Below are 1,153,433 nucleotides of genomic sequence, written 5' to 3'. Positions count from 1 at the left end.
AGCATAAGCTGAGTGGTCTACCCCCCCCGCCCCCACCACCCCAATCTGGTGCTTATTAACAAGACAGAACAATCTTGTGGTCCAGCCCAGCTACCCAGGGACCTGGGGTTTTCAGGAGCCTATGTTTTAATGCTTGTCTTCATAGTCTCTGTGTCTCAGATCTTATACAGTAGGCATGCAGCCTGCTTGTCTCTTAAGGAAAAGGGTTTTACATGGAGTCTGAGCTCTCAGTAAATGCTACAGCAACCTCGAGGTGGGAGGAGCCCAGGACTCAGAGGTGGAGAACAGGACCTCTAGTCATCGATTCAGCTGCCCTGACCTTCAGAGACCTTGCTCTTAGCTCTAGGCCTAGGAGTAGCAGTACCTGCCTGTCTCCTGCTCTGGGCTCCAATGAAAAACAGAAGCCATAAAAGGTTCATTAATGTGACGTGCCATAAAAGGGAGACAGGGTGAGACACTATGTACTTGGTGCTGTTTTGAGGAGGTCAAAGGAACCAAGTAACCAGAGACCAGTCTTCACAGGCTTTCACTAAGGTGGCAGATAAACATTAAACCCAACACAAACAGTACTGGGGCATACTGAATATTTATAAACACTCAAACATATTTTCCCACTGTCTGAAGATCCCACGATACAAAGGAAATCTCAGAAAGGTGAATGTCTAAGGTCTTTTGTTTGATTGATTAGTTGGTGTTTGTTGCTTTGTTTTTAACCTAAAACAAGGGAACCACAGACTTTCTACAGAGGAGCTTCTGAAACTGCAGGAAGCACAGGGATCAGCCACAAACTTGGTGAGATGGAGATTCGGATTCTGCCCACATGGAGCAGTTCTATCTCGCTTTCTGACCAGCTCCAGGGTGCTGCCCATTCTGCAGGTCCACACATGATGTTGGACATGGTAAGGCTGTAAAAGACAATTGAGAGAAGCCTAGGAAGATGCCATACACTTTTAGACTAGGAAGGACCAGAATTTAAAACCCTAAATCTGTTTATGAGGACAGTGAGGCCAAGGGTTAGCTGACTTGTACAGCATTACATAAAGGCATATCTTTCACTGCCCACAAAATCTGTCTGCCTGCCTTCCCCCACATTCTTTCCACCAGTCTGGCTATCACACACTTGGCCCTTTTACCCGGGTTTCTTTTTCTGTCTCTCTTTCTGCTTCCTTTGGAAATAAGGAAGGGAGGGAAGAAGCTGACTGTGGCCCATGAAATACATCGTAGGTCTGAATCACGGAATCTCTTACCTAAAGGACACAAGAAAAAATGAGGATGAGTTTCTGGAGTGAACAGAAGCTAACCGCCTGCCCATTCTTAATGTCCCACAAAGGGGTTCACTTAAAGTGATCAGTTATTTGTTTCCCAGGGTGGTCCCTGGTGCATATGCATGAACCAGTAGGCAGAGCTAGGCCTCATTTCTGTCTGCAAAACATTTAGGGGGTATAGTTTTGAAGCATGGGGTACCTCACTCATCTCATTAGGACTCTCAAAAGAAAAATCTCTAGATACCAGGAGGGGAAAGAGTTTCAAGTAAACGTATTGAAACTGAAGGTAATCCCCAGCACACTATCTACCCAATGGCCATGTCCCAAAAGTGAAAAGCAGAAGAGATACAATTTGCATTGGATGAACTTTCAGCTCTGATCCCAATCACACAAATTTATGAAAGCCATGTTCAAAACACTACATGAACATTTCAGTTCTTTTTTATGCTAATTATTCAACCAAAAGTATGAAATTGGGATCTGTTTCTTAGCTCTATCTTTTCTGTCTCACAGAGAGACACTTAAAGATATAAACTAAACAGGGGGGAAAAGGACTGAGGAAGTAAAAAAAAATGCTCATGGAAAAAAAAAAAACATTGAAACTCAGAAAATACTCCCAAATATACACAGAATTTGCCCTTTAAGGGAATTGCTATATTTCCACTTACAATTTGATTATGAATGGAGTATTTGAAGAATGGTTTGGCTCTAAATGAGGCTCTACACATACAAGGGAATATTTGTTCCCAAGTGCTTCTAAATATTGAACAGCAATGAGTAAATTTACATAGTGAGAACTTTCCACTTCAGTGGACACAGCGTTCAGTGCGTTTCCCAGTATAAGTTTCACCAGAAGATTTGCCCACAATGACTACGCTGCTAGAACTCCATAGGCTTCTCCCTAGGTTATTTGGATTTCATTACTAATATGTAGTTTTAAATACCCTTGTTAATATCAGAGCCCTTGCAAAATTAAGATTAAAATACCCTAGCATTGTGTGTACAGAGACTCCTTTCATTGGGGACTTCTTATATATGATAAATAATGAGGCAGATTTAAGAGTTCAGAAAGTTTTTGCTGAATCTAAATAGCTTCTTTCAGTCCACTGAGGTTTTATCCTGTCTAATAAAGAGGTAATATGCAAATTGACCATCACTCCAACACACAAGGTGGCCGCCCCCATGTGGACACAAGATGACCGACAGGGAAAGGCAGTTTTGGGTGATCAAGCCAGCAGGGGAGGGCAGTTGGGAGGGACCAGGCCTGCAAGGGAGGGCAGTTGGGGGCGATCAGGCCTGCTAGGGAGGGCAGTTGGGGATGACTGGGCCAGCAGAGGAGGACAATTGGGGGGGACCCAGGCGGGCAGGGGAGGGCAGTTAGGGGCAATCGGGCCAGCATGGGAGCAGTTAGGCATCGATCAGGCTGGCAGGGGAGTGGTTAGGGTGTGATCAGGCTGGCAGGCAAGCAGTTAGGAACCAGCAGTCCTGGATTGTGAGAGGGATGTCCTAAATGGGCAGTCGGACATCCCTCGAGGGGTCCCAGATTGGAGAGGGTGCAGGCTGGGCTGAGGGACATACACCCCATGTACAAATTCCGTGCACCGGGCCTCTAGTATACTAAATAACCCCCTGCTGAGACCAATATGATCCCTAAGAGTTTACAGCATTAATGTCACTTAAGGATTTAGCCCCCCTCCTCCAAAGCTGGGTTTCTTATTTATTAAATCTTATAATACATAAGAAATTGTACCCTCAAAAAATTGTACCTATCATATTTTGTCAACAAATTAAGGAAAAATGTTAGATCATTTATATAAAGTGAAACCGAAACACATATTGCAAAATGCATATGTGGTCATCATCCTTGTTTTTCTATGCACTCTAGGAGACTGAAAGTTGTGAGATGAGTGGGGAGTCTTGATAAGTATGAATTCCAAGGATAAAAGATACTCAGGCTGTACACCCAAATGAACCTTCCTGGCAACAGTCACTGGCTTAAAGCCCTTCAACCAAACAGCTTTTGTTACCTCTTCACTCATCATATCTGAACCTTCTCAACATCCCTCTTCCTTCCCCTACTCTCTACTCACTCTACCTCTAGGCAGATCTGACAAAACATATTTAAAACACCCAATAATCTGGAAAGGTAAGAAGGAGCCTTAGGCTTGGGAGATATAATAAGTAAAAAATTGAAGTGATCTCAGAGTATTTTCTGTATGCAAAGGGCTGTAAAAAATAGAAAAGTAAGGATGACGGGAATTTTTTAAGAACTACAGGCTACCATGAAGCAAAATACAAGTGGGGCAACACTTCTTTCTAACTTGGGAAACTAGGACAAGCAAAAGAATAAAGTGGCAACAATTTCTTCCAAGATGAAGTGACTGCTGCAATAACAAAGCTAAACTAGCCACATACTGTCCTGGGGGAATTCACAGAAAATAAGACACCAGATCTGTGGAAAGATAGGGTGGGCAATGGACATATACTAGTATACCATATTCAAGAATCCAGTGTTTGAGCCCTGACCGGTTTGGCTCAGTGGATGGAGCATCGGCCTGAGGACTAGAAGGTCCCGGGTTCGATTCCGGTCAAGGGCATGTACCTTGGTTGCGGGCACATCCCCAATGGGAGGTGTGCAGGAGGCAGCTGATCAATGTTTCTCATCAATGTTTCTGGCTCTCTATCCCTCTCCCTTCCTCTCTGTAAAAAAAAATCAATAAAATATATTTGAAAAAAAAAAGAATCCAGTGTTTGAGGATAGGAAGACAAAGTATCTTAAAGACATCATTTCTTCCTAAATTGATCTATAGATTCACTGCAATTCCAATCAAAGCACCAACACAGCTCTTCATGGAATATTCCAGACTATTCTAAAATGTATATAGAAGTACAGTGATCCAGAATAGCTATAGATCTCATAAAGAAGGGTAAAGTGAAGGAATCAGCCCAGATATAAAGTTATAAAGCTACAGTAATAAAAACAACATGGTACTGCTGCATTGGGGATGAAACATAGAATAAAGAAAGAGAATAAGGAGCTCAAAAATACCCAGCAAATATGGGAACAATCTCTAATAACGATAGCCAATATAAAAGTATAATTTATAAGACAGCTTGATGGTTAAGAATATCAACTTTGGAACAAAAAAAAAACTGCATTCAAATCTTCATTCTGCCATTTACTAGTTGTGTCACAGTTTATCCATCTGTAAAGTAGGATGATAATAATTTATATATTATAGATATAAATCCCTCCTGGTATGGATACCCTTGTGTAGTGCCCTGTGTGACCAATGGGATACTGAGGGAGTGACAATGTATGATTTTTAGTGCTAGGCATAACAAATATTGCAGCTTCTGTCTTGACCTCTTGGATCACCCTTTCTGGGGGTGATTGAGTGGCCATATTGTAAGGCCACTCAAGTAACCCCATGGAGAGGCGCCCCACAGATTGAAACAGAGGCCCTTATCTAATAGTTAGCAAAACTTGCCAGACATGTAGTGAACCACCTTGAAAGTAGACCCTCCATCTTCAATTTTGGCTTCAGATAACTACAGCAAGGATGTCAGCAAAGGTCTAATAGAGTTGCCAGTACACTGCAGACATTGCATAAATTAGAAATTCCATTAGTATTATCATCACACAATACTGGTGACTCAGCAGAAAATCGTGGTACAGAGAGCTCTATTCTGTGCCCACAAGGATAATGTCAGAATTACCTTTGCATTCCCAGGGCCCAGTATGGGCTCACTAAAATATGTGTTTATAGAATGACAACTATGTGCCAAGTGCTGTTCTAGGCAGTGAATGAATGAATAAATGCCTAAAATCCTTTCCAGCTCTTCGATCACAAAAGAGCACAGCCCAGTGAATAAAATCCTTGCACAGAAAAAAAAAAGGAAACTCAGTGATTTAGACAAATGATCTTTTAGAGTCCAAATTCCCCCTCCTTCAAAGAGCCTAGCCCACCTAGTCTGGCTGAGAACTCTGTCCATTTTATTCATACCACTGAAATGATCATGGGGAAGAACCATCATGGGAAGAAGGTTAGAGTAGCACAAAACATAAATATCAAATCTTAACATAGTCTTCCTATATTCCATCCACATTTTAAATTACCTCTACAGATGTATTGAATTTCTATTGTTATGTTAAATTGTCAAAAAACAGTTTATAGATCTCTCTCTTTTTTACTCCCTCTTAAATACAGGATATACTTAAACTATATTAGAATATGCATGCATTTCTTAATCAGTCCATCTGGAGACAAAAGAAAGTTGTTTCTTTAAACAAGTTAGAAATATTGGGGGGTAGAACTATTTTACAGTAATGGCTCTGAAATTATACAAATATTTTTATCTAATATACAGAAAAAAATATTTTATCTTAGGCAGTTCTCACATTGCATAGTTCCAAAATGCACAAAATTTGCTTACCATGGTTTAGTTAAATAATATTAATCTCCCATTTACATCTTAAACACAGAATATTAACTCTGAGTATAGTTATAGCAGAAAGTACAAACTTCTCTGCTGGCTCTTTAATCCACAGACCACTACATGGAATCCAATAAGCAACACAATCAATAACTGACTACATCACTTCTTTCAGAGTCTGTCAGTTATTTGTCATCACATTCACTATTCAGATCACAAATAGTCAGTAAAGCATGTGGTTTTGTTGCCTCCTTGTTGACAAGTAATAAACCCACAAGATATAAAAATGGATCATCAAAAGAAGGGATTGGCTGACAAAGATAAAAGTGCAGCAAAAAAAGAAAAGTAAAATTGTATGTTCTTAGAAAATATTGATAAAGATAGAGCAAGATCTAGGCCTATAAGAAGGTGCAGTATAACCCATATTGAAAAAATTCAATAAATATAAAAAAATGAAGGTAAAGTCACTCCAACATCTTAGAGTTCAATTGCATTAGGAATAGAACGCTACTTATACTTGAAATGATGTGATGTGCTTACTTCTACTTTTCCTTGAAGACTGTAATAAAAAACAAATCTCAGTCAGTTTGACTACCAAAGCAATGAAATTAGTTGCCACATTGAATGAAAACTATAATTACTAGGAGACTGAAGAATTTTTAACTGTCAATAAAGACTGGTTTCATTGCTTCATAAGTTGGCATGAATTGATTAGTGTTAAGATATCTGGTGAAGCTATAGCTCAAATAAAGATGCCTTTGTGAAATTTACACCCAAGTTCAAAGGTGAGACAGTATAAAGAGCTGACTCCAAAATGTTGACACTGTCACCATTCAAGAGACTCTGGCTATGCAGCCAGAGAAACTCAATGAAGGAGAATCTATCTATATATATAAAAGCCTAAGTGACTGTTATGGCAGAATGACCAGAATGACCGGTCGCGATGACATGCACTGAGCAGGCAGTCAGGTGAGCAGTTAGGGATGAGCAGGCAGGCAAGTGAGTGGTTAGGGGCAAGCAGGAAGGCAGTGAGTGGTTAGGGGCGAGCTGTCCCAGATTGTGAGAGGGGTGTCCAATTGCTGGTTTAGGCCCAGGAGTCAGACATCCCCTGAGGGGTCCCAGATTGCAAGAGAGATGTCCAACTGTAGGGATTGGGCCTAAACCAGAAGTCAGACATCCCCTCGAGGGGTCCTGGATTGCAAGAGGGCGAAGGCCAGGCTGAGGGACCCCTGCCCCCTTGCACAATTTTGTGCACCGGAGCTCTAGTGTGTCAATATAAATGAGGAAAGTTGAGATGAAAAGGATGACAATGTCCCAGAGGAAATGACATTAGCAAAAGACTTCACATTAAAAGAAATCTCAGAGATACTTTACAGTGTTGAAAGTGCAAAGGATAAAATGTTGGAAACTGACCCAAACTGAGAAAGAATTATGATCTGATGGTTTTCCAAGGCATTAGAAAAGATGTTCATTTCATATCATAAGTTATATGATAAGAAATCAAGTACTATTCAAACTTTGCTTGATAAACAATTACAAAGAAATAAAACAATTCTCAATTAACTAATTATCAATACTTCTAATGTTCTAAGTTGCAATGTATTCAATGAATACTAGTCTTTTTTTTTCATTTTCCTATACATTTATAACCAACAGTAAAAGAATCTTTAATATTATAACCAAAAAAATTCATGTAATTTTCCCCATTGATTATTAAGATCACCTTTCATGGTTTTAGCTTGCATAAATACTTGTGCTGTTCTGAACTACTGTACAGAGTAAGGACTGCCTGTATTTGGTAAAGAAGTCATGATAAAAGAAAAAGGGATAAATGTGTAAGACATGACTAGTCTATTGTATTTCAGTGGTTAGCAGTTGAGTTCAAAACAGATGTAATAACCTAGGCTAGCTAGTTTTTAAGCCCAGGGTTTTAGGATAAAACAGGAAAACTACTACCTTTTCTCAAGTATCAGAGCAAATTTGCTTTTTGATTGTTATACCTAAGAGTATAAAAGCACTGGACTGAAATTTAAGGAGTCCAAGTTCAAAACTGGGCTCTACCACAAACTCCCTGTGGACTCAAAGCCAATCACTCTATTCATTCTACAAACACTTATTGCCAGACCCCTGCTATCTGTTGAGGATACAAAACTGAATATGATATGAAATCTGGCCTCAAAGAACTCACAGCCTATTAGGAAATGGTTACAGTACAGTTCTCATCTATAAATCAGATCTAATAATGCCTTCATCCCAGGGTTACTCGGAGGATAAAATGAGAGGGAAAGCATGTTGCTGTCAGGTATTATCCAAGTACCAGCTGGCCCAGTGTAATTGTAGCACCTGACAAAACTAGACTAGATTACTCTTATCCAGTGGTCCCCACAGTGTGGTCTCAAACCAGCAGCAGCGCCTGGTTAAAATGCTCATATGCACATTCTCGGGCCCCACCCAGACTTAGTGAGTCAAAAACTCTTGAGGGTGGGGCCCCCAAATCGCTGTTTGAATAAGTCCTCTTGGGGATTCTCATTCAGCTAAAGTTTGAGAACCACAGCTGAGTATTATTTTTGTACGATTAAAACAAAGGTAACAGGAATCCTAGTATGTACAAGATAATCATTTCCCAATTGTCAATGAAGAAATTAAAGCAGAATATAACCAAGTCTTGCTTGCCAGGAAAATTAGCAAAAGTCCTAATGAGCTATCAATCATCATGTTTGTATTTAGTACACAGTCATCTGCTTCTCAAGTCCTCCTACTTAGATAAAAATCAGAGTAGAGCCTCTGCCCATAATTACACTGATAGTGTGAGGTGTGTTTTGAGTCTGAGTTTTAAGTAAACAAACGCAGAATATAGAAATCTAATACAGGTTATAAAAACTGTTTGCTCAAAATAACAAGCAGAAGACTATATTTATTTCAATGAGAGGATCGTGGCTGGCCTAATTTGAGAACTCATTTTGGAGAACTCCTTCATAACCCATGGCACATGCAAGTCAATATCCTTGGGGTTAATAAAGGTTTATTCTTTGATGATGAAAATCATTTTCTACTCTTCCAAGACTCATTTGGGATCATGAGTGCTAGGAGCATCCAAATATGGTGATATTTGCCATATTTTGAAAAATTTCACCAATTCCACAGGTTCCATAAAACAATATCTTCTTGGACTATTAAATTTAACAGCCATCCTCATTTACACATTTGTTCATTGATTATCACCTAGAGCAGTGGTTCTCAACCTTCCTAATGCTGCGACCCTTTAATACAGTTCCTCATGTTGTGGTGACCCCCAACCATAATATTATTTTCTTTACTACTTCATAACTGTAATTTTGCTACTGTTATGAATTGTAATGTAAATATCTGATATGCAGGATGTATTTTCATTGTTACAAATTGAACATAATTAAAGCATAGTGATTAATCACAGAAACTATATGTAATTATATATGTGTTTTCTGATGATCTTAGGCGACCCCTGTGAAAGGGTCGTTCGACCCCCAAAGGGGTCACGACCCTCAGGTTGAGAACCGCTCACCTAGAGGATAAAGCACTATAATACAGATATTTATGACAGAGCCATTCAGAACCTACCCAGAGACTAGCACACAATGAGCACTCAAGAAATATTTGTTGAGTGAATGAGTCCCCAAGGTTAGAAAACATGAATAATAATGGCTACAATTTTTAGTACCTACCATCTATCATAACCAATCTTCCCAATAGCTATGTGAAATTAGCATTAATATTTTCATCCAACAGATGAGGGATATGAGGCTTAGATAAGTTTTCAAAAAGAGTCAATATCATTCACTTAGTGAGTGGCAAATTAAAAACGTTCATTATGACTCACAAGTCCTTCCAATGAGACTACACTGAAGTGCTTGGCCACTGTGCCTTGCTTAGCCATAACAAACAGTACATTATATGCACCAGTGTAAATTCTTTAGCAAGCCAAAATAGAGAAATCCACATTGATCTTGGAGAATTCCTGCTATTGGCTCACATGACTATATGAAAATCTGGCCACTTCCTTTGCTTTTGGAGCTATTTCTCTTTGCAATTTCAGTTGAGTTATTCATTTCTCTGTAAACAGAACTTGCCCTTGTTATTGATTAGTTTATTTAGAATGGCAGGATTCCTGGAACATGTGAAGGCTTTTTGCCACACATAATTACCTGGTCTAAGACCATCTATTGGTTCCTTTATTTGACTTTTAAGAGAACCACAGGTGCTCATTAGGTGCCCTTCCAAGCTGCCAGAGTAAGATTCCTCAGTCCCAAACTGCTGTCAGTCTCAGCAGCAGCAGCCCTGAAGTGCTCCTCTATGAGGAACTTTTCACACTTGACATGTCCCTGCTCTTTGCAAATTATTTTAAATGACTTCTTAATTAGAAGTGGTATGCTGCCCATTGCTAATGAAGCAGGCCGAAGCTGTGGCCAGGAAATAGTGACGGTTCTGATTCCCTTTCTTTCTCTCTGAGGACACCTGTTTCTAACTGAAGTAATTGTGTCTACTCTTTAGCCAATGTTGTGTCTTTTTACAACAAAATGTGAATGCCTTATCTCTGGGTTGCAGATTTTTGCAGGCATCATAAAACTCAGATATAGTTAACCTTATTTTAATGTCTTTCCCCTTCCACCAGCGACTTCTGAAAGACATAGAGAAAAGATTATTTTTTCAGGAAGAATTTTCTATGTAGTCTATGTCATTAACCCAGGTAGTAATTCCTGTATGTTTTGCAAAGGTATCGAGCAGTCTGTCAGAGGAAGTGTTCTCTCATTGGGAAGACCTGCCAGCAAGAGCTCAGAAAGCATCGTACTAGTAAATTCAAAGAAATCCTTAATCCCAGTTAGGAAAATAGATAATACTGCCTACCCTTGCTAAGAATGTGAAGAAGAAGAAGAAGAAGAAGAAGAAGAAGAAGAAGAAGAAGAAGGAGGAGGAGGAGGAGGAGGAGGAGGAGGAGGAGGAGGAGGAGGAGGAGGAGAAGAAGAAGAAGAAGAAGAAGAAGAAGAAGAAGAAGAAGAAGAAGAAGAAGGAGAAGAGGTGTTTTGCTTCTTTATCCCCGCTGATTATTCAAAATTGGGTTAATAAATGTCTCGAATAAATGAAAAGAGAAAGATCATTCTTCAATTTAATTTTATTTTAAAAACATTTTGTTGATTAACCACTGGTGTTTGACAGGGAAAATCATAGCATTATGATACGTATTACTACTTGGAAATTTATGAGTGAACTCTTGAAAGCTCCCCGGCACCCCCTCCTTATAACCTGGACTAGGGCTGATTCAGACCTGAGATTCATCATCAGCTTAAGTTTGGAACTGAGGCCAGACACTTCTAGATTCAAGCCAAGCTGAATTCCTCCCTCCTCTTCCCAGAATTCCCAGGCCCTTAGCCTAGTTGAGGTCAGCATACCAAGGCTAGTCTGCACATCCCTTGGAAGTCACCTTCCGATTTGCCTCCTCTCTACATATAACACAACCCCACTGCATCAGAGTGCTATGTTCATGGCAAATCAATAAGTAATAGATACTTGAACAATGAATTACAAATTTAAGGGTAAACTGTACTAAACATTGATTACTAAGCCAAAGTGATCTGTTGCCTTTAACAACAATAGTAATATTTATTCAGCATTACTACATTCCAGGCACACTGCTCATTGCTTTCTATGCATTTCTTATGTGTTCTTATGTAATGCCACTATGGAAAATGTATTATACTATCCCCATTTTAAGAAAAAGATAAGAGATAAGAGATAAGAAAAAGATTTTCATGGGAAGAATCACATCCTAAGAAGTGACAGCCAACCTTCCCCTCGAAGGAAATCACAAGAGCACTTGCCCTTAAGGAGAACTAGGTGATACAACATAGCCCCTGGAGCTGTATTCTCCACCGGGAGCTAAACTTCATCCAAAAGCACACCCAGCAGAAATGTAACCAATTACTAAGCTCAAAATCTGCTGAGCTCCGGAACTTGTGGGAAAGCATCTTATCGACTGATAGCTTGTGAGTGCTTACCTGTTCCCGCCATAGCCATATAGTCTTTAAGTCAGTGACTCCCAAAGGACAGTGTCAGATATTCTGTATCAGACCCACCTGGACACTTGCCGAATATGTAGATTCCTAAACCTCTCCAGACCTCACAAATCAAAATCTCTGTAGTGGGTGCCAGCAGTATGTCATTTTTAATAAGTTCCCCAAGAATAGATTCATGGGCACACTAAAGTGTCAGAACTATTGTTCCAGGGCCTCAAAGCCACGGTTTCTCTACACACCCTGTGCCTTTTTGTGCAGGTGGTAAGGCGTGCATCACATTTCCAATGCCGCTTTCCCTGTCCACACTTTGAGGGAAAGAATTGGCTTACTGCATTGATATTCAAGCCCCTGATTTTATAAGTGAGGAAACAAAAGCTGAGATAAATTGATTTCTCATCATCAGATTTGAAGGCAAGTTTCCTAGCTCTCAATCTTGGCTTTTTGTCAAGCTTAATTAGAATCATTAGATGTAAATAGCACACCACTGTTAGATTGCACTTTACAAAGTGTCTGGAGAGATGTGCAATAGAGCAGCTGATCATATAGGACACGTCCTCAGAAATAAAGAGGGGAAAAAAATCATTGAACTAAATTTCAAAAGATGTGCAATAATTCTATAAGAGTTTTCACTCTCTACCCATAAATTTACTAAGATAATGAAAGATAGAAATATGTCACCTTTTATTACAAAGCCCTATATTTATGATTTTTATGGTGCAATATGGAGACAACACAAGTTATTTCAGGGTTTCTTTTGCTCTAATAACAGTGCATAAAAATGCTTGCTTATATTTGTTACAGTTTTTGATTTTTATTCTTAAGGAAGAGCCCACTACAAGTAATCCTTAAAGTGTGCCGTTGTTCAGGTTGTACTTTTTACTCAGACTCACCATTCATGATGAAACATTGTAACTCTAAAATACTACTCTCTTTCCTAGTCTATGACTTAAGTCCATGCCAGTCTCACTGGGTAGCTTGAAGAAGACAGCAAAGGTTTTCAACCACCCTGAGAATTTCTTCTATGTTTATACAATGGATTTTAATCCTTCCAGCATGAAAGTCTTACCAGAATGTCAATTTCAAAGCTCAGCTGTGACCTGGAAAGCTTCCTTTATGAGCCAAGCTTAGGTCCACAAGTAACCTCCTCTCAAAAAGCAGAGCAGAACACAGACCACTCTCTCCAAAGATTAATGAGTAAAATCACCAGCAAATCAATGGTAGTTTCAGGGCACTAAGATCTTGACTGGGGAAGTAGGGGCATGACCAGTAGGATCCTGAGAGTCTGAGGACACTGAAGACCCTTATGAAGGCTGAATTCCAGCCAGCAAACAACTCCAAAGTGAGGGTAGGACCTAGTGTATACTGTACCATGGAAGATTTTGGCACACAGAGATGAAACAATGATTTTTGTCCTCTAATCTTTGAACTGCAATGAGCATGGAGAAAATGGTGGATAGAAAGCTAGTAATTTTGTCCAAGGCTACAACTAAAATTTAATAAACAGTTCTTACTTCTTTAGCCTTAGAGTCTGGTATCAAACCAAACTTAGAGAGTCTTGAGATATCATGCCAAAGAGGACTTAGATGATCCAAAGTGAAGGCATAATCCATGTAAGCATTCAGCTTACAAAAATGTTGGGGACAAAAAAGTTAGAATAGGGTCAGTACTGGTCACTGAGTAGCCAAAGTACTAGCAAATTCATTCTCAGAGTGTTTGAAATAGAATTTAGTCAGTGCCATTGATATGGTTAAGTTTGACCTCTTGAGAGGTCAAAAAAAGATGGGTATAAAGAAAATGGAAAATTTCCTCTTTCTTTACCATATCATAAAGGGAAAATCTTGTATTGGACACACTACCACACAGACTGTGACCTTCCAATGAAAAGTCTCCAAATATTTGTCTGTGTCTACATCTGTCTATATCTGTAGTTACATCTATATATCCTGATCATGCGCAATCTTTCAAAGAGCAGACAGGATGACAATGTAGGGTTCTTAAGCTGAACAGAAAATGGAGCAGTGGTGACGAGTGCAGAGATAAAGTACTACAACAAGAAACAGCAGGACAGCAAGAGCTCCGGGCATGGTAAAAGATGCTGACAGAAAGAAAGTGTAGAAAAGTAAAATGTAACATGGATACTCCAGCCTCCTAGGATGAAAATTGCCAAAAATTCTCATATGTTAAAAAAATAGAACTCACAATCAGAACCAAAAGTCTAGCTACACGAAACATTCAACTATGAGAATGGATCCTGTTTTCATTTCCAAAGACATAGTCACAGGATGGCTCCAACTTTGCTACCTGCCCTCCATCCCAGAAACACATTTATATACACAAACCACCCTGTCTCAAAGACAAACATTAAACTCAAAATCAAGCATAACTCTCCCTTTTGTTGCTTTTGCGACAATCAACATATCTCATAATGACTTCTCTTAGGACGGATTTCCTTATCTGTACAAATGGGAGACATTACTTTGCCTTCATCTATATCACTGGATTGTTTTTTAGATGAAATGCCATCTCAGAAAGGAAAGCACTTTAAGCATAAAACACAGTATACACAGGAAATATTGCTATTGGTATTGATGAACCTTTACACAAGACATTCAGGCAAGATCAAACAAGGGATGCTTCAGAGCATAAAAGCATCTGAGAGTGGAGAGCTGATTGCAGTAGCTGGAACGCTTAGCCCTCTGTCCCACTTCGGTTGTTGTTTTTGCTCACTATGTCTGCACAATCTGTTCTCTACTCAACCGCTCCTTTAGGGGTGGGAGGCAGCTTTGCACTTAGCTGCTGTTATGTCACAATAAATTCAATTTTTTTCTTAACCAATGTGCTCACAAAGCATCAGAATTAAATTGTAAATTGGTCTATGGGATGAACACATAATTATTTTAATACTAAAAAATAATTCCAACTTTGATTTCCAAATGCTTTTTTTTTTAAATGCAGAGCAGTGTGAGACTATAGATCAGTGATTTTCAACCAGCATGCCACAAGAATTTTTAAAACATGCAATACCTGATTACTTAGTCAGGGGCACTGACCTCTTTTCCCTTAGATTGTCAAATTAGAAAATGACAACAGCCAACACAACAAAGCTGTCTGTTGTGAATGACTCAGAATTATACCTATTTTTTGTCAGTTCAGCAAAAAATATATTTTTTGGTGTGCCACAGAATTTTAGTAATTAGTTTATGATATGAAAAAGGTTGAAAATAGCTGCTATAGATTATTAGACTATGATGTGCCATATTTTTTAATTAAAATTAAATTCCAATGATCTGTCAGGCAATCTAAGTGGAATGCTCAGTATAATAAATTTCAGAACTTAATCACTTTCTCTACCCATTAGAAAATGGCACTAAATTCCTTCATACTACATTTCTATAGCTATGCAGAAATGCTTTTTAAAATTAGGGGAGGGGAGGTGGGTAAGAGATCAACCAGAGGACTTACATGCATGCATATAAGCATAACCCATGGACACAGACAGTAGGGGGGTGAGGGCATGTGCTGAGGGGTGGGAATGGCTGGGGAGTGGTCAATGGTGGGGGAGGAAAGGAGACTCATGTAATACTTTAAAGAATAAAGAATTAAATGAAAAACTTTTTTAGCATTAGCTGATTGCTCAGTGGTTAGAGCGTCAGCCACCCGCGACTGAAGGTCTTGGGTTCAATTAGGTCAAGGGTTTGTACCTCGGTTGCAGGCTCAATCCCTGGATGGTGCACATGCAGGAGGCAACCAATTGATGTGTCTCTCTCACATCCATGTTTCTCTCTACCTCACCCCTCCTTTCAACTCTCCCTAAAAATCAATGAAAAAAATATCTTCAGGTGAGGATTAACAACAACTACAAACAAAAAAACTTTTTAAAAAATCTTCAAAGAAATATAAACATATACAAATATTTGTGTATTTTCAAATTAACTCATGGAAGAGGAAAAGCATCTTTCAATTCTTTGGAAATGTTTTATGTATTAATGAACATATCTCATACAGCAATGGTCCAATTTGGTCAGGGTTGTTGTTGTTTTTAACCAGCAGCAGTAAAGATGTAGAGCTAATCTGATGTGGTAGAAAATGCACAGGTCTGAAGGTCAAGAAAACTGGTTTCTAGACTTGTTATGTCACCAATTTGTGTATAATCTCAGTTAATTTACATAGTCTCTCCAGAACTTAGAATCGTCACTAAGATAAAACAGGTCAACTCCAACAAATGAAAAGTCCCTATGATAGTCCCTAATTTGTTTCCAATAACTGTTCTTCCCTTCTTCCGCAATAATAGAACCTCCTAGCTTTATCTAGTCTCATGGTTATTCCATCTTCCTTCGCAACTAGGCATGACCATATGAGTAAGTTCAAGTCAGTGACATATGAGTAGTAGTGATTATGCTCTTAAAGGAAAACACCATGTCCTCTCTTCCATTCTACATCCCCCTGCCTCCTTTTCATGAGCTGAAGATAGACAAGGTCATAAGTCCTCTTGAATCACAGGGACAAGGACAAGATGCCTTAGTGATGGCAGAGCAACTTGATAGAAAGAGCATGAGTAGCCAAAACCATGAGCTGCCATACAGATCTTCGCATGTAAATCTGGACTATGACAAAAACAGTAAAATTATCTTTAATTACTAATATTTGTACTATATGGGAAGAGCTAAACAACTATTAGTTTTTTTCTGACTTTAGAAGGCAGTGTGATGTAGTGAAACATCATGAGATTTTGAAAAACTCTAGACCTGGGTTTAATCCTGACCCAACTGCATGATTTTTGGGCAAATTCCTAAAAATCTCTGTTTTCTCATTTCTAGATACCAGAAGGAAATGGAGCCTATCAGAATGCCTAGTAATTGGTAACTGACTGGTATAACAGGGTGATCATTCTGAAAGAAACTGGGGCCGATCAGTTTTATTGTTTTGGAATAACTTTTATTTATTTTTATATTTTCTTTATTGATTTCAGAGAGGTAGGAAGAGGGGGAGAGAGAGAGAAACATCAATGATGAGAGAGAATCATTGATTGGCTGCTTCCTGCATTTCCCACACTGGGGATCAAGCCGGAAACCCGTGCTTGTGCCCTGACTGGGAATCCAACTGTGACCTCCTGGTTCATAGGTCAATATTCAACCACTGACTGAGGCGTGCAGGCCGGGCAGTTTTGGAATAACTTTTAGCTCTCAAGATACCAAACTATTACCACATAATAAACGGGACATTTAATCAGCCTAATATTGAGACCTCTGTGCATATTTTAATTACAAACTCCGTTATTCATATCCATTGTAAGGCTCTAATCCTACAATCAGAAAAAAAGTGATATAGTCCGGTGCATATTGTGAAATCAAAGTCCCTGAGTCCTAATTTCCTTGTCAGCACATCACATTTTGAATGGCCATTGAACTTGCACATCCTCTGCGATCATGGAAAGAGCCTAGGTATTTTTGCAAAAATAGATGTTTGAATAATGTAATATAATTTGATAAACAACATCATGACAGATAAATACACTTTTCCTTTATGGAGAATTTTTCCTAATATGCAATCTTGACACCATAATAGTCCATGAACAGTTGACGCCACCTCACCATTTTTCCTATGCCATTCTATACTGTCACAAACTCAAGCAAGTTGGTGGTAAGAAAGGTTTAGATTTAAATCTTTCCCCTTAAGGGAAAGTGCCTTTCACCCCTCCTCCCTAGGAAAAATTCTGAAACCAATTTTCTGAACACCGTGGATTTTTTTTTCACCTTGCCCCTGAAATTCCAGACATTGGCTTAGAATAGAATTAAACTACAGAACTGGTTGCTTTTACCTGAAAGAAAATTTCTACCTTTGTTCTGAAATGCTCTCCTTCCCTGGTAGGAACAGAGGTTTATCATCATTCCAAGCCTTCATCAAGAGGAGTAATGGCACAAAAAACATTTCCCAGAAAGTCTCCAACTATACATCTCGTCTGTATTATGACTTATATGGCTGCAAATATGTAAGCCTTTTTCATTTTAAAATAAATACCTGTCTTAACCTGGTGGGAATTGATATAACGTTTTGAAATACACTTTAAACAGAAAAAATAATGGATAAATGTTAAAATCATTAAGTATATTTTACCTAAGAAATAAAAAGAAAATGACTCATTTCAGTCCATTGTTATGTGATGGATCATTTTGGGGGTAGTTTTTTTTTTTCTTCAACTAGCATGCAGAAGTTCTGTCTACCTGCCTGTCATCTTTCTGTCAAAAGATTTCTCACATCATATTCTTTTTTACCTCTCAAAACACTTCACTTTAAAATTTGATCACAGGATTTTCTAAGTATTCTTTAGGTTATGTCACATAACCTAAAATATAAAGAGCTCCTATTTTTTAAAAAGTCAGCTTTCATAAAAAGAAAAAGATTTAACTATCCAGAGTATCTTTTCTGAATTGAATCTATAATGATTCTTCTTAAAATTTCTCAGATATGTCTAAAGCTTGATAGACATTTTGCCTCATTAAAGTTAATGTGACATTACTATAAAAACAGAGTGAATAAAATGGCATGTGAGGGTTTCTTTTTTAGTCCTAAATCCTTTTCCTGAGGCTCTCTTGCTTTGTATCAGGAAAATTTGTGCTGGAAGAATTAGCTTATACTGGAGTGAAAAGTTCATTCCCTTTGACATACCTGTGCTATTGCAGAAGAAAACCATACTTTACCAGTACGTTTCACCATTCTCCCTGCATGCTCTCCTTACTCACCCCTTACTGGTTTTCTTACGATTTAAGTCAAGAATTAAATGCATTTCACCCATGACCAAAGTCCTCTGCAAAGAGACCTTTTCTGTCTTCATTCAGGTCCTGGGGCCATAATACCTCTGGTAAGTCTCATAGTACTCCACAAACAGATGGGAAGAGCGAGATGATCAGCTACCTGCATGGAACTCTGTGGAACTTCATAGATTGCAGGTGGTGGCAGTCAACACAGAGATAGCCCCCCAGAGCCCATGCCAACACTTTGGGAGAGGAAAAAGTCAATCACCCCTTATTCTTATTGTTTTTAGTCTCGTGACCTGTAATAGGTAGAAATTAGATCTGCATCTTACCCTACAAAATTTGATAGTCAAAAAATCCTTTGTCTCCTATCTGTGAGGACTCCCTTTCATATTTTCCACAATGGGCACATTTTCTCCTTCAAATCACACTGATTTTACCATTTCCCTGAACACTGTTTCTGGAGCTCAATGTTCAGTAGAAATGGAATGGGTAATAAAGTTATATTTAAAAGCACTTATCTCAGATTGAAAATAAAATTGTTTCCTCAAATGTAAATACTAGTAACTAAAATGTGTGTGTGTGAGAGAGAGAGAGAGAGAGAGAGTTTTAGAAAGTTGCTCTTAGAAAGTTGGGGTTAAATCACTATGCTACATTTCTGCATTTCATATTTCATTGGGCAGATTATATACCCAGCTCACGTGAAATCATCAAGCACTTGAAAACTCATTTTTTTAAAAAATGTCATTAACCTCTTGAGCCTAAAGAGGCAAAAACAGCAATGTGCAAGGCTTGACTGTCTGAGGAGATTACTAATGAGTTAGTACCTCTGAGCTTCATTCTCAGCAACTGGACCCCAGCACCTCAGTAGTCAGAGCCCAGAACTGTAACTAAGGTGTATAGATGGTCCCACTCAGTGCAAAGTTAATGAGTCTGTACCAATTCTGGGCTCTGGGCTTTCCTTCCTTTATTCACAACCAGCGATTTATTTGAATTACTCCAGTTTATAGGACCTGAACATGAGGAAACCAAAAGAACTATAGGATAATGGAAGAATTCTAACTGTTTTGAATGCCTGCCACATATGACTCATTTGTGCTATACCATAACATTCATATTAACCCAACTTTATAAATAAGAAAAACGAACTTCAGCTAAGCTATGTAACCAGCCAAGATCACATCATTCGTACTAGTAAGTGGCAGAGCGAAGACAGAATGCAGCTCTGTTATCCTGAAACCCATGCTCCTTTGATGAAGCCAGGTCTCTTCCCAGAAGGCTGCCTTCATATTTGACTCTGTCCAGCTCAAGACATAGAAATAACGGTCTTGACTGACTCTGAGCACAAATAAGTGATGAGCGTTTCAATGCACTCCACCAAAACCTTGAAGTAAATTTAGCTTTTCCATGAGAATCACAGGATTCACTTTATGATTCTGACAAGTGGGTTAAGGTACAGGGCATCATCTCACTATAAAATGGCCTAGGAGTATGAAAAAACAAACTCGGAAAAAATGCCAATGCACACTATGATTTTCTGCCCACTAGAGAGTCACAAAGACCAGATGTGTACCTTAAGGGCCCAGTGCTTTTTTCTGTTAACATTCAGAAGAATATCTATATTGAAAAGTTCATACTTGTCAGACCAGAACATTTCACGGCAGCATGACAACATTAGATAGGTAAGAAACGTATTAGTTAAATTTCCTAATTCATATTTCTTAACACCTTATTTAAAAAATGCCTTTTCTCTCTTTTTCCCTAGCTTGTAAGACACTCTAGATTAGAAGTATCTTAACTTAGCATGTTTATTTAGTGTTTGCCAAATGGAAAGGAGTTTGTTTGCCTGAAGGAACTGATCATTGTTGATTATCTTCCCAAAACCTGTAGGATCTATGTTTGCACTGCATGTTCAGAATGAATATATCACTCTTCCAGTGTAGTATGTGACAGACAGCTGAAGGAGGGCTGTGACCCAAGGGAAGCTCACATTGCAGGGAATATCGGACTCCTGGTTTACTGGCTACACCCATTCTTCAAAACTGATTCCTCTTCCTAGTGATCTCCCAATTTTCCAATGAACACCCTATTTATGACTCAGCTTCTATGAAAAGCTGGTAAATTGTCCCTAAAACCCAACTTTCAGCAACTTACCTCATCACTAGGAGACCAGCAGACAAATACTAAACTACTTGATTCTGCTTCCTTAATGGCAACTCTATGCGCATTAAAATGCATACAAGCAAGCAGAAATTAAATATGTGGACTTACCTTACTAATAACTTGAACTACTTCAGTGTCAGACCAGAGACATTTAGACAGGATAAAAATGGTTGATAGCTACATTAAAGGGGGACAACTGGGATCAGTGTATTATTTATTTCACATGGTCAGCCAGCTGGTTGATAATGAAATTTTATTTCATTCCCAACTTGTTTTCTCTTGTTTCTTTATTTCTTAGAGGCCTACTCTTGTTCAAATTTTGATATAAGGTATAAAGATATCATAAATGTTAGCCTAAGGAAAACATTAGAAAAATAAATGGGCTACAATGATAAAAGATTGTTTTATATTTTAAAGCTAAATCTAATCAACTTTGGAGGAAGCTCTAATTTGAGTGTATAATACTCATTTATTTTTCTATAATATCTTTCATTCTACAAACAAATATATCTTTTTTATGCTAGGTATTGGAAAAGAAAAAAAAAGATAATCTAAGATAATTTTCACTCTCAGGAAATTTGCAATCTAATAGAAGAAATAGAAGAGGGATGAGTTAATTATTTCCACAAACTAGCTATCTGACATCTAATCCCCAAAACCCAATGACATAAAGTAAAAATCATGAAGGTCAGTGATATAGTCCAGGCTGTATGTAAGGCAGTTATTCTGTATTTGGCTGAGCTTGTTCACACGTTTAAGTGTCAGCTGCCTATTGGCTGATCCAGGCTGGCTTTTGCTGGTAGAATTTGGCTTCACATGTCTTTCATTCTCCAAGGGGCTAGCATGGGTATATTCTCAAGGAATGAAAGAAGCATAAGAGCACAACCAAAAATACTCCAAGTACTTTTTTCAGACTGTGTCGTGACTGCTAACATCCCTTTGGCCAATGTAAGTCACACAGTCAAACTCAGAATCAAACTGCAAGGAAATGAACTCTGCCTCCTGGTGGAAGGATCCTCAAGTCACATGGTAAAGGATGCCAATTTAGAGAAAGGTAAAGAATCAAAGCCATGCTCACAATCCACCATAGAAGAATGGACAAACAAGAAGAGATCCTCTTATTTTATAACAAAGGGTAAGTGCTATAATGGAGGGGAAAAAAGTTCTATGGGGGCTCACTAGAAGTTCTAAATACCTCCTTTCAGAAAATCAACAAAGTTTTCATAAAAGAAGTAACAATTAAATTGGTATTTAAAAGCTGTGTGTCTGAAAAGGCAGAAAGGGGGCTATTTCTGAAAGAAAACACAGATGTAATGACACAAAGATGTTATTAAGCATACTATGTTGAGAACATATGAAGACTGTGTCTAGAACTAAAAAAAAAGAGAGAGAGAAATTATATTTGTGTTTGAGGTTGAACCAGATAGAGAAGTCTTTGTATGCCAACCTACTATTCCATTTTACCCAGTTTACGAGATATGTCTTTAGTCATCTCTGCATTATCCATTTTAACTTGTACATAGAAAGTACTCGGTAAATGTTAGCTAGGTTGACTTCCACTCCACTCATTAGAAAAAAAGTCACAAATTGACCATCTGGTAGAAATGAAGGGGTGATGTATAAAGACATCTTTACAGGCAAGTACAAGTCTAGAAGTCATCTCTTTTCACATCATGATCACAACTTCCAAATCTTACCTACTGAAGTCCTTAAGCATATTTGTGGTCTTCAGTGAATTTAAACTATATTAAGAGGAAAGATAATGCGATTTTTGTACTTTTATTTATCCCTATGAATTTAGTTGTGAGAGCAGAGTTATATCCAAATAGAGGACATTTCCATGATGTTGATTTTGGCTATTTGGGTTTATTTCATAACTTTTGATATTGGACAATAGGAGAGAAGGCAATTTAATCCTATATATTAAAGAGCAAATATGCAAATGGTCATCATGCCCTCACACTGTAACGGCTCAGACACTCAACACTGGGGAGAGAGGAATAGGGACCAGCCAGGCTACAGCCTGGGAGAGGGACAAGCTGCCCACCCCACAGTCCTGGATGCCAATGGCTGGAGCTGCAGCCCGGGAGAGGGACAAGCCGCATGCCCCATGGTCCTGGGTGCCAGCGGCTGCTCCTGCGGCCCAGGAGAGGGACAAGCTGCCCACCCACCGGTCCCAGGCACCAGCACCTGCAGCCTGGGAGAGGGACAAGCCGCCCGTTCCATGGTTCCAGGCACCAGCACTTGCGGCCCAGGTGAAGCCGCCTGCCCACTGTCTCCTGCGGCTGTGGCCGGCCCAGGCGAAAATGGCCTGGGTCCTGGGTGCCTGCAGCCGGCCAGAGGGAGGGAAGCCCAGGTCCCGGGTGCCTCCGACCAGCCAGAGGGAATCCTGGGTCCCGGGTGTGGGGTGAGGCAGAGGCAGTTAGGGGCAATCAGGCCAGCAGGGGAGCAGTTAGGGTTGATCAGGCAGGTAGGGGAGCAGTTAGGGGCAATCAGTCAGGCAGGCAGAGGTGGTTAAAGGCGATCAGGCAGGCAGAGGTGGTTAGGGGTGATCAGGCAGGCAGGCAGAGGGGTTAGGGGCAATCAGGCAGGCAGGCAGGTGAGCGTTTAGGAGCCAGTGGTCTTGGATTGCGAGAGGCAGTTGGACATCTCCTGAGGGGTCCTGGATTGGAAGAGGTGCAGGACAGGCTGAAGGACCCCCCTGCACAAATTTTGTGCACCAGGCCTCTAGTAAAAGATATAAAATAAGAAGCACATGTTAGTCTAAAGTACTAACCTTTTTCAAAGGCCATGTAAGGACCAAAACTGAACTTCCCATTAGTGGTTCCAAGAAGGTACCAAAAATAAAATAGTAACTAGTGCTAGGCTTCTCTGCTATACTGACTATCTCTTCTGCTTAGAGAAACAAATACACTTTCATTTTACCATATAATAGAGATCAAGACCATGGGTTAGGAGAATAAAGGCTGGAGTATATTAACTGACCTTTATTCCCTTTACCTCAAAAATTCCAGGAGGTTACTTCCACTGATATAACACTTGGGTCTCACTCCATATTGCTCCTTACTCATTTTTCCCAATGATCAGAGAATTACTTTATCTGAATAGTAGGTGCTATGAATCTTACAATGTGGAGCTGATCAATTAAAAAGTTACAATTTGAGCTCCAAAGGTAAGAACAATTAGACAATACTAATTCTGTATGTGTCAGCTCTGCCAACCTAAACTCTTTTTAGAGTGGGTGTCCAAAGCTCTAGAATCAGCAAGTCTATTTATTTGCCCATGTTCTCCAATCAGCATTATCAGCAATAAAGCTACTATTTTTTTTATTCCTCACCCAAGAATACATTTTTATTGATTTCAGAGAGGAAGGGAGAGAGATAGAGAAACATCAGTTGCCATCCCTAGGCATCGCACCAGGGATTGAACCACAACCTAGGCATGTGCCCTGACTGGGAATCGAACCTGCAAACCTTTTGGTGCACAGAATGACATGCCAACCAATCAAGCCACCCAGGCAGGGCATCAATAAAGCTACAATTTTGATTGCCAGATGACTTCTCTTATTTTCCATTGGTTACAAAGATAAAAAGAGAAGGAAGGGGTATTATTTTTTGTTCTTCTAACTGTAAAAACAGATACTCTGTCTTATCCACCTCAGTGTTCCCCACAGTGCTAAAATGCTGTCAAGCACATAGTGAATGCTCAAAAAAATTGTTCCATGAATGAGAACAGGAATTATTTAACATCAAAATCTAGTCTGTTCTTTTATCTTAGATCTCTTGGGTTTCTTTTAAGGAAAGTAGAGTTGCTCTTAGTGTCACTAGTCAACATTTTTCTCCTCTACACATTTGTTCAGTTTCTCAAGGGCTAATAGTCCATGCAACTCTTTTATCTCCCCATTGGTTGCTTTGTAGCATGGTGACCACAAAGAGTTTGTCAAGTACTTTGTCATCCTTTGTAATGACAAAGTCTGTCTGCATTTAAATAACATCTATGCTCCTTTTGGGGAGTGCACAGAAATAACCAGGATCTGTTTCAGTAAAACACTAAATCTGCATCACTCAAACTGTTGTCTCTGGTGGTTCATTGGAAGCTTCCTGAATGCTTCTCTCTTCTCAAAAACAAAACACAACATTGCATGCCTGTGATTTCTCCAGCTCTCCCTAGAATATCAGGTAGTTCTGAATTACTGAATGATAACCTCAAAATAACCAAATAGTTTTCAAACCTTTGACAGTTTTTCCTTACTATATGTACAGGAAAAAAAATGTAGTATGTTGGAGAGATACAGGCAATACCATTTGAAGCCAATATGATACAAAATAAAGAGTTGGGAAATCCAGGTGGTGGTTAAATTTCATACTGTAGTAAAGAGGAAGCTATTGAAGGAATTTGAGCCAAAAGAGAGGAGGATAGGAGGAAGGGTAGGTAGTCATACAAGCATTATACCTATGTAATACTTCCCAAAATATAGACTCAGGCTTGGTTGTTGCTGAGAAATTCTGAATGGGAAGAGTGTGAGTTCAGTGTAGCCCGTTCACTGTCATTAACCATTGTAATGCTTGGGAAGTCGAGTCCAAAAGCACTGAAAATCTTGTGGTTATCAGGCTACAAATGATCAGTTATAGACTCATAGGATGCTTGAGCTAAAAGGAACTTAAGAAAAATTCTGGCCCAAGTTCTTCATGCTTTCCAATTAAGAAACAAAGACCTTGAGAAATAAGGTGAATTTTCCCAATGTCACACACCAATTTTCTGAACAAAATTATGGTCACCTATATACAGGTCCAGGGGAATGGATAATCTACTATGAATCAGTTCATAAGCTAAAGAGTTTGTTGGCTTTGAATTCTCAATATACCCTGTAAAGATGTGTGTGTGTGTGTGTGTGTGTGTGTGTTATGTGACCTTGGGAAAATGGATTAATCTCCCTAAACCCTGAGTTTTGTAACAGACTTATAATCTCTATTTTGTAGGTGAAGAAAACAGGTTCAAAACAGGTTCAGGGAGGTTAGTTCACTTTTCCAAGATCACACAGCTTGTAAGTGGCACAGCCAGGATGGGAATCCAGGTCTTTCCAAAGTTGACCTCACCAGGCAGCCCTGCCCTCCTCAGTGCAGGAAGTTACCTTAGCAGTATGCAGTTTCATCTCCAGGCAGGATTCCAACATAAATCTTATCTTCTCCCTGGAGCCTGAAGGGACAAACAATTCTCAAAATTTAAACCCAAATGTAAAAGCTACTTTTCTTACCCAAGGGACTCAGAATCCAGATTTCATTTCAGATGTCTCATTTGATCTTCCTAAGAGGTTCTTTCCTTCGGGTCATTAGGAAGAGTGCCGTCTGCAGGGCGGGGGCACTCAAAGGCTGCCACAGCAGCCTGATCAAGTGGAGCGTCTTTGTAAACACTGTGTTTTGATTTATTTCACAGGTGCTATAAAAGAGAGGCTTTTATCACCAGGCTCTGTGAGAAAACAATGGAGAAACATAGGTGCAATCTGCAGAGGCAAGTGGAAATGTCCCCAGCGTGGACCTGACTGAGCCCGGGACTACTGCAGCAAACAGCACCTCGGCCTGTGTTAGCATGTCAGCTATTCACGAATGTGCTCTTCTGCCTGTAGGAGAATAATGCCACAGGCCTGCCAATGGCAAAGGTGACGCCTGGGTTCTTCTGAGAGGTGGGACAGTAGGCTGCTCAACAGCAGGAGTCAAAATAAATTGGGTTCAAATCTCAACTCTTTTTCTTACCAGGTGGCCTAGTGGCCAACTGCATACCTTACTCTCAAATTCTGACTGTAAAACTGAAGTAATGACACCTACTTCGCAGGGTTATTGAAAGAATTCTATGTAACGTGCATTAAAAAAACATAGCACAGAGCCTTGAACTTAAAGGACAGCTCAGTAGTAGATCCTTGATGGCCGGTTTGAGCTTTGTCATTTTCATTTCCCCTAATATCTTTTTCATTTTCCCTTATAAAGAATATTATTGAATTTCTGAATAATTCCTCTTAAAACTAGAATTAAAAGGCCTGTTCCTCTGTATTATAGTAGGCAATATAGTATATGCCCTCTGTAAGGTGGGCAGGGCATCGAGGGCAACATGCCCGTTTGTCAGATAAGAGGGTGCTAGGCTCCAAAAGGTAAACAACTTGCCTAAACTTAGACAAGTTAGTGACAAGCCAGGATTTGACCCCAGATGTCCTAATTTAGTGCTCTTTTCTTTGAAGTGTCTTAATGTGACAAGTATTAGGAGAGAGCCCAAATCAATACTGCATCTTACTGTAAAATAAATCAGGAATTAGCCAACTTGGCCAGCCAATCTGAAGAGACCACACATCCTCCTTAGAGTGTCCTAATGGCACAGGCATTATTAGCAAAGCAAGTAGCTATGCCATTGTCTCATTTTATAAATAATTATGAACCTCTAGAATGAAATGTTTACTGTAATTTTTTTGTTTGTTTAATGAAGAGAACCACGGACTTTCTGGCAGACCCAGTCAGCAGTTTTGTTACTTGTCATTATTGTTGTTGATATTGCTCAATGACCCTCTTGATTGTGGAGTGTGTCTTGCGCTGCCTCCTCTGTGATGGGAGACTGCATAGTGACATGAAAGACTCCTGAGCTAGGAGACAAGATGTTCAGGTTTTAGCGCTGGTTCTGCCTCTAACCAGCCTGCTGGCCTTCGTCAAGTCACTTCATCTACCTGGGCTCCACCTCCCTCATCTCTCATATGAGATGATCCCTACCTGTAGCAATTTTCAAATCTAACATTCTTAGATTCACAGCTACCTTTCAGAGTCCATATGAAATGTACCCTGAAGGGTAATGACTCTGATAAAACAAGGGAGTTACTAACATGCAAAGGCTATTTTCTTCTCACATTGAAAAGTGCTGTATTTTATTGTAATGTGTTATATTAACATCAGCCCCATGTGGTAGGAAAAACCTTGGATTTAGAGTCAGACAATCTGGGTAGGACCGGTATTTACCTGTATGACCCTGGCAAAGTTAGTTGACTCCTCTGAGTTTCTCTTTGCTCAACCTTAAGATGGGGATAATGCTCTCCTGGTTTTTTGTGAGTCATTGTTGCATCAGACTTGTGAATGTTCTTTGTAAATTGCTGTGTCCTATATACATTTGTAGTGTGTGTGAATTCCACACATCCAAGTATAATAAGTGCCCCACTTCCTCCTGGTTTCTAAAGCAAATTTAATCCCTCATTTTCAGCCTGTGGGATGGAGAGGAAATGTGATGTTCCCAGTCATTACTGGAGCTCCATCCCTATTTCCATTCTCCTTCCAGAACCCTGAAAAGATATCAAGGGTTACAAATAGATTGGAATGTCCATATAAGTGCTATCTGCACACCAGTTACTTCTGCAATGACCCATCCCCAAGGCCTGCATGGCCTCCACTTTAGGAAGGGAGATGCTCATGAGGCAGCTCCTGGCTGGCCCTTCCCACCATCTTCATTCAGATACAAACAAGACCCCATCACAGAGTGGCCATTGTTCACAGAAGTTCAACTAAGAACCCCCTGGGAATATACCTTCCCTCAACATGATCTCCTTGCTCTTGCTTCATTCTTTTTTTAAAATATATTTTATTGATTTTTTACAGAGAGGAAGGGAGAGGGTTAGAGAGTTAGAAACATCAATCTGATGCCTTCTGCACATCCCCCACTGGGGATGTATCCACAACTAAGGTACATGCCCTTGACTGGAATCGAACATGGGACCCTTCAATCCGCAGGCCGATGCTCTATCCACTGAGCCAAACTGGTTAGTGCTCTTGCTTCATTCTTACTTCAGTTCCTTACCCCTTAAGATTACCCAGCCATGCCTAAACCGGTTTGGCTCAGTGGATAGAGCGTCGGCCTGAGGACTGAATGGTCCCAGGTTTGATTCCGGTCAAGGGCATGTACCTGGGTTGTGGGCACATCCCCAGTAGGAGATGTACAGGAGGCAGCTGATCAATGTTTCTAACTCTCTATCTCTCTCCCTTCCTCTCTGTAAAAAAATCAATAAAATATATTTTAAAAAAAAAAGATTACCCAGCCATATTGTCCCCTTAACGAGCCTGGGTTGCATCAACAATAGCCCTGAGAGGACAGAAAATTCCGTCACTCCACACAAGGGCTCCTAGTGCCAAAGGAAAACAATTGTCAGGGGATGTCTTCTCAAAATACAAAGGAGAAAAGACATATCCCTAACACAAGAACTAGAAATTTATTATATATATAAATATGATTACATATGGTACATAATATCCTATATCAGTGATGGTGAACCTATGACAGGTGTGTCAGAGGTGACATGCGAACTCATTATTTTGGTTGATTTTTCTTGGTTAAATGACATTTAAATATATAAAATAAATATCAAAAATATAAATCTTTATTTTACTATGGTTGCAAATATCAAAAAATTTCTATATGTGACACGGCACCAGAGTTAAGTTAGGGTTTTTCAAAATGCTGACATGCCGAGCTCAAAAGGTTCGCCATCACTGTCCTATATAATAAAAGGCTAATATGCAAACCAACTAAACAGCGGAATAACCAGTCACTATGACACACACTGACCACCAGGGGGCAGACTCTAAATGCAGGAGCACCACTGAGCCAGAAACCGGGCTCACAGCTGGTGAGCACAGCGGCGGTGGCGGGAGCCTCTCCCACCACCCAGCAGTGCTAAGGATGTACGACTGCCGGCTTAGACCTGGGGGGAGCGGGCCTAAGCTGTGAGTCAGATATCCCCTGAGGGCTCCCAGACTGCGAAAGGGCGCAGGCCGGGCTGAGGGATGGCCCCCTCCCGCCGAGTGCACGAATTTTGTGCACCAGACCTCTAGTATGATATAGTATGGTATGAGAATAAATGATCCCTCTGCCTATTTTCTTATTTGTTTACATTTGTTGTATATATACAACATTTGGAAAGTTTAAATTATAAGAAACCACTCTTAACTTCAATAGTTTTACAAATGCAAGAAAATTCACTTAAAGTTTGGGCCATGTCATTAGAGACTTATCTACCCCAAATGCCTAGTATTTTGCTTTTAAGTTGATATCTTCACATTCCAGGCACTGTAAAATGAGCGTGTTTTTTTCTCAAGATGATTTGGCAGAAATGTTTCTAGGCCACATTCAGAGCACAACTTCCCCATCTTCACAGAGGCCTGTTGTTTGGCCTTGCCCCTCTTACGGCCTTATCAAAGACCATAATGAAGAACAGAACCTTTGCACTTAAGGTTAAAGCTCAATTACTCATGTGGATTATCCTGGCAAATTTTAATCCACCCACCCTGTCTCCTGGCATCCTCTTCCCTCTTTCCTTCTCTCCTTTAGGTGTGCCTAGGGGAAACACACTCTTCGTGTCTCCTAGAGCCAACCCTCATCAGCAGGCAAGCATTTCTGTAATGGGTGAGCAGAGACTCATGCCACAACAGGCCCACAAAGACACCCACTTTGCTTTGGTAAACAGGCATTGTGCGGCCAGGCCAACATACATATGTAAACTTGTCAAAGGAAAGCCCATACACTGGCCATCAGGACTGCTGTATAAAGAGTAATGGACACTTATTCCCTTTACTTCTTTTTTTTTTAAGGAAAATGGAATTTTTAAAGAACTATAAAGGTGAACCAAGGCATAGTTTGAAGACTTTAGGAGAGTCTTATGTTGCTTTCTCAGCCCCCTTCACAGACCTAGAGTTCTGCAGAGTGACTGTCACTGTTTGGTTGTGCATAGATTAAGCCTCATGGGGTGGAGATGTATCCCCTACAAAAAGAGTGGAGAGTCATAAGCTCACAGAGCCACACTGTCATGCCAGGTGGGTCCTTCCATCAATTTAAAGACAAATTTGCTCCATCGGCTAGCTCTACCTGGCACATGCAACTGAAAATCACCTCATTAAATTTACAGACTGATACAGCTCATGCTCCAAATAGTCAAAATTGCAATCATTAAATACATGTTGCAAAAAGATCTATGATATATCTGTTTATTGGCAACACCCAAAATCACAACTGACAAACCCAAAGTAAGACACTGGATTTAGATTTTCTCTAAAATGCTTTCTAAAAATGTATGTGTCTGTGTGGGTGGAAAAGGCAATCAACTTAACAACTGTGCATTAAGTGTCTATTGTTTGAAAAACATGGTGGTAACTTTGGAAACTTCTTGGATTGTCACATGTGTATTGTATATGCTCACTCACCTATTCAGAAAACGTCAGTGGCTCCTCATTAATCTGAGGAACACAGCTGATGCATTAAGTCCCTCCAAGATTTGGCACAACCACTATTCCAGTTTTATCTCTTACAACTCTTGCTACACCGAAAATCCATAACACACACACACACACACACACACACACACACACACACACATGCCTCTTGAGCTATGCTAAACTACTTTCAATTCTCCAAAGTAGTCACATCATTTTATTCTCGGAACAGCAATTTTCAACCTTTATCAAGCTTGGAAATATATTTAGGAGTCAAAAACTGGAAATATATTTAGGAGTTATTCAAAGATATTGCAATTCAGTAGAGCTGGGGTGGGACCAGAAATCTGTATGTATATGCACACCAGTTGGTTCTGATGGAGGAGGCTTGAGAATCACATTATGAGAAACACTAGTTTGGACCATTTGCATATATATGATCTTTGCTCTCTCTGAAATGCTATTCTCTCTCTATTTGACCGTAAAATTCCTATGTATTCCCCAAGGCCCCAGTCAAATGTAATCTCCTTCCCTCTCTAGTCAGAGTAAATTGCTTCTTCCTCTGTGCTACCAGTATATTCGGTACATACCACTTTTATTAAATTTGTCACATTTCATTTTATTTATTAGGGTAAGTATCTATCTTCTTAAGTAGATTGCAAGTTACTTGTAGACTGCAACTATGCACTGTAGGTGCTCAATGAATGTTTGATTAATAAATTATCTATAAGGATAAATTTACCCTACCTCAAATTGCCTTCACTTTCATTTCTAACTAAATAAACCCTAAAAAGTCTCAATTTCATCAGTGTTTCTTCTTTCATAAACCCTTCTCTAATAAGCCAGGAATATATATCCTTTCCTCTGTATCACAACAGGCCTTGCTTATTCAAAGCATGAATTGTCTTGTATTACACACACCTGTGCACATTCATATTTTCCCTGCTTAACTGTGCTTGTTGTGTTGTCCATTTTTGTATCCCCCAGAGCACAGAGCAGAGCACACATAAGACATCCTCAAAAATATTTGAGAATAATTGGATTATACATAGTCAACTTGCCTAATAAAAATGTAAACTCCTTGCACAACTGAAAAACTCCATTTCCTATGCCTAGTTCCAGTAGAGAAAAAACACACCATAGTATAAAAATCATAAAGACATCAAGAACAATGCTTTTACTCTTTGGATATATCCTAAGATTTCAAAGTTATGCAGCAGATGGGAAAGTGACAGCTTAAACTTTGTAAATGTATCAGTTTGCAGCTCTGAAAAAGTTTTTACTTGTACAGGTCTTATTAGACTGTTTCTACCTCTTACATTTGCTGCTGGTGTCATTACAATTATTAATAAAATTATTTCTGATTCTGTAGATATATAAACTCATAGAGAAATAATGTAGAAGTTGCTACTGTACAATGTATAAGCTCTGATATGCTTATCCTAAAGGGATATGAAATATTTCCTTCTCCCAATATTCAAAATATTAATTACCAGAAAGAACGAGAGAAAGGAGCTATTTGTTCATGCATTCATCCAACTGTTTGTTCCATGAACACTGAAGTATGCTTAAATGCAAAGACCATGTCTTCATCTTCTTTGTAGGCTGAGACCAGCCCAGTTCCTGCCTCATGCATTTCCCTTTAGAACTTATTGATTGGTGAATAAATGAATGAGCAATAAGGACAAAGGTTTTATCCTTTCCCTAGCCAAAAGGTTATACTAGCAGAGTTCCTTCAAGCTGTTACAATAAAATTGAGTTATTACTGATTTGTGAACAAAGTAAGCCAGTTTTTTAAATTCCTAAATCATCTTCATTCCTATCATGTGTTTAACTCATAGGAAGAAGGGTAGATTTTTGTCAGCCAAGGAAGCCCTATTCTACACAAAGGATACATTTAATGTTATAATGATTTTTAGTTTATTTTAAAAGAACCATTTACTCTACCTCCCTATATGACTTAAATTGGGAAAACCACTCATGCTTCATGTGCCTTCAACAACTGTGAGATTAAAAAAAAAAACAACTGTGAGATATTCAAATAAAATGCCTATAGGTAAATAGGTAAAATGTATCTGAAATTAGCAGTCATCTTTGGCAGTCAGCATTCAGTTGACAATGGAGTGTAGTCAAATCTTAGCCGGAAGAAGTCAGAAAACTCAAAGAATACCAAGAAGTCACTTACTATCAAAATACTGCTGGTGGTACTCTACTGAATGTAAGCCAGGGAGAGGCCCATCAGCATGGCAGCTGCTGGGAACAGCAGCAAAGGCAGCCGCACAACCACAGTGTTCAGTGACTGAAGATTGCTTGGAGTAAAGGCTTCATGCAGCTTTCTAAATGGCTGAGCTCCAAAAGGGCAAAACTGTGTTAACTACAGGCACCAAAGCCACTGCAGCTAACAGAGGGGCTGTCACCTCGGGGAGCCTGGGGAAACTGTTTGAAAGGACTTCCTGTTCCACCGGAGCCCCTTAGCCATTCTCACTTGCAGGAAGGGAAACTCTGCCCGTGACAGGTCCATATTGACGTCCTCTGACAAAGCACACTCCAGGAATGCACTAAACTAGTGGTCTCTTTTCTCCTGGGCTTTGATTCTAATGCTGCAACTGCAGGAAATTAAGCATGCAGGTGAACATTTACAAGAACTGTCCAGAGCCTTTTTGTATTTTATGGAAGGAGCCTGCAGCATCATCCCATTCTTGAAAGCACAGGAAAATAGATAACAGCTAAATCAGGAATTGTCAGACCCAAGCAATTGTCAAGAATTAAATGGTGGTGCTGAATCCAAGTCATAATTGAAATGCACAAAACCCTCTGAAGCAATGTTACAAACTTCATGACATTGCAGAGTTTCCCTGGGTTCCCTATATGGCAACAGTACTGAAGAGATTGCACTAGTAAAAATGTCAACTGTAGAGTCTGTCTTGTACCTCATTACCTGGAAATACCATTGGGGTTTTTACACTCTTCTGAATAACTGTTCACAGACTCGCACCCTGACCTTGAGCATTGCTGTTGCATTAACAACAAACCATTCAAGGAAACATGAATAACAAAATATGAAGTTAGAATAAGCATGAAATGTATTGGAGTATCAAGGAAGAAAGATATGTGGAAAACTGCTGGTATGTTTAAAATGGAAGATGAGCTATTTATTCACATTAAACCAGAAAATCTGTTCCAAAGACAGCCATAATGGTTTTGCTTATCAGAGCATCATTCCAGTATTACCTAATCTTTCCTAAGAACGCTAGGATCTGAAGAAGACATTTCATCCTTGTCAAGTTCTAGAAAGCAGAGTGTATTTTTAAAAATAAGAAATGCATCCAAATACCAAAAATGCAAAGTTGCTACTAAATAAATATTGGAATTAAATAGAAAACAAAACTCTGCAGAGCTAACTAATGAAGAAATATGAGATGGTTGGGCCAAGAAAGGAATATTAACAAAAAAAGCTCAAAGGACTAAGCTAAGTAGGTTCTTGGAACAGCTGGTACTAGCGAGGTGATGAGAATTAAGCTACTAATTGAAGAAACATGGGCTATGACAGATATTTTTACATCCCAGTTTCAACACCCCTAACTTCAGCATGTTTTTAACCTGTCTGAGCCTCATTCTCCTCATCTGTATGTCGGGTAGTTGAGAAAATGTTTTTATTTTTCAGCAGAGTTAGGAATGTTTGAGAAAATTTTACTAAACTTGGAACCAGGATGTCAAAGCAATCATTAAAAGGTAATTTATAGTTGATTAGCTAGAGAGAACTCCAGAGAGATTTCTCTCTCAGAGGTACATGTTTACATTTCAAGAAAGGCTGAAAGTGGGGACAAGGAAGACATCCTGGCTATAAAGATGGAAACAATAGTTATCTTTTGCTTAGAGATAAGAGATGTAGTTACATTTCAAGGGATTAGAGTAAGAATCCAGAATCTTCTGGAAGAACAAAGGTTTTTCTGCTTCATTTCAGGAGAGAGAAACAGCATGTAGGTAAGCACCCAGATTCATGTTTTCAAGATTCCTCGCCTACAATATGGATTCTGTGTGTAGGTTTGTCCATCCATCTCTGATCATGTTGTTCTTGGGCTAAGCATTGGAGTACAGGGTAACCACATAGTTGTTATTTGTTGTAAAGTAAATAATAATCAATCTTCTCTGCTCCAGAAACGTCACATGAGCATTCAGGATCCATATTAATAAAAATATTAAAACCATCACTGTTCTCACTGTTGAAGGGGTGTTTCAGGCAAACCAAGGGAACAGGCTAGAATAATCTATGTGGTATTAAACCAACTGAATGGTCAACTTAAAAGGATACAGATGATTCGATCTATATATATAAAAGCCTATATGCAAAGTGTCCCCTCAGGAGTTTGACTGACCAGGAGTTTGATCGCTCACAATGACATGCGCTGACCACCAGGGCACAGCGTGGAATGAAGGAAGACCCTGGCCAACAGCTGGCAGCCACTAGGGACCCTTTCCATGCACAAATTTCATGCACTGGGCCTCTCGTATAGAAATATTTGTAGATACATTTAGATACATTCACTGGTTAGTCTACATACAACTGTTTTTTTGGCTTTGTCATCTGAGAGGTCCTAAAAGAAATAAAATTCTAGTAGTAATAAGTACATATAACACCCAGATCCTGGTTTCCTATGCCATTCTCCATTAAACAGGAGCAATGGCTGATTTTATGATGAGAGTGGGAGTTATAGTAGATGAGCCATTGCCTCTCATAGTACCATAAATCAAGTAAGGAAGTGTTCACACATACACACACACACACACACACACACACACACTGATGGGATATATCAAAGGGGTACAGAAGCCAACTGAATGACCTCAGAATGGTCAAAGCCTTGAACAATTTGAACATCAAAATAAAGTAGTATTGAATTATAACCCAACATATAAAATAAATATTCATTAGTCCAGATTGATTATAAAGAAATGACAGTGGAGAGACAAATTTCCCATGCAGAAACATTCTAAATAAATAATGTAGATACTCCACCTTAAAGGAGGGAGATCATAAGTCATCTGTCCTCAAGTGCAAGCTGTGCATAGTGACTTTTTTTCTGAAGAGTCCAGTATGGAAAGAGGCAAAAAAAGAGGTCAGCATCAATAGTGATAAATCTAGTTGGTAGAGTGTATGTACCCTTGATACAATGTGATAAAATTGCACTTCACCTCAGAGAGTTCCTTCCCAGAAATCCATAACCCCCCTAATCATGAAGAAGACATCAGGCAAATTCCAATAAATAGAGGGGAATCCTACAATATACCTAATCAGTATTATTCAAAAATTGAAACTCTTCAACATTTTTTTAAAAAAAAATAGAAGAAAAGACTTCATGAGTTTGTGGTAGGCAAAACATTTTTAGCTGGCACATGAAAAGCACAAATAATAAAAGAAAACATTCACAAGCTGAACTCCAGGAAAATGCAAAAGTATACTTCTTCAAAAGATGCTGTTTAAAATAAAAAAGGAAGCCACCGTTTTGGAGAAATCATACACAATGCATATATCTAACAAAAGACTTGTAGCCAGAATATACAAAGATATCTTACAATTCAATAATCACAAGACAAACTGCCCATTTAAAGAAATGTCAGAATCAAACACACTCTATAAATCATTGCTCATAAAAAAAATGACAATCAAGGCCAAAATGAAATACTAATGGTATTTCATATGCACTGGCTAAATTAATAAGGCTAATAATATCTAGTTTTGGCAGGGATATGGAGCAACTGGAACTCTCAAACATCACTAATGGAAACATAAAATACACTATTCCATTTTGAAAATCAGTCTGGCTACATCTTATACAGTTAATCATAAATTTTCCATACAAAACAGAAAATACACTCCTATTTACTCAAAAAAAAGGCATTTATCTACACAAATAAATATATGGAATGTTCAAAGCAGCTTTATTCATAATATAGTAGTACTCATATGCCACATAATAACATTTGGTCTATGATGGTCCTCATATACAACAGTAGTCCCATTTATATATATAGAAAGCCTAAACGACATCCAACCATTCAACCGTCCAACCGGTAGCTATGACATGCAATGACCACCAGGGGCAGATGCTCAATGCAGGAGCTGCTGAGCTGTGGTGACTTGGCAGCAGTGGTTCTCAGGTGACGCACCTGGAACCAGAGAGGAGGGAGCCGATTCCAGGGTGTATCACCCAAGAACCACCCTCTTGCAATCCGGGGCCCCTCGGGGGATGTCAGAGAGTGGGTTTCAGCCCGATCCCCACAGGTCAGGCCAAAAGACACCACCAGTGCATGAATCCATGCACCAGGCCTCTAGTAAGATTATAATGGATCTGAACATTTTCTATCTTCTAGTAATGTTATAGCCATCATCATGTCATAGCATGACACATCACTCAGACGCTACCATATATCCTAGGTGTGTAGTAGGCTATACCATCTAGGTTTGTATAAGTGCACTCTATGATAGTTCCACAATAATGAAATCACCTAACAAGGTGAATTTCTCAGAAGGTATCCCCATCATGAAGTGGTGCATGGCTGTAGTAAAAAAAAAAAAAAAACTGGAAATAAACTAATGTTAAAAAGGTAAACAGGGGAGAGCAAGATGGCGGCGATATAGGCAGACGCGTCCCAGGTCTTGTCCCGGAGCAAACGGAGTAAGCAGCTGAAACTAATAACACCCACCCCGAATTGGCAAATTTACTCAGCTGGTGAGACGGCTTGCAGCCTGGAAGGGCAGACCTCCCCTGGAAAGGTTAAAAACCAGGGATCTGGGCAGGAAAGTTTGCCAGACCTGAGCCCAGAGGGTCGGAGGGAGACCGCATGGCAGACAGCCGCGTCTCTTGGGACAGACACAGACCCTGACCAGGGTAAGGAGTTCCGCGGGTTTGCTGGCGCCAGGAGATTTGAGATTTGGATTTTGTGATTGCGGAGAACTGAGACTAAAGGGGGCATCCTGAGGAACTGATCAGACCGTGCAGTGCCCATAAGAGAGGAGCGTTTCCCAGACCATGCAGTGCTGGTAAGAGGAGCGTTTCCCAGACCGGTAAGAGGAGCGTTTCCGCGGCCGGCCGGCGTTTGTCTGTTTCTTTGTTTTCACTGAACCCTGCTCATAGGACAGTTCGGATACAGACACTCACCTGTGCTGAAGAGAGGGTGAAGGTGCAGACGAGGGGAATCTGGGGAGAGGCTGAGGAAAGAGGGGGAGCCGGAGGAGGTGGCAGCGAATTGAGTGCTGAGACCCCCCTGGGCCCAGGACTGGGGCAGCCATTCCTCCAGAGGGTGGAATTCCTCCCCCCAGCCCCCCAGGCAAGGAGCACAGCCACACCCAGATTCCACCCTGTATGAGATAAAGGACTAAAATAAGCTGATTAGTCCCTGGGAGTTACCAGGGTCTGGCCTATAGAGGGATTTTCAGTCCCACCAACAACACAGAGCAGGGTAAGGATTAAAAAAGGATAGAGAAGCTGTATAGCCTCAGAGGCCAACCCAAAAACACTGCCACCCAGAGGTTGAGCCACAAACTGACTCTTAGGGGAATACAAATTAAGGCAGACTGGATCACAAATACGGCCTGCTTTAAAATCAGGACTGTGATTTACAACACGGAGGAACAGTGTAATGCAGGCAACACTCTCCTAAATACCTGGCAGGACCAAGGCGAACCAGGCTGAAGAGTAGAAGAACCGAAAGACCATCACTACTGCAAATTTTTTCTTTTTCTTTTTCTTTTTAATTTTTTCACCTTTTTACTAAGAAACCAATTTTTTTTTCTCTTTTTCTTCTTTTTCCATCACCTGATTTTACCCTTTCAATTACCACATTTTTATTTTTAACCAGTATTATTACTCCTACCATTTTACCATTTTTTAAAGTGCCATTTTATTTTCTCTTTATTTTCTTTTGGGATTAGTGTTCTCCATTCTATTTTCATCGTTCCTTTAGCATTAATTTTCCCTATCTCAATTCCACCTCTTTGCTAAAACCCTCTTCCTTACTTTTCCCCTTTTGGTGTCCTGTTTCTCTTACCCTATTCCTGCTCCAGACCTTCCCAATTCCCTCTTTTTACCCCCTGTCTAATTCCACCCTACTTATATATCCTATTTCCAATCTACTGCTCTAAATCCTTATACACCTATTCTTTATCCTTCTTCACTTTCCAACCATTTTTTTTTCTCTCTTATCTTTCTATTGTTTTCTTGATTGTTGAATATATTGGGCTTTTTTTTTTTTTTTTTTTTTTTTTTTTTTTAAATTTGTTTGTTTGTTTTGTTTTGTGTTTTTTCTTCTTTTTTAGGACTGGTTGTGAGGTTGTTTTTCTTTTTCTTTTTCTTTTTCCTTTTTTTTTCTGCTGGTTTTTCCCTTCCCTCCCCCACCCCACCCCAGCTATTTTTGTGCTTCTGTTTTCCCTTACCCCTCTGGATATTATTGGTGGTTTGTAGTTTGCATTCATCTCCAGGGATCTGTTGCTGGAATTTGTTGAGATTAGTGGCAGTTCTATTGGAGTTTGCTCCTCATACGGGGAGTCTCTTCCCCACTTCTACTTCATTCTCTCTTTTCGCTCTCTTTTTTCCCCCCTCTTTTTTCCCAATTCTATTTTTGCACTCCTTTTTTGTTTGTTTTTTTCTTATTTTTCTTTTCTGTTCTCTCTTTTATCTTCTTCTCTTCTTTCTCCCTTATCCCCTAATTCTCTTAATTCGGTTGGTCACCTTTATTTGGAGTTATTAATATTGTGAATATACTTGTGTTCAGTGCCTGGTACGTTGTGCCTTGCTCTGTTGTATTTTGTGCCTTTAAATCAACGCAGCAGATCCAAGCAACAGCAGCCCCCTGATCACCGCAGCCTCCTGATCACCACAGCCTCCTGATCACCACACCCTCTGTCTGTGGAACAGCAACTGTACGTGAAGCCTCCCCCCACCAGCCAGAAGAGCCAACACAGCTGTGAACAACACCCACCAGAGGAGCTGCTGCCAACTGGAAAGCAGCTGCTACCGCAACCGTCTGAGCAGCAACCACAACCCAAGGAGCCCCTGCCACCCAGGGAGCAGCCACTGAACACCTCAACATCTACATATGTCAGCGAGATCAAACATGGGTAGGCAAAGAAACCCCCAAAGGAAAGAAAAGGAGGACTCGCCAGAAAAGCAGCTAAGTGAGACAGAGATATGCAACATGACGGAAAAAGAATTCAGAATAAGGTTCCTAGAGTACATGCACCACATGTTCAAGAAGCAAGAAGAAACAGATGAAAAACTCAACTACTTATGCAAGAAGCTAGAAGAAACAGATGAAAAAATCAACAACTTAAGTAAGTCCCAAGAAGAAATGAAGAGTGACATAGCTTCAATAAAAAACTCCATTGAAAGTATCAACAGTAGACTGGGAGAAGCGGAGGACCGAATTAGTGAATTAGAAGACAAGGAAGCAAAACACACTCAAACTGTACGGCAAATGGAGAAAAAAATTAAAAGACAGGAGGAGAGCCTAAGGGAGCTTTGGGACAACATGAAACGAAACAACATACGAATAATAGGGGTGCCAGAACAACAGAAAGATGAACATGGATTAGAAAACCTATTCGAAGAAATAATATCAGAAAACTTCCCTGAGGTGGGGAAGAAAAAAGTCACACAAGCCCAGAGAGTCCCAAACAAGGTGAACCCGAAAAGACCCACACCAAGACACATCATAATTACCATGGCAAATGTTCAGGATAAAGAGAGAATCTTACAGGCTGCAAGAGAGAGACGGAAAGTAACATACAAGGGATCTCCCATTAGATTATCAAATGATTTCTCAACAGAAACACATCAGGCCAGAAAAGAATGGACGGAAATCTACAAAGTGATGCAAAGCAAAGGACTGAATCCAAGAATACTCTATCCAGCAAGGCTATCATTCAAAATTGAAGGGGAAATAAGAAGCTTCACAGACAAAAAAGGGCTAAGGGAGTTTATCACCACCAAGCCAGCCATGCAAGAAATGCTAAAGGGACTGGTGTAAAAAGAAGAAATATCAAGCTCAGAAAGAAAACAGCCACACACACACACACAAAAAGAAATGGCTACAAACAAATACCTTTCAATAATAACTTTAAATGTAAATGGACTAAATGCTCCAACCAAAAGACATCGAGTGGCTGAATGGATAAAAAAACATGACCCATACATCTGCTGTCTACAAGAGACCCACCTCATTAGAAGGGACTCACACAGACTGAAAGTGAAGGGATGGAAAAATATCTTTCACGCAAATGGAAAGGAAAAGAAAGCTGGGGTAGCAATACTTATATCTGACAAAGTACATCTCAAAGTGAAGGCCATAACCAGAGATAAGGAAGGCCACTTCATAATACTAAAGGGATCAATACAACAAGAAGATATAACCCTGGTAAACATATATGCACCCAATGCAGGAGCACCCACATACATAAGAAAACTTCTGGAAGATATCAGGGGAGAGATCGACAACAATACAATCATAGTAGGGGACTTTAATACACCACTGACATCACTGGATAAATCCGCTAGACAAAAACTCAGCAAAGAAACAGCAATCCTAAATGACTCACTAGATCAGATGGACTTAATTGACATCTTCAGAACACTTCACCCCACAGCTGCGGAATATACATTCCTCTCAGGTGCTCATGGGACATATTCAAAAATAGACCACATATTGGGTCACAAGCAAAGTCTCCACAAATTCAAGAAGATTGAAATCATAAAAAGCTTCTTCGCAGACCACGATGGCATAATGTTAGAAATAAACTACAATAAAAACAACCCAAAATACTCAAACACTTGGAAGCTGAATAGCATGTTATTAAATATTGATTGGGTTACCGATGACATCAAAGAAGAAATTAAAAACATCCTGGACACTAATGACAATGAAAACACAACAATCCAAAACCTCTGGGACACAATGAAAGCAGTCCTGAGAGGGAAGTTTATAGCTCTACAGGCCTATCTCAAAAAACAAGAAAAAATGGTAGTCAATCATCTAACTCTACAACTCAAAGAATTAGAAAGAGAGCAACAAGAAAACCCCAGAGTGAGCAGAAGGAAGGAGATAATAAAGATTAGAGCAGAAATCAATGAAATAGAGACCAAAAAAACAATACAGAAAATCAATGAAACCAAGAGCTGGTTCTTTGAAAGGATAAACAAGATTGACAAACCCCTAGCCAGGCTCACCAAGAAGCAAAGAGAGAGGTCCCAAATAAACCAAATCAGAAATGATAGAGGCGAAATAACAACAGACCCCACAGAAATACAAATGATTGTTAAACAATACTACGAGCAACTCTACTCCAACAAACTGGACAACCTGGAGGAAATGGACAAATTCCTAGAAAAATACAACATTCCAAAACTCAATCAGGAAGAATCTAAAAACCTCAATAGGCCAATAACTATGGAAGAAATTGAAGCAGTCATCAGAAAGCTTCCAGCAAACAAAAGCCCAGGGCCAGACGGCTTCACAGGGGAGTTCTACCAAACATTCAAGGAAGAACTAAAACCTACCCTCCTCAGACTACTACAAAAAATTCAAGAGGAAGGAACGCTTCCAAGCTCATTCTATGAAGCCAGCATCACCCTAATACCAAAACCAGGTAAAGACATCACAATGAAAGAGAATTACAGGCCAATATCCCTCATGAACATAGATGCCAAAATCCTCAACAAAATCTTAGCAAATCGGATCCAGCAGTACATCAGAAGGATCATACACCATGACCAAGTAGGATTCATCCCAGAGATGCAAGGATGGTACAACATCCGTAAATCAATAACTGTGATACATCACATAAACAAATTGAAAGAAAAAAACCACATGGTCATATCAATTGATGCAGAAAAAGCATTCGACAAAATCCAACACCCATTTTTGATAAAAACTCTCAGAAAGGTGGGAATAGAAGGATCATACCTCAACATAATAAAAGCCATATATGACAGGCCCACAGCCAACATCATACTCAATGGACAAAAACTAACACCATTTCCCCTAAGAACAGGAACAAGACAGGGATGCCCACTCTCACCACTCCTGTTCAACATAGTACTGGAAGTATTAGCCATTGCAATTAGGCAAGAAGAAGGAATAAAAGGCATCCAAATTGGAAAAGAGGAAGTAAAACTGTCCTTATTTGCAGATGACATGATATTATACATACAAAACCCTAGAGACTCCATCAAAAAGCTACTAGACTTAATACATGAATTTGGCAATGTAGCAGGATACAAAATTAACCCCAAGAAATCTGAGGCATTTCTATACACCAACAGTGAACTTTCAGAAAGGGAGATCAGAAAAACAATCCCATTTACCATCGCACCAAAAAAATTAAGATACCTAGGAATAAACTTAACTAAAGAGGTTAAAGACCTCTACTCAGAAAACTACAGGACGTTGAAAAAAGAGATAGAGGAAGACATAAACAGATGGAAGAACATACCATGTTCTTGGATTGGTAGAATCAACATCATTAAAATGTCCATACTACCCAAAGCAATCTATACATTCAACGCACTTCCCATTAAAATACCAATGGCCTTCTTCAAAGATCTAGAACGAACTCTCCAAAAATTCATCTGGAATAAAAAAAGACCCCGAATAGCTGCAACGATCCTGAGAAAGAACAAAGTAGGTGGGATCTCAATGCCAGATATCAAGCTGTATTACAAAGCCACTGTTCTCAAAACTGCCTGGTACTGGCACAAGAACAGACATATAGATCAGTGGAATAGAATAGAGAGTCCAGAAATTAGCCCGAACCAATATGCTCAATTAATTTTTGACAAAGGAGGCATGAACATACAATGGAGCCAAGATAGTCTCTTCAATAAATGGTGTTGGGAAAATTGGACAGACATATGCAAGAAAATGAAACTAGACCACCAACTTACACCATACACAAGAATAAACTCAAAATGGATAAAGGACTTAAATGTACGACAGGAAACCATAAAAATTCTAGAAGAATACAAAGGCAACAAAATCTCAGACATATGCCAAAACAATTTCTTCACTGATACAGCTCCTAGGGCAGTTGAAACTAAAGAGAAACTGAACAAATGGGACTACATCAAAATAAAAAGCTTCTGCACAGCAAAAGAAACCATCAACAAAACAACAAGAAAACCCACCTCGTGGGAAAACATATTTGCCAACGTCATATCGGATAAGGGCTTAATCTCCAAAATTTATAGGGAACTCATACAACTTAACAAAAAGAAGATAAACAATCCAATCAAAAAATGGGCAAAGGATCTAAATAGACACCTTTCAAAAGAGGACATTCAGAAAGCCAAGAGACATATGAAAACATGCTCAAAGTCACTAATCATCCGAGAGATGCAAATCAAAACAACAATGAGGTACCATCTCACACCTGTCAGAATGGCCATCATCAACAAATCAACAAACGACAAGTGCTGGAGAGGATGTGGAGAAAAAGGAACACTTGTGCACTGCTGGTGGGAATGCAGACTGGTGCAGCCACTATGGAAGGCAGTATGGAGGTTCCTCAAAAAATTGGAAATGGAACTCCCATTTGACCCTGTGATCCCACTACTAGGAATATATCCCAAGAAACCAGAAACACCTATCAGAAAGGATATATGCACCCAGATGTTCATAGCAGCACAATTCACCATAGCTAAGATCTGGAAACAGCCTAAGTGCCCATCAGTAGATGAATGGATTAGAAAGCTGTGGTACATCTACACGATGGAATACTATGCTGCTGTTAAAAAGAAGGAACTCCTACCATTTGCAACATCATGGATGGAACTGGAGAGCATTATGCTAAGTGAAACAAGCCAGTCAATGAAGGAAAAATACCACATGATCTCACTCATTCATGGATAATAAAGACCATTACAAACTTTTGAACAATAATAGATACAGAGGCAGAGCTGCCTCAAACTGATTGTCAAACTGCAGTGGGAAGGCCAGAGAGAGTTGGGGGGCAGGAGGGAGGGGAGTAAGAGATCAACCGAAGGACTTGTATGCATGCATATAAGCATAACTAATGGACATAAGACACTGGGGGGTAAGGGAGGGTAGTGGTTTGTCAAGGGCGGGGGGGGGGGAAAAAGGATACTTATGTAATACCCTTTGTAATACTTTAAGAGGAAAATAAAAAAAAAAATAAAAAAATAAAAAAATAAAATATTTGACCTACATTTAGAATAAAATATAGTAGAACGAAAAAAAAAAAAAAAAAAAGGTAAACAAATTATAATCATTAAGCAAAATATTACTCAGCAATAAAAAGTAATAAAATACTTGGTGACTATAGTCAATAATACTGTATTGTATATTTGAAAGTTGCTAAGAGAGTAGATCTTAGAAGTTCTCATCACAAGAAAAATATCGGGCACTATGTATGACAACATGTTAACTAGACTTATTGTGGTGATCATTTTATAATATACATAAATATCAAATCATTATGTTGTACACCTCATAGATATTCTCTTTGGTTAAACATTTGTTCAAATCTTTTCCCACTTATTGATTGGGTTGTTTGTTTTCTTACCATTGACTTTTGAGAGTTTTTCTATAGTTAGAATATAAACCCCTTGTGAGACATGTGGTTTGTATATATTCTTCCAGTCTATAGTATGAAGTTCTATTTTTAAGTTTTTTGAGGAATCTTTATACACTCTGATTTCCATAGGAACTGAACCAATTTACATTCTTAGCAACAGTGTACAAGGTTCGCTTTTCTTTACATCCTCAACAAGTTATTTCTTGTCTTTTTTATGACAGCCATTCTAATAAGTGGGGAATGAAATCTCATTGAGGTTTTAATTTGCTTTCCTTTATTGAAAGTTTTTTATTACTGCTTCCATCTTCTTAGTTGTCATTGGTCTGTTCAGATTTTCTAATTCTTCATCATTCAGTTTTGGTAGGTTGTATGTTTCTAAGAGCTTATTTTTTCTGGGTTATCTAATTTGTTGGCATGTAATTGTTCAAAGTAATCTTCATGTTTCTTTTTATTTCTGTGGTATCTGTTCAACACCATTTTTTAAAGATTTTCTTATTGATTTTTTTTAGAGAAAGAGGAAGGGAAAGAGAGCAAAACATGATGTGAGAGAGAAACATTGATTGGCTGCCTCCTGCACGCCTCCCAAGGAGGCTCAAGTTGCAACCAAAACCTGTGCCCTGACCAGGAATGGAACTGGCAACCTTTCGGTGCATGGGACAATGCCCAACCAACTGAGCCACACCTGCCAGAAATGTTTTTGCTTTTGAATAACTTTCTATCATTGTCAAAATCAATGAGTTACATGTGTGGATCTAATTCTGGACTCCTTTTTATTATTCTATGTGCCCACTCTTTGCCAATGCTACAATGTCTTGGTTACTGTAGTTTTATATGTATTAAATATGTCTTGGCTATTCTAAATTATTTTTCAGGTTATTTTTAACATTAGTATTCTCTTTTAAGTTACTTTGTTTTTAACTATATCTCTTAGTATAATTGGAGAGGGGTTCTCTATTGATTAAGTAATATATACATAATTTTTACAGATCATATAGAATCAATATTCTATGACTTTGAGTGATCTGTAGAAATCTTACCACCATATATGTCTCTTACCCTCTCCTATTTATGTTGCAGTTATATATTACATGTACATACATTGAAACACTATCAGAAATATTTTTGCTTTAAATTATCAAACATTTTAAAGTACTCACTAAGTGAATAGTTCATTATATTTACCCAGATATTTACCACTTCTAGTACTCTTCTTTCACTCCAAAAGTTACAAGTTTTCTTTTTGTATCATTTCCCTATTGACTCAAGAAATCCCTTCAGTCATTCTTTAGTTAAGAAATCCCATAAGTCAGTTTGGATCTTGAGCACTGATATATCCCATAGTTCAGTTCTTAAAGTCTACGTATGTTTTTCAGGATTAGATCCACACCGTGCAGCTCATGGATGAGCTTAGAAGTTCATTTATAACTTTAACGGGTTGCATTCTCAAGTCCTCTCCTACCAGGCTCTCCTCGGTACTTTTTGGCTCCCTGTTGTTCCCCTTTTGGTCATCTGGCAGAACACTGAGGTTTTAGTTACCCCACACTGTGCCTACATCTCAGATCAAACTATAGAACAGCAGAAAAGGAGGGGGAAACCACTGGGAGTTAGTGCATCCCTCTTTTTTATGATCATAGCTCCTCTGATTAGAGAGGATGTTTGCCTACCTATTAAGGACTGAATGTTTTTATTCCCTACCCCCAACTTCATGTGTTGAAATTCTAACCCCCAATGTGATGCTATTAGGAGGTGGGGCCTTTGGTAGATAATTAGATTTAGGGGAGATCATGAGGGTGAAATCTCCCATGATGGGATTATGTCCTTATAAGAAGATATAGAAACTAGGACTCTCTTTCTCAGACATGAGAGGATACAAGAAGGCAGCCATCTGCAAACTAGGTGCCCTCACCACACACCAAATCTGCCGACATCTGGGTCTTAGACTTCTCACCCTCCAGAGCTATGCGAAATGAATGTTTGTTGTTTAAGCCACCCAGTCTATGGTAATTTGTTATAGTAGCACAAACTAAGACAGTACCTTTAGTAATTTGGCTCCTGCAGGTTCCTATTGGCTTTGCTATTGCCACTTCCATAGGATTGCTTGAGGATTAGGAAGCAAAAAAAAGAGAGAGAGAGAGAGAGAAAAAAATCTTAATTAATAATTTTTTAAGGTGACAGAGGTTTCTGCACTCTCTATTAGCTTTAGAAAATCACTTTACTGCTTCATAAGCCAGAATTGGAGGGCTTCTCCTAGAACTCTCTCTGCCCATGCTAGTGGCCACTCCTAGGTTTTCAGCTGCAACGAGTTCCACTCAGGGGAAGCTGAAGTAAACTAAATGGGAAGCTCACTGCCAGTTTGGTGGTGTTTTGAATTTTTCTATTCTTCCTGATCCTCATTTTTCTCAAGGCTATTTACTTTGTTCAGCCTTTAAATAGCTGTTCGGTGAATCCTGCCCCTGTTTTATAGCTGCATTCGTTGGGAGATACAGAATGGGCTGTGCTTCCTCCATTTCGCGTGGAACCAGAATACCCTGAACAATTACTCCTAAATCAAAGGTTTATACATTCCTCAAACTTGAGAAACAGACTTGTTCTATCTGCCTGAATGAAGCCGGACTTCCAATAGTCTGGCATTCATTTCCAGAAAATTAAGCTCCTTGAGAACTGCTTTTATGCCACATTACAGTTATTAATATTCCCTTAGCTTCTATCAAAGGTCATTGCCAGAAGCAAACATCTGATATTTGTAACTGAAATCAGTATAAAAATGTTAAGGCCATCACACATTACATTACTCAATGACCCTTTACAAAGTTCCATATGAGGTTTTCTCTTTTTTTAATTAATTCAGTGCTAGAAAAAAAATTTCCTCTTAGGAAACTAACATGCTTAGAACTTTCCAATAACAAGAGCTTTATCACTGATTATATACCTCATTTTTTTCCTGCTATCAGAAAGCACAGAAACAAATAAGAAGTCTACTTATAGTTGCCATAATTATATTATTCCATTTTCCCTGTCCTAATTTTCTAATCTCCTTCTACTTTTTATTTCTTTGCATGTGTATTTGTGATATGCCTCCTCAAATTCTTTGCAGAATGAGGCAGCGAATGAATGGATGAATGAATGAATAAAACATAAGGAGTAACTAAAGCTTTCATTGTTACTTTTCTTTTTTCTATTTTTTTAGTATTTTTTATTGATTTCAGAGAGGGAGGAAGTGGTAGGGAGAGATAGAAACATCAATGATGAAAGAGAATCATTGATCAGCTGCCTCCTGCACACACCACACTGGGGATTGAGCCTGCAACCCAGGCATGTGTGCCCTGACTGGGAATTAAACTATAACCTCCTGGTTCATAGGTCGATGCTCAATCACTGAGCCATGCTGACTGGGCCATTGTTACTTTTCTAGGATTTTTTATACTCATCCAATGGAAACTAGTTTTTTCCTTCTGATTTTTTTTTTCCAAGCAGCAAGATATCTAGGGTCTTGCCTGATTAGGTCATGTTCTAAAGCATTTTCCTCCTGCATTTACATTGACATCTGCAAATGCTAATGGAGTCTCTCTCTGAAATGGGGAATCATTAAGTCAGAGAACTATAGCAAAATGGGCAATGAAAGATAGAATTTGTTCATGTCCATAAGAATAGCAGCGATGCTGATGTGCATGGCAATTTTCATTGCATTTATGCAGCACACTGCAGCATCTGGAAACGCTTTGCTTGATTTGGGGATGCAATCAGTTCAAACCCTTAAATGTTCTCTTCAGGGCTTATTCTCCTATTGATGAGAATTAAAACAAGTTGAGCACATGAAAGCCTGGGGCACTGATAGGAAGTTAGGGACACTGAAGTATTTTACTCAGTGATGAAAATAAAAAGCAATTACAGTGAAACTCATTTCTCCTGAGAAGGTAAGAGCAAAGCCTCCACTTGTAGCACAATTTCACAAAATTGAAAAATATGACTTTCCTAGAAAATTAGGTTAATGTCAGCGCCAGACTGAAACTGATGGAGTTCTATTTATTGCCTCAACTGTGATCTTCACTCCAGGTAATGTCCAGCTCTCCAGGTCTACAGCTTGATGCAGTATCTCTGCCGCCTTGCCAGTGCTCTATGCCTCTTCGTAGCCTCCCTCAGTCAATAAACCAGCCTTGCTGTCCTGCCTCCAAATCAATCCTTCTCCTGCCCTCCAATCAACTCGCTCTGCCCTCCATCTTCCCTTCCCAGACAGCCACTAGAAAGAACCTGCCCTGAAACTCATTTATGTCCTCTCTTGGCTTTCCATCTATTTCCTTCTCAAAGCACATTCTCATTCTCATTCTCATTGGCTGCCATGGTTCTCCTTATTCTGAGGTCTGGATGCACAGACTATACACGGCAATGTCTTGACGGGCTCCCTACAGCCATCTCTCCTTCAGAGGCTCTGGGCCCTCTCAATATTGCCGAGTTGGACAGCTATTTCCATCATGAGGTGTCACACTGGGGATCAATGCCAGAATCAAGCAAAAAACAACAGAAGTCAATAAGTCTACTGATAAAGCAAGAGTCTCAGGGTACAGAACGATTAGCTACTATGAAGTCGATTCTTACAGTAGGCATCCCAAACACGAAGGTACTACACCCTCTTCCGTTGTGATTGGAAATAGCCATCCATTACCAGTTCTTTATACTCAGTTTAGGAATTATCGCATATCTATCTCATCCAGCTTCCTTTCAGTGCCCAAATAATAAAGCAGCTAAAGAAATGGACCTAAATTCCACAGTGATGAGCTAGAAGTGTCTTTAAAGCTCTTCTGGTCCAAAATTCATATTTTTCTAATAATTGTAGAAGCTGAGACTCTGAGAAGTGACTTAACCAAGGTCAAAGCAGGAATTTAAATCCAGGTTGTCCAATTCACAGCCACCATTTTTCTGTAAGACCATCCTGCTTCTTTTCTCTACCAGGAAAACTTTTTTCCCTAAACATTCTTATCACTGACTTCTCTGTTGCTATTAATATCACCAGTCCAATATGACATTGAAATATTTGTCTTTGTTTTGTTTCTCCTTTAAAACCATTTTTAATTTTATATATAGCATTCTACATTTCTAGCTTCCTTTACATTCCTCACTTCTTCTGCCAGTTTAGGCCATTTTTATCACCTTCCATGACTCCATTTCAGCCTCCAAATTTCTGGCACCCTAATATTCCTAAATTACACCCCTGAATTTCATTTTCTGGTCAAAATCTTCTTGTAACCCTTCATTTCCTGTAAACTAAGTGCGAGTGTACTGTTCTCCCCAGTGTATCTATCCCCAGTCTCTCTCAATGATCTTATCTCCCACTCTTCTCCCTCATATCTTCAGGGTGAGAGTTGATTTCTTACACAACTAAAATAACAAACCATGTATCAGATATTTAATAGTTAATTACCATGAAACAAGGAACTTAGCATCTTGAAGAGTTGCCTCTGAAAAAGACTAGAGTTCTGAGGCAGAATTACCCAGCAGCAAAATCAATGTTTTGGCTTTTTTTTTTCCTAATGTAACATTGAGTACCTAAAATATTTCCAGGTACACTACCAAGTACTGGGAATAAAAGGTTATTTAAACATTGTACCTGACCTCAAGGAACTCATGATTCTATAAAGAACATAAAACTGTGCACAGCTCATTCCAACTCAATGAGATGAGTGCCATGTCAGAGGCAGTAATAAAGGATGGCAGGAGCTCTTAGACACAGGCTACCCTATTTGCCCTTTTGAACTTGCATTCTCTGTTATCCTCTAACTCTGTTGCCATATTCTTTCTCTCCCTTATTGCATTACTCTCAAGAAGTCCCCCCATGGATTTCCACTGAAATCTGCCACATTCTGGACCATTTTCTGACAGACTCTGTCCCACCACCACTCCTTGCCACCCTCTCAAAACACATTTTCGGCATGTTCTATTTTCTCACTTTTCTCCAAGATGCTGACTGGGTAATCTGGCAATGTTTCTAGCTCAGGTATTAAAACTTTATGATGGTTTGATGAGCCACTCTTTTCGGATAACATTGCATTTTATGGGGGCACAGAGGAGGGAATTTCAGTCAGGAAGATATTTGGGGAAATATATTTATTATTGAGACTGGAACTAAGGTAGAACCCAAGGGGCCATGAAGGAATTGGCCCAAGTGGTGGCCTAAGTGCCTGGAAGATAGATGTATTTAAGGAATGAGAACATGCGGTAAGTGAGCAGCCATATTAATCAGAATATTTCTATAATAATATTAGGAATCAAGAGCTCATTCCCCTTAGTGCATTCAGAGACATGGAGATAAGGCTAGAGGTCAGAGGCAAGGCTGGCAAACACTAAGCAAAGCAGAATGAGTCAAGTTGTAGACGGTGAATATGATAGCCTGATGATCCCTAACACATCCAGAGTGCTAGCTATTCAACAATGCTCTGGATAGACTTTGACTTTAGGTATCAGATCAGGATGAACAAGGGGAGGGAGGTATCTTTATTATTAATCATAACAATGCCTAACATTTGTTTAGCTTTAAAAGTGTAAACATTATTTTACATATGTGAAGTCCTCATAGTCCATTATACAGAGAAGAAACATCTTTTGTATAGAGATGCCCTATAAATGTCTGTTGGGTGGTTGACTTGTTAATTGAGTGATTGTTTCATTGATTAAGCAATGATCCATAAGAAAAGTGATAGTTCTTCCTTCCCAATAAGGCAAGATAGGGGAAAGATGTGATCATTTGATCACTGAGGAACTAAAGCTTAAAGAGATAAGTTGGCAAGTCTCCTAACACCTAACTCGTACATTGGTCCAGAGTTTGCGCATGAATTTTCTAAGAACATTTTGAGAACTATTTTTATTTTATTGGTTTATTTACAGACCAGCCTTTCTGGCATCCTTGATGATACCATTTGAACAATGTATTTAACATCAAGCTAGCTGTACACCTGCTAACAGAGAAAAGGTTCCTAAAAATCTACCTTGGCTTCAGGTTCTATCTAACCAGGACTTCACCAGGATCAAGAGCAAGAGGTAATGATGTCTCCTGCTGCTATTCCCTTCTGAACATCCATGTTCTGCCTATGATAAATATATACGTATATACATATGTATGAACTATAAAGGGTGATCCAGTCATATTAAAATAATTAGGTAGTAAAAACACTTTAACTTTCTCTCCAGAAATGTGAAGCAGAAATTCTAATTTTTTCCTTCTTCCCTAGTAGTTTATTCCAAAGTAGTTTACTCATTCTTTTTGACATAAAGCTTTTATAATCTAGATGCACATTAATAGTACTTTTATTTCCTCTTTTATGTTGTTGTTTTTGTCAATGAATGGGACAGCTGGGTGAAAAACAATTCTGAGAATTGATGAAAGAAAAGCAGCAGTCCTTTCACCCACACTAGACTTTAAAAGTGAGATAAGTATTTTGTATAACATGGATTTTTGAATAGGATTCCAAAAAGGATAAAGGGAGAGAAGGTTCTCATTTTTAGTTGGGCCCAATGGAATTTCTAATTCAGTGTAAACAGGTACCAATTGCTAAAATGATCTGATTGATGAGAACTAGTAAAGCCCATGGGAAAGATTTTTTAAATGACTGTTGGGGGTGGATCTGTAGGTAGTCTTAAAATCCAGAATGAGGAGGTTGAGTCTGATAAAAGAAAGGAAAAAAGAAAGAAAGAAAGAAAGAAAGAAAGAAAGAAAGAAAGAAAGAAAGAAAGAAAGAAAGGAAGGAAGGAAGGAAGGAAGGGAGAAAGGAAGGGAGAAAGAAAGAAGATATAAAAAGAAAACAATCATGTTTAAATGAATATTAAACACCTTTTTTATGAGAAAATACTTGAAAACAAAATGTTTAAATCCCCAGTTAATGGCACCTATTTAAAATAATGATTCAAAATATTCTAATAGAGTTAGTGAAATATGGAATAAAATGTCATTTAACTTTCACCTTCAGGATGTATTTGCTGAAGCTTCACACATGCATAGGACCAATACCTAATAAGTCATCAGATATTTTTTTGAGCTTATAATTTTTTGGAAATATTGATATAGGAAAATATTTCTAAATAACAAGTAAATCTAGGATATATGTATGATTGTGTGGCATATACAAAAAACATTACTGGGGCCCTGACCAGTTTGGCTCAGTGGATAGAGCATCAGCCTGCAGACTGAAGGGTCTCGGGTTCGATTCCAGTCAAGGGCATGTACCTTGGTTGTGGGCACATCCCCAGGAAAGGGTGTGCAGTAGGCAGCTGATCGATGTTTCTCTCTCATCGATGTTTCTAACTCTCTATCCCTCTCCCTTACTCTCTGTAAAAAATCAATAAAATATATATTTTTTTAAAAACATTACTGGGGATAACCAAGATGGCAGCATAGGTAAACACCTGTGCTTGCTGCCTCCCACAACCACATCAAAATTACAACTAAAATACATAACAACTATCATCCAGAATCATGGGAAAGCTGGCTGAGTGGAAGTACTACAACTAGAGAGGTAAAGAAGAAAGTGCATTGAGATTGGTAGGAGGTGAGGAGGTGCAGAATGGGCTGGCACCCAGATGTGCCACTTTTTTAATAATGAGGGAGATACAAACTCCCACTTGCTCTGAGCTCCAATGCCAGGCGAGACTCGGGGGAGACCCAGACACATATGGGGAGAAACTAGACTGTCTGGCATTGGGGCAAGAATGCAGGGGAGGCTTTCTTCCAGACTGAGGTGCTCGCAACAGTCATTGTTCTTGTGCTGGGACACCCCAGTCCCAGGGCTGACTGGCAGCCATTTCTATTTGCTCTGCCCTGGAGATACCCTGAGACCCCACCCTACCCAATTTACAACCCCACCCAAGCTGTGCACAGCGGCTTTTGCATATGAGTGTCCTGTCCTTTCTCAGCCTAAAACCTGTCAAAAAAGCTGCAACTGGGTCAGGAAGCCCCAAAGCTATCAAAAGAAGGCCTAAGGCTGCACCAGCACCAGCCTGCCTTGCTTCACAGCTAGGCCTCCTCTGGGCACTTCCAAACCTGATACAAAGAGGAGGAATCTGCAGATCTCTCTGTAGCTCCTGCTGGGTAGCCCCAGGCAGTGGCTGACTTTGCACCTCCTTGGAAATCCAAGAGCCAGTGTACCCAGTGGTCAGTGCAAGACCATACCACATTTCAACTCTTCACATCCATAAGTGACACACTCAAGGGGCGGACGCAGTGAGCACTAAAGCCCTACTGAAGCAAGTCCTGCTTTGTAAGGGTGTCTCCTGCACAGCAGCTCTCCCACTATAGTCTCAGATGGTCCCCACAGCCAATTGGCCTGGAGGTCAATTCCTCCCAGTGATACCAACAGCAATCAAGGCTCAACTATAAGTCTGTGCACACAGCCCACAAAGGGGTGCACCAAGAGTGTCCACCTCAGGTGATTGGGGAAGCTGAGCCACTGGGCCCTATAGGACACCTACTACACAAGGCCACTCTATCAACTCAAGGAGACTTAGCAGCTACCCAATAAATAGAAACAAATACAGGGAAACAGCCAAAATGCAGAGACAAAGAAACAAGTCACAAATGAAAGAAATGGAAGAAAGCAAACTACTGGATATAGAGTTCAAAACCACAGTTATAAGGTTACTCAAGAATCTTCTAGAAACCTCTGAGGAACTTAGTGAGATCTTCAAGGATCTTAATGAGAATGCCAAAAAAAATGGAAAACTAAGCATACACTGACTAAAATAAAGAGTAATATTCAGAGATTCAACAGTAGACTAGAGAATCCCAAGAATCAAGTCAGAGACTTAAAATACGAGGAAGCAAAAAACACCCAACCAGAAAAGCAAAAATAAAAAAGAGTCCAAAATATGAATATAGTGTAAGGAGCCTCTGGGACAACTTTAAGCGTACCAACATTCTTATGGGGGTGCCAGAAGAAGAGAGACAGCAAGATATTGAAAACCTATTTGAAGAAATAATAACAGAAAACTTCCCCTACCTGGTGAAAGAAATTGACTTACAAGTCCAGGAAGTGCAGAGAACCCCAAACAAGAGGAATTCAAAAAGGACCACACCAAGACACATCATAATTAAAATGCCAATGGCAAAAGACAAAGAGAGAATATTAAAAGCAGCAAGAGAAAAATAGTTACCTACAAGGGAGTACCCATAAGACTGTCAGCTGATTTCTCAACAGAAACTATACAGGCCAGAAGAGAGAGGCAAGAAATATTCAAAGTGAATATTTGAATAGCAAGAACCTATAACCAAGATTACTCTACCCAGCAAAGCGATCATTTAGAATTGAAGGTCAGATAAAAAGCTTCACAGATAAGAAAAAGCTAAAGGAGTTCATCACCACCAAACCACATTATATGAAATGCTGAAGGGTATTCTTTAAAAAGAGGAAGAAGAAGAAAAAGGTAAAGATAAAAATTATGAACAACAAAGTGACAACAAATACATATATATCAACAAGTGAATCTAAAAATCAAATGAAAAAAATCTGATGAACAGAATAAACTGGTGAATGTAATAGAATCAGGGGCATGGAAAGGAAGCAGGCTGACAATTCTCAGGGGGAAGGGGGTGTGGGGGGTGCGGGAAGAGATTGGACAAAGATCTTATATGCATGTATGCAGTACCTATGGATGTGACAGCGGGGGTGGCGAGGGCCTGGGGTGGGGTGGGAACTGGGAACTGGGTGGAGGGGAGCTATGGGGGGAAAAAAGAGGGACATCTGTAATAATCTGAATAATAAAGATTTTTTAAAAAAATGGGACCACATTGTTAAAAAAAAAAAAAAGGTGTTCTATTTATATAATGCTGTATAAAACTTTTGTTTGGAAAAAAAACATTACTGAGATATCAAAAATATGAAACAAGGTTTTGATTGGTGTTCTAGTGATAAAGAATAGGTTGTCAAACTGCTCATCTACTAAATTTTTCCCCATGTGAAATTACTTGGCTTAAATCACCTTTCAACTTAGAAAGAAGTGATGAAAGGAGGAATAAAAAGGAAGGAAATAGGAAGGAAGGAAGGAAGGAAGGAAGGAAGGAAGGAAGGAAGGAAGGAAGGAAGGAAGGAAGGGAGGGAGGAAGGAAGGAAGGAAGGAAGGAAAGAAGGAAGGAAGGAAGGAAGGGAGGAAGGGAGTAGCCTGACAGATGACAGTAGTAGCTCGTGCATATCTCTGAAGGTCACGAAATATAAACCTGATGTAAAATCTCTGTCATCAGTGATGAGGGAGGGAGGGAGGGAGGGAGGGAAGAAGGAAAGGTGGGAGGAAGGGAGGGAAGAGAAAGATGAAAGGAAAGAGGGAGATAGACTGACAAGAAAGAAGTAAAGAATGTTGAAAGAATGGGAGAAGAACAAGAAATACAAATTGGTAGTTACAAAATAGTCATGGGGATGTAAAGTACACATAGGAAATATAGTCAATAATATTGCGATGACTATGTATGGTGCCAGATGGGTACTAGAAACATCAGGAGGAACACTTTGTATTTATCTAACCACTATGCTGTATATCTGAAACCATTATAAAATCATATTGAAATTAAACTATAATTGAAAAAATAAAATTCTAATTAAAAAAGGGAGAATAACAGGACAACACATATTGTCTACTAGGAACTTACACATCACAAACTGATTTCATCAACACAGCAGCCTGCTTTGTGACTATTATCAACATCATTTTTAGATGAGAAAAGCAATGCTCTAGGCCAGGGGTAGGCAACCTTTTTGTGAGTGCATGCCAAAACCAGCAAAATCTCTGACTCAAAATTCTTCTGCGTGCCAACCCTAATTTTTTGAGAACATGTTATGCCTACTTGATATCTCTTAAGGTGTATGTATGTGAAGAACCTTGAAGAAATAATAAAATTCATTCGAGCGACAAAAACACAGTATATGATGATGAAAAATACATTTATTTTTTAATGTATACATGTACACTGATAGTCCGATAGAAAACTTTATGACTCCGTTTGATATTATCAGTGGGGCTTTTGCTGCTGCATCACTGATGACAGAGATTTTACATCAGGTTTATATTTCGTGACCTTCAGAGATATGCACGAGCTACTACTGTCATCTGTCAGGCTACTCTTATTACGAGACTTAACAAAATTCATCACTGAGAACAAAGATTCACAAGCGTATGTGGATGAAACCAAAACACTGGTCGGATCTAGGAAGGCAGGGAGAGTTAAGGCAGAGGCATAGAAATTGCTCTTCCCCTCTCTCGTCAATCCATGTCTATGGCCTTTAAGATAACTTGTTATGTAAAATTATTTATTTATCTAAGATGCACCCTCACTGAATTTATCTGAAAAATAAAAAAGTCGATATTAAGAAAAAAATTGTAAATGGAAGATTATAAGAGAGGGTTTCACGTGCCAGCAAAAGTTACTGGCGTGCCATGTTTGGCACATGTGCCAGGGGTTCCCACCCCTGCTCTAGGCAGTGGTTCTCAACGTTCTGGGCCTTTAAATATAGTTCCTCATGTTGTGACCCAACCATAAAATTATTTCCGTTGCTACTTCATAACTGTAATGTTGCTACTGTTATGAATCGTAATGTAAATATCTGATATGCAGGATGGTCTTAGGCGACCCCTGTGAAAGGGTCGTTCGACCGCCAAAGGGGTCGCAACCCACAGGTTGAGAACTGATGCTCTAGAGGTATAGTGACTTGTTCACAATTAACTATAATGGAGCCAAATTTTCAACCCAGAACAGTGATCCCACACCAAAGTGCCCTTAAGTCTAGGCTCTACCTTGGGCTCTGCAGTGTTTCTGTCATAGTGCTGTGGGGCCATGGACGTGCTTACTCTCCCTTCAGGAGAACCTGCAGCAAGGAGAACACATGACTGACCACCTCTGTCTGCCATACCTTTGAACCCACTGCAGATTCACACCATACTTCGCCCAGCTGCTCCCAGCCAGTGAATGAACACAGTGGTACATAACCCAGGCCAATTCTCTGTCAATATGGGATTCCTTTAATGAGCACCCTAACCACAAGGAGCCCCATTGGTGAAGCTGAAACTTTCTCAGAACTGTGCAGGGGTCCTACACTGGTGGACCTACACTGCAGTCTGAAGTTTCTTCCTGATCCCGCACCTTTATGCTTCATGGGTGTTTTACCCAATAGACCTCTTGCAGGTCTAATCCCATCTCACAGTTTACTCCTTAGAGGACCTGAACTCACACTAATGCACCTTAAGATGCATAACAATACCCGGGTAAATTCAGACTTTTACTGTCTAGAATAGATGCAGCCTGGATAAGATAGGCTTTGGATTTATGTCCAATTCTCAGCACATTCATTGTAAGCTCCAGAAAAAAAAACATGGTAGACAATAAAACTCTCTGCCAACACCACTACTATTAATGATTAAACAAAACCACCAGAAGATGACTTGTTCTCCAATGAGAAGCCATGACTCCAGCTGGAATTGCAGGCACACAGGAATCTCCTTGGTGTGAGTCAGAAACTGAAAGTGACAGGGACCATGGAGCTCATTCATGTCAGTCCAGATCAGAGGATTAGAATGAGAATGAGCAGCTTAAGAGGTGACCCCCCCCCAAAAAAAAAAAACTATCCTCTTTTCTTTGTTTTTATTTTATTAATTTACGCGAGAGTAAAAGAGAAAGGAGAGAGAGAGAGAGAGAGAGAGAGAGAGAGAGAGAGAGAGAGAAACATTTCCTGCATGCACCCCTACTGGGGATTGAACCAGCAACCTGGGTATGTGTCCTGACCAGGAATCAAACCAGCAATTTTTTGGTGCATGGATGATGCCCAACTAACTGAACCACACAAAATTTAAGGCAAAATCTTACATGTCAACAATTATCCTTTTGTAATAGTAACAATAGATTCTTTTTTTATTTTTATTGAATTGATTGGGGTGATATCTATAATAATAAAAGTGTAATATGCTAAGTAGACTGGACAGCTGAACGACCTCTGGATGTCATTCCGGACATCCTTCTGGACGAAGCTGCGGTGGCCAAGGCAGAGGCAGCTAGGGGCAATCAGGCAGGCAGCCAGAGTGATTAGGGGCAATCAGGAAGGCAGGTGAGTGGTTAGGGATGATAAAGCAGGCAGGCAGAGTGGTTAGGGGCAATCAGGCAGGCAGGCAGGTGAGCAGTTAGGAGCCAGCAGTCCTGGATTGCAAGAGGGTGCAGGTTGGGCTGAGGGACACCGCCCCCCCTCAGTGCACAAATTTTGTGCACTGAGTCTCTAGTTGATTAATAAAATTACATAGCTTTCAAGTGTACAATTCTATAATACATCATCTGTATATTGTATTGTGTGTTCACCACCCAAAGTCAAGTCTCCATCTATCACCATTTATGCCTCCTATATCCTCTTCCACCTCCCCCAATCCCCCGCTTCCCCCATTAATCATTATATTGTTGTCTGTGTCTATGAGATTTTTTGTGGGTTTTTTACTTAATCCCTTCACCTTTTTCACTCAGCCCCCCACCCACGCTCCCTTCTGACAGCTGTCAGTCTATTCTATATCTATAAGTCTGTTTTTATTTTGTTTGTTTGTTTATTTTGTTCATTAGATTCCTTGCCTTTCTCTGACTGGCCTATTTCACTTAGCATTATGCTCCCCAGGTCATTCATGGGGCTGCAAAGGGTAAGATTTTCTTCTTTTGTACAGCCGAGTAATATTCTACTGTGTAAATGTACCACAGCTTTTTATCCACTCATCTACTGCTGAATACTTAGGCTGCTTCCAAATTGTGGCTATTGTAAAAAAAATGCTGCAATGCACATAGGGGTGCATATACTAGTATTCTTTCAAATCAGTGTTTCAGGTTCCTTTGTATATATTCCCTGGCATGGAATAGCAGGGTCATTGATGAAAGCCATTCTGACAGGTGTGAGGTGATATCACATTGTCGTTTTAATTTGCATCTCTATGATAATTAGTGACATTGACCATTTTTTCATATATCTACTGACCATATGTATGTCCTTGTTGGAGAAGTGTCTATTCAAGTGTTCCTTGCCCATTTTTTAATTAGAATGTTTGTCTTCCTAGTGTTGAGTTGTATAAGTTCTTTATATATTCTGGAAATTAACCCCTTATCAGATGTATCATTGGCAAATATGTTCTCGCAGTTAGTAGGTTGTTTATTTTGTTGATGGTTTCCTTTGCTATGCAAAACCTTTTTAGTTTGATGTATTCCCATTTGTGTGGGTTTTTATTTGTTTCCCTTGCCCAAGGCAATATATCAGAAAAAAAATAAATTTTTAAAGATAAAAATACAAGAAATAAATTTTGTGTGGCCAATATTATTTCACTCTGTTGAAATGAAATGAATTTCCCAGGACTGACATAGATGTAACTCTTACATTCAAGTTGGCATTTTCCATTTATTGCTTTCAACTTTAAATGGCAAAGCTTTATTCTTATTAATAATAACAGCACTGAGCTACAGAAACTTTAATGTATGGATATTGGTTACAACAGATGTGACCCACTATAATAAAACCTAACATATAAAAAACTTATTTATAAAGATTTGGAACTGATTATTGTTACCAAAAAAAAAATTTCTTGCCTTCAGAAATGATTTACTGCAGAGTATTTTCAATTGTATTATGTAACCTGTTTAATATTAAGTAGTAAATGTTTAAATGATGACCTCTGAGCTACTGTCTCCTGGAAATTGTTTAATCAAGTTGGTTGCGAAGTGTCAAGATGCAGCACAAATGCATGATTCCTTTGTAGTAAAGTCACCAGTCAGAAAAGCCTTTCCCTACCAAAGGTTAATAGTTAATTTTTAAAAATATATTTCTGAGTTTTCCAATGCATAGCACACAAAGTGAATAGATTCATAGGAAAAGAAAATGATATACTATTATGTAGATATTTAAAAATCAGGTGGCTGAAAAATATTAAATGATATAGAAAATATTTTACTACTAGTGAGTGAAAAAAAGGATCACATAAGAAAATATTGAGCATAAGCCCTATCTTTAAAATATCACAATGTCACTCCAATAAAATGTAATAAAAATATTTTAAATATTTAAAAAAATAAAAAAGGAAATATTATAGCTAATAAATTAGAAAACTAAAATAAATAAAATAGCACATATATAAATTTATAAATAAGCACATATAAATTTATAAATAAAAAGTGCATATATAGACTTCTAAAATTTCAGAGGATATTTGCTAAGATACTAGAATAATAATTTTTTTTCATTTTTAAATAATTCTGTATTTTCCAATTTTTTCATAATTAACTAGAGGCCTGGTGCATAAATTTGTGCATGGGTGGGGTCCTGCCAGCCCGCCCCAAAGGAGGACCATCAGGCCAGGCTGGCAGGGGTAAGGGATCGTGGGTGGTTCGCTGGCTGGCCCTGCCCCCGATCGGGGTGTTGGGGGCCGATTGGGAGTGGGGCCAGCTGGGGGGGGGGGGGGGAGGGCACAGGAAGTTGGCCAGCCATCCCCACCCCCAATCTGGATGTTGGGGGCTGATCGGGGGCCAGATCAGGCTGGTTGGCTGCCACAGTGCACATCATAGCCACCTGTTGTTCTGGTCTTACTGGTCATTCCGCCGTTCTGGTCTCTGGGCTTTTATATATAGAGATTATATTCATCAGCTCAGATGACATTATACTGTGGTAACAAACAATCCCATGGTCCCACAAAAAGCTTATTTCTTTCCTATTTATTTATATAGGCAGGGATGTTCTGCTCATGGAGTCCGTTAGAGACTCAGACTCATGAAGGCTTCATCACCACACATCCTTCCATGATAATTAAGACCAGAAGAAGACTGTTGTGAAATGTGCACAGTTCTCAAAACTTCTATCTGGAACTGGTACATGTCACTAACATTCTATTTCACTGAAAGAGCAAGTAAATGGCCAAAACTAACTTCAAGAGTGTACTGTAGCCCAGGAGAACTAGCTAAAAATCCTAGACAAATACTAAATCACAAGGATAAGTTATTTTTTAAATATATTTCTGAGTTTTTCAAATTTTCTAAAATATCATATACTTTTAAAAAACTCCTATCAAATATATAATTTATAAAAAGAGAAAAATTCATTATCACAACATGGAGGGGTGAAATAATTATCTTCCAAATACAGAACAACATCACCAGAGGAGAAATATTAATTCTAACACAAAACAAAGATTTGACATTATGTCAATGATCCTAGAGTTCCAAGTAAAGACTGCCTAGTACAAAAACATAAGCAAGGTCTAGGATTTTGCAACATGACCTAAAGAAGTTCCCTCGGTCTAGACAAAACTACTGATTAAAGGCTATCACCCAGTGAGAAGGAATCAGAGAGTAATATGAAAACATACTCTACAGCTATGATGGCCCATTGCTCATAGTAAATTCTAGCTTTTAGTCATTACAGAGCCTGAGTGTGGTCATATTGTCATTCTTGGTTAATTCATTTGTTTTTTATTCATTTATCAAATATTTATTACTAGAGGCCCGGTGCACAAAAATTTGTGCACTCGGTGGGGAGAGGGGGTCCCTCAGCCCTGCCTGTGCCCTCTCGCAGTCTGGGACCCCTCAGGAGATAATGACCTGCTGGCTTAGGCCTGCTCCTGGGTGGCAGAGGGCAGGCCCAATCCCTAGGTGCAGCCCCTGGTCGGGCTCAGAGCAGCGCCGATTGGGGAGTTGGGGCGCCGCCCCCTGTCATGCACAGAGCAGGGCGGATCGGGAGGTTGCAATGCCACCCCTAGTCATGCTCAGGGTAGGGCCGATTGGGGGGTTGGGGCACCGCCCTCTGTCACACTCAAGGCAGGGTCGATAGGGAAGTTGCGGCGCCACCCCCTGCCACGCACAGAGCAGGGTCGATCAGGGGGTTGGGGCGCTGCCCCGTCACACACAGAGCAGGGACCATCAGGGGGATTGGGGCTCCGTACTCTGTCACGCACAGAGCAGGGTCAATCAGGGGTTTTGGGAGCTCCCCCCTGTCATGCACAGAGCAGGGCCAATCAGGGGGTTGAGGAGCTCCCCCCGTCACTCACAGAGCAGGGTCAATCAGGGGTTTTGGGAGCTCCCCCCTGTCATGCACAGAGCAGGGCCAATCAGGGGGTTGAGGAGCTCCCCCCTGTCACGCACAGAGTAGGGCCAATAGGGGAGCTGGGGCACCGCCCCCTGTCACACACAGAGCAGGGCCCGTGGGGGGGGGGGGGTAGTTGAGGAGCCACACCCTGTCACACTCAGGGCAGGGCCGATGGGGAGGTATGGCTCTACCCCGTCTCACATAGAGCAGGGCCTGTGGGGGGGGTTGGGGTGCCGCCACTGTCACACACAGAGCCGCAGGGCCGATCAGGGGGTTTGGGCGCTGCCCCTTGTCACGCTGATCCTGGTGCCGGGAGGCCTCGCAGCTCCACTGCTCCCGCCCGGCAGGGTCACAGATCCAGGTCCCAGATCGCAGACAGCCTTGCCTGCTGCCGCCTGCCTTCAGTATGCAAATTAGCCGCCATCTTGTTGCTTCAGGGTGGGGGTCCCCACTGGGGTGCCTGGCCAGCCTGGATGAGGGGATGATGGCTTTTTGCAGCTGGTCACACACCCTTCAGGGTGGGGGTCCCCACTGGGGTGCCTGGCCAGTCTGGGTGAGGGGCTGAGGGCCGTTTTCAGGCTGGCGGGCAACTGGAGCTCCAAACCTCTCCTTTTTTTCTTTTTTTTTTATTCTGGCATTTATTTACCTTCTATGGCTGTCACTGGAGCTGAGAGCCGGCTTTCTCTCTGAGGCTCGGCTGAAAGCAGGTTTCTGGCCTTTGTTTTCTGTATTCGAAACAATGTTGCGACTCCAGCTCTGAGATCCCGGCTGACTGACAGGAGGTTTCTGGAGTTTTGTTTATCTTCTATAAATGTTACTATGTTTCCAACTGAAGCTCAGAGGCCGGCGGGGAACGTTGGAGTCCACAGCAAGCAAGCCTCCTGTTAGCTTCCAGCTGCCTGGCTGCCGGCCGCCATCTTGGCTGACAGTTAATTTGCATAAGGATACGCTGATTAGCCAATGGGAAGGGTAGCGGTCGTACGCCAATTACCATGTTTCTCTTTTATTAGTGTAGATGTACTTAACTATAGGCTACACATCACTGTAGGTCTTAGGGCAGACCAATGTACAAAACAGATGTCATGGAGCTTACATTGTAATATGTGGGAGGAGGTAGACAATAAATCAATGCACACTTGTATGCAGAGTAAGAGGACAGAGAGGGGTTGGGGATGTTGCTTGAGATACAGTGGTCAGATAAGACATCTAGGATGAAGTGACAGAGAAGCAGAAATCTGAAGGACATGAGAGAAGCAGCCATACAGGTGTCTGGGAAAATACAGGTGTGTGTTCCAGGCAGATTAACACTTGCAAAGACCCAGAGGATGGAGCAGAATTTGTGTGTTCAAGGAGCAGCCAGAGGGCTGGTGGGGCTGGAGCACAGTGAGCAAGGAGAAAGTTGTAAGAAACAGGATCGGAGAGGTAGCCAGGGGTGAGATGACAGTGACTTTCGGATCATGGTAGAAAAAAGTTTGAATTTTATTCTTTGTGCAAAGGAAAGCCATTGGCAAGTTTTGATCAGAGAAGTGACATAATCTTACTTTCATTTTAAACAAATTACTATGGTTACTGTGGAAAATAGTATAAGGCAGAAGCAGGCCAACCTGGTAGGAAGCTATTGCAATCATCTAGATGAGATAGCTTAAGTACAATGAGAATGGTGGAGGTGATGAAAGATTGATATCATTTCAAAGAGAGCCAACGGTGTTTGCTGATGGATTGCATTTGGTAAGTGTGAGAAAGGGGTCAGAGAGTATTTTAATGTTGTTTATGGTGAAGCATAGACACTAAGAACTCCCTTCTATGTATCATTACATAAGAATGTCTAGAAAGGATATACCCCTACATCACATAGAATTTTTAAAAAAAAACATATTTCTGTCTGACTGCATTACATGCTAAAATTTCAAAATGACTTCTAGTTAAATTTGTTTAAAAAACCACCTAAGATGCATATAACTTTTCATATCTACTTAGTTTAAGTACCATACCTTTTAAGTTATTATTACATTGATTCTAAAAAGTAATTCTTTCAGATTCATCTGTGGATTTAAGGAGTAGGTCTTGAGGAATAGTGTAAATGAGGCCAGGACAGAATTGAGTATCTGATAGCAGTAGAGCCCTCTTTCAAAAAAAAGTCTTAGGTGCCACAGTTTCCTCCCAACACTTTTCTTTAATACAAAGAATAGGGTCAACCTTTTGCCTGAACAATTCATTATATCCTGGACAGAGTTCTTGCATGATATAATTTGAGCTATCTGTCCAATATCAGTATGACTTATTGCTGAGGGAAATATTAAAATAACTATTAAATTTTTTAAAACTTTAAATATTCTGAAGATAAAAGTAAAAAAGTGAATATCTGTAAATTTTATGAAACAATTTTCAGCATGAATCCTGGGAAGACTTAACATCAAAAGTGCAATATGTAGGAACCATGGAAACTTTTGACAGCAAAGAAGACCTGGAGGAAAAAGCAATTACAGTAATGGAACCATAAAAGAGAATGTAGATAGTATATTAAGTTGGTAAGTCATCACCAAAAAATTCCAGTGAGAGAAGAGAGGGTAAGATTTGCTATGCACAGCATCACTTAGAGTGAAATGGCAACCGACATACAGTAACAGATTTTCTTCACCTTCTTTTCTTCATCATTCCACTCCAACTGAAGACTCTCTGTCAGCCCTCCCTCTCCAGGTATCCACTTGTTGAAACTAAAATCTTACCTCCTATAGAAAGGTTTTCTAGACTTATTTATGAGGATGGTATGTTTATATTAAGTAGGAAAAATGAAACTTTATCAATAAACAGAAACATTTTAAACAACATTTAGTGAGCATTTAATAAGGAAAAAACAATTCCCATGTTAAAAACAAAAAATTCTCATGCTCTAATGGAAAACATTTCTAAAATAACCAAGACCTGATCTGAACAAATCCTGTCTTACTCAATTTCTCTGGCATAATTGTGTGTCCCTCTGGGGCTTGAGATAATATGCTTTTGTTTCCTCGCTATAAAAATAAGCCTCTAAAAGGTCAAGAAAAAGCACTATTTTGCAACATAAAATGACTAAAGTGGAAATCTTTGCCTTAATTATTTGCATGTTTTAAGAAAAGTATTCAGTATTTACTCATTAATTAATAGACAATGACCTACATTCTGTCATTCACTTTGTTAGGAAGAGCAAATATCTAGACTAGTGGCTCTCACTTCTGATTTGAAGGAGAGGGAAGGAATATTGGACTGATTATTAGAATCTTCATGAGAGTGTAATTTGAATCACCCTCACCAGATGAATCAAATGCTAAGACTCCCTCTCCTTATCCTGTCACCACCAGCTGAAAACTACTAGCCTATATGTGAATTGTAAATAAAAATAATTCTATCCTCTTCTAAGCATCTCACATCAGAAGGGAGAACTATCCTTATTGTCAATCAAATACAACTACTTAAGACCTAACCCAATGGTAACATCAATACAGCTAGTCTGGTCACATGAAGTATTTAGCCACTATTGCCTATTAACTCTTCAAAAGACCATGAGAAACCTGTTGAGCAAAGAATACTAAGTTTGTTAGTAACACCACCTTGACAAAGTCTGAGCAGTGTATCAGGAAGAGAAGGTCTGAAAAGAGTCTTGGGGTCTGGGCTCAAATGTTTCAAGGTAGGTTTCTCAGGCATAAAATAGATAAGGATTAGGCAAGATCTGTGACATAATAGCTTCTGATTGGTGGACACAATAAAGCAAATGCCTTAAAAAAAAGTCTTGGTATGTAAGCTGTTGCGTGAGAAGCGAGCTGCTTGCTCAAGTGTGTGGTCTATTGCTGAAAAGGAAGGCTGTTTACCCAAATTAGCAAATTATTTGCCTGAATAAATTAATTTTCAGAACTTTCCTGAAATAAACAGTGGGCTTATTTATTGGTTTAGTCTTATTTTCTTAAATAAAAATTTCCTGCAACAAATAGTTACATTTGCAGACATAAGTACCCTTAGGTATTAGTCCTAAGAGTTCAGTTATACAGGTAGATATAGGTGGTCTACTTCTCACTACAAAGCAAATGATTAGAAGTTCAATTCATAATAAATGGGAGGAGTGGTGTCAGAAGTGCATTAGAATTAAAAGCCAACAAAAAGGTCAGTTGGAGCTGTGAGCAGAAAAATGAGTCACAAAATTGATACTTGGAAGAAAAGAACTAGTAGGAAAACAGAATGAGAAGTCATGGTCAGTATTTACAGAGACCAGGAAAATGGAGAGGTATCTGTTTGTTTATTTGCAGTGACTAAATATAGCAAAAGGTAGGGACCTGATTACTTATGGTGCCAGAATGGAAAGACCAACACAGCCTTGTTCCTAAATTCATTCCCTATCTGGAGAAGGAACAAGACCAGAGGGTAGAACCTCTAGTAGGGGAAACCTGATAAAATTCAAATAAGTACTATAGTTTAGTTAATACTGTATATCAATACCAATGCTAAGTTCCTGATTATGATCATTATACTGTGATCATATAAAATATTAACCTTAGGGAAAGTTCAGTGAAGGATATATGAGAAGGTTTTGTTTCACAACTTTTTCTATAAGTCTAAAGATATATCTCAAAAAAAACTTAAATTTTAATTATAGGTTTTTATACTTATTATTTGGTAATGGATAAGACTCTAATTAGAGGTTACTTGTCCTACCTCTTTGGATGCCTGTTACCTGAGAAGGTGTGAAGGTGTGATTTGGAGTGGCCACCTTCTGTTTGAATTGTCTTGACTCTAGAGAGCCACATAGCAAACCAACACTACTACACAGGAAAAGTCAATTTCTATGTCAAGGTAGGCAGAAGGTTCTTAATAAAGCATATGTGAGAGGGCATTGAAGTGATGGGAAGGGAGACAGACAGAGAAAGTTTCTCCGAATAGGTGGTGCCATGTGCATTAAAGAGCCCAGGCTTAGAATGCAGGGGGATGGCCCCAGAACTGTTGCTGGCAGAGCATCATGAATTCAGACTCTACAGGTGCCAGTCCAAGAATCTCAGTGCAGGCCTGCTGACAGACAGTAGGAAATGAGGGGATCTGAGAAGTAGATAACACATGCCCATCTAAAGGTATTTAGATATTTATTTCTTTAACTGTGAAAGTACCTGGAGTTTGTCCATGAGCCACGAGTTTTCCATCCAGGTAGGTTCTAGAATTTGTGGGAGAAAAGTAAAATGGATTTGGAGGTACCTGTTGAACCCAGCATCATATGGAAAAGCAAAGCGAAGTTTAACACAGAAGCCCAGAAAAGGACTAAAGAACTGGTATCTGATGTTCTTTGGAAATAAACAGTCCCAGAATATTTGCAAATGTGACTTTTCCGTTTAATTAAAAGTCTGCACACAGAAAGAACCGAGGGCAGCAACTACCAGACTTCTGGTGAATGTGTCCCTTTAAACCTTAACAGCCACTGTGTATGTTCTATGCGGAAGTACATCCTGAGATTCCCTTCATTCCACACATTTCTGGGAATTGTTTTTGGATCCACAGAAAAGGGGCCCTCTGATACTTAAAAAGAAAATGAATTTTAAAACACTAAAAATTTCATTTGAGAAGTGATTTGAGTACCTAGTTTAAAAATAGAAAGTAACAGTAAATGAGGTCAAATATATTTTTTACAAAAGAGTCAAATAGGTACATTGAAAATAAGGGCATTCTTATAAACCATGTAAAATATACATCTGAAAAGAGATTTAGATAAACATTTGTAATGAAGGAGAGTCACAGCATTCTATCAACAAAACAAATAAACTTTGATATTGAGTATCTGCAAAAGATTGCTGGTTTGTTCCAGAGAATAAAGCATTAAAGATTCTTCTATTATTTGGTTTTTAACCAAATGTATGACTCGGGAACTCCTTTCTCTACATTCAGTCTCTGTAATCTCTCTCAGTAATCTGACTCCTGCAGCAACAGCAAAGAGAGGAAGCCCCAAACACTCATCATTTTTCATAATAAAAGCATACTGCAGAGAGAAACAAAATTACTCTTTTATATGAAATACTGCAAAAGGTTTTATAAACTCAAATACCAAAGGGTATAAGGGCTTAGAAATGGAACAAACCATTATGTCAATGTGATTTCAGCAGCTTATTTCAATTTTCAAAGTCTAACAACATCCCACTCCCCCCGCAAAAGAGAGAAAAAAGTTTCTAAACAGTGCAAACATATTGAAAATAATGACACATGCTTTTGCAAACATCTTCCATTCTCTCCTACTCGTAAGGATTTGTATATTGTACTTTAATCATCCTAAAGTAAGATATTGAAAACAGGAGTCTGTATCTTTGAAAAACCATTTCCTGACCACCTCACTCTGTTCTTTCCTTTGTTCACCATGAAATATCATTTGAGCAAAATTAAACGTTTCCATAGAAGAATAGTCAGGCTGCACAGCCTATTATAAGGGATGCTTGTGTGCTGTAAGAACTGGCATAATGACATCTTGCTTCATAATGACTAACTCCCAGGTACGAAAATCACAGGGATCTTTTAAAACCAGGCAGAATTCTGACCACCTTAGCTGCATCTATTTTCCGTCTTTCCGGCTTGATAGTTATTCCTTTCATAAGGATAATGAGTGTCACGCTGGATTATTCAACTCAGCTACATCTGTTCTCCCTTGTTTTCTAGATATTACATTCATTGTATTTCACAGCAGGGGCCTCCAATCAAGATCCTGAATATTGCTTCGTGATAAATGTCACAGATGAAAAAATGGTCCAGTGCCAAAGCCATTATCGCAGCTCTGGCCCATCTCCTTGAACCATGCCTCTCATTGTTCACATTTTCTGTAGACAAAGGCACCATAGAAACTGCCTTTTCAAACTTAGAAACTCTCTGTCCAATATTTGTATAAATATGCCAATTATGAATTGGCTGATAGGTCTTTCCTGTGTATTTCACTATTTGGAGTCATTCTCCTATTCTACCTGTCAGCCCTCACAGCGCTCACCATCCCATAGCACTTCACTCTGTAGACGGCATGGGACAGGATGCTGCATTGCCCTGCCTCACAGCTATCTGACAAAGCAGGGTCTGAGAGACTCACACCACTAGTCAAAAAGAGATTTTTTTTTGCCATAGCTGGTTTGGCTCAGTGGATAGAGCAACCGCCTGAGGACTGAAGGGTCCCAGGTTTGATTCTGGTCAAGGGCACATGCCTGGATTGCAGGCTCAGTCCCCAGTGTGGAGCGTGCAGGAGGCAGCTGACAAATGATTCTCTTTCATCATTGATGTTTCTATCTCCCTCTCCCTTCCTCTCTAAAATCAATAAAAATATATTTTTTAAAAAAGATTTTTTGCTTAGCCTGAAACCTTGATTAACCAGAATAGATACGGTATATTCTAGAATCAGACCTAAAGAGCATCAAAGGACCTTAGAGTTCATCTCATTGAACTCCTTATATTATGCATAAAGATAATGAGGCTCAGACAGGTTAAATACATTATATGTAGCCACACAGCTGCTTAGCCATGGAGCAAAGACTTGAAACCAGAACTCTGAGCTCTCTGGCATGCTCTTTGGGATGCCACACCTGCCTCTGTTACTTAGAGTCAATAAAGTTTCTATTGAATCTAATCACCAGAATTTTTTCCTGGTATTTTAGACTTTTAAAATCTTATTTAGAAAAACGTTTCTCAAAATACGTATCTGATGTCTATCCTTGCACATTAAGTACATTAGCAAGAACTGAACTTCTCTTTGATGACAGATCTGCCTAAAAGATGCCATTTTCCAGCTGAGTGATCATAGCAGAGGGAGGTAGATGGAACTGTAAAAATTGCATGTGACTAGATGAAATCTATACTGACCTGAAACAAAATATAATTTTAACGTATACTGATTATTTCCTTGTGGTTTTCTTCCTTCCCCTAAAGTTAAGGGCGAAAGTCATTTGGGTTAGTTAGTGGTTTCGCATAATTCAATCTTTCCTGCATTTATCTTGGAATTTAAATAATTGTACAGGTCCTAATATATTATAAAAGTTAGCCCAATTGTCCAACTCCAAAGAATGTTTCCGTGTATCTCAACAGAATCCATATTCCATTTAATTTGGTGAACATTTTTAGTTCTTGTATGTTTTAGGAGAAGGGAGAAAGAGACATCAAAATAATACAAGGTACAGCTCTTCTATGTTTTCCTTTTCTCTCTACTGATACAGAAACTCTAAGTTGTAGTTTGGGTTTTTAGTTATTACCCTTCAATTTTTAAATAGTCTCATCTTCCTGACTACAACCTTACCATATTTTAAACATCAACCTCTCTGTTTGGGCGAGGGGAGGTAATTTCTTCTTATATGGTTGGTTCTTTCAATAATGGCTCAGGGTATCGAATGCACTTCCTAGTCTTTATAGGTCTGCAAGTATCTTTATTTCTCCCTCTCTCTTGAATGATAGGGTAGTTAGCAACTGAATCCCAGAATGACACATTTGTTTCCCTTGGACAGGTGAAAACATTTCTCCATTAGCTTCTGTCATCTATTGTTTTAGCTTATTCGTCCAATTTTCATATTTTGATGTAATCTGCTTTTCCCACCAGCAGCTTTTAAGATTTTAATTTATGTATATCTCCTGCAGTTTTATTATGATGCACCTAGATATTATTTATTTTTCTTTATTAGTTCTTGAAATGCCCTTTTATCAGAGAATATAGGAATGTTTTTATAATCCTGGAAAATTCTCAGTTTTTTTCACATTTTTTCCCTGCAAATCCCTCTACTCTCTTATTTTAAAAAACCTACTAAATATGTATTGAATCTTCTTAGTCATGTTTCCATATCCCTTAACTACTCTTTTATTTTTTTCATTCTTCCTATAACACTATTCCATGTTCTGGGAGCATTCCTCAGCACCAACTTCTAATTAGCTGATTATCTTTTCAGTTGTATCCAATCTTCAATACTAAATGTTGATTTTTTTATTTTAATTAACTTTCTTTATTTTCAAAATTTCAGAGGGGTTCTTTCCTGAATCTGCATGGTCTTCTTCCCTTTCTGCCCAAGTGTGTGTCATAATTGCTTTTTTTTTCCCTTCTTATCTTTACTATTGAAAGTATTACAAATGTCCCATTTTTCTCTTTTTTTTAAGTGTTATTCTTTCTTTAATCCTTTGGAGCTCCTACATAAACCTAAATTCTTTTCCAATAATACTATCATTTGTTTTACAAGTGAAATGAATTCTTCTAATTGTTGATTGTCTTGGCTATCTTAACATTAGTTTTCTTTGATTTAAAGTTTTGACTTGGAGATTTATCATGAACATTAAGTATTTTTTTCTTACTCTCTGCAGGCTTGCATATCTCTGACTAGATGTTTTGCTATCACTTCTACCAGTTCTTCCAGGGGTCCTTAAACAGATCCCATAGGACTCTTGACCTATGAAGATGAGAGGGATATCACTGATGGGGCCACTGAGCTAGTATAGTAGGTGGCTTATCTTGAATGCTGGTTACTAGTCTATGTCAGGAATATTAGCTACCTAGGCACACAACTTTATAGACATTTATGAATTTTTTATCCCAACAGAACTGAACACCTGACTAATTCTTCCTACCTCTGGCCCTGGAGTCTTCTGTTCACCAGGCTTTTTTTTTCTTTTCATTTTTATTGAATTTATGGGTTGACATTGGTTAATAAAGTTATATAGGTTTCAGGTTTACAATTCTACAATATATCAACTGCATATTGTATTGTGTGTTCACCACCCCAAGTCAAGTCTCCATCCATCACTATTTATCCCTCTTTTACCCTCTTCTACCTCTACCCACCCTCCTTTTCCTCTAGTAATCACTGTACTATTGTCTGTGTCTATGAAGTTTTCTTTCTTTGTTTAATCCCTTCACCTTTTTCATCCAGCCCCCCCAACACTGCTCCCCTCTGACAGCTGACAGTTTGTTCTCTGTATCTATGAGTCTGTTTCTGTTTTGTTAGGGGGTTTTTCGTTCATTAGAATCCACATAGAAGTGAAACCATATAGTACTTGTATTTCTCTGACTGCTTACTTCACTTAGTATAATACTCTCCAGGTCCATTCATGCTGTTGCATGCTTTTTTTTAATCTTTATTATTGAGGATATTATAATATTTTCTTCTTTTTTGTGGCCTTTTATTTCTGTTCTAATTTGGAGCCAAGGTGCTATTGATTGCAACATGGCTATTGTAATAATAGTTTCACTTACCGCCGAAACCGGTTTGGCTCAGTGGATAGAGCGTCGGCCTGCGGACTGAAAGGTCCCAGGTTTGATTCCGGTCAAGGGCATGTACCTGGGTTGCAGGCACATCTCCAGTGGGAGATGTGCAGGAGGCAGCTGGTCGGTGTTTCTCTCTCATCGATGTTTCTAACTCTCTATCTCTCTCCCTTCCTCTCTGTAAAAAAATCAATAAAATATATTTTTAAAAAAAATAGTTTCACTTACCAAACATTTCCACTTTTCCTTCCAAACACTTACTAGGATTTTATTTCTTACCTGGACATGGTCCTGTGATTTGATTTGGTGAGTGAAGGTGAGTGGACATGGCATATGTCTCCCCTAGTCCGTGGTCAGCAAACTGTGGCTTGAGAGCCACATGGGACTCTTTGGCCCCTTGAGTGTGGCTCTTCCTAAGCCTTAGGAGTACCCTAATTAAGTTAATAACAATGTACCTACCTATATAGTTTAAGTTTAAAGAATTTGTCTCTCAAAAGAAATTTCAATCGTTGTACTGTTGATATTTGGCTCTGTTGACTAACGAGTTTGCCAACCACTGGCCTAGATGGATGCTGTAAGGAGCTAGTGCATGACTCACTATGCCTCGTCCACAGTGCAGTAGCAACAAGCAATGTCCCAAGCACTGATTCTGTCATTCACCTAAATGTCACGGTGAAGACATCATGGAGCAAAGCCTAGAGTCAAATCACAATGGAAACATAGCACAAACAAGAAATAAACTTATCTGTTTTGAGCCACTAAGGTTTTGGTGTTATTTTCTACTGCAGTCATACCTGAACCATCCTGAGAGATTTAGTTTATGTTAGTCTTTTAAATTATTTTTTAATTTTTATCTATTATTGCTTATGTTTGGAGCAGAGAGAAAATTCAAAGCAGGAATTTACAATGCACTCTTATTACAAGTCCAATCTACCTCCAAGGAACTTGAAATATTATGATATAAACAGAAACATGCATGAAACACTAAGAGAGTAATGCAATATATATTTATATGTCAAAGAATGTAGCTTCACTAATAAGTGCCACAAATTACTAAAGTGAACATACTCAAATTCTTCAATTCTTTCAAAATATTACATATTTTTTAGATATGTCAAATCCTTTCCATTTCTTTTCTTCTCTGGAATGAACCCAAGAGGTCCATTCTATTTAAAGTCTTAATGGCCAGTTGCAAATTCCTACCAGAATTCCTTTTACAATAGCTGTTTTGATCTTTAGGAACGTTATCAGGCCTAAAGGAATGTATCTTCAAGATATTGTTTGAAAATCAACTGAGTATAGTGGGAAAATGTTTCCTTTCTTTAAGTGTAGTAAATATCAAATAATTTCTATATTCAAAGGGTTTGAGTAGGAAGGGTAGGAAGGGGTCACTGGGTTGCTGTTGAAGGCAGAGTAACAGGAAAGGCAAAATTCCTCATTTGGCCCTGAAGACACTCTTTCTGTTCTTTTCTTCATGACAAGTTTCTTTAGTTCCAGTGGTAGGTAGAGACAAATAGGTTTTACTGGGTCTCTCTCTCTCCCCCACCCCTCTTTCTCTCTATCTCATAAACAATGTTAGAGTAATACCCAGAAGCTGGGGACCTGATCAAAGTACTAGTTGCACTGTGATTCTACTTACAACTAAATTGACAAGGTGTAGAAATGATAATAATAAAGGAATTATATCACCCAGCAATTTTGAAATAAGAGGTTCTAATTTCCCAACTCTAGCAAGAAATTTGGTTTTCCTCTCTCTACCAACTCTCTTTACCCCTTTTTCTAACTCAATATTCATCTCAATCTCTTTTTTAAGAAAGAATTTTGGTTTTTTTTAAGAAAATCTAGCATGTTTATGGCATACATATTAAAGATAATTGGAACTATGAGAGAACTTGCTGTGTTTAAAGAATAACCAGCACCTCAGTACAGCTGAAGTGTTAGAGGCATAGGACAAGAGAGGTAGGCAGAGGTTAGAGCTTGAGTGAATTTGTAGACTATGCTAAGATATTTGGATGATTTTGACCATAGGACTTTGCCTAATATTACATCATATCATATGCATAACCCCACTTCATTAAAATTCTTCATAAATATTATTTTAATGACTATATATTCCATCAAAGTGTTATGTTCTGATGTGTTTAAGGATAAATTGGATGTTGATTATTTATGTTTCTTTCACTATTACAAAAATCACAACGATAAACATCTTTATAAATTTCTGTTTCAAAGAATAGGCACTTCTGGGGTTAGACCAGTGATAGCGAACCTATGACACGCGTGTCAGAGGTGACACGCAAACTCATTTTTTATTTTTTTTAAATATATTTTATTGATTTTTTACAGAGAGGAAGGGAGAGAGATAGAGAGTTAGAAACATCGATGAGAGAGAAACATCGATCAGCTGCCTCCTGCACACCTCCCACTGGGGATGTGACTGCAACCAAGGTACATGCCCTTGACCGGAATCGAACCTGGGACCCTTCAGTCCGCAGGCCGACACTCTATCCACTGAGCCAAACAGGTCACAACACGAACTCATTTTTTTGGTTGATTTTTCTTTGTTAAATGGCATTTAAATATATAAAATAAATATCAAAAATATAAATCTTTGTTTTACTATGGTTGCAAATATCAAAAAATTTCTATATGTGACACGGCACCAGAGTTAAGTTAGGGTTTTTCAAAATGCTGACACGCCGACCTCAAAAGGTTCGCCATCACTGGGTTAGACTAAAAAGATACTCAGCTCAAAGAAGCCAGAAATAATAATGGCCCTGTTCCAGGTTCTCATCTTTTCTTAGACTAGGAAAATGTTGACATCTAAACTCTTAGACTATACACAAAAGTGTGTTCTGCATATGGACACAGCTACATGATTTGTACACAAAAACATGAGATGGAAAGAAGCATTGCCAATTTTAAAAGCATATCCTAAATAATACCTTACATTTTTGTCTTAATTAAGGTCACATTAAGTTTCATGAATTTAATGTTCCCTAAGGAAAAATAGATTTTTTTCTACTTGATCTCTCACTCTGACATTCCCATGAGCTCCATGTTTATGCTGGTTCCTCTGAGAACGAGAGAGTATGTCACATCTCATCCTTTGACTAGAAATATCCTATTTCTTGATAGGAATAACCCAGAGGATTTCTGGGACAGAGCGGCTCTTCTGAAATATACACCAGAAAAGCCTTTTCTTAAGTAACTTCATCATGGACTTGTAGAGCAGGAAAATACCCCAAAAATCCTGTAGCCCCATGTTTCTCAAACTAAGATGTACATTCTGTTAGTGGTACAAACTGCAAACTGCATAAATTCTGGAAACTGCCTGATCATGGAAACAGTTCCTGGTGCAGTTTTTGCTGGTGGTCCACAAGAACATTGCTTTTACATAGATATTCATTAATTCATTTTTCGGGCTACATTTATTGCAAATGGTGGTGCTTTTCTGTTTGTTACTTATTTTAAATTTCCTTTTCAAATATATTTTTTACAAGTTAGTTGAGATAATTAAAAATAGTCAATTGTGCCCAGTCAGTATGGCTCAGTGGTTGAGGGTCGACCTACCAACCAGTAGGTTATGGTTCGATTCACAGTCAGGGCATATGCCCTGTTTGTGGGCTCAATCCCCAGTACAGAGGAAGGAGGCAGCCAATCAATGATTCTCTCTCATCATTGATGTTTCCATCTCTCTCTCCCTCTCCCTTTCTCTTTCTGAAATCAATAAACACATATTTTTTTTAAAACAAAATGGTTAGTTGAGGTACAAAAGTGGACAGTTGGTATGCAAACAGATAAAGGCCTTGAAGTGGGGGTACATAAATAACCAAAGTTTGTGAAACAACTATTCTAGGATGGCCTTCTCATTTGATATACAAGAACCAGGGAGATGAAGTTATTTGCCCCAAGTCATCCAATTTGAAAGTGGCATTCAGACCTCCTCTTCCTGGCCCTGTTCTTTGTTTGCATCTACCTTCCTGTCTTGGTAATGCTCTTTCAACGAAAATATCCATTCCTGTGTTTAGAGTAGGATGAAGTCATATCTTGTGATTGAGAAATGTGGCAAAGTTAAGAAAACATATTAAAAGTCTTCTTTTCCGAGAAGTAAGCTGTCAAGCACATCACAGGTAGGGAAATTAAGTTGCTGTCCTTCACTCTGCCAAAGACAATTATTATGCCATTCCTTGTGGGTGCACTGAGCCAGAACTGCAGAGAAAATGGGTTATTATAGGGAAATTTGGCTCTGACATTTACATGATAAATTTGCAGTCAATTAGATGAAAAATACTCCATTAAGTAAAGTGAGTGTACCAATTACTGTGAAGATGGCCCACTGCTAATAATATAATTGAAATTTAGAGAGAGGAAGGCTCAGTCCCACCCCCAGAAACTGACTGCATCAGGATAGTAATACAATCATGTAAATATCTGTGCTCTTAGCCATTTTCAGTTGTTCTCAGAATTGTCCTCATCGAATGCCATTTTCATGTATGTATTAAAACCTCACCCTGTAATTAGTTCCAAGATGCTTCCCTTCTTTTGCCATTAAATCTAAAAAATAACAAAATAGCTACACATCTCTACGTTCTAATGCAAGACACGTAGACATGGCGCATTGGTAACCCCAAGATGATATTTTTGAGATAATACAAAAATCAAGCCTATAGCTAGGCCAGTAATGACTGCTTTTTAGCTCATCCTGGAAGGAGATATTTTAGACTCGCCGGCCGGGGAGAAGGAAACTCATCCCCATGGTGTGCTGCTCTCTACAGCTGTGAAGTAGCTGTCAGTGGCCGGCTGCCAAGGTGCTTCACTCTCAATTGAACAAAACGGGAACAAGAGTGTTTTAAGAAGCAGCCCTGCAAAGGGATGGCCTAGTATTGAATTCTTTTTCATCTTCAATGATTTTGTGGCCCATATAAATTTAAAATGTAAAATGAAATATTTATCAACAATCAAAACCAGACATGTCCGACCCCGTTATCTGAATTCAATGCCTCTTTCATCTCAAAGAACAGAAGGCTGCTTCGGAGGAGCACCGCCCTGCCTCCCTGCCTCCCTGCCTCCCTGCAGCCTCTGCGCAGAGAAGAGGCTATGAAATTTTAACCCCGTCAGTTCAAAGGCGCGCCTCTGGGGAGTGCTCCGCCAAATTCAAGTGAGAATTAAATACAAGGGGCCCACCAACTTTATGCCAGGATTTAAAATTATTTTTCATTGGGAAACTATAATAATAATGGCTCACATCTAAGCCCTAGGATGTGCCATAATTTCTAGTACATGGTTTTGCCTTTTTTTGGTATTTATTTTATCTTCCCAAAGCTTTGCAAAGTCAATGCTAATATTTGCCATTTTGTAAATGAGGAAAATCAGCCTCAAATAGGATCGATGGGTTCTCAGTCCAAAGGGGGGACATTGCATTTGGACTGAGGTCGGTCTGTTTCTTAAATACTGATACCTTCCACTGCCAAGAGGCCTCTCCTCTCTTTCTTCTCAGCATTTCTTCTCTCCAGGATTCCCCGCATTGATTCCTACAAGGGCCTCTCTTCGTCACTCTTTGCACTGCGGGCAGATTCCACGTGCATCCTATGGGTCCTCCAAGATGGATTTTTGGTCTTAATATCTCAATGTCTTTTTCTTTGTTTCCCTCCCCAGGCTGTCATTTGCCATTTCCAGATTCTAGTACTTTGTATAGTAGTTAGATGCCACTTGCTGCCTGGATCGCCCAGCCATATCTGAGTCATTTGTACAAGGCCCGAAAGGATTCTCAGAGACACCCGGTCCCAGGTAATTTTCAGAGACACCTTACTGCTTTCACTCCTTAACACTAAGTGTGGACTTATATACTCAACAAATATGGCTAGTTCCTTTTTATTTTCTTTTTTTCCTGATTAAATTGACCCATAATTCCAATCAACTAGTGAAATCAATTTGACCTAAAATCTAAAAGTGAACTGCAAAGTACAGCTACCCATAAAACCACCTAGCAAGTGGTCAGTATTCCTTGTGACTGTCAGATTCTGTATGATTTCACTTCTTTCCACGGCTTCCCTGAAATCTAAAGAAAAGAGACCTAGACACAATAATAGATAAATTTACTGACTTCTCCTCACTCTTAGGTTGATGGGGTCTCCAGATTTTCAAAGTATCACCTCCCATCCCCTTCCAGTTGAATATCACTGAAAAGAGATATAGTGTGCGCACGCATACACACACGCACACACATGCAAAGTCTGGGGTGGGGATAGGCAGGGTAGGAGACTTGATTCAGGCTGCCATGGCTGCTGTTTTCTAATTGTTTTCCTATTTGCAAGGGAGGGGTGGTGAAAACTTTCAGTACAACATGTCTTTCATAAGACATGTGTGGACCAGTGCTTGAGTCAAACTACTTCCATTTTTAAAAAGTTTTCAAGACTTGAATTGTTTTTAACAGCTTCACTCAGTGTTCCAGCAAATATCATATTTAACAGAACCTGCCGGAAACCAATTCCAGCATGACAGCAGGGCTGAATCTTGGAATGGCTGAAGGCATTTCTCCAAACTGGAATAGGATACATTAAATTGATTTCTTGGCTGCCAGACAGCTAAAGGGTATCTTAATCTACATGTTATTGCCTCCTACTGGTCAAATACCCGAACAGCCGTAGGCTAATTCCCCCCATTCTGACAATGCTTGTGTATACCCTTTGAAGTGTATATCTCTGCCTCGCCTCAGGACAAATTGTGTTAATACAAAGCATGGGGTCCTGGGATGAGGGGACCTAGAGACCTTCCAGTGATTCTCAACCTGTGGGTCACGACCCTCGGAAAACACATATAGCATATCAGATATTTACATTATGATTCATAACAGTAGCAAAATTACAGTTATGAAGTAGCAACGAAAATAATTTTATGGTTGGGGGTCACCACAACATGAGGAACTGTATTAAAGGGTCGCGGCATTAGAAAAGTTGAGAACCACTGCTTAGACCTTAGACCTTAGACCTTAAACCTTAAGACCTTAGATCTTAGAACTTAGTTTCCTTTAAACTAAGCTCCTCTGACCCCCAAATGCCTTTCAAATTTATGCTTCGTCTCCGGACTCTTTATTAATCTACACACAGCCTTCTCCAGATTTCCTGAACCCTTCTAGGTGCTGGGACAAGAACCCCAATAAATATTAAGAAATGTGCCCTGTTTCTGCTGGGCATATTTCCTGGCTTAATCCTCATGATGCCATGGAGAGAGTTGTACTGTCCCCACTGTAAAAGAAGGAAACCAGCACACAGAATGTCACAATCCTGGTCTATCTCTAGAGACCATAATCTATTGTAACTCAGCCTCCTGCTTCCCATTCCATTTATTCCTTTTGTGACATTGCTGCTTGGCCCACATATTGTTTTGCCGAGGTGGGGGCGAGATGATCTTCTTTTTCTCTTAGTCACATCATTAACGAGCTAGGATAACTTGCCCTACATGAGTCACAGGCAGTTGCCACATAGAATTTCAATTTTTCCAACCAGGCAGAGCTGCGTGTTTTTAAAACCCAAATGCCACTGTGTGCATTGCCAGTGGGCTCCTCTTTGTTAGCAACATAAAAAGAAGTCCGTTTCATGCCAGGAATAGCAGACTCTTTCCCCTTCTTTCAGTGCAGCACACACGACAGCAAAGACTCTGTGACACCACTTGTGGAAATCGTTTATGATGCCACTTGGACCTTCAGGCAGTTCTGCCCAGGCTCCATTCACCACCTCCGGCATCCTGCCAGCCTGGCACACTCACATCGGAGGCATTAAGACTTCATTTTTATCGCCCTCCTGATATCCTATCACTATGGCAGTCAGAGTTTTATTTCAGAAGCAAACAATTATTTGCTAGGATATGCTGAAGGTAGAAAATTGGTGTGTACCTAAAGGAACAATGAGGGAGCAAGAAGATCTGTTGTCTTGCTGCTCCATTGATTCCTGGAGGTAGAAAGGAGTGGATAAGAATTAAAATGCCCTCCATCAGAGAATTGTTCAAATGGGCTTTGATTAAGCACAAAATCTTTTCAGAAAGGCTGCCAAAATCACAGGCCTAGTTTCAAGTCAAGGAAGCAGATAAATTGACACTGATGACCAAATATTCAAATTTGCATTTGAATATATTTTTATCTGCTATACACTCAGAAGGAAAAGGAAAAATAATTCTCCTTACTGCTCACATTTTTTGACAGTTTGCTGGATATTTCTACTTGGGCTTCACCATTCACCATTCAATAAGCAATTTATTAATTGCCTTCTATGTGCCATACACTCTGCTTGGTGCTAGGGAGTTTTCAGTCTTCTGAAGGAAAAAGGCAAGTAAACAGGTAATTCTAATGTACAGTGATAAGTGTGCTGGTGGACGTTTAGTTAGCATTTTACTGGTTCCCACAGCAAGCACATCTAGCCCTGGTAGGGAAGTTTAGCAATAAATCATGAGCCTCCTAACAAAGGTCTTATGTGGTGACCCTTCACAAGCACTTAACCCGGCATTTTCCATCTCTAGAAGAGAATAATTCTCAAGCTTAGAATACAGAACTCAAAGAAATCACCCAGTCACCCAGGAGATGTGTAATAGTAACATTTGCAGCTCATTTCAAAGATCAGTCAAGTTATGTTCTTATCTATAGGTGGCCCACACTTGGGTTTTCCCCTTTCTTTGCATCCTTTCTTTCAAAAAGCGTGATGCATAGAATGACTTGATTTTCACACAAATGGTCAATTGTCTCAAATAACAGGGAGAGAGGGCAAATTTAATTCTGAGACCATAATTTCTATGCCTGTCATTGGAAATGTATCCATGTGACTTATTTTTGTTTGATTCAAATGAACACATTTTTAAAAAGTTAAAATGGTCTGATTTGCTTATTTAAGAAATTCTCTTTACTGGTAAGCCCATATTTGCCTTGTGTCATAGAGTTGCCCTGAGCTACTTACTGTGTTGGAATAGAGTCAGGCTAGACACAATGAGAATGAGTAAATTCAAAGAACTGTCTTGCATATTTCTTTAGGATTGAAACATGTCACTGCTAATTCTGAGGATCAATGAAGTAGATAGGGCAATATTTAGGAAATACTTTCACTACAATCATGTTGAAGGTCTCTATGCTGTGGGTGTTTAATAAATCCTCTGAACTAACACAGGCATAAGGTAAAATGCTAAAAGATGAATCAGCTTCTCTACAGTTCAGACCCTCTAGCTACAGAAATATTCTAATGCCAACACTTAAGCTATTAGAAATAGTGAAATAAATCCTTTCTCTAAAAGGAATCTTGGTGACAACTGTTTATAATTTATTGACACTAACTGGCCCTCCTGGTTATTTCTTTTTCATTATCCTATGTCTCATAGTACCCTGGAAGAAAATATTTACAACTCAAAAGCCTCATTGGTCCCTTACCTTGAGAAAGTCCAGTTATATGCTTTTACCTTTAAGATAGAGATTAAAAGTATTAACTCTGGAGACAGGCATCCCTGAGTTTGAATCACAGCTCTGCCTCTCTTATTAGCTTCATAACATGGCACCACTTTCCTGACTTCACTAACTGTGATATTGGATGTATAAAATAGGGATGATTATACCTGCCTCTAGGGGTGTTGGGAGATAGCACTGTGATGAAAGGCCCCTCTACTGAATTTAAATCTTGGTGCACCACTTACTAGCTGTTAGACCTTGAACAAGTTGCACGGCCTCTCATACCTCAGCGCTGCCATTTATAAAATGAACCTCTTGGGATTGTCGCATTATGAAGATAACTTCTCCAGAATAAATGTCCCTCCCCCCAAATCTGACTATTGAAAACCTAACCCCTATGCATGTATTAGGAGATGCAGCCTTTGGAGGGATGATTAGGTCAGGAGGGTAGAGCTTTAATGAATGGAATTAGTGCCCATATAAAAGAGACACACAGAGCTTCCTTGCCCCTTTCACCATGAGAAGAGACAGCAAGAACCAGGAAGACACAGCAAGACACAGAATCCACTGGCACCTTGATCTTAAGCCTCCTACCCTCCAGAACTATGAGAAATAAAACTATATTATTTATAAGCCACACAGTCTGGGGTATTTTGTTATTACGGCCCAACAGACTAAGATAATAATGCCTATAATTAGGGTTGTCAGGTTTAGAAAATAAACTTATAGGATACCCAATGAAATTTGAATTACAGAAAAAATTAATAATAGTTCCATACTTATACTAAATATTATTTATATGTCACCTGAAATTCAAATTTAACAGGGCATTCTGTATTTTATCTGTCTACTTTACATATAATGAACTTAGAAAAATGTTAGTTCCCACTGAGTAATCAATATATGATATAGTATTTAAATTAGTGAATACGGTGCTTAGCACACACTCTCCCTGTCTTTTAGTTTTGGCTTTCAGGAGACCCATAGTTTGTTTCAAATATTCAATTAAAATTTGTCTTCATAACACTGCCCATCCATTCACATTGTAATAATCAATGTTTATTCCTCCAATTACTTATTTATCAAAAAATGCTAAATATTCATTAGATTGTTACTATGTGTCAGCCACAGCGACAGGCTCTGAAAGCATGAAAAAGGCTAACAGAGAAAAGGTAGGGGTGTTCCCATGAGAAGCAGGTTACCAATCCCTCCCACAGCATTCATTGTTAGAATGAAATAAGAAAGTATAGGTAATTGCTTTGCACTTTGCCAGATACCTGCTACATCTTCAGAAATGGAACTGTCATTCTTATTACTATTTACATTATTTTGTCAATCACAGCAGATAAAACTCAACCAGCTTGTATAATTTACATATGCCTGTTCTCCATTTACCTGTTTTATTTCAAATGACCTACTCTCCCATGCAAACTTACATCTTACCGCACAAGGACTATCTTCTTTGTGTCAGGGTTAATTTTGCAGTAAATGAGAGTTAAATGTTGTTCAGTAATATGCGTTACCGTAAGATAATCCAATATGCTTTCTAAACACTAATCACAATTCTTTCTACTCTATTCAAAATGATTCCAGGTGTCTAAAGACACACTCACAATTATAATATCTCACACAGCATTTAATTGGCGGGGGCCATCAGGACACTCTTAACTTCACTGGAACGCAAGAAATCAATTACCTGATCATCAGCTTCTGAAGCCTTTTACAAGTTTCCCAAGTTTTCCTTACTATAAAATTGTTTACGACTGCAGAACCCAAGAACATTATTGCATATAACCTGTCGACTTGATCTGTGCATAAATTGCCAAATGAATGGGACAAATGAACTATTGCATAACAATATAGTCATAACATGTAGATATAAATCTTGTAGAAACCCAACCTTCAAAGACCCATTTGTTATAGTAATCATTATGGTACTTAATTTAGGACCTTAGAATGTAAGACTTAAAGCATGTAACCCTGTGTGGACTGTTATAGTAATTATCATAGTACATAATGTTAGATATAGGAATTCTGTGTGAGACCCAAGAATGCACCCTTGTAACCCCACTAGTACTGGTAAACAACCTATCTGATGGGAACGCCCAAAGCCTGTACACACCCATAGATTAGCAGACCCCGGGTGGATCCACATATGGCAGCCGCTGATAACACACACACCAACGAAGACCACGTCTACAGAGGGGTATATAATCAGACAGTCTGATCGACCCAGCAGCGCATAGCTCTCCTGTCGCCAGAGCGTGAGGACCTGTGTGTGCTCACGTTTCGGTTCCCAGCACGAAACTCTGCCCAATTAACTGTCGATCGATGAAGGAGCCAGCAGCCAACGGCACTGTCTACCCCTTTGTGTGTGTCAGCGAGCATCGCCGGGTGGATCCTTCCCAGCGTCTGAGACCCATCAGGAACTGGTAAATAAACCCCCTGTGTGCTTGCATCTAACCTGTTTATCTGTGTGTAATTTCTCCGGCTCAGCTCAGATCTCGGTGCCGTCTCTGTGAAAGTGTCTGACCAGAAGGTATTGGCACAAGCCTCAAGCGGATGGTCCAGACCACCTGTGCACGTCCCACTTAGGAGCAGCACCTATATGGGAACCCTCCGTACCTCGACATAGGTGACGGGCCTTAAATATATAAAAATAGAAGCTTATTTGGGACACCATCCATAGTTACATAGCTAGCACAGCAAAGCCACACAACAGCAGTCAGTGAGCTGTTCATTGTCCTATCGATAATAACGACAGAATCCAGCTTCTACACTCCAAGAACAGGTGTCATTGAGGTTCATGGCTTTAGGGTCTGTTGCAATGGAATGTGATGGAAATAAGAATTGCCTGTGTGGTCACATTCTCACTCCTAGTAACCGTCGCCACACGACCACAGTCCTGGAGAACAGAACTATTAAAATCGTGATTTGAGTAAACTGGCTTTTTGAATGCATTTGTATCTCAATACTGTTGGAGCTGGAAATGTCAGTGAGAGAAAACAAGCCTTTGCATTTTAAGGTAGATGCTGAGATATATATTCTACAAAGCCTGGTAACAATGAGCCTGTCTGGTTAATGAAAGGCAACACCTACAATAGGTTTGGGGAATGCTTGAACTAAATGGGTTTATTCCAAATGTAGGAGATTTATCATGATATGTTGAATATTCTATTTAATACAAAAAATATTTGACTTTGCCATGGGCAAAGTGCATTGCTCAAGAGATATGGTGATAAGAACTGAGGTTTGCTCCCTCTGATGGGTTAGAGGGGAGAAACCAGTCTAGAAGCAGGGGAGTGGGAACATGGAAGATGAGGGGGCAGGATGGTGTCGGGTTCCTAAGAAGTCCAGATACCCACAGGGGGACCTTCTATGAAAAACAGCTAAGGGCCTAAGAAAAGTGATGCCTAAACTTGTGGCACTGTAACTCCCTTATGCTGTCCTCGCATCTTCAGTGAAGCATTGTTAGACACCTGGGGGAGGGTGGCCCTCTCGGAGCACAGTATGGGTAGAGAGACCTGCAGCAACAGAGAGTGGGCTGGAGTGATCAAGGGAGAAGTTCAGAGCAGGCATCTGAGAAGCAACAACGTCCAGGATAGATTTGTGGAACATGTCAGTGCTCCCCAATGATTTTCAGTCATTTTTCAAGGCAAGACCAGATGTCTTGTGATGACACAGAATAAGGGTTATGTGACATTAGTTGGCCCTTAAGGGAAATGCAGCCTGACCCTTCACCTTCCTCCACCCTACCTCACAAAAGCAGAAGATCTTAAGAATGTCTGAGTTATCACTGATTTATCTCCCAAAATCATTTCACCAAGAAGACAGTTATGTGGAAATAAGCCCTGGATACTCTCCTTATGAATTCCACTTTCTCTTTATTCTACTCACAAACTCAGTCATTCCTGCTGTTTCCAAATTACCACTTTTGTTCCGTTACATGTTCATAGATGACTTCACTCTGCTAGTCCTTTATTTGTTCTGATCTGATTGTTGGAATTGTTTCCTATCAGTGTGCTCAGTGTCTTGTTTGGGCCTTTTTTCTCCACACTGGGCAGGCAGTGGGAAAGGCAGGAAGGAGCAGGTGCTTGGGGGAAAGTTTCAAATGTATTCAAACTGAAACTACAGTGATGGAAAATGTGCATTCCCAGCATTTTGCATTTTCAATGCTTCCATTCAACAGGAGAGCATTCTTTGCCTCGCATAGCAAGCTATCTCACTTCCTTCTACTTCTCTCACAGAAGGGCTGCCATCTCCATTCCATGGGCCTCCAGGACCCTGTATAATACAAGGTGTTGCCTTCCTGTCAGCTTCTGTGTAATCATCTCTAGATGCATTGTCTAGGCTACAGATGTTTCACTGATTGTATTTTTATCATAACAAAATCGAATCCCACTTGTATCCATCCACACCCTCACTCATCCTATCTAATAACAGACGACAAACATGGTAATTGACTGTACTTTCACTACGCCTCCCATTGGCTAATCAGCGAGATATGCAAATTAACCCAACCAAGATGGCGGCCGGCAGCCACGCAGCTGAAGCAAGCAGGAGGCTTGCTTGCTCCAGTGATGGAGGAAGCCAAGGTTCTCCACCTGCCGTGGCCCAGCTCTAAGCTCCAAAAGCAACAAAGTTTCAATTATAGAAGCTAAACAAACCCCAGATACCTGCTTTCAACAGACCGTGGCCTCAGAGCTGGAGCGAGAGGAGCTGGCTCTCAGCTCCAGTGACGGCAACAAAGTTTCAATTATAGAAGGTAAATAAATCCCAGAATTAAAAAAAAGAAAAGAAAAAAAGGAGAGGCTGGGAGCTTCAGTCGCTGGCCAGCCTGAAAACAGCCCTCAGTCCCTCACCCAGGCTGGCCAGGCACCCCAGTGGGGACCCCCCACCCTGAAGGGGTTGTGGCCAGCCTGAAAACAGCCATCAGCCCCTCATCCAGGCTGGCCAGGCACCCCAGTGGGGACCCCCACCCTAAAGGGGTTGTGGCCAGCCTGAAAAACAGCCATCAGCCCCTCACCCAGGCTGGCCAGGCACCCCAGCGGGACACCCACCCTGATCCAGGACACCCTTCAGGGCAAACCAGCCAGCCCACACCCATGCACCAGGCCTCTATCCTATATAATAAAAGGGTAATATGCAAACTGACCCTAACAGCAGAAAGACTGGGAATGACTGGTCACTATGACACACACTGACCACCAGGGGGCAGACGCTCAATGCAGGAGCTGCCCTCTGGTGGTCAGTGTGCTCCCACATGGGGGAGCTCTGCTCAGCCACAAGCCAGACTGGTGGCTGCCAGTACAGCGGTGGTGGTGGGAGCCTCTCCTGCCTCCTCAGCAGTGCTAAGGATGTCCAACTGCAGCTTAGGTCTGCTTTCCACTGGCAAGTGGACATCCCCCGAGGGCTGCCAGGCTGTCAGAGGGATGTCTGATTGCCAGCTTAGGCCCAATACCCTGGGGAGCAGGCCTAAGCCAGCAGGTGGTCATCCCCCGAGGGGTCCCAGACTGTGAGAGGGCACAGGCCGGGCTGAGGGACCTCCCCCTCACCGAGTGCACAAATTTTTGTGCACCGGGCCTCTAGTTATAATAATAATGTCCTGTCCCTATCGATAGTATCTCCATCCTCCAGCACCCCAGACTCAAAAAAAAAAAAAAAATACAGGAATTGTTTTTCCCCTCCTTGAAATTAAACATTCCTGATGTTAAGTAATGCCTTTCAAAGTTAAATAACTGAAGAGCCAGAAGGGAGAAGCATGTATGTGATCAAAGCTTCAAGAGACCACCATAACTGTAAGAGTCGTTCCTCACCCCACCCCCAGATGGACTTGACCAAACCCAAGAATGAGTGACAATTATTGCAAACAATACTAGTATCTTAGATTTTGTTTCAAGGACTTCAAAGGCAAAGGTTCCTTCATGTACAGCCTATCCTGTTGGACATAACTGCTAAGTAAACTCCAGGTTTTCAAGATGTATTGTACTTAGTTAAGTCTGCACAGTGATAGATAAACTCATGCAACTGGCCTCTTCATAGCAACAAGGATCCACTATGAGTTATGGGAGTCACTGTGATGTTAAATAGATAGCTTCCTATTTCATTCTTAACTTCTCCCATTTATAAGATAGTTACTTCACTTATTTTTTCTACATCACAGCAATGTTATGACATATCAAACTAGAGTTCAACTTTCACTAAATTTCTTGTTGTCTCTCAAGCACTCCATGTTCTCTTTCCACCCCTTCGAATTCTAGTCCATCAGTGCTTACTGCACCTATATCCCCACTCATTCTTTAAAACTCATTATAAATATCACAAATTTACTTAGTACCCATTGTGAAGGATTCCAGAAATATAAAAACTGAAATAATGTCTGCCATCAAGAAGCCTGTAATACAGTTAGGGGAAAAAGATATGTAAACAATATTATAAAATCTGTAACCTGAATATAACTGGAGCACCACGGTGTCCATTTTCCATGTTCTGTTGTATCAAGGAATGTGCATTCTAGCCAAACTAGACAATTGGAAGTAATTCCAATTATTGTGGTCTTTGAGAAATTATAATCCCAAATAGTCGTTCCTTGAGGAATACCTTCCAACATGCTTTCTCACTTATGATCATTGCTTATTGTCTGCCTCTTCCCACAAGCATTTAAGTTCTGTGGAGGGAATGATTTTTGTTTTGCTCACTGAGGTATCTCAAGCATGGGAATGATGCTTACTTCATAATAGTCAGACAGTAAATATTTGTTGAATGAATAAATTGCCTTACCTTTTATGCTTAATATATTCTGAGCAGGTGGAAGCTACTCTTTAGAACTTACCACAAAAAAATTCCCCAGATCCAGCCTACAGTCACTTCTCTCCATTGAATCACAGTTATAATGCATCTCTTTTATCTTCTCCTCATAGGCAACCTATGAGTCCTGGAAAATGAGGCAGGAAAGACTTCTACAACTCTTCCAGAGTTGTTGCTTCACAGCACTTGTTTTGTACCTATGAAATAAAGCATATCAAATTATTATCCTTATCGATTCCCCTAGAAGGAGCAATGCAGACAATTTGGGTACCAGAACATTACATGCGTCACCACAATGGACCCAGAGAAGCTCCTTGTCCCATCGTTCCAAAGACTTAGAGTTGCCCTGATGACAGAAAAGCAGAAAAAAAGAAGAAAAGGAAGGCTATGCAAGGGACTGAGGTGCCAACATGGGGTCAGCTGAAAAAGTTAACAACCGAGGTCCAGCAGATGGTAGAAAGCAAGAAGTGGAAGCTACTCTCTCAACCAAGTCCGAGGACTCTGAGTAAATCGGCAAAAGAAACTTTCATTTAGCAGAAACTCACTTATTACTGTTTTGCATTGCCATTGTTTTATTATTCTTACTAGTTTTAAAAATGTTATGTTTAAGTTTTAAAATGTTTTGAGTTTTGAATTGGCATTGTCTTGTTATTGTTTTAATAGCCAGAGTTTTGTTCTTGATGCTTAAAAAAAAAAATCATTATCATTATCTGTGACTTTCTTTTCTAGCCAACTTCCCCATTAAAATGTAAGACCCTCAAGATGCTTTGTTCAATTTTGCAATACCCAGTATATATCTTTGTTTGGAAAAATAGGAGATGGTCAAAAAGTATTTGTTGAAAAGGTTTAGTGATTGCCCAGGATGGTGTGACTCAGTTGGTTGAGTGTAATCCCATGCACCAAAAGGTTGCTGTTTCAATTCCCAGTCAGAGCACATGCCTGGGTTGCTGGATCAATCCCGAGAGGGGACAGGCAGGAGGCAGCCAATCTCTCATCGATGTTTATCTTGCTCCCTCTCCCTTCTTCTCTAAAAATCAATAAAAATGTTTTTTAAAAATATATTTAGTGAATGAAGAAGCTATGTTCCTTAGGGGCCAAATTTTCAGGACCTAGAGCCTCTCACATTCTTTTTTTTTTTTTTTAAACATATTTTATTGATTTTCTACAGAGAGGAAGGGAGAGGAATAGAGAGCTAGAAACATCGATGAGAGAGAAACATCGATCAGCTGCCTCCTACACACCCCGCACTGGGGATGTGCCCGCAACCAAGGCACATGCCCCCGACTGGAATCGAACCCGGGACCCCTCAGTCCGTAGGCCGACGCTCTATCCACTGAGCCAAACCAGTGCTGGCGCCTCTCACATTCTTTGGGGACTCTCTAGATCTAAACATGCGAAGGCCTCTGAACAACTTGAAGATGGGTGTGATGTATTTAAAATGGGAATTGCAACCCTAGCTCGTTTGGCTCAGTGGATAGAGCATTGGCCTGTAGACTGAAGAGTCCCAGGTTCAATTCTGGTCAAGAGCACATGCCTGGGCTGTGGGCTCGATCCCCCGTAGGGGGCGTGCAGGAGGCAGCCAATCAATGATTCTCATCATTGATGTTTCTATCTCTCTCTCCCTCTCTCTTCCTCTCTGAAATCAATAAAAACATTAAAAATAAAATAAAAAATGGGAATTGCTACACTGTATATAGTATTATCAGGCTTGATTTCCTTGAATGTTGGGCATTTTTCTGTGTGGGGATAAAGAGAAAGCTGCTGAGGCTACTGCTAAAAAAAAATGTTTGCTTTTTTAATCTCACTTTTAAAATACAGAAAAACTCAATCTACGCACAACTCAACACATCCGACTCCTGCCATTTACCCATATTGTACAATAAGGGGGTGAGAATGTATGTGTGTACATTTGTGTGCATATATATTTGTAAATGCAGTGTCAGATACAAATAAATAAAACACATGTCACACTACATGAGGTCTCATGGGATTATTGGTTTATAGCAAAATAAAATTTTATTTGAAATTAAGAGGCAGCATCAGAATTCATCATTACTCTTTCAAGTTAGAAATCCTACAAGAAAATAAAACAGTTTCTCCTCAGCTTGCTCAGCTGTCTCATGGGTTTAGTGCAAGTCCTGCTTTCCTTAAGCAAATAGAAAGGAATGGACAGAAAGCTTTCATTTAAAAAAAAAGATAAATTTCTATAACAGAAAGAAATGCATGTAGCAATTAACACCCAACAAGTGGGGACTACCTAAGCCACACAAAACAAAGAAGTCTCTAGATGACCAGGGGCAATTTTTAAAACTCCCGTCCACTAGTTACCAGATACCATGTAATTTATCTTAAGTTTCATTTGAAGGAGTAAACCAGGACTTAGCAATGTGAAGTAGATATCAGTAAGGTACATCATACACAGCAGATGTAAAATTTACTATAGTTTTCACTGAACTCCTCTTTAAAACCTTTGCTTTAGACTGAGGGGAAACAGAGTTTCCCATCCCAAACTATGCCTTTTTAGGATATTAATTATTTTTAACTGGTTATTTTTAAGAAACAAAAGACCTGCTCCAGGATGGGAGATGGTGTCACAGATAACTATAATTTAGTATGAACTAGTGTGTGATAGATAAGGAGAAAGCTGGGAAGGCCTATTGGATCAAAGTCCTCTCTGTGTCTCATTGTTAAACATGGCCCAACAAACATTTGTTTACAAAACATTTGCTCTTCAATCTTCATGTGAATTGCCTCCCTGCCCTTTGAAGTCCCAACCTTTTCCCCTTCTCCTTATCTCAAGATGACATAAAAGTTTCAACTGCTGACTTGTCCTCTAGTCTCATATTCTTAGGGAAACCCCATAAGTACATATGTAATAAATTTGGTTATTTTCTCTTGTTAATCTGTTTCGTGTCCAGAAGAATTTAGGAAAGTATAAGAAGCCCAGGTGGTATGGCTTAGTGGTCGAGCATTGAGCTATGAATCAAGAGGTCATGGTTCAATTAATTCTCGATGAGGGCACTGCCCGGGTTTCGATGTCAGTCCCCAGTAGGGGGCATGCAGGAGGCAACTGATCAATAATTCTGTCTCATCATTGATGTTTCTATCCCTTTCTCCCTCTCCCTTCCTGTCTCTGAAATCAATAATTTTGTTTAAAGGCATAAGGAAATTATCTTTCTTCCCCCACAGATTTAATATGATGAATTCCTTTCTGGTAGGTTGCATTCTTTTTGCAAAAAAATTTTACTCCTCCTTTTATCCTCACCTCTTATATAACATTACTCTGCAGTTCTCTCACGAGAGGCAGTTTATCTCTCTGTCCCACTGATGTTGGGTTTGACTAAATGACTTGCTTTATCCAAAGGAATGTGGACAGAAGTGACAGTGTGCCTTATCTGCCACTAGGCTTTAAGAGGCATCCCATGTTTCTACTTGTTCTTTCTTCATTCTGCCTTGTCTTTCTTGTTGGGCCACAGGAAATAAGAACTAGAGCTAACCTTACCCTAATCAGAAGTTTGGAGCCATGCCCCACTAGTCCCAGACTTGATAAGTCAAAGCCGAGCTCATCTGCAGAAGTGGGGAGAAGGATAAAATGTAAACAGTGAATTTTATCCCAGATCTTGACTCCAAAAATCTTCAATAAACTTCCAAAAATTACATTTTTTATGTGCCTGAACTTTTTCTCAAATACGGGAAAGAAACTGGGACTGTGAACAGACTAAAGTGGGCTTGAAAGAGATACAGTCCATGTGGGTGAAAGAAATAGAGAAAAGCCAGGTAGTCAATGAAAACAAATTGACCTACAATTTTTGATAAATATACTTTAAGGTAAAAAGTATAATTTGGTAACTCAATTTAATGTCTCAATGAATTCTGACTGTAATTTATAATCTGGCATTGCTGAATAATTATTGAAAATTCTTATTTCTTTCTGAAAAATGCATTCATTGATTTTCATAATTGTACTGCTGGAAAAAATATTAGACAATAAGTTTTGGTGACAATAAGGCAGAATTACGATACAGTATTTTAGCATGCTCTCTTTTTTTTACTTCTAAAAAATACTCAGCAAATGAAAGAACTCAGTATTTCAAGGACTAAAATCTCTTGCAGTATTTTAGGGTGGATATGAGTAGAGGCAGAGGAAAGTCAGAAACAACTGAGGAAGGAAGGAAGGAAGGAAAGAAGGAAGGAAGGAAGGAAGGAAGGAAGGAAGGAAGGAAGGAAGGAAGGAAGGAAGGAAGGAAGGAAGGGAGGAAAAGAGGGAGGGGGGGAGGGACGGAGGAAGGGAAGGAGGGAAGAGGGGAGGAGGGGGAGGGAGGGAGGGAGGGAAGAAGGAAGGAAGGAAGGAAGGAAGGAAGGAAGGAAGGAAGGAAGGAAGGAAGGAAGGAAGGAAGGGTCAGTCAAATATCTATCAACTCTGATTATTTGTTCCTCTTGTTACTATTGACTAACATTTTGGGATATGGGAAGAATAACTAAAGGAAAGAAGAAAAGGATGGTGAAAAAAATAAAAGAGAGGAACTTAAGTCATGAAGGATGCTCCAAGCAAACTTAAATAAGATAGGCATATTGTAGAAACAAGTATTTCCTGTTATTGTTTGGAACTAATCAAAATCAAGAAAAACTGAACTTCCCAAAATAGTAAAGTGAGAACACTCTTTATCTCCTTAACTTTAGGAAACTAAGCACCCACCAATTTTCTCTCTGTAGACTCACTGAACAGAGATAAATCCAGACAGTCCCAGAGGCTCACGTCCTCCACATCCACCCCTTATTCCAGTGATAGCAAACCTTTTGAGCTCGCCGTGTCAGCATTTTGAAAAAGCCTAACTTAACTCTGGTGCCGTGTCACATATAGAAATTTTTTGATATTTGCAACCATAGTAAAACAAAGACTTATATTTTTGATATATATTTTATATATTTAAATGCCATTTAACAAGGAAAAATTAACCAAAAAATGAGTTCGCATGTCACCTCTGACACACGTGTCATAGGTTCGCCATCACTTCCCTATTCTTTCAGTTGGCTTTGGGGGCTTAGCAAGAAGCTGGCTCAGCAGAGTAGTTCAATGAAAGAGCAGGTTGGTTTCCAAAACTGAGTTCCAGAGACTTCTCTTTCTCTAGTCACAGTAAATATCAATAAATCTCAGTAGAGCTGGAACTGATAAATAAGAAAAATTGGGTTTAGAAAGGTTGTGTAAATTACACAGCACATAAAAGGCAAAGTCAGAACTCTATGTGGGCATACATTAACCACTATTCTATACTGCATCAATACAACACGAAAACAGGGTAAACAAGGGCACAAGGCTGCCCATGATTAATTGGCAAATGAGTGGGGCAATGTATCACTGAGGATAATCTAACGTTTAATTAGTCCCTGTTACATTCCAGAGTTTGTATAATTCAGACCTAAGAAGCTAAATATTCATACTTTATACTATGTCTTTTACTAGTTTAATGGTTGATTACCACCTAATTTAATGCAGAGCCTCAATGCCTTACTTCATAAAATAAATCCCATGGGTGTCAATTTCCAAGGACCTAAATTTAGGTCATTGCTCATTAGCACATTGGAGATTTGATCAAAAATATATATTCTCTTAAAGGCTTCTACATTTCAAATGGGGGGGAAATATCTCATTCAAAGCACAGTTTCTCTGCTTAGATTCACCTTTAACTATCTATATAACAGTTCATCCTAGAAGAGTAATCACAGAGAAGTTTATGCCACATATATCCATTGAGATCTACAATCAAAACAGCAAACTTATGTTATATTCTTCTGTTATGTTTAATGCAATCTACCAATTATTTTAATCTTTACATTGTTCTTAGGAGCAAAGCAATGAGTGAAAACATGCAGTGAGCTTTAGTCCTGAAGTATTTCAAGATATTGAAATTGCAATTATTTAATGATTAATTAAGGTGCAATTATTTAAGATGAGTTAGGGTGTATAAGGAAATTGAAATTTTAATTCACTGAGAAGAACCTACTCAGCTTTGCAGACAAAAACTAAAATCTGTGTGTGTTTCACCAGAATGTCTTAATCTCCCAGGCTACATGGGCAGATGATTAAATAAACCCACCAGCAGCTGGTTTTGTTGGTTCTACAAAAAGTGATCAATGGCCCTGCCCTGGCTAAACCAATAATCAACTGTGAGATTGATATAATTCCAACTGATGACAATATTTCTAGCAGCCTCCACTACGTAAGAGGGCTCTGCACACTTTTCTCTAATATCTAATCCCACCCCCTTCGTTATGGACTAACTGAAGTCCCACCTCATGCCTGAGAGGAGTCCATAATTGCCTCACTTCAGCAGACTCACTCGACCCTGGACCTCTGTAAGGGGAGATTTGTTTTCTGCATCTCTTACCTTGGTTCTGAGCATGAGGTACCTGTCTTCTCGTATGGCTAATTTTCAGGTGCGTGTGTTTTATTTCCAATCAGACATGGGGAACAGCATGAGGCAGTGAAAGTATATAATAGTACAAAGAACATGGGCTTTGAAGACATATAGAGCTGAGCTCAAATCCCAGACTCACAACTGTGTACATTTTTAACCTAGATAAGCACCAGTTTTCTCTTCTACAAATAGTCCAACAAGGGTTGTTGTAAGGAAAAAATAAGAAATAAATGTAAAGCACCTTGTGTGGTATCACTCCATAGCATAAGCAGGTGTGCAAGCATGTTCTGCAGGTGTACATAATAGTTCTGCATTAAAAGTAGAACATACCGTGGCTGAGCACACGATGTTTTTGCTATAAGTTCCTTTTTATCCTTCAGCTCACCTAGGACAGGGAGCACATTGTAGGTACTCACAGTGTCATAGCATCCTTCTCAGGCAGACATTGTTAACAGCATGGCTTATTAGACTCCAGGCAGCATACTTAAAGGACTCCATTAGAATATGATACCATATCTCATGAGGAGATATAATTGTGAGGCTCCTGTGGGGAATATTCTGGGCTAACCTGGCAAACAAAGCATTCTCTAGGTCTGTAATAGGCAAGCTGATAGTTAAGACTTTTATTCCATAATTTCACAGATCTCAATGCCCCCCTCTAAAGGTGTGTTTTATATACCTATTTCATTTCTTTCCTAAGCTGCTTCTCCAGAACAGATAAATTTAAAAGATGTTTCTAAAAATCAACCAAAAATAAAAAATGGCTCCAGATGAGAATTTTTGCAAGAGAAAGGACAGGCAGAAACAGTCCCTTGGGTCTGGGCAGTTTTAAAATCACTGTCAGTGTAAGAGTTAAAACCACTTTGATTTCAGGTGAGAGAAAACCAAATAAAAGAGGTCGGGGGCGGGGGGGGGGGGGGGGCTTTTGTAATAATAATTCTTAGTATTCTCATAAGACCCGAAGTCAATGGAGCGGCTCAAATCAGTTATTTAAATGCCAACATTTCTCTCTCCATTTCTCATAGCTCATCACTGCTACTCCCCACATATCTGTTCCATTTCTTCTCTTTCCTGTTGTTCACTCACTCACTCACCCTCACTTTCTTATTCTCTCAATTTCCTTCTCCGTCTCTCTTGTCCACATGGCAGTAAACCTGGCCACCAGGAGCTCTGAAGCAGCATATCTTACTGCGTTGATTATCAGATCGTCATCGAAGGTGCTTCTCAGTTTTAGTCCACAGTCTTAGAACAAGATGCTGACTGGGCCAGTTTTGATCAGGTTCCCACATCTGGAACTATGGACTGTGGCCAGGGGTAAAGTCACATTGTCCACAATGATGACTCTGTGGTAACCACAGAAGTGGGGATAAATCAGGGGAAAAAAGGTAAGAGGGGATCTAGACAGGAGGAAAATCATTCTGGGTAGTAGATTTGGCCTTAGGTAGCTCTCATACCTCCAATAGGAGGTAGTTCCTTATCCGTTACATGTTACAATAAAACAAAATTCCAAAATATCTTCACGAGTATCTAAGGGAGTGTCAGTTGCTCTAGCTGAATACAGTGGTCTTATGTTCATGCAGATATATTTAATCCTAAGGCACAGTGAAGAAATTCTGACTCTGTAAAAAAAAAAGATTAAATAATTGATTAAAGCCTAGTGATAATTATATAAACTTATGGTATTTCAACAAAATACTCTGAAGCCACTAAGAGCATATTTTTAAAGAAAGGGGAATGATATGCAATAGTGCTCAGAATAAAAATGTCAGTAAAAGGGCAAGGCATGGACTTTACATATGTAATATGTTGAACATATATCAATACGGCAAAAGTTATATCTGGATGTCAGAATTATGATGAGTTTCTTTTCTACTTCATCTTCTTTCCATATTTTCTAGACTTTTTTACCAAAAAAAATATATGATTTTAAAATCGTAAAATTAAAAGGTTAAAAGGCTTAGTAAAGGACTCATTACAGGGGTTAATTGTGGGTCATTAAAAGATGGGTTGCTCCAAATGCACCCAGGGAGCTATATGGTTTAAGTCCTATGTTGTTTTTAGAGTTCTCCTGGTTATCAGTGACAGCCTGTGGTGAACCCGGAGAAGAATTGTCAGAAAAGGTACTAATTAGTTGGGGGTGAAGAGAATGCAGAAGGAGAGGAGGAATCTGTAAATAAGTCAAGCCCCTCAGTCCAACTCTCATACACGGGCACACTGTGAAGCCGGCCTGCCAGGTAGACATCCTTACCCCAACATCTCCTTTGTGGATCTATCCCAGAAGGCTTTCTGTGATCACTATTTTCCTAATGAAACAATCAATCAAAAATATTTAATATTCACCTGCCTTCCTTTTTTGGTAGACACCATTAGAGCCCCATCCTGTCCAAGTCTGTTCACAGAATCGGATCGAGGACACTGCTGTCAGACCAGCAGCAATAATGATGAAGTGCTGGGCCAGACTCCAGCCAGGTCTAATGGGTATTTATACCTGGACTTCTGGTTCCCTAACCTTAAGTAACCTGAGGATCGGACACTTCTCTGTGGGCTGATCTGACACTTAGATTGGCAGTATAAGCTTAACTTTCAACAACAACAAAAATATCAAAGCTATGAGCTTACAAATTCTGTGAGTCAGTACAGTTCAAGGGAACACTTGAAATGTATCCTCCAAGTCTGTTTTGATAATTGTTGAGTCTTACACCCTGACAGAGGAGTGAACATTTAAATGATGATGACTCTCTTCTTGTTTATCAGGACGGACATTCTGGAGACCTTTGTCTTCCCCAATCTTTCAAACTGGAGAACATTTCAGTATCAGGTCAATTACACTTTTTCCCTGAGCAGCTAAAACAGCTTTAAAAAAATATGTTGTCACTGTGTCAGATCAAGTGGAGAGGAGCAGAAATATGACTTGGGAGTCTCAAAAGGTATTAGGCAGCAACTTAGGTAGAAATTAAATTCCATTTGCTGGGATTCCATGTAACATCCTGAGAGAGCAAAAATAGTCAATTCTCTTTATTAGTGCTGGATTTATGGCTCAAAATGAAGATTAAATTAAGAAAACATCAAATTTGACGTTCTAAATAGCTCTTTAAATTCAAGAGCCTCCGTCTAGTGCTTGGGTATCTGATGTGGCCTCCCTGGCTCCAGAGTCTCTTTGGAACTAATCTGTTGAGCTTGTTGCCATTGAATCAATTTCTTTTTTGGGGGGGAGGGATTTTATATTAAATTTCTTGGGGTGACACTGGTTAACAAAATTATGTAGGTTTGGGGTGCACAATTCGACAGTATATCATCTGTACACTGTACTGTGTGTTCGCCACCCCAAGTCAAGTCTCCTGCCATCACCATTTATCTCTCCCATATCCTCTGCCATTGAACCAATTTTTATAAGACTACTTTCACCATGCCAGCCCTTTGCTCTGAACACCATTATTGCTTTGGAATAGTCTGACCAGCTCTCAGGGACCCCCAAAATCCAGCCTAACCTTGCCTGGCCCAACAGCTGTTCCAACACACCTCCACCTGTGATGGCACCTCATTATCCTACTGACACGTTCTTCCTTACGTCAGCATCTGGCCTTTCTTTGTGCTGGTCCCTTCCACTCCAAGCATTAAATTTTATCCTCGGTGCCTAATCAAGCCTTATCTCATCCTTATACCTTCGTTGACTTTTTCAGTCCACAGGAGTCTTGCCCCTCCCTGAATTTCTCCCACTCTGATGAGCATGACAATAAACATTCACTGAGCATTCACCACAGGATAGGCTCTGGACATGTTATTTTGACAACATCTTTTTTCATCTTCAGAAGAACCTTGTAAGACAATCACTATTACCTTATTTCATCATCAATGAGGGAATCTTAATGCAATTCAGGCCCTCTAAAAGCATGAACTCGATGGAACCAGTACGATGTCACCCTCCACCCCCAGTGCTGCCTAGTGATTGGTGCCTAGTAAGTATTTTGTTTCACTCACAAAACATTACCAAATTTATAAGTCCAAGAGCTAAAGTTCATACCTGAATCTGTCTCCATACACCATGGCTTTATGTGCACATACAGATACAGACAGGCAGTGATATAGCACGTGGGTGAGAATTCACTGAATACCACCAGTTGATCATTTTCTATCACTCAGGGCAAAGCACTCCAAGACTGCACCTTCCCTGAACAGCGCTGCATCAAGGGGAGGCAGCACGATAAGCTTCAGCACACATTGCCCACAACAGTGTCCATAAACACATGATGTAAGTAAGAGCACTGTGCTGGCTGTGCAAGTACCACTTCAGGGAGAGTCTCCCAGCCACCTTCACCTCTTCCAACCTCCCTGCCACCTGAAAGCCCCTCCTACAAGAAGTGTTGTTGCTGCAGTAAAATGAGCATAGCCAAATTAGCTATAGGAGCCTCTTATAGATACGTACATACTTGCTCACCCTCCAACACTCCCAAGTGAACACAATGGTAAATACACTCTGCTCAGCTTTAGAAATTCCATCACATAACAGGTGTGACTAAATTTGTCTGATATACTAAAACTGCAGAGGATACATGTTAGGTGAGACTTACTTGTTTTCATTGCCACTGACCAATAGTGACAAAATTTGTTTGCTAGATCTTCACTATTTGAGGGTGTGGATGTCCACGTGTCTTGATAAAAGGCATTGCTATTCATTCATGTGGCTTCTGAATCATGACATCTTAACAATCTCTAAGTAAAATTAAATTTAGAAGAAAAAATGAATGTCCTATATAATTTATCTAATCAAAGGGAAAATCAAAATCATATGCCTTGCATTTTCAACTCAACATGGAGAAGAGTGACTAAGCCGAGAGCCCTATGTTTGAATTTAACATGTCCGTGATAACTGTGGGAGCCAACAAGGTTTCGTCTGACTCCTTGGTTCATGATATTTAGCCTAATAAATAAAGATTTTCTTATTAAAAATAATGATTCTTGTTCGAGAAGGCTTAATAGATCAGCATTCATGAATTTGTTAATTATGCATCCTCCATTTAGCTGTATAGAAGTACTGAATGAGGCACAATGAAAGATGAAACCACGTGTCAAGCTCTGGGGCTGCTTCTCAGCATTTGGGATTTCAGAGGGCTGCGAGCTAATTCATTAGTTGAAAGAACTCTAAGAGAACTAAAGATTATGAGAGGTGTTCAAATAAGGAGGGAGACAAAAAACCCTGCCAGCCTAATCCTTCGGAACAGTCATTGCTCCTCGAGCTTCAGTTTAAATTGTTTACATATTGACTTCAATCATTTAAAACACTGAAAGGCTCCCCGCATTCTGTTATGTATTTTACTTTACCTCCAGTTCTATTATTTATCTCTCTCTCCCCTGCTAGACTATGTGCTGACTAAGAGCTAAGATGAGGTTTATTCACTTTTGTATCTTCTAGCTCCCAGCACTATGCTAGCCCTGTGAATGTGCCTCTAGGTTAGGAAACTGAATTTCTGGAAATAAGGAAACATGACAAGAATTTCATTGGGTTAAATAGTTAGGGCCTTTAGGGAGGCCTAAGCTATGCTGAGCACTGTACTAGATGTTTTAATATATCAAAGTTAATCTTCACAACAAGTCTGAAAGTTGGGGTGAGGGGAGGGGAGGGTTGACAGATGAAGAAATAGGCTTGAAGAAGTTGAAAAGTGGACCAAAGTCACACAGCTGTCAGTGGTAGAACTAGGTCTCAGATCTCACTCCAGGCTGCTGCCTTGAAGATATAAAAAGAAATGGTAGAGCCTCATAGAAGTCAGTCTTCTTCACATCCCCTCATTGAGCATGAGCTCTCCAGCGCCATATACAGCCCCTTTACAAAGTAAAGAGCCTGCTGCACCGCATGCTGTGTTCCAACATTCCTGTTCCCCCAGGGCAGCAGCTGCGGCAAGTTCAGCTGCCAAAGTTTTTTTTAAAGGAAATAAAACTAGAGTGGAAACGTGGAAATTCCCATGCCACGTGGCCCCTGCAATGCCCCATCTGTCAAGACTCGGGCATTGTTGGTTGTGAAGACTTCAGAAACTGTGATTTATTTGACGGCTTTGCATTATTTCTTTGGGGAAAACCCATCGGGCTCCAGGAATTACTGGTTTCATCTTCTCCTTGCCCTAAACTTTCCAGCCAAAAGGCTTACTGTCAAACCTCCTGCAAAAGCATAATTAAAAATGGCATTCCTAGGCCATCTTTATTTACAAAATGAAAAACCATTTGCCTTTTTTTGTTTGTTTTTTATGCCATCTTAGAATAGTCCCAGAGAGATCTCGAGGTCTAAAAAGGAAACAGCTTTTGCCGAGATTTTTGCAGAGACATCAGCGGGGAATTTAAGTTAGGGTCAACCTAATACCAACAATCACATAATTCCATTCTCTCGGCCCCAGAACAGATTTTATGAACTTTTCTAACTTAATAATAAAAACCACCAAAATCTTTTAGAAATCCATGTCTCCAGAGGAGCAATTTAATTGTTGCCAAAGCTATAACCCTACTCACTGTAGATTAAAATGATAAAAATTAAGCAGGGGGAGAGGTTACTTCAAACCATTTTCCTTAACTTTTGCAGGATCCTAGTGATTGTATCAATGATTTATCCAAATAAAAAATGGTCCAGTGCACATATGCCTGAGAATTAAATTAAACTTTGTCTTAACTACAGCCATGAACCACATAACGATGATTCAGTCAATGACAGGCCACCGATACAATGGTGGTCCCATAAAATCATAATGAAGCTGAGTTTCCTATAAGAAACAGTGGGATATGTAGTTAAGGAGGAATATTTTTTTCTCTGATGGGAACAATATGTGTAGGGCTTGGCAATAGATTGCCTCTCAATCACAACGCTTCAATTTTGAGTGCACACGATTACATATCAGTAAATCATCCACTGACCTGTTTCAGCCCAGAAGAGCCTGGTTCCCCAGCACTATCTATTCAGAGGGTCTACAACCCCCCAGATCTAGCCTGATGCTCTTCGAGTACATTGCTGTAAAATCTTTGTTGAGGACCTGCAATCCTGTATAAGACATAAGACCACAGGAACTACCTTAACAAGTAGGAAGTGCCACCACTACCTTAGTAAAAGCTTTCTGTGGTAGTGTGGAGCCAGCCTATCCCCATGCTTTGGAAATATTTTCAGTTTGTAATGATAAAGCTTAGATATGTTTTATTTCTTCCATCACTTCAAAGCCAGAGAAGTCCCTTTGTGCCAGAAAGGGTCAATGGATCCAAAAACAAATTTCCAAAGTGGAAATATTGAGTCCTATCAGAAATGAAAGAGGTAAAGTAAAAACCCACCTCTTGGACATACAAAAGATTGTAAAAAATAAAAAAAAAATACTATGGACAACTCTATTCCAACAAAATGGACAACCTAGACAAAATGAAATATTCCTAGAAAAATATAATCTTCCAAAACTCAACAAGAAAGAATCAAAAAATCTGAATAGGCCAATAACTGTGGAGGAAATTAAAGCAGTAATCAAAAAATTTCCAGCAAACAAAAGCCCTGGGCTGGACGGCTTCACAGGGGAGTTTCACCAAACATTCAATGAAGAGCTAAAACCTACCCTCTTCAGACTATTCCAAAAAATTCAAGAGGAAGGCATACTTCCAAGCTCTTTCTATGAAGCCAGCATTACCCTAATACAGCCTAGGCAAACTACAGCCCGCGGGCCAGATCCCGCCCGTTTGAAATGAATAAAACTAAAAAAAAAGACCGTACCTTTTTATGTAATGATGTTTACTTTGAATTTATATTAGTTCACACAAACACTCCATCCATGCTTTTGTTCCGGCCCTCCGGTCCAGTTTAAGAACCCATTGTGGCCCTCGAGTCAAAAAGTTTGCCCACCCCTGCCCTAATACCAAAATCAGTTAAAGACACCACAAAGAAAGAGAATTAGAGGCCAATATCCCTCATAAATATAGATGCCAAAATCCTCAACAAAATTCTAGCAAATCAGATCCAGTATTACTTTAAAAAGATCATACACCATGATCAAGTGGGATTTATTCCAGGGATGCAAGGCTGGTACAATATCCGCAAATCAATAAATGTTATACATCACATAAATAAATTGAGACAAAAATCATATAATCATATCAATTGATACAGAAAAGTATTTGACAAAATCCAACACCCTTTCTTGATAAAAACCCTCAGAAAAAGTGGGAATAGAGGGATCATACCTCAACATAATAAAAGCCTTATATGACAAGCCTACAGCCAACATCATACTTAATGGACAAAAACTAAAACCATTTTCCCTAAGAGCAGGAACCATTTCCCCTAAGACAGGATGCCCATTTTCACCATTCCTGTTTGACATAGTACTGGAAGTGCTAGCTATAGCGATAAGACAAGAAGAAGAAATAGAAGGTATCCAAATTGAAAAAGAAGTAAAACTGTCATTTTTCACAGATGACATGATATTGTACATAGAAAACCCTAAAGATTCCATCAAAAAACTACTAGATTTAATAAATGAATTCGGCAAAGTAGCAGGATACAAAATTAATACCTAGAAATGTATGCTCTTTTTATAGACCAATAATGAACTCACAGAAAGAGGAAAAAAACAACACCCATTTACCATTGCAACAAAAAAAATTAAGATACCTAGGAATAAACTTAAGTAAGGAGGTAAAAGACCTGCACTTGGAAAACTACAGGATGTTGAAAAAAGAGATAGAGGAAGACACAAACAAATGGAAGAATATATGGTGTTCATGGATTGATAGAATCAACATCATTAAAAAGTCCCTACTACCCAAAGCAAGCTATAGATTCAATGCAATCCCCATTAAAATACCAACCACATATTTCACAGACCTAGAACAAACTCCCCAAAAATTCATATGGAATTAAAAAAGACCCTGAATAGCCACATCAATCCTGAGAAAGAAGAACAAAGTTAGGGGGATTACAATACCAGAAATAAAGCTATAATACAAAGCCACTGTTCTCAAAACTGTAGAGGCACAAGAACAGACATATAGACCAATGGGACAGAACTGAGAACCCAGATATCGACCCAAGCCATTATGCTCAATTAATATTTGACAAAGGAGGCAAGAGCATAAAATGGAGTCAAGATAGTCTCTTCAATAAATGATGTTGGGAAAATTGGACAGATACATGCAAAAAAGGAAACTAGACCACCAATTTATGCCATACACAAAAATAAACTCAAATTGGATAATGGACTTAAATGTAAGATGGGAAACCATAAAAATCTTAGAAGAATCCACAGGCAGCAAAATATCAGACATATGGCCCTGACTGGTTTGACTCAATGGATAGAGTGTTGGCCTGCAGACTGAAGGGTCCCAGGTTCCACTCCGGTAAAGGGCATATACCTTGGTTGCGGGCACATCCCCAGTAGGGAGTGTGCAGGAGGCAACTGATCGATGTTTCTAACTTTCTATCCCTCTCCCTTCCTCTCTATAAAAAATCAATAAAGTATATATTTAAAGAATATGTCAGACATATGTCATAGCAATATCTTCACTGACAACAGCTCCTAGGACAATGGAAACTAAGGAGAAAATAAACAAATGGGACCACATCAAAATAAAAAGCTTCTGCACAGCAAAAGAAACCATCAACAAAACAACAAGAAAGCCCACTGCATGCGAGAACATATTTGCCAATGTTATATACAATAAGGGATTAATCTCCAAAATTTATAGGGAACTCATACAACTTAACAAAAGGAAGATAAACAACCCAATCAAAAAATGGGCAAAGGACCTAAATAGATACTTTTCAAGAGTGGACATACAGAAGGCCAAGAGACATGCAAATCCAAACAGCAATGAGGTACCATCTCACACCCATCAGAATGGCTATCATCAACAAATCAACAAACGACAGATGCTGGAGAGGATGTGGAGAAAAAAGAACCCTCATGCACTGCTGGTGGGAATGCAGACTGGTGCAGCCACTGTGGAAAACAGTATAACGTTTCCTCAAAAAATTAAAAATGTAACTCCCATTTGACCCAGTAATTCCACTTCTAGAAATACATCCCAAGAAACTAGAAACACCAATCAGAGAGGATATATGCAACCCTATGTTCATAGCAGCACAATTTCCAATAGCTAAGATTTGGAAACAGCCTAAGTGCCCATCAGCAGATGAGTGGATTAAAAACTATGGTTCATCTACACAATGAAATACTATGCTGCTATAAAAAAAGAAAGAACTCTTACCATTTGCAATAGCATGGATGGACCTGGAGAGCATTATGCTAAGCGAAATATGCCAGTCGGAGAAAGATAAATATCACATGATCTCACTCATTTGTGGAATATAATGAACAACATAATCTGATGAACAAAAATAGAATCAGAGTCATAGAAGCATTGAACAGACTGTCCAGCCTTGAGGGAAGGCAGTGGAGGGTGAGAAAGAAGAGGGTAGAAGATCAATCAAAGGACTTATATGCATGTATATAAGCTTAACCAATCAACACAGACAGTAGGGGGGTGAGGGCTTGTGCTGGGGGATGAGGGCAGCCAGGGAGAGGTCAATGGGGGGGGAAATGAAACATATGTAATACTTTAAACAATGAAGAATTTAAATTTTTTTAAAAAAATAAGAAAATATTGAGTCCTTAGTTCTATACTCTCTCCATATTAAACACCCTCTTTTTTGTGTAAATTCCACTGTTGTCTTCTGCTCCAACATCCAAAAGTCAAAACTACATTGCCATGACAATCCACTATGTTCCTTTATCTCTCCATCTTGATTTCTTATTCCTACTGACACTCAGACCACCTCTCACTCCTTCCTGGCTGTCACTGTTATGGTGATCTATGCCTTACCCAGCCAGCTTCTCCTCAATATTTCTAGCCAATGCAGCCCACATCCCTCATGGAGAAGCACTGACAGCTTGAATGTTCTATTTCTGACCCTGTCAGAAGGAACCAGGGGGAGGCTTGTGGGACCATGTTTATGAAGTCTATAGTAGTGTCCAGCAGTGTCCTAGGTCTTTACATTTGCTCAACACTGACTCACTCAGGGCAACTTTCAGTCCTGCAAACTCCATTTATGGTAAGTGCCCTATACAGGTATACCACTTTTGTCTTTTATGCCATATTTTTACTGTATCTTTTCTATGTTTAAATATGTTTAGAAACACAAATACTTACCACCCTATCTAATAATAGACAAACATGGTAATTGACCATACCTTCGCTACACCTCCCATTGGCTAATCAGTGTGATATGCAAATTAACCACCAACAAAGATGGCGGTTAATTTGCATACGTAGGCTCCAAGTGGTGGAGCGAAGCCTGACGTCCCCAGGGCCAGCAGAGCAGTGAGGCCTGACAGCCCCGGGGCCAGTGGAGCAGCAAGGCCTCACAGCCCCAGGGCTGGCGGAGCAGCGAAGCCTGACATTTCCAGGGCCGGCTCAGGCCGGAACTCGGCCAGAGCGAAGGCCTGGGCCCCGGGTGCTGGAGACAAACTGGTGCCCGCAGCCAGGGGAAAGGAAGGCCTATTGCACAAATCTCTTCGTGCAACAGGCCTCTAGTTGTGTTATTATTGCCTACAGTATTCAGTACAGTAACATGCTTTACAGGATTGTAGCCTAGGAGTGTAATAGGCTATACCAGCCGTGGGCAAACTACAGCCTGCAGGCCGGATCTGGCCCGTCTGAAATGAATAAAACTAAAAAAAAAAAAAGAAAAAAAAAAGACCGTACCCTTTTATGTAATGACTAGAGGCCCGGTGCACAAAAATTTGTGCACTCGTGGCGGGGGAGGGGGGTCCCCAGCCCAGCCTGTGCCCTCTCGCAGTCTGGGACCCCTCCGGAGATAACAACCTGCTGGCTTAGGCCTGCTCCCAGGTGGCAGAGGGCAGGCCCAATCCCTAGGTGCAGCCCCTGGTCAGGCTCAGAGCAGGGCCGATTGGGGAGTTGGGGCACCGCCCCCTGTCATGCACAGAGCAGGGCAGATCGGGAGGTTGCGATGCCACCCTCAGTCATGCTCAGGGTAGGGCCAACTGGGGGGTTGGGGCACAGCCACCTGTCACACTGAAGGCAGGGTCGATGGGGAGGTTGCGGCGGACCCCCTGTCACACACAGAGCAGGGCCAATCAGGGGGTTGGGGTGCTGCCCCCTGTCACAGAGCAGGGCCGATCAGGGGGTTGGGGCGCTGCCCCCTGTCACTCACAGAGCAGGGCCCATCAGGGGGGTTGGGGAGCTCCCCCCTGTCATGCACAGAGCAGGGCCCATCAGGGGGTTGAGAAGCTCCCCCCTGTCACTCACAGAGCAGGGCCAATCAGGGGGTTTAGGAGCTCCCCCGTCACTCACAAAGTAGGGCCGATAGGGGAGATGGGGCACCGCCCCCTGTCACACACAGATCAGGGCGGATCAGGGGGTTGGGGCACTACACCCTATCACACTCAGGGCAGGTCCAATGGGGAGGTTATGGCTCTCCCCCGTCACACACAGAGCAAGGCCCATGGAGGGGGGTTTGGGTGCCGCCCTCTATCACCCACAGAGCAGGGCTGATCAGGGGGTTGGGGTGCCGCCACTGTCACACTCAGGGCAGGGCCGATGGAGAGGTTATGGCTCTACTCCGTCACACACAGAGCAGGGCCCGTTGGGGGGGGGGGCTTGGGGCGCCGCACCCTGTCACACACAGAGCAGGGCCAATCAGGGGGTTGGGGCACCGCACCCTGTCACACACAGAGCCGCAGGACGATCAGGGGTTTGGGGAGCTCCCCCCTATCAGGCACAGAGCAGGGCTGATCAGCGGGTTGGGGCACCTTCCCCTGTCACACACAGAGCCGCAGGGTGATCAGGGGGTTTGGGCACTGCCCCCTGTCACGCTGATCCCGGTGCCAGGAGGCCTCACAGCTCCGCTGATCCCGGTGCCGGGAGGCATATTACCCTTTTACTATATAGAATAGAGGCCTGGTGCACGGATGGGGGCCGGCTGGTTTGCCCTGAAGGGTGTCCTGGATTAGGGTGGGGGTCCCCACTGGGGTGCCTGGCCAGGCTGGCTGAGGGGCTGAGGGCCGTTTTCAGGCTGGCAGGTGACTGAAGCTCCCAACCGCTCCTTTTTTTCTTTCTTTTTTTTTTATTCTGGGCCAGCTTTAGCTCTGAGGCCTTGCTGCTGAAAACATTGATATAATGTTGCGGTCAGGCTGGCTGAAGCCCGGCTGACTGAAAGCCGGTTTCTGGGGTTTTGTTTAGCTTCTATATTTGCAACATAGTTGCTTAGAGTTGCAGCTGAGAGGCTGGCAAGTTAGGCGAGGAACGTTGGAGTCCGCAGTCACTGGAGCAAGTAAGCCTCCCTGTTTGCTTCAGTGCATGGCTGCCGGCCGCCATCTTGGCTGACAGTTAATTTGCATAAGGATATGCTGATTAGCCAATGGGGAGGGTAGCGGTCATACACTAATTACCATGTTTCTCTTTTATTAGTGTAGATGTTTACTTTGAATTTATATTAGTTCACACAAACACTCCATCCATGCTTTTGTTCTGGCCCTCCGGTCCAGTTTAAGAACCCATTGTGGCCCTCGAGTCAATAAGTTTGCCCATCCCTGGGCTATACCATCAAGGTTTGTGTAAGTGCACTCTATGATGTTAGCACAATGACAAAATTGCCTAAGGACACGTTTCTCAGAATATATTCCTATCATTAAGCAACACGTGATTGTACAGTATCCCTCCCCCCATTCTCAGGTTCATTTTTCCACAATTACCTATGGTCAACCATGGTCTATAAATATTAGAAGGAAACTTCCAGAAATAAACAATTCATACATTTTAAATTATGTGTTGTTCTGAAAAGCATGGTGAAATCACATGCCATCCTTCTCTGTCCCACCAGGGATGTGAATCATCCCTTTGTCCAGCCTCCTAAGCTCTCTACACACTCTCTGCCCTTTAGTCATTTAGTAGCCACTTCAGGTATCAGATCGAATGTCTCAGTATTACAGTGCTCATGTTCACCTGAACCCTCATTTTACTTAATAATGGCCCCAAAGTACAAGAGTAGTGATGCTGGCAATGCCAGTATGTCAAAGAGAAGTGTAAAGTGCTTTCTTCAAGTGAAAAGGTGAAAGTTCACAACTTGAAGGAAAAAAATTATATCCCAAGAGTGCTAAGATCTACCATAAGAATGTGTCTTCCATCTGTGAAATTGTGAAGAAGGAAAAAGAAATCCATACTTATTTTGCTGTCACACCTCCAATTGCAAGTGCACTGCTAAGTGCTTAGTTAAGATGACAAAAACATTAAATTTGTGTGTGGGAAACATGAACAGAAAACATGTTGCTACTGACAGCAATGCACTGTGCCAGAAAACACTGAGTCTATACAAAGATTTCAGCAAAGGATCCGCTGAAATGAGTGACACAAAGCCATCTACTACAAGTAAAGGAAGGTTACTGGTCATAATAAGATATTGAGAGAGAGAGAGAGAGGGAGCCCACATTCACATAACTTTTACTACAGTATGATGTTATTATTGTTTACTACTAAGTATTGTTGTTTCTCTCTTATGGTGCCTAATTTATCAATTAAATGTTATCATATGTACTGTATGTATAGGAAAAACTATAGTATTACATAGGGTTTGGTATCAGGCATCCACTGGGAGTTTTGAGATGTATCCCCTTCAGATAAGGAAGATAGCTATACTTTTCTCCCCTCCCCTTAATATAGGCTTAAAAGAATTCACAGAGTACAGTCTCTTCCTAATTCCTGATAATATGAAAGAAAAAATATTGCAAGTGTTTGGGATACAATTACCTATTCTGGATTCATTCTTTAATGTTGTGACCATATTTAGCAATTGTATCTAGGACTTTCCCAGTTGTTTTCATTTTCTTTCCCAGATTTACAAACCTCAAGGAACAGATTCAGGATCTGTTAGATCTGGATTTGAATTGATAACTCCATACCTCTCCCAACTGCAACAAACTCTATATAAAGTCACTAAAATTCCTGGAATATGTTTCTTTATCCATATAATGAGGACAATTAAATGCACCTGCAAATGATGCTGATCAGGTAAAATGATAATATATAAGTAAAATACCTCACATAGGATCTGGCATATTCTAGTCTCAATAAATACATTTTTCCCTTCCTATAGTACAGTGCAGTGGTCCAGTCCTGCATTTCTGCTTCCATTGAACATGTCAGGTTATTTTTTTAAGTAACACAAAGCAAAGGCATATTGATTCTCTTTTTCTGTTTTCTCTTTGAAATCTTCATTTGATGAAAAAAGATCCTGTAATGCATGCCTGCCATGTTCTCTTTCATGTAATAACTTAGATGAGTGATTTTCTCAGCAATAATCACATCAAAATATCAATGAATAACTGCCATGGTTTTGTTTGTTAACAGTTTTAAATAAAATGTCACATGAATATAAAGTCATTTTATTGGATCTTCTTGTGAATGATGCAGCAATGAGGATGAGCTTTCAAATAATACAAAGGAAAAAGCAATACAAAATTATTTACTTTTCATTTCTTTCTTCTAGCCAGAATAAAGGCATTAATCAAAGTATTAAACATAGAAAAGAGCAACTCTATGAACCAATTCTTAAAGTATCTACAGTTGCATAATTACATAGTTATGCACTGAAGAGAATCTTGCCTTCAAATTTATCTATAAAAAAGAGATTACATGGTAAACTGGGGGTGGAGGGGTTGAGATTTGGTCCTGTTTCTTCCAATAAGTCACTTTATTATTTGGGAAAATCATTCATCTTACTGAGTATCAAGATAGAGTTTGTGTCCGCCTGCTACAGCCCATGCGTCAATCCCTGCACACTGCCTGCTTCTGTAAATAAAGCTTTATTGGAACACAACCACCCCCGTTCATGACATATCATCCATGGCTTCTATTGCATTACAACAGCAGAGTTGAGCAGTTGCAACACAGACCATGTGGCTTACAAAGGCTAAAATACTATCTACTCATTACAGAAATTGATGAACTTCAATTTTATAATTTTTTTATAATTTGTGCCTTTTGTATACTATTAAGAAATAACCTACCCAAGGTCATAAAGTTTTATTTTATGTTTTCTTCTAGAATTCTTTGAATTTTAGCTCTTATATTATTTCTATAATTCATTTCAAGTTAATTTTGTGCATAGTATATATTAAGAACTCAGTTTCATTTTCTGAAATATGGATATCCAGCAATATTTATTGAAAATACTTCTCTTGGTAGAGAGAACCAAGATTATGGCATAGGTATGCCAGTACTCACCACTTCCACAACCACATCAAAATTACAACTAAAATACAGAACAATCATCATTCAGAACTGCCTGAAATCTGACTGAATGGAAGTCCTACAACTAGAGATGTAAAGAATAAAGCTCGTTGAGACTCTAAGGGGGTGGAGGCACTGAATGGGCTTGTCTGACACCCACATGTGGCAGGGTCTTTTGTGGGTGTTTTTTTTTAATCGGGAGAGGTATCTAGGCTGCAGAGGCCTCCCATGAGGAGCAAAGGGTCCCAGCCCCACACCAGACCCCTCAGCACAAAGTTCCAGTTCTGGCAAGAGAAATACCCATGATTTCAGGCTATAAAAACCAGCTGGGACTGGGGATGAGTGACACATGCTGCTGGAGTCCCATGCAGTTCCTCTTAAAGGGCCAGTGCACAGACTTACTCAGACTCGCTCCCTCAGAGCTCCAGCTCTGGGGCAGTGGCTTGGGGGCGGGGGGGGGGGGGGGGGGGGGGGATTCCAGGGATATACCTGGAGAAACTGGATTGTCTGGCACTGGGGAAAGAACTCAAGAGTAGCTTTCTCCCAGACAAAAGTGCTGTCAGAAATCATTGTTCCTATGCTGAGACTTCTCTGATTGCAGAGCTGACTGGCAGTGCCATATCTGAGTTTCCATCCGCCTGGCTCACACCGTTTGCTCTGCCCTGGAGATTCCTTGATATCCCACCTCACCCAAGCTGCAGCTCCACCTAGCTGTTTGCAGTGGCTTTTCCATATGAATGGCTCGTCCTGGCTCAGGCTTCAGACTTTGCTAAAGTCTCTCAAACAAGCAGCAGCTAGTGTCAGCATGCCCCATTCCTCTCAATAAGAAGCCACAGGCCTGGCACTAGCAGCAGCCTGCATTGCTCCACAGATTGACCTTTCCTGGGCACTTCCAAGCCCCACAAGTATCAGCCATCTTCAGATCACTCTGTAGCTCCTGACAGGGTGCCCCAGGCACAGCACAGGCAGTGGATGACTTTGCATCTTCCAGAGGAGCCCCAGAGCCAATGCACCAAGTGGACGGCTTGAAACCATGCCAGATTACAACTCTACATATCCGCCAGTGACACATTCAAGGGGCAGACTCAGTGAGCAACAAAGCCCCAGTGAAGCAAGTCCTGCTTCGTAGGAGTATCTTCTGCAAAGCAGCTCTTCCACTGTAGTCACAGCTGGCCCTCACAACCAATTGGCCTGCGGGTCAATTCTTCCCAGTGATGCCAACCGCAATCAAATCTCAACTACAAGACAGTACACAGAGTCCAAACAAGGGAATACCTAGAGTGCCCAGCTCAGGTCACTGGGGAAGCTGAGCCACTGCGTACTACAGGACACCTACTACACAAAGCCACTCTACCAATTCCAGGAGACATAGCAAACACAAGAAGCAGCCAAAATGCAGAGACAAAGAAACATGTCACAAATGAAACAACAAAATAATTCTCCAGAAAAAGAACTAAATGAAATGGAAGCAAGCAAACTACTAGATGCAGAATTCAAAACAAGGTTATAAGGATACTCAAGGATCATAATGAGAGCTTCAAGGACTTAGTGAGAATTTGAAGGATTTTAGTGAGAATTTCAAAGAAATTAGTGAGAACGTCAAAGACATGAAAAAGGACCAGTCAGAAATAAAGAATAATTTACAGGGATTCAACAGTAAAGTAGAGGATGCCAAGAATCAAATCAGCAGTTTGAAATATGAGAAAGCAAAAAAACACCTAATCAGAAGAGCAAAAAGAAAAAAGAATCCAAAAAATATGAAGATAGTGTAAGGCAAGCTTGTCAAACTCATGGCCCGTGGGCCACATGTGGTCCACAAAACATATTTTTGAAGCCCAGCCAATATAACAGTGTGAGCAGTTATTTACAATTATGAAAGGAAATAAGTCTCCTATATGATCCAGAATTACTGACATTCACCTTGGGTCAGTTTTGAAAGTAATCACTGTCAACAAGATTTTCCCCAAAGTAGGAAAGATAGTAGCAGAGAAGAGAAGTTTTGTGTCAGAGAGAAAATATTAATTTTATCATTGCTCTTGTTCTTTTTTTGTACTATTCTTTTCAAAATAAACCTATGTTTCTATGAAAATTGAAGCTTTTGTTTTTTTGTGGCCCACATAAACTTAAACTTTGTTTATTTGGCCCATGTTAGCCTTTGAGTTTGACATGCTTGGTGTAAGGAGCCTCTGGGACAACTTCAAGAGTACTAATATTTGAGTCATGGGAGTGCCAGAAGGAGAAGAGAGAGAGCAAGATATTGAAAACCTATTTGAAGAAATAAAGAAAATAAACTTCCCCTGCCTGGTAAAATAAATAGACTTACAAGTCCAGGAAGCACAGAAAGTCTCAAACAAGAGGAACTCAAAGAGGCCCACACCAAGACACATCATAATTAAAATGCCAAAGGCTAAAGAAAAAGAGAACATCTTAAAAGCAGCAAGAGAAAGGCAGTTAGTTACCTAAAGGGAGCACCCATACGACTGTCTGCTGATTTCTCAATAGAAAATTTGAAGGCCAGAGGGTGTGGCAAGAAATATTCAAAGTAATGAATATCAAGGACTTACAACCAAGATTATTCTATCCAGCAAAGCTATCATTTAGAATTGAAGGTCAGATAAAGAGTTTCACAGGCAAGAAAAAGCTAAAAGAGTTCATCATCATCAAGCCAGTATTACATGAAATGTTGAAGGGTATTCTTTATTTTTTTTTTTTAATTTTTCGCTAAAAGTATTACAAAGGGTATTACATAAGTGTCCTTTCCCCCTCCCCCGCCCTTGACAAACCCCTGCTCTCCCTTACCCCCCAGTGTCTTATGTCCATTAGTTATGCTTATAAGGATGCATACAAGTCCTGAAGGGTATTCTTTAAAAAGAAGAGAAGAGGAGGAGGAGGAGGAGGAGGAGGAGGAGGAGGAGGAGGAGGAGAAGAAGAAGAAGAAGAAGAAGAAGAAGAAGAAGAAGAAGAAGAAGAAGAAGAAGAAGAAGAAGAAGAAGAAGAAATAATAAAATGGCAATAAAGACATAGCTACCAACAATTGAATCTAAAAATCAAAATGAACAAGAAATCAAATGAACAAAATAAACTGATGAGTAAAATAGAACCAGAGGCAGGGAAACATGGAACAGAGTGACAAATCTTAGAGGGTAGCGGGGAGAAAAGGAGGAAAGAGATTAAGCAAAGAACATATGCATACATGCATTACCTATGGACACAAACAATAGGGTGGTAAAGGCCTGGTTTGGGAAAGGAACCAGGTAGATGGGAATAATGGGGGACATCTGTAATACTCTCAATAAAGATTTTTTTAAAAAAGAAAATACTTTTCTTTCTCATTGAATTGCTTTGGCATCTTTGTTAGCAATTAATCGACCATATATTTGTGGTCTATTTCTCAAGCATCTCTTTTGTTCTACTAAACTGTATATTTCACCATATGGCAAAACTACATGGCAATGATTATTGTAGCATTATTAAAATTATATAGGGTAGGTTCTACTACTTTATTCTTTTTCAGAATTGTTTTGGCTACTATGAGTCTTTTGGATTGTCATATAAATTTTAGAATCAGTTTGTCAAATTATAAAAATAGACTTGCTGGCATACTAGTGAGAAATGCACTGTCTATTTGGGGGAGTCTATTCTGAGTCTATCAGTTTGGGAAGATATAACATCTTAATATTGAGTCATAAAAATTTTATAAATCTTCATTTATTTATATATTTTAATTGATTTTTAATCCTCACCCAAGAATATGTTTTTATTAATTTTTGGAGAGAGGAAGGGAAAGAAGGAGAGAAAAACATCAATGTGAGAGGGAAACATTAATCAGCTGCCTCCCGTACATACCCTGAAGGGGGATCAAATTTCCAACCTATGTATGTGCCCTGACTGGGAATCAAACTCGCAACCTTTTGATGTTTGGGACAATGCTCCATCAAACTGATCCACCTGGCCAAGGCTTTATCCTTTAATTATTTTAACAATATCTTATGGTCTTCAATGTACAGTCTTTTACATATTTTGTTAAATTTTTCCCTAATTATATCATGTTTTGTGATGCTATACCAAATAATTATTAATTTCCTATTGACAAAAAATATATGGACAGTATATAGAAATAGTTTTTTGCATATGACCTTGTATCCTGTGACCTTGCTTTTTGTAATCACTTGGGATTTTCTACGTATGAAGAATGTCATCCTTTAATAAAGACAAATTTACTTGTTCCTTTCCAATCTGAATGTGCTTTATTATTTTGTCTTCCCTTACTGCACTGATAAGAACCTCAAGAACAATGCTGAAAGAAATGATGAGACCAAGCATTCCTGCTTTGTTCCTGATCATAGGAGGAAAGCATTTGGTCTTTCACCCTTACATATGATGTCAGCCCTTTATCAGTTTGAGAAAATGATCTGCAATTCTTTGTTTTCCATGAGTGTATATTAAGAATGGTTGTTTAATTTGACAAATGTCTTTTTTCTATATCTATTGTCTTGATCATATATAAATCACCTAAAGCAAACTCGGAAGCAAACAAAGCTGACCACTGAAATTGTAGCCTTCCCCATCACTAAAGATCAATGTCAATGATTTCCTGTAGCAATAACTTGATACACCATTCAATCTACAAGAATTTCAAACACAAAAGACTGGCAATGCTCAAGGAAGACAATTTCTGGGCAGACTGGCAGCTTGTGGATAATAATTTAATGTTTGGGAATCAACTATTCAAAACATTCCTTAGCATGAACACTAACATTGTAGGCCAAGCATGTCAAACTCAAAGGCTAACACGGGCCAAATAAATGAGTCATGTGGCCTGCGGGGCTCAAGTTTGACATGCTTGTTTAATGGAGGATACAAAACCCTGCAGCTTGGCCACCATTTCATTATAAGAACAGGAAAACTGCCACATTTCTCACACTGAAAGTAATGGCATAAACTTTATTCCTTAGGTCCTAGTTGACAGAGTATTAATGTTATTAAACTCATTGTTTCCCACATAACTTATGCCTCGATAGTACATGGATCATTAATTACATTGGGTTTGGGTAACAAGTTAGTCATTACCATTCTATTGTTATCTTTTTGCTTTTCCTGAAGTGACAAGGTTACCTTCAACAACTGTAAAGATAGAACATTCTATTTTAACGTCAACTGTTAAGGCTGCTAGTTATTCAGGACAATATCAACCCTGAAGTCATTAGGGTCCAAGGAAAACAAGGAATGTTAAGGATGGAAAAATCTATTACAACCTCCTCATTCAGCTGACAAGAAACTGAGGCTCAGAGAGAATCCTGTGACTTTCTCAAGGTCACACCGCCAGATAATAACAGAACCAGAGATACAATTCAGGTCCCAAAATTCAGCAGACAGAGCTGTTTTCTGAAAATAGTATAAGGCTTCTAGATTTAGTATAACCTCCTGTCACTTTAAAGAAAAATTTTATTCTACTTAAAATATGCCTACTAGATAGTGAAGTACTTTGAAATATCTCAAGAGGTTTTACAAAATAAGTTTTAAAAGTGCATGTAGTTCTATACAAATAAATATAAGGCTCTAAGAATCCTAGAAACTTTTTCTTTGTATGGAAATATAAGGAGCTTACCCATTTTATAGATAACCCTAGTCACCTTTTAGAATGTATTTCTTCTTGACTCATGAGTGCCTTACCTATTAAAACTCAAACTTCTATTAATATAAGTTAGCTTTTTTGTTTGTTCTAATTTTTTCTGTTATTATTATTGTTTTTCTTTTTTCTTTCTTTCTTTTTGGTCTGATAGCCAATGAGATGGAATTCAATTAAGTATACCCAGGTGATTTAGATTTTGTGTTTTATTTCCCTGGTCATTAATATATAGCATGAAAATCCATCATTGGATTCTTACATATAAAAAAGATATTTAAAAAATGAAACTAGCCGAAACTGGTTTGGCTCAGTGGATAGAGCGTCGGCCTGCGGACTGAAAGGTCCCAGGTTCGATTCCGGTCAAGGGCATGTACCTGGGTTGCGGGCACATCCCCAGTGGGAGATGTGCAGGAGGCAGCTGATCGATGTTTCTCTCTCATCGATGTTTCTAACTCTCTATCTCTCTCCCTTCCTCTCTGTAAAAAAATCAATAAAATATTTTTTTAAGGTTATTGGGCATGGTTTTGGCATGAGTCCTCTAGAAATTCTGGGTCCTCTGAGGCAATATTAAGATGTTGATACTTCATTTGGCATAATCCTAACATGGGTAGAGCAAGGAGAAAAAGATAAGATTAAACAAAGAAAGACACAATTAAAAAAGGGATACCGTGTGTTATAACACTGGTCACATGTCAGAGCAAAATGTGAAGACACACACATATTCCCTCAGCACATAAGACTTCTTTGAAAAGGTGCTAGGAAGACCTGAACAGGAATATGTTCCATTTATTGAACACTTACTAATAAAAGGAGTTAATAGCTATATTGTCTCAAAGGAAATATAGTTCAAGAAGTTTTGAAGGTCACTTATGTATTTCTAACATATTTCCCAATGGATAATAATGTTCAAAGAGTTAATAATAATGACATAATGGAAAGCAAACAGACCAATAAAATTCATAAAGAAATCCTTTTTTAATTTTATAAGAGGAAGATTATATGATTGACTTGATATTCAAGGAAATTAGGGTTTTTCTTTAAACTTCAACTCAGAAAACTTGGGACATGAAATATATAAGGAAAAATACCACTGAGGAATTTTTTTTTAATATATTTTATTGATTTTTTACAGAGAGGAAGGGAGAGAGATAGAGAGCTAGAAACATCAATGAGAGAGAAACATCGATCAGCTGCCTCCTGCACATCTCCCACTGGGGATGTGCCCGCAACCCAGGTACATGCCCTTGACCGGAATCGAACCCGGGACCCCTCAGTCCGAAGGCTGACGCTCTATCCACTGAGCCAAACCGGTTTCGGCATACCACTGAGGAATTTTTAATTGGAACCTTTCTTTTTTATCTAAAGACTTCTCTTGATTGCAGCAATAAATATTCATAAACATTGGAAAGCCTAATATTTACTGGGTTGATTTTGTGTTTTAACAAGTGGATACTTTTGGAGGAGTTTTATTTGCCTGGGCTTTCCTCTCTTGAAAAATCACCAATCATATGCATCTTCAAAGAAATGGGCCTCTCAAGCATGTTTCTAGTGTGTAATCTTTTCTCATCACATATCACAAATGACCAGATAATGAAAATACAACTAATACTTGAGGAATTAGCCTGGAGACATATCTGAGTCAATCTCGTTTTCTTCCCTAGGGAATTAGAGCTGGAACACTGAGAAATGGGTCCACTGGACTTACCACTAGACTTTCCAAATTCACCTGTATTGGGAGCCAGATAGTCTTTTTTTAAAATATATTTTATTGATTTTTTTTACAGAGAGGAAGGGAGAGGGATCGAGAATTAGAAACATTGATGAGAGAGAAACATCGATTCAGCTGCCTCCTGCACACTCCCTAGTGGGGATGTGCCCACAACCAAGGTACATGCCCTTGACTGGAATCGAACCTGGGACCTTTCAGTCCGCAGGCTGACACTCTATCCATTGAGACAAACCGGTTAGGGCTGGAGCCAGATAGTCTTGCTGGGGAGGTCTAACAAATTAAGTAAAGGAAAGCCTATTCTACCCTGTTCCACTGGGAGAAAAGAATGAAGCATAAGCCCAGAGAGTAGTGACTAAGCCAGCCTGCAAAATGTAAGAGATGGGAATAGTGCTGCATCAGATCACATAACTTTCAAAGCTCTGGGACACCTCCTTTATAAGTAGAGTAACCACACCATTTGTCCTCTAAGCCAGGCGTGTTAATTTCTTATTTCCCAATGGCTAATAATGTTCAGAGAGTTAATAATGATGACATAATGGAAAGCAAACAGACCAATAAAATTCATAAAGAAATCCTTTTTTAATTTTATAAGAGGAAGATTATATGATTGATTTGATATTCAAGGAAATTAGGGTTTTTATTAATATTAAATATATTTCTGCCAAATTACCACAATCTTGGTGGCTTAATAAAATAGAAACTTATTTCTCACAGTTCTGGAGATCAGAAGTCTGAAATCAGTATCATAGCAGCAGCAGTGCCACACTGCCTCTGGAGACTCTAAGGGAGAACCTGTTCCTTGCCTCTCCCAGCTTCTGGTGGCTGCTAGCATTCTTTGGCTTGCAGCCACACCACTCAGATCTCTGGGCGCCAAGTCTCCATCTGCCTCCTTCTTATAAGGAGACTTGTGACTGCATTTAGGGCCCACTGAGAGCATCCAGAATAGCCTCTCCATACAAAGATTCTCAATAATCACATGCGCAAAGAAACTTTTCCTTAAGGGGTAAAATTTTCAGGTTCCAGGCATAAGACCTACCTAATATTTGGGGGAGAACATTATTCTACCTACCACACCAGCATACCTTTGAGCGTGAAAGGAGGGACCAATGTATAATTCTTTAAGGATAAAAGACAAAATCCATGTCTGTCCCAAGAAAACTGGATGTATGTTCTCCAAATGCCCATACATGGTCTCGAGATAACCTTGTAGACTCTAATCCCATTATCTCACCTCTGTACCGATTATAAATGTTCTCCCTGAAACTGCCATAGTAAGTAAATACCAAATTCACTTCCCACCCCTAAGTTCTATAAGACATTGCCATATCTTTCTAACACATCCTCATTTATTTTTATAAGTCTAGTTAGAGCTATTTTTGTGCTTTACAATGAAATGATCCCTGGTTAAGACACAGGACAAAATTCTGATGAGTCGAGTTTTACTGCCTCTCCTATTTTTAGTGTCCTTCTTGAAGAAACCCACATGTTAAGCCATTCCTACATAAATGTTAAATGACAGGTTTGAACCTCTGTTTAATAAATAAACAAATAAATTATCCAGGTGTCCGCAAACAAGTGAGGGGGAAATGTGTAATGACAAAAAGACTTCCATGGAATGATACCATCCAGAGGCCAGCCCTTTTGCCACCTAAGCTAAGGTCACCTTCATTGGACTATATGCAAAGCCAGTAACTTTCCCTGCAGTGACTATAACATGGGGAAAAGGAAGACACTGTTTTGTTTCTCGTTGCTTATTTTTGCAATCATTCAATTATTATGTACCAGAGATCATCACTCATAAGCACATTCTGGCATCTTTTGAAGTACAAATGAACAAATACCACTCTCTGGGGAAACTACAAATACATTGGCAGCACAGAAGATATAAGGAATCTCAGCATACACAAAAACAAAAGACAGCTTTTATCTACATTCCTACAGCTTTTAAAACTAAAGCTATAGCCCTAACTGGTTTGGCTCATTGGATAGAGCATTGGCCTGCAGACTGAAAGGTCGCAGGTTTGATTCTGGTCAAGGGCATGTACCTTGGTTGCGGGCACATCCCCAATAGGTGTGCAGGAGGCAGCTGATCAATGTTTCTCTTTCATCGATGTTTCTAACTATCCCTCTCCCTTCCTTTCTGTAAAAAAATCGATAAAAATATATTTTAAAAAATAAAAATAAAGCTACATAGTCTTTTCATTGTCACCATAATTGTATACTGTATACCACACATATTACTCAAATGGTCACTAAAATAATTGCCTGTAATTCAAAGAGCCATTCAATACAGCTTTCTCATTAAGATTACTCTGCTGCTATTAGCTTGCTTCATTTTTAGGGTCATAGCATAGCAAAGAGATACCTTTTTCTGCTTCCTACTATCAGAATTTGCATTTGTTTGATATAAAACACCACTCATGGCTCATTTTTTTCAGGTTTTCTCCCATTTCTTCCTTTCCAATAGCATAGGCTGGGTAATTAAAAATAGCTTTAAGGTACTAAATTGGTGCTACAGTTTCAGCTGAACCACCCAAAAGTTTTCATTCATAGAAAGCCACATTATTCTAATAAAGTCAAGAAATCTTTAAGGAAAAATAATAATAAGTAATTGCTTCTTTTCTTGAGAATATAATTTGAAACACATTTCTTGAGCCTACTCAACACCAACACTATTCTAAACAGAAATAAAGTCTCTACACATGAGGCGTTTGCAAAAACCTAGAGGAAACAGGAAAATCTCAAAAAATGAATAAATAAAATGTATTGGGTTGTCAAATCTCCAAAACAGGAGACCATGTATTTCTTGATTACCAATGACTCCTGAGTCTTTCAAACACATTAAGGACTCAATAAATAATTGTCAAATTAATGTAAGTTAGGTAGTACACCATGCACAATGTTACACAACAATCACTTTTAGAATGACTTAGAAATGTCTGTGAAAGTTCGGAGATGGGAAAAATTACATTGGATTGGGGAAGTTCAGACAGGTAATATTAAGAAGGGAGAGTTCAAAACCCAATCCTAAAGGGCAGGTGAAATTTACATAGTGACACAGAAAAGCCCGGGAGAAACGTGCAAGTTGCAGTCAACAGATGAAGGAGAGGCTAGCTGAGCGAAAACCGCATATGGAGTATAAGATTAATAGATGTTAAGACTGGAAACACCATGCCGAAACCGGTTTGGCTCAGTGGATAGAGCATCGGCCTGCGGACTGAGGGGTCCCAGGTTCGATTCCGGTCAAGGGCATGTACCTGGGTTGCGGGCACATCCCCAGTGGGAGATGTGCAGGAGGCAGCTGATCGATGTTTCTCTCTCATCGATGTTTCTAACTCTCTATCTCTCTCCCTTCCTCTCTGTAAAAAATCAATAAAATATATTAAAAAAAAAAAAAAAGACTGGAAACACCATCTGGAAAGAGATTATGTACAGTCTTTCCAAGTACACATAGGAGTTAGGACTTTCTTTAATTGTACAGCAGTAAAACTATCAGCCAGGCTAGGAGTCAGGAGACCTGGCTTTAATTCCCTATTCATTCACTAACTAGATGTAGAAATTGAACCAGTTCATTCAACCATAGTCTCTTTATCTGCATTAAGAAAAAGAATGGATTAGAAAATTGGCTCAGGGCATTGTTTCTCATCCTTGTTGAATATGAAAAAAACTTTTTACAATAAAAAATAATAAATTACTTGAATGATTATAATTGCAGTTTTCAAGAAATACTGATTGAGAAATATGAAATAAAAAAGAATATTTTGAACTTAACAATGCTTTTTAACATAGTCTACTCTATTGTCCAAAATAGCATCCTCATATTCATTTAAAGGGCTTATCACATCATGTATTTAATTTTTATTTCCCTGATTAGTAATGAGATTGTGCATCCTTTTGTGTGTTTACAGGTCTTTTGAGCCTTCTTCTATGAAATACTTATTCATGTCTTTAGCCAATATCTCTATTGTATTGTTTCTTTATGATTGACTTGAAGGATACTTTGTATACTCTGCATACAAAGTCCTTTTCAATTTTTCCCTTTGCAAATGTTTTCTCCAAGTTTGTGGATTGTTACTTTTTTTATAGTGTTCTTATAATAAAGATAAATTCTTCATTTTAATGGAGATAAATTTATCTTTCATTCCCTTTATGGTATGTACTTTTTGTCTCCTTAAGTCAGTGGTTCTCAACCTTCCTAATGCTGCGACCCTTTAATACAGTTCCTCATGTTGTGGTGACCCCCAACCATAAAGTTATTTTTGTTGCTACTTCATAACTGTAATTTTGCTACTGTTATGAATAGTAATGTAAATATCTGATATGCAGGATGTATTTTCATTGTTACAAATTGAACATAATTAAAGCATAGTGATGAATCACAAAAACAATATGTAATTATATATGTGTTTCCCGATGGTCTTAGGCAACCCCTGTGAAAGGGTCGTTGGACCCCCAAAGGGGTCGCGACCCACAGGTTGAGAACCACTGCCTTAAGTGATCTTTTCCTATCCCAAAGTCTTAAAGGCATTCTGTGTTTACTACTAAAGACTTTAAAGTTTAACTTTCCTATTTAAGTTCACCTGGTATATGTTTATTATAGTATGAAATAGGTTTACAAGTTGATTTTCCACATAGATCATGATTCTACATAATTTTTTAATATTGCATATTTCCCCCACTAACTAGCAAAGCCATACATGTCAGCTTTACAGACTTCTCCATTTGCATGGATGTGTTTCAAAATTCTTTATTCTTGACTATAGGACTAGTTATTTGTATCTCTGCCAATACCACACTATTTCGATAACTAGAGCTTTGTAACAAATCTTGGTATCAGCTAGAGTAAATCCCTCAGTGTTACCAAGTTCTATTAAATGTTATTCAAAATGCACAAAAGTTCAGATACACATAACATTCACTTCACTAATAAGCATAATATATCACCCTCTCTCAGTGTAAACATTTCACGGGGGGGGGGGGTTGGATAATGAACCAAATTACTAAATTTAAACCTAGAATCACTTATGAATAGCTGAATATTGATTTTAGTGAACCTCTGGGCTCATCTTCTGAGAATGCTTTTGCCACTCACATGATGGGAAGGGAAAAGCAAAGGCCAGATTACCTGTGTACATGTCAGCCACCCACAGGAGACACATTCCAAACAATAAGTCTAACCCAGGAGGAAGTGTACCACCTTTGGAGACAAGAAAAGTCTTTATTTACCTTCTCATTGAGGTGATGAGTTCTGTAAGTGGTGAGAAAATGTTGAAATGACCATCATCCAAAAATGATTCTATTTTTTTTTTTTTGTTAGAAAAACAGCCCAAGGAATGCCACCCAGACTAAGTTGCTAAAGATGCAACATGTGTGAGTTCCTTTTGACCATGTCATTTGCATGGAAGTGTGTGAAGGGTATTATTTGAAAACAAAACCTTGAAGAAGGTTTCCTGGTTAACTCTGATATGCATGACAGACTCTTTCAGTCCTTTGGCTATGACTTCCTTTTCAAATAATATGCCTCTCCACTCATCCAGTGCCGCGTTTTTTAAAAAAATATTACACAGTGAGGGGAATTATAGTTGAACACATAATTCTACTTGAATAATCAAGCTCATTTGGGAAGTCATTGCTAATGTCTGCAGCTGGGCTGGGAAGGCGGCGCAGGGCTCACAGCTCCAGGAGTGCAAATGTCAGCGGGAGAACACTTGGATCCCGGGGAACTTCTTCCCTTCACAGCAGCTCTCTGGGTTAAATGGAATGTTGTCTCTAAACTAAATTACTTCAAGTCTATTTGTGAAGCTCAGTTGGATATGTGTTTCTTATACAAACAACGGCTGGAGATAAATCTGCCAAAACTGGCATGGTGATTTGTATTTTTAGCTATGTAAAACTTTTAGACCCAGAAATGGAATCCAAGAATAATATGTTATTGTAGTTCCCAAAATTTCCTGGATATTTTATTGAATTCATTATAATGTTTAATACATATATTTACTATTGGTCCTGTGGTAGTGCAGAAATTATACTCATTTCTCTGAACCGTCCCCCCGTGACCAACTTACTTTCAGGGCATTTCAGCTGCTACCAAGTAGAAATCGGTAACAAGGGAATTTAAATAAGTTGCCAAAACTCTTCAATATTGAAGACAACAAATAGGCACAGTAAGGCCTTTCCTCGAGGGATGAAGACTTAAACACAATTAGAAACAAGGGAAATCCCTTCCTAATGTTTTCAAACTGTTTGAGTGTGGGAGCTACAAATTAGGCAGCGTACCACCAGGCTTTGCTATAGAGATATAAGGATAAAAATTGGGAAAATGTTCAAATAACACCGATTGCCATTTAAAGGATGAAGGAAATATGCAAAATTGTGGCATGGAAAAGGGGGTTCTTAAGAATTCCAAAGGTGCCCAACCTGTGCGGCTCAGTGGTTGAGCATTAACCTATGAACCAAGAGGTCCCCAGTTCGATTCCTGGTCAGGGCACATGCCCGGTTGCAGGCTCGATCCCCAGTAGGGGTGTGCAGGAGGCAGTCATCATCGATGTTTCTATCTATCCCTCTCTCTAAAACCAATAAAAAACATTTTTTAAAAGAATTCCAAAGGCCTGTGGTGTAGGATAAATCTTTCCGTCTCCTCAGATAATTTTTAAAACCTCACTCTCTAGCCTCCAGTGTATTTATCTGAGAGACTCCATCATCCATGCCCCAACCCTTCACCTCTAAAGCAACTTTTATCAGTAATGATCCCAGACAGCCCTGGCTATTATTCAGGGAGAACAGAAAATCCCATACCAGTATAAACGAAATTGAAAACGGGAGCTGTATATATTTGAGGAAATTGCTCTCTGTTCAGGTCCTGATAGGAGAAAAAGAGAGCATTTGCTATTAGGTGTCAAGTGTTCTCCTGGCTACAGGTAATCCTTTCAACATCTGATTTGATGGATGGGAGAACTGAGAGAAATAAGTGCATTAGCCACTCCTTATACCCTTCTTCCAATGACAGATGATGAGTTTGCTGGTTCAGCACCTGTTTCGACCCCCTTCTGGCCTGCCAAAGCAGGTAAGCTGGAAAATTGTGTTCCCACGTCTCTCTTGCAGCCAGAATTCTTCATGTTATTCAGCTGCCACCAGCTAGGTATTCCTGTGCAAGACCTTAATTCAGAACTGAGTCATTTGGAGAGAAAAGAGCTCACTTCGGATTTTCATGACCGGGGATAGATTTACACAAAGCAAGGCACTGGGCACCTATTGTCCTGGCACTGAGGCTGGCAGGGTTGATGAGCGCTGGTATCAGTAACTATGTTGGTAGCTGCCTGAGTCGCAGCTTCATCCCCAGGCAGAGGCAGCAGCTGCATGGGTAGGCTGGCCCTCCACTGGGGTTCTGTCAGTTTTCAGCTAGGGTGTGCTTCCGCAGGGTTCTCAATGAAACTCTGAGCTCTTTATTTATTTTTCTGACTAGATACTCTTCTGCTTAAAGAAGCCACAGTGGATTCTGTTGGGTGTCTATAAAAACTCTGACTGCTAACATATCTTACAAATCTATGAAATATTCTAGAGGTAAACAGAAAACAATCATTGAATGAAATAATCCACCAGCACCCTGAAAATTCACTGTGGATTAAGAATGAAGCCTTGTATGTTTTTTAAAAATGGTTTATAGAACTATGCAAAAAATATCTATAAATTGGACCAAAAAAGAGAAACTTTACCTCAGATGGCAAGTAAATACAGCAATCATAAATTATAAGCAAATCATTTTCCCAAGTTAATTTGTAGCAGAGTGGTTGGGACCTTGATTGTATTTGTACAGAATATTAGCATTCTGAGTGGTGATTGAGCTCCTAAGCCATCCCAAAGCACATTCTATCAGTTTTACTGGAGCAGAAATACCACAAAGTTGCCATAAAAAAATAAACAAAAAAACTATCACATTTTGAAACTAGTGATTACACAAAACAGGAGGAAATTAAGAAAAATTTTATTCAGTGTGAGTGCTGGTTCTTAAGGGGACAAATGAGTTTCATCAGATGAAAAAAAGCTTAGAAATTGTTATTGAGCTTCTCAACAGACTATTAGAAGTCATGATACTGATTAATTTTTACATCTAAATTTTCTCCAGAAATTATGATATCCCCTTTCTAAGAAGTACATGTACCCTAATATTATACACAACATTTTAGCTATAATTAGTGACATTTTAGGACTCATAGGTATAATAGAGAAAGGAGGGCCAAAGAAGTAAGAAAGGAAACTTTTTCTTAAGCCACTGTTAATGTAAAAATTAATGAAGATGTTTGTATAAATGTGCCCTAAAGGAATACCTCGGCAAGCTTGGGTTGCTCAAAGCCTGCACATTCCAAAGAAAGGACTGGCCTTTCACTGGTTCCTGGAAAATAACCTCTAAGCCAGTGGTTCTCAACCTGTGGGTCGCGACCCCTTTGGGGGTCGAACGACCCTTTCACAGGGGTCGCCTAAGACCATCAGAAAACACATATATAATTACATATTGTTTTGTGATTAATCACTATGCTTTAATTATATTCAATTTGTAACAATGAAAATACATCCTGCATATCAGATATTTACATTACGATTCATAACAGTAGCAAAATTACAGTTATGAAGTAGCAACGAAAATAATTTTATGGTTGGGGGGTCACCACAACATGAGGAACTGTATTAAAGGGTCATGGCATTAGGAAGGTTGAGAACCACTGCTCTAAGCCCTTGGAATGTCCAGCCCAATAGGATTGCCTTTGTACACCTGAGACCTTGGACCACACCAGATAGTTTATGCCAATAATGAGATTTATAGTGAATGCCTGTTTTTGTTCTCCTGGGCCCCTAGGCCATGCTGTGTTACTTTGACCTTCAGGGTGGAGGAGAGATAGGTAGAAACTGCATAGGTACTCCATGCCTACTTAACTGACACCCAATAAAAAGCCTAAAATCAAGGCTCAGGTGAGCTTCCCTGATAGACAATACATCATACATGTTGTCGCACATTATTGCTGGGACAATTAAGAGCTGTTCATGTGACTCCACTGGGAGAGAACAAGTGGAAGCCTGAGCCTGGCTTCTTCAAAACTCTGCCCTCTGTATCTTCTCCGTTTTCTGATTTTAGCCTGTATTCTTTTCCGGCAACAAACTGTAACCACGAGTAAACAGTTGTTCTAAGTTCTGTGAGTCCCAGCGAATGATCAAAACTGAGGATGGTTTGGAGACCCTCCAACATAGAAATTTAAAAGGATATTGCATGGAGTGGAGTTAGTAGAAAACAGATCATGGAGGAGAGTAGCATAGGCCCATTTTATCCATAGATGGAGAAAGAAAATTATGTAAATGCTCACATGGCTCCAAAGCATCACCCACAGATTATTTATTTATTACAAAGAGGCTATGTATGTCTACGATGGAGAGCTCTGGTGGTCACTGCCTTAACTGAGTGGTCAAGCTTAGCATCACCAATAGCGAGAAGGCCTGATGTGATACAGTGAGAGGTTGATATATAGAATTTGGACACATGGACACATACATGCAAACCATATTCACACACACACATAAATATACACACATACACCTGTCATTTACATGTATACAACTTTTTCAATTCGATAATTCATAACATAAAGACTGAATTTTGTATAGAAAAGTGTAGACATTTTGAGAGAGCTATGCATCTTACATATTCTTACACATAATATAATTATGTGTAATTAATATTCTTACACATAAATATAATTGAATTTCTGAAATGGAATGACAATATATATAAAATTATAAATTTCTTTTCTATTGTATAGACCCATAGAATTATAATGTCTTAGAACTAAATGGGAGTTTGGAAGTTAGTATCACTGCAGAATTAATAACCAAAGAGCTCTCTCTTTGGGTAGAATATTATGCTGGTAACTATTGTGAAAATGGGGATGAGACAGATTTTTTAATATGTTTTTATTGATTTTAGAGAGAGAGGAAGGGAAAGGGATAGAAAGTTAGAAACACCGGTGAGATGAGAGAGATACATCTATCAGCTGCCTTCTGTACACCCCCTACTGGGGATCAAGCCCACAACCCGGGAATGTGCCCTGACTGAGAATCAAACCAGTGACCTCTCAGTTTATGGGTCAATGCTCAACCACTGAGCCACACCAGCCAGGCAAGACAGATTTTTTTTAAAAACCAAAACAATCTAACCCATATTCTTGAGAAACTTGGATTCTTATTGGACAAATCTGACACACTGCTTTGGTAAAGGCTGTGATTTTCATTTCCACAAACATCATTGAAGTCCTCCTATTGAAAGATTATCAGAATCCTGGAAAAATTCAAACAAAAGTGTGTGTGAAATCTCCTTGAAAGACTAAGCTATTGATTTTTCAAACCCAGTGCTCAAGTGTCCAATAAAATTGTGCAGAAGAACACTATGAGGGGTTGAAATGGAATTATCTTTGGAGGGTTTCCAAACTAAAAATGTGACAACTGGGAGAGGGGAAAGAACTCTGGGCCAGGCGTCTTCAGATCTTAGCCAGGTCTCAGCTCTGCAACTGGTGTGCCACATGGAGAAAATTATCTAGCACCTCTGAGCCTCAGTTTTATTTTATTTTAGTTGATTTCAGAGAAAGAAAGGGAGAGAGAGAGAGAGAGAAACATCAAAGTTGTGAGACAATCATTAATCGGCTGCCTCCTGCATGTCCCCTACTGGGGATTGAGCCTGCAACCCAGGCATGTGCCCTAACCAGGAATCAAACCCTGACCTCCTGATTCATGGGTCGATGGTCAACCACTGAACCATACCGGCCAGGCTGAACCTCAGTTTTCATTATACAGTGATGTTCACAATGATAACACAGAGGGATTTTGTAAAAATAAGATGGCTAAAATATGTGGAAACTTTGTTATCAATTCAGAACTATGCAAATATTAGGCTAGGAAAGTTGAAGAAGGATTTGAGGGTTGATTGCAGCCATCTAGTACCCCATCTCTACCTTTTCTTTTTTTTCTCAGTTTCTACCTCCTTTCACTAAGAGAAGAAAGTTTTAAGGGCTCGTGCTAATATTCAAGAAAGCAACACTCTATCAAGCAAAGTTCTAGAGACTGCAATAGGAGAGGTAGACATGACGCTTCCACATCAAACACGACTCTGTAAGAACAAAGTACAAACCTATACTAAATTCAACTGCCTGAACAAGGAACTACTTTTTCCTGGCTAATTGCAAGGACTATCTTACATTAGGTACTTTCAAAAAAGTCTTTCCCAAGTTGACTTGTTATTTTATAAGGTGCTTGAATATCAACACATTAAGCGCCATGTCAGTCACCGGTGACTGAAACAGAAAGGAAGACAAAACACGCTGGGTGCTTAACGTGTTAAGGAGAAGTATAGCTATTTAGATAAATGCTCTTCACCCCAAGAATGGTTACTGCATCAAAGCTATCAAAAAAACTTCCAAAGCTCTAAAAATTAAAGCCACTGGCCCAATACAAGATAATTTTAGAAATGTGCCTTCATTCTTATGGGGGAATCAGGTCTGTAGTGATGGGAAGAGAATTGGACAGGGAGTCAGTTCACTGGGGTTAGGTCAAGACTTGGCCATGAACTCATTTGACTTCAGACAAATCACTTGACTTTTCAGAGCCCTCGTTTTCTTGGTAAATTAGATGCATGCAAAGTCTTTTCAGCTGTAACATTCTTTGTATATCATTATTTTACACTCCTATTCTAACCTCAATTTCATTTACAATTCTGCCATTTCTAAAACTGAAAATTGTGAGTTGGTCCTACAATGTAATTATTTCCAATCTATTTGATTGAAATAGATTTTACTTCAGAATGGAATGCTTTTATTCCTAACCTTTGACATGGAGTGCAGTAAAATTTCTCATCAGACTGCCAATGAGCCAAGCACATACTGAGTTTACCCCAAAAAAATGCATTTATCATTGAATACTAATTTCACCATTCAACAGAAAATACCGTTAATTGAAACAAGTAAAAGCATTTTCCCCAACTGCAGGATAACCTCTGAAATGGCTCCTCTATTGACTTTATTGTGGATTAATTTATCTTCTCTACAACCAGTATGTCTCCTAATGGACCTGTCTTAATTTCCATGGTGAGGCCTTTCCTCTGCTTCAGCCTAAAAATACTGCATTCATAGCTCTGCCGCATCTCTCCTACCTGTGGACAACCTGAAAGGAAAACAAAAACAGAGGACTTGATTTCTTTATCTAACCTCTCTGAGGTTCTATTTATTCTTCTCTAAAAGGAGGGTAATTAATACCTGCAGCGTACATTAAGTCAAATATATGTCAACCATATTTTTGCCTTTTAATATTTTATCGAACAGTTCACTCAACACTAAAAAAAAAAAAATACTTGTTATCTGTTTCTTGATAGTTACCCTTTTACAGCAATTTCTGCCCATATTCTAACTAGAAAAATGCTCATCCAATGCACAGTACTATTTGCTAAATTTAATTTAACAAAAAGTTTTCAAATCCTTACTAATTGGCCTAAATCCAAGCATGGAACTAAACTCTGGAATGTAAATATGAAGATGATACTAACATACTGTCCTTATTTTCATGATGTTTCTACTTAGTGAGGAGAGTATACCCATAACTAAAATTATATATGTGCAAATGTGTATTTTATTTATTTATTATGACAAAGGCATGTAAAAAATGCTGTAGCAACACCAAGGAAGGGATAGTCACTCATTCTTACTAGGGAGTTGCCAGGGAAACTTCTCAAGAAAGGTGACATTTGAAGATTAAATTTACCCAAACAGAGATTCCTCTACTGATGGTAGGTTAATCAACATGAGCAAAACAGCAAGTGTGTAGAGAATGGGGAAGATAAGTGTGATCAGAGTGAACAATTTATGGGCAAAGCAACAAGAGATGGTCTGATGTTGAATGTCATGCCAAGGATCTTGAACAACATCCTGTAGAGAATGTATAATGACCAACGTTTTTTAGTCAGAGTTATTGAATGATCAAGTTTCTGTTTGTTTTGGAACGCTAACTCTGATGACAATATTGTGGACAAGCAATTGATGGATAAATTGGAGATGAGGTTTAGGTGGGGAAGAGTAGGTAGTTATCCTCTTGGGGAAAGATAGGAATAGATAAGCCAGATTCTAGAAACATTTAAGAGGTGAACCTCACAGCACAGGCTGGTCAGATGCGTGAAAGGAATTAAAAAGAGGGAAGAATCAGAACTAATTCAAACATAGCTAGCTTGGGGAACAGAGGAGAAGGAGCATTGCTAATGGTAGAAAACATATGGAGGTTTACATCAGACATATAGATTATAAGGTGTCTTCAACACATCAAAGGGTAATGTTCAGTTGTAATGTAATTGAGCTCAAATGAGAGGTTGATCCTTGAGAAATACTGATAAAAGGTTTGAGACTCACTGGAGCCTAAGTAGCAATAGAGGTCATGAGGGTAGGTGTGATAACCTAGGGCAAGTTTATATGGAAAGAAAAGACTAGGAATAGTGACAGGGCCCTGAGGAATATCTACATGGAAGGCACAGAGAAGGGAGAGGAGCCTACAAAGAAGATTGATAAGAAGTGGTTGAAGATGTTGGAATAGACCTAAAAGTCATTGTACGAAATGGGAGAGAACTGAGTATATCGAACCAAAAAAGAGGGTGAAGAGCTGTCTCAGGAAGCAATAAGGAAAACACGTTTGTGGTGGATTGTTCTATTTACCAAGAAATTTTCAGAAACACATACCAAAGGGAAAAAGCGCTGGACCCATTCAGCAGATCATACGGCCTGAACTAACTTTTAGGAAGCAGGACTATCAGTAATGCATAAAATAAGTACAATTGAAGGAAATCACCCCTGGACAGAGAGGGGTTGGGAGAGATTTCCCTGGGAAGGTGATGATGAGGCTGAGATCTGAAGGAGAAATGAAAGTTAGCTGGGTGAGAAGAAAATGAGACAATATTTAAAAAGAGGGGTTATCAGGTGCAAATTCTCTATGGCAGGAGGGACTAGGGCCCAAAAGAAAGTTAGCGAGACTTGATCTCTGAGCCTGAAGAGAAGAAAGAGCACATGAAGTTGAAGAGACATCAGGGAAGCAGACCGTGGAGCACCCAGCAGATCATGGTCATGAGAAGCCACTAAATGGTTTTAGGTGGCAGGGTGATGTAATTATGTTTTGCCTTTGGAAATGATCCAGTCAAGTGGTTTAGTTGGGAAATGTAGGATATTCTGTAAATATAAGGAATGTGATTTTTAAAGATAACTAATCTCAAAGTAATTCTTTGTTAGGTGTAGGTTTGAAGCTAAAAGTACTAAGGATTCACACAACGAAAAAACAGTAAGAAGGATCTTTATCTTCACTTCTATTCATCCCAGGGACAAAGAGCAATATCTGTTTGAAATGTGGAGGCAAATCATTGGTATTAGGAACTACACATTTTCTCAAGGACTAAAAACTTATGCCCTTGCTTCCTTTAGAATAAACAAAACTCTTTAGAAAATAAACAGAAACTGGAAAACTTCTTCATAGCCTGGCTCTGCCTCCTTCTCCAACCTCACCTGTTCCTCCTTCCCCTCTGCACCTATCACTGCAGCCATATGAAACCACTTGTGGTCCCCCATTCACATCAGTCTCTCTCATTTTAGGAGCTTTGTCTCTGTTCTTTTTCCTTTTCTGTTCTTATGCATCCATCCTCTGGATCACAGTTTTAAAAACATTTCTTCCAGAAAGTTTTTTCTGAATTCTCAACACTGAAATAAACGAATACCCTATACTTATGTCCATGTGCATGGTGTATATCACTTGTTTCCCACCTGTAGGCAGCCAGAACCACCTTGCAGATGTTGTTCAACCGGCAGCTGTGGGAAAGGCAGAGGAAATATGAGAGGCTCTGGGCAAGTCCATACAAGGAAAGAGAAAATGGTCAGAAGCCAAGGAGATCAGGAACAAGTCAAGGAGTAAATCTACTAGTCGACTGTTCAGAGGAAATATAAGGGACTAGAGGCCTGGTGCACAAAATTTGTGCATGGGGGTGGGGGGATCCACTCCTGCCCAGCCTGCACCCTCTCCAATCCAGAACCCCTCGGGGGATGTCGGACTGCCCATTTAGGTCCAATCCCAGGGATCGGGCCAAAACCAGCAGTCAGACATCCCTCTCACAATCCTGGACCACTGGTTCCTAACCACTCACTTGCCTGCCTGCCTGCCTGCCTGATCGCCCCTAACTGCCCCCCCCTTGCACCAGCCTGATTACCCCTAACTGCCTCTGCCTGCCGGCCTGATCACCCTTAGCTGCCCGCCCCCCCCCCGCCAGCCTGTTCGCACCTAACTGTCCCCCCTTGCCAGCCTGGTTGCCCCTCACTGCCCCCCATGCCGGCCTGGTTGCCCCATGCAGCCTGCTGTTTGGTTGCCCCTCACAGCCCCCCTGCTGGCCTTGTCGCCCCACACAACCTGCTGTTTGGTCGTTTGGTCATCCCTCACTGCCCCTCCCCTGCCATCCTGGTAACCCCACACAGCCTGCTGTTCGGTCGTCCAGTTGTTTTGGTAGTCACGGCCCCTGGCTTTTTATATATATGGATTATTTTGTGAACATAATGCTCATCTGTTGTTGTTTTTTAAACACTTAGAAGTAAGGGAAACTATCACCAAGCCTCTTCCAAACTCTAGGTAAGATGAGTCACTAGAAACCTTTCCCATTCCTTCAAAAAATTGATTTGCAAAATAGGAGTCCAGTTAGTTATGTAACAGAAGTTCAAGGAGACTTCAGGGGGGTGAAATACTTGATGGATAGAAGAAAGGGGTTTTTGTTTCTAGGTGTTTCCGTGAGGGCTGTCTAAAGGTAACAAAGACAACGGAGGAAATGAAATATCCTTCTGCTCTCATAGACATAGTGCAGTTTGGGGAATATCACTGTGGTTTATTCCAACATTTTGATATTGAACTGGCCTGTGTTTTTTTCTGTCATTGCTCTCTGTAATGTTATTGTTTTTGCATTATTTGCATGCCACATCACAAATTGGGTACCAACACTAGCAATCCTATGATCATTTCCAGCAAATTCTTATACTTATTTGAAGAGATAGAGGAGTCAGACTCTATAGCAATTCACAGTAATGTGACCACACAATTCATCAAGTGAAACAGACACTGTCAGTGATATTGAAAAATCAGTCCCAGAACTTGGAGGATTTACTAAAGTTACAGAGAAGTTTAAACTGCCAAACTTCCCGGGGACTGATATGTGAAGATCAACGGTGGGCCCAAATGGTATCATTTTCACCCTGCTCTGGAAATTAAGCAGCTCTGAGCAGATAAAGCCCATAATTTCACATGTAGGGCAAATTGTTCAAGCACTTAACCAGTGAGGTACTAATCTGCCTTTCCTATGTGAACTGGAACTGCCTCCTGACAGCAAAATCAATTGAGGAGATTTACCCTGAGGGATAGCTTCTAAAAAGCGGTGTAATCAGGAGATAAGGGAATTGATGGGGGAGTGCATTATCACAGCCTTCCTCCAACATGTCACCAGCTGCCAAAGGCTTCCCACAGCCCTGAGCCTAGAGTTGCATTCCTCTCAAGCAAATCTCATTAAACTCAAGGTATTTGGAGGTCAAGAAACCTTTCCCCATATTGATTTAATCTTGTTACCTGAAACACTTGAGGTCGAGCAGATTTGCCGCATTGGTTCCAGAGGCAGCTATAGAATTATGTTTAGGGAGAAAAAAAAAAAAAACAACCTCTGCTTTTTCATCGTTTACAGAATGCTTTGGGCTACATGCTTGATGTATTTCATGGTTAACAAATTTGAATGAGCTTTGTGGATTCTTAAAATGAACTGTCTGCTCTGAACTCAAGAAAGTCCCAGAAATCCAATATTTTAATCTTGTAACTTTTCCATTAAAAACAAATAACCATTTGTTGCTTAAAATGATGTAAAGATAATTATGATGTCATTGCTCCATTGCTACATACTGTGTCTTGTGACCCCCACCTTCATCTCTATAATAGAGAGTGCAGTTTGGTGTGGTAGAAAAGGCAAACCTAAGTCGGTGTGAATCACCACTATACATAGCTAACCAGCTTTGTGTAGTGGGGCAAGTGTTTAACTTCCTGAACTGTTTCATTACCTGCATCCTTTACCACCTGCCTCCAAGGGTTGTTCTGAGAATTGAATGAGATAACATAAAGTACCTAGCACCGGCCATGACACAAAAGAGTATAAACATTATTTTCCTTTATTCTTTTCTTAGTCTAATGTTTGGTCTGAGTGTTAAATAAATTTAAGTTTCCTGTCTAACAGAGCACACTTGGAGGAATACCAGGAACAAACAGCTATCTCAGAGCTAAAATTGCCATTATTCTCTCTGCACATTCTTTAAACAACCTATCCATTATATAAACTCCTCCAGCTCTTAGCCTCTAACTTTGTCTCCTTATATCTCAGCTCATCTCTACTTGCATTGGCCACCATTACCTCAAACCCTCTCACAAGCCAAATAGGTTTTTAAATAAATTCATTTGTGAGAGAAGGACTTTGATGCAGGCATTATGATGTCTAGAGTTAAATTATGGCTATTCTGTAAACTTAATACTGTATAAAGACTATGAGTTTCCATAGAAAGTTCTATATCTGGTCAAATGTAATAACCTAGGAGAGGAATAACTAGAATATTCATGAGTCTTATAGAGGGTCTATCACCAAACTAATGCCAATAAAATGTCACAGAGCCTCTCCATCAGACCAGAACTAAAAATTAGAAAACAATAGGTGATTTGGATACCTGCATCATACAAGAAGCTTGAGTTTAAAAGAGGAAGGAATTTTCCAGGAAGACAAAATTATAGTCAGAAGCCACTTAAGTGTGAATCAGGCAAAAGGTTAAGGAGACAGCAAGATCTCTATTAAATTGTATCGTCCCTTTAGGGTTAAGACATCATTATCTTGGATTGGATTACCAGGAAATTAGCCTCTTTGAAGTCAAGTAAACTGAAAACAACTTCATAGAATGCTAAAAATTCAAGCATAAAAAAAAAGAAAGAAAAACTAATCATCCAAAGCTTGGATGCCTGGTATAACATCCCAAGAAAATGATGCTGCCAGTCTGGAACATTTCCAATGACTTAAAAGTGGATCACATATTCCACTTTAGATGGCTCTGACCATTAGAAAATTTTTGTGTCTTGAGCCAAAACTGTCTCCCTAGAAGTTCTATTATTGATTAAAATGCTAACTCAAGTCTACGCAGAAAATCTAATTATACGTTCACATGACAACCCTTCAAATATCAGAAGATGATTATCACATCACCCGAGTTTTCTCTTTTACAGAATACTAGTTCTCATTTCTTTCAACAGATTGTTTACACGACATGTTTAACCACAACAGTTACTCTCTTTTATATCTCTTGACTACTCAATCTGTCTAAATAATCTTAAAATGACCCACTGGGGCATAGAGGGAAGAAGGTTATAACTACTCTCTTTCTAGATATCCATGTGTATTCCTACAACCTCAAATCACATTCTCTTTTCTTTGAAAGCCTCATCTTAATGCCAGCTGAAACCTCCTGTCTCTTAGAATATTTAGAAACTAATAAAGGACCATTTATTCAAACATTAAATTTTAGCATTTTTTATTCAATCTATGCTCCAAATAATAAAGATTTTCTTTGTTATAGATTCTGTTATCCACAACCTAGATGAATAGACCTTCTATATCTTTTTCAAATTTCTTGGCAAAAATATGAAATATTGACAAAGTTAAGAACAGAAATTTTCCTCCAGTTGAAGAGAAATCTATGACTTCAATTAAATATTGGAATTTGATCTGTATGTGTCCATCTTGTCCACAAATTAGGGGACTTTGAAAAGTTTATTGACAAAGTGCAGATATATAGTATCATTTTGGCTGCATTGCCTTAACAAGTCCAGAAATCTCATTAAAGAAAGAAATAAAACTAGGCTAGTATAACCTATGTCTCAATGATCATTTTCAACTTCTGATAGATCACAAATCTTTGTTTAAAAAGTCACCATTGCTGGTATTGTAGTTATGCATAAAAATAACATTTTTTCTTTTTCTAAATAAATACTGATATATTTTAACAAAGAAGTACATGATATCTGAGATTGTGTTAAAATTATCAGCAAAAATGGGGAATGGTTGCAATAAATTAATAATACATATAGCTAAATGTTAACAGAAATGAGTATTGTGTTTACAGAAATCACTTTTCATTTAAAAAATTTTTAGAATAATTGCCTGACACTGTCTCCCACATCTTGTCTAATTTCCAAATTTCTCTGCAATAACAAAAAGGGATTCAGTTCATCTGTTTGAATTTACTAAGTACCCCAAGGTGTCATTCATTTGCTTCATAAGATTGAATTCATTTGAATTGCTAATGCTCTCTCATCTCCTTATTTGTACTGAGTTTGCATTTCCCATTCAAATGTTTGCCCCATGGTGGAATAATACTATTTGTTTCTTTTTGTGACTGGCTTATGTCACTTAACGTGGTGTCCTCAGAACTCACCCATGTTGCAGTATGTCAGAATTTCCTTCCTTTTGGGGGCTGAGTAATGTTCCATTGCTTATCCATTTGTCCATCTATGGACTCTTGGGTTGTTTCCCTGTTTGGGCTTTTGTGAAGGATGCTGCTATGAATAGGAATATGCAGATATACCTTTGAGACCCTGATTTCAATTCTCTGAGTGTATATTTTGGGTGGAGTTGCTGTGTGATAGTTCTATTTTTTATTTTTTGAGCAGCTGCTATGCTGTTTTTCATAGCGTCTGTACCATTTATAGCCATTTTGCATCCCCATCAACACTATACAGGGTTCCATTTTCCCCACCTCCTCACCAACACTTGATTTTTTTTCTGTTTTGCATGTGTGTGTGTGTGGTTTTTTTAATAGTAGCCATCCTAATGGAGATATATCTCATTATAGTTTTGATTTGCATTTCCCTAATGATTAATTATGTTGAATATCTTTTCATGTATGTGCTTATTGACCATTTGTATATCTTCTGTGGAGAAATGTCTATTCAAGTCCTTTGCCCATTTCTGAATTATCTTTTTAAAAATTATTATTGTGTTTTAGAAATTCTTTATATATTCTGGCTATTAATCCCTTATCATATATATTATTTGCAAATGTTTTCTCCAATTCTGTGTGTTGCCTTTTTACTCTGCTGATGTTGTCTTTTAATGCACAAAACTTTAAATTTAAAAAAGTCCCATTTGTCTATTTTTTTTCTTCTGTTGCCTGTACCTTTGGTGCCATATCCAAGAAATGATAAAGCAATGTTTTTTTTTCTTTTTATAAAGATATTATCCCAAGGTCATCTCATAATTGAGCAGATGATAAAAATATATAGCATTGCGTTTCAAATTCAAGAAACACTTTATCAGATGTAAAATACGACTTTGATTTTTTTCTGAGAACTTTAAAAATATCTTTTAATACAACCTTTCCTGAGGAGACATTACACTATGTCTGGATTTCTTTGAGAAATCTTACATAATCAGAAAGTATGTTACTCTAATTCCAAAGTTGGGGTAATATTATTATGCAATATCACTTTAAATTATTTGTAGTAGCTTGGGTAAAGTTTCTCCTTACATAAGCAAATAACTCAAATATTCAATAGTAGTGATATTTAACATGTGTTGAGTATTAGCTTTTATTTCTTTTTCATGTTTTTCACCTTTCAACAAATAGTCTAGTAAAAATGATATTGTTTCGACAATTTTAAAAACAAAGGGGAAATAAGAAGTTAAAGCCCAATTAGAGACTTCATATAATCTTGTATGTAATTTTGTAATGTGGAGGGCTTCCAAAATTAGGTAGGTCTGAAGAGCAAGGTCCTAACCTGGCTAGTCCCTAAATGAGAGGGATCTGTCATATCCCACAGATCTTGTACAAAGGCCAACTTGATGAGGTGGGCAGAGGAACAAATGGCCTATCGCACAGGAGATTGTTATTGACTTAGAAGACCTCATGAGCTTGCATGCACTCAGATTCTTAGCAGGTTGAAAATTCTAGCAGATTTTTAAACAATTGAAATCCCTCAATCATAACTGTGCCTTGACACAAGGTCATCTTTTGAATCTCTATCAAAAGCATAATATCTCTTTCTTCTATCTGGGTAGGAAGCTTGAAGAACAGTTCTCCAACAATATAATTTCTGATTCCCTTCTTAATTTTCCTCAGCAATAGTCTACCCCCATCATGGGTTTCTACACTGGTCAGTGTATCCTTGATATATAACTACTTCTTTAAACTTTCATCACAAAATGTTTTTTTTTAAAGGATACTATCACAGTCCAGCCAGCGTGGCTCAGTTGAGTGTTGACGTATGAATCAGAAGGTCACAATTCCATTCCAGGTAAGGGCACATGCCCAGATTGTGGACTCAATCCCCAGTGCGGGGTGAGCAGGAGGTAGCCAATCGCCAATCAATAATTCTCTGTCATTATTGATGTTTTTATCTCTCTCTCTCCCTCTCCCTTCCTCTCTGAAATCAATAAAAATATATTTTAAAATATGTACAAATTTTTAAAAAATAAAAGATAATATCACCATCTTTCCATTTTGAAGTACATCTCAATGAATCTCAATGATAATTATGAAATTATTTAAACATCTCACTATGTATTAAAATATCACTATGTCTTTTTCATTTCTCATGGTCTGCAGAGGTATATAAGTGTTAGAGTCCATAATTTTGGCTTTTATTACCATTCCTGGTTTTCTATGCAAATCACTAAGCAACTCCTACATACCTTGTTACTTCCTTCATTTTCCAAAATCATAGTATGCATTAGTGTATCTGATTATTTGTCTTATTTTCCTTCATATTAAATTAAGTCTCAACCAAATAATTTTGTGATCTATCTTCACCCTCGCCAAAAACTCACCATTATGGGGTCTTAGTTATGGCTGAAAAAAAATCTAAATTCTATTTCAGCAACACCTCTACATAGCCATCCATTCAACATGAACATTTTACTCTTTCATGCATTTGTTCAACAGAGAAAACACTCTGTACAACATGCTATGGTAATAACTGGAGCTACAATAGTGGACAGATAGACAATGTCCCCATCCTCTAATGAATGTGTTAAAATAAGTAAACCAGTCATTTGAATACTTGTCTATAGTTTCATCCCCAGACAAGAAGCAATAAGGATACCCTCTGTGTATCCAAGGTCTTCCAATTCTTATAAAACTTCTACAACATTATTATATACTAGAGGCCCGGTGCACAGATTCATGCACCAGTGGGGTCCTAGGCCTGGCCTGTGCCCTCTTGCAATCCAGGACCCCTCAGGGGATGTCGGATCTCCAATTTCAGCCTGATCCCCACAGGCCCGTTCCAGACAGGAGGGAGCCCAACCCTGTGAGTTGAGCATCTGTCCCCTGGTGTCAGTTCCCGTCATAGCAACCAGTCAACCGGTCGTTCGGTCACTTAGACTTTTATATATATATAGATAAGTCTTCTCTGATAGACACACTCAACCTCACGTGAGTCAACAGAATAAGATCATGATTGGTGGGATTTGATATATTAGTGAGAACTCTGTGTCACATTTCATCCACTTGTTCCATGAAAACAGAGCACTGTCCAATTTCTCTTGTCAGGTTTATATACAATTACTTTCATAGAACTGGCAGTATGGCCTGAATGAGAAAACACCAACCACAATTAAGCATCTCTCCTTCACTGACCTTGTAACAGGCTTACCTGCATAGGCTAGAACCTAGTAATTTTACTGATTGCTCTGTGGAGCATGGCATGCTACCATTTCTTCATAAGATCCAATTCCCCTTTTCTGGGAAGGTCCCATACACATAGTATCACTCAAGCCAAAGCATATGTTCCTTACTCTCCCCTGTGTCAGAATCTGCCACTGGCCAGTAGTTTTTATCTCTCACTTCTTCATTAAAACTTTCTTTCCTTCTCCCTTTTTTCTTTGATTATTTCTTCCAGTCAGACTGGCAATGACTCATTACCTCTAACCAGATAGAGTTTAAAGAGCCTTGTACCTCTATGCTTTCTCCTTTAAAAAAGTGTAAACTCTTCAAAGGAAGGAAAAAAAATCCTTACTCATCTTGATGCAGTCCCTTTTCCAGACTTCCTGAACACTGGCACAGGGCCTGGAGGTTTGCAGGGAACCAGTAAACACCTCCTGAGGTCACCTGAGGTGAGAAGCACAGAGAGAACTGATAGCTCACATAATTGGCAGGGCCTCAGGCAGGAAGACAAATACCTTGCAGGCTTAAACACACACTTCTGCCCTAATACACACCTTGTAGATTGTCACAGGAAATAAAGGCCTTTAGAGTTTCCCTTAGGAAATATCCCTTAAATTCTGATAACTCATACTGCCTTCAAGGAAGCCAATTACATGGCCCCTTTTCTCTCACCATCTGCCCTCTTCTGTTCAAATGTTGGTACCAAACTAATTCTCATTAGTTCAAAGATCGCTTTAGCTCACTTTAGCACAGTAATCACAAAAAAGTAAATCTACAACCACTTCTCAATTAGTCTTCTGCCTCTTTTCTATCTGTTTTCACTAGACTTCTCAGTCAGTATGGAAAAATAGCTTCTCACAGCTTTAAAAAATTTTAACCATAATCTACTGCATATTATTCCTTAAGAATATAAGCAGGAGATAGGAAGTGGGTAGATAGCAAACTGTTTAACTTGATTGAGCACTCAGTTGAGCCCAGGAAATGAAGGTGGGGACTGATAAAGGAAAGGTACTGACTAGTAGTAATACCCTTTTATTGCAAAGCTGCTTGAAAAATTATACCAATAATTTTAAAAAAAGAAAGAAAAATGAGAATACCTTGTCAAAAAAATTTCATTTCTATATGCTTCCAAATAGCTGAATCATGCAAATTAGCAAGTTGGGTAAAAGTGAGATGAAAATTAATTATTTGGAGCCCAGCCAGTGTGACTCAGTGGTTGAGCATTGATCTATGAACCAGGAGGTCACGGTTCAATTCCAAACTAGTCAGGGCATATGCCCAGGTTGTGGGCTCAATCCCCAGTTTGGGGCTTGCAGGAGGCAGCTGATCATTAATTTTTTCTCATCACTGATGTTTCTATCTCTCTCTCCCTCTCCCTTCCTCTCTGATATCAATAAAAAATATATTTTTAATTCATTATTTAGATTCCCCCTTGTCCTTTGAACATAACAGTAGAGGTACTCCCCTCTGCTCTATTTGGGGAAGAAGTCAGAAATTTTCCAAATCAAGGCATTAACTGATACAGTTTAAATTCCTAGTATTCACTCTAGGAAACGTCTCCACTTAAAATGATAGTAGAATCTCCATTTGCCTGTGTAATAACCAGGGTAGAGTCCATGAGAATACTAGAAAGTTAGCAATTTGCAAAGCTTCTAGCTTCTAAGAGAGAAAAAAAAAAGGAAATTCATTAAATCAAGGAAAACTCTTCAGAATCTCCAGTAATAATCACATAGCAAAATAAATACTCTTAAATTTCTAGGCTCATATTGTTTATCTTTTTTCCATATTTTATCATATTTGCAAAATATCAAGATTACTCCATTCATCATAGATACAAAGTTTGACCTGAGTTTTAGCAACATAAACAAAATGCTATAATAAAGAGCATATTCAAAAGAATTCCTCCACTTCAAATGAATTATTCCTTGTAATAACCCATTATTATTAATATGCAAAGGAATGCTCAACTTAGAGATTAACCTTAGAGATTAACCGAAGAACTTACATGCATATATGCATTGCCCATGGACACAGACAATAGGATGGTGAAGGACTGGGCAGAGCGGGAACTAGGTGGAGGAGGGCAATGGGGGAAAAGGGGTGATACCCCAGGGGTGACACCCATAAAACTCTCAACAATAAAGATTTTAAAATTTTTAATAAAATAAAAAATTTTAAAAACACTAAAGAGGTAAGGAATTTTAGGTACCAAGGAGAGTCCTAGAAGGAAGACACACGAATCAATAAGGCTAATCCTGCATGGGTTACATGAGTGAACAAAAAGGAAAAGGAGACACAATTCCCCTCCCAATCGTTAGTAGCTTTCTAGGGCTCCCATGATAAACACGATGGGCTGGGTGGTCTAAAGAACAGAAAATTATTTTCACCCTCTCTGGAGTCTAGAAATCCAATATCAAGTTATCAGCAGAACTGGTTTCTTCTGAAGCCATTCTCCTATGGCTGGTAGATGGCTGTAATCACATGGTTCTTGCTTACCTCTATGTACAAATTTCCTCTTCTTATAAGAACACTAGTCATATTGGATTAAGGGCATAAGTATTCTCTTCTTAGCAAACATAATTAATTTATTTACCCGAAGGTTCAGCTATCCACATGTTTACAAGAAGCTTAGTCCTGGTCACCTGCCTTGTTCATTTCCTCGGGAGCATCCTCCCAGAAAGCTGGAGAGAATTAGATCTGGGCCAGTTGCTTTAACTTCTTCCTTCTCAAGGATTTAGGATAATGAAAACTCATGTTTTATTTCTCTACACAATCTTCAGTATGTTACATATTTCTCATTCATGTCAAAAATAATGAATCTGATGGAACATTTTATTGTAGATAATCAATTAGTTATCTTTATGCAAATAAATTCATATTTAATCAGAAATATAGCTTGCTAAATGGTCTCTATAAAGTGTTATTACTGGTCTTTGAATATACAGGGTGCCCCCAAAAATGTATACACACTTTGAATAATTATTCATTACAATGGGTTAACTTTGAAAGGAAAGAAGTATCAATTGAACTGTCAGCTGTTAAAGTGGTGTATACATTTTTGGGGACCACCCTGCATATATGCACAGAAATTTCACTATAATTGTATTTATGGTTCAACCCGATCTTGCAGTGGACACCTATTACGTTTTACATCCAACACTTCCATTTCTGGTAACTTCTTTCCCCTTTCCCAGCCATTTACATGATAACACAGTATCACCCAGACCCCCATCCCACTGCAAAAGAATCTGCTCATTAGATCCCAGCTCCCAGTCAAATTAATTAATCAAGCTGAAAATGGACACCTAATCCTAGCTGATGCAGAACCCTTCCCCTGAGAAAGTCATCCCAGCTTTAGTCTTTGATGTTGTCTTGAACTCAACAGTGGTCAGCAGCCATTTTTCTGTGTTATATAAGAAAACCAGTTATAACGTGTCAGCAGATAGAACACAAGAAATAGCATAAGGGCAACTCTTAAGTCTTTTACCTAAGTAGTACAATAGAAAGCTAGAGTGCTGACCAAAAGAACACACAGGTTTCTCATCAAACTTTGTTTTAATGTATCTCAAAATTCTGTGATAGATTTTGGCAACACTAAATAGGTTATGTCAGGTAAGCAAAGATTAACTTTGTTTATGTGTAAGCTAGTTTATAAAGGCCAAATTCTGTTATATTAAAGTCCATGTGTTGCATAAAGGAGGAGGAGGAGGAGGAGGAGGAGGAGGAGGAGGAGGAGGAGGAGAGGAGGAGGAGGAGGAGAAGAAGAAGAAGAAGAAGAAGAAGAAGAAGAAGAAGAAGAAGAAGAAGAGGAGGAGGAGGAGGAGGAGGAGGAGGAGGAGGAGGAGGAGGAGGAGGAGGAAGAGGAGGAGGAAGAGGAGGAGGAGAAGGAGGAGGAAGAGGAAGAGGAAGAGGAAGAAGGAGAAGGAGAAGGAGAAGGAGGAGGAGGAGAAGAAGAAGAGGAGGAGGAGGAGGAGGAGGAGGAGGAGGAGGAGGAGGAGGAAAAAGGGGAAAACTAGTTCTTTAGCAACAGAGAATATATAACCAAATGCACCAGGAGGATCACAGGTGAGAAATAGAGAGCCCATGTCAATCTCTACTTCTAGGCCTTCCTGGGTGTCCACCCTTGGGCTCTGTGTGACAACTGTGCCTGTGTCCTGAAAATAAATTTCTTATCTTAAAACTTTTTTTTTCTATTGCTTTCAATCACAAAAATCCTAACTATAGATCTATGTTCAAATTCTGGCACTGCCACTTAATGATTAGTTGACTTTAAATTATTTAGCCTCATTTAGCCTCTCCAAGTTGAAGTCTCTTTATTCATAAAATAGGGAAGATACCATTTACCTTACAAGTTTGTTTTATAGATTAAATATTAAAATTTCATGGACCATAGTATGCACTCTGTAAATGGCAGATGTTAATGAGACTGAAGCTTCCAGCTGCCACCCTTTGGACTCACCACAGTGTTCATGCTGAGGCCACTCTTCCTCCTGTTGTTCCCAGCCAGCGACTGAGCTTGATGGGCATACTACAGCCGGCCCATTACTGTCTAAAGCAGGACTCTTCCAACAGGCAGTCTTTGCTCAAGAATGTTCCCTCTGCCTGGTCAAAACGTTATCAGAAATACACAGTAGTCAGAGACTCCTTTTACCAAATCCTTCCTTTCCCTTCTCCTTTCAGAAGTCCCAAGCTAGCATCATCACCTAAAGACTCTACTTACTAATTCCTATTTCCCCCCTTTTTTCTTCACTGGTATTAAAAAAAGAAAATCTCAATACTATATAATCCCTTGTTGATATATGCTTCTCAAATGACCTGAATTGACACAATGACAATATACTGTAGTACTTAATCTAGAGATAAATTACTACTACTGTTGTAAATGCACAGACACCCTACACTACAGCAACCATTCCTAACTGTTCTTGGCTCTCAATCTCTGGCTGAGCCCAGACATGATCTCACGCTTCTCTTTAAGATACACATTAACCGTCAATTGACCAGAGTTGGTATATTTATAGAATAGATATCATATTAACTTCCAGTTTCTACTAAGAAACTGATAAAACACTTGGCCAGGAATGACTAAGGAAAACATCTGTCTTGTTCCTTTCCAGATCCCTTCTTACGTGGTTTCCTTATTACATGGTTGTGTCCCTCACTAAACCCCTCCTTTGTTCCAGGCTGTTATTAACCCAAAACCTGTTCTAAATCAGGATTGTATACTCATTAAAGCTTACAGGGTTTGTGGACTTTAGTTTTTATGTGGCATCTGAAACGCAGACCTCAGTGCACCTTTTAACATCCCATAGAAAAACATGTAAAATTAAAAAAATAAAAATACCTAACGGAACGCCTAAGAATGTCAGACATTGTTTGCTAATCTGAAAAGAACTCGCACAAACTATAAAACCTATAGAAAAAAAATTCAAAATCAAAACTAATGAGAAAATGCACAATTTGATACTGACCCGGAGCATATTACTCTTGACAAAGAGAGGGAGATGCTTTTTCCCTCCAACGCCCTCTACCTGCCCCCAGGACTCAAGGTCCTATCGTCCAAATCAACTGGGGTCAATGCCATGGGTACTGTGTTTGAAGTCACTATACCGGTTTCTCTCTTAGTTAATATCTCCTTTCCTGCATCCAAGTAGAGACCTTGGTTCAGAAATCAACATGTATTATCATTTAGATAAATGACATCCTAGAAAGAAAAACCCCAGTGCAGAAACAGGACCAGAGTTAGGAAGTATTAGTGATGTCCTACCTGCTTCTGATGGTCAGAAGTCAGGTATTGAGGGTAGGAGACCCTATTTCAACCAGAATAACTGCCTAAGTTAAATGTTTACTGAGCAATATACATGTGATTGAGAGTGAATACAGTCATCATTTAAAAGACAGGTGTACAAAATCAATTGCTTTCCTTTATGCCAGTGGAACTCCTTGTCTCCATGCCATTTGGTGGTGCCTGCCTGCATTGACTCTGGCTTTGGCTATGACTTTCTTTGGCCAATGTGTCACTAACAAACTTCGCACAATCAGAATCTTGAAAAAGTTCCTCCTTCTCATGCCTCCTCCTCTCTGTGAGTTGTCACATCTCTGACTTTGCCATAAAGTATATGCCCAGGCTATGCTGATAAAAGATGAAATTCATGGAGCTGAGTCGAGTCAGCCTCCTCATACCAGCAGAGGCCTTTTCAAATCAGCTGTCACCATCTGACCCCTGCACAAATGAGAGCTACCTGTCCTGGCCAGCTCACCAACCCACAGCTGACCACAGACCCATAGTAAATCCAGACAAATGCTCTAGCTGGCTCACTGCATTTCAAGCAAAACAAGTGCTTATTATTTTAGCCACTAGATTTTGTGGGGTTTTTTAACCAGAATTATTACAATAGATAACTAATACATGAAATGTAATATTTAACTTTTTTAAAAAATCTGTTTGTAGTAACTATTAAAAAATCTGTTTAAAAGCTACTGAGCATAACCCTAATATGACATATGCCAATCTAAGATGTAGACACCTGGAAAGCCTTATTGAGACATACAAAAGAAGACTAGAATAAGTAAGAGACAGTCTGATGATCCTGAATGGGAAGATTACGATGGCATTTGGAAGATCTGGAACACACCACTACACGTTAGCAATAAGATATTATTAGTAGCATTATTCATATTTTGAAATTTTTAAATAATTTTATCATTTCTCTATAATTATCTGATTTTTTTCAAATCTTCCATAATTAGCATGAATCACTTCTATAATCAAGGTGAATTCATAAAAATAATTATTTTCTTTAAAAAAAGGATTCTTCATCAACTACATTTTATCCCTCTGTATGACAGATCTGTGTTAATCTGGAATTTAGTTTGATTTTCTCTTTGTCAACTTCCTATAACTGCTTTCACCTACCCAGGAATGGTTTTCACCTCCTGAGTCTGTAGTGAAGCCATGGACAGAGGTTGAGGGATGGGACAGATTTTTCAGATTCTCTAGTTTGAATAAGGAGAACTCACATGTTGAGAAAATCCTGAAAAACCCTCCTGTATCAATTGTTGCTGCACAACAAATCACCTCCAACAGGTAATGGCTTAAAACGACTGCTTATTTGCTCTCATTCTTTGGGTCAACAATTTGGGCAGGCTCAGTTGGGATGGCTCACCTATGCTCCACCTGGTGTTGGCTGAGCTCACTAACATGCTTGTGATCAGGTGGCTGAGAGGAAGGACTGGCTCTCGCTGGGGACCTCAATGTTGGTGGGGCTTTGACCTGGTACTTCAGTTCTCCACTGAGCCAGCAGACTACCTGGGCCTCCTCAATGGAGGGTGGTTCCAAGATGGTAACAACAGAAGCTGCAAGGCCTCTTGAAGCCTAACCTCAGAAGTCATACAATGTCACTTATGCCATAGTCTATAGGTCGAAGCAAGTTACAAGGCCAGCCTAGATTCAAGAGAGGAAGGGATGTACTCCATCTCTTGATGTAAAGAGCAGCAAAGTCATATTGCAAAGGGGTGTGAGGAATTGCTGCAGCCATCTTTGCAAAAAATGTACACCCCCCCCCCTTACTGTATCATAATTCATTCATCTTTTGGGTTGTTTTTTTTTTTCTAAGTTTGTGAATGCTTCCCGAATGCTAAATACTGTTCTAGCCACAGGAGAACAGCAATTAGACAACTTAGAAATAATCCTTGCTTTTGTGGAGGTCACAGCTAGTAGGAAAGACAAGCACTGAACAGTGATATGGGCTGTCAGTACTACAAAGTTTCCCATGGGAAACCAGTGTAGGCTGACCTAACATAGAGGGGCAAGTAGTAGGATAGAGCTGAGGTTGGAGAAGGGAAGTTAGGGAAGACTATCATTTCCTGGGTATAACCATCAGATCTTTCCATTTCCTGTGTCTATTTGGTTCCTGATGTCTCATTTCACTGTCTTTGTGGCACATGCATTTCTTTCTCCCTTGCCAAATAATTGCATGGTTAAAACTTGGGGAGAAATACTCCTTTCAAAAAAAGTCTAAGACTAGGTAAAAAAGGAGAAATAACTTTTGTGAAACCATAATACTTTTTATCATGTCAACTGTTCTCTTAATTTACAGAATGTACTATTAATTAAGAAAGCTGAGTTTTTCAAACATATCATTCTCCTTTTGATCTACAGGCCTCCAGGCTGTAAGTTCCCAGATGCCTGAAGCTGGTTTTAATGGAAGTGTTCCCTAGCAAAGCATTTTCTGTGGCACAGAATGAAACCACTGATGTGGTGCGTTTTGTCAGAAGATCCAAATCAATAAGTTGAGATGCTAGCATTTGAAAACCTGGTGTGCTGAAGGTAGATGACTTATTAATCTATATATAGCACACTGGGAAGAAGACTTGGGGGTTTTGATGGCTGTTCAAAGAGTGTTTGCGATGAAGAATCCTGTGGGAGAAGACATGAAACAGAAAAGCACGTTGGAGATTTGTCATACAGCTGCGGAAAGCTCTCCACCAAAGCATTATTCTCTTCCCAGCAGGTTTGTTGGAAATGTGCTTCTTGTGTTGAATTCAAACTGTCTTGTGATAGGTCAGCGAAACTGACACTCCTGGGGGTGTGGTGTACATACGCTGTCAAAGGAACTAGCGAGTAGCAGCAGGCTCTCTCAACAAGAAGTATGGCCAGAGTTCAGTAAAGGGTCGTTTAACCAATGAGTCAACAGATATTTTGGAATCCCTATTATGTACCAGACTCTATGTCAGGTTCTAGGGATATAAGGTTTCTTAAATGGACATTGTCCCTGCCCTTACAGATATTAGAGTCTGTTGAGGAAGATGGATGGTGATCAAGGCAATTCCAATGCTCTGTGTAAAGAACTGTGATAGGGAAATACAGAAAATTGTCCAAACACAGTAACGGAGCACCTACTCAAACATGAAGACTTCCTGAGAGAAGTGACATCTAAGTTGAGGATAGAGGATGTGCAGTGGTTAGCTGGGGGAAGGAGAGGACTTCTGGTTAAAGATTGGAAAAGTCCCTACAATATTTTTTTAAAGAAGTCATGAACACATAAGACTACAGGGGCAAAGAGAATGAGAAAGACGATACCAACAAGAAATTTCATAATTTGGCAAGCAGATTGGCAAGTGGAGAATGACATGGCTGAATAGAGAACACTGACTCTGAGCCAGCAGAGGGAACTATGAGAAAGCCACACCATTTATGCTGCTGACCCCCACAGAGGCTGTGAAATGGCAGCACTCTGTACCTAAGGAAGCAGGGGTGAAGATGGTGTTCAAATAAATGCACTGAGTGAAACTCTGCTAAGAAGAGCTTCGATCCCCTCCTTCACTTTGCCCAGCCTGGCATCGGCCCATCACTTACCCTGGCAAGTTGCTAAAGATTTTTCCTTTGGAGAAAGTAAAATAAGTCTCTGGGCTAAAGACACATGGCACAGCCTGGGACGCCTTACCGAAAAAGGTCTCACACTGACTGGAGAGCTGTGGGGAGCTGATACAGGGTTAAGCCTTGGACTGACCTGTGGGCAAAGTCACAAACAATTCCCAGCTTAGAGGGCACAGTCCTCTTAGCATAATTAGGCTTGACCTTATGAGGCTCTCTAGATCTTATCTGGGAAGCTAATGGGCTGAGGGAGGTGCAGGAAGTGGCCAAAACAAGTAAAACTCACAAGAACTGTGTAACTATGGAAACCACTACCTTGTTTACCTCTCACTATAAAATAAAGGCTCAGCTTGCCTTGGGATCTTTCTCTGTGGCCTCAGCCAGGCACAGGGAAGATCCACGGAGACTAAGGAAAGCTAGAGAGTTCTGAATGCTGTATCTGTGTAAAACATCCTTCGCCGACTCCGTCCATACCTTTGAGAACCCCTGGACCGCTGGGGCTAGCCCCCAGCAGAGAGCCCCAGCTCTCTTGAACCACTTAGCATCCTAAACATAGACTTACACTCTCGAGGACGGAAAGATGCTTTTCTAAGGAATCTCAACAATTGAAGAGAAAAGGCAAAAGTAGCCTATCATTGGGGGTTCCCTAATCAAATGGCAAAAGGTCACCTTGCAGTGAAGACCACAATCAACAAGCATTCCCCACCTTCCCTACACACCTAGAACTTCCAAATGGTTTTTTATGCCCTACTCTTCAATGCAAAGAGTCCAGGATGACTGGACATTGTAGGAAACCATCTAAAATAAAAGGCAGATGCCCTAGCTGGATTGGCTCAGTGGATTGAGCGTCAGCTTGTGGACTGAAGGGTCCTGGGTTCAATTCCGGTCAAGGGCACATGCCTGGGTTGCAGGTTCAATCCCCAGTAGGGGGCGTGTAGGAGGCAGCCGATCGATGATTCTCTCTCATCATTGATGTTTCTAGCTCTCTCTCCCTTTCCCTTCCTCTCTGAAATCAATAAAAAAAAATGTTTTTTAAATAAATAAAAGGCAGATTTCTATGCTAAAGAAAACAAATCCATCAAAAAAGCAAACCAGAAGAAATAGAGGCTGCAAACAGGGAAGGAATCCAGTTCACCAAAAATTGGTTAATATCCTCAGCCAAATAAGAGAGAATAATTTGAAGAGACTATCATAGAAGAGAATGCCATCTTTCATTTGCTGAAGACACAAACTTTGGAATCCTCCTTGACTCCTTCTCCTTCTGACAAACTTCCATATCCAATCTGTCAGCAAATCCTAAAGCTCTGCCTTCAAAACCTATTCAGAATTAGACCACTTCTTACCTCACTCACTACCACTGCCCTGGTGAAGTGAGACCCATTTCTCACTGGGATTACTGCAAAAGACTGGAAATGGTTCTCCTGCTTCTATCTGCCCTAATACACAGCAGCCAGAGTGATCCCTTTACAACATAAATTAGATCATATCACTCCCCCATCTGAAACCCACATGAGCTTCTGCTTTCCGTCAGAGTAAAAGCCAGCACTTTCCGGGGTTTAAGGAGCTCCCCTTAATCTGGATCCACTCACACCATCCTTCCTCCACCCCTAGGACTGTTTGTTACCTTGGACTCTCCCATGCTGACTTCCTTAGGTCCCCTCCAACACAGCAGGGATATAGGTTTAGCTCCTCTTCTTGCCCAGAACACTGCCCCCCCCCCACCCCCCCACCCCCCAATGATCCTTGGATAACTCTTTTACCATCTTTTTTTTCTTTTTTATTTTTTAAATTCTCACCAGAGGATATTTTTCCATTGATTTTTAGAGAGAATGGAAAGACAGAGAGAAACATCGATGTGAGAGAAACACATCGATTGGTTGCTTCCTGCATGAGGTCCCAACCAGGGCCCGGGCAGGGGAGGAGCCTGCAACCAAGGTAGGTGCCCTTGACTGAAACAAAACCTAGGGCCCTTTGGTCTGCAGGCCGATGCTCTATTCACTGAGCCAAACTGGCTAGGGCTCTTTTATCATCTTTAAGTCTTTGTTCAAATGTCACTTTCTCAATAAGGACTACACTGCCCCTCTCCTCCACTTCTAATCCACTGTACTGTTCTGTACTTTTTCTTTTTTCCATAGTATATACTACATTGTAATATGCATTTATGGTTCTGATCCATCACTCTCCACTAGAATGTAAGTTCTTCAAGAGTAGTGCTCTTTCTTTTCCTAAATGATGTAGGCTGAGCATCTGAACATTACATGGTAAATAGTAGGCTGCCATAACAAAGTACCACAATCTGGTATCTTAGAAAGCAGGACTAGTTAGCGAGGCACATTCAAGAACATAAAATGAGTTCCATCTAACAAAGCATGAAGTGCAGTGCTGGCACTATTAATGGTGAGGGTGAGATGATGAAGTTAGGGAGAAAACAAAACATCTTCAGCTTTGTGAGACATGAATAGAGAGCCTGACTGTATCTTAGAGCAATGGGGAAGCTTAAAGGTGGTTAGAAATGGGATCAGATTTGCCTCTTTAACAACCATGGAAACTGTGAGCAGGAGAGTACATTCTGAGTATAAATTGGTTTCAGAAACCCAAGAACAGTTCTCCTTTCAGTCCCATGACTGTAAGCCACGAAGAAAAAAAAAGGTTCCTTTCACTGGGTTTTAACATCTTCACATGAAAAACATGAGGAGCAGAAGATCAAATCAACTCACAAGATGGTGTCCATCACATGCCTACCTTAAAAGAGAAATAAACATTTAGTGAAGTCAATTTGTTTAAATCTTTACATCAAACTAGTTTTCTGAAAATATAGCGTTGGTAAGTACCAGTCAAGAAGTTTTGTTTTCCTGACCCATTATTTTCAGATCAGTTCAACAAATGGATATGGAGCATTTGCTGGATGCAGGAAATGGGCTAAGGAAGATAAACACACCCCCATCTTAAGAAGCTTTCACTCTAGCGGGATCATGGACTGTGCTCCATTTTCACTGGTGTCCAAATCAATGAACCAATAGTCTGGACACTTCTCCCTCAACAAGGCTATATGATCTGAGTGAAGAAAATGAGAGAACTGTTTGCATAAAATTAAGGAAAGGAAAGCAAGATGAAATATCTTCTAGCATAGAAATGTTATGGGAACAAGACAAATCCAATACATATAATTTTTAATGGCAAAGAAAAAATGTGCATAGTTGGAAAATAACGAACTTTGGGAAATATTATTTTGAAATAAGCCCTTGTAATGTTTAAGCTAAAATAAATAAGAAGCTCTGAGTTAAATATGTCCCATGCCTTTAGTGAACTATTTACAATTTTCTTAAAATACTGGAAAGAGACCACCAAAGTCTATGAAGAAATGCCAAGACATGTTCAGAAGCCACAGAACCTTCTAATGTACCCAGCTTTGTTTTCTCACTAAAACATACCAGGCAGGGGATGAGAAGAATTATAAAAATCTTTTTAAAACCTCTACATTATAATGGCATCATTACTAATGTGCTCCAGGCTTTTATGAAAGGGAAAAAAAAATCACATTAGACAAATCTGGAAGATGTGTTTGATGGAACTCCAGAAGTAATTAATGGAACACAGTAGGTGTTGATTTTATGTCAGTATAAGTTAAGCCTTTTATTTGGTAGTCAAGGAATGAAAAATAAATATCAAACTGGCCTGACCCGCTCTCCTGATTTAATAGCTTAATTTCCAGAAATGCCAGTGAAAAATAGCACAAATGTTTGCCTAGGCCAATTCCTCTTTATTATATAGTTCTTCCAGTTTCCCTTTTTCACAAGGAATGCAGTGCCTCACCGAGCTTAATTAAGTTTACATTTTACAGCACAAACCACATTTCCTCACAAGGGAAAGCTTGTTAGAGGCAGGCAAGAAGGATGTGTCCTAGAACCCAGTCCATAAAGAAGCACGCCAAGGCCACCACAGTAACCCATGGACTTGGTGGCAAAGGCAACGAGAGGACACTGTTGTTCACACATATTAAGATAGTGGACACTGTATACTAAGCCAGGGCGGAGATGGAAACATATCCCACATCCAAGTTGAGAAAGGAACAGTGTCTCTGGGAGGTTTCTACTTAGCCCTAATGATGCTTTTCTTTCACCACATAGGTTTAGAGTGTTTATTCTTTCTTTTTCTTAACATTGAGAAGGGTGTTGCCTGGCCAGGGTGGCTCAGTGGTTGAGCATTGTCCTATGAAGCAGGAGGTCACAGTTCAATTCCCGGTCAGGGTATATGCCTGGATTGCTGGCTCCATCCCCAGTGTGGGGAGTGCAAGAGGCAGCCAATCAATGAATCTCTCTCATCATTGATGTTTCTATCTCTCTTTCCATCTCCCTTCCTCTCTGAAATCAATAAAAATATATTAAAAGAGAGAGAGAGAAGGGTGTCAGAGGACTCCTCCCAGGCCTCCTTTGAAAGTGTTTAAGGCACCACCCATCATGAAATTCCCTTAGGATAAAAGGTACTTAAATATGTTTAGGCAATGCCCTCAGTCAGCAGCGGTTCTCAACCTGTGGGTCACGACCCCTTTGGCGGTCGAAAGACCCTTTCACAGGGGTCGCCTAAGACCATCCTGCATATCAGATATTTATATTACAATTCATAACAGTAGCAACATTACAGTTATGAAGTAGCAACGAAAATAATTTTATGGTTGGGTCACAACATGAGGAACTGTATTTAAAGGGCCAGAAGGTTGAGAACCACTGCCTCAGTGGGTCCCTGAATCAGTCTCTTGCTTCAACAGTTTTTCGATGGAGCAGAACCAGGGTCGCCCCTTCTTCCAGCCTTTGACCACCCTCCAGGTGCTTTTCTAGACAACACCTTCCGAACCACCTCAGCCGTCCTCAGTCTCTGAGACCAGCCAATACTGTTCTTTGAGCTTAACTCATTGCTGAACAACCCTGAGCTCCCAAATTTGTCAAAATTATTCCACCGAGGTGGAGGCTGCAGTCAATTGCCTGGCCAGCCTGCATCTGTGGGCCCCCTACACCTACCTCTCTCTGGGCTTCTGTTTCAACCACGATGTGGCTCTGGAGGGCGAGGGCCACTTCTGAGACTTGGCGGCAGAGAAGTGGAGAAGTTCAAGGAAGCCAGGTCTCTCTTGGGGATGCAATACCAACAGGGTGGCTGCGCCCTCTCCCACGATGAGCAGAAACCTTTTTAAGAGTGAGGTAAAACTCAGGACGTCATGGAAGCCACCAGGGCCTTGGAGAGGAACCTGAACCAGGCCCTTGTGGATCTGCGTGCCCTGGCTTCTGCCTGCACTAACCTGCATCTCTATAGCTTCCTGGAGAACCACTTCCTGGATGGGCAGGTGAAACTCATCAAGAAGATGGGTGAGCAGGTGAAACTCATCAAGAAGATGGGCAACACCTGACTCACCTCCGCAGGCTGCTGGCCCCCAGACTGGGCTGGGTGAGTTTCTCTTCGAAAGGCTCACCCTCAAGCATGTCTAGGAGCCTTTGGCCCCCAGAGGCCTTTGAGGGGCCCCTCTGCATTCCCCATGTCCTAGAGCTAGCAAAAGAAAAGTTATTTCCTTTTAACTGGGAGTTGCTTTTTAATATACTCCTCCTGAGAGACTTCAAGTTCCTTCTTATAAAACCTGTAAACAGATGATAATGATTGTATGAGACAATCTACTTCTCAACCTGGCCCCAGCCTCCATCCCCAGCTTTATTTCCACTGCATGTCCTCACCCTCTTTCTACCACCATGAGTGGCCCACTCTCCATATACCTAGTTCCCCTTCACTAATTGATGCCTTCACCCACGCGGGACCTTCTGCCTCAAGTGCCTTTCCCCACTTGCCTCCCACAGAGAACCCCAGGGTGCTCCTTTAAGATCATCCCCACATCATTCCCCTGGCCCTTTTATGCAGAGTTATCACCTCACTACATTGGGTGAGCATTTCTACAGTGAGCTGTAATTGCTTGGATCTCCACATCTCACAAGACTGTGAGCTCCCTGAGAGTAACAATCTTGCCTTAGCGCCCCCTGTCACCCCAATGCCTGGCTCACTGCCTGCCTCACAGTAGATGTTCAATGGACATATTCATTAAATGAATAAGAGATAGGTGAGCAAATGCACTTGGGAAATTTGTGACAAGATCTTTTGGTTTCCTTCTACGTCTCCTCTTTACCCCCATTTCCAGGCATCCTTCCTGTGGGGCACACAGCACTGCCCTCTGGTGCACCCCTAAGCCCCGAGCATGGTGTGCTCCCCTCCTGGCTGGCGCCTTTGCTGAGACATTTGAAAGATCCACCCTTAGAGGACTGACCAGGATGTGGCCTTTGACAGCTACTCACCAAATAAGCTTGTTTCCTTGTCCCAAAACTGGTAGCAGTAAGCAAGATGAGCCCCGCGGGTCATTGTAAGGACTGAATGGAATATTATAGGTAAGCCTCTAGAACAGGATTTGGGTCCCTTTAGGAAACTCAATGACACCACTATTCTTCATTTCTCCCTTTTAATAGAGAACAAAAAGGACTTTACCATTTTTAAATGACCATTTAATGAAGGTACTAGCAGGCAAGAATAGAGGCATAAGGGCAAATCAAATCCATAAACAACCCTACCCTGTGGTCTTCCCATTGCACTTCCTCATACACACCCTGCCCTCCTCCACCTGCAATGCTCAGAATGCCCATCTTCTCTAAATCCTACCCCTTCTCCAGGCCCGGGTCACCTCCTCTCCAGAGCCTGTTCAGATATCTCGAGAAGAAATTAGATCAACGCTTTCTCTGTGATTCCACCGAACCTCATGCCCCCCTTGATACTCACGCACATTACCTCATGCTCATGGCTCCATCTCTGGGTCAGCTTCCCCATGCCAGAAAAGGGAAAGTCTTTTGGAAAGTATCGATGTCTTCCTTCTCCACGCTGCTTGAGAGATGTGGCTCCAGAATATGACCCAGTACTTATTTCCAAAGCTCCAGAGTAAGTAAAGAAGAAACTAAATTAAACTGACACAGAGAACTTGAAATCTGGATGTCCTGCCCTAGCTGGTTTGGCTCACTGTATAGAGCGTCGGCCTGGGGACTGAAGGGTCCCCCGTTCAATTCCAGTCAAGGGCATGTACCTTGGTTGCAGGCTCATCCCCAGTAAGGGGTGTGCAGGAGGCTGCTGATCGATGCTTCTCTCTCATCAACGTTTCTAACTCTCTATCCCTCTCCCTTCCTCTCTGTAAAAAAAATCAATAAATATATTTTTTAAAAAATCTGGAGGTCCTTATTTGTGTTTGGAACAAGACAGAAGCCCTTATTAAATCGTTTCAGGACACAGTGGGGAGAGGTGCCTTTATCACTGGATGGTGTGGTGGGGATTCCTGGCTCTGTTCTTTGCAATGGAATTTAATTTCTACTTTAAATAAATCTCACTCTCAGTGGGGATTTTGACAGGCCCAGGGCCATTAATGAGAAAGAAAACCCTGAAAACCTAATTATCAGCCTGAAAGACATCCAGGACAGCTATGGGAGGAAAGGGTGTTAGATCTGACTGGTGTGTCATTCGGGGCTTGTGTTGCGTCTAGGTGTTTGTAACTAATGCAATTATTTTCCTCAAGGGCTGTCTCTAAGGAACATTTCAAAGAATGACATTTACTAGTAAAGTGACCACAGAGTAGATTAAAGAAAAGGAAGTAACAAATTTTATACAGACGGCATCAAAAAGAGAGCCAGGTGTGCTGACAAAGAAGGCTGCTTCTTCAAGCAACGCTGCCGCTCGACAGGCAGTCCTTAAATTGAAAAGTACAGGTAGCCAATAAGTACTTTCAAGGAAGAGAGTGGGAGGACCACTGTGACAAAAATGGTTCAGATTCTATTACCTTTTCTTTGTCACTCAAAAAATAAAGGCTTTACTTGGCAAAAGCAAGCTTTTCACACAATGATGGTGACTTGGCTGGGTATGTATTGGCTGTTATTCTATGTTTTATTGTTTTTTGGGGTTTTTTTGTTGTTTTATTCATTCTGTCCTTTGAGTGGCCTGAATTCAGTATCCCTACATGTGCACATAACCTTTAAAAGCATACCCTAGCATCTGATTATCAAATTGCCTCAGAAATATTCAGGGAATTTCAGAAACATTTCACACACACACACACACACACACACACAACAAAACAAAATAAAACAGGTGACAGTCCATCTTTCTGGAGGATAATTTGGTTGTAAACATCAAAGATCTTAAAAATGTGCCTGCCTTTGGGCCAGAAATTCACCTCCTAGGGATTTATCTTGGGAAAAATATTAAAGATGTGTATATAAGGATGATCATCATAATGATAACCTCAAACCCTTTCAATAACTGACCATTGTAAATAGCTAGCAAAAAAATTATGATCCACTCACATAATTAAATACTATGGCATCTAAAAGTATATTATAGAAATATATTTACTGACACAGAGGTGTTCATAATAAGTGGGAATGCAGGTTACAAAACAATATGAGTAGCATGATCTCATGTTTGTGAGAAGAATACTGTCGTTTTTAAATTGTCTTAATCAGGTCAGTGGGTTGGTCAGTTAAAAGAAAAAAACAAGTTCAAGTGGTAAAACATAAAAAGTATAATATATATAGTTTTTTAAAACATTTTATTTAACCTAAAACCTAACTGTACACTCCTCTACCAGACATTGGCTAAAAGGCCAAGATTAATTTTGGGGGTGGGTGGGTTGTAAGTTCACCTTTTAGAGTTCTATATCTTCTGTCAGTATGTACTACATTCTCAAATATTTCCAGTTTCAATTTCTTTGGTTGGTGAGAAAATATAAAGACTCTTGTGAAGCATTTAAGTACAAAATCCTTTCATATTTTTAATATTTTCTCCCATTCTGTTGTCTTGTCCACACGTAATTTGATAACAACTAATTCTTGATCAGTAGACAAAAGTGGTTAGAAGCTCAATGCATTCTGAGAGTAGACTACTAGCCGCATCATGCAAAAAAAATTTTATTGAGCAAATGGAAATCATTGTTTAATCCAGCATGTAAGCTGAGTAGAGGTCATCTCCCAGTTGCCTGCATGACTGGCTCAGCAGACCCTCCAGTCTCAGTTTGTGTCACCTCCACTGAAAGCCTCCCATGATCCTCCTGACCATTCTTCTTATTCTTCATCACATCATCCTGTTTTCTCTTTGTAAAAATTATTATCACCTATAACTCTATTATTTATTTTTGATCACTTGTCTATTGTCTGTCTTCACCAATAGAATTTAAACTTGTCCATTCAATTGTCCATTAGCACTGATCAGTGTTTGATGTGTAGTTCACATTTGACAGTTATTGAGTGTTTGTATATATGTGTGACTGCTTTTCTAGTGGTTTTAGGGTGGGGACATTATATCTCATCAGAGGAAGACTGTGGGGAGCTGATATAGGGTTAAGCCTCAGACTGACCTGTGGGCAAAGTCATAAACAATTCCCAGCTTAGAGGGCACAGTCCTCTTAGCATAATTAGGCTTGACCTTATAACGCTCCCTAGATCTTACTAGGGAAGCTAATGGGCTGAGGGAAGTGCAACAAGAACAAAAACAAGTGAAACTCACAAGAACAAAAACAAGTCAAACTCCCAAGAACAAAAACAAGTGAAACTCACAAGAACAGTGTAAACAAGTGAAACTCACAAGAACTGTGTAACCATGGAAACCACTACCTTGTTTACCACTCACTATAAAATAAAGGCTCAGCTTGCCTTGGGATCTTTTTCTGTGGCCTCAGCCAGGCACAGGGAAGATCCACAGAGAATAAGGAAAGCTAGAGAGTTCTGAACGCTGTCTCTGTGTAAAACATTCTTCGCCGACTCCGTCCACACCTTTGGGAACCCCTGGACCCCATGGGGCTGGACCCCAGCAGAAGACATAGTTCCATCACCCAAAATAAAATGTTATGCTGATATTCAGATGACTCTATACATCTACATTTAGGATGCAGCCTTAATCTGTTCCTTTTCTCAAGTCAAAAATCTGTATTTACCTATTTATTACATCTATCTTCATTGTAAACAAATATCAACTATCAAAATGATATCTTAAAAGATAAAAGAACAAATTCTTTATGATTTTCTAGACATTTTCTGCAAATTTGCAATGACAGTTTTACATGCGAAAGATTTATTTAGGATTCAATTTTGAGAAGACAAGTCTGACCCACCACTGAGTCCCCCAAGCCCCAGTCAGAAACTGAGCACAAAGGGCTCCAAAAGACCTCACTACCTGGGAAGAGGAAATAGTGTTTCAAAGGTAACAAAAACAGATCCAGAGACAGCGAAGCATCGATCAGGCTGTCAAACCTCAGAGGGAAGGTAGGGGAGGGTGGGGGTAAGGGGGAGAGAGCAACCAAAGGACTTATATGCAAGCATATAGGCCTAACCAATGGACACAGACAACAGGGGGTTGAGGGTGTGAGTGGAGGGGTGGGGATAAGGACACATGTAATAACTTAATCAATAAAAAAATTATCACACCTTAAAAAAAAAAAAGAGTTTCACTTCTAACCAAGACACAGCACCAAAACTGTGAAAGATAATCTGTACCAGCCAACTAAAGAGGTGATTTTATTCAGGCTATTACAATAAGGAGAAGATTCATTAATGAGGACTGCCTCAAGAAAAGGAAAGGAGTCTGGAGTTTCATAGAAGCAGATACACAGGAGAGTCATCTGCCTGTCTTTGTTACCAGTGGGGTGGAATTCCCCCCTGGGTGCATCCCCTGCCCCTGTTGCTGGTGGAGGTGGACTTCTTGCCATGTCACAAGAAAAGGAATTTTCTGAGACACCCACAGGTGAATGAGTGATATTTATGTGTGTGGAATGAAGCCCCTGGGTTCCCAAGGTCCTGTCTCCCTTCATCCCGCCATGGAAAAAGTCCAGCCATGTCTCCAGCAGTGCTAGAATTAAGACCACTGCCTAGAGCAGTGTTCTCAACCTTCCTAATGCCGCAACCCTTTAACACAGTTTCTCATGTTGTGGTGACCCCAACCATAAAATTATTTTTGTTGCTACTTCATAACTGTAATTTTGCTACTGTCATGAATCATAATGTAAATATCTGATATGCAGGATGTATTTTCATTGTTACAAATTGAACATAATTAAAGCATAGTGATTAATCACAAAAACAATATGTAATTATATATGGGTTTTCCGATGGTCTTAGGCGACCCCTGTGAAAGGGTTGTTTGACCCCCAAAGGGTTCGCGACCCACAGGTTGAGAACCACTGGCCTAGAGTGAGTGTGGGTCATGGAGCAAGGGAGAAATAGAGTGCAAGAAGACAGGAGAGAGGCAAGAGAAAGAGAATTCTTTGTCTTGGGGAGTTCACCCTTCCAAGATTTCCTGTGCTTACAGTGGCTCCACCCCCTAGGCCAGAGGTTCTCAACTTGTGGGTCAAGACCCCTTTGGCGGTCAAACGCCCCTTTCACAGGGGTCGCCTAAGACCATCCTGCATATCAGATATTTACATGATGATTCATAACAGTAGCAACATTACAGTTATGAAGTAGCAACGAAAAGAATTTTATGGTTGGGTCACAACATGAGGAACTGTATTTAAAGGGCCAGAAGGTTGAGAACCACTGCCCTAGGCAATTATCTCTGTTCCAGGTTGGACTGACAGGCAAGTACCTTCTCTACGTCACCTCAACTTCACTGCACATGCATCCGTCATCCTTTTTGTTGGACCCCTTTCCCCGTGATCTGCAGGGAAGGGACTGGTGGTTCCCTGGAGAGTGTGGAGTTGCAGCTTCCTAGTGAAGCTGCCCAGATGGCCATGTTTATAATGTCTGGCCTCCCTTTGCTTTCTTCCTATCATTATGATGATAACATCTTATGGGAGTCATAAGGGAGGATGAGATGGGTTTTACCTCAGAACAGACAAAAGCAAGATGGTTCTTTGTGGTGACAAGGACTACTCCTCAACTGAACTTCAGTCAGATTCCTTTGAGCCCTCTTCTCAACGAGATCTCCTTCGCCTGTTGACCCATTTTCATTAGAATCCTGCCAAGCCAATTTTGTAATAATCTCCCCCACGCTTGATGGCTAACCATGTTCCTCATAGTAGTTTTCCATCCACTGACTTTCTCACCCTGGCTGTTGGCTGTAAATCCCTAGCTGTCCTGTTATATTTAAAGATGAGTTCAATTTCCCTCCTTGGTTGAAATAGTCTTGACCCCTATTGAAATAGTCTTGAATAAAGCCTTCTTTGACTGTTTAACTCCATCCAGTGGCATTTTTTCTCTTTGACCAAGGTTAGCCATTTCTGATACGTGATAGGGTTTCTTAATTGTCACTGCTTTCTGGAAGCACATGGCTTCAATAAAGCTTAACATTGTCAGAGGATATAACAAAATTGATCTCCCACAGTGGTTTCCATCAAATAATTAAGTGCTTTCAAAAGTCTAATTAAATGTAACTTCTTTCTGTCCATGAAGAAAACATTATCTATCAAAATGTATTCTTTTAGATTTTTTTAATTCTCACCTGAGGACATGCTTTTGATTTTATTTTATTTTTTCACTAGATGCCTGTTGCAGGAAGCAATTCATGCAATAGGCCTTCCCTTCTCCTGGCTGCTGGCACAGGTTTTCCTCCGGCACCCGGGACCCAGGCCTTCGCTCCGGCCGGAGCTGCCTTCAGTCTTCCGTCTTCGCTGCTCCAGCTCACTTTCAGTTTTCCCTCCGCTGCTTGGAGCCTGCATATGCAAATTAACCGCCATCTTTGTTGGTGGTTAATTTGCATATTGTGCTGATTAGCCCATGGGAGGCATAGCGAAGGTATGGTCAATTACCATGTTTGTCTATTATTATATAGCATGCTTTTGATTTTAGAGAGAGAGGAAGGGAGAGGGAGAAAGAGAGAGAGAAATATTGATCAGTTGTCTCCCACACACACCCTCACCAACCTGGGTATGTGCTCTGACAGGGAATTGAACCCATGACATTTCAGTGTATGGGAAGATGCTCCAACCAACTGAGCCACCACAGCCAGGGCATCAAAATGTATTCTTTGAGCACCTACTCTGGGTCAGACTTCCTGAAAGGGAATAAATATCAAGATGATCAAGATACTGTATTAGAAGAAATTGGCTCCTCTTGTCTTGTTAAAAAGCCCACTTTACCAAAAATATCCTTAAGATTTTACTCCCTTGTACAATCATGACCTCTTTATAGAATTTCAATGTCATAATTTTCTTTGTTCTCCAGAACAAATATTATGCTTTCCTTTCTTTTCACGTGTGCATTTGACCTCTTTTCAAATGTATATTTGACATGCTTTCAAATGTATATTATCAGCACCCTTTTTAAATATATCCCTTTCAAGTAGATTTTTGGAAGTCTGGCAACTTATGAAATCACCTTTTTTTCCCTATTAAGTGTCCCTTTGTCTTCTTTATCCTACCTGAGTGTTAGAAAGCCCTTTCTCCCCACCTAACCAAGAGGCAAAACTTGAATGTAAATTGAGTATAAAAGAAAGCCTGCCACTTTGATGTGTTAAAAAAAAAAACTGGGATGAAGTAGTTTTCGGCCCCTGGCTGGTGAGCCCCCTCTTCCTTTCTGCATGCAGGTCTTGGACTCTGAGTTTATGGTCTCCCCCACTATCCACAGATCCCTGCTGAGGTGAAGTTGTGTGTATAATCTGATGACATTAAGTCTGAAGTGACATCAAATTCACGTCCAAAAAGCAATTTAGGAATTTTAAATCTTAAGTTTCGCCTGAGGATCCAAGAGTATGTTCTCTGTCAACAAGGTTTGAAGAAGTCAGTGTGTTTTCATATGAAAGTTTTTGTACAAGAACTCATTGGAACACTCCAACTGATCTTCCTGCCCCTGCCTCCCCTTCTCCCTGCTACCTCCCCCTCCCCCTCGCTGTCATTCTGCCAGTCTCTCTCTCTCTCTCTCTCTCTCTCTCTCTCTCTCTCTCTGTGTGTGTTAATATACTAGTATATCTCTCTCATCACTCAGAGATGTTTTTTTTAAATCATCCATTACACATCAAACTGGCCCATCCTGACTGTTCTGCACAGCCTTCTGTCTTCTTCCATGGGACTGTGCAAGGAATGTTTGTCTGCAGGTGAAAATATAGAGAACAGTGAAGACCACCTTGGATAGTTCATTTCAAATGAATGTGTCACTTCTCCTCTTGCCCTTTCTGACAATTACTCCTTGAACATTTTCTTGCTCATAAGATGCACAGAAAATGGCAAGACAGCATCCCCCTTGGCCGTGCTTTGTACAGGGAGTGGTTGGTGTGGCAGGAAAGAAAATGTCTTAGTGAGAAAACTTTCCGTTGTCAGTAGGGCATCATAGCACCTGTCCGTTAAACAGCACTCCCTTTCTGAAACTTCTATCCCACCTATAGGTTACATTTCTGGATGCAAGGTTTGCTAGTGAAGTAGCTGCCAGGATTTTATGGGCCGGTGTGATTGCAATTTACAATATTTCATAAATCACAGCAAGACTGAAAATGCTTGTGACAGATGAGGCTTTAAATTGACATCCTGTCTTTTTATGGGCATTAAGAGGGTTGATCTCATGACATAGGCCGCAGATGCATGCCCACCTTGCACAGCCAAAAAGTCCCCATTGTGCACAGCACTGCAGGGGTGGCAAGAGAGGGAGGGAGGAAGAGATATTGGGGAGGAAACTAGGATACCCCACACTGTGCTTTGTAAGAGGGGAAAATCCAAAAACTAAGAGTGTCATCCTCAGCATTTGCAACTGTTAAAAGACAAGATCCTTGGTCCATTCTCTGCCAGCAACACCAATCTGGGAACTTCATGAAACCCAATAAATCCCCTCAACACCACAAAATTTTAAGGAAGAGAAAATTAGATCAATTCTCCTTGGAAGAACTAAGAAACTTATAATTTCCTTAATGGAGATCACCAGGCCAAGCAATGGTTCCATTGAGAGCTTCATGAGAAAATGATGTGTCTACTCTCTATCCTCCATGGGCCAGCTGTTCTGTTTTGGCCAGACATTAGAATTACCCGAGATGGGGTAAAACCACCCACTCCAGAACAATGCATTCAAATCACTGGGGTGCCTCTGAGGCCTAAAAGTCCTCCAGGTGATTCAAATATACAGTCAGTTTTGAGAATCCCTGGTCCCAAAACAAAAAAAGGTGGACAATAAAAATGAGTGAAACAGAGAGGGTGTTAGGAGCATTCTGGAAGCCAGAAACCACACGTGGGTATGTGTTCCATGAGAACTGTCCCCACTCAGCTCCAGGCAGTCATTGCCACGAAGTAACAGGGGCCTCTTGTCGGCAGATTTTCTGATTTGATCAGAATATCAAAAATCTGTATATTTTTAACATGAAATCTCCTAATTTTAAAATGTTGGAAAATAATACAAAAAAAATACTACTATGCAGCCCTGGCCGCTGTGGCTCCATTGGTTGGGCACCATCCCATCACTGGAAGGTTGCCGGTTCAATTCCTGGTCAGGGCACATACTGGGGTTGTGGTCTCAGTCCTCGGTATGGGGCGTGCAGGAGTCAGCTGATGTTTTACTCTCACATCAATGTTTCTCCCCCTCTCTCTCTCCCTCTTCCTTCCTCTTTCTCTAAAAATCAATAAAAAATATATATAGTAGTATATATAAATAATAATAATACTATGCAATCTAAACAAAATATGCCTAGGAACTGCAAGTTTGCAACCTCTGCCCTAGGTACACTGACTTACATGTCAGAATTTTCCATAAGTAAAAATACTTCACCACTAACAACATAAATAGGCAGATGATTCTCACAGGGCCAAAGGCAAGCTTAGCGAGGAGTCTAATGAAAACCACAAGTTGCGGTTATACAGTGGGGCCTTGACTTACGAGTGTCCCGACTAACGAGTTTTTTGAGATACCAGCTGTCTCTCGGCGGATTTTTTGCATTGAGTTGACAGAGTAATTTGAGTTAACGAGCTCCTTAACAAGCTCGGTCTCGGAACGTATTAAACTCGTAAGTCGAGAAAACATGGGGGAGGAGACCAAGATGGCGGCGTAGGTAAACACCGGAGACCGCTGCCGCAAACAACCATTTCAAAAATACAACTAAAAGACTGAACAGACATCACCCAGAACCACAGGAAGGCTGGCTGAAGAGAGACTCTACAACTAGAAGGAAAGAGAACAGCAAATCGAGGCTCAGAGGCGGCGCAGTGTGGAAAATACAAAGGTACCGAGGTGCGCGCGCAAAGCGGGCTGGTGGCTGAGGGCGAGGTTGTCGTTTTCGGTCGGGAGTGAGTCTCAGACTCTGGGCTCCAGATCCGGGCGAGTCTCTAGGGACCCAGACTCAAACGGGAGAAGCGGGATTATCCGGCATCAGTTGGAACCTGAGGGCAGCTTTCTCTCCGAGGTTTGCAGCGGCTGCCGGGGTTCTGAGAAGCAGAGCCTCTGGGAACGGGACTGAGCGTGGCCATAACTGCTCCCTCCGCCCGCCCTGTTGATCCCGCCCTGCCCAAAGCCTGCGCACAGCCATTTGCCGATCGCCTCAGGCAAAGGCTGGATTAGCGCCTCCCCAGAAGGCAGACGTTTTCCATACAGCTGATTCCTATAGCCAGTCGGCCTGGGGGTCAAATCCCTCTAGTGTTAACTACAACAATTAAGGCTTGGCTAGAACAAGACTGCGCACAGAGACCACAAGGGGGTGCACCAAGAAAGCATAAAAGATGCGGAGACAAAAAAACATGACAGAAATGGAGGATATGGAGCTAAGAATCGCAATTTTGAGGGCTTGCCATAAATTTGTGCAGAGCCTCACGAAAACTAATGAGACCCTCGATGCTACGATAAAGAAATTAGAAAGTAAGCATACACGGACTGAAATAAAGAATATTATACCCAATAGCAGACCAGAGGAGTACAATAATCAAACCAAAGATTCGACAAAAAACACCCAATTGGAAAAGCAAAATGAAAAAAGAATCCGAAAGTGTGAAGATAGTGTAAGGAGCCTCTGGGACAGCTTTAAGCGGTCTAATATCAGAGTCATTGGAGTGCCAGAAGATGAGAGACAGCAAGATATTGAAAACCTATTTCAAGAAATAATGGCAGAAAACTTCCCCCACCTGGAGAAAGAAATGGACTTACAGGTCCAAGAAGCGCAGAGAACCCCAAACAAAAGGAATCCAAAGAGGACCACACCAAGACACATCATCATTAAAATGCCAAGAGCAAAAGACAAAGAGAAAATCTTAAAAGCAGCAAGAGAAAGAGGCTCAATTACCTACAAGGGAATACCCATACAACTGTCAGCTGATTTCTCAACAGAAACTTTGCAGGCCAGAAGGGAATGGCAAGAAATATTCAAAGTGCTGAATACCAAGAACCTACAACCAAGATTACTTTATCCAGCAAAGCTATCATTCAGAATTGAAGGTCAGATAAAGAGCTTCACAGATAAGGAAAAGCTAAAGGAGTTCATCACCGCCAAACCAGTATTATATGAAATGCTGAAAGGTATCCTTTAAGAAGAGGAAGAAGAAGAAAAAGGTAAAGATACAAACTATGAACAACAAACATGCATCTATCAACAAATGAATCTAAGAATCAAGTGTATAAATAACCTGATGTACAGAATGAACTGGTGATTATAATAGAATCAGGGACATAGAAAGGGAATAGACTGACTATTCTTGGGGGAAAAAGGGGTGTGGGAGATGCAGGAAGTGACTGGACAAAAATCATGCACCTATGGATGAACACAGTGGGTGGGGAGTGAGGGTGGAGGGTGGGGTGGGAGCTGGAAGGAGGGGAGTTATGGGGGGAAAAAAGAGGAACAAATGTAATAATCTGAACAATAAAGATTTAATTTAAAAAAAAAACAAAAACAAAAACTCGTAAGTCAAGGCCCCACTGTACTGGCTCAAGAGATACAAATGTCAGCAACAAACCTGGGAGTTGTGACTGTCAGATGAGCCTCCTGTTTTCCTATCTGGAGTTCAACTTCCTCAGGGGAAGAGGATAAGGCAGCAGCTCCGCTGCTCCAGGTGGAGAACGGCTTCCTCACAGCCCTCCATGCCTCGCAGTCATTGGCTGATGCCACTCGGAAACTCAGTCACGTTAACCCCAGACCTTCACTTTAGCCATGTCTCTCAGAACCACTAAAACAACTCTTTTTTTTTTTTTTTTTTTTTTTTTTTTTTTTTGCTTTTGCAGTGTTTGCTGACACAAGAGTCTGGGAAGCGAGGGAGGAAAAAAGGCCAGGAATGAGTAGTAACTGCTTTTCGGCATGAAGCAGTGACTAACACTAATTAGGCCTCTCAGACCAGTGTGTGAGCCGACTTATTTTCTCCATGAATTGATGCAGAGTGACCTACCTTTATACATATTATTTATTATTTGTGCTGATGTTTTATCGATTTTGAGACTGTTTTGTTACCTTGGAATGGGAAAATCTAATACAATAAAACTCTTCTCATTGAAATTAATATAGCCACATCGTGAAATACAAATGTATCCTTTTCTTTATTAAAAGATAGCATCTGTGGACTACATTTAGATTGTGGGAATTCGCTGAAGGCTGCTTCGATGGATTAATAAAAACAAAAAGAAACATAAATACATTAATATTTAGACATAAAACCTAGGATAAAATAATGGAGTGTACTTCTAAATTTTAAAATTTGTTTGCTTATAATGTTCCAGAGATCTTTATTTCACATTTTATCACAATACTAGTTTTACAAGACTATATATATATATATATTCTATTTATATTCCTCTTGTCCTATTTTTCATGGCATTACATCATCTGATTTTATTATGCCTCATATTTTATTTATTCATTTATGAGGCCCTGGGATTTTATTTTTTATAATCTTAGTGGAATTTTTACTAAAAAACAGGTAATCAAAAATAGAACCACACAGCTCACATGCACATTTTGTTTTATATGCAATTATAAACGTATTTATTTCAAGGCAATTTTAATGCTCAATTTTCACAAAGCATCATCTCCTCCCTGCGCAGCAGGTACTCCAAGGAAATCTGTTTACATAACTTTGGTAATTGCAAGCCTCAGAGACTCCACCTACTCAGGAATGCCATAGAGTGATTTGCATTCTGGTGATGGAATTAACAGTACTTTTGGTACAAGAGGGTTTCCCAGAAAATATTGTAATTGCCATGGAGCGTTGGGAGAGGGTGGTTTGGAAAGAGGTGGGAGTCACTGTGACACAGGACATTGGCTGGAGGAGCCCTCTTGCTACATCAAACACTTTCCCACGTATCTGCCAGAGAATGTGCACACTGATCATCAATGGCATGCAGCTACTTGCTGATGCACCCGCCACACATATAAGGCAGTGGGAGTCACCACTGCCAAGCTGCCCTGCCCTCCCCCTTGCTACCCTCTATAAATAGACAGCAAGGCTTGCCCAGGCATGGAAAATCACCAGTACACCATGGCCTCCCCAAGGAGTCCATTTGGAATAGAGAAATTGAGAGTCTTAGCTCTACAGTGGTGCGCCTGCAATCTTCCTCCTCCTGCTAGATCTTCCTGTACTGAGAGAGGGAGAGTAAGAAGAATACAGGAATTCTACACACACAGAATAAAGGACAAATGTTTGAAACCATACAACTTCCACCTAAAACTAAGAAATTGGTTGAGTTCAGGCCCCTGTGGTCTTTTCTCAGCTCCTTCTTCCTTCCTCACTCCCTTACTGAACAAATCAAACTGGTTATACTTGTCCTTCCAAGATCAGCTCAAGGGTCACTCCATCTGGGAAGCTATCCCAGAAGGGCCCCCCTTTCTAAATTAGCTGACCCTCCTCATGCTGCCACAATGCTGTGCCTCATTTTCTTATTCTTATTGCATACTATCCTATAATCGTCCAGTTGGCCATTCAACCAATCAAAGCGTAATATGCTAATGATATGCTAAGGCCACTCAACCGCTCGCTATGACATGCACTGAACATCAGGGGGCAGATGCTCCAACCGGTAGGTTAGCTTGCTGCTGGAGCCCTCCCACAGTCCCTCCCCAGCTGGCCAACCTCCTGCGTCCCTCCCCACCCCAATTGTGCACCTGTGGGGTCCCTTGACCTGGTCTGCACCCTCTCGCAATCCAGGACCCCCCTGGAGATATTGGAGAGCTGGCTTTGGACAGACGGCAGAACAACCGGTCACTATGACACCCACTGACCACCAGGGGGTAGACACTTTACACAGGAACTGCCTCTTGGTGGTCAATGCACTCCCATAGGGGGAGTGCCACTCAGCCAGAAGCCAGGCTCATGGCTGGTGAGTGCAGCAGTGATGGTGGGAGCCTCTCCCGCCTCTGCAGCAGCACTAAGGATGTCCGACTGATGGCTTAGACAGTCAGACATCCCTGGAGGGCTCCCGGACTGCAAGAGGGCACAGCCCAGGCTGAGGGACAACCCCTCAAGTGCAAGAATTTCATGCACTGGGCCTCTAGTGTACTATGACACTGGTGTGAGGGCTTGACATCCCAGTCCACTGTGATTTCCTTCAGGACAGCACCTGGGGCTCAGCATTCCTATAGCCCCAGGGCTTAGCCCAGAGTCTGACACACCTAAAAGATGCTCAGCAAACAGTCTTGTATTGTTCACAAAGGTAATGTATCACTTACTAATAAGCTTCTTAGCTCAATTAAGGTTGTACTCATTTGCTGATCACCTGCCCGCCTATGGCAAGTCTGGGCTGAATATTGAACACACATGATTTACTGTAAAGCTCATAGCAGTTCTTCAAGAAGTGTACCTTTACTCACATTTTACAGGCAATTAAACTGACACTCAAGATAAGTTTATCTAACCAACATCACAAAACCAGTCAATCACAGAGCTTGGATTTCATTCCAGGTATGTTTAACTTAAAAACCTGTTTTTCCTTTTCTATCTCAATGCTACAAAAATAAAAAGATTTCTATGTATATTATCATTAGGAAAATAAACTTAAAAACAGATCTATAAACATGGCCTTTTCACCATCACCAGTCTCTCTCTCTCTCTCTCTCTCTCTCTCGCTCTCGCTCTCTCTCTTTTTCTCTCTCCCCAGACACCCCTACATAATTAACAACTTCATATGTTTGGAAGACAATTATCTTGAAAACAGTGTCATCACCACTTGAACTAGAAATACTAAGTATCCTACCAACTGTTTAGTGTTCACGCTGCTTTGATTTATTTTTATCAGAAGTATAATATGTGTTGCCCTATATTTACTAGTATTCACATCTACAGCGGAGTTACACCATCTACAAACAACTGCACAACCTCTACGTTGTGTCACAACCTGCCCTACAACCCAAGCCCCCAAAACGTGAGAATTCCTAATCTAAAGAATATGTCAGTAGTTATAAGCTTATCCAACAGAATCTCCAATACTTAAATCTACCTCTAGAAAATTCTCTCATCATAAAAAAATAAATATTTTAAAACTTAAAATGGAAAAATTAAAATGGAACCAGTTCTTTAGATGCCTATACCTAGGGGGTGTCTAGCCCAAGACTATCATTGTTTTTGTATAAACTATACCCTTAAGCTCCATCACAACCAACCATGAGCCAGAGTTATTAAAGTAAAAAAAAAAAAAAAAAAAAAAAATTGCTTCCTGTTTGCAAGTTAAGTGCATGAGGATGTAAAAATCCATTTAAAAGGCCAGTGGGAGCTACCATAAGTAATCCTAGGAGCCTTGTCATATTTATTTATTTATTTATTTATTTATGTTTAATCCTCACCCGAGGATAATTTTTCCACTGATTTTTTAGAGTGGAAGAGAGAGGGAAAGACAGAGAGAAACATCGATGTGAGAGAAACACATCAATTGGTTGCCTCCTACACGAGCCCTCAGGGCTTGAGCCCAGGTACGTGCCCTTGACCAGAATCAAACCCCGAGACCCTAGGGTCTTCAGGCCAATGTTCTATCCACTGAGCCAAACCAACTAGGGTGAGCCTTGTTCGTATTTAGAATGCTATCACCACCACCATCATCTGATGGGACCAGAGTTAGAAGGGTTTTTAGTGTTCAGAAAAGATGTCCTTCTCACTCATAGAAGACATGTTGCTGCTCTTACAGACCTGAAATGGACCAAGCAAACAGTGTAACAAGCACCAGGCCAAATGGTCCTTCCTCGTGTCTGGAAGAAAGCACGTCCTAAGAAGAAGAGATGCAGGAAAGCTGTGTAGCCTAAAACCAAGGTAATCATGCCAAGATGCATCCTTACAGAAGAGCAAGGAATATTGCTCTGTAGCAAGAGTTAAGGAAAAGGGAAAATAGCAAGAAACACTCATTTTCTCAGGTGACTGTTCCGCCACTAGACTCTCAGTGCTTTTAGGTGGGAACTATGTCTTCCAGCTTTACGTCCCCAACAGAGTAGGTTACTGACCATTAACAAACCTTAAGTAAACGAAGAAATGAAATGCTTCATTCTATCCTGGATATCCACTTCCTTTTCGTGCTTTTCTTTTCTGTTTACAGTAAGTAGGTCCTTGGGTTACATCAGCGATCTGTTCCTATGGCGCGACATAACGCGATTTTCGCCATAAGTCGGAACCCACCTACATAAGCACCTACGTCACTCACATGGAGCACTTACACAGCAGTAATGAAGCGAAACAGTAAAAAAAAATTTAAAGAAAGATAACAATTCCTGACCTTTACTTGTGGTAAATAAATAACAAAAAAACATAAAGCACATAGGTACATACGTCAAAATGACGGAACTTTTTTTTATAAATAAATGGGAGATGGCAGTGTAACCACGAAATGACATACGTTGAATCCGAAGTAACCCGAGGACTGCCTGTACCAACCTGTGTCTCCTTATAAAGTAAGTCATCTTTATGAGTGGGACAAAGGACCATAGAGACAACAGCCTGAAGTGCTACCTATCCCCCATCTTTGTCACCAATTCCCAGAGCAATTGGAGAAATATAATTATCAATGCCAGAAAACCACTGTAATGTTTACTCATCATACATTCACTAGTATTAGTAGAACATTTATTTCTTCTCAGGCATCTTTCTGTATTTAATAGATTATAAAGAGAATTTATATGGCATGAGAGAGGGTACTTCTTCCCCTATTAAAGCAAACATAAATAGTTAATGAATGATGGTTCACTATAATAATTTGCATAACAAATGCACTTCACAAGAAACTATATAACAGGCATTAGTATTCTAAACTTATGAATATTTGGGGTAATTAAGTATAACACAGACTATAAATAGAAGGAGGAAGAAAAAATAAATACCTTTGGTAAAGCTTATCTGGAAAGAGACGACTTAGATTTGTATTTGGGTTTTTCTGCTTTTTAATTCTGTAGCATATTGTTTTACATATATATCTATAAATATAAATATATATATATATATAATATTCCTGAATTTTTAAAGCAGTTTGTAGAATAAATTGATAGCCAACAGAGCATATTTAAACAGGTAATTTAGTATTCTGATCCTAATGGGTTAAGGGCCTCAAGTGGAATACTGTGATCATATGCGTTAATTCCATCCCTGCCATGAGATCTGGCAATGCTTAGCTCACATATTCTTGCAAATTACTGGAAATACCACATTCCCATGAGACAAAGTGACTGCTATGAAATTAAGTAGTGTAAGCCAGAGACTCCAACAGCTACATTAAACAAACACACTTCCAGCAAATTTATCTGCCCCAACTCATGCAAATGGAATACAATCTTGTCTAAACAGTAACTTGCAGCTCTTCACAGTCAATATGAGAACGTAATCCAAGTCTTTGCTTTGCTTTACTACCTTTTCAGGGCCTCTTTCTTATCTTCCAAGAAGGTAGGAGATCAGGGGCACACGATCAGGGACAGTCTTTCTCAGACTAGACACAGATGCAATAAACAAAGAGTCATTGGTCAGATTCAGGTAAATCTGATATGATTAAAAATAGTTATCTATGGACTTCCTATAAAGATGGCAGAGTACATAAACACTGTGCTGTCCTCCTCCCATCAAAATTACAACTAAATGATAGCACAACCACCCTTGGGAACCACCTGAAGATTAGCTGAACAGAACTCCTATAACTAAAGATATAAAGAAGAAGCCACATTGAGATTGTTAGGAGGGACAGGAAGAAAAGCAGGCTGATCCCACACCTTGTGTGGAGGTTAAGAATTTGAAGGGATACCTCAGGCAGCAGAGGTTCCCCCAGGAGAGTGAAGGGTCCCAGTCCCACAGTGGACTCCTCAGCCTGGACCACCAGTGCCAGGAAGAGGAGTCCCCACAAGATCTAGCTATAAATCATCAGAAATTCCATCTGGGTAAGACAGCTGCTGGAGTCCCAGGCATCCTTTTAAAGGATCCACACACAGACATCTGGGAGGAACTGAACTATCTGATTTCAGGATGAGGGCTAGAGGCACATGCTCTCCACCACTTTGTTCCTTTGCTGACCCTTCCCCCAACCCACTCTTCAGGTGTATTGAGGTGCAAACTTTATGATTTCCATCAAACTTGCCCCATTCTGGTGATTCCCTGAGAACCCATCCCATCCAACTCACACGCAAGCCCAAACCTCTTTCAGCAGCTGTTACTCACAAGCGGCTGGCCTGGGCCCATGCTGTGGACATCCTTAAGATCTCTGAAAGGTCTACAAACCGTGAACAAAACAAGCAAGTGGACCTTAGCCTGGGACTAGTAGCAGCCAGCCTTGGTTCCAGCATAGCTTCTCCCAGGTGCCTTCAAACCTAGCGTGACCACAGAACACTTTAAACCTCCTACCAGATGGCCCCAGGCCAGGCACAGGCAAGGGCTGACCAGGGCCTGCATCAGAGCCCCTCCCAAGAGGCCCTAGAACCAACACGCCCAATGACTGGCTTTAGACTACATCAGAGAACCACCCAATTAGCTCCACAAATGACAAACCAAGAGGATGGACTCAGTTGGCACCAGGGTCCTGCTACAGTGAATCTCACTCCTGGGGTCAGCCCTCACACAATAGCTTGTCCGCTGTAGTCATAGCCATTCCTCAGTGGTTGATTTCAACCACTGACGTGCCAATAGCAATCAAGGCTCAACTACAACAGGAAGGATCATATAACCCACAAAAAGAACACCCCTCGAGTGCCCAGCTCAGGTGACCAGGGAGACTGTGCAGCTGGACCCCATAGGACACCTACTACCTAAGCCACCTACTACCTGCCAAGGCTGGGAGATGTAGCAAATCTAACTAATAGATAGAAATAAACACAAGAAGGAAGCCAAAATGAGGAGGCAAGGAAACATATCCCAAATGAAAGAACAGGACAAAACTCCAGAAAAAGATCTAAACAAAATAGACACAAGCAATCTACCAGATGCAGAGTTCAAAACACTGGTTATGAGGATGCTCAAGGAACTTAGTGAGAAATTCAAAAAAGAGATAGTAAGCACAAAAAAGGACATAGAAACCATAAAAGAGAACCAGTCATAAATGACAAATAAAATAACTGAAATGAAGAATACATCAGATGGGATCAATACTAGATTAGATGAAGCACAGGATCAAATCAGCAATTTGGAAGACAAGATAACAGAAAATGCCCAATCAGAACAACAAAAATAAAAATGAGGATAGTTTAAGGGACCTCAGACACAACATCAAGCATAACAACATCCACATCATAGGGATGTGAATGTTTACCAGAAGGAAAAGAGTGAGAGCAAGGGATTAAAAACCTATTTAAAGAAATAATGACAAAAAACTTTCCTAACCTGATGATGGAAATAGACATACAAGTCCAGGAAGCACATAGAGTCCCAAACAAGATGAACCCAAAGAGGCACAGGTGTACCAAGATAGATCATAATTCAAATGCCAAAGGTTAAAGGCAAAGAGAGAATCTTAAATGCACGAAGAGAAAGATAGTTAGTTACCTAGAAGGGAGCTCCCATAAGACTGTCAGCTGATTTCTCAACAGAAACCATGTAGGCCATAAGGGATTGGCACAAAATATTCAAAGTGTTGACAAGCAAGGACCTACTACCAATATTATTCTACCCTAGCAAGGCTGTCATTTAGAATCAAAGAAGGATAAAGAGTTTCTTAGACAAAAAAAAGTTAAAGGAGTAGATCACTACCTAATCAGTATTACAAGAAATGTTAAAAAGGACTTCTTTAAGAAGAAGATTAAAAAATATCCTATCTAATAATAGACAAACATGGTAATTGACCATACCTTCGCTACGCCTCCCATTGGCTAATCAGCACAATACGCAAATTAACCACCAACAAAGATGGCGGCTAATTTGCATACTGCAGGCAGGGCGGGACAGCGCCATCCCGCCTGCCCTGCCGCCATCCGAGCCTGCTATCTGCCATCCTAGGCGGGTGGGGGGGTTAGGGGGGGTCCCATGTGTGACCAGACCGGGAGCGGCCGGGCAGGGCAGCAGCGATCCGCCGGCCCACCCAGGCATCCCATGTGCGACCCGGGGCGGGGCCCCAACCCCTGGATCTGCCCTGCCCTGTGCAGGACCAGGGGCGGCACCCCAACCCCCTGATTGGCCCTGCTCTGTGCAGGACCCAGGGAGGTGGGGCAGGCACCTAGGGATAGGCCTGCCATCTTCCACCCGGGCAGGCACCTAGGGATCGGGCCTGTCATCTGCCACCCAGGGAGCAGGCCTAAGCCAGCAGGTGGTTATCTCCTGAGGGGTCCCAGACTGTGAGAGGGCACAAGTGGGGCTGAGGAACACCCCCCCACCCCCACCCCCACCCCTGCCAGTGCACAAATGTTTGTGCACCGGGCCTCTAGTATGAATAATAAAATGGCAATAACTACATGCCTATCGATAATTACTTTAAATCAGTGGTTCTCAACCTTCCTAATGCCACGACCCTTTTATACAGTTCCTCATGTTGTGGTGACCCCCAATTTCATTGTTACAAATTGAACATAATTAAAGCATAGTGATTAATCACAAAAACAATACGTAATTATATATGTGTTTTCCGATGGTCTTAGGCGACCCCTGTGAAAGGGTTGTTCGACCCCCAAAGGGGTCATGACCCACAGGTTGAGAACTGCTGAAATGGATTAACTGCTCCAATCAAAAGACGTAGGGTGGCTGAATGGATAAGAAAATAAGAGCCAAGTGTCCATCAGTAGATGATTAGATAAAGATGTGGTACATATATATAATGGAATATTACTTGGCCATAAAAATGAATGAAGTCTTACTATTTATACTGACAACATGAGTGGACCTAGAGGGTATTGTGTTAAGTGAAATAAGTCAGAGAAAGACAAATACCATATGGTTTTACTTATATGTGGAATCTAAAAAACAAAACAAACAAACTAGAAACAAACTCATAAATGCACAGAACAAACGGTGATGGTTGCCAGGTGGGAGGGGGGAGGGGGTTGGATGAAAAAGATGAAGGGATTAAGAAGTACAAATTATCAGTTATGAAATAGTCATAGGGATATAAAGTACAGCATAGGGAATACAGATATAGTCATCAATATTTTAATAGCTATGTATGGTGTCAGGGGGTACTAGACTTATCTGGGGGATCAATTCATAAATTATATAAATGTGTAACCACTATTCTGTACACCTGAAACTAATATAATATCAAATGTCAACTGCAATTGAAAAATAAAATAATTAATTTAAAAAAGAAAAAAATAATTAGCTATGGTTTTTAATCACAACTTAGAACCCAAAAAGATTTCTTTAAGAAAATTTATTGTGTGGTTGCCAAATCTTTAATTGAAGTAATTGTTCTAATAAATAGAATCCTTCAGTTAAATAAAGGAAGTGTGATTTTAGCTTTGACTGCTAATCTCTTCTCAGACAGAAAGATAAATCCTTTCTAAACAGGAATAGCTAGGTCAGCATCTCTATTTCGCTTAGTTGCTTTTTGTTCATCATTGAAAAATTGGGGGCTCCCTCCTGAATTGACTCCCTGTCTGGGTTTTGTTGCCTTGGTTACAAATCCTTACCAGCTCTGTCCTTCCTTCTCGCCATCCTGCATCCGTTGTTTGTTACAGTTGGAGTCTTCGCACAGTCTCGACTGCCGCGTCATTCTGCTCTTCTGGTTCCCATCAGGCCACACTTACTGTTTCTGTTCCCAGTATTTACTTTCCATGTGTTGCCCACTTTCACCCAAAGACTGAGCATCACTTCACTCAAGACACCCAGGCAGATGGAAGCTCCAGAATTTTATGTAAGAGGGGCCTAAAGGTGGCGGTCTGCTCTGAACTTGAAGTTGCAATTGCAGCAGACATCAGCTGCCAAAGAAGAGGAGCTGGTAGATATTACAGGGGTAACCTCACAATCCCACACCCTCCCAGCTGAAAGCCTCAATGAATCTCACCCACCAAGTGCACATTAGGCACCTGCCCCTTGGCATTCAGTGACCATCAGTCATATCTTTCCTATCCTCCCACTGGCAGTGCTGGGAAAGGCTCTTTATTAACGTCAGGAAACCTGGAACTCAGATTGAAATAATCCCTAGAGTAGCTAAGGGAAAGAATTAAGCTTAAGCATAATCTTTACTCAGCAAACTTTTGGAATATCTTTGAATTCACTTGTAGGCACTGTGTGTAGACACAAACCTTCAGAGAGCACCTCAGCTGAGTCATCTGTAGAAGGGGAATAACAAAGACAGCTGCTGCCTTGAGCTTTTATGAGGATCAAATGAGATAACACGTGGGAACCTCCAAGAACAGGTCCTAACAGAGAGTATAGCCTCCACAACTTCTTTCTGCCACATTAAAATGGAATCCAGTCATTTCATTTCTCCCAAATTTATAAAATGTGTCCCCCTAATAAGAGTTTTATTGAAGTCCAATGAACAAGCATATTAGAATTCTTTCTTGGAAGAGTAGGCTGCACTGTGGTAAGAGTTTTAACCTTTCCTCTGTCATCTGCTGTTTTGAGAGCAATAACTGGTTTTTACCATGTGAAACCAATAGTAATTATGGGTAGAATGTGTTCCTAATGAGATCACCATCATAACCCAAAGCTTCTAAGTTTTCTGGAAGAAATTACATCTCAAATCTCAGTTAGCCATGCTGTAAACATAGCAATGGGAAAGAAGACATTGCGACAATGCTAGAAAAAAAATACCTCAAAAACACTGTTTATTTTGAAATGGTTTCAGAGAAAAATAAAGGATATAATTCCTTTATTTTACCTGCTTTCTGGTGGTAAGTAAAGCAGGAAGGACATTGAGTCTTCACATTTTTTTCTGATCGCTATCCACTGTCATCGTTTTTAATAAAGAACCACCTTTACATACTGCTAATACATCCAGAGGGTTCAAATTTCTTCAGTACTAAAAGCAGCTGCCTGGGATCCAGCAGACAGGCATTAAAGTTGACATTTGCAAACATCATTGTTTCACTCCCAGTTCATGGGCATTTTGACAGAAAAAAATACAAACCTTCACTCATTTGAGGGCAAACATTCTGGAACTAAATGATTTACATGGTAACAGGCAAAGGTTAAATTCACATATTTCATAGGCTTTTTACCAAGTTTAGTCAAACCTCTGAAGTTTATGGAAATCCTTGGTCTTTCAATATCTCCTGTGAATATATATATATATATATATATGAAATAAGCATTTTAATGATAACCTTTGAGGTCATATGGTTGGGTTTCTGTAAATGAGACCATATGTATATATATACACACACACATATACATACTAGAGGGCTGGTGCATAAAATTTGTGCATGGGGGGGGTCCCCTCAGCCCAGCCTGCACCCTCTCCAATCCGGGACCCCTTGGGGGATGTCCAACTTCCGGTTTAGGCCCGATCCCCTAAACCGGCAGTCGGACATCCCTCTCACAATCTGGGACCACTGGTTCCTAACTGCTCACCCGCCTGCCTGCCCAATCACCCCTAACTGCCCCACTGCTGGCCTGGTCGCCCCCAACTGCCCCCCCTACAGGCTGGTCACCCCATGCAGCCTACTACTTGGTCATTTGGTCGTCCCTCACTAACCCCCCTGCCAGCCTGGTCGCCCCACACAGCTTCTTTGGTCGTCTGTTTGGTTATTTCAGTTGCGATGGTTGCTTAGGCATAGATAGATAGATAGATAGATAGATAGATAGATAGATAGATAGATATAGATAGATAGATATAGATATAGATATAGATAGATATAGATATAGATATAGATATAGATATAGATATAGATATAGATATAGATAGACTAGAGGCCTGATGCACAGAATTCATGCAAGGGGCCAAGGAGCTTGGCCCTCACAGCCCCAGCTTCATCCAGAAGGTTGTCCAAAAGGACATCTGGAAGGTCACTCAGCTGTCTGGTCTAATTAGCATATTATGCTTTTATTTTATAGATATAGATATGTATAAAATAGATGTCATTTTAAGTGTAAAATTTTGAAAAAATGAGCTATCATGTAAATAATGCCTTGAATTTTTTTAATATAAATTATTGTATTTATTTAATATAAATTATATCTCTTGTCATTGAAGACTGAGGTATGGCATTTCCATTGACACACACACACACAAAAAAAAAAATTACCACTCAAATCCCTAATAGTCAAGGGGAGACTGTATTCAAATAGCACCTTTGGAAGGGAGATGGGATTTGTGAAAATGAAAAACTCATCTCTAAGAAAAGTATAAAGGTGACTTTGAGGAGAAGTAAAACAGAGAGATTAGATTTAAGCTAATTTTCTATTACACTGTCAGGTCAGAATATTTACCTTTGCTAAGGGAAGCTGTTCATTGTTAAAGTTTACAGTTCTGCTTTCATAGATATGAAGATGTTCCTGTTAGTTCCAAGTTTCAACATCAATATCTCAACATCTTGCCAAAAAAAGATGTTGCTAATTCACCCAAGCAAATGGATTTGCATCTCCATTTTCAAACATGATACTTTTGGGAAAGTGGCCTTAAATGAAATTCATTGCTTCAAATGAGGCATTCTTGAGGAATGAATCCTGAGCTAGATGAAATCTGAGAACAATTTGTCCGTTGATACATACACCCAAAGACCTCACTTACAACTTCTGAGACTGGTCTGTGTCTCCAGGAATTCCTCTCTTTGCTTTTCTCGGGCACAAGCCTAAGCACTTTAAGGGAGCTGCAAAACAATAGGTTATCTCCTATTTCTCTTTTTGATAGATCAAGAGCTGTAACAAGGAAAGTTCTTACCCCATGGTGCTTCAGTTGGAATACATTTACAAAATTAACTTTGAAAAAAATTGGAGTTGATTAGGTACATTACATATTCTGTCAACAAATCCAACTTATTCTAATCAGTCATAATTAACACTGATGTTTGATGAGAGGTACAAGTGAGAGCAGCGAGCTGACGTGCTGAGCTGCCCCTCTAGGGATCTGGGTAAAGTCTGCTCACAATTTTAACTTGGAAAAGAAGTGGGATTGCTTGCTTTGGCCAAATTGGCAAGAGAAATGTACGCCCAATCTCTAATGGATATAAGAATGTTTTGTGCAACATTAGCAAATTTGGCAAGTAGGTTTTCATTTTCCCCAGGAACCCTGGAATCCTGGCACTTTAGCAGAGTTAAATGCCAGCCTAACCCATGCTTTCCATTATGGTTCTTCAGCCCAAGAATGTTAGAGAACATCTCCAAGCAAGCATAGCAATAATTAAATTAGCACGCCTGTAAGGCCTAGAATATCCTCCAGTGGATGGTAGAAACAAGACGGATCTGGTCATTGGATTGCACCAGATGCATCTCAATCACCCCAGATTGGCAAGGAGAAAGCTTCTAGAATGCTTTGCCCCTCACCAGCATGCAACAAGACCATCTAAACTCACTGGATTCCCCACAATTTGTTCCCTTTTGAAAAATAAATGCTGCTTTTTGTTTAACTCGGATATGCCATGCCTTTACTAAACAGATTTCTTTTAACCTGAATTCCTGTCGTTCTGCCCGACATAAAAGGAACCGGACCTAGCCATTTGTGGATTCATCAGGACTTAGTATTTCCTTCCACCCCACCTGCCTCCCCCAGGACAGCTCTCCTTTCTCTCGCTGGGTTTTCTATCTTTCTTTTGAAATGACTTCTTTTTCACCCGCCTGCAAACATGCAAGTCTTTTCACTCTAAATTCACCTTCCTCTATGTCTACACTACCCACTCACTCCTTAACCCTTACCATCTAATTCCCATCCTCGTTGCTCTGCTAGAATTTCTTTTCCCTCAACCTTCCCTCCTGATCTAAAGACCTCTCTTCTTTCTTGAATTCTCCTATGGAACATTTGACTAAGCTAAGTATCCAAGTTTTAATCTCCTCCCCTCGGTACTAGCAACACTAATTCTCTGAACTTTCTGATCATCCTCTTGAGCTTATCTTCCTCTAAAATGTAGATTTAACCCCAATATTTCTGTCCTGATTTCTCTGTATCCCCTTTCTCAGTTCTCTCTTTTGACAATCCCTTTCAATTCTAAGAGTGACAATTGAAATAAAATGCTTAATTGCATACTCCTGGGGTCCATGGTAGAGTGCAAGCAGAATAGCCAGAAATATTGATGTTTCTTGATTGTAATTAAAACATATTATCACATTAAAACAAGTATAAACATCAAGTTGTACACTTAAGATTTTTTCGTTTACCTGAATATTTGTCAAGCTCAGTTGTAAAGCAAAGTTAAGAAATAAATATATGTTGAAGAACAAAATGCAAAATTAAAATGAATTTTTAGATGAAGTATAAATTTTCCCCCAAAATTGCTTTTTATGCCTTAATTCTCCCATCCCCAAACAATGCTAGGTCAGGCCCTCATAATACTCCTGCTTCACATTTTCAGTATCTTCATGGGCGATTCCATATGGCTCTCCCACAAGATCCTCACACTCCACATTGAACATTGAATTCTCACCTCTTCCCAAACCTGGTTGCATTTCTATGGATCCTGCTTCCATCCGCAGAACGACATCTAATAGTGACCCAATGTCAAAACCTCGCAGGATTGGAATTCCTCCCCCTCTTCGGTTGCCGTGCCCAAGCAGTTGCCTAGCTTGCAAATTCATAACCACCCTTTCTTTCATTTTCTTATCTCGATCCCTACTTCCATTATCCTTCTAGCTCCTGCTTCTCTTTGCCGCAAGCATTGCAACAGTATCTAAATGATGTTCCTCCTTTTCGCTATCTGTATGTATAATACATGCCTCTTCCATATGAATCACCTCCACTCTCAAAATCTTCCTATGAATCCCAGTACCTATTGAATAAAGATGAAATTCCTCAGCCCAGCCTGCAAAGCCTTCCCCCAGCCTGGTCATATCTTATCTTACTTTTTCCTGCTTTTATCCTCCAAAGTTATTATATTCTCAAAGAAATTTTTCCTTTGAGGCTTATGTCAACATTAGCATTTTTTCCTCTGCATAGGAAAAAAACAAAGTGAGGTGTTAAGCACTTAACTGCAGGAACATTTCATTAAGCAAAGTTTAGTTCTTAAATCCGTAATTCCCCTCTTCATCCAAGAGGGGTGCACGCCCTTGAAGTCATCTGTCAAGTTGGGTGTATTCCCCGCCGCAGAAGCAGGGGTCTATTTCACTAGAACTGTTGCCCTCTTTCCATGTGCAGCCTGCTGCCAAGTCCCTTGGGCCTATTGGATTTCCAAGTATATGTATTTCTTTGCTTCTGTGTGATCCTAGCAGGGATAAATGAACCCAAGATATTAAAATGTAATTTGCTCAGATCTTTGCCTTAAGGGTGAGCACTGAGATGCTGCCATCAGCCAGAAAATGTGTGATCTAATTTAGAAGCAGTGAGCCATGCTGCCTTTGCTGAGTCACTTCAGAAAGCTGCACTGGGTCCCCACTTTTCGATGGCTTCGTAAAAGGTTTTCTTTCAAGCCATAAACAAAGTTGATTTTTTTCTCTCCATCTTTTTTCCTCTTTTATCCCAAGAAAGATTCACTTAGTAAGGGCAGGGAGTAGGAACTAGCCTCTTCAGTTGTCACACTGTTGAAATGCCACACTACACAAGTGCTTTGCCTTTGAAGCTCTTAAATTCTGCTCTATCGGACTCTCCCATCCTGACTCACCCTTTACCCAGACATTTTGGAGAAAATATGTCCCTGGTACTTGCAGACAGAGTCCCAGGATCAGCACTGAATTGACGTATGCAGAGATTTTGAAATTGAGAGAGTCCTCATAGGCTCTGAAAGAGATTTCTTACCTAAGTATCATTAGGCTCAAACCTTCAGTGCTATCACTATAAATCAACACCCAAGAAAGACTTCGTTTTTCTATACACAATTTTACCACTTAGAGTTCCCATCTCACCTCAGCTAAAGACAGGTTGTTATTACCAGTCCATTGGTTTCTTCAGTTTTTTTCCTTTGGTTTCTCAGCAAAAGGAAAACAAATGTGAGGCTATAAATAGTCTATCATGTACAAACCGGACTTTTTTTAACTCTAAGGTTTAGTTTAGGTAGAAGACATTGAACCTGGTTTTGTTGAGAAGAATTCAGCATGGTGAGCAGTTGGATTAAAGCCAATTTAAGCTTCAGGACCAGGAACTTTAGACCAATGAGTTGCTGAACTTAGTGGAAAGGATCTGAGAAGAGAGACTCAAGGTCCCTTTGGGGATTGAAAACTTACTACTCTCCTGCCATCCTCCAAGAAAAAGGGAAAGGACAGGTTTGCACTTCATAAATGAAATTTAAATCAAGAAGATGTATTATTATTATTATTATTATTATTAAGATTAATAGGCACATACCCAAAGAGGAAAAGAAAGTAAACAAAAACTAAATATACCCACATTAACTTCAGAGTAAGATGATGGCAAAATGCAAGGTTGGAAGTTGAAACTTGGGATAAAACAAGTTGGTATTTCCTTTACAAAAGTCTAGCAACATCCTGAAATGCAGCTTCTTCCAAATGAAATGCAGAGGAGCAGCCACTAGACTCCTCAGGTCTCGCATAAAAAGCAACTAAGTCGCACATTCGTGGGCTGCTGCAGACATCAGCAGCAAGATCTCTTTAGTGGATAATTGACTGATAGCTTCCTAACAATGCAACAAAAAGGGACTTGAGTTTTTAAAATAAGATGTTGCCTTGCAATTCAAATGGTAAATCTGACAGCTAGCAAACAGCTTGCTTGGCAAATGCAATAGACTACAGACTAGTAAGTGTACTAGCCAGTAGCAGGAGGTGTTGGAGAGCCAGTGGCTGCACCTGCAAACATTGGGAGGGCACCCTTTAAAATTCTGTTCACCCCTAGATCTCAGGTTTTGCCCAACAGGGGTCTCAGTCACTTACTGCACAAAGCAACATTGCTTGAAAGGACACCATGGTGCCCCTGTACATGTTTTAACCCCTCAATCTAATTTTGGAAGAAAAATGACAGGGATGATGGCAGGGATGGTACCAAAAGGTCTTTAATCAGAGCTCAAAATGTGCATGTGTTTTCTTTCTAAATCCAGAATGTTGTAACGTTTGCCTTCCTTTAAAATAGCACAGATTCCATGCAGATTATCAAAACAGCTTTGCAAGTTTAAGAGGCATATCAATTTCAAGGAATGGGTTTTATTTTTCAGTCACATTTTCCTCTGTGAAAACCTTTATTAGATTCTCAACTCGAAGTGTGTTCTGACCAGGTAATTTAACAGAATGCTGCACTTCCGTGAGCCTATTTTCATCATGCAGTCAATTGTTCATCCTGAATATGAATATAACCCACAGGCTTCTATAAAATGTGGTACACTTTTAGGACTACCTTAAAATAAGAGTTGTATAAATTGTGACTGAAAATTACACAGCCCCATTACCTGTGTTCCAAATTGTACTGATTACGTCTTTCATATAGCCAACCCATTCAACAGAGATAATTAGATAGCACAGGAAGCTCTGGCGTTATAAAAATCAAAGAACTTAAGTCTTGGTGTAAGCTGTATATGCCAATCAAGTTTGTGTCTCTGGTGTTAGTAGGACATGAGTGCCACCTACTGGTAAACACTAAAAATTGCAACACCTGACCAAGAGCCCACAGACTTCATCTTTGCAACCTAACCATGACAGGGTTTTCCCCTGTAGCCAAAATTGCACCGGTTTTGCTCATTAGATGTACAGTTTGCCTCACTACATGTTAATATCTTTGCGAGAAGGTCACACAAAAGGAGTTTGGGCTTTTGTCATAATATTTCACTTTGCGCGGCATTACATATACAAAAATACATGTTTGTGCACATATTTTTTTAGTCGATTTCCACCTATCAGAATGTAATTTCAACCAAAGCAGCAACATTATTTTATTCACTAATGTATTCTACTGGGTCTATAACGGTGCCAGGCACTTAATGATTACCCCATGTTCACTGCATAAATGAGCAAAATTATGTTTTAAGGCAATATAGTGTATAGTGTAAACTACGTTTTAAAGACAGACAGCAATTGAAACTGTGGCTCCCTTTTCTATCCCCTCTTAGACTTTAGTCATGTTTCTTAATTTCTTGGAGTCTCAGTTTGTTCACCTATTAATTAAGGATAATAACATTAAGGTAGTTCGAATAAGTAAATGGACAAATGTTTATAAAGTACTTGGCACAGAATAGGTACATAAAAAAAATAATATTATGACCATTATTAAATTCTATAACTCAACGGACGGGTTTGTCAGAAACTTAATAAAGGCATTAGGAGTTTTATTTCCATTACACATTCTAAGAGCTCTTTCTTCTTCATTATTCTTATAGTCAACTCCCAGCCTATATCAGACGCACAAAATTTTCCACTTCCCCCAAGAGCTGGTTCCAAGCTGATCTCCCTCATGCTCTAGCACTCAGGTAGTCATAGGCTCTTGGAGTGGTTAGGCATTGCAGTGTGATATCTAAAAAGTCACTATTCTGGAAATCTCTGAACATACTCTGAGGCACTTGAATAGTTCAGCACTCTCTGATGGGTTTTGCAGGATTTTAATTAATATTACAGCCAATATTATACATTGTTAACTGCCCAGAAACCATTTTTTTTACTTGAAGCAAAATATCTACTCATGAGTGCTTCTGTTAGAATGTCAGGCAAGCAACAGAACCCCCATTAAAATCAGCTTACACATTAAGGAATGTGTAATGTAACACGAGATCCAGAAGTATCGTTGTTGCTGATTCCCAGCAGGACGGTATCATGAAGATCTTATGTTCTCTTCATGTCATGCTCTGCTGTCCACAATGTTGTTTTATCCTGAGGATAATTCCTCTTGTGGCCCTAAACTGCTTCCAGTGGACATCTGGGCCTCATGGTATGTTCTTCACATTCTCTTGACTCATTGGTCAAATACTGGCTGCCTCTAAAATTAATCTGATTGGGCCCTAGCTGGTTTGACTCAGTGGATAGAGGGTCAGCCTACAGACTGAAGGGTCCTGGGTTTGATTCCAGTCAAGGGCACATGCCCCAGTTGTGGGCTCCACCTCCAGTAGGGGGTTTGCAGGAGGCAGCTGATCAATAATTTTCTGGCATCATTGATGTTCCTAGTTCTTTCTCCCTCTCCCTTTCTCTCTGAAATCAATAAAAAGTATATATTAAAAATAAAATAAATAAAAAATTAAATTAAATTAATCTGAGTGGTTTAGTTTTAGATCCATTATAATCCTTGCCTGGAGCCAAATTGATTCAGCTTCCTCTAAGCATCATGGGCTGCGTGAAGGTGAGAAGTAAGCCAATACCAAATCCAGGCTTGTTAGAAAAGAACAAGGAGAGAATAGAGACAATCTTATATAATAAAAGGCTAATATGCAAATCAACCAAACGGTGGAACGACCAATCGCTATGATGCGCACTGACCACCAGGGGACAGATGCTCAATGCAGGAGCTGCTGCCTGGTGGTCAGTGCGCTCCCACAAGGGGTGTGCTGCTCAGCCAAAGCCAGGCTCACGACTGGCGAACTCAGCGGCAGTGGCAGGAGCCTCTCCCGCCTCCGCAGCAGTGCTAAGGATGTCCAACTGTTGGCTGCAAGAGAGCGCAGGCCGGGCTGAGGGACCCCAACCCTGGAGTGCATGAATTTTGTGCACCAGGACTCTAGTGATAGATGATATCACATGGTAGGCAGCTAGAAGTCACTGCTCCAATACACACACAGAGATATAGAGGTCTGGTCTGTGAAATCAAATATCAGTATGTTGAATTATAACTGATTTATTTTTTTTAATTCTTGAAAATTGTGTTAAGGTGATAGTTTCCGGAATTCCACATACAAAAGTTTAATATGCTTCCACAGAAATGTCACATATTTAGTTCTATTGTGACATAAAAGTTCTGTATATGTTTACTGAACATGATAGAGTTCAGGCAACAGGAACACACAGGTTAAAACTCTGTGAGTACAAGTGCCTATTGCTTCTCAGGCTCTCAGTTTCCTCATCTCTTTTATGAAAAATGGAGTAGATGAGTTTGACGGTATTTTCCAACTTCTACACTCTGTGTGTTGGAATTCATATTCACTTAACAATCCATTCAATTGTTACGTGAATGTGCTTAACAATTCGCACATGCTTTTATTTATCATTTAAGTATTGAGTTCTTATTACCTGGGCTCTACTGGGTATGGAACTGACTAGACAAACACAAGCATGAGGCAAGTTCCTGCCTTTCAGAATCTTCACTGGGGAGAAAAGGCAGGTGAAATCAAACTTTAGAAAACAGGCCAGCAAACAGTAGCCACACGTTCACCGTGTGGAACAGAGGAGTGTCCTGGGCAGGGAGAGTGAGGGGAGGGGAAGGTTCGATTCGAGCCATACCCAGAAGAACAGGGATGATTTAAAAGAGGGAATTTAATGGGGCAGGGGGATAAGCCAACACAGAGGTCAGGAATTGGTTTACTATGTTTATGAAACTATGAGTAGACAAAGTAGTTACGATGATGGACGACGCTGCTACTGCTGCTGCTGCTGGGTGATGTGATAGCTACGGGTTACCGGGACCTGCCAGGTGCCAGCACTCGGTTATAATATTTCATGTAATCTCTCCAATAACTCTAGGAAAGAGGTGGCATAACCCACATTGTAGCCTCAAGTTATCTTGCCCGCAGTAAAAAAAAAAAAAAAAAAAAACGTAGCAAATCTGTGACTAGAAATTTCCACAACTTCAAAGGCACAACACCTTTACCTCACTCCTCTGCCTCTTTGATTTTTCTTTTAATATATGTTATTGATTTCAGAGAGGAAGAAAGAGGGGGAGAGAGATAGAAACATCAATGATGAGAATCATTGATCAGCTGCCTTCTGCATGCCCCACACTGGGGAATTGAGCCCACAACCCCAGCATGTGCCCTGACAGGGGATCAAACCATGATCTCCGGGTTCATAGGTTGATGCTCAACCACTGAGGGCTCTCTGCCTCTTTGAAATGGAGCAATTTCCACACACCAGAGCCTGGAAGTCAAGCTGGACACCAACTGGTACTGGGCAGCCAATTTAGAAAAACAAAAACATGCATGACAAGGCTGCATCCTCTTTGATACAAATGAAAATAGCTTTACTCATCCCAAAGAGAGGGCCATCTTTGGTGAGAAAGGAATGCATAGTTTCAAATGTTCGATTATCTACTTATTAAATAGAATTATGACAATGAAGAAATGGCCTTGCTCATAAGCCCCTGAAATGTCAGTATCTGGACACACCTGAGAAGTGATACTGCAGAAGCGCTGGGAGGCTGTTATCTTGGAACTGGGTGGAAGGGCTCTGCAGAAGGTCACGCAGTCCCTGGGCTGCTTGCTAGTCTGTGTGACGGTTCTGCTTAGAGAGAGAGAAAACAAGGCACCTCTCTGACCTCCACTACACAGACGCCATACAGCTGCCTCTGCCACCTGCAAACAGCACTGCCACGGGGTGTTCAACTCAGCTCCGCACACACTTGGAGTTGTTATGCTGGATTCTGGGCCCAGGCATACATCCACCTGGCAGGGTCACCCCTGAGTGTGACTGTATGAAGCACAGGTCGTGCATTCCATCACTTAGTTGGCATTGTCCAAAAGGAATAAAGTTCCCGCCACTCAGCTCCAGTCCCCAAACACACTCCCTGGGGGGCCGTGTGCCGTGACTGCTGGACTTCCTTCACCAGCCGCTGCTCCTCCTCCACAATCGTAAAAAAAAATGCCTTTTGATGTGACCTGCACTTAAAAACTGACATCTGGTGGGTAGGGTGGTAATTAGACATCGTTTAGAAGTTATTTCTGCCTTGTTAACAAAGTGACTCTGTGATCAAATGATGGGATCATTTAGAGGAATTCAGGCATATTGATTGTATAATCCATATTGTGTGTAATTAATAACCACCCCCTGAAAGCTCTGTGTGAGGCATTGTAAGGATGCACATTAGACAAAAAGTCAGGGCCTGAATGGTGCTTTCTCCTCGAAGCCTTTTATTAACTACACAGAAAAGGGGAAGCTTGCAAAGGAGATGGAGCCAAGATTCGGTGCCAGAACCTAGTGACCCTGCTACACAGCTTTCTTTCCCGCCGGCCACGGATTGGTGTCAGCTGGGAATCCTCTTGCTCTTCTGTGGGAGCACGCTGTCTGCTGGCTTCTTACTGATAGCTTCCCTCACCATTTCTTACCTACGAACGGGGCTCTCTCCCGGTCCTGGGATGGCAGGCGCAGGTGGGTCTACCTGGCAATGAGATGTTATCCGCAGTTTAGTGAGCATGTGCTTCTTCTGCGTGTGCCTCAATCACACACACACTCACACACACACACACACTCACACACTCACACACACACACACAATTCTATTGGCTGTGGTAAAAATGACAAGGGCCAGATCTCTGTATTCCTCAATTTTATTGTTTTATTTACAGCCATGCAAGGTCCCAAGAGAAATGCACACAAACATACAAAGACATTATTTATTATTAATGAGGATTTCTCGCCCAAACTCCTTTCTGTTCTTTTACCCCATGAGCTGGACTAGATGTTCTGTGAACCAAAAGAAATCTTGGCCCCTGTTCGGCAGGCAAACAAGAACCCTGTTCATTGGCTCCTTCGCCTGGGCCCACTCTGGGGCTATCAGGCCTTCAGAGAATCTGATGGTGCCTGATCAGGAGTCCCAAGAAGAGAAGACAGGAAGGAATAGATGCAGCCTGAATGGTGTGGCTCAGTGGGATACAGCATCATACTGTGCACCAAAGGGTTGAGGGTTCAATTCCCAGTCAAGGCAAATACCTAGGTTGCGGCTTCCGGCCCTGGTCAGGGTGTGCACTGGAGGCAACCAATTGATATTTCTCTGTCACATCGATGTTCCTCTCTCTCTCTCTCCCTGCCTCTCTCTAAAATCAATAACAATAAATCCTTGGGTGAGGATTAAAAAAAGAAGAGACACACTATTTCTAAGAGAAGAGTCTGCCTGTTGCATTAGTATATCAAAGGAAATGTGACCTTGCTTAACATTTAAACACAGGCTAGTTGGACACCTGCATCAATTTATCATCCTTTTTCTCCACCCATTAATGCAGCATTTGGTGAGATGGTGACATAATAATAGTTTGTATTTGTTGAGCTCAGCACTCTGCTAAGTGCTTTACGTGCACTGTTTATTTAGTCATCAAAACAGCTCTAATAATGTAGGTGCCGACACTATCCCCATCCACAGCTAAGGACACTGGTGAATGGAGAGGTTTCGTAATCTATCCCACACCTCACAGCTGGGAAGGGGTGGAGCCCACAGAGGGACTGTCAGGCCCATCTGCCCACGGGCTCCTGCCTAGCCATGGGTTTCCTTAAGCATTCCATTTCTCCTGGACAAATTCAGAGTTCCTCCCCTTAGAGGTAGAATGGAGAGAGTTAAAGAGGTCTAAAGAGAAAGAAAGGCACTGACAACAAAAATACAAGACTATCCTGGCTGGTGTTGCTCAGTGGTTGAGCGTCTACCTATGGAACCAGGAGGTCACAGTTTGATTTCCAGTCAGGACACATGCCCAGGTTATGGGCTCGATCCCCAGTTGGGGCATGGAAGAGGTAGCCAATCAGTGATGTTTCTATCTCTCCCTCTCCCTTCCTTTCTGAAATCAATAAAAATATATATATCTTTAAAACAAATACAAGACCAGATCATAACCAGACAAGCTGCCCACCAGAAATTTCCTGTAGTGAGGACAGCCAAGAAACCTTTCAAGTAAAGATGGCTGCTATTCGATTGTAAACTGTTTCCTGTGCCGTGCTTGCTCTGATGTAACCCCCTGCATTCATCTCTAGGAATGCCATGAAAAAGTTCCAACAGTCTGGGTAGCTTAAACAACAGAAATGTATTTCCTCACAATTCCAAAGGCTGGATGTCTGCTGAACTGGCTTCTTCTGAGGGATGAGGCCTCTCTCCTTGGCTGGTCATCTGGACCCTGTGTCTTCAGATGGTCTTTTTTTCTGCATGTGTCTCTGTCCTAATTTCTTCTTATAAGGATACTGGAGGCCTGATGCATGAAATTCATGCCCTGGAGGTGGGGGGGTTCCTCAGCATGGATTGTGAGAGGGTGCAGGCCAGGCCCAGGGACCCCACTGGTGCATGATCGGGGCCAGGGAGGGATGTGGGAGGTTGGCCAGCCAGGGAGGGACCATGGGACAGCTCCAAGGTGTGTCCAGCCCATCTCGTTCAGTCCGGATCAGCCAGACCCCAGCAGCAAGCTAACCTACCAGTCAGAGCGTCTGCCCCCTGGTGGTCATGTCAAAGCAAGCAGTTGAGTGGCCTTAGCATATCATTAGCATATTGTGCTTTGATTGGTTGAACGGATAACCGGACACTTAGCATATTAGGCTTTTATTACATTAGGGACCACTCTAATAATCTCATTTAAACTTAAATACCTCTTTAAAAACCCAGTCTTCAAATACAGTCACCTTCTGAAGTGTTGGAGCTTAGGGCTTCAACATATGAATTGGGGGTGGGAGCACAGTTCGGCCATAACACACATACACACACACACACACACTTTTCTTCCAGACTTTCAGTAAAAGTTTGCTAGGCACACTGTCTTGGATAAAAGAAAAATGGTAGAAAATTAAAGGCAAAATTTTCTTCCATGTAAGAATTAATGGAAAAATAAAAGGGAAGAAACAGGCCAGGAGGTGAGCTACAGGGAAGCAGATGAGAATTCAGCATAAGCAGGAAGCAGGAAACCAAGAAAAGGTGTGCTAGGAAGTACAGTGCCCAACCCCACCTCTTGAAGATCCTGAGATTCCCACCTACATGTGGGATGGCCCTTGAGTGTATTTTGCTTTGTTTGCTTGTAAGCATTAAAGGAATGATAACTCCAGAAGGCTGTGACATAGTGATGAATGCTAAATAAATTTTTCAGTGAATTATTATCAAGTCTCAGCCTACTTAAATCAGAGGTCACACAACCCCGTGAGGTGGAAATGCAGTCCAAATATTTCTCTTGATTCCCAGCCCAGATGACCATCCCTCACACTGAAACAGACTAGGATGTCACATGCCAGAGGTGAGAAGAACAGGGGGTGCCTCCCTAGGTTCAAGGCAGCAGAGCCATTCAAAATCCAAGGTGCTGCGGGCCGGGAAAGGAACCCAAGTGACTCACAAAAGCTCACTGGCTCAGTCTTCTGTGATGAAATTTCAAGACAGGAAAAACTTTATTAAATCTCATAGCAATTTGCAACCAATATTTTCAATTAAACATGATTGGGTTTTCTCAACTTTAAATAAGGCTACTGTAAATAAGGAATGTTAATAAATGAATCTTTTTCACACTTGCAAAATTATCCAAAGCCATTTTGAAAGGGCATTTCTCCGACAGTGTAGAGGGAGAAATTGGCCCTCTGGCCTGTTTCTGGGTGGCACGGCATGCGTGCAGATCTGACTGACAGTGGCCTTGTGCCAGCGTGTGCCATCTGCCAGCTGGGCAGTACAGCTGGGAGCAGAGCCATACTGAGTTCTGTACCAGAGGTCTCAGTTGGTCACCGACAAGGCAGCCATGCCAAAGACATATTTGGCAACTTGATTACACTGACATTTGATTGTGTGTGTGTGTGTGTGTGTGTGTGTGTGTGTGAGTCTGTGTATATTTGATGATACAAACCCCAAACAGTCTGTTGGCAATGTTTTTCAAATTGACAGTAAACAACACAAAATGCTCAAATATATAAGATTCTCATCTTTTGGGGATCATGTGGAGAAAATAAGGAAAAGGAAGGAAAGCCAGAAAAAGAAAAAAGGTAAGTGAGATATTTTACAATCTTTAAGGTTTGAGGACCGCCTGGCACTGCAATTTTACACACACACACACACACACACACACACACACACACACACACGGGGGCTGTAGGGGGTGAAGAGATTAGATTTAAACTTCAGTTCACCCAATGCAAATTCAAGGTGTTCTATCCTTATTGTTCATTTCCCAAAGTTACAAGAATTAGGAAGACATAAAAATAGGGAGCTAAAAAAAGCATTTAGAATTAGTGAACATAATAGGAGAAATATGCATAATCTTTTAAGAAAATATGGAAAAACCAAAAATAGAATTTTTTTAAAACCCAGATGCAGAATAGCAAAATGGGAGTTATGTGGCTAATGGTTATAGTTTCGTGAACAACAACAACAACAAAAAGCAAAGATGATAATCCCGACACTGCTATCATCTATATTAAGATTTTTCTAGCAGTGAGAAATAAACACTGACTCTGTCTAGATTCAGAGAGGCATTGAGGAACAGAGAGAATTTATTACAAGGACATTGGCAGGATTCTGTGATGCTCCGGGGGTTTCAATGGCCATTTCCCATAGAGCATTGATGTTAACCTTAATTACATAATAAAATCATGTGGGTACACGTGAAAAACAAGCCATGCACTGGCTCTATTCAAATTATATCAGAATCTCTGTGGGTGGGGCCCATGAATAAGTATATTTAAAAAGCCCTCCTGCTTATCTTAGTGGATGACTAAGGGTCAGAACTACTCCTCTGAAATGTTGGAATTTAATACCACTCCATCTTTTTGTTTTCCAACCCACTGTCTTTAGCTCAAAATTCTAAAAATTCCAGGAGAGACAATGCAAGCGGCCCTGTTTACATTCAGAGAATACCACTGAGAAAATTAGCCCCTGCCAAGCAGGCAGGGTCATATCAGACCAGACACGGCAGATGGCACCGAGGAGTCCGTGCCTCTGGATCAGAGCAGGTTGAATTACTGAGAGCTGGGCAGCCACCCAGAAAGTGTCCATTACACCACCCATGAGTGTGATGGGAAGTTTCATGCTTAAGCAATTCTCCCTCCTTTACCGAGAACACACACCGATAAAATGGCCCCACAGAGTCCAAATCGCAGTAGGACAGCCCAGCATGACGCCAAAGTGAGTACAGAGGTGTTTCATGCACCCCAGCCAGTGAACCAATTCCTGTAATTATTCACTCAGTCACCAATGCCACCTGGTAAACTTCTGCATTAGTGAATGGATGAGAATGGTTCATAGCAACTGTAACAAACCAAGCCTCCATGTGCTTCTGCTTACCTCATAAATGTATGTGAAGAGTAGTTTAAATAATAATAATAAGCTTCTCTTAAGTAGATAAACATTTCTGAGACAAGTCTGTTTATGCCAAACTTAATCGGCCCCCTTTTTTCACAAGACATGGTGCAAAGATCACCTTCAGTCTGAATTTAGTCCTAATACAAACTTGGAGCTGAAAAAGTTAAGAATTTTTCAATACATTTTTATTGATTTCAGAGAGGAAGGGAGAGGGATAGAGAGATAGAAACATCAATGATGAGAGAGAATGATTGATTGGCTGCCTCCCGCACGCCCCCTACTGGGGGGATCGAGCCCGAAACCCAGGCATATGCCTTTGATCAGAATCAAACCCAAAACGCTTCAGTCCATGGGCCGACTTTCTCTCCACTGAGCCAAACCAGCCAGGGAGGCCCAGTGGGAACTATCCCAGCTGTGACACAGATATTAAAGAGAAAGACCTAGCATGTGTGTGATTACTTACAAATCAAAACAGTATATACACTTGCAAACATAAGCATATTGGAAGCACCTCTGAAAGTTCCAGGACCAAAGGAAATTCAAAATCAGCTTCTGGGAGGAAGCCACTCGATGGGTGGCCAAGCTTACATTCAAAGATCATCAAGCATCTCAAGAGAGCCTGTGATTTAGAATCAGAATGAGTGATACCTGAGGCACCACAGCACCCTGTAGTGAGCTTGCATCACAAGCCCCACCCTGACCTGGGAGGCTCCAGAGTAGCTCATGAAATGGCTGGTCAATTCCCTTAACATCCCCTTAATTTAAAACACAAGAGTAGGTGCTATGAAGGAAAACTATATTATTTACACATTTACAATGCTGAGAAGACGAGATAAGATCACGGAGACCTAAAATGCCTGATAAAGTGTATAATGACTGTCACATGACACAGTTGTCATAGTTTGGATCCCTTCAAAAGCAGAACTTGAATAGGTAAGATTTGGAAACAGCCTAAGTGCCCATCAGCAGATGAGTGGATTAAAAAACCATGGTACATCCACAATGGAATACTACGCTGCGGTAAAAAAGAAAGAATTCTTACCATTTGCAACAGCATGGATGGACCTAGAGAGCATTATGCTAAGCAAAATAAGCCAGTCAGAGAAAGATAAATATCACTTGATCTCACTCATTTATGGAATATAATGAACAACATTAACTGATGAACAAAAACAGATCCAGAGACAGAGAAGCATCAATCAGACCGTCAAACCTCAGAGGAAAGGTAGGGGAGGGTGGGAGTAAGGGGGAAAGATCAACCAAAGGACTTGTATGCATGCATATAAGCTTAACCAATGGACACAGACACCAGGGGGTTGAGGGCATGAGTTGGGGGGTGGGCAATGGGGAATAAGGACACATATATAATACCTTAATCAATAAAGAAAAAAAAGAAGTAGAACTTGAGACAAGGAATCCAAGGGCAAGTACTTCCTTTGATAGATGAGTGAGAGAAAACAGCTGTAGGGGGTGAGGATCTGAAACAAGGAAAGAATGCAAACACTAAAGGCTGTGTCCTTAAGCATGTTACCCCCACGAGCAATTGGAGCTTAACCCCATAACAGAGGAAAATCCAGGAGCCTGTGAAGAACACACACCTCAGAATTAACTACTCAACATGAGGGACCCAGGGCACTTACCAACTCCCATCAGTCATTGGTTGAGAGTCACCGTAGAGGAGCAGGAGGGTGTGAATACCTGGCAATTCAGGCCTCCTGGGCATGCAGGCAGATGGGCTCCAGCAGCCACTAAAAGCCCTCAGCGAGTGAGATGAGTTCCTGCTATTGAATGCAGCTGACCCACAATGACATGGTAAGACCTGAGAGACACAACAGGGAAGTGGCAAATGAGGCCCAGTGGGAAGAGCACTGGATGTGGCCCAAGGATGCCCATGTTTGAGACCAAGATCAATAATACCTCCTCCTGGGCATGTTGGGAGAAGTAGATGCAAACAGACAAACTTTGAAAAACACAAAGCGTAATATGAACACTAGCTACAATTAACTGACACGTCTCAGAACTGAAGTGCTATACCTGGTATTGGAAGAGGACACGGTCTTTGGAGACTCTGTCTTGGGTTTCAGGTCCCAGCTCTATCACTTACTGACTGCAGGGTCTTGGTCCAATAACTTAACCTCTCCTTACTTATCAAACGGGACCAATTAATGATACCTAACCCATAGAGTCGAGGTGGAGATTAAAAGCATCTATGCATGTGAATTGTCCAAGACAAAGTCTAGCAAATGGCAGAAATCCAAATGTTAGCTAAATCCATCTTCCCTGTCATCATCATTAAATAGAGATCTGTACTGGTCAGTTTGAGCTGCTATAACAAAACATCACAAACTGGTGGCTTAACAGAAGAAATTTATTTTCTCACAGTTCTCAAGGCTGGAAAAACAAGATCAAGGTGTGTGCCAATTCGGTTTCTGGTCGGAGCTCTCTTCCTGGCTTGCAAATGGCCACTTCCTCCCTATGTCCTTGCATGGCAGGAAGGGGGAAGAGAGAGAGAGAGAGAGATTCCTTTCTTTTCTTCTAAAGCCATTAGTCCCATCAGAAGGCCCTGCCATCATGACTTATTCTAACCCTCATTACCAACCACAGGCCCCATCTCCAAATACCATCACATTGGGGGTTGGGACTTCAACATATAAATTTTGGGGCAACCCAAACATTCAGTCCATAACAAAATGTTTGACATCATACATTATTGTGAATAATGCAGTAAATACTATGATGGTTACTCTCCACCGATCCATATTAAAAGGTAGCACACACAATAATGATAAATGAATGTACAAACAGACAGGTCACTAGGTAGAAGATTGTAAGGTTATAAATAAAGATTGTAGAGCAGTTAAAAAGGGTGTGTGTGTGTGTGTGTTACTCTGTTTCTAAGTCACCCAAAACAAATGTTCAACATTTTCTACCTGTACTTGGCATTGTCTGGGTTGAGTGCTGGTGGGAGTCTAAATTATAATAGCAAACATGCAACCAGGAGAGTATAGTGTCTGTGAAAGTAAAGCCAATTCCTATTATGGAAAACCATTTTTTAAATGTCTGCTTCTCCGCTTTAGTAAATAGAACACAGAGTACATAATTGAATATCTGATGATTGAAAATCTTGCAGTGTCTGTGGGCTCTCATGCTGAACATCAGTTCTCATCACACAGGCCTGTAGGTGTACTTGTGGGAGAGCAACAGATTAGACAGAATCTTTAATGGCCTTGAGATACTCCCAAATACCTTTTGTTTTTTTTTGTCTTTGCCCTTTAAAAAAATAATAAATATTTGATATGAGTTTGGTAAGGTTTTTGTTTGTGCAATTTCTCCACCTGGTTGAGTTTAGGGGAACTTTATTTACTGATCTCTAAATGATATGAGCTCTCTCTCTCTCTCTCTCTCTCTCTCTCTTCACAGTGGAGGAGGGTGATGTGCACTCCCCCCTCCCCGCTCCATCCATTTGAAGACTAGATACTTTTCTGTATATAATCTACACCTAGAGAGATTAGTGTGCCCAGCCTCTTGCTCAGCTATGGAACTTACAGGCATTCCTTTAATTCTAATTGAATCTTCTGTGTGTGTTCTGAGTCCTTCAGCAAAGCCGCCCACCCCACCCCAGCTTGCTCTGCTCTGGCTTCTTTTCCTTTTCCCAGCTCTGCCGTTACATAAGGGCTTTTCTAAAACAGTGAAATATCTCATAATGCAGTTCCTTATGGTCCGTCCTCTGAGATTTCCTACTAGCTGTGTTGAATCCTGAAAATTGTAGTCTACATGTCGACCTCTTAATGGATGTCAGAGGGGAGGAGTCATTGGGGAGCACAAGAGATCTGGGGGACATAGAACAGATATTGTTGGCTTAGAAGGTGATTTTATGAAAGCAAAAGACAGTTACCTGATTTATTAACTGGGGAGGACTCAGAATCCCAGAGTTAAGGGAGATCATTGGCCTTCATCAAAGTCTTCTCCTTTCTCCATAATATTTTGGTTCAGTGAATGGAGTGTGTGACACCAAAGAATACTATTCAAAATCTAATCTCAACCATGTTGTAGCAAAAGTCTACCTGTGCTCAATTATTTTTGCTCTCTCTTCAGTTTATGGCTTTGGTGTCAACTTTTTATAGTTATTTGTGGGTATTTTAATAGGAAATTTGAAGAAACCTTAGCAGGATTGCTTATCAGCTACCAGGGCAATGCAGAAATACCAAAATAAGCACACTGAAATTCCAGTTACAGCAAAAGTTATCCATAGAACTCATCTAACCATCAAGCAAGGATACTGAGGCTATAATAACATAGTACCAGTTCCTATGCATTTAGGCCCATGCATGTGGCTCATGAGAAAGCCCTCCAAACTACAGGTGTCTGATCCAATAGCCATTCTGCTCTTCCTCATCCAACAACACAATATTTACTGGGGTACACTACAACCCCAAAGGAAAGATTCATTATTCAGCCTTACCTGATGCTAAGTGACCAGGAGACTAAAATCTGGCCACTAAGTCTAGAACGATTGTATGGGATTTCAGGGAGATTCCCCAAAAGGGAGAAGTATACACATCTTCTTTCAGACCTTCATCCACTGCCAGAATACAGATGAGGAGCTCTGGCAGAATCTTCAGCTGTGAGGATGATAGTTACATGCTAGAGATAGCAGAGCAGAGAGCTGGAAGGAGCTGAGTCACCAGTAACTTTCTTGAGTCCAATTTTATATTTCTGAGTAACAAACCACTGACATTTTAGTGGCATAAAACAACAGCTACTTTGTACTGTAATTTTCTCTCATGGTTCTGAGGCTCGACGGGGCTCAACGAAGCAGTTCTGGCTCAGAATTTCTCATGTGGCACCGGAGCCTTCTTGTCGACTTCCTCGCTCCTATGTGAGGGCACATGCTGACTCCTGGCTGGCATCTCAACTGCAATATAAGCCAGAAACTGTGACCTAGCCTCAGAAGGTATATGGTGCCACCTCTGCTGCCCCCTACTGGTTGAGGTCATCACACGTTCTGCCCAGGTTCAAGGAAAGGAGTCTCAGAGTGACCTCTGGGAGAGGAGGACAGGGAATGGCAAGATCATAATTTAAGGAGAGCAGAAGATATTGTGACAGCCATCTTTGAAAAGTAAAATCTGCCATGGCCCTATACAAGCCCAGAATTACCTTCTTAAAGATTTATGTTATGTGAGAGACAAACATCTATCTTGTTTAAGCCAATCAACTTTACTTTTATTATGGATTTTTCTATTATGTGCATCCCAACCTGATCCTAACTAATGTAACTTCCTGGGCCATCACTCATAGTTGAACTACCTTTGCTTTACACATCATTTTAACCAGCCTGTTTCATCTGGACTTTCCTTCAAGGAAGATTAATGACAACACAATAGAAAAGGGGGAAATACTGTTAGACTCAAACCAGGCACACCCACAGCAACCGAAATTGAAAAGTCATAAAAAGTCAACTCTAGTACATTCTAGAGGCACAGCTGTATGTGGACATTTAGTAAAAAGCATCATTATATAACTTTTTAAAAAACCTAGAGATTCCCACTAAATTCATAACTCAAGAATTGATGAGGACTCTAAAATATTAAAAAGGATATAGATTTATTTATAATGGTCCCATTAAAATAATTTTTATGTATGTTATTGCTAAAGATAATCTCTGAGAAAATATTTTCATAGGTTTTTGAAACATAATTACATATTCTTGTACTTTTTCCTTGAGAGAATCCCCGAGAGATGATTTCATTCCCAATTTCATCTTTGCATTAAATAAGTGAAAAAATAAGGAAAACACAAAAGCATTCTTAATTCAGTCAGAAATGTTCAAATGAAGCTCAATCCATGCATTCATTTTGAACCTAGAGGAGTTAATGCACAGCTGCCTCACCTTCTCCAAGGAACACACCTGCATCCCATATCGGTAAGGAAACCTGACTCTCAGAAATCCAGAAATAGGGCTGTCAATAGGAAAGCCCACAGCCCACAGCATCACCCCCAGGCGCCACCTTCTCATTTATAAACTAGAGTTAATGTTGTTTCCCAGAGTCCATTGTGTTGTTTTGGTTTGGGTCCCAATGTTTTTCTTGCTTCTCCTGGCCCTAAAATGCCGTAGGATTAATTAAATTCAGCTAGAAACTCAAAAGAACAAAGTGTGCTTCAGCTAACATCTCACTCCTTCTTCCATCAACTCCATAAGGAAAGAAAAATTTTTAAGATATAAATCTACTTCCTCACTAGCCGTGTTAAAAAATACACACACACACACACACACACACACACACACACACACACACCCCTAGGTGCATTAAAGTCCTTCACTTCTTGATTCTCTTGGGTCTTGCTGAAATTCTCAACAAACACATCAGTCTCCCATTTCAGCTAGCCTTCAGGATTTCCTACACTTTATTACATTCAGAAATAGACTGGCATTTGCCAAGAAAATGACTCCCTCTTCATTATTACCCCACACGCACTGGTCTACACTCAAGCCACTAGGAACTGGTCACAAAGACCCATAGTGCTCCATGCCCAGCACCCACTGCTCTGGCCCTCTTTTCTTCCTGCCCACTTCAAGGCCCACTTCAAATGTTTCCTTCTCTATGAAGTTTTTTCTCATCCTCTAAATTAAAATTAAGTTCTCTCTCCCCATTCAACCAATAAATATTTGAGTGTCTAGTGAATGCAGGGCACTGTATTAGAGGCAAGATATACAACAGGGGTAAACAACATATTGCTCTTCTACTGGGAGAGATAAACAGTAATCAGATAATCAAAGCATCAAGTAAAGTTGATTGAGATATATGCCATAACTGAGTGGCACGTGGTGCTAGAATAGAGGGGATTTGACCTGTCGTGTGTGATAAGTCAGAAACTGCAAAGGTAAAAAGATAGGCTACCAGTTTCACATGCATATGACAGAGGACACTAACCAAGATTCCTGGATCAGAAGCACAGGTGGTGTGTTACCCATACCAAAGCAGCAGCCAGGGCAGTATCTTTTTTTTAATATTTTTTTTATTGATTTCAGAGAGGAAGGGAGAGGGGAGAGAGAGACAGAAACATCAATGATGAGAATCATTGATCAGCTGCCTCCTGTACACCCCACAATGGGGTTCTAGATGGGGTTCTAGCCCGCAACCTGGACATGTGTCCTGACTGGGAATCGAACCTCCTGGTTTATAGGTCCACACTCAACCACTGAGCCATGCCAGCCGGCCAAGGGAAGTATCTTGTATGGCTGTCCCACACCCCAGTTTCCACAGGGCACGAGGACCAGGGGCAGATGTTACCTGCCCCTGCAATGGGGTGTACCACAGGGAAGCAGGAAGTTTGTATTTAAGGGACTGGCTCTTATAAGGCTGCATTCACCAGCCAGGCCTCTGGAGAGATCCATGGGAGAGGTTCATGTGAATTAGTCTCCTCCGGAGGGGAAGGGGAAGCCCCACGACTCTGCAATGTCGCCAGGGAGGGAAAGGAGATGACTTTACTGCCCAGGATGTCTCCCGAGAGGTATGTCTCTGAATCTCTCTATCTCCAGCGTCCAAGGCTGTTGGTTATTCAAGCATGTCCTTTGCTCGGAAGGCTTGGGCCCATGAGGAATGAAAGAAATCCGCAGGGATCTGTCTCCCCACATGACGAAGATCTGAGATGTTTTCCCTGAAGAAATGGAGTTTGTGCTGAGATCTGGAGAATGGGTAGGAGACTACGGAGGGGTGAGCGGTATTCAGGCAGGTAAAAGGCAGGCTCAACGCCCAGCACAGGGGAAGCACGGTGTTTTTAAGGAAGCAGCTGCCTGGCCTTAGCACAAAGCTAGATGGAATCTGAGAGGATGATGGGGACCAAACGATGCAGGGCCTTGTCCATCCCTAGTAAGGATTGGGTCCCTTATACCAAGAGCAGTAGGAAGCCAAAGATGTATATTAAGCCAAGAAATGCTCTGGATTGCAGCAATGACACTCTCTGTGTCACAGAGGAGGGTAGGGTGGGTGAAGGCCTGGTGCTCTGGCTCCCACAGAGCCTCCGATTACAGCATATTCCTTGTCTCCTCCTCCTTCCATTCCTCCTCCGGCCTCCCCCACGCAATGCACCCAGCACCTAAGAATCTGGCACGCATCCTTTACAGCTCACCGACGATATGCAAAGCACCAATTTAAATCAAAAATTATTTTCTGTGTTGAATCAGTACTAAGAGAAGCCTCGCCCTTCCTATACCTTCTATTTTAATGTGCGAGAATAAATGAACTTGTTCACTTCAGTTAAGGTCTTGTAATCCTTCAACTTCTCTACTGAGGATACTTCCATGTGTCCAACCAGAGGAAAGATCGAGACAAAGATAACTTAGATTTGTCCCATATTCAATTGCTCTGGAAGATAGCACCTGAATTAAATTACATGAGGGTGGCTTTGAATGAGGGTGGTGAGCTGGCTTGGTGGCCCTGTATACAAGGAAGAAAGAAGAAGAAAAAAGATACAAGATGCAGTTCTGAATCTGAAGCTGGGGTAAGAATAAAGGATCTAAAAGCTTGACTAGCGTGATGAGAAAGGGCCAAAAATTTCAGATGGAGGCTGGAAGCATATGATGGGGTGGGGGCAGAGGATGTGGTGGCTGCAAATAATGACTTCGGAAAGAGCTGATTGGTTTTATATATGAGATGCCGTTAAAGTGTTACCTTTTACATTTCCCCTTCACCACAAATTTAATAACTTTATTTTCACTGCAGCACCATCAATTTTAGTTTGGATGTGCAATGATTCACTTCCCTAGAGCGTTTGCATAATGTGTATCCCGCAGGTTTCATTTCTGTAAATCACTGCTTTGTGGGGGAGCAGGGGGTGGATTCCAGGCGCGCTCCAGCCTTTGAGTAAGTTTTGAGACGAGAAGGAGATTGCATTTCCTGATTGCTAAGTTATCGCTGCTGTTCAGTGAGAAATTATTTTCCCTATAACACTTCCGTTTGTATATTCAATAAAGTTAATATCTGTGAAATCAGTTGATTCTCACTGCGCTAAATTACAACAGAATAGACAGAAGATTGACTTCCTGGTATTGACAAGAGAGAACTCTCGATGTTTTTTGACTTATTATTTTTGGCAGTTGGAAAGAATTCCAATAACACACGAAATTACTTTACAGGGTATGTTTAGAGAGCAAAGAAAATTAATGGAGGGAGAGATTCTTAGCGTATTTTCGCCTTTTGACAAAGATTTCTATTTCCTGTCAAACATTTCCTCTGAAATGAACTAGAGGAACACAATGGGAATTGATTTAGCCCCACCTTCCGAAATACCTGAGGTTTAATTGCCTCTGCAATATTTATGCTTACATAAATAATTCAATGGCAAATTACTCCAGCTTTTATAATTACCTCCTGTAGAGGCACAGGGCTCAGTCCCAGGGACTTAATTGTGGCTTGATGAAGGTATTTAGATCACTATAACCAATAAACCATACAGAAAATGTTAAAGACACAAAGGAAAGAAATCCATAGCTTTCAACCCTAAGCTCTTAGGAAGAAATATAATGTGTGCGATTGGTCCCAAATACCATGGGCTTCAGGAATCAGAGCTCTATTAATAATGAACTTTCTGAAAAAAAACATATTGTTTTCAACCTCAACCATGAGCTACTTGCACATCAAATTCTTATATTTGACGCTAAGTGACATCTTTCCCCTGATTGGTGGATTGCCCACATGACCCGGTAGAAACAGCTACCTCCTCTGTAGAGTCCTATTCATCATATTCATCATCTGCAGTCACTCTACGCTGAGCCACCCATCTCCTTTCAGTTTGCTCACTCTCCTTTAATCCTCCCCAGAGCCAAAGTTGTGGTCCCGGACACCGTTTTCAGATAGAGGAGAGGCAGGTGAGCTCCATGCTGGCATCTTACTGGATCTCACCAGCCAAGTGACAACTTTCTGTTCTTCTGGGGATAGATTAAAAAAGATAAAAATCATGTATCCTGTCACTCACTAGTTGGCATAGGAACTAAGTTTGGCATTGAGTTGTATAGCTTACTAAATGATTCAGTAGCATTATCTGGCTTTTCCTATTCCTAACTGAACTGTGAAGGAATGACTAAAATTCACTGTATAGACAAGGAAACCGAGGCTCAAAAAGCTTGAGTAGTTTTCTCCTTATGAACAAGATAATACTGGTAATTTGTGGAGGCAGACTCCCAACAAGTCTCATCCTAGCACCTGTGACTCTGAGAGGGGGCCTTTTGTTCCCTACTCTGCCTAGACAGATAACGTAGACGCTCAATAAATGTTTGTGCCCTGGAAGAATCGTATGCCCCAGGCTCCGTGCTCTGCATCATGTTGCCTTCCTAGTAAATATTTATCTCCACACCCCATCCTCCTTCCCACATCCACACATCTCCCTTTGTTATAAAGCCTTCCCCCATGATTCTGTTTGTATTAAATTATCACATAATTGAACATTTGGTCATGCACTGTCTTATATTGGCTTCTAATTGTACTTTGTTGGTCTTGTCTCCCAGTTCCTCTCAGTCTTCCTTATTTCAGCCAAGCCAGGTGTGTCTGTGTTAATCTGCAGATGGGATCCATTTGTACTGAAGACGAAATATCTAAAACAGCAACATTTTGGCAAGACAACAAGCTGAATCCTTTTAACTCTTGCTGTGACCATGAAAAGGAGGAGGGAAAAGTAGATAGTGGATAGTGAGAGAGAAGAAGGAGACATAAAGCCACAAAGAAGGATTCTTCTAAGTAACAGTCAATCCTTTCACTGCTAAAAGCTACCATGGCCTAGGAGACCCAACCAGCCATAGAGGGACGCAGGAGAATTCATTTTATAGCAAGTGTTTTGTGCAGTGAATTTACAGTAAGGAGCGCCGCACCTTCCAGGACAGACATAAGTGTGAAGACATAAGCCACGCTGCCTGGCTGATGGCTTCCTCAGTATCCCAGTGAGGACAACCAGCACCTAGCCAGGAGCTGCACCTGTAAATTATTTTTAGACCCTATATATACATATGTACACCCGTGTGGATGTACTGTTTCAGTAAACAACCTTTGGGAGCTTTTTGATCATGTATTTGCACTTATTCTTGGGTTTTATATTCATTACAAAGTTAAGAACCGTTTCAGGTTGCAGTCCCCATACAAGTGCCCAGGCTGTGCTGACAGATGAGTAGGCTGCCTGACAAGGCCACTCCTTTAAAAACCTGAGAACAGTCCAGCCCCGAATGAGAACGTGTAAGGAATCCTTGGCTCAAGGGCCTTCCTTTTTCTCTAAACTGTGTATCTGATCCACACACCTTTCATGTCCTGATCTCCGGGAGCACAGAGACTTTGCAGGACCCCAACACTCCGCTCCCCATGTTATGGGCTGATGTGTAACACCTTCTGCGGGTGATGTTTTGGGATAATTCTTCCTACATGGACTGACGGTCTTCCTACTTCACCACATCCTGCCTATACCCTCTGGATTTCCTCTTGGTCTAACTGAAACCTAGAATCTATGTCCAATATTTCTCCCTTATCCCCTACAGGTGAAGGCAAAAAGCAAATGTTCAATAAGTACTTGCTGAATTAAAGCTCACGCAAGTCTCGGTTTAGGAAGGCATACATATTTTCATATAAAACAATTAAATATGTAACAATTCAAATCGATAACAACATGTAACAATTCAAATATGACAAATCAAATGTGGTTTCTTAACCTGTGATCTATAAATGGATTTCATTGGGTCTCCCTTCAAACTGTATGAAAATGTTCACAGTGGGTACCAATGTGCATTTTTCTGGGAGGAGCATCCTTAACTGTCATCAGCTTCTCAGTGAGATCTACTACCAAAAACATAGAGCTCTGCTACCAAATTGCAAAAAAGGCAAAGAGATCTGACCTTTTTCACAGATAGGCCATGTTTCTGCAGAGTTAACAATCTGCTTTGTCATCTAAGACCCTGTCTGGGATAAAGGGAGGACAAAAGGGTGTCACTGCAGACCTCCATGTCTTCTGAATCAGTATTTACAGGATTTGTGGATGTCGGAGAACTCACGCTAGTAGTCACACCTTGATGGTCCTGGGCATAGCAATCTGCAACTACAGGGCGGAGACAGGATCTGTCTAGCAACAGCATCTGCCTAGAAACAGACATAAGCTCCCATCTCAAAGGCAAGGGTAAAGGGTCTCTTTTGCAGAAATATTTGAGAGTTTCATCAGTCCTCCTAAGAGCCTCTCTAAGTCCTTTGATATTCAAATCATTCTTTTTCAAAGGGCCTCTCCTGCCACCATCAGGGCTGCTTTTTCACTCTTCCACTGTTAACTGGTCCAACTCTGCCAGGTCCTCATTTCTCAGTGTAAGTCCCCCAGCATCACTTCCAGGAAATCTCACAACTTTGGTGAGACTCACAGCTTCACATTTCAATGTGCCTAGCTTTCACCTCAGAACATTGGGTCTTGCTACTAGGATTAAGCAGGGCAAGCTGTCTAAGAGCAGACATGGTATAATGGGCCTGTTAATTAGGGAATATTTTTATGCTGCTATTTTCTAACAACTTTGTAACTGCTGTGCTCAGAAAATATTCTCACATAATTAGGACTCCCCTATACATCAAAATGTGAACAGCACCGATCTTTAAGCAGTGGGATTATGGGTAATAAAAATGATAACTGACATTAATTGAGAGTTCACTATGCATACTAAGCACTTTACAAGCACGACCTCACTTCATATTCACAGAAACCCCCTGAGAGAGCTACTATTACTTTCCCTCTTTTCAAATGAGGTACCTGAGCTTAGAGAGGTTACAATACCCACCCAAGGTCACACTGGTAAGTGGCAGGGCTGCGATTGAACTCAGCTTGTCTACCTTCACAATCCAGACTCTCAACCTCCCACTGATTCGAATTTTCTTCTTTCATATAAAGAAAATTTATTGCCAGTGACATAAAGAAAAAAAATGATTATTTCTTAAAACCACTGAGTACAACTATCACCTTGTGCAGCTTTCAAAGTCATATTCCCCAATCTGTTTATGGTCCATTTGATAAATACCACCTCTCAAAGCCTATTTCTCTAGAGTTTTATTAGAACTGTCATTTAAATTTCTTTTACAAAATGAACATTTTAGGCAAAAGTTTTTAACCGCTAGCCAATCTCTGGCTAGAAGCCTGCAGCATTTGTTGATTTCAAAGTTCCTCCTTTGGCAAGAATAACTACTCTTTTTTCCTAAGATTCTCAACACCCAGGGGCCACATGAAAGGGCTGGACAAAAGAGGAAGGGCCAGAAACTGCCTTCCATCCCGCAGGGGACAGGGAAGATGTAGAATTTGCATGTAATCGTTGGTTCAGTGGATTTACAAAGAAAGAACGTAAAAGGATTAGGCAAAGAACATATATGCATAACCCATAGACACAGACAGCAGTGTGGTGATAGCCAGAGGGAAGGGGGGCAGTTGGGTGGAGGTGGGCAGGGAGGAAAATGAGGACATCTGTAATAACGTCAATAATAAAAATAAAGTTAAAAATACATATATATTATCTGTATAGATTCCCATTCATTTTACATGTTATTAATATGAATGCTTTATTCACAGTATTTATGTAGCCATATGACTGTATTGTTAGAGTTCTCCAGAGAAACAGAACCAATAGGGAATGTAGAGATATTTATTAATGGAGATTTAGTATAGGAATAGGCTCACGCGGTTATGAATATTGAGAATCCCACGATCTGGTTCTGTAAGCTAGAGAACCAGGAAAGCCAATGGTGTAATTCAGTCTGTCAGTAGGCGAAGGTAGCAGGGGAGTCCATGGTGTAACTCCCAGTCTGGGGTTGGGGGCTGTCTAAAGTCTAAAGACCTGAGAACCAGTATGAATCTGCAACCAGCATGGCTAGGGGTCAGGATCTGGAAAAGGGCCCCACACAAATGAAGACACTAAACAAAAAATATGAATTTATAAATCATGGGGGACCAGGCAGAAAACCCTTCTCTAGTGGAAAGGCTTCACTGGGGCCCAGGCCCTATTAGCTTTTATTCAATTTTAGAATACACATCTTGACCTTAGTTAGGCAGGCAATTCCGGTAGCAGACAGACTATCTTAAAGGTCACTAACTATTAGTAAAGATTTACTTTGAGACTATTAGGTCAGGAAATTGCTTGAGCCACTGTTGTCTTGACAGAACAATCAGTGCATAGTTTTAGCCCTTGCTAAAGCTCAAGGTCCATCAGCCTTCCAAGTTCCCTGTTGCACTTTGATGATCGTGTAGACAATGGATAGCTTCCAGCAAACCAGGAGTTCCATGTCCAAGAGCAGAAGATGGATGCCCCAGCTCAAGATGAGAGAGAATTTACCCTTCCTCCAGCTTTTTGTTCTATTCGGCCCTTCTAAAGATTGGATGATGCCCACCTGCCTTGGCCAGGGCAATCTTCTTGATGCAATCTGCTTAATAAAATGCTAATCTCCTCCAGAGACTCTCACAGATATACCCAGAAATAGTGTTTACCAGCCTTCTGGGCATCCTTTAGCCCAGTCAAGTTGGCACATAACATGAACCATCACAGTGCCCATGGATACTGACCATGAATAGCTCACACCTTGAGTAGTAAACTATAGGAGCAGAAAGGCGGTGGGAGGAGGAGGACATACTTCAGACTTTGGGAATGATAAGGAGACAATGGAACGAACATGGCCTCAGGAGGCAGACTGGAAAGGGCGGTACTCTCAGATGTCCCCACCATGTTTCCCTCCCCCCCACAATAGTGTCACAGCAGTTCTGTGGCAGTGCTGACAGTTGCCCATACAAAGAAAGCTAGTGCTGGTGCCATCAACAGTGGAGTAGCTTACACATCACGTGCTAAGAATCAAATAGCAGTTTGTTTTTGTGTATGGTGTAAGTTGGTGGTCTAGTTTCATTTTTTTGCATATATCTGTTCAATTTTCTCAACACCATTTATTGAAGAGACTGTCTTGACTCCATTGTATACTCTTGCCTCCTTTGTCAAATATTAGTTGAGCATAATGGCTTGGGTCGATCTCTGGGTTCCATTGGTCTATATGTCTATTCTTGTGCCAGTATCAGGCAGTTTTGAGAAGAGTGGCTTTGTAATATAGCTTGATATCTGGTACTGTGATCCCTCCAACTTTGTTCTTCCTCAGGATTGCTGTGGCAATTCGGGGTCCTTTTTTATTCCATATGAATTTTTGCACTGTTTTATCTCACTTGTTATTTCTATTTTAGATGGGTTATATTAATTAAAATGTTAAGTTGTTCAAGTGAATAGCTATAGAGGAATAAACTAGTTGTGGTTGTTTACTGTCACTATATAATGGTCTAGGACAAGCAACGACATTAACTACCTCATTGCCATGCAATCATAAGCATTTATTTAGGACATGCACTTGCTCTGGGTTGGATGATCCAAGAGGGGCCAACTGGTACCACCCTTCCACATGTCCATCACCCTCCTCCTGGGACTGGCCCCCCCAAGTAGTTTTTCCTCGTTGTGATGGCAGAAACCCACAAGGGTTCTAAAAGGCTCAGGCTCAGAACTGGCACAGTGACACTTTTGCCTCATCTTATTGGCCAAAACAAGTCACAAGGTCAACCGAGATTCAAGGGGCAGGAAGCTCTACTACAAAGTCTCATGGCAAAAGATAAGGTTGCTGGGAGGGCCAAGGAGCTGGGGTCTATGACACAATCTATCACACAAATACATATATTTAAACGTTAAAGCATGTTTGCAGTTCTATGTTATACACATTTAATATTTACTAGTAATTCTGACAAAGGCCCTAGGAATTAGATATTACTATCAGTGTCTTTTATTAATTTTTTAAATACATTTTTATCAATTTCAGAGAGGAAGGCAGAGGGAGAGAGAGATAGAAACATCAATGATGAGAGAGAATCATTGATCAGCGGCCTCCTGCACACCTCACACTGGGGAATGAGCCTGCTACCAAGGCATGTGGTCTGACCAGGAATCAAACCATGACCTTCTGGTTCATAGGTCAATTCTCAACCACTGAGTCATGCTGGTTGAGTTACCATTGGTGTCTTTTAAAAATAAGGAATCTGAGTCAGGGTGTCTGACTCCCTCAATGTCAAACAGTTCGGAGGCCATTGTGATGGCAGAAACCCACAAGGGTTCTAAAAGGACTTAGACCCAAATTTATTGCCAAAGGCTTTTCCTCTAGGCCAGTGGTTCTCAACCTGTGGGCCACGACCACTTTGGCGGTCGAGCGACCCTTTCACAGGGGTCGCCTAAGACCATTCTGCATATCAGATAGTTACATTATGATTTATAACAGTAGCAACATTACAGTTATGAAGTAGCAACGAAAATAATTTTATGGTTGGGTCACAACATGAGGAACTGTATTTAAAGGGCCAGAAGGTTGAGAACCACTGCGAGTCTAGGCCATATTTGCATTATTAAATTTGTCTGGTGTAATGGAAATGGCTATCTGCCTACTAAAATTCAGTCCCTATGGTTTTATTATTTCTTTCTTCATTGTTTTATGATGTTGGAATAAAGTTTGTAATATATATTTTGTAAATATATTTACAAAAACATGCAGCAGACCAGATTTGGCCCAAAAGCCATAGTTTGTGGGCTCCCTACTCTTAGGCATGGAGATCAATACATTTAGGCCCATGCCTCATTCCATATACTATAACAAAATTGGATGAAATCACAAAAATATATAAAATATATAAAACTATAAGACATGAAAAGTGATAATTATATGTTAAAACCATAATCTCCATTGTGATGGCATTTGAACGTGGGCCTTTGGGAGGTGATTAGATCATGAGAGTGGAGCCCTCATAAATGGGGTCAGTGCCCTTATAACAGAGACCCCCAGAGAGCTCGCTCACCCTTCCACTATGTGAGGACACAGTGAGAAGAGGACCATCTACAAATTCAGAAGGGTCCTCAGGATAACCAGATTCTGCTAGCCCCTTAACCTTGGACTTCTCAGCCTCCAGAACTGTGAGAAATGTTGTTGTTTAAGCCACCCAGTCTATGGTAGTTCTGTTATAGGAGCCCGAATGAACTAAGACACCCGACTCCATTGCATAGAAGTCCAAAAGACTTATTTCCACCAATCTATATATATAAAACTCTAGTATGCAAATAGACCGAACAGCAGAACAACCAAACAACCAGTCGCTATGACGTGTGCTGACCACCATGGGGCATGTGCGGAACATGGCAGGTGTCTGCAACAGGTGGCAGAAAGGGGAACATGGTGGGCATTGGCCACGGCGAGATGGTGGAGCAGGTGAGCGGGGGCACCAGACCAAGGCAGGGCCCCAGCTTACTCGCACCTGCTGCTGGCACTGGAGCTACTGCTCACACCTGTTGCTGGTGCCCGGCGCTGGCCCCAAATCACTCAGCGCCATCAGCGGGTGTGAACAGCAGCTGCCAGCCCCTATCACCCCTGAGGGCTTCTCCACCTCCCCCTGCTCCTGAGGGGTGATCAGGGCAGCAGCCGCCACTCGCACCCATTGACAGCACCAGCCCTGCTCATACCCGCTACTGGCGCTGGCCCAAATCGCTCTGCACAGCCTGCGAGTGGGGCTGCAGGCAGACGGGGGACCAAGGGCCATGGTGGGAGGGCCAGGTAGGGGCACTGAGGAAAGGCCAAGACCTGCCCCTGTGCCCACAGCATCCTCATGGCCCACAGTTTCTTTCAAGGAGCATGAATTTGTGCACTGGGCCCCTAGTAAAAAATAAGCAAAAGTGTGCCTTGTCCAGGCCAAAATGTTTTAGAGAAGTGTCTGCCTCCTCTACACTTCCTTTCCCCTCTGGCCAGGTAGATGAAGAAGACAGACAGTCGGATAAACTTTCAGAGATGATGGATGTATTCTACATCTGAGCTCTCTCATATGGTATCCACTAGCCACATGTGAATTCCTGATATATGGGTAGTACAACTGAGGAATTGAATTTTTAATTTAACCCATTCTAATACTGTTAGCAAACTAAGTCTAATTAGTTTAAATGTGTTATGGACTTCACTAAATAAAGCACTTGAGAGCTGAGATTGAAAACAGATGGGAAGGAATTGAAAAATGTAAATGTTCCCTAAATTGGTAGTACTGTTTATCATAGGTCAAATAGTTGCCAGTGCTTTGGGAAGCAAAGTAAGGCATAAAAAATAGATACCCTTGATATAGTTACAGTATGATTTTTCCAGTTTCTTTCTGACTAGGTAACAAATTAAACCCCCCAGTATTATACTATAAGGTAGCAAAACTTGCCACCCCAAAATATGCCAATTTGGCATATTAATTATTTTGAATTAAAGTTACTGGAGAAAAAAAAATGTGCAAGAAAGACACTCTGACCTTCCTTTCCTGTCTCCCTGGAAACAGAAAATAAATCTCCCCGGTAAAAGGTACCCTCCCTGCACCAGGAGGGAGAGACACATCCTTATCACTAGACAAAGGGGATGTAGGGCCGAGAAGTCTGTATAAAGAAAACCTGTTTCTTCTTCACTAATTTACTACCCCAGCCCAAACATTTTTGTCTTGTCAATTCTTCACAAATTTATTGTTTCTTTATCCAAAAAGGATAAAAGCTGCTTGCTTTGATTATTTCTTTAGGTCCTATATCTATGAGACCTCTGTACATATGAATTGCATTTTGTTATCTCCTATTAATGTGTCTCATGTCAATTTAATTATTAGACCAGCCTGGACAGATAGAGGGAAAATGCTCCCCTCCCCAACACTTCAGAATTAATTTGCTTCTCTCACTGGTCAATATATCATCATGTTAAGACAAACCTGACATACAGTACATAGGCAGAAAGCCACCTTTTGAAAAAATCCACTGTTTCCCTAGAGCAATTGTATCTTGTATTGGTATTTATTGTACTAACCCAGTGCTTCTAATGGTTGTGAAGCTTGGCTTGTCTGCAAACTTTCGAAATGTGTTAAAATGAAAAGAATATTTAGACATTAAAACACCAGAAAACTGCGGTTGCTTTTTAGCTTCTGTTTATTTTTACGAAAAGCTCTAACCACCACTGGGAGAGGTCACAGTGGTGCATGTAAATGATAGTGAGTCCTCACTGTCAAAGGGGATGTCAGTTTCATTAAAGGCAAGTCTATGTGTGACTCCGAGGATGATCCGGGCTCCATTATCTCCTCTGGGATCTCTAGCACCGCCCTGTCGGAGGACCTCTTTGCTCTTGGCTGTGGAGCCTGTGATTAGGAGTCAGAGCCAGTTCACGTTATGGCTCTTTTTACTAGCTAAGTGACCATGCGCAGGTCACCTTTCTGAACCTTGGTTTCTTCTTCCATGTGCAGGCTAAAGGGACCGGTGCCATAAAGTGTGCAGCACATAGCCATTGCACATTGTTCAGATTCAATACAACAATGTAGCTGTTATCTATCTTTGGAGACTTCTCCATCCCCCTGCTACCCAACACCATCCCTTATATGTACTGCTTCATGTGCCATAAGGCAACTTACTCATTTTTAAAACCTTAAAACTCATTCCACTGAAACAGCCTCATAACATAACTGAGACACATAGGTACATTTTAGGAAGCAGGTGAAAAGGAAGCTACTGCAACAGGCAATGTGCACAGATCACTTTGGTTATGGATTGGAGATGAAAGATAGATACTCCAAACTGGTCTCAGTCAGACAGCTCTCTCTTTATCACCTTGGACAGAGATTTTGCTACTTTCCTTACTTATGCTAATAAACTGCATTCCCCTTTATCTTGTAAAACAAAAATTATTATGACCACTGATGCTGAGCCCTCCACCTTCCTCTCATTTGTCACCGTAAATGTATGTGATTTGCTTTCTTGCCTTATGCTTAATCTGTAGATATTGGACGCGGCTGAGACTTGAATGACCTGAAGCTTTTTCCAGATAGTTGAGATCCAAAGCCTTGATTCAGATCAGCACTTCAAAATACTGCACGTCTGGTGCTTATCAGGAATCTACCAAGATTCTGATTGTGACTGTAGAGGATACATGTCCTAAAATGTGTCTTTGTACAGACTCTTCTCAGTTTCCCTGCAAATCACTCTCCCTGCTTACAGTTTAAAGTTATGAGAAAGATTTCAAACAGTAAGAAATGATGTAAGATGTTACCATGCAGACAGGGGCTTACTGTACATAAGCATTTTATAAAACACTAGAGGCCCGATGCACGAAATTCGTGCAAGAATAGGCCTTCCTTCCCCCAGCTGCCGGCACCGGCTTCCCTCTGGCACCCAGGACCCCGGGCTTCCCTCGCAGCCCTGGCTTCATCTGGAAGGTCTTCCAGAAGGACGTCAGGAAGGACGTCTGGTCTAATTAGCATGTTATGCTTTTATTAATATAGATTTCTCCTACCAGCTGTGTCTCAATAACGGATCATGTTTGTCCATGACAAACTGATTCTAAGATCTTTCCATTGATCTCTGGCATCACGGCTGTAATCCAGGGATCCTGAGGAAAATATGGTTTTGAGGGGGTGGTACACAAAAATGCAAAGGCATATGTGCAAACACAGATAACTGTCTAACAAATATTTGTGCTCCTTGTCCAGAGTGTAGAGTTGTTGATGAAAAGATTTGCCCAGTATACCCCTACTCCCACCCTCACCCCTTGCATCTAGATGTGGCCATGAGACTTGTTCCTACTAAGGGAAGGTGAACAGAAAGAATATATGTCACTTCTTAGCTGAGGTGATTAAAAAGATGGTGTGCCTGCTCCACACTCTACCTGGATCTCAGAGCTTAGGATGACACTGGGAGCCACATGTTAAATATGGTAGAGCCACAAAATGTAAGAATTCAGAATTCCTGAGTCACTTCTCAGAGGTGAGGAGGCTGCCTCAGTGGGAACACCCACATTGAACTGTTTGGTGAGTTAGAAATGAGCTGTGTCCACAGCAGAAGTTGATGTTTTCTTAATTAATAGCATGAGTATTTAAAATGAAAATGTACTCAATACAATCCTATGTATTCTTTCCTATAATAGCATCTGGTCGTTGTAATGTACATAGCTAGAAGAAACAATGTTACTGCATTAAAATGTAGCTAGTTCACACGTGTCTGGTGAGAGTGTAAATTGATCCAACCACTGTAGAAAATTGTTTGGCAAAATTTACTGAAGCTGAACCGTTGCATATTCTATGACCCAACCACATGTAATCCCATCAGAAATGTGGACATATGTTCATAGAAAACATGCACTAGAATATGGTATATACATACAATGAAATATTATTCAGCTTTAAAATGGAAGGAACTTGTGACTTGCTATATAGATGGGTGAACCTTGAAGACATTGTACTAAGTGAATAAGGCAGTCCTCAAAAGACAAATACTGTGTGATTCCACTCATCTGAGTCGTCTAACTCAGGGCAACAGAAAGTAGGACAGTGGTTGCCGGTGGGTGGAGGAAGAGGGAAATGAGGAGTTGCTGTTTAATGAGCAGAGAACTTCAGTTTTTCAAGATGAAAGGAGTTCTAGAGATTGGCTGCACAACAGTGTGAATGTAGTTAACACCACCAACCATTCAAAAGTGGTTACGATGGTAAATTTTCTGTTACGTATAGTTTCCACAACTAAATATAAAACACTAGAGGCCCAGAGCACGAAATTTGTGCACTGGGGGGTGGGGGGATTCCCTCAGCCCAGACTGCACCCTCTCCAATCTGGGACCCTTTGGACATCCCTCTCACAATCCAGGACTGCTGGCTCCCAACCGCTCGCCTGCCTGCCTGCCTGATTACCCCTAACCACTTCTGCCTGTCAGCCTGATTGCTCTTGACTGCTTCTGCCTGTCAGCCTGATCACACCCTAACCACTCCCCTGCCAACCTGATTGAAACCTAACTGCTCCCCTGCCGGCCTGGTCCCCTCAACTGCCCTCAGCCTGATTGCTTTTGACTGCTTCTGCCTGTCAGCCTGATCACACCCTAACCACTCCCCTGCCAACCTGATTGAAACCTAACTGCTCCCCTGCCGGCCTGGTCCCCTCAACTGCCCTCTCCTGCAGGCCTATTCCCCCCAACTGCCCTCTCCTGCAGGCCTGTTCCCCCCAACTGCCCTCCCCTGCAGGCCTGGTCCCCCCACTGCTCTCCCCTGCCAGCCCGGTCACCCCCAACAGCCCTCCCCTGCAGGCCTGGTCCCCTCCAACTGCCCTCCTGCAGGTTGCCCATGACCAAACCAGAAAAGGTTGGACCTGCATTGCCACTGTTTGCCTACCATCCAGAACTGAAATATTATTGCTGGCATGTACACATAAAAAAACTGTTGGACATTGAAATTGGGACTCTAAGAACTGTTGGCCCAGAAAGAAACTTATTGCAGACTAATTCCTTTGATGCCTAGCAACATAATCCCGGGGTTCTTGCTCTGGCACCTTCCCCTGCTGGCCTGGTTGCCCCTAACTGCCCTCCCCTGCTAGCCTGATTGCCCACAACTGCCCTCCCCTGCCGGCCATCTTGTGGTGGCCATCTTGAACCACATGTGCACGGCCATCTTGTGGGAGGGTGTGACAGTCAATTTGCATATTACCTCTTTATTATATAGAATGTCCAGAGTAGCACAATTCATAATAGCCAGAAACTGGAAACTAACTACCAAATATCCTCCAACAGTAAAATGAATAAACTGTGGGCTGTTCACCCACTGGAATATTACACAGCAATAAGAAAAGCATGACCTAGGCCACAAAATAATAGGAATAAATCTTACAAATGCAATGCTAAGCAGAAGTCGGGCCAAAATATACATGGTGTATGATTCCATTTATATAAAATACAAAAACAGGCAAAATTCTTCAGCATTGTTAGAAGTCAGGATAAGAGTGTGAGTAGTAACTGAAAAGAAGTCAGGTTGGGGGGATATTTCTGTATTATTATTATATTTCAATTTAAACTGCATAATATGAATCAATTGTTAAAATAATACATTTCTAAAATTTTCTACATTCTCCCTCTCAAAATAAAAATGACAGACTAAAGGGAAAAATAAGGCCAAAAGTGCACCCTCTTACCTGAGGGCAGTATAGCCTCTGAAGCAGCTGAGGCCAACAAATTTAGAATTTGTTTGTGAATGATCAACTTTAGCCAGGACACCTTAGAATTCCTTATTATTCCTTAAACTTTCCACTGGATACAGATTACCTACTTGCTCATCAAATTATCATTCATCTATAAGTACCAACAAGAAATGTGTTTAACAATTAAAATTCTATGGTAATTTCACACTCAATGCCTTGTGTTCAGAATTTCAATATTAGATCTGATTGAATTTGATTAAATATGGTCTGTGCTTTCCAAAACGGGTTGCACGATGGATCTAAATGAACTCATTAGTAGCTAATGCTGTAGAGATCTTTCTAAATGCTAATGTTTAGCTGCCTTTGGCTCATTAATTAATTTAAAGATTGTATAATTATCAAAGTGTTTTATTCAAGTACATCTACCACTTTTTATTATTGGATAATGCTTATTAGCATGTGAGCATAAAAAATTAAATTATGCCCAGCCAGCATGGCTCGGTGGTTGAGCGTTGACCTATGAACCAGGAGATCACGGTTCGATTCCCAGTCAGGTCACATGCCCAGAGTTGCAGGCTCGACCCCAGTGTGGGGCACTGCAGGAGGCAGCCGATCTATGATTCTCTCTCATCGTTGATGTTTCTATTTCTCTAACCCTCTCCCTTCCTCTCTGAAATCAATAAAAAAAATTTTTAATTAAATTATGTCATCCAAAGATATAGAGCATAATACCAAATGATTGTACAGGTATGTATTTATTTGGAAATAGCAAAAGAAAGATCAGAGGGGAGTGTTCACTTGAACACATGAAGAGTTGGGACCTCAACAAATATTTGTCAGCAAAATAGGAGTGATAAAAACCACAGTAGGGATGGACAAGGAGTCAAATGTGGGGACAATATAAGTCAAATACTAACCTAAACCAAGTAAAAGAAAGAGGGTCTGGTTTAATGTGAAAATAGCCCCATTCTACAAATCTACTCAGGGGAAAACCCAAGATGACAGGGATACCCTAAGTTTCAAGTCATTCTTTTGGAATAAGATCACTGGAATCTCCTTTCAAAGGCTTTAAGATCACTCAAGGTTGTTTAAAAATTAGAACCAGAAACACAATGAGAAGCTTTTAGAGGCCCAGTGACTTTCTTTCACACTCAGGATGAGGCTTCTTAAGTGACAGTCACCTACAGAAAGGCGACTTGAGGTATGTGTAACGGTAGTCATTCCAGGTCACCGTCCTCACACATTCAAGGAGGGTCCCATCCAACAAAGACTAATTAACGACATAGTCTCAGACTTAAAAGCAAAGGTAAGAAAAAAGTGCCTGAGGTACTCTGAGGACAAGGAGAAATGAAACTGGGAAGTATTTGGCTAGAACCCACACAGGAAGCCCACCTACTTCCCTACGATGGTCATCATCAGGAAACCTCCTTGCAAATAAGGGTAGTGAAGTGAGTACAGAATTGTAAATAAGGAAATATTTTTAGACTGTGATCTACTGATTTCTCTACTGGCAACGGGGTTTATGGATATCACCATACTGTACAGCTCCCATGGGGAGACATAGGAAGAAAGGTAATCGGAGAGAGCGCCAGCACAAGCAGGGTTTTAAGTGATGTCTTCTCACGAATCTTTGACATGTTTTGGAGGGCTTGGAGGTTGACGGGGGATCTCGCATTGATCTTTCCCATTATGCTTGCAAATTACTGCGATATGCAGGAGGAATCACTGGGAACTAAATTAAGATCTCTAAAAGGAAAAAGTCGAGATTGCGAAAGCCGCGGGAATGGCCATTCAGCCCGACATCATTGCCCAGACATGAGAACCAGGAGGCTTGACCTCCTCAACATTCAGTTTCATCCCAGCGCTCCCAGATGGGCTTCCAGAGTCCTGTACAAGAATGATTACCTATCGCCATGGTCTGAATGCTTGTGTTCTCCCCACCCCCAATATTTATATGTTGGAAACCTAACTCCCAAGGTGATGGGATTGGGAGATGAGACCTCTTCCCTCATGAATGGGACTAGTGCCCTTATTATAAAAGGGCCACACAGCTCCCCGTGCCTTCTGCCATGGGAGGGTCCAACAACAAGTCTGCAACCCGAAAGAAGGCCCTCACCCGACCATGCTGGCACCCTGGTCTCCGACTTCCGGCCTCCAAAACTGTGGGAAACACATTCCTATTTTTTATAAGCTATCCAGTCTGTGGTATTTTGCTGTAGCAACCTGAATGGATTGACACCTACTTTGTCTTGCCTGGGGCAATGGCCACTCAGGTAAGACTGTAAGAAAAGTATTCATGTCTTAAGCAATCTAGACATCTAACTCTTTAGAAACTACCCATGTATATATAATTCAAAATAGTTTTCACGTGTTCACTAATTAAACATTAACACATGAGGCCTATATGAGGTATATATTAGTTGGGATAAAGATGAAACTGCTATAACAAAGGATCCCAAATAAGTGCCTTGAATAAGATAAAAGCTTCTCTCAAGTATACCATGTCCAGCCAGGCCAGTGTGGCTCAATGGTTGAGTGTTAACCTATGAACCAGGAAACCATGGTTTGATTCCCAGTCAGGGCACATGTCCAGGTGGTGGGCTCAATCCCTGGTAGGGCACACGCAGGAGGCATCCAATCAATGATTCTCTCTCATCAGTGATGTTTCTATCTCTCTCTCCATCTCCCTCTCCAAAATCAATACAAATATATTTTTTTAAAAGAAGAAAAAAGAACACCATGGTGCAGTATGAGCTGGAGAGGCTTATGCAGCTCAGGGACACAGCTTCTTGCTAATTATTGTTCTCCCATCCCCAAGGGCCTGCCCTCATCCACACTGGTATGGCTAGGTTGCCCCAACATCCACTCCACAGCCTATGGTAAGAGGTGGAAAGCCAATATCCAGGGAAACATGCTTGTCTTTAAATTGTAAGTTATCTCCAAGTTACACATACCACTTCAGCTCACTCTCTAGTTGCCAAAAATTAGTCACATGTTCACACCTAGCTGAGAAGAAAGTTGGAAATAAGTAGCAATTTCCCAAAGCCCACCCTCTGATAACCCAAATATCTGAGTGTATACCCTTTTCTTCCCTCACACAAAACACACTCACCCCTCCCCTAAAAAAGACCGGTCAAGGTTCCATCCAGCTATTGCACCCACCTTAAAATCCAAGCTATCTGGGCAACATGCAGTCTCCCCACCAGATCTGGGTGTGTCTCCTAGTGGGCAAGCAACCAGCTTGTTCCCTCCCGTCCCCATCCCCGCCTCACCCATCCCTTCACCTACAGCATCCTCAATGAACAATGGTGAATAAGACAACATATGCACAATAGGAATTTCTCCTCAGAAAAGAGAAGAATCAGAATACACAGCAACCACAGGTCCTTAGAATGACAGAGTCTTACTGGGCAGTAATTATAGTCTTGCCCTGGAATTGGAGTCTTTCCCTGGTAAGACTTTGGTTCTGGTTTCTGGGAGGAATTCCCTTACTCATTGTCCCCCAAGCCTGTGGCATTGCCCAGGTGGTTCTCCCTTGACCATTGTCCCTCAAGACCACATCTGAGTTTGGAGACATTTCTTCCCTGAGCCCTCCTTCAAGGAAGCCCAGTCTTTTCAGACGCTGCAGTTTTAGGAGCCTGAGGATGACATGAGTATTGAACAATCCCAGGCCCGTGGTTTGTTTAGCATTAAAATTTGTTCAAATACATGGTTTCTCGTCTATTTGGTCCTGGTATGATTTAATGTGTCAGTAACCTTCCAGAACTCTTTGCTGGGCATTATTTCTTAAACTTACCTTACTGCAGAGTTGAGCCATCACTCTGGCCCCACAGAAATGGCAGTTCCTTTTGTGGCCACTGACACACAGACTTCATCTGATCTTTGCTGCTAGGTCTAACTTCCTTTGTCTGGGTGAGAATCTTTTAATGCCAGGGCTTTGAAAAACTCTCTTAGTAGCACCTTGTCTTCTGCCTTGGTGGGATGCAGAGCAGTTGATTTTTCCAACCACATGGGGTTCTATTATCTTCCAGTTCTTGCAAACTGGCCGCTTCTTACCTGGGTTCATTTCTTTTTTGTAATAACCTGTGGAAAGCAGCAAAGATTAGCCAACATACAAATATCCAGGCTCTTTCCAACTGCTCTCTTTAGGGCTAATGATTCTACAGACATGGGGTCTGTCTCCCAACCAGCTGCAGGAGATCATTTGACTAAATGTTGCCTTGACATTACAAAGTTCATCAGCTATGCAATATCTACAACTTCCATTTTTCTCATTGGCCGTTTCCTACATCTAGGGCATTGCCACATATTTAAAGTTTTTATAATGATAAATACTAATATCTGTATTAGAATAAGAATGACATTGTAAAAATAAGACACAAAAATAAGTGACTTCAAATACATGAATTTCTATTTCTCTCTCACTGAACATCCTGGTTGATCTATGCTAGTGGGGTAGCTCTTCAGGTGTAAGAAGTTACTACAGCCCTGACCGGTTTGGCTCAGTGGATGGAGCGTGGCCCTGCAGGCTGAAGGGTCCCGGGTTCGATTCCGGCCAAGGGCATGTGCCTTGGTTGCGGGCACATCCCCAGTCGGGGGTATGCAGGAGGCAGCTGATCCATGTTTCTCTCTCATCGATGTTTCTAACTCTCTATCCTTCTCCCTTCCTCTCTGTGAAAAATCAATAAAATATATTTTTTTAAAAAAAGAAGAAATTACTACAAACTGGGTAACTTCAAATAACTGAAATGTATACTTTCACAGCCAGAAGTCCAACATCAGTCCCTTTGGACTGAAATCAAAGTGTCTGCAGGCTTCATCCCCTCTAGTGGACAACCCTTCCTTGTTCTGGTGACTGTCAGTAATCCTTGGCTTGTGGCCACATCACTCCATTCTCTCCCTCTATAGTCACCTTCCCCCGTTCTGTGTCAAATCTCTTTTGCCTCCCTCTCACAAGGACCTGTGTGATGCCATTTTGTACCCACCTGGATTATCCAGGGTAATCTCTCCTCTCAATACCCTTAACTTAATCACACCTGCGAAATTCTGTTTTTGTCATATAAGGTAGGTTCCACCAGCTCCAAGAATTAGGACATGGATATCTTGTGGGATGTCATTGTTCAACCTACCACATAAGTCACTTTTCAAGTAGGACTTTAGAGATCCTTAAGAGTTAGTTGTGTGTTCTCTCTCTCTCTCTCTCTTCTCCCTCGCTCTCTCCATAGTCCTGAAGACCTGGTTTGGGCTAACACACTTGTATGGATGGGACATATCACTGAGGTTAGGTGATAAAAACAGAATATAAAAACAGAATCATTTTTTAGACTGAAAATCCACTGCTATAAGTTGTATTCCTCCCACCCCCCCACCCCACCCCCACCCCCAACACAAATTCGTATGTTGAATAGGTGTTTGGAGGGGGACCTTTGGGCAATGACTCGGTCATGAGGGTGGAGTCCTCACCAGGGGCTCCCTTGCTGCTTCCACCGTGGGAGGACCAGGAAGCGGCCCTCACCAGACACTGCTTCTGTCAGCGTCTTGATCTTGGACTTCACAGACTCCAGAATGCTGAGAAATAAAGGTTTGTTTGCTCTAAGCTACCCTGTCTGTGGTGTTGTTGCTTTTTTGGGGTGTGTGTATGTGTTTTATGGAAGCCCAAACAATCAAGACAGCCACCTAGCCCATATGAAGGGAAAATCCATGGCCTTGCATTGTTGATTCAATCTTCTGATTAGTCAGGACTGACATTCAAGCACCGGGGATGACCATCCTGATCACAGCGATTCGGCCCGTTAGCTGTTCCACCACAGTCCCTGGGCATGTGCTCTGCCGCCTCCCAGGGGACAGAATGGTTTAATATTCACCTCCACACGAGCGTGCCCTGAAAAATCTATTTTTCAGCCATGCTTCTACAATAATGAGGCCTGCCGCCGCCTCTTGCCCCAGATTGGAAGCTGTCTCATCATTTCTCCCGGGCTCTGTAAATTTGCATCTTGTCTACCTAATGAGTTTACATACTTGTTTTTACTGCATACTCTGAATTTAGATCCATCTCTCTGGCTTCCTGATAGGATGCATGTTTGTCATCAATACATTTTGTTTCCACTAAATACGGGACCCACGTGGCAATTATCCGGGGCCATAATCAACGGCAGAGGCAGCAACATGTTACAGTCAGAATAGGCAAGTTGCAGGCTTTCATTAATATGCACATAAACACGAGACCAGTGCCTCCAAGGAAGGGCTCTGCCTCTGACAGCTGCCTGAGCAAGGCTGCGGGCGCGAACAGACAAATGAAGTGCATTAAGTGATTACCTTTTCCTAAAAAGCCAAAGAACTTTATACACTGCAATATTGATGATTGAAAACAACACAATGTGTAATTTAAGAAGAAATGAAACCTACTTTTAAATGCATGTATTTACTGCTGTTTGCTTTCTCCTCTCTGGAAAATGGAAAATAATAATAATACCAAAGAATGTGGGGGAGGGGGGAATACCCTTCTCTGCTGGTACAAGTTGAAATTATTCAAGATCTTGATTTGCAATAGGACGTCCTTTCACAGACAAGGTAAAGCAACCCATGCCTATTCTCTAGCCGAGGAAGAAGGAACACCGCTTTGACTTGCTTCCCGGCGTGCCATTATTTCGAACCTTCCAATTTGGAAATATGCTTTGTCCAAACAGGTCTGTTGTGGAGGCATTTAAAGGATCTTGGAAAAAGTCGCAAGGGACATGAGCTGCCCAGAAATAAATACTGGAGTAAAAGTAATGGAATAATTATAACATCATGTGATTCTTCCTAGGATGTGGGTACGTTTTAATTGCATATTTACTCGGGCCTATTCCCTTGGCTCAGCAAGCACACAGCTGTGGCTGGGTAATGTTTTGAGATATTAGGGGGCTTTTTTCACCCCTTTATTTTTTTTCTCTGCATTCAACCTTTAAGTAGGTAGTCAGTTGTATATTCATTGCCTCAGGAGAGGATTCTTCCCTTTCCCAAAAGGCTTAAGCCCCTTAGAGAATTTAGAGACTTTGCTAAGAAAGTAAAGGATGGAAAAGAACATCACACTTAAACAGTTTGTGTTAGAGAAATAGTGAAGGAGGAGGATTGGGACTGCCCCCTCCAGATCTACAGGCGACTCCTCTGAGCTTGGGGAAATGGAGGAGGGAGAAGTGCTCTGGGGATGGGAGAGAGGCCCTTGCCCTACTCCCAGACCAGTGAGCTTTACAGGGTTCTTGTACCTGAGAGCATGTGAGCGACAGGGAGAAGCTAGGCCTGGAGGGACCTTACAGGCAGGGACAATAGCTTCCCAAGAACAACCTGGGCACCAAAAACCAAGGACCTCAGGGCTCTCCACCCACCCCACCCACCCCACCTCATATTTGAATTCTAGAACTGTAGCTTAACCCTGGGGTGGGGATGGGTTCCTGACGAGAGGTCTGGAAAGTTCTGAGGTTAACTTTTTCCTCTAGTTTATCTGAATTAGAGCTCAAAGCCACATATGAAGTTGAGTATCTGTATATTCTCTCTATATAAAAAGTCAGCAACCAGAACACCGTAACAACCTGAACAACCGGTCACTATGATTCCCCACTGTGGCCAGCAAACCATCTCGATCAGGGGAAGGGGCCGGCCGGCCAACCTCCCCATTCCAGATTGCCCCCCTACCCCAATAGGGGGAATGGCCAGCCAGCCAACCTCCTGCAGCCCCTCCCCCCAGCCAGCTCTGCCCCTGATCGCCCCCCGCCCCCACTCTGATCAGGGGCAGGGCTGGCCGGCCAATCTCCCATGGTCCCTCCCCTAGCTGCTGACCCCCAATCAGCCCCCCTCAACCCATTCAGTGGTGGGGCTACCCGGCCCACTTCCCATAGCCCCTCCCCATGACTGGCCCTGCCCCCAATCAGCCCCCCAACCCAATTGGGGGAGAGGCCCGCCCACCAATGGTCCATGGCTCCTCCCCCAGGTGAGCCTGGCCCTGACTGTGTCCCAGTTGGGGCGGGCCAGCCAGCCAACCTCCTGCCATCTCCTCCTCAGGACAGGTTTGCCCCAATCCACCCCAATTGGGCCAGGCTGGCTGGACCCCACCTGTGCACAAATTCGTGCACTGGGCCTCTAGTTAAAAAATAAAGTAGTGACTGGCTGGTGTGGTTCAGTGGTTGAGCGTCAACCCATGAACCAGGAGGTCACAGTTTGATTCCTAGCCAAGGGCACACGCCTAGGTTGTGGGCTCTATCCCCAGTGGGGGGCAGCAGGAGGCAGCCGATCAATGATTCTCTCTCATCATTGATGTTTCTCTCTCTCCTTCTCCCTTTCTCTTTCTGAAATCAATAAAAACATTTAAAAAAATAAAGTTGTATTTGTTTCTGAATTGAGGGATTAATATTCATACTTATTACATAGTGGGAGCTAAACAATTACTGGTTTTATTAATTCCTTAATACAATAAAAGCACATGGGAAGGACACCTGGAGGGGAGTGCATTTCCTGGGACTGTCCCAATGTGGCCAGGTTGGGGGTGTGGCCAGGTGATAAAGGACAAGCCCTGAGATAAAGGACAGAAATTCTAATCCTCATGTGGTCTCAGGTCAGATCCCTACAAGGCAATGAAGGGTCCTTTGAAGCAATTTGGATATTATTCTGCGGCCAGTGAAGGCTCTGTTTTGCATCAAACATCTGCTAGTCCAGATTTCAGGGTCCTTCAGAATATAGGTCTCACCCTCGCCTTGGCTGGGATGTGTGTTCAATCCATGGCCTGACTCTGACCCCATGGGCCCCCAGGGTGGCCTGGGCTCTCCACCCCCCGCCCCACCTCCCAGTTCTGCTCTGGCAGAGGGCACCGCCCTTTATTTGCTCTGGTCGCTAACCTCACTATTTGTGGGGCGCACTGGCACCCTGAGAAAGGGAAGCCAGGACCTCCACATCTGTGGCAGAACTGCCCACACCCTGGAGAGAAGGACCTTTCCAAATTGGCCACAGAAACCACCTTGGATCCTGAGAATTCCACCTGCTCTACTTCCCAAACACAGCGGACAGCCGCCATCCTGCGGGGAAGGCCAAGGGGGTCCCGTGGGGACTGTAACCGTGTCTCCACAGTTTTGCAGACGGTTCCATCCTCCTCCGTCTCTGTCCAGGGCCGGTATCCACGGGAACAACTGCACACCTCCCTGCCTGGAAAGAAGGACACGAACACAGTGATGCTCAACCCTTTCACCTCATGGCACACAAACTAATCGCTGCAATGCTGGGCACACCAAACATAGATGACAATGGCACAATTGTTTCTGTGTGTGTGGAAAGCAATGTTTGAATCAAGTAGTTTGAGAAATTGCAATGTAAAACAGCCTTTAACAAAATCTCTTCTGGACAAAAGCACAAAATAGCATGTTTGAGTCTTGATATTCAACCTTGTCCTAATCATGGGGGGCAAAAAGGCAGAATTTAAGGAAATTTGCATAGAGGATAATGATAATGATTTTGATCCTGTTAATGTCACTCTAGTCTTTTGCTATTTGGGAAGTATGCCCTCATATATACATAATAAACATTTTATCTTCACCTGGCTTTCTATGGAAGTTAGGGTATAAAACTTTGTGTGTGTTTTGAAATCTTTATTGTTGAAAATATTACATATATCCCCCTTTTTCCCCTATTGACCTCTCCCAGCCCACCCCCGGCCCCCGCCCCTGGCCCTCCAGGCCTTCAGCACCCTATTGTCTGTGTCCATGGGTTATGCATATATGCATACAAGTTCTTTGGTTGATCTCCTCCCACCCACCCTCCCTCTGAGGTTCAGAAAGTCTCATACACGCTGGATGGCACACGGGTTGAAAATCACTGAACTAACACGTTCTGCACTAGTGGGCACTGAGCACTTCATGTGGGCATATTTAATCCTTACAACAGCCCTAAAGGTAGCATTATCACAGCTTTATAAGTAGGAGAAAAGGCAGCATTAAAGAATTTACGAACTTGCCGAAGGTTGCCCCGAGAGAAAGAGGTTGACCTACATGTCAAAACCAGCTGTTGTGTGAAACCACCAGGCAGAGACCTCTGGGCACTGTGTGCACGGTCTCCATCTGGGTGAAGCAGGACTCAGAAAAGTAGTAGGTCCATTGCTCCGCTCTTCGTCAGAGGAAGACACTCTTGGGAGTGAGTCACCTGCTTGCACTGTGGGAGCCGGGGCCTCCCTGTGGGACACGCTGTCAGGTGTCAGCACTAACCAAACACCACGTGTCATCCAGCCACTGGGACAACACCTCAATCCCCCCAGGGCCTCCAGGGGCAGGGCAAGAGCTCCTCCTCTTGACAACCACCCTAGCAAAAGCAGTTTTTAAGAAGATCTTTCTTATAATCATTCAGCTGAGACTGAGTTCTCCATCTTTGTGGTCATTGAACTGTCACTACATATAAATTCATCATCACAGTACAGGTGTTTGGGGCTGAGCCGGGAGAGGAAATGCTGGCAGTTGGATATGGGGAGAAGGACTAAACATTAAGATGCCTCACAAGGTGCCAGTTCACTTAAGGTCATGGTCACGTGGCCCAGCAGGTGAGCAATCTTCTAGTAGGGTGTTGGTAATGCAAAAATTACTTCTTGGACGTAAGTTAGTTGTTTTCCAAGTGATTCTGTCTATACCTGTGATCACCATATAGGTGATGCACCTTATTCATTTCCACTCTACAGACTAAAAGGGGGAAACCCCAGAATTTTAAAGATCACAAGAGTTGCCTGAGGTTATGCAAGTTGTTACTTTCAGAGCCAGATCTCTACTGCACCACCACACTCTCTGTGAGTAATGAATTGGAGAAAATGTTAACTGGGTCCAAATATTAATATGTGTATCTTTTTTCACTGATTCAATGTATGAAGTAACAAAACATTAGCGTATATATCTTAGGTCTAGCCCCAGCTCTCCAGAATACATGTTTTGTCCTGTACCACCGCTTCAATTCAATGTTTATTAACAGCTGTTGAATATTTACTTGCAGCTGTTAAACTTTGGATAACCTTCACTTAACCTCTCATGACCTCAGTCTTTTCATCTATTAAGACACACACACACACACACACACACACACACTCAATAGTTAGGTTTAAAGGTTATCTTGCTATTCCCTCCAAATTCTAAAGTTCTTATGTCAAGATCATTAGAATATCACCTGTCATCTTAACCTTCTTATCAAAACATTTCAAATTTTCAAACATTAACTCTTCTTAGATCTTTAAATTGACAATCTTGACATTTCATTTAGGTTCATAATCTCAAATATTTATGCAAAATGTATTTTTAATTTCCTCCTTGATGTATTGTCATTATTTTGTAATTTACTGTTCTCATTGTCTTAGTAAATGCACAGAGAAGCTATTAATGGAGGCTGGTTTGAAGTCCCATAAGCAATTATGTTCACCTATCTTGATGATAACCATGATTCATTTTTCCCCATTATCAAAGTTTTCAAGAAGTTAGCTAAATGCCTTTACATAAGAGATACCTGAAGGTAACAAAAGAACACTTTTTTATAATAACACTGATAATAACACGGTTTGGATTTATAGGATCACATAATTCTCTGAATATGCATAGCAGTAACTGCCAAATCATATAACCTAGTAAATACATAACTGATCCCAATTAATTAAACATCAGGTGCAAGAACAAAACTATTAGGTACTTTTATACATTTTTTTTCTAAGAAAAGTAATTATCATACTCCCAGAACCTTTCTTTCCCCGGCAAACAATGATATTTAGCATCTGCAGTGTGTCACCTCCTTGCAGGATTTGGTCATCCCCCAGCAGTCTGTTAAACCTGCACTGTGGTTCTCACATGGCACATGAGGGAGAAGTTAGGTGAGACGCACAGAGCTCCGCTGACTCAACCCAGACATTCCTTCCTCTACTCCATTCAAAGACCAGGGCAAGGGAAACTGGTAAGGATCAGCCCAGCCTAGACACCCAGTTGGGGCAGGTGTGATTGTACAGATTTCTTAACCCTTGCGAGGAGAGCAAACACTGGACCTTACTAATCCTGAGTTACCATGATTCATTCCTTTATTTGTTCTTTCCTTCATTCAACCCAAATAGATGTTTGAGTACCAACTGTTAGTGGAGGCAGCTGGGAGTTAACAGAAGACAGCTAGATTGGCTGAGCCTGATCCCATCTGGAATTATAACTTCAGACACAACACCACACACACAAACATATTCTCTCTCTCTCTCTCTCTCTCTCTCGAAGAAGAAGAAGAAGAAGAAGAAGAAGAAGAAGAAGGAGGAGGAGGACTGGCTGTCCCCTCTCCCCAGGGAACCACCATCCATCCCACAGAAGGGGGTGGGGGACAGTGATGGAGGAAATTCCTTTGCTGGACACGTGCAGTAGAAGCCAAGATGGCACCAAAAAGGGAAGGTGTCTAAGCTAGGAAAAGAATCAGCTTAGATAAGGGACACAAAACCCTGAAGATCTAGGGAAGAATTGGCAGCCAAAGCTCCAGGGAGGAGGCAACACAAGCCCATGGAAGATTAGAAAAGAGATTGGTTAGCTTAAAGAAAAGCCTCTGTCCCCCAGGACTCAGGGATCATAATCAGAGTTTAACAAAGGCCTCTCTGGGCAGCATGCCTTTGCCCATTCCTTTTCCTGTTCATGTGTGTTCTCCCCCTGTAGCCACCACGCGGCTCCAAGCATGGGCTTGGGAGCAGAGGCTAAGCTAGCTGCACAGGAAGGGAGGCTGAGCGGGACCACTCTTTGGCATAGACTGAACTGAACTATGGCAGCTTCAGATCTCTGTCGATGCCAGGCCATGGCACAGCATCTCTGGACCCTGCCCTTCCTCTGGGCTTGGTGAAGACCAGGATGGACTTCTCCCACAGTGAGATGGAGCTGAGCCACGTGGTCATGGATGAGACACCGACACCAGGTGCTGGGAACAGTCCTCATCCTCACGCGTGGGTCCGGAAATGCTTTTCTTGCAGCTCTGTGGATGGGCCCCATTTCCACCAACAACACAACCATGTGCCAAGGACTCTCCTAAATATAAGTGACACAAAGTAAATGAGTCCAACTCACTCATTCAGTCAGTTACTCAGGCAATCATTCATTCAAGACACATAGTACATTCTAGAAATATAAAATGGAAAGGAAGGGCAGTCAGTTCAATATTGTAACTGTCATGTCATCCAAACACCTCACATAGAAGCACCTGCCTCAGAGAGCACCTTCAATCGACTGCCTTTCTTAGGACAGAGTGAGGACGACACAAGGATTTTGAAATCATTCTGTTCAGATCTGCTGAGATGTTTCTATTTTCTCTCAGTTCAATTTGACTCTTCAAGAAATAGTCTTCACTCTAAAGAACCCTAATTTCATTTTGAAACACAGAATTGAAAATGAAGCAACACCAGTTTCAGGCTATTTGCTTAAAATGCTGTCATTACCTGTCAAGAAGCAATTTTAGTGAATTTCTTTTAAGGGATAGTAAAGAATTTGTAAAAATGTTATCAGGTTACAATGTTGGACTTTTAGAGGGGAAATTTTTAAGCAGATTGAGATGAAATCCTCCCCGGAACTGACTACAACTGTTGCCTAAAATGTCTCAAAACAAATTGATTGCCAAAGTATAATTTATATTTAAGCTTTTATTATATTCTGCAATTAAAAAATTTGTACTAAGTTTCATTTGTCATAGGATTGCTAAGATATATTTATACATAAAGCAATTCTTATTCTTACTCTTCCTCAATACAGTTGAACATGGAAGAAATTTACTATGTGACCTTGAGCAGAATAAATGACTTTCAGGTAAATTAATTGCAAAGCACCAGGCATAAATGACATTCAACCAAGTGTTAAAGAAATAGAATTTTTTAAAAAGATAAAGTGTAATTTCTGACTCTGAGCCACTCTCCAGTCTACCCCATTACACAGTGTCAAAAAGAAAATGCACTAGTACTTTATGAAGTTCCCACCACCTTCCCCCTGTATGTCAAAGCATGGGAGGGAGGTATTCTTCAGATAATGCTTTATTGGTGCAAGAGATTAGAGCGCTTTTCGTAAATGTATGGCCTCTTTAGGACTCGAGTTTTTTGCTACTTCTAGGTACTCCTTGGTCCCTGGAAATATATATATATATATATATATAATATTTTGATTGATTTCAGAGAGAAAGCAAAAGGAAGAGAAACATCAATGATGAGAGAGAATCATTGACTGGCTGCATCAGATTGGGGATGGAGCCTGCAACCTTAATGTGCCCTGACTGGGAATTGAACTGTGACCTCTTGGTTCATAGGTTGACACTCAACCACTGAGCCACACTGGCTGGGTGGTACATGAACATCATTTGGCAGCACAGGTCCCACATGCCTAGACACACCTTAGTGCTGTTCCTCTCAGAATATTTGAACTACACAGTAGTGCTGTCTGAAAGCAGGAAATGGTCTTCTCTGCCCTTGGAGTCCACAGATTTTTCATTCTTTTAGTCTCTCTCCTCTGTGTTCCCAGTGCCCCTGCCACCACCCATGAAGTCTGGAGAGAAATCTCTCTTCCTTCATGTTTCTTTATAACACTCGTATGTGACCGAAAGTCCACTAAGTTCTCCGAGGAACCTGAGCTTCTGAGTAACAGAACTCAGGAAAACAGGAGAGCACTGGTTTCCTGCACTGCCATCTGGCTTTTCTGGGCAATGCACAGAGTAACACCTGCTGGAATGAAAGGAAGGGGTGGACAGCTCAGCCTCTCTACATGTCATTCAGCAACAAGAGCTGCTTAGCAGTAGCAGGAGTGATTGCTAACCCTGTATTCTTGAACATTTCATCTTCTTTAAAGTAGACTTTTGAAAAAAAAAAAGAGATATAGTGGTGTATGATAGGCAGAACAATGACATCCCAAAAGATGTCCACCCCCAAACCTGTGAACACGGTAGTCTGCCACATGGCAAAGAAGAATGAAGGCTGCAGACAGAAAGGAAGTTGCTTATCTGCTGACCTTGAAATAGATAACCCTCGATTATTCAAGTAGGTCCCGTGTTAGTAAAGGGTCCTCGAAAGGTGGGAGACAACTTCCGGTTTCCTGTCCAACAAGTAAGGGTCTTGGACAGGAGAGTGGGTCTTGGAATCTACTGCTCTGTCTTAACAAGTAAAAAACCGGAGCAGACTAAAAAGTCAACATATTCTCTTGGATCCGGAAGGGAAATGAGGACTCAGAGAAAACCTCTGCCTCCGAGATGGAGAGACAGATGGGGTGGACACAGCAATCATGGTTTATAGAAGCGGAAACTCAAGAGTAGAAACAGTCATGGGTCCAGTGCTGGGATAGGAAAACCTGAACTGTAACTGTGAATTGCTGGAGGCTTAGTGAGGACACGTCTGAGAGTTTAAAAGTCCAGAGAGACTCAGTCACAAGAAGTGGGGGGGGGGGGGGCAGGGGGGGTTCACTTTTGTGAGTTTTAGCTACAGGAGCTGGACCAGGTGCTCACAGTAAAACAGTCTTGCCTGTGTGGCTCAGTGGTTGAGCATCGACCTATGAACCAGGAGGTCATGGTTCAATTCCTGGTCAGGGCACATGGCTGGGTTGTAGGCTTGATCCCCACTGTGGAGATGTGCAGGAGGCAGCCCATCAAGGATTCCCTCTCATCATTGATACTGCTCTCTCTCCCTCTCTCTGAAATCAATAAAAATAAATTTTTTTTAAAATCTGAGAACAATGCCCTCGTGCCTCTGGCGGAAGGAGGGGAAAGGAACCACTCTGAAATGAGCCACACTCTTCTTCCTAAGAGGCTGCCCTCAGGAGAAATTAACCACAGCCTAACCCGCTGGGGTCTGCACAGAGCCTAACTGATCCGGGGAAGGGAAATAGCTAACTGTCCTGGCTTGGGCCATCCTGTCCCACCTAAGGAGGCAGGGAAAAGCTCACAGTCCAGAGGTATAGCCTCCTGACTCAGACCTAACCTAGGCCTACACCCCCAACCCCTGCCGCCTGTTTATAGCAGGGCCCTTCCTTGATACATCATGTCCGGCTACATATGTTATTTCATTTATCTGCCATCCTGGAGAGGATGAAACTATCGGAATGATAAACAGATCCAGGATTGAGGAGTTGACTATGAAGTGGCTGTACAGGGGAATTTTCAGGGTAAGAGAACAGTTTCTTCATGGTATTTTGGTGGACGGCAAATAAATGGAAATTCTCATGAACCCTATCCTTTGCTCCTCTTCCCTTGGCTGATTTTAATTTGCTCTAATAAAAACCTAACTGTGAGTAAAAGGGCTTTGCTGAGTTCTAATAGTCCCCCCAGCGAATGATGAAATCGGAAGGCAGTCTTGGGGATCCCCAAATTTGTAGTCGATGTCAGAAGTGAGGCTGGTATCTGGGATTACCATACTTTGCACTGATATAAATAAATGATTAGATAGGTAAACATGAGAAAAGGGCTGTACAGATCTTCCTTACAGAATTCCAAATAATGTAGAAGGGATGAGTAAAATAAGGAATCACCGTTAAAACACAGTAGTAACTGACACAGGCAAGCTCCACTGAAGATTGTAAAAATTGGAGGGCATAACTTAAAGGAGAATACAGGATACTTGCAGGGCCTCGTTATCCCCCTAATAGTATGAATTATTGCAGTGCTTTTTAAAACACGTCCAGATTATTTTAAGCTTCAGGAAGTAGAGCTTAATTTCTCTCCCCTACAGCGAGGAATCAGTAACTCGCTTCTAATGAATAGAGTATGTGAAAAGAAAACCAGAAGCTTAACAGTGGAGAAACCTTGCAGACGCTGTGTTTGCCAAATGATGAAAGTTAACATCACCAATAATAATCATGTTGATGTGGCGTACTCCTTGTAATGATGTGATTACATTTAAACTTTGTTATACTCTTTCCCAAAATCCAAAATGCCAGCTTGATCATGAGAAAACATCAGATAAACCCAGCTTGAGAGGCATTCTAGAGCATACTTGACCAGGCTTCTCAAAAAATGGCAAGGTCATGAAAAACAGGGAGACAGACGGTGTTGCTGATTGGAGGAGACCAAGGAGACATGATGGCATTGAGCCATGTCTCGACTGGATGTGGGAGGGGGGGCGAGTGGGAGGGGGCAGTGAAATCTGAATAAATTTTGGTTTTGTTAAAAGTATTGTATCAATGTTAATTTCTTAGTTTGATAAGTATGCCTACTATACTACTCCCAGGGGGTTCTGGGTAAAGGATATAGGGACTTACTATACTATCTTTGCAACTCCTCTGTAAATCTAAAATTATTTAAAAGACTTTTGTATTGAAAGACTGACCATTCCACGTTGGTAAGTTTACAGAACAACTGGAACTCTCATGAACTGCTGGTTGAAATGTAAAACAATAAATTATACAACCACTTTTAAAAAGTTTGGCAGTTTCTTAGAAAAATAAACACATAATATTTCCCAGCCGTTCTATTCCTAGGTATTTACTCAAGAGAAATGAAAGCATGCCTAATACACAAATAAGTCTGTACACAAGTCTTCATAGGAACATTATTAGCAATAGCCAAATAGTGGAAGAACCCAAATGTTCATCAACAGGTTACGGTATATCCATACAACATACTATTACTTAACAATAAAAAATAATAAACTATTCATTTATAAAACATGAGTGAAAGAAACTAGACTGCCTCCCCCACCAAAAAATGTACATAATGATTTCATTTTTACAAAATTCTAGAACATGTAAGCAACTTATAGTTACAGAAAGCCAATCGGTGGTTGCCCAAGAATGGCAGGAGCAGGAGAAGGAGGTGGAGAGAGAAGGATAGTCAAGGGGCATGAGAAAACTTAAGGTGACAGGTTTATTCTGTGTGATTGTTTCACAGGTGTATACACAGGTCAATATGTAAACGACAATTTAAATATGTACTTTGTCAATTAGAACTCAATAAGGTTTCTTTAAAGAATGAGAGAAAGACGTTTTAATATATTAAGTGAAATAAAATCAGCCACACAAAAACAAGTAGAGCATAATCCCCTTTATGTTAAAATAAAACTTAGCGGTTTTGTTTACAAATGCCTGGCAGTGTGAATGTTATGTAACTAACAGAGGCTATGTCCAGGTAGGTGAGAGGTAGGAGTGGAGAGTGAGTATGCTACCGGAACAAACAACTCCACAGTATCAGTGAGTTAGGCAACACTTCTCTTTCTTCCTCATGCTGCACACCCCACGTGGGTGAGTGGGATGCCATTCCTGAAATGGCTGAAAGGCCTATAATTAGCAGCACTTAAGAACCATGCCTAAAACTAGATAAAACTTGTACTTGTAATTTTTCTCATTCACACACACACACACACACACACACACCCTCTTTACTTTAAAAATATCTAAAATTACTATGTATTATTACCATCGAAGTAAATGACCTAGACCGAAACTTCTATGCCTGAAAACAGAGGTGACCAAACACCCACAAAAGTGGACTGCTATTTTGACCTTGAGGTCAAAGTGAGATTATTGAAATAAAAGCCAAAAAGTGAAATGTGAAACGCTATGCCTTTAGAACCTTGTTTCTTAATATTGATGCCATTTCTAATGTTTTTCTATAAATAATAGATTACAAAATGGATGTTTGGCACAGAGTTGCTTTTAAAAGTGCATTTCCCAATTCCTGACAACTTAAAAAAAATCATAAAATGTAGTAGACTAAGGGCAAGACACACCAAAAATACAGATAAAGTAACACAGGGAACTGATGACACATACATCATCATCACCATTTAACGAGGCTGCGTGCAAAAACAATTAACATATTTTAAGATGTCCCATCCTAACAAAATATAATTGTAAATAATAGCTTGTTCAATAAACTACTTCCCCATTCACTCCCGTAATAGTGCTTTGTACATGTAATTATAACCCACTAGAGGTCCGATGCACAAAATTCGTGCAAGGGGCTCGGCCCTCACAGCCCCGGCTGTCTCAGCCCTAGCAACCCCAGCTTCGTCCTGAAGGCCATCCAGATGGTCATTCGGCCGTCCAGTATAATTAGCATATTAGCTCTTTGTTATATAGGATTATTTTCAACAAATTACCCTGTGAAACAATTGTTTTCTCTGGCATGTTTAGAACAGTAAAAATAGTAACAATAATAATCATGCCAAGTATGAGAGCCTCATTATGCTAGTTACAGGGCTAAATAATCTGTATGACTGTGAATCCTTAAAACCTCAAAAGCAAGATATCTCCGATAGATATTTCTCTTTAAAAATAATTTTTTTTATTGATTAAGGTATTACACATGTGTCCTTATCCCCCCATTCCCTCCCCCTCACTCTCCCACTCATGCCCTCTGTGTCCATTGGTTAGGCTTATATGCATGCATATAAGTCCTTTGGTTGATCTCTCCCCCTTACCCTCACCCTCCCCTACCTTCCCTCTGAGGTTTGATGGTCTGATCAATGCTTCTCTGTCTCTGGATCTGTTTTTGTTCATCAGTTTATGTTGTTCATTATATTCCACAAACGAGTGAGATCAAGTGATATTTATCTTTCTCTGACTGGCTTATTTCGCTTAGCATAATGCTCTCCAGTTCCATCCATGCTGTTGCAAATGGTAAGAATTCCTTCTTTTTTACCGAAGTGTAGTATTCCATTGTGTAGATGTACCATGGTTTTTTAATCTACTCATCTGCTGATGGGCACTTAGGCTGTTTCCAAATCTTAGCTATGGTAAATTGTGCTGCTATGAACATAGGGGTGCATATACCCTTTCTGATTGGTGTTTCTGGTTCCTTGGGATATATTCCTAGAAGTGGGATCACTGGGTCAAATGGGAGTTCCATTTTTAGTTTTTTGTGGAAATTCCATACTGTTCTCCACAGTGGCTGCACCAGTCTGCATTCCCACCAGCAGCGCACGAGGGTTCCTTTTTCTCTGCATCTTCACCAGCACTTGTCGTTTGTTTTGTTGATTGGCATTCTGACAGGTGTGAGATGGTACCTAATTGTCATTTTGATTTGCATCTCTTGGATGATTAGTGACTTTGAGAATGTTTTCATATGGCCTTCCTTATGTCCTCTTTTGAAAAGTATCTATTTAGATCCATTGCCCATTTTTTAAAAAATATATTTCTTTATTGATTTCAGAGAGGAGGGGAGAGGGAGAGAAACATCAATGATGAGAGAGAATCATTGATCAGCTGCCTCCTGCACTCCCCCTACTGGGGATCGAGCCCACAACCCAGGCATATGCCCTTGGCCAGAATCAAACCTGGGACCCTTCAATCCGCAGCCGACGCCCTATCCACTGAGCCAAACCGACTAGGGCCCATTTTTTGATTGGGTTGTTTAGCTTCCTTTTGTTAAGTTGTATGAGTTCCCTGTAAATGTTGGAGATTAAATCCTTATCTGTGACAACATTGGCAAATATGTCCTCCCATGCAGTGGGCTTTCTTGTTGTTTTGTTGATGGTTTCTTTTGCTGTGCAGATGCTTTTTATTTTGATGTAGTCCCATTTGTTTATTTTCCCTTTAGTTTCCATTGCCCTAGGAGCTTGTATCAGTGAAGATATTGCTTTGGCATATGTCTGAGATTTTGCTGCCTGTGGATTCCTCTAATATTTTTATGGTTTCCTATCTTACGTTTAAGTCCTTTACCCATTTTGAGTTTATTTTTGTGTATGGTGTAAGTTGGTAGTTTAGTTTCATTTTTTTTCTTTTTTCTTTTTTTGCATGTATCTGTCCAATTTTCCCATCACCATTTATTGAAGAGACTGTCTTGACTGCATTGTACTGGTATGTTCTTGCCTCCTTTGTCAAATATTAACTGAGCATAGTGGTTTGGGTCGATGTCTGGGTTCTCTATTCTATTCCATTGGTCTATATGTCTGTTCTTGTGCCAGTACCAGGCAGTTTTGAGGACAGTGGCTTTGTAATACAGCTTAATATCTGGTATTTCACAGACCTAGAACAAACTCTCCAAAAATTCATCTGGAATAAAAAAAGACTGATAGATATTTCTTACAGGTAAGAAATTGACGTTCAGATGTAAAGGAACTGTTCACATTCACATCTATAGGAAAGAGGTGGTGCTTTTTATAATTGTGTTCTGATTTTTAAAATTCACTCTCCAGGAATGCCTTCCCACTCTTACCACCACCTCAAATGAATCCAACAACTACTCTTTTCCAGGCACTGTTCTAGGCTCTGGGGATCCAGAGAGAAGTACAGTAGATAGATTTTGCCCTTCAGGAACTCAGTCTAATAATATCAGAGCAGATAGGAAGCAATTCTATAAGCAGAGCTATGTCTAGGCGCTGACACCTCACTCTCAGTGAAGGCAGAGGAAGGAAGTGGGCAAGGAGTTGGTGGGTGGCCTTCTTCCCCAGAAGCACTTGATATGATTGAACCTGACAATTAAGGATTAAGAAAATGAGGGAGGGAAGAAGGCATATTAGGAGGAGGTGATTACATGAATAGAGGGGAAGACACCTTTCAGGAGGTGCAGGTATCTCAGTCTGGAGAGATGAGAATGTGACTGAATGTAGGAGACAAAGCTTCCTCAGCCATTTCAATTCAGTTACTAATCAGGAAGACACCCAGTTCCTGCCAGCCTCTATTCCACAGCCCCTACCCCTAGGCATTGCTACGAATTCTCATTGACAACCATAACCGTTAACCCATTTCACAGGCCCTCTCACTGCAGCCAAGTTTCTAATCTCCCAGGAGGCCTACACACCAGGCATACTTACACTGGTAAACATACCTGGGACATACCAGATCGCCAACAAGTATTTGCTTTAGGAAGTAACAAAAAAAAGCCCCAAGACTTGAGAGGGTGAAATGTGTAAAAATAGTAAAAAAAGAATGTCTGCCCTAGCCAGTTTGGCTCACTGGATAGAGCATCGACCTGGGGACTGAGGGGTCCCAGGTTTGATTCCGGTCAAGGGCATGTACCTTGGTTGTGGGCACGCATCCCCAGTGGGGGGTGTGCAGGAGGCAGCTGATCAATGCTTCTCTCTCATCGATGATTCTAACTCTCTATCCCTCTCCCTTTCTCTCTGTAAAAAATCAATAAAATATATATATATTTTTTAAAAAGAATGTCTATTCATTTGCACATGGACCAGAAATTTAGCTCCCACCAATATTAGTATAGACCATTAAGTATTCTGGTACTTCTATGAAGCACACAATTAAACTTAACCTATATAATGTACTGTGGCAAATATTGTCTTCCATATTTACCAAAACTTAACGATAGCTTCAACATTTAGTGACTAGTAACATAGGCTTAAAAAAATCAGTTGTTTTCCCTCACTCCTGCCAAATGGTCATCATTTCTTGGTCTAAATTATTCTCTTGTTCCCACGAAATGTCTTTTCTACAAATTCCTAAATGACTCCTCTTGAAATAACAGATTAATTTAATGCCAGAAAATGGGTGAGTTGCAATTCTTTGAATGTGCCTATTAACTAGGGATGTGCATCATAATCAACTGGTGAATTTGTGCTACAAACAAATATCTGTTATAAACACACGCACACACACACACACACACACGGGGCCTGGTGCACAAAATGTGCACACTGGAGGGCAGGGGGGAGGGGAGGGTGTCCCATCAGCCCAGCCTGCGCCCTCTCACAGTCTCGGACTGCTCGCTCCTTACTGCCCACCTGCAGCGGAGGCAGGAGAGGCTCCTACCAACACTGCTGCACTCTCCAGCCTTGAGCCCGGCTTCTGGCTGAGCAGCACTCCCCTGTGAGAGCACACTGACCACCAGGGGGCAGCTCCTGCTTTGAGTGTCTATCCCTTTGTGGTCAGTGTGCGTCATTCCACCAGTAGGTCAATTTACATATTAGGGTTTTATTTTATAGGAAGGCTAAGTGCTATGACGTGCACTGACCACCAGGGGGCAGACACTCAATGCAGGAGCTGCGATGATGCACACTGGCCATCCTATATAATAAAAGCCTAATACACAAATTGACTGAATGGCGGAACGACCAGTGGAAAGACGGGTCGCTATGACGTGCACTGACCACCAGGGGGAAGACGCTCAATGCAGGAGCTGCCCCCAGCCCACAGGCCCCAGGCCAGCCAAGGTGGGTGATAGCATGGTCTCTCTGATTACCCTGCCGGTCACCCCACAGAGGGAGGCGACTGGTGGTGGTGGCGGGGGGCAGGGCCGCGAGCAGGTGGCACCAGGCCGGCCAAGGCGGGTGCCAGTGGGGGCCCCCCAATTGCCCTGCTGGTTGCCCCACAGATCGGCCCTGATCGCTGGCCAGGCCTAGGGACCCTACCCATGCACAAATTTTGTGCACCAGGCCTCTAGTCCTACATAATAAAAGGGTAATATGCAAATTGACTCTAACAGCAGAACAACTGGGAATGATTGGTCAATATGACACACAGTGACCACCAGGGGGCAGATGCTCAATGCAGGAGCTGCTCCCTGGTGCTCAGTACACTCCCATAGGGGGAGCTCTGCTCAGCCAAAAGCCAGGCTGACAGTTGCCAGTACAGCGGTGGGGTGGGAGCCTCTCCCGCCTCCTCAGCAGCACTAAGGATGTCCGAGTGCAGCTTAGGCCTGCTCCCTGCTGTCAAGTGGGCATCCCCCGAGGGCTCCCGGGCTGCCAGAGGGATGTCTGACTGCCAGCTTAGGCCCAATCCCCCGGGGAGCGGGCCTAAGCCAGCAGGTGGTTATCCCCCAAGGGGTCCCAGACTTCGAGAGGGCACAGGCCGGGCTGAGGGACCCCCCACCCCCCACAGTGCACAAATTTTTGTGCGCCAGGCCTCTAGTTTAAAAATAAACGGCACCGTGGACCTGGCACCAACAAACCAACACTCAGCTTCCCCCAAGTGGGATACAGGCCCCGCCACCACCCTGGAGCAACACCCCACCAAATCGCAGCCAACCCTGCAGAGGTCCCTTGGCGCAAAATGCGGCCCACAGCTCAGCCCAGAGACAGTGGTTGTGGGCCCCGGGTAATGATGTCACATAGCAACGCTCGGCTTTCTCTCCCTAGCGATTAGCCTCCTTGGAGTTTCTTCAGCCCAGGAACACAACTTGCTTTATAGCCAGGTGCAATTGTTTTACAGTTTAACCAAATGTCTGTGCCTCATCTCATTTGATCCTCACAGAAGTCCTGGAGTGGGTAGAAAGGAGACTCGGCAGAATCCTATTTTCTTTTCATTAGCAAGATGTGAATAGCAATATCAAAATATTTCTTCTAATTAATTTCCTTTCAATGTGCACAAATCTGTGCACCAGGACACTAGTTGTTTATAATAGGAGACAACACAACTATTAAAAATCAAAATTATGGTAGCATATAGTGCACTTTACACAGCCAGACACTATTCCCTAAGGGCTTTAAATACAGGTATATGAACAATTTTGATCCTCCTACCTCATTCCACTAGTCCCATTCTATAGACAGGAAAGTCAGGACAGTAACTCCTTAGGTCAAATAACTAGTAAGTAGTGGAGTTGGGACCCATACTAGGCAATCAGGCAGAATTCATGCTCTTAACCTCTTTGACAGTGATTTTCAACCTTTTGATCTCATGGCACATAAACTAGTTACTAAAATTCTGCAGCCCACACAAAAGTACATATTTTGCCAATCTAACAAGTCTCACCTCGAATCATTCACACCAGATGGCTATCATTGTGTTGGCTGTTGTCATTTTTTTAAAATAACAATCTAAGGGAAAAGAGGTCAGTGCTCCTAAATAAATAATCAGGTAGTGCATGTTTTAAAAATTCTTGCAGCACACTGGTTGAAGATCACTGCTTTGCGGTATAGGAAAGTACTTGTACTTATAGGACAAAAGCCCCTGACAATTTCAACGAAAGTCTTTCTGAAATCAATAAATACTACAACCCCATTTTTTTTTTTTTAAAAAAAAGCACATATTAAAAATGTCTGGAAGGACACATATTGACAGTGGTTACAACTGAGAAGGAATTGGGAGCTTGGAAATGGGAATTTATCATTTCCCAATTTCTGTATATACATGCACTTCTATGGCATATAAACAAGCATGAAGAGCAGTGCACATACCTTGTAGGGCAGGAACCTTATTTTAAAAAAGGTTTCAATGAACTCTAGATTTATCGAGATTGTTAAAAAAGTAAAATTTACTTACCTCTCATTTAGTCTTGATTCATCATAAGAGATATTTCAACATCATATTTGTCCAACTTCAAATTTATTTCCATATGCTAAAATATTTCAACCACTTCACTGGAAATAAAGACATAGTACATAGCTACATTTTTTATGTCACATTAAACTCACATTATTTTAGGACTGTAGGTAGACCTTTATTATGCTATCCATGCCGAATGTGCAGTTCTCTATTTCCGTCTCCTACTTGGGGATACTGCTCGCCAAGTTGGGAAATCAGATAATTAACCTAGGGTTAAGAATTTGTTTGCTGAGTTCCTTTTACTTTTAAAAATCTTTCCATCAGTCAAAAAAAGCTTATATGGAAAAGGATCTGACAATGTGTAGATTTTTCAAAACCCCCTACATTTGAACATATGCATTTCTGGAAGCTGATGTTTTCAAATGTCTGATCTCAGACTGAGTTCAGTGTGACTGGATTTTTACTGCAAGAGTTTCACTTCCTGACATTTCTATTCAGTGCCTGAATGAAAAGAGTCCTATCCAGTAGCCCTCCAACCTCTGCTTTAGATTTTTCTGGTAGAGCCCATTCTGACACTGGATTACTTACTATTACTAAGGTGTTTTTGTTTGTGTGTTTTTTAAATAAAATTGTGGTATCTTTTTCTATGTAGATTCCACCCCACTGGTTCTAGTTCTTAAAATGTGAGTTGTTTGCATAATTGATCATACAAACCCAACAACCAAGAAACATTACTAATTGTCTTCTGTACTTTACTAAACACTTTGTGTTTAATATATTTTTAAATTATAAAGAAATTACAAGGAACTCCTAAAAAATTTTATACAAAAATATTACAAGTTAGGACAAAGCATTGCGATATGACATTTGAGAACATGCAGAAAAAGTAGCATAGGGTTAACATTTCATTGTTGACAGAGTGCTCTGGAAAAAGTACCACGAAACTACTATCCACAGTTGCTTTTCCTCCACTGCATCTGTGGATGAATATACTGAGGAAAGAGTGAACTTTAGCCTGATCTGCTATGTATCATCACAGGTAAGAAATCTGACCTACTGTATAAAGTATAAGAACTATGAAATAAAAAATAACCCTTTCTGTGAATACTCAAATTGATTTCAGCTTCACCTCAAGCTTCTACAGATTATAATTCTTAGTAGACCAACACTTTTTGAAAAAGTGTAAAATGCAGAATATTAACAATCTATGCCATGCAATAAAAGTTAACCCTTTGAAAATAAAAGGCTGTCGGAAAGTTCTAGCAACTGCATTAGCTTATCATTTAATAAAACATGACAAGGCTATACCTGTATTAGTATCTCCTTAAAAAAATGGAAGGGACAGGTAAAAGGCTGGGGAGAATACAAGTTTTTACAAAACAAAACAAAAAATATGACCCATGATTCTTTTTAAGTCTCTAAAAGGAATTGGATTAAAACTGGAAGGTGCCTAGTATCTTTCCTTATAGATTATAAGTTTTGTTAGCAATATAAGCAACTAGCTAAAGAGGAAGTTACTAGATAGGTTTATATGCAGAAAAAATGTCATTAAGAAAGTTGAGCATCCTGTCCTAAAAATCAAGCAAATGAATCTGAGGTCTCTTTTAGTTTGATTATGTGAAACAATGTCCTTTAAGTACAATAATTAGTTTTCAAAATAATTCAGAATTATTCCTTAGCTGATTAAATGCTCTATTTTCCTTTAATAAAAATAGTAAATAACCCTTCATTTAAAAAATCTTATCTCTGGCGAGAAGTAATAAAATAGTAAAATTTGTAATTTTATCTATGGGCTTACTGTAACTATGTATCTTAGAAAACAATATATTTATGAAAACAGTGGTTTGGGTTCTTATGGCAGTTGTTACAATTAGAAACACCAGTATGGGAGAGAACAGACATGTAATATGTTATGAAGGCTAACTCAGAGCAAAAAAATTTATTCTACAATAGAACATTGGAGGAGTAAATGCAATTAAAGTGTAAACAAGAAATTGTAAACAAGAAATAGCATCCCTCTCTTGACTTGACTAAATAGTCTATACAAACTACATAGATATCAAAGGTTTTATATATGTACACAGCCAACATAATATCAAAATATATTTTATTCTGGACCTCTTTCAGATCTGATTCAAATTACAGTTGTCAAAGCAATACAATGCAAAGGGAAACTGCAACAACAACAACAACAAAAAATGTGCCTAGAAAGGATAAAGGGTCATTGGGGACAAATCATTGTGATGTGGAACCAAAATACATCGTAAGTGTAACTGACATGGTCCAGGACAGCATAGAACATCTATAATCAGTCTTCCTTACACAATAATCATGAAAACTGAACAATAAAGTTCTTCAACATGTACAAAAAACTGTCATGGGCTGGTTTACACTTTTACAACAGTTTTAAAGTTAACTGGATAACTAAAGAAATGATGCAGACATTTTAATCCAGTGCTATAGGTAGGCTCACAGAATTAGACCCAAAGGATTTGTAAAAATCAAAATTAGAACATTACAGCTACAATGTCAAAGTCAGGAAAGAAGAAAATCATATCTGTACTTAGGGATTACAGAGCTACAAAACGCAGTCTGTGTTTTTGTTTTTAGTGAGATGGATAAGTACATCAGACTAGATACAACATGCAGAATGTTTTTTTTTTGAACTTATCCAAAAATCCGAAGAAAACATCATGAAATAGCTTACTAGAAAAAAAAAAAAAAGCCTCAGTTATTCACCCTGCTTCAACACTGTCAACATAAAGGCAGAAATAAAGAATGCTATTAATACTTCAGAACTACTGATATAAGACATCAAATTTCTAAATCAGTGTATTTAAAAAAGTGAATGCTTCCTCTGTTTTCTCTCTCCTCTACATTAACTAGAATCATGTTAAAACAAACAAACTGATACTGAATGTGACACTTCAGAGCTACTACCAGGAGGAGTAATAATTCATAACTTCCCTACCCTCCTTCCATCCCTGCTGATTCAGAAGGGAAAAAAACAAATCAACCCACAAACCAACCAGGGTCTCTTGTAGATTTGCTGCTATTCCCCAAAATGTTGGCATTTGCTGCCATGCCACAATGATGGTCCACTGAGTAGGATTCTGCGGAAACTGTCAACAGTAACTCACCAAATGCAAGTACCACCCTTAGCATGTGAGAATAAATGCAGGTTCTATCCAAGTGTACAAATGCACTTACGGAAATGAACTGTTTTGAGAAGGTAAACAGCACTACATTTGAAATTTATTTTTCCTGTTCACATAAGGATTATCATTTGTGATTCCTTAAATAGCAAAAATGCATACTCCTCTTCAGGCCTCTATTCAATAGTTTACATTACTCTTAACAAAATCATTCTACATAAACAGCTCCTTAAAAATAGTACTCTCTCATTAAATCTAATTTGACAGAAAGAAGTTTAAGGAAAAAGGAGTGCTTTATAAGTGAAAATGTACAAATCTTTGGCCTTTCTCTTGACATTTTTATATGTCAAAAAGCAAACAAAAACAAAAAAAACACCCTTCATGTAATTCAATCTTATGATTACTTTTGCACCATATTTGTTTTTTACATCACAAAAGGAGGCACTTTCAGTATCTATAAAAGGGGTTTAATCCTAAACATACTTAGAGAATAATTAAAACAGAATTCAATACACTCTAAGACCTATCAGGAAATTAAAAGTTACCACTTCTAAAAGCCATTTGAACGTCAATGATGGTACCTGATCAACAACAGGAAATGGGGATTGGATAAATTATAAGAGCTTAGGGGATTTCCTACATGGAGAAGAAGTAAGATCCCTTATGATGTTTAGGAGTGACAGCTGCTCTTTATTCTATTTTAATCAGTGAATATTCTAGTCATTCAAGTTTTCCTTTCTATTTTTCCTTATGATAAGCTTCTTAACAGTAGCCTAAACAACAATGATATATAATGAATACCACAGAAAATCTACTGGAGTCAGGTGAACTTTAGGAATAAGTTGTCAGAAAAAAATGAGCAAGAACCTCAAATATAAAACTTTACTTGCTGTGAAACTTGGTCTCTTACAATCATGTTACTGCTCAAATTAGAGGCAATCTGCTTTTTATCTACTGGAGCAGCATCGTGGCACATCAGCAGGCAATGATGATGTTGAGAACAGCAGCAAAAATAAACAATTGTATGCTCACGAAGAACCCAAGCCTACAAAATGGATACCTTCCAGATAGTTTACACTTAAAAGACCCAAGACATCAGGATAATAAAGCTCTGTATTTATAATCTTTCATATGTTCTATTGTGGCTATTATGCTTAAGTAAAACAGCTAAAAATTAAAAAAAAAAAAAAAAGAAACAGAAAAGATGGCAATACCATAAAAATGTAGCTGTCTATTTTGGCAGCTATACTGCAGAACTACTTGACCGTCTTTTAATTAGCTAGGGGGGGAAGTCAATAACTGTATGCAAATGAATAAACTGTCAATATCAAAATACAAAAGTACTATCAATAATCACCTCTGACTTTCAGATTTAAATTCAGTGCAATTGACAAATGCATCGCTAAAGGAAAATGCAGCTTAAACATACGTAAAACATTTGTGTCTATTCCTGGGAGCACATTTAAAAATTATTGCACAGATTTTTTTTATTTTTATTTATTTTTTTAAAACAACAACAGAGGTTAACCACAGATGTGGACCTCCAGCAAAAAGCAGGATTTCAAGTGCCAGATACTCAGCATATTAGGTTTCCTACATAAGTCACAGGGTAATAGTTCTAAGTATGTATAATGTGATCCAAACCCTAAAAACAGCTGGCACAAAACCATCATAAATGACTGCCTCTCTGGATGTAAATTTTTAAAAATATTATTACAGTATCATAGTCCCCACTAACAACAACTGGGGTACATATAACAATGTATTATGGAATTAAGTGTATTTATTTTCTTTAACAATAGCAAATGCTATCCTACCTTAGTAAAACCAAGACTTGCTTCAATCAATGCTCTTATGTAAATATAGCAAAACAACAAATGCTGAAAATCAAAGCTGCATTACTTGGACTAAATCACTTTGTACTTAAAACAGAGGTTAAAATTTTAGTAGTAAAGGCCTCAAAATATTTAGTAATGGAAATAGTGTTACAAATTTGCTAAGCGATTCCTTAATTAAAGTCTCTGGGAGATAAATTTGACAACTGTTCTCTTCAAAACTGACAGTTCTGGCTTCTCACCTTAACCACAACAAACTTGTTAATCACACATATGAACATAGCCCCATGCTATCATTTGTCAATTCTCTAAATTTTCGCTTTTAGTTGCATGAGCACAAGAGGAGATTTGATCTGATACCTACATCCTTAAGAAAATACTTGATATTATAAACATAGTAAAAGACATGATATAGTAGTGATTACTGACAAAAAAAAAAAAAAAAAATAGCAGCTATCTATATTTGAAGAAAAATGTAGTCACAAGTACCACAAATGCAGAATCAGAGCAGCAGGGAAGTTAGTGCAAGTAATACATTTAAAAAAGAAAATAGGAATCACTGCTATTTAAAAACACCTCGAAGCAAGTCTTGTTTTATAGATTGTTTTTAAACTAAGATAGCTAACATTTTGCCACGTAATGGCAGTGTTATATGCCGTTATCTTGCTTTGTATAAAGAAAAGTTACACGAGAGATTTTTAATACTGGAGTTTGGTTATATTACATATTTAAGCTTCTACACAGAATGATGGACACTTTTGAGAAGCTAATCCTTATCCAGAAACATTTTAATCTCTTAAAAAACAAAGCAAAACAAACAAATAAACAAACAACAAAAACCCCAAACCTACTTTGCTCCTTTTACAATAGTGCACATTTTAACCATAATTTAGTTATGGCTACAAAACATCAGAAGACTTTTTTTTTTGCATCTTCTCTATGGTATTTTTCTTAAAAAAATTTGTGCCCTCCTAGTCTTTAATTGGCAGAAATATGTCCCAAAATAGAAACTACTGCATTTAAGCCACATCACAAAATAAAACAAAATGAAACAAAACAAAACAAAAAACAGAGCATAATACCCTTTTACTGATGTGTCTTACAGATTGACATGACCAAAGTCATATATTTTTATTAATTTCCAATTTCTCCTTCCACAACATGCACCAATTGAATATATGCTCTGGGAGCCATAAAAGGTACCAAACATTTATCTTTTCAAAAGAATGCATTAAAATATTTTTTTTAATAATTTTTGTAAATGGTGAAAAAAATATAAACAAGAAACTGATTCACTCCCTTACTTCATGCATTCATAAACTAAACCAAAAACAAAAGTTTAAAAGCAAGAACAAACTACTGCTGCAAGTTTTTGTAAGTCCATTTTCTCTGTACATACAAACTGCTCAACTATTGAAGGAAAGAAAAGAATATAATCCATGGTGTCTGCTGATTCAAAGGGGAGAAACAAGGCTGTCATTAGTATCCAAAAACTGGTACATGTATGGTCTGCTTTTATAATGCATATTTCTTTCTTCTGTTTTTCATATCCAAAACTTCTAAATGCTATTTTAGGGGCACAGCAGATTAGATTCCAGCACTTGGTGAACAGAATTCACAAGCTGTGACAAAATTCTGCCATCTTCAGGGTGCAATTTTGTGTATATACTTCTTTTAGATTTGGCTGTAGTGGACTGGCCATGGTTCAAGTGGGACGATAGCAGTACATGGGTCAGGGACAGTCATTTTGGCTATGTACACATTCATAGTCGGTCCATGGCTTCCAACTAGTAGCGCTATTTCCGAAGGTCTAATACACAAACCTGTAAGAAATTAAAATAATCAACCAGTGTGTTAAGAGTTTCATTATACAATTGTAACTTAACTTTTCTATAGTATAATTTGGAATCTATTTCTTGGTTCCAAGTTCACAAAGCTGGTAAAGCAATAGTAATCATGGCAACGGGCACTTAACAGAAATCAAATACATTGTCTAATCCAGCTGGAGGAAACAACGATGGCCTAACATTACAGAAGCAGGACCATGGCTAACATTTTGAAGATTTACTCTCTGCTAACTTAAGAAGTAAAAAAATGTTCAAATTAACCCTAGCCAGTTTGGCTCAGTGGATAGAGCGTCTGCCTGCCAACTGAAGGGTCCCAGGTTCAATTCCGGTCAAGGGCACAAGCCTGGGTTGCAGGCTCAATCCCCAGTAAGGGGCGTGCAGGAGGCAGCCAATCAATTATTCTCTCTCATCAATGATGTTTCTATCTCTCTATTCCTCTCCCTACCTCTCTGAAATAAATAAAAATTAAAAAAAAAAAAGTTTTAAGAAAATGCTCAAAATAAGCCCTTTTCTATCTTTTGGGTCTTAGCAAAACATACTACAGATTATATTAAACTACAGCCTCAGTAAACAGCTAATGGCTGTACCCTTTCCACCTTCCCTTTGCTTTCAGAGTTTTAGAAGCCATAACTCGTATTTCTGTAAAGAGTTGACACACTTCACCCTGAAAAGCCTCTCAGCATCACATATTCCTCAAATGCAGGACTCAACTGCCTCTGTCACCCCTTCCCTGGCCACCAACACTCTTCTGCAGGGAAGAGAAAGTAGAAATAGGCAATGAAAATTCAAATCTCTCATCGTGGCATCCTGCTATTCCTAATGTCACTAAGGAAGCTTGATTTTAAAAATAACTGTCAATTTCTTGATTATGAACACACTCTTTTAGCAAAGGTAGCACAAATTTTGTTTACATTTTTTTGAATGAAATGAACATAAAAAGTATACAGTTTTCAGTAAAAAGACCAATACCATATCATAAAATTTATTTTGAAGAGAACACTAAGCCACATGTATTCTCTATGTTTACGCACACACCCCCTCTGGAAACACTGTATTATACTTACTGAACCATCTGATGCACTGGCTCCAACCTTGTCTCCTGCTGCATTCCAGCAAACTTCAAAAATTCCACCTGTTCCCCTGTAGCTATGAACTAGAGCACCTGTCTAAAAATATGAAAAACAAAATTTTATAAATACTAACATCCTCAGGTAAAATATTATAAGGTTTATTTCTAGCAATCAAAGGTAGGATTTAGGTTTAACTCCAAAACAAATACAAGCTCTAAAATACTAGAAGTGTGATCTGAGGATCCTTTCATAAAAAGAGAACACTAATCTGCTCTCCACAGGTCATCCACACAGTTAGTTTCTCCAGAACTGATAACCATTCTCAGCTAAGGCACCTTTGGCCTCTCTGACACAATTAACAATGGTCAGAAGTGAACATTCAATCTATGACTTAAACTTTTGATGATGTTACTAAAAACTGCACGAGTTTGGCCAACTTGTAAAGACAATTGTAGTGTGAGTCTGTTAGGTATTCCATATTAAGTAAAATTAGAATAGACCCCTAAGCTATAGGAGTTATGAAAGAAGCTAAAAAATACATAATTCTTGAATTCTTAAAAAAGTGTAAGTAGGATCACTAATAATTTCATTATCAATTTAGCTGAATCATAAGTATAATTAAATTATTTTATTCCTTCAGCAAGAGAAACAATAATCATTCAGCTGCCACTGAGTAAAACTCAGCACAAAAAATGTACTGTCTTAAGAAACCAGTCATTAAATAGGGCAAAGGTCAGAGGTTCTGCTGGGAGGAAATGGACAATGAAAAATATGCTTCTGGTGTTCTGCCCTGACAAACAGGATGGTATCTATCAGCTTTGTTGCAGCCTAACAGGCCTTCCTAAACAGAACATGTCAGCAGACATATACCTGGTGAATACCTCCCAGACCGCTAACCCGAGTATATCACTACAAAGTCTGTTTTTCCTTGCTTTCCTCTTCACAGTGTGTCTGGAAATACTTCAGAAACCACAAATGCACTGCCACAGCTGATCACACTGGGAAGGCTCTACTGCTTCCTAATTTTTCTTTTCCTACCTAAAATGTCTAACAATTTAAGAGATTAATTAATAAGTATGAATACAGGTCTTGAATATCTACAAGTAATTAGAAGAGAAAGAAGTGGCACCAATAAAATCTAAAATCTACTGATACATAAAAAGTAAAATCTATAGGACAGTCAACTTTGGGGTTTAAGAAAACAAAAACTTTATTTTAAAAGTACTGACCAATTTCTAAGCTTGAATTAAGCTATAATTGAACAAAAATAGCATGGTCAAAAGCCAGAGTCAATGGATCATCAGCATCTACTCAAATCTATATGTATATTCAGACCAGACTTCAACAATTTACCTGTCACATGCTTAGGTAACATATCACCCAAGTAATGAAAGAAAAGAACTACATGCATATATGATAAAAGGATAATGACTGTCTCCTACACTAAAAACTCATTAGACGCATTTTGCTATTTTCAAACTTAAAAAAAAAGTAAAATGTAATTTTTGGTACATAATAGTGATACAACAAAACAGCACGGATAGCTGCTCAAATGCCCTTAAAAACCAATCAGTATCTGCCATTAGAACTCTCAAGTCCTATACCCAAATTTCATTGAAATTGATTTTCTCACAATGGAGTAAATGAGTGATTGAAAAGGTATACAACAGACAAATTATCCATAGATTGTATCTAAAAAGCCTTTGCTATTCAGTCACAACAGAAAGAGTAATGTGAAAGGAAAGCCAAGGGGAAATGTAACTAGTAGACTGAAAGAGCACAGCAATGTGCCAAAATTCATAACGTTCCAAACACGAGCAACAACCAGTAAGTAAAAGGAATATATTTTTTAAAGATATTTGTGGTTAACAATAAAATCCATAAAACACCTCAGAATAAATTTAGAAAAAGGAGACTTTATAAAGAAATGATAAAATCTTACTGAAGGGAAAAAAAATACTTAATTAGAGGGACTTACAAAGTTATAGTTATTAAAGCTATGCTAGTGATACAGGTATATACAAGAGCACCTATGAATAAATCACATAAGAACTTAGTATATGAAAGAAGTGGTATTATGAAACATTAAAGGGACAATAAATTGTACTGACATAGCTGATTATCCATCTTCTAAGATAAAATTAGAACTCTAGCTCACACCATATATAAAAAACCAATCCCAAAGGAGTTAACAATATAAATGTAACAACAAAACAGTAAAAGTATAAAATGAAAGAATCATATTGCTTTTAGACACACACACACACACACACACACACACACACACACACACACACAACCTCAAGACGACAACTAAAACTAATAAAAATAGTTGCCTGTAGGGGATCAAGACAGAAATGGGAGCAAAAGTTCTCAGTGTATACCTTTTACAATGTTTTGTTTTTTGGGGGGAAGACCATCTGAATGAATAACTTCATCAAAAATAATACTTGAGCCCTGGCTGGGTGGTTGTTAGTTGGAGCATCGTCCAATACACCAAAAGACTGCAGTTTGATTCCCTGTCGGGGCATGTATGGGAAACAACCAATCAATGTTTCTCTCTCGCTCTCTTCTAAAAATCAATAAAAAGCATATCCTTGGATAAGGAAAAACAAAAACAGAACACTTGAAAATGATGATTTAAGCAAAATAGTCTGACCAGAAGCAATGGAGAGTAATACAAAGAGAAATAGACTATAATAACTTACTGTGGCTGTACAACAACCAGTGAAGAGTTGGATCATGGGAGTCAAGTGACTGCTATTAAAGAAACTGTATGGCCCTGGCTAGGTAGCTCAGGTGTTAGTGGTCACTCCAATAGGCTAAGGTTGAGGGTTTGATCCCCCGTCAGGGCACATACAAGCAGCAATCAATGAATGCATAAATAAGTGGAATAAGAAATGGATGATTCTCTCTCTCTCTCTCTCAAATCAATTTTTAAAAAAGTAACAGAAAAAAAACCAGTATATGTAGAATAAAAACTAAAATACTGAAAAGATTAAAAAAAAAAAAAAAAAAAAAGGAAAGCAACAAACAGGCTATTTTCTCCACGTTTAGGAAAGACTCTCTACAGCACTGTCCCTAAAATAGTAGTAGAGGCTTAAGTTTGTTACATTGTGTTCAGTCATAAAATCTATCCTTTAGTACATTTTCACTGCTCATACAGGTTATTCAAAGACAATCTTTTTAGAAAACAAAAAAATTATATTATTTAATAAATGCACCTTAAACTCTCACATTTTAGGTCTGCAAAAGTACTGGAAAAAATAAAACGAAGAATCTAGAGTTGTTTCTAAAATCTGGTCCATATCATGAAAATATAACTTCAGTTGGTTTCCATCTTTAATTAGCTGTAATTTTTTTTAAGTATTCATTTAAAAACAAGAACTGAATTCAGGGCACAAAAGAAATGACAACCAAAAAGGAAATTATTTGTACAGGCTAATGCTTCCTATTGAATATGAGAATATTTGACTATTCTTATACAGACATATAGACATACCTGTGTGTTCCAGATGTGCACACATTTGTCAAAAGACCCACTTGCCAGATACCTGCCATCAGGACTGAAAGCTACACTGTACACAGGCTCTTGGTGTTTTGTCAAGGTATGGATGCAAATTCCTCGGTCTACATCCCATAATCTAACAGTAGAGTCAAAGGATGCACTGACAGGGAGGAAAAAATGTGAATTTATAAGTAATGAAATACTCTCAGCCCATCCCCAATGTACAATATTCATCCATTCCTAACAGCCAGCACAAATTCCTCATGAGAAGTAGGCTGGGCTGTTAAAAGAAAGTGTTCGCAAAACCCATCTATAATGAGAAAAGGCAGCTTCAGGGCATCCCCAGGTCCCTGAATTGAAGCACATAAATGAACTAATTCACTCTATTTTTTTGCTCTTTAAATAATTCCTTTATATTAATCCAGGGTTTTGACTGTATTGACTATATTTTTAACTTTATAGTTTTTTTAAATGCTGAAGAAATTTTATTGCACTGCGCCTCAATTACTTGGGTAACAATCACCAGCAAATATTTGATATCTCCAGACAAAAAAATCCATTATGACTTGAAATAATAAAACTCTGTTTAAAAGTTCCCATTTAAATATATATATATATATATGTATTCATTCTTTGTATATATATCTCCCCTAATTTTCTGTCATATTTATTAGAAGTTGCATTTGTAGAAGACTCATAAAAGGAAGAGTAAGACATAAATATTACCTTGCTAACATAAGGTTGGCATTTGGATTATTTGTCCCTGGTCCTGTTGGACTCCACTTGATAGTATAAATTTCTTTATTATGTGCTTGCAAATCATGGACACAATTGTCTTGTTTCATACTCCATATCTAAGTAAAAAAGAAATATGTATGAAATTACTTTTCCATACAAAAGGTACATTTAAAACACTCTCTTGACAATTCAAAATATAAGTGCTATAACCAAAACAATGTTTATATAGAAATCAAGGGACTATTTGAAAATAAACTAAAATGTAGAATACATTTAACATTTATATCTTTTAAAAATGACAATTCTTTCTAAATATTCTCTATTGTGAGGCTTCAGGACTGAATTAACTGTAGTTCTAAGATTACTTTTGATAGCTGCAGATGGTATAACTCAATAAACTCCTTAGGTGATGTTTCTAAAATGTTTACGTATTAGTTTTATGCTGTCCATTAAATAAAAGATTAACATTTTAAATTGCTCTTAGAATTTAAAATAAGAAAACATTTTGCACAGAGAAAATAGATAAGCAACTTACAAATAAAATATGATTCATGTATGACACCAGAGCATAGGCAACAAAAGCAAAAAGAGACCAAGACTAATAAAATTAAAAAGCTTCCACACAGCAAAGGAAACAATCAGTAAAGTAAAATAAAAAAGCAACCTACAAAATGGAGAAAAAACTTATCCAATATAGGGCTAATTTCCACAAACATATACGGAACTCCTCCAACTCAACAGCAAAAAAAATTATACTGATAGAAAAGCATTTTTATTAGCAATGTTTGCAAGGAAGCCCAGGCTTGAGAAAAACAAAACAAAAAAACACCCATCAAACTAAAAACAGCAGGTATTTAAGGAAATAAAACTCCCAGGTTACCAAGGTTACATTTAGTCTGTTTCTGGGAGAAGGAGTAGTGTTCCCTAATGAGCATGATAGCTATAAAGGTCACCATGTCTGCAGGCGCTGGCATTGCAGAGTCAAGAACAACATTCTTTTCAGTAGTTAGTGTATTGCAGAAAAGGCTTCATTAATTTGAAGATTAATAGTAGGTTGTTCTTTATATCAAAATGTCTTTTCCTCTTACTGTGGTATGTGATATACATAGGTGTTAGTTCTGCTTTTAGTTACACAACAAGAAAAAAGTAAATTCATATTGAGATGTGAATACGGCATGTCAACTAGGCTCACTCACCGATTAAGTGATTCCCCGCAATCTACCAGTTTCCAGGCAAGGGTGACACACATTACCACCATAGCAAAATTAATAGTTTGCAGATCTCAATCAAATTCATGAATGCTACAGAGATCTTCGTTTCTTAGTAGTCAAATCTTTACATGTGCAAATACATTTATTGCACCAATATAAGACTTTCTAATAGTGAAGACAATTTATAACAGCACATTTCTAAGTACCATAATTTCCATCATGCAGCCATCCTTTTAAATGAAATTTATTTGCTCTATTCAAACATTTGAAATACTTCATAAAAGAAAATATAAAGAACAAGGATTAAGCACTCAATGAACTATGAGACATTCTATAGTGTTCAAATGGCCTGCACAGTGACACTGTATGACATCTCCACCCCATTTCTCCCCGCTATCCAAATTACCTTCAAAGTCATGTCATCAGAACAAGAGGCCAGGAGATTGCCAGTTGGGTCCCATTTGATAGCATTTACTTCATTCTAAAAATAACAGTAAATATTTATATTTTCATTTTATAGATCAGGTTGCTCTTTGGTCATTAAACATACATACTTTCATCATAATCACTTCAAAGAGGGGAAAACCCGTTTCTCACCGTATGTCCCTGGAATGTTTTAATAGGTCTGTCTTGTCCTAATTTGCAGACATGAATGCACATATCTGTACTACAAGAGGCAAAGGTGTTGTTGCTCTGCCAGTCAACATCCAATGCTGGTGCTGAAAAGAAAAAGGCCAGGTTAGCAGCATTCGTTCCACACGTACTGCTACCTAAGAGCCTTCACTTTAAACCATGGTTGGGCATTAAGCATGCTAATGGAAATGTAAAATTCTACTTTATACCTTTAAAAGTGGAATTTTATAAATTATATCTAAATATAAAAAATATTAACAAATATCAGGTTAGTTGCCTCCATGTCAGACACAGGCTAATAAGGAAGGATACTGGCCTGGTGATCAGGAGGTCAGTGTTCCTGAGGGCATACTCAGAAACTATGAGACATTCTACCCAGTGCTAGTAATTCTACACTTCTTATTTCTAAACTTCTGTGAGTGTTCAATGAACAAGAATCCTTGGTTCTGCCACTCCCTAACTAGTAATGGGCTCTCAGCAAGCCACTTAACGTGTCATGGTATTTTCTTCATCTAAACAAATGGGAATAAAACCTTTAAGCTTAGTACACAAGGATAATGTGAAAATCAAGTGAGAGGTATTTATGGAAAGTACTTGGTAAGTTACAAGCTAGACAAATGTTACACTGAATAAGTAGCATTCCCAGCATCTACTCAACTGATAAGTGTAAAATTGCATATGATTCACAAATAAATTTTCTTCTAAGAGATTCCCATCAATTACTTCTTAAAATCATCTCTTAAAATCTATGTCACTGAATTTCAAACCTCAGAAGTCCAGAAGCTGGCTACATTTATTACTTATTTTAGCTCTACTATGATTAAAGATTCTTCCCTTTCATTGTCCCCTGCTGAAAGTTGCAACGATTCTATAATTAGCAATGCAGATTAAGGTATGATAACAAGTAATCAGGTTAAGCAATAGGAGCATACCAAAAACAATGGATTTAGAGCAGGGATAGACATACTATGGCCCATTAGCCAATAACAGTTTCCATATTTCAATTGGCTGGGGAGAAGAAAAAAAAAATCAAAAGACTATATCTCATCAAAATAAGACCTAGGAATGTGAAAATTATGTGCAATTCAAATTCACATATAAAGCTTTATGAAAATCCAGCCACACTCATTTGATTACATATGGCTGCTTTTACCTGCAGCTTACCAAACCTAAAAGTGATTTTCTGAGCCTTTATAGAACAAGTTTACCAGTTAGGAAACAGAAAAGGTCAAGTTTAAGCTGTGTATCCTCATTATTAGAGATATAAAAGATCTAATAAAGGAGGCTGGAACTGGTATCTATGGGAAGGGAAAAACAAAGCCACTCTGTATATATCTAATTATAATAGTAATTGGCAATATTGAGACTAGATATATTATAAATGGGTGTTTTGAGCACTTAGATTAATAATCCAAAAAGTACATCATGTGTGCGGGCTTACAACTATGGAAAGGAGAAGAACAAGAAGAATCACAAGAAGAAGAAATTAAAGCACTTATGACTCAAAGAAATATTTACTCAGGATTTTGAGAACTATATATAGCAATACATTTTTAAAAAGACAAAGGACAACAGTGAAACCTAATTTCACTGGCTATAGACTAATCAGGTAAAACACTAAAATCTAGAGTGCAGCTCAGGGAAGCTAATGGTAGTAACATGTCCAGACACTCCTGAAGAACTAGCTTCGGGTATATTTCCACAATAAAAAAACAGGGATCAGGAACCTACCTGGACTGAGTCAGTAAAGGAAAGTAATACTTACAAGATGGAAAAATAACTTACTATGAAACTTACTATGCAGGAGGTATTAAATCCTCTCCCCAAGCAACCTTATGAAAACTACAGTGGTATATAAAAAAATATTAACATAAATTCACCTACAAAAATTTCAAATTACAAGAATTCCCACCAGATTTAAAAAAAAAAAAAAAAAAAAAAAGAACAAGAACAAGACACAATTTTAGAGTGGGCAAGTGGCGTGAATGGCAGTATGGCAGTGACTGCTACTGCCATAAGACAACTGCTCAGGATGGCCTGGCCTCCTCCCTCCCTAGTATAACCTCTTCACCAGTCCTCAGCTTCTGGATGCCTGGGTGCTAAGGGCTCCTCCCAGGGGCAAACTTCTTCAGAGAACCACACTGCTCTGTTGCTTCTACTTACCCCAAATGTGGCTAGTACCCAATAGCTGGTGGTATGTAGTTGGGGATGGCGAGGGGGCGGGGGGGCCGGGAGAAAGGGTAGGTTAAAAAAAAAACACCCTAGCACCCTTGGCTCAAATGAGAGAAATTCTGAGGTGTAAACACACCCGCCAGAGCCATATCTGATGAGGCTGAACACGGGATGTTTCACCAGAAACCTTCCCTTCCTGGGCCCTTCCTCTTTCCCATCCTGCTTCCCACACTCCTCACTTGTCTCTCCTGGGAAGGTTTCCTTAATAAATCACTTCACTCAAATGCTTGGCTCCAGGTCTGCTTCTGAGAGAATCCAATTAAATCAGCCAGGAAATAAAACTACAGGCCAACTTTGATTGGCACCGTGTGTGTGTGAACTCTGCTGCCATCTGCGTGCATCACGATTCTCAGAGTAATACAGACACTGCTGGCGTGTCACCCACTCTCAGGCCACTCCTTTCCACTCTGCCCTCCTGTGCTCCGCACCTTGGGGCTGACTTCTCCAATCACATAGTACAGCATCCTGTGCCTACAGAGTTCCCACTGTGGAGGACACAGTCATGAGCCCCAAGGTCAGCAGAAACAAAGAAGACAGCAATTTTGTTCCCATTTCTTTCAGGCTGGGACTCTGGCAGCTGCTGGGATTACTCCATGTTGCCTGTGTTTGCCAGGCAGCCTCTCCTCTAAGGCCAGAGCATTTGGCTCCTGCTGCCTTCTCTAAGTCTTAGGTTTCTGGCAGTTGTTAAACTCCAAGTTACCTCATATTCCTCTGTTTTTCACTCTTCCAACACCTCTGCAACTATTTCCTTGTATTAAATTCCCTTTCTTGGAATACCTGGTTTAGAGTCTGCTCTCATGCCTGGAATCTGAGTAACTACTTACACTACACTTTCATTTTTGTCATTAAATATATGACTTAAGTTATTTCAAAAACCATTTTAACAAAATGATACTTAGGTAAATAATTTGTTCAAGAAAGAAAGAAAAAAAGTGAAAAATAAAATTAATTCTAATAAATTGCTATGAAGAAGGTCAAGTATCTGTTCTGATGCACAAGTGTATTAACTTGGCACAGAGCCGTCTACAAAATCTTAGCAGATGAAAATAAGAAGTAGTATTCAAACAGAATACTGTTAGGTTCAAAACAAAAACAGTGTATGAGCAGGTACAGGTAACTGAAGGAGGCTCGGGAATGCTGCAACATGAGCTGGGTGATTAATGCGTCTGCCATACGACTGGCTCGTAAGGTGCAAAGGTTATGGATTGGTGCAATCTAAGAACACATACCTCCTTACTTCATATTTATTCCTAAAATAAAATGAGTCCAGGTAACGCAAGTTCTTTAGGATAGAAATAGACCTCTAACATAAAATGTACTTTTATGTAAGTGAGAGATGAGAGGTGTATTCACTATTACTGGCCTCATTTTATGCATAATGAAAGTCTAAGAAAAGTTAATTTGCCCAGGGTAACACACTTTTAAAATCTTGAAGCTGAGATTCAAATTTCTGTGTCCTCCAATTCTGATTTTTTTTTGTTAAACTATGCATCCTTTGTAAGTTAAAAAGGTAATGAACAAACCTATGAGGGTAGGGAAGAAAGGCATTCTTTACTCATTTGCTTTTTCTTTAAACAGCTTTATTCATATATAATTCACATACCATAAAATTTACCCATTTAAAGTATATAATTCAATGATTTTTGATATATTACATTAATTTTTAAATATTGTGGTCATATGTAACATAAAATGTCATTTTATTAAGTGTAAAATTCAGTGGTGTTAATTACATTCATACTGTTGTGCAACTAACCATTAAGCAACACCTCCCCATTTCTCCCAACGCCCCCTCCCCCCCCCCCCCCCCCCGTCCCTGCTAACCTTTAATCTTTACTTCTTATCTATATATTAGAGGCCCGGTGCATGAAATTCGTGCACTGGGTAGGTGTCCCTCAGCCCAGCCTGCCCCCCTCACAGTCTGGGAGCCCTCAGGGGATGTCCTACTGACGGCTTAGGCCCGCTCCCCATAGGGAGCGGGGCTAAACCACAGTCTGGCTGCGGTGGCTCAGAGCACGCCCCCCTGGGCGGGTCCATGGGTCCACTGGGGGGCCTTGCTCCCAAGGCAGACGGCGCGGCGTGGCTGCCCACGAACCCCCGGCGGGACTGGCTTCTGAGCTGGGTGGCACCGGGGCTGGGGGTGGGCGCCGAGTCACGCCGCGGCCGCTCGGAGCCCACCCCCAGCCCTAGTGTGTGGTGTGTGTCTGCTGGGGCTGGGGGCGTGCTCTGAGCTGGTCATGACGCAGCCTCCTGAGCTGGTCGTGATGTCAGGGCCTACTTTGCATATTTCTCTCTTAATATATAGGATATTTGCTTATTATAGTTATTTCATATAAGGAGAATCATTCTGTTTGTCCATTTGTATCTGGCTTACTTCACTTAGCATAATGTGTACAAAGTTAGCTGATGATGTAGCATGTGTCAGAACTTCATTCCTTTTTATGGCTAAATAATAAATTGTAGTATAGATCACATTCTGTTGAATATGACCTGGGAGTAGAATTGCTAGGTCACATGGTAATTCTATGTTTAGCTTTTAGAGTAACTGCCATACTGGTTTCCACAATGAATGTACCATTTTACATAATTACTACAAAAGTATAAGGGTCCTAATTTCTCCACATCCTCATGAACATTGCTATTTTCATAGCTGTCCTGTGTTTGAAGTTGTAACTCACTCTCATTCATCTAGAACAGCCGTGGGCAAACTACGGCCCGTGGGCCGGATCCGGCCCGTTTGAAATGAATAAAACTAAAAAAAAAAAAAAAAAAAAGACCGTACCCTTTTATGTAATGATGTTTACTTTGAATTTATATTAGTTCACACAAACACTCCATCCATGCTTTTGTTCCGGCCCTCCGGTCCAGTTTAAGAACCCATTGTGGCCCTCGAGTCAAAAAGTTTGCCCACCCCTGATCTAGAATCATGATTTATGCACTACACAAGAGTGTACATAGAGGAACATTTAGTACAGAAATTAAAATGTAGTAATTTAAAAAACAGATAATTCCATTTCTGGTCAAGATGAAGTGACAGGGATCATATTTGCCTCCTGCCCCAAACCACCAAAAAAATTCACAATATCCTATCTAATAAAAGGGTAATACGCAAGTTAACCGTCACTCCATCACAAAGATGGTGGCGGCCAGTCCTCTCAGCCCCACTGGAGTCCCCCAGTGGGGGGAGGGGGGGGGGGGGCGCTGCTGAGAGCAGGCAGTGTGAGTGGCCTGGCAGAATGCTTGCTTTGTCGCCGCGGCAATGAGGCGAGCGCTCCACCCCAGCCGCGGAGGGCCTCTGGCCAGGCCGGGCGCGGAATGCTTGCATCGTTGCAGGCCAGGCTGAGGGGACACCCCCCACCCCCACCCCCGTGCACGAATTTCGTGCACCAGGCCTCTAGTATATGAAATAATAGTTCAAGACATTGGACATCAGGCAACAAAGGACAGTGAGAGAAGGGAAACCCAACAAACGATGTTCCTTCAGAACTGTCTGAGCTTATAATCTAGGGGAAAAAATGTCCCCGTCATGGCACAGGAAAGAGAAACCTTCCTAGACCGAGATCCATGACATTCCTGAATTGAACAGCCAAAGCTGAGAAGGCAAAGGCGGCTAGAATTCATAGGACAGAGTACTGGAAAGGAGAGAGCTATGCAGAGAATTCTAAAAATCTGCAGTCAGTCCTACTCACATGTTCAGCACTAATGTGTGAGGATACTACCTGAGACTGGGAATGCACAACTCAAAAAGATTAGAAGAAGCAATGCCTGATGCACAAGGCTGCGAATAGTGCCTGTATCCACCACTAAATACCTATATTAGAAAAGCAGAAAGGTCTCAATTCAGTGACCTCAACTTCCAAAAGCATGACACATAAAAAGAAGTTAATAAATTATGGAATTCATCAATAGTAATAACTTCTGATCTCCAAGGACATTGTTAAAACAATACAAAGAACACAGACTGCGAGACGCTATTTGGAAACACTTGCATCCAAAACACATAAAGAACTCACAAAACTCAATAAAAAGAAAACATAATTAAATAAAAGGTCCAACGATTGAAACAGGCATTTTACCAAAGAAGACATAAAGATGGTAAATGAGCACATGACAAGATACTTAACATCATTAGTCATTAGGAAATGCACATTAAAACCACAGTGAAATACCACTACACACATCTTAGAGTGGTTACAATGAAAAAGACTGACCATGTAAAAAGTGCTGGAAGGGTATATTCGGGGGAGACCAAGATGGCGGCGTAGGTAAACGCCGGAGACCGCTGCCGCAAACAACCATTTCAAAAATACAACTAAAAGACTGAACGGACATCACCCAGAACCACAGGAAGGCTGGCTGAAGAGAGACTCTACAACTAGAAGGAAAGAGAACAGCAAATCGAGGCTCAGAGGCGGCGCAGTGTGGAAAATACAAAGGTACCGAGGTGCGCGCGCAAAGCGGGCTGGTGGCTGAGGGCGCGGTTGTCGTTTTCTGTCGGGAGTGAGTCTCAGACTCTGGGCTCCAGATCCGGGCGAGTCTCTAGGGACCCAGACTCAAACGGGAGAAGCGGGATTATCCGGCATCAGTTGGAACCTGAGGGCAGCCTTCTCTCCGAGGTTTGCAGCGGCTGCCGGGGTTCTGAGAAGCAGAGCCTCTGGGAACGGGACTGAGCGTGGCCATAACTGCTCCCTCCGCCCGCCCTGTTGAGCCCGCCCCGCCCAAAGCCTGCGCACAGCCATTTGCCGATCGCCTCAGGCAAAGGCTGGATTAGCGCCTCCCCAGAAGGCAGACGTTTTCCATACAGCTGATTCCTATAGCCAGTCGGCCTGGGGGTCAAATCCCTCTAGTGTTAACTACAACAATTAAGGCTTGGCTAGAACAAGACTGCGCACAGAGACCACAAGGGGGTGCACCAAGAAAGCATAAAAGATGCGGAGACAAAAAAACATGACAGAAATGGAGGATATGGAGCTAAGAATCGCAATTTTGAGGGCTTGCCATAAATTTGTGCAGAGCCTCACGAAAACTAATGAGACCCTCGATGCTACGATAAAGAAATTAGAAAGTAAGCATACACGGACTGAAATAAAGAATATTATACCCAATAGCAGACTAGAGGAGTACAATAATCAAACCAAAGATTCGACAAAAAACACCCAATTGGAAAAGCAAAATGAAAAAAGAATCCGAAAGTGTGAAGATAGTGTAAGGAGCCTCTGGGACAGCTTTAAGCGGTCTAATATCAGAATTATTGGAGTGCCAGAAGATGAGAGACAGCAAGATATTGAAAACCTATTTCAAGAAATAATGGCAGAAAACTTCCCCCATCTGGAGAAAGAAATGGACTTACAGGTCCAAGAAGCGCAGAGAACCCCAAACAAAAGGAATCCAAAGAGGACCACACCAAGACACATCATCATTAAAATGCCAAGAGCAAAAGACAAAGAGAAAATCTTAAAAGCAGCAAGAGAAAGAGGCTCAATTACCTACAAGGGAATACCCATACGACTGTCAGCTGATTTCTCAACAGAAACTTTGCAGGCCAGAAGGGAATGGCAAGAAATATTCAAAGTGCTGAATACCAAGAACCTACAACCAAGATTACTTTATCCAGCAAAGCTATCATTCAGAATTGAAGGTCAGATAAAGAGCTTCACAGATAAGGAAAAGCTAAAGGAGTTCATCACTGCCAAACCAGTATTATATGAAATGCTGAAAGGTATCCTTTAAGAAGAGGAAGAAGAAGAAAAAGGTAAAGATACAAATTATGAACAACAAACATGCATTTATCAACAAATGAATCTAAGAATCAAGTGAATAAATAACCTGATGTACAGAATGAACTGGTGATTATAATAGAATCAGGGACATAGAAAGGGAATAGACTGACTATTCTTGGGGGGAAAAGGGGTGTGGGAGATGCGGGAAGTGACTGGACAAAAATCATGCACCTATGGATGAACACAGTGGGTGGGGAGTGAGGGTGGAGGGGGGGGTGGGAGCTGGAAGGAGGGGAGTTATGGGGGGAAAAAAGAGGAACAAATGTAATAATCTGAACAATAAAGATTTAAATAAAAAAAAAAAAAGTGCTGGAAGAATACAGAGAACTACCCACTGCTGGTGAGAATGTAACTCCATTTTTAAAAATGTACTCTGGAAAATAGTTTGGCAGTTTATTAACAAGTTAAACATATACCTATTGTATGATCTATTCATTCTATTCCTAGGTATTCACACAGGAGAAATGAAAGCACAAATCCATATAAAGATTACTTGTGTACATGAATGTTGATAGTTTTGTTTGTAACAAGCAAAAACTGGAAACTACCCAAATGTGCTTCAGTAGGTGATAAATAAATGGTGGTACTTATTTATGTAATGGAATATTACTCATCAATTGAAAGGAAAGCAAAATAATTATGCAGAGTGAAACAAGCCAGACCAAAAGAGTACATACTCTGTGATCCCGTTTACATCATGTAAACTAATTTCTGGTGAGGGGAAGACTACCAGTGATTGCCTGGGGAAGGTGGGGAGAGATAGCACAGGGGCAAGAAGAAACATCTGAATCCAACAGATGTATTTCAATGTCTGGAGTGTGAATTCAATGGTATATACATATGTCAAAACATACCAAATTGCACAATTTAAATATGTGTTCAGGGTGGGGCAAAAGTAGGTTTACAGTTGTAATCATATGAAACAATTTGTATTATTATTATTTATAATTATCATATTATTTTCCATACAAGCAACTGCAAACCTACTTTTGCCCTATCCTGTATTTTTTGGGGGGTGGAGTAGGGTGGGTGTCAATTATACTCCAATAAAGCTGTTTAAAAAAACCAAAAGGCCTGGCAAGAAAGAATACCATTGGTAAAAATATCATTTACTAGTGAAATGACTTTAATACCATCTACCACATCAGGTTGTCACAAGGACTAAATGGGATCATGTATACAAAGAGCAGCATCTCTAACACAAAGTTGGTACATGCTATGTAGTAGCTAGTAACAGTACCGCATGCCTACTTATTTCAATTTGCCATCACTTTGGGGAGGCAGGAGAAACTAATAGGCAAAGAGCCAGAGGCCTAAGAATTCTATTTGGGTGAAGACTAGAAGCAAAGGTGAACAAAAACTGATGTGTAAATGTCTACTAATAGGGTAAACTGTAAACAAGCTGAACTGTTTAACATTATGCTTGCAAAATTATGTTCCTCAGATACTACAGAAAAATAATTCTGTACCTTATTGGATTTAGTCAAATTAAATAGAGACAGAAAAACAAATTGCCAGAAGCTGTAAGTTTGTTTTAAAACTGATGCTGTTTATGACATAATAGTTCAAGACATTGGACATCAGGCAACAAAGGACGGTGGTTCCTGAGAGAAGGGAAACCCAACACACAATGTGCCTTCAAAATTGTCTGAGCTTATAATCTGGGGGGAAAAATGTCCCCGTCATGGCATAGGAAAGAGAAACCTCCCTAGACCAAGATCCATGACATTCTTGAATTGAACAGCCAAAGCTGAGAAGGCAAAGGCAGCTAGAATTCATAGGACAGAGTACTAGAAAGGAGAGAGCTATGAAATAGTATGGGGCAAAAGGAGGACTAAATGGGATCATGTATACTAAGAGCAGCATCTCTAGCACAGAGTTGGTACATGTTATGTCTGTGAAAAAGATGTGACAAAGATTTTAAAATAACCAGTTACTACTTTAGTCAGCCTCCTACTGAGAGCTCTTCTTAATCAGATCAAAACCCTGAAAGAAGCAGTTAAATCGGGCAATACTAAAACTCCTGTTCTAATAGTTATTAGGCATCTTGTTCCAGTTTAATATCAGCTACTGTCATCAGGAAACTCCCTGAAAGCAGGCACAAAAGTTCTAGGCTGCAAAAGAGCCCATGTAATAAACTCTTTTCTCCACTCATCTTGTTCTACACCTTGCTGTGTGGCTATACGTCATGGAGAATGGAGCACAATATTTTGTGGGTCAGATCGATGGATTTAAGTATCAATTTATTTCTTCAAAAAAATCCACCTATAGCACCAAAGTTCCAACAACATTGGGAAAGCCTAATTTTTATTTTATGTACACAGGTGGACTGATTTACATACATCCATCCAAAACGAGAAATAGTATCTAAAGTTGTAGAAGTTTATACGTTATTTTCACGTACATTACTTAGTCTTATCCTCATAACAGATAGGCATTATTATCCTTCATTTACAGATAAAGAAAATGAGGCTCAGAAAAGTTAAGTGAAATGCTCAGTCTTTTTTGTTTTTTTAAATATGTTTTTATTGATTTTCAAAAAGAAAGGAAGAAGGATAGAGAGATAGAAACATTGATGAGAGAGGAACATCATTGGTTGGCTGCCTCCTCATGGCCCCCAATGGGGACTGAGCCTGCAACTGAGGTACGTGCCCTTGACCAGAATTGAACCTGGGACCCTTCAGTCCGCAGGCCAACCACAGCTCTATCCACTGAGCCAAACCGGCTGGGGTGAAATGCTCAGTCTTAAAGCTTGTTAAATGGGGTGAAACTGAAATCCAAACCTAGCCCTGCCGACTCAAAAATCTATGTCACCATTAAAGAATACCAATCTGGCTTCAAATGCTCCGTTATGATATATTTCACAAAAATTTTTGATGATCCTGACAATTAACAATCTGAAATTCATGGAATATCAACCCTTCAAAGAACTAGTAACCAGACTGATACTTGATAGTTCAAGATTTTAAATGAATTTAAGCAGTTAAAAGTATAATTAGAAAAACAGAAAAAAAAAAATCCAGTTCTAATGTAAATTGTAAAGATTTACCTGAATGAAAAGGAAACTGTTGCTTGGCTTCACCAGTGTGTGCATCCCAAATAATGGTTGTCTGAGATTAAATAGAGAAGAAAAATATATTGTTAAGAAGTTTAAAGGAATTTATTATAGAGGCATGCCTTAGATTCCTAACTATATTAAAGCAATATGAAATGTCAGAGTGGAATTAATTATTCACATTTACTTTTCGCAACAGTACAACCAGGTTATACTCCACATTCAGGGTTGGGGGGAAGGAGATATGACTATTAAGTTGTTTAATTTTTCCCTGATGATTTTTCATCAGTCAACTCACTTGAAATAACAATTATTGGTTTGTCATCAATGTACCAGACATTATATTAGACTGCTTAAAAAATTCCACTGCAATAGAGTACTTAATGTAAGATTTTCATAGTTCTTCAGCTATATGGAGAAAAATTCTTGGTTTACAAAGGAGTCAGCTGATTCTCAGTATTAAGATTTTTTTAAAGCTCACATTTATATATAAAGGCAGCTTGAAATTTGACAATATTTAAAACAATGTCTTTATATTAATTACATCAAAGTGTGGCACCTAATGGCTGTATTTACCATTCCTTTTCACACTCCCCCACCACTGAGTTTATATCGTTGGGGATGGAGAGCTGCACAGTGCAGCGACTATTAACAGGGCTTTCCCTCGCATTCCTGGCCTCCCTCACTTTTCTTTCCTCTTTTCTCTCTACGTCCTTTTGACAATGCACCCAGTTACCTACAAGCATGTATTCTCCTAGGTTCATGGGAAGGGGGATGATCTAAGAAAATAAAGGAGAAAGAAGGCCATATTTTCAGCCTGTGGGTATTTACCAGCTTAAGTAGGTAAAAAAAGCTAGAAAGATCCTGCATTTCTTACATTTTCAATTAAGCACCAGGAGTTCAGCTAATAGACTGGCTCTAAGATTTCCCATGGAATCACTCCAGAGCCACACTCACTGATGAGATAAATTAGAAACTTTAGAAGGGAAGCAAAAAATATGGGAAGTGTGACATTCATTACAGCTCAAGTTCCAGCAAAAACAAGGAGTGTAGTCACACAGATAAGAATAAAAGGCATTTTATTTTGTAGGTTCAGAAGTGAGCCGACAGAAAATCTAAGAAAGTATTTCTATTACTATCATAAATTCATTCTGCAATTTCTTAAATATAATTATTTTAATGCTTATGTTATTAGAAGAGAAAAATATTACCTTATTACATTAACCTTATATATATATAGGTTTAGTTTAATGTTCTCTTACCTTGTCTACTCCAGCACTTAGGATGAAATTTCCTTTCTTATTCCATTTTAATGCAAATATAGGGCCTTTATGCTGCCCTAAGGTGCTAGCAAGGTTACCTAGTATTAAAAAAAAAAAAAAAATTACATTACTTCATCTTTATAACTTAAACCAACAACAACAAGTGAAAAGAAGAATGCTTCATTTACCATCTTTAGTCCATATTCTGGCAAATCCATCGTATGAACCAGTTGCTAGAAGTGTACCTTCACTCTGTTGGAGAAACACACTTCTTTAAATTATGTAATCCAGAAAGGGCATTTAATTGTTATTAGAACATTTCATGTTTAAATCTTAGGTACGGCAGATCCTTGACATTCTCTGCTACCAAATCTTTTTAGTTCTGCCCAATTGGGAGCGCCACCCAGGCTAGGAAACACCCTTCACTGCTGGGAAACTGGAGCTTTGGCAGCACCTACCCAGCCTATGTCCAAATCTCAAAAAGCAGGAACTGCTCCGGAGCAGGACCACACCACTCCCCTGCATGCTGAGGTCTACTGCATCCTCAGAGGCACACATGACTAAAGAGGGGAGGCTGGTAGACTGGAAAGGACATCAGAATCATCATCTTTTAATGATTCAATGTAAGTAAAAAGCAAAATCTTCCAAAATATCTCATTATGATTAAAAGGTTTTACATGACCCTCTTTAAATCTTTTACTGCCTAAATAAAGTATGTTGCATGATACTAACAATATTGCTGTTTCAGATGATCAGATTCTTAAATATCATTGAATGTTTCTCTCCTTTGTTAATTCTTTCCCAATATGAATCCTTACCAATAAAAATGCAACACAAGAAAAAGGGTCAGAGAAGAGTATAGGTGACCTGACAGTAAAAGAAGTTGAGTAGTTTCCTGGAACCACTTCATTAGGAGGAGAACATTCCAGTTTCTCTAATCTCGTATGCCTTGACAAATGGCACAAGGGAAGGACAGTCTAACATTCTATGGACATGCAAGTTACAGAGTACATGGAACAGACTGTTGCTAGGATGAGTAAGCCTTATTGGAGACACAGAATGAAATCCTGTCTTACCCAGTACTTTCTTGATGCTTTTTGGTAAGGGAACCAAAAACAGCATCTTCCTTTTCAGACCTCTCAGGCCACTTAGCTGTATAGGTAAGTGACAGACAAAAGCTAGGTCTGGGGGCTGTAGAATCAGACCTGCCAGGACTTTAAAAACCCCTATGGTTCTGCCCTAGGAAGAAGCAGCCATGTTGAAGCCAATAGCAAAAGCTTATTTCCGGGCTCTGCACAGTGGCAAGTTTCTTTTTTCTTTTTCTTTTTTAAGTATATTTTTATTGATTTTAGAGAGGAAGGGAGAGGGGGGGAGAGAGAGAGAGAGAGAGATAGAAACATCAATGATGAGAGAGAACCACTGATCGGCTGTATCCTACATGCCTTCTACTGGGGATTGGGCCAGCAATCCAGACATGTGCCCTGACCGGGAATCAAACTGTGACCTCCTTGTTCATATGTCAATGCTCAACCACTGAGCCACACCAGCTGGGTGGGAGGTTTCCCAAATGTTTTAGTCCCTAAATGTTTTAGCTCATGGAACACTAAAGTTGGAAAAAATGTCTGAACCATCAAATATGTCCGGCTCTTGCTTTAGTCACGAGAAAGAACCACTAATCAAGGCTAATGTTTTTGCCTTTTAGTGGAAGATGCAAGTACAGAGTGAATAATATATTTTTGAGAAAGTCCATGTTTTAAAATTAATTTGCATTTCAGAATCACCAAGCTCAACAAATGAACGTTGGTTTACCATCTTTTTTAGTGTAAACTATAAAATTCATTAAATTAACATGGTCTCTGAGCCAAATAGCTTAAGGATGCTATAAGGTTTCTGACATAAGCTATATAAGGTCACATATTAAGAAGATATTAGTCATGGCCCTACAACCACCAAATAATACTGCAATATGATAAAACCTCTTTTCATTTTTACAACTGTCAACTTTGTAAGGGAAAGGTAAATACATTACTGGGAATTTTAGAAAGGAATGCTAAAACAGAACAAAATAAAACATCACAAACAAGAAAAAAACCCTAGTTATGAGTTCTGGAAGAATTTTATGCAAACAGAACTTTAGGTGGAGTAATCATTTTTAAGAATAGACCTCGTTCCTTGGGATAACATTTGTAAGGTCCCTGGAAAGCCCCACACAAAGCTGGTAAGCAGGAGCCAGAGGAGGAAGGATGTTCACTTGCTGAGGAAAGACTAGCCAACCCCTAAAATTCTTGGAAACACTGAAATAGTCTAACAGGCTTTGGAGGGGGGTGGGGGGGACAGAGGGGAGGCCGGAGGAAGAAAGGTAAAAACTGGATGCAAAGTTAAAAAGCAACATGGAACAAAAGAAAATATACAGGAACCTTACAAATGCGAATTTTCCACATATTAATCATAGGAATGGAAAAAAGAAAATGTTAACCATGTATTAGAAAGTACAGGGGTGAAGCTTTATCAACAATAAAAGTCAGAATAGTTACGTTATCCTTAAAAGATATTAAATCATATATTGAATCAAAGAATTATAAGAGTACTACAGCTAGAATAAAGCTTGGAAGTAATCTAGACTAATGGTCCCTAAAAGGCAGTTAGTTAGCAATGAAGTTTTCATCAGATCACAGCAAAATGAGAAAAACAAGAACATGTTTTTATTATATAGCTTTCTCTTAACCCCGGCACAGGACTTACTAGCTAAGGACTTAGTATGCGCCTGCTATTGATTTTCATCTATTTCCTCATTTATGTAGCTACCATTACCACACTTTTCCTATACACATGAGGAAAAAAAAGCAAGCGGTCGACCTCCAACCTTATGAAGATTCTGCTGTTAGGTAAACAGAAGAGCTGGAAGCTGAATCTTGGTCTGACTGCTCAAGGGCCAGCCTTTGTTTTTAACATATTTGGGAAGGAGGATGCCTACTTTGTTGTTCTCATTAGTGAGATTTAAAAATATCTGAAAAAGGGACAAGCCCCTGCCATCAGTTTAAGGCTCAAAGAAGTGAATTAGTAATTACATCCACCATGGACAGTACAGTGATACTCACATTCCAATCTAGAGAAGTCACGTCCTTGTTGCTGGGGACATCTTGCCCTCCTTCTCGTATACAATGTCGAAGTACTAACTGTGTGGAACCACTGGTGCTATTTTCACTAAGATTCCAGATTCTTGCTGTGGAGTCTCCAGACCTAGAAAGTATGCAATATATTTTAAATCCTCTTAATATTCTCAAGTATTCCAGAATTAAAAACAAACAAAAAACACCAACATACTTATATCCTAAATTACTAAGGCAAATAAAACCAGAATATCAGGAATTTCCATTTCCAGTATTTTTTCTCTGTCTCCATTTTGAGGGCCCCAAATAACCCCTGAAGTAGTGAGTTGAATGAAAACTTCCAAGGTTACTTTATGAAGGACTGAAGATTTATAGAGGCAAAATGAACACTAATAAGCAACAACAGAAACCTAAAAAACATAAGTAATGTACTTATAAAATGAAATAGGTTTAGTAAGATATTTTTTAAAATCCATTTTAGTTTCACTTTGAGAAACATACCCCGATGCCAAGAGATCACTAACAGGGTTCCAGGCACAGATGAACACTTCAGATTCATGGCCCCGTAACACAACTGCCTTGTTAGGAGGGATTTCAACATCCCCATCCACCTCCATCATATCAGTATGATTATCTGCAGCACAGGAAAGAAGTGGAAAATTCCAGTCAGGTAATATTGCAACATGCTGGGGAAATCCCTCCTTTATAATATAGAGTATAACTTGACTACACAGTACTTATCACATGGAGAATGAATTCTTATCTGTAGTCAAGTATGACCAAGATATATATATCTGAGTGTGTGTTTAGAGGTGGGGGTTAGAGGATGAGGGTAGAGAAGGGCTGCAAAAAGGTTAGATCCACAAACATGACTAAAGTGATAAAAAGATTTGAACATGTAATCCATGCCAATACTATTCTGAGTTCCCGCCAGTAGGGGTTGCTGATATCATTCCTATAACATGAGAGTTGCCTTTATAGCTCCATGTCAGAGCGTCACTGTATTTGTTAATGACTAGTGTCACACATTTTATTTCGAAATCAAATGCAGACACAAAACTCATTTAACCATAGAAAAATAATTACCTAAATATTTTTTTTGAAACAAAATAAAATCCATTAATGTAAACCTCACTTTCTGAGCTTTAGGAATGAAAATCTGAACTGTGTGGTAAGAGTTAGGGGAACAAGTTGGCATAAATGATAAGTATGGTGTTATTTCAGCTTCAAAGAGGTGATATCCCTATGAAGCAAACATTTCTTTTGAAAAGGAATTTTTAAAAATTCTATCTCAGCTCACTTGCTATAGTATGTGCCCCATTCTCCTCTCCATTTGCTGTGTTTTCTCCATTTTTTGCAGATCCTTGTTGGTTCGTGGCAGCTGCGGCAGCTGCTGCAGCTGCTGCTTGTTGCTGTGCAAGCTTGTCTCTGTAAGCTTGTTGTCTTGTTTGTACTACATCAGGCATTACGGCATCTATCAGTGACAAAGACTCTATTGGTCGACCATCGAACAAGGTACCATCCTGGATTTGGAAAAGAAGAAAAATCAAAGGTGCCATATTTAGAGTAATTTGTATTCATACAAGTCCACAGCAGAAATGAAAAGCTTCATTCCAAGACAAAATATTTTAAGACAATTTTCTGAATGTGCGTAAGAAGGAAAGGAATCAGAAGGAAACTGAAGAAGCAACTGCAAATAACTGTTTAAGTTTTCCTTCTCACCTGGTTCTTAGTGTTGTATGTTGCATATATAAAGCTGAAATACTGAAAGGAATAATAAAAGTAGGCCCAGATAATAAAAAGGTTTATTAATTATATTCCAAAAATCTGTTAGTCAAAAGCAATGACCAAAATAAAATCATTCACACAATAAGAGATTTGGTACCACAGTATAGAAAATATTTCTTTAAAACCAAAAACTTTTAAATAGCTTTGTTGGACTTTAAAGTTTCTCGTGATTTGATTAAAACAGAAAGACTCCATATATTATGCCATACGACATTTCATTTTACTAATGTTGGAGTGCAAGCAAGCATAGTCAGGTTTAAAGACTTGAAGTTACACACTGGTCAACAGCAGCTGGCATCTCTTAACCAGTGCTACTCAAAGTGTGATGCAAGGAGCACATTACCTGGTAACTTGTTAGAAATGTAGATTTAAACCTACGGAATCAAAATCTCTGAAGAGCTCAGGAACTGCTTCAAAAAGCTCCCTGGGGAAGTCTTATGTGTTCTACCAGTTGAGAAGCATCCTAACTCACAGGCTGCTGCTCTTTAATTTTATGGACTTGCTGTAATTTTCCAAAGCTCCTCTCATGGATATTAGGGGCTTCACAATTAATAAAAGTTCTCCAGTGAGCACAAGGAGAGATACAAACACAGAGCAAGTCGGAAATAGCAACAGTGCAAATTAGCCAAGGTGATATGTATGTGAAGCAGATGACCACATACTCCTGACAACCTGCATTGTGTGACCGGGGCTCCAGGCTGCAAACACAGCACATCTTTCTAAGCTGTCGAGTGTAATGGAGTATTTGAGGAGTAGGTGAAAGTATTTTAATTTATAAGTAATTTAAAAATAAATATTAAAACTGACACAGACACATTGTGGAGAACTATATTAAATTTACACAAGGTTTTTCGGATAAAATGAGACTTCATCTCTGGCTACTGCTAGAAATTGTTTATCACCCTCTGTTAAGGATATTTTTGGAGGGAAAGTGCTAAAAGACAGAACATGTTTAATTTAGTATTAGCAAATTTATCAGTTAGAGATGAGGAAAACAAAGACAATGAAATCAATTTTAGTATACTATGTAACTACAGTAATAAATACTGATATAGAAACCATGGATGCTTCAGTTTTAAAAATATTTGTTAAAATGTTTGTTCACATATTTTTGCGAAAGGAAAGGGGAACATATTAATCTCTGAAATGAAAATAAGGTAAAAGCTCCACATATTATAAATCCTGTCCATATATGAAAATTTTCAGCTTGACCAGGGTTTGCAACATTTTTTATAAAAGACCAAATTGTACATATTTTAGGCTTTGCAGATCATAAGTTCTCTGTCACAACTACTCAATTCTGCCATAGTAGCATTAAATTAGCCAGATAATATGTCAATGAGTGAGCATGAACGTGTTCCAATCAAACTTTACAAAAACAAGGAGACAGGATTTGGTTTATGGGACAAAGTTGGCTGACACCTGAGTTAAACTACCGATACTGGTATATGGGCCTTAAATAGGCACTAATATCAAGAATTAGCTTTAATTATGAACTGCCTTCCAACATCAGGTATAACCAAATAATCTGAAATTTTCTGATTTTTTCAGACCATCAATGCTGTTGTTTTAAAGAAAATTATTTCTTACTGTTTACTTATAAAACCATTTATAGTGAAATAAGCTACAGATAGCGGTCCTCACCTTTGGGAGCCAACATGCCTTTCCTGTGCAGCCTGACCCCTACGTTAGAAACAATACCTCTCAATTGTTAACCCAGAGAAGCTGAAGTCAGATAACAAATGAGCAAACAAGCTATCAGATTTAAGAATTATTTGAAATAAATCTTCCTTACCTCATTAATACTAACTTCTGCCTCTACATACTGTAGACCTTTCTGGATGATAGAAATCAATGCAGCAGGTGGGACAAGGGCACCATTTATGTTTGATTGACTGATATGGCTTTCTATACCAAAGGTAAACGCCGAATGAGAAAATCCTAAAAGCAAAAGAAAAGGTGTAAGAAGTTATTCTCCTAGTGGCAGCATGCTGTAAGACACAAACGAAAGATCTCTATAATCTTTCAAAATCACATCCCACACCTTTAAAATCCCAGACTGTTAGTTAAGGTCAAGTGTATGTTTTTAAACAAAAGAAATATCAAAATTCAAACATGTTAACCTTTATTATTTTCCTTTAATTATGTAATGTACTATTATTTAAAATTTCTAGTATATGTAAAATTTAGCTGCAGCACAAATTTCCTCTACAAATAGCATCAAACTTTAAAGTTTGAAGAAAGCATTTGGAAACCATGTGACTCAAGTGCTTCACTCAAGATAATATAGGCCAAGATAAATTAAGTGATATTTAATAAATTTTCATAGTATATTTAAATCTCTACATACAAATTGTCAAACACCTTAAAAATTCAATCTTTTGTAGGTTTTTAGAAACTACTTAGGAAATAAAAAGCAAACTAAAAATAATATAAGAAAATTGAAATGTAATAATGAAAAATAACTTCATGCTTATAACCCAGTGTATGAATTAAATGCTAAACAAAAATTACTAATTCTTTGCCACTTAGCAATAATCCACCTAAATGAAAGTGTTAGAAAATGAGTTAGCAAGTGAAAATCCAGTCTGTCTCCATTAGCAGTCCTTTAATTTTTATTTGTAATACTTAAAACCAAAACTCACATAACAAAATTTATGTTAGCCTTGCTTTTTAATGCAAGCCAAGTTCAAAGTGAAAAGTAAAATTCTAGACAATAGCCCTGGCCAGTTTGGTTCAGTGGATAGATCGTGGGCCTGTGGACTGAAGGGTCCCGGGTTCGATTCCGGCCAAGGGCACATGCGCGGGTTGCGGGCTTGATCCCCAGTGTGGGATGTTTCTATCTTTCTCTCCCTCTCCCTTCCTCTCTGAAATCAATAAATATATATATTTTTAAAAAATTCTAGACAATATCCATCAGAGCTTATCACTAAGTAGCAATTGTCACTAATGTATTTTAAACAGTTAAATTATGCATATAATACAGAATGTTGAGAAACCTTCATACTAAATAAAGTAAATGAATATGGGCTTATTGAGGTCTTGGTTAAATGGATTTAACCTATATAACTGTTGTCTAGCCCAGGTTTTTAGTCCTTAGTCCATGTCTTTTATTCTTTGCATTTTATGCTTCCACTCTTAGGCTCCATGTGGCACTTATGGACCATCTATAGTAAAGTACTGTGAGCTCACAAAGAGCATGTACCTAGGAAATATTTTAATTGTTATTAAACAATTAGACAGACATGATTAGATACCTAAGTTAATTTTCCTCATGGCTCCTTCCCTCTTTGGAACACCTAACCTTTCCATTCCTGACACTACCCATAGTGAGAAGTGAAAAGATGTTACCTTTTAAGACTTTCATTTTAACCTCATGATTTTTCCAACAGGCAATCACATTTATAGTTTTCAGCTTAATCTAAGCTCACAGAGATGGCTAGAAACTTACCAATGGGAAAAACTCACAACTACTTGAATATGAGTGGAATTAGGAGAATGAAGACTAGAAAGGATGGGGAGAAGGGATGAGAGATTTTCTTCTGAAATCAATAAGCAGTGAGGTAGGAGATTTTGTTTTTCATTACATACTCCTCCCTAAATAAATTCTGCAGTAAATCATGAATAGGAAAAAAGCTAAACAGCCAAGTGGCTTAAATAGTATTTATGAAGGGTCTTCACCAGGTACCATGCATATATAATTGTATTATTTTATTATCAAAATTAGCAAATGTAAAAACAGCTGTTAAGAAAGTAAGGATTCATTCAGAGACCATTAACTACTACACTCTCTATTGTTCCTACCGAACAGTTAGAATATGGTCAAAAATAAAGCAAAGGCAGAGTGAGCTTCTGGCTCACTAACAGTACACAAAAAAATCACATCAGTGTTCTTCTGTTTCAGCTTAAAGTGTTACAAAGTGGTGATAGCAGTGCATGAAATATTAAGACACCTTATTAGCAAGTCTTTAAAAGTGTTTTGATTTCATAAGCCTTATAAACTGTAGCAAAGTCCATGATTTTGGCACTAATTCATAAGTACAATTTGTAAAAATAAAAATCGTTACATTTAAACACTATTAATTAGATGACATAGTCCAAGCTTATGTCCAAGAATATCCTAAAAGTTGCAGGTGGATATCCAACAGATGTCCATTTTTGGCTGGAATGTTGCATATATCCTTAATTTGTTCTGTCAGCCAAGGACAGAAGCTATCACCAGTGCTTATATCTATCTCAAGTTATTGCGCATGCACTTAGAGTGTTCTCAAACGGCCAGAAGACAACCCTGAAGTGGTCATTAGCATTGTTTTGGCACTCATTAATGTTTACTCTAAAGAAGGTTCACACGCAAACCTCTATGTATATAAATGCTGGACTTAACTATCATTTTCTCTTTATTTGTAGTCATAACATTACAGGATAGCTTAAAAACATGTTCAAAATTAATTTTCTTCTTGGCCCTTCTTAAAACTTCTTTTTCCTTAGAAATTTCTGACTTTACACCCTCACTCCCAACCCTGTTGCTGGCGTTTCAGCATTCACCAAATCCTATCAATCCTACCTCTCTGGGCTCTGTCATCAGCTTTCCTTCTCTGCCAAAACCTGGAGTTTAGTTCCATGATCCCTTGCACTATTCCTGTCATAAGTTCCTTTCCTCTCCTCTCCAATTCGTACATCTGCCACATCACAGAATACTGCTTGGAAACAAAAACTGATCATATCACTCCTTACTTGGGCACTTTCGATAATTCCTTTGGCCTTCATAATAAAGGCCAAACTCCTAAGTATGCCACAGTTACTGTTGTAATCTGACCCTACTTATCTGTCCAGATTCATCTCCCCAATTCCACACCCCTACACTTCTTCCCACTGCACATTTAAGAGGTTAACATTACTTGTAACACCTCGAATATGCTCTTACCTCATGCCTTTGGGCCTTATGTATTCTTATGCTCTTTTCTCCTAACTAAATGGAGGTGAAGTCCTTCCTTTCACTGCCCTCAGGTTGACCATTCTCTTCTGTGCTAATCCTTTCATATGTATAGCACTTAACACACTGTGTGCGTCTATGGTTCTATGTAAGGGTGTGCTGGGCTGCCTGAAGGAAGGATTTATGTCTACTAATCTTTCCATTCTGGAAGAAGACATTACTAATTTATCCAGTGCCCAGTAAATATTTGTTAAATCAGAATGCAATCTATATAATAAAAGCCTAAGCCAGTGGTCGGCAAACTGCGGCTCGCGAGCCACACGTGGCTCTTTGGCCCCTTGAGTGTGGTTCTTCCACAAAATACGGACTTCTGCGCATGGGCCGCGAAGTTTCAATCGCACTGTACGTGCATGCCTGCAGGTGGTATTTTGTGGAAGATCCACACTCAAGGGGCCAAAGAGCCACATGTGGCTCGTGAGCCGCAGTTTGCCGACCACTGGCCTAAGCGACTGTTATGGCAGAATGACCAGTCGCTATGATGCGCATTGACCACCAGGGAGCAGACACTCAATGCAGGAGCTGTCCCCTGGTGGTCAGTGCACTCCCACGGGGGGAGGGCCGCTCAGTCAGAAGCTGGGCTCACGGCTGGCAAGCGCGGTGGCAGGAGCCTTTCCCACCTCCACGGCACCACTAAGGAGCAGTGAGCCGAGTGGTAAGGAGCAGGGAGCAGGCGGGCAGTAAGAAGAGAGGGCTCCCAGTAAGGAGCGAGGGCTCCCAGACTGCAAGAGGGCACAGACTGGGCTGAGGGATTCCCCCCCCTCCCCCCGCGCACAATTTCATGCACTGGGCCTCTAGTTTTACTATAATGTATCTTGACATATCAGAAAATCTATGAATCCAGAAAAAGCATATGACTTAAATCTTCCTGGAAGAACAAAAATAGAACTTAAACCAGGGTTATGCTAGAAAATATTTCCATTTATCTGTAAATGTATATGTAGGAAATATTTTTTCAGGGACAGCTTCTGACTCACAAAGTAGAAGGCAAAAGGGATCAACCTAAATCTGTGCAATACTGAAGTCTGTCTGGCCTGACAGCCTAAATAGCATCCCTTCTTTTCAGGGGTAAGAGCAAGTCTGATATAAAGACTATCTCTGAACTAAGTACTCCACACATTCACTAAGGTAATTCAGGTTAGGGAAGTAAAAAGGAGATTCCAGAGTAGAATGATAGTAATTCAGTGACAAAGACAAGCAGTGGCAGGGGTGTGTGTGGTTATTCATGAGACCACACACCATTCCCATGTGAGAAACGAGATCACAAAACCACCATTTTCTGAATATTGCTTATTTCAGGGGGTGCCCTCCCTTGGGATGACAGAGATTGTGTTCTCAAAGGCAGAGTTAGTCTTCAGGAGTCGGCCACTCTACAGACAGAGAAGACAGAACAAGAAAATGGGCCCTGATCCTCATGGCTATGATACTGGGTATCTAAACCAGAGGGGGTGGGGGAGCAAAGCTTAGCTATTATACAATACAGTGCCATAGTCTGGAAGGAAAATCTAATTTGTACAAGGTTCTATATTTACGCCTCAGGTCAGAAAACCCTAAATAATGCTATCCCTGTTCCCAACTTCACACACACCCTTAACCCCAAATCCATTTCCACCTATGTCCTACAGACCCAGAATTTTTTACTCTAAAAGTTCCACAATCATTAGTCATGGGGATGTAAAAGCACAGGGAATACAGTAAAAAATATTGTAATAACTACGTATAGTGCCAGGTGGGTACTAGACTTATTGGGGGATCATTTCAGAAGTCATATAAATGTCTAATCACTATGTTGTACACCTAAAACTAATATAATATTGTATATCAACTGCAATTGAAAAGTAAACAAATTAAAGTTAGAATTACAATATGATCCATCAATTCCTCTCACGGGTTTATTGTCCAAGAAAAATAAAAACATTCTTGAACAACAACAACAAAGTTCCACAATCAAATGCTTGAAGATTTCAGAAAAGGTAAAAGAAAATAGGGGAAATCATCCTATAGGGGATCTTTGATGCTGAAGAGTTAGACTCAGCACTTACAAAAAACAAAATAGAGGAAAATGTGAAGAAAAAAATAATACAATACCAAAACCCAATGCAACTATTAATATGTTTATATTTCTTTTTTTCTTTACATATTGTTCCCCCCCCCAAAAAAAATTATAATACATTGGCTGTATAATTTTGTGCCCTAATTTTGCTCTTAAACATACATACAACTATAAACATTTCGTTTAAATCATATTTTCTGAAATAATTTTATTATTATAATATTCAACCAATAAATTTAGTAAATTCATCCCAAAGCTGGACAGTTGGACTTTTCCAATATTCACTATTAAAAAGAATCTTGCTTCAATATGTGTATAGGTTTTTGCCAGGTATAATTTCTTTTCTCCTTCGGATGGACTCCCTCAAAAGTTGAAAGGGATGTATATTAGCATTTTAAAGGAGTTTTCATGATTGCCAAACTGCTTTCCCCCCAAAATTGTGCAAATGTATAATGCCATCAAAATTTGTTTCCTTATACTCTCACTATGCTGGATATTCTTTAAAAGAAAAACAGAAAGATTATTATTTAGATTGGACAAGTTCTGTTTGGCAACTATTAAAGTTGTCTTTTAACAAGTATATCAGCCGGAAACACGTAATTGAAATTTCCTCTATCAATCAGAGAAAAATAGTCATTCAGGTGACAAAAAAGAACTGATTTGGAAGTATAAAAGTACAGTAACTGCTAACATTTATGACAACTGTTTGCTGTTTATTGTTAATTAGCCATGTATACAACAACTATATGTCAAATGTTAATGCATATTTTATTTGCTTATAAAGCAAAACTGTGTAACTACTTATTCTTTTGTAGCTGACCATTCTACTACTCATTTAAATTAAAAGAAAGATTAAAGGTGGATATTCCAGATCCGAGCTTTCCTCACTCCAGTTCTTCATGGCTAGAGGCACATTACTATAGCCAGTTTCATCTGACTCCATCCTGTCTGGTGGTCCAGACTGTTTATAAATGGCACCAGCAGGAGGGTATGTGGACAGGAATGTTAATCTAGCCCAGTTACCTGTATCTGAGCCAAGAGAAACCACACTGTCACTTGATTGCTGACATTTTACTAGCCATTGCAGGGGTTAAAACAGAAATCATTAAATTATTGCCCCAGCTGGTTTGGCTCAGTGGATAGAACATCAGCCTATGGACTGAAGGGTCCCGAGTTCAATTCCAGTAAAGGGCACATGCCCGGGTTGCGGGCTCGATCCCCAGTAGGGGGTGTGCAGGAGGCAGCCAATCAATGATTCTCTCTTTCTAAATTAAGTGTGTATGGGTGATCTTATGAACCAGGGGTAGGGAACCTTTTTTCTACCAAGGGCCATTTGGATATTTATAACATTATTCATGGGTTATACAAAATCAACAACTTAAAAATTAGCCTGCTATATTTGTTCAAACATTTAATTAACTCACCCCTAATACCTTGGCGGGGCTAGACCAAATGATTTCTCGGGCCTTATACGGTCCGAGGGCCAGACGTTCCCCACCCGTTATAAACAAATAGGACATGGGAAGTAAGCACCATCTCAGAAAAAGTGGTGTGGTGCAAGGCCTATATCCCGGGAAATGCGCCATCCCTTTGTAAAGGGCAGAACACAGTGGAGAGTTCAGAGAGTGGGGTGCAGGAGACAAGATGCTCTTCCATGAACCAAACCCTTTAAACCTACATATATCGTTACTTTCTCATAGAGACTGTATGGCAAGATGAACCTCAGCTCTAAAAACAGGGGAATTAAAACAAAATAATAGTATTCAGAATCACAATCTAGAAAATAACTCAGTAATAAGGACATGCTGTTTTTGCATTTTCCAGTTAGTCTTCAAATACAACTCTTCATAATATCCAACATTCAAGTATATCATAAACAAACACGCAAAAGACAACAGTTAAATCTACAATGAAGAATTCTCCCCCAAACCAAATACACAATTTAGGCAAAATAAAATTATATATTACACAAAGGAACAAAAAAGGGGGGTGCCACAAAGTTCACAAATAATTGCCAGGAACAACTTCTCTAGAAAAAAGTAAACTAAAACCGTGAATAACTACATCAGAGTCCAGGGAAACAACAAAATGCAAAGGAGGGAGAGATGGGGGGCTTAAAAAAAGTCCAAACCAGTTTAGCTCTTCTAAAAGTATCACTGTATTAGGAGCTGTTATATAGATATAATTTAGTGTGTACTACTTAGCATTTATTCTGCATATGGTTTCTAGTTTATGAGTTATTAAGGGCAATCAAGTTACTAATGCTCATGGGTGAGCACTAAATAAAGGAGCATACTGAATCAAGTCAATCGTACTCACAGTGCGACATGTAAAATATTTTCACTTTGTTGAATATATAACTCTAATTCACAAAAGTACAGAATGATGATGAGCAAAGTAATTTGCTTAGGGTGAACTTTCTAGAGGTAAAATTGAGAAAAATAAAAAGTGGCAACCCTTAATATAAACATCCTACAATGAACAGACTTTTCTCTTAACTCGTTTTAATGAATAGGGGAGAATGGCTTATTTCAAACAGACGTCTATAATATATGTGAGGTCATATATCACAATGTAATCCCTTTTTAACAAGCAACAAAGTTTATAGATGTGGCAACTGAAGATCTGAGAAATTAAGTAATTTGGGGGGGAAGAGGGGGGCTTTGAACAAAGTGTATCTTCTAATGGTGATAAGAGTCACAATAGTAAAATGCTCACCACAGAAAGTATTTAAGATGAGAACAATTCAGGTAATTTATCCCCTCTGGAGCTGGATACCATCATCCAGTCAGTTAAACACTGCTTGTTGAGAACAAATATTAGACGTTCTTACTGAAAAATTTCTAAATCCCACCTTTAGCAAAACAGAATCAAATGTTCATAAGGTGCTTTTTGGAATTTCTGACTGATTGCTTTTAGAGAATGAGACAAAGAAGAAGGAAATTTTATTTTCCTTTGTGGTAAGTCTTTGCAAACCAGTTATTTAATGTCTTTACACAGACACTGTCTTTGTCATGATTTCTTTTTTCATATCTCCTAATCCAATTCAGTACTCTCTTATGGGGAAATAGCAAGATTCTAGTTTCTTCTATATTGCTTTAAATCTTTTAAGAGAAATATTTATGGCTTAAAAAAGTAATTTACATCATATTTCTTACATATTTAATGACTAAGTCTCAGTAAGTATCCTTTGTGATAAAGGAATTTCTGGACTATGTGATTCCAAGATAGAATCAATTGCAAACATGGCAATTTTTATATACAAATGGAAATCGGAACCAAGAACAAGCCTTTGGAGCAGTGGGAGTCCTGAGATGGGTTAGATTCTGAGCTCTGTCAGAAACCTGACAGAACTATATATGTTTTAAACTTTTCCCATCTCCTATTTCTAGAAGTAATTTCAAAAGAAGTCTGATAGTATCCTTTATGATATAAACATGCCTCATCATTCCTGGAAAACCTTACCTACAAATACAAATACACCACTTTTACTGGCAGCTACCTCTTCAGGAGATAGTCTCACATTCCAAATCTCAATGTGTACCTTTCATGGTTTCTATTTTCTCTCAAATGGTTACTAGATATAATTTTTCTTTCAAGATATTGTGAACAGCTACATACTTGTCTGTCAAGTTCCAATTGTCCTACAACTAATTAATATAGACCAGGGGCTTTCAAACTTTATTATGCCTTAACAGTGATGGCAATCCTATGACACGCGTGTCAGAGGTGACACACGAACTCATTTTTTTGGTTGATTTTTCTTTGTTAAATGGCATTTAAATATATAAAATAAATATCAAAAACATAAATCTTTGTTTTACTATGGTTGCAAATATCAAAAAATTTCTATATGTGACACGGCACCAGAGTTAAGTTAGAGTTTTTAAAATGCTGACACGCCAAGCTCAAAAGGTTTGCCATCACTGCCTTAGAATCACCTGCAGATTCGTAAAATGCAGATTCTTGGGCCCCATTCACTGTTTTCTATGTGATTCTGATACAGGTGGTCCAAGGATCAAACTTTAGAATTCTGGTCTAGGCGATTCTTAAATTTATGATAAGAAAAAGTGCAGTAAATCAAAATGTCATCAGTTGAGCCCTGGCAGGGTGGCTCAGTTGGTTTGAGTGTCTTCCCATACACCAAAAGGTTGTGGGTTCTAGTTCTTGTCAACGTGAATATGGAAGACAACAGATCAATGCCTCTCTCTCTCTCTCTCAAAGCAATAAACATAGCCTCAGGTGAGGATAAAAAATGTCATCATTTGAGTCTCATTTTCTCCTATAAAGTTACAAATTTTATGAAAGGACTGGTTTCACATTTTCAGAGATGTGGCTTAACATCATACTTCATCACCAGTATACTGCTGTATAAAGTATAAAACCTTTTCAAGAATACATAAAGAATAATTAAGAATACAGTAAACAATTATAAAGGACTTAATATGATAACTATCAGTCTATCTTACAAAACTTTTTAAAATATAATTCTTGCCTTATTTTTATTGCAACATAACACATTGTAAGACTTGGAATTTATAAGGGTTTTCTCTAAGAACATCAGCAACTTTAAAAAGTTTTTTTTCTTTTTTTGTTCTTAAGAATACTTGGTAATATTTAGTCACTTGGTACTCTTTCAGAAATTAATCCGGAGTATTACTTTACTGTCCCCTTTACTTGCTGAATTTTCTTGTAGCAGCATGAGGAAGCAGGAAGATGTGAGTGTTCCTTAACATCCCTAACTTCACTTTCCCCTATTTCACCAACACGGGTGGAACCACAGGGTGCTGCTGCACTATTCCACTGTTCCTGATCTCTTGAAACAGCAGTTTCATATGGTTCAGCCTAAATAACCGCCTTTACAAACCACCTAACAAGCCACTGCAATATATGTCCCATCAACTGATCCTTCACAATGTATTTTGCTTTAGTTTCCAAGGCCTCAAAACTCTGGCTTAAATAGTGGTCAGACTCAAAGGCATAAAAAGTAGTTTGTTTTGGCCCAACAATTTCTTTACATTTTATCCCAAAAGTACTACATAACAATATCCAAACATGTGCATACATGTTTATATGTAACATTCACTAGGTCGCTCCTTTTCCCACTTTATTAATCATTTTTATCTTATTCAAAATATTATATGGATGTCCTCATTGGATCTGCCTTCAAAAACGAAACAAAACAAGATCTATTAATTTCAGCGCTTCATAGCAAGTTATTTTGCATCAGCTGGTTCCTTTCGTTTCTTTTCCCTTTTCTCCTCCCTGCCCTTGTTGGCTATCACTTTCCCAGCTGTTCCAGGCCAGAGAGGCACAGTGGTGGTACTTGAGAATAAGAAAAAGCTCACAACCAGGGTGCAGCTGAGAACATCTCAGCAAGCAGTGGGATCTAGGATCTGAGCCCACGTTTGCACTTCCTATACAAGGAAGGACAACTACCTAAGCCCTAAGAAGAATAATGAGTTTCAAAACCAAAACTGTGAATTCAATGTCCTATTCTAATCCTTCTATCTTCCCTCACACACAACTACAAAAATTGTATTTTTTATACCACACCACACTTTACTATTAAACCTTGCAATAAATTTAGGCTATAATTTCTAAAACTCAACCACTCCAGTGTGACATATTCAAACCCTGAATAATTCCAACTCATGCTAACAATCTGCACTTACATTGCAGTCAATCTTTTCCACCATCCTATGACCCATCCAACCCAAGCTTAACTTCTTAGACTGTTACTTTTTTTTTTTGCTTAATACATCTCGTATCTCCCCTTATAGTTTTCCTTCTATTTATAACAACATCTATTAATCTGTCTAGAAAACTTAATTATTTATTTAATATTTATTACAAATGACTTTCAATGATTTATATTTAGTAATTATCCCTCAATAAATACATTTAGTTAGAATTCAGGTCAAAGATACACTTAATCAATTGGGATAATACTTATGAAAACATTCTGAAAAAATGTCTAATTTAGCTTTTCAAATACTAACTACAATTAGGACCAAAAACATTTAGCTAAGAATTCTAAATATACATTAGTAAATTGATGACATCTGAGAGTTTATATGTTCTGTATACAATAATCTCACTTCATAACAAATTATAAAAATGGTATTTGAACAGTGAAAGCCAAACCATTTGTTACCAATATTTGCCTGAGATGATGCCAACATATTTGAAAGAGTCAGAGAGTTAAACCATGCAGTAACACATAGCTTTAAAATGGCAGTCCAGACATTTAAGGAAACATACAAAGTTCAACAGTTTGGACTGATACAAATTTCAAATGCATAAAAGGTTATTTTGAGAATATTAAAATAATTGGAGGCCTATTTATTTTATGAAAGTACTCACCTGACTCTTGCAAGTATCTATATACCAAGAAGTTGACCTCATCACTGCTTATACTCATCTTTATTCCCACTTAAACCATGAGGTCACAACACAGGATATAACCCTAAAAATAAAACAAAGTTAATTAAGTATTTTCTCAATAAAATATTTTTAAACAAAATGTAAACAATGTTGTAAAAACCATTTGATTGTATTAAATGATGAAAAAAAGAAGGTTCTATATTGCCTCATAATAACCCTAACAAATAAAGTTACTTCCAACAGTTAGTAATAGATTATACAACCAAAACAAGGCTGGGTCTATTTTTCTGCAAGATAATATACTGACAAAAATGATTCAAATTTTATAAAAGGGCTTTAGCATCACATTTTAATTATTATATCAAACAGCATAAAAAGTTGTTCCTTTATTCTCCTTAACTGTAAAAATAGTAAATTTTAAGAATCAGAATATTATTTATTTAGACAAGATAGATTCTAGACCACTGGCTGGGGATGGGTTAGGGAGTGAGCCAATTGTGTCTACATAAGGTTTTATATATATATCTCCTATCTAATAAAAGAGAAACATGGTAATTAGCCGTACATCCGCTACCCTTCCCACTGGCTAATCAGGGCGATATGCAAATTAACTGCCAGCCAAGATGGAGGCCAGCAGCCAGGCAGCTCGAAGCGAACATAAGGCTTGCTTGCTTCAGTGAAGGAGGACTCCAACGTTCCCGGCCTGCCTTGCCGGCCTCTGAGCTGGCAGTTTGAAACATTGTAACAAATATAGAAGCTAAACAAAACCCCAGAAACCAGCTTTCAGCCGGCCGGGATCTCAGAGCTGGAGATACAGTGTTTCGATTATAGAACTGAAACAAACCAGATATCTGCTTTCAGCAGCAGAGGCCTTGGCCCAGAATAAAAAAAAAAAAAAAAAAAAAGAAAAAAAGGAGCGGTTGGGAGCTTCAGTCACCCACCAGCCTGAAAACGGCCCTCAGCCCCTCACCCAGACTGGCCAGGCATCCCAGTGGGGACCCCCACCCTGAAGGGTGTGTGACCAGTTGCAAACAGCCATCATCCCCTCATCCAGGTTGGCCAGGCACCCCAGTGGGGACCCCCCATCTTGATCCAGGACACCCTTCAGGGCAAACCAGCCAACCTCTACCCATGCACCAGGCCTCCATCCTATATTGTAAAAGGGTAATATGCCTCCCGGCACTGGGATCAGCGTGACAGGGGGCAGTGCCCAAACCCCCAATCGCCCTGTGGCTCTGTGTGTGACAGGGGGCGGACCCACAACCTCCCTATCCGCCCTGCTCTGTTCGTGACAGGGGAAGGCACCCCAACCCCCTGATCAGCCCTGCTCTGTGCCTGATAGGGGGGAGCTCCCCAACCCCCTGATCACCCTGCGGCTCTGTGTGTGACAGGGTGCGGCACCCCAACACCCCCCCCACGGGCCCTGCTCTGTGTGTGACGGGGTAGAGCCATAACCTTCCCATCGGCCCTGCCCTGAGTGTGAGAGTGGCGGCGCCCCAACCCCCTGATCGGCCCTGCTCTGTGGGTGATAGAGGGCAGCACCCCAACCCCCTGATCCGCCCTGCTCTGTGTGTGACAGGGGGCGGTGCCCCAACTCCCCTATCGGCCCTACTCTATGCGTGACAGGGGGGAGCTCCCCAACCCCCTGATGGGCCCTGCTCTGTGCGTGACAGGGGGGAGCTCCCCAACCCCCGATCGACCCTGCTCTGTGCGTGACAGGGGGCAGCGCCCCAACCCCGATTGGCCCTGCTTTGTGTGTGACACGGGGTGGCGCCGCAACCTCCCCATCGACCCTGCCTTGAGTGTGACAGGGGGTGGTGCCCCAACCCCCCAATCGGCCCTACCCTGAACGTGACTGAGGGTGGCATCGCAACCTCCCAATCCGCCCTGCTCTGTGCATGACAGGGGGCAGTGCCCCAACTCCCCAATCGGCCCTGCTCTGAGCTGGACCAGGGGCTGCACCTAGGGATTGGGCCTGCCCTCTGCCACCCGGGAGCAAGCCTAAGCCAGCAGGTCGTTATCTCCCGAGGGGTCCCAGACTGTGAGAGGGCACAGGCCGGCTGAAGGCCCCCCCCGCCCCGAGTGCACAAATTTTTGTGCACCGGGCCTCTAGTATGTGTGTGTGTGTGTGTGTGTGTGTGTGTGTGTGTGTGTGTGTATATATATATATATATATATATATATATATATATATATATATATAGTCAATAACCATGACGACAGAAACGACCTTTGGACCAGTCACCATGTGGTGCTAGCATAGATGCATAGGCACAGGTAAAGTCTATGAGTGAACTAAGAATGAAAAGACAAATGCTTGCCTTCACAGAGCTCGCACTGTAAGAAGGTTAGGTCAGGGATAAGAATTCAAAATTGTCACCAGCACAGACCTGAGGTGCCGCTTCTCAGAGCAGCCAGAGATACACCCAGTAGCGGACTGGGGAGTGACTGAAGGGCTGGCGCCAATGTGAAGGTGGAGCTGTTCTAAATTTCCCAGAGGAGCCAATGGCTGCCTAGGAGGCGGAGCTTTTGACGCTGATTGGCACAGAAACAGACCAATCAGAACCAAATCTGGGTCAACTGCGAGCAGCCAATGGCTGCCTAAAAGGTGGACTTTTTGATGCTAACTGGCATAGAAATTGACCAATCAGAACCTAATCTGGGTGAACTGCAAAGGCAGAACCTAAGGTGGAGGCTGTGGAGAGGTTTTAAGGGTGCCAACTGTTTGGTGTAAGGTGTAAGAAAGCGGTTCAATTTTTTTATAACCAGTTTGGCAGTATAGCGCATATGCCTGGCTATCAGTCCAGATATAGGGGTTACGTATTTTTGTCTGCCAAGAGCATCTCCTCCTGCTGAAAAAGCCCCCCCCCCCCCATTTAAGCAATCCTATCCTACATAATCTATCTATACTAATAAAAGGGTAACATGCTAATTAGAAAAGGTCGACCGGCCATATTCTGGACATCTGACTTCCTTCCAGACAAAGCCAAGGCAGAGGCAGTTAGGGGCGATCAGGACGGCATGGGAGGACAGTTGGGGGCAAGATCAGGCCGGCAGAGAAGGGCTGTTGGGGGCAAAATCAAGCAGACAGGGGAGGGCAGTTGGGGGCGAACTGGCCTGCAGGGGAGGACAGTTCGGGGCAACCAGGCTGGCAGGGTAGGGCCATTGAGGGTGACCAGGCCGGCAGGAGAGAGCCATTGGGGGCAACCAGGCTGGCAGGGGAGGGCAGTTGGGGGCATTAGGCAGGTAGGCAGGCGAGTGGTTAGGAGCCAGTGGTCCTGGATTGCGAGAGGGATGCCCGACTGTCTAAACTGGCAGTCGGACATCCCTCGAGGGGGTCCTGGATTGGAGAGGGTGCAGGCCGGGCTGGGGGACACACACCCCCCGCCCCCGTCCCAGGTGCACGAATTTCATGCACCAGGCCTCTAGTGTCTACATAATTTCATAGGATTTGAAGTCTCAATTTTGTCAACATCTAATCTGTAATGTTCAAGTTTCCAAAAGCTCTAGGTCTTTAAGGCAGTGAGGTTGGAATACAATTCTGAAAACTCAAATGATGTGCTTTTATCTTAATGTACATCCTTAAACCTAGAACCCAGAGAAAGGGGAAAAAGGAAATTGAGATATAACTTTAATATGGCTAACTATACTTATCCATTCTCAGGTCACAGAGTTACCTAAAGCAGTACTCAGCAACCTCTCTTTGTACAGAGCCAGATAGTGAACATGTTAGGATTTGCAACACACAAACATACTACCCAACCCTGCGGCTATAGCACAACAGCAGTAGCAAATGAGTGTGATTATGTTCCAATAAAACTTTATTTAGTGACACCGATATTTCAATGTTATATGATTTGTTGTCATAAAATATTTTTCTTTTGATTTGTTTCCAAGCATTTAAGGGCCCATGCAGATTGCTCTGCCACATCATGGATCCTTCATGAGGCAGAGTTCACAGGATACTTTAAAAAATCACAAATTAACCAAACATTTCAGTAAGCTCCTCCGTGACAGGAACTGCTACTGCCCTACATTGTGGAAAGAGTGGTGACCAAGCATCATCCAGCTTGTAGCTCAGAAAGGAAGAAAGACAAGGAGGCAGGAAGAATTTTCCAGTGGGTGCACACAGGAAACCCTAACCGATTTAGCAGTCTGGGAATACAGCCTAGGGAAAGTGGCACTGGTGTTTCAACCTGAAGGACAGACAGGAGCAAAGGGAGAACAGGAAAGTTTTGGTGAGGAAGCCAGGAATGGAAGCAATTCAGTGAGCACCAATGTCAAGGAAAGGACTGGGTGAGGAAAGAGTAACAAAACATGAACTGAGGCTTGAAACAAAACCCGTATTCTGAAGGGCCTTAAAAGCATCACCTAGAGAAAACGAATGCACTGACAAGGTTGTAAGACAGTAGGTGAATGACCTGATTTACTTTTTTAAATCCTCACGCAAGGATATGTTTTCATTTACTTTAGAGAGGGAGGGAGAGAGGGAGGGAGGGATGGATCTATGGAAAGAGAAACATCGATTAGTTGCCTCAGGTACATGCCCTGACCAACCCACAACCTAGCTATGTGCCTTGACCAGGAATCAATCCAACAACCTTTCGGTGCATGGGACGATGTTCCATGCAACGAAGCCATCTGGCCAGGACTGATTTAAACTTTAAAAAGATTATCCTGGCTGTGATATGAAGAATAGACTGGAAGGAAACTGGACTGGAAAAGGGAGCAAAGGGATAGGTTGCAGAAATCTAGCTGAAGACCAAGAAACCTGGACTATACTGGAACTGGAGGGCAGTACTGGGATTCCCCAGGTACTTAGGAAGTCGACTCAAGGTGATTGATTGGACACAGGGATGAGGAAAAGGGAGACTCAAAGGTTTCTTTTAGGACATCTGGATGGCTGGTAGTTCTATTTACTGAGATGAGAAACCATGGTGGAAGAGTAACAACTATCTTGATATAAAGAAAGGGACTTTACCAAAAAAATTAACTAAAAGAGTACAATTAATCACCTGAATGTTCAATATCCATGGGGACACATTCCAAGAACTTCAGTGCCTGAAAACCCAGATAGTACCAAACCCTGTATTCACACCTGCAAAAGTAGCACAAATTTCTTTTTCCCTCTTCACAATTTTTCAAATAGAAAATACATTCTTAGGATAGATCTTAGCAACCTCAGCATAGGATTTTTTCCCTTTGCTTATTACATTGAGAACTTTCACTTTTTCACTTAAAGCAGTGGTTCTCAACCTGTGGGTCGCGACCCCTTTGGGGGGCGAACGACCCTTTCACAGGGGTCGCCTAAGACCATCGGAAAACACATATATAATTACATATTGTTTTTGTGATTAATCACTATGCTTTAATTATGTTCAATTTGTAACAATGAAATTGGGGGTCACCACAACATGAGGAACTGTATTAAAGGGTCACGGCATTAGGAAGGTTGAGAACCACTGACTTAAATGAAGCACTTTATGGCTTCTCTTTGGCACATCTGAATTGCCAGCTTCATTACTCTTGCAATTTGGGGTCATTATTAAATAAAAGCACTGCGATACCATGAGAGTGGATCTGATAAGCAAGATGGCTATGAAGTGCCTGACGGGCAGGTAGCATACACAGCGTGGAGATGCTGGACAAAGGGGGATGATTCACATCCCAGGCAGCACAGAGCACGATAGCATGAGATTTCATAATGCTACTCAGAATGGCACACAATTTAAAATTTGTGAATTGTTTATTTTTGGAATTTTCTATTTAATATTGTTAGACTGGTTGGCCACAAGTAACTGAAAGCATGGAAAGTGAAACCGTGGATAATGCGGGGGCTAAAGTACTTACTTCACTTTGGGGTAATAAACCAATCCAAATAAATGCTGATCAGATGCATTTATGGAGTGAGGTAGTGACCAGTGAAAAGTAAACACTAAAATGGTCATGTTATTAACAAAGATGATGGGGAGAAATGCATTAAAGCACTATTTTTTTAACGGATTTATTTTATTCACTCAGTCAATACTTCATTTCAGGACTTCCAATGTGCCAGGTATTCTGATAGATGTTGAAGACACAGCTAAATAAAGTAATTCTTAGCACTAAAAGGGCCTAAGAAGTTCCTAATTCCAAGTTATGATATAAACTGCCAACGGCACAGAGTTAGATATGAACAGCAGTCCTAACTGGGCAGCCAGTCTCTGTAGTCACAAACAGACCACTACAATACCCTGCTAAATATAACAGCTTCTAAACACAAATTTATTTTGTTTGTTGGGGCTGAATTCTCAATCTGATCTGAAGCAAAATAATAGTTCAGCTGCTGCCCTGCAACCTACTGAGTTATAAAAAACTGTCAAATAGTCTTGTTAAAACCAAAACACACTGTGAAAATACCAAACTATCATAACAACAACAAAAAGTGTATGTGGTGGGGAAATAAGAGTGAGGAGAGAGATTAAATCAATTTATCCACTGGGGAAGACATGGTGCGTATTAACTCGATGGGCTGCACAGAATTCCTATTATGAAGCCCTTACCTCCAGCACCTCAGAATGGGACTTCATTTGGTGATAGGATCTTTAGAGGTGATTAAGTTAAAATGAGGCCAATCTGAATATGGCCCCAATATGAATGATGCTCTTATAAGAGAAGAGACACCAGGATGCATGTGCACAGAGGACAGGCCATGTGACAACAGAGAGAAGGCAGCCATCGGCAAGTCAAGGAGAGAGGCCTTAAAATAAATACCACACGCACTGGCACCTTCATCTTGGACTTCCAACTTCTAGAACTGTAAGAAAATAAATTTCTGTTGCTTAAGCCATCGAATCTGTGGCCATTTGTTATGGCAGCCCTGTCAAACTCATACACACCCATCTTATATCACAAATTCTTAAAAGCTCTGTTTGATCATTCATTAGAGACCTTTAAAATTATTAAGTTCACAGTTGCTAAGATCTTCCTTTCAATTTGCCTCTCTCTATCTTTAGGAACCCATCCTGTTCGGTAATTATCAAGGATGATGAGATTAACAGAATATGTTATTTTATAATCTTCTGCCCTGTCCCCACTGCCCCATTCTCCCCACCGCCACAAAACATTCTCAGGAGCAGTACCAAAAATGCATTATCCTTAATCCACCACCTCATCAAAAACAGTAATTAAAATTCTACCACTGTTAGGTAATAATGCTTTTGTGTGTATAAAATATGGCACAATGAAGAAAGGTATATTTTAAGACTTAGCTTTGAAGTCTTTGGCAATATACCTTAAAATGTGCATAAAATACATTCTCAATTTTTGCAATGCTAAATCCTATAAGGTTGTACAAAATTTTACTAGACTAAATGAAATCAGGTTTACCAAATTACTTTTGTAAACTGTAAAGTTACAACATTAGGATTTAGAAACAATCGGATAATCTCGAGAAGAAACACTAAACTCTAAATGAAATACATATTTCAGCTTATTTTTAATATAATACTAATTAAACTAAAACAAAAACAGTACAAAATCAAATTATTTGGCTGATATCTTAAAACATTAATAACAAAAGCTTATTTACTTTTCTTGTGTATTAGCCCTAAACTACAACTATGGTTTATCTGTCAAGCATTTTAAGAATATCTTTTCATGGTTGCCTGTAACATTAAGTCCAAAGAGAAGCAAAGTAGTGTATTTCTTCATAACAACAACAAAATTATACCCTTCTTAACATTAGGATAAATGCTGAATTTAAGCTATATTTTTAAAGACCCAATCTCATAACTCTTACACTATTATATAGGAGAATATATCCTTTTATAGTAAATCAGTAAGTTTTTTAAGGTGGTATGTTTAACAATTTGAATATTATGTCCCAATAAAAAATCTATAGCACAACCCTGCCCAAAGAGAAATATGCACCTTTAAATAAAAAGCAGACAAAATAGCTTATGAAGGAAAATGGTCAGACTCTGGCATAGGTTTTAATGTTCCAATTTTGACACATGAGCATCTTTTGATAATTTTTTAAAATATATTTTTATTGATTTCAGAGAGGAAGGGAGAGGGAGAGAGAGATAGAAACATCAGTGATGAGAGAGAATCATTGATTGGCTGCCTCCTGCAAACCCCCTACTGGGGATCGAGCCTGCAACCTGGGCATGTGCCCTTGGCAGGAATTGAACCTGGGACCCTTCAGTCCACAGGCAGAGGCTCTATCCACTGCACCAAACTGGCTAGGGCTCAATAATTTTCTTAAGAGTGTGCCTAGCAATGTGGACATTTTATGTAAAGAATAACAACATTATTCTTTTTTTAAAATAGTTATAGTAATTTTTGTGCTGTGAAAATTTCTCCTTTTGATTATTTTGCTTTGTTATCAGATTAATGATCATCAAAAGTCCAAAGTTGGTAAATATTACGAATTTCAAGTATGCTTATAACTTGGAAGGGATTAACTTCTAAATTATTTTTCCTTCACTTTTTCATTGTAATCCAGAGCTTGTAGATATAAATTAAAGATAACATAATAGAGAAACAAGATCTCAGGTAGCCTATGTGATTTTAGACAAATCATAAATTTTCTAGGCCTATTCCTCATCTATGAAATGAAAAAAATCGAAGTAGAGGATCTCTTTCACTTCTAAACTTCAATGATTCTAGTCAGTACAAGTATATAGGGTATTAGATATGAACCTTGCAGGCCAATACAGAGTACCAGGTCACATAGCGATTTTTAATAAGCATTTTAATAGGCTTTACCTACAGAAGTACATTAGAAAATTTTTAAAACTGTCAGAGCTCAGAATTAGGGAAAGGGAAAACAAATGAGCCCACTTCATTAAGAAACATTTAAGTACTTATTACGTATGATGCTTATTAGGACAAACTATCATTTATAAACAGTGACTTACATAAAGACATAGGCAAATGTATATCATTTGCAAGGTGTATCACAGGCAAGGTGTATCTCAAATCATTATTCATTAGCAATAGACTCCTGATGGCAATCATTTGTTTCACCTGTGACCGGGTTCTGCAAACTATGGCCATGTGTCAAATCGCCTATTTTAGTACAGCCAGCAATACCTTGTGGTTTTCACAAAACAAAAATGGTGTTTACAGAACATTTTTTAACAGAACAGTTGCCACTGATTTGATCAAAGGGAACACTAATTCTGAATCTCAATTAGGCAATGTAAGTCTCAGCAAAACTATACTGAGAACAGTAAACTAGCAACCAATCCAAATCACTCTTGATTTAAATTCAACTGACATTAACTACTGCCCTATTTCCTTTCATACCCAGAGGTCTCTGATGAGCTGCCTCACTGCCCATAGATGTGAACTTAACTTCCCAAACATATAAAGGAGTGGTTGTTTACTCAGATGTCTTCTAAGATCCCTTTAAAATATAAAACTACATGATGCAATAAATATATGTTGAATGATTAAATAAAATTATAGTCAAGATACACTGACAGAGGAATGAAGACGGACAAGATATCAAAACACTAAAGGAACAGAGGTAGATCATATTTCTGGCACATATTTTTTAATTATTGAGCAGCAATGAGTCATAGGACTTAAGGTAAACCATTGTCAGTGTCTGAAGGAAAAGTCTAGAAACTCAAGTCAGGTATGAAAATAAAGTAAGAAGGTGGTCCCCTACCACTAGAAGGAAAAGGTCTGAGTTTGGGAAGAAACAAGAAAAATAACAAAATTTTCTCGATTAAAACAAACTTATTCTAGCTTTGGAACAGATATGCTATGAGAATATGAAAGAAACAGCTAGAACTTTAAAAGGACAATCACATGAATGGATGGAAACTCTGCTTAAAACTGAGAAATTATATAGGCAAAATAAAGAGAAAAGGGTACCAGATGTAAAAAACTCAGAGTTATAAATAAAAACTACCTGGAACTACCTTTATAAAAGTTTATTAGGTAAGAAATAGGTATTCCTTGATTCAAGAGAAAAAACTAAGTAGACAAAATGAAGACTAGTGGACCCTAGTGAATCAAAACAAGTGTCCATAAATTGGTTATACTAGGCAAACTCTGGGGCAGAAGTAAAAATATGCAGAAGATTGTTCTGGTAGCAGAAAGGTTTGATTAATATAGATCAAGTGTCCCAAGTATGAGGAAAAACGTAAAGAAGAGATCAACATTCATTCCAATGGCAATCAAAGCTGCTCAAATCAAGTGAAGACAATTTAAACCAAGTTTAATCCTCATATAACAGACTGATAAACACATGAGTATGTAAACACCCACGCGCAGGCACACAAGCATGCATGAGCACACATGCACGTGCACACACAGACACACCAGCTATTAGTAACTGTGGAGGGCAAAGGCAAAGGCAAAAGCAAATGGAGTAGAAACTGATGACAGGCATGAATTGAAGTAGGCTTTCAAGTTTTATTGGGGAAAAAATGAGGGAAATCAACGATGAATGTCTCCTAGCTCAGTTTCACAGTGTAAGAAAAAACAGCAGTACTATCCTATTAGATTTTTTTTTAATAAAAAAAAAAAGCAGGTAGGAACAAATCAAGTGCAACACTCCTTAATCAAAGGAGGTCCTGCGGTGTCCTCCTTTGTAAATAATCAATCCAGTCAAGTTATAGACTCGCGAACTACTAACACCTATTTTTAGCAGTATCTTTTAAAAAGATACTTTACATTTCATAGTAAATACACTTCACTGCTAACACTATTTAAAGTGCTCAAAACTAAAACCAGAGTTATTATTTTTGTCAAGCCTGAGTCACAGTTGATCTGCTTTTTATTTAGTACTAGAGGCGCTATGCTCAAAATTCATGCAAGAGTAGGCCTTCCTTCCCCCAGCTGCTGGCACCAGCTTCTCTCTGGCACCTGGACCTGGGCTTCCCTCCGGCTGCCGGCAGGTACCCGGGACCTGGGCTTCAATCGCAGCCCTGGCTTCGTCCGGAAGAACATCTGGTCTAATTAGCATATTATACTTTTATTATTATAGATTATTATAGACTAGAGGCCCGGTGCACAAAAATTTGTGCACTCAGGGGTAGGGGGTCCCTCAGCCCGGCCAGTGCCCTCTCGCAGTCTGGGACCCCTCGGGGGAAGACCACTTGCTGGCTTAGGCCTTCTCCCCGGGAGATTGGGCCTAAGATGGCAATCAGACATCCCTCAGGCATCCTGGAAGCCCTCGGGGGGTGTCCATTTGCCAGCGGGGAGCAGACCTAAGCTGCAGTCAGACATCCTTAGCGCTGCTGAGGAGGCAGGAGAGGCTCTCACCACCACTGCTGTACTGGCAGCCATCAGCCTGGCTTGTGGCTGAGCAGAGCTACCCCCTGTGAGAGCGCACTGACCACCAGAGGGCAGCTCCTGCATTGAGCGTCTGCCCCATGGTGGTCAGTGTGTGTCATAGTGACCAGTCATTCCCAGTCGTTCTGCTGTTAGGGTCAGTTTGCATATTACCCTTTTACTATATAGGATAGAGGCCTAGTGCACAGGTGGGGGCCGGCTGCTTTTCCCTGAAGGGTAATCCGGATCAGGGTGGGGGTCCCGCTTGGGTGCCTGGCCAGCCTGGATGACGGGCCAATGGCTGTTTGCAGCTGGTCACGCCCCCTTCAGGGTGGGGGTCCCCACTGGGGTGCCTGGCCAGTCTGGGTGAGGGGCTGAGGGCCATTTTCAGACTGGCGAGCGACTGAAGCTCCCAACCTCTTTTTTTATTCTGGGATTTATTTACCTTCTATAGCTGTCACTGGAGCTGAGAGCCGGCTCCAGCTCTGAAGCCCAGCTCCAGCTCTGAGGCCGTGGCTGGCTGAAAGCAGGTATCTGGGGTTTGTTTGGCTTCTATAATTGAAACATTGTTGCTGTCCTGCTCGCTCCAGCTCTGAGGCTGCGGCTGGGTGAAAGCAGGTATCTGGGTTTGTTTAGCTTCTATAATTGAAACTCTGTTGCCATCACTGGCGCTCTAAGCTCTGAGCCCGCAGCCAGCTGAAAGCAGGTATCTGGGATTTGTTTAGCTTCTATAATTACAACATTGTTGCTTCCAGAGCTTAGAGCTGGGCCGCGGCAGGCGGGGAACCTTGGCTTCCTCCATCACTGGAGCAAGCAAGCAGCCTCCTGCTCGCTTCAGCTGTGTGGCTGCTGGCCGCCATCTTTGTTGGCAGTTAATTTGCATATCCTGCTGATTAGCCAATGGGAAGCATAGCAGAGGTATGGTCAATTACCATGTTTGTCTAGTATTAGATTAGGATAGAAATTAGGTCTCAAAGTGAGGTCTGTAGACCCATGGGGTTCCCAAGAATTTTATTAAGGGGTCCTCAGGGTGAAAATTATTTTTATACTAAGACATTATTACTTGCCTTTTTCACTGAATTGACATTTGCACTGATGTTATAATAGTGGTAAATCAAGGCAGGAACACCTTATTTTATTAGCAGTCATACTCTTCATTACCATGATCCACAAAAATTCTTCACTGAAGAATTTCCTTGATGAAACAGCCAAAACCAAAATGCTTACTTTTATTAACATATTTTTCCTTTTCATTGAATTTATTAGGGTGACAGTAGTTAACAAAACTATACAGGTTTCAGGTGCACATTTCTGCAGCTGTATTGTGTGTTCACCACCCCAAGTCAATTGTTCACTGTCCATCACCATTTATCCCCTCCCTACCCTCCTCCACCTCCCACCGCCCCCTTCGCCCTGCCCGCAATCACCTTATGCCACTTTTACTTTAAAGAACAACTTACAAAGTATGGCTTTTCAGATTAGAATTTTTTTTTTTTAATATATTCTATTGATTTTCTTACAGAGAGGAAGGGAGAGGGACAGCAAGCCAGAAACATCAATGGGAGAGAAACATGAATTCAGCTGCCTCCTGCACGTCCCCCACTGGGGATGCGCCCGCAACCCAGGCACATGCCCCTGACCGGAATCGAACCCGGGACCCTTGAGTCCGCAGGCCGACGCTCCATCCGCTGAGCCAAACCAGCTAGGGCCAGATTAGAATTTAACAGACATTTTCTTGCAAATAAAGTGAAACTGTCATTTTAAATAAAACAACTAATGGTAAATGTTGGCAAGGGTAAAACTTAAGCTTTTAAGGGAACATTAGAATTGGGAAATTTTATCAGCCACCATGAATTTGAGAACTTCCCAATACTCTATGAGATTAATGGTGATATATTAATTAGTCTGATTTTTTATTGCATAATGAACATATGGAAGACCTGCAGAACTCAGTGAACAAATATTTTCCCAATGACCAGTAAAAAATTATAAAAGTTCAAGAGAGACCTATGGCATTTAATGAATGGAATACAAAAAGTTCACTGATACAATTTCAGATCTTGCCCTAGCCGATTTGGCTCAGTGGATAGAGAGTTGGACTGCTGACCGGAGGGGCCCAGGTTTGATTCTGGTCAAGGACATGTACCTCAGTTGCAGGCTCCTTCCCAGCCTGGGCCCTGGTCAAGTCGTATGCAGGAGGCAACCAATTGATGTCATTTCTCTCACACCAGTATTTCTCTCTATCTTTCCCTCTCTCTTACACTCTCTCTAAAAATCATTGCAAAATCCTTGGGTGAGGATTAAACAAACAAACAAATAAACAAAAAACTAACCCTTAGGAAACTATCTGCTTGTATAGTATTTGGTATAGTATCAAAGAAGAACATCCAAATTTATTTTTAAAATAAAATTTTATTTTGATTTGAAATATTTCAACTGTTTATCTTTGTAAGGCCAGCTTTCATATATTTCAACTACAATAACATATTTCAGTATGTGGCTGCAAAAGCAGATGTGAGAACCCAGCTGTCTTGGATTAAGCCAGCGATTAATAGAGATTTAAAAAATGTAAACAATGCCACTCTTTTCATGAAAATTTTCGTTTTGAAAAATACCTGCTTTTCATAAAATATAATATGGATAGGTTTACTGTTATGTTAAAATGTGTTAGTAATACAAAATTTCATTTTATTTTCTGATGCAGCAAATATCAATAGTTATCACTCACATAAACAAAAGTTCTTCGGAGTCATTAATAAATTAAGAACATAACGTGGTATTAAGACCAAAATGTTTGAGACCTGATAGTCTAAAAATGTATTTCCTCTTGGCAATACTAGTGTTAATCTCTTTTGCAATCTTCCCCTGAGGAAACAGACTTCTTAAACCACAATACTGTTCAGATAGTAACATGGCTTTTATTACGTTCATGTTGGAATACATATAAGATATTCAGTAAATTTATGCCTAATAAAAAAAAAATGGTACTTAGAAGATAAACATCCTCATGCAGAAGTTCTAGTTTTGATAAAACATATAGAATCTACTAGAAAATTGTAATTGTTCTTGAGACCACCTCTATAAATTGATTCTTTCTAGATACACCCACTTGATTCAATAATTTTACTGTAATTTAATTTATCATTCATTCAACACACATTTACCGAGTGCTAACCCATGCCTGACACTGGTCTAGGCCCTGAACACTAATAATATAGAACTCCATTAATAGAAAGAATGATATTGTGAAGAATAGGCTTCGCAGGCAAATTACAGATTGCATTCCATTTCTTACCAAATTCCACTACGCAAAGCTGTAGAAAAGGTGTGGGGGCTGTGGTACAGAAGCACTACTGTCATAGCACATGTCCTTCTCTTAACAGTGCAGATCCACACTGTCCTGCAGATTTGTCCAGCCTCATCACTTGTGTTAAGTGGTAAGGTTCCGAAGGGCTGTGATCCCTTTGCCACCAACTGAACCATGAAGCTGGTCTCTAACAGCCTTTATTTTCCAAAGAGAATGCACTCCGGACTACAAGCAATGGCAACATTCTTCTGTGTGTGTGTGTGTGTGTGTGTGTGTGTATGTATGTGTGTGTGTATATATGTATGAAAACAAAAAACAAAGTTCCTAAGGATGTTTACTTTAGGAACACTGTATTTTAGTGCCATCCCTCCCTCCCAGAAAAAGAGAGAGAAGAGGAATAAAATAAGTCCATTAAAAAGGGAGTACCAAATAAGGTTGTCGTACATTAATAATATTCATTAATTTTGATGGGGGAGGGGAAGAAAAAGAGTACACTAAAAAAAGTAAAGCCCTAGCTGGTTTGGCTCAGTGGTTAGAACATCAGTCTGTGGACTGAAGGGTCCTGGGTTCGATTCTGGTCAAGGGCACATGCCCAGGTTGCGGGCTCGATTCCCAGTAGGGGGCGTGCAGAAGGCAGCAGATCAATGATTCTCATCATTGATGTTTCTATCTCCCTCTTCCTCCCTCTCTGAAATCAATAAAAATGTTTTTAAAAAGTATAATCACATTCATGCATTTAAGTAAAATAATATGTATGTGTGTAAAGAAGAAAAAATATTTTTGTTATTGTGAATCTGGCTTTTGATCTATGGACTCTAAATATTTTTATTAATTACCTAAAAATTCAAAGGGTTTTCACACTCCTTGACTCCCACCCCTTGCCATTTTCAACATTTGAAAAGGCTGAAAAGAACAGTCATTAAACCTCCATTTGACTTCTTGATTCTCCTCTCACCTATCGATCTCTGACTTTTCTTCCTGCCCTAATATGTGTAGAGCTGACTTCTTTTTAGCATTGTGATCTTCACTCTTCTCTCCTACTGATGATCTCATACACTCTGAAGAATTAGAAAATGGCCCCTCAAACACATCCCAACCTTTCCCACTCCAAGTATTCCAGCTGACTGAGACACAAATTCTCCTTTCAGAATCTTATAATTAAGCGTATTCAGGGGCAATTCAGGGGTATTAAGCCCCCAAATTTGTTTCTCCTCTTGCCCATAACTATCACTAATTCTACCACTCACACTTTAAAGATTAGTTTCATGTTGGATTTAACTTCCTATCTCAGCTGTTAACTGCAATCTTAATTCTATCTTCTAATACCTATGCAGCACCATTTTCAGCCATGTTTTCCTTTCTACAGTTCCTATCACCCCATACTACAATAGCCTCAAAGTCTCCTAGTCTCCTCCTGTTATCTTGAGATCCAGACATAAAACATAACTAATTATGTCATACTAGAGGCCTGGTGCACAAAAATTTGTGCACTCGGGGGGGTCCCTCAGCCCAGCCTATACCCTCTTGCAGTCTGGGACCCCTTGAAGGATGTCCACCTGTTGGCTTAGGCCTGCTCCCTGGGGAATCGGGCTAAAGCTGGCAGTCAGACACTCCTCTGGCAGCCCGGCAGCCTTCGGGGGATGTCCACTTACCAGCAGGGAGCAGACCTAAGCTGCAGTTGGACATCCTTAGTGCTGCTGAGGAGGCGGGAGAGGCTCCCGCCACCACCGTGCTGGCAGCCATCAGCCTGGCTTGTGGCTGAGCAGAGCTCCCCCTGTGAGAGCGCACTGACCACCAGAGGACAGCTCCTGCATTGAGCATGTGCCCCCTGGTGGTCAGTGTGTGTCATAGTGACCTGTCTTCCCAGTCGTTCTGCTGTTAGGGTCAATTTGCATATTACCCTTTTATTATATAGTATAGAGGCCTGGTGCACCGGTGGGGACTGGCTGCTTTTCCCTGAAGGGTGTCCCGGATCAGGGTGGGGGGTCCCGCTGAGGTGCCTGGCCAGCCTGGGTGAGGGGCTGATGGGTGTTTGCAGCTGGTCACACCCCCTTCAGGGTGGGAGTCCCTACTGGAGTGCCTGGCCAGCCTGGGTGAGGGGCTGATGGCTGTTTGCAGGCTGGTCAAGCCCCCCAGTGGGAACCCTCACCCCATAGAGGTTTGGCCAGTCTGGGTGAGGGGCTGAGGGCTGTTTTCAGGCTGGCCAAGTACCCAGGCGACGGAAGCTCTCAGCCTCTCCTTTTTTTTCTTTCTTTTTTTTTTTTTTTTAATTCTGGGATTTATTTACCTTCTATAATTGAAACTTTGTAGCCTGGAGTGGAGCTCAGAGCCGGCCAGGGCCGGTGGGCGGGAAGCTTGGCTTCCTCCATCGCCAGGGGCAACCTAAGCCTCCTGCTCGCTCTAGCTCCGTGGCCACGGCCAGCTGAAAGCAGGTATCTGGGGTTTATTTATCTTCTATAATTGAAACTTTGTTGCCTTGAGTGGAGCTCAGAACCTGCCGCGGCAGGCAGGAAGCTTGCCTTCCTCCATCACTGGGGCAACCAAGCCTCCTGCTTGCTCCAGCTCCGTGACTGCTGGCCACCATTTTTGTTGGGTTAATTTGCATATAGTCGCTTTGATTAGCTGGTAGGTGTGGTTTAAGGTGTGACGAAGGTACGGTCAATTTGCATCTTTGTCTTTTATTAGTGTAGATATTTATTGCTACCTATCACCTTCCACATTCACTCTAAACCAGTGGTTCCCAACGTGGGGCACATGCCCTGGGGGGGGAGGGGGGGAGACACACAACAATTTGATGTTTAAGGGGGGCAATTCGAGAATGAGTTATTAACAGTGAATTTTTTGCATTTCTTATGGTTCTAGGGGCCTCATATACCATATATAAATATATATTGTGACGCATTTATGCATTTCAGTTCTCTATTATATTTTGAAACTTTACTTGCTATTTTTTTCATATCACTTCATATTATTATTATTATTATTAGTTTTTTAACAATTTCTTAGTGATTTCTTCCTTGGTACTTCAACTGTCCTTTTGTTCTTTTATTTTTCTCTTTCATGGATGCCATGTTCTTTGGAAGCTTATTTAGACCAAATTAACGGCCTTTTAGGATTCCTCCACATGAATAGGAATTCACTTTTTGAATAATAAGAATTATATGCCATGTTGGGGGGGGTGGGGGGGAGTGTATCAGGATTTTAGAGATGCTTAGGTGGGGCATGGCCAAAAAAAAGTTGGGAACCACTACTATATTCAGCCAGGCATCTAAGTTCTCCAGGCTATACTCTCAAAGTATCTATGTAGCCACAGAGCACTTCCTTAAACCTACCCTTTGATGAACACAGATGTTTCTGGACTTACGATGGTGCTATGTCCCAGTAAGTTGAAAATACAGTAAGTAGAAAATGCATTTCAATACACCTGAACTGCCAAACATCATTATCTTAGCCTAGCCTACCTTAAATGTGCTCAGAACACTTACATGCAGGTGCCTGCAAATGGGCATAATCACCCCTCTGCCTCTGTCCAGCATCACGAGAGTATGATGCCACACCGACTGGGAAAAGATCAAATTCAAAGTGCAGGTTCTACTGAATGCTTTTGTTTTCTTTCACACCATTGTGCAGTCAAAAAATTTTAAGTTGAACAATCATAAATTGGGACCATCTGTATATATATATGTCATTCTAACATCCCACAAATTTTCACTTTCCTGCTTTTTTAGCTCTTTGTTCCAACTACAACTGTTGAAATTCTTCTGTTCTTCTTTAAAGCCATCTCCTTATGAAGCCTATTCCAATACCAACATTAAAGATGGCTGGAACTTCCCTCCTGGGTCCCAAAGCATAGTTTTGTGGAGTTTTTTTTTTTTATTCTTTTCAAAACTGGGAAATAGAGAAAAGATTAGACTACCAAACAGAATGTTGATGTTTTCTTTCAAATTTAGTGCTTATGCATAAATCAAAGTCATTTTAAATTTCCTAAGTCAGTTTCTTGTTCTGTACAATAAAATCTAATCTATAAACCTCATGGGTAGATAGAAATGCATGAAAAACCATTTTATAATCTGTGTTAACATTGTTACTACATTACCTTTTATTATGCGTATTTGCTTTTTCAGCCACTACCAAATTATAAGCATTTAAAAGGCAGTCTGTTCTTTATAATTTAATACTCAATACATAGTAGCTATTCAAATATTTTTTAAAACCTTCATAAATCATAAAATAGCTCTCATGCTCCAGCATAAGAAATATAATCTAAGCACAATTTATATACCATTATGCCTCAATCAAAATAAAACATCTACAACCCTTCTCCTCAAAGGTTATTGCCATGTAATACATCTACACCTCTTATTTAGTTCACCTGAAATATGATTAGTTAACTGGAAGATAGGAACCATTTAAATCGCTGATAAATAACTAGTCAAAAGTGTCTGTCTGTGTGACTGTGATGGTGGTATGCTATCCAATCGAACAAATTTATCAGAATTCATAATGAAGCAGTCATGCACCTTAAAATTCAAAAAGTCTAAAGGTTGATATCATGGTTATTTCAGTGACATAAAACAACAGATTTTTAAAAAGTAAAACATACAAGAGAAGCATGTTAATTTTCATTAAACTGAAAGATTTTTTTTCTTACTCTTTTACAAAAGCAAAAGTAGTTATAGGCAATGTTTACAAAAATTCAAAAACAAAAAGGGGAAGGAGAGTGGAAATGATTCTTTTGGTCATACAGAAATCATAACCCAAGAGAACTTGAAAGTCCTTGAGTTACTCTTGAAAACCACGTAAGTCTATACTATTTTGTTAAGTCAGGAAGCAAGAAAGCTACCTAAACCTACCAGGACCTTGTCTAAAGGACATAGGAACAAACTTAAAGAGGGGATCACTAGCCAAAAATGAGACAGTTTGAGCATCAATAGAGAAAATAATTCAATAACCTAAAACACAAATGTGTTAAAATCCATGAGGTCATAAGATAAACCAATTTTACTGCAATTACATGTCACACTGTTGACTTGGCATTTTATTTCACACAAAAAATGCAATCGTATTTAGTATCCTGTCTACTCTTAGATCTGACAGCCACACTCTTAAACTTACATGTAATTCATTTTTTAAATCTAAATTTGTGACTCTACAAATCATTCCTGTTTTAAATTTTAATCTACTATTGCTAATAATGCCTGGTAAGGCTTCAGTAGTTACTGATAAGAAACCTTCTTACTAAGAGTTTAACTTCAAAAATAATGATCAAATGCCAAGAAGTAGCAGCAAAATAAAAGGTCACGAGTAACTAGACTATGTTATGGACTAAAACAGGTATGGGCAAAAAATGAAAATGGAATGTTTGACAGGAATAATGAACAGCAGTTGATGAGAGGAGCAAACACTTTGTGTGTTCATTTAAAAACAACAACAAAGCTCACCCTGTGTATGATGTTGCTGAGTTGCATAATAAACCTCAGGCAGCATGATGGAACAGAAAAAGAGTCCTAGACTGAGCGAGGACTCAGTTTCTAGCCCAAGGCCTCAATTTCCTGATCTGCAAAATGAGGGTGCTGAATTAGATAATCTGGAAGGGCTCCTCTAGCTTTAATGTTGAGGGATTCTATGGACAAATTTAGGAAGAAGCAATAAAATGTAGACTTCTTAACAGTGAAGTTTACATTGGAAATAGCAGGTGGAAACAGATGAAAAGAATTTTCGTAAAATTTTGAACTGCAAAAGGCAATTACCTTTGAACTTATAACTGCTGTAAAGGTTTTTATGATAAACCAGCCTTAATAGTATTACTGTATAAACTAGATTTAGTAATGAGTGATCAAATTATGTCCTGAAAAAACCTATTCACCTTTGGTTAGCCAGACCACCCAAGTAAATCTAGAAAATAATACAGGAACACCTTTGGCATAGTAATGACTTCAAGTTACAAAGTGTCTCATAACTATCCTCAGTTAAGTAACTGAACAAAGAGTAAAATGACAAGAAAAATAATTAAACAATTATTTAACTTCAATATGCAATAAAATAACTATTATGCTTGTGATATCCTTCTTTGTTAATGAGTGTATGTTCCCTAAGCAATCATTTTTTTCTGCTTAGGTCTCCAAATAGAACCTGGCTTTTCCTTCCAACAACAAGGCTAATTGAAATGACTTTTTTCCCCCACTGGGTGACACAGAAACATAAAAAAGGGTGTCTTTGTGTTTAAAGTTTCTATACTGAAAGAAATCAAGCTTCTATCAGTAACAAATGATAGAAAGGCTCTGGTGCCTCCAAAAACAGTGGTTTTCCAACTGTACTTCCCTAAGTACAATTAACTGCCTGGGTCCCAGCTAATCCTCCAAGGTCTAATAAATTGAATTGTAAGTTTTAAGTTCATGGGTCAGCTGATACTCTATGTTTATTTATTTTTTGCTTATGTTGATGCTATGCTTCTGACCTGGCAAACTTAAAACTCTAGAAACATGAGAACAATAAGCATATCTCAATAATCCAAACTCTTTCAGAAATCTACTCTATTAAAGGATACAATGTCTATCTTTAAAAGATATCTTTATATATAAAAGTCTAAGCAACCAAACGACTGATCAACTGGTCACTATGATGCGCCCGCACCATCAGCGGGCAGAGGCTCAATGCAGGAGCTGCCTCCAGGTGATCAGTGCGCTCCCACAGCCAACCTCCCTCGGTCCCCCCCCACCCCCCCTCCACCCCCGCTGGCTGAACCTCCCGCGGTCCCTCCCCCTGGCCAGCCAGCCCCATTGGCCCGATAAGGGCAGCAGCCTAATCTCCCACGGCCCCTCCCCCTGCTGGCCAGCCTCCCGCAGCCCAGATCAGCCCTGATCGCCAGCCAGGCTGAGGGACCACACACATGCACAAACTCGTGCACCGGAACTCTAGTAAAGATATAATGAAACATTCAATGAGAAAAAAAAACTTGCTTATTTTATGCAAATTACCTGACATTATAAAATAACTTGACATCCACACAATTCCATTAATTATTAATTTCAACATTTTACCTTGGCAATATGGTACCTAATATGTTATTCAGAATCACTAATAAAATTTCTCTCTGGTTGGTAAAAACAGAGGCAAAAATAAAAGTCTTCATGGTTGTGACATATATGTGTCTCAAAGAGAAAATCTGTGAAACAAGATTTTCCTTTATATTAAATATATTTTCCATTTTAATTTGGGTATTTGGATTTATAATCCTAACGAGTTTGTTATTAAAATACCCTTAAACTTAATGGCAAACAACAGAAATCAGGATGGACATGCAGAGCTCTATTCTGAGTATCAGCTGTACCCAGCAATTTTCTCCATCTCCCTTACCTCCCCCATGACTTTTTCAGAGACTTAAACAGTAGCTTATTTACATTAAAATGTTAGTTTAAACATTAGTTTATTACTAATGATAAGATACTATAAGCAGCAGTTTTAGCCAATTTTTTACAGTGTAAAAAAACTCCTGCAAAAATTTAGGATTATTGTCGTGGGTAAAATACTCTCCTCTAGGATGGTTCTGGTACCAAGATAAACAGTTAAAGAAAAATGTGATCTTTAAAATAACTACCTGGTATGTCATGTGAAGCCCAATAGATTGTCCCTCACTAAATTTCTATCTCTAGAAAATAAGTACATCTGTAATTCTTTCCACCACTTTATATAAGTCAGCACATAATCTTCTCTAAGACCAAAATATCTCAGATATCAATAATACAGAATTCCTGGAACAATAAAAATGACTAGAGCCGGGCACAACATACCAGCCCATTTGCTTAGAGGAAATTATAATACCTAGGAAAAATGGTAATGCTTTTTATTATTACAATACTACCCTATCTAATAAAGAGGGAATATGCTAATTGACCCTCACATCGTCGCAAAGATGGCAGCATCCACGGCCAATAAGGCGGGAATATGCTAAGTGACTGCCCTGCCCTCAAAGATGGCGGCACCCACAGTCACAAGATGGCTGGCAGGGGAGGGCAGTTGTGGGTGATCAGGCCAGCAGGGGAGGGCAGTGGAGGCAACCGGGCTGGCAGGGGTGGGTAGTTGGGGGCAATAGGGCCAGCAGGGGAGTAGTTAGGTGTTAATCAGGCCGGCAGGGGAGCGGTTAGGGAGTGATCAGGCTGGCAGGCAGAAGCGGTTAGGGGCAATCAGACAGGCGAGTGGTTAGGAGCCACCAGTCCCAGATTGTGAGAGGGATGTCCGAGGGGTCCCAGATTGGAGAGGGTGCAGGCTGGGCTGAGGGACACCCCCCCCCCCCCCCCCGCCGCCAAGTGCATGAATTTTGTGCACCGGGCCTCTAGTTGGAAACATAAAAAGACAAAAGACAGTGGCTCAGGCGTTGAACGTCGACCCAGGAACCAGGATTCCTGGTTAGGACACATGCCTAGATTGCAGGTTCAATGCCCAGTGTGGGGCATGCAGGAGGCAGCTGATCAATTATTCTCTCTCATCATTGATGTTTTCTACCTCTTTCTCCCTCTCCCTCTCTGAAGTCAATAAAAATACATTTAAATTTTAAAAAAGACAAAAGACCAAAAACAAGTTCAAGTCTGACTATTTTAGGTTACTAGAAAAATATGAAGTCAATATACTGTTAAGTAGTTATATGTAACTTTTCATTTTCTAAAATATATTAACTGCTTAATTTTGTTGGAAGTTCTCATTTCAGGATTAGGGAAGAAAAAATAAAATCATCAGATTAATGGTTAAAATATCACCCCTAATAATTACAATTCACATTTTAATTTTATTTTTCTCTCATTCTCACCCACTTTCAACTTACTCTGATATGTACATTCAACCTATCAGAATAGATTTCCTAAAAGTAAGTTAAATGAGAAAAAATGAATTATTATTTTATAAATATTACTAGAGGGAGGAATTCGTGCCTGGGGGGTGGGGTCCCTCAGCCCGACCTGCACCCACTCCAATCCGGGAGCCCTCAGGGGATGTCCAACTGCCAGTTTAGGCCCAATCCCGTTGGACATCCCTCTCACAATCTAAGACCTCTGACTCCTAACTGCTCACCTGCCTGCCTGCCCTAACCACTCTGCCTGCCTGCCTGATCCCCTTAACTGCCCTCCCCTGCCAGCCTGGTCACCGCTATTACCTTTTTTAAAAAATTTTACCATCTTTACACACAATTGTATTTGACTTCCTTTTTGGCTTCTCCCTCTCACACAATTTTTCTCCCTCCTTTATGTAACACTTTTTCCTACTGACTCATTATTTATAAATTTTCTTTCCTCCTTATTTCCTACTTCTTCCATCATCATAGTTATTTCCTACTTGTTCCGTCATCATTCTTTCCATCTTTCTCCTACCCTCCTCCCCTCCCCACATTCCTTCTTTCATCTTTACCCCCGCCCTCCCTCCCTTTTTCCTTCCTTCCCACCTTAATTTTTGTCTTCACTTCCTCCCTCAGACAAGCCTTGCTCCCTCCATTTCTTCCTTCTTCCCGTTCTCCTTAAAGCTCTACTGGCTCCCCTTTAAAACGTTTCTTCCCTCCCTCTTTCTCTCTCATCCTACCTTTCCCATACATTCTTCTCTACTTACTTCTGCTGTTTTAATATCTATCTATCTACCTGCCTAATTATTCACTATCATTTAGCTGTTTTCTTTTCTGACTCCTACTTTTAAAATCTGTCCCCAGTACACAATTATACTTGATTTTCATTATAGCTCCTACAGTTCACTCATACATCCTCTTTCCTTCTTTAACTCTGCTCTCTACTGACTCCTTTATAAAGTTCTTCCCTCCCTCCTTCCCTTCTTAAAGCTTCCGTTCAGGGCATGGGGTGGGGGAGGATCAGGGAGGGGGAGTTAACCCCCAGCCCAGGGCTCAGCCCCGGCCAGGTGTTCACTGCTCCCCCTGCCCCAGCCTCCCTACCGCCGTCCTGCTCCCATTCCCTGCCCAGGACGCCCAGCCCAGCGAGGGTGGCCAAGGCCCGTACAGCCCAGGCTCTGCTGCTGCGAAGCAGGAGCGCCTCAGCCCAGAAAGCCTCAGACCGTCCAGCCTTCATCCCGGGGCCAGCCAATGGCCCGCGTGCTTGGGGCCACCGCCCTCCTCTCATGTCTGGGTGGGGCTCCCCGCTCCACGCCACCTGTGTCCCACCCCTCGCCAGGTGCACCTGCTCCGCCGTCCCCTCCCCTAGCCCCACCCGCGTGTGCAGCCACGCGTTTCCTTCCCTTTTCCATTCCTGCGTCTTTTTTTTTGTTACCTTTCTGTATTTCTGTTTCTCCTCTCGGCCTGTCTGCATGCAGGCCTGCCTTCCTCTCTCTCTCCTTTCTTATCCTCTCCTACCCTGGGCCTTGCAGCTGCCTGAGAAGAGAGCGGGGACGCAGCCTGCTGATCTGGTCGTGATGTTGCAGTGTAACAGACAATTTGCATATTCCTCTATTACTATATAGGATACTTAATATCGAATATTATGTCAATACCTTATAATAGCACTATATTTGTCTCTTAAAAGTTTATAAAGAACCACAAAATGCTGGAACAATGATTGTTTGTTTTTCAACTCCAAAACTCATTAATATACTGTTAACCATATTCCTAAAATAGATTATCTTTAAAAACAAATTCTAATCACCCAATTTGGCTAACAATTCTAGCATAAAAATTAAGCAGACTTCCTTCTTTGAAAAATGAATACATCACACTAAAAAAATGTGTTCTAAGCCATTATTCATAACTGACAATTGGTCAATTAAAAGAATGGAAAGAGAATCTAGTAATTTTCTCTAATAGCATTTTCAAAACTTGTTCAAAATAAGCAACCCCAGGGAGTCCATCTCCCATTAATCATACTTGACTCTGAGCATACTAATTATGTATCCATTCCCTCAGAATTTATGTATTATAAATTATCTTAATGAGTCTTTGCTGTGTCACTTTGAGGTAATCAAATTATTATGTGGATATGTTTTGTCTTCTCACTTTTATTGTTTATATTCCTATATCTTTCTGCATCTAAACAGTTCAGAGCTCAGTGCACAGGCAGAAAAATGTCACTGATCAATTCAAACTATTTTCAAATTTAAAGAAATAATATCAAGTTTGATGAAACCATTAAAAACATATTAAGAGGAATCTGCTTTAGAGAAATACTAACTACTAGTATATTTATAACATTTTATCATAAAAATGTACAGACATACAGAAAAAAATGAAAAAACTGCAGAGCCACCAACAAGACTTTAAAATTAATATTACCTTGTATCTGTTTTCCCACATCTATTAACCGGTCTTAATTTTTGAAGCACTTTAAAAGAAGTTGCAGGCCTCAGTATAATTCCCCATATATTATTCTTCAGCTTGCCTATCATTAACTATAGCAAAGTAAAATGGTTTTTCTTTTAAAGAATAATTTACACAAACAATGAATACAAGGCAGCTGTACCATTCAATCAGTTTTGATTTGCATATGCTCTTCCTAAGAGAACACAGGACATTACCAGTGCCCTAGAAAGTTCCCACACGCCCTTTCCCAATTAGTTCCTGTCCCCAAAACCCAGGCATCCAGTTCTAAGCCATGACGACTACTTCTTTCCAACATAATTTAGTTCTGCTTCTTCCACCCCATCTTTTAAACAGATGAAATTTGCATGTTTTTGTTTTTCGAACATCATATAAATGGAAATCATACATGAATGTCTTGTTTTATGTATGGCTACGTTCACTAAGCATGTTTCAAGGTTGCTATAGGCATCAATAAATAGTTTGTTCCTTTCAATTGCTCAGTAATATTCTGTTGTACAAAGACAGCACAGCTTGTTTATGTATTCTCCTGTTGACAGACACCTGAACTGTTCTGAGGTGAGAAGTCGGCCCCATTTTGGCAGAGGTTATATAGGGTATTTGGTGCCCTACCTCTGTGGTTCTGGGATTTCCTCCCTCTTCCTCCTGCTGTCTCCATTACTCTGCAGCTGCTGTGTAGTTCTGAACTCTGTCTTGGATTCCTCAAGCCAATGACTGCCAACAAGCCAACAGGAACCTTTCCTCAGGCAAAACCATTAAGACGGGAAACTCACCCAAGGCTAGTCCAGCGTCTACTTGTTTTTGTTTGTTTGACAGTGCCCTCATAATGTTTATTTCAATCACTATCCAGAGACTGTGGTCAGGGTGTATGAAGCATTTGTCTGATGAAAGCCAATTCTTCATTTTTTGAACTACACCTCCCTATTATTCCCTTGAACTCACTTGCTCAAGACTGTAATTGATATTCCTATTTTGGGGTTGTTGGCTTTTTTCCCTCTCAAAAGCTTGATTAAGCCAGCCGCTTCAATCAAAAAACAAACAAACAAACTAAACCAGGAAAACAGGCCTTCGTCAGGTGGAGAGTATGAAAGCTGAAGGAGAGGATCCTGTACTCCTGCGTATGAACCAACAAAGTCCCAAGACACCTTGGGGTGTCTGTGTAGAACAGTGGTTCTCAACCTTGGCTGCACATTAGAATCACCTGGGAATCTTTTTAAAATCCTGATTTCTGGGCCTCACCCTCCGGAAATTCTGTTTCTTTGTTACTAATGTTGTGGCCCCATCCCATAACAAAGAAACAGAATTTCCGGAGGGTGAGGCCCAGAAATCAGGATTTTAAAAAGATTCCCAGGTGATTCTAATGTGCAGCCAAGGTTGAGAACCACTGATGTAGAACATACCCTAAGAGGCAAAGATCTGGAGAACTAAAGATGTCAGCCACTGTTTGTGTCCCACACTAATCCTAAGTGATATATATGAGGAACAGACCCAAAGCAGCTCAGCAAAGGCCTGAAAAATGAACCAACAAACTTTGGAACCACTGGAGTAACAGAACTTGTAGTTTAAACCTAACCATACTGATCACCTGCTTTAATCAGAAGAAAAAAATAATAATCATGCTCCCAAGAGGATACAATAAAAAATCACAACATACAAAGAATCAGGAAATTCTGAACAATTCTGAAAGAAAAAGGCAATTAACAGATACCAATTTTGATATGATCCAGAGATGAGAATGATCAAAGACATTACGGTAGCTACTTTATCCACTCTCCACAAGATAAAGTACACACTGGAAAGTATAAAAAGAAATAAATGAAAACTTTATAAGTGAAAAATTGAGGGGAGAGGGAGAATGATTTTATAAGATAATAAATGTAGACAGAGGAGAGCCAACACTGAATAATTCATCTTTCTGAATAAGAGAATTCAAATATATGGGGGGGAAGTCTAGTTTTAATTTAAAACATTTTTCCTGACAGTTTGCATCTTTAGTTCTTAACCGTAACGAAAACGTCCAGAGCAGTGTTCGCCAACCTTTCGGACCTCACGGACCACTAGTGGTCCGCGGACCAGTGGTTGACGACCACTGCTCCAAAAGGTTTCCTTAAACCAGCAGTCGTCAACCTTTCAGACCTCGCGGACCACTCGGCCACCGCTGGTCTAGAGATCTCTAACCAAGAGGATTTAATCCTATTCTATCTCCTCCAGAGGTCCTGTGGAAGCTCATGATTAACCTTTGAAGAATATCCAGATTCTGTATAATTTGTATGACAATTCTTTTTAAGTGTTGGACTGCAAATGAGGAGATCTGGTTCAAGTCTTGGTCTGTAACTCTGACAAAGTATGTGATATGGCATCATTTCTCTAAGCCTTAGTATCTCCTTTGCAAAATGAGGGCCCATTCAATGAGTAATGTCAATTTAGCTGTAAAATGTAGTCCCATGATCTAATTTTAGGAACCCTCTGAGGGTCATTCTAGTTTCCCCAGATCTTAGCATTAGCCAGGTTTTCATTGTACTAATTACTTGTTTCTGGCAAATAAGCATAATATATAGGGCAGGTAGCTGAGACTAGCAAAGTTTAGAACAATAATGTCACAATGCAAGCCACAATGCAAATGATCTAAATGTTAAATTTTCTATAGATAAGAAAATTTAAAAAGAAAAGATGGCGATTGAATTTAATAACAAATTTTATTTAACCCAATATGTCAAAATATTTCTTATAATCAAGATTTTACTTTTTAAAAATTATCTTCAGATTCCAGCATGCATGTTATATTTGCAGCACATCTCAATTATGACTAGTCATATTTCCAGTGCTCAACAACTACATATGACTAGTGGCTACCACACTATAGATCACAGGTCTACATGTAGAGGTGAAGGGCCAGGGGAGGGGAGGCAACAGCAAACAAGGGCCACAGTGTCTCAATGAGTAATCTGCCACACACACACACACACACACACACACACACCCCATATTGGTGGTGGTAATGAAGTCTGCCTTGTTACATGGCAGGGAGATAAGAGCGCAGAAAGTCTGGTTTTGAAATAAATATCCATCTCTACTTTGGGTAGTACCTAAAAAATGGTAGATGTTATGTATCATTTCAAGTTGATGTATTAACAAATATTTATTTTTTAGGAAAGCCACTGTCAAAAAGGCTCCTTCAGCCAAGACAATGAAGCATCCATAGGAATAAAAATAAAAACTACATATGCAATAAACATCCAGTATTTAAATCCATAAGCTCACAATGACATCTTAAAATCCTCATTGGTCTACTTTTCCAGGATTCTAGGAAACAACCCAGTATTTTAAATTCATAATTAAAGGAAAGAATCAAGCATTTAGTATGCCTTTGCTGTGCCACTAGGGAATCGAATATCCAATGAGGGAAGTTTCTCTTTGTAGAAATATTACAGATAATAAAGACTTGATTCAATTAGGATGTCAACATTCTGTACACTCATGGAAATAATGGATCAAGGCAATGATCAGCAGTGGCCACCTAATATAACAATTAGAGACAACCAAATACTAGGTGATTCTTCAAGGAATTACATAGCACCACCCATGAAATATGATGCCCTCCAAATAAAGCAAAAAACCCTGAATCAGATTAAGCTTTTGGATCTAACTACCAATTTACCAAAATATACAAGGGAAAGAGGTATTTACTACAGGAATGCAATTAATGAAACACAAAATGAGAAAACCGTACAGGTTTTTCCCCTAAAAGGGAAAAATTAATAAATAGTTAAAAGCATAAGCTGTATATTCCAACCAAATACATGGATTTTGTTGTGATTCTGTAGAAACACTATTTATGAGCAGGTGAGGAAACAAACAAATGGTTAAATAATGATACTAAGAAATTACTGTCAAAAAAAAAAGAAAAAAGAAATTACTATCATCATCTCATACCCATTAGGAGGACCACTATCCAAAAAATAAAACAACCCACAGAAAATCCCAAGTATTGGAAGAATGCGGAGAAATCAGAACCCTTGTGTACTATTGTTAAGAATATAAAATGATGCAGCCACTTTGGAAAACAATATAAAGGTGCCTCAAAAAATTAAAACTAGAACTACCACATAATACAGCAATCTTACTTCGGTTATATAGCCAAAAAGATCTGAAAGCAATATCTAAGCAAGATATATGCACACCCATGTTCATCACAGCATTATTCACTATAGTCAAAGGTACAAGCAACGCAAATGTCCACTGATGATGAATAAAGAAAATATGATACACACACACAATGGAATATTATTCAGCCTTTAAAAAGAAGAGAATCCGGTCACGTGCTATAACATGCATAAACCTAGAGCACATTATGCTTTAAATAAGCCAGTCACAAAAGAAACATACGTACTTATAAAAAGTAGCTAAAGTAGTCAAACTAGTGGAAACAAAAAGTAAACTTGTTGCTAATGGCTGGAGAAGAGAAAGAATTGGGAGCTGTGGTTCAATAGGTACAGAGTTTCAGGTTTGCAAAATGAAAAAGTTTGAAAGATCTGTTGTATAATAATGTGAATACAGTTAACACTGCATTTACTGCACACTTAAAATTGTTAAGATAAATTTTATGTTTTTACCACAATTTTTAAAAAGCATATTTAAATTCCTATTCAAAAAGGAAAAAACTCTCGATTTTTAAAGTATGATAATTGCATCTTGGTATATATTTTTAAATAGTCCATATCTTCCATAGATACATAATAAAATATTCATGAATGAAATCATGTGATATAAGTGTTGGCTTCAAAATAATCAGGTGTGTGTGTGTGCGGGGGGGGTGGGGGGGGGTTGTTAATGGTAACAATATGATTAATGAAACAAAACTGATGAGTATTGCAGCTGGGAGTTTATTGTGCTATTCTCTCTAGTGTATATTTGAAATTTTTCACAATAAAAGTTACAATAATAATACACATCTGTTGGCCAATGGGTTCTATTAATGTAATAAGATAATTATAGAAAGTAGTATAAATCATTAATACAGGAAGGTAGCTATAAATCATCATGACTTAAGTTACAATTAGAGTTAAAATAACTTGTACCTAGGCAAGTCAAGAAAGAGACAAAAATGAATGTTATGAATCCCTCATGGTTATTATATCAAGAACAAAGTTGAGGGAGGGTGTGGGGGTGGTAGAGTTAACTGTTCCCACAAAGCATTCCTTTATGGCATGTTGAGAGAAGAAGAAGAAGAAAAAAAGATAAGATACTACACAACGCAGGCATAACCCTGAACAGTATGGCATTTTTCAGGTCCAGAGGAAAACCATCATTCGGGCCAATATCTATAAATTTACAAGCAAATGTGCAAATTTCATATGCAAATGTGTAGGAATGGCTTTTGTGTCCTCAGTTAGATTATAAGCAAATTTGTTGTAATTTTGCCCTTCATTTCTAATACACACTAACATACATAAACGTAAATTTCTGTGGTCGTGACTTAAAAATGATTTTCAACAAAATTGGCAAAGGTGAGATGATCTGATTTAAAATACAGTCTAAGAGTTGTTCCAAAAAGAAAAAACAAAACAAAACACACAATACACATCTTGTGTGAGCAGCACATTTAAAACTTCACTTAAGAACAGGCACTTAGAAGAGACAGCCAGTTGCATAGGCACCTACATCTCAGAGTCCAAAAGCCTGCACAACTGATTCTCAAGGGAGACATGTCACAAATAGTTAAGACTCCAACAACCTACCTAGTAAACTAACAGGTTTCAAATGTGAACTTCACACAAAACGCCAAGGGCAGATAGTCCAAAATGCCAAAGATGATTTACCATGGAGCTGCTTCTTACAATAGAAACTCTATAGTGCTCCAGAGGAAATAGCAGATTTAATGATGGTTAATGAGTCACCCAACCACCCTAAAGAACCCAGCAAGTGTTTCATAAATTAATGATGAACCATGTATTCCTTCAAGTTAGGTAAAGACAGAAAAAAAAAAATTACGTTTTCCCCAACATTCTCCATTAACTGCTACGAGACAGAGAGGGGAGACCTGGGGAGGGGAGGGACATAGTGGGAGAGAGAAGTCATTTTTAAGAATTCAAAATATAGTTTAGAGACAAAGGAAATCCTCCTCTTATCAACACACTGACAAATCCATCTTTAAAATGAATCATCTCCTAGGAATATTTTCACAGATAATTTATCTCACCCTATTATCCTGGTTTCAGTTAATTTTTAATTTCATACTGATGCATCTACCATTTCCCACAAAATCCTATAAACCTTTATCAGTTTCCATAGCTCCCTGATTTAATGTTTAATGTAGACATTTAAGTAAAAGTTGTTAAAAATTTTGATGATGCACTATTTTGAAATGGAAGATATTGTTTAAGTAATTCTTTAAAAACAAAAGGTAAAAATTAATTATCCTATTTATTGATCCCCAAATACACAGCAATACCATTTAGATAAGGAATTACTTTTTGTAAGGGAGAATCATTCTGAATTCTAATCAACAGTGATGAGATCATTCTGCCTACAGCTAGAAATTTAGTCCAATTCTATCATCAAATTTTATGAGTACTTGACAAAAGTCACCCAAGACACATGCAAGAAAGCAAGCAAATCCCAACTCCTACAGAGCCCAGTGGTCTTTCTGCTGTATAACACAGCTGACAGACTTTTATTCCACAAGGCTTCTGAGTGAAATTTTTAAATAGATAAAAATGGTTCTCCTGAAGATTATCCACTAGCTAACAGGTAGAATTTCAGCCATTTAATTATAAATATAGGGTGTCCCAAAAAATACATACACACTCTGAGTAATTATAAAGGCAGTATTTATTAAAATACATTTCATTATCAAGTACTTTTTGGGGACCCCCTGTATTAGGATAAATGCAATATGCAAAATCAGGCTATTCTATAAGATGACAGACAAAAACACAAGTTATTACTGCCACTATAACTTAAGTTTACCATGGAAATTCTATTCCCAAAATAGTCTACTTGTTAAAATACAGTATTATCACAACATAATAATACTTTTCATCCTGATAACCATAACCAAGAAGTTATAAAATCTACAGATAATAGAAATCTTTAAAGTAAAGGTTTGCCTTTTTATTTTATACTAGAGGCCTGATTCATGAAAATTCATGCACTGGAGGGGGGGTCCCTCAGCCTGGCCTGCCCCTCTCACAGTCCGGGAGCCCTCAGGGGCGGGAGGCGACCCGGCGATCAGGGGAAGGCAACGCCCCCATCACAACTCTGCTGCTGCCACTGCCAGCAGCGCAAGCCTCGGCCAGCCCTGCGTGGCTGGGGGCTGAGGGTGGGTCTGGCCGCACCGCACGCCTGCCACCCCTCCAGCAGGGCTGAAAGGACTGGGCTACTCCGGCAGGGCTGAGGGGCTGGGCGCCACCATATTTGTGATGGTCAATCTGCATATTCCCTCTTTATTAGATAGGATTAAGTTATCAAAAATATTTTAAGTGCGTTAAATTACATATTAAAAACATTTCTTTAGTTTGGGAACACATGTATATTTTGTGAGATGTGAGAAACTTTCCTTAATAGATTGTTAAAAATAAGTGAATACTAAAAAGAGCATTAAAACACTCTAACATTCAGAGTGGGAGCAATTCTTACCATTGGCAGTGCATTGATGTGGGGATGTACAACTGAATATCCGGTACCACCAATCACAAGTTGCTGTTGCTGATGCTGAGAAAAAGGAAAGTAAAATATTCAGTGTGCCCTAAAACAAATTCAGTTTAAAAGATTCCTCATGCCAAATTCTACATGTATGAAATAATCTTCATTTATGTCTTCAAGCTCTCCACCAATGACTATCTTTCTCCCCCTAAACAATTATAATCATAAACAATAGCATAAATTTCTGAATGCATAAGAAACGGCAAGCAGTGAATCTGTATAACATTCCTAAGACTGGCACAATGAACAAAATGAGACTCGAGATGAATCTGCACAAACTGACCCACATTCAGCTCAATTCATGCAAATATTATTGTAAAAGGGCCCAACAGAGTATGCTAATAATCTACAATCACAAGCCATAAAGAATGGTACTAAACTTATATTCTATATGTTGCTTAATAATAAAGAGAAATACATGATTGGTTTTGAAACAATTTCTATGAAAACTTATTAAACTTTAATCTCTTCAGAGTTTACATTTTGTATAGTTTCCCAGTCTTCTCGATTGCTGAGTCCCAGCATATTATCTTCCATGAACCCTATTTGTAAATACAAGTCGTTTTTCACACCACCTGTCAGTGGTGACTCTCGGGAGAGACACTGGCCAGTGCAGGTTCTAGAGCAGAGCACAGTTTCCTGTGAGAACACAAGCTGATGCCACAGAAAGCAATGTAGGAGCTTTACCTGATACACCTTACAGGTAAATTAAGTCAACAAATACCAAAAACATTATGCAGCAAATACACTGAATATGAATAACTCAGAATTTAATCCCTTGAAGTTTGTTCCCCTCAGATTTTATCTGTAATGGACTGGAACTCTCATTTGTGCTGATTGACAGCTCCATGGCTGTCTAAAACCTTAGTGCTACTATATAACTTAAGTTATAAGGAAATCTAGAAATTAAGAATTACAGATGGTTATATCAACATAAGCTATCCCACCAGCCTCTGGTGTTTCAAGAGAGAGGAATGAGCCCAAGGCTTTTTGATAAGACACTTGTGAGCTAGTTGGTAGATCCTTTCTATACCAATGGAAGAAATGTTCTATAGATATTATGATTGAGTCCAAACAATACTTATATCACAGCTAGGCTCTGTTTACCTCAGGGTCATGTTATGAACATCCATTATTTTACTATGAATTTTTCATGAACCTTTGAGCTGTAAGCCATATAGGATGACCTGTTATCCCCAAATCGGCAGAGTACCCTTATCAGAAAAGAAGTTTGGGCATACATTCATTCTATTTATTTATAAAATAGAGATCCGATGCACGAAATCCATGCAAGGGGCTCGGCCCCCGCCACTGGGGTGGCCGCCTCTGCCTCTGCCCCTGCCGCCGAGGCTTTGTCCGGAAGGTCATCCAGAAGGACGTCCGGTCTAATTAGCATATTACGCTTTTATTACTATAGATAATTAACATGTGCTACTGAATTATGTACACTGTAAAACACACAAAACCATTTTTAAAGGGGATTATTTACAATGCTGTAGTATTGTTTAAAATATTCTAGTTTAACTTTTAAATGTTTTTTAATCATGATGATTTTATATCATTATTAACTAATATTTCAAGGCACATTTTACTCTTAGAGCAAGGCTTGTCAATACCAATATTGAATGTATGCCTATGTGTCAGATAGCTTTCTTGATACGGTAATCTCAATTTTTCAGCCATCTTCTCCAATGATCAGATCATGACAGGGGAAAGCTCATTTGAGTAGTATCAGCTCTACCATTTTCTTGTTTCCTATTCTTTTTCTTTTTTTAAATATATTTCTATTGATTTAGAGAAAGAGAAAGGGAGAGGGAGAGATAGAAACATCAATGTGAGAGGAACACTGATGGACTGCCCCCGGCATGCCCTCTACCTGGGATCTAGCCAGCAATCCAAGCATATGCCCTGACCTGGAATCAAACCAGTGACTTCTTGGTGCACGAGTCAATGCTCAATTCACTGAGTCACACCAGCCAGGCTTGTTTCTTACTCTTACTAATGTTTCTTATACTCAGTTTCTTTGCAGGATCTTTTAAGTTATTAGGTTTTTGTGGAGTCTGGTTTAAATTACATAATGTAATCCATAAATCTACATACTCAAACACAAACAAACTGACAGTAGCAATCTCAAATACATGGCAAATCTCAGAAATGGAATGAATGAATGGGAGTGCCACTGTTGCTTTGTGGAAATCCCCTACTCTTCTGAAAACCATTATGTACATATGTTATACATGACTCTGATATCACATCCAAATAGGGGTATAAATTTGAACCCCTACATTAAATATAAATAATTTTTCAATGTAAAATGAACATAAATAGACTAATAGAGCACTGTATCCCAATGGATACTTGTTTTTACTACTGGGACATGTACACACACAACACACAAATATACACATCTACCTTTGGAAAATACTAATTAGATCATTCCAGCTATTAGTCTTTTTCCTCCTCTTCCTGGATCTCTTCTCTTTTCTGTTATTAGTGAGTCTCTCATTACTCTCATATGCCTCGAATCTCAGTTTCTCTAATTATCTTTTCTCTACCTTGTTTTCTTCATTCATTCATTTAATTTTACCTATTAGACTATTGTCCTTAAGGGAAAAAATCACAATAGTGACTTAATAAATATTTAAGTCTACAATTTGAAGTTTGTATTACTCTGTGGGAAATAATGGGTCAATAGGCCTGCCCATTTGCACATACATACAACCTGAAAAAGTGAGGAATTTCTAAAAAACATAAACATATACAGGGCTCTATTTTGGATTCTATATTAGATGTTTTCCTAGCCGACTCATTTACCTAGGCTCCAGGCCATTGTGCTGTGCATTTATAAAAACAACACACAATTCTTCATCTTATAAGATAAACATCCAAATTTTAAGATATAATTATGCCTTTTACAAAAATCTAAGGTGTATTTAAGGTAACCTGACAGAATGTATATTAAAACTATCTGTATTAAAGTCATTCAAGTTGTCCAAAAAACAAAATCATGTGTATCCTTTACATCTGCCTTTTTAATCTCACTTGCTGAATCTCCTCTATTTTCACCATTAGCAGATTGTCCTCTCTCTCTGTTCTCTGCACTCTGGCTGCCATGACATTGCTCATTCCTTCGCCAGAAATGTGCTTTAACTTTGGTTCTGCCCCTCAAGATTCAGCCCAAATCAGGTTCCTCCTTGGCTGTACACCACTTTCTGGAGAAAGAAATCTGCACCTCTCTTACCACAACTTTGTAGTGCCTTATTCTGTCATTAAGCATCCCCTTATCAGACTTCTGGAGACCAGAGATTGATCGCTCATCTTGTTGACCCACCACAGAACTAAGAATAGTGCCCTGAACAGACATAGTTCTTAAGATATATGTATGTATTCATTATGTGTAATGTTATAACATCTCTATGTGTAAAACTAAGCGCATACATAATCTATATCTATCTATCTATCTATCTATCTATCTATCTATCTATCTATCTGTCTGTCTATCTATCTATCAAGGCTAAGTGTCCATCTGTCTGTCCGACTGGTAGCTATGATGTGCACTGACCACCAAGGGGCAGACGCTCAATGCAGGAGCTGCCATGACACCCACTGGCCATTTAAAAATAAACGGCACCACGGACCTGGTGCCAACAAACCAACACTTGGCTTCCCACAAGTGGGACACAGGCCCCGCCACCACCCCAGAACGACACCCCACCCCATGGTACAAAATGAGGCCCACAGCCCAGCCCCAAAGAAACCGTCACTATGGGCACCAGGCAATGACATCACATAGCAATGCCTGGCTTCCTCTCCTTAGCAACTAGCCTCCTTGGAATTTCTTCAGCCCATGAACCAGACTTGCTTTATAGCCAGGTTCAAACATTTTACAGTTTAACCAAATGTCTGTGAAGCGTTTTCCCATGCCTCATCTCATTTGATCCTCACAGAAGTCTTGGAGTAGGTAGAGAGGAGACTTGGTAGAATCCTATTGCCTTTTCATTAGCCGGAAAACAGAGATTTAGAAAGTTTAGAAACTTGACCCAACTGGAAAAAAGTAAGAAATGGTGGAACTTGAAAATGACTTCAGGTTTTCTCACTGCACAGAATATAGTCAAACACTGCTACAGTTAAATATTTTACCCTTTGTTCTCCCTGAGTGATCTATAATAATATTCTGCTTCATGTTGATATTTACTGCTGTGTTGCTGACAATTACCTGAAAGAGAAGTTGGGGTGTTTCACTGGGCTGGAAAAAGTTTAGCTAAAAATCAGAAAGCAGGTCTAATTAAGCAAGTTTATTCTGTATATATAAAAGGCTAAGTTGACTCGTGCATGCACGATACATATACAGCTCTTGCTGGTGCCAATAGCACGCATGTGTTTCGATCTGTCTTTATCGATGGTGAATTTGGTTGGCACTTCTATTATAGAGAAAGGGCGAATAGTGATATTAAAATATTTCTTCTAATTAATTTCCTTTCAATGTGCACGAATCCATGCCCCAGAACACTAATATCCTATCTAATAGAGAAGGGATATGCTAATTGACCCTCACGCCATCACAAAGATGGCGGTACCCACAGCCAATAAGGAGGGAATATGCTAATTGCTGCCCCACCCTCAAAGGTGGCAGCGCCTACAGCCAATGAGGGAATATGCCAATTGACTGCCCCGCCCTCAAGATGGCAGTGCCCACAGCCAATAGAGGGAATATGCTAATTGCTGTCCCGCCCTCAAAGGTGGCAGCGCCTACAGCCAATAAGGAGGGAATATGCCAATTGACTGCCACGCCCTCAAAGATGGCGGCACCTACACCACAAGATGGCGGCGCCCATCCCCTCAGCCCCGCTGGGGCAGTAGGCGCATGGCAAGGCCGGGCCCGCGTGCCTGCTTCCAGAGACCCCCAGTCCCCTTAGCCCCCCAGGGCCGGCCGTAGGCAAGGCAAGCCTCGGATGTCGGCTGCCCAGCCATCTAGGGCCAGCCATAGGCGCAGGCAAGCCTCGGGTGAGGCTCAGGTCACCAGGGGCAGCCGAGGCTTGTGCTGCCGGCAGTGGCAGCAGCAGAGGTGTGATGGGCGTCGCCTTCCCCTGATCGCTGGGTCGCCTCCCGACCCTGAGGGCTCCCGGACTGTGAGAGGGGTTAGGCCGGGTTGAGGGGACCCACCCCCTCCAGTGCATGAATTTTCATGCACCGGGCCTCCAGTATGTATATAAAAGCCCAGCAACCAGAACGGCGGAATGACCAGAATGACTGGTCACTATGATGCGCACTGCAGCGGCCAACCGGCCCGAGCTGGGCCCCAATCAACCCCCCGCCCTAACTGCCCGTAGCCCCTCCCCCTAGATGTCCCCACCTCCAGTCAGGCTCCTCTACCCCAATCAGGGGTGGCGCCAGCCGGCAAACCTCTCGCATCCGCTACCCCCTTGACAGCCCAGCCCCTATCGTCCCCCATCGGGGCCGGGCTGGCCGGACCCCACCCATGCACAAATTCGTGCACCAAGCCTCTAGTTGAAAATAAAACATAGTAGAGACTGGATTATAGCAAACGAATCATATTGGTTAGGAAGAACTACTCAACTTTTTGTTTGTTGTAGAAATGCTTAGGAAAGCCTGGCTATACCAATACTTATAGGAAGTAACCAATAAAGGCTAACCTTCTGCCACTAAAAAGAAAAAACAAAACAAAAAACAAATTCATGAGCATATAACCACATAAAATCAACATAAAACAACTATTTTGTTCTACATACACTATACCTATTTGTTTTACTTTTTGTACTGAAATTAATGTTTGTAGGCTTTGGTTTTACTTCTAAGCAAAAAGCTTTGCTTTCAGAACATTTTACCTAAAATGACATTAATTTTGGAAAAGGCTTTCAAATAGACACTGCTGACTCAGCAGACAGACATCTTTCAGAATCTTCCACCTACATATAATTAGGATTTTTTAATATGCAAAACGTCTATAAAATAGTTCAACAGTATATTTTGACTGATCTTTAAAAATACTACCGTAAAGACTTTAGAAGTAAATTTATTTGACTCGTAGATCTCTTTGAAGAGGTAATGGATTACAGATCCTTTTCCTAAGAAAAGGTACATATTGCGGCATAATCTAATCTAGAACCTAGTGGTCAATAACAAATTCAAGAAAGTGTACTTGATATCCTTAAGAAATAAAAGGTACAAATGAATTATATAAATTGGGGAAATCATCCCAAGAATTAAGAGAAAAACATTATCTTGCCATAATTAACGTGCTTAGAAAGTTTCTTATTAAATGAACTTGGGAGCAAAAAAACAAAAAGGTCACATAAAAAGTCCAAAATAAATTGCTTAGCACAAGATTGCTTAATACAATAAACAAATAGTGATTACCTTCAACTGAAACAACTAAGAGAAGGATATATTTGTACACTGAAGTTTCAACTAAATCTTCTCAATTGCACTGATCCATTTAACAAAAGACTTACTAATTGCCTTCTTCAACTGGGCAATATCTAATATCATACTAAGCATTCATCAAAGCCTCTAAAACATTATAGCCTATGCTCTCCTCATCCCATTCTCAATCACACACCTACACAATATTCTAGACAGCCAGTGGAAAAGGGGAAGGAGCTGTAACAGAAGGGATATCTTAAAGAAACTGACAGAGACATCAGATCAAATTCAAAGGCCCAGTAGTCAGACCAAACACAAGTTCACCATCATCTGCTATGATTTTCACTTTCCTTTGTTATTTAAGTGACTTAGGTAAAATGGATTCAAGAGTTGTATATTATGATCCCAATTTTCTAATCTATATATAAAACGCCAGCGACCAGAACATCTTAACAACTGAACGAACGGTTGCTATGACGCCCACTGCAGCCAGAAAACTACCGGATCAGGGGGTGGGCCAGCTGGCCAACCTCCCTCGGCCCCTCCCCGCAGCTGGCCCTGCTCCCAATGGGCCCTCACCACCCTGATCAGCCCGCAGCCCCTCACCCCCTCCAGCCTTGCCCCTGATTGCCCCCCCCAACCCAATAGGGGGCAGGCCAGCCGGCCAACCTCCTGCAGCCCCTCCCCATGGCCAGCCCCGACCCCAATCACCCCCCTCCCACACCCCAATCAAGGGTGGGGCCCACCGGCCAATTGCCCACGACCCCTCCCCACAGCCGGCCCGACCCCAATCGGGACCAGGTCGTCCAGCCAACCTCCCGCTGTCTCCTCCTCTCGACAGGCCCGGCCCCAATCCGCCTTGATTGGAGCCAGGCCAGCTGGACCCCACCCATGCACGAATTCATGCACTGGGCCTCTAATTGGATATAAGAGCACAAATCCACATAAAAAACAATTTAAACATACATTTTAAAAAATAAATGAAATCAATATGCATTGATGTCTAATCATACAATTATTACTTCAGCTGAGTTAGTTTCATCACCTGTAGTTGGATTTTATATTAGATTTATATAAAAAAAATAGATTGTGCAGGAATAACACAAAAAAGTACTAGTACTCAAAAATGTTCCTGTCCAAGAATTAGCAATGCAATGAAAAACAATAAAACCACACATTCTCTTATACTAAGACACAAAGTTTTTAAAATTAAAGTTTGGTTTAGGCAGTTTTAAGTATTAAAAATTAAATTGATTTTTTAGGCACTAACATCTACCAATCAAAAGTTTCTAGTTCACTAACTTTCAATGATAGATAACTGAGCATGGAGAAAAGGCTTAGACTCACATGTTAGTTGTGATATTAGACAGGTGATATAGAAGTGTTTGGCTAAGCACACACTGTTGTCAGTTACTTTGAAAAAAAAGTGGTACATCAACAATGTGTAACTGTAACTAGTTTCTTTTTCTCATCCAAAAAACTGTCACTAAATTAATGGTGGGACTTATAATTTATTATGCCTTAGAAATATGACAGATATGACATTGTTTTCTTAACACAAAGCTGATGGCAGCTAAACATTCATAAAAGCGATTTGGGAGGAAGAAACAAGGAGACAGGTGAGGGGAGGTAGTAGGAATAGTATAAGGATGTAGGACATTATAGGATAAAACAAAATCAAACTTTGCCTTTTCCAAATTTGCTTAACACTACATAGGCAGTACCTTGGCACTTAAGTTTTAAGAAAAAACTGACATAATTCCCAAATCTTTTTAGGTTTTCTCACTCTTCCCAAGGGCTAAACATCTGATTCAAGATATCGGCTATTCAAGAACTTGGAACAGCTAATTAGGCTAGGACAAGACAGAAATCATTCTGCTGAACAATACTAGTATACTCCCAGCAGGAACAAAAACAGTTCTTGCAGGGATGATGGGTCTTTGGTTAACTGTGCCCTACAGAAATCCCTTCCCAGATTCTAACCTAGCCGTGACACTCAGATTTAATCAGTCTAGGGTAGAATCTGTACATTGGTTGCATTTTAAAGCTCCCCCATGAGATTCCAATGGGGGTTGGGAACCACTGGAATATGTGGCAGGAAAAGGAAGAATAAGGAATTTTACTAGTCAGATTCTAATTATTATTCTTGTGGGGTGAGGAAGCCCAAAAGAATCACTTCTTTCAAATATTAGCATTGCAAAGTGAGTGCTTCTCAGAATTAGAGTGGGAAACATACTGTACAAAGCAAATTAAATGCTATTAATTTGATTTTAAGATTAGCAATAAGAAACAAAAGATAAACTCAATCCCCCTCCCCAAAAATGAATTAGAAAAGGTAATAATGAGGACATAAGATCACAAAATGGAGGTTATCATAATAAAAGAGCACAAAAGGGGCATTACTGGTACCTACATTTAGATAAGAGACACATAAAGACCAAATGAGACTGAACTCTGTATGACAACACTCCAAGTAGTAAGTAGAAATGATAGGAAGATTTTTTTTCTACTTGATATAATGAAAAACTGTTATGCAAATCAATGGAAATATTTAAACAAAACCCAGATCTCTATCATTCACCGAGAAAGTTATTACAGTGGAATATACAGGGCTGTGTATGTGCCCTGTCTGATTCCTTCCATCGGCGTTCCAGTGTGCCATCACGATAGGGCCACCAGTAGCACCTACGGCACCTTTGTGCGAAGTGGACTCCAGTAAGACACATTAGGAAAAAAGAGAAGCCATGTTACAGTGCTGGGGGTTCAGAGCCTGAACTGTGCAGCCACACAGCTTGGATTTCACTCACAACCAAGATCTAACACTAACGTTACCTCTCTGTGCCTCAGTCCTTCCATCTGTAAAATAAATTGTTATGAGAGCTGAATTTATAAAGTGCTAAACACTGCCTGGCATAGGATTCCAATGCGATCATTGTAAAATAATACACAGAAGTGAAAAGGAGCCCTTTCCTGTGAGAGGACACAGTCCACTGCCAGGGCAATGGCTTGGTGGACAGCGGGTGGCCTGGATGTTAGCACCACTTGTCTCTGGCTGTGCACTTCTGTACAAGACACAAACTGCCCATTAATATTCTGCTGAGCTGTGTGCTACTATGACTATAGTGTCCAGTCTTACTTTGTCTTTTGGGAGTTTACATAATAGCATAACTACTCAAAGAAAAGATTAATCACTGATACTACTTTTAAACTATAACATATTTGGAGTGTGCCCAAACATGGCAGTGTAACAATTACCACACCTGACCTCTCACTGAAGCAGAGAGCCTGTCAATTACACTGAAAAACTATCTACTGAAAAACTTCAATATTTCTCTGCCATCTTCAGCTTTCACTTTGTATTAGAAAAGGATAAGCTTAATTTTTTTTAAACACTAAGAACATACCAGCAGATGATTAATAAAATGAAAATTGTCATTCAGAAGTATTTAGGACACAAAGAGAAAAAAACATATTTACATTAAAGTAGGTGTTGAGTTCAGAATTTTAAATGTTATTATTTCTATCTACTAGTGGAAGATTCAAACAAGACACTCTTACATGTCTTTAAAAAGAGTATTTATTTACAGATTTTTACATGAAAAAACTAAAAACTGGTTGCTTTGACTTCGTATTTTTAAAACTGGTATAATTTAGACAGTGCCAACAAATGCTTTACCTGCAGTAAGTTCAAACAAATTTCTCATTTAACTACCATGTTTGCTGTCAAAAATACATACTCTTTTAAGAAATCAGAGATAGCCTGTCTTTTAACATAATTCATTCTAAGTATATAAGAAAATGACATATTCATAATTATTTTTTAAAATGCCAAATTCTCACTTGATGTTGGTCTGACAAATTGTTGTGTTCTTTTTTTAAGATATACACTGAGTGGCCAGGTTATTATGACCGGCCAGATTATTATGACCACCCCATCAGTACTTCGTTGGGCCACCTTTTGCCTTCAAAACTGTGGCGATTCTTCTTGGCATTGACTCCACAAGATGTTGAAAGGTGACGTGAGGAATCTGACACCATGCCTGATGAATAGCACTGTCCAGTTCTGTGAGATTTGATGGTTGTGGAACCAGATGCCTGATGGCTCTTTTAACTTTGTCCCACAAATGCTTAATTGGATTGAGATCTGGTGATTGTGGGGGCCACCTAAGCAAGGTAAAGTCTCCCTCGTGTTCTTGAAACCACTGCTGCACAGTATGAGCACCGTAGCATGGTGCATTGTCTTATTGGAAGAAGCCATCTCCATTGGGATAAGCCATCAACATGATAGGATGAACTTGATCAGCAACGATACTTAGGTATGTTGTGCTATTCAGAATTTATAATGATCTGGCCCTCTAGCAACTTCACTGCGAAATTATAGCTAATTAGCCTACAAATGTCAGGTGGTCATAGCAATCTGGCCACTCAGTGTATATTTTATTGATTTCAGAGAGGAAGGGAGAGGGAGATATAGAAACATCAATGATGAGAGAAAATCATTGATCAGCTGCCTCCTGCACGCCCTTTCCTACTGGGGATCAAGCCCGCAGCCCAGGCATGTGCCCTCACCAGGAATTGAACTGTGACCTCCTGGTTCATAGATCAATGCTCAACCACTGAGCCCCAATGGTTGGGCTGCCAAATTGTTTACAATTTAGCTTTTTCACCAAATTTAAAATGAAACATTTAAACCAGCAAATACAAGTTGTGTGGTCTGCCTGATTCACTCAGGACACACAAACACAGGGGGACAGAGGCTCATGCTCGCACCCCCATCCCTGTTTCAGGGGTCATGAAAAGAAAGAAGACAACCTTTCTTAAGTAATGATTTACTTCAATACAAAACACTACTCCTCTCTGTGCCCACCACCCAAATTATAATAAAGCACTGACTGAGCCAAGATGAACCCTACTACTCCATCCCACTTTTCAGCCATCGCTTATGCAATGATCTAGGAATTGGCAAACTATGACCAGGAAGTATTTTTGGTTTTGCAGGCCATATGGTCTCTGTTGCAGGTACTCAACTCTGCTATTGTGGTGCAAAGCAACCAGAGACAATACATAAATGAATGTATATTACTGTTTGAAATAAAACTTTATTCACAAACTTACACAAAAGGGAAACAGGCAATACTTCCTTGGCCATGAAGTAATTCCCAAGACCTCCCAATCTTCTACAGATCCAGGGGGAAACTTTTAGGTTAAATGAGATAAAGATATATATATATCTTTTTTAAGTAACAGACTAAGTTTAAAAAAAAAAAGTATTCAAGCATTCTCTACTAAAACTATATACACATACTATGGGAAGAAAATTATTCTTATTTGGTACTATATATAACAATGAGGTTCTATCAAAAAAAGAGCATTAAAACTTAAGTATTTCTCTGCCATTTTCAGACACTTAAAAAACAGTGGAGCCCTGGCCGGTTTGGCTTGGTGGATACAGCGTTGACCTGGGGACCAAAGGGTCTCAGGTTCAATTCCACTCAAGGGCACATGCCTGGGTTGCAGGCTTGATCCCCAGTGGGGGGCATGCAGGAGGCAGCCAATCAATGATTCTCTCTCTACCTCTCCCTTCCTCTCTGAATCAATAAAAATATGTTTTAAAAAAATAGACAGTGGAAGTAAACAGAACAAAGGATTTCTATCCTCTCTCATTAAAAACTCAGCTCTGTCATGCCATACCCATATAACCACAAGGAAGCACTCAGTGTCCTCCTCTCTGCAGAGATGGCATATTACAGCGGTTCTCAACCTGTGGGTCATGACCCCTTTGGCGGTCGAACGACCCTTTCACAGGGGTCGCCTAAGACCATCCTGCATATCAGATATTTACATTACGATTCATAACAGTAGCAACATTACAGTTATGAAGTAGCAATGAAAATAATTTTATGGTTGGGTCACAACATGAGGAACTGTATTTAAAGGGCCAGAAGGTTGGGAACCACTGGCATATTAGATGGCTCGACAACATGAATACACAGTCTGGCTATTTTTTAAAAAATCTATGATGTAAAAATAAGAGCAGCAACCCTATGAAATCCCTAAAGATGTTTTCTCACAGAATACCAATAAATACCAGCTAATTATAACCGCTTATATGGCTTAAAAGGGAACAAAAGTGTAAAAAATAGGCTAATATTAAAAAAATAAAAGAATTGCCCTAGCCAGTATGAGCCAGTGGATAGAGCGTCACCCTGAGGACTGAAGGGTCCTGGGTTTGATTCTGATCAAGGGCATATGCATGAGTTGCAGGCTCAGTCCCCAGTAAAGGGTGTGCAGGAGGCAGCCGATCAATGATTCTCTCTCATCATTAATGTTTCTCTCTCTCTCCCTCTCTCTGAAAACAATGAAAACATATTTTAAATAAATAAATAATGTTCTAAGCAAAAAACTGTTTACGACTTACCATGACATGATAAAAATAGCAATGGGAAGTATTAAAAAACAAAGCAAAACAAAAAAACAGACAACCAACAAAGACAGAAAACAACGAAGGCACAGAATAGCATGGTTCTGGGAATGAATCCTCTTGGCCAGAGCAAATGAAGTAACAAAAACTGTTGGCCATAAATGTTGCCATTACCTTGCCAATGTTCACCAAATAGTGGGTAAAAAGAAATGAAAGTAATTATGCATATTTTAAACTAAGAGAAAATGAGCTTATCTTTTAGCTTTCTGATATGATTGATGACCACTGGACACAAAAATCACTTCCATAATGTAAACTAAAGTGTTTAACTGCAAAAGATGTTTTCACATTTTCTAACAATCCTAAATCATAATATTACTCACAGATAAATCTGGGAATGAACACATTAATTATGTATTAGTAATTAACTTAAAACAAACTCATAAACCTATAGACAAATTTACACATCAAACAAAATGTTAATTCTCTTATCTTTTCTAAGTTCTCTAATATCAAAACAACCAAAGAATCCAACCACAACAAAGGACCTGCCTACTACAAGTGAACTCTCTCCATTAGCTGTGCATTAACTACACAAGAAAATGCCAACCTAGGTAGGAAAAAGCCAGATTCTTCTTCAGGAGGCCAGGAAGCAATGTAATCTAAAGCCTGCTAACATAGTAGGGTTTTTCTTTTTTCTTGACTGTAGTATTTATCCTGCAACAAACAGAACTGTGAAGAGAAAGGAGATAGAAGAGAAGAGGAAGGTAGAAAAAAAGGGAAAATGTTTTATTAACCTCTCTATTAAACATTGTTAATACTACAAGTTAGCCCCTTACCAACAGAACAAAATTTACTAAAATATCCTATATAATAAAAGCCTAATATGCATATCAACCAAACAGCAGAATGACCAGTTGCTATGACATGCACTGACCACCAGGGGGCAGACGCTCAATGCAGGAGCTGCCCTTAGCCCACAGGCCCTAGGCCAGCCAACATGGGTACCAGGAGGGGCCCCCTGATTGCCCCACTGGTCGCCCCGCAGAGGGAGGCAACCATTGGTGGGGGGGGGTGGGGGGGGCAGGGCTGGCAAGTGGGCAGTGCCAGGCCGGCCAAGGTGAGTGCCAGCGGGAGCCCCCTGATTGCCTCGCCGGTCGCCCCACAGATTGGCCCTGATCACCAGAGACTCTACCTGTGCACCAATTTCGTGCACTGGGCCTCTAGTATCTACACTAATAAAAGAGAAACGTGGTAATTAGCATACGACCGCTACCCTTTACATTGGCTAATCAGTGAGTATATGCAATTTAACTGTCAGCCAAGATGGCAGCCGGCAGCCAGGCACTGAAGCGAGCATGAGGCTTGCTTGCTGCGGACTCCAACGTTCCCCGCCTCACTTGCCAGCCTCTCAGCTGCAACTCTAAGCAACTACGTACAATGTTGCAAATAAGAAGCTAAACAAAACACCAGAAACCAGCCGACTGAAATCCAGCCGGACAGAAACACTGTATCGATGTTTTCAGCAGCGAGGCCTCAGAGCTAAAGCTGGCCCAGAATAAAAAAAAAAAAAAGAAAACAAGGAGCGGTTGGAAGCTTTAGTCACTCGCCAGTCGGAAAACAGTCCTCAGCCCCTCACCCAGACTGGCCAGGCACCCCAGTGGGGATCCCCACCCTGATCCAGGACACCCTTCAGGGCAAACCAGCCAGCCCCTACCATGCACCAGGCCTCTATTCTATAAAGTAAAAGGATAATATGCCTCCCAGCACCGGGATCAGCGGAGCAGCGAGGCTCCCAGGACCGGGATCAGCGTGACAGGGGGCAGCGCCCAAACCCTCTGATCGCCCTGCGGCTCTGTGTGTGACAGGGGACGGGGCCACAACCTCCCTATCCGCCCTGCTCTGTTCATGACAGGGGAAGGCACCCCAACCACCTGATCAGCCCTGCTCTGTGCCTGATAGTGGGGAGCTCCCCAATCCCGATTGCCCTGCGGCTCTGTGTTTGACAGGAGGGAGCTCATCAACCCCCTGATCGGCCCTGCTCTGTGTGTGACGGGGTAGAGCCATAACCTCCCCATTGGCCCTGCCCTGAGTGTGACAGGGTGCAGCGCCCCAACCCCCTGATCCGCCCTGCTCTGTGTGTGACAGGGGGCGGTGCCCCAATTCCCCTACCGGCCCTACTCTGTGAGTGACAGGGGGGAGCTCCTCAACCCCCTGATCGGCCCTGCTCTGTGAGTGACAGGGGGGAGCTCCCCAACCCCCTGATTGACCCTGCTCTGTGTGTGACAGGGGGCAGCGCCCCAACCCCCTGATTGGCCCGGCTCTGTGAGTGACAGGGGGCCACGCCCCAACCCCCTGATTGGCCCTGCTGTGTGCGTGACAGGGGGTGGCGCCGAAACCTCCCCATCGACCCTGCCTTGAGTGTGACAGGGGGCGGTGCCCCAACCCCCCAGTCAGCCATACCCTGAGCGTGACTGAGGGTGGCATCGCAACCTCCTGATCCGCCCTGCTCTGTGCATGATGGGGCGGCGCCCCAACTCCCCAATCGGCCCTGCTCTGAGCCTGACCAGGGGCTGCACCTAGGGATTGGGCCTGCCCTCTGCCACCTGGGAGCAAGCCTAAGCCAGCAGGTCGTTATCTCCTGAGGGGTCCCAGACTGGGAGAGGGCACAGGCCGGGCTGGGGGACCTCCCTCCCCCCGAGTGCACAAATTTTTGTGCACTGGGCCTCTAGTCTATAATAAAAGCGTAATATGCTAATTAGTCCGATGTTCTTCCTTCCGGACAAAGCCGCAGTGGCAGTGGGGGCCAAGGCCCTTGCAAGAATTTCGTGCATCAGGCCTCTAGTCAGTAAATAAAGACCCTTGCCTTCCCAGTTTAAATTCCAGGAGAATTTAGAATTAGGTAGCACACAGGTGGTGACAACTGCTATTAAAAAAAGTAAAGGTCTGAGTAGGGGGAGGGGACTCCAGAGCGGAGCGGGGAAGGAGGAGTGGTGCCTTCAGGCTGCAGTAGTAAGTAGAATGCTTAGAACTGGTTTGTATTTCAACAGGAGAGCTGGCAAGATATCAGGAAGCTATTGCATATTCTCTGTTCTGTATGTATGCAGGCAGTCATGGGTGCAGATGTGCCTTATCTTGAGGTTGTCATTTAAGTGTTAGTACCTAGAACATTCACATTCACAAAATAGGTCATTTATGTTTCAATTACTCCAATTTTTTCTCTGAAAGATCTGTTCTTGCCTATATCCTATCCTATCTAATAAAAGACAAAAAGGGTAATTAACCGTACCTCCGCTACGCTTCCCATTGGCTAATCAGGGTGATATGCAAATTAACTACCAACAAAGATGGTTGCACACGTAGGCACAATGATGGGAGGCGAAAGGAGAAGGATGGAAGAAGCCGCCTGCCGCTGACGGTGATCGGAAACCCAGGCGGCAGGCAAGAGCCGGGTGGCAGGGCAAAGGCGGAGAAACCGGGCCGCCTTTGCCCTGTGCAAACTATGCAGCTGGGAGAGGGGTGCTGGGCCTCTGGGAGCGGAGCGGGAACTTCCCGGGGTTTGCATTAGGCAGCCGGGAGCGGAGCGCGAACTATACAGCCAGGAGAGGGGCACCTGGCCGCTGGGAACAGGGCGGGAACTTCCCTGGGTGGGCATCAGGCAGCCGGGAGCCGGGCCGCAACTTCTGCCGCGTTGCCATGGCAATGCGGCAGAAGTTCCTGCCCTGTAGCTGCTTGCTCATTCACTCATTCACTCACTCATTATTCACTCACTCACTCACCAAACCCTCTCAGGTCCCTGGCACCAGGCCAGGCACTGAAGTTGAAGCAGGATAAGACAGAGCTATGTCCTCAAGATGTTAGTAATTCAGTAGGGCGAAGCAGGCACATGAACGAGGCAGTTGTACGCATAGATGCACTGTACTGGGTTCGGTGAGGGCTGTAACTAACGCTGACTTTGTTCTCTTGATAAAATGGGGCCTCAGGAGCCAGGCCGCCCCAAACCTGTAGGCCTGTGCCTATCCCAGGAGTGGCCGGGGTGTCAGAACATGACAGAGGGTGCAGGTCAGGCTGAGGGGTCTGTCCCCACCCCTCACCGCCCCCCCCCCACACCCCCGAGTGCACAAATTTTTGTGCACCGGGCTACTAGTATCTTATAAGTAGCCTAGAAAACCCGTTGTGATGATCTGAAGGTTAAAGTTTTGTAAAGCAGTCTGGTTTATAAAAAAAATTGAGTAACAGAGGTTAAATATTCTTACCAGAAGTAATTAACTATTAAACTCTGCATTGCTTGTGCATTCAGTATCATTTAAAACTCACAACAAGCTTGTACAGTAGGTATTATTGCCTCTATTTAAAAACAAGTTAACAAAGTCTCAAAGACGTTCTAGACTCAAAGCAATAGCTGATAAAGGGCAGAAAAGTGGCCATCAGGTGCCAAATTCTTAACCACTCCCCTCTAGGTCTTCTGAATCTCTCTTCAAAGTCTTTGTTTCCAAAAGAGTTTTCTTATTCCAACGTAAAAAAGAATTTTTAAAGCAAGTATCACTTTACTTAGGAGAAAGAGATGTGTATCTATACTCTCTTTAGATTTGTATCTACATTCTCTTATTGCAAAGGTAAGATGGAGTCAGTATAGTAAGGATGGTGGGCAACCCAGAGGCTAGTATAAATCCACCAACCAATAAATACTACTTGCTACCCTCCCCCCACACCCCCCCACCTTCCAAATACATTTGACCTAGAGTGCTTCATACAACTAACTAGTTCTTGAAGTGCTATGTAGATTTAGTTGGTTTTTTAAAAAACAAAAAAACTTAATACATTCAGAAATCAGGGACTTCACTGGATGGGAGTAAGGTTAAATTATTTAATTTGCATAACAAGTATTCATAAGAGAGCCTGGAATTTTAGAAAGTGTAATCCTCCTGCCTTTGGAGGTTTATTAAAGTACTGGAAGGCACAGAAGCACCACAGCCATTGCTGGAGCAAATTCTGTGCTACTTGCGGCTTAATATTCACTACCCAAGTCATTAGCCAGAAAGTCATCTTTCTTGGCTCTTCCTTCGCTCTCCTCTGTTGGCCATATCAACCACTAAATTTTGTCAATTCTTCTTTATAAATATCAATGTACACTGCCCCTTGAATCCCATCGACATTCCTCAATCCACTTCCCCTGTAATTTTGATGAAGTCTAAAGCCCCAATTACTTGTAATAGCCATGCATCCCAAAATTGATGATCTGAAAATTCAGCTTTTTTCTTTTCCTTTTTTAAATTTTGAAGTGAAAGAGGCAATAGTGGGTTTCTTTGTTGGATCACTGCTTAGTTATCGTTTACATAACAACTATTAGTTGCTTTCTTGCTTACATAATCCCAATTTTATTCAAAGCAACCACATGTCCAGATACTCACTTTCCCAGCCTTTCTTACAGCTAGAGGGAGCCCTAGGAAACAGACACTAGGGAGGAGGGGCCACGGCTCCTGGGAGGGGTCCTGAGAGTAGAGGGCAGGTGCAGCACTTCCTCCTGCACAGGCTCCACCACGAGCTGCCATTTTCCACTGAGGCAAGAAGCCTGAAGGAAGTCCTCACACTAAGGAAAATAGAGTAAACAATAGCAACTTCCTGCCTCTACACTGGTTTGTGTAAAATAGTGGTCTCCTGTAACTTAAAGAATTTAAATTAGGGGCCTTACCCATATCTATGACAGAGCAAACTAATAATTACTGAACATCTGCTCTTGTTATCTCTTGCAAAAACCTTCCTCCCCTCTCAAGCCCCAAGGAACCTTACCTCATTCCTTAGTCAGAATGCCTTACATACCTCAGTCTTACTCTGTCTTTGAACCTCTCTCATTCATTTTATATGGGGTCTCTAACTTGTATGTGGGGTTCTCATCCATATATATGCACTATAATTTGGTTATTTTCTCTTGTTAATCTCTCTCACATAATTTTAATTATTAGACCATCTAAAAGAACCTTGAGGGTAGAGAAGTTTCTTCCTCACCTATATTCCTATATATTTCCCCAAAGCATTTCAAACTTAATCTGTATAAACTTAGTTCATCTCCCATTCCAAACTGGCTCCTCTTCCTATATTCTCTACCTCTGTGTATGGCTCCATCCTCCCACTAACTCAGCTAAAAACAATGGCTCTTTCTCCTCTTTCATCATCTATAGCTAATCAATTGCCAAACACCATTACATTCCATCTCTAATATGTTTTTAGTCCTCCAAGCCCCCAGACCTTTATGACTTTGGATATGCTTATATCCTCTAGCTAAAATTTAGATCATCTAAATCCTACTTAAGCTCTACCACCATTACAGATATTCATTTTATATGTCTGTCTCCCTTCAATAAAAAGTATGCATTTTGAAAGATTCCTTATTCATCTTTGTAATACTAGATGCCTAAAGCAAAGCATGGAAAACATAGTAAAATGAATCCCTCTCAAAAAAAGACTAGCTGTTACAATAAAGACCTTATCCATACAGGTATTATAAAAACCGATGACGAAATCGTTGGTTTCCTTTTCATTCCCCCATAAAATCAATTTTGGGGCAAATGCAAACTATATCTGATGCAAACCATACCTGAAATTCAGAAAACTAGAAGTATTATTGGGTTGAAAAGATAAAGGAAAAGAACTATGACCAATTATTTAACAGCTTATCGCTGAAATATTATATGACCCAAACATGCTCTCATAACTATTGCATCTAGGTAGAACACTTTAAAAGCATTTTAATGCACTGCTACTCTGCTACAAATGCAATTGCTGTTAAAGGTATTTCCTTTGTTTGCTCTTTTAGGGTGTGATTTGATTTTGATCCCTTTGATTCCCTTAGGCCAGTGTAGAGGAACTGGGAAGGAAGGCCAAGAACTGTGTAAAAAACAAGTAGAACAGCCTGTAGCTCACTGAGAAAGGAGCAAGAGATTTTTGCTATTTTCCTTCATTGTTCTACAGACAAAAAACTAAACAGACTACTCCTAAAAATCAGACAGCTTACAATGTGCTAGGGTGAGGGACTGCGCCATGGAAGGGTTACAGAATGTTACAGAATGTGCTGGGAGGGGGGACTGACGTATGGAGAAGGATTGTGTTGCCAGGATATGAGGATTGTGTATGTGCTGGGAGGAGGGACTGACGTATGGAGGGGGGTTGCAGGGTTAGGAACCATGGAAGAAAAATTGCTAGATTGTCTTAGACCAGTCAGGTGTGACTCTGTTTACCACCCCCCCCCCTTTTGTGCTTATGAACTTTCTGTGAACTTCTAAGGTAACACTGTTTTGCTATAAAAATCATAATGCACACTTGCTCTTTGCCACATGCCGCGAGGCTTCCCAGAGGGGGAAGGTACGGGCTGTGGTCAGCTGGCCAGCTTAATAAAAAGGCTTTCAAAGTCGGTGGTCTATCTCATTGAGCCAACCCATAACATTTGGAGGCCCCAGCGAGATACCCAGCAGGGAGGAGAGGGACCCCTTATTTAGAGCTGGAGGCTCTCCCCGGCAGGGAGGAGAGGGACCCCCTATTTAAGGCAGGAGGCTCTCCCTCGGCAGGGGTGAGAGGGACCCCTTGTTTAGGGCAGGAGGCTCTCCCCCAGCAGGGAGGAGAGGGACCCCCTATTCAAGGCAGGAGGCTTTCCCCCACTTGTCGCCGGGCACTCAGCGAGATACCCCACACCTGTGGAGAATGACTACCAAGGAGGCCTCCAGTCCACCCAAAACTTTCAATTCGGAAACCGAGCCACCTGGACTCTCGAGAGAGGTAAGGGACCGGTCGTTAAACTGGAATTGGGACGTCCCACGGAAGGACCTATACGGAGGGCTGGACGCAGTGGTACTCCTGGTCCTGACCCGCGGCCATGACGGTGGCCGGGGTCCCTGGTTCGTGCGGCTGTAGGCTGCACTGGGTTTGTCTGTCTGGTATTTGTTTGTCTTGGTATTTGTTGTCAAAAAGTTGTCTGCTTCTGTCTACACCCTGCTGCAATGTTTTTTGAAAATTTTCAGGACTTCAAGGAGCAAGCTGCAGGTTCCAGGCAACCTTAGGTTGCATTTGGCTGATTTGTCTTTGTTCTTTGTTGTCTTTGTCTTTGTCAAATGAGATAGGGTCAGTCATCTTTGTCGACTCCCTATCAGTCAGGCCCACTCCGGGTGAGTGGAAGGGGAGCTTGATCACCTCCCGGGAAGCTATAGAGCTCCCTCAGGAATTAGGAATTTGTTAGGAATTGGGTGGATTGTTTAAACTCTGAGTGAATGTCTGGTGAAAGTGTGTGAGTGTGGAGGGAGGGGGCCTGCCCTCTTCTCTCCTTTATGTGGCTCCACGACTTTGGTTACGGAGTCCGAGTGGGCCCCAACCTGCGGTTCCGCGATTCGTCATATGGCATAACAGTGACTCACCCCCATGTGGAGGTGACCAGGCCCGGGGTTTATACGGGTGCACCTTAGCTACGACGAATCTAAGTTCCTAAGGGACGCGGCCAGGCGGGCATCTGCGTGAGGATCTGTGAAAACAGGTCACCACCTCCCTTGTCTGTCTCTCGCCACCTATCATCATGGGGTCGGGACAAAGTTTGTTTGTGTGGGACTGGCCAAATTACTACAGAGAAGAGAGACTGGATACAGCTCCAGCCTGGGCTGGTCTATTAAGAAAGTGTAAATCATTATTGGTCTGTGTAAAGTAAGAGCTACTTTGATTTATTCTGCTTTCTGTTGATACGCTTGGCTGAACGTTTGGGCTGGCCCCTTAGCAGTCTGCAAATAGTCTCTTGGCAGCTGCGAGAATTATTTTTCTCAGAGTCTTTTGCTCACTGTTAAGGAGAATTAGCCCACTTAGTTAATAAAGATTTCTATCAGCTGCTCTTACCTAGGTTGTAATTTACTGTATTAAACTGAAGTTCTAGGGTAGATTTAAAGGTTATAATGTTAATGCTTTTGATTTACAGTGATTCTGTGAATGGGAGTGGCCCACTTTCCAGGAGGGGTGGCCGGATGCAGGGTCTTTTGATCTGACCACTGCCTACCGGGTCCATTATGTCATACACGGCCACCCAGGGCATCCTAATCAAATTCCTTATATTCAGGTTTAGGTTCACATATTGTCCAAGAAACCCTGGTAAATGAGGGCTTGCCTCCCGAGGGAAAAATTGGGACAGAGACAGACAATTCTTTTGGCCGGGCCCCAGAAGGGAAAGGCTTCCCAGCTCCTTCAGGGAGAGCAGGAAGAACCCATTAGCCGGCCGCCCCCTAAGTCCCTAGGCGCCGGATCCGGGTAAGCCCCGGCCTCAAGCCCAGGCCACGGCACCAGCTCTTGACCCGGAGCCCCTGCCTCCCCCGATGCCAATTGTCTTCCCTCCGGACCCACCGACGGGAGGGGCTTTGTCGTCCTTCAACCCCTTCAGTCCGTCCCATACTAGACAGGGACAGCTTATGGGGAGAGGGGAGGGGGGGGACGGACCTGCAGGACCTTGCGACATCCGCCAGTCCTGCAGTTCCTATGTTGCCACTATGGCAGGCAGGCCCTCTATAGATCTGGGGCCAAACAAGCAGCCCTCTGGGGAAGCAAGGCAGATCGAGACGCTATTTCCTAGCTCCAGACCAGATTGGGGAGTAAATGATCAAAGAAGGGGGGCTGGATGCCTGAGCTGCCTGCAGTGGCCCTGAAGAAAGCAGCAGCAGCAGCAGCAGCAGCAAGAAAGTGTAGAACAGCAGAAATTTACCTGACACTAGAGCTGCCTCACTGCTGCTGCCCAGTGAGAAATGAGTGTTTTATAATAAGCAATACAAGACTTAGGCCTTTGGCTTGCAGGCTACAGCAGTTAAACCATAAGCCAGTGATTGGTACCAGCTCTCCTACAGCCCCAGAAATAGAGTAACAAGCCTAAGATCTATGAAAGCTGCAGATAGAATTAGTAAAAGCTCCCTGCTTGCAAATGTACTGAAAGGGTTTAGTACCTGTTGCTGCTGGAAGAGGAGGGGCTGATATCCCCTTCTAGTACACTCCCTTCAAGGAGGCCTGGTCACTGTTCTGCCATAAAGGGGACTGGTGGGAAGACAAGGAAAGCAGGGCCCTGTAACTAATAAACAGAGTTAAGAAAAGGGCACTCTCCCTAGGCCTGGGAGCCATCAGGACTTTGAAATTCTCCAAGAGAGGAGAAGTCTGACTCAGAGACTAGCCGAAACCTCGTTGGGTTAGAAGGACCGGAGGCTGCACATTGAACTTATAGACTGCAATTTCCTAGGCAGAGGTCCAAGCCCAGTTGTATAGGGATTAAACTACCTATGTACAGCAAAATAACTTTCTCCTGTGCCAGAATACATTTTAAGGAAATTGGACAAACTGTATTTGTGGCTAGAAAGAACTGGCCTAGGTGTAAACTGTCCTGGAAAAGGGCTATGTGGAATGAACCCAAAAAGTATAGGGTGTCTAGCTGCCGAGAGGGCAGTTGCTCAGGTGGGCAAAGAAGAATACCCATTAAATTTTGGTCTGTATTGAGAGACAGTTGACAGTTAGCAACCTGTATACTGTCTTACAGGCCTGTGTGACCATGCCCATGTCAGGGGTGGCACAAAACCTCAATTGTAGGAAACTGGGGAAGGCCTGTCTAGAACAGAGGGGGTTAATAAAGTGGTGAATACTAGCTCTCTGTTACAGGAATTACAGACCCTGTGAGGTCCTGTGACATATAAGACCCTGTAGGGAAATAAAGCTCCTTTAGTTCATTCTGAAAGAACAAATAAGAGACAGATTGAAGGCTGTGTTTCCCTCCAGGCAACCCAACTGGAACCCCTATAGTGACAGGGGAAAGGAGGCTCTCGATCGGTATCGCCAGACTCTATTAGGGGGCATCCGAGCTGCTGCTTGGAGACCCAAAAACCTCTCTAAGGTGACAGAGACAGTCCAGGGGCCTAACCCTGATGCGCCAGAAAGTCGGAGGGCTGTCAATGTTGCATTTGTTTCCCCGTCGGCCCCAAATATTAGGAAAAAAATGACAAAAGTTAGAAGGCTTTGAGGGGAAATCAATCTCTAAGTTGGTTGAGGTGGCCCAGAAGGTTTTTAACAATCAGGAGGACCCGACAGCAGGTTTAAACACCCGGATGGCCAAGGTCCTCCTGACCCTAAACGAGGAGGAAGGCCCAAGGGGCCGGAGAGACAAGAGCAAAGAAAAGCCTCGTGGAAGAAAAGGAGTCCAACCCAGGCTTGGGAAAAATCAGTGTGCATTTTGCAGAAAGGAAGGGCATTGGAAAAGGAAGTGCCCTGAACGTGTGGGGGAACCAACTCCCTCCCATGCTGGTGGAGGAGGTGGATTGGGGATTGTTGGGGCTTAGCTGGCCCCCAGGAGCCCAGAATAACCCTGACACTGGGGGGGGGGGGGGGGGGGCAAAAGGTGGACTTCCTTGTGGAACTCATAGCACTCACTCAGGCCCTCTGTTAGGGAAAGGGAAAAAGAGTAAACATTTCAGCTTCCTGAAAACAGCTGCCTTGAACCCTGCCACACTCCTCCCTCACGAGAAGGCAGAGGCCCCTTTGCCTGACTGCGAGGAGACACTGACTACCCTCACTTCCCTCCGTGAGGACCTTGTGGACCAGCCCCTACAGAATCTGGATGAGACCCTCTACATGGACGGGGAGCAGCTTCGTAGAGGTAGGTACCCGGTATGCGGGGAGCGGCAGTAGTGACATGAGGAGGAGCCAGGGGAGATCTACAATCTGCCAGGATTAGAAAAAAGCTCTGATAAGCGCCCCGGCCCTTGCCCTGCCAGACCTACCCAGGGACTGCAGGGATTTATCTCCTCACACTGCCCTTACAGGAGGACACGGGAGCTACCTTAAAGAAGTCTCCTGACCTCAGGAGGAAAGGAAAAAGCTCCTGAGATACTTAACCACCTGGCAGCCATATAGGGGCCAAGGAATTGACTAAAAGACCAGTAGGGCCCCTAGAAGTTCTCGTAGCCCTGCCAGCACGAAGGCTCCCAGAGAAGCCTGCTCATCTGCCAGAGGAGCAGAGGCTAGCTGAGAAACTAAGGGCCCGGGAAGGAGAGGCTGGATGGCTAATTCTGCCAGATGGGAGACCTATAATGCCAGAAGCCCTGGGGCGGACCATCGCTTTCCAGACCCACCAGAGCACCCACCTGAGGGGAATGAAGCTATCAGAACTACTGGGAAGAGAATTTTACATCCCTCCAGAAAATATCTCCAGAGTTGGCTAGAAGATGCCAAGTGTGTGCCCAGGTGAACCAAGGGCCCCTGTTGTGGCCGCACCAGGACAGCGATTCCAAGGTCAGAACCCCGAAAAACACTGGGAAGTGGACTTCACCGAGATACCAGGAGGACAAGGAGGGTATAAGTACCTGCTGGTTTTCACTGATACCTTCTCTGGCTGGCCTGAGGCATACCCAACCAAGGCAGAGACACCACAGGTAGTAGTTAGAAAGCTCCTCACTGAAATTGTCCCCCGGTTTAGCCTGCCACTATACATGGGGTCCGACGATGGCCTGGCGTTTATCGCCAAAGTTACACAATCCATAGTTAAGGCCCTAAGAGTTACTTGAAAATTGCATTGTGTTTATAGACCACAGAGTTTTGGACAGGTAGAGAGGATAAATTGGATCTTAAAGGAAACATTAAGTTAAAATTAGAGACTGGCGAAAACTGGGTAAGTCTCCTTCCTTTTGCTCTCCTCAGAGCTAGGTACACCCCATACATCCAAGGGCTAACTCCTTTTTGAGATAATGTTTGGGCAACCGCTGCCATTGGTGCCCAGGTTGGGAAAGGAGGAAGTCGCCCGTCTCTCTACCCGAAGTTTGCTTAAGTCTTTACAGGCTTTGCAGAGCAGCGCCACGTCAGCACGACGGGTGGTGAGAGCTGTACAGGAGGAGGATGTGCTGAGATCCAGTCCAACACAGCCTGTCTTCTCTCTGGGTGATCTCATCTGGGTGAAGCGCCATGACCCTAGCAGCCTGAAACCTAGATGGGATGGACCCTACCAGGTGATGCTGAGCACTCCAACCGCCATCAAAGTCGCAGGAAAGAGGCACTAGAAATTGTAACCCCGTCCTCCTCATGCCTCTCGCCTGGTGAACTGACCAATGGGAAGGAGAAAGACATGGGAACTAAGACTCTGTCAGTGGCCGAGACCCTGGCCAATTCTTCACCATCAAATGCCGGACTCTTCCCTGGTGGCTCGACCCCTACATTGCCAAATGCCTCCTCAATTTCATATCGTAGAGGAGGGCGCTGAATCAAAGATTTGATTCGGGCATAAGACCAGTAGGGAATGTGCTAGGGTGAGGGACTGCGCCATGGAAGGGTTACAGAATGTTACAGAATGTGCTGGGAGGGGGGACTGACGTATGGAGAAGGATTGTGTTGCCAGGATATGAGGATTGTGTATGTGCTGGGAGGAGGGACTGACGTATGGAGGGGGGTTGCAGGGTTAGGAACCATGGAAGAAAAATTGCTAGATTGTCTTAGACCAGTCAGGTGTGACTCTGTTTACCACCCCCCCCCTTTTGTGCTTATGAACTTTCTGTGAACTTCTAAGGTAACACTGTTTTGCTATAAAAATCATAATGCACACTTGCTCTTTGCCACATGCCGCGAGGCTTCCCAGAGGGGGAAGGTACGGGCTGTGGTCAGCTGGCCAGCTTAATAAAAAGGCTTTCCAATTTAAATTCTGAGTCAGTGGTCTATCTCGTTGAGCCAACCCATAACAACCATAGGCAGGGACTCCTTTCATCATCAAATCTGATCCCAAGATCCCGGAAAGAAAGAGACACATGTGCTCTACCGGCATTTTAATACTACAGGTTCCCTGGTGGCTACTATGAAATTATATCCCTATATCATATCTCCTATAACTTTTCTTTCTTTCTTTCCTCTCTCCTAATAATGTGAACATTTCATGGATATGTCCTGATTCTGCCCTAACCACACCAAATTCCCTCTTTTCCACATACATTTAATAATCCTATGCCAGTCCATTTCATGTGTAAACCTTACAAAATACAATTGCCAGAAACAAATGTCTGGTTCTTTACAATTTTTTCAATTATATTAGTGCAGCCCTTACTAATATTTACATTGCCTTCCATTCTCAGCTTCATCCATTTTTTACCAAAAACTACATAGAACTACTAAGAATACTGTCACTCCACCACTTAAGGAGCATGAGACATTAGGCTGGTTATTGTAAACTTCTGTTTCCTCATCTGTAAAGTGAGAATTTTAACACTATTCACAGAGGGATGTTGTTATGACAACTAAATAAGTTAATACCTATCAAACATGTAATAGTACCTGAGATATAAAAAAGCAGTTTACGATAGCCATTGTTATTTTACTGGATTGTGTGTGTGAGATGGAACACACTGAGCTGTCCTTTAATAGAACCACAGATTTACTGAATGAAGTGGTTAATATAACCAATCTAAATGTCTAGAATATTTTGTTTTCATGAATGTTTTTATTTTATTAAAAAAATGCAACTTTGATTTTAAGAAGACTGCTATTAGCATTCTGAAAATAAGGTATCATTTCTGGATTAAATATAGGATGTAAAATTAGAGGGGGAAAAAGGGTTACTGGAGAGGGAAAAAGAGTGGTTCAAGATTTTTGACCTTTAAGAAGTAATACCAATTTTTAATCAACATCACAACCAATCTATATTGGGTATTAGATTAATCAAATGTCCATGTTTTAAAGAAATATCAGTCAAATATTACTATTATTATTATTATTCCCTCGCTTCCAAATAGTAGCTGAGAAGCAATGAAACTAATGCCTAAAACTGCAACACTGAATTCCCAGGTAAGATTTACTTTTAAGTGATAGCAAATAATGGATAAATTTAATAAGGCTTCATTAAGTCTTCTCCATAATTATGTAGTATTTTAAAATAGTACCTTTATTTTGGTTTTGAATGTCATGTAGATTACTGAATATCTGTGTAGTCTGAAATTACGTTCCTTCTAGATAGAACATCAAAAAAATTTAAAACGTTGTTAAATTACTTGCAGTTTCCCATTCCTAGAACTTCCTTTCAGGGAGTGTAAGCTCTCAGTTCTCCCTGATGTTTGCTACCCTGGACAATTTAATGAGCTCTATAAATTCTATTAATATTAACTTTCTCTATTGTTATAATAAGTTAACAGTTTGATTCAGTCTAACTTCGAATGCCACTACTACAGTGACTAATTTTCTAATTTAAAAGCAAGTCAGCAAATTCCACTTGAAGCTTTAATAAATTCCACTTTATTTCCATGTCACTGATTGGAAAATATATAAAGTAAAACTGAAAATTTCATTCAAAGGGCAGAGAAGCAGTATTGAAGAGCAGAATGGGTTCAGTATAAGATGAATGTCAACCAAGAACCACTGAACTCTGACCCCATCAATTTGCCAATTTTCATAGAAATCTAGGGTCAATGGTTATACATCTTAACAGTATATAAATTTAACTTTTTTATTTTTTTATTTTATCACTGTTCTTAGCCAGAAATTCAGAACATAGTTGTAGAGTGTTCAAGCCATGATTACTGTTAAGCCACATTCTAAGATACTGGTTCCATTCCAGGCTACATAGGTCTGTTCTTTCAAAATCACTGATCTCTTCAAATTCTAAAGTGTTCTTGAATATTTATTCACTCACTCATTCACAGCATATTTAAGATACATGGACTTTCACACTGTAAAAGGAGGGAAAATGGTCTAGTTATAACCACACTACACATGCAAAAACTTATGGAATTGCTTCAAGCTCCTAGTCCCAAAGGAACTGTCATAATGGAAAATGACTTGGCAGAAGCTGGTTCTCCTTGAAGTCCAACTCAGACATGTATTCCTAGACAGAGTTTAAAACTACAAGGACAGAGAGAATAGCAGACTTTCATTCAAAGTATATCTAGAATGACCCTACTAGCTAATTTGATCCACTAGTTATGAAATCCCATCCCATCCCTCCCCTCCCCTCCCCTCCCCTCCCCTCCCCTCCCCTTCCCTCCCCTTCCCTCTCCTTCTCTCTCTCTCTCTCTCTCTCTCTCTCTCTCTCTCTCTCTCGTTTCTGCCCACAGTTCCTGGCACAGACTACTAAAACCCTTGTAGTTTCCTAACAGTAAGAGCACTGGGAACACCTTTGTTCTAATATTTGGTCTTTGACCCTGATTTCTGACACAGCTCCTAAATTCCTTGGAATGTGCAGGTCATTTTTTCTAGTGAGGGGACTCTTGGTGGGTTCCTTGGTAACTACTTTAGGGTGGGGCTGGTCATCAGAGACCAAGCCATGATTAGAAGCTTGAAATTTTCCACTCCACCTCCCTCCAATCTCCTGGGAAGGGGGGAGGGACTGGTCACTGTGCTAAGAACTGACATGCCTTGTGATGAAGCCTCCTTTAAAATGTCAAAAGTATGAGGGGGTTCAGAGAGCTTCAGGATCACTGAATATATGGGGGTACTGGGACGGTGATGCCCCCAGTCAGGGCATGGAAGCATTGCACCCACCCTCACCCCACACCTTGTCCTACACATCTCTTCCATCTGGATGGTTATCTGCATCTTTTGTCATGTCTTTTACAGTAAATGGGTAAGTGGTTCCCTGCGTTCTGTGAGCCATTCCAGCCAATTATCAAACCTAAAGAGGGGATGATCACGAGAACCCTGATTTTATGTATAGACAGTCACTCAGAAGCAACAACCTGGGACTTGCAGTTGGCATTTGAAGTGAACCCTTGACTTGGGAGATCTGATGCTAACTCCAAGTAGATAGTATTAATACTGAACTGACTTCTTGGATACCCAGATGGTGTTGCAGAGAATAAAAAACTACCACGCATTTGATGATAAGAAGTACTTTATGTAAAGAAAAACAAAGGTATGCGCTTTTCTTTTTTACAATTCTTAATATTTCTCTTGCCCAATAAACCTCTTATTGTGTTCCCATGTTTTCTTTATGTCAGTCTACAACAGTGATGGCGAACCTTTTGAGCTCGGCATGTCAGCATTTTGAAAAACCCTAACTTAACTCTGGTGCTGTGTCACATATAGAAATTTTTTGATATTTGCAACCATAGTAAAACAAAGATTTATATTTTTGATATTTATTTTATATATTTAAATGCCATTTAACAAAGAAAAATCAACCAAAAATTGAGTTCGCATGTCACCTCTGACACGCGTGTCATAGGTTCACCATCACTGGTCTACAACAATTTTCTCCCCCAAGTGATTATTCAAAGAACATGCATTTCCCTAAGATATTATCAAGGGCAATTTATTTAAGAGTTGAAGGAAGTCAATAAATTGTGTCTAAAGCTAATAGATCAAGAAAGACACAAATAAACATATAATGGTTACCCACCAAAAGAACTATTGTTGCAGCCCTAACCTGAGGGTGGGGCTAGTAAAGAAGACACTTTTTTTTTCTTCCATTTTATTAAATGCATTCATTACTTCCATGGTAAAAAAAAAAAAAAAAGGGGGGGGGGGGGGGCTGAAATTTCTGATTTCCTAGGTCAGCCAGGACATGTAAACACACTTCTGTAATGAATAAAACAAATATTAACTACACATGCCTTTTACACACCCCCATCACTGGGTATCTTTGATAATCTAAAAAGATTTCACGTGAGTTTAGATAGGCATATTGTAAGTATGGAATTTTGCCACATAAGATTTAAAACTTAATCACTGGTATACATTTTTTAGCTCCTGCTAAAAGATGTTAAATGTCCTTTCTAATTAAGGCTAAAATGTTTATTCAAAGGCATGACTAGAGTCCTAGACAAAATTAAAATGTGACCTGTCATACCCTTTCATTAATCAAAGGAAAGCCCATAAACCAATGGGGAAGGAGAAAGGGAGTAAGGAGAAAGACTTTAGGAAGACTTTGAAAGAATCTGTTTGTGAATTCGTTTATTAGGCTTAATGGTGTGTTCTTCATTCATTTGATTACTGTGTATTAAGTATCTACTAATCATGGCAGGTATCATTTTAGATGCTAAGGGGAAGAGTATTAAAGAACAAATCCTTGAAGTTTAATTCTTGTAGGGGAGGACAAACAAAATGAGTACAGTAAGATATTTGGCGACTGTCTTATCTCAATTACCTAATTTTAATAAAAGCAAGAGATACTTACATCTTAGTACCATAATCATTCAGATTCATTGACTGCATACACTCAGAAAAACCTGGTTAGTCAGGTTTTGAAATAAGAAACCACAGCAGTTCTATGGATCAAGAATACTCCTCCCTACCCAGTGAAGTTTGTTCCTAGAACCTGTTTCAACAACTTGTGATCAAATATGGTCCCATCTCTCTTATTTCTCCAATGAATGGCTGGATTCATACTAATCAGGACTTCCACTGATTTTATTTATAGACTAGAGGCCCAGTGCACAAAAATTTGTGCACTCGGGGGGTGGGGAGGGGGGGGTCCCTCAGCCCGGCCTGTGCCCTCTCCCAGTCTGGGAACCCTCAGGAGATAACGACCTGCTGGCTTAGGCCTGCTCCCTGGTGGCAGAGGGCAGGCCCTATTCCTAAGTGTAGCCCCTGGTCAGGCTCAGAGCAGGGCCGATTGGGGAGTTGGGGCGCCGCCCCGTCATGCACAGAGCAGGGCGGATCAGGAGGTTGCGATGCCACCCTCAGTCACACTCAGGGTAGGGCCGATTGGGGGGTTGGGGCACCGCCCCCTGTCACACTCAAGGCAGGGTCGATGGGGAGGTTGCGACGCCACCCCCTGTCACGCACAGAGCAGGGCCAATCAGGGGGTTGGGGCGCTGCCCCCTGTCACTCACAGAGCAGGGCCCATCAGGGGGGTTGGGGCTCCGTACCCTGTCACGCACAGAGTAGGGCCGATAGGGGAGTTAGGGCACCGCCCCCTGTCACACACAGAACAGGGCGGATCAGGGGGTTGGGGCGCCGCCCTCTATCACCCACAGAGCAGGGCCGATCAGGGGGTTGGGGCGCCGCCACTGTCACACTCAGGGCAGGGCCGATGGGGAGGTTATGGCTCTACCCCGTCACACACAGAGCAGGGCCTGTGGGGGGCGGGGGGGGTTGGGGCGCCGCCCTCTATCACCCACAGAGCAGGGCCGATCAGGGGGTTGGGGCGCCGCCACTGTCACACTCAGGGCAGGGCCGATGGGGAGGTTATGGCTCTACCCTGTCACACACAGAGCAGGGTCCGAGGGGGGGGGGGGGGCCGCACCCTGTCATACACAGAGCTGCAGGGCGATCAGGGGGTTTGGGCACTGCCCCCTGTCACGCTGATCCCAGTGCTGGGAGGCATATTACCCTTTTACTATATAGGATAGAGGCCTGGGGGCCAGCTGGTTTGCCCTGAAGGGTGTCCTGGATCAGGGTGGGGGTCCCCACTGGGGTGCCTGGCCAGTCTGGGTGAGGGGCTGAGGGCTGCTTTCAGGCTGGCGGTTGTTGACTGAAGCTCCCAACCGCTCCTTTTTTTTCTCTTTTTTAAATTTTATTCTGGGCCAGCTTTAGCTCTGGCTCTAGCTCTGAGAGCAGGTATCTGGTTTGTTTCAGTTCTATAATTGAAACAATGTATAACTTCAGCTCTGAGACCCGGCCTATATTTGTTAGAATGTTTCAAACTGTCAGCTCAGAGGCCGGCAAGTCAGGCGGGGAACGTTGGAGTCTGCAGTCACTGCAGCAAGCAAGCCTCATGTTCGCTTCCAGCTGCCTGGCTGCCGGCCGCCATCTTGGCTGACAGTTAATTTGCATAAGGATATGCTGATTAGCCAATGGGAAGGGTAGCGGTCGTACACTAATTACCATGTTTCTCTTTTATTAGTGTAGATAGGTAAATAGATATGAATGATTGGCAGAAGAAAGGTTTTAAACCCTCAGGCAGAGAAGATCTACAAAGAATAGTTACTCATGCACAGTCTTCTTTACTGCCCCATGATAATGCTGCTGAAATCTGTTCTGGATAAATAATGGTCATTCACTGCATGGTGATGTGCTGGTCTAGATCCTGACTACCAATTCTGTAGATTGTTCAGTTAATACTTCCCCAAGCATTTACAGTTCCTCCAAGATCAAAGGCCACATTTGCATGGCTGGGTCTGCAGAAGCTCCAGAACCAACTGACATTCAGAAACGTTCATTCTAAAGAATTCTAAGGCCTATACATCAAATCACTGGCCTATATTTCAACCTCACCCATTTCCTTTTCTTTCTCTTTTAATTTTTTAATTACAGTTCATATTCAATATTACATTTGTTTCAGGAGTACAGCATAGTGGCCACTTACTCTAACTTACAAAGTGATTGCCCTGGTAAGTCTAGTACCCACCTGGCATCATTATACATAGTTATTAAAATATTACTGACTATATACCCTATACTTCAGATCATGATTACTTTGTAACTGCCAATCTGTACTTCTTAAACCTTTCACTTTTTCACCCAAACCACCCTCCCATCAGGCAACCATCTATCTGTCTGTTCTCTGTATCCACAACCTCACCCAAGTTCTCTTCAAGGTGCGTGCGGACACTGCCCTTTCCTACCAATAAGTTTTGATATTTCCTCTAAGTTTTAATATTTCTTACATCAGATTTCTGGTAGGAGAGGTATCACTCTATAATAAAAAGTCCCTAGGCTGGCTCCCTCAGCAAACTACCCAAAATGCTTATAAAGACCCTACTGGTAGTGCTCAGAATTTATATCCTTAATTTTTCATTAGTTTCCAACATGCATCACTCCTTAACCTGTAATGCAATAGGTTTATTTCCAATGGTGCCTTCTTTAATTTAACATGCTTGTTCTAATGGCTTTCCCTTTCCTTCTCCTCCAGAGCCTATCCATTTTTCAAGATCCAGCTCAATTCCTTTGTTTCTTATCTCTGAAGAATGCTAACAATATACCTGTCATTTTATAGTGCTTAGAAAATATAGTCCAGGCACGTTAAATAACTTATCCAAAATCATACAACTAGCCAATGGGCAACGGCTGGACTATAATCCTGACAACCTTCAAACTCAAACTCCAAGATGTATCTGTTCTTCCAACCTAACATTATTTCCCACACTAACCTGACCACATAGCCTTCACACTTAAAATTTCCAATGGAGTCTGCACGCCTAGATATTTTCTCCAAAGTCAACCCATCCTTTGCATATCAGAACAAGTACAATCTTATCCATTCAAATTTTTTTGACAGTTTCAACGCATACTGATTTTCCTCTTTTCCGGATTTATTTTATTTTAATAAATATCACAGTATAGCATCTTTGTACTTTGCATGTATTATCTCAATTAATCCCCTAAAACAACTTGAAAAGGCAGAAATATATTAGCCATATTCAATGAATGGTCCTAGATATTTAGTAATTTGCTTACTTTTATACAAACTCTACGCTGTTTAAATACAGCACACTGTAATTTCTGTTCTCCTTAACACGCACTCGCACTTACACACGGAAAACTAGGAAGTGAGAAGGGCTAAGCAATTCTTTTCTTCCTTAACATAATTTGAATCTGTCCTGAGGAAGCAAATGCAAACTGGGAAACTTTCTTTAAAGCTGACAATGTGAATGTAATAAAACACAAAGGAAGGCTGACTGTGCCAGAATATTCAGTGCATGAATTAAGTCCCAAATTAGGGCAAAACAATTGCTAGCGATGTCATTAGGAGAACTGGCAAAAATTTGAATATGGGATATATTAAATAATAGTGTTGTATCAATGTTAAATATCCCTAAAATTGATCACTGCACTGAGGTTATGTAAGAGTGTGACCTTGTTCTTAACAGATACAAACATTTAGAGGTAAAGGATCATAATGTGTACATTTATTATCCTCAAATGGCTTAGCTAAAGTAAAGATGAAATAAAAATAAGAGATTTATACGAATGTAAAAGCAAATGTGCAAAAATGTCAAAAATTGGTAAATCTATGTAAAAGGTATGAGAGTATTCAAATTTACAAACTGAAAAAAAGTACTGTTAAGAGTAATGGATAGACATATAGATCAGAGATTGCTAAATATTTTCTGTAAAGGGCCAGACAGTAAATCAGTAAATATTTTAGCCTTTGAGGGGCATACAATCCCTGTCACAACTACTCAATGTTCATTATTGCCACTGTGGCACAAAAACAGATGACAGACAATAATATAAACAAATGGACGAGGTATGCTACAATAAAACTTTATTTATAAAAAGCAGACCTTCATTTGCTGACCCAGGATCCAGATGGAAAAGACTGGTCATGTGTTGGTAACTGTTGGTTGCTAAGCAATGGGAACATAAGGTATTTATATTATTCTTTTACATGCTATGAACTTTCTCATAGTAAAGTTTAAACATAAAACCTTTCGCTGGGAAATCTTCCTGTATGTTACTCTTCCTTCCCTTCCAGACTAACACCTCCAGAAAAAAGCCCCAATTTAACTTTACACATCTTTCTTCTTTCAATTATTAACCTCTCTTCCAAATAATGTGCAAATTTTTGAACCAGATTAAATTCATTTAGATTGCATGCTACATGCATTAACTATCTCTTGAAATTCTAAAGTGCCTGAGGAAAGGGGTCTTATCTGGTTATTTACATAAATTTGGTGGCCTAACAGGATGATGTAGCAACTTTCACCATTGGCTCTGAACTGAAGTCTGCTTTGGGCACATGGGAAATGAAACTTTCACAACTCCACTGAGCCTTTATATTGTGAGGTGTAAGGAAGGCAAGCCTGCTGTTTTTAGCAAAGTTACCTTTAAATCTGACACACCTTTGAAGTTTTATCTTAACTAAAGAAGTAAAATCCATGGAAGTTGCAACTAATTTAAGAGCCAAAGATTACTGAAAACCTAGAATGAGATAGGGCTTGAAGGCATTACAATACAAAAATAACCCTTAACCACAATCCCACAGATGAAGAAATAAGGTAACCCCAGAATTCCAATTAATCCATATGAAGTCAAAACCGTGAAGTGCATTAAAAAACTATAGTAATATTAATGTAAAAAGTTTTATTGGATTAGAAGATAGACTTATAACTACAGTATATCTGTACATGTTGACAGATTCACCAAAATTCTGCTTCTGAGCACTACTAGCAAATTCAGTTATGCCATACTATTGTGTCTACTAAGTCAAATACATTCTATTAGGTACTGTAAGGTATAGAAGAATTTAAATATTTCTTCCTACTCTAAAGTAGGATCTATAAAGACATGCAACTGCTATACAAGACAAATGTGAACACTATAAGCCTATGTCAATGCATCCAGCTAGGAATGCAGATAAGACTATCCCTCCAGGATGAGGTAGCACAAGAGGGGAGATGACAGAACCTGAATAGCTTGTCCTCTGAAAAGCACAAAGTACTGACCCAAAGCCCTTACTTATTATCATGAGATCTGCCTCTAACATAGATGTCCAATTTGGCTCTATACATTCTAATTTGAACTCTTGTGTACTTAAAGACAAGATCTCTGACCTGAAATGTTAGAACCTAAAATACAGCACTTTCACCGAGAGTGAAGCCACATTATTGGAAATTCAATTGTGCTGGGCTAGCTTTCCTATAGCTATTACAGTCAAGTTTGAGAAAAAGCAGAGCTCTTGGATCAATGGCTTCAGGCTGACAGAGCTAAATTAGGCAGTTGCAAAGAACAACAGGTTCTTTAAATAGTGGTAATAGCTGCAAATCAAAGCACAGATCATACATATGTGCAGAAAGGACTGATGGGTCAGATTTCAGTCTTTTCACTTATTCGCAAATACCAAATAATTAGCATCAACAATGTCTTCATCTTCCAACTCCAATAGCATTTATGTACAATACAGCTAATTCTAGTTGAATGAATCCCTCTCTAAATTTAATAGGGCTGTTAAACATTACAAGCCAAGTCAGCCATAGGAAAACATCCTGCTCTGCAGTATTTCCCCACATTCTATCCTGTACTGCACATATGTCTTATATTTATCGAGAGGAGAAATTAAATATTTTACTAACTTCTGGTAGTACCATGGATAGAGACCTGTGAACAGTAGCAAATTTTACTGTTGGAAGGTGGTCCATTCAAAAACAGGCAAAGGGGCCCTGGCTGGTGTGGCTCAGTTGTTTGAACATCAACCATGCACCCAAAGGTTACTGATTCGATTCCCATTCAGGGCACATGCCTGGGTTTCAGGTTCTATCCTTGGTCAATCGATTTTTCTTACATTAATGTTTTTCTCTCTTCCTCTCCAGTCCTCTCTCTAAAATCAATAAAAACCTATTTTAAAAAATAAACAGCCAAAGAGAAAGAGAACTTTGATCATAAACTTTAATAGAACTTTTTTTGTTTGTTAATCCTCACCTGAGGACACTTTCTCCACTGACTTCCACAGAGAGTAGAAGAAGGGAGGGAAAGACAGGGAGGGAGGGATAGAGAGAGGTTGGGGGTGGTGGTGTGGAGAAACAGATTTGAGACACATCTGTTTGGCTACCTCCTGCACGCTCCCTGACCCAGGGCCAGGGACCGAACCTGCAAACCAGGCACATGCCCTTGACCAGGAATCGAACGAAGCTCTAACCAGCACACCAGCCAGAGCAATACTTTTTAATGTATAGTAACTTCAAGGGAATATTCATATTCAATAAAAAGTTTTTTACCTTCTTAAGCATAAAAAATACAGACATTTAAAAATCTTACATTTAAGCCTTAAAAAGTTACAATTATATAAAGACAAGTTCATTTTTATCAATTTGCATCCATTGTCATTGAGGCACGCCCACAGTAACATCACAGAAATAAAGCTTTTGTTTGAAATCAATTGTTCCCAACCAAGATCCAGGCTACACTTAAAATTAAGATTTTTGGGATAATCTTTAAAAAAAGGAAAAGCCCCTAAAATTGAGCAAAGAAGATCAATGTTTATAACCTGGAACATGCTAAGCTCTAAAGTTTTTCTCTATTTTAGAAATCATCCCAAAACCTCACTTCAAAGAAATAAAGGCATCAAATTATTTCATGTTCCCATTCTATTTGAGCAATATAATATCAGACTCTTAGCACCTAAAGATCTTCAAATTATTCTAACGGCTAGGAATTTAAATTCACTTGCCTCAATCAGCTTATATAACAATCAGGCTTCTTCTAAGCCTTAAAACATATAGTTAAAATACATACACTGATCATCATAGAAGTATAAATACTAACTACTATTGTCCTTTAGGTAATATGTTCTCTTAGTGAACTATATACAAAGTAAAAGCATAATTCCTTGAATCAAGAAAGGCAACTTTCAGATTTTTCTGAAAGGATAAAAATGAAATTCCATTTACATTATTACAAATTATGTTTTCCTGCAAGTTATGCAAGCGTTCTTCAATCCACAAGCTACAAATCACAACCATGCACAAATGTGATGTTAGACTAATACTTTAATTTTTAGTTCTCATCAAGAACGAAACTCTCACTGCAGTGCCTCATTCCTACTGTTGATTATTTTCCAACAAGGTTAGAAAAGCCAAAAGAAAAGAACTAGCTCAAGCAATGGGACCAATTTTTAGGTTAATGCATAATAATGTCAGCTAATCAAAAAACTGGAGTACTTCTATCATTTAATCCTTCAAGACAATAACCTATTTTTACTCAACTTCTGCTACTTGACAGGTCTGGAAAAGAATGAACCCTGAAAACTCTTCACAAACATGACAGCAAATTAGGAGAGGAAAATGGAAACCCTTCACCAACCTTTGTTTTATGCAGAAATCCATTCTGTAATTTTAATGACAAAATGACTCAACCTCTGCTTGAGCTCCTGCAATGATGAGTACTTTCCTGCAAAGGGGACCGTTTCGCTAAATTATTAGATAGCCCTAATTGTTTCAAAGTTCTCGCTACCCTAGGATTCAAATGTAACTTCTACTTAGGGTCTCCAGAGCTCCACAGAACAAGGTTACCTCTGCCCCAAATGAAAACTGCTAAGTACTGGAAGGACTTTCTCACAGTCTCATTCCCAAGTGTTCTATTTCCTATTTTTAAAATTTGTGACGTAACAATTACAAACCTGCTCTAGTTTGTGTCCTAAAAATATACGACTCCTGAGATGGAACACAGTGTTTTATTCATAGCATTTATTTTTCAATACTTAGTAAATGTATTCTTATTTTAGAGAATGGGGTGGGAGTAGTCAGTGAAACTCAAAATCTCTTCAACCGCTAACAAGATCTAGAAAGTACAGATAAAAATTCAAAAAATCTCTCACTATAACAAATGGGTGCTGGGACAACTGGATATCCACATACAACAGAATGATGTGAGAACCCTAGTTCATTCCATACAAAAAAATTAATTCAAAATGGATCAAAGACCTAAGTGACTTTGGATTAAGCAATGGTTTCTTAGATATCATATCTAAAGCAATTGCACCAAGAAACTATATAATAAATTGCTATTATCAAAATGTAAAACCTTTCACTTCAAAAGACACCAAGACAGTAAAAAGGCAACCCACAGAATAGAAAAACAATTTTATGGAACATCTAAGAAGAGGCTTGTATCTAGAATACATAAAGAAATATTACAACTCAATAGGAGAAAGGCAAATAACGCAAATTTTAAATGGGGAATGTATATGAATAGGTAATCCACAAAAGATATAGAAATGGTCAATAAGCATATGAAAATACATTCAACATCATTAGTCATCAGGGAAATGCTAATCAAAACCACAACATACCACTTTACTCCCATAAAAATAGCTATCAACAGAAAGACAAGAATGGTTGTACAGGATGTGAAGAAACTGGATCCCCTATAACCGTGGTCGGCAAACTGTGGCTCACAAGCCACATGCGGCTCTTTGGCCCCTTGAGTGTGGCTCTTCCACAAAATACCACGTGCGGGCTTGCGTGCAATGCAATTGAAACTTCGTGGCCCATGCGCAGAAGTCGGTTTTCGGCCTGGGCGAGTCTATTTTGAAGAAGTACTGTTGATATCTGGCTCTGTTGACTAATGATTTTGCCGACCACTGCCCTATAATCTGCTTGTGGAATGTAAAATGCAGCCACCTTGGAAAAGTCTGGCAGCTCCTTAATAATTAGAATTGCGCTAGAAGCAATGAATTATAATAATTTCAAAAAATATTTAGTGTAAAAACTTACTAGTGTCATTAAAAGATTTCATAAAATGAAAAAACTACATCAGAACATGTTTCCTTTCTATACATATACTAGAGGCCCAGTGCATGAAAACTCATGCACTGGATGGGGAAGGTGGGTCCTTCAGCTTGGCCTGCCCCCATCACAGTTCAGGAGCCCTCAGGGGTGGGAGGCGACCCGGCGATCAGGGGAAGGCAATGCTCCATCACACCTCTGCTGCTGCCACTGCCATCAGCGCAAGCCTCAGCCGGCCCTAGTTACCTGAGCCTCGGGCAGACCTAGGTGGCTGGCCAGCCACCATCTGCAGCTTGCCTACACCTCAAACCAGCCCTGGGCAGCTGAGGGCGGGCCCAGCCGCACCATGCACCTACCACCCCCTCCCCCCAGCTGGGCTGAAAGGACTGTGGGACTCCAACGGGGCTGAGGGTACTGGGTGCCGCCATCTTTGTGATGGCATGAAGGTCAATTTGCATATTCCCTCTTTATTAGATTAGATCACCAATCACTACAATAACCTATTTTTAAATTCTAGGTGGCAAATAAAGCAGTCAGTATACTTGTACCAAGGAGATGTGCTAGCTATTTTCTTTATAGTATCACTATTTTTATAAATAAAATAGCTCACTAAATTCAACTTCTGGATTTTCAAATTTTCAGACAAGAAAATTACCATACAAGCTGACAAAGTTTTTACTGTCAAATTCTAAGCTGAAGAGCACTGATTTTTAATCAGTTATAAATGACTAATCATTAACAGCTTATAGAGAAAAACCATGTAAAAAAAAATAAGTTCTATCAAAGCTGATAAATACCGTAATAGAAGACTATGAATGCCTGTGACTATGAAAAAAATGTTAAAGCACAGACTGCTAGGTTCCATCCCTGACTTTATGATTCAACTGCTAGGTTTAGGGTAGGACCAAGGATTTGCATGTCTAACAAGTTACCTGGAGATGTTGATGCTGCCAGGGACTACACTTTGAGAACTACTATACTATTCAATCCTGAATCATGTACCAGTATTTTTTTTAAACAAAAATTGGTAATATTAATGATCCAACAATCACTTGTCAAACATCATTTACCAAGCATGATTATGTAGTAAAATTAAGACACATCAGAAAAGCATTTTTATCTTCACGACTTAACCAATGGTGTTTGCTCCAATTGGTACATGCTCCTGAACACAACCATGAGGCACCCTTCAAGCCCTTGATCAGCTGTACTGCATCCATGAAGTCTTCTTCGATTCCCCCAGCTGGAAATAACTGCTTACTCCTTTGAAGCTGAGTCCTCACTTGTGTCACCCATAAGACAATGATTGCCGGATTGTATTATTTGTTTAGCTACTTATATTTCAGACTTATTTCACTATTAAACTAATAAGTTTCAGTTGGCAACAGCTAGACATTTTCACATCCCTCAGAGTTCTTAGCTCAGGCCCTCCAAAAGTACTAAATAAAAATGCTTTTCAGTAAACAATAATTAGAGTCAATATCTTTTATTTCATCACTGAAAAAAAGAAAGGCACAGTAGGTCAAGCTTTTACAGAGAAATGAAGTCAAAACCAAGTCTTTTAAAAAGGACTACGCATAATATTAAATTATACTATTTAACAATTTAGGTATAGGTTCAGAAATAACCTGAATTTCGAGATTCAAAACCTAGCTTCAACCATAATTTACAATATAACCCTTGACTTGGTCAATTAACCTACTCTGACCAAAAAAAATGCATTCACTATCCCAAATCAGGCTATTTGTTTTAAAGATCAATGTCATAAACAGATTACAATCAGTGTTGGGACCTGCTGACCAAGGATTAATTATTTCCATAATGTTATTATTTATATTAGAAATATCTGTTATAACATAAACATGCTATCACCTGACCAATATAAAAAGGCTCAACTTGTATATAGTTCCCACCAATTCCCTTGAAAGAATAACCCTTTTGTGGTATTTCCAACATTACAGAACATAGCAGAGAATTCAACAACCTTTTTTAAAAGTTTGAAATTATCTGAAATTCCCATATCATGAACTATAATCTTCTGTGATATTTCTACAGAACTCCATTATATCCATCTTTCATCTTCCTGCCTACCCTTAATTGACTGTGAGGAAAAAGGGGGGGGGGGGGAGGGGGAGACCTAATGTTATTTATACCCCAATACCCAAATGCCTAAAATGTATCAGGTGCTCAAGAAATACACAAAGCCATTGTTGCATTTCATGATCGTACACACTCTTCTTCCTATAGTTCATGAGACTACTAGTATCTACATTTGGCAATTTAGGGAAGAAATTAGATCCATAGCAGCTCAAGAACTCAAGTCTTAAATACAAGAAAAACATCCCATATTTGGAGTTCTATAAACTTATCGTGGAGTCAAAGGTCAGAAAAGAAAGTGAAGGGATTCCTTTCTGAAATCATTTTAATTTAAGAAGTTTGGGTGTGTTTTAATTTTTTTTTTTTTCGTTTGTTTAAACATATATAGCCAGTCCTCATTATTTTGAACAGTAGTGTGGAACACAAAAATGACCGTGTGAGATGAAGCCAAGGAAAGTGACCTTAATCAGTGGGAATTGTTCCATCACCTTTACTATTGTTACAATAAAAACTCTGTTAGTTAAAAATTTATAAGGAAAAAAAATATATAGTAAAATATATTTAACTCATTGTGAAAAGCTTTATTTCCTTGTAAATAACTTATTCATTAGTTTCAACAGCACTTATCTCCTCTCATGTACAACTTATCATACAGAGTATCTTTATATTTTATATATATATATAAAATTCATTTTTTTTTACAGAGAGGAATGGAGAGGGATAGAGTCATAAACATCGATGAGAGAGAAACATCGATCAGCTGCCTCCTGCACACCCCCCACTGGGGATGTGCCCGCAACCAAGGTACATGCCCTTGACCGGAATTGAACCCGGGACCCTTTAGTCCACAGGTGGACACTCTATCCACTGAGCCAAACCGGTCAGGGCCAGAGTATCTTTTATATTTTATACATCTTCAGGAATTGTCATACTCCTTTCTAAGTTGGAACTTAGAACATTTTATCCCTTGCACTTTCAATGTCAGAAAATATCTCTGTGCAAGTTGCATTAGTGTGAAGTTCTCTGTCAGGGTCACTTCCTCTGGGACATCATCCTTTTCATCACACCACTTTCCTCATTTGTCTATAAAGTGCGCCTTCATTAAGTTCCTCTGAGTGCATATCTAGAGTCTCTTGAACAGCGACTGTGGGAACATTCTGTTCTTCTAGAACTCCATTTACGTTTTATTCAAATTTCACTTTCAGAGTTATCACTTTTCATTTCTTTATTGCACTTTCATTTTTACTGACATTAAGGTGTGGTTTAATAAAAGTTATGTAATGTTCAGGAGACAGCCAACCTATTGAGAAAACAAGTAATATAATGAGGAGGAAATGTAATGGCCATAAAATTAATTATTTTATATAATTTTTAAATCTTCTGCAGGAACCACCATATGCAAAATCAGAAGGCATGACTAACTATAAAAAAATAGTTACAACTCACTTCCCAGCTAAAGAATTCACTCCCTTTATATACGAAAAGATCCATAAGAAAATGATTCTCCATTCATGGATACAGAGCTGACAGAAAATAAAAATTTTAAAGTCAAACATGAAAAGATGCTCATAAAAAGTTAAAGCTTGAAACGTGAAAAGATTCTCTCCTCATAAGAGAAATGCAAATTATGATTTCACTAAGAACTTTTGATGCAAACTGGATGAATTTCGGGTATAACGCTGAGCAAAAGAATCCATATATAAGGACACACACTGTATGACTTAAACCAAGTATGAAAAAAATGAATTGATGATATAAATCAGGACAGGGGATGAAGCAATGACCAAAATAGTGGTTACACAGGTGTTCCCATTTGTGAAATTCATCAAGGTATATTTTTGTGCCATTTAATGTATTATGTATTTTATATAAACACAAATCATTAAAAAAAATACAAGAGAGCATTTTTTCATCTACCAGTTTGGTGACAATAGAAACTGTTATAACAATTTGTAGTGTTAGATTGCTGGTAGGTGTGTCCATTACTACAAACTCCATGGAGACAATCAGGCAGTAACCAACATATGCATCAGACATAATGTATGTTTTTAAAAGAACAAACAACAACAACACAACACCACACTGCTTGGTGAATAAAAAGTATTCAAAAAAAGTAGCTACTATTGCCTCATCTGTTTGTAAAGATACTACAATTCTTTTTTACCGGGGACAGTTCGAAGAGAACACAAACGGAGAAACTACCTTATTTGCCTAGTCATGAAGACCATTAAGGAGGAGTCAAGGAAAGATGAAGGAATAAGAATCGAGCTCACTTTTATTCACATTCCTTATTACTTACTGTCTCCTGACCTCAACACTACATAAAGTGCCTGCTCCTTCCCAAGATACTTAGATCTCAAACCTAAAAGTTAAAAAAAAAAAAACAAAAAAAAAAACCTAAATGGAAGAGATACTTTTGGTCATTCTGAATGCCCATTGCCAAATCATAAACACATTAACATCATCACTAACATCTTCCAACACAGACACAATTCCTGCTGTAGTAGCCTTTACATTCTACTGGAAGAGAAAGATAAATAAACATGTAAACAAAAAGCATGCTGTGAATTAATTCCAACAGATGTGATTGAAACTGGCTTGAGTATATTCCAGAAATAAGAGCAGGACCTGCCTGGCACTGATGCCTGGTCAAAACAAAACACACACTGATTAATACTGTTGCTTTGAAACCATGGGTCCAACAAGCTTATGGTGTTTGTGCCAAAATGCCATAGAGGCCATGGGATTAGAGAACAATAACCAGGAAAGAAAGAAGGGATACGTGAGTTAAGGTACAAATCCAAGCAACTGACAACCAGAGTTAAGAGAATCCCAAGCAAATGGACAGGCTCGGGGGTGAGAACAAGTTTGATTTGAACAAAAGCTAAGTGTGCTAGAGAGCAAGGGGAAAATAGAAAATTAAATCAGAGAGACAGGAGGGGCCAGAACAGAAAGGGATTTATAAATTTAGATTTTAACTAACAGAACAGCTTTCTTGCTGCCTCTACTTGCTCACACAGCCCTTAACCCTCACTCCAACCTTTATAATGCCTTCAGATTAAACTTTCTAAAAGGTAAATATAATCAAAGCAATTGATAGCTTAAAATAAATGAATCTGAAATCTTCAGGATGACATTATCTTTGCTTGTTATCTGTCTCCTATCAGTTTTAAGATATATGCCCTAAACCCTAGTCACATACTGCTCCAAAGTTTTGTTCACTTTTTACACCAGGTATGTGCCCAATAAACATACTCTACTCTAGATAATGATTAAGAACCACATATATCTTCTCTCTGGAATTTGAATAAAATTAACTTGCCCCTACACAAACACACACACACACACACACACACACACACACACACAGTATTGGACATCTGTTGTGTATGGCTTCCAGTATCCAGTCCCCTCCTGGAGAAGCACTCTAATTTTGCTTTACACAGCTTCTGCTAGAGAGTTTTCATTGGATTTTTAATCAGTGTCCTCTCTTACTCTGGCCAAAGGATGGAAACATAACTCCAACTAGGCATATCAGATTTACTCCTAAAAATCTAAAAATCTGAATGTAAAGAGAGAAAAACTATTAAGAAAAATAACCAGACTGATTATTAACCACTGCCAACTCAGCCCACTGATTTCTGTGACTAGATTTCTTGTTCTTTTTTTTTCTTTTCTTCAATGAACACATCTTTCCTCTTTTTTGCTTCTGTTATCTAGAATCTATGCATGCTGCCTACAACTAAAACACCAGGAGTCAAGAAGCCAGGAGTGTGACAGAATCAGTAGAAGTCACACTGCAGCAGCAATCACAAAGCATGGGAGGAGAACCTGACCTAGTGGGAGGCAGAACTGCAGATATGATGGCAGAATACTAGAGGCGGAGCCTAATGCTGCTACTACTGAAGGGAAACATGAGAATCAGTCCAGTCCCTATGACTGTTAAAGTCTAGATTCACCAATTATCCACGAAATCAGAAAATGAAACTACCGGCTATGGTCAAAATAGTACTATAATTCTCTGAAATGCCTAGCTTTGCAGTTTCCAAATGATTTCTGTTTTTCCTAACATATCTCATGCATCCCTGAAGTAAAACCCCATTTAGCTGGAGGTAATTTGAGAGACACTGTTCCTTAAAAGTTAAAAAAAAAAAAAAAGTGGGGGGGGGGGGGCACATCTATAATTTCCCAACTCTGACTTCCTCTTTTAGGTTACTTTACCTCTTATGTACTCTACCTACCTCCTGTAGGGCAGGTATGTCTATGTTTCTCTACAATGATAAAGTGTTACCTACCTCCCTAAAGACAAGAATGTTTGAATCTTAGTGCCTACTAGTATGACAGGTGGCATATAGCAATGATAATAAAAAAACCTCCAACTATTAAATATTTACATAATTCCTAGTTTACATTTATTTCTAATCCTCACAATTACACTAACAAGATATCATTATTCCCAGTTTACAGATGCAGAAACAGACTCAAAGAAGGAAATGACTCTGGTCCACTAAGCTAGAACCACCTGAATTCAAATCCTTCCATCTTCCAACTATTCTAAGAGAATAGGATCTAAATCAAGGGTTTTCCAACTGCAGGTCACAACCAACTAGTGCAGTGGTTCTCAACTTTCCTAATGCCGTGACCCTTTAATACAGTTCCTCATGTTGTGGTGACCCCCAACCATAAAATTATCTTCGTTGCTACTTCATAACTGTAATTTTGCTACTGTTATGAATCGTAATGTAACTATCTGATATGCAGGATGTATTTTCATTGTTACAAATTGAACATAATTAAAGCATAGTGATTAATCACAAAAACAATACAGTGGGCCTTGACTTACGAGTGTCCCGACTAACGAGTTTTTCAAGATATGAGCCGTCTCTCGGCCAATTTTTTGCTTTGAGTTGCGAGCTAAAAATCGGGTTACGAGCCAGCTTCAGATACCCCACCGCTAGTTGGCGTAGCGAATGTCACAGTGAACACCACAACATCAGCCCAGCATCACGTGTCTCACTCGTTCACTTTAATGATTTGACATATGAGTAATCTGAGTTACGAGCTCCGTCACGGAACGAATTAAACTCGTAAGTCAAGGCCCCACTGTATGTAATTATATATGTGTTTTCCGATGGTCTTAGGCGACCCCTGTGAAAAGGTCGTTCGACCCCCAAAGGGGTCGCGACCCACAGGTTGAGAACCGCTGAACCAGTGGATCATGAAATAAAGTTAGTGGGGCATATCCTTTTTGTTCATGAAATACACAATATGAATATAGTATATCACATGAAGGGCAAATACTGTTTCACGAAATTCACAGATTTCAGTGTTAAACACACAAGGCAGCACTGCAGATTTAAATCTTACTGTGGACCATAAGCTACAGGAGTCTAAAAGCCAACAACATAAGCATTGTCTTTATTAAGGTTGTATACACTGATATAACTTGATTTTTTTATCAATGGCCTGATGCTTTAAAACACAGGGGCAGTAAAATCCCTCACCTAATATCCTAAAAGCATTACAACAACTTGAGCAACCACAAAAGGTTTAAGGTGTTAGATAAAAAGGTGTTTGGAACATAAGTACCATATTTTTTCCCCTTCCAGCAAAATGCTAAAACTACACTGCACACCCATATAAGATGGCTAAGAACAAAAATGATCTAGCCATTCTTTCACTCTCTCCCCCCAGGCTTTTACTAAGTAAGTCATTTTGAAAAATGATCCCTTTCTTTGCTGAGACTAGAGATCACAACCCAATTTTATCAGTTTTCTGACCATTTTCATGAGTAAATGGACATAGGGTGCCCCCCAAAAATGTTTACACACACTTTAGTAACTAATTATAAAGGCAGTGTTTATTAAAATACATTTAATTTTCTTTTTTTAAAAAATATATTTTATTGGTTTTTTACAGAGAGGAAGGTAGAGGGATAGAGAGTTAGAAACATCGATGAGAAAGAAACAACGATCAGCTGCCTCCTGCACATCTCCCTACTGGGGATGTGCCCGCAACCAAGGTACATGCCCTTGACCGGAATCGAACCTGGGACCCTTCAGTCCGCAGGCCAATGCTCTATCCACTGAGCCAAACCGGTTTCGGCAAAATACATTTAATTTTCAAAACTGAGCTAGCAGCTACTAAAGTCTGTATACATTTTTGTGGGGTACATCCTGTATTATCCAATATAGATGCTCTCAAAAAAAGATAACTTCACTCACATGTATGACCTTATATACAAATGAGGGGGGGGGGGGAGGGCGCACTCAGAAGATGATGGGCAGCAATGTCACTGTGGCTGTGTATTGTTTTCTTCCACAAGAGGCCATATGCCCAGACAGCAGCAGTGACCATCATGGCAGAGAATGAAATTAAAACACTCTTTGTCTTTGTTACTAGGGGAAAAGAGAAGATTTAGTAATTCTTCTGAGGCACAAAAGGAGTCATTCATGTTGAGAGAGAGATGTGCTTGGAAACTTATCTACCTTTTAAAATCAGTCACAAATTAGTCAATTCCAGTTCGAGGCAGCAAACTGAATAAATGTATTTACCTCCTTTTTCCTGTCCTCTCTTCTCCTCCTTTCCCAAGTTCCATTGAAATGGCAGAAACAAAATTTAAAACAAAATGAAACGATAGCACTATTGTAAAACAAGAAAAGACATCACTGGATGATCATAAATTTTCAAGAATTCTGGGCATACAAAAAGCAGAAAAGTAGATTCACAAAGGAAAAAAGGAAAACCACATATAAGACGCCAAAGGCTTTCCAAGGACACCCTAGATAAGTTCTAAGTTACAATCCAACTAACCACCACCATAAGGAGGGGGAAACAATTAAGGTACTTCACCAGGGCACTACATGACTGACTTTATTCTGGGCAGATGACCCCCTCCTTCTCTCACTTTGTGAAGAGATGCTGGTGGTGGCAGCTTTTGCCTTTGGGAGAAAGCCAGAGAGCTGGTCTCTATAAAGTAGGCATTTCTACCTGGAAGCTTCCTATAAGAGCAGCCAGGCCTGAGAGAAAAGCAGAACATAAAGATGAAGGGCACATGAACCCTCTAATGCAGTGGTTCTCAACCTTCCTAATGCCTCCACCCTTTAATACAGTTCCTCAGGTTGTGGTGACCCCCAATTTCATTGTTACAAATTGAACATAATTAAAGCATAGTGATTAATCACAAAAACATATGTAATTATATATGTGTGTTCCGATGGTCTTAGGCGACCCCTGTGAAAAGGTCGTTTGACCCCTAAAGGGGTCGCGACCCACAGGTTGAGAACCGCTGCTCTAATGCAAAGATAAAAATAGATAGGGGAGAGGGCAGGGGAAAAAGGGGAGACAGGGAACAAACTCTAATACCAAAGGAATGAAACATGTCAAAGCACTAAAGACACCAGTTAGACAAGTGAGAAGGGTGCCACTTTGCCCACGCCTCACCCACACTCCCTAGAAGGAGGTCTGATCTGCTGGTCTACACTTAATTTCACTTCAAAGACCCCATCACACCAAAACTGAAGAGAATATTACAGACAGACACATTTCAACTGTCCAGGTGCATCAAACATATGGGGAAACCTAACAGCACAGAGGAGCAGCAAGATGTAGAGAGAAAACAAATCAGGGGGTAAATGGGCATGACTAAACACCAAATTATTTATCTACAATGTAATTATAAACTGCGACGTCTAGAAAGATAGTCTGTTGTCATTATTCATGGATCTCATATTTGAGAAATCTGCCTACATGCTAAAATTTATATGTAACCCCAAAATTAACACTTGTGGCACTTTTGCATCTTCAGACATGTACAGAAGAGCAAAAACGGAGTTGCCTATTGTGCACATAAGACAGCACTCTGCCTTACTTCAGCTCCATACTGTAATAAATGTCCTTTGTATGGTCCCTTTAGTACCATTGTTAATCTCTGCTTTTTGTTGATTTCACTCTAAAATAGCCCCACGCATAGTGCAGAAAGGCTGCCTTTCTAGTGCTCCCTAAGCACAAGAAGACTGTGTTGTGCACTATGGAGAAAATGTGGGAGATGGGTTTCGTTCATGTAGGAATCATAATGCTGTTGGCCAGGAGTGTAATGCTAATGAATCAACAATATATAGTAAATAATGAGTCTTTAAACAAAAACACAAATCAAGCTTATTATTGATCAGCTGACAAAAATGTGACCAGAGGCTCACAGGAACCTAACCTTGTATCTCCCCTAGGAGCAACAGTTCAATATTTGCTAATTCAGTGTTCACAGAAACTTTATAAACATAACTACTGTGAATAATGAGAACTGACTATCTACAAGTTTTTAAAAAGGAGGAATATTATAGGCAAAAAGTATTAATTTATGTTAATCACTCCAATTATCCTTAATGTGATTTAAAGTATTTTAATAACTAATAGTTTAACTAATAGTTTTGTACAGTACATGAAGGGGAGGGAGTCATTTATTTCTAAATTAAAAAATAAATATCAGCTAACCTTTACTGAATACTTATTCAACAGGCTCTATACTAAGCACTTTACTTCTTACGTGTGAACAGCACTTAGCTCAGTGCCTTCATACAGTAAAAATTCAATAAATTATTGACTAATATTATTTATATCATTAAATTCTTACAATCACTCAGTGAGATGATGAGCAAACCTTCAAGGTAATGGATATTTGAGCATGTTATCTAACCCTGGTTGGGTTGAATGCAGTGAAGACACAATTATATAAGATGAGCCTCAGGCAGTTCATTCAGGCTATGACAAAATTAAATTATCAACTCTGGTCTTCTGTAATGAAGTACCTACTGAAAACAAGGCTTTGAGGACAATTGGAGACAGTAGTGGAAAGCTATAAAGGGCATGAGGACAAGGACAGTGGAGTGCCACGTCTATTGCTTCTAACAGCTTTGGAAAGGTCGGAAAAAAGTAAGTGACATTCTTTGGGCAAATTTTTGACCCAAGGCACTGACAAAGAACAAGGCAGTTACTAAATATGACAAAATAATTCTACCCAATCTCTAGAGCAGGAATCAGCAAGCTTTTTTTCTATGAGAGGCTAGACAGTAAATATTTTCAAGGCCATAAGGTATGTATCACAGCTACCCAACTCTTGTTGTGAAGTGAGAGCAGCCATAAACTATGCATAAACAAATTAATGTGGCTGTGTTCCAATAAATCCCTATATATGAAAATGTAAATTTCACATAATTCTCTTTTGTCATAGAATATTATCATTATTTTAATTTTTTTCAATTACTGAAAAATATGTTTAGCTTGTGGGTCATAAAAAGCAAGTATAGGCCATGTTTGGCCTGCAGGCAGTCATTTGCCAACCTCCACTCTAGTGCTGTCAGGACCAAAAGGCATAGTCTGACTTTGTTGATTGCTTAATAACATCAAGTGGTACACACCAAGCAGAGTTAAGGAAACAGGAACCTAGTGGTTATCAAACTGGTTTGTCTGGAAGAATCTTGAAAAGTCCCTAAAATCACATTAGGACCTCCCACCATAATCCCATATGATTTGTACCAGAGGTATAGGAAGTACAACCTGTGGTCCAACTATGACCCACTGTGTTTTTGTAAATGAAGTTTTATGGAAACGCACATACTCCATTTATTTATGTACTAGAGGCCCAGCGCGCACAAAATCGTGCACAAGTAGCTCGCTTCCACTTGTCTCAGCTGGCTGCCCCGGCCATAAGCGCTCATAGCTCTCCACAGCTAGTAGCTCATGCCCCACCCACTGGGAGAGCCACTGCTCGTTTGGTCCTGATGCCATTACAGCGTCATGACCACAGGCCTTTTATGATATATACTAGAGGCCTGGAGCACAAAAATTTGTACACTCGGGGGGTGGGGGGGGTCCCTCAGCCCAGCCTATGCCCTCTCGCAGTCTGGGACCTCTCGGGGGATGACCACCTGCCGGCTTAGGCCCACTCCCTGGGGGGATCTGGCCTAAGCTGGCAGTCAGACATCCCTCTGGGAGCCCGGGAGCCCTCGGGGGATGTGCACTTGCCAGTGGGGAGCAGGCCTAAGCTGCAGTAGGACATCCTTAGCACTGCTGAGGAGGCACAAGAGGCTCCTGCCACCACCGCTGTGCTGGCAGCCGGCAGCCTGGCTTGTGGCTGAGCAGAGCTCCCCCTGTGGGAGTGCACTGACCACCAGGGGGCAGCTCCTGCATTGAGCACCTGCCCCCTGGTGGTCAGTGTGTGTCATAGTGACCAGTCATTCCCAGTCATTCTGCTGTTAGGATCAATTTGCATATTACTCTTTTATTATATAGGATTGCCTATGGCTATTTTAGCACTGCAATGACTGTGCTAGGTTAATTTTTTTCAGAGACTGTAGAACATATAAAGCCTAAAATATTTAACACATGGCCTCCTACAGAAGGGGTTGCTGATTCCTAACCTATACAAATGAACAGCTCTAGAAATGGCACACAGAGAGGCCAGGCAGAGGAGACATAAGCCACGAAAATAGAAAATTACATCCTCTCAAAGTTCCCAGACCCAGAGCCTGCAGAATAAAGGTACAGCAAAGTACCCTTCATCGGCTCTGTGATTACATCCTAAGTACTGTGATTTTCCTCTTGGCTTTCCACAAATGATCAACAGCCACTTCTCAGGGTAACCATACACTTGGGAAGGGGAAATAACCCAACCTTTTTGGAACTATAAAAGCTAACTCTTACACTAATCTCTGAGGACACTGATAGCACCACCGCGATATATATGTCAGGATGAGGAATTATAGTAGTCAAATAATATATGAAGTTCTGGACCAAGTTCACTTATTAGAGTGGATTATTCCTCCTATCTATGGTTATTTCCCCAGATGCTAAATGTACAGTTGAAAAGAGTAGTCTCAGCTGACTACCAACTGACAAGAGTCCCTCATCAATGCCATGACAGGTGGAGCAGAGGGCAGAACTGTATCAAGGAAGGTCAGGGAGAAACCCCTGGGGCTCTCCCTCCAAATAAAATACTGCATTCCTTGGGAATTATCAAAGAATTCAAAGATGTAAGGGTTGCAATCCCTAGCAGATATTCATTTAATACAACTGTTGGCTAAAGCAGAGCATACAAATGTTTTTAGAGAATGACAGCATTTTAAACTTAATGACTATGAGCATAGCTGATAATCCAAAATTGATCTCCTTAATGAATTACCTTGTATGCAGCTATAGTTCTGGCAAATAGTTCCTATCTTTACAAAGAACTCCAGAAACAATGTGCTTTCATCTGGCTTGGAGAGCAGTACATATTCACTTACATTGCCTCAAGCGAAGTCAAGTTCCTACCTTTCATATGACCTTAGTTATTTCACCACACCACTGGACACTACACTGATAATATTAAGCCAACAGAACCTAGTGAGGGAGCAAGAGCAGTACTCTTGCTGCCTTAATAAGACATGTATGCCAAAAGACAGACTAAGTCCCAAGAAAATACAGGTTCCTGCCACCACAATGAAGTTCATAAAGCCAGTGGGGTGTGGCAAGTCAAGATAACCTCTCCAAATGAAAAACATATCACTATATCTTGTACATTCTACAACAAAGAGAGAAGCAGAATGCTTGCTGGGCCTCTTTGGATGTTGGAAACAATTTGGGTGTGCTGCTCTATTTCTTACTGAGTAATCTGAAATCCATCAGTTTAAGAGTGGCCCAGAAAAAGAGAAAATTCTCTTGCCAATCCAGGCTGCAGTACAAGTAGCTCTGCCACCTGACCATGATGACCATGTGATTACAATGAAGCTCAGTGTCAACAGATCAATGCCATAAGAAGTCAATGACAAACCCGTCTAGGACAACCACAGCAGAGATCCCTAAGAGTTTTTAGGGCGAAGTCATGCTTTCTTTATCAAACCAAGATTCTCTTTTGGAAATAATTCCTGTACCTTCTGTTTGGTAGGGAATAAACATTTAACAACAGATAAACTATAAAACCTGACCTGCCCATCAGGAATGATCATAATCTGATCCACCAAGTCAAAGCAGATATGACAGAAACACTACTTGACCAAGTGGTTATGTATGGTACACTGGAGGCCCGATGCTTCCCTCTAACACTTGGGTCCCAGGCTTCCCTTGCAGGCCCGGTTTCGTACGGAAGGTCATCTGGAAAAACGTCCGGTCTAATTAGCATATTACACTTTTATTATTATAGATAGTAAGGATTCAGGCTGGTTGTAAGACATGAGCAGGTGGCTCACATTTTCAGTGTGCCTACTCCTGGTGCACTGCTATTTCTTCCTCAAACAAGGCCTATCACTACATAGGGCATTCTCTATGACCAGCTAACTGAGTAGAGAAAATAGGAGCTTGGATTACAGGTATCACCCAGCAATCTATACTTTCAACCATACCGCTCCATTGTGGAACAGTTACTAAGAAAGCTTTAAAAAGAGCACTCCTCCCCCTGGACAGTGCATCTTGTGGTCCACACTGTCAAGAAAGGGAAACAAAGTGAGGTCCATACCAATTCTTGAAAGGAGAGTAATCATGTGGCTAGATTTCTGGTCAGGTGTTCACAGGAAAAAGGTCCAACGACTAACTTAAGGTAGAGATACATGGATGGACCTGTTAGAATTAACCAAGTGTGAAAATATTTCTGTCCCAGGTAAAGGCTCACCAAAAAGTCTAGCTGTGGAGACTTCTATTATGTGGAATCATGTGGGAGAGTAGTAAATGGTAACAGGGGCCACATATATGATGATGGAAGATTATCAGACTTTGGGTAATGGGAGCACAGCACAATGTACAGACCATGTATTCTAGAAATGTACAATTGAAACTTGTATAATCTTATTAACCAATGTCACCTCAACAAATTTAATTTTAAAATATGTGGGTTAGCATACAAAACTTCATTATGAAATGGTCTTAGGTTCAACATTAAAGAAGGGAAGGGAAGAAAAAATATTTATTATTTCCTTTTAAAAATAATAAACCAGTTACATGTTAACACAAATGAAGTTGTTTTTAAATAAACTATATTTTCAAAAAACACAAAACAAAATTCTAAGTGTTTTATATTTTTACAAGTCTCTTTAAGACCTGCCTTAATAGAGGAGATTAGATTAGATTAGATTAGATTAGATTAGATTACCTTGTTTCTGCATCCAATCAGATGCAATATATTGTTTTGGTTGAAATATATGAAGAAAATCCAAACTCACATGGTAATGTCCAGGCATACCTCGGAAATATTATGGTTTCATTTCCAGACCACCTCAATAAAGTGTGTATCACAATAAAGCGAATCATAATCTTTTTGCTGGTGGAGGGTCTTGCCTTCACTTTGTAAAAATGCAACATCTGTGAAGTGCAGTAAATAAAGTGTAATAAAATCAGGTATGCCTACAGTTGAAAAGGAAGAAATAGATCATAATTTTTTCAAATTGCTATGAATATTATTCTTTAATTATATATCAAAAGTCAACAAATAACAGTGTCTTAGAGGGTCACTGAAGTGTGGAATCTTAAACCCAATCAATTAACTTTTCATATTTACATGAAAATCCATTGCTCTAGCAATATGAATGGAATCTTTACCCATGCAGAATCACTAGTCAACCCTAAGTATTGGTCCGTTGAGTTAGGCAGATTTCCACTTTCCCTGCAATAACATCATATTCCAGCATACAGAGTGCTTCACGGAACACTCCCTGCTGTATCACAAAGACTTTTATAAAGATGTATACTCAGGATCAAGTTTTTAAACTAATAACTTTTACTGCTTCATCAAAGGTATTATTACTGCTTCAACAAAGATATTAAGTATATATTTTTTGTTGGTTGTAAATATGTTTTGATGAAAGAACAATATGAAGTAACTGCCGGATTTTTCCTAAGGCACCAGCAGCTTTCCCCACCATCACTTTTGAACCACAGTGAAAAGTCAACACAGAAAAGGGCACTTAGTATTTACCTCATTAAAACAGTTTTAACCCTGAAAGGATCTGAGGTTCAATAAACAATGCTTTGAGAACTGTTTTACTAGAACAAAAATGTGTTTCTCATTCTTTTTGTTATGTTGGCTTTGGGTTGGCTCCGGGTATCTCTTTCATTCTGGGATCCTGGCAAAAGAAATACCTTTATCTGCTACCTGTTTCTCTTGTGGCAGAGGTAAATGAGCAAAAATCAACTCATGCACTGGCTCCTAAAGCTTCTGCTTAGACATGACATATAGAACTTCTCATTTCCCACTGTCCAAAGCAAGTCCCATGGCCAAGCCTGACGTTAATGGGAAGAAGGAAATACTCCTCCTATGGGCAAAGACCCTGTAGAGAAAGGCCCAGTAAAGAAGCAAATGTTTTTGAATAAGATAATCTATCATAACAGCAACTATGTATCTCCTCTTACCTCACACCAAACTGTAGCATACTACACAGTGAATAAACAGCCACCTGGTAGCAAGCTGATAACATTCAGAATCTTTCTATAAGTAAGGAACTTATCTCTATAAAATAGACATGTGCCTTTTTTGTAAACAACCTTATTCTGGCTACCTTGGAAACAAATCCATTATTTATAACCTTGTTTTGAAGATTGTATAAGCTTTAGGTTCTAAGAAGCAACTCATATACCAACTTAGAACATAAACCTCCCATAAATTACTAGAGGCCTGGTGCACAAAAATTTGTGCACATGGGGGGAGGGGGGGGATGGGACCCTCAGCCCGGCCTATGCCCTCTTGCAGTCTGGGACCCCTCGGGGGATGACCACCTGCTGGCTTAGGCCTGCTCCCCGGGGGGATTGGGCCTAAGCTGGCAGTCAGACATCCCTCTGGCAGCCCGGGATCCCTCGGGGGATATCCATTTGCCAGCGGGGAGCAGACCTAAGCTGCAGTCTGACATCCTCAGTGCTGCTGAGGAGGTGGGAGAGGCTTCCACCACCACCGCTGTACTGGCAGCCATCAGCCTGGCTTGTGGCTGAGCAGAGCTCCCCCTGTGGGAGCACCTGCCCCCTGGTGGTCAGTGTGTGTCATAGTGACCAGTCATTCCTGTTCTGCTGTTAGGGTCAGTTTGCACATTACCCTTTTATTATATAGGACAGAGGCCTGGTGCATGGGTGGAGGCTGGCTGGTTGCCCTGAAGGGTGTCCCAGATCAAGGTGGAAGTCCCACTGGGGTGCCTGGCCAGCCTGGGTGAGGGGCTGATGGCTGTTTTCAGGCTGGCCACACTACCTTTAGGGTGGGGGGTCCCTACTGGGGTGCCTGGCCAGTCTGGGTGAGGGACTGAGGGCTATTTTCAGGCTGGCCAAGCCCCCTGGCGACGGAAGCTCTCAGCCTCTCCTCTTTTTCTTTTTATTCTGAGATTTATTTACCTTCTATAATTGAAACTTTGTTGCCTTCAGTGGAGCTCAGAGCCGGCCGCAGCAGGCGGAAAGCTTGGCTTCCTCCATCACTGGAGCAACCAAGCCTCCTCTCGCTCCAGCTCCGTGGCTGCCAGCCGCCATCTTGGTTGGGTTAATTTGCATATAGTCGCTCTGATTGGCTGGTGGGCGTGGCTTAAGGTGTAGCGAAGGTGCGGTCAATTTGCATGTTTGTCTTTTATTAGATTAGTTTTTAGGTAAGAGCTTGTTACAGTTTTTTGAAGTTTAAGTACAAAATGTGGTGTCTATGCTAATGGGAAAAAGTTAAGTGTCTGCTGTTGTGGCCATCCACCATTTTCATCATGACCAAAAATTTGACCAGACTTTAACTTGTGGGTATTCCTACATTTTATGATCTACCACTTAATTCATTAACATAATTTCTAATTTAGAAATGAGGACTTAAAATTCCCAGCCTCCTCTACAGCTAGGGACATAGCATAGTATTCTATCTCCAACATTAAACCATCGAGAGACTGATTTGGAAGTATGCAATGAATAGAACTTCCAATTTTGTTTAAGCTCAGGGCAGCAGATACATTTGGCTTTTTTTTCTTTTTAATGGAAGCAGCATCAGCAACGTTAGCCGTTTTCCAGTGGTTACAACCTGAAGTTCCCATTGCTGAAAGAGCACCAGAGCTAACAGGACCTGCAGTAAAGATGAGAACCTGACATTTAGTGCTCAGCATTACTGGCTTTCTCAAACCTAGTTTTGTCATATGGCTCTGGGAGATGTGCCCAGGAGCTTGGGCTGAAGTCTCTATCTCGAGCACTCTCCAATGACTCTGTGATCTATTTATTATTCTTTAATAATCCCTACTCTGCTTACAATAGCCAGGGAGGGTTGTTATTTATAATAAAGACTATAATTATAATACTTGCATTATTCCCACTCTACATATAAAAAACCTGAGGTTAAAATGGCTAAGTAATCTGCTGATATCAGGGTTTTTTTAGGTTTGCTAATTTTATATTATACTGTTAATTACTTAAATAGTACAGGGCAGTATCATCATGGTTCTAAAATAGGAGTTGGCAAACTATGGCCCATGGGCCAAATCTAATCTGCTTTTTACATTTTTAAATGGTGGGGTGGCAGGAAATGTAAAAGTTATATGACCTTCAAATTTCAGTGTCTATCATGACTAAAATTTTATTGGAACACAGCCCTGTCCATTCATTTAAATACTGGCTATGGCTATTTTCCCACTACAACAAGCAGACTTGAATAGTTGCCTAAAATATTTACTACCTGACTCTTTAAAGAATCTATGCGCTAAAATTATTCTAAAATAACTGAAGAAATGCCAATGTAAATAAATCTTAAAATAGGTTTCTATGTGTTTCTATCATCCTTGACTATCTACTTTGAGAACATGAGACATGTAGTACAGCATGATCTGCCCCACAATTAAACCAAAAGAGGGTCCCTCTCTTTTCTCATCTACCTGTGCTTCTATAGCAAGGGTGAACATGTCAAACTAAAAGTTAGTATCAAAAAGACTAATTTTTAGGACACTCAGGATGCTAGTAAGGAAGATACTTAAAAAAACTGGCACTGAATTTTTAAGGGGGGGCTCGAGGCAGAATTCAAGAATACAGAGGAGGGATAAATAAATGTATTGTCAATCAAAGGAGTTGACATTTAGCAGGAGATAAGAGTCCTCAATTCCTTAAAACTAAGCAAAATGAGCGAAAAGAAAAAGGAAACTCACTGTCAATGATAGGCACAGATTCAAACACTGTTTTTCCCCTTTACGTAGTTTAATATGTTCCAGAAAATTTTTTCCCCATTTGTTCATAGTATTCTCAGCTTTGACTATCTCCAAGCCCCAAAATGACTTTTCTGTGTGGATCTAAAACTTGTAACTCATATATAACCATTTGTTCAAGTACCATGAAGGCCACTAACAGAAAGTAAGGACAACGTGACATAATCCCAGCTAAGGTAAGCTGAGAACAGAGTAGAGGTTGGCATTCATAAATAAGAAGAAATAGTCACAAAGGTTTTTAATTTACCTTCATTTAAAAATTAGGATACAAAACAAAATCACTTGTGAGAATCTATCACATATAATAATACAAATCCACTACTGATGAAAGGTTTGGAACGTGAGTTGGTTAAGAACTTAAAACTCAAGCTCTCCTGGAAATAAGGTTTTATATAATATACTTGTTTCTATGATAGCTCAGAAGAGATAATAAGCAAAAAAAAAAAAAAAAAGAACATAGGATCACAGAACATGATAGATACTGATTAAAGATGATGTTCAATGGCTTTATTTTATTTTACATATTAACACAGTTCTGGTGAAGAGAATGATGGTGCACGTGCCCAGAATTACCATCCTATATAATAAAAGCCTAATATGCAAATAAACCGAACGGCAGAATGACAGGTCGGTGGGGGGCGGGGCCAGTGAGGAAGCAGTGCCAGGCCAGCCAAGGCGGGTGCCAGCGGGCAGAGGGAAGGGACGGCGATTGGGGAGCGGCAGTGGCAACCCCGGCGGTGGCAGAGGGGTGATGGGGTGGGGGGCAGGGCCGGCCACTTGCAGCTGGTGCCGTCCCCCGATTTGGCCCGCGGGTCGCCTCCCACAGAGGGAGGCCAGACAGCAGCTTAGGCCCAGACATCCCCTGAGGGCTCCTGGTCTGGGAGAGGGTGCAGGCCAGGCTGAGGGATACCCCCTGCCCCGCCAAGTGTACGAATTTTCATGCACCGGGCCTCTAGTAGTATGTAAAAACCAAAGTTCAGAAGAAAGCCAGATATATGCCACTTTAAGCCACATACTTTCCAATTACACCACCTCAACTTATGAAGTATCTTTTAAGTATATATACTTAAAGCACCAATATAGCTTAACATTATCTGTGTACATCAGAAGAAATATTTAAAAAGCTGTATGAGATTCTATTAATTGGTGGTGGCTTACACAATGAAGTAGTGTGAAACCAGCTGTATTCCAGAATACCTGCAATATATCCCTGTCTTATTTGGTAAAATCTCAATAATTATTCACCACCCAAAAGTAACAGAAGTTTTCTTACTTGATACAGTACTCTTTTGTCCTAAACACTGCTAAAAATAATTTATTCCAAGTTGATTCAGATTAATAACAGTGTGAGGGAAATTCAGGAATAAATTAAATACAATTATAACAAATTAAAAGTTTTAAGACTATTCAATTGGCCTGGCAGTGTTAAAAACTACTTCCAAGATGTTCCCAGCTATCACCCTTCTTTTTCAGTCAAGACTTCTCTAACACTGAATCATGCATGTTACTTTTCACTCCCAGACCACTGTCTCACCTCTTTGGTTTCTCCAGAGCCAAATGACTAATTTTGGCACCACTCTAAGCTTTTGCAGAAAGCTGCTGTAGCCATAGTCATTTCCCTCACCTACTCAGACAAGGTTCTACATATTTCTATATATTTCTATTTTCTATGTAGATATCTCTAGCTCTCAATAATCAATTTGAATCATGCTTTGATCGTGAAACGACCAGAATGTGCCAGAAGACGCAGCAAAGTAATTTTGCTTCATGTCGACACACCATCACACACTTCAAAACCAGTTAGAGACACGTTAAAAGATCTTGCCTGGGAAGTTATTAACCCACCCGCTGTATTCACCAGACCTTGCTCCTTCAGATTACCACTTGTTCCGATCGATGGCACACGCACTTTCTGAGCAGCACTTCAAAACGTACGAAGAGTGGAAAATTGGGTCTCTGAATGGTTTGCCTCAAAACAAGAAAAGTTCTATTGGGACAGTATCCACAAATTACCTAAAGATGGGGGAAATGTGTAGCTAGCGATGGGCATTACTTTGAATAAAGCACTTTTGATGTTTCTCTTGAAATTATCGTGTTTTCTTTGATTACAAAATCTGCCATTAATAACCGGTACACCTAGTAAAAAGCCATTGTAATCTGTGTGATAATGACAGTCAAAAACATATGTTTAACTGAAGTTGCTGAAGGAGGGGAAAATCTTAATTTTTTAAAACTTCTATTGAAGTATAATTATACAAATCTAAAAAGCTAAACAAAACCCAAGCAAAATAAACAGAATATTACACAAGTATAAACACACCATAATCAAATTGATGAAAATCAGTGGTATAGAGAAACCATAAAAGCAGCCAGATTTTTTTTAAAAAGTTAAATACATAGAAACAACAACAAAAAAAACGATAGCCCAGATGGTATGGCTCAGTGGCCTATGGTCACGGTTCCATTCCAGGGCACATGCCCAGATTGCAGGAGGCGGCCAATCAATGATTCTCTCTCATGATTGATATTTCTATCTCTCTCTCCCTCTCCCTTCCTCTCTGAAAACAATAAAAGTATTTTTTTTTTAATCTATAGCTTTCTCAGAGATAATGCAAGGAAGAAGATAATGGAAAGTCTTTTTAAAATAAATAAAAAGGTGACAAAACAGAATTCTATATCCAGTGAAAATACCCTTTAAAAAATAAAAGTGAAAAAGACTTTATCAGACAAACTAAAGTTGTGAGAAATCCTTACCAACAGAACAGTACAAATGTTGAAGGAAGTTCTTAAGCAGAAAGAAAAGAACACAAACAGGTAAAAACTTTCATCTCAAAAGAACGAAAAGCGCCAGAGATACAATATACAAAATTCATATAAAACTAGGTATAAAAGAGTTGCAGTCGTCACATTAGTATGAAACCTGTTACTTTTGTGACAAGAACTAAGGAACATTTCATACTGAGAAAATGGCTAATCCATCTATCTATATAATAAAGAGGTAATATGTTAATTAGTACTAATGGTGTCCCAGTCACAACTGGTCAACAGGCTGCATGCTCACAGGAGCTGGTGGGCAAGAATGGTGGCGGAGACTTCTGCCCCCAGCAGAGGTGCACACAGGCCTGCCCAGCGCTAAGGTAATGCTGCCTCAAAGGCAGAGGCCACTCCCGACGGAGGCATGCGCAGGCAGGAGCTGGTGGGCGGGGACGGGGGCAGGGAACATGAGGCTGCCACTGGGGGCGGCCCCCCCAGCGGAGGCACGCGCAGGCCCGCCGCACCGCCCATCCGGAGGGGGTGTCGGGACAGGGGCTGGGCCTCGGCAAAGAGCTCTCAGCACTCCTGTGCTGGGGTCTGAAGGCGCGGAGAAGAAGGGAGAGCAGATGTGCAGTTAGGGGGTTTAGGCCAGGAGGGGAGAGCAGATAGGCATTTAGGGGGATCAGGCCAGGAGGGGAGAGCAGATAGGCAGTTAGGGGGATCAGGCCAGGAGGGGAGAACAGATAGGCAGTTAGGGGGATCAGGCCAGGAGGGGAGAGCAGATAGGCAGTTAGGGGGATCAGGCCAGGAGGGGAGAGCAGTTAGGGGGAAGCAGGCCAGGAGGGAAGAGCAGTTAGGGGCATCAGGCAGGCAGGCAGGTGAGCGCTTAGGAGCCAGTGGTTCTGGATTTCGAGAGGGATCCCAGATTGGGGAGGGTGCAGGCCAGGCTAAGGGACCTCCCCCCATGCATGAATTTCGTGCACCAGGTCTCTAGTATATATATAGAAGGCTAATATGCAGTGACCCCTTGGGAGTTTGATCACTCACTATGATATGCAGTGACCACCAGGGGGCAGCGCAGAACAAAGGAAGGCCCTTGCCGGCAGCCAGAAGGCCCCGATCAGCCCTGATCACCAGCCAGGTGAGGGGACCCTAACTGTGCACGCATTTTATGCACCAGGCCTCTAGTTGAAAACATAAAAATCTTAAATGTGTGCACCTAACAACATAACCTGGAAATATAAAACATGAAAGATTACAGAACTTAATGACAAATAAATAAGTCACATTTAGAGCTGGTAACACTCTTCTCTCTGTAAATGATAAAACTAAATATAAAAATCATGAGAATATAGAATATCTGAACACTTAATCAACTTGATTCAAACAGACATTTATAGGAAACTAGTAGCCCTGCGCATGAATCCGTGCGCTAGTAGCTTTCTGCAGGGCCTGGCTGCTCCGCGCCCACTGCCCTGAGGCTCTCCGCAGCCCAGAAGCCCATGCGCGTCCAGACACGGAACGCTTGCCTCGGCAACGAAGCAAGCATTCCGCCAGGCCGCTCACGCTGCCCGCTCTCAGCAGCCACCTCCCCCGGACTGGGGGACTCCGGCAGGGCTGAGAGGACTGGGCGCCGCCATCTCTGTGACAGAGTGATGGTTAATTTGCATATTAGATAGGATACCATCCATCAAAACAAAGTACAAACAGGACATCACTACAGCAGTCAATAGGCAGAACTATTAAAGAAATATAAATCTAAAAGTTGCAACAGAGTATTTTCTCTGACCACAAAGAAAAGACATGTACAGAGTTCTTAAATATTTGCAAATCAGACAACACATGCCTAACATTAGCAAAGGGTCAAAAAATCACAAGGAATATTAGAAATCATTTGTAATTGAAAAATAAAATGAGCTTATCTTTTTATTTGGGGATGCAGCTGAAACAGCACTTAAAGAGAAATTTATGGTCCTAAATGGTCTATATTACAAAAGAACTGGGGTTTGATATTACTAATATAAGCTTCAGAAACTAGAAAAAACAATAATTACATTTAGTAAATGGGAGGAAATTAAGTAGAAATCAATGCAATCAAAAATGGACACAAAATAGAGGAAAATAGTGACATAAAAGTCTGTCTTTGAATTACCAAAATGGCTCAAGAAGAGAAAAAAACAATACTGCCCTATATCTATAAAAGAAACTTGATGTTATTAAGAACCTTCCCTCAAAGAAAACTCCAGGCCCAGATGACTTTTCTGGTGAAGTGCATCAAACATTTGCAGAAAATACCAAACCTATACAAATTAGGAAAGGAAAAAAAAGACAAACATTTCTCAACTATTTTCTGGAATCAGCATTACCTCAATAACAAAGCCAGACAAAGACAGGAGCAAAAAACAAAACTACAAATTAATGTCCCTCATGAAACAGTTGGAAAAATCCTTAGGATATTAGGAAATAAAACCAGTGATATAAAAAAAAATAGCACATTATGACTCTGGAAGATAAGGATGATTTAACATTTGAAAATGTTAAATAATAAAGGAGAAAACACATATCTCATCATTTCAGTATACACTGGAAAAATGCTGACAAAATTCAACACCTATTCATAATAAAAATTTCAGTAAAACAGGAATAGAAAACATCCACAATCTGATATTTATGAAAGGCCTGAAGCTAACACCACACTTGATGGTGAAATACAGTATGCTTTCCTGCTAAAAAGCAATGTGTCCTGCATCACCAACAACTATGCAACACTGAACTGGAGGCCCTAGCCAGTTGAAACAAAAGGCATGCAGATCAGGAAAAAAGAAAAATTGTCTTTATTCACAGACATGACCACATACATACAAAGATCTTAAGAAATCTAATTCTACAAAAAACTAAGTTTTGACAAAAGTGTTAAAGTAATTCATTCATTTTCAACAGATGGTACTAATAGAACTAGTCACATAGGGGGAGGGGCTCATATGATATACAAAATTAAAGTAATTTAATGTTTGATCACAGATCTAAATGTAAAAACTAAAACTCTAAACTTCTAAAATACAACCTAGGATAAATTTTCCTATGACACAAAAAAGCACAATCACCAAAAAAAAAAAAAAAAAAAAAAAAATTGTAATCTGGACTCGATCAGAATAATTTTTTTATTATTAAAATATATTTTTATTGATTTCAGAGAGGAAGAGTGAGGGAGATAGAAACATCAATGATGAAAGAGAATCATTGATCTGATGCCTCCTGCATACCCCCCACTGGTGATTGAGCCTGCAACCTGGGTATGTGCCCCTGACTGGAATCGAACCTGGGAACACTTCAGTCCTCAGGCCAACGCTCTATCCACTGGGCCAAACCAGCTAAGGCAAGGTTGTTGTTTTTTTCTTCTTTTTTTTTTCTTGGTTTTTTTTTTTTAATTAAATCTTTATTGTTCAGATTATTACAGTAGTTACTCTTTTTTCCCACCATAACTCCCCTCCACCCAGTTCCCACCCCACCCTCCGCCCTCACTCCCCACTCACTGTCCTCATCCATAGGTGTACGATTATTGTCCAATCTCTTCCCGCATCCCCCACACCCCTTTCCCGCCCAAGAATAGTCAGTCCATTCCCTTTCTATGTCCCTGATTCTATTACAATCACCAGTTCATACTGTTCATCAGATTATTTATTCACTTGATTTTTAGATTCACTTGTTGAAAGATGTGTATTTGTTCATAATTTGTATCTTTACCTTTTTCTTCTTCTTCCTCTTCTTAAAGGATACCTTTCAGCATTTCATATAATACTGGTTTGGTGGTGATGAACTCCTTTAGCTTTTTCTTATCTGTGAAGCTCTTTATCTGGCCTTCACTTCTGAATGATAGCTTTGCTGGATAAAATAGTCTTGGTTGTAGGTTCTTGGTATTCATCACTTTGAATATTTCTTGCCACTCCCTTCTGGCCTGCAAAGTTTCTGTTGAGAAATCAGCTGACAGTCGTATGGGTATTCCCTTGTAGGTAACTGATTTTCTTTCTCTTGCTGCTTTTAGGATTCTCTCTTTGTCTTTTGCTCTTGGCATTTTAATTATGATGTGTCTTGGTGTGGTCCTCTTTGGATTCCTTTTGTTTGGGGTTCGCTGCACTTCCTGGGCTTAGAAGTCTATTCCTTTCACCAGGTAGGGGAAGTTTTCTGTCATTATTTCTTCAAATAGGTTTTCAATATCTTGCTCTCTCTCATCTTCTGGCACCCCTATAATTCGGATGTTGGTACACTTGAAGCTGTCCCACAGGCTCCTTACACTATCTTCATATTTTTGGATTCTTTTTTCATTTTGCTTTTCTGGTTGGGTGTTTTTTGCTTCTTCGTATTTCAAATCTTTGACTTGATTCTTGCGACCCTCTGGTCTGCTGTTGGGAGTCTGTATAATATTCTTTATTTCAGTCCGTGTATGCTTAATTTCTAGTTGGTCCTTTATCACAACATCGAGGATCTCATTAGATTTCTTGAGGATCTCACTACATTTATCGACAGTCTCACCCGTCTTCTTGAAGATCTCACTACATTTATCGGCGGTCTCACCAGTCTTTTCAAAGGCCTTATTAAATTTATCGGCGGCTTCTAGACAGTTCTTTAAAGACCTTAAAATTGTGGTTTTGAACTCTATATCCAACAGTTTGCTTTCCTCCAATTCTGTCGTTTGTGTCCTGTTTCTTTGTCTCGGCATTTTTTATGCTTCGCTGTGTCGATAAGAGTGCCTTTCTGTGCTAAGTGTCCCAATTACCTGAGGTAGACACTCTTGGTGCAACCCCTTGTGGGCTTTGTGCACAGTCTTGTTGTAGTTAAGCCTTGATTGTTGTAGTTATCACTGTGAGGAATTGACCTCCAGGCCAATTGGCTGTGAGAATCAGCTGTGTCTGCAGTGGGAGAACTTCTGTGCTGGAGACACCCCTCTGGGGCTAGACTTGCTTCGATGGGGCTTTGGTGCTCCTTGATCAGAATTTTAAAAACTTCTACCAAAAATAAACCTTGAAAAAAATGTAAAAGCAAGCCATATACTGGAAAAAATATTCTATGTAATTCTGACAGAGATATTTAAAATATATAAAGTTACAACTGTAAAATATTTAAACAGTTCACAAAAGATAAATGAATGTCATCAATGAAAAGAAAATTAAAACACAAGGAGACACTGCTACACATCCATTAAAATGGCTAAGATTAAGAATGGCTAAAAATTCTAAGGTGGAGAAACTGTTGGTGGGAATGTAAACTGGTACAACTACTGTATTTGCTACGTAAGATAAAATATTCAGGTTCTGGGGATTAGACTATGGACATCTTTAAGGAGTCTTCTTTCTGAGAAAGAAAAGGAAGAAAGAAAAGAAAGGAAAAGAAGGGAAGAAAGGGAGAGGAAAAGAGGGAAGGAAGGAAGGAAGGAAGGAAGGAAGGAAGGAAGGAAGGAAGGAAGGAAGGAAGGGGGATGGATTGATTCTACTCATATGAGATTTTTTAAAAAGCAAAACTAACCTTTAGTGTTAGAAAGCAGATGAGTGATTGTCTGGGATGGAGGTGAAGAGTAGGAGTGATGGCAGTTGGAAACGAGGGAATTTTTTCTTTAATGAACATATAAGCCTTGACTTGAATTGTGTTATACAAGCATACATATTTGTCACAATTCAATGAATTATAGATTTCACTCACTGTATGTCACATACACCTTAGAACACTTTATTTTAAAGATCATAAATAACATCTTTAGTAGGTATTTTGTTATTTTAGTTGTTTTCCCCCAAAGGCTTTTAACATGCTTGCTCATCACCTCAGTTCTCTAATCTATCTTTGTCATATACATTAAGTTCCCACCACAGCAGTCTTCAGAAAAACAATCTATGACTAGGAAGGAAATAATATTCACCAGTAAAAAAACTAACCACTTTTTATAAAATTCTTTCTAAAGTAAAACCTGTTGGTAATTCCAGTTCAAATATGGGAATTTAAAGCATAACCACAACTCTGGCAAGTAGTACATCCCTAAGTTCCATGCTGTGTTAAGGACTGAAAATCCTGTGCGTCGCTATGACATTCTTCTAGGCGAGAGAAAGTTCAGAAGCAGTAACTACTAATAAGAGGAGGTAAGAAGCCGACTGACCTGTATGTGGATGTGATTAGGAAATCATGTGGTACTTTGCCCCACTGGCTTAAAGAAAGTTGGACTACCACTAACAACCTTAACATTGTGTAAGCCCAAAAAATTAACTTCCCTGCAGTAATACTAAATAAATATCATTTTTCTACACACCACTCAATATAAATCAAGAATAGGAACATCCATCCTAGGGGCCACATTTAAACTACTGTGGCCACTAAAAGGCCATATCTCCCCACCTCTAAAACTAAAGCTATAAAAATACAATATGGTCTCTAAAATCATTATCATTCAAAAAAACTCAATATTAACCCACTCTCTCTGCCTTTCCCTTACCAATCCAATTATCCCAATAACCAGTCAATCATATCAAACTAAGCAAGTTTTTTTTTTTAATCATTCTGTCCTCTAACCTTCTACGATTTACTTTCCCTTGTTAGTTTAGGATTCTTGAATCCCTAAATTTGACTGCATTATTCTCTTAACAAAATAAAAGTTCCATTTCAGTTGTTATAGCAGTGATGGTGTTTTTTACTACTTTCTTAGATAATATTATTCATTAATCAATAGAGAAAAAAAAGAGAATTTATCACTTCAGTATGTTCAAAAATCAGTAAAGACTGAATCCCATGGATACTGATTTCTTTGAAGACTTTAAATCTACATTTACAACTTGTGGAATCATCAGTCTCATGAATATTATTATTATAACCACCTGGCAGCCACACACACAGAGTTAGATTTCCAAATTTCAGAACTATTCATGCTTTGAAAAAACACTATTTAAATATATTACGATTCATAGTTTTCAAAAAATCAAATTCGTGTTTCAGTCACATTTTTGCAGGAGACATCCTTAAAGAGTCAAAGCTAAGAAAAGTATGGTAAGGGCAAATATGCTCAATAAAAAACTACCCAAGATAATTCTGCCACATTAAAACACTTTGGAAACTAGTCATTTCATGCATACTAGGCAATACCACTGTAAAACCAGTGGCTATTAAATATGAGCTCAACAGAGAAACGGCAAACATTTCTAGTAATAGAAGGATGGTACAATTTTTCAGATGGTAATATAAAAAAAATTTTTTTGAACATTTATCCATGTAAATGTTTGCAAAAACTGATCCCCACCCTTTCTTCACTAATCACAAAAGCCAGCAGCTCTAAAAATCTAAGAGACGTAGATCAAGATGGGATAGGAGCACTGAAAAAAAGATTAGGGGGTATCTCTTATTATCCACAATGGCCACCTCTTGAAATCCCTCCACCAATCAATCCACTTCTCTTCACTCTCATCACAGCCCAGTGAAGCATCAAAATGGGTTCTGGGGGTGGAACTGAGAAACGCTGAAACATGTTTAACAAGCTCTCCAGGTGATCCACAATAAAGCCTGGGAACTACTGCTGCAGTGTTTAGCTAAGACTTGCACTTCTCACCTCTATTATAGCAATACCTTCCAAGGTGCTGTCAGGATCTGACTACATTACCCTTCAACTTAACTCCTTCAAAAGGTCCCTCAACTTTCCAAAGCCCTGGCTTACCCACAAAGGGCTTAATGACGTGGATCCTGCGACTTCCTCCTACAGCATTTCATACACACACACATACACAGACACTTATCTCTAGACCTAACTCATAAATAATTATCCCTACTGGTCTTTGCACTGCTAACCACCTCTTGGAATGGCTTCCCTCCCCTTCCTCTTTCCACTCAATCTCACATATAGCTAAAATCAAGCCATTTTAAAACCTGTTCCATACTCCACCTGGTCTAACCCTGGAATAAGTACCCTACACTGACTCCTAAAATCAACCTGTGCATTCCTCATCAAATTCTTATTACTTCCTGTTAACTTATAGCACACTTGCCACATAATAGGCGCTCAATAAAATGTTGGGGAGAGGGCCTGTCTTTCTCACATCTAGATGTCTTGGGATCAATGGCCACGTCTTACTTGTCCATGGATCCCAATGTCTAAGAATACTGGCACATATAGGATGTCCCAAAAAAATGTAGGCACATTTTGAATGATTACAAAGTCAGTGTTTATTAACATACTAGAGGCCCTATGCTCGAAATTTGTGCAAGAGTAGGCCTTCCTTCCCCCGGCTGCCAGCACCGGCTTCCTTCTGGCACCTGGGACCCAGGGTTCCCTCCAGCTACCAGGAGGCACTCGGGACCCAGGCTTCCCTCGCAGCCCCGGCTTCATTCAGAAGGTCTCCCAGAAAGACGTCTGGTCTAATTAGCATATTACACTTTTATTATTATAGACTAGAGGCCCGGTGCACAAAAATTTGTGCACTGGGGGGGGGGGGGGGGGGTCCCCCGGCCCGGCCCGTGCCCTCTCCCAGTCTGGGACCCCTCGGGAGATAACGACCTGCTGGCTTAGGCCTGGTCCCAGGTGGCAGAGGGCAGGCCCAATCCCTAAGTGCAGCCCCTGGTCAGGCTCAGAGCAGGGCCAACTGGGGAGTTGGGGTGCCACCCCGTCATGCACAGAGCAGGGCGGATCGGGAGGTTGCGATGCCACCCTCAGTCATGCTCAGGGTAGGGCCGACTGGGAGGTTGGGGCACTGCCCCCTGTCACACTCAAGGCAGGGTTGATGGGGAGGTTGCGGCCCCACCCTCTGTCACGCACAGAGCAGGGCTGATCAGGGGGTTGGGGAGCTCCCCCCTGTCACGCAAAGAGCAGGGTCGATCAGGGGGTTGGGGAGCTCCCCCCTGTCACACACAGAGCAGGGCCCATCAGGGGGTTGAGGAGCTCCCCCGTCACTCACAGAGTAGGGCCGATAGGGGAGTTGGGGCACCGCCCCCTATCACACACAGAGCAGGGCAGATCAGGGGGTTGGGGCGCTGCACCCTGTCACACTCAGGGCAGGGCCAATGGGGAGGTTATGGCTCTACCCTGTCACACACAGAGCAAGGCCCGTGGAGGGGGGTTGGGGCGCCACCCTCTATCACCCACAGAGCAGGGCCAATCAGGGGGTTGGGGCGCCACCACTGTCACACTCGGGGCAGGGCCGATGGAGAGGTTATGGCTCTACCCTGTCACACACAGAGCAGGGCCCGTGGTGGGCGGGGGGGGAGGGGGGGGGGGTTGGGGCGCCGCACCCTGTCACACACAGAGCATGGCCGATCAGGGGGTCGGTGCGCCGCACAGTGTCAAACACAGAGCCGCAGGGCAATCAGGGGATTGGGGAGCTCCCCCCTATCAGGCACAGAGCAGGGCTGATCAGGTGGTTTGGGCGCTGCCCCCTGTCACACACAGAGCCGCAGGGCGATCAGGGGGTTTGGGCGCTGCCCCCTGTCACACACAGAGCCGCAGGGCGATCAGGGGGTTTGGGCGCTGCCCCGTCACGCTGATCCCGGTGCCGGGAGCCTCGCTGCTCCGCTGATCCCGGTGCTGGGAGGCATATTATCCTTTTACTATATAGGATAGAGGCCTGGTGCACGGGTAGGGGCTGGCTGGTTTGCCCTGAAGGGTGTCCTGGATCAGGGTGGGGATCCCCACTGGGGTGCCTGGCCAGTCTGGGTGAGGGGCTGAGGGCTGTTTTCCGGAAGCGAGTGACTAAAGCTTCCAACAGCTCCTTGTTTTCTTTTCTTTTTTTTTTTATTCTGGGCCAGCTTTAGCTCTGAGGCCTCACCGCCGAAAACATTGATAAAATGTTTCGGTCCGGCTGGATTTCAGTCCAGCTGATTTCTGGGGTTTTGTTTAGCTTCTTATTTGCAACATAGTACATAGTTGCTTAGAGTTGCAGATGAGAGGCCGGCAAGTGAGGTGGGGAACGTTGGAGTCCGCAGCAAGCAAGCCTCATGCTTGCTTCAGTGCCTGGCTGCCGGCCGCCATCTTGGCTGACAGTTAAATTGCATATACTCACTGATTAGCCAATGAAAAGGGTAGCGGTCGTACACTAATTACCATGTTTCTCTTTTATTAGTGTAGACTAGAGGCCTGGTGCATGGACTCGTGCACTGAGCGGGCGGGGGTTGGGGGGAGGAGGCAGGGGAGCCCTCAGCCTGGCCTGCACCCTCTCACAGTCCGGGACTCCTCTTGCAGTCTGCAGTTCGGGGCTCTCGCAGTCCGGGACCCCTCACTCCTTACCACCCACCTGCAGTGGAGGTGGGAGAGGCTCCCAGACCTGCCACTGCGCTTGCCAGCTGTGAGCCCAGCTTCTGGCTGAGAGGCACTCCCCCTGTGGGAGCACACTGACCACCAGGGGGCAGCTCCTGCATTGAGTGTCTGCCCCCTGGTGGTCAGTGCACATCATAGCAACTGATCGTTCCACCATTTGGTCAATTTGCATATTAGGGTTTTATTATATAGGATAGTTCATTTTCAAAAGTTAAAAAATCTACAGATATGAATAATTTGTCAACACCTGTTTTCAAACTAATGACTGTTCTGGTCCAGGCACTGCTGACACTAACGTGAAGCAATGGAATCGCAAGCATCAAGATCATTTCCTTTGGTAGTTGTGAGCCCTCATTTCATCAACTGTTACAGTTTTGTACTGTAAACTTTATTTTTTATGTATCACCCATAAAAAAAGTCTAGTGGATAAATTTTCTTTGTTCAAACCTTGTCTGGCTTCACCCATTATTTCAAATCAGTTAAACCTAAAAAGGAGTGAAAACTGAGTTATCACACCCTCTGGACACCATGCATCCCCAAAAAATGTATCCACACTTTGAATAGCAATGTTTGTACTTCAACTGCATTTTCAAATTTTCAGTAGCATTTTAGGATGATTTCCTTTGTTCAAAACTTAGATAAGGCTGAAAAGAAAGAAACATACACTGAGCTATCAGCTGTTAAAGTGTGTATACATGTTTTGGGACACCCTATAGATATCTTTTAAAAGTTTGCTGAGGCACTAGAGCGTCGGCCTGCGGACTGAAGGGTCCCAGGTTCGATTCCGGTCAAGGGCATGTGCCTTGGTTGCGGGCACATCCCCAGTGGGAGGTGTGCAGGAGGAAGCTGATCGATGTTTCTCTCTCATCGATGTTTCTAACTCTCTATCCCTCTCCATTTCTCGTTGTAAAAAATCAATAAAATATATTTTTAAAAAATAAAAATAAAAAAATAAAAGTTTGCTGAGTGACCACAAACAAGAAAAAGCTACAAGACTTTGTCAGCACCCAACTAGTATTGTAAGAAACATTAAGGGGCCTAGCCAGTTTGACTTCATGGACAGAGCATCAGCCTGTGGACCAAAGAGTCCCGAGTTCAATTCCGGTCAAGGGCACATGACTAAGTTTCAGACTCGATCCCCAGAAGTGGGCATGCAGGAGGCAGCCGACCAATGGTTCTCTCTCATCATTGATGTTTCTATCTCTCTCTCCCCCTCCCTTCCTTTCTAAATCAAAAATATATTTAAAAAATAAAAATTTTTCAAAAAAAAAAAGAAATATTAAGGGACTTCTTCAAGAAGAAAAATAAGGATCAGAAGTATGAATAAGAAAATGGCAATAACTACATACCTATCAATTACTTTAAATGCAAATAGGTTAAATGCTCCAATCAAAAGACAGTGGCTGAATAGAGAGGAAAACAAGACCCATACATATGCTGCCTATAAGAGACTCACTTCAGATCAAATATATGCACAGACTGAAAAGAGAAAAAGATATTTCATGCAAAAGGAAAACAAACAAACAAAAAAGCTGGGGTAGCAATACTTTTAACAGACAAAATAAACTTTAAAACCAAGGCTATATTAAGAGACAAAGAAGGATTTACATTTTGATAAAGGGATCAGTCCAACAAAAGGATATAACCCTTGTAAACATTTATGCACCCAACATAGGAGCATCTAAATATATAATGCAAATATTGACGGACAGAAAATGAAAGATCAGCAGTAATACAGTCATAGTAGGGGACATCAATGGATAGATCATCCAGAAAGAAAATGAACAAGGAAACAGTGTCCTTAAATGACATATTAGACCAGATGAATTTAATTGATATTTTTTAGAATACTTCACCCCAAAGAAACAGAATATACGTTTTTTTCAAGCACACATAGAACATTTTCCAGAATATATCAAGTTAGGCCACAAAACAAATCTCAATAAATTTAAGAAAACTGAAATCACATCAAGCATCTTTCATATAACAGTATGACACTAGAAATCAACTGCAGAAGAAAACTGAAAAACACACAAATACACAGAGGATAAATAACATACTTCTAAACAATAAATGGGTTAACAACAAGATCAAAGAAGAAATCAAAAGAAACACTGAGACAAGTGATAATGAAAACACAACAACCTCAAATCTATGGGCCAAAACAGTTCTAAGAGGGAAATTCATAGTAATACAGAGGCCTACCTCAAAAACAATAAAATTTTCAAATAAACTATCTAACCTTACACCTAGAGGAATTAGAAAAAGAACAAAGCCCAGAGTGAGTAGAAAGAAGAAAATAATAAAGATCAGAGTGAAAACAAACGAAATAGTCTCTAAAACAAAACAATACTAAAGATCAATGAAACCAAGAACTGGTTCTTGGGAAGACAGACAAGATTGATAAAACTTTAACCAGACTCAGAAAAAAAGAAAAAGAAGGGAAAAAAAAAGAATCCAAGTAAATATAATCAAGAATGAAAGAGAAGTGATGACTGATGCCACAGAAATACAAAGAATTATACTATTTATGAAATTTTAATTAATTAAACAGTGCTTAATTCAGATTGTTTCCAACTCTATCAAACTGAGATTCTGATGACTTTTATATTAATGTAAAATCTTTAGAAAAGTTTTGAAATAACATGAAAAAGTGTCCTAGAATACAAATTATACCCACTAGAAACCTCATTAACTAGTTACACTTTATCAGTCTATTTTTCTTGTGACTATTCTCAAATAACTAATTTAATTATCCCTCGGTTTAGTGTATCATAATGTAGAAGGGGATTCCCATGCAGCAATTCCCCCCTCCTCCAGTTTGTTCTTTTGCTTTTGTCCAGTAAGTATTTGGAAACGAAATCAATTCCCCATCCCCACAAGCCCCCAATCTTCACACCCCTATGTACCTCAAAATGAGGAGCAGCAGCAAGCTGAAAAGAAGAAAACCTGGATGCTTAGCTCTTTTCAATAACATTCACTCCTGAATTTCCAATTGCTTTTATTTTTCTAGAATTCAGAAATGTGGACCAGGGTGCAATGCTATAATAATGATGCAATGTCTTTCTCACCTATTGCACTACCACAGTGGTTCTCAACCTTGGCTGCACATTAGAATCACCTGGGAATCTTTTTAAAATCCTGATTTCTGGGCCTCATCCTCCGGAAATTCTGTTTCTTTGTTATGGGGCAGGACCACAATATTAGTAACAAAGAACAGAATTTCCGGAGGGTGAAGCCCAGAAATCAGGATTTTAAAAAGATTCCCAGGTGATTCTAATGTGCAGCCAAGGTTGAGAACCACTGCACTACCAGCTCAACTTTGTCCCTTCTGTCCAAAGCTAAGACCCTTTCTATCCCAAATCATAATCTCATCCATCATGCACTATATCCAGGATTGAAACATAATCCTGCTGTTCTGTTTAAAGTCTCCTTCCTTCCCTGTTACAAAAGAATGTTCTTATCACAGCAAAAAAGTCACTTGATAATATGATCCCTTCTTACCTTTCCTGTCCATTCACATTACCGTCCAACTTTCAAAGCATAGCCTACACATAAAGCATACGGTTTGCCAGAAAAGATCAACCTGTTTGGCATCTTTATGCCCTAATAAATATTCCTCTCCTCCCGTTATACCACTCACATACCTATTTTTATTGTAAATTATTTCAATATATGTACACAGATTCTCCGTTAATATGGACAACACTTGTAATTTATTTTAATATTTTAAAAATTATGAATGTGAACATCATTTCATTATACTTAAGAGATACAGACTTGGTACAATTTCATAAGTGTAGAACACAGAGCAAAATCAAAACTAAAATAAAACCTAAAGTACCAAAAAATTATTGGCTTTGACATTCAGCTATCATACAATTAAAATAAAGGCATTAGGCCTGGCCAGTATGGCTCAATTGATTGTGCATCCTCCCATGCATTGAAATGTTGCTGGTTCGATTCCCGGTCAGGACACATGCCCGGGTTGGAGGCTTGATCCCCCGTGGGCAGTTTGCAGGAGGCAGTCGATCGATGTTGCCCTCTCACATCATGTTTCTCTCTTCTCCCTTCCTCTCTAAAAATCAATAAACTGTTCTTTAAAAAATAAAGTTATTAAAGGAAACAATCATCTCAAAAATGTATTTGATGTTATTTTAATTTTCTCTACAATGAAATGGATATAACAAATGCACTTGAACTCAGAGGTTAATGGATAAAACAACAGAAGTTTCTTAAGATTCCTAAAGAATATTTTTTGTATAGCTAATCTGTTCAAAATTGAGGTGTCAGAGAAATGAAAATGTTTTGTTTTGTTTTTTGTTAGGAAAATCAGTTCAGGTAATGATTAACCTGATGAGATCAGTACTGTACATTTTCCACTTAATTTGGCTGAATACTGGCTTAATATTTAAATTACATGTGCAATCATAGGGTCAAAGAGCATTCAATCCAGAAGAGATATCAGAAGCCCAGTTCAAAGTTTTAAAGATTAAGCAAATGAAGTCCAGAAAAATTAATAAGTTGAGTCACAAAAGGCTTTTTCGTACATGGATATTTTCTTATTTTAGTGAGCTAATAAAATATTGCTTCATATAACCACTGTTAGGAATATGTAACTTATTAATTTTGTTACATGCTAAAAAAATGTTTACCGTAACTGTGTGGTTAGGATGAAGGTGGTTATCTTCCTCAGAGATTAAAATATCCCCTATATATGTATAATTAACCTGTTGATAATTTTCTAACAGCTGCCTCAAATATTGGCTTCCATTATCTGTTAAATTAGAAGTAATGTTAAAAACAAAAATAAATAGCATCAATATTTTTACTACATAACTCATTTTTAGAAATCAAATTCATTTGAATACCCAATTTAGCAAGAGACAGGGTACATAAAATTACTATCACATAAGGAACCTCAACTTTTCATTTTAAAAATGAATCTGTATTTTAAAAGGTCGGGAACCACAGAGGAAAAAAAAAAGGTGCCAATTCTAGTTAAAGGAGAATTTTACGCTAACTATTCTCATGGATGAAAGGCACAACTTTCCCAATTATAAATAAATGAACTCACATTTTGGGGTGAGGGGGGAGGGGGAGAGATTGTCTGCCCAGCAGTTTCCTTGTTTACTCAACTGTCATTCGCACTGCTCCCCTCCCACTCCCACCAAGTACTTAGAACAGCCATCCTATATAATAAAAGGCTAATATGCAAATTGTCCCCTTGACAAGGAGTTCGACCAGGGCGCGGGGCTGACCGCCCGTGGACCCTTCCCCTGGCCAGCCCCGCCCCCAATCAGCCCCCCCACTCCAATCAGGGACAGGGTCAGCCAACAAATTTGTGCACCGGGCCTCTAGTCCTATATGATAAAAGCCTAATATGCTAAGTGTCCAACTGTTCGCTATACGCACACTGACCACCGGGGGGGCAGACGCTCCAACCAGTAGGTTAGCTTGCTGCTGGGGTCTGGCCAATCAGGACTGGGCGAGATGGGCCGGACACACCCTGGAGCCCTCCCAAGGTCCCTCCCGGGGCCCGATTGTGCACTGGTGGGGTCCCTCAGCCTGGCCTGCGCGCTCTCGCAATCCGGGACCCCTCGGGGGATGTCAGAGAGCTGGTTTCAGCCTGATCCCCGCAGGCCAGGCCGAGGGACCCCACTGGTGCACAAATCCATGCACTGGACCTCTAGTAGTTTATATGTGGCCTCTGGCCATGGAAAACTCTCCCAAACCAAATTCATCAGTGCTTCAAGAGCTTTCCAAACAAAATAGAGAAAGAGGTAGTCCTTACTCTATAGCACGTAAAAACAATAGAAACTCTGGCACTGGCAAGTCACGTTTTCCTCCATGTAAAGAATGCCAATCTACTATGAGAGAATGTAACTAACCTACACACACACACACACACACACACACACACACAAAATTGTTAAACAGAAATTTCTGGTAGCATCAAATGGGTCTGATTCTAGTTGTCCTAAAGCCTGGCTGACTCAATGCCCTTCCTATAGCTGAGTTATTCAATCCATTTTGGACTCCATATGCCAATAAATAAATCTCCTTTTCGGGTTAAGCTAACTTTGAGTTTCTATCACACAACTAAGAGTTCTGACTCATATACAACTTTGAGAAGTTGACCATGATTAATCAAGACAATATGACAAGTTGCCCTAGCAGGTTTGGCTCAGTGGATAGAGCTGCCTGCAGACTGAAGAGTCCCAGGTTCAATTCTGGTCAAGGGCACATGCCTGGGTTGCGGGCTTGATCTCCAGTAGGGGATGCAGGAGGCAGCTGATCAATGATTCTCTCCCATTACTGATGTTTCTGTATCTCTCTCCCTCTCCCTCATCAATAAAAATATATAAGAAAAGACAATATCACAAGTAAATGTAAGCAAAGGCAAATTACAAAACTTCCAGAACCTATATAAAACATAAATGGAGTATCTAGCCCTCAGCATATTACTTAAATGAAATATGAATCTTTAACTTAAGAAAAAGTAAGTGTTAACCTCTTAAATCTAGCAGTTATGATGAATACAAGCACATTTTCAAATTTCATCAATCATCCATTTATTTTCTTCAGATTGATTCTAATACCACCTCTAAGTACATTCCTCCAAGAAAAGTGAGAGGTACACACATATATGTTCCCTAGGCCTCCAAATGTATATACCAATGTGTAATAAAGCCTCTTCCAACCCTCCTCTAAATGCTGGTCTTTCAATGAATTATTTCCAGTGTTCTATTGTAAGGATGAACCAGTTTAAGCCTATCAGCTGGTCATGAAAACCTTCCTGAGAACAATTCTCTCAAATACTTACTGAACGCGTACCAGGTCCTGGCTTTAGATCCTGGAGTGACATGACAGAGCCCATACCTGTTCTCATGGAGCTTAAACTATAGAGGTGAGTTAAAACTATGTATACATACAAAATAAATACATACATAATAAAGAGCTAATATGCTAATTAGACCAAACAGCAGAACAACCTTCCAGACGAAGCCAGGGCTGCGAGGGCCGGTCGAGGCTGCGAGGGTCTGTGAGGCCGAGCCCCTTGCATGAATTTCGTGCATCAGGCCTCTAGTATATGTATATATTTAAGTGACTCATTCTCTCAGAAATGTTTTCATGACAAGCTGAAAGCCTTAAACTACTGGTTCATCCTTACAGAACACAGGAATTTATATATATATATATATATATATAATGTGTGTGTGTGTGTGTGTGTAAATGTTCTAGTGCTATGAGGAAAATAAGAGGGTCTTGTGACTAAAAATGGCTATGGGAACAAAAATGGCTAAGAAATGGGCAGCTTATGACCTCTCGATGTGACCTGAGATGGTGGTATTGGAAGTGAAATCTGAGTGACATAAAGGAATTAGCCATATGACAATTTCAGGGCCAAGCCTGAAGCACAGAGCAAAGCAATTAAGGTACGGAGACAGGTATAAGCTTGTTCAGTGGGGGTGGAGCTGGTATGGCTGGAACAAGGGGGAGGGTGCTGTGAAATATGATAAGGTTTGTGAAGTGTCCAAGGACAGGATCACATGGTGGGAGTTAAGGAAAGGCATTTAAATTTTGTACTGAGTACGATGGAAAACCCATAGAAGAAGACTAAAGGGAAGAAAACTAGCATTTATTGAGCACCTTATATAATGCCAGACAAAATAGTATGTATAAGTGTTTTCCCTAAGGACTCTATAAAGCCACATATGCATTCATGTAAATTATACCGTGAGCATTTATCATAGTAATTTACCAAAAAATCAGTATGCTGTTATGCACACACACACACAAAAAAGCCACTTTTCCTGTTACTACCAGTTCTCACTTGTAGGAATCACTTATACGTTGATTTGTCAGACCAAAGGAACCAACCAACCAATGTTATCTATTAGCATGAGTCATCTGGAAGAAAATGCAAGAAAGGCAAATGAGACTAGATGGAAACAAGGCAGCCAGCTATTCATGAGAGTATATGACCCAATAAAATGGAACAAACCAAGTAGAGAAACAACAAATTAGAAAACATGCCCACATGCAAGAAGCAGAGAGCCCAGCGATACAAAAGATGAAGTTATCTACTTAAAAGTCCACTCCAGCAGACATATAAACAGAGTAAAAAAAGCACAAAAGCTTCTAATATACTGTAAATTCTCTGTTCATGTCCCTATTTAACAGGGCCTTGCCTGTTTTAACAACATTCAGAGAAAAATGAAAATGTTAATGTTTTAAATATACTATGCTTGGTAATTTTTTACCTGAATTGTAAAATTTTTATTTATAAATAGTTCTTAAAATATCACTAAAATGCTGTGGCAATGATTTTCGTTCAAAGCTCTAAAACTGAAAATCTTATCTTCCCTTATAGCAAATTCTGGTTTCCAGAGGACAGCTCAACTATCTCCCTTCTGACAACTATCTCCCTCTGACAAAAAAATCCTCAATAAAAATGGAGGAGCACTAGTTGGTTTTCTTCAGTGGATAGAGCGTCGACCTGTGGACCAAAGGGTCCCAGGTTCGATTCCGGTCAAGGGCAAGTACCTCAGTTGCAGGCTCCTCCCTGGCCCGGGCCCTGGTAGGGGCTTGTGCAGGAGGCAAGTAATCGATGTGTTTCTCTCACATTGATGTTTCTCTCTGTCTTTCCCTTTCCCACTCTACCTAAAAATCAATGGAAAAATATCCTCGGGTGAGGATTAACCAAAAAAAAAAAAAAAAATGGGGGAAAAAAGTCATCTTCCAAATAATAATACCAAGACTTCTTATCCCCACACCTCCACTCCAAACACCCAATATCTCAAATTGTCCTAGATATTTTCACCAGTAACCAGGAGCAGATGTTGTCCCAGCTCACCCTGACAGTGTTACCATGACCTACCCCTATTTCTTCCAACTCTGACCCTCCTCTATCTTCTAACTCTGTCTCATTACCACTTATCATTAAATGAAAATCTCATGCCACTGCCAACCTACACTCAACAGTAAAAATACAGGAAGTACAGGATGTTCGCATGCTAGAATGTGGGTAGTAGTAGATCAGAATTCAGAATTAAGAGTCAACCTGGGCCACAGAACCACGTGTACCGGGTACAGTAATGGCTGGTTTAAAGAGACAAAAGGCATGGAGTGTGCATGCTCTGAGCCCTTCGGGAAGGCCAAGATCAAAGGGATTAAAAGTCCGGCAAAAATGACATTATCAGTATCAGGTAAAGGCCAGGGTTCTAATGGGGTGGAAGGGACCCAAAAGGAAATAAACTAGAAAGACTATATGAGTATCAGGGAACACGTGGACAAGTCAAATTTAACTGGTCAAAGTCTCTGTTTCTTTTAACTTAGGTTTTGAGTATATTCATTGTCTCTGCAGACTCCAAAAGCTGTACAGCAGGATGCTGGGTTAGCAAGCGGACCCTCACAATTCTTACAGTACGAACACAATGAGTTCAAGGGTCAATGAATTTGTAGAAAAGGATGAATCCCTTTTCTAATGTTGTATATTCGACTCACCCTGCATGTTTTTAAACAAAAAATAAGAGTACTGAAAATGTGTACCCTGCATTAAAGCAAATATCATTCTGAAAACTTTCAGTATTTTTGCACATAGACACATCCTGTGTTAGGTCATAGTATTTCTTAGTGAGAGTCCAAGTCAAAGTTTGCATAGTGTGTAACATGCCTATTTAAAATGACTGATCTGTCCATAAGCAGTACCCACAGAGAGCAGAGCAGTGTCTGATCTCCCAAAGACTGGATAAAGGAGCCAAGATTCCGTTCCAGAAAGCAAGAAGACTATTTTTTAAGAAAGGTAGGAACCTTTTTTCCTTGAAACATATCAAAGATATGACCAAATTCAACATAAAATATCACTGTAAGACAGCATATGTATCAGAAGAACAAAGCTCCACAGTACACAGTATCATTTCAGAGTGAGCAATAAAAGCTGTCACCAAATGTGGTGGTCTCAGCCCTCTCTCTAACTTGGGAATTCTAACCATCCCATTCTCTGCAGTTGCCACAAGAAGCCTTGACAGGTTTACAGGAGGGGTGTCACTTTTCTGCCGTCTCTACAGCTGTTCCTCCTGCAGCTAACGAAGTACCAAGCAGTAGCTAGCATTTATTGCTTCCTTTGTGCCAGGCCCTACAATAATTTGCTTTACATGCATCCACATTTCAATCCCCACAAATGCTCTATGAAGAAAAGTACTAATTACCCTTTACTCCCATTTTTCAGAGTGGAAACCAATTGGAATCTATACTAATAAAAGGGTAATATGCTAATTAGACCGGGAGACCTTCCAGACGTTCTTCCGGACAAAGCCATGGTGGCGGGGCCGAGGCAGAGGCTGTTAGGGGGGATCAGGCCAGGACGGGAGGACAGTTGGGGGTGATCAGGCCAGCGGGGGCAGCAGTTGGGGGCAAGCAGGCCAGCGGGGGCAGCAGTTGGGGGCAAGCAGGCCAGCAGGGTGGGGGCAGTTGGGGGTGAGCAGGCCAGCGGAGAGGGGGGGCAGTTGGGGGTGAGCAGGCCAGCAGGCAGAGTGGTTAGGGGCAATCAGGTAGGCAGGCAGGTGAGCAGTTAGGAGCCAGCGGTCCTGGATTGCGAGAGGTATGTCCAACTGCCAGTCCTGGATTGCAAGAGGGATATCCTAAACCAGCAGTTGGACATCCCCCCGAGGGGTCCCAGATTGGAGAGGGTGCAGGCCGGGCTGAGGGGACACCCCCTCCCCGTGTATGAATTTCGTGCACCGGGGCGCTAGTGGTTATATAATTTCCCAAAGCCATATAACAAATTAATAAATAGGGGTGACAGGATTCAAATCAGGTATGCCTGCTTCAGAGGTGAGCTCTTTACCACATTAACACCCTACAGTCAGGGCTACTGCCAAAGATCAGGCACAGACCCTACTTCATCCTCTTAGCTCTAAAAAGAGGCACTGCTCTCAGGAAACACAAGTGTCAGTCAGAGCAGCAGAATTAAATGCACACAAAAACAGATGCTACCTTTCTCTGAGGTTGTTCCAGCTTAACTTAAAAGTAGTAAGCACAACTAGAAGGCAACCCTTTGGGTAAACTAAACAGCCAATGTACAATTACAAGTGACACCCACTGCAACCAAAAATGAAATCAAAGTCTAATGTTATCTGTCTCCTTGGAGTCAATAATATATAATCATGTTAGGATCCATGCAATGTCAGAATATATGGTTCCACAAATCCCATTTTATTAAAGATTATCATAATTATTAAAATCAACTGCTAAACTATGAGCACTCCAATTTCCACCTAATTTCCAAAACAACACTTTGAAATCAGGCACCATTACTTCTACACAACCAAAATCTTTTCAACTTTGCAATGAATTAATTTCTAATGATCAACCTTGGATAGGATTCAAAAATCACCAGTCACTATCACTAAATACTTTTACTTGTCTGATGACTCAATCATGAAACAAAACCAAAACTTATCATCATACTCACTGGCTCTAATTCTGACAACAAATTTTAGAAATAAAAATAACTGCATGCAGGAATATACAGTGTTCCAGCTCTTTTAAAAATTGACTAAAAAGCATGAGAGAAATTAACATAGTTTCTCTTCTTTTGACTGTCCAGAGTGAAAGGAATAGAAAAGATTAAGAATTCTTAATTGGAAGCTTTGATTTTTCACAATCATTCCTTTTTTTGAAATGGTAAAACACAAAATTCAAACAGTTCAAAAGATTATGCATAAAAATAAGCTTCTCCCACATCTTACCTCCTGATCTCTCCACCCCAACCCCGCCCCCAAAACCACTCTTAGAAGTCACTTGTGCATCTTTCTGGAGACATCTTAAACACATAAGACAAGCATGCATACACATCATAACACACCCCACTATCATGTGTGTCCTTTCCACTCCTCTCCCCCTTTCTAAGCTAAAATGGCAACAGACTACACAAGGTCTCTTGCCTCCTTGTTTTTTTTCATTTAAAGGTATCTTTGAGAAGACTCTATAAAAAACACTAACAAGAAAGTCATAAACATCAAATTGAAACAAACCTGTAAAAGACCAATTCACTTCACACAAAACATCTCTCACCAGGTAATAAAACTGGTGACCTCTGCTGGCAGGACATAAGAAAGTCCAAAGACAAAAAAATAATTCTGGGAGGGTCTGTTAGTTTTTGCACAAGAATAGAAAAACTAAATAGAAAAACTATTTCCCTGACACAGTAACAGACTGCACTCCTAACCTGTATATGATCTCACAAATGTACATTGCTTACTAAGAAAACCAGAGAAAGGTGACTTAGATAAAATACATCACTTTAGTGAAGGAAAAATTTTTTAACTATATAGCATATTACATTTTTATATAAACAGGTGCCAAAGAACATTGCCACAGCTACAAACAACAACTAAAAATTTACACACATACGATAAATTTTATACCATAAGGGGATAATTATGTAGAAATACAGAAAATAAGATGTTAAGGAAAATCATTCATTATTCCTACTACCTTATTTCAAAAACCCAAAGCATTGCCTTACAGTCTGAGTTAATGGCATCTGATAGCATCAAAATGGAGATGGAACAAAATTAGTACACAATTAGCCTGTTCAAATGAAGGAGAAAGCATAAAACACCTCTCTCTAACCCATAATTTTTGTTTTATTACCTATTTTGAAGGTAACCACCAAAATAGGCTATCACTGTAACTTCTCTAGCAAGATGTCTGCTCATGCTAATGTCAAGTACTTTCTGACTATTATTCTACACAAGGCTGTAGATTTTTTTAGTCTTTAAAACCATAAATTAAGCAAATTTCCATGCAGATCTTCCTTTTAAAAATCACATAAAATTGCCGAAACCGGTTTGGCTCAGTGGATAGAGCGTCGGCCTGTGGACTGAAAGGTCCCGGGTTCGATTCCGGTCAAGGGCATGTACCTGGGTTGCGGGCACATCCCCAGTAGGAGATGTGCAGGAGGCAGCTGGTCGATGTTTCTCTCTCATCGATGTTTCTAACTTTCTATCTCTCTCTCTCCCTTCCTCTCTGTAAAAAATTAATAAAATATATTTAAAAAAAAAAATCACATAAAATTAAGTGACAGAATTTGAGAATTTTAATACAGAAATTGATTGAATGAGCAAACTTTAGTTACTATTTCATGTGATCCTCTTAATACATATTACTAGACGCTAAATCACTTACCCACATAACTAAAACCCACAGTTTTAACAAAAACTGATAAAAAATCATTTGCGTAATAGTGAACACAAGTTAAAATTTAAAATGCTTCCTATCATGCAAGTAGATAAGCAGTAAGAATAAAAACAGTCACTGATTATTTCATTATAACGTCTTATCATTCAGTGTTAAAAAGGACTCAATGCAAAAAAAAAAAAAAGTTCTGGTACCACCTTTGTTCTAAGGCAAAATAAAGATATCAAGAAGTAGACTGAAATCTAGTTCCTAAAGAGTAAAAATTCTTCACTGTTTTTGTTTTAAGGTAATTAAAAGAAGTTAAACATCTTTATCTTTAAAAAAAAGTCTGAGAATACAGAGTACCATTTCATAAGAATTATTCTATTAAGATATTGGAATGACCATCTTTTGGCCTGTGCTCCTCATGTTTCTCTTCTGGTTGTTTTTTTTTTTTTTATTCTACCTCCTGAAAGAAACTTTCACAGCTACAGAAGAAAACAGGTGGCAAACCTCCAGCTTAAACATTCAATACCTATTCTTCCTCATTCATTCTTCAAACTATTCATTTCACACAAATCTTTTCCTTAATCTGAATACTCTTTCTATGTTTACTGGAATTTAATTGTTGATCTTTCAGGATGACCCTTATAGTTTGATTATATCAATTCTGAGTTAGGAATCTAATCCCTCAGAAAGCAGGGTAATGTCCAACTCATTTTGTTTGATGCAAATAAAAACCATGCTTTAAAAAACTTAGATTTTAGAACTCTAAACATTAAAAATTTCAGAAGGATATAAACAAATTAGCTGTGTTTCAAATAAATTACCCAGTTTTGTTTGTAACTACTAGTAATACGGCACAACCTTACCATAAAATCCTACTGAAGGGAGATGGTCACAATGACATTCTTCTGTTAAATTAAACTCACTCACACAATATAATAGATACATCCTATACTAAATGTTAAAACATTCATAGCAATGGCTCAAATGGGACTCCAATGTGGTCAGAATGCTGTCAAACATACTGAAAGCTAAAAATAAAATCTTATTTAGGCACACCACCAAGAAAATAATAAGCAAAAAAGCCTGAGAGATTAAAAATAAATACATAAAGTCCAAAATCTTAAGTTAAAACAGGCATAAAGATAACCAGATAAACCAACTTAGTGTGACATGATTCCCAACTAGAGTAGGTTTTTCACCAATGTGGCTACCATTCTTGAATTAAGACAAAATTATTCATTTTCATTTCACTCTAAGTTTTCACTGTTTTCTTTTAATTCAAAATTAACAATTAAATGTTGACTATCGTACACCTAAACCTTGAAGGCCTAAGTCAAAAAGAAGTTTCTGCCATATCTATAGGACTGCCATTGTATTTTAGCATTGGCCCTTGTAGAAACAATCCATTTAACATGAAGATGGTGTGAGATAAAGTCAAGAATTCTGCAACACCCTGGCCAATGTGGCTCAGTTGGTTGAACATTGTCCCGTGCACCAAGAGGTTGCAGGTTCATTCCTGGTGAGGGCACATACCTGGGGTTGCCAGCTCGATCCCCAGTAGGGGGCGTGCAGGAGGCAGCTGATCAATGTACCTCTCTCCCTCTCCCTTCCTCTCTCTCTAAAATAATCAATCAAAACATTTTTTTAAAATACTATAAAAGAAATACTATAAAAGGGAAAAGTCCAAGAAATATGATGTATAGTTGGCTAATATGATACATACTCATAAAACAATGAATAATTATGAAGTTTGTGATAGTCACTAAATCAATGGAATCTCAGAGAAGAAATATCCTGAGTCAGAATGGCCAGAAAAATCTTCATCGAAGAAGTGGGACTGAAATCAGGCCATCCAGAGGACAAATGGAAGGAACAGCATGCACAAAAGCAGCAGAGTAATGAGTATGGAAAACTGCAGTATTTGATAGGCAGGCAAGAATCCCAGTTGGAAAGGAGTGGGAAATTAAGCTGAATAGGTAGAATGGAGCCTTAAAAGCCAGACTGAAGCATATGAACGCAATCCAGTTGGCAAAGGGAAGCCATTATGGGTTCTCCAGCAGGGGAAGTGACATGATGAAGTCAGTATTTTAAATAAATTACACTGTCAGTAGTTACAGAAGATAGGATGAAGAAGAAAGGCTGCTCAAAGCAACCTACTAGAAAATTAATGCAATAACCCAGACTGAAAACCATTCACTCATTCATTTTTTCATTCACTCACTGAGAAGACAGTGGACTGCTAGTAAGAACACCAGCTACACCACAGACATGCTGGGCCTAACGCCACTTATATATACCCTGAACCTTGGTTTCTCCGCTTAAAAACCAAGGTATCACCCACTCAGATTGTCACAAGTACCTGTCAAAGCATGTGGGTAGTCCTGACTCAGAACTCCAACAGTAGTTAGCATTATCGCTGAATTAAGAATAGTAAAAAATGGGAAGTGAAAATAAGACAAGGCTCACAGATATTTCAGAGGAACAGAACTTCCAAGGAGAACTGTCTTGACAGCAGCTGAAATATGGAGCAAGAACACAGATGAAAGGTCAAGGCTGGAGAAACAATAACCCACTTGAAGTAATCACTCCAATCAAAAAAAGCAGATCCTCGGTACTACCGAATACGGCATTGAAAAACAAACAAAAATTTTAAAGTTGGGAAAATATTTAAAATGGTACAAGTGGATTTAAAAAGTCCAAGCCCAAGTGACAGAACAGCAACAAAGGCATGCAAAAGATGCACCACTGTCCCTACACCAACCACATAATTTGATATTATTAAAATCCAATCTAATTCTTCAAGGTAGGCCTTAATCACAACTGATAGTAAATAAATTAAGCCAAATTTATTTCAAATACTTTGACAAGGAACTCAGGAAATAAAGCTGCCAAATGCTTTCTATGACATTATGCCTCCACTGAAAACAAGTAACAAGCAAATAAAATGTAATACAAAGAAGCAAACTTCAAATCCAAACCCATCATCATCATCATCCCCAACACCTTACATTTCCATGATGCTTGCTGTATGTCAAGTACTGTTCTCAGCACCTTACACATACACTTCTCTCAATCCTCTGAACTCTACAAAGTCGACTGTCCCCATGAGGAGGAAACGGAGTACAGCAGGAGTTACTCCCTCCGGGCACATGTAGTACGGGAGAGTGCCCGGGTTTGAACCCAGGCAGCTGGCCTCCAGGATCTCTGATGGAATCACTATATTACACAAAATACGGATGTTTCTTATTCAAGGAATATGTACTCTGAGGGTACTTTTATTTGCTTTTCCTTCTTAATTATAGGCATGGAACCACATTTTCTTATTTCTGCAGGTCTGCAGGCAGTAGGACTTGGAGAGGCCCTTCACCACAGTCAACCTTAAGATAGAATATACAGCAGTTGCCAAGACTGTATCTTACTAAACAGTTCTGGAGATTTAAGCACAATGATGTTTGAATCCCATGAATTTCATTTATCCCTGCAATCACTTGACCCTGTTAGTAGAGACACACAACTGAAGAAATTTAAACCTGATTAGAAACACTAGTTTTTGCAAGGATATCTAGAGAAAAGACAAGACAGCTGGAAAGACTTGGCGCAGCCACAGCCATCTAGAAAGAACATGATGGATAGGGTGGACTGTAGTGCATCATTTGATCATTTTGAGGCCTTGGATGAGTGAATTAACTTCTCTGCACTTCTATTTCATAGTCCACAAAAAAAACCCCAATACTACCCATCTCAAGATTAGCCTGAGGTATAAATGGCACAGAAAGCATCTCTCTCACCTTTCCTAGAGCACAGCCCCAGCTGAGTCCCTTTCTTCTGGCTCTTCTTAACAGGGCAATTCATTGTATTCTTACTAGCCCAATCCCAGAGGTGGTGAATAGGGAACTTCTCCAACAACAGCTCTCACACAGCTTTTTTAATTTTATTTTTTAATTGTTTTAAATTCAAGTTGTTGGTGATAGAACAGGAGATACCACCATGGTGGTCTCCAAGCTGGACCATACTCTTATTAATTCTTCATTACATAGCCCTGAGGGCCTACCTCTTCTGTTTTATGGGAATGCATAAATGTCTCTATGTTAGCTGCTTTTTTTTTGCATTTCATACTGTAAATGTTATTTGTGAAGAGTCAAATTCACTTGTATTAGAAAAATACAAAATCCCAGACATGTCAATATTTAGCCATCTCTCTCCCCTGACTTACCACCATCCTCATTCCACTCAATTCTTTTTACATAAATACAGAAACTGAACAAACTCAACAAATTATTTCTATGAACTTCATCAAAATGTGTCCAGTCAGAAATAATGCTGTAGTAAATTGTGGGCGGATTCCTTTGTCAGCTACTCATTTCACAAGATTGTGCTTATATTTCATTGCAACATACAAACATGTATTTATTCAACAGGTTGCTGTTCAAAAAGTCCATTAGTTCACATCTTTTTTCATTAGTAGCCCCTACGTTTCTATGAAGGGTCTACCCCTCCTGCACATTAGCTTGAAGGCTCCCAGCACACAGGAAGCAGTTATGTCTTGTTCTCCTGTAAGCAAGCATCATGGTAATCATGATAAACCTTAATTAGATGTTGAGAACACAAGCAACAGAAAGATTCCTGGGCACACGTAAGAAGTTTATTAAAATGCTGAACACTTCCTTGAAGCACCCAATGCAAAAATACAACCTCCACCAAGGGCCACTTCATTTACAATGTGTCTCCATCACTTGAATAACCAAACGTCCCTCCATTAACTAATGGTGAGCTAAGTAACAATTTTCAAGCCAGTAACGAGTCCCTTAATTAAGTTCCTTCATAGTAAGAAAAACTTTTTCCATGTAAACATTGTTTCGCCCCAGTACAGTTTAGTGCTTTCCCCTATGGGTCTGATTCTAACTACTCAAATGGCAAAAACAGTAGTTATTTATGGATTTAATGGTTGTGATTACATGCATCAGACAATGCATGATAAAAGAACTGGAAAATATTATATTCAAAACAAGCAAGAAAACCCCAATTTAAGAGGGAGAAGTATAAACAACGCAACCCCCACCTCACCACTCTCGGCCACATTTCTATCTGCCGCCCCTCCTCCACAGGTAGATAAATGCTCACTATTGCTAGAACCCTCACTGATCATTTCCGAGGCTTGCTTGCCATGAACTCCCATGATACAATCCAACATACACACCGTCTTCATGGAGACAGAGCTGCTCCATTTCCCTAGACTATCAGCTTAATAAAACGGTGAGAACATACAGGCCCAGGAAGTCAGGATTACTAAAATACACGAATGTAGCAGAGGTCTGATTCAACAAAAATGAAAATGCACCACACACACTGGGGTAGCCAAAAAGTCACTCGCTGCACCTTCAATGTGTAGCGAGGATATTTACTACAATTTGTCTTAGGTGAGTGGCTGAAAACACCACCAGGTGTCTTCTATTTCCCAATGGGATAAAAGAGTCTTTAGGAAAAAAGAGGGAAGGAAGATCATGATTTCAGGACCTGGGGGGAGGGGCGGGCAGACCATGTAGACTAAAAATAGCCCGCAATTCACCCGCCATCGTTTATTCACACGCTTGTTTAGAGCCACATAAAGTTCTTGTCTGGAAAACAGGAAAACCAATAGTAAACTTCCCCAAGTCAACTGTAAATCACGGAGGTACCAAAGCTGTTCACCTTGGTGCCTGCCCAGCCCATGGTGGGAAGGAAACTCCAGACACTGAGCAAACCTAGTTTTCAACCAGGTTCCAACCCTGGTCACTGACGATCACCCAATTACTTTAGGGACGGTCACTAGACAACCGAGCAGGCGCCTTTTTAAAGAGCCACTACGACCCACATTTTACAAGAAACACACCATGTTCACAGCCTACAATCCCATCTCGGTGGCCACTGCAAAGTGATGCCTGTTTTCGGCAAATTAGGAACTTCCCAAAATACTGGACCTGCTGGCACATGCACCGCTTCCCTCGAGCTGCCGCTGAAGATGAATATTCCGCTGAAATAAAAGTCAGTTTCTGCTCAGAAACGGACATCGGTTGCAAAGAGGAAGTTCCCCAGAAACCACCCTCACAACGTGGCCTGCACACTGTCACCAAAGAACGCGCCTCTGCGCCACCCCAAACTTACCAGGAAGCCGGCAATAACTTTGCCAACGCTACACTTCTGAACCCAACTTCAAAGTGACTCCCAAGGCCCCCTTCGGACGCGAAAAAAGCACCAAGTTCCCAATCAGCACGTCCTCCAGGGCGGCCGCGCGCCCCTCCCCCGCCGGCGCCCCCGCCCGGACCGCGGCCCCAACAGCCGCCGCCGCCGCCGGCCCCGCGCGCCCGGCCCGGGTCTCCACGCCGAGGCCGAGGCCGGGGCCGGGGCGGCGGACGCGCCCCAGGGGGCAGCAGACTCCCATCGCCGCCGGAGCACCGACCCAGCACCGTGCCCCGACAGAGCCCGCTCCTCCGCTAAAAATAGGCTCCCGAGGAGTCGGCCTCATGATGGCTCCTTGATCCAATTTGCTGCACATTCTTTCCTGAAAGCCGCCCCCCACACATACACACTCAAAGGGGGTGTCCGTGCACCGAGGCTGGACGAGGGGGAGCAGGCCGAGGTGCACATTTTCGGGGACAACATAATCAGGGTAAGGATCCCCCGAGACCAGGAAAGGGTCGGGGTTGGGCAGGCACGTGAGCATTTTCAAAGCAGCCTGCGAGGAAAAAGGGGGGGGGAGGGGACACCCGAAAAGCCGTCCCCTCCCCCACCCTCCCCCCGGCTGCCCACAGGGCCAAGTTGAAAAATGCCTGCTCCGGGGGCGCCCCTTCCCCCGCGGCCCCGCGCCCGCCGGCCGCCTCCGCCCGCGCCCCCCACCCCCACCCCACCCGGGCCCCCCACCCCCACCCCACCCGGGCCCGCGGCCGCCCCCACCCCGGGGTCCGGCCCCCCGCGCTTACCTGGAAACGGTGGCCTCCGACGCCGCTCCCCCCTCCCGGGAATGGAGGCACAAGGAAATTCCCCTCCTCGCCGCCGCCGCCTCCAACCACCCCAAAATAACCCCTCCGGGGGGTGCGAGGCAATTATAACCCCGGCGAGCGGAGGGCGCGGGGGATGGGCGCCGGGCGGGCGGGGGCGGGGAGCGCGGCGCGGGTCCCCAGGTGGCGAGCGGAGGTGCTCCCGCCGCGGGGGGAGGGGCGGGGGCGCACGCGGCCGGCGGCGGGGGGAGGCGGCGCGCGGGGGCAGGGCGCGCGGGGAGAGGAATTGAGGCAGAAGGGGAAAGCTGTTACTAAGGGAAAGAGCCAAACGGTTCGGAGCAGCCAACGGCTCAGACACTCCACACTGGGGAGCGCGGAGCGGGGACCAGCCAGGCAAAAATGAGCTCGGGAGGCCCGCGGCGGCGGCGGCGGCGGCCGCGCAGCAAAACAAACCCGAGCGGCCTGCGCCGGGCGGGCGCGCGGGGGAGGGGCCGGCGGGGGAGGGGCGCCGCGGAGCGGGAGGCGGTGGCGGCGGCGGCAGCGGCGGCTCCGGGAGGGGGTGCGGGGGGTTCTGCCGGCCTCGCTCCTCTCCCTCCCGCCTGCCCCGGCGGCGCTGGGGCCGGGCGTGTGCGGCGCAGTCTTTTTTAAAAAATAAAAGAAAGACCCGCTGGCGCTCCGAGGCGCCTCCCGGCACTGGCCGCCCCTCCCCCTCCCCCTCCCCCGTGGGGGTGGGGAGGTTCGCGCCGCAGCCGGTGCAGCCGGTTCACTCGGCCGGGGAGGCGGGCGGGGCTCCCGCGGGCTCGGGGCCGCCTGTGCGCCGGGACCCGGTGCGCGGCCGCACGCACGCGGCGGGCATGTGCTGGGAGCGCGGCGCGGGGACATGTGTGCGTGGAAAGGTGCGCGCACACCTTTGTGTGCATAAACACATCTGCTGCTGGGGAGCGTACCTGGGAAGGTGCTCTGTCTGTCACAGGCGGTTTCCAGAATGGGATGCAGAGCAAGGGATCTGTAGCGAAAACACGCGCACAAGAGAAGGGTTCTGATACTAAACACAAAGCTGTAATTGAAGTGTTTGTGCCCAAATGTACTGTGAGTCAAACATATGGTGGTATTTATCGTCTGGTGGGTCTGTTGGAAAGGTTTGCTCGATCAGTTCTCATTTCACAAAAATAAAATAATGTAACGAAGTGATGACTAAATATAGACTCCTAAGGCAAAGTAGTTTACCCACGCTGTGTACTTTTTGCACGCGTGGAGCACATCAAGGCTGTTCATAAAGTGTAATTTGGATGATGGGACAATATGGTTGAGGAAGGGGGTGTGGCCGGTTGTTTTTTAAAAATTAGGCACCTCATAGTTTTTAAAACAAATGTGTTAGCCTAAAATCTTCAGAAGGCAGGGGTCAGGGGTCTTTGAAGACCTTTGTATAGGCCTAAGACATAAAAAAAGCAGCTATCTTTTTAGGATGTGGCCTGAAAGAAACCTGTTATTTTCAGTTATTACTGCCTTCAAAGGAAAATAACATTTTTGCAGCCTTTTTTATGTGAGGGTTTGTGTTTTGGTTTTTTTGCATACTTTCATTACAATATTTGAAATAGGTGTAGTTGTTATTTTAAAGCAATCGATTTTTCCTCTCAGTATCAGAGACCTAAATTTTCACACACACACACCCCAAAAATGTTTATTTGCAGTAACTTATGCATCTGGACTCCGGGTGGCCTAATAAGCTCAGTGATTAGACAGGTGCTTTATAGCCAAGGTCAGAGGCTCTTTCCCCTGATTAGCCCTTGCGGGGGGAGCAGCCAGAGGCTCTCTGGACCAGCTCAGGGAAAGGGGGGGAGGGGCAGGAAAACCAGAGGAAAAGGAGTGGGGTTGGAAACTCCCTCCCAACTACCTTTAAGAGAGTTCAAAGCAGGGCAGTGGATGTCCTTGGAGCTATTTTCATATATGAAAGAGGGCATGTTAGATTAAACAATGTCACCCGATGGGAATTTAGATAACTGCAGGTTTCCAAAACACTGGCTTCAGTGTACAGGAAAACAGCACAAGGAAAGCAAGTTTTGCCTTTTGGTAAGATTCTAAAGCCGGGGCTTATTTACTGCAGAACTAGCACCTCTGGGAAGACTACTTCAAAAGTGATGAGAATACAGTAGCTGTCTATGATTTTTTTTTTAATCCTTACCTGAGGACATTTTTTTAAATTGATTTTAGAGAGAAAGGAAGGGAGAGAGAGAGAGAAACATCAGTGTGAGAGAGAAACATCAATCGGTTGCCTCCTGTATGCACCCCAACCGGGGATCAAACCCACAACCTGGGTATGTGCCCTGACCAGGAATTGAACATGAGATCCTAGGGGCATGGGACGATGCTCCAACCAGACTAAGCCACACTGGCCAGGGAGCTTTCTATGTTTTTAAATTTTTTAAAGAGTTGATAAATGACATACATAGGTTACTAAACATAATCCTCTTTTCAATAAGTAAACTCTCAGGACAATAAGGCTCATTATCTGATCCACCCAATGAAACAAATCTATTAGCCTATATCAGCGGTTCTCAACCTGTGGGTCGCGACCCCTTTGGCGGTCAAACGACCCTTTCACAGGGGTCGCCAAAGACCATCCTGCATATCAGGTATTTACATTATGATTCATAACAGTAGCAACATTACAGTTATGAAGTAGCAACAAAAATAATTTTATGGTTGGGTCACAACATGAGCAACTGTATTTAAAGAGCCGGAAGGTTGAGAACCACTGGCCTAGATTGTTTTTGAAGTTTCACAATGCATGGATCTTCTCCAGGCAGCAGCTACTATCAAACCAAAGCACTTCCAGTGAAAGAGGACTTCCCGACTACATGATTCTTAATAGGGTCATCTTCAAACCAGGGCCTCCCACTGTTCTCCCTCAAAATGACCCCTTTCTCTCCCTCCACAAGGGGGAACCCACCCTTCTTCAGGTTCATAGGTTCTAAGGCTTCTAGCCTGAAGTTCTTATACCCTATACCAGTGGTCGGCAAACTCATTAGTCAACAGAGCCAAATATCAACAGTACAACGATTGAAATTTCTTTTGAGAGCCAAATTTTTTCAACTCAAACTATATAGGTAGGTACATTGTCATTAACTTAATTAAGGTACTCCTAAGCTGGCCTTTGCTAAAAAACGTCCTCAATCTGATTGAGGTACGTTCGCTGAGGTCGACCCCTTCCAACTCTCCCATCCACACTCGTCTTGTATACTTGTTTCGTCTATCTCCTTTCGTTCATCCTCTCTATATGTCCAAACTATCTCAACATACCTTTCTCAATCCTCGACACTACATCTTTTTTCACTCCACAACGTTCCCTAAAATTAACTTAATAAACTTTACTTAAATTTTTAAATCAACTTCGCACTGTACGTGCGCACCCGCACGTGGTATTTTGTGGAAGAGCCACACTCAAGGGGCCAAAGAGCTGCATGTGGCTCGCGAGCCACGGTTTGCCAACCACTGGCCTATACCAAGCAGCCGTCTTTCATAATGATAACAATAATCTATGTTTTATACATACCTGTAGTTTACAAGATATTTCTGTGCATAAATTACTTTATTTGAATATCATGATGAAAATCACCAAAGGTGGGGTGGGGCCTGTGCCATCAACTAGTTCCAGTAAAGGGCACCTCACCCGCCATGCTCACTGAAAAGAAACTTTAAGTATCTCTGGACCAAAAAAAGCACCAAATGTGGAAAAGCCTTGATTCCCCTTGTGAAGGAGTTTTAAATGAAACCATATTTTGATCACTTTGATTGCTGTATTCTGGTGCCCATTCTGAAATGCTGGAGTGGCTGCAACATGAAATCCTCAGATAAATGAGCCACAATATAAAGGCAGCACATATAGTTACCCTACTCTTCAGTCAGTCTGATATATCCATTATACAAGATGAGAGGCCTCACCAAAATTCAAGCAATGATTAGGCACAAGAATGAGGTAGAGGACAAAGAAGTAACTATTGTTACTAACTTTCAGTTAGTCCTAATCTAAAAGCTGTTCTTATGCTATGAGTGTGTGTTATGTTTCTAGAAAGGAGAAATGACTCTGTTACTAAGAAATTCTCAAGCAGAGAGGCACATTAAGAAGAAAACTTTCTACCTAATTATTCAACAAAAAGAAACCTCATACCACTAACTGTTACCAGAAGTTACATATATATTGTAAAATGACTGAACAAATCTTGACTTGTTTTATTTCAGTAATATTACACCCAGGGGTGTGGTATGGCAAGATAGCCCAAACCTCTGCAACTTTCATCACTCAGGAAATAGAACATTTTAAAGCTTAGGTGACTTAATCCCAGGCCTACAGGATCTCATTCCTGTATATATTTTTAAAGCCACCATGATGGTTTAAGTTGTTTGCATTAGCTGATCTATGTAATTAAGATGTTCAAAACAAACTTAATAGCATGAAAAGGATATTTGATACCAAAAATGTTATCCTGGCCCTATAAATCTCTTTATATTCTTACTCACCCAGGAACTCAGTGGCTTTACGTCTACAGCATTTGCCCTCAAGTGTCTTACTGATACCCTGTGATATGTCTCTGTTTCATTCTAACTCAGCTTGTGCAATCTTTGTCTGTGGTTCTTTCAGCTATCAGCTTTTGCCATCTGCACTGATGCACATCTTGGCCACACATCTCAAGCTCTTAGCACACAAGTTCCTTTTCTCCATCTGTGCTTAGCATGCTACTTGTGACCTTTCCTCATCAGTTGGAACCTTGTCACAATTTTCCATGACTCTGTGGCCCAGTTTCATTACAACCATGAACTTTACTTGGGAGTCTTCATTTAAATTACAAAAAGAAACGTACAACCATATTGCAAGTATTTATGCCTCTCGGGTAACGGGAATAGCAGGTTGTATCCTGCCTATGTGATACTGTCGGAGCAGAAAACCAACCACACACAGATTGCTAAGTGCTGTCTGTACAGATCACTTACTTATACTGACCAGCCATGTCCTTCCTCAGGGCATCCCTCAAGGCCTTCCATTATATTGGTGGTTTTGCCCTTCAGTCATTCAACAAACATTGACTGAATGCTTCGGGTACCCTGTTCAAGAAGCTGTTTACAGTGAACCAAGCAGAGCTTTCATTCTCATGGACTTTACATTTCAGTCCCTTCTCAGGTGGGGGTTGGAAGGGCAGTCAGACTTTCAAAAAATATATATCTCTGTATTAGTCTATAGTTTGACTTCCATAACAAAAATAATATGAAAATGGCTTGCTGAAACCGGTTTGGCTCAGTGGATAGAGCGTCGGCCTGCGGACTGAAGGGTCCCAGGTTCGATTCCGGTCAAGGGCATGTACCTGGGTTTCGGGCACATCCCCAGTGGGGGATGTGCAGGAGGCGGCTGATTGATGTTTCTCTCTCATCGATGTTTCTGACTCTCTATCTCTCTCCCTTCCTCTCTGTAAAAAATCAATAAAATATTAAAAAAAAAAAAGAAGAAAAAGAAAAAGAAAATGGCTTAAACAAGGCAAAAGTGTATTCTCGTAGGAGACCATTCAGATGTAAGCATTCCGGAGTTGACGAGGTATTAAGGGCGCAGATTTCCCTACTGTCTCAACACACATCTTCCATCTGGTAGTCTAAGCTGGCTTTTCTAGCTCCTGCCATTGCATTCAGATTCCAGTCACCAGGCTAGAAAGGATGAGAAATTGAGAGCGTACATCTTCTCTTTCAGGACTTGTCTTGTCACTCACACTTATCCATTGGCCAAAACTTGAGTACCTGACTATATATTCAGCTGCTAGCAAGTCAGGTAAACCACATGTACCAAGCTTGTGTAAAATAAGGTGGGGTGGGGGTTGAAAGTGTACCTTATTTTCGAGAAGACTGCTCAGTTAATATGGGCAAAAAGTTAAATGACATGAGTGAGTGAGTGTGTTGATATCAAAAAAGGAGCAGTCCGGCCTGGCCAATGTGGCTCAATGATTGAGTGTCAACCTATTGAGGTCAGGGTTTGATTCCTGGTCAGAGCACATGCCTGGGTTGCTGGCTCAGTCCCAAGTAGGGGACGTGCAGGAGGCAGGCAATCAATGATTCTCTCTCATCATTGGTGTTTCTAATTCCTCTCCCTCTCCCTTCCTCTCTGAAATCAATAAAAAAAATATATTAAAAAATAAAAGAGCAGTCCAGGCAGAGGGAATATCAAGCACAAAGGAAGAGAAGTAAAAGCCAGTGTGCCATATTCTAGGAATAAAAGTAATGCCAGTTGACTCAGGGGCCAGATGTGAAAGGCCTTTTTCTGCTAGTAAGATGGAAAGCCAGTGGAAGGTTTTGAAAGCAGAAAGGTGACATGATCCAACTTCTGTTTGAAAAGGACTCCCCTACCTTGCAGAGGACCCAATGTGATGGTACAGCAGTGCAAGGGGGACTACTGGTCAGGGGGACAGTGCAGGAATCCCAAGGAGGGTGATGGTGGAAGGAGCTGGCTAGAAGAAGCTGCACTCTGTACGTTCTCAACCATGATTCCAAGATCTTAGACCAAACAAGAGAAAGAACGGTGTTGCCACTTATTGAGATAACAAAGGCTAGGAGTGGAGAAAATTACCTCCAATTATCTGCTGGCCCAAATGTTTTCTTACCAACGCTCGTCCACTCTTGTTGTGGTCAGAAACCTAAAACATATTTTATCATAGGTGAACGTAAGCTACCGTGCTGTCTCTGCATGCACACTGATGGAAACCATAGGCAGGATTAATTGCCACCCTTTACTGTGCATGTTGCCAGGCACTTTTATTTTTTGTTGTCTGGTTTTCTCAACAACCTGAAGAGGTAAATAATACTGTTATCTCAGTTTGATGTATCAGGAAACTAAAGCAATGAGACCAAATAGCTTTTCTAAAGGTCATGCCGCAAATGGCAAAATGAGGATTTGAACTCAAGGTTGTCTGAGTGCAATGTCTGTTTTTTTCCACTAAGTGAAAGTAAGCAGGTCAAGGCCAGAAAGTGAAAGTGTTTGCTGGAAAGTCCTCCACTGAATGAGGAGAGCAGAGAAATGCAAAAGTGGTCAAAAGGAAAAACTGCTGGAGGGGAGGAACCCCATCTTGATTACATTTAAATGACCCCATTTCCTAGATCAGAATCTTAAAAATGTTTCTTGAATATAGACAGGGTTACAATCAATCATGCTGTACTCTTTGATACTGTTAGTGTATCTACTGATTACACAAGCAAGACCTTTGTCCCACTCTCCCTGTCTCTCACCACCACCTCCCCACCCCCTAACCCAGCCATGGGCAAACTACGGCCCCGCAGGCCGGATCCGGCCCGTTTGAAATGAATAAAACTAAAAAAAAAAAAAAAGACCGTACCCTTTTATGTAATGATGTTTACTTTGAATTTATATTAGTTCACACAAACACTCCATCCATGCTTTTGTTCCGGCCCTCCAGTCCAGTTTAAGAACCCATTGTGGCCCTCGAGTCAAAAAGTTTGCCCACCCCTGCCCTAACCCCTGCCATCACAGGGCAATTTGGGCATGGAGAGTTCTTAAAGACAGGTTGTGTGGGCAAAGATGACAATATACAGTAATTCAGTTTAACTTATTACAAATTTGATAATCTAGTTTTCTTTCAAGCTTTGAATTTTAACTTTCAAATATAACTCTTTTTAAAAAAAGATTTTTCATTGGTTTTTAGAGAGAGAGAGAGAGAAATATTGATTGGTATCAATAGGCTGCTTCTTGCACGCCTTCTACCTGGGATCTAACCCACACACATCAATACATGGATGTTGCCCAACCAATTGAGCCACACCAGCCAGGGCTCTAACTCTCCCTTTTAAGAGAATGTTTACAATTTGATTAATTAAATTCCCTTGAATTATTAAACTGCATTTATACATTTAATGTATTCAGTATTTTTTTGTAACAATAAATAATACTTCAGTTGCTCAACAAACAAAAGAATCGCAAGTAGGTAAGCAGTGTTCATAAATATAATAAACTAATTATAAAATATAATGAATCTTAAGTTCTCTTGAACATTACAAAAAAGGTTTACATATTTAATAAAATTCTCATATCCTTTCAACTGAAATCACATATCTAAATCAATTATAGCTCTCATTTAGATATTTTAAATTGGCATTACAAGGATAACCCCTTAGACATTCTAAAATGTAAAATTATCTTCAGGAAACTAAACATTGCAAATGTTTAAAATACGAAATGCAAGGTATGCGTGTTATTTCTAAACATAAAATTAAAATATTATTCTGAGCTTACTAGAGCTCTTCATGTAACTTTATGCTTTCCTGAGGCTAAAAGAAATGCATGCTAAGTAAACAGTTCTACTGACTCAGGTGAGTTGGGACACCTTTCCAGTGGGTTGAATGGGTCGTTGTACTGAGAGGCTCTGGCTGGAGATGCAGACATCAGGGTGGTATTTCTCGCAGCTGATCAGACATGCTGACCCATCCTTAAGACCAGCCAATGGGAACCCCCAAGTTCTTTTCTTTTTTTAATGTATTTTTGTTGATTTTGGAAAGGAAGGTAGAGGGAGAGAGAAATGGAAACATCCATGATGAATGAGCATCATTGATTGGCTGCCTCCTGCACGCTCCACACTGGGGATGGAGCCCGCAACCCAGGTATGTGCCCTGACCAGGAATTGAACCGTGACCTCCCGGTTCACAGGTCGACACTCAACCACTGAGCCATGCCAGTTGGGCTAGGGAACGCCAAGCTCTTGCCTTCAAATGGATAGTGTTCACCGTTCATGTTCATGGATTCTGGCTAACCTACTTCTTCAAATGATTTGAATTTGCACTCCCTCCTGGTAGATTACTGACACATAGCTGTATTTGAACCAATTTATATTCTACTTCATTTTACTATGAATTGTTTTCATTTTTTCTTCTGATGGGGCTATAATTTTTATAGAAATTAACTGAGTATGCCCTCACATCTGTGACTGGCTCTGCCATTTTGGTTGGGGGCACGCGACACACACACACACACACACACACACAGACCTTATTGCAATCAAGCACCACTTGACAGGGATATGTTCTGAGAAATAAGTCATTAGGCAATTTCATCGTTGTGTGAACATCATGTGCACTTACACAAACGTACATGGTATAACCTATTTCACACCTGGGCTGTATGATAGCCTATTGCTTCTAGGCTACAAACCTATACAGCATGTTACTGTACTGAATACTGTAGGGAATGGTAGCACAATAGTAAGTATTTGTGACCAGTAACATAGTCACGTATGATCATTATCAAGTATTTTATACTGTACATAGTGTATGGTTATACTGTTATATGACTGGCAGCACCGTAGGTTTCCTTACACCAGCATCACCACAGACTCATGAGTAATGCACTCCAACCTTTATGATGGCTATGACATCACTAGGCAATAGAAATTTTCAGCTCCATTATAATGTTACTAGAGGCCTAGTGCATGAAATTCATAGGGGGCAGGGGGTTCCTCAGCCTGGATTGAGGAGAGGGTGCAGGCCAGGCCAAGGGCTCCCACCAGTGCACAGTTGGGGCCAGGGAGGGACACAGGAGGTTGACCAGCCAGGGAGGGAACGCAGGAGGGCTCCAGGAGAGCTCCAGGGTGTGTCTGGCCCATCTTGCTCAGTCTTTATTGGCCGGACCCCAGCAGCAAGCTAACCTACCAGTAGGAGCATCTGCCCCCTAGTGGTCAGTGCATGCCCTGGCGAGCGGTTGAGCAGCCTTAGCATTCATTAGCATATTATACTTTGATTGGTTGAATGGCCAACCTGATGACTGGACACTTAGCATATTAGGCTTTTATTATATAGGATGGGACCACTGTCTTATATAAGATTATAAGTGATGCATGACTATATAGCCACTAGAAAGTGAGCCCACCTCACTTTATCAGAAAAATGTCCCAAAAGTCTTTATGTCTTTTGATAGGTAGCGTTCTTTTTCCTTTCTTCCTTCTGTTCTTTCTTTCTTTCTTTTTTTTTTTTTTTTACAATTACTATCATGTCCTTATTTAAGATTTCTCAAACCATGTTCCATTTATCATGGGCACATAACCTGTGCTTTGGGGATGAAAAGGTTCCAACATTCAAGAAGTTTGGGAAATCTCACCTTCTGGAGATTTTCAGTGTTTATTAGCATATTAAAAGGCTGAGATACCTTGCAGTATGAAAGTCTCATACACCCATGGAATCCCCTTTTAAAAGACTGAACTTTGAAAATTTTGCAAGTATTCTGTGGAACATTGTTTGGTATATTGTGTTTGATACACAACCAATGGGCTTTCTAAAATTACCTTTCCCCCAAATTTATCTCACCCCAGCCACAGGCAGAACTGAACAGTCACAGCCCTTCCCTGCAGGGAAAATGCTCACCCAAGGACAAAGGGCGTTTGTGTCCTCAGGCAAGCCCCCTCCAAAAAAGAGAGCGGAAGTCACCGAGCAAGCGCCTTGTGCTCCTTCACTTCCTTCCCACAATCTTGTAAGTCACTCCTCTGAGATAAAGGCAGAGAAGCCTCCCCTTATCAGCCTTCTAATACTTCTTCATTAGCAAAAAGCCGGGAGGATTGTGCATGTCAGTACCCAGGTTATTATTGGAACCAAATAAAACCAACTTGATTTCATGCATATTTAGTGATAGGCATACCAGCCACAGGGCTAGTTTAAAGACCAGAGGATCTGTGTTCTCGATGTAATTCTACCTTCATTGCCGTGTGATCTTAGACAAAGTATCAACCAGCTAGGAAACTCGGAGTCCTCGCTGATAAAATAGGGATTACATTAGCTGTTTCAGCGTGGATTCAAAATATGAATCTGTTGTGCATTGCCACTGGTCAGCCGTGCCCCATCATTCTGCCTACTGGCTGGCTCACACCTCATCTCCCTCACTCGGTCCTCATTTATGGGCACATACCTTGTGCCAACTATTTTACAGGGCTGTTGGATGCAGCAAATTAAATGATGTTTCTGAAAGCAGATTACAACTTGCATACAAAAGCAAAGTACTTTTAGTCATGATTATTCTCTATGGTAAAAAGCAGAGAGAATATGGGAGTAGGAAGTCTCTTAAACACATAACACATACACACACACACACACACACACAAACACACACACACACTTGACCTGTTTCACAGTCTTGCCTATCCTCTGGGGATGGCCTGAGTTTGAGAGCTGAGTGTCACATTACCTTGAGCAATAGCCTGAGGAAGTGGAGACCTGGGCCAAGACCAGCCCTCCGCACAGCTTAACCTCAGAACATCAAATAGTGGTAAAAGCTAGCACTTTATTGAGTATTTACCTTGTGTTAGGCCTCGTTCAGAACAATTTTATGCAGATTAACTCATTTAATCTTCGCCACAGCCGGATGAGGGAGGAACTATTACTGTCCCTTGTCCACAGATGAGGAAACAAATCTCCGGCTGATTCAGTGACTTGCTGGAGGCTCCTTAACTAGTAAATGTCAAACTGGGTTTCTGGGTTTTCATGGGGCGGATGAGTTCATGCCCTTAGCCACCAATCCATACAGCAAACAGATCTGAGTGTGTGTGTGTGTGTGTGTGTGTGTGTGTGTTTTGGGAGGGGGGGTGGTGCCGCTGAAAAGCTGGCAGCCCAGAGCATTATGGGTCACATGCTGAGCCCAAAGTCCTGGGAAGCCTCTCTTAGGAGCACAGATGTCATAGCCCAAGGGAGTCCCAAGGAGCAGACCTGTTCACTGCTCTTACAGAGGATACCCAAGGCCTGGGTTTCCAGAAGCTCCTGGCTGCAGGAGCCCTTGCCCCAGGACATTGAGAACTGGGATACCCACAGCCTGAGCAGGGGCAGCTTCATTTCAAAGAGCAAAGTGGAAGCCAGGGGAAGGGTGGGGGGAGGGGACAGAGAAGAGGGGAAGAAGGAGGGAAAGAAGCAGAACAGCAGGCCTCCCTCCAGCTGGGAAAAGGCAGCCAGTTCAAAGAGTTTGCCTTGGGTGGGAGGATTAGCTCTAATTGTTGAGTAAATAAACCTGGAGCTGAGGGCTGGGCCCAGACTCCTTTCTACCCAGGAGTCAATGAGGAATCTAAGGAGTGAGAGCAGAGAAGGGGAGAAGGGGGTGCAGCTGAAGCTGGGGGGAGCGAACTTTTATTGTGAGGGTTAGATAGTAACCATCAGGCTTTGTAGGCCATGGTAGCTTCCTCCTTGTTCTTGCTTCCTCCAGTCCTTTAAAAATGTGTTGGAAGCCCCAGGCTGTGGCTGGATATGGTCTGTGGTTACAGTTTGCCAACTTCTGCTCTAAAGAAATAATCTTTAAACCGTACCATTTACCTGAGTCTGACCCTGCCCTCCTCTCCATTTGGCGTTTAACTCAAATTAGGGCCCTGCAAAGAGTTGGAGGGGCACTGTGACAGGGAAAGGGGCATAAAGTCCTGCCTCCGGTGACACTTCGTGAATCTGAATCCACAGAGCTGCCTCAGGACTAACCCTGTCTGGCAACCGAAAGTCTGCTCTGGGGATCTTTATGCCATGCACAGCTGCACACATGAGCAACTCAGCAAGAATTATGTTTCATGCCACATTCCATTTGGGAACTGATGCCTAAAACAATATTGCAGAGCAATGAAACTCAGTGTGTATACTACACTTCAGGGAAAATGGAGCAGCAGCCTTTCCCTCTCAGTACCCCAAAATGGAATGTCTCAGTGTCTTTGGGAAGAGCATAGCCTGCCCTCAGCAGGAAGAAATTGTACCTGTTAGTAAACTTGACTCTCAGTTGTAATGTCTGCTTTAAAGAACCCAGCTATGCAATAAGGAAGCTCAGCTGTAAAACCAAGCATTTTCATATAATTTGTTATTAGAGGGACAGCTCATTCTCCTCTAATAACAAAACAGCCCCTACACAAAACAGTCTTCCCACCTTTAACTGGAGCTGCTAATCACTAAAGCTCTCCTCAGTTTTAAGGAGGGCGAGGGGAGTGAATTTATAAAACACTTTTCCTGCCTGGCCAGCATGGCTCAGTAGTTGAGCGTCGACCTGTGAACTAGGAGGTCACAGAGGAAATATTTGAGCTGGTTGAGTATTATATAAATCACAGTGTTATCATAGGTACATCAAACTGGCATTTGGTAGACACTTTCAATGAACTGCCCTGGCTAGATTTAATGTAAAATAGGTATATAATAACATCTAAGCAAAAATGTACAAAAGGCCCACTATAACCAAAAATGTTAATTTATGATACGTCATTATTTTTCACAAGTACATGCTGGAGTAGTTGGAAAATGCCAAGAAAAGCAGGAATGGTATTTAGGGCTCTAGTCAGCTTTGTATTTGAATACCAGTTTTTGACCTGAGAGCTCCTCAAAACTTGTGCTTTCAGGACAATCTCAGGGCTCATGTCTGGAACAGCCATCCCAGCACACAACACACACACGCGCGAGCACACACACACACACACACACACACACGGAGTGAGGGAGGAAGAGAAGAGTGTGGGGGCAGATTAGGAATTCTTCTCTTACATGTGGAGGCTATTTTCTTTAACCATTGTCCTGTGATTCAGTATTCATAAAGTAAATCATTTACAATTTGAGCAAAATAACATGAGGTTCCTGCCGAGCTAAAGAAAACGACTTGTGGGGGTTAATAAGAAATAGGGGATGGAACAAATGTGTGGAATCTTTGTTCTATTCCAAGGGTTGACAGTCCTTAGAAGGCATATAAACCACTATTTATGACTCACTCCCTTCCACCCACACTTCAAGCTCTTAATGCCACTTAGGTTTCTACTTCCACTGCTTCCTACTGGTCTCCAATCAACTGCCTTCTGTTTGTGGAGACCCCGAGAAAGACTGGCTAAGGAATTTGGGTTTTTCACCCAAACCCACCTAGATTCTTCTAAGTGACTACTTGATTGTTATTGCGGTACCAATTCTCTCTGCTGGCCTTATGTACCCCAACTTTGCCTGGTCTCAGCTACCTCAGAGCAAGCTTCTAGTTTGGTGCATGTTCTCCCCTCCAAACAATCAGGAAACAACAGAATTTGTAATAAGTTGTTTTGGTTGTTCCCCATCTGAATATTTCCCTAGATCTGTCCAGCAGCACCAACTTCATCCCATTGAATTTCATCTCAATCTTCCAGTAAGGAGGCAGGCCATCTTCCTTCTGCCCAGGTATTCTGACCACAGCACTCCTGTGGCCCTTCATCAGCCTAGGGCAAGGGCACAGGGTGGATGGAAGCCCTGACCTGTATCCCAACCACTAGACTGAAACTCACTGCTCAGCTGGATCTTGCCAACCCATTTTCCTGGAGGCACAGCTCTGTTTCATCCCTTCTAACGCAGATAGCTCAGTAGGCCTGCCCTTCTCACTTCAGTCCTTAGTCTCCCCCCAACTCTGTCCTTCCACTTCCTCCTAGCCAGTGGTCGGCAAACTGCGGCTCGGCAAACCGGGGCTCGCGAGCCACATGCGGCTCTTTGGCCCCTTGAGTGTGGCTCTTCCACAAAATACTGACTTCTGCGCATGGGCCACGAAGTTTCAATCGCACTGTACGTGCGCGCCCGCACGTGGTATTTTGTGGAAGAGCCACACTCAAGGGGCCAAAGAGCCGCATGTGGCTCGAGAGCCACGGTTTGCCGACCACGGCCTTAGGAGGAGTCCAGCATTTACTATGCAACATTCCTAAATGCTTCCTTCTTGGGAAGAATCTTCCAGCAGACACTAAGCCTATTAAACACTGAAATGAGTTATGGAAGAAGGTTCTGACTCTCCCTCCCTGGAGGTCTGTAAAAGCAGGATGGATTCTCCTCTGTCTGGGATGATTATGTGGGATACTGTGAGTAGGCCAGGGGATAGACCAGCTCATCATTAACAAATAATATTTATTAAACTCCTGGGAATTCATGATACTCTGCCACATTCCATAGGTATTCAAAGATACTCTAGCCCAGCCGGCGTGGCTCAGTGGTTGAGCATCAACCTATGAACCAGGAGGTCACAGTTCAATTTCCAGTCAGGGCACATGCCCAGGTTGCAGGCTCGATCCTCAGTGTGGGACATGCAGGAGGCAGCCGATCAATGATTCTCTCTCATCATTGATATTTCTATTTCTCTCTCCCTTTCCCTTCCTCTCTGAAATCAATAAATATATAATAGAATACATATATTTTTTCAAAAGACACTTTAAAAGACATAGCCCCTACTCTCAAAGAAGTTTTAAACTAATAAAATAAAAGCTTTGTATGAGGCACAAATATTATAATGAATATCAACATTATAATGAATCGCCATAACTCATTTCAGTGTCTAATAGGCTTTAAGTGTTGAAAGCATGTAGGTTTCTTGTTTTCTTTCTGTCTCTCCTCATATTCTAGTTTTGGTTTGGAACTAGGCAGAGCAAGATTTGCAGTGAGCAAAAATTTTTAGTTCATATTTTCCAGGAGTTGTGAATGATACAAAATGTAAGCAGATATCAGAAGAATTAAGTAGGGCAGAAGGCACGAAGTGTTTCAGTTTATCATGCAGAAAGCAAGAAGCTGCTGGGTTTGATCTCAAAGGACCTTTCACTTTCTAACACTCTGGATTCTAGGTCAAGGAGTAATTACGGTCCACGGGGGGCGGGGAGGGGGGGGGGCGGACTACCAGAAGGAGGGAAGAGAGCAAAGTATTGAATATTTTTTCCCATCAGAGCCATAGAAAAGTCTTGGCCAGGGGTCTATTTGAGGCCAGATTTTCAGCAGACAAATAAGGTATCTCTGAGAGCACCAGGATTATATGAACCCCTCTGGCTGAGAAGTGCATGTCTATGTGCAGGGGTAGGTCCATCCCGCTCCCTCTATCAAAGCACCAATGATGTGACCCTGTGCCCTGCAGCCTCAGATCTGTGCTGTCCAGAATGCAGAAGTGCCCAGTTCAAGTTGCATTTATTCACTTAGTCATTGCCATAAGAATGTCTTTTTTTAGGCTACCTCCTTTGTCCTTCTCACTCATAAGAGCAGAGCCATTGAGGGCCTCAGCCACACACCGAGGTCCTTTGTACCCCTCTGAGTGGACCAATTAGAAGTTGGTACACCTTTCTCCACTGAGACCTCACACAGTGCAGGCCCAAGGCGTGGCCAGAGGAAGCGGGTTAGATGCTAACACCCACTCATGCCACTTGTGCTGGCCCTTCTAGCAACACGGCAGCCCTATAGATAATGAGAGGATTTTGAAATATCCTATATAGGCATTTCTCTGTACAAAGAAAATAAATGATTAAATATGTTCTGTGATTTTTCTCTGTATATAGAGAGATGTGAATCAGACTTCATGTTTACTTCTAAACATACTCTTTTTTTTTTTTTTTTTTTTTTTTGCTACTAAGAAAAAAGCATAGACACCTTTCCCCTCGACTTCCAGGAAAACTGACGTTGTGTATGCTAAAAGCTGCTGTAATGTAAACTTCATGAGGGTTTATTGGATATTTCCCCCTTCCAGGAATATACAGGAAAGAGGGTGTGGTTGGCTATGTGTCTCTTTCAATCCAGTGAAGTTCTTTGGCTGTCACTGCCTCTTGTTGCTGGTATCTTAACCAGGGTCAGTGGCCCTGGGAAGACATTATCTTAGACTGCTCACATCTAGTGGTCTCATTGGTTTTCTTATTTTTACCTAAAAGATGTCTATTGAATTTTCATAGGTAAATAATGTTAGTGTAAATTTAATTTTCCAAGAATTCAGTCAAGGATTAACTGCAATAGAGAAGAAAATGAGTGTTTATCTTGTTTCTTTCCAATTGAAATGTATGTATGCATGACAGAATTGATTGGTATATAATTGGTCAAGTCTTCAGTTTTCTTTAGTCAATCATTTAAATCTATATATAACTCATTAAATGTTTAAAGCAAAACTCTGTTATGCTGGTATCCACTTCTGAACAGGCTTCTAAACACATTGCACAACTAAGTTATTTTCAGCAGTAAAGAGTTGGTCTGTTTTTCAAAAAGATAGAACTCCTCTTTGAATGCTCAGATAAACCATTTGTACACATTCTGTCATTAAGCAGTTGTATTTTAAGTGCTGATTGACCAAAGTTCCTGACAGTTCAGGAGAAGGATTTAAATATAGAAGGATTAATGGTGGTCTTTCATTCAAGGAATGAATTCACCTAGAAGCTTAGCGGATATTCCAATTTCAAAGATGGAACTAATTGTATTCCTCTGTAGTCAGTTGTTAAAAGCTACTAGTTTTAGGGGCCAAATTCATGCAGATGAATTCTTGGTTTTCTTGAACACCCAGGGGAGAAAAGCAGAAGACAGCAAAGCTTCCTTTTGCCTCACGAGGGGAGGCCCCTGGGATCAGGCTCATCCAATAAATGTAGGAGAGGTAGGGCTGGAGCTTCTTTCCTCGGAGCTATGAGGCTTTGAGCCATTTATTTATTTATTTATTTATTTGAAAAACATTTTTATTGATTTCAGAGAGGAAGGGAGAGGGAGAGAGAGAGAGAGAAACATCAATTGATTGGCTGCCTCCTACACGCCCCCTACTGGGAATCCAGCCCGAAAGCCGGGTTTGTGCCCTCACAGGGAATTGAACCATGACCTCATGGTTCATAGGTTGGTGCTCAACCGCTGAGCCATACCGGCCAGGCTGAGCAATTTATTTAACCAGTCGAAGCATTTAGTCTCTTTGTTAACTGAGGCTACCTTGCAGAGCATTTGTAAATATTTAAAATATTATATGTAAATTGTTAATCACATTGTTTTTCACAGATGTTCAGCAAATGGTAGCCACTCATTTGAGCGCTTATCTCGTTTTTCTCCCTGCATAGACCATGAATTCTCTAAGGGTAAGAATTACCGCCGAAACCGGTTTGGCTCAGTGGATAGAGCGTCGGCCTGCGGACTGAAAGGTCCCGGGTTCGATTCCGGTCAAGGGCATGTACCTGGGTTGCGGGCACATCCCCAGTAGGAGATGTGCAGGAGGCAGCTGATCGATGTTTCTCTCTCATCGATGTTTCTAACTCTCTATCTCTCTCCCTTCCTCTCTGTAAAAAATCAATAAAATATATTAAAAAAAAAAAAAAAAAGAATTACCACCCCCGGTACAAATTGTACCAGGTTGCTGGGGATCAATAAATATTTGTTGAGTTGAAAATCTCATTTTTGAAAGGCTTTCAAAATAATCTGTCCTTTAGAGCTTTAGGCCTTTGCATCTGACTTAGCTTTTTCTTCAACTTTCTAAAATCTCATTTACTGGAGTTTAGAAGCACATTTGACATCTTTGGATATCACACAATCTAAGGTGACTTGGGCACTTTCTCCTCGGACTCCATATTCAGTTCACAACTAGTCTCTCTCTCTCTCTCTCTCTCTCTCTCTCTCAATACAAAGTAGCAGTTCGTCTGGTTATTTCCTTTACCCTATGAGAGATAGAAATTCTCAGAAAAACAAGTTACTAATTTATCAGATGCTTTGCTTTGAGACTCCCACAGATGCCCTGGGAGCTGAAGCCCCCGTTGTCACTATTATACCTTGCTTGTGCCAATTTTGTATTTTGTTAAGGGAATGTGAAGTTACAACATATATCCCGTTAGAGCAAGTTAATGTTGCCTTACCCGGGGCAAATACCCTCTGATTTGGATAGCACAGGCATTAAAGGGGCAACTTTCTTTGTTTTATTCCCTTTCTAGAACTCATCCTCAGACTCAGATTCTAGGGTTCAGTATCCTTACACACTTGCCCTCATCTACTCCCTAATGAGAAAGTGAGCCTGTTCTTTCATGTATGTGTATTTTTTAAGAAATTGTTTTATTGATTAATTGATTTTATATTTTTATTGATTTCAGGGAGGAAGAGAGAGGGAGAGAGAGATAGAAACATAAATGATGAGAGAGAATCATTGATCGGCTGCCTCCTGCACACCCCACAATGGGGATTGAGCCCACAACCCTGGCATGTGCCCTGACCAGGAATCGAACCGTGACCTCCTGGTTCATAGGTCGATGCTCAACCACTGAGCCACACCAGCTGGGCATCACATTCTTTCCCTTAACTATTCCTCTCATACTGTTCCCTCAAAGTGTTTTACTCCAGGTAAGTTACTTCTACCCCCTCTCTCCTCCTGTCCCCTTGGCTTCATTACAAAACCTCTTCATTTCTTGTAAATCTGTCCCAATCCAGCTTTGACTCCACCCTTCCCTTTTATTGCCTAACTCCCAATTTCCAATATAGGTCATTATGTCTTTTTTCCCCAAGTTTTACTTCATTATTTCATATACAGCAATTAAACTTCTATACAACATTATCATCTTGCTATAGAAGCCATGTGCTCTCACTAAACATTTACAAGAAAAATTCTCAAGCCCCTATGTTTACATGAAACACCTCTATTCTGTACAATGCTCCCCAGAAGAGGGGAGTGTTGTATGCATCAACAGTACACAAAGACATGAGACAATAAGAGGCATTGAACAAGACGAAGTTGTTGTGGGCTGAAGGAGTCAGGCAAAGCACAGAGTGGGAAGAAAATTTGCTCTGAATCTTGAAAAGTAGCTGGGTTTGGGAAGGCAGAAAAATAAAAGTAGAGAATTCTGTGAAGGTGGGCATTTTACTATTTTTCTTCCCTGCACTTACCTCCTCACATACTCTGTATTTTACTTCTTGTTTGCTTCTCTCTACTAGGATGTACGTTCCACGATGCAGGGATTTTTGTTGTTAATGTCATCGTTTTAACTTTAAAATCCTCAGCAGACGCTGGCACAGAGTGGCTACTCAAAAATATTTGTTGGCAGAAGAGCGTGTGATGAGTGAAGGAATGGATGGATGGCTGGTAAGATCAGCCTGACATAGCAGAGGCCCAGTGGGGCTGGAGTAGAAAATGCAATCATTTGTAAGAATGTTGGATTTGAGACAAGAGAGTTTGGAGTTCTTTAAGCAGTGGGGAAGAGAGGGAACATGATGGAGTTTCTCAACTAATTGTACCTCCTATCTCCGTATTTAATGTAACTACTCCAAAGAAATTGAAAAAGGAGACAGAAGTGCAGACGCAAACCTGGATCCTTCCATAGAAAAGGGCGATTTGCTGATGGGCTGGGGGGTGAGGCTGTGAGGTGGCCCTGGGCAGGCTCCTTCGTCTGCCGGCTGCTCCTCCAGGAGACAGAGGTTGGAGGCACAGGCTCATTAGGTGACACACTGTGTGACGCTGGAACATTCTTAGGGAAAAGGTTCCCTTTCTGAACCCAGGACCTTCTCTGACATGTGTCCTTTGTCTCCATTCTCACCACTTCTATCCCAATCCACAACTTCCATAACCTCACTTGGGGATTCCTAAAATTGTCTCTGAAGAGGTTTCTGTACTTCACGTCTCTACCTTCCTCCTTTCTGTCTACTCCTCCACCAAACACACACATACACATACAGTCCTTCCTATCACATCAGTGATGCCACTGTCCCAAAAGGCTGCTTTAATGAGGCAATTTTCCTTGATAAGGACCATGATAGAGTTCTAGTAAATGTCCATTTAACCCACTTCATCCTTAGGTCTAGCTTTCTCTCCCTTCGCTTCCCCTTCTCCTACTCTCTCCAACCCGTAATCAGTCTTCTCTATACCTGTTTGATGCTTCCATTCTAGTGAAACAGGGCTACTCATATTAACTTGGTAATACACAAGTGGACCCCATATTGTCTATAGGTATCTGGCCCCTTTTATACTCTTACTAGTGGCCCAGTGCACAAAATTTGTGCACATTAAAAGGGAATTAATAGAGAAACTATTTTAATATTGCTATTTGCCCTTTCTCTATAATAGAGATGTCAGATATGAAAGAAAATTAGTAAAATGTATATGAAAATAATATATAAATTTACTAATAAATAAACAATAACATAATATAACAACAACAAAGATATGATATAAAAACAACAAAAACATGATATGAAAACAACATTGATGCAAACAGTGACTGATAAAGTGATTAAACTTATTCTAGTATCTCCCTGTACACCACATTAAGAGTGAAAACACTTTCAGAGCGCTTGACTAATTTCCCTTTGTGATGAAGTATTTACAACTTTAATGCCACATGCTCTTTGAACTTGAGAGAAAGCAACATATAACTGACCATGTCCAAAAACGGGTTCAGGTAGGAATACTCCTACTCTGTCTAGAGTTTGTCCTTGTGATTTATTAATAGTCATCGCAAATGCTGGCCCAGACCCGCCTCCCCACCGCGTCACATCAGCGCTGGGCAGGGATGCACGCAGGCAGTGTCAGGTCCCAGGTCGGGGACACACGCAGGCAGCAGCACATCAGGGATGCACACAGGCAGCGTCATGTCAGCACTGGGCGGGGACACATGCAGGTGCAGGTGCCTGTGGCGGCCTCCGCTGGGGGCTGTCCCTGGCTGAGCCACGTGGAGGCCCTCCTGATGATGGATTGTGTGACCTTTATGATTAGAGGTCCAGGGAGGAAGCGAGGATCTTGGGGAGGCATTTTGTCCAGAGGCAGACTCTCTGCAATGAGCCGCTAGAGGAGCCAAGACAGGTGGAGGGGGTGGGTGTGCGGAATGGAGGAGCACCGCCTTTCTCTGTGATGTAAGGTGCGAGGGGTCACTGCTCTGGCCATTTCCGCACAGGAGCTGCTGGACCTCCGGGCTCTGACTTCGAAGGAGGTTTTCCGGGGGCTCTGGAGGACTCAGGTGCTCGGGAGGATTTGGGGGCTGCGGAGGACTCGGGCTCGCAGCGCGGTGGGGAAGGGCGGTGCGGAGGCGAGGGCAGCATGCTCAGCCTCTTGCTCTGGATCCCTGGGAAAGGTTGCTTCTCGGCGGCTTAGAGGAAGCATCTTCTGGGAGAGCTGACAGTGCTGCCACCCAAACATGTTGTATCCGCCAGACTTGCCAAGGGGGAGAAGGTGCAGGTGCCTGTAGCGGCCTCCTCCAGGGGCCACCCTGGGCTGGACCATGCAAAGGCCCTCCTGGTGATGGTAGTCCCCGCCTACCTGTGCCTGCTGTGCACACAGCCTGCTGATCAGTCATTACATGACGGTGTCCCAACCAATTTGCATGTTACCCTATTATAAGTATAGATATCTCTCCTGTTTTGCAGGGGCTAGAAACTTGGGAACAACATTTCTCATATTTCATTGCCAGTAGGGTTTCAGATAAAATTTGGGCTATACCAATCAGATGTATTGGTGAGAGCTTTGGAAGGAAGAGAGAAGACAACTGTCCTTGCTTTTTCCTCTGTGGATGTCCTTGTTTTTTCCAGCTGTCCTTGCTTTCCTCTGTCCAAAGGTGATGGACAACCTTTGTCATTCCACTTCCCTGGGACTCAGGGATATGAAGTCAGCAGGGTTTCTAGCAGCCCCCAGACTCTGGGAGGCAGAAGCTCTTTCAGGCTTTGTGGAAGGATATGGCAGGCACCATCCTGCTCCCCAGGGAAGATATAGAGGGGACAAATAAGTCAGAGTGGAAATAAGCTTTTATTAACACACTTTTATGCCTCTACTTGCCCTTCATTAAATTTTTTTTCAAATATATTTTTGTTGATTTCAGAGAGGAATGGAGAGGGAGAGAGATAGAAACATCAGTGATGAGAGTCATTGATTGGCTGCCTCCTCCACACCCATTACCGGGCATGAGCCCTGACCGGGAATAGAACTGGGACCTCCTGGAATATAGGTTGACGCTCAATCACTGAGCCACGCCTCTGAGCCATTTTAATTTTTTATTGTAAGCAACCTAGCACAGCAACTTAGAGGACACCAAGGTTTTTAAAATAGTAAATAGGTGTTGACTATCAGACCAGGAGGCTTTTGTTTTTGTTTTTGTTTTTACGTCACCACATTTATCTATGACTCAAGACAGCTGGCATTTTAGTAAGGATAATAAGATATTATAATTGGGACTTAAGAGATAATTAATGCTTTTAAGAGAATAATCAAATGCTTTTAAAATAATCTTAGAGTGATGTTTCTGTTCTATTTTTCTCATTTGATTTTGTATTAATACCATATAATAGGGATTTCAGGGTATTATGTAATACACATTGATCTGAATGGAAAGTTAAGGAGGGATACGTTAGATTCTTATAGGGATATGTTAGGAAATGTTTATAAAATGTTTGACTCTACACACCTAAAGTGGGAAAGAGAAATAATTTTCCAGATAATTTGGTTTAAAATTCACTGATAGATATAATTAGATGTTCAGAGAGGTCTTCAAGGGCTTTCAAAATTTATTCTCAAACTTTGCTGTCTTTTTATTAAAAAATTGAAGTTAAAAATGGAAATTTATTATCAAGTACAAACATATATATATGAGTGCATTTACATTACAAGAATTTGAAAGAATACTGCCCCTGATGGTGTTTCTCTTCTCTGGGAAATAAGGCCCTTTGCACGTTGACCCTTGCTGCCATTTTGCTCCCCAGCTCCTTCCACCAACTAGGTTAGGCCACTGTTACTTTTATTGTAACACTAGAGGCCCAGTGCAAGAATTCGTGCATCGGTGGGGTCTGGCCGACCCACCCCAATCGGAGCCGATCGGGTCCAGCCGGCCGAGGTGAGGGGACAAGGGAGGTTGGCCGGGTGGTCCTGCCCCCAGTCGGGGGGGGGGGGGGACAATCAGGGCAGAGAGGGCCAGGAGGAGGGGCCGTGGGCAGTTAGCGGGCTGGCCCCACCCCCTCATCGAATTCCTGGTAGAACTGGTCAAGGGGACAATTTTCATATTAGCCTTTTATTATATAGGATTGTTAGTTAGAGTTTGTAATGATTTTTTGTTGGTAACTTTTTGAATGTTTTATAACCTTAATTAAATCTTTAATGCTTTGTAGGCTGATACTAAAAGATGAAAAGTAAGAAATATCATGTATGTTATCATGACTATGTAAATATTGTTCACTGCAGAGATAAACAGGGCGATGTATTTCCTTCTTTACTGTTCCAATGTCACAACACTGTTAATAGGCAGAATATCACAGTGAATTCTTCATATTTCAATCTACCAGTTGCTCAAAGTCATGCCACATTAAAAAATATTAATGTGATGCCCTGGTCAGTGTTGCTCAGTAGTTAGAGCATAGGTCTACACACTGAAGGGTCATTGGTTTGATTCTGGTCAAGGGTATGTACCTGGGTTGCAGGTTGATCCTAGCCTGGTCCAGGCAAGTGTGGGAGGCAACCAATAGAAGCATCTCTTTCACATCGATGTCTCTCTCTTTCTCTCTCTCAGCATGTCCTCAGATGAGGATTAAAAAAATACACCTTTGCAACTGATTTGCAAAATACCCATATTATTTATTCGTATTTAGGTATATTTATTGAATGCATACCCAGAACCAGGCTTTGTGAATAAAATGAGAATACAAGAGACCCAGTCTCTGCCCTCATGGGGCTTGGCAATAATCCCATAAAGAGGCCAGGCAGGGAATTATTAAGGGTATGGTTTTAGGGTCAGATGCCCTAAATTTGAATCCTGACTCTGCCTGTCGCTAGCTGAGTAACCTTTATCAAGTTAATTAACCTTTCAGTGCTTTATTTTCTCATCAAGAAAACTAAGAGTAAATGAGTTAATACATGTACAATTTTTAGCACAGGGCTTGACATACAGTAAGCACCCAGCGAATAATTAGTTATTATCACTATTGGGACCATGGGCCTGGAAAACACCCAGGTGCTTTAAGGGTATACAGAGCTATACTCTCAAAACATGGATCCAACATCACCAACTCCCACCACAGCCCATCACTTTGCCTCAGCATGGTGTGCTCACCATTAGAAAACGAGCAGAAAAGTCCCAAGGCAGTAAGAAGCAGGGGTTATGAAAAGTACCTTCTGTTGTCATTCCTCTAGTTTTAATGTTTAATATTTAATGTTCCAGAGCATCTGACTTAACAAAAGAGAATAATCTATTTTTGAATGGCCTATAAAAGAGTGAGAAGTCTAGTTTATGGATTCTGAAATTCTTAGGTTAAGAATATATTATGAGAACTTTGTTTATTTAGTTTATGGATACATTGCATGTATAAACATATGCTTACTATTGTTTAGATCAGGGGTCCCCAAACTTTTAAAACAGGGGTCCAGATCACTGTCTCTTAGACCATTGGAGGGCCGGACTATAGTTTAAAAAAACAAACTATGAACAAATTCCTGTGCACGCTGCACATATCTTATTTTGAAGTAAAAAAACAAAACGGGAAAAAAAATACAGAATTTGTATTTGCATGTGGCCCGCGGGCCATAGTTTGAGGACTCCTGGTTTAGATATACACCAATATAAATGGGACACTTTCTGAAGAGGGTGTCATATTTGTTCTGGACCCTGAACTTAACATTTATCTGTTACCCAAGATCACAGAACAACCCAGTAGCAGAGATGAGATTAGAATCATGAAATCAGCAAATGCTCTTTCCATCACAACCCTGTCTCATAAAAGAAATAACCACCTTTGACTTACTAGAGTTCCAGTCTACACAGAAGAGATAGTAATATATTACACATGCACACATTTTTATTGCTAGACTGTATTACCTTATCTTCAATGGAGGTTTCAGTATTTTCTCAGTAAACACACACCACTTTCTTTGTATTCCACTATAGCTAAATTATTAATAAACACTGTACAAGGCAAGACCTTTGGTAGAACTATAGATGTAATATTAAGTCAATTACAGAATCCCACTTCTTTCCTCCTATAAAAAACTATTTCACATTTGTATTATTATAGCCCCTTCTGAACCACCAGTCACCTTCCTAAGAGAAAAAAAAAACTAACGTTTATTGGATGCAAACATTTATATGCTAGGAACTATGGGAAGAGTCTTCACATAACCATACACATTCGACAAGTACACCATTAATTTAAATATACACATTATGTATTTGATTGCTGTTTTCTAGGACACACACACACACACACACACACACACAAAAGTATATCAAGGAAAAACACCTGCAACCTCATCATCTTTATCCTTGTTTGGGCTCAACATTGGTTTTGTAGAATAGCTGAACTATATAACATGTTGCCTCCAAAGCCATAACACCTCTGGGTTTGTATGTGAGTGTGTTGTATGTATATGGTGATTATAATCAATATGTGATTGTTGACAAAATATGTGAAAAGTGGTTAGCAAACTTTTGAAAAGAGTCCTATGATCTCATTGCCTCCGGTTGAGAAAAAACCCTTCACTGAGAAAACCACTGTCAATGTAGGGATGTATATTCTTCATATTTTTTCTATAAATGTATCTATATATGTATATTGAGAATATATTTCCATGTCTAAAGTATACATCCACATCATCTTTGTTAAAGGCCACATATTTTCTTCTTGTGCTATAACTATGTGTTATAACTTATGCATCTTGTTGGTCAATTAAGTTGTTTCCAACTTCCCACTGTCACAACGCTAGTGGGATTGCTGACTCAGATCCTTCAGAAGGGATGCTAGGACTCCGAGGTAAAATTTCTCAGGCTCAGCCCATGGTCCCTTCATTCTTCTCATCCTCAAGCATAGTCACATGGGAGAAACATGGATATGGGAATCCATGGGATGTGGATTCCAATCTCAATTCTAGTGGTTAATTAGAATAATTACTTATCATGCATGGCATATGGATAGTTGTAGTTCAACTCAATTCTGATTACTAATTAATTTTGTCAAAGCCATTTTTCAGGTAGTCTGCAAAATGAGGGGACTGGGCTAAAAGCGAGGTGCAACAGGTCAGCTGATCATCTGAATTACCTGACAAATTTTATATATAGGGTGTCCCAGAATAATATATACACACTTTAACAGCTGATAGCTTAAATGAACATGAAATGTATTTTAATAAACACTTCCTTTATAATTATTCAAAGTGTGTGTATACATTTTTGGGGACACCCTGTATTTGTTCCTGGGTTTTGACTTGTATCTATTGAATCTAAACTTGGGAATCAGCATTTTCAAAAATTCCCCAAGTGCCTCTGATGCATTGCAGGCTGGGACGCACTGGACCAGGTCACCTCTCAGGTCATTCATCCTTTCTGTTCCCATCCTTAGCCCCCCAGGCCCCACACTGTTTCCCTGCAGCCCAGGCAGCTTGTGTATAATATCACAGCGAAAAACAAAGGGGGATTCAGTTCAAAGCAAAACTCCTGAATCATCTTTAAAAAGCAAATTAAAACCAAGATAATAAAATAATCTCACTTCTACTTCTCATTAGCTTACCTGTTGTTTAATTTATTAAAATGGTGGCTTTTAAAAGTTATGTTTTACTCTTTTTCAAAGCCTGATTAAGGTTTTTCCTGTTCAAACAGATGCCATCTGACAAATGGCAAGTGGGGTGTTTAGATTATAATTGAGGAGTCCAGAGTCACTTGCAGTTCTGAAAATCTATGGTTTTATTTCAGACGGTCTTAGAGACGCTAGAAAACTATACACACAGTTGGCAGGTCCAACTCTCTATCTCTGTGGGGAACATGCTAACATAAAAGGTACATGGAAATGCAGCTATTTCTGGGAGAGTAAAACATACTGATTCAAAGGTACAGTAAGTCAACCAATTATAATTTAGAACACGGGGTTTATCTAAGATCTGTTTTCAGCTGGTTTTAAATATCAATTCAATGGAGCTAATATAGAAGGCTTAGAAATCATGTAGTATTTTTATGTTTCATAAATAAGTGCAGGACAAATATTTTTAACTTACCTCAGTTTCTTATTAATCTTTACATCTTCCACATAAAAGGAATAAAGTTAGTGATTCAGAGAGGAAACTTAGAGTCTGTATTATATTTTTAAAATAAATAGAAATGGAATTTGACTTTTCTTTATGACTACAATAAAATGAAGATTATATCTAATAACGTTTAAAGGAAAAAAAGAGAAAACAAGGATTTTTGAGGCCTAAAAATGGATAATCTGAAGTGAAGAAATCTTTATTACTTCAATTTTTCAATTAAGATACATTTAGCTATGAGAGTCTAATAAAAATCTGAGCCTTTTTATTCAGAGATCATACTACTACCATCATATCTACATTTCCAGTGAATACTTAACAATGAAAATAAATTAACACTTTCTATCAAATATCAGCCCTGCAATGGATGGTTATAATTGCTCAATATTCTCCTCTGCACTCTAACTCCAATTTATGTCACTGATGCAATAAACCATTTGGCCCAGAATTAGTAACATGATGAAATCAAACTATTCTAGACTTTTAAGGTGCTGCCTTGTTTTCTGCACTGTACTTTACTTAAAATGTAATAGCCCAGAACTGACACCAAAGGTTACTGTCACTGAAAGGCATATATCTATAGCTTCAATAACAAAGCTGGCATTAAATATAAAACCATTAATAATACTGTTAAGCAAAGAAAGTATCATTAGAATAACTCCAGGGCTCCAATTTAAACTTACATAACAAAAAGAACCTTGAATTGGAATTGTTTTTATAGCCTCAATTTACTATTTGAGGGGTTGGAGTGAATAGGTTGGATTCAATTTTCTCTCCATGGGGGAGGGAGAAGACTCTCAAGAAGTTAAAAAGCTGTAGACCAAAGATCATTCCTCTATTGTGAGGGGGGAAGATTTTTAATTCTCCCGAAGCTTAGAGGACTTCATTAGTGAATGGCCTGTAAAGGAACCACACATGCCCGCTTTGCTCCTTTCTCTCTGTCATGCGGAGTGTAAAGGAAGCAACCTGGTTATTGAAGTCTAATCATCTATTCTGATTTATAATTATTTGTGTAGTTGCCTTATCTTTTCCATGGGTCTCTACACCTCCTGTGGGAGCCACCATATATTTTTTGTTGTCTTTGTGAAAAGGATCCTGAAACACAACGAGCCCTCTTACTCAGAAGATGACCTTAACCGTTAAGGTTAAGGGTTTAGTATCACAAAGATGGGTCTGGAAGTGAATTTGGGTATAGGAGTGAATTTCATGAAATTAAAACTGCTGACTTACCTACTATAAGGGAAAAAACTTGGTGTTCTCACATTAGGGGCAGTCTAAGGCAGAGGGTTAAGAAGAAAAAAAGGATCCTAGTGAGGTTGAGGATTATTTCTTGTAGTTTTATTGGGTGGAGGAGAGGTGAAGGACTTCTAAGGAAAAAATGTCTGCTCTTCTCTTTGAAGTTCAGGGATGGTGCAAAGTAAACACCACCACTGTGTCACTGCACTCCCACATTCAGTAAAGTCAACCGAATAACAAGAGCATTGAGAGAGTGGAATTTGCAGGGGGAGGGAGGTGGAAATTGAGTAGAGGTTGCATTTCATGTGTAGTTGCTGCTGCTGGAAATAGAGAAAGCACTTGGGAAATGGCATGAATAAGCTCTTCTAGTTCTGCAGAACCAAGAGATCAGTGTCAGGGGTGAGCCTAAGCATACAACCTCAGCCTGGCTGGTGTGGCTCAGTGGTTGAGCATCGACCTGTGAACTAGGAGGTCACGGTTCAATTCCCCATTAGGGCATATGCTCGGATTGTGGGCTCGATCCCCAGAGTGGGACATGCAGGAGGCAGCCGATCAATGATTTTCTCTCGTCATTGGTATTTCTCTCTTTCTCCCTCGTAAATCAATAAAAATATATTAAAAAGAATACAACTTCAGATGTGACAGTACTCTTGTGAGACCTGAACAGCCTACCTGGATGACAAGGGACAGGGAAACCTCAGTTGAAACTGAGTTACATAAATTAATCAGAGTGTCTGGCTCAGACCTTGGGTGTTAGTCATAATAGCCTAGCTGCCATCACAAATGGCCCCCAAGTGTCACTGATTTAACACCATTTCTTGCTCACATAACAGTCTAAAATGAATCTATAGCTTCAGTATAAAAGCTCTTTTTAATTATAAAACCATTCATCAAGCTTCATTGATATAACTCCTAGGCTCCAACTTAAATTCAAGAACAAAGAGAGACCTTGGATTGAATTTCAGGGAGGGCGGTGGAAGAGAGAAGGGATAAAGCAGAGCAGAACACCTTTTTTTTTTTTTTTTTTTTTTTGAGCACTTGTAGGAAGAGTTTATTGGGTGGTATTATTTGCACGCAGTCTCTTTTTGTAAAACTGTCAACAAATTATTACTACTACTGGCTTGAGAAAAAAATACGATAGCATCTAAAAGCTTGATGTTACCTCAGAAGTTCTTAATTCTAAACACCTGCTTTTAACTGTCCTGGTCTGAAAGTACCACCCATCACTCTGCTCACCACCCACCAGAGAGAGATTTTCACATTCTCCTCCTGGATGCCAGAGGCCTGGGTCATGCAAGCCACAGTGCACTGAGGAGGGCTAGATCACAAGTAATGGGGACTAGCTAGCCAGCCTCTGCGTTTGCAGTAAATATTCGCTAGATCGAATGAATGACGTTTCTCCAGCCTCTGTTTACTAAAATGAATCATCCCAGGCTTTGCACTTAGAACTTGCTAAGACTGGATGTGGTCAGATAGCTCCCTGTTTACGGTTCCTGGAAGTCATCTGTATATAACAAGAAACTCTTAAGGGGCACAAAGCAATGTGCTGAGGATGGTGAGAAGGGGGCAGATCTGACCTCTGTCCCCTGAGGTTGCATTTATACACACTTGACTGTTGTGACTAGTAGTAGGTTTTTGCCTCTCTGGGAACAGCATCTCCGGGTGTCACATGTTTTACCTACATGTTTACCCACTTATCTCCCCTTTGTCCTCAGTCAGGCACTCTCCTAAGCAATTTTCTAATACTAGCTCATTGAATCCACATAGGCCAATGAGGCACATACTATTTTGCTCCATTTTACAGTTGAGAAAACTGAGGCACAGAGAGGACAGAAAACTGCCTATGAGTAGTAGCTCATAAGTGACGGGATAGAGATTCAAAACCAGAGAGTTGGCTGGAAAGTCTGAGCTCATAACCACCACACCATGCTACCACTCCTCCTGCAAACCTCTCCCTCTCCTTCCCACACTGAGTCTGCACCCCAGAACGTTATGTACATAAGTAGGGCTTTGCCCAAAATCCCCACAAGTTGCATTGCTCTTTCACATTGTTGCTGGTCGGTATTTACCGGTGGGAATAGAGCCCGATAAGCATATATTTCAGGCTCAACAATCAAATTCCAGAAACCTTAATAAGTTTTCCAGACCACATTGTTTCATTAAATTAAACAACAGGGAGAATTTTGGACCCTAATAGCAGGTAGATGGAGAAGGTAAGTGGGGGTGGCTTCTTACCTTACAAATCATATCACATTCATTAATGTGTTCATTTTATTTGACCAATATTTATTAAGTCCCCCCATAAGCCATGAGGTACAATGGTTTGTAAAATAGACAAGGCCCTTGCTCTCATGAACCAAATACATAGAAAAATCTATAATAAAAGTGTAATATGCTAATAGATCAGACATCCAAACTACCTTCCAGATGTCATTCCAGACATCCTTCCTGATGAAGCCACGGCAGCAGGGGCTGAGGCAGAGGTGGTTAGGGGCAATCAGGCAGGCAGGCAGGCAGGTGAGCAGTTAGGAGCCAGTGGTCCTGGATTGCGAGAAGGTGCAGGCCGGGCAGAGGGACCCCATCCGTGCATGGATTTTGTGCACCAGGCCTCTAGTTAATTATAACTGTCTAAGTTCTGTGAAAAAGTGTAATAGTATAAATGCATAGAATGGGAAATGTGAATAAGTCTAAAGATTCAGGAAAGGCTTGGTTCCCTAAAAATGTGACATATGAGTTGTAGTTAAGTAGGTTGAGGGAGGCATAGAGGAGGAGACTATATCAAGCAAAATGAACAACCTGTGTGAAGGCTCATAGGGGGAAGGAAATGGTGCTTTGGAGGGAACTGAAGAAAAAAGCAAATGTGGTTGTCGTGCAGAGAGCATGGGAGAGGGAAGCATGAGGGTTAGAGAAGCAGGCAGAGGAACCTCAGGGACTGGCAAGCCACACTGTGGATTTCAGTGTTTATCCCAAGAGCAGTGACGATCCAGCGACTACCCTGAGCAGGGGGAGTGACATGACCAGATTTTCCTGTTGGAAAGATCATTTGGCGGACAGATTTGAGGGATTCATAGGGGAAGTGGGAGATCAATTAGGATGCTATTGCCATCATCCATAGATGCTTATGCTTGCCTAGCTGATTGCCTCACCTGTGCATGACGCTGTCCTTGACAATACCACTGTACAAAACTCAAGATACAGTAAGACCTTTTCATACTGACTTAAATTTTGGTTGTTTTGGCATGGATTTCTTATCTCCCCTTAAGGTGAGGACATGTTTAGGATTCTAATAATAACTTGTAAGAAGATATTTTGCAGTTGTATCTTTTATCCTCATTATAATTTAAGATTGATAATGTGGAAGCACTGGGTCTTATAGAGGTCATCTGGATAACCGGATAATAAAAAATTGAAAGGTTATATGAATAGATCACTGAATATAATAAATATTTACGGCACCCATGAGTGAAAGGAAGAAAGCATATAAGAAATCAGAAGTGGAACGACAGGCAATTCTAGAGTTCTTTCTTTGGTGAGAGGGGTAGTATTTTTCAGGAGAGTCTGAGGTCTGGCAATTGAATCTGAAGTATTTTTTTTCTTAATTCATTCATGTAACAGTCTAAGAATATCATTCCAGGACTGGTATGAGGTGGCCCCTCAGAGTCAGGGATACTTGTTCCTGCCTTAGTGATCCTCTGTCCCTATGGTTTTGACCTTAGTCATTTTTATGATGGCTTACTAGCCAGCAGGAAGATGAAATGGAGAAGTGAAGACCAAACCTGTTTCCTTTAAGGTCACAATCCATTGCACATGTTGTTTCTGCTCACACCCCATTAGCCAGAATGTAGCCACACAGCCAAGAAGACTGGAAAATCTAGTCTAGTTACTAGAGAAGTAGAGAACAAATATTGGGGACAGACAGCATTCACACCCACAGAGCTGTAGGTAAAAGGAAAGTACATTTATAGGTCTTATTATCTATTAGGAATAAAATTCATTAAATAAACAATTATACAAATATATAGTTATATTTATAGCTGTATAATACAATTACTACTATAAGGAAATAATATGAAGACTAAGAAAGACCTGAAGAAAGATGAGAATGAGCCAGGGGGAGGAGAGCATTCAGGGTGAGGCAATCGGGAAGGAACACGGTGATTCTAGTCTAGACTCAGAGACATTAGCCCAGAGGGAAGTGGGAGGGAAGAATTCTCAGCAGGTCAGAAGTGGCTGGAGGGAAGGAGAATGGCTGCAGATGAGTAAAGACATTCACTGAAGTTTTTTTTTGTTTTTGCTTTTGTTTTACTAAGGAAGTAAGCAAGATTGGCCTTTCAAAAAGATTATCCCAGCTAGCTGCAAAGTGAACTAAAGCTTGGGATGGGAGCAAGACCAGAAACAGAGAGACTAGACAGCATAAACCAAGTACTAGAGATGGAAATAAGTGGAAAGACTGGAGTATTTCTGAAAAGTCTCAGGAGGATGAATTTTCTGAGTTCTTGTATGTCTGAAAATATCTTTTTTCTACTCTCATAAATGAATGCTGGTTTGATTTAGTTCAAACTTTTAGACTACAAATGGCTTTTTTTCTTAGAATACCAAAGATGCTTCATTATCTCCTAACAATCCGTGTTGCTAATGCAAAATCTGATTCTCATCAATCCTTGTTTCTTTGTAGATTGTTTTGTGTCCAAAAGATTTTAGAATTTTCTTGCTTTTCTGAGATCCTGAAATTTCATCAGTATTTTAAACGTTGTTTTTTCCACTTGTCCTCTTTCCTCTGCAGCCAGTGGTACTTGTAGTGTGGAGCCCCTAGACTTTCTTTAGCTCTGGGAAATTGTATTGGTCTTCTAGAAAATTCCCTATTTTTCCTCTCCATTTCTTCTTCATAGAGCTGTTGAGATTTTTTAATTATCCAAAACATCAACTATTCAATAATACCTGATATATAGCATTGTCCTTTTGGGCTGAGAGACATGTATTTTTGACCTTTTAGCTACTGATTTGATCATTGAGTCTTCCATATCTTTCCCACCTATTGAACTTTTAATTTCAGAGACCCTTTTTTTTTTTTCAGATTTATCAGATAAAGGTTTTATTGTAAAAAAAAAACTTTATATAGGTATAATGTACATACAACAAAATAGCCATATTTTAAGTAGTTGGATGGGTTGTAACAAATGTATACACTCATGTATATAGAAAATGTGCTGCTCTAATTTGGACATTTTTATCATCTCCAAGTTTCCTTGGGCCTCAATATAGTCAATTCTCCCCCCATTCTCCTCACACCAGGCGACTATTGATCTAACATTTATCATTATAGATTAGTTTCACATGTTCTAGAATTTTATCTAAGTAGAACCATATACAGTGGGGCCTTGACTTACGAGTTTAATTCATTCCGAGACCGAGCTCGTTAAGGAGCTCGTTAACTCAAATTACTCTATCAACTCAACGCAAAAAATCGGTGGAGAGACAGCTGGTATCTCAAAAAACTCATTAGTCGGACACTAGTAAGTCAAGGCCCTACTGTATTTAGATTTCGAGTGCTTGCTGTGGCCACGCCCAACCTGGCCTGCTTTCAGGTGTAATTGTTGAGCAATTAGCCTACCATAGTCACTCAGACCTTACTGGGCATGCCTCTGAATTGCCTTTGCCTTTGTCTAGTCCAGCGGTTCTCAACCTGTGGGTCGCAACCCCGGCTTTGGGGGTCGAACAACCCTTTCACAGGGGTTACCTAAGACCATCGGAAAGTGCATATATAATTACACATTGTTTTTGTGATTAATCACTATGCTTTAATTATGTTCAATTTGTAACAATGAAATTGGGGGTCACCACAACATAAGGAACTGTATTAAAGGGTTGCGGCATTAGGAAGGTTGAGAACCACTGGTCTAGTCTCTTCCCCCATCAATTAGCAGGAATAGACTTGGAGAATGTTAAATGTAGCTTTTTGGCAAAGCTGTGTAAATGGCATGCCTATATCATTTGGTCTCCCCTTTCACCCCTTTCCTGTTAAATAATAACCATGTTACTACAACAGTATCAGTTGCATATAGCAGTAGTTTGTTCCTTCTTATTTCTGACTAGAAGCCCCATGCACAAAATTCATGCAAGGGCCTTGGCCCCCGCCCGCCGCCGCTGTGGCCAGGGAGCCTCTGCCTGGGCCCCCACCCACTGCGGCCAGAAGAAAGGACGTCCAGAAGGATGTCTGGTCTATTTAGTGTATTACACTTTTATTATTATAGATTAGTATTCTATTACATGTCAATTTTGTTATTTTCAAAAACTGTTTTGGCAATTTTGGTCTTTGGCAATTTTTACATAAGGTTAGAATCAATTTATCAATTTATGCAAAAAAATGTTCTGAGATTTTGAATGAGATTACTTTAAATCCATAAACAATATTGAAGAGAATTTACAGCAGAACGATCTTTAGTCTCACGAGCCATCAACATAGTATATCTTTCCATTTATTTGGGATTTCTCTAATCTCTCTTGGCAGAGTTTTATATAGTTTTCAGCACACAGCTTTGCATACATTTTGTTAATTATTTTATACTAGAGGCCCGGTGCACAAAAATTTGTGCACTCGGGGGGGTGGGGAGGGGGGTCCCCCAGCCCGGCCTGTGCCTCTCGCAGCCTGGGACCCCTCGGGAGATAACGACCTGCTGGCTTAGGCCTGCTCCTGAGTGGCAGAGGGCAAGCCCAATCCCTAGGTGCAGCCCCTGGTCGGGCTCAGAGCAGGGCTGATTGGGGAGTTGGGGCGCCGCCCCGTCATACACAGAGCAGGGCGGATCAGGAGGTTGCAATGCCACCCTCAGTCATGCTCAGGGTAGGGCCGATTGGGGGGTTGGGGCACCGCCCCCTGTCACACTCAAGGCAGGGTCGATGGGAAGGTTGTGATGCCACCCCCTGTCACGCACAGAGCAGGGCCCATCAGGGGGTTGGGGCGCTGCCCCCTGTCACGCACAGAGCAGGGCCCATCAGGGGTGTTGGGGCTCCGTACCCTGTCACGCACAGAGCAGGGCCGATCAGGGGGTTGAGGAACTCCCCCCTGTCACTCACAGAGTAGGGCCGATAGGGGAGTTGGGGCACCGCCCCCTGTCACACATAGAGCAGGGCGGATAAGGGGTTTGGGGCACTGCACCCTGTCACACTCAGGGCAGGGCCAATGGGGAGGTTATGGCTCTACCCCGTCACACACAGAGCAAGGCCCGTGGAGGGGGGTTGGGGTGCCACCCTCTTATCACCCACAGAGCAGGGCCGATTAGGGGGGTTAGTGCACTGCACCCTGTCAAACACAGAGCCACAGGGCAATCAGGGGATTGGGGAGCTCCCCCCTATCAGGCACAGAGCAGGGCAGATAGGGAGGTTGTGGCCCCGCCCCCTGTCACTCACAGAGCCGCAGGGCGATCAGGGGGTTTGGGCGCTGCCCCCTGTCACGCTGATCCTGGTGCCGGGAGCCTCGCTGCTCCGCTGATCCCGGTGCTGGGAGGCATACTACCCTTTTACTATATAGGACAGAGGCCTGGTGCCCGGGTGGGGGCCGGCTGGTTTGCCCTGAAGGGTGTCCTGGATCAGGGTGGGGGTCCCCACTGGGGTGCCTGGCCAGTCTGGGTGAGGGGCTGAGGGCTGTTTTCCGGAAACGAGTGACTGAAGCTTCCAACCGCTCCTTGTTTTCTTTTCTTTTTTTTTTTTTTATTCTGGGCCAGCTTTAGCTCTGAGGCCTCGCTGCTGAAAACATCGATACAAAGTTTCGGTCCGCTGGCTTTCAGTCCAGCTGGTTTCTAGTGTTTTGTTTAGCTTCTTATTTGCAACATAGTACATAGTTGCTTAGAGTTGCAGCTGAGAGGCCGGCAAGTGAGGCGGGGAACGTTGGAGTCTGCAGCAAGCAAGCCTCATGCTCGCTTCAGTGCCTGGCTGCCGGCCACCATCTTGGCTGACAGTTAATTTACATATACTCACTGATTAGCCAATGAAAAGGGTAGCGGTCGTACACTAATTACCATGTTTCTCTTTTATTAGTGTAGATGTTTTGATGCTATCTGAAATGGCATTTTCAATTATTTGTTGCCAGTACATATAAATTCAAGTAAATTTTGCATATTGACCTTGTATTTTGTGATGCTAAATTAATTTATTGGTTGTATTAGGTCAGATCTAAAATAGGTCAGATCTAAAGTAGTCTTACTCTAATCAGGGTTTCTCAATCTCAGGCCTATTGGCATTTGGAACCTGATGATTCTTTACTTTTGTAGGACTGTACTGTGCAGTATAGGATTATTAGCAAAACCCCTGGCCCCTATCCATTTGTTGCAAATAGCAGCCCTCTCCCAGCAGTTGTGACAATAAAACTATTTTTCTATATTACTAAATGTCCCCTGGCAGGCAAAATCATCCCCATGTGAGAACCACTGCTGTAAAGCTAATTTAGTCCTACTCATTAAGGCATGGCCTTCTTGGAACTTCTACCCAATGTTTTGGGTATTTAACAAAGTTTTTCTTTTGCAACCGGTCAAAGATCTTTCTGCTTTGTATTTGCTTTAGTAGTTGTTTATCCCACTGACCCCTGAAAATTGTACTTCTCTGAGAAGTTTAGTTTTGTCCAATGTGGTAGATTCCCATCCTCTGACATTAGGACTTAGCCAATGTTCCCTTTTTTTTATTTGTTTGAATAGCAATTTAAGCATCTTTCTGGGACTCTTTGTATGCATGCTTTTCTCCTCTGTTTTGCTCTCTTTTCTGCAATTTTCAGTCACCTCCGCCTTCCCAAAATTCAACTTCTGTCTTCCCAGCTCATCAACATGGATGTGCTCTGTTTGGTTTTCTCTCCCTGAACTGATTTCCGGGAAGTGTCTCTAGACAAAAATCCAGGTGATGTTGGGGTCACCTCATTTATGTCCCTTTTTTTCAGAGATCATAATCTTTCATGCCTTTTGTCTAGTGTCTGAACATTGTTTCATACACTTTTCCTATTTTCCAGTTGTTTCCTGCAGTGGGGTTTTTCTGGTACTCGTTACTCCATCATGGCCGTAGTGGAAACGCTCCATCTGTGGTAGAGTCAACATGCTCACAAATCTTTGCTGTTCCTCCCATTGAGAGGTGGACTCCCGTTCTCTACCTTTGATCTGGCTTGGCCTTAGTTTTGCTTGACCATTAATTAGAACAGGGACAGAAGTGATATTCTTGGATTTCTAAGATTAGAAATCTTTGTAGTTTCCACTTGGGTTTCTTGGAATCTTTACTCTGGGGGAGCCAGCCACTATGTAAGAAGTATGAATTTCCTGAGACGGCCATGCTGAAGGCAACTTGTAGATGCTTTGGTTTGTAGATGATAGCTCCAACTAAGTCTATTCTTACAGCCATCCCCACCAAGGCACCAAGCATGTGAATATATTAGTCTTGGAAACTCTAGACCAGTTTATCTGTTATCTGTGTATAATCAAGTGACCTCAGTTGATGACACAGGAATAGAAGAACCACCCAGGGTAGACCTGCCCAATTCCCTGACCCCCCAAAAATGGTGAAATATAAGGTATTTCAATGTAGTAACATGGTAGGGTTTAGCCATAAGAGAGGTAGTTCATTACATAGCAATAGATATCTGGAACATTCCTAGAGACATATTTTAACCTATAAGGTTTTTTTATTTGTTTGAATAGCAATTTTCATTAAATTGATTTTTAATAACTATTCCCCCAATTGTTTTGTGATTCTCAATGATCTTGGGGGATTGGGGTGACATGTGACTAGATAGGGTCTGTGAATAGCTTGATTTTGGACGAGAGGGCAGGATTCCCTCTCATTCTTTAGGATCTTAAATTATCAACCATGTTTTACTGCTTGTTTGGTCTCAGATCTACTTGTGTCAGAAAACCCACCTTAGAGAACAATATCATAAAATTTATACTGAAAGAAGTGGCTGATTTACCTATTGCATTTCCTCTCTTTTTCTCTCCTATCAACATGGAAGTTCAGAGTTATTTCATTGCTCTTCTATCTCCCACTCCAACACTCAGCACACTAATTAATATTCCAGGCACACTGTTTGCTTTTGGGGAAAGGGGCACAGACAACAATAGCTACCCTTTAGGATTCTTAGGGGAAGAGGAAAATCTCTGACTCATGCTGCTTATTCCAAGGCCACAATTTAATGAGTCACTGTGACAATTGTGCCAAAGCTACTTGACTTCGCTTTTTTATTGAATCTCATCTTAACATATATCTGGAGTTATATTATATTCATACTTAATTTTTACAGTGGAGTTATATTCATACGTAATTTTTACAGTGGACTTATATTATATTCATACTTAATTTTTCAGAATTCAATTATGTTGTAAGGAAAACATAAGGAAAAAAACCAGTTTTTAGAATATGGCAGCTGATTTTACCTATCATTCTATTCTATAAATTGTGTCCCAGAATGAGCAAATCCAAGAAGGGAGATGTAAATCTGCTGTTCATATTTGGCATCCATGTACCTCTTGTCGTTCAAGCACCCACCACATTTAGTATGCCAGTCATGATGAAAGATACAGCTTTGTCCTTTATAGCATACTTTCTAAATGTAAGCCAAACATTTTCTCAGGTGCTTAACCAAAGAAATATTATTTTACTCTACTGTTAAGGAAAAATAACTTGCGCTGAACACTGGAGCAATATTTTGATTGTCTGTCTTCTCAAGAGCTTTTCAAGGATAATTTGTATTGATTATTTTTTTTAAAAAAAAAACAGGTAATTGTGAAGTTTTTATGAAGATGATCTTGTTGACTGGAAGACAATAAAGTTTCAGATATATAACACAACTTCCTCATATGGAAATAGAAACAGTCTAAGTAGCTCCTAGTACATCTAGACAGCTCTGCAGGGTAAAATGCTCATAGCAATATCCCTATTGATGGGGAAGCTCCCCTGGCTGTCACTTCCCACATGGGTGTTGTGCCTTTTGTGCTGCTGGTAGCACTGCCTGTTGACAGAGAGAACTCAAGGTTTTGAAGAGTTCTCTTTGCCAGTGCTCAGGGGTTTTTACTCCCTCTTGATCACTTTCCACTGTTCTGGAGACTGGTTGTTTTTAATGTCCACCAGATGCAAATAACTCGTGACCACTCCGCACATTCCTCAGTGCTTCCTATAAGAATGGACCAATTGGTGGTCAGTTGCCCAGGGCTGTTTTTCCAGGTGTTCTAACCCCCTAGCAGACCCTGGCCTCCTGAAACGGTTCCTCATGCAATCCTTGCACTCTTTAAATTACAACAGAGTGCAGTGAAAATGAAGCCCATTTCAATGGTAATTTTGATTATAAACAATTTTTCTTGGTAAAACACAGATCTACTCAAGTACTTTTCTCCTGATTGTGTTTTAGGCTGGGTGAGATTTTTGTTTGTTGGCTCTTATTTCCATTCAATTCCCCATCTACTGTGTTTTCTTCCTCCAATTTCTGGTCAGGTGATGGTACAATTTTTTTGTTTGTTTGTTTTTCAGCACAATTATCCTTTATAAGTGAAACTTACTTTTTTTTTTTTTTTAAGTAGGCTAAGGAATTTGGGAGAGAAAGGATAGGTAGATGTATGAGTTCCGTCTGTCGTCTTTATCTGAAGGTCATCTTTGTCTTTGGTGTTGATGATTTGGTGTCTGGACTCCTAATTTTTGGATTTCCCACAAGGACGTGGGCTTCCCTCTCCATCTCTTCCTGCATTCTACAATTTCAGGGAGAATTTCTGCACTGGCTATCCTCTCCGAATTTCTGTTCCTGGTGTTCTGTTTAAAGTTGTTACTGATCTATCCAATTTCCCAGAATGGGGGAGGGGCCTTGTTCCTATCTGCAGGGCCTTGTGGTGGAGGCAGCTGCCTTTGGAGTCCACTGTGGTCCCACACCCTCTGCTCTCAGCCCCAGCTGCACAGGTCTCCTTCCAGTGCTCTGAACTGAAATTCATGCCCAGTTTTGCTTCATGGCCCTTTATGTGCTTTCCTCTATGTCTAGAGCAGCCTGTCTGCCCACACGAACTCCCACACTTAGTTATTGTTTTGTCATTTTTAGGTGTTTGTTCAAATATCACTTCCTCCTAAAGCTCTTCCCTGAGTCCCTACATTGCCCAGGTCCCAGAGCATCGGATACTTTTCCTTCATAGCACTCTTTACAGTTTGTAACTGCATATTTCTCTGTTATAATTTTATTACTGCATTGCCTTTTGAGCTACTGGACCTATGTCCCTAGGATCATGTCTGTTTTGCTCAGCCTTGTTTTCTGAGCTACTAGCCCAGTGCCAACACGAATTGGTAAATGGGAAAGTAGAATGCCCGTCAGTGTTCAGTGCTAGTGTTTGAATTAAGATGCTGGAACGGTGAAGGAGACTGATGTGTCTTTCTTCTTGGATTTCTAACGTTGGTAGTAATATAGCATAATATATCTATAACATAGAACAATCTTCATATAGCTATATATCTTTAGCATAAAATAAAACTTTATTGAAATAAGAGGATAATTTTAACATGCACTCTAAGTTAAAGATTTCTTAAAGTGTATATTCTGTCCTAGTAATATTTCATTTACAGCTTCAACGCACCGATGTGAATCACTACTTATAAAACACTGTGACAAGATACTTTGTTTCCATCCCCTAGGCTTCATTAAGGACAACATCCGTCTGAGTCATGGTTCTTTAGGCAATAAGCATATGGCTACATTAAGTCAACTAATATTGATATAATAGATTCTATGAATTTGAGTGAATCTGAATTTGCTTTATAAATATGTAGAATAAAATATTCTCTCCTGTGTTATGGGCACAATATAATACACAGGGTCCGCTTATGTTAACTAATTTTATAATCATACAAATATGATGGTATTTTGGTTAGGGATTTTAGTAAAAAAAACAAGTAAATCTATTCTGATTAATTTAAGCTGCAAAATGTATTAAGTAAATCACAGTATTAGAGCTACTATGTGTCCCATCTGTTCCGTGCAGTTCTAGTTTATCCCTGACATTATTAATAGCATCCCCATTCACTCCCAAATGTGTCTAATTTCAAACTAGAGGCCCAGTGCACGAATTCGTGCATGGGTGGGGTCCCTTGGCTTGGCCGGTGATCAAGGCCTTTTGGGGGAGGGGGGGGAGCCGACTAGGGGGAGGGGCTGTAGGAGGTTGACTGTGGGAGTGCACGGACCACCAGGGGGCAGCTCCGCATTGAGCGTCTGCCCCCTGGTTGTCAATGTGAGTCATAGTGACTGGTTGACTGGTTGTTCTGGTCATTCGGTCGTAATGGTCGCTTAGGCTTTTATATATATATAGATGATAAACTATATGGTCCCCTACATGGGATCACTGGGAGAGCTGGAAAAAAAAGTTAAGCTTCCAGGAGCAATACCTTGTGACATATCACAGAACTGGACTAATGAGGGAGCTGTCATTTGTCATCACCATGAACTCCAGAGCCAGTCCACAGATCTGTGCTGTGGAGGAAGCTGCCACTGACTCCAAAATCATATTTCATGGGTTATAGAGGAAGCCTCCATCACTACCTTTACCTCTGGTGACATTCACATCATCAAAAAATGAATTTCCCACGCAGACCCTATAATCTCACATGGCAAAAACCAGGTAAGTGCTTGCACTACTTGTAAAATAGTCTGTAAAAATGAAGTTTTGGGGATTCCAATTGGGGAAAATACCTACAAAACAAGAAACAATCAAAAGCCAGAAAAGTATTTAAAATATTTTGAGGCCCTTATTGGTTTGGCTCAGTGGATAGAGTGTCAGACTGTGAACTGAAGGGTCCCAGGCTCGATTCCAGTCAAGGGCATGTACCTTGGTTGTGGGCACATCCCCAGTAGGGGGTGTGCAGGAGGCAGCTGATCAATGTTTCTCTCTCATCGATGTTTCTAGCTCTCTATCTCTCTCCCTCTCCCTTCCCCTCTGTAAAAAATCAATAAAATATATATTTAAAATAAAATATTTTGAGGAGTCACAAAACATCGATGTCACTCTTTATCTGGACATACATTCATTTTCCAAGCTGAAAACAAAAATAGCAACAAAAACTATGTTCCCACCAAATAAGGATGCATTCTCTCATACCAATGAAAAAACCTCACCTTCTCCTCAGACAAGGAGACTCTAAGCTCTAAGACTAGTTAGTACAATCTTTTCTAGGCCTAATAATTTATTGGGACAGAGGATGTGTTGATTAAGTCAATAGATACATTCCAGCTACAATCCAGGGGGCTAGCCTGATTTTTTTACTACATGACAGCATCCTTATGATGTGACAATTCAATTAAATATAAAATAATCCTTTTTTCATTCTGCAAGACCCATCTCTCTTTTGCAGAGGCCATACAGGTAAATTAGATGAAAATATAATAGTTATCAGCTATGCATCTTTTAAGTCTTTAATGGTGGTGCTAATCTCTATGTGTATCCAATGTGTGGTATTGCTTTTGATTTAACATTTTGGGAGGGCAGCTAGCCCTAGGAGGGACTTAACATTTGGCTATTTCTACCATAATTTAAACTTTGATTTTAGTGGTCAAGGGCCAGCATGGAGATTTTGCCATTTGCTGAGTATTTATATTCAGATTCTATTTTGAGAACTGGGACAATATAAACAAGATGGTTTTGTGGAAGCACGCTAAACCTGAGTAGGTTCTCAAAACTCACTTATCACATGGCCCCCTTTAGCTGCCATGCTGACCAGTGGGCCATAGTAAAAGCCCAGGTTTCCATGGATTACCTGTTGCTCAGAGCTAGTGTCCAGTAATCCCCAAAGTGTTGTCCTACCACTAGTGCACAGTCATCCTTGCCAAATGGCCACAGAGCCCATTGGAGAAGGCCATTACTTACATGTGATGTCATCTTAGGGCCTTTTCTCAAGGGTTTTCTGGGCTTTAGGGTCTGTGAACTGACTCCTGTCTGGATATTGGTTGTTGGGTTTTTTACTCCATTGTTCAATGCCTCTGTTCTTTAGAAATAGCAGATTTTCTTGTTTTGTTCCTGTTTATTTTTGTTTTGTTTTTCTATCAAAATGGATTTTGGTGGGTTGCCCCGATATTTTTGTCCTGGGGACCGCAGGATCAGTTAGCACTGTCAGAGATCACTTTGTTATGAATCATCTGATAATTGTGTTGGCCCATTACCTGTTACCATAGCCATGCACCTGGTCTCTTGGAGTTCAGAGCCACTGTCAGCCAAAGGTCTGCTCATCAGAGAGCCCGTTTCCATGGCAGCCTCCGTGCCCACAGACAAGAGCACTTTTTAAGATACTGGCCCACTACTTTCCAATGTTTTGTTTTGTTTTGTTTTGTTTTGTTTTTTAATGTTGTGGTGAAAGGATCTTCTTCTAGGTTCTCGTGTGTGTGTGTGTGTGTGTGTGTGTGTGTGTGTGTGTATGAGTGGTTTGCAAATTATAAATAATCACCAACATTTTCTTATTTATCCCAAATCTTTTTTCCTGTTAACAATATCAGACAACTTTTTTTACATCTTCATTTAGGGAAGACCACACTGAATGCAGGTTTCAGGGAACTAATTGAACAAAACTTTAAAAACTAACTACTGGACCTACCATATGGACCCCAGAGTCTGTTAGAAGCACACTCCCATCAATAACTCTGACTAATCTAAATTTATGGTCATTGGCCTGAGTACCGGCTCAGTTACCAATGCTGTGTGACAAGCTATCCCAAACTCAGTGCCATAAAATTTTTTTTTGTTAGGCTCATGGATTCTGAGAATCAGGAATTCAGGAAGGGAACAATGGGGACAGCTTGTCTTTGTTCCGTAACAACTGAGGCCTCAGCTGGGAAGATTTGAAACTGGGGTGAGAAGCTGACTGGCCTGCTTACTCACCTGCCTGGCAATTGATGCTAGCTGTTGCCTGGGATCTCATCTGAGGGCATGGCTCAGAGCCCTACACGTGGCCTCTTCATGTGGTTGTTTGGACTCCACAGCAGAGTGTCTGGATTCTAAGGGTGAGCATCCCAAAGACAGCCAGGAGGAAACTATTGCCTTTTATGGCCAAGCCTCAAAGTCACGTAATTTTACTTCTGCCCGTCACAGCCCACTTGGATTCAAGGGGAAGGAACAAGAGGCATCAATTCTTGATGGGAGGAACATCCAAGAGGAGCATGTGCTGTGGGAGATATTGGTCTATCATCATTAGGAAATCTATACCACCAGCATCCTCAAAATCCATTCCCACATAGACACCCTAGGCTTTTGCTGATATAAATTAGCAAGCTCTTGCTTACTTGTGTGCCTGCACGCATTTATACCTGCAGGTAGGTAAGCTTTCCCCTTCTTGGTTTGCCTTTGTAATAGGCCTCTGGAAATTTCTAATTATAAGCCTCTAGGTAGTGAGGATTCTCAGGGGAGGGGGAGGAGAAGTAGATTACCTTTACAAAGTAATTGCCTGTGTCTACTCTAGGCCATTACATGGAATCATGAAAGGCAGGAACAGCCTCATCAGACAGATCAGGGAGGGCTGCTTCAGCTGGCACAGGAAGGCTCAGTGAAATTAGGGACTTTGGAGTACAGTGAATCATCCGACTCCTCCCATATGCCCCATTCTAATTAGGAGACAGAATGCCGGTACTGGTATTCCCTAAGCAACACCTTCATTTTCATGTAAGAGAAGCAAGGAGACTATGAAATCAGCTGATATAACTCAACAATCTATGGGCTAACACCATGTTATTTTTTTCAGTTATAACACCAATAAGACATTCTTTTAAAAAATTAAATTTATTGGGGTAACAATGATTAATAACATTATATGTTTCTGGTGTATAATTTTATAATACATCATCTGTATGTTGTGTGCTCACAAACCTAAGTCTAGTTTCCTCTGTCACCATATATTTGGTCCCTTTGCCCTCTTCACCCCTCTACCCCATTCCCTTCTGGTAACCACCATACTGTTAAGACATTCTTTTTAGGGCACACAGCATTCTGACTATTACTTGATCCAGGTCATGGTCAAACTTTAAGCCTGTATTTTCTTTTTTTTTAGTTATTTAACATTTATTTATTTATTTTTAATTTATCTTTATTGTTGAAATTATTACAGATGTTAAGCCTGTATTTATTAGAGTTCTCTAGAAAAACAGAACCAATAGGATGTGTGTTTGTGATGGTGTGTTTATGCATATATGCATACATTGACTATATATCTGGGTACCATGTCTAGCCAAGCTGACATATAAAATTAACGTGTAACAATTAGAAGCATCCAGACTGATCTTCAGTCTTTTCTTCCACACACCTTGCTACTCTTGTGCAACTGCCATCCCTTGTCCCTGAAAGTCCTGCCAAAGATAGGGTTCTCATTCCACACAACCACGTGATCATTTAAGTAACTCTCTCTCCACTGCTGCCTTTTAACCTGGTCCCAACAGGTAAGCAAGCCACGCATTCTCATTTTCTGAAAGGGTTGTTGTCCATTCTTCCTCTTCCATTAATCCCTATCTTTGTTAAGGTTCTTGTTTGCAAATAACACAAATTACTCTTAGTAGTCTTAGCTGAAATAGATTTAATAAAGGATATTAGGTAGCTCAGGGGATAATTGGAAAGGCCAGAGAAAGCTGCTCCATTTCCAAAAGTAAAGTCTAGAGCAGCCGTGGGCAAACTACGGCCCGGCCCGTTTGAAATGAATAAAACTAAAAAAAAAAAATCATACCCTTTTATGTAATGATGTTTACTTTGAATTTATATTAGTTCACACAAACACTCCATCCATGCTTTTGTTCCGGCCCTCCAGTCCAGTTTAAGAACCCATTGTGGCCCTCGAGTCAAAAAGTTTGCCCACCCCTGGTCTAGAGACACCTTGAAGAACTACTGAGGGAATGGCCTCCACGGCTGCCAGCTCCAGAACCCTGCGGCAGAACTGGCCTAGGGGAAACCTCCCGGGTGCCAAACCCCCAGGCAGAAGCCTGGAAGGGCATTGCTAGGGCATTGCTAGGGCATATATACAAAAGAATGTATAGGAATAGTTCTTTCTTCTTATTCTGGTTTGAAGACATAGTCATCCTAAAGTGTTGAATACCTAGTTCCAAGAGTGGTGACAATGCAGTGCTGACAATTACATTTTCGAGTAATTAGGTAAGAATATGGGCATTGCCTCCCTCCTCAGAGCTGTGAATTAAAAGTAACCATTATAACTACTTCTTCAGTAACAAAATACTTTAGATTGTTGTGGTAGGAAGGATTCTGAGATGGCACCACGATTCTGTCCCCTGATATACATACCCCCTGAAATTCCCTCCCCTGGGGTGTATATGTGTGTGTGGCAGGGAGAGGCGTGAATCTTGTGGGAGACCACTCCCATGATGAAGTTACTAGTTGACCTTGAATTAATCAAATAGGATATTATCCTGGGTGGGCCTGGCTTAATCAGATGTGCTCTTTAAAAGAAGGAACACATCAGTACCCCGGAAGACAAGCAGATTGCTAAGCTGTGAGAGAAAGAGGGCACAGGGCTAGAACCTGAAGACCCTGGCCAACAGCCAGCAAGGAAATGGGGACCTTGGTTCTATACTGAAAAGAACTGACTTTTACCATCCATCTGAGTGAGTGTGGAAGGGGGTCCAAGCTACAGATGAGAATATGGCTTGACTGACATTTTGATTTTAACCTTGTAATACGTTGAGCAGATAACCCAGTACGCCTACTGCATTGCTGACCTGCTAAAAGTATAGGGTGATGAATGGGTATTAAGTCACTAAGTGATCAGTAATTTGATCTATAGCAGTAAAAAAGTAACATGGTTGTCAGGAGCTATCACTGAGAGAACTTTAATCACATAAAATGCCTCTCCAAATCTTAGACTTTGTATTTGCATCAGTAATGGAGACTTTCTCAGAGATATGGGACAAACAGAAGAGTCAACAAAATATGAATGAATCCACTAAATACCTCTCTTCTTTAGGTATAGGATCTACTACAGAACTTGGCCCATTATTAGCATATTTTAAATAGTAAATATTATCACATACATATAGAAAAACACTCATTAATTTTCATACTTCTTAAAATTCTACAATTTAGAGGTTCCTATTGCTTCCATTGTTAAAGCTAAAAGTCCATTTGCCTGTGTGAACAACTACATATATGCATATTTCTGAGCACAAGAATTCTTCATGTTAAGAAACCCAAAACTTTATGTATTTCCTGTCAGTGTCATAATTCAAAAATCATGTTTTCTATATGCCCAGATCTATTTTACTGAAATAAATGGAGGGTGGATGGTAGCATTGATATTTTTCTTTCTTTCTTAATAACTGGATCATATTTTCAAATGATTGATCTTATTCACCAACAGATGATTGAATTTTAGATATTGTTTGAAAATACCTAATGGCTATATAACAGAATGTTTAATCATACTTTGTAGACCTATCCCAATTTTTAAGCTTCAAGATATTGAAAACTTCTATATCCTCTGGCACTGTTTATCTGATCATTTAGAAATTAGAAATTGTACTTAGCTGTGAGTAACAGAAACCAGAAAAACAGAAGGCTTTTATTTTCTTTACACTACGTGATGTTGGAGCGAGGCACCACAGGCCTGGTATGGTGGCTCCCTGCTACCGATATAACCCAGGTTCCTTCTGTGCTTCCATTCAGCCATCCTTAGTGGATGCTTGTTGCCTCATGAGCCCAAGCTCATCACCACATCCAGCATCACGTCTACTTTCCAGGAAGAAAGAAAAGAAAAGGCAAGGGAAAACATTTGTTGGCTGGGTGTGTGCTCCTTTTAAAGAAGTTCCCTAAAATTCTCACCCAGTGATGTTCACTTATATCTCATGGGTTAGAGCACATGGCCACTTCTATTAGCAGGGGGATATTGTTAAGAAATTTAGTCCGTTGGTTTTTTTTTTTTTAAAGGCACTTTGCTGTTCCAAATGGAAGATGGTAAGAATGGAGAAAATTATGAATTTTTGCCACAGACAGCATAGACCCAAATTAGTATTATTTAAAGAAGAAATGCAATTTGAATTGTCCAAATTTGAATTGGCAAGCAAAAAACTATTTTAACAGTTCAGTGGTAGATGGGGTACTATAAAATAGTGTGGTGACATAACACAATAGGATTGTCTTCATACTAAAAACAAAAATCTTTGGAATTATTCAAGGAAAACAGGGAGTTATAAGTAAATTCCATGGGAAGAGCTGGCTTAGGACTGCAGTGGTCAAAAATCCAATGTACTGTTTGTGGGTTCTTTATTAAATGTTGATTCTCAGTAAGTACCGATTTTGAATTATAAGTAATCTTTTTCTTCCTAAAACAAAACTCGATATTAGTATTCCAGTTCTTACAGACATTTATATATGGTAACAAACCAGATGTTCTAAGGGAAAAACAACAACTGTGAAGTGATAACAAATAGATGGACAAACGATGAAAAATTTTAACACTGACATGTGCTCTATACACAATGAAGATACCATTTTCTTGAACAGAACTACAGTTGATCCAGCTGAGAATAATCTGACTTTTAGGTACAGGCTTAACACAGTCAAGTAATTTATTTTTGCCCTCTGAGGAAGCAGGTTAGTTTCAGGGGAGTTTGATTTTGGGTGGAAGGGAAAATCTGAATGCTCACACTTCACTCAGTGTTCCGGCACCAAAAAGTCTCTAGAAGATGGTCTTTTCTACACCTGCTCCAATATATTTTGTCTACTAATAAGCATGTAAAATATATTTGTTTTGGTTTTCTTGTCTGTAAAATGGGAAAAACAATTGTACCTACTTGATAGAGTTGAAGAATGAATAGAGTTAATATGTGAAAATTGCACAGAATGGTGCTGGTACATAGTTAGTGCTATATGAGTTTGCTAGTATTAGTTATCAAAGAAAATCTGAAAATAAGGTTAATAACATCTATTCTTGGGTGGAGTTAGTATAGGGTTGTCAAATGGCAATTTAGTCTTCAGGTGAGGATGGGAATGGTGGTTTAAGATTAAATTTTTTGCCCTGACTGGTGTGCTCAATGGTAAAAACATTGGCCCATGCACTGAAGGGTCAATTCCTGGTCAAGGGCACATACCTGAGTTGCAGGTTCTATTCCTGACCCTGTAGGTTGTGTGCAGGAGGCAACCAATCTTTGTGTCTCTTTCACATCAATGTTTCTCTCTCTCTCACCCTCTCCTCCTCCTCCTCCTCCTCCTCCTCCTCCTCCTCCTCCTCTTCCTCCTCCTCCTTCTCTCCTCCCCCTCCTCCTTCCTACTTCCTCCCTTCAACTCTCTCTAAAAATCAATGGTTGAAAATATCCCTTTATGCCTGAGAATTGACTTTTTTTTTTATTGTGGAAGAGAGAAAACATTCCTGATGATACACAGACCTTCAGTGGCTTACAGGGGATAAATGGCCCGCTTAGGTATAGTCTTTGCCTTCCCTGCAGGAGAACATCCTTGGCCCATTCCATCCAGGAAGTGTTTCCCAAACTCAATGGCAAAAAGAGTCACTGGGTTTCATCCCAAGCCAATTGAATCAGAATCTGCCGAAGAAGCGGATCTAAGGATCTGCATTTTAATAAGGGCTCCTGCTAACTCTTGGACCAGGCGCCTTGGGAAACATGATGTTCTCCAAGCAGTGGTGGCAAAGTTGGAACCTGGGGTGGCTCTGTGGGCAGTAAGCAGGCACAACTGGATGGACTTAGGATGGGCTAGAGGAGGAGACTGGAATTCAGGCAGAAATGGAAGTTAAACTGAGATGAGGAACAGAGAAATTCAAAGAGTAGCAGAACCAAGTTGGTGGATTTCCCAATTCTTTACCTTTGTCATTTTGCTCTCTGGGCCCCACTTCCCCACATGTAAAACCATGGGCTGCCCTGCATTTAGAGCCCTGTCAGGAAGGGTCATCATTCGCAGACTTACCACAATCTACTCTTCAACCAGCACCAGTCTGCTTGGGTTGCTTTGCTCTTTGGGCTTCAATGCTACATTTCATGTAAGTAAAGTGTTCAGTACCATTTCTTCAAAGTTTGAAAACACGCCCAGCCGGCGTGGCTCAGTGGTTGCGCATCGACCTATGAACCAAGAGGTCACGGTTTGATTCCCAGTCAGGGCACACGCACGGGTTGAGGGCTCAATCCCCAGTAGGGGTGTGCAGGAGGCAGCCAGTCAATGATTCTCCCTCATCATTCATCTTTTTTTAAAAAAAAAAAATTATTTTTATTGATTTCAGAGAGGAAGGGAGAGGGAGAGATAGGAGATAGACACATCAATGATGAGAGAGAATCATTGTTTGGCTGCCTCCTGCATGCCTCTACTAGGGATCGAGCCTGCAACCTGGGCATGTGCCCTTGATCGGAATCAAACCTGGAACCCTTCAGTCCACAGGCTGACGCTCTATCCACTGAGCAAAACCAGCTAGGGCATCATTGATGTTTCTATCTCTCTCTCCCTCTCCCTTCCTCTCTGAAATATAAAAAATAAATGAAAAAAAGTTTGAAAACTGCCACACTAAATGATTGCCCAGGTCCTGACAGCTCCAGGACATTCAGTGTCTGTAGCAGCAATGCCAACAACACAGGTCATTAGCACAGAAAAGAGCACCAGGGGCCCTAGGAAGCAGGCCACAGTTTGAGGCTTAGTTGTTCTATTTTTTTTATATTGACTCCTGCTGTTCAAGCCTCCTGGCTTCCTTGTTACGGGGGCTGACATTTCGCTGGAGAGGAAATAATTGTGATATTTCCATGAATATAGCAACTCAACCCAAAGACAAAAATCTACTCCAAAGGTTGTTTGTCATTGTGTAGTAGACAAAAATAATAACTGGTTAATTCTCTGAATTTCCCCCCCTTTTTGCCAGTTATTTTAGTATTAAGTAGCTATAACTAAACGTAGGTCCTGTTGAGTGACCCGGAGTAAGACCAGCTGTGCCTTCAAAAGCAGCTGTGGCCAGCGGCAAGCCAGGTGCTTGGTGCTAGAGCTTGTCAGGAGTTACATCTTCAGAAACAAGTGTCCGTTTACAAATGGACATAACCTTTGCCTTCTACTCACCCTCCAACTCAGGGAAAGACTGCTGAGTATATGTGGCGAAACTTTGGTTCAGGTTCAGCTCTGTGCTTGCTAGTGTACCTTGGACAAATCACCTATCTTATCTAAAGTGGGGGATAATAATGCCTACTTTGCAGCGCTGCTGTGAGGATTACATAAGATAATGCAAGTGAAAGCATTTTATAAATAGCACACAGTCTTACAGTATAAAGATGCATTTATCATAATATGAATAATGGCACCACATTCAAGCATACACCATTAGGAGAAAAACACTATCACATTCACAGGCTATACAAATGCTTTTATATATAATCAGACAATATACATTCATGAACATATTCATTCATTCATTCATTCATTCATTCACTAGTTCCTGCCTGTATAGCACCAATCCCTGTGGGAAATAAGAAGTAAATGAAGAGGGAATGGTTAGATAAAAAATATGTTTAGGGTTTGATGATCATATAGTTCAATGTCTATTGAGCCAGTGCTGTGTTCCAGAAATGAGGCTGTTTGTTCTCTGTGGGAACATAGATAGTTAAGGGCCGGTCTCTCCAGTGGAGGGCACATAGTTATAGAAGGGAGACAGTGGCTCAGTAAACTTGGTAACCAGAGTTGGCCCCAACTTGGCAAATGGATGCTGACTGAACACAGATTTTATCTCTTAAGGCCACGTCCCAAGAATGACCATTGCTCTTCCCATCCCCCCACTCAATCCCAGTAATCATATCCTGCTCGGATGCTCAAGAGTCTCCCAAATGTCCTGAATACATTGCACAGGATCTCTTCAGGGCTGAGCCCAGTTCAGAGCAGATGACTCGACTTGTAGACCCTAGACTAGTAGAGTGATGGTGCTCAGAGCCCCTCTAAACTAGTACTGAAGGAAAAATGACTTAGCAAATAAAAGGTAAAGTCGGTGGGCCTCCATTGAACATGGTCTTTCAAATTGTAGTAGAGAACACAAGTGATTTAGCATGTACCTGTATGATTATGTTGACACAATGTGCAAAACGATATAGCAGGAATGCATGGATCCAGGCTGCCTGCTGGAGCAATTTCAGACTGTCACACCCTTTGGTTTATGGGTGTTACGTGGCCCCATGGCACACCAGGCATTAGCCTCCCACGCACTGCTCATTTACATCCGTGCTGTTACCTACACAGGGTTAATCCCAAACTTGCTTTTCTTGCTTTTAACAAACATAAATAAAAACAAATGTAAGCGTGGCCCTCTAATCCCCTATAGGAAGGCTGGATTGGGTGGTAACTACTAGAGTTTCCCAGTCTAGGCAAGCCCTTTAATCTCCCTGGCTTTTCTCAGAAATGGTAACAATGAAGATGAAAGTATTTTCCCCCATTGAGTGCTCCTCTCCCCACCCCCTTTCTCTCTTTCTCAAAGGCTCTTAGGTTACACAAGAGCACTGCATCTATTTTGCAATCCAAAGAGATCCTGCCAGGATAAAGGGCAGGGTTTCCTGCTGGGGAGCCCTGGGAGGCCAGCAGCCTTCCCTCCAGTCTCTGTGAGAAGCTCCCTGTCCTGCCCTGACATTCTCAGTGCCTTTGACTTTGATTAGGTCCAGAGACTCCAGTGGGGGGAGGCGGCTGGTGTGTACTTTTCCTCTGGATGTTAGAAATACTATCAGGCACCACGCAGTATCAGAGTGGGAGGGTGCTTCCTGGTCTGCGATTGAATGATTCCATTTCCTCTTCCATAGTTTTGGGAGGCGAAGTCCTTGTGCTCCAGACACAGTTTGCCCAGGCCTGTGGTGACACCTGTGCCATTGTCCCAGGTGCTTTATAATCTCCGTTAATCAAGATGATTTCACAGCTCTTGAATAAAGATGAAATGTATGTGTCCTTTGCTGTTCTTTAACAACTGTAACATTATCATAACATGTGTGCTATTCTCTTAAAAATATATATACACTGAGTGGCCACATTATTATGACTACCTGACGTTTGTAGGCAAATTAGCTATAATTTTGCCCTGAAGTTGCTAGAGGGCCAGACCATTATAAATAGGGAAGCAGGTTGTTTACCACGACAGTAGAAATGATTTTTTTCTGAAGATATGGGTAAACAACATGATTTAACAGCCTTTGAACGTGGGATATATATATATATATATATATATATATATATATATATATATATCAGGCTAGATAATGGATAAACTTAGTTACATAAGGGTTATGTAAAAAGCGTTCCAAACTTGTTTAGTTCATGCATTTCTTATGACCAGACACCACCACACATTAGAGATCTTGTAATAAATCTTGTAAGAATTCTAAGACTAAGGTTATCCTGAACAAACTGTGATCACCGTCTACTCCAATCTCATAATAATAATGGCAACTAACGTTTGCCCAAGGCCCAGCATTTTGGAAAGAACTTTGCTATAAGTTACCCATTATATTTCTCATCCCATTATCAATGACATTTCACAGATAGAAACCTGAAGCTTAGAGAGGACAAGAGGTTTGCCCAGGATCCCTCAAGTGTACATGAGGAATAGGATTTGAGGCCAGACTTCTGACAATAGAGCCACCAAGGCTGCTCAGTCTCTTCAAGTTTCCTTCGAGAGGCATAGGAGCGAGCCAAGATGGGGTGGGGATAGCTTACAGGAGTAGCACGAAGGGACTGTGATGTAGTTGTCATTCGCTGCCTGTAATTGTGTCACCCAGCGTGAATCTCTTCGTTCATCTAGGCCTCAGGTTCCTCCTTTCTAATAGGAACAGCGGGATCACACCAGTGTTCATTCTTGGTCGGTGGCTGCCTGCAGGCCTTTCAAAGGTCCTGCAAATGCCTGACTCGCTTCATGGAGGTGGAGGCTGACCTCTGACCCTTCTTAACTCCTGTTTTCAAATTTCTGAGTTCATCTAAACAGCCTCTTACTTTGAATGTTAGAAATGTATTGTAGGAGAAACCACATCCCTCTACAGAACCAAGAAAACAGATGTTGAAAACTAGTTTTGCAAACTTTACCTTTCACCCATTATGGAATACAAACGGATTAAAGTTGAAGAGGCCAAGAATGGATGGAAATTGGAAGATTTCTTTAGAGACGTCTGTCAGTATGCTGTTAGTATCCTTTGTCCATGGAGGGTGAAGGGAGTACTTGGTCATGAGCAAGGTTTCAGGGACTTGATTTGCACCCCTGCAGTCTGAGGAGACTCCCGGAATCTGTATCAACTGCCCCAGGAGAGACCTAGGCCACGCCGCTGGCTGAAGCGCTGCACCTGGAGCGGAGGACGGTGGCTTGGGAAGTTACTGCACTCCCTGTGAATGAAAGGTCAAAGCTGTGTGCTTCTTGTGGGCCAGGTGCAGGCTAAGACAGAGCACGCGCTAGTGTGGGGCTGCCTTAGATTCCACCTGAGAGAGCCACCTAGGATCTCAGTGAGATCTCAGTTGAACAAGGCTGGAGGTGGGACTGATGGAAGACTCATTAGAAACCAATCTGAAGACAATCACATACCTTTGTCACAGGAACAGCAAATGACCGCAGAGTGGACAGTCTTCCTATGACAACACCTCTTGAGAGACAGTCAACTTGGAACACTTGCTAAGTCCGCTGAGCCCCTGCGCCACCCAGGACAGCACCTGTTGAGTAACACCCTTCTTGCTTCTTTACCTTCCCTTTTCCTCCTGAGCTCCCCCCTGCCTTTAAATGTTTGTTAGTTCACTATTAAGGATATTATAAATGATACTGCTGAACAGCCAGATGAAGAGGGACAGAGGGCAAGGTCCAGAAAGGTCTCCAGCACAGGAGCTTCTGTCCTATGGAACTGGGGTGTACCCCTCTCCTAGCATGTGGATGCACTCAGCACTCTGGAGCCTCTCCAAAGTCTTCCCGGTTTTTATGGAAGCTTCATTGCGTAGATGATGGATTGAGTCATTGGCCATTGGCGATTGATTTAACCTCCAGTCCTCCTGACCCATTAGTCCTTTAATTAGCTGGGGCAAACCAGGTAGGAGAAGAAGGTGGGTAAAGCTAAAGATCAGCCAGCTCATGCCCTTTCCCACGCTGGGGCCCAGCCTAAAGCAGTCCCACGGGGAAGGAGAGACGCATCGACTTTGAAAGGTGCTCAGACTAATAACTGAATTGTTTGGAAGAATACAGTGAGCAGAGGACTTTCCATTCCTTTGGGTAAATCTGAGAAAGACCAGAAAAGGCTGGCACGAAGTCACATCCAAAGGAAAAGGCACACCAGCCCCAAAGAATGGGCAGGCAGGGGCCGTGGGGAGAAAGAACAAAGTTGTTTTCTGCTACCTTTCATGGGTCCTGAATATTGGACATAATGGTTACATCTAAAATACTACTACTTTTTCTTGCTCCTAATAAGTTGATTTGAAAAAGAGTTTTTTAATTTCAAAAGCTTGAAAATCGCTGAAAGTCAATGATGTTGAAAGCCACTTTTGACATTGGCACTCTTACCGGTTAGGACAGAGTGGAAAAAGAGTGGCAGAGTTTCTTTTTCCCCAGCCCCACTGTGTTCACACCCATTTAGACCTTGTGGCATGAAATTAAAGGAACTGAAATTGTTGCCTTCTCTTAGAAGAGAGGGCACAGCCCTGATCCTGGTCCCTCCTACTCCCCACCCCTCAACACAGAGACACTAATAAACCTTACATTTGGATTAGGGTGAATGTGAATGAGGAATAAAGAAAACAAGTGGAGGGGTGTCAACAATGAGGTGAGGATCAGAAGAGGAAAGGGAAGTGGGGGGAGGTTACTGTGGGCACAGGGCAGCCTTCCTGATCAGAAGGGAAAGGGAACTAGCGCCCCCCGGGGAAGAACCAGGACTGCCTCCTCATTATCGGTTCCGCAGCACCATTTCCCAGCCCTGCCCCCTTCTCCCGCTTCCTGAAGGATGTGGGGACCACAGCACGTGGATGAGCCTGCCCATCGCTCTGGTACTCACCTACCACACTCTCAGTCTTCCTCTCTCTGCCTTCCTCCCTGGGGTCTTACCAATGCCCCTCCCCCAGGGGTTGCTTCTTCTCTGGGCCATCTACAGACGCAAGCTCTGATGTGGGGCATCTTCTTACAGTTCCCATTCTACCGGCTGCCAAGCAATTTAAAAGTTTTATATTAAAGCAAACTTGGGTACATTATGGTGTAGGACAGTGATGGTGAACCTATGACACGTGTGTCAGAGGTGACACACGAACTCGTTTTTTTGGTTGATTTTTCTATGTTAAATGGCATTTAAATATATAAAATAAATATCAAAAATATACATCTTTGTTTTACTATGGTTACAAATATCAAAAAATGTCTATATGTGACACGGCACCAGAGTTAAGTTAGGGTTTTTCAAAATGCTGACACGCCAAGCTCAAAAGGTTCGCCATCACTGGTGTAGGATGTAAAACTTGTATTCTTGTTAAGTCCAACAGGAAACTTGATATGAATGTTGAGCTTTGGGCTGCTTCATGCTTAGTTCACTTCAGTTCTTGGTTCCTCCTGCTCTGCTATTGGAGGTGGTTTCCTGGAAGCGCTTGAGGAAATTTGGCCTACGTTGTTTCTGCTCTCAGGAGCATCTGTATTGGGAATAGCAACAATTATTCAAGAACCAAAGAAATGGCACTTTAGTAAGAAAAATGAAGGTGGTTTGATGGGAGTTGGAACAGGTCTTTTGTTGGTTGGTTGAAGCAACTCTAATTTTATGTATTCTTCCAACTGATGGGGCCAGCTCTGTTTATAAATCTCTGTATAACCAGGTAATAAAAAACAGGAATGATTTGATGAGAGTTTATTAAACCAGCTTTTCCCAAAGGATGCTTAATAGCATACTAGTCATGTAAAATGCCCCAAGAACGAAGATAAGGAGATACCTGGTCAGATAAGGAGACACCTTGGAGAGTCACAAATGCAGAGATATTAAAGGCCCTGAGAAATCATGCAGCTAAACAAACAAGTCTGTTTGAGCCAGTGTTGCCCAAATGCAGTGGATCCTTTTTAAAAATATAACTTCTAAAAATATAACTCTATTATAATACCTCAGAATTAGTATTCTGGGAGACACATCTATGGAAACACTGTATCAGGTTATATTACATATCAGAAGTTACAATAGTTTTTACCAAGGACTCTCCTTGTTTGTTTTCTCCTTTTATCTCATGTTTTGAACACATTTTCTAGTAAATAAAATCAAGCTTATTTCACTCACAGTTATGCCAAATGGAGTTATATAAGCATAGGAATGTATAAGCAATATTCACTCCTGTGTAGTCCTTCATTTTGGCTGTCAAGCTGTACTTGTCCCTGGGTGCATTCTGCTCTGGGTATTCAGTTTGGATATTACAACCTGATAACAGTATGACCCCTAGTTTCATCACAGGAATGCCTATGGTATCTTTAACAGCCAATCAGAACTTTTGCACAACATGAGCTAGTCAGTTGCCAGACTGCATTGATATAATTCTAGCCCTCAACAAAGAAATAAGATTTATAATTAACTTGTGTACATCAATATATGGCACATGTACAGTTGTCTTTAGAAGTTTAAAAATATTTAAAATGGCCTCACAGACCCCTAAGCATTCAGGTATTACAGACTGAGATGTCCAAAAGGCCATCTTATAAAGGCTATTATTGGGCTTATGTGGCATGCATTGCTTTTGTACTCAGAGTTCTATTAATCTAAAGATGACTTCATATTGGCAATGCTTGAGGTCACAGAAAGTGATAATATAATACAAGAAGTTTGAAAAAGTAGGAAAATTCTGAAGCATGACAAAACTTTTGGTCTTTAAGTAGAATTTTTTATTCCCAGCTAATTGAATAGAAGGATTGCAGAAGTGCATTCTTGTTTTACAGATGACATGTATCATGTTCTACAGATGACAAAGCAATCTCCGGTAACCATCTCACTTAATCCTCCCAGCAACCAGGTGACGCGGTTGTCAGTACACAGTGGCACGGAAGGGTGCTGCCTTAAGTTATTTTGAGGATCTTTTGGTGGCAGATGATAGCAACCGACATAAACTACCTTATGTAAGAAAGGGCATTCATTGGAAGGACGCTGGTGGGTTGTTGTTGTTTTTTTTCGTAGACTTCTAGGAAGTGTTGAATAACCAGCTACAGGAAGAGCAGAGGTGCAGCTGGGTCATGCATGCTTCAAGCCCAGGGACCAGGACGACGTCAGGATTCTTCTCAATCTCACGTGCCGCTCTGGAGGCTGGCATCATTCTCTCTCATTTCTCACTGGCCTTCTCCACTTGGTGGAATATATACTTTCCAGAAGCAGCTGGGTTTTATAAGTAAGGGTGAAGCCCCTGGAGAGAGAGATGCTTCAACTTACACCTCAATTGCAAAGCCACAGCCACAAAGAAGGACTGTGGCTCAACTTAAGCCCCATGCTGACCTGTGGCCGAACTAACAACAGCCAGGGACCTGGGCCCTTACCTATGTATATAGTGGCTTCTGTGGCAAAAATGTAGGTGAGGAAGAGCTGTGAGAGTAGGGGTGGGGAGGAAATAGATTCTTAGAAAAGATGCGCGAGGCAGATAATTCTGTAGGTGTGTACTCCGTGTCACGCACTGGGGACCGTCAGCAGAACCCCCCAAGCCCACTGTAGCTGAGCTGGTGCTCAGTTACAGCAGGAGAAGGATTGTGTATTAATGGAAACGCCATAGGTCATTGCGTTCAAGGAGGCCACATCTTCCCCATCACACACCCAGAGAAATGTAAACCGGGCTCTATTCAGGCCGGGGGTAAACACAGCCGAGGTTCGTTCTTGAGTTCCTATTGTTAAGGTAAAACTGGCTAGAAAAGAACTACAAGAAAAGAACTTGACCTGGAGGAAGACGGGCATCTCTGTGCCTGGGATGTTTCCTTATGTGACAATTCACAGGGAGGTAAGGATGAGGGTTTTGGTTGCAATTAAAACTTGAACTTCCTAACCTTCCTAGGGAGGTCTATGTGCAGATGTCGCAACCCCTATTCCAGGAGGGAGGAGGAGTGAAAAAAAGATGTGGGAAGAAAAAAGGAATTGTTTGATTCCCAGGCAGGTGGCAGGTGTAGTCAAGCCTACACACCTACTAAAGAACATGCAGTTGTGGAACTGTTCTGTAGGAACATAGCAACTTGTACTGCTGGGATGTTTTATAATTATTTTCTTTTATTTCCCTTAGTATTATCCTCAAAAGCAAGGGTGTATTTCAACCGTGCTAAGGGGAATGTCCACCCCACTCTTCCCCCACACCCTCTGGCTCTCTGTGTCTTTATTTCTAATATCTGTGGGGCTAATTTTGGTGATGGCTCTAGAATAAAAGAAAGAAAATTCCAAGGATCAGGAGAAACTCCCCCTTTATGGTTGGTAATGGTGGTAGTCTGAGGAGGCTGTATTGGGTGTTTAGAAGCTGTGCTGGTTAATTTTATGTGTCAACTTGGCTGGACCATGATGCCCAGATAGCTGGCAAAACATTCTGTGAAAGTGTTTTTTTGGATGAGATCGACATTTAAATTGATAGACTTTGAGTAAAGCAGATTACCTTCTATATTGTGTGTGGGCCTTGCCCAATCAGTCAAAGGCTTGAATAGAACAATGATTCCCCCTGAGCTAGAAGAAATTCTTCCAGCAGATTGCCTTTGTATTCTTTATTGGGCCTTCAGCTGGCTCTATAGATTTTGGATTTACCAAGCATGAGCCAATTCCTTAAACTTCTCTCTCTCTCTCTCTCTCTCTCTCTCTCTCTCTCTCTCTCTCTCCCTTTTCTCTCTACCCCTACACTGTTGGTTCTGTTTCTGTGGTGGGCAACAACCAAGATGGCGGCATAGATAAACACCTGAACTTGCTGCCGCGCACAACCACATTAAAACTACAACTAAAAGACAAAACAAATATCATCCAGAACCATGGGAAGGCTGGCTGAGTGGAAATTCTACAACTAGAAGGAAAGAGAAAAGCGCATTGAGTCCAGTAGGAGGTGCAGAGGTGTGGAAGTGTGGAGGTATGGAGGCGCGTGCGGAAACGGGCTGGCAACTGGGTACGCTGTTGTCTTTTTCAATCAGGAGGGAGATACAAGCTCCCAATTGCTCTGAACTCCAGTTCCGGGTGAGAATTTGGGGACCCAGACTCATATGGAGAGAAACTGTACTGTCTGGCATCGGGCCGGAACATGAGGGTGGCTTTCTTGCAGAGGTGCTTGCAGTGGTCATTGTTCCTGCATGGGGCCACGGGACACAGACCCTGGGACGTCTCCAAGGCAGAGCAGACTGGCAGCCATTGCTGTTTGCTCCGCCCTGGTGATTCCCTGTGACCCCGCCCCACCCAATTTACAACCTCACCCAAGCTGTGCGCAGAGGCTTTTGCATACAAATGGCCTGGCCTTTCTCCACCTAAAAACCTGTCAAACTATAGCTGGGTCAGAGAACCCCAGAGCTTCCAAAAGAAGGCCTAAGGCTCGTCAGCAGCCTGCACTACTTCACAGCTGCGCCTCATCTGGGCACCTCCAAACAAAGAGGAGGAATCTGCAGATCTCTCTGTAGCTCCTGCTGGGTGGCCTCAGGCAGTGGGTGACTTTGCACCCCCTTGGAGACCCAAGAGCCAGTCTACCCAATGGTCAGAGTGAGACCATCCAGATTACAACTCTTCACATCCATAAAAGACACACTCAGAGGACAGACTCAGTGAGCACCAAAGCCCCACTGAAGCAAGTCCTGCCCCATAAGAATGTCTCCAGCACAGAAGTTCTCCCATTGTAGACACAACTGGTCCTCACAGCCAATTGGCCCAGAGGTCAATTCCTCCCAGTGATACCAACAGCAATCAAGGCTTAACTACAACAAGACTGTGCACACAGCCCACAAAGGGGTGCACCAAGAGTGTCCACCTCAGATAATTAGGGAGGCTGAGCCACTGGGCCCTATAGGACACCTAGCACACAAAACCACTCTATCAACACAGGGAAGCAGCCAAAATGCAGAGACAAAGAAACAGGTCACAAATGAAAGAAATGGAGGAAAGCAAACTACTGGATATAGAGTTCAAAGCCACGGTTAGAAGGTTACTCAAGAATCTTCTAGAAACCTCCGAGAAATATAGTGAGACCCTCAAGGATATAAAAAAGGACCAATTAAAAATTAAGCATACACTGACTGAAATAAAGAGTAATATACAGAGATCCAACAGCAGACTAGAGGGTCCCAAGAATCAAGTCAAAGATTTGAAATATGAAGAAGCAAAAAACACCCAACCAGAAAAGCAAAAGGAAAAAAAAAATACAAAAATATGAAGATAGTGCAAGGAGCCTCTGGGACAACTTCAAGCGTACCAACATCCAAATTATAGGGGTGCCAAAAGAAGAGAGAGAGCAAGATATTGAAAACCTATTTGAAGAAATAATGACAGAAAACTTCCCTTACCTGGTGAAAGAAATAGACTTACAAGTCCAGGAAGTGCAAAGAACCCCAAACAAAAGGAATCCAAAGAGGACCACACCAAGACACATCATAATCAAAATGCCAAGGGCAAAAGACAAAGAGAAAATCTTAAAAGCAGCAAGAGAAAAACAGTTAGTTACCTACAAGGGAGTACCCATACGACTGTCAGCTGATTTCTCAACAGAAACTATGCAGGCAAGAGGGAGTGGCAAGAAATATTCAAAGTGATGAACAGCAAGAACCTACAACCAGATTACTCTACCCAGCAAAACTATCATTTAGAATTGAAGGTCAGATAAAGAATCACAGATAAGAAAAAGCTAAAGGAGTTCATCACCGCCAAACCAGTATTATATGAAGTGCTGAAGGGTATTCTTTAAAAAGAGGAAGAAGAAAAAGATAAAGATAAAAATTATGAACAACAAAGTAACAACAAATACATATCAATCAACAAGTGAACTAAAAATCAAGTGAATAAAAAAATCTGAGGAACAGAATAAACTGGTGAATAGAATAGAATCAGGGGTATAGAAAGGGAGTGGACTGACAATTCTTGGGGGGAAGGGGTGAGGGGGGTTCGGGAAGAGACTGGACAAAAATTGTATACCTATGGACGAGGATAGTGGCAGGGGAGAGGGGTTAAGGACAGGGGGTGAGGTGGGAACCAGGTGGAAGGGAGCTATGGGGGAAAAAGAGGAACAACTGTAATAATCTGAACAATAAAGATTTATTAAAAAAAAAAAAAACAAAAAACCCAACACGGTAGAAGTTGGATGTGCAGAGATGAAGGTGAAGGGGGTTTCGGGGAACAGAACACTTGTCCTGGGAGCATGCAGGGGCGTGCAGCGATGTGACCAGGGAGCGGGCGAGTTTGTTAGAAAAATACCTAGAAAACGTGAAATGAATGATAGGAAGACTATATTGGAAAAGGCGTGCATGGCCTTGATTGTCAGGCCTTTCCTCTAGAGGCCAGGAGAAGGTAATGAGGATTTCTGAAAGACGGAGTGAATTATTGGAAGGGGAGGAAGCTGGCAATGCAACACTAAGCGGCTTGGAAAGAAAAGGTTGGGAGTAACAATCCATGTGGAAAGTTGTGATTATCTCCATATTAATTCCTTGATTCACTGGGCATTTCTTGAGCCCCTGTTAGTGCCAGGCATGGTGCAGCTGAAGGAGAAATAAAACGGAGACTGAAGGGCCCACCACCGCTCTGGGAGATGTGGGTGGAGGAGGAAACGGAAGAAATACTGTGGGAGTATTTCCAGCCTTTAGTATCCAGCCCAAGGTCCGGTTCCTATCAGATTCTGACACAAAACTGAGTTCGAGTTTTTTCAGGGAACCTAATAATAAGTGCTTTTATACCTTGTTCGGACATTGTCTCATAATAACAGAAGACAAAGGTCCAAATTGATGGGGACAAATAATCCCAGTAGTTATGAGCCTGATGAGTGTGTGTGTGTGTGTGTGTGTGTGTGTGTGTGTGTGTGTTACTGTCAGCTCGTGGCAGGGGGAGTTTGCTGTTTAGGCTAAGTCAGGATTAGGCCCTGAGCTGGGAGAATGCCCTTACACCTGGTGAAGGCGGTCCGGATGACTCAGAGGATGGGCTCTATGAGCACAAGAGATTGGACTTGGACCTGTAGCCAGAACATGCTATTTTCTTATCTTTAATCTCCACACCTCGTGTGTTTATTCTTCTCTCGCAAGAGCCAAGCCCAAGGTGCATTGCCTGTTTTATTAAGGAACTACTCCTCTTTGGATGGCTGTGTGCCCTACAAACGCCCTCCTGAGAAGGGGGAGGCAGGCAGAGCAGTGCACACATGGCGCTGGCCCGTAGCACGCTCCCCCATCCAGGAGACCAGCAGTTACTCCCTGGAGTGCAGGGTTCAGGGCAGGGCCGGGAGGGGCTTTCACTTCCCTCATTCATGCACCAGGAAAGGCTCAGCGCTATCTCACCAACCTGGTTTCTGAGAAGTCAGGCAACCCAATTGCCCTTTACAGGTCGGTAAATGATACATTCAAAGGACTCATAAAAATTAATCTCGACACTTCCTCCAAAGCTGGTACCATGAGATGAAAGAGTGCGCAGGAGCCTCCTTTCTATTTGGGCCCAGGACAGCCGGAGCCGAGTGTGCCAAGAGGAAAGGGCTGCTTCCTTGTGGCCCTGGCCATGCTATTCGTCCTAGCAGGGGGCCCTCATACTCCCGCCACAGACACAGATCCCTCAATAGATGCCTTGGAAGCAGGAAAAGCTGCCTTTTGAGAGGTTTCTAGACTGTTCTCCAATTCGGCGCTTCCTCCAACCCCTCCTTTCAATGAAATGAAGTCATTAATTATTTTGGAAGTAGTAATAGTTATCCTTTACCGACGACCAGTTTACTTTACATGCTGTCCATTTAATCGTTACCATCATGCATCACATTCAGCAGTGATCCCTGGGGAGTCAGAAAAAAAATAACTTGCCAAGGTCACACAGCTAGAAAACGAGGGCGTCTGTACACAAACTAGCACTGCCTATCGTCACTTCACACTCGTATAGGAATTCTACCTTACTTAAGGCAATATCGGGGTAATTTGTGCTTATTTTCTATGGAGGTAAAATGCAGGTACTGTAGCCATGTATGTTTTAAGTAGAAGGGAGTATGAGGTCTAACTTTCTTCCTTCTAAAGATTCTCTATTCAGAGAGAGTGCAAGGAAAGGTACATAAAAATAATTTTCAGCACTGTGTCAAATTTCTAATAGCAAGACAGTGGGAAGGGAGTGACTTTATGGTTTTAGAAATTGAGAGTTTAGCCAAAAAACAAAAACAAAACAAAACAAAACAAGTAAAGAGCCCAGTTGGTATGACTCAGTGGTTGAGTGTAAACCTGTGAACTAGGAGGTCATGGTTCAATTCCTGGTCAGGGCATGATTCTCTCTCATCATTGCTGTTTCTATCTCTCTCTTCCTCTTTGAAATAAATAAAAACCAACAACAAACAAGTAAAGAATAATTGGGTATATTCCCATTATTGTTAAAATCTTCGCCTATTAGCTTCTAGTATTTTTTCAAAGAAAAGTGGCTTTACTTTTTAAAAGTTATTCAGACTATTTAGGAAAGTAAAAATGAAAAGTAAGAGTGAATCACCCAGAAGTTGCCACGACTAACGCTGATGGACATCAGCCTTCTATGCACACACTCAAAGCAACATCCTTTAGGTAAATAGCATCATGGTGAATGTGCGATCCTCAAAATTAAAAACTTTGTATTTAGTAGAAGAAAAGTGAAAGAAAACACAACTGGAGAAATTGGTGAACTTCAATTAAATGTTTCTTCTCCACTCAGGATATTGGCTAAATATCTCTCTAAGGCTATAAAAGAGGTTGTGAGGAACATTTAAAGGAATTTTTAACCCAGATTTAGATGGTATAAAGTGAGAACATTAGCATTGTCATTTTTCCATCTCCCCTTTGCCCATCTCTCAAATATTAACTATATTACTATTTTCAAATTATTCCGACATAAAATGTTTACATTCTGCAATTACAGTGTCACTATTTTTGTGTAACTTCTTTGTTTAAATGGAAGTGTTGTTCTCCGCCAGTCTTTGTACTATAGTTTCTTTGATCTTTACTTTGATTCATCTCTTATTTGTTTGTCAGATAGTGTTTCAAAAGGGCACGTTGGCACCATATTCCCTGGTCCTTTCATGTTTGAAAATACCTGTTGTTGTCTTTATACTAGAAAGACCTCATGACTGAATCAGTGCTCCTGAGTCACAGTTTCTTTTCACTGGAATTTTGGGGTTATTTCTCTAGTCTTACACCTTTGTATATGATTGTGAAGACACAGGAGACCAGGCCAGCTTGTTTTTTTCCATCTTTGCAGGTCAGAGTTCACCAGAGAAACAGAGCCATATATATATACATCTTCCATATTTAGGAGACTTATATAGAGACTCACTATAAGGAGATGATGGAGTCTGAAAAGTCCTGAGATCTGTAGTTGGTCAGTTGGAGACCCAGGAGAGCCAACATGCAGTTCCAACCTGAATCCGAAGGCCTGAGAAGTAGAATTGATGGTGTGAGGTCCAGGGAAGACGGTGGGGGGCTCGAGGCCCAAGAAGAGCCAGTGTTCCAGTCCCAGTTCGAATGCTGGAGAAGATCCATGTTACAGCTCAGTTAGGCGGGAGGAGTTGCCTCTCACTCAACCTTTTTGTTCTACTCAGGTCTTCAGTTGATTGGATGACAGCCATCCATATTGGAAAAGGCTATCTGCTTTACTCAGCCTATAGATTCAAATGCTAATCTCATCCAGAAACACCCTCACAGCTACACTCAGAACAATGGTTAGCCAAATGTCTGCACACCCTGTGGCCCAATTAAGGTGGCCCATGAAATGAGCCATCACAGTAGGAAGATACTTTCCTGGACATGTAAATAATTCTTTCTTTGTAAATTTTTACTTATTACTTATTTTTTAAAATATACTTTTTATTGATTTTAGAGAACAAGGAGAGGGAGAGAGAGAGAAACATCAATGATGAGAATCATTGATTGGCTGCCTCCTGCATGTCCCCTACTAGGGATGGAGCCTGCAAGCTGGGCATGTGCCCTGACTGGGAATGAAACGATGACCTCCTGGTTCATAGGTCAATGCTCAACCACTGAGCCACATTTGCCAGGCAAGAATTCTTTCTTTGTCCTTGCTGTTCAGTCGCTAACTGAGGTAGTGGCTATACTGAGCCTTCTGTATCAAATTTTCTTGGAACTGATTTCCAGCTTTTTCCTTCACTTGGGGTCAGGGTGAGGAGGTCCTTGTTTGCTGCTACATCTTTCACCATAGCTTCTGCTCCATTTGTAGTTTCTCTAGCTGGAGACACCGATGGCCATTATTTGGGATTTTAATCTTTTATTTTCTCAATATTTATTAGTGTTACTCTAATTGAATTTGTATTGTGTCTTTTAAAATTTCATATTCAGCGATGTCTATTTCTTGCCATCTCGAATTTATCAGTTAGTTCTGTGATATAGTTCCAGTCAAATCTTCCTTTTACTCTCCTTCTGTTTTTGTAATCTTATCTTTGAACTCATACTTTATTGAATTCGTATTCTCATGAATTTATGCAATGGCACGAAGCAAATGTTAATGACTTTCTTCTAGGCCTTTCCTGTCCTTTATTCCTCCCTCCTTGTCTCCCTTCCTTCCTTCTTCTCCTGCATTATGTTTTCAGAGTTTCCATTACACTTATTTTCATTCTGTTCTTGCTCGGCTGGTGCTGTCCAGGCTAGCCTTTGTTGTGGTGTGGAGGATTGCTTGACTCGATGCCCACTGAATGCAGTGGGAATTCCTCTCTGGGCAAGGGTTTGAAGCTGAGTACTTTTCCTTGTATTTATTTTCTGCAACAAGTATGACTTTTAGGGCCTGATTTTAGGGTTAATAGCTGATTTAGATCAGCTCTCTCTGGTCTCTCTTGGAATTTTCTGTTTCTCTAGCTGTTAAGGTTTGAAATACGGCATCATCTTACATCACTCTTTCGGCTTGGTTTCCTTTGTGAATCTATTCCTCCGAGTGTTCTTAAATCTATATTTTGCTCAAATTTTATGTGTTGGGACAGAGAAATTTCTTCCTTTTGTTTTCTTTCATGTTTTTAAAAGTCTTAACCTAGAAGTTGGATGCTATGACAGAGAACTAAATGAAGAAGTTGGCTTGTATTTAAGTCAGAACAATTTTTTTTAAAATTTAGGAAGCACTATTTTATGACATAGGACACTATGGGAAAGAGAACTGAACAGAGAATCAGATAACCTTCAGTTCTAGCCCCCTGCTCTAGCATATACAGGGGAAAGTCCTTTACCACTTAAAAAATTTTTTAAATGTATTTATTGATTTTAAAGAGAGAAGCATCGATTTATTGGACTTCTTTTTGTACTCATTGGTTGATTCTTGAATGTGTTCTGACCTGGGATTGAACCCACGACCTTGGCATATTGGGATGATGCTCTAACCAACTGAACTACCTGACAAGGGCTGGCCCTTCACTTCTTGGACCCTCATTTTCCTCAGCTGCAAAATGGGTTGGTAGTATCTACCGTCCACTTCATAGAGCTATTGTGAGGTTCAAACGAGACAATTAAATGAAATGGCTTTGTAAATAGCAAAGTGACACTTAATATAAGATGTCATTATTATATTATCATTACCACTATTCTTATTGAATCTTTATTTGTAGAGCTTGTCATAATGATGGTTAGATGAGAGTGCTCAGGAAGTGGATTTAACAATGTGACTAACTAAGCAAGGGAGTTTTTACAAGCATTCACATTTCCCCTGTCGCTATTCTGATAGGGGGAGGGAATGTGCATAGTTTTGAAAGATGTTTTTTTAGCTTGTTCTGTATTCCATCTCCCATCTCCTTTGAGAAGTAATAGGTTTACACATTCCTAGTCTACATAAAGACAGGTAGCCTCAGTTTCTCTTACAGCTCTGTACAGGGGTAGGCAAAAGTAGGTTTATAGTTGTGAGTAGGCGAAACAGTCTTGATAAGGCTATTGTAAAAATCAACCTGAGTGTCTTTTCCCATAGAAACAACTGCAAACCTACTTTGCCTATTCCTGTATTTATAAATTTTAATAGAATGTTCCAGCAACACTTGCATTAAAAAGTTAATAGTATTAATCACACTTTAATTTTTTTTATGGTTTCTTTTGGATTTAAGAGATTTGCACTGTTGTTTTAATTTTTATTAAGATTCTTTTCTAAACATAGGCACGAGAAAAATGTTCTCTACTGACTTGAAGAAGAGCTATGAAAGCTCTGACAAGTCAAAGACTGAGTAACAATTCCTGCTTATAAGACTATAAACCTGAATCATGCAAACCACGTGATTTATTTGCTTATGAGTTTTACCTTGAAGCTAAAATTTTATATATTCAAATTACAGCATTACTAATTCTTAAAATTTTTCCCTTTCAAACATGCACATTAAAAAAAATACACAGAACTAGGTTTCATACCCTCACACCTGCTAGAAGGTAAAATAAGCTCATTGACAGCATCGATTTGCATTCTACTTCATTCATACTTTCAAAATAATCTTCATTTGGGTAGAAGCATTTGTGGATTGGGGAGTTTTAAAAGAAATCTATATAGTGATTCTTAATTTAAGGTTTAAAAGTTGATAATATTTCTTTTGCATTCATTTAGCCTACTAGTACTCTAATAAAAAAAAAAAACCTAATAAAATGTTTCTTCCTATGCAACTTTGGAACTCAATAATAGCCATGGAAACAGAGTAGCAGCTTGAGAAGAAACATTGCAGCTGGTCAGAACCTGACTGTTCTCGTATTTACTAGTAGAGAATGGCAGCCTCAGTGCACATGGAGTGGTTCCTCTGCCACGTCCTAAGTCATACCCGTGTTAATGAAATGGTCCTCTCGACACTTAAATATTTACCATGGAAACATGGTTTCTACAGCTATAGTTCGGGGAACTAGCCGCTAAAGTTTATGGCCAAGTTCTGCAATATATTTTGGCTGTGTTTGATATTAGGGCTCAGGTTATATTGAAATAAATCCATCATATTTGGAAGTGGGTCCCTTGTAGAACTTTACTACTTTTCAGCATAATCATTTCAAATCTGAAGCAAAGATTTAAAATGGAGCATTTGATTTCAATATACTATAAGGAAGACCACCATCACAGAACTTATTATACCATCTTTGTACCATTAGAACAAAAAGAAAAAAAGGAGGAAGAGGTGCGCTCAGAGGAATTAGGTATTCCCCCAGCCTTTAGCCAGTTCGCCAGACATCCAGGATGTGGTGTGTCTATTCACGGACACTAATAAGTTGTTTACATTTTCAATTTAGCATATCTGAAATTCACTTCCTGGGTTGCCTTTATGTATTATGAATCCACAAACGGCTAATACAGATTGTGGAAAACAAATATGTGCTAATGAACACTCATGGAAATTTCAGATCAAATACCCATTATTTGCTTTCCTTTTGAGTAAAAAATTTGATTATCGGTTAGATTTGTCAAGATATACACATTATGCTTTTCTGATTTCTTCACACTTTTCGTCTGATTTAACAATTGATATTTTTGTGTATGCTTCTCACATCGTGCTATTCTCAGCAGCAGAGTGTTAATTGTGAGTGAAGATAGCTCGGGTTCAGTCCCAGGTCAGTAACTTGTGTGCGTCACAGCCTTTTTGCCTCAGCTCTCCACCTGGGAAAGGAGAAAATCTACGTGGGAGCATGTCATGCAGCTGTGGGAACCACCTAGGAGGACTGGGCAGGCAGGAATTTAGACTCTCACTCCCACTTAAACCAAAGCAGTATTGCTTTTATTTGTTTGTTATATTCAGTGTAACCATAAGATTCAAGACATAAAAGAGGTTTTGCTGAGAAAAAAATTTAACAAACCTTAAAATCTGCTGTTTTGATTACTATCTATTGCAGTGTGACAAATCAACCCCAGAATTAGTGAATTAAAAAAATTAGTGGCTCATAGTTGTGCGGGTTTCCCGGGGCCCGGCTCAGCTCAGTGGTTTTCACCTTGTCTCTCACAGTTGCAATCAGATGTGACTGAGGCTGAAGTCATCGGAAGGAAGGCTTGACTGGGCTGACTATCCAGGATAGTTTATTTACTCTCAAGTTTGATATTTTTGTGATTCAGAACATTGGAGTCATGGAGATCAGTTAGAAGCCTTTTTAGAAAAAATTGCTTTATTAAGGTATAATTGATATATAATACATTTCACATATCTTATCTGATTTGCTTTCTGTCACTATAGATTAGATTGCATTTTCTAGAATTTTATATAAACAGAATCATACAGTAAATACTCTTTGTCTGACTTATTTTACTAAGCATAATTGTTTTAAGATTCACCCATATTATTGCATATCAACAGTTATTTTTTTGTTTTTTGTTTTTGCTGAATAGTAATATTAAATGAATATGCCATAATTTGTTTAGCTATTTATCTATTGAAAGACATTTCGGTTATTTCTAATTTTTGGCTATCTATAATAATAAAAGCATAATATGCTAATTAGACTGAACGTCCTTCCAGACTACCTTCTGGATGAAGCCAGGGCTGCAAGGGAAGCCTGGGTCCCGGGTGCCAGAGGGAAGCCAGTGCCAGCAGCCGGGAGACGGAAGGCCTACTCTTGAACGAATTTCGTGCATTGAGCCTCTAGTTACAAATAAAGCTGCTGTACACATCCATATGCAAGAGTTTGAACATATGCTATCATTTCTTCTGAATAAGTACTCAGGAGTTGAATTGCCTGGTATATGTATGTTGAACATTTTATAAAACTGTTAAATTGTTTTCCAAGGTAGTTGTATAATTTTACATTCTAAAAAGCAGTGTATGAGAATTCCTATTGCTCCATACTCTTACCAAAAGTTAGATTCATGAGTCTTTTTAATTTTAGCCATCCTGGGGGTTGTGAAGTGATATCTTATTGTGGTTTTAATTTGCATTTCCTTAATGACTAATGATTATCTTCTTTGGTCAAGTGTATGTGCCAATTTTCTGAGGATTTTAAAATGGTTGTTTTCTTATGGAGTTTTTAAAGTTCTTCTGATAAAAAAAAACCCCACAAAACATAATGTATTTTTTTTCCTATTTTTCTTTTTGTCACCAAATATTTTATGTGCATCTCTCCAGGCCAATACTTCTAATTTATTCTTTATAATAGTTGCACAATGTGACTTAGGTTTACCATTTTGACAATCTTTCTTTCTTTAAAATTCTTTAATTTCTTTCAGCAATACTTTGTAGTTTTCAGTGCATGCCTTATGCCTCTTTTGTCAAATTTATCTTCATGACATTGTCATACAATTTTCAAAATTATTTGAGTTTCTGATGTTGGTAGGATATAGAAGTACAATTGAATTTTGTATATTTGATTGTGCATCCTACAATCTTGACAGACTTACTTTTTAGTTCTAGTAGCTTTTTTTTCTATTGTATTTTCTACATAGATGATCTGCTAATAAAGACAATTTTATGTATATCTTTTAAATCTGGATGCTCTTTATTTCTTTTTCTTGTCTTATATTTCTGTCTAAAACCTTCAATACAATGAATAAACGTGAGAAGGAGAAGACATTCTTGCTCTGTGTTTTATCTTAGGGGGCAAATATTTAATCTTTACCATTAAATATGTTATTAGCTGTAGGTTTTTATAGATGCTCTTATTAGGTTGAGGAAGTTCCTTTTTTGTTCCAATTTAACCAAGAATTTTTATCATTACTGGATACTGGCTCTTGTCAAATGATCTTTCTCCATTTATTGAAATGATACTATTTATTTATGTCTGTTTCTCTGCTGAATTACATTGATTGATTTTCAAATGTTAAATCAACCTTGCATTCCTAGGATAAACCCTACTGAATTATCATGCATTATCCTTCTTGTATATTTTTGGTTTCAATTTGCTAAATCTTGTTTTAAATTTTTGCCCACAGAAGATTTTGGTCAGTACTTTTTTCTTGTAATGTCTTTTTTTCCGGTTTTCTAGAGTAATGCTGGCCTCTTAGAGGTTGAGAGGCATTTCCTCCTCTTCAATTTTCTGTAGAATTGGTATCACTTCTTTAAATGTTTAGTAGAATTAACTTATGAGGCAATCTGGACCTGGAAATTTCTTTTTGGAAAAGTTTTAAAATGTGGATTCAATTTTTTTTAATAGATGAAGGAATAGACAGGTTATTTATTTCCTCTTGAGTGAGCTTCCATTCTTTGTATCTTTCAAAGAATCTGTTTAGTTCATTTAAGCTGCCAAATTTGTTGGATGAAATTGTTCAGGTGTTCCTGTGTTTATCACTTAATATTTACTTAGTGGCGTCATCTCTTTCATTTCTGATGTTGGTAATTTGTTTCTTCTCTCCTTATTTCCTGCTTAATATTGCTAGGTGGTTATCAATCTTACTGATCTCAAAGAACCAACTTTAGTTTTATGATTTTCTCCCTATCGTTTTTCTCTTCATTGCTTTCCATTTTGATTTTTATTATTTCTTTTCTGTTTACTTTGGGCTCATTTATTCTTTTTTCCTAGTTTCTTAGGGAAAAACTGAGGTCATTTTTATGAGAACTTTCTTCTTTCTTAATGTACATGTATAATGCTATAAATTTCCCTTTATATACTGCTTTAGTGGCATTTCATATATTTTTAATGCTGTGTTTTTATTTTTTTATTTAAAATAATTTACCTTTGATTTCTTCTTTGATCCATGGGATAGTTATAGTGTATTTACTTTCTAAAAAATTGGATTTTTCAAAAACATTTTTTCTTATTGGTTTCTAATTTAATTCAATTGTAGTCAGAGAACAGATTTTTTATGACCTGAATTCTTTTAAGCTCAGTAAGATTTGCTTTATGGCTCAGAATATGGATGATGTTGGTAAAAATCAGGTGCACTTGTAAAGAATATGCATGATTTTATTGTCCGGTGGAGTATTTCATAAAATTTTGTTGAGCAGGACCAAACCAATATTTAGTCTAGGACTACTTTTTCCCCATTACTGGGGTAAAACCCTTTGAATACTCTAACTAATGCCCCCACAAATTATGAGGTTTTCTAATTTGGTTAATGCAAACTGACATTTTTTTATTTTTCATTTTTTTAGCCCATGTGAGATTAGGGTATTGTTCCCTTTAATATTTTTAGGTTTTGGGTTTTTTTTAAACCTGGCCTCAGGTAGTTTCATCACGTGCATGTAGTGATCAACACTCAGTTGAACACCAATGGTTACTCTGCAGGTATCCAGCTCTTTCCCTCTGGAAATTGTCTCTGTGAATTCTAGACATTTTTGCTTCCTCATACAGTTTTGTCTTCAACTCAGGGAAATGGTCACCTCTACTTGGTTTCCCCCCTCTATACGAAGGCTAAAAAATTTTCTAGGTAGAAAGCTAAGGCAATCACAGGGCTTACCTTATTTGTTTTCTCTCAGGGATTACTGTCCTTAATTGCTTGATGACTAAAATTTTGTGAACCATTGCTTCATATATTTGTTTAGTTTCAGGAGGAAGGACAAATTCAATTACTGTTGGCCAGAAACAGAAGTCAGTTAGGAGTCCTTTAAAGTATTATTCTCCAGAGGAAAGGATGACCTGAAAAGAACAAAGCCATTGGAAATGTAATAGAATGTATACATTTGAGGGATGTTTCTTTGGCTTTCTGGGTCTTGGTCCTAATTAAGCATGGGCAATGAGAGAAAACTTCCAGCCCTCACAACCATATGACTGTGTGGATGGCAATGACATTTTCTGAATTTTGGAGACCTAGGGGCAGAAGTAGGGTGGGAGTGGGGTGAGGGAAAATGGTTCTAGGGTTGTATATTATCTGTATGGATCATCTAAATGAAGATGACCAGGAGGCAGGTAGAAATATATATATCTAGAACTCAGGAAAGAAAGAGCATGACTAGAACTATAGATTCTGGAGCAATTCTCCTAGAAAGGCTAGTGCCCAATTGAAAAGAACTATTTATCTCGAGTTTTGTGAATAGTAATAAAATGTGAACAACTTGGAAAGAAATATAATAACTGCACTCTAAAAGAATTTGTTGATGTTGACACTGGGTTCTGCTCACTGCACTGTGTGTGTAAGTATATGTGTTCATTTTCGTTTTCCCTAATGAATTTTAGATTGATAAGAAACAAAAACTTCAATCCTAAAGAAGAATGTTTTATAATATCATATAGACTAGCATCTCCAACTCTGTTTTAGAATTTATTACAACAAAAAAAGAGTAAGCTAAATATTTTGCTTTTCTCCTAGTTTCTAAAATTTCATGTTTTCATGCCAATATAACATTACCAAATGTTATATAAGAATACTGAAAAAAAATGACAGTTTGTTAGGTTCTTTGATGTACCATGTAGCTCTTGAATTCACTAGAATTAAATGAATAAACTATACTATGATTAATATAAGTCTTATGGTATTAGTAAAAAATTGGCTCAAGTTGAAACTTTCAGTATTAGTAATTTTCACTTTCAGTATTATATATTTCTCCAGTCAGTGGTTTGGAACCTTTGTCACAAGGCTGAGAAAACATAGGGTAAAACTAATTCATCTAAAATAGCAGTTCAATAATTTATGCGGAAATTAGATACATTTAATTTAGATTATATGAGGTCTTGGACCAGTGTGTTTCTATTATGACAAGAAAAGTTAGAACATAGTATCATACAGCTAGCTCTCAAGTCACATCAGCAAAGGATCATCTCATATTGAGTCTTACCTTGGTCAGCTGGAAAAATGAGCATTTTAAACGTAGTTTTGCATTTTCAGGGATGCAAAATACTAAATATAGAAGGAAGGCCGATGGTCAATGCTAAATAACGTTTCTGCATTTCATTTAACGTGCAGTCCAATTGACCTTCATTAGGTCATGCTCCCTCTGAAATCACAATAGTTTTGATGGTAATTGGGTGGGGGTATTAGTTATGGAATGAGGATAGTGGCCTGCATACTGTTTCTTCAGCTCAATAATATCTCTGGAGCTTTCTTCTTTTTTCAACTTTATTTTTATTGTTGACACTGTTACAAATGCCCCCATGCTCCCTCTCCCCCCATTGCCTACTTCCACCCAGCCTCTATTCCCCCTTCCCTCTGGCCATCACCACACTGCTGTCTGTGTCTGTGGGCTATGTGTAGGTATTCTTTGGCTAATCTGCTCACCTTCTTTCATCCACTTCCCTCTGACAGCTGTCAGTGTGTTCCATGGATCTATGCCTCTGTTTCTATTTTGTTTGTGAGTTTATTTTGTTCATTGGATTCCACATATAAGTGTGATCATATGTTATTTGTCTTTCTCTGACTGGCTTATTTCACTTAGCATAATAATTCTCAGGCCCATCCATGCTGCCACAATGGTACAATTTCATTTTTTTTTTTTTAACAGCCAAGTAGTAAATGCATCGCATCTTTTTTATTCACTCATCTACTGACCAGCACTTGGGCTATTTCCAGATCTTGGCTATTGTAAATAATGCTGCTAGGGTTACATACATTTTTCCGAATTGGTGTTTTGGGAATCTTAGGATAAATTTCCAGAAGTGGAATTGCTGGGTCAAAAGGCAGTTCCATTTTTAATTTTTTGAGGTAACTCCATACTGTTTTCCACAGTAGCTGCATCAGCCTGCATTCCCACCAGCAGTGTATTAGGGTTCCCTTTTCTCCACATCCTCAGCAACACTTGTTGTTTGTTGTCTCATTGATGGTAGTCATTTGGACAGGTGTGAGGTGATATCTCCCTGTGGTTTTAATTTAATCTCAGATAATTAGTGAACTTTTTTTCATATGTTTATTGGCCATCTGTATGTCCTATTTGGAGAAGTATCTAATCAGGTCCTTTGCCCATTTTTTAATTGGATTGTTTGTCTTCCTGGAGTTGAGTTGTATATGTTCTTTATATATTTGGAAATTAACCCCTTATCAGATGTATCACTGGTAATATGTTCTCCCATACAGTGGGTTCCCTGTTCATTTTGTTGATGGCTTCTTTTGCTGTGCAGGAGATTTTTTGTTGTTGTTAATCCTCAGCCAGGGATATTTTTTCCATTGATTCTTCCAGAGAGTGGAAAGAAAGGAGGGGGAGACAGGGGAGGAAGAGAGAGAGAGAGAAACATTGATGTGAGAGAGACACATCAATTGGTTGCATGCTGCACAGGCCGGCGGGGATGGGGGAGGGGAGAAATGAACCTGAAACCCGGGTACATGCCTTTGGCTGGGAATTGAACCCATGACTCTTCATTGTGAGGACCAATGCTCTATCACTGAGCCACACTGCCAGGTTGTGCAGAAGCTTTTTTGTTTGATGTAGTCCCATTTGCTTATTTTTCCCTTTTTTAAAAAGTTAATTATAAAACTTGAACTTTTCACAGGGAACACCCCTTTGTAAACAAATTTTTATCTACTGTGCAAATTTAGTAATTAGGCTGCTAATAAACCAAAACCACTCATAGAGAAAAGCTCAGTGTGATATATGAATGAGACTGAAGTGTCAGGTTCAATGACAGAGTTTTGGAAAACATGAAATTTTAGAGAATGTTTGATTTCCTTTTAGTTTAATTCATTTTTTGCCTTTTCAGTTCTTCAGAACTATCAGCACATGGTATATATAACATTTAGATTTTTAGCAACAAAGTTCAGAATAAAGCTTAATTCTATTCCCTAATAATTCATTTATTATTTGATTAAGAAAACTATGTGTTTATCTCAAACTTTTGCAGCAAAGTAGCATCCCATAAAGTACATTTTGGGCAGAGGGAAGCTACCCCTTTCACTGAAATTTTAGCAATTCAACTCAATTTGGATACAAATCATTCTAAAACATTCTACATAGTTTCTTTCCTTTATAACATTATTACAAAAATGAAAAAAAGCAAATTCCTTTATCTCCTGCCATATACAAACTGATTCCATTTTTGTATTTTCTCACACTTTGTACCATATGCATGAATTGTAAAATAGGAATTATTTTAATATATAATTGACATAACTTAATTATCTCAGAAGAGTTTGAAGTGTTTAATATGAGCACTATTTTCAAAAGGGCCTTTCGGGTTTGTTCCAATAATATTATTGGATTGGGAACACTGCAAACACTACAGATTTTGATTTCAACATGGCATTTGACAAGTCTCTTCAGATTTGGGCAAAGTGAAAAAATATTGGGAAGATGAGAGTTCCTTTAGGTGTATTTGTAACTGAAAAAAATGGCCATAAGAGTTTCAAATAAAAAAAAATTAAAATAACATTGTGTTACTTTATTGAAAAAGTAATATGTGCCCTGACTGGTTTGGCTCAGCGGATAGAGCGTCGGCCTGCGGACTGAAGGGTCCTGGGTTCGATTCCAGTCAAGGGCATGTACCTGGGTTGCGAGCACATCCCCAGCAGGAGGCAGCTGATCAATGTTTCTCTCTCATCGATGTTTCTAACTCTCTATCCCTCTCTCTTCCTCTCTATAAAAAATCAATAAAATATATATTTTTAAAAAGTAATATGTGTTATCTGTAGACATTTTGGAGAATTAGCTAAGTACGAGGAATAAAATGAAGATCACATACAATCCCAAACCAACATCTAACCATTCCTCAACATTTTGGTACATATATTAATAGAAAATGAAATCATACCGTAATCTTTTAGTAAAACATTTTGTTTACTTAGTATATTATGAACATAATTCCATGTCACTAGTTATTCTCCTACATTATTTCCTAACAAATTCATGCTATTTTATCAGGTGAAGATACCATAATACATTTAACATGTCCTCTGTTATTGTTTCCAACATTTTTGTTATTAATATTAGGACTACATATTGAATTTTCCAAAGGCCTTTTTTAGCATCTATTTAATTGCTTAAGTGATTTTCTTCCTTGTACTTTTTGTTGTGGTGAAGTATTTTTAATGTCAAATAATTTTTGCATTTCTGGAAACCCCCTTATTTGATTATGGTATTTATTTTCATTCAATTTTAGTTATGGAAATTTCCAGACCAACTCCAAAGTGTAGAGAATAATGTAATAAATTCTCATATCACCTACCCTCAAATTCTATAATTATCAAGATTCTTGTTTCATCTATTCTCTCTTCCTCCCCTTTTTGGTGGAGTGTTTTAAAACAAATTTTAGGACAACCTACCATTTACCCATAAATACTATAATATGGTTCTCTACTAGATAAGGGCTTTAAAAACACAAGCGCAATGCCATTATGACATCTAACGAAAGGACCAATTAATACATGTGCTCATTTCCTAGGGTCATACAGCAACCTATCCAAGTTCAATGTTCTCCAATTGCATCACTATTGGGTTTTTGGAATTCCTGATTTGTTTTAAGAAGTCTCTTTACAATAGCCCTCCCTTCTTTTCAATTTGTGTGTGTGCTTTGTTGAAAAAAAATGGGGTCTTTTTTTTTTTTTATACTCTGCACTCAAGATTTGATTGATTGCATCCTTGTGGTTATAAACATACTCTCCTTTCCCTGGCATTTTCTTTCATTAGACCTAGAGTAGACTGAAGTTCAAATTTTAGGCAAGAATATTTCAAAGGAGGTACTGTCTCCTCGCTTTTGTTCCACGTCAGGAGGCACATAAAATCTGCTTGTCCTACTCAGTGGTGTCAGGGTCCAGGTGCTGCAGTCCCGTGCGTCCCTTACGAAGTTCCCCATTATTTGTGTATCCTTTCAATCCAGTGCTGGATTGGATTGGCTGCTATTTTATTTATTTATTTATTTTTTTACATCTATAGTTCATAAGTGAGCTACTTCTCTTGATTCCTTTCTGTGTGTTGCCTTTGACAGGTATAGGCAATAGGATTAAAGAGCAGGAATGCAAAGAGAATGGTACTTGCATTGATGTCGCACAACCTGGTTACCATCTCATAAGGCTGTGATCCCTTGTCCGAGATAGGCACAGCACTCAACTGCCTGAGGGAGAAACTGGTAAGAATATGATCGGAACCAACGCAGAGCCCGTCCTGAGAAAAGAGAACATAATTTGGAGTGATTTCAAATGCTCAGGCGGCTCTTCCGTCTCCTGCTTGTCACTGGGGTCTTAATTTTCAGAGCTAGTTACTACCAGGAGGCTCTGAGGGGGAAAGTGCAGGACAGCCCCTCCAGTCTAGCTATGAAAGCCCTCCTCGTATCCAGAACAACAAAAGAGCATTTCTTTCTTTCTAGATAATAAACAGTCAATCATTTTGAATAGGTGCTGTGTCAGGACTTCAACTATTCACCATCATCCCCCCCTTCCTGCCCCCTCGCCCCCCACTGTTTGCTGCCTGGAGTTTGTTTTGTTTTTGTTTTTATGATGAATACTTTAAGAGATATGTTTATTGTCGGAAGGCTGACTCCTTGACCAGAAAGACATTGTTTTGCACAAATGTGTGTGTATATATATAGCCATGCACTGGGGTTATCTCAGCAGTCACACCCTAAGGCTCAGAGGGTGGGGTATGGGATGCATGAAGTCTGCACAGAGTCCTGCCCACTGCCTTCCCCTTCCATCATGTTCCTGACCTGGGGCCTCCACAGTCTTTATCATTCCTTATTGCTAAAATCCTGAAACTTTGGGTAATGCGCGTTAAGGATGTTCTGAACTAATCTCTGCCAACAGTTTTATTCTGAATGTCCAGGCAGCTTCATTACTGAGGTTGATATAAGACCTAGTTTCCAAGCATCCCTCCTTTTCTCAATCGTTACTGGATAAACATTCACTGAACCGTCTTGTGCCAGGCACTGGCTAATGCTGGGCCCACACCAAGATGAATAAGACATGTTTCCTGCCTTCCAGCAAAGGGACAGATCTAAGCAAATAATTACCACAGATGTGAACGTGGGAGTACAGAGATGGAGAAAGTGAATCTCCCTGGAGGAAACGGTTTTTCTCTTGGGTTCCGATAATTCATTTGCTTCTCCCAAATTGTAAATCTCCGCTCTCGGTGGGGCACTTTCTTCTGTCCCCGCGGTTTGGGGCAAGAAGAAACCCTCGGCCACGTACGTCTAGAAAGACCAGCCCTGGAGGAAACAACAGGACCCTGTCTCAATATTGCTCCTCTGTTTCCTCATGCAGAAAGTATTTCCTCTCCTACATCATCTGCGGGGCCATGGCCAGAATGACTGTTCTTAAAATAAGCAGCCGTTCATATTCAAAATGATGCCATTGTCCTCTCCCTCCCTTTTTTGTCATTTCAAAATATTTAAAAACCACTTGATCCCCTCCCCCTCCCCCCTGCCCCTTCCCCATTCTTTACTCTGAAGCCTGACAATGACTAAAGTTAGCATGACTGGTAACATGACTGAAATTAAAGGGCGGGGGTGGTGGTCAGAGCCTCTTTTAAAAGAAGAACCCGTTTGGAAATGCACTCAAGGAGGCCCATGGTGGCCGTTGGAAAGGTCCCTGTATCTTGCATCTGCCTGTTGCCCATCTGTAGAAGCCGGGATGACATGAAACCCAAGTCCCCGTCTCCCAGTGCAGGGGAGCTTGGCCACCTCCGCCTCTGTGGGAGAAACTCAACAATGACAGAAAAGCATGTTTCTAAAAAGCCTGCGGTGGCTTGTGTATCCATTGGAATGATAGGAATTCCATACCTGTGGCCGTGGGAGCCCTCACGTCATTCTAGAGCAGCGGTTCTCAACCTGTGGGTCACGACCCCTTTGGGGGTCGAACGACCCTTTCACAGGGGTCGCCTAAGACCATCGGAAAACACATATATAATTACATATTGTTTTTGTGATTAATCACTATGCTCTAATTATGTTCAATTTGTAACAATGAAAATACATCCTGCATATCAGATATTTACATTATGATTCATAACAGTAGCAACATTATAGTTATGAAGTAGCAACGAAAATAATGTTATGGTTGGGGGTCACCACAACATGAGGCACTGTATTAAAGGGTCGCGGCATTAGGAAGGTTGAGAACCACTGTGCTAGAGGCTCTCAGTTTACAAAGAAGCCCACAAACAGAAAAGGACTTCATGTCCTCATGTACCGATGCTGATGGGGTTGTCACAGATATCAAGTGGAAAGCAAAGGAGGGACACGCCGTTCTGCTCACGGTTTCATTTTGGGATTCCGTCCGTTGCCCGGAACTGTTAGGAAGCCTGTAAATGTTGTCACGCTCTCGGGAAAGAGAGAGTCAGTCCTTCAGAACACGACTTCCAAGAGGCATCGGCACCGTGTCTGCTCCGATCCCCGTGGGCATCAGGACAGCTGATCGAAGCGGGAAGTTCATGTGTCAGTCTGCAGACTGACCCACACTGACCCTGCCTCCCAGAGACAGGGAGTGGGCCGCTATGTTTCCATAGAGCAGGACATTCTGTGTAATGGGCACAGGCAGACACTGCAATTTTTGAAAACACACACACACACACACACACACACACACACACCCAAAACAGGTTGTTTTGACTTCCTGACACTCACAGCTAAGCAATGCTTTTGGTGCCTGTGCTCAGCACTGCGGGAGGAGCCGGCATCCTGTGCCTTTGTCTGGCAAAAAGGGCCAGGAGCTAGGCAAGATGCCGCTTGGTGACCCCCCAGGAGAATAATGAGGTTTCACACTGTCCAGGGACAGAAAGAGGGAGGATTCTGGAGGTTCAATTCTGTAAAAGAATAATCAAAGATGTCCATAAATATTAAATATTTCCATTTGGGCTATGTGTTTTCACTTTTTAAAAAAAATTATCTGCTTTTAAAATATATGCCAGTCTCTATCAGGTTCAGTGAGGAGAACAGAAAGCACACTAGGTATTTTATGTTACTTCATTGTGTTTTTTCCATCACCATTTATCCCCTCTGCCCTTTAAACAGAGGTGATGCTATGCAAGGAATTAATAGACTGAAAGGAAGAAAACAAGGGTGGTGAGCTAACCCAGAGATTAGTAAACTGGAAGTAGCTACCACCACTCAGGCTGGGTGAGAGGATACAAAAGAAAGAGGCAGAAATACCAGGACCAGGGGGGCAGAGTAAGGAGCAGCTGCCTCAGAGTGGGGTGGGATTGGAGGGGGTGGGGGGGGGGGTGGGGGAAGGAGGCCACCGCGTAGCTGTGCTGAGTTGGCTGACCGGGCGCCATGCAGTTGTGCTCAGACCATCGAGGGCACTGCTCAGCTGGCTCGGATCTCCGAGGGGCTGCCTTGTGGCCAGAGCTGGGCCTGCTGGGCCTCCCGAGAGCGCCCCGCATGCTGTCCGGGGGCCAAAGATGCTAGACTCGCTGCCATCTATTTGTGTAGAGAGATGCTGACAGCTGCTGGAGCAGGGGAAGAAAAATCTCTTCTCCTGTCTACCTCCCCAGAGCCTCTCACTAGCAGAATCTGCTAGAACAAGCTGTCAAACGTGTCTTAGAAATGTGTTCCTCATCTCCCCAGCCCAAGTGTCACAGAGCACAGTGCAGGAGGGCAGAAGACAATAGGTGAATAGACTGTCACAGATCCTCCCTATGGCTAGCAATGACCCACATGCTCTCTTCTACCCACTTTAAAACTTCTATTTTACAATAATGGCAACCTCACGCTCTGTCTAGCATGTTGTAACTTCCCTTTGTGCAAACATGCTTTCACCTTCTCCCCCCACCCCAAATGGAGACACCAATGTCTAAAACTCTTCATATCTATCTCTGAGTGATCATTTTTTTTGTTTTGTTTATTCACTCAAGACTTTATATTGTAAGTTAATTGTCACCAGCACTCTCTCTATAAAATAATAGGGGATTAGAAGAAAGAAAATGACCGGACCCAGATGAGGAAGAAACTATTCATATCTGCCACTTTCTTTCTGGGCCTGGTGACAAAGCCACAGCTGATATTTATAACGTCCTTTTTCTACCCCCATCCTCCCCATCCCTGGCCTTCAGCCAGCTGGTCAGCGTTTTTTACCTAGTGAGGCAACCCAAACCTTCATTTTTGAAGGGTACGAATTCTTTTTCAGTCCTGTGGTGTGTGGACGTAACAAATGACTCTGAGCTGCCTTAGAGACTCCTCTCAGTTTTAGACCTAGTTTTTCCTGCCAGCGTCGTGTAGCAACTGATACAGGTCAACAGAATCAATCACCCCAACCAAGTACAATAACCCCTTCCTTTGTCTGTTGGTTCAGCAACATGAGGGGCCCAAATTGCCAGATGGCAATCTTACCTTCCCGTTCAATGGAACAATTGTCTCTCTTCCTTTAGGAACTAAGCTCTCTAACAAGTGCCCATTACAGGAAGTGTGGGGATAGGAAACAAAAAAATCTGTAAGTGGATTATTAGGGGTAACAGAGGAACTGGGTGCCATTATCTTCACCTCTTTATTTACGGATCCATTGATTCTGTCTCTGGGAAATAAAGCCCTATATATTGGTCGTTGGTTTAGAGCATATACTGCATCCTGTACAATAGTGATCCTACCTCTCAGGACATTCTCTCAGAATCCTAATTGAATCTTTAGGAGGCCGTGCTACCTTTCTCTCAGGCTAGATGCTACTACATGTTATGGTAAGACCAGCGAGTTCCATTGGCATAAGCCCATTGCTATGTTTTGGGGTTTTGTTTGTGCTTTTTGCTGTGAAATGAGTTGCTGGGTCTGAAGTAGTTTGTGCGGGGTACCATGGAGGTGCATAAGGCAATCTATAAGTCCATGGTGTGTATTCGTAGAAGTATTGCAAGCAGAGAAGACAAGTCACTCTCCAGAATAAGTACCTATTCCAGGAAGACAATTCCAGCCCCTCCTTATGGAAGGGTTCAGGGTAGCTCATGGCTGGATTGTCCCCGTTCCCCACCCAATGATGTCATCACTGGAGCCAGCCTGGGCTTCTGCTATTGTCGGCTTGAGCACTTGATGGTAGTAACCAGGCACAATGGGTGATGAAAAGTCCATGGTGCTGGGCCCATGCACAGCCTCCATGTCTGGATCATGTCTCGTGTACACAAACCGATTGAGCAAGTGCCTTCTTTGGGCATTTGAAGGAAGGAGCTGACAGACATCCACTGTATAAGCTTTCTTCTTTACCTCATTATTAAGAGCTTTGTGTGTAGCAGATCCCTTTGCGAGTGTTCACATAGCTCCTAACATTCAACCAAACATCCTCATGCCCTGTGCCAGTGTAAGAGGTCCATCTATATACCACATGCAGACAGTCTTCTGTTCCTTTCTTTCCAAATCCCTGACAATCCAGCCAAACCATGAGCCATCACCCATTTTAGGTAGAGGCCCATCCACATCGCGGGGCATCTCTCAGGCCCCTCAAACTGGACAGTGAGAGATGTTGCTTAAAGTTATGCTCACAGAAAGGATTTCCCCTCCCGTGTGTGTGTGTCTCTCTGTGTGTGTGTCTGTTTAGCACACTTCTGACTGTGGCTATAACACCCTCTTCTTAATTTGCCCATAGAATGAGAAAAAAACATCTGTAAATCAGACTCACTCCTCAGTCACTTGCTCGCAGGGAGCTCTCCATAGAAACCTCGCACTGAATGAAGGCAGGCAGGCAGTGCAGCCGAAGAATGTGCAATAGGAGCCGGAGCCGTCAACACATGGGACTTGATTGTTCCTCTGGGATCTGCGAGTCTGATTTCGCACATACCATTTCCACTCGGTGACAAAGTGTTTCTGGGCATGCCTAATTATGAAGCCTAATAAATCAGATAACACCCAGACAGTTGTGGGCAGCTCATGTCATAGGGCCAGGGGTTCATTCTCTATAAGGTCCATGAGTAAGGCCAGAGCAGTGTCTCATAAGAACAGTTATCTGGAGGCTTTGCTTCAAACCCTCAGGCCATCCTCCTGGGGTCTGCCATGGGCTCCACACAGCATCCCTATTTACCATCGACACGTCAAGTGCTCCTGGATCTGCTGGATCATAAGGCCCATGTGGCAGCATAGCTTGCACTGGATTAGTCTGCAGTCTACAACCTGGACTAGCTGTGGAACCTTCTAGTACTTGCTCATCACTCAAAACTAGCTGTGTTATGGGTTATACACTGAATTGATCAGAGCGGCACACTCTGACCAATTTATTGTGTCATTTGTTGCCTCTAAAATACAGAGGCCCGCCAAATGGTGAAAAATATTCTTGGTGCAAGGTGCAACAACTTGTCTTTCACTCTGGAGGGAATGATCTAATATGACCCAGAATATTGGACCCTAGAAAACTCATCTAGGAGGCTGGCTCCTGGATTTCATGGGTTGTAAATTTGAACCTCTGACATGCATGTGTCTGCGGCAGCTAATGTACAGGACACCTATTGTTCATCAGATTCAAACATCCTGATGTCCTCTGTGCGGTGGATCAGTTTGATCTCTCATGAGAGCAGGTCCTGCAGACAGAACAACTGTAAACCTACTTTTGCCCCACCCTGTATTAACAGCTGCCCAAATATAGGGCCATCATATGGGAAGTTGGACTTGGGCCTAAAAGGTAACAAGAAAATAATGAAAATACAGGTCTTTATACTCGGTAGAATGTGGAAATATGTGGTGTGTAGTATGGTAGTTAGGGCCAGGCATGGAAGGAACTTTAAAAAACATCTCAAATATGATTACTGGGTCTTTATTTTAAAAGCACAACAGTATATAACTGTGTGTCATTCTTTGCTCATTATAAAACATTGTTACATCTTTAAAGGATTATGTAGAAGATACATGAATGAATAATGGAAAACAGTTAGACTCCGTAAGTGATACAAGATTATTGCTGTAATGTTTAGTCCTCATAATAGATTTGTAAACTAATTGGGCTAAAGTTTACTTACATTTTATAGACGAGGAAGTGAGGCTTTCTGTGTTTAGGTAACTTGTCTGAGTTCTCATAGCTGATCAGTAATAGAGTTTCAAATCAAAACCAGCTATATTGATTAACATATTGACATTGGTGATATTGTTAGGATATGTACATGTGTTTGCATAAATGAGATATTCATTTATTTATTCTTATTTTATTTTTCTCTCTTCTTTTTTCCCTTCCCCAAATAAAACAGAGAGAAGGAGAGAGTCCTGAAGACTGAGAAAGAATGGTGGTCTTCAGTTTGTTCTTCACGTAGCAGAGATCCATGCCTCTTGAATCATTGTGGGGAGAACTTGTAGAGGAAGGACTGGATGGTGTACATAGAGAGGCTCTACATGAGACTCTGGGGCTGTCAGTCCTGGCAGAGAGTTCTGTGCCAACCTTGGCAGAAATCAGCAGAGCCGTCTGAACCTACGGGAGCATGAGAGCTTGGACAATGCACACATGGGTGAAGTCTGCTATGGGGTGAAGACAAGAAGGATTGATCTAAACAACATTAATCAATCTAGGTAAGTTCCCAGGGGCTTTTGCTCAGCACTGGGAGGCCCAGGATGTTGAGGACCTACACTCACATGTATTTTGATTTTGGAACAAAATGAAGTATTGTGATATTTCTCACACACCATTGTTCGTGGAGTTTGTACCTCTTCCTTGTATATTTGTTTGGGGGCACAGAAGGGGAAAGCAGGGCAGCGATGATGAATGGACTGTGATTCTGGTTGTCAGAGAGCTGGAGAATTTGCTTCCTGTCACCATGGATGGAAAGAATGGCCTCCTGCGCACCTTAGTATCCCTATCAACCCCACATGTTTTCTGTTTATTATTGGTAGGTGCCAGTGGCTGCTTCACTTAGCTGTTTGGAAGGCAGTGCTAATGAGGCCAAGGTCAAGGTTCTCTCGTTTCCATAGAGTCAAACATACTCAGTGAGAGAGAACTTCAGTTTCAGTTACCACAGATTAAATTCCTAACCCGCACCTACTGCCTTGCAAATGCGGGCTGGGTGATGGGAGGCCAGGTGAGAGGGTGTGAATTATTCAGCACAAAGCTCACCACCTCCAAGGGCAAACACTCAAAACATGTCCTGTTGACATCCTTGCAATCTGTGTGTTTATGAAGGAGAGTACACACTGCTGTCATGTGAACTGATTCACAACAAAGAAATACATCATATGAGGAAGCAAGATGGCGGCGATATAGGCAGACGCGTCCCAGGTCTTGTCCCGGAGCAAACGGAGTAAGCAGCTGAAACTAATAACACCCACCCCGAATTGGCAAATTTACTCAGCTGGTGAGACGGCTTGCAGCCTGGAAGGGCAGACCTCCCCTGGAAAGGTTAAAAACCAGGGATCTGGGCAGGAAAGTTTGCCAGACCTGAGCCCAGAGGGTCGGAGGGAGACCGCATGGCAGACAGCCGCGTCTCTTGGGACAGACACAGACCCTGACCAGGGTAAGGAGTTCCGCGGGTTTGCTGGCGCCAGGAGATTTGAGATTTGGATTTTGTGATTGCGGAGAACTGAGACTAAAGGGGGCATCCTGAGGAACTGATCAGACCGTGCAGTGCCCATAAGAGAGGAGCGTTTCCCAGACCATGCAGTGCTGGTAAGAGGAGCGTTTCCCAGACCGGTAAGAGGAGCGTTTCCGCGGCCGGCCGGCGTTTGTCTGTTTCTTTGTTTTCACTGAACCCTGCTCATAGGACAGTTCGGATACAGACACTCACCTGTGCTGAAGAGAGGGTGAAGGTGCAGACGAGGGGAATCTGGGGAGAGGCTGAGGAAAGAGGGGGAGCCGGAGGAGGTGGCAGCGAATTGAGTGCTGAGACCCCCCTGGGCCCAGGACTGGGGCAGCCATTCCTCCAGAGGGTGGAATTCCTCCCCCCAGCCCCCCAGGCAAGGAGCACAGCCACACCCAGATTCCACCCTGTATGAGATAAAGGACTAAAACAAGCTGATTAGTCCCTGGGAGTTACCAGGGTCTGGCCTATAGAGGGATTTTCAGTCCCACCAACAACACAGAGCAGGGTAAGGATTAAAAAAGGATAGAGAAGCTGTATAGCCTCAGAGGCCAACCCAAAAACACTGCCACCCAGAGGTTGAGCCACAAACTGACTCTTAGGGGAATACAAATTAAGGCAGACTGGATCACAAATACGGCCTGCTTTAAAATCAGGACTGTGATTTACAACACGGAGGAACAGTGTAATGCAGGCAACACTCTCCTAAATACCTGGCAGGACCAAGGCGAACCAGGCTGAAGAGTAGAAGAACCGAAAGACCATCACTACTGCAAATTTTTTCTTTTTCTTTTTCTTTTTAATTTTTTCACCTTTTTACTAAGAAACCAATTTTTTTTTTCTCTTTTTCTTCTTTTTCCATCACCTGATTTTACCCTTTCAATTACCACATTTTTATTTTTAACCAGTATTATTACTCCTACCATTTTACCATTTTTTAAAGTGCCATTTTATTTTCTCTTTATTTTCTTTTGGGATTAGTGTTCTCCATTCTATTTTCATCGTTCCTTTAGCATTAATTTTCCCTATCTCAATTCCACCTCTTTGCTAAAACCCTCTTCCTTACTTTTCCCCTTTTGGTGTCCTGTTTCTCTTACCCTATTCCTGCTCCAGACTTTCCCAATTCCCTCTTTTTACCCCCTGTCTAATTCCACCCTACTTATATATCCTATTTCCAATCTACTGCTCTAAATCCTTATACACCTATTCTTTATCCTTCTTCACTTTCCAACCATTTTTTTTTTTCTCTCTTATCTTTCTATTGTTTTCTTGATTGTTGAATATATTGGGCTTTTTTTTTTTTTTTTTTTTAATTTGTTTGTTTGTTTTGTTTTGTGTTTTTTCTTCTTTTTTAGGACTGGTTGTGAGGTTGTTTTTCTTTTTCTTTTTCTTTTTCTTTTTTTTTTTCTGCTGGTTTTTCCCTTCCCTCCCCCACCCCACCCCAGCTATTTTTGTGCTTCTGTTTTCCCTTACCCCTCTGGATATTATTGGTGGTTTGTAGTTTGCATTCATCTCCAGGGATCTGTTGCTGGAATTTGTTGAGATTAGTGGCAGTTCTATTGGAGTTTGCTCCTCATACGGGGAGTCTCTTCCCCACTTCTACTTCATTCTCTTTTTTCGCTCTCTTTTTTCCCCCCTCTTTTTTCCCAATTCTATTTTTGCACTCCTTTTTTGTTTGTTTTTTTTCTTATTTTTCTTTTCTGTTCTCTCTTTTATCTTCTTCTCTTCTTTCTCCCTTATCCCCTAATTCTCTTAATTCGGGTGGTCACCTTTATTTGGAGTTATTAATATTGTGAATATACTTGTGTTCAGTGCCTGGTACGTTGTGCCTTGCTCTGTTGTATTTTGTGCCTTTAAATCAATGCAGCAGATCCAAGCAACAGCAGCCCCCTGATCACCGCAGCCTCCTGATCACCACAGCCTCCTGATCACCACACCCTCTGTCTGTGGAACAGCAACTGTACGTGAAGCCTCCCCCCACCAGCCAGAAGAGCCAACACAGCTGTGAACAACACCCACCAGAGGAGCTGCTGCCAACTGGAAAGCAGCTGCTACCGCAACCGTCTGAGCAGCAACCACAACCCAAGGAGCCCCTGCCACCCAGGGAGCAGCCACTGAACACCTCAACATCTACATATGTCAGCGAGATCAAACATGGGTAGGCAAAGAAACCCCCAAAGGAAAGAAAAGGAGGACTCGCCAGAAAAGCAGCTAAGTGAGACAGAGATATGCAACATGACGGAAAAAGAATTCAGAATAAGGTTCCTAGAGTACATGCACCACATGTTCAAGAAGCAAGAAGAAACAGATGAAAAACTCAACTACTTATGCAAGAAGCTAGAAGAAACAGATGAAAAAATCAACAACTTAAGTAAGTCCCAAGAAGAAATGAAGAGTGACATAGCTTCAATAAAAAACTCCATTGAAAGTATCAACAGTAGACTGGGAGAAGCGGAGGACCGAATTAGTGAATTAGAAGACAAGGAAGCAAAACACACTCAAACTGTACGGCAAATGGAGAAAAAAATTAAAAGACAGGAGGAGAGCCTAAGGGAGCTTTGGGACAACATGAAACGAAACAACATACGAATAATAGGGGTGCCAGAACAACAGAAAGATGAACATGGATTAGAAAACCTATTCGAAGAAATAATATCAGAAAACTTCCCTGAGGTGGGGAAGAAAAAAGTCACACAAGCCCAGAGAGTCCCAAACAAGGTGAACCCGAAAAGACCCACACCAAGACACATCATAATTACCATGGCAAATGTTCAGGATAAAGAGAGAATCTTACAGGCTGCAAGAGAGAGACGGAAAGTAACATACAAGGGATCTCCCATTAGATTATCAAATGATTTCTCAACAGAAACACATCAGGCCAGAAAAGAATGGACGGAAATCTACAAAGTGATGCAAAGCAAAGGACTGAATCCAAGAATACTCTATCCAGCAAGGCTATCATTCAAAATTGAAGGGGAAATAAGAAGCTTCACAGACAAAAAAGGGCTAAGGGAGTTTATCACCACCAAGCCAGCCATGCAAGAAATGCTAAAGGGACTGGTGTAAAAAGAAGAAATATCAAGCTCAGAAAGAAAACAGCCACACACACACACACAAAATGAAATGGCTACAAACAAATACCTTTCAATAATAACTTTAAATGTAAATGGACTAAATGCTCCAACCAAAAGACATCGAGTGGCTGAATGGATAAAAAAACATGACCCATACATCTGCTGTCTACAAGAGACCCACCTCATTAGAAGGGACTCACACAGACTGAAAGTGAAGGGATGGAAAAATATCTTTCACGCAAATGGAAAGGAAAAGAAAGCTGGGGTAGCAATACTTATATCTGACAAAGTACATCTCAAAGTGAAGGCCATAACCAGAGATAAGGAAGGCCACTTCATAATACTAAAGGGATCAATACAACAAGAAGATATAACCCTGGTAAACATATATGCACCCAATGCAGGAGCACCCACATACATAAGAAAACTTCTGGAAGATATCAGGGGAGAGATCGACAACAATACAATCATAGTAGGGGACTTTAATACACCACTGACATCACTGGATAAATCCGCTAGACAAAAACTCAGCAAAGAAACAGCAATCCTAAATGACTCACTAGATCAGATGGACTTAATTGACATCTTCAGAACACTTCACCCCACAGCTGCGGAATATACATTCCTCTCAGGTGCTCATGGGACATATTCAAAAATAGACCACATATTGGGTCACAAGCAAAGTCTCCACAAATTCAAGAAGATTGAAATCATAAAAAGCTTCTTCACAGACCACGATGGCATAATGTTAGAAATAAACTACAATAAAAACAACCCAAAATACTCAAACACTTGGAAGCTGAATAGCATGTTATTAAATATTGATTGGGTTACCGATGACATCAAAGAAGAAATTAAAAACATCCTGGACACTAATGACAATGAAAACACAACAATCCAAAACCTCTGGGACACAATGAAAGCAGTCCTGAGAGGGAAGTTTATAGCTCTACAGGCCTATCTCAAAAAACAAGAAAAAATGGTAGTCAATCATCTAACTCTACAACTCAAAGAATTAGAAAGAGAGCAACAAGAAAACCCCAGAGTGAGCAGAAGGAAGGAGATAATAAAGATTAGAGCAGAAATCAATGAAATAGAGACCAAAAAAACAATACAGAAAATCAATGAAACCAAGAGCTGGTTCTTTGAAAGGATAAACAAGATTGACAAACCCCTAGCCAGGCTCACCAAGAAGCAAAGAGAGAGGTCCCAAATAAACCAAATCAGAAATGATAGAGGCGAAATAACAACAGACCCCACAGAAATACAAATGATTGTTAAACAATACTACGAGCAACTCTACTCCAACAAACTGGACAACCTGGAGGAAATGGACAAATTCCTAGAAAAATACAACATTCCAAAACTCAATCAGGAAGAATCTAAAAACCTCAATAGGCCAATAACTATGGAAGAAATTGAAGCAGTCATCAGAAAGCTTCCAGCAAACAAAAGCCCAGGGCCAGACGGCTTCACAGGGGAGTTCTACCAAACATTCAAGGAAGAACTAAAACCTACCCTCCTCAGACTACTACAAAAAATTCAAGAGGAAGGAACGCTTCCAAGCTCATTCTATGAAGCCAGCATCACCCTAATACCAAAACCAGGTAAAGACATCACAATGAAAGAGAATTACAGGCCAATATCCCTCATGAACATAGATGCCAAAATCCTCAACAAAATCTTAGCAAATCGGATCCAGCAGTACATCAGAAGGATCATACACCATGACCAAGTAGGATTCATCCCAGAGATGCAAGGATGGTACAACATCCGTAAATCAATAAATGTGATACATCACATAAACAAATTGAAAGAAAAAAACCACATGGTCATATCAATTGATGCAGAAAAAGCATTCGACAAAATCCAACACCCATTTTTGATAAAAACTCTCAGCAAGGTGGGAATAGAAGGATCATACCTCAACATAATAAAAGCCATATATGACAGGCCCACAGCCAACATCATACTCAATGGACAAAAACTAACACCATTTCCCCTAAGAACAGGAACAAGACAGGGATGCCCACTCTCACCACTCCTGTTCAACATAGTACTGGAAGTATTAGCCATTGCAATTAGGCAAGAAGAAGGAATAAAAGGCATCCAAATTGGAAAAGAGGAAGTAAAACTGTCCTTATTTGCAGATGACATGATATTATACATACAAAACCCTAGAGACTCCATCAAAAAGCTACTAGACTTAATACATGAATTTGGCAATGTAGCAGGATACAAAATTAACCCCAAGAAATCTGAGGCATTTCTATACACCAACAGTGAACTTTCAGAAAGGGAGATCAGAAAAACAATCCCATTTACCATCGCACCAAAAAAATTAAGATACCTAGGAATAAACTTAACTAAAGAGGTTAAAGACCTCTACTCAGAAAACTACAGGACGTTGAAAAAAGAGATAGAGGAAGACATAAACAGATGGAAGAACATACCATGTTCTTGGATTGGTAGAATCAACATCATTAAAATGTCCATACTACCCAAAGCAATCTATACATTCAACGCACTTCCCATTAAAATACCAATGGCCTTCTTCAAAGATCTAGAACGAACTCTCCAAAAATTCATCTGGAATAAAAAAAGACCCCGAATAGCTGCAACGATCCTGAGAAAGAACAAAGTAGGTGGGATCTCAATGCCAGATATCAAGCTGTATTACAAAGCCACTGTTCTCAAAACTGCCTGGTACTGGCACAAGAACAGACATATAGATCAGTGGAATAGAATAGAGAGTCCAGAAATTAGCCCGAACCAATATGCTCAATTAATTTTTGACAAAGGAGGCATGAACATACAATGGAGCCAAGATAGTCTCTTCAATAAATGGTGTTGGGAAAATTGGACAGACATATGCAAGAAAATGAAACTAGACCACCAACTTACACCATACACAAGAATAAACTCAAAATGGATAAAGGACTTAAATGTACGACAGGAAACCATAAAAATTCTAGAAGAATACAAAGGCAACAAAATCTCAGACATATGCCAAAACAATTTCTTCACTGATACAGCTCCTAGGGCAGTTGAAACTAAAGAGAAACTGAACAAATGGGACTACATCAAAATAAAAAGCTTCTGCACAGCAAAAGAAACCATCAACAAAACAACAAGAAAACCCACCTCGTGGGAAAACATATTTGCCAACGTCATATCGGATAAGGGCTTAATCTCCAAAATTTATAGGGAACTCATACAACTTAACAAAAAGAAGATAAACAATCCAATCAAAAAATGGGCAAAGGATCTAAATAGACACCTTTCAAAAGAGGACATTCAGAAAGCCAAGAGACATATGAAAACATGCTCAAAGTCACTAATCATCCGAGAGATGCAAATCAAAACAACAATGAGGTACCATCTCACACCTGTCAGAATGGCCATCATCAACAAATCAACAAACGACAAGTGCTGGAGAGGATGTGGAGAAAAAGGAACACTTGTGCACTGCTGGTGGGAATGCAGACTGGTGCAGCCACTATGGAAGGCAGTATGGAGGTTCCTCAAAAAATTGGAAATGGAACTCCCATTTGACCCTGTGATCCCACTACTAGGAATATATCCCAAGAAACCAGAAACACCTATCAGAAAGGATATATGCACCCAGATGTTCATAGCAGCACAATTCACCATAGCTAAGATCTGGAAACAGCCTAAGTGCCCATCAGTAGATGAATGGATTAGAAAACTGTGGTACATCTACACGATGGAATACTATGCTGCTGTTAAAAAGAAGGAACTCCTACCATTTGCAACATCATGGATGGAACTGGAGAGCATTATGCTAAGTGAAACAAGCCAGTCAATGAAGGAAAAATACCACATGATCTCACTCATTCATGGATAATAAAGACCATTACAAACTTTTGAACAATAATAGATACAGAGGCAGAGCTGCCTCAAACTGATTGTCAAACTGCAGTGGGAAGGCCAGAGAGAGTTGGGGGGCAGGAGGGAGGGAAGTAAGAGATCAACCGAAGGACTTGTATGCATGCATATAAGCATAACTAATGGACATAAGACACTGGGGGGTAAGGGAGGGTAGTGGTTTGTCAAGGGCGGGGGGGGGGAAAAAGGATACTTATGTAATACCCTTTGTAATACTTTAAGAGGAAAAAAAAAAAAAAAAAAAAAAAAAAAAAAAAAAAGAAAATGTGGAGTGGTGCCAACCTTCCCATATCAACTCTTCTGTATGAATTTTGAAACCCCAGGACTAAGAGATTTTATCCATTCATTCAATAAATATGTATTGAGTGAAAAAAAAAAAAAAAAAAAAAAAAAAAAAAAAAAAAAAAAAAAAAGAAATACATCATATGAAGTTCTACTAATTTTTGAGTAGAGACCGATTGGGCAAAAGGCTCTATCATTAGTTTAGTGCCATATCTTTTTATATATATACTAGCGGCCCAATGCATGAAATTCATGCAAGGGGCTCAGCCCTTGCAGCCCCAGCTGCCTCTGCCCTCTCAGCCCTGGCTGCCTAGTGGCCCCACGGTCCTGCCCACTGGTCGTTCCAGAAGGTCATTCTGTCGTCTAGTCTAATTAGCATATTAGCTCTTTATTATATAGGATATATTTTTATTGATTTCAGAGAGGAAGGGAGAGGGGAGAGAGAGATAGAAACATCAATGATGAGAGAAAATCATTGATTGGCTGCCTCCTGCATGCCCCCTACTGGGGATTGAGCCCACAACCTGAGCATGTGCCCTCGACTGGAATCAAACCTGGGACCTTTTAGTCTACAGGCCGACACTCTATCCACTGAATCAAACAAGTTAGGGCTAGTGCCATATCTTATCTGCACTAAACATTTGATCCATAAATACACATATCATGGTATAATTTGCAAAAATAATACAGACTTAAAGAAGCATGCTTAAACCCTATGTTCATAGCAGCACAATTTACAATAGCCAAGATTTGGAAACAGCCTAAATGCCCATCAACAGATGAGTGGATTAGAAAACTATGGTACATCTACACAATGGAATACTACGCTGCTATAAAAAAGAAGGAATTCTTACCATTTGCAGCAGCATGGATGGAACTGGAGAGCATTATGCTAAGTGAAATAAGCCAGTCAATGAAAGAAAACACCACATGATCTCACTCATTTGTGGAAAATAAAGAACATTATAACCTGATGAACAAAAAGATAGATACAGAGGCAGAGAAGCATTGAACAGACTGTCAAATTACAGTGGGAAGGCCGGGGAGTGTTGGGGTGGAGGTAAGAATCAACCGAAGGACTTGTATGCATGCATATAAGCATAACCAATGGACACAAGACACTGAGGGGGTGGGTTTGAGGGGTGAGGGCATGTGCCAGAGGGTAGGGGAAGCCAGGGGAAGGTCAATGGGGGGGAAAAAAAGGAGACATATGTACTACTATCTGTAATACTTTAAACAATAAAATAAAATTAAAAAATAAAAAGAAGCATGCTTAAAAACCTACAAAATGAAAGATGAGGATTCTAAGATTACATTTTAAATAAAAATTCTGAAAATAAAACAGTAATTAGGATATTCCTAAGTTTTTTTATTATTATTAATGTGGTATGATTTACATACAATGCACTGGTTTTAAGCATTCAGTTTAGTGAATTTTGACAATGTTATACACCCATGATCACTGTTCAAAACAAGGTATAGAACATTTCCATCATCCCAAAAAGCTCCCAAAAATGATTCCCAGTCATTTCCTCTTCCACCTCCCCTGGTGACCACTGTTCTATCAGCAAGGATTAGCTTTACCTTTTCTGGAACTTCATATGGATTTAATCAACCCATATGAACTCTCTTGTGTCTGGCATTTCCCACTCAACATCACCTTTTTTTTTGAGTGTCTTGCATGTTGTTGCATCACACCAGAAGTTTATTTCTTTTTATTTTGGCATGTAGACACTATAATGTGTCCATCATCCTGTGGGCGGATATTTGGGTTATTTCTTGTTTTCTACTGCTATGACTGAGGCTGCTATAAACATTTTCCTACAATTATTTAAATTCTCATTTTTTTTTCATGCTAACGCTCTGCGAAGAGGAGTTCTTTGCACAGTAACTCATGCAAACAGTTTCCAGATCCTTTACTTTGCTTCAATTTTCTGTCATTGTTATCAATATTCGGGAGTTGCAAATGTTGGATTTTCCCCAGTGACTGATAAGTTGTTGGTACAGTATTGAGAAAGACAAAGTAAGAAAGCAGGTTCCCTGCATCAACTTCCACTTCCTGAGGCAAGCCCAGTTAAATGCAAGTGTGCATGTTTTTGCATTCTTCCCGAAGTCGCTCCTGATTGTCACTACAAATTCATTCAGGAATTCATTATTTGTATATTCAACAAAAATTCATGAGACTCCTATCATATGTTTGTTAGGCTTGTGCTGGGCTCTGCCTACAGAAGGACGGGGTTCCTTCTAGATCAGAAACCAGGGGATGTTTGCTGGGCCAACACAATGCCTAGCACAGAAAGGAAATGACATGGGCATTTTTGAATTCATGGAGGAACTCTTGGTTTAGTGTGGAGATTGACCTGAACACAAATAAACTGGTATGGGAGAAGTATGGATCAAGTACTGTGGGAACATCAAAACTATAAATACATGTTCTGTTTCTACCTAGAGCCCATTTGATTATGTTGCTGTTGTGATATTTTCTCTGTTGGACTGTAGTTTATCTAATTATTGCCTTCCCCCCATTTCAGGGGTGCAATAGAGTCGGTTTCCTTCTTGTCTTAGTATGTCTAGCACTCAGGGGATGGCCTGGGACTCAAAAGGGAGTGACTAACTCTGTCTAGGTTTGCCACCCCCTCCCTCCCCCCAAAGAGAGAAAAATATGCAGGAAAGGGCCATTTGAGATGGGTCTTGAAGAGAACAGGTGCTGGTGGTAGTGTGGGATGGTATTCCAAGTAATAAACAGTTTGACCTAAGAAGGTCCTTTGGGTACTAAGTGTTTTAAAAAATGTTCCTATTTAGTATTCCTGAATCACCATCATGATTTTTTTCTTTATTAATTAAGGTATTACATATGTGTCCTTATCCCCCCATTGCCTCCCCGCCACCCCCCCCCCCCCCCCCATCATGCCCTCATCCCCCTGATGTCTGTGTCCATTGGTTAGGCTTATAAGCATGCATACAAGTCCTTCGGTTGATCTCTCCCCCTTACCCCCACCCTCCTCTACCTTCCCCTCTGAGGTTAGAGCATCTGATTGATGCTTTTCTGTCTCTAGATCTGTTTTTGTTTATCAGTTTATGTTGTTTCTTATAATACACAAATGAGTGAGATCATGTGATATTTATCTTTCTCTGACTGGCTTATTTCGCTTAGCATAATGCTCTCCAATTCCATCCATGCTGTTGCAATGGTAGGAGTTCCTTCTTTTTTATAGCAGCACAGTATTCCATTGTGTAGATGTACCACAGTTTTTAATCCACTATCTACTGATGGGCACTTAGGCTGTTTCCAAATCTTAGCTATGGTGAATTGTGCTGCTATGAACATAGGGGTGCATATATCCTTTCTGATTGGTGTTTCTGGCTTCTTGGGATATATTCCTAGAAGTGGGATCACTGGGTCAAATGGGAGTTCCATTTTTAGTTTTTTGAGGAATCTCCATACTGTCTTCCACAGTGGCTGCACCAGTCTGCATTCCCACCAGCAGTGCATGAGGTTTCCTTTTTCCCCACATTCTCACCAGCACTTGTCGTTTGTTGATTTGTTGATGATAGCCATTCTGACAGGTGTGAGATGGTACTTCGTTGTCATTTTGATATGCATCTCTCGGATGATTAGTGACTTTGAGCATGTTTTTATATATCTCTTGGCCTTCCTTATGTCCTCTTTCAAAAAGTGTCTATTTAGGTCCGTTGCCCATTTTTTGATTAGGTTGTTTATTTTCCTTTTGTTAAGTTGTATGAGTTCCTTGTAAATGTTGGAGATTAAACGCTTATTGGAGATAACATTGGCAAATATGTTCTCCCATGCAGTGGGCTTTCTTGTTGTTTTGTTGATGGTACCATCATGATTTTTAATCCCTTTTAGCAATTCAGTTTTTAATTAACTTTTAAAAAGTCTTTTCTACTCCTATATCTACATTGCAAATGGACCTTAGCCAAGATTTTTTCTTACAAAAGATTATATTCTTGTCATTTTAAAAAAACCCACAATTATTCCACAGAATGTCTTAAATACAAAAGAAGAAGATGACAGAAACAAAGTAGTTGGCTAACATTTCAACAAATGCTTTTATCTCGAATTGAATGAATAAGGGGAGTTGTTATTGTTACAATTTTTATCTTTTCCAGCAGAAGAATCATCTGTTTTTCAAATAATTAAAAAAGTTACATGGTTTCTTCTTCATAATCAAAACTAGCCAAATTAGTTTATTGCTGAAGACTATGCATTCCATTGGTTTAAGGAGACCGTTATTAACAAAGGAATTAGAATCTCTTTATTTGACATGTAGCAATGTAAGTGGAAACTTACATAGGATCCAGGAAGAGTACTTTAGCATTACTTTTTCCCCCTTCACGCTTACAGGCATTGAGTAAATTGCATATGAAACTTCTCTGATTGAGTGTTGAAGGTCATCTTCTGGCAAGCATGCCACACAATGATTCTGGGCATTGTGAATTCTAAGATGTAAATTACAGGAGCTTTGAAGACAAGGATGATTCTCCCAGGCAATGCACTACACAAAGGAGCCAAGTGGAGATTTCATCATTTATGTTTTATTTTGGAGACGATCATTTCAATTCTTTCCTTCCCTATTTTGTGCTAGCAGCTTTCAAAATAAAAGAAATCTCACATTCTTTACAGGTATAATGTGGAAGTCTTATAGATCAGAATTCAGAATAAAAACATTTTCCCATGCCTTTAATAAGATCTTAAACCAGTTGAGAAGCATTAATTAAGCTTTACAAAGCAACTCTAAGATGATTTGATCAATTAAAAAATATAATTGTAAAGTCTGCACTCAACTTTTCATTACTATATGTCCCTGTAGAGAAAAAGCATAGATAACAGAAACCACAGATAATACCCAAACCATTTCTACTCAATGAACAATAGCACAGATACTTTTAAAAATACAGCTTATCCCAAATCATTTATATTTGACTTTAGAATGCATTAAATTTTTTTTTTTCATGAAACCCTATGAAAATTTACTATCAGAATTGGGCTTTCTTCTTGTATATTACTGATTACTAAAAGGAAGAAATATCTGTCAGGTTATGTGTCAGAAGTGGTCCAGTAATATGTGTTATTGCCTGTCTGCAATCTGCAAAGTGAATCACCTACACATGGTTGCATTTTTATTGAACTTTGGAGATGAGAGAGTTCTCCTTCTAGATAAACTATGTAAGCATGAGCCCAGCTCATTTGATAAATAGCAATGAGACCCACTAGTGTGGCAAATGATTTGCTAGGGTGGTTAATAACATTATTATTTATAAAGGGGAGAGAACGAGAGCGAGCTCTGAATTTCCTACAACTGCGAGTGTTTGAGTAAATTATGGCCCATCAACCTCATGTCATTAAGCTACCATTACAAAAGATGTAAGTAGGTAGCAACAACCTCAATTGAGATATCCCTGCTTCTATGCTGGGACCTTCTCTATTTCCCATGTCTGGTTTGGATGCCCTCCTGGATTCTGCCTTTGGAGTTGAATATACCCTATTGGATTTATATGCTGCTCTTTGAAGGTTGAAACCATGGCAACCTTGTTTATCATTTCATTTCCAGGTCCTACACAAGTGCCTGACCCATCACCATCATCCATTAAATATTATTTAAAACTAGAGGCCCGGTGCACAAAAATTTGTGCACTCGAGGGGGAGAGGGGGTCCCTCAGCCCATCCTGTGCCCTCTCGAAGTCTGGGACCCCTCAGGAGATAATGACTTGCTGGCTTAGGCCTGCTCCCAGGTGTCAGAGGGAAGGCCCAATCCCTAGGTGCAGCCCCTGGTCGGGCTCAGAGTAGGACCGATTGGGGAGTTGGGGCGCCGCCCCCTGTCATGCACAGAGCAGGGCGGATTGGGAGGTTGCGATGCCATCCCTAGTCACGCTCAGGGTACAGCCGATTGGGGGGTTGGGGCACCGCCCCCTGTCACACTGAAGGCAGGGTCGATGGGGAGGTTGCGGCGCCACCCCCTGTCACACACAGAGCAGGGCCAATCAGGGGGTTGGGGCTTTGCCCCCTGTCATGCACAGAGCAGGGCCCATCAGGGGGGTTGGGGCTCCGTACTCTGTCACACACAGAGCAGGGCCGATCAGGGGGTTGGGGCGCTGCCCCCTGTCATGCACAGAGCATGGCCCATCAGGGGGGTTGGGGCTCCGTACCCTGTCACACACAGAGCAGGGCCGATCAGGGGGTTGGGGCACTGCCACTGTCACACTCAGGGCAGGGCCAATTGGGAGGTTATGGCTCTACCCCGTCACACATAGAGCAGGGCCCGTGTGTGTGTGTGTGTGGGGGGGGGGTTGGGGCGCCGCACCCTGTCACACACAGAGCAGGGCCGATCAGGGGGTTAGGGCGCTGTATCCTGTCACACACAGAGCCGCAGGGCGATCAGGGGGTTGGGGAGCTTCCCCCTATCAGGCACAGATCAGGGCTGATCAGGGGTTGGGGCACCTTCCCCTGTCACGAACAGAGCAGGGCGGATAGGGACGTTGTGGCCCCACCCCCTGTCACACACAGAGCTGCAGGGCGATCAGGGGGTTTGGGCACTGCCCCCTGTCACGCTGATCCCGGTGCCAGGAGGCATATTACCCTTTTACTATATAGAATAGAGGCCTGGTGCACGGGTGGGGGCTGGCTGGTTTGCCTTGAAGGGTGTCCTGGATCAGGGTGGGGGTCCCCACTGGGGTGCCTGGCCAGTCTGGGTGAGGGGCTGAGGGCCGTTTTCTGGCTGGTGGGTGACTGAAGCTCCCAACCGCTCCTTTTTTCTTTCTTTTTTTTTTTTTTTTATTCTGGGCCAGCTTTAGCTCTGAGGCCTCGGCTGCTGAAAGCCGGTTTCTGGCCTTTGTTTTTCCTTCTGTATTTGATACAATGTTGCGGTCCCGCTGGCTGAAGCCTGGCTGAGTAACAGGTTTCTGGGGCTTTGTTTAGCTTCTATATTTGCAACATAGTTGCTTAGAGTTGCAACTGAGAGGCCGGCAAGTCAGGCGGGGAATGTTAGAGTCCACAGTCACTGGAGCAAGCAAGCCTCCCTGTTCGCTTCAGTGCATGGCTGCCGGCCGCCATCTTGGCTGGCAGTTAATTTGCATATCGCCCTGATTAGCCAATGGGAAGGGTAGCAGATGTACAGCTAATTGCCATGTTTCTCTTTTATTAGATAGGATGGGATACAATGTAATTAATACAAGCAGGAAACTCAAGGTAAAAATGTATTCAGAACTCTATACACAGTCATATATTTTCAGGCTCTCTCCCTTTCTGTGCCCACTTCATTCCATATTTAGTGTTATTCCTCCTCTACCTGTTTTCCCTGCATGGTATCCAAGAACCAAAGTGGATGACTTGGAGTGGCAGGATGCTTGGCTGTCACAGATAATGAACAAGCATTTGGACATAGTAGTACTGACAGAGAAGCAACTTTTTGACACGGCCTAGAAAACAAACCCCTAAACTTTTAGCTTAAAAAAAAATCCATAAATGTGCTGACAGACACTCTCACTCCACAGCTGAGATGCTCCCTAAATCTAAGTGAATCACACCTTCTCAGTAACCTCCAGAGCCTGACAAGGAGGCAAGGTGAGTGGTCAAGCTCAGGCCCAGATTTCCTGCTGCTCAGAGCAGTGCCTCTGAGTGCCCCATGGTCTTAGTCAGCTTCGGTGCCCAGAACCAAACACTGCCGACCAGGTGGCTTAAACAACAGGCATGTATTTCTCAGTTCTAGAGGCTGGTAAGTCAAAGTCAAGGTGCAGGGAGATTCAGTGTCTAGTGATAGTCCTCTTCCTGGCTTGCAGGTGCCCTTCTCACCGTGTCCTCACATAGTGGAGAGAGAGGGAGAGAGGAAAAGAGGGAGAGGGAGAGGGAGAGGGAGAGGGAGAGGGAGAGGGAGAGGGAGAGATTCGGTCTCTTCTTTTGCTTGTAAAGGCACTAGCCCCATATGGGACTCCCCACTCATGGCCTCATGTAAACCTACTTACCTCCCAAGGCCCATCTCCAAATACTAACACAACATGAGTAAGGATTTTAACCTATGAATTTTGGAGGGACACAGGCCTTCTGTCCCGACACCTATGCATCTTAAAGGGAGAGCAGAAAGGGGAGCAACTGAGCATCAGTCCTGTGCTGCTCAGGACTTATGCTGCTTTCCTTGGACACATCTGTTCCACAAATTTAGGACTAGTTTTGCTTTAAAAATTTATCTTTGAAAAAAAATGAATACTTTCTCTCACATTAGGGCTAGCTGCGAAGAATCTCATAATTAAGTTCAGGAGATGTCATTGTGGTCCAATGGAACTGGAATAGATGTAATAATGATGGGGCCCACCTTTGTAAGGGGAGGAGAGTGGCTCCTGCATGTTTCAAGATGAGGTCCAGTTCTAGAGCAAGAATACCTCCCAAGTGTGAGGAACCCAAGAATGGAGACACTGACAGTGGACAATATCCCGAAGTCCAGGAAGGAGTGTTTATCTTTAGATACCAGGTTTCTGTGCTCTTTGCAGCGGTTCTCAACCTGTGGGTCGCGACCCCTTTGGCGGTTGAACGACCCTTTCACAGGGGTCGCCTAAGACCATCCTGCATATCAGATATTTACATTACAATTCATAACAGTAGTAAAATTACAGTTATGAAGTAGCAATGAAAATAATTTTATGGTTGGGGTCACAACATGAGGAACTGTACTTAAAGGGCCAGAAGGTTGAGAACCACTGTCTTAGATCATCTTGACTTTTGCCTTCCCATCTCTTACACAGATTGTAATTATGTACCTACTTGTGTGATTTTTTTGGACCCTATTTCTCATGAGGCAGACCCCATGCATTTTTGTCTTGTTGTGTTCTTGCTACTCTATCCTCAGGCTTAGCACAGTGTTTGGCACATAATAAACGTGCATATGTATTTCTTGACTGGATAAATGATTGCATAAAATGAGTTAATTTGAGTTTCATTGCATGTATTTCCAGAGGGACTGAGTTAGCAAGTAGAATAGTCACACAGAGCTTTATTTTATTTTTTAAATATATTTTTATTGATTTCAGAGAGGAAGCGTGACAGAGAGAGAGATAGAAACATCAGTGATGAGAGAGAATCATTGATTGGCTGCCTCCTGCATGCCCCACACTGGGGATCAAGCCCGCAATCCCGGCACGTGTCCCTGACTAGAATTGAACATGTGACCCTTCAGTCTACAGGCCAACGCTCTATCCACTGAGCCAAACCAGCTAGGGCACACAGTTATTTGCGGAGAAGAAGGCAAAAACACAGTTATCAAATGGGTTGGGACCAGAAAAGCAAGCTCCTTATGCTTAGACTCAGAATGTGGGGTCAAAGTTATTTGTCTCTTCTGCCTAAGGTCAGATTGGGTCCTGGGGCTTTGGGATGAGGACCGAGCAGAGGTGTCCATGGGTGCTCTCAGCAGCATTAGGAACTCTGGAAGCAATGCAGGGGAAGGACTGACACAATGAGTTTCGAACACATTTGGTTTAATTTATCCCTTTAAGTTCAGAGGGCAATTACAGATCTCTCAGAGTTCAGGGTGTACGCAAGATTCCTTTCTCCCTTTCTCTACCTAAAGTCTTTGGTCCAGCCTGAATTACGATATTTGAAGTCAAGAAAACAGCAGCAATCCTCTGAAAACATACCACCATCACCCTATCCCTGCTTCTCCAAACAACTTTAGTGTTCTGGACACACACAGACACACACAGACACACGCACACACAATTAGTGGATGGAAATGTATTGGTTTGTGCACAGTCCCCAGAGCACATTGGGAAAGCAATCCTCGGGTCCTCCCCGCTTCCTTGAGTAGGAGGGAGGCCTAATAGGGTCCTGCTGTACAGCAGTGAATCGCGTACATATTTATACGTTCAGTGACGGAGAGCTCTCACGTTGTGCTCTGGACCCTGACCCTTGCTGACGCTCAGCTGGGCGCTCACCATCTCTCATTCACAGGAGGGCCAGTGCCATCTCGCAATCAAGTTCTCTCTCCAATAAACCACACTGCTTAGCGCTCACCCTTGTGTGATAAAACTGTGGCGGAGCTAATAATAGAAACCACAGATCCTGCCTGCCAATCCGGCGTTCTAACCTCTAATCCACTTGTAGCAAGGGCAAATGTTTTCAGGAAAATAAAATGACTGGGCACAACACAGTGAAACACTGCTCCTGTTGTCAGATTTTCACTCAAAGGCCGAGAAATGCGGGGCTGGATTCCATCCTCCACACCTTCGTCAGAGATTTAGTTTCAACCTTCTTCTAATTTCTAATCCGATCTCAATTATAAAATCAATGGGGAAAAAATGAAAAGAGAACACAGGCAGGAGAGAGAATGAGATAAATTTCATCACTGTTACAACTTTGGTAACGATGGGAAATTGTCTTGTTTCAGTACAATGCAAAGGGCCTAATAGAAGTTCAGTATTAGATTGCTAAGACTCAGGTTTATCCAGTGGAAAGTTGGCTAAGTGGGTGAATTCCTGAATTGAGTGACTAGATTTGAGGACCCGAGGCAGCTTGCTCAGTGGAAACCCCCTCAGGTGACCTAAGTGTGAGCCCCAGCTCACCCAACGTATCTGCTTCAAAGGGACAAACTATTTCACCTCCCAACCCTTGGAGCTCTTATCTGTTAAAAGGCATGGAAAGCAGCAGCACTGTTTGCAGCACAGAACTGCGTGGGGCCCAGTGAGAGAGAATGGATAGGAAATGTTGAATAAGCTGCAAATCTATCTGTAACGACCAGAAGTTATCATCACTGGACACAAATCCATTTATTGTTCCTGATTGGCTGTACACATAATTCAAATTCCCCACCAAATAGCTCAGCCTTTGTTTCCAGCTGTGTGGTATGCAGCTTCTAAACATTTCCACTGAAACCTGGCCTCTTACCCTTTAGTCTTGAGGGTCTACACAGAACTCTGGGGCTCAGTTAACTCTTCCAGCTCCAGCCAGCTGAGGGGCAGGAATTCCTGACTTAATCTGTATTTTATTGATTGGTTGATTGATTGATTTTAGAGAGAGAGGAAGGGGGAGAGAGAGAGAGAGAGAAAGAGAGAGAGAGAGAGAGAGAGAGACATTAATTTCTTTTTTCGTTTATTTATGCATTCATTGGTTGCTTCTTGTATGAGCCCTGACCAGAGATTGAACCCATAACCTTGGTGTAGCGGGATGATGCTCTAACCAACTGAGCTACCTGGCCAGGACTTCAATCTGCGTTTTAACCAGTGCAGCCTTTCTACCTCTTGATCACTGAAGTGCTTTCACAAACACAGAAACCAGAGGGGAATCAAACAGGAACTTTCGTGAGAGATGAGTTCTGGGAGAAATCTGATTTAAGAAATGAGATATGTAATCAGGACTCAGAAAGCTGTGGCTACAGACTTTTCTTATGAGGCTTTAACTTTCTCAGTTTTGAAACTCCATGTTTGCTTTGCTGTGTGGTGAGTGTCTGTGAACTGAGGTACTAGTAGACTGAGATTTCTCTGCTGGTAATGTGATAAACTTCAAATATTATCCTCATACAGTATCATTTTTTAATTTTCATGGCACGAATGAAACTAATGAGGAACAACCATATGCTGTTGGGGAGAGTGAGTGAGCATATTTTCAGTCTGAGTTTTTTGGTTGTTCAGTCTTTCTAATTAAATGCATGACAATAGATTTATTATTGAAAAAATAAAGAAAGAGGTCAGGTAAAATCAGCAACTCATCATTGGCAGACACTCCAACATCCACTCTATTTTATTCAAGAAGCCAATTTATTAATTTTTGTGTATCTTTCCAATATTTGTATTCAAATACAAGTAAATACAAGTATATATTTATAGTTTCTCTTTTTACTTCACAAAGGTAAGTCATCTACTCTTTTATGCCAGACATCTTATGGATGTGTTTAAATAATAATAATAATAATAATAATAAAAATCATTTTAAGAGGATAGATGTTTTAGGCCTAGACTTTTGCTAGTCAGTAACATCTAACTGAGATGCTGGTAGTTAACAGGTACATGCTTGGCTAGAGTTGCTGCTGGTCTGGTTTTCCTTGGTTCCCATAGGCTACCATATAATAATGTCTTCACTCTGGTCTGCAATGAAAATAAAATCTGAAGAGAAAGAAGACGATATGAAGTGGAACAATGTGGTTAAGAAATTCCCATGACTTTACCCTTAAAAAAAAGGAAGAAAGAAAAACTCCCTTCTAAGTAAGGCCAAAGAGAATATTAAACGCACACACTATGAGTCAAAAGAAAATAGTATTAATGTTTCTTCATCAAAGGGGATCGTTGGTCTTGGCCGCCTATCGGAAATTTAAACTTAACGGTGGCAGCCTGTGCTTTCTGTCAGTGCTTGGGTATCAAACCACAAGTGTCTGAGTGCTTATTGCTTAAGGGCTCAGTTTCTATGGTGTTGTGTTTCAGTGTTTTGGGGTTTTTTTTGTTTTTGAAAAACTTTTTCTTTTCATTTTGGCCCTTGAGTATCCAAAGAATGAATTTGTTAACAAAAAAATAAGGCTAGCCAATAGAGGAAGAAAAATAAGAAAACTCCTCTGTGATTCAAGACAAGATTAGTATCTTTTTTTTTCAGTCTTTTTTTTTTTTTTCAAGCAGATTTAATTTAGAAGTATGAACCAAGAAAAATTACAACATCATACCCTGGCCAGCTTACCACAGACAATGACTTGTGTGACCAATGGAAGTCATGGGGGAAGGGAAATTCAGAGAGCAACGAGGAACTTCTCTGTCATCTCAGAGTTTCACAATACACACAGGAAGCATTTGTAGCTGGCCCTCTGTTAGCCTGAAAGATTAGCTAATCTCTTGTTTCACCATAAAATGCATTTTTAGCACAAGGTCCTGAACTGCAAGCAAAGACTCACTGTGGCAGATTCTCAGTCTTCCTGAATTACAGTTGAAAGATTCTTTACATTGTTCATGTTCACTTGGGCAATCAGGAAGCTGGGATGGTTTCTGGGATTCTGGGATGTGTTGGGTTGTACATGGGTGGGCCCTTCATAGCCCACCAATGGAGCAAGCCAATTCCCAGGTCCAGCTTGCCCTGTGAATTCTGCAACGGTGTTCTTAGAGTAGTATCAGATTTCTAAAGCCAAGAGATGGATTAACTGTCCAGGTGCCCCAGCCAAATTCCAAGTCAAATTAATACATCCTGTCTATACAACCTTTCACCTCTATAGAGTGGAACTGTGACTCCTGCTGTTCACAGAATAAAGATAAGCAGCTACATTTTACCACGGTGGTTTCTAAATATCATTACTGCTAGCCTGCTTCACCATTCGGGTTGCCTTTTGGCCCCTTTTTCCTAGACATAGTCATTTATTTCTAAAATGCTTGGAGGAATTTTTGAAATGATAATTATTTTAATTTTTATGAAGAATTCACACATTTATTGTGCAAGAAAAGGCTTTAATGACGATCTAATCCAATGGTCCAATGCCTTTTATTTTAGAAAAAGAGACATGAGAAGCCCCGAGAGGTTAAGTGCCTGTTGAAGGTCACTCAGCTGGTTAGTCCCAATAGATAAGCACATGGTTAATTCTGACACTCTTCCCACAGGTCCTCATTAAGCAAAGGCCCTAAGAGAGCAGTTTTGTCACACATTCTACACTGAGCACTTTTCACCTCTAAGACTTTGTGGGGACACCACCAAGAATGGTTTGGGCCTGAGATCAGCGTGGAGGGTCAGCTGCTTGTAGGGTTTCCTGTGCACTGAGGCAGCGTGACAGTGGGGAAGGATCTATCACATTTGTCTTTCTGAATAACCCCCATAACTAAGCTGGAATTTAGTATAGATTCCCAAATTGCAAATATGGCCAAATTCATGTGCTTTACCCATCTTGACCCACATGGTTCTCTCTTTACATATAAAATGCAAATTATAAAATAAAGAATAGGATCAGTAAGGGTGAAGGGAAACTTGTTTTGTTTTTGATAGGAAAATAATAAAAATAGATAAAACTTATACACAGAAATAAATATCATAAAGTTTCTATTCAGTATCTGGAAAAGGGTGTCAGCTTTGGCTCTGAGTTTCTTAGTGGCCTCAGCAAAGTAGGATAGATGATATAAGATTCAGAATATTCGTATGATTAAGAAACTCAATTCAAGAGAAGCATAGTGTTTACTCATACTGAGACCGGAAATTTCTTCCCTTAATAACATCCTCTCAGTAGCTATAGCAGTGAATTTCATACAGCTATTTTTCATTATGTTCCTCCATGCAAGCTGAAGGCACAACTACTAATGAGAATCAGAAAAGGTGTTTCCAGGATATTGAGGGTGGGTGCAAAGCAATGGCTCTGAGTACACACCACAATGCTCGGAAATAAGTGGATTATATGTCCTTCTGTGGAGAAAGAATTAAATAGAGAGTCCAGTGAAGATATTGGTTCCTGAAGCAAAGGCTGCTAATGCTCCCCAATATCCATGCTCTCTGCTCCTTTTCAGGCCACAGCTAGACCCCATTTCTCAGTCACCTTTGCAGTTAGGTGTCACCATTGACTGAATTTGGGTGAATGGAATATGAACTGTCCTGGTCCCCCTGTTCACCATTCCACTCTTTTCCCATCCACTCTTTGATCTCCGAGGACTCCAAGGATCAAAGGGAGGCCTGAGCTACAATATGGAAGGAGCCTGGGTCCCTCAATGACTGTGTCTTCAATGGACCCTGACATGCACAAGAAATAAACTTTTATTTTATTTATTGAGCTTCATGGGTTCCTTTGTTTCAGGAGGCAGCATTATATAAGTAATATAATCTTCCAATTGTTGAAACTGTTAAGTCACATTGATGGGGCAGATGACCTCAGTAGCTACACAATCCAATGAAGCCGCTTTACATTGAAAAAACAACCACCAAAATTACTACTATTTTGAGGCTATGTCATTTGACATCCAGTAGTCTGTAGGAATCAGACTGCCTGGATTGAACCTTAACTTTACCATCCATGGGCCCTGGGCAAGTTTACCCCTTCTCTAATCCCCAGATTCTTTATCTGTAAAAGGGCAATAATAATGGGACCTGCTCTCAGAGCTGTTGGAGGGAGAAGGGGCTCAGGCTGGGATTTGGTTTGTGGCAGGCACATGATTAATGTTAAGCAGGAATGTTGCTATCCTTTAGAAATGCATACTCACATGTGTGGCTTCCATGGGGAAGGCCCAAGGCAGAACGAGCTGAGTCTGTGCAAAGCTGGCTGAGTTTCTAGCAGGAAAGCAGTTCAGAGTAACAGGCTCTGCTTCCCACCCTTCCTCTTTCCCTTCTTTGTCAATCCAAGTGAAAGCCCATTCAGGCTGCCACAATCTGAGACCCGTTTAACCTATCTGAAATTTTTGAATGATTTTCATAGGATCATAAGGATAAAATAACAACAACAATAATAATAGTTCCTGAAAATAAGTACAGGCTTTTCAATGTAAGAAGTTTTTATTTATTTTTTGTCCATTCAAAAAAGCCTGTGATGATTCTACCATGGCATTTTTTTAATGTTGGAAAGTTTTATAATATTCTTTGATAAGACATGTTTCTGGAAAGATCATTTTGAAAAAATAGACATTTTTGTATTGATGCAGGAAATAACTCAATTTCTGGGTGAAAGATTATGCATTAGGTAAATCTTACTTGAGGAATTTAGTGTCTTCTTACCTGGCCCCTTACTGGAAATATAAACATAGCTGGAGTCTTGGCTAATAATAACCTCACAATATGTGCAGACCTGGCCTTCCTCAATGGCTTGCTGAGTTATTTGTGTCAGAGTGGATTTTATCATAAGCACATTTCTCTTCTTGCTATCACATGATACACCATTGAATTTCCCATCATACAAATGTTCTAATCTCATTTACAGTCACGGAGGTTGAAAATAAATAATTAATCAGCATGTAAGGACCTTATAATCTGTAAAGGAAACCAGCTATGGCTAGGCTAGGAGCTCTGTGGAGTTTTGCAGGGGCTTTGGACAAGGGGGACCTGTTTCCAGTCAACTATGAAAGAGTCCTATGTCTTCCCACAGCTCCTTGGTTTCTCTGTGACCCAGTTCCCATGTGTAAAAATTGAGTTTGTTTCTTTCAGTATCTCCCCAGTCGGATACAGTAGAATGAGTATCATAGGTCTAAGTTTATTGTCTTCACTCATGATGCAAGACAGACCAATCACATATAGGATTGCTGTGTGTTTTTTTGTTTTCTGTTTTTGTTTTTGTTTTTTGTGGACCTGTGAAATATATACGGGGAGACCTGCCAGTTTCCCTGTTCTTAATTCTCTTTAATTTTATGAAATGATAAGTTATATAGGCGTTGATCTGGGCTGCCTTCCTCCTATCCCATCTTATCCCATTCATCCATTTATTTCTACATTTAATTCCCATAGCACTAAATAAAACTTCTCTCTCTTTTTTTTATTCTTTAAAAAAAATATTATAATAAGTATTACAAAGGCTATTACATATGTGTCCTTCCCCCACCCCCCGCCCTTGACAATCCCCTGCCCTCCCTTACCCCCCAGTGTCTTATGTCCATTAGTTATGCTTATATGCATGCATACAAGTCCTTCGGTTGATCTCTTACTCGCCTCCCTCCTGTCCCCCAACCCTCCCTGGCCTTCCCACTGCAGTTTGACAATCAGTTTGAGGCAGCTCTGCCTCTGTATCTATTATTGTTCAAAAGTTTGTAATGGTCTTTATTATCCACGAATGAGTGAGATCATGTGGTATTTTTCCTTCATTGACTGGCTTATTTCACTTAGCATAATGTTCTCCAGTTCCATCCATGCTGTTGCAAATGGTAAGAGTTCCTTCTTTTTTACAGCAGCATAGTATTCCATCATGTAGATGTACCACAGTTTTCTAATCCATTCATCTACTGATGGGCACTTAGGCTGTTTCCAGATCTTAGCTATGGTGAATTGTGCTGCTATGAACATAGGGGTGCATACATCCTTTCTGATTGGTGTTTCTGGTTTCTTGGGATATATTCCTAGAAGTGGGATCACAGGGTCAAATGGGAGTTCCATTTCCAGTAAAACTTCTCTTTTGAGAATGTATTTGGGGAGCTCCAGTGGCACAATCGGTTAGCGCGCGGTACTTAGAAGAGAATATATTTGGGCAAGTAGCAAACTGATCAAGTGACTTAAGGTCCGACTTGACTTGAACTCTTCACCAGTTCTTAATGTATTTAAAATGTAGCCATTTAGTTCTTCTGGCTGGTTCACAATGGACTCATTAATAGTTATCCTTTGTTCTAGGATTCCTCTCCATTCATCAAACATTCTGTGAGTGTAATTGGAAATAAAGGGGAGCTTGCGAATGGATTTAGAGAACTGTAGGAACGTTTACATTTGCAAGATGCTAACAAACAGAAGAATGCAAATTGAAAAAAAAAAAATGGGGCGATTTAGAAAGTTGAATTTCTCTGACTCATCAAAGGAGATGAGACTTTACCAAGGAAATTAGAGGGCAGAGTTATGTTTAAAAAGGACGGGCTGAGTTGATGTGCCATTTGAAAGAATGTTTTCCAACAGGACTGCAATGCATGCAAGACCCAACCTGACCATATGGTACATGATATCCACGTCTATGTAAACCTCAGTTGCACCTTGGCTCCCAGCCAGTTTGGTTCCTGGAATATTATTTAGTGTGATATGCCATTGGCTAATTTTATTATTTTGGGAGAAGAGGAAGTGAACGATAGCCAATCGCTAAGGAAAGCCAACCCCCTCCCCCTCCCCATTTAGTTGGGTGAGTCATGGAAGGTGTGCAGTGTGCTGAGGAAGCAACAAAATAGCAAGGGTTTAACACTCAAATGCTCTTGTACTCTAGGTTTTGGTGTTGTTGTTGTTGTTGTTGTGTCCTTATTTCTGTTCTGCCATCAATGGTGGCAGAGGTTATTGGATAGGCCTTGGCCAGTTTCTAGGGCTGCTGCTCTGCCCAGTGACTGTATCTTTCCTGTCAACATGCTGATCATACTTGGAAATTATGAGTCAGTGAAATGTAGCCGCAAGCAGTGGGGGTGGGTAGATTACGAGGGAAAGTGCAGCCAAGACTTCCTGTACCAACTCAGGGTCATTCTCTTCGGGGGCAGATAGGGACTCACTATGGCAGTAGGAGCACTCATATTCGCTCGGCATCTGCCGTGTACAAAGTGCGTTCGGAGAAAGTAGGGGGAACAAATTTAAAAAGCAAACAGATTTAAACCTTCTTTTGCAGACGTCAGGGTGGAGCTTTGAGAGCCCTGTTATAACTGTTATTGACATCTTCAGCTTGCTATTACTTGATGAGACTCATTAACTATTCACATTTGTCTGCCCTCATTCGACTCCTAGCAAATGCAGCTACAGTCCTATTTAAAATAATAGAGTGAGATTGGTAACATTACTGATTTAACTGGAAATTAGAAGACTTAACATCCACAGAGCTTAGGTAATTGACACCAACAGCACTTTTCTTGTAATTTATGCACTCTGATTGATTTCATTCCCCAGCTAGTCCTAAAAGAATCTCTGAAGCATATTTAGCCATCAGATTACTGTGCAAAGGAATTAAATGAGTATTACCCTGCTTGCTGTCTATTCCAGAGCTGGCAGAAAGTTTCTGAGTGGTTTGCAGCACAGGAGTCAGTCTAAAATTATCATGCTCCCATAAGAGTTCTGCCTCAGAGCAGATCTTTGTTAAGTGTCAACTGTAAATGTATAGGAAGAAACCTTCTTACTGATCACAGGGACATAATTACTAATGGGTCATTTATTTATGCTTTAAAGAGTATTTTTAGAAACTGTATATAGATATGTGTTCCCCAGGAGACCCTAAAAAACATTTACTTACCTATAATAGTGATGTTATAAATGACCCATTTCCAGATGTTCATTCAGTGTGATATTTGCATCATAATATATGACTATGCTTTATCCTCCCCAACCCCCTCTCTGACATAATGAACAGTACTGAATACAGGATATTTGATAAATGAGGAAGAAACACTAAATCCGTGTGTTCTACCCTAGAAATCTCATAAAACAATGGCAAAGTGGAGGCAGTAAACTTACAGTGTTCAAGTAAATCAGGGGTATTATTTTTGGCTATTTAGTTAGCAGAGTAGGCATGGTCTGGGATCTATCTACTAGTACCTGCCTATTTCCCTAGCTTCATGTAGCACCATATTCCCTCTGAAGACCTTTGTTCGACCATGCGGAACAGTCCAGAGTCCGCCATGCTCATCTCTGTTTCACTCACCAGGAGTGCTGCACTGGCTTTCTTCTCCCTGGCTCCTCGTCCTTGAAAACTCAGTTCAAGGGTCACCGCCTCCAAAAATCCCTCCGTGATTGCACAGTCTCCTTCCAATCTTCCTCCTCTGTGTTCCCTTAGCAGCCTGTGACTGAGCCCAGCCCATGCTGACCTTTGTCACACAATATTTTTCATGTGATTTTACTCGTTTATCACCCCCATCGGACTGAAAGTTCCTCGAGGGCAGAGATCAGGAGTTGATTACCCATGAATTGCAGCATCTATAACCACACTGGACACAGAATGCAGTTGATAAGTGTCTCCCAAAAGATTTGTGACTGCAGAACGCAACTCTCTGAAAGCCCAAGTCTAGGTGATGCCACCATTTTCAAAACTGAGACTCAATCTTAAACATTGGTAGTTGGAGTCAGAGTTCTTGGATTCCCACAGAGGCAGGGACCCCAGGAATACCTGGGCCCAGGAATCCTCACGGCAAAGATCAGGGATCAAGGTGGGCCCACAGGTCTAGGGGTATCGGAAGTGTGGAACGGGCACCTCCGCCTTGCAGAAGTATTGGCTTGCTCAGTACCTTTCATCCATCTTCATTCTAAACTCCTCACTGCTTGCTGAGGCTAGAAAGCTAAACACTATATTTCTCAGAGTCCCTTGCAGGCAGGATTCCAAGAATCAGATAAACTCAAGAGACTTTAACTTGAAGTGAGAGCAGCAGGTTTGTGGTGGAGGTGGCCTGGTTCTGAAGCCAGCAGCTGAGCTGCGGCTTCCTGAGCCGGCAGGAGGCCTCCTGATTCAGCGGCGTCTGCGCCAATGGAAACAGGTTCCCCAGGGGTGGCACAGCCAGGTGGGTCCAGGGTCCAGGACTTGTGCCTGGGAGATCACAGCCTACCGCCATGTTTTTCAAACTACAGGTAATGAAATCTATTTAGTGAGTTGGTACAAGCTTGAAAAATTAAACAAACAGAATAGAATAGTATAGAATAAAATGGAAGAGAAAAAATATTCAAGTGCATTGCCCCTAGCAAAGGTGAATTGGTTTTATACAGCTGTATTTCAGTTTTATGTGTGTGCACGCACTTCTGTATGTATATTCTGAGTCATAATAGAAAATGTATGTCTAGCCATGAGTTTCAGTCACAAAATACAAGAACATCTGGCCTAGAGTCTTACCTTCAGCATTTCCAATAATCGTCTTAATCCCTTCCTGTTTAAACTATCCAGAGGGGTGGTTTTTTATCGGCAGAACATCTGTCCAGTTGCCCACCAGGCCGCAAAAAGGTACACAGATTTTCTTTTTTTGTCAGTTGTGAGTTGTAGAGAGAGGTACATGGCATTTATTTCAACTAACAGCTTCCTTCCCTGTTTTTTCCAGTCACTCCTCAATACCTTCTTTAATAAGGACAAGATGAAAGTATAGGATAGAATGTATGCTTGAGGGCTCCTAACTTCCTCTGGTTGCACGCATGTTCTGGCTCCCACAAGGAGAAATTTGCGCTTGAACTATCCTAACAAACTCCTTGAGAACTAACTCCTTCCTCTCCGGGCCCTCCTGGGTGAGAGCGGCCGGGGCTCAGCCTGAGGAGACCGGTCCACACCCACGTGCTTCCAAAACTCTGCAACACAGCCCGGCAACGCCAGGCTCTGAGCATCCCAGGAAGGACTCTCCTAAGGCAGCCATAAAAGTCATAATAGGCGTTGGGTGTAGTGTTACTGTACAATATTTTTGATGTTATAAAGAGGCAGAATGAAGGAATGACAGCAACGTGTGGAAAAGTAAAATTTTGTGACGATCAAGACAGGAACAGATTTAAACACTCTCTAAATTGCTGCTCTGGGCAAAAGGTCAGTCGACAACCCAGGATCAAAAAAACGTAGGCACCCTAACAATTCTTCTTAGTCTTCGTAATTAACTTAATGCTTCCTTTATGCCTTTCTTGACAGAGGAGCCTCGCTGTCTCCCAAGAAGGGGACCAGATAGCTGATGGACAGAGGAAGAGGAGATATTTTTCTTCTGTCCTCTTATACCATTTGCATGTGATATTGTATACAACGATTAGCTATTCAAAATCAAAATAAATAGCCCCAACGCTTACTCCCCAAACTCATCTGATAGCTTTGTCTTACTTCAGTGAGAACATGGAACCATTGAATGACTTCCCTCAGATTCCCATGATCAGCCCGATGCCTAAAAGGGTGCCTGAAATATAGTCATCAACTCCCTAAATGTATGCGAAATGTCAAGCAGGCCTTCGGCAGCCTCCCAGGGGCTCCATCCTTAGCTTGTCTTGGAAGACGTCCTGGGGTGGGACTACATGATGTCCTGACTACACAATGCCCATCTGTATGGCTGGTCTGAGACACCCTCTCCCTTACCCCAACCCTAGCCATCAGCATCCTAACCATTGATTGTTCAATACGGTTCCTTTCTCATCTCTCTGATAAGCCTCTTTTTAGCCTTTCCAAGTCCTCAGTCATTTCTTCCCCTCTTGATACCGAGGTATTATTTGGGACTTGTAGTGATCTCCATAAAATGAATGAGACTTGGAATTTTGTTTCACACCATTTTGCAGCTCCCTCAACACTTAGACGCAGTGCCTACACATAGTGGATGATCAATAAATGCCTTTTGACTGGCTGAGGACATCTTTATAAATTCATGTAAAATTCAGCGACTGGGAATACTGCAAGAGAAGTGGGGCCGACATTCCCCTTCCCCAGTCACCCACATGGAAATCTGCATTTCTTAAATGAAATTTAAGAGAGCCTCAGGCTCACTAGTCTTATTTCTGCCAAGTGTTAATTATGTGTGGAATCTAAGGGGACTGCCATGTATGGATTACAAGGGATATTACGAGGGGACATTCAGAAAGACAGCTGCGCAGCAGGCAGACATGCTTTCCTCAACTTCCAAAGACCTACATTTTCTCTAATTTGCTTTTGGGAGAGAGAGCTTTTCTCTCATACATTTCACTTGTGCTTTATTGAAAAAGGAGAAAATATTTCTGAGAAAAACCCTTTGTCTGATTTGCTCTTTGCATTATCAGGCTTCAAAAAAATAATGGAAAATTCTCATTTTTTCTCTGAACTATAACTGCTAATATATTATAGCTCCTGACTTTGTTGTCTAAATCTTCATCTAGTCAAAACTAACCGGTGAGTGCGCAGGAGTATCTCATTCCAAAATACTTCTAAAAACATTGATTATTTTTAAAACAACGTTAACACTTGAGTGACCATGAAGTAATAGAATCAACTAGATAGATTACTGTGTACCTTGTGTAGTCACTTGAAAGACAACTTTTTCCAACTTAAACTTTTATTCCAGCTTTGCTGTCAGTGCTGAGACGGGGTCGCCTTTGAAGACACTTTTCCAGCTTTATAAAGAAAATCACTTGTTCCTAGTATTTATAGTCACATCTCTTTGTTCTTTTCTTTTCTTTTCTTTTTTTTTTTTTACTCTTAATCTAAACTGGATTAGCTTGATCATGTACCTCATTCACCAGATTCGGTACCAGATAATTTTGGGCTGTTGACCAAAACTTGAATCAAACAATGAACATTTGCTAACATTAAAACTACAGTGCTTTGGAAAACCAAGTAGTACAGGCCCTAAAGCAATTTCAAAAGAGGAGACACAGAGGAATTTTGAGTAATGGAATGAGTGTATTGTTGCCTGGGGTAGCTTTTTTATTTGGGACAACACTCATTTTGAAGTGGAAGAGTTCATATCTTTCTTTAAAAGCACTTTCCTCATTTTATATCCCCATTTAATATTTGAAAACTTACTTCCAACTGAAGAAATGGTCTTAGTGGGTGAAGCCATTGGGTCATTTCTTAAAATGATGGGGAGAAATTACATCCTGTCAAATTGAAAAAGAAAAAATGAGTAGCAGGAAAAACATCATTAAAAAATGCCAGATGGCCCTGACCAGTGTTTGCTCAGTGGTTAGAGTGTAGGCCTGCACACCAAAGGGTTGCAGGTTTGATTCCTGGTAAAGGGCATGCATGTGCCTGGGTTGCAGGTTCGATCCCCAGCTTCAGTAGGGGTCTGTGTGGGAGGCAACCAATAGATGTGTCTCTCTCACATAGATGTTTTCCTCTCTTTCCCCTTCCACTCTCTCTAAAAATAAATGGGAAAAAATATACTTGGGTGGAGATTAACAATAACAACAAAAATGCCAGATGGTGGGAAGTATTAGAACCATCTAGACCTAGATTATGTTTGTATATGGAGAGAGAGAGAGAATATATATATCTCCTATTGGTTCTGTTTCCCTGGAGAACTCTAATACACCCACCTCCAAGAAATATAAGAATTCATGTATAGAATGCTGCTTGTCACTTGCCTGGATCATGGCATCTATTGAGGAAGTATCAGTTTTCTTTCCTTTTTCCTTTCCTTTGCTCTTTGAACCTTGGTTTTCTCATCTGGCAAATGAAGAGATTAGACTCATGGGATAATTTCTAAAGCTGCTTCCAGCTTTGAAAGTCTGTGTATCTCTGTAAAACTAATTGCATGGACTGTAACATTCAAATACAGTCATGGCCAAATTGGGTGTCTGCAAAGGAAGAAAGGCATGGGAATGTACCAAGACTATTTGTGTTATGAGGGGGACCAAAGGGGAACTCCTGGGAGTCCTATATATATTCGTATAAGCCTGAATGTGTTCTCGGTGGTTAGGGGAAGAAAAGTGCCATCTGTTACTCTTTGGAGAAGTAACTGGGGAAAGTACCTACTTTACCTGTTAGGATCTTTATGTGTGTCTCTGTGCAAATACTGCAGAGAGGAGAGCCATTTGATGGATTCTGGAGAACCTATGGGCCCTGGCCAGTATTGCTCATTGGTTAGAGTGTTGGCCTGAGCACTGAAGGGTTAGGGATTCAATTCCCAGTCAAGGGCACTTACCTGGGTTGCAGGTTTGATCCCTGGCCTCAGTCGGGATGAGTATGGAAGGCAACCAATCAATGTGTCTCTTACATTGATGTTTCTCTCTCTCTCTTTCTCTCCCCCCCCCCCCCCCGCTACCCCCCTCCCTTCCACTTTCCCTAAAATTAAAAAAAAAAAAAAAAAAAGAAACCCTGGGATCTGGCTGAACACTACCATTAACCTTCAATCTCTGAAAACTTAAGGTCCAATATGGTATTTGTTAGAAGGAGAAAAGAAGTCCCCCAGATTGTGTTTCAACCATATTCTCAGCAGTTCACCAGAAAAGTTCCCTAGTGTATTTCAGGACATAAGTGTTGTTTCCTTTCTTAACTGGTGAAGTGGCAAGATACTTAAACATACAGGCTAGAGCACTTTGGATCTTTGAGTTTTTAGAATAATGGGAAATAGTCTTTGTAAGCTCTATGGTATTATATAAGCATAAGTGATTATTATTCTTACAATATACGCTCAAGTGATAGCCGTAGTTTGAGATTCAATGGGAAGAAGTCTGGCTAAGAGGGCCTCCTTCCCAACATTTTGTTCCACACGTTCTTTCTGGCGCACATCAGGAGCCTTTGTCGGGAAGGCCAATGAGCAGAGATAGCAACTGCTCACACAGCTTGAAATGAGAGGCAGACAAGACTCCCTGCTCATCAGTCCAAATGCCCACAGCCTGCCACCTGGGCTCTGGGCCACCGGCTCTACCCTACTCTCGTCCATGATGCATCCAGTGCCACTTTAGGCACAGTCTCTGTCACAAGAGTTCACGGCTTTAAAAGATTCAAGGCTATTCCATTGCCTGTAAGATAAAATCCAAACAACTTAGCATAGTATACAAAGCCATAGAAAAATAATGCTTCTGCTATTCCTCTAGTTTCAGCTCTGCTGTAATTATTGACCACTCTCCTATGGTTTAGCTTTAGGCTCCAGTCTGTAAAATTGCATTCTCAAATTTGATATTTGATATTCTCAAACATTTAATACATGCCTCCTAACGAGTGCCAGGCACTGTTCTTAGTGCTGGTGATATAGCAATAAATAAAACAGTGCTAACATTGTATGGGGAGACAGATGATATGCACTATCCCACCTGTTAGAAAGTGATGAGGACGATGGGAAAATTTAGAGCAACCTAGGGAGCCTTAGTTGTGCTGGGAATGGGAATGGGCGTTTTATAGAGGGGATCTCAGAGTAAGTCTCTCTGAGAAGGCAAGGGAAGGTTTCAGTTATGCAGCATTGTTGTTATAGCAGCAAACTGATATAACGAGCAAACCAAGCAAACATCTTGGAGAATAGCTTTCCAGGCAAAGGCAACAGCTACTTCAAAGGTCTTGAGACAGGAAGCGGCTACTGTGTTTGAGAAACAGTGAAGAGGCTGTTGTGCGGGAATTCAGTGAAAGCAAGAGAGCAGAGGAAATTAGGTCCAGATCCAGATATGGTAGTTCTCGGGTGCTGCTATGAGTACTCTGGCTTTGACTCTAAAATGGAAAGCCATTGGAGAGTTTTGTGCAGGGGAATGACACGACCTAACATATGTTTTCCAAGGGCCCTTCTGGCTGCTGTGCTGTGAACACACTGAAGAGTAGAAGTGGGGAGACCAATTAGGGAAGCTGTTTCGATAGTCAGGTGAGAGAGGATAATGGTTCAGACCGGGGTAGCAGCGGTAGACATGGTAAGAGGCAAACAGATTAGGCGTCTGTTTTAAAAGTAGAGCCTATAGCAGTGGTTCTCAACCTTCCTAATGCCGCGACCCTTTAATACAGTTCCTCATGTTGTGGTGGCCCCCAACCATACATTATTTTCGTTGCTACTTCATAACTGTAATTTTGCTACTGTTATGAATCGTAATGTAAATATCTGATATGCAGGATGTATTCAGGCGACCCCTGTGAAAGGGTCGTTCGACCCCCAAAGGGGTCTCGACCCACAGGTTGAGAACCGCTGGCCTATAGGATTTGGATATGAAGTGCTTTAGTACTCAGAGTTCAGAAGATGGGTAGAGTGGAAGAATCAGCAAGGAGATTGGGACTGTACAGTCAGTAAGTGAGGAGAAAAAAAACAGTAGAGGGTAGTGTCCCAGATGAGGTAGGCGTTTCCAGAAGGAACCAGTGATTAGTTTTATCAGATGCTGCTGATAAATTTACCAGGAAAAGCCTGAAAACTGACAGTTGAATGTAAGGATACAGAGATTGTTGGTAATCTTGAGAAGAGCAGTTTTGGTGCAATGGTTTGGGGCAGATGCCTGATGGGTGATAAGTAGGAGAGAATGGGAGGAGAGGAATTGAAAGCAGTGAGTCAAGGCAATCCTGGGAACATTGTTTAGCAATAAAGAGAGCAGAGTCATAAGGAATAGCTGGGAGGGTAGGTGAGGTCAAGAGAGGGATCCATGAACGCTCTGGGTAGTCTCATGCCTTCGTGCCCTTCTGAGATTCCTTTCTTTTTAGTCTACCTGGCGAACTTCCTTTTTTCAGCTCAATTAGCTATGTCTATCCTGACCTCTCTCTACTGTCTGCCCTCATTCTTCAAAAGGGACTTAATGTGTGCCTACTATAAAAATAGACATTGGTCAGTGAACACATCAATGAACAATGAACAAGCCTGATAAGATCTTTGCCTTCCTGGAAGTTCTATTCCAATGGGGAGGCCGAGAATGCAGAAGCATATGAACAAAGCAATAAGGTAATTGATCACCACAGATCATGGTAAGTGTTGTGTAGGCCATACACTGGGTAATGTGAGAGAAAGCGGTCATGGACGGCCTCACTGGGGAGGTGACCTCTGAACTGAAACCTGAAGGGCACTGCTATGGACGGAATGCCTCTGTCCCCTCGTCACCCCCACTCCCCCCAATTCATATGCTGAAGTCCTAGTTCCCAGTAGCAGGTGGGGCCTCTGGGAAGTGATTAGGTCATGAGTGCAGAGCCCTCACGAATGGAATCAGTGCCTTTATAAGAAGACATATGAGAGAGATGATCTCCTTCTAAACCATGTGAGGAGGACACAGCAAGAAGGTGTCTGTCTGCAATCCAGGAAGTGGGATCTCACTAGATACTGAATCTGCTGGCACCTTGGGACTTCTAGCCTCCAAGAACTGTGAGAAATAAGTTTCTGTCGTGGGCTAAGACAGATATGGGGGAGCCAGTCCTAGAAAGGGCCAGAGGGTCTTCCAGGCAGAGGGAATCAACAAGAGCAGAAGCCTCAAGGTGGAAAGGGGTGAGGTGAAAAGAAGAAGAAAAAGGTGTCTAATGTGGCTGGAGTGGACAGAGCTGGGGAAGGTGATATGAATGCCTAAAGGGACCCGATTATGTAAGGACCGGGAGACCAGGTGGCAGTTTAGAGGTGGGATGTGCAGGGGTAGAGACATCTTGTGGAGGCAAACAAGTTGATGGATTGAATGTGGTAAGAGAAAAGAACACTTCAGGATTGCTTCTTTGGCATGAATAGCCAGGTGGATGCGGTACCATTATCTAGAAGAGAACAATAGTTATTGGAGAGATGGGGTGGGAGATGATGTGGGGTTGGGGAGTAGAGAATTGGTTGGAAAACAAAGAGAGTGGCATCAAGGAAGCCTCGAGAGAACGTGTTTCAAGAAGTTGGAAACAGTCAACTGGATCAAGTGCTGCTGAGAGATGGAGACTGAGAAGTCATTGGCCTTAGTACTACTACTTCTTCCAGTGTCCTCAAAGCTCATCTAAGGGTGATTCTTTTCTGCCTTTCTCCTTTATTATTCGACAAATTACCAGAAGTTGGGGCCTCCTTTTATATTCACTTTTGTATCCCTGGGCTCAACAGGGTGCCTTAGGAACAGGAGAGACTGTGTGAAGAGTTCCAGATTGAAAATAACCCTGGGAAGGAACCACCCCGAGGTGCTATCAGTTGAGAGATCAGCTGCCAGATGCCAGAGTGAGATGGGAGGGCCCGGTACTACTCCCTTCAGAGCCCTGCCCAGAAGCGGGGTGTAACAAGGTCCGCTCAGCCTCGCAGGATGAAAAGCGTTCTGTCTTCTCGGAGCTCGAAAGGGTGTTCACGATAAGGCAGGGTGGGAACCTGACTCACGACACACAATTAACCGGCTTTTGTCTTTGGATCGGACTGGAAGTGACTCATGGGCTGGAAAAAAACCTGTTGGAAACAAATGAGGAGGGAAAGAGGAGATTAGGTCACTACAGCATTTTATTCTTAGATAAATGGTGGATCTGCCGTCCCATAAACGTTGAATACTGTACATTACTTCAGCCTCTCTCGAACAAAATCCCAGGGGGAATTATTAAGCCTGACAATTCACTGATTTTCTCCAAGACTTTTATTAAATGCAATTTAAAGGGGATAAAGTTTCTTCTCTTTCCTTTCTATTCACTTGAATAAACCCTAATTACCACTAGGGCAAGAACAAATGGGCTTCTAGAATACAGCAGCAATAGGTAATGTTTCCCCTTTAAATTAACCAGTTGCAGGCTCTGCTGCAGCCAACAAGGCACTTCCTGTCCCCTGACCTTGCTCAGTTAAGTTTGAAGAGCGTTTGTGGAGCACCTTGTCAGGAGCCACTGAAGGCGCTCTGCCTCCTAGGCTCACAGTGGGGGTGGGAGCTAGTCTTGAATTCCACTAAGATACTGTACAAGTTAGATGAGTACATGTCATGTCGGCATATTAATTAGAACTTTTTTGGTTGCAAATAAATAATAAGGAGAATTTGTTGTAAAAAAAATACTGGATTGGCCCTACCCGGTTTGGCTCAGTGGATGGAGCATGGGCCTTCGGATCTGAGGGTCCTGGGTTTGATTCTGGTCAAGGGCACATGCCCTGGTTGTGGGCTCCATCCCCAATAGGAGGTGTGCAGGAGGCAGCCGATCAACGATTCTTTCTCATCATTGATGTTTCCAGCTCTCTCTCCCTCACTCTTCCTCTCTGAAATCAATAAAAATATATATATATTTTAAAAAAATACTGGATTGTCACAAGGAATCTGGGGCAGGCAGGGCAGTACCAGGGACACAAGAACTAGTCCTGCCAAGATTGTGTCAGTTAGAGGAACCTTCCCTGCTCCCCACCCCTGCCCCTCCCCCTCCTCCACCCCTCCCCCTCCCCCTCCCCCTCCCCCTCCCTGGCCTCTATCTCTGTCTTTGTCTCTATATCTGTCTTCAGATTGGCCTCCCCTCCACAAGGTGGGAAACATGGTTTCATAGCAGATCCCAACTTTATATCTTGCAGTGTTAGCCCTGGGGGGGAGGGGGAGGGGGGAGGGGAAATGGACCTTTTCACTCCCAGTTTCAAAATCCCCCAGGGCTGGTGATTGGAGTACAATGTGCCGGCTCCTCGCCCCGGGACCAATCCCATGGAGCCAGGCGGGCGGGGGAGGGGCGAGAACTCGGGAAGCCGCGGCGAACGGTTGACTTGAGGTCAGAGGCACATTCCCCGCCCCCCCCCCCCCCCACGCCCGTGAACCAGCTCTTGTCTGCAGCCCAGTGGGCGTGGGTGGGTGCGGAGAGGCCTCCGCGGCCAGGAGCGGGGGGAAGGGAGGAGTTCAGCAAACAATGGGGCCGGCTTCTCTGCAGGCCGGGCCTGACCGGTGTGACTCTGGTCCTGAAGGCAAAGGGCTGTCATATGTTTAGAAGGGAGCCGGTCCCTCCCGACATCTGGCTGCTTCTCACCCTTGCAGCAGTGAGGAGGGGATGACTGCTCTCCCCGTTTTACAGACCAGGGGTCCCGGGAGGGTCATGCTGCCCGCAGGCCCACAGCTGCAGCGGCCGAGCCGGGTGGGGACCCTCCCCACTCCAGCGCGGGCTGCACCACACGGGGCTCCCACAAACCCCACGCGGGGGGCCCCCCAGCCCCTCACCGGGGCCTGGACTTCCTGTGGGGCTTTCCAGGGTCTAGGCGAGGGCGCCCGGGAGCTGGGCGGGCAGGCAGGCCTCTGGCGCCTGGTCCCCAAGGTGGGCCCCGCACCGCGGGCAGGGCGTTGGGGGCGGGGGCGGGGCGGGGGCCGCGTGGCCTGGAAGCCAGGTCTGGGCCCGTGGGGATGGCCACGCCCCGGGTTGGAGCGCTTCCCTGCAGATCCCGGCCTCTCCATGCGATTCCATTTAAGGGCAACCCAGCCCGGTCCCCACCTCGCCTGCAAGATGACAGATGGCCCCGCGGTCCAGGGCCGGGGGTGGGGGGGAACGGGAGCCTACAACTCAGCACCTGCGCTGCCCGCGCCAGAAACGCAGCCAGCCACGTCCCATAAAATGTCACCACCGCCGAGGTGCAATTTCCAAGGGGATCGTAGGCAGAGGCTAGGACACCAGGGAAAGCGACCCCCCGATCTGCAGCCGGGGAGGAAGGCTCGGGTGCCGGGTGGGGGAAGGGAGCAGGGAGGGGCCCCCTTCTGGTCCTCGGCTCCCCGCGGTGCAACCGGGCTCGGCCACGTGGTGGAAGCTTCGGGACGGCGGGGGGAGGGGAGGGGAGGGGAGGGGTGGGGGGTGGGGGACGGCCTCAGTCACTTCTGCCGGAGGAGTTGGGCCAAAGGTAAACAGCCGAGGCGCGGGAGCGGGGGACTCGGCCGGCCCCGCTGCACTACCCCGCGGCCGCCGCTGCGGAGCCCGAGCGCCCGCCGCCGCCCCTCCCCCGCCGGCCCGCGAGCCCATTTTCGCTTGGCCGGTCCCCGCGCTGCCGGATGGATGGCGCCCCACCCCCGCTCCTCTGCTCAGTCATTCAGACTTGGAAAGTCAATAACACGCTGACATCATCAGGGGTTTGTGTATTATTACACGGCTACTTTCCAGAGTACCTGGCACCATCTAAGAGCGGCGCACTCCGCTTTCCCGAGGAAGGGCCTGGCTGAGGGGCCGGCGGCCTCAGGGAGGGGCGCCCCTCTGTCCCCCACCCCCAGCCCAGCCGGGCCTTCTCCTTGGTGGGGGCATCTAACTTGTGGGCACCGATTAGAAACAGATCGTGAGCTTTTGCTACACCAAATGCAGATGCACTTTAGATATGGATACATGCTTCATTTGGGCTTGGGGCGCACTGATAAATCATTCCTAAGTGACCTCTGCCACAGAGATCCACTTGGTCTGCAAGAGGCCTTTCTAGGGATCCTCACCAAGGAGCCGGGGAAAAAGGGTGTCTTGTGTGACAGGAAGCTAAAGGCGGGTTCTGCGGAGACCCTCGGGTTTGCGTGGACGATTCTCGGTTATGTAATGGCCATCGCGGGGGCATTAGGTCTCCTCCTTTTCTCCATGGCTGGCCCGGGAGGTTTGGTTTGGTGGCTGTGTTTTTCTTAAGCCTCATGCAAAGCAAACACAAGCCTAAGAACACGTCCCAGATTTATGATGCAAAGCTGCTCTCCAAGCAAATGGCCTTAGCACAGTGTCTCCTGTGGAAGAAGGGAAATAGATGAATTTGTTCTTAATTAAGACTCCTTATCTCTCTACTCTGGCATTTCCTTTTCCTAGAATGAGTTTTTAAAAATAATTTCATGTACTTTGGGTGTTCTCGTCCTTCCTCCTTACTGTAATGGTACTTGTAATAGCTGAAATAACGAGTCGTATAGATAACTGTGCTTTTGCTCTGTTACACACACACACACACACACACACACACACAGACACACACACTAAAAAATTGAAACTCAGTAGCACACAACATGGGACTTTTTCTTTTTTGCCCGAACAAGCTATTTCTTTCTTCACACACACAGGGCTGGTCTCATTTAAATTCCCTCAGTGTCTTAAATTGCAAAAAAAATGGCAGCCGGCCCACAGTTGGCTACCTGGAGAATTACAGGGAAGAGCAGCTCTTCGGGGGCCTGACCTCCTCCCTCTGCACCTCAGGCGGGAGCGATCACTGTTGTAAAAGTCTTTAGAGCTCCCAGGAAGAAGCCAAGCAGCCCTATTTCTCAACAATGTACCAATTTCCCTCTGCGTTCTTGCTCATTTCAGGAGCATTTGTAGTGGATTATAACCACTTCCCTCCAGATGGTGTGAAGAAAAACTCCCCCACCAGGCTTGCACTTCTAAAATCACCTCCCCAGGCCTGTCCTACACCCCTCCCCCACCCCCAGCTTTGCTTGGGGAAATTCCCCTGTCTGAGGTGTAGGCAGCTGGCAGGCCCAGTGCATCAGCCCTCCAAGATGGTTTAGAGCAGTGGTTCTCAACCTTCCTAATGCCGCCACCCTTTAATACAGTGCCTCATGTTGTGGTGACCCCCAACCATAAAATTATTTTCGTTGCTACATCATAACTGTAATGTTGCTACTGTTATGAATCGTAATGTAAATTTCTGATATGCAGGATGTATCTTCATTGTTACAAATTGAACATAATTAAAGCATAGTGATGAGTCACAAAAACAATATGTAATTATATATGTGTTTTCTGATGGTCTTAGGCGACCCCTGTGAAAGGGTCGTTCGACCCCCAAAGGGGTCGTGACCCACAGGTTGAGAACCGCTGGTTTAGAAGGTTTCCCTCTGTCAGAGAGCTTGATGCTGCTGAAGAGAGGAAAAGAGAGGGAGGTGGGGAGGGATGGGACTCACCAACAATCCATGGTACAGTTTACTTAGGGGCTTTTCCTCAGCTCATTAGAGAGGAGTGTGCAGACTTGAGAGTTTGTCCCTTGGATTGTTAAGTGAAGAGGTTCTTAAACCTCTATGTACATACTTCCTTTCCTTGTCTGTTGACCCTCTGGCCTTTGCCCCTCCTAGATGCGAGTGGCCCCTATCAGGGTCCTTGTGAGGCAAGGAAATCGGCCACATCACTGGATGTTGAGCTTTGAGAGCTGGAAACCAACTTCCTGCCCTGGAGCTTCATCCTAAGCAGCGGAGGACCAAGGTCCCAGGGGCCCTTGGGCAGAAGCTCCAGGATAGGAAGTTGGTCGCCAGCCATCAAGGCTCCAGAACTAGGTGTACTAGTAAAACAACCATATTGGGGAGACGGAGAAGCCAGAGTCACGGCCTTGGAAGAGCTCAGGAAGTGTTCAAAGGGGCAGACACACAAACAGCAGAACATCCCTCTGCCCCGAGGTGAGGGTCTATCTTGGGTTGGTCCTTATGCACTGGTGGAAGAAGGAAGAACTCCATGTGACCACTGGCATCAGGCCACTCCTCCCACAGCGAGCCCTGGAGGAAACCTGGCAGCCTGATGGGCCCAGAGCCTAGGAGCAGGCCTGCAGGAGGGACATGGAACGTCCCCTATTTCCCTGTCACCTTCTGGGCCTTTACTGCTGGGTATTTGTCATCTGGTTAGAACTGGGTGCATTTTAATTCATAGGCCACTTGTGTCTTTTCAGCTAGTCAATGTGAAGATGCCAGAGACTGACGTTCGTTTTTAAGCCCCAATTTTGGTTTAGAAAAGACAGCATCTTCAAGTAGACCCTGTATTTTGATGAAGACCATGTTAATATTTAAGTTCTCTGTGGGCAAGATTTCCAATCCACTGCCCACTGAAATTTTGGTTTAACATTCTTTGAGAAATAAAAGACATAAAACTATAAGCTCATTTTAAAAAATGATTTGATTCAGAAAATTATATTCACAAAATGACTCAGTTAAACTCTTTGGGATGTTTCTCAATGTTGTTCTCAATTGCGCTGTGGATTTCAATGTGGAATATCACGAACGGCTCCTGGGTCTGGGACCTGCTTTGAGTGGCACTGGAGCAGAGGTTGCATGCTAGAGGTCCAAGGGCTAAATTCAGCACGCATTTGTGTTTAGGTTGGCCCAAACAGATTTTTTTCAAAATTGTTTTGAAAGTCCAGAGGTTTCACATAAAGATCCACCTTTTCCCGAAAAGTGAAAAGCTTCTACAACACAAGCCCATCAACAATTGGATGGAGCTGAGTAGCAGCTTCCTTTTTTAAGCCACACACCTCCAGGCAGGGTCACTCATTTCAGCTACCCAGTGGGCTGCAAAAGGCATTTGAATCTGTGTGTCCCCTCTCAAGGTATCCCCTTGAGATGGGCTTTGTAGGCATTTTCATAGTCTTCTCTCAGGGAAAGAATATTCTGTAAAGGTCAAACAAACCAGGGCAGAGCGGCTCTGAGATTGGTGTTCGTATAGGGTTTCTGTGAATCCTTGGTGCCCCAAACATTCTCTCTAGATTATAATGGATAATACATTTCAGATGTACTATGAATGAATGAACATATTTAGATGCATGCACATGGCATTTTAATGAATATAAAAATTCATTTAAAGATTTTGTAAGTGTTACCGAAAAGTGTTACTACTAGTTATTTGTTAATTTTTCTTGGTCAATAGAGAAAGTAAAACTACAACTACCTATTTTTTTTTTTTAAATGTTCAAAAGGGGACGCCCCTTGTGAAAAGGTTAGGGGACTACTGTTCCATAATAATGATCGCTTTCAGATTCTTGCTCATATACCCCCACAAAGAATGTTGAAATATGATATGTCCTTCAGCTCTTTTTTAAAAGAACAGCTACAGTTTTGTATTATAAGTTAAAGTTGTTGCAAAAGATATAATATCCCGTGTGCTTCAAAAATCGGCATTGTAGAAGAAAACGCTTACATCATTTTTTAATATGTACTCAGTGAGATGCAAATATCCTAACAACCTAATAACTATCATCATTCACTTAAAAAAAGCAAAACAAAACATGAACAAGTGGTTCTTTAACCAGGTTTCACATGGTATTTCTCTTTGAATTTATATAGCCATCCTTATAGAGCCAACAAATAAACATACATATTAATTTAAAAATTCTGTGTGATTATATGGCTTTGAGTATTAATTGTTATTGACTATATATTATAATGAGGCGAATATAGCTTTTCTTCCAATTACCTTGTGGATTCATGGATGAGCATTAATTCTATTTCTGATTTTTTTTGTGTGCAAACAAAAAATGTTATCACATAAACAAGTAGATGGAAATGGAAGTCATTTTATAATAGCAAAATCAAATCCAAAATCTTTATTTGCTGTTCTTTTGTTCTTCATCTCCTTTGGACTCATTTGCCATAGATCCCATGACTTGCCAAAAATCACCTCTGATTCTATTCTACTTTGATCTTGTGGGAAGCAAAGAATAAGAAGCTACTTGCTATAGACCAGGGGTGGGCAACCTTCTTTCTGCCAACTGCCATTTGGATCTTTATAACATCATTTGCAGGCCATACAAAATTATCAACTTGAAAATTAGCCTGCTATATTTGGTGAAACAATTAACTCACCCCTAATGCCTTGGCAGGGCCAGACCAATGATTTCTCCGGCCTTATATGGCCTGTGGGCTGGGTATTCCCCACCCCTGGTATAGACTGAACATTTGTGTCCCCCCAGAATTTATATGTTGAAAGCTAATTCCCAGTGTGACGGTATTTGGAGGTGGGACCTTTGAGAGGTGATTAGGTCTGGAGGGTGGAACGCTCGTGAATGGGATTAGTATCCTTATTAAAGCGGCCCCAGGGAGATCCCTCTCCCTTCCTGCCATGTGAGGACACAGTGTAAAGATGGTAGGTCATCTGCGAACCAAAGCAGACACTCAATCTGCCAGTCTCTTCTTAGACTTCTAGCCTTCAGCACTGTGAGAAAAACTTCTGTTGTTTATAAGCCACTGTGGTATTTATTATAGCAGACCAGACTGGCTAACACCATCTGACCAGCAAAGGTATTTATTTCAAGTCATGAAGATTATTTTGCTCAGCAGATGTTCGTGCCCCAGGGCACAGACCGCAGTAAGATTGGGCATGGCTATACAGTATGCACTTCTTTAGTAAAGTAGGAGACCACACAAAGAGGTCACCTTGACAACAAGCTCTCCATCAGATAAGCAGTACTCATAACAGTTGAGGAAATTGATTTCCTTAAAAAATGCCCTTTTCTGCGTACCCTTTGAAAAGTCTTCTGCACCCACAGAGGTATGTACCCCAGTTTGAAGATGGCAGTCCTAGAAAAATGTTCTTGGGGGGTTTAAAGGGAAATACCAGGAGGTCAACATTGCCAGTGATTACACTGATAACATATTCATTGTGTTTGAATCGTAGGCCCAGTTACATCTTGTGGCCCATTCGGTGGGAGCTCCCTGTCAGGGCTTCACTAAAGAAAGTGTGACGTGGAGCTTTGCTGAGAGCCTGTGAAGGCTGCAGTTTGTAGCAACATGGGTTTTACGCAGTTATACTCACTTTGCCATTAGCTTTTTGTTCTGCCTTTTTCACTGGGTTCTAGTGAGGATGTGCTCCACTCCACCCACTCTTCCTCTCTAACTCCCTTAACTGATTTAAAGAACCATTCCTATCCCTCCCTAGATGTGGTCAGAAGTTCCTCCCTGAATCCCTTCCTCATCCCTCATTGTGCAAACCATCTCCCCAGTTTGCTGTTGTTTTGAAGAAGGTGGCTCCAAGTAAGTCAATACTTTTTAGAGAGGATAGCCAATAATATTCAGAGATCATGCTTTGTTCTCCACTTTCTTTTTTTTCCTTTTAGTTCTGGTACTTTGTGAGAACTTCATATATGAGCTGAAGTTACTTCTAAGGGTAAACAAATGTTCGCTGCTCCTGGCCAAAGAGAAGTTTGAGGGCCTCCGAAAGTCAGGACCACTCTTGAGATACCCTAGGGGTGTGGGTCCAATAAAGATTATACCTGAGAAGTTCAGTCTAGGACATGTGAAACACTTGAAATACTTTTAAACCAAATTTAATCTTCTATTGGTGTACTAACAGTTCTGATCTGGGATCATGTTGGATTTTTCTAGGTGTATTTCATTCTGCACCAGAGGCTTAAATTGATTCAACATTGAGGGAAAGAAAAGAGAATCTTGGGAAATGTTTTAAAAATAAATTTTTGTTGAAATGTATGAGCACCCAGCATGTCAGGCATTTTGCACACATTATCTCATTAAATCCTTTCAATATCCATTATTAACTCATTTTGTAGGCGAGGAAGTCTCAGAAGGGATGAAAGGTGATTGTTTCGCCATCCTTCGCTCTGTGTTTGCCTGACTGGCCATTGCAATACTTATTACTCAAGTGCAATTTCCCAATATATACAGAAGAGCAGAAATCGGACATAGATCTACTTTATACATGTATGCATTTACATGTGAATACATTTTTCTAAGGTAATGTCAAGGCATCCGAAATAGGGGTTCATCTACTCCTTCAGTCCCTAAAAGGTTGATGTGGATTTCTAGTGGCACTTCAACAAGAAATTGAAGACTAAAAAAATCTCGTTTAAACTATATTGTTTAAACCATTTAGGCTGATTATATATCTTCCAAAACAGACAAGACATTTTATTTTTTTAACACGATTGACATTTAAAGTTACATGAGCAATGGGATGAAAAGAATGAATTGGACTAATTGGATCAGCAAAGTGATAAATAAGAGCACAACTCCTAAGACTTCCAACACTTGGCCTACACAGGCACGAGTGTCCTTCCGAGTAGCAAAGCTAGGTAGATTGTGACTTTACCCAACAAGAGAGAATGAGTCTGAGCAGAAAGATGAGTCCAGTTTGAACATGTTGAGCTTGAGGAACAGCCAAATGGTGATGCCCATTGGATCCATGGCTCTGAAACTTAGAAGGAGTTATGCACCGATCGACGGTCATTGAATCTACTGGAGGGAGGAGTACACTGGGAGAGTATGGGGGAGAATGGGGGAGAGCCAGAAAACAAACCTGGGGTCATATAAACTAATACTTAAAAATATGAGGCAGTGAAGGAGATTGAGAAGAAGTAGCCAGAAAAGAGTGAAAAGTCAGAAAATTGGTGGAGGTTGTTTTTGCAAGGGTAGTGGGAGAATTCAACATTATTGAAAGCACCCACAAGATCATGGAAATAAAGACCATTGGATTTGGCCTAAGGAGATCACCAGCCAGCTTGGCAACAGCAGTACAGAAGGGGGTGGATTGGGAAGCTGAGGAGGCAAGGATCGGACACGACTTTGTAATGACATTTAAGTTGTGAAGAGCAGTGGTTATAGGAGGAATTTATGTTTTAAACAAGGGGACTCCATCAGCATGTTTACTAGTACAGTGCTGATGGTGGCACGGAGCCCGTAGAGAGGGAGACCTGGAAGATGTGAAGAGAGTGGGGACAAATCATAGATTGAGGAGGAAGAAAATGTCAGAAAGGATGAGACCCAGAGAGCAGTAAAATGTATGATGCATGGAAGGTCTTCCCTCTTCGTTTTACATACTGGAGAAATACCTGAGCGTGGAAACCAACCTGTCTCTATCATTGCTCTCCCAGGTGGGTTGTCTGTCTAGTTTACTCACCAGAGTGGGAGCTGTTGTAAGAAGGCACTACACAAATTTAGTTCGGTCTTTCCACTTCCTAACTCACTTTTTGTACTTACGAAGTGATTATTTATACTGTCAAAAAAGTTACTATAGTATATGTTTTAGGCAAAAGGGTATAGCATGAGGCTACATTTGTAAATAAATAATCCCACACCAGAGGATGGAGGATAAAGGAGAACAGGGACCACCACGTTTCAGGCCTGGCTGTTCCTCTATCGCTGTGGTCCTCAACCTTCTGGCCCTTTAAATACAGTTCCTCATGTTGTGGCCCAACCATAAAATTATCTTTGTTGCTACTTCATAACTGTAATGTTGCTACTGTTATGAATTGTAATGTAAATATCTGATATGCAGGATGGTCTTAGGCGACCCCTGTGAAAGGGTCGTTCGACCGCCAAAGGGGTCGCGACCCACAGGTTGAGAACCGATGCTCTATCGGGAGGCACTGCAGTCCAGTCAGCCGATCAGGAAACAACCAGGTGCATCATTAACTGGCATCACTTTCCAGCTCAGCTGTGCCATTTTGGCTGCATCCAAACATGATTTAAAATTTCTTATTTCCACAGAGAAATCCAAAGACTGACCATTGATGTATTCCAAAGTTACATGCACACAATTGATTTATTATTATTTTTTTAAATACTGGCTAACAAAAGCCATAAGAAATAATTAGATGTTCTTCACAAAATTCTTTAGCTTGTTGTCCGTTGTTTGCCAAATGGCCTGATCATAGAACAGACACATGTTATGTGTCTCCTTCCACCGAATGGGGTCTAGTTATCAATCTGCCACAGTAGGAACATGGGCGGCGATATAAACTGTGTCTCAGTGAGAACGCCCTGATCCAAAGGACTGTCGGCACTTTAATTGAATCCATTTATTAGCCTCTCTTGTCAGCACCAGCTCCTGAAGACTATGTACGGACTATGAATACATATCCCGGGCTAGAAAGTTCATGATTGTGTTTATTAGAAGAAAGTTCACTGTTTTCAATCTTGCTGATAGAATTCCATCCAAAATATTTGGCGAGAGTTACTGAATGACTGGCAGGATGCTTTTATTAAACTTGGTTTTATTGGTCAAATTTTAAATGGAAGCCAATAAGAAATTTGCCAAATGAAGAGTAAAAAAAAAAAAAAAAAAAAAATGGGCTCCATCCCAAAGTGTAATTTGGAAGTCTCCTGACTAATACTGTTTGTGGGGAAGCTCTTCAGCTGTTAACCAGGCCTAGTCGATTTTATTTTAAAGGGTCTCTTGCATCTATCTCAATTTTTCCTGTTACCACCTGGTCCAGATCTTCATAGCTCACCTACCAATTACTCCTACAGCTCTCAGGTGGTCCCTCTGTTCCTGGCTCATCCCAACTTCAACCCAACTATGTCAAGGGGATGTTTTGCAAATCACCACTAACCTTGGGTCATTTCCCTGTTTTTAAAACGAAGTGCCTTGATATTGCTTCCTGAATCAAGGAGAAAATTTTATTTTGCATAAAAATTATGTATTAGCATAACTAAGATCATGTGCCTTGGTGGAAAGTGACATTGCATAGTAGTGAGACTGGTTTCCTCCTAGGAAATGTAATGCAAGAAAGGTATTAAGAAACTGTAAGAAATGCAAAAGATCTTAGTTCAAACCAGGGTCATTCAGGGCCTGAAGCTTCCATGACTCTTTAAGAAAACATTAGAAAACATAGAATTACAACATTAGATACAGTATAAACCTTGGAAGGGGTCAGTGCAAGTGAGGGGCCTTAAAGCTGAAGCTTTATTCATCGTAAATGTGCTTCTGGGTCAAACAGATATGGCCTAATAACTGCATTGATTTGTCTTGCATTTTCATATTTCGCTCAAAGTAATACACTCATGTGGCACAAAGTCATACATATAAACTCAAACAGTGCAGAAGAGCTTGGGATGGAAAGCAACATTCGCTGATCCTCAATTCTCCTCAATCTTAGTTCCATTCCCAGAGACCAGCTATTTTAACTTTATCTTTCCTCTAGGCTCTAAAATGTCCAATAATATATGCTTATATATTTTTTTCTTTTTTTCCTGCAAAAAGCTTTATTGTTTCATTTGGTCCAATGCATGGGAGAGGGCTTCAGGGTGGTTAAAAGAATGACTAGTAGTTTGGGGGAGAGGCTCAGGTAAAAGCCAGACGCCAGGGGATGCAGAGGGGCCCCTAAGAGGCCTCTGGGCTCCACAGGCTCCTAGTCGTGCTTGACCGGGAGTCTTTCGAAGAGATACTCGCCCAGCCCAGCCTGGGGGCCCGCAGCCTGCGGAGGTGAGTCAGGTGTCGCCCATCTTCTTGATGAGTTTCACCTGCTCACCCAGGAAGTGGTTCTCCAGGAAGTCACAGAGCAGAGGGTCTGCGAGGGTAGTGGGTAGAGACCAGGGCCTGCAGCTCCACAAGGGCCTGGGTCAGGTTCCTCTCCAAGGCCAGGGCAGCTCCCATGGCAACCTGAGTTTTGCCCACTCATCTGGGGAGGCTTCAGCGCATCCTGGAAGAGAATGCGGCCACCGTGCGGGTTTTGCAACTTTAAGAGATGCTCAGCGCCCTCGACTCGGGAAGAAGTGGCCCCCGCCCTCCAGAGCCACATCGTCCTGGTGAAATAGAAGCCCAGGGAGAGGTAGGTGTAGGGGGCCCCGCAGATGCAGGCTGACCAGGCGGTTGACCGCAGCCTCTACCCCGGAGGAATAATTCTGACGAATTTGGGAGCTCATGGCTGTTCGGCAATAAGGAGTTAAGGTAGAAAAACCCTGGTGTGTTGGCAGGTCCGGGAGGTGGTTCTGAAGGTGGTGACTGGATGAGACACAGGAGGGTGGCCGGAGGCTGGAAGAAGGGGTGTCCCTGGGTCTGTTCGGTTCAAACACTGTTGAAGTAAAAGACAGATCCAGGACCGCCGAGGGCACTGCCTAAATTTTTTTTCTTAATTAATAAAATTTATTAATGTCTGTTTATCGGCTCGCTATGAGAGATGAGGATTTATCTCATTTTATTCCACCTTCTCCCAATGCTTGGGAAGTACGTATTGTTTTTAGTTCTAGTCTTTATTAACTTAGACTAGTGATTACCTTTTGCTTTAGGATTGTGTGATTTAGAAATCGCTCCATAATCTTATTCCACTATCACCGCCCTGAAGCATCTCTTCTCTGCTGGTTTCTTTGTTGTTTCCTTTGCACAATAGGGTCATACTAACTCCCCCACCCAGCCCTGCCTCCCTCTGCATATTTCAGTCCTTTTCATCCTTCGAAGCCCAGATCAATTCTTCCATCATCCATACATCTCAGCTGTTCCAATATACTTTGGTGTCTCTCTTTGAATGCATCTCACTTGACTTCTGCAACACACAATTTAGCACTCAATTATAAAGCTTATTGTTTGCTTTGGAGCCCAGCTCCCTCCTGCTCCCTGGAGCCAATCACTGTATCTCTTGCAAGGTTCGTTCGCTCTTAGTAACCGCTTATTGAACGGAATCATTCTGTTCTCTAATTGTTTCAGGTTTGTGCATCTTACCTGCTTCACTAGATTAATAACTTCATATACTTTTGTATTTTCTCACAGTGTTAAACACAGAGTAGGCATGCAATAATAAACAGCTGAATGATTCTGATCTTGTCTTCACCCAGTTATCTTGCGGCATTTCTCTTGCATTTACTGGAAGATAGTAGAGGTTAGAACAGTGGTTCTCAACCTTGGCTGCACATTAGAATCACCTGGGAATCTTTTTAAAATCCTGATTCCTGGGCCTCATCCTCCGGAAATTCTGTTTCTTTGTTACTAATGTTGTGGCCTCAGCCCATAACAAAGAAACAGAATTTCCGGAGGATGAGGCCCAGAAATCAGGATTTTAAAAAGATTCCCAGGTGATTCTAATGTGCAGCCAAGGTTGAGAACTACTGGGTTAGAAGAAAAGTCCTATTTAGTGTTCACCCTCAGCCACATAAAGTACGTATACATTTTTCCCTGCCTTTTCTTTGTGAGGATAATTCTGTCTCCCCATTCACTCCCTAAGCTCCTAACAATGTTGTTAAGTATGGCTTTAAAGAATATCTTTTAAGACAGTTTTTGTGTGCAGAAAAGATTACTCAGAGGCTTTAAAAAAATGGATAATCAATTATTTGTTACAACTCCACAAAGGTAGCTCTTTCTTAAGCTTTTAAGTTCAGTTTAAAAATCTCATTTTTCTATTTACAAATTTGGCACATTTTAAACATTTTTAAGGGGCCTTAGACTAATACTTGGTTTCATTTACAAACATAACTAAACAGCCTGGAACATTTAAAAGTTCAATGATAATTTAAATATGCTTGATTTTCTTTTTATAGACTATGATTGTTTTAACTACCAAAACCCCTTCTAAGTACTTAAAAGGTATTGTAAATCTAATAAATTTAACTCACAGATATGGGAACACTACACATCTCTTAAATCTTTCAATATTATAGTATTTTACAATCACAATTCTAAATCAATAACTTAATTTTATATTTGAAATTGGAATTATATGACTGAACTGTTCCTTGAAGAGGCCAAATTCTCATACGACTCATATTTAAAATTCAAAGTATGCATATATTTCTTAATATAAAATTATAAATGTTACCGGTTTGATTTTATTAAACATTTATTAATTTAAAATTTTCAGGGGTTAAAAGAAAAGTCCTATTATACTCTATGGGGAAAAAATGTGCTACCCTGATGAATTTTGGCGCTTGACTTCTTAGCTTGAAGGTGCTAAATGCCTGGAGATGTTGGCTTCAACATCGGTAAATCCTCATTGGGCATTAAAATGGTCTGGTGGGGCTCCTTTTGTGGGGCGACCAGGCCGGTAGGGGGGTTAGTGAGGGGTGACCAAACAACCTAACAGCAGGCTGCGTGGGGCGACCAGGCTGGCGGAGAGGGGGGGCAGTGAGGGGCGACCAAACGACTGAGCAGCAGGCTGTGTGGGTTGACCAGTGGCGGGATAAATGGCCTCCATTTGGTGTCATCTCATAGCTGATGTCCACTGGATCCAATTAAAAATTTCCCTAGCTTTGTCTCCACAGGCAGTCTGCTATTTAACTGACTTTTATAGATGTAATCTGCAATAACTAGTTATACCAAGCTAAGGCAAGGGCTCAGATAGCGCCTTGCTTGATCGGATTTTTCATTCCTTTGGCTCTTAATATATGTAAATGTCTCCATTTAACTCTAAAGACCCTTGAATTGGAGAGAATCATGAATTCTTCTAAAACATTTCTTATCCAGAAAATCCACAATTTTTAATATTTAATATTTAAATGTTATCCAGTTGCATTGGGGTCATGACTTATGGCTTTGACTGACTTTGTGGTCACAATCCTATATAATAAGAGCCTAAGTGACCATCGCAACCAAACGGATGACTGAATAGGCTGCGTGGGACAACCATGCCAGTAAGGGGGATAGTGAGGGGTGATCAAACGACTGAACAGCAGGCTGCGTGGGGTGACCAGGCCTGCAGGGGGGACAGTTGGGGGCGACCAGGCTGGCGGTGGGGGGGAGGGGGCAGTGAGGGGTGACCAAACGACTGAGCAGCAGGCTGCGTGGGGCGACCAGGCCAGCAGGGGTGACCAAATGACCAAACAGCAGGTTGCGTGGGGCAACCAGGCCTGCAGGGGGTCAGTTGGGGGCGACCAGGCTGGCGGGTGGGGCAGTTGGGGGCAACCAGGCTGGCAGGGGGGCAGTAAGGAAAGACCAGGCCTTGGGTGGGGGGCAATTAGGCACGACCAGGCCGGCGGGGAGGGCAGTTGGGGGTGACCAGGCCAGTGGCGGGGCACAGATAGGGGCGATCAGGCAGGCAGGCAGGTGAGCAGTTAGGAGCCAGTGGTCCTGGATTGTGAGAAGGATGTCCAACTGCCAGTTTAGGCCCGATCCTAGGGATCCTGGATTGGAGAGGGTGCAGGCTGAGCTGAAGGTACCCTCCCCCTCGAATTTCGTGCACCGGGCCTCTAATGTTTAAGAACATTCTGTGACCAGATGTGAGCTGTGCATAGATTTATAAATTAAAGTCTAGAAGTGGGCACTTGACATAAACCAGTGATTTTACCCGGCCAGATTCTTCCATGCTGCAGAGGGGAACAGGCAGCTAATGATGGAGAATGTAGCCCCAACTAAGCCATTTATAGCTATAAAAACTGTCTGTAAAAGAACACAGCTGTGATGCTTCTGAAACTTTGTGTGGAGGTCAGGAAAAGGACTAATGTCCTAAGGGGTTATTTTTGTAAAATGGAATGCATATCTGCATTGCTTAGGGTGATATCCTTCATGTCCAGGCCAATGCATTGTAAGCTATTAGTGAAAATATTTTGAATGGAAGGATGGAGGGAAGTCAGGCAGGGTACACCAGGCACGTCCTCTCCTGTGCATGCAAAGGACATATGCAGGAGGCTGTCATTTAGCATGGAGCTAGGTCCCAATACACTGCAAAACACTTGGGTGGAACAGAAGAAGCTGACTCACTTAAGAAGGAATTGAGATACTTTTATTAAAACTCAAGGTCATGCAACAGAACAACAAAGACAAAGTAAAAGGCCCCAAACCTGGCTGTCATGTGCAAAGAGGTCCTTAATGGGGCTCTTGAGATAATGAAAATGATGTGTGAATTATACAGGGTACAGCAAAGGTGGGTTTACAGTTGCTTATGTGGAAAGTAATACAATACAATGTATGGCTAATATGCAAAGTGTCCCCTCGGGAGTTCGAACGGGAGACCGGCAGTTTGATCGCTCACTATGACGTGCACTGACCCTCAGGGGGCGGCGCAGAAGGAAGGCCCCAGCCAGCAGCCAGAAGGCCCTGATTAGCCTGGATTGCTGGCAGGCCTAGGGACCCTACCTGTGCACGAATTTCATGCACTGGGCCTCTAGTTACTAAATAATAATACAAGAATAAACTCTTGCATTCTTACAACTGTAAACCTACTTTTGCCTGACCCTTTTTTCAAAAACTGGTTCTCATTTTCTTCAGTCATTTCCTGTTATTTTCTTAAGAGCGTAGATGAGTGTAGCCTATGCCTACAACACCAATGAGGACAGGCAGGCAGGACGCCTTGCTCTTGCTTGTGATCACTGAGATAGCACATTTTCAGTTTGTTTGTTTTCCCCCTGGACTCCTTTAAATGCCATACCAAGTGACACTACAGATAGGGAGCTAAACTGGCTATGGAGATTCTAACCCAGCAGATGGGTTCCTGTTTTCTTACTCTATTTCTTACTGTAAAGAAGGAGAAAAACAATTGAACAACAAGGATCGAACATGTACAATAAAATCTTGGTTACCCACAGATAAAGAAGTACATGAATTTTGTGAGAACAGGAATCATAGAAATTACGTGATAGAGTGTCTGTGTGTAGAAGAGACATTAAAAGGCATTTTTCCCCCCCGGAGGACATAGGATTTCAGGAGCTGCTAAATGAAGTATGAGATCTTAATCAGAAAGAATGTGATACTTTAGTTATAGGGTTGGACTTGAGAGGGCTGTGGAAGGACTGAATGAATGGGAGTGTGGTTGGTACAGAGGGAATTGCTGGGGAGTGAGAACTTATTTTTGTTAAGAAGCATCAGTCTTTTTTTAAAAAAATATTGATTTCAAAGAGGAAGGGAGAGGGAGAAAGAGATAGAAACATCAATGATGAGAGAGAACCACTGATTTGTTGCCTCCTGCATGACCCACGCAACCTGGGCATATGCCCTGACCTGGAATCAAACCGTGACCGCCTGGTTCATAGGTTCGCACTCAACCACACAGTCAAGATGGCTGGGCAAGAAGCAGTCGTCTTAATATGAAGGGGACTGAAAAACCTGGGATTTTAAATCATATTCAAGATCAAATCAACAAGTACATTTTGAGCACCAGTTATATGCAAGGCACTAGAACATTCTGGGTTTCCCCCTATGTTCACGGTTGCTTCTCCTGAAATGAGCCTAGACGAGAAAAGAAGAATATCTGCGTCTCCTTGGCCATTTTTGTCAAGGGAGCACAGAGAGCCAAAGACTGAGCCAGCCTTGAGAAAACAATGCAACGTATTTGTGGACTCTCCTTCATTACTATTTTTATTCTTCTTATAAACGAAAACTTAAGTACTAAGACGCAGTAGCTGTAACACTCCCCGTGGCTCCTCACAATATGGCAATTACTGAAATGGTTTCTTTCCCATTATGCAGACAAAAAGCAGTGAGATCATGAGGTAGGCAGCAAGAGAAAACAATTATTTAATTTGTCCTAGAAGGGTGCCGTGGGAATAAAAATATTCTCCTTTCCCCCCAAGGTTTAAATGCACGGACACAACCAAAAAATGCAGGAGTGATGCTGCACACTAAACAAGCCCACACTTCACAGCCTAATGAAATCATTTTAATGTAATGACTATAAGCAACAGAATAAATTGGCATCGCAGTGAGTCAGGGAGTGGATCTAATTGAGGCAACTGCAGCGCTGGTGCTGCCTTGTCAGGACTCGCCGAGCCTTTCCGCTTCCTTTCAAGTGACGCCCTGTCTGCACTTTGGCCCCAGATGAGTAGGCCTGAGAAGCCGGCTTTATCTGGTCATCTCCCAAAAGGGACTGGACCTCCTACACACCTTCACCTTTTGCCTGGTGAAACCTGGGTTTTGGCTACCAGAGAAGGCTGGGGAACCTAGCCCAGGTGAAGTGTGTTCCCCAGGGCTGTGGGTGCGGGGGTTTCCCCCACCCGCCCGGAGTTTGCTGCTAACAGACTAATTTTGAAAGCGAAGGCCAGGTTGCTTGATCTTGGTAGTGGTGAATGGAAAAAGTTCATAGTGTTATTCTGTGTTGTTTTGACACGAGATCAAAGATGAGCTGCATTCCGTCTCAAGATAGTGAGGGTTATTTTGGAAATATTTCCAAGAATATGGTTTTTTTGTTTTTTTTTTTTAGCTTTTCCTATTTCATTTGAGTTTTCCCTTTAGAACTACCTTCTTTGCTTCTCACCCCTGCTATAGGAAAAGAAGATATAGAGAAAAAAAATTCGAAAATAAGTTAACAAGGATAGGCTAGTGCATTTTAACATGGTAAAAAACGAATAAATTTAGAATTATTCTGACATATACAGGCTGACAGCTGGGTCCTACTGCTCAGTGGTTTGGGCAAGCTCAGTTTCCTCATCTGTACAACAGGAAAAATGATGCAAATGCAGTGAGATAGCTTCTGAAAAGTGCAGATGGGCTGATCTTCAGGGAAGATCAGTTTCCTTGGCTGAGAGGTGCATACTCCACTTGTGATGGACATCCCTGACTTTCTAGATGTCTTTGTGGCAGGGGATTCCCATCTTGTCACTTAGGCAGGAAAGTCCCTTATTATTGTGTGGGTTACAGGAGTGTGGGAAGATTTCTCTTCTTAGTGCTGTGGCAGAGAGGGTTAGGGGAGTCCCTTTTTACCTCTTTAATACTGATAGAAAAGGGGGGAAATGGGAAAAAGTCACTTCAGGACACTGTGGTTCAGAAGTTGATAGGAGTGGAAACAGACTATTTTGCCATCAGTTTCATTCTTCTGGAGGTGGGAGTAATGGTCTGTTTCTAATGCATATTTCACTAGGGGCTGACCCCCAACCCTCTCCAATGTCCTCCAAGAAATCTTTTAAAATTGGTACTATCAACACTGTGCTGGTTTCTTGCTCCTGTACCTCTCCTCTTCTTTTATTTATTTTAAAATCTATTTTTATTGATTTCAGAGATGAAGGGAGAGAGAGAGAGAAAGAGAGAGAGAGAGAGAGAGAAAGAGAATCATTAATGATATAAAGAATCATTGATCGGCTGCCTCTTACATGCCCCATACTGGGGATCGAGCCCACAACCCAGGCATGTACCATCACTGGGAATCGAACCGTGATCTCCTGGTTCATAAGTCAATGCTCAACCACTGAGCCATGAAGGCTGGGCCCTCTCCTCTTCTCCTCTTCTTAAGTTTTACTTGCAGGATATGCCAATAATATGGAAACAACCCTATTTTTAGCTAAGGGGGATTTGAGAAATTCTGCTTTAATTTTCATATACAGCAAGCCAGATAGTCACAACTCATCCTTGTGGAGCTTGCGGCTCAGTGGGAAGCGTTGGGTAGGTGGACACAACTGTGATGGAGGAGAAGCTCTGGGCCTTTGGGCAAACTTAGTACTTCTAAGAGGAGATGCAGCATTGGCTGTTGGATTCAGTGTTCATGTTTAGAAGTCAACTATAGGCAAGATATATAGATTCTGAAGCTGTTGGCATGTGTTTAGTAATTGAATCCAGGGGACCTGATGACATCACCTAAGGCCGTGGTCGGCAAACTGCGGCTCTCGAGCCACATGCGGCTCTTTGGCCCCTTGAGTGTGGCTCTTCCTAAGCCTTAGGAGTACCCTAATTAAGTTAATAACAATGTACCTGCCTATATAGTTTAAGTTTAAAAAATTTGGCTCTCAAAAGAAATTTCAATCTTTGTACTGTTGATATTTGGCTCTGTTGACTAATGAGTTTGCCAACCACTGCCCTAAGGAGAAAGCAGAGAGCCGTGGTTCTCAACCTTGGCTGCGTATAAGAAAGCCTTGGAGATCCTACCTCCAGAGGTTCTGTTTTAAAAGTAGGTATGGGATGCAATCTGGGCATCAGGACTTTTAAAAGCTCATTAGGCTATTTGAATATGCAGTCAGGTTGAGAGTCATACTCTTCCCTTTCCTCCCCCTCTCTCCTCTTCTCATGTTACCTCAGTGTTTCTCGATGTGAGCCCTGCATTGGAGTCTCCTGGGAAGATTTTGAAAGTCCAGGTGTCCATGCTATATCCTAGATCAGTGGTTTGCAAACTGCGGCTCGCGAGCCATATGTGGCTCTTTGGCCCCTTGAGTGTGGCTCTTCCACAAAATACCATGTGCGGGCGCGCATGTACAGTGCGATTGAAACTTCGTGGCCCATGCGCAGAAGTAGGTATTTTGTGGAAGAGCCACACTCAAGGGGCCAAAGAGCCACATGTGGCTCACGAGCCGCAGTTTGCCGACCACTGTCCTAGATCAATCAAATAGGAATTTCTAGAGGAGAAACTCAGGCATCAGTAAACTTAAATATTGGATGATTCTATTGTGCAGCCCATGTTGTGAAGAAGATGCCAAGGAAGGAGTGTTTGTGGGTGTCAGTTAGAGACTGAGTTAGCAAAGCCAATGGAGAGGTGGGCTTAGCACAGAAACCAGGCAGACTTGCTTCATTAGACATTTGGTGTCATTGGAACCTGCAATACAAGGTTGACAAGAAGTAAGGATAGTGTCTTCTTTCGAATTTTAAAGAGGATGTCTTCAACATTTCAACATAATAGGCACTATGCTTCTAGTCTGTCCTGCTTTTACTATGAGTTTATATTATGTTGAATTTTATCAGATGCTTTTCCTGGTTTTCTTTTTAAAATCTGTTAATGTACTGAATTACATTAGATTTTCAAATATTGAACTATCCCTGCATTCCTGCTTTAAAAGCAACTTGATCATCGTTATTGTCTTTTATCTACACTATTATTCCATTTGCTTTTGTTAGTATTTTGCTTAAGGATTTTGCATCTTTATTCATGAATTAGGATCCTGAAAGTTACCCTTCTCCTAATGTCTGAGTGGTTTTGGTATCAGGACAATTCTGTTTGTGTAAAATATCTTGGGAGCATATTTCCTCTTTTTCTATTTCCTGGAAATTGTTGTATAAGACAGATGATTTTTTTTTTCTTTTAAAGTTTGGAAGAATTTTTGTGTAAAGACATCTGAGCCTCGTTGTTTTTATTGTGGGAATATTTTAAAATATTGCTTTAATTTTCTTAAGTGTTATAATACTTTTTAGGCTTTGCATTTTTGCTTAAAAACAATTTCAGAAAGTTGTATTTTTCTACTTCCAAACTTCCCTTATTCTGCCATCTATTTCAAATGTTTTTTCAGCTAAATTTCTCCGCTGTCTCCATTTTTTCAATTAACATGGACTCTCAACACACTGGAAGGTGGCTTCTGCTTCCTCTGTAGCTGCTTTGACATGGGTACAAGCGACTCTCCATGATGCCAACTCAAAAGGGTTCTTTTCAGTTCCTTGTTTCTTTTGACTTTTATTTTGAGACTGTTCACTAATTACTTTTTCCTAAAACTTTCTGGTCCTTGTCCTCTGTGACAATATTCTTTTCTGATCTCTTCCTATCTCTTTGATTGTATTCTAAAAATCTCATTCATAAACTCCTTTCTCTATCACTCCCTGACCCTTTCATTTTATACAATCTCCTCAGATGATTTACTCTTATGTTTTAAACATCACCCAAGTGTATGTCCAGGTCTTGTGGAATCTGAAGCTTATCCAACTTTGGGGGGATAGTGGAGGCTGGGGGAAGGTCAACGGGGGGGAAAAAAGGAGACATATGTACTACTATTTGTAATACTTTAAACAATAAAAAAAATTTTTTTTAAAGTATACAAAATTATTAGGTACAGGGCTTTCACCTTGGAAGTAAGGGGCATGAAACTTAAGCTTCATTAAATTTACAGTAAATGTACCCGGCAGGTGTGTCTGTTGGTTGAGTCTCATCCCAAGCACCATGAGGTCAATGGTTGGATTCTGGGTCAGGACACATGCCCGTGTTGCAAGCTCAATCCCAAGTAGGGGGCATGCAGGAGGCAGCCAATTGATATTTCTCTCTCCCCCTCTCTAAAATCAACAAAACTTTAAAAAAAATGACAGTAAATGTGTCTCTGACTACATGTATAGATAGATGTCTCCCAAGTTGGTATATCTTCTTTGACCTCTTAAGTTAAATTACTTAATGGACTTACCTGTCCCACAGTGGAACTTAAGATGTCTTATGGTGTGGAGGTTTTAAAACATGTCCCCAAATTATTTGACATACCTTCCATTGAGAAGTGGGGGTTATGTTCCTCTCTTTGTTTGGGTGTTGAGACTGCTTGACCAATAGAACACAGTGGAAGCAGCTTGTTGCCAAGTTCTGGGCCCAGGCTGCTAAGAAGCTGACAACTTCTACTTGTCATGTTTTAGAATGTTTGCTTTTGGAACTCAGATACCCTGTTGTGAAAAAGTCAAGCAGCCACATGCGAGCCCACAAAGGTCCCAGCAGGCAGTTGGCACTGCCTTGCAGCCATGTGAGTGAGCCATCTTGGAAGGGGATCCTCCAGCCACCAGTCAAGCTGTCCTAGTTGACAATACGTGGAATAGAGAGGAGATTTCCCCACTGAACTCTTTTCAAATTGTAGAATGTAGAGATTTAAAAAAAGACTGATTTTAAAACCTTGGGTTTTGGCATGGTTTCATACACAGCCGTAGAGAGCTAGGACACACAGAGACACCTCATCTTACTCCTTCCCCCATATATTCAATCTTAATTAACAATGGTACCAGTGACATTGTCACCCATACATGATATGAACATTCATTCTAAAATTTCCTCTTCCCCCTTCCCTTAAATCCACTTAATCACTAGGTTATGTAGGTTTAGATTTTACCTTTTAGATACTTCTTTTATCTACTTCCTTTTCTCCATCCCTTTGTTTATAGTGCTCTCGACCCCTTGATGTTTTGCAGGAGACTATATGTTTTCCAGTGTCTATCTTTGTCCTCAAAATCCATTCCCTGTATTGCCACAGAAATGCTCACAAAAGGAAGTCTATGATACTTCTCTGCTTAAATCCTTTTGGTGCAATAAACAGAAAATAATTAGAGATAGGGTGTAATTATCATATTTTTCAACTTAAGAGAGCCTTGAATTTGCAGATTTAAAAATCACAACACTTAGTCATAGGTATATTCTTATTAAATTTCCTACAGGCATCTTAAATTCCATCCTGCCCTCAACTCTGCCTCCATTAAACAACTACAACAATAACTACATTTTATATGCACGGATTAAAAAGCAAGCTTCCTTGGATTTCTAGTCTGCCAGTGAGGGGAAAAATTAGAAAAATGTTTGTGGGATTTGAGGGGTATAGTTGTTAGTCAAAATTTTGATACACAGCCAAATCATCATTTGTGAGAGGAATAGAAAAACAAGAGCCTAAAAAAAGAATAGCACCCACATATGCTTTCTAGACATAAAAATGATTCTCAATGTTATTTGTAGTCTATTGTGTCCTATTCAGAATGAGACCTTCCATGCCCACTTATGTCACGAGATGCCACTTATGCAGTAGCATCTGTACTATTGCCATGATAAATATAGTAGCATTAGCTAATACTTTTCAAATATCTAATAGTTCAGCAATATTATAAGATAAATTGACTTCTAGCTTTTGTTGAGTAATTGTTATTTTAAAATCTTGTTTCAAAGAGAAAATCTACCTCCAACTTCTGTGCATTTAACCTAACAGACAATTTTTGGAGCATAATGTGAAACTATCTGAAGTAATTTGTCTTTCTGTCACACAAATGGTAGCTTGACTTTGAACATCTTATAGCTAAAATTCATACTCTCGGGACATAGTCAGGAGATTGCTGAGTGATATTTTTCTGGAAAACATTCCTTTTATGCCTTGCTATTTCTTTAGCTCAGTATAATGTTTGGAGATCAGATTCTAAGTCTGTTTCAAATTGTGACACCCACCCTGGCCAGTGTGACTTAGTTGCTTGGGCGTCTTCTCATGCCCCGAAAGGTTGCCGGTTCAATTCCTGGTCAGGGCACATGCCTGGGTTGTGGGCTCGATTCCTGGTTGGGTTGTGCCGGAGGCAGCCCATCGATGGATGTTACACTCACATCAATGTTTTTATTCCTCTCTCCCTTCCTCTCTTTCTCTAAAAATCAAGAAACTATTCTTTAAAAAATTGTGACACTCAAGAATTTGCTTTGGTTTGACCTCGATTGGCATTTCTTTTTGTTTTTAGGTTGCCTTAGGTCTGAATTATTACAGCAAATGATTCTCCTAAATCAACAGTGGGGAGGTATGGAGATTTAGAAAATGAAAAATTTAATATTCCAATATTTGATAAAGATTTTAATTCCTAGAGTACAGAATAACAGGTATGTACGGTGCCAATGACTTTCCCAGCATCACATTTTAATCACAGTGTAATATTTGGGTATTACACTTTCACAGTAGCTTGCAAGTAATTGCAATGTTTCAATTATTTTACTTTAGGGGGACATTTTTGCTGTTTTGCTTTTTTCATAGGTTGCTACTACAGAAGTGGTTAAGTTGGAGTGAGTGTATATGTTTACAGGTGATAAAACTACACATCCAAATTGGTTATTTTAATCCAGAAATAATTTTGCCAGGTAATCTGGTAACTAGTGTAATAGGCAGGAACAAATGGAGGTAGGAAGGTAGGTACCCTCCCTGCTCCATGGTATGAAGTGTTGCATATAAAATGGTCATAGTTGAATTTTGCTTTTTATCATCATTTTCTGTTTTAAAATTCTTCCTCTTCCAGACTTCTGGGGCAGAGGATGCCAAGAGTGTCCTTGATGTAGATCAGGGTGAGGGAGGGTAAAAGCTGCTGTTCTCCAGATGGGGCACATACCCTGTGCTTTAGCATTATGAGATTTACAAATAGGACCTCCAAAAAGGAGAGCATGTGGTTTCTGGGAGGTTGTGGAAGCTCATGTACGTTTTTCTAAGGACTCAAGTTACTAGAAAACTCAAGAAAGTTTGGTTTTTGGAGCACTCACTGTTCTCCATTGAACAGATGAGAAGGAGAGAAGGGTTGAAAGAACTGTGTCAAATATCAAATAATCCTATTGTAAGGGTGCTGGGTTGAAATGGGAGGAAGGATTGATATTTAGCAACACAGCTCCTGAGTCAGGCATTGCTCCCGTTCCCACCTCTTCCCTTTTTAGTTCCAACTCTTAGGAAAAAAATAAAAATCTAGGCAAGGTAGAGCCAGGCAGGATGGATTATGCAAATAAAGGAAGATCTCATCCTACAACTTAATTTGATTTCAACATAACCTCAATAAAACCACAGAAGTCTTAGGTAACCCGAGCTTTCTCATCACGCCTGGGGCTGTGGTCAAGGTTCTGGGCAACCTGGGGAAAATCCTAAAGTTCTTACATGATTTTGGTAAGTCTGCACGGTCACCTCTTTCCCGTGGTGAGACTGAATAAAATAGGAACGTTGGAGAGTTTTCTGTGTTTGTTAGCTTTGGCTCATTCTCTCTTTTCCAATCTTCTCATTAATCATCATTATTACCTAATGGACTCCTTTGAGGTCTTTTAGCACCAAGTCACACATGAAGCATCTTATAGTTGGGTTACTTGAAGACTATGAAGCCTGCAAGGTATTTATATGAATCTCACTCCCTTTAACCTCAGCTAATTATGTCAGCAAATATTTTGCTTAGCTGTTTGTTAATACATTCTAGGGTTACTGGTGAGGGTTATCTAATATCTGCCAAATTTTAAGGTTAATCTGATATCATCATCTTGGAACTTTGGCCAGAATCCTACCCAATGACCTTGTGCTGATTTATTTCTGCTAACACCAGACTTTTTGATTCCAGAAGGTTTTAGTAACTCATTAGGAAATCTCAAAAAGCCTCCTTGACCCTGTGGTAGGCCTTAAAACTATTCACTAGATCAAGTAGAATTGATTAGATAAAATTTCTGTGGTTGCAAATATGAGTCTCACTGTTTACTTAAAAAAAAAAGGAGAGACTTACCTAAGTCAGCTGTGGCTTGAACTGTCTTCTAAGCAGCACAGTCAATGGCTCTATGCTTGGCTGAGGAAATGTAAGACAGTTGTAGGCAGGGAATTGTAATTTTGGACATCCAGTTATCAGGGTGAGAGGGAACCTGTATTATCTCTATGCTCTTCTATGAACTATTACAATTTATTTTCCTTGTTTCATGAAGCAACATCCTTTTTAATTGGGGCAGAGGATGCCAAGAGTGTCCTTGATGTAGATCAGGGTGAGGGAGGGTAAAAGCTGCTGTTCTCCAGATGGGGCACGTACCCTGTGCTTTAGCATTATGAGATTTACAAATAGGACCTCCAAAATTTACACCACTGTAGGCATAATCGCCCTATTTTACAGATTAAGATGTTCCTGGGAAAAGGATGGGGGAAGAGCAGAATCCTGAAAATGTAAAATCATTTCCTGGGGGGAAAAAATTACTGAATCAACTGGAAGCCATGTGCTAGCAGTGACTAGATCACATTTTCTGCATCAAAAAAGTATGGAGCATGCCTGGCTCTGGTGGCTCAGTTGTTGAGCTTAGGCCCAGGAAGCAGGAGGTCACAGTTCGATTCCTGGTCAGGGCACATGCCCGGGGTTTCGGTCTCAGTCCCCAGTGTGGGGTGTGCAGGAGGCAGCCAAACAATGATTCTCTCTCATCATTGATATTTCTATCTTTCTTTTTCTCTCCCTTCCTCTCTGAAATCAATAAAAATATACTTAAATTTAAAAAAAGCATGTAGCTTGACAAAAAGGGAAACAGGGTGTTTTGTGTGTGTGTATGTGTGTGTGTGTCTGGGGGTGGGGGGGAGGGTTTGCATTGAGTTGAGATTAGTGAAATTAGTGCCCACTCCATGTGGACCTTTACACATCTTTACCTTGTCTAGATGGTAAGCTCATTAAATACTTATTGGGTGTCTACCATGTGCATGGCATCTTGCTAAAAAGTAAGGGCTTCCATGGCTTGTTCATAATCAAATAATTCGGAGGGTCTTACACTTTCCACCTCTGTCTGGGACTCCTATTCATGCTTCAAGAGGCAGCAGGTACTTCATCTCCTCTCTGAAGCCTTCCCTGAATGCAACAATCAGACATTAATCCACCCTGTCTGTAGTACATCTACCATAAAACTGATCCGTGTTTATTTGTTAGTATGCCTATCCCTTCCTGCTGGACTGTGAGACTGTGAATTCCTTGCCACAGGGACCGGTTCCTCTTTCCCTCTTCCCCAACCCCCACCACCACCTGCCACCCCACAACACTCATTCCCTGGTTGTGGTTACATCAGCCTGGCTCTTAGCAGCAGTTCGTTAAGCTTGCTCAATGCATGTATTACTGTATACCAGTGAAGCAGAAAGTTATTCTTCTTCAAAGTCACTCACAATTAAAAGAATAACTAACTGAGCAATTGCTACTGCACCGTTTACATGCATTATCTAATTTAATCTCCCTGCAACTGTATTAGGTTGGTATTATTTCATTGGCTCCTGCATTTATAAGACTGTGCTCAGAGATATTAAGCAGCAAGCCCAGATCACTAAGTAAGTAATGGAATAGGAAACGAAACCTATTCTGCCTGACTCTGAAGTCATGTTTACACCACTAAGTTACATGAAGTCCCATTTAAAAAAAGAACTACGTCTTACAATATCATATATTTACTTTTTTCACTCCTCTGAACAACATGTAATAGAGAATTGTACAAACATGGACTTTTCCAGCTCTGGGTACATATTACCTGTTAATATTTAGGTGGAGAGAAATTTCTCAATATCCTTCCAGTGTAATCATTAATATACTCAGCATCCACCAAGCTTTTATCATGTTAAAGAGGAGTGAGATAAATCAGACAAAGACAAATACCATGATTTCACTTATATGTAGAGTCTAAAAAACAAAATAAATGAATAAACAAAAAAAGCAAATACAGAGAGCAAATTACTGGTTGGCAGATTTGGGGGTGTTGTGGGGGCTGGGTGAAAAAGGTGAAGAAATTAAGATGTACAAATTAGCAGTTACAAAATCGTCATGGGGATGTAAAGTATAGCATAGGGAATATCCTAATGTATATAAAGAGCTAAGTGCCGTCACCATGAAGTGCATGGACCACCTCTCGTTCCCCCCCTCTCCCCCGGCCCCAAGCCGCTCACCATGAGGGGGGGCTAGCAGCGGGGTGGGACTGGGGACTGTTGAGTGGTAGTGGCGGGCTGCTTTGTGGGGTGACCGTAAGCTTAGCGGTGCAGTCACCTGGGAGGCAGCGAGGTTTGGGGGGGGGGGCGGGGGAGTTTTGTGGAGCAGTTGCGGGGTGGGGGGAGGGGGGAGTTTCGGGGAGCAGTGGCGGGGTTCGCGGAGCATCCTGGGGTGGGGAGCTTCACGTAGCGTCTCAGGGTGGCAGAGGCCATGCGACGGAGGCCAGGCTAGGCTTCAGGACCCTAACGGCGCATGATTTCGTGTGTGTTGGGCCTCTAGCAGTAAATAATATTGTAATAACTATATATGGTGTCAGGTGGGTAAAAGACTTACTGGGGTAAAACCCTTTGTAAGTTATATAAATGCCTAATCGCATGTTGTACACCTGAAACTAATATAATATTGTATGTTAACTGTCATTGAAAAATAAAGAATGAAAAAATTAATTATAAAAAGAAGAGAGCACACCCAGGGTCTAAAATGTCCTTAGAGCCAAAACCGGTTTGGCTCAGTGGATAGAGCGTCGGCCTGCGGACTGAAAGGTCCCAGGTTCGATTCCGGTCAAGGGCATGTACCTGTGTTGCGGGCACATCCCCAGTAGGAGATGTGCAGGAGGCAGCTGGTCGATGTTTCTCTCTCATCGATGTTTCTAACTCTCTATCTCTCTCCCTTCCTCTCTGTAAAAAAATCAATAAAATATATTAAAAAAAATAAAAATAAAATGTCCTTAGAGCTTGAGACTTTAGGCTCAAGAGAGTCCATAAAATTGCCAAATGCCTGGTGGATATGACCGTCAGGCAGATCTGAGTATGTTTATTCTGATAAACTGTATCCCTGAAAAATCCGAGGTACATTCTTAGTCTCTCAATAGAAAGAGAGATGCAGCCTGGAAGAAAAACACAGAAGACAGAGTGCCTGTGTGGGAGAATCCCTTCAGAGGGAGGCTATTAACTCTGGGAGATGGTGAGCTCCCCTTTAGAAAAATAAATCCCTTGAGGGCAGGGCTGGCGTGTCGCCCCACGACACGTGCTCCTAGTACATAGTGCCCACTAGATCCGCTCAGCAAGTTTTTGTTGATGAAGCACTATCCATCCTCGTATAGATCAGCTGGAGCCATATCCCTGAAGGAAATATTATCATAAAAAATAGACTATCCTATATTTGAAAATAAGATATAGATCATGATTAGCAAGGTTGAGGGGAAGGAGAAGCGGTGGGAGTCAGAATATCTGCATAAAAATCTAGACATCATCTTTTACAGAGACTCTGGCAGCAGGGAGGGGAAGCGGCGTGGCTCTATTAATAGTGAAACGGCAGGGCACACACTCCATGGAACTGTTCCATTTGGTGTGAGGGGAAGACGGCATCTCTTATTACCACACCTTCCCCAACTGCTCCACCGATCGCCTTGTAGCAAAGAGCTGCCAACAGCATGCTGCAACATGACTAAAGCCCCACAGCACACTGAACTGCTAGATGGTATTCTTGCTTGGCCCATGGAAAATCCCACTTATAATGTCATCACGTCCACGTGCAGCCCCGTGTGCATGAAGCGCAGCCTACCACCTGAGAATCTGCAGCTGAAATGAAGGGAGCTGGGTATATGTCTGAGGCAGGAGAGGAAAAAGAAAGAGAAACACAGCTTCTCACAAGCCAGCCATAAAAGGTCATTTTGCTTATCAAACCCATTGATGTACTTAGCTTAACCCATTCTTTGAAACAATAAAAGTGTTTAAGTGTCTTGGAAGCACTGAGCAGAGGATCAGCTTTTCTTTTTAAATCAAGAATGAGTGGGGGGGGGGGGGGGGGGGTGGTGAGTGGGAGGCAATGGGGCGATAAGGACACATATGTAATACCTTAATCAATAAAGAAAAAAATTAAAAAAAGAATGCTAAGGTCATTGCAGACATGTGCCGTTCATGTTATTATTGCTTCAAAAGCTATACATAGTAATTACAGAAATCATTTGTAAAAAAGACGCTTTAAGAAACACTGATATTCCCACCCCTGATAGATAACTACTCTTAAAAATTTGATGAATATATTTGTGGAGCCATGAAAATGAACTCATGTTGTGAATATTGTTTTATAACATGTTTTTTTCTCTTATAAACATATTGGGAACAATTTACTGTGATTATATAGTTTTAAAAAAATTAATTATAATAAAATTACATAAGAAAGTACACATTATATTACATCAAGGCACATATTTTAATATCATTTAAAATATTTTCATTGATTTCAGAGAAGAAGAGAGAGGGGGAGAGAGACAGAAACATTAATGAGGAGAAAGAATCATTGATTGACTGCCTCCTGCATGCCCTCTACTGGGGATTGAGCCTGCAACCCCAGGCATGTGCCCTGACCAGGAGGTCACAGGAATTGAACTGTGACCTCCTGGTTTATAGGTTGATGCTCACCCAATGAGCCACACTGGACAGGCTTAACATCATTTTTAATATCTGTATAGTATTCCATTCTATGGGTATATCATAATTTAATAAGTGTTTCTTTTTTTAAGTGTTTCATTTTTAGAAATTCAGAGAACAGACTGACAGTTGTCAGAGGGGAGGGCACTTGGCAGGCTAGGTGAAATAGGTAAAGGTTCTTGGGCCTTTTATTGATAGATTTGGAGTTCCCTGATCCAACTGCAGCTTGTTTGAGAGATTTTAGCCTGAGAAAGGACAGGTCATTCATATACAAAAGCCTCTGTACACAGCTTGGGTGGGGTTATAAATTGGATGAGGCGGGGTCTTAGGGAATCACCAGGGCAGAGCAAACAGAAATGGCTGCCAGTCAGACCTGTGATCTGGGAGGTCCCAGCATAAGAACAACGATCTTTGTGAGCACCTCTGTCCGGGAGAAAGCTGCCCCCGAGTTCCTGCACCAATGCCAGACAATCCAGTTTCTCCTCATATGTGTCTATGTTCCCCAGAACCTCACCCTGCTGCTGAAACTCAGAGGAAGTGGGACTTTGTAAGTTCAGTTCGTGGTGCCGGCCTTTTAAGAGGAACAGCTGGGTCTCCAGCAGCCTCTGTGTCACTGAGTCCCAATCTGCACTGGTTTTTACAGCTTTTAGTTTTTACTGTCCATAGGGACTTCTTTTCCCAGCTTTGGGACCCTGGGCTGGGGGTCTGGTGTGGGGCTGGGACCCCTTGCTCTTCCAGGCAGCCTCTGCAGAAACAATCTCCCTCCCAATTAAAACAGTGGCACACGTGGGTGCCGGATCAGCCCCAGTCTCAGGGTGCTTTCTTCTTTACTTCTCTAGTTGTTGGACTTCCATTCAGCCAGCTCTCCAGTGGTTCTGAATGATGGTTCTGTATTTCAGTTGTAATTTTGATGTGGTTGTGGGAGGCAGTGAGTACAGGCATTTACCTACATTGCCATCTTCCCAGTGATTCTCTACTCTCAACTTGTTTTTTTACAGTAGCCGATATTGCTGTTGGATTTCTCTGTTTCTAAGTTAGGCATGTCACCCAGGGAAGAGGGAGCAGACCCTGTTAGCCCCTTATGGATCTGGGGGCAGGGAGGGCAGCTCTTCTCTTGTTCCTATCAACCTTATTTTCTGGGGTCTGAGCCTAGCACTTATTTACCTTGGCTTGTTATCAGAATTTTAAGTATTGATTGTTGAAGCATTGGACACGAATCCTGTTATGACATGGCTACTGCCTCTTATTCCCATTGACTCTGTTCTTTGACAATCATATTCCTTCCTCTTCTTTTCTGCATCAGTCCCCTTAGATCTTAGGTGTTTGACCCAGATTTGAGCCAGAGTGTAGTGACTCTGTTCAAACTTAGTCTCAGAGTTCCAGATTTTCATTTTCAAAGATCCTGTTAAGGTAACATTGAATTTTTTACCCATAAATGTTATCACCCATTGCTGTCTGTGTGCCGGTGGCCATCTAAGATAAGCCTTGTGTGAAAGTTCCCTTGCTTATTAAATCTGCCACTGACTACAAAAATAAATAAATAAATAAATAAATAAATAAGGAAATCAAATAATTAAAGACAGAACTGGGTTCAAATCCTGTTTTCCCTAACATACCAGCTCTGTAACCTGCTATTTTAACCTTTACAAAATTTAAAAAAGTTTTTAAAATTTATTTTTATTGTTGAAAGTATTACAGATGTCCCCCTTTACCCCCCCCATAGGCCCCCCTCCACCTGCTCCAGCACTATTGCCTGTGTCCATGGGTTATGTATATCTATATATATATAAAAGCCTAATATGCAAATTGTCCTCTCGGGAGTTCGACCAGGAGACCGGGAGTTCAATTGCTCGCTATGACATGCACTGACCACCAGGGGGTGGCACAAAACGAAGGAAGGCCCCAGCAGCAGCCGAGGAAGGGAGGCCCTGGCCGGCAGCCAGAAGAAAGGCCCCGGTCAGCAGCCAGAAGGCCCTGATTGGCCCTGATCACCGGCCAGGCCTAGGGATCCTACCCGTGCATGAATTTCATGCACTGGGCCTCTGGTATGTATATAAATTTGTTGTTAATCTCTTCCTGCTCCCATCATTTCCCCCTTCCTCCGCCCCATCTCATCTACTGATGGGCACCTGGGCTGTTTCTAAAACTTAGCTATTGTAAATAGCACTGCTATGAACATAGGGGTGCATATATTCTTTCTGATTGGTGTTTTGGGATTCTTAGGATATATTCCTAGAAGTGGTATCACTGGGTCAAATTAACCTTTAAGACTGAGTTTCCTCATCTATAAAATGGCGATAATAATAATAAAAATTTTCTTAAAAAATGAAAGTTTTCAGGATACCTAGCACGGTGCTTGGAAATAGTAGAAGCTTGATAAATGTTGGTTAAATTGGTGTGTTTTATTCTATTTTCTTCTCTTCTACATCAGGTGACATGTTAGGTATAATCTTTTGGCGTGTTCACAGAACAAATGATTTCTGTCTTATTCTGTTCTATAATCCACTAAAAAAACCACAAACCACTATTATTCTTCCAAGGATCCTGTTAGAAATAGTTGATCCTGATCATCTGCTTTCGTAAGGTGTGTGATCTCATGTCATTGACTCAAGTTCTCAGTGCTGTTGGTCAAGGCTCTCCTTTGGCCTATATCATGTTTCACTGACATTCCCCGCCCAGCTCTACCCCAGATTGTGTCTAGGAAGCAGCTTTTGATACGAAGTTTCAGTAGCATCTTTATACAGCCATTCCTTCTTTCCTCCCTCAGGTAGAGGGGTTACTTCCTCCCCTGTGGCCCCTTGGCACCTCATCAGTGCGTCTCACATAGAACCTGCCAAATAAGGGTTCAAGGCCCTTATTTGTTATTGTAATCTTTCTTTCCCTTTGTGCCCCAAGATCCAGCATAGCATTTGGCATATAGTAAGTTTTTTTTTAGAAATAATCCATATACACCTATATATCTATAATATACCTGACATATAGTAAGTGTTAAATACATGTCTGGTGAAGGTATGAGTAATGAATGGTGAAAGAGAATAGTTATGATAGATGTCATTGCCACAGAAGTGTCCCACATGCTGTCTATGGAGCGCTCTCGGAGGCCAGATGGGACCTTCAAACAAGGGTTTGAACACCTGCTTCCTTGTTTTCTGTAGAAATAATCCTGTGACTGAGCAAGGTTGAGAGGTGACTGAAATATTTGCTGAGCTAAGATCTTCAGCTAAAATTTCAAATGGCTGTTTGTCTTTATAAACTTCTTGGGATAAATAAACTTAATTTGTATAATATACACTGAGCTCTGGTGGTGGTCCAAAAGTGGGTGTATGACCTCATGTGTATACTATCCCCAAGGTATTCAGTGAATATTAAACTTGGTATATTGAAGAGGCCTCGGAAACACCAATATGCCTTTGAAAATTAAAACCCCTAATGTATTTTCTTAGTTTTTTATATAGTTAAGATGTTCATCATTTCAATGACCCATCTCATTTTAATTAAGGGAAGCAACTGATTGAATAAATAAATAAGTTGGGGAGAAGAGACAAATCTTTCTTATAGTCTAATTTCTGGATATACCCCCCTCCAAATAATATACATAGACACTTCCCTCTCCAGGAGTTTCTCACCCACCACCCCTCTTGAGTGTGGGCTGGACTTAGTGACTCCCTTCCAAAGAATGAATAAAGGAAAGGGAAGAATGGTGAACTGAGAGGGGAGAAACTTGGCAAACATTACCTTAACTAAGGTTGAAAGCTAATGTCACCGTCGCACCATGTGGATATGAGGTACCCCTGATATGAAGTGACAAGAAGGGCACTTCAACTCTGTGTTATTTGTTGCAAAAATACATAACCTTAGTCTAATCTTGAGAAAAAACAAGACATGCTACAGGATATGTGACTAGTACTTAATGTAGTCAAGGCTGTGAAAAACAAGGAAAAGACTGAGAAACGGTCACAGACCAGGGGTGGCTGGGGAGACGTATAATGCAATGTGGTACCACAGGCTGGGTCCTGGCACAGAGAGAGGACAGCAATGCAAAAACTGGTGGAATCCAAATAAAGTCTGGAGGTCTGTGAATGGCCTCTATCAACGTCGGTTTCTTAGTTTTGACAAAGGTACCATAGTAATGTAAGATGTAAAAAATGGGGAAACCGGTAAGGGGTATAATGAGAACTCCCTGCATTACTTTTGCCACTTTTCTGCAAGTAAAAATTTATTCTAAAATAGTTTATTTAAAAATAATACGGGAAGCAGGCCTTGCAATCCCTTTTTTAAACCCATAGTCAAATGACAGAAACACTTTCCAAGGTAGCTAGGGAAAAAATGAGCCCGTGTGAATTGCTTTGGTATTGGGAAATTCTGCTGTATTAGAAATTAACTCCTATTGTACCAAAAACTTTCCAAGGAAAGCACTCAATTAGGGAAAAAACAAAGTGAAAAGAAAATATACACATTTTGCAGGTTATGTAACCCATAGTGGCATTTTTACAAGATAAAGATACATTTCTTTTAAGTGGTTAGGCTCAACAAGACAAGGATTGGTAGATTTTTCCTGCCTTTCAAAGCACTGTCCCCTGACCTGGCCAGCATGGCTCAGTGGTTGAGTGTTAGCCTATGAACCAGGAGGTCACGGTTCGATTCTGAGGTCAGGGCTCCTGCAGGAGGCGGCCAATCAATGATTCTCTTTCATCATTGATATTTCCATCTCAGTCTCTCCCTGCCTCTCTGAAATCAATAAAAATATATTTTAGAAAAGGCATGGTCCCCTGGATTTTGGAAAAGCTTTAGTTATTACTTTCCTGGGTCAAGCAATTAAGGCTTTGGTAACCTGTAAAGACAACAGGGTAAATAATTCCTTTATTCGTCAACAAGTGCAGTTTGTGTTTTGGCAGACATTAAGTTTTTAAATATTCAGTGTCGGGGGAGAAAAGAATGGTACACAATCTCTGGCAATCTACCAAGGCTCGAAGAGAGAAAAGGTGACTTTTCTTGTGTACAGACTGAAAATACTCGTAGCCCAAATCACCCTTCTCCAGCTGTGACTAGGCAGAGAATGAAATTTTACAATGTTTACCTCTTCGATTTTTTCATCTTCAGTGCAGCATCGGCTCAGTGTACATATCAGTTTTCATCCTTAAATGCGTGTGAAGCCAAACCGGGCGTTTGCAGAGCTCTAATCGCTGTATGATTTGATGTTACTGTGCAGTGAAGCTGTGCTAGTTAATTGTTTTCCTGACTGAATTTCCATCTCCCTTTTCCCCCTGCCCCCATTCTGCCTGAAGGAGCCCATAAAGCAAAAAACAAACAAACAAAAATCTCTCCAAAGCATCGTTTGCCAGGGTAGCAGCCTCGTCATAATATGGGCGATAATGGTGATGGATAATTGTAATCCTTAAGTGGTTTCAGCTTATGGTTATTAGGGAAGGGAGTAAAGTGAGGATGGGTGTGCGGAAGGAAAACATGGTTTACTCTGCTTTAATTGCCTTTTCCAGCATTTCAAACAGTAGAATGAGAAAGGCATCTCTTTGCATCTCTTGCTGGATTCTGTTCTAGTGTTGGTATATGGCCGTGGATTATAGTCCATTGGTACATTGTATGAGCATGATTACTGGAGGAAAATTCATGGTAACAAATGAGATATTTGATTAACTACTTTAAATAATTATCGATTTCTATGGTTTCCTGTACATTGCCTTTTTCATACTAATCAATAGCTCAGGCAATATATAAACAACAGCTTTCTGTAATAAATAATAGTATTATATAATGCTAGTTAAATTTAGAAATTGCTATTTTATTGCATCTCTCACTCATAAAATGCAGTGCCAAATAGTAATTGAGATTGAGTTAGAGTCTCATCATAATGCATTGCTTCACAAGCCCATCCAGGAATTGCTTTTTTCCAAAGACCTATATAGAGATCCCCTAGCCCTAGCCGGGTTGGCTCAGTGGATAGAGTGTCGGCTTGCAGACTGAAGGGTCCCCGGTTCCTTTCGGGTCAAGGGCACATGCCTCAGCTGATCTCCAGTGGGAGGTGTGCAGGAGGCAGCCAATCAATGACTCTCTCTCATCATTGATGTTTTTGTCTCTCTCTCCCTACCCTTCCTCTCTGAAGTCAATACAAATATATTTAAAAAAGAGAGAGAGCTCCCTAAAGCATTGGCCTGCAGACTGAAGGGTCCCGGGTTCGATTCTGGTCAAGGGCAGATAACTTGGTTTCAGGTTCCATCCCTGGCCCTGGTCAGGGTGTGTGTGGGAGGCAACCAATTGACGTGTCTCTCTCACATCAATGTTTCTTTCTCTGTCTCTCCCCTTCCCTTCCCTTCTCTCTGAAAATCAATGGAAAAATGTCCTCAGGTGAGGATTAACAAGAAACAACAACAAAAAAGAGAGATCCCTTGGGTAATAATGGATGACTGAGGAAGACCAAGATGTGGAGGCAGCAAAGGGGAAGAAAAGAAAAGGGGTCTAAATGCGGTTAGAGGGAATGAAGGGAAAGAAAGAACATAAAAAGGTTATGTGGCCAGTTTCCTCTTCTGGATCCCAGTAAACAATTTTAATAGAAATGGGTGGGAGGCAAGAAGAGCCAATTGGAAAGTCTGAGAAGCAGGCCTCAGGAGAGCAAAATGTCTCCGACAATAAGATGGGAGATTTATTAGGAAGAAACAACATGTGCTGTTTTCCTTTCCCTGGTGTTCCTAAAGCCCTCACTCAGCTTGACAGGGGAATGGAGGCTCCAGTTAGCTTGAGTCGCTTCAGGAACATCACTGGCTGCTTTGAGAATACATGTCTACCGGCTACGAGTCAATTATCTCTGAGCCCCCATCCCCAAGGATAAACGCATTCCCCCACTCCTCAGATAAATCCCATCATCTGCAAGAAAAATGAAGCTCTCCCAGGTGGCTGGAAGCAGACGGGGGAAATGGAGCTGCATTCCATTAGTTTTATAATTGGAAGGTGCACCCTCATCCCAAAGCAGAGTGATAAACAGTACTTCTTGCAGCACAGCTATCTGGAGTGGCAATACTTTCTGTTGAAAAATATGCAGTGACTGTATTATGAATCTTCTTTATAAACTCCAATACACATGCTTTCAAAATTGTAGCTCAAAATAGAATTGGGAAAGTAAGACTCACGTGGAAGAGGAAAGAATCAAATAAAGCCCAATTGGTAGACAAGGAAAGAAAAACCTGGAGCTGCTTCTGAAAGCTTTTCATTTGTGTGGTCTGGGAAGAACTGCTCTTCCTTTCCTGGAGTATCTGAAAGTGTCTCTTAAGCCAACCAGAGTAGCAGGAGAACTCCACTACCAGCTCAGAACTACTATGGCTAACGGGTCTACATTTTTTTTTTTTCTTTTCAACTTGGAATGAACTCTCATTTTTTGCTCTTCATTAAATTTTGCTTCCTCTTCATAGTCAGCTCACATCCTACCTCTGTTTTAATTGACCCTACTCCCTGTCTTCTCTTCCTTTCTTTGAACTTTTATCACTAATGCCAAATGCTTTGATTATAAAGATTCTTTGATTTTTTAATAAGTGGATCATCTTTCCAAATAAAGGGTCAATTCTTAGAGGGCAGTGACCAGGTCCTGGCTTCTTTTGTGGATTCACCAATTAACTTGTCACAGTGATGAATTCATGGGTAATGATTAATAAATACTTGTTAGCCGGTTGATTGATTAAAAAAACATGAAAATCTCCAGATATTTCCAATCTAGCATAGGACATTTTTCTTTTTTATTCTTTTCTAAAAAAATTTTGAAGATCTAATTGTCCTAATTTTTTAAAGGTTCTCATATTTTTATAATCTTTTTAATTTTTAAATTGTAGTTGACGTACAATATTATATTAGTTTCAGGAGTACACCCCAGTGATTAGACATTATGTAACTTAGTAAGTGATCATCCCGATAAATCTCATTCAACACCTCAGTCCAGAAGAGATTAGCGACTGTACTAAATGAAAGAAAGGGTAAAATAAAGAGCTGTGGAAATCAAGACCAAAATAGAATATAGGTAGGGAACTAATAAAGCAAAGAATGAGCATAGTATAAGAAAAGGCATATTATAGGTATATGGTCCTGGAGAGTTTCTGGATGGGGGATATAAATTTAGCTTAACAATTCCTAGCAGCCATAACAAAGATGGAAATCGAAGAGGAAGATAATTTACCCTGTTCATATTTATAAACAAGGTGACCATGTAGGAGAATTCAGCTTTTCTTGATACTGAGAGTAACAGGAAATGGGTCTTGGTGAAAAGGATACTGTGTCAAGGTAGTGGATGATGCCTTCAACAACATCTTTGTGTGAGATTTGTCTCGTCTTTCAGTGTTAGATTATAATGTCCTTCAATGTCAAGATGATGATTGTATAGTTGGCTAGTGTTCTTGCTTGATCCAAAGCTGAAATTTGAATTGTCTGGGGGTATTGACATATTTGCATACTCTCCAGACACCCTTCCATCAATATTATTTTGGGCAAGTGCTTCCTACCTCTCAGCTCCTAAGAGGCAGTCTAGTGAGTGGTTAAGCATGCAGACTCTGGACTCAGACTCCCTGGATTCAGATCCCAGCTCTACTACAATGACCCTCAGTTTCTTCATCATGGAAAAAGGATAATGCATTCCTCATGGAGCTGTTATCAGTAGGAAATGAGATAATGTATATAAAGTGCTGAGTAATGGGAGTGCTCAATAAATGTGAACCATTAAGATTAGACCACAGAATGGCTTTATAGTCTCAGTGCTTTTCAGGTAGATATAGTTTGCCCTTTTTAGTTGCCTCTCTTTTTTCCTCTCAGGTATAGGAAGAGAGTCAGAATATCACCATAAGGCATTGACTCCTCTTGCATTCATCGAAATCGAGTCCCTAGACTGAGCTCATGGCCTTGATCCTTTATCCCCGACATTTGGCACCCACAGTGGCATTTAAGGGACAGCCTTGTTTTCCTCTTTGTTTAGAGAATTTTCACACTTGAGTCTTTTAGTTTTAAGATGACCCTTCATTCTGCATGAAGTTTATCAGTTCCTTTTGGAAAACTCTGGTTAGTCTGCCTTGACCTACCTACATTTCTGAGGCTAAGTCTTCTTTTGAGACACTTGATATTCATGAATTGGTAGACTACACTAGGGCCAGAGGAGGCACATAGGACCCTATCTTCAGTCAACAGGGTATTTTATAATGAATGTGAACACTTTCTGGTTATGTACTCTTTAATTTCCACTGTTGCTACCATGGGTTTCATTCATGCAGTTGGTAATACCAAAGTCACATTAGAGTTGTTGCAAAAGGAAAAATTAATATAATACTGATCCTGTCTTTATAGAAGATTTTTGTTTAAAATAGATAGATTTCTACATTACTTTTGCTATATTAAAATATTAGTTATCTTGATTACTGAGTTTTTTTTGGCATCTCTTAAATTTTAGATCCAAGGCCAATACCTCACTCTCCTTACACTGTCCTGGCCCTGTGTGCTGATTTAGTGATTTGTTACTGGCCTGGCTCTTGAAGATATTTGACCTCTGAACTCTAGGGCAGTTGTTCCCAAATGCAGGCCTATGATGAAAATTTCACCCAATTGAGAAGACATAAGAAAATGAAGAACAATGTATTAAGTCCGTTGACAAGATAATTTGAAATAACAAGATAATGCCTTTCTTAGTCTATTTTTTTTTAAATCCTCACCCAAGGACATGCTCTTATTGATCTCCCTGGACAAACATCAATCAGTTGCCTCCCCTATGCACCCCGACTGGGGATCAAATCCACAATCTCGGTATGTGCCCTGACAGGGAATCAAACCCATGACCTTTCAGTGTATGGGATGACACTCCAACCAACCAAACAACATAGGCCAGGGCACCTTCCTTAGTCTTTTTGAGTTAAAATACAATTTATTAAAAACCCAGAACCTGCAAAAGTGATCATTTATTAAGTATAGTAATGATGCTTACTCTAGATGGTAGTATCTATTAGCATCATTTAAATGTGTCTTTATTGAACAAAATAAAAAATGTGCTGACTCAATTTAAAAAATTAACTGCTCTAGGAAAAGCCACATGTGGGTGAACCTCTACTCTAGGAGCTTGGTTATCCCTCACACCCTAAAACAGATTAGGAATAGTGACCGGAAGTCTGTGGCAAGAAGAGAGGTGAGGCAGGTGGCTGAGAGGAAACGAGGCTCATGCTAGGGATGACAGATGCAGATGGGTGACAACCTCCCATGTATTCAACCAGGATAGGCACTCATGGATGCAGAGGCCCTGAAGCAGGTGCCGGGATATGAAAACAGGTCCAAAACAAGAGCAAATATGCTGCTGTGCACTGCGCATGTGCACGTGGGCTCAGAGAATTCTGCTAGAGGTCTGGCTGTCTTCCGACAGACTTTTATTCCTGCTCTTTCCTCAAAGTGCTTTCAAAGCACTAAGTGGCAACCTCAGAGAGATTTTCTTAGAAGAAGGATATTTTCTAGTTATCTGGTGAACTGATAAAATCAAGAAGGATGAGAATGCATTGAATATGGAAGTATTCCTGGAGAGCTAAAGCCACAGCTCCCATTGTAGTCGTGAAAAGAAGCCTCACTTTCCATAGCAGGTAGCAGACAAGTGGTACTCACCGAGGAGCGTGCTAGCCGGGGATTGTAGATTAGTTCAAGAAAGTAAATCCAGGGCTGGTGTTTCCATGTAGATATTCATAAGAATGCTCCCTAGCTTTGAAAAAGTAGAGATTGTGTTTGCTAGCTTTGAAAAAGTAGAGATTTTATTTTTCTTATTGTTGCTCATTATGGTTTTCTTTCTTTTTTTTTTAGTTGAAGATAAGTTTGAAGTTGGAATCAGACAACTCAAGTGTAAGTTTGGGCTTTTTCATATACTCTGGTAGTTGCATTACTTCAACGAGGTCGCTGCATTTCCTGAGGCCTCGTCTTCCTCATCTGTATAAAGAAGGAGTTGAACTTTATTAGATTTTCTTCAATTCCAAATTGTTATGATTTGTTATAATTTTTATGATGACCTAGAGGGAACACCTACACACTCCTGTCAAGCATTTCTTGCCTCTTCTTTGAAGTTCAGAGAAATGCCCTGGATGAGAACTGCCTGTAGGGAAATTTCCACCCGCAGCCTGGAAATGTTTGCTATGCTATTTCTCATGGTATTAGGTTTTTTGGGACTGTGAGAAAGTTATGGAACTGCTTGGGGCCTTAGTCTGCTACATCTATGAGACACTATGTTTTTATTCCTGTGTCACAACCTTAATGTTTTCTAGATGAAAAAAATTATTTGTTTAATTTGCTAACATGAGTGTTAACAAATAAATAGAGATAGGGTCTCTAGATGTAGGATTCACATAGCAGGCTGTATACAACAGTACCACTCCTCATGGGCAAATCTTGTCTACTCCAAAGCACCTGGAATTGTACTAGTTGGTCTTTGGTTTAGGATTTTCTCTCTCTTTGGACTGCCCTTTAACCAGGTATAGCTTGATGTTTTTGTTTTTCTCCCTTTATCAGTTAGGGTGGTTTTACTCCTGTGTGTATCCAATCACATGTGCAATCTTTTTCCAAAGTGCTCCTGTCCGCTGGCAAGTCCAGTCAACCCTGAACTGAGCAATGCAGCAGCATCCAGCTGACCCAGAAACCCAGCTCTGAGACTATGGAAATTTTATATTGAAGAGTCTCAAAAGTTCCAAGGACCATAAAGTTTTCAAATAAAAAAAGCACTCTCAAGAGTGGGAATTCAGGGAGCTAATTCTTTAATTTGATTAAGAAGTGATCACCAGCCCTAGCCAGTTTGGCTCAGTGGATAGAACGTTGGCCTGTGGACTAAAGGGTCCCAGGTTCGATTCCGGTCAAGGGCACATGCCCTGGGTTGTGGGCTTGATCCCCAGTGTGGGGCATTCAGGAGGCAGCCGATCAATGATTCTCTCTCATCATTGATGTTTCTATCTCTCTTTCCCTCTCCCTTACTCTCTGAAATCCACAGAAATATATTAAAAAAAGAAGAAGTGATCACTAACATTTGAATAGGTCTGCTCTAGTGGCTTTGTGAAATGCAATCAACATTGTATAGTGTCCACTGTCCTTGAGCTGACACCTTAGGAAACAGAATCCTCAGCACTAACTTTATATGGTGTTGCTTGTTTGTATTTTTTAAAGAAGCTATCTATTTTAAGAATATATTTTCTCTACTCAGTCTTTTTCTCAGTGATAAGATGGGGGTGGAAAAAATAGTTACACTTGAACATAACATCTTGTTTCCTAGAGGCGGCTAGTTGCCAATTGAGCAGGAGTCCTGTGAAATAGCAGGTGGGCATTTACCCACAAGCAAGAGGGAACTGAGGAGCCGAGAAAGGCCCCTGGAAAGAACTTATTATTGTCGATAAAACAATGGTTAGCAACTTGGGGTGTCCTCATGCAGTGATTTTGTACCCATATTTAGTTGAAAAGTCCTGACCTGTCCTTTTCCAACTCTTCCTATATATAAAGTAAAGCTACTCCTATCTCTGCTCACACTTGCATTTACTTTGGTGGCCTAAGCAGAGCTATATATTCTTAGTTAGCCTATGCAACAGCTGGTGGGTTGGACATCTCCAATGTTTACATCCGTCAGTGATCCCACGTGACTTCCTCCCTGAGCCGTCTCTGACTCTCCAGGCAGAGTCTGCTGTTTCCTCCCCGTGCTTCCCCACTCTGCTGGTTTCTGTCATAGTGCTGATTTTAGCGTGTGATAATTGTTTGTTTGTATGTCTCTCTCCCTGGCTGTTCTATCTTTAGAGGTTAGAACCTGGAAGGTTCTCAATAAATGTTTGTTGGATGAATGAATCAATGTGTGAAAGATGAATGAATGATGGAAGAGAGCTATCTCCTCATTAGCAGTTGCCTTTCTGAGTTACTGTCCATCACCATAGGACCCCCAAAATTTGGTGCTAGGGTGACCACCCTGGCTCAGTATAGCCAAGGGATTGCTCTGTCCCATGTTCTACACCAGTGGTCCTCAACTTTCTGGCCCTTTAAATACAGTTGCTCATGTTGTGACCCAACCATAAAATTATTTTTGTTGCTACTTCATAACTGTAATGTTGCTACTGTTATGAATCGTAATGTAAATATCTGATATGCAGGATTGTCTTAGGCGACCCCTGTGAAAGGTTCGTTCGACCGCCAAAGGGGTCGCGACCCACAGGTTGAGAACTGAGGCTTTTCTATATTGAGCCTTTAGTTGCAAGTAATGATGAAATTTTTTTGGAAACAGGCTTTAGAGCCAGACTGTTGAGGAATTTAGACAATATTTCAAAGGCAATATGGAGCCATTTAAAGTTTTTCAGCTGAGGAATGAAGTAGTGAAAGCTTTAAGAAGATTAATCTGGCAGATGTGTATAGCATGGCTTATAGGAGGGAAAAAGGTACCCACAAGGAGGTGGTATGTTCCCTATAGTAAAAGTCTCCACATGTGGAATGATAGTGACTAAAAAATCTAGTGTTCATCTGAAATCAACTGAAAATTTGCATATTAAAATGTAAACTGAATCTCTGTGTAGCTAAGGAGAAATCCTAGATCAGTGAGCTCCGATTGGGTCCTTAAATTGATTTTAATGGTGCAGTTTTTGTTTGTCCTGTTCTAATCAGACCTATATATTTTTTGTTAGCCTATGCAAGGTAGGAAGGGTGAACTATGCCAGCAGGCTCCTATATGCAACTTGAGGCCCGGTGCATGAATTCATGCACGGGTGGGGTCTCCCGCCCTGGCTGGTGATCGGGGCTGATTGGGTCGGCCGGGGGGAGGGGGTGGGGGATGTTGGCCGGCCTGCCCAAATCAGGGCCTATTGGGGCCAGCTTGTTGGGGGGAGGGACCATGGGAGGTGGGTTGGCCGGCCTGCCCCAATCAGGGCCATCGGGGCCATTGGTGCCAGCCGGCCCGGGGGGAGACACTGTGGAAGGTTGGCCGGCCACGGGAGGTTGGCTGTGAGAGCGCACTGACCACGAGGGGGCAGCTCCTGCATTGAGTGTCTTCCCCTGGTGGTTAGTGCACATCATAGCGACCAGTTGACCAGTGGTTCTGTTGTTTGGTCACTTAGGCTTTTTTATATATAGACTAGGGGCCCAGTGCACAAATTCGTGCACCTTGAAAGGAACTGTGGGCCGCGAGGCCATGGTGGGCACAGGGGCAGGTCTTGGCCCATCCTCTGTGCCCCCGCCCAACCCCTCCCACTGTGGGGCCCGGTCCCCTCAATGCCGGCAGCCCTGCTCCTGCTGCCGCCGCTCCCATGCACTGACGACACTAGCCCTGCTTGCACCCACTGATGGGGTGGAGCGATTGGGGCTGGCGCCAGAAGCACGTGCTGTCAGCAGGTATGAGCAGTGGCTGCTGCCCTGATCACCCCTCAGGAGCAGGGGGAGGTGGAGAAGCCCTCAGGGGCGATCGGGGCCGGCGCTGGGCGCTGGCAGTGGGTGTGAGCGCTGGGCAGGACTGCAGCACACAGGAGCAAGGAATTTTCAGTAACCACCAGAGGCTCGCCCTGATGACAGCAACTGGTGCCCCGCCTTGGTCTGGCACTCCCGCTCACCTGCTCCACCATCCTGCCGTGGCCAATGCCCACCATGTTCCGCGTGCGCCCCTTGGTGGTTAGTGCATGTCGTATCGACCGTTGTCCTGCTGTTTGGTCTATTTGCATATTGGCCTTTTATTATATAGGATAGGCATCCATTCTCAACCAGCAGCTTGGGATTTACAGAAGTTTCTAGGTAGATCTCTAATACCCCGGGCATTCATCAATGAATATTCACAAGAGTATTGAAAACAAACAGTAAATCAGAGTATCTGGCAACTGGGACTCAATTCTGCCACTTGTTCTGTGATCTTGAAAAGTTAATTTATTTCCTTAAGCCTCAGTTTTGTCAACTGTAAAATGGAAATGGTATAGTATCCCTTTAGGGTTGTTGTGAGGATTAGTGAGACAATACAAGTAAACATAGTAAACTCCAACACATTTAATTGTGTTTGCAGTTGCTATTTGTTTTAGTTGCCAAGAGACTTAAAATAGAGATTAAACCTCTGTTCCCTTAGGAGGCTTGAGGTCTATTAGCCGGTCTAGATTGGTGATTTTCTTTCTGCATCAGATACCAATTTAATAGGCACTGAGGATTCAAACATTTCATATTAAGTTTTAAAAGGACCAACAAAAGAAATGGGCAATCATAGAGATAATTTTTGGGATATTTATAACTTAAAGGACTTTGATCTTTAATTTTTATTGATTCACAGATATGACATGAAAAATATTGTTGAGATTAAAAAAATTGTACTAATGAATTGTAATGGGAAAACTATGGCTTTTGAAGAGTTTCAAAAGAGAAATGTTGAATTTTGATAATACCTGTGAATGTTCTCTGTGGTTATATGCTGGAAACCGACATGCTACATTCCCCTGTGTTTGTTTTAACCTAACAAGTTGTAAAAGCAATATTTTCTATTCGAATATAAGAAGGAAATATAGGACTGCGACCATTCCTGTCTGGGCCCTCTTGAGGACTTCCCCAATAATACCTAATCCCAAGTACCTAGGCTTCTCCTGTCTTGCTTTCTACTTAAACTTTTTGTTTTGAAATAATAGTAGACATTGAAAAATTACAAAAATAGTATAGAGAATTCCCATATATGTTGTGTCCAGCTTCTTTTATTGTTATGTCTTATATAACCATTTAACAATAATCAAAGATAAGACATTGATAGGGCAATTCAATTAGCTAAACTACTGACTTTATTTGCATTTCCTCAGTCCCTCCAGTCATGTGTTTTAGTTGTTCTAGGAGCCAGTCCAGGATCTCACATTACACTTAGTGTCATGTCTTCTTGTCTCTTGTCATCTGTGACAGTTTCTTGGCCTTCCCTTGCCTTTCATGACCTTGACACTCTCAAAGATACCTGTTCAGGTATTTTATAGACTGTTGTTCAATTTGAGTTTGTATGATGTATTCTCATGGCAAGAGGGGAAGTTCTGCTTTTTTGGGGGCAAGAATACCACAAAAGTGACATGTGCTTCTCACACAGGACATCATATCAGAGGGTTCACGGTGTTGATGTGTCTCATTGATGGTAATGTGAACCTTGGTCCAGACTTTGTCATTGTAAAGCTACTGTTTTCCTCTTGGTAATTAATAATTATCTGGAAGGAGATACTTTGAGACCATACAAATATTCTTCTCAAGCTTTCACCTGTGAATTTTAGCATCCGTTGGTGGGTCTTGTCTGGATCAATGATTTTCTATCCCTCTCACCCCTTATACATCATTAATTGGAATTCTTATGTGAGGGGTCATCTTGATTTTTGATAATCACTTGATAAAATTTACCTGTGACTTCTCAAGGAAGACTTTGCAGTTTAAAACTGATCTTACCATGAAAAAAAACCTTTTTCTTTTGCTTATTTTAAACACAATATAGATTCAATGTGAAAAGCCAAAGATAACACAGGCTAAAAAAAATCCATAATTTCTCTTACAGACAACCATCTTAATATCTTAGACTCAAGTCTATGTTTCAATATATTTTTCTGTGCATATCTATATATAGTTAAAGAAAAAGTGGATTGTGTAGTGCATAATAGTTTGTAAATCTGCTTCTTCGGCTTAATGATACATTGTGAACATCTTTCTATAGAAATAGATACATTTCCATAACACTTTTTAAAGGCAGTGTGGATGTGTCAAAATTTAACGAATCACTTATTATTAAGTATTTTCATTGCATTTTAGCTTTTCCTTTTTACAAACAATGGTGTGATGATCATCCCTGCGCCATCATCTTTATGTATAGAAAACAGTATGGGTCAAGGACAGCAGCAGCATTTATGGACCTCCCACATCTTGCTGGGTGTCCTGGTGCTGAGCATGCAGATGCTCCAGCTCACCTTATCCTTACGACAGCCGTGTGCGGTGGCTCTTCCTACTTCCCTCTTTTAACATCCTAGGAACTTGAGGTTCACATTTAGTAACTTGTCCACAGTTTCATCCAGCTAATCAGTGGAATTAGGGCCTGGACTCAGATTCTGTTGACAAAAAGCACTGGTTCTTAACGGCAACACCATATTGATCTATTTAAATGACTGTCTCACGTCAATTCCTAGAAGTGGGATTTCTGGTTTAAGAAGGTATGCATATTTTAAGGACTTTTGATACATAGTATCCAGTTGCCTTCCAGAAAAGCAGCTCAGGTTGACATTCTACTCCCAGCCCAGGATGGGTGTGTGTGCTCATTTCCCTGACACATGGCCATACAGAGGCTCCTCCACTCACCAGGGATTACTTCCGGATAACCCCATTGGACACGGAAAACACCATATGTCGAAACTGCATTTAATACACCTAACCTACCGAACATCCTAGCTCAGCCTAGCCCATCTTAAACCTGCTCCAAACACTTACATTAGCCCGCAGTTGGCCAAAATCATCTTACTGCCACTGCCTAGCATCACAGGGGAGAATTATATCCCATATACATGAGAAAAGATCAAATTTCAAAATTTGAAGTATGGTTTCTATTAAATGTGTACCACGTTGGCACTATCGTAAAGTCAAAAAATTCTAAGTCAAACCATTGTAAGACCATCCACACTGCGTTTCAGAATTTTTAAAAACACACCAAAAAAAAAAAACCCAAAACAAAACACACACACACAAAAATCACACACACAACTCTTTGTTAAGAAAGGTTTTTAAGGGGGGTTGTCTCCCTAGAGGGAAGTCTGGTGTAGCTTTTCTTGGCTTCTCACACTTCCCTTGGCCCCCGATCCAGAATTCCAGGGTGTGGAGCCCAAAGCAAATAGCCATGGAATAAGTGAGTGAACAGATGAAGAGATGGCTACACCTGCCTCTGCTGGTGGCCTCCACGTGGCCACCTCCCCCTTCAGTGGCTTCAGACGGAGACCTCAGGGAGTGGCCACAGCTCCTGTCCTGACCTCAGTGAGAGGCGGGGCCTCGCCCAGGTGAGGAGGCGAGAATAAACAAAGCCCCAGAGACCACGCTGTCTTTCCAGTTACTTCTTTGAATGTGTAAAACTGTCTTCTGGATGTGCTTACAATACATGTAATTTCTGACTCAGCAGAAAGTTTGGAATTTAGTCGTTTCCAAATAAACTCAATCCAACTCACAATTTTCTCGGCAAGTGCAGGTTTATAATTCAGTCACTTTGAAGTTCAAATTTCCCCTCAGATCTTTTCCGTCTTCCCCACCCCCTCCTCCCTGGGGTGAATTCCAGAGTCTTTTAGATGTTTGTGTAACTGCCTTGGAGGACACTCTCTGCCTCTTCGCTTGGACCTGTCTTGGACTTTTGCCCTTGGTATGGCCCCTGGGCTCCTGGGCTGGCTGTTCCGATGTAATCGCACCGACACCTGTGCCCTGTGAACTGACCCGCACGCCTCCTTCAGACACCGGTCCCTCCTGCCAGCGTTAGCACTTCCCCGTCAGCATCGGTGCTTTGTAGCTTGTTTTGGTTCCCTTAGGAACCCGTGTTTATAAATACATTTACGACTCAGAATTTTTTTTTCCTCTCAAGCCACTTGCCCTGAGTTTGATTCAGAAAAATCTGTTTATTATACCCATCTGTGACTTTGAAAAATGGGGGGGGGGGGGGGTCTGTAGCGATATTGTTTCATAGATTCAGCGGATAGATTTTTTTTATCTATGCTGTTTACACATAAATGCAACAGCACATTTCTCTCCCGTGGACTCGTGTTGTCGGCACAAATGTTCATTTTGATATATGAACGCACCCTTGGCATTTACGGATTTAACGCTCCTGGTTTCAACTCTTTGCAGATGACCCAGAAGATTTATGACCTGTAGCAATTTGTTCCTCTGTTCCAGCGCAGATTTGAATCACATGCGGTCTGGTCGCGGTGGCCCAGGCATTGCCCAGCTGGTGTGCAAACTTAGCTGGCGGCCCAGCCTCCCGCTCTTGCTGGTTCACTGCTTCCATTCCTCTTTATAGATTCCATTATTTTCATTAAGCATTTGATTGCAATGTTTTAGTTCATTTCACTGAACTTAATGGGAGAAATTTTATTATGTGCTGTGGCAGAATTCGTGAATTTAGGCTTTGGACTGGCACTTGCAAGTATTCCTTGGGGATGCATCTTGGGGATACTGTACCCCAGGGCTTCCCCCCACTGCTACATAGCCCCCCTCTTGGCAGAAAGGAGGGTGTGCTTGTAGAAATACTCGCAGGAATGCAGGAATGTAGGAATGCGGGAGTGGCAGCTTGAGCCTCTGGGAGAGGCCAGAGATCACTCAACCCCATTTGTGCAAGGTGAGTGGGCCGCCTGGGAACCCTGCAGCCTGTGTTTCTCCCCTCTGAGGGCAATAAAGTGACCACATGCCTGGGCAGGAGGGCGGGGAGCGCCGGGGTGTGCAGCCGGTGGCCTCCAGCCCCAGTCACCTCGGGCCAGCCAGGAGGTTCCCGTGTAGACAGTGGCCAAGGCCAGCTCTGTTTGCTAAGACTCCTAGAATCACACCAGGACTTGTTTAAAAATAGAGGTGTTGGTGTCTCATTGAATCAGAATGTCTGGGGGTGAGGCCTGGACTTGATTTGAAATAGTCCACGGGATTCTAACCTGCAGCTGGATGATTGAGCATCTCCAGGCCAGAACAATGGTGATTCGTGGCCCTGACTGGTGGCACGGACACGTGACCTTTCAGGCCGGGGTCATTGCACAGCCACGCCTTACTCCAGCTCTTCCAGAAAACTCGGACATGACGCTGCCTTTGCAGTTGGTGTCTGCTCAGCTGGCCACCGCTTCCTTCTCTGCGAGGCTCACTTCCACCCACCCCACACTCAGCACATGGCCTCCTGCTCTGAGGAGCTTCCGCAGTGGCTCTCCCTCCCAGCCTCCCATTGGCAGCCCTGATTCCTGGCCTATTGGGTCTTTCTCTGTCTCCACAAGCCTTCTGACAGCCTGCATATTAGCTTTTAAAAAAATATATTTTTATTGATTTCAGAGAGGAAGGGAGAGGGAGAGAGAGATAGAAACATCAATGATAAGAATCATTGATCAGCTGCCTCCTGCACACCCCACACTGGGGATCGAGCCTGAAACCCGGGCATGTGCCCTGACTGGGAATCGAACCTCCAGGTTCATAGGTTGATGCTCAACCACTGAGCCATGCTGGCCGGGCTGAATGTTAGTATTTTTCATACAGTTGCTTGTCTGTCACCTTTGTTGGACTGTGTTCTTCCAGTTCTCTCCTCTAGTTCTTCATGTGGTGCTGGCCCAGGCGGGCTGTGCACACACACACTTGCACTGTCTGTTCCATTCATGGCGTAAGTTTGGATGATAAAGTCCAAAACCTTAGAGAATGGACTAGACCCGTGGTCGGCAAACCACGGCTCGCGAGCCACATGTGGCTCTTTGGTCCCATGAGTATGGCTCTTCCACAAAATACCACGTGCGGGCGCGCATGTACAGCGCGATTGAAACTTTGTGGCCCATGCACAGAAGTTGGTATTTTGTGGAAGAGCCACACTCAAGGGGCCAAAGAGCCGCATGTGGCTCGCAAGCCGTGGTTTGCCGAGCTACAGTTTGCCGACCACTGGACTAGACAAAAGGAAAAAAAATGGCCTACTTAATAGTTAAAAGAAGATGTGTACTTAGGTCAATGAAAAGGAAATGTCTACTTTTTTTGTTGAAAGTAGAGCCTATTCTTCGCACAGTGTTATGGGAACCACGGGGCTCAACACTGGTTCTCAAACTCAGGGGCGTGTTACAAACTGCGGATGCCTGAGCCCTGTCCAGACATTCTGACTTCATTGGTTCAGGGTCCACCTGGTTGTGTGAGCAGCTCAGGTGAAGACCCGCTCGCGCAGCCCGTGTGCCCAGGCGGTAAGTGTCACAGGCCCATCCTGTGGAGCTGGTGGACAGGCCCTCCTTGGAGGCTCTGACTCAGCAGGACGGAGGACGGGCTGCCTGTCTGCTCTTGAGCAAACCTTCTAGGTTGTTCCGACTGCGCTGCTCTTCCCACCAGACTTAGGCAATGGGCTTGGAAACCGCCTCTCACCAGAGCACGCTGACCACAGAGGGGAAGGTCCGTTTTGCCTGTTACCCAGGCTCAGCTTTTCACGGCACACAACCCAAGCATCTCAGCGGTTCACACTGAAGACGCGCACATACACATACGGTCCCTCCCCAGGATTAGATATCTGCTCTTTTTAACCATGTCACATCTCTCCTGCTGAACTGTGAATCTCTCAGGGGCTGAGATTTTATTTTATTCATTTTGTTTCCTTCCACGAATACTTGGCACAGAGCCTTGCAACTAACAAGTGCTTAATAAATGTAGAATGAAAGGACTACAAAAACAATTAGTTATTGTTCTGAATTAGCTGCTTGCCTAATTCAATTGAAAACAAAAGTAGGTCAAGAGAGGAGGATGGAAAAATGTCATCAGTGAGAATTCATATCGATTTCTAATATTTTCAGTTTAGAGGAGAAACTTAAAAAGGGGTTTAAAACAGTTCCCTGAGACCTGTAGTTTAGTTGCCGAATTGTTTTTAGTCACCTCCCCAAGTATTTAAGTAACTTGCTTTCTGAGTAAATATAATCACTGAGAGGCCTGCACACTCCGGACAGAGCTGGGTCCACCCGGGCGGCTGGTGGTGAGAACGCTTCTGGGGGGACCTCTCTCAGGTCTGGACAGCACTCCGCGGGCGCCTGGGAGGAGGCCGCTCTCCCTGTTGTCATCCTCCCATTTTGCAGCCAAGATGTCACTTTCCTCCTAAAACCGTTCCCCTTCTCCGCCTCCACAGCTCTGTGGCAAGGAGGGCGGGGGGCCTTCTGTGGCTGGCTGCTGGCGACTCCTTTCCCAGCCCAGGCTGGCGGCCTCCTCCCCTCCACACTCACCTTTTTTATTTCTCTATGTTGTGACAGCAAAGCAGGTAGAGGCTGCAGGCCTGGGAATTGTCAGTCTCTCTCTGGTGCCTTTGTATATCCTTCCCTTTCCGTTCCACTGCTCATGTCCTTACATGGGGTGGAAGCTCTCTACCAGGAAGATATGGCTGCGAGCTGCACTCCCCACTCAGGTCAGGACGGAGCAGGAGGCTTGGGACGAGGGCTCACATCTGCTTCGTGTCCCTCAATCGGGCACTTGGTTTACTAATACTGTTACTCTCTCTCCAAAATATGGTTAATCACCCCTTTCTCCACGTGAACAAAGCAGGGGTCAGCAGACTTTCTCTGTAAAGAGCCAGACAATCAATGCTTTAGATGTTGTGGACCACACATAGTGTCCCTGTCGCAACGGTTCCACCCCACAGTGTAGTGAAAGCCACCACAGGTAGCACGAGGGAAACAAATGGTCAAGGGTGTCCCATAAAGCTGCGTATGGACAGCAGGCCTGTGAATTTCATGTACTTTTTTATGGGCCACGAAATATCATTCTTGTTTTGATTTTTTCAACCATTTAAAAAATATCAAAGCCATTCTTAGTTCAAGGGCCATACAAAACCCCCCAGCAGGCTGCATTGGCCTGTGGAAATGGGGAGACAGGAATGGGGAAATGGGTTTTTCCAGAAAGTGCACCGTGGTTTTCTCTGTAGACCCATGCATATGGACTCAGCATGCAAAAGGGCGTAGAAACACAGTGGTTTGAATATTCTTATCTGGAAACAGCCTGTGAACTATGTCTAGTGATAGAAAGATTTTAGAATATGATATAAGGTGTATTCCTTAAATCTCGAAGCCAAGGATAAATTTCTGTGAGCTCCCACTCATTTGACTTAGAAGACTCTGCCTTTGATTGCTCTTTCTTTGGGATTCTCTCCCACCTCGCCCCGTCCCCGCCCAATTGGGTTCATTTAGTGCTCATGAGCACAATGAAGGCGCCCCCCCATCACGAATCCATGGTGCTGCCACCTTAACTCTTGGTCTTCCTGTGTGGTGCTGGTGTTGGGGCTGATCTGTGGGCTATACTGGCTGCTCAGTCAGACATTTGCTCCCCACTGAGTGCTCAGGGCCCCGCTACCTGCTGTGTTCTCTGAGTGTCTAGGCTTAGAGGCATACTGTGGTATCTGGAGTGATGCGTGAAGGAGAGCCTGCCTTTATACCCACTAAAATACTCATATCCAAAGACAAAAGCCTTCCCAACTCTTGCCTTCTCAGTGCATCAGCCTAATGGATTCTAAGCCATTGTCTTTATTTCCAAATCTTACCATCCCGGAGCAATTTTCCCCGGGGTGAAGTACACAGAGACCTGGGACATTTACAGGTACAACGCTCTCCTTTTTAGAGATCTGGGGCTGGGGTAGGTGGGGTTGGAATGCCAATATCAGTTCATTTCTTTCATAACAACATACCCCTTTGTTTCCCTCTGTGCCGGACCCTACAGGGACATGCCTGCTGCTCCCTGGTTGGGTGACTCTATCCTTCTTGAGACGTTAGTCCTTGTTGGAGACAAAAATTAGGAAGTGATGCGTGCTGCAGAAACCGTGAATAGCCACCCAACACTAGAATCCTCGGTCTGTTCAAGTGGAGTCAATTCTTTTCTTACCCACTGTTCTCCAGAGTGTCATTTAAATATGGAAAGGGCGTTTCAGACCAAATGTTGAAGGGCTTTGTACTGAATCTGGACTACATTTTTTAAGCAATGGAGAGCTTTATGCAGGAAAGTGAAAAAATGGAGGGGTGAGAAGAGGAGTGGAGGTGGAAGCTTGTAATTTGGCTACTGCCACAATTTATACAATCCTTCTGTTTTTTAAAAAAATATATTTCTTTATTGACTTCAGAGAGGAAGGGAGAAGGAGAGAGAGATAGAAACATCAATGATGAGAGAGAATCATTGATTGGCTGCCTCCTGCATACCCCCCACTGGGGAATGAGCCCGCAACCCAGGCATGTGACCTTATCCAGAATAGAACCTGGGACCCTTCAGTCCGTAGGCTGACGCTCTATCCACTGAGCCAAGCCGGCCAGGGCAATCCTTCTGATTCTTCACGCACATACCTGCCTCTGTCTGTAGGTTGTGATCTTAAGAGTAGGGATTGTAAGGTTCACATTTTATTCCTTCCTCACCCCAGAGTCTCAAATATATTAGCCTTTACATTTTTTATATTTAATAACGATCGGTAGAATTACATTGGTCCCAAATGAGCTCTTAGAATAAAAACACTAACAAAATAGAGGACCTCTATTTTCACAAGGTTTGCATTGTGGTGTACTATTATGGTGGGAAGCTAGGACCTTTGTTTTGGCAATAAAACTGAAGACAGCATTGGGTAACCCGTGGTTGGCAAACTGTGGCTCGTGAGCCACATGCGGCTCTTTGGCCCCTTGAGTGTGGCTCTTCCACAAAATACCACGTGCAGGCGCGTGTACAGTGCGATTGAAACTTCGTGGCCCATGCACAGAAGTTTTTCGGCCTGGGCGAGTCTATTTTGAAGAAGTACTGTTGATATTTGGCTCTGTTGACTAATGAGTTTGCCGACCACTGGACTCTTCTCCACTTCTTCCTCCTCCTCCTCTTAACACCAGGAACTAATTCTCTCCTCTTTTATAATATACATTCATGACAATAGAATATTATAACCATACTCTCAAGTCATAAATATTATAAGCCATATTTTTTACATGGTATTGCAAATCCACTATCCTTTGCAACAATTTGGCATGGAATTACAAGTAGTGTGCATTAAATTTCACATGCTCTTTAATTTTTTTATCTCTTCATTTGCATGCATACATTTCATAATCATTCATTCTGGTAATAAACCCCACAGGATTTTAAATTGAACTGAAGTCCCAGATGCTATAAAAGAATTTATGTTGCATAATTGTACCGGTTTTTCTGAAAATAAACGATAATGTTTGACTTAAATATTCTGCCCAGGAGAGGAGTCAAACTATGCCTTAAAATTCTCTGGCTTCTATTGACTTGTGAGAGAAAGATTAAAAAAATTAAGTGAGTATACAAACGATGGAGCAGTTTTCCCAAGATTTCACTGGAACCACACACATATCTCAAGTGAAAATATTTGTGAATTAGCTATAGAGCTTACTCCCCAGCCAGAGAGGGGTAGTCAGTGTATTGACACGAATCATTTGTTTATGGGAGGCAAAGGAGAAGAATTGTTCTTCCCTCAGTGGGAAAGATCTCAATGGTCCAAAGTCAGAGACATGTTTAGCACTTGGAGGAAAGTCTTAGGGCTTTAATTTATTGTCTACTTCTGCATAACAGGTCACACCCAAACATAGCAGTTTAAAACAACAAATATTTTTCTCTGTGGATCAGGAATCCGGGGGCAGTTTAGTTGGGTGATTCTGGTCCAAGGTCTCCTATGAGGTTTGCTAGGGCTGCAGTCTCATCTGAACACTCACCTGGGGAATGATTGTTTTCTAAGTCATGGGGTTGTGAGACTCTAGTTCCTTCCTAACTACATGAGTCTCTCTCAGGACCTGGCAGCTGGCTTTTCACAGAATGAGTAATCTGAGGTAGAGCAAGAGCAAGAGGTAGAGCAAGAGTGAGAGTATTAAAGACAGAAGTTGCATTCTACTAATAACCTGCTCTCAGAAGTGGTACAACATCACTTCTGTCATATGCTATTGGTTATCCAGACTAACCCAGGTACAGTGAGGGGGAGTACAACACAAGAGTGTGAACACTAGAGGGTAAGGATCATTGGCGCCCACCTTAGTGGCTGTCTCCCCAGTGCTGCTCTTGGTAGGGTCAGTGACTCAAAGTCACAACCTGAAAAAGGCTTCTGAATCAGGTCCTTTTGATGAAGGCTAGAGAAGAAGATGGAAGAAGGCTGGGGATAAAGGGTGCTCTCGGCTGCCTGCTGGCCTCATTATCTACCCAATGCCACATCTCTAACACCCTTTCCGCTGAGCTGTTCCTGGATAACTACAGACTAGTTAACTGCATGGAATCAGGAGTTCTGTGATTTGGATTTAAGTGTGCCGTGACCACTGAAAATTTGGAGGTATAAGGATGTTTTATTACCTGGGTATAGACTGTGAGAGTTTAATAAGTTTCACTCAAAGCCAGGCCTCAGTTCTTTCTGGTTATGTTTCCCTTGGTAAACCGTAGGCAAGCCTTGTGAGATTGTTTCCTTTGATAGGAAATGTGGATGACATTTTATCTTTTAGGGTAGTTGAAAAGATTAAATAAAATGTTATTCTCCTTCTTTTCTGTGTGACATTAAATTGTCATCTCACATCTCTGGATTGTGTCTCGATGGAAAAATGATAGTAACGGGGAATTTTACCCAGTGGACTCCCTGATGTGCTCACTGTAGGGCCAGGTCCCGTGGTTCTGAGCTGTGCCTTACCCGGTTCTGCAGTCTGAATGCAGGACTAGGCTGGGCTGGACACATGATCAAACCTAGATTATAGCGAAGGTGGGGAAGGGCAAATGCAAGGGTGAGGAGAGAGGCTGAGAGCTGGGCTTTTTCTGATGCATAAAAAATATTTTTACATAGTTTTACTACTTTAAAAAAATCATTTCATGAAAGAAAAGACAAGTCTGCTCCAAAGAAATACAATGGACAAACTCTCAAACTACAGGAGAGCCCTTTAAATGGAATACGTACATTTAGCCTATGAGAAACCAGCTATATTGTCCTTGCTTTTTCCTCTTGCTATGTGCAAGACCTTGAAAATGTCACCTCAGGCTGACATTAGTTGATGGGTTGGTATTCATCGACTGACATGTGTTTAGAAATTGTTGCTATAATTTAACAGGAACACATAGGTCATAGGAGGTCAAAGAGCAAGTCCTCTAGTGACAGGATGAGAAAAGTGAGTATTATTTGTTCATTCATTCATTTGTTTATTCATTCCTTTCATTGAACAAATATTTGGTAAGCACCAATATGTAGTGCACAGATATCCAACAACTCACTCAAGATTATTAATTAATTTTAGTTAATTGCTGAATTGGCTTAAAAAGTCAGTAAGCTTTCTACTTATATATACTCTTCACCTTCCAAATTAATCAGATTGTGGGAGATTAAATCCAATAATTAAACAGGTAGAAGCAAGGCTTTAAATTGAATTTTTCAAAGAAGGGGTCATGGCCCTGGCCAGTGTGGTTCAGTGATGGGAGCATCCTCCCATGCACCAAAGGGTCACAGGTTCAATTCCTTGTCAGGGCACATACCCAGGTTTCAGGTTCGATCCCCAGTTGGGGTACATGCATGAGGCAACCGATTGATGTTTTTCTCTCACATCGATATTTCTCTCTCTAGAATCAATGAAAAATCATATCTTCGGGTGAGGATTGAAATGGCCAAATTAAACACTCAGGAAAAAAACGTTGAACTAGTTATTGCTATCAAATGTTAAGAAATTGCATATGACAGTGTACTAAAATGTAAAAACCTGAATCATTTTTGATTAAATTAAAACTTGAAAATTCCTTTCCATTTTTTCTTCTTCTTGATAGGCATTGAACTAATAAATGCAAGTAGGTGGAAAATCTTTTTATTTCAAGGAAGACTGCTTAGATAGCTGTGTTTTTGTTCAGAATAATTTTCCTCCTAATTCGTCAAGGCATTGTACCATTTGTGTGAATGTCTGGAAACTTTCAAATTCTTAAGATTTCTGTTCATGACCACATTTCATTCAGGTGCTGCTCCTCTTCAAATAAAAAAGTTCAAATAAAACCTTTATCTTGGTTTGACAGAGAGAGAAAGTAAAGGGAGAGATGTCCCAGTTCTCTCAGTTTCCATTAACTTTAAGCAGAAGCTTTGCCTGTGGAAAAGGAGATATTTTGATGGCAAAGAGACTGAGGAGATTAAGTGGCTTTCACACCCCCATGTAGGATGTCACTCACTGAATAGCTAGATAACCCGATTTCCAGATGCTCACTGAGCTCTGTGCTCCGTCCTGTGCAGTCAGTAATGGGTTGATTTACTCTGGGACCCTTCCCCGCATTACAGGTAACACACAGTGCAAGGGATTTGCACTTTAATGGAGTTGCAGAGTCTGTGAACTCCATTCCTATGCATTCCATTCCCATTGCCCCTAGCATATCTCTATATAATATTTTATTTTTTTTTAAAAAATATGCTTTTTATTGATTTTTTTTGAGAGAGAGAGAAGGGCGAGGATAGAAACATTGATCAGCTGCCTCCTGCATGCCCCCTACTAGAGATCGAGCCTGCAACCCGGGCATGTGTCCTGACCCGGAATGGAACCCATAACCTCCTGGTTCATGGATGGATGCTCAACTACTGAGCCACATCAGCTGGGCGCCCTTAGCTTATAATTTAATGTCCGTCAGTGTACATGTTGTTGATGTGTTTTTGGGTCACTGTCCCTGCCGCCCCCCACCCCCCTGTGCTCGCTACATCCATTTACAGGATTGAAGAATTTACATGAAATTATGTTTAGCTTTAAATTATAAACATTTTATAAAAAATAAATGATACAGAGAAGAACATAAGAACAAATAAAAATTACCAGTAAATTCTATTTCCCAGAGGAAACTGTTAGCATTTTGGCATATGTCCTTCCCTTCATCCCTCTGCAAAGCAGAAAGAAAATCCATGCTATTTAGAACCACAGTGACTCCAGAAGCTTCTGCCCTTTGGAGGAAGGGCATGATTCATTGCAGGCGAGGTGTTTTTGCTTGTTTTCTGTGTAGGCCAGCCACAGTTCAGGAATGATTCTGAGTCTGGACAGTAGCAACCAAATAAACCTCATATTTGAAAAATCAAATTTAAGACTTGATACATTAACCAAAAAGTAGGGCTTAGTCCACAAACAACTTAAAAGAAGTAAAAATTAGCACTCCATACCAGGGACAAAAAAGGAGAAGCAGGGATCCATTCAAATTGCAGTATTGTGTCTATTTAGATGTAATATTCCTGCAATAGCTACTTCTATTATTGTCATGCCATTCAGACTGTAACAATGTCACTGCTTCTGGCTTTGCATATTGATATACAGTGTTTTTCATTGTGATTGCCAACTGAGTGGGTGGAAAGGAGAGAGAATTAGTGAGCTATGACACAATTGAGATTTTGCACGGCAGTGTCTCCTTGGTTTGTTGTGTTCTGTCAAAGATGTGTCTGCTATCTATTGTTTTTATTATTTCCAGCTGTCCTAATTATTTCTCTCATTTGATTTCAATTCAGCCTTCAAAGAGGAGCTGGCTTGCCAGGTGGTTATTATTTTTCTAAACTCTTCAGCTCTAATTAAAAAAGATGTCCGAAGAAAGTCATTATTTTAGCATTTACTTGTAATATGTTTATGACCCCATTGAAGAGGGGAATCACGCGTTCCTAGTGCTGATTTCTATTGTTGGCCCAGCCACCCATGTCCAAGGAGGTTAGAAAAAATAGGCACAACCTTTCAGAATGTGTTTGCATTTCTTCTTAAAAAAAAAAACACCCCCCGCCACCCGCAAAACTCTGTTCTTTACTGGAAATAAAATAATGAGGTAATACAAATGTTGCTTTTGAATATACTTAAAAAAAGTAATCCTAATTTTCATTGCTTACTAGCATTTTTAGTTTCCATAAGTTATGTTTTCTTATACATAAGTTACATTTTAATAACCAACATATTAAAGTTAATGAAAAAGAAAGACCGGATCTAGGAGCAAATGGGATATGAGCCAAGTTCAGCAACGTGGGGTTTGATGGGTCAATTATTTATCTTAGGAAGTAAAACAAACAAATGGTTGTTCTTTATTATGAAGTCATCGGACAATCAAAATCCACCCTGCATTATTTCTTTGGAAAACTTGGCTCCATCACCCATTTCCCCAATTTGCCTCATTGGCAGAAGGGACCTGGGTGACCTCAGTCCCATTTGGAGCCATCTTCCTCATTCTGTGCCCTGTGCCCTCACTGCCCCTTCACCCAACGCCCTTCACCCACTCCCCCGGGCCACCCTGTCGCAATCTAGGTCGCTTCCACCTTTCACTCCTCCTCCAAGAGATTTCTTAAACTGCTTGGTCAATGGTGGGTGGGTACATTAAGGAGACACAAGTGTTACTCCTTTGAAAGTCAGACTGCGGCCTCTCAATGTGTACTCAGACACTTCACAATGTAGCAGACAACCCTTTCCACCCCCGAGGGCGGGCTCTCCTAGCACCGCTTCTGTTAACCCCATTAGATGTGCCTAAAATCCATGACAGATCACATTTCTTAATGACCTCTGCCTGCCTTTCTGAATGCTCACATATTACAATTATTTAGCAAGAGGGAGTCTTGTGAGGGTGGAAATCCCTGAACCTCGGTGTCCTTCTCTGTAAATGGGGGTGCTGCTCAGTGGGGTGGGTAGAAGGCTCAGTAGTGTATCTGAAAGTGTCAGTTACATAGCAAGTGTCAGTAAATATGATTTCCCTTTCCTGCTTCCCTCAGGTCAGGATTCCAACCCTGAATTTTTTTTTTGTTATTTTTTTTGGTGTGTGTGTGGTGGCGGGGGAGGGGGGGGGCGGGGGAGGAGGGGGGGTGGGCAGGCAGGTGTAGGCCAGTGGAAAGGGTGTGGAGAGTCCTTAAGCCTGGCAGTGTTGATACATAAATAACATCCTGCTGGACTTAACATTGGAACTGGAGATCATGGCTGAAAAGTAACTTGCAAAAGAAACAGCTTCCTAGGAATGCTTGGGCTAAGATAGCCATTTTATTCTTTTGAAAAAGAACCCTAGGGCTAGAATTAACTTTCCTTTCTTTGAGGAATAGGAGGACAGTTTCTGGAAGACATAGCACAAAGCATAAAAACTGTCCTGAACCCAGAATTGTAAAATGTATTTTAGAACTGGTCTAGACCTAGCTTTCAATATATACTACACGGAGTGACACCTTTGTTCCTTCTCTTCACAACAACCCACCTGGAGATGCCACATTCTGGCTCAGCAGCCCCAGGTGTGTCCGCAACACTCACGCTTCCCACCAACTGTCGCCTGTTGTGGGCACAGTGGCCAAAGCCAACCACCTCATCTGCTCCATTTGCTCCTCTGTGACTGAGCCTGGCTCCATTCTGACCCCTGGAATCTCCTCTGAACCCCAGGACTGGGAATCCTGCCCACCCTCCCTCAGTGAGCACCCAGCTGATGGTCAGGGGGAGGATCAGAGGTGGGTGGGTCCCTGTTATTCTCCATTTATAGGAGAACTTGTCTATACTGACAACCACTTCGAAGTGAGGGCTTCCTTACCAGAACCTCCGGATCCTGGAACTGTCGCCAGGAATGACTTTCAGAGAATATCTTTGCAGCTCAGCCGAGATGGAGATGGTTGTCCACTCCCGAATTTGCATCAAAAGATAATTCTGTCCTCCATTGGGATTTCTAAGGTGATTTAAAAAAATATATATACTTTTATTGATTTCAGAGAGGAAGAGAGAGAGAGAGAGAGAGAGAGACAGACAGACAGACAGACAGACATCAGTGATGAGAATCATTGATTGGCACGACCCCCACTGGGGACCCAGTCCTTATTGATTTCAGAGAGGAAGAGAGAGAGAGAGAGAGAGAGAGACAGACAGACAGACAGACAGACATCAGTGATGAGAATCATTGATTGGCACGACCCCCACTGGGGACCCAGTCCACAACGGGGGCATGTGCCCTTGACCAGAATCGAACCCTGGACCCTTCAGTCCACAGTCTGATGCTGTATCCACTGAGCCAAACCAGTTAGAGCTTTAAAATGTGTGAGGTTATTTTAGGCATTTGTATGTGATAGTGGTGCCGGCCTTGTGAATGAAAGGGAAGTGTGATGATCTGACAATCACCTGGAGCAGCTCTGTGCCTGCTCTTCTTCAGGTCTCACTACAATGTCCCTTTCCTCCCCTCCCTGGCCCCTGTGGAGCTCACTTCCCTTTGCAACACTTAGTTATTATCAAAGACTTCTTTGTGTCAAAGAAGCTGCCAAGAGGCTCCAGCATCTTAGGGCTCAGTGTGGATCTTGGTTCTGTCTCTTTTGTGCTTTGTGACATTGGGCAATTTATTTAACTTTTCTCTGTCTCTGTCTCAGTCCATTCAGGACGCTGTTGCAAAACACCACAGCTTGGGTGGCTTAAACAACAAACATTTATTTCTCATTGTTCCGGAGAAACCCTAGGTCAGGATGCCAGCATGGTCGGGTTCTGGTGAGGACCCTCTTCCCGTGTTGCCGACTGCACATTTCCCTGTGTCCTTCCATGGTGGGTGGGCCTCTTTTATAATCCCACTCATGAGGGGTCCACCCTCATCATCTGATCACTTCTCAAAGGCCCCACTTGCTAATGCCATCACATTGGGGGGTCAGGATTGCAACAAATGAATTTTGGAGGAACACAAACATTCAAGAGGCAATGTTTTATCATGTTCCTTCATTATGTAATTGTGATTCCATAACACATCATATAAGACCAAGCTCCCCAGTTTGGCCGAATCCTGAATTTGCATCAAATCTACAAAGGATGATAGGAGTTTGCATTGAAAAAAATGTATATTTACCACTAGATACAGATTTTCTTTTCTTTCTTTTTTTTTTTTAAGCTCTTTAAAAAAAAATTATTTATTGTGGTAAGTATTACATGTGTCCCCTTTTCCCCCCCATTGTCCTTTCCCACCTCCCCCGCACCCCCTCTCCAGCCCCTCTCTGTGTCCATTGGTTATGCTTATATGCATACAAGTTAAGTCTAGCCTAGGCAGTAGAAACCATACTTAGTACAGAAAGTTGCATACAACATAAAATAACTTTTCATTATACTTTTTTACTGTCATTGGTTCTAAGAAAAAGATGCTTCTTTCTATGCTCTAGATTATATAGAGTGTCCAAGAGAATAAGGGACAAGCACTTTAAATCTAGAGTAATAGCTATATAACTAGAGGCCCAGCGCACAAAGTCGCACGGTAGTCCACCACCTCGCCCACCCGCACACCCTGCCCACCCGCCTGCTGCCCTGCCATGCTTGCAGCCCTGCCCCCAGATTTTCTTTTTAAGAATCTGGCGGTATGAATAGATGATGGCCTGAATTTTCACTGGACATTCTCTCTTTTCTTTTCTCATACCAATGACAAATATTTTAATTTTTACTATGCTCTTTGCCTCCTATTTATTTGTTTTGTTTGCCAATTCTACTTTCCACACCTTTGGAAATGGACTTTGCTGTTACTTTTTACCTTCTTTTAGTTATTTTCCAGGTCTTCCCCAAATTTTTATTTGTTTTGAATATAACTGTGTCTTATTTTCCCCACTTCTTGACTCCTATTACTTTTCCTGGTCAGAGCTCTTGAGCCCAATATATCATCTGCCTCCTCCTCCTATTTTAGCCATCTCAAATACTTTATAGACTCACAGCCTCAACATGTTAGAGTTGAATGGGACCTGAGGGAGCCAAGGCCAACTCCATCATTTTACAGATGAGAAAATTGAGCTTCAGGAAGGGAAATATTCTGCCCAACAAGGTAGCGTCAGTTAGAGGAGGGGCCGGGACCAAACTTCTGGACTCAATGCAGGACTGCTCCGCCCGTAGGCCACGCCTCCACCACCTGGCAGTGACATCACTCATTTTAAAATTTTCTTTAACACATTATAAACTTTCTTCAACTGAGAATATTAACATTTCCTTTAAGAAATCTACAACTAGTCAGGGGTTCCTGATTTCTTTCTCTTATTTTTCCTTACTTAGGGAAAGTATTTATGTGGCTCTTGGAATATGAATTGGGTGTGTAGACCTGAATTGTCTGGTGAAGTTCAGCTAATATTCAGCTAGAAAAAGAACCAAAGCAAACCGTGCAATGTTCTGCTCAGATAGTTATCAACGATGCCCCCAATTCCCAGACTAGACAGAAACACTGAGAGCCAACATTTGGCCTTTCTGAAATGAATTTTAGATAGTTTTTCCCTGGACCATTCTTCAAGGATTACTTGGATAGTTGTACGGAAAAAAAGGTATGATGTTACTGACTTTAAATAGAAGATGGATTAAACATCTGAAGCGCCATCAAATCTTTAGCAGGCCAGTTTACAGACGGAGTAACTTTGCCAATAGAACTGATTGAAATGGGTGAGAAACATTTATGACCTGAAGTCAGAGCGTGCTATGGTATTAAAGGCCAGGCTGCCTTTTGGAGAAGTTATATATCTCAGCCCTGAGCAGGGTCCTCCATCGCCCTGAAGGCCACACAGTGGCTGACTCAGAAGGCGCAGGTTATCCGTAGCTCACTCACACAACATACAAAGAAGACACGACATTTATTAGCCAACTGAAAATAATCACTAATAAGATGTCATTAAAAAACAAATGAACAATGGAACAGCAACGATATGAAGAAAAAGAGAACTTGATGTTTAAAGCTGTACAAGGCATATATTGCTAAATTTATGGAGTAGCTTTTTAAAAACTCATCTAAATGTCCCAGTAGACATGAATCTTTCTCCATGCAAAATGTGACATCATCTCTAAAGGTCCCTGCTAGTAGAGGCACTTGCCAATATTGTGGGTTTGCTCTTAAGGCTAATTAAAAACTTTTGGCCCTTAGATTACAACACTGCAGTTTTGCTCCAGCAAAATGAGATGAGGAGACTGAAGTCTGAGGCACCATGCCAGATACCAAGGGGCACAATTCCAAACTCTCTTATAATTTAATTGACACATACAATATTTATTACAGAGCGGTGGGAGTTTGTTATTTCATCAATAGGCTGCCTTTTTTCTATTGAACTGGTTTACAGTAATGCAATTTTATGTCAGGTGGAGAGCAACCCAGTGGATCCTTCCCTTTTTATAATTCCAGTTATTTTCATAAACAAGGTGCCAAAACTATGTGATGAGTGAGATAGAAAGAGCATGACCTTTTTTAATGGCTTCCACTAGCGGTTTAGCAAGTTACTTGAGACTATTAAGCAAACATTAAAAAGGCTACCCTTTGTCAGATGTCTTCTTCTTACATGGGTAGAATTTACAGCTATGGGGAAGAAAATTAAGGCAGCTTTCTTCAGAGTAAGTGAAAAATTTTCTCCATATTACCTGAATAATTTGGTCTTAACTAGCTGGGAATATTGCCTCCTATAGGTATAATTAAAGTGATGTGTGTAAACCCTGTGCACTGCTGGTGGGAATGCAGACTGGTGCAGCCCCTGTGGAGAACAGTATGGAATTTCCTCAAAACACTAAAAATGGAACTCCCATTTGACCCAGTGATCCCACTTCTAGGAAAATATCCCAAGAAACTAGAAACACCAATCGGAAAGGATATATGCATTCCTGTGTTCATAGCAGCACAATTTACCATAGCTAAGATTTGGAATCAGCCTAAGTGCCCATCAGCAGATGAGTGGATTAAAAAACTGTGATACATCTATTCAATGGAATACTATGCTGCAGTAAAAAAAAGGAATTCTTACCATTTGCAACAGCATGGATGGACCTGGAGAGCAATATGCTAAGTGAAATAAGCCAGTCAGAGAAAGATAAATATCACATGATCTCACTCATTTGTGGAATATAATGAGCAACATAAACTGATGAACAAAAACAGATCCAGAGACAGAGAAGCATCGATCAGACCGTCAAACCTCAAAGGGAAGGTAGGGGAGGGTGGGGGTAAGGAGGAGAGATCAACCAAAGGACTTGTATGCATGCATATAAGCCTAACCAATGGACACAGACACCAGGGGGGTGAGGGCATGAGTGGGGAGGGGGAGGCAATGGGGGGGGGGGATAAGGACACATATGTAATACCTTAATCAATAAAGAAAAAAATAAAAAAATAAAAATAAAGTGGTCCTGCTGGAAATTCTATAAAAAAAATAAAAAAATAAAGTGATGTGTGTAAATTCAATGCTCTGGTACCTTCAGCATCTCCCTATAAGCAGGGGTGATATTCAAAATATCTAACAACTAGTAGAACACAGGTTCTGACCAAATAGATTGGACCCTGGATGGGATGCTTTACCTGCAGGCTAAACAGAAGCCCTATTGGAAGTGTCTTCTATTAAGATATCTTGGGATTTGTTGGGGGACTATCCATGGTTAATGGCTTGGAGTCCTCATCTCTGGGTCCACATACTTGGTGAAGATGCTGAGATGATTCAGAATCTGGGGATTTGGAGTTGCGTATTCATTCCTGTATATTTTGGTGTTATGGATTAAAAAAGCAGGGACAGCATGGCACATTGGCAAGAGCTCTAAATGAAATGACCCAAAGAATTTGTGTTCATGTCCCAACTCTGCTACTTACCAATTGCATGACCATGAATAATACAGATGATCTCCCACTTAACTAGAGAATGAAGGCACTGGACTAAAATTCCTTTCTGTTCCATGGTCCATTTAGACTTAACACTCATTCCTGCTCACAGACCATTAATAAACCTTCCAGGTTTCTGAATTGCGAAAGTGCTTAGTCTTCTTTTGGTGGAAATTTGCAATTGTTATGCAATGCTACCCCAGCGATGTGACTTTCTCTTGTCTTCACTAGACCATACTTTTCATGGCTAAGAACTATTAAGCAACAAACTTTGTCAAGTCCTGTGTTTGTGTTCTTTTATCTTATAGTCTTCAATGTCATGTCACATGAAACTGGAACCGCTTCTCAAATGGAAATCATTGCATGTCTAGGCTGCAGACTATATCTCTAGGGGAGAAATGCCACATGGGCAGAAAGTTTTGAAGCCAGAACACTGGAGTGAGTTATCTTTCTTATGTGCTGCTGGACTCATTCGCAAGATTGTGAAAGAGGAATAAGTGGAATAAATATGTCACTTTTCATGTCTCTTAAAAATGTTTAGCACAGAAGAGTTGGCCTGGATTTATCTATTACTACAAGGAGGGGTAAACAAAGACTTCTACTAATGCCTTTGACCCAGGTGCCATGTTGGCCCCCATCAACCACCTCCCCTGCCTCTGCATTGTACTGAGAGTTAAAAATGTCCATTTCCTAAAAATTGTGGCAGGGAAGAAGCACATGTGGGTAGGTAGACTGGGCTTGCTTGCCAAGTCCAAATCTTTGTGTGGGGTAAATTACTCCTTACACTGATCATAAAATAAGCATCTGACATTTCCTGCAAATGTTCATTTTCTTCATACAGAATTAACCTGCCAAAAACATTGTGTTTGAAATCTAAATATTTGGATCAAAAGTCAAAAGTATGTGTGTGTGTGTGTGTGTGTGTGTGTGTGTTCAGGGGGGGAGGTCTGTCTTCCTCCATATTTTTCACAGTAATGTGTCCAATAAATGTTAATTATGATAATAAATAGTCAAGCCCTAGCCAGTTTGGTTCAGTGGATAGAGTGTTGGCTTGAGGACTGAAAAGTCCCAGGTTCAATTCCTGTCAAGGGCGTATACCTTGGCTGCAGGTTTGATCTCCAGCAAGTTTGATTCCCAGGTTTACTTGGGGTGGGTGCAGGAGATAACCAATTGATGTGTCTCTCTCACATTGATGTTTCTCTCTCTCTGTCTCCTCCCTTCCCTTCCACTCTCTCTTAAAGTCAATGGAAAAATACCCTTGGGTGAGGACTAAAAAAAGAAAAAGATAATAAATAGTCAAAAAAGAACATGTTGAGGGGGAACGTGTGAGGAGCCAGGAATGGTAAATACCATTAGGTATGAGAATTACTCAAAGTCAAACATCACAAGATGCCTCCTGCCTGCTTATCCCCTGAAGACATTTTCCTGGCTTCAGGACCCTGAGGACATGCTTCATTCTGAAGCAGGTGGGAATGTTGTCAAGGCTGACTCAAGGGCCCAGTCTAGAATGACACACAGGAGGTAGGAAGCTTCTTAAAGATCTAGTGCCGTGGTCGGCAAACTGCGGCTCGCGAGCCACATACGGCTCTTTGGCCCCTTGAGTGTGGCTCTTCCTAAGCCTTAGGAGTACCCTAATTAAGTTATTAACAATGTACCTACCTATATAGTTTAAGTTTAAAAAATTTGGCTCTCAAAAGAAATTTCAATCGTTGTACTGTTGATATTTGGCTCTGTTGACTAATGAGTTTGCTGACCACTGGGCTAGTGGGCATTGCGTCTGGTCCAGAAGCACATTCAGATCCCGGAGCTCTGTCTCTGGAATCTGGACGGCTTAGGTTCAGATCCAGGCTCTATCAGTTCTCAGCGATCTCTCCAGGCCCATTTTCTCATCTACAAAACGGGGTTCATAAAGGCTTTTCTGAGCGCCAAATGAGATCATGCACAGAAAGTACTTGGGATGATCTGTGAACAAAGGAAGTGCTCAAAAATGTCACTACAGTGGTGATGATCACTGGAATCTCCCTCCTGTAATGGACAGCTGCACTGGGCCCGCCCTGATGCTCAATGCACAGTGCCCTGGGCATGCCTTCTGCCACACCTTCCCGCCTGTGGAGGTCTTTCCTGGCCCATATGTCAGTTTCTCTGAGACGGCCTCACTGTCACATATTCTCACCCATTGTCTCCACAAATCAATGAAATAACTGAGAAATCCTAAGTTATTTGATAAGGAGTAACTGAATGATTCAGGGCAGTAATACAATAAAAACATGTGTCACAAAAATTGAGTCACAGGCTGAAGAAATTCAGGGATTAACGAGGACACATGTGTGCATGCTAGCCCAGATTCAGTTATGTATATGCACATCTGTTGTTTTAGTTGTAAAGTTGGGGAATATTATAAGATCCTGTCAAATTGGGGGTAATACAAAGGCAATGGACTGAAATGGGGGTGAGAGACAGTGAATCTTCCTAAGTGCTATTCAATGTTGTTAGGTAATTTGAAAAGAGTTTAAAATTGAAAAATAATTATTTTCTTTTAAATTTCTGTTTTATTTTAACATCAAAACAAATGTGAAGGGATGGCCAAAATTTGATCAGATAAGACATTTTATAAGAGATATGACATCAGAACAAATTTAATCTCAGAAACTGTCTAGAGTTTTTATTTGAAAATTATGGTTCACATGTTGATAATCAAAATTCCTGAAGCAGAGGACTTTGTCAATACTGAAGACATACAAAGGAAGGTGCAATGTATTTATTCCTGAAATGATGGCTATAAACCAAATGAGACTCATGTTCAATAGAATGATAATGGAGTTGCGTTCTTTTTTTTTTAAAGTATATATTTATTGATTATAGAGAAAAAAGGAGAGTGTGGGAGAGAGAAACATCAATGATGAGAGAGAATCATTGATTGGCTGCCTCCTGCATGCCCCACACTGGGCATTGAGCCCGCAACCCAGATATGTGCTCTGACCTGAAATCAAACCATCACCTTCCGGTTCATAGGTTGATGCTCAACCACTGGGCCACACCGACCATGCTCATTGTTTTTTCTGCACAAGCCCACCATACCTGCCTGTGGCTGCTCTGCTTCCCAGATTTCCCTACCTCCTGACACGATGGACCTGGGATGAAACCCTAACAGTAAGAAGAACTGCTTATACTTTTGTCTTAAAGAAATACATTTCTAAAATAGTGAGTTTAAAGAAATAACACAACAAAAAAGATTTAAAAAATTGATTAAAGTTTAAGTGTAGTTTGCACTGGGGTGGGGAAGCAGGTAAGTAGACGCTGTTATTCTCTCAGAATCCTCTAGAACAGTCATTGCTGGGGGTGGTGAGACACTTGGGGGAGAGATATCTCAGGCTGGTTTCTCTCATTACCAATGTATGTGTTTATTTCTTTGATTTAATTTTTTTTTCCAATTGCAAACCTCTCTCAGGGGACATGTTCAAATTATTAAAAGATTATTGATATGGAAAATAAACTAGAATAGCAACTAAATAATACTAAAAGCAAATAGTGACAAAACCTCTGCATAAGATCAACTGGAATAAAAAGAAGATGTTGAATTGGGGTCTCCTCTTGGCTTTGTGTTAATACATGGTGATAAAGGTAAGGCATCCTCAGAATCCTGGCATCCCTCTAGGGCAGCAGTTCTCAACCTGTGGGTCACCAACCTGTGGGTCACGACCCCTTTGGGGGTCAAACAACCCTTTCACAGGGGCCGCCTAAGACCATCTGAAAACACATATATAATTACATATTGTTTTTGTGATTAATCACTGTGGTACTCAACCTTCCTAATGCCACGACCCTTTAATACAGTTTCTCATGTTGTGGTAACCCCCAACCATAAAATTATTTTCGTTGCTACTTCATAATTGTAATTTTGCTACTGTTATGAATCGTAATGTAAATATCTGATATGCAGGATGTATTTTCATTGTTACAAATTGAACATAATTAAAGCATAGTGATTAATTACAAAAACAATATGTAATTATATATGTGTTTTCTGGTGGTCTTAGGCGACCCCTGTGAAAGGTTGTTCGACCCCCAAAGGGGTCGCAACCCACAGGTTGGCGACCCACAGGTTGAGAACCGCTGCTCTAGGCGTTGAGATAGAAAGTTCACTAATGATGATGGAGACGAACATTTTCAGTAGTCACGAAGGGCCTGACCGGTCTGTACTTAGATAGCCACAATTTGGAAACCTGCGAGGACAAGAAAAGTGGTTTGGGTGTGGTCTCAATGTCAGACAATGGAATTTGGTGGCTTAGACCAAGCTGACCACATTTCATCATCTGAAGAACGAATGTGCTAATAGGAGTGTGGTGAGCCAAGGAGTTGAGAAGAGGGCCCGGCTGCAACATGAGCATTTGCAGCTGTTTGGCCTCATTAGACTGACTGTTTGGAGAACCAATAGGCAACGCCTTCCGACTAGATACCCTTGCTCTGTTTTTGTACTTGCCGGGCACTTTCTGACTATAAAAACATTCCTGTTTACATTTTTAATCAGGGGGACTCTATGCCCACCAATATTTGGAGTGACTGATCACCTTGGCAGTTCTAGTCCTCGATGTAAATTAATTAACTGCCTGGGTGAGGGGGGATGAAGTGATTTATTCTGTGTCAAGGAGAAGTAGAGTAAAAAACAGGTTTCAGAGAGCTTTGGAATCCCAGGCAGGCTTGCTCTGTTACTGACCCATAACGTACTTCCATTGGCCTATGGAAGCTTGGCAGATGCCTTGTACATCTTCTGGCTTCTTGGTGGGCACTTGTGTGAGTGTGTAAGCTCATGCATGTGTGTGTACTGGGGAAAATCCCCCATCCCTTCCTCCCAGCAGATTTTTTTTCTCCCTCTTCAGATCTTCACAAGCAGGTCAAGTCTCCCTGGATGGAATACTGCGAACGAAAGTGGGCTACTGAGCCCAGGAAATGGGTCATACTGGTAGAGTCCAAAGCATGCTTCAAGCACCAATCACTGAGCTCACTTTACATGGTATCCTAATTTCCAGAAGACTCCTCATCTTCTTGGGGATTAATTGTAGCCCTACTTATGTTCTTTTAACATGACACTTACACATTTTATTTTCTTTCTTTTTATTTTATTATTTTTTAAAAAACATATTTTTATTGATTTCAGAGAGGAAGGGAGAAGGAGCGAGAGACAGAAATATCAATGATCAGAGAGAACCATTGATCAGCTGCCTCCTGCATGGCCCTCACTGGGCATGTGCCATGTGCCCTGACTGGAAATTGAACCCATGACCTTCTGGTTCATAGGTCGATATTCAACCACTGACCCACACTGGCCAGGCAACAATTTATTTTCTTATGGGGGGAAAAATAGGCCAACCCAATAAAACCAAAGTCTTCATAACAACTGCCATTGTAAATCTCAGCTCTACAAATTTTGGAGAGTTATTGAACCTCGGCTTTCTAGTTAAAAGGGACCTTAAAGGTCTCCTATTACAAATGAGAACAAAAAGAAATATGGTTTATATTGCAACCTAGTTTACACACATGTATACATAGACAACATACACACACAACTGAAATAAAAGTTTAATGAAGTAATACTTTGTTTACTGCATAGAGTGTGTACTGATATTTTCTATTTCATGAAAAGCATTATGTCACTAAAGTGATTTTACAATCAACAGTGGAGTGTGTATGTGTGCGACTTGCCTAGTTGAGCCCTTATCTTCTGCTTGAGGCTCATCTCCTAGTCTCCCTCTTCTCCCGGTAGGAGCAGTGACATGATGAGGGTCATCCAACTTACCCCTCCCTGAACTTAGGTGTGGCGATGACTCTCGCAAGAGGGGCACAGAGTATGTTAGGGTGACTGGCATGGGAACAGAGAAATGGAGTAAGTGCCAGAGGGCAGAGAGAAGCACGGTAGGCAATAATGCAGCCTCAGGCAGGCTAAGGAGGATGTAAGCTTCCTTAGAGGTCTCCAGTGCTGTCAGTTTCCTGCATGTCTTTGAGCTCCAATTCCCTCACCCTGGGCACAGCAGGACCCTCCTAGGGAAACTAGTGCTGCTGCCTGAATGTCATGGCCAAAACCATGGTGTGCACTCAGCCCCATGCTCACATTCTTTCTGATTTATTAACAATAATAGAAATAACAATAACCGCCATGATGTATGGGTGACTATTATGCACTAGCATGACATGTATATTATCTTATTTAATTTTTGCATGAATCCTGTGAAGTAGGCAGAATTTCCTCCACTGTATAAATAAAGAAAGAAAACCCAACAAAGATGAAATGATTGCCCAATGTCATACCACTGGTAAGAGGCAGAGCTGGGATTTGAACTTCATTCTGCAGGATCCAGCATGCCTACTCAACCACAACACATTTATGTCTCAGTGACTTGGCCGGCCAACCTTTAATCTGAGGAATGTTTTCCTAGAAGTTGTGTCTGCCCCTCATTGCAGTTTCCTGTGATTTCGGAGTATTGCTTCTGAAACCGATTTATTTGTCCTGTTATTCCACAGATGTGCAGCAAAACCAGACTAAAGAGAGTAACCTTTCTTTCAAAGAATATATTTTTTAAAGGTAACAGGGAAAGTATAAAATTCTGTAAATTGAAAGCACCGATATTTCTATTGGTGTGCCACCTGCGAAGCCTGGAGACAAGTTTGTTTATAGGGGGCAAAAAATTCATGCCTCATACGTATGTTTGTGCTTATATTTTCAGGAGATATTATTTAAAACAATTTTCAGCACATCAAAGTGTAAACAAAATCTAGCGTTTATATTAGATAATGCAAAGTGGGAAATAACACATAATTGTGAAAAGCAGACATATTTACTTAGTATCGCATTATAATCACTGTGATTTAGACCAAGAGCTTTACTTAAATGAGAGCAAAACCTCCAGAATATAAGTGTAAGCGAAAGTCCAACTCTTTAATTTGCTAATCACGCTTTTGGGTGATAGAATGAGGCTTATGATGTGTGTGGGCGGTGTTTTATGTGATTTTATTAATATGAGAAGAAGAGGCTATAAAATTGGTGCAGTATTTCTCTTTAATACACAGCTATTTTAAGCCTGAAGTTAGTAATTACGAATAAAATTAAACTCCAGTGCATGTTGGTTATAGAAAATAATATACAAATTTAATTACATGTCTTCTAGGTAACATTTAATTCTATCCTATACTATGCATTATTAGAGAAATGAAATAGTTGACAAAGAGGCAAATTTGAAAAGGATAGTAGCAGAATATAGACCTTTAGCGATGGGATGAAGTATCTTAAAGGCCACATAGTTGTTTTATGACGAGGGACTTGGAGGCTCAGAGCCTCAGGTAACAATGCAGCTGACACAGTGAGTGAGGCCGTGGAGAGCCCAGCGTTTCCTTATTCCCAACTCCTCCGGGAGTTGTTATTCAATCAAATAATTAGCTCGGGCAGACTGGACCACTAAGCCAAAGAGGACCCCTGTAAGAGCAACCAAGAGACCAAAAAGCAAAATCATAAGTCCCCCCTGATGGAATCACAAAAATATGTTTTCTTCAGTTTTCATGGCCCGTGGCACGACATAAACGTAATGTATCTGGGGAACCCAGAGGAGGTTCCTATGCGACATACTGTAATAATGCCTGTTAGGCCTGCGAGTTAGCGGTGAAAGGATCGCTGACCTCAGGACGGCTCAGCAATAAGCACCATTAAGCACCCAGACTCTCTGCAGTTATGCACACCAGCCTGGAGTAAGAGGAAGCTTCTCTCCCAGTGGATGACCTTTCCACTAATCAACAGAATCTCGGACAGGGAGCCTGAGCACGTGGTTTTCTAGACACGTGAGCCACTTGTCTTTGAACTGAAGTGACAGGCGGAAAGCCTCAGGGAAAAATAGCACTTGAAACAGAAAAACACAGCAATTCCTATTGAGCAATCCATCCCTATTCTGGTACCAGAGCCGGAACCATACGTGTCAATGGCCTACAACGTGTTCACGGGGTTATGATGGGTGGATACTGAACACAAGTATCCCTGAAAGAAATGACAGGTGAAAATGCCAAGCCAATCTTTGTCCTCCCAAGAAACCCAAGCCTTAATCCCCCTGTGATTTTTTTTCTCTTTTCCGTAAACACCTCCAAGTTATAGCTACCTCTACGGAGTGGCCTTCACTATGTACCAGGCATGGTGCCAAGCGCAGGACAGTAAGTGATTTCTGCGATGGCCCAGTGAGAAAGCCCGTTTTACAGACGAGGCTTTGAGAGGTTAAATAAGAGTTGAATATATATCCAGGTTTGTTAAAAAAATCTTAACTACTACACAAATGAAAGATAGCATTATTGCTATGATGATTGCCCTTTAGAAATAAATAATCACTTTTAAAACTGACTTAGCAAGTGTTTTTACTAACATTCAATCACCAGCCAAGTAGGTAGCAGAGGACTTGCTGGGTCCTGGGAACCTAATATTCATTCCAGACCTGTTTCTGAGTAGAGAAATATTAAGAATTAGGCAGCAACCTTTATTTAGCCCATTAGGATGAGTGCAGTGTTATTTTATAATAAAACGTTTATGTGCCTTTTTATATCAGAAATGTGCTTAATTATTTGGTGGTGTTCTGACTATTGGATGACACAGTGGCTCTTCAGTTGGTTAAGGCTGATTATCTTCGGTTTATAGCACTAGAGCTTAATTAATTTGCACATTCCATATGGAATTTTGAGAAGAAAATTCTTAAAAGTTAATGGGCTAGTTTTATATTTAGGCAATATATCTTTAGTACAACTCTGGCAACAACACTTCATGTTATATAGCTTAGTGCAATAATAATGGTAAAAGAGAGATTGTTGATGGCTATAGCCAAGGTTTACACTCTGGCTCCAAGCTTTTTCTTTTTCTTTTCTTTTATAATGAGCCTGATATTCCTGCATGAAAGAACTTTGGGGCCTAAACCGAGGTGGAGGTGGGAGGAAAAGATACTGGCAAAGTCGGTGATTAGAATCTGGATGAGGGGTTTGGCATTGGTGTTTGAGTCCTGAGTTCAAATTTCTGCTCTGCCTCTTTTTAAAATGATTTAACCTTGAACAACTTGAACTGTTTGTGTCAGTTTCCACATCTGTAAAATGGGGATCCCAATACCTACCTTATAGGAATGTTGCAAAGACTGAATGTGCCCAGCCTGGCCCAAAGAAAGTGCTCAGTAAATGATAGCTACTACTGGTGCTTATGTTAAAGATTTGGAAATAGGCTTCTCAAAGGGAGGGCCTGCCCTGGCCTGTTCCAGCTCCCCGGAAGGTGGAAGAGCCTGCCGAGAGCCCACAATAGTTCTTCAGCTGCTCCCCTGCGCTGAGGTCACCACTTGGGCTATACTTACCTGGTTCACAAGGAAATAAGATATAGGTTGTAAGTACTATAATCCAGGCACAGGTCTTTTCATTTTTCCCAGCAACTTGTATTATTTAGGGCACACAGTGGCTGTGTAGTTAATGTGTATTGATTTTACTTAACTACAGTGCAAGGTAGAACTTCTCTTTCCTGCCTATGCTTTAGGGATGGTAACAAAGAGGTGAGTCTGCAAGGAAGAGAATGTGGGGCAGATGGGAAGAGAAAAAGAAACAAGCCTTCCCAAGAGCAAGCAGGAGAAATAATATTTTCTTTTAAACCTACCACTTATAAACATCTTATTAACTCAACTCTCACTATTTTGAAACTTGTGGAAATTTAATGTGAGTTGACTTATATTGTACTTTGGTAACATTTAGCCTCTTCAAGAGAACCAAGCATTTACAGCCATTTTTGAAACAATTATTTTCGTATTAAAGCTGGGCTAATTGCTCCTCATTTTTATTCATCTCTCTCCACTTGGCAACTCTCAACTAAGCTAATTTGAGGTAGTGGATGCAGGATGTTGGAAATGTCTAGAGCTCTATTTCTTTAATCCTTAAAAAAAAAATTATGTTCACATAGCCTGAGATTTCTCTGTCAAAAATGGATAGAACCTACGTCTATTTTTGAACACACTGATGGGTGATAGCAAAGCTGCAGACATCTATCAGGTAAAGTCAACTCACTGGGTGGAGACCAGTTGATTTTTTGTTTTTGTAAAGGTTACTTGAGGTGACAAACTTTACCAGAAATGTGTTGTTGTTTTTTAATTTTTGTTTTCTGATTAACAGTAGTGATAGATTTGTAGATAAACTGTAATTCAGTTGCTTATTCATACGTCAATAAAACCTCTTGGTATGTTATGATTATATTCTCGAGAATGGATTTTTTTTTTTTTACTATGAAATAGCACTTCCTCTTTTAGGTCAAATTGTAACTACCTTGAAATAATCTATTAGGAAAATTTGGGTTCTTCTAGCAGCAGGGAAAGGAATGAATAATTAAATACACAGATGTGGCAAGCAACTAGGAGAAAAGGAGAAAAAGAACCCTACGGTCCCATCAGTGCACAAAAAAACCCCCATCACTTTTCTCCCACCTTCCAAGTTCTTCTGGTTGAGCTAATACTCAAATATAACAGAGGCAGGTTAGCAGGAGGAAATGTTGAACGTGTACTTCACAGATGTACATTTGGGGGTGCCATAAGAATGACACCCAAGGACAGATGGGCAGCTAAGTCTTATATGCTATTCTGGAGCTAAGGAGAAGCAGGGGTGAGGATTTGAAACTTCATTAGACCAGAAAGCAATTCACATGGAATTGTGTTGGGCCATCTTCAACAGTGTGACACAGAGAGGACTTTGAACAAGTGGGCCTTGCTAGGTTCCTCTCTCTCACACTAGTTTATATTACACTATAGTTACCTGTGATGCTATTTCCCTTCCTGGAGCAAGTCCTCTCTCTGAAATCCTTTTAGGCACTTAGGGTGAAAGTCAGTGTTTTTTCCTGAGTCTTTTGTTCCTTAACAATAATCAGCTTAAAATCAGTATCCCAAAAGGCATATTTTTGGGTGGCAAACTCTGCTTCCCATCGGTCCCCTAAGAAAATGACATTCTGGATTTGGATGTGGTTTGACTGAGCTCACTGATCTCTTTCGCTTATGCTTACTACGTAACCATTAGTTTAGATTCTGCTGATTTCATTGCCAGACTCATGGCTGAGGGTTTTTGGAAAGACATCATAGGTATTTCCAGGAAAGGTGACCTCACCATAGAGGCAGGGAAGCTGAGAAAGACGTTAGGGCTGGGAAGGTGAGCTCTTGGCATGAATCCCTGGAGATATCCTCCACTCTTTGTAAACAGGGTCAGACCTGGAGCGGAAGGGAAGCAGTGAACAAAGGTAAAAATAGGTCGGGAGGCTGTATTGGAGTCCTGTTCAGGGCAACCTTGGACAAATCACTTCACTTCTCAAGGCCTCAATTTCCTTTTGACACAGTGTGGCAGTTGAACTTAACTGAGGTCTAAGTTCCCTGCTCCTTGCTGCAGTTCTGGGCGATGAGGCCATTAGTGAAGTGAAGTCTCCCTTATGCAAGATCAAAGCTCAGGTCCTGCACCGTTGCCTGCTGGGGCAGGCCCTTTGGCTATTATGCTGTGTCTGAGAAGAGAGGATATAGGTGGGAAAGTTGCATAACAATGGACAGAACTGCATCAGATCTTGTCCTTCTTAAGTGCATTGAGGAAATTTTCTTTTATCTTTCTGCATAATTGTAACAGCTGGAAAATAAATTTCGTTATTATCCTATATCAGTGATGGCGAACTTATGACACTCATTTTTTTGGTATATTTTTCTTTTTTAAATGGCATTTAAATATATAAAATAAATATTAAAAATATAAGTCTTTGTTTAATTATGGTTGCAAATATCAAAAAACTTCTATATGTGACATGGCACCAGAGTTAAGTTAGGGTTTTTCAAAATGCTGACACACCAAGCTCAAAAGGTTTGCCATCACTGTCCTATATAATAAAAGGCCAGTGACCATAACAGCGTAACGACCAGAACAACTGATCAACCAGTTGCTATGAGGTGCACTGACCACCTCTAAGTCCCTCCCCTGAGCCCGCAGGCTCCGATTGCTGGATGGCCAGCAGGGAACTGGGCTGGGTGGCGGTGGGGTGGGAATGGGGACTGGCAAGCAGGTGGAAGATGACCCTGATCTCAGGCTAGGCCCAGGGACCCTACTCGAGCAGGATTTTGTGCACAGGGCCTCTAGTTAATAATAAAAACAGTCAACTTCTAGTGAGTGGTTTCTATAAGCCAGGTCATGTGTTATGGATTTTGTGTGCTCTGTCTCATTTAGGTCTCACAATAACCCTTTAAAGGAGATGCTAGCATTGTTTTCATTTTTAAATATAGATAAAATTAGAGGCGTAGAGACAGAGATGAATTATCCTAAGGCCCCTAGTCCAGTAATGGTAGAACTCTCCTTCAAATGACAGGGTGGGATAAAAGTAGGTTTACAATTGTGAGTATGCAAAACACAGAGTTTATTCTTGTATTATTATTTACTAGAGGCCTGGTGCACAAAATTTGTGCACTCGGCAAGGGGGGGGAGGGGAAGGGAGGTTCCCTCAGCCTGGCCTGCTCCCTCTCACAGTCTGGGAGCCCTCGGGCCTAAGCTGTTAGTCGGACATCCTTAGTGCTGCTGTGTAGCAGGAGAGGCTCCCGCCACCGCCGCTGCGCTTGCCAGCTGTGAGCCCAGCTTCTGGCTGAGTGGCGCTCCCCCTATGGGAGTGCACTGACCACCAGGGGGCAGCTCCTGCATTGAGCATCTGCCCCTTGGTGGTCAGTGCGCATCATAGCGACTGGTCGTTTTGCTGTTCAGTCGATTTGCATATTATCCTTTTTATTATATAGGATTAATTTTTGTATGATTTTCCATACAAGCAACTGTAAACTTTCTTTTTCCTCACCTGTATTTGCAGAGCCTGGGCTAGTAATCACTTCTTTATGTAGTCCTTTAAAGCCTCAAGTTAAATAAATATGTACAACCACCTGATGCAATTGTATCCCTGGGCAAAAAGGAAGATTATGAGTGCAAAAAAGAAAATGTCATTGTTAAGTGAAAAAAAAAAAGAGTAATGGAAAATTGTATCTCTGCCCCAATAGGTCTTAAAAAAAAAAGATGCATATGTATAGGCAAATGGAAATGTTTTAGTTCATCAGATGGCATCATTATGGGTGACAACTTTTTTTTCCTCTTCTACTTAGTATCCCATTGATGTTGTCTGTGTAATAAGACACAGTAAACAACAATTTAAAAAACACACACACACAAAATCTCAAGGAAATGGATTTCTTGATCAATGTCTTTCTTGTAAGAATTTGGTTTCTAGCAGGCCATGTTCTTTTTTATAATGTTTTATTTATTTTTAGAGAGAGAGGGAGAGGGATAGAGAGATAGAAACATCAGTGATAGAAAAACATCCTTGATCTGCTGCCTCCCCCATGCTTCCCATTGGGGGTGGAGCCAACAATCCGGGCATGACTGGGAATTGAACCAGTGACCTCTTGGCTCCTGGGTCGAAGCTCAACCACTGAGCTACACAGGCCAGGCTAACAGGCCATGCTCTTGCTGGGGAGGTGCTGAGAACTCAGAGTCACCTGTAACAGTAGCCACGGTGCTTTATGTCAGACATGAGCTAATTCATGTTTCTCAACAATTCCCGTGTGAGCCATGCTTTGTATGTGTAAGAAAAGGGAGTGCAGTATTTGGATTACTTTGCCTCGGTTACTCCTTGTGTAAACAGTATGGATATTTCTGACTGTCTTTTTGATTCTAGTTGAAGCTGTTTGCCACAGGCATCTCTTAGTAGATTGCTTTGTGATTTATGCAGGTCTAAAGGAGACCAAGGATCATTTATCTTCAAGGCAGGAAAGAGATGAAAGCAGCTCGGTAGTAAAATTTCCTGTGGAGTTAGATGATAGCATCAAAGGGAAAAAATGTCATTGTTTCATGAAAAACTAGGAAACGTGAGTCAGCTTCTAACGTTGCAGATATTTTCCCGTGAAGAGTTCAAGTTTTTGAAAAATCTCCAGTAAAGGATAAAAACAACCGAAGCAGTGAATTAGTGTGATTCAAAGGCTACTAGCATGAAACATGGCCTTTTCCAGAAGGTGAAAATAAAAATAAAGGATAAAGTGGTGAAAAGCTTAAGCTGACTTAAGCCATTTGTAATTATTTTCCCCATGATTAAATCTGATTTTCTTACCTCGCTTAAGTATTTGAGTATTAGTTTACTTTCAGAGGAAAAAAAATATCCCCTAAGTGGAATGTTCCTGCGGCCTAGATAGCCTGTGTTCTTTCATGTCCCTCACGCTCTGCGGCTCGCTCTTCCCTGACAGCTTCTGTAGGAATGATGCTCCGCCAACCGTGCCACGTTCTCTGCTAATCTGTGCTGTGGTCTCTGTGCTGGGCGTGCGGTAAGAGTCCATTCCTTTTAAATGCGCTCCACAGATTCAGAAGATATTTAAACACTATGATGTTGGAGGAAAAGAATTGTTGTGATCAGGCCATTTGTCACTGTGCATAGGAATATAAGATTCCCACCAGACAGAAAAGACATTATGGGTTTTTCTCTGGCTACTGTACATGCCATAAGTAAAACAATGATGCATGAAGTTGAACTGACTGCCAAAAATAGATCAGGAAGAAAAATTTCTCCCATGACAATTGGCGGTGATCCTAGGGATTTTCCCTTTACTCTGAAACCTTGGATGGGAATATTTCTTTTCTTTCCTTTTCCTCCCTTTCCTTCCTTCCTTCCTTCCTTCCTTCCTTCCTTCCTTCCTTCCTTCCTTCCTTCCTTCCTTCCTTCATTTCTTCCTTCCTCCCTTCATTTCTTCCTTCCTCACACTATGGCTTTTGTCTTGAAATACACAGCAAGCTATATAGTAAAACTCATCAAGTAGTCTGAATGAATAGCCACTGCATTGGCTTCCCAGTGAAACCCTTAGTGTAGGTAGCTAGTTAGTAATAAATAAAGGGAGCAAATGAAAATGGGCATTAAGCCTAATAAACAAGGGAGCTGAGTAGGACATTTAACCTCATTCACTAGGAAGCCACAGCATTCCTAGGCTCCCCAGGGGGCAGCTGCATCCTCAGCCAGGGGACTTGACCCCACAGCCCACAGGAAGAATCGGGCAGGGAGAGTCAATTACTGGTCATTACTGGTCATCAGCCGGGATTACCAAGGGAGGAATAAAAACAACAGGGGAAATTCCTTTGCTGGGTGCATGCGCAATAGAATCCAAGATGGCACCATAAAGGGGAGGCATGTAATTTTGGAAAAGAAGCAGATTGGGTAAGGGCATGAAACACCGGAAGATCTAGGAAAGAGATTGGTTAGGGGTGGACCCAACACAAGCCCAGGAAAACCCAGGAAGTAGGTTGGATAGTTTGAATGACAGCCTGCTTGTTCCTGAAAACCAAGACAATATATGGAGGATTATCAAGGACCTTGGAACAGTCGCTGCTAGAGCCTGCCTGCCCTCTACATCCTAGAAGGCATATTATTTCCCTCCATCTCAGTAAATCTTGCCACTATGCTTAAATTTCTTCCACGAGTGTGCCCTTTGATATTCCTTTCTCATGACACCCCAAGAACCCATTTTCACTGGCAACAAACCATGTTCTCCTCACTCCTAGTTCCCAGACCTTCATTCTATCTAGACTCAGAAGTACCTTGCTGCCTTGCGGTGATGTCATTTCAATCCTGGGTTGACATCATTACTCAAGATATATCATTAAATAATTGGGAAGAGAATTGAGTCCCTCCAAGTGAAAATGCTTTTGTCAGAACTATGAATACTACACAACCAGAGGGTCACAGCTAAACTCAGAACATCAAGAACATCGTGAAAATACCACCACTTCCACCACTGCCACAATGGAAACCTCAAAACCAAAAATTCAAAACGCCTCAGAGCATCAATATGCATCTACACCCTGTCATTCATAAATACTATGTGGCGGGTCTAGAAGTGGCACCATCTGGAATTGTCCAAACGGTAGTGGGACTGTAGAGGTTTGGGGACACCATGATGTATGGTTTCTGGCAACTAACAGAATTGGACTGGAATCTTAATTTTGGCGCTTGGTACATGTTAACCTTGGGCAAGTGTACTCAGCTTGTTTAAAGTGTCCTCATCTTATTATTTATGTGTCTTTAAAAGGTTATTGAAATAACTCTGTACTTTTGGGTTTAGAACACGTAGAGGTAAAATATCTGACAAAACAACATAAGGCTGGGAGGGAAGAAATGGAGGGGTCCAGTGGCCAGGTCCTTCTACTGGAGATGAAGAGGGACAGTCCCACTCCCAGCCAGATGTGGCCCATGCTCGGGTGTAACTATCCACTAGGAGTGCAAATAAGGAGGAAGGCACCACAGGACAAGGACATTTGAACTTGGGCCCAAATGTGGAAGGAGGGTTTTAACAGGTCATTGTTTAGGAAGAAGGGTTTTCAAGGTGAGGGAGTAGCAAAAAAAAAAATAATAATAATAATAAAAAAAAATATATATTTTTTTACACACACACACACACACACACACACACACACACACTCTGAGTGGCCAGATTATTATGACCACCTGATGTTTGTAGGCATATTAGCTATAATTTTGTGCTGAAGTTGCTAGAGGGCCAGACAATTATAAATAGAAAAGCAGGTTGTTTACCACAATAGTAAAAGTGATTTTTTTCTGAAGATATGGGTAAACAACTCGATTTAACAGCCTTTGAATGTGGGATATATTTGAACGTGAGTGGCCAGATTATTATGACCACCCCATCAGTACTTTGTTGGGCCACCTTTTGCCTTCAATACTGAGGCAATTCTTCTTGGCATTGACTCCACAAGATGTTGAAAGGTGATGCGAGGAATCTGACACCATGCCTGATGAATAGCACTGTCCAGTTCTGTGAGATTTGATGGTTGTGGAACCAGCTGCCTGATGGCTCTTTTAACTTTGTCCCAAATATGTTCAATTGGATTGAGATCTGGTGATTTTAGGGGCCACCTAAGCAAGGTAAAGTCTCCCTCATGTTCTTGAAACCACTCCTGCACAATATGAGCACCGTGACATGGCGCATTGTCTTGTTGGAAGAAGCCATCTCCATTGGGATACACCATCAACATGATAGGATGAACTTGATCAGCAACAATACTTAGGTATGTTGTGCTATTCAGACATTGTTCCACATGAAGTATAGGGTCCAAATCATGCCAGGAAAACATGCCCCAAACCATAACACTACCCCCACCAGCTTGAAGGGTTGTGCTTATGCATGTGGGGTGCATGCTTTCATGCTGTTTCCACCAAATTCTCACTCTGCCATCTGCATGATGCAACTGGAAACGTGATTCACTGGACCACGTGACTTTTTTCCAATGCTCGACTGTCCAATCCTTGTGTTCCTGTGTGAATTGGAAACGTTTTATCTTGGTAACTGTAGACAGCAAAGGTGTTCGAACAGGCCTTCAGCTTCCGTATCCCATACGATGCAGTGTATGGCTAATTTGCCTACAAATGTCAGGTGGTCATAATAACCTGGCCACTCAGTTCAAAGGCTGTTAAATCGCGTTGTTTACCCATATCTCCAGAAAAAAATCACTTCTACTATTGTGGTAAACAACATGCTTCCCTATTTATAATGGTCTGGCCCTCTAGCAACTTCAGCTCGAAATTATAGCTAATTTGCCTACAAACGCCAGGTGGTCGTAATAATCTGGCCACTCAGCGTGTGTGTGTGTGTGTGTGTGTGTGTGTGTGTGTGTATGTATATTTATGAAAAGGGGGAATACATAAAAGGCCTGTGTTGTTCATTGCAAATAGTCTTGTTTAGTGGAAATATGGGGATGTTCAGAGGAATAGAGGCCGCAAGGCTAGCAAGGTTAGTAGCAACCGAAGCATGCAGGACCTGCTGTATTTTTGTGTTTTCTTCTGTCAGAAGACAGTGGCTGTGGAGAGTGTCTGATTAGTGAGAAAACATGGTCAGCACTGTACTTTAGGAGTCATATTCATTGGTCAGCAAGGTATAAAATGAATTAGCGTGAAGAGAGACTAAAGGAAGAGAAGTCAGGAGGCTGACTTCTGACTTTTCCTCAGTTGAGTCCAAGTGAACTATCATAAGCTTTTCACTAGGACAGTGGCTGAAATGGAGGAAACGAAGGGGCAGATATCAATGAAGTAGCAGAGAGAGAATTGATAGGCTGAGTTAAAGGCAGGAAGGAAGAAAGAGGCAAAGATGTCTGCTAGCTTTGATTTAGACTGGGGAGGACCTGCTACCTTGAACAGAAACACAAGGAGAATACACAGGCTTCTGATTTGCAGTTCTCAGCTTCGGGGGGCGGAGGGGGTCAGGGTGTCGGCAGCCAGCTGAGAATGCAGATCATGAATTGGGGAGAGAGGTCGTGGCCAGAAAGAGGGATGTAGGAATTGCATGTATTACCTGAGTGTTGAAGCTGTGGAATTAGATGAGATCACCAGGGAGACAGTGAGAGAGGAGAGTCAGAGAAGAGAGCTCTGCATCAGCTTCATTTAGCAGGCAGGAAGAGAAAAAGCCAGCAGAGGAGAGGCGTGGGGTTTTGCTTGTTTGTTTGCTTAATACCGTGATAGATATTTTTCTCTGTCTCTCTGGACGGAAATTTAATAAGTCCTTAGAGAAGTGATTTCTTTAAATGGTTTTTTAACTCACTTATATGTATATCTGACCGCATTTGCCAAAATGAGGATTATTTTGCAGGATGCAAATGCCCAAAATGGAACGATGGTGAGGGATCTTGCGATTAACTTGTAGAAACAAAAATAGCACTGAATGATTTTATAAATGCAAGAAACAACACAGCATAAAGCAGACCACTGTGATGGCAAAGATGTGCATATAGGCAGCCAGCAAAGTTAGCCATGGAACATCTTCAGGTGCTTAAATCCAGTTGGAGAACACTCATCATCATCATCATCATCATCATTTATTTATTTATTTTGGCCATTTCCAAACTGTACCCCTCCCCCCACCCTATTTATTTATTTATTTTCAATCAACTTTAGAGTACTTTTAATTGTTTAAATATAGGCAACATTTCTTGGCACTCCTATGTATCAGGAATTTTATTTTTTTTACATATACTATTTTATTTAATCTTGTTGAAACTTCACATCCTCCATATGAGGGAGGTGTTATCATCCCTTTTTACAGGTAAGTCACCTGGAACTCAAGGTGGTAGGGCAGGGGCTGGGGAATACACACCTCCTGATAACAAACCTTAGGTCCTGACCACAATGCCACATCACCCTTTATTGGCTATGGCTCATGCACTTGAGGATCCATTCAAGGCACCGCTAAGGGTGCAGACTTTAGTGCCAGGGAGCCCCAGGGTTGAAGCCCATCTCTTTCACATATCCGCTGTGCCCATTACTTGACCTCTTCAGGTTTCATTTTTTCACAGTTGTAAAATAGGGATCAGAACATCTAATTAGTAAGGCTGTTCTGAGAACTAGAGCTATAGAAAGTACTGACAACATAATGCTTCTTATTTTAATGGGAAAACCAATTGGAAGGCTCAGTGGCCATTTTCAGGGCAGGGAGCACTTTTCCAATGGTTTCCTTCCCCCATGCTATCTCCCACGTTCCCAGGCACCGACATCAGCAAAATGCTGAGTGCATAGTAGGTGCTCTGTAAATACTTTAATTAAATGCCGTTAAGCTTTCACTGGATGCCATGGACCCAGGCGGGACTTGCTGACTACGGGTGACCCTGGAGTGTGGACATTTCAGCGTGATGCAGGGAGAGAGGAAGGGAAGGACCAGGAGGGGCTGGCTTTGTTTACATTTGCAGCAGAGGCTCCTGCAAAGAGGGAAGCACTTTTATTTCCCTTGTGGACAGGGCGTTCATTTTGCTGTAGCAGCTGCTAATGGAAAATAATAAAACCCATTTTCATCAGGCAGGATCTGGAATACTTACAGGTCAATTCAATGCTCACAACAGATTGTTACAGAGCGTGTTAGTTCGTCATCAACATCCACTTTGGTCAGGGGATTTTTACCATTGGAAATTGAATGTATAGGTCATGGTCTGTTATGATTCCTGAAAATCATTGAATCTTTGCAACTTAGTGGAAGCATATAGCCAATTATTATAAATGAACACACACAATCTTTCCATTTGCTAAAATCACAAAGGTAGCACATTAAACTGTGGAAGGATTGAGAACCAGAGCAGCTGCAAAAATATGACTTCACTAATATTAAACCTATGTTCCCTCTATTAATTGAAAAATTTGGTCCCAGTTTCATAATAAATCCAGTAGGCTGGGATAAAATGCCAGCAGGTAATGTCAGCACCACGTTTCAAATCACATGACATGAAATTCAAGGTGCATTTCTGTTGCTACTTACTGCTCCCATGTAAGGATGCTTGTGTTAGGATGGTTGTTTCCAAGTACAGAATGAAGTCAGCGCGGGAATTTTCAAACGCAATACCCTTAGTGGTGGTGGCCCAATCTGCTGGAAAGAACTCTGCCCTGGGCTTAGGGTGCTAAGTTTGCCATTGCTAACTGTGGGACCTTGGGCAAACTGCATAACTTCTCGGGCCTCAGTTTCCTCCTCTGCAACATGAGGGTTCTCTAAGAACATTTTTGTGTATTAAAAAACACTCCTCTTGTCTTTTTCTAATTACACAAAATTATATATATATATATATATCCTGTATAATAAGAGAGGAATATGCTAATTAACTGTTATGCCCTGAGGCCTAATGACCAAGCACATCCTGAACAGATCATGGATCAGCAGGAGGGTGGGCCAGTGAGGTACAAGTGGGCTGTGGAGAGCTACAGGAGGGGGCAGGGCAGCAAGCTATGAGGGGGGAAAGGGGGAGGAGGGCGGGGGGAGCTACAGGAGGGTGGCAGCGACCTACTGGCTACAAGCAGGGTGCAGAGAACTACAGGATGGGGCAGGGCAGCAAGTAAGGGGGAGGCGGAGAGCTACAGAGAGGGCAGGGCAACAAGCTATGAGGGAGGAGGGCGTGGGGCGGGGGGGGGGGGGGGTGGGGGGAGCTACAGGAGGGCGGCGACCTACTGGCACATGGATTCGTGCACAGGTCTAATATATATATATATTATTATGGTGGGAAACTCCCAAAATAAAAATAAGCAAAAAAAAAAGAGAAAATGAAACTTATGTATAATGGTACAATTCAGGGAGACACATAGTTAACATTCTTCCAGCTTTATGCTCACATATGCATATACCTATGTATATTTAAATATTCACACAAAACATGGGATTATCCTATAATACATACCATTTTGCTACCTACTTCCCTCCCCCCCACTTAGCAATAATGTAATGTCTCTTTCTTTCATATGACTTTTTAAAAAAATGGAACCTTATTGTACAAATAGGCCATTTGATTTCTCTAACGAAGCCCTGTGTGTAGATAATTTGGTATTTTTTGATCTCTTGCATTTTTTTTTATCATGCTGTGGCGAAAATCCTTGCTCAAATTCTTGTCTTAAGGTAAATTTTCTGAAGCTGAATTGCTGGGTCAGAAGGTATCTGTATTCTTTAGATGTTTAATATCTGTTGCTGAATTCACATAAAATTTAAATTATATGCTTTAGTGTCTCTAGAGACAATGAATTACAGTTGGACTCAGGAATCCTGGGCATGAATACTCCCTTATAATAAGGTATGTCTGGGTGCATTTTTACACACACACACATTTATATGTGGACAGTTTTGATATTATGTCATTTTGAGATTACTCAGGAAGAATTGCAATGCACACTTACATGGCCATCTTCCTACTGCCTCCTAGCAGCTATTATTATGGAAAAAAATTACTGTACACTTCCCAGTTTCCAGAGAATTTCTAACTGATTCTCTAAGATCCTTTCTAGCTCTCATAGTTTATGAGTATTCTATTTATCTCAACACATTTATTGAGTACCTACTATGTTCTTAGTGATGAGGCCTTTGGTGTTGAGAAGCACCATGTTTGGGAGGAAAAGTCACGTGACAATGGTGGACACATTGTCAGAGGTAAGTTGTGTCGCATAGGCAGAGTATTGTAGTCACTCAGAAGGCAGAATGGCCACAGACAGGGAGAAAGGGCATTCAGTGAGGTCTCGGAAGATACTGTGTTGGCCAGGACTCTGAGTAGCAACTGCAAGGAAACCACCTCAACTTAACTTAGTGAATAGGGTTACATTTATGAATCCCTCTGATCAGCCCTCAGGAAGGCCAAGGATTCTCTTTCTCCTCTGTGTTCATCTTTCTGTAGGTTGGCTTCATTCTCTCAAGATTCTGTAGGTTGGTGACTAGAATTAGGGCTGCTAGCTGCTTGTGCTTGCATTTTAAGGTCTTACATTCGGAAGGAACAGAGCCTCTCTTCCAGCTCCAGTTTGAAAAACCCTAAGCAGCACTGTGATTGGCCTGGCTGGGGTGTTGGGCCTGCTCCGGGTCGACTGTGGGCCAAGGGGAGAAATCATAATTGGCGTGTGTCAAATGCCTACACCCACAGCCAGGGGTTGACACTGTTACTGTCAGAGGGACAAGTGTCAGTTATATGTGGAATCATAAAAGCTGAGCACATAGAAACAGAGAGCAGATTGGGTTACTAGGGATTGGGGGTGGGGGATAGTGGTCAAAGGGTACAAACTTTCACTTTTAAGAGTAATAAGTTTTGGGGATCTAATGCACAGCATGGTGACTATAGTTAACAATATTGTACTGTATACTTGAGAGCTGCTAAGAGTAGATTTTAAATGTTCTCACCATAACCACAACAATGGAAAAATGGTAATTATGAAACGCGAAGGATGTGTTAATTAACTTGATTGTGGTAAACATTTTGCAGTATATGTGTGTATCACATCATCATCACACCTTAAATTTAGAAAATATTATATCAATTATATCTCAGTAAAACTGGGAAGAAGAAGAGGGAAGTGGTGCTGGGCAGACTAAAACATGCTGAGCTCTGAAGACAGGCCGGATTGATACAGACAGGAAGAGTGTAACACAATGGTTCTCAACCTTGACTGCACATTAGAATCACCTGGGAATCTTTTTAAAATCCTGATTCCTGGGCTTCATCCTCTGGAAATTCTGTTTCTTTGTTACTAATGTTGTGGCCCCACCCCATAACAAAGAAACAATTTCCGGAGGATGAGGCCCAGAAATCAGGATTTTAAAAAGATTCCCAGGTGATTCTAATGTGCAGTCAAGGTTGAGAACCACTGGTTTTACAGGGTATGCCAGTAGCAGGTGATCAAAATAATGAACTGGCCCTAACCGGTTTAGCTCAGTGGATAGAGCGTTGGCCTGTGGTGTAAAGGGTCCCAGGTTAGATTCTGGTCAAGGGCATGTACGTTGGTTGTGGGCACATCCTCATTAGGGGATGTGCAGGAGGCAGCTGATTGATGTTTCTCTCTCATTGATGTTTCTAACTCTCTATCCCTCTCCCTTCCTCTCTATAAAAAAATCAAAATGTATTTAAAAAAAAATAATGAACTGAGTGAATAAACAATAGAATGAAAGGGCATGAATCGCTGTAGAAAAGAAGGGATCCTTTTTGATTATCAGAATTTTAAATTATTCATTTCATTTTCATCAAATCGCTCAGATGTATAAGTTTATATTTTGCAGATAAGGAAAGTGAAGAGGTTACTACATTAAAGCCCTCCTCTAACAGCAAATGTGATTCTAACACAGCTAATGTGATTTTTATAAAGCCATGACCCATGTTTCAGGCAATGCTTTAGTTAAAAATCAAAAGAGAACAAAATAAACAAATAACACAGGAATGTATAACAAAAGTATTTTCAGAAAAATGGGGTTTGTTGAATGCGGTGAAGATGAGTCCCTGTACCTTTCTGTGATTGTATCCCATACTGGGTCTGCGCCTGTTCATCTCAGAGCTTCTGACCTCGTTTGTGAGCCCCTAGTCCTTTTCCTTACTGCCCCCATCCTGACCCTGCTTTCTGAAGCCCCAAATAACTGGTCTTGAAGAATAAGACTTTCCTTGGGCTTTTGGGAAAGGAAGACAAGTTGGCATCTGCTTTAATGGGTGGGTTGAGGAAGGGAGGTGCCAATTTCTGCATTTTTATTTTGGCTATGACACACTTTTTAGTGGAGCTGTGATTCTGACTCAGATCTCTCTAAGATCTTTTCTTTTCACCCCTTTTCTCCACCATTCTGCCTAGTGAGAACTATGGAATACATGAGCAAAGGTGGACTGTCCCAGGTTCTGCCTTCTTGATCTCTACTATCCTAAAACCTTTGTAGTCTCTAGCACATAATAAAATACCAGGTGGTGGATAGCAATGGTCAGCCTTTCTCATTATCTACAGTGCTTTATTCAGGGCAACACAGCACCCGCCATCCACTCAGCCTGGGGTACCTTTCCCTGCATGTCCTCTGGTAAATGCCTCCTCATTCCTCAAAGCCCAGCTGATGTGTCAGCTTTTCTGTGGTGCCTTCTCTTAGGCTTCCCAGAATTCTGTGCATGTGTCCCTAGTGTTGACTTACCACAGTGTGCTGTGACTATTGTTTACCCACTGCCCATGCATTAACTCCAGGAAACTTTGAGCTTCTCTTAGGATGAGGACCACGTCTTAATCATCCATGCTTACTCTCTAGTGTCCAACATGGCTTCTGCCAGTTAGTAGGTGCTCAATAACATTTTTTAAAAAATGAATTTACTCAGGTATTCCTGTACGTAGTGGAGCGCTGCGCACTAAATAGGATGTTCAGTAACGTTCACTGATTGATGGATCTGAGAGCAGGAGGGAGATGCCGTAAGTCCTTGAGCAGAGGATGACATGGTATAATTCATGTTTCAAAACAGTGGATGTGGCAGCCAGATCTGTTACTTGAGACTTTCAGGTCTTAGATAATTGCTGGTGCTTTGACACTCTTCTGTAGCTTTGGGGAAATAAATGGAACTAATGGGAAGGAAACTCTTCTGGGATGTTCTCAGAAGTAACTGGTACCGATTCAGCAAAACAAGGCTTCAGAAAAGAGCCTACCATGTTCCCGGGCTCCCGAGGCTCCGAGAGTGTGAGGAAAGGAACTCTTTTCTTCAGATCTAAGTGCCAGGAGTTCTGAACTGTTCCTCTCCTTGTGATTTCCTGTGCTCTGTCTCCCTTCGGCTTCACATGTTTACCAAGTACGCTCCCTCGACAACTAAAGGTATGATTTACAATACAAAGAGTCTGATCTCCCTTATATTTAAAGCTCTACTGACTTTCCTCAATAGGAAATTGGTTCTTTTACAATTGGCTCACATTTGATATATTTTCAACCAGCCCATAAGGACTCATTTTTTTATTCAGAACTGAAATATTCTCTGATCTACATGGGTTGTACTTGGAATCTCCAAAGCTGGGTTGCTCTTGCCTGGATCATCCCAGCAGGAGTCCTTCCAGCCTCTGTCTTGGCACGGTCTGGAGTTCCGTGCCTTCTCACCAGGAAGGCAGTGGATAGATGGCCCCATAGAGAAAACTGGGCTTCACTGATGTTAAATGATTGCTTCAGGCCAGGAGGCTCCAGAAGCAGCCTCAGATCTTAAAAACACATTTAAGGAGGAACTGGAAAAAGGGAGACCAGTTAGGAAATAGTGAGGTTAGAACTGTTTAGGGCCATTTAAATGGTGTCCCAAAATTCACGCAAGTCGTAATTTTGATAGAAAACACAGGTTTATGGCTAAAAATTGTAAATTTTTTATTGATTTATAAAGTATACAGTATAGGGTTATATATGGAATAGCACATCGGGTAAATGGCCTCCACAGCTTTGCTGGCACATACGCAAAGCCATGGTCTTCATTGGTCTTCATTGTCCCTGCTCCTGGGCCATAATTGGTACTTGGTAATGCTTATCAAATTGAAAGGATTGAAATCAAAGGGCAACAGATATTAGAATCTGATTCAATAAACCAAGTAAAATTAGGCTTTTATTTTTTGTTGTTGTTAATGCTCACACAAAATTCAAATCTTGCGTGAATTTTGGGACACCCTTTAGAACTAAGGAAAAGCCCTGCATACCTCCTGCTCAGTATGTGCTGAGTGACCCCAACCACAAAATCATTTGAGAAACTTCCAGGACTTAAGAGTTTTTGTTGGACATATAGAAAGGCAACAGGACAAAGTTTCATTTGGGCAGGAACCTGAGGTATAATGGGTTCAAAATTAATGGCCTAATTTGCACAACTTGGGGTGGGGCCCTTGGAGGTTTTGCAGCTGGGCATCGTTACCTGCAAATGCATAGTTTTCTGCACGTAGGTTAAAACATTAAGTTAAATCATGATCTTATGTCCCAGTTTAAATTCATTTATCTGAGCACTTATTTACGAAGATGAGAAGATCCCACTTGTGCAATCCAGCTTGCACTGGGTGTCCTATGTTAGATGTGTGCTAAGGAATAAACACACGACAGAGACCCAGGCCCTGCCCTTCAGGAACTCACAGGATAGAGGGCGGGAACCTCAGTGGGCATGACAGTGACACGGGCATGCACAGGGAGCTACAGAAACATAGAGGAGGTGGGAGGAGCCCGGCTTGGAAATCTGGGAGTCGATAATTTATTTATGCCTTGAAATGTGTAAGAGTTAGTCGAGTAAAGGGAAGTGGAGAGGATAGTGCGGGGACAAGAATAGTGAGTTGTGAGCAGATACTATTTTTAATGAGTTATCTACCAAATTAACATCAGCAGAGAGGTTTTTATCTATCTTGAGGTAGAAGTTTTCATTCATTCCTAATTATGTATGTTCATATGCTCATGAAGACCAGTTTTCCCATTTTGTAGATCTTCTGGTGAACCCTGACCATTGCCCTTTCTTAATTTCTTTTCTGCTGTTCATATTTAGATGTGCATAATCAATTTTCATCAATCGGAGGATGGGATTACAACCAGGAAAAAAGACAACATTGATTAAAATTTCATGTTGAGAAAGACTCTCAAGTAAGCAGTTTGGGTCACAGATTCATGCAAATCTAATGCATGGAAATGATGCACCGCAGTCTCCAATGTGAAAAGTTAACTGAAAAATGATTAAGTTTAGGTTTTGCCTCTGGCATTTAGTTATCTGTATTTTGCCCACTTCCCAAAAGCTCATATTCCATAATAAGTTGACCATGACTATTTTAATAGCAGCAGCTAAAGTTCCAGGGTTGGCTCATGGATTTTAGGTTCAGAGATATGTGAGTTTTAATCAGTTTTAACTCACTGCTGTTTTAACTTTAAATATACCAGGTGTACCGGTTAATAATGCGTATTTTTTTCAACAGCTGGAGTTACACATATGTCAATATATATGCGATTTGATATGTATGCTATTTTGTTGTATTGACAACAAGCTTCAAAACTTCATATGTCAAATTTTCTTAAGGTGTTAACATCATAGATATTTTTACCCTTAAAAATGTCGAATTTCGTGCCAAAAAATAGAGCATTTGCAGGAAGTTTCAATTCATTACTTTATTTTGAAGAAAAGTGCTGCTGAAAGTTATCGTATACTTCGGGAAGCTTATGGTGAACATGCTCCATCTCAAGATACTTGTGAACGCTGGTTTAAATGCTTTAACAGTGATGATTTCAATGTGAAAGACAAAGAATGTCCAGGTCAATTTGAACCACGCTTTAATAGTAAAACTACCAGAATGTGCCAGAAGACACAGCAAAGTAATTTTGCTTCATGATGACGCACCATCACACAGTTCAAAATCAGTTAAAGACATGTTAAAAGATCTTGCCTGGGAAGTATTAACCCACCTGCCGTATTCACCAGACCTTGCTCCTACAGATTACCACTTGTTCCGATTGATGGCACACGCACTTTCTGAGCAGCACTTCAAAACGTACGAAGAAGTGGAAAATTGGGTCTCTGAATGGTTTGCCTCAAAACAAGAAAAGTTCTATTGGGACAGTCCACAAATTACCTGAAAGATGGGGGAAATGTGTAGCTAGCGATGGACGTTACTTTGAATAAAGCCCCTTTGATGTTTCTCTTGAAATTATTGCGTTTTCTTCAATGACAAAATCCGCATTATTAACTGGTACACCTGGCATAACTTATCTGAGCCTTAGTTTCACCATTTATGGAATGGGAGAGAAATACCTAAGTGTTATTTTGGGATTAGATGAAATAACATTTCACTTAAGTACAGCACCTGGAACATAATAGGTACTGAATAAATGATTGTTTTTATTATTTTGCTACCCTCATTCCCTCAACTCTATCATATTGCTTAGGGATCAAGTCTCTCTTAGTCCATGAATATCTCAAAGGCTAGTGCTTTATGGGACATACTTTGGGAAATTCTGTTCTGGAAAAACAGACTTCTGACTCCACTCCCATAGTTGAAGATCCCCTCCCCCTGTTGCTAAACTTTCTCTTCACCCTGTAGATTTTCCCACACTCCTGGTCCCAGACTAGCTTTTCCCCTGCTTTTCTTCTCACTCCCCCTGAGCTTCAAACCTAGATGCTAGCCCCAAAGGCTTTTGCCACCCCCTAATTAAGCAATGTTTCTCACACCTGCAGACCTTTGCACAAGTTATGCCTTGTGCCCGGAAAGTTCTTCTACCTCTTCTCCACCAGGGTAACTCTTATGCACATTTCCAGACCTATTGTGAGTAGCAGACCCACTGTGAAATCTTCCCCAATTACTCAGGGCCAAATTAATTGCTCCTACCTCTATTTTCCAAGAGAACTTTGCAATTGCTTCAATTGCAGCTCTTACTACTTTGGCTACAGGTTTGGGCTCACCTTCCTTTCTCTGAGCAGACTATTAATTCCTCAAGTAGTGTTTGTCCATAAATCTGCTTTAAGCAGTCAGCAGATCTTGAGTAAATGTAGGTTTTATGAATGAATGAATGAATGACTATCTTGTAGTCCAGAGGGACTCTCCTTTATGTCTTTATGGCAAGGCCAGTGGGGCTGGCATCTAGGTTTAAAGCTCAGAGAGGGTGAGAAGAAAAGCAGGGAAAAGCTAGTCTGGGACCAGGAGTGTGGGAAAATCTACAGGGTGAAGAGAAAGTTTAGCAACAGGGGGAGGGGATGTTCAACTATGGGAGTGGAGTCAGAAGTCTGTTTTTCCAGAACAGAATTTCCCAAAGTATGTCCCATAAAGCACTAGCCTTTGAGATATTCATGGACTAAGAGAGATTTGCAGACAAATAAGTGTGGGAAACACTAAAAAACACTATAGAGTATGTGTGTGTGTGCTTGGTGTGTGTGTGTGTGTGTGTGTGTGATCACAGTACTATAGAAGCTCTGACAAGTCATGTATGAAAGAAACCTGTTTAACTCTCTTTAAATTAACACTTTCCCCCCATGACTTGTTTGAGTATAATATAATAATGTTTTGAGTTGTTTATTAACAATTCCAGGAATTAGCATTCCCTATTCCACCTCTGGGAAATGCTATCCTAGGGATATGGAAACTCAAAGTAGGTCTGGAAGGGGGAGAAGACAGGTCAGACCCATGTCTGTTAGGCACGGTCCCAAAAGGCCACAGTCTGTGAAGCTCTGGGTTGGTGATTGAAGAGGGTGTGCAAGGAAGGTACTAGGAGAGGTAAGAGACAGGGCTTTAGCATCCAGGGGCAATGTTGAGGATCCAACCTCAGGGGGAGTGGCTTTTAAGAGGATGCACCTGACCTCTGGGGCACATGACAGCAACCTTAGAGATTGTTATGAGTAGAAGCCTAGCCCAGGAATAGGTTAGAGGAGACTTCTGTGCTCATGCAAATCAAGCAGAGATTCTGAATCGCCTCTGACCATGTGGGGTTGGGTAGGGGGATTGATGGCCAAAGGGATTTGATCTCCAGGAGCTCAGAGAACCAGGAGAGTGTCAAGTACCACCTAGCCTCAGTCCCTCTCCTGACAGGCTCCATGCCACCTGCCCTCAGGATGGAACATGAGGGACAGGGTCCCTCCTGTCCTGTTTCCTGCTTTTTCCTCTAGTGTCTTATTCTGATCTCACTCACCCTGTTTCAGAACTGGCTGCCAACCACTAGCATGTTACGCACTCTCTAGTGCTGCTGAAGGTCACCACTTATTGAATGCTTACAATGTAATATTAGGTCCTTTGATAAATGCTCGACATAAATGACTTATACTTATTGTTTGCGGTAATCCTATAAGGTGGAGGGATCATTTAGGAAGGTGTTTGGGCCTAATGATAGGATATCCCCTCACAGTGGCTTAAACAAATGTGGATCATTGAGTCTCAGTGATGCCACCTATGACTCCAGACTCTTTCTAGCTTCCCCCTCCATCTTCTTTGGACTTTAGCAATTGTCTTCATGTTTTGGCCTCATGGTTTAAAAGTGGGTGCTGTACCTGTAGGCATCCTGTTGCCATCTTGCTTTATGTGGGACACGTGAGCCTCTTTATCCAGAGAACAGGGCTTTCATAGAACCTTCTCAGCTACAGTGGGGCCCTGACTTACGAGTGTCCTGACTAACGAGTTTTTTGAGATACGAGCCGTCTCTCGGCCGATTTTTTGCTTTGAGTTGCGAGCTAAAATTTGGGTTACGAGCCAGCTTCAGATACCTCACCGCTAGTTGGTGCAGCAAACGTCACAGTGAATGCCACAACATCAGCCCAGCATCACGTGTCTCACTTGTTCACTTTTTGATTTGACATACGAGTAATTTGAGTTACGAGCTCCATCACGGAACGAATTAAACTCGTAAGTCAAGGCCCCACTCTATTTGTTTTTGTCTCATTGAGAAGAACTGTGGCCCATGACCTTTCCAGCTGGAAGGAAGCTGGGAAGTTGTGGATTTGGCTTTCTAGTTGTCACAGTCAAGGCAGGCCAGGATGAACTCAGTTCAAAGTGTGTGTTGGGTTAGCCAATCTAGAGGGCCTGCCTTGGTAGACATTATGTCCATATTAGATGACAATGCAGTTCAGGAGGCTCAGGTAACTTGCTTGGGGATCACAGAGCTGCTAAGTGCTGGAGATGGGTTTCAAGCTCCTCAGTCTGACCCAAAAGCCTATGTGGGTTCCACTATTCCAATTTCTAAAAATTTCAAAGTTCAGTTCAATTCAACCTGTTTCCTGAGCATCTACTACAGTAGTCCTCCATCATCTGTGGTTTCGCTGTCTGTGGTTTCAGTTACCCACGGTCAACCATGGTCCAAAAACATCAAATGAAAAATTCCAGACAGAAACAGTTCATGTTTCAAATTGTGTGCCATTCTGAGTAGCATAATGAAATTTTGCTCCATCCACCCAGCATGTGAATCGTCCCTTTGTCCAGCATCCTTACCCTGAGCACGCTACCCGGGTCTGTTAGTCACTTGGTAGCTGCCTGGGTTAGCAGATCCACTGTCCTGGTATCGCAGAGCTTGTGTTCAGGTAACCTTTATTTTCCTTAACAATGGCTCCAAAGTGCTAGAGCAGTGATGCTGGTGATTCAGATATGCCAGAGAGAAGCCATAAAGTGCTTCCTTTGGCTTCTTAAGGAAAGTTATTGACTTATTAACAATCGTATGTTAAGTTTGTTAAGATCTATGGTAAGAACGAATCTTCTCTCTGTGAAATTATGAAGAAGGAAAAAGAAATTTATGCTACTTTTGCTGTCACATCTCAAACTGCAAAGTTATAGCCACAAGTGTGTGATAATTGCTTAGTTAAGATGGGAAAGGCATTAAATTTGTGGGTGGAAGACATGAACAGAAAATGTCTTCTGATTGACAGCACCGTGTTGCACCAGAAATCATTGATTCTGTACAAAGATTTCAACAAGGGAGCCCCTGAAATGAGTGACACCAAGCCATTTGTTACAAATAAGGAATGGTTATACAGATTCAAGAATAGGTTTGGCATTTTTTTTTTCATCTCACATCATCTTGAGAAGAAGAGTGAGGTGAGTACAGCACAATAGATATGCTGAGAGAGGGGCTGCAGTCACATAAATTTTATTATAATATATGGTTATAATTGTTCTATTATTAATTGTTAATCTCTTAACAACTAATTTATAAATTCAATTTATAATTTAATATGCCTAATTTATAAGTTATACTTTATCATAAGTATGTATATATAGAAAAAAACATATGTAGGGTTCAGTACTATCTGTGGTTTCAGGTATCCAATGGGGGTGTTGGAATGGGTTACCTGGGATAAAGGAGGGAGATATTGTATACCCAAAACACTGGTCACAAATGGATACGCAGATGAAGAAAATGTTCCTGCGCTTCAGACATTGATTGCCTTGACGGAGAGAGATGTGTACACGCATCTCACCAATTCAAGTAGAGCTTCCTGGCTCACGTTATTGGGGCACAAACAGTAGATTGTGGGTGTACGGGGGAAGGAGAGAGATTCTGCCTGAGAAATTCTGAGAAGGCTTCCTGGGGAAGGAGAAATTGGACCTGGGCCCCTGTCTATAGATGTTTTCTTTATTAATGCTGTGGCTTTTGCTTTTGTTTTTCTTAAACCTCAGTTAAATTTAACATATTATGTTCTGGGTCATCTGAAGCATAGTTTATGTCTTAAATTAATGCAGAGATATAATATTTTAAAGCTAATCAACTGACCATATTTTCTGTTTTTATTTTAATGTCTCCCAAAAAAACCCCCCATAATCCTGTACTTTAAACCAAAACTATATGTAGACTATCAAATTAAAATTCATGAAGTAAAACATTCCAAAACAGTAATAAACTTAAGGTGATTTAAAAAAAGCATAACCCATTATATATTTTTCTAAACAAGTTGAAGTGTCAGGTTGATTCCATAAAGAAACGTTTTTCTGTTCCAATGACACAGAAATAAAATGACAGATGAACCACCTTTTTTTTTTTTTTTAACCTCAGCACAAAAGGTAATGTACTGTTCTTTCAGTGGGAGAAAATTAGATATAATGAACTTGAGTGGAAGCAAATTGAGAATATTTTAATTATAGATCTAGCAAAAAGAAATCCAAAGATAAAAGGGCAAATGATATGATCAGAATGTTCACAAAAGAGGCAAAACAAGTGATATTTTAAAGCCATGTGAAATATTGAGAACATTAGAGGAAACAAGACTTTTTTTGGTTTGTTAAAGTAGCAAACAAATAAAAAGGATAAACCCACTGGCAATCTCCTCTACTGGTGGCAGGACTGTAAAGTAGTCTCATTTCTCTAGACAGTAACCTAACGGTATATATGAAGAACCGCAAAACATTTACACCATTTAACCCAGTAATTCCACATCTAGAAATAACAACTATCCTAAGGAAATATTTGAAATGTGGAAGAAGATGCATGCATAAGTACATTTAATACAGTAATCTATATAAAAAACCCCCAGTGGTTGAAACACTGTAACGACCAAAGACCAGTCACCAGAAGGTGCATTGGTGCATTGAGCACCTCTCGGTCCCTTCCCTCCCTCCCCACACCCCACCCATGAGGCAATATCTCGCGGTGGGCAGGGCGGGGTGCGAGATACTAGTGGCAGAGATCTAGGAGCGGCAGACGGTGGGGCACGAGCTACAAGCAGCGAGCTGAGGCAAGCGGAAGCGAGCTACTTGCGCATGATTTCATGCGCGCTGGGCCTCTAGTGCTTATAATAAAAAGTAAAATATAAATATTCAACAATATAGTATATCCATATCATGCAGTAATTTAACCATTATGAAAAACATCTTGGAAACTTAATTTAGGAACATTCTGATATAATCCTATCTAATAAAAGAGTAATATGCAAGTTGACCATCACTCCAACACACAAGATGGCCACCCCCATGTGGACACAAGATGGCCGGCAGGGGAGGGCAGTTGGGGGGGGGGGGGGCCAGGCCTGCAAGGGAGGGCAGTTGGGGGTGATCAGGCCTGCAGGGGAGGGCAGTTAGGGGTAACCAGACCAGCAGAGGAGGATAGTTGGGGGGGACTCAGGCCTGCAGGGGAGGGCAGTTGGGGGCAATCGGGCCAGCAGGGGAGCAGTTAGGTGTCGATCAGGCTGGCAGGGGAGTGGTTAGGGGGTGATCAGCCTGGCAGGCAGAAGCAGTTAGGGGTAATCAGGCAGGCAGGCAGGCGAGCGGTTGGGAGCCAGCAGTCCCGGATTGTGAGAGGGATGTCCAGCTGCCTGTTTAGGCCCGATCCTGTGAGATCCCTTGAGGTGGTCCCAGATTGGAGAGGGTGCAGGCTGGGCTGAGGGACATCCCCAGCCCCCCCTCCCCCCAATGAATTTTGTGCACCGGGCCTCTAGTAAGTATATAAACAGCACAATTACAACAATAAAAAAAACCTTCAAAAAGCAGGAAGTTTTCTCTTAATTTACTGAATCATTGGGTAAGATGCAATCATATTATTAAATACTGCTGTAATCTTAAAATTGATGCAAACTTATAAGTTTTGGTTATAATATATAAAAATCTCACAACAAAAACAATACTCAGATTCCTGGCTCACTATACTCAATTTTTATAGTAATAAAAACCTATATTAGGGGTAAGAAGAAACAGTTATGGCCTTTTGTATTTGTATTTCACTTATTGTTTACTAAAGTGTGCTTAGATCCAAGCTGTCTAAGGGTTAGAGACAGGATTAATATAATTCTTTGTATTCTTCAGTTTCCTTTCCTGGAAGAGGAGAAAAACACAACCAAGTTAGTGCTGGAGATGTGTGAGATATCACAAATGCTCAGCCACACCCTTACAATGGACACATTCCTAAACTGATTATACCCAGCACATACATTCTTTTTGTTGTTGTTGTTAATCCTCACCTGAGGATATTTTCCCATTGATTTTTAAGGAGAGTGGAAGAGAGAGGGAAAGAGGAGAGAAATATCCATGTGAGAGAAACATGATTGGTTGCCTTCTGCCCAAGCCCTGACCAGGGCCTGGGCCAGGGAGGAGCCTGCAACCAAGGTGTGTGCTTTTGACTGGAATGGAACCCAGGACCCTTTGGTCTGCAGTCTGGCGCTCTATCCACTGAGCCAAACCGGCTAGGGCACACATACATTCTTTTAATCTGTGAGTGTTGCCTACTTTGTGCGTTTGAACCTGTTTTTGGATGGGATACTGGGGAAATAGGAAAAAACAACTATAACAAAGTCTGGGGGGAAATGTCAAAATGTTTATGGTTCCTGTTGAGTTGTGGCATTTGGGAAATGTAGTGTTTCCGTATCTTCTAAACTTTCTACACTGGGTCCATGTGATGTTGATGTTAGGAAGAGTGACAAGCACGGGCCCTGAGTGTGCAGGTGAGACCTGTTGCTTCCTTCCCTCATCTGGCCGAGCCCTCAGAAGCAGGTGACTGTCCTGGGTTTGATGTGCCTGTTCAGAGCTTTCTCCTGGGGAGGCTGTGGCTGCTTCCATTTATTGAATTGGCACAGGGCTCTTGAAGACATCCTCACAGGATGCAGTAGTTGAAAGGCAAGGCGAGACAGCCCATGGCAGCCATCTTGAGACATCTCGCTTCACGCTGTGGTCAGGAAGCGGCTGGCCCTGTCCTGGCCTTGCAGTGGAGCAGAGGGTCAGTTGTGTGCTCAGGGTAGACTTGTGCTGTGAGGCTTCCATGCTGTTCAAGAAGATAGCTTTGCAGTGTCAGCGTTCACACCTGGAGAGCGTCAGCCCCTCTGGTGACAGCTGCACCCTAGCAGAGCTCTGACTCCCACCAGCGGATAAACTCAAGACCAACGATGAGCAGTCTTGGAGCTGTGGTGGGATTGTAGGCCTAGGACAGGTAGCATGGACCTCCCTGCCGCAGAGTCTAGTTGCGATGCTTTTTAAAATGGCATCCACAATGTTGCTCGATAGAACTGGTTTTATTCAATCTTTCGAATTGGTCCAGGCAGTTGCAATCATTGTGATAGTTACTCAGCAGATATGCCGGGCTCTTCACCTAAGTATTTCATTTAGTGGAATCTTTGCTCCTATCCTTGGAGGTTGGTATCATTACCCTCATTTCACAGATAAGGCAACTGACCTAAGTCTCTACTCAATTACAAGAGAGCAGATCCAGGATTCAAACTCCAGTCCCTCTAACTCCAAAGCCCATCATGCTTGTAACCAGTTCACTGATGTTTCCAAAATGTTGGTCATTTTAGTAGCAACTTCACTATTTTTACCAAAGTCATGGACCAAAAATACTCCATTTGTTCAATATTTTTCTGTAAGATATCTCATTATCCTCCCCCCCCCCGCCCCCCAACTAAATAAACTTAGCCTCATCCTAAGCAATCATGGGTACAGAATCAGGTTGCATTTTTCAAATGCATGCATTTATAAAACACACACATAATTTAAAAAAGGTTTGGTCCCTGTTCCTTTTACAATACTTGCCACCCCAGAGGACAGGTCCCACACTGTGGGAAACGACAGCGTGCTGCTTCTTTAGTTTGGGCCCGAAGTGCTAACAGGTCACTAACCAGTGGTCCCTTTCTGCCTTTGTCAGGATCTGGCGCTGATCGCCTCTTGTTGATATTTCTGTCCAAGGCAAATGGTTGGTTGCTCCAAGGAACAGCACCCCTTCCTCTGGTCTTCCGTTCAGAGCTGGGTCCTAACTCGCACTGCGCCAGCTCTCCAGACGATGGGTTGAGCCTGTCAGGCCTTTAGAGACAAAGGCAGCGGGTTTGGCTCTTTCAGGAGCGACTCACTTAATTCCTTTGTGACAAAACCGGAAGTTGCAGTGTTGGGGAGGGGACTGGGAACCTCCGAGGACCACTCTGTGTTGCTTTGCAACGTGGGGCCTGGCTGGTGGGCTCAGTGCTGCCAGATGTGAGGCCATGCATACACTTTCCATCTGGTAGCAAGTCTCTCAGGGAAAAACTACTATCATGTCAACTCTGTGCTACGAATGGATGGCGCTTCTGCTGTGGTGGTGCTGTACCCAGTCAGTCTGAGAAAAACCTGGAAAGCAGCAAGCTTGCTTCATATGCAGAACACTGAGTCTCGGACCAGAGTTCCCATCCCAGCTCTGCCCTCTGGAAAGTTCCATCTTGTCTGGGCCTCTGTTTACTCGTCTACAACACAGCCTCATAGGCTGCTCAGATGTAGCCTGAGTGTGCGAAAGCACACAATTAGATTATCTCTGCTGACGTCGTTGCTATGATACATCCATGCGTAAAATAAGGGTCAGAGCTGTGAATTTCCTACTTTTCCAGGCTCGAGGCTACTCTGACTGGCAAGGCGGGAGGTGGACAGAGGGTTCTGAGTAGATCCCACGGGCCTGTTGGGTTAGCTGAGTGAGATGGATGGCAACATCTTTTGTTTACATTAAGCTTCAGAAACTTGTTGGTGAGCCATGGATTCGATGGCCTCACTGAAGCAGAAGATGAAGAGAGGAATGAAAGAACCTTGAGAACAGTCCAGTAAAATTCTCACCCCGAGGGAAACCAGTGTGGCCAGGGGTATCCACCCAATGTCTTGGCCATTGGTCCAAAAAACATACAAATAAACAAAACACCACACCCCAAATGTGCTGAAAAAATAGGGCAATTAGACCCAATTATTGCAAGACTGTTCCCATGAGATGGCAACAAGGAAGAGGCATTTGACCTGTGTATGTGGTCATCCTGTGCGAGAGACTGAACTCAGGTTGGGGCTCGCCCCGAACAGACCACGAATTAGGCAATGATGATATTAGCAAACGTTGCTATGATTTTTCTCATACTAGCTATGTGCAAAGCATTTTAATAGAGAAGTTATTTATCTGGAATTCTCATGACTGGGCTGTGGGATGAACAGCATCACTTCCATTTCCTGATGAGAAAACAAGATGGGCAGCTCCAGCTGTGCCCTTGAGGCTGGCTGGGCACTAAAAGGCAGAGCAAGAGGTTCAGAGTTTGGTCTGTTTGACCCCCAAACCCAAGCTCACTGTTATATGCTACTTTCCTCACCACTCAGCCATTCTCCTAGAGGTGCTAAGGTTTAAAAACCCATCTTTTAGCCACTGAGCCTGACAGATTATTAAGACATGTAGGAAAAAAATATGTCACCGTATAAGAAATTTGAAGTTTATTACATCAGTTATCATCCAAATAGGTTTTGGAAATCACTTATCTAATTAGCCATTATGATTATTAGTCAGTTCTTTCTAGGGAAACAACGCTATCTTATTACTCAAAAATAGACACTCATTTATGTGCTATTTCTGCACAGTCTAGACGTCAGCTTCTGACAATTCTGACAACAGGGGAAGGGATTCCTGTTCTTTTTGTGGAACATCTATTGGTTACACGGAGCCCTATCTTGTAAACACTCATCATGGACCCCCACAGGCTCAGCTCTCACCTATTTCAGAGCAGCAGAGCAGTGGTTCTCAAACTTGGCTATACACTGGAATCACCTGGGAGTGACTGTTCACGCACAGAACATCAGAATCCCTGGGGGTGAGACCCAGGTATCCTAAAACTCCCCAGGTGTCTCCAAGGGACATATCTGTTTGAGCACCTCTTGCTCTTAGTGTGAACAGTTGCGTGCATTTCTAGGCAAAGACTCACAACTTCCTCTCTTTGCAGGCATGCCAGAACATGAAACAATGATCTCAAACAGGGTCATATGTTAGAGTCACCTTGGGGGAAGGGGCTCTAACCAGGCTGATGCTGCCCTGGCTGGAGAGCTCAGTTAGTTAGAGTATTGTCCCTCTACCCAAGGTCGTGGGCTCGATCCCCCATCAGCACATACAAGAATCAACCAATGAATGCATAAATAAGTGGAACAACAAATGGATATGAATGCATAAATAAGTGGAACAACAAATTTCTGTCTGTCTCTCTCTCTCTCTCTCTCTCTCTCTCTCTCAAATCAATCCCTCAATAAAAATTAAACACACACACAAAAACAGACTGATGCCTGGGCCCCATTCTCACCCGAAATTTATTACATGGCTCCGGGGTCGGGGTGACTCAAACATCAATACTTTAGTACTTTTTAGAAGTCCTTTCGGTCACTCTAATATGCAACTAGGTTTCAAACCACTGATTCACACCTACTAATCTTGGGAAGAGGCCTGAGGCTCAAGTTTATTATGTTTATGCTACATTAATTTCCAGTAAGGCCTGATGCTTCTCACCAGACATCTTCCTGATTCTGACATTAAGAGTTGAATAGTAAACAATTCAATTTAAATAAGAATTTTCCAGCAGCGTAGGTTTGAACATATTGCCAGCGTAAGTTATTGAACACCAATGCTAGCAAGTCTTGGAGACATGGCATAGGGGGTATTTGTGAGGGGCCAGGAGGTCTATTTTAGTTGATCTATTTGGCCTTGTTTCCTGCAACTTGAAGCCTTATTTCCCTCACATAAATGAAAGGCTTAAAACAACAAATCGATGACCATATCACATTATATTAGAACAATGGAAATATTCAAACTGCTTAATGTAAAATAACCATGCTTGTATTAACTATTGACTAGTAGGTAGCTATTTGTGGTTTGAATTTATTCCCATTGTTTCGGCCCAATGGTAATGCTTTCTTCTTCTATCGTGTGGAGCTTGCTGTTTTATATTTCCTTTCGCTCTTCAGACTGTAATAGTGCTGAGTCCAAAGTGGCCCCTTCATCATGATGAGGAAGAACTTTCCTAATGACGCAGATTTCGAAATTAAACCTAAAATGTTTGCTGCAAAGATGCCAGGCACCCATTATCCATCACCGTTGCTGTACAATCACCTAATTCAGATAGAAATCATCTTTGCAAACGGCAATCAATTTTTGCTGCTACTTTTTGCTTTCTTGACAATCCGATCGGTGGGCTGTGGAAAAGTGCTTGGACTTGATTACTGACACGGTTGATAATCACTGTGGTTTTTGGCAGAGCTCAGGCATTATTTCACAGTCCTGCATTGCAATGGGGAATGGGTGTAACTTTCAAATACAGCCAACGTTCCTGTGGCTTTAGCTGACACCAAGGAATGCACAAACTCAAGCACAATTCTTAGGAGACTTCATTCTTTTACGGTGGTTTGCCACGGGCCGCTCCACACGCAGGGACAGGGTAAACAAACGCGGGGCTGTGGAGGTCGTAGGTGGTCCCACAGCTCAAGGAGCCCTCTGCTGCGAAGGCCTCCGGGAACCACCCTTGGGTCCCACCGAATGCCCGGGACACACATCCTTCCACTTGGAACTTTGGTTTTGAAAGGAAGGGAACATTTAAAGGTATACGTATGCTTCACTGTGCTGTCTTCCAAAGGCAGAGAGATTGACTAGTGCAGGCCCAGTGTTTTATTTGGATCCAAATGTTGATAAAGAAACCAAAGGAACAGAGACCTGTAAATATGGCAGACAACTTTTTGGAAGTGATGGTGAAAGAACAAATGATGGATGAAAGCAGAAAAATCTATATTAAGTGATTGCTTTTCACTCTTTCTGCCAACCCCTATCCTCGATTTTTAAATAACATTTTTAAACATTTCGAACAAATCAGCAATGCCATGGTTGAATGCTCTTGGAACAGAATGAGTCTGATTAGTCCAAAACCATCTCAGCAGGCAATCCAAGGACTAGAAAGGTTTTAATTTCTTTTTTTAAAAAACAACAACCTCTATCAACAAGGGTGTCAGTTGTAAAGAGGAACACCTGTCTTGCTAGAACCTAAACTAAGACGTCTAATTCCTTTCACATAAGTCATTGCACAGCTGTCAGATCTGTGAACAAGTTTCGGACACTTGAGAGCTGTGACTCTGAGCCAGTGACCCGGAGGCCCTCTGTCCCTATTATCACTTCCCTGAGCCGCCTGCCACGGCAGACTACACAGTCATTATAGAAGACAGCATCACCCAGTGTTGCTTGAGATTCCACCAGCATGTGTTCAGAAAATTATCAGTATTTCTCTAATTCAAGTAGCACTTACTTCTGATTGCTTTTGGTCTGGATGCCTCCATCCCATTTAGTGACACCACCACCCACCAAGTCACTAAAATCAGAAACTGCCCTTATTTTTTTCGTGAGGAACCCTGGCTGGTCTACCTCTGATGTGCCCTGTGCATCCTACCTCTCGTCCAGTGTTATCACCTGACCTCAGGCTCCCATCATGACATCATCCAACAGCTAAGAAACCTTTTCGCTCATCCCACACAGATTTGTTCTCCATGTCGCTGCCCAATTTTCATTTTGAACCAGAGATCGAATAATCTCATTGTGATGTCTAAGTTCTTCCTTGGCTCGTCAACTATGTTCAAATTCCTTATGTGATTCCTCACCCTGCTCCCCTAACACTGGCTCCAGCTGGCTCTGCCTCCTGGACTCTCGCGCCGGACTCCTCAGCCTGGCTCTCCTGGGCTGCTTTTCCTTCTCATAGAGTATGTGGGATCCTTCCATGTTTATAGGCAGTTGCCCTGCTGTTTCTTCTGCCTATCACCTCCTTTATTTCTTCAGCTGTCATAGTTCACTCTTCTTGCAAGTTCAAATGTTCAAAAGTCTTTTCTGTCTGAGGAGAGGTGGAATACTCCTTTCTTTGTCCCTTTAACACTTACTGTGCCGATGGTCACACTCCTCCCCAGGGCCACTCATCCCACAAACAGTTGTGCACTTGCCCGGACGGTGTTGCTCAGTGGTTGAGCATTGACTATGAACCAGGAGGTCACGGTTCGATTCTCAGTCAGGACACATGCCTGGGTTGTGGGCTCCATGCCAAGGGTGGGGCATGCAAGGATGCAGCTGATTAATGATTCTCTTTCATCATTGATATTTCTATCTCTAACTCTCTATCCCTCTTCCTTCCTCTCTGAAATCATCAAAAATATATTTTAAAAAACACACAAAAAAGTTGTGCATTTAAGTGCTTTTAACAAGAATTCCTGGGTGACCAGACATCTTTTTTTTTGAATCCTCACCTGAGGTTATTTTTTCCATTGACTTTTTTAGAGAGAGTGGAAGGGAGAGGGAGAGACAGAGAGAAACATCGATGTGAGAGAGACACTTCGATTGGTTGCCTCCTGCATGCCCCCGACCAGGGCCCATGCCCCTGACCAGGCCTGGGAGCCTGCAGCCGAGATATGTGCCCTTGACCAGAATCGAACCTGGGACCCTTCAGTCCACAGGCCAATGCTCTATCCACTGAGCAAAACCGGCTAGGGCGTGACCAGGCATCTTATTCACCCTTCTGTTCCCAACATTTAGCACTATATTTCTCCATAATAGATGCTCAATAAACGTCATATTGAATTAGGATTACAGAGCACCACCTTTCTGCATAGTAGTTCTTGGGAGGCACTGGGGATTGGATAACAGGGATTCCAGCCCAATTCCCCCTCGGATCTGCCATTATGCATTGCATGGGTTGATCTGTATGCCACTTGAGTTCCTCGTGAGCTTAAACATATGGGAAGACCAAGCCTATACATAAAAAACGAATTCTCTCCTGCATCATCTGCGCAGGCTAGCCTTTTCATTGGCTCCCAGACCTTCTAATCTCCTCCCCTGCTGTTCTTGCCTTTGCTCCTGTGTCTGTACCATCCAAGCCACTCGAAAGGCCAGCTCACACTGCATCTTCTCCCGCATGCCTGCCCTGTGCCTTCCCCGCTAGGACTTTAGAATCTCTTTTTCACTGTTCAGCATTTTATTACATACAGGTTTCTACTGCTAGCTAATTATTTGCCTTGGTAAATTTTTTTTCCACTCAATTCAACTGAGGACTAATTTAGTTGTAGCTTAATGTTTCCAACAGTTTCTCTCCTGGAGGCCCTGGCTGCGCCGTACCAGATAGCTAAGTTTTAAAAACTGCCTAAACCTCAAATGTAAAGTGGGGAAAACAGTAGTGCCCATCTTGTGGAATCTAGAAGGGAAACCATACTAGAGACACTTTGTGCTTTACCAGTGTAAGTCTCTAAAGGCTGATGAATGGACTTGAAGAAAAAAGGTTCTTTTTTAAGTAAATGGTTTATTTTAGGGGGAAAAAAAGAACAGTTTTAATCAGAGCCTGTTGAGATAGATTTGTCTTCTACTCAAAGCCTGCATAAGCAATGACTGATGCTTTGAGATCTTTATCATATTGCTGGATGATTTTGATGACGGGTTTGGCAAAAAGTAATGTCCCAAGTGGTTCTTAGAACCCTTCTTCCACTGTGACGGTGGAGCAGCCAACACCGGCGCTGAAGCTGTGGTTTGTTCAGCCATGTCTTGTGGCCCGGATGTACCACACGAGCTTATGAATTGTCCTAAAACACACAGAATATGACTCATTAGATAGTAACTCATAAACTCAGTGTATTTTGGGGGCCATCATACTCAGACTCCAAGATCATTAAAATAAATGCGAGGCATTTCTCCTGAAAGATGTCTACTCATTCCTCTGCCAAGAGAAGAAAACCAAAAAAGCACAACCCCATCCCTTCAACTCAATAACCTCGGAAATATTTGTTTTAAAACCATTCCATTTTGCTTTCTTTATTTCTTGTATCTCATCCAGAATCTCTGAATTAACGTGGCAAAAGTCCACAGTTTGAGTTTGGTGAAAACAGTATAACTCTTCTCTGTCTTTCAGAGGCTTGGCTCCTTGGGCCAGAAGCCCGGCTCATTCGGACACAGCTGCACTCTGAACTTACAGTGCTGGTTAACATTTCCACTTCTAGGCATGCATTTGGTTGATGTGTTCCAGAAAGTTTTCTGTTCCCTGACTAAATATTTCACTGGGCTGTACCCACAGATCTGTAACCTAGTTCAGTGGCTAATTTTTTTAAGACTGTGATTTAAAGACCTATCTCAAAAGCCTCATCTTTTCACCATTGGAAATGAGGCCTGCCCTATACACAATTTTAATGTTAGATTAAGTTTTGTCTTTAACCCTAAATTTCCCCTTGTGGGGCTCTTTTTACATCCAGGGAGCCAAATCTGTAGGTATTATTTGGTGTCTCATTCTTAATCCGGGTAGCTGTACCCTAATTTTCATTAAGTCATTACTAGCTCATTATGTGTTGGCAATTTACATCTGAAGCTTGTGTGCCTGAAATTTAGAAATATTTTAAGAGCCAAAGAATAAAATTATAATGGCAGGAATCAAGTTTTACTAGTATGATAGCCGTGATTTTATTAGAGTTATAATATTTTGGGCAGCAAGCTTTGATCTATATTTACCAAATTAAATTGGTCTTGTTGGATCTATACTTACTATAGGAGATGTTTCCCATGAATAATGACCAAGAGTCAACTAGTTGTTCATTGATACAGAGTTCATTGATTAAGACACATCCTATATAATAAAAGCCTAATATGCAAATTGACTGAACAGTGGAATGACTGTCTGGTGGGGAGCAGGGCCAGCAAGTGGGCAGTGCCAGGCCAGCCAAGGTGGGTGCCAGTGGGCAGAGCGAGGGGCTGGAGGTCAGAGGGCAGCAGCGACCAGTGGTGATGGAGGGGCGATTGGCGGCGGGGGTGGGGGGGGGTAGGGGGGGGCTGGCTGCTCACCAGCTGGCTCCATCCCTCAATTGCCCTGCTGGTTGCCTCCCACAGAGGGAGGCCACCAGTGGCAGTGGTGGGTGATGGGGGGTGAGGCCGGTCACTTGCTGGCTGGCACCATCCCCCAATCGGCCCACAGGTCACCTCCCGCAGAGGGAGGCCAGACTGGGGGGAGTGGGCCTAAACCATCAGTCAGACATCCCTCTAGGGCTCCTGGTCTGCGAGAGGGCACAAGCCAGGCTGAGGGACCCCCTGAGTGCACGAATTTTTGTGCACTGGGCCTCTAGTAGATTATAGAAGGAATAAACCTGCCCATTGAAAAACAGTTAGATGCTGGATCACTCACTGTATGGAGTATGGGGAGCCAAGAGCCAGGGTAGCACAGGAGCACAACCTAGTGACTCATTGTGCTGGTGAGGTAGCCACCATGACATCTCTGTGTGAAATGAATATGATTTCTTTTTCATAGACATAGAAACTGGTAGTCTTGCTCTGGTGACCTATGTCTTTCACTTCTCCTTCCTTCACCTCAACTTATCTATAAGATTCAGGGTATGGGACAGATGATTTCCAAGTTTCCCTACTTACTTTGATCCTTACTGAATAGTGGGACAAGTTCTGTCCAGTTCTCCAGAGACATGTCAGAGGTGAGGGGACACCTGCCTCAGTGGACAATCAGGATGGGGCAGTGAGAGAGGCTGGAGAACTCTCTGAGCTGCGTGCAGATTGTTCTGCTGACATCTGCTCAGGTCCAGGACCCCGAATTAAAAAGGGTGGGTCTTGAGAGCTCATTGCTCTGACACACAGCTGTTCAGATCTCTGGTTCCCCAGGTCATGTCACCACTTGCTCCTCTATCTTCTCTCCTCCTCTTCTCAGGCACACCCGACCAATGACTAGGTCAACAGTTGAGCTCTGTGAATCTGGCAGACCTTTCCCAGGGATTAAAGGGAAGCCATCCTGTGGCTGCTGTGGTGACTGGTGTGCTCTCTAGGATGGCCGTGCACAGAAAATACACTCCACAACAGACTCTATCTAGTATGTTATGTTGACTGCTGTGTGCATTCCCTATGGAATAGTGGTATGATGAGGAAAATGGAAGGCATGACATTTTAATATGTCATAACATCTTTAAGGGATCAGGAAAACACACAATTACCTTGTACCTATTTGGAATGGTTCCAGAAGTTATGTGGAATAACTTCTTACCTCTCATCAGAGACTGTTAGAGAGCCTGGCCAGGGTTATGCTCCTGTATTTTTAGAGTACTTGTGAACTAGAGGGTTTTCTCCATCAGAATTTAAGCCACTTAACGAGGCACTTGGTTATTTCTTCTAGGGAGTTAATAGCATCATTCTGTACAACAGTGGTTCTCAACCTTCTGGCCCTTTAAATACAGTTCCTCGTGTTGTGACCAAACTATAAAATTATTTTCGTTGCTACTTCATAACTGCAATGTTGCTACTGTTATGAATCATAATGTAAATATCTGATATGCAGGATGGTCTTAGGCGACCCCTGTGAAAGGGTCGTTCGACCGCCAAAGGGGTTGCGACCCACAGGTTGAGAACCGCTGCTGTAGAACTTTTTGTGAGAATGGAAATGCTGTACAATTAGCCACTAGCCTCATGGCTATTGAGTGCCCTGAAATGTGGCTAGTGTGGGCGGGAACTGGATTTTAGTTTGTTTAATTTTAATACATGTAGATAGCCAACAATGACTATTGGCTGCCATATTGGACAGCACAGGTCTGGAATACTACTGAATGGCTTATTAGAAACAGACTCAATCATTAATGTTGAGTTGAAGTGAATATTTTGATTCTTCAGGACACTTGCCAAAAATGTAGTTTTTCCCTGTGGTTTTCAAAAGTCTAACATAAATTTATTCTCCATATTATAGACCTTCTATTCATATGATACGTCAACTAAAAATTTATTCGATTTCTGGACCTACACAGTCATTATCACTAGAACCCTGTTTCAGGGACTGCAGGACCAAGGGGGCGGGGAAATCCCCACAGTGATGCATAACAGTTCTGCTGTTTCCATAAATATGCCCCATAGATCCTCTCTGCCTTCCACAGTGCTTTCTAGATCGTTTCCCAGTGAGAGTAGGAAACGGGATAGTTCATGATTATTTCCGCTCTCTCTTCACTGACGGGGAGGACACAGAGCAGAACTTGCTGTTGGAAGATGTCTGGGTTTGAATCCTAGGTCTGTGCCTTTGGAAGAATTATTTAAATCTTTATAACTTGGACTTTTTTCATTTATCAAATGAGAACAATAAGAATTCTTTTACTCTACATGCCTTTCAGAGTTGAAGTGTAAGAATCTTTGACTTAAAGTGTGTGTCAGTCTTCCTGAGCTATAAAACACTGTACAGATACATATGGTTATGGCTATTGTTTATTTCAGTTGAGACTGGAATATTCATATTGGGCTTCATAGTATATTTTTCAATGCCTGAAACTAATTATTCAGCTTCTGCTGATGGTAGACGCGGACTTATTCCTAAATATATTCAGGATCTTAACATACTATATTGTAGGCCTCATAGTCATGAGCTAGTATTTATTAGGTGCAGTCTGCATGGTATGGAGATGATCTCTGTGTCACAGATTGGCTAAATGAATCCAGCTTTCCTGGAACAGGAGAACATTTATTGAGTTCCCATTCTCATATTCTATATTGGCTTTCTGAGATAGGGAGAAATCTTGGTTCTTGTCCTACCTATAAAACAGATTCACTGCATGACTTGGAACATTCATTTAATCTATATGTAGATTCTTGAGAAGGGAGATTAAGTTTGAGATAGCATTTTTTTTTTTATCTTGGCTAGGTGATTAAGTTTGGATTTGTTGATACGCTTCTAAACTCCTTAAAGATAAGGGGCACGCCTAATTCTTCATTCTTTCTGAAAGCTGTGCTCCTTAAATCAATTGTTGAGAAGTATAATACACTTATAGTAAGGTTGTTAATTTAACTCTCACTGCAGGCAGATGCACATGGAAATTCAGCTTCTTTATTTTTCTATAGCTGGTCAAATCTTTCTCTTGAACTTTTCATCTGTGAGGGTTTGAGGAATATATTAAGTATCAATAGCTGCATGAAAAATTACCCTAAAGTTTAGTAGTTTAAAACAACCAACCTTTATTATCTTACATTTTCTGGGTCAGGAATCTGGGGGTGGCTTTTCTTGGTCCTCTGGCTTGGGATCTCTCAGAAGGCTGCCTTCAGGGCACCATCTAGGACTATTGCTGGCATGACCAGCAGCCCAGGATGCTCAAGACTGAGTGGTTTCCTGGGATGTGGGCTTTCAGTGCTAATGCCTTGGGAAAAATGGGCAGCATTGGTTACTTTAGCTGGGTTTCATTTGAAGCTTAGACCGAGGGACAATCTTCCAAGCTCATCTGTGTCCTCAGGCAGGATTTAGTCCTCCTGAATTGTTGGACTGACCGCCTAAGTTCTTCTCTGGCTCTTGGCCAGAAGCCTCCCTCAGTTTCTTGCTACATGGACCTCTCCTTTGTGGTAGCTTGTTTTGTCACAGCAAGCAAGGAAAGAGGAAGAGAGGTGAGCCAATCTGAAAACAGAGTCTCTTTTGATCCTAATCTCCAAAGTCACATGCCAACACTTTTGCTGTATTTTGTTAGATGCAAGTCACTAGGTCAGAACCATACTCAGTGGAGAGTGGATTATATATACAAGCCAAAAGGAAGGAAGTGAGATCATTAGGAGCCACCTTAGAAAATGCCTACCACAAGGAAAAAAAAATTAACTCAATTTGGCAAATGTGGGTAACACTACCTTTTGGATAATCATTCAGAATCTCAGATTTCCTTCTCTCCCTTTTCTGAAATGGTTTCTCAGTCCATGGCAAGAAGAAGGCCTTGTGCCGTGGGAAAGAGGCACCTCAGCCCCATGTCTGTGCTGCCCTGGCGCCTCTGTTCTCTGCAGTGATGTCCCTTTTATGCCCGGTGACTGCTTGCCCTGTTGCTCAACAGCTGAAGTCGGCAGCTGGTGGACATGTGATCTGTCATCTCTTGGTTCAGTTGGGCTTGACTGTCCTCTTGCTGATTTGGTGCCACTTCCATTTTTGAGGACAAGCTGTTCCTCCCACCTGACCAGCTAGCCCAGCAGGCTCCCCTGTGCCACCTCTGGTAAGCTCTCCACCCAGTACCGTAACATACAACCAGCTTCCATTCTCAGGGCATGTGGACATCTCTAGGCACTTTTGATACCATATAAGGGCCAAGGGAGCCTCTGGGGGGCTAAAATGAATGCGCCCCCTACCCCCACCCGCTTCCCACACAGTCACATTGCAAGACCCATGTTCCGCTGATGTAGCGGTTCTGTGGCAGCTTGCTCTGCATCTGCAGTGCAAAAGGAGGCCAAAACCCCTCTCCGTTTGGCTTCCCTACCAACCTGTATGAATGGCATTCTAAGATTACGTCCCAGTATGGGTGGAGGACGGGGCATGGGTCAGGGGGCAGGTCCTGGTGCTCAGTTGCCTTTGTGGCCTCCTCCTTCCATGTTCTGTCCTGAGCTCTCCCCACCTGAGTCACGAGGTTAGACGCACCTGGTTGGCCGGACCTGGCGCTTACTATGTTAAATGAGAACAGGGCCACTTGGAGTGTCCCTTTCTCTCTGCCCGAAGCTTGGCTTTCATGACTGTGATCTTGACGTAGGTTTGTAAAAGTCGGATTTGTGACTCCAAGGTGATCAATGGCCCCTCATTCTTTGCAGCAGTAAGCTTTTTGGCTGAGCTGGAATGCTGACACTGTGAAGGAACAGAATTTAAGGGGAAAAGGAAAATATCTCTTAAAGATGCCAGAAATAATATCTTCATTACACACATTTGTTTTTACAGCTGCAGGTGACTTCCTGGAGTGACCAACAGCCCTGGCTTGGGGTGCACGGGCCTCCTCATTCTAGTGGGACCAAGATGGCCTACAAATGGACGGATTATTATTTTTTAAGTATATTTTTATTGATTTCAGAGAGGAAGGGAGAGGGAGAAAGAGAGACAGAAACATCATTGATGAGAGAATCATTGATTGGCTGCTTTCTTCATGCCCTACACTGGGGATAGAGCCTGCAACCTGACCCGGAATAGGATCTTGGCCTCCTGGTTCATAGGTTGACACTCAACCACTGAGCCACACTGGCTGGGCTGGAGGAATTATTTTGGGAAAAAAAACACATACACACAAAACCCAAAAAACAGATTTTCTATTGAGACTGCTATGAATCCAGTATTTTCCTGCCAAGAGGCTAGGGTTTCCCAGGGTTAAGTGAATACCCCCACATATTGAGAGTGCTGAAAAGAATGTGTGCGTGCGAAAGTGGGGTGAGGGAGGCGCTTGTTAGGGAACAAGGACAGACAGTGAAATGTATAGCAAGCAGGCAAAATAGTGAGGACGTATAAAATGTCCACAGCGGGAACAAAATGGTTAAACCGTTCTCCTCTCCCCAACCCTCCCAAGCAGCTGCGTGGAGGGGGGAATTTGCCATGGAAACACAGGAAGTGTCAGAGGCCTGGGCAACAAGGAGGCTTTTCTTGTGGCAGTGGAAGTGGAAGGAGTTTTCTTCCCACCGCAGCGCCCGGGGCTAGACAACACTTCTTTCTGCAGTGGCACAGGATGCAGAGACTGAGGTGCTATTTATGGCAGCCAGCAGCCAGCGGTGGCAGTTTGCCGAATTTATTTGGAGAAAGCAGCCTCTGACAAATGGGATTGATGGAAAATTTGAATTAAAAGTGAGCTTTGAGTAATTGCAAATGGACGGCATTAACTAATTGGCATTAAAAGTCTCGACCCAGGAGAATGGTCACTTCAACCCAGACAGCGTGACATACACAGAGAGGGACTCAGCGTTGGGCACTGGGAGAGCCGGATCTGAAAGTCAGAGGAAGGACCTGTAAATAGGACCAGGGCAGAGGTGCTTCCCTCAGCACATCTGCCCAAGGGTTTTAAAACTTCTTAGTCATGAGGGATTGATTGTAAGTTACCATCAGCCCTCCATTGAATTAAATATAACGTAAACTGCAAATACTAGTAACATCCAGCTTAAGTTATCGACATGTAAATTACATACACTTCTTTTTCCTTAATGCGATTAGAGCCACTCTCAAGGCATTCTTTAAATCAAATTTGTAATAAAGTTGACAGTTAAAGACCCCCTCCTCTTAATATTACATACGTTTGTTTCACTGGGAGGATCTGTATAAAATTTGGTTGCCCAGACTGGGCAAACCAGGCATATAGCTCCCCTTACAGAAAGTAACTACATGAAGTCAATCCCCCCTGTGTGTACCATGATTTATAAAAGCAAAGGACAAAGGGAAAGGAGAGAGATGAGAGAGGCCAACTGGGATGTAAAATCAGAGAGAAAGGAGGGCATGCCGAGGGTGTGAGCATGTGAAGGGCAATGTGACTGTCAGCAGATCCGCCAAGGCTGTCAAGATGGGGAAGAAGGGACTTGCATAACTTTGCATGTGTTTTAGCTTTTGGCTGGAGAAAGAAAAATGAAAGTTTGGGTGAGGAGGAAGGATAGAAGTAGAGGGCAAATGGGGGGCTGTTCCATACTGGCTCCAAAGTCCAATGGGCAAGCCCTCTGGAGAGAGGAATTGTTAGCAAAAGCAGAAAAAAAAAAACCACCTGCTTTTCTGTGTGACTCAAGTGGAATGGTGGAGGGGCATTCCTTCCAGTGATAAACTGAATGTTGTACCTCTCAGATATCCTGAGGGATTGCTGCCATAGTCTCATTAGAAAATAGCATTTTTCTGTTGGAATACCTGTAACTGAGGTAGTGATGAGGCACTGCCCAGGTGACTTCTTTCATTTTCCATTTAATCAAAAGTGTGTGTATATATATTACATTCGATATTATTTTGTATTAGTTTCAGGTTTACAACATAGTGGTTAGACAGTCATCTACTTTACAAAGTGTTCCCCCTGATATTTCCAGTACCCACCTGGCACCACGCAGTTATTACAGCAGGCGGCTTCTTGAGGCCATCCACCAGGGAGGGGTTTAGATGAGAAGAGGAAGCCTAGGGTGCGAATCACATGGTGATTTATTTGTAAGTGCTCATGAGACACCGCCTGAGAAATTCTGGTTGCAGTGAGATTTTCCTCGGGGACCACATAAGAATGCGGGGACAGGTGTAACTGATATTTTACTGGTTTTTATTAAATGCTCTTCTGAACCAGGTTATTGAAGCATGTTATTGTCCCCATTTCAGTAGTTAAGCAGTTGAGGTGTAGCAAACTTAAGTGACATCAACACAAGAGATGGTAGAGCCAGGATTTAAACCCATATTTATCTGCCTCCAAAGCTTATTCACATTACCACAACTGTATGAGCTTTATGCGTCTACTGCCAATACAATCCCAGAAGCAGTTGAAACAAGAGGAAACTTAAAAAGGGCATGAGTGACATTGATACTTCAGAGATGGTGACCAGGTCATCTAGATAGTCAACAGAGTCCTGAAAACAGTGGGTCCAGGTAGGGATTGGAATCATCTCTGGTCATGAGAGGAGGAATGCTGTGTCTAAACAAAACTCACATGGGTGAGTTTACTAATGGCTATTCTTATAATCAAGTGTTTAGGCATATGTGTATTAAAGGTGGGCCTTGGCTCACCAGTGATTGTGTTGCCTTGGCCAAGTTGCTTAACTTGCCTGAATTCTATTTTCCGTCTATAACAGTGATGGTGAACCTTTTGAGCTTGGCGTGTCAGCATTTTGAAAAACCCTAACTTAACTCTGGTGCTGTGTCACATATAGAAATTTTTTGATATTTGCAACCATAGTAAAACAAAGATTTATATTTTTGATATTTATTTTATATATTTAAATGCCATTTAACAAAGAAAAATCAACCAAAAAAAATGAGTTTGCCTGTCACCTCTGACACGTGTGTCATAGGTTCGCCATCACTGGTATATAAGATGAAGAATGTGAAAGCCTCTGTTTTGTAGGATTGTTGTGATCATTCATCACAAATACATACTGTGGCAGATTGCATTTCAAATGGTGACCACACTAATACCACCCCTCCCCCGCCAATCCCAAATGCATTTGAATTGTGACTGACATCCTCCCACTGAAAGGTGAGGTCTATATTTTCTCCGTGTGATTCCAGGCAGACTTGACTTCTCTCACCAATAGATGTGGCAGAAGTGATGCTACGTGACTTCCAAGGCCAGGTCATAAAAAGGATACAGTCGCATCTGTTCCCTCCCTCAGGACACCTGCCCTTAGCACTCAGCTACCATGCTGTGAGGAAGCACAAACTAACTCACATGGAGAGGTCAAAGTGGAGAGCAGCCAAGGCCCCCAGCTTACAGCCCCCACCAAACACCAGACATGAGCGAAGAAGCTTGCAGATAATTCCAGCTCCCAGCCTTTGAGTTCCATCTGAGGCTCCAGACATCATAGAGCAGAGACCAGCTGTCCCCGCTGTGCCCATCCAAATTCCTGACCCACAGTATCAGTGAGCATGATTCATTGCTGAACTGGGGGGTAATTTGTTATGCATCCATAGTAACTGGAACAGAGCTGGATACCATGTAAATAATACAAAAGAAATGTAAGATGGCCAGGGAATTTATGTAACTCATTTCCTGTTCATCAATTTAATGTGCATTGCTAGGCCCAGTAGACTTAATCAAGAGTCAGTTCCGGTATCTAACAACTTAGTGGCCAGATTGTCAGTAAATACAACCCAAACAAGAAGGCACAAGGATACTTTATATTGACAAATTAAACATGGTCCCTGGTCCCTTTCAGCCTTTGCAGAACAAACAAACTTGTTTACTGGCCTCTAACACATATTTTAGCTGAGTGCTCACTGATTTCCTTTAACTAAAGTTTTGTTCAGGAATAAGGAAATTCTAATAGGTAGGAAAGGGATGGCCAACCTTAGCTCTTGTCTTGTAGGAGCTCATAATAATAAAACTTTATGGATGGTCTTACATGGGGTTTTTGCATTCTTTATTCTCAAGTGGGGTTTATTAATGCATTTATATAGGCCTAGCAGAGAGGCCCATAGTGGCTATAAAATAGAACGGTCTTACTAGTATGTGTGTTTGCTTCTGCTTGCAGCTGTTGAGATATATGATAGGGTGTATGCGTACCAAAGAGAAATATGCAGCCCTATGTGGATGAAACAAAGAAACCAGTGACCACTTTTGGCATCTACATGAAGTGTTTTAACGAATACAGTTCTGGGATGGAATGGAAACCTGGAGAGGATCTGGTAAATCGCCACATTCCCAGATGCTATGCAAATACATGGCAACCATCCCACCCTTGGAGGAGAAAGAAATAACATAGGAGGGTTGGGCAGGCATACAAAGGCATTATGTAACTGCTGAGAGCTCTGAACATCTAAGGTGTTACCCTCCTTGCACGCTGACAGGTTAGGCTGCCGCAGTTTCAGGGATGCTGGTAGGAGAGTTGAGACTCCTGAGCCAGAGGCAAAGGGCAGTATATTAATCATGGCAATAGCAGTAGCCAGAGAATCAGCATTTTGCACCAACCCCCAAGCCCCAGTTCCCACAGGGTGTCTTGAAGAGGGCAGATGACACCTGCAAATACAGTGGGTGTATTACATGAGAAGAACCCTGAAATTAGGGAGCCTGCATTTTGTATAATGTTCAGTCAGCATGCTTGACCTTTGAGAGAGAGAGAGAGAGATTGGTAGATAGATAGAGATGTTCTTTATTATACTGTGCTAAGCATATCCACTCTTTGCTTCGGAAGGGAAAAAACCTCTATCTCCCACGCTGTAAGAAAACCTGCTCTTTGCTCTGGAGGGAGACAATATCTATATTTCAAGGCTGTTTGTTCTATGAATATCCCTAGAAAATAGTTCAGAACAAAGGGCAGTCAGTATCTCTGTTTATAAGATGTGCAGAAACATTGAGAAATCCATGGAAAATTGTCTCCTAACAATAATCTTCAATCTTTAGAGGATCCAAAGAAATTGCAAAACAACTATATGGTTTGGCCAGGGATCGAAGGTCAGTGGCATCTGTATGTATCAGGAAAAGTAGAGATAAATTCAAGTAGAGATACTTGAATTTGTCTATTTCCCCCTCTAGACTATATTTCACAGTGACCCCCATCACTAGGATAGCAAAGACAACTTTAAAAAATGCAATTGCCTTTAGTTCAAGTTTGTCTTTTCATATTTGTTTGTGGAGCTGGTAACCACTGAGACCTCTGAGAGCGTAATTTACAACGATGCTGTGAAATAGCAGAGTGCATATTTATTCTTCCCAGTTGATAGGAGAGGAAATTCACCCTCTGGCTGGTATGAGGGAGAAGAACCCCAAGTGACAGGTTGGTAGTGGCAAATGCAGAAAGATAGTAAGAAAGGCTGAATTCTCCAGACGTGCTTGAAAGAATAAAGGGGCCTCATTGGACCTCAGCTGCTTTGGGTTAGAAGAGATGTTTATTACTCACTGTTTGCTTTCAAATCCATTCTCTACCCTTTCACTGCTCCGTTAATTGGCTGCAGCCCTCAGTGAAAAAGAAACTAGACAAATTGCTTATTGGCTCAGGGAAATGGCAAGAAAGTGTGTGTGTGTGTGTGTGTGTGTGTGTGTGTTTTCTTCTCAGCTATTGCTGCGGAAAACAACAAAAACAAAACTTCTTGACAAATTAACATCCAACTATATACCCATTTGGGTCCAAATGATACCATCTGTGTGGTCTAGAAATCAGGACACTGAGCAATTTCATATAAATTGGTCTCTGCCTAGAGAATTAGCAGAGACCTGTGGAGACGCAAATGCGAAGCCATAGCTCAGGTTGCAAAGGATTCCCAAAGATTTTGACTGAAGATGATCTCACAGCACAGAATTTTGAAACAGGCAATTTAAGAATTCACCATAAACAATAACTTGAGATCACAGAACACTGTGATAGAGACAATATAATAATTTTGCTTTAAATAAGTAGTGGGATAAAAAGAGTAAGTAGAACCTATAAGGGAAGAATAAGACAAAATGAAAAAACGTGTAGGAAGATTTGAAAAAACAACCAAATAGTTGAACTCTGTTGCTGGACAACATGGAGCAGCCCCTCCCTCCCTCCCTCTCTCTCTCTCTCTCTTGCTCTCTTTTTTTTTTGGTCTTACCCCATTGTGTGTATTTTATTTTATTTATTTATTAACATTTTAAAAAATTATTGTTTAAAGTATTACATATGTCTCCTTTTACCCCCAACGACCCCTCCCTGGTCACTCCTATCCCCCAGGACAAGCCCCCACCGCCCCAATGTCCGTGTCCATTGGTTATGCTAATATGTGTGCATACAAGTCCTTTGGTTGATCTCTTACCTCCCCCCCTCCCCACCACCACACACACCCCCTCCAACCCTCTCCTGCCTTCCCTCTGAGGTTTGACAGTCCGTTTGGTGTTTTTGTTCATCAGTTTATGTTGTTCATTATATTCCATGAGTAAGATCATGTGATATTTATCTTTCTCCAACTGGCTTATTTCGCTTAGCATAATGCCAGCCTCTCTCTCTTAGTGGTTACAACTGATATTCTGGAAAAAAATACAAATAATAAGTACCTGAGAACCCTGAAAAGAATTTATTACCAGCAGACCTGCTCTAAGTGAAATACTAGAGGAAGTTAATTAGGCTGAAGGGAAATGACTCTGAAGGCAAATGTGAAACTTCAGGAATGAAAGAAGAACAGTAAAAATGGTAAATATCAAATGCTACCTTTCTCCCTCTAAGTTCTTTAAATACAGTTGGGACATAAAAGGAAGAAGGCAATGGGGCATATAGGCTTGTAGGGTTTCTATATTTTACTTGTAGTGACAAAACATTAAATTAAAATAGACTGTAGAAATGAGATCTGTTATCCCTAGGGCAACCATGAAAAACATTATACAAAGGGATATATACAAAGGGCTATAGCCAAAACACCAACACAAGTGTAAATGGAACACTAAAATCATTACAAAATAACCACACAAATTTTCTAGAATTACAAAATAGAGGCACTGAAATTGAAATTCAGTGCCTGGTTTAATCAGCTGATTAAAGACAAAGAAAAAGAATAATAACTTGAAAGCTAGATATAAGAAAATTGCCCAAAATGCAGCACAGAGAGATAAAGCACTCAGCTTTATTGATAAGGCAAGGGGAAATGTCTTTTGAAAGATTTAAAAATGACATCGAAGTTAAAAAATTGATGAATGATATAATCACTCACCAGTTCTATTCAGTTTCACATACATCAATTTGCTGTTCACATTAATAAAAAAAGATGTAAGCTATTTGTGGATGCCTATGAATTCGGATCCTCTCATGGGATAGGGTTTTTCTTTTTGTGCATTTTGCATTCATACACACTAGGAAGGGATAAAACAGCACTGGTGTTTGGGGCCCGGCTCCGAAGTAGGAAGAACATTGGGCTGTGGTGCTTTCCAAGGTGCCCTCGTTCTCATGGGCACAAATCTCCCTGGTCACTAATTTGAGGAGAGTGATTCTGTAATTTCTACATTGACCTGCTGTGAATTGCAAAATTTCTTGGCAACACTTTCAATTCATTCAGTAACTCAAAGGACATGAGTCACTGGGCTGGATGTGGAGTCTAGCCAAATCTTGGTGGGATCATGGAATCCTGCTCATCTCTTGCTTTCTCAGGGCAGCTGCCTGCTGGGAAGCAGCAGAGGGGCCCTGGGTCAGGACAGTTTCCTGTGGATCTGGGGTTGGGGCGGAGCGGGGGGGCGCTGTGCTTAAAATGCCTCTGGGAACAGAATTCTGCAGTGATGGGGACCTGGTGACTTTAGAGGATAAGAATTAAGGTTGCCCAGTGTTAGCAGACTACCTGGTAGTCAAACAAGAATAGACCTTGTAGCCCAGTTGGGTGGCCCAGTTGGTTGGAGTGACATCCTGTACACCAAAAGGTTGTGGGTTCAATTCCTGGTCAGGGTACATACCTAGGTTGTAGGTTTGTTCCCAACTGGGGCACATACGGGAGGCAACTGATTGATGTTTCTTTCTCTCTCTCTCTCTCTCTCTCTCTCTCTCTCTCTCTCTCTCTCCCCCTCCCCCCCTTTCCTATCTCTCTAAAATTAAGAAACATATCCTTGGGTGAGGATTAAAAAATTTAAAAAATGGAATTTGAAATATGAAATATAACAACATTACCATCTGTCCCCACGAAACACTGTCCTACTCTTTAATTCTGTCAACAACCCTGAATGGCAGCAATATGAAACATGAAGTTAAGGTTCTGTGACAGATCTGCCTAGCTCCAAGGCCGTCTGTTCCCGCTGTACTGTCTTCCATGTAATTCTCAGCATTACTGCTGTCAGTGGACATCTGAACAGATCACAAGTGTTATATTTTCAAGTGTTTATAATATACGCATACGTATATACCTATAGGAACCTATAAGTTACATTCATAATGAAAACCAGCCTGTGGAATGAGACATAACACAGCATGGAGTCCCACCGTGGTGTCTGTCATACGTTCACCTGACAGAGCATCTTCTTCCTTAAGGCCCTGTTACCTGGCGACGGGAGTCTGTGGCCAGCTTTAGGAACAGGGTCAGGTTGTAGTCATTATCCTTTCAGGTAGTTATAGGCTTGTTAGTTGACTTTGTGTGCAGGCCTATTCTTGGCTTATCTGTCAGAGTTCATCTTGCACGTACACACACACACACACACATGCGAGCACAGAGTATCACTCTTGGATACTGTGAAGTTAAACGAATCACTAGACAGCTGAGGTTAATTATCTACTCACCCAGAGCCCTAGCAAGAACATGCCAGAAGATGCTCATAAATCTCCCATCCTGCAGAGAAAACCCAGCCCTTTGGAGCTTAGCAGTTAGTGGATCAGGTCCTGGGAGGGCCTTATGCCCAGACATAGAGCAGGGAGATTCTGAAAGGTCATCTTTGCAATACAACGCCTTCCACTGGACAAATATTTACCCGCCACGCCCTACGTGTCAGGTAATGCGTCAGGCTCTGGGTGCACAGAGATGAAGAAGCCAAAGTCCAGGACTTCTCAGCTCTCCCCGCCCAATCAGAAAGGAGGACCCGAAACACAGCAGCACAGGTTGCAGCAGTCAGGGCTGTGCATGCAGTTCCACCAGGACATGGGCAAGCACACAGGGAATGCCGTGGGTGGGAAGGTGGGAGGAGAAGCCAGGGAAAGTTGTCAGAACACATCAGAGGTGGATTTAATGGTTGAGTTAGAATTCACTAGGGTCAAGAGAGCACGGGGCACTGCAGCCAGAGGGGAGTGTGGGCAGCGCTGTGCAGTGAACTCTGCTCCCTGGCCAGTGAGAAGCAGTGTCTGGCTTGAGCTGGGGAGAGGCTGGGAAGGCTCAGAGGGCCACATCACAAGGAATGTAGCTTCATCCTGTCGGCTACGGTCAGGGCAACCATAAAATTTATTGTCCATTGTGGGACACTTGTGAGTGTAAAAGAAGGTGCTAAAAGTCATTGAAGTTTATTTAAAAAAAATACTATCTGACCATCAAATTTGTTCTATTAAACTTTTTGAAGAGACAGTTCTTTCTAAATACATAAAACCATTTATCTAATATAGTAAGACAAAAATAAAATCTCAGTCAACAATAAAAATAACTAGAAGATAATTATATTCTTGATGTATAGTCACAGATCTTAATCTGCTTACTTATATCTATCTTTAATACCATCCATTAGCATTTTTCTGAAGAATACATATTTTTCAGTATGATCTTATTTTTCATGTTTTAATAAAACAGTATGCTTAAAGTTCTATTTTATGGTATGTAGATTAGATTAGAATATTTGATAACTCTTGTGAACTTTTTTTTTTAAATCGAGAAAACACTGTCTGCAAGCCCTGAGGAATGTTCAAAACAAATTATGCTAAAGAGGATATTCTCAGTTCAGTTTTTTTCATACTGGAATGTGTAAACATGGCAGGCTATTTCCCCACTCTCTTCAGTGTACCTTTCTTTAACAAATATTTTATAAGACAGAACTCATCAAATAAATTGTCTCTGTTTATGATGTTTTTGAATTTTTGCCAAATATAAACATTGCAAAATTACAGGCTTTCTCAATTTCATTTTACTCCAGAATAGGATACCATAAATTTATCCAATAAACATAGGGGTGCTATTAAATGATTCTCCCTGCAAGTAATTTATTCTAAAGAACAATTTACAGAATCTCAACACTGAATCTTGTGAACTCTTTAAACTCTCGTCATGTAGTTTGTTCAGTTCTCCCTTTGCTTTCAATCATGTTTCTATGACTTCCCTGTTGAAAGCTTTGTTTTTAGTAATCAAAATTCACTCAAAACTAAAAAACTGGAGTTTTTGACATTTCATCCATTGAGCACTTTGATTAAATATTCTCAACCAATTTTGAATGAACTGCAAACAAACTTTAGAGGACTTGTTTATAAAAAAGTTTAATTCCATTGTAAGACACTTCAGAGGCTCAAACCTTTCTTACAGCTAATTGATTGCAGGAAGCAAAATGAGATAGTACTTATTGCCATACTGCGTAACTTTTCTTTGTCTTTAGTATCAGCATCATTACATATTTTATGTGATTAAACAATTCTCACTATCTGTATAGTATACATATATATGTAAAATTTGAGAACTGCAGCTCTCAAATACTTATGTACCATATCGAATAGAAGAGGATCATAGCTTGTTTTGACAAACGTATGCCTTACCTGTGTACCACAACCAATTCCAAGTGGAATTTTGCATTGTTTCTAGTTTTAAAAAATATTTCTTCAGATCCTGTTTTTACCATGAAACTGGGCTCCACCAAAATGTCTATCTAATTGTTTTTCCACAAGAAAAACATATAATTACTTTTAATATTTAAAATTTTAAATGAATTTACAATAGCATTTACAAAAATGTCAAATGTTTCAACTGTGCTAGAATGGACTATTTTTTATTTCATAAATCAAGGAAAACAATTTAACCATTTTTGAATGAACTGATTTTTGTTTGTGTTTGTCTGGAATATAAAATTTATTGAAGAGCATTTAAAGAAATTAAATTCTTTATTGTTTAAAGTATTACATATGTCTCCCTCCCCCCATTAACCTCTTCTCAGCCACTCCCACTCCCCAGAACATGCCCTCATCCCCCTACTATCTGTGTCCCTTGGTTTTGTTTATATGCGTGCATACAAGTCCTTTGGTTGATCTCTTACAACCCTCCTTCTCTCCCCCCACCTCTCACCCTCCTCTGCCTTCCCTCTGAGGTTTGACAGTCTGTTTGATGCTTCTGTGTCTCTGGATCTAATTTTGTTCATCAGTTTATATTGTTCATTATATTCCACAAATGAATGAGATCATGTGATATTTATCTTTCTCTGACTGGCTTATTTCACTTAGCATAATGCTCTCCATGTCCATCCATGCTTAGGCTGTTTCCAAATCCTAGCTATTATAAATTGTGCTGCTATGAACATAAGGGTGCATATATCCTTTCTGATTGGTTTCTGATTTCTTGGGATACAGTCCTAGAAGTGGGATTACTGGGTCTAATGGGAGTTCCATTTTTAACTTTTTGAGGAATCGCCATACTGTCTTCCATAGTGGCTGCACCAGTCTGCACTCCCACCAGCAGTGCACGAGGGTTCTTTTTTCTCCACATCCTTGGCAGAACTTGTTTGTCGATGATAGCCATTCTGACAGGTGTGAGGTGGTTCCTCATTGTCGTTTTGATTTGCATCTCTTGGACTTTAAGCATGTTTTCATATGTCTCTTGGCCTTCCTTATGTCTTCTTTCGAAAGGTATCTATTTAGGTCCGTTTCCCATTTTTTGATTGGATTGTTTATCTTCCTTTTGTTAAGTTGTATGAGTTCTCTGTAAATTTTGGAGATTAAACCCTTATCGGTGATAACATTGGCAAATATGTTCTCCCATGCAGTGGGCTTTCTTGTTGTTTTGTTGATGGTTTCTTTTGTGCAGAAGCTTTTTATTTGATGTAGTCCCATTTGTTTACTTTCTCCTTAGTTTCCATTGTCCGAGGAGCTGTATCAGTAAAGATATTGCTATGACATATGTCTGAGATTTTGCTGCCTATGGATTCTTCTAAGATTTTTATGGTTTCCCGTCTTACATTTAAATCCTTTATCCATTTTGAGTTTATTTTTGTGTATGGTGTAAGTTGATCTAGTTTCATTGTTTTTGCATGTATTTGACTAAATTTCCCAGCACCATTTATTAAGAGACTGTCTTGACTCCATTGTATGCTCTTGCCTCCTTTGTCAAATATTAATTGAGCATAATGGCTTGAGTTGATTACTGGGTTCTCTGTTCTGTTCCATTGATCTATATGTCTGTTCTTGTGCAAGTACCAGGCAGTTTTGAGAACAGTGGCTTTGTAAGATAGCTTGATATCTGGTATTGTGATCTCTCCAACTTTGTTCTTCTTTCTCAGGATTGCTGCAGCTATTCGGGGTCTTTTTTTATTCCAGATGAATTTTTGGAGAGTTTGTTCTAGGTCTATGAAATACTCCGTTGGTATTTTAATGGGGATGACATTGAATCTATAGATTGCTCTGGGTAGTGGGGATATTTTAATGATGTTGATTCTACTAATCCATGAACACGGTATATTCTTCCACTTGTTTATGTCTTCCTCTATCTCTTTTTTAAATGTGCTGTAGTTTTCTGAGTACAGGTCTTTTACCTCCTTAGTTAGTTTATTCCTAGGTATCTTAATTTTTTTGTTGCAATAGTAAATGGTATTTATTTATTTATTTATTTATTTAGTTTCTCTTTCTGTGAGTTTATTATTGGTGTGTAAAAAAAGTCATAGATTTCTGGGTGTTAATCTTGTATCCTGCTACATTGCCAAATTCACTTATTAAGTCTAATAATTTTTTTGATGGAGTCTTTAAGGTTTTTGAATGCACTGATTTTGTATTTGAAGCTGAAGACTTTCTTACTAAGCTGGAACCATTGAACTGTTTAAGGTTTTTTCTCCTGTTAATGGACACAGAATACTGACAACTCTCACTTTATCTTTATACTTGCACAAGAAAACTTGGAATAAAACATGAACTGTATAATTCAGAAGAACCATTTGATCTAAATGAAAAGTCATACTTTCCAGTGGGATACAGAAACTCACCTACGGCTGTATGTTCTAAATGCCATGTCTGCACAAAATCTTTTTTCAACTTTTGGAGGAGTTGCTGTTGTTCCCTCAGAAGTTTTTGTGTCTTCTGAATTTTATGTGGTTAGTGATGTCAGTAGCTCACATAGAAGATAGTATTCTCAACAACTATTTGGTTTGAGTTCCTTTTTAAGCATCAACTTGCTTGAGAAATTGGAAATTCAGTCTTAATTTTTCATTAAGCTTGAATTTTCTTTTTTCTTTGGTCCATTGCTTCTGAATGAACTAAATGGCTTATTGCAAAATAAAAATACATTAATAAAATGTAATAGATTTGTACTATTCAGTAAATGAAAAGCTTTTGTAGTAAGAACATTCAGACTTCTCTCTATACACTTTTTAGCAGAATTGCTCAGTCTCTATTTCCTGCACATATTTTTACTTATATTTAACTTAAAATTTTCATGTTCCCACCTGACCTGCCAACTACCAGCCTGATGACAAGCTGTACCCTAAAAGCAGTGCCACCGGACTAGAAGGAGTAGCTGACTGTACCCTAATGCAGCGGTTCTCAACCTGTGGGTCGCGACCCCTTTGGGGGTCGAACGACCCTTTCACAGGGGTCGCCTAAGACTATTGGAAAACACACATATAATTACATATTGTTTTTGTGATTAATCACTATGCTTTAATTATGTTCAATTTGTAACAATGAAAATACATCCTGCACATCAGATATTTACATCACAATTCATAACAGTAGCAAAATTACATTTATGAAGTAGCAACGAAAATAATTTTATGGTTGGGGGTCACCACAACATGAGGAACTGTATTAAAGAGTCGCAGCATGAGGAAGGTTGAGAACCACTGCCCTAATGTATCAGAGTGTAGTTCAGTTTATGAGTGACTTCTGAGTGAATAACCCTGTGTGTTGTCCTTGAACGGGAGCTATCACTTAAGTTGGATCTTGAAAGGATTGGGAAGAGAGAGTTGGATTATCACTGGTTGTTTTCCAGTTGATTTAATCAAATGTCAAAGAAATCTATTCATTGCACATACTTCCCACACAGTACCAGAAGAGTCGATGGCAGAAGCATAAACTGGAGGGCCATTAAACACACCCTGGTTTATTTTAATACAAATGTTATTACTATCACTTTGGTACATAAAATAAAAATCCAGAAAAAGTGCTGGGACAAGAGGCATAAACCAAGGTTATCCTGGGCAAATGGGAACATATGGGTCTCCTTAGCATTGGGCGCTGCTGCAGGTTTTAAGCAAGGGAATTATATAATTAGATTTGTGCTTTATAGGGATACATTTGAGACTCCAGAGGCAGTCCAGATATGGTAGGAAGGATTTATAAAGAGATTCCATTTCAGAGATGTTGGCAATAATTAACCACTATCAGCTCTTAAATATTTTAATATAGTCCATTTATTGTGGGGTCAGTATCACCTAAAACCTGAGAACAGAAATGTGACCCAGACAGAAAAGTTTTCACAGGGATTCAAAGTGAGGTGGCTCTGGAATTATGACTTCTTATAGAAATCAGAAAAAAAATGGTCTGTGTCAGAGATTGCTAACTGATACCTAGTAACCACCATTTCCCTCTTTCTTTGTAATAGAATTCCTGTTGTTCAGCTGGACACCTATTTTCCCAACCTGCTTTGCAGCTAGGTATAGTCATATATTATAAGCTCTGGCCAATACATGTCATCTGGAGTGTCAAGTGCAATTTTGGGAAGTATCCTATGGGAAGGGCAGATGCCCCTTCCTTCCTCCTTATCTCTGTCTGGAATGCAGAGATGATGGCAGCACTAAGAACAGGAGCTAAGAACAGAGCATCAGTGAGAGGGAAAAAAAAGCATCAAAAGAGAAAGAATTTAGCCCTAGCTCAGTGGTTCTCAACCTGTGGGTCGAGACCCCTTTGGGGGTCGAATGACCCTTTCACAGGGGTCGCCTAAGACCATCAGAAAACACATATATAATTACATATTGTTTTTGTGATTAATCACTATGCTTTAATTATGTTCAATTTGTAACAATGAAATTGGGGGTCACCACAACATGAGGAACTGTATTAAAGGGTCGCGGCATTAGGAAGGTTGAGAACTACTGCCCTAGCTGGTTTGGCTCAGTGGATAGAGTCGGCCTGAGGATTGAAGAGTCCCGGTTTAATTCCGGTCAAGGGCCCATGCCCAGGTTGTGCAGGAGGCAGCTGATCAATGATTCTTTTTCATCATTGATGTTTCTATCTCTCTCTCCCTCTCCCCTCCTCTCTGAAATCTATAAAAATGTATTAAAAACAAAAGAGGAAGAAGTTGGGTCTCTGAAGTCTATGGTCATTACACTGATCCTGGAAAGCTTCCCTCCAAAATTTTTTCCCAGGAGAGAACAATGAAGTTCTGACTTGTGCCATAGGTCGTGTTCAAGCCGCTGAACTTAATTTTAAATGAGGAGCCAACATAGTATAATGTTCATTTGTTTTAAAAAATCACACAAAATGTTTCTTATTTGATCTTTACCAAACTCTTTTAGGCAAATAGGGCAGGTAAAAGCTCTTTATCAAGAAGCTGAGGTTCACCCATGATAAACAATTGGCTTAGGGCAGTGGTCGGACAAACCGCGGCTCGCGAGCCACATGCGGCTCTTTGGCCCCTTGAGTGTGGCTCTTCCACAAAATATCACGTGCGGGCATGCACGTACAGTGCGATTGAAACTTCGTGGCCCATGCACAGAAGTCAGTTTTCAGAAAGGAGATAGACAAAACAAGTATACAAGACGAGTATGGATGGGAGAGTTGGAAGAGGTCGACCTCAACGAATGTACCTCAATCAGATTGAGGACATTTTTAACAAAGCCCAGCTTAGGAGTACCCTAATTAAGTTAAGAACAATGTACCTACCTATATAGTTTAAGTTTAAAAATTTGGCTCTCAAAAGAAATTTCAATCGTTGTACTGTTGATATTTGGCTCTGTTGACTAATGTGTTTGCCGACCACTGGCTTAGGGTCACCTCACTGGATAGGGAGAGGTCCAACATGGGATTTCAGGCTGCCCTCCTCCAGATTCAGTTGCCTTATTAAACGTGGAGTTGGCACAGCACTGATGAGTAAGATAGGAATTTGTTAGGGGAAGAGGGAGGCCATAAAAGATTAATTTTACCCAGGACTACCACAAGGGAGGGCAAAGTATCAGATATATAAAAGTTAAAGGGTATCCTCAAAGTGATAGTTTAGTGTCTTATCTGCTTACCATACTACTGAATAAAAAGGTCTTTGTATTTGCATGGCTTATTTCAATATTCTGAAATCCTAAAGCAGAGTGGCATGTCAGTGTAGGCAAATAGCTACCTCATAATTTAAAATTCTTGAGGGTGATAAACTTTATGTATCATGGAGAGTTTATTTTTAAGTGATCTTTTGTTAATATGTACCCGTTAGAATAACTTTCACATTAATTTTTTTTACCTAGAGAGATTAAGAGTAGATGAGGGGATATGAATCATCTGTTATCTGTACCAGTATCACCCCCAGCTATGCTAATGTATGCTAATTTAAAAACTGCATACATTATTGTTCCGTGGAAATTTTAGCTGCCTCTTTTATAGGCTCCAGTAACCTGGAGATACATGCTTGTTTATACTTGTATGTCATCTGTTTTCTTAAAATAGCAATTTGATTCAACTATGGAGCTAATTCTCTACAACATGGAGACAATTATTTTCAAGACCAGTAAAATTTATTTTGAAGAATTTGTAAGTTCAAACTGAAGAGTTTGTTTGGAGGCCAAGTTCTCATGAACTTGAAGATAATTCTGTGTTTTTAATATTTTGTAAGCTGAAGGATGGAAAGAAACAAAAAAGAGACCTAGGGTTAAAGTCCTCTCAGTATTTTTTGGAACATTACAGGGTTTCTTCAAGGTCCTTTCAACATGCAATTTCAGAATGTGGTGACTGTTAATTCAGCAATCAGTGGCATCAAAAATACTCATCATGTACAATGAATCAATCCACTGACTCAGGATGGTGGTTCATGCATTGACCTTCTAAGATCCTGTCAGTGCTTGACCATGGCCAGCAGATCATGCAAACCCACTGATAATTAAAGGAGAAAAACAAGAAAACATAAAAAAAGGACAATTTTCTAATCTTAGGAAACATGTTGATAGGTATGTATTATAACAACATTTTTTGACATGTTGGAAAGAATATTTAAGGGGCTGTACCACTCTTTCTCTTTTGAAATATATCTTGTTAAATATGTCATGTGTGCTCTATAAAACCATCATATATTCATTCTGCAAGGGAGTTTAGGAAGAGTTAAAAGTTCTGGCAGAGGAGTCCAGAGGCTATAGTTAATTATTAGCAAACTTCCATTTTATTAGATGCTTTTTAAAGATTAAGCAAAATCACTCCTCATATTTTCCTGTGATCAAAAGGCATAAATACTGGAGGCCTCCGAATGCTGATGTGGCCTGTGGGGAACCACACGGCTAGGACTTCAGTTTTATCATGTGATTTTATGTGTACTCAGAGGTTACACTGTGAGCTGCCACGTCTGTTAGTATTTGCAACACAGGGGACTGCTACGTCACCAACATTACCTAATTGTAAGTCTTCCTTCTGTTATCAACAACTCTGAGAACACAATGTTTTGCTGATATAAGGAGCAGAGGAAGTTACTCCTAGCCCTTTGACATCTTCCAGTGATGGCAATAATCAGAAATGGGTTATTTTTAAAATTTGGAGCAAAAGGCTTAACTAATCTTCAGAGACTAGACCTTGTACATAAAATGGTTTGAAGAAATTGATTCCCAGAGGAGCAAAACCTTGAATTTATACCAGAGATATGGAATGAGTCATTTTCTAGTTCAACCAATTGGACTCAGTCAGTAGCTTCCCTGGAAATGTCACAGACATTCAAGGCTTGTTTATTTTCCGTGTTATTCTTCAAGTTCTTAAGCATCGACTGCACATAGGCCTCTCTTAGACCAGAGGGTGTGCAGACACAGGACTGTAGTGATGTCTGTGTCACAGTATGCTCCACGAGGGCCTTCTGGAGCATGTCTGGTTGCATGGCCATGCCATAAATGTGGTTGAAGTGCCTGGGCCCTCAGGGCCGATGAAGGCATGGAGGCTGTATGGGCATGGTCAAGGGTGGTCTCAGTGCTCATTCTAAATCAACCTGGTGGCACTGAGACCATCTGGAGAAGGGTGATGCTTCCAAGAGGTGGTGGCTTAGGAGGAAAGGAAGTCCCAGTCTGAGCTTATTTCTTTCTATGAAGTTGAGGGGAAGTAGCATTTTCAGTTCTCTGTGTTTTCTTCTCATGAGATCTGATGCACAGTGTCTGTTCAAAAGGTTGCAAAATGAATATGAAGAGTTCTAATAAAGAAAGTTTTAACCTTTATCAGTGCTCCCCCCCTCCTCCCCAAAGTAAACAGTTAGAGAAAAAGATTACTGGAGGCTTCAAAGGGATACTGTGCTGTGGTCCTAATGAGGCAGCGGAGGAAGGGGCAGGGAATGGCTGTGACCTGTGAACTGCTTTGAGGTCTTTTCTAAATAGTCCCAAAGAGGTGGGCGGAGTTGTTGGGAGGCTGATCATCTCCACAGCTCTATGAGTTGGAGTTGGGGTCTTTCTGCAGTTCTCTTGGCCACTCACGGGGCTGAGGGCTGCGATCTAGCAGTGCGATGCCAGGAAAACCTCCAATCATACAAAACCAGTATTTTCTCCTTTATCTTCATTAGGTGGTCATCTGGCCGGACCACATAGGTTCTTAATTGTCTCTCTCCGATTGGACTGTGAGCTGGTTGAGATTGAGGCTTTTGTTGTATTTATCTTTGTATAAACTATAAATATATGGGAGTGCCTAGCAGTGCTTAACACATAATGGGTTTATAAAGTGAATAGATTACAGCTTTAATAATATTCCTCCAGAATAGCTATTGATATATTTATAATTTTACTTATAATGCAAAAGGCTACTACAGACATTTTGGAAACTATAGATGAGAAGAATAAAATCAAATCACTTATCCTACTACCCAGGGTGACCACTGCAAATATTGTGATATATATTCTGCCAAGATTTATTTCAGGTCTCTGACTGAAGATTTAAAACATAAAAAGTATTATATAATACTCTCTTATAAGCAGCTTAAAAATACTATTGTACTTTGAATATTTTTCCATATGACGTATCCTTCTACTACAGTGCTTTTAGTGATTATAGAGTTCTTTTCTAAGAATAATGAACCATGATTTATGTGCCCGTTCTTCTACTTTTGAGCATTCATCTGGTTCCCAATACTCCCCATTGACAAAAACTGCCACCATGAGCACCTTATGTGCATCCCCGAGGACTTCCTTAGGATAAACTCCTGGCAGTGGAATTGCAGGCTAAAAGGGTACATGCATTTTTAAGGTATTTGGATTACATTACAAAGCTGCAAAAACATCTCACCAGTAACATATGACAATTTCCATTTCTCTGAAGGCTTGCTATCAGTAGGTATTGTTATACACATGTAAAAGTATTATCAATTTAAAAGTCTGAAAACCACATAGAAACCAAGATGAAAAGTGCTGTGTCATTGAAATCACCCATGAAGGCCTAGCATTGCTGGAACCTGTTTGTGTGTCTGGGACAAAAGGAATCAGCTTAAAGTCTGCTGGTGCTGTAGCAAGGAGGCAGGCAGCAGGAAGAAGGATTTCTCAGCCAAGGGATGTGGCAGGGGCTGGGAGGTTGAGGGGACAAGGAAAAGACAGAGAATACCTCTGGGAGGTCATCGGCAGTAACCATGGCGACAGCCATCTCAGAGCCCAAGGAAGAGATGCTGAGTCAGTTCGGAGACCCATCTGGGTCAGGACTGAGAAACTGAAGCAAAGACACACCGTGCCAAATACCGAGGAGCTGGAAGCACACTAGGAATGTACGAAAGGGAAAGTGAGTCTGGGAGAGAAGCTGAAATTTAGGTCAGGGTTCATGAGCAGGTGGAATGCTGATATGCTAGAGACCAAGCAAGGAGAGGTGGCCTTTTCATCAAAACCAGTCAGGCTGGCTTAGGGTATTCATTGGCCTTGATACCCACGGTGTCACCTTGAGCATGAGGTGCAAGCTGTGGGGTCTCGAGGCCCTCACTGTTTAAAACAGAGGAGGACATACACCTGAAACCAATACAAAATAATATGGAATGTAAACTGTCATTGAAAAATAAAATTTAAAGTGGTAAAACAAACAATGACAAAAACAAAGGCAGACTTAGCAGTTTGGCTAACATGACCTCTAAGATTCCTTCCAGCCCAGACATTCTCTGCTCTATCGCAAATGAAAACACTGAGGGGGAAAAAACACACACAAAAACATTGTGCAGCCATGGATTTGGTTTATATTTAGATTTATGCTTCAGGGTTATTATTTCTGACAACAAGTCATCACCCAGAAGTCCACTAATCTGTTCAAATAACTACTCTGTGTTTTGAAATTCTAAACGGTGATGCCACTTCAGTTTACTTGAATGAACAGTGGTGATATAATCAGCTGCAGATATTTCTTTTCTACCCAAGACTTCTGTCATGTTCGACTCCTACCAACCGACCTTGACTGTGGAAGGCTGCTCCGCAGGGCATTCTCACTTCTCGGTAGGCCTTGTCACTAAGGAGGACCTGGTTGAGTTGAAGGGACTGGAAGTCGGAGGGAGGCATGGGACAAAGCCCCCAGCAATATAAAGCAGTAACTGCTTAATTCGAAGTGGCGCTTCTCCGTGTTTGGCTTTCCCAGCACTGCAGGTTGGGATGTTTGCCACTGGAACGTCAAACTGCCCACAAAAACAAATGCCCGGTTTTCAAATATCTGGTCCGTATCATTTATTTTTAATACTAAATGTGACACAGTGTAATGTTCTATCGATTAAATTAAACTGCATGGGTGAGGGAGATAGAATTTCAATCGAATTCTTAGATGAAAAATGAGCTGCCCGCCGTCGAGTTTTCCTGGCAGGCGGCGACCATCCTGATGGATATTGGCTGGCTCCACTTAAACAGCTGGAACCTTGCAGCCATCCAGCTGGGTCTGTGCAAAGGGTGCCCCTGCACAGGAGAAAAAAGTCCTGGGCCTTTAAAGGGAGAGAGCATTTCTTGGCTAGTTGGAGCTTTAATGATTTTCCCATGTGATTGACATCTTGGGGATTTTGCGTGCTTCTTTGGGAAGTCATTAGGATGCGCTGCACAGCTATGTCGTACGTGTAGAAGAGGCACTTTGCATTCAACTCTTCCACCCCCACTTCTCAACCTCCTATGAAACAAGAAAGCCTATTCATCTTGCTATCTGCTGTTTAAATAATGGTAATGTGGCTGGGCCAGTGTAACCCAAATCTGGTGCTGTGGGAAGGTGCTAACAAAATTCAAGATCCCGAGGAGTCTTTTCTGGTGGCTAGCAGCAGTTCAAAGAGGAGCTGCGCTTTCTGCATTAGCACCATTTATTTTCTTCCTTGTCCCCATAGTGTGGGATAAGACTAATGTTGTTGCAACAGACTGATATTTCTGCACAAGGAAGGTTGGCAGCGGGGTGGGATTCTCCTTGAGTGACTCTTATGCTGAGAAATTCTTTCTTCTTGGACACTTAGGACACAATGAATAAACTTCCTGTGGAGCGTGAGGACACCTGGGAGGCAGAGACTTTGAGGGAAATAGGATGAGGCCATTCTGAGCCCAGCTGGTGTGGTCAATTGGATTAGAATGCTGTAACCAGTGAGGTCACTGACCTTGTAGCTATGCAGCCAGGGGACAGTTCCCTAGAGAATGACCAAGGCCATAGAACCATCCATTAGGGAGAGACGGTCAAGAGGAAATGCAGCCTAGAGAAGCACCATGGGAAGGGAAGTAAAATATCACATAGGACCAGTAAATGGCAATAGTAGTAGCAGTGACAACTAGAGCAGTCAGCTCTGTGCATTGGAAACTGAACTTAAATATATCCAGAAGGAGTAAACTGTGATAAACTCAGCCTCCAAACAAAAGATGCTGCAAAGAGAGAACCACAGAGTCGATGATGGCATAGTCGTATAAAGAATACAACACAGCTACTTAAAAGGATAGATACATTTGTTTTCATATGAATGTCAGGTATTTTAAGGAAAATAATTATGTTGCAGATGGTACGTTATGATCAATTTGTGAAAAAAGGTATCTATATCTCTATCTATCTATCTATCTATCTATCTAAATATATATATACAGAGCCAGCGTCCGTAATGTCCAAAATGACCGAGGAGATGATCAAACGCCAGGCTGCGTGTGCAGCAGGCTTGGGCAGGGACTGGCGAGTGGGCTGGGCTGCTGGCGAGGCCCAGAGCGAGAAGCAGGGTCTGATCCACAGCCTCTGTGGCAGCTGCTGATCAGCCCTTGCCTCTCTCTCTCGGAGAGGTCAGCAGTTCAGTCCACTGGCCAGCAGCCTGGGGCGGCTGCTGATCAGCCCCACCTCTCTGATCAGACCTGGAGAAAGGCCCAGAGACGCTGACTGGCATAGAAACTGACCAATCAGAACCAAATCTGGGTGAACTGCGAGGAGCCAATGACTGCCTAGGAGGTGGAGCTTTTGACGCTGACTGGCATATAAACTGACCAATCAGAACTAAATCTGGGTGAACTGCGAGGAGCCAATGGCTGCCTAGGAGGTGGAGCTTTTGACGCTGACTGGCATATAAACTGACCAATCAGAACTAAATCTGGGTGAATTGTGAGGAGCCAATGGCTGTCTAGGAGACAGAGCTTTTGATGCTGGCTGGCATAGGAACCGACCAATCAGAACTAAATCTGGGTGAACTACGAGGAGCCAATGGCTGCCTAGGAGGCGGAGCTTCTGATGCTGGCTGGCATAGGAACCGACCAATCAGAACTAAATCTGGGTGAACTACGAGGAGCCAATGGCTGCCTAGGAGGTGGAGCTTCTGATGCTGACTGGCATAGGAACTGACCAATCAGAACCTAATCTGGGTGAACTGCAGAGGCAGAACCTAAGGTGGGGGCTGAGGAGGGGTTTTAAAGACAACAGCTGTTTAGTGTAAGGTGTAAGAAAGTCATTAAAAAATGACTGGCTTAGCAGTATAGTGCATAAGGCTGGCGATCACTCTGGAAGTAGAGATTATGTATTTTTGTCTGCCAAGAGCATCTCCTCCAGCTAAAAAAGGCATTTCTCCCCCATTTAAGCAACCTATCCTATATAATCTATCTATACCAGTAGTCAGCAAACTGCGGCTTGTGAGCCACATGCAGCTATTTGGCCCCTTTAATGTGGCTCTTCCTAAGCCTTAGGAGTACCCTAATTAAGTTAATAACAATGTACCTACCTATATAGTTTAAGTTTAAAAAATTGGCTCTCGCCAAAACCGGTTTGGCTCAGTGGATAGAGCGTCAGCCTGCGGACTGAAGGGTCCCAGGTTCGATTCCTGTCGAGGGCATGTACCTGGGTTGTGGGCACATCCCCAGTGGGAGATGTGCATGAGGCAGCTGGTCGATGTTTCTCTCTCATCGATGTTTCTAACTCTCTATCTCTCTCCCTTCCTCTCTGTAAAAAATCAATAAAATAAAAAAAAAAATTTGGCTCTCAAAAGAAATTTCAATCGTTGTACTGTTGATATTTGGCTCTGTTGACTAATGAGTTTGCCGACCACCGATCTATACTAATAAAAGGGTAATATGCTAGTTAGACCGGGTTGACTGGCCATCTTCAGGATGTCCAACTTCCTTCTGGACAAAGCCATGGTGGTGGGGCTCAAGGTAGAGGCAGTTAGGGGCGATCAGGCCGGCAGGGGATGGCAGTTGGGGGCAAGATCAGGCCAGAAGGTTAGGGCAGTTGGGGGTGAGATCTGGCTTGCAAGGGAGGGCAGTTGGGGGCGAGATCAGGCCGGCAGGGGAAGGCAGTTAGGGGTTATCAGGAAGGCAGAGGCAGTTAGGAGTGATCAAGTAGGTTGGGGAGAGCAGTTAGGGGTGATATTAGGCTAGCAGGGGTGGGAAGTTGGGGCGACCAAACAGGCAGAAGAGGTCAGTTGGGGGCGAGAACAGACCAGCAGGGGAGGGCAGTTAGGGGCGATCAGGCAGGCAGGCAGAGGCAGTTAGGGGTGATCAGGCAGGCAGGTGAGTGATTAGGAGCCAGTGGTCCCAGATTGCGAGAGGGATGTCTGACTGCCGGTTTAGGCCCGATCTTTGTGGGATTGGACCTAAACCATCAGTTGGACATCCCCCAAGGGGTCCCAGATTGGAGAGGGTGCAGGATGAGCTGAGGATACCCCCCGTGCACGAATTTCTTGCACCGGGCCACTAGTATGTATATAAGTGTGTATGTGTATGTATGAATATGTGTGCGGTTTTATGCATTTCTATGTGGATTATTTTTCTATACATATTGCAAGTGATATATGGAACAAATCTAGAAGTTTCCACAAGCCTACTAAGAGTGACTTCCTCCAGGAAGCAGGTCCGAGAGGGCCAAGCTAGGGCTGGGAAAGGATAAGAAAGAATAAGAAAATGCAACTTTTAACTTTATCTTCTTATACTATTTGCATTTTTTAAACCAAGAGTATGGATTACTTTAGTGATGCTGCTGCTGCTGCTGATGTTAACAATAAATAACAAAGAAAGAGAACTATCGAGACTTTATTTCTAGTCTACTTGGAGAAGCTAGAAGAATATAACAATTTCTTAGTGACAAGTAATTCACTCATTTGGTTGCTACTCACTGAAAAGTACTAGGGAGGAGACTAAAGTAAGTTTTGAGGATACTTGGGTATGCTATTCAGTGTTTTCATCTCAGTAAATCCGTTTATTTCCAAAGTCCTGAGTAGACCCCTTCAGCTACCACAAGCAGAAACACTTTGGCAGAGTTGACCCTGGCCAGCCTTGCTGTCCCACTGTAGGTATCTAGGCAGGGCCTGTTGGTTTGGGCTGGGGTGTCTCTAGTCATGTAGATTCCAGCCACACAGCCCAGTCTCTGGGCTGGCTCTTCAGTCAAGTCAGCCTTATACTGGGATGGGGTGGGGATGGAGCTGGGGGTTGCCCCTGCTCAGCAGATCACCAAGATGGACTCACCTTTATGCTCCCGATAGAAATGCTTCATTCAGTACTTCAATGGACGAGTCTCCCCTTCAAGTATGGGATCACATGAACTACCTACTTAGGCATGAAGGAGGGAGGCAGTTCTTAAAAGCTATTCCTGACCATCTTCCTCTTGTGATTAGAAGAGAGGAGGCGGCCTGGGGATGGGGGCGGATAACATTCTCCAGCTTCTGGCTGGGCTGCCAGCCCAAAATGCTTTCTTTTTTTTCTGCACCATATGGATACAGGAAAAATATAAAGGATGTGTTCCCTGCCCTTGAGGAATTTATAATCTGGTTGGGGGGCAGCCAAACTGCTGCTGAGAGCCTCAGATTCCCTGCAACATGAGCTGGTGCAATCCTGCCTGGGCTGTCCCAGCAGGCCCCAGCTGTTCCCTCTTCGGGGGTCCAGGCCTGAGCCAGACCTCCAGCCACAGGTCAGTGGGCCACGGGCAGAGTCACTCTCTCATATCTTTTGTTTTATAGCATTGGTTTTGGCCACAGTTAAGGGATTTTTCAAACTAAGAGATTCTGGTAACAGTCTCTGGTTCAAGTTAGCAAACCACATCATTAATAAATGCTTGTAGAACACCCTTTTTCTTGCCAGAGAAAATACAGACTTATAAACATACAAACAAATGCACACACACACACACACACAGGCACACACACAGGCACACAGATTAGTCACTATAAAACCAATCCCTTTTTGTGGTCATAGAATTTTCAGAATTGGAAAAGACTTCAGAAACCACCAGGTTAAGCCTTGTCATTTTAACTTTGGAATAGAGAAGCAATATTCTATTGATGGCAGACATTTATGAAATAGCTTATATTTTCTGACTCCTAAACCAATATTCTTTCCCATGGTAGACTTTGGGAATGCCTGCTAATGTGAACCAAGTTCATGTTATTTCAGTGTGTTTCCAATGAGAAGAGATGACATTCTAAGGGATAGCTTAATTATTACTTTACTAGTGGCCCAGTGCACAAAATTCATGCATGGGAGTGGGGGTTCCCTCAGCCCAGTCTGCACCCTCTCCAATCGGGGACATCCCTCTCGCAATCTGGGACCGCTGGCTCCTAACTGCTCACCTGCCTACCTGCCTGATCACCCCTAACTGCCTCTGCCTGCCTGCCTGATTGCCCCTAATCCCTCTGCCTGCCTGCCTGACTGCCCCTAACCTCTCTGCCTGATCACCGCTAACTGCCCTCCCCTGCCGGCCTGATCTTGACCCCAACAGCCCTCTCCTGCCAGCCTGATCTCACCCCCAACTGCCCTCCCCTGCCAGCCTGATTGACCCTAACTGCCTCTGCCTCAGCCCCCACCACCATGGCTTAGTCCAGAAGGAAGTTGGATGTCTGGAAGATGGCCGGTCAACCCAGTCTAATTAGCATGTTATCCTTTTATTAGTATAGATAGATTATATAGGATAGGATTGCTTAAATGGGGGGCGGGGAGCCTTTTTCAGCAGGAGGAGATGCTCTTGGCAGACAAAAATACATAATCCCTATTTCTGGACTGATAGCCAGCCATACACTCTACTGCCAAACTGGTCATTAAAAAATTGAACTGCTTTCTTATACCTTACACCAAACAGCTGTTGCCTTTAAAACCCCTCCTCAGCCCCCACCTTAGGTTCTGCCTTTGCAGTTCACCCAGATTAGGTTCTGATTTGTCAGTTCCTATGCCAGTCAGCATCAGAAGCTCTGCCTCCTAGACAGCCATTGGCTCCTCGCAGTTCACCCAGATTTAGTTCTGATTGGTTGGTTTCTATGCCAGTCAGCGTTTCTGGGCCTATCTCTGGGCCTGATCAGAGAGGTGGGGCTGATCAACAGCCACCCCAGGGAGCTGGCAAGGGGGCTGAACTGCTGATCTCTTGGAGAGAGAGAGAGGGACAGCTGCTGGTGAGGCCTGGAGAGAGAGAGAAGCAGGGTCTGATCTGCAGACTCAAGGCTGCGGATCAAATCCTACTTCTCTCTCTCTCCAGGTCTTGCCAGCAGCTTCGGTAGCTGCTGATCAGCCCCACCTTTCTCTTTCTGAGAGGTCAGCAGTTCAGCCCGCTTGCCAGTCCCCACCCACCGGAGCCTGCTGTGCGCACAGCCTGGCGTTTGGTAGAGCCTTAGGTCATTTTGGTTGTTATGGACCCTTGGTTTTTATATATTAAGATTACGAGACTACCTAATGTCAACATAAGCAATTGGAAACTGAAAAATTAATTCACCTTGTGTTTTTGTGTCTGTCAGGTATGAGAACAGAGATAAGATAGGCTCAGGGTGGGGATGGAGAGGGACCTGAGTCTGGAGATTCGATGACCCCTCAGAGAAAGTTAGGGGTTGGGATGAGCTTGTCAGTAGGAAGAGGCAGATAACTCTTAAGTGGAGGTGGAAGAGGCAGTCTCTGGTGTCTGAGAGGTCAGGCAGTGGGAGCAAGGAGCAGGAACCTGCCCTGAGGAGGGTCAGCAAGACCCTAATCCAGACACAACTGTGCCCAAGGCAGAGACTCAGCCATGGGTAAATGAGGCAGGTGCCCAGATACCGCAGTGGGCGGTTGATGTTAGTGCTTCTGAGAGGTCAGGAACACAGAATTCTATGGATCAACACCATGGCAGACTTGATGTTGAGTCCAGAATGGGTCAGCCTAGGATTCTTTACTTTTCTCCAGACCATTAACAGATGCTAATATAAGGCATAAGTCAGCTGGGGGAGGGTGTGTGTGTGTGTGTCTAGGGAGCCAGGCTAGTCATCATAGGAGGTACAGGGAGCAATGCTCAGAATTTGGAAATGGGTCAACTGAGACACCCTGACAATTCAGTGCAGTGCAGGAGGGATTGGAGTTATGCAGAGAACAGGCCCAAGGACACGGAGGCTTGACCTGCCTGCCACCTGGTTCTCTACATGAGCATGTCTAAAGGAAAGTTGTTAATTAGAATGATTGTTGGTCAATGTCTAGAACATAGAAAAGCAGAGTCCAGAGTCAAATGTTGGCAGTGCCTGTCCAAGTACTATTCAGGGTAAAGGACTTGATGTATTTGGGTTTCCCTGCTTGTCTGGGACTTTGGAGGTGGAGGCAGGCTTAACAAGAAGTTATGAAATGTTTGAATTTTAGAATTTCCTCCTATCACCTCTATCTGGTTCCACATTCTCCAGGCAACCTAAGTGAGATTTAACTTCTTCTATAGGCAGAATATACCCATTGGCATACTCTGGTGCAGAAGGCATTTATATTTTTATTATAATTTAATAAATTGACTCTCTGATGTATACATTGGTCTCTGTAAGCTTTATTAATCTAAGATTGTCATTAAAATATGAGTATATAATACTTTAAACAATAAAGATTAAAAAAAAGATGAGTATATTCTTGAGGTGTTGTCAAAATCTGCTTTCAAGATTCGTAAGGCTGAGTGCTGGAATCTGGTCTACGCAAAACTCTTTGGAGGTAGATGATGACAACAGTTTATCATAAGTGCTATAATAAAGTGCTTAAACATGAGTCAGAGTGCTTAAACTGGTGGGGAGATTGACAAAGGCATCTCAAAAAAAGAAAAAAGAAAAAAAAAGAAAGAAACCTCTAAAAAGGGATCCAAAGGACTTGTTAGGAGTTGGGAAGAGTGGGAAAATTAGAACACAAGAATTTCAATGCGAGGGTTGAGTGAAAGGTGTAAAGGTGAAACTGTGAGCATTTAAAAGTCCTATCAAAAATTTGACTCTGAAGGAAAAAACAAAACAAAATTGAGATATAGGGTGTTAGAGGACCAAATTTCCCCTGAGGGTTTTGACATAATAGACAGCTCACATCACTCCCAAAACAGGACAATGCATCTCCCGTTGCATTGTCCGTACCTCCTTGGGGAGTACCAACTGGTAGTTTACCTAGTGGTGGTGGTAGTGGTGGTGGTGGGGGAAATGCTATGTTTTCACAGGCTGTTTTCAAATTCTTAAAAGCCCAGAGATTTGGCTTCTGCTTCTCTCCTTCTAACACTTTTCTTCCTCACTGAAGACTAACTATATCAGCACTTATTAGATCTGACAGATGATCTGGTTGCCAAGTACGTAGAAAATAAATGTGTGGGTTTTTTCTTTTTAAATCTGATGGAAATGAAGGGTCTAGGAGGGATTTAGAGAAAAGGGTTTCTCCTGTCCCTGAAGTCTGAGCTAGGGGTGTGTTGCCATATTCTTTGTAAAAACATGAACCAGAGAAGGAGCAGGAGATAGGAACAGGGAGATGAGTGCATTTGGTTCAGCATATTTCCACTTATTACCGTTCACACACAGGTTGTGCTGAATGATACAGCCGATGATAGTGAGAGCCCCCTTGGCCTTGGAAAGTCACCTGAGGAATATCACAGTGGGAGCTCTTCTTGACGTGGAGCTCATCCGTAAAGAGCCACATTGAAAAATGTCCCCTCAAGGAAATTCCCATTCCCATCTGTACTGACTCATGTGATGGGAACAATCGATTCACAAACCAACGTGTGGGCTAACCCTCATGGCCCATCTACCCAAAATTGCAAAGAATACCCTTAAAACATCAATTGCCCTACTACATTCCTCTGGTGTTCCGGTAATCATAAATGTGCTAAATACTGTCACACTGGCGAGGTAACTGTAGGGGCAGAGGTGTTAGGAAGAGAAAAGGAGTGGGGATGCATTTCAGCGCTCAACATATTCTAACCAAAGGCCACAGAGTAAGTCAAGGCAGAACGTTTCCCATCACAGAGGCAATTATTGGATGTCATACATTAAATTTAAAAAAAAACCCAGAAAAATAAGGTTTTGAACCCATTTACAGAAAGTATTGATTATCTATCCACAACTACCTCTCTGTCCCTTTCCACAAAGGGCATTTGGAATCCATTAGAAATGATTTCGCTGTGTCACAAGCAATTCATCAGGTAAAGACAGTAAGTTTGGGCTAACTTGTCTCATTAACTGGGAATGAAAATAATGTTTATATATGGCATTTAGTTTATGAAAATATAAATCTTTGCTTCACAGCTCTTATTAACTTTTATTGTGCAACAAAACAAATCCATCAATTGGCTTTAGCTGTAGGTGGCTGTTTACCAACTGCCTCCCTTTTCTTCTCCTGATTTAAGAGACAGATGTGATTTAAAATGAGGATTAGAAATAACTGCCCTGAAATCCATGTAATTTTGGTTTTGCTTCTAGTAAAGGTTATTGTATAATTAGCTGATTCATAACACACTGCGAGTATCATATCAGAAAATAGAACCCCTTGGAAACAAATGACAGATGATGTACAAGTAGATCGCCTGGCAATGTAAACATTAGTAGGGGGAATTCATTAAGTGCCTGCTAAAAGCATTTGATTTAATTTTGCCTATCTTTTATCAGATTTTTTTCATGTATAAACCAAAATGACAAATGATAATTATCTTGAAGGCATGTGGCATGATAAATCTGGAAATACATGATGTGTTTTCTCATTTTTAATAGAATCTCAGATTTTTTTCCAGCTGTTTTTTTATAGTACAAAAAGCTCATGATTTTCACCCATAGTTTATCTCCTGGGAAGTACCAAAATTAAGGTCTCAAGAATCGAATAGACTGGTACAATCATTAAATGACAATGAACCATCCTCAGTATTGGGATATCAATCTAATAACAAAAAAAGTATTGGTTTTAAAATTCTTCTGTTTCTATATAATTGTCATTTCCACTTGTGTAAAACTGAGGTTAATTTAGGTTAGGATAGGATTTCTAGCCAATCCTGCTAATGTTCTAGAAATTTTCATATTCAGTATCATTTGATATGTGTTGTCATAAAGCTTTTATATTTTCAAACACTTCAGCAGTTTTATGCATTGAGTTTATTATTAAATGTCATTGTGTCACTTCATGGGATCCTATTTAAAGAAAGTTAGTAGCGAGGGAAAGAGATGAGAAACAATGATAATTTGACCCCAACTAAACTCAAGGGCAATATAGGACTTAGTAAAATAATTTTATGAATTTTCAGGTGCTCTTCATAAAAATGAAGCCCAAACAAAACAAAAGAAAATAAATAAAACCCCAATGAAAACCAATCAACCAAAATTTTACTTGATAATCATTTAGTGATTAGATATTGGGCTTTACGAATATGAAATTCTATACAAGGTGTCATGTTCAGGAGCAACCCTTCCTATATTTCACAACCATTCAAAGGCTACCTCAAATGTCCTTTCTCTACCTCCAAGGCAGAATGAGGGACTCCCATACCATAGTTTTTGTTTATACATGGTTATTCTCACATTGTCATTTGGTTAGTTTTTCATATGATTGACACCACTTTGACTGGAATTCATAATAGAACAAGGACTTTGCTTTGCCCGCCTTTGCTTTTGAGTGTCCGAGGCCTGGCACATACAAGAAGTTCAATTATTGTTTTTGGAATACCAGGGAGTTTTTGTGACTTCAGGTTTTATAAGAATTATGTCATCATTACTAGTACATGAGAAGGACAAGGTCAGATTGGACCATTCTCTTTTGACAGCTGCCTGAATGGTTTGGTGGCAGGATAGCTGGCAAAAGTGGATCAGAGATTTGTCACTCACTTAGTGTGTTATAAATAATGCAAATCAAAGAATTTATACAATACAGATACGTGAGGCCTTCTCCAGTTGAGCCTTTCTAGGACCAAAGAGACTTGTGTAAAATTTATTTTTTTTACATGAAAATCTCTCTGTATCCCCAACTATTTCAGTTACTGTTTTTATTTTTAAATTTATTTTTATTTATTTATTTTCGGCAGTTGTAACTGGTGTCTTTCCTAAGAAGGGGCGAGTCAATTGGGCAAGCTGTGTAGGCAGTTAATATTGTGACATAATCTGAGGAACATCAAGATACTCTTATCCCAAGATATTTTTTAGAAATTCTTCCCCTTGTATAAAATGCTACACTTGAAAATAGAAACAGAAAGTTTTGGATATTTTCTGGTCTTTGGAGTTGGTTCCCCCAGCATTTGCTGGGCTTTGGTTTCTGTGTGTGGCCCTGTCAAGCAGTCTACTGAATCTCCGTTCTGAAAGCACCCAGTTAATCGTGGAGCCTCCCTGTTAATCTGATTCTAACTTAAAACATCCAAGAAGATGACAGGCCTCTCAATTGTGGAAAAATAAGATTTGACAGCACTAGTATGAGCTAGGCCACAATCACCCGTTGCCTTTTGATGGGAGTGGCCACTCTAGGGTCCTTCAGTACCATCTCTCCCTGTGACCTTGCCCTCAGTTTGCCTCATTTAAAGTTACCTGCTGGGCTCCTATAAGCATTTGGGTTTAGCATCTATGCATTGTGTCTCTGACTTATAAATCTTGAGGACAGTCATGCTTTCCATATGATGGTGGCTGCCATTCATAATATTATATTTAGACCCCAAATGGTCATACTGAAAGTGAGATAATTAACTGTTGTGCTCATAGTTGCAGCAAACAGGAAAAGCATATTCTTTTATTGTTTTTCTTTAGTGTAAGGAGTTAAGATAAAGAGGCAGCTACCATTGACAACTGCATGTGAAGATTATGCAATTTCCGCACTCTGCTGGGTGAAGCCCAAACCGCAGATAGAAGTGCGCACAGCAGGTTGTGAGAAGATGGAACTTAACACGTTATTTGGAGAGGGTTTCTAAGGAAACTGGGTCAATGGCACCCTGGACCTTCTTTTGGTAGCTTTCATTCTCTCAGTTCTGTTTCTGAGCCAGAGGGCATCTCGAATTGATGCCCAGCATAATATTTTTCTCCTCTTTGACCCCCTTCCCCAACAAGGAATGAAGATAAAGAGAAGGATTAGTGGGGGGACATATGCTGGTTTCCTTTTAACTTTTAAAGTCCCATCTCAATCCTAAAAGGTAGCTTTCTGTCCGTATGACATACACATCACTTTGATCTTTTTTAGAAATGGCCTACTATGACAAACAACTATAGGTCAATATTCTACTTTTTATTGAGGTCATAATAAATCACTCCTGTTATTTAAGGAAGCTAGCTAAAGGAAACAGTTTTAAATGGGCATATGGGTTAAAGAGATGCTTTCTCAGTGAAAAATAGACAAAGTGATTTAACATTTTGAAAAATCGCATTCTGACCTCATTTTAAATGCCATCAGTAAATTAAAGATGCATTCCATTTGTGCCTGATTTGCTTGCAAAGGACACAAGAGCCTAGATATATATTCACAGGTTGTTTTTTTTGGTTGGTTTCTTTGCAGTTGGACCAGAGGGGTGAGCACAGGGAGGAGAAAGACAGCCCAGTGTGGTTAGATCACGTCCTTCTCCTGCCTTGTTCTTACACGTGGCATTTCTGAATTATATGAGGAAGGTAGTGTTTAGATGGATCATTAGAACACAGGTCAGCATGTTGTTAGGAAAGTTTGCTGCTAAAGAACTCTGTAACTTGGCCAAAGAAAAGGTTACTGGATTTCAGGCATCTTTGTGATGAGGAAGTGGCCTCTGTGGTCACCAGCTTGGGCACAGTTTTGATGGGTGAGGGTGGGAATGTTGTCTGGTTTCCAGCAAGTCTGGACAGAAGAGGACAAATATATTGGGAGAAAAGAGGATGAAGACAGTGTCTGTTTTTCTGGTCCTTACTGGTAAGGGAAATTGTGTGTCTGTTGGGGAGCTCACGTGTCATCTTTGTGGGCAATGGCCATGGTAGGGAAGAACAGGCGGCATCAGGAGTGAGGAGCTTGGGGCCAGGGGAAGTGCTCCAGACAGTCCCAGCTACGCCCTGGCACTGCCTTTTGGTAAACCATGGCATTGCCACAAAACTGTTGTGCCATAAAACCTTGGGGATGCTCAGCTGTGTCAATATATTTTTCATATTAACTTTCACACTTTTTAAAAGTAAAAAATACCTTTTGTTGTTGCAAAAGCACTTTTTAATTTTTGAATTAATATGAAAGTACAGGTAAAGAAAATGATAACACTTGTAATCACACTTGTAAGAATTAAGCATGACTAACACTTTGGGGTGGGTATATATTTCCCAATATTGCTTTGAAATATTCCTCATTTAGTACTACATTGTGGACGTCATTTATATCTCAGATCGGAGTGCATGTCTACGGAGGAGGAGCTTTCCCTTTCTAGAGAGGAGGTTTGGGAAGAACCTAGCCAGTCTCCCTCTTCACCCTCATGGCTAAAGGGGCTTATTGAAACAGAGCCCAGGAGAAAGGAACTGGATACATGTGGTGCTGAATCTCTCTGTTCTAGGAAGAACAGGACAGAATGGAGAGTCTTGTTTTCTTGGCTTTCTATAGTCCCATTGCTCAGTTACCTTGCTGTTCTTGGCTAATGGATCAATATGAAGTATTTTGCTGAGATTCCTTTCTTTTAAGATGCTAAATGCAGTGAAGCCCTTCCCAACTGTGCAGCACTAGGGTGTAGGGCCAGGCTCTACAATATCTTTTTTCTTTTCTTCTGCAGAATTCAGAGAACGTGACTAACATGATTAGATTGAGAGTAATGTAGGTAGACCCTGGGTCAGGCCAGAAAGTTGAAATAGATGGCCACTGACCTGTGAAATGGTAATGTAGGCTGGCTAATGTGAAGGTGGAGATTGTGGATTTGTCTATACAAGACAAAAACCCTGAGAAAAAGCAAAAAATTCTGTCCCAAAATTGGGATGTTAGGTCTTTATTTCCCATCAGGTAGATATTAGGAAACTTCCAGGCGGATGTCTTGGAACATCCAGTGGTTGATCATATAGACAAAATATTCAGGCAATTAATGAAATACTTGTTTTTCCTCTTCTGTTGAGGCACTATTTACACCAGTGCTATTTGAATAATATCAGGATTTTCCACTGCCTCCAGATGAGGTGAGGAAGGAGGGGCTGTAGGGAAGGGGAAGTTCTTCCTCTCAGTTTTGCCCTTTGCAATCCATGCCTTTTCTTCATCTCAGTGGTACCACCTTTATTCCTTCTCTCCCAGACCATTTATCAGCCTGTTCTCTATAAGCAAATATGTCCTTTGACTAATTTCCTAGTTAATGTGAAGCTCAGGTTGTTTCCCTCTCTAGGTAGTTTTACATGGGAACACTTCACGGTGCTCACATGCATAAAAACATCTCTCATTGTGACATTCAAGGGCTTCCAAAGCCTGTTCTCTATCTGTCTTTCCCAAATTAATTCATTTACCCTACATGTTCTTGAGCATCTTAAGTTATAAATGAGCATGACTTGGTTTTCTCTCTCACTTTTTCTCTAAGGTCCTCAGATGCTCACATTCCAGGCTTCTGCTCTTGTGGACTTTGGAAACCCACCATTCCCTCTCCTTGAATACTCTCTCCTCCAACCTGTTGGTTAAAATCCCTGAGGGCTCAGTTTACATACCACCTCCTCCATGAAACCTGCTGTGATCCCTCTAGCCCAGGGGTTGGCAAACTTTTTGACTCGAGGGCCACAATGGGTTCTTAAACTGGACCGGAGGGCCGGAACAAAAGCATGGATGGAGTGTTTGTGTGAACTAATATAAATTCAAAGTAAACATCATTACATAAAAGGGTACGGTCTTTTTTTTTTTTTTTTTTAGTTTTATTCATTTCAAATGGGCTGGATCCAGCCCGCGGGCCGTAGTTTGCCCACGGCTGCTCTAGCCAGAAGTCCTTTTTCCCTCTTCTGAACTCCTTAGATACCTTTCTTTCTTGGGTGATGAACTATACTCTGTTTTGCATTATAGACGTTTTTAAATATGTGTTATTTCCCCCATCAACCAATAAACCCTTTGAGAGAAAAAAAATATCCTATTTATATTTCTCTTTTTCTTGTGTTTTTGGAGGATAGTAAAGAACAATGAGGATAGTTGGAGCTATATGGTCAGATAAATCTAGACCTAAGTCTTGGCTCTACCAACTTTATCAACTGCATGACCCTAAGCAAGCTCCTCACCATCCTCGGTTTTTTAATCTGACAAATGGGAATAACAGTTGCTCGGAGATTTGCTTGTGAGAATTAAATGAGATAATCTATGGGCAGTGATTAATACTGATCCTGGCACAAAAATAAGTGCTTAGTAAACTTTGCACCATTGGCCCTCAATATATGTATTTGCTAAATAACTAAATTGGTTCTTAAGTAGCTCAATAATCAGTACCTGTTTTGTGCCCAAAGGAATCTTTCTGTATTCATCTCCACTTATAAAGTTTTGTTTGGAAAGTTGAATTATCTGGGAAATCATCTTGTTTTTCATTTTTGCCTCCTTTAAATAGATTGTCCAACTATATCCTTTCTCACATGTTCCCTTGTGTTTGGATATTAATAGCAGAACCAGTGCTAAGTAGTGACGATGAAATGAATGGAAGCAGCCAACATCTCCACAGAAGATTTAGAGAGATCATCTGATAGCAGAGCTTTTCCTGCACTTCCCCTGGGAAGGGAACTCAGCCACAGGAAGGACAGGCTCTTTTGAAGCCCCAGAGAAATAATAGCTTAGGCAGAAATAGACACAGGGTTCCTGACACAAATTGCTTCTGTAAGAAAGCTGAGCAAAAACCTCCTTTTCCCAATTTGTTCTTGAAACACAAGAAGGCCTTGTTAAACATATTAAACAATTTTCACCAATGAAAGGGGGTCCGGGGGACCAGGTTCTGTGTCCTGTTAATACAAGAGAAGGCTGAGGTGTTGAAAGTGATGATTCTAATGAGAGTTTGTGCCATTAAGGTAATAGACACAGGGATGTGACCAAGCCTGAATGGGAAACTCAGTGTCAGCGTGGAAATAGGTGGGGAGAAGGTGGAATTTAATTCCTCAGTTTGAAATGAGAAGAGGCTAAGGGACTAGCATCACTCACTGTCAGCAAAGGGCTGTTCAGTGTGGGGTCGAGAGCACATGGTTGGAGGCCAGGCTCTCAGACTGGGCCAGCCCTGCCCACCTGTGAGATGTGGGCACCTGGGTAGTGACGTACCTTTCTGTGACTCAGTTTCCTCACATGTAAAACGGGGGTAATTGTACTTCACAAGGGTGGAATGAGGATGAGACCACCTGATGTGTGTAAAACATTTAGAATTTAGGCCAACTGGCAGTGATCATTCAGTAAATTTCAGCTGCTGTTAGTGGAAGAAAAAGAAAAGAGCTGGACACCATTCCTCTCCAAAGGGAGGTGCGGGGAGAATTGCTGTGGGTTCACATGGAGGTGAGGGGCCAAGGGGTAGGGGGCTGGGCGGGATGGACGAAGGCGATGCTCTAAACAGGCTGAGAGCTGTGCACATGGCGTACTTTTGAAGGCTGTGGGAGATGTCCTCCCAGCAAAACCTTTCTGGCGTGATAGTTTCTGAAATCCCGTCTCTGAGAAACCTCTTCTTCGGGCCAGTCATGGCCCTTTCTTCTGCTGTTGTCATTTAAAATGAAGACATTTGGTGATGGAGTTGAGGATTACGTCAAGTTATTAACATTAGCACAAAGCCTGAATTAGTTTATTTAAGGCTCTCAAAGGGGGACACCTCTGAGAGGGAGGCAGGGGGAGTTAAAAGAATACAAAAAATGGATGTGCCAAAGTCAAACCTGACCTTCATCCAATTTTGTTGTCCTGAATCTGCAGAGCTGAGAAGGGCATGGGTGGGGCATGACAGGCCTCCTGGGTCCTGGACTTAGCCTTTCTTTTTTCTTTTTCCTTTTTTGAAAATCCTCATGAAAGAGAGGGGGAAGGAGGAAAGAGAGAAAGAGAAAGAGGGGGGGGGGGGAGACATTGATATGAGAGAGACACATTGACTGGTTGCCTCCTCCGCACACACCCTGGGTCGGGGTGGGGGTGGGGGTTAGGGGGGACGAGGTGTGAACCTGCAACCGAGGTATGCGCCCTTGACCCAGGAATCACAGGGAATCAAACCTAAGACATCTTCTGTCCATGGGCGGATGCTCTAACCACTGAGAAACTGGCCTTTCTTAATGTTGACAAGAGATGGCTTGGGGAGACTCCCGACTCCAGCCATGGGCACCATTTACAGCTGAGAGCAAGACAGCAACTCCTGAAGTCTGGATACCAGAGATTCCTGAAGGTGGAAGAAAACTCCTAATTGTTTGGGGCGGGGAAGGGGGAGGGAATGCATGGTTCTACTTTAAAGCTTGCTTGCTGCCAGTGTGTTATCTGTGAATAAATTCACATTACTGCTTTGTGGAACACAAAATAGTATTTTAGCTACCACACAAAGATTAGAAACTAAGAATCTTCTAATTTATTTATCCTTACAGTAAATTTTTAAATTGCTAAGTCAATGCATACTCTAAATTAAGACAAGAAAGAAAAGGCTCTTTGGGTGAAATTCTGTATGTCAGGCTTGATTAAAAATTGGAATTGTATGGAGAGATTTAGAAACATCTGGTAATGCGTTATTAATAAGCTAGCAGAAATGAGTCAACATTTTCAACTGAAAAACATTAATTTGCATAGAGTACTCAATAAGAAAGAAATGCATATTATACATTTTTCATCATATATGGTAATTGTGCAATCCAAACATTTTAAAACATATCAACCAACCAGGAAATTTATACATTGTTGAAGACTAGATTACATTTAAAAATGAAGAAAAAAAATCTTTTCTAACTTTATGTTTATTATGTCTTACAAATAAATTACAATATCGACTGTGGCACACACAGAAGCAGATAACAGAAAGAAATCAGTTCTAAGTCCTTGTGAAGTAAAACAATGATTCCCTTCGACTAATAAGAAGAAAATGGGTGCATAGTTAATAATGTAGCTCAGACTTCTATTCAAACTCACACACTAAAACAGAAACAAAATCTGAGTTTTGAGTTTTTAAAATTAGATGCTTTATAATGAGAATACGTATTTATTTTGCAGCCTAAACTTGAGCTGCAGGAGTGAAAGATGTGAGCATGCTGTGAAGAAGTCAGCTGAGTGGCTCTGGAGTGGGTGGCTCACTCCACAACATTCTGACCATATCCAGATGCCTGTAGAGCAGCTCACCTTAGCCAGCTGTGCTCACCTCTTCCCAACTCTGCATTCAGTGATGCCACTTTGGCAGCTTGTAACTGGTGGAAGGATTTACACCACGGCCAATGGCACATGCTACAAATTAGGGCTTTTCTCTCCCTGGAGAGCTGTTTGTGAAATATTAAAATATGTATTTTGTGTGACCATGAGCAAGTTGTTAAGCTTCTTTGTTCCTCAGTTTCTTCATCTGTAAAACAAAAGAAACTATTTCAACCCCATATGATTTTGATGTGGTTTAAATGAGATAATTTATATAATTTCTTAAATGATATCAAGCACATAGTTTTCAATAAATAAGTGTTAGTGTTGTTATATTTGGGGGCACCAGTGTTTCATGTCTTCTAGTAGGGAAATCAACCTGGTAAGTTCTTTTTTTGATAAATGAGGATGAGTCATAACAATCAAATATTTATTGAGTATTTTCTATGAGCCAGACGCAATTCTAAGCACAGTCTACACATGATGTCATTAAGTCTCCACCCCAACCTAATGAGATAAGTACTCATTTTACTCTCATATTGCAAATGATGGGACTGAGGCTTAGCAAGGAACTTACCCAAAGACATAAACAGTAAGTAGTAAGTCTGGCATATGGACCCATGTAATTTGCTTCTGGGTCTCATGCTCTTATTTTTCTAGTAAAGTCTCATAGGACACTAGAAAAGGACAGGGCCTTATATCAACCTGGTCAGTGCTTGCTTTTACAGATGAAGAAAATGAGATGGAGAGAGAAAGAGAGAGAAAAAAAGAGAGAGAGAGAGACTGACTTGTTAAGGTCACGTCCAAGCTCTTTATGTTCTTGATTCCACTTCACCCCCTTTTGCTTAACAAGGATATAGCAAGGCAGTGCCTACACTCAAAGATAAGTGGGACAAGCATGCACATTGGAAGGGAATTTGAAAAGCATGGAAAGGCATATGTGGAAAAGAAAGTATCTGGTGTTTTGGGGTCTGTCTCTTATGAGGGTTGATTTCCCTTCTCTGGGCTTGACAATGATTCTTTTAATAGTCATAGGATGGAGCTTTTATTGCAAGAGTCAGAAGCTTGTCAATGGGCTTCATGTGAACTTTTAGTGCTCAGTCAGTGCAATACTCAAGCCATATTTAGATAAGAAATGCATTGCTTTTTAGCCCTTCTCCTTGGAGGTGAAAAACTTCCAAGTGTCCAAGCCCTCCTACTCTGCCGCCCTTGTCTTTTCCCAAGCTACATGTTCATATTGTTCACATGTATGCATATAGGTGTGCACATGTACCTACAGTTAAGTTCTGAAAGGAGTGTGCAGTCTGCATGTTTCCACAGTTGGAAGGGTGGCCTGGACTCAGGGCCCAGAAAGTAGAGGTTGTGACTTGTTGACAAGATTTTGCTCCCAGTCTAACCTGTAGATGAATCTTATTAATCCTCACTAGGCTATTGTTCTGTCTTGGGTAATCTTACTAGATATTAAACCAGGGCGGGCCTGCTCTTTAATGCCCTAAGGGAATAGAGTGATGCAGGAGGCTTCCTAAACCAAGGCATATTCATTCTTCCCCGTACTAAGCCTGCAGCTATGTTGGCTGTACAAAATCTAGTAAGTTTTTGGGATAACTTGCTCAGGAAAATAAGTTATGAAGATTTTCTATTTCTACAGGTGGAAAAAGTATCATAGGGTGATTGAAAATCCCATAACCCCTCTCAGAGAAGTTTGGAGTGAGCCAGGCTGAGAAGTGTCTAGGCAGGAGGGAGGATCAGGGCGAGTGAATTAAAAATTGTGTTTGAGGAAGGATCTTTTAGGGGTAGGGGCTGGAACCAGGGTCTGGAGGAGCAGCTAAGATCATTGTCAGGTTCTGGAAGCAGAGTCTGAGAGTCTGAGACAGGGGTTCTTGCACAACTGATTTATTGAGGTGGCGCACTCTGGGAAGGGGAGCAAGGGAAGCTGGAGGGCAGGGAAAGAAACCTCAGAAGGAGGTGGTATTAGCTGGATCTGTGGGGGGTGCTGAGTAGCAAATTGCACCCCAGTTAGTCACCCCTCAAGGCAAGGGGCCTGCCTTTTTTGCCTCATGGCCACTGGTATAATTCCCAAGGGGAGGCAGCTCCATTGGGCCTAGGGCAGTTCTCCGAGGATGAGCATAGCTGTGCCTTCTTTGTAGCCAACAGCCACTACAACTGGGGCTGGGTTCATCAACCTGGTGCAAGGAATATGGGCAGGCAGCCAAGCACCCACCATGTTCGAGTAATAACCTAGGTGTAGTATTAGTGACCAATCAAAATATGCTGGGGCAAAGGGTTATGGGCCCCACTGAAAATTCTAAGTCGGGAAACAGGCAGGTTTCAGACCAGTCTGCAGCAGCTGGAACTGAGTAGCCCTTGAGAGGATCAAACTTACCTGGGTGCTAGCAGTGAGGGGTTGAGGTCCACATAGGACTTGAGACTTGGGGGTTGCCCACTTTTTTCCTGTTCAAGTGCTGGTTGGAAAACCCTCTTGGAGTTGGCTTGGCTGCTAAAGGATCATTTGGATTTGGCACTTTGCTAATGTTCTGAGGAAGGCAACTTGAGGATGGTGTGGGAAACTGAGAGGTTTGGTTTTCCCATGGGGCTGTGATGGAGACAGCACAGTAGTGATGGTGATGATACTATGGCGATAGAGTGGAAGTGGAGGAAAGAGGATGGAGTTCCAGCCCTGGACTTAGGCAGCTTTATTGTCATCCTCCTACACAGAGGCCCCAGTTCCTGTCCTGGGTGAGTCCAAGTCCTGGCCACTGCATGACTGCCAGGCCTGGACAAGGTGCTGACCCTTCCTGCACCTCTCTTTCTCCATCAATAAAATGAGGTTGATAATACTTGACTCATGATTTTAAGGACTCTACCAGATAATATATTTAAAGCTTATTGCATATAGTCAGTGCTAATAGATTGTATTATTTATGGGAGATTATTACTAGATGTTAATGGATTTTGTTACTAGCAAAAAATTGAATCTCTCTCCTTTGTATAAATCATACTAGAAGCCTGGTGCACGAATTCATGCACAGGTGGGGTCCCTCGGCCTGGCCGGCGATCGGGGCTGATTGGGGCATCTCGACCAGTCCTGATCGACCGATCAGGGCCGGCCGACCAGGGGGGAGGGACCGCGGGATGTTGGTTGGCTGTGGGAGGTTGGCTGTGGAAGTGCACTGACCACCAGGGGTAGCTCTTGTGTTGAGCGTCAGCCCCCTGGTGGTCAGTGGGCATCATAGCGACTGGTCAACTGGTCAACTAGTCGTTTGGTCTTTCAGTTGCTTAGGCTTTTATATATATACTAGTGACCCAGTGTACAAAATTCATGCATATTAAAAGGGGATTAATTAGAGGAAATATTTTAATATTGTTATTTACCCTTTCTCTATAATAGAAGTGTCAGAGATGAAAGAAAATTAGTAAAATGTATATGAATATCTTCCTCCTGTCAGAGTCTGGGGTGCACCGCGGGACCTAGAGTCAAGTCTCCGCCCACCGCGGAACCTCAAAATCACGCAAGACCCAGACCCGACGGCCCCACCTCCATTGGGCAAGACCCAGACCTGGCCGGTCCCACCCTCGTCAAGCCCTGCCAGGCGGGGGGGGGGGTGCAGCCTCAGGTCCCTCGTCAAGCCCTGCAGGATGGGGGGCACAGCCTCAGGGCCCCCAGGGCACCCTCAGGTCCCCTGGCCTGGCACTGGGGCAGGGGTCATGGCTTGAGGTCCCTTGGCCTGGCGCCAGGGTGGGCAGCGCAGCCTGCGGTCCCCCTTCAAGCCCCACTGGGTGGGGGATGCAGCCTGAGATCCCCAGCCTGGTGCTGGGGCAGGGGGCACAGCCTGAGGTCTCCTGTCAAGCCCCCTGGGCAGGGGGGTGCAGCCTCAGGTCCCTGCTGATTTCTCCTTAAGGCTTGTTAAGGGAACTCAGCCTCCACTGTGGGTGCAGTCATCTTGTGTTATGGAAACCCCACCTCTGCTGTAGGCACCACCATATTTGTGATGACGTGATGGTTAATTTGCATATTACCTCTTTATCAGATAGGATAGATACTTTGAATGTGTAGTTTGATATCTAACTATAAGGGAAATTTTAAAAATGAAGATTTGGAATGTCACAAAGCAGCAGATCTTTAACATACATTTCCTATGTTATTACCATTCAGTGTTATTTCCTTTCTTTTGCACTCTTGCATTTGTGGAACCAGTTTGGGGATATTTGGAGCCCAGGAGAGGGAACAGAGTGGAAGTAACAGCTCCTTAGTTACCATGTAAGGGGCTGGCAAAATTTGACTTTCAATTAGGCAGGTTGAAATGAGCTTGTATTTTAACAAAATAACAATAAGACAACTAGGCAGTTGAGGAGTGGGAATTGTTTTGAATTATATACTATTCGGAGAAAAAAGAGCTGTGCTCAGGATGGCAAGGCTTCACTGTACATCACATATTGTATGAATCCTCTTAGACATACTCTTTGTGCCTCGATTCTCTTATGATTGCCGTACCATTGTGGGAGCCACTCCGTCTTTTGTGTTATTCTATTGTCAGCCATAATGAAATAATTGGGATGACAATTATTTGCTTGTTTGGTTTCAAAAGTTTTCTGTGTTCCATTTCTTCTATTGTCTGCCTCATGGTACCATGGTGTGATATATCATGCCTGCCTAGATTCCAAGAACAACAACAAAAATAATCTTGATTTTTGTTTTCTTTAGGAAAATACATCCTTAAACATAGAGTTTAATGGAGATATAGTAAAAGTACTATAGTGAGCATTAAAAATAACTGCTGCCGTCCATAACTCAAATAGTTTAAACATACCAAGATGTAGGTGAGGTCATGTCTCCCATGCAGTTTAGCAGTCTAATTTTTTAAAGCCCAAATGAAAACATATAGACTGACAATGAGAGATAGCATTTGAGATTAGACTTGTTAGAAAATTCAGGCAACATGGCAGCTCTAGACCCTTTTGTGCCCAGCCTACCTTAGTGATCCCAGTGGCTGGTGCGTGGCTGTGAAAATAGGGTGACACTGCCCCCCTCTCCTGCTCTAATCCTGCCAGAGGTGTGAGGGAGTTAACTGAGGTTCTGGTGGTGAAGGTTTGGATCAGCACAGGGATGGTTGTCACTGTCGCTCTATAATCTTGCCAGGAGGGGCCTTCCCTCCTGTGCCACTTTGATTACCCTCCTGGCCCAGACTACCCTCCTGGCCTGGAATGACATACTTTGAATTCCTGTGCCACTTTGAGGAGGGTGGCCAGGTGTGACCCAGGCAAGACAGTGTAGCGCAGTATTACAAGATAGGCTTGGAAGTCAGAAGAATCTTCTGCTACAAACAGTACCACTTTACTAGTTACTTAGCTTTTCTGAGTCTCTTTATCTGTATGAAAGGAGGGCCAGGGAATAGTAGTTCCTGCCTCATAGTTACTGTGAGAATGATGCAGGGAAAGACACTAAGCCTGGTGCATAATACGGGGCCCTTCACTAGCGATGTGGTATTATTACGTGACGGCTCCAGCCCCTTCTGCGTTCTCCTAGAGGTGCCTCATCACCCGCATTTGTGTGTGTGCATGTGCCCAGGGTCAGGACTCCTGGCTTTGGGTTGTAAGGTATGGGAGTACCGTCCCCTTCCTCAGCTTCATCTGGACTGACCTCTTAGCTTTGCTCCCTCAGGGATTGCAGGGGCCCAGATGGGAAAGAGCCATTGATTGTTAGAACGGTCCAGCAGGAAGTGAGGGAAGAGACTGACCCTGCATTCTGTATTTGGGACAATTGATTAAATCTGTCATTTAAAAAACACATGTGCGAATGTAAACACATGCATTTACTATGTACATCCACGTGTAAAGCTCAGATAGTGGCCACAGGAGAACAAAATACCTTGATGAAAATGAGCAATTCAGCTAATCGCCCAGATGTTTTAGCTGTATGGTGCCACACAGCTGGATGAGTCGAAGCAGCTAGCTGCTTGGTGACTTGAAAATAAAGCATGTAGATAATAGAATCTCCCTTTTTTTTCTCCAGATTTTTGGCATCACTTAGACATAATCTAAATGATATGGCAACATATGGTAAAATATCGCACATTCAAACGCATGCAAGCAGCTAGCTAACACTTTCTACTAAAAAACTTGCTCCTAGGTATTTTGATGAATCTCAAACTCTCACAAAGCACATTGTTTGAAAGAAATATGGCAGCAAAACAAACGGCTGCGTTCGAAGCAGAGGTATTGAAAAGTGTCAGGAAACATTATTAACCTCGTGTTTGTGTGCAGCCTGGTCAAAACAGAACAGATTTTCTTTTGCAAAAGTAGTTTAAAAGGGGGCTAAAAGACGAAGATTTAGTGTTGGTAGGAAATCTTTCAAGTCTGTCTAAGCTTCAGGAACTCCCTGGTTGGCATCCAGCTATTATTTTTCGTTGAGTAAGCATTTTTGGTTTCTGATGTGTTTTGTTCGAAGGAGCCAGTTTAATGTTATGCTTTGAAATTAATTACTGTGGAAGGTCTATGTAAATGTGACTATAAAACAGAAATCTGGATGGACAGGTAGCAAAGTGGATAAACAGGGAGATAAAATAAACACCATGGCAATGTGGGGGAGGTAGAAGGTTTAAAGAGTTTTTAGGTCATCAGTGAGTTAGTTTCAATTTTTGATCCCAATCTTCTAACTAATAGGATGATTGAAATGATACAGTAAGAAGAGAATTTATTGCACTGGAGTATTCACTGTAGGTGCCGAGTTTTAAAGAATTATGGAGCCTGTGGACTAACAGGAGGTTAGAGAACAGGGTCACACAACGTACATTCTCCAGATCTGAGGCAGGTATAAGTGAAGTGGAGTGAGGAGGATGTGTGTAGGCATATTTAGAGGCTCCAGGCACCCCTAAAGGAAGGGGAAAGAATACTGGCAGATAACCAGCTCCAGCCCATTGCTCCCAAGTGGGAAGTTGACTCAACGTTAGGTGCTACTCTAATATTTTAGGAGAATCCAGTAGTCTAGATTTTTATATCATGTTTCCAAAATGTTTAAGTTGGGCTCATTCAGTGATCAGCCACCTGATCTTCAGTTTGCTACTTTTGACCTAATCTAAAAACTCATGTGATAGATGTGAAAACCTGGCCAAAAGAAGTAGAGTGGCTTGCAGTTAAGTGGCAATACTGGGATTCAAACCCAGATCTCCTGCATTGCTCTTTCACAGAAGCCTAGATATCTACCCTCTAACAAGTTTCCATGAGGGCTTGTTAGTTGAATTCTATGGATTCTTGAAGGCTTTAATAATGTAAACTCTAGTGCAACCCTGATAATTTCTCGAAGATAATTATTTACTCAACAAATGTTTGTCATAGGTCTTGTCCATGTTGTTTAAATTTTTTCTTTATTTTACTTCAGCTCAAGTTACTTTTCTTCATCTATATTTAATATTTTCTTTTTTCTTCATTGAACAGCGCTTCTAGATTCTCTTTACTTCACATTTATCAGCTGTCTAAGTTTTGATGTAGTAATCCCTGGGTATCTGCAGGGGATTGGTTCTAGGACCTCAGATACTACAGTTCCCAGATTTGAAGTTCCTTAGTGGGCCCTTCGTGTCTATTTACACAGAACCCACAGATATAGAGGGTCAACTGTATTTTACTTTTACTTCTTACAACTCAAGGTCTGGAAGTAACTTTGATTATGTCTCTATTATATGTTGCTAAGGACTCATCAAAGGAAATAAAATATAAATCCAAACATTGTACTAACTGGGGCAAATTAAGAGAATCCATTTCCATGAAAGATCTCACTACTTAGTCCCCACAGAATATGAGGAGAAGGTCCACCTTCCTTAGCCTCCAGATCTTGAATTCCGTGTCTGTAATTCAAGAAGCACTTATCCAGAGAAGCAGGTATGCATACTCTGGCTGGGACTTCTTTCTGTGACTTCAGATAATTTTTTGAAAAGTTGATTTCCAAAGGCATATGGTGCAGGGAAAAGAAAACTATTTTTGTGAGGACACAGGGGAGAAACACAGAGATCTATTTCCATTGAACTCTTAGCCACACCCACACCATAGCATCAGATTTGGAACTGTATTGCTCATGTCTTTACTTAGGCCTGATGGGAAACTGTGCTATGATTCTGTTACTGATCATCTCCTGCATTTGGAGGGCACTTTAGCTCTACGTGTTACTTTTCGCCATGAAGGCTCAGAGAGGGTAATTGACTTGTCCAGTGCCTCACAGCCAGGTAGAGGAAGAGCTAGTTTAGAACTTGATCACTTCAGTACTCTTTCTACTGATACTACCTTAGCGTTAGGAGTGCTAATGATGGTCCCTATTAGATGGCCAGCTGGAATAATTTTGCACATTTTCCTACCCTAGTTAGTTGCTACTATGAAGACAATGACTATACATGGTAGCAATTAAAAATATTAATAGAAGATCTCTAACTCTCAGGCACTCTATTATTTGTGCACAAGGGCCATTATAGTAGATAAGAAAGAAACATTTTCCTGGCTGAGATTTTCATACTAACAAATAGGTTATTCTGACTTAAATTCATATTGTTACTAATTGGTGTTAGAATTTGTGTTCTGGGCTGTGCACATGCTAAGTAGTGATTTCCCTACTTGTTTGATTATGGAATAGTGCACACATTTTACCTTCTGAAAGAAGGAAACAGCTTGTGCTGCCTCAGGAGGAAATTTCTCATCTAATAATTATGCTTTGAGGCATTGGCATCGCTCAATGCTGACCCATGGGCAGGCCGCAGAAAGAATCATGAATAAAGCAGCTTTGTTCAGAGCTTTTTCCTCAACTGGATTTAAAAAACAAATGTCCTTAGAGCAGAGCATTGAAGGGTGAGAGGCAGCAAACAGGCAGATTATTAAAGCATTTGTCATGAAGTTCCAGGCGCGCCCAGGAAGGGTGCCAGTGCTGCTGGCAGCGCTGCCCTGCTGAAGATTTCTTGTAAATGATCAAGAGTTTCTAAAAAAAAAAAAATTTCTAAGGCAGGAGAAATGAAAAGGCAGAGTTACTTCCTTGCAGCTCTAGTTCAAGCTACAGTCTGTGCTGTAGCTTCAGAAACTTATCAAGGAAAGGGTTGGTTACATGTGGGAGGCTGAATTTTGGGGATTGGAAAAGTAGACATTTAGGTTTACTGCAGTGATAGTTCCTGGAACATGTATATTTATAGACTTGTCTGTATGAATGAGAACTACACACATATGTCTGTGCTTCCTCTCATCTAACCATATGATGAAGCATCTATGTCTTGTATTTATAGATTCACCTCTTATTTTCAGTCTGATTAACTTATACCATAATTCAATTCAGTTTATGCCAATTTAGGTCATATAGGAATGCACTACATTTTTGCTTCCACATCAGTACAGTATTGGGCCAAATTGCCTATTTGGCTTTAGCCTTGACCTCGATCAGGGCCTTTAAGGCTGAGTAACCAAATATCCTACTTCAGTTTTATAGACAGTATCTCTAAACTTGGGATGATCAGTGACCGAGCACTCGTATTAGTTATCATCATGTATAATCAGCATAATAAAGTCAGTAATAAAAAGAAAGCCTATTCTGAATAATCACATTAAAATTCAGGTAAATATGCTACATGTAATATGCTTTATATATTAAAATCTCTGTTTATTTAAAATACAAAGGCATATATGTATTGCCAGGGTAAAATGTTACAATTATTAATGTTTATGAACTGATAATTTTATGAACAAAACAGTTAAATAACTTCAGGTAAATAGGGTTATAGATTTATAGATTGACATTTAATAGTGATATATAGTAAATAGATTAGCTGCACAGTTTTAAAGATGACTATACCCTTTTTGAACCAGCAAGTATTTATAGACAATGCATAATACAAAAAGGTAACAATAGAGAATGCGTTATATCACAATTACCATCCTCATAGAACTGTTTATTTGCACTGGAAAAGCTAAATAAAAATAAAACTTTAAGATTTTGAGTTATTTAATTCTATTTAAATAATGCATTTTTAACAAACAGTCTTAGTTATGAAATTACTTACACAAATTGTTATTCTCGCCAAACTTTAAAAATGACGAGTAGCACTTTTAAAGTCAGGCTTATTAGGTGTGATTTATATACAGGTGTACAATTCTACAAGTTTTGATAAATGTACATAATCATGTAATCACCATCGCCATAAAATATGGAATATATCTGTGTTAGTTTCCTAAGGTGGACATTACAAAATACCATAGACTGGTGACTTAAACAATGGATATTTATTTTCTCACAGTTCTGGAGGCTAGAAGTCTATGACCAAGGTGTTGACAGGTTTAGTTTCTTCTAAGGCCTTTCTTCTTAGTTTGCAGATGGCACCTTCTTGCTGTGTCCTCACATGGTCTTTGCTCTGTGTGGGCATTTCCCTGGTGTCTTTGGTGTCCAAATCCCCTACTCTAAGGATACCAATCAGATTGGATCAGAGCCTTCCCTAATGGGCTCATCTTAACCTGATCATCTATCTATATTAATAAGAGGGTAATATGCTAATTAGACCGGAGACTTTCCAGGAGACCTTCCGACGTCCTTCCGGACAAAGCCATGGTGGCGGGGCTGAGGCAGAGGTGGTTAGGGGAGATCAGGCCAGGAGGGAGGGCAGTTGGGGGTGATCAGGTCGGCGGGGGGGGGCATTTTGGGGCGAGCAGGCCAGTGGGGGGGCAGTTGGGGGTGAGCAGGTAGGCAGTGGGGGGAAGTTGGGGCGGTCAGGCTGGCGGGGGGGCAGTTGGGGGCAAGCAGGCCAGCACGAAGAGTGGTTAGGGGCGATTAGGCAGGCAGGCAGGTGAGTGGTTAGGAGCCAGCGGTCCCGGATTGCGAAAGGGATGTCCGACTGCCGGTTTAGGCCCAATCTCACAGGGATCGGGCTTAAACCGGCAGTCGGGCATCCCCCGAGGGATCCCAGATTAGAGAGGGTGCAGGCTGGGCTGAGGGACACCCTCCCCCCATGCATGAATTTTGTGCACTGGGCCACTAGTATATATATAAAACCCTAATATGCAAGTAGACCAAATGGTGGAACAGCCAGTCGTTATGACATGCACTGACCACCAGGGGGCATGTGTGGAACATGGCGGGCGTCAGCAGCAGGCAGAGCGCAGAACATGGTGGGCGTCAGTCATGGTGGGATGGTGGAGCAGGTGAGCGGGGGTGCGAGACTAAGGTGGGGCACTGGTCACTGTCATCAGGGCGAGACTCTGGGGGTTACTGAAAATTATTTGCTCTCATGTGCTGTGGTCCCGCCTGGTGCTCACACCTGCTGCCAGTACCCGGCTTGCATCTGCTGCTGGCGCAGGAGCCACCACTTGCTCCTGCTGCCGGCACCCGATGCTGGTCCTGATCACTTGGTGGTGTCAGCAGGTGTGAATGGTAGCTGCTGGCCCTGATCGCCCCTGAGGGCTTCTCCACCTCCCCCTGCTCCTGAGGGGCGATCAGGGCAGCAGGTGCCACTTGCACCTGCTGATAGCCCAACCCCAATCACTCCACATGTGGGAGCAGCGGTGGCAGGAGCAGGGCTGCCAGAAGATGGGACCAGGGTCCATGGCTGGAGTGTCTGGGCAGGGTTGGGGAGGATGGGCCGAGTCCCGCCCCTGTGTCCACCGCAGCCTCACAGCCCACAATTCCTTTCAAGGTGCACGTATTCATGCACTGGGCCCCTAGTCTCTTTATAAGACCCTATCTCCAAATACAGTCATATTCTGAGGTATTAAGGTTAGGGCTTCAACATATTTGTCAGGGGAATTCAGCCCAGAGCAATTTCCATCATCTCAAAAAGTTACCTTGTGCCCCTTTTCAGTCAATTCCCTTCTTGACTCCACCCCCTGGCAACATTGTTAGTTCCCATCCTCAGAGTTTTGCCTTCTAGAAGGTCATGTAAATGAGATTTACAAGCTGTCCTGAGAGATGCCTACTTGCTACATGGAAGGGGTGGGATCATCCTGGTGCAGGGACCTCCCTAGTGCGAGACCAAGACCACTCACATGGAAGTGGTAGATCCAGACCCCAGAACTGTCAGTTCCTTAGGAGTTGGCTGGGTCCCTGAGCTGAACCACACCCCCCTTCCCTCCACCACCACCACACACACACTCAACAGGAGCAGCTGCACAACCATGAGCCCACGCTCTGGGTTACTCAATGCAGAGCCTCACTCCCTGGAAGAGAAAAGGGTCGCTGACAATCAGCTTGCTGGGTGAGGTTGATTAGCTGATTCTGATCCAGCCAAGGAAAGCCTAATGGCCAATGCTTCTCACAAGAGTGCCCATTTCCAGTGCCCAGAGGGTTGGATAATCTTCCTCTCCTTCCCTTTTCCTAGAGGCCAGAGACATCCTCCTCCCTTATACAGGTCTTTCTTGAGATAGTTTACAAGGCAATTGATGAGGTTATGACTTTAATATTAATGGCTACTGCCATTTGCAGAGCACTCCTAATGGGACACGTATCAGGCTAAATGCTTTAGGTAAGTCCTGGTGGATTCCCATGGTAATATAACTAATTATCTCTTCATTCAGCTAGGCCTTATTTAAAGTAAGATGGATGTGATACTCCAATTTTGGAGGTACATAAATGGAAGTTTAAAGTACTTAAGGTATTTGCTTAGCTCCTACATCCTTTCTTCGTTCAAACTTATTTTCTGATACCAGCGACCTAATGTGGTGATTGGACCTCCCCAATTTTCTCACCGTTTAATTAACAGGGCAACAGAAAAATCATCTCCATGAGCTCCTCCCATCCTTACCCTCAACACAGGTCAAGCTGACCTGGGCCTATGAGAAGGAAGGGGATAGAGAATGAGATGACAATAAATAGTAAACACAAAATCATTTCCCTTCTTTCTTTTTCCTAGAACATATTAAAACAAACAAAATATTTTAAAATTCATGGTCTCCTTTGATCACCTCCTAGCACATCTATTTTTGATCTTTCCTTTCTAAAGAAAGCCCTTCCATATGGGTTCATAGAACCACAGCCTTATAGAATTGGAAGATACCAGGGAAATTATTTTTTATAACATTTTAGGGAGAAAAATCTTAGCCTAAGGCCATGGATTAATAATTTTTTTTCTTTTACAAATGAAGAAGCGGAGGCCAGGAAAATTTCAGTAACTTGATCCAAGGTCACAGAAAAGGGTTCTTAACTGCCTGATTCTCAATTTACTGTTTGCTCTATGATTCAACCCCACCTCTTAGAAGTCAGGTGATTTTCCCACTATTAAATTTACATTTTTTTTTTGGCCTAAGGCACGGTTGACATATGGGATTCATTTTATGTTCCAACTCTAATATATTTGAAGTGGTTACCAAAAGCACTGTGTTGAGCAGGATTTTGAATGCACATCTGGGCTTAAAGGGAACAGAGTTGTAATTGATTACTGATGTCTGCCATGGGTGTAGATTGGGGATGGTAGCAGCATCCATTTCTGCCAACCCTGGGGTAAGGCATTGCCACCGCAGGAGTCTTTTATTTATTTTAAAGAAACATCTTTTAGAATAATGCATCACCATTAACAACTTGTGGTAAGTAAATCTCATCAGCAATTAGTTACTGGAGATAGGTAAGATTTGAAGATATATGGGTCCACCACTAGGGATAGTGCTCATAGAGGACACAGTTAGATGGGGAGCTGAAGTGGTGCCTGGGTGGGGTTCTGGGCCAGCAAGAACAATCAGTGGCAGAATGAGGGACATCTATGGCAGAGCTATGGCCAACACTGACAGGCAGAACAAATTCAGACATCAGAGGTGGGGAGGCACCAGCATGACCAGCTGTCTCAGTTTGTCTGGGATTCAAGACTTGCAGATTTAAAACAGAGACAGTCCTGGGAAAATGGGGAGGATCGGTCACCCAGAAGGCACTGACAAAAATTTTGCATACTGTCCAGCTGGTGTGGCTCAGTGGTTGAGCATTGACCCATGCACCAGGAGGTTACTGGTTCGATTTCTGGTCAGGGCACATGCCTGGGTTGTGTGTTCAATCTCCAGGAGAGGACATGCAGGCGGCCAATCAATCTTTCTCTCTCACTGATGTTTCTATCTCTTTCTCTCTAAAAGTCAATCAAAATATATTTAAAAAATTCTTTGCATATGTCATAGTTTAAGGTGAGTCTTACCAGTGCTCAGTGTATTAATAAGCTAATTCTGCAGTAATGCTACAAAACAACCCCAAACTCTTAGTGGCTTACAACCACAAGCATTTCTCTCTCTTAGCTCTGGAGGTCTGCTATGCCTTGACTGATCAAGGTTGGGCTCAGGTAGACTCTAGTTCAATAACTCAATACAAGTTTCCTCCTATGCTTCATCATCCTGCTTGACACAATGGTTTTTAGAGAAATTTCTTGTTATAAAAATGGTGAGCAGTAGGGGCCAAGGCAAACTGTGCCCATACACTTACAGCCATGGCTCATGTCAATGCACTAACATTCCATTGGCCTAAGCAAGTCATATGGCCAAACCCAACATCAATAAGGTTGAGAAAGATATTCCACTTCCTCTGATGTCATATTCTTATTAGGTGATCTGGCCACGGGTGTGGGTAGATATTCCTTATATAAGGAGGGTGTGAGGAATAGAAACAATGTTTGTCTATGAAGTCAGTAAGTAATTTGAGTGTCTGGACCCAACCAAATGTATCTGCATGTCACCAGTGCTGGCACAATAGGTGTCCATAACTGTCGGATAAATGCATGAACGCCTCTAAAATAGGATTTTATATAATAAAGTGGTGCATGTTCCCATTTTTAAAAGTCATTTGGCCCCTTTGTCATTAGATATGAGGAGACTCTTGAGGGCTGCTGAAGATGGATGTGCTCGGTGGCAGTTAGGAAATCTTTCTTCCTCTGACCTACCATTACCCCTTATTGTCTGTGAGGGTGTTTCAATTTTTCTCTTCTACTTCTCTGTTTCTCATCTTCCAGCTAGACAGCAGGCTCCTGAAAGCCTGGAGAAGAGACGTCCTTGGCCCTCCCCTCACCAGGGAGACACAGTGCCTGGCATATCCCAGGGCCCCGTGTTAATTGCCTTTGATCTCTCTTGCCCCCTCCGGCTCTCTTTCCCTTGCATCTCACCCAGCGGTTGGCACCTGGCTGGCTGGCGTTCCAAAAATATTTCTTGACTTGAAAATGAGGCATGTGATTTAAAAACTCTATTCTGTGTTTCAGAATTAAATGCAGATATTACCACAACCCTTCCTTCCCCCACCTCTCTGTCCCCTTGGTCAGTGTGTGTGTGTGTGTGTGTGTGTGTGTGTGTGTGTATGTTTGCTCAAATCATTCTAAATGTTTTCTATGATCCGGGCATTCCATTTCCAATTTTAGATACGTTTGAAACTTTCTAAGTAATGAAAAGGACAGTTAGATGTGGGGGGAAAAAGGTAGAAAAAGTTGGCCTAATATTAGATGCGCCTGCCTGGGAGCTGAGCCCTCTCTGGCACACGGGGCGGGCGGGGCGTTCACAGCCTCTTTCCCGGAGCCAGAACTTAGGTGTTCTTTTACACTTAGAGCCCAGAGTACGCAGGGAAGAGTCAGGGCGCGGAGCACTTCAGGTCAGAGCTGAAAACCAAAAAGTAGTGCCAGGGCTTATTGCAGAGCAGAAGCCACACTTTTCCTTTCAAGTAGAGAATGTATTCAGAGGCTCAAAATAAAGCCACTGGACCAGGCCAGCTGTGCTGTCTGCACAGGCACAATGAAACGCTTACCCCTTATACAAAGCTGAAGGAACACAACCGGACACAGATATCTCTCCTTGTTTAAAATAGACATGTTCCTGAAGAGTTGCCTGCATAATACATTTCGTCACGTAGAATTGTACTTTTTCACCGACTTCAGTAAAAGAGTGGAAAATACTTTCCAATAAAAGAAAAATGTGGCCTCTAAATGCTATAATACCACATGAGGGAATGAGAGACGGGGAGGAAATAGGATGTTAATACCACTTGGAGTGAATTACAATGTATGAATGCCATAACAGGGTGCTGGCCCACAGGACGCATTTTGTGACATATTGCTAATAGGTGAATGGCAAGGTATTAAAGTCCCTAGGTTGAAATTGGTGTGGGATATGTTTAGGGATTTGCATTCCTTATTTTGAGGTGCTTTAGAGTTGTAATGTATCCCTCCTTATGTCTTCTTCCTCTTTCCTCTCTTTACCTCCCATTGTTTTAGCCAGATACATGGAAAACAAATCATTAAGAGAGTTCTTTTTAGCACTATTGACCTTTTTTCCAATCTTCAAATCCTGAGGAATATAACACACTACTGTCATTAACAATAACTTACATTGACTGATTTTCACTGGGGTGAATGTCTATAGGGGGTTCATGTACAGTTAGAAAAGCACAACTTCCCTCCCCCCATCCTCTTGATCACTGTGTGTGACACATAAAGTATTTCCCATTTTTAAATATACTTTGATTGACTTCAGAGAGGAAGGGAGAGGGGGAGAAACATCAATGATGAGAGAGAATCATGGGTCGGTTGCCTCCTGCACGTCCCCTACTGGGGATTGAGCCCACAATCCCCGCATGTGCCCTGTCTGGGAATTGAACCATGACCTCCTGGTTCACAGGTCGATGCTCAACCACTGAGCCACACTGGCCGGGCTCCTGTTTGTTTTTACTGTCTGTGTTCTCTGAGTAACTTGGTCAGTCACCCTTTTTACCTTAGTTTCTTCCATTGTGAAGCGGACAGGATGATACTTTCTCTACCAGAAAGTCTGAAGTGGGGTAGTTGTATCTCCTACGCAGCAATTGGAAATGTGTGGGTGTTACTTGGGTTGTTACAGTGGCGAGGTGATGCTGTTGGTATTAGTGGGAGTGGGCCAGGGATGCTAAATGTCCTGGCATGCATAGGACAGGCCCACACAGTAACGTGTCCCACCCACCATGAGAAACATTCTGTAAAATGTCTAAAATGGCAAACATACGCAAAGCCGCCCAAAGCCGATGTTAGCGTGCCCTTATCCCTGAGAGTGGGCTGGTTCTGAGAGGAGCTGCTGCCTGGGGATTAGACCAGCTCAGCTCTGCTCTTAGCCATTTGCAAGAAGGAGACTTACTTGCTACTTGTGAGACTGGTGGTTTCATCTTCTATTTAAAGTCCATTGGAAAAAACAATACTAGCTATTGTCATGATAAAAATAACTACTCTTATATGAGCACTTACTATTCTCTAGGTACAGAACTATGAGGTGTTTATGCTTTATCCCTTTATTCTTTTTCAAAATATATATGTTTATTGGCTTCAGAGAGGAAGGGAGAGGGAGAGAGAGATAGAAACATCAGTGATAAGAGAGAATCATCTATTGGCTGCCTCCTGCATGCCTGACACTGGGGATTGAGCCCACAACCCAGGCATGTGCCCTGACTGGGAATCAAACTGTGACCTCCTAGTTCACAGGTGGATACTCAACCACTGAGCCACGTCGGCTGGGCTATCTCTTTATTATTTTTATTTTTTATTGATTTCAGAGAGGAAGGGAGAGAGAGAGAGAGAGAGAGAGAGAGAGAGAGAGAAACATCAATGATGATGAGAATCATTGATTGGCTGCCTCCTGCACGCCCCCTACTGGGTGTTGAGCCCACAACCCAGGCATGTGCCCTTGACCAGAATCGAACCTGGGACCCTACAGTCCGCAGGCTGACACTCTATCCACTGAGCCAAACTGGCTAGGGCAGTGGTCGGCAAACTCATTAGTCAACAGAGCCAAATATCAACAGAACAACGATTGCAATTTCTTTTGAGAGCCAAATTTTTTAAACTTAAACTATATAGGTAGGTACATTGTTATTAACTTAATTAGGGTACTCCTAAGGGTTAGGAAGAGCCACACTCAAAGGGCCAAAAAGCCGCATGTGGCTCACGAGCCGCAGTTTGCCGACCACGGGGCTAGGGCATATCCCTTTATTCTTAACTACAAGCCTTGTAGCAGCTCCTGGGATGATCCAGCACAAAGATGAGGAAACTCGAGCCACCAGACCTTGCAAGCTTCATTTTGAGTTAAGAACCAGAGTTTGCAAGTGGTGGTGAGAGTGGCTTGTTCCTTGGGTAACAAAGTATGCTTCCTCTCCTCTCTACTCCCCTCATCCCTTCTTCTATTCAAACAACATCAAGCAATTAAACAAGAAAACCAATGTGTGAACTCTTTAATAAAGGCATTCAGGACTGCCAGTTCAGTTTGCACACACAGTGTACTTTCCATCTCCAGAGATCCCCAAACACGAGGCCCACTTATGGCTGCTGCTCATGGAGCAGCAAAGTATGGCAGTGCCGGGAATCCTGGGGGTATCACTTCTCTGAAACGTACAGGGCCTCCAACCCCACCTGCCCCTACGCTGTACCATGGTGATGCTTTGGGACACTCCCCTCCCTACTGTGGAGGTTGCTTTCAGCTTGGCCCTGGTCTGGCAGGTGGGGTCAAAATGGCACCTAGAATCTTCATGTGTTTGGGATAACACACATCTGCACACTTTCTTCTTTTGAATGTGTTTGTCTTACAAATGTGTGAAGTGGGAGATGTCTATAAGATGAGAGTTATTTTACATTGTAAGTGTTTCTCTCTCTAAGAAGAGGAACCACTTTATATCCAGATCAACTTTAATTATAAGAATATATGATGTCATTAGGTTCTGGTTTTGTTGAAAGCCTAATAATAGGATTATCATTTGGGCTGTCGTTAAGTAGGGCATCACTCTAGATTACAAAAGCAGCTGAACTTGAGTCATGTAGCAGTTTCTGTGTTTGTTTCTCCCAGAGAGTCAAAAACCCCCTCTTGTCTGAAGTGATTTTTTTTCCCCATGGAGTTTCATTCAAGGATGTGCCATGTATACATTTGCTATTTTTATTCCAATAAATAAGAAAAGCCGCCTTTTAATCAGTTTAATTCATTTTCACAGATGAGTGCCTTCTGAAACGTGGAGAGCAGAGACATGAGGTGAAATGGGAGTCCTGACAAAAGCCATTGGCAAAGGCACAATTTACAGTAAATGAGAATCTTGGAATTTGATTGCCATATTATGCAAACCTTTCCAGAAAGGGCAAGTCCTAGCAGATCAGATACCCAGCTCACAATTAACACTGACAGAGCAGCGTGGCTGCTGTCCTGGCCCTGCTGTTTGTCTCCCTGTGGGTGTCCAGGGTGGGAGATTTTGTGGGGGGATTAGTGCCACTGGAAAGGGAGGGACCCTCATTGTTCAGACCCCCATGAGGACTTTGTTCTGTTGCCTGGCTGCCTAAGGTCTATAGAATGTGTCAAAGCCAGGAGGTGCTGCAAAAATACCTTTAACACAAGTGAACTAAAATGATTAGTTCAGTTGCTATCAGGTCTTTTGACAACGAAAATGGGGCTCAAGGGCTGGATGACCCACAGAAACAAAGAATACTCTCTGGCAAAAGGACAAAAGTCTCAGTAGCATAATCCATATGTTTTACCAAAGAGTTCAAAGAATCTATAATAATAAAAGCATAATATGCTAATTAGATCAGACAGCCAAATGACCTTCCGGACGTCCTTTTGGACGACCTTCCGGATGAAGCCTGGACTGGGAGGGCCAAGGCAAGCCACCACGGCTGCGAGGGCCAACCCCCTTGCACGAATTTCGTGCATCGGGCCTCTAGTGATAATATAATTGAGTCACACACGCCTCAAAGATGTTCATATAATCAACCACACACATGTGTATTCTGGGGGCCTGGGACCAACCTTGATATGTGAGATTGTGGCCAGTCCAGTGTTCCAACCCTGGCCTGGATCCCTGCCTCTACATCCTGTTGGGCTTCCGCCTGGCTCCATTCTGCCTCCTTTCATTCCTGGCACAACCTTTTAGGTTTCTCATCCAGAACCCAACGTGGTCCTTGCAAATCAGAGCCCCAGATGGATAGGGAAGGTGGTAATGTTGAGCCATCTCATTTGTCCTCACAGCATCCGTTTGCAGTAGAGAAGGACAGGCATTACAAATGACATTATGGGGAGACACAGTGAAACACTGAGAATTCAAGCAGCAAGATCAGGTGATAATTGGGGATGAAAAACCAAGGCTTCTTTCTTAAGGATATGTTTTTATTGATATTTTAGAGAGATAGGGAGAGGGAGAGAGAGAGTTAGAAACATCGATGAGAGAGAAACATCAATCAGCTGCCTCCTGATGGCCCCCACTGTGGGGATCAAGCCCACAACCTGGGCATGTTGCCTGACGGGGAATCAAACTGGCAACCTCTTAGTGCATGGGTCAAGGCTGAACCACTGAGGCACACTGGCCGGGCAAACCCAAGGCTTGTAACAGCCAGTATTAGACTCTTGGAATAGATGAAGCTGCTAGCATACAACAGGGAAATAGAAAAGCTATGTTAATAGTTCCCGCCTGCCCAATAATCAGTAGGCCACATCCCAGCTAAAATTAACGGGCAAATAGATTTTTTTCTCTCTCTCTTTGTCTCATTTGTTAAGCTAGATTTTTTTTTTTTTTAAATGTAGCATGCCTAGTCAAAAGCATCTGGAAAAGAGGCCAAGTCAGTTCTCACCGTTTCCCTTTGGTTCTGACAAAATAAAATCACAAAGTGAGATGGTGCATTGTTCCCAGAGCTGCTTCAAAGCACTGAGCCAGTTCTGGGTGCTGCCAGACTCTGCCAGGGAGGGGTCTCAGTGCAGGTCAGGCAACTTAGCCTACCATTCCCAAGTGCTCAGAGAGTGGGTTCCAGAAAGACTCCTGGGAAGGAGTATTTTCTTGCAGGCATATTGCTGGCACCAAAGAGCCAGTGCCAAGGTTTTAGGATCCTTATACAGCTGACGGCTGTTACAATGTTCTTGGATCTCTTCCTCCCAATTGTTATTCACTGTCTCTCGCTAGAAGCCTCTTTACACTGAACCTCCTGGTGGCAGAACAATTGTAATGGAGAGAAACAGTCTCTGGGCTGGGAGCTCTGAGACCTGGTTTCCTTTTCATGGACTTAATATCCTCTTTCATGGTTAGGCCATTTGTCCAGCAGTATGAGAGATGTCTCCTGAGTTTGTCTGGGAAATTTTATTGTTAATTTACAACATGGGTCCTAGCCTCAAGGAACTTCCCATCTAATTTAAGGAGAAAAGACGTGCATTATTGTTCTTTAGACAGTTAAGAAATCAATATTGCAAAATGGCCCTTTTGGGTGGTCCGTGGAAGGGTTGCTTTTGCTGCCAAATTAATCCAGTTTCAGTGGTTTTTTTTCTCCCCAAACCCCTTTGAATCAGCTTGGTTAGTTTCTGTGGTGCAGCTACTGCTAATTGTAGACTTTCAGAGCTAAAGGGACTGGGAGTTCCATTCTCTCTTTTTGTAGATAAGGACATTCATATCTAGACACATCACTGCATTTGCAGGTACATAAGACACATTCTTCCCCCAACATATCAAACCTCCTTTGCATCTGGTCATGGTGACTGACTGAAGGAAGATGTAAATGCTGACTTAGTGTTCTAGCATTTTATCATCAAAAGAGAAATACAATTTGTCCACATAAATATAATGTAGAGCATTTCCAGTAGAAAAATAGAAGTTGTGGATATATAGTAATAACATACAGTAAATTTTAAAGAAATACCACTGTCATGTTTTTGCATGGAGTATAACTTCTCACTTTGAATAAATATGTGATAAAAGTACATACTGTGCCTCCTCCCAGAATTCTGCAGTGGAATTGTCTCTTACACATGCATCATGCACAGTAGCAACTATATTTAATAACCTTTTCTCATCTCACACAACCACTTTCCTTTGCAAACACTCAGGCCTCTTCAGGAAAAAAAAATCACTTCTAAACAATTTTCAGAACCGCTGCAGGGATTTCAAAGTTTTTGTCTGCATCACCAAAGAAAGCCACCAAAGAGTGAGGAAGTGATTTGGGTCGAGGTGGGGAGAGTCAGAGATAAGAGCTACTGCTGCCAGAACCCCACACTCAGTGGCTGGTTAGTGACTCAGTGTGGATGGCAATTGAGAGAGAGGCTCAGCTGGTGCTTAGAGAAATAAATAAAAAAAATAGAAGTGCAAATCTGTTCTCAGCAAGTAACAACCTCCATTTTTTAAACCTGGGCCAAGTGGACAGAACGGCCTCTCCTCCCTGCCCCCACAGTCCTCTGGCTGGCCTTGGATTTCATTTCATTATGATTTTACCAACACAAAGCAAAGATGGGGCCTGGGGGTTGCACGGGAACTGCTGCAGGTGCCACCAGGCCTGGATCGAGCAGGGTGTGTGCTGCTAGGCCCCAACATGGCTCTCTGGGTTTTCCTTGACATGTTAAGTTCTTTTTGTACTTATAGACTTTATTTTTTTTTAATGATTTGGTTTTGAGTTGGCCAGCAGACCTGTCTGTTTGCTCAGCTTGATCTAAATTGGCTTTTGGTTCAGACTTCAGGTGGTTTTTCCCTTTGCCTGTGTTCCTCACGATCCAGGGAGACAAGTTCACCCCTATTTAGCAATTTTGCTGACAAAGAACCAGTGGGCTTGCTGTTTGAATCTACATCTAATGTACTGTTTGGCTTTAAAAAAAATCACTCTCTTAGATTCCTTGAATTTGATTGCCTTATTTTTGGCCCCAGATGTGCCTCTGTCATATTGTTTTCCATTTCTCAGGAATTTACTCCTCTGTGGCTCTTTTAGCAAATTCTCCCTGCATTGCTAGCTTTTATGAGCAAATGGAAGACAGTTTGAGTTCTGAATAGAATTAATTCATCGCAGTGCAGTGACAGGCAGCACCCACAGCACGCACACTAACTGCAATGGAGGAGGCAACTCTGAAAACAAGATTCTCTCTACTGCCTGCCCTAAACCAATGCAACCTCCACGCTTAGTAGGAGCTGTGTCTCTGATGAACACATGTATGCTCCTAACAAAGTAATACTCAATCACTAGTGTGCAGCTGCAATATTATACATGAAGATTGTCATTTCAGAATTATCCATAGGATATTAAGAATAGAAGATAGTAGCTTTCCTCCCTATCAATACTATTAAAAATATTTTTATTGATTTTAGAGAGAAAGGAAGAAAGAGGGATAGACAGATAAAAACATTGATGAGAGAGAAACATGGATCGGCTGCCTCCTACATACCTCCTACTGGGGATGGAGTCCCAACCCTGGCATGTGCCCTAACCGGGGAATCAAACCAGTGACCTTGGTTCATGGGTCAGTGCTCAACCACTGAACCATATCAGCCGGGCTTACCTTTCCATAAATTAATTCCAAGTGGCATTCTCCTTTAAACCTAATTTTGGGACTTTATATTTGATTTAATGTTGCTAAACATGTTTGGGAGGACAGAGGGGTTCGTTGTAATTGTCCTTTACAGAACATACAGCCAGGGCAATTGTGGCTGTATATTGATCTAGCTTAGGAGTTGTGAATGAAGCCAGGTGGCTTGAGTGGGTGGACAAAGAAAGAGACAATAAATAGAATCATTGCTGTTCAAAAAAAAAAAATCCAGAGCTTGAGAGGTCAAATGTATTTTCTTCAGGAACTATTGCAATAGGGCAAAAGACACCTCAGTGGAGAACTGGGCGCAATTCCAAATGCAGCACTGAGAACTGGGGATTTAGAGCCAAGGAGCAGAGTGGGCTCAGTGGATGGAAAATTATTCCAAGGAAACATGGGGTGGGGGAGCATATTGGCTAAACAGACCTAGCAGGATTCTTCTTGAAGGCACACCAGGGTGATCCAACTTCACCTAGAGGGTTGTGGTGCGCGAGGAATTTGATAAGATATGGAAGGTGATCAGGTACTGAGGATGGGAGATTACCTCTAAACTGACTTAGCAGGAGTCTCGCTAAAACTAGGTCACATAAACCCAACTACGATGAATGCCAAGATTGAGGCCCAGAGGGCTTAGAGGAGCCTAATTAAAGTCTAGTCAAGGACAGAGTCCTCATCACTGCAAAGATGTATGCTTATTGCTTTAATTGGACTAGGCTAGGTATAAAAAAAATCTTGCTTTTGTATGTGAGCAGAAAAGGAAAATTTTTGTTATACAATCATTCACAGATTCTGGCTGATATAGGTATCAACATCTTATAACTGCTCTTTCTGGAACAATCTGCCCCTTTTGGTGACCAGAGCAGGGGAAGAGACAGATGAGTTGAACAAGGCTTTCTGTTGCCTCAACCCCAGAAGCGACACACGCCACTTCCTCTTGCAGCCCATTGGCCAGAACCAGTCAAACACTCCCACTGGATTCTAGACATGGGGGCTGGGGAGAGTGTGTGCATAGGGATGATTGTTATCTACATTTCTACTCACAAAGGTGTGTGCAGTACAAGCCTTCCATTTCTTTTAAAAACAAGGGCAAGAGAAATGTTGCAAATATGGAGTACACATAAAGGGAAATTTGTAAACTGCCTGGGATGTTTCTTGTTGTAGTTTCAAGTCATCATAATTAATTAAATGTATTTAAAGCATCAAGTAAAAACAGTTACACGGAATTTCCTTACCGCAGGCACAAGCATTCTCACATAAAGGACATGGAGATCTCTACTTTGAGGTGTTACGTGTCCTTTGGACTTGAATTCAGAAAACACTGGGAAAGGTGACATCCTAGGGATATTTTTTCTGGCGTATCCCCTTTTTGGGCAAGTCCTGGAGGAAGGGATTATGAACTGCTCCCTTAGCCCAGCCAGAGTGGTTGTTCTGACCATATACATACTTGTTTACATGCAATTGAGTGTGTGTAGGTGGGTTGTGCTCTCTGCCCTGCGGCAGGGGCTCCATGACTCCCTGGTGTTTACTCCAGTTCATTTCCTCACGTTGTATTACCTGGTGGGACTCCTGCATGTTATCCCTGTGGTAAATGGATGAAGAAAGCCCCTCTGTGGGCCTTTGTCAAAGAAACCATTGGAAGTTGTAAAAGAGACCGCCTGCCTTTTAGCAGTTTCTTAGCAAACAATAAGGAGAGTTACTAGTTATTTCAGAGAAATTAGTGAATCAAGTGGATATGCAGTGCAAATTCTGCCAACTCTGCCAATATTGGACATTTAAAAGGTCAAAACAGCCTCTGTTACGGCAAAAGGAAAATTGCAATTATGTAAATAGGGTTTTTTTTTGCTATATTACTTGTGTTAATCTCTTCTCCCCAAAGAAGTAAATGGTTTTAGTGTATGGTGTACAACACAGAGACACTAAGTCCATAAAAGCAGTATTTATTGAGAGAAACAGAAAAGTCTAATTTAATTAAAAACTAATGCATCATGGGGAGTGACTGGCTCTTCAGTACCAGTACTTCAGAGTCAGGAATGTGGAGCAGATGAGGTTCCCCCGTCACCTAAGAAGCAATGAGGTGTCCACGTAGTGTGAGCCCTGAAGACCTACAGGGCAGGTGTCCATATTGTTTTCATGGATTTGAAGCCAGACTGCTTTCTCTTTAACTAAGACCATGGTTGGGAAAAGAACAATTTTGATATCTACATGTCAAGTCGGTTAGAATTAACTAGTTTACTGAACAGCTGAACCACATTTTACAAACTTGAGCTCATTTGGGGTCCTAGATTCCTTCTCGGCAGGCTGGTTTTCAAGCTGGTGCCCATTATGCTGCTCATATTAAAATGCTATGAAAGCAAAGCATTTTGTGTTGAGTAGTTGAGCAAACTCTATTATACAGTAATTATACTATCAGTATAGAATCTAATTTTATATGGAGGAGGGGGTTTCAACCCAATAAAATAGGAAAGCTCATGCACAGTGCTTTTTCATGATCACCATGGGATGGTAAAACTGCAGAACTATGCTAACTTGGGAGGCTATTTTTAAGCCTATTTCCCAAAAATAAAATTAACTCAAATTTTGCTGGATTTTAACAAAATGCAGCCACTGTCCCAACAAATGTAGGTTCCAAGGGGTTGCCTATATTTGCTGCTTATTGAGCATGCAAAAAGTCTCTGTCAATGACCAATCATAGGCATGCTTGCTCCATTATCCATGCTATTTTAAGCACCGTTGAGACACTAGGCCTCAGGGTTACAAATGAGTAAGACCATCTTAGACATAATTCTTGTTGACAATAGGGACGTTGGGATGTGAGGGAGGGAGAGAGGAAGACCTAGTTAGCTTCAGTATCAACTGAGATACTCAAGTTCCTTATGAAGTATAGATTGGTGATTCCATTTATGGAATTTAATTAAAATACCTATTATTAAATGCCTACCAGGTGTAGAGCATTCTTTCAGGGACTGTGGATGAATAAGAGTAGGGTCTGCACTATAATCTACTGTATATCAGTTGCATTTATTTATTGATTGCTGTATAAATATTGGGAATTAAATTAGTTACAAAGGGATTATCCAGTGTGTGGGTTATCCAGGCTCTTTATTCATCCTTTCCCTCTGACTACTTTACAGCTCACTTCTATCTCTTCAAGGAGAAAGTTGAAAAAATAAATGGAGACAAAACACAAAAGCTAATTTGCTGCTTGTTAGCAAATCTGGAAGACTGGGTAGTTTGGAGTGAGAAAATGTGTGAGTTAGGAATTACAGACTCAACAATTTTTGTTTGCTGTCTGATGCTTATTGACAGATAAATAATACATGTATTCATTTGCTATACACGCAGTATCTGTGCAGACATTTCTATCTACAAGTAAATGAATACTATGAATATTTATACAGTGTAAGTCTTGCACACACTTAGGTTGTGTGTGCGTGTGCATAATGTCTATGTTCGTTCACAGCCAGAGCAAGAGAAACAGCAAACCCAGTAACCAGGTTTCAGTCTGCATTTCCATAGGAATGGGTTGTTATTTGTTTGAGATTCTGCACTTGGATGCAAGGTCAGCACCATGAATTGGGATCCCTCTGTGAGGTGTGCAGCTTGCACAGTAAAATAGACATGTGGAAAGCAGACTTTCACTTATTTAATGGGTAAGAATGCATTAATAGTACATAGAAAACCTTAAAAGAAATCCTATATAATAAAAGAGAAACATGCAAATTAACCATCCCTCCGCTATGCTCAAGCCATGCCCACAAGCCACACCCACCAGCCAATCAGGAGCAAATATGCAAATTAACACAACTAAGATGGTGGTGGCCACAGAGCTGGAATGAGCAGGAGGCTTGGGTTGCCCCCGGTGATGGAGAAAGCCAAGCTTCCCATCTTCCCTGGCCAGCCCTGGGCTCCGCTCAAGGCTACAAAGTTTCAATTATAGAAGATAAATAAATCCAGAAAAAAAAAATAGAAAAAAAGGAGAGACTGGGAGCTTGGGTCTCCAGGGGGGCGTGGCCAACCTGAAAACATCCATCAGCCCCTCACCCAGGCTGGCCAGATACCCCAGTGGGGACCTCCACCCTGAAGGGGATGTGACCAGTCTGAAAACAGCCCTCAGTCCCTCACCCAGGCTGGCCACACCCCCATGGGGTGAGGGTCCCCACTAGGGGGCTTGACCAGCCTGCAAATAGCCATTAGCCCCTCACCCAGGCTGATCAGGCACCCCAGCAGGACCCCCACCCTGATCCAGAACACCCTTCAAAGCAAACCAGCCAGCCCCCACCCGTGCACCAGGCCTCTATCCTATATAATAAAAGGGTAATATGCAAATTGACCCTAACAGCAGAACGACTAGGAATGACTGGTCACTATGACACACACTGACCACCAGGGGTCAGATGCTCAATGCAGGAGCTGCCCCCTGGTGGTCAGTGCGTTCCCACAGGGGGAGCTCTGCTGAGCCACAAGCTAGGCTGACAGCTTCCAGCACAGCGGTGGTGGCGGGAACCTCTCCCGCCTCCTCAGCAGCGCTAAGGATGTCTGACTGCAGCTTAGGCCTGCTCCCTGCTGGCAAGAGGACATCCCCTGAGGGCTCCCGGGCTGCCAGAGGGATGTCTGACTGCCAGCTTAGGCCTGATTCCCCGGGGAGCGGGCCTAAGCTAGCAGGTGGACATCCCCTGGGGGGTCTCAGACTGCAAGAGGGCACAGGCCAGGATGAGGGACACCCTCCACTTAGTGCACACATTTTTGTGCACCAGGCCTCTAGTCTTCATAATAAAATAAAATCAGAAACTGGGTGAACTTGTTGCTTGTGGAAATAGGGCTCTTCTATGGAGTCGCAAGAAAAGCATTTTGGGGACCCACATGTGGGAAGATGAGGTGTAGTGGGGAGATTTACTGGAGCTGGAGGAAACACAAAGGACTGTCCCAGGTGCCCAGTGTCTCATCCCCGACCATGTGGCTCAGCTCCATCCTGCTGTGGAAGAAGTCCAGCCTTGTCTTCACCAAGCCCAGAAGAAGGGCCAGGGTCCAGAAATTCTGTGCCGTTGGCCTGGCATCGGCAGGGTGTCCAAAGCTTTCATATTTCAGTTCAGTCCATGCCAAAGCTTAGTCCAGCTCAGTTTCTGTCTTCATCTGGCTAGCTTAGTCTCTGTTCCCGGCTGTGCCCTGGCTGGCTCTGTGCTGCTGCACCCAGACCTGCACTTGGGCCTGCATGGCTGCCAGCCCATGCGACTGCTACAAAGAAAATGTGCTACCAGGAGAGGCCTTTGTTAAGCTTTGATTACATTACCTCGGGCTTGTGAAAGAGCTTGCTTGCTTTTCAAACTAGCCAATCTCTTTCCTGGCTCTTCAGAGATTTGCGTTGGGTCTTCCTCCTATCCAGTCTCTTTTCTAGGTCTCCTGGGGGCTGCGTCCCTTATCCAGTTTGATCCCTTTCCCAAGCTAGACACTTCCCCTTTATGGTAGCTATCTTGGCTTCTATTGTGCATGTCCCAAAGTTCTGCTGTATCATCTGGTTTCTACTGCACAGGTGCTTACCTACCTGGGTGCCATCTTGGCTTTGATTGGGCATGTGCCCAGCAGAGGAATTTCCCCTTCATTGTTTATCTCTCCTCAGTAATCCTGGATAATGGCCAGTTGTCCCCCGGGAGCCCGCTTTGGGTATCGGGCCCTGTGGGGGAGGATGTGACTGCCCTCTGGGTGTCTTAAACTGTAATTTCCAGACTTAATCAGGCTTAGGCTTAGCCAGTTTTTCTCTCTTCTCTTTTATTAATATCTTGCTACCTACGTTAACAATCTCATGTGCTACGTTGTCCTTTTCTGACACACATCAGTGGTGGTGAATCTTCTGCCAAGAAATCCGCTATTTTTATTGGTGTCCTTTACTCTGGGTTCCACTTTCCTTTTTCAAACATGAGAAGGAAAACTCAACTGCCAGCAGGAGTTCTGGCTTCCCAGTTGCCCAAAATATCAGGGGAGAAAGTGCTATATCCAGAGAAAGGTTTGGAAAGAAAGGGAAGAATGCTGTTTCCTACCCTTTCCTTTCACAGCATCTGGTCAAATCCTCTCACAGGGAAATTGGCAAGTCTTACAGCCTACTGCTCTTCCCTTCAAAATGTTATCCTCTTATCTTAATCCAGTAGTTTCCAAACTTTTGGGATATGAGTGATAGCATTTTTCAGCCTAAAATCATTTACAGACTCCCAAAGGAGAGCAGGTTTTTATTATTCTTTTAGGTCATGATTCCAGAGAAAGAGCTCCCTGCCCCCATACTCAGGAAAGTTATGGGGGACATTCCTACTGACTTGGGTCAAATACCATTCATTCCTCACACAAACATTAGGTCCAGCCCTCTGGATAGGATCAGCCCCATCTAAACCACTGGAAATGGGTCCCTCCTAGAAAAGAGCAGTTTTATAGCCAGATTAAAGGAGATGGGATGATGAGCTGGCAAAAAAATAAATGTTTTCCACATCTACAAGAGTACATACTTTGAAAAACATGTACCAATATGCAAAGGGATGGCTTTGATTTTTCTCTTGTTCTGCTATAGATTTGAAATATTGCTTAAGAAGTGGAACCATTATGTTAACAAATACAGTATACATGTAAGCAGCGTGCCCTACTTCACCAGTTTTTAATGCATATTCAGTCAAATCTCTTACCTTTCTATTTAGTAGCTCAAATTCCCACCTGCCTTTATAAACAGAAATTCCAATACATCTCTCTTGGACCTCCTGTCAACCCTGGTTTGTCCATAATGTCCCCAAATTGACTCTGTCCAAGGGGTTTAATCCCCGATGTCCTTAGGGGTCCTTTCTTGCTATCGCTGTCATTACCATGTAGTGTCCCTGTGGAAAGCTGGTCCTGCACTGTCCCAGTGATGCTTGTCCTTTCCTTGAGCAGGACCTGCTGCTTCAGAGCCCTGCCAAAGCCTCAGTGGGCTGTGTCTTCAGCTCCAGGGCCCCAGCTCACAGGTACAGATACTTTTCACCAACACCCAGGCTGGGAAGGAGTGATTTCCAACTTCAGCTTAGCACCATGCAGGAGCTGGTCATTTTCCATGGGTTTTTGGGCCAACAGGATGGATTGCAAGACCAGGGGACCCTGTTCCTGATGTTTTCTCTTCTAGAAACCTTGGGGTTTGATCTTGACACCAGACCTTGGCCATGGTCTGCAGTCCTTGCCCAGTGGTGTCTGTAATTTGAGTGTTGGTTAGAATTCGAATAATTGTCTCTCAGAAAGTATCTGGGCTCCCTAAGCAAACTGGTGTATCTTCTCATCTGTTAAAAGGAGAGACTGCTTTTCCTTTCCAAGCCTTTGGGAGGAAGAAGTTTTTGCCTCAGGGTAAGGGGGTACTTTTTAACTTTAATTTTTACAAAACAGCCAGGGTACTCTTCCAAGAACAACAAAATCTTCTCCAAGGAGACTTTCTTTCCAGATGGTAAAAGGCTGGCATAATTATTTTAAAAATCTCTCTCCCTGAACATCCTGGTAACATAAATATAAACCTGGATTTCTGCCTCAAGCTCACCCCTCCCAAAGTGCTCCCCGTGTTTGTGAATGAATGGCATCTCTTTTCCTGATGACCAATGACTGGGAGTTCTGGTTGTCTCCTTCTTACTCCCCTACTATATTTGAGCAATTGACAAGTGTCATTTCTACTTTCTAAATATCAACTGATTCTGTCCCCTTCCTCCCATCCCCGTTCCCACCAACTTCCTTAATTTCTCCTCTGGATTTCTAGGGCAGAGCATTCTGACCTATTGTCCACATTGCAGCCTGGCGTTTACTAAAATGAAGATGTGATCATGTGACTTCCCTGTGTAGTTTACAGGTGGCTGCTCCTTGTCTTTAGGCAGAATTCCAGAAACAGTCCAGAAATAGCCCCACATCTTTCTTACCTCTCCAGCCTTGTGTCTCACTATTTTTTCCTTCTTCACAATCTTTGTTCTACCCCTACCAGAGCCCTCACACTCATTGGGGCTCCAGGCTCTCTCAATTTGCATCCACCCACCACATATTTGCTTCCTGCTCTCTGGAAACTCCCTCTCCTCCTCAGTCCCTCTTCCTCCATGCTGTATATACATCTAATGTTCAGATTGATGACATCCCCCAACCTGGTTTTCATACTCTTGCCATGGATCCTCTGTATTCTTCTCCATGTGTCATTGCTCGGTGAAATCCTCATTCCTGTTGATAAGACACTAAGCTTCATGAAGAGGCCTGCTATGTCTGCTCATGCACATTCACCTAGTATGTACTTATTTAAGTAATAAATCCATGAATTCATTTCAGAAGGCAGCCTGGTCTAGGGGAGATTTTACTGGGAGTCAGATGATATGGCTTTTGCCATGTTCTCTGACTTCCTGTGTGACTTTTGTGTAAGATGCTACCTTACTTGGATGGGGTTAACACTGTTGGGAAGAATCTGGTCCTCAGTCAGGAGTTCCTGGCTGAGAGCTGGGCTTCTGGAGGTAGCACTTGGTAACCCTTTTTGATTAACTCTCATGTTTTCTACCCGTGACTCTCACTACCAAGGAAACATGTGAATGGCACGAGGGCACCTTAGAATATGAAAACATGCATTTGCAGGCCCCTGCGTCAGATGACTGATTAGGCTAACTCTGAATTTCCAGTACACTGGAATTGAAATAATAGTCCCAGCGGTAAAATTATACAACAGAAGTAATGCTGCAAGTTAATCCAACTGTCTGCCCATGAATGATCTCAGTTCCTTCTGAAAACTGTATTTCTACCCATAACATTCAGAAAGCTGTTTATCTGGGCTGCAGGTCATGTGATTAGGTCGGACGTGGGGTGTGCTGGCCGTGGCTATTTGTACTGATTTTCTCCTCTTAAAAAATGCATTTAGAAAATGATTCAGTTCCTGTAAAGAAAAATACACATCTATTTTTTTCGCAGTGCATTTTTAAAATGGCAAATCATAAGCCAGTGACCTTAAAAGAAATTCAATAAATCATTAAAAATGCTGCTGCTTGCAAGCCCAGCTCTGACTAATTCCTCACACTTGGCATTATCAGATACACCAAGACTTCATTCACCCTCCCCAGCCTCCTAAATGCTGCATGTTGGCAGCCTTCTGCTGAACGCAAGCCTCTGAGTCAGGGCGATAGGGTTTTCTTTCGGCACCAAATGTATTATTTATGTGTTTATTTTGGGGGTGGAGCAGGTGGAACCCAAATCACTGGTTTCTCAGCAACCCATGTGCTGGAAAGTTCCTGTTTGCAGAAAGGCCCCCCACAGAGAACGTGAGGGTCTCCCTCAACTTAATTATTCTTCCCTGAGAAAATAATAGAGGGACTGGCAGAACCACAACCGTCACTCTGATGTTGGGGTGGGTGCGAAGAAAAATACTTAAGAAATATTTTGTTTTACTTTTTTTTGTTGGCGGTGGTTTTTAAATTTCAGTCACTTGAATTAGAAAATGAATCGTCTCTCATTTTTATGGTTCAAATCATACAGATATATCTAAGATAGCAATGAAAAGTCTTCTTAAGTTACCTCTACACCCTCCCATATCATCAGATACTTAATTTTATTTTGGAGGATTAGATAAGCATGTAGGCACATGTGTTGGAGTTTTGCTTTCTTCCTATTTAAACATTTATTTATCTAAGAGGCTCATAGTAAAATACTGTACCATAATTTATTCTTTTCTTTTTCTTTTTTAAACTCAATATGTCGTAGATATCTCCAGGTGTCCTGACTTCTGAACTTGGTTATAGGATGTCTGCTTGGTGCCATAAGCCCGGCACCTGTGGACCCCGGCATGGTCCTGGTTGGCCACTCCTGTGTTTTGTTTTCTCTCTCTGATTCCATTTAAAGACAAAGATGGCACCATCATCTCTTGGTAACTGATTGTTTAGAGCTGTTTCTAATGAACTCTGTGGGCTGAATTTCAGTTTAATTTACACAAATTTCATTTTGTAGGCACACACTTTGGGGCCATGTGTTTCGTCTTTTCTGGCCCCTAACCAATGACCACACCTACACGCAGAGCTTAGATATCTGTGCAACCAAACACAAGCAGATAGTGATGCAACCGCTCCGATAATTCAGGGACAGAAGGGAGTTCTGCCCAGATGACTCAGGTGATCCTGGCTGCAGAAACTGTGTATGGGAGGGAATCATTCCTTCTTTTATGAAAACATTTCAGAGCTGTGAGAGTGAACCCTGGACACTGTGGGAGAGTGACTAATGCTTGAGAGGCCATGCAGGGCCTCAAGATCAACTTTGGCCATTTGTATCCCGATCCTAAGAGAACCAGGAGGCCTTCAACGGGTTTGAGCTGACGGTGATCTCCTGTGATTTACATGTCACATGGATTATTTCAGCTGGAATGTGGTGAACGGAGGGGGACAAAGCAGACTGGGGGAGGGAGGTGCATGGGTCACATGGGTGCTCTGGCAGGTGAGAGATGGCGGTGGGGAGGTAGAGCTGGAGATCCAAAGAAGAGGGCACATTTCAACAAATATCTGGAGGATAAAACAAAATAGAAATCTGCGGTTGATTGGCGATGGTGAGAACCTTGCCAAGGACGATGTATGTGTGTGGCCAGGAAAGGCTAAGAGATACCACTGAGAGAGGGACCCCTGGGGGACAATGCAGTTTGAGGAGGGCAGATTGTCAGAGCAGCTTCCTTTGAAGTGACATTAACACATCCAAGAAGAATGTGGAGCAGGTGCTTGGATATATAGGGTCCTGCAGCCCTGAGTGAACAAATTGGGTGGGGGGTCTGGTCTGGACTCCCCTTCTCATGCTGAGGGGAGAGTCCTGGGGTTTGAGGGCTTCCAAAACGGGATCGAAAACTCAAGGCAGATTGTTTCCTTCTATCCATAGTAGCTATAACTTGGTAGCTGTCATCAATGGCAGGGGAGCCTGCTAACTGGTAAAAAGGCCCAGTGAATGGAGTCTTTTAGACAAAGTTAACTCAGGGGACAGAAATGGCACATGAGTCGGCAAAATTTAACTTTTCCATAAAATATATCACCAAAATAACAGTGCGAGTAATTAGTGATCTCTAATTAATCTTTGTTTTTTGTTGCGGCAGAGATCAAGACTAAACAGGTACATTTTAAGAAGGAGTGTGTGAAGTATCATTTCTTTAACCTTATAAACAATCTCTCCACCTAATATAACTTTACCTCCTTTTCTGTCCTCTTGAAAACCTCTATTTTCTCTCACTTGTAACCTTGCTCAGCATTTCCCCTCAACTTTCTTGGGAGGCACTTGTAATTGGAGAATTAAACATGTTTGTAGCCCTTTCTCTTGTGGTTGAATTCATCCAGGTTCATGGGCCAGTGGCTTCCTCACTCAGCTGTTCCTGGGGTCTCACTAACAAGCTGGGCCCCCCTGGAGGAGAGCCCTCACTTTTTCTTGAGTCTGATGTCATTCTGCCCTGGGAGGCTCCTCACCGCCCCTCCTCCTGGACCCTCTTCCTTGCATCCCAATTTGCTTTGATTATTCCGAGTTTTTCAAAGACTGAAAGAGAAAAGCTGATAGTATATCTCTTTCTAGAAAGGCTGGCTCTAATCCTGAGACAATTTCTTTCCAACTGGGAAAAAAGTTACCTTAGCAACTAAGTGCCTAATTAACTCAAAACTTTCCCCCTCCTCCTTTATCGATATTCAATTAACATCAAATCGCTTCTTTGCTATGCTCTGTAGTTTTATAACCTTCGAGCAAATAGCTGAAGTGGGCCTGCCCAGGAGCCACTGCAAGGTGAGGAAAGTGCCAGAGGGGCCCAAATGCACAGGTGAGGACTCAGGTGCCCCTCTCCCCCACCTTCCTGTTGCGCATTTTAGGATCCCTGGATGCAATTTAGATGCAGCTGTTGGGGGTGAAGGGGCAGGGACAAAACTCTGAAGTGAACAGAATTAAGTTTCTAGTATTCCACAGAATGGGACTCAGGAACAGAAATAGGTAGGTGTATGGAAAAATGAAATTACCTTTTTTAAATTTTTATTTTGAGTTTATGGACAGAGATCTGTATTACAGTTGTTGAAAGTAATGGAGGGCAATGAAGCAGCACCTACCGAATTCGTAAACTGTTTTCTTACTCTAAAGGTAAAGTAAGAGGTGGTCTTTCCCTAAAAGAATCAAGGGAGAAATGAGCGGAGGCTAGCTTTCCTCCCCTTTTATTGCTGCAAGCTAGTTTGGAGATCCAGATATTTTCCTTACTGTCTCCAAATGCAGAAACAAGTTGCTCAGTGGGAACTTCTGAGTGTTCCATCCATGACCACAGCTGCTTCCTTAACCTCATTATCACCTGCCCTTGACAATTTCTCCATCCTGAACATGGCAAGTGTATCTTATCTATATCATCCACTTTGGGAACAAATGGGCGTAAAACTAAATGCATTTATTCTGTCAAATTCTGACAAGATGAGTGAATTAACACATAAAACCATAAAATCATCTCAGTGACCCTTGTTGAGTGCTTACTACCTATTGTGCATGAAATATGTTGATAATCTCATTAGGAATGCCCTATGAAGTAGATGCTATTGTCCCCTTCTTACAAATGAGGGGATTGAGCCGTACAAAATGCATATATCTTGGTTAAGGCTACATACTAAGTCAATCTGGGACTTGGATCCGCATCAGTTTATTGCCAAACATTTGCTCAGTTATTAACCGTGCTGTTCACATGAGCAGAGAAGAAAAATCATTTTATTTCAGCACATGCCTTCAAATGCCACATCCAAGGATGCTCTGACCTTGACAAGTTATCAAATAAAACTGATGCTTCCAGAAGTGCAAGTCAAGTGTGTATACAAGGAGCTGGTCCCACACAAAATTCCAGGTGGTCAGATTCATTTCTCTCTGTCCATTGTGTAAAACAGCTGTGTATATACACTGTGTTGTCTTATGAGCAGCTAACCCTGGGACTCAGGGTTCCCAAATTTAGCAAAAAAAATGAAAAGGTGCCTAGTTGAATTTTGGATAAAAAATGAAAAATGGTTAGTACAGCTATACCCTATGCAATATTTGAGACATATTTTTTTATCTGGCAACCCTACAGGGATTGGGTCCTATCACTGCAAAGCATATGCTTGTTCTTCACTGTCCTAATATTGGGCCCCACTACCCTGGCTAAGACCAGAAAAATTGCACAGACTCAAACACAGTGCTACCAACTCACGCATTGTGATTCAAAGCAGTGCCCAAGAGGACATCCAGTGTGGGTGTCTTGCTTTGGGCTGGTCTTTCCCAGCACCTCTTCTTTCCCACTCGGAGCTCCTGTGCTGAGGAGGAACAGTCCACAGTGAGCCATGCTGAGTTCTCCTCCCTACTCTTTGTCATCAATATTTGCCTCTCAGATCCCAATACGCCAATCACCATCTGTACAGTCAGTACCTGGGCACACACGATTTTTGTTGTCAGAATATCAGCACTAGAAAGACTGATGGAGAGCATTTCACAAATGAGGAAACTGACGACCTCACTGACAGAAATTCATGTTCAAAGTCACACAATTAAACAGGAGTCAGCACTGGGACTGACCTCAGCCAGGACTTTTCCCGCCCTGGTGGCTCTGCCTTTCCACACTGTGGGATGGGATCAAGTTCCACCTCCCTGCCCACCTCCACAACTCGGGTGCTCCTCCCCTTCGCTGATGGTGGTGATGATGAGAATGATGGAGACAATAGCTGATTTCTTCAGTTCTCAGCATTGTACTAGCATACATAGTATTTCCTTTAATCACTGCATACCAATAAGGTAGCTATTATTTATTGCTAAGATTGATCCACCAGGTTTTCATGCCTCTAACTCTAATTTTCACTCTCCTCAAGAACAACAGTACCCATTTTAAAATTACAGTAATTCCCAGAGAGTTTGGGAAGTACATATTTGTGCTTGTTAAACATGACAATTCTATTTTCTTTGTTTCTCATTTCCAAAGAATGGGTTGATACTGCAATTGGGGAGGCAACCTCTGGTACTGATCCAACATACATAGCCCTCAAAGGCTTCTCAAATTTCCTCCTCTTCCTTTTCTACCAATCCCAGCATGCTTTGCGACATGTGTTTATTTTATTGCTTTGAGGAGGTGGAGATATTTGGGTGTGTTTTTCCTTTAAGGAAGTATGAAGCAAGACTATTATGCAAACACTGAGAAATTTTCTTTATTCTACGCATTTGGAAATAGTTGTATTTTATATGATTAATTTGGAAAGAACTTGTAATTCATTGGAACATGTGGGACTATAATAATTACTACCATTTATGAGCACTATCCTCAGGCTCGACACCATGTAAGGTGTGTTGTGTACCGTATCTCTAGTTCTCCCAACAACCTGGGAGATAGACGTTATTATCCCAGTGCTATAAAAGTAGACACACGAGTCTCTGAGAGGTTAAGAAATTTACCAAGGTCACAAAGGAAGTGAAAATGTTGAATATGGATTCAGGACTGTTCAACTTGAAAGTCATTATGCTTTTCAAATGTCACTATTTAAAAAAAAGTCACATAGTTGTGTATTTGGGAAATACTTTTCATTATTTCCTTTTTCGGAGTTTCACAATGTCTACCAGCATATTAAAGACTAGGAATTCCTATAACATAGAAGTCTATTTGACTTTTTATTTAGCTCAGAGTTTGCATATAGAGCTTACTGGTATTTGACCATGGAGTCTTCTCTCCTCCCTCAGCCCCCCCTCCCCCACCCCCCACACACCCTTCAACACCTTAAGGAACCAGTGTTTGTAATAACTTTACCCATTCCATAGTAGAGGCTATGGATATAAGCAGGATTACAAAGGATTTAACACAGTGTCATTCGAGACTCAGTTCAATGACCTTAAAAGGAATTATTACAACATAAAGGAGAAAACCAAAGGGCAGGGAAAAAATGACAGTATTTTGAAATATCTGAAATGCCATCATGTGAGAGAGATTAAAATTGTTTCAAAGGTCCAGAAGGAGTAGAACTTGAATCAATGCATAGAAAACACAGGAAGCCAGATTTTGCTTTACTTAGGAGAGACTCCTAATAGTCAGATCTGCCCAAAAGTGGACCAGACCACTCATTATTGACAATGATTGGCCAGAGACTCCTTGGCACTCTAACATCAACTCAGTGCTTGAGTTAGATAACCTTGAAGGGTTTTGCCAACTAAGATTCTGTTTTTATTTAAACTGACTAATCCCATCCAAAATAAAGCAATTTAATGATGAACAGTTGGTCCACCAGTTTATATTTTTATAGAAAATAGTCAATTGCATAGCAAACAGCAAATTATGTGCCTGGTTTTTGAAAACTCTCTAATTTTTTTGGCAGCGTGTGCTGCATGATATCTATGCAAACGTCTACGCTTTCCTTCAGAGATGGGCATTCTTTCTTAGTGTGTGTGTGTCACTTTCCAGGGGACTGGTTACCAACTCGGTCAGGCTTGGGACTGGTTGCAGGAGCAGTGCTCATGGGGTGAAATAGAGTGATTTTCTGTGGTGCTGGTACATCAGTGGTGCTTTTCTTCTGTGAAGATAGCAATGCATTTCTGAGAGGATAGGTCTACCTTAGCAGGTGAAATTTTAAACCTCTAAGTTACGTGACTTAAGTAAATCCACATTGAATATATTTACAGTGTTTATAATTACATATGCTGCCCACACTATTAGATAAGAAGTTGTGAAAACATTAAAACTCTGTAGTTCCCAGGAATGTAAATACCCACCATGACCTAAAATGCTACAATGCCTTCAGGGCGCAGAGTACTGGGGAGTTTTGATGCTATTTATGGAGTACAGTAATATGGTGATGCACTTGATTCTATTAGATAAGCTATAAATAATTTCAAAGTCAGGAAATATGACTATTTTATATGCATGCATTATAAAACCATGACCGTAAGTAGGAAAATAACCCAAGCTACCAAACTAACTATATTTTTTTATTAATGCAGCAGTTCTCAACCTGTGGGTTGCGACCCCTTTGGCGGTCGAACGACCCTTTCACAGGTTTCACCTAAGACAATCCTGCATATCAGATATTTACATTACGATTCATAACAGTAGCAACATTACAGTTATGAAGTAGCAACAAAAATAATTTTATGGTTGGGTCACAACATGAGGAACTGTATTTACAGGGCCAGAAGGTTGAGAACCACTGTTAAATGTATGCTTGCTGCCTTTTGTTTTTTGATTTTGCTTATTTGCCCATAGACAAGCAGTAGTAGGCACTGAAGCTTAAAAAAAAATTATGAAAAGACTTATGTAATCCCAGTGCCAGGTTTTCAACATTGAGTTCCCTTACGTAAGCGATTCAATTCCCTAAGGAGTATCTGAGGATTCCTGGAGAGTGCTTTCATGTCCTGATCATCCTGCCACTGTCTCCCTAATGCCCCCAGACCTCTGAGCTGCTGCTCCAGACTCAATTCTATAAATTCTTTTTACTCAATGTACCCCACCCCACCAGTGGGTAGGCGTTTCCTGGCCTCACCCCAACCTTCTGAGTCAGAATCTGAATTCAGTGAGCTCCCCAAGGCTTGTACCCGTAGTAAAGCTTGAGAAGCTCGGTTTACCTCATAAAGATGTTCTTTACTTGTCCTTCTTTGTCCCAAGCATGGACCCAAGGTTTCCTTGCCCCTGTTGTATGTAATACACTGAACTAAAGGCTTCCAGGGGCCAGGAGAGATACAAACCAAAAAGTAGATCTAGGACATCTCTGCTTGGCAAGCCTGAGATGGCATATTATAGGATCCTATCGTGTCCAGCTACCTCCTTAAGCCTTAGGCTAATGCTGTGTTGTTAGGGCCTACTTACAGCTTCAGTTAAAGTCACCTTTCTCAGGTATTTTTTCATTAAAACCTCGGGGCTAAGTCTTCTGCCTCTGGTGCCCTCAGAGTAGGCCCCAAATTAACATCCTAACCATCTTTGTCCCCAGTCCATTCTACTGGGAAATTTAGCTCTTCTGGTTCAACTTCTCCCTCTAGGCCTCTGCAGCCTTTTTATAAGCATAGCCAAAAGTCTCATTAAAACATTTTCCCAAGTAAAATAGCAGACTTCCTCCAAAGATAAATCATATACCACCACTGGGAGATGGAAACAGCTGCAGGAAGATTTAAAATGAATGTGTGTGTGTGTGTGTGTGTGTGTGTGTGTGTTGCTACACTTTAAATAGAAACCTGTTAAATGCTCTAATTTTTTAAAACAAAGCTAGAAAAAGAATACTATTATTTGGATACCAAGTATTTATGGGTGGTTTTGTTTCAAAATGATCATATTGTTTTTCCTATTATGTTGCCTAGTTTCAGTTAAGTTTAGACTTCCCAATTGATATTTCAGGTGATGACGACAAATTATCTCAGGGTTTCTTAGGTGGTAGATATTATTTTGTTATAGAAGAGATAAACCAAAGAACTTATATACTTACTAGAGGTCTGGTGCACGAATTTGTGCATGGGTGGGGTCCCTCGGCCTGGCTGCCGATCGGGGCCATGGGAGGTTGGCTGGGGGGAGGGGCATGGGAGGTTGGCTGTGGGAGCACATTGACCACCAGGGGGCAGCTCCTGTGTTGAGCATCTGCCCCCTGGTAGTCAGTGCATGTCATAGTGACCAGTCTACTGGTTGTTCAGTTGTTCAGTCACTTAGGCTTTTATATATATAGACTAGAGGTCCAGTGCATGAAATCTGTGCACAGGTAGAGTCCCTAGACCTGGCCAGCGATCAGGGCCGATCTGTGGGGCGACCGGCAGAGAGATCAGGGGGCCCCCACTGGCACCCGCCTTGGCTGGCCTGGGGCCTGCGGGCTGGGGGCAGATCCTGCGTTGAGCGTCTGCCCCCTGGTGGTCAGTGCACATCATAGCAACCATTCATTCCGCTGTTTGGTCAATTTGCATATTAGGCTTTTATTAAATAGGACTAGAGGCCTGATGCATGAAATTTGTGCACTCGTGGGGGTGGGGGGAGTGTCCCTAGCCTGGCCTGTGCCCTCTCACAGTGCGGGAGCCCCGTGATCAATCTCTCCAAAGAGGTAGGCCCCGCCCACCCATCTGGGGCTCCTTGATGGATTGCCTCAAAGAGGAAGGCCGGAGTCAGGGGTCCCACCTCCGCGCTGTGCGGAACTGTGAGACCCCCAGCCTCACTGCGTGGAGCTGCCGGGACCCACCTCCATGCTGCGCGGGGCCGCGGGACCCCTGGTGTAACTGCGCAGAGCCGCCAGGACCTGCCTCTGCGCCGCACACAGCATCAAAGTCTCTGTCCACCTGCGTGTGCCTGCTGCGCACACAGCCTCCTGGTGATGGATTGTTACAGCATGAGGGCATCACGGTGTGAGGGCGTGACGACCACATAGGCTTTTATTAGTATAGATATGCATAACCCATGGACATGGGCAATAGGGTAGTGAAGATCTCAGGGGAGATGGATAGGGGCTGGGAGGAGGGCGGTAAAGGGGGGGGGCGGGAATGGGAGATATCTGTAATATTATCAACAATAAAAATATATTAAAAAATAAAAAAAGACTTGAAGGCAAAATACAGTCTACATTTCTATCATCTTTGCAACCCTTCTAGAGGTTCTTGCACTTTATTCAGTTTCTCTTTAGCTAGGCAGGGGTGGGGAACCTTTTTTATGCTAAGGGCCATTTGGATATTTATAACATCATTTGAGGGCCATACAAAATTATCAACGTAAGAATTCGTCTGCTATATTTGGTCAAACATTTAATAAACTCACCCCCAATGCTTTGGCCAGGGCCAGACCAAATGATTTCGAGGGCATTATATGGCCCATGGGCCAGATGTTCCCCACCCCTGAGCTAGAGTATGAGATATTTGAAGCTGGGCACCAAGTTCATTCACTGAGAGTCCCTTTTTGGGCTTTCTGTATGTATCTCATTTTTCCCATTTAATCATTGCAATGTGTTTGTGATGTTGGTATTATTTTTATCTAAAGTTAATCAGTCAATAGTTATTAACCAAACACCTACTATATGCCAGAGAGTGAGTAAGACAGCGTCCTGCTCTGAAGGAGCTTATATTCAAAACATATCTGGTCCAACTGCCCCATTTTATAGATGAAAACACTGAGGTTCCATGAGTTTGTGTCTTGTCTATGGTCAAATAGCTAATAGGTCAGAGCCAGGACTAGAGCTAGGCTGACTCTCACGATTATGCCCTCCTTATAGTGCTGTACAGCCTATAGATCCTCAGTAGATGTTTGTGTAATGAGTGGTGAAGAATTTGTTTGGAAAAAAATATGATTATAAGCTGTTTGGGGTGGCAACGGGGAGACCTCAGGAGGTGGAGGGCATGTTCAAGCAATAAAAGTTTCTAACTATTAGATTAGGAAAAGCTTTTATTCTCTCCTGAGGAGAAAGAAAAAAAATGGGGGAAAAGGCATGAAAGGGAAATAGAGGAGAGAAGGAGGGGAGCCAACAAGGAGGCTTGAGACTGACTGTAGGTCAAATCAGTAAGTTCTAACTCCTGAAGCCAGCAGCACTGCTGTTCCAATATCCAGAAGTGCTTGGTGTGAGTGGAGCCAGGTTTTGAGAGGCCAGAAGGTTCTACAGTTTCAGAAAACTTCTTTCCGAAAAAGAGCACAAAGTTGCAAATAAAGCAAATAGGAACAGACTCTTGGAAGGGGCTGGCATAAGTGAGAGGGTCTGAAGTTTAAGCAGCATCATAAGCTTATGTCAAATTCACCTCTGATTGGATCTGGTGTGTTTAGGAGTGTGTGAAACGGTGAAGGGAATGAGCACATCTGGGGCAAAGCAGAGACACTGTCCTGCTACTGGATACAGGAACCAGGAGGTGGGGAGAGGAGTTGGCAGGAGAACATAAGCTGTCCTGAATTAGCAGAAAGTTGAAAAGGGCTTTGCATCTTACAAATTGAATGGGGGTGGGGGAGTAAGTGTGTTGGGAGTGCGGTGGGATTGAGTCAATCTTATCTACAGCTCTCAAGAGACCCCTTGCTATAATAAGAGTTTCTTTTTAAAAATAAATTAACTAATGAAATACTATTTGTTTTCATGCCGTCTCTGCTCCAGTCAAATGGAAATGCTCATTGTTTTAATAATGTGCACTAATATAATTATACACCCGAATAATTTGGAGCTGATAACAAGGTGCATCATAGGAAGGTCCCAGTGGAGGTGGGAGAATTATTAGGGAATTTGAATTAATGGGAGTGATGATTGATTCTCAAAGTGAAGACTGGCATATCTTTAATGGTTAGGAATTTAATGGACCAATCATTGTTAGGTGCAAAATTAATTTATACAGAAAATCTTTTTGAGTATCTAGCTGTGTTCTGGACACTAGTAATAAAAAAGGATATTATAAAATAAAACTTATTCCCTCAAAAAGAGTACAAATAAGTTAGTGGCTATCTCAATATTTTTGGGAGAGGAGGCAAGATAGGATGGAAAAATGGTTGTGGCCAGATCTTAGTTCTTTTAGAAATCCTGCCATTAAGGAAAGGCTTGAGCTTGGCAGAGGCACATTTGCCATAATAGCTTCTTAGATGGAGTGACAAGGGAAGTGATAGAGGGAGGGTGGGGCTTCCAAGCCTGAATGTGTCATGATGACTCTTGCAGGAATGTGAATCTTGTGTTGAGGAGCTGGGAACACAGAGGAAGATGAAAGACTAATAGGCTGTAATTATCATAGAACTATTGAAACTCATCATCTGGCATGTTATACATGGTACCAACGGGTTGAATAATATCCTGGCAAAGGATATGTATATTTTAGATAATTGGGGCATGGCTACTTCGAATCCTTGGCCATTGTAATGAAGATTAGCTAGCTGTTACCCAAGTCTATTTCCTCTTCCTCTTGGGCACACAGCAAAATGAGGTTTCCCAGCCTCTCTTGCAGTTAGACGTGCTGATTTGAATGCGTTTTGAACAAAGTCATGTGTAACCACAGGGACTTACAGGAACCTCCCACATGCAGCTCTCCATATTCTTTCTGCCACCATGGCAATCTTGGAAGCTTTGTGAGACAAGGAAGGAGGGCCAGATAGAAGACCTCTGTGTCGCTGAGCCATGACTTGGAGAGTAAGAATAGATGCCTACTAATCAAGAATACCTATTTTGGACACGTGTGAGAAACAAATGCTTGTTGTCTTCATACACTAAGATTTGGGGTTTGTTTTCACAGAAGCTACTTTATCTTAATTCAGGGGTCAACAAACTATGGCTCTGGGGTCAAATCCAGCTCATGGCTTTTTTTGCACAGACCATGAGAATGGTTTTAAATTTTTTTTGACACTTTTAAAGGATTGTTAAAAATATGCAACAGACACCATATGTGACCCAAGAAGTATAAAATATTTACTGTCTCTTTACAGAAAAAGTTTGCCAATCCCTGTTTTAACCAATATGGAAATTTCACATGACAGAGACCTTGGATTGCAGGCAGATATAAAGTCTTGTAATTGTATTACAAATAACTTTTTCATATATGAAAAAGTTATTTGTAATACAATTACAAAGTATACTATATACTTCCAGAAAAACGGAATAACCAGGACTGTATTTACCATTCAAACTCTAACAATTAAAAAAAAACCCACTCTAAATAAATATGTAACTGTTTTTTAAGACATTGAATTATCAGGCAACGGAGAACAGTGATCCCTGAGAGACAGCAAACAAATGAGGCCAGTTCTGCAATGGCCCCGGTTTATTGCCTGGAGAGAATTTCCAGGTCTTGTTTCAGGGAGGGGGCCCCTAGAAGGGCTTGTAAGCTTTTCTGAGTGGAGGAGACAGAGCTGGGCATCTGAGGAGGCCAAGGCGGCTAGCCTTCACAGAAGAGTATGAGGTTAGATAGGACTTTGGAAAGGATGAAGCCCCCTGAAGCATGTCATTGGGCACTGATTCACACATGCATTTGAGGACACCATGGAGTCAGAGGGAAAAACCATTCAAAAGAATTAGAGGAAACAATCACTGGAGCTAATGCAGGCAAATGCTCACGAAGAGGGTAACAAATTCTATTTCAAACAGAGTAGAAAACCTCATAAGACATGGGACATCTGAAGTACTCAGAAGGGGTTTGCCTTAATAGGAGGGCACAATAGCCTGAGACTACCTGTTGCTCTAGTCCTTTCTCATGGAATTGAAAGCAAGATCCAACAGGATTAAACTTTTCCATGTAATTTACCTGCACCCCAGACCCAAATTAAAAAATATTTGTAGGGCCCTAACCGGTTTGGCTCAGTGGATAGAGCGTCAGCCTGCAGACTCAAGGGTCCCAGGTTCGATTCCAGTCAAGGGCATGTACCTTGGTTGTGGGCACCTACCCAGTAGGGGGTGTGCAGGAGGCAGCTGATAGATGTTTCTCTCTCATCGATGTTTCTAACTGTCCAACTCTCTATCCCTCTCCCTTCCTCTCTTTAAAAAAGTCAATAAAATATATTTTAAAAATATTTGTAAGAATATACAAATAATCATTTTTAAAAGGTAAAATTTGCAATTCCAAGCATCCAATAAAAATTATTATGCTAATAAAGAAATGAGTTAAGAACTGTAAAACACCTCATCACAGAAATAGTGATGGTAAGTAAGCATGTGAAAAATGTGTCAATTCATTAGTCATTAGGGAAAGGCCAATTTAAACCATGACAAGGTGCTATCATATGCCTATTAGGATGACTAAATTAAAAAATTGCCTATACTAAGTTTTGGCAAGGATATGGAGCAACTGGAACTCTCATATGCTACCATATTTAAAATAGTGTAAAATGCAGAATGTAAAATAACAGCACCCCTGTTGAAACTGTTTGGTGGTTTATTATAACACCGTATGACCCAGGCTTATGTCCTAGGTATTTACCCAGAGAGATGATAGCTTATATCTGCACAAATATTTTCCTCATGATTTTTATAGTAGTTTTATTTGTAATAAACCCAAACTAGAAACAAACCAAATGCTCATCAAGAGGGTAACACATAAATTATAGCAAATCTACATGTATTAGTTTGCTAGGGTTACCATCACAAAATACCACAGAGCGGGTGGCTAAATAACAGAAATTTATTTCTCACAGCTCTGGAGGCTGGAAGTGCAAGATCAAGGTGTTGGAAGGTTTGGTTTTTCTCCTTGGCTTGCTGGTAGACCGCCTCCTCACCATGTTCTCACATGGCCACTCCTCTGTGTACACACATCCTTGGTGTCCTTAGTATATCTTAATCTCTTCCTCTTATAAGAAAACCAGACATATTGGATTAGGAACCAATCCAATGACCCCATTTTAACTTTACCACTTTAACGGCCCTATCTTCAAATAAAGTCATATTCTGAAGTACTGGAGGTAAGGGCTTCAACATATGGACTTGGAAGCCGGGGACACAATTCAGTCTACAGCACTATATAGGGGAATCCTACTCAGCAATGAAGACGATGAGCCATTGATACACTCTAAACATGGACGAATATCAAAATAATTATGCTGAGTGAAAAATCAGACAAGAAGGAGTACATACTGTTTGACTCCACTCATGCAACATTCTAGAAACTGCAAACTACAGTGACAGAAAGATCCTTGATGGCATTGAGATGTGAGGGGAATTTGGAGGAAGGTATGAGAGGGCCTAGAAAGGGGCAGGGGAAAACTTTGGAGATGATGGGTGGGTTCATATTCTTGGTGTGGTGATGGTTTCATGGTTGTATTTATACGTCAAATGTTTCACATTGTACATTTAAAGTATGTGTAGTTTATTGCATTTTGATTATAACTTAATGTTTTTTTTAAAGATCTGTAAACATGTTGCAGTCACGTTTATAACCTGTGGCAGGCTTGAATTCACTTTGCCACTTTATTCTAATAATACTAAAGACACCTGTCGTGAGCACCTGCTACTTTGCGCTGTATCTCCCTCCTTCCTTCTGGAAGAAGAGCCTCCTGCCCTTGGTTGTGGCTCCTTTCCTCGCTCTGACATAGGGATGCAGAAGGAATACCTACCTGCTCCTCTAGACACGTGGATTGGTTGATGGGTGGGCACTTGAATCTGGTTGGGTCATTGAAATAACTTCCTTGGGGTTTTTCCTTACTGAAGCTGGGTCAAGTTCACCCTTTCTAGAGACAGAAGCTATACGATGAGATGTTTTTGACTGGTCATATCCATGTTCCCCTCCACATGGGGGAAGTCAGTGTGCAGTGAGTGAGAATGAAGTTAGCACAGAGAGGAGCTGAAATACAGCTGGAGAGAGAATCGGCATTGTGGGCAGTTTTGGGGCTGGTTCCAGTGGCTCCTGAGAACCAGGGATATCTCTGGCCTTTCCACGGTTTTCTTTTCCCACTTTTCCTTATGCTTTGCGAATAATTTCATCCTCTATCAAGTTAATTTAAATTAGGCTCCTGTCAAATTAAATACTGTCAACAGTTTACATGTATTTAAGGTAAATATTTCTAATTTCTCTTTCTTTCAATGCCTGAGATCTTGGCATAGCCCTTAGTAAGCCATTCGTGTAGGCCTGACAAAATCAACCATTTCATTTAACACATTTACCAAATACATACTAAGCCCAAGGCATTGTATTACCTGCTGAAAAACATTCTTATCAAGAGTACATTTAACAGCCACTAGTTTTGAACCACTAAGTCAGTGGTTCTCAACCTTGGCTGCACATTAGAATCATCTGGGAATCTTTTTAAAATCCTGATTTCTGGGCCTCATCCTCCGGAAATTCTGTTTCTTTGTTATGGGGTGAGGCCACAACATTAGTAACAAAAAAAACAACACAGACTTTCTGAAGGATGAGGCCCAGAAATCAGGATTTTAAAAAGATTCCCAGGTGATTCTAATGTGCAGCCAAGGTTGAGAACCACTGCACTAAGTGATTTTGAGCTCCCCACTGTTAAATAATTTGGTGGCAAAACTCCCAGGTGTACATTGCTGAAAAAACTAGATGGAGCCCCAAATTGAACTTATTAGACACAGGTGACCACAGGGAAATGGAAACTATTCAATGATAACTTTTTCTTTCTTACAGTCCTCTGGATTCTAAATCAAACAAGGACTAGAAACTGGCTTCCAGACGTTATCTTTTATGGTAATGTACAGGATAATCAACAGAATGCTTTTTTGGTTCTAAGGAATTTTAATTTAATAAAATACTCTGAAGTCAGTCATCCATTTCTCTCTATTGGTGAAAACTAGTAGGAAGTAAAGAAACAGAGCAAATGTTACAGCTCTTCATTACAGTGTATTGTTTAATTTTGTTTTTAATTTGCCTTTTGTGCTGTACATTGCAGCCAATGAGTTATTTTTCTCAGGAGTTTAAGGAATAAAAATAGGTCTTCCTATTTGTTGTCATTGGAGGACTCTTTTCTAGAGTGTGGTGGTGCTTCTTAAGATATGGTTGGGTGCCAATTGCCCTCCTATCCCTCAGATAGGTTAAGTAGTCCTGAGGAAATGTCTTAGGAATGACTGGATCAGGGCATAGTGGAGTGCTAAGCAAATAATAGGTACTTACTAAATATCTATGAATAGATTACACAGTGAGATGTATTCAGAAAATCTGTAATATTCACATATGCAGCCACTACTGTCTTTAACCTTATTAAGATACTAGAGGCCCAATGCATGAAGTTTGTGCAAGAGTAGGCCATCCTTCCAGCGGCTGCCAGCACCAGCTTCCCTCTGGCACCCGGGACCCGGGCTTTCCTCACAGCCACAGCTTTGTCTGGAAGGTCGTCTGGAAGGACGTCCCATCTAATTAGCATATTATGCTTTTATTATTATAGATTCTTTAAAAATTAATAACATAATAAAGTGTATGCTTTTGAAAAAGTTTCAAGGCTTTTTGTGTGTTTTCCTATCTAGGAGTAAACACAAATTTGTTTCTCTCTCTTTGCCTGGGTGATTGTCCCTCACTGGAACTCTCCCTACCTCATTAGTGCAGGGGAAGAGCCCTGTATTTTCTACACCAAAGTAAATGTATGCAACATTTCTCATGTTATCAAGATGTGACTCTCAGCCCCCTAAGACTCTTAGATATGTTAAAATACTTTCTTCCATCCATCTTTTTCTTCAATGAGAATCTAGCTATAACTAATACCTTTTCTTAACTCCACTGTTTTTCTATTTGCAAGTAACACATTTGTTTTATTGTATAAATGTGAAGAAGTGAAGATAAGAAAAGGAAAAAGAAATAAAAATCCTTACTTATTTTCCTGCCCAGAGATGTTTGTTGTTAACCTTTTGGTAGGTTAATAAAATTTTATTTCTTTTCTTCACCAACTCCTCCTGCTTTCTTTCTCCTCTTTTACTCTCTCTATTTCTTCTTCACACACACACACTTCCACACATATATAAAAATAGGTCTTCCTATTTGTTGTCATTGGAGGGCTCTAACATGTGCCTCCACATTTTAGTGGAATTATACTCTTCATCCTGCATCACAAAAAATTTTAATGCCAATAAAAACTAATACACACATTATCATTTCTAATGATAGCACAATTTATTATGCATTTATATTTTATTATGACTTTAGAAAAACTTAAAAAATGAGTGAGATGAGATATGGTTTTCAGAATGCTGGCCAGTCCTCCTTACTGGATTATATCTTCTAGTCTCACTGTCTTCATTTCCACCTATACAGAAAGACACTCTACACTTACCCAGCACATTACACAGGGTGGTGTGTAAAGTATCAATAAATACTTTAGAGAATAACTGAGGAAGTGACAATGGAAGGATTGGCCTAAGACAAAAATGTGAAGTGCGCGAGATTGACTTTGAGGTGGTTTTACTCATCTGTAATATGGACTTCATAGGATTGAAATGAGGAAAAAACCCAAATCAACCACTGAGTCTGACATCTAAAAAAATGCCAGTGAATATTAGTGTCCTACTGGGAGCCCCACCTTCCTGTTCAGAGTCTTTCTTGTCCCTCTGTCTAGCTTTGTTGGTTATTTTTTCTTTTTCCACCTCTGATCCCCAGGAACCTTGTTCTATACCCTTTCTGTCAAAAGCCCAGCTTTCAGATTCTTCCTTCAATACTATAGATGTCAATAAATACTTGGTGCTTAAAGGCTGTTTTAACAGGTTGAGGGCAATTTTCTAAGTGGGATTTCAGCTGTTTGCCACTGGGTGGGGTGAGATAAAACCCAGTGGGTGGGTATGTATTTGCCTTGCTTACCATGTATGAGTCTACCATGCTGGCCAGTAATAACAGGGTTGATATTCAAATATTGAACAACTGGTTCTTCCTCATCAGAATAGATGATGAAAGAAAACAACTGGTTTGGCCAGTTTGTGCTGCATGTATGTTGACCTTGGTAAATCATTTTACAGACTCTTGAGTTCTTTGCTCTGTTACCTGGACTTCTGTGGTTGCCACTTTGGGGTGGTGGAAAGGGTCTGGAATTTGAAAACATAAGACTTCCATTCAAATCCTGGTTCTGTCATTGCCTGGCTGTATAATTTTGGCCTCGGTTTTCTCATTTCTAAAAGAGAATTGTAATATCTCCTTCCCAGGGTTTTATTTTTATTTTTATTTTGGTGAGGTTCAACAGAGATTTTATATGGAAATGTTTTGTAAGGAGGAAAGTTAATTGTTGTGATTCAGGAGTTCCAGTTTTTCTATAGAGCAGAGCCTGGAATAGCATTGTTTTGTCCAATGTCATTTTGTTATAATGTTGATGCGATGCCATAGGAACTTAACTCTTGTTTTTAATCAGTAGCCTGTGGTAAAATTGCTTTTGTACATGTAGTTTTGCTAACATTACAGAACTCATCAATGATGTTAAGTGAGGACTTACTGCATATGTGATAAAGATAGCACCCAAAAGGACCAAAACTATAGATTAGGAAAGATTCCAATCTTATATAATAAAAGCCTAATATGCTCAGTGTCTGACTGTTTGACCGTTCAACCAGTTGCTATGATGTGCACTGACCACCAGGGGCCAGGTGCTCCAACTGGTAGGTTATCTTGCTGCTGGAGTCTGGCTGATCAGGACTTGGTGAGATGGGCCGGATACACCCTAGATCCCTCCCGCAGGTCCTCCCTGGGCCTGATTGGGCACCGGTGGGTTCCCTTGACCTGGCCTGTGCCCTCTCATAATCCAGGACCTCTTGGGGGATGTTGGAGAGCTGGTTTTGGCCTGATCCCCGCAGGCCAGGCCAAGGGACCCCACTGGTGCACGTATCTGTGCACCGGGCCTCTAGTTTTAGTATAAAATGGTATTTCATATTCCAAGACCTCGGGAGATGTATCTTCCTGAGTGTTTGAGGCTTTTTTCATCTATGAAATAAGGGTTTGTCCTACATCATTACTAAGGCTCCTTCTAACTCTTCAAACCTGTGCTTTTGGGGCCAGGGCATCTTCTTAGGCACTTGCTTTGTGGGCTTGAGTCTTCTTTGCTAAGCTGGCCAAACTCATTTAACTGAGTGCAGCTGCTTCCAGGCCAGGCTCAGACAATTCTGGGCTGAATCCACGAGTGGCCCAGAGAATGAGAGATGTGGACAAAAGGTTTTAGGTTTCTCAATCAAAGTTTCCATGACCCTACCAGGTCTTGCGTGCATCTTTTCTCAGCTGACTCAAGTAGACCTGTCATGCTGTGCTTAATATTTGTGTTTCTGGAAATGGTTAGCCACATTACGAGGTAATAAGGTTGCAGATTCCAAGTCTTCCTTGTAATCCAGGTCAGATATTGTCCTGGGAGTGGGTGGGAAGGCAGAGAGGCCAAGATGAAGGCTGCTATGCTTCAGGGCTGATGAAGAGATCATGCCTGGCTGGCTGCAATATTCCATGGCAGTTATTTGTACTTTGGGGAAGGACTTAATGAGCTCTTAGTTCAAGTTTTCTTGTTTGTTATTTAAGCTTACACTGCATTTGCATTTTTTCTGTTGTTGTAAGCACCTCATATTCAATGGAATTTGCCTTTAAAAAATAGAATCTTAGTAAGGGAAGAGAACCAAGAGGTTAAATAATCCAACCCACTCTTTAGAGGTGAGGGAATTCACATGAAGAAAACGTTCTTGATTTGCTCAGGACTACAGAGCTGATAACTGAAAGAGTTAGGTCTAAAGGGTCCAGTTTCCTGATTTCAGGTCAACCGTTTGTTTCAAAATCACTTTCCCATGCTACTTCCTGTTACGTGGTTTGTCCTTGAACACGTCTGATGTTCTCAGTTTGCTTTATCCATCTGCTTGTTCCAAATAACCACTATTGTTCCTCACATATACATCTTAGGACATTATTCACATATGGGGATCTACCCATGCTCAGGGTTTGGCAAATAAATAAATAAATAAATAAATAAATAAATATCCACACAAAATCAAACCCTGGGGAGGAGTGGAAGGACCAGAATAAAAGGGATCAGAGGGTAGGTTGCTCTGCAGAGTCAGTGGCTAAGTCAACACAGTTATGTGTTTTAATATGTTAAGTCCTTCCTTGGGTCCCCAGAGCGGTAGGCAGCTGTCTCTTCCCCTTTGGTCCTCCCATCCTGGCACCTGGAGTGGTATGGTTTGCCTCTTATAAAGCCCCACCAAACCTTCCCCTCTGGCCTTTCAGATTCTGGCAGGGACTGATGTGTAATTGCTGGAGCCAGTTAGTCAGCTGCAAGTTCCCGACATCTGGTAATGGGGAGGAGCAACAATTAGGAGGCCAACTCAGAACAGACGAGCTCTATGGCTGGAAAGTGAAACAGGGCAGGAGAAGTGGCTCCAGCAGGAAGATGCAGAGACACCCACTCAGATGATGCGCGTCCAGACACATGACACACTCACTGGCAATCGCCCACACACAGTGGGAGGCAGTAAGGACCCTCCTTCCCCAAACTGTGCTACTTCCAAGCCCATCACCTCTCCTGGTTCCTGCACAAAGTTGACTAAGCTGTGCCATGCACTCCACTGCCATGGAGATTCACCACCCTGTTGCGGAAGAGCTCAGCGTCTAAAGAAGGAAAAGCACGGTGTGGCCGGGCAGGAAGTCACCTGGGCCTCTTGGTCATGGTGTTGTTTCTGCAGGTTCCCAGGTCCCAGGAGAGCCTGATGGGGCTTGGGCATCTCTTTAGCTATAAAAGAGATCCTTAGGAGGAGAGACCTTTGGGCAAACCCTAATGGTGAGGGAGGAACCTGGGATTTGGAATCATGAACCTGGGTTTTGACCAGCTCTAGGGTGTATAGATTAGCTTTGTAATCTCGAGCAAGTGTTTTCTGAACTGTAACCTGAAAGAATGTACAGTGAAGGGATGAAAGGTGTAACCTCTGGAACTAGAACACCTGGATTTGCTTATGAGTCCTGTGACATGAGGCAAGCCGTTTAGCTTCATTTCACTTCAATTTCCGACCTGTGAAACAGGGATAATTATAGTACTTTCCTCATTTTTATGAAGATTGGATTATTACATTAATTTACTTGGAGAAGTACCTGGTTCATTGTAAAGACTGTATAGGTAGGTACTTGCTGTTAAACAATGGATAATGATGTGTTTTTTTTCCATTTTTGTTAAGATTTATATAAAGTGATATATATTATATATAAATACTAATTTATACATATATATATATACACACACACACAAATGTAGCTAAATTACCTGTTACAAAGTTGATGCTCAATAAACAGTATCTTTTCATTTTAATTTTCATTAAGAGCAGGCTACATAAGAATGTTTAAAAATGCTGTCTGCATGAGAGCATATTATCATATTGTAAACTGAGTACTCCAGAGGCCCCAGGTAAAGAGAGATGCTAAGAAGATCAGAGTCTTCCATAAGCAATTTATCAGGCAGGGCCCTGAGACCATCAGGCATTGCAGTTCCTCTAATGGAGACACTAGTACACATCCATTGTCTGAATGATCTTGTGGGTGAGTAATCCTGAGGACAGTTTCAGAGGCCTGGACAATTGTTATTAGCTTAAATTAACACAGATCCCAGTGAAAAATCAAATGGATTTTAAAACCTACCTCATTTGAAAGCTGCTAAAATGCATGAGAACATTTCCGGAAGTTCCATCTGCTTCATTATTTACAGAACTCCTTGTTCCTTCGATCTGGGCACAGCTGACTCACTCTTCATTGTGTTCCTGTGGCAGAGTGTCTTGTCATTTCCAAAGAAACCAGACAGCAGGTTTTGTGTATGTGAGAAATGTGCATTTCCACCCCTCATAATTGGTAAGGCTGTCTAAGGATTTGATGACTTGTGATTCACATGGAAAAGAGATGCTATAATTTAATAAATTTACTAATACATTTTTTAAAAATGTAAATCAGTGATGTCTGGATCCCTTTCAGTTGCTCACATATACACAGTGGCACTGCAGTATAGCAGAGAGGCTAAGAGCTTGGGTGAGCGCTCTCTAGTCAGACTACCTGACTCTATCCCAGTTCCCGGTTCCACCACTCAGGAGCCATGTGACCTCAGGCAAGTTAATTAACTCCTCTGTGCCCCAGTTTTCTCATCTATAAAATGTGTGAGTAAGAGTGCCTATCTGTATCATTTAGCATAATTAGCACGACCTGTTGTAACAGCCTCCCAAATGTCAGAACAATAAATGTTTATTTCTTGCTCACATCACATTTTGACAGGCATCACGAAGTTCTCCTGGGTGGCTGCCTTCCAAGCAGTGAGGAGATCTAGACTCTTCCATTGTGGTACTTCATTATCCCCCAGGGTTGTGCTGTCCAATATGGTAGCCCGCTGGCCACATCTGGCTATTTAAATTAATTAAAATAAAATACTAAAATTCAGTCACACTAACCACATCTCTAGGGTTGGAGGGCCACATGTGTCTAGTGATAACCATGTTGGATAGAACAAGTAGAAAACATGTCTATTATCACAGAAAGTTCTATTGGACAGTACTGCCTTAGGGCTTCCTTTTAGTCAGCAAGAAGGAAGAGAGCCCTGCTAGAATCTTGCAGAACAGAAGGAAAAGGTTTCAGGATCTTTCCTCCTTTATGTCATTCTAAACTCAGGGTCTAGTTAATAATAGATCAAAGCGTTCTATTTTCTGAATGTAGATCCTATATGATCTGAGTTCTTTAGGTTTGCTTTTTGATATTTTACAAAATTATAGAGTATGCTCTCTTTTTCTTGACATTTCCTGCTTTCAAGCCTACTGCCTTGAGAAAAAAAACCATATTTTGAATATCAGAAGCTGAACATTACCTCATTTTTTTCTTTCCTTTCCTTTTGTAGTGATCCCCCTGCCACTGCGGGAGAGGATCATTTACAGGAAATGCTAAAGAGGAAAGCACATTAATGTTTTTCTTACTGTTACCCTGTTCACACATCTTGCCTCTTTTGATGGGTACCTCCTTCTTTCACAGGTGTCCCTATTGTCTTCTTAAGTGTTAATATTATGGGGATAGAATTTAAATATCTTACTAAGTGTGGAACAATGTGACTAAGACTAGCACCATATAATGCAAATGACATTGTCTTATTTAATAAGTGACAAGGGATCAATCAAATTAGTTTTTTGGCAATATGTATCCAGTTTTATGACTATTATTTCACTGGGATTATGTCATTTTTCAGGAAGTTACATCCTGACCTCAGGGAGACAATCTTTGTCTTCTTTTCAACATCATTTTCTGCCTTTTCAATATCTTGACTAGAGAATATATCAGGAATTTTCCATTTAAATCATAATGTTGTCTCAACAATAATATGATAATGTCTTATTTACTTTTTATACATCATGGACTCTTCTGCCCTCATTTTTCTGTCCAAATTTGATTGTATAGTTGGCTAGGCTGATGGGGAACTCTGAGTATAGAGGCTTGCAATTATTATTTTGAGGGTAACCAGCTGGCAAAAATCAATTTACATCTGGTGGATCCCAACTGCAGAAGAGATGGTGAACTTGTTATTGAATCTTTTATTCTGAAGTATTGTATAGTTTTGTGTTGCCACATGTTTAATTAACACGTTAAGCGCCAAGCCTGTTTTGTCTTCCTTTCCGTTTCAGTCACTGGCGACTGACATGGCGCTTAACGTGTTAAATTGAATTGAGCACTTGCTCTGTGCAGCGTTGCACAGTGGAGAGCTAAAAGACCCTCCCACATGTCCTGTCACCTTCTTGGTTGTTTCCCTCACAGCACTTTTTGGATTATCTATTTATCTTGTTTATTTACTTGTTTTCTTGCACGTGGTCCATCTTGCCCATTGGAAACGCAGAGACTCTGTCTTTTTTTATTGCTATAAATCCAGCATCTGGCACATTGCCTGGAACATAGAATGTTCCACATAGTTTGTTATCTGACTGAAAAAAGATGCTTATATTCTCTGATAAAAGAATATGATCTCATTCTCCCATTTCTCCAACTTTCAAACCTCCTCTGTGCCATCAAATTTTCCTTTCCACACGTATCCTGGTCTTAAGCAGCTCTTCTCTTTTCTGATATCTCAGTGTTTATTATTGGTCCTATTCATTCACTGTATTATTATATAGCAATCTGTGATCTCTCTCTTATTATCACTTAATTTATGCTCTTATATATTTATCTCACTTATATATGCAACAGCATTTTATAAAAGGCAAAACACCTTTGCAAGTATTTATTATGGTTATTGTTGTAAGCTCCATCCGGTCAGTGAAATGAGAGTATAGTTTCTCCTGTGGATCCAAGTGACTGACCTCTGTATTATGTCCTGAATAGTTGTATGAACAATGACTTTGTTCATATCTTTAAAGATGAAGACCAGTCATGACCACAGGCCCAAATTGGAGTTTTTCCTCAGCTGTATCCTTATGTAAACCTCTGCTGTCAGCATCATCCTGGAGTTTTCACCCCACCTGGGACTTCAAACTGAATGCGTGGCCCATTGTTTGTAGGAAAGCCTTGCTGTCCAGGCTCAATAATGTGCTTGAGATAGAAATGGGAGTAATTCACTTGCTGAGGCGTCTTCACTGTAGCCCCGCCTGACACTTCGGTGGCCTGATCACTCATCCAGGCCACAGGCTCTGACTCAGGTTTGGCTCCATCTGGGTGGATATGTCCAGTGTATGAAATGCTGGGGGCTTTCCAGGAAGAGAGCACTCTGCTTGTCTAAAAACCATGATGTGATCATCTCTCTATATAAAAAGCTAATATGCTAAGTGTCCGTCTGGGTAATGACGTCACGTAGCAATGCCCGGCTTCCTCTCCTTAGCGACTAGCCTCCCTGGAGTTTCTTCAGCCCAGGAACACGACTTGCTTTATAGTCAGGTGGAAACATTTTACACTGTAACCAAATGTCTTTGAAGCATTTTCCCATGCCTCATCTCATTTGATCCTCATAGAAGTCCTGGAATAGGTAGATAGGAGACTTGGTGGAATCCTATTTTCTTTTCATTAGCAAGACAACGGAGATTTAGAAAGCTTAGAAACTTGACCTGACTGAAAAGAAGTAAGAAATGGTGGACATTGAAAATGACTTCAGGTTTTGTCACTGTGCAGAATATAGTCAAACACTGCTATAGTTAAATATTTTACCCTTTGTTCTCCCTGAGTGACCTACGATAATAATCTATTTCGTGTTGATATTTACTGCTGTGTTGCTGACAATTACCTGAAAGAGAAGTTGGGGTGCTTCACTGGGCTGGAAAAAGTTTAGCTAAATCAGAAAGGAGGTCTAATTAAGCAAGTTTATTCTGTATATATAAAAGGCTAAGTTGACTCACACATGCGTGATACATATAAAGCTCTTGCTGGCGCCATTCGCAAGCCAGTGTTTCCATCTGTCATTGTCAATTGTGAATTTGGTTGGCACTTTTATTTTAGAGGAAGGGTGAATAATGATATTAAAATATTTCTTCTAATTAATTTCCTTACAATGTGCACGGATTCATGCACTGGGCCACTAGTCCCAACATATTCCTGGCTGCCCAAGCCAGGTTCACTGGGAGAGTCAGATAGAATCTGTGTGCACACTCATTAGCATATGCAGTACACTTGGCTATACTCATATGGCACTAGGAAAGGCGTCATGCCAGGAAAAGGTGCTGGCCCTAGCACCATGGCATTGCACGGGGTTTCCATAGCAACAGCATTGTGGCAGGCCCTGCTGAAAGAGAGTGGGCTTCACAGAGTTTTCCTGCAGAGTCATACTGGTAGGCATGTTCTCCCTGAGTGCTTGGCACCCAGAATTTTGCACCAACTTGTGAAACCCAGTGCTAATTTCTATTGCCTGGAAGCTCCATAAAGGTTTGCTCAGTTGTTGGCAGAAGCAACCAAAGGCATGTTTTCTGTTGTTTATTCTTTTGCTTTTGTTTTTCTTTTTGCAAATGGGAACCATAGGTGTAAATGTTCCACACTAAAGGAGCGAGATTGTATCAAAGCCACACCTTCTCCTGCCCACGCACACAACTCCCATGCACATCCATTAGTTTGACTCACACAGGCTTTCTGTGCTGCTGAGTATTCAGCGTAATTTGCTCTGCATGTCTGCGTGGCTTCAGGGCACCTTTCAGATTAGAACTGGATGGACTCACCTGGCTGGGTGACTCAGGCACTTGTGGCTTGCAGTGTTCCATTCAGTGTGCTCCCTGTTATCCCTGCTGTGGTTTCTTCCCAGGAATTGGGAAAAGACTTTATCTAATTGTATTCTGATGAGAGACTTTGGGGCCAGGACAGGGTTGCAATCTAACAGGATTCAATATTGCCGAAGCAAATTTGCATTTGTACTCTGGCTCGCCCAGCCCCTTTAAAGCTCAGCGGCCTGGGAAGAATAAATTCTTGAGAAAATCCACACATAAATGTGGGCAGTGGCTTCTCCTTTCATGTGGTGGCTTCTAGAAATGCCCCAGACCTCTGAAAGCTGAAAGCTCCAGGTAGAAACTTGCCACTTAGATGGAGGCAAATCCAGACAAGTCTTTTTGACTCACTAAGTTGATTTCTGTTGAGAAGCTGCAAGGCTGGACTGATGGCCCCGAAATGTGGTTTTGTTTTCCCTTAATTATGTATCTGGCTTTACAGGAAATGGATGTTTGGTTGCTGAAGACAGAAAAGCTGCTCTCTAGCCTCCTGCCTCATGGCTGGAGCCGTGCCATGTTAGGTCTTTGCACAGTCCATTAAAAACATGCCAGGGAGTAGGGCTGGGTGGATGTGGGCAAAGCAGGAGAAATGGGGAACATCTTTAAAGTGTCAATAATACAAAAAATTAAAAAAAACAAAAACACACCATGCAGGCTGGGCTGGGATAGGTTCTGAGCAGCTACAGGTCTTTCAAACATAGGCAGCCCAGTGTGCATCTTTGGTTTATGGGGCTAGCTTTGTGGAGGAGGGGCCTTCTCAGGTCAAATATTGACATAAAGCTCTGGCACCTACCTTAACGCATCCAGCTAGACATTTTCTTAGTGTCCCCTATAGGGATCTGGCCTCCTTTATATTTGGTGCCCTTTTAACATTCAGATGACCTTCGAAACCACAGTTCATTTCCTGTTGGCTTCTAGCTTCCTGAACCACCTCAAAGATGTTCTCTTCAGGGACCACTCCTCATGAATATGATTCTCTCTGGAGCGTCTCCAGCCTTCACATTATTTCCCTGGGCTTTTGAATGTCCTTTTCCCCCCTGAGTCCTTTTTCCTAGGTTTTCCTTGTCTTCTCTGACCCTGTAACACCATGGAGAAGAACTACATTCTGCTTCTGCTTTTTCAGAATAAGGTCTTCCTGCTTCACACTGTACTTTCCCACTGATGTAGAAAAATGGTGTTGGCACCTTTGCTCTGGTGCAGTTCAATAGCATTTTGGTTGGAAATGTTTTACACATTAACATGATGAAGAATGACTTTATTTGCCAGGCCAGGCAAAAGATCTCTAAAATGGAGATGGGGAAAGAAAGGGGGAAAAAAGGTCTTTCTGAAGCTATTGTATGAAAAAGACTGTTGAATATGCAAAAGCTTTTAGAACTCAGCAGGGTGGGGCCTTGCTGGGGTACCTGAGCTCAGGGAAGCCTCTTTATGGTCGCCCTGTCCCCACCTTTAAAAGGTGTTAATTTTCACCCCGTTCCTGAACACTTTTGTGGAGTCCTTTCCTCTATCTTAAGAGGCAGGGCCGTTTCCAATCTCCCAGTTGAAGACTGAGATCATGGAATAACTAACCGGACAGGGATTTTTAAATAGATATGTAGTCCGCTACCTACCCAGATTGCTCAGTGCCATAGCCTGATCCGCCGGTCTCAGGTTTTGGTGGACTGGGAGTGAGGCTGGACTTCTTCACTCATGAGGTGCAAACTCTGGCTCCTCTAATAAATCCTGTGGCAAATATTTCCATGCTTAAGATGAGATGTGTTTTCATTTGATGCTTTGCTTCACTTTGGCTTCTGTTTAGCAAAGGGCAGATTTGTGGTGACTCATCATGACGGTCAGATTTTTAAGAGCATGCCTCTCCAGGAAGCCTGTCCCCAAAGATAGAGTAACTTCTGCCCCCTTGGCCAGGATGGATTGCCAGAGCTCACCAGGTTTCATACCCAATTTAGAGACTGCCAGCTCAGCCAGCTTTGTAGAGGCAGCTCTATTCCTCACGGCTAACCTCTTGTCAATGAGGTGGTCTGTTTACACTGTGCACATGGGTGCCCACCAGATAGGGCTTTCTGAAAATGCTAGCTTATTTAGGGCCCAGTTTTTTTAAAAATATATTTTTATTGATTTCAGAGAGGAAGGGAGAGGGAGAGAGAGATAGAAACATCAATGATGAGAGAGAATTATCGATCGGCTGCCTCCTGCATGACCCCTACTGGGAATTGAGCTTGCAACCTGGCATTGAACCCCGGACCCTTCAGTCCTCAGGCCGACACTCTATCTCCTGAGCCAAACCGGCTCGGGTTAGAGCCCAGTTTTTAATGATGCTGCCGCCTTATGAAACCCAGAGATAATACTGAATTTCTATTTCAATTCAATTACATTTCAATTTAAATGTCACCTTTCAGATGCTAGGTGCCAAGCTTGTGCTAGGCACAGGTGATGGGGAGAAAAGAGCATGGTCTCCCCCACCCCCACCCTTGCAGAGCTTAGAGCCTAGCTGAATATTTATAAACATGACCCGATGCCATCCTATAGTGCTGAAAGCAACATTTCCTTCCATCAAGAATGGTTCAGTTATATTACATGAGTGTCTAAAACCGACTCAAGCCTATCTGTTCCACAATCAGAAATGTAAAATCATTCATATTATGGAAAAGAGTATTCATCTAATGAACTGCAGGAACACTTGCCACTAATCAAATGTGAGCGACTCTTCTCCAACTGCTGGCGGCAAAGACGAGGGAAGAAAGAAGGTAAGGACTGAATGTCGAAGCAGAGAGCATATTGGAAAACCCACTTCGACTAGTCATTACAAGGCTGGAAACAAAACGAAAAGCTCTATTCTCTTTGGTCTCTGAAACCACTGCTGGCCAGGCTGGTGAGGTAAGCAGCCAACTTGTTCCCTCTCGCCTGCTTTCCAGAATGCAGTTATGTTGGGAACCATTCTGCTGATCAAGTTTTTTAAAACCACTCCCTCTTCTGCAGGAAGAGGCCTATTTTATATACACAAGTCAGAACTTGCTCATGTTATGTTTTAGCACTGTAGGCGCTTACAGGTCTTTGAAATGACACACTATATCCTCATTTAGGATCGTGGACAAGTGAAACTGTCATTAGAAAAGGGTGGTGGGAGAAAGGAGAGAAAGGGAAGGGAGGTGGGAGGGGGAGGAGGAATGCTCTGTGTGGGTCTGCCTGAGAGATGGGCATTAGGAAGCTTTCAGAAACATCACAGGGGATTTTTGGTTTATAGACCTTTTGCTTTTCGGGGTTAGATTTATTCCTAACTATTTAAATTATTTTTGATGCTCTTGGATGGTTTTCTTTTCAGATAGCTCATTGTTAGTGTTTAGAGATGCAACTGACCTTTGTGTGTCGATTTTCTAACTACTGAATTCATTATTTAGTTCTGTTTTGAGTTGGAGCCTTTAGGATATTCTATACATGAGAACATTTTCTCTATATAAGAACATGTCGGCAAACAGTGACAGTTTTCATTTTTCCTTTCTGATTTGAATATCTCTCATTTATTTTTCTTGCCTAATTGTCCTGACTAGGACTTCCAAAACGATATTGAATAGAAGATAGTGGGTGCCCGCATCTTGTTCTTGACCTTAGAGGGAAAGCTTCCAACCTTTCATCATTGACTATAGTGTTCGCTGTGGGCTTGTCACACATGTCCTTTACTACTTTGAGGTATATTAGTTTCTATATCTAGTTACTTGAGATTTTTTTTTCACATCTCTCACTTTATTACTGAATAACTTTACAGATAGTTTTTTTTTGTTTGTTTTTGTTTTTTTGTTTTTTTTAAAATTTTTTTATTGCTTAAAGCATTACAAAGGGTATTACATATGTGTCCTTTTTTTTCCCCACCCTTGACAATACCCCGGCTTCCCCTACCCCCCCAGTGTCTTATGCTCATTGGTTATGCTCATATGCATGCATACAAGTCCTTCAGTTGATCTCTTACCCCCCTCCCTCCTGCCGCCCAACCCTCCCCGGCCTTCCCGCTGCAGTTTGACAATCTGTGTGAGGCAGCTCTGCCTCTGTAACTATTATTGTTCAAAAGTTTATAATGGTCTCTATTATCCATGAATGAGTGAGATCATGTGGTATTTTTCCTTCATTGACTGGCTTATTTCACTTAGCATAATGCTCTCCAGCTCCATCCATGCCGTTGCAAATTGTAAGAGTTCCTTCTTTCTTTTTTTATCATGAAAGAATGTTGACTTTTGTCAAATGCTTCTTTTGCATCTATTGAAGTGATCGTGTGATTTTTATTTTTCATTCGGTTAATGTGGTGTATAACATTTATTAATTTGCATATGTTGAAACAGCTTTACATCTCAAGGATAAATCCCACTTGCTTATGGTGTATGATCTTTTAAATGTGCTGTTGAATTCAGTTTACTAGTGTTTTGTTGAGAATTTTTACATCTATATTCATCAGGAATATTGGCTTGTAGCTTTCTTTTTTTAATAGTATTTTTACCTGTCTTTGATATAAGGTAATGCTGACCTTGAGAAATGAGTTAGAGAGTGTTCCTCTTTCTTCAAAAAATTTTTTGGAGGAGTTTGAAAAGGATTGGCATTAATTCTTCTTTAAATGTTTGTAAGAATTCACTCATGGAGCCATCTGGTACTTGTCTTTCTCTAACTGGCTTATTTCACTGAGCATAATGCTCTCTAGGCCCATCCATACGGTTGCAAAGGGTAAGATTTCCTTTTTTATGGCCAAGTAGTATTCCATTGTATAAATATATTACAGCTTTTTTTTTTTTTAAATCCACTTATCTACTAATGGACACTTGGGCTGCTTTCAAAACTTGGCTGTTGTAAATATTGCTGCAATGAACATAGGAGTGTGTGTACTTTTTCAAATTATTGTTTCAGGTTTCTTTGAATATATTCCTAGAAGTGGAATTGCTGGTTCCTAAGGCAGTTCCACTTTTAATTTTTTTTGAGGTAACTCCATATTGCTATCTGCAGCGGATGTGCCAGTCTACATTCCCACCAACAGTGCATGAGGGTTCCCTTTTCTCTACATCCTCGCCAGCACTTGTTGCTTGTTGGTTTATGGATGATAGCCATTCTGACAGATGTGAGGTGATATCTCATTGTGGTTTTAATTTGCATACTATATGATTTCACTTATATGAAGAACCTAATGAATAAAATAAACTAACAAACAAAATAGAAATAGGCTCACTGATAGAGAATAGACAGACAACTTTCAGAGGGGATGAGGATTGTGGGGCTGCGTGATAAAGGTGCAATTGAAAATCTGTGTACAACTATAGTCGGCCCTCCATTTATGTAAATTCCCACCTTGGAGATGACTCATGAACAATGTTGGTGTCAACCATAAAGGCCAATTGAAAAAAATTCACATATAAGTGGACCTGCACAGTTCAAACCCATGTTATTCAAGGGTCAACTGTAGTCTCTTATGATTCTTATAGTTCTTTGGTATCAGGTGCAATGGGTTTTCTTTTATTTTTAATTTTATTTGATTTTTTCTCTTTTTTTCTAAAGGTTTATCTATTTTGTTTATATTTTATAAAATAGGACTTAGTTTTGTTGATTTTTTTCTATTTTTCTGTTCTGCATTTCATTTATTTCTGCTCTGATCTTTTTATCTCCTTCCTTCTGCTAGGTTTGGGCTTATTTTAAACTTCTTTTTCTAGCTCCTTGAGGTATAAAATGAGGTTGTTCTTTTGTTTATGTGGCATATTTTCCTATCAAGTTTCCTCTTAGAACTGCTTTTGCTATATCTTGTAAGTTTTGGTATGTTGTGTTTCCTTTTTCATTTGCTTCAAGATATTTTAAGGTCCTTTTTGTTTTCTTCTTTAACTACTATTTCTTTTTAGGACCTGTGTATATCTGTTAGATCCATTTGATCTAAGGTATAGTTCATGTCCAAGGGTGATCTATCTGTTGATGAAAATGTGCTATTGAAGTCCCTCACTATTATTGTATGTTGTATATTTCTTCCTTCAGACCTGTATTTGCTTAATGTATTAGTTGCTCTCATCTTGGGTATATATGTGTTTACGATTATTATATCTCCTTGAAGAATTGACCATTTTACTATTATATAATTTGTCTCTTATTACAGTTTTTGGCTTAAAGTCTATTTTCTCTCATATAACTATAGCTATCCATAAATGAATCCTGTATAGGCAGCATATAGTTGGTTATTTTTTTTTTTTTTTTCATCTACTCTACACCTTTTAGTTGGAGAATTTTATCATCATTGCTATCTCATGCTGTGGCTGATATTGGTAGCCCCTGCCCTTCCTCCATATTCCAAGCTAAATATATCTCAGCTTTGCTGGTCATGGGGTATGGTAATACGAAAGTGCGTTCCTCATGCAGCACCCTGAAAGGCTAGGAAGCTGGTCACTCACTCCACCTCTTCCCTTCCTGGTGAGGGGACCTCTTTCTAGCCAGGAAGTTCCTTCTTGGTGCTGAGCAGTGCAGACCTGAGGGTTTGGATGAGGCAGGCAAAATGAAGCTGGCCTTTCTTCCCTTTTTTGCAGTTATTCTCAGGTTTTTGTTCCACTATTTTGGTGAATTTTTTTAAGACTCCTGAGTTCTCCCAGAGTTATTTTTGTTCAGGGGTGGCTGTCTAATTGTTGATCTCTGGAGGGAAATGGAGGCTAGAGTCTCTTACTATACCATGTTAATGATATCCCAAACAGCTTAATTTTAATATCACAAATCAGGGATTCTATGAAAGCACCAAAGTTTTATTGTGTTGATTTTATTTTTTTCTATTAACTCTTCTTTATTTTTCCTAAATTGATACATTTTTATCTTTTGAGGCAGTAATAAGATAACTGAAGTAACAGTGAACTTGGAGTTAGATATCTGAGGGTAAGTCCTGGCTAGGTTTCTGAATTGCTTTATGACAAGAAGCTATATGAGCGTATTTATCTGGGCTTCAGATTTCTTATCTGTAAACTGGGGGTAATAAAGTGGAAAGGGGGGAAGAGAAGGAGCAAGTGAGAGGACATATGTGGGTTACATGAAACTGAAAAATTGTTATATCCCCCTATGAAAACGTGAACACATTTTTCATTGGAAATGTTTTAGATGAATTGCTCAGAAATATTTTATTCACCTTTTGAATGATGATTCCCCATGTTGCAACTCTTTCTAGGAAATAGCAGCCATTTGATTCCATGAGAATTTCTGTGGCAATTGGAGTAACTCTCTGAGCTTTGACAAGCTGAACTAGCTCAAGGGTCTATAGGCACTGCCAAGGCAAGTAATCAGGCATGTCTGTGGTACCAAGGGACTTGTGAGTTCTTGTTACTGGGTCCTCTTCTTAATGAACTACCATTGTTCCTCTATCAGAGTCAGCACACACCCGTGCCAGCAAGCTGCTTTGCAGAATGAACCTGCCCTAATGATAGAAATGTAAGAGGAAACACGTCCAAACAGCACCAGAGCCTGGCCACTCCCAGGTCACAGAAACATCCTTCATGGTCTCCGAGAACAGATCCTGTCAGCCATAATCCCCTGATGACGTCCTTTTGGGAGTATTTTTTTTGAAATCTGTGAGTCAAAAAAGCAAAAACTCCTCCACGTCCCCACATTCCCTTCTCACCCTCTATGGTAATGGAATCCTTCCAAATGTGTTTCCCAACGCCGCTCCCCCCCTCCCCCCCCGGGCTTTTCTGACAATATCAACCATGGCAGACATAACTTGAAGCATTGGTATCACTTTGAATAATCTTAAATTAGGTACTTCTTAGACTGTACCTGGGCCATGGATTAGATTTATTATATGTATTTTTAAAGATATTGAAACCGAGACATGAGAGATTAAGTGACTTGCCACAGATGTACCAGGTGATAGCTGACTCAAAATGAAGAATTCCTAACACTTCTTGGTAGGGTCCCATGTCTACTATCTAGAAATCATAAAGTGCCTCTCAATTTTCACACCTTTTTAAAAATATATATATATTTTATTGATTTATTACAGGGAGGAAGGGAGAGAGATAGAGAGCTAGAAACATTGATGAGAGAGAAACATCGATCAGCTGCCTCCTGCACATCTCCTACTGGGGATGTGCCCGCAACCCAGGTACATGCCCTTGACTGGAATCGAACCTGGGACCTTTCAGTCCACAGGCCGACGCTCTATCCACTGAGCCAAACTGGTTTCGGCAATTTCCACACCTTTTAAAATACTACATTTATCTTCCTTGATATCTCCTCATTATTTTCTCTTGTTCTTTAATATCTAGCATTCTATGTTCACATCTCTCTTTTACTTTGGCTCCTTTCATTGTTAAATTGTCTTGCTACTTGTTTATGTTCCTTTCCTTCTCCTTATTTGCCTTATGAAGTTTAACACCATTTTATCTTCATTGGGCTAGGCATTTCAAGCTTCAACCTCTGATGCTGGTGTTACTTGCATGGTGACTCCCATGAAGTTAAGAAAAAGTTTACTCAGTATAGTATGTATGTGTTGAGACTAGTAGCAACATCATATACTTTTGTATTTACTTTTGTATTCTGCTCTTAACAGAATGCAGGGCAGGAAAAGAGAGCAGAAAACATTGGAAGAACAAAGAATTAATTGTTCACTGATAAAAGGTTGAGTCATAGGCAAAAGGGAAGAGATTTCTCTAGAGAATGAGTGAAATAATTAGGTCCAGGGAGGCAGAAATTCTGACCCAGATGGTGAGAGCTCCAGGGGAGGGCAAATCATGAATCGAGGAGAGACAGAGAGAGAGGAAGAAGGATATGAAATAGGCTGACATCCAATAATTGTATTCTAGGAGGGTAGGAATGTAAGAGGAAATACTTCCACAAACTTCCTAACCCCAGCTGCTCCCAGGTAGGTGGGAAAATCCTTAATAAAAACAGGCAGGTATAAGAAGATCTGGAGATCTGGTCCTATTTTGAATCTATTTCTCCAGATTTCTGTATTTTTGCTAGATTTATTTCAGGCACCTTGGTCTTGTTCCAGCTGACTATTTTCTAAGCTATTTGAGGTCAAGGATCATGCTTTATATTCTTTCAAAGCCCCTAGCTTAGTGCTGAGATCATGGTAGGAGTTCATAAGTCCTTGCTAACTGATTTAGCAATGGATATTTTCTAATGGAAAAGTCAAATATGCCCTATGAAATGAGCCTGAACTACTGTCTAGAGGTTCCTGAGAGCCTCTTTACCACTGGAAACAATGAGGAAAAAAGTAAGTCCATAGGCACCTCACTACCTCCAGAGAACCCATATCCTACGTGGAGAGTGATACATGGGGACAGACCAAATGAGGTAGGGAGGTGGTTCTGTTAATTGGAGTGAATTGAACTCACCTGCTGTGTGGAAAGAACCCCCATCTCCACATATTCCAATCCAAATATCAGTTAGCAGAATGTTTCCCAACGACTGATAACTGATATGTTGGCTATTCAGGGAATCATTTTTGCATGTAAGAATTTTAAAGGAATCTCAAATGGCCAACTCAACCATGCCAATCAATGGTTTCTTATTTATCCCCACCCCCAATCTGTAAATGTTGAGGTATGTTTCAGAACATACAGCAGTCCTTGTTCAGAATAGCTGGGAATAACTAGATTTCCCTGTACCTTCCTAGGTGCTGAATGTATCTATTTCTATTTTAAAATGTATGCAGGAAGTGCCCGGTTTTACATTGTTATTTTTTCCTGTCAGCGGCTTTTCTCTTCTATAACCTTAACTTAATTTAACCAACTAACCTAAACTTTAAGTTTAGTTCCAATTGTCACTACTACATTTCAGGTGTTCAGTCTTCCTGTCGTAGTCTTATTTCCATTATTAAAAAAAAATCTCCACAAAGGATGTGGTAAAACACTCTTAGAAGCCATGTGTGGAGGTGATCAGGTTGTTTTGGTGTGCAGGAATATTCCAAATAACATTTGAAGTGATCAGAGACAAAGATAACAAGTATGTGCTGGAGGCCTCCTTCAAATAGGACTTGCCTAAAACAAACAGTGCAAAGCATCAGCAAGAACGAAGGCTCCCATCTTTTCTGATACTTTGTTGGCTCAATGAACCTAGGTATTTTGAATGAATAACTCTCCTTCTCCCAAATGATTTCCTAGTGATGTGCAGGCTCCAAGGATTAAACTGATTAAGTGGAAAATAAGTGATTGTCTAAGGCTCATTGAAAAAGGAGTGCTGCAAAGTCTTAACTCTGGGAGATGATTCAAGATGATCTCATGCCATGGAAATTCCGAGGGCATGTTCTGGATATTAGAGATTTGTTTGTTTTATATCTTCTGGAAAAGGTTAAGTCATATGGTTATAGATATTTTTTTTTCAAAATAATTGACTTTACTAGTAAATGGTCACATACTGACCAATTTAACTTAGACTTGTTGAAGACGGGGAGCTAATAAAAGTGAAGAATATATAAATTAACTGATCTTTTGATGAAGAAATATCTGTTTAGTCTAGTCTGTTTATTGACTCCTATGTCAGTTCCCACCTCTATACTTCTGGACACACTAAATGCCTCCTCTCAGCAGTGGTCTCTCTCCCCTTTTTGCTGGTCTAAGTGCTACCCCTCCTTTAATGGCAGCTCAAATCTCTCCTTCTCTGAAACCTTCACCTACGTTGTCCCCAGATGTGCTTGTCTTCCTACTCTAAACACAGACCTATTATCCTTAGTATTAACTTGGCACTTGGCATTTATGACATCATCTTGTTTAATTGATTACATGTGTGGAGGGTATGGCAAAAGTAGGTTTACAGTTGTGAGAACACAAAACACAGAGTTTATTCTTGTGTTATTATTTGTTAATTATAGTAGTACTTTTCATACAAACAACTATAACCCTGCTTTTGCCCCACCCTGTATATAGTAATGTGCACAACTCCTAAGTGTAGGTGATTAGTACCCAGATGAAATTATGGAGCTTTTCCATTTCCATCCTCTAGACATGTATCAGCTCCATTTTCATATTCTTTTTTTTAAAATATATATTTTTATTAACTTCAGAGAGGAAGGAAGAGAGAGAGAGAAACATCAATGATGAAAGAGAATCATTGATTGGCTGCCTCCTGCACGCTCCCCACTGGGGATTGAGCCCGCAACTTGGGCATGTGCCCTTGACCGGAACTGAACCTGGGACCCTTTAGTCTGCAGGTCGATGCTCTATCCACTGAGCCAAACCAGCTAGGGCCATTTCCATGTTTTTTTGTTCTCCAATATGAATTGTAAAAGCTCTAGGGGCAGAGGTCACATGTCCCTTAGGGTCATGGCAGAAGACAGACGACATACTCAAAGGGGTTTGACTAAAATAATTTAAGGAAGGTCCTATCACAGAAGTGTGGGAGTCAAGAAGAATCATGAGAGGCCCCAGAGACTAGCAATAGCTGGAGATGATTACCAGCCCTAGGTGTGAAGGAGCGGGGGCTTGTGTTTGGGAGGTTCTGGTGAGAGCTCGACCCTCACAGAAGAGGAATGGACCCTGGACAGCAAGTGTACGATTACAGCCACAGCCTAACCCTGGGCCAGGGAGGGAGGGAGCTTAGAGTTAAAGACCCTGACTTCTGCTCAGGCAGCCTTTTGATCTCTTGCTGGTGACTTCCACTGGCCAAACCCAACCATAAACCAGAAGGTAAGGAGACCCAAGAATTCAGTCACCTCTCCACGAACCTAGCATGGCAGAGGAAGGTGCAGAATGGATTTGGGGATAGAAGGGACAACACACAATAATGAGAAAAGTCCTCTTTGTACTTCTGTGTCCACTATTGCCACTTAGTATATTGTTTTGTTCAGCGGGAGTGATCCATTTTTGCTTGTTGCTTGAACTGTTTTATAAACTGGCAATTGCTTTTATCGAAAACTGTGTCAGCAATAGCAACTGCCCAATTCCTTAAAAGAAATGGGAGCTGCCAGCTGTGAATTCAACGTTCCCTTTGGAATCATCAGATTCACAAAATGAAAAAGGTAAAGAAAGGCTCTCCTCCCAAACCCAGCTACTGATTCAGGGTTTCGGGGACACCGAACAACTTACAGTTTCAACGGGACTTTTGTGTCACCATGTTAAGATCGCTCAAGTTCTTCACAAATCATTGAGCACTTGTTAGTGTGATGTATTTTATTAGCTTTCTTTTTAATGCAGCTAAATGAAAAGCTGAAAACACGTTTGATGTAACGTTTGGTGGGGAAATTTCATGATGTAGATTTCTTAGTGCTGGTTAGCGAGGAGTGCCTATTGTAACAGTGGGATGCAGGGCCGCTGTCTGGCTGTGGGGTTTTAGTGGAGGAGCCTTTACCTTCCCTGGTGTCCACAAAATAAAGACCATAGCATTGTTTAATGGAAGCCCTTTTTAGGGTAGAATTTGTGTTCATCTTCAGAATAAAAATTTCACTGGTATTATATAAATGCAAACCTTCTCCCGACCATATAGTTAATCAATATTTACAGAAAAAAAACACTAAATGATGCTATTTTGTCCAAAATATAAATTAAACTCCTGGCAACCTTCAACATGCTTTGGAAGCAGAGAGAAGGGTCTGTTGGAGGCTTCTGTTTAGTCTTAAAAGAAAGCGAAACAAATCAGAATCCTGGAAGACTATCCCACCCAGGAGTCCTGCCAAGCCAAGGTGAAGCTTTTGTGCATCTGGGCTCTTTTACATCTTATTTCCTATTCACTTGTTCCAAGGAAATCTAACTCGTCAGGAGGCTGGGAGATAATGGCTATCCCTGGGAGTATCTTGTGCTGATTTTCATGATGTCTCAACTAAAGTGACTGGTTGAGGAGGAGCAGACAGCATCTTTACGCTTAGTCTCGTGGAGGGACAGCTGCTGCTGGTTCCTGGATCAGACTGAGATGCCTTGCTTGACCTGTCACTGCCCTCACGCAGCTGTCGTTCACAGCTTCTTTTTGCTGTTGTGAACATGGTTTAACTGTGTTCCCTTCATCATAGCCTCTTAAGAAGGGGACCTTCTCCGCTGGGGGAGTTATCTCCCTATTTTCAGAAATCTTCCATCCTTTCTTTGCCTGTTCTGCCCTTAGCTCATGCTCCGACTCCTGCTCACCTCCTTGGCTCTGTGCTCTTATAACCTTCCTGGTGCCTTCTTCTCTGGGTCAGCTTTAGGCTTAGCCTTGGACGCAGACCTCCCGCTTGCCATCCTCTCCTATGCAGTTAGAAGAACATCCATGTCTTACTCTAATTGGTCCCTCACTAGGAAAAGAGCACAATTCAACTTGTTTTTTTTTTAAAAAATCACTGTGCAAATGGTTTTATTGGCTTAATTTAGGAGAAAATGTTGAGTTTTGCCAACAGTGATTGATACTTCTGTTGTGATAATTTATATACTAAAGAAGAATTTAGCTTTAAATGGATTATTAGCTTTTTGATTCTTAGCTTTAAATGTAATTTATGGAGAGAGAGAGAGAGAGAGAGAGAGAGAGAGAGAGAAGGAAGGAAGGAAGGAAGGAAGGAAGGAAGGAAGGAAGGAAGGAAGGGCATAAGGTAGGATGAAGAGAGAGAAGAATACTACCTGCTGGTGAAGCACCAAGTAAAGAATATACTCTTTCTAGCTCCACATGTTTCTGGGCCCTATTGTCTGGCTCCGAGAATGCAAACACAATGACATGATAATCGAAGAAAAACCCAAGCAGGCAAACATCCCTGAAAACATACACGCTTTTAACAACTGTTTTAGATGATCTCTGCAGTGGTTGTCCTGTGTTACTTCAAATAAATGGTAGGGCTGACTCTGTAGTTTGATGCGTGGTAGCTGATAATTTCCCCCTTGCTGTTCTCACAGGACTTGGAGACAAAGTCAGGTGAAATTCTCTCTGGCATGTAAAAGAAACATTCACCCTCTATGATAGCCACCTGCAGAATTTGTATAATCATCACTAATAAAATAAAGTAATTCCCAAGCTTTTAAAAGGCATGAGACTACATCCTAAAAAAAATGATTGGAGTAACTGAAACCTGTAACCCCCTCAGTGGTAGTGAACTTGTTTGGCATCTGTATGGGTGACAGACAGGCTCTAATTTTCCTAGCCCCTCCCCTTTGTTTGTTGGAATGTAATGAACAGGGACCAGGGGCGGGGATTCTGAGAATGGTGGGTGGAGACAAACATCCTTAGGATGGAGAAGGGAAGTCCATCAGGCTCCTGTGGCACCGAAACATCCACCTCCTTTGTTCTATGTCTAAAATTAGCAAGAAGCCTTCTGATCTGTAATTTGATTTCCTGTGTAGCTCTACCTAGCAGAAGGAAATGTGCAGACAGCTGGCCTATCTCCTGGACCAAGCCGTGTCTCCAGACCTAAATTAAGTAATTGGCATTCTGTTTAGCAAATCAGTCTCTGGGTTTGCTTCCCACGGATCTGACACCAGAGGTACATCATCTCTGTACAAGGTTAAAAAGTGGGCAGTGGGATCCTGGAAAAGATTTTTTTTTTGGCGGGGGGGGGGGGGGGCGAGGGGAGGACACAGACATATATGTATACCTATATAGTTTAAGTTTAAAAAATTTGTCTCTCAAAAGAAATTTCAATCGTTGACTGTTGATATTTGGCTCTGTTGACTAATGAGTTTGCCGACCACTGAGACAACATTTTACATAATTGTCCCCACAAATACAGACATTTCCACTTGTGTGTCATGAGCCTATGTTAAATGCAAACTGTATAGTAGAAAAAAAACTTTAAAAATTAAAAGGAAATTCCAGAACTTGAGAAAAGAGACAGAAAGAGGCTGGAGAGAACAGGAAAAGGAAAACTCTTAAGCTGTGACATTAGGTTGCTCTATATCTTTGAGACACTAACAATGACATTAGGCATTTTAATTTATGACTTTATTTTCTTAACATCATGGGACAAGCCAATCTTCTCTGTTTTAGAAAAATCACCATTTTGTAGCAGATATTTCCCCATTATCTTAGCACAATGGGAACATCCTCAAGTGCTAATAACAACAAAAGAACAGTAAGATTCAAAAGAGAAGGGGGGAAAAAAGACACTTAAAATCCTTGTTTTTACACCTGTGAAAAGCAGTCTTGTTAGAAGGTAGTTACGAATCCTATCACAGAAGCATTATAAACTCTGGGCCCAAGGACAAATAGTAATTAATAATAATTTCTTAAAAACCTGGGACTGACAGACAGAGACACTATCAAATGGGTTGGTTGAGAAACACTGGTAAGGAGCTCAGGCAGTTCTGCTGAAGGAGGGAGGTGAGCTGAGCTGCGGGAGGGGGCAGAAGTAGCCGGTGTTCCCAGCTCACCCACTTCTGCGCATGTGCACAGCCATTTGTTCTTCAAACACAGACTCAATAGTTTCCAGACTACAAGACCAAGACATTTTATGGGAAGAAATATGAAAATGACCAGCCTCACCACCTCAAGTTGTGAGCCAGCAATCCAGAACATTTCTCCTTCCTTGGAAGCAATTCAGATTCTGAGCAGTTTTATGGATTTCTGAATGAATACATTTTTATAAGATAAATGAGTGGGAACATGTCCATCTAAACTAAGTAAATCTGAGACATTAATGATTTAAAAAAAATCCTCCTATATAATAAAAGCCTAATATGCAAATTGTCCCAACTGGGAGTTCGACCAGGGGGCAGGACTGGCCCCCCAATTGCCTGTAACCCCTCCCACTGGCTGGCCCCACCCCTGATCAGTCCCCCCTACCCCAATTGGGACTGGGCTGGCCAGACCCTACCTGTTCACGAATTTGTGCACCGGGCCTCTAGTTCAGCCGTGGGCAAACTACGGCCCATGGGCTGGATCCGGCCCGTCTGAAATGAATAAAACTAAAGGAAAAAAAAGATCGTACCTTTTTATGTAATGATGTTTACTTTGAATTTATATTAGTTCACACAAACACTCCATCCATGCTTTTGTTCGGGCCCTCTGGTCCAGTTTAAGAACCCATTGTGGCCCTCGAGTCAAAAAGTTTGCCCACCCCTGCTGTAGTTGAATGATAATCTTTTTACTGTAGTAGAAGTAAAAACATCCACAGACTTTTAACTCTGTAGAGTCTAAGTTGAGTTTTTTTGAACAGTGAAAATGTACCAAAGGGAATAGTGAAAGCTGTGAAATTATGGTCATGTGGATTTTTGTTTTGTTTTTAGTGTTTAAATGTTCCCTTGAGGGGTCAGGGGTCATTTTCTTCACATTGTTCCTCAGGCTTAGATTTCTGCTTCCCTCTGGAGTAGGGTGGAAAAGTGACTTGTGGAATAACCAGTCCTTTCAAGTCAAATGCAAACAATTCCACCTTAAAATAGCAAAACTCACCTTAAGCCTGCGTTTGGCGGCCTGCCAGGGCAAGGCAGGAAAGCTGCACTTTAATCAAAAGGATGTGTACATTCTCTATGCAGGCTGTGGAAAGAACAGCTGGGAAGAGACTTTCTATTGATTCTTTTCCTTTCCTCCTCATCCCTCCCCCATCTTTTCTAACAAATACATTTAAAATTTACTGGCAGAATGCTTTTTTTTTTTCCTGTTCTGAAACCTGTTGGAATAAAAACTTGGCCCTTTCCAACGGCCCCGTGATTTGGAAGTGTGCTAAGGGGGCTACCCTGATACTGCTTTTACCTTAGCTGAAAAGCCCCCCTCCCTGCTACTTGGGAAAGATATTAGTCAGCAGGATGAGGTTTTGCTATTGTACTGGAGGCGGGTGGAAGCAGCCCAGATTTGGTCCAGGGATTTCAAGTGCTCTGGTTTTGAGAGATAAAGATACTAAAAATCCCACACAGCCCCAGCCCTCAGCGATGGCAGTGCTGACAGGGGCTATAAAGGGCAGCTAGAATTGCACGTATTTTTTACTGCTGAACCAAGTGAGGAGGCACTGGTGGGTGCATCAGAGCTGGGTACATGAACTCACATGGGCAGTAATCAGCAATGCCAGCAATCATTGTTGCCAACAGAGGACCACAGCACAGTACAGACCTCATGTTCTGTTATTAAAAATAATCATCATAAGCGTTAGGGACCAAAATGTCCATGAGGAGCAGGTTATCACTTTAACAGACATAACAGACCTCTTCTTATGTGTGAAAGCAGAAACGCACATCGGGGACCTGGGCAAGTCCAACTTAACATGTTTTGTTTGGCCTTAATAGTACCTTTTAACACGTTTTTGAATGAGTGCTAACATTTGACATTTAGGAGTTACCGCATAAATCCAGCATTTCAGCTTCTCTTGAAAGATTGGCTCTCTGGCACACAGGGTGTGTATTTCCAAATGAAAATGGTTAGCTGGGTCTGGAAGTAGGTACCCCATTGGATGAGGCAAGCCCCAGTCTTCCTGCTTAAGAAGCCTGCCGTCCTGGGTCGGCGGCTGAGTTCTACTGGAGCAAATGCAAGTAGCGGCTGAGCATCCTCCACCTACGCGCAGATTCTAGTATGGTCCTCTCCAGTCAAATCTTTCCATAGCTCTCTGTTGCCAATACATAAAGTTCAAATGCTTCAGCTCGGAACGAAATCTGCCAACCTCTTGCTATCATCCACTAATTTTAGTTTCTCTTCCTACACTCCTCCCACAGACAGGAGAGTGCCCTGTCTTCTCGCCTCACTGCTCTGTTATCCCTCATTTGTCCCTTGCATCCTCTCCTCTGGTTGATGCTGCTGAGCAGCCTTGACCTCTTGGCTTCCACATGCTTCCTTGCCATGGAAGTCCTCCCCACCTGCAAGGCCCAGGTCAAGCCTCCTTCATCTAAGACGACGCTTCTCAAATTCTCTGTGAGGAAAGGCCAGTTTCCTTCTCTCTTCTTCCTCCCTTTCTTTTTTACATTTCCAATCTGTTGACAGACTTATAAAACACAAGTTGTAATTTTCTTGTATGTTTTTATTGATTTTTAGAAAGAGAGGCAGGGAGAGGGCTATAGAGATAGAAACATCAATGAGAGAGAAACATCATTGACCGGCTGCCTCCTGCCTGCCCTTACTGACTGTGAATGGAACTGTGTTGACACCACTGAGTCACACTGACCGGGCGTAAGTTGTACATTTTTTTTTATTAGACTCAACAGACATAATTTTTCCTTTTTAATTGCTATTAAAGTTTCTGAATGCTTACTCTCAATTTCTGAATTTTTCTCGTGGGTAACCAGCACTGTTTCTGGAGCCACCCATTTTCTTAGATGCTTCCAGGTGAATGAATCTCCTGGTTACCTGCATTTATAAGGAACTATGTCTAATACCTCAACACAGCAGATAGAATCAGAGCTATTGTGTTCTCTCTGCCTATTCCACTTTAAACTTCAGGAGGTCGAGAGCTCTGTTGACCCTGTCCCTCTTTTTTGGCCCCTCGGGCCTATTTGCAAATGGAAGAAGCTCGGTAAATAGTGAGTTTTCAGAGCTCTTCTCAGGAGGTGTTGGTGGTGGAGTGGGAAGATTCAGGATAGTTTGGCCTTCAAGGAGCTTACGCTAATATGAAGAGAGGACTAGCCTGCCTGAAGCCACAATAAATAATACAGAGTAAATAAGTGCTAAAGTTTGTGGTACCTCAGATTCTAAAAGATTTCAAGCTAGAACCTGAGGGAGATCTTCCCTTTGAAAATGGCAGCCCTAGTGGGTTATCTGGGCAAGGTGCTTTGTGCTCCCACTTACTCCTCTTTAAAGCAAGGGGCTGGGTTACAGGACCTCCTGATCTCTGTTATTGTGTGATTCTAAAACACAAGTGCCTACACGGGGCATCTACCAGGTATATGATCAGTAGAAAATATAATGCACGTATCCTTTCATTTTTTTTCTCCCAATCTGCCATTAGGTGAAAGTCCAACTTTGACCTATTTCTATATAACACCAGTGACAATGCAGACCCTAATTTATCACCCACTCATGTTGATTAATGTTCACTCTAATGAACTACATTGAAAATGTTACAGGAATTACATTGCTGGGAGTTTGTGATAATGAGATGTGACTAATTCTGTCTTCATTTTATGCCAAAGAGAGGGGGGGTTTTGTAGCACAGGCCTGAAGATTTCCTGACCTCCTTCTAGGTACAGCGAGCCTAGTTCCCTGCAATGGCTGAGCAAGGAGAGGCAACTGCAGTTGTCACCCAGGAAAATGGGCCCACACTTTCTCACCACACCAACTTCATTATCATATTTTTGAGGATCTTGGCCAGGGGAAGGGGCTGGCCAGTCAGTAGGCTGGGAAGTTAGAAATGTGTGTTTATTTTCCCCTCCCCTCCTGCTGAGCTGTTGGAACTGGTGTAGAAATGAATAGTAAGACACAGCTGCCCGTTTTGGGAGACTGAGAGCCTGGGAGGGGTGAAGCTCAGAGGAAGAAATGTTTGCATAGGCATTTGATAATCATAATAAAAAGACCATTAGAAGCTCATTAATTAAAAAGCCACTGCAGATTTCAATTACAAGTTAGATACTTAGATATTTTTGAAGGGGGAGCCCAACCAGGCAAATACATGAAGTGCTTGTCATTTATGATTGGCATTGGAACTGAATTACATAGTGTGAAAGGAAATCAAATTAAATTTTCCACTGTAAATGTGTGTCGTAAAGCTATAAAGGGCTATGTAAATAAGTTATTTGCATTGTTTTCAATGCATAAATATGTATCTTAGATTCAATAAATGTTTATTTTGAACTTATGAAGTATGATGGTAAATCATTTTATAATAGGGGCTAATACACCCTGGGATACATAATTTCTAATCTATCTGTGAAACAAGGTTATATGCTTTGTTTAATGGCCCTATATTGGCAACCTACTATATGATAATCAGTTGGGCTCATAATGATAGTGTAATCGATAATATACTTCTGTGACACCATGGTTCACATGCTGTTCTTACATGGCATTGATTGATTTTACCTTTATAAATAGGATTTGTTATAATCTCCATTTTACAGATGAGGAAACTAAGGTATAGATTGATGGTAGCTTAGACTTGGCTGAGCAGTAGAATAATAGATTTTGACAAAATTGAAAGTACAGAAGGAAATCTAGGAGTACTTCACAGAAGAAGCAGTATCTGAGTTGGGTTGTGAAAACTGAGTAGGAGTTTTCTGGACAGAGGAGGTAGTAAATTACATTGAAATGATGTCACTGTCACTAACATTTCTGGACACCTTACCAATATATATTTTAAAATTGCCTTCAGAGGTTGTGGTATATCTTTCAATATTCTCAATTGTGGCAAATCTTTGAATTTGAAGGTACAGTGGGGCCTTGACTTACGAGTTTAATTCGTTCCGTGACGGAGCTTGTAACTCAAATTACTTGTATGTCAAATCAAAAAGTGAACAAGTGAGACATGTGATGCTGGGCTGATGTTGTGGCGTTCACTGTGATGTTCGCTGCGCCAACTAGCGGTGGGGTATCTGAAGCTGGCTCATAACCCGACTTTTAGCTCGCAACTCAAAGCAAAAAATCAGCTGAGAGACGGCTCGTATCTCGAAAAACTCGTTAGTTGGGACACTCGTAAGTCAAGGCCCCACTGTATATCTGAATATCGGAAACCATGAAAAATCATTCAGTTTTAAGTTTGGTAAACGAAACCAATAATTTTTCCAAGAATGACAAATGATTTAAAAATGCTAATATTTTGCATGTTGTGTGTATATTAGAGGCTCAGTGCATGAAATTTGTGCACATGTAGGGTCCCTAGGCCTGGCTGATGATCAGGGCTGATTTGTGGGTCAACTTGCGGGGTGATCGGGGGGCACCCACCTTGGCATACCTGGCACTGCCTGCTCACCGGCCCCACTCCCCGTTGCTGCTGCTGGTCACCTCCCTCTGTGGGGCAACGGGCAGGGTGATGGGGGGGGGGTGCCCTGCTCGCACTCACCTTGGCTGACCTGGGGCCTGTGGGATGGGGGCAGTTTCTGTGTTGAGTGTCTGCCCCCTGGTGGTCAGTGCATGTCATAGCAACTGGTTGTTCCATTGTTTGGTCAATTTGCATATTAGGCTTTTATTATAGAGGATATGTAAATATGCAAATTCCTCAAAAAAGTTTAAGAAACATTTTGAGCCTGTCTTATAATTAGAAGCCTAAATAATAGGAATATGAATCTATATATGCAAATAGGAAACTAACTTCATTTCTTAAATAGAATGTGTCATACATGCTTGTCTGTACATGATTCTGTCTAATATTTTACTCTGAATAATAGAATGTGTGTACACAGATTCTGTCTGTTATTTTACTCTGCATTGGAATGCTGTGTCTTCCCTTCTAAGCTCTGGGGTCCCTGTATGTGGTTATCCTGTATCCTCAGAAACTGGCTCAGGGCCTTTGGAGAAGTAATTTCTCAGTAAATGCTTACTGAAATGAATTGAGTTAAGTAAGTGGATTTTCATCTTGATATAATGGGATTGATACAATGGTGGCAAAGAGATGATTCCTCTTTATAAGCATCCTACACAGGTAAATTGGGAATGTGTTTACAAGGCTAAATAATTCAGATTCTTGTTTCCACCTTGGTTTTGATTAGTGGAGAGTTCCTCTACACTACTAGATTTCATGGGTTTAACCTGTTCCTGCTAAAGTTAATTTAAGAAGAAGTTGCCTTGAGACCATTCAGATGGAAAAAATTAATTATAGCATGTAAACTGACTATGCAGATCATGAGATTATATTCAACTTGACTTTAACACATGGGCAAGAAATAAGTGTTCTCATGTAATTGGTTTTGGTTTAAGGATTCAAGTGGACTTAAATATGACTCAGGATGGTCATGAGCAGATAGAGCATCTATAATAATAAAAGCATAATATGCTAATTAGACCGGACATCCTTCTGATCTGGATGAAGCCAGAGCTGCGAGGGAAGCCTGGATCCCAGGTGTCAGAGGGAAGCCAGTGCTGGCAGCTGGGGGAAGAAAGGCCTACTCTTGCACAAATTTCATGCATTGGGCCTCTAGTTTTAGATAATAAAGTACTAAAAAGAAACACTATGATACTCAACGACCTTCGCCACTTTGTCCAACTCCCACATTCCTTTCCAAATGCAGCTTTCATTCTGCTTTCTCTCTGAAATCTGTCCTCACCCCTTGATTGTGCCAGAGTACTTATCTTACCTTTCCTAAGGTATGTAACATTTTCCATCTTAACATTTATTGTCCTGTCTCTTCTCTCCATATGTTATACCCATGAAATCAGGGGTTGTGTATCTTTATCTTTGCTTCTTCACATGGTGTCTGGAAATGCACTTTTACACAGTGGGTTTTCAATACATGATTGTTGAAAAACAAATGATATAGCCATGACAAAGCAAAGAGGTAATAACTCCTTCCTATGATATAAGAGGCAGATTTTTGCTTCATTAACACACAACCATGCACGAATAGAACTAGAAAGAAATGTCGGTGTGTTTTTGTTGTTTGTTTTTATTTAGTCGAGGCGTCTAATCCACCACACTGATGCCTCCCGCACAGATGGAGCCTTATCATGCAGACAAGTCTCTGGAGGAAATCATTTCTGTTTAAACTTTGCCTTAGAAACTTCAAGGGAATTCAGAATGGTATTTCTTTAATGATCTGGCCATGTTATAGTACCGATTGCCAAGCCGAAAAACGTTTGCCAGAACTTTTGGCTTTGGAGGTTTGGGATGCCTTCCAAGTAATCTGCCTCAGAACTTTGAAATACAAATAAATGAGTTCCAGTGCAAACTTTTTAAAAAAAAGATCCGAGCTGCCAGACCTTTATTTCCCTCCCATCTGAACATTTTGGTACAGAAATACCAACCAAGCAGCAAGAAGATAGTCAACATCTTCAGAGGTTATTAATGGCCGGGGTTTAGAAGAGCAACATGAAAATGAATAGTTAAAAACTCATGTTTCTTAATAGTAACTGACTTTTGGCTCTTGGCATTTATTTCCCAGGATGTTTTCCCCAATCTTTATTTAGGAGAGCAGGAGGGGGGAGTTCTTGGGCGCTTTGATTCTGCCAGGAGGAAGATTCTGAATGTTCCTTTGTTAAACGTTACACACTTAGCTTTGTTTTACTTTTCTTGTCTGGGAGTCAAGTATTTTTCGAGTCACTCAACATTCTACTGAGGCGTGCTAGTCACCGAACTCGATCATAAAGCAAAGTTTAACATGCACTAGAAAGAGGCATGACTGGGAGTTTCGGGTGCCGTGAGCACCACACCTAATGTAGAAGCAGGGAAATTTGGATAGGTGACACAGCTTCAGTCATCTCTATAAAGCTCAGTGCCAATTCCTGGTGAGTTCTGAGGGGAACAAAATTTTATTAAAGGAAACATGGAGAAAGCATCCACTCCCATTCACTAGCCTCTCTCTCTTTCTCTCTCCACATGCACGCACATGCTCAATAGTGGATGTGGTCTCTGTATGATTCCTTGTTACAACTCATTGTTCTCTCTGGGGAGACCTGGGAACCCAGCAAGTGTTCTGAAGGGTAGAGGCCAGGTGGGAGGCACAACTCTTAATTTTAGCAAATTCCTTTTTCTAATCCTTCAATTAACTCTTTTTTTTTGATGATTACTATGCATTTACAATAGAAATACAGCCCCAGAATAGAATGTACCATTGTGGCATTGAAGGCAAATAATATAAACTTCAAAGTGTCCTGTCAAAGGAACATTTCAGAATCAGTGAAGTTTATTTTTCACCTTAATTTTGGTTTGGGGAAGACCAGGACTTCCCAGAGTACAATTCATAGAAAGTCAATTTCAATAATCGTTCACACTTTAATACAATTTTGAATCATATTTTTTTACTTAAAAACACTTGTCAGTCTATGGGGGAGGTTTTTACAGGAAAATGCATAGTCTGAGTGTTTCAGAGAATCTTTGTTCTTGAAGGTGATGGTGCCTAGCTCCTCTCCCATAAGCTCTTTTCTCAGGCCAATGTGAACCAAGCAACTTCGTCTGTCAGCCACACATTGAACGTGGGCCTGGCTGGTGGGAGAGGTGGCCAAGGGGCCTAATGCTAGAAATGGCCCTGACCTCTCCACTGCCACAGATCTGAGACCCAACTCAGCTTTGGCTTCACCAGCATTCTTTCTGACATCTCAGGATACAGTAAGTGCTGGGAAAATGGAAAGAAACAAAAAAAATATTTTTTCAGGAATTTATTCTGCCGTCTGCCTTCTCCCTGCCACAGACCTCCCCTCCCCCCCAGGTGCCACTGTTCTGGAAGAGCCTTTTCCCCAGGGTATTCATGACACTTGCTCTTCCCTTTACCCCTATCCCCAGACCCACACCATTCCTTAGTGTGGACTTCCTATTACATGGTGATGTTATTGGCGTGAAAGCAGGAACAGTACACATATATCGCATTCTTTCTGTGTGTCACACCCTTTGCTAAGCCCAGTAGCTGACCTCTCTCATTTAATACTACCTTAAAAGCTATATATACTTTTAAAAAATATTTTTAAAATATATTTTATTGATTTTCTACAGAGAGGAAGGGAGAGGGAGAGAGATAGAGAGTTGGAAACATCGATGAGAGAGAAACATCGTTCAGCTGCTTCCTGCACACTCCCTACTGGGGATGTGCCCGAAACCAAGGTACATGCCCTTGACCAGAATCGAGTCTGGGACCCTTCAGTCTACAGGCTCTATCCACTGAGCCAAACCGGTTAGGGCGCTATATATACTTTTTATTCCAATTTTATTCATGAAGAGATGGAAGCACAGAGAGGCAAAGTCCACCCAATGGCTGCATGGGACACCTAGATTTGCATTTAGGCCCTAATCCAGATTCAGTAGCATTACAGCTGAGACTATGTAGTGGTCAAATCTGAGAAAATGTGAGCATTAGGAAAGGGACTGAATGTATAAAACAACACAGTTTATAGTTAAACTAAAAAAGATAAAATCTCCCTAAACAAAACAAATTTTCCACCACTGGAGGTGATTATTTCATCAGTTCCTTTCCCTGAGAATTGGTAATTAAAAGTAACTGAATATTTAACATGTCTCACCAGAAGAAACGGTATTTCAACACAACCAAATAGTCCCAGTTGAGGAAGGAAAATTCTTTCTTATAGAAGAAGGGCGGCTCTGTAGGTGGCATAATATGGTTGGAAAGTCACCATTTTGTAGCCCTTATGGGATGATAAAGTAAGCCACAATTTTCAATAGATGCTGAAACCGCCGAATAAAGGTTTGATGGGGACCATCAGCGCACAGTTCCTTGCTGATTGAAGCGGGGGGAGCAGGGCTTTGCAGTAGAGGCGTTGTGCTATCGACTTGGCTCCCTGGGTGCACTTGACCTCCCTGCTGATGGAATGGCCAGATGTTGTGAAGATCCAGATGTGGTGGACTATGAAATAGCAATATCATCTAGGAAGTGCTCTTGGCAACAGTGCATCTATTCAAGACTTAGGTATAACTTCTACTCCACAGGGAATCCAAAAGTTAGAGGAACAACTCAACTAGCACCATAAGAAAATAATCAGACAAGTTAAGAAGGCAGATCATTTTATAGCCAACTGATCTTTTCAACAATTAATACTGTGGCATAGAAGAGAGTGGGGAGGAGGTGTTTTAGAGTTACATAATTAGAAAATGCCATCCATGATCCTCTGAAGAATACTGATTTGAACAAAACAGCTGTGAAAATGATATTTGTGGAACAACTGGGGAGTTTTGAATATGTTCTTAGCCAATTACTAATAAGTTTTGTCAGGTGTGATAATGGTATTGTGAATATATGAGAAAATATCCTTATTTAGAGATGCATGCTGAAGTATTAGGGAGTGAGATATTATGAGGACTTAATTTAAAGTGTCTTAACAAAAATTTGAAGCAAATATGGCAAAACGCCAGCAATTATTAAATGTATGGATATATATGTTCTTTTTTACTTTTCGTATTTTTGGCATTTTTGTAATTAAAAAAGTATAAAAATTTTAGAAATTACTGCATTAGTCTTGGGTCAGAATGCCCTGAGTTCCAGTCCCAATTCTTTCACTTGCTTTTCGAAGGTTTTGGGCAAGTCACTTCATTCTGTGCTCCAATGTCTTCATCGGCAAAACGGCAATAATAACAGCTTCAGCACTGCAGGATTGTTATGGGGGTACAATGAGTTAACATAGGTGAAGTGCTTAGAACTGGTATGTAGTAAGCTCTCAACAAATGTTAGCTATAATTGCTTCATGTGGGAGGAGTCAGACAATTAGGTTTGAATCCTGGCTCTGTATTTTATTAGTTATGCAGCCCTGGGCTGTTTGCTTAACCTCACTAAAACTCAGTTTTCATTTTTAAAATGGAGGTAATAATACTGTTAGGGTTGTGGTGGGATTAATCACATAATACATATAAAGTGGGTGGCACATAGTGACCACTTAATAGATGGTGGTTTTGACTGTTCGTGCTGACAGATAATAGCCGTACCTTTTCAGAGGTCTCCAGTGCCTTACCCCAATGCCTGGCTAATGCTGGAATGTTCTGGCACTGTAGTCATACAGGTGGAGTGCTGACCTTTTAGCAGGGGAGTGTGGATAAGTCTTTTGGTCTCCCCTCACCTTGAAACAAATCGTGTCACGTAGGTGCTGCCACACTGCATAGAGTGGAGGTCTTGCATCAGGTACGCATCTCTGCTTGGACAGCGTGGGAGGAAGCACATAGGGCAGGGGATAGGTCAGGGCTGTTTCATAGACACAGAATGTTGGTAAGATCCAGAAGCAACAAAAGAAAATAGTGGACTAGGAAGTAGGGCTCAAGTTTGTTGCTACTTCAGCCTCTCTTAGGAGTTTGAAGTAGTCCATGAAGGTGAAAGCACTTTCAACACACTCATCCTTGACTGTAGGTGTTTGCAGCGTACAGATGGGCAAATCCCTCTGGATGTTCTGTGAGGCTCTGGTCAGCACTAGTGTTTCTCTCTCTCTCTTTCTTTTATAAAAATGAATTTTTATTGATTTCAGAGAGGGAGAGAGAGAGATAGAAACATCAATGATGAGAGAGAATCATTGATTGGCTGCCTTCTGCACCACCCCCCCCCCACCCACCCCCGTCCCCCACATACACTGAGGATCGAGCCAGCAACCAAGCATGTGCCCTGACCAGGAATCGAATGTTGACCTCCTGGTTCATAGGTTGATGCCCAACCACTGAGTCATGCTGGCCGGGCTGCACTACTGTTTCTCAATGTGGAACTTAAAAGCTCAGAAAATTTAGGGACTACCAGGCTTACAAAATAATATCACAGAAGATAGCATTTCTAGTACTTGACCCTTATGGTTGCATGGACTTTTGATGATCTCTTTAGGGTAATAAGAAATTTATAATTTTCTTTTTTACTCTGAGCCTCCCTGTCTTTTCCTCTTCCCTCTAAGCAGATACCCTTTCTTCTTACTTCAGATACCAAGGGACTTATGGCCTTTCTCTTTCTCCATTATTAAATTCTGCTCCTCAGCAAACGTGCTCCTAGGAATGTAAGTAAAATGCAAAGGCCTGAAAACAGATCAAAGCATATGCGCAAGCAATGGGAAGTTAACAGTTTAAGGGTAAACAAACTTGATAAAATGAATCTAGTACGTTTTTATGGCTCCCGAGACAGAAATGTGTGCCCAAGTTCATCAACATCTTTGTTTTCATCTCCCTGGGCACACAGCAGCACTACATTTTCTAGGTAAGGCTGCGCAATGGAGTTTTGGCCAATTGAATGAGAACTGAAGTGATATGTGTCACTTCTAGAAATGGCTCATAAAAGCTGCCAACTGTGATCATCACTCTTTTTCTTCCTCTGCCTTTTTTTTCCCCCCCATCAGCTAGCTTGAAAGAGAGAACTGTAAGGGCCAATATGAGGGTGAAACCACAAGATTGAAGGTCTGTGGGTACATGATTGACCCTGTGGAATTCAGCCCCCCAATTATCACATATTGGGCTTGTGATGTGAGCAAAATCTAAATTTAATTGTACGAAGATGCTATAATTTGGGAGCTGGTTTCTGTAGAAGTTAGGCTACCTTGAATAATATGATCTCTCTTTTTTTCTCAGCTGTTAAGTATGGCAGGCATTATTTACTTCCTAAATTACATATTTGTAGGTGTTTTTTACTATTAGGGAATTCTTAAGTAAGGAACCAATAATCATAAAAATACAAATTTTATTGGCAGTCTCCCCATATAAATGGTATAAATAGTATGATCAGGGCATTCATTATTTCATTTAATCTACACATGGACTCTGTGAAGATCTTGAATGTTAAGGAAACTGAGATTCAGAGAGGTTAAGTAACTTGGACAAGATCACACAGCTAGTGCTTGCTTAGGATCCAGAATTTAAACTCACATCTGTTTTACCTTAAAGTCCTTGTTTTTTTCACTCAGTGTGCTCCTTTAAAAAAAAAAAGAAAAAAGAGAGATAGAGCAGTCAAGAAAGATGGTGTATACAGAGGGACCATATAAGACTTTCTGGAAAGGTAGCGAAACCCTGACAAAAATATAACTGAGTACCAGGCTATATATCAGAAACTTTATAAGACCATAGGCCATCAAACAAAATGATGGGGAAAAAGGAAAGAGGATAATCATGAATCCAGACTACACTATTGGGTTCCTGGAATCCTAGGTTCAATACCTAGTTCACAAGTTTTCAATGTTCCTATAATAAGTTATTTAGGTTTCACTTAAAATTTTTCATAAAAAATCATTCTTTGTCCAGAATGTCTGAGGTTATTATAGTCAAATTTATTTTCATTTCAAGTTCTGGATCTAAATCCTAAAGGGTGCATAGTAATCAAGGTTTTCAGAGAAACAGAACCAATCTTATATAATAAAAGGCTAATATGCAAATTGACTGAATGGTGGAATGACCGCACCAACCACCAGGGGGCAGATGTTCAATGAAGGAGCTGCCCCCTGGTGGACAGTGCACTCCCACAGGGGGAGCACTGCTTAGCCAGAAGCCGCTCATGGTTGGCAAGTGCAGTGGTGGTGGTGGGAGCCTCTCCTGCCTCCACGGCAGCGCTAAGGATGTCTGACTGATGGCTTAGGCCCGCTCCCTGCCTAAGCCATCAGTCAGACATCCCCTGAGGGCTTCCAGAATGCAAGAGGGTGCAGACTGGGCTGAAGGACCCCCCTGAGTGCATGAATCTTGTGCACTGGGGCTCTAGTAGGATATAATCTATCTGTCTATCTATCTATCTATCTATCTATCTTTCTATCTATCATCTACCTATCTATCAAGAGGAAGACTTATTTTAAGGAATTGGCTCATGTGATTGTGCGGCTGGCAAGGCTGAAATCTGAGGGCAGTCTGGCAGGCTGGAGACCCAGGGAAGAGGTAATGTTGCAGCTTGAGTCAGAAGGAAGTCTGGAGGCAGAAAACACTGGGGGAACTCAGTTTTTCCTCTTAAACCTTCAACTAATTGGATGAGTCCTACCCACAATATGGAGGGTAATCTGCTTTACTCAAACTATACTGATTTAAATGTTAATCTTGGCTGACAAAAAAACACAACGCAAAAAACTTTTGCAGCAATATCCAGACTGGCGTTTGACCAAATATCTGGGTTAGCCAAAGTGACACTTAAAATTAACCATTACATGGTATTAATTACAAGCCAAATGTTCAAATCTAGCTAGACCTTAATGAACAGCTCCTGGTTACCGGATTGGTGGTTCTCTTTCTGAGTGGATGGCCTCACTCCTATCTGTTGGGTAGAAAGGAAAAGAAGGGTTGTATTAACATAACCCACAACTATATGCTTAATCAAGCATTGAAGCAGAACCCCAAACATTACATCAAAAGAAATATCAAGCCTCATCCAGGAGGTGAGCAATAAACACCCTGGGCTGAAGAGCGTGACGTTTCACCTGCACTGAATATTGTTCTTCACCAGTAGCTGCTCTGCCTCCCTCCTTGTCAAGAACACGTCTCAATACCCATCGCACTCAGAGCTGCTGCCACTTCTTTAATGCTTAATTCTTTTCCATGGGTTTTGGCCTCTCATCTTTATTATTTAAAATTTTTAAAATTTTTCAATGAGAGTTTACATTCAAGATTATTTTCTATTATTTTCAGGTATGGCCACTCATCTTTTTATAGCTCATCTGGAATGTATTTCTCTCCTCTTTAATCATCCAGATGTGTCCCATTATGTCATCTTACCATTCCAGTATTCTTTCATCTATGGGTCTTTTCTGCTATTTTTCAGTCCTCTGGCAGTAATATCCCTGAGGCACTCGGTCCTTATACAGCCAACAGATAACTGCTTTCCTGGGAAATTGTCGGGTGGTCCAGTTTTCCTTTTGCACTACTCCTGGGAATATAAACAATACACCACAAGCATATTTTAGAAAAGTTATAGTAAGAAGTTGAATTAATAGAACATACCACGTAATAAGTCCATCATGAATTGGTTGTATCAAATATTGATAGCCAGCCATATCTGAAAAACACACCAGAAACAAAACAACTCACTCTCATATGACCTTGAGGTTGTGCCATTTTATGATCCAAGTGTTACAGTTTTACAGTTGTCACAGGCCTTGCCTGACCGTGTTGATCTAAGATCCCTTTGGCTCCTCTGCCTCAGCGCGTCTGCTCTGGCCCTCCCCATCCATCATATGCATCGAATGCTAGAAGGCATGCAGCAAGTCCTCTCTGAGGCACTCCATTTTTTTTTTACCTGCCCACAGCCAGCCACTTGAAGCTTGTACTAAAATACTCTACATTGTCATCTGCTGATAATAACTGTTGGATGCTTATCTGGATTTTTCCAAATGCAAGGCGATATGACTTTGCCGAGTCTAGAAGGAAGGAAGGCACTTTATTTCTCTGGTGGTCAAACCATCCTTTTCTCTTCTCAGTTTTATTTTCTTGATAGTAAATTATTTCCTGTTTCCATGTATAAAGTGATGATCTTGTATTCCCTTTTCAGACTAAAATCCAATGAATATTATCTACACAGATGAGTTATAAAGTTTTTGATATCATGAAGTTTCATATTTGTTGAGGATCTTCACATAGCAGCACTAGGTACTCAAAGAATATTTGCGAGTGTTAGAGGCTCAATTCCTATTTGCCCTGACTGACTTTTTTTTCCAAAATAATAATTGGGCATAACATTGTAAAAGTATATTAACATTTTTTTTCAGAATGTTAAAGACATGCTAATTAGATTAAGGGACTGAATTTATATAAAGGAGAAAATATTGAGAAAAGATATTTCTAATTATTTTTTGTTAAAGAGAAGAATACTTTAGAGTCATTCAAAGCAAATGAATTCCAAGTACCTGAGTTACTATTAGATAGCAGTGACCCACTGGTTGTCTTCCTATAGCAGTTCTAGAAGCCCAAGATCAGTGTAAGAAATAGGGTGGGGAAATTTTTCTAATTATAACTATAAAGATCTCCAGAAAACAGCCTCAGACAAAGGAGATGTTGTTATTCCTATTTTTTCAGAAAAAGCTGCTAATACCTCAAGACTTTTAAATGCTTGCCCATAGTTTTATGACAGGTGAGTGACATGGAGACTACCCTGCTTTTCTTTTCCCCAGGGCTGTGTGGTTATTCTCTGATTCTGACTCAGTGGAGAATGATCCCTCAATTCTCCAGAGCGTGTTACCTGTGGACAAGTGCTTATCAGGGTTATCAGCAATAAGCCAGGTGTCTCTGCAGAAAATCTGAGAAAGCAGAAGCATTGAAAATCACCTCAGAGAAGGAAAAGCAAAAGCAAATGAAAGAGCAGGAGGAACAAAGAGAGAGAGAAAGAAAAAAAACACACAGATAAAATGTTGATTTTTCTAGAATGTTTGGAAATGTTTATTTTGGTTAACAGAAAGCTACCCTCCATCTCATTCATAATAAAAAAAAATGCTTAAACATATCATGTAACACTAAAATTAAACTAAGCATAATTCAGTTTATTTTATGTGAAGGTTAAAGTCTTGTGACTTTAAATTCTAATTATTATTGTGAATCTTTAAAAAATAGTTCTTTTGATTTTGGATAAATGGATTTAAGTGTACCAAGGACCATTATTGCAGATGACATTTGTTGCCACTAATTGTCATGCCCTATCCTGCCCCACTGATTCCAGTTTATTACTTCAACAGAAAAAAAAAAACCCAAACCATTTCAGTGAAAGAGAAAGCAGGGAATTCCAATGGATCAGCAACAGTTGAAGTGCTAACCTGTCATTGGGATGGGAAAAACACTGTTGTTGACACATCTTTTCCTTGTTGTTGACACAAATTAGGACTTAATGTCCCTTCGTGAAATTTGGTGGGGGTGTGATAAATGTCTATGCAGCATATGAAGACATTTGTAACAAAGGGCTATGATGTGAAAAGTGTCCTTCATCGGCCATAGAAAGAATAACTCATGTTCTACATAATTTGCACTGATAATATCTTGTTGTTGTAAATCCTGGTCTGCTCAAAAGGCTGAAGTCTATTTCTTTACCATGAATCTTGAGCCCCACACGCCGATGAATCAAAAGGGATCAAATAGAAGCAAAGCTCCTACACTTTACATCTGGTGGTTAGACAGTTCCACCTCAGTGGATCTGGATTAAAGCCACCACTTTATTTTTAAAAAAATATATTTTATTGATTTTTTACACAGAGGGAGGGAGAGGCTTAGAGAGTTAGAAACATCGATGAGAGAAAAACATCAATCAGCTGCCTCCTGCACACCCCCTACTGGGGATGTGCCCGCAACCAAGGTACATGCCCTTGACCAGAATCGAACCTGGGACCCTTCAGTCCACAGGCCGACGAAAAGCCACCACTTTAATGAAAGGAATTAGTTCTTCCTCTCAGTAATAATTTTGGAGTTCCGATACCTAGGAGTACATGACCCAAAGAGACTTTTTATTCCTGGTTTCCTGAAAAATGTCATTCTAGAGCTACTGATAATAACCATATTTTTAATTATTTAGAAATGTTCAACATTCATTAAAAAATATTTACTTCTGGTTTGATAATTGTATTGGCGACCTCAGATGTTAACATTAGGAGGAGCAGGTAAAGAGAATAAAAAATTAAAAAGAAAAAAAATTTATTGAACCACTATGTGTCAGGAACTGTGTAAAGCACTTGGTATCCAGTGGTGACAAGCAGGCAGAACCTGTTCTCTCCTCATTGAGTTACGTAGTTGTCATTTAATCATACCAAAGTCTTTTCACTGCGGATGAAGCCTAAGGGCCCCCTCTTCTCTTCTAGAAAACCTTAATCCGACTACTTACTGAGCATGTACCACTGAGTTAAGCACGTGTTGCTAGGGTTTTCCGTATTCCATTGCTTTGTTCTTACAGTACACGTTATAGAGTGAGTATTGTTACCCACAAATTGCAGATGAGGAAACTGACGTGAGAATAAGTTCAAAGTTGCCCCTTATTAGAGTAGCCGAACTGGAACTGATCAAGTGTTCTCATCACTCCTACAGCCCTCCCCTGATAAGAATCCCCTCCATGCTATGGGCTTCTTTTCAGACTCAGATCTCTCAGGATAGAGAAGGCCTGCCAAATCCCTTTCCTATAGCCCAATTCTTCTAACACTTGTTACATCCCAGCTAGTTGCTCCCCTGCCTCTTACCATGGTTTACCTAGCAGAACAACAGACTGGACGTGTTTCTTTTTTCTTTTAAAAAATGTGTTTTATTTATTGATTCCAGAGAGAGAGAGAGAGAGAGAGAGAGAGAGAGAGAGAGAAAGAAACATCAATGATGAGAGAGAATCATTGATAGGCTGCCACCCGCATGCCTTCTACTGGGGTTCGAGCCCATAACCCAGGCATGTGTCCTGACTGGGAATCAAACCATGACCTCCTGGTTCATAGGTTTACGCTCAAACACTGAGCCATACCAGCTGGGCTAGACATGTTTCTTAATCACAGTTTGGCTGATGTAGAAGGGGTTATGAGAATGGTACAGATCCAACATTAAAGATGAAACAATGCCTTGCCTTCTGATGAGTACTGTAGGTAGATAACAAAGGCTACTTGTGCCAGTGAATTATCTCTACTTTTTTGAAACTTCCACCATCCTTCCATAACTTCTTCTCAAACCTGGCTTATATAGTTTCCAGTGGCCATTTAAGGTCAGAAAATACACAAATCCTTGAATAATATTCCTCATTAGTTATAAATTTAACTTTTTAACTTTAATATGCTATGGTCTGACCTGGAGCTTCCCAGGTAGCCTGGGCTGGAGAATACACTGGCTCTTTTTATCTCAACAAATTGGATACCAAAGGAACAGAGAGCAGACAAGGCACTTTATTTCCCAAGGAACACGGATTTCTGACATCGCTCTGCTCTCTCAGCCTCTGCCTGGAGGTGGACACTCTCAGGGCTCCTGGGCCCCAGAGCGGTTGCTGCTCTCTTAGTGATTGGGGCAAATCCTGCCAGAGGTCCTTCTGCCGCCAGCAATGATCTGCTCCTCTACCCACCTGAGTCCTCTGCAACCCATTCCTGCAAGGCTAAGTTCAAAGATTACCTATTCTATGAAGGCTTCACTTACTTACCCTCCAGGCGGAATTTTCTGCTGGCTTCTTGGTGGTTTTAATAGCACTTCTATAAAAAGAAGATCAAAAGCATCCACATAATGGAATTACTCCAAAAGGAGTTTAAAAATGAACATATGATTTTTTAAAAATATGGCACTGTCATAAATGAAGACTTGTGATACTAGGATTTCCGGCACACAGGGATGGTAATCCTGTGGGCTACCATCACTGGTGACGGGGGTCCAAACCCAGCTGTAGGGAGAGGGTGGAACCTCAGCGAGGGCTTGGCAGTCTCCCTGGTGACCCACAAGTCAGCAAGGTTCTTGGTCATTCTCGATTATAGTGTCCCTTTGGAATTAATCCAGAGCAGGTTAACTCCTGCATATGTCATAAAACCATTGTCTGCAATATTTTGGTTCAACTTTTATTGTGTCATAGCAATTATCACATTATTTAATGAGGTCCAGAATAGTTGCCCCTTATATGCTTTTAGCTCATGCATTTTGACCTATAAACCAAGGACAAAGGGGGGGAGGGATGCTGAGAAGAAGGCAAGGAGAGAGAGGTCAAAAGGCCAAGAAAGAGGAAAAGCAAGGCAAAGGGAGGCAATGCTACTGACAAAGCATATTTCTATTGAAATAGGAGTGGGTTTAAGTTGGGAGAGGTAAGTCTCATGCTGTGTAGCGGATCTCAGTTTCTCCGGCTTTCATTGCTGGGTCTCTCTCCATGCTGAGGAAGAATCTAGGTTGAAGTATTTTACTTTTTTTCACATAATATGAACCTCGTATGCTTTGCAGCCAGACAACTGCTTTACCAGGGACCCAAATCAAAAGAAAAATCACTTCTTACACAGGAGGAAAAACCAGCCCTTTCTTAAAGGATTTTTCAAGTGAAATTTTGCATAAGACTTGTTTCAATTTTTGTTCTCAGAGCTGACTTTAGAATACAACCTCAAGTTGAATGTAGTTCCATCCCATGACATTATCTATTTGACCACAAGTGCTTAGAAGGCAGGGACCAGGCCTTGTGATTGGTCATTTTTGTGTTCTGTGTTCCCAGCTCATAAAAATGCTTAATAAACACTGGCTGGGTTAACAACATCGTTCTGTCTGCAGCTTCAGAACAGCCACTCCACCTTACTTAGGCTTATGATAGATATTGATCCTAATTACCTTTTATTTGTGCATGGTACCCTGTGCCCTCTGAGTGGGCAATTTGCTCCCCATAGGCTCACCCACAGGAAATGGATAACCACTTTCAATATGTGTGGCTGCACATGCTGCTTGCCTGGACTACACCTGCTCCTCCCCTATTTGCTTTAATAAGAATAACACGCTGATCGCCAAAGACACAGGGTCCACAGCCTTCCCTTCCAAATGGGCTGAGGGAGCAGGTGAGTGACAAGGCAGGAGGGTGCATTTGGAAGGACTGTGGAACTTCTCCTTCTTTTATCCCCTCCTGGATCTCAGCTGAAAGAAAGCTGGAGTCTGGGCCATGGCCAGGGTCACCTGGTCTCCTTCTGCTCCCTCCCTCTCACTGTGAGATGAAGGTTGCAGTGGGCGTGGGCTCGGCCTGGGAGAGCTTCTGTGCTCCTGCTTAATTGTACGGGAGCTAAAAACAGACCTGGAACAGCGAGAAGCAAATTGGATCAGGGGTGGGTGGTCAATGGAGCACTGCTGAAATCACTCCAGGCCTCCCCCAGTGGTACTCGAATCCGGGTGGTGCTGAAGTGATTAAGTAAATAAATGAAATCACAGACAATCCAGAGGAGAGAAAACTGCTTCTCCTCGCAATTCAGGTTCTTTTCAGACAGCTTATTTACTGAATGGGAGGTAGTCAATCCCTTTTCAGCTTCTTTCCTTGTTACCAGGTCAGTTCCCTGGGCTGTGGGGCCTGGTGTGCTGGGCCCCAGGCTCTTCATAAGGCGGATTCCATTTGCAGAGCCTAATCCCCTCCACTGCCTCCCATCTTTACCCCCACCCCCCACTGCCACCCAGAGCACGGGGAGGCTGGCAACCTAAACGTGGGCGCTGTCACAGGGACTCAGACAGCTGCTATGGGGGAAACAAACATCACCCTGGGTTTTTCTAGAGCTGCAGTTTTAGGAGGCTCTTTGGCCCAGCAGCATCTCTCAGAGATATTTTCAGAAATCAATACAAAAGATTTCCCACTGTAATATTACCGGTAGTCTTCGTACATCCCTGTTGGAGAATCATACTTTGTGCCATAATGTACCTTGATAGTAGGGGCTCAAGTTGTCAGATCCCATAAAAGTCAGAAAAAGAACAGCATAATACGTACTGGCTGAATGGTTTTGAAACAGGAAATGCTTCCGGCATAAAAAGGAGATGAAATGTATGCTAACAATCAAAATCATGGCGAATCTGGGTTATTAAAATCAATATTGCATTTTTAAAAAACATCACAGACCCAGATAACAGACTTTAAGAAGACCAAGTGATTCTAAATGGCATTAGACAAAAAGCGCAATTTAATTGTGAATTAGCATGATGGTAACGAACCAGGGTTGCTCTTTTGCTCTCTGTACTTTTATATGGTAGTTAAGGGATAAAGCCTTTTTTATAACATAAGAAAAAAACAGCAAACTCAGAGTATATGGAAAATTCATGTGACAGTCATTAATATCTATACCACTATTTGTTTCACAGGAAAGCATAATAAATCTCTACAGGAAAAGAAGCAAATGTTGTTTCCAGTATTAGGTTTTGAGGAAATGTTTTATAATTCAGTCCCTTATTTTTCTTACTGATTTTCATGTATCTGTCAGAACCCACCATCAAGCAAACAGTCTTCTATCTGTGCCTAGCTCTTATACCTGCTCTCATGCATGTCTAGTGCACCTGGTGAGAAACCCATCGGTGTAAGAACTTTGTAAGACTGAACAAGAGGGGTGACTCCAGACCCCCACTCTGCAAGCTTTGTGATATTCTGATTTGGTTTAAAATATATTCCATTTGGTCAAATGGACAGGAATTCCCTTACCACTTGGAAGACATTTCTATGAATTTTTTTTTCTTTTTTTGCTTTGGGAGAATGTTCAGCAATAAAAATGAGGAAGTGGCTGAAAGGAAAAGCCATATATTGGCTTTGCTTCTGCCTCAGGTACAGCTATTTTCTCCTATGTGTTGTCACTGTCTTAGATTCCAGAAGTAAGAATATACAAATCTGCCAAGGGAAGAGAGTGAGAGAGAGCAGCTGCTCTCATGGAGGGCAGGGGTGTGTTTGATACCACACTTATTTTCTCTAATATCAATCTGCTCTAATTGATATTATCATCACAAGATGAAGAAAGGCCAGGAAAGACACACTAAAAAAAAAAAAAAAAAAAATCACATGTCCCCCTCCCCCCACAATGATCTTAAAATCCAGCAACAAGACAGTGTACAGTGAAGAATTACACTAAATTATCTAGTGCTAAGAATGTCCAAGTATAACTGACAGAAGGTAAAACATGACTTTAATACAAGTATAGAATAAACACATGGCAAAGATTTTATCAAACTCATTAATTAATGAGGAAAACAGTACAATCATAAGGCTGGTTCAAAGAGCATTTGAAGAGCTGGGTATTTATAGGCAATGTAATAAAGGACTGTAATAAATTAGATTGCTACATTAAAAACAAACTGCTTAATCTCCAACAGTACAATAAACCATAATATTTGGGGTTATTTTTTTCTCTTGGGCAGAAAATATTGCTTCTGTATCAGACACAGGTCTATACAACAGCACGTAACTTCACAGAGCTGGAGCCTTTAATTTTTAATGAGCAAAGGCAAACATTGGTAGATTATTTTAGAAAATGAAGTCATCCTTGGATGGGCCTGGTCAGCACTGTTTCAGTGTGACATTGAAACAATGGGCACCTATCCTCTTGTCCTTGCTTACAGGTTATAGATAACTTTCTTAACAAGTGACACAAGGAATCCTGAATTTAGGCCCTATCATTGGCTACATTTTTTTGGACACGATGCTTGGTAAAATTGAAATTTTAATCAGTCTCTGTCAACCCTTTGTCACTTCCTTCATTCTTTCAACATTGGTAGCTGGAGTTTCTGTACTTTGTAGCTTATGAATTAGGCTCACTGATGGGTTCTGTTCTCAGCAGCTTGGCTGAGCAGGAAGAATAACAGTGACAGTGACAACCTAGTCTACCATGACACGAGAAGGTGCTCGGATATTGTGACGTTATTCCCCCATCCATTCTGTGTGTGTGTGTGTGTGTGTGTGTGTGTGTCTCTGTCTCACACACACACGCACACATGCACACACACTGTAAATGATGAGTCCCGACGATTTTATGAGGAAAGGGAAAGTGCAGATCCTCCCCAAAGAAGCCACCTTCTTTTGGGTTTCTTGATTAGCGAGGTGATAGACTACAGACTCTATCAGACAGAACCTTAGAGATCCACTCTCCCTACCTCCCTGTTTCAGCAGGAGCTCCCAGGACAGTGTTGCCTGTGATCTTTGTAAAATTAAAGTTCAATCATGTTGCTCTCCTTTAAGATCACTCAATGGGTCTCCATTGCCCTTGGCATGAGTCCCAAATTCCCTAGCATGCCCAACAAGGTCTGGCCCCTGTTAATCTCTCCAGCCTCAAGCCTCTTCGTGCTTCTCCCTCGTTCTTTTTCATTCTAGTGCAGGGGTTTGTTTTTCAAATGTGTCCAGTTCTCATTAACCGCTGTGCACAGGCTGTGCCTTCTGTCTGGGTAGTTCATAGTCCTCAGGGCTGGTCTGAAGAAGATCTTGTGAATTTCACCCAAAGGTTCATTGCCTCTTAGCAAACTATTCAATACCATTGCCATTGCAGGCCATTATTTTCATAAATGTTTTAGAGGTAGACCTCAACAGCATGCTGATCAAATTTTCAAATGGATCCCAATTGGCAGAAGTTAATGTTTTAAAGGGTGTCCCAAAATTCACATAAGAAGTAATTGTAATAGAAAACAAGGTTTATAATTAAATATTGTAAATTTTTTATTGATTCATAAAGCATACAGTATAGGGTTATGTATGGAATAGCATATAGGGTAAATGGCCTCCACGGCTTTGCTGGCACATACACACTCTTTTGTTATTGCCTGAGCAGCCACATTTTCGAAGAACACTGGTCCGATGATGCCTCCAGCCCATAATCCGCACCAGTGACACGTTGTGGATACATTTGTTTCTCAACAATCACTCGTGGATTTTCTGAACCCCAAATGTGACAATTTTGTCAATTAACTAAGCCATCAAGATGAAAATGAGCCTCATCGAAATTCAGCCACATTTATGCAAAAATGGTCATGGAAAATTTCAACAAAAGAGTGCGTATGTGCCAGCAAAACTGTGGAGGCCATTTACCCTATATGCTATTCCATACATAACCCTATACTGTATGCTTGATGAATCAATAAAAATGTACAATTTTTAAATTATAAACCTGTGTTTTCTATCAAAATTACTTCTTGCATGAATTTTGGGACACCCTTTAGATGAAGATTAGTTGACAAAATATTCCTGACATATTGACAGTAATGAGTTATATTTATCAGAAAAAAACTTAGTGGATAATCATAATAAAACAGCTCAATGATATGATAGTGTAGAGTGGGAAAGTAGATGGAACAAATATTTGGTGAATCTAGTTGATAAGTTCCGTATGAGTCCCCAGGGTGACATGACTTCCATACAAAGGTAGGATTTCTTGGCTAAATTAATGAAAGCATAGTTTATATCAATGTGGGTTTAACTGTCATCCCCCGCCCCCTGACTTGCTCAATTCAGAGATGGGAATCTGTGTTTAGATTTAGGTATTGTATTTCAGGATGCTGGCAAGCTGAAGTGAGTCCAGAGACACATACACAGGATGAAGAGGTGACTGCAAGCTTTGTGAGGCAGGGTGGGTGGAAGACAGCTGCATTATTTAGCTTGGAAACAAGGATGGGAATATAATAACTCTTTTCAAGTATTTGGAGGGCTAGTGCATGGATAAAAGATATTTTATTTGGTGTGGCTCCACAAGCAGACTTAGGATGAATGAGGGAAAGTGTTAGTTAGGAAGAGAGGCTTAATTTCTCTCCCTCTGATGGAGAGAGCCTCACAATACCAAGCTTCCTCAGGAAGCTGTGAGTTCCTTGTCCCTGAAAATACTCAGAGGCGAGACAACCAATGACTTGTTGGGAATGTAGACATATTAGGGAGAGGGTGCTGAACTATCACCCTTTAATATTCTTTCAATGTGTACATAATTACTGTCTCCATATTAAGACCTGTATTTTTCATAGCACATAAACTTAAATAAATAAACCTGTATAAGAAGCAGCTTTCTCAACAGCTCTTTATATAACTGGCATGATGTAATGGGAAAAGCCCAAGTTCTGAGAACAAATTGCATGACACTGTCTGGCTGTGTGATCTGGCTGTGTGATCCCGTAATTTCTCTGAAACCCTATTGTGTACACTAAAAGAAATGGGGCTACTATTCACTTCTAGTTGAGATAAGGCAGCAGAAAAAACACACATATAGAGATTAAAAATGTAATATTGTGGAATGGGCTAAGCAAAAACGAGTGGTCAGCTAGTGAGGGTCTCAGAAATGCAGATGAAGGCTGGATCACTGTGACCTGGGGAAGAACAGCAGTGAACAGTTCAGTGTTTGCTACTTGCCAGGTTCTGCTCCAAGGGCTTTTACATTTATTAGCTCACTTCATCCTTGCCAGAACCCTGTGAGACATCTTAGCCACAGACAAGGTAAGTGACTTCTAAAATGCCATGGCCACAGTCCAGCCAGGAAAGGAGCCCGTGTGGTCTGGCTCCAGAGTCTGCACACTTATTTTCTCTACTGCCTGCGAAGAAGACATCATAGATGAGCAGCGTTCCGCCGACAATGCGGTTGCAGTTGAGGCCCAAACCAATCCTACCCAAAGTTCTGGGGCTGGACTAGCCCTTCAGGGTTGTCCCTGATTTTGATAAGAGGCTGTGCTTTTATCTTCACATCAACCCAAGGTTACACCCAGGGGCCACCAATAGCCAATGACTGGCTGAGAGGCCTGCCTTGGAGGGCAATTCCTAGTGAGGAAAGCAGTTGTGAGAGTAAAAGAGCCAATCTGCCCAGCATGTGGGGATGGGTGCATGGGTTAAGAGGGGATCAGGGCCAAGAATGAGAGGATCCACTGCATCTGTCGTAAACCAGGCACAATGATGGTGATGATGATGGTGATTGTTACTTACTAAGGCCTTCCTATATGGCAAACTGTTCTGAAAGCCTTATTTGCATTAACTCATTAAATCCAACTAATATTCCTATGAGAAAGCTTCTTGGACTTATCTTTGAGATAAAGAATCTGAAGCTGAAAAAGATTTAGTAACTAGGGCGAGGTCCTTTTGCCATTAAATGGCAAAATGGGAATGTTTTTAAAATGCAGATCTTTTGGTGTATACCCAGTGACATTCACTCTGTTTGGTGTACATTTCTATGAGTTCTGACAAGTGACTAGTGGCAAATAAATATTGAACAGTTCCACTGCCTGGCTCCTTCAAACTCTCCGGGCGACTTTCTAATCAAACCCCCCTCCTGCCCCAGGTCCAGCAACCACTGGGGCAGTGGTTCTCAACCTGTGGGTCACGACCCCTTTGGGGGTCGAATGACCCTTTCACAGGGGTCGCCTAAGACCATCGGAAAACACATATATAATTACATATTGTTTTTGTGATTCATCACTATGCTTTAATTATGTTCAATTTGTAACAATGAAAATACATCCTGCATATCAGATATTTGCATTATGATTCATAACAGTAGCAAAATTACAGTTATGAAGTAGCAACGAAAATAATTTTATGGTTGGGGGTCACCACAACATGAGAAACTGTATTAAAGGGTTGCGGCATTAGGAAGGTTGAGAACCACTGCACTGGGGTGTTTTTGCTGCTATCAATTGGCCTGTTTCAGAATGGCACTTAAATGGAATTACACAGCGTGTAGGCTTTTGAGTCTAACTTCTTTCACTTATCATAATTAATGCATGTGAGGGTCGCCCATGCTGTTGTGTACGTCAGTGCTGAGTTGCACTTGGAGCTCAGGCTCCCTGACACCAGAGTCCATGTTCTAACCACCGTGCCCACCAGACTCCCTGTGGCAACACCAATGGGCAGACTGTGATGTTGTTTCTTCTGATGTGGACACAACCATTATTTAGTTTCTATTGCTAGTCCTATTAGAAACTTCTGGGGATTATTCATTTGTCACAAAAAAATTGCAAAGAGAAAAACCCTGCAAGAAGCTTTGACCGAATCAATTCATCACTGTAGTTTCTTATTATGAAAGCTTGCGTCGGTTCACATTACTATCTCTGTATATAAGTTTACCATAATTTTTCCAAAGTATTGAGAAAGAAGATAATTTGGATTTATGACGTGTCTCTTAGAATTTAGTCTGATCCCGCCATGCACAGCTAATAAATTTGTGGGGGAGTATCTGTTCTTTGGTGCCAGTTTAAAAAGGATTGCGTTTGTGAGTAACGATAGTCCTCAAACTTGGATGAGCAAAACGGAAACTTCCTTTGTAGCCGAATTGAAACATCTAGTCCTTATTTCTGATTTTAATGGAAAACTTTATTGTCACTTCTACAGCTTTCACTTGTAGTTTAAATCTTAGTCTCTTTTGGTCTAAAATTCTCTAATCAGAATTTTCCTCCCTTCCTTCTGCTTTCCGTAAATCCCTGGCCGATTAGCGTGGCGTAGATTTCCCTCTCCTTCTCTGACCTCTATGACTCTCACAGTGCGGGCTCCTTCTGTTGGCTCTTCAATCTCCCAAAGAATTATACTACACATTCCCTGTGGCAACTCTCATGAGTAGACATGGGATATTGTCTCTTCTTGTGTGGACACAACTATTATTTAATTCCTAACACTCCTATTACCAACCCTCTTAGAAACTGGTATTGATTACTCATTTGTAACAAATGAAGAAGGGTTTATGCAATCTGTATCCTCTTCCCCAAAACCATGAGTGATGACTCCCTTCTCAGCCACTTCTGTGACTTGTGTTTTTTGGGAGGGGCTATACCTCCTCAGGAACTCTTGACTGTTTGCCATGTACCCCACTGTGGAAGCCATAACTTTGAGGATTGCCCCAGGGCTCTGCTGCCTATATTCTTTTTTTCAACCTTTTGAACCTATAGCTCAGCATCATGCATGTCTCAGGGCTTCTCTATATTATATTATTAAAATATACTTTTATTGATTTCAGAGAGGAAGGGAAAAGGAGAGAGAGATAGAAACATCAATGTTGAGAGAGAATCATTGATTGGCTGCTGCTGCATGCCCCCCAACAGGGATCAAACTAGCAACCTGGGCATGTGCTTGACTGGGAATCCAACCATGACCTCCTGGTTCATAGGTCGATGCTCAATCCCTGAGCCACACTGGCTGGGGTTTTCTATATGGTAGACAGAGGTCCTTTCCCTGAGGACCTCACTTTCTGTCAGTGTTCACCAGTGTCTTACATGGTGTGAAACATTCTGAAATGTGCCATCTTGTATCAAGAAATTGATCAAGGGTTATCATTCTCTCCATTCCAGGGCACACATTCTTTCCTTGTGTCCTCAATGAGTACAGGGATCGCATCTGCCTTGCTCAGCACTTTGTCTTCTAAACCTAGCACAGTGAGCCCCACTGTGGTAGGTGTTCTGGAAATTTTCTTGTATGAATGATTGTGGATGGTGAGAATGACAGCTAGGTTTGGCTTTGGCAAAAGAAAACAAAAAACCCAAAACAAAACAATTGAGGAAGCAATGACATTATGATATGGGAAGAAGAATAATTCTTGGTTAGGAAAAGGGGAAATGAGGAAGTAGTTTCTACTCAGCAAGGCTTCTATTTTGAAACTCAGGATGGCCTAGTGTATTAAATGGTGTTTCCTTGGGACTGGGAAGTTTGTAGGATCTGATGTCTAGACGTCCGCTGCTGCTTTCCTTTCTCAGGCCTCTGCAATAGGTCCTGGTGGGTCATTAAGCCAAAACTTTGGCGCCATCCAGTCCTAGCATTGGCAGTGTTCTTTGACCATCAAAGTGGAGACTAGATGGGGAGGTCTCAAGCCAAAGGCCAGCTTCCCCATGTGCATCTCCTTCATATGGAGGCACCCACACCCTCAGACAGGTGATGGCATCTAAAGTTACTCAATGGAGACAGGCACAGAAGGAGAAAACAATTCCAAATAAAGAGTTTATTTCCCCCCAAATAAGGAGTTCATTTCTCTCATTGATTTCCTGCCCCCCCCCCATTATTTTATAGTCTTTTAAAAGCAGTAATAACCATGGAGCTGAAATGTCCACCTAGTCAATTTCAATTCTAATGTAGGCTACTTTCTACATTAGAGGAAAAAGGTGAAATTCAGAGCACATGAATTTAAATTGTGTAGTACTCTGTCTTACATTGTGTCTATACTTCTTGATTTTTGAAAGCATGGTGATGGTGACTTATCATCTATAATATCTTAATCCTATGTCAGATTGTCTTAAAATTTTCAGTCAGGAAATAATGTAGCCTATGCCACTGATCAGTGACAGGATTGGGCAAAAATGGAAACTTAGCCCTGTATTTATATGTGCTATCTACTTGAAACATTTAAATATGTTATTCTTTTTTATATTTTGATTATATAAGCAAAGATACTTTCCACTCTTCCATTTTTATTTATTTCCAACAAAGTTGTTGAAATGAATGTTTATCTTTCTATTTATGATTGTGTGGGAAAAAATGTGTTAATCCTTAAAATCATTGTACTTAAAAGATTAACTTGAAACTACATATCAATGAATTGTAATATTTGGCAAAATATTTTGGCAAAAAAAGCCTTTTTTTTACTATTAAGAACCAAAAATTCAAAAAAGTATAGTTAAAAATGTCTCCTCCTTATGATAAAAAATAGTTGTGAAACTAATGGTATTTTAATTTGAAGCTTAATTTGATAGAAAGTGCACACTCAAACCTTCTCGACAAGCATTTTTTAAGCACTTACTATGAGTAAGGCTAAACTGTAGAGAATAAATAATAAATTAAGTCCATTTCCTGCCATCAGTGAAAGTATAATTTAGAAGGAGATAAGAAATAGAGTAACTCTAATAAAAAGTAAGGCGGGACATGGCAAATATCTTAAGGAATTTGGAAAAGGCATGTACTAGTTCTAACAAGAGATGAAAGAAGAACCCGGGAGGAGTTGGTGGCCTTTGAGTTATTTGTGGAAGGATGTTATGCAAAGGGAAATCCTTCCAGGTAGAAGAACAGTATAGTATGTGAACTGTATGTAATTTAGAGTCTTCTTGTACTTATATATGAAGTAAAAACATTTTGAAGCTTAACCCAGGGACTGGGGTGGGGGTACTGGGTGAAAAGGTGAAGAGATTGAGAAGTATAGATTGATAGTTACAAATAGTCATGGAATGTAAAGTACAGCATAGGAAATATAGTCAATAATATTGTAATAACTATGTGTGGTGCCAGGTAGGTACTGGAAATATCAGAGGGAACACTTTGTAAAGTACATAATTGTCTAACCACTATACTGTATACCTGAAACTAATACAGAATTATATAAAATATAAACTTTAATTGAAAAAATTAAAAATAAAAAAAAATGTCACTCTCCTCTTATTCAATCAATTGCTTTGGCTTCCCTACTTGGCTATTTTTTTCAGTTTTGACCTAAGAACCTAATGGTACCCTGACAGTGTCTTTTAGATGTTGAAACAAACTGTTTTCATAAACTTTAGTTTCTTGAGGACAGGTGTGTCTGTCTGGTAGCTCTGACACAGCCATTCAAGCTCTGTCTCTTTCCCACCCCAGATCTTTGAGGTCTAGCAGAACAGGTCTGCTGAGGTCACCTTTGGGTCAGGCCCTTGTGGTAGAGGGACCTGGATGTGGGCCTATGACCTTTCTATCCTTGGGACCCATTGGGGAGCTCAAGGCTGCTGAGCAGTCTTGATACTTAAGGGAGTACAGAGACGCTCCCTCCAGGTAAGAAGTCTCTATTTAGGCAGCAGAGACTCACTGCAGGCATTTAACAAAATGGAGAAAAAATGTTAAACTAACCGATGTTATTTTTACATTTAAAAACACCCTCCTTTTTGCTGTAATGCATTTCTGAATTCAGCAGGCGAAAGTGGAAAAGTGAAAAATGGACTCTTTTTCCTTATAGACTCTGGGTTCACTCCATTGCTGACAGTAAGTGAAAAATACTTGGCTGGTGAGAAAGGTGAGAAATGGATGATTCAGTCTCTCTAAATAAAGAATCTGCTGCTCAAAGAGCAGGCTGGGCAGATCCAGCATTGCGGGGAGTCGCTTTTAGGTAAGCTTCTGGGCAGAGTTTAAGGTAGTGAGAAGCTAGGGCAGCCTGTACCTAGACATAGACACCTTTATAAAAGAGACAACATGACAGTTTTGTAGGGAAAAAAAGTAACTCTTCCTCCTAATTACAAACACCAAGGAGAACACATAACACAGGTCTTGTTAGAAACCTGGACTCTGTTTACCCACCACTGTCCTGTCCTGGTGCAGATGCCATGGCGGGCCCTGTATATGATGCTGGCCTGCTCCTCATCCACCGTCTGCTTATTTCAGGCTCCCAGGCAGTGCTTATGAATACCTCCCAGCTCTCCTTAGCACACTGTTTCAAGCAGTTCTCCCAGGCATTTAGAGATGAATCTTGCCTTGTTCTCCCCCCATTGCTGAAACTCCAGGCTCCACTGGGTTGAGAGTTTCTACTTTTGACTGTTAACATCTATTCCCTTTTAATACTAACCTTTTATTATATATGTTGGTGTTTTTTCCATAGCCAACTTCCTTTTGGTCTTTTAAAAGAAAATTTTATTTTAGAGTAGTTTAAAAAAATACAAAAAAAGAGGAAAAAGTACAAGAGTTTGCATAAATGTTCCAGTTTCCCCTCATGTTAGAATCTGATATTAGCACGGCATATTTTGAACCAATGTTGATATATTATTTTAAACTGAAATCTATGATTTATTCCTAACTTTTTTCTCAATGTCCATTTTCCTTTCCAGAAACCCATCTGGGATACCATACTATATTCAGTACCCATGTCTCCTTAAGCTCCTCTTGGCTATGACAGTTTCTCAGACTTTCTTAGTTTTCAGTAATCAGTTTTAGGGAGTCCTGGTCAGGTATTTTGTAAAAAATCCCTCAATTGGAATGTATCTGACGTTTTCCTCATGACTAGACTGGGGTGATGGATTTGGGGGAGAAAGTCACAGACGTTAAGTACCATACTCACCGCATCTTATTAAGGGTACATGCTATCAATGAGACTTAACCACTGTTGATGTTTGCCTTAATAACCCAGCAGAGGTAGTGTTTGCCAGATTTCTCCACTGTAAGTTATTCTTTCTCCTGTTTTCACACTGTCCTCTTTGGAAAGAAGATACTATACAGAGCTCATTCTTAGAGTGGGGAATTTGCTCCACCTCCTTAAGGGGAAAGTAGCTACATAAATTATTTAGAGTTGTTCTAAAGGGAAGTTTGTTTATTCTTCTCTATTCAGTTATTCATTCAATCTTTTAAAATTTACTATCAGTGTGTTCTTGTGGTTATGTGTTTTATATTTTTGGGTTATAATCCAGTTCTACTTTGTTTATTTTGTTGCTCAAATTGGGAACCAACTTTATTTTTCAGGAGTTACTTGTTACTTCAAATTCTTTTTCCTAACATTCTTGATTGTTATAAACTGAGTCATAATATGATTTAGAAAGTTTAAATCATATCTACTCAATTGTGGACAGCAACTTACAAAGGTTTCTTCCAGATCCTTCCCTTCTTTCCTCTTCCTTGATCTTGAGACATCCATGCTTCTGATGGAACCTTCTGATGGAAATGCTTCCAGCTTTGGAAAGCTGCCTAAATTTACTGGATAACTGCACTGCTCTCTGCTCTACTCTGCCAAGTTAGATAGTTTTCATCATGTCTTCTATGTAGCATCTTGAGCATTCACACTTGACAGTGATCAATACAAGGCACTAAGTGTTCTCAGTGGAGAAAATAGTAAATAGAAACACAACAATATCAAGATATAATAAAATTACCTTTTTCTTCATAGTTGGTTGTCCCCTTTAAACTTCCTAGTTGCAGAAGATAGAACACTGTCCAAACTATAATAAAAATCTATTTCCAGAAGGCTTTTTGAAGGCAAATGGACATTTTGAGTTCATAAATCTACTGCTCATTGTGGATTTTTCTTTACTATATTTTTTCAGTTTCACCCTGAGCCAGAAATGTCTGTGTGACACCATGTGATTGAGGTTCAGAATTTTCACTTTCCCACCACATTCAACCAGTTGGCTCCTTTTGCCTGAGGAAGAAATGTCTTGTGATTATTTGACTAAAATGCTCCATCTATTATAACGGCCTTCGGTACGTATGTCATTCCAATCATTAGACATGGAGTTTAGAAAAATCTGTAATTACTCCCTAGATAAAATACCCTTTTAAATGCGGGTCCACCCGTTCTCCTTAACCCAGTGTTCCTTAGAAACAGTTTCCGCGTTGTTCAGCCGCAGTCACTGGAATGCTTTCCACAAGAGAGGAATCAGGTGACGAGTAAGCACTTCTGGATTACTCTTCCTTCATCCTGGCTGCCTTATGCAGGGTCTCCTCAGTGTGACTGATATACGATGTTTGCAAAGCCAGACCACTCTGCCATGACTCCCTGAGGGCTTCCTGGTGTCTTCCAGCTCTGGCCCAGCTCTTGCAAAGTTCAGGATGGTGCATGACACATTTACCTGCTCTGTGGTCTTGCAATGATCTTGTATTTATTTTTTTATTCCACGGCTCATTTCACAAAGTATTTGAAAGTAACAGGCTTCTCGTTGGTATTTTCTTTAGGGCCCATATATATACTAGTAAATGTTATGGGACTGATATCTGCTTACCCACGTATGAGTCTAGCAGTGTGTGGTGAAGCGTAAGAGTATACAGTTACTTTGTTTATTTTGTTGTTCAAATTGGGCACCGACTTTAATTCTAAGGATAAAATACTCATTTTCCCTTAACATTTTTTTTTTTTATTATTCCAGGATGAATAGTATGGTGTAGAGAATTGTGGTGGTGTCAGAGGCAGCACTAGAAAAATGGGAATGGTGCTTGCAAAGGGCCACAGGCGTGGTGACAATGCCTAACGTAGGGACAACTCTGTGTCAAAGGCACATGTGCCTGCTCTCTTAGTCCTGGAAGCAGTGGAGAAAGACATTTAGCCTTGGGGTTTGATGTTTGAGCTCTGGTTCTGGCTTTGCCTCCCACCAGTCCTTTAAACTCTCTAGACCCTTGTTGCCTCATTTGCAATTAAGTGGGTTGGATTAAGGTATTCTTAACTCTGAGGTCCTATGATTCTTTAATAGATCCTGAAAAATGTTCACAAAAATGTTTTATTTGCCGAGATTCGATTTTGTGGATATAAAAAATAAAGATAGGTTTAACCACCTCACCTTTACTGAACATACAAATGAGATGGATGGCTAAAATGGATTTCAATGCATGTCTTCCACACAGATTTATTGAGTGCATGGTACTAAGAATACAATAGTGAATCAGACATAGTCTCTGCATGCAAACTTGTTAAAATTTAGACACAAACATGTCAGTCCCTTCTGCCTCCTCACCACACTTCTACGTTATCTTGAAGGAAATTCAGGACTAGTGTCAAATCTCCGATAGGCTTTCCCCCAAAAGCTCCAGTATCTCAGGGTTGCAGATGGGTGGGGCAGAGACCCTTTAGAGGCCAAAGTGAATTCAAGAGACTCCCTAAAAGTGACAGTTCTTCCAGTCTCAGCATTGCCAGGTTTTTGGACTACAAATCATTATCCAACCTAATTACGATCCAGCTTCCAAGCTGTTAGCATACATGGTGCTTTTTGCAGATAAGGGAATGTATCGCCTTTAGACAAACTGCACAAACGCGGGGCCTCTGTGCACCAGTTGGGGAAAACCCCCCTGCCTACAGACTGATTCGGCCCCTCACCAGGACACCCCATGCCTCTAGCACACAGAGGGATCTCAGCCCAGTCCTCAGGGGATCCCTGTAGAAGCAAACATGCTGCCTGTTGCAACCTCGCCAAGGAATCCATTAGCGTGCTCCCCAGAGCACTGTTCCTCTTCCGACATTCACCAGGAAAGAAGGTCTCTTCAGGCGCTGCTGTCCTGACAGGACCCGGCTGTTAAGACAGCATCTCCTTCTTCATGTTTAAAATACGGCACCATATGTGCGAGCTGCCTCAGGGTTTGGGTGACAAGGCATCCTATTTTTGTCAGATGGCTCTGGTTTTTACTACCCGTCCCCACTCCACACTGTGTCCTGAGAAGTCCTCTGAGTAGCAATGTGTCCCCTAACAATGAAACTTCCCATGCAAATCGCATTTGCAACGAGACTGTGCGGTGGGATGTGTAGACGCAGGGTCGGGATGGCCCTGTCAAAGCTAAGCAAGACGGATCCTCCATGGCTTCATTCTAATTTAATTGGCTAATGAGTTCAGGCTGATGCGACCAAGTGATCAATCAGATTCAAGTTATGGGATGGTGAAAAATTGCATTGGAGAAGGGGAAAAAAAAGGAACTTGGCAAATTGACTGAAGGACAGGGGAGCTGAGGTCTTCTTGATTTAACAATTGGATACTTGCTTGTTATTTTTTTCCCCTTGAATGCTAAGTCATAACAAAACAAGCTTAGATGTGCTTGCTTGCTCATGTTTCAATGGAATTCATTTTGTAGTTTCCTCTTTGTTTTGATTCCAAAATGCTTCTTTCTCTCAAACACGATAAGCCAGAAATTCTGCCTTGTATGAAACGTTCAAGAACCAATGAATGCCTGTTATCTAGAAAAGTGAAATGTCTACCCTTAGACATTAATACATCCTTAGAAAAAAAATGCTAAAGAAAACATGCGTTTTAACATAAACGTGTAACATTGGTTCGACTTAAACATTAGCCACTGTTTCTATTTATTTCATGAAGTGGGTAATTGTCCACGGAGGGAATTTTGGTGTGTGGATTCCAACCCCCCACCCCCTCTTTTCAAATGGTTATTAAAGGGAGGACATCTTTGGGTCATCTCAGGCCAGCAACTGAAATTGCTTGAGACAGACATTCTTCCTGCTCTGGGAAGGTTAGCAATTGAGTGAACTTAACAAGCTTGGCTGGTTTTCCAGCTGACTTGCTGTGTCTGAGGCAAATATGGGTACCCTGGGAGCATTTGGAGTTCCGCTGTTCATTTACAAAGATCCAGGGGCTTGGTTATGTGTTGGAAAAGGTAGATTTTGTTTTTGAACTTCGGTCAAATAAAAAATGGGCATGAATTTGTGCCTCAACTCTGAGATGGGGGAGTATTGTATTTCTTCGTTTTCAAATAAATCCAGCTCTGTTTCCTTCTCTCCCCGGAAAGGTTGTTAGGAATTTAATCTCATCCATTATTTCCCTGAAGTTTCCTTGGGTTATTTAAGTAAAATGAGGGTCTTATACCTTCCAGAAAATCAGAGGAAGGGCCTCTGGTCTTGCAGCTGAAGTGCCTCCTTGAGAAGCACGTGGACTTGGTGCTTAAGTCTAGTGTCCCTTGTGGCCAAGTGACGTTTAATCCTTTCTGGGCCACAGGGCCCAGGGTTTAGACCAAGGCTGCATATTACCTCATTAGCAGTCCCATATTGACCCCAGGGGTGGGGGGTGGGAGCGGGGAGCATCAAGGCCCACTGGAATAGAGTCCTGTCTTCTAGAAACTTCAGAGCTTTTTTCCTCTTGAACAATCCAGCTGTTACTTTGAGAGCCTACACTTCTGAAAACTCCCTTTCTTGAGATGACATCCAGGTCACAAATCCTTGCTCTCCCCTTGAGATGGAGTTAGGAAGAGTATCCCTCATTCTTTCACAATGAATTTACAGATATAGCTAAATTCTCAATCTCTGTTCCCTGTCATTATTCTTTCTTTTTTCTTCTTATTCTTGAACTGAATAAACTACCAGCATATACTAGTATAAGTTAAGGGTTATGTCACCAGGGATTAGTTGATGGCTGTGATAATTTTGTTGTTTTTCTACCCTTCCCTTCCTTCCCTCCCCTGCCCCTCCCACCCTCGCTCTTCCTCTCCCTCTCCCTCTCTCCCTCTCAAAGAAAGTATGAAGTTATCTTTCTCAATGTCACCTTCTTTGAGTCTAAGTGCAAAGTTCTTCTGAAGGGCAGGCTCTGTGGTTCATGTGGAATGTAAATAGCTCCAAGGGCCCCACTTCCAAGAAGCCTCCTTTAATTTTAAGGCTGAATGAAGTAAGTGTATTCTCTTGTTCTTTACTTCATTCCCAGCAATACTTTAAGTGTGAGTTTATTTAAAATAAATTTATTGCACATACTCCCATCTCTAGGTAGAGCTCTGATTTCTCCTTTCACTAACCCCAAGGGGAAGGGTCAAGGCCAAGGACTGTATTGGACCAAGGTCATCCTTTTTTAGGGTTGTTGATGCTATAAATTTCAATATCATGAAAGAAGAATTGAGAATCTTTTCACTTTGTGTGGCTTCTGGTCTATGCTTGATGTCTCCTCTTCAGAGCCATGCTTTTATTTATTTATTTATTTATTTATGCATTCAACATACTTTTCCTAAGGGCTTACTATGTGTCAGACATTGTCTAGGCCCTGGGAATAGTGCAGAGATAATTCAGACAGTAGTCTATGCTTCCAGCTTCTACTTTTAATGGACTGTCTCTCTGAGAACTCAGAAGACGCAAGATTGCCTTGGGTCTGACAACTCTTGGGAGGGGTTCCCCTGCCCTCAGAAGGCTAACTGGGAAGAGGGTTATTTCTCCAGAAATGTAGGTGTTATTCACATTTATGCTTCTGCAACCTACTTAAAGAGCTTAGAGCTCAAAAGTTGTCTGTCCCAGCCCACCTTTACCTGGTGCAGCAAATATAGAGCACCTGCCATGTGTACTGGAATCAGTATTGAATGTGATCGAGCCCCTGAGCCATGAATACTATAAGCATGTCTAGCCGCATATCTGTGATTGCATGTCCTCTGGGAATCCACGGGTCTCTGGATCTGCAGGAGGAGGCCAGTTGATAATTTTTGATCCAGAATACCACCATCTCCCTTCTTCTAAACCATTTTAGAGGCAGAACTTCCCATCATTACATTATCTCAATAATTTGCTCACCTTGTTGTCTAAGTGGACTCTGGTGAACAGAGAACTGTTGTCTTGACTTTGGTATCTGGGTGAAACTAGCAAAGTGCCCATACCTACCCTTGTTGAATGAATGAATGAATGAATGAATACAGATGCACACTCAGAGGAAAAACAGGATGGTGCTGAAACCCTTCTCTGCATTTCAAATGACTATCATTTGTTCTTAACTAAATGACAATTTTGAACTTAAGAAAATATACAAATATAGTGTGAATAAATGTTATCAAGGTATTTCCTTTATTCAAGATCCTAAACTAGGATTTGTGGTGCTTAAAGTATATGGCAAGGCGGGCAGATAAGTCACATACAAACAGTAAGGTGTAGTTAAGAATATTCATATATTACTTTTTTAGATTTTTAAAAAGGTAGCATCACAATATTGGCTACTCATTTACTTATGGGCATGAGTAAAGATGAGATTAGATATTTGGAGGTGTTTGCGGAGGTACTTGTGTCCTTTGTGAGTACCAAACTGTCAATCAGATGCAGGAGTGCACAGCGTTGGGTGAGAGTCAAAGGGTGGAGGCAAAGCCCGGGCCCTGCTTTACTCTCTGCCCAGCAGCCTGGAGGATCCAGTCTCACCTGGCACACAGAGCTGGCAGCTGTGGTAAATCAGGGGAACCCAAAGAGAACATAAGCTCTTAACTTGTTCTCCATGACCTTTTCTAACCCCCACCTTATTTTTAACTCTAAAAGAATATCTTTTTGTTTTTTGCCCTGGCAGGGTGCCTCAATTGGTTGGATCATTGTTCCATACACCAAAATGTAGCGGGTTTGATTCCCATTTAGGGAATATACCTAGGTTTCCAGTTTGATCCCTGGTCAGAATGGGTATGGGATGCAACTGATTGACGTTTCTCTCTCACATCAATATTTCTCTTCTCTCCCCTTATCTCTCTTTAAAACTCAATTAAAACATATTCTTGGGTGAAATTGTTAAGAAAAGAATCTATTTTCTATTTCCCTCATTTAAAAATACTTGTACTCTCTGTTGTTTTATATATCTTTTCATCCTGATTTGGGTTGCTTAATTCTGGTATTTGACCTGTGTTTTGTATAATGTCCTCCAAATTTACCAAGTTGCCTTGATGGTAAAAATTCTTCGATTTGTTCCATTTCCCATTTATTAAGATACCACATGCTAGATCATTGCCTTGAGTTTCATCTTCTATAAATTGTTCCTGGCTAAAGCTATGCCAGGTCAGACAAATCTAGCTACCTGACATTTTATGAAAATATAAACACCTTGTGGGGCACTGTCTCCTTGTAAGATCCCAGGCTCAGAAGTTCCGAAGGGCTGCTGCTGCCTTAGGGAGGGTATTTTTTAAACACACACACACACACACACACACACACACACACACACACCTATATATATATATATTTCAGAGAGGAAGGGGGAGAGAGAGTGTGATAGAAACATCAGTGATGAGAGAGAATAATCTATTGGCTGCCTCCTGCACACCTTCTACTGAGGACTGAGCCAGCAACCCAGGCATGTGCCTTGACTGGGAATTGAACCATGACTTCCTGGTTCATGGGTGGACACTCAACTACTGAGTCACACCAGCTGGGCAAGAGAGGGTATTTTGAAAGTAGCATCCCTCTATGCCAATATAGTATCGGACTGAGGGGACTACAGAGCATGCCTTTTAATTTGGTCAGGATATGGCAGGTGGATTCTCTATACATTTACAGAGTTTTAACACTCCGGTGTGGGGTGAATTTCCCGCCAAAATATAAGATGGCGCGGGCAATTATTTAGGTTTCCCGCGCAAAATCAGGGATTTTTATGATACCTATTACCCCAATGGGTATGAAACGGTTCGCATACGCAGGTAGGTATCTTTGTGAACGGCAAACAAACAAATATTTGGTAATACGCAGTTACAATCGGCCCGAGTTTACACGTTTCCCGCACTCCACCGCAAATCTATATGGACCGAGTTAAGACGGCTCCCGCGGAGTACGCGCAATTCACGCGAGCCGACTTAACTCGTTTCCCCCACTCCAAGTGTTAACTATAAAAGCTGTAGGGGAAGGGAGAATTCAGTAAACATTCAGAAACGCCTGATCTGTCTCTGGAGTTCATTTGGAAGCAATAGAAGAACTGCAGGAAGGGCTGTGACCCAAGGTCACTGAAAACATGACTCTGCACATTTTTCCTGCACAGTCTTGTGCATCAACTCTGCTCATTTTTTTCAGGGTCACTGTTAAAAGTGACATTTGGGAGATATGCCTGACTTCTGCCTGGCCCTCAACAGATCTAGAGTCTTTCGCCTTTGAGATGGGTTCAAATCCATGGGTTAATGATGATCACAGGCCCATAGCCAATGCTGGCAAAATTGTTATAAGCTTGGGTCAAATTTTTGTTTCATTAGAAAATGTAAAGTCTGTGATGGCTTTGAGTTTTACCCTAAAATCTCATACAGACGTAATTTGCATTCTTCCAGAGGGGTTCAGTGTCTATGGCATACTGCCTGCTACCCGAAAATGAACTTGGTGTAGAGGATGGAGGTGAGAGAGGGGATAAAGTTTGTTCCTATGTGGGGAAATATGACGGCTTTGGGATTTATGGCAAAGGAGTTGGATTTTTAAAAATTACTCTGTAACAGCAGCTTTATCTAAACAGTTTCAGTATTGTAGGGGAAAATGGCAGGGAACCAACCTTTTACTGAATGATTCATACTAGGCATTGTGCTCAGAGCTTGACATGCATTATCTCTTTCTATCATTACCGTCCTCCGTGGGGTGGGTATCCATTTCTTTTTAACAAGGGACATAATTCATTTACCCTGGACTCTAGAAATCATTTCTTTGTCTCTGTTATATATCAGAGGTGTGTGTATGTGAATCTATTAACCAAAGGATACTTTGTTGGCAAGGAATCAAAAATGCCTTCTAGTTAGAGGCAGGCCCATCTTGATTATGTTTCCAGTTCATGGATGGAGCTGTGCAGGTTGCTTACCCATGAGGTAATCAAGCTCCCCATCCACCACCAAGCTGCAGGCTTTGGTGCAAGAATGTGTCTGCTGAGAGGAAGGGGCGCCTTTATCTAATTTATTCATTTATGTTTGCAGTGACTCTGCTGATGTAGATTTCTTACAACAAAAGAGCAACCCAGGGAAGACACTGTGAAACTCTATGTCATTTCCCTTCCGTCCTGGCATCTTGGAGTGTTCATTTCTTCACTTTCCCCCTTGTCTGTCATGCATCTTGGGACCGTCCATTGGAACTCCATTTGTCCTTCCTGCTGACCTCACTCTGGGTCTAGGCTGGGGAAGAGAGCTGAATCGGAAAACCCCTACCTTCCTCACTTCCTCTCCCCAATTCCCACAGGGCCTGGCCAGCTGGCCCAGATGTGAAGCCTCTGCCCCTTTCTAGATCTTGCTCTTTAAGAATGGCTTAGTGTATATTCATTGTACCCTTTTGTCATGTCCTTTCTCCTAAAACTGCATGGATGGCTAGGAAAGTATATAAATTTTAAAACCCCAGAGTTTCAAACTTTGGGAAGTAATTTAAAGGAAAGGTTGATTGAGGTCCTGCCTGTCGGTTCTTTAGCAAATATGTTGAGCTGCATAGATAAATGAGTTTTAAAAAAAAATGCAAAAGGGAAAGGATTGTTGCAAATTAACACATGTTTATTAAAGCATATGCTTGATTCTCAGCAGTGTGCTACACACAGGAATAGAAAATACAAAATTAAGACCTGAAAATGGACTTTAACTTAATTTAAAAAGATGTGAAAACGATCAGGGTAATAGATCTCATATACAATCTGAGTGTTGGGAGACGGGGCCCCAGGACACCGGATATGTCCTCCCGGCCGTCCTGCAGAGCGAGCTGACCTCCGGCCCCCATTTTCCTTATCTGTAAGTGAGACTCCACTCTCTGTAATAGCTTCCTCCTGGCAACCATGTGCCTGGAATGAGAGAATGGATGCCCAACACTTTAAACTGTGTAAGGCTCTTTATATATTTAAGGTTTAATTGTCCTTACAAAGAAGGAATAAAGAAAGGAGCACTGATAGTTTCTTATGAAAAATAATCTTTCCTTTTTAATAACACATACATTAAATAAAAAATGTGGAGAGTACAGTTTAAATTAAAAGGAATACTCCAAGTCAATTCTAAGCCCCCATAGATAATCATGGTTAATATTTTGATGTATAATTTTTAATCTTTTAAAATTTTACATTAACCTGTCATAGCTGATATACTACTTTGCATACATTTTTAAAGCCTACCCTGTTATATTTGAAGAGTTATAGGAAACACAGGGACAGCTATCATCCTGGACTATCAGCAAATATCAGTTTTAGATATAGTCCTGGGATTTTGCTAGTAGCACTTTCTAACATGATTTTCATTGAACTTATACACAAAAACCAACACATCTCTACAGAATTATTTACATATAAGCTCAAAGTATAGTAATTTCCCCTTATCATTTTTAAGGTTTTTAATCTAACCTTTTATGTACAGGTTTTCAAATTGTATCCTCCACTGGGAGTTGAGAAACTCAATCACAAGTAAGACATTCAAATAAGAGTATGCTAAGTGGAACTGTTAGCAGAGAAACAGCACCAGAATGTAACCGGTGATTGGACGTCAGGTCAGCAACCGTGGTATTTGAGTTCTGGCTAAGAAAGTACTCAGAGCTAAGACTCAAATACAAGCCTAAGTTTATTTAGAAAGTCACAGAGAAGAAGTGAACCGTGGAAGAAGTGAGCCAGCTGGACTGATGGGCTCAGGAAACAAGCTACAGAGGCAAAGGAAGCAGCCTGTGAGCTTAGGAAAAACATAGGCAATGGTAAGGTGCTTGGAGAGAAGAGAGGTGGCAAGATGCTGGCATGTTCCAGAGAGAAGAGAGTGCAAGTGCACTGGTTCCTCTGTCCTAAGGAGTTTTGTTTATTTTTAAATCCTCACCCTTTTCCATGAGAGAGAGGGGAAAGGAGAGAGGACGGGAGAGAGGGAGAGAAACATCAATATGAGAGAGACACATCAACTGGTTGCCTTGAACCTTTTGTGCCCTTGACGGGGAATTGATCCCTCTACCCTTCTGTAGGAGGGCCGACACTCTAATTACTGAGAAAAACCAACCAGGGCAGTCCTAAGGGTTTTTACCCCCTCTCTAAAGGTGGGACCTTAAGGGAGGTCTAAGGGCAGGATATCAGTAGAACATTCATCACCTTTCCAGGTGTGTCCTTCCAGGGTTTTGGTCTCCACTGATTGGCCGGCACTAGGAAAGGGCGTTAGTCATTGCAACTGGTCCTGCAGTCAGCCCTGGCCTCACCCTGCCTGGTTTTGCTGCTTTCCTGGGCCTGGAGCTGAAACACAACTGAGGCCCAGATGTCATCTCTGGTTTGACCAAATCTCTGACTCTGTGGCTCATAGACCCCAATGAGGCTTTGTTCTTAAGATTAGTTAATGCAGGCCAGAATCTCATTGCCCTGAGAGCTTAGTGCTTCAGGGAGGGGTATGCGGCTATTCTCTGGCTCCCTTGTTCCTTCTCTAAGGGGGTCTACCACATGACCGACGACATGCCAGGGGAGGAAAGGCCAGGGAGTCGAAGCCACATGACCAGCAATATGCTAGGGGAGGAAAGGTCACCCTGGGAACGAGGTCCCAGCCTAGTTCAGTCTATTGAGAGGCACCCAGGGCTTTCCTCTCTGGTGACCTTCTGGACCTCGCCTATGAGTCCTATTCTGCTCATGTCTGTCTAGCTGCCTACTCTATCAGAATGATAACACATGCAACCATTAAAACCCTGGCTGCTTTTCAGTGCTGCTGCCCCTATTAAGTGGTTTTACTCATGATATGGTATAAATAAAACTCTAAACACACAGGGAGAGTTCTCAAGTATCCAGGCAGTGTAGGGGTTGTAGAAAACATAATTACCTTGAAATTTAACTCTTTTGCAAATTGGGACTTTTTTTTTTGTATGAATGCTTTTCTTAATTCAAGACACACTGGGAGTTTCAAATCATACATGCTTAAAATAAAACCCCTCAATTTCCCACGGACGCTGGAAAATACACATTGTCTCCTCTGGGCCATTTAATTTGTACCCTTTAGCTCATTGTGCTTGGTTAGTCACACTCGCAGCACGCTCATAGTTATATAAAGTGTCTTCGGTGCTTGATGCTTTCCCTTCTAACCATGATTGCATGTAAAATGGCGTTACATTTCTTTGGGGCAGATCACATTTCTCTTTTTAAACCAGTTCTATCTTGAAATAGAACAAAGTATGAAATGTTATGCTTCTCACACCTTCAAGGTTCTCTGCCCCTTCCTCAGGGTCCTGTCCTCCTTTCCCCCTTCCCCTTCCTGTTTCTCTGTATGTCAGGTTTTAACAAGGAAAAAAAAACAAACAAACCCTCACAAGGATATTTAGAGGGTGAGAAAATGTTAGGATGGATCTGAACCTCCTTATTAATAGTTAGTTGCATAACAAATGCCATGGGGCTGGTAGGTTTTACTGCATCTGTTAAATATTAACACGACTTGCACTTTCTGGGGTATTGTGCAAGTGCCTGGATACCTCTCAGCCAATCACAAAGAGACAGGTTGCCATGGAAGCAATATCACGGATTCATTTCCTTCTCAATGAAATCCACACAGCAAGGCAGATCTGTAAAAATAACTCATGTAAAATTGAAACAAAATATTTCTGGGTGTTTGTTCTATGCCTTTTGGTGTGTGTGTCTGTTTTCCATTTAAGAAAAAAATAATCTAAAAATATCTGGGTACTCATCAGAGCTTCCAATAAAAGCTGGAGCTCTTACCCCTGCCTGGCTGCTTGTTGCTCTTCTTTTGGGCATGTTGACCTGTGTGTTTGAAGGGCTCAACCTCTTCATTGTTTACATTCTTGAACACAACATTTTAGACTGAATTTTAAAACAAAAAAACAAAACAGGCTATTCTGACTGTCTGGCAAGCATGGGCTATTTTAAAGGATAGTTACATACCAATAATAAAGAAACATAATTAATGATTTTTTATTCTCCTCTATAAAGGGCTTTAATAACTCTCTAAATTAGGTACTACAATTCCCTTTTATTTTATAGGTAAAAAGGGAAGCTCAGAGAGGCCACGTAACCTCTTGAAGGCTACATAGCTAATTAGTGGCACAATCAGGTTTCTAGTTCAGATCCTCCTGGTGGTAGATGCTGTAATCCCAAGTGGCTATGGTATGTTCTTATTTTCATGAAGGAGAGTGTCAGTATTATTTAACTACCACTAAAGTCAAACATATCATGTATCTATGTACCTATCTCCATTCATCCATACAGATGTGCACATTCATAAGTACACACACTAACTCTGCTCACTTCTTTTGTCATTGCTTTTATAAGCAGGCATTGTGTTTAGTGATCCCACTGCAGTGACTGTGTGTTCACCTGGTTCCTCACAGCTAGGCTCTGAGCCCTGGGGAGCAGGGGTAGGTTTGGGTTGATCTGGATATTTCTCGAGGCTAAGACTCTGCTTGGCTCAATTGCTATTTATACAAACATAGTTGACTTAGGATCTCCAAGAGTTTGAATGACAAGCAAGATATATATATATATTTACATAGACCCTTAGCAAAAGCAAAATTGTATTATTGTATTGGGGCTAGTGATGTCTTTGGATAAATGAGAACTTTTCACCACTGTATCCCTGAACCAAGAAGTATGCCCAGTATACTTGAATAAATGACTGAAATAAATATCTTGAAAAATTTTAGAAGCATTATTCTTCAAATTTAAATGTATTAATTTGAAAACCTGCTTATTTAGTATTTACTAAAACAGATCCTCTAAAACTAAAAATACTCTAAGTACTTTAAACTAACAAAAGTGGCTTAAATGTAATAGAGTAGCCTTTTGACAGCTTCTCCCTCTGTTCTCAATTCTTAAACTTGCTTGGCTGACACAGTAACTAACATTGAGGTATAAAGTGCTTTCAATGTTTAGATTTTTATTTTATTTATTTATTGAATTTATTGGGGTAACATTGGTTAATAAAATTAGTTCTCAGATGTACAGTTCTATAATACATCGTCTGTACTGTATATTGTGTTGCGTGTTCACCACCCCAAGTCAAGTCTCCTTCCATTACTATTTATCCCCCTTTACCGTGTTTATCTCCCCCCACCCTCCTTTCCCTCTGGTCTGTATCTGTGAGGTGTGTGTGCGTGTGTGTTTGCTTGCTTAATCCTTATCTTTAAAGATACATTTCATGTATCAAAGCTTTCTGAGAACCATTTTTAAAAAAATGAATTTTTATTGAATTCAGAGAGGAAGAGAGAGGGAGAGAGAGAAACATCAGTGATGAGAGAATCAATGGTCAGCTGCCTCCTGCATGCCCCACACTGGGGATCGAGCCTGCAACTGGGGCATGTGCCTTTGACCAGAATCAAACCCAGGACCCTTCAGTCTGCAGGCGGACGCTCTATCCACTGAGCCAACCTGGCTAGGGCCTGAGAACCATTTTTAATGAATAATTTTCTAAAATGCATTATTCACCTCCTTTCTTAATAAACAGAATCTATCTGATGTGACCTAACCTTATTTTTCTGACTCAGCAGCATGACACTGACAATTATTTGTAAACTGTGGGGTTGCTGAGTCATATCCTCAGGTGGCAGAGCTCCTAAAGGACTGTGCCTGTTGGCGTGGCTCTTTTTCTGATCCCTCCCCCCGCCCCCCCGTCATCTATTTGCACTGGTTTCCCTGGGTCTGCTTCATGAATACAGCACATTGCATGTGTAATTCCATGTCCTGTTTGCTAAGGCTGATCTATGGGTTTCATGGGGTACCAGAGAAGTAAGTAAGTTTAATGAGCTGGTGTAGGGTGAACCCTGGATGTGCTAAGTGGCTCTGGTCTCTAGGCTCCAGAGTGACCTCATTTATCTTCCTCTAAAAAGTGCCCAAGTTTGGTTTCAGCATTTCCTTATCAGGACTAGTGTCTTTTTGTTGTTGTTATCGTTGTTGTTCAATTCAAGAGGGAAAATGGATTTGGTAGAGTCTCTGTAGACCTGTCTGCTGAATCTGCGAAGCTATTATAATTTGCAACACAGACTCTAACCTACTTTGTTATTTTGAAGACATTTAAAAGGCAGCTTCCTTTGGGAATATTTCTAGGAATGGTGAGTTTACACATACACGAATGTGTGTGTGTGTGTGTGTATATATATATATATATATATATATATATATATATATATATATATTTATATATTGCTGTGAATTCACTTATACTCTATATTGTTTCTGAAAAGATTTTAAGTAGCAGTAGAGTGACAACAGGAAAGGAAAAGTGGGTAAAATTCATGGGCTTACATAATAGTCACTAAGACCTTTATGGGAAGCCTGGTAATATATAGTGCTTTCTGGACACAACCACCTTCAAATTGTTCATGGGGCTGTGGCAAGATACCCCCTCCTTTGGCCCTGAGCAACCTTGGAGGCTGGTCAAGTTACAATCTTGGGGAGTCCAATTTGGTTCTGTAAAGTAGGTACATTTTGTTCAAAGGAGTGTGTAACAGGCACACAGACCACTGTTGTGTGTTTTTAGCTATTTATTTCTACGATAACCAGAAATCAAGGAGCCAGAGGGTGTAAAGGGAAATGACTCAGGCACCCTTTGGGAAAGAATATCAGCTAATGCAATCGTTATCTTTCTGACTGGTCTGCGTCTGAGGTTTTGCCAAGAGAAGCCTTGCAGTGTTGATTCCTTCAGGACAGTTGCTGGTTTAAAGGGGTGTCCTAGCCAGGGCTCCAGATCTGACAGAAACAGCCGCTGACTTTCCTGGTGTGATTTAAAGGGCAGCAGAAGTTCAGCCTGCCCCACCAGCTTCTCCCCAGTGGCCTTACTTCACTTGAAAATTTTCATGATTAGATATACTCCATTGGGTAAAGGCCTTGTTTCCAGAAGGCCCCAATGAACAAGGCGGGGGTGGGCATGGGTGGGTGGGAAGAGACCAACCAAAAAACTTCTATGCCTATATGCACAACCCATGGTCACTGACAATAGGGTGGGGAAGGTCTGCAGGAGGGGTTAGTTAGAAGTTGGGGGCTGGGGAGAAGAGGATGGGGGGCCTAGAAGAGGTCCAGGGTGGGGGCGGAGGGTGGGGAAGGGGACATATATAATGCTTTCAACAATAAAGATGAAAAAAAGACTATATATATAGTTTAAATAATTATTTATTGTTTAAAGTATTACATATGTCCCCCTTTCACCCCCCCCCCCATTGACCCCCTCCAGCCTGCCCCTCTGCCCCCTGGCCTTCAGCACCCTAATGTCTGTGTCCATGGGTTATGCATATATGCATACAAAGTAAAAAAAAGACTATATCTTACCTGAATTTACTATTAAGGGCCTATCTCAACACATGAGCAGACTAACAAAGAAGGCAGAAACAGCCAAGAGCAGAGTTTGGGTGACTGAGACATATGACAGGTGCACTTAGGATGGGGAAGTCTGAAGCAAGTAGTATTGTCTCAGAAAAACCTGGGAAGGAAGGGATGGGTGAGTGGGAAAAAAATGTAAAGTCAATTGGGCACAGGGAGGTGCATTTGCTGACTGTAGGAGATTACAAAAGGGGAAATGAGCCTACTTCACAGTTCTGCTCAGGGCTGCTTCCGCCTTTTGGTGTAACATAGATAAGCTAGGAAGAAAGAAATCAGATCTTTTACTACTATTGACCTTTTCCAATTAGGTTGAACAATGATTTAAAAGTAATAACTTCCTTGGCTTCCTGACTCAAAACGCCACCTAATTAGCTAGATCCTCGTGAGCTCCTCTTGGTGACTCATCTTTTGCTCCTGACTCTTCGACCACACGGTTTCCAACAAAAAGTATTTAAAGAAACATAGCATCAAATGCCTCATGCTTTTCTCGCTCCAATCTTGTGCCCCAGTTCTAGATTTTTAAAATTATTATTATTGAGGTCAAATACTCACTTTGCATCCAAGATCTGATAACTAAATCCCAGCTTCATTCATTTATCCATTCACCAAATAGTTATTGAATACCTGTGAGGTGTCAGATACTACACCAGGCACTCGGAGCACCAGGACAAATTAAACACGGTCCTATCCTCAGACGTTCAGTTTAGAGCCAGAGAACTTGCCTTCATACTTTGCGTGGGGGGTTCCCAGGGTATCTTCTCCATGATTGGGGTCTGGCCTTCTATTTCCTCCACTCTCTTTTCTTCTCCCTCCCCTCCCTTTTTTTTGTAGTAAGGTACATGCCGCCAACATTACTTGAATGTCTTTGTGAAGAAATGGCAGCTCTTCCACCAGAAATCATAGCCTGTTTCTTAGGGTAGCACTGTTGTCAGGAGCTGGCTTCCCAGCGAGCGATTGCATGTCCCAGTCTTTTTGTCTACATGGCTTCTCCCAATCAAGTAAGAGCAGAAGAGCTGTAGTCACTTTTGGGCCCAGGGTGTTAAGAAGTGGGAGGCCTCACTCTGCTTTCTGGTCCTCACTAGAGTAGATTCAGCACAGGACACAGTGGCCATGGGGAGTAGAGGCACAAGGTGAAAGGAGCTGGTCCCAGAAACACCACCTAGAAAGCCATCTCCCCTTTAAGAACATCCATCTTGCCTGGCCGGCATGGCTCAGTGGTTGAGCATTGACCTATGAATCAGGAGGTCACGGTTCAATTCTCTGTCAGGGCACATGCTTGGGGTGCAGGCTGGATCCCTAGTAGGTGGTGGTCAGGAAGCAGCTGATCAATGATTCTCTCTCATCATTGATGTTTTTATCTCTCCTTTCCTCTCCCTTCCTCTCTGAAATCATTAAGATGTACTTAAAAAAAAAACCAAACACCCATCTATGAGAGTGAGAAATACACTCGTAAGGTGTCAAGCAACTAAGAGTTGAGAGTGTGTTTGTTATTGCAACTAGTAGCAGTCACCTAATTTTGTTTGCTTAGTCGAAATCACAGACCTCAGCACTTTAGGTGACACAAAGATGAATAAGAAGCATCTACTGGTTTAAAGGAAAGAATGCAAACCCAGAAGTTTGAAGAAAGGAATGCAAACAATTACAAGACAATGCAGATTTTAATCACTTGAAGTTTAATAAGATTCTTTGACTTGCAATGACAGGCATCTAATTTGAATGAGGTTATCAAAGGGGGACTTTATAAGCAGAATGCTCATATCTGTACTAATAAAAGGGTAATATGCTAATTAGACCAGATAGACCAGACATCCTTCCAGACAGAGCCATGGTGGTGGGGTCCGAGGCAGAAGTGGTTAGGGGCGATCAGGCAGGCAGGCAGAATGGTTAGGGGTGATGAGGCCAGCAGATAGAGGGGTTAGGGGCGATCAGGCAGGCAGGCAGGCAGGAGAGCAGTTAGGAGCCAGCGGTCCCGGATTGAGAGAGGGATGTCCGACTGCCGTTTTAGGCTTCATCCTGGGGATCAGGCTTAAACTGGCAGTCGGATACCCCTCGAGGGGTCTTGGATTGGAGAGGGTGCAGGCCAGGCTGAGGGACCCTCCCCCCATGCATGAATTTTGTGCACTGGGCCTCTGGTTGCCTATAAATATATAGAAAAACTAAGCAAAGAGGTAGCTTATTCCTGAAAGAAACTTGGACCCAGGATGTTCATGTCACCAGGACTTACTTTTTACCCATTGATTATGGCCAATGGGCTCTCCTGAGGAGGCTCTTGGGGCTACCAAAGGGTTAGTGGGGGCCTGGGAGGAACAATACTCAGAAGTAACAGAAGTCTCCTTTATTCTTAGAAGAAAGGAAAACGTATTTAGCAGACAAAATAATTGGTTTCCTCTACAGATGTAGTAATTATTTGCCAATTCACCTTCCTTTTTCTCTCTGGTTTTGTTTAGTATACTTTGCATTGTTAACATTTCCTGTTTTTATGTCTGGCTCCTGAGCTCAAATTAGATCTTTCCTTTTTATTTCTCTGCCTTTCTCCACCCCCAACGGTGCCTTATATATAATAGGAGCTTAACCAATATCTTTGATATTGGCTGAGAGAATGTAATTATAGCAATGTGATGGACTCAGGTTTCTTTAAATGTCATAAACCTAGACTCTCTCTTTTCATCATCACTTCTTTCTTGTTCCTCTACATCAATCTTCAACCTCAGCCACCCTCCAGCTTATGAATAGTCTGGCAAATAACTACCTCTGATAGTTCCCTGGTGTTCTCCCTATCTTGCTCCTCTTGGGAGTCTGGCCTCCTCCCAGCCAGAACATAGTGTACCATCCATACCTTATCAGGCCTGGGGCAAATCCCACCTCTGCTGGGAAGCCCTCCCAGCCCACCTCCTCCGGGAAGCCCTCCCAGCCCACCACATGCGCAGTGGCTTTAAATCCTCTGAACTCTTACCTTGCTGTATTGTCTGTTGACAAATAAATGTTTAGTTTGTTGCATACCAGTTTTACACTGTTACATTATTAATAAAAATATTATTTCAATTTTAATTTCTTTTCCAACTAAGATGTAAACTCTTTGAAGAACAGCAGCAGTCTACCAGACCCTCCATGGTGGCTGAAGAAATTGCTTGAATGTAGGCTCCTAATTAATCTCTGCTGATAGATTGAGGTCATTTTTTTTTTAAGTTTTAAGACAGTTATCCCATGTATAGTATAGCTAGGAATCTCCAAACATTCACATTAATATAGTGCTTTCTTAAAGTAACATTTTTTCCTTTTCCTTTTATTTTTTTTGTTAAACCTCACCTGAGGATTTTTTTCCCATTTATTTTTAGAAAGAGTGGAAGGGAGGGGGGGGGAGAAAGAGAGAGAGAGATCTATGTGAGAGACACATTGATTGGTTTCCCCCGCACTGCACGAGCCCTTCTAAGGACCGGTATCAAACCTGCAACCCAACTATGTGCCCTTGACCAGGAAGTGGCACTCTAACCACTGAGAAACACCTGAGAAACACCGGCCAGGGCCCTTTCATGTGTAAATAAAAGGGACCTGCCAACTTGTTGAATGGACCGTATCAGAACTTATTTTATTTTTAAAGATACAACCTTAGGGATAATGAAATCTATTGCACAAAGAGAGTGGGGCTGCCTATTGACTGCAGAGAAGCAGACTCTGTAGAATCGTAATTGGTAATCATTGATCTGATTGCTTTCTGTACACCGCCCTGCATAGAGGTGGAAGGTACACGTGGTAATCTGAATGTGATACGTGTGAAAAGCACAGGATGTGTGAAAGGAGGTGAGAAAAAGCTGGGCTGGGGAAGATGAAAAGCTACCGCAGTTTCTGACAGGATGCAGGGTGTGAAGATTAGAAACTATCCTAGACTCTGAACAGGGGGTGGGGGGGCTTTAAATATTTGAAAACAATTTCTCATCTCTCTTTCCTTATTCTCTCTTATTCTCTGCTGTCTTTCTACCCCCCACCCCATCTGCTTCTAGGATTCTGCTTCACATCTTGTACCTTCTGGAATTTTCCTGCTTCTCTCATTGGCTTTTAAAAATCATGCTTGTCCCCGATTTGCAAATGACAGGGGGTAGAGACTGTTTCTTATTTTGTGATTGTTTCTTAATTTCACAAAATTATGAAAAAACTCCCTCTGCAGTTGAAATAGACAACTGTGGTACCAAATACACATTAAATACACAGCTCCTCACAACCTTCTCTTCTCAAACTTGTTTCTATTAATTGCTAAAAATAGAACATGGAATTAGATATTTGAAGCATTTATAGACTCATAGAAGGCTAAAAAAAGTAATGGCTTTAGAGTAGTTCTCTTTCCCTGGCCCCCTATTTTATAAACTAAAAAATCCCTAATGTCCTCATAGCAAAAGAGCAAACAAATGAGAGAGCAGAATTCAACACTAATGACCATAATTTTACAACTAAAGTGTACATATTAAATTCAATTTAAAATTAGTATTACAAATCCAACAGGTGAAATAGTGCCCTGGATACATGTGTGGTGCTCTGCATTTTAGTTTACTTGCCTCATTAGTCACAAAGCAAGTGAACAATCTAAATCTCCACATTTTAGGGACTGAAAATTCAGAAGATTCCATTTGAGATGTGATGTGGTTGTTAGCATCTTAAAGGATCGATAGGCCCAGATCAAGGGAGGAATGGCCAAAGCATTCTCTCTCTGGTTTTGTGTCTCATTGAAAACTAGGCCACCCCAATAACTTATTTAAAATTTTTATATTTCTATATTTCCTGTTCTAAAATGTAAACGTGATTTAATTTTAGAAAAAATATTCTATATTTTTATTCTTCTTCACATGCCTAGGAGAGGACTAGAAGACTATTAATTGCTTAGAGTTGATGATGATATGCTGATAGTCCCCACATTATTTTCTTTGTCTCCAAACGACAGTTACTATTCATTTAATTCTAAGCATGAACCAGGTTCTTTGCTTATTGCTAGTTATTCCAATGAGTGAAGTGCTGGTTATTATTTTGCTAAAACAGGCTGAGAGAGCTTAGCCAGATTATAAGTGGGGAAGTTAAGATTCGAGTCTAGATAGTCTGACTCCAAGACCACAGACTGTGATGCTGGACTGACCCTGGAGGCCAACCTCTGCTGGGATCAGGGGAACATCATTTCTTACCATCCTGTTTCTAACCCAGGAGCACACCGAAGAGATCACAGTGCTCATGGTGATGGATACTCTGTCCTCTTGAATGCCCTGGGAGGAGAAGGAGAATATAGTCAGGTACATAGGCGGTTGCCTCTCCTGAGGGACAGACAGTAGAGAGATAGGATTAGAGAGTGACTTTTGGCAGTTCTACCCATGACAGCTAGTGCTTGGGAGTCACTATGGAGACTCAGGCTGGGGTTCTAATTTCTCTTTGCAATTCAGATCAAGATAAGAATAAGGGCTTAACCCTTATAAATGGTAAGGATGGATTTCCACTTAAAAATATTTCCCTGTTTGCTGCCTTTTACCTCCTGACAAATGAGTGAATATGGTAAGGGCCTGAAGTTTTCAAGTTAATCAAATATTCTCTCCTATTTGCCACATACTCCCCAAAGGCTGATATTTTGGTATTCACGCTGTTACCTTTAAGATTGCCTAAGGGCAGTGGCAGAAGCCAGACAAAAATCCTCTGTGACATGATAAGTTTTTTGGGGTTTTTTTGGTATTTTTTAAAATTGTATTTTATTGTTTAAAGTATTACAAATAGTAGTACATATGTCTCCTTTTGACATGCTAGGTTTTGATTTGTGGTTTGGAAAATACACGCATGTGGTCGAGAAACAGCCTCCGCACATGCTTCTCTAGCCTGGAATTGCTAGTCTTAGTTATCAAAGCAGACATTTCACTGCAGTTTCCGATCCAAATCCTTCCGTGCCCTGGTCAGTTCCCCTGCAATCATGGTGCCTGGCAAGCAGGTTGCAGATAATTGGCGACTCTCTCCAGGGAGTGGGTGCTTTATTTGTAGGCAATAGGAACTCGAAATAAAATGAAGAACAAAGTCTCGATGGTTCCATTTTCTCCCTCATGTTGTAAATAATAAATAAGGCCCAGCATGACATTCAAACAGCTTTCCAGAACCTACACTCCTGTACTCTCGCGTAGACCAGGCTCTGTCTCAGCCCAGCGTCTCCTTGCACAGTCCCTCTTAATTAGGTTATTCTGGGGCAATGAGGCCACCGTGCCTTTCAGGGGAGTCAGCCAACAACCCTGCTTGCACTCAGCCCAGAGAAATGTGGGAGCTTGTGGGGGAGGGGTTGGAGGGCTGTGCCAGCCCCACCAGGCCTGGACCACCTGGGTCCACAGGTGGGAGCCTGAGTGTGGCAGCCTGGTTCTCCTTTGTTCTTTCTTTCAAAGTCCAAGAGCAGGTCAGTGGGGAGTCAGGCAGGACGGGCTTTACTGAGTCCCAGGCATTTTCCTTAGCCCTTTGGGAGAGTGTCTTCATTTAATCCTCACAAATACCCAGTGAGGTAGGGACTGCTACTGCACCGATTTACAGCTGAGGAAATTAAGCGCAGAGAGGTTCAGTAACTGCCCTAGGTCACAGAGCTAGAAAGTGGCAGGGCTGCCCTAAACGGTTTGGCTCAGTGGATAGAGCGTCGGCCTGTGGACTGAAAGGTCCCAGGTTTGATTCCGGTCAAGGGCATGTACCTTGGTTATGGGCACATCCCCAGTAGGGGGTGTGGAGGAGGCAGCTGATTGATGTTTCTCTCTCATCGATGTTTCTGGCTCTCTATCCCTCTCCCTTCCTCTCTGTAAAAGATCAATAAAATATATTTAAAAAAAAAAAAAAGAAAGTGGCAGGGCTGAGATTTGAATCTGGTTGGTTTCAGAGAGGGATGTTATAGAGCTCCTTCCTCTGTTCCTAGCTATGCTCTGTCCTACCCACGGGGACTTGGCACCACCATGTCATTTCAAAGGGCAATACGACCTAGGCCAGGAAGACAAAAGACGGAGGGTGTCCCATTTAGGTCACTCTGTGGCATGAACTCCAGAGTTACACCTCCCACTCCCAAACACTCCGGACAGTGCAAAACCCTCCCTCCCCCCTCCACCCCCTCCGGGCCAGGCCACAGCCCCCAGCAGGGACCTGGAACCAGGCTGACTCTGAAAATAGAGGATGTGGGCAGAGAGGCGACTGGTTCCTTTCCGTGCCAAGCAGGCACAGTGCCAACTCCTCCTGGAAGAACTCTGCCCATCTTCCTTTCCCTTGACCCAGCGGGGGAGGGAAGCGGGTCTTTAGGCAATTTTTCATTGCCTTTGAACATGGAGTTCCATTCTAGGGAGCCTCCGCATGCATGCTGCGGTGTGTTTCTAATGAACTCGGAAAGGTCAGCCTGCCCTTCTTAGAATAAAAGTCTTGTTTCTTACCTCATGTGTGGTCCTGCTGGCTGTGTGTGTGCGTGCATGTGTATGCATGTATACATGTGTGTATGTGTGTGTCTGTGTTTTTGTATATGTGTGTATGTGCATATGCATGTGTGTCTCTCTGTTTGTGTGTGTACATGTATATATGTGTTTGTGAGTGCGTCTGTATGTTTGTGTGTGTATGAGTTTGTATGTATGTGCGTGCATGTGTGTGCATATCTCTGTGTGTAGGTTTGTGTGTGTGTGTGTTAATAGTGGCTGAAAGAAGAAAAAGAACAGACCAGGCACCTCATTGAGAATTTAAAAGAGTATTTGAAGTGGGGTTGGTCTGTTGTCCGGGGAGAAGGAACACTTGACGTGTGTGGAACGCTCAGAAACAAATCCTGTTCTGAATTCAAGGTCCCTTTGTCTTAGTCGGTGGGCGGCCATTTCTACCCATTGGGTGGGACTGAGGCAGGCCCAGCAGGTGCTTGTCTCTGGATGTTCTGAGAGCAAGGGAGAGCCTCCCTTTAGCTGGGTTCCCTTGCTCAGTGGGAGAGGAGCCACAGCGTTTCTGCAGGCTGAGGGGGAAGGCACCAGGTTCATGAGGTGCAGCTCACGTTGGGGAAAGACAGTCATTGCTCCCTCAGCTCTATACAGCTCCAATGCTCTCAGTAGCCACCCTGCCTCGCTCCACCAGAGCATAGGAAAGGCAGCCTTAAGATTCAGGGTCACGGCAAAGCCATCTCTCACAGAATCCTTCCACCATGGCAGTCAGGACCCAGGCTCCATCCTGTGGACAGGTACATATTCATGCATAGATTTATGTATATAAACATATGTGTATTCATATATAGATTTATGTATATAAACCTATGTACTATATATATTATATAAATCTATGAAAGAACTAGGTGCTATGTTTATGCAGATAGTACCAAGATGAGTCACAGATATTTTCCTTATAAATGGGTTGTGAGAATAAAAACTTCTTAATGACAATAATAACAGAAGGACTGAGAATGATGCTTTCAATTTCTTTGTGTAAAGTCATTTCCCCCAGATTACATTGACTGTCACTACCTTCCTGACTGGTCTCCCTTGGATTAGAATTCTTGGAGTGCTCTGGAATTCATGTCTGTGTTTTGGATGTTTTATTAACTATATATTGTTGACACTTAATTATATTACTAGAATTTGACAAACATGAAAAGATTCCTTGCTTTCTTTTTTTTAAAAAAATATTTTATTGATTTTTTACAGAGAGGAAGGGAGAGGGATAGAGAGTTAGAAACATCAATGAGAGAGAAGCATCGATCAGCTGCCTCCTGCACACCCCCCACTGGGGATGTGCCCGCAACCAAGGTACATGCCCTTGACCGGAATCGAACCCTGGACCTTCCAGTCCCCAGGCCAATGCTCTATCCACTGAGCCAAACCGGCCAGGGAAGATTCCTTGCTTTCTCTTCCCCTTTCCCATCTATGGCCCTCCCCCCACATGACTCCTCTCTGCTCTCCCCACGTTGGACCCATAGACAAGAATATTCATTGCTTTGTTTTATGCTTGTTCTGAAAATAGAATTGGCTCCTGCATGGTGTAGTATACAGAATTTTAATGAGCACAAAGCAAGCAGCTTGGTCCTTTACTCTGCTATGAGCAGGGTGACGTCAACCTATCCAGGAAATACTGAATTGATTTTAAAATTGCTTAGAGGGTGAATAGATGGGTGGGACTGTGATTACTGTGAGACTATCATACACCCACTCCCACCTCCCTTTTCATTTATCTCAACACCAGAAGTGTTATAAGCCACCTGGATAGATGCCCTTCAAAATATAGGTTGAGGAATTGGGAAATGTTGATTTGTTTAAAGCTTAAATTTTATAAATTGTCATTATCCTAGATTTAAAGTTGTCAGACATTTTCAGCTTCCATTTTGAGGATTTTCTTTCTAATTCTAGAATTCAGTTCATTTACTAAAACTGGGAATTGCTCTTTTGCATCATCTCTTCTGCCCCCCCTCCTCCCCTCTCCCTCCTACACATTTCCTGAAGCACATTTTGGTGCTTCAGCATAAAGGGCACTCGATCTTTCATGCTGCTACATGAAATGAAAAACCCCAGCATCCAGTGTGTGAAAAGCTGGCATTGGGAGCTATTTGTCAGAACAGGCAGCAAGACGCTGTCTAATATCAAAGCCAGATAAACTCTCTCCATACCCCAAACAAGCAAACAATGAAAACCCACCCCCGATGGATCACCAATGAACAGCAGCCCCTCCATCAACTCTGTAGACTATGGTTACATTTATAGATTGCCACTTTCACAACCATTTGCTTTTTTCTTTTATTTTGCGACCTTCTTTTCAGTTTGCTGGTTTAGCTAGTGATTAATGAGTTAATCAGTAAAGATTTTGAAAGTTCTTGGAAGAATAAACATACTACATACTGCATCTACATTATGTAACATTAGGAAGATAGTGAATTCTCCAGGCTTCGTACAAAGCAACAACAACAACAACAAAAATTTTAAATTCAACTGCAGTGGCTTCAGAAATTTTATAACCACCTTTACTAATTTAAGGTTTGATTTTTTGGCTTTTTAGTTGATTCCGTGGACACATTTCTGCTGGAGAAAACTCCACAATAAATATTCTCTAACAGTGATTATTATGGTAAGCATCACTGAGACTGCCCTCATCCCATTCAAATAAATATGACCACTTAATAATTAAAATATAACATTAAAATTACAACTAAACTATTGAACAACCATCATTCAGAACTGCCTGAAATCTAGCTAAATGGAAGTCCTACAACCAGGGATTTAAAGAAGAAGCCACATTGAGACTGAGCAGGCAGACAGAAGCCATATCTGAGTCTCCTTCAGCTTGGCTCATACTGTTTGTGCTGCCCTGGTGATTACCTGAGACCTTACCTCACCCAACTTGTAGGCCCACCAAAACTATTTCCTGTGGCTTACCCATATGAGTGACCTGTCTTGGCTCATGCTTCAGACTTTCCTAAAATCTCTCAAAAAAGAAGCATCTGGCCTCAATGTGCCCCAAACCTCTTGCTAAGTGGCCCTAGGCTAGACACTAGTGACAGCCAGCCTTGGTTTGCAGCTTGGCCTCATCTGGGCATCTCCAAGCCCAGTTGAAGTAGCAACCATTTGCAGACCCTTTTGTAGATCATGTTGAGTGGCCAAGGCAGAACACAGGCAGTGGCTGACCTTGGCCTACAACTCTTGGAGGCCCAAGAGCCAGTGCACCCAGTGGACAGCTTCAGCCCACATCAGAGCACCACCTAACTACCTCCACAAACAACACATTTAAGGAGCAAACTCAGTGGGCATCAGAGCCCTGCCAAAGTAATTCCTGCTCTGTGGGGTTGGTCCCTGCAGAACTGATCCTCCATGGTGGTAGGTGGTTGTAGCCAGTCCTTGCAACTGATAAGCCCAGGGGCAAATCCCTCCTATTGATGTGCCAACAGCAATCATGGCTCAACTATAACATAAACCACTCAGGGGCAGGGCACACCTGAAGTGCTCAGCTTGGGTGACTGTGGAAGCTGTGCTACTGGACTCTACAGAATACCTATTACATAAGGCCACTGTATGAAGCCCAGGATATATAGCAGCTCTATCTAATACATAGAAACAAACACAGGGTGGCTGCCAAAATGAGGAGACAAAAACATACGTTAAATGAAAGAACAGAACACAACTCCAGAAAAAGAACTAAGCAAAATGAAGACAAGTAATCTGCTGGATGCAGAGTTCAAAACATGTGTCACAATGATGCTCAGTGAACTTCATGGGAACTTCAAGAAAGAGATAGTAAGCATAAAACAGGACATGGGAACCATAAAAAAGAACCAGCCAGAAAAAAAAATACACTAACTGAAATGAAGAATAATTTATAGGGAATCAACAGTATAGTAGAGGAAGCCTAAAATTAAATCAGTGATTTGAAATATAAGAAAGCAAAAGAAATCAGAACAGCAAAACGATAAAAGAATCTAAAAAAATGCAGGTAGGGTAAGGAGCCTCTGGGACAACTTCCAGTATACCAACATTCACATCATGGGGATGCTGGAAGGAGAAGAAAGGCAGCAAGAAATTAAAAACCTCTTTGAAAAAAATAATGACATAAAACTTCCCTAACCTGATGAAATAGACATACAAGTCCAAGAATCTTAGAGTCCTAAACAAGATGAACCCAAGGTGCCTTCACCAAGACACATCATGATTAAAATGCAAAAGATTAAAGACAGAGAAAAATCTTAAAAGCAGCAAGAGAAAGACAGTTAGTTACCTACAAGGGAACTCCCATAAGACTGTCAGCTGATTTCTCAACAGAAATTTTGCAGGTCAAAAGGAATGGCAAGAAATATTTAAAGTGATAAAAAGCAAGGACCTATAACCAAGATTACTTTACCCAGCAAAGCTATCATTTAGACTTTAAGGACATTTAGACTTAAAGAGCTTCCTAGACAAGAAAAATCTAAAGGAGATAATCACCACCAAACCAGTATTACATGGATTATTAAAGGGTCTTATTTTAAAAGAAGAAGAAAAAAATATGAACAATAAATACATATCTATCAACAATTGAATCTAAAAAAACAAATGAACAAGCAGGACAGAAAAAAAGGAATAGAACTACCATATGACTCAGCAATCCTCTTCTGGGTATCTACCTAAAAAATTTTCAAATTTTTATTTATAAGGATATATGTACCCCTATATTCATTGCAGCATCATGCATAGTAGCCAAGACATAGAAACAACTTAAGTATATCTTGATGGATGATTGGATAAAGAGAATGTGATACCCAACAGAATACTATTCAGACACAAGAAAAGATGAAATACTGCCATTTGCAACAACATGGATGTATCAAGAATATTGTGCTAAGCAAAATAAGATTGGAAAAGACAAGAACCATGTGATTTCACTCATATGTAGAATATAAAACAGAAAGAAAGAAAGGAACAAACAAACTCCGTTACAGACAACAGAAGGATGATTACCAGATTAGAAGGAGAGGGTATAAAGAGGGTGAAGGAAGAAAAATTTATAGTGAAAGAGGGAGACAAGACTTTGGTTGATGTGCACACACTGCAATATACAGATAATGTATTATTACATAACTAGAGTCCTGGTGCATGGATTCGTGCACCAGTGGGGTCCCTCAGCATAGCTTGCGGGGATTGGGTTGAAACCAACAGTTCAATGCCGCCTGCTGCTCCTGCCTACTGGTCCTGCTCATCCTGGTCCCGCTGTGCCTGCTGCAGCCACCTCTCGGTAGGCTTGCTGCTGCTCTGCTGTGGTCTCCGAACTGTGGCGGCCAGCTGTGAGCCCTGCGTCTGGCACCCGTTGGTCAGCTGAGCAGTGCTCCCGCTGTGGGAGCGCACTGACCACCAGGGGCCAGCTCCTGCGTTGAGCATCTGTCCCCTCGTGGTCAGTGCACATCATAGCAACTGGTAGACCAGTTGTTCCGTTGCTTTTATACATATAGATTGTACACTTCAAATGATGTAATGTTATTAACCAATTTTACCCCAATAAAGTTATAAAAACATAGTAAATTTTAAAAAAGGAAATGTGAAATTAAAAACTTTGGCCTTATAGAGGCCAAGTTAGTAATAAACATCACATCTAGGTAAATGATTATCTTTTAACACAGAAATTCTACTTCTGTTAATTTATCTTAAAAAATGAAAATGGATGTGCATGAATTTTATCTATTGGGTTCATTGAAATACCTAATTTTTAAAAAATATATTTTATTGATTTTTTTATAGAGAGGAAGGGAGAGGGATAGAGAGTTAGAAACATTGATCAGCTGCCTCCTTCACCCCCTACTGGGGATGTGCCCACAACCAAAGTACATGCCCTTGACCGGAATTGAACCTGGGACCCTTCAGTCCGCAGGCTGACGCTCTATCCACTGAGCCAAACCGGTTAGGGTGAAGTACTTAATTTTTAAGCAATTATTTTTTTCCTCATCCAAGGATATGTTTATTGATTTTGAGAGAGAGAGGGAGAGAGAGAGAGAAAGAGAGAGAGAGAGAAAGAGAATAGAAACATCCATCAGCTGCCTCCTGCATGTGCCCTGACTGGGAATCAAACTTGCAACTTACTTTATAGGACAACTCTTCAACCAACTGAGCCACCTGGCCAGGGCTAAGCAAATCTGTGGAAAAACTGTGTATTGTTTTGTAATTCAATTATAGTTAAACTAGAAAATGGATTAACAAGTAGCCATTATATGTAATTCTTAAAAATATTATTTAAGGATATGAAAAACTATTGCAGTAGACATAATGGAAAAAGAGATTAAAGAACACCATTTACAGTCTTTTTTTCCTTTTTATTGAATTTATTGGGATGACACTGGTTGACACACTTGTACAGGTTTCAGGTGCACAATTCCACAACACATCATCTGTACACTGTATTGTGTGTTCAGCAGCTCAAGTCAAGTCTCTGTCCATCACCATCACCCCCCTAACCCTCTTCCCTCTCTTCCCACCCCACCTTCCCTTGGCAGTCACCACACTATTGTCCCTGTCCTTGAATTCTTTCTCTCTTTCTTTTTTTTTGCTCAATCCCTCCACCCTCCCATTCAGCTCCCCAACCCCACCCCTAGCAGCTCTCAGCCTCCTCTCTATCTATGAGTCTGTCTCTATTTTGTATGTTAGTCTGTCTCTATTTCTCATGTTAGTTCATTTTGTTCATTAGGTTCCACATATGAGTAAAATCATATGGTAGTTTTCTTTCTCTGACTGGTTATTTCACTTAGCATAATGCTCTCCAGGTCCATCAAAGCTGTCACAAAGGGTAAGATTTCCTTCCTTTTTTATGGCCAAGTAGTATTCCATTGTGCATTTACAGATTTTTATTAGAAAAATTTTATGTGCTTAACTGATTATATCTGCACTTATCACATATATTTATATTACATATATACAATGTGCACATACAAAGTATACTATATATTGTCTTCCCACTATATACATATTTATTTATTTTACATGTTAAAGAAGAGCATTCTTCCTGTGTAAACTTTATGTATTTTTTCTTGTTTTCTATATTTTCCCAATATTCTACATCTCTTTGTAACCTACAAAGTATTCTGCAATTCTAATATTTTTTTATTTTTCATTTACAATTTGCATTCAACACTATTTTTTATTAGTTTCATGTATTGTGATTCTAATCTGACATATAATTCTGACATACAGAAATGTGAAGAAAGAACCTAGTTCTGCTCAGGGATATTAGATAATAGACTTTTAAATCCTGAGGTTATTGTATGCAACTAGCAAAATACATTTTATCAGTTATCCACAATAGAAAGATTGAAAACACAAAGCAGTAAAATGTATAAAAATCATTCATGCATGGATACATAGCCAACTACTATTAATATATTTCCTTAAATTATATATTCTTCTAGTATCCATTTCTATTATATCTGCTTCTTTGAATAAAGAAAATATGTATATGAAAAAATTTTGTTAAACTCTATGAGATATATAAGGAAATATGTGCCCTATTATTTGTCCTCAAAGAGCTTATAGCACACATATTTCAAAACAATAATCATAAATAATAAAAACCTAATATGCAAATAGACCGAACGGCAGAATGACCAGTAGCTATGACACACACTGACCACAAAGGGGCAGACACTCAATGCAGGAGCTGTCCCCAGTCCGCAGACCCCAGGCCAGCCAAGGTGGGTGCCAGCGGGGGATCTCCTAATCGCCCCACCAGTCACCCCACAGATCAGTCCTGATCGCCGGCCAAGCCTAGGGACCCTGCCCGTGCACGAATTTTATGCACCGGGCCTCTAGTTCATAATAAAAGGCAGTATTCGATCTGTCAGATGAGTGGTGTAGACACATTAGTCCTGAAAGTCCAGAGAACAATCTCATTGTGGTGTCATGGCTCCCAAAGGAGACCAGGAGAGGAGGCTGAACTTGAAGTTGGTCTTTGAAGAATTCATAATCTTTGGGGAAGTGGAGTTCATTCTAAGTTGAAAGAAAACAGCCAGACACCAAGGTGAGTTCCTTAACATGCGCGTAGGAATTCATGCATAAACAGGCTTTACTTAGATACTGGCTTTCATTCAAGGTTAGGATAAATTTGGAAAGAGTATCTCGAATTACCAGGCTGAGGAAAATTGTATTTAACTTATAAAGAACAGAATATTTCATAATACCCAGAGTTTTCAAGCAAAGAAATTATCAAATTCTTTATTTCATCACTTTAAAAATGATGGAAGAGTAATCTTGTTTGTAAAATGATTAAATAATCCAGAGTACAGAAATTGCACCATGATGAAACCAAAGGGAAATAAGAACTGAAGTGGTGCCTAGTATGAGAGCAGTATTTCCTTAATCCTTCTTCTTTTCAAATAATTACAATGTTGGGGGTAACCCAAACCTGTCAAAATGCCTTCCACATAGTAATGTTCGATATATGATGGATGGATATATGAATAAATAACCATTTGGTTGATGAACCCAATAAAATGAACAAGAGCCATCATGTAAAGCCTGGAAGGAAATTGCCTTTAGATAGCTCACTTTCTGCTTCATTAAAGATTAACTCATTTTTATCTACATATGACATGTGGCTGGACAAGGAAACTGATCCTTTTTGTTCTACATTTTAAAGACAAGTGAAGAGCACAAACAGCAAACAAATGAAAGCAAATGAAAAACAGAAAAATGAAACAAGACAAAACAAAAGCCTGACACATTCCACATGTCAACAAACTAAAATAATGTATTGTTGATTGGTTGTACCTCAGGGAAAAGTAGCTAAAACACCTCTTGAAAAAAGAGCTTAAAGGTTTCCAGGTGGCTTTTACTCTGTCAGAACTCATTACGTGAATGGGGACACATATTTACAGGCTGCTAATACCCAGCTGATAAGAAACCATATCTGAATTATTTCTAAGTGCCCTGGGAGCCCAAAAGGAGTGAAGCGTCTCTGCTTAGATGTCACTCTCAATCAATTGCAGTTACCTGAGTTGTCATTTACCCATAATCAGGAACGAAGACTTGAATCTGAATCAAGCTTCAATTTCCTTAACTTGAAATTCAGCAAAAACAGTCAAGAACTAAATAAAAGAGTCAATATTAGTAATTTGATAGTTTGCCTTTTAAAATCATGAGGTAATACAGAAATACATTTTACTCTAGTATACCAGTTACTTAAGAGCCAAAGTTGATTTCTAATCTTGATTAATTGTTTTGGTGGTTGTTTCTGCCACTGTGGTCCTCCTTTTGGTATAATTAATAAAATGCGAGTTCATATATTGTTTCCACCTGTAAGCTGTTTAGTAAACTAAGGGGATATGAACTCAGTCCTGGTTTATTTTCTTAGTATTAAAGATCTCCTTTGTTTATTACACAGTTTCCTTCTGAAGAACTACACCCTTGGGTGGCCATTAGAACCTGGATGCATTTAAACCAGGTAAATTCTTTGTTTTTCAGTTTCTCCATCTAGTCTATTATCTAATAGGTTGGACTAAAGGGTCTCCAAGGCCTATTTATTATTGGTTCTGTCATTATTTATGATCCTTTGATTTCAATTTGGTTTCCATCCAAACTGATAAGACCTTCTAAAAGTTCAAACCTGAAGGAGAATAGTGCATTTGTCTCAGTGTATCAGCTGTGGACCTGAGTGAGCTTCGGTGTGACAGAGCCTACTTATGTGCACACTATGCGCCCCATCTTTCCCAGACATTTGTCTCATTTGATTAGAGTGGTGGTTCTCAAAGGTGGTCCCTGGACTAGCACCATCAGCATCATCAGGGGACTTGTTGGCCATACAGATTCTCAGATCCTGCTCCCAACCCACTGAACCAGAAACTTTAGAAGGGAAACTCAACTTTCTGAGTGTTAGCAAGCCCTCTCCATGTTGCTGATGTCATTAAACTTTGAGGACGTTGCTTATGAGGTTCAAGTTGCAGGTTCAAACTCTGAAGTAGCTGCTGATTTAATGTATCTCCTGACCCTAACCTAACGCAAAACATTACTAATGACCTCCATTGTTCATCACAGAGATTGGGATACGCTGCTTGTCTGGATCAGTTCTACTGCAACTCAGATCTTGAGCTATTAATTTAGACTGAAAGTGTTTTCAATAAGCCTTCAAGGGCATCTATTGCTCTGATAACCAACTCCATACAAGTGAAATATTTCCTTTCATGTATCTTGAATGACAGCCTGTCTTTGATTAGATCTGTTTCCTTGCTATATTCTTTCACTCATTCTTGTTCCCTACCATCTCCACATCTTTACTCAACTGTTTTCTCTACTGCCTGCAGTAAATTTTGGATTTTCGAACAATTCAAATGATCAAAACTTGAACATAATTACCATTTCTGAGAAGCTGTTCCTTAGTCTCATCCCATGGGCATGCCTACATTAAAAAAAAAAATCTCTCTCTTGACTACTCTTAAATTTTATCACCTAGAACAGCATTCCTCAAATGGAGTTCTACAACCCAATCACCTAAGAGGTTTTAAAAAAATAAAACAGATTTTACGTGCCTTTCCCACTAACCTATTGAATCAGAATCTTTTGGGTGTAGGGTCTATGCCTTTAACTGGTTCTCGGGAGATCCATGTGCAGTTAGACGAGGTGTTTAGAAATCACGGAGCTAGGACAGGGTTGACAAACTCATTCTGTAAGGGGTCACATGGTAAATATTTTGGACTGGTGGGTTGTATGATCTCTCTTGCAATTACCGAATCATTTCAATTTCAATCTGAAGTTACAATTCAAAAGCAGCCATAGAGAATATCTAAACAAATGGGTATAATTGTGTTCCAATAAAACTTTATTTATAAAAACAGGGTCCAGGGGCCATAGTTTTCTGACCCTTGAATTAAATTATTATTTAATTTGATAAAAATGACCTACAATGTCTAAATGCTTACTCTGCACTCAGTAGGTGCTTTTGGAATGAACTAATAAATAAAGGAGCCCAAAGTAATGTAGTTGGTGGAACATCTTACATTTGAAATAGACAATTATCAGAAAGGTCTTGGCTAAAATCATGCTGACACATGGAAATTCTTGGTGGTTGGGGGAGAATGATAATTGGAAGCATGGAGTATACATCTGAATTCTAATTAAGTCAGCTCATTTCTTGGTTTTCCATCTACAAATTATATTCTACCTAATTGACTTCCTGACAAAGGGTTGGTTGAGGAGTAATTTGTTTAATGCTTTAAAATGCTACATAGATGCTAAGCGTTATTGCAGAAAGAGGTTTCTAAGCAAAAACCAAGAATAAGCAGCACTAAAACTGTGCTTTTTTATTCCTAAGCAAAACCTTTAGTTAAATGTCTCCTGGAAAGTGGCAGTTTGCCCCCAACTCAAATGTCACTCCCTCTCCCATTTTCTCAGGAAAACCTCAAGTACATTGTGTGGGTGATATTGAAAGACGTCAGGATCAAAGTGTATTTAAAGTTGCTAAGAGGAAGCAGATGTTCTCCTTAGCTGGGCAAAAGATGCTCAGAGTTTCCAGTGAAATATAAACTTCTCGAAGGCCCCATGGGATCATGCCTTAAAATGTCCCGCTTTTGTTTATGCCTCCCATATGCAAAACAGTGGTGAAATGTGTTGCTCTGGGAGAGACAAGGAAAGTTAATGAGCTAGAAACAATACGAAACTCAATACGAGGAAAAAAAAAATTGGAACGTAACTTACTCTTAAAAAATAAACTAGGACAAGATTAGAATAGTTATTTCCCTCAATTCTGATTTTTATATATATCTTTAAACCTCTATCTCTATTGCCAGAGGGAAGGGGGCTGGGTGAGAAGGGGGTCCTAATATATGGTGGGAAAAGATTTGACTTTTGATGGTGGGCACATGGTGTAATATACAGATCTTGCAACATAGAAATCATACCTGAAACCAGTATGTTCATGTTAGCCAATGTGATCCCAATAAATTTAATTAAAAAACAACTAACAAAAAGTCATCTATTTATGAATTAACCTGGTATTTGGCTGGATTAACAGTTTTTTAAAAAAATTCTCTCTGCTCTCATGGTTTTCCAAGCAGAAGTAAGTTAAGAATTTTTTTTATCATCTATAGATTGTAATTTTTCTTACTATAGCTAGTAACCAAGAAATAGTTACAATGGAAAGAGTAGTTAGCTGGTGGTTTATAAACTTAAATGAAATAAAGTATAAAACTAATGCTTTGAAGAGTGATGTGAATATAGACAATTATAATTTTCAGCCAGAAAACATAGAGATTGGTATTTCTCCCTAATCAGAGTGGCATGAAGTAGTAGACCCTATAGAGAAATGCTAACCAAATATATTTTGTGTATTTTTTAATTAAATAAAAAATTGAGAAGATGGTAAGTCTAGGGAACCCTGAGGGATTCTACAAGGTTCAAGACCAGCCTAAAGTTGAAAAGGGAAGCAGGGAGACAACTGGAATATTCATGGTTCCCGAATTACTGTAGAATGAGTCACCTGTGAAGGCCACAGTCTAGAGTGGTGAACTTGTTTTTTCTGTTTATTCTTTCTGGATAAATTAATGAGAGATTAATTGGTCAAACTTGAAATTCAACTATAATAACTATAGCTATTGAAGCACACAATCAATAAATTTTGTTTTTCATACATCTTGTCAGGTTTATTTAGGAATAGATTCTGGTGCTGTTATTGGGAACTAAAGCAAATAGAAAAGGGTTAGAAAAAGAGAGGACAGAACTTTTCTGGAAAGCAATAAGGATTGTAAGGAAAACTGGCTGGTCTTCATTTTGCAAGGCGGAGGGAGGAAAGTTTATTTAGGATATGCAGAATATTGATTATATCTAAGTAATACAAACTAATATCCTAAAAACCATGTATTAATCACTTTCTCATGTCCAGACTTGGCATAGAGAGAAAGTGCACAGTAATGATGCCTGCCCAGCACATATTAGGGTATGGAGCAGAATTAAAGGCTCGCCTTTGAAATTGTAGTGATGGTATGAGCTAGTCTTTCTGTTTCATCTCAAAGAATTGGGTGAATTACTCTACCTTGTCAAGGAAAGTATCATAGAGCCAAGGAATGTTGAGCTGGAGGGCAGCATCACTGTTCCATTTTTGTAGATGACAATATTGAGATTCAAAGAAGAGACTTTCTTCCTCTAACACCTTTAGTTGTTGTTTTAAACAAACATTTATATAGAGCTTTTCAAAGTTTACAGAGTGATTCTACTTTTATTGTTTTCATCTGATCCTTACAACAACCCTGCATTGTAAATACTGTTATGATAATAAATCCATTTTATAGATAAAAATTGGGGTCCACATAGATGAAGTGAAACATCATCCTTGCTTTCTCCCTCTCTTTGTCCCTTGTATCCACTTAATCAGTTAGTCCAGTGAAGACTCTTAAATATCACTTGAATCTTTTTATGTTTGAATATTCTTACCACCCCTGTTACAGACCAAACTGCTTTGCATTTCTCTCCTGATCATAGCAAAAGCTTATTATTGACCCACTAACTACCAGGGTTGACCATGACCCCAATCCTATCTCCAAATATTCTAAAACAAAGCTATGACTACATTACTGCTCAGTTGAAAACCTTCAATAAATCCCAGAGTGCATGTCTTCTGTGCATGGAGTAAAAGGCTCCTGTAGGTCCTCTCCCTCTGGATTTAGTCTCAGTACTTACCTCCTCTGACACATCCATAGGTTGTTTTACATTTTACAGTTCTCAGTAAGTCAACTGATAATGTGAGAGCAACTCATTGCAATGGAAATATCTCTTTCAACTTGAAGATTCTTCATTAATCCACTTGAAATTCTATTAGCTAGCATAGTGTCACATATTTGGCAGACATTCACCAAAGGTTTGCAGAATGGATGAATGATAGACAGATGGGTTCCTGTAGTTCCATTCAAAGCCAAAATTGTATTTTCTCATTCCTGATGGCAAGGGGCATGATTTACTTTCCTTAAAATTCTTGGTCAAATGGAGGTTTCCTATATATATCTATACTAATAATAGAGGAATATGAATATTGTCCAGGACACCATCACAGTAACAGTAACAGTAACAGCAGGCTGCGTGGGGCAACAAAGCTGGCAGGGGGTTTAGTGAGGGATGACCAAATGACTGAACAGCAGGCTGCATGGGGCAACCAGGCTGGCAGGGAGCAGTTGGGGGTGACCAGGCCAGCAGGGGGGGGGCAGTTGGGGGCAACCAGGCCAGCAGGGGGGGCAGTAAGGGGCAACCAGGCGGGGGGGGGGGCAGTTGGGGGCAACCAGGCCTGCAGAGGAGGTAGTTGGGGGCAACCAAGTCAGCAGGGGGGCAGTTAGGGGTGACCAGGCCAGCAGAGGGGTGTACTTGGAGGTGACCAGGCCAGCAGTGGGGGGCAGTTAGGGGTGACCAGGCTGGCGGGGGGCAGGGGCAGATGGGGGCGACCAGGCCAGGAGAGGGGGGCACTTGGGGGTAACCAGGCTGGCAGAGGGGGGTACTTGAGGGTGACCAGGCCAGCAGTGGGGGGCAGTTAGGGGTGACCAGGCTGGTGGGAGGGCAGTTGGGGGCAACCGAGGCAGCAGGGGTGGCAGTTAGGGGCGATCAGGCTGGCAGGCAGAGGCAATTAGGGGTGATCAGGCTGGCAGGAGGGGCAGTTAGGGGAGATCAGGCAGGCAGGCAGGCAGGCGAGCAGTTAGGAGCCAGCAGTCGGACATCCCCTGAGGGGTTCTGGATTGGAGAGGGTGCAGGCTGGGCTGAGGGCCCCCCCTTGCACGAATTTCGTACACTGGGCCTCTAGTGCAGTGATGGTGAACCTTTTGAGCTCAGCGTCAGCATTTTGAAAAACCCTAACTTAACTCTGGTGCCATGTCACATATATACATTTTTTGATATTTGCAACCATAGTAAAACAAAGATTTATATTTTTGAGATTTATTTTATATATTTAAATGCCATTTAACAAAGAAAAATCAACCAAAAAAATGAGTTCGCGTGTCACCTCTGACACGCGTGTCATAGGTTTGCCATCACTGCTCTAGTGTGTGTGTGTGTGTGTGTGTGTGTGTATGTATATATATATATATATATATATATATATATATATATATGTATACATATTTATTTTCTAAACTTCTTCTTCAATCTGTTTAAACTTTGTAGATATTGATTAGCTATCGCTTATAGGTAATATGTATGTCCCTCGGATAACTTGACTTTTTTAGGGTATTTAATGAATATACTATTAATTATTGAAATCCAGTATAAGTTGTGAAGCTTGCTTGAATAAGTAGTAGAAAGCTTTTTTCTGAGTTTGACAGGTGATACTTTTCTTTTCAAGCATGAAACATTTTAATGTATGTCTGTTGTTATATTGCAGATGAAGATTCTATTTCATCCATTATTTGAGGTGTGAAAAGAAGGACAACTTTATCATTAGCCTTCCATCTGCTCATGTAAACGTGGACATTTACCTTCAGCAGTGATGATGGAGTTCTGTTTTCTGGTGAGCATATTAATGATGTGTTTTTCTCCTTTAATCTTTTCAAGAGAGAGGTTTATCAGTTTCTTAATTGACCTCCAATGTGCTTGAAAATTAGGAGTAATAAACACATGCAAATTAATGCCTGTGTAGTATATTGAACAGAAAAACCTTTTGGGTGGAGCAGGTTTTTAGCTCACACACTGCCCATATCATTTGATTCATTTTTTTTTTTTGCATTAATTCTTTTTGTCAAAAGCATGAAAAATTTGCATTTGCATATTTTAGCAGTAGTTTATTCCCCTTGGTGATCTTATACCTTTGATTTCATTTACTTCAGCATTTGATTGGCATTGATACACCTCTAATAAGCATTTTATTTTCATCCGCCAAAATGTTGGTCAGCTATGCTAGGCTTGAATATTTCTCTTTAGATGGTACTTTCAAAACTAGTGGAGGTGAGAGTGACAGGAAAGAAGAGAAAGGATGGTAGCCTTGGAGGATTAACTTGGAGGGCATGGCATGGTCTAAACAGTTGAGTTGAATGTGGAGCACTGTTACAATCCCACTCATCAGCCTTGGCCTTCCTGATTCCTTAGGAGGATTCTCTTTGACTGGAATGGTAATGCAAAGGGTAGATGGTGACAAGTCTGGGTGTGGAGCTTAGAACTGGTGCAGATGGTGTGTTTTATGATGTAGCCTGAATGATTATAACAGAGTCCAAGTATCAAAAATGGTAGCCCCAGACAACCGGCAGATTGTCTCTGGCTCCCGAGATAAAACCATTAAGTTATGGAATACTTTGGGTGTATGCAAATACACTGTCCAGGTAAAGTGAAGACACGCGTTAAGGTGCTCTCCCATCCTCTGAACCTGGGCCTTATGTGGTGATCTCAGGCTTCATCTGCCGAAGGTTTCATTGATCTTGAAGGTTTTGGTTTGGAGGTGTGAAAACAGATTGTTGTCATAACTAAGGGGTGGGATCAAGAGCTTCATGGTCCGGATGGTTTTCCCTAATTTCATATTCATCTGTAGGATGAGAGCCACTCAGAGTGGGTGTCTTGTGTCCGTTTCTCACCCAACAGCAGCAATCCCATCATCGTGTCCTGTGACTGGGACAAGCTGGTCAAGGTGAGCTTGCAGCCAGGGTGTAGGGTCTTTGCCAGCTGGAATGTGTTCCCACTCTCTCCCAGATGGTCATGCACTCCAACTTGTCCCCCGGTTTACTTTTTTTCTTGCTAGTTGATCTAAAGGAGCCAATTGATGGGCCTAAGTCCCTTATGAGGCAACAGAGCATTTGTTACCTGTTTTAATCCTAATTGTTCACAAGTGGTCAAGACCTTTTTTTGGTTACTGATCAAATGAAAAATGACCACCAGATCCAGGAATGCTTTGAAACGAGCTTTAAAGGCCCTTTCTGTTTGGCTAGAGCTCTTCTGACTCTTGACAGCTCCAGAGCCAAGTTCTTCATCTATGACCACCACCACCCCAAATTTAGAAAAAAAAATGGTAGCTCCATTGTCTTGATGAGTATTAGAACAAATGGCACAAAAGTGACTACTAGTCCTTCTCATGTCATGCTAGTTCCTGAGCTAATTCTGACAGAGCAAAGAAGTATTGATTTTGTTATAGCCACCTGGACATTGTTATCTATCTGCCTAATTTTGCATTTCAGAATACAAATTTACTGTCTTGCTTCAAACCAAGCCATAACCATATTGTATTCTACAATATGCCATTGGTTCCAGATGTATATTGGGATCCTAATGTACTAGTATATACAGCCACAGGATAACTGCTGCTGCCTGGCTCTCTCACCATTGTGCCCTTCCAACAAATGCTGATGCCAATGCTCAAAGACTGGGTCTGTCCCTTTGAATATTATCTACCCCCCCCCTAGTGGTGCTTGTTGCTGCAGTTGAGTCAGGTACCCAGTCATTGCTCTTCCTAAGTAATGAGATGTCTCTGCCAGCTCCTTCTAGCCCTTCTCCTCCCATTTCCTGAACATCCATCATGACTCCTGCCCAAGTTAGTCTAAATTCTGAAGGTCCTAAAATCCTATTAATGTGCTTTGTTTGTCCATTGATTTGCAGAAGACAAATATGTGTCGAATGAATTTGTCCCCAGAGGGCAGAAAATATATTCTAGAAGCAAGGAAACCTTTGACAGCCTTAGGCAGGCAGGAATGAAGGTTTCAGGAGCCCATGAGCTTTCTAATTTTACTTTTAATGCACATGCTTTTCTCACCTGTCACAGGCTTGCTGCTATCAAAAGCCTTGTTGTTATATGTCAGAGCTTTAAAAACTCAAGGTTAGCAGCAGGAGTAGATTCACAGTCCAGAGAGGTAAATTTAGCTCAGGCCCGTGGGATGTGAGAAAGAGGTAGGGCATAAAGTGTCATAGGCGGTCTGCAAAGCCCATCTGAAGAGGTATAGAGGTGGTCTGCGAAGCAGTGACTGATGTCTGAGTATAATGGGCCCTGTGAATGACACTAGAGTAGGAGGGACACCAGGCAACTGGACTGTGGTGTTGAGTGGCATTCTGAGTAGAACAATTTCTGAGATGGGTTCAGGATATACTTTGATTTAGATTCCTGGGAAAGAATTAAGCGCATCACTGAATGATATAAGTGACTTGAAAGTTTGAGGAGAAAACTAAAGATCAGGGAATAATGCCTTTGATTATTGACAGTTGCCTTAGGTTGCATTTTTCATTTTGTGCTTAACTTTGCCATCGAATTCTTGTACAGATTTCACAGATGGAATGAAGAAACATAAGTTATTTTTTTCTAGTTCAGGTTTCCTAAAAGTGAATTCCAAGAATTACCTGCATCAGTATGCCTTGGGGTTTTTGCAAAAATGCAAATTTCTGTGTCCCACCTGAGACCTACTAAATGGGAATATAGAGGATGCGTCTGTGCAACTGTCCTAGTCTTGTGCACTCTGAAATTTGAGAATCAATTGTGAGGACCATTTAGTTTTGTTCCACCAGGACAAGCTTCTGAAAACCATATATTTATCTATCTCTATCTCTATCTCTATCTCTATCTCTATCTCTATCTCTATCTCTATCTATCTCTATCTCATCTATATCTATATCTATTATATAAAATGGGTTCTGTTCAGAACAACAAAGAAAACAATGACAGTTTTAAAACATAAAACATTTTGGGGTGTGGGGAAATGCTTTTACTCTATGAATATACTTTTGGCCTTCAGGGTTAGAAGAAGGGTAACCCCTAAGTCTACTGTGGGGGAAGGGAATGAACAGACAGGTAGGCAGGGTGGATGACAGGAGACGATCCATTGGGAGAATCCTGGGCAAACAAGGAGGCTCAGGAATTGGAGAGATAACTAAACTGGTATTTATCCTTTGGGTTTTATTGTGAGGGCTTACAAGTGATGAACCTCAAAACAACTTGCCAAGATTAAATTTATAACTAGCTGTCTCAGGATTATTTGAAGGTTGTATGGAACTACTTCTATCAGAAATTACTGTATATGAATTTACTCATTGAGGAATTCAAATTCATTAAAATTTGAAGCTTACGAAGAGAATGGAACACATAGGTGGAATCCTGAAAATAGGGTTATGGACCCATTGGATGGCAGAGAAAGTCTCACGAGGCTGAGGAGTGATTTTCTAGATATGCATGGCATGATATGGTAGACACTAGCTATCAGTTGCAATTTAAACTATTTTAACTAATAGCATTAAAAATCTGGTTCATTAGTCACACTAGCACATTTAAAGTGCTCAACAGTGATGCGTGTCTATCACATTGGGTAGTGCAGATATAAAACCTTTCCATCACTGCAGAAAAGTCAATAGGACAGCACTCACTAGAAGAACTATCTTTGGTGGGGATGGAAAACAGAAATGTTTTTATCTGTTGAAAGACACTGTCCAGTGCAGGGTGGGGAATGCAGAATGGGGAAACAACGGCAGCCTCAGGGTTGAATGGATGTCTAATCATGTAAAATTTAAGCATCTCTCCGGTGCCATTCCAGAGGATGTCTGGGCTGGTTCCCAAGGAGAGTTCCTGAGGGGTCCTTATTCTCCTGAGTATCTGCTTTCTTATTCAGAGGGGTTGTATAGGGGAATAAATGGACATAGTGGCCCACCAGGGAATGTGCCTGCGGTATAACAGGTGGCTTGTCCTATCAAGTTACTTAACCAGGAACTGGACCTTCATATTTTGGATAGAAAAGCTAAGTCCCTATGGAGGTCTTTGTAAATGCTTAACTCTTCAAAAAATGCAGATTTGGGAAGGACAGTAAGGAAGCCAGGTACTTCCTTCATTCAAGCAACCCAAACAGAGGATCCAGGTCCTAAGACTGAGTTTGGCTTAGTAAACCAGACCCACCTGTCCAAGAGAAGAGGGTCCCAGGGCAGCGGAAACAGCCAGAATTCTCCCCAGTGACTGTATGTGGAAAGAAGAGTGGAAGAAATACAAGAGCATAAGCCAGATGTTTTTAGAAGAAATAGCTCTCTTTGTTTTTGTTCAGTCTCCTTTCTTGGCAGGATTGCAATATGAGCACATCTGGAAGGGGTTGAGCTGGGGGAGGGGCATAGCACCAGAGTCAAAGCCAGCCTTTCCCCAGCTCCCTAAGGCTTGTTGTCTCATTCAGTATGAGTTCTTTCCCTGGAGGCTCTTCATTTCCTGAAGCAAACAGTCTCCTGGCAGCCCCACCCTACCAGGCAGCCAGACACAACTAAATATCAGTAGCAAACAACACAGCTGGGACTCCTGCTAGGATAAGATTCATTGGCAGCCCATCATGTGCCAGGAACTTTCAGGGATGTTATTTAGTTGATTTCTCATAATGAACCTATGAGAGAGAAATTGTACTCTCTGTTCTACAAAGGACCAAACTGAGATTCTGAGAAGTTAAATAACTTGCTTGAGGTCCCTAAACTGCACTCAGGAATAGGGAATTGACCCCACTATATTTGATGTTAAAGCCCACTTACATTTCTGCTACTAAACTGCAGCCTAACAGTCCTTGAAATTGAAGGCCTTATTATTTCCATGGTAGGATTTTGTGCTTGTAGGAAGGAGGGATGATGAGAGGCAAGATATGATGGTTAATATTACCATCATATTACCATCAATTTGACTGGGCCATAGGGAGCCCAGATAGTTGGTCACTACTATTCTGAGTATTACTGCTAAGGTGTTTTTGGATTAGATTCACATTTTAATCAGTAGAAAAAAGCAGCCTGTCCTCCATAAGGAGGTGGGCCTGATCCAATCAGTTGAAGGTTTGAACAGAAAGAAAGGACTGGTTGGTCTCCCTGAATAAGAGAAAATTCCATAGCAGACTGCCTTCAGACTTCACCTGTAACATCGGCTCTCCTGCCTCTCTAGGCTGCAGATTTGGACTTGTCATGTCTTTATCATGTGAGCCAATTCTTTATAATAAATCTCTTTGTATATAAATATGTGTATCCTATTGGTACGGTTTCTCGGGAGAACCTTTATACACAAGGGACGGAGGGAGAGTGATGCTCCTCCACACTGAGCAAGATCCAGGAGGCTGGGTCTTGGCAGGCACCTCTGTCTTAGTTTTAGTGGTTATTAATACTCCTCAAAGTGCTTAAAATTAAAATTAGACTTTTAGAAATTACAATTTAGAAATTAAAAGAAATGACAAGGAATAATTTTAAATGTTAACCAAGCATGAATCTCTTTTGCTTATTCTATATTCCCATATAGAATATTAAAAATTTTACGAGGATGACCTAGATATATACAGATAAAATTCACAATGATCCTACTTTTATACACATGATCTTATTTTGTGTGTATAAAAGTTCAGTACAAATTCAACAGACTAGAGAGCCAGTGGAGCAGATGTGGAGAAAATCATCCAATTTACCCTTGGGTCAATATAATACCAAATAGGAACCAGGCCTCTGGTGACAGCTGTAGGCAAAGCTCTCACAGTGATGCCTTTCCTGGTAGTTTGCTTCTGCTCGCAAATTTGTCTGGGGTCATTGTAGAAGGTCACTGACATCTTTCTGTCTCTTTGTGGGTTACCTGTAAGGGATGCTACAATAATCTGCTTTTGGCCACTCTTCATGCTCCAATGCTCAGGTGAATCTCCTGGAAAATATTGGGAGAAAACCTAAAGTTATACAACTATAACATCTAGTTGACATGAGCTGATGAGATCTGCAGCAGAGGAAAACGTTGGTATCAAAACTCAGTAGAAATTGGTAGGTTTATATGAGCTTTGCAATGTGGCTTGTAAGCTTTGGAAACACAAATTCTAAGCATTTTTCAATAATGAAAGCCAATGAACCTGACAACTCAAAGCACTCTGAGTAATTTTTAATGTCATTTTTTTCTTCCTAAATCTTTTTTTTTTCTTGTTAATATATTTTTATTGATTTCAGAGAGGGAGAGAGAGAGAGCTAGAAACATCAATGATGAGAAAGAATCATTGATCGGCTGCCTCATGCATGCCCCGCACTGGAGATTGAGCCTGCAACCTGGGCATGTGTCCTGACTGGGAATCGAACCGTGACCTCCTGGTTCATAGGTCAATGCTCACCCACTGAGTCACGCTGGCCAAGCTTCTTCCTAAATCTTGAAGTTTCAAGTTAGTACAGCAATTTAGTCACTAGTCTTACAGTATGTGCATGTTGAATTCTGTCCTCCTTGCTCTTCTGTTTCTTCTGTGTGTGTGTGTGTGTGTGTGTGTGTGTGTGTGTGTGAGAGAGAGAGAGAGAGAGAGAGAGAGAGAGAGAGAGAGAGAAAGTGGTTTTTCCAGGTCACTCTCATTATACCAACTATTCTCTAGTCATTTGGATGCATAGGTTAGATTTAGATAGAGTATACAAGCAGTGGCTCAGTTAAATTAAGTCCCTTAATCATTTCTAGCTAACCAATGAGGATTTAAGTTAGCTTTATAAAACAACAACACCACAGATGGGAGCTATTAAAGATTTTGAAGAGGAATAGAAAAAAGAAATAATTGCAGATATATCAGTTTGGCTGAATACCCTCCCCTCCACCTTCAGAAATTTTGTTATAAATGGTACTGATGATCTGTATTTTAAAAGCAATTCTTGTCAAACTAGAGTGCATTTTCAAATGCAATGAACTAATGCATACTTTTAGAACACAATCCTTATATTAAGTCAGAAGAGTTTATATAAAGACCTAGATTGTATATATGAATGAGAGACATCTTTGATGCAAACTTCTTCATCAAGCCCCACACTCAATTCATCAACAAGCTCTGTTGTTTCTATTCTCATGACTATAACCACGTAGTCCAATTACAACATCTTTCCAACTGTGCAATAGCCTCCTGACATGTGGCTTGGCTTCCATTCTACTCATCTTCAATCAATTGTCTGCATGGTAGCGTGAGTGATTGTTCAGAAATATGAATTGGATTACACTCCAATCTACTTCTCCATCCCCAGTCTAAGTAACACCTTCTCTGGTCCTACCCCTCCTTCCTAATCACCCTCCAGCCTTCTTCACCCCCAGGCCTTTAAGTGTGATTCCTGCTACCACAATGCACCCCGTAAAACATGTTCTTGCTCTCTCTGAGTGATGGGTGCGCTCCTTCTTATCTTTCAGATTTTAGCTTAGATGTAATTTCCTTGGAGAAGTCTTCTCTGATTATTCAACCTAAAATAGGTCCCCAGCTAGTCTCCATCACATGCCACGTTTGTTTCCTTGATAGCACTCAGCACACTTTGCACTTATTCAATGAAATTGTTTAAGCACTTGCTTGTCTGCGTTTGTATACTCTAAGTTCCTGACAGCAGGACCATGCTGCCTTGGTGCCTGGGATATGTTGGTACCCAATCCACATTTGTTGAATGAAAAATTTACAACACAGATAAATGAAGAAGCAATTAATTGTTTTAAATAAGAAACTTACTAAAGGTTTTCTTTATGTGATAACCATACTTTGGGTCACTTAGCATACTTTATCCACATAAATATAATTTATGTGAAAAATTTTAAGTCTATCTGTGATATAAGTGCACTAAAATTATTTTGAATTGTTGAATTCTGACTTTTCTTTGTTTGAAATACTTACATAATTAGCATATAAGGAAAAAACATAAAAGGTATTGTAATATATAAAAGGAGAAAATATATCTCTATGTAACTATTGTTTATCATCTATCTATCCATCCATCCATCCACCTATCTATCAGTCTATCTTCCTACCTATCACATTGTATCTTATTTACATACAGACATACTTTCTTTTATACAGGTATTTATGAAAGTTTCTTGAGCACTGAAATTTTTTAAATCAAATTACACTTCTTATAGTTTGTACTGTTTTATAGATACTTTATCTTAATTTCTGATCGATTTTTTTTGTGTGACTTTTAGTTACTATTGTTTATCCCAATCTAGTCTATAAATATTGTATATTTAAATGCACTAAAGGAAATGCTACTTAAAACAACTCAGAGAGGATTACTTTGCAAGTAAAAAGTTATTAGGCAATGAGAACTATGTCCACATCTTGCATCTGTTGACATTTAGTATTTTACATTTTCTTGTACTGTCTTGTGTTACCTGAGGGCAGATCATACCCAGCTCCCCTGTCTTTGTTGGATTTTACAACACAGATAAAAAATGTAGGTGGGGATGGAATAATGAATAAAATGATTTTGAGGGCTGTGTTCTCTGTTCTTCAAACTTAAAAAAGAAAACCTAGCTCTTGTGTATGCTTAAATCCTCAACTTGGGGATTTGTTTGAAGTCTAACTCCCAATCCAGTCTCAGGATGCTCTGGCTTCTGTTGTGGCTGTTGAACTGGCACAGTTTCTGTATGCTTTACCAATGTCTCCCTTGGGGTCTGAACTGGAAGCCTCATGGATTTAGAGGTAGATGAATGCTGGCATTTGGGGTATTACAGATGGAACACTGAAGAACTTTATTTGAAGTAAGTCCAATGCATGTATTTCATTTGTCTTCTTTTCTGTATGGTAAAAAGGAAAACAAAATATTTTGCAACTTTTGTATAAATTAAATTATAGAAATTATATGATCAAGAGCTTAAGGGTTTAGGCTCATACATTTGCATTAATAGATTTCTCATAACAACTAAATTGTTTTTTTATTCTTTTGGCTAAAATGGTTCAATGTTTTCCCCCAAATCTTTTACTCAGCAAATAGGGTATCAGCTAATTGTGTTTCTTCACAAGTTTGGCTGAGCTATTCAAATGAGCCATAGGCCTACTGATTTTATTAGCCTAAGCATTCAAATCTGATTAATATTTGGACAGTGTTTAGTTAGCAGTGAGAAAAGACGTTTGTAAAATTAGCCCTGTCATATTTCAGAAAGCAGTTTAAAAATCTGAAGTAGAATAATCTCCAAGCTGTCTTCATAGAGCAACTAGAGAATTAGCTGAATTTAAAATATACCATAAGTCAATTAGGAAAGAGCTGTTGAAATATGTGCACGTGATGTAGTTTTGTAGAAAAAAACCCCAGAGCCCTTGAAATCAGGAGGCAAGGATTCAGATGCTGGCTCCACTGTCCTCACTAGCTGTTCAACCTCCGGAACATTCTCTAACTTCTCAATTGTAAAAGGAAGATAGTTATGCCCACCTCACCAACTAATTATAGAGAAATGAGGTACTTATTTGATGGTGCCTAACAAAGCAAATTGCGTGCTAGAAAGGAGGGAATGAAAAGGAAGCAAAGGGATGGAGAAGTGCAGCCAGAGAGACCTTTTTATTCAGAGGGTGGGCGGAACTCTGGTGGGCAGTTCAGGTCCTTCTCTCTATCAACCCTCCCTCCCCCCACTTCAAATTCCCCTAAAATGCTTTTTCAGCTCCAGGCTGCTCCAGATCTTTTTTGTTTTTCTTTTTTTCCTCCTAGGCCCAATTCCCTTTCAGTCACTTGTACTTTTCTCTTTGCTGCCTTTTCTAGTAGAAAGTCAGTGGGTCCTTTCACTTCTCTAGTTCTTGGGTGTGTTCAGACTCAAATCCGAATAACAAAGGCCCTGAGCAGGGAGGGCAAATAGAGCTTCCCAGTGGCTTTCATGGGGAAGGGGGGGGGGGGGGGGGGTGAATCCTTCAGGGACAGGGGGACATGATTTGCTTCCTTACTTTCCTTGTCTTCCTGCTTTTAAACAAAATTCAGACCAGAACAATGTGATTTACTTCACTCTTCATAAGTGGGTAATTGAGAGGGTTGAGGCTCCTGCTGAGCAAGAGAAACATGAGAGCCACAAATGAAAATGGTATGTGCATTTGTAAATTTCCTAGTAACCATGTGCAAATAAAAAGTAAAGAGAGACAGGTAAAATTAACTCTAATAACATATTGTATTTAACCCAGTATATCCAAAATATTTATCTTTTCTGAAAGGGCGAGGGCTAGGCCCTCCACCTTGCCCCAGGGTAAAGGCTATGCCCTCCATCTTGCCCCAGGGTAAGGGCTACGTCCTCCATCTTACCTTGGCCACATGCTTGGCAAGGAGCTTCTTCCCGGAAGTCTAAGACTCTGCTAGCCACACCCAGGAACAAGACATCGACTTGCGCCTGGCCAATCGGCAGAGCACAGTCCTTTCTCCTCCCCTTACTCCAACCCCCCCTTTAAAACCCGTCTCTCGGCGGGGTTCTCTCTCTTGGCCACTTGGCTAGCCGATGTGTCAGTGAGTCTGGTGGACGGGGAGCTCAAGCTAGCTTGAAATACAGACTCTTATGCTTTTGCATTGGACTGCTGGCTCCCTGTTGGTTTCTTGGGGATCCTGAAATCTGGGCATAACACTTTCATTGTGTATGTAATCAATACTATACATTATTGAGATCATTTATCTTTTTGGCTCATCTCAGTTTGGACTAGCCACATTCCAAGTGCTTCATAGCCACATGTCCGTAGTGGCTACTGTATTGCTGAAATAAATTCTCTCTCAAAGCTGTGGAAGAATTTTAGAAATTAGCTAAATCATTGATTCCAAATTCTTCACATCAGGAAACTGGAACCCAGACAGAGCCACTGGAGAGCATGGAAAAATTCCTCAAGTTTTAAAACAACCAATTTTGACAGGATTATGTGACATGGGTGGGGGGTGGGGCTGTAATGCACTGGGCCTATTAATACTATAGGAAACACATTTATGGAAAAAGAAACCCGGAAGTCTGGTTTGTCATGAAAAATAAAAACTTTGTAAAAATCTTTTAGTATTTCATCTTTAAATTAATTATAACGATGCTTGCCATGCATAGCACTGTGCCTGACCCATAAAATCTCCCCAAAACATTTGCTAAATCAATTTAAGCATTTAATAAATAGAATAGAAAATTAAAACTGGAAGAAACGTTGAGAATCATTTCATCTAAACTTACGTAAGGTAATGATGGTAAAATGCTGGATTACCCAACATATTTTAATACTTTCTCCTCCATTTAAATATTTCAGATGAGAAGAGAAGTGACTTGCCTGAGGTCACACAGCTGCTAATCTGTAAATTCCAAGTCTCTGTGTACTGCCTAGTGATTTTTTAAAACATGATTTTAACTCCTCCGATTAGACAAAATTGAACTTATAACTAAGCCCTATCTTGTGAATGGAGGGAGTTTGGAACCCTGAAATATGACATCTAAATTCGGAATTTGGGAAAGCACTTACTGAAACGAAGAGAATGATCTATTTCTTGAGAGTGCTGTTAGAGAGCTGTGGGTACTCAATTATTTTGGATTTGTGTTAGTGCTCCGGTATTTTTAGGACTTGCCCATAAACACCTCCCTTGAGGAACATAAAGCACTTGGCATTCTGAGGTCCCTCAGGCTATCTCAGCAAACACAGTTGACAACTTGACAAGACATCTGGAGTATGTGTCCGAGAGAGCCCAGGTGCTTGTTCAAGATTCTCTTGCTTTTTAACTCTTCATTTTGCCTAGATCTTCCCCTCTTTCCTGAGCCTGAACACCTTCCTAGCACTGAAGGTGGACAGTTGTCAGGATGGAGCTATTTGTGCCCAAAACACTGCTGGGCCTCAGACTGCAAGTTGCTCAGTACCGACCCTGAGTTCCAGATGTCTGCGGGTTTGTTTGTATAAGTAAGGGCTGTGGAGTGAGTGGCATACCTGCTGAGAAATTCGATGGAATCAAGACACCCTATAACATGGTCTGTCCTCAGAAAAAAAAGAACAAGATGTGTCCTGGCCAGTTTGGCTCAGGGGATAGAGCATCAGCCTGTGGACTGAAGGGTCCCAGGTTTAATTCCGGTCAAGGGCACATGCCAGGGTTGTGGGCTTGATCCCCAATGGGGGGTGTGCAGGAGGCAGCGGATCAATGGTTCTTTCTCATCATTGATGTTTCTATCTCTCTCTCCCTCTTCCTTCCTCTCTGAAATAATAATAATAATAATAATAGTAATAATAATAATAATGATAATAGAACAGGATGAAAAATCCTGGTTATATAACAAGATATGGATTTTTCCTTCCCAGACAGATTGTTAAATAGGCTTTACTTGTTCAGTGGGGTCTGGTAATGAAAGTTGACAGGATATTAAGGTTATTTCAGGTTCTACTGTCTCCCAGGGTCATATAAGCCTTCTGTTATGCATGTTAATCCATCTCGGCATTCCTGCCAGGAACTGCCTAAGTAGGGCAATCGGTTTAGTACGCACCCTCCCCTTTTACAGTTTAGTTGAGAGGCAAAACCTACCAATTAACAGAATATGCATTGAAAGTCAAGTGATGCTTTTCTCTTCTAAAGACATAGCACCAAAATTTGTGATTAATAAATGATGAGTCCAACTGCCATTTCCTCAGAAATGCAAAGCCAAAAGAAGAAAGCAATACCTCCCTCCTCTCCCCACTCCTTTGTGGTGTGTGCACGCTCATGTGTGTATCTGTGCAGGTCTATGAAACTACATACGGTATATGGTGCATTTAGCACCATAGGCTGAAAATACTGGTTGGCTCCTTGCCAAGCCCCAATTATATTCTGTCTTTCCCCTCTCTAGGCATACAGCTTCCTTGTCTGCAAACTCCCCACCAACACTCCAATTAGCTATGGGAAGGGAACAACACCACAAAGAAAACACCAGGGATGTAATTTGATCTTGGTGAAGAAGAGATTGCAGAAGTGTGATTCTGGACCTGATTTATTAGTCATTTCAGCATGTCCCCTGGATCATGCCTTGAAGGAGATTAGAACAACCTGTTTTGGTGGTGGTTGTTATTGCAACTTTAAGCTGATTTTTTTTTTTGGTACACATGATGACACTAGTGGCAAAAGCAAGGCCATCAGAATTCAGCTGACTGGGTTAGAATCCCAGCCTTGCCATTTACTAAATGTGTGACCACAGGAAGTTACTGATCCTCTCCAATCCCCAATTTGCTCATGGTGTAAACTGGGAATAATTGTATCTTAGGGTACTTACAAAGATTAAATGAGATAGTGCACAGTGTTTGGTCCTGCAATTGGTGATTTATTGATGGTCACTCTGGTAACAAAGAAAATAAACAAGACTTCAAGATTAGCTCCAGGGAACTGCTGCCACTTTTCGTCTGCTTCTCGTGGCTTGGTGACATTACACCAGAGTAAGGATGCTATGGGCCCAAACCCAAGTGGTCAGCACAGAAGAAAAAAACCTCTTTCTACTCAATTTATCTTTGAGCAAAGCTATAAAAGCAAGTTCCATTCTCTTCTCTTTTGATAAAAGCAAAATGTATCCCCTCTAAGTGGCTATTAGAGGGCCAATCTCTGTACAGCCTATTCTATATAATAGGTACTCAAAACTCATTCACTCTATAATGGCTTAATATTTTCTGTACAGGGACTAGTGGTGGTATAGGCTCCTAATAAACCCTTACATCAACTCCCGAAGCTCTGAATCTTTGAAGCAGATGTTTTCCTAACATCCTGTAAATACTCCAATCATCTCAAACTGCTGGGATTTCACCTTTGTACCGTTTTTAGAATATGTGCCCATTGAGTAATGGGCTTGTCTAATGTGTTTGACATTTATTGGTGCTCACAGTGTAGCAAGGTTGGGAGATGTAGCAGAGCACATTCTAAATAAATCAACAGGAGAAAGCAAACTAAATCGTAGGGGGAAATTACAGTGTCCAAATCATTTATACACTAGTGATTACCATTTCACCTGGGTCCAGCTGATGTCACTGGAGAGTCTCTGAAGCCCTAGGACTCATTTATCAACCCTACTAAACCTGCTCATCCCTGGTTCCACACTGAAATTGACCAGCGTGGTGGAGACTTACATGGTCTTGGACAGGAAGATTAATTAATGATCAGAAGGAACATGTGGAGAAGAAAATGAACTGGATTTGGAGGGGTCTGGTACCATATCTGTTATTAGCTAATGGGGTGACCTTAGGGGAGTTACTTTACATCTCTGGGTTTTAGTTTCCTTAAGAATATGTGTGTATATCTATGTGTGTATGTGTGTGTGTGTTTCTGGAAATGTGTTTGTGATTGATTGGTTGTGATGTTCATAATTTTGAAAGGATCAGAATTCCTGTTTCAAATGACATCTAATTTAGAAAACTGGTAAAAGTGAAATTATCCATTTGGGGAAAGGCACCCACAGCAGGGAAGACTTCCACTCTTATCCTGTGGCAGCTCTGAATAGACTTGCCTGGATACCTAGAGTTCTCTGAACTGTGTGTGATTACGTGATCTGTAGGGTTTCACCAACTCTCATTTTATTATTTGCATCTGTGGAAAATTTCATACCAAAGATAAAACATTGAACCTATGCAAATACTTTATTAATTTTTAACTTATTAATTTGCAAGTCATGCCAATATTTATCAAATAATTTAGTAAAATAATTTAGTTTCAAGTTCCATAAGTTAGTGGTTTAAGATCCTGTCTTTTTTATTCATTTGAAGTCTGAATGAACACAAATGCCTCTTGTGTTTTGCTTCTACCCCTTTATTATTCTTGTAACAAATGGCCAAACTGTGTTATTCATTTAAAAATGTAAGCTCCTTAGAGTACTTCCCATTGGGATTGAGAAAGTCCCAGGGTATCATTGCTTTCACCCTAACAGTGAGAATAAGTTGGATCATTTGTTTCTAACTCATCAGGGACTTGAGGCATTCAGAGAAACCTAAGTGAATCAAATTCCAGGAAAGACAAGTTCTTCCTAGAAGAGTAGAGAGATCCATATTTGCCTTCATTCTGGTGGAAGAGCAGGGCGTGGAATGAATCTGACATAGATTTGTAATCCCATTGATGGCAAAGGTATGACTCTTTTTCCTCTCTCTCTTAATCTAGCAGCTAGCACAGATCATACGGGTGTTTTAAAAACTTCTCAGGAGATTCTAATATGCATCCAGGTGATTTCACCATGCCTGCATGTTGATTATATGACACTAACCAAAGAAATATCTCATGTAAGAGACACTCCACTTCACTCAATCAAAAAAATTTTTTTTTCATTAAGTATTTACTGAAGACTATCTTGTACTCAGCACTGAGCAAGTGCCTGATAAGTACAGAATAAATATAAGGCATGGCCACTTTCCTCAAAACACTCACCATCTAGTTGGGGAAATAAAACAAACATATAAAACAATTGAGCAAAAAAAACCACAAGCTGTGGATAATTAGCTCCTGAATGAAGTGGGCGAACTATATATCTCTCTATATAAAAGCCTAAGTGACCGTAATGACAGAAAGAGCAGAACTACTGGAATGACCGGTCTACCAGTTGCTATGATGTGCACTGACCACCAGGGGGCAGATGCTCAATGTAGGAGCTGCCCCCTGGTGGTCAGTGCACTCCCACAGGGGGAGTGCTGCTCAGCCAGAAGCCAGGCTCATGGCTGGTGAGCGCACCTGTGGTGGCGGGAGCTTCTCCTGACTCTGCAGCAGCACTACCAAGTGGCGGCAGCAGGTGCAGCGAGCTGGGATGAGTGTGAGCGGCACAGCGCATGGCCCTGGTTCTGGCTCCTCCCTGGCCGCCTGCTGCTTGGCGCACCGCTACATCCCTTAGGAAAATGATTCTCAACCTCTGGCCCTTTAAATACAGTTCCTCATGTTGTGACCCAACCATAAAATTATTTTCATTGCTACTTCATAACTGTAATGTTGCTACTGTTATGAATCGTAATGTAAATATCTGATATGCAGGATGGTCTTAGGCGACCCCTGTGAAAGGGTCATTCGACCGCCAAAGGGGTCGTGACCCACAGGTTGAGAACCGCAGCCTTAGAGGATGTCTGCTAGTTTAGGTCCGATCCCCACTGGCCTGCGGGGATCATGCCTAAACAAGCAGTTGGACATCCCCGAGGGGTCCTGGATTGCAAGAGGGCATAGGCCAGGCTGAGAGACAACCCCCCCCCCCCCCCACCACCCCAGTGCACAAATTTTGTGCACCGGGCTTCTAGTATATTCTATAAAAATTCAGAAAGCAGAAAATCAATCCAGGCTGGAATAGTCAGTCAGTCAGGCTTTCTCAGAATTGGTATTTTTCTTCAAATAAATATTCTGATGGTACTAAGAAAATTCTTACTTGCTAGAACCTTTTGTTCCTCATTTTAAGATGGATCAGTGGGAAACTTGAGAACTAGTTTAACAGTAGACTCAATGTTAAAGGTTTTCTAAAAAGTGCTTCAATAGCCAATTTACTAGTCTTCTCATAGTTTGGAAATTCTGTTGTTGGCAATTAAAAAACACTTTCTTTCCTAAAAATGCATATCTGACACTAAAACTATTATTATTTTATGAGATTTGAAAAGGGAGGGGTATCTAACATCTAAAATTAAATTTTAAGTGTTTCATTTTTTAGAAACCTAAGAAAGTATTGCCATAAACACATCTCTTTATTTCCAACATGTGCCTTTATTGAGGGGAAATATTTTGTTTATATTTTCTTGATTTATTTTACCTAAGTAGTGCTTTGTGAAAATCTAGCTATTCAGTTTTTGAGACATGTTTAGCTTTTCAGTAAGCTTTTAGGGCTGTCTGTTTATCTGTGTGTCTATCAGAAAAACTGAGAAATCATTTTGCTTGGGGGAGGAGCAGGTAGAGACCCAATAGGGCTCCCGGTCAGAAATGTGGGCAGAGTCCTCCTCCCATCCCCAACTCCACTTCCTCCCTCAGTGCCCTTTGTAAGGCCTGCACGCTGGTTTGGTGGCTCTTGTCTCCTCTGACAGTGGGAGATGGAGCCTCTGTAAACTAGAAGCAGTGGTGCAGCACAGCTTGTCCGAGGAGCAGCAGTGTCTGTGTTTAGTGCCTAATGCCCGAGCAGCTGTCTGCCTTATTTGCCCCCACATTTCCTCTGGATAGAGGTAAACAAACGTGAACATCCAATAGAGTATATTTGAATCTGACCTCTGAGGCCATCTATTTTAGGCAAATTGTAATTTTGCAAAAGGCATGGGCTTATTCCAAATGTTTATTTAGTGTTGAATAGTTTCCAGTTGGCTGGCTGGTCTGCTTTATTGATGGTGTTGAAAACATTAAGAAATATGCTAATAATAGATGCTAGGTTTGCACTCATCTCTGTGTACAGAGATTCATTTTGTTGGGTGCCAGAAAAAAAATTCACTTTAGCGAGAGATGGGCAAATAAGTCTGGCTATATATGGCAACCACTATCTCCTCCACCCCCTCACACAGCACTCACCTTGTTTAGTAAAGAGCTTTCCTGTGGCTTTCTAAGTTCCTGCCAACACAATTCTTTTTCATAGGATGCCTACTACCTGGGCCAAGCTTTCTGTACGTCATCTCTTTTGTCTTCAACAATGACCCTGAGAAGCGGGAATCATTATTCTCATTTTAGAGACGAGGAAACTGCAGTTCAGAGATCTCTAATTTTAAGTTTGAAGTGAAGATTCAACCCAAAGTCTGATTCCAGAAATTACTCTCATTTCATTTTATTTCAGCAAAATTCCATATTAACCAGATGTCCCCCTCTCTTATGTACATGTTTATGGTATAGCAATTCTTTTTTCTTCTACCGATCCCTGATAAGTATTTTGGCTCCGTGATGTCAAAATGAATACTTGGGGATGAATCTTATATTTTTTTTAAATAAGTGATAGCAATTTATTGTCCAAGTGGGAAAAAAACACACAAAACAAACAAAAAAAAACAAAGAGAGAGAGAGAGCCCCTCAGAGGATTGTCCATATGATCACACTTTCCTACAGACATTTAGAAAGAAAACTGGAAAAAAAATACTGACCTTGCATATCATTAAACCTCAGATCACTTGCCTTTGAGTTCTAAATGTCAATTTGCTCCTAGAAGAAACTTCTCTGAATAGAACCTTGGGTTAAAAAAAACCATGGGATAGATTAATGGCACAGTTGGCTACTGAAATTGTCCCTGGTGTGGAGAAGGGAGATTTTTCAGCCTTGTTCTCTTACACAGTTTTGGGTCTATTTCACTGAGAGAGATGAATAGTCAGTTCTGAGACAACTCCAGGGACCTGCTGTCTGCACCATATAGAGCAGGGGTGAGGACCTTTTTTTCTGCCAACGCAATTTGGATATTTATAACATCATTTGTGGGCCATACAAAGTAATTAACTTAAAAATTAGCCTGCTATATTTGGTCAAACATTTAATTAACTCATCCCTAATGCCTTGGCAGGGCCAGACCAAATGATTTCTCAGGCCTTATGGCCCATAGGCCGGAGGTTCTCCACTCCTGATCTAGAGTCAGCCCCAAATGGCAGGTCATTGTAGATGAAAACATCAGTGTTCCTGGTCACACCCTTCCCGGTGTAATCATCTTGGAATTGCTTTCACAGTCATGAAGTTCTGCAGCAGTGCAAGTCTGTTCCTCTAAGCAGCACTTTCAGGAACTTGAGGAATTGCTGAAGGTAGGGAGAAATTGTAGGAGATCTAGATTCTAATTAAATTTTCCTCTAATTAACACAATGGAGACTCTGAAAGATAAAGGGAGGCCCTGAGGATGGCAGCAGCCCAAATCCAAGAAGCTTGGAGAATTCTTCCCCTTCCCACGATTTTAATGCAAAAATCATCCTGAAAACTTGTGTAGCTTGAGAAGGAGGGAGAGAAGTGGTGTTGTTTTCAAACATAAACTGGCTGTGATCTTTCTCCACAGAAGCAAATAACTTTCATACGTTAGTGAAAACATCTTGTCAATATCCCCATGACGTCCGCGCCCTTTTCCCCATGGCATTTAATGTTTCACCCCTGGATAGATGATGATTAAATTTTCTGGTGCTGCCAAACACCTCCTCCTGTTTCTCTTCTCTCCCCTCCATTCTCTCTTTGGTTCAGTAGACTTGTCTCCTAATGTCCCTGGAATATACTTCCCTGGTTCCAGGCTGTTATTCATGATGTCTGTATTATGTAGGAATGCTCTGTTATTTCCCTTAACATTCTAACCCCCTCCCCTTTCCTTTGAGACCTATTTCAAATATCACCTCCTCAAATAAGATGCTTCGTACAAAATACTCCTCCAATAAATAGCCATTGATGAATTTTCTTGGTTAGTCTTGCCATAGTTAATGGTTTTTACTTTTCCAAAATAGACGGACTTTTCAATTAATTTCAGTCTCTTCTAACTTTCATTCCAACTCTTTTCCATTCGTGGGTTATATCACTTGAGTCTGATCTTTTCAGTCAAGGGGTCTCTCTGTAGTTTGCACAGTCTTTCTCTTTGACTGTTTGATTCTGTTCTCTTCGCTCCAGGGAGACTCTGCATTTTGAGGCCTTAATGCTTTTGCCTTTGAAATTTCCTTTCTGGCACATTTTTTCATTTTCTTTTCTCTGTTCCCATAGTTTAGTCCTAGCACACAACACAGTTGTTTTCACTATGTGTTTTAACATTTTTAACAACATCTGTTGTCTTAACATTTCTCCCCTCCCATTTCTTCTGCAAAATCCATTTTCAAGTGTTGTATCTCTTCCCCAAAGTCACTTTTCCTGCCCAACTGCCCATCGTGTTTCCAACTAACCATAGTTGAATGTACTTCTGAAACATTGCCTTTCTCCCTCCCCCACATGCAGCCACCCCCCTCAAACAGCAAGGCAGTTAATGTTCCTACCCCCTGGCTTTCCCTTCTAAAAGTTTCTGCTGCCTCTTGTGTACACAGGCAAAAGAAATGCTTCCAAGGTCTGTGGCCTCCTGCAGGGCTCATGCTAATGGAGCAACAATTGACACACCCACTCAGAGGAGCCCTCACAAGAGCCCGGAGCCTGGGGCAAAACATGAGTTCAGCTGGACCTCAGTCCCATTGCCACGCAGCTGCTTCCCTTCATCTGCTGAGCCTCCGGGTACAACCTGCCAAGACCACTGCCCACCCAGGTTCTTAACCGCTTGATAAGATCATTTTTGATTCTGAATTGTCCTTTTGTTTCTGGATGCCTGTTTGAGCTGCTCATTGATGTTTTCTTTGCCGGACCACTGGGGCCTTGAGCTCTGCTGCCGTGCCTCTCACCTGGACTCCCTCTCCTCCTCCTCAGCCTGCTTGTCTGGGCTACAGATTCTCTCTGCCTGGTCAGCCCCTGTCTGAGAATATGCTTTGCTCTTGCCTTTCCTAACCACTTAGTCCTTCAGGCTCTGCCTGATTCCAGGGCCTCTGGTTTCCGTTGCCAGTACGGAGCCTCATCTTTGATCAATTTAATGACTTCCTATTAAACACTTAATTGTATACAAAGCATTTTGTAACTTGTATCAAAGATATAAAAATGAGTAATATAGAGTAGTCCTCTCTTACCCCTGGGAGATATGTTCCAATAGCCCCTGTGGATGCCTAAAATCAGATAGTATAAAACAATACATATACTATGCTTTTTTTTTCTATACACACATACCTGTCCACTTAAAGGCAACACTTTATGGCCTCCCTTTGGCATATCTAAATTTCCAGCACCACTACTCTTGCACTTTGGGGCCATTATGAAGTAAAATAAGGGTTACTTACATACAAGCACTACAATACCCTGACAGTAGATCTAATAACTGAGGTGGCTACTAAGAGACTAATGGCAGGCAGTGTATACCACGTGGATTCTCTGGAAAAAAGGAGGATACACATTCTGGACAGAGTGTAATGACATGAGATTTTATCACACTACTCAGAATGGCGCACAATTTAGAACATAGGTATTGTTTATTTTTGGCATTTTTCATTTAATCTTTTTGGTCCACGTTGACTATGAGTAACTGAAACTGTGGTAAGCAGAACCAGGGATAATGGGGAACTCCGAGAAGTACTGTCTCTCAAGGAGCTTACAGTCTATTGGAGGGATTGTGAGGCCAATTTACCCGTGAAAGGCAAACTGTGATGAGCTCCCTGAGAGTCAGGAAAGGGAAAGACAAAGCCTTTGTGCATGTGTATTAGGGACAGAGTGGTGATCAGGATAGTTTGCTTGGCAGAAGGGGCACATGGGGCTGATTTGAAGGTGAGTAGGGTCATACTCAGGGGGATATATTTTTGGAGGAAGAGTGAAGGTAAGTTTGGCCAGACTTGTCGCAATGTTTCTCAATAGGCTTCTGTGGCGTCTGGTGCTTGGGACGCTCAATTTTCTACTTCGTAAATGACAGTGTGACCTCCAGTCACTGAGGCAAATGACAGAACTCTGACACAATTTCCAAAATGTCCAGGAGACACTACCATCCTCCTATGGAAAGTACTGAAGTCTGGTGTCATAGGAGAATATCTAGAAATATCTCTGATCTGAGGAGTTCAGATCAGTGGGAATTCAGTGGGAAGCCCCTGGAATTTGAACATGGAATGGAAGAATCTAAGATCCTCTTTAGAAAGGATTAGGATTTTACTCAGGCAATGAAATAGAAGACAGCAAACAGGAGACTGGATGGGAGGGAGAGATTTAGGAGGTTGTTGCAATAATCCAGGTAAGGGATGATAACAAATTATGCTGGAGACAGCTAGAGGTCTTCTTCATAAAATAAGGCAACTACTTGGATGTGGGGTCAAGGGTGCACTGAGTTGACAGTGATCCCTAGGTTTTGAACCAAATGACTAGGAGCACAGAGGTGCCACATACAGAAATCGGTGAGGACAGAAAGAGGACATGGTTTCAGGGAAAGAAGATGAGTTCAATTTGGAGCATGTTGTGTTTGTGCGGCCCAGGGGGACACGAATGTCTGGAGTGGTGCCAACCCAGCACCAGGAGCTACTTACTGAATACAAATGATGCTACTTGAATGGCTATTTTTTTAAGGTTTTTAAAACAAATTGTTTCTTAAATAAGCCTGTCACACACAGCCAGCCCCTAGTCACTTTTCCTCAGCCACTACCACTCTCCTTCCTTCCTTCCTCCCTCCTTCCCTCCCCTCCCTCCCTCCCTCCCTCCCTCCCTCCCTTCTTCCTCCCTTCCTTCCTTCCTTCCTTCCTTCCTTCCTTCCTTCCTTCCTTCCTTCCTTCTTTCCTTCCTTCCTTCCTTCCTTCCTTCCTTCCTTCCTTCCTTCCTTTCTTTCTTTCTTTCTTTCTTTCTTTCTTTCTTTCTTTCTTTCTTTCTTTCTTTCTTTTTCTTTCTTTCTTTCCTCCCCCACCCCCCTCCCTTTCTTCCCACATTGAACATAAGTAAAATTCATCCCAGTTCAGGTAAGAATGCTCCCCAAATCAAAATTAGCATTTTGAACTAGTGAAAGACCAACCTTTGAAATAAAATATTAGGTAATGGATGTACCAGGAATGAACTAAAAAAGATACAGGCTTCTCTCACTGCTTTCAGCCTTACTCCCCAGGGTCTCTCACTGAAGGAAGGTCATGGGCAGCCAGGCAGGGGCACATTGGATGCAGAATTGCTAAAGTACGTTTTCTCCTCCTGCTGCGTCCCTAAGGACGCCGAATCCGGCTGAGCTGTTCAGGGTCTCATATTCTTCCCCCTCAGTAAATTAAATCACAAGCACATCTCATCGCCCAGGCCTGCACAAAAGCCTGCTATACCTTTTTTGGCAAGCGATGCTTGAAATGGAGCTTTTAGGAATGCTAAAAGCCTCCCTCCTCCGGCCATCTGCGTTGGCTGGTCCAGCTGTGTCCACGGCTGGGCCTGGGGGTTGGGGGGGAGCCAGGGCCGAGGTGGCAAATTTCATCCATGTGTGAGCCGAATCGAGTCCAAATGGACTCCTGTCAACAATTTCTCTCTTTTGCTCAATAACTTGACGTAATTCTTCCCCGAAGCCGCCAATGATCCTATTGGATACTTGCAGGGAGAGGGTGGCTTTCTAACCTTTTTTCCTCCCAACTTTGAAAATACTTTAAATGGGAGGGCAAATGAGTACAAACAGGAAAGTGTTGGGAAGGTACAGTAGAGAAGCCTTCTGTGGCTCTGAGAGCAGATACAAATGCCGACTTAATTGGAAAATCAATCTTGCTGTCCGGCTGATTGATTGCTGGCCTCCTCTGGAGGTGGGAGAGAGAGTTGAGTCATGACGAGATAATTTTTTCCTATTACTAAAAGGAGGCCTAATGTACATCTCTAAGCCATTCAGCGTGAAGAACTTGTTAAAAACACGCCACCTTTTCCCTCTTGTTAATTGAATCTTTGGTGGAGGGAAGGAAGAATAACATAACTTGCGTTTGTGGAAACTCTTACTATTTTTTTCCCCCTAAAGATACTCAGGTTCTGAGAGGTGACTTAATAACCTTTATCAAAGAAATGCAAATGTTTTCATAGGGAGCAAAACAAAGGCCTGCTCATCAGGTCTACAGAACACTGCCTTGAGAGAGGGGGTTGGTGTTGCCTGTGGAGAGAATCACATTGCTGACCATCAGGTCACACTGTTGGGTAAGGCTAGAGGTCAGATAGTATCTCCTTCTTCACTCAGATGGGGAAACAGGCTCTTGGGTTTACCCTGACCAAGGCCCCATGGATAGTGAATGAAGGAGCCTGGAAGAATGGCAGTCTGTCCCCCAAACATTTGTATCTCCCACCACACCACGTGGCTGCTGAAGAAAGGCTGTGCTGGGAGTTGGTCTGTTTATGTTTTCTCTCTCTCACCATATCCGTTCTGTGGTCTGACCTGCTTAGGAGGCCCCACCCTGTACACATCCTTAATCCACACCCTGGGTCCTGACTGCATCACTTCTGTGTTTGTCGCCCTCCAGTCTGGAAGTGCACAGCCTTCTGCCCCCATGATGGAGTGCCAGCAACTGTCTATTGCTTTAACTCATTTGTCCAGTCACAAATCTGTGTAATGATGCAGCTGTAGCTCTAGTCTCTCCCATGAAGAATGATCTCCCCTGATTTTTCCCCCCAGCAAAAATGCCTCCTAGCAAGTACCTGCTGCAACTATCATTAGAAGGAGTTAGAGGCCTGGCCGGCATGGCTCAATGGTTGAGCATCGACCTATGAGCCAGGAGGTCATGGTTCAATTTCTGGTTGGGGCACATGCCAGGGTTGCAGGCTCGATCCCCATTGTGGGCGATCAGTGATTCTCTCTCAACATTGATGTTTCTATTTCGCTCTCCCTCTCCCTTCCTCTCTGAAGTCAACTAAAATATATTTTTTAAAAAAGGAGTTAGACACCTTCCTAGCCTAAAGGACCCTAAGAAATAATAATCGCTGTCTAAGGAATCCTGGAAGAACCTCTCCCATTAATTAGAAACCCTGTGCTCTGTTTCTTCCTGTTTCCCAATATCTCAGTCATTCCCTACACTTTCACCTAGTTTCTCCCCAAACCTACACTGGGCCTAGAGCTAAAAAGTACTTTCTTTATTGTTTCAGTGAAGTTTTGCTATTCAACTATTTCATGTGCTCTTCCATGTGGATTACCTTTGTAATATTTAATCATTTCCAAAAAGTCCACAAGAAAGACCAAGTTTATTAGTGAAACGGAACCTGCATTCTTTGGGCAGTGTTCACCACAAACTTCATTTTATGAGAACCACAGCGAAGCTGGCTTATTATAATCAAGAGAGATTATTTGTCACAATGGTCAAAGATGGTAAGAATGATTAAATTATGCAGATAGTTTTTAAGATCTCATTTTGGGTATTCACTTGAGTGTAAAGTACTTATTTGTTACATAATGTTACAATTATTAAAATAAATCCTTGAAGACAGACCCAGAGAAGACATGAGCCATCAAACCTACCTAACAAAAAAAAAGGGGGGGAAAAAGAAATAAAGATCCGAAGAGGAGGGTGTGACTTTCTAAGACCATGCACATGAAATCTTCCAACTCACCAAGAAGACATATTTTGTAAGGAGTGTTTAGAGAGGTACCCATGTTCTCTCCACGCTGTGATCCTGTAGGTGTGGTGCTGAAAGGCAGTGAATGGTTTCAGTGTTGGAAACAGAAAGAGGAATGACTAACCCCAGAGCCCCTGAGAATTGTGTGTGTGTGTTTGTATGTGTGTGTGTGTATGTGTGTGTGTGTGTGTGTGTGTAAAGGCAAAAAATCCAAGGAGAACAATACAATTTCTGTGTAAATATTCTATACATTATGGAGTTTTACCACTGCTGTGTGGAGCACAATTGACATATTTTTAGGTAAAGTATAATTATTATGACTTTATTTCCTAAGCCAAAGTTCATGCTACTCAACCCAATTTATAAATGTGGAGGCTGAAGCTAGAGACCATTTCCCCAAGGTAACACAAATGACTCACGGCAAATGCAGGAAATCATTCCGTCTGACTCCAAGGCTGTGCTCATAACCTGCCTAACACAGAATACCCTGTGAACTTATGAATATAGACATAAACTCGTGGAAAAAAATAGAAACAGGATACTTAAATTTGACATTGTCATAGAAAATAGGTTGCCTATTGTTTATGTATAAGAGCTATGAATAAGTAATAAATTGCAGACTGATGATGGTTTGGGTTTTGTTTATTCTGAGGCTTGGGAAAGCTCATGAAATAGTTAATTCTTAGAAAAATTTCCCTTTTAAGTATTGGGGTGTAAAAATGCTTGAAATGTCTTAACAGTCTTAGATACATTAGACATGGATTTTATGACACAGTGATATTTTTCAAATGTTCCAAAATGTTATGGAAAACTTCACACTTCTGTGATAATTCTTAAAACGGGAAGAATTCCTTAGCAAGTCTTGAGATAAAGATTCCTGGCTTAAGCTGCTGCCTCACCCTTTCTGCTTTGGTTTTGAGAGACATTTGGGGTTTACTGGCTTTGTGTTATCGGTGACCTTGTGAGTCCACTAAAGGTACAAATAATGACACAACTGACTCAGAGTATTTGAGCTTTAGAATGTTGGGTTTAGCACAAACATAGCCTATCGGAGAGCAAAACTGGTCCCTAGTAATCCCTTGCCTGGTCTGCTGGCTGAAAGAGTCTGAGGCCACTCATGCTTAGGAAATATTTAACATTTTTGGAACTGGCAGAATTGGTTGGATTGGAATTTTCTCCACTTGTAGTTTTCTGTTTATTTCTTTTTTCCTTTGTGTGTGTGTGAGTGTGAGTGTGAGTGTGTGAGTGTGTGTGTGTGCACGCGCACACACAACAGGTGGCCTCGCCATGCAATTTTTATTGTTTCAATAAAGCCCCTTGGAAATGAGGTGTGGAATACACCACACAAAGGCTGCTTCCCCCCCGCAGCACAGGGGACACTTTGTGACCATTGTTTTCACCTAATGAAGATGAGTTTCCAGCTGTCACAGCACCCAATGGGCTTAAACTCTGTCTGATAAAACATATCGCGGCACTGCATCCAGCCTGGCTGTTTATTTCTAAGTAATTTCAGATAAGAATTGGTAAATTAAAAAATCAGGCAACATCCACTTTGAGTATCCTGTTAAAAGAATGTAGGTTACTCCTGAAAAATAAAACGAAAGCTAAACATTCCTTCAACATCTTTAACCTCACATGCAACTTATTCCCTGCTCATCTCTCCAATCCCATTTGTCATGCTTGGTGTGACTGGGAACAATGCAAGAAAGGCCTGGGGAATGTCATGGCCTAAATAACTGCTATGGATGACAGACACTTGTGCTTATTTTCTCAGTGACTTTTCCCCACCACCCATGAGTGAGGCAGGAGAGACAGCACTGCCCCCATTTTGCAGATAAGTAAACTGAAGCACAGAGATATTCATCACATATCCAGTACCACATAGCAGATGTCATCAGGATATGACTTGAAGATTGCTTGATTCCAAAGCCCAGCCTCATCATACTTTTCACCAAAAGACTACATTTAATGAACATTTTTAGTGACAATTAAGATTGTGGATAAGAGAGTAACATCGAGCAGGCAAGGTAAGATTGAGCCATTTATAGGCTCCACTAGAGAGTTCATAAATAGCTACAATTGACAGATTTCACTGAGACAGATGGCAGTTTTGGCTGGGATCAGCTCGATTCCTCGAAGGGAATTCTGTGCTATCAGTGTTGGTCTTTCCGCCACACATTTGGGCTGGCTCAATGTGGAGTGGGTTGAGAGGATTCATCTGGCTTGATGTGAATCTTAATATTTCACAATGTCAGAATTGAAATAAAAGGAAAAGTATGTCCTTTCCTCTTTCTAAAAATACTGCCATGAAGAGACATGAAATGTAGCTTGAAGAAAAATAAACCTGGAATTCTTATCTTCTGTTATGAATTATTGATACTGGTGGCCAATAAACAAGTTATATTTTGGGTTCAAATTAAAGTCATTTTTTCTTTCCAAACTGTTCCAAATCTAATTGACCAGGCACTGTTCCACTTTATATTCTTATTTATTTAAAGGAAATATAGGCCATATGTTTCACATTCATTTATACTTAACTCATCAAAATGCTATTTGGCAACAGGCATTCAATGTCCCCCAGAAGATTCTTGAGGTGCCTTTGATAAAATTTAATTCTTACAACCAAGAAATAATATTTTTCCTGGAAAGAAACAAAGTTCTCAAAGGGCTCTAGGTCAGTTCAAAGCTCCATTCAAAATGGGTTATGAAAGGTTAAGTTTGGAAGAATGTTTTGGTATAATTCACTGCTCTCTAAAACTGCCAGTGGAGATTGCTGGATAAGGGGTTATTGGATTCCTCAAACTGAGTAACTTAACATCTACTGTCCAAATGAAGAGATTAACAGATGACTATCCTATTTACTAAAATGTGTAATGATATGTTTAAAACATTATGAGCTCTGAATACAAGGTGGAACATTGGATATTTGACTACTAAAAATTAAAAGCAAATGACTTATTGGTAAATAATATTGCCAAGGGATTCTAGATTTAAAAAAATGGAAATATATATTTGAAAATAATAATGTAAACATTTCATTAAAATGGATACAAGACAGAAGAAAACACACATAAACACACATATAAATGGGAAATTAACATATGCAAAAATATTTGGTTGTATTAAGAGTCAAATGCATGCAAATTAAAACAATGAGTTATAACTTTTAACTAGCAAATTGGAAAAATGATGTTAAAATATAAAAAGCTACCAAAATTTTTTAGATAATATGTTGGTTGAAGTGTAAACTGGTACAGTTTTCCTAGAAATGCATTTAACTATATGAATTTTTATTCTTAAAAGAGTTCATATCCTTTCATTCAATAAACTTCTAGGAATCTATCCAAAGTGGTGGACAAAGATTTATATGCCAAACTATTTATAGAATTGCTATTTTTAATAGCAAAAATAAAGCCAATATTTCTAATAATAGAGTTAAATAAATTATGGTTAAATAAATTAGGTACATTGCATAGGCTATAAATCATCTGCTAACGTCACATTATATAGTTTCATGTCATGGGAAATGCTATTGTATAAATGGAAAAAGTAGGGGAAAAAACCCTTTAATATATAATCCCAATTCTGCAAAAACAAAACCAGACATGCAAATACATGAAACACATATTTAAAAGAAACCAGTTGTTATCACTTGATGATGAGAATATGTGATTTTAATTTTCTTTTTTTAGCTTTCTGCATGTAAAAACAATGAGTGTGTGTTAAATTTATAATCATAAAACACAATAAATATTGCTTATATTAATAGCATTCTTACTGGAACAGATAAATAAATTCAGTAAAGTACAAGGATACAAAGTAAATATTCAGAAATTGGTTGTATTTTTAAACACCAATAATGGATTATCAGAAAGGAAAACAAAAAAACAATTCCATTTAAAATTGCATAAAAAATACCTAGGAATAAATTTAACCAATGAGGTAAAAGACCTGTACTGAGAAAATTATGATACTGAAGAAATTAATGATTCAAATAAATGGGAGCATATAGCATGCTCATGGATAGGAAGAATGAACATTGTTAAAGTGACCATACTATGCAAAGCAATCTATAGATTCAATATAATTTGTATCAAAATACTAATGGTGTATTTCAAAGACTAGAACAAATAATTCAAAAATTTATATGAAACACAAAAGACCCTGTATAGCCACAGCAATCTTGAGAAAGAACAAATTTGGAGGAATCACACTGCCTAGTATCAAACTATACTGCAAAGCCATAGTAATCAAAATAGCATGGTACTGACATAAAAACAGATATATGGATCAATGGAACAGAATAAAGAACTCAGAAATAAACCCATGCCTATATGGTCAATTGATATTTAACAGAGGAGTCAAGACCATATAATAGGGTACAGATGGCATATTCAATAAGTAGTGTTGGGAAAATTGGACAGATATGTGCAAAAAAGAAACTAGACCACCTTCTTACACCATATATAAGAATAAACTCAAAATAGATTAAAGAATTAAGTGCAAGGTAAAGAAAAGAAAAAAAAGAAACAAATGGGACTACATCAAACTAAAAAGGTTTTGCACATTGAAGGAAACCATCAATAAGTAAAGACAAACCACTTAATGGGAGAACATATTCACCAATGATTCATCTGATACGGGGTTAATATCCAAAATTTATAAAGAACTCAAACAACTCCAAAAAAACAAACAATCTAATTATAAAAATTGGCAAAGGACCTGAACAGACACTTCTCCAAAGAAGATAGACAGATGGCCAATAGACAGTTAAAGAGATGCTCGATGTCACTAATCATCAGAGAAATGCAAATTAAAACCATAATGAGACATTTCATACCTGTCAGAATAGCTATCATCAATAAATCAACAAACAAGTATTGATGAAGTTATGGAGAAAAGGAAACTTCGCATATTGTTGGTGGGAATGCAAATTAGTATAGCCACTGTGGAAAACAGTAGGGAGGGTCTTCAAAATATTAAAAATGGAGCTGCCTTATGACTCAGAGATTCTACTTCTGGGTATGTACCCAAAGAAACCCAAAACACTAATTTGAAAGAATATATGCACCGCTATGTCATTATGGTGTTATTTACAATAGCCAAGTATGGAAGCAGTCCAAGTGCCCATTGTAGATGAGATAAAAAAAAGCTGTGGTACATGCCATGGAATATTGCCTTGTCATAAAAAATAAACAAAATCTTACCATTTGTGACAGCCTGAATGAACCTAGAGGGTGTTATACTAAGTGAAATAAGTAAGTCAGAGAAAGACAAATACCATATGATTTCACTTACATGTGGAATCTAAAGGACAATATAAACAAACCAACAAAACCCAAATAGACTCATGGTTCCTGGGGGAAGGGAAGGTTGGGGAATTGAGATAAAAAGGTGAAGAGTTTTAGAAGTACAGATTGGTAGTTAGAAAATAGTCATGGGATGTAAAGTAAAGCATAGGAAATATAGCCAATAATATTGTAATAACTCTGTATGGTGCCAGTTGGGTACTGAAAATATCAGGGGGATCATGTATATGATTGTATAACCAGTATGCTATACACCTGAAACTAATACACAATAATATTGAGTATAAACTATAATTGAAACAATTTAAAAAATTTTAAAAAATAAATAAAAGAAAAAATAGAATTCTTTGAATTTTCAGCAGGCTAAAGTGGTGGAAGTAATATATTCACCAAAAACTGAAATGGTCTTCTTTGGGTTTTGCAATGACCATTAAATAACTGACTCTTTTTCATTCTATGTCTTCATGGCTATGGCATAGCCATCTTTGAAAAATAGTCTTTCAATAAAACATAATATCCTGTCTTTATATCCTAGTAAAAATAATCCAGAGGAAGCACCAGTCATTCTCCTTTATCAGTTAAAAATATGCCCATAATTGCCCTGGTTGGTTTGGTTCAGTGAATGGGGCGTCAGCCTGTGGATTGAAGGGTCCCAGGTTCGATTCCAGCCAAGGGCGCATGCCTGGGTTGCGGGCTTTATCCCCAGTGGGGGATGTGCAGGAGGCAGCCAATCAACGATTCTCTCTCATCATTGATGTTTCTATCTCTCTTTCCCTCTCCCTTCCTCTCTGAAATCAATAAAGATATATTTTTTAAAAAAATGCCCATAATGAATATCAGAAGAGTTTTCTGATTTCTGAATATAATGTAGTTGAGTGTTTCTTTAAGATATCTTGCTCTTTAGTTTGATGGTAAAGTAATTTTTTGAATCAGCCAGTTAGTTGAAGAAAACATCCTTTCAGAAGGCATTTTCCCCATGAGTTTAGAGTTTATTGGTTTGATTTATCTTCCTCATTAGGTAGATAGGAGTGTGGATGCACAGCAGAAAATGCGGTTGAGAAATTGGAAAGCTACTACAAACATACTCTGGTCTGGAGAGGCAGTATGAAGTGTGCCTTGAAGAAAGACCTGGGACTGCATTTTAGCTCTGCCACCTCGAGGGTGAGTGAACTTGTGCAACCCTGTTGTAACTTTGATCTTGTCTATCTCAAAGGGTTCTTGTGAAGAATACATGTGCTAATATGTGTGAGTTGTTATTGTTATCATACAATTTAAAGTTGATGGTAATAGAAACTATGCTCTTGTCTTACCTTACTATTGATGGGTTGGACCTGAAGTTTCTCGGTAGAAGTTATTCAATAGTCACTGAAATTTCCAATCCAGTCCTTCACAAATGTTCCTAGAGGTTTTAATGTAAGTGTGAGAAACATGGATTCTTTACCTTTGTTTGCTGGTAGCCATACTCTGTAATCCCTCTGGAAGCCCTGAAGCACAACTATTCTTTAAAATATATTTATTTTAATATGTTTATAGTAAACTGCAAAAGTAATAAAACCATGAGCCAGACATCTGTTTACTTTATAACTGCATCATATCTGTGTGCACCTTAATTGAAAATAAGTCAGCAAACTGAAAAGTAACAATTTGTGAAAAACCTGTACATGCCCTTTTGTAATGTATTTATAGTTTTGAAAAGTTAGAAAGGAAAACTATCCTGGATCAGGAAGTGTAGTGGAGCTTCAGACTGAGGCGCTGTCAGTGATGGGACTGGAGAGAGACCCTCACAGGAAAGTGGAATCTGAATTTGGAGAAAGTAGTTGGCAATTGTGTGTCACAACAACCCCATGATGGGATTTTAAACTCCAGGCAGCAGACTTTAATCAGCCTGGAAAGAAAAACAAATAGACAGTTTAAATCCATGAAGGAACAAAGCCATTTCTGGGAAAAAAGTAAACATTTTTTCCTTATCAGACTGGAAAAAATGAAGGTCAGGAACGCTATGGCCTCTGGGGCAGGCCAGATAGTGAGGGAAATGATGACCTTTTGGTTGATGCTTTGGCTATGCTTCCTAAAAGTTAAATTTAGATTTCTCAATAAGAACTTATTTTCTCGTTTAAGTTTTGTTCTAACTGAGGTATTGTCTTTTCATAATAATCAATATTCATTTTTATGTAGAAAAACTTCAAGTGGGCAAGTGTTTATTTTATTCTTTTAAAAAATGTGAACTGAATACCCACTCAGTAAAGAACATTTTGCTAGTCTAAAATTTTATTATAAAATTAATAGGCTCATGAATAATTCAGTCTAGAGGTCATTAGATGGGAATGAGCGAGACTAGGCTACTGTGTAGGAAGGTGAGGGAGTGGAGTTGGGTGGGGACAGGCTGGCATGGGAAGTCAGAGCCTGAGTAGGATGAGAAGGGCATCCCTGGGAGGAGAATGGGGACGTATGGGAAGGCTGACCCAATAAATAAATAAATTTAGGATAATGGTTTTGTACTATTTAGTAAGAGAGTTATAAATGTGGAAAAGAGGAAAAGTGTAATCAACCAAGAGATGCTAGATTGGAATTGGAGGTATTGATGTGAACTCATTGCTTTTCACACATACACTCACATTTCCTAGCTTTGGCACTGAGAATCCCAGAGCAGTGACACCCCAGTCATAGCAAGCACACCTAGAGCTGGGTCTTCAATTCTTAGTACCATTCTCCACTAAAAGGAGCTATGATGACTTGGACAAATGACTGATTCTAGGACCGGGGTGGAGAAAGCAAAAAAAAAAAAAGCCTGGAATACCTTATTGTCCCAGGATGTAAAGGATACTCAAGGGAAAGGACACAGAAGCCTCACCAAAGGACAGAAAAACTGAGATAATTTGAGCTTCAGAATAGATGTCCATAAAATTGAATAAAATAGTATCTATGAGCCCATACTAATATAAATAAATCAATGGATAAATAAATCAAGAGAAGTGAATGATGACTAATAGATGTAGAAGGAGATCACCATTTGGCAACATTACAGTAGTAATTAAGCCAATAAATATCTATGGATATTAAAAATAAGCATATGAAAGTTTGATAGGAGAAAATATTCATATCATCTCAAAAAGGTACTTTCATAAAATATTTATACATTAAGGAAAAAAAAGTAACTTGAAGAAACCTAGAAGATATCATCTCAATCCAGTTATCAAAATTAACCTTACCAGAAAAGGGACAAAAAGAAATTGTGGCCACTTGATAGAAAGACATAGAAGAACCAAGTGTCACTTCTGAGGCATTGCTGCTCAAGATGCAGAACCTGAATCTAGTCCTGAGAAAGCACTAGGCATATTGGGAGACATTTTAGCAATAACTGGCCTGCAATTTTCAAATGTCAAGGACATGGATGTTGAGGAAAGACTGGGGAAGTAGTTCAGATGGAAGGAGATTAAAAACACACAACCGAATGTTATAATATCCTTTGGATCCTTTTTGCTATAAAGAACATTATTGGGACAATTGTTAAAAATTGAATGGGGTCTGAAATTAGTTGGTCATGATGTACCAATGTAAAATTCCTCATTTTGATGGTTTTAATTATAGTTATATAGAAGAACGGCTTTATCTGAAGGGCATTTACACTGAATTGTTGTGAAGCAACATGTTGGTAACTTACTCTGAAATGGTTCCGGAAAAAAAGTATTTTTGCATTATATTTGCAATGTTTTGTAATTTTGAAATTATTTCAAAGTAAACTCATCTTTAGTATGAAAAAAAATGAGTAAGAAGTGGCCCTGCTTTCAGGGAGGCTATTTTATAGTAGAATGGCCAAGGCAATAAAGATGAAGTCAGCAGAGCAGAGAGGGAGGCGGATGGGTGACATGGTTTCCAGCAAGGGCTCTAGAGCCAAATGTCCCATGCTTTGTGCCTCAATCATAGTTCTGCCTGTACCAGCTAGGAAGCACTCGGAGGATGACATGAAGTTTCTGGGCCTCAGTTTTCTCCTCTATAAAAAGGGGATAATAATAATATAATCCCATAGGGTAATGAGAAGTTTGTAGAGCACATGGCAAGTGCATAGTAAATGGTAGTTATAATTATTATTTGTTATTGGTGATAAGCTCTGGTTATTTGTAGTCAGAGAGCTGCATCTAAATTCTTTCTCTGCTACTTTCTACGAGGCCTTAAGCAAGTTACTCAGCTTTTCTAAGGCTCAGGTTCTTCATTGAAAATAGCAATAATAATCATGTTAATAATAGTAACAGAGTGGGAGTGAGACTTAAATGAGATAATGCACAATGCTTAGCACCTTGTAAGCACTTTATATGTGTTACTTATCGCTACATAAACACAAAATGAAATATAATAAATCCAATATGAGAAATAAAAAGCATGTGGCAGTTCTGAGGAGAAGGAAGAAAACATCTGGGGGAAAGAGGGAAAGCATTTGGTTGTAGAATTCTCTGGAACAATGGAGAGTCTTATACTATAGTTGAGAGATTCTAAGGCTAGAAGAATGGCAGTGGGAAGGGGAGAAAGGAAGGCAGTGGTCAGGGGAGAAACAGGAGTCAATGATCTCTGAGCTAACAGACAAGGGGAAGAGCTAGTGTGAGGGAAGACCCCAGATGACAGTGATGGGGAGATGTGTGCAATAAAATGGGCTCTAGAGAGAAATTTCTTGTCTGGAGAGACAGAGACTGGATCAGGCACATAGACTGAGGTAACAATGTAAGTCTCTGAGTAAATGAGATTTCCAAGGAAGAGTGCTCGACAAGGAGAGAAGGAAGGAGGAGTCAGGGGCAGAACTTAAGAAAGCTCCATCATTTGGGGAGCACAAGGGGAGATGGAGCATGGGGATATATGAGGGTGGGAAGAGAGGAAGTTAGTGAGTCAGGAAGGTGCTACGTGACAAGCATGGGAGTAGCTTGGTTCAGAGAAAAAAGACAGAGGGTAGAGAAAAATAAGGACTAGGGGAAGATACTGTGTTGGTGGTTAGCTGGTCCTTGCTGAGTTACAGGAAGGTAGAGTAGAAGCCAAACTCCAAGGGGTGAAGTAGCAAGGAAGGAGTATCTGGGTAAAGAGAACAGAGCTTGGATTCTTCCTGAGGACACTGAACAGCCAAGGCTGATATACCAAGGAGCAGATGAGGCTTCAGTTTCAGGCCCCTCACCTCTCCAGACCTGTCCCAGCTTTTCTAAGGCCCCAGTACACACCCAAGCAAATGTGCTCCCATGGTTATGTGACCCGTGAAACTTACAAATGTAAGACAGTTGACTTTGTGTTTTTGAGCTACTTTAACAAAATTCCACAGACTGGTTGGCTTAAACAAATCAATTTATTTCTCACAGATCTGAATGCTGGAAAGATGGGCACACTGGGTACCAATATGGTAGGCTTCTGGTGAGAGCCCTCTTTTTGGTTTGCTGATGATGTCTTCTCTCCTGTGTCCTCACAAGGTGGGGGTTGGCAGGACACACACACACACACACATACACACACACACAGATCTTCTTTTATAAAATAAAGGCATTAATTCCACCATGAAGGCCCCATCATCATGACCAACTCTAACACATTATATCCCAAAGAACCCATTTCCAAATTCCATCACATTAGGGAGATAAGGAATTCAACATATGAATTTTGGAGACACACAAATATTCAGTCTGTAGCAATATTTAGCTATGGTCAGTTAAGTCTACTGGCTCTTTCTATTCAAGCTCTTCTTCACTTACAATCTTCCAGAGGTTGAATGGCATTCCAGCATCAGCTTAGAGAACCAGAGTTAAAGTTTATGAGGATATACTGTATGGTTTTCATATCATTAACGTCTAGATAAGTTATTGCTAATAGTTTCAGGAATTCTCACCCCACCCCCTGGGCAGACTCACTCAGCATTGACACAAGTGTCAGTGAAACCAAGTGTGAATGTGCCTCTTACATGTGGCTTCAGGAAAAGAGACTAGTGTGTGGACTGTCCTTCCAGTTATGAGGTGAGTGAAACTGCCAGAAGAGGATCCAGGTCTTGTCAAGGCCCAGTCAGAATGCAAAATCTCTCCTTGAGATAGGACAGTCTAACATTTGTAACATAGCACTATGATGAGACATCAGTGGCAAACTGGTTAATGGGTGTTGTCAGTGAAAAAAAATTAAGATTAGTCACAGCACATACACACTCACAAACTTGAAATGTTCTGAAATCCTTCAGCTCAGATATGAAAGAAACTTGATAAGAGATTTTTTACACATTTGAGAAAAATAATCCTACAAAGTTACATATTACCAATAGTGAATTAGTATTTAGCTAAATGTTTTCTAAAACCATAAATAATAAGCAAACTTTTTTTATTAACTATGCTGGAAAACATTGAATTATTGCCAAATAAAGTAGCAATCTGAGAGAATGCCCCTAAAAAAATGTAGGGGGAAATGTTATAAAGGCCAGGCAATAAATTAAAACATTACATTATTTTTTAGATTTTTATAATGTTTGCTGTATTCGTCCATGTTTAAAAAATTGTAACTTACTGCATTTTTTCTTCTAAATAAATACTCAGTTTTATACTGAATTTTTAATTTTTAATTCTTTATCTTAATGGGCCCTCCCTGCTCCCAAATTATATGAGCTTCAGGCCCCACAAGAGCTCAATCTACCCTTGCATGCACAAACAGCAGTGCTTCTTCCCAGAGGTTGATTCATGCCTGAACGGGCAGAGCTGGGAAGTGAGCTTTGGGCTAAATGGGATATTAAATATTTCATTATTAGTAATTTCTAGCTTAGGGATGACCTGAGCATTTTGTGGGCAGAAAGGAGGGTGCTAGGTTGAAGGGAAAGATGGAAATACTCATGTAACAGGGATCCTTGTTGGAACAGGTCTCATATAGAGGAAAGGAAGGGGTTAAGATAGAGTGGAGTGATCTACTTAAAAATAAAGCAGGTATAGAGAGGCAGCGAAGGCGGAAAAAGGGTGAGTAGACTTCGAGTTAGTGAGGAATAATGAAATATTTAATATCCCACCAGGGAGTTCAGTCCTGTGACCTTGATCTTCTAGTTCATGTAGGAGGCCAGGTTATCATTTCAAGTCTCAGGGGTGGGTGGATTTAGGGGTTTCCAAAGCCTGAGCATGTCACTAATAGCTGTTTCTGTGAAACAGCAGTGTTGGGTCATCACTCATCTTCCCAAACTCTGCCTGTTGGTCCTAAGACATTGCACTTGAGACACTGCTGTGGACTTGACAGTAACCATCTAAGGTGAAGGTCGAGTTTGGGGAAAAGCCTAGGTTTTTCTCTGTTCTGGTGTCTCTATATATTGCTGTATATCAGAGAATCCAACTGTGGGAATAATGCAAGACTGGTGAGGAGACTGTCAGGCGGGGAACTGGAGTTGTTGCCTAGAGGAAAGAAACAACAATTTATTACAGATGGCCTTATTCTGCACAGGATTTAAGGCAGCTTCCAAGAATGCATGTAATAAAATAGCAAGCTGTGGTCCATAAATAAAAAATCAAGGCTGGAAAAAGCATAAAATATAGAAGAGAAGACTGCAGACGTGGCTTGTCTTCAAATAACTGGAGGGTTGTCATGTGGACGAGTGGCCAGGGTTATATGGAACGTGAGCCCAAGAACATGGGGTGGGGTGACAGTAGACACAACAAAAGGCAAAACTTTCTACAAGTGCAGCTGCTACTCCACCATGGAATGAGGTGGGGAGCTCCTCCTCCATCCCAGGAGGCATTTACACCCAGCGAGGTGGCCTCCTTTCTGGCCCATCTGAGAGCCAGCTGACATGATGGGAAGATCTGGCCCCTGACCTGCCCTTAGGGCCAGCATTCTAATGACTAACAGGAACTGTTTTGAATAGCACCCCGTAAGTAATGAACTATTCTAATACATGCCACACATTAATACAAGCTTGTCAACTGCCAAAATGAGTATTTCTATGACCTACAGTATTGTCTCCCATCTTTGAAATGTCACTGCAAATTGTAAACCCAAAATTTCTGAAGCAGAAATGAAGCAAAATTTTGGAAGCTTCCGATAGGAGGAGGGTGGAGTGGGAGGTGCATGTTTTCTACCAGCTCATCATTCCCCTGAGTCATCATTGGTAGTTAGAAGGGCTAGTGGCGTCCAGTCAGCCCCTCAACGTTGAACAACAAATGGCTGTTGTTCCCTAGCATATGTCAGGCCCAATGCTAGGCCCTGGGGAGAAAATAATAAGCAAAAAACACACAGTCCCTCCTTTCCCAGTGATTGTTGCTTAGAGGGAAAACAAGATTAATAAAAATGACCACACATCTATATACTTACCAATGGAGATATGCACTATCAAGGAAGAAAAGAGTATTTTCAGAGTGGATAGCTGTAAGACCTGTGAGAGCACGAAGGAAAAACATGTTTACTAATATCTGTGAGTTATAGGAAAGTAGGGGGCAGGGGTGTAGGTTCAGATGTAGAGCGCAGGCTGAAGGGACAATGTGGGGAAAGCTCAGAGACGTGTGGGACACGGAGCATTTGAGAGACTGCATGGCCAGAGGGGCTGGGGGCACCTAGACTAGAGGCCTGGGTGCCATGAGCAGCCCAGGAGAGGCGGTCTAGGACAGTGATGGCGAACCTTTTGAGCTCGGCGTGTCAGCATTTTGAAAAACCCTAACTTAACTCTGGTGCCGTGTCACATATAGAAATTTTTTGATATTTGCAACCATAGTAAAGCAAAGACTTATATTTTTGATATTTATTCTATATATTTAAATGTCATTTAACAAAGAAAAATCAACCAAAAAAATGAGTTTGCCTGTCACCTCTGACACGCGTGTCATAGGTTTGCCATCACTGGTCTAGGATCATGAGCAACATCAGGGGCTTTTGTCTTCATTCTAATGGCCAGGGGAAGCCCTTAGGGAGAAATAATATTATATAGGTGTTTTGCTGCCTTAAAAAAATCACTTTAGCTTTGAAGTAGAGACTGTATTAGGGGTGGGGCATGAATGGATGTAGGGAGACTATTCAGTAGGCTGTATGAGGGATCAAGGTGAGAGAGGGCAGTGATTTGGACAAGGGTTGTGGTTAGGAGTGAGTGGAGAGAAATGCGAGATAAAAATGAGCAGGATTTGGTGATGGATTGTCGTGTTGGTGAAGGGGGTGGGAGGAGGTGGTATCAACAGTGAGTCCCAGCACATGGACAGATGAGTTTCAATCACTGATGGGGTACTCCAAGAGAGGGTTGGCCTAAGACAATGGCTAGAGGGAAAAATAGACCCTCCCTCTCACCTTACCTGGTTCTGAGTTAGAAAAGGCGAGAAGTTCACCTGACTCCAGTTCAACTCAGTGCAGTTTCATCCTATTTAGTTCAATTAGATTCACCTTATGGCTCAGCTACCAAATAAGACTATGTGAGTAACCTAGACAAACATAGAAGGCCCTGGGCATGTTTGCATGGTTATTTCTTGTACTTGATGAGTATTCAAATAACCAAAGTTCCCCAGGGAATGTGCAAATTACCTGCAGAGATAAAATGCCACTGGACTACAGTGGTTAGATGTGCCCCACAGAGGGCCTGACTGACTCACAAAAGGATTGGATGGCCTGTACCTAAAAATGGAGATGACTCCACGGGGTGCCCTTGAAGTCACTGGGCAAGGGGTGATGTGAATGTGGAAGGACCTGAGTTCTCTGGTCTGCACCGCCCCCACCCCGGGGACTGGAGTATGTGCACTTGCTCTTATCCCTGGCTCCATCTCAGACTCCTAGGCAATTCCTAAAGGATCCTTATGCTTGTGTCCTCAGCCACATGGATAATAACTACTCTCCAATTATCTCATTTATGTTTTGCAAGAGCCAAATGGAAGTGTCTGATAACCTGGGAATTTTCTGACAAAGATAATACGTAAATTTAGTATGTATCTGGGGATGATGGTTCTAGCCACATCACTGCCCCTAGCTACAAGTGAAAAGGAGAAGTCCCAGCCATGTCTGGCATCCTTATGTCTATTCCTTATGACTTCTGCATGTCCCATCTCCCATAGCATCACTACCACCCCTCTCCAATCTACTCAGAATTGCAATGTAAATATCATTGTCTAAACACAAAAACTTCTGGAAGAAAGCATGTGCTTTATCTAATTCTGTATCTTAGTATATCTTCTGTATCTTTATCTAAGTCTGTATACCCCATTCTGTTCTCAAAACAAGCTTCTGTACATGTTTCATTTTGCCCATACAATCTTGGGGGGGTGGGGTGAGGTCTCATTAAACTCATCTCCAGGGACACTAAACTGCTTACCCCAAGTCAGATGCTATGAAGGGGCCGAGAGGGGACTCTGCATTTCATGCTGTCTCTACTCCACCAGTTGTTCCCTTCTGGTTAAAGCAAACAGATCTGTGTTGGGAGGGGGAGCTTGAAGATGTTGGGAGCAGAGAGGATTTTCCCATTATCCCTTAAAGTCACACAACATAAGCAGCTGTCGATTTCTCCCCACTTAATGGTGGTCAGCTCAGTGGCTCAGAATACAGAATGTAAAGGGAGGTGGGACTGTATTTGAATACTGATCTTCAACCTTGCTGTATATGACTTTGAGCGAGTTATTACATGTTGGGACAATATTAGCAACTACATTATAGGACTCTTGTGAAAAATAAATGAGTTAATATCATATCTATCTCTATCTATTATCTATCTATCTATCTATCTATCTCCATCTCTATCTCTATATCTATCTATCCTATCTAATAATAGAGAAACATGGTAATTAGCCATACCTCCGCTACCCTTCCCATTGGCTAATCAGGGCAATATGCAAATTAACTGCCAACCAAGATGGTGGCCGGCAGCCAGGCAGTTTGAAGCGAACAGGAGGCTTGCTTGCTTCAGTGACGGAGGAGCCAATGTTCCCCGCCTGCCACTGCCGGCCTCTGAGATTGCAGTTTAAGAAACATTGTTACAAATATAGAAGCTAAACAAAACCCCAGAAACCTGCTTTCAGCCAGCCGGGCTTCAGCCAGAAGGACTGCAACATTGTTTCCATTATAGAACAAATGCAGATCCCTGCTTTCAGCCAGCCGGGATCTCAGAGCTGGAGTGAGCAGGACCGCAACAGTGTTACAATTATAGAACCCAAACAAACCAGATACCTGCTTTCAGCAGCAGAGGCCTCAGAGCTGGAGCCAAGCCTCAGAGCTAAAGCTGGCCCAGAATTAAAAAAAAAGAAGAAAAGGACAGGTTGGGAGCTTCAGTCACCCGCCAGCCTGAAAACGGCCCTCAGCCCCTTACTCAGACTGGCCAGGCACCCCAGTGGGGACCCCCACCCTGATCCAGGACACCCTTCAGGGCAAACCAGCCGGTCCCCACCCGTGCACCAGGCCTCTATCCTATATAGTAAAAGGGTAATATGCCTCCCAGCACCGGGATCAGCGGAGCAGCAAGGCCTCCCGGCACTGGGATCAGCGTGACAGGGGGCAGCGACCAAACCCCCTGATTGCCCTGGGGCTCTGTGTGTGACAGGGGGAGGGGCCACAACCTTCCTATCCGCCCTGCTCTGTTCGTGACAGGGGAAGGCACCCCAACCCCCTGATCAGCCCTGCTCTGTGCCTGGTAGGGGGGAGCTCCCCAACCCCCTGATCGCCTTGCGGCTCTGTGTGTGACAGGGTGCAGCACCCCAGCCCCCTGATAGGCCCTGCTCTGTGTGTGACAGGGTGCGGCGCCCCAACCCCCTCTTCCCCCCATGGGCCCTGCTCTGTGTGTGACGGGGTAGAGCCATAGCCTCCCCATCGACCCTGCCCTGAATGTGACAGTGGCGGCGCCCCAACCCCCTGATTGGCCCTGCTCTGTGCGTGACAGGGTGCAGCACCCCAGCCCCCTGATAGGCCCTGCTCTGTGTGTGACAGGGTGCGGCGCCCCAACCCCCCCCTCCCCCCATGGGCCCTGCTCTGTGTGTGACGGGGTAGAGCCATAGCCTCCCCATCGACCCTGCCCTGAATGTGACAGTGGCAGCGCCCCAACCCCCTGATTGGCCCTGCTCTGTGCGTGACAGGGGGTGGCGCCGCAACCTCCCTATTGACCCTGCCCTGAGTGTGACAGGGGGCGGTGCCCCAACCCCCCAATCGGCCCTACCCTGAGTGTGACTAGGGGTGGCATCGCAAACTCCCAATTCGCCCTGCTCTGTGCATGACAGGGGGCGGCGCCCCAACTCCCCAATCGGCCCAGCTCTAAGCCCGACCAGGGGCTGCACCAAGGGATTGGGCCTGCCCTCTGCCACCCGGGAGCAGGCCTAAGCCAGCAGGTCGTTATCTCCCGAGGCGTCCCAGACTGCTAGAGGGCACAGGCTGGGCTGAGGCGCCCCCCCCCCCCCCAGTGCACAAATTTTTGTGCACCGGGCCTCTAGTCTATAATAATAAAAGCCTAATATGCTAATTAGACCAGATGTCCTTCCAGACAACCTTCCAGATGAAGCCAGGGCTGGGAGGGAAGCCTGGATCCTGGGAGCCAGAGGGAAGCCGGTGCCAGCAGCCGGGGGAAGGAAGGCCTACTCTTGCTTGAATTTCATGCATCGGGCCTCTAGTATATATATATGCCATAGTTTCTGAAACATAGTAAATCCTTAAAAAATATTATTTTGGTGGCAGTGTTGTTGTAGTTTATGTCCAGAGCCCAACTTTCTTGTTGACCTCAGTATGTACATGGGAGGCATGACCTTTGAGGTGTTCCCTGCTCTAGGTTGATTGAAAATAGCTGACTAGAATATTATATTGAGAGGGATTCTGAGGTTTGCCATAGGATCTGCTGAAATCAATTAGTATTCCTATAAGTGGGCTGCGTAACTGCACTCTTTTCTGGGGAGCCGTTTGCAGGGCCTGTCACAGTCCATGCCCTTGCCTCTCAGCCTCAGTGTCTGCCTTAGGCATCTGCTCAGCTTCTTTTGTCAGGACCAGTCCAGCTATGTTCAGACTAAGCACGGTTTCCAGCCTACAGGGGCACTGCCTGCTTGGGTGAGAGCAAAGAATTTAATGAATAGTAGCTATGTATGGATGGGCTCTAACGAGAGAGGTTAGCAGGCTGGGGATTCAAAAATAACTTCACTGCAGCAACTCTGGGTGAGCCAGCACATGCTGTACATTTCCATCCAAATAAAAGACATTCATTTTGAAGACCCTGGAATAGCTGTAACTTGAGATTCCCACAAATACTTGGAAAACTGTCAGTCCTTTCTGAGTGACAGTAGATATAGAAGCAAGCATGCCAGTAAGAATGTGAAACTGATTCTGAGAAACGGCCTGGATTAGCCTTCCAAGAAGCCAGTGTCTTTAGCACTGATCTAGCTTTCACGTGCTTCGGGGACAGTGTTTTTATGAAGCATACCGATTAAACATTTGCTGCTCTCTCTCCTGGAAGAATTACAGAAATACAATAATTGTTATGAATGGTCTCTTAGAGTAGGGCTTATAAAAGATTCTCTTCCATGATCTGCAGAGAATTTTAACAGTGTTCTATGTTTTTTCTTTTGCTTCTATCAAATTTATCAATGTCTCAGGTCATTATATGCCTGATCACAGCAACATGAGTTCATGAATATGTATCAGCGAAAATCCTGCAATTTTATGTGTTAATGTGCTCATGTCTTTAGGTGTTTATAGCAATTAAATAAGACCTTGATAAATTTAGAGGAAACAAAAACTGCTTTGATGTTATGAGTGCTTATGTGGTTGGATTGCAGGCTGAGATAAATTATGTTTTGTGCAACCATTAATTTGTTTATTGGTTTTGTAGATAGATTCCCATTCAGTTACATTCCTTCTTAGGAAATAAGTAGTCTCTTCTTGGCCTTCTGCTGATGCTCATTTTAGCTTATGAATGAAACTGATCCCTATCTCAGTTCATGGGAATATAGGTGTGCTGCCCTGTTGGGGATGCATTAGGGGTTCTTGAAATTTAATAATAGTGAGTCAGGGCAACCACAGGGCAGGCTGCACAGGGGTCCAAGTTCTGTCACAGTACCATCAGGTAGGAGTGGACCCAGGTGGGGAAGGGACCCAGGTGGGGAAGGACCCCAGCAACAGAGATCACTGATGGAGAGGACCATGACCAAGAGCTCTGCTGCCTGAGGAAGAAAAGATGTGTGTTGTGGCACCTCTGCAGAACACAGGGGTGAGGCTCCCAAGGAAGGGCTTGGTAGAGCAGGGATTTGGAGTGGGGTCCAGAGAAGAAGTGCCATCCTGGGATCTGAGCCCTGTTGGGGTGGAAATGGGACTGAGTCCCGAAGGAGTGAGAGTGGCAGGAACTTGGTCACAGGCCACAGATGGGGTGCGGTTGCCAGATTTAACAAATAAAAATACCAGACATTTAGTTACATTTGAATTTCAGATAAACAAAGCATAATTTAGTGTAAGTATGTCCCATGTAATATCTGGACATACTTAAACTAACAATTTATTTGTTGCTTATCTGAAGTTCATATTTAACTGGGCATCCTACATTTTATCTGGCAACGCTTGGTGTGTGTGGTGGGGACACTAGTTAGCCCTTGTGCACTTGAGGAAGCCTCACTGATCTGGGAATAATGGAGGGGCTGCTGTGGGGAGGCAGGAGGCGGAGGGAAATGAAGCAGGGCTAACGTGTGTGCATGTGAGTGTGTGTGTGTGTGTGTGCGTGTGTGTGTGTGTGTGTGAGTGTGTGTGTGACAGGCAGAGATACTCACCACTATACTAACGGGGACGGCATAGTGTGTGTGTGTGTGTGCTTTAAGACCCATTTATTTTCATAATTTTTCTGTTTGGTTTTGCTTTGCAAGCGCAAGCTGCATTTGGCCGGTGTCAGAGGAATATTTGTTGGCTTGTAACATGAACTGACAAAGCTGTGTGTACCCAAAGTGATGCCATCTCATTGAAAATAAAAATTTCAATCTCCCCAAAGTGGTTGTCTAGATAACAGTGGACACAGGAATATTTGGAAACATCTGGATGATTGCTACCCTCTGCATAAAAATCCCCATGACTGACTCTGTTTTTCCATTTATATCCCAGATATTTTGAAACATGTAGACAGCCAAAGAAGCTCATCTCCAAGACAGAGTACATAATCATTGTAAGATGGGAAATTTTCAAAACTGCTTCTTGATTTTTTTTTTAAGTCTATTGATTTGTCTTTACTCCTAATCATCTCATTGATCTTTCCCACCCTACCCGCCTCCAGTGCCTAGCACAGTGTCTGGCACATAGCAGATGCTGAATAAAATTTTAAAATGAATAGATGGGTGAATGAATACAATATTCTTAAGCAATTTAGCCTTTACTACAGAGATTATAACAAGCAATAAAAAATGATTTAGAAGGGAAGAGAACAAATATTTATTGAGAGTACACTATGAGATGGGAATGGGGCCAGATAACATATATTAGTGTATATGAATAGGTCTGTATTTCGGCACCTTGTGAGTAAGCATGAGTAGTCCCATTATGCAGTTGCATAAACTGTGAGAGTTTGAGAAATTGTGAAGATCTACTAAGAAGCAGGGCTGGGATAGGAGCCCTGACCTGTCTGAGCTGTAGGACATCTCCACTGATTCCATGCAGCCCTCTTGGACTAATCTGCAGTACCTGTTCATGTTTTGGAAAGTCTTCCATTGCTTTGAGAATTTGGTGAAAGTCAGATTCCTTTCCCAGAGACATGACCATAGAAAAAAATATATTCTCAATTTTCCAAACAATGGAGCTTCGTCAAGGTGCCCTGATTAAGAACCCCATGATTAGAGAGTCATATTTCTTCCTGTAGAGCCAGGGCTAGAGATCAGTCTCAGCCTTGCACTGGTGAGGCCATGCCCACTTCTCTGAAGGTCCTATCCTGGAACTCTCTCCTGGAGGAGGGAGGGTCAGGTATCTTCTTCTCACAGACTTGCTCAACCTTCAGAGAGCCAATCTGCTTCCTTCATTCCTGGTGGGATTGCATAGCTCTACTGGTAAATATATGCTGGTTTGATATTCAAAAAATATAGATTTCCTAATTCTTCCCTTTCCTCGTTCAGTGATTAGAAAATTAATAAACAATAGTAACCCAAATAAACTTGTGTCAGGTGCCAGGACCACAGCAGTAAACAAGACAAATATAGTCTCTGCCCGGAGCCAGAGTTACCAGGAAGCCAAATAAAGTAGCTTAAGCTGCAGGTTCCCTCAAGAGCTCAGTCTCCTTTGAAGCCCCTGAAGACATATGTTTTTTTGTAAAATATGCAAAGCAGGTATTTCTGGATTGTTTTCCTTAAAGAGCCAATCCCCTCCCCCACTGAAGAAGCTCAGACACCACAAAACCTGCATCCCCCCTCACCCCCCACCCCGCCAATGTTCTCTGGAAGTTAGTGAGAAAGGAGTCACAGTGAGAGACTAAATGTAAGAGGATTGTCCTGGGTTTGGGGGAAGTGCTTGGGGAGCTCCTGCAAGGGGATTTAGTCTTTAATATCTAAGCTGAGATCAGAAGGCTGAGTGTTTTGTTTGTATTTGTTTGTTAAGGAAGGAAGTGCAGTAACAGGTAAAGGGAACTGCGGGTGACAAGGCCCTGGGCTGGGAGAGGGCAGGCCTGGTGTGAGGGCCTGGACGAGATACCTCATGTGTGGTGGGTGTAGAGAGTGAGGGAGGCTGATTGATGGGAGAGAAGACTGAAGAGAAGAATGAGCAGGTTTCTTAGGGCCAGTAGGGCCTGTTAAGCATTTTGAACTTTATTCTAAGGACAGCAAGAAGCTGCTGAAGGGAAGTTAAAGGATCAGATTTGCATATTAAAAAACCACCCTGGCTGTAGGGTGGAGAATAGGTGTTTTTGTTCTGTTTTGAACCTCTAGAAACATCACCTGGAACATAGCTGTGGCTTGATAAGAAAGTGAAATATTCTTTGGAGAACGTAATTCTCTTAAGGGCCACGTCCCCTTGGTGTATGAGGGGACAGAGCCCAGCCAGCTTCTGACACACTGGATTAGAAGTGCAGGTGAAATCAGAGCAACAGTGAGCATCCTGGGACCCTGCACTGTCGGTGGTGGCAGGTGTGGGCAGTGTGAGAGCTTTTCTGGCACCTCGAATTCTTCCTCCATCACAGCTGACCTCAGGCTGGAAGCGGTGAGAATTGAGGGAGACTCTAGAGGACCCGACATTGCAAAGCAACAACCTATGATGGGAATAAAGATCATGTCAATGTCAGCGTCAAAAATCATGCTGCCCTTTAAGAGCCCAAGTGACCTTGAAGGTGGAAGGGCCAGTAAAATCTGGCTAACTCAGCAGCCCACATGCAATGGATTTCCAAACTTCACCAGACATGTTACTCTCGCCTCATTCCAAGAGCAGCTTCCATTCCTCAGCTGCCTAGGCTGGTTTTGCCCCAGACTTTGCTCTTTACTCTTCCCCTAGAATAATTCACAGTTTACTACTGTCAGAATGAAACCCTGATATTGAAACCCAGTGGTCATGGTGATTCTGTCTGTGTGACCCTGTCGCATGGATGTGACAGAAAGATGTCTCACGGATTAGACTTGCATGAAGATCTGAAGACATTGTAGGCGACCTACGGCCCAGACTTCCTCGACTGCACAAAATTAGTACAGCAAATCTCAGCCACCTCAGTGGCCCTGGCTAACCAAGAAGTGTGGTAATAATTCTTCATAGGGTGTACGTATTAGGTGAAAGAATTATAGAATACATTTTAGATGAAAGAGGAATGTCTATGCTTAAAGAGTAAAAATTAGTTATCTGTAACATGAACTCATACACATTTTATTTGTGACGATGCTAATAAATAAGGAGTTAAGACATTTTCTGAATTACAATAACATTTCTTATGAAGTTCAAGATATGAGTGCAGACTTCACGTTGCCTAGACTCTAATACAAAATCTTGGCAGCTAGTGCTAAAAAAGTTAAATTCGGGGAAGTCAGGAATAAAGCTTCTAACATTCTCACCATTGATCAGCATGGAACATTTTTCTATTTGGGGAGCCTTTTGACATTTGTGTCCCTGTCAACTTTAGGGAGGAACTGAGGAAGTCAAAGGAAGAAAGAAGAGCTGACTTCGCTGTCCAAGGGGACTGAGCAAAGGTTGAGGCCAGAAATGTGTTGGATGGGGGGAGGTGGGTGTGGGAAAGACGAAGCTAACCAGCTGCTGCTGTCAGCCCTGACCTATTTCTTCCAGCCCCGAGAGCTGTCCCTGTCCCTGCTCTCAGCAACTGTGACACTGCCCTGGGGTGGCTCTGTAGCCAACCCACACTGAGTGATACCTGTCCCTGCCAGTTTCTTAAATGTCACCAGAGGAAGACAGTCCCTCCTCCCTGGAGCACACAAGCTCTACTTGTTGACAAGTGGACACTTGGTTCCATTTTCACACCTTCCAAAAACTGTCATAGATGAGCCACACTTTTGTTAACTTTTCTGATGTGAGAAGCTATAGATGGGGGTATAGAGACATGATTTTTCAATGTGATGTTCCTTCTATGTGGCAATAAAATGACTTTCCTGCCATCAGGAGAAACATGTGTATTGAATTATTTTTTATAGCCATAAAAGGCTAACTGTACCTGATGGCTCTGTTTTCATTGATTCCATTCAGAATTACATCCATTCCGTGAAATGTTGAGGAATGGGAAAAGAGAAAGGGAACAGATACATGTTGATTGCCTGTGAGTGCTTTACGTTTTAGTTGGCATGAATTATAACTCATAAATTCCATTGTCTGAACTACATAACCTTCCACATGCTCTAAAACAGTGATGGCGAACCTTTTGAGCTCGGCGTGTCAGCATTTTGAAAAACCCTAACTTAACTCTGGTGCCGTGTCACATATAGAAATTTTTTGATATTTGCAACCATAGTAAAACAAAGACTTATATTTTGATATTTATTTTATATATTTAAATGCCATTTAACAAAGAAAAATCAACCAAAAAATGAGTTCTCGTGTCACCTCTGACACCCGTGTCATAGGTTCGCCATCACTGCTCTAAAATAACCCAGTTCCTATTTTGAGCCCCTGCCTGGTGCCAGAAACTTATTCTCAAGTAATTCAGAGTTTCTGCCCCATTTTCCTTGGAGTGATAGCTAAGGTCTTGAGGGGTGATTGCTGATATATGGCTAGCATGGGGCTGTTGGAGGGTGGGGAGGGTTTTGGGATCCAGTTCTCAGCACCATAAAGTCCAACCACACTGAAAAGCAAAACGGGGAGGATTATTGACCCACCCACCAATGAGGTTGCCCCTTGCCCCGTTCACAGGTCTCTTCTTGCTGCTCCTGCTCATTTTGCTCCTGAGCCACTCTGGGGTGTGAGGATCATTTTGAGGTTGTTGGAACTCCAAACTACTTATTTCATTTTGACCCCAATCCTGGGTATTTGAAATATTATTTTCCATTTAAAAAGGAGGAAAATTGAGATTCAGAGAAGCGTAGACCTTGCCCCAAGTCTCATAACTAATGAGTGGTAGAGCCCAATCTGCGTTCCAAACCCATGTGGTTTTATCCATCATCATGACTACCCATCAAGCTTTATTCCTCCCCCGCACCCCACCTAAGAAACCTCTTCTAATCTCCCAAGAATAATGTCTGCCTCCCTAGAAATTTCACAGCCTTTGCTGTCGAAACCTTTGAGGTGACATTTAAGCATCACACACTGCTTTATATGCTGGCTGTGCACACACAGAAATAGCCCTAATTAGGCTGTGGCTCCTAGAAGGCAAAGACCACTTCTTGTGTTTTTCTCTATTTTTTTTTTTTTTTTTTTGCTAATACTATACCAGTGATGGCGAACCTTTTGAGCTCGGCATGTCAGCATTTTGAAAAACCCTAACTTAACTGGTGCTGTGTCACATTTAGAAATTTTTTTATATTTGCAGCCATAGTAAAACAAAGACTTATATTTTTGATGTTTATTTTATATATTTAAATGCCATTTACCAAAGAAAAATCAACCAAAAAAATGAGTTCGCGTGTCACCTCTGACACGCGTGTCAGGTTCGCCATCACTGTACTATACCATATACATGGCAACTGCTCACTATAGGGTTGATTATATTAAAAATAATGAGTTAATAAATAAATTAGTAAATGGATGAGTGTTTATTGCCTATAACTATTTGTTCTATTTCGGTGGTCACACTGCGGTAATAGCCTGGTTAATGACACACGGCCTGTAGATATCTGCTTCTGCCCTCGCCTTTTAACTCCACTGACCTGAAATCCACATGGTAACTTGGAGAGCATATAAATCCATCTGTGGCGGGGCTTTATCACATTCTTCCCCTCCTGCTCTACCTATAGAATCTATTGGTCCCCCCCGATTTCTCTAGCTTTTTATTTCCCATCTAGACATAATAAACCAATATGAAATTAAACCAAAGCCTGATCATAAATTTACCAGGCATGAAGTGTCTTAAATTAATATGCACAAGGCTCATTCAAGTCCTTGCAAATTTGGCAAGTGAAGATAGAAGTTTTGGTCTAGTCAATAAAGATACTGCAGCTTGGTAGTATCCCTAGATGATGCTCTTTCCTCAATTTTTAATTGCAAAAAGAAAAACAAGGTTTAAGAATACAAAGAAACAGACTCACCATGAAGGCTATATTGTTTTTGAGAATGGCACTTCTTAGAATTGTGTAGTACACAACTTGAACCAGATTGTATAGTGGCCCTGCAAAAAAAGTAATAATCAGGAACTTTATTTAAAATAAATCACCATTTAGCCCTGGCGATTGTGGCACAGTTGGTTGGAGCGTCATCCATTACACTGGAAAGGTTGCGGGTTTGCTCACCTGTCGAAGCCATTGCAGGAGGCAACCGATTGATTTTTCTCTCTCTCTGTCTGTATCTTCATCTTTCTCTAAAAATCAATAAAAAAAAAATCCTCAGGTGAGGATTTAAATAAATAAATAAATACATAAAATCACCGTTTAAATTATATTACTTGCTTAAAGAAAGTTTATTTAAAACCTGTATACTAATTATGTATACCTGTATATTAAAATTCAAAGTGACAGCCATATACCTGTGATCTACTTGAGCCCTGCAATTTCTCATGTTTGATGCATCTGCCTATAGAGTATCAGGTTGTGGGTTCTCTGCAAAAGCATAGCTTTCTGATTCTGAGGATAAAAATTATATAAGCATAAGAATCCAAAGGCTTCTTTTATTTCAAACAGCTTTTAACATTTTGGCAAGTTAAGCACAAATGAATCATAAATGTACAGATTAAATTTCTCTTGGAATACAAATGGGTTTAAATTGGAGGCAGAAAAAGTGGTTGGTCAAATGCATCCCTATTTTGCTGAGTCAATAACTTTAAAAAAAATAGCACAGTGTTTGAAAAATCTAAACACGTCCTAATAAAACCACTAATGTGAAAATTTCCATATTCTAGTGTTCTGTTTCCATTTCAGAGTCAAAGTGGTTTAACAAAGTATGTTTAAAAAGAAATCCTCTCCTGTTCTCTAATTAATGGTTTTTCTTACCTGGCATCTAAGACAGTTTTACGTAAATGTCTCTACTTCATCATGTGTAGTTAAATAAAAACATAAGCTGGCTACGCCCAATTAAGACCATGACTGCTTCTGTGTGAGCTCTGTGGTTTACCTGCTTCTTGCATCCATAGCATCACAAGAACACTTATTATTTGGGTCACTGAGTGAAAACCACCAACAAGACACACTTCTGAAGGGTGAGAAAAAGAAATTGCTGCTTATCAGCTACACATTTCAGATTCTTTGATAACGTGATCTGACTTGGGCTGGATGTATTGAGAAAGCACTTAAACAGATGAAAGAAAGGTAAAGTAAGTAATCCTAAGGAAAGTAAGTGACCCACCTATGTAAAAGAGAGTAACCCTTTCAGAGACAGTGCGCACTGGACCTGGGAGCAGACACAGCTCCGGGTCTACTGTGCTCTGTCACTTAGGGAAAAGGGCAGACATTCATCTTTCTAGGAGATGAGCAGAACTAAAGCTGGCATGTGGGCAAAGGAAAGAGGTGCCAGAGACAGCAAGAAATAAACATGAGGATTTGGGATGATCGCGTATTCAGGCACTTAGCCTAGGAACAGGCAACCCAGGAAGAGCCACATGGTTGACTAGGGTGGAGAAGGAAGGTGTCCATGAATAAAAAGATAATTAAACAAGAGACATCTTTCTTGGTAGCTACAATAATTGTTCATTGAATACAGAACACAATCTATTGTGAGAATTGCAGAGCCTGGGCTATTAAGAACCATGTTGTTAAGAGCCAGGAGGTGTGACTTTGCCTTAGTAGAGCAATAAGTTCAAAGAAACATTGAGACTAAATGCCTATCTGACAAAGAATATTGGAACAGAATCCATACTCAATGACATCAACCGTACTGCTAACTTGTGGTTTTCAGTATCACTTGGAGACCAGCTATGTATTTTCAACCTCCGGGCTGACTTCTCTTTCCATTTCCCAAGCAGCTTTCTGCACCTCACCTTGTGTCTTGGTTGTGTCAGTTGAGGGTGGGGTGAGTCAAAAAGAAATGAGGTAGAATTCAATCCAAACAAAACTGCAAGTAATCATCAGAATTGCAGGGTACGATGAGCGAGTGCAAAAATATTTATCATTTATTTCTGGATTCCGCATTCAGAAAGGGAACCCCCCATTAGTTTTGCCTTGCCTCCCCTTCCCCAGCAGGTTGAAGGGTGATGGAGGGGGAGAAGGTCACTATTTCTTTTTGGCCTCTGAGTAAATTGGAGCTGAAAAATGGCTAGATTGTATTGATAGTGCTGATTTCAGAGTCATCTTGAACTTCAAGGAAAAACTTGATTCTGTGGTTTGGGTGGCCTGAAAGTCCTCTAACCATCAACCTGTCTGCCTGTTTCAAAGGCCTTGTTACCAGAAATGTCTGTGAAAATTTAGCTTCGGCCCATGGCCTTGTTCCTTGAACTTTTACAGTCTGCAGGTAGAGTGTCCAGCAGAAAGCATCAGTAGACAGCTACCAAAGAGTAAATGTTGCTATGGAATATAAAGGAAATTTTGCACAAGGCACATCCGGTTGTAATTATCATGCAGCCAAACAGAAGAAAAGACAAGTCCCTTTCCTTGGGAATTTTGAACCAAGTGTGTTGAAGATTCACCTGCAGGGAAATGTCCACCATGCCCATGTAGCCATGTGGAGGCTCATGAGGTGATTTCTGTTTAGATATTTGAATAAAACTCAAGAGAAACAGTTTGGGCTAATCAACAAAACATTAGTTATATATGGAGCCACATGGTTTTAAATGATTTAAATCCCAGCTTTGTCATTCACTAACTCTAAGACATGGAACATGTTACTTTAAAACTCCTTGGGTCTCAGCCCTTAATCTGGAAAACGAAGACCATAGCAATCGTTGAAGGCAAGTTTCAAAAGAGATTATGTAAGTAGGTCACCAGGCCCCTATGGTAAACTCAGCAAAGGTTGGTTTCCTTTCCTTCCTCTCCTCCAAGGTCCTCACTTGCAGAAAATAATTTCTTGATCAGTGTTTATCAAAAGGCTCAAAAATTCACCCAAACTTCAGGGGTATAAAGGGACTCCACCAAATAACTCTTTAACAAGCTGTTCCATTTCTTTTAAACAGAATGAGGAGTTAGCAACAGGAAAGTTACAGAGCACAGTGTTTTTCGAACAATAGTTTTAAAGTGGCTCGAAGGTCAAGTCACAAATAATCTAAGGTCTCTTCCAGCTCTAAAATTCTATGGTTCTATGAAATTGTGGCAGTAGCTGCAAACCAAGCCTGGCCTTTACAACTCAGAAAGGATTGCAAGCACGGGGCTGGCTACTGGGCATACTGAAGATTTCATTAAAAACCTACTACCCTCAAATGTTAGCTTTGGGATTAGCAAATTAAATAAATGCATGCTACAGCTTTGTCAGATGGAGCAGAGCCCTTTTTGTCTGCTAGCATATTTTAGTGGAGCAAGCACCCAGTAGCTAAACAAACTAGCAAACAAACAGTCCATGAAGATAAAAACAGGGATCCCAGCTTATTAATCTCTTCATCACTGATCGTATCTATCTATGTATGTGAGGAAATTTAGCTATTTGTAAACTTAGAGATCTTTGAGAAAAATCTAAGCACTCTTACCCGCCCCCCCCCCCCCCAAATGCTGAGTTAACAATGATTTTAATTTCTTTTGAAAATTTAATTAATTTCCATTTGGATAGAATTTTTAAAATGTGTTCTAGAACACTTGGTTTTGCAATGCTGAGTTTTGTTTGGAACAATTTATGTTCACTGGCTATTTCAACACGAGAAATGAAATGTGAACATAGGAAATGGTAAGACCTCCTGTAAGGAGTGTGTGTGTGTGTGTGTGTGTGTGTTGTGAGGATGTCTTTATTTGTTTGAGAAGTAAATTCCACTTTCCCCCCTTCTGCTTTGGGAGTTTATTCTATTGTTGGAAAATACTGAAACTTTAAAAAAATAGAGATGGAAAGAGAGATAGAAACATCAATGATGAGAGAGAATCATTGATCGGCTGCCTCCTGCACACCTGCTACTGGGGATTGAGCCTGCAACCTGGGCATGTGCCCTGACTGGAATTGAACCATGACCTCCTGGTTCATAGGTTAATGTTCAAACACTGAGCCATACTGGCTGGGCAATAGTGACACTTTTAAGTATCTTTTCATCCAATGGAAACATGGATTCAAAAGTCACCTTTCTTTCCACACTGGAAGTCAGGAAGAGTCTGAGTAATTAAGTAACAACAATACAGATCCTTAAAAACACTTGAAAATCAAGGCATTCTTAGGGAGGGGAATAACAGTCCATAGCAAATACAGCTGCAAAGACAAACATGTTTTAAGCACCTACTGTATGCCAGGTTCTGCTTGGATACTTGTGCAGGGGCTGTGTTCCTGGAGCTGTGTAAATGCCCCTGATGCTATTCTAACTGACAGTAAAATAAAATAGTTTTAGGGCAAAATACAGACTTTTACTCAAATCTGAGCTGATAAGATATAAAGTTTAGTTTAAGGAACACTACATAGTATTTCAAATTAGCGAGAAAGGAATTTACTTAATTACATCTGGGTTTTTATATTTTGAAATATCCACTATTTCAGTAAATTTGTATTGAGTGCCTATATGTTTAAAAAAACCGGGAAAGTAGAAAAATGACTAAACACGTTTCTACCTTTTATTATAGTCTAGGAGGGCAGAATATATATTCTTATTTTAAATGAATGTCATGTAATTATTAATGGTATAATATTTACAGCTAGGTAGGTAGGAAAACTAGTGATTATTTTATTTTTATAAAAATAAGCAAACCCACCAAAGCTTAATAAAATCAATCAATAAATAAATCTGGAAATAGAAAAAATAAAATAAAATAAAACAACACACCAAAAAACCTGAGAGGGAGTATACCAAAATGTTCACTCTGATGTTTTTATGGTGATAAAAACATGAGTGATTTTAGTTTTCATTCTTTTCTTATCTATTATTATTTTAGAATAAGCCTACATTTCCTGTATTCTTTATTTTATTTTATTTTATTTTATTTTATTTTATTTTTATTTTTCGCTAAAAGTATTACAAAGGGTATTACATAAGTGTCCTTTTTTCCCCCCCGCCCTTGACAAACCCCTGCCCTCCCTTACCCCCCAGTGTCTTATGTCCATTGGTTATGCTCATATGCATGCATACAAGTCCTTCGGTTGATCTCTTACCCCCTCCCTCCTGCCCCCCAACCCTCCACAGCCTTCCCGCTGCAGTTTGACAATCTGTTTGAGGCAGCTCTGCCTCTGTATCTATTATTGTTCAAAAGTTTGTAATGGTCTTTATTATCCATAAATGAGTGAGATCATGTGGTATTTTTCCTTCATTGACTGGCTTGTTTCACTTAGCATAATGCTCTCCAGTTCCATCCATGCTGTTGCAAATGGTAAGAGTTCCTTCTTTTTTACAGCAGCATAGTATTCCATTGTGTAGATGTACCACAGTTTTCTAATCCATTCATCTACTGATGGGCACTTAGGCTGTTTCCAGATCTTAGCTATGGTGAATTGTGCTGCTATGAACATCGGGGTGCATATATCCTTTCTGATTGGTGTTTCTGGTTTCTTGGGATATATTCCTAGAAGTGGGATCACAGGGTCAAATGGGAGTTCCATTTCCAATTTTTTGAGGAACCTCCATACTGCCTTCCATAGTGGCTGCACCAGTCTGCATTCCCACCAGCAGTGCACAAGTGTTCCTTTTTCTCCACATCCTCTCCAGCACTTGTCGTTTGTTGATTTGTTGATGATGGCCATTCTGACAGGTGTGAGATGGTACCTCATTGTTGTTTTGATTTGCATCTCTCGGATGATTAGTGACTTTGAGCATGTTTTCATATGTCTCTTGGCTTTCTGAATGTCCTCTTTTGAAAGGTGTCTATTTAGATCCTTTGCCCATTTTTTGATTGGATTGTTTATCTTCTTTTTGTTAAGTTGTATGAGTTCCCTATAAATTTTGGAGATTAAGCCCTTATCAGATATGACGTTGGCAAATATGTTTTCCCACGAGGTGGGTTTTCTTGTTGTTTTGTTGATGGTTTCTTTTGCTGTGCAGAAGCTTTTTATTTTGATGTAGTCCCATTTGTTCATTTTCTCTTTAGTTTCAACTGCCCTAGGAGCTGTATCAGTGAAGAAATTGCTTTGGCATATGTCTGAGATTTTGTTGTCTTTGTATTCTTCTAGAATTTTTATGGTTTCCTGTCATACATTTAAGTCCTTTATCCATTTTGAGTTTATTCTTGTGTATGGTGTAAGTTGGTGGTCTAGTTTCATTTTCTTGCATATATCTGTCCAATTTTCCCAACACCATTTATTGAAGAGACTATCTTGGCTCCATTGTATGTTCATGCCTCCTTTGTCAAAAATTAATTGAGCATATTGGTTCGGGCTAATTTCTGGACTCTCTATTCTATTCCATTGATCTATATGTCTGTTCTTGTGCCAGTACCAGGCAGTTTTGAGAACAGTGGCTTTGTAATACAGCTTGATATCTGGCATTGAGATCCCACCTACTTTGTTTTTTCTCAGGATCGCTGCAGCTATTCGGGGTCTTTTTTTATTCCAGATGAATTTTTGGAGAGTTTGTTCTAGATCTTTAAAGAAGGCCATTGGTATTTTAATGGGAAGTGCGTTGAATTTATAGATTGCTTTGGGTAGTATGGACATTTTAATGATGTTGATTCTACCAATCCAAGAACATGGTATGTTCTTCCATCTGTTTATGTCTTCCTCTATCTCTTTTTTCAACGTCCTGTAGTTTTCTGAGTAGAGGTCTTTTACCTCTTTAGTTAAGTTTATTCCTAGGTATCTTAATTTTTTTGGTGCGATGGTAAATGGGATTGTTTTTATAATTTCTCTTTCTGAAAGTTCACTATTGGTGTATAGAAATGCCTTGGATTTCTTGGGGTTAATTTTGTATCCTGCTACATTTCCAAATTCATGTATTAAGTCTAGTAGTTTTTTGATGGAGTCTCTAGGGTTTTGTATGTATAATATCATGTCATCTGCAAATAAGAACAGTTTTACTTCCTCTTTTCCAATTTGGATGCCTTTTATTTTTTCTTCTTGTCTAATTGCAATGGCTAATACTTCCAGGACTATGCTGAACAGGAGTGGTGAGAGTGGGCATCCCTGTCTTGTTCCTGTTCTTAGGGGAAATGGTGTTAGTTTTTGTCCATTGAGTATGATGTTGGCTGTGGGCCTGTCATATATGGCTTTTATTATGTTGAGGTATGATCCTTCTATTCCCACCTTGCTGAGAGTTTTTATCAAAAATGGGTGTTGGATTTTGTCAAATGCTTTTTCTGCATCAATTGATATGACCATGTGGTTTTTTTCTTTCAATTTGTTTATGTGATGTATCACGTTTATTGATTTAAGGATGTTGTACCATCCTTGCATCCCTGGGATAAATCCTACTTGGTCATGGTGTATGATCCTTCTGATGTACTGCTGGATCCGATTTGCTAAGATTTTGTTGAGGATTTTGGCATCTATGTTCATGAGGGATATTGGCCTGTAATTCTCTTTCATTGTGTTGTCTTTACCTGGTTTTGGTATTAGGGTGATGCTAGCTTCATAGAATGTGTTTGGAAGTGTTCCATCCTCTTGAACTTTTTGTGGTAATCTGAGGAGGATAGGCTTTAGTTCTTCCTTAAAAGTTTGGTAAAACTCCCCTGAGAAGCCGTCTGGTCCTGGGCTTTTGTTTGCTGGAAGCTTTTTGATAACTGCTTCAATTTCTTCCATAGTTATTGGCCTATTGAGATTTTTAGATTCTTCCTGATTGAGTTTTGGAATGTTGTATTTTTCTAGGAATTTGTCCATTTCCTCCAGGTTGTCTAGTTTGTTGGAGTAGAGCTGTCCATAGTATTGTTTAACAATCATTTGTATTTCTGTGGGGTCTGTTGTTATTTCGCCTCTATCATTTCTGATTTGGTTTATTTGGGACCTCTCTCTTTGCTTCTTGGTGAGCCTGGCTAGGGGTTTGTCAATCTTGTTTATCCTTTCAAAGAACCAGCTCGTGGTTTCATTGATTTTCTGTATTGTTTTTTTGGTCTCTATTTCATTGATTTCTGCTCTAATCTTTATTATCGCCTTCCTTCTGCTCACTCTGGGGTTTTCTTGTTGCTTTCTTTCTAATTCTTTGAGTTGTAGAGTTAGATGATTAACTACCATTTTTTCTTGTTTTTTGAGATAGGCCTGTAGAGCTATAAACTTCCCTCTCAGGACTGCTTTCATTGTGTCCCATAGGTTTTGGATTGTTGTGTTTTCATTGTCATTAGTGTCCAGGATGTTTTTAATTTCTTCTTTGATGTCATCGGTAACCCAATCAATATTTAATAACATGCTATTCAGCTTCCAAGTGTTTGAGTATTTTGGGTTGTTTTTATTGTAGTTTATTTCTAACATTATGCCATCGTGGTCTGAGAAGAAGCTTTTTATGATTTCAATCTTCTTGAATTTGTGGAGACTTTGCTTGTGACCCAATATGTGGTCTATTTTTGAATATGTCCCATGAGCACCTGAGAGGAATGTATATTCCATGGCTTTGGGGTGAAGTGTTCTGAAGATGTCAATTAAGTCCATCTGATCTAGTGAGTCATTTAGGATTGCTGTTTCTTTGCTGAGTTTTTGTCTAGTGGATTTATCCAGTGATGTCAGTGGTGTATTAAAGTCCCCTACTATGATTGTATTGTTGTCGATCTCTCCCCTGATATCTTCCAGGAGTTTTCTTATGTATGTGGGTGCTCCTGCATTGGGTGCATATATGTTTATCAGGGTTATATCCTCTTGTTGTATTGATCCCTTTAATATTATGAAGTGGCCTTCCTTATCTCTTGTTATGGCCTTCACTTTGAGGTCTATTTTGTCGGATATAAGTATTGCTACCCCAGCTTTTTTTTCATTTCCATTTGCCTGAAAGATATTTTTCCATCCCTTCACTTTCAGTCTGTGTGAGTCCCTTCTAATGAGGTGGGTCTCTTATAGACAGCAAATGTATGGGTCATGTTTTTTTATCCATTCAGCCACTTGATGTCTTTTGATTGGACCATTTAGTCCATTTACATTTAAAGTTATTATTGAAAGGTACTTGTTTGTAGCCATTTCTATTTTTTTGTGGCTGCTTTCTTTCTGGGCTTTTTATTTCTTCTTTTTACACCAGTCCCTTTAGCATTTCTTGCATGGCTGGCTTGGTGGTGATGAACTCCCTTAGCCTTTTTTTGTCTGTGAAGCTTCTTATTTCCCCTTCAATTTTGAATGATAGCCTTGCTGGATAGAGTATTCTTGGATTCAGTCCTTTGCTTTGCATCACTTTGTAAATTTCCGTCCATTCTTTTCTGGCCTGATGTGTTTCTGTTGAGAAATCGTTTGATAATCTGATGGGGGATCCTTTGTAGGTAACTCTCTGTTTCTCTCTTGCAGCCTTTAAGATTCTCTCTTTGTCTTGTACATTTGCCATCGTTATTATGACGTGTCTTGGTGTCGGTCTTTTGGGGTTCATCTTGCCTGGGACTCTCTGTACTTGTGTAACTTTTTTCTTCCCCATATCTGGGAAGTTTTCTGTCATTATTTCTTCAAATAGATTTTCTAATCCTTGCTGCTCTTCTTGTCCTTCTTGCAGCCCTATTATGCGTATGTTACTTCGTTTCATGTGGTCCCGAAGCTCCCTTAGGCTCTCCTCCTGTTTTTTATTTTTTTTCTCCAGTTGCTGTTCAGATTGAGCTTGTTTCTCTGCCTTATCTTCTAACTCACTAATTCGGTCTTCTGCTTCTTCTAGTCTGCTGTTGAAACTTTCCATGGTGTTTTTGATTGTAGCTATATCACTTTTCATTTCTTCCTGATTCTTGCATAGGTTGTTGATTTTCTCATCCATCTGGTGAATGAATTGTACAACCATTATTCTGAATTCTTTTTCTGTCATGTTGCACGCTTCAACTTCATTAATTTCCTTTCTTAGTGATTCCTTATTATCTTTCCTCTGGGTGTTGTGTTGTCTCTTCATTCTGATTATCTCCTGCTGATTCAAAGGTCGAGTTGCGTGGGCCTGGGCCGTGTGCAGTGGGAGGCTCCCACCACCCTAGTGTCACTGAAGAGCTCTGACACTAAGATGTGTGGTTGTTGTTGGTTGGTGGGAACCAGGCTCGCTCTGTGTCAGTGTTGCCAACACTCAATGTGGCCTCGCACGTGCCCTTAGAATTAGGGACCCTGGCTGCACTGTGCTGAAATAGAGGCCCCCCTGGAGCGTGTTGAAAACCAGAGCAGAGCCCCCTAGCTTGCGCCAGGAGTCAGAGTTCCCCAAGAGTCCAGTATCAGAGTCTCTGTTGCTTCGCGCGACCTCACCTTGAGAATCAGGGTCCCTGTGTGCCCTTGCACCAGGAATTGGATTCACTGGCTCTTAGTATGAATGCACAGGAAATCAGGATCTCAGGCGCAGGTGATAAGAAACACAGTCAAGTCACTGGTGCTTGGTGCTGCCTCCTGCCCTGAGAAACAGGGTCCCTGGGCCTGTGCTAGGTGGACAAACTCCCGTTCGCGCAATTGCTCCCAGCCCAGGGCTTCGATGCCAGCAGTGCGCGCAGGATTAGTTCCTGGTGCTGTGCGTGCTTTTGCTCCCAGCCCAGGGCTCCAAAGCCCGCAGTGCGCGTAGGATCAGTTCCTGGTGGTGCGCGCGCTTATGCTCCCAGCCCAGGTCTCCGAAGCCCACAGTGCGCGTAGGATCAGTTCCAAGGTACTCGGGCACTTCCAGGCCAAAGTTCCTGCAGCGCTGAGGCCCCGGCAAGGGGTAGGTCTATCAGTTAGTTACTCTGGTGCTGCCTGCGAACCTGGGGGAAGGGGGGATGGGCTCTGGTACTCACGGATCTGCCACAGGGATTTCTGAACTTTTGGTGTCCGAAGGTCTGTAGCTGTGGTCGCAGGTCTCTGTCCCCAGTAGCTGCAGGGTCCTGGTATGCTTCTGAGATCAGACTGGGTGGTGCTGAGGCCAGGATCCTAGTCTCAAGCAGCTCTGTTTCCCAAGATGGCGTGGTCGCTGTGCCTTTGCTGGCTGCCCAGGAGTGTCCGCGCCAGGAGCGGGACTCCGCCGTCTAAGACTGCCGGGTTTAGCAGCCCCTTAGAAGACCTGCAGAGTCTAACTGTCCCTAGCTCATACACACTCACCACACACGTCCACACACTCCTCTATCACTTCCTTGCACTCTCACACTCTCTCCCTCCCTACCTTCCTGCTGGTCGCCATTTTTCCCTATATCCATTTCCTGTATTCTTTAAGTATTTAGAACATGAACATTTTTTTTGAAGAAGGAGATGAAGAAGACAAGGAAGACTTGGAGTTAGTGAGGGTTTGCAGGAGAAAGGAAAGAAGGAAATTGTGCTTGAGAAAGGATATTTCTCTCTCTGCCAGTCACACTTCTAAGAACTCTGGCTGTGTAGGCCATAACCCGTAGCCACTCACTTTGGCTCATGAAATGTGTCAAGTTTTTGTCAGATGTGGCAGGGCTTATGCACCATGGGTGAAGTCAGACTAAGCTCTGGAGGGAATGGACAGATATCTAACCTGAGATTCCATAAGAAAAATTGGAATGATGAAATGGCTAAAGAAAATGGGAGGCAAAATTCACAACTATTGGCCCAGACAAATTAGAAGCAAGTGCAAATTTAAGTGAAAGGGGGTTGGAGCCAAGAAGTGACCAGTAGATGAAGATGGGGCTGGTACCAAGGGCAAGGTAGGGAGAGGCTGGCTGGGATGCCATGGGGTTGAAGGGAGGAGCTGGGAGTGTAGTCACCAAGTGGAAGTAAGGGTCTGAGTCATTTGTTAGAATGACACTTTCTTGTTGTGCCATCAAAGGTTCCTTGCCAAGTTAGAACTTCTAAGGGAAACCTCAAGAGACTTTCATCGGGTGAACCACTTCAGAGCAGTCTGAGTATTGGTAAAGCCATCAATACAGCAAAACAAGTCCTGTTTCTCCTGGGTGGAGGCCATCTATGCCTCCTTTGTATCATCTCTGCTGGCAGCCCTCTGTCCTTCAGATGCATAGAACTTGTGCAGGCTACATTCTCAGGTTCCTGTAAAACACCTTGGGACTGAAGCTCTCTTAGTTTTTGTGCTGTATGTACTAGTAGGCAACATAGGATGGTATTACACTGATGGATTGGAGCTATGTTTTAAAATCATAGTATTCCACAGCAAAATCCAACTTTCTGATGTCTTTTGACACACTGGAAGGTCTGTTCACATTAGGCTCCAATTCCTACAAAGTAACAATGGGGTAGAGCTGGACAGTGGTGTTGATACTCTTATTCCATCCTGTGTGACAAAAATATTCTCCAAAGGGATTGCTTTGCTTATTGATAAAAAGAGACACTTAGGAACAAATACTCCTTCCTCCTTTGGATACCAGGTTTGCATATGACTCCTGCGACTCTAACATCATCTAGGTCCATAAAGGCAGTGAATGGAGCCCAAGATAACATGCTGAGATGCTTGGGTAGAAAGGTGAAGAGTCTGGGTGCCTGGTGACATCATTGAGCTACCAAATTAACCTGCCCTAGAGCTATTGTATCTTGATTTCTTGTTAAGTAAGATAATGTTTTTTGTTGACTCTAAGCTGTGTTACCTGGAAACCCACAGTTGGGCTCAGGCTGCCTGTCGCTGTGTCCAATAACGAAGGCAGGGTTGAACCATATAAGGCGTTTATTGAGGAAAGCTAGCCAACCAAGAAGATAGGGCACTTACAAGCATTCAAATCCTGCCTTACAGCAGGTGCAGGGGACAGGATTATAAAGGGGAAAAGGCTAGGGAGCTACGTGCAGCTCTGGGGGTGCGCAAATGTCAGCTATTGTAGCCATCGGGATATGAGATGATGTTAATGAGATATATTTTGACTCCTGGTGGGCCAGTCTGACCATGTTTATCGGTTCTGCTTGCTGGATTCACAGCTGAATTAACCTCCTTAATCACTTCTCACAGGCCTTCAAAAGGAAACTTAAGAAAAAACTTAACCCCCTATTTACATATGAGAAACTTAACCCTCTGTCCACATAACTATATGTGTTCTAAGATTTAAAATAATATGATTATTTTTTCAGATATATTCAGGTGCTCTATCAATCAGATTATAAGTCTCCCCTACCAGTTGCATTTTCTATTCATTGTTCAACATCTTTGAAATCAGAATGTTTGTGCCATGGTAATATCTTACAATCACTGCTGGCCAGGGGCAGTCCTGACATTGTTGTCTTTGCCTGTTCATGGGACAATTTGATTGTTATTCCCAGTGACATGACTGACAACTGCAGCCCCATGACAGTTCAGTCAACAAACTCTCTAAGAACATTAGAGTTAGAGATCTCATTTTCTGTCTGAACACCTTCTATTGACACCTTCTGGAAATATAAAGAAAGCACTGTCATCAAAACTTCCATAATAAGTGTCAATGCTTGCAAGAAAATTCAAGAGGCGTTAGTGAAGCAATCTTTTAAGAAATGCTGCATCACCAACACTTTGATGTCACAAAGGCAGTTAATGAAAAAGGAAAAAGGTGGATATTGATGGCTCTTAATATAAAAAATAATTCAGAACATTTAAATTCTGAATATGAACCAATGTATTTAATTTATGGTAGTAGATATACATATATTTCTGCTATAGAATATATAGTATATTTGTGATATATATTAAAATAAATGTCTAAATAAGTTTTACAAGTCTCTTTGAAAAGATAGAAAATAAAAATTTTCATCATTAGAGAGCATTGTGTTAATACTAATTGACAGGTTCTTTTCTTTTTCAGTGGTTCATAAAATAGAGGCATGTGTTATAATTGGTCTTACATTTGACAAAATCATTGATAAATTCTTTGTTGTTTAAGTTGGGGTTTTCTGTTTCTTGCAATCAAAAGCTTCTGCAATGACATAGCATACAGTTTATAAATAGTTTATAGTCAGTAGCTTTCTTTTTAGCTCAAAAGAAAAGTGGTGGAATAGGTTAAACTCCATAAAGTGTGGGAATCAGTTCTCCATCTGGTCTCTTCCTAGGTAAGGTCAGGGCTACTTTATTATTAGTATAAGAATATGATGGGTAGGGTGAGCAAGGGGAGACTTGTCTCTCCGTGAGCTAAGAAGATATGTCTTTATCCTCCCTTCTGTAACTATTCAACACTATTAGTTATGTGTTAACAAGCAGTATTTTCTGGAAATGAAAATGCGTCAGCCTCATCACTAACAGATTTCTTAATTAACTTGTGGGTGCTCCTAGCAACAGAGTTAGCTGTTGTCTTAGAAATGAATCATTTGGGTTCCTTTGTCCTACAGTGCTCCCTTTATCCTCTCTCACTATTATAGGATCGGTGTGCTGTTTGATTAGCTCATCATAATTTCCTAAAGTAAGCAAGAATTTGAGAGACTGCTCATGGCACATTATTTCATTGCTAAAACTTGCTGCTGACTCTGTTAGCCTTTGATAACTAAGTCATTCCTTAACAATAGTGTTAATTATACCAGTCATTTATTCTACAACTATGCCTTTTCTCTTGATGTATTTTATCCTCATAGACAAGATTAGTGACCTCCCTTCAGAGAAGACTCATCATACGACCTTACTTGTTGGGAAAAGAAACATGCATGCCCTAGTCACTCATGCCTGAAAAATAGTTGCCACAATGTGGGTCTTGCTTCTTTAAGAGCAACCCGAGGACCAGGAGTTCCCTCCCTGTGATAAAGTGCACATTTCCCATTAACTGCAAATGCTTCATTTGAAAAAGGCTGATTAGAATGTGCTATTACAAAAAAAGAATCCCAGTGGGTTAAATTTAGTGTCATAAAAAATTCAATCCAAGAATAGTTTCTGGCTTTGAGCCCACAGTGTTTCTTTTGTTGTGAATTGGATGTGTTTTCATCTACTGTAAGCATTTCCTGCAGTGTTTGTCCTTCTTAGTACACAGATTGATGGCTTTATTGGCTTGAATAGTACTTGTTTTTCCTTCTAAAACGACTTATCTAAATTTTATTATTGCCAAACCAAATTTGATTTTCTTCTAATTTTTATGATTCCTTCAACTGTTTTTGCCTTTTGGGTCATAAATTTGGAATGCCTTATTCCCTGCCACCACCCTCATCTCTATAATTTTGTCAATTATAGTTGCCATTTAATAATATATTAATTTCAGGTGTACAGTATAGTGGTTAGATAGTAGTTTACAAAGTGTTCCCCAATATTTCAAGTACCCACCTGGCACCATACGGAGTTATTGCAATATTATTGACTATTTTTCCTATGCTGTAGTTTACATTCCTGTGATTACTTTGTAACTACCAATTTGTATGTCTTCATCCCTTTGCCTTTTTCACCCAACCTCCCATCTGGCAACTATCAGTTTGTTTTCTGTATCTCTGAGTTTGTTTCTGTTTTGTTTTTTAGACACATACCATGTTCACTCTCAACTCTTATTAGAAGCTACATTTGCTCCTCCCCACAGTACCTCAAAGGAGATAGCCTTGAAAGACATATATATTGCTAGCAGTTGATTTGGTTTTGAAGACCGGACCGCCCACCCATGTCCTGTCAGTCCCTGTGGTTTCCTCTTCCTTCTATTCAGTCCTTCAGTCCCTTGATGGTTATAGGAAGGCAACTTCTGCTTATTGAATGAATTATTGGTGCTCCTAGGCCCTGCCCTAAGTGCTGTATAGACATAATCCTGCCTTACTGCCTTAAAGGTAAATAGCATTATCCTTATGAAGGTAAGGAAACTAAAGACCAAAGTAATTAGGCAACGAGCCTGAGGCTACCCCACCAATTAGTGGGAAAGCTAAAATTTACAACATCATCTGCCTGACTATGAAAAACTCCTTCTTGTTATGAAAGCAATATTCAGAGCCTCCCTAAGAATGTGCTAATTTATGCTTTATTTCTAGTCTACTTCACCTTTATTATATTCATGACATAGACACACAAGAATGACCATATCCATGAGCTCCATTCTCCATATATTTGACACATATCATATGATATTATATGATGTCTGTGTGATATTGATACATGATATTTGGCACATTTTACTTTAAACTGTATCACATCTGAGACATTATAACTAGTTTTTTGTTGATTCCTAAATTAAATTTTCTCCTAGATTTGTGGTCAGTATATTTTCTGTTAGAATTCTGCCAAAGTGTCAGGATTTCATGATAGATTCTGTTTTATAGTCCTGATTGGCTTTACATCAGATTTTCCTGATACAAGATGAAACAGGGCAAAAATCATGCAAGGGGGCTGTGTGGGGTAAGATGCAGTCTTTTAGGCTTCTGGGGATTCAAAGTATACTCCCCAAATGAGCCTAACTCAGTACGTGATATGGAAATGCTAGCATCGATGTTTGTCCATAGATCTGACCAGTTGATGGATCTGCTGAGAACCCCCTTGAAAATAACAAGAGCAATGTAAATAGCCAAAATTTCTCAAATCTATCCCCAGTCTCTTCTTCCCACAGGAAGGGCAGCTGCCGATTCCTCCTGTGATTCCACAGACTCAGCCGAGTGTTCAGAGGTTCTTGGGAGTCTATTCCAAGATGGCAAAATTATGGGAAAATTTAATTCTGGGATCATTAAGCTTTGGGATAGGAAGATCTGCTCCTGAATATTCTGGACTCCCTCCATAAAGAGAAAGCTACAGTAAAGAAGAACTCTGTAACTCAGTCAACCTAGCGAACATATCAACTAACACATTTGGAAGAGAAAGGAGGACAGTTTTATATGGCTTTTAACAAATTTGCTCATTATCTCTTTAATATATTCTGGGCTGTGAACAGTGATTAGTATATCAAATTAATTCTTGGATGGCTTGCTTGACTGAGTTAAGATCTCCAGGAACAGTAAGCAAAGGACCGCTCGTCCAATTGGATCCATTTCTTCTCTCCCACCCTTCGCATATCCCCTCCTGTTCCCTCCCCCCAACTCTAGTCATTAAACAATCTTGTTTCTTGGCACTGTGTGGAGCAGACGGGATCTTACCCTGAGGTCTGCCATAAACCTGAGGGATTTTTGGGAGCCTGAAATTGTATTGAAAATGTAATGTTCATGAACAGCCACACATCATTCTGGAAAGATTAAGAGGGAGAGTGTAGCTTTCATCATATTCTCAAAGGTCCATTACCCTAATGGTCACAAACATTGGTTAAACAAAGTAATCCTTTAATGACTTTTTTTCTCTTATCCCTTTTGCCTGAAAGTCTCTCCATTGATAATATTAGGTGCTCAGACACTATGCTTTTGATATGTCAGTGAACAAAACTACATTACTGTCCCCCCAGCCCCTGACCCCACCAGAGGTTTAATTTGAAATAGGGGAGTGAGATCATTAGAAACATCATGCGAGTGGGGGTGTCAAGAATGTGCTAATAATGATAGAGAGTGAACATCGTCCCTCTAGATTGGTGCTGTGTGGGTTTATTATTATCATTTCTATTTATTTTGTAAGAACTTGTAGGCATTTTTTTCTCCTTAAAGACAGTTGGGAAATCCTGTGACATTTCTGTCATTCCGCTCGCTGAGTTTGTGCACATGTCCAAGTCGTCCCCAGCTCCCATGCCCATCTGTCAGGCGCCTGCTTCTGCAGGCCACCCGAGTGCTCCCTCTCCATCCACACCCAAGAAAGAGGAACCGAGAGGCATGGATGTGACGAGTTCTGCCACCCCTCCCCCCAAAATGAAATTGATCCAGGTCACTGACAAACTCCCAGCTCTTTCCTTAATAGGCCTTGGGAAACTACAATAAATTAGCCTGTGAGGGCACAACAGGGGTGCAGATCGGTGTCTCAGTTAATATGGGTAAAGATTTCAGTGCACACGGCACATATCAAAAATTTAACACGTGCTGCTTGCAGAGTTTTAATGAACACAGAACGCTCAGTTTCTGAAAACCAACACAGCTCAGGTATTACTTCATTCATCTGTCAATAAAATTGTCTCTTGTTTTATTTTCTAATGGTTTATCAATACTCGTAATTTGCCACTGGTTATAAAAAAAGAGGGTGGGGGAGGGAAAGGAATTTAAATAAGTACTGCCAACTAGGAAGAAAGCTCCCTGGGCCATTTTGTTCTGCTCCATAATTTAACGACCAGAAGATGTGAGGGAGTGAAATCTCGATTTCTTCCTTAGACTGAAAACATCAAGCTTACTTGAAAGAATACAGTAGCTGATTAGATGGGGGTGCATGCTGCTCTGGAATTTTGTAATTGTCTTTTAATAAAGAACCTTAGGGTATTGCAATCCAGCCTTTCTTAAAAAAGTTCTGATTAAGGGAAAAATTGTTTTGCTTTATTTATCCCCCCCCCAATGTAATATAGCTGTGAAATTTGCCAGTAAATGCCAAAATGCAAGATCTGACCTGCCTTACCCACTTTCTATAAAAGTGAATAAGCATAAAGCCCTCTTCTGCAGCTGGGGAGGGGAGTCCATTATAGCAGCTGACATGAGCAAGTCTGGTCTGTTTCCCCAGTGCAGCAAGGGAACGGCTATTGATCACTGTTCTCACCTAGTAATTATGTCGGTGCAAGGAGAGGGCTCTGTTTATTTCCCCCTGAATGATATTTATGTAGTTTTTAAAAAACAGACTTATGATAATGAACTAACCATGAGAACTCATTCATTGATTGATTCATTCAATAAACATTTGTGACAGGCTAATGTATTAATAAATTAAGATAGAAATTAACCTGTGCCTTATTTTATTATTATTATAATTTTCTTGCTTGGGCAGACTCATTAGAAAATGGATGAAGTAGTAATTGTATCCTGCACCCACGGAGGAAGGGCAGCCAGGCCTCCGTGTGTGTTCCTCAGTCTCTGGGCTTCTTTGTCCAGGAGCTTCTTTACTTCCTTTCTCCTTCCCTCTTCCTTTCTCCTTCCCTCTTCCTTTCTCCTCTCCTCTCCTCTCCACTCCTCTCCTCTCCTCTCCTCTCCTCTCCTCTCCTCTCCTCTCCTCTCCTCTGCCTTTTTTTCTTTTCTTTTTTCTTTTTATTTCCTTTTCCCTCTGAGACTGGTAGGTATGTCTAAATTTGATGAGTTTTTTTTTTTTAAATATATTTTTTATTGTTGATAGTATTACAGATATCTCTCATTCCTCCCTCTTCCCCTCCTTTCAGCCCCTATTCGCTCCCCAGGTCTTCACTACCCTAGTGCCCATGTCCATGGGCTACGCATATAAGTATAGAAGTTCCTTGGTTTATCGCTTCGTGTTCTCCCAACCCTACATTGAATTCGGAATGTCAGTCTGTTCCATGCCTCCCTACTTCAGGTCTTATTTTGTTGTTGAATTCATTTTGTTCATTAGATTCCACAAATAACTAAGATCATGTGAATGGAGAACATATTTGCCAATGTTACATCTGATAAGGGGTTAATATCCAAAGTATATAAAGCACTCATACAACTCAACAAAAGGAAGACAGATAACAATTAAAAAATGGGCAGAAGACCTGAATGACATTTCTCCAAAGAGGACATACAAATGGCCAAGAGACACATAAAAATGTTCAAAGTCACAAATCATCAGAGAAATGCAAATTAAAACCACAATGGGATATCTCCTCACACCTGTGAGAATGGCTACCATAAAAAAAATATCAACAAATGCTGGCGAGGAAGTGGAGAAAAGGGAACACTAGTTCTCTGCTGGGAATGCAGACTGGTGCAGCCATTATGGAAAACAGTATGGAGTTTCCTCAAAAAATTAAAAATGGCATTTCCATTTGACCCAGCAATCCCGCTTCCGGGAATATATCCTAAAACCCCCAAAACACCAATCAGAAAGAATATATGCACCCCTATGGTCATAACAGTGTTATTTACAATAGCTAAGATCTGGAAACAGCCCAAGTGCCCATCAGTAGATGAGTGGATAAAAAAGCTGTGGGACATTTACAGTTGTAAAAAAGAGGGATCTCTTACCCTTTGGGACAGCATGGATGGACCTGGAAAATATTGTGCTAAGTGAAATAAGCCAACTGGGAAAGACACATATCACATGATCTCACTTATTTGTGGAATATAATGAATAAAATGAATTGAGCAACAAAATAAGACTTGAAGCAGGGATGACTTCTTTACTCAACCCTTTTGGGGAGATTCTAGGCCCTGAAAGGGCATGAGTCTGAAATATTCTGCTCCTGGCACAGACCTGTCCCTGGCTCAGATGAGTCCCTTCCAGAGGTGACAGTACCTCAGAAGGAAGATGGTGTTCCCCATCAAGTGCCTCCACCTTGAAAGCAGGGAGGAGGTCTCCCTGAGGGCCAGGCCAAGGTGAGTGGAGAGGACTACCCTCTATCACCCCCTCAAGCAGCAACAGTGTCTCGGTAACCAATGCTGACTAATGGCTGTAGGCCCACACCCCCTTTTCATGGGCTGCTTTTCATGCCCCAAATAGGCTGTTCTTATTACCAACTGACAATTTGAATTCAGAGAAGAATAAGTTATGTTTCATAAAGGTAAAGAACTGTGGCACTTTTTGCAATCTGAGTTGTAGGGCAGTTTCTATTTGTGACACACTTATTGAGCATCTTTTCTGAGCTAGGCCTTATGCTAGGCAGATGGAAGGCCTTCCTTCAAGGGAATCTGAGTCCAGTGGGGGAAGGCAGACAAATGAACAGAACTGTAACAGCACAGGAAGGGCTCCCTGATAGTGTTGTGAGCAGGTACAATGCAGGGGAGGGATGGCTGACTCTGCTTGCACCATGAAGGAGTGGGGTAGGGGAGGGGACAGGAAAGGCAATCCAATTTGCAAAGCTACAGAGTTGTGAATGTTACCTTGCATCAGGGACCCCTGTGAAGTTCCATTGCATGAGGTGGGGCTGTAGGGAACCTAGTATGAAGTTATTAGAGTAGAATTTCCCAAGCCCCTGAGAGTGAGTTACACCAATTCAAAGAATATTTCGGATTAGTCTCTGTACAGCTCACATATAAAGACACTGGAGAGAAGATTTTCCAAAGATTTGACAAAAATACTGAAAATGGACATGACATTGCCAGTGATGAGTTGTGAAGCTAAAAGAAATTTTCTAAATTATCATTAATAATAAATACATTTTGATAACTATGTTACAGAAAAAGCAGAATGATCTTTCCTGTCTCACTATAGAAAAGGCTATTACAGAATTTTGCCATAAGAAGAGACAGTCAAAGATTATGCAGCCAAAAATGTAGAATACAAGCATTCATAGAGAGCTGTCAAGCAGATAATTAACACAAATCTTATGTTATGTTTCCCCCCCCTGGGTTTTGTTAGTTGGCTTTTAAAAGTTGATATTTCTGTGCCTTCTTTTCTCATTTTAAGTAAATATTCCTGTTGATCTACTTGTATATTTATAATTTTGAATTATTATTCTTAAAGAAGGTTCCCTAAATTGTATAAGCTTTAGGTATTCCCAAACCTAGGCCAGCCCCTAGGGAGGAGCAGAGACTGGAGAGGTAGGTTGGGACCAGACTGGAATCAGTGCCTCAGGACGTGGTGGAAGACCTCATGTTCTCCTGAGGCTTCGTGCACTTGTCTCACCGAAGAGGAAACTGGGCCCAGAGAAGTCAGGTGACTTTTAAGGTTCTCAGAGCCTGTTGGTAGTAGAGCCAAGACTTGGACCCTATCTCTTGCTTCTCTGGCATGTCTTCTCCTTCATACTGAGGTCTTCAACGAGCAAGCATAGGCTTCGGGTAAGGGCAGGGGTCACAACAAACTGATCCATTTGTTTTGGCCAGGACAGTGTTTAAAAAATAAAAATAACCCAATGTCAAGGCCTTTAGGTGGGGCATACCCTCTGCTGTTCACATAGTTCCTTACACTCCATTCCTTTACACTTGGTTGACAGATGTGCCTTTCCCATGTAGCTCGTGAAGGCACCTGGGTTAGACCACCAGTTTTTATTTATTTTTATTTTTTTAAATATATTTTATTGAAGGAAGGGAGAGGGATAGAGAGTTAGAAACATCGATGAGAGAGAAACATCGATCAGCTGCCTCCTGCACACCCCCTACTGGGGATGTGCCCACAACCAGGGTACATGCCCTTGACCGGAATCGAACCTGGGACCTTTCAGTCCACAGGCCGATGCTCTATCCACTCAGCCAAACCGGTTACAGCTGAGCATCAGTTTTTAGAGAGCAGAGAATCCTTGAGGCTGCTGTCTCAGGATGTTCCCTTCCTGTGTAGCATTGATGGGAGATGTGTGCTCCCATGTGAATCTGGCACAGCAACATCCATCCAATGCAGCTCTGGTCTTTGAGTTACTGGGTAGGAGAAGAACAAAAGTCAGATTTTACCTGCCGTCATTCACAGGTATCAGTGGGAGCCAGGTATCTGTGGATATGCAATCCTTGGAAGGGAAGCTGAACACTGCCCACCAGGACAGCAGCCCAGTCAGAGAAGACCTCAGCAGGGGACTTCTTGAACTTAGTTTTAGCCCTTGGCCACAAGATATCTGGCCATGTAAGTTCCAAAGAAAACACAAAATTGTAAGTGCTCTCAGGATAATAACAGCCTAAGAGCTGGTATGTTTTCAGTTATAAAAGCACAAAAAATGCAATAACAAAGGACATGCATCCAAACCATTATATTGCTGTAAAATTCTGGCTGATTCACGTGGGAAACAGTCTTTTTAACTATTAGCCAATCCACACTGTCAGATAACCTGAAAAGAATGCTTATGGATTTGGCCCAGCTTAGTCCTCTCATGATATCAGGCTCTAGGCTTTTCTAAAAGACACCTCTGACTATTTTGCTTAGGGACATACATAAGGACTTTGTATACAGAGGTATTATGACCCCCTGTATTGTTCTTAGGAAAGTCTACATTTATCTAAGAGCTAACTACATGCCATAGCTTCATGTTTCTTACCTCAAATTCATATAAGAGTCTTGCAGTCTCTTGATTTTATAAGAACTTGAGGCTCAGAGAGGTTATTGTAACCCAGGACTGCATACTTATTAATAACAATGGACCTATATCTAGAACTCAGTTCTGTCTAGTTCCAAAGCCGGCATATACTGCTACCTCAACACAACTGCCATAAAAGAAAGCCAAGGCCAGTGAGTACTAATAAGCAGGACCTCTTTGAAAACCTATGTTATAACGGGTAGATTCCACGGGAATCAGATAATCACCCTTGAGGCTGATTCATTGCATTTAGTTCTAGGCTCTCAGTGGACTTGCATGGATGGACTGGGGACTGCCCCAATGTTCAATGACTACCTCCTTTTAAATGTAGTTACTTGGTCCCTCCAGGTACATCTGGAGCACCAGGGAGCAGGGTCACTGAGCCACCTTGTGTCCTTCTGTGGGGACTACATCTTTCCCCCACATCTAGAGATTTTGGGGGGCCTCATCCTCCTTTGCCACCATCATTCTTGTATCCCCACCCAGAAAAGTCTTTGCCTAACTGTCTTTACTTTCCTGGTTTACCTTTGAGAAAAGGAGCTGCCTATGGTGGATAGACAAGCTAGGGATTTGATGTATTTGGTGTGAATGACTTGAAAGTATTTAAAATAGTTGGTAGTCATAAATTCCAAAATTTTGGAGAAACTCAAGGCTCCATCCCTCACAGGTCCCCACTACAGTCTCTCAAGGAAAAGGAGCTCACCTATGGATCAAAGACAAAATTGAATTTTCAAGCATATACAATGTTGCTCCCAGAATGGGGGGTGAAATTTTAAGCAGGAGACATAAAACTACCATAGATGGGACAGAGGCAATATTCTCTAGTCACTTTGGATTGTGTCTTGTATTTTTTTCACCTATGTGGAAGTATAGGACAAAGGCTGTGTAGTGATTAAGGGAGTATTCTCCAAATTAGAAACACCAGTGTGAACTCATGATTTCCAAAATATTTATATGTATATATGCTAAGCATGCACATGTGCTCACATAAATGTGTGTATGCATGCATGTGTTTGTATATATGTATGTATAGGTAAGTATTTGTGTATATGCATGAATATACTTCCTAGTCTGAAAGGAACTTGAAGCAAAAATCACTCCAGTAACAATGAGCATAGTGCTCAGGTCTTGGTCCCCAAGAGCATTTTCTACTAAAGGAATAAGGACTCCTCAGAGAAACAGATGTATCTGAGGCTGAGGCAGAGAGAGTGCTAGAGGATCCTGGAACATCTTGTCTATATCAGAAGATAAGGACATGTTTTTTAAATGGTAAGTGTATGTGATAAGGACGAGAGAAAGCTTGAAGTGGCTCCCACTGCTCAAAGATGGAGCAAGTTGAACACCAAAATAAATAAGGCGAGTATGAATATAAACCACTGAAAAATAGAAACCCATAGAACTGTACTGATAACAAATAGATAAATAAATAGGTACATAAGTGGAGGAAAAGTGAGGGATCTTATTGTAGACTACCAATAGCTGATTGGTAAGTGGGAAGGGAACTCCAAGAGTTAGAAAAATCATTTTATAACCATCTTAGTTAAGAATAGTTTAGGCAAAAGTTATCAATGGATACTAAATCAGGAAGGGGCATTTTGATGAGGAGCAGGGTATTTTCATATTCTTAAACTGACTCCCCACTGATGGCTTATTAGTTCTGAGATGAATAATTTGACTGTACGGTGTGGAAATCAGACAACACCTTGATTAAGGTAAACAAAGTGAAATCACCAATGAAGAATAAATAAACATCGAGTACTCCCAGAATGTGATACCATGAGAACACAATATTACTTTTGGATATTCTGGCTGGAAATGCATAACCTAAATGTGATTTTGAGAAAATATCAAACAAAGCTGAACTCAGGTATTTTCTACTAGGAAAAAAAGGAGGCATGAACTATATTCTTCAAAATGTGAAAGTCACACAAAAAAGAGCAAGGCTGTGGAAATGACACTAAGGAAACATGACAACTAAAGGCGATGCCCGATCTTAGACTGAATCTTGTCTTCAATAAAAAAAAATGCAATAAAAGACATTTTTGGGGCAATTGGAAAAATTGCACTATAAATGCAGATTAGATTAAAATTTTATATTAATGTTAAATTTACAGAATTAGATAGCTGTGGTTATGTAAAAGACTATCCCTCTTTGTAGGAACTACACATTGAATTATTTAAGGGCAAAGGAGTATGATGTATTCAACTTTTTTCAAATAATTTTGGGGAAAATAACATTTAATATCTGTTGTACAGACTATATAATATAAAAATATATCTATGTAAATAGAGATGAGAGAGAGAGTATTAATAGCTGCAGTTTTACATCTGGCTATTTACTAGCTGTGTGATCTTAAGCAAGTTATGAAATTTCTCTGTGCCTCAACTGGAAAGATAAAATAATAGTACCTGTCCCATAGGATTTTTGTGGAAAATAAATGAGACAATGAAAGTGCTTATTATTATTGAATTGGATGTCTTTTCATTAAGGGGGTGTCCTAGTTTTGGGAGATAAATTAGGGACTTGGATGAGGCTTGGAGTTTGAGGCACAAAGCAAGATAAGGCAGGTCTCTAGCCTAGGGTTTAAGCTGCAGGTGCATGAGGTACCCCCCTGGTGAGACGATCACTCAGATCATCTATATCCCCAAATCAGAAATTGGGACTACAGCTAGAAGTACCAGTGAAGAGTGAGCTTAAAAATATATATTGATTTCAGAGAAGAAAGGAGAGGGAGAGAGAGATAGAAACATCAATGATGAGAGAGAATCACTGATGGACTGCCTCCTGTACACCCAACACTGGGGATGGAGCCCGCAACCAGGCATGTGCCATGACCCTAAATGGAACTATGACCTCCTGCTTCATAGGTCGATGCTCAACCACTGAGCCATGCTGACCAGGCAAGAGTGAGCTTTAAACTCAGGAGAAGTGGTGGTGACTGGTAATCAGCTGGTCAGATACTGAGATTTAGGAACCTGGTGATTTTTCTAGAAAAAAAGATCCAAGAGGACCAGGGTCTTTTGGAGGTGAGTGGTAGGTGGGGGTGAGTACTTCCAGTAACAAAATCAGCACTAAAAATAACAAAGTTGATATTTGGAAATAGGGAAATTATAAATAAACCTGGTTTAAGTTTTCCCCAAACAGAGGTTGCCTGATAAAAACTTCTGTCAGCGAAGGGGATGCTTGAACGAGAGTCCCGGGCAAGAGGAGACAATGTTGGCAGTGCGCGGAGACAGAGCCGATTCTGCTGTGCCCACGTTGGTTTCCTAATTTGGGTAGTTTTCTCTTACAAGCGCCTTATTTGAAGACGGCTTTGGCAGTGTTATGATTAGAAGCATAATGCATTCCACATGCGCCTGGAAGCCTGCAGGCCACATTTCAGGGGGTTAGTGGTGACTGCCAAGGTGGCCCCCTGGATCAAGTCACAGTTTCCCTGGCCAGGCCAGTTGTGAATAATGACTCCTCATGGGGGCCAGGGCAAGGGCTTGACAAACCTCATTTTACTGCTCTATTCTCAGCCTCCTTTAGGGCCGTGGGAGAGGGAAGGAGGACGAAGGAGGGCATTGGTTTGTGACAGCAGTGGAGGAATCAGGGAGTAGAGAGAGGCTTCATGGGCCTTCTCTCTTCTTGCCATCTCACCTCACCACCGGACTTTCTGGTGGGTATGTTATATGGCACCGTGTAGCACCCTTGTTCACCAGCTCAGAGCAGTGCAGCGAGGAAGAGGCCCAGCACTGTGTTGAAATTGTCCAGCAGAGCTGCTTAGTGGCGTGGGACTTGGGAAGAGCTAGCCTCTCTGAACCTCAGCTTTCTCAGCTGCAAAATGGGGTAATTCCTCCCGGTTGTGAGGATGAGCAGAGGTGATGAGCTTTAAGTGTCTGGGACAAACCTGGCTGTGGAGGGTGCCCAGGGGATGGTTGTCAGCATTATATATATATAGTCTCAGAGAGGAAGGAAGAGGGAGAGAGATAGAAACATCAATGATGAGGCATTGATTGGCCATCTCCTGTATGCCCCACTCTGGGGATAGAGCTCAAATCCTGTCTGGGAATCATACCATAACCTTCTGGTTGATAGGTCTACACTCAGCCACTGAGCCATGCCAGCCAGGTGTCAGCATCATTTTTGTTAGCGCTTGAGTAGAGGCATGGCCCGCCCTCTCTCACTCAGTGTCTGGTGTCCAGCCCCAAGTCCTAGCATCGCTCTGATCACAAGACCATCCAGAAAAGTCCATCAGCTGGATGGCTTATCCTCCTCTTCTTTATGCTGTAATGGTCCTAATGTTAAAGCTTGCTTTCCCTCTAACCCCCTGAAATAGCAAACCAAGCTGAACCTGCTCCTTCCTAACATAATTAATATTTAGCATTTTGGCAGTCAGTTCTGCTTAAATTGCTATCTAGCTAAATCATGCTCACACCTAATCTACATTTTTTTTCGAGCCTTGGAAACAGCCTCACTTCTTTTTTTAGGAGTCAGGCCAACTACTCCTGAGCAGATTAACTCAAAGATGTCTTTAGGGTCTGTTAAGTCTGATGTTATTATATATATATATATATATATATATATATATATATATATATATATAATTCTCAGTAAAACCAGACTTTGTTGTGGTTATTGTTTTCAGGTTTCCAGTTGAGCTTAAGGCCTGAATGGTTTGAATGAATTATTTTCTATCTTCTTCACATTCTATACAAAATATGAAGCCCTGTTGAGTTCCCGTCTGATTTGAAATGTGGATAAAATGTCCTCTTATCAACTGCTGGTCAGAAATGTGGAAACAAAAGAGCTCAATTCAGAGTTAGACGATCTTGATGGGAACTGTGGCTTCATCACTTACCAGATCCACAATCTTGGGCAAGTAAGCTCACCTCTCTGAGCCTCAATCTCATCTAGAAAATGGAGATAATATCCTTGCCTGGGCAGTGCTGAGGATTAGAAATGGCAAGAAAAGGGAGTACTGGTAAACTGTAAAGGCATGCCCATGTTAATTTACTTTACTGTATTTATTGATTTTTTTTAACACGGTGCCACTGAGGATTTTCAAAAGAGGGAGAAAGTAGGACAATTTTTAAGTTAGCCCCTATGCATTTTCTTATGTAGTCCTACCTTTTCTGCTGATGGCTGTGGCTTAAACCTTTAGGCTCCTCTACTAACTTAGCAACAGAAGCACTGGCCTCTTTTGAAAGGACAACTGAGCCGATAGGCCGGAGAGCAGTTTGCGCTCCAGGGAGGAAATGTGTTCGGGACATGTAAGGTAGCACTCTTATTGTTAGTATTACTCACCTGGATCATTTTTGTGCTGATACAGTAACATCATCACCAGCCAAAGTGGAAAAAAAATAAATTATTGATGGCTTTGCATACACATGCTCGGCTCCGGTGAAGGCTCTTGAATAGCAGGGGCTGGAGCCGAGCTCTCCAAAGGAACAATGAAGCGGGTGGGAGCCCGGTGGAAAGGAGACCTGTGGGGATCGGTTTCCAACTGCATTGTGGCAACATGAATAATGCAAGAATATTGTTTTGGGTTAGCTATCCTTTTCAGCATCTTTAGAAACCTCTCTTTGTACCATGGCGGGATGACACAGCTATTCAGTATCACGTCAAGGATTCTTTCTTGGCTGTGGGGCTGGATGGTAGCAGGGAAAAGAATGTGATTGTTTCAAATAGATTACAATACGCTTTTTACATCAAGACATTTGTTACAATTATGATCTCTAAATAAACCCATCTCTCTGAGAGGTGGGTTTGGATTCCAAAATGTCTAGTATTTTATTCAAATGATTTCCCAATTTGGTATAATTATTAGGAGAAGGGTAGGAAAATGAGAAACACTCACCAGGTCATCTGTGAATATCTGAGTTAGCTACACACATTTTCTGATTTTGAGCACTTTATTTATTTATTTATTTTGTAGCCAACAATGTCCTTTAAATCATTTTTTAGAAAGATTGACTAAACTTCCTTATAATTTGCCTTTTCCAAAAAAAAAAATATGGGGTGGCTTTAAAAGAAAGACACACAAGATGCGTTAATACAATATATATGAATACTCCGATGAAGCCATATTATCTTCAAGGCTTTCTCTTGGGAGAGAACTGTTTTTGGGAGAGGAAAAGAGGAATCCCAAAGGCATATGCCAATGACCAAAGACGATCCCTGAAATGCCTTGCCCAGACCAGGGGGAGACATTTGTATTGCTCCTGAAGAGATGTGAGGAATATGAGGTGAGGGCGGAGGGTGGGAAGGGAAGGAGTTGATGCCACAGGTGACTTATATTCCGAAGTGATGTGTATGTCTGGCTAGGGCTTTCCCTCTCGCTCCAACATCCTCTGTTCATCTGCAGTAATAAGTTTCCCTAAATGCTGCATATTTCGGGGTTTTGGTGGCAACTAGTGATAGAAATGATCATGAGTGACAGAGGGTGACAGGAGGATGCTGAGCCAGAGAGACTTGGAGGCATCAGCTGCTATCTGAGTTACTGAGATGCAGCAACAGAAAATGAAATCTCGGAGGCCAGGCAGGAAATAAATTTCCTAGTAATTCACAATTGTTTATAGAGGTCTGTGATTTACTCCCAGCTCTGGCTTGGAGTTTCCTGACAGCCGCTATAAAAAGAAGCATGTTCTGTTTCATATTTCTTGTTCTCAGCGAGGAAGTTGCATACTATCCTCAAGGTTGTTTTTTTTTTTTTTTTTTTCAACTTTAATTCTGGAAGGAGTTTCTTAGGCAAGGCTTTCCAGAAAAGGTCTCAAGTGACATAAGAAAACAATGCCTTCAAAACCAGTTTTACGGCAATGTAGGAGCACATTTTATGTGGCTGATCCTTGAACTGCCCTTGATGAAAGTCCAGGGCGTGAAAGCTAAAGCACAACCCAGGGAAAGAATTCTTTAAAGGACTACGTTGATCTAGTCTAAGTAAGAAGCTGTCTGTAGTGCAAATTCATGGATGATGCCACCCCAGTTGATGAGTCTAAGCCAATCAAGGTACTTTCCCTTTAGCGATGACTCAGTCAGTAATCAGGCTGTGTGTGACCTAATCCTGGACACTGAGAACTGAGGGAGAAAAGCTGGGGAAGCTCTGGGAAAGGTTTTCTCCAGCTCAAGTAGGAAATGCAGGGAGGTAATGTTTCTCTTCTTTCATGGGATGTTGTTGTATGTGATGTGACACCTTGCGAATAAAGACTAAATACTGAGGATGGCTGAGTGGACAGCCTTGGAATCTTTTGGTCCTATGCAAGCTAATGCATTTCCTTATTGGTTAAGTTAGTTTGAGTTGGGGGTTGTTTTACTTGCAGTCAAAGACATTTTGAGTGATGCCTCTTTCTATAATCCGTCCTTATCCAATAATAAAACAATGGAAATCATTATAGGGGAACAAAGGGAAGCAAGTGGGTGAGGTCATGACCCATCCTTTGGCTTGCCTCTGCAATCAGCCTCATTTTGACCCCGCTCCACCTTCGATTGTACTTCCGTGCTCTGGAAATATGGAACCAGCTTTCTCTTCCATCACTCATGTGCATTAACTATTCTTTATCCAGGACAGCTCCCCAACTGCCTTGAGTGAGTATGAATGCACACACACACACACACACACACCTCCAGCTTGAACACTTCTGTGTATCCTTCACTCTTTCAAGTTCATTCAGATGTGAGGGATTTCTTTGGTATATACCCCTGATCCCTACCTATTTAAAGTGACTGTGGTGGGAAGCCTCTGAGTTGGTCTCAATGATCCCCCTTTCTTGGCATTCATGCCCTTGTGTAATCATTTTCCTTTGATATGAGCTGTACCCGTGACTCACTTGCAACAAATGGAATACAGCAAAAGGATGTACATTTTCTACTTATGATGTCACTTCCAAAATTTAGTTACTATGGAAAGACTGTGCCCTTTGTCTGCAGCTTCCTTTCTCACTCTCTGACTCGTTCTTTCTGATCATCAATTGTCAGAGGGCCTTCAAACATCTCTTGAGAAGCCCACATGGTGAGGAACTGGCCTGCCAGCAACCATGTCCATGAACTTGGAAGCAAATCTTTTGAGGCCTGTAAAAGGTCACGTAAGAGTTTGGAAACAGATGACATGCCATCCCAGCTGAGTCTTCAGAGTAGACCCTATCATGGCCTTAGCTGACACCTTGGCAGTGACCTTATTCAAGATATTGAGTCAGAGTAACCCGGTTAAGCCATGCCTGAATTCCCGATTTACATAATTTATGAGATAAGAAATGCTTGGTATTTTGAGCCAGTATGTTTTGGGATAATTTGTTATACAGCATAGGTAATGAGTACAGCATCCCTTCTGCGAGTTCCCACAGGAATCTGTAGTTCTCTCATCAATCTGTAGTTTACTACATGTTGTACTTATCTGGTTATTTGACAGTTTTACTAGATTGTAAATTCTGTGAGGATAGGGACATTGTCTTGTGTAGTACTGTGTCTTCAACAAGTAACACTGCTCTTGGTACATTAAATATGCCAACTCTGAATTATGAAAGAAGGTTGGGATTCTATAAAATATGTGGCACAAGAATTTCTGTGGAAATAGGAAGTTGGATCAAGGAGATGAGTACCTAGAAAACAACACACAATGAATTTAATACCAAATTGTAAAATAATTATTTATCTAGCAAGTGTGTAAACAGACCGAGGGCCACTAAAATGGTGCCAACAGATAAAATAGGAGTTTGACTCTCAGTCCCTGGTAGCTAGCACTGCCATATCCATTTGTGGTAAAACCATCAGTGAGGAGAGAAGGTGTAAACGTATGTAAACACACTGATCAGCTCAGTGCTAGCCCTGCTTCCCACTGTCTAACTCTGGACCTCGAAATGACTGGCCTCTCTGGACCTCACTTACTCACTGGAAAGTGAAAGAAGATTTTATACCTTCTTGAAGATCCCTTCCAGCTCTAATAGTCTGCTTTACATATGACTCCATTATACGAACACTTACCTCAAACTAGTTCAGATCAGTGCTCCTCAATATTATGGTTCCCCCCTCCCCCCCGCCGCGACCCATCATATCTGTGGGACATAATACACAGTGATTTTCAGCCTGTGAGGGGGAGGTCATGTTGTGGGCCTATTAGAATTTCTGAGTAATACATGTAGTGTGAAAAATTTCTCAGGTTATTCTTACCTACTTGATACCCATTTTTGAAAATCTTTGAGCTAACACATGACTGACCAGCAAATTATGGTCAACAGACCAGACATTCTGCTGTTTGTTTGATAAAATGCATGCAGGAGAACTTAACTATATGTTCAGTAGAAGCTTAAAAGAAACAGCTGGAAAATAACCTAAGTAGAAAAATTTAACAAGCAACTCAGTCTGGTAGAGTTGCTGTCAGAATATGGATCTTAAAAAAACCATCACAAAGTTTTTATTTCCCCAGAGGCTGGAGTACTATATACACATGAGCTTCGGAAGGTAGTAATCTATCATGATTTGACAGTAATTTAGAAGGTAATACTTCAAGGCATTTACCACATGGCCAGGATACTTCTATATCTACAAGAGATTATTGTCAATATTCTTGACTGGAAAAGCCCATACTGCTCTAACTAGTTTATAGCCCATTCTTTTGAGATATGATAATCTATATATATAAACATGTAAAGTGTCCCCTAGGGTCGTGGTCAGAAACTGCGGCTCACGAGCCACACGCGGCTCTTTGACCTCTTGAGTGTGGCTCTTCCTAAGCCTTAGAATTACCCTAATTAAGTTAATAACAATGTACCTACCTATATAGTTTAAGTTTAAAAAATTTGGCTCTCAAAAGAAATTTCAATCATTGTACTGTTGATACTGTTGATATTTGGCTCTGTTGACTAATGAGTTTGCCGACCACTGCCCTAGAGAGTTTGACCAGGAGACCGGGAGTTTGATCGCTGACTATGACGTGTGCTGAACACCAGGGGGCGGCGTGAAACATGGTGGGCAACCAGTCACAGCAGTGGGGCGCTGAGGGAGCAAGGGAAGGAGGAGGTGGGGAACCTGATTGGCTCTGATCGCTGGCCAGGCCTAGGGACTCTACCTGTGCACTAATTTCATGAACCAGACCTCTAGTGATGATAATAATATTACCCATCATTTGTTTAATCCTTTCATTTTTTTCAAAATGCATTCCACCTGTCATTGTGTTAGCCTCACAATGTACCCATTAAGTAAGCAGAGCAGGTGTTCTGAAAGTAATGTTTTCCCTGCAAATTCACTCACTTCCTTATTCAATGTATACATTTATCCAGAACTCACCAGAGATGTAATTCTGATCAAGACAAGTTGATGCTGTTGGGGGCTCAGGATCTAGAAGGAGAGGCAAACATGTAGGCAGATAATTATAGGGCTGTCAGGTATGTGCTTTCTTTCACCATAGTGACCTGTGTGTGTATTCCACACCTGACCCATGTCTGCAACCACACAGGAATTATGGGCCAGAAAGAATTGATCTAGGAGTAGAATTATTTAGTTCTTATTATGTCAACAAATGTCCATTCATTCACATACCATTCCATGTGGGAACATAATTGCTTTTCTGGACTTTAGAGCTTTGGTTTTCCCCAAAGAGGCCACAAGTTCCAGAAACTCATGAGGCCTCTGACTCACTATTTAGCAATGCCATTTCTCCTGCTGCTTATGTTTCTCTCACCAGTTAGAGGTCAATCTCTTAGAAGAAGTTCTTAAGTTTGGAAGCTTAACAAGTGAGATGTGAGAAGTTTTAGTCTTCAGATAAAGGCTGTGGTATGCTGGATCCTAGGTACATGGGCTTCTGAAATTTTCCATTTTCACCACAGCAGTCAGCAAACCCTGCAAATCATAACTGTGTTTCTCCCAGAGAGCCAGTGTAATATTCACCAGCACATGGCTTGCCATTCTTCACCTGGGGCTTGATTAAGTTGATGTATTTACTAAACTATTCTGCATATGATATGCATAATAGCCTTTTAATTTGGGTTTGAATATAATTATACAGACTCTATTAATTTTCCCCCTCCTCCCACATATGTGGGTGAAAACTCCCTTAATTTGACATGTGAATTTATGCAAAATAACAAACAATGCAGGTCTTATGGTGAGAATCTTAGAACACTAATCACACTGTAATCTTGATACAGCCACCAAGCCAGTGCTCATTCGAAACTATTTTCCTACATTGCCACCTACAGCAAGTCTACATGGCTAATGAGCTTTTCTTTTGTAATTGTCAAATATGTATCTTCCTTCTTGTTGGAAAAAATAGACTAAAAATCAAATAAGGACAGAAATATGTGGATGTGTCCATTGCAAAGATTTTATAATTCATCAACTTGAGCATCTACTTCTTTTCTCTAAACATATCCCCAATCAAATCACTGCTCCAGAATTCCCCTGTTTCTGCCAACGGGCTTACTCTTTTCCTAGTAACCATGCTGGAAGCTTTAGTGTCATGCAAGTGCTCACCACAGTGCTAGGTCCACAGAAGAGGTTCAATAAATGCATGTTGTATAGATCATTTAAAAACTTCCTTCTTCTGTATAATCTCATGCAACAAATCCACAAGACTAGATTTTTCTGCAAAATGCCCACTTCTCTTTCACTGCTGAGACTAACCTAGGCCTTTACTACCACAACTTTTCCAGCTACTTGTCTTATGCTTGTCTCTCTCCACTTTCAGGCATGTGTACAACAGGCTTTAACTGAATGTGTTTTTGTATCAGGTACTAGGCTTGAGGTGAAAATGAACCAGACATTCCACCTTTAAGGTAGGAAAGACACAAATGGATGAGAAACTGTGTCTCTGAATATGACAATGGCTACAATCATGGCAAACACAGAACACTATAAAAGCAGAGAGAGGGGTTGGGTCTATTTCAAGTGGTAGAGTCTTGAGTCAAATTTTGTAGTGTGCCTAGAGTTTTGCTATGGGAACAAGGCAGGGAAAAAAACAACAACCTGAGAGGAGGGGGAAGTCATATGGCATATTTGAGTAATAGCTGAGTCAGGAGGGATATTCAGAGCCCCTGGGTTAAATTCTGCTTGGCCACTCTCTGAATGATCTTAGGGAAATTACCTAAACTCATTGAACCTTAGTTGCCTCATGTGAAAAAGGGGACCATGTACCTTGTAAAATTGTGAGTGTTAATGGTGCAAATGAATGTAAGTTTCTTAGGATGGAGCCTAACACACACCTCAAGTGCTCAATACATGCTGCCTATTTTTCTTACTATTCTAGGCAAAGGTAAGAGCCTTTGAAAAATTGTGCAGGTAAGAAACAAATATGATCTGTTTAGGAAAGGCAAGCTTCTTAGAGATATCACTGGGTCTTGAGTTGGGGAATGGTGAAAAATGAGACTGGAATAGCAGGCAAGATCCAGGACCTGAAGAACTTGAGCACCACGCTCAATCCTTTGGGCTTTATCCTGGAGGTGATAAGGATCCATTGGAGGATTTTAAGGGGGAAAGTGACTCGTTCTGCTTCTTGCTGCTAAGGTGGATGTTGCTTTTATTGTCATTCTCCTACTGTCAAGGAATACTGGAGCTGGATGTTTGCTAGAGATAACAAGACATTTTCTTCAGGTTACAGGAGTAGGGGAGAGAGGCTCCAGTATAGACTGAACTCCAATGAAACAAAAGGTGGAAGGCTTTTTAGGCATTCGTGTGTGCTAAAGGAAAAGTACTGAAAGACAGTGAGAGGGGAGGCAGGTATTGGTCAGTGTGATGAAGCCCTCTGTGCTGGTTATGATCAATGTTTGGCTCCTACCCTTCCAGAGACTGGGCAACAAGGACTCCAACTTTATTCGTCATTACATTTCAAAGGGATGGCTTGAAAAAGATACACCTGGGTTATAGAAGATACATCTCAAAGGGATAGAGAGAGGTTTTATAATTGTGAGTTTTCTGAGGAAAATGCTCTAAGAAAAGGGAGATGAGGGGAGTATAGTCAGGTTTGGCTGAAATGAACAATCAGTTCTTGTGGCAGTGTTGAGCTATCTCAGCCAGGCATTTTAAGGGGACTGGGGTCATCCTGAAGACATGACCTTGGGCTGATAGAAGCCATGCTGGAGTGTGGTAAGTCTCTTAGTGTGTGGGGTGGGCAAAATTGTTTGTCCTGAGAGTTTGCAGTTCCCATAGACCAAGTTCGAGGCCTGGTTGAGAAGGCAGCTCAAAGGAACCTGACTAAAATTTGGTCAAGAAAAAAACATTCTGTAGTAGCTTTCTTTCCTGTTGTATGACATCTAATGATTCCTAGCTTATTTTTCTAGACCCTTCAAAATCTGAACCCATCTGCTTGGGAATTCTAATCATTAGTTCTCCCCACTCTTCCCCCCAATTTATATGGTCTACTCAAGTTCAATTTGTAGTAACCCCTCCTGTGTCTCTCTCATCTTGATCCCTGGGCTTTGGTTCTGTTGTTCTCTTTCTCCTCTGCCCTTACACTGTTTTCACCTGTGAAAGCCTCACCCAACAAAGGCCCTCTATCTACAAAGGCTTATTTGATAACTTTGGGCCCTTTTCTCTGAAGTCTCAACATTCAGTTCTCCTGCCATACAATTTAGCTATTAACTCTCTCACATAGGTATTGTATTTAGAACATATGGGATTTTGGAAAGTGTACGCGGCTTGAAGTTCAGAGGAGTTTGGAATTCAATCCTTCTACTGAACAGCTATTTGAACACAAGCAAGTCTAATCTCTGAGCTTCAAAGTTTCATCTGTAAAATGGTAATAATACTCATCCCAAAGTATTATTATCTACCTTAATTATTTAAGGTAGATGACATAACGTTTGCAAATGTGCTTACAATGCATTGCCCAAAGTTTATACACAATAGGTATTTATTGAATTTATCATTTTATGTATATTGTTTCCCTGATTAGATTTTTAAGCTCCTTTAGAGCCAAGAACAGGGCTTGTATTCTTCTCCACAATAACTTATCAATGTTGAGCATGTAGTAGGCATTCAAGAAACACTAGCTGAATAATTGATTGATTGTGTTCTTAGAGGAAAGGGGCTGAGGGTGTTCGTTATACATTCTGAAAAAAAAAAAATTAATAGATGCCCCAAAAGGAAATGAGTTCTCCAGACAACTACAAATAAAGGCTGAAATTTTACAGTTCTAGGAAGTACTGGTTTAGACTAATGGACTTTTTTTTTTAATCTTTAAAGACTCTCTTAACAGCCTTTCAGACACTAGGACATTCTACACAGAAGTCTGAGAGAAAACTGGGAAATGGATAGAACTATGGGAAACTCTGAAAAAAATCTGGCTCAATATAAGCCTCAGCTTAAAAAAATTCAATCAGAGCTGGAATTTCTCATCCCCTTAGTCCTTCTTGCTGGGGAGGCTATCTCAGAGTAATTAGCTTCTAAACATCCTCAAGTAATAAATGAATAGAATAGCAGACACTGAGAGTGATTTATTATTCATCATGAATAGCAAGTGAATGAAATAATTTAACAACCACTAATCTCTAAAAGGGACCCACTCATTTTTAATCACCTCATACGACATGTGATCACTCATTCACAGACATCCCCCTGAGCTCATCCTACTGCAAAGGAAGTCTTAATGGGCAGCAGAACACTATTTATGTACTTCTGTGACATGAGTGTATCGTTAGATGGATATTACAACCTGTGGGATTGGGACCATGTTTTTGTGCAGTGTGACAACTTGACACAATCCATACACAAATCACCTTTGCATCCCATTAGTATCAAGGGAACCCACAAAAGCTAATATGGCATAGTAATAATTATATGGCTCACAGTTCTGAGGCTAGGATTAAAAATGGAATCTGTGTTGACAGATATAGATTGTGCTGGGTTTATCACATGAGAGAGAGAATGCTAAGGGAATGGTAACCAATGATAGTCTTTGTCATGAGAAATCTCTCTGAAGCATTACCTGTTCTAATTATAATTGTGCTGGTGAATAGCGTACTGTTTATTTTTGAGTCACCAGAGAATGCAGAATCAGTATTTTATGTCTGGCATATTTGGAGAATTTTTTTAAAATCTAGACTCATTATTTACATATCTAGAAATTTAAGGAAGATAAACCCAAGTTTTGTTGTGATTTTAGATCTATACCTCTCTAAAAAGGCAAAGGAGAAAATAAAGTGGATTAGGATGCCAGTTAACTTGGCCAGTTAATCTACTGTGCTCTGGTACAAAAACAGCAATGATGGTTACTAATAGTGCCTATTATTTTTGACTGCCTGCCATATGCTAGGCACTGTTCACACATTATCTTATTTAATTATCACTACAACCCTGTGGAGTAGGCAGTATTATCCCTATTTGCACATGAAGAAATGCATTCACTCAACCTTTGGTTATATCAGTGTTGACAAAACAGCTTAAGAAAAAAAATTGAATTCAATCATACAGCTTATTTTGAAAATAATAAATTTAAAATGATCATGATTCCATTTTTTTAAAAAAGACTAATCTTCGTATTTAGATACAACTTCAATGGAAGTATTGTTTTAGTGAAATTACTATTTATATTATTATTTCTATTGTATGAGTGTTATTTTTAGTGAAATTATTTCTGGTATAATTTCCAAGAAAAGCAGTATTTCTATGCTGTGACAAGGTTCAATAGATCTGAGTATGAGTATGAATATGCATCACCTGTTGGGAGAGGCCTTCTTAATGTGCACATCCTGACTCAGCAGGTCTGTGGTGGGGGCAGTATGAGATTCTGGACTTCCTACCAACTCCACAGGGAGGCTGATACCTCAGGTGCAGGTGCTACAAACAGGTGGAGGTGTTAAGTGAGAGACTGAAATCAGTCCCTTTAATGGAGCAGCCATCATTCTGGTTTTGAAAATTAAAGAAGCCACAGCTTTTTTGGGGGGGAGATTATGGGGGTGGGTAAAAAATTCAATCAGAGCTGGAATTTCTCATCCCCTTATATTGAGCCAGATTTTTTTTCAGAATTTCCCATAGTTATATCCATTTCTCAGAGCCTCTGGATCCGCTTTCTCTCTTTTCCTTTTTTTCCACCGTGTGTCCTGTATATGAGGGTGGGATCAATATTTTTTCTTATTGCTTTTCAGAAAGATTCACATTTTCTCCAGATTCTCTTTCATCTTTCACCTTGGACCATTCCTGATGATGTACACTGATTTTTTTTTCTTTTTCTTCCTTTTTTTTAAAATTTGAATTATAGTAAAAAAGTGACCTGTGCTCTTCCAAACTTCTAAGAACAATAAATGGTTGACTTAATTTGGAATAAAAAAGATAAGCAATAAAATGGGCAGGACAGGAAAGACCATTCTGGTGGCTTTTACTGAGCCATTTGATTGGCAGTTTGACAGGGGAGCATTAAGGATTGTAAACCATATATTACATAGAGTGTTTGTAGAGGAGACGGTGTGTGGAAAACACTAAACTACATAAAGCTATATGGTTCACAGGACCAGTTCTGTCTAACTTGAAAGTTCACCGTCAGTGTAAGGAAGACTTTCTTTCTATGTGTCAGAATGAGAAGCAAGTGTCTTTATAGGTGGGCAGGCAACTGTCAGGAACCAAGGACCCGTAGTGTGCCTTCTCCAAGTGAAACCTTGTGCATTTTATAAGAATTTTTTTTTTTATAAGAATTGGGGGTGGGGTGGGGTGGGGTGGGGTTGTGCAGCCAGTGGAGGAGGACTGACTTTCTCAAACCTTGGATGAAGTCAGGTATCCTCTGGAAGCCAGTCCGGACAATGGAGGCAAAAGGTGGTCAGCCAAAGAGAGGAAGCTCTGGTGACCAACAGAACTGATTTTGAATTGTGGCTCTGCCTGTACGTGGCCATGAGACCTTGGAGAATCACCATCTCAGAGCCTCCGTATCCTCTTCTTCAAAACAGGGGCAACATTCACTGCCTCATAATGTTAGTGTGAGGGTAAATGCTATCACCTGCGTGAAGGGCCGCACCCCAGGTTAAGAGCTCTTTAAGTTGTAGTTCCTTTTCCCCTTTGCATGCACCAAATATGTGGCCATTTTGGACATAACTGCATGCCACACTTTTCCCAGTCAACCATGGTTAATTTATGAAGGACAATATTGATAGACTTCATTAGCAATGTTTAAACTACATGCTTTCACCCTCTGGTTATACCAATGTCAATGAAAATCAGATTAGGAAAGGAACATTGGAATTCAATCAAAGTCAGTTTTGAAAATAAACTTTATTCTTCATCCTGTTTTCCTCTCTCCTTCCCCTTCCCCTACCTCTTCCTTTTCCTTCTTCTATTTTGTGTGTGTATCAATCTTTATATTTAGATATAAATTTGGTGGACTTACTTAATTTACAACTACAATCAATAAAAAAATATTTCTCTTCTGTTCAAAAACTGAAGAAACCTGAAAACTCAATTGATTTTTAAAATATATTTAATTATATCTCTTTTTTTCATTCACAGATTATGCCCATACCCATGTGATTCCTCACAGCAGGCAAATTCCTGCCACCTGGTACACACTACACTTCTCTCAAAAGCTTCTTTCAGATTTAAGAAGACTTATGCTGGAATAAATTCTTTTCCTCCTTCTCAAAAAAGTGTGAATAGAATTTGTACCAGAGTATCCAAGATAATTCTTTTCATTTAATAAACAACCATGAAATCTCAGTTTTTCCAAGATTAAGGATTCAGTAAGGCAAAATACCTTAATCTGATTTTGTTTTAGAATCTTTTCCCATGCATTTATCATAGTTTTTCCCTCTAGTAAGTCTTAGTGGTTCTGAAAACAATTTTAGTGCCTTTTCTTTGCTTAAAGTCTTTCAATTTGACGATTCAAAATACTTGTTTAAAATGTGGACCATTTATGGAAATAAGAGATGATAAGTATTTGGAAAAGAGGTTAAGTGCTTAAGATTTGATTTCCTGGGGTTACTTTGAAAGGTAGAGTCAGAGCAAGAATCTGACCCCTGTCTATATAACTTGACAACCAAACCACATTGCCTCTACCTGAACACTACTGTTTCCTGGACCATTAAACAGGATAAAGTAATGAAATTTCATAGGTGAAGACTAAGATAAGAATGATAAAATTACTCTACCTAGGAGTTCAAAGAATACACCAAATCCCTTATATATTTGGGAATCTGTTCATTCCCATGACATATAACGTGATTTTAGACCTCTAATGATATAGGGCACTTTAAATTTCTTGCATTCAAGATCACAATCTAAATTTGAGACCTTTATTTGCATGACCAGGAAAACTACTTTCCTTTGCAAGTGGCTTGCCAGTTGAGGACCACTTCTTATTTGAGTGTACTCATTTGCATGTAAGAATCTTCCAGTGTAGATGAAAACTTTGCTGTGTTTCATACTTTCCTTTTTGAAGAACTTCTACACTTTCTCCTCCCTAGTTCCTTACTAAGACTTGCCTTTCCTTCCCCCTTTCCTGGACTTCTTTGTTAGCTTTTGAGCTCCTGTCTGCCTCTTTGAGAATGGGGATCTGCCAGAGGCTGCTTTCAGCCCCATCTACTTATGTGAACAGAACTTCTCTTGGAGAGTTTTTCTTTTCTATTTCCATTTTATCCCATGTCAGTGTTTACTTCCTCCAAGGCTTCCTCCATCCAGTCAGATGAATGCAAGAGGGGGAAATTCTTCTGTCCCAGAATTATTATGTAGCATTCCATTCCTAGGTTCTTTTCATCTCTCTTAAGACAGGTTTTTTTGTTTTGTTTTGTTTTGTTTGTTTTTGCTTATTTGGTTTGTTTGTTTGTTTGTAAATCAAGACCAAATACTGAGATTTTTAAAAGAATAAATGAATAAATAAACAAATAAAGATCTAGTTTTCTACCACATACCATAAGAAGACCCTGAAGTCTATGTTTTGCTTGCTAGATATATCTAGCTATTGATTACAAGTGCATTTAAATCAGATGTTAAAATAATCCTCATGCCCTAGCTGGTTTGGCTCAGTGGATAGAGCATCTGCCCACCTACTGAAGGGTCCATTCCGGTCAAGGGCATGGGCACGTACCTCAGTTGCAGGCTCGATCCTCGACCCCTGGTTGGGGTAAGTGCGGGAGGCAATGAATCGATGTGTCTCTCTCCCATCGATGTTTCTCTCTCTGTGTCTCTCCCTCTCCTTATATTCTCTCTAAAAATCAATGGGAAAAATATCCTTGGGTGAGGATTCACAACAAAAACAAATTATAATAATCCTCGTGCTTCACCCACAGAGAAGTTAAAGCATGAAAAGCAGTTCTAATGCTGATATCGCTGTCCCACTTATGACTTTGTGGCTACTTAATACTTTACTTTCTCAGTCTTATTTGGCAAATCTAGTTAATTAATACCTTATCTTCATGGGAAAGTAAAAATCTCTCCTCCTGGCCTTTATTGAGACCAACTGAGAAAAGAACAAAGAAAAAGTATGCCTCAGGCACGGGGAAGAATAAAAGATGATGGGGTTACTGTGAACATGTTATGTGGTCTTTTTTCCAGTTCCGATTTTTCCCTAATAGTACATCAGCTTTTAATGGAGAAGTAAGAAAATAGTAAGCAGTGTTGGAAACACTTCTATTTAGGCCAGATTTCTATAATAACTGTAGGGCGTTCAAATAATTCAAATTGCATGTGCTTCTCTTAGCAACGTTTCCCCCTTTCCAATGCATCTGGGCATTATAAAAGCAGCTTTTCTTTTAAAGGGCAAATCTTCCATATATGCAGAGCATCTCTGATATTCCTGTGAGGAAGTATAAAAATATTTATGTCAATTATAAACTTTCCATCTTAAAATTCCTTACGTTATTCTATAAAGAAAAAAAAAAGATGTAAAAAATTAGTAGTGTCTTGGGCAAAGATAAACAGGATTGTTCTTATTGTGGGTTTACAGGGTGAAAAGCTTAATGATGAATTGCCCATTTAATGTATTTCTGAGGGTTTTTCTAGTCTAATTTGTTATTACAAAAATTAGCCCAACAGTTTTATTTAGTGATCCTTGAGATTATGTCTGGTATTAGTTTTTAGAAAAATGTGGATTGCATTGCACCATGAAAGACTATCTTTTTGTTCACATGAACTCAGTGTTCTTGGTTTCTCTGTGGTCCTTCATGTTTCCCGAAATCTCTGGCTGAGTCTGTGCCATTTATTGCATGACTATTTTGCTTACACTTGAAAAACTGACTGCCTGGGTTGAATGCATCAAAAATATGTCTTCTGGTAATCCACTCCAGGATTTACTTAGGAGCTAGAAGATTTTCTGTTTAGCTTTTCAACTAACAAGGAAAGACAAGTTTGGTTTGTTGAAATACTTCCATGTATTAAAGCTGCATCCTCAGTTCGCATAAGCATAAAATAGTTTTGTACCATCCATGGTAGCTTTCTGAATTAGGATGCTTCCCCATCTCAATAAATATCAGATCAGATTATTGATGTATTTTACTACTGAATAAAGTCAAATCACTATCATCTTTGTTAGTGGTATAAACCTCTCCTCATCAACATTACAATATTAGTTACCAGATTCAGATAATTCCTCCCCCATCCCCACCTTAGCTCATTATGTAGAGAGAGACCTAGTAAAAGAGGCCTACAACTTGAAATATGCAATACATCATTGTTTCCTATGAGTTGCTGCTTCACTTCAGGCCTAAAGATAGGAGCTTTAGCTCACATATTCTTTCACTGACTTTTATTTTCATTAACATGTGTTAAAAAACATTGCCTACCTTGCAACTAAGGCAAAGAGAGGATGGTGTGCCTTTCCAATGTCATCTCAAAGCATTACTTAACAGGTCTTCCCAAAGATGATTTGATTATTCTGGGGAATATATGTGTGTTTGATTATATCTAGCTATTGATTACAAGTGCATTTTCTATAAAGTTGCATGTTCACTGGTAGATTTTTATCTAGTAGAGATGCAAATAATTTCTGCCTGGTAGAAATGATAACTTCAAAGTTTATGCTTTTATTGCTCTGTAGGATATATTAACCAGGTTTTTATCTAAACCCATCTATCCAAACATTTCTCCCCCATGCTTATCTAACCCCTGTTCTTTATATCTTCTCTGAGCCATATTTACTGTCCAGCTGGCACTCTCATTACTGAGTTGAATAACTCAAACACATACTTATTTTATATTTGTATAAATTATTTTATAAATTCTTAAAAATTATGCTTTCACACGTGCCACTAAAGATGCATATGTATTTTTTTAGTGTAAAATTTTTGGCTTGAAAGTAATCAGTCAGGGAAACAATCACTAATTAGTTTAGACAAATGAAATCTTCACATAAATCTATTTTAGTATCCAGCACTACTTCAAGGACAGGCCAGGTCTCATTATTTAAAATATTGATTTTCTAACAATATGTTAAGGAATTGTCTTGGGTTCAATGTGACAGATGGAGAATCCTTAAGGCACATTCCCCATAGTCATGCAATTAGCAGAAGCAGGGTGAAGCCGTCACCTTTATCCAGTGAGCTTTTCGAAAGAATTTTGATTACCATGACTTACATGAGAAAACAAAAATTAACTTTAATTTATTTTTGCAACGTGGCCCATAACTGGAATTGAGTTCATTTGTTGAAACAAACCAGTAGACAGCATTACCTTTCTGCCTAAACTGAGTAACCATAGAGTCCCCAGCAGAGTTTTTGCCGTTCTCACTCTTGCTTTAACCCCCCATGTGATTAGTTTTAAAAAATTTAAAAAGTTTTGCATAGATGCTACATAATTAATGAATGTTTAAAAAGTGAAAGCAATATAAAAATGTATACAGTGGAAAATTTTGCTTTTACTACTATCCCATCATACTATCTCCTCACCCCTCACCCCAGGTAATCAGTAATTTGCTTTTTAAGTATCCTTACAGATTTTATTTGTGAAAATAATAGCAAATATGAATATATTCTATTTTCCATCTCATTCCTCATTTAAAGTAGTATGCTATATACATGGCTTGGCACCTTTCCTATTTTATTAAAAATGCATACATTACCAGTTTTTTCATATCTTACATAAGATACTTTCTCACTTTCTTTTCAACACAGTGTGGCCATATCAAAGGTAACAAATGACCATTTTAGTAATTAAATCCCTAGTGAATGTGTAAGTGTGCCATTCAATTCATGAATCATTTAATGTACCAGTCAATATCCTAGGTACTAGAGGTACAAAATATAATAAGACATAAACGCACTTCTTAAGAAACGCCTATCTTACAAATAGAGATAACAACGTAGCTACAACACATGTGGGTAGTGTTATAGTTGACACATTTCTTAAATGCCAAGGAAAGATAATTTAATAATGAATTCTGCCTTGATGATGAGGGAGAGAAATAAAAGAAAGCCCCAAAAACAAAGTGACATTTGAGCAGGGTCTTGAAATAGGAATATGAAATATAACAGAATGATTTCTTAGTCTAAATGACCAACCAAGTTCATGATTTTTGAAAGAATGTGGCTGTGATTGTCTTTTCTTTAATTCTTTCCTATTACTTTGCCCTAAGGCAGTGGTGGGCAAACTCATTAGTCAACAGAGCCAAATATCAACAGTACAATGATTGATTTTTCTTTTGATAGCCTAATTTTTTAAGCTTAAACTATATAGGTAGGTACATTGTTATTAATCTACCTATATAGTTTAAGTACTGTTGATATTTGGCGCCTCCCTTGCGCTGTGTATCCAGCGGCCCGCCTGCACTGCCCAACCGGCCTACACCCCCCACTTCTTCTAACGCCACTTCTTCAAAATAGACTCGCCCAGGCCGAAAACCGGCTTTTGGGCATGGGCCACGAAGTTTCAATCGCACTGTACATGCATGCCCGCACGTGGTATTTTGTGGAAGAGCCACACTCCAGGGGCCAAAGAGCCGCATGTGGCTCGCGAGCCCCGGTTTGCCGACCACTGCCCTAAGGTATTGGGGTAAGTAATTTTCCACTCCAGTTGGTGTTTACATCTTTTAAGCGTTTTTATATTGTTTCATTTTTAACCGTCAGTCCCCTCCTGTACTAGCCGCTCTTCTTGAAACAATCATTTGTGTGGCTTCTTCCTGGCTCTCCGGCCATACAACTTCGTATTCTGAAAAGCAGATGTTCAAAAGCCCTGCTTTTGTGAATCTGAATGTAAACAACACTGAGGTGTAAGGTTCCCTACCTCTCCAAAGGCTCCTGCCAAGTTAGTTCATTTGCACGTTTCATTTCCAATCTATTTACCCCAATGTAATAGCTTCGTCATCGGGCTCTCAGGCGAAATCAGAGCTCTTCAGAGGCCTGGCCCAAGAACCCCTCCCAGTGCGGATTGCAAGCCATTTATTTTCATTTGTTTACAGACTTCTGAGTCTTTCAGCTGGTCTTTTAGCCGTGAGATAGTGTCCATATACATGTCAATTTTTATTACGCTCCTAAGTAATCCTGAAGCCCTATCAAAATGTACCTCTGAAGTCCTTATGCATCGGCTACGCTGCTCTCCCAGGTTCCTTAATCGTGTAATTCTCTAGACATGACTATCAAGTATGATGAAGCTCTTTGCTCAGGACCTGCATTTTATCGCACTTCTTTTCTCCCTTTCCTGACCCTGTCTGAGCTCTGTGCTCACAATGACACTTAGTGGTCAGGCTAGAGTTTTGGCTGTCCTAAGGAGGCACTGCTATTCTTCCCCAGCTACGAGGACTCCATAGGCAATAATGTTTTTAAAATCTCCTTTTCCAAGATCCTCTGCACTCTGGAAATTGGCTGGAGCTCTGCTATTACTCTCGGCTCAGAGCAATCAGCAGAGAGCCTCAAGTACAGAGTCGGCAAGTGCATCGCCCTCTTGAACTGCCAGCTTCGACTGAAGAATGAGAAAATCTCGTGCAGCCAAATAGAGAGCTCCAGGTTGAATTGTTTTACACAAATCCGATAATTTTGCCCTCAATGTACCGATTTCTTTGATAGCTTCAAGTAGTATTAAAATAGCACGTTGTTAAATTACAGCCCCCAATACCTCCCAACCTCTTTTTCTTCTTTGCTTTTCTACTTAGTATTAACCCCACCTAATATGCTATATGTTTCACCTAAATTTTATTTCGTTTGCCCAGTATTTGAATGGAGGCTCTATGAGGGAAGGAATTTTCTGATTATTTTTCTGTATGTTTTTTTGCCCAGAAAAGCACCTTGAACTTAGAAATTGCATGATCAATGTTAGGTGAAGGAATAAATTAATATATATGTAGTGCAAAGATTGCATTTCAACTAAGTTGTTCTCCCCAGGGCTCAGTTTATAGGTTTATTTTTCTATTTCTGGTGATATACTGCCTTTTCCCTTTCGCATGTCTCACATCCTTTTGAATAAAATTATTTTACTTCTTTGAGAATGGCAGCGCTTTCATATGAGGCTACCCCATGTTCCAAAGGCCCCAGTATGCTTTAGAACTGGGTGGTCAAAGCTGCCTGCATTGTTATTTCTTTATATTCCTACTCCTGTGATAAGAGAAAAAGCACTCTCGCTTCTGTGGCTGAGCACAATATGCATTATTCAGAAAGGTGCCTTGGTTTTAGAGTTAGCAAGTCAGTTCCAATTTTGAATCCCAGCTGTCTTTGCCATTTCCATGGTGGTAGACAGTTGTTAACACATTCTGAGCCCTAATGCCTTCATCTATAAGATGAAAGTAATAATACTTCGCTCGCAGGGTGATTGCGGGGACCGGACATAGTATATGAAACAACGTGCTTGACAGACATTACTACAAGCTGTTATTATTATTATTACCATAAACACTACTACTACTATTGTTATTATATCATATCCTCTTTCCTTTGATTCACCACATATCCTACAAGAGTCTCACTCAAATCCAGGATATAGGTTTATCTATTTCAATTTGGAATTAAAATTTTCATACATCACCCTAGTCGGCTTGGCTCGGTGGGTAGAGCATTGATCTGTGGACTGAAGTGTCATGGGTTTGATTCCGATCAAGGGCACATGCCTGGGTTGTGGGCTCCATCCCCAGTAGGAGGCGTGCAGGAGGCAGCCGATCCATGATTCTCTCTCATCATTGATGTTTCTCTCTTTCTCTCCCTCTCCCTTCCTCTCTGAAATCAATAAAAAAATATTTTTAAAAAATGCCCATACATTTATTTAACAAGTATTTGTTGAGAGTCTAGTATGTGCCACGTACAGTGCCAATTGCAAGGAATACAGGATGAATGCATGTTAGTCTCTGTAACTTCAGATCTGACTGTCTATGACATTTATTCATCAAATAGTCCAACAAATCTTTAGTGAGCATTGGCTGTGTCCCAGGTGCAGTTATAGGGACTAAGAGTACATCAGCAAAGAAAGCAGATTACATTCCAATGACTGGAGATAGGAAATAAATGAGATAATTAACTAGGTAAATGCTCCAGTATTTTAGAATGTGATAAGGGTAGAGGAAACCTAGTAGAGCTGAGTAAGGGGCATCAAGAATGGGAAGTGTATGTTTTTGGGGGGATGAGGAGCTCTGAATTTTAAGTTGAGTGGTCAGGGCAGAATTTCCTGGGAATGTGACATTTGAGCAGAGACCCAGGGAAGAGGATTTCAGCAGAGGGTGTGTGGCTAACTGGAGCAGAGGGTGGTCTGTATTAAAACCATTCAGTGGAGAGCCAGCAAGGGCCAGAGTCAGTTCTCTGCCTGTTGCTGGTGCAGGCGGTGTGGGATCTGAGGACAAGCCTGTGAAGTGGTCCAGGCAGAGTTCCCTGGGCAGTCAGCACAGGGTGAGGGCGGGCTTGCCCTTTGAATCATGGGTTCTTTCCATCACACTCATGCTAATGCTCTAGCCCCTGGATACTTTAAATTAGACCCCATATGTTGAGGTTCTGGGGCAGGATGTTTCTCTGCAGGGTTTTCTATCAAATCTCTTTCCCCTGCTGCTGCCCATTTTGTCTCCACTTTGTTCTTCCCAAACCATGGGCTTACTACTGAGTCCCCTACTCCACTCTCCCTCTGGAAAGTCAGGTGGTAGCTGTCTGCATGCCCTGTGGGCTTCTACCTCCACTATCCTTTTCTTCCTAGCTGTACCCCCAGATTCCTCTTGGCAGGGAGATGGAGGCTCCTCAGCTTCCTCCTTATCTCCATGGGGTTATTTTTGCTGTGACAGCAGGGAGAGCAGACTGCGGGGCTGCAGTGTGACTGTGGGAAAGGCCTGGTGGCATGGGATTGCAGGGCACAGTGAGGTACAGAAGTGGGGTCTTGGCTGCATTTTCTACTGCCCAAGTCTTAGGCCAGTGATGGCGAACCTATGACACGCGTGTCAGAGGTGACACGTGAACTCATTTTTTTCGTTGATTTTTCTTTGTTAAATGGCATTTAAATATATAAAATAAATATAAAAAATATGTCTTTGTTTTACTATGGTTGCAAATATCAAAAAATTTCTATATGTGACAGGGCACCAGAGTTAAGTTAGGGTTTTTCAAAATGCTGACACGCTGAGCTCAAAAGGTTCACCATCACTGTCTTAGTCAGTTTCTATTATTCATTCGACTGAATTTCCTCGTTGGCTCTTGTACTGGATCCCAGGTGGTGATAGTTTGGGTGCCTTCCTTTCACAGCTAGAAAGGACAGATCTGGGAACAAGGGATGCAGCAAAGCCTGATGTGTTTGCTGATAACACCTAATAATCCACTTCCAATTATTATTTTAATCTATTTTTATTGATTTCAGAGAAGAAGAGAGAGAGAGAGATAGAAGCATACATGATAGAGAATCGTTGATCCGCTGCTTCCTGCATGCCCCCCACTGGGGATTGAGCCCGCAACCTGGGCATGTGCCCTGACCTGGAATCCAACTATGACCTCCTGGTTTATAGGTCGATGCTCAACCACTGAGCCATATTGGCCAGGCTCCAGTTATTGTTTTCATCCTGTGACAACAGAGTTCTTTATTTTAATGGTCTTTTTACCCAATGAAGAATGCTGTCAGGATTAAGACTGCATTCCCTGAAAGATGGGATTCCCTCTGGCTCTCTGGTTCTCATACCACTACTCAAATAGCTTTAAAAAAATAAATGAAGGAGGAAATTATTTCGATTGTTGCTCGGGACAGTAGACCTGCATGATCAGAGAACAGCAGTATTGTATTGGGCAGCATAGATGAAGTGTAGGGATTGCCCTGGGATGCTACACAGAATACCATCTGCAGTAGTAACATTTATCTAATTGTTAATAAAGCCTCCTGTCACCAGCCTGTCAGTCTTGCTTCTTTAAGGTCACTGACAGTCCAGCGAAACCATTAGCTCCTGCTCATAAATAGTATGGCCCCTTCCCTCACCCCACTGTCCTTCCAGGGAAAGTGATAATCTTGAAGCACGTACTGTGCTCCTGTCATCTCTCTCTTCTCAATCCTTTCTGAGTGTGCAAGGCTCAGATAGCTTTCCTTCTTGAACATCTTGGGCCACTTTTCTTTTTTTTTAATATGTAAATTTTATTTTACAAAATTTGGAAACAAGCCATAAGTACTATTAGATAGCCTTTTTTTTTTCACTTTTCTTAACATACTTGAAATTAGCTAATTTCTCTGATTGAAAACAAGACCAGTTTATCTGTAGAGTCAGTCAAAGTTTGAATTGAATAGCTCAACGAATATTTACCTTAATGGTCACTCTTGTTCTTTTTCTAGTTTTAAACGATCTATTTTCAAAGAATAGGTAACCATAGTTGGGCCTTTTTAGGTGGGTCATTGGATTGGCCTGGTATGGAGAAATTTTATGTTTGTTGATTAAAATTTTAGTCATATTTTGTTGTGATGTTTTAATATATTTTCAAATATGAACTATACTCTCTTTAAGAACAGTTAGGAGTTTTTTAGTCACTAGACATTTTAACAAATGAGGTTAATAGAGGATGTTATTTTATGTCTAAATAGTACTGTATTAAAGTCTAATTTATTGTAGTAAAATGCTCAAATCTTAAGTTACAAATGACTTCTGACACATCTATATTCTAACATTTCTGTATAGGAGCCCACATAGCAAGTGGATAGCCATCGCCTGACTTTCTAGAGGAATAGAGGATTAGAAAAATTGCATACAATAGTGGTAATAAATAATCTAATTTTAGGTTATGAGTCAGCACTAAAATTTGAATCTAATTTTATTATAATTTGTCACATTTTAAAATTATTCCTAATTTAAGTCATCTTTTTGATAATGTGATTAAAATAATGATTTTTTTGCCTAGTCAGGTGGCAGGTTGGAGCATCATCCCAGACACCGAAAAGTCGCTGGTTTTAATTCCTGGACAGGGCACATACGAAGGTTGTGGGTTCCCAGTCAGGGTGCATATGGGAGGCGGCCGATTGATGTTTCTCACATTGATGTTTCCTTCTCTCTCTCTCCCTTCCTCTCTCTCTAAAAGTTAATAAAACATATCACATATTCTCAGGTAAGAATAAAAAAAATAATAATTTTTAAAAAAATAATTGAGAGTAAAACCCCAACCTACTATATAGAGTCAATAAAGATATTAACATAAATGCCTCTCTTTGAGACCCAGTGTGTCTTGTACATTTATCAAGTGCATTTAACTTATTTCTTTACATGTCTGTCTCAGTATGCCAGATGATGACCATGTTGATGACAATGATTATATCCCATAATTCATCCCCAGGGCCTACTATGGTACCTACCACATATTAACTGATGATAAATGTTTGTGGAAAGACTGATTTGAGTAAAGAAAATGAGAGAGAATCACACACACTGCTTTCAAGTCTCAAGCACAAAGAACAGTGCTTATACCTTTGGAAAGCTTACTTGAGAGGAAAAAAATTAGGGTGTGTGAAGGGCTATTTTCTGCGTAGTCCTGGACATGGATATAATGTTTGATTAAACACTGAGAGATATCACTAACCATATTTGTGAGACTACACAAATGCATACATTGACAAATATTTTAAATTACTAGCTATATATTGAAAAATTTTGCAACTTTAATAGTCTAGGGAATAACACATAATTAACATAAAATGTTTTTATTTTTTTATTTTTATTATCCCTCTTCTTTAGTCTAAGCTATGTCCAGATATTTGACCCACAAATTCAAAATCATCACTCCCATTACTTGGTGAAAACCACTGGATTAGTTTTTATGAGGTAGAGAGAAATAGTTAATCTTATAAACCCAATTTATAAAGTCTTGGCAAGTTCTTTTCTTTTAAACCTTTCCTCTCTAAATATAAGAGTAATGAAACAAGATTCCAGACTCAATTTAAATAACTTTTCTCTTTGAAAAAGTGATTTATATGAGCACTGAGATTAAAAACCACTATACTCAGTTCAAGAGAAAATTATTTTTCCAGATTTTTGGGGGGCAGTGTTTTAGGTTGGAAAAAATAAGTTTTATAATGTGATTCTTCTTTCAGAATTATTTATATCTGTGTATTTGGCAGGTACTGAACATACTCCATTGTATCTCAGAAGGAATCCACAGACAGTGATGAATCAGCACAAACAGTTCCAAATTGAAACGTTCAGAGAGTCCCTGTATTTCCCTTGTTCTCAGATGTTTTGAAATAAACACTGGCAGTGTTTATTTATAAAGGTTCAGGACTTTCTGAATGTGTCAGCAGCATGCCTTGGCTCTAAACAGATTATGTTGCAATTTTTTTTTTCCTGATGACTCAAAACTATAAACTTAAAATTACCTAATTAAAAAGATAGCAAACTACAATAAACTTGGACCAAAACTTTAGTTATGTATCTTGTCTGAAATTAGATCATTTCGGTAATACCTCTTCATGCTAAATAAAACATTTCCTTTCAGTTATGAACATTCTTTAAACTTTAGCTGTTTCTTGGTTGTTTGTTGTCATTTTGAACAATATACTTTTTATTTTTTTATCTGCTTTGGTTAAATATGGGATTTTTGTTTTAAATTTGTGTTTCTTTCTTTTTTTTTGGTTAATCTTCACCAGAGGATAATTTTCCATTGATTTTAGATAGAGTGGAAGGGAGGAAGGAAGAGAGACAGAGAGAGAGAGAGAGAGAGAGAGAGAGAGAGGTGAGAGACACATTGATTGGTTGCCTCCTGCATGTGCCCCGACAGGGGATCAAACCTTGACCCTTAGGTGTGCAGCGGACACTCTAACTACTGAGCAACACAGACTAGGACTAAATTTGTTTTTCTATGAGTTACATTGACAAGAAAAAGGAAAATAGCTCAAGAAGAGTTAGCAAGTAATATTGGAAGGTATTCAATTGTTTTAGATGATTTAAAAGTAAGATTTGTTGTGAATAATTCTCATCTAGAGAGATTAAATGAATAATATCTTACTGAGCTTCATTACTGAAGCTTAATGATAAATACTTAAAATACAATCAGAAATACTTCTCAGATACACTGATTTCTAGCATTGTCATGGTATTGAGACTGCATCAATTATATTTCAATTGATTGACATATATTCAATGGATATGCCAAAAAATAGAACAGGCTGCTTTCCTTCCAGTGTTTTTTCTTTATGTAATTGATTACCCTAAACCTCAGTTTCCCCATTTGTGATAACAATATTGTTATCCCCAATGGTGATAACAATACTTTCTATATTTGTCTCACAGTCATATTGCCTACAGGGCTTACCCAAAATGATGTCTATGGACACCTTCAAAGTCCTACAATTTTATTTGATTTATTGTTAGTGCTGGGTAATATGGTCTCATCTCTTACCTTTCTCTTGTCATAGTAACTTTTACTTCTTCATTCAGTCCAAAATGAAGCCAAGTGAAGACTTTATAAATCATTTATGTAGCAGGAAGATTTTGTGAGCCCACTTATTCATGGCAGAAAGCAGAGGTTAGAAAAATTGTAACAGAGGAAAAGAGAAAAATGGATATTTTCCCTTATCTCTAAACTTTTTGCAAGTGTTTGCTTCTAAAGAGAAGTGAGTAATAGTGAGGAAAGGATGTAGGACCTATTTTTTTCCTCTAAATCTGTTTATCAAAAAAAGAAAAGAAAAAGACTGGAACCTATTTTTCAAAGGAAATTTAAAATGATAAAAGTTTCAAAAAGCACCTCCATACTTTGTCATTTCTCAATGCCAGTGGCCCAAGAACTACTTATGAAGAATGCGAAGACTCAACAGAGAACAGATTTAAATTCACTATTCTAACTATGTCCTTTAGGAGATTGTGGCTACGAAGGGGTAGAGGTATGGAGAAGGCAGGGTAAAGGATAAGAGGATGAGCATCTATCATGTGCCATACATGATGCAGAAGTCATTGCATTTAAGCTACACAAGAACCATACAGGGTAGCTGCGTTTAAGCCAATAGTACAGACACGAAAGTGGAAGCTCAGGAAGTTGCATTCCAGGTTGTATTGGATAATGTATCCAATACATTTGGACCAGTATCCAAACTAAGATTTGTTTCCAAAGACTATTCTTTGGCCGAGGCAGAAACCCAGTCATGTTTGTACCACAATCCCTACAATTAACCTCTGGGAAAAATAGGTGCTTGCCCATTACATGTTGAGTCAAAGGTCACAGTAGTTAGCTGAGCAGAGTAGCACAGTGTTTGATTAATTAGATGCATCCACTTTGGATTGTTGATTTCTTATCATAAAATCTTTGTAGAAGCTATCTGAAAGGTGGGCACTGCATTTTATGTATTCATATTTTTGATTAAAGTAAGAAGTAAAAGGTAATTTGCTAGGTTGGCAGCATGAAATACAAATTATAGATAAGATCAGCCAAACAATTTGTCCCTAAATTTGCTTATGAGAGATTGTCAGTAAAAATATCTTTGGTCTTGGAATACAAGAAGAGCAATAATTTTGATGGTGGAGCAAGATACATTTATGCAAAAAATGCAATGTGTTATTGCCATAAAATTCCTATATTTAGACTAATACTCACTTACAATTATCCATGGCATTTCCTGTCAGTGTTACAAAAATGGAGAGCTTGCTTGGGCAAACTGAACCAAAGGATACAATGTACTAGTAAGAGAAAAAAAGTTCCTATTCTGACCCAAGAATCAGAGTGCAAATTATTCTTTAAAAACTAATCTTGGCAACGTCTGTTTCTATCCATGACAGAGTAACTTGTACCAATCTACATCTCCTGCCAAAACAACTGTAAAACTGAACAAAATGAATGAGGCGACCTTTTCCAGGCCCTAACAAATAGTCAGGGGAGGACTGTATAAGCCCTGAGAAGTTAGCCCCATCATGGCTCAGCTTTCCTCCTGGGTACACGTTCTTGCCATGGTGCAGGGAGGTGAAATCAAGCAGAATGGCAGTCTTGGCAACTGGTCTCAATATTTACGGGTCTAATAGACATGGAATTGGAATCCCAGAGAAAGAAGCAAAAGAACATTGAGTAGATGACATATTTGAAAAAGTGATGGCCAAAATAATCCTCATATTTTAAAGGACATATCAACTTATAAATCAAAGGAGCTGAGCAAATCCTAACAGGATAGCTACAAATAAACTGCACCTAGGCAAATTACATTCAACTGCTGAGAAAGAAAATTAAAGAGAAAAAAATAATTAGCACTGGGAACTGTGACACAAATGATAGCTGCTTTTCATCACAGTATTGGAGGCTGGAATACAATGAAATAACATTAAAAAAATATTGAAAGAGGGGGGAAAGTTTGTGAATTCAAAATTTTATATTCAGATTGAAAATAGTGGTAGGCAGAATAATGCCCTCCGCCCCGAATGCCCATACCCATATCCTCAGAACCTGTGAATACAGTGTGTTGTTACCTTACATGACAAAACAGTCTTTGCAGATGTGATGGGTGTTACCCACTTTGGGATGAGGGAGATTATTTTGAGTTATCTGGGTGGCCAGATATAATCATAATCCTGAAAAGCAGAGAACTTTCCCAAGTGGTGGTCAGAAGGAGGTTTGACTATGGAAGGATGAAATAGATGCACGTGGCTGACTTTGAAGATGGTCATGAGCCAAGAAATGCAGGCAGTCTCTAGAAGCTTATAAAGATAAGGAAATGGATTCTCTCCCAGACCTTCTAGAAAAAGCACAGCCCTGCTGATGCCTTGGTTTTAGTCCAGTGAGACTCATGTTAGATTTTTGAACTATAAAATAGTAAATTTTTGTTGTTTTAAGCCATTAAGCATGTGGTAATTTGTTCAGGTCACAGCAGAAAACTAATATAATCCTATATAATAAAAGCCTAACATGCAAATTGTCCCCTCGGGTGGTCATTCAACCAGGAGTTTGACTGCTGGCTATGACGTGCGTTGACCATCAGGGGGTGGCATGGAACATGGCAGCACTGGCAGCAGGTGGCAGTGGAGGCAATGCCAGCCCTGATTGGCCCCAACGAGAGTGGGACTGCAGCGGGATGGTGGTGCAGGTGAGTGGGTGGTGCCAGGCCAAGGCGGGTGCGAGCAGGGGCCTGATCACCCTGCCGATAGCCCTGCAGATGGTGACCAGTGGCGGAGGTGGGGGACAGGGCCGCTGCCTGCTCCCAGGCACTGAGGGAGCCAGGTTGGGGGCCCAGCCCCGATTGATCGCCCACAGGTGGGATGGTGGAGCAGGTGAGGGGGTGGCTCCAGGCCAAGGCAGGGTGCTGGGCAGGACTGCGGGGCTGCAAGTCTGAGGGTGTGAGCTGCGGCCTGATCCCTGCAGGCCAGTCCGAGGGGCCCCATCCGTGCACAAATTTGTGCACCGGGCCTCTAATACAAAAATAAAGGTGAAATTAAGACATTTCATATGAGCAAAGGCTGAGAGAATTCATATTTAGCACACCTGTATTTCAAGACATTTTTCATACAGCAAAAAGTTTAAGAATTAGTCACCAGGAGAACTAAGCTACAAGAAATGCTAAAGAAATTTCTTCTGAGTAAAGGGAAAAGAAACCAGGTCTATGGGGTTGAATATGTAGCACTGAAAAAAATAAACGTGTCCTTTGTTGCTGTTATGGCTGCCACTGTATTAGGGATGGCGCAACACTCTTCCCAACTCTCCAGCCTTAGCGGAATCTGGAAGTCAACAGCTGCCCTTTAAGTGCAATAGCATGGGCTGAAAATAAAAGGATGGTAAATGAGAATCGATGCTAAAAGCATAAGAAAGCTGGTGTGGATGCATTAATATAAGACAAAATGGACTTTCAGATCAGGAGCATTACCAGAGGTAAAAAGAGTACTTGTAAATGACCAAAGGGCCAATTCATCAGTAGGCACAAAACTCTTAAATGTGTAAGCACTTACCAGAGAAGTTAAAAATACTAAATTATAACAGAACTATAGGGAAAAATAGACAAATGTATTATTTCAGTTAGATATTTTAGAAGTCTTCTTCCAGCTTTTTACTAAAATAAGCTGACAAAAAAATTCAATGAGAATATTAATACAGAAGATCTAAACAACATCATCAACCACCTGAAGATAATTGTTATTCATGGAACACTACACTCAATTGCAGAATACACATTCCTTTCAGGTAAGAGTGGTATATTCACCTAGATCATAGGCTGGACCTTACTGTAAATCAAAATCAATTTTAAAATGACTAAAAGTGTATGGAATATATTTTCCTGACCAGTATAACAAGTAGAAATCAATAACAAAATGATATCAACCATGTTCCCAATGGTTAGAGCACATGCACCAAAGGGTTATGGGTTTGATTTCCAGTCAAGGGCACATACCTAGGTTGCAGGTTCAATCCCCAGCCCTGGTCAGGGCATGTGCAGGAGGCAACCTATCCATGTGTCTCTCTCATTGGTGTTTCTCCACCCCCCTGCCCTTTCTTTCCATTTTCCTCCCTCCCTTCCACTCTCTCTAAAAACCAATGGAAAAATCATCCTCAGGTGAGGGTCAACAACAACAACAAAAATGATATCAAGGAAAATTTCATATATTTGGAAATTAAATAAAACACTTCCAAATAAACCATTGGGTTAAAGAAATACTCATAAGAGAAATAAAAAATAATTTGGAACTAAATGATAATAAAAAAATCCCACATATCAAAATTTGTAAGATGCAGTTACAGTGATTCTTAGAGGAAAATTTGTAGATTAAAATGTTTACAATGGAAAGAATTAAAAATCAATCACTACCTGATCTCAATTTATCATTAATTACTTTTTAATCATTATTATTAATTGCATCATCTACATTGGAAGTGTGGCAAATGTAGTTTAGACAAATTTACAAAACACATTTACCTGTACAGTAGATTAACTTATGTGGTAGGGTAATGTTACTTACAATATTCATTATCAATTATCATTCTTAAACTTGGCAAGGATTTTCATTAGGGTAGATTCTATCTCGTGACGAAGTGAAAGAGCAGACTTTGCTGCTTAAAAACTTAACCCGCCTTCTTCCTCTGCCACTTTCTACTGCTATGACTATCTCTTGGTTTCAGTTTCCTCATCTGTAAAAGAAAGAAAGCTATCTGCTTTATGAATGTCACAAAGTCGCTCTAGAAAATGAAACACTACTTAAGAAAGGATCTTTAAGATGCTAAGTGCCAAAATAACTGTCAAGGCAATTACCATTACCAATGAATGGAGCTAGAAAATGTTCCTCCTCTGTCTTTTATTTATTGCTTGTTTCACTCTCTGATTTTTGCATGTAAGCTTGAAATCAACAGAGATTGATGTTAAATATCTTCTATGGAAACCATTGCAAAATTATCCCAGAGAAGAAACAAACTGACATCTACAATGCTGGGAGTGTGGGACACTTTCACAGCCTGTGACACCTGTTAAGTTCTGTTCACACTCCTGAGTGTAAGTCACAAGCCTCAGTTTACCTCACAAAGCTCTAGGAATGGTGGGCTTTCCTATATGCCTTCTGGGTATGTGATCATAAAGTACCCTTTGCCCTGAATTTTTTTTTTAAATTTTAACCTGAAAAATGTATTATGATTCCACCCATTTCTAGTTTGGGCATTGTTTTCCTCAGGAAGCCTTGCCCAAATCTCAAGAGCTAAGGGCCCCTGCCTCCGACTCCCACGGAAACCTGCAGGTAATGATGTTCATAGTTCCTGACATGGCGCTGTATTGTCTGTGTAGGAGTCCGTCTCATCTGCCAGGCTCTGCTATCCACATGGGGAGGACCATATTTCATTCATTTTTGTACCCTTAGGTTGTAGTAGGGTGCCTAGTGCATATTAAAGATTCAATAAATATCCATTGAATTTTTAAAAATTAAATTGAATTGCTTATACTCATGAATCTATTGTAAGTGTCATGACAAGAAGCAAAGTTCTAAAAAAAGCCATTAGGAAATTATGGAATATTTAGGGCTTTATTTAAATGTGGTTTCCACTACATATTAAAATCATTAATAAAATATTTAAATGAATATCAATGATAACTCAGGTGCATTTTTCTTGACACAAACTTGGCATATGGGAATCTGTGTTTATATGGTTCAAATGGAAAACCTGGAAGTGAGTTTTTTTAAAATATATATATTTTTTATTTATTTCTGAGAGGAAGAGAGAGGGGGGAGAGAGAGAGAGAGAGAGAGAGAGAGAGAGAGAAAGAGAGAAACATCAGTGATGAGAGAGAATCATTAATCGGCTGCCTCCTGCCCACCCCACACTGGGATTGAGCCCGAAACCAGGGCCTGTGCCCTGACTGGGAATCAAACCTTGACCTCCTGGTTTGACACTCAACCACTGAGCAACACCAGCCTGGCTGGAAGTGATCGTTCATTTAATAAAGAGTCTCTTTTTTACAAAATAAGCCATATGATTGCTTGAAAGAGTGAACTGCTTATGGTCATTAAATTGACCAAAAAGAGGTCTAAAATGCCTGTTTGCCAGGAACATGTGATATGTATTTCAAGTATTTCTATATCTTAATAGAATGTGTTAGGCATGTCTGCAAGAAACATAGGGTATAATAGTTCAGAAAGATTATAGATTATTCCAACTAAAACTTTCAAAGTGGGATCAATTGTCATGACTACTTCAACCAATATGGGAAATTGGAAGACTGTTTCAACAGACCCCCCCCCCCCCATAAAAAAAACCCAAAACAAACCATAAACAAAACCAAAAATTGCTGAAGCCCAAAATAGGTTCCCCAGAGACGTTGGCAGTCTTGTACTGGATAGGATGTGGAATGGGAATTTTCCTATTGCTTTGGAATTTGGGCTAAAGTCCAAAACTGAGGACAACTAGCAACAGTTGTTTCAGTGACAGTTGAGACACTAGGTAAGTTCCTCATAGGACAAGCTGAGATGTGGCCCAATTGTGAACAACACTCACTTCAAAGAACACATTTAACAGCCGGTTTATTAGAGGATAGTGACTTAAAGGAAATTGTAGGAATAGAGAGCAATGTGGCGTGGTAAGCAGCTATGTGATCTCATCTCAATTTAAGGGAGGTCACTTCAGGAGACATCTTTTGAGAAAGGACAGTGAGGAAAGAAATGCTTGCCAGCAGTGAGATGCTGTCTTACAGAATGGGAGGCATTTCTTGGGAGAGTTTTAAATGTGTTCTCTAGTACAATGCTTCACAGTGGCCTGATATTGGATAAAATTGAATAAAAATGAATTTGTAGAAAAATGAAATAAAAAAATTCAAACTAGAAACACCAGTCAGAAAGGATATAGGCACCCCTATGTTCATAGCAGCACAATTTACCATAGCTAAGATTTGGAAACAGCCTAAGTGCCCATCAGCAGGTGAGTGGATTAAAAAACTGTGGTACATCTACACAATGGAATACTATGCTGCTGTAAAAAGGAAGGAACTCCTACCATTTGCAATAGCATGGATGGACCTGGAGAGCATTATGCTAAGCAAAACAAGCCAGTCAGAGAAAGATAAATATCACATGATCTCACTCATTTGTGGAATATAATGAACAACATAAACAATAAAAACATATCCAGAGACAGAGAAGCATCGATCAGACCATCAAACCTCAGAGGGAAGGCAGGGGAGGGTGGGGGGAAGAGGGAGAGATCAACCAAAGGACTTGTATGCATGCATATAAGCCTAACCAATGGACACAGACACTAGGGGGGTGAGGGTATGAGCGGGGGCATGGGGGGGCAATGGAGGATAAGAACACATATGTAATACCTTAATCAATAAAGAATAAAAAATAAACTTCAACCAATCACACACCCTTAATAGTAACATCAGTGCTGTAAATTTTTCTGAATGGTACTCTTAATTTCTGTACTTTTTTTGGTCACAAATTGGTAACAGGCTGTTCAAGGTAAACACGGAGTGCCCAGACCTCAGATGAAGTGGCTGAGAGCTTTACCTGGAGACTTGATTAAAATGCCCATTCTGAGCACTGCAGTTAGCCCAAGCATCTTTATTTCTAAGAGGCTCCTAGATAATGCCAAGACTGATAGTTTGGATCACATTTTGAGTTGCAAGGCTCTAGAATAGAGCCAACCAATGCAAATATCATGAGAGCCACAGTATAATTTAATTTTTTATATTAACTGTGTGAGATCTCAATTTGGACCAGCCAGATTTCAAGTGCTCAAAGCCCATGTGGTTAACGGCTATTGGCAGTAAGCTCTAGGGTTTGAGCAGCATCAACACTGGGGCCTGATTCTTTCCAGGAGAAATCAGAAGGCATGAGAAGGGCTGAAGATGTACTGAGTGGCAGAGCGAGGCCAGAGGGCAACTGTGCCTGCAGTTTGAGAACGTGGCAGGGAAGGGTGTGTTTCTTTTCCTGTGGGACACATGGATGCCGCGCAAGGTAGCACAAGTTATCTGGAGAGGACCTCACGAAAGGGATGCTTGCTGGGGTGAAGGGATCCCAAGGACTTCCCAAGGGTAGGAGAGAGGGTTTTGCAAGAGATTAGCCAGAGAATGTTTCACAAGCATCAGGAAATGCCGTCTGTGTGAGCCCCTGGTATTTTGAACATTCATCCTATGCAGGGGCATTTGACAGTATAGAAGGGTCCACAAACAGACCTGTGCTGGGAAGGAAATAAGATTTGAATTGGAGATTGAAGTTTTGATATTTGATTGGATTGGACATTTTAAATTTCTGAAAAGTTTTTCTAGTACCTGGAAGTAAGCAGAGAGTTGTGGAATTTGCCCAGGGATTTCACTGGTGGGAAGAAAACCTGATGGCAGGTTTGGGAAAGGTGTGGAGAGAAACTGGAATTTTGTTTGTCTCCTGGCATGACAATATACTGGTCATAGTCTGTGTGAGCTCATGTTGCATGAACGATGGTCATTTGAATGATTTGTTCTTCACACCTTCTCTCATCAGCCTGCCACTGGCCGGAAACATGGCCAGGAATTTCAGAATTAATGTCTCCATGTTGTTAAATCATCTTGTGTTACTTCCTGTAAATTTATCTTCTTTCCTATGGTTGTGACAGAAAGTTTCAAATTAAATAAGAGGGTAAGCAATAGTTTGGGAATTTCTCTTCTGAAAGGTTTAAGCTCAGAAGGTAGGAGCAATGGAATGAAACCAAGAGAAATTGGTTAACATGTTACTGGCTGCAAATAATAGAAACCCAGATGCCAAAGGTCTTAAATAACAATCACACTAATGTCTCTCATAGACAAGTAACTCCTAAGTAAGGTGGACCTCCGGGCTGGGTGACACTGTGCCTCAACGATATCAAGTTTCTTCCTTAAGTATTTTCTCCACCCTGCTCTCCTTTTGTTTGTTTCATCTTCAGATTGGTAGGAAGCAGGCTGGATCAGTTTTAAACAGCACGTTTGTGGGCAGTAACACCCAGGTAAAGAAGAAAGAGTCTTTTCTTTCCTTTTCTAGAATCCCCCCTAACAGCCTTTCCCCACATTTCCTTGTCCAGCGTTGCATTACATTTTTATTCCCAAATCAATTTCTGACTAAAAATATAGAATTAGCCACAGTCCATTGAGGTTGACCTGGAGTTGAGGTTCATGTTTATAGAAGGAAAGGTGAATATTTAGACAAACTTAGATTCTACTGAAAAGTGAAGAACAGGGCACCAATATTGTTCATCAGAGAAGATATGGAGATTTTTAATCTTAGTGGAAATGTGCTTTCAGTGGATAGAGACCTGAGACACACTGTATGATGCAAATATGTGTCTGAGCCAAACTGGGCATCCAGAGCAGTTACTGAAACTGCTTTCTGGATGACATCACATCACATCACATTACAATTAAGACATATTATGAAAAGGCTTATGTATGGACCTCACTTAAAATTAAAAGGCCTCTCAAAAGAGACATGGTATTTCGCTGCAGGGCCTTTATAAAGAAGTAGATCTCCCAGAAGTCCAATTGAGTTAACTCTGCATTGAATAACTATGTCCACACTGGAGGCATCACACTGAAGTTTTAAAACGCCTTCCTCTGGTTGTGGGGACCCTTTGCTTCAGACGAGGATAAGAAAAGAAGGAATATGTTCTTATGATTATAGTTGTTCTTCTGTCTTTGTTATAAATGGAACATTTCAAGAAATACTATCTTTCTAAGTGGCTAACTATTAAATTACTCTAGTTATGCCCTGGGACAGAGATGATGTTTTTAAAAACTTGCAAAAATTCTAGAAGATTATTCAAACTTAACGCTTTTTAAAAGTATATCTTTCCAGCACTAATCTATTAAATTTTTTCTTGGAGCCATAATGTGTAGTTTTTGTTTTTCCAGTATAGTACTTGAGCAGAATAGTATGGGTTGGAAATTTTCATTCTATCATATCTATTATTCTGCAAAGCGATCGGAATATTTAATGCCAGACTAGCTCCTTCACGAATAATACTTGGGGGGAAATTTCACTCGTTTCACTGGCAGCTTATATTAATGCTCCTCACCTTGAATGCCAAATATAGAAGAAAAAGAAATCCCAGAAGAGAGAGACATTGTTCTTTCTTTCTTTCTTTCTTTCTTTCTTTCTTTCTTTCTTTCTTTCTTTCTTTCTTTCTTTCTTTCTTTTATTAGAAGACATATTTTTGCTCCATAATTTTTCTTGGTTAGATGATTTTAAGTTCTCCTCTTCTCCATCTCTCTTGCTTGTTTACTCCAGGAATGCAAACTTGACCTTGACTTTAAGGTCAAAGCATTTTTAGACTGTGCAGTCAGCAGAGAATAGAAAAAAAAATCAATGTGAAGCATATTGGAGAAGAATGAGGGTAGGAGTAAAGTAGAAGTGCTGGGAACTCATGCAGGGATTGGAAACAACGAGGTAATAAAGTAAGAATGCACTACCCTGAGATTTTTATGATTCCTTTCTCTTTTGCTTCCCTTTTCTTACACGGGCGTGGGTGAAAATTATGGTAATTTAAAGCCTAATGCATTTTCAAAGCATTTTCAGGGACTAAAAATTACTTTGTCATGTAAAAATGAGATGTGTTTCATCCCTCCCCCCGCCCCCCCCCCCCCGCCCCAAAATCCATTTTTTCTTTCTCTTTGTCTGTTGAAGATGGGGAAATGACTAGTTCATACCTGATATGGCATACAAATTTAGGGGTGTTTCCTGAAGCTCAATGGCCAAAAATTGCACTGAAAAATTTGAGGCCTTTTATCAGAATAGTAAATAAATCTAATTTTTAGTGAAAACACAATATGATTTTATAAAGATACATACCCCGTGTAAATGCTGAATAGAATCACAGTGAAAATTTTGATAATAAAACTATCCATGTAGTCTAGTTTTTTCTAGAATTTAGCCACAGGCCTTGGAAAGAAAGGAAAAAAGTTCAATCAGTTGTCATTTATGACAAGGATTATTTTCTTTTTTCCTCTTCATTTATCATTGTAGTCAAGGACAAATTAGGCGCAAGAAGAAACAATTCCCACTCTTTGTTGAGCTTAATGTTTACTATAACTTAGTAGAGTATGATCAGAGAAAATTTCAGAATGATCAGTAAAAATGTTAACCTTTACATGTTAGATGTATGCATATTCTCTACATATATGCAAATATAAAAGGACAAACAGGTTTTCAATCATACTGCCATATAGATACGAAGTTTGTCTGATTTTAAGTAATTATTAAGGCAAAACAGACTGTATTGTGTTATCTGGAAAATATAAAATGTTTTCTCAAAGATAGATTAGTATTAAATATATGGCAACTTCTCGAAAAAATCTAAATTAAATATGTTACACTTGAGATAAAGAGAACTGTTATATAACTCAGATTGCCAGACATATATGATAGAGGTGATTATGTCTAAAATACAGCCTTCATTATCTAACATTATTTCAAAGCTTATTACTTTTGTACTGACCTCACATACTTAAATTTTATAAATGCACAATAATTCATGGAGAATAGAGCACTGGGTACGTTCATGGATAACCATGAGTGTCAGCTACTGGCAGAAATGGGTATTGATGGTTTTGCCTGTATCACAGCAGAAAGTGAAGAAAATGGAAACCTTTCCCCTCCACTTTTGGAAACATTTGAAATGACTCCCTGGAGAAGAAGAAATCTAAGTAGGGGGAGATACAGGTTGCCCCTTACTTTGATCAGTAGAGTAAGTTCAAAGATTATTTCTACTACATCTTATCTTACACCTACATCTCACATCAGATTTGACAGACACCCTTAAAGGATAAAAAAATAAAAGACAGGGACTTCTAAGCGGAATCAATTATGTACACCTTAATTCATGGAAAATCAGCAGGGCAACAAGAAAGATTCTCTCCTTTAATATTGATTTCCCTCATATTTATTTTTTTCAGTCTGAACACTCCAGGCAAAAATTCACTTGGCCTCAACTAATTTGCAAATGCCATCATTCACTGCTATTTTGCTACCCATTTCTCAAATCTCAATTAAATGTGTTGACAGTTTCCCTGCTAGAAACACACAGAAAGGTCTTTCCCCAACCAGAGGTCTTCACTCATTTCCTGCTAGTGGACTTGGCAAGTGGAGTCAAAACATCCATTACCGAAGCTGAGCTTTAATTTAGGAGGTTATCACCAGAGTCAGCTAAATAATTATAAAATCCTTTACAAATGTAAACTGCCACCGAAATGTATAGTAGCAGCTGAGAACAATATATAGATCATGAGACCTATTTACAATGGATTTTTAAAAGAATGCATTTTAGACTCTTACTCGTGGAAAGCTTGAAAACCTTTTGAAGGACCCCTAGGAAGAACTGAAAAGGTCTTCTCACTGCAAGTATTTTTTTCTATTAAAACCAAAAATAACAACAATAAAAATGACTCTGCAAGTCTTGGTGCTCTGGCTCAAATTCCACCTTCCCTGCAAAACTAATAGCAAGGAATAGGGGAGAGAGTTTTGACTAAAGAAATGCCAATTGAGGGGGGAAATGAAAATTTGCTTTCCTTATTTCTTATATACCAATAATTTAATATAAAAATATAGAATTCAGTGTAAGTATAATAAAATATGAAATTAGTGTGCATTACTTTGAGAGTATGGACTTTAACAAATCATAGAATGTTAGAAATATGCTTATATATAAAATGGGTACCCACTTTATGTTAACAGTTTTCAACAAATGTTAGCTACAAAGGATAAGGAACTAACTATCAGAAGTCTTTAACAGAGACTAACTGGTCAACCCTCCTCTTTATAGCTGTTGAACTGAAGCCCAAGAGGTTGAAAGACTTGCCTTCTTCATAAGTGAGCAACTGGCAGCCAGGCTCAGGGACTTCCCTGCATCATCGCTGCCACAGAACCTTTTTGGGCCTGAGCATATCGCTTAATAGCAAGAGTAACTCTACCTGCCTAGGGGTTATTGATGAAAGGTAATAGAGGTTGTACGAATTCCTTTAAAATTTTAATTCGTGGCACAGTGCCTTGCATGGGGCAGGCACTCTGTAAATGTCGGAGGAACAGAATTTGTCTAATAGCTGTAGTGAGGGCTGGCTCTGATTCACTCCTCAAAGCTCATTGTGCTCACCCCACCTCTTTAATCAGACTTCTGCAACCAGCACCTCTGACCTTTATTTCACGGTGGGAGAATTACCTGCACTACAGGAGCAGAGACAGGCAGCCTCCACCTGGTACCAGGATGGGGACAACCTTTTTCTTTTGTTCAGTAAGTAAGAAGCACTCAACGTGACCCTGGTGTAAACCTCCCTCTGCAGTATTTAGGAGCCAAGCTGTCTCTGCCAATCTAGCTGCCCCTGGCAACCTTCATCTTATCTGTTTTTCTCTCTAGGACAGAGCAATCAGTTGGAAGGTATTTCCCCTCCCTGGTTTCTTCCAGTCCTGAGCAGAGCACTGGGGGCAGACCCAACGGTGAGTGATGCCGAGGCCTGCTGGCCCTATAAGCCTGCATGGCTTCCTGCTTGGCCTATGTGCGTTGTTTTGGTGGACTGACTTCCATGGACATAGAGAAAAAGTGGGAAAGGGCAACTAGCTCTAAAAATGAGGAAGAAGGAAAAGAAAATGCTAAAAACCCAGTTACTCCTGCAGAGTTCATGGGGTCTTTGTTTTGGCTGACCTTACAGATGGGTTGTGTTGTTTGTTGACTTGAAAAAAAATGTTGCCATGGCTTTCTGTATCCAGTAAGTACATTACTGTGTTCAGTTAATTGAATTTACACATTTTTGCTAAATGAGATTTTAAAATAGGAATATTTTTAAAGAGCATGGAGTGGGGAGAGGTGGTATGACTTCTTCCAGTTCTACCTGCTCTCTGCCAGTCATATACTTCTCCCGCTGTCTCTTTCTTCTCCCTATCCTCCTTCTTCAAATAGCCACTATGCTCCCAGCACCAGCCACCACAGGATGTCCTTGGTATCTGTTTGGAGAGAGAAGGGGAAGAGGAAGCAAAGGAAAGGGAAAGACAGCATCACAGGTTGCTTTGGGAGAGGGATCTGTGTTGGACGAGTTAATCCTCCATATATCTGCAGGAATGGCAGCCTTGCCTTTCCTCCAACTAGCCCCCAACTTTGGCATCATGGTTTATCAGTCAGTACTCATGAGCTCCTAAAACAAGAGGTCAATGCATTGTGGGTCAGTGCGTGAATAACACACAGAGATGCTTCATTCGTGGAACTGTATGGCCACTGAAGTTACATGAGTTGTATGATCAAGGTTAAATCTCTGTGTCTCAGAACCTCAGTTCCTCATCTATTAGGGATAATGCAGGCTCTGTTTCCTTCACAATGTTCTAAGAAAGAAATGAAATATGGTTTGTGAAACCGTAAAGCATGATGACAGTCAAGGATATATAATAACTTGTAATTTTATTTATTTTATCATACAGAAAAATTTATAAACTGAATGTTCTTAGGTTTCTCTTTCAACAGGTACAGGTGATTTCACGTTTAGAGTTGAACTTGAATTTTGTAGTGGATAGAGACATAGTTTGCTGGCCATAAGCCCCACTCACTCAAATAGGTATGTCATTCTCTGCAAAGTCTACACCAGATAGACTGGTTCCTCATGTGCCCTCACAGATCCAGTCCAGGGCTCCCCTTACTCCAGATCCCTGCTGCTCTCCCCATCAGCCACTGCCCATCTGAAGATGAGATCCTTGCCCAGCAGTCTAGACCTAGAACCCCCTGTGCCCATTTTCCATAGGTGGTGGTCTTCTGGAAAGTGAGAAGGGAAGAGCTTCCTGGCTTTGGCATTCTACTATGTTAAAGGGGCACCTCTGTAGTGAACAGGGGGATGGTGTAGCTCACACATGGCACTAGGGGTGTCACAGGCTGCACTAGAACTGGCCACTGTGCCTGGATCCCCTCCCACTCACTCTCAGTCCCATGGCTGAGGTAGGCTGGTCATGCCTGTCTTGTTCCTCTCAGAACACTTTCCCCCAGAGATTCTTCAAAGTCCTGCTGGCACTATGACTCCCTATGGCTCCCCACCAACTCAGTCCTCTAAGCATTTCTGCATGAGTTTGGTCCACATTTAGAAATATGCTTTGAAAGTTTTCAGGAAATTCTTTATTCCCTATGTAAATTGCCAGATGTCTATAGCTTAATGGACAGGAGTTTCTTCTAAAGCTAAAAGCCAGATATATCTGGATCTTGGTTCCAGGTGAATTGGAACTGTCTTTCCTACCTCAACCACACTTATTATTATGAAACCTCCTCTGTATGGCATCAGAATGAGCCCTTTATTGCTAAACAAAATGATAGACCTCTTTCAACTAATGCTCTAGAGAAATATATACTGTCTTTTATTTATCTAAGATCCATATACCTAGGAGTCCCTTTGTATTTAAGGTAATGAAGGTTTAAAACAGGGAGTATGTGAGAGCTTAATACTCCTTTATGTTACTGAGGAAGTAAAAAACGGCCAGATTTCTTGTTAATTAATGATGAAGAAGTTGGTTCCTTATGAAATAGAATATATGGGGTTTAAAGCAAATTTTTGTTTTTGGCAGAGCTCTTATTTTCACGTGTCTTCTAGCATATGAGTTCAGCAACACATAAACACTTCTCACCATTTATCTTAAAACTGTAAGTAGTTCATTCACTTGATCATATCCATGCTATTCAGTGTTAGCACTCTATAAGGTGGTAAACAGAGACTATCCATTAGAAACTTAAAATCTATACCCAGAGAATAATTTATGAATCCAGTCACTCAGCCAGCATATATTCATTGAGTGTTTATTATGTGCTAGGTGCTGGAGTGACACAAAAATGAGCAAGATGTAGATTCTGCCTTGAGGGATAGCAGGTGATTTCCTCAATACGCTATATTAGTGGTATCATAACATCCAGGACTCAGCCAGGAGTTATACTGATCATAAATCGATAACCTCATTTCAAGGCTCAAACACAGAGATGGCAAATAAAGCCCAAGCCTGCCCCAGGCAGTATTGACTGAAGCAACACATGACTTATAATAGCAGCAGGCAATGAATAATTTTGCTACCAAGAATAAAGGAAAACTCTTTTCTCAATCCCTTTCATTTAAATAATGTTTGGATTTATTTTAAGAAAATCCACAAAGTTTATATTAATGCACCATCATAAATGCTTTGTCTGGTCGAGAGGGGCAAAGACTGGGAGATGTCATCTTAAGGAACAGAGTGGATTATTTGGGGGCAAATTGTCTTTACTTGCAGTATAACTGATCAACTGGTTTGCCTTTTCCCCTTATTATTTGTGATGGTTTCTGGACAATACTGGAAGCTAATATTTCAGTGCTACCTTACTGATATTTTAAGAACTTGGAAGACCCAGAATAGTTGAGGCAACCAGCAAAATCCTTAAGCACACCACCTGGGCTCATCAGCCTGACTTTCAATCCCATTTCTGTCATGTACTCAAAGTGTGATGTTGGGCAAGTTACTGAAGCTCAGAGTGCCTCAGTTTCCTCATCAATAACAATAGTATGGGATGATAATAATAGTGTCATCTCTTAGGGTTGTTGTGGGGATTAAATGAGGATGACACATTCTTAATACAATGCTAGCTCATGGTAAGTGCTGTGCTAGCCATTATTGCATCCAAGTTTTAAAAGTACAAAGATAATCTCAAAGACAATTATTATCTACTTTATCATCCTACCTTTTCTCTTGTAAAGCCACTAGCTAAGTTATAAGTGTGCAGTAGTAAGATCAGATGATTTCATGAGAAGTGAAATATATTTCTTAAGCATAATCCAAATTATGAGTAATCTATAATGTAAACTAAAATTGTTATTTAGTAATAACAATTTAAGGATATTTATTAACAGTAAATCAGGGATTTATATTTAATCAAGAATTAATTTTAATCCAGGAAATATTAGATTTGATATTTATATTTATTTCATGTATGCATCTGTTTATTTATGTTCATGAATATCTGTTTGGCCTGAAAGTAATTGAAGACAGCTTACAAAGATGCCCATTATTTAGCAAGGTAATACCAAACTGAAATTATTAGGAGAAATTATATAAAGTGAAAATAAAGATAGGAAAAGAAGACAGAATTTTGTATATGAAATTGTACCTTGAAGTCCCATGAACTTCCTGTGAGTGCTTCGCCATGTTGGTTCTCAGGTGTCTAGGGGACAATTTTAAGAGAAGAAATGGAAGCAATAACACAACTTGTTAAAATCATTATGTAAAACAAACTAGTTGCTCAGGAAAGGGATAAACATTGCTGACACTTTGATAAGAGAAATTTCTTTCATGTTGCTCAGCTTTAATAGTCATCAGAAACTTGGAATATGGTCCTTAATAGATTCATACAGTAGCTGTTTACTTAGCCCCGATCCCATAGAAATTATTGTGCCACATGCTACAGAGAACAGAGACATGTAAAACTCTCCCTTCTCTCAAAGAATATGTATCCAATAGAGAGTAGAAGCAATACATTAATAAACTAACTTCAAGGTAGGTAATAACGAAAGGTACACGTGCGGTGTTAAAAGAAGCAATTTAAGTCTCATAGCAATCTATGGACCACCCCAGGAGAAAATATTGTTAACAAGTATGTTCTTTGTACTTTCTAATATTTTAACTCTGCTAATTTTAAATAATGGGTTTTAAATACTTAAGATTGTCAATTGTGGATTTCAAAACCACAAGAATGCATTGCCAACTCAGATCTATTAAAGGTAATTAGGGGGCAGAATTGGCATAGATACTAGGAACCTATCCCCTGACTCTGTATATATAGCTTAGAACATGAACTTATAAATTTAGTGTCAAGCCTCACATTAGTCCTTCATCTCATATTGTCAAAAATTGCTTCTGGAGTTTTCAGAGAGAGAGAGTGAACACATAGCAAAAATTCAGTCTTTTCCTAAAAGTATGGGCATTCATTCTATACATCTATTCAACAGTATTTGACATTTCTTATAATATAAGAGCAGTAGTGGGCATAGAAATACAACAAAAGTGAAATGTGTCTCTTTTCCTGAAGAAAAACAACTCATTGTTTTGGTGGGGAGACAGATGTATAAACAAATAAGAATAGCAAAAGGATAAGTGACAATAGACATATATAAGAAAAGACAAGCTTAGCCTAGTGATGGAGAGGAAAAAGCCACACTAAGCTGCCATTTAAGTTTCTCCTTGAAAGATGAGCCTTTTGCCAAGTGGAGATTGTATGATATGGATGAAATTTATCCCTGGTAGAGAAAATGCTCTCAGAGCACCTCTAAACCAATCAATTTAATATTTCCTAAGTGCCTATCAAGGATTCAGCATGGGGTTAGGTGGGGTGGTAATTATGAAGAAATAGAAAACTTGCTATTAGTCTTCAGAATGTCTACTTGTAATAAGTAGATTAAAGTTTCCACACACGTTTAACATAATTAAGAGGTCATGACTGTAGGCCCTAAATGGTGTGTTTCAACATAAAACCTGAGGATTAAAGAAGAACATGATTATGCAATTTAGAGGGACCAGGGCCAGCCTCCCAGCTGGGGAGAGGCCCAATCTGTTTTTCAGAAACCAGGATGGGGTGTGGATAGTGGGGGAGAGACTGGTTCACTACAGCCCAGCCACTAAGCATTCACTGGGTGCCCACCATGTGTCAGGTTCATGAGTAAGGAAGCAGCATCAGGCTCAGGAGAAAACTGGGCTAGACCAGTGGTTTGGGGAATGAGAGATCATGTGGAAAGACTATAGAGGGAATCAGATAGGGCAAGAACGCTGCAGTGGATCAAAGAGTGTTCTGAAAGGCAGTGGCTTTTATACTTGGAATTTATGAAAATGGGGAGTCACTAAAGGTTGCTGAGTAGGGGAGGAAGCTGATGAAAGTAGTACATAAAGAAAATTAATTTTGCACATGAAATGTAATACTGAAGGGGATTGTAGAGATCCCTTCACTCACCGGCCCTCCAGATTCCCTTCCCCTGCCATCTTTCAACAGAAGAATAAATTAAGGCCTAAAGAGGTAAGTGACTTGCTTAAGCTGGAATATAGTAATCTTGTCTCCATTTCAGTCTCCTTTTCTCTGTGCAGCAGTGTGTGAGCTCTACAGGCTGGATGGCTGGGCAATAAAGAACAGAGGAGCCTGAATGAGCCCAGCATCTCTGCCTGGGACCACCCAGGCTGAATGTGGGAGGGAAGACGGTGGGAAGTAGGGTTTAGCTCAGCCCACATTGCAGCCATAGAATCAGAATGTTGGAGCTTACAGAAGACCTAAACCTCATCTAGTCCGATCCTAATGCTTCACAGAGAAAGTTGAGGGCCTAGTGAGAAAGGTGACAATCCAAAGGCAGAACCAAGGCCTGACTAAGCCCAGCTGTCTGCCCTCCATGAGGTTCCCTGGCTCTTTCAGATCCTGTACTCATGTTGATGCACTCTGTTCTCTGTCCCCAGCTAGTGACCTGTGTCTATGCCATGACCCTTGGTCCCTCTGTCAAAGAAAGAAAGATATTGTTATCTGGAACCAGGATCCTTAAGCTTTGGATTAACTTGGTACTTCTCTCACTCCCAGGTGTGTGTGTGTGTGTGTGGGTGGGGGGAGGGGGGGGGGGCGAGGGGGTAAACTGGGAGAAGAAAGTTAAACAAGGCATGTAGAAAATAGCTCCAGAATGGGTTTGTATCTCCATCTTCCAAAGAGTCACAGTTCTTTCCATTCTTATCTCCTTTCCCCTTCAGCTGGAGACCAGTGTGTCTACAGGAAAGGGTAGGGAATAATAGAAAGAGAGGAGCAGTACTAGACTTTGGGACATAGATTGCATGAAAAATGCAGACCAGTGAGAAAATGAAAAGGCCCTTCTTCATGCCCTTACATTCAGCTCGGTGTTCCCTCGGAACCTGATTGTGTGTGTGTGTGTGGGGGCGGGGGGGGGGGCAGGAGTGAGGATAATTCGCATCTCCTCTCTTGCCCTCTGGGAGCCATGCTGTTTCCAGGAGAGGTAGGGGAGGGACTAGCTAATATTGGGGCTGCTGGGGAAGACACTTTCCAAATGGCACTGCCTGCGAGGACTAGAGCAGCATCACCAAAGCCCTGCTTAGACCTTCAGAAGGAAGGGGAAGTTTCTGCCCAGAGTGCAAGTGACAGCCAGTGTCAGAGATGACTGAATGAGGAGGGTCAGAAAATAGAAGATGTTTAAGAAATTCAAACACAACAGCGTTTGCAAAAAAGCATTAAAAGGCAACTGGGAACAGGTATTTTTATTTGATAATTTATAAAGTAAACAGGCCCCTATATTAATAAAATTTTTTGGGTAGCCTCTCCACTGCCCTCTGGGGATGTGGCTTATACCTTTGACTGTGGCTTGAATAATAAATGGACTTTCACCTTTCAGCCTTAAGGGATCAAATGAGACTTTGAAAGTAATTTGCCTCTAAATAACTAAGAGTAAGCCATATAAAATATTTTTTTTAGTATAAATAATGTGTGGTTTAAAAAATTAAATTACCTTGCTTTAACTTTGGTTGTCCTTATAAATAAATTTTGCACAGTGTAAAATTCCAGAATGCACTCTTAAGGTCATTCAACTATTTACATGCTACTATACATTTATTATTAATACACACAACATTATTTTTTCTCATTTAAGGGTATAGGTGTGTGTTTATAATAAAGAGAATGAATATCTCTGAACTTCATTCACATAGCTGCAAGTATTTTTTTCATTCATTTAAACTGAGTTGGGATTTATCTATACGGCTTATGTGATTATATTTGTGGAAGGCTAAGTAGCAGAAACATTATAACATAGACAATGGTATTAACATATTCAGATCTGCAACTCAGCCCTTACTGCTTTACACATGTAATTAGGTTGTTTCCATGGTAATGATCTAATTATGGGCTTCTCCTTGGCCTCCTGTAATCACATTTGCTGCATTTTGGCAGAGATGTTTTCCTTATTTAGTTGAACTGCAACACTTGACAAGATGTTCTCTCTTAAGATGAATAATGATTTTCCTTGGGAGAGAAAAAGAAAAAATGAAACAACACCATCCAAGGTGATTTGAGAAGGATTATAGACATTTGACTAATCATGCTAGTATTAAAATATCTATTACCCTTGAAAGCATGATCTATTTTTATCTTTTGTGTGTCATTACTGAAAGGACTCATAGGAGGTTCTCATTTAAAAAATCATGCATGCTATTTAAATATATTATTTTCATGGGACCCAAGATCCTGAAGGAAATGTTAGGTCAAGAAAGAGAAAGCTCTGGAGACGTTGGCAGAGAACTGGAGACTGTATTCAGTGAGAATATTATATTGTGACTGACAAGGCTTTTCATGAAAAGGTATTTGATTACTGTTGCCATGGCAATAGGAAACACCTGAAAAAATCAATTACGGCTTATTTAGGCAGGGATCCAAATACAATTCTTTATGTACATGTGGAGGAAGACAGGAGATGTAAATACTTATGGGAAAGACAGATTTATTGTCACGTGGCCTTATCAGAAAAAATGTGCAATAAGAATAAAAGATTAATTCTTTTATATGTATAAAATGCCACTGTGCTATAAAGCATTTTATAAGAAAACTAGAGACCCAATGCACAAAATTCATGCACTGGGTGGGGCCCCTAGGCCTGGGGTCCCCAGCAATCAGGGCCGATCAGGGCCAGTCTGATCAAGGCCAGGCCAGAGAGGAGGTGACGGTTGCCGGGCTTATCAGGGCCTGCCGGCGGGGGAGACGGGGGAGGACTGCAGGAGGTTGGCTGGCCAGGGGAGGTTGGCTGTGGGAGCACACTGACCACCAGGGGGAAGCTCCTGCGTTGAGCATCTGACCCCTGGTGGTCAGTGCGCATCATAGTGACTGGTCATTCTGGTTGTTCTGGTTGTTAGGCTCATCCTATCTAATAAAAGAGAAACATGGTAATTAGCCATACATCCACTACCTTTCCCATTGGCTAATCAGGGCGATATGCAAATTAACTGCCAGCCAAGATGGTGGCCGGCAGCCATGCACTGAAGCGAACAGAGAGGCTTGCTTGCTCCAGTGACAGCGGACTCCATTGTTCCCCGCCTGACTTGCCGGCCTCTCAGCTGAAACTCTAAGCAACTATGTTGCAAATATAGAAGCTAAACAAAACCCCAGAAACCTGCTTTAGTCAGCCGGACTTCAGCCAGCCAGACCGCAACATTGTATCAAATACAGAAGGTGAACAAAGGCCAGAAACCTGCTTTCAGCAGGTGAGGCCTCAGAGCTAAAGCTGGCCCAGAATAAAAAAAAAAAAAAAAAAAAAAAAAAGGAGTGGTTGGGAGCTTCAGTCACCCGCCAGCCTGAAAACGGCCCTCGGCCCCTCAACCAGACTGTCCAGGCACCCAAGCGGGACCCCCACCCTGATCCAGGACACCCTTCAGGGCAAACCATCCGGCCCCCACCGGTGCACCAGGCCTCTATTCTATATAATAAAAGGGTAATATGCCTCCCAGCACTGGGATCAGCGGAGCCGCCAGGCCTCCTGGCACCGGGATCAGCGTGACAGGGGGCAGCGCCCAAACCCCCTGATCGCCCTGAGGCTCTGTGTGTGACAGGGGGCGGGGCCACAACCTCCCTACCCGCCCTGCTCTGTTCGTGACAGGGGAAGGCGCCCCAACCCCTGATCAGCCCTGCCCTGTGCCTGATAGGGGGGAGCTCCCCAACCCCCTGATCGCCCTGCAGCTCTGTGTGTGACAGGGTGCGGCACCCCAACCCCCTGATCGGCCCTGCTCTGTGTGTGACAGGGTGTGGCACCCCAACCCCCTGATCAGCCCTGCTCTGTGGGTGATAGAGGGTGGTGCCCCAACCCCCCCCCCCCCCCATGGGCCCTGCTCTGTGTGTGACGGGGTAGAGCCATAACCTCCCCATCGGCCCTGCCCTGAGTGTGACAGTGGCGGCGCCCCAACCCCCTGATCGGCCCTGCTCTGTGTGTGACAGGGTACAGAGCCCCAACCTCCCTGATGGGCCCTGCTCTGTGCATGACAGGGGGCAGCGCCCCAACCCCCTCATCCGCCCTGCCCTGTGTGTGACAGGGGGCGGTGCCCCAACTCCCCTATCGGCCCTACTCTGTGAGTGATGGGGGAGCTCCTCAACCCCCTGATCGACCCTGCCTTGAGTGTGACAGGGGGCGGTGCCCCAACCCCCCAATCGGCTGTACCCTGAGCGTGACTAGGGGTGGCATCGCAACCTCCTGATCCGCCCTGCTCTGTGCATGACAGGGGCGGCGCCCCAACTCCCCACTCAGCCCTGCTCTGAGCCCGACCAGGGGCTGCACCAAGGGATTGGGCCTGCCCTCTGCCACCCGGGAGCAGGCCTAAGGCAACAGGTCATTATCTCCTGAGGGGTCCCAGACTGCGAGAGGGCACAGGATGGGCTGAGGGACCCCCTCTCCCCACCGAGTGCACAAATTTTTGTGCACCGGGCCTCTAGTATATATATATCTTTATAGCAGAATGAATGCATATACAGGGCAGTGTAGGCTGCTTACTTTGAGGTTTAAGAAGAAGGTTTATGGGTTCCATTGGCACCATGTCTGGGTACTGGTACCAGGGGTGAGGAACTGACAGTGATCTTCTGTAACCATTATGGATGTGACTGCAAATCCAAAATTAGGGGAGTAGAGCTCTGAGGACCCAGCATATTGAAATTGCATTTTGCATGGAATAGAGGGGGCAGATACAGTATTTTTGTAACCTAATTGATTAAAAGGCATAGATATAGCATGGTGCTTGGGATTAATTAAAATGATAACTGATTTTGTGTTTATAGCAAACAACCCCTATAAAATATCATATAGTTTGGTTTTAGAATTATATAGTTTTATTTTCCTAGGGGGGAAATGGTATTAATGAGAGAATTAGTTATCATTTGCAGATAACTAACAGGAATGTTTATCTCCTTCTTTAAGTGTATTCATTCAGTGGGGAAAAAATATTTACTACTTGTAATGCACAGGCACAGTTCAAGGTACTGGGAGTCAGATAGACAAGATTGCTACTCTCAAATTATTTTGTGGAGAAAAGAGGGGAAAAAAGAGGCTAATTTCAACCCTGGGCTAAGCAGTATAATGTAGGGAATCATAGCATGAGATGGGAGCACAGAGGGTGGGGTCTGTCAGGGGTCTAGCAGTGGGAGCAGAGGCCAGAGATAGCATGGTACATGGACCAGGCATCACAGAACCACTTCAAGTAAAACAGTAGTCTGGGAGCCTATGAGAGGGGACGATGAGAGATGAGGCTGGAGTGCAAGCAGGGCCCAGAGCACCAGGAACGTGTAAATCATGCTGGTGAATGTGGCCCCTGAGCACAATCAGAATCCATTAAAAGGTTTCAAGCAAGGGGACAACAAGGTCCAATTTGCAATACCTGCTGCTGTTACCTTTGACATCCAGTTTTAAAGCAGTGATTTTTGAAGAATCAATCCAACGATTTACATTCTGAAGTAGAGTGCTAACTAGTGTGGTCTTAGGTGAGCCACTTTACCTCCCTAGCACCGTGTTATCCTCTCTAAGGGCCTCTGGCTCCATCCCTCTAAGGATGCGGTTTGTTTTTGGTTTGTAGACAGATTTTCCTACAGTGTGAGAATGCATGTGTACGCATGAGTGAATTATCCTTGATTACTTGGAACTCTGTCCTATCTCTGAGCCAGCTGATCTAAAACTCTTTAAACCCCTTTTCTCCCACTACGAGGCCCTGCCAGGAGGGTGGCGGTACCTGTCATAGAGAAGGATGTGCGCTTCATAGTCACTGTGTAAGAGAGAGAGCGACAGTTTGAAGAAGTGGCCATAAAGCATTGGGAGCATGGCAGTGGATGGCTTTCATAGTCTCTGCTCTGATTTGATTGCACCAAGGACAGTTTTTTATTGAGTCCCATATAGCATGTGACTGTGCTTTAAGCACTTTAAGGCCATAGTCAAAATAAACCAGCTCTACTCTGTTTGGAGGACAAATCTACTAAACATGTAAAGAGGAGAAATATACTTGTTGTAAGTCAGAAATATGCCTTGAAGGGAAAAGGAAGGTCAGAGATCTGTTGGTTGGATAGAGAATAAACTTCCTCTGAAAGGTTTGCTAGAGAATATGGACCTGGAATTCAGTTTTCTCATAAGATAGATAATGGAAATATGATTATACATTCCACTGTACAATTTGCTTAGTCTACTAATTATTAGCATCAACAATGCTAATTTAAAGGGCTTTAGTGTTTCATATTGATGTATAGGTAATGTTTTGTACTGAAGGAAGGTTGCCATATGTTTATTCAGTAAGCATTTACTAAGTACCTAATGTTTGTCAGGTACTTGGTATAAACAGATGAAAAAACTCTCACCCAGAATTCACTTATGGAGTTGGAAGGAGACTAGACTTTGGATGGTGAATGCACACTGCAATGTGCAGGTGATTTGTAGAATTTTACACTTGAAACATAATTTTATTGACCAGTGTAACCCAATAAATTTAATAAAAATAAAATGTAGAGGTAAAATTCTAAAAGAAAGGTTCATTTTTAAATGCATGGTTAATGCATTATAAGATGGATAATATAAGAAGTATAAAGATGAAACATTATAAGGGACCTCAGCTGAGGGTATTTAGCCTGGGGCAGGAGGTATTTAGTAATCAGATTATTATCTGTGTTTCCAGAATTCTTAATAGTTCAAGTCTAATTCTAATAAAATTATGCCATATGAAAACCTTATAGTAACAAAGATAATTAAGAAAATAAGGGAAAATGAAATATTTAGAAGAATCCCTTGTAACTGATCACATTGTTTTGTTCTATAAAAATGAAGGTCAGATGATCTAACTGGTTTTATTAATCTATTTATTTATTTGTTTGAGCTTCTATGTTTCAGGAACTATTCCCATTTGGGATTACAGAGATAGACAGAGTGGACAAAGTGTTTCTTGGGTGTCATGGAGCTTAATTTACAGGGGATCCAATAACATAAGAACTTGACCTGCTCTGTTACATGCAAAGACCATCTTAAATTGCCCGATTAAAATCAGGCCTTTGGGTATGGATCTTGGAACAGAAAAAGACATTATTGGAAAACTAGAATCTGAATAAAATCTGTAGTTTAATAAATATTATTGTACCAATGTTGATTTGTTAGTTTTGATATTACTACTGTCTTGATGCAAGATGTTGCTATAAGCGGAAGCTGGGTGAAGGGCTAAGGGAACTCTCTCTGCTCTTTTTGCAGCTCTTCTCTAAGTCTAAAATTATTTCAAAACAAAACTAAACTAAAGCTAAACAAACAAACAAAAAATTGGGCCTCAGTTGTCTCTGCCTTGTGTTTTCTGTGTTTCTCACATCATCTCTACCCTCTGCTTCCTTATTCCCAGTGAATGTCACTGGTGAGGAAGAACAGATGGACGAAGGTCAGAGTGTTATGGACTCATGCATGCATTACCATGCTACTTCGTGTTTTCAGATGTCAAAGGCTGTTTCCTGAGCACCTATGTTGTACAATTATTGGGACCAGTGATTGCTATTATAATCTTGGCCAATGCCATGAATTCCAAGGCTTTGAAGTAGAAACTGTATAGAGATGATCATGTTGCTGTACCTCCAGGGATTTTGGTTGTGGGTTTAAATGTTGCTCCTTATTTTGTGTCAGGTCTAAAGATGCTAGAGTTGGAACAGTTCTTGAAGATCATCTGGTCGAAATCTTCATTTCATAGATGAGGAAACTGATGCCTGGTCAGAAGAAGGGATTTATTCAAGATCACATTTCCAGTTAGTGGTGAGGCCTGACGTAGAACTAGCTCTTTTGGCGTTTAGTCAGGTACTTGCTTCATATTAAGCTGCTTCCTAAAATTTTCATATAGCTTAGATTCAAATGAACAAACTTGGAGCCAAAACTTTATGGGTGACAGTTCATTCTATTATAAACAGACCATCACCATTAGCAGTATACCATATTAGAGCCTGGTGGGAAGTCTAGCACAGGAAGTAGTTCTGTAGGCAGCAATATGCATGCTTGCCAAGAAATATTGGCTGAATTAGATTATTCACTAAAAACTGATCAAAACATCCCTTCTTCTGTGATTGATTTTGTAACATCTACATGTCTGGATTGACACAAAAAATAACAGGTATCAAAATAGCACTATTCTACACAAATTTTGTTATGTAAGGGACATAAATATAGCTCAAGTGTCCAGGTTTTTTTTTTTTTTTTTTTTTAATGGTGTATTAGATGAGATCCACATATCTGCAAAGGGCACATGAATGAGGCACTTAGAATGAATTCTTACTCAATACCACAAGTACTACGTTTTAAAGAGAATACAGTGGGGCCTTGACTTACTAGTGTCCCGACTAACGAGTTTTTTGAGATACCAACTGTCTCTCGGCCGATTTTTTGCATTGAGTTGACAGAGTAATTTGAATTAACGAGCTCCTTAATAAGCTTGGTCTCAGAATGAATTAAACTCGTAAGTCAAGGCCCCACTGTAGTTGTACATTAAAATGGACACAGCAGCTATGACTGTAGCCAACATTGAATCCTAGTTTGTTTTCTTGTCTTTCAGATAAACTCAGTGATATGATCAATACATGCAGATAATTACAAGTAGAATTGTTACAGAAAAGTTGTGTGTTTCTATCTTGGTCCATGTACTTTTCTCCCAAATATCATAGTTATTTCAGTCTTACTATGACACACATTTCCCCCAGTCCTGTGATCTCCACCTTTGTCAGTGTGGTTCAGCCTAATCTCCCATCCCGACTCCCCCTCCGCTTGTCCTCCACCACCCTGCCTGTCAGATGCTTCTTGCATCACAGCTGCCTGTGTCCACTGCAGGGTGTGGGCTCAGGCCTCAGAAACTGCTCGGCAGATGGCCATACTCTTCAGTAGCTGTGGTCCTTGAGGAAGCACTTTGCCATCATTATGCACATCTTATCTTGGATCAAATCCATGAATGATGTCCTTTTTGCCTATCTTCTTTCTTCATTGAACATCTCCTGAACGTTCAGCCTCTTTCCTGTCTCCCTCTCCTACCCTTTCTCCTCCTCCTTCTTCCTTCCTCCCCCCAAATATCTCCATAGCGCCTCATTCACTTGGAACAGAGTTAGGTCCTGGGGATACAAAGATTAATAGGATGAACTCTACTTCTCAAGTGTGTACCTCCCTGGTTCCCTGGTGCCTGTCCCTGACTATTCTGTGAGTGAGGGTCCAGCCATCCCCCCGCCCCGTCAGCTCCTCAGTGCTCCCCCCCCACCCCCTCTCTGTGCACTGTAAACCTCCATTTACAGCAGGCAGTCTCTAAGGTAACATACTGATGAGGAATAACTGTCAAGCAGCATGAAGATATTTAATGATGGCTTAAAAAGAGCCTGGGAATAAAGTCATGAGGAATAACTGTCAAACAGCATGAAGATATTTAATGATGGTTTAAAAAGAGCCTGGGAATAAAGTCGTATGAGAAATTTGTTACATATTTAATTTAGGGAAGATTGTTACAGTATCAGGGGAGGAAAGGAAGAAAATATATTGCTCTCCATAAAAATGCAGTAAAAGATAAAGCACAAACAGCCCCTCTGTTATGTTGAAATATTGTCATTCTGTGATTAAACGGAGGCAGCAAGGTGGTTTCTGTTTGGCACTCGTGCCAGGGAGGCGTGGAGGAGGGAGAAAGGCGTCAAGGCTGTAGAATTGGATAGCTTCTAGAGCTCTGAGGAAATTGAAATGCAAACAAAGCACAGGGGTGCAGAGATTCTGAGGGTCTTCAGGAGAGCCCTGGTCCTTGGTGAGATAGATGGGCCATGAAATGAACTTACATTTCAGGCCGTTTTGACACCTCTCTGTGTTCCTCAGCTTGACAGCAATAATAGAAAGCAAGGTCACATCATTTTTTTTTTCAATGTACAAAAACTAATGTTATGTCTTTGCCATCTTTGGAATCTAAGAAAAGAACCATCTTGCAAATGAGTCAGCCTGGAGTGTCCAGATAGCTCAGTCAATTTTTGGCTCTCTGCTTTAGCACATTCCATTAAGAGGGTGGACTGCGTGTGCCTGTGAGCCTTCAGAAAGTGGCAGGCATTTCCTAGTCCATCACTCATTTGAGTTACTGAACCTGGGATCAATAAATATTCCATTACTGCATTATTTATGGCCAACTATAAACAATTTCCATCATTAAATCTTTGCCTCTTAGTTGTCCCTCATTAGCAAGGGATCAATTTCAGATCCCAGTTTGGGTCATGCCCAGAATTATAGAAAAGCAGTGTGTGAGAATGTTTATTCATATGTATATTTATATTTAATTTTGAAAATAGACACATGACAAAAATTATTTCTGTATATAATATTTTCATGGTGTTTCAGTGCCAAATGTCACCTCAAGCTTTATTTCAGAGGCTGTAATGACGTGGGTAAAACATTGGACAGCACTTGGAGGAGTCTGGGTTCTTAGCATATTTCTCCATCTCTCTAATCACTGGTTGTTGTGTGACCTGTCAAGTAAGTCATTTGCCCCAGTTTCTTCATTTGTAAAATAATTGGATTAGAATGTGTGATGGCTAAGTTTCTCTATAGGTCCTACATTCAGTGAATGGAAGAGGACTGTAAAAAGGGGTGGTGGATGACATGTGGGAACAGGACTTAAGTTGCACCCTTTGCTGATGTTCAGAATTCCTATTAAAATAGTGATAATGAAGGTCATTGTGTTAAGTCTGAGTGCCCTGTGGAAGATCACCCATTGGTCGTGCATGTTTAATAGTTGTCTCTTTTCTAATGTAGGGAGCAATTCTACCTGGGAGAAAACAGGTTGTATGGAGTTGTAAGACTGCCTGTGATCTGGAGGCAATTAACATATGTTTTATTCAGTATAGAGTGTTATTTTGTTTTGTTTTGTTGCTATTTTGCTCTTAATGAGAATTTGAATGCTTTTGCTAGGCTCTGGTTATAATTTACCATAATCCTCACCACTTGCCTCCTTCCTTTACTTTGACTTCCTGACCCTAGAGGTATTTAGATTGGGAATAGCTATTCCAAGGAACTCAGAGGGAAGAGCTGGTCAGTCATTCAGGCAATAGATCCTGAGCACTGGCCATGTGCCAGGGGAAGTGCTGGCACTGGGCATACAGAGGGAGATGCACTGGATGTGTTCCTTCCCAGTGGAGTTCACATTCCAGTGAGGAACACTAGCACGAACATCTTTCTACAAATACTACTAAATAATGAGGTGTGTGCTGGGTGCTGTGTGTGTGTGACTGGAGAGCCTGATATGGTCTCAGGGCAAAGGATGGCTTCCCAAGAAAGGGGTTTTTAAGCTCAAACATAAAATAAAAGTAGAAATTATTCAGTGAAGATAATACAAGGAAAAGAAAATATTGAGTAAGGGATGAAGGCATAGAGGTGTGATGGTATAAGTTGCAAAATGAAGAGTTGATGTCTTGAGCAAGACTAACATGGATTAGCAAAAACATGTCTATGTCTGCTTCTTCAAAACTCTAATATTATTAAATGACTGTGAAAAAAAATGGATTCTCCATGTTTCCCCCTGAAACTTTCTCCCTGACCCCTACTTGACATTCTCATTTATTTATTTATTTTTATTGATTTCAGAGAGAGGGAGGGAGGGAGAGAGAGAGAGAGAGAGAGAAAGAGAGAGAGAAACATCAATGATGAGAATCATCAATTGGTTGCCTCCTGCATGCCCCCTACTGGGGATTGAGCTTGCAATCTAAACACATGCCCTGATCAGAAATCAACCACTCAGCCAACCAGGCGGGCTTGAGCTTCTCCTTTATATCACTCTTCATTTACTCAAGCCAGCAAACTTGGTGTGGTCCTTGGCACTCTTCTCCATCTCATTAAACAACCCTCCAGTCACCAAATCCCATTCCTTCTATCTGTGCTATGCCAGCGACTTCTTCTACTTCCTTTCCTTTCTTCTTGCTTCCACCCTTCTTTAGGCCCTCACACCTTTACAATGGTCTATTGCAATGGAGTGTGATCTGCTCCCTGACCAGAAGAGCCCCATTCCCCACCCAAGATGCATCTTCCTAAAATACTTTCTCACACAGACTGACCTTTTCAATGGATGCCTTTGGCCTCTTGCCATCTAAAGAATAAAGGCTCAACCTCTTCCTTTTTCACCGAGGGCCCTAAACCACTATGAGAGCTTATGTCCCCTTATTCTGCACCTGAGTTCTTCAGTCTGGCCCACATAGACGATCTGGAGAATATAGAAGATCTGGTATGATGAATGAGTATTTTGAAAGAAAAAACAGTGTAGCAAAAACATACATTTGGGAAAATGACAATTCTTTTACCCCACACTAGTCTGATAGTGACTAACTTTTTGAATATTCCTTTTGCTTGTATGCACAAGTATATATAACCAATTTTCATTGCAGTATAATGGACCTTTGCTAGATTGTGCCCTGTGGTAGATTGTATTTTTCATGATCATGTTCTCCTTTCAATATGACATTGATGTTCTCCTATTGAGAGAAAAGGATGCTGTTCATTCCCCTTGAATCTGGGAAGGTCTGTGACTATAACCAAATTGATGCTATGCCTTCTAATTATAGGGCATAAAAAGGGATACAGTTTCTGCATATATTTCTTGGGGTGCTTGCTCTTAGAATCCAGGTACCATACCAAGAGGAAGCAGGGAGCACACATGGAGAGGCCACATGGAGAGGCCTTGTGTAGGTTTATGAATAAGAGCCCTGGCTGAGGTCTCAGTCCACAGCCAGCATCAGCTATAGACTCACCAGACTTCTAAGTGAGGAAGCCTTTGAAATGATTCCAGCACCAGTTATTAACTGAGTACAACTATCTCAGAGACCCAGAGGGAGACTGCTTGGCTGAGTCTAAGTCAATGCCAGAACGATGATGACTAATAAAAAAGTGGTTGTTGTTGTTTTAAGCCACTTTAGTTCAGGATGATTAATTGTAACAGCAATAGGTAGCCCAACCTATGCCTTAAATCAGTAAAATATAATTTAAAATTAGAAGTTTATCCTAAGAAAAAATTTCAAAAGGTAAAAGAAATACTTTATTACAAATGTACCAATATTACTTAGAACCTGGAAATAATGAGGATAGAAAACCAGATGTGAAAATGTTTCTATATTGAGTCACATTTGCTTTACTACCTAGCTTGGCAACTTTTTGAAGGCAGGGACTATATTTCAAACTTAGCACTTAGGTTCCCTACTCTATATTATTTTTTAAATACAATTCTGTATTCTATAAATATTTTTCATGATCTACTTAAATAACTTTTCAAAGGTTATTCAAATTGTTTTATGTTGTCTTTCCAAAACCTTGTCTCATTTTGCAGGTGAGGGTAAGAATCTAGCTCTGAGGTCACACTGGTATGAAGTGTTAACATTGTGTCCTGTATGTACCCAGACTGTGTGTCTTTAATCCTGGGACATGTTTCACTCTTCCACCAGTGCTATTTGTCATGAATTTTCTTTCTAACAATATTTGTAGAAACATGATGGATATTCCTGTGTCTGGGAAGGGCTCTGTCTTTGTCCTAGAGCCTGGATGTGTTTTCTAATGGAGCTTGCTGAAGCTCCATGGAAACCAATAGCTCAGACCAAGGGTCAAGGTGGGAAAAGTGTCTGTTGACCTTGCTGGGAATTGCATTTTGGGCTCAGTGTCAGAAAGGCCCCCTCTTTGGTCTACCCTCAGTTTTCTTGTGAAATGCCAAGATGGTTAGTTACTATGATATCTTTAATAACTGATCCTTAAAAAGGTTGAGAATAAGAGGAAAACTAATGCAAAGAGCACCAATTGTGGAGTCAGATCTGGATTTGAAGCCTGATGCTTCCACATACCAGTGCTGTGGTTTACTGACCTCTCAAAGGCTCCGTTTTCTCACCTCCTAAATGGAAAATACTGTGCTTCCCACTTCATTGGGTTGAGAGGAAACAATGAGATGATGTACATAAAATGCTCTCTATAATGCATGGCTCTTAATGAGCACTGAACAATTAATCTTACTGATACAAGATGCTTAATGCATAAAATTTGTACATGGGGGGGGGGGTCCCCTCAGCCCAGCCTGCACCCTCTCCAATCCAGGACCCCTTGGGGGATGTCTGACTGTTGGTTTAGGCCCGATCCCCGGGATTGGGCCTAAATCTGCAGTCAGACATCCCTCTCACAATACTGGATCACTGGCTCCTAATTTCTCACCTGCCTGCCTGCCTGGTTGCCCCTAACTGCCCCCCCTGCCAGCCTGGTCACCCCTAACTGCCCCCTGCTGCTGGCCAGGTCGCCCCCAACTGCCCCCCCTGCTGGCTGATCGCCCCTCACAGCCTCCTCACCACCCCCGCCGGCATGGTCGCCCCATGCAATCTGCTGTTCAGTTGTTTGGTCGTCCCTCACTAACCCCCTTGCAGGCCTGGTCATAGGCAGCCATCTTGTGAGGGTGTGAGGGTTAATTTGCATATTACCTCTTTATTATATAGAATAATAGCTAAAATTTTATTTTTGTTAAACTTTTAAAAAATATAAGAGTCTAAATATCACCTGAACTAGGTACTGATTCTCATTCAAAGTGTTTGTGTGACTATGGGCAAATCACATTGTGAGCCCCAAGGAAGATTTGACTGGAGGATTTCCAAGATTCTTATCTTCTGAATTTAAAATTCTGCCCTTTAAATAGTAACTTGTATGACATTAAACCATTTGGGATTTGTCAATCTTCTAATTGGTTTCCTTGTAATTACTTCTTAGTTTGTCTTTCAAATACCAGGTGACCTCCTGCCATTCTGGTATTTGATTTGCTGATGGTTGGAAGATGTTTACCCTCTGCAAACATTTCATTAGTAATGGCCACAGTCTTTACAGTATAACTACATTTTAGTTAAGAATATAATTATGCCTCCATGCTCATGGTGCAACATTTAATTAAACAGTCCGTTTGAGAAGCCATCATATCTGTTCTGAAGGCCATGTTGGATTCTACTGGTGGTAACCATCCTTGTTTACCAGATAATAGGCCTATTATCCTCATTTATTCAGTCACAATTAAATAAAACTAAAGTCATAGATGATGTTTGCAACTTAAGGGAGGGGGGTTATCAAAGGATTACAATATAAATAATCCTATATGTTTGATATAATTGTCCTTCATTTACAGATAAAAAAACTAAGCCTCAGTTTATGGCTTGTCACGTAAATGCAGATAATCAGGAATAAGTCATTTCAGAGCTGAGTCTCTAAGCCTTGCCTTGCTTCTAGAGATTGCCCATTCCACTACACACTGTGGTTCTCTGTTGGAGAGATTCAGGGTCATTCATGCTGCATGGCCTGAGATAAAAATTGCCAACCAATCTTTAAGTTTTCCTTTGATTATAAATGAACATATCAGCAAAGTAGAAGTGGGGATATATCAGAAATGTAGCTAAGAGGGAATCAGGAAGAGAATAGTCTCTAAAAATGGTTCCTTTTAACAATTAAAAGAAATAGCAGGTTAACATCATAGCAGTCAAAATTATGATAAGATAGCAGAGGCTGCATAGGCAACAGCCTTGGGGCATTAAAAGAAGGTAGCAAAAGCACAGGGCCTTTTTATCACCTTTGATCATGTAGGCCCCCTCCAGCTGCTGCTGCCCAGTTATTCCAGGGTTAGATATGTACATCATAGCTGCACCTCTAGAGTAAGTGGCTGAAAAAGTAGGAGTTTAATTCTTCTAGTATGGTGAATCAGAGCAATGCAGTGAGTGTAGCTGATCATAGGGAAGATCACTGTGGGTGATGATAGGAGACCTCTTGAGCTTCAGTTTTCTTTCATCTGTAAGATTCTATGACTGTATAGTAAACTGTTCCCTGGTGATTATAAATGTTGACTATAAATCAGTCCTTGGGTTGAATTTAAGACCCAGTCATGGTTTTGAATATGCTCAATGTGTTACATCAGATCTAGACCTCATCCCCCCTCCCCACCCCCGTCCTCCACTTACCTAGCCAGGAATTAGAATTGGAACAGCTCATCTCATAATGTTATTTACATATACCAGATATACGGAATTAATATCCTGTCCTATTTCTCAAGGAAGAGCCTTGGGATGCAACATGGACTTGGGAATACAGAAAGGTGTGGAAAGAGGGACAGGGAGTTAACTGAGAAATGAATGAACAAAACAACAGTAGCTTGGTTGAGTAGTTAAGATGTGTCATGTGATTTAGATATCAAGTCTTTGTAATAGCCCTGAAAGGAAGACAATTGTACCTCCATTTGACAGACATAGAAGCTGAGGTTCAAGCAAATTAAGAAACATGCTTAAGGCCCCTCCATATAGAGGAGAGCTCTTTTTCCATTAGAAGCAAACAAGGATTGATAGAGTCTCTTGGCTAGAGAGTGGGGCAGGTGATATCTATCTTCCTTGTGTTTTCTGGCAGGCCGTAGTAGAGATAAGGAAAAGATTTTGAAACTAAAATTTTTGAAGGGTTTGGGAAATCTGAGAGGGAGGACAGACTTTTGGCATTTGGGGATCCTTAGCCTTTTGGCATTTTGATCACAGACTGATTGGAAGCTTTGGGGTTTGAGGAAGTATGAGCTCCTTGAATGTCTTTTGGCTTAGGTGGGTCCAGGGTGGCTGAGTCCTTTGGGACTAGGGAGGCTTCTGGTAAGGCATGCTTGGTGCTGTAGAGACGAACAGGTCCAAAGCAAGGCAGGCTAGAGCATTTGCTTGAGGTACTTTCTGCTCAAGGCAAAGAGGGAGAGGGTAATGCTTAGTTCACCATGTAGGAAATATGGGACTCAGGACAGATGCTTTGTCTAGAAATAGAGCACTTGCTTCATATGCATTTACAGAGCATTTGCTTTTGCTGTGCCTATAAAAACTGAGATGTGACATGGCCTACATGGAATGAGGAATCCCAGCAATGGCTACATTTATTTTGAAGTGTATATTAAAAATAGTAAAGAAGCACAGAAGGATATTCAGTTATATAGATTCAGGCTATATTGATTCATGTGTACTCTCTATGTTATAACCAATATAGCAAAGCTGTTATGTACACAGACATAAGTTGAAATAATTTAATACTCATTTGGCGTATGACCTATGATATATCACTTAAAATGTGGAATGTTTATTCAATTATAAAAATAATCTCAAGAGAATGAGAAGATAAATTAAAGACTGGGAGAAAATGTTTGCAAGACATATCTGATAAAGATCTGTTACCCAAAATATACAAAGAACTCTTAAAACTCAACAATAAGAAAATAATTTCTTTTTGGCCAGAACCACCATCTTCTAGTAATTTGCTAAAATGACTAAAAAGGAAAGAGGAGAGGCACCCAGTATATGTTCTCTAGGCCTTTGGGAAAATGTGGACTTGTTCCTTTGGCCACATACATGTGAATCTACAAGAAAGGCGATATTGTAGACATCAACGGAATGGGCGCTGTTCCAAAAGGAATGCCCAACAGACATTCCCATGGCAAAACTGCAAGAGCCTGCAATGTCACCCAGCATGAGGTGGGCATTGCTGTAGACAAACAAGTTAAGGGCAAGATCTGGCCAAGAGAATTAATGTACATATTGAGCACATTAAGCACGTTAGGAGCCGAGATAGCTTTCTGAAATGTGTGAAGGAAAATGTTCAGAAAATTTGAAGGAAGTCAAAGAGAAAGGTACTTGGGTTCAACTGAAGCATCAGTCTGCTCCACCCAGAGAAGCTCACTGTGTGAGAACCAATGGAAAAGAACCTGAGTGCTGGCCCCCACTCCCTATGAACTCATGGCATGATGAGTCTGAAAGACCAATGCACTGTAAAAAAAAAAAGTAACAAAGAAATCTAACAAGTCGGCAATAGATGCAATCAAGCACCCACCAAAGATATAGGGATGGCTAATAAGCATACAAAAGGGTGCTCTACATTGTCAGTCATCAGGGGAATTCAAATTAAAACAACAGTGAAATACCATAACATACCTATTAGAAGGACCAAAATCCAGAATGACGACAACACCCAATTCTGGTGAGGATGTGGAGCAATAGGAGTTTTTCTTTATTGCTGGCATGAGTGCACAATGGTACAGCCACTATGGAAAAACAGTTTGGCAGTTTCTTAAAAACTAAACATACTTTTACCATGAGATCCAGAAATTATGCTCCTTGGTATTTGCCCAAATAAGTAAAAAGTGGTGTTCACACAAAAACCTGAACATAAATGTCTATAGCAGATTTATTAATAATTGTCAAAAGTTTGAAGCAACCAAGATATCCTTCAACAGTTGAATGGGGTACATTCAGACAACAGAATATTATTTAGTACTAAAAAGATAGAGACTATATAAGCCAAAAAAAGACATGAAGGAACCAACCTTAAGTACATATTTTTAAGTGAAAGAAGCCAATATGAAAAGACTATATACATATGATTCCAACTATATGACATTCTGAAAAAGGTAAAACTATGGACACAGTAAATAGATCAGTGTTTCCCAGGGGTGAGTTGGGAAGGAGATGTGAATTGATGGAGCACAGAGGGTTTTTAGAGCAGGGAACCTATTCTGTGATACTATCATGGTGACTACATTAGTATATTAGTTAATGGTCATTATACAGTAGTCCGAACCCATACAATACACAACACTAAGAGTGAACCATAGTTTAAACTATGTGCATGGGGTAATAACAATGTGTTAATATAGATTTATTGATTGAAAATAATGTGCCCCTCAGATGGAGAATGTGGATAGTAGGGAGACTGTGGGTGTGTTGGGGGTAGAGGGTATATGGGTTCTCTGTACTTTCTGCTCAGTTTTGCTGTGACCTTAACATTGTTCTAAAAATAGTCTATTTAAGAATATTATAAGAATAAAAGAAGAAACAAAACCACCCCAAATTCTATGATCCAGTAATAACTACTGCTCACTTTAATATACATCTTTAGCAGCATTCGTTCAATGACTATTCAAGGAGCACATACTATACATCAGGCATTGTCCTAGGCACTGTGGGTTCAGCAATGACTAAAACAGTCAAAAATCCTTACCCTGTGGAGTTTATGTTCCATCTGGGCTGGGAGAAGACTCAGAAAATGAACAATGAAAGTAAGTAAATGGCATCATATCTTAGGTGTTATTAAATGCTATGAAATAATATATGCAAGGAGTGGGGGATAGGGAAGACAGGTGAGGAGAGAGGAATAGGAGAGGGGAGTAGGAGAGGTGTTATTAAATAGAGAGTTTAGGAAGCCTTCCTTTTTGACACTTGAGCAAAAACCGTAAGGAGGTGAGAAAATGAGCCATCTATAAATTTTTGGGCAGAAGGAATAGCAAGTGACAGTTATGAGTTTTAAGGAACAACAAGGGAGCAAGTGTAGCTGGAGCGAAGTGAGCAAGGGAGGTAGTGATAATGGTAAGTCTTGGCCAGGTGAGGCAGGGCCTTACAGGCCATAGGGGGATAACTTGGCTTTCACTTGGAGTGAGGCAAGAAGTCATTGCAGAGTTTTCAGCAGAAGAGTTATACAGTAGGTCCTCGGCTTACCTCAAAGATCCTTTCCTACAGCTCAACGTAATGCGATTTTTGCTGTAAGTCAGAACCAACCTACATAAGCACCTATGTCACTCACATGGAGCACATACACAGAAGTAATGAAGTGAAATAGTAAAAAAAAATTAAAAGAAAGATAACAATTCCTGACCTTCAATTACGGTAAATAAATAATTAAAAATATAAAGCACATACATACATACGTCGAAATGACAGAACTTTTTTTATGAATAAATGGGAGATGGCGACATAACCACGAAATGACATATGTTGAGTCTGATATAACCCGAGGACTGTCTGTGTGTGTGTGTGTGTGTGTGTGTGTATATATATATATATATATATATATATATATATATATAATCACTCTGGTTGCTCTTCAGATAATAGACAATAAGTGGAGACAGTTAGAACAGGGAGAACAGACAAAGCAAAAGAGTTAAATCAGGGAGGTTACGCTATTGTGATAACCCAGATGAACCACAGTATTGGCTTAGTGAAGGTGGAGGTGGAGACAAGTGGTCAGCTTCTGGGGAGTATAAAAGAAGGGCTGACAAGATTTGCCAGTGGATTGAATGTGGGATATAAAGACTAGTGTGGAGTTAGAATGTTTCCAAGGTTCTTGGGTATCTCAAAGTATGGAGTTGGCATTAATTGAGACGAGGTAGACTCTGAAAACAGTAGGTCTTATGTGGCTTTGAACATGATAATTTTGAGACATGTTCTATGTGAGTGAAGATTTGGATAGACGGGTTTGGAGTACAGGAAGAGATATGAACTAGAGATATTCATTTGGTAATTGTTAGCTTAAATTTGGTATTTAAAGCCATAGGCCTGGTTGAGATCACCATGAGCCGGTGTGGAGGGAATTTGGAAGTACTGAGTTCAAAGAGAAAAACAGCAAAGGTGTGAGAGGCACTTCTTCATTTCTGCATATTTTAATGTGATCATTTTCTAACCATGTTTTAGCTTGCTCTGTTTCACTTAGCAATGATATCATGAACACTTTCCCCTTTTAGCAAATATTCTACAATATCACTTTTTGAAAAACAAATTAGGAGTTAATTTTCCTAACAATGTGTTGATACAATATCATTTTTAGTAGCTATTTCATGAATATATCATAATACATGAAACCAATCCCCTATCGTCTGACTTCTGAGTTGCTTATAATTTTGCCATGTTAAAACATATTCTTTTTTTTTTTTTTTTTTTTATAATTTTTATTTCTTAAAGTATTACAAAGAGTATTACATATGTCTCCTTTTTCCCCCCCATGACATTCCCCCGGCCCCTACCCCCCGCCCCCCCCCCCCCCCCCGCCCCGTGTCCTGTATCCATTGGTTAATCTTATATGCATGCATATAAGTCCTTCAGTTGGTCTCACAATCCCCCCCCCAACCCTCCCCAGGCTCCCCACTGTAGTTTAACATTCTGTTCAATGTTGCTCTGCTTCTGTATCTACACCTGTTCATCAGTCCATACTGGTCCCCTTTATTTGTCCCAACCTCACTGGAGCAGTCTCAACCTCACCAGGGCCGTCTGAGCCTCACCAGGGCCGTTTCAACCTCACTGGGGTCGTCCCTACCTCACGGGGGCCGTTTCAACCTCACCGGGGTCGTCCCTACCAAACCAGGGCTGTTTCAACCTGACTGGGGTTGTCGCTACCACACCGGGGCTGTTTCAACCTGACCGGGGTTGTCCCTACCACACCGGGGCCGTTTCGACCTGACTGGGGTCGTCCCTACCTCACGGGGGCCGTTTCAACCTGACCGGGGTTGTCCCTACCACGCCGGGGCCGTTTCGACCTGACTGGGGTCGTCCCTACCTCACGGGGGCTGTTTCAACCTCACCGGGGTCGTCCCTACCTCACGGGGGCCGTTTCAACCTGACCGGGGTTGTCCCTACCACGCCGGGGCCGTTTCGACCTGACTGGGGTCGTCCCTACCTCACGGGGGCCGTTTCAACCTCACCGGGGTTGTCCCTACCACACCGGGGCTGTTTCAACCTGACCGGGGTTGTCCCTACCACACCGGGGCCGTTTCGACCTGACTGGGGTCGTCCCTACCTCACGGGGGCCGTTTCAACCTGACCGGGGTTGTCCCTACCACGCCGGGGCCGTTTCGACCTGACTGGGGTCGTCCCTACCTCACGGGGGCTGTTTCAACCTCACCGGGGTCGTCCCTACCTCACGGGGGCCGTTTCAACCTGACCGGGGTTGTCCCTACCACGCCGGGGCCGTTTCGACCTGACTGGGGTCGTCCCTACCTCACGGGGGCTGTTTCAACCTCACCGGGGTCGTCCCTACCACACCGGGGCCGTTTCGACCTGACTGGGGTTGTCCCTACCTCACGGGGGCCGTTTCAACCTGACCGGGGTTGTCCCTACCACACCGGGGCCGTTTCAACCTGACCGGGGTTGTCCCTACCACACCGGGGCCGTTTCAACCTGACCGGGGTTGTCCCTACCACGCCGGGGCCAAAACATATTCAATGTTTATATCTATACATCCATTTTAATCCATGTCTTCATTTCTTTAGGGAGAAACATCTAGAAGTGGAATTGTTGGATCTTTTGTTGAATATTGTAAAAATTCTCTTTCCAGAAAAGTTATAACAAGAAGTCATTACAAGAAAATGCTATTTCTTTACACCTTCCCCAAACCAGTTTCTATCAAACTTTGTAATCTTTGACAAACTGATAAATGAACATGATTGATGAATAGATTATTTCATTTTGCTATCTTTTTATGATTAGTAATACAGTTGAGTTTTTTTTTTTCATGTTTATCAGCTATTTGTAGAAGGTTATTTCTTTTGCTTCTTAGCTATGGTTCAGTTGTAATGTTTCAAGATGAACACAGAACACTTTCTGTCCCTCTTCTCTATCAGTGCAGCCCAGCTTGGGGTTGGCTCTTGTTGGTGTAAATACCAGGATCAGATTCACTGTCTTCACCTCTGTATCACCAATGAATGGGTTGACCTTGGGTATGCTTCTCCTTGTAAGTTTGCTGCTTATCAGCCCCACTACTTAAATAGTGTGTAAAAGAGTGAGATAAATTCTCTGCTACTGTTCTTCAGAAGTTGAAGAAGACCAGATCTTTGAGTGAGACCTAGCCAAAGATTAGTCAGCAGCAATATATTTCAGTTCTCATACTTCTCCTTCCCACTTCACTCCACTATTTATGAAATTGTCTGTTTTAATTATCCTGTGGTTAATTGCTGGAATTCATTTCAGAAAAAGTGAATACCATAAATTTTACATATTGAGAAACAAACCACATTTGGAGCTTGGCAAATAAATTCACCTATTTTTTCCCCTAAATGTTTCAGGCTTTGGAAAAGGCAAAAGTATTTTGTGTTCAGCCTTTCCTCATTCATTTTCTAACGCCTGTGTATTTAAAAAGAAATCGAATATCCCAGATTCTGATTCCTTTATACTTAAGTCATTAAATGCAGTTGATCAACACATGCTTGATGTTCAAAGAATTTAGGGGCTTTCTCCTTTTTATAAAACCAGGAAATCTGTTTTTGTTGTCTGTAAATAAAATGAACCCCAGAGGACAAAATTCAGTCTGAAAGCTAAGAGAATAATCATTTTAGCATTTTCCCTTTTCTGGTTAATTATTTTTTATTTGACTTTCCATTTTTATTTTTTAAAAAGAAAGTAAAGTTGTATAGAAAACATATTAACTGTATCCCAAGTCATAAAGATTAACTCAGAATTAAAAGAATGAATCTTCTGCCTTTTAAAGAGGCATTGGAGGGAATTGAAGTAAAATTATATTGTTAATAGCATTTTCAAGGGCTTGTCCCCAAAACACTGGCTGACATTTTCCTTTAGCACATACTGATGATCTTTGAATGATCTAAACGTTGTAACATGTGCCCAGGTAGTCATTATGAATAAGCATGTTATTGCTTTAAGTCATTGGCAAACCGAATATACACTTATAATTCTTAATAGTTTTAATTTTTAAATTTAATTATTATTTGATTACCGCTATTTTTAATACATTTATACTTGAAAAGGCAATCTTTTTTTTTTTTTTTTTTTACAAGGAGGAAGGGAGAGGGACAGAGAGCCAGAAACATCAGTGAGAGAGAAACATCGATCAGCTGCCTCCTGCACACTCCCCACTGGGGATGTGCCCGCAACCAAGGTACATGCCCCTGACCGGAACCGAACCCGGGACCCTTGAGTCCGCAGGCCGACGCTCTATCCTCTGAGCCAAACCGGTCAGGGCGAAAAGGCAATCTTTTAAGGGAGGCATCTTCACTTATTTATCAAAAGGAAAGGAAGAAAATTCTCAAAAGAATAGAAAAACAAAACAGAAAAGAAAAAATGTCATATACCCAGGACATTCTAAAAAAACAAATCCAAGACCAGGTGATGGTGGTCCTTTTGCCACATCTCCTGAACTGAATGCCTTAAGTATCAATTAACTTAGTTTCCTATTTTTATTTTTTACTTTAAAAATTTCTTTTGTTCAAGTAAGAATACTTAATATGAGATCTAACCTCTTAATTTTTAAGAGTACAATACAGTGTTTTTAACTATGGGCATAATACTGTACAAGAGACTTTTAGAATTTATTCATCTTGCACAGTTGAAACTTTCTGCCCATTGACTAGCAATTTTCCATACCCCCCCTCCTCCACGGCCCCTGACAACCACCATTTTAATATGTAATCATATTTTTCCTTATCCACTTATTTGTTGATGCACATTTAGGACTAAATACTTATGCAGACTTTTTTTTTTCAAACAAGACATGCAAATAGTCAACAGGTATATGAACAGGTAAATGACAGGTATATGATGTTCAATATCACTAATTATTAGAGAAATGCAAATCAAAACCACAATGAGATATTGCCTCACACCTGCTAGATGACCATTGCCAAGAGAACAAAAGACAATACGTATTGTCAAGGATGTGGAGAAATTGTAACTCTTGTGTACTGTTGGTAGGAATGTAAAAGGATGCAGCCCCTATGAAAAATATTATGAAGGTTCCTCAAAAAATAAAAATTGAACTATCATATGATCCAACATTGCCACTTCTGGGCATTTATCTGAAAGAATAGAAATCAGGATTTAGAAGAAATGTTAACACCCTAAGGTTCATAGCAGCCTTGTTTTTATTTTCTTTCATTAGCAAACAATTCTACTGAAATGGGAATTTTAAAGTAACATTTTAAAATTGGTTTTAATTTACTTTGTTTCATGATGGCAGACTAAATACAGTTTGTGGTCTGCCTCTTTAGTGCAAATATTTAGGAAAAAATAGAAAAGATTTTTGTTTGTGTTAGTCATTACATATGTGGCACATGCTCAAGACAAGTTTTGGTTTCTCACAAAATAGGAAAAGTCCTGGGAGAAGGGAGATGTAATCTACAGAGAGAGGTGCCAAACCAAGAGGAAGCAGAACAAAGATGCTTCATAGAAAAGTTTGTGGAAGCAATGAGGCACAAGGTGCTCCAGGGATGGCTTCGTCCCTGTCCACCCACAGGTAGGAGCAAGGAGAGTAGGACTTTGGGTGTAGAGACATGGCAGTGCTCCTAGTGACTGGTCATAACCTGGAAGGAGAGGACCTTCCTTTCCAGAAGACCTACCATGGAGGTATGTAGTCCAGTGGCACATCCACCTTCCCCAGAACTCCCATCCCCCTAACACACAGAAAACACAACTGTGCAAGTCAGCAACAACTCCCACCCCTCCCTGTGGACAAGCTGGGCCAGTGGATGCAGAAGATAATTTAAAAGAGACAAGTAATCACAAAACGTAGTCTATTTAATTAGTATCCAGAGAAATGTAAAGGATAACATTTTAAATACAAAACAAGAATAAACCATTATGAAAAAATAACTAGAAATCATGGAAATGAAAACTATATGTACTGAAAGTTTTGTAGGTGAACTGCAAGAAATATATGCTCATTGTAGAAAGCCGAGATATTACTGAAAGTTATTAAAAAGCGGAAACTATCAGCCATAAATCTGCCATTCACGTATTATTGCTGTTAATGTTTAAATATATTTTATTCTAGTCATTTTTTTCACATTTTCACAAAATTCTTATTCTTCTGAATATATGATTTCTACCTGCTCTTTCCCCCAGAATGGTTTAGGAAAAAGGCTATTTAAAGTGCTACTAGGTACCTTTCCCATTATTCAATATGTTTTATCCATTGACTTTTACATACATAGAAATTTTGGAAACATTTTATTATAATGCCTTTCTTTAATTAGGCATCCAACTACAGAGCTTGTGCTTGGCTCTTTAACAATCTGGCAACTCCTTCAATGTCTTCCTTTTCACATTAAGTTTGGTAAAGATGTGGGCACACATATTCCCTTTAAGTGTAGAGTGTTACTTTCATGCTTAATATTTATGACTGTTATAATTATTCTTATAAAAAATCCACTATTACTAGAAACTTTAGCTCTGGGTTAATAAAACTGCATTTTAACGAGCTGTAAGTAATTATACTTGGAAGTCCAAGACTTCTTTGCAAAAATTGTAAATCGAGGTTCTTTTTATAACTATGTAATTTTAATTTCATGTTGAAAAGCAATAGAAATTTTCACATTATAGTCCAACTGTAATTTTAGAGAGAAGAATAAGTAATAGACTAGGCCATTTTAATTCAGGTCACTTCTACACAAGGTTAGTCAAAATAAACTGAGAAAAATCTTCTTCAGAAGCTGGAGAATGAAGCTATTATGCACCTTGAAAAAAAAATATCATTAAAATAGGAAGACCTGTGAAACAAGTTGTTTTTCTGCTTTATGAAAATGGCTTTGTCAAAGCCAAATCTCAGTAATGTCGAATGGAAGATAAATATTTCAGTTGCTAGCTTTTCTCTAACCAGGCAAAGTAGCCACATTGTCACTACTGGAACCACAGGAATTTTAAGAGCGAAAGCAGACACTTTCTGCCACATTTCCCACATTACACTCAATTCCTGCTGCCCTTTGAGATCCCTTATGGCAGGTATCTCTACCTCATCCCTCCAAAACCCCACAACAGTTTCCTGAATCTCAAGTTTTAGTACCAGGTAGTTTATAGGTATGCAAAATTGTAATCATGATCCCGGACAAATTTAATTTCTCAAGAGGGCCTATTTGAGGGCAAAGTTCCCCTTCCCTAAGTGTCGAAGCCCCTGGCCTTGGAATGAGGGATATGCTGAAATGACGGAGTCTTGGGACAACTTGGTATGTCTGGAGGGTTCTGCACCGTGGTGGTGTCTCCTTCTATTACATATGAGATTATAAACATGTTGAGGCAGAAACTCCGGCTTAGCGATCTTCCATCTGCCTCTTAGCTCTTATCACAATGACTCGTGCATAATATAGTGAATAAGTGCAAGCTTGTGAATGAATATTTCATGGGTTAGACTTATGCCTCTAAAACCTGATTATGTGACCTTAGGTATGTTTTTTAACTTCTCCAAACCTCAGTTTTCATCTCTGTAAAATAGGGATAATAATAGCACCTTCCCCATCCTATATAATAAAGAGGTAATATGCAAATTGACCCTCACATCCTCACAAGATGGCTGCCTACGACCAGGCCGGCAGGGGGGTTAGTGAGGGATGACAAAACAACTGAACAGCAGGCTGCGTGGAGTGACCAGGCCGGCGGGGGTGGGGGGGGCAGTTGAGGGTGACTAGGCTGCCGGGGGGGGGGCAGTGAGGGGCAACTAGGCTGGCAGGGGGTAGTTGGGGTGGCCAGGCCAGCGGGGGGGGGCAGTTAGGGGTGACCAGGCCAGCAGAGGGGGGACAGTGGGGGCAATCAGTCCAGCGGGGGGGGGTGGCATTAGGAGCGACCAGGCCAGCAAAGAGGGGGCAATTGGGGGCGACCTGGCTGGCAGCGGGGGGAAGTTAGGGGCGATCATGCCGGCACACAGAGGCAGTGAGGGGCGATCAGGCCGTCGAGGGGGCAGTTGGGGTGACCAGGCTGGCGGGGGGGGGGTAGTTAGGGGTGATTAGGCTGGCACACAAAGGCCATGAGGGGTGATCAGGCCAGTGGGGGGGGGCAGTTAGGGCTGACCAGGCAGGCAGGCAGGTGAGCAATTAGGAGCCAACGGTCCAGGATTGTGAGAGGGATGTCCGACTGCCAGTTTAAACCGGCAGTCGGACATCCCCCAAGGAGTCCCAGATTGGAGAGGGTGCAGGCTGGGCTGAGGTGACCACCCCATGCATGAATTTTGTGCACTGGGCCTCTAGTATAGTTATAATTAGATAGGTAATATAATCCATATAATGTTTACAAGATTGGCTCTAAATGTTCAATAGAAAGTTATTAAGTAACAATAGTATTGCCTCTGCTAAGAAATTCTTGCTGAAGCATTAAAAAATTTATCTTTCTTCAGAGTGTTTATGCATTTAAGGTTGAATGTGCATCAGAAATAACCAATAATCTTTTGGTTAGTTACCGGTGTTAGCATGCTTTCTGTATATAAATATGGGAATGACTAGTTGTCATGTAAGAAATATTTGGGGGAGTCCATTTAAAAAAATTATTGATTTCAAAGAGAGGAAAGGAGAGGGAGAGATAGAAACATCAATGATGAGAGAACTATTGACCAGCTGCACAGCCCCTACTGAGGATCCAGCTGGCAACCTGGGCATGTGCCCTGACAGCGAATCTAACTATGACCTCCTGGTTCATAGGTCAACATTCAACCACTGAGCCATGCTGGCCGGGAAGAGGAGTCCATTTTTAACCATCCAGGCAACTAATAGCATTCTTACTAATGCCTACAATGCAGGGTTAGATGAAGATAAATTTCATAGTAAACAGATGTTGTGTTTCTTGCATGAAGCAGCTTAACTCTCTGGTTTGCCAAATAAACATCACTTTTTTTGAGGTCAAATTTGAAGAGACAAACATATTTTGTTATTCTCTATTGAAAACATATGCTTCATTTCCTTGAGCAGTCTCACTATCATTTCACAGATTATAAGTAAACTCTTTTTGGAGAGTTTTATATATATATAATTTTAATTATGTAAAAATTTTATGCCCAACTGGCATGGCTCAGTGGTTGAGCATCTACCTATGAACCAGAAGGTAACGGTTCGATTTCTGGTCAGAGCACATGCCCGGGTTGCGGGCTCGATCCCTGGTGGGGAAGGGGGGCTGCAGGAGGCAACTGATCAATGGTTCTCTCTCATCATTGATATATCTCTCTCTCTCCCTTCTTCTCAGAAATCAATAAAAATATATTTAAAAAATAAAAATAAATAGTTTTTCCATATCAAACTCTTTTTGGAGATTTTTTGTTGGGAGAAGCGATTTATTTCACAGAGAAATTAAGTAAAGCAAAAAATTCTACTTCAGCATTTCTGGATTTATAAATTGGCCTTCTGATTAAAATTAACCTTTTTCCTAGGTGTTATATTTATGAGACCTTCAGCAAGATGACTGTAGCTTTGTGGCTCTCTTAAATATTAAAAAATAAATAAACAAAAAAATTAACTTAAAAATTTCAATGTATCCTCTAATCTTTCTGATGAGTTTGCAGTATGAATCAGACTAGATATGCCTGTCACACATACATTTGTGATGGTAACCTCTTAAGCTAACACTCCTAAGAAGAATGTATTTTTTAAGCCCTACTAATGCAGGGCCTCCTATTTCTAATTGTTCCTATGTTAATGAAGTCTATTTAAAAATAACTATTCTCAGAGGATGCAAGGAAAAGCACAAACATGAAGGTTTATGTAAATGTTAATTAGGTATATAAAAAAACACGTCAGCATTTTGTAAAGGGAAATGTACTTAAGGAACAAATACACAATTTCTTAAAAGCTTACTCATGTTGACCACTAAGCAATGTCAAGGGAAAGTCAAAACTCAAACCACTAGAAAGTTGGGTCTGTGCCAATAGAAAATTGGTGCAGCCCAAAGTGTCAAGCAAAGCAGCTCAGAGAAAATCTGTGCTTCAAGTGCAATTCCACCACAATAAAAATAAAAAGGACTTGTTTTTATTATAATGTAACCTGAATTTATCTAGATCTCTCTAGCCTGTGGGTATAAATGAGGTCACCTTATTAGTCACTATTCAAATTACTCTGGCTCATTGCCCCCACCTGTGTAATTGAATTCTCTGGAAAGTCTTTCTCAGTTATTTCTGAGTCCCTAGATGTGTTCACCTCCGAGCTTGCACTTGTTATATCCTGCATCCCACTGCTCATCTGCTAGGGATGATGCTTTAAGAACCATAGTGTCTTTTGCTGTTTGTCTGTTATTCTCCTCCTGAGAACTGTGGGCGCCTCCGCTGTTCTATCAGGCTTCATCATCAAGGCAGAGAGCCAGCACTGTGCCAAAAGTCCTTGCTACTCAGTGACAAAGTGTAGGGAGAAGAATGGCACTTTGCCAAACTGTATCATTCTCTGTAAGTGGGGGTTCACAGTGGCCTTGCTATGGAACAGCTCTTCCATGGGACTTCATTGCTCTGTATGGCATGCAGATAGGAGTCTGATGGGACCAGGGCCAGGCCAAGATACAAACACAAAATAATAGATTTCTTCAAAGATTATTGGCTTCTTCTAAATCAAGTTCTCATGCACATTGGTCCTCATATGCATTGAACTTTGAACAAATCCACTATGTCATTTTGTGTAGCCTCATCATAACATAACACACTGAACACTTATGGAGTGTCAGGGACTGCTGTATACTTCACCTAGTTCTTACAACCTCATGAGAGGATAAATTATTGTTATGACCATCTTTTCAGATCAGCACACTGAGGCCTAGAAAATTTAAGTACCATACCAGAGTCACGAGACTTGTAAGTTGTAGAACTGCATTTAGGGAAATCTGAATTTTAAATTTGACTCAACATGGGGAGTCAAATATTAGCTATTCTTATTATTCTCTTTATTTTATGTACCAGTTGCTTTATAGATGTTATCTTATTTAATCATCATGAACTCACCAAGAGATATTAATATTATGGCATTGTAGAGATAAAGAAACAGGGTAACATAGAATAAGTAATTTATTTTCTCAACATACCTTAGCTAGGAAATGGGAGAACCATAATTTAAATTTATGTATATCTCATTTTAAAGATCTTTGTTATGTGTGAGATCCTCACAGAAATTACTTTTGCTGTCTTTACATATGCTTGGGGACTAGGTTTTAATTTCTTCAAATTTTTGAACTTCTGAAATTAACTCTTAATAACTACAATAATTTACTGCTGGTTTCTTGAACAAATTATGCAAGTGTTCCAAACTTCAGTGTCTTCATTTGTGAAATGGGGATGATAATAAAACCTACCTCATAGGGCCATTGTGAGGATCCAGTGAGATAATTCTTGTAGAGATCACAGTTCCTGGTACATAGAAAGTGCCCAGTCTGTCTTAGCTGTAATCAGTATTTTTTAAAATCCTCACTGAAGGATATTTTTCCTATCGATTTTTTTAAATGGATGGAGGAGGAGGAAGAGGAGGAGGAGGAAGAGGAGGAGGAGGAGGAGGAGGAGGAGGAGGAGGAGGAGGAGAAGGAGGAGGAGGAGGAGAAGGAGAGAGAGAGAGACAGACAGACAGACAGACAGATAGACAGACAGACACAGGTGTGAGAGAGGCACATGTACTGGTTACCTTCCATAGGAGCTCCTAATGGGAGTGAGGAGTGAACCCAAAACCAAGGTATGTGCCCTTGATGGGGAATCAAACCAGAGACCCTTCAGTCTGTGGGCTGATGCTCTATCCACTCAGCCAAACAGGGCAGTGCAGCTATAATCAGTATTAACAAAATTAGACACTAAGTAGAATTGCACAAAAGCAGTCACATTCTAAATATCATTTAGGAAAATCAAAGCTATCTTATACATCTTTAAAGAAATTTCAGATCTTTAATACCAAACTAATAGTTGTCTTTAAGGTTAGCTGACACACAAGGAAAGCAACATTATGCAGCTGAAGAGAGGGAATTCTCTTCACAAGGTACGATTGGGAGGTAGGTCTGTGACCCTGCCTCCAGCAGGGAGGCTGCTCAAATAATGATTCTAAATGGATTATGATCCTTGTGGATGAGGAGGTCATAAGTTGAGAGGAAGACTTTGTAGCTAATTTTTTTTTGCTAAATGAGGAGAGGCAAGATATCTCCTGTGAACTCAGAATGGGAATTTCAGCAACTCTAAACGTTTTGATATCTGAGTAGCTTAGAGAAATACTTTACATCACTATGAAAACCAACCAGACATGTATATCAAAAACAAAGGTAAAAGTAAAAATTCTCTTTTCCCTTTTTGCTTTCTCTTTTCAACATATTTAATCATCTATGTAAATAAGACTGGTAGAAAGTTCAGTGTTCATGATTATATAAACATAGGAGGGGAAGATTCTACAATAGAAGAGTGTATGTGATTATGTAGTTACCAGTAAGTGTGAAAAAAATCTGTGGCTAAAATCTACACTAATAAAAGAGAAACATGGTAATTGGCATACGACCGCTACCCTTCCCATTGGCTAATCAGCGTATCCTTATGCAAATTAACTGTCAGCCAAGATGGCGGCCGGCAGCCATGCACTGAAACTGCTTGCTTCCTCCAGGAACTGCAGACTCCAACGTTCCCCGCCTCACTTGCCGGACTCTCAACTGCAACTCTAAGCAACTATTACTATGTTGCAAATAAGATGCTAAACAAAACCGCTTTCAGTCAGCCCGGGACCGCAACATTGTATCTATGTTTTCAGCAGCGAGGCCTCAGAGCTAAAGCTGGCCCAGAATAAAAAAAAAAAAAAGAAAGAAAACAAGGAGCAATTGGGAGCTTTTAGTCAACTGCCAGCGGGAAAACAGCCCTCAGCCCCTCAGCCAGCCTGGCCAGGCACCCCAGTGGGGACCCCCACCCTGATCCAGGACACCCTTCAGGGCAAACCAGCCAGCCCCTACCCGTGCACCAGGCCTCTATTCTATATAGTAAAAGGGTAATATGCCTCCCGGCACCGGGATCAGCGGAGCAGTGAGGCTCCCGGCACCGGGATCAGTGTGACAGGGTGCAGCGCACCAACCCCCTCATCGGCCCTGCTCTGTGTGTGACAGGGTGTGGCGCCCCAACCCCCCGCCCCTACGGGCCCTGCTCTGTGTGTGACAGGGTAGAGCCATAACCTCCCCTTTGGCTCTACCCTGAGTGTGACAGGGTGCAGCGCTCCAACCCTTGATCCACCCTGCTCTGTGTGTGACAGGGGGCGGTGCCCCAGCTCCCCTATCGGCCCTACTCTGTGAGTGATACAGGGGAGCTCCTCAACCCCCTGATGGACCCTGCTCTGTGAGTGACAGGGGGCAGCGCCCCAACCCTTTGATTGGCCCTGCTCTGTGAGTGACAGGGGGCAGCGCCCCAACCCCTTGATTGGCCCTGCTCTGTGTGTGACAGGGGGCAGCGCCCCAACCCCCCTGATGGACCCTGCTCTGTGAGTGACAGGGGGCAGCGCCCCAACCCCCTAATTGGCCCTGCTCTGTGAGTAACAGGGGGCAATGCCCCAACCCCCTGATTGGCCCTGCTCTGTGCGTGACAGGGGGCAGCGCCCCAACCCCCTGATCGGCCCTGCTCTGTGCGTGACGGGGTGGCGCCGAAACCTCCCCATTGACCCTGCCTTGAGTATAACAGGGGGAGGTGCCCCAACCCCCCAATCAGTCTACCCTGAGCGTGACTGAGGGTGGCATTGCAACCTCCCGATCCGCCCTGCTCTGTGCATGATGGGGCAGCGCCCCAACTCCCCAATCGGCCCTGCTCTGAGCCTGACCGGGGCTGCACTTAGGGATTGGGCCTGCCCTCTGCCACCCGGGAGCAGGCCTAAGCCAGCAGGTCGTTATCTCCCGAGGGGTCCCAGACTGTGAGAGGGCACAGGCTGGGCTGGGGGCCCCCCCCCCGCCCACCCCCCCCCCCCCCCCCCCCCGGCCGAGTGCACAAATTTTTGTGCACCGGGCCTCTAGCATTATAATAAAGTACAATCTAAAAAATCTTGAAAAGGCAATATTCTTTCTTTTTTTTTTCTTTTTCTCTTTTTACCTACCACATTATATTTCCCCTATAAGCTGACTTCACACAAGCTATTTAACTTTGTCTCCAGTATATGCCATACAAAACCTTGCCTCTCTTGTTTGGCTCTCATCCACTTCCCACTTCATTCTGTTTCCTTTTCCTAGGATGTGATTCTGCTCCTTCCCACATGTTCACCAATACAAAGACCAACAATTTTTCAAAGCCCAGCTCCATTCTTATTGCTTTAGGAAACTTGTTTTGATTATTTTAAATAATCAAAATTAGGGAAATAGGAAAAATGTATACTGTGATGTGAAACTTGTCTTGGTTCAAATCCTTTCTTATTTACCAACTCACCTCACTTAACTGTTCTCAGTCCCAGTTTCCTCATCTTTGGAATAATAGTGCGTCATAGAATTTTGTTCTTAAGAAACATAATAATAGTAACTATTTTTATTGAAGATTTCTTATTGTTCTAATTTCTCATTTCACCTTCAGTTATAACTATATAGTTTAGATCTAGTTTTTTGATTCTGGTAATGATGAACTAATATGTGTTACTTACCCTCCAAAGATTATAAAACTAGGAAAACCATATGAAGCAAGTGTTTCCAGTCTTTGGACAGCATATAATACAGGACTGTGATCAGTGACAGAAGTGATACATGTGGGGCTAAGTCTGTATTAACCAGGTCTTTTTTCATGGGGCACTGTCAAAATTATAGTCCCAGGTTGTTGAGGCCAAAGAGAGAAGAGTAGTCTTATAAGATGTAGAAAACAGAGACCATAGTTTGAGGCTGCTGAAACAGTTGGAATTTGAGGAGCAAGGCAGTGAAAAAAGGGAACATGCCAGAGAAAAAGCTCTAGATATCTGCACTGGGGTTTTCTTGAGTCTTTGGCTGACTACTGTGTACATATAAGACATGATTTTATGATGTGTGGCAGAGAATGGCTACTTGGATTTGTGTCTGGACAGTGTGATTCTCAAGATTTTACTCTGCAGGGAGATCTTAGAGTACAACTGGTCGGATTAAAACTTGGGAATTCACCTGAAACTGCAGAAAGGCCTTGCTTTATAAATAGTAAGGCCTACTCCAGGGCCAACCTAATAAAATCTAAATATAAGTCTCAACAGGATCAACATAATCCACAAATAATTTAATTCACTGGCAATACAAAACTTATAACTTTAAAGAAGACAACAAAAACCTAGAATCTCAACAAAATTGCTAGATATGTGCAGAAACAAGAAGATGTGACCCATAACCAAGAAAAGAGCCATCAATGGAAGTAGATGCAGAGATATGACAGATTCTGGCATTAGCTGTCAAATAATTGAATACCATTTTAAATTTGATAATTAAAAAAAAAGCAAGTTAGATATATGTAAATAGATGAGGCAACCAAGCAAGGAATGAAAGTCATAAAAAAGGAACCAAATGAGAGCTCTAGAATAGAAACATGTAAAATCTGAAAGAATCATAATTGAATAGGCTTAACACTACAAAGAAAATCAATGAACTTGATGTGTAAAGGAACTTATCTAAAATGAAGCAAAGAGAGAATAAAGGACTGAACATTAATAACTAGGTCCTCAGTGGCCCATGGGATAATATTAAATGATCTGAACCTATATCTAATTAGAGTTATAGCAAAGAAGAAACAGATTTTGGAGCAAAAAAACATTTGAACAGATAATGGCAAACATCTACCAAATTTGATTAAAAAATTAATTCCAAGATCCAGGAAGCTCAAAGAAATTGAAGGAGGATTAACACAAAAAAGACTACACCTAGGCAATTCATAGTCAAATTGATAAAAGAAAACCTAAACATAAAAAGAAAATCTTAAGAGTATACAGAGAAAACCAAGATTACCTTCCATCAATCAAAGGTAAAAATGAATATGGGCTTCTCCTAAAAACAAAGCAAGCAGAAGATAATGGGTGAACCTCTCTAACATGTTTAAAGGGAAGAACTGAATCAATCTAGAATTCTATTTATAATAAAATTATCTAGAATAGGCAAATCTAATATAGAGTGATGAAAATCAGAACAGTGGTTGCCTCTGGAGAGTGTGAGGGTAGGGATTGATTGGGGTGGGGCAGGATGGAACTTTCTGGAGTGATGGAAGGATGTCTAACTTTTTAGGGATGTGGCATTTCCATAGATGTATGCATTTTCAGATTCATAAAACGGTACAAGCTGCATATATTGTATCTCAGTAAAGTCCGTTTTTAAATTTAAATCGCTATCACATCGTATTTTAGTATGCTTTAAAATAAATATTGCTAAAATAAATATTGCTTTGCTTTTAAATACATACATTTACAAAGTATATAGGTCAGCACCTACATGTTTTGCAGAAATTCAGGCACATATAAGCTGTGTGTCTATGTTTTAACAAAGTGAGGTTCATAGTATTGTAGCTGCGAAATGCATAATTATTGATTAATAAGGAATTTTAAAAAATCATCTTACTCTATTTTATGTCATGTAGAATTTTATTAGATATGTGGGTTAGTAAGAGAGAAGGTGTTGAGGTAGCAATTTTAAACAAGTTAACAATTAAGGCCTTTATAAATTTACTGGGTGGCAAGTATAATATTTTTGGAATAGAGGCATGTCTTACTCATGTTGAGATCTTTCTATGTCTAATATTGCTGGAACATATTAGAGACTTAGTTTATAGCTAGCTTTTATGGCAAACTCTGATTAGGAAGACCAAATATTATGCTTTATTTTTGCAAACTTCCTTTTATGTGTCCCAAAGTTATGTTTTAAGTTATATAAATTGACCCTCAAAAAGCAGACCCAGGTTTGAAGCAGGGAAACTTAAATTGCACATCACTAAGAAACACTGTCTTATAATTTGGTTTCTTAACTCAAGGAGTATGATTTAGCTTATTCTATTTCTTAGAATTCTTGAAAGAGTTAGAACCTGTTTCCATGAAATTGACCTGAATTTTTCCCCGGTCTTAGGATTGAGTATAGTATATGAAAGGAAGAGGGAAGAGACTTAATGCGCTGATACATGTTGAATATGAAAATGTTATTTCCAGTTCTTTCACCCCTTATTCAATACATGTTTACTAGAAAATGAGCAATAAGTAAGACAATGTAGTCACTGCTAGGGTCATAAAAATGAACAAAGGAAGGTTCTGTCCTCTAAGAGATCATGGATCAGTGGAAAAAAAACAACAGAGATGAATAACTGAATAGATGATTCATCACTGTCAATTCTATGATTTGTATAGATTAATTTCTGTATTAATAGTTATTATCATGTGTAGGTGGTCTATCTGGTACTTCACAGATATGAAACCATTTATACCCTCAAAGTCAGTATTCTCATTTCAGAGCAGTGGAAACCCACATACAATAATGCAATGGATGTGTATTTATTATATGAATATTTTGTTTAAAAACAACACATGCGTAGCTAAAAGGTAAAATCGTGTTAGAATATATACATTTTCCCTCATATTCTCAGTTCCCACCTTAAGAGCAATGTAAATGCATTTTTCTGTGAACGCATTCTTTATTTTTATATAAATTAAAGCACACTCAATACGGTTTTAGACCTGACCGTTTTCACCTAACAACATACCCAAGGTACTTTCCATGATAGTAGGTACATATGCTTTTGCCTCTTTTTTTTTTTTTTTTAATGACTACACAGTTTTCAATACATATGTTGGAGTTTTGAGAGGAATCAATAAATAGTACCTCCCTTCCCTTGCCCCCTGTTTCAGGTTCTGAACAATTTGAGAATGAAACAAGTGATGGCATATGGAGGCCACAAATTATATTATTGCAGATAGAGGCCAGATCAGAGGCTGGGGTTTTATGTAACTAGTCAGGCAGGCTTGTTAAACCTGAACCTGCATGTGTGGAACCCATCTGTGCAGCATAACAGCTCACAAAATGAAAAGGGTGAAGCTGAGCCAAGACCTACACTCAGAATGTTGTGCTGCCTTCCCAGGGGTGGAGTGACTTAAGGCAGAAGGGAGGCTATTGGGATGCTAAAACTTCCATTTCCATGGAAGTCTGGAGTGGGGAGAAGACACCTCTCTGACAGCATGGACAGAGCACCCCTAATTTAGCTGCTCCCCTACTGATGGAAGTTTAGGTTACTTCCATTCCTGCTATTGGTCATAAAGCTTACGATTCTCCTTTTATACAAAAGGAAACAGGCTCCAGGAGGTTATGTGTTTAAGGTGAGGGCTAGTGAGTGGTAGAGCCAGACTCTGACTCACGTCTGACTTTGAGTCCAGGTCTTTCCATTTCCGCAGCCCCTACTCCTCCCCCAATTACTAACGTCTGTATGAAAAGTCAGTAGAACTCTACGAGTCAATTTTTAGTTAAATCCTCTTATTGGTTCCTTACAAGCCCAGTGTAAGGTGGTTGAGGCAGGACTTATTTTCTCCATGTCACAGAAAAGTAAACTGTTTCAGAGAGGTTGTTCCTTCCATACCTAGCTAGCATCACTAGCTAATGGCGAGGTTTAAGACTCAACTTCTATTTTTCTCACTTCAGATCCTTCTCCTCCAACTTTGAGGGCCTGGAACCAGGCAATGAAGGCTGGAGTGCAGACCAAGAGGAGGGAGCAGTGTAGTCAAAGGCATATTGGTGGGAGAAGGCGGTATTTGCTACAGGGGTGACAAAGGGTCTCCCTTCAATGTGTAGGTTGTGTCCCTCCAAGACATACCGTGTCTGTTCTGTGCATCAGAACTGCCTGGGAAATGTTAAAAGACAAATTCCTGTGCCCCACTCAGACTTACTGACTGTAAGGGAGCAAAATCAGGAATCTCAGCTTGAGCAAGATACCTAGTTCACCTACCATTCATTAGCTGAATTAACTCGGTGGCGGGGGGGGGGGGGGGCAGGGAGGGGAGGGAGAGTTAAGACCCCACTGACTCTCGGCCAGCTCACGTGCAGCAAATCTGATTATAAGGATTAAATGAGATGATATATGAAAAAACCTGCCCTTTAGATTCTTCGTAACTACTTACAGTATTTTTTTCAAAATTTTTTCAATAATCTTCCCCATCTCCACCTGTGACTTCTCTGAAAAGCAGTCTCTCGGTCTCCTTTGTCTTCCCATTGCTGAGGCTTGAAGTCCCTGCTGCAGGAAAGAGCACAGTGTCCAACAGGACAGCGCTTGCCTTAATCAGGCTGCTACAGGGACAGGTCCTGTTGCTCTGCTTGTTCTGTAAGATCCTTGGAAGGAGGTGAGCAAAGCACAATTACCCTTGTCCCTTCTCAGAGGACTTGTGCGTGATTTTCATTAACAAAATGTTACATTAAAAAGGTTTGCATTGAAATGGATTTTGCTTGTATTCCCTAGATGTCTGGGAATGAACCAGACTGCAGTAGGAGAGCTTTATAGGTAGGGCTCTTCTTATTTCCCTGGACACCTGCATTCTTTCTGTCTTCAGTCTACACTGTGTCTACCAGGGCCCACCTGAGCAGCTCTCCAGGTAGGGGTCTTTCTCCCCGCTGCCTTGGCCCCAAATCTGGCATCACCTATGTTCCCTACCCTCAGCATCCTCCTTTAAAAAGAGAATTGGATTAACAATAGCTCCCAAAGGGGGTTCATACTAGTACCAGCAGGGTATGCTAATGACATTTGTCTTTTGAAATGAGGCTTTTCAAGTCCTAAAACAAAATTAAAAAGAAAAGTAGAAATGTTGTATATATTAGAAGTTTGAGGATGGCATCAGGGGAGAGGGTGAGGTTCAAAGGATACCGAAGACTATTTAAGAGATTACATAACCTGCTGATGGATGAGCTGCTCTACAATGTAGTCATACCTTTACAAGGCAGAGAAGCAAGGTGCACATGAATAGCAAGAGACAAATATTCTTATGGACACAATGTGAAGAAATTTTTAAACTCACAATTGTACTAGATATATGGTCCTAGAACTTATTGATGTGAAATTGTACTTTCAATTTTGCAAACCTCAATGTACAATGGACCTGAATTTTTATCTTATACAAAATAATTCACTCACCATGAACAATAATTTTAAAAGAAAATAAGAATTACTGTTTTGTTATAACAAGGACAATACACATTTGTACTTGAATATTTAGAAAATATGAGCAAAAGGAGGAAATAAAAAGCACAGTTTCCAGAGGCAATCACTGTGTATACGTTGATGTATATCTATCCTCTCTTTTCTCTATTCATTGAGTCAAAGTTCGGTAGTCAAAAATAGAATCATAATGTACATAGTTTTCTTTTGCTAAAAACATATGGCATACACTAGTGCTTCTCATTTAATGTGCATAGGAATCACTCGGGGACTTTGTTGAAATGCAGATTCTGGCCCTCACTGGTTTTGCTCAGTGGTTAGAGTATCAGCCCAAGAAACTGAAGGGTCTTGGGTTTGATTCCAGTCAAGGGCACATACCTTGGTTGCAGGCTCGATCCTGGTAGGGACACATGCTTGAGGCAACCGATTGATGTGTCTCTCTTACATTGATGTTTTTCTCTCTCTGTCTCTCCCCTACCTCCACTCTCTCTAAAAATCAATGGGAAAAAATATCCTCTGGTGAGAATTAATAAAAAAAAAAAGGAGATTCAGATTCTGACTTTGTAGTCTGGGATGGGGCCTGAGAATCTGCATGTCTAAGCACCTCCCAGAAAATAGCCATGTTGCTGGTCCAGTAAAATATACCAGGTATGTACACCATTCTTTGTCATTACTGATTCCTTACCAACATATTATTAATCACTGCAACAATTCCATTATAACATGTACATAACTTTACAACACCATGATATTAGCTAGTTAGGTTTATTCCTTTATTTTTATTGTATTATAGATGATACTATGATGAACTTTCATGGAGAGAACTCTTAACTCACATGCATAAAAATTCCTTTGAGGTAATTTCTTTGAAATGGAAGTGCTTTATCAAAATTATTTCACATTTCAAGGCATTTCATACATATTGCCAACTGGCTGTTGGGCGGGTGGGGGGGGGATGCAGTTTTGAAAAGTCCTGACCTTAAATTTTTTTCAGCTTGTCACCTTATTCTTTCCCTAGGGAGAAATCGTTCCTGTCTCCATGGTAACCCCACTGCTTTCTCTTGTATCTTTCTCAGTTTTCTATTACTGGTGTTTGCTGACAAGGGTGTCTGCCTGTAGCTGGCCATGTATTAACCTCAGTGCTGAGCACAGTGCCAGACACTCAAGAAATGCTAGAACAGTGAAGAGTGAAATGAAAGCATATGTCTTTTGATATGTAAATACTTGGGAAGGCATCATAGTGGGGCAGTATCAATTTCTTTTCTAATACATTAGATACTTTGACCTCTAATTCAAACACACTCACAAAATTATTTGCTGCTTCATATGGAAAATCACCCACAATAGCTTTTGTTATTAAGCTATTTTCTTTTATAAAGCAGCCACGTTTGTGCATAGCTTTTTACAGTTTCAGAGTTATGTACAAGAAAACCTGTGGGCTCTTATTATTCTGCTTAGGGCTTTATTTAATAACATCACATAATAATGCTCATATAATATTGCTCATGATATAATAAGACTCATATAATATTTTGAAAATCTATCCCAGGTGTATTGTGTACTTATAATTGTTCATCGTGGATTTTCTTTTTGCATTGTTATTGAGTTTTTAAAATATTGCACTAAACATTATTTATTTTGATTATCTATTTTTTTTTGCACTCCTTGAACTTTGCACCCAAAGTGGGTACCTCATTTTCCTCACCCTAGTTCTGGTCCTAGAGGTTAAGTGTAACAAGATTTTTGAGTAGGGAAGTAAAATTTAAAAGCAATTTTGCACATTTCAATTAATACAGCTTAATCAAAAAACATGTGATTGATTTATTACTTGTGTATTTATTTTCTTCTAGCTGTTCATATCTAATAAGGCATCTATTCAAATCACTATACCTGTGGGTGTGGCAGAAATAGGTTCTTGCTTTCTGCAGGCAACAAAAGGAAATATTTTTGAGACAGAGCCATTCATACCAATACTTACCTATACTAATTCATGGTTCTTCCTCTTGTTCGAGTACTTACTCAAGAAATATTTTTTGTCTCTGTTGTCTGATAGCCAAGTGCTATGATAGCTAAGTGCTGTGTATGAAAAACAATGAGTAAAATGTGATATTTACGTTCAAGTTGCTCACTATTTGATAATCACACTGAGAAAGAGTTACATCCAGGGTTTCAATGGGAGCAGAGAGGAAAGGCAGGGACACCTGGAATTCAGGGAAGATGTCTTGTCATGCTAAATTGACTCTTCCAAAAGGAGTGGACTTCAAGCATCTGTTATTTCTCCCCCGCCGTCCCCCGGCCCCCCTCTCAGTTATCCTGGGAGGACTTTGATGCTCTGGCCAATGCTCATTTAATCTAAGTTAAGTTTTATAAAACAAAACCTGGAGTATATTTGTAAGAGCAGGAAGTAACACTGTATTGAAGCCCATATGGAACCATATGTAGGTTGAGAATCACCATGTCTGCTGAATTATGTTATCACTGACATTTGAAGTTGTCATTGGCCAGCAGCTGCTATTCCCAGCAATAGTAAATCACATCCACATTTTTATAAGAAACTAGGGACTCAGTGCACAAATTCATGCACCTTGAAAGGAACTGTGGGCCGTGAGGCTGCGGTAGGCACAGGGGCAGAACATGGCCCATCCTCTGTGCCCCTGCCCAGCCTCTCCCACCTCGGCCCCCAGTCTCCTGTCTGCTTGCAGCCCTGCTCCCGCCTCCGCTGCTCCCACGCACTGATAGCGCTGGTCCCACTTGCACCCGCTGACAGCGTGGAGCGATTGAGGCCAGTGCCAGCAGCAGATGCAAGCAGGGCCAGTGCTGTCAGTGGGTGTGAGCCACAGCTGCTGCCTCAATTGCCCCTCAGGAGCAGGGGGAGGTGGAGAAGCCCTCAGGGGCGATCAGGGCCAGCAGCCGCTGCTCGTATCCACTGATGGCTCAGAATGATCAGAACTGGCACCAGGTATTGGCAGCAGGTGTGAGCCACGGCTCTGGCTGTGGGCGCAAGCAGGGTGGGTGCCGGAAGCAAGTGCGAATGATGGGCAGGACTACAGCGCAAGGGAGCAAAGAATTTTCAGTAGCCATCAGAGGCTCGCCCCAATGACAGCGACCAGCGCCCTGCCTTGGTCTGGTGCCCCCACTCACCTGCTCCACCATCCCGCCGTGGCCAATGCCTGCCATGTTCTGCACATGCCCCCTGGTGGTCAGTGCACATCATAGCGATTGGTTGTTCGGTTGTTTAGTTGTTCTGTTCCGGTTGTTTCACCGTCCAGTCTATTTGCATATTAGCCTTTTATTATACAGGATGGTATTATGGCTTTTCCAAAGAACTCATTTTTAATAGAGGCACAAGTCATCACCTGCACTATTTATAGGAAGGGTATGGGTTTGTTTATATTTCTTTTTGGCTATTTTAATTTATTTCAAAATATTTATTGAATGTTTACTATGTACAAATGAATAAGCCCAAATCCCCATCTTCAAGAAGCTTAAAATCCACTTGGTAAAGAACATGTCTGCGATTATCTAGAGCTCAAAGCCGATGGCCCTTGTGTGAAGTCTAGATATAAGTCCTGTGAATGGGAGTGAGGGGAGGCACCATTAAGTTGAGACTGTTGATGGGGAAGAGAGAGGACTTTGTAAAGAAGGGGGCATTTGAATTGGGTTTTGTTTGCTGTGCATGTTGTGTTTTGTTTTGTTTTAGGAAGTAAAATAAGGAAAGGCACTCAATGCTAGGAAAATAGCATGGCCCAAGAATCATGAAAATAAATGCCAGTTTGGGGAATTGAGAAGTTATTAGGTGTTGCTGTTGATCAGTGCTTCTTAATCCTGGCTTTATGTTGGAATCACTGGGGAGCTTTAAGAATACTGGTGCCTGAGTTTCACCCCCTCCACCCCAGCCCCCAAGACTCTGATTTAGCTGGTCTTTGGTATGGCTTATGCATGGAGATTGTTCAAAGATCCCCAAATTATTCTGATGTATAGCTGAGCTTGAGAATCTCTGCTACAGTGTAGATACATAGTGTGGTGCTATGAGGCAGAAAGAAAGGAAAATAAAACATATTATCCTTGAGCTGAAATATCCTTGTGCTGCAATTCATACAAAGGAGCACAAAAGATTTAAAAGAATATATACCCATTAAGTCCTATGTGAAAAAAAGTAAGGGTCAAGGATTCTAATTTACAGTTATAAATGAAATGAGATAGTCAAAGGAGGCTTGCAACTATTCCGTGAGAAAGAACAGGTTTGAGGTTAAGGAGAGTGGATTTTGATTAAAGAAGCAAGGGAATGTTAATGAAAAAGGAGTCAGTACTTTGGTTTTTCTAATGGCTGGCTTTGGCTTGAATTCTGAATGTATGGAAACTTCATCTAAAACTGCTCCTTTTCCCCTTTCTTTCCATAAAATACCAAATGTGTATATCAGATGGGTACACGCAAAGGGAAGTGAGCTGATGAGGCAGGCGGGCTCTTCGCAGGGTGGATGGAGAGGAAGGATGCAGCACTCTGATGTCCTTTCTCTCTCTATGACTCTGCCAGGCTCAGACTGCCCTGCATCTTGAATGATTTCTGCCTCCTCACCAAACCAGCCCAATTAATTCTGCTTCAAAATCCCCACAGGGTCAGATGATGGTCCTCTTTAGGAAACAAAATAAAATTTCCTCATCCAAAAGTTGGGTAAATAAAAATGCTCCAAGGAGAATCTTTTCTTTTTATTTCATTTCATTTCATTTCATTTCATTTCATTTCATTTCATTTCATTTCATTTTTTCCATCACCATTTATCCCCTCTAAGCCCTCTTCTACCTCCACCCACCCCTCTCTCCCACTTTAATCACCACACCGTTGTCCATATCCATGAGTTCTCTCTCTTTTTCTCAAGTTTTCTACCCCTTCAACTCCTCCTGCCCAGCCCAACCTTCCCACAACCCTCGTGAGAGCTGACTGCCTGCTCTCTGTCTATGAATCTGTCTCTATTTTGCTTGGTAGTTCAGTTTGTTCATTAAATTCCACATATGAGTGAAATCATATGGTACTTGTCTTTCTCTGACTGGCTTAAATCCAGTATTTCCTAACTTTCTTGGCTGTTCTCGCACTCAAACATGCTTCAAATCCACTCATTCATGCCACATTCTCCCTTTCCCAACCATGGGCAAATCCATCACACTTGACTGTGAAGTGTTTAAGGGTCCAGATGACCATCATTGCTTTATTCTTGGTAACTAGTACAGTGCCAGGCATGTATTCAATAAATGTTGATTTAAAAAAATTATGTGTTTCCCAGCACCGAGTTCCTATTTTGTTTCCCTTTCTGCCTGTCTTTTCAACATATGACCTCTGAGTAACACTTTAACATTTAGGTCCTGGGGTCTTGGTTCCATAGCATTTGACTAAAGGTCAAACCTTTTTAATGCTTAATTTTTTTAATTAATTTTCTGTCTTTCTACATTCCATAGTATCCTCCCATTTCATTCTGGTTCCCAAAATCAAAGAAAAATTTAATTTATAATTGTTTCTTTCTGTGGTATATTCCTGAGCTCTAATAAGTGACCTGGGCCTTGTAGGGATTATATTAACATCAACTAATTAATTTACCTATGAAACATTCCATGATGGAATGGCCCCTTTCACTCAAGGGAACCATCTTCTACACATAATGAAGTGTCTTTGCCAATCACAATAAAATAATATATTAACCATGACATAGAAAGAATGAGCACATGTCTGGCTGTTTTTTTCTATTCTCACTATTTCTGTCCAGGCCCTACTCAATACCTGTTTTCTAAAGAGAGAATTTGTTGCCTAGCTTGGTGTGGCTCAGTGGTTGAACATCAACCTATGAACCAGGAGGTCACATTCCCGGTCAGGGCACATGCTGAAGTTGTGGGCTCCATCCCACGGCGTGGGGCGTGCAGGAAGCAGCCAATCAATGGTTCTCTCTCATCATTGATATTTCTCTCTCTCTCCCTTCCTCTTTGAAATAAAAAAATATATATTAAAAAAAGGGATAACTTCCTAATTTTTCTAGTTTATAATTTATCATGTCTTCTCTCTCCATTTCCTTAAAATCTATCAATGCCAGACAAGTATTTTTTAAGAGTTGTGATAGTCATTTTCATACTCAAAACTTTTCAGTGGCTCTCTATTCTAACTCAGATATGTCCATCTGACTTTGGTATTCATAGGGAACTCACACTTGGGCCCACCTTTCCCCTTCCAGACACCTATCTCACTTACCTCTCCTACATGACACTCAGCCAAATGTGTCTGAGTGATGAACTTTTCATACAGCACACTCCTTCTGGTCCCCTTCACTTTGTCCTTGTCACTTATTTCTTATGAACTGTCTGCATTCCCATCAAGAACTTTTACCCATCCTCCAGTGTTCAGAATTGCCTTGTGCCTGAAGCATTCCCAAATTCCTGCAAATGAACATGACTCCTCCCTTTCTCTAATTCCATCACTGAATTCCCTTTGTATTTCCCTCACATCAATCCAGCTTGTTTTATCAATATACATAAAAGCCTAAGCGACTGAATGACTGAATGATGAACTACCGGTCAACTGGTCACTATGATGCAAACTGACCACCAGAGGGCAGATTCTCAACACAGAAACTGCCCCCTGGTGGTCAGTATGCTCCCACAGTGGGAGTGCCGCTCAGCTGACCGACCTGTCCTGGTGGCCCACCAGGGGGGTGGCAGCCACTCACTCTCTCAGTAGTCCTGCAGGTCCAATCTTTGGAGAATGGGCCAGACACCAATGGATCAGCGCCACTGGCATGATTCTGACAATGCTGCTGGCCTCCTGGAAGTTAGCCTTGGGCACTGTGGCCACTTCCCCTCCCTAGAAGCTCCACAAGGAAGAAACAATATAAAAGTGGCCGCCAGGTGGCTCCCAACAACCAGTGCTAACATCAGCAAGGTGGATCTGGATCCCGGGCCAGCAAAGGCATCCCACCACCTGCCCAGAGAGCCAATTGCATCCCAGTCCTTCCCCATCCCCCTCCGGATAGGCACCAGACACAGGGCTCACACTGGCGAGCGCCACTGTGGTGATGCGAGCCTCTCCCGATCAGGACTGACTGGGCGTGAGTCCGCAGCAGGCATAGCAGGGCCAGAATAAGTGGGAGTGGCAGGCAGGAGCAGCAGGCGGTGTTGGACTGCTGGTATTGGCCCAGTCCCCATGGGCCATGCCAAGGGACCCCACCCATCCATGAATCCATGCACTGGGCCTCTAGTAAATATATAATTACTAGTGTCCCAGTGCACGGATTCATGCACATTAAAAGGAAATTAGTTAGAATAAATATTTTAATATTGCTGTTCGCCTTTTCTCTATAATAGAAGTGTCAACCAAATTCACGATCAACAATGAAAGGCGGAAACACACACGTGCGATTGGCACCAGCGAGAGCTTTATATGTATCATGCGTGTGCTAGTCAACTTAGCCTTTTATATATATAGATAAACTTGCTTAATTAGGCGGCAGCAACCTACTAGCTATAAGCAGGCGGCAGAGAGCTACAGGATGGGGCAGGGCAGCAAACAAGCGGGAGGCGGAGAGCTACAGGAGAGGGCAGGGCAACAAGCTATGAGGGAGGTGAGGGGGGAGCTACAGTAGGGCGGCAGCAGGCGGAGAGCTACAGGAGGGCGGCAGCGACCTACTGGCACACAGATTTGTGTGCAGGACTACTAGAATATAGATAAACTTGCTTAATTAGACCTGCTTTCTGATTTAGCTAAACTATTTCCAGCCCAGTGAAGCACCCCAACTTCTCTTTCAGGTAATTGTCAGCAACACAGCAGTAAATACCAACATGAAGCAGATTATTATTGTAGATCACACAGGGAGAAAAAAGGTAAAATATGTAACTGTAGCAGTGTTTGATTATATTCTATGCAGTGAGAAGACCTGAAGTTATTTTCAAGTTCTAGCATTTCTCCTTTCCAGTCAAAAAGAAGTTTCTAACCTCCTAAATCTCCATTGTCTTGCTAATGAAAAGAAAATAGGATTCTACTGAGTCTCCTGTCTGCCTACTTCAGGACTTCTGTGAGGATCAAATGAGATGAGGCACAGGAAGACGCTTCACAAACATTTGGTTAAACTATAAAATATTTGCACCTGGCTATAAAGCAAGTCATGTTCCTGGGCTGAAGAAACTCCAAGGAGGCTAGTTGCTAGGGAGAGGAAGCCAGGCGTTGCTACATGACATCATTACCTGGCACCCACAGTGACTGTTTCTGGGCTGGGCTGGGTTGTGGGCTGCATTTTGCACCACAGGGTCTTGGCAGTGTGGGCTGCGATTTGGTGGGGTGTCGCTCCGGGGTGGTGGCGGGGCCTGTGTCCCACTTGGGGAAAACCGAGTGTTGGTTTGTCAGCACCAGATCCATGGTGCCGTTTCTTTGTAAATGGCCAGTGTGCATCACAGCAGCTCCTGCATTGAGCATCTGCCCCCTGGTGGTCAGTGCATGTCATAGCTACCGGTTTAAGGGGAGGACAAACACTTAGCCTTTTATATATATAGATCTTACACTGTTTCCTGATGATGAGGGTCTTGAGTCTCTAGCACTATGAACTGAACACAGTACGTATAAAAGTATTTCAGGCAAGTTTCATTAAAGTGTATTGAAAGATTAGAATGCAATGTATTCTCTTTTATCTGAAATATTGAAAAGGGGGCCTAATGGGAAGGCCCAGGAATTATCAACCTAATAATTAGAGGGCTTTGTCCTTACAATTTTTATCTCTAAACTCTCTATACTTTTTCCCTTAAACCAGCTATCACCTTTCCTCTCTCATATACACTCTCACAAACACACACATGGATAAGGATGGGACTTTTTTTTTTTAACTGTTAAAGATAAGAAAGAATAATTCACTACAGTTATTCTGAGATGGGCAAAAATATCTAATGTCATTTACATTAAAGGAGTATTTAGTTAAGGAAAAAACTAATAACATTTCAGAGGAGAAAATAAGTATTATCCCTATACTATATTATACTACAAAACTTTGTGCAGAGAAAAAAGATTATATATTTAAGAAGAAAACAATGTGTTCCAGATATACCTGGTAGAATGTAAAATAAAAAGTATGAGAGGGAGAGAGTTTGAACAGCTTCTGTTCTGTTTACAGCAAAACTATGAACATTTGAACATTTAGTGACATCTGGACAAAAAGAATAAGCCGGAAAAACAATCTGTCTTTTGTGACACATTTTTGAGATGGATCCAAGGAACAACTTTTAGGGACAAAATAGAAAATGAGTGTTTTTTATATTGGAGAGTATGTTATTCATCCTTTCCCGGAGCTGCAGCTCAGTTGCTACATCCCCTATAATTGTTGGTGCTCAGCCCTCAGGAACACTCCTCCGGTTGAGTGACATGGCTCATCTGGAAGCTTCGACAACTAACATCGCCGCTGCTGGTTTTGTTGCTTCTAATGAGAGTCCTAGTGCAAGTTATGTGTCTTGGATGTGTAATGGTAACAACTGGAAATGCCTTTTCTAATATCTTCTGTAGTAAATAATGAAGGAGCCAACGGGGCTTCCTTTAAGTTATCCCGAGTAAGTCCAAGCTTCCCCTTGACAGCCTTTTGTTATTGATTTCATTGAGATAAAAACAAAAACAAAATGAACACTGAATTCACTATAAAAACTGCAAGTTCCTCATGCACAGACTAGGTATGAAGCTGCTAAATGAGACCAGGAGAGAAGGAAGAGTGTTTCTTAGATCAAGACTGAATTTAGAAAGTGATTTTACATTTTAAGTCACCAGCACATTAACCTCTTTATTTTATTTTTTAAAATATATTTTTATTGATTACAGAGAGGAAGGGAGAGGGAGAGAGATAGAAACATCAATGATGAGAGAGAATCCTTGATCAGCTGCCTCCTGCACACCCCTACACTGGGGATCAAGCCTGCAACGCGGGCATATGCTCTGATCAGGAATCAAACCGTCATTGATGCTCAATCACTGAGCCATGCCTGCTGGGAGCATATTAGTCTCTTTATACTACTAACCTGTATTTCCTCCTCACCAGTGCTCCCCTGACCGCCTTGGTTGGAGCCCTTGAATGGTGAGAATTTCTGCCACATAAGACCCAGGCTCCTCAGATAGACTCTCCACTCTGCTGCACAGATGTTTCAAAATGTACATCAGAGCATGTCATCTGCTGACATTCTTCTGAAGCCTCCTCCTTAGCAGACCACCCGAGGCCTGTGAAGAGTTGACCCTCCTTGGCTCTCACTATTTTCCCTCTTGTTTCCCTGACATCTGTACACAGTCATATGGGAGGGCTGTGTATTGTCCCCCTAACCTATGATACTCTCTTTGGCTTTTATGACCTCTCCTGAATGTTCTTGCCCACCCCTTGGTTCCCAGGCTCTTTCCTACTCAATCTTTCAATCTCAGTGCATTCAGCAATTCTTCAGAGGTGCCTCCTCACCCCTCCTCATGTGTCCACAGCCTCTTGTGATTCCTCCCTCATTGCTTTTACCCCACTGTGTTGTCATGGCAGTGACTGTCTCCCCAGCGAGACAGTGAGCTCTGTGGGGACCATTTGCTATGCCTTTTTTGTCTTTCTATTAACATTCTCTGACATAGGACCATTAACTGGGGATGTATCAATTATGGGTTTGTTAAAGTAGGATCCATTGTAAATTGTGTAGAAGCAACACATATTTTATATAACATCCTCCCCTCCTCCTGCCATTCTTCTCTTCAATTGCCCCCTTTCTGTACCAAATTTAACACAAAACAGTATTTTTGGTTTGGTTGGTTTTTGTTTGTTTTTATGAAAACATCTAGGAGGAATATATTCAACATATTTCTACAGGTCACAAGACCAATAACCAATTGCTGTTCAGGTGACTTAGCATTTTTGCGTATACAGCAGATAGCTCTGAGCTCAGTAGCAGAACCTGTCTGATCAGTTCATTGCGGTGTTACTTTTGATTAGATTGATCAGCACAAACCACACTCCTTGGGATGGTGATCAGGAATATTGGTGCTTGTGGGTCTCTGATGAAAAATAGACTAACCTCTTCAGTATATGATCTGAAGTTACCTTAAGAATGTTTGGGAAAATTGATCTGTAGCTGAATCTGCGGTCACAGTCCACAGCCTAGAGAAGAAATCACACACCCAGAGACCATGCTCCAGGAAGTATTATTGATGGTGATGAAAATATGCTCAGAAAGAGCAATAAATCAGGGGCTGTTTGACCCATTTCATGAACTGCAACCCATGTTAGCTTTCTATAGTACATATTCTTCAATGTGTTCACCATCTTTTCCCATTCTCCAGAATACACAAACACATGTGTGGGCATACACACACACACACACTCCTGACATATTTATGAAGGAAATAACCCAGCCAAGAGAGATGGATACAGTGAGAACAGATACTTTATTTTACTAAAAAGCCCAGCAACTTGCAGACATAAATTGTTGGGAAAGCAATTGTTGCTGTTTGATAATAAGAAAAACACTGTTGGTATTTTGAACACAAGATCCTATATAATAAAAGAATAATATGCAAATAGACTGTACAGCAGAACAACCGGTCACTATGATGCACACTGACCACCAGGGGACAGATGCTCAATGCAGGAGCTACCCCCTGGTGGTCAGTGAGCTCCCACAGGGGGAGCACCGCTCAGCCAGAAGCTGGGCTCATGGCTGGCGAGCACAGTGACGGTGGCGGAAGCCTCTGCTGCCTCTGTGGCATCACTAAGGATGTCCGACTGATGGCCTCGGCCCACCCCCCGGGCTCCTGGACTGCAAGAGGGCTCAGACCGGATTGAGGGACACCCCCCCACCAGTGCACAAATCTTATGCACCGGGCCTCTAGTATTATTATAATTAGAAGAGCTGCTTCATTTGTAATGAAATAAAATTGTCCCTCTTAGCAGTGAGTTACAGTTGACGGTAAAGAAGCTGAGCTCCCACGTTCATGTTTGTTGTTATATAAGTCCTCTCTCTCCTTAAGTTCTTCTCTTTAGGTTCCAGGTTGCTTGAAGGCAGACATAAAAGTATCCATAGCTACTGCTCAGATGTTGGTCAAAATTCTGTGCCTCCTATAAGTGGCTTTTTCTAGAGATTGGAGCATTTCTTATAGTAAAAAGTGTATGAATCTGGCTCAAATATTGTTTTATTTAAAGCACAATCTCCTTTGGAATGGATTTATTTCAAATAAGTTTTATTGCAGGATTGAAAAGGACTCATTTTAAGGCTGTCTGATTTTCCTTTGACATAGCACAATTATGGGGAGCATTTGGCTAGCTGAGTCTGTAGCAGCTGTGGGAGTGGAAAACAGCAGAGGGTCAGGGCTGCCTGGAGACCAGGGCATGGAAGCAGCCAGGGGCTGACGTTTTAGGCATCAGGAGAGAGGGACTTGCTCAAGCTCTATTTCATTTCACTTCATCCTCACCTGAAGCTTGCAATGGAAATTGTACTGTTCTCTTTTATGTGGGAAGAATCTACTAGAGATTTTAGAGATTTGTTTACACAGGTTGTGCATGGCAAGAGGCAGAGTTCCCGTCCGGGTACTTTGAAGCAGTGCTCTTTCTTACATCCTACAACACAGGGTATCACCCAAGCAGACTTGGGAGTCGCTACATGGATTTTCTTCAGCCCAGACACTTCACATGTGGTTTTGGGCGAGTCACTTATCCCCTCAGGGCTCGTTTCCTCAGCCTTCAGAATGCCTTCTGTGTTCTTTGTCGGGGTGTGGTGACAACCCTACAAAACACCTCATGTCAGAAACCCCTTTGTAAATTACAAAGCATCAAATGAACACAAACCTGGCTGGTTATTCACACAGCCCTTTGCCCACACCTGAAGGGCTGGGACACCAAGAAAGAGTAGAGCAATTTTAGAGACACTGTTTTTCTGGTCTATGAACTTTCACAATTGCATAAAGATTTCTTTGCTGTGAGGGTTGATTAATTATAGCTGCTGGTCTTCAGTGCATGGCTTATCTTATACACAATTAATTATTCCATAAATCAAATAAGCAAGTTGTTGGCAAATGACATCTGCAGTCTTAGAGCTGACAGCAAAATATATTATGCTCCATAAATATCTCAGGCCAGCTTTTATTTTCTAGACATTCTGGTGCTGGTACTCAGGAACAGATTGTTACTAAGGAAAAGCACTTATGCTTGCTGGTGATGGCAGAAGGTGTCCAGCCCTCTCAGCAGGTCAGTGGGCATCTCTTGCAGTTCTGACCTCAGATCAGCTGGCTCATTTGACAACTGAAGATAAGTGATACTTCATTGAAATAATTTTGTCAGTACTAGCTAACTCACTTTGTTCTGAGAATGCTGGTCCCTGAATACTGTATTATTTTACTGATATTATGTGACCCTGATTCCTTCCTCTAGCAACAGAACCTAGAATTGTGCCTGGCACATAGTAGGCACTCAACATATACTCTACCTCTACCTCTACCTCTACCTCAGTATCCGATCTAAACCATTTACCTTTAGTTTCCTCATCTCTGACTGATTGCTTCTCCCTTGCAACTTCACTTGACCTTCAGTGTCTTAAACTGGTGCAGACCCTGCTGTATCCATCTGGATTGAACCTTAGCCTAGGGTCTTGATTGTCTATATACTTCCAGTCAGCTCACACCTGACAAATTACAGCTTTGCACATGATCATGGCTCTCTACCTCTCTCTACCCTCCTTTATGAGCACTGGCCTACCCAGGCAGAAGGATGACCCCTTGTGTAGTAACCGTGGTTGGTTGAGGTGCACAGAATATGGTCACTCTGGGTGGCTTGATTTAATGTATTTTAACATCACTCACAAAATGTCTTTTTCCACTTCTCATCAAGGTCAGAACTTCTTTTTTTAAAATAATTTTTATTTCTTAAAGTATTACAAAGAGTATTACATATGTCTCCCTTTCCCCCCCCACCCTTGACTTTCCCCCGGCCTCCCCTACCCCCCAGTGTTTTGTGTCCATTGGTTGTTCTTATATGCATGCATATAAGTCCTTCGGTTGATCTCTTAACACCTCCCACCAAATCCTCCCCAGGCTTCCCACTGTAGTTTGACAGTGTTCAATGCTGCTCTGTCTCTGCATCTATTTTTGTTCATCAGTTTATATTGGTCTTTATTATCCGTTTCAACCTCACCGGGGCCGTCCCGACCTCACTGGGGCCGTTTCAACCTCACTGGGGCCGTCCCTACCTCACTGGGGCCATTTCGGCCTCACCAGGGCCGTTTCAACCTCACTGGGGCTGTCCCAACCTCACCGGGGCCCTCTTGGCCTCACCGGGGCCGTTTCACCCTCACCGGGGCTGTCCCGACCTCACTGGGGCTGTTTCGGCCTCACGGGGCCATCTCGACCTCACTGGGGCAGTGTCGACCTCACCGGGACCATCCCGAAGGTCAGAACTTCTTAATAGGGATATTTGCAATGTAATCTATTCTTGACCTAGAGAGGTATAACTTATTTTCAGTTATTTCATTTGGTAAATTATCCATGTATTGGTGAATTATAAAATAAACTTGTCTTTTACCATTCTATTATCCTTTGGCTCTTTTCTCTTTACACATTAGCATATCTATTAAAATGGAAATGTTAATTTGTTTGAACCTTAAATATTTCTCAAAAAACAATAAACTCTGTATATCCATGCATACCATCATAATAGTATTCTAATCTATCATGACATGTTTACTGTATTTCATTGATTCTAATATGCACACCTTTTATACTTTAATATTTATGAAATTGGCTGTAGAATTGAAGACATCTTAGTACTATTTCATGATTTATTCTTTATACAGTATTTATTCTTTCTTAGGACTGTATAAAACAGTGGCATATTATACAACCATGGTTGTCTTAGAATTGACAGAAAGTAATTTAAATTTAATCATAGCCAACATTTGTAGTTCACATTTGATGGATATTGTGCAGTGTGTAGTTCAATCTCATTCCATCCTTCTTTTGCTGTGCTTCTCTGTATTGCATAAGCTGAAATGGTTAAAATTTTCCCAGCCTTCAATGTAGCTAGAGTTGAGGCTGAGAATTGAATGGTTTTGCTAACTAGATAAACACACAAATCCTGGAAAGTGAAATCTGGTTCCCTTTGAGTGAACAAGGTCTTGAAGACAACGTGTTCCTCTGCAGAATCATTCCAGTGGCCTCCCAGCTTCCTGGGTCCCAGGGGCAGCTGTGGAAGCAGCAGCAACAGCTTCAGGGGGTTCCTGATTCCTGCTTCCAGGTCTCTGGACTGCTATGTACTGTGCTCTTTGACCTAGTCGTTCTGGTGGTGGGATCAAAGGTTCCCTGGTAGGTGAGTTTTGTATTGTTCTGTGAGCAGTTTCTGGAAGCTCAGCTTAGAATGCGTTCTTCTAGCCCTTTTAACAATTTTTTAAATTTCTTGTATCTATTGGATAACTTCCTGTTTTAAATACTGGGACTAGTTTGGGGGTAACAGTTACACCAGATGGAGAAATTAATTACATTTTAAAACAAATAGATGTGTCAAAAAATGAGGTCCTTTACTTATTTCTTTAAATCAATCCTAGCAATTTAAAATATTTTTAGTTATTTTTTTTTTCATACACAAATGTCAGGGTTTGTCATTGTGCTTGAAGTAAACAATTCAATACAAATGATTTTCTTTAGAGAAACCACAGCACTTAGTATTTCTACAACCTTAGAATATGACTATCGAAGAAACATTATTGTTTCAACAACTTCAATTATTTTATCTAAGGCAGAAGAGTGTAAGTAAATAAGTAGGTGGCTACATAATTAAATCACTGTTAAATTATAGAAAAAGAACTACACAAAATACTCTCACATTTACTCATTTGTCACTTGAAGAAATGGAGTTTAATGAAAACAACCTAACAAAACAAAACCACTACATATAATATCAACATGAAACATCAGTCTGACCTTAAATAAGTAATTTCATTTTATTATGACTCAGGTCTTCTTTCTATAAATATGGAGAATAAGACCTGTCACTAGCTTGTATTTCAAAGATATTGTCAAGAAGAGGAATATTAGGTAATGTCTTTGCATATACTTGGGAAAAAAACTTGGAAGTTTTGGGTCTTATTAAACTTGGATTATGTGCCCTTAGTATTATTCTTATTACTAAGACTTCATAGTGATCAAAGTTAAAATTAAACATACATAGAAGATTGATCTAATTAAAAAACCACAGATCTTTCAAAATTGCTGTTTCAGTCTGCACTGTGAAAGAGCTCTGTGCATAGACATGATAATGAAATATATCCCAAGGTTAAACCAGGACTTCTCTGAAAGCCATTAGGGATCAGTTCAAAGCTAAAAATAATTCACTAATAAATGTTTCTCATTTCAAGTTCTCTTCTCAGAAATGATTAAAAGGTACATTTCAGAGACCAATAATTTTTAGGTTAACCATCACTTTTTTATCTAAGATTTCCCCCCTCTCTTAGTGTGTAGATCTGTGACTTAAGATCAATGTGTTCAGTGAAAACTTTCCTTTAGGATATATCAGTAATGTTGAACAAAGAGAAAAATAAATCAGTCACATGTCTTTTTCTTAAAATAATATTTTCATTTCTATTAAGTCTATTTAAAAAATCAAATTGGTGCCTCCAGCTGGTATCTCTTGTGTGATTTTCTATTGGTTCAACCAGAATTAGATATCAAAGAAGTTGATTTAAATATAAGGATAAAAGTAATTTCAAGTTTAGTGTTTGACTATTTCCATATTACCAAGGTGAGAACAAATGTATTCTTTCCATCTTTAGTTATGGAAGAGACTTATATATTTGAGTTATTATATCTATTTTTAAGTAGCAAGAATAGAAATTCCAAGTAGTTTGCATTTCTATTGCTAATGCTCGCAAGGTAGTTTAATGTGGTGGTTAGATGTACAAATTCTTGTGGTGACTGCATGAGCTCAAAATCTGCTACACCAATCTATTAGTTGGTGACTTAGGATAAATTACTTAACTTCTCTGTGTTTCTCAGTTTGTAAAAGGAGCAAATGACAGTAGCTACCTTTTAGGGTCTTCATTGGCATTAAATGGATTACTACATTTAAGAAGGGTTTATAACAGAGCCTGGATCATGCAAGTGGCCAAATAGCTGTTGTCATTTCCTGTGAAGGGATCACTTCCCACCATTTACAATAACATCTCACTTCCTAATGCGCATGGCCTATCATATTTAGAAACTTGATTTATCATGTGGTCAAAGCCAAATGAAAATTCCTTCTTCTACTTCATACATTTCATATTATGTTAAACTAGAGGCCCTGTGCACGAATTCATGCATGGATAGGGTCTGGCTGGTGGGCCCTGATCAGGGCCAATTGGGCCGGGCCAGCTGCGGGTAGGGACCACAGGCAGTTGGTGGGCTGGCCCCAACTCTGATCATGATGCGGGGGGCGGGGGGGAGAAATCAGGGGCAGGGCCAGCCCAGGGGGAGGGGCCGCAGGTGGTTGGTTGGCGAGCCCCGCCCCCTGGTCGAACTCTTGGTCGAACTCCCAGTCGAGGGGACAATTTGCATATTAGCCTTTTATTATATAGGATAACAGAAATCAAAGCAGTATAAAATAATCATAAATCATTAAGCTCAAGGATTGGGTTTGCTTTTAATACTTCTACAAATACAGGGTGTGGCAAAAGTAAGTTTACAGTTGTGAGTATGTGAAACACAGAGTTTATTCTTTTACTCTTGGTTATTAATTATTGTATTATTTTCCATAATAAAACTATAAACCTACTCTCGCCACACCCTGTATATTCCTATGGTTTGTTGTGTATATCTGAAAAGGCAGTAAAATTAATCTAAGCCTCTGTAACATTACAAACATACAATTTTAACAACCAAACATATTAAACCATTTGATTAGATTCCTCAGCTTTCATACAGTGGATTGCAAAATTACAGAGATGTGGATAAAGCATTTCCCCCTCAAAGTCGTGTCTATGAAAAAAAGTGTGCCCATCTCTTAAGATACCCCATGGGAAAATAAAGAGTTGGGCAAGAATTCCACACATAAATAAATCAATTGAAGAAAATTGCATACTATGTTCTTTTCTGTAAAAATTCATTATTCATTAGTATAGCAAGATCTTGAAATAATGAAACCTTTTTAACTATGTTTAATTTCTCCCTAATATTTGATTACTAGAGGCCTGGTGCACAAAATTCGTGCACTGGGGGGGTGTCTCTCAGCCCAGCCTGCACCCTCTCCAATCTGGGACACCTCTGGGGATGCCTGACTGCTGGTTTAGGCCCAATCGGATGGGGCCTAAACGGGCAGTTGGACATCCCTCTCACAATCCGGGACTGCTGGCTCCCAACTGCTTGCCTGCCTGCCTGATCAATCCCTAACTGCTCCCCTGCCGGCCCAATCACCCCCAACTGCCCTCCCCTACCAGCCCAGTCGCCCCCAACTGCCCTCGCCTGCTGGCTTGGTCTCCCCTAACTGCCCTCCCCTGCTGGCCATCTTGTGGAGGCCATCTTTTGATCACATGGGGGTGGCCATCTTGTGCCCACATGGGGGCAGTCATCTTGTGCGAGGGCATGATGGTCATTTTGCATATTACCTCTTTATTATATAGGATAAGATTTATATCCTCATTACTTTCTTGAAGAACTTGATATGGATGATCAAAATCTATGAACTATCTGATTATTAGATTAAGGCCATTGTCTGGTTCCCCCAAGGCAGCCAAGTCCTGCTCCTGGAGATGAGATATTTTATTTTTTTATTTTTTATTTTATTTTTGCTTTTAACTGAGGACTGACTGATTCTTAAATTGTTTTGTAGTTGTTGTTTTTTCCAGTGGGTCTCAGTTAGTCAAGAAGAAATGAACCCTAACTATAAAAAGGGGTTGGAGGAGGGAACTTATCTGGGAATGTCCAAGTTTAGGAATTAAACCCTTGTAAATATACTGTAATTATCAGAATCTTGTCTGTGATTTGGGACTTGATGCTTAACTCATTTGGGCTTCTTTTCTTCAATTTGTATATGAAGAAAAAAACACCCAATTCTCTCTCACACAGATGCTTTAGGATTAAATGAGGCAACAAATGTTAAATTGCTTTAGTAGTCAAAAATCAATACAAATATTCAAAGTACAGTTGTCATTCTTTTTGCTGGGACTGTAGTAATGATGGTGTTGAACAAACTGGTGTCATTTGGGAAGTGACAGTAATTGCTTTACAGGAAAGTATTCCCTAGGGTGGCCATGAGAGAAGGAACCTTTAAAGGGGTTTCAAATCCTCCCAGATGTGAATATAAAACTGTTTACTTTGTCTTTTTAAAATAGAAAATATTGATATGTTGCATTGCTGTAGATGGCTTTAGGTGTATGCAATGATTTTTTAAATTAAATGTATTATCTCCCTTCTTCCTAGTTCTTCTGGTTTAGTGACTTGCTGTTCAGTGAGTCCACTTCATTTATTTGGGAGTGGTGTTTCTGATATTCCTTTAAGATCCCCTCAACCCCCATTCAGAGTCTGTCCATCTCATCATGGGCCCTTTATTATCTGTGATGTTGTCAAGAAAGTCCTGGATTTGGTGTCAGAACTACTGAGTTCAGGGCCTCTGTCTGTGGCTTACCCAGGTTCACAGAATGTTATGAAACAGCTCAGTGAAATTTAAAGTGCCATCGATATTTCAAGCTTCTTAAATCTTCAATCTTGTATGCCAAATTCAACCTACATTAAATACTTCTGGATAGAAATCAGACAGTTTGGAATGTTCACTGAGTCTTTTAGCATGGCTAATTTAAAACTATTGCACACATTTCAAGGTAGGATGCATGGTAGACCAGATAAAACCCATGCAAACTTTAAACAATAAAGAAAAATGTGATGGAACTTCCAAATAGTTATACATTAATAAAAATAAAGTGTTCTAATTGCTACCCATGTCTTCTATGGTCTGGACTGTTCTGCGTTTTGAGGCTATAAAGAAGTATAAGACTTGCACTAATGTCTTGAAAAGGTAAATCATTACCAAGCATAGAAAGAGGAAGGAATAGAGAATTCCAGACATGGATAAAGGTGTAAAGGTGAGAATATATATGTATTGCTCAGCTCCCCTGGAATAAAACAGCAGGTTAGAGAGTAATGGGAAGTGAGTCTCTGAGTATTGTCTGGCCGGGTGAGAAGAGTCTTAAAGGACATTGTGTGCTACTACGGATAATTGTCTATGACAAATACTTTGAGAAAAATGTAATGTATAATCAGCTTAGCTATTAAAATCTGGCTGACATTTTGATTGAGTTTATACAATTCTGAAAATTTCCTAATTTCTTTTAAACAATGGCTTGGACGAGTCAGAATAAATTTTCCTATGCTTTTCAAGAGAATTCTAATATTATTGGAAACAAATACTTCTAAATATGAAAAGAAAGCCATTTTTTGGTAATACTCTTTCTAAATTTAAAAACTCATGAAATTTTCATAGTGCAGAGAATTTTGGGGGCAAACGTTATTATTTATACGTAGTCACCCAGAATCTAGACAACCATAAAATTCCTTCAGTTTCTGACAGCCGAAAAAGAACATGAATAACTAAATACAGACAACCATAACTGGAACATATTCAAGAAGTGGAAAAATCTATTTAAAACTGACAGATCATCAGATGCAGTTTAAGTCAATGGTTATATTTGTGTAAGCTTGAAAGCCAAACAAATATGTCTGAAATCTCATTGGTAAAACACTTTATGATTTTTTAAAAATGATCTTCCTTTGGCAAAAGCTCCTTTCTAGATTTACTGCATCCCACCAATAGAAGAACTGACTCCTGAGAAAATTGAAAATACATCCATGAAAGTGGAAAATTGTAAGGTGCCAAGAGTGGGGAAATTGACAGCCACAACGGGTGCCTGCCGGGACCTTACAGCCAGAGAGAAGAGAATGCCAACCAATGCTTCTATTTTCTTCACAGCCATTTCAGTTCCAATCTTGACCGATAAATGGTCCAGGGGGTGATGAAAGTGGAGGGAACACATTTTCCACCCCCTCAAAAAATTAAACGTTTGCAGTAGAAGAATTCTCCTTTCATAGGCAAGCATGATTTTTAAGTTTTCCTTTCCATGGAATAAAAATTCCCAAATAAAAGTGCTTTGATTCATAGATGAATCCGGACATGTTTATGAGCTGTAGGCCTGACATGCACCTGACAGACACCGCACAGGGTCAGAAAATTGTGTTTTTCGCCCCCATTGTCCGAGACCTGGAGATGGAAAAGGAATTTCTCCCGGCACTCCTTGTTAGGTTTGAAAAGAAGGCGATGCTAGTTTGTTACGGCTGATACAAGGTATTTAAGTCAGAGCCCATAAATGTAGGCTTCTTCCTCCCCCACTCAGGATTTATTGGGAAATTATGGCTTATAATTATTTTGTTATTTATTTTGGGAGAGGTCATTATTTTTTTGGCTCAGTGGTTGGCAAACTGCGGCTCGCGAGCCACATGTGACTCTTTGGCCCCTTGAGTGTGGCTCTTCCACAAAAACCACGTGCGGGCGCTCATGTACAGTGCGATTGAAACTTCCTGGCCCATGCACAGAAGTTGGTATTTTGTGGAAGAGCCACACTCAAGGGGCCAAAGAGCCGCATGTGGCTCGCAAGTCGCAGTTTGCCGACCACTGTCCTAGCTACATTACAGGATTCATGAACTAAAATATATAGCTCAGAAGCAGAAGTTTTTCGACCACCGGCAACTTACTTCATTTGACAATATTAAGGGGCAGCGCTTCCCATGTTTGCATAGAAATTGGAGTAGTGGGTCAAAAAGCTATAATTAAGGAAGGGTGATGCATTGAACTAGGTTTTATATTAAGAGAAGCATTCTGTTTCGTCTTCATTAGGGTAGTTTATTCATTCCACAAACTTATATTGAACAACCTGTGGAAACAAGACTCTTTGCCTTCATTAGGATCTCCACATATAAAAGAAAAATGCCAGTTATACCCAAACTCATTTTGAAATAGCATATCTAGAAAGAGTAAAATCAAAGCAAAATAGAGAACTGTTGGTTTGAATAGGCAGTGGTTCCTGCAGTTCTTTGAATGCCAGAACTGGATGGTCCCTTATAGATTATCTACTTTAAAGACAATAACCTGTAGCCAAGGTGAGGTCAGTTCTCAAAGCTGATTTTGTTAGAAAATTGCAGAATTAGTATCAGACTCAGTTCACTAGATATTTAGTTCAATTACATTTTTTTTTTAGTGTGACATGATCACTCTTAGAAACAAACAGCCCTCGCCGGTTTGGCTCAGTGGATAAAGCATTGGCCTGTGGACTGAAGGGTCCCAGGTTCGATTCCAGTCACGGGCACGTACCTTGGTCGAAGGTTCTGTTCCTTTAGTGAAGGGGCACGTGAGGGAGGCAGGCAATCGATGTGTTTCTCTTGCATTGATGTTTCTCTCTCTGTGTCTCTCCCCCTCCCTTCCACTTTCTCTAAAAATCCATGGAAGAATATTCTCGGGTGAGGATTAAAACAAACAAACAAAAAAACAAACAAACAAAGGAAACCCAAATTGCTTTATGCATTTAATTCCAAGGTGAATCTTCAGATATCCATTCTTGTGTGCTGGGGAGTGGAGGGACTTAGGAAGCTGTTTGCAATAGTGGAGAGTTGACATCCCTGTACGGACTGAGTGCTGTGCCAGGTGCCTCCACTCTGGATATTTTTAAATTCTTGTAACAGCTCTGAAATCTATAGTACCATCTCCACTTTCCAGATGAGAAACAGTAGGCCCAGAGAAGCTAAGAAATTTACCCAGATGCACACATTTTGTGAGTGATGGAATTTAGGACCTGTACTTCTTTCTGCCTCCAAATTCTTTGCTCTTTTCACTGTACCTTAATCACTGCCTGTTAGAGGATGTTGTGTCTTTCTTCATAAATGAGTCCAATTTTCTCCTGCCACCTGGTTTTGATGACTATCCAGATTGATTTCTCTTTGAAATTTCTATTTTGCAATTGTGGACTTTCCCCAGCTCCCCCCTTTCCATTTATCTCAGTCATGAGGTTGGGGAAAAAAATGAGAAATATGCTGGCTTGTTTGGACTGAGAACATTCCAAAATATTTGGCTGCACCTCAAAACTCTGTTAAAATAATATTATTTATAAAGTTCTGCTTGGTCAACTTTATTTTAAGTTTGGCGATTTCCCACAGGAGGCTGTTCTTTCCTCCTTCCCATTGGAAGGTGTGCTGTTTGAAAGCCTTGGTTGCAAAACATTCTCCAAGTGAGCTCAGACCCTTGCCTTCATAATGAAGGAAGACTTGCTAGACAATAGCCCCCACCTCTCCAAAGCAGTTAAGTGGAGGATCTTCTGAACTCTCAGGCGCTGCGGGGTGGAGTGGTGGCAGGGGGCATACCCTCTGTTTACACTTGAGCCATTGACCCTAGTCACAAAGCATGGCCTGTCCAGCCTCACATTAGGTGGAATTTTAGAGCGTGGCTTTGGTGGAATGCACTGTTCCCCAGAATGCTTTCTGAGGCGTCCAGGGTTCATTTCCCCTGCATTCCTCCCCAGCAAGGCTGTCATTGTTAGCAGATTTATTTAGCTGCCTTAGCAGCTTGGGACCTTTCATTGACTTTTGAGAAGATGATATGATTTTCAGGCAGGGATGAGGCAAAAGGCAGCTAGCAGCAGCCTTACAATGGAACACCCACTGTAACTAGCGGGGAGGCAGGCTTTTGACAGGGCGTACCTGAAAGAGAAGACCTGTCTTTGCCTCAATGTGTCATCGACCACTGTCTAAAATCAATGGCAAAGCAATGTGAATCACGGGCAGCCAAGGACTTGTTATTTAGAAACTTTAACAGATACGGTTTCTCTGAAAGGCCAATCCCTTTCAGACAAAAAGCCATCATCAATGAGGCTGCAATTCAGTGAAATGACAACACTCAGCTCCCAGGAGCAGCTAACCTAAAGGGAATGTGGGCTAAAGAGAAAGACTGAATAATTAACTCCCAACGTGTTACATAACCGCTTAAACTCCACCATGTGCAGACTTGTGGCTTCATTTCAGGTTTTAGAGAAAGTCCTGTCCCGTGGCCACCCATTTTCACGTCTCCATCTCCTGTCTCCCTGGCAGCTGGACACCTATGGATTTTCTCAGAACCACAGTTCTCTCCATAATAGGAAGATTTGGTGGACATCCTGTCATACACAAAGGAAAGCCTCTGCCAGACTAAGCATTAGAACATGGTGTTCTAGCAAATATATGAAATATCGATGCAATTATAAATCGATGAAAACCCAGAGGGAAAGATAATCTCATTTGAGGGAAGATCTTTAAGTTGTTGTTTTATTGTTTTGTTTTGTTTTGTTTTGTTTTTTTCCTTGTAATAAAAATTGGATCAGGGAACTCAATTTATGAAGTAAAAACTGCCAGCTCCGTATTTCTAGCTGTTGCTGGAGCTAAGGGAAAGAAAACCAAATCATGCATCTAGTTTGAGTACTTGAAAGGACACATTTTAATGTATTCGTTAGGGGGGCAAAACTATCTCCCTTCTTTATGTTTTTTGATTGTTACCCAATACTGTTATTGTTTTAATTCTTTTTCTAATGCTTTCATCTTCTGTTCTTTCCCAAATTCAATATTTTCTCCTAATTTTGCCTTCTGTATCCCAGATAATGTTTATGGATCACCAGGATGCCTGGTGGGGTGGTAAAAGCTCATGCTGGGTTGCTTAACATATCTGATGTTACTCTCCCTACAGAACCAGATGGAGAACTGTTGTAAACAGGGCTGCAGTGTCTCCCTGAGGCACAGTGCCAAGATGAGGACTAAGTCAGAGGAGGATCTTAATGGGGGTCATGTAGTAGGGTATAAAAAATTACAGAGAGCTGATTGATAGTCCATTAAAATGGGTGGGGCTGCAGCAAGAAAATGTATCACTCACCACAGCCTGGATCTGCCCTTCATCATGGGAGGGCTGTTTTATTTTATTTTTTTTTTAATGCAGGACTTAGATCATCTTTGCCAGTCTCTTATGGAAATTCTGGACTTGCTGAAGGAAGATGCTAAAGTGTGAGAGAAGGAAGGGGAGATATGTGTGGGAAAGAAATGGAAAATGGATTGAGACTGTTGGAATGGGAGAGAAATACTTTGGTTTTGACATTATTTTCCAAGAATCATAGGCACTAAAAAAAAAAAAAAAAAAGAATCATAGGCACTAAGACAAAAATTTCACAATCAATTATCCAAAATTATAATAAAAATGATGAGCTTTGTTTCTCAAGTGATGCAAAGTTGGAAAGTATAAACATAATCACGTCATGATGGTGGGGAGAGGACAGAATCACTGTGTTATTATCTGATGCTGTGTGCCAATGTGAGCATAGTTTTCTTATTTCTTTTTATATGTCAAAACAACAACAAGAAGAAGACAAAACCAACACCAACACCAACTGGTGTGTTTTAAAATAATTCCTCAAGGTTAATAGTGATAACTTATATTTCATAATTTATTTAGCTGATTTCATTTACTTTTGAAATTACTCTCATGTTTTCAACTACAACTTACTTGGGATTTCTTAGAAGTTCGAAGGAGTGGAAAGTCCATGTGCTGACCCATCACCCACTCCCACAGCCCCACCTCAGCCACCACACCTACCCACGCGCATCACTTGCTTTTGGTTTATAACAGTGGTTCCCAAACTTATTTGGCCTACCGCCCCCTTTCCAGAAAAAATATTACTCAGCGCCCCCTGGAAATTAATTTTTTTAAAATTTTAATAGCAATTAAACAGAAAGATATATGTATTAACGTTTCTACCTTTTTCGTAAAATATAGTAAAGAAAGGTGTAAATTAGAAACATTGAAGTTTGAAATTATGAAACTATTTATTGAACTCAGAATAGAAAGGTAATGTAAAAAAAGTTAAAACAAATGCACCTGTGGCCATCACCGCCCTCCCTGGATCGCTGCAGCGCCCACCAGGGGGCGGTAGCGCCCACTTTGGGAGTCACTGGTTTATAACTTCAAGGAAGATGAGAGGTGGTAGTTCCAGTTTGGGAAGAGACTTCAGAAATGTAGCCATTGTGGGCAAAATAAAAAGATGCTCCCCAAGTAGGGAGTTTGGTAGTACAAAGAAAGGGTAGTTTTCATCTTCTTTGTCTCCTGCTTTAGTTAGGATTTTTGTATATTGTTTTCTTTTATTAAAATTGTAGTTCAACTCTACTGAGTGATTAGAAAATATGGACTGTCAGAGGAAAAATGTAGCACCTAACAAAATGGCATATTTATAAAAAATTATAATCCACACTTTTACTAAGAACTATAGTTAATGACTATTGTGTAGTGACTTTGGTTTAGAAAAATGTGCTTTGAGTTGCTTATAGAAACTTTATAGCTATGTGAGTCCGGATGTTCCTGTAGCATAAAGTAGTATACACAACCCAGAATATACACTAAAATTCAAAGTAAATAGATCTATCCGTAGGGTAGAGGCAAATGAAACATAAAGATTGTTTTTATATTTGTACTTTTCAGTGGAAACATCCCTTAATGAATCCAAGCTTTGCCAAAGTCCCACTTCATGATGTTTACTTGGCTTAGGGAAATAGTATGAGGCCCATTTGCTTTGGAAAGCTGGGAAATAATTAAAACAAAGAAGTATTTGCCCCCCAAATTAAGTTTTCAGTTGTCTAGTTCTGGATTTTTTAAAAGATGATTTTATATTCTCTGAAGTGACAGCCATGTATGCCAAAATTCCTCATGGAAAATGCTTTCGACATATCCTGAATTATTTAGAAGGAAGTTCAACACTTCTATTACCAGGAAGAGTATACAGGTAGCACTATACAATCAATGCAGGGTAGAATCGTAAGGTGTCCACAAAGAAGTTGGAAATATCACCTTCAATGAGTTAGTCTGGAAAAATCTACATGTAACAGATTAGATTAGCACTCTCTATGGGTAAACCAGGAGATACCTGTAAATGTAGGTATCTGCAAAGTCCTGATAACACGTAAAACTCCCACTCAGGAGACTCGGAGAGAAGCAGAACTGGAATAGGATTGTGATGTAGCAATTTGAATTTAACCAATTTTATGATACACTTTTATAGGAAGACAATATCCAAAGATGGGAGATGGTTAGCCAGGGATAATTTTAAAAAAGTGTCAAGAAGTACCATTTGTCAGAACATCTCCAGGATTACCTAGTCTTTATAGTTCGATGACACTTCTCAAGACCATCTACCTCAAGCAAATTACTGATCATAATTTAGCTTCCCATGATGTTTTACAGGAGAAGAATATCTGACTAGTTGGTGCAAAATTTCTGGTCTTTTTGGGAGATTTTTTCTCTCTTTGCAGATCAATAATTGACTTGCTGGCTCTTAATGGTTTGATTAGTGGGAGTTGGTTCTCCAAGCCAGATCACTTCTAGGTGCAATGATAACATTGAGTTTTAATGTAAGTGCTGGAGGCTTCCATGACATTAACACTATTTCATCTTGCCCTGATCGCCGCGTGTTCTCTAGCCCAGTTAAGTGGTTTCCTAGTGAAGAGAACAGACTAAGGAAAAAACTGGGGTGGCATAAAATAGTGTTTGAGAAAATTCAAATGCAAAGGGAAAAGAGATTGTGAGATGAAAATATTCAATAAATTAAAAAAAGAAAAGAATTTTTATTATACTCTTTATATTTTTAATATATTTTTTATATTTCCCATACTACGTACAATGAAAATACATTGCAATTGGAATGTCAAAATAAAATAAAATGATAATCTATACTAATAAAAGAGTATTATGCTAATTAGACTGGACATCTTCCGGACATCCTTCTGGAAGTCCTTCCAGACAAAGCAGAGGCGCATAGGGGCAACCAGACCGGCAGGGGAGGGCAGTTAGGGGTGACCAGACTGGCAGGGGAAGGCAGTTAGAGGTGACCAGGCTGGCAGGGGAGGGCAGTTAGGGGAGACCAGGCTGGCAGGGGAGGGCAGTTAGGGGCAACCAAGCCAGCAGGGGAGGGCAATTAGGGCTGAGTAGTTAGGGGCGATCAAGCAGGCAGGCAGGTGAGCAGTTCAGAGCCAGCAATTCCGGTTTGTGAGAATGTCACACCCCTGAGAGATCCGGCCTAAACCGGCAGTCAGACTTCTCCCAAAGGGGCCCTGAATGGAGAGGGTGCAGACCGGGCTGAGGGACCCCCCTCCCGTGCATGAATTTCATGCACCAGGCCTCTAATATTAAAATTAAAAACAAATGGAATATTGATGCTTGATCCTTTCCAGTTCTTAATCATCCTAACCTTATAGTTAGACTGGCATCCCTTTGAGTGATTCAGATATAATTACATTTGGGGTCTAGCATATGCAGCTACTGTGGCAGGCATTTTACACATTACATTTCATGGAATTTGTTTGATCAAAAACTGGTCAACTCAGTTAAAGCAGTATTTAGGAGGACTATTTTCCTTTAATCTTGAGATTTAAATGACCTCAAAAAGACTAAGTAATATATTTTCCCTTTTTTCCCAACCTCCACAAAATAGAATATCAATTAATTACTTATTTTATTTTATTACTTTTTACACAGGAAGAACAGTGATCCCGGCCAGTGTGGCTCAGTGGTTGAGTGTTGAACTATGAAACAGGAGGTCACAGTTTGATTTCCGGTCAGGGCATGGCCTGGCTTGTGGGCTTGATCCCCAGTGCCTGCAGGAGGCAGCCAATCGATGATTCTCTCTCATCATTGATGTTTCTACCTCTCTCTCCCTCATCCTTTCTCTCTAAAATCAATAAAAATGTATTTTAAAAAATAAAACAAAACACAAAACAGTGAAAGATCTGGATCCTTTATTTTACAGGGATGGCTGGTGTGACTCCTCAGTGGACTCTGCCCTGAAGAGGTGATGTGTTCTCCAAAGGGCCCAAGTTAGTATCCCAAGAGCCTCAGCAAAGGGACTGTGTTCTCCCCCTATCAAGCCAAGAAGTCAGTTTTCCTTCATCCTTTCTTTGTGTCAAATATATTAAATTAATGAGGTTTTTAAAATGATCTTCATCAAGTTTGGTCAAGGTCCTCTTCCCTCTGCTTAGATGACTTGATCTCTCCAGGGCTATTGTCTTTTGTTTCACATGCCGGAAGGTAGAGGTCCATCTTTGCTGCAGGCTTTAAGGTTCTCTTTGAGTCGAGCTGGTTTATTGCGCATCCCTACTGTGTACTTCTGTATAGATAGATCCTATTCTAGGTACTGACTGACCTCTTGGTGAGTTTGTCAGTTTATGTTTTACAAAACCCTTTAAGGTAAAACTATATTTATAGGGAAAGGAGACCAATAATATATTCTTAATCACTTTGTCTTAATGAGTGTGACCTCAATTATGGCAATTTTTAAAAACACAGCTTTTGAGTTGAAGGGTTTGTTTTTTAAAAAAAATAAGACTATTCTTGTGTGTGGTGAGGGGGCGGGGGAAGCACAGAATAATTTCATTCTGACTCTGAAACACAGTCAAATTTAAATAGCACTGATGTAATAGAACTACTGTGGTTTGGGACTCAGAGATCTGTGTCATCGGTGGCTTTGCTCCTCAGTGATATCAAAATTACTACAACTCTCTGCTTCTACAAAGGTGGGACTGAACTAAATTATTTTTTAAAGATATTTAGCAATTTTAAGACATTTTAATCTACTTTCATATGGCAAAATCCTTTTATGTATAAATTAAAATTATTCTGAAGTTACAATTTTCTAATGTAGAGGCATCATTACAGTCTAGTGTCAGATACACTAGTATGGAACGGCATAACTATCTGGAACTCACATGCTGTAGGTATAATAATAAGCTCTAATGAGCTTCAAATAGCATCAGTGAAAATGTTTTTGAAAAGGCACACCCTTTTATCTTTTATTGAAAAAATGCTGTCCAATATGAATGTAATAAGAGCCATGTATGTAATTTAAATGTTCCAATAGTAGTCACATTAAAAAAAGTTAAAATATGTGAGATTGCCCTAGCTGGTTTGGCTCAGTGGATAGAGCGTCGGCCTGCGGACTGAAGGGTCCCAGGTTCGATTCCAGTCAAGGGCATGCACCTTGGTTGCAGCCATATCCCCAGTGGAGGGTGTGCAGAAGGCAGCTGATTGATGTTTCTCTCTCATTGATGTTTCTATCTCTCTATCCCTCTCCCTTCCTCTCTGTAAAAAATTAATAAAATATATATTTTTAAAAAATAGGTGAGATTAACTTTGCTACTATATTTTATTTAACCTGATATATCCAAACTATTATTTCTTCTACATATAATTAATATAAAAAATTTGATGAGTTGGATATTTTGTATTTTTTTTTAACTCAGTCTTAGAAGGCTGGTGCACATTTTAAACTCAGAGCATACCTCAATTTGGATTAATCACATTTCAAGTGCTCAATAGCCACCTGTGGTTAGTGGCTACCATATTCGACAGTGCCAATTGAGATAAACTACTTTATTCTAATCATCACTCTAAAAACTATATATTAAAATATGTATTAAAAAAAAACCCCACCATAGCTTTGTGTTCAACTGAATTTCAGTTAATCTTTTGAGAAGACTGTGTTTGTTCAGGTTTTGACAAGATGACCAGTTTCACACAGCACAAACTGCAGAGACGTCAATCACCTTTTAGAGAATGTAGGTTGTGCAACGAATCCCAATTATCCAGCTTCCATGACAGGAGCGGTGATGGCTTTGCCTGGAATTTCAAAAATGGACTCAACTTGAAAGTGACATATTTCATTGTGCTCATTGCAAAACTGATGCCCTATCAGAAAACCTATTTTTCCACTGCCTCTAGAACATTGACCACTGCAAACAGATTTACAGAGGTATCACATATACTGCAGACAGTTCTCTCTGCAAGCCCCAAAGCAGAAAAAAAAATTCATCCAGACTTATGCCTTATTGCAAATATTTTGCACAACATTGTATTCATAGCTTGAACAGAGATGTTACGTAATAATTAGCTTTTTGAGTTAAAACATTTAAACATGATTTTCGTCCTTTTATTTTGCACCAAGTTTATATTTTAAAATAGAAATATGAGCTGTTTGGGGAAGGGCTAGAACTAGGTTTGAATCTGATTTAATATGTGTTGAAATCTCCATTCAAGAGGTCCACGTCAATTAAACAATGATTGTCTCTGTGAAATGTCTTTTAAGAGGAGGCATTTTACAAGGAAACATGCTTTCCTCACCAACTTTCCAAATGTGTCTGAGTCACACAGCTTAGATTTATGTCAAGTTCTTTGTAGAGCTTTAAACTTAAGACAGACCTTTGAAATGAATTAGCCTTTGCTTTACAGGTATGTGGAGAGCTTACAATGAAAGGCAAATGTAATGAATCCAGTGAGGAAAGACATCAGGATCCCAACCTTTGAGTCCTGATCCAGTGCTGGTTTTAAGACCTTAAATTCTTCAAGCACTTGATCTTCTCACAGAGGTTATGGAGTTTCAGGATGCTTATACATTGAAGAGTTAAGCAGATATAAGCTGGTGTCATGGACCTTTAGATTTTTTTCTAGTCCAGCAATTTCTTTAAATATATTTTTATTGATTTCAGAGAAAGGGAGAGGGAGAGAGAGAGATGGAAATATCAAAGATGAGAAAGAATCATTGATCGGCTGTCTCCTGCACACCCCCTACTGGGAATAGAGCCCATGACCCGGGCATATACCCTGACCAGGAATTGAACAGCGACCTCCTGGTTCATAGGTTAACACTCAACCACTGAGCACACCGGCTGGACTCTAGTCCAGCAATTTCTAACTTGAGTGCCCTGGCCAACTGTGCTGGAATCATCTATGCTGCTGATCAAAATATGGTGCTGGCTTCTCTCTTTACCTTCAGATCAGGATCTCAGGGGAGGTTTGGTGATTGTCATTTTTATCAAAGCATATAGGTGACCTTCTGTACAGTTGGGATGGAGAAGCACCCCTGCCCCCCAACTTGTGTTCTTCAGCTGAGAAAATAGGAAATGAAAGAATTTCAAGTATTTGCATCTTAGCTCAAGGTCAGCCAATGTCAGGCTTGGTATCAGAGCCCATCTGAACTTTCCTCTAAATGACTCTGTCTCCCCTAATACTATTCTATACCACATGCTGAACTAATTAAAGGGGGGTGGGGAAGAACATATTTTAGATGCATTTTCAACAATAATGATTTAAAAAAATATTTTGCTTGAAATAAAATTAACCAGATTCCTTTTAACCCAGTTATTCTTTAATCAAGCTTTTACTATCAAACTTTGCAATAACATTCTTCAGACACTTTTACAAGCAAGTTTTCCTAAGCCCTCCTTCATTTTTAAGGTATATGAGGTTTAAGATAATGTACGAAGATGCCCATATATTTTTTCTGTGGAAGTTGGAATCATTTAGGTAGGTTTATGTAAATTTTATGCAAATCAAACACAGTTTATGCCCCAAACATTATGATGATCATAACTATTTTATGCACCAAAAGTTGGCCTTCAGGAAGATCTTGCTGAGGACTGATGTTCTATGCAGCCTCCTTCTGCCTGGATTTTTGTGACATTTATCATCGTCCTACTTGGAAACTCAAAGACTTGCAGTACGTGAATAGAGGGCTGAAATATGACCCTCTTTTCCTCCAACCTAGGCTAAACTCTCACTTCAAACATTTGGAGGCTGACTCTGTGGAGTTTCCTTTCTAATTCCTCAGTACTGCTCATCTTGATTCATTTATGCCACAAAGTAACAGTTGTTTAGATTACACTTTTATTAAGTAAAAAGACACACTCTAAGATGTATGGAAAACATGACAAAATTTTATTAGATTTAAGAGTGACTGTTTGCCAACAGCTAAATTTAGAAAGAATAAGTTCCTGACAATGCAGCTTGAGAGACTATTTTAAGAGGTGATGATTTCATTAATTTCCAGAGCCTTATAGCCAGCTGGCAAAGGTTTTTCTATACCATTGTGGCTTGCCTTTGAAATTACTTTCTTTTCCTAAATTAGCCTGTTTGAATTAAAATGACACACTAGCAATAATAATAAGATAAAATTGACCTCTTTGTATAATCTTTAAGTATCTTGGCTAACTTAAATAATAGTACCTGAGTTTATAACTGCTGCAGTGTGCTATGTAAAAAGAGATTGATATTAGGGACATTTATTGATCCTCATATTAGTTTTACTGGCAGATAAATAACACATAAAAATGGAATCATATACACAGAAAGCAGAAAAAGACTTCTAACCTTAAGAAGGAATTTCACATTTACATCTCCAACATCTAGTTGTCTCACTTGTGATGGTAGAAAAAGCCCTAAGCTTGGAGCCAGAGGATCCAGTTTCAGAAAATGGTTCTGCCACTTTACCTATGTGAGTTTCTGTCAGTAACAGAACTTCTCTGAGCCTCAGTTTCCTCATCTCCAAAATGGGAATATTAATGCTAATGTTGCCTTCTTCACATAGTATTATAATAATAAAATAATAAATGTGAGTAACAAGAGGAGAAACTTCACTCCCCAGAATTCTAAGGAGTTTGTCTCATGGAGAGAAAAGAAGTCAGAGAGCATGGTTAGAATGTAAGATATTGTATAGGCATCCTACAGTGTGTGCAGGGGAGTGTCCTGGATCAGGTCAATCATGTCTGAACAGCAGGAGGAAAGGAGAGCACAGGGGAAAGGGGGTCTCCTTGGTGCTGTGAACACAGCACTCCCAGGAAAGAAAGGTTTAGAGAGAAGTATCTATTCTAATATATAAAAACCTAGGGTCTGTATCATCCAAAACAACCAAAGCCTTGACCAACCGGAAGTCAGTGCTGGGTTGCCATGGGTGACTGCCAAGGGGGCTGCGAATCAGACCCGAAGAGAGGCCTGGAGAGAAAAGCAGGGTCTGATCTGTAGCCTCCATGGCAGCTGTTGATTAGCACTTGCCTCTCTTGCTCCAGGCCTGGCCAGCAGCTGAGCCTCTCTTTCTCTTGGGCCTCCACTGGGGCTGCTGATCAGCCTTGCCCCTCTGATCAGGATAGGTCCGGTGACACTGATTGGCATAGAAATTGACCAATCAGAACCAAATTTGGGTGAAGTGTGAGGAACCAATGACTGCCTAAGAGGTGGAGCTTTTGACGCTGACTGGCATAGAAACCAACCAATCAGAAACAAATCTGGGTGAACTGTGAAGGCAGAACCTAAGGTGGGGGCTGAGGAGGGGTTTTAAGGGCAATAGCTGCTTGGTGTAAGGTGTAAGAAAGCAGTTCAATTTTTTAATGACCGGTTTGGCAGTATAGTGCATATGGCTGGCTATTAGTCCAGATATAGGGATTGTGTAATTTTATCTGCCAGGAGCATCTCCTCCTGATGAAAAAGGCTTTCTCCCCCCATTTAAACAATCCTATCTTATATAACCTATCTATACTACTAAAAGGGTGATATGCTGATTAAACCGGGTTGAAAGACCATCTTCCAAATGTCTGACTTCCTTCCGGACAAAGCCATGGTGGTGGGGGCCAAGGCAGAGGCCATTTGGGGCAATCAGGCCTGTAGCAGAGGGTCATTGGGGGCGGGATCAGGCTGGCAGGGGAGGGCAGTTGGGGGCGAGATCAGGCTAGCAGGAGAGGGCAGATAGGGGTAATCAATCAGGCAGGCAGATAGGTTAGGGGCAATCAGGCAGGCAGGCAGAGGCAGTTAGGGGCGATTAGGCAGGCAGGCAGGTGAGCGGTTAGGAGTCAGCAGTCCCATATTGCAAGAGGGATGTCCGACCACCAGTTTAGGCCCGATCCCTGTGGGTCGCAAACAATGAAAATACATCCTGCATATCAGATATTTACATTACGATTCATAACAGTAACAAAATTACAATTATGAAGTAGCAATGAAAATAATTTTATGGTTGGGGGTCACCGCAACATGAGGAACTGTATTAAAGGGTCGTGGCATTAGGAAGGTTGAGAACCACTGGATTAGAGAGGGTGCAGGCTGGGCTGAGGGAATCCCCCCCCCCCCCCCCATGCACGAATTTCATGCACCGGACCATTTGTTTAATCTAATAAAAGGGTAATATGCAAATTAACTGTCACTCTACCACAAAGATGACTGCGCTCATAGCAGCCAGGGTGGGATGCTGATGTAATCGCCCCAGCGATAAGGCCAGTGTCCTGCGCCCTGGCCATGGAGGGAGGGAGGGCGTATGGGCAGGCAGCACACCCCCAGCCCAGTGGACACAATGCAGGGGGCCCTCTGTGTGTGAGCTGCAGAGGAAACACCTTTTATGACTGCTCATTGGCTAAGCTCCCTGTACACTACCACTAGCAGTGTTCTTGGTAACTTGGGTAATAAGAATCCAAGAAGGTGATCTAGGGTTTTTGCATCACACTCCTGGAGGGAGAAACTAAAGTCTGCTGCTGGGGCTAAGAAATGTCATATCCTGCCCTAGCCGGTTTGACTCAGTGGATAGAGCCTCAGCCTGCTGACTGCAGGGTCTGGGTTCAATTCTGATCAAGGGCGTGTACCTAGGTTGTAGGGTCCTCCCTGGCTGGACTCATGCAGGAGGCAACCAATCGAAGTGTCCCTCTCACATTGATGTTTCTCTCTGTCTTTCCCTCTCTCTTCCAAGCTATTTAAAAATCAATGGAAACATATCCTCAGGTGAGGATAAAAAAAGGAAAAAAAGAAATGTCATATCCTATGAAAGACACATCTTGAAAATGCCTAAAGAAAGTTGTCATTTTTTCGTGGTGAAGGGGCTGATGTCCATGTTGATGAAAACACCTTGGCAGCTGCGGCTGCTGGGAGTGGCAGCAGCAGCGGGGTGATGGGGCTGGCACCTTCCCCCCTCATCAGCCCTGTCACCACCTGCAGAGGGAGGCCAGACTGCAGCTTAGGCCTAAGCTGTCAGTAAGACATCCCCTGAGGGCTCCCAGTCTGTGAGAGGGGGCAGGCTGGGCTGAGGGACCCCTCCCCCACCAGTGCACAAATTTTGTGCACAAAGCCTCCAGTATATATATAAAAGGCTAAAATGCTAAGTGTCCTTCTGACCATCTGGCCGGTCGCTATGATGCACACTGACCACCAGGGGGCAGACATTCAATGCAGGAGCTGCCGTGATGTGCACTGGCCATTTACAAAGAAATGGTCCCATGGACCTGGTGCCCACAAAGCAACACTCGGCTTCTCTCAAGTGGTACACAGGTCCCGCCACCACCCCGGAGTGACACTCCACCAAATTGTAGCCAACTCTGACAAGACCCCAAGGCACAAATGTGGCCCACAGCACAGCCCTGCCCAGATATAGTTACTGTGAGCACTGGGTAATGCCTGGCTTCCTCTCCCTAGCAACTAGCCTCCTTGGAGTTTCTTCACCCCAGGAACATGACTTGCTTTATAGCCAAGTGCAAACATTTTATAGTTCAACCAAATGTTTGTGAAGCATTTTCCCATTCCTCATCACAGTTGATCCTCACAGAAGTCCTGGGGTAGGTAGATAGGAGACTCAGTAGAATCCTATTTTCTTTTCATTAGCAAGACAATGAAGATTTAGGAGTTTAGAAACTTGACCCGACTGAAAAGAAGAAATGCTGGAACTTGAAAATAGCGATATTAAAATATTTATTCTAGTTATTTACTTTCAATGTGCATGAAGCTGTGTACCAGGCCACTAGTTTAGAAATAAAATGAATAGATGGATCTATCCATGGATAGATGGATAAACTAGGTTAGCCCCTGTACTGTACCACCTTTTGAAGAAAATCTTTAGTCAAGATCTTTGAGATGGCTGCTCAATGGGCAAGTGGAGGCCTCAGGGTTGCTCAGAATTCTTTAGGTTTGACATGTAATTTTTTATATGTTTTAAACATTTGAACAAACACCAGGCATTTCTGTTTCTTAAGTAAGACCAAAGGTGGGTGAGCTGGCTGCTTTAGGAGGAGCCCATTCCACTGCTGGAAGGTTGTCCCTCTTCAAGTTGATCGTGCTAACGGCTACCTTGGATCCTGACTCTGTCTTCAGAGTCCCAGAGCACTGTTCTTCCCTTTGACATATGGCAGAACTTCTTTAAACAACATGCTCAGTGCCCAGATATGGGTGGAGAGCTGTTTTCTGAGTGTCAACCCATGATTAGCAGCATTTAAGGCCTCCATAAAACATTGCAGGTCAAGTTAAACTTGGAGTGCTGAGAGTTAATTCCTACTTTATCTTTCTGATATTCTCCAACTTACAAACATGCAAGCCATGCATTAGTAGTCAGTCTTTGAAGCTGAGAGCACAAGTCCAGATTTAAAAGGTATCAAGGTCTCACTAGGAGCAAACAGGCCTACAAAAGCCCATTTTATTCATGACGCTCCTGAAGTATAGCACTAAGCTATTTTGTAATATAGTGGCTCTCTACAGTACTATATTTACATAGAAAAATGGAATCATCAAAAATCTATCTTCTACATTTTCAGTGAAAGATGAATCTCCTTTTTTATTGATTTTTGAGAGAGAAGAAAGGAGAAAGAGGGAGGGAGAGAGAGAGAGAGAAAGAGAGAGAGAGAGAGAGAAATATTGATTGATTGTCTCCCATAAGCACCCTGACTGGAGATTGAACCCACAACCTTTTGGTGTACAGGAGAATGCTCCAACCAACTGAGCCACCCAGCCAGGGCAGGGATGAATCTTTTAATTTATAATTTATTCCCTTAACTCTTCCTTCCTTCCTTCCTTCATCATTTATTCATTAAACACCGAGTTTCTACTATGTACTAGACATTTGGCTAGATGTTGGTGTTAGAAACTGATGAGACATGGTTTTTGGTCTAACAGAGCAGCAGCAGCAAATGCCTAAAGTAAGATTAGAAGATAAGGTATTGGGAATGGGAATGAGAAAAAAAAAGTTTGCGGCAAGTAGTAAGTAACCAGTGGGAGAAAGAAGGAAAGTGGAATTTGAAATGAAAATTCCAGAGTGATATGAAGGTATTGGTATGGAGGTGTGATCCAGCAAAGTTAGAAATCTATAGCCTTGGAAAAGCCATATTGGTCTAAATTCTTTATCTAATAGAAGGGGAAACAGTTTCTGGAAGGACATAGAGCAAGGCATGGTCCCTGTAGAGTAGGCCTCTTCAAGCCCTTCCCAATGTTTTGGTGTAATTCCACATAATCTCATCTTGTTAGTGGAAGGCATCAGGCAACTGGGGGACCACCTATCCCCAAAGGATTTTGTTTTATTGTATTGTGATTCCATCTGTTTTAGCATACTTTTTGTTTCCTATTGTAGACATATTAGGGGCCCAGTACACAAATTTGTGCACCTTGAAAGAACTGTGGGCTGCAAGGCTGCAGTGGGCACAGGGGCGGGTCTCAGCCCATCCCCTGTGCCCCCGTGCAGCCCCTTCCATGCAGCCCCCAATCCCCTGTCTGCCAGCAGCCCCACTCTAGCTGCTGCTGCTCCCAGGTGCTGACAGTGCCACCCCACTCACACCCGCTGACAGCACGTGCAAGCGCTTGGCAGGACCGTGGCACATGGGAGCAAAGAATTTTAAGTAACCACCAGAGGCTTGCCCTGATGACAGTGACTGGCGCCCTGCCTTGATCTGGCATCCCAGCTCACCTGCTCCACCATCCCGCCATGGCTGATGCCTACCATGTTCTGTGCTCTGCTGCCTGTTGCTGACACCTGCCATTTTCCCCGTGCACCCCCTGGTGGTCAGCACATGTCATAGTGACCGGTTGTTCGGTTGTTCCACTGTTGGTCTATTTGCATATCAGCCTTTTATTATATAGAATAATCCCATAGATAATAATCTATCCTTTCAACTGCTCATTAGATGAATCTAGTTTTCTCCAGGCTTTTTTGTTTAAACCCTTATTCTAATAACACTTTCTGGAAGGCATCTTTAATTTTCCGCATTAGTTGTTCACTAATCAGTATCCCAAGAGTTTAAGTGCTCAAAATGGTACCTCCTAATTTTTAAAAAACTGAGATGGTTTGGAGAATTTTCTAAAGAGGAAAAAGTGCTGATAAAAATGAGCTGTCATTTTATGACTACATTCAGTGACAGATATTTAATCAAGTTTCTCACCGGACACTTAAGTTTACAGTTTCTTAACAAAGAGTGGTAAAATTTAAGTGACCATGCAACCAAGCATTTAAAGGAAGAGATTAAATAAAATGACCTTTTAGTCTCACCCCTATTATATACATTTGAGCAGCAAATTGGGCAAATCTTTTTGCAAAGTCCCTATGCCCCCCCCCCCCGGCCCCCCGCTTCTCTGTCTTTAGAGAAAATATTGGCCTCCATGTACCCAGTTGGTTACTAAGCCTAGGGAAATTACAATCTTTTGATCCTTGGCTTAAATTTCTCCTTAACATTACCAAGATGAGCATAGGGTCCCATGTACACATTGAAGCAGAATTTACTAGGGATGAAAAAAGGAAAAAATAAGAAAAAGAAAAAAAAGGAAAGAAAATGAAAAAAAATTAAAAAAGAATGCAGTAATTTCTCTCTGGATGAGCTCTGGATATAAGTGAGGGTATGGTTAAGAAGTGAGTCATTATCCCCTTCGCCTACTCCTTTTGTAGCAAAGACAATAATGCTATGGAACAGATGCTGTTAAAGAGATATTTTTGTAACTGTTCGCCTCTGAAACAATAGACAGGCACAGTGGAAAATGGTCAAAGAGGATGAGTCATTTTGTCCTCTTTAAAATTTAATATATTTTTTTTCCCTGTAACATTTGGAGGAGACTTTTTTTTTTCTTTTCTTACGCAAAATAAGTGTTTTACAATAGTAGGTAGTGAGTGCATTCTTTTTGCCAGCAGAAAGAAAAACAGTTTTGAATGCCAAAAATAGCTCCTTTGTATGAAAATTCACATCGTCAAAGACATTTTAGAGAAGAAAGACAAGATTCATGTTCTGAATTAATATTTTAAAAAATATACAGGCAGTAGAATGTTAGCAATAGAACATGAAGAATTTGACATAAATACGGATTGAGAAGTAATCTTGTCTACAGCCAATGCAGCTCCAAAGTCTGAATGTTCTTTCTGTTTGCAATGCCCTGGCTTTTTGGGTAGACTTAGAGTGATAATTTATCACCCAAGGCCATGCCTATAGGAGATAGGTGTTCCTAATCATCCTGTTTAGTTTAATACACATTTTCCCTTCCTTACCTTCCACTATATGTTTCGGTGTAAGACTGCCAACAAAGCAGAGTGTGAGCCACCCCGCATATAGAAGATGGCCCTAGTGCTGAGAACAGAAGTAGAATAATCTCATACTTGGCTTTGTCTTTAACCCTTTAAATTGCACTGACATCTTTGGGATTCATACATCCCGAAGAGTCTCTTTACCCATTATTTATATATAGCTGGTGATCAACCAGTTACAGAGTCTTATGGAGGTGGTGAGCACCCATTGCTTTTACCCACCCAGTGTCCCTTCCTGCTTCTTTTTTTTTTAAATACTTTTTTATTGGTTTCAGAGAGGGAAGGAGAGGGAGAGAGACAGAAACATCAATGATGAGAGAGATTCATTAATTGGTGGCACACCCCACATTTGGGATGGAGCTCACAACCCAGGCTTGTGCCCCAATGACTGGGAATCGAACTGTGACCTCCTGGTTTATAGGTAGATGCTCAACCTATAAACAACCTATATACACCAAAGTTTCCACGCTGGCCAAGCAGAAAACTTTGGTGTATCTTGAATGTTGTTCAAAATGTGAAAGACATTTGAACTAGCCAGTTATATTGATTTTCAGGATGAGGAGTACAAGATCCTAAGGGATCAATATCAGGGTTTACGACATTTGGCTGAATAGAACGAAAACTCCTTGCCTATGTCTGTAACCAAGAATACCATCTCTTTGTCTCTCAGTAAGGGAAATGGAGCTTGTATAGTAAACTGTTAGATGCTGAGCATTACTAGATGGCTGACACGTCTAGGAGAGTGATTTTCAACTGGTGTGCAAAAAATTTAAACATGCAATGCCTCTTTTCCTCCTAGATTGTCAAATAAAAAATGACAACAACCAACATAACAATAGTCATTCAGTGTGAATAAATCAAATTTATACCTATTTTTTTTTGTCAGATAGGCAAATAACATAATGTATTTTTTGGTGTGCAGAATTTTAGCAATTATTTTATGTTTGCCATGAGATGAAAAAGATTGAAATTGCTGACCTAGGATCATTCTGACAAATGCCATTGACTCATGCATTTGTTATTTTTTAAAGACAATTGAAATATAAAATACAATAGATTCCATGATATTAACAAGTGTTTTTTGCTCTATTTGAGAAAAAAGATATATTTTAAGAATTTGGCATTAGTACAATTTTGAAAAATAGAATGCTGGTTAAACTTCCTAACTAGGTAATTATTTTTATTTGCTTTTTCCTCTCATTAATTCTCCAACAGACTTAATTTCTTCAAAATTTAATAATTCATATATCCCGCTTTTAAGTTACAGTACAATTTAAAATATAATTGTTGGAAAATACAGTCCATGTTTTTCAGTTGACTTTCTCATGCTCAGACTATGCATTCAGTCACAGTGAGCTGGTCAGGCCAAGTTTTATCTTATCGCACCAGAGTTTTTAGGTCATTTCCAGTTTTCTTATTTTTTCTTTTCAAACTTTCACTTGAAAAGAAAATTAATTGGGAAACACCAGCAAAGCCCTTTCCTTCCTCTTTTGGCTACTCAACTGCCAACTGCCAATTCTTTCTGAATTCTTTATCTGACACAAAATACAGGAAAACTGTGGCTGTCTCTGGACTTGGCCATAGTTAAATGGAATCACAGAGGGTGACTCAAACCAATGTGAATTTTGTAGACATTTGATTACACACAGCTTTCTCTGAGACATAAAAGGCTCTTGAAGGATTAGCTTGCTAGAGAGAATTATCATTTTGGAAGATTTGTGTCAAATTTCAATGATAAAATTAACCAGAAAAAAATGCTCTTTGTAAATAATATCTAAATTCTCAGAGACAACTGAGCTCTTGGGGACCAGAATCAGGGCACAAATTTGCATATATTAAATATACACAAACAGACCCATGCACTTCATAATCCAAACATCTCTCAGTTGTGTTATGATCCTCTCTGGGAAGTATTATCAACATAACTATACTGTCTCATTGAAAAAATGCCTGTTGACACAGACCATGAAGATACCATTGTAGAAACTTTATTTTAACCACTAATGTATTGCAGCTATATTTAAGATGGCAGCTGAATTAACTCAGTTAAAATTCAAGTATGTTATATGAACTTTTTCTTAATATACTTGTGTGAAACATAACATTAAAAAAACACTTTGAGAACTAAATCATATGTTATAAACAAATTATATGATAACTCTTCTGATAGGTTTTTATACTCTCTTTAAAAAAATATATATATATATATTTCAGAGTGAAAGGGAGAGGGAGAGAGAGAGTTTTAGAAACATCAGTTATGAGAGAGAATTATTGATTGGCTGCCTCCTGTGTGCTCCCTACTGGGGATCTAGCCTCCAACCTTGGCATGTGCCCTGACCAGGAATTGAACCGTGACCTCCTGGTTCATAGGTTGAATGCTCAACCACTGAGCCATGCTGGCCAGGCCATACTCTCTTTTTAAATGGGATTTTGTACATTTAAAGTGAGTTAGTTACATCAGCAAGATTCTTGAGATTAATTATTTTTACCAGAATATCTGATCTGTTGGTTGAAATAATTTGTTGTATTATGTTTCTATCTTATTGAGATTTCAGGACATTATAAAGTATTAATGTTGACAATTTCCTTAGAATTTTGTGCAATCGGTTAGTTTCTCATCAGAAATAATCCAGAGAAGTTGAGTAATTTTACACATCTAACTGCAACAAGGGACAAGTGGAACTCGAATGCTTACTTATCTGTGAAGATGGAGTCTATGTCAAGCAAAAAGCCAACTTCAGAAACTCATTTGGCAAATTAACCAGTTGACCTTAGCTTTCTGGCTCCCATTAAAACAGTTTATGGAGGAGAGGTAGTGGAGTGAGTTCATGCTATTCCTCCTTATCTCAGCCCTCCTGAAGCCAGGCTCCCACACTTCAGCTTTTCCATTTCCATGGAAATTGGGGTAAGACATTTTGGAGAGGATAGCACTGACTGTGAAATGCTCTGTGGCAGAAAAAAGTCAGAGAATGTGCTTGTGTGAATGTGAGAGCCTGTGTATATGTCTGGAATGCGGATGGGCAAGATGGAGAGGTAGGTGGAGGGGGGAAGAGAGCTGTGATATTCCTGGAAATAATTTGCTCCCATGTTACCCTGGTAAAAGGCATCTCCCTTAAATCAAGCAGGCATAATGAATGGTGTGATGCCCAGTAGCCTGCACAGTTATAAATACGTGGCCTTTCATCCTGGAGATGGCCCATTACCACTCACTAAAACAGTCTGTCACAGCGGTGCTCTGGGGCCATTCATTTTTCATGACCCTCTTGGCGACGTGACGGGGATTTCCTGACACCATGCTCAGGCCCCTGCCCAGTGAATGCTCTGCATAAATACCCTTTGATTCCTTTCTCCCAAAGGTTAGCATGTCTTCATTTTATGTGTGTGTGTGTGTGTTTATTGTGTGTATTTCCCAAAGATAAGCAAAGAAACAAACAAGTAGAGCAAAAACTAAGCTTGGCCTTGCTGGAAACACAGATTATGCACAGAGTAAAGACTGGCTAAAATTTAATCCTAGGATATCAGGAATGTTCAGAGTTTACAGTTTAATGCTTCGGAGTTAAGAAGTTTTTAAAAAGCAGTTTAATAATTAGCTCACCCTTCTCAAGGCTTGGGTTTCATTTCACATCATGAAAAGCAAACTTGAACGCAGCAATTGCAGCAAAGCAAGGCCTTCTGATTTGCTGGCTGCTTCAAATAACAGTTGTCCCTTTGATAATATGGACACCTATCTCCTTTCACAATCTAGTACTTCTCGGGCACTTGGTAACATATCCCATCTGTTTTTTAGGGCCACTGTTATAAGGAAGCTGGGAAGAGGGAAGAAAGGCCTGGTTGATCACAAGGTCCTATCAAATGTCAAAGCTGGCCTTGGCTGACCTCCCATCTATTCAGAGCTGCTTTGATTTAATCTCCAAACTGGCTGCTTCTCCAGCCTGTGAGTTCTATCTGCAGCCCATGTGTCAGCATTGAGATATGACCTGCTTCACGCTCCATTCATCTCATTTGAAGGACGGAAATTAAACTGGAGGGTGGAAGAAGGAACTGCTCAAAATACACACACATTAACTGAAGCCTTTTGTGTGGGTGCATTATAGGGGTTTGAACAACCATTAAAAATTATATGAAAATGAAATTGATCTTTACTTCACTGAAATGGTTTAGAATTTTTCCTCCCTTCACCCCCTCTATCTATTCTTCTTTCCTCCTTCCCCATTTTGTAGTAATCGTCAGAACCTGTTCTCATTAAGGTTTAGAATGAGAGAAAATTTACAATTTTTCAGGTGCTTTAAAAAGGTATCCCTTAGAAAATTCAGTTATTGCTTGCAGTTTGTACAGTAAATATTTGAGAAAACAGAGATATAAAAATAAGGTGACCAAACTAATAGAAATGTAGACTGCTTTGTTTATCATTATTGATTTAAATGTTACCTTTTAAGTTTGTTTGTTTTTTAATCAATTAAAACTCAAACTTTGGAAATAGACCTATACCTATCAGGACATATTGCTACAGTATAAATCTATATAGCAGCTGTTCCATTTTTATTTGTAAAATCCTCTTGCTCTTTTAATTGGTCCTTTTATAATATTAATAAAGGCTAGTAATTAACAGAAAGTTTGATTCCTTGTAGATGTGTTTGTTATAAGACGTTTAAAAATAAATTCTATTTCATTTACTAGAGGTGTCCCAAAACAACAAAAATAATATAATTATGCTAGAGGCCTGGTGCATGAAATTCATGCACTGGAGGGGTGGTCCCTCAACCTGGCCTGTTCCCTCTAGCAGTCCAGGACCCCTCGGGGGATATTCACCTGCTGGTTTTCTTCTGACTACTTTTAAGATGTTCTCTTCCTATGTTTCTTTTTTTTTTTTTTTTTTTTTTTTTGTAGTTGCCCTCTAATGCACCCGGGTATTAATTTTCTATCTCCTCACAGTCCTTGCAGTTCGGGACCCCTCGCTCCTTACCACCCGCCTGCTCGTTGCTCCTTACTGATTGGCTTGCTGCTCCTTAGCGCTACCTCGGAGGTGGGAGAGGCTCCTATCACCGCCGCTGCGCTTGCCAGCCAAGCCCAGCTTCTGGCTGAGCGGTGCTTCCCCTGTGGGAGCGCATTGACCACCAGGAGGCAGCTCCTGCATTAAGCATCTGCCCCCTGGTGGTCAGTGTGCATCATAGCAACTGGTCGTTCTGGTCACTCCACTTTAATGGTCGCTTAGGCTTTTATTACATACTAGAGGCCCGGTGCACAAAAATTTGTGCACTCGGGGGGGAGGGTGGTCCCTCAGCCCATCCTGTGCCCTCTAGCAGTCTGGGACCCCTCAGGAGATAATGACCTGCTGGCTTAGGCCTTCTCCCGGGTGGCAGAGGGCAGGCCCAATCCCTAGGTGCAGCCCCTGGTCGGGCTCAGAGCAGGGCCAATTGGGGAGTTGGGGCACTGCCCCCTGTCATGCACAGAGCAGGGCAGATCGGGAAGTTGCGATGCCAACCCTAGTCATGCTCAGGGTACAGCCGATTGGGGGGTTGGGGCACCCCCCCCGTCACACTCAAGGCAGGGTCGATAGGGAAGTTGCGGCACCACCCCCTGTCACACACAGAGCAGGGCCCATCAGGGGGGTTGGGGCTCCGTTCCCTGTCACACACAGAGCAGGGCCAATCAGGGGTTGAGGAGCTCCCCCCTGTCACGCACAGAGCAGGGCCGATCAGGTGGTTGAGGAGCTCCTCCCGTCACTCACAGAGTAGGGCCAATAGGGGAGTTGGGACACCGCCCCCTGTCACACACAGAGCAGGGCCCGTTGGGGGGGTTAGGGCACTGCCCTCTATCAGGCACAGAGCAGGGCTGATCAGGGGGTTGGGGCGCTGCACCCTGTCACACACAGAGCTGCAGGGCGATCAGGGGGTTGAGGAGCTCCCCCCTATCAGGCACAGAGCAGGGCTGATCAGGAGGTTGGGGCGCCGCACCCTGTCACACACAGAGCCACAGGGCAATCAAGGGGTTTGGGCGCTGCCCCCGGTCACACTGATCCCGGTGCCAGGAGGCCTCGCTGCTCTGCTGATACCGGTGCTGGGAGGCATATTACCCTTTTACTATATAGAATAGAGGCCTGGTGCACGGGTGGGGGCTGGCTGGTTTGCCCTGAAGGGTGTCCTGGATCAGGGTGGGGGTCCCCACTGGGGTGCCTGGCCAGTCTGGCTGAGGGGCTGAGGGCCGTTTTCAGGCTGGCGGGTGACTGAAGCTCCCAACCACTTCTTTTTTTCTTTCTTTTTTTTTATTCTGGGCCAGCTTTATCTCTCAGGCCTCTGCTGCTTTGTTTACCTTCTGTATTTGATACAATGTTGCGGTCCAGCTGGCTGAAGCCCGGCTGACTAACGCAGGTTTCTGGGGTTTTGTTTAGCTTCTATATTTGCAACATAGTTGCTTAGAGTTGCAGCTGAGAGGCCGGCAAGTCAGGCGGGGAACATTGGAGTCCGCAGTCACTGGAGCAAGCAAGCTTCCCTGTTCGCTTCAGTGCATGGCTACCAGCCGCCATCTTGGCTGGCAGTTAATTTGCATATCGCCCTGATTAGCCAATGGGAAGGGTAGTGGATGTATGGCTAATTACCATGTTTCTCTTTTATTAGATAGGATTAGGTGTGTTGGGAAAGTTAGCTATATTTATTTCTCTGTTTATTCATTTGCTCATATATTCATGTATTTGAACTCTGTACTAAAGGTACCCAGCAAGAGAAAATATTTTTATTTTATTTTAAAAGTATATTGTACATTTTCTGTTATAATAGTTGTACATATTCAATGTAAGAAAAAAACAAACAGCAAAGCTGGGGAAAGAGAATAAGAGAGAGCAAAATGAGAGCAAGAGTGAGACCGAGAGAGAGGAATAGAGAGAAGAGAGAAAGGGGGAAAAAGAATAGCAAATACTATAATACTATTGACTAGAGTAACCAATATAAATACTTTAAACAACCATTAACAATCATTGTTTATCTTTTCTTTTTCTTTTTTGTATTAGCACACTTATTTCCTTTATATGCAATCACATTGCTCCTTCTTGGGAGAAGACTGTATTTTCAGGTTTTGGGTCATCCTCTTTTATGTTTATATAATGTCACTTTGTATGAAAGTGATTATTTTATTTTGCTAATATTGGATTGATGGCCATTTAGGTTTTCTACATTTTTAGTACTATAAATGTATTATTTAAAAATATCTTATGCTTCTATGATTTTCTGAAATTCTCTAATTTTGAAAAAGGAATGTGGACAATTTATTATTTGTAGTTAAAAGTACTGTATCTTTTTTTCTGGTTCTTTATTTGAATACCCACTTGGAAATAACTTGCCTTTCTATAAAAATCTTATGTGTTTTCTTTAGCATGTACTGTTTATTGGTTTCATATTTAATATATGTGCATGAGAATGAGTACTATAGTGAATCTTTAATGTAAATTAACCATTTCACAAAACTTATGGAAAAATTTTTCAAACTCTGGTTATAGGGAGAGAAAGTTTTTGAGTATCTGAAGTATTTAAATAATGCCATTTAAGCATTTAATCTTGTAATAGGGAAGAAGGAGAATGCAAGATGATTGTATCCCTCTTGTACTGCTTCTCAGTAAGATCTCTCTTCCTGCATGTCCTTTTGTAAATATCTATTACTCAAGGCCGAATGTGTTGAAAAAAATATTTTGCAAGTTAATTCATTCTTTACAATACTGAGTGGGAAGCGGTTCATGGCTTTAATATAATACTTTGCAACAGATCTTTTGCAATGATGGAAATGTTCTATATCTGTGCTGTTCAATATGGTAGCCACTGGCAACATGTAGCTTTTGAACATGTGAAATGTAGTTAGTACAACTGAGAAACTGAATAATTAATTTTATATAATTTAAATTTAAATCAGTTGGCCATATGTGGCTATCTTAAACAACACAACTTTAATATTTTTACCATTATTTGAAGCATTGTAATAGTTTGTGAAACATTGTAGATACTTAAGTACCTGTTACTCAAGTTCATTTCATTGAAATATACATATTAAATGAAAAAGAATTTATAATCTTGGAATATCATAATAATAATAAGAAGAAAGATTAAAAACTACTTGTGCATTGAGAAATATTTCCACCATTTCTTTCAGAGAAAAAGACTGAAAACTTCATTAAGGCAAAGGTAATAAAAATGCCTTCATGGACCCTTGGGTAAAATGGATTGTCAGTCAGATGATCTGGGTTGAAGATCTGGCTTTGATGCTAACCACCTACTGACCGGGGTAAGTCATTTTTGGTGGTCTTGCTTACCACTTTTTCCTTTCTATCTCGATTATAAGCACCCAGTGCCAGATACTTGTAGGTTCCAATAAGTATTTGTAGAATGAATGGATATACTTTTGTCCTGAATCAGCAACTCCTTTCACTGTCCATTCTTATAATTTGATACTTTGCACCCTCTGACCTGAGTAAAGTTCTTACATGTGGATGGCTCTGGTACAGGAGAAGTCTTTTGCTCCAGAGTGGTATAGAATCATTGGGCACAGCCCTCTGCTCACAAGTTGCTAAAAGGGTCTAGTTCTAGAGATGTCCAAGGATGTGTGAAATTGGTATTAAATCCCAGTTCAAGAGCCAGATAAAATCAGATGAGATGACATGAGATATCCCAACTCAAATACTGAGGCAGTAAAAAGAGCTGAAAAGGAATGAATTCCTTTGTTCTCCAACTTTTGCTCTATTTTGGTGCTCAGTGGATTAAATGATGCCAACCTACACTGAAGAAGTCAGCCAGTCCACCTTTACTAATTCCCTAATCCAGCTACTAATTTCATCTGGATATACCCTCACGGACACATTCAGAAATAATGTTTTATTTGGGCATCCTGTGACACAAAATAAATCATCATAATTTATATACCATTCTTAGCTTTATATATTCAATTGTATATAGAAATTGACTTTCAATCCAGGATATTTTATATCTTTCTGAAATCCATTCAAATATAAAGATCATTGACCAATTACGGAATAGTTATCACATTATTAACTTTAAATAACCTACTGAAAATTTTATTTGAGTCAAAAACAGGGAAATTTAAATTTCTATAAAAATCATCCACTTGAATAAAATTTCTCATTTCAAGAAAATCTCAAATATTTAGTAAAGAAGAAGGGAAATAATGGTGCTGAGTTCATTATATACAGTATAGGCTTTTTAAATGGATTTGATTTTTACCAAAAAATCTTAGCTAATAAGAAAATGGAGATTTAGAGAGATTCCATAATTTGTCATTGTCACACAATGTATGGCAGAGTTGGAACTCATACTTTGTTCTAATCCCAAACCTGTGTTCTTTATTTAACATAAATCTTTACCCAGTGAAACAACTCTTTCCATTTGGGAAATGTTACTGTCATTCATGTATAAACATACACTGAGCACAAATATTCTATTCTGCTTTTTTTTTTTAACTTGACTTATGGCATAAACATTTTTCCATGTATGTGTTTAGATTTTAAAATGCTAAATTTTAATATCTTTCTAATGTGTTTTCTGGCTAGTATAATATAATTTATTTAAGTATTTCCCTAATATTGGGCATGTAAATTGTTTTTAATTATTCTTTTTATCATAGATAAGGCACTAGTAAGATATATCCATTCCCTTAGTTTTTTGCTTCCATTGAGCTATTTCTTTAAGAGTTTTAGTTGTGAAATTCATGGGAGTAAATGTTATGAACATCTGTATAGGTCTTACAACACACTACCTCTTTTCTTTCACAAACACATGCACTAATTTAAGATGAAATATTGCTACTTTTAAAAGATGTTGTCAACGCTCATGTTCTATAATGGAGAAGAACATCAAGCTTCAGGGATTTATTCCACTCAAAGTGTTGTTGTGAATTGCCCTTGAAAAAGAAAGTGACAGACCTCCTCCCCTACCCTGAATTATATTACATCCCAGAGGACTGAACTGGTCATTAATTTTTAATATCATCTCTTCTCAGTGAAGAGTGTAATGAATTTTCCTTAGATAATCTTGTAGGATTGAAGTCCTAGAAATTCTGGGAAGATTTCAGGGCCTCTATAGGGAGCCTGGCCAATTTTAACCAGTTGCCATGTTCCTGGAGGAGAGTATATACCATAAATAAGGGTAATTATTAGATTACCTACAACATCAATTAATACTGTAGTAACAGCTACTAACGTCTATACAGGGCTCTCTAATATCCACAGTATTTTCCTATATTTGTGATCACAGGAGAGTAGGCTGCTCTGGGCAGGCTTTGTGAGATACAGAGAACTGTGTGCCAGGAATGAAGTAATGTCTCTCTTTTTATTGAACAGGCTGATTGAATTAAAAAGATATCAGCACATTAAAAGTTAATTATATCCCAAAGAAGGTAATATCAAATATCTAACAAGAAAATATATCATAATATTTAAAAAAGCAAGTTTAATTATTCTGGACTTTGTGGTCAAGGTAGTTAATAGCGATAAAGATAGTTAACATTGCTAAGGTATGGAAACTCCTTTTCAGAAAAGTCATATATGATTACAATCTCAGGAAGCTAAGCCTTAGTTATACTCTGGCCCTCTCCTGCCTTCCTATCATCACCTCAGTATACCTGATCCAGACCTTTAGGAACATCCTGAGGGGGGTTCCCTTTGGGAAGGTCAGCCGAGTTCTAGAATTAGACTCCTATGGTTTTCAAGCATTTGAAATTGGTCTGAATTGCACCATCAGCTTTCTTGGATCTCTAGCTTGCAGATGGCAGATCATAGAACTTCTCAGCCTCCACAATTGGATAAGGCAATTTCTCATTATCTATCTATATTTCTATCTATCTATCTATCTATCTATCTATCTATCTATCTAATCATCTATCTCCTATGGCTTCTGTGTCTGTAAACTCTGACTAATATAAGTTTTAGTACCAAGAATAGAGAATTATTTCTTTAATCTAATTAGACTTTAAAATTATAATGATTCTATTTTCAATAGTAAAGTGAGTACTGATAGTCCAAAGTGTGAACTGTTTATAGAGATATGTAAAATAGCTGCATTGGATACTTCTAATCAATTACTCATAAGAAGCAAGAAGATAGTTCATATTTTATATGATATTTTCAAACATTTTTTGAAAATTAACAAAAATAATTACATTGAATGATTGTCCCTAATATTGCTGACAAAGTGGCAAAATAAAAAGATAAGCTCAGGGATCCAAACTCCCAGCTCAAATGCTACGTAAATGACGTAAGAGCTTTATGTCTCCCAAAGGAACCATATTTCCTTTAGCCTGAAATTTTGCAAATCGAATACAGAACCTCATCCTAGGACTTGCTGAATTACAATGCAAGTTGAACTCCCACAGTGTCTATTGGTAAAGTGAGGGCATTTCTTGGGAAAGAATGGGATTATACTTTGGGATGGGGAGGTGTATGAAGACTCTAATGAGCCACTAAATTTTGGTGAGTATTCTTCACCAGTTGAAGACATCTTCCCACCCCCAGCAGATTTGGCTTCCCACCCCCAGTGACAGTAGCATTCCCACCTTTAATGGTATTGACCTCTCAATGCACAGTGATATTGGCCTTTCTACCACCATCCTAAAGGATTACCTCTACTTTGCCTAAGAAAACTGTAATGGCTTCTCCTGAGATAGTTGCCATTTAAGACTATGTTGATTCTCCTCAGGACCAATCACAACCACCCATCCATCTTTGCTTCTAGACCTAGAACTAGACTCAAGTCCCAAAGGTGAGATGCAATGAAAAGGTGCATTATACTCCAAAAGATTTCTAATTTATGCACACAGAAATCTAAGGGTGTGGGATAATGGCAGAAGGAACACAAAGTTAGATCAGGCTGAATTTATTGATATGGCTCACTAAGAAAAATTCTGCATTTGATATTGTATGTGGCTTGGGGAGTTAGAAAGGACTCTAACAATTTCTTTGGTTGGTTGACTAAAAAATAGATCAAAAGATGACCCACTGTGAGTGAATTGGAAATGCTGCACATGCTGTGGTTTAAGGTAGAGAAAGGGATTCAAAGGCTTAGGGATGCTAAAGTGGATTTATCATTTAAGACCTACTTATCACACTGAAAGGGTCCAGAAGAAATACCCTTCACCAGTAAGAAATACATGTGTGAGAGGAGCCCCAGCATCCTTAAAAAGCTTTGTGATCACTCTTCTTATATACCCGACTTCACAGTGGGAACTGAAGTCACTGAATTGAGAAACCTAAATGCAATAGGAGTAATTGGATCGCAGAGTGGCAGGAACCAAATAATTGCACCAATCGGCAAAGTCAAGGTGGGCATGGAGAGTCAAAGAAACAATCACCATGTGGTAATTCCAATTGTAGTTGCTATACCAGACGTGGTTACATTGCATGAACAAATTAACAATTCCCTGGTACCTGGTATGCAGCTCTTTACCTGGCCAATGCCTCTTCTCCGCCCTATACATAAGGTCTACCAAACACAGCTTGCTTCCAGCTAGCATTTCCCTTACACTCTGGCCCATTACATAATGACATTATGTTGATTGGACCTAGAGAGCAACAAGTAACAACTATTCAAAACTTATTGGTAAGATATTTGTATGTCAGAGTGTGAGAAATAAATATGACTAAAATTCATGGGCCTTTTACCTCAGTTAAATTTCCAGGGATCCATTGGTGTGAGGCAAGTAGAGATAGCCCTTCTAGATGAAGGATAAGTTGTTGCATCTGACTCCTCCTACAACCCAAAAAGAGGCACAGTATCTATTTGACCTCTGAATTTGGAAGGTAACATATTTCTCATATGGATGTGGCACTCCGGCTCATGTACCAAATGAGCTGAAAAACCACTAGTTTTGAGTGGTGTCCAGAGCAAGAGAAGGCTCTGCAACAGGTCCAGGCTGCTGTGCAAACTTCCTACCACTTGGGTCATGTGATCCAGACTGCTACCTGAATACTTGGGGATTCTCCTGTTTCTGAATCAACAGGCAGCGTGACATGCATTGGTGTAATGTAGAGGAAGGGATCTAAAGAAGGGATTCAGCCCTAACTGGTTTGGCTCAGTGGATAGAGCGTTGGCCTGTGGACCAAGGGGTCCGGGGTTCAATTCCGATCAAGGGCACATGCCCAGGGTTGCAGGCTTCATCCTCATTAGGAGATGTGCAGGAGGCAGCCACTCAATGATTCTCTCTCATCATTGATGTTTCTATCTCTCTCTCCCTCTCTCTTCTTCTCTGAAATAAATAAATTTTTTTTTTTTTTAAAAAAGGAGGGATTCAGAGGCAAAGAAGGGAGTTACTATATTGTCTGGGGTGATTGATCCTGACTACCAAAGGGAATTGGACTGCTGCTCCACAGTGGCAGTAGGGAAGAGTGTGTCTGAAATACAGGAGATGTCTAGGGCATCTCTTAGTATTACCACACCCTATGACAAGGTCAAAGGAAAACTACAATGACCCAGTCTAGGTAGGACTACTGATAGCCCAGGCCCTTCAAGAATGAAGGTTTGAGTCACCCCACCAGATAAAGAACCATGGCCAGCAAAGGTGCTTGGTGAAAGCAAAAGGAATACATAGTGGGTAATGGAAGAAGGGAGTTATAAATATGATCTCTGACCATGTGATTAAAGAAACACAAACTAATTTTCATAAATATGTTCTCTTTATTTTGTCATAAATATATTTGTGTTTGTGTATACACACACACACATTCTTTTCTCTCTTATTATCATGTAACATAATATCCATTGACTTTATAGCATAGCATTTAAGTATTACTAATTTAAACTACAAGATAACAAGGAAAACAGTAAACATCACTCAAGAACTTTACCTCCTCATTTGAGAAAGGGGTTGACGAAGTCTCAGTTGTGGACAGGATAGTTGTATCATGGTAGGCAGAATTATAACCTTGTGATTGTCTTTATTTGGAGATCAAGTATGGTTTAAGGAGATGTGTGTGGGTGCCAAGTTGACAAGAGTTGAACTTGTGATGGTTAATTTTATGTGACAAGTTGACTGGCCATGGGTGCCCGGATTAAACATTATTTTTGGGTGTGTCAGTGAGAGTGTGAGTGGGTGTCATCCAATCTATCAGTTCTGTTTTACTTGAGAACGCTGACTAATATATATCTGATCTTGACTATAAACTAGTGCAATATGCATTCATTTCTCCCATATTGTCGATGTTAAATTCTGGAACATTTCTTATGAATTTTATATTAACCTTCTGAAAGTTCCTCCCCATGGATTTAAGGATGGACTGTCTCCCAAATATAAGGCAATTTCAGCAAACCCAGAAACTCACTACATGTTATTTGAGTGTTTCAAAGAAATTGTTATTTTATTTTTTATTTTAATATATATTTTGTTATTGATTTCAAAGAGGAAGGGAGAGGGAGAGAGAGATAGAAACATAAATTATTAGAGAGAATCATTGTTTGGCTGCCTCCTGCACACCCCCTTACTGGGGATCAAGCCTGCAACCCTGGCATGTGCTCTTGACCAGAATCAAACCCAGGACCCTTCAGTTCACAGGCTGATTCTCTATCCACTGAGCCAAACCAACTAGGGCAAGATATTATTCTTTTAAATGCAAAAAGAAGAGTGATACTAAACAAAGTGACTTGCCACTTGGTCGTAGGGGCCAGAGAAGACAAGGGAAAGAACAAGAGGATTAAAATTCTTTGTCAAGTGAGGCAATGCCTTGTACCAGGCTTAATTACAAAAGGAAATTAGGAACAAGTGCATGTATATTACTGCATGTATTAATGTAGAGTTTAATTGGTTTGGAGTAAATTAATGACTGCTTGCAATGTTTCTGGCAATTTGTTATAAGCTGTGTAATTTTAAATTGGTTTCTTGAAAATGTTGGATAAAACATTTTAATTCACACATTGCTTTAGGAATTGATTTGGAAATAGTAAAATGTAATGAAATGTTTTACCCCTGATGGATATAAGTTCTATTTGCTCTGCATTTTTTTTTTTTACCTTGAATGAAAATAATGAGTATACTGATAGGATATTTAGAAGAGCTGTAACTATTTGTAAGTTACTCATCTCTCTCTCCATTGGAAAAACTATAGCTATTTTAAAATTCCATTTTCTTGAAGCAGTAGAGACAAGGAAAATCCTTTAGGGATTTCCTCCTTTAACAAAACAAATTATATGTGAAATTGAAAGGCAAGGAGGTATAGGAACCTGTCAATTATTGTAAAAAAGTGGAAATCAGGACACTTGCATTAGGGCCACTAAGGAGAAGTTCCATGAGTTCTCAGCTAGTTTGCGATAGCAACAGGATTACATATGACCAGTTGTCAAATGGAAATATGACAGTTAGTTATTTTACCTGATATGAAAATTAACTGCAAGTAATTGTGGGGGGGGGAAGTTATTCTTCCAAGGTAGCCAAGAAAAATAAAGCGAAGGAATTTATTAGCATATTATTTTTAGATTTGTGACTATTATTTCCCTGATCTGACAGGAAAATAATGTACCTGGGAGAATTTCAAACAAAAGGCAAACTGGGCATATGAAACCACTCAAAGAACATAGAGGCCCTCCAGCGCATAGAAATTTGAATGGTACTAGACTCCTGTCCCTTCCTTGCGAGCTGGGTGTTCATTTCCTGTTGACTTTTTTCATTCCAACTAAAACTAAAATTGAATAGAGTCACCCACAATTTCCCATTCTCCTTTTGGAAACTTCCTTTGCCATTATTTTCATTTGTAGCTGATTAGGCAGCAACAGAACCTAAAATAATATTCTTGAATGGGTTATGACCCAAATGTTCAGAATTTATGCCCAAATTACCAGTTGTATTACTATTGGCAAAGCAATGTATTTCAGCCCCTTCCCCCTCCCTCCCCCGCCCCCCCAAGCCCTTAGTTTTCCCTTTCTGTGATTATCTTACATTTTAGGGATTCCTTCTGAGGTATTTAATCTTCTCAGGCTGATTCTTTAACCAGTTCTTCACTTCAGCCAGAAAGCCTGTTCTTAGAAAATCCCTTTTCAAACCCTCTGTCCCTCTACTTGTTCTCATTGACATTTGAACATTTAGTATGGAGCTGATCACATTACATATTGTAAATTTTCACGCATGAATTTGATTCTCTCGTTAGACTGTGAGGTCCTTGAAAGGAAGAACTGCATTTCATTCTTCTTTGTAGCTTTATTATGTATGTGCATGCACGCAGCAGGTACTCAACATGTGTTAAACTAAGTTGTAAATGACAAATATACAGTAAAATCATATCTTTCATTAGTGATACATTTTAATAAGTGGGTATAGGTTTCATCTTGGGTACCTCTTAGTAAGTAAGAAGCAAAGGCCTTCTTTTCTTATTTTGGTTTTAATCAGAGAAGCCATTTTTGCCCATCTGAAATCACATCACAAAAGCATCTTCCTTTCCTGATTACCTCTAAAGCCATCTATGGAGTCCTGATTTTTAATTTCTACTCTCACTTTCCAACAGTTTCAGTTTTGAAATGTAGAGACCTTTTGGGAGTGGGGTGGGCAGGTCTTCTTTTGTTTCTTTTATTTGTATTTATTTCTCTTTTTTACAAAGAGCTTTCTCCAGAGTTATTTAGATTCCAAACTGTCACCTTTTTAAGGTGGAAGGAAAGGTACTATTAACATGATTTCATTTTTTAAAAACGTGAAGTTCAGAAATGCTGAGTTGCTTGAATTCATTAAGACTAAAAAGCCATACTTTTTATCCCTACTCGTCATTCTCCAAATTCAGTACTCTTTTATACTATCACAACTTAACACAGCATGTCAACATCATCTTAGGATATTTTCTCAGTAAGCTGAGAGATCAAGTACACAGTATTAGACACTATGGAATGACCTAGTTCGATAACTGTTTATTATGCAGACCTTACTGCACTTAAAATCAAAGAGATATACATGTCTATCAACAGACTAAGGCCCATTTATCTAAGTTTAAAAAGCCCAGCCAATGTGGCTCAGTGGTTGAGCATCAACCCATGAACTAAGAGATTCCTGGTCAGGGTACATGCCTGGGTTGCAAGCTCGATCACTGGTGTGGGGCATGCAGGAGGCAGCTGATTAATCAATGATCAATGTTTCTATGATTGATGTCTCTCTCTCATCAATGGTTCTATCTCTTTATCTCTCTCCCTTCCTCTCTCTAAAATCAATGAAGACATTTTTTAAAAAGTTTATTAATTTAATTAATTTGTCAGTGCAACTAATCTCCTTAGGTATTCTAAGTATATCAACATAGTGATTAAAATAATCTATAGAAGCAAAGATTAAATAGATATCCATGTAAATTTTGCCATAACCCACATTTTGGTATGCTTAGATATATTTATACTAGAGACATAGTGCACAGATTCATGCACATTGAAAGAAAATTAATTAGAAGGTGGCAGGCAGGGCTGGACTGGGCAAGACAGGCTGGACACACCCTGGAGCCAAACTCCCTCATTCCCTCCCCAGCCGGCCCCACCTGCGGTGGCACTGGGGGCTCTAAGGGCATCTGCAGAATGAGTGTAGTCCCTCCAGCAGGTGGGGTCCCTCAGCCTGGTCTGTGGGGATTGGGCCAACGCTGGCAGTCCAACACCCCCCAAGAGGTCCCTGAGTGTGAGAGGGCACTGCAAAGTTGCTGTCACTCAGCAGCTCCTGCATTGAGCATCTGCCTACTGGTGGTCAGTGCACATCATACCTACCAGCCGGTCAGCTTTTTGCTTAGCCTTTTATAAATATAGATGGCAACAGTTAAATTGGACAAATGTGGCATGTGCCTTCAGAGACATATGTCATCAATGACTAGCTTGAATTTTCAAGACCCCTCACCAGGAGGCTGTTAATAACTCCTATATTTTCATTATTCTTGTAATTTAGGTAAGTATCAGCATGTTCAATGATAAATTTTGCCCAATCTTAGAAAATGGAGATTGTTAAGAGATTAATACATATGGCACAAGCAAATATTCTTCACTTATATATTAAAAACTACAGTATCTAAAAATGATAAATAAATCAAAAGATATCAGCCATCATAAAGATTAGTACCTAAACTCAATATGGGAATATCTACTTTCTATTTTACTGGCATCAAGATCTTCAAAAAGGTGAACACAGCACTTGTTTCTCTGTTCCTGCCAGAAGCCTGAAGTTGGTACGCAGATGTGGACACTGAACCTTGCTTACTCAATCAACCAAATCTATTTTGAGCCTTTCCAACCTGGTCAATCCACTGGTAACCAAGCTTCTTAGTTATTGACAACCCAAATCCTCACATCTGAGATCCTGGCTTCAGTCTGATTATTCCATGTTGCTTTCTAGTAACAACTTTATTCAGTGTAATTTTATCCCTACCCAGTCTGTTTCATCTTAGAGTGCAAAAATGGTTATTTCCAATTTTTCTTCCTTTTCTGGGCATTTGACTTTGGTCCCTTCTGGCCCACCAATCCTATGGCATCCTCTCTCTACATTATTTAGAAGTCTTTAATTGGCATTCATGAAAGCCTGATTTACACTAGCATGAAATAGAACAGAGTGCTTCCAAGCCTGAAGAATAATTAGTATTGGGGTGTAAATGGCCACCAACACTTTTTCTCTTGTCTTGCTTCTCTTTCCACATCCACTTCTTTCTTCTCTCATGTTGCAGACTTGATATTTCCAATTTGTCATGACAGGAAGTGGTTTCTGTGTTCATTTCCCAGGAATGCATCACTTCTTTTCATGTGAGCAGCTAAAATAAGCAGGAATCTCTTGGACTGATTTCAGATTCTTGAAGAAGAGCGATTGGCTCAGCTTGGGTCAGATACCCACCCCAAGGCCAATCCTATCTATATGCAAATTGACCATCACACTGTCACAAAGATAGCAGCGCCCATAGCCACAAGATGGCAGCACTCAGTCCCCTCAGCCACACTGGAGTCCTCCAGTTCTTTTAGCCCCGCCAGGGGGTGGCAGGCATGTAGTGCAGCCGGACCCGCCCTCAGGTAGGTCTGGTCACTCCTTGCGCCTGTGGCCAGAGTCCCACAGTCCTTTCAGCCCAGCCGGGGAGGCGGGGGGTCAGCACTGCAGGTACTCGGTGTGGCTGGACCCGCCCTCAGCCCCCCAGCCACCCAGGGCCTTCCCGAGGCGCAGGAAAGCCTTGGATGTCAGCTGCCCAGCTGCCCAGGGTGGGCCTGAGGCTCAGGCAAGGCTCAGATGGTGGCTGCCCAGCCACCCAGGGCTGCCTGAGGCTCAGGTAACCAGGGCCAGCTGAGGCTTGCGCTGCAGACAGTGGCAGCAGCAGAGGTGTGATGGGGGCATTGCCTTACCCTGATCGCTGGGTCGCCTCCCGCCCCTGAGGGCTCCTGGACTGTGAGAGGGGGCAGGCTGGGCTGAGGGACCCCCCTAGTCAACTATAACTAGGGATGAGGTCACATTATTCTATCAGGGAAAGCCCTATATAATCATGTGAATATAGATGAATTTAGTGGATTAGGGATTTTAACCTAAGTAGAAAAGGCCCAAGTGAGAGGCAACAAACATTTATCTGAGATTTTATAAAAATAGTTATTTGGGAAGCATAGATTCAGGCAGAAGCCCAAAGGCAAGGTGTTTTTAAGAGAAGAGAAACAATCACATCAACAGGAGGAAGGCATGTCTGTTGTTGCAAATAAAATAACATAATAATGTCAATTTTTTTTATTTTTTGGTTAATCCTCACCTGGGGATAGTTTTCCATTGATTTTTAGAGAGAGAGTGGAAGGGAGGGGAAGAGACAGAGAGAGAGAAACATAGATGTGAAAGAGACACATCAATTGGTTGCCTCCCACACATGCCCCGGCCAGATTGAGTCTGCAACCCAGGTACTGCCCTTGACTGGAATCAAACCCAGGACTCTTCAGTCTGCAGTCCACTGAGCCAAACTGGCCAGGTCAATGATGTTAATTCTTAACAATGTTTTAAAATTTTCAGTCCTGTAGACATCTCTCTGGTAGTTAAAATATCTGCTTTCTTGTTATCTTTGCAAACAGTTCTTTGGAACACGGTGTTGCTTTGGGCTCAGTCCAAAGGTTGTTTTGCCCTGTTTTTAACATTCCAAAGATTTGAGGCATAAAGCATGCAAGGCAGTTCCTTTGGCATGGCAGCTCTGGCTCCATCTTAAAGTGGCTCCCTTGGTATTATTTTTTATAGGGGGTAATTAGTAGTTTCCAGAAAAAATGAGACAATTCCCAGGGGAGATTCTGTGCCCCATACAACACCTCTCTGACATTTCCTCTCAACTGTTAACATAATTTTTCCAAGAATCCTGGTCTTTCTAGTCTGTGCTAAAAGTGAACATAATTTAAATATAGTTTGATGCTACTTTGCTTTAAATCTTAGCTAAGTAAGATTTTTAACATCTATCTTGTCTTTTGAAAGTGATTTTTTTTTTCTGTCTTCAGCTTTCATAATTAACTTAGTTAGCATTTCTCTAGCTCAGACAGAAAAGCAAAACTCGGTTTCCTGGCTGTCACTTTCTCTCCCTCTGCTTTCCCATCTCCTTTTAATTGAGAAACAATTTTAATAAACCTGGTGGTTATTACTATTGTCAACCTTGCCACTGTCTCCTCATGTAAGGGTCATAGACTATTGCAATTATACCATGTCTGTCCCTCTTCTCATTTTCCTCCTTCTAATGAATGTTTCATTGTCTGAAAGAGAATGTAGGAGATGAAATCTACACTTTTACAGTTTGTCATGTTCTGAAGATTACACTTTCACTGGGCCTTGATCACACCAGGGGTCCTTTCATTTGACCTTGCATTCTCCAGTAGGCCTTGACCTTGCCCTTTCTGAAAACTATTGTCTGGTGATAAAATTTTAGTCATTCTCTACTTGTCCTCCATAGATTCTCAGGTGAAATAGAAGTAGAAAACACAGCCACAAAACATTAATTTAATGATCATTGAGGGACTCCAGTTAAAACATCTTAATTTGAATTATAATTAGAGGCGTGAAAACACTAAACAACATTTCAAAAACTCTTAGAAAAACAGACAGTTGGACATCGTAATTAATAAGCATATAATTAATTGTTAGAAATTTGAAGCTGTAAACTCTTGGTAAACCAAAGATAGTGTTCAGGCATATATTAACTTCCCGATACATTTTGATACACTGGTTCCAAATTCTAGCCACCTATAAGAAATCTGTGACAATATTTAAAAACACAGATTCTTCAACTCTACCTGAGACCTACTGACTGAGAATCTCTGGGGGAGGGATTTTAATGCTCCCCAGATCTTGATGGTCAGCTAAAGTGGATTTCTCTGCTTTCTATCACAGCTCAATTCATTTCTTTCTCTTTTTCTCTTAAAAAATATTTTTATTGATTTCAGAGAGGAAGGGAACAGGAAAGATAAAACATCAGTGATGAGAGAATCATTGTTCAGCTGCCTCCTACATGCCCCACACTGAGGATTGAGGAGCTGTTTGGGAATCAAACTGTAACCTCCTGGTTCATAAGGACAACGCTCAACCACTGAGCCACACCAGCCGAGCTCACATCATTTCTTTAAGTGAAAGCCAGGAAGTCATTTCACTCAAAGATGTGCCATTGGTAGAGCAGAAGTCAACTTCATGGCCCAGCCACGGTGGCTCAGACTCTGATAACCAGGTTTCTGGCTTGTTCTACACGTCAGAGTCTCTATCTTGGCCACCTGTCTGATACTTCAGTCTTTCTAGATCACATATTCAAAGTGTAGTATGATCCTTCACCAGGGTCTTCTGAAGTGCTTGTCAAAAATACAGATTATGAGCCTGAATCTAGATCCATTGAGGCAGAATCTCTAGGGCTGGAGTCTAATAAGTGCATTTAAACATAAAACTCCAGCCCTGGAGATTCAGACTCAATGGATCTGCTGGATGCATTATCATACTCTGACACCGCCCCCCCCCCCCCTCCGCCTCCCCAGCCAACATTTCTTTATTTGGAAATCCTAGAATTCCATACATCTCTCTGTAGCTTATATTTCTGATTATTTCCATTATCATTGTTGTTCTGACTTCTGAGTGAAAGTGTGGTATAGCACAATAAAAGTACATTTGTTTTGTAGCAGAGATATTCATATCACCCTAAATTTGGCTGGGGGTGTATTGTGCATATAAAGTTTTTGGTTGCAGGACATTCTGATACCCTAATCAAAAATATATTTTGTATTGCATTCTGGGAAAAATGAATCATGTCACTAACCATACCCATCTAGAAACATTATAAAATGCAACTCACTCTATGAAGTGCAATTAATGATTATTATTATTTTTTAAATATATTTTTATTAATTTCAGGGAGGAAGGGAGAGGAAGAGAGAGAGATAGAAACATCAGTGATGACAGGGAATCATTGATTGGCTGCTTCCTGCACGCCCCCCACTGGGGACCAAGCCGGCAACCTAGGCATGTGCCCTTGACCGGAATCAAACCCAGGACCTTCAGTCCGCAGGCCGATGCTCTATCCACTAAGCCAAACCAGCTAGGGCAATGATTATTATTATTGTAATTATTTATTATCTCCATTGAGAGCAAATAATATGATATATTACTTAAAATAATTTAAATGAGTATAATAAAATAGCAACATCTGAAATTTTCAAGGCACTTTTTCTTTAAAGAGCCCTAATAAGATAAAAAAGAATGAGCTAGGTTTTAAAAAACATTTCCTATGTGTTTTTCTAGTTACTTAGTTATAAGAAATATATATCTGCCTACATGCTACCTATTTGGTTGAAGGAATTGTTCTCTCAAAGTTGAATACAAATAAAAAATTTAGGATAAGGGCTTTATTTAATATCAGATCAAACTGTTGTAAAATACCCACTGAGAAAAAATAAAGTTATTTTAGCTTTAGCAATCAGATCTAGCTTTAGCAATCCCCTGTTTACATTGGTATTTAAGTTCCATAGCAAAGCTAAAATATCTTCAAAGAATCCTTTGCACCAAGCCTGACATGAGTTAGAACTGGTAAATCACAATGACTATTCAACTATAAGGCACAAATTAAAAGTGATGCATTCGGAGGTTTTAAATCTGGGAAAGAGTTTTATACTTTGACTATGTGTAAAGGATGTTTTGTTTTTATGAATGCTAATTAGCAAAAATTATAGCATAACTCATCTGCATTGTCAGTGAACTGCCTAAAGAAACTCCCATAAATTTTCTCACCTAAATAAGTGTGCTAGTGCAGCATGCACCAATACCACGAGTGAATAAGGCCAATTTTTTTCAAATAATGGTATTGTTAAATTATAAAAGGAGATGGTAAGATTCTTCCAAATCATTTGATGAACTTGGTAATAGCAATAATATTTCAGCTATGCCAGAACATAATTCCTTTGTGTCTGGATTGGAATCTATCTATATACATAACAGTATTATGTAAGTAAAATATATTGGACTATATATATAGTCATATGCGGTTGCAATTGTTATATGAAGATATAATAGTAAATTTGCAAGTTTTTTTTTTAAGGTATATAAATGGAACTCCAATGGAATTAGGAAAATAACATCTATTTCTTGTAATCCTTCATATGACTACTTTTCTGTCCTTGAGATAAGGTTTGTTTAGTTTTATACCTAGGATTTTTTGCAATAGGATTTTCTTAAACCATATACATCAGAGACCTCCTCTTGCAGGTGCCATATTATTCAACTCTTTTTTAAAAAATATATTTTATTGATTTTTTACCTAGAGGATGGGAGAGGGAAAGAGAGTTAGAAATATCAATGAGAGAGAAACATCAATCAGCTGCCTCCTGCACACCCCCTACTAGGGATGTGCCTGCAACCAGGGTACATGCCCTTGTCCAAAATCAAACCTGGGACCCTTCAGTCCGCAGGCCAATGCTCTATCCACTGAGCCAAACGGATTAGGGCTATTCAACTCTTTGATAAAAGAGGGAGGATCTGAAAGGGGAAAGTTCCAGAAAACCCTATGTGTGTTCAAAGGTCAGCAGGTATACTATGCAAATGAATTAAGGCTGAAAGAACATGGCCTTGCCCCTGAGATGCCAAACCAGCAGTGCCTGGTGGTGCCTTGGTGAAGACTTACCCACTTGATTTTCTATTAATTCCTCCATATTATTGGCATCTACCATGTGCATGGTACTGTTCTGGGTACAAGTGTAGCCAAGAGAAGTAATCAGTTTTCCCTTCAAAGGGAGCGTAGACTAGATGGAGTGATATATACACTGATACTTCCGTGCCAGATGGAGTGTGCAGTACAGCATGGTGATTAAGCACAGACTTCAGAGCCAGACTGCCTGTGTTTGATTCTCACTCTGTCATTAATTAACTGTGTGACCTTACAGGGAAGTTACTTAATCTCCTTTTCCTCATTTTCATCATTGGCAAAATGGAGGCATCTATCCTAATAGTTTATTGTGATAATTAAATAAATTAATATATGGGGCATATATATTAATAGGGCTGAAGCATATTACTTAGGTTGAGATGCAAAATTGATGTTTTGTGGTAAAAAAAATCTGTTGTGTAAGCAGTACACAAAAGGTTCTAATCATGAAACATTAATAAATTAGACTTTATCAAATATAAATACTTCTACTCATCAAAAAATGTCATTGTGAATGTGAAAGGCAAGCTACAGATTGAGCCAAAATGTCAACAGTAATAGGGCACCACTGATACCATGGAACAGAGTCAAAGTCTCATATGGTCAACCAACTAGGGGCAGCGGAGACAATATCCCCTGTAGTGAGGCCTTCCTCCCCCCAAGGCAAATAGGTCAATTTTGGAAGGTACCCCAATCAGGCATGCAGTGGCAGCCTCTGCATCAGAAACACAGACTCCTTCCACGTGTACTGTCTGTGGTGAGGGCTCTTTCCATGCTCAGTCTGATGATGGTCAGGTTGTAGCAGTTGGGGTGATACAGGCAGCAGCTTCATCAGAGAACAGGTGTTCACTCTGGGCATCTACCTGAGTGGCCCACATACTTGACTAGCAGCTGTGATTCATTTCCACCGTTCTCAGCCCCAAAAGGGTATCTTTAACCAGCCGGTCTTCATTTTCTAAGTGGCAGATGAAATAGCTAGATTACGGGCAACAAAACAAGAGTCAATAAAAATATAACCAGGTCTCTCAAGGAGACAATTGTCTAGAATTCTGAGAATGACCTTGAGTTCTGCCCACAATTTCTTCTGCCCACTTCTATTTTTAGTTCTGCATAGCTGGTACTGAGGCTGGAGAGTCACAATAGGCCAGTGGATGCCATCAAGTTTTAGCTTAGCTGAACCATCAGTGAACTAGGCTCAAGTTTTTAGAAAAAAATTCTTCCCCCAAAGAGATGGCTGCCACTTTTTCATGTAAAGCCACACTATCACTGGTGCCATTGCCATTTGACCAGGAAGTTTGTTGGGTCCTTCCCACCTTGCTATTGATTCTAAGTTCACTACACCACCCACTCTCTCTTCCCCCCACCACCGCCCCCCGCCACAGTTTCCCACATAGCTTCTTGCATTGAGCCCTTCTTTAAACAGTGTTGATTTGCTGGTTAGCTGACATGAAAGACCAAATAGAATGCCCAGATGAGGCATGTGCTATGTCCAATACCCTAAGAGTGCAGTAGGGGTGGTGATGATTTAAAGAAAGAACATTTTTTCCTTGAATCCCACAAGAATTGAGTATGACTCTATTTTTTTTGTTTTGTTTTGTTAATATCAGCCCTCCTACCTTTCTTTGCCCCTCCCACCCTCCATCTGCTGGTGGAGATCAGGGCTTCTGTGACTGAAGCTTTGATTCTCTAACTAAAGGGACATTATCTGAATGAAAGCTTTGGGTAGGGTCCCTTGTGCTAAATCCTAACCCACCCCCTGGGGGCAAAAGGCGGAGAGTTTAGATACCTCTGGAGGAGTACCTCGCCATGAATAGTGGGTTAGAAAGCAATCTATGCCACACTACTACTTCTCTACTTATCACTCTTCCCGAAGTAGAGGATCCCTCTGGCACTTATGGGGTAACAAAGCGCATAATATTAATTTCTCTACCTTCCGATGTAGAAGCAAAAAGCAACAGTGTATTAAAATGTTTACAAGGTCCCACTCACAAGGCCACTTTAGCTTCCCTTCTACTGTGAATGCTGCCCAAACCCCATTACCTGAATCTGTGTGTCTTACTTCTGGGGGGCTAGTAGAACAGTAACTTGGTTGCCTGCCTTCATTATAGTTAAAATAGCTTGAGTCCCTCCCCTCCCCAATCTTTGGATCATTATTATTATCTAGTAGATCTTCACCAACATTGGAAATCCAATCTATGACAGAAAGTGCCTAAATAATTGTCAATGCCTCGTTTATGGTTTCCCATGTGTTATTCCCCAAAATTCTATATTAGAGTTCTAACCCCTAATACCTCAGAATATGATAGGGTCTTTAGAAGAATAATCAAGTTAAAGCAAGGTTACTTAGATAGGCTTTCATCCAATATGGCTTGTTTCTTTAAAAAAAAAAAAAGGGACATTTGGACACAGAGACACACATAGAAGATAATATAAAGAGACACAGGGAGGAGACAGCCATCTACAAGCCAAGGGGGAGGACTGGAACAGATCTTTCCTGAAGCCATCTCTTGTTGTTCTTCCATAGTTTAATCTTCTAGTGTTTATTTGGATTTGTTTGGCTTGATACCTACAAGCACACATTTTGCCATGAGCAGACTTTGATGGCATGTTGGATGTGTAAGCACAGTCTCCTTGTATGTAATTTTGCCCTTGACCATTATTTGTAACTCCCGATGCATCATGGTCTCACTTGTTCCCTTGATTATACGGTTATGATGATTACATCCCTTTGTAATTAAAACCTTTGGTTGGATATATTAATCTCATTATCAGTGATTTCTTCTAGAGTGATAAATAATCACTTTGATACTATTAGTCACTTTTATATACTATTGTTCTTATGTTTTTCTTAACATCAGATGCTGTGACATGATTTGTGGATAATTTCTATCATATTTCTTCTCCTGCTCTATAATGACTGATGACAAGCAATATTTTAGTGTGTGTGTATGTGTGTGTGTGTGTGTGTGTGTGTGTGTGTTAATTGCATACCTATCATTTTTTCTAGAAATATGTGTTATAGTGAGAATCAGAATTTACCTGTCAGGTACATGACTTTGGATAGATGATCAAGATACTAAAAGGTCACCATTATGGGTTATTTCTTGACAGCATTGAGCACATCTCTCCTCTTAGCTCCTAAATGCAATACTATAGTTTTATACTAAAACTAGAGGCCTGATGCATAAAAGTCATGCAAGGATAGGCCTTCCTTCTCCCGGCTGCTGACACCGGCTTCCCAGGACCCAAGCTTCCCTTGCAGAGAGAGGCTCCACCCACCTGCCCCAGCCCACTGGTCAGTGGCCTGGGCATCCCTCTTTGGAGGGATCATGGAGCCCCCCCATTGATTGCCCTGTTGGCCGATAGCCTGGGCCTCCCTCTGCAGGGCGATCATGGCACGATGGTTGGGCCCCTGACCAATTGTATTGCACCTGCCTCGGCTGGCCTGGCACCAGTGCGTGTCAGAGTGTGGTCCCAGATGGTTGTCTGGGTAGTCGTTCTGCTGTTTGGCTGTTCGGTTGATTTGCACATTACGCTTTTATTATATAGGTTTTTAATGTTGGGATAATTGCAAATTCACATATTATTGTGTACCCTTTGGCCAGTTTCCCCCAGTGATAACATTTATCAATATCACAATATCACAACTAGGATCTTGATACTGATACATTCAATGTACAGATCAATTTCATTACCAGGAGGATTCCTCATGTTGCCTTTTCTGTCCATATTCAACTCCTTCCTGCCTTCCTTCCAGGCCCTGAGCAATAATCTGTTCTTCTTTTTATAACTTCATTATTTCAAGAATGTTATCTAAGTGAAATCATAAAGTATGTAACCCTTGCGATTGGCTTTTTCACTAAACATAATTCTCTGGAAATTTATTCAAGTTGTTGCATGTTTTAATAACTTGTTCCTTTTTATCAATGGCTAACAGTCCATGGTACAGTTATAGTCCAGTTTGTTCAACCAGTTACTTGTTAAATACCTGGGTTCTTTCTAGTTTGGGGTTATTATGAATAAAGCTGCTATGAACATTCATGTACAGATTTGCATTAAATGGAGCCCAGGATTTTACTTTATTCAGGTACAATGAGGTCACAGGTCAGGAGACATTGACTTTGAAAAGAAAGATTATTGCTCACAGCTCCCAAGGTGAGGAGGGCACACGGTGAATGCATGCAGGGTCACACAAGAGAACACTAAGGTCAGTTGCAGGCAGAGATAGAGAGCAGGGCAACTGCAGGAAAGCCTTTATCATAGTTTTCAAGAGAAGGGATGGGCAAGAGTGTAAGCAGGCCAACCAGGTTAGGATTGCCTACTTCAAAAAACTTCAGTGGGCTCAGGGGGCAGAGGTCACCTGATGTCTGGTCCTGGGCTAATTAGGGTGGAAAATAGTGTCTCAGAAGTCTAAGAGCAGTCCTAAGGCAGGCTGGCAAGAGGGGAATTTGGTTTTCAGATTGGGTCATTGACATTTGAAAGGCAGGCTCCTGGGAGAGTGCTTTGTTATCTCTAGGAATCTGGAACTATTAACCAAACATGGGAGGGGCAGTTTATCCTTAGTCTGCAAGCCCCAGATGTGAGAACAGCAGATACAGAAACTAGAAAACAGGGTTAACATACAATTCCTGTGCAAACTTAATTTTTCATTTCTCTGGATTAAATGCCCAGGGCTGCAATTGCTGGATCATAGTATACTTGCATGTTTTGGTTTATGTGAAACTGCCAAACTATTTTCCAGAGAGGCCAAATCATTTTACATTCCCAACAGAAATGTAGGGGTGATATAATCTCCCCAGACCGGTAGATTTTAAGAAGTGTGGTGTTATTTGTGTCATTAACATTTCAGGCTTTTATGTGTCACAATAATGTGTTTTTATTGAGTGAGTGCAATCTGCTGCACATTGAGCTGGGAATTTAGGAAAGATCAAAGGTGACTGAAAAATGATTGCTCCAGGAGCCTTCATCCCCTAGTGGAAGCAAACCTGTAAGTGATGAACAAGGAAGGCTAAAAATAGGTGGTGCATAGGAGTTCAACCAATGAACAGTGTAGGTGAAGTGCAAGGGGACATTGATACTAGGGGTGTCAATGGGAGGCCTCACATAAGTAGTCATTTCTGAGCAGTTCTTGAAGAGTGAATATAATTGAAACGTTAAGAGGGGGGAAAAACAACAACAAGTAGGAAAGGCATCCATCATTATAAATATTCTGTGTTCTGGTAGCACCAGAGGTGCTCTGATGGGATTAGAGCACTAGTGTGTGGAGAGATGAATCCAGCAGTTAAAGTGAGAATCAGACTTGAATAAAGATCATGAGCAAACATAGATGACCTATGAACAAGCTGGATCTTGGATAGCTAATGGGAAGCCATTGAAGTTGGAGAGGATGGATCCCACTTGACCTGCATTTTAAAATATTGACAAAGTTATATTGAAAAGTTATGAGGTCAAAGTGAAGAGATTTGAGGAGCAGCTACGTATTATGACAGGTGAGATGAAAGATGCTGAGAGCATGAGCTCATTGTGTCATTGTGTCATTTTCATTTTTTAAAAGTCAACAAATAATGCATGTTTCTTACAAGCAAGTCAGACAATAATGGAAAGAAAGGGAAGAAAAGATCACCCATAATCTCTTTACACAGAAATAACCCAAGGGACATTTGGTCATATTTTTTAAAGATTTGTTTGTAATCTATATTCATATATATGCATGTATATGTAATTTTGAGCAGATATAACTCATGCTATGCATAATGTTTATATTTTGTCTACTATATATTATGCCATATTTTTAAACTTTACAAATGTACCTATTCAGGATTGCTTGAAATTATTCCCATTGTATGAAAATACCACAACTTAATTAACCCATCCCCACTGATGGATATTTAGATAGTTTGGTTTAATTTTGTTTGCTTTTTGCTTTTTCTAGCAGTGTTCTTTTTATTGGAACACTTTGCAGATTTAAAATCAAATATAAGATTCAGGATCTGTGGTTTTCCTCTTTTGTCCATAACCATGGAAGGAGTGGGACCTCCAGATAAGGCATCCTGACCTTTTTCTATTGGCATCACTTTTATTGGCCTTACTCGATCCCTCAATTCCTGAAAATAGCATGGCTTCAGTTGAATTAGAAACCAATAGGCTTGTGATTTTCCAGCTGGTACAAGGTCTATTCAAGGTCATTTGCCCTGTGGTGAGTTCCCCAAACTGGGCTGTGCATTCAATTATCCAGGTGTCTTTTTAAAAATGAAGATGCAAAAGATCAACCATAAAAGATTATGATTCAGTAGGTCTGGGGTGGAGTCAGGAAACAATATATTCCTTACTCTTGCCCAGGACATTTTGATATACAGCGAAAGTGAAAACCATGATTCTGGACCTCTCTTTCCACCCTTTTACTGGCACAACTCCCTCCACTGGCTACGAGTTTGCTAACATGGTGTCAGAATACATGCTAAGTGATGGCTCGATGTGCTCCTTCATGGGAGGTTTGGTGTCTTCATCTGAAAGGGAGCCAGACTCTTGATGACCAATGACAGGTTGAAGGCTGGGAAAGTTTAGAAAAGGGGAGTTTTTATAAAAACCCTGGACTGGGCTTCAATGGATATCTTACTAGGTGTTGATCTTCTGTTTTCCAAAATTACTTACTGATTTCTCTAACTGGGTGATGAAACCTTTGACATCCCTACCAGGAAGCAGATAAAAATGGACATCTGGGTATGCATGAGTATCTCTTTTCTGAGTCCAGGTTTGACATGGATGGGGTTTTGATACTGTGATCCTGAAGCAAGACATAATGGAAACATCTCCAAGCAAAGGCAAAAGGTCACACACAGAAAGTCTCAGGTTGTTGAGGACAGGTTTTGCCTACTGGCATCTTTTTTTTTTTTTTGGGCGGGGGGGGGGGGGTAAGGCTCTCAGATACTGTACAAAAAACATTGTCCCACTGATCACATGAGAAAGTCTGCAGAAGTGTGGTCTCTGCACCGTGCAGAGAGACTGTTCTACCACTGAACACGGGACAGAGTCCCAGAGTGTGTGTCCTCCCCATGGCTGGCTTTGTCAGTCATCCCTGTCAGCTCAGAGTAGAGATGAGTGCTCCTCACTCATGACTCTTGCCCATGCTCCCATTAGGGTGAAGGTATTCTGTAGACATTTCTGTAATCAGTCTTTGCCCTATACCCCCATCTTTACTTTCCTCCTTGGGTCTCTATAAGGTGACCTATGTTTGTTTTCTAATTCTAGCTTTACTTGTCTAGGAAAATACCGTCTCCTCTATGGCTTAGAATCAGCTCCGATCTTTTGTCAGTTCCATAACAGGGATTGGCATTTTCTTCTATGTGCAAAGGAGAGAACAAAGCTTGCAGCTCCAGCTACATTCTTCTTCATAAGCCTCAAGCAAATTGCTGGGCACAGGTTAATTTACCCAGTCTTCAAAGAAAAATGCTAGCATTTTCCCAACACGTATTTACACCTGGAAAGCATCATATTAAAATAAAATGTTTAGTCACACTTTAAAGAATGGAGAAGGATCTACAGCATCAATATTCATCTTGCAAAACCTGCGTGTCAATAATGTGGCATAAGAAATGAAGTTATTGCAAAAAAGGATGTTGTTACAAGAGGGGATCGATATGTCCTGTTTGGGAAATCAACACTGTGACTTCACCTCGTCATTTATAATGTATTTGCTAAAAGGTCTAGTGTCTCAGCCAGGAGCCACGCCTTAAATTCTCTGCATGAACATTAGCAACATTCATTTATTACCTACTGTATTCTGCTTGAGTCTCTCATTGAATTCCACAATATCCCTGGAAGGGAAGTCCTACTACCCTCCATTTACAGATGGCATCTTCTCAAAAAGAACCTCTAGTCAAGGTCAACACTAATCAGATGTTTCCTGGGATCTCTGTATTTGCCCACACAGCACCATAGAGTCCCTGTGGTTGGCTCCTTCACACAACCCCAGGTTTCTTAACTCTTGTGGTCAGTGTGGCTGCAGCAGTATTGCTCTCTCTTAGTCTTTTCTTTCTCTCTGCTTTGTGTGAGATTAGCTGGCAACGTCTGAAGCAGGTCAGTCAGTTCCCACAGACCTGATTATAATGACTGTTGTTGGAGAAGTGAATAGTAGGTTTAAAATAAGAAAGAAAAAAAAAAGGTAATGAGGGACACAGGTTGATTTGACAAATCTGAGAGGTGTGTGTTTGCAGAGTAAAACTGAATGAATCCATATCTGGATGGTCATGTTCTCAGCACCCAACCTGTTGTATTTTAGGAGGTCAAATACTCTTTTCAACTAAACCAAACATACAGAGAAACATTTTCATAGCATTTTGAAGGTATGTAAAAACAAAGTATACAGAAAAAAATAAATTTGATTGTATTTCTTCCATTTAGAGAGACCAACACTTAATGTTTTGGCAGAGAGAGGGCATGGGGGAGGAGACCAGATAGAAAGACAGATGGAAATATTTCATAAAATAGAGATCATAGATTATATATATATGTATTATCTTGTGTTGTTGTTTTTTTAGTTATGAGCATTTTCTTATGGCATTATTCTTTGAAAACATGTTTTAAAAAACCCAACAACATTCTACTATATGAACAAAATTAATTTAATGATTACCCTTTAGGAACATTTGCATTATTTCAGAACTTCTTTTCTCATACATGATAATTCAGTGGACATCCTTGAATATGTATTCTCATTCACCTTTTGTTTTTGTTTTGTTAACCCTCACCCTAGGATATTTTTCCATTGATTTTTTAGAGAGAGTGGAAGGCAGGGGTAAAGACAGAGAGAGAGAACATCGATGTAAAAGAGACACATCCGCACATGCCCCGACCCAGGCTAGGATCGAGCCTGCAGAGGTACATGCCCTTGGCCAGAATCAAACCCGTGACCCTTCAGTCTGCAGGCTGATGCTCTATCCACTGAGCCAAGACAGCTAAGGCTTCTCATTCACCTTTTGAACTATTTCCTTACAATAGAATCTCAGGCTTATAATTATGCCTTTTTTTCCTTCACTCTTGTTATATGTCATCAAATTGCTTTGGATTAATAAGTACTTCTAGCAATAGTACCAGCAGTGTTAAAAAATGACTTGCATATTATTTTTTAAAAATTTATCAGTGTAAAAAACCATTATATAATAGTTTTAAATTTTATTTCTTTAATTACTGAGGCTGAACATTGTCCAAATGTTTATTAGCAGTTAGGTCTTTTTTTTTTTTTTAAATATCTGTTCATGTCTCCAGTCACTTTCCTAATTAATTTTCCTCCTGCTGATTCTTTAGATGTCAGTTTTTTGGGGACAATTTATAATTTGTCTTTAATTTTATTTAATATGTTTAAGGTATGTTGAAAAGCTAAAAGTAAAATAAATGGAACCAAGAAAGCTCTAGGTGAATTTTGAACTGCTATTATATGGTGGAACTTTTTTTACATATAAAAGTAATAAAAGAAATAATCAAGAGAAAGACCAAATTGAACTGCAACCAATGTAAGCAATTTGCTTTTCAAAACAATTTTAGAATATAATATGTGACAAGCAGTTATGGATTTGAAAATAAACATAATTATCATTTTAAAAAACAAATATACAACGTCAAATTATTTTCCAACTTAGTTATACCCATTTATATTCCCACTTTCCATGAAATAATTATAATAGTGAATCAATTACATATTAGAGAGTGTTCATAGCAGTATGGTTTGCAATAGTCAAAACCTGAAAGAAAAAAAACCCTGTTTCATGTATTACTTAAACAGGGGAATGGAGAAATTGACATTTTCAAATGCTGGGACATGATAGATCAGTGACAATGAATGATTCACATCATGTGTGAATCCCATAAAAAAATATAAAGCCCTAGCTGGTTTGGCTCAGTGGATAGAGTGTCGGCCTGTGGATCAAAAAGTCCCAGATTTGATTCTGGTCAAAGGCACATGCCCGGGGTTGCAGGCTCGATCCCCAGTAGGGGCCGTGCAGGAGGCAGCCAATCAATGATTCTTTCTCATCATTGATGTTTCTATCTCTCTCTTCCTCTCCCTTCCTCTCTGAAATCAATAAAAATATATTAAAATATATATACTAGAATATATACAGGGTGTCCCAAAATTCACTCAAGATTTGAATTTTGCGTGAGCATTAACAACAACAACAACAAATAAAAGCCTAATTTTACTTGGTTTATTGAATCAGATTCTAATATCTGTTGCCCTTTGATATCAATCCCTTCAATTTGATAAGCATTACCAAGTACCAATTATGGCCCAGGATCAGGGACAATAAAGACCAATGAAGACCACAGCTTTGCATATGTGCCAGCAAAGCTGTGGAGGCCATTTACCCGATGTGCTATTCCATACAAAACCCTATACTGTATACTTTATGAATCAGTAAAAAATTTATAATTTTTAATTATAAACCTGTGTTTTCTTTCAAAATGACTTCTTGCGTGAATTTTGGGGAGATATATATATATATATATATATATATATATATATATATATATATATATATAAAATGAAAGGAAGCAAAATACACAGAATACATTCAGTATAATTCCATTTATATAAAGTTCATGCACAACTAAATAGTAAACTGCTGGGACAGATATATATGAATAAAACTATAAAGAAAAGCCAAAAGAAGAGTAAATACAAAACACTATTGTTTACATTATTGTTTTTCAACCCTGGCTGCACATTAGAAGTAACTGGGGAGCTTTTAAAAAAGTATCATGCCCAGGATCCAGCCCAGAACAATTAAATTAGAATCACTTTATCCAATGGCTTAGCTAAGACCTACAGTAAACAAGTACTTAGTGCATCATTGAGGAAATTAGGGCCATCCTTTCTCAGTACCTCGAGGTCTTTGCTTTTGCAATTATTCTCTCTCTCTCTCCTGCAGCACTAATTTCCTCCTCACTCTTGGGTTACTCTCTTTGGCATATGCACATGCCTTAATATTAGCCATCTTAAAAGAAACAATAAAACAAAGAAATAAAAAACAGTCCCTTGATATTATGTCTTCCTCTGTTCACCTACTAACCTATTTTTCTCTCTGCTTTTATAGCTCTTGTCTTGGAAACAATTGCCTATACCTCCTCCTTCTACTTCCTTATTTCTATCTTCCCTCAGCCCACTTTACCCAGGCTTACATCCCTAGAACTGCTCCAAAACAGCTTTCATCAATATCATCAGCAATGGCCTCCATCCTACCAGATCACTACAGTAGATCCTTTGACTTTATCATGTTCAACCTGTCAGTGGCCATTGCTCCTGCTTTTCTTCCTGTCTCAATGTCATATCTTGTGTTGTTCCTCCTTCTTGGCCTGAGCTCTAAACATTGGCTATGCCCACAGCTTAGTCCTGGGCCCTGTTCTTTAACTATCCTGTCTTTTATCCTAAGACACTGAGATAGTTCACTAGATGTAATTCTGGGCTCAATTGACAGCTTCATTTCCTTAGATGAGCTCATCCTGTCCCAGGCCTTTATATATCACCTATATGTTTTTGGCTCCTAATCTTTTATCTTCAACTCTGATATCTCTCCTACACTTGGACTAAAATATCCAACTGCCTAGTCCATATATACCCATGCAAATTAGTACAGATGGAACCAGATTTATGATGGTTGGAATTAGGATTTTTTTTTTATTTTATGATGGTGTGAAAGTGACATTCATCCCATAGAAAACATACTTCAAAGTTTGAATTTTGATCTTTTCTAGGGCTAGTGATGTGTAGTATCATGCTCTCTCATGATTCTGGGCAGCAGCATTGAGGCACAGCTCCACGTCAGCCATGTGATCCCCAGGGCAAACAACTGGAACTCTACACTTTAGCTCTTTGGAACTAAATGAATTTTTCACTTACAATATTTTGAACTTCTGAGGATTTATCAGGCTGTAACCCTATCATAAATCAAGGTGCATCTGTATTTGATTTTAACCCCAAACTAATTTCTACCATTCACCCAATTGCTTAAGACAAATAACAATAACATTTTAGCAGAAAGTTTTCTAGAAGGGCCTTCAAATTATAAAATGAACAAATCATTTCCACTATATCTAATATTAAACTATCTGAATGTAAGACATGTCTGAGCTATGCAATCGCCTCCTAACTTCTTTTCCATTCTTTTTTTTTTTTTTAACTTTTATTGATTTCATAGAGGAAGGGAGAGGAAGAGAGAGATAAAAATGTCAATGATGAGAGAGAATCATTGATCGGCTGCCTCCTGCACACCCCACACTGGAGATTGAGCCTGCAACCTGGGCATGTGCCCCGACTGGGAATCAAACCACTGAGTCATGCCGGCTGGGCTGCTTCCACTCTTTATCCACTTACAGTCTTCCTAAAGGCAGTTGCATATTTCAGTCCTTTCAAAATGCAAATCTGATTGTGTCTCTTGTTAAAAAACAAAACAAAAACCCAAACTTCCCCAATAGTGTCCCATGGCTGAGCTCACCATGGCCTAGGTGTATATATAAGATCTGGTCATTATCCACACCATTTCTTACTACTCTACCTTGGTTGTGAGACTTCAATCCCACTTCTATCCCTTGGAAATGCCTGGTCCCTTTAGTGTCAATGTCTGAGTGTCCCTCTCCCCTCTTCCTGAAATGCTTTCCTGTTAGATTCTACCTTAGGTGGCTTCTTTCTGTGAGTAATTCAACTTTCAGTTCCTATGCTACAAGGGTTTTCCCTCATCATTCCAGCTCATAGCATGATTTTTTCCAACCCACCTCACATTCACTCTCTATCACATTAACCTGCTTTCTATCATGAATAAAGTATCACCATATAAGTTTGTTTGTGTATGTGTCTAGTCTCTTCCCTGCCTCATTGAAAATCAGCTCCAAAAAATGAGGACCAGATATTAATCTCTGTTGTATTAATCTTATTGTATTCATCAGTGCCTGGCAATTGGTAGGGTCACAGTAAATATTTGAGAAGGATAGATAAATAATAAAACAAACCAAACTTTCTACTCTTTAATGTATGAGTGTCTTTGTTTTATCCTTATGTTTGTTTGTTTCAGTTTTATTTGCAAATCTTGGTCACTACATAAAATGATAAAGTCATACCTCATCTTCTGAATATTAAAAATTTATTTGCTCCAATATTATTTCTTCGTAGAAAAAACCATAACCGAGGAAATGTTCTGAAAACAATTTCTCTCATCCTTCAACATTGCCCTGCTTCTGGTTTTTACTGCAAACCACCGCGTGTGTTATTTCCTGGCACGCGGGACTCCCAGATGTTTGTCATTCACGGTCACCTTTGCTACACGTACATGTTCCTACTCCCCCAAGTTGTATTCTTTTTCTTCATCATCCTTCGTGACTTTTTATGCTCTGTATAAACACGCTTTCTTTTAGCATTTCTCTAAAATATGAAATTAAAGGCACACCATCAGAAGAAATTTTCATTCTCTGACTTCCCATCGGACTTCCGGCCTTTGTCAGCATGGACCCATCTTTGGGAAGAAAGCTTAGGAGGTTAGTTAGTATTGACAATTTGAACCAGATGACCTGGAGGCACTGTGTCACTTGATGTCATTCTGGGCTCAATCAAGATCTTAATTAACAGCATTGCCCTTGTTTATTATACAATTGTCATCATGTGGCATGACGCTGGTTATGTTAAACGTACAGTTCTTTGGGTGAACAATGCATGCAAGTGTAACTTTAGCAAAATATAAAATGTTATTTTAAAACATAAATGTACCTAATTTTAATGTTCCTGAATTGAATTAAGTGGCAATTTCGTGCTGTTTTTAAGAGAAAGGATTTACACCTACACGATAAATTATAAAGCAAGCTTCAGTGTTCCTAGCACCCACTTCATGCTGTTTCTGCTAAGAATTTCACGAAGGGCCACTTAGAATATCTAGCAGTTAAGTGAGTTACAGTACATTCTAAAGGATTTTATGATACCACAGAGAAATAGAAGTAAAACATACAATATATATTTAAATGATAACACATGCTATTTCAAAAATTAAAATTAGAATTTCTCTGATGGTTTGTTCTTCCTATCAACATTGGATTTCTGCCTCCACTCCATATTGAGTACTTCAAAAGGCAACATCTAATGGTACAAACTGTCTTTTTTTTTTTCTGGCTGACTGAGTACAAAATGTCAAAAGACCAAATGTTACCCTTTACTCAAGTATTTGTGATATTTGAAAAAAAATTAGACTGTCATTAAGCTAAAATATGATTATATTACCATGAAAATAAAAAATGTAAAAGAAGAGATATATTACCTTTGCTCTTGTGTAATAAAGTATACTGATATAGAGTAAAGGCCTCAGGGTTTATGATAGAATCATGGCAAAAGAGCCATTCGTCTGAATTCATCCTCCCCTCTCCTGGTCAGTAGGCCTTTGTCCAAATGTTGAAGTCCTCAGATTTTCTGGCCTTGAACAATGAGACCTAAGACCCATTAGCCACTGCAGTTGACACCTTCCTGAATTTACTGATTGGAAATCCTTTTGCCCTCTCTTCTTCTCTCCCTTCCATATCCCCATTTTTTGAACAGCACTTCAGCTCTTGTTCTTTTAGCAGTTACCATCATGTGTCCATATTCTCCATTATCTGATGGGACCCTCAGGTCAGAGACTTGGTATTAAATTTGCCACCATAGGATTTGCTTTTAGTAGGTGCTCCCTTGAACCTGAATGGGATTGGATTGCCAACCGGGGCAGGTATTCAGTTTGTCTCCAGCTGATTCTGAGAAAGGACCACAGCACCTTTCTTCCCTCTCCCCCAAGCTAGTTCTTCAGACTCTATCTAGATACCTCCTATGTTCTTGGGCTTAAATTGGTCCATATTAGCACGTTTATGAAAATAGTACTTGTACTTCTAGGTAGAGTAGGTCGGGAGTTTGTATCTTCTAAAACCTCTCATCTCCTGTGTGTCTCTTTGATGTATCATTCCTCCCTACCTTGTTTTTCACTGCCATGCTATTTGTGGAATAAACCAGGATGTTTGTCTTGTCAAGTTTCTCACGATTTGGATGTTCTGTGCCTCCATAGCATGGGTCCTCAAACTTTTTAAACAGGGGGCCAGTTAACTGTCCCCCAGACCGTTGGAGGGCCAGCCTATAGTTTAAAAAAAAAACAAAACTATGAACAAATTCCTATGCACACTGCACATATCTTATTTTGAAGTAAAAAAAAACAAACAACAAAAAAAACGGGAACAAATACAATATTTATATTTGCATGTGGCCCATGGGCCGTAGTTTGAGGACCCCTGCTCCATAGTATTGTGTGATATATTTTTGTGTCCTATATTGCCTGTAAATTGGGTAGGTAGGCTCTAGAAGCTTGACCAGATTTAGATTTGAGATTTGGGTGAGAATACTTATTTTGTGATATTGTATACTTCTAGCATGGACACATAATATATGGTTCTCATTTTTTTTGCATGTGATATAAATAGCCATTGATATATATTAACTAGAGACAATATTTTACTTACTCTATCTTTATTTATTAGTAGAAATAATTGTCTAAAGGAAAACTCTCCTTATCTACTATTTGGTATAGGGAAGGCAAAAAATATTTTAAATTTTCTTTTTATTTCCTGGTTATCAAAATAGCAATTTATACTTAAAATATTTGCCAAGGTAGACCATATCCTGGGTGAGAAAATTTTAAAAAATAATATCATAATAAACATATTCCCTGATTATACAAATTACGATGAATAAAAGGTAGATAACTGGAAAATCCACAAATATTTGAAAACGAAGTAATGCACTTCTACATAATCTTTGAGTAAAACAAACAAACAAAAAACCTAGAAAATTAGAAAGTACTTTTATATAAATGAAAATGAAACCACAACGTATCAACATTTGTAGGATGTTACTAAAATAGTACTTAGAGGACAAATTTCAGCAATACCCATATTAGACAAGAAAAACAAAATCTCAAATAAATGGTCTCAGCTTCCACCTTATTAATTTAGAAAAAGTAGAGCAAACGAAATCTAAAGTAAGGAGATAATTATATATATAGTCAGGGTAGAAATCAATGAAATAGAAAATGGAAAAATAATAGAGAAAAGTCAGTGAACTCAAAAGCTGATTTTCCCTTATCAGGTTTCAGACTAATCATTCAATTGAAAAACATAGCATCCACTGAGCATCCACTGTTTGGCACCATTCTGAGCACTGGCAATATCACAGTAAACAAGGTAGAGCTGGGTCAGATTAACTCACTTTTACCTAAAAGAGTTCAAGGACAAAATATACACCAGAGCAACAACTTAGTGATTAGTCAACATGAGGATGATGAGTACATTTTCTTGCCTTTCTAAATCTACAAGGAAAGCTAAGGACAACCTGGCATTATTATAGAGACCTCCAGGTTCTAACTTTTTCTGTGCAGCTGTAGCTGACAGGCGCTCTGTGAGTGAAATATTCTATCTTTAGAAATGTTCATACAGTTGATCTGGCCTTAGCCAAACCCTGAAGACCTGTGAGTCCTTCTGTACCTTTGAGGCCCCTTGGCATATTTTTGCTCTGTTCTGCTTTGATCTCTCAGTTTAACTCTCAGAGCTGGTGTTATTCTTTCACTTCCAAGTCCTTGGGGGCATCATTGCATAGCTCCCTGTATTCACAAGCCTCAGAAGGAGTTTGAGCTCTTTTTCTATTCCTTTGTGAGAGTAAGAAGATGTCCCTGAAATGTACGATTTAACACAATTTCTTCTAATATTACTCTGTGTATCCAGCTACATGGCAATGATGGTATTGCTGAACTCTCAATCCTGTTAAGAGCTGTTAGTGATGATTACTAGAGTAGATATTGCTTCTGTAGTAGCTGTTTTCAGCCTATAGAAGTACATGGGATTTTGGCAGTACTTTTGCAGTCGTGAAATGAGATATGAATACTCTTAAATCTTTTATGATTACCATCATAGCTTTATTGAGACTCAGAATTTAAATATGCTTTGGGCAAAAGAGCCAATTAAGTAGTGGGGAGAAAATAAAATTACTTTTTATTCTGGATAACCAAATACAGTAGACGCTTGCTGATTTTATTTTTAAAGAAATTCCTGTTAAAACAAACTTTTAGTTATGGAAGTCTTGAAAGGGCCATCTGGTTTAGCCTCTTGTCTCTTCACATGCCTGTGCCCAAACAACTATTTTTAAAGATTCTAGAGATGACAAATTCAGAACATCTCTTGTATATTGTTTTCAAGTTCAATTTCCTACCTTGCTTATCTTTTCAAGAAACTCACAGTCTTGCAGAGAAGATAAATACATACTCTAATAATTAAATACAATAAGGCACATGTTAATACAAAGATGTATCCATTGCCACAGGAACACAGGGTCAGACAGGTTTCACAAGGGAATTTTGGGAAAACGTAGACAGCTTTGTGGACCTGCAGCGCTTCATGCACAGAACTGAGTAAATCTTCCAATTTTAGCACATGTGCTATAACAGCTGCTCCTTCTATGTGATAGCTTGATCCTGAGGTGGGAAAAGATTCTAATTTCCTCTCATCAGCTCCTCTTTCCAACATTCCTTAGGTGTATAGATGCACACATACTCACGTATCTTACAAAGAATAATCACAATGAAGTTATAAGTCTATGTTGAGAGGAAAGAAAAGAGACTTAGTTTTATCAATAGGCAAAGTTCAGCATGACTCAAGTTTGACAGCTCCACAGATTATCAATGTAACCAGGCTGTTTGGCAAGAGTTGAGTATATGAACTCTGTTACCTGAAAGTCTCTCTTTTTCTTTTCTTTTTGTCAAACTCAGAGGTAGAAATGTTTGATTCCCAAAGTACTGTGACAATAATTTCTATCTTAAAAGGTCTGGGGTCTATTGCCTTGATGTGTTTACTGATGAGTTGGGTGTGAACAGGGCCATAGATTATTTCTGAAATCATCTTAAAGGCCAAGAGACTTTTTCTCCAATTGAATCTTTATTCTGTATTTGAGTATTCTAAGTGGGCCTTTCCTTTCAGTCTAAATGGGGTTGTCTAGTTATTAGTAGGATAGTGCTCCTTCATACCCAAATAATTAGACCAACAGGGAGGTTAACAGAAAATGTACTTAAGTGGTTGAGTAAACAACTCCTTTATAATTCTTTTTTATCTAGATTTTTCAGTGAGAAGTAATGAATCGTCTCTTTCTAGGCTTCATAGATTTCTGGTTCTTGTTTTCCCAGCTATCAGTTTTTGTGCCAAAAACTGCTGCCTGGTGAGCCCAAATCTATCCTTCCTTTTTAAGGGAGCCCTTGTTTTTGTTCATAGTGTCAGTGTCTTAAGCCAAAGTCCACATCAATTTCCCAGGTTCCCTCATTTAACTCTGTCCTGCTAAGTGCAAGTCACCAGGTGACACTGCTGAGACAGCTATTATGTTCTTGATGAAAGAATAGATTCAGCCAGCATAAGTTTTTTACCCTTCAACTTTATGACTCATCTTTGTCTGAAGTGAAGGATTAATGATCAGTAGAGAGAAGTCACAACTTCAGACATAGAAGTAAGGCCACATTCTAAGGAGAGTGGATCAAAAGTGTTTTGAAGCCTCATTGAGTAACCATGCCAGTGCTGGACTGCTTAACGCTGGACTTCTTGGTCTATGTAAACAACACATCACTGTTTGGTTTAGTCAGTGTAAATGAGTTTCTGTTACCTTGAACCGAAGGACTGCTAACCGACTGACTACTTTTCCCTTTGTTTGGCCAGGCCATGTAATAGAAAGAGAACCTTTGGAGTTAGACATACCTGGATTCACATTTCAATTCTACCTCTTATTAGCTATGTGATCTTGCACAAGTTATTTTACTAATTGGTTAGTTTTCTTATATGTGAAACAGATAGTAATACCTTGCTCTTAAAATTATGACAATATTAAGAGAGATAGTTTATATGAATTCATTTTAAGACAGTGTAGTCAGTAAATGTCTTTTCTGGTATTACCTCATTAAAGCATCATTATTATCATCATCCACAAATATTTGTTAATTCTGGACTACAAAAGAGTCTTTGCTTGGAACACATTTAGGATAACTTCCTAGAATTCTACCTCATTGCACAATGAAACGCATAAAAGCTAAACTGTGAATAAATGAGCCGTTGCTTTCTCATAAACAAAAGCCATAAAAAGGGAGTATAGATCTTAAGAAAATTCTATTCTGAAGTAGAGCTAGTTGATTTATATTCTATCCTTAATCTCTATTTCCTTGATATTGATGTCAGAAAAAATGTCCATGGGGAAAGAAATGGATCAGCTATATCAAAACACCAAATAATAGATCTCTTTAAATTAAGATAAAATAATTCCTTTTAGAATAGGATAACATTTTCTTCACAATTAGAGACAGGGAGTTAGGAAGAGAAGAAAAGGGAAGTTAGATTCCGGTACCCCTGGGTTTTAAACTCAGTTCCATCACTTACTAGCTGTGTGACCTTGGCCAGTTTCTAGGTCAGTAAGCCTCAGTTTCTCTTCAATGTATTAACATTTTTTAAGGAGCATGTATATCAAGTGTCTAATATAGTCATTTAGTACAAAATAGGTATTTAATTTTAAAACAGAGTTATTATTATTTTAAGTAAACACAGTTGGAGGAATAGACATTTATACCATCATATGCTATGAGCTATTCTGAAGCAACTGAACTGCTGGTCATAAAACCCCCCATTGCAGTGTATTGTGGAACCAATAGCTTTCAGAGTCACTTCATGATGTGTATAATTCTAATAATCCAGGAAACCCAGACCCACTTTTGAGAGCACAATCAGCTGCTGATTGATATTCCCTAAACATTAGAATTGTTCCCAAATCCTTGGCCATTAATATTCCTTGAAATATCATCCCATCTCACAGATTAGCAAGAAATGAGAAAATGGCCTTTAGTAATCTTAAATACAATTTAAGTTTCCTAGATATTTATTTTCTTTTAAAAATAGGAAGGAAGAAAGGAAGGAAGAAGGAAGGAAGGGAGGGAGGGAGGGAGGGAGGGAGGAAGGAAGGAATGGAGGGAGGGAGGAAGGAAGGAAGGAAGGAAGGAAGGAAGGAAGGAAGGAAGGAAGGGAGGAAGGAAGGAAGGAAAGAAGGAAGGAAAACACATCAGCATGATATATAAGGGGAAAAGTATCTATAGTAGAACTGTTCTAACACATCCTTCTGCCTGCTTAGTGGCTAAGAAGGTCCTTTCTGTCATGGGAAATAGTTCTGATTAGCACCCACCTTTGCTGGTTTCCTGGAGGCAAACACCTGAAGGCAACTACCTATCCACTGGTACAGGTGGAAAGAGCAACAGCACCAAATATCAGTGGACTACTGATTGTTCCATCCACTGCTACAAATGGCAAATAACCAAACAGAATGTTTGTTCATAATTGTTGTCAATTACTTGTGAACAAGAATTTTTTAAAAGTCCTCACCCAAGGACATTTTATGATAAGCACCATTGACTTTTAGAGAAAGGAGAGAGAGAGAGAGAGAGAGAGAGAGAGAGAGAGAGAGAGAGAGAGAGAGAGAGAAACATCCATGTGAGAAACATTTATCAGTTACCTTCCGCATGTGTCCTGAGCAATGATGAAACCTGCAACCTTTCCGTGTATAGGGCGACTGAGCAAGGATTTTATAGAATAGCTTATTGAAACCAAAGTGTGTTATTAATGCCAAATTATGACATCATGCCACCAAAAAAAAATCATTAATGAATGTGCTGACACATCCAAAGTCTGTGTCTATGAAGAATGCTATTGATAATCTTAATTTCCTCTGGGAAAACCATCTGTCAATGTGCTATGAAAGGATGTGGTTTTATTTGGCAATGTATTAATGATCTAAATAAGACTCAGAACAGTGTCTTGCAGATATTTTAGAGTATTTATGGATGAATCAGATTCCAAGAGACTTATAGACCCCTTAATTAAACTGCAGTGGCAAAATTTATTTTGGATATTCAGTAAAAATAATATAACTATGTCATACCTTCTCATTATTTTTCTCAGAGTTCTTTATTCTCCTGAATTTCAATAGAAATTATTGCAATTCTGCAGAGTGTTTTATTTTTGAAATGATTACATTTGCTACCACTTACAGAGTTTGTTTAGTCTTTGTTTAAATAAAGCATCCCTGACAACACATACTTTGTCCTTATAACTATAATGGAAATGTGAGTTGAGTGTTGTTAAATGGAGAGGAACAAGCTAGAAGGGACAAGCTAGCAGGTCTTCAAGATTAATTGGAATTTACTAATCAGAGAATGGGGAATGGGGGCAGAAATAATGACATGTGCAGAATCACAAGCGATGATACAGAAGGGTATGCTCAGAGGATGGTGAGAAGTCCGATGTGACTGAAATGCAGAAGACAGACAGGGAAGGGGAGAGGCATAGGAAAGAAAAAGGGGTGGGAAGGTAGGCCTAAAAAGATAAACTGGAGATAGATTATGTTATCTCAACTAATGATAACATCAATGAGAACTACCACTATTTATTTAGCCCTCACTCTACTAGGTATGATAAGCACCATATATAATTTAATATTTTCAAGAGCTCCATGAGCACATTATTAACATCTCAATTTCATGAGTGAGAAAACTGAGCCAGAGAAAAATTACTTTCCCAGAATCACACAGCTAGTAAGTAATGAAGTCATAATTCAGCCCATCAAAGCTGATTTCCTGAACTGCTTAGCATATTGCTTCTCAAAATGCTATGGAGAGCTTTCTGGTCTGTACCAAGCTATTTGCACACTATTCTGTAGGCATGGAGAAGTCGATGGAGGGCTTTGAGTAGGGAAGTGACATGGTATAGAGGGCAACAGCAGGGGAAGGGACTGAGCAGAAGTCTGTCCCATGATATCTATATGACTATCTATCTACCTACCTACCTATCTATCATCCATCTATCTGTCTATCTATCTATCTATCTATCTATCATCTATCTATCTATCTGAATAATCTATTATTTGGGGGTGAATAAGGTAGAGTAGATAGAAATGAACCTTCGGTTTCTAAATTGGGAGATTGGTTGGATTGTAGGACATTTAACCAAGAAAGGGGATACTGTAAGAGAAGCAACATAAGGAGAGACAATGCAATTCATTTTGGACATGTTGAGTTGGAAACACCTATGAAACACTAGAGATAGTTAGCATTTGGGTATCTTTCTTTAAGTTCACTATCTTTTGGGTTCATACTACACAGATTAATAAAAATGCTGTTATAATATTTTTCCAAAGTCTAAATCTGCTTTCTGAAGTGAGATGAATGATAATGTCCTTAGACATTACCATTATGCACCTCTGAAATACATTAAGGGCAAGAATCATTGAGAGTTTTAAGATTAACGACACAGAAAATGAAAAGGAATATGGAACTTGTCTCCCTTTGGCTCCAGGACTGGTATAAGAGGTGATAGAGTGGGAACCAGGCTCAGAGTTCAACAGCCATGTCTTTCTCACTCTGTAAGCATGCAAGCTCCCTGGGACACTGTGTGGGGTAGGTCAATGACTGACTCTAGAATCATCAGAGGAGCTTTTAAAACTGTGGCTGCCTGAGCCTGGACTTAATGAATGAGTCAGTCTGTGTTTCAGAATCAGGAATCTATATTCTTTAAAAAAGTTATACAAGGAATAAATATTTATATCTATCTTTACAAGAAACATTTGTTCAATGCCTGTAATGTACTGGATACCATGCTAAGTGCTTAGGACATACAAGTAAGGTAATACATGGTCTCTCTGCTTTGGAGGAACTAGGCAAACAATCTTTATTTCCCATCAGCTTTTATTCTAACCCATAATGCTGTATACCAGAGCAGTCTCTCATGTGAAAATCCTGCCAATGAAGGGGTGGAGGGGTTTTAACTCCTAAATTAATGCCTTGATATACATGCCATTTTTGCACCACCTACATTAAATACAGTTATGGCTCCTTGTTGTGTCTTGTCCTCAATCTGAAGTCCAAGACACCCCTAAAAGAAAATTAGAAATTATAACAAGATATAGTAACACCAGATTGGAAAAGCTAGGTCAAATAGAGTTATAAAAGACAAATATTGATGCCAATCAAAGTTATAATCACGCTAAGTGGCTAAATCAGGGCAAGTGACTAAGAAGCAGCAATTATATTAGGTGAAATCATGAAACCAAGCTCTAGTGAGGCAGAGTGGACCAGACACACAAGTAAAGGAGAAAAGCCTTGTAACCACCCAATGGAGCCTGAGGGTAGGGACTATGGACAGGGAAGAATACAAAGGTCTCAATGCCTTTTCTTTTTGTGGCTTAATGTACTATTCAGCCTTGATATAATACAAAAAATGGTGAGGAAAGCTGCTAGATGCCAAATTAGAGAAAGAGAGAGGGTTCCCTAAGAAATATTTGGCAAACTTGGATATTTTGAGTAAGAATGACCAAATGATCAAAAGCCCAAGTTGGCCCTAACCAGTTTGGCTCAGTGGATAGAGTGTCAGCCTGCAGACTGAAGGGTCCCAGGTTCGATTCTGGTCAAGGGCATGTACCTTGGTTGCGGGCACATCCCCAGTTGCGGGTGTGCAGGAGACAGCTGATCGATGTTTCTAATTCTCTGACCCTCTCCCTTCCTCTCTGTAAAAAAATCAATAAAATATATTTTTAAAAAATGCCCAAGTTGCCTTTCAATGCAAGACAAATTCTGGCTAAATTATTTGTTCTAATTAATTCTCTGAAGAGACACATTGTTTTAAAACTGTCATGAAGACAAGTAATTAAACTTTTTATTATGGAAATAGGGATAAAATCCATAGCAGGGTGCCTTAGGAAAATAAACTGCATCTCTATATAATTATTATAATACTTGTAATGTGTTAGCTACTTTTATTAATTTAAAATATTGATTAAGGAGCTGATATCAACCAGATCTTGTTCTAGGTGTTAATGGATACAGCAATTAATATGACATGTCTGTTCTTGTAGTTTTATATTCTTGTGGGGCAAGGCTAACAGTAAATGTAATAAATAAGTAATTTTTAGCCTTTTTAAGGCTAAATGAGATGACAAAAAGTAAAGCAGGCTAAGGAGAATGCAGAGTGCTGAGGGCAAGGAAGTCCTTAAAATAGAATAGTCAGTGGGGAAGATGAGGAAGCCAGTCATTCTGATTCCTGAAAAGAACTTCCCCAAAGGAAAGGGCAGCCAATGCAAAGGGCCTGAGGCCCAAATATGCCTTTTGTACTTCAGGATGATTAAAGAGATCAGTGGCTGGAGGAGAAAGAGAGAGAGAGGGCAGTAGAAATGGAGATTGGGGAAGGGAGGCGGGTTAGAGGAGGAGAGAGGGCAGACCATGGCGTTGTATGTTGCCAAGGAACTTGGAATGAGTTGTAGAGGCATTAGGAAGTTTCAAGCAGACGAATAGTGTGACTTCTCTTTATAACAGTCTGGCTGTGAAAATGGACTTGTGGGAGGTGTGCTGATGTTAGAAAGGCCAGATGAAAGTCCCTGAGTGTTTGCTAACCACCTGTCCCAAAGCTGTGAACTTCACATAAGGTTCTACCATAAGACTTTGAAAAATGTGATTACATTTTACTGATGAGGAACCTGAGGTCCAGAGACATATCAGCCCCAGGTTCCATAGTTGTTAATGTCTGTAGAACTCTGAACACCACGAGTGTTTTCCACATTATGAATTCATGGATTCATTATTTAATAAATATGGGCCTCACTCTATGGGGATACAGTAGTGAGCAAGGCAGACATGCTCCATGCAGAGCCAACTGGAGGAGGTCGACACTTAGTACTCTATCAAACTAATACACCTATAATTATAAATGCTGACTAATGCTCCAGGGGGAAATACAAGTTGTTATGAAAATGGATAAGACAATGTAAATGATGGAGTCTGTAAAGGAAAGGCCTTGCAACAAAAGTGACAAGCTGAAACCTGAAGGGGACAAAGGAGTTATTTACAGAAAGATATGAAGGAAGATTGTTTCAGGCAGATGATTAAAGTAGCTAAGAAGTTGGGGAAAGGCCAGTGATGTGCGGGAGAGGTGAAGGGTAAGATGAGGCAGGAACAGAGGCCAGACCATGCAGGGTTTGGTTTATAATACTGTGAAGTTTGGATTTGATCCTAAATATAATGAGAAGCTATGAGTATGTTTCTAGTAGGACATGGCATGCCTTGATATGTATTTTTCGAGATGATTTGTGATTTGTTGAAGGAGGGTTCTTTATCCTTTCACATTATCCTTTTCTTGGGCTGTTTCATTGAAGCCTGGCAGACCCTAACGCTAGGAAAACACAATCAAGGAGAGGAAGAGACAGAGATACTTTTAGGAACAGCAAAAAAGCGAAACTTGATTGACAATGGTCTTCAAATTTATGTTTAACTACCCTCTCCACTCCCATCCCACAGGCCTTTCTAGATAGTTGGGAACCCAATGGAACCAAATAAGGATCATCCCATATCAGGAAATGAGAAAAGATGGGAGACTGGGGGCTGGAAGGATAGAGTTTAAAGGGAAGAAAAGACATCCATAGTGGTGGTTTTTTTTTTTTTTGTAATAAATGGAAAAGATATGTCTCACCCCCCGCCCCCCTCCTGAACAGATATAAAAAATAGGACTCAAAACTACTGAGGAGCCATGGAGGAGATGAGATGAAAGAGTAGAGGAAACATTCTGGCCTTCACCCGTGTAGACCCGACATGGACTGCAGATTGTAGAAGACAATTAAATAAATTAAATTGAAGTCAGCTCAGGGCAATTACAACCAGCCCCCCAGAAACAGCGCCTACTGATAGTTACCAAGCATCCAAAGCAATTTGCCTGTATTAACACATTAATCCCCACACACTCTGAGGGAGGAGATATGATTGTTCTCACTTTGTCTAGGAGTTAATGGAGGCACAAGGAGATTAGGGACCTGCCTCAAGGTCATTAGAAAGTGGTCTTTATGTAAATGTCATGTTTTCTTCTTTGTACCAATTCACTGCAGTTTTTTTCTCCTCACTTGAGTTTTAGCATCCATGTCTAATAGTGGGCTGATTTTTCAAAGTGCCCCAGCCTCATTCACAACAGAATCTGGATATAATCAAACAGTGTAAAATTGCAGAAATTGTACCCTTCAGAGCCCTCTCTCTGAGTTGCCTCTACTCTACTTAAATCAGCTGTTGAGAACACTCTGGTAGAATTACTCAGAGCTAATGAGAAATTGCTGATGTAATTGATCCTTCCTGTCAAGTGACCAGTAATAGTTCTAATGATGGGCCCATGATCCAACTCATATAAATGATTGTTTTAGTTTTGATTAATGTTTCATCCTATTTTTCAAAATTTTCAGGAAATGTATTTTAGTTTTTATATTTCCAAGGAACTGTACTACTCAAGATCGACTGATGAAACCATATAAAATAGCTGCCATGAAGATAGTCATTATCTGCTACTGGAAAATGTGGGGCATGGATCCAGAACAAAGATTAAGCTCTTCTCTCCCTATTGAAGCATGCATGCTCTTCTGCATTGGTTGAATGCCTCCCTGAGTCACTTCAAAACTAAAATGCTTAATCAGTGATATAGAAATATTTAGAACTTGCAAAAAGGAAACATTATAAGAGGCATCAGCACTTAGCAAGATGTCTATCTTTAAGTTCTACAATTATAATTTTTATAATCACAATTTATTTGTAATGATTTTTAATATATATAAATTTATGGTCAACTGAGTATTAGAATTCTGTATACTTACCCAGATATTATAGTATTTACTATGGATCTCAAATCAATATAATTCTACCAACAAACACAGCCTCTATTATGTGCAAAACAAATTATGCTTGGCATGCAGAAAATAGAGACACAAATACAATACACCTTAAAGATGGTGGCAGGGGTCAGGTAAACCCACAAGTAATTAGAATTCAAAACAAATGAACTAATTCTTATAGAATTGGTTGAAGGAAAGATTTGAGGGGTTACAAAGAAGCATGGGTTAGAGAGACAGGATTTCTTTGAAGAGGTGCCATTGAGTAGGATCTTGAACAATGATCTGAATTTTAAGCGTACAGTATTGGGCAAATATTAAGTACTCAAGAAATATTAGATATATAAACATGGTTAATATCTAGTGTTACAGCCACTTTGGAGAACAGTTTAATGGTTTCTTACAAAATTAAATATATTCTTGCCATGTAATATAGCAATTATGCTCCTTGGTTTTTACCTAAAGGAGTTAATAAGTTATGTCCACGCAAAAATACTGCACATGGATATTTATAGAAAATTTATTTGTAGTTGCCAAAACTTGGAAACAACCAAGATATCCTATGGTAGGTGAAGAGGTAAATAAACAATGATACATCCAGGAAAAGAAAAAAAAGTCTTATTCAGCACTAAAAAAAAAAAAAAAAAATGAGCTATCAAACATGAAAAAACATGGAGGAAATTTAAATGCATATTACAAAATGAAAGAAGAAAATCTGACAAAGCTACACATGATTCCAACTATATGACACTGGGGAAAAAGCAAAACTATGGACACAGTAAAAAGATCAGTGGTTGCCAAAGGTGAGGGAAGAAATGAATACTAGTAGGTGGAGCACAGAGGGTTTTTAGGGCTGTGAAGATATTCTGTATGATACTATAATGATGGACACATTAAATGTTAGTCCAAACCCACAGAACGTACAACACTAAAAGTGAACCTTAATGCAAACTATGGACTTTAGGTGATGATGATTTGTCAATGTAGGTACATCAATTGTAACAAATACAGCACTCTCATGGGAAATATTGATAATGGGGGAGACTGTACTTGTGTGGGAGCAAGGACATATATGGGAAATCTTTGCATCTGCCTCTCAATTTTCTTCTTACCCTAAAATTGTTCTAAATTTTTTTTTCTGTTGCTTTTTTGTTTTGTTTTAAATAAGTAAAAAGTAATGGGTAAGGGAAAAGAAGGGGTGGGGGGAAGAAAAGGTTTAGAAGGGGAGAAATGAGAACAGTATTCCAGACTGAGAAAGATCGTTCTCTGCATTCCTTTTGTAAGAACATAGACTGTAAAGGGCTTAATTGAAATACAAGGTTTTGGCTGTCAGAAAGAGAGGAAGCAATCGGCTATGATTTGACACATAGAAGAAGTGTAGGTATTAGGAAGGATTTTCAAGCATAATTTAGACGATGTGATTTTCTTTCTCTGTCTCAGGGGATGGCTTTACCATCCATTCAGTGGGACAAGTCAGATTCCTAGGAATTGTGTTTGACATCTCTCTCCAAACCCTGCTGGGTTCTGTTGACATTATGTCCTAATGCTGCTAAACAGCTCACTTCTTCCCACCCCCACCTCCACCACTTCCAATGAAGTCTTTTTTTCACACTGGCTTCTAAAAATTCCTTCTAAATGGTTTCTCCACATCCACCATGCTGTTTTCAATTCTGTTCTCTACGTTGCAAAGTGATCTTTTAAAAGAGCCAACTTCTCTTTGCTGAAACTTTTAAGTGGTTTATCTTTAACAAGATACAAATATCTTTCATGATTTGTTTCTTGCCTATATATCTGCTCTTATTTCACACCATTCTCAGCTATCATGATAAATTTACTTTCATGGGGCTAATTACCTATACATTTGTATATTTTTGTATGTAATTAATTTCTCTCTCTCTCTCTCTAACCAGGGGATTTTATATACTGTATGAATTTTGCATTCCAATTCGTGATTATAAGATTATTTACTGGGAATACCGGGTGCTGTAGGCTTAAAAAAAAAAGTTATTTAACCCTTATCCAGTTTAGTTTTCTCATGTTAAAAAAAAGATATAATTAGAAAAATAAATAAGAATATCTCATTGAATGGTTGTACATATTAAATGGACTAATATTCACAATAGTTTTTAGAACAGTGCCTGGCATATACCACATGCTCAATAGATGAGAACTGCTAGTTAGAAAATAAAGATTCCATCATAGCATGTACCAGAATCTGTTAGGCTTATCAGTGCTTTGCACGAAGCCTGATACAATTGTACAGTTCTTCAATAAATATTTGTTGAGTAAAGAAATAAATCCTGCCCTAACTGGTTTGGCTCAGTGGATAGAGCGTCAGCCTGCGGACTCAAGGGTCCCAGGTTCGATTTCGGTCAAGGGCATGTACCTTGGTTGCGGTCACATCCCCAGTAGGGAGTGTGCAGGAGGCAGCTGATCAATGTTTCTCTCTCATCGATGTTTCTAACTCTCTATCCCTCTCCCTTCCTCTCTGTAAAAAATCAATAAATATATTTAACAAAAAGAAAAAAGAAATAAATCCTATATATTAAAGAGGTAATATGCAAATTAACCTTCATACCCTCATAAGATGGCTGCCTACGACCAGGCCAGCAGGAGGGGTAGTGAGGGACAACCAAAGGACTGAACTGCAGGCTGTGTGGGGCAACCAGGACAGCGGGGTGGGCGGGGGGGGGGTGGTTGTGAGGGATGACCAGGCTGATAGGGGAGGCAGTTAGGGGTGACCAGGCCGGCGGGGGGCGGGGGGGGTAGTTGGGGGCAATTAGGCTGGTGGCGGGGGGGAAATGAGGGGCGACCAGGGAGTCAGGCAGGCAGGTGAGCAATTAGGAGCCAGTGGTCCAGGATTATGAGAGGGATGTCCGAGGGATCCCTGATTGGAGAAGATGCAGACTGAGCTGAGGGAACCCCCCTCCCCTGTGCACAAATTTTGTGCACCGAGCCTCTAGTAATAATATAAGTACAAATGTAAACACTCAATTACACAATAGAATATCATTTCATACTTCTGAAATTAAAGGATGCCTAAGATATTAACCAGGAGTTCAGCTGATTCTGTCTTTGGATCTTAAAAGATGATGACCTACATATAAATTCTTATCTTTATAGGCCAAGAAACACAAATTTGTCAGTATTCTGATTAAGCTCATTTGATGGCATTGGTTTTCTATTACTAAACTCACAGAGTTAAACAATGCACAAGACAATATGTATTTTGATTATCACATCCTTTACTTTCTAGGAAAGACTATGAAAGCCAAATTATTATAGAAAATACATTTGTTAGGCCTGGAATCAGAGCAAAAGGAGTAGTTGGGTGTTATTTGTGATTAATGACACTGGGCTATGAAACTGTGACCCAGTCATCCTTCCTTTTGGGATACAATGAGCAATAGATACACCACTTCCCCTGGGTTGTTGGGACCAAGTCTTCCTCTTGGTGACAGTGTACTTTTTTGCCGGACAATATGCAGGCCACTTGATGTGCTTATATTTTTCTTCTTTTTCAGATCATTGCCTAGATGGAAATTGCTAGGGCTATATTGAAGTCCTAAGGAATATTTAATCTTTCTTTATTAGACAGGCATTTCCTAAATCTTCACAATCATACTTTTACAGATTTATTTTAGGGTGTTTTGTTATAATTAATTAATCAATTAATTAATTTTGCCTTTTAGTCAAGAGTTAATCTTATTCTTTGTGTTGAGGTTTAACCATTCCCATCCTGGAGCCATCTACTGATGTCTATAATATGCCACCATAATATTAAGTAACTGATATTTCAAAATTAACTTTTTATTTTAAATTTGGACTACTTTTTTATATAGGAAGGATACTTCAGGGTTTTTTTTTAATGTTTACATATTATGATAAGCAAAAAGTAACATTCCAAAATTCAATTTAGGGAAGTTTGTAGAATAACATAAAAGAAAGGCACAAAGTGGAGGCTTGGTGGCAGCATTTTGGATACAACCAAATCGGAGACTACTTGCACTGAAATCAAGAGACAAGCAAGGATGCTGCTTTCTTCAATTTGTGGGCAGTCATAGAACTGGCTTGTATTTAAAATAAAATTAACATTTAATCTGATGAATCAAATTATCTTTAAAACCTTTAATTTTCTTTATTATTGGGTTATAGAAAGAAATGTCATTTAATAGTATTTAATAAGTATTTATCTGAGCAATGGTTTCAAAACTACTGTTATTTATTTTGACTAATCAGGGAGGAGAAGCTAGTTTGAATTTAATGAAAAGTCTAAAATAATTTTTATTCTTTTCAAATGTAGCAATAAATAAAACAGGCTAACGCCAGGCTCTATTAACAAGCCATTGCAAAATATTTGTAGTTAGTATATTGGTTACTTTAAAGTACAATTAATATCCAAATAAGATCTGTTAAAAATACTTAAGGGAACAAACAGGATTCCTACTATTGATTTTTTCAAACCAAATTTCCAAAATTGTACAAAATTACATTTTGTCTTAGAACCATTTCTAATTATCACAAGTTTTAGATTTATAAGGCACAATTTAGGGTTTTAATCTACATTAAAAACTTTGTAGGTGGAAAGCTTAAGCAGTTATTTTTTAAGTTTTTTACTTGTTTCTTTTTTTATTAAATCTACTGGGGTGACATTGGTTAATAAAATTATATTGCTTGTACAATTCTACAATACATCATTTGTATATTGTATTATAAGTTCACCACCCTAAATCAAGTCTCCTTCCCTCACCATTTATCTCCCCTATACCTACCTTCCCTTTTTTCCCTCCCTTAACCCCTTTCCCTTTGCTAATCACCATACTGTTGTCTGTGTCTTTGAAGTGTTTTGTTTGTTTGTTTTTTTCTCTCTTCACCTTTTTTACGCACCCCCCCCACACTTATTTTTTTTAAATAACAGCTTCTTCATGTGTTTAATAATCTTTTGCATTTTTAATGCCTGCACATCCCTAATTCTGATTACAATTACTGGCTCAAAGTTGAATGCATGATTACATGGGAGTATTTCAGGTAATAAGTTAGATATGTTAACTCAGTAGTTGCCAGTGATTAATTCTATTTTTCTAGATTGTTTTTTGTTTGAATTTGAAAAGTTCACTTATTATTTCCTTGAACTGTAATTGCCTCTAAATTATGCACAAGGCTCTCAGATCTGAGTTAATTATATCCTAGTGAACCCTTTTAAATCAAACTCAGAAATTTCAAGGTGCACACATCATAAGAACTCATTAAATCCTTTAACATGTGTCTGAGTAAAGAACCGCATGCATGATTGATGACAGTAGTTTTTTGAAGTTCTTTCAATTCTGTGGTGCCAATCATTGAAGGCATCAAACTTCATCTCTATCGAAGAATTTATAGATATTTAAACATTATAATTGTGCTTGTGAATTTCTGGTCAATGTCTTTAATCCCAATTTCTTTAGAAAGCACAACTTCCTGGTCTGAATTTTAAAAAACAATGTAGACAAACAAAATGTCAGGTCACAACTATTCTATTTAACCTATAGGAATAAATATCCAAAAAGGAAAAACCAAGTGGCATGGTCTTTTGTAGTTTCTCATTTTGATAAAGCCAATGAATGCATGTATTTCTTTTAGGGATCATGCTTCTGATGTTGTGTTCAAGAACTCTCTGCCTAACCAAAGCCCACAGAGATATTCTACTATATTTTCTTATTGGAATTTCATAGTGGGCTTTTGTTGTTGTTGTTTTTACTTTTACACTTAGGTCTATGAGCCATTTTTAGTTAACTTTTATAAAAGGTATTGAAATATGGGTCAAAGTTAATTTTTAATTTTTTGCATAAGGATGTTCAGTTAGTCCATCACCATTTGTTAGTTAATGCTGCATTTGAATTATCCATCTTTTCCCCAAATAAATTTTCCTCTCCTATACCAAATTCCCATATGTGTAGGTCTGTTTCTGGACACTTCTCTCAATTCCATCAGCCTATTTGTCTATCATTATGCCAATGAAACACTGTTTCAATTAACATAGTTTTATAATGTCTTGTTGCTGTAAGGCAAGCCCCTTGCCTCATATTTGTTTTCTTTAGAACTTTTTTGACTTTTCTAAAACCTTAATTTTCTCTTTGAATTTTAGAATCATATTATCATGTTGCATAAAAAGGTCCTATAGGAATTTTTGTTAGACTATACCTGAATTAATAGATAATGTGAGAAAATTGATACCATTGTGATAGAGTTCTGCCATACATGAATTTTGTATATTTTTCCATTTATTCAGATCTGAGTGACCCCAACACCAGGGCACTTTCCACTGCATCACCCTGAACCCAAGCAACTCATGCTGTGGTAGTGACACTGAATTCTAAAGGACTGTTTACTAGTACATTTTAGATACTGGAATAAAACATATCCTCTAAATACTGGTGAGAGGGTAGAACCATGACCCTTCCAACTCTTTTTTGCCCTATGATTTGACTTGGAATTTTCACAGGCTGTCATTGGTATAACAGTCAAAGTCAAACAGCATACCTTTATCAAACCTTATTCACAAAGAGAAATATATGACACTAAGGGCTTTTTCCCGTAAGAAAGACTCTATGGCCAGTATGAGAGCCTTATAGTTACTCTGTACCAAAACAGGAAAAATAGATTTCCTTAGACTTTCTGATCTCACAAAAAAAAAAAAGAAAGAAAAGAAAAATGTATTTCCACTAAGAGCAGCATTCTCCTCTGCATATTAGTTGTCTCACACTTATTTTATTGACAGTGTATGTGACTTCTAGTGGGAACATTTATATCTAGAATTAGTTTGACCAAATTATAAATGCCTCCAATGCAACAGCTTGTACTAATAAATAGATCTCCTTCATACTTCAAAACCTACTGCTACAAGGTTTTTAAAGAGAATTTAGCAGAAACCCCTAGACAATCCTCCAACTTCAATTGAACCAATTAATTGTATTGCAATGAAATATCTGAAGGAAGTCTTTTGACTGCCTCTCTGATACTTTATATCCTGTGACTTTCATTTTTAGCAATAAGTGATTGAAAGCAATAGATATGACTTTTAAAAAATAGTATGTGGGACTCCAACCTACATTTAAAAAGGTTTAGCAGCATTCTTCTGCTTAACAACTCACTTGCTGCGACCTGCACTGTGGGGTTCAGGATTTGAAGGAGGAGCCAACGCACAAATGAAAATGCTATCTAAGAAATATGAATTTAGGCCCTAACCGGTTTGGCTCAGTGGATAGAGCGTTGGCCTGCAGGCTGAAGGGTCCCAGGTTCAATTCCGGCCAAGGGCATGTACCTTGGTTGTGGGCACATACCCAGTAGGGAGTGTGCAGGAGGCAGCTGATCGATGTTTCTCTCTCTCATTGATGTTTCTAACTCTCTATCCCTCTCCCTTCATCTCTGTTAAATATCAATAAAATATATTTAAAAAAAAGAAATATGAATTTAGAAGGCATTGGGGTCCACTGGGTTTCTCTTTCGTGAAGAGCACACTGACCTCTGGCTGGTCTGCTTTTTATTTACTTGAATACACATTTTCCCTTTAGCAATGCATACAGGCATATCAAAGGTAAAGTTTGGTAAACAGTAAAAGGATTATCAGGTTAGGGAATTGCCTTGAGACACCACTATCTCAACACAACAATCAGTGCTTAGCTTCAGCCCTGCTAATGCCCAAGGTCTATTGACCTTCCACGTTCCTTGGTGCAGTCTTCTGACAGTATTGGCAAGTGGTGGCTTCCCACACCCACTCACACTTTAAAGTCTTACCTCATGTTGTCATAACAATGATACGTTATTCTTCATTTGGAAAATCTGAGAAAGATTTTTTATTAACTCACTTAGCCATAGCTTCTTATTTAATTGGGTGGACAGGCTTTAAAACCTAGAATAAGATGTAGATTTTTCTTTTTACATTATGATAGTGCCTCACAAAGTACATAAGACCATTTTTTCAGGATATATATATATATATATATATATATATATATATTTTAATAAAAAAAATGTATTGTCAAGTGAAACATTATGCTCCTGATCTTGGTGGGGGTCCAATAATATAATGTGTCCTCATCTCCCTTAGATTTTTGCCTTTGAAAATAGAATGACTGTTACTACTTTTATTATTATTATGTATTGTTATTCAGCAATGTTTCCATTTTGCTTTCAGCTTTTCAGTACTTAGTTTACAAATGCTATGGAACATTGAAAACAAAAACTTTGAGGTGTCACCCAGTCAGCATGGCTCAGTGGTTGAGCGTGGACCTATGAACAGAAGGTCACAGTTTGATTCCCAGTCAGGGCACATGCCTGGGTTGTGGGCTTGATCCCCAGTGTGGGGCATGCAGGATTGATGTTTCTCTCATCATTGGTAGTTCTATCTCTCTCTCCCTCTCCCTTCCTCTCTGAAATCAATAAAACAAAACAAAACAAAAAAACAAAATCTTTGAAGTGTAGCAGGACACTGACTGTTCAAACTTCTAATAACTTACACAACTTACTGTGTTTATACCTATGCTTACTGCTTTTGCTCTATTTCCACAGAAGAGCTGTCTGTCCATCAGTGTTAGATTAATTTCTCCACTATGAGTCTGAATCACAATTCTCCCCATGAAAACTAGCCCCATCATAGTTTCTCTCCTATCTTTAATTACTTCTCCTTACCAATATTTTCACAAGCTGCCTTTAACATATTCAAATTTCTCTTGGACTAACACAAAAAAAGGCAATTGATTTTAGGGTACAAACTACCAACAGACACTCTGTAATTTCCATAAATTCCTTTATTTTGGGTTTTTCAAATCTGCCTGTCTTTAAAAAAATTAGCATCTTATTGCTTTATGGCCCAATTTATTTTTAAAATTCTCTTTATTAAACCAATTTTTAAAATGTGTGGTTTGTACAAAATTGTCAGATTTTGGAATTAAGTTAATAATGGCCCCTAAAGTGGATTTGAAGCCATTTCCTCCTTTTCTACATTCTGAAAAGTAAGAAAACTTTGTAATGTTGCTATTTTAAATGTCTGGAAGAATTTTTCAATGAGGCCATTTGGGCCTGAAGTTTTATTGATCTAATTAACTATGAATTAAATCCTATATAATAAAAGCCTAATATGCTAAGTGTCTGACCATTCATTCAACTGTTTGACCAGTCACTGTGATGCCCGCTGACCACCAGCAGGTAGATGCTCCAACTGGTAGGTTAACTTGCTGCTGGGGTCCTGCCAATCAGGACCGGGTAAGACAGGACGGACACTCCCTGGAGCCCTCCTGTAGTCCCTCCCCAGCCCCGATTGTGCACCAGTGGGGTCCCTCGGCCTAGCCTGTGCGCTCTCGAAACCTGGGACCCCTTGGGAGATGTCAGAAAGCTGGTTTTGGCCTGATCCCCACAGGCCAGGCCAAGGGACCACACTGGTGAATGAATCCGTGCACTGGGCCTCTAGTTTCTTTATAAATATAGAACTATATGGGTTATTGACTTCTTCTTGAGGAAATTTTGGTAATTACTGTTTTTCAAGGAATTTTCCTAGTTTATCTTAGTTATCAGATTTACTAGCATAATGTTTTCATAGTATTCCCTTACTATCCTTTTACTTCCTGTAGACTATGTGTGTTTTATTCCTGATATTGATTTCCCCTGTCCCTACTTCTCTCATACTTGCTCTCTCTGTGTTGGTAAGTCTGGCTAAATATTTTTAAATGTGTTGATTTTTTTCTGAGAAACTGGCTTTCAGTTTCATTGACTTTATTTATTGTTTTTATATCTTCAAATCTATTTATTCCTGCTCTTATATTTATTATTTCTGATTGTGTTGGTTATCATTTGCTCTTCTTTTTCTAGTTCAAAACTGTAATTTTATAATATTGGCATTTAAAAAGAGAGGTTTTCTATTTTTAAATAACACATTTTTATAAGTTAGGTTTTTCTTTTTTTAAAAAAAATATCTTTATTGATTTCAGAGAGGAAGGGAGAGGGAGAGAGAGAGATAGAAACATCAATGGTGAGAGAGAATCACCTATCGGCTTCCTCCCGCATATCAAACTATTTCTAATTTTCTCTGTGGCTTTTTCTTTGACATGTGTAATATTATGTTGTTTAAATTCCAAATATTTGAACATTTCCATATATATTTCAGTTACTGATTGTTAGGTTAAAGCTGTTGTGGTCAGGGAACATACCATGTATTATTTTAATTATTTTAAATTTGTTAGAGTTTGTTTTATGACATAAAATATGGCCTATCTTTCTGAATGTTATGAGTAAACTTGAAAAGATTGTGAATTCTGCTATTGCATGTGAATAGTCTATCATTTAGATCAAATTGGTTGTTAAGAGGTATGTAGGTCTTTTATATCTTTACTGATTTTCTTTCTACCTATTCTATTATTTCTGAGAAAGAACTATTGAAGATTCCAACTATAATTGTGGATTTGTCTATTTCTCTTTTCAGTTCCATTTATTTAGTTTTATGAATTTATATGCCCTGTTTGCGGTATATCTACATGTAAGATTGCCATATCTTTTTGATGAATTGTTAATGAACTATTTAATATTTTGTAGTGTCCCCCTTTATCCCTTGCAATATTTCTAATTCTGGAGACTAGTTTTTCTCATATTAATATAGCCAATCCAGCATCATTTTATTGATATTTTCATGAAATAACTTCCATGCTTTTACTTTTAACTTATACACATATATTGTATTAATTTATTATTAATAGCATATACTTGAAAATTAATTTTTTATACAACCTGATAATATCTGCTTTTTAATTGTGGTTTTTAGAATTTTTTATTTAGTGTAATTATTGATGTGACTGGACTTAAAGCTACAATTTTGATAATTGTATTCTGTTGCCTCATTTGTTCTTTTTATCTGTCTTCTTTTGGCTTAAATATTTTTATTCTATTTTACTTTTACTTATAAAAAGACTTATAAATTACATATTTTTGTGATTTCTTTAATGTTTATAACATATATTTTTATCTTATCATTCTCTACATTTAAATAATGTTATGCCATTTCATGTAAGTATATGAAACTTAGATTAATATAATTCTATTTCCTTCTTCTATATTATGTGTATTGTTGTTATACTTTTGCTCCTACATATCCTAAAAATCCCACAATACAGATTCTATTTTTGTTTTAGGCAAATGACTATCTTTTCAAATAAATAAAATAGGGAAATATTTTATATTTATACTCATTTTTACTATTTTTAGTACTCCTCTTTGTATAAATCTAGTTTTTAATCTAGCACCAAATCTTCTGCTGGAAGAACTTCATTTAACACTTCCTTTAGCACAAGTCTGCTGGCAAAGAATTCTCTCTGCAACTGTTGGTATATAAAAATCTCATGTTGCCTTAATTTTTGAAAGTTAGTTTCATTAGGTATACAATTCTGAGTTGACAATTTCTTTTTCTTAAAAAATGTCACTCCATTGCTTTCTAGAGTGCTATTTTCTTATCTTTTTCTTTGCACTAGTGTTTCTCTTTTCTCTGATGGCTTCAAGATGTTATCTTTCTCTTTTATTTTAAGCAGTTTGATTCTGTGTGTGTGTGTGTGTGTGTGTGTGTGTTTCTGAACTTCTTAGATCTGTGGTTTGTTTTTTTCCCCTTTAATTGTGAGAAATTTACAACCATTACCTCTTTTAATATGTCTCTCTTCTCCTGTAGGAACCCCAGTTTCGTGCACATTAAGCCAATTGCTATTGTCCCACAGCTCTCGGATGCTCTGTTCTCTCTCTTCTCCTTTCCTTGCTTCCTTCCTTCCTTCCTTTCTTCCTCTCTTTCTTTCTTTTACATTTGTTTATATTTATGCTTTATTTTGGAAAACTTTTATTTACCTATTCTCTAATTTACTGCTTAAACTTTTAGTAGTATCAGGTCTGCTGGTAAGCTCAGTGAAGAACATCTTTATTTTTGATAGTTTTTCCCCTTCTTTTACTAGCATGTACTTGACTTTTTAAAAATTGTGTTTTCCTCTCTGCTATAATTCTAATCTATCTCACCAGATACTTTAACACATTAATCATGGCTATTTTAAAGATCTATCTGATTGTTCCAATGTGTGGCCATTTTTCTGTTTTTGCTGATTGCTTTAACTATTGACAATGAGTCTTTTCTACAATCTTTTACTAGAGGCTGGGTGCACAAAATTTGTGCACAGGGGGTGGGGTGAAGGGGGTCCCTCAGCCCAGCCTGCAACGACGCCAGCATCCCACACCCTGGCCTCTAGCCAGAGGCCCCTCCCTATGCATGGCTGGGGTGCGGTACACTGGGCTCATGTCACCCCAAGAGGTCTCTCCCTCTCTCCATGAGGCTGGGGCACAGGACGTGAGCCTAGCATCCTACACCCCGGCCTCCTGCCAGAGGCCCCTCCCTCCCTCTATGCAGCCAGGGAGCAGGATGCTGGGCTTGCGTCACCAGGGCAACGCCACCTACATCCCACCCTGGCCGCTATGGGCACCGCCATCTTTCTTTCCTGTGGCTAATTTGGGCTTCCTCATACTATGGTCTCAGGAAAGTTGAACTACTATTGTAGCTTTTAAGAAGCAGCATTCCAAGCAGCCAGGCATCCTGCCCCGAGCCTGCGTGCACTGCCCACCATCCTGGAGCTGCTGGGGCAGGGCGGGATGCCTGGCTTTGTCACCTTGGCGATGATGCCAGGCATCCTGCCCTGCCCTACCCCAGCTGCTCTGCACCTGCACATGCTGCCCAGAGGCCCTCCTTGGGCAGGGCGGGGCGGAACCCTGGCCTCCCGGCCTGGCCGCAGCCATCTTTGTCTCAGAGTGACAGTCAATTTGCATATTCCATCTTTATTAGAATTTTCTTGCTTCATCTTGGGCCTTGCGGTTTTCAACTGAAAGATTGACATTTTGTTAAAGAGAACTATAGGGTCTGAGGTAAATGCCATTTATGCCGGGAAAAGATAGGTATCTTCTTTTGTGACACTCTTAGTGTGGGGAATCAACTTAATGCAGTCAGTAGGTGAGCTGGGCTTGGGTATTTTCTAGGTAGAGCTGCAGTTGATATAGCACAGGCTCCAGGTCTTCCTGTGTTGGTTTTCCATTAGCGAGCGCTCAGTGTGGTAGCTGGGAGTTGAGGATCTTGCCCAGTGCTTATTATTCAATGCTAGATATTTTGGGGGCTGGGGAAGTGTGTGTGTGTGTGTGTGTGTGTGTGTGTGTGTGTGTGTGTGTGGTTCATCAGCTTTCAGCAGGATTTTGTGCCTGGGCCTCAGGGGTGGGGCTTTCTCTCCTTTCTGTGTCTCTTTACTGTGGCAGCCAGACTCTGGGTGGTCTTAGGCAGAGGTGTCCTGCCTTTCCTCCAATAACAGCAGATCTCTTTTTGTCAAGAGATGCTAGTAGGTTCAAGTAGCATTTTACTTCTACCACTGGCTCAGCAAGAATGGATCTCTGGCTGTGTCCTCATGTCAAAGGCTTTCCTCCCCTTTCCCAGAAGCGGACAGTTTTACTTCCGCTCCTACACCAGAAGCAGTGCATCTTGACCCATGCTCTGGGAGTGAGAGTTTATTTCCCCTTCCTAGAAGATTAAGGCTTTTGTTTTTCAGGAGAGAACAATTCAAAGAAGCAGCACAGCTTTAACCTGGTCACCAGCAGCTACTGTTACCTCCTTTATGCCTATGCCACTGAGGGACTGTGCTACCTTGTCACTGGTGCTGTCTCAAACTTTTTGTAAGTAGGTGATGGAGGCCTGTGGATTACAGAATCTGTGTATGAACTCCCCTTGTGTCTGGCTCTACCAGTTATTCTACACTGAAACACTGAGCCACACTGGGAATTAAAAAATTTTGTTAAACTTCAGCAGAATTTTTTTTACCCATTTTTTGGTTGCATGTCCCATGCTCTGCCAAAGCTGAATACATTTGTGTATCCTGGCTCTTTTTGAATGAGGCTTGTCCTTGGTGAAATGGTTACTTGATTGCCCTGTGACCTCAGCTTTATGATAGGCTCAGTAAAAATTATCATCTCGTAGACTACATGACTTTTTTAAGGTTAGAGAAAGAGCACTGTTTTTGCATCTTTTAACAACTTTAAGAAAAAGTAAGTTCCAGTGAATGTCAGTCTAATGGGAGGTGCTTAACACACTTCTAAAGCTATGTTTTCACTATTTCTCTCGCTCCTTCCTCAAGCTTATGCGCCTCTTCTATTTTGATGTCTTGCTGGAAGCATGGAACCACTGCTCAGATGGCTAGTGGTAAATGTAGAGGAAGCCATGGTGCCCTTGCACGGGCTATGGAAAAACACAGAGTTTATAATTATTTAAATCCATTTCATTAAAAATTTAAAGATATAACATTTTCTTTCTCTTATGAACAATATGGTAGATAGCCAGAATATCAATCAAATGATAAATTAGGCAAGTGCGAAAAGATAACAGATGGAAGAAAGCAGGAAAGATAGATGCTGACAGTCTCACTTAGATGAGGTAGAAGAATTTTGGAAATGAAGTTTCATCAGGTTAGGCAACGCTCTCTTTCTCTGTCATCACCTTGGCAAGTGTTCTAGACAGGGCTGGTTTGGTAGAATATTCTCCAACCACAGAATAGGACAGCTTTGAAGAATAAGACACCTGATACCCATCTCTACAAATGTGGTGATAAATATAAGTGACATTTAGCCATCTTAATAACATAAATAACACTCGCAACTGTGAAGCCAGACTTTCTACTGGAAAAGATAACTTTTGGGTTTTACATGGATTTGTTAACTCTTTGCAACTAGACAACCAGGGGCACTTGGCTTTGCCAGATGATATGATAGAAATGAGAATCCTATGTCTGCAAAATCTTTTTTAATTTGGTGCTTGATTGTGGGTTTCCCTACTAGATCATTTGGCATGTCCCCCACAATATTCTTTTCATCTGTAATAAGAGACTCTTGAGATAGTGGGGGTTTGGTTGATATCCTATGAGAAATCTGCACCTTTAATATTTTTCCTAATAAATGAGGAAGTTAAGAAATTTTATAAACTCTGAACAATCTTCAGTGTCATCACTGGACCTTTTCCTTGATATAGGGGAGTAACCTATGTAAGCTGGAAAACATTGATAATTGTCCAGCTTATTATTTCATTTGGAGGGGGAAGGGCATAAAGTCCTGTCCAGTTGTATTATCTTCTACAGACCAACTTCCTTGACAATCAAGCAATCAATCAAACAAACAAACAAACAAACAAACAAAAACAGATCTGGAACTGTTTTGGTGCTTTATTTTATTTCTTCATTTTATTTTCCACACTTTATTTTAAAGGAAGAGACCATACAATTCCTATTAAGAGACTTGGTCAAAAGAGCCACTTTCAATTTTGTTCCTGTCCTCCATAAATTTTCAAATCAATTCTCTGTATGATCTACATCTGCAAGGAGCTACAGAAGTTGCAAGAAAAAAAAAACCCTCAAAGAAAGATTTGATTGTGTTCATTAATACTAAACTTAGATAAACCAGGATGTGACTCAATCAATTTTGAAAGGATATTTAACATTAAAGGTTAAAACAAAAAGAAACTTCTGGCTAACCTTCAATTAACCATAGCTGCCTGGTACTTTGTTATTAATCAAGATTTTACTCATTCTTGCTTTATTTTTATGACATTCAATTTTATTTGGTTTCTTCAATATATTTCTCAGAGGTGAAATAGCTCTCTTTTTTTGGATAGAAATCAAATCAAAGTGTGGAAGGCTTCCTGTGTGACCTTCATAAAGTCGTCTCCCTGTGATTCTTTTTTAATTTTTAAAATGACAGTAATGATGTCTATTCTACTGTGCTGTGGAAGAAAGGAATGAAATCCTGCAGAGAAGCAGGGTAGTGTTGAAAAGACTAAAGGTTTAGAGCCAGGTAAATATGGTTTCACCAAGTAATATTGGGCATTAGCATCTCTACTCCTCCATTTCCTCAACAGTCAAATAAAGATGTAAATCCTAATTGCAATATTGTGATTTAGATTAATTAATGTCTGTAAAGGATGTGGTATATAAAAGGGAAAAAAACAATAGTTGCTATGAATGTTTATGTCCCCTCAGATTTATGTTAAATCCTAATGCCCAGTGTAGTGGACCTGGGGCCTTTGGAAGGGATTGGGTCATGAGGGCAGAGCTCTCTTAAATGGAATTAGTGCCCTTATAAGTGAGACCCTAGAGCAGTGGTTCTCAACTTTGGCTGCACATTAGAATCACCTGGGAATCTTTTTAAAATCCTGATTTCTGGGCCTCATCCTCCAGAAATTCTGTTTCTTTGTTATGGGGTTTGGCCACAACATTAGTAACAAAGAAACAGAATTTCTGGAGGATGAAGCCCAGAAATCAGGATTTTAAAAAGATTCCCAGGTGATTCTAATGTGCAGCCAAGGTTGAGAACTACTGATTTAGAGAGTTCCCTCATCCTCTCCAACATGTGAGGTTACAGAGAGAAGATTGGGTCTAGGAAGCAGGCTCTCACCAGACATTGAACTTGCTAGTGCTATGATCTTGGGCTGTCCAGCTTCCAGAGTGATGAGAAATAAGTGTTTGTTCATTTGTTTTTCAAGTTGCTTGGTGGAGCCCATGAAGATTTGTTGTTTATAAGTGACCCATTGTCTAGTATTTTGTTATAGCATCCAGCCTAAACAGACAAGGACAGTAGATTTTTTCAATTGAGAGAAGACCCTGAATATGAATACAAAGAAATAGGAGAACCAGCATTAGGCCTTGTGTGTTTTTTTGTTTGTTTGTTTGTTTGTTTGTTTGTTTTTTGGTCTTTGCTGGAAAAGTTTCTTTCTCTTTATTCAATATCCATGCCTATAATTATGTACTCTAAACCTAGTTACTCACTTGAAAAATTCTTAATCAGTTTTTTTAGTAAATCATGATCAAGGTCCATGCTAGGCTTCTACAGAATCTTGCCCCACACTTTTTGTTTCTCTCAGAAAAAAAATAATAATAATTTGAGTGTTGGAAGAGAATGACATAGTTTATTCTAAAGCAGTGGTTCTGAAACCACTTTATATCTGATTCACCTGGGTAACTCAATAATTCCCAGATTCAGGGTCCTTACCCCTGATTCAGTAAATATGAAGTGTAGCAATAGAATCTGTATTTCTTCAAGTAAATAAATATTTTTTGTAATTGTGGTACAATACACATAACATAAAATTTACCATCTTAGTCATTTTCAAGTGTAAAAGTGAGTGACATTCTCTCTACTCAATTTTTTGTGCAACCATTACTGCCTTTCATCTCCAGAATGCTTGCAAAACTGAAACTGTATACACATTAAATAAACAGTAATGCTCCATTCTTCCCCCAGCCCTTGGCAACCACCATTCTATTTTCTGTCTCTATGAATTTGACTATTCTAGCTGTCTTAAAGAAGCGGAATCATACAGTAGCTGTCCTTTTGTGAGTGGCATATTTCACTTAGCATAACATTCTTAAGATTCATTCATGTAGCCTGTGTGAAAATTCCCTCTGTTAAAAGCTGAATAATAGTCCATTGTTTGTATATACCACATTCTGTTTATCTATTCATCCATCAATGGATAGTGCCCCAACTGGCTTTATTTTTTAAATATGGAGTGCATCACAAATTGGTCTGTGTGCCATGGTAATCTCTGCTGATACCAAGTTTAGTGGATCACTGCCAAACTGAGCACTCCAAGTGATTTTGAAAACCATGGATAAGGCAATTTTTCTAGCTACACATTGATGAGGTCAATTTAATTGAGTGACCCATATTTTATAAAGATATAGAATGAAAAATAAAAGATATAGACTAGAATAAAATAGAACATGTAAAAATTATAAGAAAGTGTATCATTTCAAAAATTTTGTTTCTGCCCTAACTAGTTTGGCTCAGTGGATAGAGCATCGGCCTGCGGACTGAAGGGTCCTGGGTTCGATTCTGGTCAAGGGCATGTACCTTGGTTGCGGGCACATCCCCAGTGGGGGGTGTGCAGGAGGCAGCTGATGGATGTTTCTCTCTCATCGATGTTTCTAACTCTCTATCCCTCTCCCTTCCTCTCTGTAAAAAATAAATAAAATATATTTAAAAAAATTTTGTTTCTGTATATGTGTGTTTTTGTTGTGGGTAAGGGTGGTGTGTATCCTATGTCAGGGCATAAAATGCATTTCTTATAGCTGCTCTCAATCAAAGAATGTGAAAGCCACCTGTTCAAAGAACCAGAAATTAGAACATGATTGAATGATAACTAAATTAATGTAATGCTCTCAGCTTGAAATGTCCTATAGAATAACGGTAGTCATGATTTTACTTATTTAAAGTAAGAGAATGGAAAAATAAAAATAAAAGATTGAGAACTTCTTTCTGTGAGATTGGACTCCAGACTTTATCATGGAGATTTGAATGTTGCTCATCAATGAATCATTTTCATAACACTGTATCAGGAGTCATGTATGGATTTAGCATCTTTCTAATACACTATGCTCTTACAGACTCCAGAAGTACATAAAGAATTGCTAGCAGCAGTGATGAAGAGGTGTGAGTGCCACCAGCGATTCAGGATTCTGTTCCAGCTCAGGAAACATACTATCAAAATCAAATTAATTTCTCCCCTTTGGCGTTGTTCTCAAGCATATGTGGTTTTTAAATTGTTGTGATGACTTCCATCACTTTATCGAAAATATACAGGATATATTTATCTAAGGTAAATATGATTTTACTTGGTATGTTTTCTCAAATAACAACACACAATATGCATCAGAAAACAAGGCAATTATATAATAATATTACTGTTTGTGAATTGTATTTAGTTCTGCCAGAATTTATGAAAGATATATGTTTAACTGATGTAAATGTTTATATTAGATCATATGGAACATAGTGATTCATCTGCCTTTTAGAAATGTGTGGAACTCCTGTTCATCCTCAGGAGAGCTCTTTTATTTTTTAAATATATTTTTATTGATTTCAGAGAAGAAGGGAGGAGAGAGAGATAGAAACATCAAAGATAAGAGAGAATCATTGGTCTGCCTCCTGCACGCCCCACATCGTGGATTGAGCCCACAGTCTGGGATTGTGCCTTGATGGGGAATCGAACCATGACCACCTGGTTCATAGGTTGATACTCAACCACTCAGCCATGCCGGGTCAGAGAGCTATTTTATATTGCCTTAGATGTTTAGTATATGGTTCCACCAAAAACCCGTTAGTTGCTTGATGCTGACACTGCCATTAATGCAGGGAAACATGCTATTCCCTAGTAACCTAAGTTCATGCTTTTAGTTCATAGGGAAGAAGGTGGGATAGATGACTAAATAAGTAGATAGTTGATAGATATATGGATAGATAGATAGATGATAAGTGGCAATGTATAAAAATGATATAGTCTAAATGTGAAGTTACCTTTAAAAATTATAAGTGGAGACACAATTAGGCTTTAAATACATAATGAGAATTTTATTCAGAACTATAATACTAGTTTATAAGAACATTTTTACTGCATTTGTTCATTAATCCTCAGCACTGTGTGAAAAAGACCAAACTGTTTACATTTTACAGGAAGGAAAACAGATACCAACATTAAGAGCCTTGTTGATTCCCAGGCTCTGGATGTACCAGTCAGGAATCAGTTCCTGTAGTACAGCTTCAAGTGCAGGCAACGTCCCACTAAACTGCTGCATCAGGCATGCAGAATTCTTTACTGCTGTTGGGTTTGTCTTTAGAATCCCCCAATTTCAGGGTGAAACTGTTTGGCTAAATAGTTAAACCCTAACTAAGAAATTACTCATAATTACCACAAACTTCTAAACCAAAAATACAGAGCCAAACAACTTGATTCTTTGCCTGTTTTGCACAAATGCAGAGGTTTCCAAACCTAGGTGATATTCAGAATCAGCTTCAGGGCTTTGGGGAAATATAGATTTCTGGGCAACACCCAGACTTATATATTGTTTTGGTGAAAGCCAAATAAAAAAATAATAGACATCTGTTTTCTCCAAAGAGGTCATACAGAAGGCCAATAGACCAAGGAAAAGATGCTCAATGTCACTAATCATCAGATAAATGCAAATTAAAACCACAAGGAAATCTCACCTTACACCTGTCAGAATGGTTACCATCAATAAATCAACAAACAGCAAGTGCTGGTGATAATGTTGAGAAAAGGGAACCTGAGTGCACTGTTGGTGGGATTGCAAATTGGTGCAGCCACTGTGGAGAACAGCATGGAGGTTCCTCAAAAAAATTAAAAATAGAATACCTTATGACCCAGCAATCCCACGTCTGGCATTTATCTGAAGACATTTGGAACACTAATTTGAAAAGATATATGCATCCCTATGTTTACTGCAGCATTATTTACAACAGCCAAGATATGGAAGCAACCTAAGTGTCCACTGATAGATGATTGGATAAGGTGGATATAATATACATATACAATGGAATAGTATTTGGTCATGAAAGAAATGAAATGTTAGCATTGTGACAACACAGATGTACCTAGAAGGTGTTATGATAAGTGGAATAAGTCATTCAGAGAAAGACAAATACTATATAATTTCACTTATAAGTAGAATCTAAAATACAAAATAAATGAACAAACAAAACAGAAGAAGGCTCATAGACACAAAGAATAGACTGATGGTTGTCAGAGGGGAGAGGAGTTGGTAGGCTGGGTGAGAAAAGTGAAAGGATTGGCAGTTACAAAATAGACATGGGGATGTAAAGTACAGCATAGAGAATGTAGTCAATAATATTGTAAGAACTATGCATGGCGTCAGATGGGTACTAGACTTATTGTTCTGAAGGATTGGAAAGTACTAATAATAGTATAGTTTTATTCAAACTGTTCAGAATGTGAATATAATTTCTTCAAAATGTAAATTAAAGCAAATGCAAGAGATGAAAAATTCAAAAGATTCTTGTTTTCAAAATACTTTTTTACAATAAAATATTTCAAATCTCAATTAAAATTAAAGTCAAAATATAAATCATACTTAATGTGTACTAGAAAGTTAGGTCAAAACAATTTTAACACCTAAATTTTTACATTTAATAAATTACAAAATTTAATCTTATAAGATACTTTTATGAAAATAAAACTATATATATATCTATTTGCAATTCTATTTACCAATGTAATGAATAAGATCTCAATTCATATATGCATATATATATATATATATATATGCACATTTAGAATAACATTAACTGTCTAACTTGTGAAATGTTTTTCAGCCACTATGTGCACCTGTTACAAATACCATGGTGATTTGTCAGTAATTTCAGAAACATGATTTGGAACACAAAGAGAGGCTGGAAAATGGATATTTGGCACCACTTGGAATTTATTCTTCATTATGCAAGAATCTCCTGCACGCTCCTCTTCTGGGAGGAGGAATGGATTTGCCTTTCCTTCCTCCTGAGTGCTGCCCCTACTCTACCCTTCTTGGTCCTCTGAAGCAGTGGGTCCCTGAGTCTACCACAGTAATCATTCCTGGTATTCAGGCCCAACAGCTTTTTGTTCTGAAGCCAAGGGGAAGAGAAATGGAGGAGCACCTGGGTTGGACCTGGGCAGTTTTAAGTATGGGGTGGATCTTTAAGGTAACAGGTTGGTACAGTTCTGCTGTACTTGGCAGTTGCAGGGCTCCCAAAAGTGCAGACTCAGAGCAGAGCCTCTCTCACCTGGATCTACCCCCAGTAATGGAGAATAAAGAGAAGAGAACAGTAACGCAATGATTTCGACTTCATATACTTGTTAACTCCATATACTTGTGGCAGGCAGGCTGAAGTCACCACTTCTCCATTTTGGTGGAAGCTGCCTGCAATAGAACTGCAGGCTTGTTCCATCTGTCTGTCTTCTCTCACTAGACTACGTCCTATGGCAAATATGTAGATATTCACTTTGAATATATGAGAGGAAGAAATCACATTCAATAATGCTTTTTTTTCAGATAATCCACACTGCAGTTTGGAAACAAATACATTGAACTATTGTATATCATAGTAGTTCAACTCAGTTACTTTCATGACCCTTGATTTAAAAAGTTTATTAATTAAGCAGTGTGTTTTACTTAGCAATAACAACAAAGACTATAATGATGTTTTATCTCTTTTAAAAGTTCCCTGGCCCTTTAAATAAAAACCAAACCACTTTATTATTTTATAGGGCTCTAAACAGAGAAAACTTGAAAAAAAACTTTAGTTGAGATACATTCAGATAACAATTATCTAAAAGGAAGATTAAAGCCGGTTAATTATTCTCCCAGGTGCTTTATACAGAAGTTCACTGGTTTGGGTTCAAAACCCTGGCTGGAGCTCATTTCTTTCAAGTTTTTCTCTCTTTTTTGAGAACTTCAAACTCCTAATTAAACAGTTTCCATTTTTCATAATAGTTACAGATGAGTCAGTGCTTAAGAGAATTGACTGATCTTAATTGGGAATCAGATCTCCGAGAGGTCTTTCATTTCCACCTTCTTAAACTGCCGACTCACTGGGTGGCTCAGTCACCGATACATATAATGATTTAAAATGTCTAATAATGTTCCTAATTTGAGAAAGTTCAGAATGACTCAAAACCCAAATGTGTACCGAATATCAGCCGTCACGTTCCAGGCTCCTGCTGACACGGTGAGGGCAGAGGTTGAGACAGAAATGAAACCTGAAGTTAATATTGCTGTCACGCTGGTAGACAGAGATCAGGCAGAGCGAGTCCTCTCAGCTTGAACAGGAGGAGGGTCATAGCTATTTGTTTGGCTGCTCCAGAGGCCAGCAGACTTATCCTATGCGGGGCCAAATCTTTGTGGGATCCCTTGTGGTCCCCAAAGTTCAGGCCCTTTATTCTAGGAGATTGAAGAAATTATTTCACGGTATTGTGCGTGTCAATGACTTGAGCTGTCACAAAGCTAAGAGCCTGTGATATATTATTGCCATAGCAATAGTCTGCAGCAAACCCACTGAATTTCCTCCAAATGTTGAGTCCTAAGAATGCAAGCCAAGGAGGAACTACACAACCATTTGGTACATTCCAAGAGGCAGCATGAGAGTGAAAAGTAGCAGAATGTGCCACCAAAATATGCCATTTTGGCATAAGGATTATTTTGAGCTGAAGGCAATTGAGAAGAAGCAGATACAGGAAAAGCTCTTTGCCCTCCTCCTACTTGCCTAAAAGCAGGACATACATTTGTAAAGGCCCCCCACCCCCCCCTACCAGGAAGAAGGGAAGCAATCACTGGAGAACAACCTAGAACCATATCAGCCCTAAAACAACATCAGAGTAATCTGCATAGCAGGCCTGGCTAACACCAGCCCACATCTACCATTAGTTTCCCAATATAGTTGCCTTCCCACAATTTACCATCCCTAGAAATTCAAAGTCCTTTTCCTCGGTCTCCACATTTCTCTAAAAATTTGTTCTTCTGTTATGATGCTATTTAAACCCAAATTCTAACCACCTTTTGCTAAGTCCTCCCATGTGTGTGTTCAATGGGCATGTTCAGAAACTTCTGTGCTTTTTTCTCGTATTAAGCTGTCTTTTGTTAGGCTACTTGATAGGACATGAGAATATTAGAGGGGTGATGGAAATCTTTGAAATTCTATTTATCTCAGGCTATCTTCAGGATCTTCTAATGTATAACCGGGATGAAGAATCACTAGCAGGATCCTTGTATTTTAGATCTAGAAAGAAAGCAGTAGGTGTTTTCCCACCTTCTTTGAGAAACGTGGGAGTGTTGTTTTAGGAAATAAAATCTATATATGTATTTATTAGGCTACTAATTGTTTTTCTCAATAATTAGCCTTATTTTTGGAAGGAATTTCTCTAGTTGTTGTCTATAGGTGTTTGTATTTGGACACCCTCACAGCCTATCTGTGTGTGGGTATGTGCCTAAAGGGATTGGGGGAGCGGCAGTTATCAGGCTAGCCTGGGACCAGATTAACCAGAAATCCCTACTTACTGAAGCTGAGATTTTACTACTTTAACTTTCAATCAGGAAAATCAGGACTTGAAGAGATTGAAGGCTTTTGCAAAGGCACATCTATATATATATAAAAGGCTAATATGCAAAGTGTCCCCTTGAGTGTTCGACCAGGAGACTGGGAGTTTGATTGCTTGCTATAACATGTGCTGACCACCAGGAGGTGGTGCAGAATGAAGAAAGGCCCTGGCAGGGGAAGTGAGGCTCCGGCCAGCAGCTGGCAGCCAGCAGCCAGAAGGAAGGCCTTGGCCAGCAGCTGGAAGACCTTGATCGGCCCTGATCTCTGGCCAGGTCTAGGGACCCTACCTGTGCATGAATTTCATGCACCAGGCCTCTAGTAAGTCTCATAAAAGAATCACTACACCCGTTAAAAATTCAGCCTTTAACATTTACCTTCTGGGGAAATGATCTGTATTTTGTGCAATCTATTTTTATTTCTTTTGAATCATTGTTACATCATTTTAACTTGAGGGGGGAAATATGTGATCCAGTATAAATTATGTACTTTTACAGAGCTGGTTAAATTTCTGTAAGGATAAGGGGTGTTTGAATGGTGAAGCCCTACATGCACTTTGTAGGGTAGTTTTTAGCAAAAGAGGAAAAGGTTGGGTTTGAATCTAGTACAAAAGTTCAGGGTATTAAGACTTGAGATTTCATAACCTGGGGTCAGAACTGAGCTATTCTAAGTCTTCAAATCCTAGAGACAGAATTTTAAGAGAACTAGGTGTATTTTTTTTTAACTTTTTAAGGTCCCTGATAAAAAAACGAAGCCATCTTTCATGGTCTCCTTCACGATTGGTAAGCCCTATTTAAAGAATGAGTATATTTATTTTTGCTGAACTATAAATTGGTATATTTAATTAATTCTTAGTTATCAGTGGTTACAGGGAAAGGGGAAAATTAAGACAATACAATGATAATCATTTTAGCCATGGGGAAAAAAATTAAACTATTCTCTACATTCCTGGTTCCTTAAGCCAGACCTATTTACATGCACAGCTTGCTAGTTCCTGACTTTAGAATCACACAAACATTTTTTATTCTTTTACTTATGATTTCTTTTCTTCTGACTTGTGTCATTCTGACCCTGATGTTTGACTTCATCATTTACTCTTAGATTTCGACTTCTGATCTCACGATGTTAAATGATCTTTCTGGCTCTTTTGTCACCCTGGGCCTTGCATTGGTTGCACAGTTTTTACTTACTGTATTTATTTCTAAAGATTTAGTGGCTCTTATTTTCTTGGTGAGGATTTCAGACTCCACTTCTGATTACAACAGATCATCTCAAAGTGGTGGCCTGACTTGGCCAGTTTTAGCTACTCTTTAAAAGGTGAAAGTGAGGAAATAGTCATTACTGACTAGATTAATAAAAGGGATCTGAGTTTTATCACTTTTCTTAATTCTTATATACTCCTTTATTATTTCACTCATAACAGTCAAAATATAGTGGGAATACGTGAGGATACGTGATTTAGAAAACAACTGTATGGATAATAGCCACATTGAGTAATGAACTATATTCTATCTCATATTTATGGAGATAAATCCTGGGACCTAGGCTAACATCAGTGTTGAAATTAAAGTCACAATTTTAGAACTAAAAGGGATTTTAGCGATTCCATAACATAGGCCAGTATTTGGTGCAGGAGAATTCTTTGAGGTCTCCCTCTCCCTAAGGGGCTCCCACAGGAAGTTAGGGTAGGTGAAAGACAGATGAGTACATGATGGGTGAACTAGGAAGGGCAGGGAACCTTCACCCCATTTCAATCTCAGCATCTCAGCCATTACCTGTTTTGCCTATGTAAGTTCCAAAAAGTATTTTTGTTTGAACAAATGCTACTGCAAATTAAAAATGTTGATGATTATGGATCTGGTTCAGTCTATCATAACTCCACTTGAGGAAACAGACACCCAAAGCAGTTAAGTGGGTAAGATCACGAGAAGGCCTACGTCCTTCAGCTCCTAGGCCACAAATGGCATTGTATCACAAGCAATGAAATAATGGCAGTCACAATCTTCCTACTGCTCTGAGTAACTTGATAAATAACGATATGTGGATTTCATATTAACAAATTGTTAAATTTTCTAATTTCACGTTCATATATATAAGAAGCCTGTAGTATTTTTGTCATTTCTCAGAAATTAATGAACATTTCACTGTTTTGTATTCCATAAGAATTTAGATGCAAGATGAAGAGAATACTAAGATAAATAAAATGTGTTCCCAGAACTTAAGAAGCTCATTTTTTTAATGATAAAGTCTATTTTGGGAAAGCCTGGAATCATAGACACTCAAAATGAAAGCTGCTTAATATAATTTGCTTCAAGCAATTTGTTCAATTTAACCAACAAATATTGTTGCATTAATAAATGAATAATGTTGACACACAATATTTATATTTAATTATCTAGGAATTGATGTTTCTTTTTACACTTGTCTATAATGCATTAGACATGACATTTAAAAATAAAATTATGAGTATATTAGGAAGTAATTTTATACATTTCCATTATTAGAAACTATCATTTTTCTCTAATTTCTTAAAATATTTATGAAAAATAGCATTTAATAATCTCTAAATTGCATCTCATATTTCCAAATATATGAGAACCTAATATTGAGTCAGTTGCTATTGATAATTAATTTATATAATTAATTCCTAAGTACAATGAATTGCCTTAGTAAAAATGTGGTATGTATTTATATATATTTTCATGAGCATTTCTATTATATTAATTCCTTTACTAATTTAACAAAGAATTGACTCAGATTTTGCTATTTCCCAGACACTGTGCTAGGAATTAGGTTCTCCTCTCAGTCCCCTTAAGGAACTTACAGCCTAGTAACAGACAGGTTCTTCTGTCTTACATTTTCTTCTCAGATAAAATAATGGTTGTGCTTAAAAAAAAAAAAAAGATGGTATCAACAAATTATAAATGTATAAATATATAATGAAAGAAAATACTCTCATTATAAAGCAAACACATCTATTTCAGAATAAAATACACCTTGAATGCCTTTTGAACTTGCAGAGAAAATAAGCTCTTTTACTGTACAAACAGATGGGGATAAACCCTATAAACTAATATAAGAGCTATAAAGATCCATTAAAATAGCGATTTTTTAAAATGAAATCATATGTTGGATAGATTTACCAGCCACCAAGCTAAAAGTAGGAGTAACAAAATCTCTATAACTCATAAAATCAACCTATTTCCCTTCTAGTGAAAGTGGCAAAGGAAGCATTATTGACTCATTTGCAAACTTATACATAGTAATTTCTGTTTTGATATTTGCTCTTTCTCACCTCCCTAATGTGGCATCATCTAGCTTGCCTCAAGGTAATCATGCAAAGGAGGCCACTTTTGGGGGAGTTATCAAGACTCCAGTGAAGGGAATCAAACCCATCAAAGAAGAGGAAGTGATGCATTGAATTGTTTCATAATAACATTCATTTCTCAGTGACCTTCCACCATGCAATCTGATTAAGAAAAAAATCAGCACAATGTGCAACTCTCTCAGTGAGTGCGAGCAGAAAAAAAAGATACGAGGTGTTATCAAAGAGGTTTTCCACATGTTGTCACCTGGCTAGAGATTTAGGTCATGGCAGTTGAAATCATATTGAGCCTCGGTGCCCCGCGCGCCTATTAAACACCAGTTAGTGTGTAGATGTGTCCTCAGCTGGCAGGCGAGAAGGTCTAAAGTTCAGATGGCTTCAAGAAGTCATAATGAAGCCACAAGAGCCATGTTCTTTATGAGAGAAATGTCAGCTCTTGGAAAGTCTCTTAAACTGTAAAGGACACTTCATTACCTAGAAGAACTGACTTAATATACTTTGCAAATGACTTCATAACATTCAATTTTTGAGAATCGTTTCCATTCTTTTATCCACAGTACATAGGGAAATTAGCTAAAATATTTATCTTTGCTTCCCTCTAAGTTTTATAGCACTACTCAAAAACTAATTAGACTCTGGCAATTAAATCCTGCATATATGCTTCTCTTTTTTCCCTCTCAAGGTTTACTTGTTATGCAACTTTATAGCACAGAGTGGCCTACTTAAAGGATATTAGTTTAGATTTTTTTTCTTTTTTTGTCAAGCATATTTACTTTTTCTATGTATATCTGACAGGTGCTTAGGAAAATAAAAAAATGGGGGAAGCCAATCACTAAAATCAGTAAGCATCTAATAAAATATGATTCAAAGTAGGAGGAAAATTTCTCATCATTTGTAAGAGGCAGGTAGGATTCCTCTTACAAATGTCCCACAAACCTTGGATCTACCCGAAAATGCAAGGACTGCTATGGGGCAAGTTCAAGTATAATATTCACATATAATATGAATCTGTAAATTTAGGGCAAATATGTTTACCCCCCACCAAGGTGTTTTAAACTGTGTACGTCTTCATGACTTGCTCCCTTTGTGATTCTCCTTCTTGGAATTACTTGTTCTGGTTGTTGGCTTCCTCTTTTGTGTTGTGGATGGCTCTTGAGCTACTTCCCAAAGTGGGGAACCTTCCTGATTTAGCAAGACTCAGTGGTGCAGAAATTAGTTTAACTCTGCTCTTAGCCCAGAGATAAAATGGTTTCTTTCCTTTGACAATTTTACCTCTGGGGGATTCCCTATGGCCACCTGAGTGGCAAGATCATGAGGGTGGTGATTAGGAGGTGAGTCTGTTATAAATCTTCCAAGGAGTCTTTTTGTTTGTTTTATCTGGGTTTCAGACTAAAGGCCAAATATTTTCACTGTAGCTTGCAAGTGATTTGGTCCATCTCACCAGACCTGGGACATTCCACTGCAATGTTTGTGGCCACAGCCACATGAAGAGTGATGTTTTGCAGTGGTGGGTATTCTATTCAAATTTTCTTCAAGAATGTGGTGGTAGGAAGATACTTGCTAAATATTGAAGACCTGGACTACCAAACAGAAAAAAATTGAAGAAATAAAAGAACCTAATTTCTCCTACTTCAAAATAAATGGAAACAATGAAAAAAACACAAAATTTTATCATAAACAATACCAGGGAAATGCCTGATTACTCTTAGAGTTTGTGTACATATATCAGTGAGAGAAGTCTACCTGGTTATAAACATACACACAAAAATGTAGGAATTAGAGCTAAGATTTCTAATGAAATGTATTAGGAAAAACAGAGAAGACATTGACCCTATTATCTGCACATTGCCAACCAGTCATAGACATAGCTGATTATAAGAATACAAAAGGGCTGAGAAGTCAGAGCTAGAAATATCCTCATGCCCAGATATTGTAAATTTGTATTTATCCATTTAATCAATAATAAAACTAGAGGCCCAATGCACAAAATTTGTGCAAGGGGCTTGACCCTCGCAGCCAGGGCAGCTTGCCACGGCCCTTGCAGCCCCTGTTTCGTCTGGAAGGTTGTCTGGAAGGTTGTTTGGCTGTGTGGTCTAATTAGCATATTACGCTTTTATTATTATAGATATTTCAGTGCCTCTATTCCAAGGTACTAAACTGATCCTGTGAATGACGTAAAAATACATCAGACATGATTCAAGCAGTTACTCATGTATAAGTGGAATAAAATATTTACATAAATAACAAGACTACTATCTGGGTAATATAGATCAAGGACTGTGGAAAGAAGGAATTGAACTAGGCCCCTAAAAGCTGGATCAAATCGATAATGGGCATGAACCCTCATGCACTGTTGGTGAGATTGTAAATTGGTACAGCCACTATGGAAAACAGTATGGAGGTTCTGCAAAAAAATTAAAAATAGAGCTACCATATGACCCAGCAATTCCACTTCTGGGTACTTATTTGGAGAATTCAAAACACTGGTTTAAAAAAATATATGTACCCCTATGTTCACTGCAGCACTATTTTTACTTACTTATTTATTTATTTAAAAAATCTTTATTGTTGAAAGTATTACAAATGTCCCTCTTTCCCCACCATTGACCCCTTCAGGACCACCCCCACCCCCCAACCCAGGCCTTCACCACTCTGTTGTCTGTGTCCAGGGTTATGTATATATGTATACAAGTTCTTTGGTTGATCTCTTCCCACCAACCCACCCACCACCACCTTCCCTCTGAGATTCAACAGTCTGTTCCATGCTTCTATGTCTCTGGATCTATTTTGTTTATCAGTTTGTTTTATTCATTAGATTCTACATATGAATGAGATCATGTGATACTTGTCTTTCTCTGTCTGGCTTATTTCACTTAGCATAATATTCTCCAGGCCCCTTCATGATGTCTTAAAGGATAAGATATCCTTCTTTTATACTACTGCATAGTATTCCACAACTTTCCCTACCCCACTCATCGCAGCATTATTTACAGTAGCTAGGATATGGGAGCAACCTAGGTGTCCATTGATAGATGAATGGATAAAGAAGAAATGGTACATATATACAATAGAATATGACTCAGGCATAAAAATAATGAAATCTTGCTATTTGCTACAACAAGGATGGACCTGGAGAGTGTTATACTAAGTGAAATAAGTAAGACAGGAAAGACAAATACCACATTTCACTATATGTGGAATCTAAAAAACAAAACAATCGAGAAACAGACCCATAGATATAGAGAACAAGCAAATGGTTGCTAAAGAGGAGGTGGGTGGGGAGATGAGTGATCTAACTACAGACATGCACAAATTAAATAAAAGCATTATATAAATTGTTCCCATTCTGCATGGAGGATAAACATAGCAAGCTAAGGGATAAAAAAGAGCAAAGAGAACTTGAATTTAACACATACTGACAGTCCCACATAGAGAAGTTTTCACCAGACCGCAGCATAAATATAAGCTAATACATAGTAATGGTAGTTACCATATTAATGTTAATATTATCATTTGATGATGATGACAGGTAACACTTTAAAACTGCAAAATAAAAAAAAAGGAAAAGGGAAAAGGGCATTTAGTTAAAGAGAACACATATTTGTAAATGAATAGCATTAGAGAATTAAGCAGTTTTTAGAGTTTAGGAATTTGTTTCTGTTTTGTTTCGTGTGGTAGGTAGAATTCTAACATGATCACCAAGATTCCTGCTCTCTGGGTGCATGCTCTGTATTATCTTCTCCCTTGAGTTTAGATAGAGCTTGCAAATGTGATGATTGCCAGTAGAATTCATTTTCCTACAATTGTAGAACTCATGATAGGTTGCTTCTTCAAAATCATCAGCTTTTGAAATTCAGAAATTTGGTTCTGTTTATAAACTCCATTGACACTCAAGTAAGAACATAATATAGAGCATGTATCCAGAGAGCAGGAATCTTGCAAATATGATGGTTGTCATTCTATGATTAGGTTAAATTACATTAAAAAAGAATACTTTTTTGCAGATTTAATTAAGGTCCCTAATTAGTTGACTTTGAATTGATCAAAAGGAAGCTTATGTTAGGTGAGTATGACATAATCAGGTGAGATCTTTAAAAGCAGGTCTTGTAGTCAGACTAGGGGCCCAGTGCACAAATTTGTGCACCTTGAAAGGAACTGTGGGCCATGAGGCTGTGGTGGGCACAGGAGCGGGTCTCAACCCATCCTCTGAGCCCCTACCCAGCTCCTTCTGCTGTGGCACTCCGGTCCCCTGTCTGCTGGCAGCCGTGCTCCTGCCACTGCCACTCGCACGCGCTGACAGTGCTGGCCCCGCTCACACCCACTGACAGCATGGAGAGATTGGGGCCAGTGCCAGCAGCAGGTGCGAGTGGGGCTGGCACTCTCAGCGGGTGTGAGTAGAGGCTGCTGCCCCAATTGCCCCTCAGGAGCAGGGGGAGGTGAAGAAGCCCTGAGGGGCAATCGGGGCAGGTAGCCACCACTCTCATCTGCTGATGGTGCCGAGCGATTGGGACTGGCGCTGGGCACCAGCAGCGGGTGCGAGCGCTGGGTGGGACCGCAGCACCTGGGAGTAAAGAATTTTCAGTACCCGCCAGAGGCTCAGTGACCGATGACAGTGACCAGCGCCCGCCTGATCTGGCACCCCCGCTCATCTGCTCCACCATCCTGCCACAGCTGACGCCCACCATGTTCCATGCGCGTCCCCTCATGGTCAGCGCACGTCATAGCAACTGGTTGTTTGGGTTTTTGGTTGCTTGGTTGTTCCACCATTCGGTCTATTTGCATATTAGGGTTTTATATACAGGCAGTCCTTGGGTTACGTCAGACTCGATGTATGACATTTTATGGTTACGTCGCCATCTCCCATTTATTTATAAAAAAAAAAGTTCTGTCATTTCAATGTATGTACATATGTGCTTTATGTTTTTTATTATTTATTTACCACAAGTAAAGGTCAGGAATTGTTATCTTTCTTTAAAATTTTTTGTTACTGTTTCACTTCATTACTGCTGTGTATATGCTCCATGTGTGTGACATAGGTGCTTATGTAGGTGGGTTCCAACTTACGGCGAAAATCGAGTTATGTCGCACTGTAGGAACGGATCTCTGACGTAACCCGAGGACCTACTGTATATAGACACTCAGAGCATTACAAAAGCTCGCCTGCTGACTTTGAAGAAGCAAGTCATCATGAGTTCTACAATTGTGGGGAAGAAAATGAATCCTACCGGCAACCAGGTAGCTTGGAGGAGGACCCTGAATCTCTCTGAGCTGCACCTGTGGCCAATACCTCAACTGCACATTATGCAGGGTACCCAGCTAAGCCCTGACCCACAGAAACTGTGAGATAATAAATAGATGTGGGCTACCAAATTTGAATTAAGTTGTTACACAGCAATAAAACACCAATACTTTCAATCATAGATTGTATCATGGTCTTCGAAGTGAAGCACGTGTGTTCCTGGGGTTGACTAAGGCTTTCGAGGGCTTCACAGATGCAGATGGGTTTCAGTGGAATCCCTTCCTGGATCCCAACACCTATGTGTCTTTCCAAAAACTGATCTACCTGAAAATGTGTTGGTTTTACTCTCTCACTTCCTCTTTTACAATCACCTATTTTGACAAAGAAAGGTCAGCTCTCACCCATCCTGAATCTTAATCTGGTGTCTTCGCCTGGGATGGAAATACTCTGAGGTGCCAAACAGAAAACAGATCACATGTTTTAAATACTGGGGTCCAGAAACTTCTTATGATAAAGTCATGGTCAGTCTGTGGTGGGGCTCCTTATCTGTCCTCATCTTATATGCATTTGGGTTAAGGCAAAGCTTAGCATGAGAAACAGAATATTAGGGCCTGGGTCAAGGAGATAGGAGTTAAGAAATATTACAGAATGGGCCAACAGAATTGAGGATGGCACATTTTCTTTAACAAGCTAGCTTACCTCCCCTAAATGCTGTCAAACACTACATTTCTCCTGAAGATCAGTCCTGGCGACATTTTTCTTTATCTAGTAACAAACTCATGACAATGCTCAATATCTCTCTCTACCTTAAAGTCAGAATAACCAAGATTTGTGAAACATATGCTGGTGAATACCAGTCTTTTCAGAGTGCCTTCTCAGCACCTTTACCAACCTCAGCACCTTTACTAGCCTTGAGGGCTTGGCTAGTGTTTTCATGGACCTTGTCTCTGTCTGCATCTCAGGAGCATGTTTTACCTGATTTCAAGGAAAGTGAGAAAAAGCTGAAACTTTATTTCTAGCAGATTAATTACATATTTGAGAAAAAGGAACACACATAGGAGGCACATAACTATTTTGTATTTCATTGAAAAGTTATTCAGACTCACAGAAGTGTATTGCCATCTACTTTTGCCAAAAAATTATCTGATTATTGGATACTTTAATATTTAATGTTTAGTCCCTTGTGTTCACAGTAAAAAAAAATTATATATCTAGATAGATGGTTATTGCAGGGACATATAATGAGATGATCAATAAAAAAACTTTCAAGCATAAAACTACATTAGGATATAATTCTGAGGGATAAGAACGGAAATATCAGCTTAAGGGGAAAAATAAGTGTTGTAAAAATTCTGACTGTTAAAGAAAATCATGTTCAAGTGCATTTTAAATAGGTTATGGTGGTTATGAAATTATTCTTACTTAGATTTCATTGGATACATATACAGTAATGTAATAATTATATAAGCATCATAATGTTTATTAAAGACATAAATATTTAGAATTACATTTTGTAACTATTTAAACTTATAATAAAATTTGTTTCAATACCAGCTTAAAAATATATGAGCGGATACACGGTTTTACAATATCTTTTTAGGAGATCTGTGAACAAAATATTTCAAGACCAAAGTTGAAAGGGACAATTTTGGAGAGGTAATTTAGTGCTTAATTTAGTCCACTGAAATAGAGCACATCAATTTTATTAGGTAAGCTACAGGGAGCCAATGTTAGTTTGAGAAACATGCTACTCCTTAGTTTTGGATGCCCTGACTGAGTCTTTTGTAGGTGCCAAACCCTCTCCAATACTCTGTGATTGGAGCTGTGCTTTAGAAAAATCTGGGTGATATGGAAGAACTTGCGTTTCTCCATGAACAGATTTTACTACTGAATTGTTCAGGGTCAATAAGCTTCTGAATAATTTTCTTTTTACTATATGTTTGGTTACTTCTGTGGGTGGGCCCAACAGTTCTGAGCAAAACTGAGGGCAATATAAGGGGCTATCCCATCCCAGGCCAAATGATCGAGGGAGCCAGAGAATGAAGGGAGCTCCCATGCACTGCAGTCCTGAATTCCTGGACACCCAAGCATATCAGTAGAATAGGCCAGACGTGTTAGATAAACAACTGCATAATTATTTTCCTATACTGGCAACCACAGTCAGTGGAAAAAGCAAGAGGTCAGCAGTATCCAGGACTAAATGTATACATGAACCCTTTATCCAGATATCAACTTCTTATCTTTCATGATGTTATTCTTTGTGGCACAAAGTGCTCCCACACTTTTCCCTAGGCCTTTTATCAAGAAACTTTATTAGACCAGGTATTTGAATGCCTTTTATTACTTGTTTATTCTACTTGTATGTGTTTTTTTTTAATTATTATTCTATTATTACAAACCAAAGGCCTGGTGCACAGATTCATGCACTGGTGGGGTCCCTTAGCCTGGCCTGTGCTCTCTCACAATCCAGGACCCTTTAGGGGATGTCAGACTGCTGGGTTTCGGCCCAATCCCTGCAGAGATGTAGCAGTGCTGAAGCAGTTTCTAGCTGAGTGGCACTCCTGCTGTGGGAGCACACTAGTGTGTGTGTGTGTGTGTGTGTGTGTGTATATATATATATATATATATATATATATATATATATATATATAAAGTTGCAAAGCTCCTGCATTGAACATCTTCCCCCTGGTGGTCAGTACATGTCATAGTGACTGGTCAACCTGTTGTTCTGGTTGTTCAGTCATAACAGTCACTTAGGCTTTTATATATATAAACTAGAGGCCCAGCGCATGATTAAGTCATGCGGGTAGGGTCCCTAGGCCTAGCCTCCTGCAATCAGGGCCATCTTCTGCCTGTTTGCCAGTCCCCAGGCCAAACACCTTCTCTGCCGCTAGGCTGTCAGGCCATTGGAATAACCAACTCATTCCCAGGTGCTCTGGGGCTCAGGCCGTTGGGAAAGTGGGCATCAGAGACTTCACCTCCATGCACGTGGGCCGAGCCGGCCACTGATGGAACATGCTGCCCACTGGGGGCCGCTCACGCAGGTGCCGCTGCCACTGCTGCTGCCGCTGCCACCGCTGCTGGGGCTTAAGGCACTGACAGATGCTGCAGGGCGCGCTTGCAACCTACCTGCCCCAGCATGAACAGCTCCGAGTGGGCAGTGCATTCCATCAGCAGCTGGACTGGCACATGCACACTGAGGTGAAGTCTCTGGCACCTGCTTTCCCACAGGCCTGAGCCCCGGAGCAGCTAGGGATGAGCTGGTGATTCCAACAGCCTGACAGCCAGCCCGGTCCTCCCACCACCTACCCCAATTCCCCCGTTCACCATCGCTGATCCATCGGAGCCTGTGGGCTGGAGAGGAGGGACCAAGAAGTGGTCAATGCCACCTCATGGCGACTGGTCATTTGGTTGTTTGGTCATTAGGGACACTGGCTTTTTTGTGTGTGTGCTTATTTTTTAAAAATATATTTTATTGATTTTTTACAGAGAGGAAGGAAGAGGGGTAGAGAGTTAGAAACATCGATGAGAGAGAAACATCGATCAGCTGCCTCTTGCACATCTCCTACCGGGGATGTGCCCGCAACCCAGGTACATGCCCTTGACCGGAATCGAACCTGGAACCCTTCAGTCTGCAGGCCGACGCTCTATCCACTGAGCCAAAACAGTTAGGGCAGGACACTGACTTTTTATATATATACTAGAAGCCCGTTGCATGAAGATTTGTGCAATAGGCCTTCCTTCCCCTGGCTGCTGGCACCAGTTTTCCTCTGGCACCTGGGACCCAGGCCTTTGGTCCGGCCGCAGCAAGGATAGGCTTCTCATCTCCGGCTGCAGCGAGAAGCCAAGCCGCTTTAGTTTTCAGTGTTCAATCTTCACGCCATGCCTGCATATGCAAATTAACTGCCATCTTTGTTGGTTTAATTTGCATACCCATCCTGATTGGCTGGTGGGTGTAGCGGAGTGACACCAATTTGCATGTTTCTCTTTTATTAGTGTAGATATAGATATGCTGTCATCATAATAGATGATGATACCCATTGTCAATAACATGAGCATTCACCTCAATTAGACTTTTGGTTTCATTAGATATCTGTGTGCTTAACTCACCCCAATTTTGTTACGACTAAAAACATCCTCTGACTATCCCTTCTATAGATATTACTAACTTTACATGTAACTTATAATTCAGTCTTTTACAAATTCTATATTTTCTAAACCCCTCCCTCCCTTATCCAATAATGAATTTGTCCTCTGACAAATGATGCCTTCTTATCATTTTCCAACTCTGTAAAATGAAGATGACTACAGTAGTAATTAATATATTTATTAGACTATGATCTACTCATCTTATCACTCTAAGGAGAGCTATACTGGCCACGGGGTAGGAGGGATTTGGAAAGGCTTATCACTGAAGGTGAATGGAAGAACTTGGGTTTCTCCGTGAAAAAAAAATGAGATAAATGAGTAGTTCCCTTGGGTAAGGAAAGTGTTGCTACTTCCCAGGACCTGGAACCAAAGCATGCATCTAGAGATTTCAAAAATAAACTGAGGTTCTCTAAGGACAAAAATGCTATTTTAATATGCAATAGTATCCTCCTTCCCAAATATTCTATTTATGCTTTTATATGACCAAAGGTTAAACCATGACTGATTCTTCAAATCTGACAAAAGAGCTTCTGCTCATGTAGGTCAGGGCTCTTTCCTATACTGGAAGCTTTATCAGCTGACAGACTAGACTGATTGTTCTCTGGCAGGCCCTCTTTGTTTCTTAATTTAACACAAGTCTAATCAAATTCTCATATGTATCTATAAAAATACTTCATCACAGGTTTGTAACTTGGTCACAGCCAACTTAATAAAATAGATTCTGTTGGCATAATTGCCTTGTTTCATCATAATTATCTTTTCTTCCAGAAATTTTCAATGTCATCTGTTTTTCATCTTTCTAGTTAAAGATGAGTTGATTGTCTTGTTTGGGGCTGGATACCTAGATATCTAGAACACCAAATAAAAGATTCAGGCCATTAGCACCATTGATGCATCATCACTTATTATTGCTAATATTATTTTCTGACATTGGGGTCCTAAAAGGGTCACCACACAGCATGTAACTGCATTATGTGTGAGTAGGTGTTTAAAAATGAGGCATGTTTTTTTTATTTTACATGGAGGCAGTCAAAAATAACATTTATATAAGGAAAATGCAACTTTTAGCGGAGTGTTTCTTACACAGCCCCAATTTCTATAACCTTTATTTTTCCTTGACAGTACTGAATAATGGATTGTATAATATTTTTAGATGCCTCCGTTACAAAGATAGATTTGAATTATTCTCAGTTATTAGTTCAGTGCAGTCTTATAGCATAATCTTCATTAGAAAAGCTTGATATATCTTTGTCACACCAAATTCTGTTTTCTCACGTAATATAAACTTGCTTTATATTTAATTTTGTGCATATTGTAGACCAAAGTTCTGCATTTTAATTGCCTCTTTATAATAGCTGATTAACTAAATAAATTTCCCTCCAAAATTTATACCACTCTTACCCACTTCCCTGCTTCTATAAAAAGTATACATATTTATGTTGCTATAAGATGAATATAAAAAGGCATATTTTCTACTCAACTGACAAACTTGCTGCAAATGTATCTGAGTAAAGATTACAGTAAGTAATGTTTTATTTTTCTAAATTCTAAAATTTCATTTGTCATCTGAAAAATAAACTTTTTAGTGGAAAAGCTTGGAATGGATTTACTTACAGACTTTCTTAGAGAAAAAAGCCCAGGGCATTTTTAAAAATATTGAATAATAAATTAAACCTTAAAACTTGACCAGTAACAATTAATTAATTGATAAGTACTTAATTGTTTAATAATAATTTATTTCAAACTTCATGAGAAATTTTATAAATGGAAAAATATTGTAAAATTGGGTTATAATGTCCTATAGAACAATAATATATATTAGAATGAAATTTTATTATAATGCATGCAATATTGAAAATCATATCCTTAATTCTTGGATGTACAACTTAAAACTGGGTTTATCCAACACAAAGAAAATCTCAACATCAAAGATAGTATAATAGGACAGACAACAGTTTTGCATTCCTCTTACCATTTTTTAACTGGGTCCTAGAATTTTCAGGAAGGCTTTATCAAAATGGGAGAGGAAATGAGATTTAAGAGTGATTGCTGCTTGTTTCCGGTAATGAATGTTTGCTTCACCCTTTCTTTTCAAAAAAGAGCATGTTGCTCTCCATTAAAGAAGACCCTTTCTAATAATATATAAATAGTATGTTCCTACTGAGGTCAGAACTATATTTTATGTGTGTATATTAACTAGGTATTCATTCTCCCAAACTGGTCAATTGTAAGGGCACACAGACTCATAAAGTTAGAAGCAGGTGTGATTTTTATCTACTTCTGTACTAATTAAAAATTTAACAAGAAACAAATATTACCTTTATAACCAGTAAAAATATTGTAACTTCTAAAAAAAAGTAACTGCTGCCCTAGATGGGTTTGCTCAGTGAATAGAGCATCGTCTTTTGGACTGAAGGGTCTGGGGTTTGATTATGGTCAAGGGCATGTGCTCAGGTTGCAGGTTCGATCCCCAGTAGGGGGCGTGCAGGAGGATCCCATCAATGATATTCTCTCATCGCTGATGTTTCTATTTCTCTTTCCCTTCCTTTCTTAAATTAATAAAAATATATATTTTTAAAAAGTAACTGCTGCTTAATGGAATTTCCTCCCTCCTCTGTGCTGCAATGAAATAACATGCTAATTTGTATTTTCCCTCGAGAGAGAGCAAATGGTTTGTGGACAGAGAGCAAACATTCCTTTTCCAGGAGTATTCACTGTAAACAGATGCAGATATTATTTATTAGAGTTCAATCATGGGTAATGTTTTGTTTTATACAACAGTAGAAGTGGTCTTTATTAACTTTAAAAAAAAAATAAGCAGTAAGTATCACTGATGAACTCTTCAATTTATAGTGATTAGTAGGACTTTTGTGTGTTTTTTTTATACAGTATGCTCTTTCATATCCTTTTATTAGGTAGAAAAATATCATCAATGAATATATGTTCTAAAATTAAATATAGCTAATTCTTTTTCTGTGGATTGGTATCTAGGAGTTACATTGTCAGCTAAAGACATAACAATGTGATTTTTATATTTCCCCTCTGCAATTATTTAAAAGTATGGCATTTGCAGATGGATTAGCCCGTGGAAAGATTAAACATGAATATTCTTAAATAACTACCTTTGTTATGTATGGATTATTTCAATATCTTAGTCTTTTATGTCATGTAGCCTGCTATGTGAATTAATGTCAACAAATTTTATGGTGTGGCTGATTGATTTTTAAGGGATTATGTTTTAGGTAAAGAGTCTGATTTTCAGAAGTAGGCAGATAATTAAATATTCCTAGTCATTTTTATATTTAATGGAAATATAAAAACTTTATTATTTGAAAGCACAACTTCCTTTTAAGGAAGATGGATTCTTACATAAAATCTAAAGGTCATTACTGACTCTGAGCTGCTAATAGAGCTCCTTCATGTGGAAACTTGGATCAGTTTTAGATATTCAAAGGTGTTCCTGGGGTTGATGAATATTATAGTGAGAAGTGGGAGTCAGGAGTAGTCTGGGAAGGATAGAATGGGCAATGGAGAGAAAACAAGGGCTAAAGCAGAGGGAAGCCAGCAATATCCCAGAAGCTGGTGTGCTCAATGGGGTCAGGTATCCAGTGAAAACTGTTCAGTGATAGGCTGAATGAAAGGGCTTCTGAAACAGGAAAATCTAATAAGCAATGTTCAGTTCTTGGCTTTGTGTATGTAAATCCCACTTTGATCTCCTAACATGTAATAAGGACTGATCTATACTAATAAAAGGGTAATATGCTAATTAGACCAAGTTGACTGGGCATCTTCTGGTCATCTGGTCCTCCTTCTGGACAAAGCCATGGTGGTGGGAGCCAAGGCAGAGGTGGTTAGGGGTGATAAGGCCAGCAGGGGAGGGCAGTTAGGGGTGCTCAGGCTAGCAGGGGAGGGTGGTTAGGGGCAATCAGGCAGACAGGCAGAGGGGTTAGGGGCAATAAAGCAGGCAAGCAGAGTGGTTAGGGGCGATCAGGCAGGCAGGCAGGTGAGCGGTTAGGAGCCAGCAGTCCTAGATTGAGAGAGGGATGTCCAACTGGCAGTTGGACATTCCCCAATGGGTCCCGGATTGGAGAGGGTGCAGGCCAGGTAAGGGACCCCCACCCACGCATGAATTCCATGCACCGGGCCTCTAGTGTTCATATAAAAGCTTTCTATGAGAAATGTTTGTCTGTTGGCTTCCTTTTTAAGTAATGACCATGACCAAGTGTCATGTTTGTGTGGATACAGTGAAGAAAAGGTCTGACACACAAAAGACAGCCAGACTCTTCTTAAAATAATTCTGTAGAAGCAAGAGCTGAGGTCAGAGATACCCATGAAAAAACAGTCTCCTTAGAAATTTGTAGAAATCTTTGGCTGGACACTCATCTTCCCTCAACACATCAATAGGGAAAGGACTTGAGACAATCATCCTTCTTACTAAAATTCTGGGCACCTGCAGCTGCCACTTGTGTTTCATAAATATTTAAAGTTGTGAGGAATCATGACATGAGCAGGTTTGTGAAATTTGAACTCTCCTCTCTGTTGTAGCCTCAAAAATCACTCATGGAAAGCCTCCAAAACCAATATCTTGGCATCTCAGACTAGCACTTTTTCTAAGAGAACTATGCATTCTTTCATCTGTTTGTTAAATAAGTATTATGTATCTACTCTGCATCAGAAACTGTTTTAGGCCTTGGAAATGCAAACATGAATAAGATTGTCACTGTCTTTATAAAGATTATAGTCAATTTGGGAGGAAAAGCACATATATAATTATAATAAAATGCAATGGAACAAGAATAGGGTTATTTTACTATTATTCTTTATTATTTCAAAAATCTCTTTATTCTATTCTTATTTGGTAGGATTCCAAAGAAAATAAAGTATAATTTCTGAGACAATTGGTAAAATCTTCAGAATAAAGATAAAATTTAACAGAGACTTCAGGTTCAAAGTGATGGTCTCAGCACATTCCTTTACTTCTATTCTCAAGTTTCAATAAAGTGATATAAAGAAATCCTTAGCAATACTAAAGAACTGGGAAGGATCCCATTAGTAGATCAGAAATTCTGAAAAAAAATATCTGTTAGGATTGACATTGGGAGGAGCCATAATAGTGGAAAGACCATTGAAAATGTGATTGTTGCTTTTCCTAAAAGAACACTAATACTTCAAGATTAGGGTAAGCAAATCCTGAGGCTAAGCACAGGAAAATGGCAGGAAAATGACTAAAAGATTTTTAGTTAACTACTCATTTTTTTCCAGATTGCCTAGATTAGATTTTTGCCTTTAATTATAGCTAGCAAATATAGATTTCTAAATAAAATGGCTCGTTTGCCAAAGTAGACTCCTACTCTAGGCATTGGGGTTGGAGAAATAAGCAGGACTGGTAACTCTTGGCTTTTAGAATTTATGTCATGAAATTATCATAGGCATGAAAGCAAGCTTGCTGTATATTCTATCTCCCTCCCACTATGGACTCATTCAGGCAATTTTGAGTCATAATCATTGGAAGAAGAAGCATGATTTTTCATAAGTGCTGAGGAAACATAAGCCATTGAACTGATTAATTCCAGATGTTTTTAAGAAAAAATCACTTGAAGGAAAAGGAGGAAGTAATGTGAACAAACAAATGATCTAGTCTCTGAAGAAATAGTCAATGCAGGAAACAGAAGAAAAATTTTAAATGAGTCTATTTGATATTCTTGGACTGTTTTATGAAGACACCACATCCACAGAGCAAGAATAGTTGGTTGGAAAAAGAAAAAAAAATAAGAATTGGAGAGTAGACACATCCTTGGGAAATTAAGAGCATATTATCATTTAAAGAAGTGAATAGAAAGTTTGAATTGCAAAAGAGACATGATTGACCGCTAAAGCATTAATTTGAAAGTGAATGCCTTATAACTAATGGACATAAGACACTGGGGGGTAAGGGAGGGCAGGGGATTGTCAAGGGCGGGGGTGGGGGAAGGACACATATGTAATACCCTTTGTAATACTTATTATAAAATTTTTTTAAAAGAATAAAAAAAAAAAGTGAATGCCTTGAGTACAAAATAAAAAAATAAGAAAAGAGACAAAGAGGACAGATCTAAACACCTAATATTGGTTTAAAAGAAGTTCAAGAATTCTATATATGTAAAAGCCTAAGTGATCAAATGACTGAATGACCAAATGACCAGTCGCTATGAAGTGCAGTGACCACCAGGGCAGATGTTTAATGCAGGAGCTTCCGCCTGGTTGTTCGTGTGGTCCCACAGCAGGGGCACCGCTCACCCGGAAGCTGGGCTCATGGCCAGCAAGCGCTGCTGCTGTGGTGGCATGAGCCTCTCCTGCCTCTGTGGCAGTGCGACCAAGCTGTGGCAGCGGCAGGCTCAGTGGGGCCGAGATGAGGGAAGCGGGGCCTGCTACATCCCTTGGGTTTTAGAAACCAGCAGTCCGACATCCCCTGAGGGGTCCCGGATTGCGAGAGGGTGCAGGTCAGGCTGAGGGCCTCTAGTGGAATAAATGAGGAATTTAAAAAATGGTATATCAAAAGAAAATTTTCCTAAACTGATGAAATTTAAGACTTTTTTCAGATTAAACAATCCCTTCAAATATTTTAAGACAGTATTGTAAAAAAGGGAGAAAAATACATAATATTAATAAATCTTGGTAAAATTAGTGAATTTCAAAATGCAAAGAAAATCTAAGAGAAAGAAGAGGATCCTTACAAAAGAATTCTTAGTTGTTAAAGAAGCTGTTAAAGAGTTAGGATGCAATGTCTACAGTTAATAAAATAATTTTATCATAGCAACACATGACGATAAAATAAAATTGGTATGTTACATAGGTACGCTTCAGCAAAATAAAACAAAATAAAATAAATTAAAAGGGAAAGACCTATAAAAAGTGATGGAGAGAGAAATACCCAGTAAAATTTTATTTAAATTTAAATAGTTGCTGATATTATGGTGTGGAATTTAAAATGATTATTAAGAAGGAACTCCTGAAATATGTGAGGCAAAATAGTAACATGTTAATCAATGGGGAGTTAGAATTCTACATGAATTTAACAAAATATAGGAGAATGGGCAGGGAAAGTGAGTTTGTTAGAGCTCCTATTATGTAAGACTAGTGACCCAGCACGTAAAATCACAGGAGACCCGGAGCCCCAGACCCCGTCGTGCTGCGGGACTCCCCTGAGTCTCACTGTGCCATGAGACCCAGAGTCAAGTCCCTGCCCACTGCGCGCCTTGCTGTGCATGCAGCCTCCTGGTGACCCGTCTTTGGTCGTTATGGCTTTAGGGCCACTGGGTTTTTATAATATAGATGGTAAGAGGTTGTACATATGATTGGTTTTGCAATTAAGAGGAAACATTTAAAATATACTTTTATAAATTTAAGGTACTATCTATAATGCTATAAAAATAAGATGGAACTGCCCTATCACTTGAAGAAACCAAAAAGGTAAAAGAAATCTTGATCATAATAAGAACAATTCTGGCAGGAAAGAGTAGCCTAACCTTGATACTAAAACAAGGCAGGAAAAAACTAAAAGCAACCTCACATCTGAATATAGAGGTAAAAGTTTAAATAAAACATTTAAAACACAATGGGCTGAATTAAAATTACTAAGACAGTATAATGGGCCATGATTTTTATTTCAGGAATGCAAGGTCAGATCAACAGGAGGAAATGCATTAATATAATTTCTCCCCTAATAGATTGAGGATAGAAGCATTTATGTTACTTTCTTTTTTTAAAAAAATATATTTAATTGATTTTTTACAGAGAGGAAGGAAGAGGGATAGAGAGTTAGAAACATCGATGAGAGAGAAACATAGATCAGCTGCCTCTTGCTCACCCCCTACTGGGGATGTGCCCACAACCAAGATACATGCCCTTGACCGGAATTGAACATGGGACCCTTCAGTCCGCAGGCTGCCACTCTATCCACTGAGCCAAACCGATTAGGGCTATGTTACTTTCTTTGATCACGAAGACTTGTAGGTTTGTTCTTCTGCAAAAGAAACCACTAGAAAATTGCTTTAAAAATGTTTTTCACAATAGCACCAAAATTATAAGTGTAAGAAATATTTATGATCTATATGAACAAAATTTTAAAACGATATGAAAATAATTTAAAGAAAGATTTTAATTAACTGAAGACAAATATGTTGTTCCTTCTCAGAAAGAATCAATTGTGTAAAGCTAACGTTTATTCCAAATTACCATATAAACTCAATGTAATTTCAGTCAAAATTACAATGGGCTGAAACCGGTTTGGCTCAGTGGATAGAGCGTCGGCCTGTGGACTGAAGGGTCCCAGGTTCGATTCCGGTCAAGGGCATGTACCTGGGTTGCGGGCACATCCCCTGTAGGAGATGTGCAGAAGACAGCTAATCAATGTTTCTCTCTCATCGATGTTTCTAACTCTCTATCTCTCTCCCTTCCTCTCTGTAAAAAATCAATAAAATATATTTTAAAAAAAATTACAATGGGACATTTTTTGAACTTTATAAATTGACCCTACGGGTTTTTTCTAGAAATGTGAATATTTATAATAATCCAGGAAAATTTAGGATTCATAAAGCTATTTAACATTATGCATAATAACAATAAAACACAACTCTAATATTGATTAGTAAATTATGAGACATTGTGCAAAAAGACTACTAATTGGCTACTGAAAAATATTATGAATACTGTAGGATAATAGAAAATGATTTTAACAATATATGGGAAGTAATATATACTCAATTTTGAAAAACAAAATTGGAAATATGAAGACAACAATTGTCAGGTGACATGTAAAACAGTGTGTTAGAGATGAAGATAACACTTCTTACTCTTAAAATGTGTGATATAGTTGATGTATCCTATTTCAATAAAACAAAAATGAAAAAACAGCAAGTAGGACCATAATTTATAGACTCAAAACACATTAATCAAGAGTTTATTTTTCTTCTGAAGTCACATAGTTTAGAATGCTCTATTTTCATTAAAAAGAAATAAAGTAAATAAGTAATTGCCATGAGCATATTCTCCTTTGTAGCCACCCCGTGTCTTTAGCCATGAATCATGCTCGCCTCCCATGTTCTCATGTGGATAAACTGCTACAGATAAGACCCCTCACACTTCTATGTGCATGGAATCATAACTTACGTTCTAATAGAAATGCTGTAGGAATTTGTAACGAAGATCTTTAAGTCAGTTTTGTGAGGCTGACCATTCCTTTCAGGATGGTCTTAATTACAATTTTCTTCCATGTATTAAACCAAATCTTTGTCTCTGTAATTGCTGCCACTAATTCTGGTTTTGTCCTTTTGAAATACATAGAAAGAAGTATTGCATTGTGTGGCAGTTTTTCAGATATCCGAAGTCAATTTGATGTTGTCCTTCATTTTCTCGTCTCTAGTCCTAACATCCTCAAACCCTGTAGACCTTTCTCATGTAACATAAATTTGTCTCTCAACATTTTCTTCACATTCCCTGAGAGATAATTTAGGTTCACCAACAAAAATTAAATTATGCTTTCTGGATATAAACTGGCCACTACAGAGACCAGGGGAAATGTTATGCTAGAGGAACTATAATTAATGCGGAGGCCAGGTCTTGGTGTATATTATATCCTCTTACAAGTCTCAGATAGAACACAAAGATCCATTAAGAGACAAAAATGGTAATGGTGAAGGAAAATAAAAATAAGAAAACAATGACTTGAAATGCACATTCCAGTATTGACCCTGTCCATTCACCGTACCAGAATTGCATGGGCAGCTCCATCCCCAATGTCTGCTTCTAACTTTGTCAGTGAAGAATTATGATGAATAGAAAATCTGGCAGCTAACCAACCCCGATGCACAAGAACTTCAGCAGGAGATACTTTATTTAGGGTACCTCTAAGACATACAAAAAAGGACAATCTATTGCAATTCTTTTTTTTTTTTTAAATGAATACCTGTCTGTAAAATCACACTTTTATAATTGAAGAAAAATTTGGAATGATGTATGATTATAGGATATAGGCAGGCTATAAATAAACAATTAGTGATACAATAAAGTCCAGAGTATGCATACTAGATAATTGTTAACCCTTTGCACTCTGCTGTCCCCTCTCAGGGGACATCGGAATTCTAGCATATCACTCGGATGTCCCCTCTCAGGGGACATTGCAGTTTATTAGTGATTACGGGGAATTGAGTTACTTCAACGCAACTTTTTGAGACATGCATGTTTCCCTGAAGTTTTATCTTGAAATGGCACAAGAAATTAAATCAAAATATCGTAAAATTACTAAGATATATACAAGAAATGTCAGCGGGTTTTGTGTCGGATTAAACAATAAACTACATATTCCTGATGTGGGACAAAGAAAACGGGACTGCATTGTGTGTTCTAACAGGAAAACACCTGGTGGCAGGCGTCAAACCACTTATTATTGTCAAACATGCACTAATCAGCCTGCAATGCATATTGGGGAGTGTTACAAAACTTATCATACTGTACAAAATTGTAAACAATAAAATATTGTTTTTTTTTGCAAATATACATTCCTCGATGTCACCCAATTCATATAAGTCCAATATCATTATAATACATTACTTGGTTCCAAAATTATACTAAATAATACGAGGGTCTGTAAATGCACGTTTCTGCCGCAAAGTAGCGTGGAGTAGCTGGTAGCCAATGTCCAGAATGGTTCGGAGTGCAAAGGGTTAATTTTCCCCTTTTTAGGTAAAGCACAAAAGATAAGTAATTTAGTCTTCAATTGATTTGGGCAACCATTTTTACTATTAAAACAAGCTTTCTAAAACACGATTTTAACTTTCATTTATTCATCACCATCTTTTATCTCATTGTCCATATTATTATGAAAAACAATTTTTTTATGATTTTTACTTCATTGGCATTAAATTAAAATTAAAAATGGCATTAAACTGGAGTAAGTCAAGTCCTTGACATTCCAGGGAAATAATCTTTCACTGTATAATAGTGTCGTGTACCTTCCTCTACTTTTTCCAGCAATCCTTTTTTCTAATTTCATCCAGAAGTTACAATCCCCAGAATACAAAGTGATTGAGAGTAGAGAAAAGAGCAAGTGTTGCATTATATCCTGTATTATGGACTTACCTTGAGAAAAGTCTTGTATCCTGGTGCTGGGTGAGCAATAAGGACCATTTATGCAGTGTGCACTGGTAGAGGTAGGTTTTTTATGTACTTTCCTTATATAAAAAGTCCTACCGTACTACCCGGGTCTCTATCATTGTTAAAAAGGTTGATTGGAGACAAATTTTATTTTGTGGACAGATGACACCTATCTATCTATCTATCTATCTATCTATCTATCTATCTATCAATCTATCATCTATCATCATTTGTCTATCTATTTAAACACAACAGAGGCTAAACACATTATAGTGAACACATTACCAAGGCAGGTCTAGCAGCTGTAAAAAAGAGGGAACTCTTACCCTTTGGGATAGCATAGATGGACCTGGAGAATATTAAGCTAAGTGAAATAACCTAACTGAGAAAAACAAATATCACATGATCTCACTTATTTGTGGAATCTAATGAACAAAGGAATTGACCAACAAAATAAGAACTGAAGCAAGGGAGGCATTGAACAGACTGACATACCTTGATGTGGGGTTGGATGGGATAAGAAGAGATAAACCAAAAACCTTATATACTTATATGCATAGTCCATGGACACGGGCAATAAGGTGGTGGAGACCTGGGGTGGTGGGTAGGGGTTGGGAGGAGGGGGACAAAAGGGGAAGAAAAGCGGGAGATATCTGTAATACTATCAACAATAAAAATATATTAAAAAATAAAAGCAAAAGGAGTCATACATATACTGTGTATTCTTTAAAATAAAGCTTCAGATAAGAGTCTCAAGGAGGAGTAAACAGGATAGTATTCAACAGCATGACATAGGATTTATGAAAAAAATTCAATATAAAGGTAAAGAAGAATTATTTTGAAGATTCAGAGAAAGAACATACTTCTGAAATAATTTTTTGTAAGAACGAGTGCAAAATGTTTTAGAATATTTGCCTTACTTTCCTATGGAAAGTTTAATAATATGGCCGTTGTAAAGTAGAAACAGGCCAGTATTAATTAGGATGTCTTTGGCTGCAAGTAACAATACATTGTTTTGTCACATAACTAGAAATATGGAGGCAGAGTAGATTGTCCTATAGGCTCATTAGAGAGGTCAAGTTGCCATCAGTGCCTCTGTCCTTCCAACCTTGGGTTGGCTCTTTGTTGTCAGGCTGGTTTACCTCATGGTCTCAAGTTCCATGTATCACACCCTCACATATTAATGTGCACATGATAGAAATGAATGACTCTTCCTAAGTATCTTTATTAAGAGAGAAAAGCATTGTGCAGAAGCTACCAGTCAACTTCTCTTCACAATGACCTCAATTAAATTATATAAATGTTCTTCAGGCAATTAGTGAAATGTAAAAATCGAATAACTAAAACTGGCTTAGACAAATTATCCAGGGAGATTATGATATCCATTATGGGGACATGCAGAGAGGAAAAGATAGGATGAAATAGTAGGTTATGGGAGGGAATTACCTAAAGTAAAAAAAAAAAAAAAATTAAAATCCACATTGGGAACAGTAAAAAGCAGGAATAAATTTGAGAAAACTTAATTGGTGATTATAAACTAAAGCAGCTCTCCCAGTGTGCTGAATAAAAGGAATAAAATTTTAGAAAGTTAAAAAAGAAATGATATGCAAAAGCTCAATATAAGGTATTTGTGTTCTGAAATATCTGTAGGGTACATTTTTTCTCCACCCCTTTCTCTCTTCCTCCCTCCTGCTTGCCTTCCTCTCTTCTTCTCTTGTTCCTCCCTTTTTTCTTACTTCCTTCCCTTCCAACCTCCCTTCCCTTTCCCGCCTCCCCCCTCTTTTTTCCTCCTTTCCCCTCCCCTCTTTCTGTTTTTCTCTATTCTCCTTCACTTATCCATTCATTCCCTTATTCATCCACCATTATTGATTACCTTCTAAATGCCTACTAAACTTGATTTTCTGTGGGAGGTGATCAGATAAAGCTGTAACTGAGCCATTATTTATTCATCCTAACACCCTCATGGGTTAGGTTTATTATTCTTTTCTCCACTTAAAAAATTTCTCCATCTAAGAGGCTTAGAGACGTTAAATCCTTGCGTAAGGTCACTGAGGTAGTGAATGGCAGATCAGGATCTTGTTTTTTCTATCTTTGCCTTCTTTCGAGTAAACCCTCTTCCTATGTGTCAGAGACAGTTCTAAACCCTGATATGTAAGCTTATTATACTATACTATTCTGCATGCACACACAGATGGGAAAATGTGAGGAAGAGGAAGTATTGGCTGGTTTAAATAGAATCAACTAAACTTTAGGTGAATCCATGGATGATAAAACCTTAGGGAAATCTATGTATGAATAAGTACCATATAGTGAGTGCTATTAGGTTCAGGAAATTTTTACATTTTTGTCTCCAGATTTTACAATAATCCTACAGAGGTTTCCCCCTTTACAGACAGAAAACTGACCCTTAATTTAGAAAGATTATCTTGATGAAGATCACAGTCTAGTAAGAGGTTGGGGACTTGACTCAAGGTCTGTTTGATTTAGATTTTTTTCCACTGTACCACGTGATCTTTGGAGGGTGAAGTCGGAGAAAATAACTTGATGTCACAGAGAGAAACTAACGAGGTACTCTTGTTACCAGAGAAATTAGGGGGTCCAATTTCCCCGGCACTAGTGGGGGTGAGGCGGCTCTTGTGAGATCTTCAGAAAAAGATTTTTCTGAGACTCCCTGGAGGATGAATGGTTTCTATTGGTGTGGAGTTATATTCCTCAGGTTGTAAAGTCCCATGTCCCTTAAATCAGTCCTGAAAAGGGTGCAGTATGGGTTCAGCAAAAGTAACGCCAACGGCATTCAGAGCTTCTGTTCAACTGCAGCCAGGGTCCAGTCCAGAATCAGTTAGTCACAGTCCATCAGTCCATCATGTGGAGTATACATGGCGATGGGCCATGTGGACATGCAGGGGAGCACGTTCTCCCTGCAACAGGAGTCAGGAGTGCAGGCAAGCGGGAGAGGCGAGAGCCTAGAGTGAGGGCTCCTTTGTTCAAAAGTTTAAATGTTCAGGTTTTCAGGCCCTTGCAATGGCCACGCTATTCTGGCCACTGACTCACTACCAGGTGTGACTGACAGACAGGTACAGGTCAGCACCTTCCCATGTCACAAACCTTATTGAGCATGCGTCCAAAGCACCTTTGTCCAGTCCCTATCCTCATCAATCAACAGGGAACAGAATTGGAGAATGTTAAATTAGCAAAGGCTAGACTATATTATTTAGTCTTCCCTTTCATACTTTCTTGTGAAATAAAAATCAGGTTATTATAACAGTGTCACTCTCATACATATTCTCTTACTGAATTCTTAGCATGGGCCAAGCACCTGAACTACAGTTACCACAAATAGACAGATTCTTCCTTCATAAAAACCTTCTCTCTGGTCCTTCTAATACTAAAACCAAAGCTGTTTTAAGCCCACTGCCTATGGGAACATTTCTTACATACCTATCAATTTTGATTTACAATGGTGTCTAATAAGAGTATATTTCTGAAAATATGAATTAAAAGAACAAATTTGTTTTCATTAAAGAAAGAAATGATATGGAAAGCAGAGAATATAGACTAAAAGTACTTATTATAATGAAGCAAGGGGGGGAATGTATGAAAGGCTAATCAAAGATTTAAGAAAGATCATTTTCCCTGGGTGAAAATTGACCTGAGCCTATAAATTAAGAGTGACCCATATATTTGAGGTAAAATGAATAGTAAGAGACTCACACTTTTACATAGTTAAATCCTATAAGATTATAGTCAAGGGAATAAAAGATTACCCAAAAAGGGGGCAAAATAATGCTAGACTTGGACCTTCATTATATGGCAGTAAATTGTGAAAAATAATGTAAAATTTTTAGAAGCAAGAAAAATGTAACCCCAAAATTCTCTGTGTGTGACTATGGCCAATCTAGTTTGAAAGCAAGAGACTACTTGTACTTAAAGACTCTGAAAGTGTACTCCTTATTTGCCTTTCCTTGCAATTGAAGATATACGTATGTGGATAATTCAAGATAGAGAAAAGTCTAGTACTGAATTTTGTTGAAGTTAAGTGGTAGAAACTGAAGATTTATATACTCATTTAAGATGCCATTCAAATATAAAGACAATTGAATTTTCTTAAACATAAGACTTACAAATTCTTCCAGAAAAAAAAAAAGACATACTTTAGTTCCTTTAAGAATCTAAGAATAGTAAACTTGTAATATAAAAGGATGGGCTGTAAGATATAAAGCAACTTAATTTGATGAACGATAAATATCTATGGCAGCATGATTATTGAATTGAATGCAAAATATAAAATTAATTATTGAAAATGGTGTTTTATATAGTAAAACAATCCTATATAATAGAGAGGTAATATGCAAATTGACCATTATGCCCTCGCACAAGATGGCCACCCCCATGTGGGCACAAGATGGCCTCCCCCATGTCATCACAAGATGGTTGACACAAGATGACCAGCAGTAGAGGGCAGTTGTGGGTGATCAGGCCAGCAGGGGAGGGCAGTTGGGGGGACCAGGCCTGCAGGGGATGGTGATTAGGGGCAACCAGGCCAGCAGGGGAGAGCAGTTCGGGGGGACCAGGCCTGCAGGCGAGGGCAGTTGGGGGCGACCAGGCTGGCAGGGGAGGGCAGTTGAGGATGACTGGGCCTACAGGGGAGGGAGGGCAGTTGGGGGTGATCGGGCCAGCATGGGAGCAGTTAGGCATCAATCAGGCTGGCAGGGGAGTGGTTAGGGGGTGATCAGGCTGGCAGACAGAAGCAGTTAGGGACAATCAGGCAGGCAGGCAGGCAGGTGAGTGGTTGGGAGCCAGCAGTCCCAGATTGTGAGAGGGATGTCTGACTGCTGGTTAGGCCCGATCCCACAATCGGACATCCCCCGAGGGGTCCCAGATTGGAGAGGGTTCAGGCTGGGCTGAGGGACATCCCCCGCCCGTGCAGAAATTTCATGCACTGGGCCTTTAGTATAAAATAATAAGCTAGATCCATAACTCTTATTTAAAAAATAAAAACTAAGATGTGTGTAGGAAAAGAATATCATGGCAGTGATGAATTCCTTTAGCAAACAAGTGACTCAAAGGTCATCATTTCTTTTTGTCTGTGGAAAACAGAAAATACAGATTTAGAAATATATTAGAAATGTTATCACTAGTAAAATTAAGAAAAATAAATAATTTCCCAAACTATTATAAAATAAAACAAAAAATAGGTGTTAACAAAAATAATAATTCACTTTTAATTAGAAGTGTATGGAAACATATCAAACTAGAACATATTAAGAAATATAATACCAATTATTTTAGTAATTGTTATAAAGTTTAAGAAATTGTCTCTGCGCTGCTTAGAAGAACACTTCAAAGTCTGACTGCAAGAAGATAGACCAAGGTAGACCAGAAAGTCAGAAACAAAAGAAGAGATTCAATTACTGATATCAGACAAAATATTCAAATAAAAAATAATTAAAGGAGATTGATTGAATGATATTTTACATTGATTGATAATGTTTTATACTGTAAAACAGAATAAAAATTTAAAGCATCCTATAGAGACATTTGCCCCCAAAATGATGATTAATACAAAAGCATAAGTAATAAAGAAGTACAAATGGCTAATATACATATCAAAACTCTTCTCCCTGATTGAGAGTAAAATGAATGCAAATAAAATAACAAGATATTGGTTTTTCCTTTAAGTTGCAAAATATTAAGTAATTGTGATAATTCATTTGAGAATTTCATGGGAAGACATTATCTTATATGTACATTGAATCAAACTATGGAAAGCAGAAAATTAATGTGCATAGAGACATTTCTTATATCTTACCCCAAATCATGTAAAGTAATAAATGCTAAGGCAAAATCAGAAAAACTAACTAGTACTTATATGTGCAATAATATTCATCACATACATAATTTTTTTTACAAATGAGAAAAATAAAATGGATTAGGGCTAAATAACTTTTTTGGAATCATGCATTGGAATGCAAAGTGAGAGGCAGAATCCATATAGTATATGAAATCCCCTGGTTAAAACATAAAAGAGAGAGATGCTCAGCCGGTGTGGCTCCATGGTTGAGTGTCAACCCATAAACCAGGAGGTCACCAATTTGATTCCTGATCCGGGCACATGCCTGAGGTTGCAGGCTCAATCCCCAGTATGAGGCTTGCAGGAGGCAGCCAATTGATGTTTCTCTTTCATCATTGATATTTCTCTCTTTCTCTTCCATCATATATATATATATATATATATATATATATATATATGTATATATATATATACATATATATGTGTATATATATATATATATACACATATATATATGATATTCATCACCCTTTCTTTATAACTGTGAAAAATAGGAAACAAGTATCACAGAAGAAAAGGATATGATATATAGCATGTGAGATATATATGAGATGTGGTATTATATAATTATTAAAAAGAGGTCTTTGAAGAGTTATCAGTGCATTGCAAAATGTTTGTGAATTGATGTTAAAGTCAAGAACGCCTGATGAATAATTGAGTTGTCAATGTTATCACGACTATGGAAAAGTACATTTAAAACTTCAGAGAGAGAAACCTGCCAAAGTAGTAATCGCACTTCACTTGAGAGATAAATTATAGGTGGATTCTCTTCTGGTTTCTAAGACCTCTCTGTCTGCTCTAAATTTCCTATTTGCAACATGTATTATTTTAATAAAGAAAGATATCAGTAACTGAAAAAAAGGAAAAAGGGCTTTTTTTCCCCATTTCCAATTTAACTCATTTTCTAGGTGAACTCAAAGACTGTGGTGTTTTGTAATAGAATCTCTAGTTCTTTCTCTGTCCTGAGATGCCATTTTTCTGAGACTGGAGGTTGAAAAGCTTTATATCTTCACACTATCTCTTTGCCTATTTTGGTTTTCAATTTCCGCCCAACCATGTTTGCTCTCCTTTTGCTCCTTTGGAGATTATCCTCCTGGTTGGAGAAGATGAAAGCTAGTTCAGAAGTTAGTTGATTAGTCTTGTTTGCTTTTTGTCATTTGTTAGCATTTTACTATCTGTTAACCAGCAGACAACCTTCTCTGAATTTAGCAAAAGGGGTCCCCCACTTTGCCTTCAGAAACTTACTTTGAGTATTCAACCTCCTTTTCAGAGATCCAAACCAACCTTCCAATTTATTCTGTAGTTTTATGTCTCTTTTTCCTCCTTGGGTCCACTCTTCATATTTCTTTAAAATCTGAGCCCATGAAAGAGTGTCCTTTGCAATACATAGGGTTTTGTATCTGTGGCCCTTTAACGAAGGTCAGTCCACTTCTCCATCAGACATCCTTTAGGACACACATGCAGGTCACTGTTGCTAACTGCTTTTCCCTCTCTGGATACCTTCTCCTTTTTGTCAGCTGTTTTTGGTGCCATGTTCTTTTCTCTGACTCAGTGTTTAACCATGGCTCACAAATTCAAATCCTGCAGTGGCCCAGCTGGAGAGGCTGGCGTGTACCTTCAGACAGAGCAGCCATTACTCTTTCACCTCTAACTGCGCCATACAGGATTGACAACCCACTGTGGTAAAATATTTTTTTATTTTTTTAAAGAATGCTGAAAATCCAAAATGTGAGTGTGTGTAGTTACAAATGTGTGTGATGCAAAAGACAAACTATTTTGCTTGTTTCCCAACAGTGTCCTCTGCTCTGCCCTGGGATATTTTTTGATCATATATTAAGAATTTACTTGTATTGAATAACAAGATCTACATGGCCCTCAGTCATATCACATGGTTAAGGACATAAACCAGCTCTGGCAACATGAGTTCTCAGGTGTTCAATCATCATGGGCCCCTTAACTTCTCTCCCACCCTATTGTCACTTCCTCTTCTACTCCAGAGTCCACTCATTTCTTTATACTTTAGCTTTGCCCCTGCCTCTGCCCTGACCTTGCACCTGAGACCCGTTGACTGAATTTTGGTTCCTTCATTTTCATATTTGGCCCTTCCCAAGGAAGTGTCTTTAAATCATCTTCTGGTGTTTCCTTTTCTTGACTACTGCAGGTTCCTACACCAGCCCTGGCCCCAATGCCAGATGACCTGGATGGTGTCATAAATAAATATCACTGACACCAGTGAAGGGGGGGGTGTCTCCTGAAAACTTCATTCACAATCACCTTCTCTGCAATTTTTTTTAAAAAAGCTTTCCTGAAAGCTAAGGTACATACATTTATTGAATATTGTTCTTGTGCACTGTCTTGAATGCTTTACAAGTAATAACTTATTCAATTATCACGGGAACTCAATGAATTGAGTAGTTTTATTATTCCTATTTACAGAAGAGGAAACAAAGTTATATGGTGATTTAAGCACATGCCCAAGGCTATCCAGCTAGAATCAGAGGTAGAAGTTGAACCCATCATGTTTGAGATCCAGAGGTATACCCTTAATAACTAAACAACATTATCTCCCTTCTTACATAGTTATAAACTCAAAGATGACACAATCATTTTCTCCCCAGGTTCCCATCACTTCCACTGTTGTCATCAGTTCTTATTATTAATCAGAATTAGGTGCCAACAACATTTCCTCTCATTGTCTTTATGACCTTCTGCCTTTTGAGCAATGAAACTATTAGCAGGGCATGCCAAGAACTTTTTGATGCTCTCCCTTTAGCAGAGTAAGGCTTCCAGCAGCTATATTGATAGTTGAAGCACTTTATCTTGCCTCAACACCAGTGTTGTCATTTATTGATCATTTACTTTATATCTCAAAGCTCTGAAGGGTGCTTCTAAAACAGCATCAATATATACAATTTAAAGCCAGATCATATACTTCCACTTTATAAATTGTAAATTTCCATCCAGGTAATACTGTGCTTATAAACAATGTTATTTCCCTTCCCTTTTACTTCTAAGCCTCTCTGACTGACCTCATAGTCTCACTCAAGACTTCAACTAAAATTTCTATTTCTGTGATTTGAACATCTTTATTTCTGGGTCCATGGTGAACCCCAACCTGCAAACAAGCATGTGCAAGCGACTCCTGGACATCTCCACACTCAGGCATGTCAAATGCAACATGTTCACAACAGAACTCATAATCTCTCCCCTATAACTGCTCCTTCTTTTATCCCAAGTTTGCCAGCTACCTACTTCTTCCAGTTAAAACCATTGGCCCTATTTCTCTGCTCATCTTCACAAGAAAACACATTAAAATAGTTTTAGGCAATCATGACACCCATCTTCACTTCTCACACACCGTTCCTTGCTCAAGTAGAGTTTAGTCCTCACCCCTGAAACTGAAACTGTACCAGTGAGCATCACCAATGACTTCAGAATTGGCGCATCCAGTGGCCAATTTTCTGCCCTCATCTCCATTACCTCTTAGGCACATTTGATGCAATAATTCACTTCTTCACCTCTTGGGTATTATGATACCACTGTCTCCTGAACTTCTTATTCTCATACTGGTTCCTATGCTCAGGCTTTTTAGTTGACTTTTCCTTGGATTGACCTATGAATATTGAAAGTTCCCAGAACTGAGTCCTTCACTGTATTATTTTTTTATTGTTGCCATAAAAAAATCTTAGTGGCTTAAGGCAGCATACATTTATTACCTTACTGTTCAGAAGTCTGACACAAGTCTCCCTGGACTAAAAATCAAGGTATCATCCAGGCTATGTTCCTTTTTGCAAGTTCTCAAAGAGAACTATTTTTTCTATATTCCAGCTTCTAGAGGCTGCCTGCATTCTAGCTTGTTCACCTCTTCCAGTCTTTAAAGCCAGCAATGTCAAATCTCTCTCTAAACCTACTTTCAAAGTCACATCTCCCTCAGCCAACAGCCAAGAAAAGTTCCTCACCTTAAGTGCCCTGCTGTCTTACCTGGATAATTAAGGACCATCTTCCCGTCTCATGGTCCTGAACTTAATTGCATCTGCAAAGTCCTTTTTGTCATGTAAGGTAACATATTCACAGGTTCTGTGGATTAGGACCTGAAAGTCTGTGGGGGCCCATTATTCTACCTACAATAGTACCCTTCTTCCCTTTCCTTTAAGAAGAAGATCCTCTGAATTTCACAGTTTTAAATGTCATCTGTGTGGTGATGACACCCATATTTATATCCCCAGAGCTGGCTTCTCTGAG

The 1,153,433-nt window shown here is 40.8% G+C and overlaps 1 protein-coding gene and 1 long non-coding RNA gene across 8 annotated transcripts; one reads left to right on the top strand and one right to left on the bottom strand.

Annotated features, from left to right (window-relative positions):
• Positions 1-247,791: 247,791 nt before the first annotated feature.
• On the bottom strand, positions 247,792-416,641 carry TBL1XR1 (TBL1X/Y related 1). Of its 7 annotated transcripts, none has more exons than XM_070406775.1 (16): positions 416,300-416,313; positions 323,871-323,945; positions 290,335-290,437; positions 278,721-278,866; positions 276,438-276,660; positions 275,639-275,771; positions 275,126-275,267; positions 272,216-272,279; positions 272,028-272,125; positions 270,760-270,820; positions 259,663-259,784; positions 259,472-259,546; positions 257,843-257,970; positions 257,111-257,276; positions 253,603-253,704; positions 247,792-252,514 (listed from the first exon to the last, which is right to left on the bottom strand). In XM_070406775.1, exons 3-16 carry the CDS (start codon positions 290,390-290,392, stop codon positions 252,488-252,490), a joined length of 1,545 nt encoding a protein of 514 aa, XP_070262876.1. In that variant the 5' UTR covers positions 290,393-290,437; positions 323,871-323,945; positions 416,300-416,313; the 3' UTR covers positions 247,792-252,487. The 7 variants fall into 7 exon arrangements, with proteins under 7 accessions (XP_070262876.1, XP_070262875.1, XP_070262880.1 ...); XM_070406774.1 differs by lacking the exon at positions 416,300-416,313 and adding an exon at positions 415,485-415,590; XM_070406779.1 differs by lacking the exon at positions 290,335-290,437 and having other exon boundaries at positions 416,300-416,641.
• On the top strand, positions 415,796-1,052,976 carry LOC139004089 (uncharacterized). The gene is made up of 8 exons (XR_011470331.1): positions 415,796-415,989; positions 503,126-503,441; positions 582,191-582,229; positions 835,473-835,532; positions 841,440-841,565; positions 872,990-873,132; positions 959,382-959,461; positions 1,052,851-1,052,976. It is a non-coding gene; the product is annotated as an uncharacterized lncRNA (long non-coding RNA).
• The last annotated feature ends 100,457 nt before the right edge of the window (positions 1,052,977-1,153,433 follow it).

The sequence above is a fragment of the Myotis yumanensis genome, unplaced genomic scaffold, assembly GCF_028538775.1.
Source record: "Myotis yumanensis isolate MYYU_CA2020_CCGP unplaced genomic scaffold, mMyoYum1.0.hap1 SCAF_2, whole genome shotgun sequence".
NCBI classification, from domain to species: Eukaryota; Metazoa; Chordata; class Mammalia; order Chiroptera; family Vespertilionidae; genus Myotis; species Myotis yumanensis.
The sequence above is the reverse complement of the archived record's forward strand: the minus strand, read 5'-3'. Positions and strand labels throughout refer to the sequence as shown.

What these genes read in the sequence shown, in the direction of transcription:
- TBL1XR1 (XM_070406773.1), bottom strand. Translation starts at nt 415,390, where the DNA reads ATGTCCGTTTCTGAGCAGAAACTGACTTTTATTTCAGCGGAATATTCA. An exon ending in CAGAAGTTAGTATTAATGAG is followed by an intron (nt 276,661 to 278,720) that starts GTAAGGAAGATT and finishes TTCCAAATCCAG; the next exon opens with GATGGTACCTTGTTCGATGG. An exon ending in AGTGATCTCTTGGCATCGGG is followed by an intron (nt 275,268 to 275,638) that starts GTATGTTTCTCA and finishes CATACTTTCTAG; the next exon opens with GTCTGGAGACTCCACAGCAA.